At 38.7% G+C, this 1,153,433-nt stretch overlaps 2 long non-coding RNA genes across 3 annotated transcripts; both read right to left on the reverse strand.

Moving 5' to 3' along the window:
* Positions 1 to 369,585: 369,585 nt before the first annotated feature.
* On the reverse strand, positions 369,586 to 370,530 carry LOC120517940. Its single transcript, XR_005631139.1, has 3 exons — positions 370,442 to 370,530; positions 369,944 to 370,257; positions 369,586 to 369,673 (listed from the first exon to the last, which is right to left on the reverse strand). It is a non-coding gene; the product is annotated as an uncharacterized LOC120517940 (long non-coding RNA).
* A 232-nt stretch (positions 370,531 to 370,762) lies between these two features.
* Positions 370,763 to 372,023, reverse strand: LOC120517939. 2 transcript variants are annotated; one of them, XR_005631137.1, is made up of 4 exons: positions 371,942 to 372,023; positions 371,752 to 371,837; positions 370,929 to 370,968; positions 370,763 to 370,827 (listed from the first exon to the last, which is right to left on the reverse strand). It is a non-coding gene; the product is annotated as an uncharacterized LOC120517939 (long non-coding RNA). The 2 variants fall into 2 exon arrangements; XR_005631138.1 differs by lacking the exon at positions 371,942 to 372,023 and adding an exon at positions 371,212 to 371,264 and having other exon boundaries at positions 371,752 to 371,773.
* Positions 372,024 to 1,153,433: the final 781,410 nt, after the last annotated feature.

Consider the following 1,153,433-nt stretch of genomic DNA (forward strand, 5'->3'; position numbering starts at 1 on the left):
GGAAGAAACCTAGGGAAGGGTAATTCAGAGAGAGACCCCTTTCCAGTCAGGCTGGGCATGTGATAGGTGTCAAAGAATAGCATAAATACAATACACAAAACAAAACATATTTAGATGACTAATTTATCATTGCCACTTGAGAAGTACAATAATAAATTAGTAATAGTACAAACAACAAAGCAAAATGCAAGAATAGATTATATATGCAGATTTAGATTTGTTCAGAGTCCCGGGGCCTCATGTATAAACAGTGCGTATGCACAGAAATGTTGCGTAAGAACTTTTCCACGTTCAAATCACGATGTATAAAACCTACACTTGGCGTAAAGCCATGCACTTTTCCACGGTACCTCATACCTTGTCGTTCTCCGCTCGGTTGTGCAGACTGGCGGCACCCAGCGTCAAAGCAATGCTACTGTTCCTGTGTGGTTACTCTTTTATTTTCCTGGCGCGGCTTTAACCGCATATTGTTTATTAGTGTAATGCATCTGATTGTAATTAATTTGTAACAATATAATGGTCCAGGGAATAGCCATAGTATTCCAAATACCATAACTGCTTTAGCATTGTTACTCTCACTGCACCTTCTTCTTCTTTTTTCAGCTACTCCCGTTAGGAGTTGCCACAGCGGATCATCTTTTTCCATATTACTCTCACTGCACCACTCAGAGTATTTACATCAATGTATCTGAGTTTGAATCACAGCAGCAGCTGATCGGAAAGAGAATTATCGTTATACAGTATCAAGCACACGCTACCTCAGCCACGGCAAAACATTTCAAAGCCTTTCCTGTACGGACCTTGCAGTTCAGAAAGTTTCATCCCAAGAACTTTAAACACACTTAATCAATTGCTCCTTGTAGAACTGTTTGTACTTATAAGTACAATTACCTCACTGTAAACTTGCACTACAGTTATAATATTACACAACATTAGCCACTTTATAAAGCGCGTATTTACATATGATGGCGATATCATTTTTAAGATGAAATGCAGCAAAATATGTTTATTATATTATACAGATAAAACTTTAACTTAATTTAAATAATCTATATTCTTCACTGGGACTAGGGTGAAGGATAGAATAATTAAACTTGTACTAAGAAGATATTTCAATGTTCCTTAAATGTTTTGAAGAATCTGCGCTCTAAGCTTACAGATGGCTTAACGTCTATTACAAAGCTGATTGTGTGGCGATCGGTTACTTGGAGAAAGAAAAGCAAGGACTGCAGGGGTGGCCACACCAATATATATTGAATATAAAACAGAAAGAGAAAATAACGACACAGTTAAAAACGCAGCGGCAAATTTCGACAAAAGTTAAACGCTTGTGTCATGAGCACGAGGCGGCTATGCAGTGTCTGCATCGGACGTGGCCATCCACCGTGCATAAGATACAGTACCATATTGATATCATGTATACATCTCAGTACTTTAGTTATTCAGAGAGCTATAATATCACGAATGTCATGGATTCTGTGTCCAGTCGGAGGAAGAAGCAAGTAGTGATTCACATACATAGAGCACATAGAAGATCACATACAAAACAAAGCATTTTAACGTGCTACTTTAATTACGATGTGATTTAAGAAACTGGTTAATTAAACAATTTTAATTAGGAAGAATATTCATCTTAACAGTGTTAATTCTTCCAGCTAGTGTGAGATGAAGGGTTGACCATCTATGCAAGTCTTGCTTAATTTTTTCCATGCAGACGGCGAAATTTTGTTGATAAAGACCTTTATGTTTACTTGTGATGTTTACCCCATGGTATTTAAACTGTTCCGCAATGATAAAAGGTAGGGTATCTAATCTAATATTATATAATTGAGAATTCACTGGAAAGAGTACACTTTTATTTAGATTAATTCTGAGACCAGAGATCTTTAGAAATTCTGTGAGTGCTGTTAAGACTGCAGGCACAGAATTTTCTGGGTCTGATATATACAGTACCATATCATCTGCATATAATGAAATTTTCTGTTCCAGTCCTTCTCTGATAATCCCTTTATCTGATCAGTATTTCGACAATGTATTGCCAGTGGTTCAATGGCAATTGCAAACAGTAGCGGTGACAAGGGGCATCCTTGTCTAGTACCACGTTCTAGTTTAAAGTAGTCTGAGCAAGTGTTGTTGATACAAACTGAAGCTTCTGGGTTAGTATACAGTAATTTGATCCATGCACAAATGTTCTCCAATGTAGTAAAAAGGTATTTCCATTCAATCATGTCAAATGCTTTTTCTTCATCCAATGATAATATTTCTGGGGTGTTTGATTTAGTTGGTGAGTATATTACATTAAACAGGTGTCGAAGATTTGAAGATAAGTGTCGGCCCCTAATAAATCCAGTTTGGTCTTGTGATATTACCGAGGGGAGCACTTTCTCCATCCTTCTAGCTATGATTTTAGAGAGTATTTTAACGTTATTATTCAGAAGTGAAATTGGTCTGTATGATGCACATTGTAATAAGTCCTTATTTTGTTTTGGAAAAACGGTGATTAGTGCTTGGTGAAAAGTTTGAGGAAGAGGTTGGTTATCTCTAGCTTCTGTAAATGTTGCTAATAGGAGGGAGCTAGCTTAGTGGAGAATTTCTTGTAAAATTCTGCAGGGTAGCCATCAGGGCCTGCTGCTTTCCCACCTTGGAGTGACTTTATAGCATCTAGTAATTCTGATAATGCCAGAGGTTTATCAAGTTCCTCTGCACTAAAAGTGTCTATTTGTGGTATTTGTAATGTATCCAGAAATGCATTAGATTGTGTATTGTCTTTTTTAAACTCAGTAGTATATAGGGATTTATAGTAGTCTCTGAAAGTCTGCATTACATTTTTGTGGTTGACGATTTTTTCTCTGTTCACGTTGGTGATTACTGAGATTGTGTTGCGCACTTCTTGCTTGTGAATTTGTTGAGCTAAAAGCTTATTAGCTTTCTCTCCATGTTCATAGTAATGATGTCTGGATTTATAAATTAGTTGTTCAGTTTCTTTAGTTGTCAAGAGGTTTAATTCTGAATGTAGAGCCTGCCTTTTCCTATGTAGAGTCTCGCTTGGTAGTCTGGCATGTTCTTCATCTATTCTAGTAATTTCGCTTTTTATCTCTGCTACTTTCTTGGTTTCTAATTTATTTCTGTGGGAAAGATATGAGATAATCTGTCCTCTTAAGAAGGCCTTAAGAGTTTCCCAGAGTATTCCTGCAGAGATCTCTGAGGATGTATTTGTCTCTAGAAAGAATTTGATTTGTTTGGATATAAATTCTGTACAATTCTTGTCTGCTAATAGAAGCGTGTTGAGACGCCATCTGCGGGGTGAGTGTATGGGGCTTAGTAACTTTAGCTCCAAGATCATAGGTGCATGGTCAGAAATAACAATAGCATCGTATTTGCAAGATTTAATCATAGGCAAGAAGTTATTGTCTATAAAGAAGTAATCAATCCTTGAGTAGCAATGATGTACTGGTGAGTAGAAAAATATGTTCTTGAGTTTGGGTTTATAAACCTCCAGGGGTCTGATAAGTTGCGATCAGTTATAAACTTTGTAATTATCTTTGAGGTGTTTGATGCCGTTCTCCCTGTGTAAGAAGTCCTATCTAAGAGTGGATTTAGAACACAATTAAAGTCCCCAGCCATTATAACTTTATGAGTGTTCAGATTGGGAATGGATGCAAATAAATTTTGTATAAATTCCTTACCATCAACATTAGGTGCTGTGGAAGTTGACCCGGACACAGACAGGCGGACATGTTGTTTAAAACACCCCACGTTTATTTACAATATATTATTAACAATAAATGGTCACACAGACCCAGTAATGGTCACTAAGACCTCAGTCACGTGCACAAACCCCAAAACAATCACAGTCCTGGCCACAATGCCTTTCTTCGGGCCGCCTCCACAGCTCCTCCTGAGCTTCGTCCTTCCTCCTCCCGACTTCAGCCCCAAATGAATGGAGACGGCCCCTTTTATTCAGTACCCGGATGAGCACCAGGTGTTCCCGGCATTTCTCCTCTAGCCACGCCCCAGCGTGGCGGAAGTGCCGGCTGTCCTCCCGGCAGCTCTCCAGGTAACATCCAAAATCTTCCCCCCAGCACTTCCTGGTGTGGCGGAAGTGCTGAGGTAACAGGTCCCCAAGGCATTGGGGCGTCTCCTGGCGATGACCACGGGCCCCTACAGGGTAGGGCTTCCATGCCCTCGACCTGTGGCCCCCAGAGAAACCCGGAAGGCAACCCCCACGTGATCCAGGGTGGGCGCAGACCCACATCCGGTCCTTCATGTCGTCCCGGCCGGGTCATGGCCCCTGGCATCCCTGACAGTGCGTAAACATTTATCAAGATCATTTTACAGTTAGATAAGTCTCCCATGACCATTACATATCTACCTTCAGGATCCAATACTACATCTGATGCTACAAATGGGACAGTTCTATGTATGAGAATTCCCACACCTCTAGTTTTCTTTGTAAAACTAGAATGGAACATTTGGCCAGTCCAGTCTTTTTGTAGCGGGAACTAATCCTTGCTTAGTAAATGGGTCTCCTGTAAAAATACTATTTTAGCGTTTAGACCTGTTAGGTGGGAGAGTACTTTCTTTCTCTTTAATTTGTGATTCAGGCCTTCAACATTCCAGCTCACAAAGTTAACTGTCCCATCATGGAAACATTGATTCTGAGTTTTTGATGTCATTTTATAGTCTTAACTGGAAGTGAGACAGCTTCGGCCTTAATTTCCTATTTCCCCTAGAGTTATTGCCATGCAGCCTATTATTACGTTGGTAGTTATAATTGTAAAGAGTAAAAGGATAGATTAGGTATAGATCAAGCCTGCTCTCTATACCCCCCCCCCCACTTAACCCCTACCCTCCCTTTTTGCCTCCCCACGTGAGGCTAGAACCCACTTCACACAGTCCCGGTCTTCTGACATACCCAGAGACAGAGCAAGTCCAAAGCAAAACAAGCCCCCACGCAGCGGCGTTTTAGGGTTAAAAAATAGAGATATCTATTACCAATATAGTCTAAAAAATAGTGCACTTAAAATATATACGTATAATCTTCAGCAATCTTAGTGTATTAAGATAATACACCCTGATAATAAACCCTGGGAATGGTGTTAGAAATTTGTCCAGAATAAGCATAAAAAGCCTTAATGCAATAATAGCAATAACAATAAACCATGGGTTTGATGTTGAACAGTCTCATTTAGGGTAGAGAGAAAATAATTAGATAGTAAAAAGAAAAAAAAGAAAAAAGAAAAAGTAATTAAGCACATTAAAACATAAAAAGATAGCGCCGTAGTAATAATGAGAATATATGATGATAAAAACCCATATTTTAAACAAATAGATCAGACAGTAGATTATTAATCCTTGCCATATCATTAACGGCCATGACTCACTATTATGTATCAGAATAGTCCTGGGATCAGCTTTCTTAATTCCTTTTCTGCTTCTTCCTTGCTAGCGAAGACATAGAATTGACCCTGCAATTCCACTTTCAGTTTGGCCGGATACAAGAGGCTGTATTTGACGTTGGCTTGCTGTAACCACTGTTTAATGTTGTAGAAGGCTGCGCGTTTAGTAGCTGTTGCTGGAGAGAAGTCAGGGAAGATACAAACGTTTTCATATATAATTTCTTACTTGTTTTTGAGGAGAGCCACCACCTCTAGCTTAAATGACAATCTTTCAAAGCGAATATTTAAAGATCTAGGTCTAACGGTATTTGATCCGCGTACGCGGTAAGCCGCTGCTATTTAGTAACTGCTTTAAAGTCCTCCCCGATTATTTTAGAAAAAAGTTCAACTGCGAATTTCACAGGGTTTGGTCTTTCTCGATTCTCTGGCAGACCTTTTTCTTTGGCACTGGCAGCTAAATTTTCGGCTATTTCAATCCGAGTCGTGAATGTCTCCTTGAGATCCTCCAGTTGATCAGTAAGCGTGCTCAGTTTAACCGAGTTTTCCTGAATGTGCTCTTCAATTTTACCCAGCACCTGTGGCAGCTCCAGTTGCAGCTCCTGTCGCAGCCTTTCATTTGTCTGTTGCAGCTCCTATCTCAGCCTTTCATTTGCCTGTTGCAACTCATGTCTCAGTTTCTCATTTGCCTTTACCCTTGCCTTCTCATTTGCCTTCTCGCTTTTCTTTAGATCTTGCATTAGCTCAGCGAACATCACCTTTAGTTCAGACAGTTCAGTTGTGCTTTTTTGTACCGCCGGTGAAGCGGCAGGTTCTACTGTAGCTGATGTCTCCGCTGTTCCCGGCTTGCGTGGAGCAATTGAAACCATGGACTGCAAGGCCTTTTCCAGTTTCAGGTGATCTTCTCCGATCGGCGAGCTGTCGAGACCTGCACTCACGATCGTACATTCACTCCCCTTTTCGCTCTCACCCGGCGACGATGTAGCAGACCGTGGTCCCGAGGAGTCTGTACTTTCGGCCATCTGATCCAGGTCTGTCTCTGAAAGGCCGTATCTTGAACTAGGGCTGGCTGATCTTAGCTTGGGTGCAGCTTTAGTTTTCGATTCTTTCGGACCCCCTTTCTTATTGGCCATGTTTATATGTGCTTACATATACTGTAGCAGTGCCCCTCGGGTTGAATAAATACAGGATATCTCAAGATAATAAGCAGATAATATGAAAAATAACACCGCTGCTAGCGGAGCTCCACGTCAGACGTCCATCTCTCGCATCGGACGAGACCAATAAAAACAAGCTTTTAAAAGTGTATATCCGATTAACCAAACCTGGGGGTTGGTGAGCAAAGCGAGCAGGGGGCAGAGCCCCCTAGTGTTTTCTAATGATTGATCCCAGTGGAAACATGTAAAGTGAAAACAGTAAAGGTCCCAGTACTGAGCCCAGTGAGACACCATATCTCACTGTGTATAAAGATGGAGTACTGCAACCATATTTCTGTACATACTGGAATCCATTTGAGAAATAACAACTAAATCAGGCGAGGACATTGCCTGGTAACCCAATGTCATTTTTCAAATGATCTAGAAAGTAGCCCAACAGGTGTCAAGTAAAATGAGTATATGCCCTTGAATTGTCTGCCACCCATTATGTTTGATGAGTCACTAGAGTCTAACATTCAAAATATGTGTAATTTGCACAGCACTGGAGTCTATGTGCACTATTTGGTCTACTACCATGATACTGGACAAGAGGAGAGCTTTTGGATTCTGTGGGGAGATGTTCATATTAAGTTGTGACTGTTTAATTTTTTGTTTATTTTACTCCCATAAAAAAATCTAAACAGTGATAATAGAAAAATGTAAAGAGGAGCAGATGTTCTAGATTTGTACCCATGTAATTATAAGCATGAAACTTTAGAATAAGCAACTTATCATAAACTTACCAACTGTGTGAAATGCCTTACCATTTCAATTAGATGCATAAATGCTTGTCAGAATTAGCCTAGTTTCATTGAGTTTTTTCAGTACAATAATATAAAGACTGCCTAAGTCAAAGACTACCTGTGATCTGACAAAAGGAGTAACTCTGTAAATCAATATTGGTAGTCCTCTAGCTTTATTGTTATAATTAGTGTGAAAAAACAGTCAGCCAGCATCAGAAATGCTCAGGGGCAAAGGGCAAAAAACAACCCCAAATTAAATGATTTTGGCCCTTAAAAACACAATGTCAGAGGCAAAAATGTTCCCAAAATTAAATGCAACAGTAATAATAATTCACCATGCATTATTGTCTCGCTATCACTAAAATGAAGCTTCACACTCCAAAGTACTACATTACTGATAATAAATGTGCATTCCATTCCATATGCTAAATCAGGGGTCCTCAAGTTTAGTCCTTACAGGCTGCAGTGAATATAAATATTTAAAAAACAATTCTTAACTCATAACTAGATAGGCTTCTGTGCTTCATTTTAAACAGCTGAATTCAGAGTTTCAGTAATATCACAATATTTATTTTATTCTACTAAAAGTAATAACAAATAAATAATTAGAACTTTACTGGGCATTGTGTTTTAAATGGTTATTCTGATACATGTGTGATTTTTGTGCTATATTTACATATATATTTCACTTGCATATACTGTACACACCACTTGTGTTGTATCAGAGACTTTTTTTTCTGACAATAATGATGATATATGCTCGTTGACTCTATTGCATGCATGTTGGTTTCAAGTTAAAACAGTATTAATAGACAAGTCACCTAAGTCACCAAGTTTCAATAAAATCAGAGCCACAAAGTTTCAATTAAATCAAAGTGTTTTTGAGGTATTTCGTTTCTTTCATCATGGGATGAGGGTTACCCCTAAATATTGTTTTATCAAAATGTCCTTTCTCAATGCATACTTACAGCCCTTGTACCAAATTTCTTTGCATGTACAGGCAAACACACACACACACATATATATATATATATATACATATAGCCATCAGGATGTCATATGTGTTCTAATCCCCTCCCTAAAATAAATCAGGAAATAATTAACAGTAGGTTAGTTAATGTATTATTTTTCCAGGCCTGTCACAAGGTCTTCATTAGGGTAGAAATGTATTGTGATTGATAGTCACATACAGTATTGTGTATCTTTGCAGTCCCAGTTAAGTAAAAACCTTTTTTGTGGAATATATCATATCAGCTCAACAGAAATAATTCCATTCACTTGGCGTAATAAATATAATTAAAAGAAACAATGTATTAGTCTTTTTTTGTCTGCAAAAGTTCCAGAAGGTAATTTACTGTACAAGAATCTGTCTGGGCTGCAAGTTAGTATTTTGAATTTGTTCTATATTTTTTTTCCTGATGGCTCATTGTCCTCCTGGCAGAGTAGTGCAATTCTACATATTGTTACAAATAGCTCTGCAAATGGTTCACACCTGGGATATCCAGAACTTGCAATAATATTTTAATACTGCCAAAGTATCCTACAGAAGGTCTGGTGTTTTAATATGAGAGGAACGCCAATATACACCTCCTCAGGAGACCAAATGGTATGACAGAAAAATCTGCTTTAAAATAGATATGGCAGCACACTGTATTGAATGTAGCTGGGAGGTTTTATTCCTTCTTCAGGTCTTCTGTTAACCTTTGGCTTATTTTTGCTAAGCAATTTCCTGTGTGTTCAAGTGTAACTCAAACACAGCTGTTTGACCTGGAAAGAATTTGTGCATTACAATGCCCTTTTCTGTACAACACCTTAAGTAGATTGTAGACAGAGCATTCAGATGGTTAGTTGTGATGTTCTCCGAATATTAAGTGCAAAGATTGACCAATGTACACCTCAAACAAGACCCTTTAGTAAGTAGTAGGGCCATTTTTCCATAGCTTACACAACATCCAACCCTCCTTCACTGAAGATGAGTAGTTTAGCTCAGCGCCATGTAACACCCATGAAAGGTAGGCAATTATTTTTGCTTCACTGCCTGCTTTTTATATAAACATGGCACCAAAGCCCAGAACTGGTAGAAATGGAGTGGATGCAGAATGGAGAAACAACGCAGGACTCTGCAACAATGGGTAAAAGAAACAAAACAATTGGCACTGTAAAAGTGTTATTAAAACCTGCAAAAAAGGATTTCAATCTAGTAATCAGTACAAAAAAATTGATTATCAATTCCAGCACAACAGGCTTAAAAGAGCGTATAGGGAGATGCTGTTGCCGTACATTAATGGACTTTTTTCTTCCTATATGCCTTCATAGACTTCATTCAGGCTGTTTCAGCTATACCCTTTAACATCTAATGTGAGATTTTTTAATATTACTAAATGCAAACTGTTCGGCAGCCTGTATATATTTGGCCTCCTAAGATTTCAATTTCCATACCTTTCTCCCTTTAATATTATATTAATAAGAAAATATATTTGTTTGCCTTTGCACTTCTACTGCCAGCTAAGGCCCACAAAAACATAAAACTTTAAGTGGAAGGAAAGATGACACCACAAATTTTACGTATAACTAGTTTTTTAAGGTCTATCCATACTTTTATTTGTCAATTCTGGGAGATATTTACTGCACTGTAGCTCAAATACAGTGGTTTCATGTCAATTAATAATGTTACACACCAGTGTGTCCTCATGGTTGGGAGACAAAGTCAGAGAGGCGATATTGCGTTGGTTTGGACATGTGCAGAGGAGATATGCTGAGTATATTGGGAGACAGATGCTAAGGATAGATCTGCCAGGCAGGAGAAAAAGAGGATGGCCTAAGCGAAGGCTTATGGAAGTGGTGAAAGAGGACATGCAGGTGATGGGTGTAACAGAACAAGATACAGAGGACAGAAAGATATGGAAGAAAATGATCTGCTATGGCAACCCCTAACAGGAGCAGCTGAAAGAAGTGTGTCCTCATGATCTCAAAGTATGTTCACCTTTACTTATTTGTGACAAATTCAGATCTTCAATGGCTTTTCTAGTAGACAAACTATTCTTTGTTTTACGTTTGTGATTTTTGCTCTTTGCTATAATATTATTTAAACTGAAATTTCTTAGGCATAATGCCACAATTTTTGGCCCTCAGGCAGAGGACAGAAGTGAATGCCTACCCAATTACGGTAAAAGAATTGTTGCTGCTGAAGTTGCCATACTTGTAGTAAAACAATTAATGTGTACTAAATATAGCAGTCTGTGTCAAACAGTAAAAAGTTTACAGTGTATTAGGGATTTAGCTGATAAACCAACTGGACAGCTTTGCTATGGCATACAATTTAGATTCAAGTTCAGTATATTTAATTAAAACATCATCTCCCTAATGTACAGTTGCTATTATTAATCTCCTATTTGCTCTTCCAATTTTAATGCACTACTATGGTAGAAAATTTATAGTATTGTTAACTGTTGAAGAAAGTTGCCTGCATAAGCAAAGAAAACAATTTCTGACCAGCTTAGATTGAATCTTGTATTTGACTGTTGTCAGACAATTGACAAGATACTTCCGCCATGAAGCATATTGCTTCATCTTCATTCAGTGGTCTGGCTTCCACTATATATCCTTCCCTCATTCTGTCACTCTTCTTGAAAAATCTCCTGCAGATGATTGGAGTATCATTTCACCTTGCACTTAGACAATGTATGGCTCATTATTTCAAGCCTGGTTATCTTCTTGTGCTTCAGTTGGTGCTAGGCATCCTGTCAGCCAAAAGGACCTACTTAATGTCAAAAAAGATAGCTAAGTATATAGGATGAAATAGAAAAAAAAAATAACTTCAAGCAATGCACGATTTAGCATGTAGAAAAATGTGGCACTTAATTATGAAAGAAATTAGGAAATGTGCTTACCCCTCAAAGGGAACACAGTAGCTTGAACCCTGGCAAATGGTGTGACAGAAGCAGGCCATCAGTCTCCCCTGAAATGCTGCATGGCCTTGGGCAAATCAATTCACAATCACCATACTAAGGCTACATTATTACAAATAACAGAGGAAGACATGTTTGGAAAAAATTAAGCATTACAAGGCAACAGCAACAACAACAACATTTAATTATATAGCACATTTTCGTTCAAAGAATGTAGATCAAATTACTTTATAAGATGTCAAAGAGAAAGTTACAAGAAAAAAAAATAAGATTAGGTAAGAATAATAATGACTAAGTAACAAATAAATAAATCTATACAATCTTATAAAGCATGGTTAGGTTATATAATTAGTAGAGGGGTAGAATCCTTACATACAATATCATAAGGTAAATCTTTAAAGATGAGTCTGGTGATAAGGTGAGGTAGGAAAAAAAACAACAACAAAAAAATCCAGTTAAGCTACAGAAAACAAATCTGCTGGGATTCCAAGGCCAAAAGCCCCCTACTAGGCATTCTACCTAACATAAATGTCCTTAAATCATTCCTCACTGTTTCTAGATTTCCTCTGAAATGATTCAATGCAGTTGGTCTTATGGACAGCTGGGGCACACGTGGCTCCTCAGTGCCTTGAACAGGTGGTGGTAGTGCAAAATGCAACCACAGAAGAACCAGAAAAGAAAGCAGAGAAAAACAGAAATTAGTAAAGATGGCAAACCCCTGAACAACATGATAATTCTATGCCTATATAGTCTATTAAGAGTACAACTAAAATGTAACTATGAAAAAAAACTAATTAAAAAAATAGATTTAAAAAGGCAAAACTATTTAACACTCAGAGGTCAAAAATGCTATTGCTGTATGGCATGTAAAATGTATTTCAAATAGTTGCAGTGGTTTCCAGATTAACAATTTTCCCTTGGCTCTACTCACCTGGCTGTGTTCATAGACAATACTAGTCAAACATTACTCACATGATGAGGACAGAAATGAAAGAGCAATGGATTGTTTCTATGCTCCAATTTTTTTTTTATTTTGGCAGGTTCTTAGATTCAGATACGCAAAGGAGCTGCAATGCAGTGCAACTGTTTCAACCTACTGCTCACAAAAGGGAGGAGTGGATGAATAAAATGGCTATGGCTATGTAGCAAGTAGTTTGAGGTAGATTACCTTTTAGAGTGCAAAACAATCCAGAAAGATAAGGAAAGTGCAGAGACAGACTGTGAGATTAAGGCACGATCAAATCACACATATTCTAAAATTCTGCTGTTTTGGCAGCATTAGCTGTACCATTATAAAGAAACAGTGCAGGATCTCATAGTTGAGCCTTCCGTAGAAGAAAATAAAGAACACTTGGGCTTACCTGTAAAGGTCTATTCAATTGTGTCTTTTATTTCCATACTTGTTCCAATATCAATAATCACAAAAATTGTTTAATATGTGCAGATGCTTTTAGAATTTACAGTATTTGATGTTTATTTTGGTTCTTTTGCTTTCTCCTTTTGCTTTCTGAAAACTTCAGCCTCTTCCAGACAAGGGTGGTTAAGGGATTGCTGAAACATGGCAGAAGTAAATATCAGCAAAAAAGTTGCATCTGGCATATGATGTCACTAGTGCTATTTTGAAGAAAAAACATGTGTCAGAGAAGGCACTGTTGTGGGTGCTATTAGAGGAAAACAGAAGGAAAGGTTGCACCTCAAAATTTTGTTTGGAAGTAAGATTTTATGCTCCTTAAAGACAAACCTTATACTAAGTAGAAATTTCAAAATTTTAGTGCTTATTATTTCATATTTTGTTTTCAGGAGCTGCAGTTTTGCTTTCCATAATCTTCCCTAGAGGAGATGTCTCATAGCTTACACAGCTGCAGACAGCGGCATTCTACTTCCATCAAACTTGCTGCATAGTTTTCTATAACCTATTTGACCTATGACCTAGCCACAGGGGATGCGCAAAAGAGTGTGTTTTTTCGTGTCGGTCCCAAGCCCGGATAAATGGGGAGGGTTACGTCAGTAAGGGCATCTGGTGTAAAATTTTTCCAAATCAATATGCAGACAATAATACAAATTTCCATACCGTATGGGTTGAGCCCCGAGTTAACAACGACCGCCACCAGTATTGTTAGCCAACAGGGTGCTGGCGGAAATTGGGCTACTGTTGGCTCAAGGAGAAGAAGAGGGGGGAGACGTGTCCGGAGGCAGGAGGAGAGGAGGAAGGTAAAGAAAGTGGAACTGAGGGTAGGAACTTTGAATGTTGGCAGTATGTCTGGTAAGGGGAGAGAGTTAGCAGTTACGATGGAGAGAAGGAAGGCTGATATATTGTGTGTGCAAGAAACTAAATAGCAGGGGAGTAAGGCCAGGTGGATCGGAGGTGGATTCAAATTGTTCTATCATGGTCTGCATAGGAGGAGAAATGGGGTTGGGTTATTCTGAAGGAACAGTATGTCAAGAGTGTTTTGGAGGTGAAAAGAGTACCAGGCCGAGTGATGATTATGAAGCTGGAAATTGGAGGTGTGATGATGTTAGTGCATATGCCCCGTAAGTTGGGTGTGCAGTAGATGAGAAAGATTTTTGGAGTGAGTTGGATGAAGTGATGAACAGTATACCCAAGGGACAGAAAGTGTTGATTGGAGCAGATTTCAATGGGCATGTTGGTGAAGGGAACTAAGGAGGTGATGGGTAAGTATGGTTTCAAGGAGAGGAGTGAAAAAGATCAGATGATAGTGGATTTTGCCAAAAGGATGGATATGGCTGTGGTGAATATGTATTTTAAGAAGAAGGAGGAACATAGGGTGACGTACAAGATTGGAGGAAGATGCACACAGGTAGATTACATCCTATGCAGAAGAGTCAATCTGAAGGAGATTGAAGACTGCAAAGTGGTGGCAGGGGAAAGTGTAATTAAACAACATAGGATGGTCCACATGTTATACCTGTGGAAGCATGGAGGTGTTTCAAGAGAGATGGCAGTGGAGTTTTTAACCAGATTGTTTAATGGAATCTTGAAAAGTGAGAAGATGCCTCAGGAGTGGAGAAGAAGTGTACTGGTGCCAATATTTAAGAATAAGGGGGATGTGCAGGACTGTAGTAAATAGACGGGGATAAAATTGATGAGCCACAGCATGAAGTTGTGGGAAAGAGTCGTGGAAGCTAGGTTAAGAAGTGAGGTGATGATTAGTGAGCAGCCGTATGGTTTCATGCCAAGAAAGAACATCACAGATGTGATGTTTGCTCTAAGGGTGTTGATGGAGAAGTACAGAGAAGGCCAGAAGGAGCTGCATTGTGTTTTTGTGGACCTAGAGAAAGCATATGACAGGGTGCCTCGAGAGGAGCTGTGGTATTGAAGAAGTCGGGAGCGTCAGAGAAGTATGCAAGAGTTGTACAGGAAATGTACGAGGGAAGTGTGACAGTGGTGAGGTCTGCAGTAGGAGTGGAGGTGGGATTACATCAGGGACAGGTATCAGCAAGAGTGAAAGGGAAGGTCTACAGGACGTTAGTGAGATCAGCTATGTTATATGTGTTGGAGACTGTGGCACTGACCAGAAAAGCAGGAGACAGAGCTGGAGGTAGCAGAGCTAAAGATGCTAAGATTTGCATTGGGTGTGACATGGATTGATAGGATTAGAAATGAGTACATTAGATGGTCAGCTCCAGTTGGACGGTTGGGAGACAAAGTTAGAGAGGCGGGATTGCGTTGGTTTGGACATGTGCAGAGGAGAGATGCTGAGTATATTGGAAGAAGGATGCTAAAGATAAAGCTGCCAGAGAAGAGAAAAAGAGGAAGGCCTAAGAGAAGGTTTATGGATGTGCTCAGCCAACAACCTCATCTTGAACACCAGCAAGACCAAAAAGGTAATTGTGGACTATAGGAGGTCCACAAGAACAGAACGTGCTCCTATATTCATACATGAAGAGGCTGTAATGTGTGTGGACAATATCAAGTTCTTGGGTATCCACATTACATCGGATTTGACCTGGTCTTTGAATATATTGCACCTGGTAAAGAAGGCCAAGCAAAGACCCTTCTTCCTCAGGAAGATGAGACGTGCTTGATTCTCCTCTCAGCTAGTCACAAACTTCTACAGATCCGCTATAGAAAGCATTCTCTGTCACAGTATGACAGTGTGGTATGACAGCTGCACAGGACAGGAAGGACTTGGTATAGGTGGTGAGAACAGCACAGGGGATCGTAGGAAGTCCTTTCCTAGACCTGGACTCTGTATATGCTGGAAGGATGCAGAAGAGGGTCAAATGTATAGCTGCGGATATCACCCATCCAGGAAATGGACTGTTTGTACCACTGCCTTCGGGAAAGCGGTACAGAAACATAAAAACACGCACCAGCAGACTGAAAGACAGCTTTTTCTCCAGAGCTGTGAAGTCCATCTGCTCCTCCTGATACATCCACATACATCTACATCTACCCTTAACCTGCTCCCCTGTAGACACGCACATGCACTTTCCCTCATAATCCTCCCCTGCAAACCCATGCACACAGATCACTAGCCTCTGCAGGCGTACTACCTCAGGAAAAGTCTGGACTTGATGATGTTTTATTGCTGCTGTCTTTTACACTTATTATGTTTATTTTATTATTTATAGTGTATTGTGTATTTTAAGTATTCTGCCTTGAAGCCAAGTCCTACCAACAAAAAAATTTGTTATGTGTATGCATAATGACAATAAAGAATTCTACCTATACATCTGCATCTACTTAATCCGTCCCATAGGCACCCTTAGCCTAATGTGGCAATACTTTAATGTGTGAAAAATAAAGTTTAATCTACAATATTACTGTTCCATGTTTTCCTAATTATACTAAAACCATTGTTAAATGCTGCAGAAATACCATAAAGCTATCTTTAGTAGTTGTGGAAAAATTATAAAGTTGAATCTATATCATTATCTTTTCCCTCTGATACCTCTTCATCTGCAAGCTGCAAAATTAGCCTCTTTATTCCTTTCAACTACAGCTCATCAACTTTCTCTTCCAAGATAGAGAGTTCAGTATACTGTGCCCGATTACAGAAACAGAAAACATATTTAATAATAGCTAATTAATTTTCTACCAAATCATTTAACCCTTACTGCTCCAGGCCATAAACACCAATGGTTCAAGACACCTATACAACATGCATGAACGCATGCAAAATACAAAGTTTTCCAATCATCTCAAGACCAAAGTTGGGAGCTGCACTGATTCCAGCCTCGAACACATAAGAGAAATTGTGTAGAGCAGTATTTTTATAGCAAATTTCTATAATGATTTATATAATAAATATGGATTTATATAATAAATATGGATAAAAAATTACCTGCCTTCTTCCAGTATGTGAACTGTAACACCCGGGGAAATAGGACTATCGACCTACTGTATGCAAACATTAAAGACGCATACAGCGCCAACCCGCTGCCTGCGCTTGGGAAAGCAGATCATAACCTTGTTCTGCTTCAGCCTCACTACAAACCAAGAGTGAAGGCGCTACCTACAACCACAAGATCATTCAGGAAGTGGTCCCCTGAGGTAAAGCAGGCTCTAAGAGACTGCTTTGGAACTACAGACTGGGATATACTGCTGGAGTCACATAATGAGAACATTGAAGAGGCTGTTGACTGCATAACTGATTACATCAACTTCTGTATGGACATTGTAGTTCCAGTAAGAACAGTATGCTGCTATGTTAACAACAAGCCATGGATTACAAGTGACATCAAAGGCCTTTTGAACCAGAAGAAAAGGGCTTTTAAGACGGTGATCAGCATGAGCGCAAGCGCGTGCAGAAGGAACTCCGTGTCCAGCTCAGGGTGGCGAAAGAGCAGTACAGGAGAAAGCTGGAGCAGAAGTTGCAGAATAACAGCATGAAGGAAGTGTGGGATGGGATGAAGATCATCACTGGCTGCAGCTCGAAGCGGGGTGCCACCATCGAGAGAGACGTGGAGAGAGCAAACCAAATTGACAACTTCTTTAATAGGTTTGACCACCCTAACCCACTCTCACCTCGAAGTACTGAATCCTCCAACCATCCTTCTGCTGATACCAGCATAGGTGAGACATCCCCATCCACAATTACAGCAGCACAGGTGAGCAGAGAGCTGAGGAGACTTTGTGCCAGAAAAGCAGCGGGTCCAGATGGTGTATCGCCACTACTGCTGAAGGCCTGTGCGTTGGAACTGGGGAGTCCTCTACAGCGCATCTTCAACCTGAGCCTGGAACAGGGGAGAGTCCCGAGGGTTTGGAAAACATCTTGTATCACCCCAGTCCCAAAGGTATCACATCCTAGTGAGCTGAATGACTTCCGGCCTGTTGCTTTGACATCACATGTGATGAAGACCATGGAGCGGCTGCTGCTTCACCACCTGAGGCCACAGGTCTGCCACACCCTCGACCCTCTGCAGTTTGCATACCAGGAGAAGGTGGGAGCGGAGGATGCCATCATCAACATGCTACACCGATCCCTCTCCCATTTGGACAGAGGCAGTGGTGCTGTAAGAATTATGTTTTTGGACTTCTCTAGCGCCTTCAACACCATCCAACCTCTACTCCTTAGGGACAAGCTGACTGAGATGGGAGTAGACTCACACCTGGTGGCATGGATCGTGAACTATTTTACAGACAGATCTCAATATGTGCGTCTTGGGAACTGCAGGTCTGACATTGCGGTCAGCAACACAGGAGCGCCGCAGGGGACTGTACTTTCTCCGGTCTTGTTCAGCCAATATACTGTACATCAGACTTCCAATACGACTCGGAGTCCTGCCACGTGCAAAAGTTCGCTGATGACACTGCTATTGTGGGCTGCATCAGGAGTGGGCAGGAGGATATGGAGGAATATTTTGGACAAAATTAAATAAATAAATAAATAAATGCGTAAATGAATAAAAGTACTGTGAAATGTGAGCATAAGTAAATAAATGTGTCATGAAATAAAAGCCTAAATAAATAAATATGTCATGAAATGAGAGCATAAATAAATAAATGTGTCACGAAATATGTTTTTCGTTGCTTATTTATTTATTTCATTTTGTCCGTAACATTCCTGCAAACTGTCATGAAATACGACTTGAAACAAAACTGTCACTTTCACTCGTCAAAGTTGAGAGGGTGGGCTCTAACATGCCCTCTAGTTACTGATTGGTGAATCGATAGCAGAAGAATTAATTAGAAAAATGCTTACTACTGCCTAGGCCCCTAATGGACCCCGTGATCATCAGAGGAGACTGCGTGCAGAGGGTGCAGACCTATAAATACCTGGGAGTGCAGCTGGATAACAAATTGGACTGGACTGCCAATACTGATGCTCTGTATAAGAAAGGTCAGAGCCAACTATACTTTCTTAGAAGGTTGGCATCCTTCAACATCTGCAATAAGATGCTGCAGATGTTCTACCAGACGGTTGTGGCGAGTGCCCTCTTCTATGCGGTGGTGTGCTGGGGAGGCAGCATAAAGATGAATGATGCCTCACGCCTGGACAAACTTGTTAAGAAGGCAGGCTCTATTGTAGGAGTAAAGTTGGACAGTTTAACATCTGTAGCAGAGTGACGGGCATTAAGCAAGTCACGTATTAAAATTATTCTTTAATGAACTGACACATTATCTAAGACTGATTCCAGCCTTGTAATCAAAACTCCTAGGATAAGGAGTTTTTGAGAAAAAAAGGTTTTTCATTATTTTTATGTTGTAATTGTAAATATTTTAATGTTCAATGTGATAAACAGTTCAAGCATGGCTAACTTGTACAATCAGTCATACTACCCTCAGTCACACAGCCCTCTGTGGATTACATTCTCTATTAAAATTGCTCTTGAACTTTTGTTTTCATATAAAATTGTAATTTTTATGCAAGTTAACTTAGTACTGTAAGTGTATGAATTATTCATAAGCATGCTATTGGCACAATTTGACCCCACCTATAAACATTGGTTTTAGGATAATGTTGAGGAAGATGTAAAAAGAAGGGATATGGAGATATAACTGACAATCTTCAAAGTAAGAATATCTACTACATTTAGAGCTCAGCCAATGCGATATTTTGAGCCAACTTCTCAGTGTATGATGTGAGAATTGAAATAAAAAAATAAAATGTTGCAATCATAGGAAAAAAAAACATTAAGTAAATTTAAAGATTTGTTTGACTAGCAAAAGTAAAATGACAAGTGTTGAAATTACAGACTATTTGATGGAACTAGACCACTTTATTTGTGAATTTTTCACAAGTTTCCTTTGATCTCAGTCATTCACTGCACATATTTAGATATATTTAGATAAGTAGATATGAATGGATCAAAAACTGAGCTTGGATGAATGGTGTTCCTCCTCCCCTCTCATTAATAATCCATTTTTCTGTCATATGATAGTTTGTTCTACTTTTCAGATGGTAACATCTGTAATTTAGTAGTGTGATGCACTCTAGTTGGTGTGCCTGAAGCTCACTACAATCCTATGTTCAAAGCTGCTTAAAGCCTTAGTCTTACCTATTCTCTTTATGGATTATACACATATGCAGACCAGCTGCAAGCCATAATATGCATAGTAAGCCAAACAATGAATGCAGCATTCACTTTTGGATTTGGTCATAAACATACTGTACTTCTGTGAAAAAATGTAACACTGCATGAGAATACAAAAGGTCGCATATTTTATGAAGTGCATGCACCTCAAACAAGTATCTGTGCTTTTGCAAAACTGCATTACTTTGTCTGGGCACATTCACTTAATGTGAACCACCAAATTTCCTGTAATGGTGAAAACAGTTAAACCATGTTGCAAATAAAAAGAAAAATAAATGTTGTGGCAGTGGGCCATAGTTTTCTCCCTTTGGCAATATCTCACAAGCTTACTTCTATACATGATGTCACAAGTAAAGACCCTCGGGATCGCTGTAAAAATTGATTTTCCCCCTTTGTTATTCTAGCAGGCTTTGCCCAATTCCTACAGCTTAACTGCACAGTGGATAAATGAGAGACTCCTACACAGGCCAAGCAATAGTAGATGCATTTTAGGAAATGGCTGGCACATGGGCTATTCCAAAATGTTATGAGCATGTTGTGGTCCACAATAATACCAAAAATATGATAAAAGGCATTGATGACGCTGGAGTCCCAAGCCTTTTCTATGTTGCTCATATACTCTACCTGGCAGTGGCAGATGACATTTTTGCATAGCAAAGTGTTACAGTTGCAGTTGGGTATTTTAAGCATCCCTCCTTAGCATACTCCAGCTTAGAGGACATTCAGCATCACCACTCTACTCAGTCCAAGGTACTGTATGCCCATTTAACAGGCCATGTGATGTACTCTAGTTACAGTGGGATGCAAAAGTTTGGGCAACCTTTTTAATAGTCATTATTTTCCTGTATAAATCGTTGGTTGATACGATAAAAAATGTCAGTTAAATATATCATATAAGAGACACACACAGTGATATTTGAGAAGTGAAATGAAGTTTATTGGATTTACAGAAAGTGTGCAATAATTGTTCAAACAAAATCAGGCAGGTGCATAAATTTGGGCACCGTTGTCATTTTATTGATTCCAAAACTTTTAGAACTAATTATTGGAACTCAAATTGGTAAGCTCAGTGACACCTGACCTACATACACAGGTGAATCCTATAATGAGAAAGAGTATTTAAGGGGGTCAGTTGTAAGTTTCCCTCCTCCTTTAATTTTCTATGAAGAGTAGCAACATGGGGGTCACAAAACAACTCTCAAATGACCTGAAGACAAAGATTGTTCACCATCATGGTTTAGGGAAGGATACAGAAAGCTGTCCCAGAGATTTAAGTTGTCTGTTTCCACAGTTAGGAACATATTGAGGAAATGGAAGACCACAGGCTCAGTTCAAGTTAAGGATCGAAGTGGCAGACCAAGAAAGATTTCGGATAGACAGAAGCGACAAATGGTGAGAACAGTCAGAGTCAACCCACAGACCAGCACCAAAGACCTACAACATCATCTTGCAGCAGATGGAGTCACTGTTCATCGTTCAACCATTCGGCGCACTTTACACAAGGAGATGCTGTATGCGAGAGTGATGCAGAGGAAGCCTTTTCTCCGCCCACAGCACAAACAGAGCTGCCTGAGGTATGCTCAAGCACATTTGGACAAGCCAGCTTCATTTTGGAATAAGGTGCTGTGGACTGATGAAACTAAAATTGAGTTATTTGGGCATAACAAGGGGCGTTATGCATGGAGGAAAAAGAACACAGCATTCCAAGAAAAACACCTGCTACCTACAGTAAAATATGGTGGTGGTTCCATCATGCTGTGGGGCTGTGTGGCCAGTGCAGGGACTGGGAATCTTGTCAAAGTTGAGGGACGCATGGATTCCACTCAGTATCAGCAGATTCTGGAGACCAATGTCCAGGAATCAGTGACAAAGCTGAAGCTGCGCCGGGCTGGATCTTTCAACAAGACAACGACCCGAAACACTGCTCAAAATCCACCAAGGCATTCATGCAGAGGAACAAGTACAACGTTCTGGAATGGCCATCTCAGTCCACAGACCTGAATATAATTGAAAATCTGTGGTGTGAGTTAAAGAGAGCTCTCCATGCTCGGAAGCCATCAAACCTGAATGAACTAGAGATGTTTTGTGAAGAGGAATGGTCCAAAATACCTTCAACCACAATCCAGATTCTCATTAGAACCTACAGGAAGCGTTTAGAGGCTGTAATTTCTGCAAAAGGTGGATCTACTAAATATTGATTTCATTTCTTTTTTGTGGTGCCCAAATTTATGCACCTGCCTGATTTTGTTTGAACAATTATTGCACACTTTCTGTAAATCCAATAAACTTCATTTCACTTCTCAAATATCACTGTGTGTGTCTCCTATATGATATATTTAACTGACATTTTTTATCGTAACAGCCAACAATTTATACAGGAAAATAATGACTATTAACAAGGTTGCCCAAACTTTTGCATCCCACTGTAACAGCAGCGCATGTGGTTGTGCCACTGTTTGCTTTTTCTAGGTCACCTATTCTACTTTTAATTGGGAAACTAAATGGAAATACTAAGATGACTTACTTAAAATTAGAAAAATAAACTTCACTATTTAAACTGTGCTATTTATTTTTCAAGTATTTAATTAACTTGAAAACATTTTCCCATCTTCTAAGCTTTTGGTAATTGAAGAGTTTCATTAGTGGTGGTTGCTGGCTCCTTATATTGGGCACCCAGAAGTGCTCCAGGTGCTTGATTGCTGACATCCGGCTATCTATACTAATAAAAGGCAAAGCCCTCACTGACTCACTCACTCACTCACTCACTCATCACTAATTCTCCAACTTCCCGTGTGGGTGGAAGGCTGAAATTTGGCAGGCTCATTCCTTATAGCTTATTTACAAAAGTTGGGCAGGTTTCATTTCGAAATTCTACGCGTAACGGTCATAACTGGAAACTATTTTTTCCTCCATATACTATGATAAACGTCTGCTCGATGGCTCAATGAATTTAGTGCCTGCCCATATAAGGCCGTCCGTCAGCGGCAATCCAATAGAAACACTGCCGCTAAATATTCACGGGTGAAGGACTGTGCTTATGCAGACGAAGATGAGATGGTCAGGGTAGTGTTTGGCACAAACTCAGCGAAACTGCGAGAGAAACTTTTAAGTGCCGGGTCTTAGCTAACGTTAAATACAGCCGTGGACATCGCACGAGATGGCACCAGCACAGCTGGGAACCTTCGATGCATATACACCGAGCGGATCACGTGAACTGACGCAGTGCACAGACAAAAAGCAACAGTTCCAAAGAGTGCTGAACAAAAACTGAATTACACAACTGTGGAAACAAAGCACAGTGTGAACCGTAAGTTTAAATTAAGTTTATAGACACTCCCACTGCTGTTTGTCATGCCTACGACGAGTATGGTATTCGCGAGATACAAGTTTAATGAGAAGACACAAGGTATAAACAAGACCTTGGATCACTTTGTTGCAGAGTTAAAATTGCTGTAGCAAGAAAATTTGAAGTGCCAGGTCTTAGCTAACATTAAATAAAGTGGTGGACATCACGAGATCGCACGAGCACAGCTGAGAAGCTTCGATGCATGTACTCCGAGTGGCTCGCGTCAACTGACTTTGTAGGACTGGAAAAGATTAAATTAAGTTCATACACACGCTACCACTAAATATTCACAGGCAATTTCCACAACTTACTACCGGGAATGCCTGTTGAACATCTTACATTCACAAATTCCGATTTGGGTGGTGAACACTTCGATGAATGAAACCTGTTATCTTTACAACGGTTGACAAACACGGAATAAACTTCAACACAGCACGCCCTCTAACTACGAACCTGATTAAAAGAAATAATGCTAATCAAATGACTTTGACTTTAAAATACTGCTTATGGTTTATAAAGCCTTAAATAATCTTGCTCCATCTTATATATCGGAATGCCTGACACATTATATTCCAAATCGTAACCTTAGATCTTCAAATGAGTGTCTCCTTATAATTCCAAAAGCTAAACTTAAAAGAATTAGTGAGGCGTCCTTCTGCTGTTATGCACCTAAAATCTGGAATAGCCTGCCAATAGGAATTTGCCAGGCAAATACAGTAGAGCACTTTAAAACACTGCTGAAAACACATTACTTTAACATGGCCTTCTCCTAACTTCACTTTAACTTAATACTGATACTCTGTACTTCTGTTTCTTTTTCCGGTTTCTTTGTGGTGGCGGCCTGCGCCACAACCACCTACTCAAAGCATCATGATGCACAAACATTGATGGACTGAAAGCCAGAAGTCTACGTGACCATCATCATCAGGTCCTTCCATGAAAGCCCTAAATACAAAGAGGGCTGTTTGACTTATGTTAGGTAGATTGCCTAGAGGGGACTGGGCGGTCTCGTGGTCTGGAACCCCTACAGATTTTATTTTTTTTCTCCAGCTTTAGGAGTTTTTTTTTTTTTTGTTTTTTCTGTCCACCCTGGCCATCGGACCTTACTTATTCTATGTTAATTAATGTTGACTTATGTTTATTTTTTATTGTGTCTTCTATTTTTTTATTCATTTTGTAAAGCACTTTGAGCTACATTTTTTTGTATGAATATGTGCTATATAAATAAATGTTGATTGAATGATTAATTGATTGAAATCCTTGATGACAGAAACACTCATAACGGTCACAAGACTATTACATTGACAATCATGTTACGTTATTTTTAAAATTTTTCCTTTTCTTAGCACATGCACAGCTGAGAAGCTTTGATGCATGTACTCCATACCGCGTTAAAAAAATAACGCATTTAATCACACTTTGCATTCCAAGCAAAGGGTAACTTTTGTCAATGCATGATTTCCTGGTACATCGATTACATTGATGCACACATCAGAGCTACAACAATGTAAGAGTCGGAAGAAAGCGCGTTTCTAGGACTGATCGGAGGGAAATTTCATTTCAAAAGAATACCCGACGGAAGCCTTGATAAAAGCGTGGTTTGTGCACACTGTCCAAATACGAACCTGATTGAAAGAAATAATAATAATGAAATCCTTGATTACAGCAACAGTCATAATTGTCACAAAACTATTACATTGACAATCATGTTACGTTATTTTTAAAATGTTTCCTTTTCTTAGCACAAGCACAGCTGAGAAGCTTCGATGCATGTACTCCATACCGCGTTAAAAAAATAATGCATTTAATCACACTTTGCATTCCAAGCAAAGGGTAACTTTTGTCAATGCATGATTTCCTGGTACATCGATTACATTGATGCACACATCAGAGCTACAACAATGTAAGAGTCGGAAGAAAGCGCGTTGCTAGCACTGATCGGAGGCAAATTTCATTTCAAAAGAATACCTGACGAAAGCCTTGATAAAAGCGTGGTTTGGTGCAAACTGTGCAAAAATGAGTTTGCATACCACCGAGGCATTTCAACCTAATGGTTTCATCTAAATGCAAAACATGTTACAGCGAGCACAGAAACTGTGTATGCTGTTAGCACTAGCAGTATGGGTTTGAGTACCAACAAAAGGTATCGGCAGCCCAAACCTCATGAAATGACTGGCTTCAGAACCAAAATTAGTAAGTCAACATAGGTCAAACTTACAAATTCTCTCGCAAAATACATTGCTTTGGACTGTAGACCACTAACAGTGGTGGAAGATAGGGGGTTAGAAAATGTGCTACAGTTAGCATATTTAAAGTAAAATTCAACAGCTTTATGACATTGAAAAGCAAGCAAAATTAGATGCATTACAGAAAGCAGACTTTGTGGCTCTTACTGGGGATCATTGGACTTCCATGACCGTTAGTAATTCTAATTACATCTAATTACAAAATGTTCAATGATCACGCTGTTTTAGCCTAATGTACAAAATAATTTTGGCTAGGGTTACTCACAGTTTAAAGGTGAGGCTGGTCAAATTACCTTTCATGTTTCTGCCTTATTTTTTTAAGAAGAAAAACTGCACTTTAATGTTGAAATTTTTGTTATTATTATTTAAAGACAATACCATTCTGAAAATGTACTTAAAGTACTTAAAATACCACTTTATTTTTAAGTCTGCCCAATTTTAGCCAGGGAGGATATTTTTGTTTCTGTTTTGAAATGAAATGCAGTTTAAATGCATTTTTTTTTTCAGAAATTAAAAGACCTTGAGTTTACAATATTCCTGTCCATGTCTATTATTTGATTCTGTCGCCCACTAAAACCCTTTTAAATTAAAAAACAACATTTGCGATTTGGGGCAAATTTTAATGTGTGCTTACATTCCGTTAATGAAGATAAATTAATTACACAGCCTCTAATTAATTAGATTAATTTTTTTAATCGAGTCCCACCCCTATTATATATATATATATGTAGATATGTATATGCATATATATGTATATATATGTGTGTGTGTCTGTGTGTATATACACTGTGAGTGGAAAAAAAACACACCAAAATGTTTTTCATCACATCTTCAACAATAGTCGGCCGATTTTGATAAAATTTGGAACATTGTATAAACTTGTGAGTAATTAATACAACTGTTGTTGGAAAACATATTACATACAGTTTGTATCAAACATTAAGTAAATCAGCCGACTATTGTTGAAGATGTGATGAAAAACATTTTGGTGTGTTTTTTTTCCACTCACAGTGTATATATGTATGTGTGTATATATATATGTGTATATATATATATATATGCATCTATATACAGTATATGTGTATGTGTGTATGCACATGTTTATATGTGTGTGTATATATATATATATATATATATATACATATATATATATATATATATATATGCCAGCAACACTCATGACAATGACAACACAATTACATTGTCAATCATGTTACATTATAATTAAAATGTTTCCTTTTCTTTTTCATTACTTCTTTAGCACAATACTTCTCCGCTGCGAAGCGCGGCTATTTTGCTAGTATATATATATATATATATATTGTGGTCGGGCGGTGGAAGGACAGACTGCCACAGTAGGAACGTTGGGACACCAACCGGGTCATCCAGTTTAATCGTTGCGAGACGAACTAACAAAGTCAGCAAAATAACGAAAAATAGAGCTTCAATGCTCTTGCGTACAGGAACTTCTTTCCCAATAATAATGTTCTCACAGTGTCACGGGATCTGGCTTTCAGCTCGTTCCGGTATTCTGGCAGAAGCCGACCTTCTCTTTGTCGGTGCTTCCTTTATACCGGTACTTCCGGAAGGGGTGGCGTTAAGTGCCCTTGCCAGGCGGCTTCTCGGAGCTGTTGGGGAAGAGGAAGAACAGGACAACGTCAGCGGCAGCCCCCCTCTCGTCTCGACAGGCTATTGTTTACCTTTCCCTGGCCCGTAGAGGAGTCCTCCGACGCCCATACGGACAATATATATATATATATATATATATATATACTGCTCAAAAGAATTAAAGGAACACTTTTTAATCAGAGTATAGCATAAAGTCAATGAAACTTATGGGATATTAATCTGGTCAGTTAAGTAGCAGAGGGGGTTGTTAATCAGTTTCAGCTGCTGTGGTGTTAATGAAATTAACAACAGATGCACTAGAGGGGCAACAATGAGATGACCCCCAAAACAGGAATGGTTTAACAGGTGGAGGCCACTGACATTTTTCCCTCCTCATCTTTTCTGACTGTTTCTTCACTAGTTTTGCATTTGGCTACAGTCAGTGTCACTACTGGTAGCATGAGGCGATACCTGGACCCTACAGAGGTTGCACAGGTAGTCCAACTTCTCCAGGATGGCACATCAATACGTGTCATTGCCAGAAGGTTTGCTGTGTCTCCCTGCACAGTCTCAAGGGCATGGAGGAGATTCTAGGAGACAAGCAGTTACTCTAGGAGAGTTGGAGAGGGCCATAGAAGGTCCATAACCCATCAGCAGGACCAGTATCTGCTCCTTTGGGCAAGGAGGAACAGGATGAGCACTGCCAAAGCCCTACCTCCAGCAGGCCACTGGTGTGAATGTCTCTGACCAAACAACCAGAAAGACTTCATGAGGGTGACCCAAGGGCCCCATGTCCTCGGGCCCTGAGCTCACTGCCCAGCAGTATGCAGCTCGATTGGCATTCGCCATAGAATACCAGAATTGGCAGATGCACCACTGGTGCCCTGTGCTTTTTACAGATGAGAGCAGGTTCATCCTGAGCACGTGACAGAAGTGAAAGGGTCTGGAGAAGCCATGGAGAACATTATGCTGCCTGTAACATCATTCAGCATGAGCAGTTTGGTGGTGGGTTAATGATTGTCTGGGGAGGCATATCCAAGGAGCTCAGTGATGCCCTGGTCCAGATCTGGGAGGAGATCCCCCACAACACCATCTGTCATCTCATTAGAAGCATGCACTGATGTTGTCAGGCATGTATACAAGAACACAGGCGCCATACAAAGTGCTGCGTACAATTTTGAGTTGCTGCAATTAAATTTTGGCAAAATGGACTTGCCTGCCACATAATTTTTTCACTCTGATTTTTGGGGCATCTTTGAATTCAGGGCTCTGTAGGTTGATCATTTTCATTTCCATCAAACTATGTGGCATCCTTTCGTTCCTAACACATTACCCAGTCTATATCAGTATAGATATCCAGGAGGATTTCTTTTTCCCATTGAGATCTGATGTGTTTTCAAAGTGTTCCTTTGTAATTAGGTATTATTGTAATTTGGACACACTGTATAATTTGTTTGCCAACTATATATGTTCTTACAGAGTAAGATCTGCCTTTCAAACTGATACATAGGTCAGATTTTGTTTTTCCCATGGATACTTTTGGATTTGAAAATAGTAGTGCTGGGTATCGATTAAAAAATTTACTAATTAATTGCATAAATGTAAATGATTAATCGCGATTAATTACATCTAACATTAAAACATCATTATAAAATTAATACATAAATCATGAATTAAATGCACACTGAATCACAAAATTAAAGTATAATCAACACAAAGGAATTAAAGATAATAATGGGATAGTTTAAACTTTCCATAATATCCCTTTGGTTGACCACTGCTAGCCTCAGATGGAGGTATACCCCCCACGTCAGAATCATTACTGTCAGTGGAATGGACAGGTGAATTAGACAGGTGAAATTTAGAAGGACGCTTAACTCTGATCACATGCCACATACTACTTGGATCTTTTAGGATAAGGGGCATCAAAAGATATGTCACATTTGAACTTTAACTCAGATATCTTAAAAGTAAATTCAATCAGAGTGTCAGTTTGTCCCTCAAAATGTTCAGATTAGGTTTTTAACAGCCTTACAGTAGAAACATATTGCCTAAAAAAACTAACAATATCACTACCTGAATAACATATCAACAGCATATCCCATTTAAGTCAAGTTAAAAGGTTTTTTTTTTTTTTTTGTAATACATTTTTTCCAGATCTAAATATCTGATTTACTGGGGTCCCTGGCTGCTGGCTCGCAACTTATGAAATTTTTAATTTTTGAATGTGCTTTTTAATGTCCAATGTTAATGTTATTTGTCTTCAACAACACTGATATACTTAGTTTGACTAAAATAACACATACATTCACACACACATACACACAACTGGCTTGTAATCTCCAACAAATCTGTTAATAGACAAAAATAGCAATGTATAGATATATTATACAGAAACTATTTACACAAAGCATTCAATAAATGTATATAAAGCCAAGTTCATTTCATAAAGCCAAAATTTCAACCAATGTGTCGAACAAATGTAATTTTTTCCCCTCTCAATATCAGTACAGTTAATTCAAAAACAAAGTGCAGAATCAAAATAAATGTCACTTTTAGTATTCAATTTCTTTTTCCCTGCTTTAATTTCTATAACATGTCCATTTATCTGGGTCCCTGTATCAACAAAGAAAAAAAATGTCTTCCAAAATCAGTCCCATTTGTCCACAGTTCTTCTACAGTAGTAGTTTCTTGGTCTCAGCTCGCCACTTGTAAATTGGCAGAGGAACAAAACAGTCAGACTTCAGTGTCTATTGGCTGTTTTCTTACTTTCTTTTAAAGAACCCAAATCACGATTCTGGTCTGTTTAAATCCTCCCTACCTAATCTGCATTGCCGCATGTCATTTTTTTTTTCACCTTTTCTCACATTCTCCCCCTCTTTCTATCTCTCTCTATATTTGTGCCTGTACAGAGCTCCTCTGAAACTTCAGAAACTTCCCTGAAGTACATTCTCTTATAAAGAAAGGAATACTAGTTCCCTAGACTCTTAGGCATATATACTACTGATTTATATTTATCTACGTTCATTGAGTTCCTGCTGGTTAAACCGTTCTTAGAAGGAAAGTGAACTGAGTTCAGGAACCCAGCAATTTTTAGAAATAAGATGGACAGAGAAGATTTTTAAAGACATTTGATGTCATTCATAGGAAACTTTCTTAAGGTCCTTATCTTTAAAGGTTTACAAATCCAAAATGTTTCCCCCTTATAACTATAATATTATAGTTAGAAGTACAAAAATATTAATAACAGTGACTAACGTGTGGCCTAATGTTTAATGCTTTGGAATTCAAACCCTGCAGCTCTGGGTTCAAATCCCACTACTGACACTATGTGACCATTGAACTAGTCACTTCCCTTGCCTGTGTTCCCACTGGAAAAACAAAAGAAATGCACCCAATTGTGTCTGAGATGTTGTACATCACATTGCATAAATACATCAGCCAAATAAGTAATAATAACATAAATAATACAATGTGTAATGCATGCACTCGGAATGTGAAGGGCAGTAAGGGTAATTATGTTCCTCTGGTGATTCATACAAAAAACTGCAACCAGGCAAATAATAAATCTGTATGAGAATCTTTTTAATCTCCCTTTCCATCTGTTTAAGCATAAAACCCAATTTAAATCAAGTTAGGCCCTGAAGTAAATTACATGTACAGACAAGGATGAAATGTATTCTCATAACAAGTAAACACTTTACTGGTAGAAAATACATTTAATAAGGCAGACCTTTTTAACTTTTCTTGAATTCATTGAGACAATTTGTGTACTCAATTTATACAGATCTCTGCCAAAGGGGCCAGCATGTGTTTGAGAACTCGAAGATTACCTGATGTGAATGTAGGATTGTGTGTAAGTGTATCTCTGTGGCATACTGCCGCCCCATGTACTGCTTGATTCAGTTTTGGATTAAGTGCAGACCACTGTAGCAGTGAACTTCATTAAGCAGGTTGGATGATGGGCAGATCAATGACACTGCTTTCGATGAACTTAAAATGTAATTCCAAATATCCTAAACCAAGGTATTTGGTACTCATCATGATGTAACATTTAAGTGTCTGTGGGCACATGTATTGTATGTCATGCAGAATACATTAAACATTACCACTATTAATGCTGTGATCATTTTCATTTTTAATAGTCAATTTACTGCATATGCAGCTTTTAGAGGTGGTGAGATCTTAGAGAAAATAAACCGGTAGTAGTCCTAAGCATGGACAGAATTGGTGAGGGAGCAAGACCAGTGGCTGTGTTTATGTTCAGTGTGGTGGCAGATTTCAAATCTGCTGAAGTACTTTGAGAGAGATCAGAGGTAAATGTAGGAGACAATGATGTGCGGGACAGAATTCAGGTTGTTGTGGCATCAATGTGGAGAGGGTAGAGCTGGAGGAAATTATTAAGGGCTTCATCTGAGAGAAGTGATACAGTAGTTTTACAGTGAAAGTGTAAGTTTAAAATGTATTTGCGTGTTAATGTCAAAGCCAAACAGAATGAAAACTTATAATTCAATGAATACCTCTAACGCAACATGAAATATCATTTTCTTTCAATTTATTACGTTTTACTATTTTTTATTATGGTTAATTACTCATGGTAATGTAAAATATTTAGTGTTATTATCAATATGTAACAATTCCTATGAAAATAACAATCTGTTTAAATTGTACATCTGCTTCCCCATACGCGAGCGGCAGAGCTGCCAAGTGGCTAGTGCCTAGCGCCACCCAGGGGTTGGCGAGCAGGGGGCTGAGCCCCCTAGTATATATATATAGATGCTTCCAGATTTTTTTTTTTATTCAAATGTGTTCATGCAACGTTTGCTTTGCAGACTCTATCTGATAGTGAAAGTAAATGAAATACATTACAACAGCAGAAAAAACTGTTGAATGGAATCCAGGGTTAAAATTCATGAATAAGACTACCGAAAGCAGTTAAAGATTCTATTCATCCATCTTCTAACATACATATCCAGTTCAGGGCTGTCAGTTACCATCCCATTAGCATTGGGTACCAGTTGATAAAAAATCTGTACGGCTTTAAGATGAGGGATGAAAATTAAATACTTTATTTTAACACTGATCATGTTTGCCCTAAATTGAAAATTGTTTATCTTTTTATTGTTTAATATAAAATAACAATTAGTTAGTCCTTGCCTGTAAGTAAGCACCAGGGGTTATATATAACAGCTTAATTTTACAATTACAGTATATGAAAGCAATCTGTATTTTACAAATGGAACATTGTATGCTTAACAAGTAATTGAGGAAACAGAATAAGGTTAAGTATAAGTTGCATGTTTTGGGAGAAATTTTAGTGCCAATTATGTAGAGATCCTTCAGGAATGCAATATTCTATTTAACTATGTTTTCTCCAGTGTACACAAATTTACTGTATTGTATCTGAAACCTTCATTATAACAATAGTCAGTCAGTCATTTTTCTAACCTGCTTAGTACCCAACAGGGTTGTGAGGGGTGTCAGAGCCTACCCCAGGTATCATGGAGCACAATGCAGGAACAAACCCTGGACAGGACGCCAGTCCACTGCAGGGTCATAATAATAGTGTTACCAAAATAAGTAGTGCAGAAGACAAATGATTCCAGGAGAAATATTGGCCTAGAACCCAGTTGTGTGGCAAAGTTTATCCTGCTAAGACTTTAGGTAATAGTTCAGCCATTCTAGAGGAATATCTGCAGCCAAATCTTGGTCTTAAAATCCAAATGAGGAGCCCTCAGAGAGCACAGACAGTTAGTTGTGCTCTCTATGCTTTTTTGATAAAGTACTATAGAACATCAAAGCAGGAGACTTAGAAGAAGAGTAGCAGAACAAACTATTCTTAAAGTCCATACAGGAAATTGTGTTAACTTTACCTACTAAAATTGTCAAGCAGACAAATATCATATCTGTTACTTCATTAAGTTTTTGAACACTAAATGCAAAGAAGAGGTAAGCAGATATTAGTGAGCATTATGGTACCTTCTTCATTTTATTTATACAGACTTAGTCTTTCATAAATATTCTTAATTTATATACAAAGGAAGAAACACTGCCTGATTTTTAAACTGTTCTCACTTAATACTTTTGTAAACAGTGAAATGCACTTTTCTTACTTCAAATATAAGTTTTAATTGTGATGTTTTCCATTGTCCTATTATTACTGGTGTTATTCAATATTATTAAAATCTTTGTAGACAGGATATATTCTGTTCATAATTTAATATCCCAGATGTAAACATCACAATAATCTCTCTATTAAAATAAAATAATCTTGGGAAGGGAGGTGAGATGTGACTTTCTCAGAGAGACACTTTCACGTCCAGCGAGATGAGACTTTTTGCCAAGAGATTTAACCAAGCCCATTGCCGGAAATAAAAGACAAAGAGTAGATGACAAAGTCTCTAAAAAGTGACAGTAAAGGTTGCATTAGCGCAAATAAACGGAAATTATTACTCTGTGAAATAACGGAACAGCAAAAAGAGATCGAATATATTGTTCAGATTTAAACTTAAAGTCTGAGACTTTTAGATCATCTAATTTGTGTTGTCATCAGGGAAAAGTAGTGTTTCTTCCCAATGAAGAGATGTATCTGCGAAAATTAAAGGATCTGTTGTTTAGTTAAAGCGAAATCCTGCGAGAGAAAATTCCAAGCCCCACGAGACAAGACTTTATGCAAAGAGATTTGGAAAAGTCCTGCCCACATCTCAAACATTTACAACCACACACACAGTTCAATCATTTCTCATTTGTGTGAATGCTATTGTCAGACACAGTTCATGTAGAGAGAAAGAAACGATACTTACCCACTAGCAGTTATATGTTGCGTTGTCACAATGTAATTCCAAACACGAATCAAAATTCAATACGATATTGATAAAAAGGTAAAAGCGAAAAGATCGAATATATGGACATAGGTGATATGACCGAAGTATGTAGATATTGTTTAGCTTTAAACTTTAGGTCGGAGACTTGTAGATCGTCTTATTAGTGTTGCTATCAGGAAAAGGTAGTGGTTTTTTTCCCAATGAAGAGGCCTATCTGGAAGAATTAAAAATTTTGTTGTTTGGTGAAAGTGAAATTGCTGGTACATAGGGCAGGCAAGCAGGGGGCAAAGCCCCATAGTATTTAAAAATAAAAGATTGCATTAAGAAGCAATTTGTATGAACCAGATGCCAGTGCTGTTCGCCTAGGATTGAGGGAGTAGACTGCTGCTATCACTACTACATCTCAGTTAAAGATGCCTACAAGGCCATTCCTTGTACACACTTTGGCAAGTCTGGCCAAACACTGATGGTTCTTCTGCATGCTTACAAACAGGTACCAAAGTGAATTAAGCTAGTAGTGAGAGAACCGCAGTGCTGGGCGTTTAATGATTCCTCTCAAAATCTGGACGAGTATGCTGACTCAATGACGAATTATGTCAGGTTCTTTATGGATTTGTGTTTGCCTACTCAAACTGTCTGTTTCTACCCTAACCAGAAACGCTTGGTGAACAGAGGTGTTCGCCTAGGACTGAGAAAGCAGACTTTTGCTTTTAATTCCAATGACATAAAGTGCTACAAGAGCTCTGGGTACAATCTACAAAGGGCAATTAAAGCAGCAAAAGGTTCATTTCTGAAACAGGTTGTAAAATTATTTCAGTGGCACCAACCTGTGAAAAGTGCAGGTGATAATGGAGTTCAAAACCTCTATAGCTGTGCCCATGGACCAACCCGACATCGCTGCCGAGCAATCTGAATGACTTCTTTGCTTGTTTCGAGCCTTGTGGCTCAGACTTATTGAGTGCTGGCAACAGGAGCTGTTGTGCAGGTATCGAAGGCTGATTTGAATAAAACCTAAATGGGTTAAACCCAACATAGCTGCCTGCGCAGACAGCATCCTGTTCACAACCTGAAGTCATTTGTCACCCAGCTGTCACAGGTGTTATAATATAATACAATACAATTTATTTTTGTGTAGCCCAAAATTACACAATAAGTGCTGCAATGGGCTTTAATAGGCCCTGCCTTTTCTCTAAGTAGACAAGAAAAAAAAACTTTGTAGGGAAAAAAAATGGAAGAAACCTTGGGAAAGACAGTTCAAAGAGAGACCCATTTCCAGATAGGTTGGGCATGTAGTGGGTGTCAGAAAAAGGGGGTAAATACAATACAATACGGCTGATAGAACAGAACACAAGTAATCCTCAATACAATATAATAGTGTAATAGAAATATTACAAGTACACAGCAGAAATCAACAGTAGATGATATTACATAATATGATTTGGATAAGTGCCTTATAAGTGTTATACTGTAAGTGCCTTAGTGGACACATGGGCATTTCAAATAGGATGGAGACTGAGCCCTTGCCCGGACACGATACCATAATGGAAGGACCTCAGGACTGGAGACACAACCCAGGCCTATAATCTTTGTCCCAGCTGGGATCAGTCTATAATGAATGGACTGTTTGAACATGGATTCCAGGAACAGTTCATAATTCCACATGGAAACTGGCAGTGTTCCTCACAGCTGATACCAAACAAGACACCCATAGAGTAAAATGAAAATTGGAGTGCGAAAAACACAGCCCTGTCCTTGGGTGCCGCTAGAAGCGCTGCATTGGGAGGACAATACTGGTTTCCACATGATGCAGAAGTGCTCCTGGCATGCAGTGAGGTGGCACTTGAAGCAGTCATGGGTTTTCTTGAAAAGGAGCCCTCCACCTCAGATCAGGGAGTCAGAATCGAATGGCAGCGGGTGACACTCTAGGAGAAAGGAAGGAGGAAGAATATTGTATTATTTATTGATTTTGCCGCAGGTGTTCAGCATTACTGTGTCAGTGTACACCAACGTCTTCAACTTCTCCCTGTCTTTGTGCACAGTACCACAGTTTTTAAAGAGAACCACAATAGTGCCTTTGCCAAAGAAATCTGCTGTGTCCTGCACAAATTACTACTGGCTCACCATGTCAACATCTATGGTGATGAAATGTTTCAAGAAGCTGGTGTAACCTTCTGGGGGTGCCACTGATCCCCAAACCTCAAACACAGTAATGACCAACACAATTCTGGGTTTAAATAAAAGGTTTTTATATAGCCAAATCACCCTTCTAATAATCACACGTGCATAATACAATTCATAATGCAATCAAGTTCTTTTCCTGCCTCCAAGAGTGTAGCCCACTGACTCCTGACTCTTTGATTTGAGGCAGTGGGCTCCTTTTAAGCCAGACCTGGGAATGCTTCCAGTGCCATAGCGTGTCCTCTTAGAAGCATGTCTGGGTCATATGGAAGCCAGGATGCCTACAGGATGGAGGTATGAGACCCGACTGTATAGTGCCATGACAACAACCTTTCCATGAACGTCAACAAAGCTGTTATTGCTGACTTCAAGAAGAACAAAAGCAATCATACTGCACTCTTCATCAAAACCTTCCACATCCAAACAGTTAGTACCTTGAGGTTCCTGGGTGTCTACATCCCCAAACAGCATTTTGTTGTCTGTCAATGCCACCTTTTTCTTCAAAAGGCTTAGTAATAGCTCTGTTTCCTGAGGAGGCTAAAGAGGTTTGGTGTGGGAACCAAAATACTACTGAACTTCTATTAGTGCACTATTGAAAGTATACTGACCGGGTACATCACAGTGTGGTCTGGTAACCTGACTTGCCAGGACCACAAGGTTCTCCATGTCACTGCTTCTAAAACTATTGAGTCTGACCTTCCATTGCTTCATGCCATCCACTCCATCCAGCATCTGAGTAGGGCTGAATCCATCACGCTCTGATGCCAGCCATCGAGCTTATCCCGTTTTCACTTTAGCCTTCTGGGAAATGTAACAGAAAGCCTCCTTTCACTTCAGGGACAGCTTCTTTCCACAGGCCATAAGATCACTGAGTAGCTTGATTTTACCTGCCCTAAACTGTTCCCTCCAGCTGGTTTATGTCTTATTCTGCTATATGTTACATGTGTGCTGCCATCTGCTTTTTTTGGCGTTTTGTTTTTATCTCTACTGTTACATACGATCTATGTATCTGTGCAGTTCTGTTTTGCACTATGTACATAGGTAATTCTTCTGCTAATCATGTTTGTTGTATTTATTTATACATCATCTTATTGTCTTGATGCTTGTATATACCTCCTTGCTAACCACCATAGAATTTCACTGTGCTCTTGCAGTGTATGTAACAATAAAGATCTCTAATGTAACCTAATCTACCTTAAACAGTTCTGATTTTTGTCAAGACCAAGGTCAAGGCAGTGGTTCATCCTGAACTGGTAACATTTTGATTTATAGTTTCTTGCTTCAAGCAGTAGGGCATACATTTTTCAGGGTACCTGGGTGTGTCCTTTGTCCAACAGCAACTCCAGTATGTCATATTTGGTGGTGTGCACAAAGGATTTTACAGATTTCATTAAAAATGTATTTCTTTCTAATCTCACAAAGCACATCTGTTAAATAATAAAAGGCCCACTTTCTATGCAAGTCAGAGTAGGGATCAAATAGAATAACCCTGTTAATGAAGACAGTTTCCACACCATATAGGAAATGAATTTTCTTTATGATTCTATACTTTTTTTTCAGTAATTTGAGCTTGACAAACTATGGTCATTGGGATTGAAGTGCTCTCCTTGTTGCATCAAATTAGCTTTTAAAATCCACGATCGTAGGTTGATACATGTGAAAGCAGTTTTATCAGCAATAAATGTTTTAGAAGTTTTAATGGCACAGAATTTTATTATGAAGCGGTGGCTATTTTTTTATTTTCCCCAGTGTAACAGTGTCACACACCCACCTGCAATTTCCTGCTGCCATCCATCTCATCTTCACAGTGCCCTGTCTTTAACAATTGACTGATGTACTTTTTGTACTTTCAGTAAACAAGATGACATTTAAAGTGTTCATCCTTAAGTGTTTTCCATTCAAAGGCGTATACTTTCAACAGAGGTTTAAAGGAAATATATATTTATTTGTATATTTATTTTTTATGAAACAGTCTCCTATGAATAATATTGCATCTTTTATTTTCAGTTTCTGTACCTTTTACTCTCTCATCTTTAAGTAGCTGTCTACAGTCAAAGAGCATGTTAAGTGTGTCATGTTCTTTTGATCATTCTTTGGAAAGAAATACTTGTACTGAGCACAGAAGCTCCACATACACCTAGTACTTTTATTTGAAAGTAACCTGCATTCTCTAATGTCTGCCTCATGTGGCAATTAAACATTTAAACATTAATAAATGTTTGATTAATGCTCTAAATAATGGTGCAGTAGGTGCAGAACAGTGTACTATAAAACAACAGCACAGTCTGTAAGATATAAACAGTTTTTAAATGTCCAGCAGCTTGAATATTAGTAAGGTGCTGCTTTTTTAGAGGAATCAGTTATAAAGAAAAAAAAATCTTGAGCTGCTTAATGGGACTGTTTAATTAAGCAAGTGTTCCTAAAATAGCTTTATAGATAATAAGTGCATAAAATGCCTTATCATGTAAATATAAGGTGTGACTATTTCTAAAATGAATTACAAATAGGTGAAGCAGAGGAATCATGCGATTTTCCTTGTCTTTATCTTGCACCACAGTGCATCTAAAACAGCAAGTTTTAACCTTTTTTTCCTAATGAGATATCATTTTGTAGCGGGGCTACATAGTAGTAATAGTGTTTGTGTTCGTACCACGTGCGTCTTGTTTCCATCGTCCCGTTTACTGTTTGTGTATGTCAGTGAATGCCGTCCCCGATGATGGAAAGAGATCGCAGCCCCAAACCTGGAAAACACTGGTTTTCAATTAATCAATTACAATCGTCACAGGACTATAAAAACAATCAAGAGAAGAGGAAGAGGAGATTTTCGAGATACGACCACGAACCACCTGTATTTCACATCGCGCATTTCCATCCAGTTTGTTTTTCATTCCGCCGGACTCACTCCAACACCCTCATCATCGAGAGACCCCGGGGTCGGATCATTTTCCACCACCGCCGAGGATACACGGTGAGGCTGTTCCATTTTTTCCGGGAATTACAAACACTTCATATATTGGTTAACCAGTCATCTACAATTGTTACTCGGACTCAAGTTCACGACCGTTCATTTCCGTATTTCATTCATTCTTTTTTGGTATTTGTGTTGTTTGTTATATGTTACAAGGGCAAGGGAGGGGTAGTTATATTCATCTAAGGATTTGTCACGGTGTTGCTTTGGTGGAGGGATATTTATAATTTATTTAGCTTTTCTGTTTTATTCAATACATTTTATCAGTTTAAGTTTACATATCTGCTTTTCTTTTGTGTTTTTTACACCGTCGATTGTGGGGGAAAGGTTTAATTTGTTAAAGGTACGGCTTGATTAAGATTTAACCTCAGCAATTAATCCAGGCCACTGCAGGTCTTGGAGGTGTAGCTGCCGGCCGGGTAAGGGGCGGCCGTTACAATTTGAAAATTTAACAGGCAGCAGCTAATGATAAATCACTTTAAAAGCAAAAGCTTTCTGTCTATATTTTGTGGTCCTACATGCAGGAAAGTTTCTACAAAAAGTGACACCCTTTTTGTAGTGCTTTGATAATGAAATATGTAGCAGATGGTTCCATAAAATCAATGTAACAAGGCTTTGGCACCTACATTTTTGCTCTTCAGATCATTTGGAAAGATCTGCTAGAGTCTTCTAAAATAATTTAAGACATTCTGTTATTTACCCTACTTTTCAGAATGACTTGAAAGATGTTTGGAATTGGTTAGGAATAATCACTGGACTTAAGCAACCTAGGGCTTATTTTCAAGAAAGGGAATGTTCAGGTGAATGGTCTGAATCAATTTTTTAAGAAATGTCCCTTCTTCCACCACCACTACCTTTTTCTAATGACCCCCCACCATCTCTACTGCATCAGTAGCTACTATCACTTCAGCTGGTATTGCCAATAAAAACTCCACCTCTGACCATCAGTTTGGGTTGTCCTTAACTGGTGATCAAGTGACTGAGGAGACTACTCACAGAAAATTGCATGAGACTAGACAGAGTCAGTACTCAAGCTCTTAATGACTCTCTGATATCCTCTGTTACCTGTTCAGTCTGTTACTAAGGCTCCAGAACGTATTGCTACTGTGGAAAAAATCCTATATTGTTCTGCTATACCCCAGAATCCCTATCATAGGCTTTGGCAGGAACTTGGGGACATGAAATATTAGGACCAAGAGTCAGTGAGACAATAAGGGAGGCCAGCACAGCTGATGTAACAACTAAAAAGGTGTATTTATTGAAGAAAAAAGTCCATAAAGAAATTCTAAAAAAAGGCACAAAAACACCGCAATGATGAATTAAAATGAAAAACAAACAAAAAGAATGGTCCAAAAACTGAATTCAACAAATGGTACACTCCAAATAAAAAACTTCCATTAACAAAAAAAAAATGAAAAGAAAAAATTAACCCACTTTTTAATAACCTGTACAGTGAAAAAAATACTCGGCCTGCTTTCTTCCCCTATCCAAAAACTTGTGGTTAAAGCTGACTTGTCCTGCCAAATTGGAATACTAGTCTATTCCCTGCCAGCACATCACCCTGTAGCTCTCGTATTTATCTTCTCCTGGTCTGAACTGAACTCTCTCTGTTTCTGGCGTAAACACCAGCTTTTATTCCAGATCATTCATGACCTGACTCGGGTCTAACACCCCTCGCTCCCCCTAATCATGTACCTACCACGTTGCCAGCATTCTGCACCACATCCTTATCTTATGCCCGTGACCGGCATCAGCCACATGCCTGTCTGTCACTCCACAGTACCATACCCTCCAAACCCTACAGCTGCACCAGAAGAACACCAAGACAAAGGATGACTGGCAGCAGGCATGTGCCCCCAACCGAGGTCCCTTCGCATGGAAACAAATGCCATCCTGTCCACTCCAAGCCCAACAACAAATGGCCACTCCACTTCAGCACCCGAGGAACAAACCGGTAAGTAACAAAAGTTGTTTTGTTTTTTCTCTCTTTTATTATAAAGATGGTGCATGCAAACAAAAACAGTAAAGAACTCTAAATTGCTACATTGTAAGCCATTTCCTCACATGTTCTGAATCCAAAAAAAGCAGGCACCTCTTGACCTATTAACCACAGATCCATGGCAATTATATTCCACATCAAGACCTTCATGAGGCTGGTCCTGAACTATATATATATATATATATATATATATATATATATATATATATATATATATATATATGACCACTTGGACCCATGGCTGTTTGATTGGATTGGAAGATACAATTATTTATCTGCTCCATGAAGCATATTTCCATCTGGAAAAAGCTGGCAGCATCATGAGGATTGATTGTTTTGATTTCCCCATTGCCTTCAATACCATCCGGCCATCCCTGTTAATTGGTAAGTTCAGGAATACACAGGCGGATGAGCCTATTGTGTCCTGGATAATAATCTGTTGTGTAGACCACAGTTAGTGAGGCTCAAGGACTGTGTCTCCAGTATGTGTGTCAGGAACACTGGAACACCATAAGCAATAGTTCTGTCTCCTTTTCTCTTCATCTTGTACATTTTAGACTACAACACCAGGAATATTCACTTGCATAAAGTCTCAGATGTTTCTGCCCTAATGGAACGTATTGACAAGGTGGATGAGACACCATATAAGATTTAGGTGGAGGACTTTGTTTCTTAGTGCAGAAAGAATTGTCTGAAACTTAACATTAGCAAAACCAAGGAACTAGTTATTGGCTTTTGCCACACCAAGGAGCCTCTACATCCAGTTACTATTCAGGGAGTGATTGTGGAGGTGGTGCACTGCTACAAGTATTTGGGGATCCACATTAATAACAGGCTGGACTGGTCTTGTAACAAGGAAAAACCATATAAGAAAGGGCAGAGCAGAATCCTTTTTTAGAAGACTCCTTTAATGTGGGTACTGACAAATCTTTTCATGCTCTAAAACTCTGTGGTAGCCTGTGAAATTATCTACACTGTGGTGGAAACATCACTTCAAGAGAGGCCACTGAATCAACAAGCTAATTAAAATGTTCACTGTGAACATCTACAAGTTATTAAAACCTTTTTGTTCTTATTTTTATCTCTTGCTCTCAGTTGTAGCTACAGATTTTTACTCCTGTTTCCAGTTTGTTTGAAAGATAGGATTGATTTCAGGGTCTGACCTTAGCTTTCCTTTTCACTACACATACATCACGGTCCTCTTCATTAAAAACATTACAGTCTTTGTCTGAATCTGTATAACATTCACTGCCTAGGTTGAAGAAGTTAATAAACAGCTGGAACAGATAGCATCTGTGACAGAGAACTGGGTCACTGCCTTACAAAATTAGCCTACATCTCTTTTTAAAAAGTTAACAGACTCTGAAGGCAAAACTAAGAGGAAAGGCTTCAGTATGTTCGACACAGAAGAGGAAGCAGAAAAGTTGGAAATCTTACTAAATGCCTACAGATTTATCGGTAAACAGTAATTCTGGGGCACACCACTAAGGCAAATGTGAAACAAGAAAGAGCCTGGTAAGTGTCCCCTCTGATTCTCTCTCTTTTCATTCTACAAATATCAGAAAAAAAGATATGGTGCTATACTGTGCTAGATAGAAGAAAGAGATTCTTTTCAAGAACTATTGACTATACACTTTCTTCAACTACTCTGTTTAAATTGTTGATATTCAAAAATATCAGCTTAATACAGTATTAAGTAATGAGTATTCCAGTTTGACACCCAAAATATATTCCTTTACTCAGCAAGATTGAAGGTAATGATGAAAGAGCTTGAATAAGCTGAATAAGGTCTGGCTAAAGACTGAAAAAAGAAAAGTTGAATGAATATGTTATAGTAAGCAGTGGGTGTTATTGGACACTCTTATGACAAAAGAAAAGAAAGAAACTACCTGTGCTACCCATCTATAATGGGTTGAAATTGTAACTAATCAATGTAGACCTCTGCATTAACATTTGCAGTGCACTATGTGATGCATAAGTCTCTATTATATGCCATTTGTTACGGGGAAAAAAGCAGCGTTAAAGTTTGTTATGCCAAATCTATTGGAATGACAAATGCAATGCATTTTATTGCTAAAAATGTTTGTGATGCACCACCTTTTGGAATGACAGAGACATAGAAACTAGATGGACACAAACAGGCACATTTGCTTTTATTAAAGTGGAGTAAAGGTAAATTCTAACCAGATTGTTAACAATTAACATAAGTAATGTGCTTTTTATATGATATATAAATGTCCTCTTTTGTAATTTGTCATGTGTTCATACTCTCAATGTCTGTTTTTGCATTTTATTACTGTTTATCTTTCTTTCTTTCTTTCTTTGTTTCTTTCTATCTTTCTTTCATTTCTTTCTATCATTTTCATCAGTTTTATATTGTGGACTGCAATGCAAAGTATGAAATGATAAAAAAAATGAATAAGATAAAACCCACTGGTGCCCAACCCTCACACAAAAATGAAAAGAAAAACAAAAAAAAAACAGAGAAATTAGGATACAAGAGGGTGGCTGATGCACTCCGAACCCCAAAAGATAAAAATGCTGAAGATGACATCCAGTCCCTAAGCAGCTAAGGAGCTGAAAGCCAACAAATAAGAACAAAATACAGAAAGGTAAAGAAAAAATGAGCTATAGAAAAAAGGAATTCCAGAGATGACGAGAGAAAGAAAGAGACTTAGGGGATTTCCCACTGAGAAATGGAGATGAGGACGGACAGCAGAATGGGGATAAAGATGTGAGGTAAGGAAACTAGTGAGAGCATCAAAGAAAGAGAGAAAGAGACAAATTATCAGTACTAAGAGATGGATGAAAACACCAAAAGCATACAAAAGTGCCAGGAGCATTTCAAGAGCAAAAGTGACAGGTTAGTTAGTGGACATACTTCTAGTATAACACTATCACAATGTAAAATACAGATGTATCTAGGTAAAATTAATATGTTAGTGATCTGGACATTGTGAGGAAAAATGGCGGCATATTTGTACAAATGTGTAAAAATGTACATTTCTGTACAAGTGGCGGCACACATGGACGCAGCAGCCTCTTCAGCTCCCACATATGGAGCTAATGTTTGTGTTAATGTCCATCCTGGAATTTCCAGAAATGATTGGCTTTTTCATTTTTTTCGTAGTCTCAATATTCTTATGGCTTTGGACTTAAAGGACAAACAGCGAGATACGAGTACCTACATCACAACAATTTCTACATTGGTAACAGAGAGACTACGCAACCTAGGATGGCTATGTGGACAACATTTGATCAGTGTGAAATGTCAGTTGTTTTATCTGCTAAGAAAATTCTCCATCGTTGTTGCTGCAGTGCATATCAACCCCAGTGCAAATGCAAATGAGGAGCTGCAAAAGCTGCATGATGTTATCAGTGAGCAGGAAATGGTCCAATAGCTTTTCTATTATTGCTGGCAAATGCAACCATGACAGTTTTGCCAGCATGAAAACTTTGCCACTAGTGGAGAGAACATGCTGGACCTATTTTACACAAACGTTTAACATTCTCACAAGGCTGCTCCCAGGATCCTTATTTGGGATTTTCAGACCACCTCTGTGTTATGCTACTCCCAGCATACAGGTCCCTGCTGAAACAATCCAGGCCAGTACAAAAAACCATGAGTCTGGCCTGATGGAGCCAATTCATCATTGCAGGACTGCTTTGAATGTACAGACTGGAATATGTTCAGGGAGGCAGCCACCTATGACCAGCATATTAACATAGTAGAATATACTGACTATGTGACTGGAATGTGTAGTGAGGATGTCACTATTGAAAAAACACAATTTTATACACCAATTAGAAACCATGGCTGAAGTTCAAGCTCTGCTGAGAGCAAGAGATGCTGCCTTCAGATCAGGCGACAAAGGGGAAGGGGGAAAGCTAAACATCCATATGCACATAAGATTAACAACTACTGTGACTTGAAAGATCCTAGGCGCATATGGAAGGGCATCTGGGCCTTAATGGATTATGTAATCTCACCACAGGCCAGCAGTAGTAATATTTGCCTCCCTGATATGTTCAATAACTTCTATGTAGATTTTGAGGCACAAAACAAAGACACAAGAGTCTATGCCCTCCCTGAAGGAACAGTCTCTCTTTCTGGACCCTACTTGATATAAGGAGGATGCTTTCCAGAGTCAATCCATGGAAAGCTGCAGGACCAGACAACATCCCTGGAAGATTGCTTAGAGATTGTGCTGACCAACTGGATGATAACCTCTATTAGACCACTATTATTCCAGTGCCAATAAAGTCAACAGTAACGTGTTTTAACGACCACCCCCTGTAGCACTGACTACTATTGTGATGCAGTGCTTTTGAGCAGTTGGTCAAAAGAAACATCAACTCCAATCTTCCCATCTCTCTGAACCCACACCAGTTTGCTTACTCTTATACCTTGCAAGCTGTACTGTCTCACCTGAACACCAGGGATTCATACTGTATGTCAGAAGGCTGTTTGTTGATTTCAACTCAGCATTCATCATCATCATCCCCCAGCAGTTGATGAGGAAACTATCTGCTGGCCCTTGACATTCTACTGTTTAATTGGATTCTAGACATTATGATGGAGAGGCCAAAGTAAGTGTGCATTGGCAGCAGAACATCAAACACCGTCAGGTTGAGCACAGGTGCCCCCAAGGCACCCACTATTGTTTACAATCCTCACCCACGACTACACCAGCAAGTCGGAGTTCAGTGTCATCATCAAGTTTGCAGATGATACAACAATAGTAGGCCTAATCATCAACAGGGGTTGTTGTGGAGACAGTCAATAGCAACAAGTTTCTTGAATTGTTTATTCATTATTATTGTTTATGTTGTCTAGAAGGCACAACACATTTTTCTCTGCAGAGACAAACAAATCAGCTTACCACAACCCATTCTTATCACCCTTTACAGAGGAAATGTGGAGAGTGTCCAGACAAACTATATCACGTGTGGCTTGGGAACAGCAAATCCCATGAGTGCAAGATTTTGCAGAGCATAATAAGGATAGCTGAGAGGATCATAGGGGTCTCTCCTCGATCCAGGACATTTTTCAGACACCATGTCGGCGTAGAGCCTCAGTCATTGAGGAAGATATTTCTCACCTATCACACATACCCTTTGACCTCCTGCTGTTAGCTAGAAGCTACCGCAGCATTAGGACCAGCACAGACAGGTCCTATAACAGCTTGTTTCCCAAGCTGTCAGACTTCTGAACTCCATGTCACCCGGTACCATATCCCTAAAATATTACCCCAGTTATGCACTGTTACTTTACTATGGATATTGAGCATTATTCAAGATGTATAGTCCTGCATCTTTTGTTTTGTTGCATTGTATTGTTTCACTGTCTTTGGCAATGTTATGGTGTATGTTAAATATACAGTGGAACCTCGGGTCACGACCGTAACTCGTTCCAAAACTCTGGTCACAACCGGATTTGGTTGTGACCTGAAGTAATTTCCCCCATAGGATTGTATGTAAATACAATTAATCCATTACAGACCATACAAGTTATATATAAATATATTTTTGAAAGGTTTTAAACACAAAAATAGTTAATTATACCATAGAATGCACTGTTTAATAGTAAACTAAATGTAAAAACCTTGAACAGAGAAAACTAACCTTGCAGTCTCTTTAAAAACAAGCCCGGTACCTTCTTTAACTGCCTTCTTGCGCTCTCTCTCGCTCGCTCGCTCTCTCGCGCTCTCTCTCTCTTGCTCAGGCACTCTCTCGCGCTCTCTCTCTCTCTGTCTCACTCGCTGTCTCGCTTGCTGCACAGGGAGAGACTGAACATGTGCGGAAATCATTGGCGTGTACGAACCAGAAGGGAAACTGGCTTGTTCGTCACCCAGGTGTGTAATCGTAAACAGATGCAAAAGTTTGGCAAACTTTTTGGTCATAACTCGATTTGTACGCGTCCGAGATGTTTGTGACCCGAGGTTCCACTGTATGTTGTTTTGCCTAGGCACCAGGGACTGTAAGGAACGAAATTCATTCAACCATACAGTATACAATTTACTGTATGTAGATAAATGATAATAAAAGTTGAGTTGAGCTGAAAAACATACATTTCAGGGTGTTATATACAGTATGTCCATACTGAGCATGATAACAAAGGCCTGTAGGCAGCTGCATCTGTGGCAGAATACATGGCAGAAACAGGACACAACACAAATTTAAAAAGAAAGTGAGAGGGAAAAGAGAAAATATCACCAAGGGACTGGTCTTAGCCGGTGCAAATGAAGAAAGAAAAGTGGGGAGTAGATGGTCTGGACCATAGTTACGGGAATGTCCCAAGTTCCAAGTCATCAAAAATGTCTGCAGGTGACTTATTGCCCTAACAGGCTCAGAACAGGGATGGTGATGGAGAATCCACTAGTTCAATAGACCTCATTGTGAAATATTGTGCAGAAAGGCCAAACTGTATTGGAGTTTATGCATCTTTGAACCTGATGCCAACTTGTTGATAGCATCCTATTTTTTTGGAAAAATTGATTTTTTTGTATGGAATGATTGCAATAAAATCAAAAAGAAAGAAATAAGGGAACCAAGGTTAGGGAAGTGGAATGTCAGACAGTTAATAGAATTTCTGTAAAGTAATTTCTATTAGTCACATACATTATCTTGTAATCAATGGGAAGAAATCGCACAAGCTGGGAAATATAGCCATGTATAGCTTTTTTTATTTTTTCAAAAATTGTGATGAGTTTTCTTTCTCAACATTTTCTTTGACTGTTATTTGAAAATTATTTTTTCAAGATCTGTCCTCTAAATCTCTTTATTTGGAAGTTAAAGCTTTAACTTTGCACTCCATTGCCTGGATCTTATTGTCATGGCAGCTCACCATGTTCATTATTGTCCCTTAAACTCCTCTGTCATCTTCTCCTGCTTTTCTTTTGACCTCAGTTCTTTTGTCATCTTGCAAAGCATTTTGAGCTAACAATATTGTATGAAAATGTGCTATATAAATAAATTTTGTTGTTATGTCACAGTTAAGAGCATCAGGTACTTCTTGAAAGCTGAGCAGCAAAGACTCTCTCGTGGCAATAAGCTGGTCCCCCACACACTTTTTTATGTTATTCCTGAAGGTAGATATATTAGTCTTATGGTCACCTTTATCCTGGGGAGCCTCTATGAATTGTGCTAGAAACGTTGGTGTAAGGTCTCCTGGTTGACATCACTAAACCACTGCTGAAAGGCAAGTAGAATAAAGTGCTGATGTTGGGATATGAATGAAATATATGGAATAACAGATAAAAGCGAGTGGCCCCAGAAAGCTACTCTAATACACATTCATCAAGAGTCGCATAAGTCCTTCCACTTTTTCCTTCATTATTACTTCATTAATTTTACTTTAGTTTATTACTACTATTACTATTAGTTTTGTTATCTTTTCTGTATTTACTGTCATTTTCATTACTTTTCTGAACTTTACCATTATTTTATTATCACATAATTAAATGTAAAAATTATTAATGTTTTTTATTTTTTCCTTTTTTTAAGTTCTAGAAAGCATATCATTTCAGTGTTAATGATTGCAGCATATTCTGGTGTACTCCCCTTAGCTCAAATTTTAGCATTTGCAATAAAATAACAAAATATTTGATGCGTTAACAGTATTAAGGATAATTAGTATCTAGCAGAAGTAATCAGTAATACTGAGGAGCTAACACATCTAAACATTTTGGTTTTATTAGTGCTTCTTATTTTTAAAAGTACATAGTATTCATACTGTAGCTATTCGTATTTCAGTTTTCTTTTGTTGGTGGAATTTGTGGAGTTTGGGCTTACCTTAGTCTGTGCCTGTCAAAGAACTGGAACTCTGTCTTTCATCTTTGGCCTCATTTGGGAACATGAGGGCAGGAGGACAGAAAATGGAGAAAGTCCAGTCTAGTAATGCTTTACTGTATGACCTCGTTTGTATTTTGAGACATCACTGGTTGCAGGTCTTGACACCCGAAACATTCATCAATTCAATGGAGACAAGATACAATGCAAAATGTTATATAAATTCCAACATTTCAATGTATATCACTTTGATTTTTCTGTACAGATCAATCATTATATTATGCAAGCTGAAAATTTAAAGGTCTCAGTCATGAACTGAAAAGAACAAATGGTTATCATATCTCAGCCCATTGAAGTCAGTTATGGTGTTTCCACTGGAGACCCACTTAAATATTAAAGACTAGCACACCTGGCGCGCTTCGCTGTACGTTTAACCGGCTAGTTTTGGCAGAAGATCGTGGTTTTTCCAATCTACACATCCTGTCTTTTTCAGATTCTTTTAACCACCTGGTTTCGGCAGCCAATTGTCCTTTGCCCAATCTAGAAATCCTGTCGTCTTTAGCTTCGTATAACCAACAGATTTTGGCAGCGAATCATTTTTTTTCTAACGTAGATGTCGTCGTTTCTTGTTGAGATTAGTTTAATCACCTGGTTTTGGCAGCCAAGTGCTTTTTTACCAACCTAGAAGACCTCTCTTGAGATCCGTTTAATGGCCTCATTGATTGCATGTCTTCCAAGGTAGTTTCAATACCCATTTCTTGCACGGAGTCTTCTCCCCTTTTATGAGTGACTGTGTAAGTACTGCGTGTACTAAACTGTAAATTAGCAAGGGAGAAAGGACTAAACACTAAGAAAAAAGAACGGCAAGACCGCGTATATATATCTCTCTCTCTCTCTCTCTCTCTCGATAGATAGATAGATAGATTAGATTAGCACAGATTCAAAAGATTGGTTAGGCCAGGTTTGTCACTCTGACTGTGCTAAGAAGTGCAGGGGATATTGACACATACTGAAATTCTTTTGTGTAGCTTCTGACCCAGTCCGTGTTCTTTCTTTAATACCAATATGAGCTTGCATAAGCTTATATTAGTGACAGCCTTTAGTTGTGTGCTAAATTACTCTTTGGATAGATCATCCCAAAAACAATTACTTTATCTAAATCTGTCTTGACAATTTTTCAATTAATTAAGAATCATAGCTTCTTGGATCCATAGATATTTCTCCACTTATATTTCTGAGAATGTTCCTTTTTCTTGTGCAGTACTTGCAAATTAACTAACTTGCTGACCTCTGTTAAATCTTGGAATTTAATTATGCAGTAGATGCTATTGCTATTTCTGGCCTTGCTCCTCTTATTTTGGATGTAAACAAATAAACCTGAAATTAAAACATCTTCAGATCCGATTACTGATATTTTGTAAAGTTGAGTTCAATAATTAAGGGTTGGCATTAAAAGCAAAATTAAGTTTGTTGTCTACTAGAGAAACAGAATATTATCTGTCAATTGCAACTTCTCCTCATGATGTAAACACTACAAAAAATAAGAAGATCTGGGCAAAGGGCTAAAGAACTCTTAATGACTCAGAGTATATTATCCTTTTTAAGCAGCTGATCACCCAAAACCAGCTACAGAATTCCATGCCCTAGAAGAAATGAATAGCTTAGTCACCTTCAGTCACTTGGCCTGCCAACTGACTTTAAAAAGTGTAGACGGACATCCAATAGTCAGCAAGATAGAGACAACACTTTACCCGGAGATGGATCTAAACTCTACTTCAAAATATTTACCATTCTGCTTGGTATGGAGAACTTCATGATTTCTTGGAAAAAAAAATATATGAAGAGGCCCGAAAGACTCTTGGTAAGTTCAACAGGATGGAGATGCTGGGGTACCAACCTCCTAAGACTATTAATTCTAGTATTGACTTTTTGTTCTTTTATAGTGGCTTGGTAAACCATTCCGTATTTACCTGAACACCTCACTATGGCCTTCAGAAAAACTGACTCTTAAGTAAGTGTGGCCCACTCAGGCTGGCTCTGCCACCTGAACCTGACACAGACAAGCATGGGACACAAGTTCAAGGCACACATTTTGTATTTTTCTTTTTTTTCCTCGTGGGAAACACCTTCCCCTTTTCCCACAGGCACAACACAGGCCCCACTATATAAGGTAATTCTCATTATGAACTCATAAGATTTCTGTTTAAAAAATATATAAGAAGGAATTTTAAAATGCAGTTGAAACTGGAGTCACTGAAAACAAAGGTAGTAACGTCTGCTGAATTAAAGTAAGAGCAATTAAATTAATCCAATGAAATGAAAGTAATTAAATTAAAACAAAGTAAGACCAATACTGAAGGTTTCTTCAATAAAACAGAAATGTCACAATTCAAGGTCCTGTGAATAGAGGAGCTGGTACGACTTGTGAGACTTTCAGAAATTCAGGATACCATTAAATCCTTACAAAGTGAATATCAAGAATACATTCCAAAGTTTAAGGGCATGGGTTTATTAGTTTTTTGATTCTTTATTGTGGGGATTGTTGTTGCATTACTGTTTATTTTTAGATAGGTAACATTGTTCAGCTTTGTTTAGACTTGTGCACTACCATAATTTTTGCAGTAACACCCATTGCTTCTCATGTAATCATAGTGTGACATCATCATGCTGCCACTATACTGCCACACAGTAAAGATGCTTTGGCAGATTAGGCTCAGGATTGTGGTTTATTTTTTGATGATAATTTTTGGATGGGAAAGTGAGCCCTGGGAAGGAGTGTGTGGCCGATGCTCAAGAGGGGGCTGAGGGTTTCTTCTGTTGAGCTGCCTGGGAGCAGGAATGACAAAACCGCTGGCAGTGGGAGTTGGAGGGAGTAAAGCTTGGTGTGGCACCCTCTACACGCTGATGGACTGGCAACGGGGGCCCAAACAGGATCAAAGGGTTGTCTGAACCTGCTGGTTGATGTCTCCTCATGCTCAGAATCCAAACAGGATAAGCTGGGGACCTATCGGATCTTAGAAAGCCACACTGGGACTCATGGTTTTTTTAAAGAAAATGTTTGCCCTTAAGTTTTATCCTCATTTTATGGAAATATTTATTTTGATTTTTAACCTCTACTGGATGCTCACTAATTTTATGGCTTATTTATTTATCGGGACATTTTGATGCACTGCACTAATAGCCCTTTGTTTTTGGATTAGTTTTAATAAAAACACTGACCCTTTTTCACCAACTCCTCGCTAAATTTGTGTGTCGTTTATTTCAGTACATCACAGACTGAAAAGGCTCACAGAAGCAGCCAAAGGGATGGAGCTAACCTGGAATGTCACTGGACTCTGCATTATTATAGTCTGTTACTGCACAGATTGTGAACAAGGGAATCCAATCACAGCCCTCTGACATAGTTTTGGCACAATTCCATTGTGCACATCACTGTTGACAGCAGCCCCATCTCTGCAGCCAGGACTAACTTTGACTTCCATTCATTCAATCCTGAGTCATGGAAAAGATTCATGAGCCCATCAAATATGTTCTGTGCAGTTCGATTTGCACCCAATTCAATTAATCCGAAGAAATCAGAGTTAAACACTCTATTACTGGATATAGACACAATGTAACCATTGTGTCTGTAAATTTTTCCCTCAGTTACAAACTGATTGTCTGGATGATGTTTTGCATTGTTTGTGTTCCACCTTCTCCTGAATGATACACACCTGTGACATTCACTCCAAGCCTCTTCAAGAGAGCAGTATCCTCTTTGAAGGAACACATGGAGTGTGTGTGTTTTGGTTTATGAAAGGCTAAAAGGAAGATAATACAGAGGACTTGGCATTGTTCTTCATTTATTTTGCTTTGCCACTTCAAATGTTTTATCTTGGCTAGCATTTTTGTTAGCTCTAATGCGGACAACATTTGTGTGCTCTTTTCTATTTTCGTGCTTGTCAGACACCAGGTGACTGAAATTATTTTCCCCAAATAAAAGTCACCAGTTTTATGCTAGATGCGAGTGTTCACAGCAAATGTTACACCACATCTTGGAACGCTCTTCATTAGTTACAAGCCATGGTATCTCCTGGAGCAATGTTTGGAGAAAACTGGTTTCTTTTGTTCAGGCTCCGTCTAGGTCTGGCGTTTCTTCGCAGGTGACAGAATGCCAAAGTAATTACTTAAAGTCTGTTGCCTTTCTGACTTTACATCCAATGAATTTTGATTGGAAGTTAAAGTAAAGATAACCTGTTTTGCTGTGTACCAATTAAATGCGTGTGTGGGGTGCTTTTGCGAGTTCAGACGGAAACAATGCACGTATTTCCTATTTTACTTCAGGCATTTGCACTGGTACACCAGTTATGTGCACTTCTGTATACATATACTGTACATATTCATAAATATGGTGGAAAAGAATCTGCCTTCCATTGCTTACTGAACAACAATAAAGTAAATAATAAATGAACACAGTAAGATCCATCCATCCATTTTCTAACCCGCTGAATCCGAACCCAGGGTCACGGGGGTCTGCTAGAGCCAATCCCAGCCAACACAGGGCACAAGGCAGGAACCAATCCTGGGCAGGGTGCCAACCCACCGCAGGACACACACAAACACACCCACACATTAGGGCCAATTTAGAATCGCCAAACACAGTAAGATATCACACCAAATTCTAATGAAGTTTTCATATTTTTATTTTGTCTTTTGAAAAAGCCACTGATTTACATTGTCAAAATATGCTACTGGATAAAAGGATATTCAACTTTTGATTTTTAAACTCTGAGCATATAAGAAAAAAAGGTTGGACTGGCAAACTGATTTTATTGCCTTTCTTTTTAAATGAAAATGTAGTCACTAGTCAGTCCAGCAGCTGGACACTTATGCAGCGGAGGTTAAGTGTATTATACAGGGAAGTTTATAAATGTCCTTTCCATAATGCCATAAATTATTTTCTGTGAAATATTTTACATTTCAGGAGATACTGAGGGTGGCATGGTGGCGCAGTTGTAGCACTGCTGCCTCGCAGTTAGGTGACCTGGGTTTGCTTCCTGGGTCCTCCCTGCGTGGAGTTTGCATGTTCTCCCAGTGTCTGCATGGGTTTCCTCCCAAAGACATGCAGGTTAGGTGGATTGGCAATTCTAAATTGGCCCTAGTGTGTGCTTGGTGTGTTTGTGTGTGTTGGCACCCTGCCCAGGATTGGTTCCTGCCTTGTGCCCTGTGTTGGCTGGGATTGGCTCCAGCAGACCCAGGATGGAGATACTGAATATACATTATGTCACTAAGACATCTGTGTCATTCTAACTCAGACAGATGCCCTTTTGTGGTGAAAATATACTTTACAGGAAAAAAAAGAAAAATGGTTTAAAAATACTCTGACCTCTCGAGTGCTTGACAGTGTATTTTAGAAAGCAGCAAAAAATTCCCAATCACAAAAAATACTGTTTAAATGTTAGATCTGCACTTCAAATGTCTTCTTCAATATTCAAAGACTTCTGGCAAAAATGTTTTACAAATTGGCAATAATACTTCTGACCAGCTGATTTCTAAAACTAGCAATCTCGTCCAATATAGTTACTGCGTGTTTCTGTAAAAGCAAACATTTCTCCTCTATAGCTGCTGCTACTCATGCAAGCGCAATGTAACTCTGTAATAGTTGTTTACTATAATATTTACTTGACAGTTGGTGGTGAGCAACTTTAAGGTAATTCTCAGAAATTTCTTCAGTAAATGTTTCATATCCTCTTGACACTGAGAAAAACTTTTTTCAAATTGTCATTTATAAGATTTTTCTGAAGAGTACTGTAGCTTTTGGTCTCAGGAGGCTGAAAATGGTTTTCGAACAGGCGTTTGCATCTTCAGTAGTAACACAGCAGTGTCCATTTTATTGGAATGAAAATGCTTTTATTTTACACAGTGCAGAGGCAAATCTAATATAACATGAACATTATCAAGAATATATTGTTTTGCCTATTTTACACCCATGGGAACACTGAGACCTTTTGCAGAGAAAATGCTAAATCTAAATCTTTTTAATGTACATATTTTTCTTAAAAAGATTTTACAAAAATAGCACAATGAGTTCAATTATTCATGCAAATTTCTTCTTATTACATCCAGGCACAGAAATACATTTTGTTGCAATACAGATTGTTATATTCAAATTCAAAGCCTCTATCCTCGTCCAAAAAGAACAATAAGAAAAATAGAAGGAAAGCATAAAATATTTCAAGTTAGTAAACCAGTTAAAAAGTTTAGAGCTATTTTACATTATAAGCAAATGGTGTAAGAACTGTTTAATTTAGTTTAATTAATTTATAAAGCACATTTAAAACAACCATGTTTTGCACATTAGAATAAATAGGGAAGAAGAAATACATTCTAAGGCAGCATAAAGTTAAACAAACAAAAAAAAAGCATAAATACAGCAAAAATATCAGAAGAACCAAGTCTAATTAAAACCCAAAGAAAAAAGATGTGTTTTCAACCTGGATTTAAAAATGGCCACAGTTGTTGCAGGCCTGCCATGAGCAGGTAGATTGTTCCACAGCTTAAGAGTGGCTTGACTGTTGCAATAGCACTTTCACCTTTAACCTTTAGTTTAGCCTTTGCCACTACTAAGAGTGTCTGATCAGAGGACTTAAGTTAGTGAGATGGAATATAGAGGTGTAAAAAAGTCAGAAAGATAGAAAGGAGCTAAAGGCACTAAAAAACCAAACTGTAGCTCTTTAAAATAGACCCTGTAATGTACCGGAAACCAATGAAGGGAAGCTAAAACAGGAGACATATGGTCATGCATGTGTATATGTCAAAAGTCTAGCCGTTTTCAACCAGTTGTAGTCAAGAAAAGGATTGCTGGCTAATTGCATTGTATAATGAGTTGCAGTAGTCCAAGAGTGGAATTTTAAAGATCTCAGCTAAGACTCGACATTGGAAAAAAAAAAGCCTTAACAACAGTATTTATATGACCATCCAGCTTGAGGGTACTATCAAATATAACACCTAGGTTCCTAGAACATTGCGTTGTGCTAGTTTACAATAGTAGGCAGAATGGAGGTCAGAGAGCTCAAACATCACATTCTCGGGTTTCTTTACTTTAAAAATGAGGAAAATTTAACAACATCCAGGACTTTACATCTTCCATACAATTCAATAAAGATTTAAGGAAGTGACCCAATTTCAGAGAGAGATTTGTGTGTCATACCATAGTTTCTACAATTTTATTGATCCGAACTTAACCCATAGATTATTACACACCAATCAATTGTGGCGGGTGGCCAGAATCTTTAGGACGTCCAGAGTGTGGAAGGACAGGGGGTGTGAATATTTGTGGGACAGTTTTTCCCCTGGGCCAACAGAGGGCAGCCCCCTTGGTTTCCAGTGGGACCACGGGTTATGAGCATGGGAGCTCAACCCTGTTGGAACCCATGGCCACCGCCAGGGGGCGCATGGACTATTCCAGGGCCTTATTTGGTCATACTTCCACCACACACGGAAGTACGGCCAGAAGAAGCTCATTAGGCATCTGGACTCCATCCAAGTGCCCTATAAAAAGGAGCCACCTTACTCCATAAGTTGGCCAGAGTCAGGAGGAGAGGACAAAGCCTGAGGAAGAGTGGAGGAGGATGGACTGGCAGCAAGGAAGGGAATGGCCAGTGTATTGGTGTATTGCGGTGTTGGTAATGTGTGCACAAACTGTAAATAAACACAGGTGGTGAGTGAACCTGTCTCCTGCCTGTCTGTGCCCGGGGGTTAGGGTGGCAGTACGCCCCCTAGTGGCTCACACAATCAAGCAAGTCTTAGTAAATGGCGTTGTGTCTCCTTCCTCACACTGAGGAGTCATCGCAGTATGTCTTTCAGGTGTACAGTACACTCTGTTTATATGGTGATTGGAAAATGAAGCTTACCTTCATCTTGCTGCAACGAGATAGTTAAAGTTGAAATGTGGCCAAGACTCTTTGTGGTTATGCCATTTGGGTTACATTAATTCCCTGCCACATTTCAGCTCCACATGGTGCTTTCCTTGGTCTATACTCATCCTGTGTATAATGTAGGGTGCATTTGGATGATTTTTATGCATGCTCTTAATTTTAGGTTGACCATCCAGGACTGACCCAGATGAGGTATCTACAGCTTGAGGGAAATCATTGGGAGAAATCTCAATTTTATGATCCATCCAGGAAGCCAGAACTTTGATGGATCTGTTCAGTTAATGAACTAAATTTTTCAATTAGTGAAAATATACACAATTTAATATCCACTTTCACTGGTTTGGACAAGGCGATGGACTATTTTTTTTAGGAAATAACTTAAACATGCTTGCTGCAATTATCAAAATGATGCTGTTTATTTATAACATCCCCTGCCGTCCCTGGATACAAGTGAGAAAAACGATAAATAATTTTTAAATTTATATGCTTCTATTTATACATGTAACTTGTATACTTAAATTATTGTTATATGTACAGTATACTTGTATTCTTCAGTAACTCCTCTTTGAATTAAAAAACATATTAAAGCAGAAAATTCTTTTTTATACTGTGGTCTTTACACCCTTAGTGAACATTTTTTCATTATTTCCATTTGTTGGATTACATGGGGATAACCAGGTTGATGCCCCAACATTTATTCATGGGTTTTGTAGTCCCTTTCACTTGACCACAATGGTTATATAAAAACACACATCTCTATTGGCCTTAAAATCTGTATTCTTTACATGGCTTTTCCAAATTGGAGTTTTAGGTATGTGTGAATTATTATCGACATATTCACTGCATTCATTTCTGTATGTTGTGCAGCTTTAGGCAATAGGGAATATGTGTGCAAAATTCAAATTTGTGAAACTAAAGTGTCATCCTTGAGCTGTACATAGAAGGAAGCATCTATATTTGTAAGTTTCTTAGTGTCTTACTGCTTTGGATTTCTTTCATAGCTTGCTTGCACTCTTCCTCACACCTTCTCTGTGAACATGTGTGTGTCACACACTAAAGCTGCTGCATGGCTGCTCAGAATAATTGCAAAATTAAGTCAGTTTACCTGTTGAATTTAGAAAGATTGATCCTTCACAAAAAATATTTTCTGTTTAAGCAACACCAATAACCACAATATGTGTGAAAACATTCAGTGGCTTTAGTCTAACTACAAAATAACAAACAAAATAGCTCTTGAAATTAACATCTTAAACCACTGTACTTATGGTTTAACTCCTGCCCAAGTGGTGGATTTCATGCTTTGTCCTGATTGCTACAGGATCCATGTTCAGCTTTCTCTGACACAAGTGGAAGAACAGTCAGCCATCTTTCTCTTTCTTTGTCCAGATGCTTTTCCCCCTGCTCTCTTTTCACACCTCGTGCTGCACTTTCAGTGTCCCACATGATTGTCCTCTTTGCTAGTATAAAAATTATGTCTGATGAGCAGCTGGTGATCAGTCAAAGGCAAAATGAATTCTTTGCTTTGCATGCGGTTTCTCTTGCCACTTGGATGTGGCTTGCTGTTCCCTACTGAAAGACTGGTGATATTCATTTACAAGGTTTAAATCCTCTTTCTAAAGTGAATCTGCAGAGGTACAGTATGGCTGAGTCTCAAATAACTCCAGCAGAGAATTAGCAAATTTGGGCTGGAAACAGTCTACTTCTAGTTAGTATCTGGTCTTCAAAGGTCTCCATTTTTTTCTGTCTCAGCCTAGAGACTCTGCCTTTATGACTTTGTCAAGATTGTTATCCTGAGTGTGGAATAATCTTTTTATGCTATAACTTGGGGGCTTCGCCCCCTGCTCGCTTCACTCGCCAACCCCCATCCACCTCACCCCCACCAGTGCTACGCACTGTTGAAGAAAGGGGGGCTGAACGAACCCCAAGCAGACCCGGTTGCTCCTCCAAAACCCCTCTTAAATGGTAATACAATGGCAAAAAAATAGTTTTTTTTACTTCCTCTTTGCTCAATCAGCTGCTGAAATGCTGCTGCTGCTGTGCTGCATGATCTGCATCTTGTGCGGCACTTCAAACGCTTAAAAGCCTGTAAAGCAGCTGTCTTTTTGTCTCACAGCCTTGTCTCTCTTCTCCCCCAGACATCCTCAAACACAATTCGATCTGTTTTCGTTGTTGAGTCACTGAGTAATATTTTCCGTTTGTTTGCGGTAATGAGATTTTTACTATCATATTTTTGAGACTTTCGAATTTTCCTACTTCTATTATCTCTAACCTGCTCTGCATGTCTAACGTTTTTGAATTCTTTACGAAGTTCTACTTTGTCTTTTTCCGGCCCCGGGCATGGTTAAATCTCTTGGCACAAAGAGAGCAAAGGAAGTGTGTCTGCAAAAAGCATTTGAACAACTGAGAGGTTAGATGACCATGGTCTTGTTTAAAAATGGTTGTAAGTAGGGTATGACTTCTAAAAGTCACATGTCTTATGGGACTTGCTTCCAAAGGTTGTAAGTATGACATGACTTGACCGTCTCGCAGGACGTGAAAGTGTCTACCTCTGTCTCTCTTCAAAAGATCACGTCTCGTCACAGGAAAAAAAGCCTTGTCTTGTCCCAAGATTAAATTTTTCAGCTGCATTTGTAAAATCTATTAAATGCATAATATGATAAAAGAACTGTACCAGACAGGCTACTCATATCCATGTTAAGAGAAAGAGAAAAAAAACACAACAGCATCTGACATCTCTTCATTAGATCAGTCTTGCTACTTTATAATAGTATTCAATTTTTTATTCACCACCTAAACATTAACCAGAAAAAATGCTGAGCATAGGAGGTCATTTTGTTCTCCTCACATGGATTGCCCAGCATTGTCCACATTTCCTAGCTCCCTTTATCTGTTTTTTCTCCACTTTAGTCACGTCAAGTTGTGCTGGCTGTTAACTGATGATGGCTTCTCAATAATTAACAATCTAAGAGTTGAATCCTAAATACTTGCTCCAAAAAGGTTTGGCTATCATATGTAATAACAGAGGAAATTGACTGCGCAAAAAAATAATGGAAAAAGATTACATACAAAAGCACACATCTATGCAAAGAACATCACGAAACGCTTTGGCACGTTCAGGTTTCATGGTGAATGTTAATTTTATAGTATTAACAGCATGCATGATCCACATGCACTTTAAACACAAACAAGATTACATATCTTGTGAATAGAATAGTTTTGATTCTGACATTTTGTCTTCATTGATTCTATATTAAATTGATTTCTGGTGTTCCAAAATCCATCTCTCTCTCTCAGACATTAAGTTCCTGTTCACAAAACCTTAATGCGGGAGAATGTTTATTAATAATTCTGTAAATGAGTGTTCATAAATCTGCCATCACATACCAGTTGTGCATACTTCTTCTTAAGATATTGAGCCTGCTGCCATGAAGAGTTGGTTAATTCAATCTCTAAACAAAATATATTAGGTGTGTGTCACAGTGTGTCATATATAGACTTTAACAGCTTTGCAAGATCATACTTTTAGTTTTCTAAATGTATGTGCTTTATTTGCAATACATCTTTCATCCTATCTCAGATTTCACTGCTCTTGTTCAAATTTGTTGGCTTCGTCCTTGTTATTATTATCTTTCATTCCATCTTAGAAGCTCTGTTTAGAATGGAACATAAAAATAGCTCATGCATTACCCTAATGAAGTGTCCAAATGAAATATAAAGTCATAAGTGTTTATGTGTAGTGACACAGTTTCAACTCTTAGATGGTATACTAGAACTTTACATTTACATAAGTTTACTTACTTTACTGATGGTGCTATAAAGATGTTTGCAAATATTTTATTTCTATCAATTTGTCAGCCTGTTTAATGATTTTGAACACAAATAGATACCCACACATGCAAACTCTCCTATTAATTTTTCAGCAAATGATGTTGCAATCGTGACATCATGTGGTAATACTTTGGGGAGATCAGGTAATATAATCTGCAATTTCCAGGAGGTCTGGGGCTGATTTTTTGTCATGATCCACTGTATCCATTGTGATCCTCTTGAGCAGACTGCCACTTAATGGCAGTGGGATTAGCATTGCTGACACGGCTGACATTCCAGGTAGGAGATGCAAAAAACTGTTATCCACCCCATCTATCATGGGCTAATAAAACTTCAACGTTAAATGTCCAGTGATTTATCTGTTCCCAAATGTCCCCCATAGTCCCAACACCCCCACCATGTCCCAATTAAATAGAAATTGCCTAACTTAACTAATTACTTTAACACTTCACTACAAATAAAGGCGTGAGATTAAAAGTTCACTAACCCCACCAGGTCAATAATTTTACAGACTCCATGTTTGTGAGTGTCTGGGTGGTTGTTTATTTTATATTTAAATATTAAGACGTATATAAGACTATTTGTACTGTTGACAGAGTAATAAATTAAATAAATGTGGATGTCAGTTTTGTACAGTAATTTCTGACTCGTATACATTTGTATGGATTTAAAGAAAATAAAAGTAAAGTAATTAGCAATGTGATTACATTTTTCAGAAGCAATGAATAAAATAATCCTGTTACAGCTTGAAAGAAGTAATAAGTAAACCACATCAGATTACTTTCTTTGAGTAATTATCCCAACTTTGAGGGTATACGCTGTGGTCCCTTCAACCTCGAGGTAAAGGAATGGGTTGAGGGATAGACTGCTAGATTGATTGGCAGAAAATCTTTTCGAGGATTTTATCTAGAGGTTTCAGTAGCCCTATAGTTCAGTGACCCAGAAATAGAAAGATGTAAGGATTGATACAGAGAAAAGATGACAATGAACACAGCCTCACATTTGTGTGATCATATGCTTCCCACTTTTCATTTATAATGCATTTCCGCCTTTGAAACAAATTTTGTCCATGCATTATCTACTTAAGGTTTAAACTCCTTAGCCTCCTCTATTTAATACTTAATCCCTATTGCCTGTCAGAGTAGGACATGGGCATGGAACTCTTTAGTCCTGGGATCCACATGGTTGCTCTTCTCCACATAACTTCTACTACTGCTGTAATTTTTTTTTTTGTATTGTTGTGACTAGAACTGCACACAATACACAAAATGCACTCCTACTACTACATTATGGAGTCTGAGCAGCCTGAAGCTCACATTTCTTAAATCAGGGTCAAGATGAAAATGCACCCATTAGGCACTTGGCATTCTGTGGCTCCATATCACTGAGTCAAGCTCCTTACATATTTGCTGTTTGAAAATGGCTTGAGATTGTTTGGTTCACAAAGTCTCCCCCCATAGTCTCTTATCATATAGTTTACTAAAACTGTATCACAGACACCAGATGTCCTGATATAAATTCCATACAGAATAAATTACAAGGTGTATTGGTTATTCTTTTACATAATGTAAATGCACAGATTTCCTCTTCAGGCATGATTCACAATCCTTCTGACTAATACACAGAAATAAACATCTCTTCAATTTGTTCAGTGATAAACTGGGCTTAGAAAATTCCAGAACATGTCATGGATTGGCACTTTTTTCTCTTCAGACTTTAACAGAACCTTCTGTGATAATGTTGAGAAACTGTTCTCTCTGCCCCTGTGTATAATCATTGCTTTGTTCTGCATTCATATCCTACTCTGAGGCATGTGTAGTCTCTATTCAGCAAGTCAATATTATAGTATTATTTGATGCTGTATTTATCTTGTACATTTAATCCATTATGATGACAGTAATCTTTCTCATATTGTGTTGCTTTGCTGTATTCCTATTTATTTCGTAAATCACCATTGTGAAATATTCTACATAAAATGGAGACTAATTGACTTTGACAGCTTTTGGTGATTAAGGTTTAGTTTGGCACAAAAGCCTGGGCTCAAAACAGCAAGAAAGCAAGCATAAGCATACATTGTATTGTTGTGTTTCCTAGTAGCAAAGTACCTTAAATGAAAGTCAAATAATTTAGCATTTAAAGTCCACCAGTACATCACAGTGTGTCTCTGAACTGTCTACTTGAATGAAAAATACCCTTATACACAATTTTAGGTATAATATTAAAAAGAAGTAGATTCTGTTCTAATAGGATGAAATAAACACCGAGACAGTTAAAATGACTTTAATGATTGCACATACATCTGCATTTATTAGCTGTGTTTCTTATCACATTTGGCATAATTTGCAATATGTGTGAGTTAAACTGCTATCTGTAATAGCTATGTACTTTGTTAGAATAATTAATTTATTCTTTTCTCCAGACATCTGTGCTGCCTTTTATTCTTTTGCTTTGCTTATTTCCTGTTATTTTAAATTATAACATATAGTGATAAAGTGTCACTGATGACACTGGATAGTCCCCGACTTGGACAATGTTACTCCTCGGCCACGAGAGGGCAGCCACCCGGGGCTATTTGGGGGCCACAAGGTCGGAGCTGGGACACTCTTTATGAGAGGATGTGGCCACCGCCAGGGGGCACCCGGACAGTTAGAGAACCCTGGATGGCAGCACTTCCGCCACACCAGGAAGTGCTGCCAGAAGTAATTCCGAGGACACCTGGAGTGCTTCCAGGTGCTTTCCTGACACTTACGCCACACCAGGAAGTGACGTCAAGTGGAGCACCAGGGGCTCATCCGAGTCATAATAAAAGGGGAAGCCTCCCTCCAGTAAGCGAGCCAGAGTTGGGAGGAAGGAGACGAAGCTTGTGAGGAGGACAGGAGGTCAGAGAAAGAGAAAGAGAAAGAAGAAGAGTTGGTGCTTGAATATTTAACACCAAGAAGTGTGTGGTATAGCGGGTCCACGGCTTCTGAAAAAAGTCAGGTTTTTAAATCTGTATAGCCGTGTCGTTCTCCGTGGGCGCGATTGCACAACCGCAGGGAGTTAATGGGGGGATTGGAGCGAGTCGCACCTGCACGTGAGGGTGCGGTCACTCTTGTTTGCCTCATTGGCTTCCTGCGGTGTGTAATTAAGACGCTGTGCCCACGGAGGCAGGGAGAGAGGGAAAAATCAGGAATCATGGAAAAAAAAAAAGGAGATAAATCGGGGAAAGAAATGGAAGGAGGTAGAACGATGTGAGAAGGAGGTTAAAGTACGGCAATGGCAGTCTAGGCTGGATGATCTGGCCACCTTGAGAGAGAGACAGAACGAGCGGGTGCCCCACGAAGGAGCGTTAGATGGAGGTGCTCTAGGGGGCTAGTTCGCCCCACTGACAACTAGCGAGTGGGGTGAGCAGGAGAGGTGTCATCCCGCTGGATCTGAGGAGCGACTACGGGTGCGCGAAAGATCACGGGAGGAGAGCCAGCCTCGTCGGTCTGGCAGTGACGTCCGTTTGGAGGCCAAGACGGAGGTTGACGGAAAGTGCTCGTGACTGTTGGATCTCCGCGGCTGCAAGTAATGGTGAGCCGGGGAGAGAGTGATGGAGGTTGGCCAGAGAACAAGAAGGGTGTGAGAGACTGCGTTTTTAACTTCTACATTTTTTTTTACCTCATTTTAAAGGATTTATTTATTGCCGATGGTTTTAACCCCACTGGACACTTGATTTTTATGAATTTATTTATTGAACTTTGACTCTGCACTTTTGCACTTTTTGTTTTTGTTTTTGAATAAAGCACTTTATGGAATATCCCCTGGCCTTGAGAGATTTGTCCCTATGTGTCAGCTCATCTCGGTGACATTATCGACGGTGTTGGGGTTCAAGGGCTCCTGAACAGCTATAGGGGGATGGAGTCGAACCCGCATCGTCACAAAGTGTGTTTTGGTGTCGGTCTATCTGTGTCTGGGGGTACGCTTTCCACAATATATATAATATTATAGGTTTTTGGTTGGTAGCCTTTAACTTTATGTATTGTCATATGCATTGAATGTAATGTTTCTGTATTATACCAGTGCATTGTATACAAGAAAAAGGTTTAGGTATTTATTAAATTAAATATCAAATAGGTTTTATTAGCCACTGTTTCAGGCTGATCTTTTTCTTCTGTGTAATATTATGGTTATAATGTTTTGTTGGTAACACTTCAGTTTAGGTACTGAAAAAATGCATTACTCGTTTACTATTGTGTTACAAGGCCTTCAAACGGGTCTTCATAATACGCTGAACAGAAATGAATAACCTATTGACTGATGTTTTGTAAGTGTTATAAAGATCAAAAGAAACCATAGTTTAGATAGATAGATAGATAGATGTCCCCAGTGTAAAATTTGGCTTTTTACAAAAGCTTGTTAAATAAGTAAATACATAAAAAAGATAAGTAAATATATACACACATACTATGTTCTGAACACACACCTGAATGACTGAAAGGGAAGAAAATTAAAAAGACAGAAAACTCCTGACTTGGCAGTCACAGTCACAGTGTGATATGCAGGAGTATTGCTGTTGGTATCTGGAAGCCCCAGTAGTGTTTCTTGACACACGCCTGCTGAATAAAAATTTTATTATCTCCAACTATCCTCTAGGCTACTGTTCGTGCTTCTTTATAATAATTACAGCATTTAGGACAATAGACATTCACAAAAGTCTAATTTTTCAATGTCCAAATCACCATTTTTTGCCTCACCAAGTAATACCATTTCTACAAATTCTAAAGCAGATGCTTTGCTACGTTTGCCTTTCAAAACTCATGTTTATTCTTTCACTGGCAATAAAAACAAAATAATCTTTCACCTTAACCCCTGTATTTTTCCTCTGACACATTCTCAACCACCTTATCGCCTCCTCCTGATATGTGATCTCTCGATAAGCCTTACACTCTAGTGGATTATCCTTTCTTTTCACCGGAGTGTCTAAAGTTCTTTTCCAATCTGCTAGAATCAATTGTTTCCTCACAATGAACTTGCTCTCACCCTTTGAATTCTAAGACCATCGGCTACTGCATGTTTAGGATTTCTAGAAACTCTCCAATTAATAAATTCACCAAGATTTCAGTTACGTAAGAATATTGAATTGCTCTAGTCTTTGTAAAGTTGTGATACATAAACTGCGAAATTAATATATTATGTATATTTTTATTTCAAAGTTTCTTCTTTTTTTCTGATAAAATTTCTATTGTTAAAAGTGTTACTGGTTATAATTTCAGTTAAGTTTTGGGGTAGTTCTAAGCCCTGAAAGAGCTTTCTTCTGTAATTTTCCAGTATTCTTTCCATGCAGTCACATTCATATTAATGATAATATATCTCATCATATCACACAATGAAACTCTAATAAAGTTTTTGTCACCATAAGATATAAAACTTGTGCAAAGCCGTAGCTGACCATGCACTTGTTAAACTGCTACATGTGTGAAAGTGTGTTTTTTTCTATTTGTGAATTGGGTCTAGAAAGAGAAAACACAGACTGATTCGTCATAATATCATATCATATTTAAATGGCTGTGAAATGTTTGTAGAATTTAAACTACAGTAACTTTATGGTTAAACATGTCAGGGAAACTTTACTGTAAATAAATAATGAGAAATCAGTAATTAATATCAGGATAGGTTAATGGCAAAGTGAAATGTCAGGCTGTCTTACTCCAATTCCTCCTTGTGTTCTGAAGTCTCTTTGTCAATCAGATTTGAATGGTAATAGTACACATTTGTCAACTCTCCTTTCTTAACCAATGAACTTGTTACCAGTCAAATTAGTTATTCACACAAGTGTACAGTATCTCCTTTATAAAGACTCATAACAACAGTAGCAGAGTCTATCCATCCATTATCCAACCCGCTATAACCCATCTACAGGGTCACGGGGGGTCTGCTGAAGCCAATCCCAGCCAATACAAGGTACATGGCAGGAAACAAACCCTGGGCAGGGCGTCAGCCCACCACAGCCTTTAAAATGAATGTGATTTATTAATTCATTAATTTATTTTATGATGCAAAATGTCACAGAAAAAGCGAATCAATATTTTCACTGGTCAAAAAAATGTCATTCTGTATATGTTATCAGCGCATGCTCCTATATATGGATATAAACAGTATTTTTTGTACTTTTTGACAGACCTTCAAATGCAGAAATCCTTCTTTCAGAAGCCCGTTAGTGTGACAATAATAAGACACCTCATTGAAGGTAAAGAAAAATTTTTTATTACAAATTCAATATATCTATACTACAATAAAATGCACACCCCACTCTATAATGTTTTTCAAAAACAGTAAGACATTAACACTAGAATTACCAGAGCCTACGAAAAAACTCATAGATCCATCCCACCTTAAAACGCTTCTCACCTTTCCGTCAGTGCCTTTTTCCTTTAAATGTGTTGATAAGCAGCAAACAGTAAGCAACCTGCTATCACATCCCTCCACCCCGCAGTGAAGTCTAATTACTGTTTTGAGTAGATAAGCTTGATTCTTCTGTATATTCCACCACTAATAAATCTGTTCTGTGTACATAGCTTTATTATCAATATGCTGTGTGTGTGGTCTCTGGATGACAAGTACATACTACTGAAAGTTCAAATTTAATGCTACGGTTTTTAACATTTATTGCAAATGTCATTTCTTGTAAATGGTAGCATGTTGGAATGTTCTAAGATTACACTTACACTCCTGCAGAAATATAATCCCTGATAAACATGAGGCTTAAAAAGATATTGCTCTTTAGTAAGTATGTTATGAAATCGTGCTAGCTCCAGCTAATGACAGCAGTCAGATCTTTAAATCCGAAGTCTCTCAAATAAGAATACCCCATCTTGAAATGATTAATAGACTTAAAGTTAATTTCTTTCCAGCATTACTACAAAACTCTTTTTTTCCCTCCATGTATAAAAATAGACTGGAAGAATGGACTGTGTTCATTCCATCCTCCAAATTCTTCTTATCTATACTTTAATTCAGCTTCTTTGTCACTTATATCTAGAATATGTTTGGGCTCATACAGAGCAATTCAATTACTTCTTGGTGTGAGGTGCCGCATTGCTGTATAACCCACCCACCCAGTGTTTTTTGAGCATTCTTGCAGTTCCACAAACAACTACCAGATGGCATATTGTTTCTTGAGAAAACATCTACAGGATTACTGGTTTGAAATCTTATCATTGTTCTTATTAAAAGGTTATTTTTTTAGCTTCTGTACAATGGAAGCTTATTTCCATACCGCAACTATTTTAAATTGTGTTACTTCGCAAATATTATTTTGTTATTTATAAAATCTATTACTTGCACCTGGGAACAGTGCCACATATGTGCTTAGCTCTTCAGCAGAGAAAAAGAGAATCAGAGCAATCTAGAAACAGAAATGTTTGAATAAAGTGTTAATTAAATTTTATTCACAACAGATAATACAGAAGAGCTACAATTTAACATTCCAAAATTTTGTGTTTTCCCGCATTTTACATTTTTTAAAATCCCTTTGTTGAACATAAAAAAAAAAACATAAAGCTTTTATTCAAGCAAGCTCAGGTTTTTAAGGGGTTTGTTCACATTAAAAGTAAAAGTAAATCTATACTGATTTTGCTTTACATTTCAGATTTTTGACTGTTCCAAATTAACTTTATGAGTGATTCAAATTGTATATAAGAATGTAACAATCCCCCTAAACTCAAGGCAATATATACTACATTGTCAGTGGCATCTTAACTGAAATTCCTTTTGTCACATTGGACCAGACATTCTTTTCTCAAAACACACGGTCACATAAAGAAAAAAACAAACAAAAAAAAAGCCATCTATTGCATTGAAATATTCCAATGAACAAAAAAATATACTTTAACTAACAAACAAAATCATTCACATACTTTCATTGACATATACGCGGTCCATTCCCACCCTCTGGAAATTACCATATATCTGCTGCAGCCAGATGTTATGTGGACATACCCTTGGCCTGGTCCAGCTGCTCAGGTCCTCAGCAGTGAGGATCCTGTTAGCCAGATCACCCTCGTGGAATTGTGCCACATGGCCATAGTGCCGTAACTGACACTCCCTCACAGTGCGGATAATGTGCCTAATTCGGGACTCCATGAGCAACAGTTCATTCGAAACAAAGTCACACCAGCGATACCAAAAAATTCTCCAAAGAGACACAGTACCAAAAGAATCCATTCTTCATCTCAGGTCACTGGATAGCGTTCATGTCTCGCAACCACATACCAAAACATGAAGCAACAGGACTCCAAAGACTTGGACATTCATCCTTTTGCAAAGATATCAGGAGCGCTACCCCTTTCCACTGACCTCATGATGCCATGCTCTCCTAATGTGTGTACTGACTTTATAGAAAGTCACCAGAGACATTAATGTCACTGCCAAGGTAAGTAAACCTCTTGACAAGGTCGACACTCTCTGCGCTGACGGACACACTGCTAATGGCTGTGCCCAAGAGGTCACTAAAGGCCTGGATCTTAGGTTTTTATTGAGGGCACTAGCAAAATCTGACCTTACCCCATACTTCCCACAGGATTCCCCAAGGGACATGGTCAAACGCCTTTTCCAAGTCCACAAAGCACATGTAGACTGATTGGGCAAACTCCCATGCACCCTCCAGGATCCTGCTAAGGGTGTAGAACTTGTCCACTATTCCACGACCAGGACGAAAACCACACTGTTCCTCCTGAATCCGAGGTTCGACTATCCGACGGACCCTCCACTCCAGAACCCCCGAATAGACTTTTCCAGGGAGGCTGAGGAGTGCGATTCCTCTATAGTTGGAATACACCCTCCGGTCCCCCTTTTTAAAGAGGGGGATCACCACCCCGGTCTGCCAATCCAGAGGCACTGTCCCCGATGTCCATGCGATGTTGCAGAGACGCGTCAACCAAGACAGTCCTACAACATCCAGAGCCTTAAGGAACTCCGGGCGTATCTCATCCACCCCCGGGGCCCTGCCACCAAGGAGTTTTTTGACCACCTCTGTGACTTCAGTCCCAGAGATGGGAGAGCCCACCTCAGAGTCCCCAGGCTCTGCTTCCTCATTGGAATGCATGTTAGTGGGATTGAGGAGGTCTTCAAAGTACTCCCCCCACCGACCCACAACGTCCCGAGTCGAGGTCAGCAGCGCACCATCCCCAACATATAAGGTGTTGACACTGCACTGCTTCCCCTTCCTGAGACGCCGGACGGTGGACCAGAATCTCCTCGAAGCCGTCCGAAAGTCGTTCTCCATGGCCTCTCCAAACTCCTCCCATGCCCGAGTTTTTGCCTCAGCAACAACCGAAGCCACATTCCGCTTGGCCTGCCAGTACCTATCGGCTGCCTCCAGAGACCCACAGGACAAGGTCCTATAGGACTCCTTCTTCAGCTTGACGGCATCCCTCACCGCCGGTGTCCACCAATGGGTTTGGGGATTGCCGCCGCGACAGGCACCGACCACCTTATGGCCACAGCTCCGGTCAGCCGCCTCAACAATAGAGGCACGGAACATGGCCCATTCGGTCTCAATGTCCCCCACCTCCCTCGGGACATGGTCGAAGTTCTGCCGAAGGTGGGAGTTGAAACTACTTGTGACAGGGGACTCTGCCAGCCATTCCCAGCAGACCCTCACAACACGTTTGGGCCTACCAGGTCTGACTGGCATCTTCCCCCACCATCGAAGCCAACTCACCACCAGGTGGTGATCAGTTGACAGCTCCGCCCCTCTCTTCCCCCGAGTGTCCAAGACATATGGCCGCAAGTCCGACGACACAACCACAAAGTCGATCATCATCCCCTCCTTGAGCCGTCACCTTATCATGGTGGAGGGGTTTACATGTCCCAATGATCCTAGGAGCTATGTTGTCCGGTGTTTTATGCCCCTGGTAGGGCCACCCAAGGCAAACTGGTCCTAGGTGAGGGATGAGACAAAGAACGGTTCAACGCCTCCAATGAAGAATTAAAAACTGTGGACGACATTTTCCCTTGCCTGGACGCGAGTCACCTGGGCCCCCCTCTGGAGCCAGGCCTGTTGGTGGGGCTCGATGGCGAGCGTCTGATGGCCGGGCCTGCACCCATGGGGCTCGGCCGGGCACAGCCCGAAGAGGTAACGTGGGTCCTCCTTCCCATGGGCTCACCACCTATGGGAGGAGCCAAGGAGGTCGGGTGCAGTGTGAGTTGGGTGGTGGCCGGAGGCGGGGACCTTGGCGGTCTGATCCCCGGATACAGAAACTGGCTCTTGGGACGTGGAATGTCACCTCTCTGAAGGGGAAGGAGCCTGAGCTAGTGCGCGAGGTTGAGAGGTTCCAGCTAGATATAGTCGGACTCACCTCAACGCACAGCTTGGACTCTGGAAACAATCTCCTTGAGAGGGTCTGGACTCTCTACCACTCTGGAGTTGCCCCCGGTGAGAGGCGCCGAGCAGGTGTGGGCATACTTATTGCCCCCCGACTTGGAGCCTGTGCGTTGGGGTTTACCCCGGTGGACGAGAGGGTGGCCTCCCTCCTCCTTCGGGTGGGGGAAAGGGTCCTGACTGTTGTTTGTGCGTATGCGCCGAACAGCAGTTTGGAGTATACACCCTTTTTGGAGTCTCTGGAGGGGGTGCTAGAGGGCATACCTTCTGGGGATTCCCTCGTTTTGCTGGGAGACTTCAATGCCCACGTGGGCAATGACAGTGAGACCTGGAAGGGCGTGATTGGGAGGAATACATTCACATCAACATGTCACTTGAATGATTTTTTTTTACTCACTTTTGAATAAAAGCACATTTGTTTTGTTATACCTTTTGTGAAAGTGTGTATTTGATATTTGTGCTTCAGTCTTTACACATTCTACACTTCACATCAACATTATGTTGTTATTACTATAACATTAAAAACAATTTTGTTTTAGCTGTATTCAGCATTTGTAGCTTTACGTATCTTTTGTCATCCTAGATTTACAGAGACCGTTGTAGACATGCAACACACAGGAAATGTGTTTATTTTAAATCACAGTATTTCAGTACCTATATAACTCCTTACAACTCATTGCTAGATAAAATCTTCCACACAGACTTGTGCTGAAAGTCAGAGTTCTGGCTGGTAATGGCTTCAGTTGACTGAATGGGAACGGGGTGAGTGCAAGCTGTGTGCCGCTAATTGACAGATTTGCAAAACAAAAGTGCTTCTCACCAGCGCAATTGGTGAGGTAATAAGGAAATACAAGTTTCTTCACGTTTTTCAGGAAAACTACAATCTTCAGGGGCAATGAAAGGGATCTTTTATTATCACAGATAGCCAGGACCTCAGTGTTATGTCTCATCCAAAGGATGACACCATTTTTACAGCACAGTGTTCCCGTCACAGCCCTAGGGCATTGGCATCTACACTCAGCCCATAGGTTAAGCACCACCCGATAGTCTCACCAATACTTTTTCCACTGGCAAACCAAGCTTTTCCTAGTTGGTTTCCCATCCAAGTACTGGCGGGGCCCATACAGGCTTAGCTTCAGGAGGATTTTCTATTTTGACATGGAGGTGGTATGTTTGCTGGCAGCTTATTTTTGCTTATAGTTGTTTTGATGCAAAAACATTTAATTTTTAAGCGAAAACTCAAAGTCACTATCTCTGATTATTACTAGCTAGGTGAGAAGCTAGATTCTCCATTCCTTGTCTAACTGCAGCCCCTTAAGTGCATGAAAGGACACTCTTTTGAACCCCTGTATTTGTGGTAAAACTAGGTTGAAGTAAAGGTTTAAAAGCAAAGACAGTCAGCAAGCAGCCTGCCATAAGGGTCCCTAAGATTAAATACAGGGGGTACAGTTTGGACAGTGAGACAGGGAAGAGAATACAGGTAACAGTCACATAGCTGGTTATGACATTTCTTTCAGTCCCTAAGAGGTTAGTTGCCTTTCATGTTAGGTGCATGTCATGGGTGACCTGATAACAGGATAATACAATCACTAAACACATGCTGTCCGTGTCTTCAGATATCATCTTAAGAAAACACAATTCTGCCCAGGTGCTGTATTATCATTTTCGAACAAGGAACATCTAATCATTTATTTAAGTAGACAACCTTATTCCAAGAAAAAGTAATTTCTCTACAACTGAAACAAAATGTATTGGAATCACACTGATAATGTTTGTAGTAACAGCTCTTTATTTTTTTTTTTAAACCATGGTGAACCAAAACCACTTGATACATACAAAACAGCTTTAACTTCTATCCTAAAGAATACTAAAGAAAATGAGTTGTTGAGTTGTCTCATTTGATCAACAAATTAGCCACTTTGTTCAACAACCTTATACTACTCATCCTACTGCAAGACAAAAGCTACTAGAAAAATTGCAAATTTAAATGATCAGATTAAGCAAGGCATAAGTAACTGGATATTTCTGAAATTAACCTTTCAAAGACACTCATCCTTACTTAAATTACTCATCCTTATCCTTAAATTACTTTTCTTTTACATACACAAAGATGAGTCATTATAGACTTTCAGAACTCACACAGTCAGCACATGGGAGAGTCAAAGCAATGTAGGAATCACCATGAGGATGAGAAAACTGAATTCTACTGAGCACTGTAGATGCCTCAGGGACAACTATTCTGAGTTAAAGCTTGAAAAAAAGAATGACAATGCAGCATTTAAAGGAAGACTAGTGTGAAGCCTTTAAAACAATACACAAGCTATAGCAATGACCATGTTTTATAATATTTATAAAGCTCCTAATGGTGACAATTTAAGTAAACAGTAATGTGAACTATAATAAGCTAAGGCCAGATGGTAGCAAAAGAGACTAAAATACAGTTTACTGTGATTAAAGAAAATAAAATCCAAATGCCATGTTCCTTTGTAAATGGCAAATGGAACATACGAGTAACTGGCTACTTAGCCCTTCTTGGGCATACTAAAGTCCATGATTGTGCCAGCTCATGTTTGTAATTTTGTTCAGAAGCACCGAACATCTGGAACCGTGGTGATGCCGCTGTCTTCCATCCGCACTAGGAAAGTTGCACCATGTCACCTTAAATGCGTGTTGTTTTTTTTTTTTTACAAATGAATTGAATCACAGTTTTGGATAATTCCTTTTAGGTTATTGTGCCAAAGTTAATGAGATTTGCTGACTGGAAGGCCAATGCATCTACTTCATTCCACCATTGCTTAAAATAAATTGAGGTCTGTTGACAGGATGACCACTGCATGTTTCTAGAATTACCATAGGTTTTTCATTTTTTTTACATCCTGAAGTATTATTCTGCATATAGGAACACCATCTTCCACAAAAAGGTTCACCCAATCAGAACACTTTTTTTTATTTTTGTGCGCCATTTTATTATGGTTAGGAGTTCCAAACAGCAGAATGGATTCAAGTCCTCTTAACAAGAACCATAAAGGCAGAGCCAACATAACCAGAATGTCTAAGGAGACTCACCCTAAATCCAGCTACCCTCAAAATGGCTTACTGCAGGCTTCCAGCCTAGCAGACACCAAACAAGTGGAGCTGACAAAATAATAAGAGATGCCTTAAAATATAGCAAAAGCTCCATAAGAAGAAGAATGGAGGGCTCAGGAATGGTGATGTCAGGGTGGCTCCATTTCCTGCAATCCACCTACGGAGCACAAGGAATGTGACGAGATTTAAATAAAATGTACATAATTACATATATTACAGAAAATGTATAAACATATATATATATATATATAAGTCAAAAGCAAGCACAAAACACCAAAGAACACGTTCATACACAGCATGTTTAAACATACAGGCATCAAAGGGCCTAATAGTAGCTAGTAAAACATACCCTTCACCATTTCATGGCCCCCACAAGCTCATAATGCTGACACCCTGCAAGAGTGAGAGCAGCCTGGGATTTGAACCCAGGTCTTTGCTGCAGTGCTAGCAAGTGCTCCACCACTCTGTCCTGCTAACATGACAATTTCAAGAGTGAGGTGAGAGGATTTTCAGTGTAGCATCAACATCAATTCACACTTCACTGGGAAGAGGATTGTAAAAAGTGCTGCTTCACTTATATCACATACAAATAAACTTCATGTGGTGATAGTGATGGCTCATAAAAAACTATTGCTATTTTTTTTGCAATGATAGATCTATGCTCTGAATTCAGAAAAATAGTTGCTGTATGTTCATTGATATTTTAAGTATGACAGTGGTAGCTCCATGCGTTAGGTTTCTATGTAAATCGTCTATTAATTAAAGGTATAGTGTGAAAGCAGATAAATGCAGTGATTTGATTCCCTTGCCTCACAGCATTTACAAGTTTGCTTTAAGTAACACATTGGCCCTGATAATTTAGATTCGCTAATTATTGCATCTCTTGCCACACATATAAGTGAAATTACTTCTCAGATTAACCTTTCACATATACTTAATTGCTGCACTGAAGAATTAAATTGTTATAATTAGTGAAATGTGTGCTTTACCTTTATGAAGTGTGTGTTATATTACAAGCCACTGGATTGATAAAGCTATTTTGATCTTCTAGATCCATATAAGTGAAATTGAAAGCAAACTTCAAATGTAATTTACAAAAACGCTATTTATGTTCTCTCTTCAAATTGAAAATCTCTATCTCTATATTAACTCTATCTCTAAATTAACAAAGGATGAATGATTATGTTTCTAAATGGGGCTGAAGTTTAAAGAATGACAATTACTGATAGATTTTCTTGAATAATCATTTAGGAAGCAGTAGCCTCAAGACAAAAGACGACAGTAAAGCTAATGCTTTCTAGTTATAAGTCTCACAGAAAACCTGCAAGTCCATCTATTTTCTGACTTGCATGATCCAATTATAGGGTCATGAGGTACCAAACGTTTTAAAGAGTAAAAATAAAATAACAGTGGTTTTATATAAGAGAGGTGAGAATATTTTCAATTGTGGATGCATGAAAAGTATTAAGGCAGGATAAAAGAGAATTAGCAATATTGAAGATGATGTTCTTTGGGTTCATTTCATGAGTATACTCTCTTAAAATAACTTTGACTATTTATAAATAGTCATATCTGGCTACAGAAACATATTTCTTTCTGACTCATATAAATTATTAACACAACCTGAATTTATTTCCTATGCTCAAAAATATCCTGATATATCAGGCGTAAACATTTAGTGTTTGGTAGTATTAAATCTGGGCCCTGTTATTCAAAGCTCCTGCTGATGCAGCAAATCTATTAGAAAACAGTAAATTTTATGAAGCTTTCTTCTGCTGGGTTTTCTTTATTTAGTATGGAAACTGAAAGAAAATTGCTAGACAACGAATGTGCTATTTATTAGCAAACAAAACCAGCTGGGTACTGTTGTGTTGAAACATTCAATTTTTATGTTTGTCGTTTGAAAAATTGCTCTTGTTCTTTTTTGTTTTGAATCTGCTGAACTGCTGTGATATTTTATGAGTCTTTTAGCAACTGATTTGCTAATATGCATTATGATATAGGAAGGACACATAAAATGCAGATTTTTATATGAATTTTGGCTCACAATATATTCTAAATGCTTAATATTCAATCAACATTTATTTATATGAAGGTGTCACTGGGTACCAAACAAAGATTTTTTTTTTTTTTTTTTAAATTAAAAATTTTTATTTAAAATGAAATTAAAACAATAATGCATAATCAAGCAATATAGCACACATCTCTAATGAAACTAACAATAATGGACAATAAAGTAATTATTTAAAATAGGAATAGCAGTGTGATGAAGGTTTTTGCATCTGTGGAAGAAACAAGCTTAAGTCTCCACTTGACAGTTGAATTTAGAGAGTATATTTGTTAATTATATTGCTGCTCTGCCAGCATAGTATTGATATTGCTATTTTATAGTCAATTGAACAGTGAATAGATAGGTCCAATATCCTAAATATTGAACAATTTTGTTAACTCCCAGTGGTCTGATCCCTATGATTGACAGCTGATCTAGTTTGTTTGCAGGTTTTAAATTTTAACAGAATCAAGAACAAATACGTAATGGTAAGATAAGGTCTGCTCATTCAAAAAAAAAGAAAAAACAACTGGAGCAAGTCATTTAGACAGTAGAAGGGAGTGAAGGCATGAAACTGCACTGTATTGAGGACCTGAATACATCACACATAAAGAAACCTGCAGAAAATACAATTAAAGACCACATCCATTAGTGACTATTACTGAGCTGTTACCAGTCTCATAAATAAAAATCATTCTGCTGATTAACTTTGCATACTGCATCTCTGTTTGTTAGTCATTTGTACAAAAATATAAGTAATACAATAATTAAAAAACATTATTATTCTATTCTATTCTGTTTATCTCCTCTGTATCTTGATGTGGCACTTGGGGGAACTGTTTTACTGCCAGGCTGTTCTCCTGAACATGCAAAAGTCATTTGAGACACTTGGAGCCAAGGAATAATTGGATGGAAAGATTTGGCCATTAGATTGGATGGTCTTCTATAGAATGTCCAGGAGGAGGTGGGTAGCTATGTCTTTGATTTTCTCTCTTATAACTAACTGGGGATCCCCCGGAGGTTTATTTTCTCCAGGGATGTTGCTGAGTTTTTTCTTTTCCTCCTCTATGATGTCAACCGGGCATTTTTCTGCAATAAATTAATAGACAGATATTGTTGGCTTCAATTTATGTTAAACAGTTTCATACAACTTTGTTTTCCTGTGCGTTTAAACAAATTGTGCATTTATGTGTTTTAATTATATATTAAATATTTTTTTTAATTTATATTTGCATTTTTACTTTATTTGTCATGGTGTTGTACGTCTGTACTCCGTGAAGAGCATTATGCAAAAATAAACTGAATTAAATTGAATTGAATTTTATACACAGTTCCAGCACTTACAAACAAATAATTAAGAAGGTGTGATTTACTTTAGCAAAATCCTTTCAAGAGATCAATACAAAATAAATAAATGTAAAATATAAGTTCTAAACAAGAACAGTCATAATCTAAACAGGTAAAAAAAGGGTTGTTATAAAATGATTTGAGTTTAAAAAAACTGTATAGCTGCAAGTAAAGTGGATTCTGAAATTATAAACTACATTCAGAATTGGAACAGACATGCAGAGTTAAGTGCACACACATTGTTTGTTTAATGAAGATATCGACTAATTGCCTTCTAGGTGTCCCTTCTCCCAAGGCTGCAGTTTGTGAAACAGAAAACCTATTAGTTATTTTTTGTATGACAATACATTCTAACCCTAATGATCTGTTTGATTTTTCCAAGCTGATATTTGTATCCCTTAACTGGTTGCATTTGCATTGGTTACTTCTTTGTTTAATGTCCTCCAGGACATCAGTAAGCCGAACAAAAGTAAAAGAATCAATGCTGAGTTGCCAAGAAATGTTTAGAGCAATTTATCATGTGCTGCATTAAAAGGTAAGACGACTATCAGTTGCCTGGAATTTCTTCAAAGAAGGGCAATACGTTTACTTTGAAACAAGAGTGCCCTAGTGGTGAACTAGCATAATAAGATTTAGCTCTTGTATAGAATACCAAATTGAACTTGTTTAACTAGTGATGTCTTCTTAGACAAATAAAAGGTAATTATAATAATGAAAGTCACCGAAACTAATTACAATTCCAGGTGCATGGTAGCCCTTGATTAGCATCAATTTACTTATTGTGGAGGCTAAATAACCTTCAGACCTTCTAAAACTAATGCAATATTTTCTTCTTACTCCCAAAGCTTATTATTTTTTCACTTTGATATTCATCTGCTGTATTTCTCAGGAATTTGTAATTAAATTTGCCACTAGCCAAAAACAAACAAACAAACATGGAAATTAACAATATTATAATCATACACAACCCAATGTTTTACTAAAGCTTAAATGATGTTTCAGTCTTCATCTTTACCTATTCTCATATTACCTAACCTCTTCATTCATGTACATTTCCTATGTCTAATTTTCTCTGTCTGTCATATTTTTATACTTTGAAAAACAACATGGTGCCTTTAAAGAAGAAAACCAAAAGACTTGCCTGAAACACTACCACACAGTGCCACTTAGGTCTTGAAAAGTTTTACAATGGCTCATGCTAAAAGCACTATTCTGTTCTCTCTTGAATCATACAACTTTGCCAATTAAAATGAACAGATCAGCTCTTAAAGATAGAAGATGATGTCAAACTCTTGGTGTGGGCTGTCATTTCCAGTCAAAGTTGCTAAAAATATGAGTAAAATTCACCTTTTTGACATTGTGACTCATTTTATTTGCTTAGCATAAAGTACAGAATTGAGAATATTGAAGAATGCTTTGAATTGAACAGAGCTGAGCTGATTCACCGTTCAGAATGTGCTTTTCTTATTTGGGCATGGTCAAATAAATAAAAAAAGTAAATTGACCCCACTGTAGTTCAGAAAATAGTTACGCTTGTGTATTATATATAGTTAAATGCAAAACTCACAAAAACCAAGGTCTACTTCTGCATTTCATAATATTCTGGAATCTAATTCAGTATCAACAAAAAATAATTTTGTGATGGTACATCTGTAGAAAACTGAAATTTCAGTGAGCAGTACAGTACTTACTGCATGTAACTCATAGTCATGTTAAACTGCTTTTTAATTGTTTGTTTTTTTTTTTCGTTTCTTGAATGAATGACTATGATTCAACACTCATGTGGGTCTACAAATTTTTTTGGTAGAAGAACAGAGCAGTTAGTATCTTCCTTTCACCACAGCTTGTAAAATTGACACCTTTTAAATGGTTTGCGCATCCATTATAGAGTGTGGTGTGCATTCCAGATTAAAAATTTATATAAATCTCCTTTTTTCTTCTTTTCCTATGGGCTTGCATGAATTGTGTATATTAAGTGGTATTTCAAGCCTAGTATCTTTTGCTAACATCAAAGACAATTTTATGCACATGCCAGATATCTTCTTATATAATATGCTGCCGTGGCTGTCCGTTTGTCTGTCCAGGATTTTAAATCACCTGTAGCTCGCAAACCATTTGAACTATTGACCTGAAATTTGGTACACATATACTACGTGACGTCTACTATCCACTTTTGGGGAAATGATTGACCTCCAAGGTTATTCCTCTTTTTTATTTTTATTTTATTTTATTGTAGAATCAACTCTCGGCAGCACGCAGCATGGCAGCCGTGCAGCACTTACGTATGGGTGCCGTTCTCATCCCTACCACCTTCGCTGTCACTTCCCCACCTCTTCATATCTTAAATCATTCTTGAGGCAGATTGAAGACTTAAGTGCCAGCTTAAGTGAAAAATTAAGGTAAATGTACTAAGCAATTGCAACACAAACACTGACTTAATCAGTTTTAATACGAAAAGATGCCAACGAAATAAGAGAAGAAGGGGGCCACTAGGGTGGAGAAAAAAAGAGCTGCTCAGGAAGCAGCAAGCATATCATCCTGAGCAAACGAATGCTAAACGTACAGAGAAAGAGTATGAAAACTATCAATGCTCAAGTCAAGTGTATACACTGCATGTTATTGTGCTGTGTACCGTTATTGGTATTTAATAATTCAATTTGGGTTAGGACAATGACCCTTTTTGACTAATTCAAAACAGTACTGATTTGGTTTGTTTAGAAAATTCGATTATTTTGGATTTAATGATTCAATTGATTTGCTAGACATCAGTGAATTGCCAAACGTCAGTAAAATGCTTATTATTGACAGTTCAATATTTCAGAACGATAGAATTCCTGACTATAACAAGTCAACAATACAACTTAAATGTCATTTTGTCTGACACTGATGATTGAATTTGTTGATAGGTTGCTACCTTGATGTCGCATTGGCAGTACTAATCAACAGTGTTCAGCAATACAAGGCATTAAATACTTCATATTTCTGTATCTCCAACTCTCACCAACTGGATGCTCACTTACAACCTTAGAAGCTCAGGGTCTTTATCTGTGCAAGGATGCTATTGAATGGGACATCACATGCTCCTTCTTCATTAAGGTAACAGAAGGAGTTTAAGTAGAATATACCCATTAAATATGCCGAATATTCCAGGGAAGTAACCCAATCCAAGAAGTTCAAAAAAGAGAGATAGAGAGGAGTACCCCTTTTGGTTATGTGGAACTAAAGATGATTAAAGAGGTTTGGACTGACAGAAGGGAATGCCACCCATGGTTCTTGAAAGTATCAGAACTCATCCTGAAGGATTTCTGCAGGCTGTATACTACTAACTGGTTCTGGACATTGTCCATTTGACCTGCTGATTAAGATATTTGATTCTTGCAGAAACCGCCATCTTGAATCAAGGGAAGGAAAACTGCTTTGAATGTTCTTATTTAGTAAACATAAAAGCAACTTATCTTATTTAATAACCAGCAGTAACATGCATACAGATGCATATCATTTTTTTTTTTTTTATAAATTCAAAATCAACTACATAGAATTCAAAAACGTTGGCACGATGCACATGCAGAGCAGGGTAGAGATAATGGAAGTACAAAAAATTCAAAGAGATCTAATATATAGACATAGGTGATATGACAGAAGTATGTAGATATTGTTTGGCTTTAAACTTTAAGTCGGAGATTTGCAGATTGCCTAATTTGTGTTGCCATCAGGGAAAAGTAGTGTTTCTTCCCAATGAAGAGGCCTATCTGCAAGAATTAAAAGTTTTATTGTTTGGTGAAAGTGAAATCCACATACATGAGTGACAGAGACGTAAACTTGTTGGCGTGAAACGCAGGTGGGGGAGGGTGGGGGCTTATTGGTGAGCGAAGCGCGCAGGGGTAAAAGCCCCATAGTATTCTAAAAAACTGCCCGCTAATACTCTGTACATCAGAGATAAAGCTTTGTTTTTAAAAAATATTGAGGATGGCCTTGTCTATGATTTTGTGCTTTCTTTAATTTGTCCCCAGGAAAGTCAAAAGAAGGATATGGATGAAAATTTGTCTTTGCTGAACAAAAAACTGCTTGACACCCTAAATGAGAAAACACTATAATATGGATAACATAGAAAGATAGAAGATGGGCACTGCATGTACAGGTATGTGCCTATAACCGCTTAAGTTTACATTAGTGTACAGATAGTAAATAGAGAGGAGGAGATTATGGCACATTGGCATTAACAGGAGCTTCAGGGAAAGGAGGATGAATTTATAGTCTTCGCCTAAACATTCAACTGCAAACGAGGACATGCATTTTTGCAGTATTCATGTTCTCTGCCATGTCTCTGAAATTCTTTGGGACTTTACAACATCTCATCAATCTGGGGACATTATACCAGCTTTGTTGGTCAGGAAAATATTTTTTGTCAGAAATGGCACATGGGGTTGATTAATCCCTCTCAGCTGGCTCCAGAAATGAGCTAGTGCTTGCCACGTAAAAGTATGATTTTTGAATGAATGTATTTTATGCAAGCTTTCCTGAAAATATTCAGATGGAACTGAACGGTCCATGGTGTACTATCATAATCAATGTGAGAATTTGCTTATGTATTTTAAAAGACAACCCAATATGAAAGCAGAAGGAGTTGTCTTCTGAATTTTAAATATCCTGAATCTTGACTTGGCTGTAGGGCTGACAGGAGTAGTGAGCTCAGTTTAAATCCTGGTGAAAGTTGGCCTTTGTGAAATGGGACTGGGCTGAGTCAGTACCACTCAATCAATCATTTAACTCTGACACAAATAAGCACATTGTGGACTGTAGGGCTGTCTCACACCTCAAACCCCAGACACAATTGAATTTTGCATGAAATTTTGCATGTTTTCTACAAATGCAGTCTATGTTAATTAATGTTGACTTATGTTTATTTTTTATTGTGTCTTCTATTTTTCTATTCTTCATTTTGTAAAGCACTTTGAGCTACATTTTTTTGTATTAAAAAGTGCTATATAAATAAATGTTGTTGTTGTAGTTCCTCCCTGCAGCGTTTCCTAGTGGCCCCCATGGTATACATGATGCCCTGCTGGTCTTCGGGGCACCTCCATGCTGCAGGGAGAGCTCCACCTGGCAGCTTGGGGGTATTGGCCGGGATAAACGGTCGGCCATACACCACGATAGATAGATACTTTATTAATCCCAAGGGTAAATTCACATACTCCAACAGCAGCATAATGATAAAAAACAATATTAAATTAAAGAGTAATAAAAATGCAGGCAAAACAGACAATAACTTTGTATAATGTTAACGTTTACCCCCCCCCGAGTCAAATTGAAGAGTTTGGGGGAGGAATGATCTCCTCAGTCTGTCAGTGGAACAGGATAGTGACAGCAGTCTGTCGCTAAAACTGCTCCTCTGTCTGGTGATGATACTGTTCAGTGGATGCAGTGGATTCTCCATGATTGACAGGAGCCTGCTCAGCACCTGTCGCTCTGCCACGGATGTCAAACTGTCCAGTTCCATGCCTACAATTGAACTTGCCTTCCTCACCAGTTTGTCCAGATGTGAGGCGTCCTTCTTCTTTATGCTGACTCCCCAGCACACCACCGTGTAGATGAGGGCACTCGCCACAACCATCTGATAGAATATCTGCAGCATCTTATTGCAGATGTTGAAGGACGCCAATCTTCTAAGGAAGTATAGTCGGCTCCGTCCTCTCTTGCACAGATCATCAGTATTGGCAGTCCAGTCCAATTTATCATCCAGCTGCACTCCCAGGTATTTATAGATCTGTACCCTCTGCACACAGTTGTCTCTGATAATCACGAGGTCCAGGAGAGGCCTGGGCCTCCTAAAATCCACCACCAGCTCTTTGGTTTTGATGGTGTTCCGGTGTAAGTCGTTTGAGTCGCACCACTTAACAAAGTGCTTGATTAGGTTCCTATACTCCTCTTGCCCACTCCTGATGCAGCCCATGATAGCAGTGTTGTCAGTGAACTTTTGTATGTGGCAGGACTCCGAGTCGTATTGGAAGTCTGATGTATATAGGCTGAACAGGACCAGAGAAAGTACAGTCCCCAAGCCTCGGGACTCTCCCCTGTTCCAGGCTCAGGTTGAAGATGCGCTGTAGAGGACTCCCCAGCTCCAGCACACAATTGTGTAATTGTGGGTGGGGATGTCTCTCCTATGGTGGTATCAGCAGAAGGATGGGTGGAGAGTGCAGTACTCCAAGGCGAGAGTGGGTTAGGGTGGTCAAACCTGTTAAAGAAGTTGTTCATTTGGTTTGCTCTCTCCACATCTCTCTCAATGGTGGCAACCCAGCTTCGAGCTGCAGCCAGTGATGATCTTCATCCCATCCCACACTTCCTTCATGGAGGGCCATATGAAGAGAAATGCAGAGACAGTGCCTGTCAGTAACAATGCTTTCATTGAAGTCACAATTAGATTCATTTTTGAAAATCCAAGTTTGCACACACTTGATGAATCTGGAATACAACTAAGACTCGGCACACGATTATAGAACCATTTAAAATGTAGTCAATGCCACGACCAGCTGTCACGGCCAAGGTGCCAGTACAATGTACAAGCATGTATTGTCACAAAAAAAAAATAACTGTATCATGGACTACTACCACCAGTTTTAGATACACAACAACGCATTGCATGGTCTGTACCACAGTAGGAATTTATGTAAGAATTCCTGAGGGATCGTGAAATGTATCTCGGTTTTTCTCAGTAATTCTGGTGGGACCACGGGCTGTAGAGTCGAACAAAGACCCCTGGAAGGCTGCATGAAAGTTGTACGTCCTGTGGGTAGCCTAGAAGTAATCCTTGAGTGACACAAGAGGGATGGTCCTAGATAGCATTCTTCCATTGTCCAACCATTACTTTGGTTACCTGGTTGGGCAAGAGAACTCCAACCATCTCAGCTGGGATGCCCATCCATCCACAACATCCTTCACAACACAACAGAAGAAATGTTGTTTGGTCTGAAGAAAAACAATATAGCTAAGGATCACTTGCAAAACAGGGAATGTGAAAAGCATGTTTTCTGATTGTATCTCCCAATGGTAGCATGTAAATTCCCAGTACTGAGATATGAGGGATAGATATATATATATATATATATATATATATATATATATATATATATATATATATATATATATATATATATTTATATTAACTTCAAAGCTTAATGACAAAGTTCTATATGTACTGAAATCAGTTTGACACGTATGAACTAAACCACTCACATGCAGTGGCTAATAGGTTTAAAAATGACGAATGGTCAATAGTGTCAAAGCTATTGTTTCCAAAAACAGAAAATATTACAATATCATGTTGTCAATGTTGTTTCTGTACTGTGGCAATTTAAGCAGTGAAATGTGACTCTAAACTTTATAAGTCAGACCAGAAAATATTTTTAAAAATCTATTAAATATCTTCTATGTCCTTTAAGCTTAATGTTCTATACTAAATATGGAACCATTGTGAATCTATCTTTCTTTTCTATTTTTTAATGTGAAAAAACTATATACCTATTACACAGCCCTTCACTTACTCTGTTATACACTATATACTTTGCAATCCTAATTAACCGTCAAAAATTTTCAGGCCTGCCGACGGGTCCAATACACAAACTAGGACGCACCCTGTATTTAAGACCTTATTTTAAGCTATTGGTTTCATTTATAAAACATGTCAAGATGCAGCTCTGAAAATGACCCAACAGCATCACTGCCGAGCAATCAGTGCATTTGTGACATTACTGTAAAGTCAGAAAAAAAGTCTCGAGATGTGGATCAGTGTGCACACCGGCATGCACAGTTCTCTAAGAGTAGATTGGTCTCTAGTTACGTAGTAGTTTCATAAATGGACTTCCTATAAAAAATATTGTAGGAATAACATTTTAGAGAACAATCAAGATATGAGTTGCCTTCCTAGACCAATCACAGCTAAGATATACGAGCTGTCACAGGTGGCTGGGTGAGGTTGGCAATCAGCCTCCTATTTAAGGAGCTGCCGCCCTGCAATCAAGGCTGGAGTCGGGTGAGGAGGAAGACAAGGTCATGGCAGAGGAGGCAAGGAGAGGCCTGAATGATTTGTGTGTGGAGACAGTGGCTAGTGAGAGCCTGGACTTTGGGGAGACTGGGGGTTTGGTGGCGGTGCACTTGACATTTGTAAATATACTGTAAATAAATGTGTTGTGATGGATAAAACGGTGTCCACCTGTGTGTGTCCGGGCCATCCTATTTCACAGAGCGTAAGAGGTACTCTCAATCCTGGAGTTGTCAGATAAAATCAGCATGTGTATAGATCTTTCTTGTCCTCTGTTTTGTCTGCATATTTTACAGAGCAGGAAAAAGGCTTGGATTACAACAGACTAAACAGATTGTCATTCATTTACATGTAGAGACTGATAAGGTGCAGAGAGATTGATAAGGTGTGAAGCATTTTTGAAACAGCATGGTCAAAAGCATTTACCACCAAAGAAGAAATGCTATTTGATAGTGATGATGATGCTGACAGTTTGTCCCAGCTAAATTTTTTGGAAATGCAGGAATAATTGCGTTTTTCATGCAAATACCTAAAATATTTTGTGTTTTATTTACTCACACATATACATCTGCATTTATATGAATATTATTCATGAGTCCCATTGAAGGGACACTGTGCAAAGGAGAGTGAAAAGTGATGATGGACAGTGAGCTATGATAAACCTACTAGTGTTACACCAGCTGTTTTTGGTGGAGTTTCTGCCATCACTGGTCCCAGTAAAAAGGCTCTGTCTGGGAGAAGGAAATGTGTGAACTGTTGGCATGAAACTCCTTGGCAATGCAAGAAATTTAATGTACCACTGGTGTTTGACCAATTTTTAGCCATTTTACAAAGTGTTTAGCTAAATGTTAAGGTATAAATGGCTCTACTATTCATTTTTGAAAAGTACAACTTCTGCTGAAAAAAATGATATATAACACATAAACGTAAAATTCAAATTTTATACAATTAACGCGCAGAATTTACAAACACTTGAAAACACTAAATAATGGCTTAGTCTTTAGAGCTTTATAGTACAATTTTGATACATGAAGATATAGTTTATTGTGCATTTAAACTCCACATAAACTGTCATTTTATTCAGGTAAAAACATTAATAAAATCTGCATCTACTTTATAAACTGTAATGAAGTGATTTACTTAGTTTTCATGTAATGAGATTGAAACAAAAGTAATAAAAACAGTCAACCAGTAAGTTAAATTCCAATGAAGATAATATAATTTTTCTAAATAAGACAAAAAATTACAAAGTGCAACAGGAAAAAACATCTCTTCTACTATTATGAAAGTAAAACGTAATAGTTGAATTATTGTCACTTCTATTTTCAGGCACCAATGGCTACTACTTCACCATCCAAACTACAGATTAGAATTTGGAAATATATATTTCATGATCATTAGGAAAAAAAGCAAATGTGAAAACATAAACAACATTTGTGAAACAGTGTGCCTTAGGTTAATAAGTCATCTTCTTCATCTCTTCCCACTTTCATGTGGTTTCGATGTGCCTCCACATTCACCCTGTATACCAAGTAAGACCATTTTCCTTCAAACCTTCCTTTATTTTATCCATGCACCTCAATGTTGGCCTCCTCCATCATTTCTTCCCCTGTGCTTCCATCTCCATCACTGTTTTGGCCCACATATTCATGGTCTATCCTCATCATACATCAATACCACTTCAAGCCTACTTTCCTGTACTTTCTTAGAAATATGAAAAGTTTTGGTGTAGTTCTTATCGTCTTATTTCTTACTCTGTACTTCTTTGTAACTCATCCATCTCAATATTCTCATTTCTGCACATCCAACGTCTTCTCCTGTACTACTTTTACTGTCCATGTGTCAGCTTCATACATCATTGTAGGTCTTCCTATTTCCTTAAAAACCTTACCTTGAACCCTAACCTTGATTCTTTGATCACACAATATCGCTGCTTCCTTCTTTCAATTCTTCCTTCCACAGTACACTCTGTGGGTTATCTCTGCATCCAGTTCTCCATGGGATATACCATGGGATACCACTGATCTTAGTTATTTAAACTTAGTATGTTCTAATGATGACAAAAATAAGCCTTCACCTAAGCATCCTGTTATCATTATTTATTTAGTATTAATACATTATATAGATTGGTGTATTGAAAATGACACATATGTGGGTTTTTCTGTCACTAAACATTTATTGTCCCAGATAGGAGCCCAAGTGTGGGCTGGGCAGTTAAGTCATGGGCTACACATGTGGAATGGCTCACCAACTTCATAATTTTAACTTGGCATTTGCCTTATTACCTTCTGTTTTTTCTAATTATTTTGATCTCAGACTCTAAATTTCATAAATTGAGCCATTACCTAAATTTTCCTCTGATTGCAATTTAAAAAATATCTCTCCTGTGAGGCAGCATTAAATCCTATGTTGGGATCCCCTGCTTACTAAGCCCTGAAACAATTTCATGGAGTCAAAGTCTACTGCAATGACACTTTCCTTCATGTCAGTCTTCCCTTAACGCATTCTTTAACAGTAACAAAGTCATTTCTTTTCCAGTTGGAGACCACATTATGCAAACTGTTTTCTCCCTCCTTGCCCACACTGGTTTCTCTTTCAATGTTTCTTTTGAGGTATTAAGGAGTTATTGTTTTCAAAAGTTTGCTTAATTTCCATAGTATATACAGTAAAGGTACATAATGATACTCTAATAATCTACTTTCTCTTCATAATGATTATTAAACATACAGTGCATCTGGAATGTATTCACAGTGCATCACTTTTTCCACATTTTGTTATGTTACAGCCTTATTCCAAAATGGATTAAATGCTTTTTTTTTCCTCAGAATTCTACACACAACGCCCCATAATGACAATGTGAAAAACATTTACTTGAGGTTTTTGCAAATTTATTAAAAATAAAAAAACTGAGAAATCCCATGTTTGTCGATGCACCTTTGGCAGCAATTACAGCCTCAAGTCTTTTTGAATATGATGCCACAAGTTTGGCACACCTATCTTTGGCCAGTTTCACCCATTCCTCTTTGCAGCACCTCTCAAGCTCCATCAGATTGGATGGGAAGCGTCGGTGCACGGCCATTTTAAGATCTCTCCAGAGATGTTCAATCAGATTCAAGTCTGGGCTCTGGCTGGGCCACTCAAGGACATTTACAGAGTTATCCTGAAGCCACTCCTTTGATATCTTGGCTGTGTGCTTAGGGTCATTGTCCTGCTGAAAGATGAACCGTCGCCCCAGTCTGAGGTCAAGGGCACTCTGGAGCAGGTTTTCATCCAGGAGGTCTCTGTACACTGAAATAGTCATCTTTTCCTTTATCCTGACTAGTCTCCCAGTTCCTGCCGCTGAAAAACATCCCCACAGCATGATGCTGCCACCACCATGCTTCACTGTAGGGATGGTATTGGCCTGGTGATGAGCGTTGCCTGGTTTCCTCCAAACGTGATGCCTGGCATTCACACCAAAGAGTTCAATCTTTGTCTCATCAGACCAGAGAATTTTGTTTCTCATGGTCTGAGAGTCCTTCAGGTGCCTTTTGGGAAACTCCAGGAGGGCTGCCATGTGCCTTTTACTAAGGAGTGTCTTCCGTCTGGCCACTCTACCATTCAGGCCTGATTGGTGGATTGCTGCAGAGATGGTTGTCCTTCTGGAAGGTTCTCTTCTCTCCACAGTGGACCTCTGGAGCTCTGACAGAGTGACCATCGGGTTTTTGGTCACCTCTCTGACTAAGGCCCTTCTCCCCCGATTGCTCAGTTTAGATGGCCGGCCAGCTCTAGGAAGAGTCCTGGTGGTTTTGAACTTCTTCTACTTTCGGATGATGGAGGTCACTGTGCTCACTGGGACCTTTAAAGCAGCAGAAATTTTCTGTAACCTTCCCCAGATTTGTGCCTCGAGACATTCCTGTCTCGGAGGTCTACAGACAATTCCTTTGACTTCATGCTTGATTTGTGCTCTGACATGAACTGTCAACTGTGGGACCTTATATAGACAGGTGTGTGCCTTTCCAAATCATGTCCAATCAACTGAATTTACCACAGGTGGACTCCAATTAAGCTGCAGAAACATCTCAAGGATGATCAGGGGACACAGGATGCACCTGAGCTCAATTTTCAGTTTCATGGCAAAGGCTGTGAATACTTATGTACATGTGCTTTTTCAATTTTTTTATTATTAATAAATTTGCAAAAATCTCAAGTAAACGTTTTTCACATTGTCATTATGGGGTGTTGTGTGTAGAATTCTGAGGAAAAAAATTAATTTAATTTAATTTTGGACTTAGAGCCTATACGCCAGCCACTTCAGGAAGGCCATAAACTACCTAAACAAAGCAAACGAGGGATGAGTTGTACCTAAGCACTTTCATTGGTATGACGTCAGGAAGGGACTGGAAAATTAAAAGTATTTTTCTAAAATATGGCTGTTTATGACTGGTTTTGAATCAGAGGCCATTCTGTACTACAATGCTCTATTGGTTTAAGAATGGTATAAAGTTGGTCACCTTTCATTTCCCCCTCACTCTCTCACCATCTGGCCATGAAGAGAAAACCATGATAAAGACAACTCTGTCTTGTTAGCCATATTGAAACAGCCATGTGGCCTGTTTCAATACTCCATTCAAAGGCAATGTGGTAGCAAAGCAAGTTTGACTGAAGATAAACTGAGAGACACATGTGGAAGCTAGATGCAGTACTACTTACGCTGTAAGGGTATAATATTCACATAGTATTCTACTTCCTTAATATTTCTGGGCGTTATATCAATAATACATAATTAAATGTGTATCTTAACTCCTGCCTGTTCCTTTACTATGTCTAATTGCCTGTGGTTACTGATGTAGATTGGAAGGGAGGAGGAAGTGCTAAAGTACCTGATCACAGATGGGTAAATGTATGAGATTTTATACATTTTATTAAGGTCTACACAATAAAGAGCATTAAAGGTGAAAAAAGGTATCACTATAGGATATTACACAATAAAACTGTATGCTACTCCTCATGATGGACAGATGCACAACCTTCTCATGAAGGTCTAGAGGATGTTGAATCTTTAATTTCCTCGCCTACTTTCCAATTGTCAATTTTTTTATTCCATCTTAATGTGTTTTACTGCAGAATAGCCTCATCATTTTCTGATATTTCTGTGTCTTGGCATTATTCCGAATGTGGAGAGGTGCCAGTGAGCACTCTGTTTGTTACAACCCCGTTTTAATTTATTCATTGTCTTTGATAATGAAACCTTTTGCAAATTGTTGTATAATGCAATCAACTATCGTACTGGAAAAACTGAAAAAAATAATTTATGTGTAATGAATGCAGATTGGTCTTTTAGCTTTCTGGCTTGTACTTTTGGAACACTTTCCATAGGTCTTCTGGTAAAGCGTACACAGTGTTACCATTTACATCTCACTTGAAACACACATTTACTCTCTCTTATTTTGCATTAACTATTCATGTGCTAATTATTGTAAATTTTATTTTTATTACTGTTTCTCTTATATCTACCAAACTAATGAGATTAAAGTGGTCTTTATCAACTCTTACTCTTAATCTGTTCTTATTACATTTCATGTATTTATTTATTATTTATATATTTTTATTTCACTTTTGCTGGCTTTCCTTCATTTATAATAAGTTCCATATGAGTTATCATATACTGTATTTGTTTTATCTTGTGTTGTCATCAGGGCTGTTGGTTGGGACTTGTACTAGTGTGCTCTTTGATGCAGGTGAGAATTTGTAAGATAGCATCTATCAATGCAACACCACTCATAATGTAGGGAAATGGCATGCCACTGTAAAATCCTTATATACTAGGGGTAATTCAAATTCTTTACAAGAGTTTAAGCATACCCATTTAGCCCACATTTTGTTTAACAGAGCTTTGGGGATTGGCAGCACAGAATCTCAGTGAACTGATTACCCAAATTCAAATCACGTTCCCAAAAAACGACATTTATAACACAGGGAGACTCTTCAACTAGATAAACAGTTTGTTAAACATTGACACATAATACCTGATGATTTCTACATGGGTACTTAAGTTATTTATTACCTGTCACACAGGATATAGCATTTAAAATTTGGATCAGTTTGATTTTACAAATCTCTAATTGTATGCTTCAAAGAACTATATTTTTCACTTTTACAGAAAAAGGGTATCATAAAGCTTCAAATCTCCTTCATCACCAACATTAATTTGTATCTTGCACCAATTGCTGTTGTGCATGAATGGTCAAAATGTTTTGCAAAATTCTGCAACTGATTTTCACCCTAGTTAAAACTGCACACAGGATAATTCTATGTATTTGATTTATTCATTCTTTTTTTCTGGATCTGCTTAGTCCAATGGAGAATAGGAATAGTATGTGGAATAGGAATAGTATTGCCTGGTGTCAGCACATGTCAACATCCATTAAAAATTGTTTCCAATTTGTATATTTTTAATTTCTGTGTGAATTCATATTTCCTGAGTGAAAGGTGCTGGTCAAATTAGAGTCTATGCAAGTCCTTGAACTTTTGACAAGCAGGTGACTAAAGGCTCACCTTTAATTGATTCCTTTCAGGTTTTTCCAGGGATGCAGCTCACATTTATTGGCAGCGAATTAGTGTTGTTTTAGATTTTTTTTAATCTAATGTGAACTATTTCAAGTTCACTTCAATAGTTCACAGTTTACACCCGCCATTAACGTGACATTACAGCAATGACAACTTTAAGTGGAACTTCAGAAATCAAAGAAAATTTGATTATTTCTTTAATGAAGCACAATTTCATAAATGGTGATCAAGGACACACTTACACACAGACTTTTACCTACTCTTGTTATGACAAATGGAATGGGCTGGATATGGTGTAAGTAATGCCTTTTTTTGCCTTCCCTGTTTGTTGTTTCAAAGTGTTGTTACTGAAGCATCGTGGGCAACAATAGGGGTACAAGACCTAAAATATCTTTCTGAAAAATGCAAGTGGCATTAAAGTAGTGGCAATCATCTAGACTAAATTTAGAGTATTTTTTATGGCAGGCTTATTATTAATGAACAGCTAAAGGAAGGTTACAGGATTACCATTAGAAGGCACAATGAAGAGCAGACCAGAATAATAGACTGTGTGAAATTTTGTAAAGCATTGGATTGGCTTTGCGTGGACATAATGACAGTGAGAGCACTGATAAGCTTGGTAGTTTTTCCATGGTTTGGTGGATTTTGTTGCCTCTCTTGATGTACTGTAGTATTGAAAGAACACCTTGAGAATGCCACTGTATTTAAGGGAACTTCAAAAACCTTACAGAACAAGCTTTTGGGCTCCCCAGAACACTCTACACCATACATACATTTTCTAACTTAATTTAAAAAATTGCATGTGTTCCGACTGCCATTTTAGGTAGCGCTGTCATCGCGGGTGTTGTTTATATTGTCACTGCTCTGAATTTTGTTTGAATATTTAATTTTATTCTGTTTATTGTTCAGCACTTTGTAACTTTTGTCTGTGATCAGCACTTTATAAATGATTTTTTACTTTCTTGTTAAAAAAAAGCAAGAAGATGTTTTATCCTTTTCTTCTGCCACCATTAATGCTAAGGTAGGGTTCTACCAAACTAAAATTAACAGTACCACCGATATACGGTCTTTGTTCTCGGCTAATGACTGTTGTTGACCAGCTACGCCATGCTAGAGCTACCAACATGACATTAGACCTGATTCTGTTAGACCTCTCTTTTGCCTTTGACATGGTCAACCACAACATCCTTCTTGCCACACTCTCTGACCTTGGCATCATTGTTCTCAGATGGTTTGAGCCTACTTGGGCAAATCCTACAGTGTGTATTGGTGAGGGGAGTTGTCAAAGGCACACCTGACATGCAGTCTTGTAAGGATCGGTGTTGGGTCCTCTACTCTTTTCTCACTACACCACCTCCCTTTGCTTCATCATCCAATCCCATGGGTTCTCTTATCAGTGATATGCCAATGATACATTACTATACCTATTGTTCCTTCTAGAGGACAATATGGTATCAGGTAGAGTCTCTGCATTTTTTACTGATATCTCAAATTGAATGAAGGACCACCGGTCATCCTGGCAAAAACCGAACATCCAGACTGGTCATCCCCACATCTCTGTACAGCTTGGCTCACTGTTGCTAATACCTGCCAATCAGTATGCAACCTCGGGGTGGTAAATGATGAGCAGTGATCTTTTTCTGACCACATTTCTAATGTTTCTCATTCATGCAGTTTTATGCTGTACAACATCCACAAGATCAGGCCTTATCTGACAGAGTATGCAGCACAACTTCTAGAGCAGGCTTTGGTCTTGTCACGTCTGGACTACTACAATTCGCTTCTGGCAGGAGTACCCGCATGTGCTATCAATCCAGTGCAGATGATTCAGGATATAGCAGCCTGTCTTGTATTTAACCATCGAAGACAGGCACATCTCACTGCTCTTTTCAGGTTGTTATATTGGCTTCTTGTAGTAGCGCACATTAAGTTCAAATCCCTGATTCTTGCCTACAAAGTATTCAATGGGTCAGTACCTGAGTATATGGAGACACTGGTGAAGTACTATACTCCTTCTCGCCCACTCAGATCTGCCAGGGGACAGTGGCTGATTGATGCCACCTCTATGTGGCATCAAGTCTCAATCCAGACTCTTTTCCTATGTAGGTCCTAGTTGGTGGAACGGGCTGCCAACCTCCATCCATACTGCTGACTCCCACAATGTATTTAAGAAGCAATTGAAAACCCATCTATTCTATGAATATCTGTCAAATTGATGCAGGAAAAAAACTGTGCTCTGCAATGTTTTATACTCTTGTTAATTTGTTTTGATTTAATTGCTTTAGTGATTGTAATCTATGATTGTAAATTATTAGTTATTACACCTTTTCTCTTGTGGCAATCAACTTTTGTTACCCATCCTATAACACTTGCTGAAGAAACAGGCCCTAGCCTTATGTTTACTTGATTGTTTACCTCCTTTGTAAGTAATTTTGGATAAAAATGTCTGCTTATAGAATAAATGTAAATGTTATTTTTCCACAAGTACAATAAGTAAACCAAAAAAGAGTCATTTCAATATCGCTAATGGAACTTGTGTAACTTTTCAGAATGTCAAAGTTTTAAATGTTTTGTTTTAAGTCAGATTTGGTTTACATTATATTATGGACCATTTATGTCATGTGACATGTGATATGAAGTAAATATGTTCAAGTTCTGTTGTGACTCAGAAAATATGCATTTTTTTAATGGGTCCGTCTGCCACCCATTAAGCCAAAATTTCAAACTCTTAATCTGTTGGTGCCCTGCAGCCTATCAAACATTACAGATTTACATATTTGACTACATATTAGGACATTTTTTCAAGTTCATAATACCTTTTGCAGAAACAACATAATTAAGGAGAGGCTGAATGCATTGGCCATGCTATCAATGGAAAAGTGACTGGTGAATGAAATGACTCACTTTAGTCAGAAAGTAATTGAGAAATTTTCAGGCTTGAAAAAAGAAGGGTAACGTTTAATTTCAAGTAGTGCTACTGGGCAGTGTGTAGGCAATATTACAGTTTATGTGTGCTTTTTCTTTGCACCAGCCACCACTGACTAGGAAGTATTTTGATTTAGAACAGTTCTTAATGCAGTTATCTGCAATGGCAAACTTTATTTGGTCTTTAAAAATCATAAATTGTTACTGACGACTTCATGCCAAATTTCTACAATGAAAAATGCAAACTTTAGTTAGTGCACTGGCAGGCAGAGATCCAGCCTACTTCACATTCTTATGCTCATCAAAACTATAACTGTATCGGCAATCAGGCATTCCTTCAATTTGTGCCTTGATGTACTGAACATTTGTAACATATTGAACATCATCAGTAGCGCAAAACCTTTATGTAACATGTTCAGTCTATTAAGCTTTCCAGTCATGCTGCCTGTTGTCTAACTGCTCTAAGTAGGATGAGTTACTTCTAGTATGCACACCTTCCATGTAGCCCTTGACCTTTGAAAGAATGTATTTTTCAATGTAACCTAATATAAGATGATCTAATGTCCCATACATGGACCTGTCAATATTAGATTACATTAAATTAACATGCTATTAGCTTTATGCTAAATATGCATATTTATGCAAAATAAAAGCTTCATCTAACAAAGGATTATCAGCACACCAATGATAACAATGCATGGTGCATGGGGTGCTCCGAAGGTGTCTTTGTTAAAATAATTTCATACGCTGATATATTACTGGAGTGAATAACCATTTATTAAAAGACAGCTGAAATGGACTGGGGTATGGAATTTTTCCCTAATACATCACATTCAAACCAGACCTGAAGCCTCATGTATAAAATGTTCTTATGCTTAGAAACATGCATAAGTTATTTCTTACCCACAAGCTGGAATTTATAAAATACAAACTTGGAGTGAAAATTGGGTTTTGATCACCCATAAGATTGTATGATATTGGAATTTTAGCAAATTCAGGAGGGAGGGCAATAAAATGAACAGAAAATCTTGTTTCATTGTGTATTGCAATGATGAATTAGTCACATTTCAATGTTCTTAATCTAATTATATCAGTTAAATGACATGTTTTCTCAGTTCAGCTGTCTTCAATGTTGGTAATAATGCCTAAGGCATATGCTTAATGTTAATTGCCTTAGTGTGTACCCTATCTATTTTGTCTATAAAAAGCATGTGCCATGTATTGTATGACATAACTGGTAATGGCCGTTTGCTGTTTTGGAGGAAATCGTCAATCACATGTTACACACAGAGCGAGAATTTACTAATCACAGTGATTTTTTTGCCTCATGATGATGACTGGCTTATAAGGTGATTTACAATTCCTAGAGCCATCCTCTTGGTGTCATATGCTGATTTGGATTATAGAAAGCATCATATAGAAATAATGCAATCCCTGTTCCGTTACAGCTTTAACAACTGTAGGGAATCTCACAGTCATCCCTTAGCTGTATCATGCAATCTGTATGGAATGGCATAATTGAGATGCTACCTGGATACATCCAATTTCCTTAAGGTCAGGGTAGACAAGCTGAGATCAAAAGGCAATTTGTAGTGATTGCATATAGCATATTAAAAACAATTTGTATAATCTTGTTTTCAGATGATAGTGTCTATTCCGCAAGAAGAAGAGATATAATAAAAGACAGTTCTGCACACGATTGGTGATAGAAAGAATCATTGGTTCATTAAAACGAGGATGGCAATGTTTGGACTTGTCAGATGGCATACTGCTGTACAGCCATCCAAAGGTTTGAAGCATTGTGATGGCTTAGTGCAGAACATGGTGCAGAAACATGGACTGTCTCTACAGCTAGATAGTTTAAGATGAGTGCATGGATGACTAAGACACTGCCCTCAGGGCATCAACACAATGGTACTTGAAAGACGTTTGGATGTTGAAAGTTAAATGTAAAAAGACTTTGCAACATTGACATTTACATAGCAAAATGATTTCATTTTTTTATAACTTTAATAGGAATGCTCATAATATCTCACAGTTCTGCACATACCATCTACATCAGTTCCCTTTCATGTCTGCTGCATGATGACCGCTCAGCTGCTCCCACTCTTGGTTTTTCTTTTGTTTGTGACTCCTGTCGAAAGACCAGCAAAAAGAATGTTTTTGTGTGTCTCAAGTTCAGTAGGTAATACTTTATGTTCATATCCACTGAAGTTTTGTTTTCTGTGTTCTCCAATGGTTTGTATTAAAGATGTTGCTCATGAGTATGGCCAAATTTATATGGTGTTTTTAAGATAATCATGGTGACTGGATTGAGGTGATGGGGAGCAGCTAAAAGTGCCTGCACAAGAATATAGTTTGATGCTGATTTAAGATTTATAAAGGAACTTGGCATGCCACGTGGCATACATATGGTTTTATAAACCTAATGTTTTTGTGTGTGTATGCTGTTTTTTTGTCTATCAAGCATAAGCAACATTTTTTTTATGGAATCTAAACAAGGTTTAATAAATTAGGTCACAGATGTTTTTTCATCAATCAGAACTTTCAGCACAGCCTGTATCAGTTATGGTCTATTGATGTTAATTTCTCCATGAAGCAGTTCAGTCATCTCTACAATAAAAAAAAAACATTGAAATGTTCCAACTTCAGATAAATGACTTACATTTTTTGGCAAGTACAGCACAGCATTCATCAATTTGAGTTTACACATGTTGATTTGCCTTTACTTGTGTTGAAACATCTTTACAATTAAAAATACATTCACAGATGAATGACTTTTTAACATTGTGTATGTGTTTTAAACAATTCAGTGGTAATAATTTCTACCTATACTGGTGAAAGTTTTGGACAAAAGATTCAGTAGGTGCTTAAAGTATCTCTGCAGATTTGAATGCATGGCCTGGCAAGTTATTTAGTGATACCTTTGCTATATTTTCAGCAATTAATATTTTTCAGTGTTTTGTGCCTTTTATAATCATATTTTTATTGTGTTTGCTAAGGCTTAACATGGTTTCCAAGAATTCAAGATGGTCAATATGTCATGTTATCATGTGGCATTATCATGTGTTATGATGGAAATGACCACATGATGGGAGTATATGACAAATCAATGTTTGATAACATGGTCTTGACAACCAAGAAGCAAGGTCAGATAATGATTTCTTTCGATCTTTTTTTAACAACTGCTAGACTCTGTCATTTTGACATTGAATTTCTTATTTTTTATTTCTAAACACTTTTTCCATCTGTGCCAGTGTCGACAACATTAATAAATGTAAACCTCTAGGGTTAGATTCTAAACTTGATGCACTGCCTAAAAACAAGAATAGAGCATTTTCCTCCATAAACAACAAAACTCTAGACAAGTCAATTAAATCTCTTTTCTTAAAAATTAATTTACACATTTTGGTGTTGTGTCCTACACACTATAAATAAAAATGTAGAGTTATGGAGGAGGTACCATCCAAGCAAGTCTTTCCTGTTCTGTGTATCACACATCACACTGGTTTCTGCAATAAATGAACTAGTTATCACACATTCTGCATTCAATGCCTAAATAATTAATTTCTTGTTGGATATAATTATCTAAGAGGTGTGATTTGTGGAAGGAGAAAACTACAATATCCCCCCTTGATTTTCCATGTCACTAACACAGGTGGTGTAATAATACAAAGAAAATGCAAAGAAAAAAATGTGCTGTTTATTTACAAAATGCAATATCCATGATGTTGTATAGATGAAGGTTGAATGTATAACAGAAGAATATTAGATTTTTAATTTCTTGGCTCTTTTGATACACCTATAGTACATTCTGTGTAACTAATGTGATCATAGTTAAATCCTAACAATTCCTATACCATTAGAAATGTGTAACAGTCAACTCCTTGAGCAGGCAAATTAACTGTGGAAGGTTAAGTGAAAAACTTGTCCATCACTAATTTCCTTTTACAAAAGCTATATTGGAAGTATGAAAGATGGCAATCTACAAGTGCCTGTTTAATTTCAATCACACAACATTTTTATACCAATATATTTTAAATGTGCGTGGCACCCTGATGCAATGGTAGCTTTGCATCCATGGTGGTCCCAGTGTGATGGTTTTGTGTTTTCCCTGTGTTCACATAGCTTTGCTCCAGTTTCCTCCCACAGTCCAAAGACATTCAGGTTAGTATGCTTGACAGTGCTAAATTGCACATAGTGTATGTGTGTGTTTGTTCACCCTGTCATCGGCTGGCACCCTGTCCAGGTGTTGTGACCGCCTATTGGCGCTCCAACAAGAAGCTGAGGGTCCAAATACATAGTGATATGCTGAGGGCCAACTGTTGCAGTTTATAGATAAGCTGGGACTCAGAGGGAACAACAGTATTGAAAGCAGAGCTGTAGTCTACAAATAGCATCCTCACATATGTGCCCTGTCTCTCTAGATGAGTCAGGGTTATGTGCAGAGACAGAGAGATGGTATCCTCCTCTGTAGATTTATTTGCTCTGTATGCAAGTTGGTATGAGTCTTTGGAATGTTGGTTTTAATGTAAGAGAGAATCAGTCTTTCAAAGCACTTCATTTTTATCAGTGTCTGAGCCATTGGATGATGGTCATTCATATTACTGATGTTGGTTTTCTGCAGCACTGGCACAATAATGGCTGACTTAAGGCACACAGGGACCATTGCCAATGTAAAGGAGAGATTAAAGATTTTTGTAAATACCTCAGCAAGCTGCCCAGCACAGTTTCTAAGCACCCGTCCGGTCCAGCAGCTTTATGTCAATTGACACTCTGTAGCATGCGCTTTACATCATACATATTCATTCTGAAGGTGGGAGACTTGACATCCTCTGTGGCTATAATCTTTCTAGGTGGAGTAGGGTTGCTAGAATCAAAGCGGGCAAAAAGTGACACCACTGTAGGGAGAGACAAGGCTGCCTTTTTGGTCCGTAATAGCTCTAATATTTTTCCACAAGCCCCTGGTATCCATGCTGTCAAAATGTACTTACAATATTACACATCAATTATTCATTATTCCTGTGTTTTCTCCTAACACAATCTCCAAGTAAAGTTTCTCCGGGTTGGAGTGAAATTCTCCTGAAATGGCTTGTACCACCATGTCAGTGTGCCCACCAATTCCTACAGCATGTTTAGCCATCTGTACTAAGCTATTTTGTATATTAGTTTTTTTGTAGTGGTTAACAATTTCAGTCAGTCATTGTCCAACCCGCTATATCGTAACTACAGGGTCACGGGGGTCTGCTGGAGCCAATCCCAGCCTGCACAGGGCGCAAGGCAGGAACAAACCCCGGGCAGGGTGCCAGCCCACCGCAGGGCACACACACACCCACACACCAAGCACACACTAGGGACAATTTAGGATCGCCAATGCACCTAACCTGCATATCTTGTTGACAATTTCAGCTAGTGAATATTATATTTAAATGATTCATTAGCCCTGTTTTTATACCTGCCTCAATTTGTTTTTTTCCCTGTGACATGTTGTGGGATGTGGTTGGACATCAGCATTTGTACTCCATGTCTGTGTAAAAAGTTTTTCTAATAATATCGTTGATAAATTTACTAAAATTGTATACTTTCAGTCCTTGGCCTAAATGAACATAATATATTGTTTGCTGGGAATATTTATCATTCCTCAAGTAGATTCAATCTAGGGACCATCTGAACTGTAGTTTTAAGAGATTGTCACAATAATAAGAGACACTGAGAAGGTGAAGGGTTTTGCTTTCTTTCCTACACAGATTCTGCTGAGACTTCTGTATTAGAAAAAGCATGAACTTCATTCAGGATTTTATCATCCTCTGCATAAAGGAAAGTATGCACAGCATTAAATGGCATAAAATAAGAAATGTAATATTGCCTGTGCTTCCTCCTTTGTTGCAGGAAGCCTCATAGTTCATACTGTCAACTTACACTGCCCAGTTCACTTTGTATACAGCCAATCATGCTATAGATATGTGTCCCTTTTATCTATAAAATCATACACTACTTTTACACTCTTTTATTTAGATCATATCCAATAGAAATAAAACTAAAGTACTGTACATCAAAGGATCACAAGAAAGGTTTTATAAAAGTATGTATCTTTCTATATAGCAGGAACTCACAAAGTTGAGGATGCTACACAAGTGTCCACAGCTAGGCCAATTCACGCTGCCTAATATACTTTATATATAGTCAGTCATTCAAATGGATATCTGAAAAACTCTCCAACCACCAAAAACAACATTCCAGTTCCAGTTCCAATTATACTTCACCAGTTTCACCATTCTATTTAAATCATGCTCAATATTATTAAAAACAGTACCTCAATGAATGTCAGGAAATGAGTCATGAGACTTCCTACACAAATGTATGCATCTTTCCAGGTAGGAGGATCCCACACCAGTCTGGATGCCACACATCAATCCTCAGGGGGTCAAATCACACTTCCCACATCAATTCATATGCATATGAAAATACAGACTGATATGTTTAAAAGTCAGCAGTTGCAAATTCAGAGTATTCTATTGATTAATTTACTTGTGATAGGTGAAGCAGACATTTATTATATCACCTTAAATCTTCATGCTTGACAGATGGTAATGTTTTCCATTCATTTTGTGTGTTCTGTAAGTTTGGCTAAGATGAGTCACACAAGAGAGAGGTAAGATTCATTGCTAGACACAACCAAAAATTAAATTCCTCTGTTTAAAATTAATATGCATTCAATGTGACACAATAGTAAATTAAGATAACCACACGAAAAAATTAAGAAGGTGGAAAATGTCCAAAGTAAATCTTCCTATTCAAAGGAAAATTGGTATGAGAAAAGAACAATTTGATTTTCCAGTGAAGTAAAAATTGAAAAGTAAAATTGCAGCCTTTCAATTTAGTTTTAACAGGTTTTCACTTGGCACTACTGCATCATCTGGCAGCTTAGTGGCATTGTATTTAGTGTAAGGTTTTTCTCCATTGCAATGCCAGTAGTCTTGCTTCAAATCCCACAGTTTTCCATCTATTAGGACTTGACATTCTTCTTTTACTTATGCATTAATTTTGGATGTAGTTTTTTCACACAGTCTAAAAACACCTTCAGGTGGGCTGGCTGCTGCAATGACAAAGAGCACAATATATTTTAATTCATTCAGATACGTTCTGAACCCACGTATACCATATAGCTGAATTCAGGTCAAACTTACACCATAAATATCACCACAAAAACCATAACTGGGTACAACAAATCTATAAAAACAATATAAACAAGCAACACGAAGATGAATATCTGGATCTGAATACATAGAAAACTTAAATATCAGCAAGGAAAACTATGCACTGAATAGTAAACAAGCTACTTTGGAATTCTGGTCTCTGGTTTTCACCCTATTAGGGTTATACTTTTTATTTACTAATATATTGCCTTGTTTTTTTAGGAACTACTTGCTTTTGTGCAAATGCAGTTCTAAAGCCTGTAAATGCCAACAATGACAACTGAGTTCTAGGATGGCGATTTCTTCTGAGTTATCTCCTGGTGAATAGCTAGTTCTAGTAATTGGCTTGTTGATCACCACTACCTGCCATGGTTGCTAGAAAAGGAAAAAGGAAAATACTTGGCTCTTAAATATACATAATATGTAATTTTCCCTTTAACATATCAATATCCAGTAATTTATGGACTGCAGATTGTAGATTAATACAAAAATACCATGGAATTCAGCCATACAATTGTTGTTTATTTCTTTAGTTCTTTCTCCACATTTTTACAGTTTTTTTTTTTTTAAAAAAAACATAAGTAAGTAATATATGTGCAATCTGGAAGGACAGTATCAGCATGAGCAAATCACATTGGTGCATATTCTGCAGCCTTGGTCATTTTGTGTACTTGTCACTAAATACCATTATTGAAAGTGGTTGCATGTTAATTAGCACAAGCATGTAAGAATTTCACAGTACTTTGTACACAAAACAAATAGTGGACCAATGAGAAAAGTATAGAGAGATCACATGTCCTGGCCATTGTTTAATTTACTCACTATTCTGTAGTTGTGGGCTACAACCTTCATGAGAAAATTCTATTCCCATGAAAATCACATGATAACTAATCCAAGGTATAACTTTGATAGGCCCTATTTCCAAAATTACTGTTGGAGATTCCAGAAAGGACTTCCATTGTATTAACTGGCTATACTTATTAATGGGGTATCCTCCACCACATTTATTTTTCTTAACTTGTTCATAACCATTCAGAATCAGTGGATTAATGGACTTGATTGGACCTGTATAAGGAATTGTTTCTTTTGTAAGCACCCTTATTTTACTATTTCTCTGAATTGTAACCCAGAGATAAAGGAATCTGCTGCAGCTTTGCAGTAGGAAAGGAAAAAAAAGAAGAAAAAAGAATCCCTCTGTTCCTGCCCCTCTGGCATTCCTTTAACTCTTGCACCATACCAGGCATCTTCCCAGAGGTACCTGTGCAATTGGTTGAGGCAGTTTGCTGGTGCTGTAATCCCGCGACATGCTGAAAACTGAAGTCTCTCTCAAATAGTACTGCTGCACTGTTATTGCTGCTATCTCTCTGGGTTGATTTTTATGTGGACCCAGTAGGGGAATTAGTGTTAATGTAAATCACGGTGCTTTATGGTTATCACTCTATAAAATGTAGTGGTGTCATGCCAGTCATTAAAGGTTTAGCAAATACAAGTGTTACAACCAAACAAGATAAAAAAACATAATGAAATAAGCCACTTTTCTTGTTTCACAATGATTAAGAATGATATCATAGTACAGTGGAACCTCGGGTCACGACCGTAATTCGTTCCAAAACTCTGGTCGCAACCCAATTTGGGTTTGAGGATAATGTAAACAGTAAGGTGGAAAACTTTAATTCTAAAGTGAGAGCTGCTGTTGACATGTTGCACCTGAAAAGACAGTTAAAAAACCTTCTAGCATTACTATACCATGGAAGACCCAAAGAGTGTCGGATTTAAAGAGAACATGGCGTAGAGCTGAGCGTAAATGGAGGAAGACTAAACTAACTATCCACTATGAAATATTAAAAGTTAAAATAACAGAATACAATAACACTGTCCGTCTTGAGAGGCGCTGCTATTTTTCTATTATAAATAACAATGCTAGTAATCCCAGAGTCTTATTCTCTACGATAGATCGTCTGCTAAACCCAGGTAACTCAAAAAAATGCCTCCTAAGTACTTCCAGTAAAACCTGTGAGGCTATTGCTGTATTTTTCAATCAAAAAAATTAATGATATTAGAAATAACATAGTATATCTCCCCAACACTAAGGATCCTCCTAAACCCCAGCATTCTGTTATAAACAAATTAAACTCTTTCACTAGGATAGATTTACCTGATTTACAAAAAATAATATCTCAATTAAAACCCTCCACCTGCGTCCTTGACCCGATACCAACAAATTATTTCAAAGAAGTATCAGGCGTGCTAATTGATAATGTTCTTGACATAGTAAATTCATCATTAGATACAGGGGTCTTCCCAGACTGTCTTAAGACTGCTGTAGTTAAACCCCTTCTTAAGAAACATAATCTTGACCCCTCGGCTCTTGAAAATTTTAGACCCATCTCTAACCTGCCTTTCTTAAGTAAAGTTCTGGAGAAGGCAGTCATTATGCAGTTAAATGACCACCTCAATAAACATGCTATTCTTGATAAATTTCAGTCGGGTTTTAGAACAAATCACAGCACAGAAACTGCACTCGTTAAAGTAGTAAATGATTTGCGGTGAATGCAGACAGAGGCCATTTATCTGTTCTCATCCTCTTAGATCTGAGTGCTGCATTTGACACCATTGATCATAATATTCTTAGAAATCGCCTTAGTCAATGGGTGGGCCTCTCTGGCAGTGTCTTAAATTGGTTTGAATCCTACCTGACAGGGAGAAAATTCTTTGTTAGTTGTTGTAATTACAACTCGAAGACACATGATATCCGATATGGTGTTCCACAAGGCTCTATCCTGGGTCTGCTGTTATTCTCAATCTACATGCTTCCGTTAGGTCAGATTATCTCAGGGCACAACGTGAGCTACCACAGCTATGCTGATGACACACAGCTGTACTTATCAATAGCACCTGATGACCCGATTCTCTGATTCACTAACACAATGTCTGACTTGTATCTCAGAATGGATGAATAGTAACTTTCTCAAGTTAAATAAAGAGAAAACTGAAATCTTAGTGATTGGCAATAATGGATACAATGAGGCTATTAGAAATAAACTGGATACATTAGGATTAAAAGTCAAGACGGAGGTAAAAAGCTTAGGGGTAATTGTTGACTGTAATCTGAATTTTAAATCTCATATTAATTAGATCACTAGGACAGCATTTTTTCACTTAAGAAACATAGCTAAAGTTAGACCTCTTATATCACTGAAAGATGCTGAGAAATTAGTTCACGCGTTTGTTTTCAGTCGACTAGATTACTGTAACACACTCCTCTCAGGACACCCAAAAAAGACATAAATCGTTTACAACTAGTGCAGAATGCAGCTGCTAGAATCCTAACTAGGAAAAGAAAATCCGAGCACATCTCTCCAGTTTTAATGTCACTACACTGGTTACCTGTGTCATTCAGGATTGACTTTAAAATTCTGCTTAAGGTTTATAAAGCCTTAAATAATCTCGCCCCATCTTATATATTGGAATGTCTAACACCTTATATTCCAAATCGTAACCTTAGATCCTCAAATGAGTATCTCCTTAGAATTCCAAGAGCAAAACTTAAAAGGTGAGGCGGCCTTCTGCTGCTATGCACCTAAAATCTGGAATAGCCTGCCAATAGGAATTCACCAGGCTAATACAGTACAGCACTTTAAAACACTGCTGATAACACATTACTTTAACATGGCCTTTTTATAACTTCAATTTAACTTAATTTAACTTAATCCTGATACTCTTTATGCTCAATTCATCATCATAACTATTCATGCCTGCGTCACCACCTCCACCTACTCAAAGCATCATGATGCTCCAACAATGATGGATGGATTAAAAGCCAGAAGTCTACGTGACAATCATCATCAAGCCCTTCCGTGAGAACCCTAAATCCAAAGAGGACTGTTTCATTTATGTTAGGTAGAATGCCCAAAGGGGACTGGGCAGTCTCATGGTCTGGAATCCCTACAGATTTTATTTTTTCTCCAGCCGTCTGGAGTTTTTTTTCTGTCCCCCCTGGCCATTGGACCTTACTTATTCTATGCTAATTAATGTTGAATTATTTTCTTTTCTTACTGTGTCTTTTATTTTTCTATTCTTCATTATGTAAAGTACTTTGAGCTACTTTTGTATGAAAATGTGCTATATAAATAAATGTTGTTGTTGTTGTGACCCGAAGTAATTTGCCCCATAGGATTGTATGTAAATACTATTAATCTGTTCCAGACCATACAAATTGCATGTAAATATACATTTTTAAAGATTTTTAAGCACAAAAATAGTTAATTATACCATAGAATGCACAGTGTAATAGTAAACTAAATGTAAAAGCATTGAATAACACTGAGAAAACCTTGAACAGAGAAAACTAACTTTGCAAGAGTTCACGCTACAGCCTTACGAACTGCTCATTGTAAACACTATTTTTTAACAAGTTTTAAGCACAGGGAAAAAATGAACATTTGAAAAATCCTTAATTTATACAAAAACTAACCATGAACAACCAAGAAATCTAACCTTGCATGAGTCGAGTTCTGGCATGAAGGAAGTGAGCAGGAAGCTGGGTGGAGAGGAGATTACAGTTTTGAGGTAATGTACATATGCACGATGCATGTCTGACTGCGAACAATGTATTGTACAGGGAGAGACTGAACATGTGCGTAAATCACTGGCACATATGAACCGGAAGGGAAACGAAATAGAGTACAAAGAGTTCACAGCGAATGCGCAGGAAGAGACTGAACACGTGCGGATATCATCAGGGAAACTGGCTTGTTCGTAACCCGAGTGTGTGATCGTGAACAGATGGAAAAATTTGGCAAACGTTTTGGTCGTAACCCGATTTGTATGTGTTCTGAGACGTTCATGACCCAAGGTTCCACTGTACATATTTTGCCTTGAGAAACTGTATAGTGTCAGCCTGTAAATTGAACCTGCTACTAAAAATTCAATATATATATATAAATCCAACATCTGTCTGTATGTATGTCTGTCACAAGAGAACTACTTAACACATTTAGATCGGGTGTTTTTCTGTAATTTGCTTGAACGTTCTGGTTGATTTTGCGACTTCTCTCAAGTATCATAGTTCACTAATTTATTTTGCGCGAATCGAAGAGAGAGGCTTTGGGCCAAGAGGAGGGGTTTGGGGTCCTCCTCACTCATATTCAAGTTGGTCTACCTCTCACCGCATGTTGGAGTGTACCTGGCCTCCGCTTAGCTAATGATACCTGTTTGTTCAACAGACATTGCCATCTACAGATTGTTAAGGAGTAACGTTTGACGTTTTTGAGAGAGAGATCAACGCTAAGTGTGTTTTAGAGGGTAGCTGCTGATTGCCAGAGATATCGCAGCCACATGATTTTCTCCCTACGCGGGGGACGCTCTCCCGTCAGAGCTGAACATGATCAGATACAGTGCCAGCATTTGAAGGAGTGTACCTACCTTCCACTTGGCCAGAATAACATTTTTTAAGTTTGCCCTGTTTTACTACTACGTGGGCAGAGCCGCAGGGGACAGCTTGTTAACTACTGTATATAACATAGAGTACATCGAAACTGTCATTAAATATTGTAAGAAGAAAAAGATCAATATCTAGTAAGAATGATTGATTATGTGTAGCCACATATAAATAAACTGTTTTTAATATTTAACATTCTGATGATCTACAGTACTGACTGCAGCATTATCACCAGTATGTAGGTTATTGGAAATTTTGTAGAGCAGGTGTTTTTGATGAAACACATTTGACACATTATAAAGTGTCTGGAACAATTTGCATGTACAGTACCCACAGATAAGTAAAATGAAATAGTGTAAAATGGATAAAAAATCTGTATCCACTTGCCTTCTGAGAGAAAGCATGATGAAGTAAGATATAAAGTAAAAATAAAGCAAAATGCAAGTGAGGTTCTAGAATGCTCAATGGGGCACTTGGCTGCTGTTACAGTTCTGAGGAAGCCATTAATTTATGTGTTGTACCTATAAAGTTGACAAGGGTGAAATTGATAAAATACTGTCAGGGCTTAAGTGATTATTTCCTTTTCGATACAAATACAATCAACAACTTATTTAGTCAGACATCTGAACAAGAGCAGATATTTTTAAAGTGAACTGTGTATGTAAAATTTGCTCACATCTTATGTCAGACACATACAATGTATAAGGTATACTGCTAACATTTCACAGACAAATTTTCTTGGATTTAATATCACTCCTGGTGATTTGAACATTATATTAGGAATAATGCCCAGGATATCATTGCGCTATGAAAACTCAGATGTGATATCCTATGCCAGTTTTACTCAACTAGGACAGTAATAGTCTACCTTTTTTTAACTTATTGGGAAGGTGATGTTCTGTATTACCTCAGTTTGGAAACATTTAATTTTCATTGCAATGATCTGCTCACATTTTTTCCATAATTTTGGAAGAATTTACAAATCGAATTCTAAATTACAGGTACTGGCCCTGTAACTAAACCGAACCAGTTAAGATGAAGCACCTTTATTGTAAAGCTGTCTGAGGTGGCTGGGAGCCGAGTGTTGCCATTGGTAGATTTTCTCTAGAACATATGGTATTTGCAATGTTTTTTTTTCTGGGTGGACTACATGTTGTTATTATGTTTTTTGTTTTTTTTTTAAATAAAAAAAGAAAAATCTTATATGACAGGAGCATTACAGAAACCAAATAATATAAAAGCTGCATACACTCTCCATAAAGCATGTTTGCTTTCCTAAAATTGTGCTGTTTTTGTCTCAATGCAGATTATTTCCACTTCCTATAATTATTAGTGTTTATATTTGGAGGCACTTGAATATTTAAAAAGTTACTCCTCTTTGTTTGAAGTTCTTGACATGCTGAGGAATAGCTCCATTTATATTGTTACACTATTTGCACATTTAGATTTCAAGGCAGGCTGCACGGTGGCGCAGTGGGTAGCTTCCCAGGTCCTCCCTGCATGGAGTTTGCATGTTCCCTCTGTGTCTGCGTGGGTTTCCTCTGGGTGCTCCGGTTTCCTCCCACAGTCCAAATGCCGGTTAGGTGCATTGGTGATCCTAAATTGTACCTAGTGTGTGCTTGGTGTGTGTGCGTGTGTGTGTGTGTGCCCAGCCCAGGGTTTATTTCCTGCCCTGCACCCTGTGTTGGCTGGGATTGGCTCCAGCAGACCCCCGTGACCCTGTAGTTAGGATATAGCAGGTTGGATAATGGATGGATTTCAAGGCTGTTGGCTCTGCTAGAAATGACAGAGACAGATAAGAGTCACTTTAATACTGTATATACCAAATACTCCCTGATACTAACAATCTTTCAGCAAGAGATTAGCATGGCTCATTTTTATATTATTTTCTTGGAAATTAGTAAGATCACACAAATGCTATTTGATTGATATCTGTGAGGGGTTTGGGTTTTCCTGTTATGTTTTAATTTTTCTAGTGCAGCATTCACTAAGATTTAACTCTAAGTGCTTTGTCTGCCATTTTCCCAAGGGTAACTGTTAGGGAAAACCCCTCTGTATGAATCTGTAAAGTGTTTCCAGCTGTAAATAAGACATACTGTACCATTTGTACTGTACCTAATGCATTACTTAGGAAATGTCACCATATGACATTTTAACTTTAGGGTTATAGATAGGAAGTCTTATTTAATGATCAGATATTAGCCAAACACTTTTAATCTGTTTACCTATTTTGAGACCTTTAGATACGCTGATTTTGGTAACTGACGGGCTGTATTCTGTATTCTTTGAATCAACTCTGGTTTTGCTCTTCTTCTGTTTTTTAAATATGTTTTAATATTTAGAGTCTGCTCTTAGGGTTACTACCTTGGCATAGATGGTATGATTATGTGCCAAATGAATCACTATGTCACAGAAAAGTATGTATTCCATATAGTATTACCCTTTTGAAAGGGAACTAAAATAGAGTCTATGCATCACATTCATCACTTTTAAGGTTTAATATGTTTGTCTTGTCAACTCACATTAAAATAGCACCTTATTGAAATGAATTAACACGTGAGTCCTCATTTGGTTTGGCTACATTTCCCTATTTGATCAAGTGTGTCATCATTTTACATTTCCTCAGAATAGTTGTGTATGAATGGGTCAAAGTTGATGTAAATATACACTATCTCCTGTCATGTTTTCTTGCAGAAAGTACTAGATAAAAAAGAGTCTTGATGCATGACACCTTTTATTGTCTAACTTAAAAAGATTACAATATGCAAGCTTTCAAGGCAACTCAGGTCCCTTCTTCAGGCAAAATTCAAACTTTATTTGTTCCTATAAAATGTACGTTCTTCAAGGCATCATTATAATTTCTGACTTTTACATGTAAAGTTCCATACACACATTTCAGCCCTCTTTTTGTGCATACACCTGTTTTATAAATCTGACCCAGGTATGTGTATTTACACCAGTAATTCATCGTCAAGTGCCACTATTGACATTTAACAACAATTCAACAACAGTAACTGAAAAAAGTCACACATTATTTCTTATGGTTTCACTATATGGAAGCCTTTTTCATTTTATCATAAAGATATTTCCTGTTGATGACTGTATGGTAATACATGTGTATGCTTTGGTGGTCTAACGAGAGAAATGTTGAGCATCCACATAGTATGCAGTCAAGTGACAAGAACTGAAGTAGACTTTATAGGCATATTTTTAGTTTTTATCAGGTTCAAATTTAGTACAAATGTTTATCATAGGCAAAGTGGATTCATAGAGCTGTCATTCCTATTTCACAACGCAAGGTTCTGCATGGAGTTTGCATGATCTGCCTGTGTGATTACAGATTGATTGGTATCAGTGAGTTTCAGTTAGTTTACTAACTCAAAGGCATTGATCCAATTACTATGGCATCAGATCAGTTTACTGTAATGAGAAATCATTTGCAAAGACACAAGATTCCATTCAATATCTGAATCTTATGTTCAGCAGGATAAATTCTGTCTGCATCCTGGATATGGAACAGTAGATCACTGCTAGACCTTGCATAGATGTGTATCTGCAGATGTTCTACCAGACGGTTGTGGCGAGTGCCCTCTTCCACGCGGTGGTGTGCTGGGGAGGCAGCATAAAGATGAAAGACGCCTCACGCCTGGACAAACTTGTTAAGAAGGCAGGCTCTATTGTAGGAGTAAAGTTGGACAGTTTAACATCTGTGGCAGAGCGACGGGCATTAAGCAAATTCCTGTCAATCATGAAGAATCCATATATTCAAGATATAACCGAAGAAAAAGAAATTGGGTTAGGGTACAACACTGATATTACCGCTTGGGTGGCACAGCAGTAAGAACTGCTGACCCATAATCAAGATGTCACAGAATCAATTCCCGGTGCTCTCCAGAAGTACCATTTTGAGTAGTGAGCTGCTCTTATTGTTACTATTATACAATAAAACATACACTTGATTTGAGTCTGTAACAGTTGGTGTAAATTTATGGTACTTGGAAAGGTTAGAGGTTTTTTAATTATTCTGTTTTATTCTCTCAGTCATGTTCACGCTCACCCCATTCTGACACTGCTGTTTTCAAATAAAGACGTGCTTATAACAGAGGTGAAGTCAGATGAAGATGAAATTTCTGCATCAAAGAAAGAGAACAGAACATATAAGAACAACACAGCTTCACCAGGCGTAAAGGCGAAAGATGGCACCTTTTGGATGCAGCAACAAGTTAGATGTCATCCTGACAGTCAATCTGCAACACATGCCTCCTCCAAAGAAACAGCACGGCTTACAGAGCTTGCCAAGGTATCGAGCAAACTTCTGTTTGTGATTATGTTTTGTGATGGCCTTTATATAAAAACATTTATATGTTACTTATATAAAAGTCAGATCGAATGGAATATACATTGATTCATTTACTTATCTTCCAACAGCGTAAAGTCATAAGTAGACTGTAGAGCTTGCAGTGTTTGATCGACACGGGCACGCTGACAAAGTACATGTGTACTGAAGTGGCTTTAGCTGCAGGTGGAAGCTCCTGTCGCACTCTACTCTTCTCTTAGAGTTGCCTTTGCCCAGAAATGGTTTCATAAGCCTTATGACCTTAGTCTGTGAAAGCTTTTCTCCCGTGGGGCAACTGGGATCTTTTCCTGAATAAGATCAAACACAGTTGTGTAGAGTGCTGTGTCTCAGTAGTGAAGTCAGAGCACAACAGCTTGCAGCAGTGATCAGTAAGAATAGTAAGAACTGAATTCCAATAAATTAAAATATTAAGTACATAAAGTAAATGTGTCACTTTAAAACTACAGATTGTGCTTTTCCCCTTTATTCAGCAAGCACTCTGTGACCAATGAATGGAAGAAACGGGATATCAGAAACACAAGTTGTATGAAACAAGTTTATTTATAAAAAAAGGTTCTGCTTAGAAAAAAGGGGGATCAGAGCCTTGAATATCTGCGAGAAGAAAGCAGGCTCTGAATGTTAACATATTATGCTCTACTGATTTCATTTCCCATTCTCTATGTACGGTATGTTAAGAGAAACTGATTATAAACAACACTTCAGTGACAATGAAATTTTTTTGTAGAACTGAAGTGCATGTTAATATGTGCATTCATTTGTTACTGATTTTCAGAAAAGCTTTTGTTGATATAACAATGTATTGTAAGTTTAGTGCTCAGCAGAGGTGACTGCTCTAAGACTACAAGGGAAGCTCCACCTCCTCTAAAATGTCACAAAAAATGCATCAAATATGTACTGTTGTATTTACATTGCTATTGCAAAGAGTGTGCTAGAACATGTTCCACTTCATGGCTAGATCATTTAGAATCAGCTGTAATTTCTTGCAGGTTGTCTAATGTGATTTTTTTTTCTCATACATTCTTGTGGCAGCACAATCCATTAATACCCATTGAACTGCAGCTTCACTTGACTCCAAAGGCACTTCAGAATATGCTTTGAATTCAGTGCAGCAAAGATAGACGACTATTGGACAAATGCTTCAAAACAGGAAAGCTCAGTGTCTCTGGGAGTAAATGGGGCAGTGGGCTGCTGCATGATGATTGGTTGGACCCCTTTTTCATTGACAGTGTTTTGGCATCGGAGCATTTCAAGTTCAATCTTATGCAGATTTTTCACAAGTAAAGCTGTGAGACAAGCTGCTGCTTGTTGTCTGTTTTTTTGCTAGCGATAGAGCCCACTTTTTTCATTTGTACATACCCTACTGTAAATAAAAGCATACATAATGCATTCTTAAGTTTGCTCCTTGTTTCAGTTTAGTGAAGTTCGTTTGTTTATTTCAAACTAAATTGTGGCGGTGGGGACTAGCCAGCCAGCCAGCTAGCTAGCTGTGTATAAAGGCAGACAGTGCTAGTATTGTTGACCTGATTTTGGCAAAGCCATTTGATAGTCTTTCGTATGAGGAGAGACTCGGAATTAAACAGCAGGGCAGACTGATTTGGTTCAAAAGTCAGAGAAAAAATAACTGGTCTTTTCAACTTTCCTGGTATGGCAAGGTGAGCTGGCTGACTTGGAAGTGCTGTATCAAAGAGAATGTACTCTTGGCCATGCTTCTTAAGGAAACCATCTCGGGTAATTTGGTCAAAACTGGGTTTTGGGGATCTGGCTAACTTTGACAAGACATACAAAAGACTAGAGAAAAGTAATGAATACGTAAGTTCATGTGCATGGTTAAATTGTCTTGGTAGGGTCAGAGTTGAACATGCAATTAATAATGGTGTTTGCATTCAGGTTGCATAACACATTGAAAGAGTGAAAAAAATACAAGGTCTTTCTCAACTGCCTAATTGACGTTGCTTCACTGCTTGGCCGTCAAGAGCTGGCATTCAGAGGGCATGATGAGGGTAGGGAATCTGCTAACAAGGGGAATTGCAAAGAATTCACTGACACATTATCCAAATATGAATCTGCCTTCGCCACACACTTCAGTCATCTTCTGTGTTTTCTGGCATGTCGATTCAAAATGAATTGATTTCTGCTATTGTATCCACTGTTGTTGATGAAATCAAAGGTCAAGTTGAAACTGCTCCATTTTTTGCATGGCAAGTAGATGACACAACTGACATTTCATGGCATACACAACTTTCTTAGCTCAATATGTAGATACTGCAGGGCAAACTCAGGAACGATTTGTTAGATATTTTTTTTATGTTTAGTGAGATGCTCAGTCTGTCTTTGTTTTAAATGAAAACATGCAGGGCTACAATTACAAAGAAAAATCTTGTGATTCAAATCTTTGACGGGGCTGCTATCATGGCTTCCTCTCTGAATGGGCTAAATTTAAAGCAATAACCCCCAATGCAATGTGTATACACTGCTATTAACACAGACTGAACCTAGTGTTGTCTCAGAGGGCAAAATGTTTGTCTGAATCCTGAATGTTTTTGCATCTCTCTCTGGGTTTGTCACATTTGTTACTAATGAAAAAATGAAGATGTCTTTTCATAGATCTGCAGGATGTTCAAGGTTGCCCAGAAATGCTCCTACGTGGCAGAACTTTAAATCATGAATAGTGGCAAACAACTATGGTGGGTTCCTTCAGACTTTTGAAAAGATTATTGAGGATGAGACCATGGTAGATGAGGACACACTCAATACTGCCAAAGGCTTCTTAAGGACACTGGAGGATTCTGAGTTTGTTTTCACATTGAACGCATATGAATACATCTTCTCAGAAACTGATGCGGTCTTTGACATTGTGCAGCAAAGTGCTGTGGATGTTTTTTTTACTGCAAACAAAGCATTGAGGGGTCTTCTTGCGTTTGCAAATGATAAGAGGTCAGAGGAGGCTTTCATAGCTGTTCACACAAAAGTAGCAAGTCTCATGTCAGACCCTCAAAATCGGCCTAAGCAAAAGCATCGGTTGTCTGTCACAATTGCTGGATCTCCGGGAGAGTTACAGAAATCTGCACATGGTCATCCTAGACAATTTTATGGAGCAGATATCTTAGCATTTTTAATGTAATGATAAAAAAAAGACTTGTATACTTTCTAGACAAACAAAACAAGAACTGGATACACTCCAGTTCTCTAGAAATATTGGACAAGCTCTTTTAGACTATTCACAGTTTACAGTGTCAAGGGGTGGGTTGTAGCCAACGGTTTGAGGTGTGCCACTGTGATCTGTGAAGTTTATTCCAAACACAAGTGGAAGATGACTCAGGCAGGCTATCTAAAAATTCTGCTGTGCCTTGTTTGGAGATGATCAATAGATGGCCAGGGGCCACTGTTAGCTACATAGAGAAGTGCTATTTTCTATTCATGTTATGCCAGCAAAAAATTGTACCCATCTTTGGAAGTTGTATGCTTGTATAATGGGAACCCTGAAATGTAGAGATGACATAAAAGCTCGGACAATTGCACTGAACCTTATCAGAGCTCAATTATGGAAGGATGGAAGACCTAGGACAAAATGCTTTCCTTCACTCTCTCTGGAAGTTGAACAAACTGCAGGAAGCCCTGACTGCATCACACTTTCGCCAATAGCTCTCCTTCAACTATTATATTATTATGAGTTTTAAGCCGATATTACACAGAAGCTAAGTATAATCTTCATTTAGTGTTACTAATTATTTTCTTTTTAGAATCATCGCCATACCAATATGGAAACATAAGTATTGGTTTAGTAAAGGCTGCAATCTCTAACGGACTATTCCCAGGGAGCTTGTGCCACTTGCTGGATACAAAGGCTATTTTAGCAGATAATTTTCTTTTTACATATTTGAACCATTTAGCAACATTTTCATTTCATATTTATATGTTCTATTTTTAATTTGAAAAGAACTTGATAAGGGCGGCACGGTGGCGCAGTGGTAGCGCTGCTTCCTCGCAGTTAGGGGACCCGGGTTCGCTTCCCGGGTCCTCCCTGCGTGGAGTTTGCATGTTCTCCCCGTGTCTGCGTGGGTTTCCTCCGGGCACTCCGGTTTCCTCCCACAATCCAAAGACATGCAGGTTAGGTGGATTGGCGATTCTGAATTGGCCCTAGTGTGTGCTTGGTGTGTGGGTGTGTTTGTGTGTGTCCTGCGGTGGGTTGACACCCTGCCCAGGATTGGTTCCTGCCTTGTGCCTTGTGTTGGCTGGGATTGGCTCCGGCAGACCCCCGTGACCCTGTTCGGATTCAGCGGGTTGGGAAATGGATGGATGGAAGAACTTGATAATAACTTTAACTGTGAGATTGACAGATGAATGAGACATTATATATGTGGCACTATGATTAAAAGCCAAACCAAAAATTTTGTCATTTCACATTTTACAGACTACATTAGCTCTCCAAACAAAACAGTATCCAGACAAAACATCGAGTCATCATAAGAAACGGAATATGACCTTGTGCCTAAAGATTACTTATTTTTCTCAAAAAAACTATTATGTGTGTTCTTTTTAAATATTTTTCAGTCTATTTCACTTCTGGGAAATTCTAATTTTTTTGAAAGAAGAGAAGTACAGTACGAAATCAGAGAGGTTGGAGAAGTGCTAATTATTATACTATAAGTGATTTAGAGTTACTTTATTATATGGATTATTGAAACAAATACATTAAAAAAACACTATAATTAATTAAATATGTAATTAGAACTAAGATGCATGTAACAGTGGTTTATAAATAAGTATTGTTTTCATGAGCAGCAACAGCTAACAGCAATTTATTTCATTTAGAACGAATCACACTAGTCTGTTAATTGCAACTTTGAAAGGCCAATCTGCCTATTAGTGTCAGAGTGAGTTCATATGGGTGAGGTGCTTTTATAAAATTAGTGTCAGTAAATGTTGAAAAAGTGAACCTGTGGGTACTTTAGGTAAAAGACAATCTAGGGAAGTTGTTTAGTAATCTGCCTAGGCTCAATGAGTTCTCAGGCTACATACCTCAGAGCAATACTGACAAAGAGATCAACATTAGTGGAGAAAGGGATGCCACAAATTAAGAACGGAAATACCTTGTCTTTGTTTTCTAGGATAAAAATACTTCTTTTAAATCATGATTCAGTAAACAAAATCATGACTTCTGGTGTCCGAAGCAACTAATACAATGCAAAAATCAGCCATTGGATATCAATATACTGTAGTGCACTGCCACATACTTCAGTTTATCCTGTTGTCTTAACTGTGTGTATTTTAAGTGGAAAAATTCAAATATGAGATCAAGCATTGCATCATGGTGGGGAATGAAAGTATGATCAATATCAATCTCTCACTTAACATCAAAATCTGTTTCTGTGTGAAGATAGTGGTTTCTTGAAGCACTCATTGCTTGAAGCTGTATTTGTTACCCAAAACTCCTGTCTTCCTTCTTGCACACTTGGAATCCCTTAGATCCCTAAGGAGGGCACCACCACCATTGTACTTGTACCTCCATTTAAATCAGTGGGTAACAATTCGCCTCATGGAGCACTGTCTGTTTGTGAGGCCACTGACCGCTCTGCCTTCTCTCTCTCTCTCTTTCTTTCTCTCTATATCTCGTCGGCTCTACTCAGGCAACCAATATAGTGCTCACTCGCGGTTGTCTGTTCTGATTTTGAGTCTGATTCTTTGATCCCCACTGTCTTTTTTTCCCCCCCTCTCTGCCATCCCTCCTCGATTGCGGGGGTTGCATTCCAGAACCCCCCACGAAAGGTGAAAATCCGCGAAGTAAAAACCATACGTTTATATTGTTATTTTTATATTGTCATGCTTGGGTCACAGATTTGCACAGAAACACAGGAGGCTATAGAGACAGGGACTTTAAAACACTGCAAACAAACATTTGTTTCTTTTTCAAAAGTTTAAACTGTGCTCCATGACAAGACAGAGATGACAGTTCTGGCTCACAATTAAAAGAATGTAAACATGTCTTCCTCTTCAAAGGAGTGCGCGTCAGGAGTAGAGAATGTCAGAGAGAGAGAGAGAAAGAAAAGCAAACAATCAAAAATCAATAGATGCTATATGGGCTTTTAAGTATGCGAAGCAATGCACGGGAAGCATACCGTATATCATTGAGGAGTTTTATTTAATACATAATACGTGCTCTCATTGGGTAGCTTCTCAGCCATATCCGCCAATAGCGTCCCTTGTGTGAAATCAACTCGGCAAACAAACTGAGGAAGCATGTACCATAAATTAAAAGACTCATTGTCCACAGAAATCCACGAACCAGCAAAAAAATCTGTGATATATATTTAGATATGCTTATATAAAGCATTTTAAGACAGAGAAGCTTCTATCTGTGGCACCCCTGCAAGAGAACCACCTCTTTCAACCTTCACAAACATATGCAGTTTTTAATATCTGGAAAAAATTTGGAATTAACTTGCTTAGAGATCTTTATATAGACAACGTCTTTACATCCTATGAACAATTACATTCCAAATTTAACATTCCAGCTACACATTTCTTTCACTATCTTCAAATCAGGAACTTTGTTAAACAGAACCTTCCAGATTTTCCTCATCTTGCACCCTCATCAACGCTGGAAAAAATTTTGCTCAATCTCAAGGAATTAGACTCCATCTCTACAATATATAAAATCATTTTACAATCCCTTCCTTTCAAAGATCCAAGAGGACACTGGGGAAAAGATCTCTCAATTAATATATCAGAAAAGGAGTGGAAAGTAACAATGCAGAGAATTCACTCGAGCTCCATATGCGCAAAGCATACAATTATACAACTTTAAAATTATATATCGAGCACATCTGTCTTGACTAAAACTCTCCAAAATGTTTCCAGGGCATGATCCAACCTGCGAACTTTGCAGCCAAATCCCAGCCTCACTGGGTCACATGTTCTGGGCCTGCACCAAATTAACATTATTCTGGACAAAAATTTTTAATTACCTTTCAGACAGCCTTGGACTCACAATCCCTCCTAACCCATTAACAGCTGTGTTTGGGGTTCTTCCAGAGGGGCTTAAAGTGGAGAAGGACAAATAAATTGTGATTGCATTCACTACACTGTTGGCACAAAGACTCATTCTGATAAACTGGAAGAACCCAAACTCTCCTCTTATAAGTCAGTGGGAAACTGATGTGTTGTACTATTTGAAATTGGAAAAAATTAAATACTCAGTTAGAGGATCCGTACAGACTTTTTTCAAAACATGGCAGGATCTAATCAGTAATATTTTAAAATAAGGTTTATAAAGCACAGAAAATTTATTAATTTAGGTATGTTTACAAGCCTTAAATTTTACACCGTTTGGCTTGCTCTCTCTCTCAGGGGTGGGGATTGATCTGTTCTTAACTCAATTCTTCTTTTTGTAAAAACTTGATTGTTTTGTATGGATTGTAATAAAATTAATAAAAAAAAAGATATGCTTACATATAAAATCTGTGATGGGGTGAAGCCACGAAAGTCGAAGCGCGATATAGCGAGGGATCACTTGTACTGTCATTAGGGTGCAAGTGCTCTCCTCCACCTACTTCAAGGTGTGAATGAGGCAAGCTTCCCAATCAATAATCAGGACCCAATTATTTATTAAAAAATCATGCTTCGCCATGGACCTTTTATTACAGTAATCCCAAAAACTTTCTAGGATAACACAAAAGCTTTTACATTGAGCAGCAATTATTTGTGTGTAACATCACATGGTTCATATATGAGCATGAGTTTTGCATGAAAAGCAGCCCTGACGGGTGAGACAGCAGAGACATCAGAGAGAGAGAGACTCTATTCCATCAGAGAGACTGACTCTAAAAGCTACTCCACAGTACTCCTCCTCTTACACAGATATTACTTTTAACTTGAAAAGTAGAGTTTAAGCTTTTGACTTAGAAGCATGGGTGCATTTTTCTTAGGGCTTTACATTCAGACTTTGGTATTTTTTTATGATTCATCTATATTTTTTATTGTTTATTTTTATTATTTATTTCATTTATATTTTACTGTTGCTATTATTCTATTTTTAATAAATACTGTATTGCTTTTACATTTCTATACATCTTGAGTGACTGAAGTAATAAAGTAGATGGAGGGCCCCTCATGTTAGCAGATGCCACTTTAGCAGAGAGAGGGGGATCACCTCTAACAGAAAGCATCATAATGTAAGTAATGCATCTACTGGTTGGGATGTAGCATTGTCAAAAGTGTATTAGTCTTCACATGTCCAGCCATTTTGTGTAGGTCATATCCAAGGATGCTCAAATATTGTTCATGCTGGAGGCAGTGAGTCCCAACCTGGAGTACTTTAGAGTGATTGACTGTGCAGCCTTTACTCATTGTAAGTGTTTAAGTGGATAAGGTATGCATACTTGTGCGTGTCTTTCCGTGTGCATGTTAAGCTAAGGGTGTGAGAGTAGGCTGAACCTTAACAACTCGGTGAGTTCCAATAAACCCATGATAATACAACCAACTTATAATAAATTAAAGTCACACTTGCTACCAGTAGACTTCCCTTCATATCACTACATATTTATAAACCCATTTTCAAGAACCTGAACACTAGAGAAAATGTCTTCCAGGAGTGAAAAGGTCCTCTGAACACTTTTCCCAAACACATTGTATGGCCATGCCATCACTACCTTTTATACCTTTGGCAACTTTCCCTTGTGCCAATAGTTTTTTGGTTCCTCCAGTCACTAACAGGTTCTAACAGCCACTGGCCTACAAAGCTGCCATTTTAGTCCCTAGTTTACTGCTATGGTGATCACACTGCATTATTCATCAACTCCTTAACCGCAAAGTACTTACTATGTCCAAATTGCCAGCCAATTATACTCCACATATTGAGGGTTCAACTTAAAACCATATTGAACTTTTCAAGGGTCAATCGTACTACATCTCACAGCACTCTATTAAATGCCTGTTCCTTCTTCTTCTTTCAGCTGCTCCCATTAGGAGTTGCCACAGCAGATCATCTTCTTCCATATCTTTCTGTCCTCTGCATCTTGTTCTGTTACACCCATCACCTGCATGTCCTCTCTCACCATATCCATAAAACTTCTCTTAGGCCTTCCTCTTTTTCTCTTGCCTGGCAGCTCTATCCTTAGCATCATTCTTTTAATATACTCAGCTTTTCTCCTCTGCACATGTCCAAACCAACGCAATCTCACTTCTCTGACTTTGTCTCCGAACCGTCCAACTTGAGCTGACCCTCTAATGTTCTCATTTTCAATCCTGTCCATCCTCGTCACACCCAATGAAAATCTTAGCATCTTTAACTCTGCCACTTCCAGCTCTGTCAGTGGTCAGTGCCACCATCTCCAACCCATATAACATAACTGGTCTCACTACCGTCCTGTAGACCATCCCTTTCACTCTTGCTGATGTCCGTCTGTCACAAATTACTCCTGATACTCTTCTCCACCCATTCCACCCTGCCTGCACTCTCTTTTTCACCTCTCTTCCACAGTCCCCATTACTCTGTACTGTTGATCCCAAGTATTTAAACTCATCCACCTTTATCAAATATACTCCTTGTATCCTCACCATTCCACTGACCTCCCTCTCATTTACACACATGTATTCTGTCTTGTTCCTACTGACCTTCATTCCTCTCCTCTCTAGAGCATATTTCCACCTCTCCAAGGTCTCCTCGACCTGGTCCCTACTATCGCTACAGATCACAATGTCATCAGCAAACATCATAGTCCACGGGAACTCCTGTCCAATCTCATGTGTCAACCTGTCTATCACCATTGCAAATAAGAAAGGGCTCAGAGCCAATCCCTGATGTAATCCCACCTCCACCTTGAATGCATCCGTCACTCCTACTGCAGACCTCACCGCAGTCACACTTCCCTCGTACATATCCTGTACAACTCTTACATACTTATCTGCCACTCCCAACTTCCTCATACAATACCACAACTCGTCTCGAGGCACCCTGTCATATGCTTTCTCCAGGTCCACAAAGACGCAATGCAACAACTTCTGGCCTTCTCTATACTTATCCATCAACACCCTCAGAGCAAACATTGCATCTGTGGTTCTTGGCATGAACCTATACTGCTGCTCACTAATCATCACCTCACTTCTTAACCTAGCTTCCTCTACTCTTTCCCATAACTTCATGCTGTGGCTCATCAATTTTATCACCCTGTAGTTACTACAGTCCTGCACATCCCCCTTATTCTTAAATATCGGCACCAGTACACTTCTTCTTCCCTCCTCAGGCATCATGTCACTTTTCAAGATTCCATTAAACAATCTGGTTAAAAACTCCACTGCCATCTCTCCTAAACACCTCCATGCTTCCACAGGTATGTCACCTGGACCAACGGCTTTTCCATTCTTCATCCTCTTCATGGCTTTCCTTACTTCCTCATTGCTAATCCATTGCACTTCCTGATTCACTATCTCCACATCATCCAACCTCTTCTCTCTCTCGTTCTCTTCATTCATAAGCCTCTCAAAGTACTCTTTCCATCTTCTTAACACACTCTTCTCGCTTGTGAGTACGTTTCCATCCTTTATCCTTTATTACCCTAACCTGCTGCACATCTTTCCTAGCTCAGTCCCTCTGTCTAGCCAATCGTTACAGGTTCTTTTCTTTCACCTTAGTGTCCAACCTCTCATACAACTCATCATACACTTTTTCTTTAGCCTTTGCCACCTCTCTCTTTACCTTGCGCCTTATCTCCTTGTACTCTTGTCTACTCTCCGCATCTCTCTGACTATCCCACTTCTTCTTTGCCATCCTCGTCCTCTGTATACTCTCCTGTACTTCCCCATTCCTCCACTTGGTTTCCTTTTCCTACTTCCTCTGTCCAGATGTCACACCAAGCACCCTTCTTGCTGTTACCCTTATTACATCTGCTGTAGTTTCCCAACTGTCTGGTAATTCTTCACTACCACCCAGTGCCTGTCTCATCTTCTCCCTAGTCTTCAATCACCTTCAGATTGACTCTTCTGCATAGGATGTAATCTACCTGTGTGCATCTTCCTCCACTCTTGTACGTCACCCTATGTTCCTCCCTCTTCTTAAAATACTTATTCAACACAGCCATGTCCATCTTTTTGGCAGAATCCACTATCCTCTGACCTTCTTCAATGCCTGTTCCTGATTTGCAAATACTCTATATCATAAAGGTTCCTACCCTTTCCTTGAAATGTCATCTGTTTCATCAAAAAAGCAAAAAAAAAAAAAGAGGGAAGTCTGAAAGCTAAATGAGAAGAGTATTATTTTTTAATTTCATGTGGTGATATATTTTTTCACTTAGACATTTTGGGATCTTGCCCATTAAGGCAAAGCCTAGAAATGGCTTTCAAAAAATACAGCAATTAACTGTAAAGCTCCTATCCTGTATCATGTTAAGCACTTTGGCAAAAGCTGTTCAGTGTCTGTGAATCACCAATATTGCCTAATAACATTTTTAGGAGTTTTAGTTTCATGCAAATCAATCTCTTACATTATCTGTTATTTCCATTACCCTTTGCAGCATCAATTATCCTTCATTTATTATTTTAATTGTCTTTAATTCCTTAAATATAATGCATTGCCTGCTTCTCATTTCTGTTTACTCCACTTGTAAGCTAATTAGAGTTAATTTAGCTTAAAATATTAGCATGGGCAGCACAGCTTATTGTAACAAGGAGTTTTGCACATTAAAGAAGAACATGGGTCTGATATTATGTCTGCAGAAGCATTAACTAGGTACAATCAGCAGAACAGGAATGAATGACATTTAATTGCTGGTTAACAGGTGCTCATTTCTTGCAGATTGAACTTATTTGAATTTAAATGTTCACAGATTCTACTGCATATTTCCATTACTTACAATGATACAGCAGACACAGTACTGATGGAAGACTGGAATTACTGTGAAAGGAATCTTTTTAATTTTTTTGTCTTACTCTAAAACATAAATCTTCTATCTACACATTTAATAGAGTCATAGAAAGAAAAGCGGGCATGTGTAGAAGAGACAGACAAAGGAATAGAAAAGAATGATGAGAAAAGATGAAGTCTGAAATGAGTAACAGCAAGCCTAAGGAGGTAATCTGCTTTGAACATAATTCACCCATCTGTGTTTCATAAACCTCTTACTAGACTTAACAACATGAAACCTTTTCTGCAAATATCAAGTAGTGGCATTTCTCATGGGAACAACAGAGCTTTCTCCAACTGCTTCAAGTTTTAATATCTTTATTTTGCCAACCAGATGCATTGGGGGTATTGATTTCAAAATTAAGGCATGGCAAATATAAATGCTGCCCCTCTCTGGTGCTGACTTATCTTGACAAATCACATACTGTTTGTTTATTGTACATTAAAAAGTAAAATATATTTATGTTACTTATCAATAACTGTAAATAATTCTGAACATACTGAAACAAAAAAAAATCTCTTATTTCCTATATTTGGGTCTTTGGTATCTGAAAACCATTCCTGATTCATAAGTAACACATGTTCTGCATACAGAAGCATCTTACATACATATTCAGAAATTCACAATATATTGATTAATCAAAGCTAAAAAAACAAATTAAATATTAATTCTGCTTATGGATTTTGCCCAGCTATATATTACACAACCTGCTCTGTTTGCCTATGACCATCAAGTTATATTATTTGATTTGTGGCTTGATGTATTGTTAAGCAGGTGGTACAAAAACTTTATTTATCTAGATGATAAATAGATTAAGTCTAAAGTCAATTGTTCATTAAATAGGTTTTGGTGAAGAGTCCTTTATCTAATTATTAGTTTTTGGTTGAATTCCTGAAAACATTTAGTGTCAAAAATGCAATAAAAGAAATTAGGCAAATATACTTTACACTTCTTTATTTTTTGCAATAATCAAATACTTGTGGGCACTATGAGTGACACATTATTCGATAAATATGTTCCAATCAGTCTAGTACCTCTGGAGTACTACTGATCACCTCAAGTGAATCATGTCAAGTGCAAAACCTTATTTATGTCTTTGGCACGATTATAGAAATAACGCAGGATGATTTTAGAAGGATCATTGCTTTGGGATATTCGGACAGTCCTTCTGATCCAACAGTGAAACAAATAAACTGATAGCATTTGTTTTGTTAGGATTGTCGCAGTAGGGGGCAGTAGTGCTCCCTTGAACCCTCAGGTACCACACCAAACACGTGGTAAAAGTGCTACAATTATTCTTTTTATTATAACAATGTGCACTAAGCACTCTCCACTCCACACTATTCATAAATAACCACAATAATAAATCAATAATCAACAATCCTCCACTCCCAGACGCGTTGCCCTCCTACCACCCAGCTCAGCTCGTTGTCTGGGAGTTCCCAGAGTCCTTTTATTCCTCCTGACCCGGAAGTCTTTCTGCCCAACAGTTCCACAAGTCCTTATTCCTTCCGGGTCAGAGTAAACAGTACTTTTCTTTACCCCAGAAGCCCGTCGCTCTTCCTGTGACGAACTTCCGGGTCATGGTGCCCAAATGAGTCCATTGGCCTCCCAACAGTGACTCCCAGTGGCCCCCCAAGATATCCAGCAGGGCTGTGTATAAAAACTACATAGTCCATGAGGCCCTGCTGGAATTCGGGGCCCGTATATGCTCTCGGGAGAGCTCCTCCTAGCGGCCAGGGGTGAGGGCCGGAGTAAAATGCCGGCAATCCACCACAGGATATATATATAGTGATACATGTACTGTATTTAACTTAACTACATGCTTTTTTCATTAAAAATACATAATAAAGCATGGCCTGGTAGTGGTTAGATGGCTGGGTTTGAATCCTGACCGAGTCACTGTTTGTGTGGTGTTTCTACATGGCTTTCATCTCCTACACAAGGGCTTTTCTTGAGGTAGTAAATCATCAGAAAAACATGTAGGGCAGGTTGATTGATGACTCTAAAGGAATCCAGTATGAATGGGTATGGTAGTGGGTGAATGTACCCTGTGATGGACTGGCAGTACCTCATGACTCTTCAAAAAATTAAGCAGATCAGAAATTAAATATAAAAAATGGGTCTTGACTCCATAATGTTTGAGACAAAAACACATTTTTCCTTGATTTATCCCTCTGTTCCACAGTTTAAAATTACAAATCAAATAATTCAAATGTGATTAATCTACACATTGGAGAGTTTAGTTTTATTGGTCACAGTAGGTACAAATGACAAGACGTTTCCTACAAGGGCACAATAATATTTGGGACATGGTGAGGTGTAGGTGTATTAAAGCAGTCATATTTAGTTCTTTGTTGTATACTCCTTGCATGCAATGACTGCTTGAAGTCTGATTCACAGACATTATCAGGTGATGGGTATTTTTCTCTAGTGACGCTCTGCCAAGCCTCTAATGCAGCCAGCTTCACCTCCTGCTTGTTTCAGGGGCATGTCCCTAACATTAACTCTTCCACATATGAAAGATATGAAAGGCCTGCTCAATTGGATTTAAATTGAGTGACTGGCTTGGGCATTCCTGAAATTTCCATTTTTAAGTTCTGAAAAACTCCTGTGTTACCCTACCAGTATGTTTGGGATCATTATCTTGTTATTGAATGAAGCGCTGGTCAATGAGTTTGGAGGCATTTACTGAAACTTGGATAGTGGATAAGATGTAAATGCCTCCAAAAGTTATATCATCAATGAATATAAGTGTGCCAGTACCTGTGGCAGCCTTACATGCCCAAGCCATAGCAACCCTACCATGTTTAATAGCTGAAGTGGTATACTTTGGTTCCTGGGCAGTTCCTTTTCATTTCCACACTTTGCTGTTTCCATTGCTATGATAAAACTCAATTTTTGTCTCTACAAGACCTTTTTCCAGAATTTTGCAGACTCTTTTATGTACTTTTCCATCCATCCATTTTCTAACCCACTGAATCCGAATACAGGGTCACGGGGGTCTGCTGGAGCCAATCCCAGCCAACACAGGGCAGGAACCAATCCAGGGCAGGGTGCCAACCCACCGTAGGACACATACAAACACACCCACACACCAAGCACACACTAGGGCCAATTTAGAATTGCCAATCCACCTAACCTGCATGTCTTTGGATTGTGGGAGGAAACCGGAGCGCCCGGAGGAAACCCACGCAGACACGGGAGAACATGCAAACTCCACGCAGGGAGGACCCGGGAAGCGAACCCGGGTCTCCTAACTGCGAGGCAGCAGCGCTACCACTGCGCCACCGTGCCGCCCTATGTACTTTTTACAAACTATAATATGGCCATCCTGTTTTTGTGGTTAACTAGTAGTTTGCATGTTGCAGTTTGGCCTCTGTATTTCTGTTCATGAAGTCTTCTGTGGATAGTAGTCTCTGACGTATCCACATCTGCTTCCTGAAGACAGTTTCTGATCTGCCATTCTTCTGTTATCAGCTTAGTTGGCTTGCCCAGTCCCTTTTCAATTACTGAGCTCACCAGTGTGTTCTTTCTTGTTAATAATATCCCAGATGGTTGATTTAAGTAATGCTAAGATACAACAGATGTCTCTAATGGTATTATTTTAGTTTTGGCTTCTTTGACTTTCATTGGCACAGCTCTTGTCCTCTTGTTGAACAATGGCAGCTACAGACTCCAAAGGTGGTCTATGGGTAGAAGCAAACCTGGGTATCTTATGCTTGCACTAATGAAGCAATGAAACATATCTGAGTAACTACGAACACATGTGACGCCAACTGTCCCAAACATTATGGTGTCTTGAAATGGTGGGACCATGTATAAACCATGTAGTTGTCATTTCTACATGGTGTAGCGGAAATGTATGCAAACACCCTTAAGTTAAAGCCTGCAATATGCACTTTAATCACGTCTGAGGAAAGCTATTGTACTAGCTCTGATTTTGCCCCACAAAATTAGTCCTGACAAGAGGCATTCAAAATTGGTCTTTCCCCTACAAAACAAAGATACATTTTGTACAAAACAAGATTTTGTGAATAAAACAATAAAAAATGGTAATAACCTAAGGATTGTATATGTCAGTGCATACAAAATTTATATTTAAAGCTTAAAAGTTAAATTTCCAAAAAATTTTGCCATAATCAATTTAAAATTCAACAGTGCCTTTATGAGTGAAATTACACTTTACAATAACAGAGACCAACTTACTCCACCATTTCTGTACCCAAGTGTTAAGACTGATGACCCTATTCGTGCAATATCTACGGATGAGCCCATGAGAATAGAAAATAAAAAAAAAGCTTTTATAGACTTTTCCATGCACAGCACTCCTAACGCTACCTTTATTAGTTCACTACTCCACTCCCAGTTTTATGTCCAGCTTGCATTATTAAAGTTGGTCTCAACAGATGGGTCCATCTCATCCATTTTCAGATATTGTCCTCTAGGCTGTTGTGTTAACATTTCTTGCTGCAGTTAATGTTTCAGTGCTTCTCAAAGTGAATCTTGCTTCTCCATTTACCATCCAGCTTTTAACCCAGATTTTAAATGTTCTTTCTTTCAAATTTAAAAAAAGATCCATCAGCATTCAGGAAACAAAGCGAGAAAGCTTTGAGTGCACCTCATATATCACTGTGCCCCTAGCTTTCTAAGTACTTCATTCTGTTTTCCACATACGCTCTGGTTGAACAAGCTGTTATCTTTCTTTTTATTTTAAGGCACTGATAAAAGTGAAGGCATTTTCATATCTCCAGTACGTGAAGGGAGAATGCAAAGCAAAACAGTTACTTTTTTTTTTTAGCTACACATAAGAGGTAAAAAGGAAACTTCCATTAGGCATTAAGTTACATGGCTGTAGTTATTGAATATCAAAAATGCATTACATTTTGATATAGTTTTGTTGATCCCCTAGGAAATTTTCCTGTAGAGAAGAAAGTCTTTGCTAAGGCAAAGAATAATTGTGCCCAAAAATACTGAATATCCTAGAAAGGTATTTGCTCAGTGTAGTTCTTGCTCTCTGTCTTGAACTATTTAAGCTCTTTAAGCTCCTGTACCAGATAAGAGGCTGGAAGCCAATTCGAGCCCAGGCTGTTGGTTCCGTGAGGTGACAGGGCTAACCACTGTATGAATGTACTGAAGATTTGAAATTAATTTGCCTCTTGTGTCAATGAGGCTTTACAAGATGAAACATAGCCAACTTTGATTGCATCCAAAAACGTATATCTTGGTGTGAAGTAACTATTAGCAGTTTAACTTTTTAGAGCCAAATCACTGCCTGATAGATAATTATTTAATGGTGTCTACAGAGCATGTTACAGAATTAGCATAAAGTATACAGATTTACATTTTTACTAAGCTAATACAATATATTTTAGCTGTCAAAGGCATATTATCATAATAATTAGTCTCTTGATATCACAGCAACAGTTTCTGGTTTAAGCAGTTGAAGTGACACAAGCATTAAGATGTGGCAGCCATATGGCTATGCTATTTTGTATTGCAAACTAGTCTCTGAAAATATTTTTCTTCATTTATTTATTCATTTTTTGCATGTGTCTTCTTTTTATAAGGTTGATCTCATTTTTTTTCTTCTATATTAAAAGTCTGCTTTTGTTCCTGAACATCCTGAGCAAAGTCAGATCTCATTTCTCAGGTATTTAACTCAGGCTGTCCTGGATTAAGGAAGCAAATTGATCTATGAAGGTGTTAGTGATCACGTTGTATACAGTAGAAATATTTGTGGTGTCTTTCCATGTATGCACTTTGTGTACTCCATGAAAGTCTTACAAAATTCTTTTCTGGAAAGTGTTGCTACAAGTTAAAAGTTATTCTAGTCTGTTTAAATGAAGCTAAAATAAGATTCTCTTCTAGTGCATGAAAAGATCTCTGGCAAAGTTCAAGTGTACCCAATATTTCTATCATCTCTTCCTCACTTACAGTTCTTGTTGCCTATCATGCTAATTCACTTGACTGAATCCATGATCATATGAATTTTCCAAAGTTCTAGACTGATGGATAAATCAGATGTGCAGGCACTTAGTAAAATAATGGGTTCAACAGTTAAGCAATGCAGAGGTGAATTTGATGTAATATACCTTGTCATCTTTTGCCTATCCTACAGATATATTTGATGTGTCTGAATTTTAACAAAACTTGAACTGGAGCCAACATGGCCTAGGATGACAACACTATAATTTTCTATTTGGCACTGGATATAATGGTAGGATAAAAGAAAGCTTTTAGCTAATCCCTTGTTTTCTATTCCACGTACTTAAAACACTCTTGTATGTATATTTCTGGTATGGCCTTCTTCTATGGTTATAACGAAAAACTTGTTGTACTATATATAAGCTCAGTTTTCTGAGTTTATGATCATCCTGGATGTATTTTTACATTTACTTGTATTTTGTGTTATATTATCAACAGCCATACCACCTGCATTTTAGAACAGGACATCTACCTGAAACTAAACATGTTTTGGGTCTGGCCAGTACATGGATGGGAGACCATCTAGAAAAAGCTTGGGCTGCTGCTGGACGAGGTGTTGGTGAGGCTAGCAGGAGGCACTTACCTTGTGGTCTGTGTGCAAATCCACAAGCCCCAGAACAGTGATGGGGACACTGTGCTGTAAATATGACGCTGTCCTTCAGATAAAACGTAAAACCAAGGTGCTGACTGTCTGTGGTCATTAAAGATCCTTGAGCAACTTTTGAAAAGAGTAGGGTGTATCCCGAAGAACTGGCTAAATCGCCCATCATGGTCTCATCTACGCATGCTCCCTAATCATCCCCTGTCTCTATCTCTCTCACCCCTGCACCAACTAACAGCTAATGCATGGTGAGCACACTGGTGCAATAATGGCTGCTGTCGCATCATCTAGGTGGGTACAAAACATTATTGAGGGTTTGAAGTTGTTCTCCTCTATCTAAGTAAAGAGCTTTCTGTAGTGAGAAAAGTGCTAAATAAATGTAATTGTTTTTATTATTGTTATTCATATTTATGAAAGTAAACTTTCAAACTGTACTGTACATAACTAAACCATGATGATATCTCTCTATTTTCATGTTTGCATATTTCTAAATTCTCATTTACAAATGTAGATGCAGATCAATAACTACCAATATTAAATGTGTTGAGATTGAAAAAGAAGCTGGAGATCCACATCTTGCCCTACATTAAAGGTTAAATCCAGATGAGTAATGATTTTCAGTCACAGTTTTCTGTACATAATTAATATTCCTAATACAGCTATGAACAGTAGGTTTAGCCTCCATTTAATTAAAAACAGTCAACTGTCATTTTAGAGGAAGAAATGAGTTTATTGTTTAGTAGTGTAGTATATTGTTTATTGGTTTGCAGAGGCATCCTTCAAATTTTATCTTCCTGTTAAATTTTGTATTGATCATTTTTTTCTTTAGTATCCAGCTTGTATAAACCAAGCATACAGCTTTTTCCCAAGATACAAATGTCCGAAGCAGAGGTAACGTCCTGGCCACTGCTTTATGCTCGTTATACATTTAGTTACTATTAATTAATTAAAATGTTACAGGAAACCTTTTTATATCTCCTTCCTTTATTTACATTGATATCATGCCTTTTTTCCTGGTAGAAACACAACCCAAAAAAGATTTTGTAATTCTTTGCTCTACCTTCAGCATTCTGCTTTACACTTAAGAGGTAGATTTTTGAGATAACACAGTAACTGTGTCTGGAGATGTCCTCTTTTATTTGTTTTTATTTGTTTTTCTGCCTTCCAGTTAGCCACAGCAAAGTCAAATCTGCAATGCTCTTCTCACCAAAGCTTCCAAATCTATTGCAGACTTATTCGGAGCAGCATTTTCTGTTCTTTTAATGGATTCTGCTGCTTTATGTTGTCTTTTTCTTACCTTATTAGAAAGTAGCATGATGCAGTAGGAGGAAATCTGCTACAATATGATAATGACTATATATGATATATAGAGCCAAATAACGCACTGTTGGGGCTTAAAACCTACACCCTTTACATTTTCATATCTCACAAAACTACAAAATATTTTCAGCAGCCTTCTTCTTTTAAGGTGCTTTTCATCACAGTCATATGAAATTCTAACTCGGGCTGAATTTATACCAGTCACTTTATGACACTCGAATGTAGATGCTATAAGAGCCTATGGTGGATGGTGCCATTTATCATTTATCACCAGCTCTCCTTCTATGTATATTATCTCTCCCTCTCTTTGCAGATAATGTGTTTAACTATTATCTCTGCCATTTCAGGCCTGTGACAGACATCTCTGCACCATCACTGTACTGATATCAAAGGTTGTAACCTTATGTGTGATGCCAGTGTTGTCTGCAGCTGGAAATGCACTCAGGCATTGATAGACATGAATGGGAAAAACTAGGGCATGTAAGGCAGAAAAGCAAAGTGCACAGTACTATCCTTTTGATTTTATTAAACTCTGGCTATACTTTTGTCCAAAAAAACAAATACAAAAATACAGATCAATAAATAGTAATGAGTCTTCACTAAAACTGTGCCATAAAAAAAACATTTAATGCGAAAATGCAAAAGTAAATACTCTGAAATCCAACAAGAGGTGTTCCCATCTTCTGGATGTCACTCCGGATCCTCTTACCGCAGCACAGCAAAACCCCTGTCAGCCACCTCCTTTGGCCACAGCAGACATGGACTACTCCAGTCCCAATTGTCATAGCTAACAGACTGCATCAATTCCATTGCCACAGTTCTGGAGTTGCTGCCTCCCTCAGTCCTTACCTCACACGGGGCTTTGCCCTTGTACTGGATGCCACTATGCTTTGGATCCTCTTGTCTGCTTCACAAAGACCCAGCGGGTTGTCTTTATTCTTGTCTGCTCTCCATTACTCACGCAACAGACTCAAACCTGATACTACCCAGAATTTCAGGACCAACCATTGGATTTGCACCTTTCAATCCATTTAACAGTGCTGATGCTGCACATCCTTTCCTCCCTTTTACACCAAATACCACCTCTTTACGAGTGATCGCCCACTCCATTCTCAGTTTGTTTCTCCTTTGTCAAACTCAGTTTTTTCCTCTTTGCTAACCCATCCCCTTTTAACTACTTTGCCTCACAGCAGGAGCCTGCTCATTTCTGTGCCTCTCTGCAATTTACCTAACAAACTGGCACATGCCTGCATATGCACGAACCTTACCAAAGTAAGCCTCAATGCACAGTTGACTTTAGTTTGTTGTATTCTGCCTAAGACAAGGACAATTTGCATTGACAAACACCCCTGCCTTAGCTCTGTAATGTAAGTTGAAATGTGGAAGTGCCTTTCCATTACAGGATTTCATCCCCAACTTTCTGCTTGCACTGTCATCATAGTCTGTGATTTGTAATGGTAGAAACTTTAGATTTGAAAACACAATGGGAAGTGAGAAAACTGAAAGTACCCCTTAAATGAAAATGCCATAGAGGATTTGTCAGTATGACTGTAGATTCAATGTCAGATGTTAGGTTATTTATCATGATGTGTGAACTGCAAGTCAAGGGGGGTTATGGTTAACTGCTATATAATGCACTACTGAGACTTCACCTGGGCACTCATGTATAATGCAATGTGTAGAATTCATATTAAAATATGACATATGGACAAAAACATAAATGTCCATACGCAGAAAAAAATCCAGATGCATGAAACTGTGCGTACACCAAGTGCCACGCACTTCCCCTTTATAAATCTCAATGAACGTGAAATTTAATGCACATGCACACTCTTACAGCCATACCGCAAATCCTTCCTGACTTTTGTATATTTTAATATGCAAATCAATATTAATAGCTCCTTTCTTTGCTCTGTTGAAAGACAATGGCAAAAGCACATGGAAAAAGTAGAATTTCAGCGAATGTGAACTGGAGGCAAGGAAAAATGTACTGTTTGTTGGCTTTAGCAGTGGTATAAACAACAAAAGAAGATTGAGTGATACAGGGTAGTGGAGACACTCAAACGTTCAAGTTCAGAAAGTCACACAGTGCCCAAAATTAAGAACAAGTGGTCAAATATCAAAGTTGATGTGAAAAATGAATCACAGTCCACCATCTGTTTATTTTGTTTCAGACAATAATACAAAAGCTGACCCCTATGCTGCCGGTGCTGAGTCCGGTGCATGAATCCATGCTGTGATTGTGCTGTTGTGCTCAGCACATCTTCAGGTGCTGGCCCCTCTGCCTCAGAAACCACCGGGTGACCATCTGGCTTGTGTGCTGACGGACGGTGTTCTGGAGTCACAAAATGCAATAGAGATGTGGCCAATGACTGCTCCGATTACATTTGGAAAACCGGACGTTGCTGCGAATTGCACTTTGATCTTTCCTAGTATAAGGAAATCTTATCTTTTGCATGACTTATCTATCATGGCGCAACTCAGTGATGACTGAGAAATGCCTGATCAGTCACCAAGTTCACGCTGAAAAGCTCCTGTAGCTAAAAACCAAAGGGTGGACAGAACTTGCAAAGGAGCAGGTACAGCACAATACCTCAGAGCCTGTGTTTGTAAAGCCAGTTCCAGTTCAGCGCACAAATCCAAGAGTATGGCTATTGTAAATCTAAATCAACTGAGAAGACAGTCATCATCATCTCTAAATACGCACTCTCTTCTATTTCATTTGCAATGTCTTCTAACAATGCTAAAGCAACCATTGTAGTTGGAATAGTTTGGCCATTCCATGCATCATTATATTAAATTTGAAAATGATATGCAGTTAATTTTGGTGTATTTGATAAATCCTGCGTCATTGATGCAAATCATGTAAAAAGGGAGACCACAAAGAAATAGTAGCACTGCTTTGACACTGGGTGCCACCAAGTTGCAAAGCCCAGCAGAAAAATTCTTACGCAATGGGGGAGGCTTCCGTGAAAATGTGTGTGGCTTTATGCCAAGTTTAGTTTTTATACATCTCAAAGTGTGCATGGAAACAGGTGTACTCAACATTTTTGAGCGTACGCACCATTTATACATGAAGTTCCTGGTGTACTGTGTACAGTTTTGGTCCCTATTTTATAAAAAAGACGTGGCAGTGCTAGAAAAAGTCCAGAGTAGAACAACTAGGCTGATTCCAGAACAAAGAGGTATGAGTTATGATGAGAAAATTAATAAATAGAACTTTTTCAGTTTCAGGAGCAATTAAGAGGTGATGTGAATGAAGTGTTTAAAATTATGAAAGGAATTAGTACAGTGGATCTCAGATGTTATTTTAAAATAAATTCTTCAACAAGAACATATGGACACTGTTGGAAAATTGCTAAGGACAGTTTTAGCAAAAATATTAGAACATTTTTATTCACAGAGGAACTATATGAAATATAGGAAATATGATGGACGTGCTTGTTGGGTTGAATGGCCTGTCCTCATATCAAAAAAGGAAGACGGATATTTGCTACCATATCACACCTCACCACAGTCCCCATCACTTACCCGTACATTTTCTTACCCTGAGAAATATTTAGCAATTACAGCAGCGTAGTGTTGGTAAAAAAAAACCTAGTCATTACTATGTTCATTTTGTTTTTTATATATACAGTGTGTAAAAATTGTTTTCATTTTGCATATTAATAAATAACTGTTTGACAACAGATTTACTGAATGTATCAGGACATAAACTTTTGATTAGGACTAAGATCAAGGCCTAGCCCCAGTAGTTCATGAGTCATTGTATGACAAATGAACACAACATAACATTTTATTTTATACAATTCTCCAAAATGAAGGTTTACTGCTTTTAATATTTGCACAATAAGTAGCCTACATTCATTCTTATATTTATTATAAGATTGCTCTTTCCACACTTAACCACATTTACATGTTGTAGTTTCTGTTACTGGAGCACTCATTTTATGGATTGTGATGAAATGTCCATCAGGATGATTTCATCAGTACACTTCGAATCAATTTCTCTAGAGAAGACAAAAACACACAGATAAGAAGGTAACCACTCTGCCAAATGAAGCAGGGAAGGTAGACACTGCATGGCATGGTGTCCCTTAAGGTCATCAGGTAGGAGCACCAGCTAAAGATGGAAAAATACAGTGAGAGAGACAGAGAGTTTCCACAGAATGCTAGGGAACAGGTGACCTAGTGGATGCCAAGAGAGTGGTTTTTACTCAGTGGCAAGTAAGCAGCTTTAAGAGTTTCTAGCTGACAGTTGTTAACACATGACCACTACCAGTGAAAGCTGGGACCAGATGGCCATTAAAGGCAGAGATGAGAGAAAATACAGGAGACCACCTAAAAGCTATAGGGCACCAAAAGTTGCAAATATAGGGAATAGCATCCATGTTATTCTAGGCACCTAAGAACCTGTCTGAGAGGCCCAGGTACCGAAGACTTAATGTGTGCAAAGACATGCATCAAAAATTTAGGACCGTAACAAAAGTAGAACTGACCCCAATTCCATAACTGATTCTGAGCTTAGTCTGAAGTGACTCGGGCAAGGTTTAAAAATGCCTTAAGTTAAATCATTTATTGAGTTTGGAGAAAGGAGAGATATATGGGAGAAATATTCCAGTGTTGAGAGAGAGAGGCAAAAATAAGGTTTAAGAAGAAGCATGTTTTCTGATGCTTATGAGATAGGCAATTGAGCATGCTGGAGAGATGAATGATGAAGAGCGTTCAGATCAGAGTGAAATCAGGATTTCGATTTTGTTCTGTTTACCTTTTAATTTGTCTTATCTCTTTTGAAATTAGTGGTTAGTTTTGTTCAATGAATGCATGAATGTATATTTTATATACTGCACATTTTGCTCCCTTGCTGTTTTCCTGAATGTTTAGGGTTGCCAGGAGATTATTGTAGCCAAATGTGAATTATGCAGCCCAGAATGCAGGCATGTGTCTGATATATAAATACAGCACAAAATGAACCTATTTACATAAGCGATAACAATAGACAGTTAAGTTCTGCTCTTTCTTGCCCTTACTTATGTGTTTCCATTTGTTTTTGTTTACTGTTATTTTATCTTTCCTGATTCCAAGATAAGATAGTTTAATATTATAATTGAATGTTGCAATTACATTTAAATTTTGGCACTGAGATTGAGAAAAATCCATCATAAAATGTAGGTGCCATTGTAGAAGATACTTGTGGGCCCACATACATTCACTGATGCTGGAACCACTTAAATTTGCCAGTTAACTTTAAACAGACCTTTGGCAAAGCCAGAATACTTGGAGAAGCTTTTAGGTGTTCTAAACTGTAGAAAGTATGCACAAAATATATGATAATGAATGCAAAATGTCAATGGTAATGTTAGCTGTAGCCAAATGAAAGAGAAGCTCATTTCATATTTCAGTGAATGACTTTTAAAAGAAGAAAATACACTTACAAGAAATAAACAACCATTTCCTTTTTTCAGGAAAGAGAGAGCACTATAAATCTACCCACAGCTTTTAGGCATTTTTTATACTGGCCTGAAATTAGCAACTATGTTCACAAAATAAAGTGTGTAAATAAGACATTGTGCACAGGTGGAAATACAACTGTGCAAATGCAAGTATGCTGTTTGGGCAATAGAGGTTTGCCTTAAATTAAGTATATTTATTAACACTAGAATTACCAGAGCCTACGAAAAAACTCGTAATTCCGTCCCACCTTAAACTGCTTCTTAAATCCCTTCACACCTCTCCGCCAGCGTCCTTTGTTCTCTAAATGTGCTGATAAAAAGAAGCTAGGAGCAGCCGGCTATTCCATCCCCCCACTAATTTAGAACGTGCACGAACTTCTCCCAGCTCATGCCTTGATTGAGTATCTGGGAGTGAAGTGGAGTTTTAGAGTGGAAATAATAGATTGTTGTTTGGAACACATGCATTTCATGTCTGTTCCGTTTCTACAGTAATCTGTGTCAACACATTGTTAAAACAGAAACTTTTTTTATATTCTAGTAGTAGATGACAAAATGTAGGCATAAACTATATAATGTATGAAGCCTGAAGTCCAAATAGCAAAGAAACATTTTCACAAGAATAACACAATTGCACTTTTATTCAAATATATAACTGCAGAAAGAAAAAGCCGCCTTAACATGCGACATTGACACCAGTTCACTATAACTGACTCCGTGGTTCAATAGACTCAGCCCCCGCTTGGGAATCAAGGGTTCACTGGTTCGATCCTGCGCCCCTCCCTTTTGAGAAGTAAACTGTTCTTAGTCTTACTGTTTTAGAAGAAAAACATACATTTGATTTCAGTCTGTAACAGCCGGTGCAATTTATGATCTTTGTAAAGGTTAGCTTTTTTTTTATTCACTTTTCACTCTCTCAGTCGCGTTCAGAATCAATCCATACAACCCCATCTGACACGGCTGTTTTCACTAAAGACGCGCTATAGCTCTGCAGTGTACCACGATGCATACTAACGACAACCACCCCCCATGGTTCTGACACACAAACGCTGTCGAAGCTGCCTTCTTCGTATCTCACCGTCACTTGCTTTTCTTTTTATTCAGTTTTATTGAGTGTTCCTGCCAGTCCCGCATGTTGCTGTATGCTTTTCTTTTGTACTCCAGGACATGCAGAGGAAAGAATGGTAAAGACCAGTAACTTCGGCGCTATATGCAATCATCAGACACTCCCCATCTGCCCGTGTCGTTCAAACACAGGAACATATATTGGTGTAAAAGTATAACAAAAGTGCACTTTTATTCAAGTGCACTTTTTCCATCGCCTTTTCCTGTAAGAAGCAGTGTACACACTTCTCTCTATGCTGTGGTTTCTATTACACACCTGAAAGAAAGACAATATATGTGAAAATATAATCGCACTAATGCAATATTATTTGAAAACGAACAGCGTCAGATCAGGTGTGAATTTATGCAGGAACTGGAAATTCTCTGATGCGGGACCTTCCCCCAGGGAAGAAAGTACAGTGTCAGGTGCTCATTCAGTGTAATAGAAACCATAGCACAGAGAGGTGTGTACACTGCAACAAGTACATGTGTCGTAAATGTAGGAAGGACGGTCCTTGGGTGTGTGGGAACTGTTAATATTTGAATGTGATGATTTTATATAGCACGGAATGAAAATCTTCACTTCTTAGCATTGCACCATGCAAGATGTCGTATCAATCGCCTACTGTATCTTGCTTTCTTTTTTCTTCGGTTATACAGGTAGTTTTGAATAAAAGTGCCCTTGTTTTGTTTGCGAAATGAAGTGTCTGCGTGCACTTTTCGTGGCATTACACGTGTATTTTTTGAGCATGCCCGTTTGAGCAGTATAAAAAGTATTGAAAGGTATAACAAAACAACGGGCAGATGGGGAGTGTCTGATGATTGCATATAGCGCCGAAGTTGGTCTTTACCATTCTTTCTTCTGCATGTCCTGGGTGCAAAAGAAAAAGCATACAGCAACATGCGGGACTGGCAGGAACACTCAATAAAACTGAATAAAAGAAAAGCAAGTGACGGTGAGATACGAAGAAGGCAGCTTCGGCAGCGTTTGTGTGTCAGAACCGGGGGGGGCGTTAGTATGCATCGTGGTACACTGCAGAGCTATAGCGTCTTTAGTGAAAACAGCCGTGTCAGATGGGGTTGTATGGATTGATTCTGAACGCGACTGAGAGAGTGAAAAGTGAATAAAAAAAAAAAAAAAGCTAACCTTTACAAAGATCATAAATTGCACCGGCTGTTACAGACTGAAATCAAATGTATGTTTTTCTTCTAAAACAGTAAGACTAAGAACAGTTTACTTCTCAAAAGGGAGGGGCGCAGGATCGAACCCGTGACCCCTTGATTCCCAAGCGGGGGCTGTATCTATTGAACCACGGAGTCAGTTATAGTGAACTGGTGTCAATGTCGCATGTTAAGGCGGCTTTTTCTTTCTGCAGTTATATGTTTGAATAAAAGTGCAATTGTGTTATTCTTGTGAAAATGTTTCTTTGCTATTTGGACTTCAGGCTTCATACATTATATAGTTTATGCCTACATTTTGTCATCTACTACTAGAATATAAAAAAGTTTCTGTTTTAACAATGTGTTGACACAGATTACTGTAGAAATGGAACAGACATGAAATGCGTGTGTTCCAAACAACGATCTATTATTTCACTCTAAAACTCCACTTCACTCCCAGATACTCAATCAAGGCATGAGCTGAGAGAAGTTCGTGCACGTTCTAAATTGGTGGGGGGATGGAATAGCCGGCTTCTCTTTATCAGCACATTTAGAAGACAAAGGGCGCTGGCGGAGAGGTGTGAAGGGATTTAAGAAGCAGTTTAAGGTGGGACGGAATTACGAGTTTTTTCGTAGGCTCTGGTAATTCTAGTGTTAAATTGGTTTGAACTCTGGTGCCACCTGCTAAGAAATTTGGCACCAAACATTTTGGTGTGTTTATGATTTGCTTCTTTGATCAAAGCAATTTGGCATTTAGTAGATTACCCTATATATTTTTTCTTTAAAATATGCTAATTGCTTAAATTGAACCACAACATGTACCAAATAATTTAGATTACAGTATATACTCACATATAAGTCAGGTCTTGAAACCCGAAAAATTGATAGTAAAATCAGACCCCAATTTATACGCCCATTCAAAACTTTTTTTTTACATCTTCTTGCTTCCTCCAATCTCGCATCAATTTCTCAGACGCATTGAATTTTGTTGCAGCAGCACAGTTACCAATTCTATCACTACTTCAGTGATGTTTAATTTAAAAAAAGCTTGATATTTTCTTCTGATCAAACGCTCTATCGTAGAGAAGGGATGCTCTTCCGATAAAGGTGTATGAGGGTGTGAGATACAAAAAACACAAATCAGTGCAAATGTTGCTTTGCAATAGTTTGGGTATTACTGTGTGGTCATGTACTGTAGGCACAATAGAGAGAGAGAGGTTAGGAGCACACGCTGATACAGCGTATTCAACTTATACGACCGACATTATAAAACACCAGAAATTATACTGTAAAAGCAAGTCCCGACTAATCCGCGGGAGAACTTAGCCATGAGTATATAGAGTAACTATGCAGATTAAGAATTAGAAGCCAGTGCCATGGAAAACAATACACTGACTGTTATTTGAAACCAAGTATTTACCCTTTAATTGACTGCTTTTATGTGTGCTGTCTTCCCAGAATTCCCAAGGCAAAAACATTTACATAATAGGTCTGAACAAATATAATATGTAATGACAATAACTGCAATGTGTTATCTAAATGTTCAAGCAAAAAATTACATGAATGAAATGTCCACTATTTTGGCTAACTGGGTTGACAGATCTTAATCAATAAAGAAAATACATATAAACTATTCTCCCCATATCATACGTTTCAGTTGAATTAAATTATAGTGACATTAATGAAGTGTGCTGTATTATTTGTTTTGCACTGTGCCATCTGTCCACTTTTCACTGACCTGAACATGTAGAACTATACTTTACATCCGTGATACATTTATATTACTACTGTATGTTTATTTTGGTATACAAAGCGTAATGCCTTGGATGCCCACAGCTTGTCATCATCTCCTTGGATCTGAACATTAATAGTCATGATCAGGATGGCTAGAGAAATAGGAACACATCAACAACAAATATTGGTGTATAAGTGCATTGTGCTTTTTATTCCAAATCAAAACAACCAGTGTCCAAAAAATAAGTGCAGTGCTGTTTCATTAAATAAATAGCCCCATAAAAATAAGTGCTCTTCCATTAAGGAAAAAATGATCAGTAAATATGTTCCAATAATAAGTTAATATCCAAGGATAAAATATAGTCAAAAATTGGGTTCCATTTCACACTCTCTCTTTCTGAGTCATTTGCATTTATTTCTCTGTCTCCCCTGCTCACTCTGCACTAATGCGGTCTCCTCTCTGGCTCTCAGCCACCTTAGTCACTCACCACTCTCTCCATTGTCCTGCCACCTCTCCTAAGTCCAGTAGGACTCCCAGACTTGGGGTTAATCAGTTGGAATGACCCACCCCTGGATCAACGCTCCTCTAGCTCCTTTGCATGGTCACTGACCATCCTGCCTCCCTTCCACTACACAAGCTTGATCTCCCAATTCTTTCTTTTCTCATTCTGATTTGTCACAATCCTTTCCTCTAACCTACTCTGGCTCTTTTTATACTATTGTAGGTACAGGTGCCTTGATTACGATACACTGACTTGCATTCATGTGCAAACCCATTAGCCAATTTCCCTATTAATCACTCTGGGGCTGCATGACTGCACAATCAAACACACCTACACCCACTGAACTTGAACGCACTGTTTTTAATTTTCAAAAAACAATACCACAACAAACCCCTAATGCTCTTCACCACAAAAAGACAAAGAATGCAACAATATATTTTAAGATCTCTTTATTGAACGATTGAAAGATATGATAGTTTATGTTGCAAGACTTATTATAGTAATACTGTGTGCATTTTTCATTAACTTTGCATCTTTTCTGCACTTAACCTTCCTCCAAATCCTGGAGATGTGAATCAGGTCAAAGAATGATTTCTTTTACGATTGTAAAATATGTAGCGTATGCAGCAATAAATGCTAAACAAAAACATTAATAAATGCATTGTTATCAAATAAGGACAAGAAGTGTATTTCAAACCAGCAAATGGTCATAAAATATATCAGCAAAAAAACCATAGACTGGAAATGGAATGAGAAGCAGAATAAAACATGTACACTTTTCTTGAAATGCTAAACAGGATTTCCGATCTTTTGCCATCTTAAAAAAGTAAAGATGTGGTCACTTAGTGCTTGCACAGTTAGCAGTGGTGACTAGCCTGGTTGATTGAAAATAAATTGCTTCTGTGAACTGGTCACACTGGTCATTCACAACATTCTTATATCTTCTGATGAAGGAAATTCCACAGTAATTTTGTTGTTAGAGTTAAGTGCAGTATTTGATATCATTGACTATTCTATGTTATTACACACATTGGAAAATTCGGCTCTTGAGTCCTGTCCTTGCCTGGTTTAGTTCCTATATATAAAGAAATGTGCTGAAAGTATATCATCATTATACTCAGAAGTTAAATATGGTGTTCCATAGGACTCAGTCCTGGGACCTTTACTGTTTTTATTATACATACTTCTATTGGAAACTATCTTTAGAAAACATAACATTAATTAACAGATGATACCTTTCTTTTAGACCAAATTACTTTTCTCTGATGCTGTTTTTAATTATTGTGTGAGTGAATGAAAGATGTGAATGGATGAGAACTAATTGTTTTCTGAATACAGAAAAGAACAGCCATGCTATTTGTTGAGATTAATGATTGCTGACTTCAACTAAATTTTGTCACTTTTTAACTCAGCTGGATTTAATAATAATAATAATAATAATAATAATAATAATAATAATACAGTTTCTTTATATAACACCTTTACCATGTTCAAGGCACTTACCTTTAGTTTTACTGAATCACCCTGCAATCTAAGCATTATCATTGATACTAGCATGTCATTTAAAACACACATTATTAAACTATCCAAAATTTTTTTTTCATCTTAAAAATGTTTTTAAATTAAGGTGTTTTCTAAATATCCAAGATACTGAGAAGTTAATTCATGCAATAATTTATAGTAGGATTGACTTCTGCAATGTGTTCATTCACTGGCTGTTCAAATAATCCTTAATGCAGCTTTCAGTTATTTCAAAATGCTACTGCAAGCACTATTACAGAAGCCAGAAAGAACAAATACATAACTCCAGTTCTCAAGTTCTTGTCTGGCTTCTAGTTAAGCTTAGGGCTGATTTCAAAAGTCCCCTTTTAACATGTAAAGTCTTAAATGGCCAAGAACCTACTTATTTATCTGAAATTATCATTACTTATAAACCAAAGTGCACTTTAAGATTTTAGAACGCCAACCTGCTTATTATTTATAAGGATTAATAAAAACAATGGAAGGTTGAGCTTTTAGTTACAGTGCCTCGAAGCTGTGGAATGATCTGCCTATTAATATAAGACATTTCCCTTCAGTCTCAGCTTTTAAATCCAGGCTTAAGAATCAATACTTTAGCTTAGCATACCCTGAGTAGAGCTGTGTGTACTACATCACTGTTGGTTGGTCATTTGTACAAATATATAAGTAATATAATAATTATAAACCACTACTAACCCGCCTCTTTTCTAGTTCATTTCTCAGTATGATGATGTGGGACTTTGTGCCACTGCTGTACTGCCAGGCTGCTCTCTTGCTATCAACTCAGATAAAGGAGCATTGGAATCATTGGATGAAAAGATCCTCTCATCTGATTGGATGGCCCAATACAGGATCTACTACAGAATGCCAAGCAGGTGGTTGGTGGCTAGTTGGCCGAGGTCTCCAGGATTGTGTATGTACAGTGAACCCTCGTTTATCACGGTTAATCCGTACCAGATTCTACCGTGATAAATGAATTTTCGTGAAGTAGGATTCTTTATTTATAAATCGAATATTTTCGCAGTTAGAGTATAGAAAACCTGTTTACAACCTTCTAAATACGTTTTTTTAACATTATTAGAGCACTCTAGACATGAAATAACACCCTTTAGTCATCATTACACTCGTATTACCCAATATATTAGATAAAATAAGAGAAAATAAGACATATTAGATGTTACAACTATCATATTACTAGGCGCACTCGCCTTTTAAGGCGACCAACTTTTATACTCAATTTTTGTGCGCTCCATGTGTACATCAGGCATGTAAGTGTAGGGAATGAGAACATCAAGGTGCCCATTCATAACATCTCCCGAAAACCTACGTTTTTTTATCCCCTCAAGTGCCTGTCCAAAGTCGTACAATGTCAGCCCGAATCTGTACCGCTAAAGACGGAGTTTCATGCACTAAATAAGCTATAGATGAGAATAAGCAAGCACCATCTCCCCTGATATTTACTACGTGGTGAGGCATTTGTACTTCATCAACATTAATTATTTCCAGAGAAATAATTTTGTCTATTTTTCCAGCGCATCGCACACAAAAGCAAAGGAACGGTGACAGCACCAGAACTCTGCTCACATCGCGTCGCTTCATACCTCAAGTTTTTGTGCGCTCCATGTGTACATCAGGCATGCAAGTGTAGGGAATGAGAACATCAAGGTGCCCATTCATAACATCTCCCGAAAACCTACTTTTTTTTTATCCCCTCAAGTGCCTGTCCAAAGTCATGCAATGTCAGCCCAAATCTGTACCCCCTAAAGACGGCGTTTCATGCACTAAATAAGCTATAGATGAGAATAAGCAAGCACCATCTCCCCTGATATTTACTACGCGGTGAGGCATTTGTACTCCATCAACATTAATTATTTCCAGAGACATAATTTTGTCTATTTTTCCAGCACATCGCGCACAAAAGCCAAGGAACGGTGACAGCACCAGAACTCTGCTCACATTGCGTCACTTTGTACCTCAAGCCGCAAGTAGTAAGTCTGTAATAAGCGGAATACCGCTACGCTTTGCACTCACGGGACAGATGGACAATCCCGAATGCTTTTATCTAGTACATTATTGTACTGTACATTTAAGTACACACAACCACTAAACTATGAAGGCACGACCTCAGTAGGAGAGTCTTCAGAGGTGGTGCAGTATCTTCAGCAGGTGTGTTGTTGTCTTCAGTGAAGAAGTACTAGGAGTAGGCTGTGGATGCGTGGCTGAAGAACATCTTGATAGGCAGTTACTTGCGCTTTCTTTTCATATGCGTGAGGAGGCTTTTGTAGGGTATTGCCATCTTTAATCATATCCAAGAGTTTCACCTTCTCCTGGATAGTAAGCATCTTCCTCCGGCACTTAGTTTTATTGTCAGAAGGCTTAGAAAAAGCAGCACGTTTAGGAGCCATCGTAGGGCTTAGATAAAAGTTCTCAGAAAGCGCATGCGTAGTGATGTAAGCGTGTATGAGAAAAAAATCGCGATAGAGTGAAGCCGTGAAAGTCGAAGCGTGATATAGCAAGGGATCACTGTATTTACTTTATCTTTTTCTTTTACAATTTTCATCTCCTCTTTTATCAACTGAACATACAGTGGTCCAACAATTAATTGATGGACAGATATTGTTGGTGGGTGGCACGGTGGCGCAGTGGTAGTGCTGCTGCCTCGCAGTTAGGAGACCCGGGTTCGCTTCCCGGGTCCTCCCTGCGTGGAGTTTGCATGTTCTCCCCGTGTCTACGTGGGTTTCCTCCCACAATCCAAAGACATGCAGGTTAGGTGGATTGGCGATTCTAAATTGGCCCTGGTGTGTGCTTGGTGTGTGGGTGTGTTTGTGTGTGTCCTGCGGTGGGTTGGCACCCTGCCCAGGATTGGTTCCTGCCTTGTGCCCTGTGTTGGCTGGGATTGGCTCCAGCAGACCCCCGTGACCCTATTTGGATTCAGCGGGTTAGAAAATGGATGGATATTGTTGGTTTCCATTTATCTTAATCACTTTCTATTTGTTTTCCTGTTTGTTTTAATACATTTTTATCTTTATATGTACTAAGTATAACCTATACTTGCATTATCTAGGAAGTTGTTCACAGCACTCTGCACTTGCACTCAGTGAAAAGCGAGTACAAAAATAGGTTATATTGTATACTACCCATACTACCAGACGATGACAGCTTTTAGAATAATTTAAATATATTTTCTATCTGTTGTACACTTGCTCTTGCTTGGTGTACCTTCAGCATCTTTCCTCTGTATTTGCATGTATCTGACCCTCTCTTTACTCTTTAGTGCATTCCTGTAAAGCCTACTTTTCAGACTCTGTCATGGGAGTTTTATACCCAACCACAAGTGATTCTAATAATAATAATTTTTCACATTTATATAGCACTTTTCTCACTACTCACAGCACTCTCTATGCAGGGAGGACCCAGGACATGAACCCATGATCTACTTACTGTGAGGCAGCAGCACTACCACTGTGTCACCTGGGACTCTGGGGACCCAAGGCCAAAAACTCCATTAGTCTCTTGAAAGCTCACCCTCCATCAAGTACTGACATTGTAAAGTTTAATACCATAATTTTAGCAAAAAGCTTAAATTAGTTAGATTAATGGGGATAATTTAGTAAACGGAAATCCTTTATTTTAATCTTGTGAAAAAATCCGTTTTTGAATAAAACAACACAATAAAGGCAACATTTGTACAAAAAATTCCAAAAATATAATAGACTAAATTTAAAAAATCTAAATAAATAAAAAAATAAATAAATGTGCCACATTTCTATTCTGGATCTGAATTGGTGACCTGGGTGCCAAGGGACTGCGTTTGAACTTCTTAGGCACCAGCCTCACTGTGTGGCTGAATTAGTGCTGCTGATTTTGGCCACACACTCATTACAGTAGAGCCTGTTGCGATTGAAGTCAAATCAGAAATGGTACAAATAGCATAACTCCAGTTTTCTTTTTGCATAATCACTATCATAATCCTAACAGTTGTATTTTCCCAACCATCTCTGAATTAACTATACATTTTTGGCATGTGAAGCTGTCTCTACTGCTACCAGAAAACCTCAATTGTACATGCTGCAGAGCACACAGCACATAAACGTGACTTCAACAGGCAGTGAACAAATGAAACTGAGTTCATCTTTATCAAGGTGTTTTTAGTTGCTTCTGTGTCTTTTGAGTTTAGCTGGTTCATTGCAAGTCAGTTACACTCAAGTTTGTGATTATGTTTTGTGATGGTCTTTACATAAGAAACCTTTATATGTTACTTATATAAAAGCCAGATCAAATGTTACCTTGATTTATTTACTTATCTTCCTACAGCATAAAGTCACATGTAGACTGCAGAACTTCCCATATACATATACAAAGTACAGCGATGGCAAAAGTGCATTTTTGATCCGATGTAGAACCGTCGTCATGATTTGAATTTACCTCTGTTATAGCGCGTCTACAGTATGTGAAAACAGCAGTGTCAAATGCGAGGGGGTGGGGGAGGAGTTGGGATTGTGAATGCGGCTGAGAGAATAAAACTGAATAAAAAAAAAACAAAGCTAACCTTTACAAGTATCATAAATTACACCGGTTGTTACAGACTGAAATCAAATGTATGTTTTTATTCGAAAATAGTAAGAATATGAGCAGCTCACTTCTCAAAACGGACTCGTTCAGGATCGACCCGTGAAGCTTTGATTACCAATCAACAGTTGATACCATTGTGCCACCGAAGCTGTCGTAGCAATGTTGCACCCTAATGTGGGTTCTTTTTCTGCAGTTATATTTTTGAATGGAAGCGCATTTGTTCTGTTATATTTGTACCTTTTGTGAAAGTGTCTCTTTGATATTTGGAATTCAAGCTTCACACATTATACACTTCATGTCTACATTTTGTCAATGTCAAAAGGTATATTAATCAGCAATTAATAAAGGTTTTCCTTCATTTAAAGAAAAGAAATAAAGAGTAACACAACTCAGTACACACAAAATAACAAATCTGAAACTCTGACTGTCATTTGGATCAGTGTTTCCCAACCTCGGTCCTGGGGGCACACTGTGGCTACAGGTTTTTGTTCCAATCAGCTTCTGTTTTTAATTGGACTCCCTGGCTAATTAAGTGATGTGTTATTTCCCAAGTTCTGTGTTTTGGGAACAATATAGAAATTAGAAGTTTGGTAAAATAAATGTATATATATATATATACATTAAAATGTACCAAGCAGTTATATGGGAATAATGTATTTTTTTCTTTTTAACAATTTTTTCAACTTGATTTTTATTCTACTTTTCTAGGTGTTCCAATTGTTTAATTAATCCATTATTTACTAATTAGTGGGTCTGACGCTAAAGTAGTTGCGGTCTTTGATTATTCAGCGTTGTTTGCCTGGGTGTCTGCTCTGCTCATTTTTAATTGTCATTAATAAGATACAACGAAGGGGAAAAACTGCACAGAGAAAGGGCAAAATATAATTAAATCAACAAAATAGAGTTAAGCATTTAAATCTATAGCAAAAGCAGAAATATTTCTAAATGTCTTATAAAGGTAAAAATCATGCTGCTGTGCTTTTCTGAATGTAGAATAAAAGAAAAATAATACCAGCTAATTAAATTAGATCAGTGCTATAAGGTGTTGTCACTGATTAGGAATCTGGTTGGAACAAAAACCTGCAGCCACAGTGTGCCCCCAGGACCGAGGTTGGGAAACACTAATTTGGACAACAGACATCTTAAGTATATCATATAGACAATTTGATTGGACTTTTTTCCCCAAGATTTATAAGACAACTATGGCTGATCAGTCAGAAAATTGTCAATCTTACCTACAAATTGATTAGCCTTAGCCCCAGAAATACCATAAACAAATGTGCAATTGGTAAAAGACAAGTAAAGAAGAGTGAAAATGGAGTTAAAACATGGAAAAGTGGTGGAATTCTATGGCAGAACACATAACAGTGAAAGACAGTTGGTACGTACAAAATAATAAATATAAAATAACATTTGTCAATAATGACTCTTTATAAAAGCAGATGGAACAAAGCCAGGATTGAGGTGTCTAAATAAAAGCGTCAATACTCCTCACATTGACTTGTGCAATGGCTAAAAATCACATCACTGCCCCAGGTTATTATCCACACTAAAATTGCTGTGCATCTACTGGAAGAAGGACATTTCCAAACAATCCTCTCTACCACTTCCTTTCTCATTCTCTACCTCTCAGGAATTTGCAAAAAGCAGGCCTCTTTGGTTCATCACCTGTTGACATTAAAAGTGTCTCTTCTGAATTCTTTTTCTAATAAGGGGAGAAAGAAAAACGCAGAATACAATAAAAAACAATGAAAAGAGATAAAGAGGTACAACTTTCAGATCCATTAAGGAGTTTTTTTAACTAGGAATACACTTTTGTAATAATACAGTATTAGTGAGACACCCACCCCTTTCCTCAGTAAAACTTTCCACTCCAGAGCGCCTTTTCATAAATAATTGGATCCAATTGATGGACAACTGGAAATCAGTAAAAATCTATTGAGCCAAAAGACCTTTCCTGTCCTTCATTTCAGTCAAAAATGAGCTTCCACCAGACAGTAAATCCTTCATCATTTTAATCACTATTTAAAACTGAGGATTCTTCAGAATCAATGAATGTTTGTTATTGTGCCATGCCCTTCATTCGTACAGTTTGCTACATTTGCTGTGCAGCTCTCTTTGATGTTTGTAGAAGTTTAAATACTCTTTCTTGTTCTGTGGCTGTTATATCTACCCCTCCTGACTGCTGTTCCCATAGCCTCTGTAGTCATATTACTAGCAATAATTCTCTCAAATTCCTCTTTGATTTTTGTGCCTTTAAGCTCAACAGATTGCTTTTGGTTGTGAACCTGCTGTGCACCCTGAGCATTACACTCAAAACTCTCATCTCCTTTTCTAGTTGAGCTATCTATAGGTGTTGTCACAGATTCAGTTGGAGTATGTGACTCAGAGACACCTACATTACATTAATGTGACCTGCGGCTTCTTCGTTAATTTTGAGACAGTTGTTGCTTACATTTCTCTGGCCCACACATATAAAAATAATGTAACCGCTTTAAATCTTAGTGCTACATTAACACTTTGTTAACATTATTTAATAACCTAAACATCCTACTTCCAAAAACAAAACATGTTTCAGCTGAGGGGATTTACAACCAAAAGGGATTCCTACTATAATGGACACTACCTATCCATACGGGCCTAACTCCGAACCTTTATTAGAGAGAAGACCAGGAAGGAACATTAAGAGTGAGTAATCTTCTTAATGGCGATAGATAATGACTGAACAGAAACAACAACATCTCAGACAGCTATTTCCTGCTCCACCAGTATAGTCACAAAATCAGAGGTATCTAAAAGCAGCAATGAAACTGCTTATTTATGAGGCAGATTAAACATGCTTACACCTACTGTAACTACATGACCTACTGGTAATGAACATTCATTCAGAGAATAGGAAGATTCAAGAGAATTTTCACACAATGCTGCACAGTAAGTGATGAATTCAATATCTTCCCTGTGGGATCTGACACACCTAGATGAGTTAATCTAGGCCAGCTTCAAAACATTTAGTAGCCTTCTCTCAAATAAATGAAAGAAAAACAGTACACAGAGAAAACATAACAGTATCCAGTAAACCCAGCTACATATTTATTAATTCTTCTATGTGCTGGTGTTTGTTTAGAATTGCTTATAATTGGTGCCTTATACACATTTGCCAATGTCATTAACTTTGTAGAACAGTAACACTTCTTTGATCTTCATATTCTCAGCAATGAAGAGTCAATGGAACTCATTAACACTTCCCTTTAGGGTCAAGTGGATGGCTTCAAAGAGATGGATACAAAGCTGGAGCATATTTAGAGATGTGGAAGCCTTTCTTCCAGTGGCTTATAAATCCAAGAGTAAGAATAAAGTTTAGTCTGATGAACATATTTACATTATCCTGGTCTATGATTTAAATTGAAGCTGAATATACTGGATAAAGAGTTTGGGAAAACAATTTTAAATGCTGTTAACCGTGGTTTGGCATGTAGTCTGAAAGTAGTGTTAAGTTCAATTGAAAGGTGTACTGTCTCTGTATAATTGAACACTTTTAAGTGTAGGACCCAGAAATAAAACAAAAGATACACTGAGATTGTAATCAGGTAATCAAATAACACTTTCGGTGTAATAAAAAATAATAAGTCAAAAAGGCACTAGCAAATTTTAACAAAAATAGAATTAGAATTTCAGTAAACACTAAATAGTCTCTGTTTTATCTTGGTAGAGTAATATATATTGCTCTACTTTCCCCTATTGTATTATTAATATGTAACCTTAGAATGCCTAATCTCACAGACTTACCACTGTACTGTATATAACTTATCCCCACCTTCCCTTCTATATCTATAACCTCAGGCAATTAGATGTAGTATAAAGACAAGCAGGAGTGTAGCTGCGTTTTCCCAAAATTACCAAAGTTCTGCAGCTTCAACTCAAAAAATGGGATTCAACAAAAGCCTGACGCGCAGAAATGATTCCACAGACAAAATATCTTCATTTTTGAAAGTTTAGTTAAGTTTTAAAGTAAGACAGATCACACAAAAAAAAGAAAATTAAGATAGCAAAAAAGGGGAAAATTAATGTTAAGAAAAGTTGAATTCTAAGCTTAAATCTTGTTACATCTCAAATCGTTACTATTTACTTAACATTTCTGAACCATTTCAAAACGGTCAGAAAACTGTATCCTTATTCCATTTCTAAGCTTAAAATGGATCTTTCAATTCCCTCTTTACTGGGACTTGTTCCAAACAAACTGAGCTTATAATTACACTGTTATTCAGTTATAGTAAGAAGGCTCTATCTCTTGTTAACTATAGGGGGAAAAGACTATACCATAAGCTATGACTATGAAAGACGTTAATATTCTATTCAAATTAAGCAAACATCAATATGAGTTTAACTCAAAACTTTAACTTTCTAAGATTGGCTCTTACAAGGAGTTAAGTTACACATAAAATAATGTATTACTAATAATATTCATAAATAATAACAAAATGCAAAGTACATTTGAATATTGGCAACCATACAGCCTGATAAAATGGTGATGTGTAATTCAGGTGGCACACAGACAGTCGTAAAAGAGGGGGGGGGGGGGAAACACGAATACCTCTAAATTACATTGGTTTGCTTAAATTATAAATAAAGACATACAAAACATTTATCAAGTTATATGCAAAATCTCACATCACAACACTCCACCCCGATGAATGTTTTGTACAATGTCTTTATAAACAATGTCTTTAAATTGTTTCAAGAGTCTGATGCATAAATTGCTCTCCCAGTGTTATAAGTTGTCCGTGACCATTTGTCCATTACATATCTTCTTTATTTCAAAGACAATCTGAAGAACTTGGAAGTGCTCCTGATGACTTGTATCTGCTCCGGCTTGCTTCAACTGTTTCTTTAGCTTTCTGCAGTCTTCATATGTCATCAAATCTGGTGGTTCAAAATGAGACAAGTCCACACCTTCCACTAAACTAGCCCACTAAAGTTTAGTCTATTGTGTGAATTTTTAATCTGTACTTGTTCTCTGTCTAACTGCTAATTAGACCCATGTCCCAAACTATCTGTTTAAGCATATGCAGCTGTACAATTAATATAAAAATTTGAAAGGTAACATGCCACAGGTGCCAGTACAGCCACATCTGCCCAAGTGCCACTGCATAAACTGGTCACAAACCAACATCTGTGGCCCCTCTTCACACATTTGGGGTTGATTTAGTTGCCTCTTGTGCTTTCCTACCCATGGTGCAACTCTTGACTGCCATCAGCCTTTACCAGTATAGGCTGGCATCACCACCATGAGACATCAAAGCTTTGCAACTCTCATCATTCCCCCTGTAGGCCACCCCTAGAGTTGTTTGCTCACCATATGCATACTCGTTGTGCTAAACACCTCGGTTCAGAATTGGCCCACTGGTCCTGTGCCTGTACCACAGCTGACAATCTCAGCAGGGCTTCCGTATTTTCCAAATTAGACTATACCTAAACATCGGAACCCATATGACTTGCAAATGTATCAGCTCCACCTGCTTTCCTGAAAAGTTCACCAATTTGCTCAGTATACATCTTTTTTTTTTAATTATCCCACTTAATTAATTAATACCCAGGATGTATACTTTATGAGCCCAAAATGAATCCCCTTATTTTGGCATTCCTAACTGGTTTGTTCAGTTTCCATCCCTTGGAATATAAATTTGCTGCAGTATTGAACAAACCTTTCCTTTTAAACTATAGCTGTTGTGACTAGTCCTATTATTGCATGACTTGTGGACTTGTTACTCACTTAAACCCCAGTTAAGTGTCTTTTTCTTGTTGTCTCTTCAGTTCTTCTTCTTCATGTCTTTGTCTTTAGTCTTTGAATTTTGTTTCCCCATTCTTTTTTTTCATTCTGCTATGTAGGCAGGTCTGCAAAATGGGAGGTGACAAAGTATTTTCTGTCCATCTTATTTTCTTGGCTGTCGACCTGGTGCCAACACTTAAAATTTGCTTCTAAGCTTTCATTGGAACAGCTTAGCCGCTAGTGCCATGCCACTCCAATGTGCCAATGGTAACCCGATCTCCTGCATGGATTTTACCCTGCTAATTGCCTTCACTATTTATTACCTGCACCAACCCAAAGTCCATAAAACCTTACAATAGAAGTAGCACTTTTACAAAAGGCCAGAAAATTGAAACAGAAATAACTGTTTTCCCTTTCCTGTATTCCTGCACTACCCTTCTATTTTTTTTGTTGCCTGTGTGTCCTTTTTTATTGTATGGTAACTGCTACCTGAAGTTGGGCTAAAACCTCTCCAAAATCTAAGTGCCAAATCCTGCATCGCTCCTAAAACTGACCTGTGCTCTTTACTAAAGACCAGCTCACTTTTCTCCATTTTATTGCATGGGGATTCATAGGCTGTCTTTTTAAACAACTGGTCAGTCAGGTTTCGAATTACGGAGCCTAAATGTGTGTGTTTTTTAATTACTGCTGGCCCTAGCACAACTGTTAGGACCTTCACATCCCTGTGCATTCCTGACTTGCTGCCTGAGCTTCCTGCTGTACCATCCCCCATCCTTTGTTCTTTGGATTGTCTTGGTTCATTCAAACCAACTCCTAAACTGGTGCACTTTCTTTCCAACTCAGCCATTCTTGCACTAGCACTTTCAGTCCTTTCACACACAAGCACTTGAATTCCTTTAATTTCCATCATTCCTTGTTTAAATTCCACACTTTCTTTACTCAGTATCCTTAAGCCAATATCCATTTCATGCCCTCTAGTCAACAATTGCCATTCACACTCACCAGCTCATCTGCCTTCTATCTGATTTATTTGTCCTAAATCAAATTTCAATGCAGCACTGGTTACCTTTCCTAACAGTGGTGAAATATCTATCAGTGTAGCATGTTCTTTAAATACTGGACAGGCCTCAGAATTACCTGGAGATTGTGGTGCAGTAATATATATTGCTCTACTTTCCCCTATTGTATTATTAATATGTAACCTTAGAATGCCTAATCTCACAGACTTACCACTGTACTGTATATAACTTATCCCCACCTTCCCTTCTATATCTATAACCTAAGGCAATTAGATGTAATAAAAAAACAAGCAGGAGTTAAGTTACAGATAAAATAATGTATTACTGATAATATTCATAAATAATAACAAAATGCAAAGTACATTTGAATATTGGCAACCATACAACCTGATAAAATGGTGATGTGTAATTCAGGTGGCACACAGACTTGTAGTTACTTAAAATGTCTCTAGTTAAGGCATCGTTGGTGCTCAGCTTTCAGCCACATGTCCTTTAAATTTGGCTGCTGAGCTGAGCTCTTCATTGTGTTGTCTTCATCATTACAGGTTAGCAAGAGAGATGCTTCTTCATCATATGTTGGTTAGAGAGAGAGAATGTGGTTGAGCAAGCAAATTTATAGGTTTTCTGTCCAAACCCTCCAGCCAATCCAGACAGCCATATCTCAGACCAATGGGTGAAATAGAACATCTTAACACCTGACACACCCCCCAAACCATATGTTAAACATCCCGGCTTCCTTGCAGGGGGTTCAAAGACTTTAGCAGAGAAATACTCATCAAACTGGTTTAAGACACATCCCCCCAAATAGTGTCATAAAATTACAAAGAGACAGTTGTAAAAGTGGTTGGGGGGGCAAACATGAATACCTCTAAATTACATTGATTTGCCTAAATTATAAATAAATAAATATTAAAAAATAATAAATAAATAAATATAAATAAAGACATACAAAACATTTATCAAGTTATATGCAAAATCTCACATCACAACAGTCTCTGACAATTTTTTCACAGACTTGGAGGAAAAATGGCCAAAAGGATAACTCTTCATAACTCTTCGAGGTGGTGACCAGTGTGAACTTGTCCAGGGTCATAACAACAAAGTCACAAAATGGCATCAAAACAAACCGTAATTATGAACATCATAAAATAAATTCCAAAATTTTAAACAGAAGTCTAGAAATTCTTTAATGCCTTTGAAAAAGGGTAAATGTTAACTTATAACACAATGGAAAATGAAAAAGTTGTCATATTTAAGAGTTATTTGTTAAAAATGCTTGGACCAGTTTGAATAAATACTGGAATAAGGTTCTCCCCCAAAAAACTGAAGATCCATTACCAAAGAGAAGACCAAAGAGAAAGACCCAGGAGGTGCCAGAACCTTGCAAGATTTCCTGGGAAAGGTCTGCAGGCTACTGAGAAAGACACTCAGTGCACCCTGCCACTCCCTGGTCGGATGTTTTATTACAATTAATGTAAGCCCTTTAGCTGCCTCCTACTCGCACAGGTGTGACAATATATATATAAAATATATATATATAGTTATATATATATATATAGTTATATATATAGTTATATATATAGTATATATATTCACTTGGAATATGTTATATATATATATATATACACACCTGGAGTATGTTTGAATAATAAGCATCAGGAGGTCAACGAAGCCAGAAACAAACTGAGGTTAACACCAAAAGTCAAACAGATCTGTCGTCAAAATCAAATTTCAAGCCAAAACTCAAAAACCTATAACAGAAACTGATTTCTTTGACTAGAAAGACAATGATCAAGAACTCAATTTGCATGAAAAACCGCGGTTATCTTCAATCTTAAATAGCAACAGAACATCAAGGGCTACCTTTTATCCTGGCACTTTAATGAAGTAATTGTGCTGACTTGCAGGAGACATTAAGAGGGATGATAATGACCTTGAGATGTGCGAGTCACAAACAACCCGAGGTCAAAACAATCAGTCGTCAGAGCCAAAACCTTATCAAAAATTCAAAGTCAGCAACAAGAGCAAACATTAATTAAATGGGAAGTTCAATATAAAGGTTTTTTATAATTGCAAAGATTATATCTGTAAAATTAGGAATCCCTTGAACTGACCAAGTAAATATTTACATAGTTGCCTTGAAGACGTCACAAGTAATTGCAATCTTGGAAATACTGTGTGTATAAATATATATATATATATATATATATATATATATATATATATATATATATATATATATATATATATTTATTTTATTTGAAAAATAACATTGCATACAATCAAGATGAACTTAACATGAAGTAAGTAAGAATCTTCTGAGTAAGATTCCCAAGGAAATGGCTGATACAATTGTCTAAAATGATGCTGCTCATGTAAAAAAAAAAAAAAATTAGCAGCATACCTTTAATAAATTCTTAGCTTTGTCAATAATGTGTTAAACACTAAAATAAACATAAAAATCAAAATCTTTGAATTTTTAAAACAGTAAAACATACATGCAGGTATCAGGAATTTACAAAAAAAATGCATATATCACTTATTATAACAGTAACATGTATCACATATTCTGGGGAATTCTGGGAATGATTGCTCAGAAAACATCCAGCACTTTAGCTTTGAATTGGCTGGACCAATTACAAAACTAAGATGGGATTGTAAAAAAAATTGCAAAAAAATTATAAAATTATTAAAAAATTATAAAATTTAAAATTACCAAAAAAACATATTACAAATAACAATTTATGAGAAAAACGCTACAAGATATAATAAAGCTACAGCATGGAGGACTTTCAGGGAAAGAAGTTTAAAAGGGATGAACACAAACATGTCTATGAAAGACACTTGCTGTTTGTGTGACGATGTGGGTCTACTCCATGGCTCCCAGATAAGCTGGACAATGAAGCAAGGAGAAAGGTGCAAAAGTGCAAAACATTGCTTTTATTATAAATAAAAACAAATCCAAATAAAATCCCAAAACAAGTGCTGTTCTTCTAAACGCTGTTAAATAAATAATCCATTAAAAACAAGTGAAATGTGGACTTAAAAACACAATAAATTAATCCATTAAAAACTAGGTTAAAACAATGGCTGGAAGCAGTCTTTTTAAAAAAAAAACAAAACAGTGCCTTCTTCAGCTGGCGACTCCCCTGCTTCTCCCATCCAGGCCCTGTACCGGGGAAACGCCCTCCCTGCAGATGACCATCTCTTACTGCTGGTTTGGTAGCCTCCCGATCCCTGGCTTCATTTTGCTCATCCTGACCAAGACTTGGTTTGCCCAGCAACTAGGGTGCGCATGCTGGGGCTTCAACCTCCCGAACCTCCTGTTGCCTTCCACAGCCTTATGTGGTGAGCCAACAACCTTCCGTTCACTCCTGTTCCTCTCAAGCGCTCAGCAAGAGTGACCCAATTGATCTGCCCCCGGGTGCCAGCCAAACACCTCGCTAGGGCTCACTTCCCAGCTGCTACCCGCAGGCTTGCTGATTCTGCTCACTCCCTCACACTGGCATCAGCTCTCAGCTTCGAGCTTCACCTTCTTCCTCCTCTAAATCTGCGTTTTCTCGATCTTTTATTCTTCCCCCTCTGCACTCGCGCTCCTACTATATATAAGGGGGACGTGGCACAGGTGTGGTGACTAGCAGCTCCTGGCATCAATTACAGATGCAGACGATTCCTCACCTGTGCACTTAAGTTAGTGAAACGCCCACAACACGTTGTGTCCGAGAACTGCTCTGGCCACACTACCATACCCCCTCTCAAAGCCGTGAGTGCGGCGATTATTTATTTAAAAGCTGGCCTTTTATTCTGAGCCGAGGACCTGCTATACCACAGGTTTGCAAACCACATTTATATTTTTCTGATCAGCTGGTGGTGAATCCATATCCTTCAAGACCATGTCCTCCGCTTAGGTTATAATAGTACCAGCCCCAACAGATTCTCTTACATTTGATGTGGCAGTGACAATATCTAATATCCACGTATGTTACAAAACCTATTGGGCTTCTCCTCATAAGAAAGAAGTCATCATGAGTGGCTTGATTGAGTGGTTGCAGATGGCATCCTTCAGCCCTGCGCATCTCCAGTCATATGAATCCCAAAGTTCATAAAACTTACTGTTTTTGTGTAGACTATTGGAATCTTAATAACAAAACATATCAATGGTACTTACCCCATGACCCTAATGAATGACATTGCCAGAATCCTTGCATGGGGTGTCGGTTTTCTGTGCTTGGTTGCTGGTAGGTGTGCATGGGAAAAGAAAATGTTTGAAAGACTTCATACCTGAAACGCTTGTTCCGTTTCAGAGTAATCTCTATCAGTTTAAAAACATACTAGGGCACTTTTTGAACAGCGTATTGAGGCATTCCTGTGTGGTTTGATGGTTACAATTTGTTTAATCTACATTGATAACATGATTGTCTTCTGCTCTAGCTTGCATTGTCATTGTCAGGGCTTCGAAATAATCATTGAACATCTTAAGAAGGCTTGATTTTCTCTCAAAATGATCTTTTCTAAGGCATGTAGTTTTAGGTTATGTGTGCCATAATGGAGTTTCATTATCCTTCTAATGTCAACATTAATCAGGTTTTTTGTGGATGGTGGGCTAGTATTATACATGCATACAACACTTGGTTGATGCTACTGCCCATTATGCTAGCTTAGTAAAAAGGTGGTTTCCTGGAAGTGAGCATTTCTTTGTCAGGACACTTTCATCAGAATAAAGCAGGCTGTCTGTTCCCTAGAGTGAACTGTGAACAGGGGGTCATCACCAATTCTTTAAGATCTCTTCATGGTCCGGAGTTGTACAGTGGTTTGGGCAGTGTAGTAGAGGAGGCTTCTTCCTGATGGTGCAGAGAGACCACTGGGCACCTCTTAAACATGGCATTCTACTGTTCAAAGACCTCTTCTCTGTGGACTAGGTGGATACTATTGCTGCAACAGTTGAATTCAAATGCGATAATTTGGAAGAGGCTTGGACTGTCCCAGGTTTCATATCCACCACAATCCTCGTGTTGCCTTAGTTTCAGGTAGGTGCCCTGAGTATTTCTGGACTTACAGGACCTTTCTTAAGCTAAAGCTAATAGTCCTTTCTGTCAGGAGGCAAAGAAGAGCCTCGGTAGGAGATATTTTCATGATTACTTTCAAGAGTGTGTTTTACTGCTGCACCATCTAAGTTTGGAGATAATAATTGCCCCGGCTCACATCTTTGAGTTCCTTAAGTACCTTCATGACAGCATTTTCGGTGTCATAGGTGTGATAGCCATTGAAAGAGATGTGTCAACTGTATACAGTAAAAGAACCTACCTGATATCACACCAAAAAATTTTCATGGTTCTGCAATGCCTGGACAAAGAGAGATAATAGTAGTTATTTTGATGGGGCCATTACTAGCCAGCAAGAATAATCATTAATGTTTGGTGCTTTTGCTTTTCAACTCAAAATCCAAATGGAGTGTTGGACTCTAAAAATGAAATCTTCACCCATTAGAACATTATTTACCAATATTTTGCATAATTTATGTCTTCAAACAAAGGGATACACAACCCAAAAGGACACTTGCTTACCATCTGTATTCAAGCGTTCTGGGAATAACTACAGGCGAATGTGCGCTCCACAAGTGTCTTTGACCTACCAGTCAGGAAATCCTGAATCCAGTTATACAGAATGGTGTACGTCTAAGGATCCTGACCTTTGCTTTTGTCTAGGTAGGTTAGTGCTGCATGGATGGCCTTTGAAACTGCATTATCATTCTGTCTGTCTGTGCAGTAGGCTAATAACCCACAAGTTTTACTTCTTGTTCTTTATTATGGATGTGGCAAGTCTGTTTTGTAAATCAGGACCAATGACAGCTGTGTCCAATTGCTGAATGTACTATTGTATAGATCTCTATAGAAATGATAAAACAGGAAACAATTTTGCTTATTTCAGACATGAACTACAGTGAAAAACCGGTTTCTCAGTTGGAACATGTTTTAATGCAATTTAATTTAAGACACGTACATTAATAGAACATTGATCAGGGTTTGTAAATGGGCCTTATAAAGCAAGTCATGCTGACTTGGGAAAAAAATTTGTCCAGAAAATGTACTCAGATTTCAAGAAATACTTTACTTTAGTATTAAAATTCGTATTTCTTTTGATTACTAGATTGCTGTTTCTGCATATCAGTCAATTGCTTTCTTTATTAATGAGCAAAACAGTGCCACTCACTAGGTTATAACAAAGCTGCAAAGTGTGATAAATTTGATTTTACTTCAGCCAAATTTTTTCCATTTTCAACTCTACACTCATTACCTTTTTTGTGATGTTCGCTGCTGTTTTATTATTAACTGTCCTCATTCCAAATTCCGTAAAGATCTTGAATTCAATTACTTTTTGATTTTACCGCACACTAGTGGAGCTTTCTCACTGAGCATTTATTTCTACATCAGCATGAACTATAACAGTTTTAATGTACTATTATGTAATTACGTTTTACCTTTCAAATTCAATTTTTTTTTTTACCTATTTAATCACTTAACTAAAATAAATTGAAGTGGAGGTTCTCTCTTTTTTTGATTGTGCGATCATTACAAAGCTTACCAGGCTTTTGAGTAATAAAAACATTCTTGAAACATTTTTCCTATTAATGCTTAAAATCTCATTGATTTATCAATTAATACTTTTAGTGCTAAAGTTGAAAAAAAAACTTACTTGCTAGTGTACATCCTTCGTATTTTATTGTTCCATCTTCTTTCATATTTACTGGAGACAGGATAGAAATGTGTAGAAATGTATTTTACTGTTGCTCCTTAGGTCAAGAGCAACTTGGAGAGCAAGATGGCCACTTCCAGATACTTTACACTCACCTACGCAGGTAGATGTGCACTGATATTTTATTACTTCTTGCATTCTAAAGCAAAGGCAACAGATAATATGATTTAATATGAAATTACTGAATTTTTTTTTGCAATTTTATAAAGGCTACTGCAGCCTAATGAAACAGCAAGGGTCCCTGTATAAGGTATGTAAGTGATATTTTGATTTTATGCCTGGAGCAGATACCATTTTGTACAAGCAACAGAATTTAGCTTTGAAATGTGGCCTTGACTATGTTTTCTAATAGGATCTTCTATTTGTAGGTTGACCAGATTTTTATTTATAAATGGGACACAACCCCTTAATCCAGTGAGTGCACCAGATGCTATTTAAAATAGAAGAGTGCCTTATAAAAATTTTCATAAAATCGAAAAGTGTCCCTTGTGGAGTTTCATGTGCCTTGTAAAAATATAAACAGAACCTAGAAGCAGTGGAGAGGTAGGTCCCCTTTTACATTTCAGATGGTTTAAAAATGGGACATTTTAATAAATTACAGGACATTACAAAACACAATTCAAAAAATGGGATGCAATGTCTAAAACATGATGTCTGGTCAGGCTATCTATATAATATATATTATGTCTTGATCATGTGTCTAGGTAAAAATGTTTTTTTTTTAATTACTGGTGATTCGCAATAGTTTTTTTCAACCTAGAGCCAGTGAAACTGGAAATACTTAATTGAAAATCAATTGCATATTTAAATACTCACAAGAATGAATAATATGTTAATACATATTACATACATACATTTCAGGTAGAAGTCATCAATTTAAGTGACTTAAATCTTAGACCCAAGGCTAATGAAATAGTGAAGCTCATTCCTTTGCCACAATCCAGACGGTCAGCGCTCTTTACATATAATTTACAGATATTAGATGATCATGTCTATGGTGAGCAGCCTTAGTAGAGATTTGCACCTGGAGAGTGAGTTCTTAGACTAGAAGGTATACCACAGGTATTATTTACATACAATTTAGTTTTTTTTTTTGCTTTGAAAGAAAATACTTCCTTTGGAAACATGAGATTGAAGGTTTATCCTGTGCAGTCAGAAATGCTCACTTGCAGAATGTAACAACAATTACCTAATAACAGTTTACAAGTGTGTAACAGGAAACAGTCAATCAGTAGGTAATTAAAATAATGTGTAAAACAAAAAGAGGTTGAGGAGAGGGAGCTGCGTTTGGACAACTTAATTAAATTGCTAATGGTGTGCCCTGGGATTTTAAATAAACTTCCAGGTAAATACAGAAAGTATGGATGGATTGATTCTTCTGATTCAGTAGATAATTTAATTGTTCAGTTAAACAAGTCTTACTTAGTTGACTGCAAAAGATATAATACAGTGCATTTGGAAAGTATTCATAGCGCATCACTTTTCCACATTTTCTTATGTTACAGCCTTTTTCCAAAATGGATTAAATTCATTTTTTTCCTCAGAATTCTACACACAACACCCCATAATGACAGCATGAAAAAAGTTTACTTGAGGTTTTTGCAAATTTATTAAAAATAAAAAAACTGAGAAATCACATGTACTGTACATAAGTATTCACAGCCTTTGCTCAATACTTTGTTGATGCACCTTTGGCAACAATTACAGCCTCAAGTCTTTTTGAATATGATGCCACAAGCTTGGCACACCTATCCTTGTCAGTTTCGCCCATTCCTCTTTGCAGCACCTCTCAAGCTCCATCAGTTTCGATGGGAAGCATCAGTGCACAGCCATTTTAAGATCTCTCCAGAGATGTTCAATCGGATTCAAGTCCTGAAGCCACTCCTTTGATATCTTGGCTGTGTGCTTAGGGTCGTTGTCCTGCTGAAAGATGAACCGTCGCCCCAGTCTGAGGTCAAGAGTGCTCTGGAGCAGGTTTTCATCCAGGGTGTCTCTGTACATTGCTGCAGTCATCTTTCCCTTTATTCTGACTAGTCTCCCAGTTCCTGCCACTGAAAAACATCCCCACAGCATGATAGTGCCACCACCCTGCTTCACTGTAGGGATGGTATTGGCCTGGTGATGAGCGGTGCCTGGTTTCCTCCAAACATGACGCCTGGCATTCACACCAAAGAGTTCAATCTTTGTCTCATCAAACCAGAGAATTTTATTTCTCATGGTCTGAGAGTCCTTCAGGTGCCTTTTGGCAAACTCCAGGCGGGCTGCCATGTGCCTTTTACTAAGGAGTGGCTTCCGTCTGGCCACTCTACCATACAGGCCTGATTGGTGGATTGCTGCAGAGATGGTTGTCCTTCTGGAAGGTTCTCCTCTCTCCACAGAGGTCCTCTGGAGCTCTGAAAGAGTGACCATCGGGTTCTTGGTCACCTCCCTGACTAAAGCCCTTCTCCCCCGATCGTTCAGTTTAGATGGCTGGACAGCTCTAGGAAGAGTCCTGGTGGTTTCGAACTTCTTCCACTTACGGATGATGGAGGCCACTGTGCTCATTGGGACCTTCAAAGCAGCAGAAATTTTCCTGTAACCTTCCCCAGATTTGTGCCTTGAGACAATTCCTTCGACTTCATGCTTGGTTTCTGCTCTGACATGAACTGTCAACTGTGGGACCTTATATAAACAGGTGTGTGCCTTTCCAAATCATGTCACATCAACTGAATTTACCACAGGTGGTCTCCAATTAAGCTGCAGAAACATCTCAAGGATAATCAGGGGAAACAGGATGCACCTGAGCTGAATTTTGAGCTTCATGGCAAAGGCTGTGAATACTTATGTACATGTGCTTTCTCAGTTTTTTTATTTTTAATAAATTTGCAAAAATCTCAAGTAAAATTTTTTCACGTTGTCATTATGGGGTGTTGATGTGTAGAATTCTGAGGAAAAATTGAATTTAATTCATTTTGGAATAAAGCTGTAACATAAAATATGGAAAAAGTGATGCGCTGTGAATACTTTCTGGATGCACTGTAAGTTAAATATGGACAGTATTATAACTTACATCAGTAATCAGCTTTTTCATTCAATTTCAGGTTCGGTTTTCATAACAACTGTTTTGTATCAAATTAATTAGAATATTTTAAATTACTACAGGCTCCTTACTTGTTTAAACACACTGAATTAGAAAACTAGGCTTGAACTTAATTGTTGAAACTGTGTTGTAGTACATGTCTTTAAAAATTGTGTTTTTAAAAAAAGTGCTTTGTGCTTTGTTCTGCTGCCAAAATACAGAATAATGTTTGCATTTTGAAAAATAAGTTCACAGATGTTTGCTAGCTTCCTACAGCTGAAAACTAGGAAAAGACAACTACTCTTCCAACTCAGCACAATGAATTTAATTTCATCTCTGAGAATCAGAATGCTTTCTCCCACAGCCACAGATGAGACATTTTAAGTGCTGAGAAACCTATTTAGCCCTTTAGGGTGCAACAACTTATTTCACAAGCATTTGCGAGGTTTCTAAAGGCAAACCATTTTAGGTCAGATTCTCTCGGCTCTGTATCATCCTTCTCCTAATGAGCAAGCCATGAAGATTTTTACAATCTCTTAAGAAAGAATGAAAGATTTCAAAGGGCTCTGCTGAATGCATTTTCCTCACAATTCATCACAAAAGAATCCCCAGCATTGCTTGTACTGGTGGACAGTTGTTCTCTTGTTTGCATGGCTTGATAACCAGTAGGGGGTCTACTATAAAGCAAACTCAGGATTCCCAAATTGTTAACAGAGATTCAAAATCCAGACATACTGTAAACAGTTGCATATTTGTTGTAGCTGTGTTTCTTCTTTCGAAAATTCTGCAGCTATTAGAAGATTCAAGCACTGAGTATGAAATGCACACAGAAACTTCCACAGTCCAAGTATCTTTGTTTTTAAACTTTTCGTGAAATTCAAAGCAAAAATGTCTTCATATCTCTTACAGGAAAAAAATAGCCATGTTGAACTCATGTAACAGTATAGCATGTAAAAGTGGTTTGCATCAAATATTGTATATGTATTTTCCCTGCAATGTCCACGTACAAGACAATCACTGTGGCGTAATATTGATGGCAAAGGGACTTTTCAACATGGAGCATGGGAAAGGTGATATATAAATAATAGTAATAAGAATGCATGTGATTGCCTGACAAATTAAGTATAAAATATAATTTAAAACTCAACAAATTAAATTAAATAAACAGTAAGAAACCGTAGCTTATCTGGCTATAAACTCTAAGACTCACTATCTCTTCAGCTTTTAAGCAGAATATCCATGGCAGAATACCTGGTTTCATATAGTAATAAAGTTGTAAAGTACAATGTCTTCTTCTTCCTATTGCAGTATATATGGTGCATGTAAGGAGGCTAAGGCTATTATATAGTAGCTACCTAGTGACAACTTTTTGTGAGGATGAAATTGTATACTTTGTCTACTAATAATAATAACAAGGCAAAAAAGGTTTCCAGCATATTGTAGCTAACAACTAACCCTAATAATGAAAAATGTAATTATGTTATGGAGATAATGAGTTTTGGGAACCATGTAGATAATATGTTGCAAAACTCAGATTAACAAGCTTAGCCACTTAGTGAACTGCCAAACAATCATCACTCTCAATGATTTTAATGCTCTGATAATGATTATGACTGCTGTGACCCTTAAGAAATATGATGTGCCAGCTTTGAATAAAGCAGACAAACCCTTATTTCTGTCTTTTATTTTTAACAAAACAGTACTTAATTCCATTCAGCAAGTATTACACCTGCAAATGACAGGTCTCGTTTAACTACTAGATCACAGCTGACAAAAGAGAGCATTAGCAGATGGGCTACCCTGGGGATCCACATGTAGAGCACTGAAATGCAATATGATATCTCATGCTGTGAAAAATGATAACGCTTATTGTATGTCTCCAATCCCATCTATTATATCTGAGTGCAAACATTAGATTTATAACATGTTCATTTTATCTTTCCTGCTTCAGAACATCTGTCAAAAAATACACAGAAACTATAGTTTTTGTATTATTGTACAAATACAATGTCGTCTGGTATTGATTACTGTTGGCAAAATATGACACTACATTCTCACAAATGTTTAATTGAATTTAAATTGCACTAAGTCTGAAATGTTTTGATGTTTTTAATATATACATTTCTCACTTTCAGTATGTTTGTAGATTTACTTGCTTCTCATTCTTCCTTACACACAAACTTAGAACTGCATACAGTATAGAGTGGATATTAACTACATGTAAAAGTGAAATGTGTATGTTAACATGTTTCTGCTAAATTGTTCTAAATTTACTCCACATACTGAAAGTGCTAATATCATGTTTTTACATTTTATGTACTACTGTCTTGTAAAGTAAATGTCAAAATATTAAGTAAATAACTAAATAAAACATTTTTAATTGTAATTTTCATACAGTATTCCTACCTAGCAATATAAGAATAAAATTGTAAGCAAAAAAAAAAAAAAAAAAGGAAGCAAACTATTCAAACCTGGATTACTTTATCAACAGAAACTCACCAGGCTAATACTGTGGAACATTTTTAAAAAAGTGCTAGCTGTGCAGATTTTATTATTTTTTTCTCCAGATTAATTGGAGTTTTTTAGTTTTGTTCTGATTTGATTTTTTGTTTTTTACTTTCCTCCCAGCCATCTGACCATCTCCCCAGAGTCATCCTTACAGACTTACCTCATGATATTATATAAAAAGATGCTACTCTTTATTTATATATCTGTTTTATAATATCATATAGATTTTTTTTTGTTACTTATTCATTAATATTCTTGCCTAATCAGTTTTTCTTTTCTTGTAAGTTTCTATTTGATATTGTGTACAGCATTTTGACCTATATTTTTTGTTTAAACATGTCCATCCATCCATTATCCAACCCGCTATATCCTAACCACTGTGTCACTGGGGTCTGCTGGAGCCAATCCCAGCCAACACAGGGCAGGAAATAAACCCCGGGCAGGGCACGCACACACACACACACGCACACACTACGGACAATTTAGGATCACCAATGCACCTAACCAGCATTTGAACTGTGGGAGGAAACCGGAGCACCCAGAGGAAACCCACGCAGACACAGAGAGAACATGCAAACTCCATGCAGGGAGGACCTGGGAAGCTACCCACTGCGCCACCATGCAGCCTGCCTTGAAATCTAAATGTGCAAATAGTGTAACAATATAAATGGAGCTATTCCTCAGCATGTCAAGAACTTCAAACAAAGAGGAGTAACGTTTTAAATATTCAAGTGCCTCCAAATATAAACTTACAAATAATTATAGGAAGGGGAAATAATCTGCATCAAGGCAAAAACAGCACAATTTTAGGAAAGCAAACATGCTTTATGGAGAGTGTATGCAGCTTTTATATTATTTGGTTTCTGTAATACTCCTGTCATATAAGATTTTTCCTTTTTTTATTTAAAAAAAAAACAAGAAAACATAATAACAACATGTAGTCCACCCAGAAAAAAAATATAGCAAATACCATATGTTCTAGAGAAAATCTACCAATGGCAACACTCGGCTCCCAGCCACCTCAGACAGCTATACAATAAAGGTGGTTCATCTAAACTGGTTCAGTTTAGTTACAGGGCCAGTACCTGTAATTTAGAATTCGATTTGTAACTTCTTCCAAAATTCTGGAAAAGGCAGGAAACAAACCCCGGGCAGGGCGCCAGCCCACCGCAGGGCTGTTTAAACATGTGCTATAGAAATACATGTTGTTGTTATTACCTAGATGAATATATTGATTTTAAGATGATGTACTCAACTTAGTCATTTGTATCCAAATATTTAAATTTAACAAATCCTTTTCAAATACCACCAATCTTAAGAGAAACACTTTTTTCAAGGTTTATATAAGCACGAGAAAAATATGCAATGCAGATTGCCTATGAAACTTCTATATTTCTTTTTCTGAGATTTGCAGCTTTTTTCTGATTTCAAATTCATTTACATGGACTTCCAATTATGAGTCTCTTTATTGGACCTGAGTAATCCAATCTAAGAATCCCCAGAATCATATTCTGGCAAGGCAGGATCCTAAGTAAGACCAGATGACAGACTGAGACCTGGCTTACCTGCATATGTTTGAGTTGTGAGTAACCAGTACACTTGGAGAATACCATCAGCACAAGGATAGAAAAGAGAAGGGAAGTCTGCAGCAAAAGTTATCATCTTAAAATCTGAGGCAGCAGTACACTAATTAGTGGATTACTGTGTTGCTGCCATTAGTGCATTTATGCATTCCAAAAAGTGATTATTGCTGTTCATTGCTGATTTTGTGGATCAGGTCTATGAAATTCAAAGTAATGGAAAGAAATCTATAGCACTGAATATGGAAAATTTTTCATTTAGGTTGGGAATCCCCTCAATTTGGGGTTTGTTTTGTACTGTTGGATTACCTATGTGTTTCTAATGACTGTAAAAAAAGTAAGTAAGAAACACTATATAAATATAACAGGCTCAGATACTACTCTGAAACGAAGAATCAAAAAGGAAGGTCTTATAGTAAAGCCCGCAATGGTTTGCTTCACTCACCTACCACTATGTATTCAGCGTAACCGCTGAATTGCTTAAAATCGACCTTCACAGCATAAAAAAAACACCACAGTGTTAGGGAAGGGGCAAAGTAAAAGAAAACAAATTCTCAAAAAATTTTAACTGTAAAAACAAATGAAGTGCAAAACATTTAAAATGACATTAGGTTGTGTGAGAATTTGATGGTGTTTTTTGTTTTTAAATGATTTATTTTCATTTGCTGAAAAACTGACAACTGTTTACTGGCAACCATTTTTAGACAGTATACATGTACAAGCAGGACCTAAGACATAGTCTGATACTTTTCTTATAATACAGTTGTCTTACCTTTTATTTTTTCAGCTTTGCTTAATAAAGCTTTATGCTCTTTTGTGCATTATTTTTCTTTGCAATTTTGATGTTAAGTGCGGTTTTCTTTGTTGGAGAAATGATGGCACCTTTCTGTTTTTCTATTCATTTCTGTAGTTTTTTCATGTTCATTTAAGAGCTAGTTAAACAGCTAGCTAACAGGCCTGCACTAACCTATGTTAGAGTTGCAAGTGAGCCAAGCCAGTTTGTGCTTTCTGTTGCGCTGCTGTTAGCTATCTACTGTATATTTCAGGTTACTAAAAGTGCCTGTTGTTACGATTTGCAGTGGTGTTCCTAAATTTGTTTTCTGCTTCTCCATTGCTTCCAAAACCAGGTGACTTTTTGGTATGTTCATAATTTTTTATTTTTTTTACTTTTTACTTACCAGCTGCTCATGAAAACAGAAATGATCATAATGAGAGATCTGGTGACTACATATATTATTCAGAAACTAAATTGTATGAAGTCTGCCAGCAATAAAGTCAGAAGAAAGATGTAGGCTGTAAGCAGTTTAACTGAGCATGTGGGTGTGCTTTTGCAGCATTATTAACCTTTCCATATGCTACTGCAATACCTGGCCCTAAAATTGATAATCCTTCTTGATGGCAGCCTTTTTTTTCCAGAGTTTTAATTTAATTTACAGACTAAGTATTTTACTGCCTTTTGGACATATATTGCTTTTACCATATCCATATTAACAAGCAAATCATCAAACTGAGCAAAAACACATTTGGACAGCAATCACTCTTGCAGTATATCTTTTTTAGGAGATTTTTTGTGTGATTTTTCATCCAATTTGCAATGACCTCAAGTATACAGCCTTAGCAATCATTCACATTTTCACTCTAAGGCAGAGTTTAAAACACTATCAATTGTTGAAGCACTGAATCTGATGACGTTGAGAGTGTTATCCATAATAAATTAGTATCTGAGATTAATCTGCATGTGATTCAACACTCAAGGAAATTTAGACTAGAGAAGCTATAGGCACAGATTTTGTAGACTATAGTACAGCACTTCTGACACTTTTTAAGAGCATTACACCAGTAGCGTATTTAATTTGGGTTGCTTACTCTCTTGTTTACGTAATTGTTCTAGGCTACCCTTGATTAAAACAAAATAATATTAAAATAAACAGGAAAATCAGGGGTAATGGCCTGGCAGTTGCTTTAATTTCCGTTTCCAAAAGCATACAAGTGTAGATAATTAAACAATGGTATGTATTACAGTGCCATTTTTTCATTGTTGCTAAAAAGGTTAGATCATATTGATTTTAGAAAGTTAAATAAAATTGCCATAAAAAAACCCAATTACCCCCTTTCCCACATTGCACCTTATTAAATTAGCTTAAGGAGTCTACCATATTAAAATGTGTGACCTAAACAGTGCCTATAACTTAATTCAAACATAAGAAGGATATGAATGGAAAGCAACATTTAACACTACTACACGACTTTTGGAGTATTTAATGATACCATACAGATTAGTTAATACACCTGACTTTTTCAGTCTTTTGTAAATGACACTTTTAAAACTGTGCTGTGTAAGTATCTATATGTATGCATTGATGATATTTTGATTTTATTTCTTCTGTCTATGAAATTCATGTTGAATATACTATGAAACTAAGAATCTTTGTGCTAATTTTGTGAAATAAGCATTTCTTAACTCACTTCTGTTTCTTAGTTGTGAGATGCCTTCATTAACAGATGTATGTGATTTTCTGTTAACTGTCTTTTCGGACCTAGGCATTCTCTTAAGGTGAATGAAAGTGAATTGTTTTTGAAAAATCTATGCAAAATCACAATATGACCTGCTGATACAGGCAGACAGGTTAAATGGTTTAAAATAAGGGTCCAGAATCATTTAGAGACAGTCAATGGCTATAGTGGAACCACTGGATAATAATAATAAAAAACACTTGACCTCACAGGACTTGAAACAAGATTATATATTATAGGTGGTCACTAGAATTAGGACTCATAGTTGGCCTGATTAGGGACTTTAGTTAGAGCACCATAAGTGAAACCAGCTGTCAAAGAATTATGCACTATAAGATGAGAGGGTACTTTCTTAAAGTGTCTTTTCAATTTGCACATTATTCTCAGCCTGTACTGATTTCACTGATTTAAGTTAGGTTCATAAGTATTTGGACAGTGATACAATTTTCATAATTTTGGCTATGTGTGTCACCACATTGGATCTGAACCGAAGCAATCAAGATGTGATTGAAGTGTAGACTTGCAGTTTTAATTTAAGGTGTTTAACAAAAACACAGTATGAGCCATTTAGAAAAGGCAGACATTGTTATACTTTGTCCCCCAGGGACTCAAACGTACTTTGACAAACCAACATAATCATTAATATAATGATCATTTTCAATATTTAGTTGAAAATCTTTTACAGTCAATGATTGCCTAAAATTTGGAATCCATGGCCATCTCCAAGTGCTGAGTTTCCGCCCTACTAATGCTTTGCCAGACCTCTACTGCAGCTGCTCATTCATTGGACTTTCTACCTTTAGTTTTGTCTTCAGCAAGTGAAATAAATGTCCAATTGGGTTGAGGTCAGTTGATTGACTTGGCCATGGAAGAATATTCCATTTCTTTGTCTTCAAAAGCACTTGGTTTGCTTTCGTAGTATGTTTTGGGTCATTGTCCATCTGTACTGTGAACCTTCGACCTATCAGTTTTGCAGCATTTGTCTGAATCAGAGCAGATAGTATAGCCCTATAAATTTCAGAAATAACACTGCAGCTTCTGTCAGTAGTCATATCATCAATAAACCCCAGTGACCCACTTCTTTTGGCAGTCATGCATGCCCACGCCATAACAAATGCCTCTACCAAGTTTCACGATGATGTGGCATGCTACGGATCATGACCTGTTTTTTGCCATATTCTTCTCTATCCATTCTGGTACATATTGATCTTAATTTCTATTGTCCAAAGAAAACTGTTCTAAAACTAGACTGGTTTTTAAAAAAATATTTTCTGGCAAAGACTATTCTGTCTTCCCTATGCTTGAGGATTATCAATGGTTTGCACCTTGTGGTAAACCCCCTGCTTTTACTTTTGTGAAGTCTTCTCTAAATTGTAGAATTTGGCAATGATAGGTCTTCCTCCCAGAGAGTGTTCTTAGTTTGGCTAAATGTCATGAATTGGTTTTTCTTCATCAAGGAAAGAATTCTGTCATCATCTAGCACAGTTGTCTTCCATGGTTGTCCAGGCCTTCTCTATAAGCATATATCTGATGTTTGATTTGACCACTCCTGATGTTTCTGATCTCTTGGATGGGTTTGCTTTATTTTGTGTTTGCGTCTAACCATCACAGCATGCTTACATGGAGTCTAAAATTGTGTTAATAATCAGCAAAACACAAGAAAATAGAGAATGGATACTCAGGATTTTGAAGTTCCAATAACTAACAGAACAATTTACATGTGTTTAAAATCATATGCTAACATTGAGGTCAAATTTCCCAGAGAATGCTACAAAACATAAATGACTGGCTCTGTTTTGGCATTTTTTTTTTTTTTTGCCATTTTATATGGTCATATTTTATACTTTGTTTAGTAACACAAAAGAAACTGAGATTGCGTTAGTGGTTTCCTACAGGCGGAATGGTGGCGCAGTGGGTAGTGCTGCTGCCTCACAGTTAGGAGACCTGGGTTTGCTTCCAGTTTTTTTTTTTTAATAAATTGATTGTCAGGGTCATTTTTGGGAAATTATGGTACAAAAGACAAACATAACATAGACCCAAACACAAATTTTATAACTTGCTTGAAACCACCTATGGTGATTTTTGTAAATTTTTAAATAAAATAATTATGTTTTTTCTATTGTTTTTATTTTTGCTCATAATTTTGCTGTATTTATTAAGCACAAAAAGTTATTATGAGCTGAAAAAAGACTAGTAGATCAAAGGGAAAAGCTGAGGTCAAAAGCCAGGCAATACAAATAACCTTAACCATTGGGTGAAAGAAGAGTTGAAGTCAAGAGGGAATGAAGTTTAAAACCAGAAAATCAAAACCCAATGCTAGTGCCTAATTAGAAATGATGCTAATACTAAAGAAGCTGAGATTTTACATCCACCAAGGAATATCTTAGTGTGTCTACTGTGATACATGAACAAGTAAAATCAAGATAGTAATGAAAACCAACTTTCATATATTTAACTTAAAATTCAACATAAGTGTTAGAAATAGATTATGCACGTATTGAAACACAAAAGTACACTTGTGTGAATATTACATGATACTGTCATTGCAAGTATTCTTAGAAATTGCCCCCTTTTTGTTATGAGCAAAGGCACCATTGCTAACCACGTGATTGGAGGTCATTGTGTATGCGCTGTCATTGATCATGCACTATTTAAATGGCAAGGATTAAAGAAATAAAAAGGATGACGCTTATTTTGTGCTTCATTTATTTAGGAAAAGGTGTCCTTAATTGTGGTTTAGGATTTTTTGGACTTTAACCTTTGATTAACATTTTGGTTTTGGTTGCTGGCTCTCCATAATTTTTGCCACACACCTTTATGAAATTGGCTGTATGGCTGTTTCTGACACTTTACCCAAAATAAAAGAAGATGATGCCAGGGATTATTGCAGCAAAACTTTAAGGCAACATGCTCTTCCTGGTGCCAACCTCTTTTAGTTGTCTTTTACTGCATGCAAAATGGTGGGGACTTTATTCTAACATAGGAGTAGAACTTGAGCATACTATTTAATTAAATTAGTGATTTCATTAATGCAAGTAGCATGATACTTTACTAAAATGCTCTAAAGAACATGACATCAAAATGTACAATTTAGCTTGATAATGTGAAATAAATGTAACAATTACACCAATACATCTCTTTGAAAGTAAATACTTGACTGAAAGATTACAGACAACAAGTGCAGAAATTTACAGTGTGTCACACATGTGTGCTTAGGAGGCAACCAAAAGGTCCAAATGAGAGTGAAAATGCTGCAGATAAAGGGTATGAAACAAGTACTAACACCTGTTTCCTATTTTCAACAGACCTATGAAAGAATAACGATTCGTTATCATCCCAACCAGATGACAAAAATTCCACTAACCTTCTGATAAAATCATTTTTGGCCCCGGACAAAAACGTCACTTCTGGTCCCGGTATGACGACATCTCTTCTGTCCTCATCTGATACCGCCATGTCAATCATCTCTTGAAGCTATCATTTCCTGTTCCGCTTTCCCATGTCATTTCCTGTTCCTCTGCTTTGTAGTTATTTCTTCTCTCATGATATAAAAGAACTCTACCAATTGTACAAGATCGTCTACTGTATATAATACCTATGACCAGAAAAACAGTCTCAATTGACTATTCTACACCCAGAAGATTATGCGGGGAGCTCCCCAACACTTTATGCTTGTTTCTGTCTTTTTATTTTGTGACAAGGGTAAAAAACAGTTATCAGCAGAAGAAATACACAAGTCATCCTAAGAATTATGAAAGATAATAAAAGGCATAAAACTGTTTACATTTCTTAACTGTCTTCTGCAATTTATTCACAAAGTCCTTCAATAACAAACACTGTTAAATGCCAGAGTAATTGTTTTCATTCATTTTGGCTCAGTGGTTCTCAACCTGTGGGGTGGGCCCCCCTAGGGGGGCACGAAGTAACAAAAAGGGGGGTGCAAAGATATGAAAAAAAGAAAACAAGAATCGAAAATATGAAAAATATATCTATTGAAACCAAAACAAATTAACTTAAACCACATTCTGATACTAGAAAAATAAATATAAAATTAGATAAATGTTGATAAAAGTTAAGTAGGTATAATAAAATATGCATCTATGATATATCATTAATTAAAAAAGAACAAATTGATATTAATGGGCTCCTTTCAAAAAACATTAGGGGGGCGCGATTAAAACTGTTATGAAAACTCGGGCTGCAAATACATAAAGGTTGATAAATGCTGTTTTGGCTTATAAACTAAACAAGCAGCACTGGATACTTCGTTTGTTCAACACAGGCAGAATAAGCTTTTACAGTTCCTGTCTTATATTACTGTTACTCTTGTGGGAACTTCTGGGCAAAATCTGTCTTTTCAGATGAATTTGGTTATAATCCTTCAGTACCAGCCAGCGTTGTAATATCCAGTAGCAGTAGTAGTAGTCCCAGACCTTGATTATTTCTTTTTCAAATTACATACTGGCTTCATTGTAACCTGATTTATTTGGAGCAGGTACTTGCTGCTCTGCAAATGCCGCAGCACATGCACCTTCTCAATATTTTTTACTCTTCATGTCAGCATGGTGTCCTCTACAAAATGGCAGCAGTGGGCTTTGCATATTCTAGCTGCAGGCTTTCTGGAGCAAATGAGTACTTTGACTCCCATGCTTTTTTCACAACTTAAAAACCTAAATTAACACTCACCAGCTGCTGGTGATTCCTACACCTCTGTAGCAACACTCTTCCAACTCTCTTGGATGTAACGTTCTGTGGAACGTCCTAGCCAGTAAGGCCAAAGAAGAACTCAATTTGTCCCACATTCAAACTAACACCAAATTAATATTAGCAATAATCGTGAAATTATTTGAATTTTTAAATTAGGCTCTCAGCTTGTGAAACTGAAACTTGGTTCACGTTCTGTGTTTTTCATTAAGTGAGATATTTTATTCATACATGTACAATACTTACAACAGTTTCTTTAATTCAGTCATAATCATCAGGAAATGTCTGCCCCTTTTTGTGTGGTTAGTTTACAATGTCTCAGTTCTTTCCACAGCACTTTGGAACATGTCTCCTGTCATAAAATGAGATTGGCTCTCAAAATGGGATATTATGGTAGTATCTGTTTTAAATAAAAGACTGTTATTGAATTTCTTGTCATGGAGAACGACTCAGTAAAGAACTTTCACTGGCATATATGGAGTCCATGCTTTTGATAAACACAATGTTGTTACTTAAGCTTCACAATTTAGTGGGTCTCAGAAAGGTAAAGTGGTGCACTTTAATGTGCTTTGTTTTGAACAGCCAACAACAGTCACTTTGGTGTAAATTCAATATGCCGATGAAATCATCCCAGAAGACCAGCGAATTACAACCAAACATCTTTAAATCAATGGCAAGGGTAAACAACATCTGAATAAGGTTATACACAGCCAAAATGTTGTGGCTGTAACCTAGATTTTTTCATCATGGTGATTTTTACATGTTTTTTCTTTTGCAGTGGCACACTGACACACCCCATTATCGACTGCAACTTTTTGATATTGAAACGCGTCTCAAGAGGAGTTGTGGTATTATATGAGGAAGTCGGGAGTGGCAGAGAAGTATGTAAGAGTTGTACAGGATATGTACGAGGAAAGTGTAACAGTGGTGATTCTGCAGAAGGAGTGACAGATGCATTCAATGGGGAGGCGGGATTACATCAGGGATCAGCTCTGAGCCCTTTCTTATTTGCGGGAGTCCCCGTGGACTATGATGTTTGCTTATGAAATTGTGATCTGTAGCGAGAGTAGGGAGCAGGTTGAGGAGACCCTTGAGAGGTGGAGATATGCTCTAGAGAGGAGAGGAACAAGAAAGAATACATGTGTGCAAATGAAAGGAAGTCAGTGGAATGGTGAGGATGCAGGGAGCAGAGTTGACGAAGTTGGATGGGTTTAAATACTTGGGATCACCAGTACAGAGCAATGGGGATTATGGAAGAGAGGTGCGGGCAGGGTGAAGTGGGTGGAGAAGAGTGTCAGGAGTAATTTGTGGCAGACAGGTATCAGAGTGAAAGGGAAGGTCTGAAAGACTGTAATGAGACCAGCTTTGTTTTATGGGTTGGAGATGGTGGCACTGAACAGAAAGCAGGAGACAGAGCTGGAGGTGGCAGAGTTAAACATGCTAAAATTTGCATTGGGTGTGACAAGGATGGATAGGATCAGGAAAGAGTACATTAGAGGGTCAGCTCAGGTTGAATGGTTGGGAGACAAAGTCAGAGAGGCGAGATTATGTTGGTTTGGACATGTGCAGAGGAGAGATGCTGAGTATATTGAGAAAAGGATTCTAAGGATAGAGCAGCCAGGCAAGAGGAAAACAGGAAGGCCCAAGCAAAGGTTTATGGATGTGCTGAGAGAGGACATGCAGGTGATGGGTGTAACAGAGCAAGATGCAGAGGACAGGAAGATATGGAACAAGATGATCCACTGTAGCAACCCCTAACAGGAGCAGACAAAAGAAGAAGAGGAATGATATTGAAACGTGTATGTATATTGGGTTCCCAGAAGCCTAACAGTCAACTTGAATGAGGTATGCTTTCACATTAAAACTTACCATTACATGGTTAAAACCTTAACTCAGTACTGTATATTCACAATCTTAAGTTTTAGGGAAGTATTTTAAGTTATTTCAAACTCAGAAATATGCTACTGAATTCATCTTTCAACATGATATTATATGGCCACATAAAAACTTGAAAACATAGAAGCAATTCCAAAACGCACTGTTCTTCTTTGAATGTTCACCTTAAATATATCAATATATTATTCTGCCAACAAAGGGGAAATGTGTCAAGGTTTAAGAATATGAGACCAGAAGATGAAATGTAGTCAAAAAATGAGCTGAAGGTCTAAATTGCTAGATTTATAAATTGAGACATCAGAGTCAGGGCACTAAACTGAAATATTGTTCCACGTTAACCTTCAAGAGCCAAAGGATTGACAACCAGAATACTAAATCAAAAAAAGGACACACAAGAAGTTTGTTTGTTTATTCACATTCTTGAACAATAATGAAGTGCATGAGTCTGACCTTTAAAGTTTCATAACAGTGATGTCATGCATTGCACACTTCTGGTTGTCCAGAAGTGAAGTACTGATGAAGAAGTGAAGTATTGACTATGAATGCAGTTTTCAGACTGTTCTACAGAACAGAACAACATAGTTGGAGCTGACAGAGATTACGAGTATAAAAATGCTGAGTGTTAGTACAGCTAGTTGAGTACATTGAAACAACTCTTTTGTATTTCTGAATGGTTGAGTAGTAACTTTCTCAAGTTAAATAAGGAAAAGCAGAAAGGTTGTCAGAAATAGAAATAATAAGGGTATAAGAAATATCCCTTAGCATTCAAAGTCAGGGTGGTGGGCATTAATCTGCCCCGCTGTTTAATTCCGAGTCTCTCCTCATAAGGCAGACTATCAAATAGCTTTACAAAATTACATTATACACAGCTAGCTAGCTGGCTGGCTTGTCTCCACCCTCACAGCCTAGTTTGAAATAAACAAACAAACTTCACCAAACTGAAACAAGGATCAAACCCAAGAATGCCATATGTATGCTTTTATTTACAGTAGGATATGTACAACTGAAAATAGTGGGCATTTACTCCCAGAGACGCCGAGCTTTGCTGAAACTTTGCATGTTCTAGCATGGTGTTTGTAATAGCAATATAAATATAACAGCACATATTTGACAAAATTTTTTCATGACATTTTAGAGGAGGCACAGCTTCCCTTGTCTTACAGTTAACTATGTTTTGTGTTATGTAAGATCATGTTGATATGTTTTATTACTTATTACTATTACTTATTCATTATTATTCCTACCTAATTTAATTTGCTTTTCTTTTCTTGTAACTATTTCTTTGACTTCTTTTAAAGCAATTTTAGCTACAACCTTTAGTATGAAAGGGTGTTATAGAAATAAATATTGTTGTGGTAATGTAATACTAGCAAGAAATATGCCATGTTGTTATGATAGTTAATATGATAGTTCTTAATTCTAATTTGTTACTAACCCTCACCTATTCTGTGTCTTTTCTCGGATTTTTTGCCTGCCTAGGTAAAATCATCTCTGATGGAGGATCACAGGCATCATTGCGTAGAGGGTCCTTACATCGGATTGGCTGGCCAAGCGCTATCTCAGCTGTGAAATGGCCAACAGGGGGAGGCAGCTTGATGGCCGAGGTCTCCAGGACTCTGAACAAATCCAAATCCTATTATGTGATATTATCTACTGTTAAATTCTGCTCCATACTTGTAATATTTTTATTTTACTATTATGTTGTAGTGTGGATTACTTGTGTATTGTATTGTATTGACCCCTTTCTTTTTGACACCCGCGCCCAACCTACCTGGAAAGGGGTTTCTCCATGAACTGCCTTTCCCAAGGTTTTTTCCATTTTTTCTCTACAAGGGTTTTTTTGGGAGTTTTTCCTTGTCTTCTTAGAGAGTCAAGGCTGGGAGTCAGTCAAAAGTATGCGAAAACTAACAAATTCCTAATACAAGAAATTGTATAAGGCGAAATAAAGAACAACAAAAAAAAAAAAGTTAGAAGTGGGACAAGGGTGTCTTTTTCCTCTACAGTTTGGAAGTTGTTAACCCAGAAGAAAATCAGGCACTTTAAACTATCTCCATATACGTTTCTACCTTTTAGCTCTCACGCAAGGTCAATGGTAAAAAAATCCCTTCCCACTACTTTAGGAGAGATCGGGCATTGCCCCAGTGTCTAAGCTTTCAGTGGTACACTACGCCCCACATGACCTGCTAACCTGGCTAAACCGCAGTTATCGTATCATTGTGTATATTTCTTAATTGTATTATTCTTTTGCTGAAACCAAGTGTACTTCAGTTACTTTCAAATAAGTCTCATGGCCTGCCACCCAACATACAGAATAAGGTAAGGAAAATAAAGTAGGAGCTTCACTAGCTGATACTAAACTGATAATTAATTAATGTGAATCACTTTTTTTTTTCTCCCATGCCATTTCTGTATCTGTATTAGCAGTATGATGTATTAGCACATCTCAACATATGTCATCCCAAAAATATATGATTTATGGTCTGCTTGACCTCTCCTAATTATTTACATTTGAATGATGTTTGTTGTTTAATATAAAGCCATTTAGCATTTTGTATTTTTATTTTTAGTTTCACCCTTTCAATTTCATTAAGCCTGTGGACAAAGAAACAGTGGTCTGTAGAATTTTGGATAAAGAAAGGTGTTTATGTGCCTGTCAAAGCACATAGTCTGTATGGAGGCCAGGACATGAGATGTCTTTTCTAGGAGTAAGGCTGCAGATTATGGCATACATACACTGATTTGTTTCCTTTCTTCTTCTATTTCCTGATAATATTTTGAATGGTCTTCTGAAGTTTATTATGGTCACACTTTGTTTAATTGGTGTGGTTTTGATCTACTAGTATACAGTAATCCCTCCTCGATCGCAGGGGTTGCGTTCCAGACCCCCCCGCGATAGGTGAATATCCGCGAAGTAGAAAGCATATGTTTGTATGGTTATTTTTATATATTTTAAGCCCTTATAAACTCTCCAACCCTAATTATTAGAGCCCTCTAGACATGAAATAACACCCTTTAGTCAAACGTTTAAACTGTGCTCCATGACAAGACAGAGATGGCAGTTCTTTCTCACAATTAAAAGAATGCAAACATATCTTCTCTTCAAAGGAGCACCATCAGGAGCAGAGAATGTCAGAGAGAGCACTCACTAAGAAAAGCAAACAATCAAAAAATCAATACGTGCTTTTAAGTATACAGAAGCACCGCGATAAAGCGGCACTTTGTAGAGGAGCGTCCGTGTCCTCTGTGCAAACAGCTCCTCTGCTCACACCCCCTCCGTCAGGCAGAAAGAGTGAGAAAGATAGAGAGAAGCAAACAAGCACCGCACGGGAAGCACATCGTATATCATTGAGGAGTTTTAGTTAATATGTAATACAAGCTCTGATTGGGTAGCTTCTAAGCCATCCGCCAATAGCGTCCCTTGTATGAAATCAACTGGGCAATCAAACTGAGGAAGTAACCTAAATTAAAAGACCCATTGTCCGCATAAAGCGGCTAACCAGCGAAAAATCCGGGATATATATTTAGATGTGCTTACATTTAAAATCCGCGATAGAGTGAAGCCGCGAAAGTCGAAGAGCGATATAGCGAGGGATTACTGTAATCTTACATTTTATATTTTAGGTTCTCTCTGTTTTATAAAAATGGTAGAAATGAGATTTGAATGTAGAAGATTTGTAAACCTACTGTCTATGACTTTCTAGCTTATTTATTCCTCTGTTTGCATGACTTTTTTGCTGCATATACTTTTCATCTTATTATTAATAAAACATTAATTATTGTATGATTTAAAAGATTATTTACCTATTCATTTTCTGCTTCAGCTTAATTTAAAATGGACAAATTCTGGAAATCAGGGTCTCATTTCTACAATCTAAATATTCATATTTGATGAGTATTTCTTTTAATTTTAAGGCTTTGGATTATTTGTAGCATGCACAGACTTAGGTACCAGGACTCGGAGGTTTTTATTTTTAACCAGACATGGAGGAAATTGTGCTTAGCCTGTGAGGTTGCCTTTTGAAATATTATTTATGTAACTCACGCCAAGTTAGCCACTTAGCCCCTCAGGTATGCATCATCTGGTAATGAAATAGCACTTAAACTGTGACATTCCATATGAAAAAGCAACTACTGGCCATAATCAGATTGTTATCTAGGGGATTATAACAATAGTAAGTAGCACAAACTTAAATATTTCATTAATCTATAACTAATTTGGTTATGTTTGAGACAGCATTTTCCCCCTGATTGTGGTTCAAAGTTGTGTTTCTAGTCTGTTGTGCCTAATTTTGTAAAATTTACTTGAATTAACTTTTTTATGTATTTTATATATATATATATATATATATATATATATATATATATATATATATATATATATATATATATATATATATATATATATAGTCACAAACTCCACAAAGAGCTATAGCAAGGTTTGGGGCAACCACCCGTATATTTGGCTTCCTGGCTGCAAATTGTCGATTAGTCATAGCACTGCTGTGCACAAAACCAAGTCCAAAACAGAACTGAGGGAACAGAGAAAAGGTGGAGGCTTTTAAAGGGGAAGACAGGACATGATATCACAGGGGCCGGAGCCGGCAAAGTCTTCTTCCATAAGCTCAGAACCAGAAGTGACATCAAGAGGGCCAGGTGGAATCTCCTGTGAATGGTGTGCAGGAAAGGGAGAAAAAGAGTCAGTGCACTCTGCCACATCCTGGACTGATTCGGAATTGCCCTTACTAAAGCCCTTTAGCTGCCTCCCATGCACACATGTGTGAACATATATATACAGTGGTGTGAAAAACTATTTGCCCCTTTCCTGATTTCTTATTCTTTTGCATGTTTGTCACACAAAATGTTTCTGATCATCAAACACATTTAACCATTTGTCAAATATAACACAAGTAAACACAAAATGCAGTTTTTAAATGATGTTTTTTTATTATTTAGGGAGAAAAAATCCAAACCTACATGGCCCTGTGTGAAAAAGTAATTGCCCCCTGAACCTAATAACTGGTTGGGCCACCCTTAGCAGCAATAACTGCAATCAAGCGTTTGCGATAACTTGCAATGAGTCTTTTACAGCGCTCTGGAGGAATTTTGGCCCACTCATCTTTGCAGAATTGTTGTAATTCAGCTTTATTTGAGGGTTTTCTAGCATGAACCGCCTTTTTAAGATCATGCCATAGCATCTCAATTGGATTCAGGTCAGGACTTTGACTAGGCCACTCCAAAGTCTTCATTTTGTTTTCTTCAGCCATTCAGAGGTGGATTTGCTGGTGTGTTTTGGGTCATCGTCCTGTTGCAGCACCCAAGATCGCTTCAGCTTGAGTTGACGAACAGATGGCCGGACATTCCCCTTCAGGATTTTTTGGTAGACAGTAGAATTCATGGTTCCATCTATCACAGCAAGCCTTCCAGGTCCTGAAGCAGCAAAACAACCCCAGAGCATCACACTACCACCACCATATTTTACTGTTGGTATGATGCTCTTTTTCTGAAATGCTCTGTTCCTTTTACGCAGATGTAACGGGACATTTGCCTTCCAAAAGTTCAACTTTTGTCTCATCAGTCCACAAGGTATTTTCCCAAAAGTCTTGGCAATCATTGAGATGTTTCTTAGCAAAATTGAGACGAGCCCTAATGTTCTTTTGCTTAACAGTGGTTTGCGTCTTGGAAATCTGCCATGCAGGCCGTTTTGCCCAGTCTCTTACTTATGGTGGAGTCATGAACACTGACCTTAATTGAGGCAAGTGAGGCCTGCAGTTCTTTAGACGTTGTCCTGGGGTCTTTTGTGACCTCTCGGATGAGTTGTCTCTGTGCTCTTGGGGTATTTTGGTTGGCCGGCCACTCTGGAAGGTTCACCACTGTTCCATGTTTTTGCCATTTGTGGATAATGGCTCTCACTGTGGTTCGCTGGAGTACCAAAGCTTTAGAAATGGCTTTATAACCTTTACCAGACTGATAGATCTCAATTACTTCTGTTCTCATTTGTTCCTGAATTTCTTTGGATCTTGGCATGATGTCTAGCTTTTGAGGTGCTTTTGGTCTACTTCTCTGTGTCAGGCAGCTCCTATTTAAGTGATTTCTTGATTGAAACAGGTGTGGCAGTAATCAGGCTTGGGGTGGCTACGGAAATTGAACTCAGGTGTGATACACCACAGTTAAGTTATTTTTTAACAAGGGGGCAATTACTTTTTCACACAGGGCCATGTAGGTTTGGATTTTTTCTCCCTAAATAATAAAACCATCATTTAAAACTGCATTTTGTGTTTACTTGTGTTATATTTGACAAATGGTTAAATGTGTTTGATGATCAGAAACATTTTGTGTGACAAACATGCAAAAGAATAAGAAATCAGGAAGGGGGCAAATAGTTTTTCACACCACTGTATATATATATATATATATATATATATATATATATATATATATATATTATAAAAAGACGCTATATAGCGCCTGACCCGACACAGATTGGACACATGAGGCACGTGTAAAATAAAAAGACTTTTATTTATCTTCAGCTGAAGGTAACACGTCTTCCCCATAATCCCCCCAGCCACAACACAGTTCCAAGCACTAGTAACCACAAGTATTTTCTCCTCCTTTGCACCACCATTCCTTCCAAGGCAACTTTGTCCTCCTCCACCCAACTCTGGCCGATGAGTGGTGGTCGCTGGCTCCTTTTATAGATCACCTAGAAGTGCTCCAGGTGTTTGATCACGAGTTCTGGCGGCACTTCCAGATGTGATGAATTTGTTGCCCACAAGGGCTCAGGAGTCCCAAACACAGCACCCCCTGGCAGTACCTGTGGGACCCAACAAGGCTGCCCCCAACTCCAATTCCCAGGGAGCCCTGTGGGAAACCGAGGCACTACTCCAGCCCAGGGGGGCGGCCATCTAGCATCCAGGGGAGGTATTGCACTGTCCAGGGCTGCTCCCCCTGAATATAGTGTGGAAGGGCGTCCCAGCTGGGCATGGACGCCAGCCGCCTGCCACTATATATATATATATATATATATATATATATATATATATATATATACTAGACATTAAGCCCGTTACAATAACGGGTGCTAGAACAGTAGTGCATAAACATTAGTAGGAACAGTCTATATTAATGGCAAGGGACCTTGTATGCGGCTGTAATATGCGTCACTGTATTGTGTGCCTTTAATTTTCTCTCTCAGTAATACTGGTTTGTATTTTCGTAAAATGCCTGTAATTTTGTCAGACAGTAATACAGTGGAACCAAAGTAATTTCCCCCATAGGATTGTATGTAAATACAATTAATCTGTTCCAGATTGTATGAACTGTATGTAAATATATATATTTTTTAAGATTTTAAGCAAAAATATAGTTAATTATACTATTGAATGCACATAGTAATAGTAAACTAAATGTAAAAACATTGAATAACACTAAGAAAACCTTGAACAACAGAGAAAACTAACACTGCAAGAGTTCGCGCTATAGCCTTATGACCCGCTCCCTAAAAACACATTTTTTAATGAGCTTTAAGCACAGGGAAAAAAATGAACATTTGAAAAATCCGTAATCTAATAAACAGCCAAGAAAAGTAACATTGCAACAACGCACGCGTGCGCCTCTGTGTGTGCGTGCGTGCGTACGTGTCTGTCTCTGTGGCGGGCCTGCCTGCGTGCGTGTGTCCGCGTGCATGTCTGTCCCCCATGCGGGCCTGTCTTTGTGTGTGTTTGAGTGTGTCTCTCGCGCGGGCGCGCGTGTGTGAGTGTCTCTCGGCCTGCCTGCCTGCCTGCCTGCCTGCCTGCCTGCCTGCCTGCCTGCCTGCCTGCCTGCCTGTGTGTGTGTGTGTGTGTGTGTGTGTGTGCATGCATGCATGCATGCGTGTCTGTCTCTCGCGCGGGCCTGCCTGTCTGCCTGCCTGTGTGTGTGTGCGTGCGTGCGTGCGTGCATGTCTGTCTCTCGGGCGGGCCTGCATGTCTGTTTGTCTGTCTGTCTCTCGTGTGCACGCACCTGTGGGTGTGTCTCTCTCTCTCTCTCTCTCTGCACACACAGGAAATGCACAGGAAGAGACTGAACACATGCTATGTGGCCCCGCGCATGCACACTTCACCAGAAGACACACACACACGGACACCTGGACGCACACAGGGGTTTTATTAAAGAGGATATATATATATATATATATATATATATATATCCTATTTGCTTTGTGGTTGGTTCCCAAAGGGGTGGGTCCACTTGCCAATTCCCGGCAAGATTGACCCTCCACTTTACTTAAGGGACGGCCTTCCATAGTTCCTGGCAGTTCTTTACGAATGTGTTAGGGAGTGGGGTGTTTTTCGTGTTTTTAGTGCTTTGCTATTGCTTTCATGTTTCTTGGATTTTTTAACATTTACTCTGTTTATTTGACTACAGTTTTAGATTCTGCATTGGGGTATGGTTTACTGTGAATTCCCTGGCCTTTTCAAGCTATTGCCTTGTGCTTTTTGGGGCCTTGTGCTTGCATAGCCTTTGTTAAATTAAAACTTTTATTTTATAAGGATCTTCCATGGCCCTTTTGGAGTCTAGTCTGGGTTTTGACAGTGCCCCCCCAACCCATCTAATGATTTTTTTTTTTAAAGTGGGACTTGTGCTTTCGGGACACCGGCAGTCATGACAATGCCCCTCATAAACACAACAGACTAAAAGCAATAACAAAGCAGTACGAGTCAGACTTATAGTCCATGTTCATTTTGCATAGTTGGTCCTAGATAATATAATACAACAGTTAATATATATCTTAAGCTGTAAAAATTATTGTGATGCACTCCTATAAGGAACATCTAAAAAAAGTTATATTATAACTTTTGCCTGCTGATGAAATTAGACCAAAATGCAGCAGTAACAGTCTTAATTAACTAAGAGCATATCTCACCAGCCTCAGTATCTTTACACTGGCTGACTTTATGATTTATTTAAAAAAATATTTTACTTGTATATAAGGCTCTAATCAATCTAGTTGCTTCTTATATTTTGGTGTGTTTGTTCCATACATTCTTTGTAATTATAGCCTTTAAACCGTGGCAAGTCAGCATTTTGTTTTTATGCACCAAAATACTTCACCATTAGAGATACACCAGGCTGGTATGGCTGACCTGTTCAAGAAGCTACCCACTTCTTCAATTGGATTTTTTCTTCATTTGTTAATAAAGTCCTAGCATTAATAGGATTCTCTCATACTAGGGAGAAGTGGAAATCGATCGTTTTCATTAAATGTTTTATTTGTCATTTTTATATAACTGATTACTAATAACTACTTTTGTATGTGTTTATTTTTTCCACTACTCAATTGTGGTGACTGCCTACTGGCCTAAGTATCCTGTAACCACTTGAGCTCCAGAAGAGTATCCAGTTAATGATGATTAATGCTTCTACTGTAGAATGCTCAGGAGGGGCTGGATGGTCTTTTTCTTGCTTAATATCCTCCAGGTATATAAATCATTCTATACGTTGTGAAGTTTTTTTAACAACTACAATTATAAAAAAATTTTTTAAAAACAAACTAATGAATAATACAAATCAACTTATGATAACAATGAAATTGTAGTATTAATGAAATTAATATATCTGAAAGAAGCAATAATCAGTTATCAAACCTTTAAATGCATTTAAATGCTGTTGGATCCAACTGTGCTGGTGACCTTATCAGAAGTGTAAGCACGAATTAATTACTGATTAAAAGATTTGCAGTCTGCAAAAACTTGCAGTTGTTGATGCTTGAAAGGGTTTATTTGAGACTCATTTGAAGTAATGAAACTTAAAGTTAATGCAATACTATGCTGTGAAGATTCTGTTAATTTATTACAATTTAACTCTCTTGCAGTGTGTTTGAAAAACAACATTGATTCTAAATTGGAAAGCCAGTGTAATGGTATAATATCCGATATTAAACAAAATATTAATATATATATCTGGATAATGTACTCCATCACAGCTCTTCTACCAAGATTAACCACAGATTTGAACACGCATCATCCAAGGTGATCTTAAGGACATTCATCTTATTGCAAGGATATTAACATTTTCCTTAGATAAATATTTGCTTGTATGGTGACTTTTTTACACTGAAGAATGAGTCTTTATTTCCTTGAAATTTAAATCACAATGATCAATCAGTATGTCCTCACCTTATATTTAGTTGTTTCTCCAGTGATATACTGTAGTAATATGTGATTTTCTAACAAGAAAAGCATCATCACCATTTTAACTCTAATTTTCTGGACTGGACCGACAAGGCCACAGTATATAAGGTAATGTCCATCAGCTGTTCCTTGAGATTTCACAAGCACTTCTAGAATACTTGAGTACAGTGTCCATGTTAAGACATCATCATTTTTTTTACTTCTTCCATCATCAAACATCAGTATTTGTCCATTTAGTGTATCATTATTTAAACATCGGTTTTCACTCATCATGCACCACTTGTCACAGATCACACTACTAACCTGTCACTTATCACACATTCTATGTCACTACATTTTTGACACTCATCAAACATCATTACTCACTTACCAGTCCTCACTTTTTACTCATCAGTTGTCATCAATCACTGTTCATTTGTTGTTCAATACTTCTCACTCAATACTTATTACCACTCACCACTCACTTGAAGGTACACATACTTGTCATTTCTCACTTCTTATTTTTTTAATTTTTAGCCCTTTTTCACGCAAACCAATCACAGTCAAGTAGCAACTGTGCCTGCAGAATGAGGGGACAGTATGTAGATAAATGAGCTTTAAGAACAATATCGATGGCTTATTCAAATATCAATCACATTCTTTTTAAATGGATAAAGAACATGTTCTGAGTAGTACTCACCACTCAAAAAAATATGTTATTTCAGAAAAGAATTGTGTTATTCTTCACATGCTATTAGGGGGCTTCTTCAAGGCACTGACAAGGTAAGCACTACCACCCAAGGACAGAAGGGGCCACTGTTGCTAACAATCATGTCTGTCCATCCTCAGCTTTGAAGGATCACAGCCAGATGATGCCTGACCACACCCGCGCATGTCTTCTGAACTCCGGCCCTTCCTGGCTTTGAGCCATGAAAACTTTTGTACGTAGCAGGACTTCGAGTTGTATTAGAAGTCCAATGAATATAGGCTGAACAGGACCGCAGAAAGTACAGTCCTCTGCGGCGCTCCTGTGTTGCTGACCACAATGTCATACTTCATCCCATCCCACACTTCCTTTATGGTGTTATTCTGCAACTTCTCCTCCAGCTTTCTCCTGTACTGCTCCTCTGCCGCCCTGAGCTGAACTCAGAGTTCCTTCTGCATGCACTTGACCTCATGCTGATCACCGCCTTTAAAAGCCCTTTTCTTCTGGTTCAAAAGGCCCTTGATGTCACTTATAATCCATGGCTTGTTGTTAGCATAGCAGCGTACTGTTCTTACTGTAACTACAATGTCCATAAAGAAGTTGATGTAGTCAGCAGTGCAGTCAAAAACCTCCTCAATGTTCTCACTTTAAGATCCCTGCAGGATTTCCCAGTCCGTGGTTCCAAAGCAGTCTCTCAGAGCCTGCTCTGCCTCAGGGGACCACATCCTGAATGAGCGCGTGGTTGTAGGTAGCTCCCTCACTCACTCTTGGTTTGTAGTGAGGCTGAAGCAGAAGCAGGTTATGACCTGCTTTCCCAAGCACAGGCAGTGGGGTGGGGCTGTATGCGTCTTTAACATTTACATACAGTAGGTCAATAGTCCTATTTCCCCGGGTGTTACAATCCACATACTGAGAGAAGGCAGGTAATATTTTGTCCAGCGTCACATGGTTAAAGTCTCCAGCAATTAGCACAAGCTAATAGAAGCTTATTTCATTTATGTATTTCTTTATGTTAAGTATATGCATGTTTTTGCATGTCAGTGGGCTGAAAACAGTGATTCTTTGAGTTTTTATAATCTATAAGTGCACATTGTATTTACTTTGGTATTTTCACAAAAAAGATCTGAATGTGAATAAACAAATGATTACGAGAACATAGTTTTTTTTCTTTCCTTTCTTCAACAAAGCTGGCAAACGGTTCTACAAGTGCAGTAGCTGCCTGTAAAAATTTTGTTTAAAAGCCTCCCTGATTTGCATTGGGTCTGCAACATTCTGTGTCTTATAGTCTCTTTTGTCAGTGCAAGGTGCATCTTGAGCAAATTCCACATTTTCCCCCTGCATCTCGCACAAGTTGTCAAAAGTGCTGCACACACTGGTGATTGTGTAGACTGCAGAGATGTCAGTGTCAAGCCGTTCTGCCAGGCACCTCCATGTTCCTTAAAGTCTGTCGAATCCACATTCCACAGTCATCTGTGCCCTGCTGAGTTGCTCATTGAAATAACGCTGACCTTGTTTTAGGTTGTCAGTATCACTGTATCCCAGATGTGAAGTGGGTATGTGGGGGTCTCCTAGCAGCATGATTGGTACTGAGGTGTCATTTATCTCTTCAGTGTCCTAAAACACAAGTAATGTTGCACTTCATCAGTCTGCATGTGTTTGTTCAGATTATAGGTGCTTATTGACTACAAATAGCAGCACAATTCATCAGGTTATACTAAATACATTTAAAGACAGAAGAGTATTTCTGGAAAGCTAAATGCTGTTAGAAGATTTTAAAGAATGACTCCACCACTATATATATTAATTTTATAAAATATTAATTTTGTGGACCACCCAGGCTGGCACCGCCAGCTGAACCCAACACAGTCAAGCATGGGACACAAGCCCAAGTTGCACACAGATTTTTTGTTTTCTTTTTTACCTTGTGGGCAACACCTTCCCAGTTCCCACAAGCTCAACACAGTCCCACACAAGCGCAAACACAAAACAATTCTCTTCCTTCTCTCTTCCACTACTCCATTTAACCTTCGTCCTCCTCCTCCCAACTCTGGCTCCCCGAGTAGTGGCCGCAGGCTCCTTTTATAAGGCACCCAGAACTGCTCCAGGTGCTTGATGATTCATCTCTGGCAGAAGAACATTCTATAAGGCCTCGGCAGCTCCTGCTGCAGCACCCCTCTGGAGGCAGGGGGGAGACAGGGCCGCACCAAATTCCAACTCCCATGAAGCCCTGCGGGAGTCCGGGGCACCGCTGCAAACCAGGGGATTGCCATCTAGCATCCTGGGGGAGATAACGTTCTAGCCATGCTTGCTCCTCTGGTCCTCCCAGTGTGGAGGCGTCCCGGCCAGGCAAGGGCCCCAGCCGCATGTTACAATTTACTGCTGCATGGAGTAACATGTTTAACTGACAGTTAATGGAGTTTGTGTATTTTATGTAGATGCAGTATATAGCTACTTTTAGAAAAAGGACAGAGGACAATTACATGCAGGTTTAAGTTCCTCAGGACCCTGGTAACATGGGCACTTCCAGCTCATCCAATATTGATATTTGTGAAGCTGTAGAGGTGGCATAAGGACATTAAATATATATGACAATTTTTCAAGGCTGAGTAATAAAATTGCAATATATATCAACATTACTAATATTAAGGTATATTAATACACACACACCCACTCTCCATCAGTTGACCATGTCACTCCATATAGTAGTAAATTAATATTTTCCAAAAATATAGTGGGAGTCATTCATAAAAATGTTTAGACTTCTTTTGTTGTGACCAATTTTTTATTTGAATTTAGATAAATAAGAGGACAATAACAGATTGTTGAAATCTTATTTTCATAGAGGAACATTAAAGAAAACAACCCCGACCAGTGCCCATCCCAAACACACCCCTCACTGGAGCTACATAAAGTGGTTTGAGTAAAGTTAGAATTTATTACACACGCGGGTTACTGACAGGTCCTGGTGGTCCACACACCTGAAAGGAGAAAAGAAACTACCGAAATGATACCAAGTTATCACAGAGGTTCACACTCAACAAGAACTTGATCAATAAGATGTAATATGTGCAGGTTTTTCATTGACCAGTGTGGGTGACAGTTCTAGTAAAACAAGATTATAAAAAGAAGACTTTCAGACAGAGAAAGAGACAGGTTCAGGATTCTTCCTCCATATCACAATCCCACCATTGCTGGCTTTTTCCTCGTCCCCACACATCTTGTTACAGCAGTGCTGGTAACAACTGCAAAAACATCAAATGTTAGCAGTCTGGCTTTCTTTGGCCTTCTCAACCTAATCACATACAGCTGGTGAACAGTTTACTGTCTTTTGCAGCAAAATGCGATGCATACACAAGCTATTAGCGTTTCTATAGGTTGTGTTTTATACCATGAGTCATTTCACTAATTTTTTGTTGTTGATGATGTAGACGGCTTATGCACAAATATATCAATCTGTGTTTGTGTGCTGTTTCTGAGGACAGATGTGTTTACATTACAGTTACATACAGGTCACTTGTATTTCTGAATGTGAATCATCAAGATCCAATCAGAGAAAAAAATCTGAATTGAGCAATGAGGGTTGTGATGTGAACTTAGCATAAATCATCGCTTTATGTGAAAGCTAAAAATAAGTAAAACTACATTAGCCTGTCTTGTATTACTTGCATAAAGATATATTTGAAGCCTTGTATAGTCATAGTCTGATAGTCCTGCAGACAATATGTTGGCTCTGCTGGTGTATTTTGAATTGTTGAAGCTCATAATACAAAATATCAATACCAATAAGCTGTAGAACATAATCACAAAAGTAAATCATAATTTCCAACAGTTCCTAAGTGATCCAAAAACTTAAAATATATCTAAATTTTATCAAATAAACAGAAGACAACAGCCGTCCTTACCTTCATCTAAGTGAATAAGCAAATTGAAGAGGTCACCATATAATGTTAACAGCAGTGCATACTATTTTGTCTACCTGTGTTTTGTGGGTTTGTGCTCAGCACAGATATTGCCATATCACATGGAGATGAAGTAGGATTTCATATGTTCTAATACAAAAGTTAGTTTTGCATGCTCGAGTTATTCTTTATTAAGTGTTAAAATAAGGATTTTTTTTGCCATTCAGTGTACATTATGGTTTAAATAACACTGAAAGAAAGTCCTGTAGCAGTAAAGCATTTTCAGTTTTGAGGATCATGTGAAAACTTTTCTCCTTTGCAGCTGTCAATCTGGAATTTGCATGGTAGCTATATGCTGACATACTGCAAAGCAATGCAGATTTGACAAATCACTTGATATTTTCTGTTCAGCCTTTCATCACATCATAAATCATTCTTCAAATTAGCAACACTTTCGAGGCATTTTAGAATATAAGCAAAGCAAATATTTTTCTTTATAAAGTAATCCAATACACAGATAAAAATTTAATCATGTTAAATGTTAAATTTGTTGTCAATTGCTCCTGTCTGCCAAAGTGTTTCTTTTCCCTGTTCACAGATGCATGTCAGAGTACATTGTTAACTCATTATCAGTCTCTTGTTATGTTGGATGAATTGTAGTTTTTTTTTTCTTAACACTGTTGCTTTATCAAAAAATAATTGTGCTTCAGGCTTGTTTGCTTATTAACAAGTTCAGGCTGCTGACCCCTGTGGCCAATTCACTTGCCGGTTGAAAAATGCATCCCTTCTTGTTTTTTGATTAGAAAAAATACTTTAAATAACGGTGTGAGGCACATTTCACATATATCACAGGGAAAAAGCATATGCTCTATAGGATTATGAAATATTTTTCCTAAAATTGAAAATAAAGTACTGTCACAACTTAGCTCATTGTCAGACCTGAACACAAAAAGTAAATGTATTCTTTACTTTCTTCTGGTGGTTTGCTGTAAATTTTCAATTTAATCTTGTTAAACTGTTTATCTTTGTGCTTTGTGATATACTGAGAAATGTAATTTTTATGTTTTGTAAATGTTGTACTTTCTCTTAGACATGATGTTAGGTGCTAACTAAAGGTTTCTGCTTGGTGTTTTGTAATACTTTAACATATACAAACATATCTGAAGTGTCCTCTTGAAAACACAGTACAAGGGTACCAACCTTATGATAATTCAGGGCCAGTAACAATTTCATTTTCTGCTCCTTTCTCTTATAATGATCAATTCTTTGTTCTCTGATCTGCAAAATGAGTTCATCAGTCTGCTCTCTACTTTGCAGTTTTACTGAGATATTGAAAAAGGAACTCTCACAAGCTGCCTTACTCTCTGCAAGGTTACAACATCCGTCAATTACTGATGAGAGAAGGCTCTTTATTTTATTTTTTATTTTTTTGGAACATGTGGTTTTGCTTGTTTCATGCAGGAGATTACATATTGGTGGTTAGTTATAGTATCGTCTACAAAAACATCATACCATTTTTGGACTGATCAAACAGATCTACCATATTTCACAGTGATGTGAAAAAGTATTTGCCCCTTCCTAAAAGTTTCTGCATATTTTTTGCAATGAACTGCTTTAGACCTTTAATCCAAACAAATATTAGAGAAGGTGAATCTGAATGAACACACATTACTTTTCTTTTTCAAGGCACCCTATTCAAGGAAATTGCTCCAATAGTTTCAGTACTTAATTGCAGCATATTTAGCAGCAATAATCACATCTCAAAGCTTCCTACATTTTGATATCAGTATTTACTCGTCACTTTTGAGGACGTCGCTTTTTCTTTGCTAATCTGCTTAACCCCAACATGTTGGAAGGTGAACTGCTCATTTCAGCTCCTGCCATAGATTCTCTATTGGGTTTAAGACAAGAGTTACTCCATCTATCTTTTCATCTGTCCATTTTCTAAACTCACCTTATACTAATCAGGGTTGCAGTCAGAGCTGGAGCTTATTTTATGTAAGTATAGGGCTCCAAAACTTATTTCTTCAACTTTCATTTTTTTTTTTACTTCTGAACTATTCAACTGTAGATTTCTTTTGTGTCCTTGGTCACAATCCAATTAAATCCAATCCAATTAAACTTCAGTCTGGTTAAGTGTAGAGTTCATGGCTCCTTCAATAGGTTGGTCTTCCATGTCCTGATGCAGCAAACAATTCCCACACCACCCCCATGTTTTATTGTAGATATGATGTTCTTACTGTCGAACGTTGTATTGTATTTATGTCAGATAGAGTGGGACCTGCATTTTCTAAAGAGTTCTACTTTTAACTTGTCTGTCATAGAGCATAATTCGAAAAGGCTTGTGGGGTCACCCAGGTGTTAGTTTGTAAATGAGCAACAAGCACTGATGTTACACTTTGATAGCAGAGGTTTCCAATCTGCTCCCCTCCCATGAATCAGAGTTTTTACTCCGTCTCTTCTCTCCCATGGAGTCAAGAACACTAACCTTAGCTGAGGCTAGAGAAGAGTTTAGTTCTTTGGATATTCTCTTAGGATCCTCTATGATGGCTTGAATCGGTAATCGCTGTTCCCTTGGTTTCATTTTGGCAGCCAGTCTTTCCTAGAAAGATTCACAACTGTTCCAAATAATTTCCATTTGGAGCTAATGGCTCTTACCATGATGAGGTAGAGTCTCTGGGCCTTAGAGCTGGCTTTGTAACCCTTTCCTGACTGGTAAGTTTTAAAGCCTTTTTCCACATCTCTTCTGGAGCGTCCATTGATCAAGGATTAGTATTCTTTTAGAAATCTTGTGGTGACTACTTTAATCACAAGTTAAGGGTCATTATATATAGAGGTTTAGATCCATTATGGCTGGCAGCAATCCATTCTGATCGTTTTCAGTCACTGTAATTATCAGTTAACTTTGGTCAGTTGTTTAGGTAGCAATCTATAAATGGTGTTTATGTATTTACTCCAGCTCATTATATCTAAAATCATATTTTGTGTAAAATCTAAAGACATTTGTTGTGACAAATATGCAAAATCCAAAGATATCAGGAAGAGGGCTGATATTTCACTGCACTCTGTATAGACCCATCTTAAATGTCAAACACAAATCTAAACCAGCAACACTGTGTGATTATTAGATGAATGTCTAGATACAAATACAAACAGTGCCAGTTGCTATGATGAATATACATATATGCTGGAAAATATCTGAATAAAAAGGAATTAGTTTACACAAAGTCTAATGAAAATAAATTAATAAATAGCTTCACAGGTTCAAGGGTGGTGGTGTTCACATTGCTATATGTACTGTATACCTTCACCCCTTTGGATTTAGAAACCATTAACTTACACTTTCTTCTCTGCGTTGATGAAAAGCTTTCATTTTCATTGACTTCTTTTTAAAGCAGAACTTGCATAAACTCCTATATTGCACAATTGTGCCCAAAAATATAATCTTCTCAAAATAAGGTTTAAATAGTTCATCTGATTTATTGAAAGGTCATAGATAGATAGTGTGCCACATAGGGGGGCGCTATCGCTCCCTTAAACCCTTGTCTAATATGCCAGACACCAGATAAAAGTCCAAATGGTTGACTTTTTATTAATCAACAGTGTACAAATCACCCTCTCCTCCACTATCCTCATTCAATAATCACAATAATACTCAATAAACAATTCCTCCAGTCCCAGACGCGTTGCCGCCCTTTCACCCAGCGCAGCTCGCCGTCTGGGAGCTCCCACAATCCTTTTATAGTTCACGACCTGGAACTGCTCCTTATCCTGCTGCAATCCCCAGTCCATGTGATTCTTTATCACTTCCAGGTCAGATAAAAAGTCCTTTTTTTCACCCCGGAAGCACGTCATTCCCCTTGTCCATGTGACTCCGACGTACTTCCGGGGCGTAAGGCAAATAACCATCTTTCCTAGTGCAACTGCAGCGTCTCCTAGTGGCTCCCATGATATTCAGCAGGACTGTGTATAAACACTCCAATGTCCATGATGCCCTGCTGGTCTTTGGGGGACCTACATAGTGCAGGGAGGGCTCCACCTGGCGGCTTGGGGGTATTGGCCGGGATGAACGGCCGGCCATACACCACAATAGATACAGTAGATAGATAGATAGATAGATGGTGTTGTGGAGAAAACTTTGCTCTATCTTCAAAGAAGACAGTCACAGAGCCCACTCAGATGTGAATGCAGAGCGTTTCTTTACTTACACAGATCATGCACAAATGTCGCAGTCCATTGTGTGAGAAATGTATTACTTCATGTCATCTGACTCTTAATATACATAGCTTTATAATTTCATCCAATCAAGTTGTGTCACCAGTACGTTTTGACTCCTGTTGACTCTACCATTAATTTGAATGCATCCTCATTAATAGGGATGATCTACAGATTCTCTTATTGATTTTAGCACTGCTTCATAGGAGAGGGGTGTTTGCGCTTTCCCATTAGTTTACCCTTGCTTCCTAAAGGGGTGTCCATTGCTCATTTGCCTTATTCTAACCTTGGAAAATAAAGGTGGTTTTCTCTAAATTAAGGCAGACTTCACATGCTTAAACTTTAAGGTATATTTTTTTAACCTTTGAGTTACTTTCAGTCCTTTTCCTTATGTTTTAATAAGTCATCCTGTCATGGCTTCATGTATGTACATATATATATATATATATATAGTGGTGGACAGCCGGGCCCTTGCCCAGCCAGGACGCCTCTCCCTTTTATGGACAAGGGGAGCAAGCCTGGTCAGGACAGTACCTCTCCCGGAACACTAGATGGCAGTCCCAAAGGGCTTCATGGGAGCTGGATTTTGGTGCAGCCCTGTTGGGATCCGTGGGAGCCGCGAGGGGGGTGCTGTAGCTGCTGTTGAGCACTACAGAGCAGGTGTTCCACCACACCCGAAAGTGCTGCCGGAAATAGGTCATCAAACACCTGGAGTACTTCTGGGTTGTCTATAAAAGGAACCAGCAGCCACCACTCCAAAACAGTGGCATAGCTGGGGGGGGCGGAGGGGGTGGTCCGCCCCAGGCGGCACATTTTTGGGGGCGGCATTATTGGCCACAATGCTCAGTACAATTCGTGTGTAAGCAGCAGCGTCCGGAAAAATATCACTCATGTATGAAAAAAGTCAAATTCTCTGATTTTTAACCATAAATGCTTGAAAAATAATGTTCAGACTGTCCTTCTGCATCAGACACAGCAGTTGAAATGTATGAGGCAATGACAAAAATAAACATAAATGTTACACTGATAATAATTTCTAGGAAGATAAACAACTAATTTACAATTTATAATTTTGTTTTGTTATTAATCTGAATGCGTTCTTGCTCTGCGCAGAAAACATCCCCACCTATTACTTTGGTTTTCGTAGCGTAATTATGTAAAACTAATAATTAGAACACGGCTTATCAGTGCGTCTATACTATATTCTTCTCTAGTTGATGCTTATAAATGTATATAAAAAAATTACTGCTGTTTCTTTATATATGAATAAATCTATGCAAAATGTATCTTAATTTTTCACTATACGTCATTTTAATTTTCTATTTAAATAGTTTAACATATTCAGATATGTTGGAGGGTGGCAAATTGAAGCCCCGCCCCGAGCGGCACGAACTCCAGCTACGCCACTGTTCCAAAAAGCCAGAGTTGGGAGGAGGGAGACAAATCTTGCCAGGAGGAGTGACGGAGGAAGGGAAGAAGAATAGTAAAAGTATTGTGCTTTTGCCTGTGTTAGTGACTGTGCTTGTGAGCTTGTGGGAACAGGGAAGACGTTCTCCATGAACGGAAAGGAAATAAAAACCACTTGCGTGCTTTGAACCGGTGTCCTATGGCTGTCTGTGTCAATGCTGACCTTTACAAAATATATATATAGTCATACACGTGCGCATAGGAGGCAGCTAAAGGGCCTAAATGAAAGTAATTCCATGCCAGACCTGGGGATGGCAGAGTACGCTGACTCTTTTTCTCACTTCCCTGCAGATTGTTCACAGGAAATTTTGCCTGGCCTCGATGACATCACTTTCAATTCCCAGCCCTTGGAACACGCCACTTCCGGTTCCCGGACATAATGATGTCACTTCCGGTTCGTGGCCCTTGTATGACATCACTTCCGGTACAGAACCAATGGAAGAAGAGCCTTCCATTTCCGGCCCTGTTGATGACGTCACATCCGAGTCCGAGCCTATGGAAGAGGACCCTTCTTCTACCAGATGACTTAATTTCCCTTTCTGGCCTATAAACCTCCATGTTCAAACTATCTCGGAAGTTCAATCTTGGACTCTGATCTGTGCACATCAGTGCTATCTATGTACCCATTTGCAGTTAATGAATATTATACGGGTGGCTGCCCCAAGACTTTTTTTTTATGACTCTTGTCTATATATATACTGTACTGTAATATATATATATATATATATATATATATATATATATATATATAATATATATATATATTGTCACGCATGTGCGATTAGGGGGCCGGACCCAAACGGTATTATAAAAGTCACATGCCAGAAGGGAATGGCGGGGTACTAACCTCTCTCTCTTTATTTCATTCAGAAATAAAGACGCACCGCCGCCATGATTCTGCCCCGACTCGCTAACCACGCATCGTCACTTCCGCCCTTCCTCTGTCAGCTCCTGATGATGTCAGCACTCCCTGCATCCATCTCAGCTCCTTCCCAGCAAACCTCCCTCTACTTCCGGTCCCTCACCATAAATGCTTCCCCCTCCGCCATTTTGACTGTCGGCTGTATCGAGAAATGCAATACTGCACTGACGACTTATTTTGTTGTGATTTTTTCTTACAGTATACGGGGCTGGAAACCCCAAATCTTGATGACTTGTGTGTCTTTCTTTTACAATATATATATATATATTGTGAAGGAACTGAGGAGCCAGTGAGCCTCAAACCTCAAACACGAAGACACAATCATAGTCCCAGGGACAAATAAAAAATGATTTATTACAAAATACCTCCAGAAGTAAAAAGCAAACATTTCTTTCACAATTCACCTCTCCTCTTCTCTCTTCTCACCACCGCACTGCTCTCCTTCAGTCAAGTGTTGCTGTCTGTCCTACCAACTTGCCTCGATAAGGGAGTCCTGTCCCTTTTATTGAGGACCCAGGAATACTTTCGGTGCCAGGGCTTTTGCCCCGGGTTATATGGAAGTCCAATTTAGCGCCATCTTGTGGCGCCCATGGAGCCCAGAAGGGCTGTGCTGCTGCACTACAACTTCTGGCATTTCCTGTTGGTTCTCAAATGGACACTGATATGGATTGCTGCTTCCATCCAGCACCCTGTGGGAAGAATCACCCCTAAAAGACAGTCCTTCCTTGTCTTATTTTATCCTGACCAGGGAAGGTATTATTCAGATGTTCAGATGGGATGCCTGTCCATTTATCTCTGGGGCTTCCCTCCTGCATAAGGGACCTTTCCCTCTGCTCAGGATGTTCATCCATCTGTTAGAGCAGCCTTGTCCGGGTGCAACATCCTTCCCTCTCTTGGCCAGGATGCCCGTTCATCCTGTGTGCCACCTACTATATACATATGAATCACGTATCATAAAGTAGTTTTTATTCCTGAGCTTTCAGCCCCTGCCAGGGGCCTTCATCACAGGATAAGGCTTAGACTTAAAAGAATCAAAGGCAATATATATAAAAAATTACGTGGGTGTGGGGGGGGGTTACTAAGTCAGTGTGTTCGGGGTAATGGTTGTAAAGTTTTATTTATTATGAACATGTTCTTAAGTTTGCATATACTGGGTTTATGTCCAAATGTCTGTTGATGGCGTTCTTGTTTAATAGCCAAGATTCAGCCGGCTCTCTGGCACTTTTAGTACTGGCCTTAAAGTGCTTACCCTAAGGAATGCTATGCAGACAAGATACTACACTTTGCCAGCAACCACCTAGTATCTCATAAACGGAGCTGTGTTACAACTCTATTCAGAAAGGTCCACACCCATTGTAATACGATGGAGACAAAAATGAATGAAAGATGCTATCTCTTCCATCTTTCAACTTCAAACAGATACTCAAAAACATTCATTAAATGATGCTTACACAGAACACGCCAAAAACTCAGCAAACAATTGACTTGAACCAGAACCACCATTCCACCTGGTACTCACTTCCTTATCACCAAAAGATGTCTGAAGGTGCAGCACGCATCCTGGCCAAGTGAGGCATCAGAATAGCACACATACCCACAAACAATCTGCACATGGTCCTCTTTAATGCTAAAAACAAGAAATAGACAGCAGAAATACAAAATGCAGTTTATAGCATTTCTTGCAGTTCTTGCCCAGTGGTATGCATAGGACAAACATCAAAAAGAATCTCAACACATATACATGAACATTGCAACACCGTCAGAAGAAAGGACTCAATATCACTGATCTATACGCATACTAAATCAACAGGACATACATTTAACTGGGACAATGTACAAATAAGATTTAAGGCCAGTACTAAAAGTGCCAGAGAGCTGGCTGAATCTTGGCTATCAAACGCAAATGCCAACAACAGATATTTGGACATAAACCCAGTTTATGCAAACTTTAGGATAACATGTTCATAATAAATAAAACTTTACAACCATTAACCCAACACACTGACTTACTGTACATTATTTTGTTGTTTTACTGTATGAATTTAACTGTTTCTTTGCAAATATACAGTCATGTCAAATCTGGTGGCTGCAACATTGTCCAAAAATGTTGGGTTGTTGGGGTGTTTTAACAGTGTGTAACATCACAATTTCTTTTAATAACACTTATTAAATGTTAGAATACTGTAGACACAAGTTGGCGAAGTTTATCAAGTGGACTTTTCTCCCATTAATTTATTATACAGGTCTTCAGCTGCTCTAGTATATGGTGCTTTTGTTGCTGTAATTTTGCACTTCACCACAACACACACACATTCTCAACAGAAGGCAGTTTAGACCTACATGCAGACAAATCTAGTACCTCTGCTTATGCAACCAATGCACCAGGATTCCAAAAAGAATGTAGTTTAGTTTTGTCCTTCTGCAAAATGAATAGACTCCCCTGGAAGAAATTTCATCTAGGTAGCAGCATATGTTGCTCCAAAATTTCTATTTTTTATATCTTTCTGTCTTAATGTTGCCCTCATAGATGTGCAAGTTTACCATGTATTACACAATGATACATCCCCATACCATGACAGACGATAGCTTTTGGAACTGACACTGATAACAATTTGGCAGGTTATCTTTCTCTTTAGCCCAGAGAAAAAACACAACTGCACTGTGCTATTTTCCATCTCACATGCAATTGAGCACACAAAGCTGTCAGTCCATCTAGACAGCGTTGATGTATGGTTTCTGTTTTGCATAGAAAAGCCTGGATTGTTTAAACAGTGTTTACTGAAGTATTCTTAAGCCTGTGTCCTGATATCTATTTTAGACACATGACGGTTTTAAGAAGGTGATGTCTGAGGGATCAGAGATCACAAACATAAAGTAATAGAGTGTGGACTTGTCATTTACGGACTGAGATTGGATTCCTTGAATTTTTCAATTATATTGTGCACTGTAGAGGGTGAAATGCACAGTAGTCTTTGGGGAATATTTTTCTCAAAGTGTGGAATTATTTACTAATGTATCTGTTGGCATATTTGGAAGCCTTGAATCATCCTTGCCCTTAAAAGTCTAGGCCTTTTTGGACCCTCCTTATATACTGTAACATGATTATGCTTTGTATCATTTTGTATATATGTGTATTTTATGTTTTATTGCTGTTTTTTGTAATTTTGTATTATAAAAGTTTTTATGGTATTTCTTCTAGTTTCAGTTATCATTTGTTGTTTGTGTTCTGTCCCCTTAAATTATCCTTTTTCTGTGTTTTTGTCGATGGAGCCCCATGAGGCAGGGCCACCATGGTATAACGGCTATTTCTGGCTATTTATTTTTGTTCAGAAGTGAGAGCTGGCAATTGAGTATTGCTTTTTTCTGGAATTTCTAGTTTTTTCATTTCCTTTTTTATTCAGTTTTTGTATCTTTCTTTTAGCTTCTATATTGACACCTAATTGATTAGTATTGCCTTTTAAGCCTTGTTCACACGGGCGTTAAAATCGAGCGTTTTTTTGCGTTCATAGCGTCCGGTGAGCGCGGATCAAGCGCCGAGTGTTTTCTACACGTAGGAGTCAATGAGAGTGTTCATACGGGCTTTGGTGACGTGCGTTTGTCCGGCAGCGCGTTTATACGGCATCAAAAAAACGTTGCATGCAGCTTTTTCTTGGCGTTCAAAACCCAACGAACGCAAGGAAACCGCTTCTAGTCCGTTTTCTGCGCGTTTATTTTACGCTTCGGAGGACCGGATATATCCCATGATCCTACATGCTATACATAGGGAAATGCAGGAAAAAAGAAAAATAAAATGTTGAAGGAGGTTGATCCAGCCCAGCTCGTGCAGGAAGTGGAGCAGAGACAGCTGATATGGGACATCTCTTTACCAGACTATAGTGATTGTTATAAGAAGGCCAAATGGTCCATATTTAAAGGAGGCACCTCAAATAAAACGACAAGGGCTTTCATATCCAGTTCCCGACACTGCCTCCACAGGTTAACACACAAACTACTATTTGGGCTGCAGGCTGGCGTTAGACAGAGACAAACGAACGCAGGTGTAGAAGTCAATCGATCGCCACCACAAAATGCAACATAAACGTCTAGGACGTTCAGAGCAAGTTCGTTAATCTAAAAACTTAACGCCCGTGTGAACAAGGCCTTAGGTAACTAGTTTTGCTCCTTTGAGCATTTTGCTTGTATTCTTCTATTCTTTCTAATAAATCCATTACTTATAAATATTCTGTTGACCTTTTTGTGTAAAAGTGGAATTTTACTGATCATCCTTCTTCTTTTGGGTCTTCAGTCCTGGATTTGAGATATTTTCATTTATGTTTGAGGCTAATATCCCTTTTGGGCCTACAAAAGTCAGGTCAATGGAGTTGGGATTAAGCTACGTACATTGAAGTGAGGTCTTTTCCTGGCCAGTAAAGCCCTTTGTGGAGCATTTGGAGGCCTCACACCCTTTTGCCATGTCTGAGATTCCTACTCAGATAAGATTGATTTACATGTTTAACATCAACTTGCTATTTCAACTTCTCACTATGTTATTAGTCCTAAACCACTCGATCCCAACTTTTCTGGAATGTGTTGAGAGGCATCAATTTCAGAATAAGCATACATTGTCAAAAACAATGCCTTTGATTAGGTAAAACGAAATACTTTGACTTTACACTGTTTTTGTTTGACTACAACTCAAAGTAAATTTGCAGATCACTCCTTTTTGTTTTCATGAGCATTTTCCATTCTCTTGCAAGTTTTTTGGAATCGGGGTTGTAATTTCTGAGGGGTAGACTGACAATATCAATGTAGTTGCTTTATCTACTAGGCCACTCCACTTGAAAATCTAAATACAGTAAAATACAATACTATTTATTTTTGTATAGCCCAAAATCACACAAGAAGTGTCGCAATGGGCTTTAACAGGCGCTGCCTCTTGACAGCCTCCCAGCCTTGACTCTCTAAGAAGACAAGGAAAAACTCCCACAAAAACCCTTTTAGGGAAAAAATGGAAGAAACCTTGGGAAAGGCAGTTCTAGGTAGGTTGGGTGTGCAGTGGGTGTCAAAATGAAGGAGGTCAATACAATACAAAACCCAGATCAGAAAAAAATCCTCAATACAGTATAAAAATAAAAATTTTACAAGTATGGACCAGAATTTAACAGCATATGATTTGGATTTGCTTAGAGTCCTGGAGACGTCAGTCATCAAGCTGCCTCCCCCATTTGGCCATTCCACAGTTGAAACATTGCTTGACCAGCCAATCCAATGAAAGGACACCTCTACCCCACGATTCCTGCGATCCTCCATCAGTGATGACTTTACCTTAGGCAGGCAAAACAACTTGACAGGTGGGCTGTGGCACCAAGTGCCACATTTGAGTGCTGAGAAGAGAAACAGAATAGGTAAGGGTTATTAACAAATTGTAACTATCATGTTACTTATGTTTTAGTGCTAATGACTAACAACAGAGATGGAGTCTATACTGTTAATCAGCAGCTCTAGTAAGGATATGCTAAACTGAAGTAGTGAGCCTTCAGCCAGGATTTAAAAGCTGAGACCGAAGGGGCATCTGTTATAGTAGAGGGAGACCATTACACAGTTAAGGGGCCCTGTAACTAAAAGCTCAACCTCCCACTGTTATTTTATTAATCCTTTAAAAACTATAAAGACTAATTAGATGCTGTCTCACATGTGCGATTAGGGGGTAGCCAAAAGGCCTGATGGAGCGCGAAAACATACCAGAGCAGAGTTTAAGAAAAAGGACGAAAAAAGCATCACGCATCTTCAATTTTAGGCATGAAAACGCTGCCCCAATACAAGAAGATCTACAGTGTTTTCACCCATCCATCCCTGATGACTTCACTGCCAGTCGCCCTCCGATGATATCACCTCCGTCACTTTGTGCTCATGTCACTTTCGGTCCAGATTACATAAATTGTTCCGTTTGCCCTTGCTTGGCTGTTAACTGTTTACATGAACTTGACCGTGATATCAGTGCATACTGATTTGTTTACTGCGCTACGACAGTATATGGGGAAGGCTCCCCAACCCTTAATATGTCTCTCTCGTATTCATTTCTCCATAACACATACGCTAAACCAAAATTATTTAATACTAAATCTACTAATCATTCGGTAACATTTTAGTAATAACTTTGGTAAAAGAACAGGAGATAGAAAAAGGAAAATTGTATGCGAAATATAGCACATATAAACTCTACCTTTGTTGCTAATGAAATACTCTTTGTTATTCTATTCTATTTGACATTACCATTTCACTATGTTTAACAGTTAAATTTATAGAATATCAAAATATTGTTTCTAAATAAATGTATTGGTTCATAATTTTAAAACAGTACAGAATACAGAATAATTTAACATTTTCACCTAAGCACCACAGTGGTGCATCTTATACAGTAATAATGATGCTGCCTCACCATCCTTACATTACGATTTCTTGTTGTGAGGTGTCTACATGTTCTTTGAGTGTACCTATGGATTTTCTCTGGGAATTCAATTTCTTCCCACAATCTAAAGGTGTAAGATTTAATTTTTATTAGTCATGTTTACACAAGAAAACATGACGTGTGTTTTCTCAGTTAAATTCACATAGACAAGAACATAGAGACAACAGGCTAAAATGTGATAAAACTAATATCACATCTTGCTGTTCTTTCGGCTGCTCCCGTTAGGGGTCCCAACAGCAAGTCATCTTCTTCCATATCTTTCTGTCCTCTGTATCTTGTTCTGTTATACCCATCACCTGTATGTCCTCTCCCACCACATCCATAAACCTTCTCTTAGGCCTTCCTCTTTTTCTCTTGCCTGGCAGCTCTATCCTTAACATCCTTCTCCCAATATACTGAGCATCTCTCTTCTGCACATGTCCAAACCATCGCAGTCTTGCGTCTCTGACTTTGTCTCCCAACTGTTCAACCTCAGCTGACCCACTAATGTACTCTTTCCTAATCCTATCCATCCTTGTCACACCCAATGCAAATTTTAGTGTGTTTAACTCTGCCACCTGCAGCTCAGTCTCCTGCTTTCTGGTCAGTGCCACCATCTTCAACCCATATAACAAAGCTGGTCTCACTACAGTCTTGCAGACTTTCCGTTTCATTCTTGCCGATATCCATCTGTCACAAATCACTCCTGACACTCTTCTCCACTAATTCCACCCTGCCCGCACTCTATTTTTCACCTCTCTTCCACAATCCCCATTACTCTGTGCTGTTTATCCCAAGTATTTAGCTCATCAACCTTCACCAACTCTACTCCTTGCATCCTCACCATTCCACTGACTTCCTTTCATTTACACACATGTATTCTTTCTTGTTCCTACTGACCTTCATTCCCCTCCTCTCTAGAGCATATCTCCACCTCTCCAGGGTCTCCTCAACCTGCTCCCTACTATCGCTACAGATCACAATGTCATCAGCAAACATCATAGTCCACGGGGACTTCTGTCTAGTCTTGTCTGTCAACCTGTCCATCACCATTGCAAATAAGAAAGGGTTCAGAGTCGATCCCTGATGTAATCCGACCTCCACCTTGAATGCATCCGTCACTCCCACCGCAGACCTCACCACGGTCACACTTCCCTCGTACATATCCTGTACAACTCTTATGTACTTCTCTGCCACACCCGACTTCCTCATACAATACAAAGACAGACACAATGCAACTCTTTTTGGCCTTCTCTATACTTTCCCGTCAACATCCACAGAGCAAACAACGCATCAGTGTTTCTCTTTCTTGGCATGAAACCATACTGCTGCTCACTAATCATCACCTCACTTCTTAACCTAGCTTTCACTACTCTTTCCCATAACTTCATGCTGTGGCTCATCAATTTTATCCCCCTGTAGTTACTACAGTCCTGCACGTCCCCCTTATTTTTAAATATTAGCACCAGTATACTTCTTCTCCACTCCTCAGGCATCCTCTCACTTTCCAAGATTCCATTAAACAATCTGGTTAAAAACTCCACTGCCATCTCTCCTGATCACCTCCATGCTTCCACAGGTACAGTATATAATCTGGACCAACGGCTTTTCCATTCTTTATCCTCTTCATGGCTGTCCTTACTTCCTCCTTGCTAATCCGTTACACTTTCTCATTCATTATCTCTGTATCATCCAACTTCTTGTCTCTCTCATTCTCTTCATTCATCAGCCTCTCAAAGTACTCTTCCATCTGCTCAACACACTCTCCTCACTTGTGAGTACGTTTCCATCTTTATCCTTTATTACCCTAACCTGCTGCACATCTTTCCCAGCTAGGTCCCTCTGTCTAGCCAATCGGTACAGGTCTTTTTCTCTCTCCTTAGTGTCCAACCTCTCATACAACTCATCATACGCCTTTGCTTTAGCCTTCGCCACCTCTCTCTTCACCTTGCGCTTTATTTCCTTTTACTCTTGTCTACTTTCTGCATCTCTCTTACTATCCCACTTCTTCTTTGCCATCCTCTTCCTCTATATACTCTCCTGTACTTCCCCATTCCACCACCAGGTTTCCTTTTCCTTCTTCATCTGTCCAGATGTCACGCCCAGTACCCTTCTTGCTGTCACCCTTACTACATCTGCTAAAGTTTCCCAACTGTCTGGTAATTCTTCACTACCACCCAGTGCCTGTCTCACCTTCTCTCCAAACTCAACCTTGCAGTCTTCCTTTTTAAACTTCCACCATTTGATACTTGGCTCTGCCCTCATTCTCTTCCTCTTCTTGATCTCCAGCGTCATCCTACAGACCACCATCCTATGCTGCTTAACTACACTTTCCCCTGCCTCCACTTTGCAGTCTTCAATCTCCTTTAGATGGACTCTTCTGCATAGGATGTAATCTAACTGTGAGCATCTTCCTTCATTATTGTACGTAACCCTATGTTCCTCCCTCTTCTTAAAAGGCATAATCACCACAGCCATGTCCATCCTTTTGGCAAAATCCACTATCCTCTGACCTTCTTCATTTCTCTGCTTGACACCATACCTACCCATCACCTCCTCTGTTCTCTTCACCAACATGCCAATTGAAATCCGCTCCATTCACCACTTTCTGTCCCTTGGGTACACTGATCATCACTTCATCCAACTCACTCCAAAAATCTTCTTTCTCATCCATTGCACACCCAACTTGCGGGGCATATGCACTAACAACATTCATCATCACACCTCCAATTTCCAGCTTCATAATCATTACTCTGTCTGACAGTCTTTTCATCTCCAAAACACTCTTGACATACTGTTCCTTCAGAATAACCCAAACTCCATTTCTCCTCCTATCCACACCATGATAGAACAATCTGAATCCACCTCTGATCCACCTGGCCTTACTCCCCTTCCATTTAGTCTCTTGCATGCACAATACATCAACCTTGCTTTTCTCCATAATATCTGCTAACTCTCTCCCCTTACCAGTCATACTGCCAGCATTCAAAGTTCCTACCTTGAGTTCCACCCTCTTTATCTTCCTCCTCTCCTCCTGCCTCCGGACACGTCTCCCCCCTCTTCTTTTCCTTCTTCTTCTTCGGTTGACAGTAGCCCAATTTCCGCCAGCACCCTGTTGACTAATAGTACTGGTTGCAGTTGTTGTTAACCTGGGACTTGACTGATCCGAAAATTGAATTGTTGTCCGCATATTGATTTGGAAAAATTTTATACCGGATGCCCTTCCTGACATGACCCTCCCCATTTATCCGGACTTGGGACTGGCACGAAGAAATACACTGGTTTGTGCATCCCCTGTGGCTAGGGTTATAAAATGAAAACTCATATCAAACATCATTTAAAAACTTACATTTGCTAATTTTGTTTATGTGATTTCACATATTTGTCACACATATGAACGCATTTACTCTACAACTAATGTCTGGCTATCTGCTATCTTGCTTAAAAGCTTTATACAACTGCGGAGAAAAGAATCCCTGGAAAGGTTTGTGTGAGGCAACCATCCACCCTAATTTACTAAATAGCAAGGTGTCCTGTAATGGGTGTTTGTCTTCTTTGAAGTTGATTCCCATTTTTTTTTTATCAGTGATTTGTGGCACATTCCTATCAGTTTGTTCACATCAGTTCACATAATTTTGACTGCCTGCTTGATAATCTGCTGGTGTGTTTTTACATTTTGATTTATCAGGCCACTAAATCAGGCTATGCTGCAATATCAGGATTATATGAAGAGTCTGTCCACTTGCAATATTCAGAGCTTACAGAGATGAAATAAACTCTTATTGTGTTGTCAATAAATATATTTTATACTAACGGTCAAGTTTAGATTATTATTTATCTGAGTCTCTAGATATTTACATTCAATGACTATTTCTACCTCCACACCCAGAACTATGAGTAGTAAACATATAGATTTCTCTCTCAATAAGGCAAATATTTAATTTTTGAAATCAAGAGAAATATACTGTAGGTAGCATTGCAACAACTCTTTAAGGAGTCCACCTGTTTTATGTTATGGCTTTTGGTGTTGTACATAGATACACCATGTCATTATATTCTCAATCACAGAGCTGAACAGTGATCATTCTTGTTTCTCAGGTTGCTGGTATACTTTATAAACAGTAAAGAGACTGAACACAGCTCATATTATTTAATTATTTTTTATTTAAAAAAGTGTTATGTTCCTTAACTACTGTATCTGCAAGCAATTAAAAAGAACATCCTCAATTCATAATGTAATACTGTATATTAATTCATATTTGCATTTTTTAATATATCAATCAAAATGTGGGGGTACATGTGACCCAAGAAGGTGGATTGTTATGTGTCTTGGGGATCACTCTTTTCTTACACAGTTTCGACAGCTTTTCCATCCTAAATATTACAGTAAATACATTACCAATCTTTCACTGGGGGTATCTGGTTTGTCCTCAGCCAGCTAGTCTCATGCTGGCACTTCAAGTCAAACAAAGAAGGCTTCCTATATCAATGCCTCCTCTGGAGCAGAAGTCTGCAGTATTTTGGTGGTGACATAAGGGGATGTTTGCAGTACTAACTTACTGCCTTGTCAAACTCTTTTTGCAAAGAGCTCATAGTAATTCACTTCACATAGCTAAAGTTAAGAATGAACACAAAAAAAATCAGTAAGGAGTTTGGTGTTTTGTTGAATTCTGTAAGTAACCATGGAAGTTAAAACATGACGCTGAACATGAAATCACAGGCAGTGCATTAAAACAGATTTAGAGGAAAGGAACTAAAATCACATTTTTTTTCTCATTTGCATCAAGAATAAAATGGAGAAAGCAGATCTACTATAGTTTTTGAAAAGATTTGTGGTTAATAATTCTCTCCAAATTAAAAAAAAACATTTCCAAGATAATTGAAAGACTAAGCAATCCTAATGGTGACTATTCTTGCGCAGTTTCTGAACTATATGGCCCATTTGACAGGTCTTTGTGAATCAGAAAAAAAAAATCCCAAGTTACTCTTTGAAGGTCAATGAGTTCATCTTTTCCTTGACTTCATCCCAAACACGACACAAGCACAAAAGACTTGGTCGGTTCGTGGTCAATGCAGCTGTCTTGCAGCCAACTTACCTTCTACCCTGCTTAAAATACAATATTTGAGAATGTAAAAACAAAACAACAGAGGTGATTTCCCTTTCATTATTGCTGTTTTTCTTATTTTGCCCAATAGACTGTCCTGTCCTGTTTTTTTTTTTTTAACTCGGACCTGAAACCAGTAAGTCACTTTTTCTTTTTGCTTATTATGGTGATCTTCTTCAGTCTCGTATTAAAGACATTATTGCTTATCAACCTTAATACCCAGGAGGACTGTTGTTATTCAATGTGTACATTTTCCTGTGCATATGGAGGAGGTCAGCTCACTGTCTCATGATGATTCAAACACAGGTAACTAAACATGTGTGCCCCCTTATATCAGGCTAATATTATTTTTTTACATACTAGGGGGCTTTACTCGTCAACCCCCTGTGTTTGGTTTTCTGGATACACACTTGTAAGAGTTTTTTTTTTCTTTGAATTGTTGCTATTTCATTAGTTTCACTTTTATTTCAGAACTTCTGTAAAACCAATATTTGGAATCTTTCCTGTCCCAGTATGCTGAATCTTTTAAATGAGGTCTGTGAGACTTGTGTTTAATGACTTTGTACCATAATTTAGGATAGGTTTCTCTGTTTGGAATTTCAGCACAGACAAAATGATCCATATCATCAGCAGTTAATATTTTTTTTTTGCAAAGTAACCAATAAATGCATGTGAGTTCCCCGTTTTTGAAATTCTCCTGTAGCGACTGACGTAATAAAGTGTCACAAAACTTCTACTTTAACAATCGCCGACTGCGTAACCCCAAACACAACTTTCTTGCACCCTCTACAACGGGTCCCACGGGTCTCGCCTCCCCCTTACCGCATCAATTAGCACCCAGCTATCAGTCTTCCGTGCTGTACTCTGCCCTCCCTCGAGCGGACCTAACAGTCACTTAAAACAAAAAAGGCTTCAGCTTGGCTGGGACACTACAAAACTTTCGCCTGTTACTGCTTTCACATTCTTTCATATGTATCGTGCCTTGGGTGTCTGTTTTTTGCACTGCTCTCTTCTTTGCTAAAGGCACAGGATCTGTGTGTGCCACGTGACTTCACATGACTGAATGTTTTGCAACTTGCGTGTCTTGCAAGAATCTTATGCTCCACGACCCCACGAGACGCTCCGTGGCCAGTCTTTTTTGTCTCGCGGGTCTTTAAAATGTCTTTCGAGAACCTCCGAGAAGATCACGTCTCGTCGCCTGGCTTTTACATTCCAGGATTTTCTTTTATATATAGAGAGATTTAGTATGCTGTTTGGTCTCCAGTTTTTTATTCATTTGAATTCTACATTCTGTGATGCCTTGTGATGATGTATTTCATTTCTGCAGGTTCAAAGAGTTGAAAGAATAAGCCTGTGTTCTAAAAACAAGTTCTATTTATTGCATAATGAATAATACATATTTAACTCCATCTTTCTGCCCTCATTTCGACATTTTACTACATTTATGTTTACATTTACATTCATGTACTTAGAAGAATTTTTTATGCAAAGCAACTTGCAAACAGAACCAAACAGGGTCATAAGATTAGTTAATATTTCTTTAGTTACGATAATCAATCGTAAAAGCTGTTATCAATTCAAGTTTGATCTTCCTGGCATCGGCCTCTGGCTGAAAAGCCTCTCCTTCTTTCTTTATTGATTCTTAGAAATCTTCTTTCTATCACCTGACTCTCAGCTTTCATTCACCAGTCTTGTGGGTTACTGGGTGTCTGGTGTTTGGTAACGATCAGAAAATCATCTCTTTTGGTTGCCTTTTCTTTTTTGGTCTAGCTGTAGATGTTTTCCTTTTTGTTGTATCAAGCAGGCTAGATAAAATAATTTCCTCTGTATTATATACTGGCTGTCACCACAGTGTGGTTGGTAGTGTTTTTATGTATATAACATTTTTCCTTATATATTTCAACTTATTTTCTTCACTAAAAACATGATGCAAAAAAAACAAAATCAACATCATTTCAATATGTGAGGCTGGATTGTATTCAGTGCTGGGGAAAAATACAGAAATAGTACTCTGACAAAGCAAGCAAGAAAAGTGTGGCTATTATGTATGATTACCTGACCTCTACACTTCTGTTTAAATAGTCATTAAGATATTTATCACTAAATGTTAAGAGCTTTTCACTGGAATTGAAGATAGAGCTACAGGCCTCTAGTCATTCATTCTGTTTAGCTTGAAAACCTTGGGAAAAGGTATAATAGTTGATTGATTCCAAAGCTCAAGTAAAATAGCTTAGGGAATAGTTAAAAAGCAAATGAAAATTGGACAGAGCTGCTTGAAACGTCTAACACTTTTGCCCTGTTTACTTTAGATTAGCCCAAGAATTTCTCCACTTTAGCTATGTTGAGATCCATCATAGAAACAGTTTATTTAGGTTTTCTAAAATTATTGGTTTCAAATTTTGAATAAAGGCCATTTAGTATATTACCAAAGAGCTAATGGTCCTTATCTATTGAAATGGGTCACCCTATTGTTTTTAACCTTCACCAAAAAACATTTTTTATTCCACCTAATTCTGGAAAGCGTGCTATTTTTCAAAAAGTAATGCTTAAATGTGTTTTCTCTATGTAACCTGTACAGTATTTCATCCCCTCTAAAAATGATAGTAATAAACTGATGGTATTGTGATAACACCAAATCCTGTTTATATAAATTGAAATCATCTTTCATAAGTTTAAATGAGGGGAGAGATCTGGTTTCCAGTTTTTTTATAGTTTCATACATCGTTTCAGCTGCAGCTGGCAAAATTGCATATTGTGGAACATATACTGTTGTATCAAATATCTGCTTAAATTAACACTTCATACAGAATGGATGGTCCATTGATTATCATCTTGTAATTAGAGAGCAGTCGTATCTTCTAAGTGAGATGTTAATGCACCATTTTCTATTGACGTAAGGACAGATTACTATCTGTCATCTTACTGTATCGATTGTCAATGTTTGTTTCTGAGTTGGTATTCTTAAACAAATATTGTTAAACGTTTTTTAAAAAATGAGTAACTGACATCCATTAAAAACAAAACAATTTAAAAGAAAGCAGAAAATATATTTTTCTGACCTAAATAGATGTTTCCCTTAACTATATCATTATGTGCTTGTTGTTATTGTACTGGCTTCTTAATTCTGATGGTAATGACTGAAATAAACGAGGCTTATATTGAGCAGGACTGGATGTAATCAAAACTGGCAGTGTTCAATCAGCTGACTTTTATTATCTTTTTAATTTGGTTCCTTTAACTCGGGGCAGCTACTTTTCACACAGTGCCAGTTGGTATTTGATCACTTTGTTCATTAGATTAATTAAAGAAGTTAAAATGACATGGATTATTTATTCACAAAGATGCCCTTTATCTAACATTAGTTTTGGTTGAACACTGGAAAGCAATCAGTGTCAAAAATGTACAAGAAAAGAGTAAACTAACAAGAAAACAAATATTTTTTCATGACACAGTATAGCATAATGATTCTGTTTGAAAAACAAACTAAATGTATGGGTCATTTTACCATCCAAAACCTATTATAGAACACTATATATTCTTTGATCATAGACATACTGATCTCTCTGTGTCCTTTCAAAGAACATCAAAGACACGTTTCAAAGAAGTAAAGGAGAAGCTAAGCTTCAGCCTAGGATCAGGATCACATAATTCTACAGGTCTTAATGACCTACCAATTTTTTTCAGAACGTTTATTCTTATCTTTACCATTTGGATTTGCAGTAGACGCTCAGGTAACCGGCACCCACGGGGATTGGTAGATGCCAGATAAAAGTAATTACTGGTTGCTTGTGAGTTACTATTAAAAATAGGTCTAATAGTGTAGTCAAGTCAAGTTGAGGAGTATACGCTTGTACCCACCACATGATGAAACAGCTCGGGATCCCAGTTGGCAACTCCCCAGGCAGACATGTGGTTCACTCCCACCCTCCAGAAATGATCCTCTATCTGCCGCAGCCAGGTATTACGTGGGTGACCTCTTGGTCTGGTCCAGCCACTCGGGTCCCCAACAATGAGGATCCTTCAAGCTGGATCACCCTCAAGGAATCTCACCACATGGCCATAGTGCCGTAACTGACACTCCCTCACAATGCAGGTCTTGTGCCTCATTCGGGACTCCATGATCAACCGCTCATTTGACACAAAGTCAAACCAACAGTACCCAAGGATTTTCCAGAGAGACACAGTACCAAAGGAATCCAGCCTTCATCTCAGGTCACTGGATAGTGTCCATGTTTTGCAACCGTACAGCAAGACAGGAAGTAGTGTAGTCTATAGTAATTAAAAGCAAATTAACTCTTTGAGGGATGAATATTTTTTCGGCAGCTGGTAGAAATGTGCAGCAGAGCAGCTGCTAGCTGCCAGAGCTGTCTTCACACAGCTGCTGGCCACCAGAATTAAAGGTGGATCTGGCGAGAGAATGCAAAGCAAAATACTCCATAGACAACATATTGTGTATTATTGCTGAATCAGACTCTGACTTATCATGCTTGGATTTTGATGTAAGCGATCTGGAGATCAATAACGAAAGTAATGCACCAGCATCAATCAATCAACATTTATTTATATAGCACATATTCATACAAAAAAATGTAGCTCAAAGTGCTTTACAAAATGAATAGAAAAATCGAAGACACAATAAAAAATAAACATAAGTCAACATTAACTAACATAGAATAAGTAAGGTCCGATGGCCAGGGTGGACAGAAAAAACAAACAAAAAAAACTCCAAGAGCTGGAGAAAAAAAAATAAAATCTGTAGGGCTTTCCAGATCACGAGACCGCCCAGTCCCCTCTGGGCAATCTACCTAACATAAATCAAACAGTCCTCTTTGTATTTAGGGATTTCATGGAAGGACCTGATGATGATGGTCATGTAGACTTCTGGCTTTCAGTCCATCAATGTTGGTGCATCATGATGCTTTGAGTAGGTGGTGGTGGCACAGGCCGCCACCACAAAGAAACCGGAAAAAGAAACAGAAGAGAGAGTTGGGGTCAGTACGGATTTTAGAGCCACTATGAATAGTTATTTTGATGAACTGAACATACAGAGTATCAGTATTAAGTTAAAGTGAAGTTATAAAAAGGCCATGTTAAAGTAATGTGTTTTCAGCAGTTTTTTAAAGTGCTCTACTGTATTTGCCTGGCGAAATCCTATTGGCAGGCTATTCCAGATTTTAGGTGCATAACAGCAGAAGGCCGCCTCACCACTTCTAGCAGCTGCATTCTGCACTCGTTGCAAGTGATTTATGTCTTTTTTGGGTAGTCCTGAGAGGAGTGCGTTACAGTAATCTAGTCTACTGAAAACAAAAGCGTGAATTAATTTCTCAGCATCTTTCAATGATATATAACTTTTGCTATGTTTCTTAAGTGAAAAAATGCTGTCCTAGTGGTCTGATGAATATGCGATTTAAAATTCAGATTACAGTCAACGGTTACTCCTAAGTTTTTTACTTCCGTCTTAACTTTCAATCCTAGTGCATCACGTTTATTTCTGATAACCTGATTGAATCCATTATTGCCAATTACTAAGATTTTAGTTTTCTCTTTATTTAGTTTGAGAAAATTACTATTCATCCATTCAGAAATACCAGTAAGACATTGTGTTAGTGTATCGAAAGAGTCGGAGTCATCAGGTGCTATTGATAAGTACAGCTGTGTGTCATCAGCATAGCTGTGGTAACTCACGTTGTAACCTGAGATAATCTGACCTAACGGAAGCATGTAGATTGAGAAAAGCAGCGGACCCAGGATAGAGCCTTGTGGAACACCGTATCGGATATCATGTGTCTTTGAGATGTGATTACCACAACATTGGTCCCTAGCTGATCGCAATGCTGAATGCGTTCATGTAGCAGCTGCCAGCTGCATGATGATTTGTGAGAAAGTTATCCAGGAGTGACTGAACTTTACTATATTCTGACATTCAATTCTTTCCTAAATTTTCTTTGACACTGGGAACAACCACTTCATAAAAATTTCTCCATCCATCCAAATGTTATAGTTATGTCTTTAAGGCTCCTTGGATTGGCAAATTTGCTGGTCACACATAACTAACTTTACCTTATGGGCTCCTGGTGCATTTGCACACACAAGCACAGTTATATACCCTTATTTAGCTTGAACCCATGAGCTACCTTTTCGTTACCACCAGCCAAAGTGCAATCAAGCAAACACTTGCACATTAACCCAGTCTCATCTGCATTATAAATCTGCTCTGCAGTCAAGCCATTTTCTTTAACCAATTCACGAAACACTTTACGAAATGAAGTCGATTTCTGCTTACCTGACAAGTCTAGCTTATGAATGCCATGGTAAATCTTGAATCGATTAAACCAGTCACTTGGAAATGAACACTGATCCTCAATGTTCATTTTCTCATGAAACTCTCTCACTTTTTCCTGCAATATGGGTCCAGAAATACAACCACCCTCAGATTATTTCAGTGAAAACCACTCATACAGTGCCTGGTCAAGCAATTCCATCTTGTGTGTATGAAGAGTATGGCGCTTTTCCACACTTGTGTTTCTCTCTGACTTAACATAAAACTACTTAATTTTCTGAGACTGAACCATAATGTCATAGATTGTTGATGAATTGACATTAAATTCCTTCATAAACACTATGCAATTGTCACCTTTCTCAAGCGTCTTGCATATTTCCATCTTCTACTTGAGGGTAAGCACTATGAGGTTACACTTACTTGGTGCCTGTTTCAGATTAGGGGTAGGTGAGCACACATTATTTTCAATACAAAAAATACCAACCAACCATATTATAGTCAAACAAATGGTATTTGAGGTTAACTTGTAAGATGCCATAATTATTGTGAAATCAATCAAAACAACAAGTGATGGATTGCCAGAGTTCTAAAAGAATTGATAACCAAAAAAAATGGGCATTTCAACCTGGAACATTAACTATACAGAAAGAATTACAGAAGGAGGTGAAATGTGAAATCAAAGAGGCAAAGCTAAAGTATAAGGGCAGAGTTGAACTGCAGACTGATTACCTGGGTTTGTTGTAGAATTGCATGAAGATGGTGGCTGGCATTCATAGAAAAACAATGATTGTGATTAACTGGTAGGGGCTAAAATTGACCGTTGGCTGAAAACTGAGTTCTATTCAAGATTTGAGACACATGTTTTTGCTTCTAAAAGCAGTCAGCAAAGCAACAAGCTGAGGACAGGACCCAGAAGTCAGCCTTGTTTTGACCAGACTGATACCAGTAATGTCCTTACACAAATTTAAAAAAAAAAAAAAACTCCAAAATAAATAAGTGGGCATCTGCTTCACTCCTGTACAGAGCAAGTCTCACCAATATTCTGCTCCTTCTTGGAGATGGATTTACAGCAAGTGCCTAGCTAATAGAAACAGGCAAATGTTATTCTGTTAGGGAAAACTACACAGCCCAAAGCCTTAACTTTTTTTTCATATATTTCAGTCGATGCCATCAGGTTGCAGATTTAGGCCTCCAAGGGTAAGGAGCAATAAATTTAAGAACTCTTTTTTTCCTAGAGCTACGTACAAGCATTTTGAATTCTGTTACTTGTGGGGATGCTGATAAATGTTAAATTCTGAATTATTATTGCTTCACTACTTCATCTCCCTTGGCTTTGTTTCCTCCTTCTCCTTCCATATATGCAACCTGCTCTTTCCTCACTCATTTACAAACCCCATGAAGTCTATACAGCAGAAACAGTTGGTCCCTTTTTTATCCTTTGCAAATGACGCTGACAAAGCACTACACCAACTCCACACACACACACACACACATATATATATACAAAAGTACAGTAGATTTACAATTGTTCATATGGAAAGAGCATGCAGGTTCAGATTATTACAATAGCTTTATTAACGTTATTGACTGAAAAGAATGTCACAGTGGCTCAGTGCACTTAGGGACAATCTCATAAGTGTTCAGATTATCAGCTTCATGTCCTCACAACTGTAAATCTACTTTTGTCCACCCCAGGATACATTTTTTGTGATGTTAAAGTTTACGAGTATAGGCCACAGTATAAATATAATTTACAATTCATATACTAACTTGCTTTATTTTATTTAGGGCAATTGTCAGTATTATAGATTTATAGTTGAAAAAATTAAAAAATAGATGAATGGTACAATTTTGCTGTTGAGACATCAGTAATATTTAATTAAATTAAATTCAATTAAAACTTTATCTTTTTATCTTTCTAAGAGATTATTTCGCTTGCCAGCAAGATAAAAAAATCATTAAAAAAAGCAGAAGCTCAACAACCTTGCGTAATATGAATAACATATATTAGTTATAAAAAGCTTGTATGTGATAATATCAAACTATTTTAAGTTTGTATAAAAATTATAACTGCCTAGTCACTCTAACACATGATTTTAAGAAACAGAATCTATACCACAAATTAGAAGCTTATAAAATAAACATTCATGAAAGCATTCAAATGTAAGGACATTTGAAGTGGATATTGTTGGTTTATTTATTACTGACCTAGTGGTGAAAGCTGTAATTCTGAAAAGATTGGCTTGGTGCTACCTGAAATGACAGCAATTGCTCACAAATTCTGTTTTGCAATACTCCGATTTCAGGTGTTTCTTGCCACTACTTTGGCATCCAGTTCAATGCTGCATTCAAAGCCACTTAGATCTTTAGTTCTGCAGAACTGCACACACACAATTTTTTGGTATCTACTTTGAATAGCCCTGTCATTGCATACAATGTTGTCAATAACTTAGTGGTTAAATACATGGGAAAGTTAGGCTTGTGCTTGATAAGTGACCACTGTGTTATAATTACATTATATTATATGTAGTGCTGGGGACAAAACTACCTGCAGATTCTATGACTAAAATTTTAGGATATACCATTATCACGTTTGTACATCAATGAATTGCTCTGTGGGGTCATCTGAAGTATGTAATTCCACTCTGTGACGAGAGGCGGTGCTGGCGTTAATCACGTTCTCTTCCATTCTCTGCTGAAAAGATGCATAGTGATGGCAGCTGATTCTGTCCCTTTAAATCTCCTGTCTATAAATCACAGAGCTGCTTGAAGGAAGTGTCATTCTGTGATCAGAGCAGCCTGCAGTATCTAGCCCCTATCTCATGGCCTTCACCAAAAGAACAAATCTGCTGAACCCTGTTTTCCTATGTTTTGTTTTCTATTTCCTTGAATTAAACAGAAACGACTGGGTAGGTACCCCAGCATTTATCCTTTTGAACCTATTACTCCTCACTCAACCAGACTTTCTAATTCTAATTTTATGTACAACATTTAGGAAGCTCAGAAATCATAAACAACATGTTCACAGCCACTCCACTGTACCTCTGTCTGAACTGATGCATTCAAACATGCTGCAGGTATTGTTTCATACTAGAAACAATAAGGAACTATGGTTCTTGAAAAAGCAACTCTCATGAAACACAGCACCCTAGGTAACTTCAGCGAAGTTGCTGCTATGTCCTTTACTGCAAGCTGATGTTATCATGACTCTTTATGACTTGTGTTTATGATGCTTGTGTTATTTGATTGACATTTTGGTTAAGTATGTTAATTTTATTCTGTGGCCAGACAGTATGATTTTTCAATTATCAGCTGTACTGTGGAATTAATTGGTTTGAATGGCAGCATTGTGTGAAAGCGCACTTACTTTTAAGGTGCAGATGATCAGTTGTCCTGTGCAATGCACCTCACTGCCAGCGCTTAGCGTGTATGCACAGCCATTGTCATTTTGTCAGCTAGGGATTATGCATGCATTGGAACTTCACGTATCTGTATCCATGCAGCAGTTTGTTTCCTGTCAGTGACTGCATGCCAATGCACCTCCACTTACTGTGACAAGGACCCAATGCTGAATTTCGTAGCTGAGATACTCAACATGACCAAGCCATGGGTTGTGTTATGCATGTCACTCTGATGCTTCATGCACCAGTACCTCTACACACCCTAGGCATCTGTAACATACCCAAACAGACTAGTAGTGCAATACCAGAAGTACAGAATCAAAAATAATGTTTTTTTGTATGAAAACAGAAAACATATCTGGTTTTATTTGCTCCAAAAATAAACTCCATTCTCAGCAATGTCACAAGATATAGTGAACTGATGATGAGGAGGTAATATGATGCCATTGGGGCCAGAACCGGAAGTGTTGTCTTCAGGGACCGAAAGTGACATCATCAGCAGCACCAGAAATGGAAGTGACGTCAGTAGTTATAATACATGAGGTTTATGTCAAAAAGATTTATGACCCGTAAGCCCCGCCCATTTTGACCGGAAGTCCCGCCCATATGACGTCATACCGGAAGTCCCTCCCCTGATGACGCAAGATCGGAAAGTCCGGCCCCTCCACGTGACTTAGCCCCCGCCCCCAGGCACCTGATTGGTTCAGGAAACTATCAAGGGCATTTTGATGGATGTCTGCCCCCTCGTTGAACCCGCCTTCGGCACCTGATTGGTTCAGGAAACTGTCAAGGGCTTTTTGATGGATGTCTGACCCCTGTTTGAACTCATCCCACAGCAACCTGCTTAATTAAACAAACTGTCAAGAGCAGCCCCCCTCCTGACAAAATCCAAGCAAGTTTCTATCCAGACCCTGCCATCCACCCCTTCTGAAAGGGCTGTAAAAATAAGATCATCTTCAGTTCTAAAGACTCTGTAAAGAAAAATGGAATCTATGCCCGATGCCCCGGTGAAGCGTCCGTTCCGCAGAATCTATTTGAAGGATCGTTTGAGAAGGGTTAAAAGATGTTTGGTGCCTGAGTTTCTTGAAGTTGAAGCTCGGTCTAAGTTGTGCGAAGCACGGCTGTTATCGGAGGACAACAAGGAAAACTGTCCGCCGGCTTTAGTATTGAAGGACTGAATTCTGCAAATTGAAACGGCGGTCGAGTAACAGACTATGAGGGCTGAAACGTAACTCGATTCGAGTGATGACGCCATGGAAAACCCTCCTTTATTTTAAGCCACACCCTTCCCTTTTATCATAAATACACAGCCTGTTAGTCAGAGGACCAAAAGGAGGACTATTTAAAGTTCCCCAGCATGTCGATAGCTACAGACTTTAAAATGACGGGAATCGACGTAACACCCTCAGGAGTCCCGCCTGAAGCTCCAAAGCCTGAAGCTTCATGGTCTGAGACTTCATGGCATGAGGCTTCATGGCCTGAATCTTACCAGTTCCATAACTCGGTCCGGACTGACGGCCTTCAAGATCCCCAAGAATCTGACCTCCGGTATTTTAGTATACGACCCAATTACAGTCTCTTGGTCAAGAGACCTCGAGCCGGATTGCGGATTCCATTCTCCAGGTCCGGGATGGTCTTCCGTCATCTCCGTTGATGATCAGACGGAAAACCCCGTGGTCAATGGTGCTCAGACGGATAGCAACGGCTTCGATAAGGGTACTCAGATGGACATCTCTTACCTAGCTCCAGGACAACCGTGGGTGATCAGACAAGGTCCGGAGGAACTGGAGGAACCGATGTCGATCGAGCTGTCTGAGACAGGTATGGATTGCCCGGATGGTGTGCTTCCTGAAACCTGGAAAAAGGCTCAGCAAATTGTTAAAGGGCTGATGACGTGTCTGATGGATATCATCGTTTACTACGACCAGAAAAAAGAATGTCAAGACTGTGAGATAGCTCATCCCAGCCAGAGAAGACATACCTGCCTCTTTGAACCTGAAACCACCTACCGTCAAGGACGCTTTCAGAGGATTCTGAAGATTTTTCGCAAGTCTTGGCTGAAAGAACTGGCGGTGAAAATTCTAGTTTATTTTAATATTCTACTGCCGATACACAAAATACACGCTGTGGTTGAAAAGACTGTGGATGAGTTTGATAATACCAACTCTATTCATAATACTGTAATGCATTCATTTTATGATATGGATGAATACTCCTACTCTGTAGCCCGCCGTGTGGCAAATGAGTTTTGTAAGCGGAATCTTAATCATGAGGTTCATATGAATGTGTGGACTAAATATGACCTGGAATTTGATGATATGATAGAACTGAGTGGTAATTCTGTACCTGAAGCTGTGTGAACAATTCAGACTCCTAAATAAATGTTTTCTATAGGGTTAAGTGTTGTCAGTGTCTGTTTTATCACCGGCAATGGAACAGGTCTTGGAAAAAATATATTATAACTCTGAGAATACCGGGGGCTTGGGTGGTAAAGATTCCCTGAAAAGAGCTCTCCGGCATGCGGGGCATCATATTGGGGACCGAGAGGTATCCGATTGGTTATCGGGGCAATACATATACACGATCCATAAACCGGCCAGAGTCCATTTTAAAAGGAATAAGGTGTATGTTTCCAATATAGATGAGCAATGGCAGATCGATCTGGTGGATATGACAAACCTGGCCGACTATAACCAGGGTTACAAGTATCTACTGACTTGTATAGATATTCTTTTTAAATATGCCTGGGTCAGGGTACTGAAAAACAAAATGGGTAAAGAAGTAACTAGGGCTTTTCGAGAAATTTTGGAGGAAGGTAGAGTTCCCATCAAACTTCAGACCAATAGCGGTAAAGTGTTTCTCAAACAGGAATTTCAAAGCCTGCTCAAGAAACACGGAATTAAACATTTTACCACCGCTAGTGAATTAAAGGCTTCGGTGGTGGAGAGATTTAACCGAACTCTGAAGACCAAAATGTGGCATTATTTCAGCTCCAGGAATACCCGGTCCTATCTGCAAGGGTTACAGGACTTGGTGAAATCTTATAATCTGAGTCATCACCGAGGTATAAAAATGGCCCCCACCGAGGTGAATAGTTCCAATTCTTGGAAAGTCTTTAAAACCTTATATGGCCTAACTAAACCCCAAAGAATCCCAAAATATAAGTTCAAAGTCGGTGATATGGTGAGAGTGTCGAAATCCCGGAATCTTTTTACTAAAGGATACGAACATACCTATTCAGACGAGGTATTTACCGTTTCTGAACTAGTCCCAAGGCAGCCGCCTGCCGCCCCCATCGAACTAGAGGGCCCCTGGGAAGTTGCATTGCCCGAAATTCAGTATCCGCACACCTGGAATACCCTAGATAAACCGGATAATAATTTTATTGTGGTGTCCCCGTGAATAGTTAAATATTATACTATTCCATCGGGGGATTATGCTAGCCTCGAGAAAGTGACCTCCAAGATGAATGAAGCATTGGCAAAAAAACCCCAAGCCGTCGAGGGCGGTTCGGCCAACACTCCAATACCTGAAAACACCATGAGATTCTGTTACAACGCTATCGAGCGAAGATTCTACGTCGTAAGAACCGTGAAGGATAAATCTTTGCATGTCAAGGGACAGTTGGGGAGGCTTTTAGGTGCTCATGGGGACGTGAGCGTAGGTCTGGTGAATGAAGCTCTATATCCCGCGGATATCAGAGCGGGGTTTTATACCTTGTACGTCTACAGCGACATTGTGTCTCACCAAAGAGTCGGAGACAGCTACGTCCCTCTCTTGAGATGCATACATATTGAGGATGAGATTAATAAGATTACCACAATCACCTATGACAGGCCGCACTATGCTCCGGTCAGCAAGAGTCAGTTTGATACTTTGACCATTGAAATAAAGACGGATCTGAACAAACCGGTTCCATTTCAGTTTGGTAAAGTCATTGTCAAGTTACATTTCAGACCCTGTAAAAGTTGTATACACGACTAATACAAAGATGAGATCTTACCTGGACCCTAGCCCCTACGTGCATTATTATGAAGCCCAAGTGGGCAACGGTTTCCCCGGGTTTTCTGGGGCCCCCGTGATGTACGGTTCTGGGATCGGCGGAATATTTCGCGGATTGTTTAGACGGGCTTTGCCTCTCTTAAAAAGAGGTTTTGAAATTGTCAAACCCCACATTAAATCAGCCGCTAAGAATATTGTCAAAGATGTGGTGGCAGGGGCCATCTCGGGAGCGATGACTCGAGGAAGCGAAGAAAATCAATCGGGGTCGGGTCTGATGGTGATGAGGAAAACTAAGTGTAAGAGACCGCCCGGATCACGAGCCGAACCTGTTCTCAAGAAGACGCGCCGTTCGGCTTTTACATCATTTTCTTCTCTCCGCCATAAGGATAAGTCCCACAGAAAAAAGAAATCGAAAAACATTTTTTAGCTCAAGATGTCTTTTGTTCATCAGATGTCTCAAGAGTGTGTGAAATCCGAACTGTACTTGTTTACAGTACGTTATACTCAGACTAGCGTAGAAAAAAGCATCTACGTCGAGGTCCCCCCTCTCTCAGCTCTATCGGAAGTTGCCCCGTTGGAGTTTCTGAGTACCGGGAATGGGGAAGACTACTTGGACCTGAATAATACGCTTCTACACGTCCGATGTAAAATTGTCAATGCCGACAGAACTAATCCGGGCCAAGGGGCCCGGGTAGCCTTGGTTAATTATCCGATAGCCGCTTTATTTTCACAAGTGGATGTCACCTTGGGAGATCGCTTAATATCCCAGAGTTCCAGCCTTTACCCATACAGGGCCCTTTTTGAGGAACTGTTAAATTACAGCAATGAAACTCTCAAGTTCCAATTTGCTTCGGGTCTTTTTTACAAAGACACGGCCAAAGAACATGAAAACACCGCCTTGGACGGACCGAATGAGGGTTTCAAAAAAAGAAACAGATTTACGGCCCAGAGTAAAACATTTGAACTCCTCGGGCCTATTCATTCCGACCTATTTTTTCAAGAAAATTTAATTCTGAACGGGGTGGATGTCAGAATAAAAATGGTACGGAGCAAAAATGAATTCTGTCTGATGTCCGGAGATGCCGAGCATTACAAAGTAAACATTTCATTCGCCACTCTTTTTGTCAAGAAAGTTAAAGTTTCGTCAGCGGTGAAAATAGGGCACGCCCAAGCTCTCACCACCGCCAATGCCAAGTACCCCATGGAAAGAGTGAATATGAAAGTTCTCAGTATGCCAGCCGGGATACGAGTGAGCAATCAGGAGAACCTGGAGAACCCAAGTACGTGGTCCTAGGCCTGGTGGATAATGATGACTTTTCGGGGGATTACGCCAGAAACCCCTTAAATTTCAAGCATAACCAGGTGGAGTTCCTGGCCTTGTATTTGGACAGAGAGCAGATTCCAGCCAAACCATTTCAACCTGATTTTGCGAATGACATCACAGCTAGAGAATATTACAACCTCGTGTTGGCCTCCGGAAAGCATTTGAAGGTTTTGAATTGTCTTTCGAGGTGTATCTCAGTTTGCAGAGGGGGCAGACATTATGGACGTCGCAGATACTTTCAGATCTGCGCGTCTTTTCATTAAATGTAGGCGTTTTGTGTAGTTCGAAGCAAAGCCTTGATTGACAGAAACTCTGGCACTCGGAACATCAAAAAGCCTCCCCGTCAACCCAGCGACAGTCTGTAGATAAATAGACGTCACAGTGCTGCTCACAACGATGTCGTGAAGGGTTAGAATACCCCATGTAGCAAAATTCGCAGAAGAAGTCAAATCCCAGAAAGCCTTTTAGATTCAAAATGCCGTAATAATGCTCGTGATGCAAAAACAGGTAAGCCGTCTTTGTATTTCTGGCCCCTGATGCTTCAAATTTTAATAGTGTGCTAGTGCTCGGTTCACAGTACCAGATGATAATTTGAATTCCCATTAAACTCTCAAACTTTTCAATATCTGAAAATGTTACTTTCTGATCTGTTGATAATCCGACGCTGACGTGCAATCGACGAGCCTCTTGTTCACACATTTTCTGATTGTTTCTGAATCTGGCATTTAATACAGCCAGCGAACATCTGGCAAAACAGCACTGATCATTCAGGTTGAAGGAGATCGATAGGTGTTTCCGTTTCTTTTGAATGATTATATCGTACGAGCTTTACACCTAGGATGGAACCCTGACTACCTGAACGATTACCGTCAGACTGGAATTGGCTAAAATAGTAGCATGACTCTGGAGAAGTAATTCAATTTAATTAAAAAAAATCCTCCACAGAAAGCATACCAGCGGTGATTAGGGAAAAAACACTGGGGTTGAGTGATTCAGCCTGTAATTCTAACTGCACTAGATCCCTAGGATTCAAAGTGCTCATAAAACTGCCTAATATTTGTTGAAGGGTCTTGTATATATGATTGAAAACCTCGGTGAATGAATCGAGTGTGTAGGCCTCAAAAAAACTGAAACAGTGTCTAATCTTGATATTGTTAAATTTTGGACGCTCCGTTATAGAAGTGGACGGCTGCAGGGAGGTTAATGGAGTTTCTCTGGAGAGGAAGGATTGTCCACATGCGAAGTAGAGGGCTGTGGAAAGTCGAGACTCGAGATTACCCCGGACGGCTTAGTCACTCCGGAGCCTGTCTGAGGATTTGAAGTATCCGACCCTGTTAAATCGTCAGCAGGCGTGTGCTGATGCGAGGTAGATGGCTGTGGAGAGTCTGTTTCGGAAGTATCCAACCCTATTAAATCATCAGCAGGTGAGTGCTGCTGCAAGGTAGAAGGTTGTATTAATGCTTCGCTGACAGGTTGATGTCGAAGCGGGGAACTACTTGCCCCAGAGGTACCTGAAGTAGAAGGTTGTGGGCTTTTTACATTCAGATCTAGGGTCTTAGGTTGTTGGTCCAGACCTGAAGACGTTCCGGCCTCAGAAGAGGTATTCTTCAAAAGCTCCAGCAGAGCGTTAACTACGGTTATTTCATCAGAATTTAGAACCTGAAGCGCATTATTAATGAGATCAAAATTGTCGATCGGATGAGTCACCGGATGTAGTGATTGAACAATTTGAGGAGATCGTGCAGGGGTGCGAATTTTAGAGGGCTTTATGGAATATTCTAAGTTATCAGACATCTTTTTTAATAGTCTCAGGTTTTCACTGGACGGTTTTTTCCTACCTTTACGCCCTTCAGGATGTTCACACTCACTGCCACTACCGTCACTGTTTCGGCTAGAGCTGTTTTCAAGCATGACCTAAATTTAATCAAAGGCTACAATTATTAACACAGAATATAATATGCAATTATGAACACAGAATATAATATGCAATTATGAACACTGAATATAATATTTTGCAAAAAATATTATTTTCATAAAAAATAATATAAAGCGGCTCCTTTATTTACGGGTTAGATGGATGTAAAGGCATTCATGTGCCTCAAGTCTAAACACATTTTGGGTGTGGAGTTGTACACAGGAGCCTCCAATTCTACAAAGTCCACCAGTAATTGGCGAAGTCGCGCTGTCAGCAGCTCCAGTCTTTGTTGATGTCTCCGTTGGTGTTCAGGACAGAGGTAATAACGGTTTATAGGCCGTTATCCGTGTACAGAGTGAAACGGCGCCGACAAAGGCGACCACCTGTTAGAAAAAGAGGGCGCCGGAGAATACTCAACACAGTTCTCAGAGGGCTCCAGAGAATACTGAAAACTGCTCCCAGGGGGCACCGGAGAATACTGAACACAGCTCTCAGAAGGCGTTGGAGAATGCTGAACACCGATCTCAGAGAGAGGAGGATTTTGTAGATTTTGCCAGTTACAATACAGGTTTAGATTTTCTGAACTGTCCAGCACTTGCATTAGAATACCCGGGGGACTCGGGTCTGTAAATAAAACGTATGAACTTTTTTAGTAAAAGGCCTCATTTCACATTGTATGCCTTTGATAAACTGAAATGACACTTATTGCGATTGGTCAACCCTGAGGAAGCCCTTTGAGAAACTTCTTTACTCTGTAAAGGACTAGCTTCTAAAAACAAAAACAAAAAGTCCTAAGCTTCCAAGGTTTGCCTCGATTCATTAAAAAAACATGCATGCTCTCTCTTTAAATCAAGCCATCCACACATACAATCACAGCTCATGCGTTATCACCCTGCAGACTCTATTCCGCTAGATGCTTGTCCATATAAAAAATTCTATTTTACGTTAGCTAGACAGAATCTCAAACTAAATAGGTTTATTTTGTAACTACCTGAAAAATCAATCCCTACACCAAGATAAAAACTTTATCAAAACAGACACCCTAGTTCTTAATCCTATTAATTTACACATGAACAATACACTGGAGACGTTTACAAGTCGCCCGGACTTTGGAAATCTAGAAGGTATTAAAATAAATACATTTACAAAATGAATGAAAGCTTCGGAAACAAGTGCGAGCCCTAGATCGCGCACAAAAGCACAATGCGCATGCTCAAACTCGCGCGCTCAAGCGCTCCTAGACATGCACCTTGAAACTGCATAATAAATCGGAGAATCTACGGGGATATAATCCTCTAAAAATAAAACAAAGGATTCAAACCTCCATTTTTAAAAACATGCCTTGTTTAACGCTTATAAGAATCATGAAAGGGACTTACCTTGATTCGGAGACAGACCGCTTTCTGCAGGGATTCCTGTATGAACGATAATTATTTTTCATTTAGTTCTAGTCGTTAAAAGTAGAAATCATTAAGAAGTTTGTGAAAACGCACCGTCATGGCTGAAATTCATCTTGTCGTTCTCAGGGCGAACGGAGATATGGGTTTGGTTAGGGAATCCTCTCTTTTTATTGAGAAAAGAGTGGCATTTTGGAAGTGCTTTATGATAGCAAATGTTTACCAATCATTTGAATCGGACACAAGCAATGCTCGTTGCTCCGAAAAACATCCTTTGTTTTACAAGCTCCATGCCGCAAGGTATGGCAAATTTTCACATCGGACGCAACCTGGTGCCCAGGAGCTATAAATCGCACCCCTACTTTCCCCTCTAACCGGTCACACAAACACCTGCCATTTCTGTGCTGTAAAACGCACCCCCCACCACCACTTTAGCTGCAGGCGAGCGCCCCATGTATTGGGAAAACATCCTCCGTATTCGTGGCTTGCCAAAGCGTCTTTACCTTTTCCCAGAATGACTGCACGTTGAAGGCGATCTAACTTTTAGACCTTTAAATGTCTAAAAAAAAAAATCTATGTGTGGGAAATACTTTTTATACACCGAGGATAGCTTTTTTAAAATACACCATTTAAAAAGGGAGCTGTTGCCTATTATTTAACTGTGTGATTTTTACAAGGCTTATATATCAAAATATATTTAAAAGGGGATGAAAAAAGGTTTTAGACCAATTTTAAAGCCTCTCTCTTTATAGAGCAGCATTTTGGAAGTGCTTTATGATAGCAAATGTTTGCCAATCATTTGAACCGGACACAAGCAATGCTCGTTGCTCCGAAAAACATCTTTTGTTTTACAAGCTCCATGCCGCAAGGTATGGCAATTTTTTCATATTGGACGCAAACTGTTGCCTAGGTGCTGTGATTCGCGCCCCTCCTTTCCTCTCTATTCTGCCGTCTCTGTGCTGTGAAGCGCATTTCTGTATCCCTGGAGATCCAATCTGTTTAAGACTTTGGCTTTAAGATCCGAGGGACAAATGCCAGCGTGATTTCGAATCCCGTTTCTGGTAAATATTTGTGTTCCGTTCACTCTGGGATTATCTGAGCACAATTCTAACTTTGCGAAAGCATGGTGAATAGTTTTCTAAATGTGTTTCCTTAGGGGCAGCTGATTATTTAAAATTGGAGGTAATGGATGGAACAGGGCTTTTTTAAGATATACAAAATATACATCCGAGGCTAGATTTTAAGACATCTCAAACGTTCTTTAAAAGGTCCCTGTTGCCTATTATTTAACTGTGTGGGTGATTTTTAAATCCGAGTCTGTAAAAAGCTGACAGGCTCTGTGTAGACAGAGATTGAAAGAGAGCAGCGGCTGCTAAAAGCCGGGCTGCTTATCTTTCGAACTATACGCACTTGCCTGCGTGTACGCTTGGAGCTTCAACCTGAGAATCTCATGCCGAGGCTGTCTCAGCTCTCAGGCGTCAACTGTGTAGAGAGAGTGAAGGGACAGCTTGTCAGCACAGAGAATGTCTGGGGGCTTGACTTAGATAAAATGAAAAAACGGTTTACAAGTGCTAAACTCAGGTTTAGATCTTTAAAGTCATAGATTATTTTATATAGTAGATAGATACAGGAGTTCTTACCCAAACCGTAGAGGCAGACAGCTCTGCCCCTTGAAATGCTTGTGTGTGAGTGTGTCTTCGAGAGAAGTGGGCCACCAACAGGTCTGTAACAGGCCTGGGCATGCCCGTTGAAGGAGGGTGGGGCTGCTCTTGACAGTTTGTTTAATTAAGCAGGTGGCTGAGGGATGAGTTCAAACAGGAGTCAGACATCCATCAAAAGGCCCTTGACAGTTTCCTGAACCACTCAGGTGCTGGGGGCGGGTTCAAGGAGGGGGGCAGACATCCATCAAAAGGCCCTTGACAGTTTCCTGAACCAATCAGGTGCCTGGGGGCGGGGGCTAGATCATGTGGAGGGACCGGACTTTCCGATCTTGTGTCATCATGGGAGGGACTTCCGGTCCAAAGGGGCGGGGCTTAAGGGTCATAAATCTTTTTGACATAAACCCCATGCATATAACTACTGACATCATCGATAGTGCCGGAAGTGACATCATCAAAAGCACCGGAACCGGGCGGGATTTTACGAGAATGGTCTGCAAGGGCTTGAGAAAGACAGTTAGTGTACCTTGCCGCCCCCTAGTCTGGCATGGAATTACTATTATTCAGGCCCTTTAGCTGACCAATTCACTCTCCTATTTGCACATGAGTGACAACATACAAAAACAACTGCTGTTTAAACTAGTATTTACATTGGCTCTTAAATAAAAAGGTGTCAAAAAATGGTAAAATAATCAAATGAACAATTCTTCTTCCTCCTCTTTTCACAAGACAAAAATTAAGAATACAGAAAAAGAAAAGTAGTCAAAAATCAAAAGTAAAGAAAATTAGCACAAGTGCAAAATTCAAAATCTGTGGATACAACTCCAAATATACGTAGAAGAATGCTCTTCAAAGAGTCACAACACATTCACTCTTCTACTGTTTCTCTCCCAGCGGCAGATGTTAAAAAGAAAACCCCTGCAGGGCATCTCAGAGTTTTATATGCTGGGCCTGTTCACCTGACCAGTCATTACGGCCTGCCCAATCAGAAAGGCCACTGTGGCATTCTGCTCATGTTGCCTCATTCTATACGGAATTTCCCTTCATTTTCAGGTGTCTCTACTCACTTGTGAATGTGTATGCATGGCTTCTGGCACGCGCACATAACCTCCTGAAGTTTCACTTTCACTACAGGATAGTGTTGTCAATAATGTAAAAATATCGTATGGTATTGATTCTGCAGCATATATTATGAATGAACGGTTCGCCATAGCTTAAGTTGCAGTCGCGTTTTCTCTTACTCAATCATAGGTGTTAATAACATGACAACTTCAGAAGTGTCAGAGCTTTTACTAGCATGCTTAATTAACAAAAGAGGGTAGTCTGAGTGGAAACTGGAAATACTTTGACTTTGTGCTAAATGAAAACGAAAAACTACAAGACGCATGAAAGCTTGTATGCAATATTTGTTATCATGTAATAGTGACTGAAGGAGCTAACACAATAAACTCAGCCAGGTATATTATTTTTAAATAACAGAAGCTCTAATCATTATAATCTTATAAGCTGTTGCATTTAAAGAAGGGAAGTAATATGTCTTTTGTTGTTTGTTTTTTTTTTTTCTTTTTACAGATTAAATGTTTTTTTCTAGACGGTTAAATGTTTAACACATTAAGACAGAAGTCTTTAGTTATTATTTACCTGTGAGTGAGTTTTATTCCACACTGTTCATTCACTGGGGCTCCGGGGCTCCCTCAGTTATTAAACCCACCCTGTGAAGTGTGCTGCTATGGCACATTCATTTCTTTTCTTTTATTACATGCTATTTTAAAAATATTTTTATCACATTTACCATATAATGTAGGGTGTTACAACTTTTTACTGCTCAACTGCACAAATAGTGACGCTACCCCTTTGTTTAGTCATACAGTACACCCCCAAAATTCGCAGGGGTTATATTCCTAGAGCACCCGCGAATTATGAAAAACCGTGACTTTGGGATGTGGTTAAAAAAATGTCTTTTAAATGCCTATTTTTATAGTTTAAACCCTAAATATGCCCCCAAAGCACTTTAATTTCATTGCAAACAGTTTAATACATTACCTAAAAAAGAATGTAAAGGTAAACCCGACTACTGTACAGTACTGTACTGCTATATCTCCCGTGGTGCTAAAATGTAAAATACAGATATTACCACTATCCATACTGTAATTCATGCAAGCGCGTTTTCTTTGGTATGTGCTGTCATTTTTTTTGTTATAAGTAGAGCAACTACGTAATAATTTAATTTAATTAAAATACAGTAAAATGTACGGGTACTCACTAATGATGAATGATATCGATGATGATGATGATGATGAAGTAGCTGTGAAGAACGATGCAGAGGATTTACAACTCCTCGGTTGGCGCCTCTTCTTCAGGTGCTTCAGAAGGAGTCGTATCTTTGGACGGGTCTTCTTCTGGTGGGGTTTCGTGCTGGCTTTTCTTTATAGGTTTCAGGAACATTGTGATGGGAAGTTGCTGTCGTTGTTTCTTCATGGTGGCGAGGAGCGTTTTATATGTCTGAATGGCAGCATCGATGCCATTATTAACTTTGAGAGCCTGAACCATGTAGGGATTCCATGCTTCAATCATCCCATATAACTTCTTCAATGTCCGAAAATTCTGGGACAGACGTTCCAATGTCACGCCCTGCTCCTCCTCCTCTTCACTGGCAGACTTTGTTAACTCTAACAAATCCTCGTCCGTCAGGGGTTCAGAGTTGGCATCGATAAAGTTGTTCACCTCATCTTGAGTGATGTCTTTGCCAGTCTCACGGCCTTGTTGACAGCTTTGTGCTGAATTTTTTCGGGTGATAAGCCCTTGTTGTCAAGAACACACTCTGGCCACAGCTTCTTCCAGAAGGAGTTGTTGGTTTTCTTTTTCATCTCCTTAAGAGCAGCTTGGATGACTGCCAATCGCATTGTGATTGTGAAGTTATGCCAGTAACCCTTTAATGTAAAATTCTCGTCCGCGTCCATTGCATCCACAAGGTATTGGACTTGAAGGCACGGATCACACCTTGATCCATAGGTTGGATGAGTGAGTTGGTGTTGGCAGGGAAGAACTGAACTCCCTCGTAATACAAATCCAAAGGGTGGCCACCAACATTATCCATAATAAGCAACACCTTGAAGTCCATGCCTAAGTCGTGAAAGTATTCCTTGGCTTGAGGGATGAAGCACTGGTTTAACCAGTTTGAAGCAAGGAATTTGGTAATCCAGGCTTTAGGGTTGTACATCCAGTGGACAGGCAGCAGGCTTTTACTTTTGTATTTGAGGGCCCTAGGTTTCACTGATTTGTAGATAAGGCCAAGTTTCATCATGTAACCTGCTTGCCACACATAATAAGTGTCTCTCTGTCCTTCTGTGGCTTAAACCCTGGAGCTTTGGCTTCATCCTTCATGATGTAAGTTCTGGACAGCATCTTCTTCCAGAACAAGCCAGTCTCATCCATGTTAAAAACTTGTTCGGGACTGTATCCCTTCTCCTCTGTGATGTGCCTAAATGTCTCGGGGTACTTCTCCGCGGCTTCTTTGTCAGCAGACGCTGCCTCTCCATATAGAGAGATGCTTTTAATATTAAATCGTTTATGAGAATGATCAAACCATCCCTCACTGGCTTGAAAATCTTCAGGCTCCGGTGTTGTTGATGGTCGTGGTTGCGGTTCTTCGGTACCTTCTACACTGCCTCCTGTAGCGAACTGCTGGTACAATTTCTGTACTTTCTCAAGGATGATGTTACCGTCCAAGGGGATATTCTAATTCCTGCAGTTGGTGATTCACAATGCCAAGGCAGATTCCATCCTGACGATATTTTTATTCCTTACGATCGTTACCTTTTTGGCACTATCACAGAAACTTACAGATACAGTACTCCTGATCGCTGCCTCATTCTTTTTTATGTAGCGTACGGTGCTTTCATTAATGCCATAACGATGCACTATTGCAGCATAACTTTTTGTTCCCGGAGCAAATCCAAAAGTTCAACCTTCTCCTGGAGTGTTTTAAACTTCTTCTGGCACTAGGCCTTAGAAGATGCATGGCATTTTGGCAGCATCTTGTGCATTTAAGAATAACAAAATGAATAACAAAATGGAAAATACGAGGACACTCAGCTGGAGATGCGTCACAGGGCAGCAGTCAGTCAGCAGCAAGGAGAAATGAATAACACTCTCGGGTTGGCTACTTTCACCATCCCAAACCACGTTTCCCTCAGCAGTGGAAAACACGAGGACACTCAGCTGGAGACACGTCACAGGGCAGCAGTCAATCAGCAGCAACGAGAAATGAATAATGCTCTCAGATTGGCTACTTTCACCATCCTAAACTGCGTTTCCTTCAACGGTTGCTCCCTGTTCTCTCTACAGTACAGTATTGCTTTGAAAAAAGCCATTAAAAATTGCGGAGGATATTTGCACTTTCTGCTAACAATTATTAGTTAGGTTCTAAGGAAAAATCTGTGAATGACTGAGGCTGGGAACCCTGAACCGCGTCTTTGCAAGGGTCTACTGTATACTAGAAAGAATGGATGGTGACTAAAGTGAAAGTTGATTGTACTTGACCGGCTATGATAGCCACTTCACAGACGAGTTCTGCGTGAATGTAGCAGCAGGGTGAATATTTCTTTAAGCCATTTCATGAAAAGCACTGCTCATCACTGCAATGATTGTGATTTCATTTTTATTATTTTTTTTACTTTACAGGTATCTTGTTTTGTTGCAATTTCCTCATATATTGGAGAAACTAGCTCAAAATGTAAATCTGCCTTGGCTGGAATTGTGGTCTTTTGGTTAAGCCGTAATGTGCATTAAGGTTAACACCAAGGTTATTGACCACTACTATAGTTAATTACTAGCAAAATACCCGCGCTTCGCAGCGGAGAAGTAGTGTGTTAAAGAAGTTATGAAAAAGAAAAGGAAACATTTTAAAAATAACGTAACATGATTTGTCACTGTTGTTTTGTCATTGATATGAGTGTTGCTGTCATATATATATATATACACACACAGACACACACACTTATAAACATTTATACATAGACATATATACATACATACAGATAAATATACTGTACATATATATACACACACAGATATATATATATTGTGGAGGATGGCCGGCTGTTTATCAGGGCCAATACCCCCAAGCCGCCAGGTGGAGCCCTCCTTGCAGCATGGAGGTCCCCAGAAGACCAGCAAGGCATCATGGACAATGGAGTTTTTATGCACCGCCCTGCTGAATGCCATGGGGGCCACGAGAGGGAGCTGCAGGGAGGACCGAAGAGTTCTTTGTGCCCTATGACCCGGAAGTTCGTCATAGGAAGAGCGACGGGCTTCCAGGGTGAGAAAAACATTGTTTACCCTGACCCGGAAGGAATAAGGACTTGTGGACTGTTGGATTGGGAACACTTCCGGGTCGGGAGATATAAAAGGACTGTGGGAGCTCCCAGACGGCGAGCTGAGTTGGGAGGCAGGGTGGCTAAGTGTCTGGGAGTGGAGGATTGTGATTGAGTATTGTTTATTTGGTTTATTGAAGAATAGAATAGCCTGCGCCACCACCACCTACTCAAAGCTTCATGATGCTCCAACAATGATGGACGGATTAAAAGGCAGAAGTCTACGTGACCATCATCATCATCAAGCCCTTCCGTGAGAATCCTAAATCCAAAGAGGACTGTTTCATTTATGTTAGGTAGAATGCCCAGAGGGGACTGGGCGGTCTCATGGTCTGGAATCCCTACAGATTTTATTTTTTCTCCAGCCGTCTGGAGTTTTTTTTTTTTCTGTCCCCCCTGGCCATTGAACCTTACTCTTATTCGATGTTAATGTTGATTTATTTTGTTTTATAATTGTGTCTTTTATTTTTCTATTCTTTAATATGTAAAGCACTTTGAGCTACTGTTTGTATGAAAATGTGCTATATAAATAAATGTTGTTGTTGTTGTTGTAGTGGAGTGGTGGTGCTTTGTGCACATTATTGATATAATAAATATCATTATTTGACTTTTACCTGGTGTCTGATGTGGTGTCTGATGGTGCAAGGGTGCGAGCAAGCACCTAATCTGTCACAATATATATATATAAACACATACATACATACACACACACACATTATATTTTATATATATATATATATATATATATAGCAAAATACCCTCGCTTTGTAGCGGAGAAGTAGTGTGTTAAAGAAGTAATGAAAAAGAAAGGGAAACATTTTGAAAATAACGTAACATAATTGTCAATGTAATGAATGCAATTGTTTTGTCACTGTTATCTCTCTATATATATCTATAACTATCTATCTATCTATATATATATATATATATATATATATATATATATATATATATATATATATATATCTGTCTCTCTCTCTATATATATATATATATATACAGTATATAGTATATATATATATCCTTTGGGGTGCGAGCAGCTGTTGCTGGGGGTGCCAGAATCCATTGAGGAAGAAAAATGAAAAACATTTGTTGTACAAAATCTTAATTTATTTATCCATTACTAAAAAATTAAATGGGCAGGCTATTTCATATCAGTGCTGCTTGTTAAAACGGATGACTCCTGCTCTTATGTGCACTTACTGTAGTGCTGCGTGAAGTATTTTATCTGTTCAAGTTCTATTTAAATTTTAAATATAAGTAATTTTTATTTAATCGACAGAAATATGTTTGGTAGGAATGAAAGGTAAATGTAGTCAGCATTGCATAAATTTTTCTCCACCATAGAAATTTAATGAGTAAATTCAACTTACATTCCTACCAAAGTTATTTCTGTCGACTACATAGAACCTACTTATATCCAAATTCGAGTTATTGAGATGTTGCCTGCCTGCCTGGATATGTCACTCTCGCTTCGCTCTTACTTTTTTACCGTTCATGTAATCATGGCTAGTTGCGAAAAAATTAGAACATGGAAGAAGGATCACATGGAGTATGGCTTTACCAAAATAATTATTGATGGGGAATAAAGTATCCATTATTCATAAAGTTTCAATTGGTGATCTTTTTTTCTGCGTTAACCTCATATTTTTTCATACTTCTTCTCAAACCAAAGGGGGTGCGAGGGTAAAATGAATCGGGAAGCCTGATTTATATATATTGAATATACTGAAATAGTTTCACTGTCAAATAATGCAAACAATACGCGGCACGTGTTTCACCCTAATTCTGGGCTCATCAGGCAGTACACACTCACTGCACCCCGTCTCGGGAATTGAACCTCGGACGTCAGCGCTAGAGGCGAAGCCTCTCATGTTGCACCACGGCGTGTGTTTCGTTTATTTGACAGTATGTAGATCAGGGTGTATGGCTGCTCGAGTTTTGCAGGGCAGGAGACGTCACTTTTTGCAGACACGTTCACGTGATCAAAAGTCTCCAGGCTCTTTGGAGGTCATTCATATATATATATATAAACTGATCAGCCATTGGCCTCACTCACTGAGTGCAAGAGAAAAAAATAAAATGTAGTCTATAAGCTATTAAACAGTAAAACATTAACGTTTTAAGAAGTAAAGATACACTGAGCACCAGTGGAGTGGTTTCGGGTAAGCTACATTTTAAAGCCGGTATAACATAACAGGTAAGTAGTACTAACAGCAGCTAAAATATAGATGGATCATCTTTAGGTAGTTGATCCCTTTTGAAAGGCGCTACACGACGGCTGTGGTATAGAAATTAAATTTTCTATGTGAACGTCCAAATTTCTGCGTGTGGTAATGTGCCTTACCCGCATTATCAGCAATTAAAAGAAAATCATTTTTGTGTGCTCTGCTGTGTTAAGAGAGAAAGGCTTTGGTTGGGGATAAGAGGAACAAAGGTGTAAAGAAAGGAAACTTGCCTTTTTCTTTAATATAGTGTAGAGAGAGGTCTTCGCTGACGATATGAGCGTCGCGGTGGGTCTCGTGTAGACTGGACAGACGGCCCTGCCATTTACTTCTCCGGGATGGCACTGTCGGCCCTCCACTCCTGTGCGTGTCTTCATAATCCGACCTGACGACCTCATAATCGTATACGTGTAAAAGAAAGTGTGAAGCACCTTAATATTAGCTTTGCGCGGTCTAGAAATGGGATCCCGTGTTTACAGTTGTCTGGGCTATAGCTCATGGGAAGAGGGAAAAAATTAAAAGTTTTTAGTTTCACTTAAGGCAGAAGCGCAGTCAGCGTGTCAAAGGCCGGCACAGCTACGCAGGCGTGCTTGCGCACCAGCCACCCGACTTTTGTATTTTTGCAGTGAACGAAACGGCACTTTTTGCAGACACGTTTACTTTCACTTAAGGCAGAAGCTTAGTCAGCGTCTCAAATGGCAGCACAGCTACGCACGTGCGCGCGCCGGCTGCCCGACTTTTGTAGTATTATTACAGACACGTTTACGTGAGCAAAACTCTCCGCGCTCTTTAGAGGTCTTGCTTTCTCTGCGCACTGCGCTCATAGTCAGTTCACGTGAGCCACTCGGAGTACAGGCATCAAAGCTTCTGAGCTGTGCCTGTGCTATCTAGTGCGATCTTGCGATGTCCACGGCATTATTTAATGTTAGCTAATACCCGGCACTTAAAAGTTTCTCTACAGCAAGTTTAGCTCCTTTACAAAATGATCCAAAGTCTCGTTTATACCTCGTGTCTTCTCATTAAACTTGTATCTCGCGAATATTCAGCGTTTTTCTACAGGGCTCTTCCTTCTTTTCTAGGTACTACGGTCACAGTCAGTTCACGTGATTACGTGGGAGGCGTGATGATGTCACACGCAGCTCCACCCCCCCACGGCCATCGGGCTAACCTCCATTACAGTATATGGAGAAAAATAGGTTCCTGAATGAAACCTGCCCAACTTTTGAAAGTAAGCTGTAAGGAATGAGCCTGCCAAATTTCAACCTTCTACCTACACGGGAAGTTGGAGAATTAGTGATGAGTCAGTGAGTCAGTGAGTGCTTTGCCTTTAATTAGTATAGACTAGCAAAATACCCGCGCTTCGCAGTGGCAAAGTACTGCCTTAAAATTTTATTAAGAAGAAAATTAAACCTTTTTAAACTGAGGGAAAATACAGTGATCCCTCGCTATATCATGCTTCGACTTTCGCGGCTTCACTCTATCGCATGCGCTTTCTGAGAACTTTTATCTAAGCCCTACGATGGCTCCTAAACGTGCTGCTTTTTCTAAGCCTTCTGACAATAAAACTAAGCGCCGGAGGAAGATGCTTACTATCCAGGAGAAGGTGAAACTCTTGGATATGATTAACACTAGAATTACCAGAGCCTACGAAAAAACTCGTAATTCCGTCCCACCTTAAACTGCTTCTTAAATCCCTTCACACCTTTCCGCCAGCGCCCTTTGTTCTCTAAATGTGCTGATAAAGAGAAGCTAGGAGCAGCCGGCTATTCCATCCCCCCACCAATTTAGAACGTGCATGAACTTCTCTCAGCTCAGGCCTTGATTGAGTATCTGGGAGTGAAGTGGAGTTTTAGAGTGAAATAATAGATCGTTGTTTGGAACACACGCATTTCATGTCTGTTCCGTTTCTACAGTAATCTGTGTAAACACATTGTTAAAACAGAAACGTTTTTTTATATTCTAGTAGTAGATGACAAAATGTATGCATAAACTATATAATGTATGAAGCCTGAAGTCCAAATAGCAAAGAAACATTTTCACAAGAATATGAGCATGCCCGTTTGAGCAGTATAAAAAGTATTGAAAAGTATAACAAAACAACGGGCAGATGGGGAGTGTCTGATGATTGCATATAGCGCCGAACTTACTGCTCTTTACTATTCTCTCCTCTGCGTGCCCTGGTGTACAAAAGAAAAAGCATACAGCAACATGCGGGGACTGGCAGGAACACTCAATAAAACGAAAAGCAAGTGACGGTGAGATACGAAGAAGGCAGCTTCGCCAGCGTTTGTGTGTCAGAACCGGGGGAGGGGGTGATTGTGCGTTAGTATGCATCGTGGTACACTGCAGAGCTATAGCGCGTCTTTAGTGAAAACAGCCGTGTCAGATGGGGTTGTATGGATTGATTCTGAACGCGACTGAGAGAGTGAAAAGTGAATAAAAAAAAAAGCTAACCTTTACATGGATCATAAATTGCACCGGCTGTTACAGACTGAAATGAAATGTATGCTTTTATCCTAAAACAGTAAGAATAAGAGCAGTTTACTTCTCAAAACGGAGAGGCGCAGGATCGAACCCGCGACCCCTTGATTCCCAAGCGGGGGCTGAGTCTATTGAGCCACGGACTCAGTTACAGTAAACTGGTGTCAATGTCATGTTAAGGCGGCTTTTTGTTTCTGCAGTTATATGTTTGAATAAAAGTGCAATTGTGTTATTCTTGTGAAAATGTTTCTTTGCTATTTGGACTTCAGGCTTCATACATTATATAGTTTATGCATACATTTTGTCATCTACTACTAGAATATAAATAAACGTTTCTGTTTTAACAATGTGTTTACGCAGATTACTGTAGAAACGGAACAGACATGAAATGCGTGTGTTCCAAACAACGATCTATTATTTCCACTCTAAAACTCCACTTCACTCCCAGATACTCAATCAAGGCCTGAGCTGAGAGAAGTTCGTGCACGTTCTAAATTGGTGGGGGGACGGAATAGCCGGCTGCTCCGAGCTTCTCTTTATCAGCACATTTAGAAAACAAAGGGCGCTGGCGGAGAGGTGTGAAGGGATTTAAGAAGCAGTTTAAGGTGGGACGGAATTACGAGTTTTTTCGTAGGCTCTGGTAATTCTAGTGTTAAAGATATCAATACCCTACAAAAGCCTCCTCACGCATATGAAAAGACAGCGCCAGCAACTGCCTATCAAGATGTTCTTGAGCCGCGCACTCAGACACCCACTGCCTACTTCTAGTACTTCTTCACTGAAGACAACAACACACCTGCTGAAGATACTGCACCACCTCTGAAGACTCTCCTACTGAGGTCGTGCCTTCATAGGTTAGTGGTTGTGTGCAATTAAATGTACAGTACAATAATCTACTATATAAAAGCGTTCGGGATTGTCCTTCCGTCCTGTGAGTGCAAAGCGTAGCGGTATTCCGCTTATTACAGACTTACTACTTGCGGCTTAAGGTACGAAACAACGCGATGTGAGCAGAGTTCTGGTGCACTCATTGTTCCCTTGCTTTTGTGCGCAATGCGCTGGAAATATAGACAAAATTATGTCTCTGGAAATAATTAATGTTGATGGAGTACAAATGCCTCACCGTGTAGTAAATATCAGGGGAGATGGTACTTGCTTATTCTCATCTATAGCTTATTTAGTGCATGAAACTCCGTCTTTAGCGGTACAGATTCGGGCTGACATTGTACGACTTTGGACAGGCACTTGAGGGGATAAAAAACTTAGGTTTTCGGGAGATGTTATGAATGGGCACTTTGATGTTCTCATTCCCTACACTTACATGCCTGATGTACACATGTAGCGCACAAAAAATGAGGATAAGAGTCGGTCGCCTTAAATCGCGAGTGCGCCTAGTAATATGATATTTGTAACGTCTAATATGTCTTATTTTCTCTTATTTTGTCTAATATATTAGGCAATACGAGTGTAATGGTGAGTAAAGGGTGTTATTTCATGTCTAGAGGGCTCTAATAATGTTAAAAAACGTATTTAGAAAGTCGTAAACCAGTTTTCTATACTCCAACTGCGAAAATATTCAATTTATAAATAAAGAATCCTACTTCGCGAAAATTCATTTATCACGGTAGAGTCTGGAATGGATTAACCGTGATAAACGAGGGTTCACTGTATGCCAATAATTATTTGTTAAGGATCTCTTTGTATACCACATTGTGAGTTCGGCCCTCCGGTTGTTATATGACCAAGATGTGTGCTGAGCTTACTCTTTGAGCATGCAACATACAGTTGGCCATGTGAACAGTAATCTTGTTTCAAATCTCACAGCTTGGATTGTTGCTGTCATAATCGGTTTGAGTTTCATGGTTTGTTTCAATTACGTTGGTATTTGTAGGACTTGTGTTGAAGAGACATTCGGCATCTGTCAAGCGTTGTAAGTATACAACCGGTTTCATCGATAACTTTACATCCAGCTTTTGAGAGTTTAAACATTAATAAACATCAAAGTGTCCACTACTGAAATCATCACCTGTGAATCTAAGATGTTTAGGAGGCATTGGAGGTTGTCAAAAGGTGTAAAATATTTGACCATTTCAGTACACTTGAAAGCGACAACCGAACAATTCAGCGGCAGCCATCAACTCACATGCAGAACTGTAGGTGAAGGGCTTAAGCATTTCACTCTTCTAGTGCTCCTGTGTAGTCTAATTATTTCCTGTACCGTCATCAGTCCACAATTTGAACCTGTCCCAGTCATTCAATACATAAGACACAATGTTCCTCCGGATATCAAGAGTGAGCCTGGTATGGCCGTGCAATATGTAACAAAGAGAATGGAAAAGGTAGGTGCCATCTCCGGGCATGGAAACCACTCGGTAAGTGACAGTTCTTTGATCGATGGTGATCACCTCGATAGACATGTCAATGGGGGTTATGGTTGGAATGATATAGGAAATGGGTACCTGAACAATGTAAAGTAACTCTAAAATACCTACACAATAACTATAATCATAATAAACGAACAATAAAACAGCGGAGAAGCCGTGGATTAAATAAAAAGGCTGCAGTTATCAGCAGGGAGACGTGAATCCCTTGGAGAAGCAAAGAAGGGAATGTAGAGACCGGAGCGACGGACGGCCTTATACAGGCAGGCAGCCAACAACGTGGGAGGCATTGGGATGGGGGACCCAACGCCACCTCACACGGTGACCAAGCTGCAGGCTATGGACGTATATATGTACGTAAGTAGGATTCAGTTAGTGTTGGGAACCCGTGTACCAAATTTCTTGAAGATGGGCCCATAAGTAACAAAGACTGTTGAAAAGTTCAATATGGCGGCCAACAGTGGCATCATACCACCGAAATAAGTACGTACATTGGTTTCGGTTTGCCCAGGGAAGTCACCTACCAAATTTCGTGAAGATGGGGCCGTAAATAAGAAAGTTCAACATGGCGGACGTTGTTGACCGTTATGACTGTTACGTGTAGAATTTCGAAATGAATCCTGCTAAACTTTTGTAAGTAAGCTGTTAGGAATGAGCCTGTCAAATTTCAGCCTTCTACCTACATGGGAAGTTGGAGAATTAGTGATGTTGGAAAGTTCAACATGGAGGACGACAGTGGTGTCATACCAACGAAATAAGTACGTACATCGGTTTCCGTTTAAAGTTTAATATGGCGGCCGACAGTGGAATCATACCACCGAAGTAAGTACCAAATTTCAGCCTTCTACCTACACGGGAAGTTGGAGAATTAGTGACGTTGGAAAGTTCAATATGGGGGCTGACAGTGGCGTCATACCACCGAAATAAGTATGTACATTGGTTTCGGTTAGTGCAGGGAAGCCCCCTACCAAATTTCGTGAAGATGGGGATATGAATAAGAAAGTTCAATATGGCGGACGTTGTTGACCGTTATGACCATTACGTGTAGAATTCCGAAATGAAACCTGCTTAACTTTTGTAAGTAAGCTGTAAGGAATGGGCCTGCCAAATTTCAGCCTTCTACCTACACGGGAAGTTGGAGAAATAGTGACATTTGGAAAATTCAATATGGCGGCCGACAGTGGCGTCATACCATCGAAATAAGTAAGTACATCGGTTTCGGTTAGCACAGGGAAGCCGCCTACCAAATTTCGTGAAGATAGGGCCATAAATAAGAAAGTTCAACATGTCGGACGTTGTCAACCGTTATCGACCGCTATGACCGTTACATGTAGAATTTCGAAATGAAACCTGCTTAACTTTTGTAAGTAAGGTGTAAGGAATGGGCTTTGCCTTTTATTAGTATAGATTCCCCTTCTTTGACTGAAATAATGTTTTTTTTTTTTTTTAGTTATATGTGATATTAGTTGTCTTAAAAGAAATGCCTCATGTTTGAATATAACAAACTAAAGCATTAAATGGGTTACTCCTAACTGTTTTTACAACATATAATTGGTAACTTTGCTGTTTGTCTATTCGTAAATGCTTCATACTTGCTCAATTTGTACTGTCTGATATCTATATTATTTTGTATAGTTTTTCTATATATTTGAGGGTACTATTGAAATTTGTAAATGTTTTTTTTCAAGAAACATTTGTATTTGTATATTGGCTTGCACAATGTCAGGTTAATGGTGGACTGAAATTGTGTTGTCTTGAGTTGTTTCTTGTATTCCATGTTTTTGCACCTAACCAAAGTAAATTCTTGTAGGTTTCACATACTAGCAATAAAGTGGTTCTGATACTGAACAAAGCTAAAAGGTTTCTGTCCTAAGAACTGAAAGAAGAGGATAGAAAGTCTGCACAAACACAGCCTACCCTACCAGTTGTCTTGAGAGCATCACTCTCTCGACTAAAGAAGACAGCGTCTTCTTTCAGGAGGTCCCCAAAATGTGCAGAAAGCTAAAGAAAAATCAAATGAAATTACAGCTACCTGAACACAAGCTTATTCATAATAAACTGCCCCGCTGGAACCCAGCATATAAAATGGTGGAGAGATTTTTAGAGCAGCAGCAAACTGTCTGCTGTGTTCTATCTGATGACCGAAAATAAATGACATATCATGCCAAAAGATTCTCACATTCAATGCTTGAGGTTGTAAGAGATGTTTTGAGTCCAGTAAACTCTTTCACTGATGCACTTAGCATAGAAAAACTCACCAGCCTCTTTTCTGTCCAACCATTACCCTGGAAGATGTTTCCTGATTTAACAACCGAGTAGAGTGATGGCAACTTGGAACAATGGCTTATATGAAATATCAGAAAAGATCAGAGACAAAGGTGTGAGGACAGGTATTCTTAGCTGATTGTTAATACTGTACATTTATATTTCTTGGCCCGAGGATTAAACAGTTTTATTGCCTTAAGAGATGAAGTCAAGCAAAAGCTCATAAACAGTGTTTATTTATTTCAAATACAAAGCCAAATTTAGCAAACACCCTTTTCAAACACCAAACAACCAACAAAACTGATCTGATGGAACCGTTAACAAACATAGAGGGGGAAAAGAAGAGCCACAGTGAGCATGTTCCATCATCATCATCATTTGAAGGTGCAGATCTCACAAATTAGTTCAAAATGTATGAAAAGATGCCTGAAGTCAGTGCAGAAAAGGATGCACTGGCATGGTGGAAGACAACTTAAAAAAACCTACTTCATCTTGTTCAGTTTGAATTATGTATTTACTGTATGCACTGCATCTTCCAACTATGCTTCACTTTGTTTATTTAGTACGTTGGGGGTCATGTGCACCTCAGCAAGAGCATGCCTCACAGCTGACTTGCTAATCTTCCTTGTAAAAAACTTGGGACTTACAAAGACATCATGACCTATTTTCAAAAAAATGCATTGTGCACTGTTTGTAGTTATGCATGCCCTGTAAGTGTGTTAGTGGTCTGTTTGTGTGTTACTTTTGTGAGTAATGTAATGTAAAGTTTATTTACTGTTTACATAAGACCATACTAATGTTATTTTTACCTGAATGTTTAAAAGTTGATTTAATATTTTTATGTGTATAGTTTACAAAAGATTTCACTATTTATTCAATGTACATTTTATTGTACATCCTCAGTAACAGTATTTGTTTTCATCAATGTAAAAAGCTTGCTGAGCAGTTTTAAACTTGTTGACAGAACTTTACTATTTACATTCAATTATTGAAATTTCTTTTCATCAATTTAAAGATTTTAATGCATACAGAATTGCAATTTATTAGAATAATTTTTTAGTTATATTATTTAATGTATTGGGCATCAAAGATGGTATTGAACTTTAATAATTTGAAAACTTATATCGAAACTTGAAATTTTGGAATTTTGACAACGCTACTACTGAACTCCAGCTCCACATTTCACAATTTTTTTTTTTTGTACTCCAGTCAGTAATGCTGCCGCAAAACACGTATGCTTCATTGGACATCATTCCTTCAGGTGTGTATATATATATATATATATATATATATATATATATATATATATATATATATATATATATATATATATATATTGTCACACACATGCACATGGGAGGCAGCTAAAGGGCTTGAATGAGGGCAATTCCTAATCAGACCGGGATGTGGCAAAGTGCACTGATTCTCTTTCTCGCTTTTCTGCAGACCATTCGCGGGAAATTCTGCCTGGCCCTGTTGCTGTCGCTTTCGGGTCCGAACCTATGGATGAAGACCTTTCTGGTTCCGGATGCAGCCAGGAAAACAATATACAGGTGGCTGCCCCTCTTGTTCGAGTTTGTGACAATATATATACATATAGAGAGAGTGAGAGTTTTGAGACTCTGAAATTCCTCCAACTGCATGGTGTACTGAAACTAGATCAACACAGGCAGGGATTGCTTGCCCATCACAGAGGCAACCGCAAGTTCGTAGCCTCACTGCATAATGTGCCAGTCGGCCGATGATTGATGCAGGGAACAGTCTAACCCGGCCACTAGCCTGACACCATTATTGCTTGTTTGTTGTGTTTGTGTGTATTAAAATGGTAGCTCCCATTTGTAGAAAGACCCTGACTGTGGCTGTTTTGATGGAAATAATGTTGGTTTTCCTGAAGCCTGTGAACGTCTGTCAGGTGCAACACAGTTAATCACGTCACTATATAGATATATAATAGAATTGTCTCACCCTTTTCCCCTGTCTCATAATTTCACATCATGATATATTTTTAACATCAGACTCAACAGCCTCTGTCAAGGAACTGTTTACTTCTGGGGCAATACAGTATATCTGTAGCCAATGGATACCCCAACAAGTGTTTTAATTTTCTCGACTCCAGTGCACCATAGAACTCGTCCTGTGAAATTTTTATATTTTTGGCCTTAAAATTGACAGACAATGTGTGCAGTCATGTTTAAATAAATGAAAACACTAATTACCAAGCCTCTCTTCTGAAAAATGGCATATGGCATATATGGTTATGACAAGGATTTGTTTGTTTGTGTCCTTCCGTTTAAAAATCATTACAGCCTATATTTTCAATTCAAAAATACCACTTTATATATAACCTAAAATAAAAAAGTATATTTACTTGTATGTTTGAGATTATCTTCTTTTTTTTGAAAATGTATCATTCTCTAGTGTGTTAATATTTAAAACAGGAAGGTTCAGAAAATGAAAACCACATATTGTCTTTCTGCACCAGTAGTTCTAGACCATTGCATGTCAGCCAGGTTATGACACAGGTTGAGATTTGCTGCTGCTGTATTACCGATTGGGTAGAAAAGTGTGGCAAAGGCAAAATTTCAAGCAACAGCCACTGCAGATTCACTCTTCAGACTTGGAGTAATGAGGGAGAAGGTACAGAGAGAGAGAGAGCTTGTATTGTATCAATTATTAATGACAGAGGAGCCTATCACCTCATTTGTATAAATAGAAATTCCCCTGCCTGCCTTCCTGCCTGTCTGCTAGAATAAGCTGATTGCTGCAGTAGATGAATATTAAAACGAAGAGGACATTCCTAACCAGCACTGGACTAAGCACCAAATACTATTGTAACAAAATGAGACCCCATAAGAAAATAACTTCTTTGTAGCCACTGATTAAGGATCATTCATCATAGCACTGGAGCTTGTCAACGTACAAGAAGTGCACTGTAGTAAAAGCACAAGACACTAAAAATAGAAAGGAGAATCACATACAAATGTAGCTGCTTGAGTCTTTGCATACATCACAAAGTACTGACCAGAAGTACTGGTCTGGATCACGAAAATGAGTGCCTTCACAGTGACCATCACAAGCATAGCAAATGAGTTTTCTTGATGGTTTTGAAGAAAGAAAAAAAAGACAGCGTACATTTAATTTTCTCTTGTTAGAAAAGAAAGAATTAAAATTCAGCAAGGGAAATACAAATTTGAATAAGGTTATTATATTATACAGTAAACAAATTTGTTTGTTAGGATAATTGACTGGAAGTCAGTAGATGAAGAGTTCTAAAATGCTGCATAAAATAATTATTTGATGCCTATTTCATGGTTATTTCATCCCTTATAGTCAGTATACATCGAATGCCCGCTTTTAGTATAAATATAGCTTAAAAATATCTTTAGAGTATTACCTGCCTTTCATGTAACTTAATTTGAAAGGGAGTAAATATTTGTTGTGATACATTATTAAGTGTTTCTCCATAACCTATAAATACTACTAGCAATCATGGCACATTTAGCATTTTGCTTCTCTGAAAGGCAGAAGTTCTTGGTTGGCTTCACTGATGAAACACACAATATCTGACTTTACACTTTGGCAAGTGCTCAACTTGTACTTTTTTATTGTTCACTGGATTCTGGAAAACAATTGAACCAAATAGTTTCAGCTTCTCACTTGAGACACCTCATGTCAAGACCAGCATTTTGGTACACATCTTAGAAATAAATTAGATATGCAATGACATAGAAGACACAGGTTGGCTGGCGTCCCAGCTGAAATTAATCCTTGTCCGGCCTGGATGCTATTATTATGAAAGGACGTGGATGGACGGGCATCCCAGCTGGATTCGTTTCTGGTACCTTTCTTGGCACAGAGGCCATAATAACTGAAAGTCAAAGAGAGACAACTTCCTGGGTCCATGTATTCCACCTTTATACAGGATGGCATCATCCTTCTGTTGGAATTCCCATTGGTACACCTCAAGTTTGGGGCTTGGTAGTGCCCCCTACAGGCCACAGCCTATGGTATATTACCTTTTTGTTATCAACATTTGTTGTTCTTCTTTGTTAATGTAACTAACAGGAAGGAAATGCGATCATGTTAGTAGGAATGGTGTATTTGAAGATAAAGTATTACATAATGTAAAGCAAAACAAAAGCTGCTAATATATCTGAAGAAAGATTCACAGGACCATGGCTTTTTTGTAATCTACTGTAAGCAGATCAGTCAAGTTCTTTTCTTTCCTTTACAATTTTGTATTTTTATTTATTTGATTGCATTCCACATAATAAAATGTATTTCACATTATACTTTGAGTCATCACAACACCATTTTCGTATTGTATTTTACATTATGATTTTGTGTCTTCACAACACCATTATCTTGTTTTTATAAGTGCTGTCATATGGTTAATAGTTCTGATGGAAGTTGCCAGTCACAAGGGTGAGGCATGTGACATCATGCAGGTGGGACTGTGACATCATAAGCTGCCTCTATTTAAGATGTCATTGTGCTACTGCAGGTTTCCTAGCTTTAGGATACAAACAAATGAGTTTCTGGGGAAATTAGGCATCTGCAGCACAATCCAAAATAGCTTCCTACACAGCACAATTATCTATTATTGTGCAGTAGCTTTTATTCAGATTTAGTTCTTAACAAGAACAAATGCACACAATTAGTGGTAGTCTCCTTCAAACAGCAGCTGTAATTAAAAAAGTGAGTATTTCACTTTCTGAAAGATTAGCAGAAGTTGGAAGCTGTATTAGATTTCTAAATCAGTGCAGACTCATATTTGGGCAACAGACCTACACTTATCAAACTGATAAATCAAGGGTAGCTTTTATTATGTCACTTCTTTTTGGAAAGCCACTCAAGTCTCCTTTTGACAGAAATCATCTATGCATTAGGTTAGCTTTTTTTAATTACACTTTTCTTTATTCTATTGTCATTTTTATTTCAGTTTTGAAGTATGGGAAATCAAATGGTGACATTATTTTCTATGAATAAGCTATGTTGAGAGTTGTTGCTTTATTTTCACATTATGTGTAGAATTCCAGGAACACCATTTTGTTTTACCTATGGTCATTGCCTTTTTTGTGTCACAGTTGCTAGGTCATTAGTCCTGGTTGCTAGGCCACACCCCCAGAAGTCACCTCTCATGACTTTACTAGTGCAATACTATGCCTTCATCTTGACCAGCTCTTTATCCAGCTGTTAGACTTATATCAAAGTAACTGAAGCACAACTGTTTTATGAAACAGAATAATACAATTTATTGATAAACACAAGGATTACAGAAATATGATACCTGAATATATGTTGACATATAAGACAGGACACAGACAGACAAACATATAACACAGAGAGAATGGCTGTTTATTGCTTACTAGCAAAATACCCGCCATGGCAGAGAAGTGTGTTAAAGAAGCAATGAAAAAGAAAAGGAAACATTTTGAAAATAACGTAACATGATTGTCAATGTAATTGTTTTGTCACTGTTGTGAGTGATGAGTGTTGCTGTTATATATATATATATATATATTTACACACACACACACACACACACACACACACACACACACATAAACATATATATATATACATATCTATACATATACACATAAATATACACACACACATATATACATACATATATATCTACATATATACACACAAATACATATATATATATATATATACATACACACACACACATATATAAACATATATACATATACATACATATCTACATATATACACACACAGCTATTTCGTATCAGTGCAATACGCTGCTTGTTAAAACGGATAACTCCGCTCTTACGTGCAAGTCTGCGTGGATATTATGAACTATCGTATTTGTTCAAGTTCTATTTAAATTTTAAATAGAAGGAATTTTTATTTAGTCGACAGAAATATCTTTGGTAGGAATGGTAAAAACAGACAGGAATATTATTCGTGAATAAATCAACTCAAACCTTAAACAACTTATAATATTTTGCTCTCCATAAAAATATATCCTGTCTAAATTATACAAGTTAGAAATAAAGTAAGCGTTAAAAGAACAAACATTCAAATTTCTTTTCTCTTATGTAATTTTATATAAAAAATAAACTTAGATTTTAAATATCCCAAAAGATTTTGCTCTCCATAAAAATATATCCTGTCAAAATTATACAAATTCAAATATGAACATGCTGCATAACAAAACCTAGAAATATAAATAAAATGTGTTCCTTTCAGCAATAACAAATCAAATCATTCAGTTGTCTTTGCTCATATGTTTTTTAAGAGCTGGACGCCTGGCATCTTTTTGGCAACAAGTTTGTTTCTGTTTGGTGTGAGGTTCTGTGTTGTGGAGATTCTCAGGATGGATTGCAGGTGCTCATCAGTGAGGCGACTCCTGTGTGCTGTTTTGTTAGTCTTTATCACTGAGAAGAGCTTCTCACACAGATATGTGGTACCAAACATGCACAAGGTTCGAGCCGCATGTAGACGGACTTTTTTTGTTCTTCAAAGTCACCAAAGCGCCGTGCAAACTCAGTGCGCTCAGTTTATCAGCAAAGTGCGTATTTGGGAACACCGTAGTGACGACTTGGTTTAACATTACTTGGCAACAGGGAAAGTGGGGCAAATTGCACTGGTGCATTTGTGTCTCCCATAAAAGCAGCTTCACTTGAAATCACTTTGTGATTGTGCACGGGTAAAAACGTCCGCTGAAGTGTCAGATTCTTATTTAATTCTTCTGCTTTCTGTATCTTCTGCATTGCATTCAGGTTACCCTGATGTTTTGTCTCATAGTGCCGTCTTAGATTAAATTCTGTAATTACAGCCACATTAGCTCCACAAATGAGACACACGGGTTCAGTAAACATATACTCAGCCTCCCATCGGTTTTTAAAGGCTCTATTTTCAGAATCAACTTTTCTCTTCAGCATCGTGTGAGCTAGCTTCGCAATAACTTGCAGCATCATAAGCTACACTTGATTTATGCGGTAAGTGTTCGGCAAGGCAGCTGAAGCGCTGCATTATGGGATCTGTAGTTTATTGTGTTACCAGCGCTTCATATACCGGGCCATTAATAACAATAATACAGTATATAAAATGATCTCGGGCGGATATAATTACGCCGGGCGGATGTGGCCCACGGCCCTTGAGTTTGACACATATGGACTAAATAGAACTTGAAAAGATATATTTTTCAAATGTGATCGCGCAATTCAGATAGAGTTGGCGCACTACAGCCTGCATGCCTCAATAAGTCATCCTCCCCTCGCTCTTACTTTTTTACCGTTCATCTAATGAATACACTGAGTATGGCTTTACCAAAACAATCATTGATGGCGAATGAAGTATCCATTATTCGAGTATGTAGATCGTGATATATATATACATATACACTCACCTAAAGGATTATTAGGAACACCTGTTCAATTTCTCATTAATGCAATTATCTAATCAACCAATCACATGGCAGTTGCTTCAATGCATTTAGGGGTGTGGTCCTGGTCAAGACAATCTCCTGAACTCCAAACTGAATGTCAGAATGGGAAAGAAAGGTGATTTAAACAATTTTGAGCGTGGCATGGTTGTTGGTGCCAGACGGGCCAGTCTAAGTATTTCAGATTCTGCTCAGTTACTGGGATTTTCACGCACAACCATTTCTAGGGTTTACAAAGAATGGTGTGAAAAGGGAAAAACATCCATTATGCGGCAGTCCTGTGGGCGAAAATGCCTTGTTGATGCTAGAGGTCAGAGGAGAATGGGCCGATTGATTCAAGCAGATAGAAGAGCAACTTTGACTGAAATAACCACTCGTTACAACCGAGGTACGCAGCAAAGCATTTGTGAAGCCACAACACGCACAACCTTGAGGCGGATAGGCTACAACAGCAGAAGACCCCACCGGGTACCACTCATCTCCACTACAAATAGGCAAAAGAGGATACAATTTGCACAAGCTCACCAAAATTGGACAGTTGAAGACTGGAAAAATGTTGCCTGGTCTGATGAGTCTCGATTTCTGTTGAGACATTCAAATGGTAGAGTCATAATTTGGCGTAAACAGAATGAGAACATGGATCCATCATGCCTTGTTACCACTGTGCAGGCTGGTGGTGGTGGTGTAATGGTGTGGGGGATGTTTTCTTGGCACACTTTAGGCCCCTTAGTGCCAATTGGGCATTGTTTAAATACCACGGGCTACCTGAGCATTGTTTCTGACCATGTCCATCCCTTCATGACCACCATGTACCCATCCTCTGATGGCTACTTCCAGCAGGATAATGCACCATGTTACAAAGCTTGAATCATTTTAAATTGGTTTCTTGAACATGACAATGAGTTCACTGTACTAAAATGGCCCCCACAGTCACCAGATCTCAACCCAGAAGAGCATCTTTGGGATGTGGTGGAACGGGAGCTTCGTGTCCTGGATGTGCATCCCACAAATCTCCATCAACTGCAAGATGCTATCCTATCAATATGGGCCAACATTTCTAAAGAATGCTTTCAGCACCTTGTTGAATCAATGCCACGTAGAATTAAGGCAGTTCTGAAGGCGAAAGGGGTTCAAACACCGTATTGGTATGGTGTTCCTAATAATCCTTTAGGTGAGTGTATATACCCGCGTATCGCAGCGGAGAAGTAGTGTGTTAAAAAAGCTAGAAAAAGAAAAGGGAACATTTTAAAAATAACGTAACATGACTGTCAATATACAGTATTTGTTTTGTGAGTGTTACTGAGTGTTGCTGTCATCAAGGATTTGATTATCATTATTTCTTTCAATCAGGTTCGTATTTGGAGGATGTGTTGTGTTCAAGTTACATTCCGCGTTTGTCAATCGTTGTAAAGATGACAGGTTTCATTCATCGATTCGTTTCTTACTGCATCAATAAACAGCTCGTCTTCTTCTTTATCTGAGACCTGACACACTGCATGCACAGGTTTTTTTTACACTGTCTTCCTTTAGCGGGACATTGACTTTTTCCAACGTGTGCTTTGTTTCCGCAGTAGTTGGATTTATGAATATGCTTGTATGTATTAGACGCTTCATATTTTTTGCTGCCTTTTCAATTGTGTAATTTGGTTTTGTTCAGCTCTTTGGAACTGTTGCTTTTTATCTGTGCACTGCGTCAGTTCACGTGACCCACTTGGTGTACATGCATCGAAGTTTCCCAGCTGTGCTGGTGCCATCTTGTGCTATGTCCATGGCTGTATTTAATGTTACCTTAGTCCTGGCACTTAAAACTTTCTCTCGCAGTTTCGCTGAGTTTGTGTCAAACACCACCCTGACCATCTCATCTTCCTCTCCATAAGCACAGTCCTTCACCCGTGAATATTTACCCGTGGCAGTTTGCTATTGGATTGCCGCTGACGGATGGCCTTATATGGGCAGGCACTAAATTACAAACGCCAGCGGCAGCCTGTCTATGAACTTAATTTAAAGTGTAGGTTTACATCGTGCTTTGTTTCAGTAGCAGAACTCATGAATATGGTTGTATATGTCACTCGCTCGCTTCTTATTGTTTCGCTGCCTTCTCAATTATATAATGCATGTTTTCTTCAGCGCTTTTTTGAGGTCTTCCTGGTTTTCTATGTACTGCGTGATTACGTGGGAGGCGTGATGATGTCACACGAAACTCCGCCCCCACGGCGTTGAAGCTCATCTCCATTACAGTAAATGGAGAAAAACTGCTTCCAGTTATGACCATTACGCGTAGAATTTCGATATAAAACCTGCCCAACTTTTGTAAGGAAGCTGTAAGGAATGAACCTGCCAAATTTTAGCCTTCCACCCACACGGGAAGTTGGAGAATTAGTGATGAGTCAGTGAGTGAGTGAGTGAGTGAGTGAGTGAGTGAGGGCTTTGCCTTTTATTAGTATAGATTTAGAGTTGTAATTTATCTTGGCATAGATAGTTTTACAATACAAAGTCTTTAAATATTACGTTCGATGTTGTGTGGAGTTGTTAGTCCTGTTGCTGCTCTGGGTTCAAGTGAAGGATTCTTCTTTTGTTGGAGTGCACTCTTTCTCTTTGCGATGTGGTCCTTTGTCTATAGTGTGCAGTGCTTCCCTCAATTAGGCACTTTGCTGTGTCATCTGCAACTTCATTGGGAAAAGCATTAGCTCAAGAATGTAAATGCTGAAGTTCCTTCTTCAAGCAGTAGCTGCTTCTCAGTCTTCTCAGCCCAGTGCTTGGTTTGGCAGGCTGGTTCTAAGCTTTTCAGTTCACAAACTGAACAGATTGTGAGCTTTCAGCTCTTCAATGAAAGAGGGTCTCATTAGCTTTTTAGTTTCAGAGAGCAGGTTCAGAGGGTGCACCGAAGTAATTTTGGACAGTGCGAAAGCAGAGTGCCCAGAGTGTGATTTGTTAGGCAATACAGTACTTGTTTCTATTGGTTCAATAAGAACTTTTTCTAAGAATTTTAAGTCTCACATCTCACATTTGAAAAAAGTATTGCTCAATCAGAGCAACAATTTGTTCACAGACTAAAAAAGACTGAATTTCCTAGAACTTCAGTAATGACCTTAGGCTATCAAATTTCTCTTTAAGGCTTAAATATGGCTAATTAAAACTTTAAAAAACATTTTGGATTTGAAGGAAAAAAATTCTTTGAAGCATGCCCAGGGATTAATAGTATTTGCAACTTGCTGTGGATGGCTTTTCTGGAATTTCACTGAAATTCCTTCTACTATTACTGCTCTAACAAAAAACACCACACAACAATTACAGTTGGACCCATAAGGGCACAGCTAGCATTTAAAAAACCACAAATGCCACATGATACTCATGACTTGGGGTAGGAGAAAAATGTATTTATAAGACCCGAAGTTTCATTCTTCAAGCAGTAGCTGATTCTCAGACTTCTCAGCCCAATGCACAGTGCTTGGTTTAGCAGGCTGGTTCTATGCTTTTCAGTTCGTAAACAGAAGAAATTGTGAGCTTTCAGCTCTTCAATGAAAGAGGGGCTCATCAGCTTTTTAGTTTCAGAGAGCAGGTTTCAGAGGGTGCACAGAAGTCATTTTGGACAGTGTGAGTGCAGAGTGTCCAATGAGATGAGGGCTGCTGGTTTTTGAACAAATTAATAACCTCTTGCAATTGCATTAAATTAACTTCCAATTAAAGATCAGGGCCTGTTCATAGGCACATTATTTTGTCCATCACAGTTGTCATTAATTGAATTATAGGTTTTTATCAGGATTCAAGTCCATTTGGTGATTTTGGTCTGAAAGGGTCTCTGCAAAGAAGTCAGTTCATCTCTGATTTACACATTTGTTATCAGATTAAGTACAGGCTTAGCCCTGGTATCAAGAGATCAGCCACATACATTGGAATGGAAGTGGAGGTTAGGCGCAGCTGGATATCTATATCCCTGTTAAATCTGCTATCTAAACAGCTCTGGTTTGCCACTAAAGCCTAGCAGAATGGGTAATGTCCAGCTTGTCTTACAAATGTAAATGAGAAGAACAACTGTTTATCAAACCAGTAGTTCTCAGATATCCAGTGGTAACAAAAGATGCTCTTATGCTTGTGGTAGTAGTTAAAACAGACATAAGCTTGCAAGAAAGACATGGAAGAATAGTAGAGTTAATTTGTTTTTATTGTGGGAATTCAGTGCACATGTAGTTAAGTGTCTGGGACAACTAAAGTGAATAAGATGGATAATAATAAACAACTGTAATTTCTTTAGTATTTATCTATGTGTTTAGTTTTGTAAGAACATGTACGCTTCCTGATTTCACTTGGTCCTGGGGTTGCTGTCAAGTCTTTTGAAATAGATACAGGTATCTATCACTTCCCTTCACGAAAAACTAAAAACGTACTCAATAGATGGAGATTATACACAGAATTACTTCATCATTGTCCATGCATATTGGATGTTTACATAAATAAGTTTTATCACTCTTTATGATACAATGTGAATATTACTGGCTACTATTAGGATACCCTTGGTTATCTAAATTAGCTATGGCGAATTATATCAAGAAAAACATGAAAACTGTTTTATAAGGGCCATCTAAAGGTCCCATTGGAGCAAGGTTTCTCTTTCTACAAAAGAAAGATAGTTCACTCATGGTCTGTATTGATTACAGTTAACTTAATAAAAGAATAATTACATCTTTTCATAACCAGATAACTGAGTCAAGAATTTTTACTAAATTAGACTTGGGGAGGGCATATAATCTCATGTGTATTCATCAAAGTGACAAGTGAAAAATAGTGTTCAATATCACTAATGGGAACAAAAATTATCTTCCTACTAGCTTAGCAAAATGCCTATTTCTAAAAACAGGCATACTTGAGCAATAGTAAGTCCATTTATGTTGATCACACTGAACACTTACAAACCTCTGTTCACCAGATATGCTAGCTCTTATATGCCTCTTTTTTGTAAATCTTGTTGCCTCTGTTCATCAGATATTCTAGCCATTAAAGCCATCGTTGTTTGCGGTTCTTTTTGCCTTTTGTCACTGGACACTCTAGCCCTTTCAACTGTCTTTCTTTGTGCTTTTAGTTTGCACTGTTCATCTGACATTGCTGCCTTCTTTTGGATGTTGGACACCTTTATGCCTGGGCACTGCTGCTGGATGCTGGACTTTTTCAGAGTTACATACTAGCTAATGCTCCTGCTATTTTTCAACATTTTGGAAATGCTGTTTTTGTGATTTCTTAGGCATTACAGTACTTGTTTTGATTGATTCAATATTGACTTTTTCTAAGAATTTTAAGTCTTACATCTCTCATTTGAGAAAAGTATTGCTCAGTCAGAGCAACAATTTGTTCACAGACTAGAAAAAGATTGAATTTCCTAGAACGTCAGTAATGTCCTTAGGCTATCAAATTTCTCTTTAAGGCTTAAATATGGCTAATTAAAACTTTAAAAAACATTTTGGATTTGAAGAAACAAAATTCTTTGAAGCATGCCCAGGGATTGATAGTGTTTGCAAATTGCTATGGTTGGTTTCTCTGGAATTTCAATGAAATTCCTTCTACTATTACTGCTTTAACAAAAAGCACCACACAATTATAGTGGACCCATAAAGGCACAACTAGCATTTGAAAAACCACAAATGCCACATGATACTCATGACTTGGGGTAGTGGAAAAATGTATTTATAAGACCTACAATTCTTAACCCATTAATGCCTCGTGTTCCATTATTGGAACAACAGTCAGGTAATTTTATATGTTACGTATAATGTAAGAAGTGGATTTGCCTAGTGTTTCAATTTTGGAACGCCACATAACTCAACAATGGAATGTAATAAAATTTTTTTCTCTTCAAATTCTTGTTCCTTATATTTTTCTATGCAACATATGTGAATTTCATGCACAAATTCAAAAATTTCAATCTTAGGCATAAATGGGTTAATCTCATGAGGCATGGGATGATTCTCAGGATGAGTATACAAGTCTGGGGGAGACTAATTAAAATGTTTGAAGTGAATAGTGGTGAAATCTGCTTTTGAAACGTCTACACTCACACAGGGGTTCTTTCAAAAAATACCCGATTTCCTCCAGTTCATGCACGTCTAAACTTTCCAGGTTACACTCTCCATTTCTACTTGTGCGTTAAACAACTACGTAAAATAACTATGAAAAGACAGGAAGAGAGCAAAAAAGTTGAACAAAAGACTTGACGCTAACAAAATAAAAACTTAAAATTGCTGTTATCCATTCAAGAGCTCAGTAGCACAAGTTTGATTAATTTATATATCCTACTGTCATTTTGACTATGTATCACTACATGGTATAACAACAGCAAACAGTGTTTAGAGAATAGTGTTGTCATTATATATTCTTCATGTTAAAATGCTACAACTATATTCTGGTATGGCATGTTTAGAATTTCAGTTACATAGTAGTGTTAACTTTTGCTGTTTGTTAAGACGTGCAGTCAGAAATTGGATTCTGCTAGAGAGGTGTCAGTGTTCTTAAGCACATTTACTTTTCCCTTACTAACAGGTGTGGACTATGGTTGGCCAGTCTTCCCAGCCAATACCCCCAGGCCGCCAGGTGGAGCCCTCCCTGCAGCCAGTAGGGAATTATGGACAATGGAGTTTTCATCCACAGCCCTGCTGGATACCACAGGGGCCACTAGAAGGCGCTGCAGGGAGGAACACTCCAATTACTCAATTTACTGTTAGGAAACCCAACAAAAGAAAACTTAATGTTCAGTTATGATATTCAAGCGCCTCTGTTAATCAGTCTGTTTCAACTTTTGTTCAGATATAGTAGTTTGGATAGATCTACTGGTTCTAACTAACAATCAAAGATTTTTTTTTTGGTTATGTGAAGAGAAGGAGAAAAATGTGCAATGCAAAGAATGTGTGCCATAAGGTGTGGAGCTGAATGTGTCTAAGACCATAGCTAGATGCGAATCTTGTATTTAGAGTTCCTTTATCTATGAGTCCAACAGTTCTTTCACCTTTCCCCACTCATTCTTTTCAAAAGCCACACTTCTGAGATCAAGGTCTGACATGAGATGGAGAATTCCTCCTAATGTAATGTGCTTTTCATTAGCCCTGTTAACAATACACTTAAAATTATTCTGGAGCTTTCGTGTTATTAACATGTCTGGCATTGTTTTTTCTTGATTGAAGCCACTTTGTTTGTTTCTTGGTATTTCTTGGTTCTTGGTATTCTTGAGACATATCTGTAGAACCTGGACTTCGCAGGTAAAAGGTCCACCTATCGTTACCCAAAGCTGGAACTACTGAATTACACTTTACAATGTCCACTAGTTATGCTTCCCATAAAGTATTCCTGTGGCTTATCACAAAATCTACTTCCTGAATTTCATTGAGATACTTTGTGCTCAGCAGGGCCTGTACTAGCTTCTTTTTATTCTCAAAATGTTCTCCTTAAAAATGAGAGTTCAAGATTTGTACTAAAGCCCAGTGAAGATCAGTCATGTCATAATAATATATCTGTGGTTTCATACTTTTCCATTTTTGCACAATATTCTTCTATTTCTACAATTGTTTATGAATCCTGACAAAATTACTTTAAAGATTGTTGTGGGAACACTTTTACCATGTGAGAAGGACATGACACCCAATGAAATATGTATAAATACATTTTTTGACACTGTTCACTTGTTCTGTAGTTACAATCAATAATCAGTCAGATGGAATACAAACAAAAATCACTAACAATACATAATTAGAAAAATGAAGGTATTGGCTGATTGATTGATAATACTGCTAACTAACATTCATGTTTCAGACAGCATCCCTTCCCCCAAATATATGTTTTCGAAATAGAATTCCCCTTAGAACACAATTAGTTTGACATGTGTCAAAATGCAGATACTCCTGAAGTATGATCTCAAAAGAAATGTCAATCTGCTTTAAGAGATGTTTACTTCATCATAAATTGCTTCCATAATTTACATTTACTTATTTGGCTGACACCTTTATCCAAGGCATCTTAGAACATTTATAATAAAGGTGGTTACATTGCTTTTGGTTGTCCAGATGGAGCGCAGGCAGGTCAAGTGACTTGCTTATGGTCACATGTGGGATTTGAACCCACAACCTTAGGGTTTAAGGTCCAAAGCCTTTACCACTCCACCACACTGCCTAATTTCAATGAAAGTGCCACTGAGAGACACTAAAATACAACTTGTAAGGCAATATAGTCGACTCAAAAAATGAAGGGATCACTTAATCATCACAGTCTAACACTAAGTCAATTAAGCTTCAGGGATATCAGTCTGTCCAGTTAGGAAGCATAAGCGATTGTGAATCAACTTCACCTGCTTTGGTGCAAATGAAAGTGACAACAGGTGCACTGGAGAGGCAACAGCAACAGAGCCCCAATAAAGGGAATGGTTTTGCAGGTGGTGGTCACAGACAGTTGCTCTCTTCTTATCCTTCCTGACTGTTTCTTCTCTAGCTTTGCATTTTTTGTAATGTCCTTGTCACGACTGGTAGCATGAGACGGTACCTGCAGTTGATTCAGGTTGCACAGGTAATGCAGCTCCTCCAGAATGGCACATCCATACATGCTGTGGCAAGAAGTTTAAGCTGTGTCTCCCAGCACAGTCTCAAGAACATGGAAGAGATACCAGGACATGGGCCATTACATACAGTGTGCTGGACAGGGCCATAGAAGGGCTTCAACCCAGCAGCAGGACAGATATCTGCTTCTTTGTGCAAGGAATAGGAGGAGCACTGCCAGAGCCCTACAAAATTACCTCCAGCTGGCTACTGATGTTCATGTTTCTCACTAAACTGAAAACATGAATCCAACATCCTCTAGTGGGACCTGTGCTAACAGCTCATCACTCTGCAGCTTGATTGGCATTCACCAGAGAATACTACAATTGGCAGCTCTGCCATTGACACCCCATTCTCTTCTCAGATGAGTGCAGGTTCACACTGAGCACATGTGACAGTGACGGACATGATGAACATTATGCAGCCTCCAACATCATCTAGCAATGTTCTGCACCAAGAGTAACCCAGGTCCCACTGCACCAGTGTAAAGTCTGACAATGGCTCTGAAGATTTCATCCCGGTACCTAACAGCAGTCAGGGTACCATTGCCTAGCACTTGGAAGTCTGTGCGACCCTCCAAGTATATGCCTCCCAGACCACCACTGACCCACCACCAAATTGGTCACGCTGGTTGATTAATTTTTGTGATCTTAGAAAGCTGAAGGCAGTCAAGGCAGGCTCCTGTGACTGCCATCCGTATAGACTGACATCCCTAGCTACTCAGTCCAACCAGTTAGTTGCCCTGACTAAATCAAACAAGTTTGATTTTGTTTGATGTCATAGGGGCAGACTTGGTGTTTTTGTGAGAAATGACAACCAATAAATGCTCACCTGGAAGTACAATGCATGCAATGCAGCCACAAGCAAACAGAGGAAGCAAATGCTTTGGATTAGAGGTCTGCACATCTATAGAATTCCTATAGGAATTGACTCAATTTTTTAAGAGAAGTAAGTGAATGTGAGCAATTAGTCTTTACTCTAGAGGTCACAAGCGAGTGGTCAGAGCATTGATGAGCCTTTGAGAAACATCTTGAAAAATAAATAAATTACATATACGTTACCAGTCAAATGTTATAAGACATCTCCATTTTTCCAGTTTTTATTGGAATTTATGCAGGAAATAGTACAAAGGTAAGTGGTAAGCTTCCAGAGGTTAACAAAAGTTACTGAAAGTTGAAAAATAATCTAATTTTCAGAGCAATACAATAATACTTTTTTTAGTGAATAATTAATGGGTTAACAGCTTAATTATATTAAACCTTGTAAGTTGATGCAAATGACTGCTGCAAGCGTCCCAACTTTGTTGATTACTTATAAAAACTCTGTCTGTATAAAGGCAGTGTTAGAAAGTTCTGTGTTGCTATACCCTCTGAAGCATCACCTGGGTAATAACAAAATGTATACTGCTATTATAATGGTATGAAAAAAGCAACTAACAAAGGCAGAGAAACCATTATAACCCTAAAACGGTAGGTCCTTCCTTTAGAAAAAATGCAGAGAAAGCCAAGGTATCAGTAAGCACAGTTACCTACTCCATCAAAAATTAACTTCGAGGTTCTGAAAGGAACAGGCCTAGCAGACCGAAAGCCACAAAAGAATCCACAGCTTTCTGTTATACTACAGTCAGGGATTATTCCCTGACTTTATATTTATTGTCTGTTTTTTGTTGTTTTTGTTAACTTTGAATCATTATTTTTCATGTTTCTGTTGGTTTTGTTTATTATTCTTTAAAGACAAACTACCCTGTTAAAGGTGTTTATTGTTTACGATCTTAGTAAAATGAATGGCTTTACTAAGTCCCTTACAATTTGTGGGTGGAGCCCCAAGTGACAGGGGCACCCTGATCCTGATGTCACCACTGAAGAACCACCCTCAGCCTTTATGTATCAAAGCTAAGGGATTCTCCAGTGGTCCACTGAAGTTCTACTAAGTGCACTTACTGTAAGCATTGGATTTTCTACTTTCTTGGAATATTTGCTTATTTGCTTCTGTTCTTTATTTTTGATATATGCGTTGTATATTGGGACTTCATTGCCTAGGGTTGCCTTTTGGGCAACTTTTTTTAAAACTTTTTTCTGCTTTTTCCATTTTTGTTTATTTTGTGAGTTTCTAAATAAAAATTTCCATTCTCTGCTCTGGAATTAACATTTCTAGTCAATGATTTTTATAGTTCCTTTCCCTAGAAGGGCATTTTTTAGGGATTTCATACATTTTTAGACATAATAAGAGTTTGATTAGAACTTTGGATCTCATTTCCTTAATTTGGGCCTAAGTAGGTCAGATCCTCCCTGTGTACATCGGACAGTCTGAGGTGAGGCCAATTCTAGGTGGTCTTTAGGAGGCCTCACACACTCTGCTACAGAACAGCACTCAAATTACAACAGAATGGAGCACTCATCAAATTAAAATGATCTTGTTCAAAGTTGCTCTTTATATGCAGAACTCACATTTTAGAAAAAAAGCTGTGGAAGGGGTTCTTCACAATCCTCTAGGCTTTGAGTAGGTAACACTTTATAAAGATGTCTTTAATGGAGAGCAGAAACGTCTCAGTGATCTTTTGGGCTGTGCCTACTATCCTTTTCAGGAGCTTATGGTCAAAGACACTACAGTTCCTAAACTAGACAGTGATGCAGCTGGTCAAAACATCCTTGTTGGTACTCCTGTAGAATGTGGTGAGAATGAGGGAAGGCAGGCTTGATTTATTCAGCCTTTGAAGGAAATGAAGTCGCAGCTGCACTGTCTTGACTATGGAGGTGGTGTTATTTACCCAAGTAAGGACAACTGGCAGGTGCACACCATTGTTAATTCAAAGGGTGATACCATTAAGCTCTTAATTTTTTCTTTTAAGTTTTATGCATTTTTTTTTTGTTGTTTTCCCATGCCTTTGCCAGGGAAACATTCCTAGTCACATGTTTGTATATAAAATGGTGTCTATAATACCACAATCCAATTTGTGTATACAGGAGACGCATAGACTATGTGCATACTGGTGGCAAGGAAATGCTACACCTTTGCGGAGTTCTGTTAGTGTTTCTTTTTTTAATCAAACTAAGTCAAATACAATTTTTAATTTGAATTAATTTAAACCACATTACAGAGACCTTTTATCACCTGTGTAAAAACTGACTCCAGATAGTCAAAAGGTTTTGGGGCAGCCATCCGTGTAATATTATACTGGCTGCAAAAGGTTTGAAAAGTTGAGTTGTTTACCAGACAAAGTTCAAAACAGAACTGATTAAGTGAAGGTAAGATGGTGGTTTTAAGGGATAGAAGAGGAAGTGAAGTCATCTATGCCGGAACTGGAAGTGACGTCTTCGGGACCGGAAATGATGTCATCAAAGGTGCCGGAACCTGGCGGGATTTCCCAGGAATGGTCTGTAAGAGACAGAGAGAGACAGTTAGCACACTCTACCACCCCCTGGTCTGACGTAGTATTACAGTTACTCAAGCCCTTTAACTGCCTCCTAATTGCACGTGTGTGACAAGGCCCCCCCCTCAGCCCAAACCCATTGGGTCAGGCATTCTGCACCGAGAGGTTGTGAGAACGAGAAAGAGCATTGGCGTTGGAATGGAGAGAGCCCTTACAATGAATAAGCAAATACTTATACAGTTGAAGATCAAGAAACCACCTGGTGACCCGAGGGTTTGACTCCTTGTGTAGGGGCATCCACTGTAAGGGTGACTTCCGGGAGCCGAGTTGGGAGGAAGTGTGATGGAGCTGCTGGGAGTGGAGGATTGGTTATTGTTACTGATTTATTATTGTTTATTGAGAAATTGTTTATTGGAGAATTGTGGAGTGTGCAGTGCTTTGTGAACTTTATTTAAAAGATGTATTAAATATTATTCTTGGTGCTTTTAAACGTGTGTCCTGGACGTCTGTCTGGGCACGAAGCGGAAGCAGACAATGGCCGACAGTGAGATGAATCGTGTTGCCATTATCATAGAAGAACTCTAGGCATTCGACAAACAGATTCAGAAACTCCTGTCCAGACAAAGATACCTTAGGGATTTGAAGGCTCGGATGCTGGATAAACCATCCTTGCCATCTAAAATCGGCATAACATCAACCCCGCATTGTGCTGCTCAAGCAAACTTCAACCCCGCGCCTCATAGGAGCGACAACGACACCGATAAAGATCTCGGCGTATTTCAGCTATGCAGGCGGGGGTTCAAGGCTAGAACACCTCCATCGGCACAGGCGAGCATCTCGACTCAGAACTGGTTTGACCCTCTCCGCGTCCCCAGTTTGCCTTCATCCCCTGATGATGTAATAGTGGTAGGTGATTCGATTGTTAGAAACCTCAATATCGCATGCCCTAATCGAAAATCTTTTGTTTCTTGTTTTCCCAGTGCTCATGTACGAGATGTGATGAGACGTGCGCCGGCAATCTACGAGAAGCACAAGGAGAGGGCAGTTGGAGCGATTGTATTGCACGCCGAATGATATAAGGCACCGACAGTCGGAAATTCTCAAGGCTGACTTCGCAGCACTAATTAAAGACAAGAAGGAGAGGACCCTATCGGCAAAGATCTTCATTTCGGGGCTACTACCTCTCATCAGACGATCAAATGAGTACTACAGTCGTCTGCTAGGATTAAACAACTGGCTGTATGGCTTCTGCAAGAATCAAGACATCGGATTCAACAACAGCTGGAACATCTTCTTGGAAAGGCTGCGTTTCTTCAAGCGAGATGGCCTGCATCCGAACAGTTTCGGCGCCCAGGTTCTCTCTGAAAACATATCTAAGGTAATTTGTTTATCTTGACTATCTATCTCTACTCTTAACCCCATCCAAAATGTTATTGCTGAGCTAGGACATGATAATTGTTTAATAAAATCTTCCATAAAAGTGCACAACATTAATACTCTAATAACCAATCTCAATGTACGTAGAAAATACAGGGAATACGGCATAAACACCAATAATTTAATTGCAATTTCTACTTTAGATGAACAATGTATTAAAACTATTAAAACAGACTATAGACTAAACAAAAAACACACACAGAGCGGCGCTAACAAAAATAACTTAGTTCCTGTTCCAAATATCAACAACGCACATAGTATTCATCTCTGCCCCTCCGAAACATTAAATATGGCACTATTAAATGTTAGAGCTTTAACTAACAAGACGTTTTTTATCAACGATCTTATTAGTGATAGAAAAATTGATTTTATTGCACTAAGTAAAATGTGGCTTAGCTCAGATGGCGCAGCTGTTTTAATCGAATCTGCGCCTCCAAAATACAGTTTTACTCGTGTGGACCGCCAGGGAAAGAAGAACGGCGGCTTGGCAAACATTTACTCGAGCCGGTTTTAAATGTAAAGATTTCAATTTTGGTAAATTCAAGTCCTTTGAGTATCTCGCCATTATTATTCATGGTGATTCTCACGTTCTAGTATTATCCGTGTATAGACCTCCTAAATTTAATGCGTCTTTCTTTGAGGAATTCTCTGACTTAATGCCAATTTTAATCATGAACTATGACACACTCTTAATAGTCGGCGACTTTAATTTTCATATCGACAATCAGTGTGACCTAAAAGTAAAGGAATTCATGAACCTCCTGGACTCTTTTAATTTGAGACAGCTCATTAATCAGCCTACACATAAAGCAGGTCATACACTAGACTTAGTAATTACTAAAGAACTAAAAGTTGATATATAGCAGGTTATTGATACGGGTATATCAGTCCATTTTCTTTTACTTTTTAGTATAGAAATAATGATAGAAAACACTCATGAGAAGCATATTGTTAAAAATGCTTCTTTGACTCATCAACAACTTTAAAATTTACAAACATTCTAAGCAATCAGTCCTTTTATAGTGCCAACTATAATAGCGAAGATAATGTAAATAATAAGGTGGAAAGATTTAATATTTAAGTGAGAGCTGCTGTTGACATAGTTGCACCTGAAATGACAGTTAAAAAATCTTCTAGCATTGTTATACCATGGAAGACCCAAAGAGTGTCTGATTTAAAGAGAACATGCCGTAGAGCTGAGCGTAAATGGAGGAAGACTAAACTAACTATCCATTATGAAACATTAAAAGTCAAAATAACAGAATACAATACACGGTCCATCTTGAGAGGCGTTGCTATTTCTCTAAGATTATAAATAACAATGCTAGTAATCCCAGAGTCTTATTCTCGATGATTGATCGTCTGCTAAACCCAGGTAACTCAAAGGAATGCCTCTGAAGTACTTCTAGTAAAACCTGTGAGGCTATTGCTGTATTTTTCAATCAAAAAAATTAATGATATTAGAAATAACATAGTATATTTCCCCAACACTAAGGATCCTCCTAAACCCCAGTACTCCATTATAAACAAATTCAACTCTTTCTCTAGGATAGATTTACCTGATTTACATAAAATAATTTCTCAACTGAAACCCTCCACCTGCGTCTTTGACCCAATACCAACAAATTTTTTCAAAGAAGTATCAGGTGTGCTAATTGATAGTATTCTTGACATAGTAAATTCGTCATTAGATATGGGAGTCATCATCAAGAGCGTCTGTAAATACAAAGAGGACTATTTCATTTATGTTACGTAGAATGCCCAGAGGGGACTGGGTGGTCTCGTGGCCTGGAACCCCTGCAGATTTTTTTTTTTTCTCCAGCCATCTGGGGTTTTTTTTTGTTTTTTCTGTCCTCCCTGGCCATCGGACCTTACTCTTTTTCTATGTTAACTAATGTCTTATTTTAATGTCTTATTTTGTCTTTTATTTTTCTTCATTATGTAAAGCACTTTGAGCTACTTTTTTGTATGAAAATGTCCTATAAAAATAAATGTTGTTGTTGTTGCATGATCCATCAAAAGAGTGAATTCCAACCTAAGAGGTAGTATCTCAACTGTGTAATTGCCCATTTAATTGCAAGTGCCTCTTGTTCCACCACCGTATACCTGGTCTCCTGATCCAACAGTTTCCGGCTCAGGTACCTAACGAGATGATGTTTGGCTCAGCACGGCACAGAGGCCTGTGTCTGAAGCGTCTGTCTGGAGAATGAAAGGAAGAGAAAAATTAGGAACTTTCAAAACTGGTGTTGATGTAAGGGCCTGTTTTAAGTCACTAAATGCAGCCTCTGTCGTATCATCCCATACCACATTATTAGGGGCCCTCTTCCTTGTTAAATTAGTCAAACCGGGGAACAAACCGGCGTTAATACCCGGCTAGTCTGAGAAAGTCTTGGACTTGCCGCTTGGTTTGCACACAGGGCCATTGTAATATGGCTTCGAGTTTTGAACACTGTGGATTTACAGTACCCTGACCCACCAGGTAGCCAAAATATTTAGTTTCTTTTAATCCAAAGCCCAGTTTTTCCTAGCATCCATAGTACTACAGTGACCTGCTGTACGTGTTCCTTAAATGTGCTGGAATAGATGATGACGTCATCCAGATAGGCAGCACTGTACGCATTATGGGGCAGAGAAGTCTATCCACCAGATGCTGAAAAGTTGCAGGTGCCCCATGTAACCCGAATGGAAGGACGTGATACTGCCAGTGTCCACTAGGGGTACTAAACACGGTCTTGACCTTTGCTGAGTCCATTAAAGGTGTCTGCCAGTACCCCTTTGTCATGTCAAGTGTGGTAAAGAATTTTGCTATCCAAGCCTCTCAAGAAGGTCATCCACTTGAGGCATTGGATAAACATCAAATTGTGAAACTTGATTAAGCCAACGGAAGTCATTGCAAAACCTCCAACTTCCATCAGGCTTACTAACCAAGACAATGGGACCGGACCAGGGACTATAACTTTTCTCTATCACACCTAGGTCCAGCATGCGTTTGATTTCAAGTTCCACTTCAACTTTCTTTGCTTTGGGAAATTGATAAGGTCGCTCTCAAACGACAACCCCAGGTTCTGTCATAGTATCATGTGTAATCAGAGAGGTACGTCTGGGTTTCTCACTCACAACCAATGGGATGGAGAGGATAGTCGTTTCCAGCCCCTGTCTCTGTCTGGAATTTAGTTCTGGTCTGAAATTAAGGGTGACAGTTTGAGCAAAGAATAAGTGGGGCTGAGCAGAGGAGGGATCCAGATCCCTTTCCTTCCACGGCTTCAGTAAGTTTACACGATAAACCCGCTCACTTGGTCGACGATTGGGCTGTTTCACCAAATAATTGACAAACCCTTTTCTCTCCTTAATTTAGTAAGGTCCTTGCCAGTGGGCAAGTAATTTAGAATGAGAGGTTGGAACCAAGACCATGACCCGATCCCCCGGTTTGGAGGGTTGTGCCACGGTCATAATAGTGGGTCTATGCTGATTGTGCTTCCTCCATGTGACTTTTTAAGATCGAGTTCTGGCGTGAAGTGTTTTCCTTCAGGTGTTTTCTCTCTTGTGATTTCTTGGGTTTCTGGTGCTTTTAGCTGGTGGGAGTGAAAGCCTCATGCAGCCATTCCAAAAACAAAGTTCTTGTGACCCAACCCTTCGTGTTTGCCCTCACATTACTGGCAGTCTGGCTTTGTTTACATTGTGCTGCTTGAAAGCACGAGGGTTCTCAGATTGGTAAATGAGTAAACTGGTAAACAGTTTTTCCACCTCTTGTAATTTCTTTCTTTACTTCGATTTCAATTTTCTTCAAAACTTTCTTCTCACCACTCTTCACTTGCTTAGAAGCCAATGGAAGGAGAACAATGAACAGAGCTCTTGCAGCAGCGGCTCGCTCGCTTTCTCTCTCTCTCTTTCTCTCTCAGCACGTACAGCCTGCAGATGGGCAGGCAAACACGTGCAGCAATCTCCTCCTCCCTCTCCCCAGCAGGCATGTGCTCGCTCGCTCTTGCTCTCTCTCTCTCAGCTCAGCTCAGCTCAGGCAGGCAAGGGAAACTGGCTTGTTCGTATACCGAGTGTGTGGTTGTGAACCGAGGCAAAAATTTGGCGAGCTTTTTGGTCGTGAACCGAGTTGTACATGAACCGAGACGTTCGTGAACCGAGGTTCCACTGTATATGGAATGCAGCCTAGATGTTTGTATTGGACTGGTATTGACAAAAGTGAAAAAAATACCATCTTTTAATTAAGAGAAATCATATATGCACTACATGCTACAAGTATCTATTAGATTTTCAGTCTTAGTCTACTACATTGAATATCTGATTAAAATCATTGTATTCATTATTCAAAATTTCGAGTAAATACACTTTTGTATTAAAATACATTTATTTTTGGACTTTTTCACTGTGCAGACACTGAAACCAGCACCAGCTGTGTAGATGACGTAACGCTAGATACCTAGTTTCATTTAATTTGCTCTTTATGCGATGGAGGTTTTTAGCAAATAGCAGGAGTTTGAGCTTAAGAAAGCACCTGCCACTCTCCATCCAGGTAAACAGAATAAAGATGATGTTTTCCCTTTTATACCCACTGGACCATTGATGCTATTTGTGAGTGGCGGAGTTGAAGCACCTTCTGTAAAAGGTCAAATTGGGGTAAAAAAAATAAAAGGTGTGTTTATTGTAAATTTTTTACAATCAAAAAGTTATTATTTACACCATGTATTTGTCTCTTTATTTGAAGACAAGATATTACAACAGATCACAACCCAATCAAACAAATTTTAATAATGCAGAAAATGCAATAGTAAGCTTCAAAAACAATCCAAAAAGGAAAATCAGCTCTCAGCCCTCAGCTGACAAAGAAGGCAATACGAATAGAGATCACCATCTAAAATAATTCTTTACACTGCATGTGATAAGAAATTGAACAAGAGGTCCAGCGGTTTTTATTAATGAGCTCTTGACAGGTTCTGAAAAAGTTTTGAACAGATCCTCTTAAGGAGAATTCATTTTTTTCCAGTTTGAAATGATAAAGTATTTTACTTTCCACTGAATTATAGAAAATGGAGTGAGATTTTGAGCAAAATATGTCTTTGTGTAAGTAGTGTGGTATATTACAATTAATATTTCATAGCACACCTTAATCCCATCTGGTATTACTCCACTGTGATAAGGCATTAAGAGTGATTTTAAATCAAAGACTATCCAAAGGATACACACAACTGTTTTTGCCCCAAATGATTTAAATGTAGGGCATTCCCAAAATATGTGCCAAAGTGATGCCGGTTCTTTCCCTGGGTACATTTTACACAATGTAAAATTAGATAAGTATGACCAATAAAATATTTTTAATCGAATTATGGTATATTTAGAGCATACTGAACTAGAATGTACTGTATTTTATGAATGACTGAGTTCCATTCATTTTCTGAAAATTTGGCTCAAAGATATCTTTCTCATTCTCTTGGATCTTTAAAGTAAAGTTTTAGAAATATTTTTATGTTGTCTGAGTCTTCATCCACACTATCCAGTATCATTTCATAAATATGGATGTGGAATACTAGGCAGGCTGCTTTTTGTAAAGTATCTAATTTGTATATACAGTAAAAAGTGTGCAGGTGAAAAATTAAACTCACAGCTTATTTGTTTCAAAGATACAAATAAATTATCAATTTCTTGTCAAAAAAGCTCAGCAGTGCATCTACTTCTTTGGACGTCTAAGGGTAGTTCAGATTTCTCCATCAGTTTGTAGCAGTGTAGTGAAGTGAATGTGCTACTATTCTTGTTAAATGAGGGATGGATGGAATTAGGCCAACATCTAAGCCCTAATGTAGTTTTCCACCCTACCAGCCAAATATTCAACAAAGTCAGAAGAAATATTTCAATATAGACTTGGTATTTTACACACCAAATATACGACTATTTACAAACACAACAATGGAAAATAATAATAAACATATAAAACACCTGCCACACACCACCATTATTAAGGGCACCTTGCTGTCTTCTGTCCAGGACATACACTTGTTTCCTTAGAAAGTAAAACAACATAACTAAAGACCTTAGCCATCCTACACTTTCACTTTTCTCACTCCTTACTCTTGCAAATAGTACAGGGCCATTGGTCAAGTCAAGCCAAGTTGGGGAGCATGCACTGGGACAGTGCGCTGCCGCACCCATTACGTGACGAAACAACTCGGGATCCCAGTTGGCAACCCGCCAGGCTGACACAAGGTCCAGTCCCACCCTCTGGAAATGAGCCTCTATCTGCCGCAGCCAGGTGATATGTGGGCGACCCTTTGGCCTGGTCAGGCCACTCTGGTCCCCAACAATGAGGATCCTGCGAGCCGATTCACCCTTTGGGAAACACGCCACATGGCCGTAGTGCTGTAACTGATGCTCCCTCACAATGCAGGTAGTGTGCCTCATTCGGGACTCCATGAGCAACCGCTCATTCGACACAAAGTCAAACCAATGGTACCCAAGGATTTTCCAGAGAGACGCAGTACCAAAGGAGTCCAGTCTTCATTTCAGGTCACTGGATAGCATCCATGTCTCGCAACCATATAGTAAGACAGACAGCACCAGGACTCTAAAGACTTGGACCTTCATTCTTTTGCATAGATATCTGGAGTGCCACACACCTCTTTCCAGCGACCTCATGATCCCCCATGCTCTCCCAATCCATCTACTGACTTCATAGGAAGAGTCACCAGAAACATGAATATCACTGCCAAGGTAAGTAAACCTCTCGACAAGGTCGACAAAAAAACTGTATCCGGCCCTGCAAGCGGTCCTCCAACTTGCAGGGAAATCATGGGGGTTGGTGGCTCCAGCCACCGCAAAAAAACACACAACTCCGAGACAACAGAAAGGACTCCTTCTTCGCTCTCCACAGGAGTAGCTCTGCTGCAGCCACCCATAGTAAGGCTGCTTGCATCATAAAGGGGATGGGGAAAAGTCCTCGGGAGCCCCATCAGAGTGGTGGTGGTTTCAAGACAATGGCAGTCAGAAGCATGAAAATGAAAAAAATGAAAGAATGAAGAATCAGCTCGTGCAGCACTTGCATTTGTGTTTAGAAATCTAAATTTGTCCTATTTTCACTAAGTTAGCTAATGTTACGTCAATTGCCACTACACTAAAACTAGCGATTTACCGGATTAACAATAGCATTATATGTAATAGTTTTGATATTAAGTGTTTAACATATATTTTCTAATGTTTCAGTACCAGCTGACACATGGTTAAGGATTATTTATTACCGCCACCTAGACCTACATGTTGGTAAAGGTTTCTAATAGTTGACATATCAACAGGGTCCACGATTTACCGCAGCAAGAAATCGTAAATTCCGCGGCATGTTTTTAAATTCCGCAGCGTACCGCGGCGAGGCAAATGCAGTACCAGAACTCCATAAGACTAATTCATAACACAAGCAAAATAAATACAATTTTTCTTATTTTTAATCCTTAATAATAATCAATCATAATTCGTAATACTAATCAAATAGGTATATCAAAGCGTTCACATCCTCACATTTTAATCCACAGATTTGCTTTAGGCAAACGATGCTGAAAAATATGTAGGCATAATATTATTCTCAACAAACTATTGAATAATGTTTCTAAAGTTATTGTTTATTTATTGTTGAAGAAAACGGCACTGTAAGCTCGTAGGTTTTCTTGTGACAGAATATCGCAGAGGTAACAACACCGATCCATATTTTAAGAACGAACGTTCCACATCAACAGAAGAGATCGGCAACGCAATGTAAACTTTAGCAAGAGCTGCTAAGCAAGGCAGTCTGTCCTCTAAGGCACACCAAAAAGCAGTGATATCAGCTGGAATTACTTCACGAGATGCTATGTCCAGATAAGCTTGCCATTCATCTGCTGCAGCCATCATTGTTGGGACTGATTGTGCATGATCAGCAAAATTCTTCGATAAGAGTGTTAGCTGTCACGGATCAAATATTCTCACAGATCTGAATAGGTCTATTGCCGGCTGTTTGGTTTGCACAAAATATTCTTCAAGTTTAGCAGCAGCATTGTGTTTTGCATCTTCACAGCTGCTGGTTGCAATTGGAAATCCGGACGGTTTCAGGCAAGACAGTAAGTCAGAAACTTTGTTGTAGACATCGACAGCCAAGAATGACTGTGCCTCAAAAGAAGTCAGAGTGTTCATAATTGGCTGGCAGTGCACAGATACAAATTCAAGTTCAGCTCTCAGCTCATTAAGTTTATCAGTACTTTGCAGCAACGCTGACAGCTTCTTTAACTGGACTGTAGCTCCACTGTATTCGATTACAACGAACAAGATATTAATGAGATGATGCAATAGGCTAAAGAAAGAACTTAAAGAAGTAATCAAAACTAATCATACTAATATCAGTATAACTGAAATGGTGAGATTTCATTCAGATTTGGTATTTCCTGCGGCAGTTAGGTTAATTCCGTGGCGTGGCGTTTTACTGCTGCAAAACCCTAAATTCCGTGGCATGGCCCTACATATCAAGTACAGTAATCCCTCCTCGATCGCGGGGGTTGCGTTCCAGACCCCCCCGCGATAGGTGAAAATCCGCGAAGTAGAAACCATATGTTTGTGTGGTTATTTTTATATATTTTAAGCCCTTATAAACTCTCCCACCCTGTTAACATTATTAGAGCCCTCTAGACATGAAATAACACCCTTTAGTCAAACGTTTAAACTGTGCTCCATGACAAGACAGAGATGACAGTTCTTTCTCACAATTAAAAGAAAGCAAACATATCTTATCTTCAAAAAGGGGCCGTCATAAAGGAGCGCCAGGAGCAGAGAATGTCAGAGAGAGCGCCAAAAGAAAAGCAAACAATCAAAAAATCAAGACATGCTTTTAAGTATACAGAAGCACCGCGATAAAGCGGCATTTTGTAGAGGAGCGTCCGTGTCCTCTGTGCAAACAGCCCCTCTGCTCACACCCCCTCAGAGAGAGCGAGAAAGATAGAGAGAAGCAAACAAGCACAGCGCGGGAAGCATATCTTATAGCATTGAGGAGTTTTAGTTAATATGCAATACATGCTCTGATTGGGTAGCTTCTAAGCCATCCGCCAATAGCGTCCCTTGTATGAAATCAACTGGGCAATCAAACTGAGGAAGCAAGTAACCTAAATTAAAAGACCCATTGTCCGCAGAAAGCGACGAACCAGCGAAAAATCTGTGATATATGTTTAGATGTGCTTACATTTAAAATCCGCGATAGAGTGAAACCGCGAAAGTCAAAGCGCGATATAGCGAGGGATTACTGTACTCTGAGTGGTGTTGCATTCAGGACATGTTTGTATATTTCACCAACACATAGGCTCTCTAGCTTTATAGTTAGTTATTGGCTGAGTTCTGGAAAAGCATCATGCAAGTAACTTTGACATACAAACAGAGCAATCAGCTCAGATGAACTTCAATTGTTGATAAATGTTATTGGGAGCTAACATTACTGATTTAGCTAATGCCTTATTGCTATTTGCTGTCAGTGACAGGACAATATGAACTTTAGATTAATTCGTATAGGTGATATATTCACATGTACATTTTTTAAATATCCAAATATTCTGCTTCGTTTTGACTTTGTATGTACTGACAGTGCTCGCTGAAGACCATTTGGAGCCCTTATTGTCCACAGCAGGTAGTTGGTATTATCAGACTTTGATGACCTGTGGGGAGGTGGTCATCCACTGTGTCCAGAGCATGCACCCCTTATCTTTCATAAATGCTGTCCCTTTAGATGATGGCGCCCTAGGTGGCCACTTATGTTGCATAGTGGATTGACCGCTTTATTTACTGCATTAACCACTTTCAGTGGTAGTAGTAGTAGCTTTTATTGTATTATTATTTTTATTATTAATATTTATTATTAATATTTTTATAATTAGTAGTAGTAATGCTGGTATTTATTTTTAGTAGTAGTAATATTAATTGCAATATTGATATTTATTGCTATTATTATTTATTAGTAGTAGTAGTAGTATTCAAATTTATGTTTTTGTTGTTTTTGAATTATACAAGTATGTCACAAGTGATGCTGTTGGCTATATCAAATATCAAAGAGGACCCTGGAACATTATTATTATAATTAATAATTTCTTTCTTTCTTTCTTTATTGCTCAAATGAATGCTGTTATAAGAAATACTAATGTAGTGGACAGGGTGTATGATAGTTTAATAAATCCAAATACATATTATGTGTGTGTACATATATATGTTGCATGCTCTGTATACTTTTTGCTTGTTTATTCATTTCTGTTCTAAGAAGTACACATTACAATAAACCTGACTTGACATCCATGGATTGAATATTGCATAGGTTAAAAAGGGCCAAAACTGGTGATTATAATTTAATGGAGCAACAGATATGAGCTTCAATGCTTTAAATGTATCCTATATTTGTTTCATATCAATACTAAATTGTGAACAAATGAACTTCTGGTAAATTGATAATTGGTGTTAATTAGAGCACAGTGTAGAGTATACAAAGAAGATTTAGAGAAGATGTCTTTTCCAGTGCAAATCTAGCTGGTATTGATTTATGGATTTCTGCCAGTTTCTGATATTTTGTGTGAATATGTGTAGCCCAGAATTGCAAGTTAGGTAGTGTCATTTCACTTATGCTTTAGAGCTCTGTAAATTTGCCTTTTTTGATCTGTGGCCATTGAGAATTCTGGATAAATTATGTTATAATTTGAGGATACTCTGGAAAAGTTATAGTAGCTCTTGGATGATATTAATTTTGACAATATTGATTCTCCCAGTTAAAGCAGAATTTATTAATATCTTGTCTGAAGTTTCACAAAAAGTTATTAAATAAAATAGTGATTCATATTCTGATGCAGGAGAGCATATAGAATCGAAAAAAGGAGATGTTTTGGGATCAGAACTGGGAAATAAAAATTTCTTTTGGACTAGCCATCTATGTTTTGAAACAACTAAACCTAAAAAAGGGCTTTCACCAAAAGCCATCTTAAAGCAAGAAAAAAGTATTTTTAAAAGATTTTCCCTAACATGTCTTTCCTTATTTAAAAATTGCCTTCATCAAAAAAGTCATCAGCTGGACTTGCTATCTGAACTTGAATCATCGACATTACGTACAGTATGAGTGCACACATGCAAGTGCTTAGCAATCTTCCATTGGTGTGAGAACATGGTTATGATTTTGTATTAAACCTAAAAATAATGTTGAACAAAATATATAAACAAAGCATTAAAGACCATAGTAATGCCATATTAATCCCACAAAATACAGGAGGGAAATTAATATATTTTAATAGCCTACCCATATTACCTCAGAACTGCTAATCAGGCATTCATTCATTGAATAGGAAAGAAGGAAGTAACTCTCAAGTCCCATTGAGGGTGTTTTTTCTGTTGTTTCTAATGTTATGTGTCACCAGCTCATCTAGCAGCATGTGAGCCTCCATCACAGACCAATTACACATACTTCAACACCCACACTGTCACAATTTACTTTAAAACATAAATATATCTCCAATTATAATGCATCAAAATACTTTCTGTAGTTAAAAGATCTATAACAAAACATATGTAAAATGAGAATAGAATGCAATTCATATACATACATATTGTTGTAATTTACAGTATCTTGTATTACCACAGGACTATGGTACACCATCAATAATGTACTAACTAAATGAATACAATTAAATAACAGTAATCTGTATCATTGACTTACTGCATATTGACTTCAAGCCATCAAGTATTGTATGTGGCAGAAAACAAATAATTATTATTACAGGAGTGACAAGACACACACACCAGAAATAGAATTACATTATCCATGTAAGTATTTTTGTAACTTGCATTTGATGAGATAACATTTTTATTTGTCACTTTTTCCTATGACTAATATGAAACTATTATTTAAAAAATGAATCACTTCTTAGATCCAGAATGACTCTGATGGTTGAAGGTAATTGGGGTCAGCACCAACAATAAATGATGTACTTATGCGACACTTTAATAAATAAACTGTTAGATTATCTTATATTTCTATAATTTTTGGCTATATACATTTTTCTTTATTCTGTTGTAATTTTTTATTTTGGTTTCAAAATGTGTTGAATACAAAGGTACCCTTAGGGCTCATTTATACTTCACGCTCAGAACGCGTACGCGTCCGCATCATGGCTACCACGCGTTCCCAGCGTTCATTTCACGCGTCCTCTGGGCAGGTCTTCAGAAATTAACGCTGACGCGCGCGAGTTGCAGTACCAGCAAAAAGTCGGGGGGCGCAGTGTGCTAAAAGTCAGAACATGACGTCAGAGTCTCTGTTTACTATCTACATGTGACAGCAAGCCTCTATGGAGATCCTTCGGGGATCGATGTGCGCGCTTTGCTGTTTGATGAATGGTTCAAAGTGTTGAAGCAAAATGCCGACATACAGATGCATTCGTGGTGCTTTTATATTCAAGCGTCGCATATTCCCGATCGTAATGACACGATACATTTTAAAAGTCTCACATACCATCTTTTGTGTCGTCTTTTTAAATTTTTTTATTTTTGCAACTTAACAACAGCAACATAATGTATAACGTTATATTTGAACCACTGAGAAAAAAATAAAGGACACGGTGAAAACGTGTATTTTGTGATTAAAGTGGAAATTTCGACTTTAATCTCGAATTGTCCACTTTAACCTCGTAGTTTATTTTATCATTAAAGCAGACCGTCGTAAACGTCATCCCAGTTTTTAATCGCTACGAGCTTCTTGGACCTGATAGCTGCGGCAAGCAGCAAAAGATCACCACACAGAACAAATTAAATGTATGATATTCCAACTCTTTGCACATTTAGAATCTTTAGATTCATACTTGATATCACTTTCATGATGAAATGCATTAAAGTGTGTATGTTACATTTTACATATAATTTCATTTAAATAATGAATACTGTTAATAATTACACACATGGGGGTGACACGGTGGCGGAGCAATAGCACTGCTGTCTCGCAGGGAGTTACGTTGCTGGTATTTCCTGCTTGTATTCCACACTGTGCTCTGGTTTCCTTCCAAAGATAAGCAGATTTGGGGATTTGGTGCCGCTAAAATGATGCTAGTGTATGTGTGCTTGTATTCACCTTGCGATGAGCGGAGACCTCGTCCAGGGATTGTTTCTCAGTCGTGCCCAATGCTTGTTAGAATGGACACATCCCTGGATTGATGGATTTAATCAATAAACATCCTTTTCACAGATATTGCGGTAAGGTGTTATCGGAATTTAATAGGTGTTTTAGGCAGTTCACAACACAGAGAAGCCAAACATGTTCTCACCGTGATAATATCTCACACTGCCACCTGGTGGACTCCTCCAGATTTACGTAAAGCACGCGCGCAAGTATAAACACTTCAACGCTTGTAGCAGGAGCGTCCGCTGCAGCATGTGTCGCGTCGCGTGAAGTATAAATGAGCCCTTACTTTTTATGATTAACATATGTTTAGAGTTATTGTTTTATTTTAGCATTATGATTTGGGATTCATGGTACCTTCATTTTTTTTATAAATAACTTTTGTTTAGAGTTTTTGTTTTATTTTAGCATTATGATTTGGAATTCCTGCAACGCCTTTTTATTTTATCTACACCTCCCCTATAAGTTTTCACATGTGAGGTCACTAGTGCGAATCCCTTTAAGAAAGCATCTCTCTAGTATCTTTGTCCTTGATTGTTGCTATGTATTAAACCCTTCACTGTGCTTGTGTTTTCTGTAGTTTTTGGTTAATGACTATTATGCTCAGTTTCTGACTTTCACACTGGTTTAGTGATTTGGCTTTATTGATATGTTGGACGTGACTTCCTGGCTTTGACTCTTGCTTTCTTGATTTACTTATGTTTTTGTCTCCTGATCCATCCCTGTTTCTGCTCATTTTGTTAAAACAGTATATAAACACACAAATTCATTTTAAACACAAATTAAAACCAAAAGGATCTCAGTTAAAACACAAAAAGTCATGACAATATTTTGCTGAAATAATTCATAAATTAAGTCCACAGCATTCTTGGAGGAAATAAATCTTTTTGGGCTCCACATTATGTTATTACAGACAAAGTCACTGGCCCGATGACCTTGTTGAAGTGACTGCTCTCCCTCTCTTGGGCACTTTACAATATCATAAGTATATGCAAGCAATGCATTTCTATTTTAAATTCATCAGACTGAGGCAGTCATTAAAATGAGTGCCTACTTCAGTGTGTACTACAAGGGTTTAGCTAATAAATCTGAGCATTACTTCAGTATAAAAATGTATTGAAAGTTGAACCAAATTAAAAATTAAATACTTTTCATCTAAAGCAAATAATTTTAATTAATTCAGTCTCAGTCCTAATACTTAAATTAAATTTTATTTACTACTTTGTGCCCCACTGGGCCATCCCCTAAACATTTGGTATTTGTTTTTATATTACACCTTCCATGCCCTGCTAGGTCACTTTAGTAGCACACAAAAATGAAATTCAATGCAACAGTATAATGAAGTATAATACAGTCAAGATGTCTCTATTTCAATAACTACTGAGAAGAAAACTCTTCCGAAATTTAAAAATCAATAAATATCTCATCAGCACCTAGCAGATCATGAATCATCACTAGCGTAGGAGGCACCCAGGATGGATGTGCACCCCTTCCAGGACTCCAGAAGATCCCTTACCTGGATGGGATGCACCGTGGGAACATAAAGGGATCATAAAGACCGGAAATGGACTTCTTATTTTCTCTGGCCACAACAGAAGAAGAGAACAGGGAAGGATTGTCTTTAGAGGAATGATTATTCCCCCCAGGCGCTAGATGGCAGCAAACCTCCATATCAGCACCCATTTGGGAGCCAGCAGGGAATGCCGGGAGTTATAGTCTGGCAGCACAGCCCTGCTGCTGTCTATGGGTGCTGCTAGGGGGCATGCATTGTGGGGAGATGGGACTGTCATATGACCTAGAAGTACTCCCAGGTCCTCAATAAAAGGGAGCGTACTCCCTTATCAAGGCAAGTCAGAGCTGGGAGGACGTAGAGCAACACTCAACTGGATGAGGGCAGTGCAGTGAGAAGAAGAGAGGTAATGTGCAGAGAGAGACAGAGAGAGAACCTGTGATTTGTGCTTAGTGCTTTCTTACGTTGGAGGTATTGTGTGGAATACATCACTTGATTATTTGAATCCTGGTCTCTCTGTGTGTTTGTGTTGGGGCTTGCCAATGCCTCTGTTTCCATCACACCAATTATGAAGTAATTGTGATATCTTTATAATATTCTTCTGAAACTACTGGTTTTTTTTTTTTTTGATGCAAGATGTGCTCCAAACTGTTTTAATGATGCTTGGATGACTTTAGAAAGTTGTAATCTTACTAATATATCTTTTTTTAAGCATATAATTAAATAATAATTACTGATATATATATAATTCTGTGTGTGCACTGCATATTGTTTTTGTGCCATAAATGTTAGTTGTTTTTTGCTTTTCACACCTGAAATTTGGTTTAATCTGAATATAACTTATATAAATGATTAGGCAGTGTGCTTTTTAAACCTAAATTAGCTCATTTAGTTTAATTTTCCAGCTTGATTTGCAGTAAATGGGTCTTGGCTAGTGTTGTTCACAGCTGGTGCCACTGGCTGAAAGTTTGACCAGCCTACTTTTGAAAATGTAATCCAGTATCTGGGTGGTTGGGTGCAGAAGGTAATAATTTGGTTTACTTTTACAGTGGAGCAGCCAATGGGTGAAACTCCAGCACCTCTGGCTTCCAATCTGTGCGAAAGGTAAGGCGGCATTCATATTGAACTACTGCATATACTGACATTGAGTAAAGATACCTTCCAATTTGACTGAATGCTTAGTCAGTGACAGTATTCTTAGTCAATCGTCTATAAAGTGGGGAATCATAAAGCGGGGATTGCATAAGTATGTGCAAACCAAATAAGAAAATTGATTAAAAATATAAGTTGATTTGAAAGCAATATGGGGATAAGGTGTATAAGCAAACTGACAGTACCAGGTACACAGGGAAATGAGCACTGAATTATTAAAGGCAGTAGGACTTCAGTCTTTTTTGTTTTTGTGGATTTTTTTAAAGTTTGTCTTTTCAATTTTTATCTTTTTTTTCTATCTGACAACTACTTTGCTTCTAACTGTGTCAGTAAAAAGTCAACTGACTCATTAAGCCTATTTTGAAATTTTCTTGTCATTTGGATTTTTTATTTTTAGTCTGGAGTCCCCATGTTTCCACTTTTACTCTTCCAGCATGGATTACATGCACTAGAAAGTACTTGCTTCAGTGGAATTAACCTGAATACACCAAAATATCAAAGCAAAACTGACCTCTATTTTAAATCACTAACTTGTTCTAATGGACACATAGTTTGATCTGGGTACGTACAGCAGGGAAATGAGAGGTACATCAGGAAATGAATGCTGTGGATGGAACCACCAGGCAAGAGGAAAAGAGAAAGGAAAATGGGACGTTCATGGATGTGGCGAGGGAGAACATCAAGGCAGTCGGTGTTGCAAAAAATGTTGTAAAAGAAAGGGAAAGATGGAGTCTGTGGTAATCCCTCATTGGGAGCAGCCGAAAGAAGAAGAAGAAGTTGTAATGGACACAAGTAGAAAACAATACAAAGTATTTAATATTGATTGAAAAAACTAAAAGTCATACGATCTCCCTTTAATCATCTCAAATGTTCACTCTCTGTGGGATAAACTAGATAAACTTCAGACATGTGTGGCATTTACAATACAGGCAGTCCCCAGGTTACGTTATGTAAGTCGGAACAGGTACATAAATATAATAAATGCTATTGTTGTAACCAAGTGCTCTGCCAATGAATGATGGCGTTTCACCTCTCTCTGACCTTTTTAGTATTTCTACTTTATTTTCAATGGTGATGGTTTTTCTCTTCTTTACTGTATCACCAGCACTTGCATCAGATTTCTGTTTCAGAGACATTGCTGAAGGGTGAAGACAAATGATTAAAATGAGCTTTTCTGCACAGCACTGTACACGCTATCATAGCAGGAAGGCACCCGTCATCAACACGTCTGATGTACTGACAAGGGACAACTTTCTGCTATGTACGTAACAGTACAAGCAGGCTTGCTATTGAGAATGAATGGGGGCATCGACGGGCGGTTCATCACCAGCCCACCTCACAGGCACCTCCACTACAGTATGCTGCCTGCAGCGTTCGCCCACCGAACGAACACGGTTGCGGCCAAAGGCAGGTTAGTAAATCGCCCTTATTCAATAGGCAGCCATCCAATGCACACTATAATGCTACCCCACGCTGCCCCGTTCACCCTCAATGGCCTCCATTCAGCCACAACCGGGTCACTGCTTGCAGCATTACCAGCCACCCACCGAGAACGAATGAACGGGGCAGCCGTGTGTGGTGGGCAGGCAGTGAAACCTCTGGCCGCCAGGAGCTGCTCGAGGGACACTATACTGCATGAGTAGCGAAATCGCCCCCCTCCAGCCTCCATCAGGCCACCGCTTGCAGCATCCCCAGGCCAAAGATGACGGAGCGGCAGTTACTGAGGCACATGCGTCACAGCTGCGGCCCCATTCGTATGTCGTATTTCGGATGTCTGTAACCTGGGGACTGCCTGTATCTGGAAAGTCTGAAAACAGTTCTGCTAATGAATTGGCTGTTAATGGAATTGGCAAACCTACCCATATGCATAGTAATCCTGCCTTTTTGTAAATAAACAATCATAAAAATCAGTGACGGCTAAACACAATGTGACCACTAAGAGTGTTTAACCAGCATACAACTCACTGCACCCTAGGTAGTGTGTGTTTTTTGAGAGTAGTTAGATAAAATAGCTGACAGTATCACCACAGTAATACAGAAACCTGAAATGCTCTCAGTTTCCAGATGCCCTCAATTTTATTATGGATGATTTTTTTTCATTGCTCACTGTGGTAACCTGTGTCAGATTTTTATAAATGCTACAGAGTGCTCAGCCAATACTATGGGGTATTAAAAGGGCTATTGTTTCTACAGCCAAGGTCAGACCATAACTGTGCCCATCTCATTCATTTATGAATGATCATTAAGAGAAGAAAACAGTAAGTAAGCAAATTAACGTGTGGAACCTGTTGAGAACTGCACTGACTGGTCCATTGTTAAATAATCATGCATAGTTATTAATAAATTGACGCTACAAGCAGTTACTGTATATCTCTTTCTGTGAGATGCAATAATGTTAGTAAAATCTTTCAGTATATAACCTGCAATCCAGTTAGAATACAAAAAATTTAAAGCACTGCTAAACAGCATTGACAGCCTTTGAGAATATGTTGACGATTACCAGTAATGGTGTAACTTTGCAGTGGTGAAAGATGGGTTATTAAGTCTATTGAGATAAACTCCCAAGGTCTGTCTGGTGAAAAGATTCGAAAAGAACTGCTCAATGGGTATTTTGAAATTTTATGAATGTATTATTTTATGAATGTATTTGAATAAACTTCAATATCTTGTCAAAGTGAAAGCCATCAGAAGTATTAAGAAATTATTTTATCCTCATAATATTCAGATGTCTAGAAAGTAATGAATCATACATCCAGTACAGTACTTTTTGATGTACTGAAGCAGGAAAAAATGTTAACCGATTGGCAAAACCTTCATGATAAAATAATACATCTGACAAACTAGACGAGACCATTCAGTCCATCAAGCCTGCTTTTTAACTATTAGATAAGCTGTCCCACCATCTCATCCAGGTTCTTCTTAAAGGTTTCAAGGTTTTTGCTTCAACTACATGTCTTGGTTGTTTGCTCCAGAGTCCCGCAACTCTTTGTGTAAAGAAGTGCTTCCTGGCTTCAGATTTAAATGCACTTCCCCTTAATTTCCATCGATGCCCTCGGGTACATGATTTACACTTAAGCTGAAAGAATTTTGTTGGATCTACTTTATCAATGCCTTTGAGGATTTTAAATACCTGGATTAGGTCCACAGCCAATCTCCTCTACTCAAGTCTGTACAGATTTAATTCTCTGAGTCTGTCAGAGTAGGACATGTCCTTATGTCCTGGGATGCACTTGGTTGCTCTCCTTTGCACAGCTTCAAGGACCACTATCTCTTTCTTGTACTGTGGTGACCAGAACTGCAGACAATACTCCAGATCGGTCTTACTAGTGCATTATATAGTTGGAGCATAATGTCCCTTGACTTAGGTTGTATCAGTAAAACTGATGAATTTATCATTTTATTTTCCTTTTTAATTGCTTCTGTAGATTGCTTAGTCAAGGAATGTTGTGTCAATGTAAACCCCTAAATCCTTTTCAGACATTGCTTCCTCTATGACAGTGTTTCCCATCTTGCATTTACAATTGATGTTCCTTTTGCCCACATTTAGCACTTTGCACTTTTCTACTTTAAACTCCATTTTCAGGTGTTTGCCCATTTCTGAAGGTTGCCCAGGTCTTTTTGAACTCTTTTTGCCATCCCTCCAATTTTAGTATTATCTATTATATTTACTTGTATTATTATTTTACAAGTTTATTATTTCAGTGTCATTAATGTAAATCAAAACAGTAATGCCCAAGAACAGACCTCCTGAATGACTCCATTGATGATCTCGCACAAAGTTAAGCATTCCCCATTCATCTGTACTCTTCAGGAGGAAAGGTGGCTTATAGAGTATTTAAAACCAATTATCTGAAGTCTTTTGAATCTGACATTTTCATAGCCTCTATTTTTTTAGGGAGAATGATACGGTAGTCCCCTACCTATTCTCAGTTTCATTTAATTAAAATTGACAGAAGAGAGAATCAGCCTTAAAATTCTTATCACTCAGCAGATAAGAAATTACAAAATTAAAGCAACTCAAGAATAATACCCACAATGCTCCTCTTGCTTTTGCTTGGTTTGAATTTGCTAAATTTTGTGATTGTTGAATATTAAGGATGGCAACTAAGTATTAAATAGCCACTGAAAAACTGGACATCAGTTTGTAGTGCCTTGTTATATATGCAGCTTAGATAATGGTAAGGATGGGCACTAGATTACAAAATATTTGTGTAGTAATTAATGTCCTGACTTTCAACAGTAACGGAAAAAAGCCAGAAACTAGATCTAGACAGGATTTCATACAGCTGCAGGACAGACATGGAGTCAATTTTTTATCACATATTATTCTAGAAGTATGTATTTCAGGCACCTCAGGCAGGATGATCAGTGAGAAGAAGAATGTTACGTTTCTTTTTATTAAAACCGCTTTTATTATAGCAGTTTGCAGGAGAACCACCTACCTTTCCACCTGCCTGTATTTTGGCAACTGATGAAATCAGAAGTCAAGCGAAATGACATCTTTTATTGGCTAGCTGAACAGATTACAATATGATAGCTTTCAAGGCAGCTATGGCCCCTTCCTTAGGCAAGATGTAATCAGTTAGCTAATAAAAGGTGTAATTTTGCTTGACTTCTCATCACATCCATAATGGCTAACATTGTACAACACCCTACTACTACAGGTAACTGATGATGAATGCATTAATCAAGGTGTTGTTTTAAATCTTTTCTTAATGTCATTTATTTTTTTGTGTTCATTCAATATACCGCAAATAGGAACACAAGAAAGTAAATAGTTATGAACGGATGTCATTTAGTCATAGACACACTAGCACAATTGATATTGACATACATATTGCCATCATATTCAATACAAAATTTTCCAATCAATGTCAGTCATTCTGTGTCTCTCTCATCCCATGTGGGATGAATGAGGTGTGTTAAATGCCCAAGTAGATCCTTGGTCTAATAGGTAATTTATAACTTCTGGTTAATACCTGGGATTATAAATTCCTTGCAAATGACAATAACATATGCACCTCAATCTCATCTGAGTTGTTTGATTGGTCCTCTGATAGACATGAACTTTCTTAAAGCATTAGAACATTAGAATAATCTGGAACAGGCCATTCAGCCCAATAAAGCTCACCAGTTCTATCCACTTACTTATTCCAAAATAAAATCAAGTCTAGTTTTGGAAGTCCTTCTGTCTATCACACTACTTGGCAACTTATTTCATGTGTCTAAGGTTCTCTGTGTGAAGAAAAAGTTCCTAATGTTTGTGAAAAGTTTACCCTTAATAAGTGACAGTCTCAATCCACTGTGCTTTCATCTTATAATTTTGAACATTCAATCATGTCTCCCCCTAAGCTTCTTTGGCTTAAACTGACTAACTAACACTTGTAATCTTTCCTCATAATTAATTTCCTGTCAGCCCAGTCACTCTACTCTGACATTTTCTAGTGCTGCTATGTTTTTTTTGTAGTATAAAGACCAAACCTGCAAACAGTATTCCAAATGAGGTCTAACCAGTGCTTTTAAAAAGCTTGAGCGTAACTTATTTGGACTTGTACTCTTCACATTGTGCTATATAATCTAACTTGTGTTAGCCTTCTTAATGGTTTGCTAGCCTTCGTAAGGGCTAATAAAGCTTGAGGTTGACAAGAACTCAGTAACTTTTAGATGAACTACTTTTACACAAATGTGAAAATTACTGCCTATCTTTTGCCGTGGGTGCTGTTCCCTCTGATCTGGTAAGGTGTGACACTTTATGGCCCAAAGCCATCTGTACCCACAAAATTGAGTGGTCTATCTGTTCTAAGTCTGTCTGCTGGTAGATCTGACATTCTGTGTTCCTCTACCTTTCCTCACAGTTAAGTGAGTGTGACACATTTGTAGATGACACTGGAGGCCAATCTTTTACTTCCAATGATCCATCATACCAGCTGTGTGCAATGCATCTTTTGTAAAATTAACCCCTTGTTGCACCACCTGTTCATGGTAATATCTAACTAATAAAATTGCAATATGTTGATTAGCTTAGATAATCAAAGGGTGTCTTTCATCTGTTAGCAAGTCAGCAGAAGATATTCAGTTTTTTACCCTAACTAACCTATGTTCATAGATTATGGGCTGCAGGTTTTTTAAGAGTAATTTGCGAAGTGATTTCTTCTCCTCTTTGAAGCATCTGAGTTCATTCTTGAACACTTTGAACACATTGAAGAATGGCCATTCTAGCCTAGGTGAGGTTGATCATTTTTACATACACTACATGGCCAAAAGTTTGTGGACACATGGCTTATCACATTCACTGTATATAAGCTTGTTGGACATCCCATTCTATAACCATGGCATTAATATGTGGTTGCAGAAACCCTTCCAACCCCCTTTCCTAATTTGTACCCACTCATCTAAATGGGCATTTGTGAGATCAGGTAAAATTGTTTAAAATGTCTCTTGTAGCATAGTACCCTTCACAGGATGCAATGGGAAATAGCCTGAACCCTGAAAAACAGTGCCAGATGATTGTCCCTTCTTTCTCACAATTAAAAGAATGCAAATAGATCTTCTCTTCAGGAGCAGAGAATTTCAGAGAGAGAGAGAGCGCTCGCAAAGAAAACCAAACAATCAAAAAATCATTACGTGTGCTTTTAAGTTTGCTGCAACATTTTTTAGAGGAGCGTCAGTATCTTCTAAGCAAACAGCCCCTCTGCTCACATCTCCTCCGTCAGGCGCAGAGAACGTCAGAGAGAGAGAGAGAGCGAGATTAAAGCAAACCATCAAAAAATCAATAAGTGTGCTTTTGGAAGCACCGCGATAAAGCGGCATTCTTAGAGGTGCGTCCATATCCACTAAGCAAACAGCTTCTGTGCAAACAGCACCTCTGCTCACAGCCCCTCCGTCAGGCACAGAGAATGTCAGAGAGGGGGAGATAGAGGCAGAGACGAGCAAACAATCAAGCTCCGCGCGGGATGCATATCTTATAGCATTGAGGAGTTTTAGTTAATATGTAATACATGCTCTGATTGGGTAGCTTCTAAGCCATCAGCCAATAGCGTCCTTGTATGAAATCAACAGGGCAAACAAACTGAGGAAGCGTGTAGCATAAATTAAAAGACCCATTGTCTTATGACATTGATATATATTTAGATGTGCTTACATTTAAAATCCGCGATAGAGTGAAGCCGCGAAAGTCAAAGTGCAATATAGCGAGGGATTACTGTAAGCGTTATTTAGAACAACTACTGAAACAGATCTAGTACTACAGATCTGGATGAGAAGATTTCCTGATTACACATACGTAAATCTATTTAGTCTATGAACATAAAATTTTAAGAGGTATTATTGATGTATCCCATTGCAGTTCTACTGACAGTGAAGAACCTAACTGCATGCAGTTCAATGTCCAGTTCTTCAGTAATTAATTAGGTGAATTCAAGCACTAAGGCAGCAGCACACTGTTTGCTTCAACAATGCTAAATCTCACGTGACATTGCCTTCAACCGTGTAGAGATCTAAGAAACATTATATCAAAAGTCTCTATAGTAAAGAAATTTGAGAAGATGCCCTTCTCTTTCTTTTATGCTGATGAAAGTGGAGCTGGTACATAATGTCTGTACACATGAAGTTGGTCAAAATCTTTCAGTTGCTCAGTCCATGTTCTCCACTGTGCTGCCTCGTGTGCTGGAAGTATGAATCCCATTGGTGTTGCTCTGAGCATAGTGCCCTGACAAATGTTTTACTCTGTATTGTCATAGGTGCAGCATATCCGAAAGCATCATACTGACCGTATACAGAATGTTTCAGAATGCATCTAACGACTTTTCATGACATGTCACATGAAATTTAAAACTATCAGCTTCTAAATCTCAAATTACTCTTAGGCTTGGGTATGGGAAATACTTTAGTTTTTTTCAGTTTACTGATTTCAGGTGAATGGTCAAAGCCTGAAAGTAATGCTGTAAAGTGTGTTCTGGGAAAGCTGACCATCTGGGAAATGCTATCTCCGACTGAATAATGTCTATATGAACCCATCCAGATTGTAGTATGTTTGTATTGCTTACATTTGCTGCTATTGGTTATTATGCAATTAAAATGATTTTTAAGTAAAAGTTTGATGTCAGTCCCTTTCTGCTTGCTACTAATGAGCCAAAAGCTAAGATTTGTCATTTCATGTCTAGCTGTGGTCCCTTAAGTGTTTAAAGGATGTATTGTGGAGTCTATTGGTCATAAACTGGTTTGGAGCAATGGAATGAAAATAAAAAGACAGACCCAGTCATTGAAACAGCTTACTGATAGAGGCGCATAGGGTTGAATATGCACGGTACAATACAGACAATGAGACAAGTCAGAGATTATAGGTAACAGTTTTATAGCTGATTTTGACATTTCCTCCTATCTCCCACTAACACGAATCCATGAAGCTACAATTTTTTCAATGTCCCTTACCTCCTTAAGTTTTCCTGACCTACACCAAGAAACTCATAGCTCCTTATCACTGTGCTAATAGCCCAGCTTTGTTTTGCAAATATGTTATTATTCTTGAATAAAACTTAATTTGAAAGATTTTTTATTCTGTTTTATTCTGGGATTCTTGAATAAAAAAATTGTTCAAATGACATGTTGATGTGAATGTCTGTGTGTGAGGAAATTAACATCCACAATAGACACTGCAATGTCTGTTTGTTCAACAAGACACCAAAAAGAAATGACTGAGCTGCGTTTGTGTGTCTGCTTTTATCCTTTCAGCACTAACTTTTACAAGTTCAATAAATTTATGTTGGCTGTTACAGACTCACATCAAATGTATGTTTTTATTATATACCGTAATAGTAACAATACTAGCACCTCACTGCTCAAAATGGTAAATGCAAAGAGCTCCTGAACCTCTTGATTATGAGGCAGCAGTCATTACCCTAACACCAGCCAAGCAGACACGATGACTTTGTATCGATTGATAGTTGGGCTTGAGTTTTACATATTGTCAGTAACATGTAAATTGAACAATTTATTTTTCTTCAGTTATATTCTTGAATAAAAACACATGTTTTCTTATACCCTTTGTGAAAGTGTTTATTTGACATTTGGACTTCAGTCTTCACACATTATAAACTTCACTTCAACATTTTGCCAATTATTACTATAACATGAAAAAACATTCTGATTAAGTTATGTGCTCAACATTTCTTTCCTCACATTTCCTGTCATCCTACATTTACATAGATCTTTGTAGACACGGAACACACATGAAATGTATGAATACCAAATAATGATATATTATTTATCCTATACAATTCCAGACATATTTGCAAAACATAGACACTGCTGATAAATGAATAAAATATTACTCTGATCTTGTTTGGTCTCCTTGGATGGCACATACAAAATATTGACAGTTAACAACATTTCTATTCTTGTTGCAATGGTTTTGCTACTTCTACCTGTTTATTATCAAAGATCTTCTCACAAAGCTGAAGAAGTGCTCTCTCAGATTTGGCCATTTCTTAGACATGTGTGGTCTAGAGATGTTTTGGAGCTGCTGTTGGTTGTTTGGAAGAACATAACGAGGTGAGTGAAATGGTAGGGGTGCCTCTCAGTGATTTGCATCATCAATATTATTTTGTTTTGTCTGTAATATCAAGAAGGATGCTTTCTTCTAGAGAAAAAGCATGTCTTTTGCATTCTAGAGTTCTCTTTCCAGAGTGTCGACATCTGTGTTCATAGCATCACACATGCGACCACAGGGAGTGTTTCACTGGCTTTGGTGAAGGGAAACACAGTTGAGGAATACAAACTAACCTGTTCTCTTTTTCATTGCTAGAGTGGAGAAGCAGATCCTGGGAGACAAGTGACATCACTTCCTCTGGATCATCACATTCTTCCTCTTCTTGCACCACTAATATTTAAGACAATTGCTGACCAGCAGTTAACAATTATTCTTGGAGCCCACTTCTAAGGAAGATGAAGCATGGAGATATTTTGACCCAGCAAACACTGGCAATTTTGACATTCTTTTCCTAGGCTTTTGAACATTAACCAATATTAAGAAGGGCATCCTTTGGGAATGCACCACGCTTCCTGATTATTTGTGGTTTGATTCACAACAAATATAATCTTGAAACAGTGCTGATCTGGTGAAGAATGCCTTTGTGCTGCAAAACCAATTTTATATGTGATCTGAATATTGTTTACACAGTGTCTGAAGAAGGATGTCCTTTCAGTAAATAGATTATTTGTGTTGAAGCTGTTTACATCACCTTGCTTGTAAGTCCTGCCCAGGCAAACATCTCCGAAAATGACCCAGCCAAAATCCAGTAGCTGAATGTATGTCTGTTACATTGTGCACATACCTTATGAGTACTCAGAATGTCCTTTCCCAATATGATGAGAATTGGAGCACTGGGGTGAGGTGCTGGGATTTTATTGATGTTACCTCTTTGCCTTGTTGTCTCCAAGCTAAACAAGTTTTGGGATGAATGTCTACTGATGCCAAACAATTCAAAGAAATTCTGTCTTGCTAGTGGTTGGTTACATTGGTCACCAAATACTGCATTTATTCTTTGGACTCTGCCTGGGCAACCTGATGTATAAACACTCATCAACAAAATTCTGAAGCATAACCTAGTCATGAGATATCTCTGTACACATTTAGATATAGTCCCAAGTGATGCAGTTTCCACTTGCTCCCCCACCTTGTTCTTGTGGAACTTCCAGACCTTCTTCTGCCCGTGGTCTACGTGAAGTGCAGACAGATGTCTGTCAATCTGAAATTGTACACTTGTCACAGATGCTTGGCAGTCCTTTTCAATATGCTTAATGAGTAGACAACATTTGAAGCTAATTGCATTTTCTGTGAGGTATGCTCTCCATTTGCTGGTGTTCTTGCTCCTAAATGCTCAGCACTTTAATAATAGATGTGGTTTATTGTGGAGGTGTCTGTCTTGGTCTTCTACTTTGTTCTGCTGCTGTATCTCAAAGTTGTCTTGTGTTTTGGAAGAATTGTATTACTGGAAGTAGAGATTTTAACGTTTGGGTTATTTTGGGATTTTGCTCATCTGAAAACAAACTTGACAAAGAAGCTAAGTGGTGAAAAAGAAATAAAATACTCTTCAGAATTATCCATTGCAAGCTGGGTTGAAGTTTTTCCAAAATTTGAACAACTCCATGGACTTTGTCAAGGTATGCCAGCCCAGATAAACCCCATTCTGACTTGTCTGATTCTACTTCTGACAGAATTTAAACTTGCTGTCTTAGTCATTGGTTATCTCTGTTGGAAATTCTGGGAAATTCTTCAAGTTTTTTTAGAAAGATTTGCTCAGTTACTTAAGGGTATCCATGGCACTCCTCTGATCACTGCCAGATCATATTGACACCTGCTGCAGGATTATAAACATATACTGACCTGATTCTTACAGCATGCTGAGATGACACTGGGCCAAGCCACTTTTACAGTAAATCATGCTCCTCTCAAGCTGTCAGATTTAATTCTGTTGTGATATGTTGGAACTCACAATCTCTTTATGAATTAGGAACCTTGCTATTGCAGTTACTACTGAATTGTGCAATGGATAGTTCATCATGCTAGAAACATGAAAGAAGGGAAGATTATTTTTGCTAGGGTGATCTACATTTGTATATTGGATTTTCTGTCATCTTTAATGTTTAGTTCTTCCAGGAGGTTTCCTAATATATTTGCATAAAGGAGAATAAGGCTTTCTTGCTGTAGAATGCTATTTCACTTTTGTGTATTTAAAGGTGGTGGCAATTAAAATGGGAGCTGTTTTAGAGTGTGCCATTTTAAAGCATTAATCCTGTATGTATTTTCTGATACATTGATCTGGACCATGAACAGCTACCTGAATAAGTTAGTCAGGGCACACACTCTTTGTTTCAGCCACCTCTACATGAATTGCATCTCCAGAAGAAGCTGCAACTACTATAATTTGTAACTGTAGCACAAACAGATTAGCTTCCACATCTGCCTTACATAATGCCACTTCAGCTAAGATTCTTGAGTTTCTTTTTTTTTTATTGATTTTATTAAATTCAAATAAAATTCCATAAAAATAAGTCAAGTTTTACAAAAAAAAGGTTCGAAACAAATCAACCCCACCCCTGAGAAAGTAGGGCAGCAGAGTAAAACTTTAAGCTAGTAGATTTTTGAGTTTCAAAATTTGCTTTCTCTCTCAACATAGATGTTTTCATTTTGGCATAAAAGATTTCAGCACAAGCTGCTTCTGCTTTTGCCCTCGATCAGAGTTCTGCCACGCTTGCTAACAACTTGCAAGGTAGCTTTAAGGACATTGTGTCCGAGATGCGAGATTTTGTCTCAAAGATCTGCTGTTAGGTCTGTTTTTTTTTAGCATATCAATGGTGCCCCTTTTTAATTTCTGCCTACTGTTGCCGCTTATACAAAAGTCTCAGCATGCTGTCTTTTGCGTCGTCACGCTCACAGTTTATGTGTGAGCACACACAGGTGTTATTTCTGTATCTGATACGCAGAAACGCTGTACTTCCTGTACTTCCGCATTTGTTCAATTGTTTGTTGACTTTATGTGCGTCTGTTTGACGTAAGTTATAAGCATTGTTTTATTAGACATATAACACTATTTCTGCAAGTAATGATAAAGCTCTTATGGATGTTTTACTAACGTGTTCAAGCAACCCTTTATGTGAAAGTGTGTTCAGTTTAACATTTAAAATTGCATAAACGTTGTTCAGAAATGTTGTTTCTTTATTACAAAACAAGAGTTTCTAGAAAACAGACTTGGTAATGGCTGTTTAAGTAGCGATTTATTTGAGTCTGTACAGTGCTAACGCATTTGGTAACTTTTATTCAATGCTTTTGCTAACGACGGCAAGTAATAGCACTCTTAATTTTTGCCATCATCTACTTAGCTTTTTTGGGTATTACCTGTTTTTATCATTCTGTGGGCTTTTATTTTTGAGACAGTTATTTAATGTTTTTGTATTTGTTCTGCTTCTGAAACCACACACACATTTATCTGCAAATAAATATTTAGCTCTACAAAGCCATTGCAACAAATCCTTCCTTTGCAACGTTCATCAGTTAATTGAGTCTTTCTACATTAATTTTGGTCTGCTTCATCCTTCCTTTTTGGATTAGGATTTGGTGCCACATATACATCAGTTTGACACACGCACTGCTAAACACCGCTCATGTAATGATTGAGTTTTGCAGTGTGTAACCTGCTCTAAATTTTACTGTTCTGTCCTCCATATTGCTTGTTTGTGCAAGGCTAGACATGTAGTTAACAATAACTTGAGCAAACCCTTTCTTTTTTAGAGTTAGGCTTTTACTGGCAAATGTCTCATTCTTGCTTTTAAAAGTACAACACACAAGGCAAAACATATTCTTAATACAACACTTGTGTTGGACAATCCAACAATGCCAAAATGAATTAACATATTGTGATGAGCAAAACAAATCATGAAACATTGAATTTGCAGTAATACTCGGTAAATTGTATTACCAAAAGATTTCAGAAACAAATGGCATTTTATTTCCAGAGAAATTTGTGCTATTGGCTTATGGAAAACGGTATTATTTCCCTGTTTGGAACTGTTTTTTTCAGGCAGTAATTCCTCCGCTTATTTACTATTGACTGCACACTATTTATGAACTTGACTCAACTGCTTTTCAGTTGTGTTTGTATATAACAAGCCAAACACCCATTGTGACCCTGTGGATAAATTTTGTGTGACACACTTATTCTTCAAAGAAATTTGTCAACTTGGTTCAATTTTAATGTAGATATCTTGAACAGATTGTGCTGTGCACAGTTTTAAAATTTCCAAATTTGCCATTAAAAAGTATTGGCAGATTTATGAATGCGTATATCTTAAAACGGAGAAAAGATCTGTCCAACTTCAACTACAAATTAATATACTGTTTCAATTTTGCCTTGAAAGTGGATATTCAAATTTGTATGTTTTGTATATTTTCCTTTTCTTCACCTCTGATAGATGCTACTGAAGGCAAACAGATTCCCAATACAACTTACTCAAAATTCAGCAGACTGTGTGCATGAGTTAGGAAGTGGCTGCTGATTGTGTGCATGAGATGAACCTAGAAACGTCAACATGCATCTCCCTCCTCTCAATGCTTTAATTCATAACAGGTAAGTTAAATGATCTTACCAACCATAAAAGTATAAAATGTAAGCAAGGAGTATAATGGGTTATCTAGAAGTAAATAAAGTACCCTGTGGCGTGTAAGCCAAAGACAACATAAACATTTAATACTGTACTATTTTCCTTACACTAAGGCGAGCTCACAGCTCAGTTATCTGCAGATTGTATTGATTCACTATTTCATTGTTACTGAAACTTACTAGGGTGACCAGACATCCTGGCAACAGTGACAGCCCCAGTTTCAGGCTATCTGGTGTGTGAGTTTGTGCATGTGTGTATATGTGTTTATGTAAGTGAGAATGAGAGTGGTCTTTTTAATGAACTACAATTCTGACCAGGTCTGTTCTCATTCCCAGCCCGATGCTGGTGGACACAACCCTGAAATGGATTGAGAACCTACTGAACTCAGTCCATTGACGGCCACAGTTCTTGCACATTCCTCAGATGCACCTAAATGTTATGCCATGTGTACATTTTCTAACTTGTTAAGAATGGATGATTGAACAAACTTAAGAAAACAATGTAGTATTTAAAATGATTGCAAGATGGCAAAGTCTGACACAGAATAGGAATGAAGCATTATGAAACACAACTTCAGAACTTTTGCGTTACCACTCATTTTTTATTTGGATATGTGTTCTGAAAACTGGCAAATAACCTTTGGAGGATTTCTGTTGGTGGTTAGCTAAAAGAATTCTCTTACTGGTAATTCAACAAAGGGTCAGATATTTTTTACTAGATAATAATTTTTAAGAGAACTCCTGGGAGTTGGTCTCGTCCGGTGCGAGAGATGGACATCTGAAGCAGAGCTCCGTTAGCAGCGGTATTTTTTTATATTATTTCCTTATCATCCTGAGATATCCTGTATTTATCCAACCTGAGGGTTCTACTACAATATATGCAAGCAGAGATAAACATGGCCAGCAAGAAAGGGGCTCAGAAAGAAATGGAAAAGAAATCTAAAGCTACATCCAAGCCCAGACCGACAAGTTCAAGTTCAAGCTCAAGGTACGGCCTTTCAGAGATTGACCTGGACCAGATGGGCAAAAGCCTCCATGGTCTGCTGCATCGTCTCCAGTTGAGAGTGAAATTGGGAACGAATCTGCGAGTGCGAGTGATGCAGGTCACGATAGCTCGTCGATTGGAGAAGATCATTTAAAACTGGAAAAGGCCTTGCAGTCCGCGCTTTCACCTACTCCACGCATGCCAGGAACATCGGCTGTAATAGAGCATACCGCCTCACCTACGGTGCGCGAAAGCAGAACTGATCTGTCCGAACTGAAGGTGATGATCACTGAGCTCAAGCAAGCTCAAGCAGAGCTCAAGCAAGAGATAAAGAAAGAAATGGCATGGACAAGAAGATATCACCTGCTGTCTGATCCACTTGTAATGATATGGGTATTATAATCATACATCCTTTTCATTATTCGGACGCTTTCTGTTTATGTTTCAATTACAGCTATAGACGGGTTATAGACGTGTGTGTGGAAGAAATTAACTTTTTTTTTTTTACTACCCTAAAGGAGACTGTTTAACCTCATACCCTTGGTTTATTGTTATTGTTATTATTGCAGTAAGACTTATTATGCTTATCCTGGACCACTTTCTAACACCATTCCCTGGGTTTATTATTTTAATACTTTAAGATTGCTGAAGATTATATTTTATGCGTATAGTTTGTTAATGATTATATTTTAGGCATATAGTATTTAGAATATAGTGGCATTAGATATCTCTACTTTTTAATCCTAAAACGCCGCTGCGTGGGGGCTTGTTTTGCTTTGGACGTGCTCTGTTTCTAGGTATGTCAGTGTAGCGGGACTTCGTGGGGGTCCAGCCTCACGTGGGGAGGCAAAATGGGCGGGAGGGGGGTTTAGGTATAAGGGGAGGAGAGAAAGAGAGCAGGCTACAGTATATCTATTATCTAATCTATCCTTTTAATCCTTATAATTAAAACTACCAAAGTAACAATAGGCTGAATGGCAATAACTCTTGGGGAAAAAAGGAAATTAAGGTTAAAGCTGTCTCACTTCCAGTTAAGACTATAAAATGACATCAAAAATTCAGAATCAATGTCTCCATGATGGGACAGTTAACTTTGTGAGCTGGAATGTTAAAGGCCTGAATCACAAATTAAAGAGAAAGAAAGTACTCTCTCACCTAACAGGTTTAAACGCTAAAATAGTATTTTTACAGGAGACCCACTTACTAAGCAAGGATCAGTTCCAGCTGCAAAAGGACTGGACTGGCCAAATGTTCCATTCTAGCTTTACAAAGAAAATTAGAGGTGTGGGAATTCTCATACATAGAACAGTCTCATGTAGTATCTGACCCAGAAAGGAGATATGTGATGGTCATGGGCAACTTATTCAACTGTAAAATAATTTTGATAAATGTTTATGCACCTAATGTCAATGATAAGGAATTCATACAAAATTTATTTGCATCCATTCCCAATATGAACACTCATAAAATTATAATGGCTGCGGACTTTAATTGTGTTTTAAATCCACTCTTGGATAGGACTCCTGTCAAAGGTGGGACGACATCTAACACTGCAAAGACAATTACACAGTTTGTAACTGACCACAACTTATCAGACCCCTGGAGGTTTCTAAACCCAAACTCAAGAACATATTCTTTCTACTCACAAGTACATCATTGCTACTCAAGAATTGATTATTTCTTTATAGATAATAATTTCTTGCCTACGATTAAATCTTGCAAGTACGATGATATTGTTATTTCCGACCATGCACCTCTGATCTTGGAGCTAAAGTCACTATGTCCCACACACTCACCTCGCAGATGGCGTCTTAACCCGCTTCTATTAGCAGATGAGAACAGTACAGAATTTATATCCAAACATATCAGTTTCTTCCTAGAGACAAATACATCCTCAGAGGTTTCTACAGGCATACTCTGGGAAACTCTAAAGGCCTTCTTAAGAGGACAGATTATTTCATATCTTTCCCACAGAAATAAATTAGAAACCAAAAAAGTATCAGAGCTAAAAAGCGAAATTACTAGAATAGATGAAGAACATGCCAGGCTTCCAAGCGAGGCTCTAAATAGGAAAAGGCAGGCTCTGCATTCAGAACTCAACCTCTTGACAACTAAAGAAACTGAACAACTAATTTATAAATCCAGACATCATCACTATGAACACGGAGAGAAAGCTAATAAGCTTTTAGCTCAACAAATCCACAAGCAAGATGTTCGCAATGCAATCCCAGCAGAGCCGGCCTTAGGGCGAAGCGAACAAAGTGACTGCTTCCACCCACAGCTGGAGGGGGCCCACTGCGCCCAAGGTTTTTTTTTTTTCCTGTGATGCGATGCTGTTGCGGAGGGCCCAATGGAGCAACAGACTCCTTCACTCCAACCTCTATTACTAATTTTTTTTATATATATAATTCACGGGCAACATATTCCATCACCTAATTACTCCACGTGGACATCTCTACTCGGCACTCCAATCTGCATTATGCTTCACTCAGGCCCGCGCACCTGTTGCCGCCTCCACGGCTCATCTGTGCCTCTGTCCTCAGTAGGCAGCCACTTACGTTTCAGTCAGGGCCACTCCGCTGCACTGCATTCTCGACAGAGCATAATAGTGGGGTCCTTCTCTTCGTAAAGCCATCACTTTCCTTCATATCAATATATTTCCATTTTGTTAGAAAAAACGTCTTGTAGATAGTAGTTAGGCCTTGCCGAATTTCCAGTTTGAAATTATTGTATTCCAAATGTCTTCAGTTCCACCGCCAAAGAAATATAAATCAGGTGCTCAAAATGTAAAGAAAAAGCAGCAAAAGATGAATTCTTCACTACCCAAAAAGGCGCTTTGCAACGCTTCCTAATAAAAACGGTTAGCTCTAGCAGCAGTAGCAGCACTAGCACCAGGACTGAACTTCCATTAGTCGAAGATACCGCAACGGCGTCCAAGCCCCACAAACCTGTATCCGACTCCGAGGAGTCAGAAGCCGATGACGTTAAGAATGACATGGACATGGGTTTTTCGTCAGGTTCAGCAACGCTGCCAGCCGTTTCGGTTTCTTACCAGAAAGATGAAGATCACGACGAGGCTAATAATGATTTCGATTCCTTTAGTTGGGGAGATACGGGTTTGTGGGGTGCAGCAATCACCAACAAAGAACGTGTCTTCCTAGTCCAAAAGGGGCCCTTTCGCGAAACCAGGATTCAATATCCGACGAATGATGATGGGCGACATTTTTCTGATTCCTTTTATTCCCAAAAATTACCAAATGGGGAATTTGTTGACAGGCCCAGGCTTGTTTACTCAAAGAACAAAAATGCAGTTTTTTGTTTCTGCTGCAAGTTATTCTTGAATATCCAGATCAAATTGACTACTGATGGTTGCGGTGATTGGAGAAATTTGTCCCGAGATGTGTGCAGTCACAAAATATCTGCTAACCATATATGTGCCTTTAAGAATTGTTTGGAACTTCAAAATCGCTTGAAGGCAGGATGTACCATTGATAAGCATGCACAAGAACTTCTGCTAAGAGAAATTGAACATTGGCGCAATGTATTAACAAGAATTATTGCTATTATTCAGTTTCTGGGTGAAAGAAACCTGGCGTTTTGAGGTTCTAGCGATTTAGTTTAAACAAGACAACACACAATCTAATACATTTCTGGATACATTACAAATACCACAAATAGATACTTTTAGTGTGGAGGAACTGGATACACCTCTGGCACTATCAGAATTACTAGATGCTATGAAGTCACTTCAATGCGGGAAAGCAGCAGGCCTTGATGGCTGCCCTGCAGAATTTTATAAGAAATTCTCCACTCAGCTAGCTCCCCTTCTATTAACAACATTTACAGAAGCTAGAGACAATCAAATTCTACCTCAAACTTTTCGCCAAGCATTAATCACTGTCTTTCCTAAACAAAATAAGGACTTATTACAATGTGCATCATACAGACCAATTTCACTTCTGAATAATGATGTTAAGATACTCTCAAAAATCATAGCTAGAAGGACGTAGAAAGTGCTGCCTTCAGTAATATCACAATATCAAACTGGATTTATCAAGAGTCAACACTTATCTTCCAATCTTTGACTTCTGTTTAATGTATCATACTCACCAACAAAATCAAACACCACAGAAATATTATTATCATTGGATGCAGAAAAAGCATTTGACATGATTGAATGGAAATACCTTTTTACTACATTAGAGAAATTTGGGTTTGGCCCAAGCATTTGTGCTTGGATCAAACTACTGTATACCAATAGAGAAGCTTCAGTTTGTGTTAACAACATTTGTTCAGACTACTTTAAACTAGAACGTGGTACCAGACAAGGATTCCCCTTGTCACCAATACTATTTGCAATCGCCATTGAACCACTGTCGAAATGCTGATCAGATAAAGGGGATTATAAGAGAAGGACTGGAACAGAAAATTTCTCTATATGCAGATGATATGGTACTGTATATATCAGACCCATAAAATTCTGTGCCTGCAGTCTTAACAGCACTCACAGAATTTCAAAAGATCTCTGGTCTCAGAATTAATCTGAATAAAAGTGTACTCTTTTCAAGCATATAATATTACATTAGACACCCTACCTTTTATCATTGCAGATCAGTTTAAATACCTAGGGGTAAACATCACAACTAAACACAAAGCTCGTTATCAACAAAATTTTGCCATCTGTATGAAAAAAATTAAACAAGACTTGCATAGATGGTCAACCCTTCATCTCACTCTAGCTGGAAGAATTAACGTTGTTAAGATGAATATTCTTCTTAAACTTTTTTTTTTTTATTTCAAAACATCCCAATATACATCAATAAATAATTTTTATTTTTATCTGGGAGTGAAGTGGAGTTTTAGAGTGGAAATAATAGATCGTTATTTGGAACACACGCATTTCATATCTGTTCCGTTTCTACAGTAATCTGTGTAAACACATTGTTAAAACAGAAACTTTTTTATATTCTAGTAGTAGACGACAAAATGTAGGCATAAACTATATAATGTATGAAGCCTGAAGTCCAAATATCAAAGAAACATTTTCACAAAAGGTACAAGTATAACACAACAATTGCGCTTTTATTCAAAAATATAACTGCAGAAACAAAAAGCCGCCTTAACAAGCAACATTGACAGCCATTTATTGTAACTACCTCCGTGGTGCAATAGAATCAGTTCCCACCTGGGAATCAAAAGGTCACGAGTTTGATACTGCACCACTCCGTTTTGAGAAGTAAACTGCTCTTAGTCTTACTATTTTAGAATAAAAGCATACACTTGATTTCAGTCTGTAACAGCCGGTGCAATTTATGATCCTTGTAAAGGTTAGCTTTTTTCAATTCACTTTTCATTCTCTCAGTCGCGTTTAGAATCAATCCATACAACCCCATCTGACAGGGCTGTTTTAACATAAAGACGCGCTATAGCTCTGCAATGTACCACGATGCATACTAAAGCCCCCCCCCAAAGGGTTCTGACACACAAACGCTGGCGAAGCTGCCTTCTTCGTATCTCACCGTCACTTGATTTTCTTTTTATCGAGTGTTTCTGCCAGTCCCCGCATGTTGCTGTATGCTGTTTCTTTTGTACTCCAGGACATGCAGAGGAGAGAATGGTAAAGAGCAGTAACCGGCTATATGCAATAATCAGACACTCCCCATCTGCCCGTTGTTTTGTTATACTTTTACACCAACATATGTTCCTGTGTTTGAGCATGCTCAAACGGGCATGCTCAAAAAATACACGTGTAATGACAATGACACTGTACTTTCTTCCCTGGGGGAAGGTCCCACATCAGAGAATTTCCAGTTCCTGCATAAATTCACACCCGATCTGACGCTGTTCGTTTTCAAATAATATTGCATTATTTACTTTTCGTGGCATTACACGTGTATTTTTTGAGCATACCCGTTTGAGCATGCTCAAACACAGGAACATATGTTGGTGTAAAAGTATAACAAAACAACGGGCAGATGGGGAGTGTCTGATTATTGCATATAGCGCCGAAGTTACTGCTCTTTACCATTATTTCCTCTACATGTCCTGGAGTACAAAAGAAACAGCATACAGCAACATGCAGGGACTGGCAGGCACACTCAATAAAACTGAATAAAAAGAAAATCAAGTGACGGTGAGATACGAAGAAGGCAGCTTCGCCAGCGTTTCTGTGTCAGAACACTTTGGGGGGGCATTAGTATGCATCGTGGTACACTGCAGAGCTATAGCGCGTCTTTATGTGAAAACAGCCTTGTCAGATGGGGTTGTATGGATTGATTCTGAACGCGACTGATAGAATGAAAAGTGAATTTAAAAAAAAAAAAAAGCTAACCTTTACAAGGATCATAAATTGCACCGGCTGTTACAGACTGAAATCAAATATATGCTTTTATTCTAAAATAGTAAGACTAAGAGCAGTTTATTTCTCAAAATGGAGAGGTGCAGGATTGAACTCATGACCTTTTGATTCCCAGACAGGAACTGATTCTATTGCTCCACGGAGGAAATCACAATAAACAGCTGTCAATGTCGCATGTTAAGGCGGCTTTTTGTTTCTGCAGTTATATTTTTGAATAAAAGTGCAATTGTTTTGTTATCTATGTAGCCTTTTGTGAAAATGTTTCTTTGATATTTGGACTTCAGGCTTCATACGTTATATAGCTTATGCCTACATTTTGTCATCTACTACTAGAATATAAAAACGTTTCTGTTTTAACAATGTGTTGACACAGAGCCGGCTGCTCCTAGCTTCTCTTTATCAGCACATTTAGAAGACAAAGGACGCTGGCGGAGAGGTGTGAAGGGATTTAAGAAGTGATTTAAGGTGGGACGGAATTACGAGTTTTTTCGTAGGCTCTGGTAATTCTAGTGTTAAAGCACAGAGGAAGCAATTATCTTCACATTTCTTTTTAGGTCAATTTAGGTATGTTTACAAGCCTTAAGTTTTACCCCATTGGCCATGCTCTCTCTCTCAGGGGCGGGGGTAGATTTGCTCTCAATCCTATTTCTTGTAAAAATTGATCGATTTGTATAAAATGATTACAATAAAATTAATAATAAAAAAAAAGAAAAATGCAAAAGAAAAAAAAAATTAAGAGAACTCCTTTTAAAATTTTTAGCAGTAGGTTGTGGGAAATTTTTGCAACAGTCCCAGTGTCTCATAGAAGGGTGAAGGCCTCCAGAAGGTTTTCTGCATGTATAATCTCAGGAAACATACTATATATCTACGGCTAGGCCATGCGTGTTTATTCAGTTAGCTACAAAATAATTTGGAAATGGGTTGCAGAGTTTGTAAAAATGGTGCTTGAAAAGTTCAGAGATGTGCAGTCATAAAATCATTAACTGGATTTACAAAGACAAAAAAACAATGATTCATCAAAATCTTCTTGGCCAGCATAATTAAAGTTGAAAAGCGTAGACTGAAAGGATGTGTTGTGCTTTTTAATAATAGTATCTGTCTCTTGTTGCTGTGGCAGATGTAATTTGAACACTGCTAATGAAGTGATGCTGACTCAGAGCAAGTGTGATAGTCATTTTGATTAAATGGATACATGTCTGTAAACATTCATATTTCATTACATCAGAATTTAGACCTCAAACCACTTTCTTTTCATGTCATCATATCAGTAAATAATTTCACATACCTTTTTATGATCTTCCAAAGATATTTATATAAAATGATGAAAAATAATTGTGAGATACTTCAGAATGACTAAAAATGTGTAATTATCTTAAGGAAAATCAATAATTGCTATAGTGTTTTATGTTTGTAGTGCTTGGTTTAAATTGATAAAGTTACTGCTGGAGCGGCAGTTTTTTCATTTTTTTGATGACCTAGCACAAATATTGTTTTTGTATTTTTAATAGAGGTCCATCCAGAATCTAGGCAAATATGCATTGAATATAACATTCAGTTTTAACTGAGCATATGAGATACTTTATTAACTGCAAACAGGCCTTTATAGAATATAAACATAAAAAGAGAGACATTAAAACTAAATTACAGCCAAAAAACTAGAATTTACAAAAATTTCTGATTTCACTAAGAAAAAAGGAACTTTTGTGGAGTTGTATCACTTAGAGTACTTGGCAGATAGAGTAAATGATATTTGAATAAAATAATACAAGGTTAAGGTATTCTACCACGTTACCGGTATCTATTGTGTCTTCATGAGTGCTGTCTTATTGGAAGTCATCTCGTTTTTCGAACATTTCTAAGAAGCAATTTTTTGTAACCCATTGTAAGCATTGCAATATCATCGTGAATCACATTGATTACTTACGTTCAGTACGATTTAGAACTTTGAATGAACATTCATTATATTTCTGTTTTATGTATTGAGTATTTGATATTGAATATCTTTTAATAATGTTCTTTGGTAGTTGTACTGTATGACAAAATATTTTTTTTTGTTTATGGAATTATTCAGTTGACATTTTATCATCACTGGTGCTGATAGCTTAATACATAATGAGACACTGTTGTCTCTTCCTGTCTCCCCAACGTGACTGGACTTCCCTGACTCCTTCCATTCTTTTTCTGCTGCATCATCTACCTACACATTCATGCTGCAGGCTGTCCCTCACAACGCCCATTCTAAGCCTGTATCTTTCCCGGAGATTGCTAGCAGCCACATACCATGGCTAACAGATTTAAGATACTACTGTAGAAGTTGAATTGTGCCCCTGATATGTAATGTACGTGTGCTGGAAAGACAAGAAAAAACATCTATATTGCTTACTGGTGTGGCAGGAGGCGGGGGGCCAGACCCAGCTTGGATGCCTGGAAGGACCAGGCGGTCTATACGTCCCCCGGGTCAAGAGGGGGCAACTGCCATGGATTATGAAGGGACCACAGGAACGGAGCAAGGAGGCTCTAACCCAATGGGGCCCGTGGCCACTGCCAGGGGGTGCCCTAAGCATCGTGGAGCCTGGGAGCTCGGCACTCCACCACACCTGGGAAGGTGGAGGAAGTACCTTCCAGGAATGCCTAGAGTGCTTCTGGGTTCTCATGCGGCACTTCCACCACACCGGAAAATGCTGCTGGAAGGACATCAACAAGCACCTGGAGCATGTCTGGGTGAATATAAAAGGGGCTGCCTTTCTACAGTCAGGGAGCTAGAGTCGGGCGCTGGAGGAATACGAAGCTCCAGTGATAAGAGGAAAGGCGGCCCAAGGACGGTTAAAGGCCTGTGGAAGGGTGTTGTGGTGCTGGAAGCACTGTGTGTGTGCGGGACTTGTGTCTTGGGGGACTTTGTCTTTATTAAACGTGTGTGTTTAAAGAACTGCAAGGCCTCAACAATTAAAAAGTTAAAAGTGATTTTCTTTCAAGGCGTGCATGCTTTGACAGATAGGCTGCTTGGCTTGTCTGCGGCTGACAAGTCACGATAAGAATGGAACAGGGAACTTGTGGTTGACTGGTCTGTGTTGGATAAGCACAAAACTGTATGGTCATACAGACATTTATGAGGTCAGTGTACTTTATCATCTTAAGGTCACAAACCTTTCTTTGGTTATTGAAACTGACAAGTGGCCATCCAGCCAAGTGGACCAGGTTGATAGTGACCTTCTAAGGTATCTCTGTATAATCAATTGTATTAGAGCTTAAGTCATGAATGTCGATTAAGATCTGAATTTGGAATGTATAAAAGGATGCAGCACAAACTCCTCGTTGTAACTTTCATTGCTTTGATGAACATATGTTTAATGAGTGTTACCCCTGAAAGATTTAGAAAATAAAGAAGGCTGATTAACACTTTCTCCTGCCTGTGCTTATTTTCCTCAAAGTAAAACAGAGAATGGGACACCAAGTAGGGGTGGCCAGTACAGTTTCTTCCACACTACTACTACTTATTAACTTTAAAATAAATTACATTCATTGAATTTCTTTTAGTTGTGTTCAAAAGAAAATCCTTCAATTAATTAAGAGTTTTGAGAAATGTATTTAAATTTGCAATCTGAATTTTCCTTAATGAATGAACCATCTGAGATTGATTATGTAGGGAAAGAAATTATATAACTTACAGTTTTTTGTTTCTATAGTTTATGTTCCAGTGCTTATGTAGGGTATATTCTCCATTTTAAAAAGTGCACTTGAGTTGCTTACCTTGTGAGAGTGCTGTGGAATATTAGACTTGGTAAAGTCCAAACGTGCAGACTTATTCTAGATTTTCTTTTTTAGAAATTCCACACACAAAAGGCGTTTGATTGTTGCACAGTCAAGTGCTGCCAACCAGCCAAATTTTTTAATACAAGAAATACATAATGTCAACTGCTGGATACCTATTACTGTATGATATAAAAGTTGAAAACTCTTTTCAATAATGAGTCTGTTCAAAGTTTTCATTGCTTTCTGTAACATTGCAAACTTCTATATCTGCAATAGAAGGTAGAGGTTTTGTTGGCCTTTTTTAATTAGAGCTGTTGAGTTCCATTGTTAGAGAACTAGGAATGGTGGTGTCCAGGAACTTGAAATTCTTCGATACATCAAACTCTGGATATTGACATATAATGTTAAAAGTTATCTTTTGCTTCAATTAATGTTTGGCACCAATTCTTTTGTTTCCTTGACAGTTTATTCCAGATTATTTGTGACATTTCATTGCTTCTGTTGTCTCACTTATCTATACAAGCTGTCAAAAGTTGTCATCATCATTATTATCATCATTGTCATTTTCATCCACCCTTCCCTAAACAGAGTCACAGAAGCAGCGTGCTAAGGAAGTTTAAACCCTTCTTTTCTGATACTTGCACTCATGGGCTTATTCTTTCAGTCACTATCTAGTGCTTATGACCATAGGTGATGAAGGGCATGTGAGTTGACCAAGTAATCAACAATATCATACGAATATTTAGACCAAATGGAAAATCAAAATTATCATCTGTGCACTTGGCTTCTGCTTTAGCACATAGTCTAGTACACCATTTGTAAAACTGCTGCTGTTGTACCGATTTTTTGCTTACTCTCACAATTACCTTTCCCATCACTTTTGAATGGGGCCCTGAGGTAACTGAACTCCTACCATTGCAGCAGCTGCTCTGTCCTTCACTGCAGGAAACAAATCACTCCTTCTTGTAAGATGACTGTGACCTCGGATTAGAGGTGCTAATTCTCATTCCAACTGCATTAAAATTAATTACCAACTCTTCCAGTGTGCCCTGAAGATCAGAGTATGATGAGGCCAAAGAATAACATCATCTACAAACAGCAGACAGGCAATCCTTAAGGTTTTATTCTGAATACCCCCCAGAGCTGCACCTTTATACCCTGTCTGTGTAACTGATAAAAAAGAAATGAGACAAGATGCAGACTTAGTTTTGCATCTTGAATGGTTCTAAATTAATATCAGGTAAGTGAGAGAAACATTCAGGGACTGAATGGCATGCAAAATCAGCATTTTACACAAGATTCCCCAGACTACTCAATCATAGGCTTTTTCAAAATCCACAATGCCAAAACGGGGCGGTCATTGTTACTTCTGAATCTGAGGTCCAGCTATCAGCAGGAGTCTCAATTTAAATTCTCTGGCATAAACTACTCCAGTATGTACCCCACACCCCAGTTTTCCAGTCTAACACAGTCTCTCCTTTTTATTCAACATTGAAAAAGCTCATTAGCCAAAACACCCTCACAATATCCAGTAGTTTCAGCATTTTCACATGCCTGTCAATCATCTAGGGGCCATGCCAAAATGGAGCTTTTTATTTAACCAAGGGGACCTCAGCCACTGAGATTTACTTAACCCAAATCAATGTTTCTGGCACAACACCACCAAGGAGCCCATGTGCACCAGATTAGGAGTTTCTCAAGGCATTTGTTCTACCCCTCAATGATATTAGCAGTTGAGGTTACTGTTTCTTTATTCTTGCCCTACATACCATCGTTGAGTCATCAGATGTTTTGCCCGAACCTGTTCAAAAATCATTCTCCATTGCTGTTATGTCCCACATACCATAACATTTAAGAAAAGAATAATATAGCCAAAAACAGATGATGTAAAAAAGATTCTTCTTCTTCTTTATTGGATTAGCTCACAGAACACACATTAAACTACAACAGCTGGAACACATGGGTCATGCATAGTATTAGAAAATAATGTTTGTCACATACTTTATAGTAGCCACACCAAACTCTGTCCACACACAGGATTTTGCTTCAGCCCCTGCAGCAGCTTCCACCTTTTTGCCCACTTTTATATTTGTCATACAAATCTAGGCACACTTCTGATAGCATTAAAAATGTCTCTTCCTTTAATCGATGGCTTCTGTTACTACTAGGGAATCCATTCATTCTCGGGAGTGAAACTGCTGTAATTCCCGGGAAACTGGGAACAGCCAAGCTTGCGTATATAGCGTGTGAAAGTGTAAAAATCGATCAAGAAATAACAGAGTTATAGATTGAAAATAATTAAGTGGCACGGTTTTTTGGCCCATGGTGTAGTGTGTTGCAGATTGATTCAGTTAGCCAGCAGCAGTCATCAGTCTCCCAGCTCCGACTAAGACTGAGTACAGTGGACTGGGAAGAGTCTGCACTCTGCAGCTTACGAATGCCGGGACAGGGCATGACTTCATTGATGTCTGTCAGACAACAGCTTTAAACAACATCTTGAAATTGCAATGTGTCAGTCTGTTGCATCCGCATTATCTGTGCCAAGAAACTTGCCATCACAGAATGATGACAAGAAACGGGATGCATCAGTAAAAGTTGAAATGGCGGTGTTTCAGAGCAATGGCAAGTGCAGGCGTTGTTTAGAACAAGTGTATCAGTATCTGATTAAGTAGATTGCGTTGCATTCAAAAAAAAATTTTTTAAACGTTAGTCTATAATATATCCTCCCTATGGCATTTGCCACTTGATTGACATACAGGGTGGCCAGTCTGAGATCTCTTTTTTTCTAACACACTGGTCATCCTACGTGCACCCATACAATCAGATTGTGATTCAGACTACGAATGCCATGAATGTAATTACACCGATCTACATGCTGTCAAATAAACGAACCACACACCGTGGCTTTGCCTCTGACGCTAACTTACGAGGTTCAATTCCCGAGAGAGGATGCAGTGAGTGTGTACACCTGATGAGCCCAGAATTAGGGCGAAACACGTGTCCCATACTCTTTGCATTATTTGACAGTAAAACTTTGCAACATTCTATGATCTGCTTCTCGCAACTAAAGAGGGCACCTTGGCGGATGTTCACCGTCACAAGCGTTACCTGGTAGGTAACCACCCAGACAATCAGATTGTGATTCAGACTACGAATGCCATGAATGTAATTACCCCGATCTACATGCTGTCAAATAAACGAACCACACGCTGTGGCGCAACGTAAAGGGTGAAACACGTGTCACATACTTTTTGCGTTTTGCAGTATATATATAGCATTTTTAATGTCGGTAGATCATTTTTTTCTGGTCATTTTAAAAGTAGCTCGCAAGCCGAAAAAGTGTGAGCACCCCTGAACTAGATACATGTACTTATATGACAGCATGAACTGCTTGTAGATAAGGTTAGTCTTTTATTGGTGTCAACATATTGCAGTAGTTTTATTAAAAATAAGTGTTGGTCGTTCTAAAACCGTTCACATGTGAGATGCCCGTGCACTGTGCCATCCCTGGGAGCCTGGGATTCCCGAATTCCCGGGAATGGATTCCCTAGTTACTACTTGTGCCCAGCAGTGGGTCCCAGAGTTGCTGCTATGATGGGCTCAATTACTTTTTAATGCCGCATTTCCTTATAGCTGAATCCATTGCTGAGGTTGTATAAGTAGGCAGTTCATGTTCTTCATCCTTGATTTTTCCTAAGATGCAGAGAATCTCTTGCAGCAGTAGGGTGGAGCTCATTCTGAACAAAGGTATCAGAAAATCACTCCAGGCACAACCATACCACCTATTCGATACTTCCAGGTCTGTCCAGCAAGTCTCCATTTTTCTAAGCCAGCTCACCCCCTAGAGATGACAGCTTGGTAATGACTTTACACAGTTGTCTAGAACATTTAGCCCAAGGTACTCTTGCATCAAGTACACTCATGAAAATGTCCACTCTGGAGTGGTGAGGGGATGGGCATGCACATGATAAGCCTCAGAGATACAGTAATACACTGAAAATTATCAGATGTTTCCTTGTTTCTGTTCACCTCTCCTGACAGATGTTTGTATCTCTTCTAAAAGCAAAGATAGAAAAGTTGAAGTAGAGTAGAAAAACTCATTTAATAGCATAAAAACAAGTCTAGATGAAAGGATGTTCAGAAGGAAGATAAATAAGCTGTTTAGCAAATCTGCTCTTTTCTGCAGATGATTGATCAAATTCCATTTACTTTCTGCCTGAAGGCGATTTTATAGCAGGAGAGGAAAAAGGGGTGGTATTATCGGTGGAGTCAGGAATCTTCTTCCAGGTCTCCTCTTTGTGACTATAGGTGAAAAAGGAAGGCGGAGAAGCAGCTATGTAACCTGCACATCCTTCCCTGGTGTATCCTAAAAGTCCTTTCCCATATAAGACAGTGTGCATAAGACACTGCACAAAACTTTCTTCAAATTAGAACAATCAAATGTCCCAAATACAAGCACAGAAGAATCTTGAAGGGCATTTTTGACTTTAGTGAATTTCACTGCTGATTGTGGGCGAGCAGAAGCTGTTTGCATGAAATGATAATAAGCAAATGTATGCAGAATTAAACTCATTAAAAAAAGGTCTGCATTACATAATAAGAGTTCCTACATCTGGAAAACAGTATTTTAAAGCTACATTGTGACCTTTGTGTCCTCATGGTTTGCATTAAAGAATACATCTGTACGTGACAGCTTAAGTGAATGATCAGTTAATTGGTCATCTTGTAACAGCAAGAAACCCAACAGTCCTGATGATGCATCTGGCAATAATGAACTCAGCAATATTTCAGTAGAATACAGCGCAGAGCTATCATTAACACTAGAATTACCAAAGCCTGCAAAAAAACTTCTAATCCCGGCCCACGTTAAATCCGTTTGCACCTCTCTGTAAAGCTGCACTGACAAAAAATAGAGACATAGGTATATGTGACATTTGGAATAATTCATTTTATGACCTGTATAGTACATGTCGGCTTTGACATCATGGACCAGAAGGTGCATACTAATTCAGTTTGAGCAAGAACACTCAGGAATAAAACCGAATAAAAAAGAAAATTCACATCCACAATCATTCTCAGTCATGCACACCATTAGCGCCCATGTTCACAGTTTTCCCAGTCTCATTTACACACAAGATCTGACACTGTTTTCAAATAAAGAGGTGGTATAGCAAAACAAGTATTTTTGTTATACCACATCATTATCTGAAAACAGCGTCAGAGTGGGGGTTTGGGGGGGGTGGGGGTTGTGGGAGTGTGAATGTGAGTGAGAGAATAAAACTGAACAAAAATATCTTTGACAAGTACTATAAATTTACACTGGCTGTAACAGAAGCAAATCATTGTATAATATTAACAATAGGAGCAGCTCACTACTCAAAATGGGAAATTTGGGAAGCAGCTGATATCAAACCCACGACCTCTTGATTGGGAGTCAGTAGTTCTTACCATTGCACCACGCAAGCTGTCGTATCACCAGCCTACCATAACTTGCTTTCTTTTTCTTTGGTTATCCTTATATATAATTTGATACTATCCATATGTATGGTGTTTGCGTCAATACCCCGTATGTATGGTGTTCGTGTCAATACCTCGACTCAATACAAGCTAGAACCATGCAATGGGACTCTGCCTCTGTAGTTTGAACATAACATAGCAAACGCGGACGCAGTATTTAATGATTGGCTAAGAATGTTCAAATGCTTCAGTGATGCCGCTGGATGGCTGAGTATAGTAAGTTGGTGTTGGTTCGAGCAGATAACAGTAAGTTCGGTTGGTTTTTGGAATGTTGGTTCGGTGGGGCGTACTTTCCAGGACTAACATAGTTGGCCGACTTAAACCCTTCGACAGCTCCGGAACCGTAAGTAATTTAGAACATATCGTCATTTGCTAGTTACGTCGAATCTTTGGGCAGTTCAGTTTTGGCATCCGTCCTTCTGACATCTAATGGCAAACTGAGTAATAACGGGTATTAACAACAGTCATTGTTTAAATTTTAGCCGATCTCAGATCTAAAATGACCATGCCAGTAATTATTACTCTGACTCTGATTATAGTCATAAAATACAGTTTGTTTTGAAAATTAGTTTGCCGGAAAAAATCAAATGAGGTGCGTCGAAGAGCTGAGTTCACGTCTTGTATCCCCATTTAAACAGGAAGCTCTTCATTACATCAGCCGAAAAGGTCTATTTTAAGCACAAATCAGTGCCATGATAACAAAATCATTTCAAGGAATAAAAAAAAAATATATATTTTTTTGCAGAGAAAGTATGGATTTCACACAGTTAAACACTGAGCACTGAGAACCTTCTTCGCGAATTGAACTGCGGCAGTGGGCGGTTGGATGGGATAGCAGGCTGCTTGCTGTTTGTGCTGATTGACATTTTTACAACACAAAAGACGCTGATGGAGAAGTGCGAATGGATTTAAGGTGGGCTGGGATTACAAATTTTTTTGTACGCTTTGGCAATTCTAGTGTTAAAGGCATTTCTTGATCAAATGAGTAAGAGCTAGAGCTGCATCTTATTTGGTAAAGAACAGACAATGGGGAGAATGAGCCTCTTTGTCATAATCAAAGCCATATCTGCCAATTTTTTATGAAGATGCTAGCTCATATACCTTGTTTCCGACATCTGTTGCATCTATCAGGTATCTCACTAAGACAGATAAGTTGACTTGAATAAAAAAATATCTTTGTGTGCTAGGCACACACATAGATGTAAAAGATCCTGACTGTTATGCCTGAGCAAACATATAGAAAACTCACCTAACTATAACAAAAGGAAGAGAGGAAGTAAACTCTGAATCTCCATGGAATACAACATCTGGCTGCCAAAAGTGATCCTTGTTTTGTTTTCAGGGAGAGACATGGTGACATTTATGAAGTCAAAGAAATTATGTCATCCATCAAAAATGCTTGGGATGTATTCAGTACTAAGTTCAGTAAAGCTAAATGATGGTCAGAATTATTTTAGAGTTAGTAGTTACTGCTACTGTTTTAATTTGTCCAGGTGTTCCATATTGCTTGCTAAAATAAGCAAAATATTAAAATTCAAGATAGATTTATTTGGCTTTTTTGTTAGATATGTCACCTCTTCTAAGTCAGCCTGCAACATAGCTCTTGGGTGCCTTCCAGCAATAATGTATTTTAGAAATATCCACAGTATTTTTAAAACATAAGTTGAATATTCAATATGCACAATTTTTTTGACAAAGAAATGCAAATAAAAAATTTAGGCATTATTAGTAATTGAACAGACCAAATGTATTAGTATGTCTAAATAACAACAGGTATAAAGATTTTTTTACGAGGAGTTATCAGATGACCTATAGTCCCACCTCAATCAATTCTTAATTTTGTACTGACCTTGAAAAGCTTGAAAGTAGATTGGTTTGCTTTCTTGCCTGATAGCACATTTAACTAAGCAGATGCTTCATATACTTCCAATTGCCAAAAAAAGAAAGCAGATACAGTTCATTTTTTAAGACAATGTGTCAGAGCCCTTCTGGGTATTCACATCACATCACATTTAGATGTTACAATCAGAAGAAATTTCACAACTAAAATAGGTGTGAAAAGCTAAATCTCAATAGAATGGTTTACAACATATTGAGATTGGATTGGAGTACTTGCTTCAACTTATTGGACCAAAACAAAGATGGTTTTTACATTATAGGTAATATAAGAGAAGAAAAAAATACACTGGATACAGATTATGTTAAAAATAAATGTGTATTTATATGGTAAATGACATTGACACAAAACTAATGTGATGACTTCCATAAAGTACCGTGAAGTAAAATATAAATGGCCATTTTAAGAATTGTGCTTTTTTGAGTTTTCTGGTATCTTATATTGATGTTTACGCGATTGCATTACATTAAGACAGTACTTCATGATAACTAGACTGTGGAAAAAGTGAATGAAAACTCTTTAATCTGCACCAATCATTCCTTCCAGCAGGCAGTGGTACAAAGGGAGTCAGAGTAAATGTAAAAGGTAAAAGGCTTTTATTAAATGAAAAACGTGCACAAAACAAATGAGGTAATAAAACAAACTCTCTCCAACTAAAAATTATTATACTATATGTCCTCTAATTAAAATAGAAAACCTCTTAATCAGACCTCTTAAGTGAAAAGTACTTTAAATTAAAATAATAATTGACAAAAATTACACCTCAGAATTCAATTCAGTTCAGACACCAGGGAGAGAATCACAAAAGATATTAACAGGGTCACGACTTACATTAATGTAAACCAATAATTCACCATAAAATGTAAATTTCAAAAATATTTTCCATGCTTGCAAAAATATTTCTGGGCAAGAGGTGATATCCCTCAATGTTGAACGTAACATTAGGATCATCTGCCTGTAATTTAAAGGTGGTAACTATGGCTAAAATACAATATTTCTGATGCAATTGTAAAGAATTATTGAAGTAAGAGCATTATCAAAGAAGTACTAATTATAGTCATTATTTATGAGTATTAACAAAAAAGTATAAATTATAGTAATAGTTTATCAATGTTATTGCTGCTTTAACTAAAGAAGTGGGCCTGAACACCACATAAAAAATAGGCAGGGAAATAATAAATAAGGCCAATCAGGCTGTAATCAGTAAAAATTCCTCTTAGTAAGGGAGATATAACAAAATGTACAATCTAAGATGGTGGGAACATTTAATTAAATTCTTTATAGCTGGTGGCATTGTTGTAAGCAAATGAGAGGAAAGAAAATTCTTAGCATTAGGAGAAACATTCATGTAGGGAAAGGAAATTAGATAGGAACTGGGTGAGAGCCTAGAGGCATATGAAAATTATTTCACTGAAGACAGACTTGAGCAGCACATGTTTAAATGACAGTAGGGTAAAGCCCAAGGCATGTGAAAGTACTATTAACAACAGATACATGCTCTATAAATAACTACTGCAAATTTAAAGATTTAAACTTACAAACAATTTAATAAAACTAAAGGGGTAAATAGTGTGAAGAAAAATGGAACAACACAGGATGAAGTGCTGGGGTCTTCCTGAGAACCCCATTTAATACCAATAGTGCTATGAATGTTAACACCAAAAAAAAACTGAAACAAAAAGTGTTGTTCCAAGGTCTTCTGACTATGGGTTTCTATGGGGTACTTTGGCTCCACCAAATGCAGATCTCATAATGAGCACTGAATTCTGAGCGAATATTGGTTTTCTGGGGGCTCCTTCTCCACTCTCGAACAGTAAGAGGAAAAGAGGTTATTAAGTGTGCTGAGCATAACCCATCACTGACTTTCGGTCTTGCATAGAGCTCTCACCACACTCTCTCTGTGCGAATGTGTGACAGTTGTTTCTCCCAAACAATTTAAAAAAATGGGTCCAGTACAATTATGAGTTCTGCATCTGCAAGAGGGGAGGAAAAAGGGAATTGGAGGAACTTTCAAAGACGTTCTACAGAGAGATAGTGTGTGATCTCAGTGTGGCATGGGAGGAGACTTCTAGAGACAGATAGATGGAAAGACTAAAATAAGAGGGTCACTCTATTTTTACCTACAATTCAACATATTTTTAGAGATAACTCATGCAGCATTCTTTCCAAAAAACTTCTTTAGTAGTCAAAGTACAAGTCAAGTCAAGTTGGGGAGCATGCACTGGTACAGTGCATTGCTGCACCCACTACACGACAAAACAACTCGAGATCCCAGTTTGCAACCCCCCAGGCAAGGATTCTCTGAAGAGGCAAAGTACCAAAGGAGTCCAGTCTTCGTCTCAGGTCACTGGATAGCGTCCATGTCTCCCAACCATAAAACAAGACAGGAAGCACCAGGACTCTAAAGACTTGGACCTTGGTCCTTTTGCATAGATATCAGGAGCGCCACACACTCCTTTCCAGCGACCTCGTAACCCCCCATGCTCTCCCAATCCGTCTACTGACTTCATAGGAAGAGTCACCAGAGACATGAATGTCACTGCCAAGGTAAGTAAACCTCTCATCAAGGTCGACACTCTCTCCACAAATATACACACTGCTGATGGCTGTGCCCAAGAGGTCATTAAAGGCCTGCATTTTGGTTTTTATCCAGGACACTCACAAGCCCAGACACTCAGACTCCTCGTTTAGTCTCTCAAGCTCCCCGATCAGAGCCTCCATTGACTACGCGAAGATCACAGCATCATCAGCAATGTCAAGATCCGTGAATCTTTCTTCACCAACAGATGCCCCACAGCCGCTGGACCCCACAACCTTGCCCAACAGCCAGTCCATACAAGTATTGAACAGAGTAGGAGCAAGAACATACTGCTGACGAACCCCAAAATCAACTGGGAAAAACATAGAGGTCCTGTCTCTACTCTGCACAGAACTCATAGTACCAGTGTACAGGCCGGCCATGACATCCAGCAAGAGTTGCTGATTCATTCAAAAATAACAAAAAAATGCAAATAGCATATTCAAAAATAAAATGATTTTTACTTAGATGCAAAAAGGGTCATATAAAATAGTAATTTTCTGTTTGTCTGACCTTCTGTTGACCAGTTTATGATGAGGTCATTATGCTATCAAACTGCACATTCAGAGTTAGTGCAGCAAGGACTTGCCAATGTATTTTGAAACTTCTAGCAAAATGGAACTGAATTAAATTTAGAGGTGGGGAATTGACAATATATATGTTACGGGCCCCACTAGTGGGCCACAGCAACAGAAATGACGAAAGTAGCAAATCCCGAAGTGTACGCGAACTTCGCCTCCACCAGAGGATGAGCTACATCAACCAGGTCTGTAACTGAACTGAATGTTTTCATGGTCCAGTTGACATCAGGGACCCTTTGTTTACCAAATAGTATTCACTTTTGGTGATTTATTACATTAATAAATAAAAATATTGTGGCCCCTATTTGTTTTTTTTTTTTGAGTGTGCCACACGCTCCCCTACAACAAAAGTGGCTCCCGACACTTGCTGCTAAAGAACCAACTTAATTTTAACGAAACCCCTGTTATAACTCTCAATACAAATGCATAAGTACCCAATTCAAGTATACAAGTAAAGAACATGGAGCAATTAATTACAGTATTTAAGCCAGTTGTTCAGCTCTTTAGTAACACTGAGTGGGGTAAGGGATTGATATGTAAGTGGAGGGAATAACGTGCAGGTTGCAATAGATAAATGATGGTTCTGGTTGTTGGTAAGTATAAGGAGTTGGTCGAGTCTCTATAGCACTAACAATTATATTTGGCTGGTATGTGGGTTGCCCTAGAGAAGCGTAAGTCAGAATCTGGCCAGGCTTTCTCTCCCTGATAGACCTCCGTAGGGTAGGCTGAGCTTCTGGTTATGCGAGTTATGGAGATACTGATGTCTCTATGTATTGGTCCATGGTTCGAGGCATGTCCTGATCCTCACCAGACTCCGGTTCTTCCCCTGATGACACATTCCCATCTTGTCCTTCTTGCACCTCCTCAGTTACACTTTCCCTATCCTGTCCCCCTTGCACCTCCTCAGTTACATTTTCCCTTTCCCGTCCTGATCTATCATTATCAATTATTCCCTTCCTTTTGCCATTTGTCTGTGGCTTATTGATAATGCTTTGGCGGGGTGTAAAAGTCCTATCAGTTGGTACTACTCTTGGTATTTGGAGCCAGTAATGGGGTGTTTCCTCTACCTCAGAATCATCTGTCTCATTCTGTGTCTCTTCAACAGTCACTACTGGGTGGGTTGGCTTTATCTTTCCCTTTCGTGACTTTGCCAATGTGCTTGTGGCTTGTTCCTCTATTGGTAGGTCATTTACTTGGAGCAACAAATTTCGATGGAGAAGGCGTGTGGAACTATTTCCAGTTTCGGGGATAACCTTGTAGACTGGGTTATCACCAATCTGCTCCTTGATGGGATAGATTGTCTCTTCCCAGTAGGGTTTTAGTTTGCAGGGGCCTCCTCTCTCAGCAAGGTTTCGGACGAGGACTCTGTCCCGTGGTTGATGGACCGCACCTCTGTTCCGCCTGTCATAATACTTTTTGCCCTTTGCATTTGACTGTTGACTGTCAGTGTTGGCTATCTTGTAGGCCTCGATCATCTTTTCTTTCCCTTGTGGATGGTAGGGGGAGGTCCTTGAATGGTGTAGCCCAGCCAGCTGCCTGATGGCTCGTTTTCAAACTCCCACCCTTGGTCATGATGAAGTTTGGCTGGGTACCTGAACTGGGGGATAAAGTCATTCAAGATCTTGTCAGTGGCTGTTTTACCTGCTTTGTTTTTAGTGGGGTATGCCCGAGCAAACCTGGTGAAATGGTCGATTACAACCAGGATGTACTCATATCCACCCCTACTGGTCTTAAGGTGGAGAAAGTCAATATAGACAAGTTCAAGTGGTGAGCTTGATGTAAGACACCCCATGGGTGCTCTGTCATGGGAGGTGGGTTTTTTTTTTGTTTTATGCAATGACTTCCTCGTGACATACTCCTCAATCTCTTTCCTCATAAAAGGCCAGTAGAATCATTGTCTTTCCAGACTCAAAACTCTTTCTACACCAACATGCCCCATTCTATCATTTAGATGTGTGAGTACTGTCTGTTTGTAAATGGCAGGAAGAACTAGTTGTTTGTGACTCAATGTCTTCCTGTAGAGGACATTTCCTTCCATATACAGTCTGGACCATTCCCTCAGCAGCTTTTTGGTAGACACATCTGATGTTCGACGACTTTCCTCCCTTACCTCTGTGGTTAGTGTTTTCAACGCAAGGATTTTTCCGATCTTTCCGCCATTCAAGTGCCAACTCCTGGGGACTGATCACTGGGAAAGGCTCCGAAGGGTCGAGTTGCTGAGAAGTTATATTGAGGGCTGCCACCCACTCCACATCACCTCACTGGGCTGTCCTGGTCCCTTCCCAGGTGGCATGCACCACCTGTTCTGACAGTTGCTCTGAACACTGGGTAATGAAGGCATCAATATCAAGTGGATAACAGGAGAGTGTGTCTGCATCTGCTCTGGCTGATGTTGGTTCTGTCGGCTGAGCTTCTGGTTTACCTGTCTCAAGGATTTTCACTACATGTTGAATACAACCTAACTGGATCATTTTTGGCAAGGTGACTTCATGCTCAGTATGGTTGGAGATAGGTACACAAATATATGGTCGCCTGCCCTTACTGATCTCTAATAAGCCTTCACCTATACTAAACTGCCCTATAGCCACATCCTCCTCTGTTGGCTCATACAAGACAAGAGGGTTTTTTGTGTCAAAAGTAGGTGGTAGCCTGCATTGCACATATCACATCTTTCTGGCTGGGATGTTAATATCATCCTGGCATACTCTTATTTTGGCCATGCTGGAACTTGGGGCTTTCTGGACTTGAATGTGGTTGACCATTGCTTCTGCTTGTTCTTCCCCCACACCAAGAGCTTGACTAGGCCCTTGATCTTGTGGTTCTGATATCACTGGATCCACTTCACTGAATTACTCAGGTGTAAGCAGCATCCCAGACAAGCCCCCAGAATCTGCTATGGGCCCCACTAGTGGGCCACAGCAAAAGGAATGACGAAAGTAGCAAATCTCGAAGTGTACGCGAACTTCACCTCCACCAGAGGATGAGCTACGTCAACCAGGTCTGAAACTGAACCCCACTGGCCCTCAATGGTGATGCAATCCGGGTCTTTGGCCCTGTGGAATAGGTAAAGTGGAGCAGCAATGAGAGCACACCGCTTTCAGTTTGTTGTCCAAGTTGTGTCTCTTTATTCACATTCAATAAAGTCATTATAACCCTGCATATATATTTGACTATTTTCACATTCTCAGGTGTGTTCCCAATACCTCTTCATTCCACCAAGAGTCTGAATAAACAAGATCTCATACACATGTACATACAGTAAGCAATCCCTAGCCACTAAGGTAATATAGAAAAAGATTACAGAAATACTGTATTTAAATCAAGCTATGTGCTGTATTAAATTATATGCAGAGGTACAACTAATCACTTCATTATATAACCCTTTTTTTTAAAATAACTTTTCTAAAGGTATGAAATATCAGCATTAAGCATTAATCAAAAATCTTCAAAGCTACTCTTATATTTCAAACACTTTCATAACTACCTGTTTCATATTTATACATGTATATCAGCATAATAGATAGATAGATAGATAGACAGATAGATAGATAGATAGATAGATAGATAGATAGATAGATAGATAGATAGATAGATAGATAGATAGATAGATAGATAGATACTTTATTAATCCCAAGGGGAAATTCACAACACGGAGCCACTGGAAAGGCTGCCACTCGGATGCGGCGCCGGAAATAGATATTAATTGATATTAAAGATAATAACCATTCATCACAACATTTCAGCCATTCTATAACTTATTTACACCTAATAAAGTTTACAAAATATACAGTTAACAAAAATACCAAGTGTTTAGGAGCCGAGCAACTACAAAGTATTTAAAAAGCCACACTCTTGTCTGGTTAATGATCCACAGCACCGCACTGTATCTACAGCGCAGTGGTGGTCTTTGCAAACAAGCAGCTTGCCACCTGCATTTATGTGGGTTTTAACTTCGAGCCTCTGTAGCAATACATATCAGCATACTACCGTCATGTTTCGAGTACAGTGGAACCTCGGTTCACGAACGTCCCGGTTCACGTACAACTTGGTTCACGACCAAAAAGCTCGCCAAACTTTTGCCTCAGTTCACAACCACACACTCGGTATACGAACAAGCTAGTTTCCCTTGCCTGTCTGAGCTGAGCTGAGCTGAGCTGAGAGAGAGAGAGCAAGAGCGAGCGAGCACGTGCCTGCTGGGGAGGGGGAGGGGGAGATTGCTGCACTTTGCTGAACAAGCCAGTTTCCCTTGCCTCCTGAGCTGAGAGAGAGAGAGCAAGAGCGAGCGAGCACGTGCCTGCTGCTTGGGGAAGAGGATATTGCTGCACGTGTTTGCCTGCCTATCTGTAGACTGTAGTGCAAGTGAACCATCCCCCTTACCACAGGCAGCCTGAGAGAGAAAGAGAGCTGCCATGCTTTTTCATTTAAGCAAAGCCACTCCTTGTTCATTGTTTTCAATAAGATGTGCACTCTCTTTGTGCTCTACAGTATTTTGTGTGCTTTTGCAGTTAACTATGGCTTCTAAGTAAGTGGAGAGTGGTCAGAAGTAAGTTTTGAAGAAAATTGAAATCGAAGTAAAGAAAGAAATTACAAGAGGTGGAAAAACTGTTTACCAGTTTACTCATTTACCAATCTGAGAACCCTCGTGCTTTCAAGCAGCACAATGTAAACAAAGCCAGACTGCCAGTAATGTGGAGGGCAAACACAAAGGGTTGAGTCACAAGAACTTTATTTTTGGAATGGCTGCATGAGGCTTTCACTCCCACCAGCTAAACAGCTAAAAGCACCAGAAACCCAAGAAATCACAAGAGAGAAAACACCTGAAGGAAAACACTTTATGCCAGAACTCGTTTCATGCAAGGTTAGTTTTCTTGGTGGTTTTTGTATTACGGATTTTTCAAAAGTTTAATTTTTTAGTTCATAATGCAATTTGTTGCATTGTTATTTTTCTCTTTTTTCAAATGTTCCCTTTTTTCCTTGTGCTTAAAACTCATGAAAGTGTTTACAGATGGAGTTTTTCATAGCGCGATTAGGTACGATGTTACATTTCTCTTTTTTCAAATGTTTGCTTTTTTCCTTGTGCTTAAAACTCATTTAAAAAATTGTTTACATGGAGGACTTCATCGTGTGATATGTTGCAATGTTACTTTTTTGTTTGCTTGTGAGTTGGTTTTTGCAAGCGCTTTGGATTTGTTGTTCCTTTTCTTTCTGCTGTGCTTAAAACTCATTTTAGAAACATTGTTTACAGCGATCAGGCTTTAGGTTTAATAGCGTGATCTCCTGCAATCTTACTTTTTTGTTTGCTTGTGAGTTGGTTTTTTCAAGCGCTTCGGATTTGTTGTTCCTTTTTTTTCTGCTGTGCTTAAAACTCATTTTAGAAAAAATGCTGCGTGAGCTAGGGAGGGAGGGGCTTTGGTGGTGTGTGTGCTAGAGAGAGAGAGAGCGCGAGCGAGCCAGCTCGTGTAGCTGATCAGGGAGCCTGGGTGTTTTGTGTCAGTGTTATTCAATGTTTTTACATTAGTTTACTATTACACCATGGATTCTATGGTGTAATTAACTATATTTGTGCTTAATCTTTACATATTTTTACATATTTACATACAGTTTGTACGGTCTGGAACGGATTAATTGTATTTACATACAATCCTATGGGGGAAACTGCTTCGGTTCACGACCAACTTGGTTTACGACCAAAGTTCTGGAACGAATTATGGTCGTGAACCGAGGTTCCACTGTATACTTGACTCTCAGTTAAAAGGTAAAATACTCCAATTTATTGTACACTAACCTGTGGAATAGATAAAATGGAGCAGCAATGAGAGCACACCGCTTTCAATTTGTTGTCCAAGTTAGTGATGGGCCACTCGATACTGAGGTTTCGACACTGTGTCGATCTTTCGAAGCACTGGAGCTCGAAGTGCCACTTCAAGGCTTGTTTCAAATGCACCCATCACGTGATTTTGAGGCACGCTTGCGTAATGGTGTCATTGATATCTGTGCAGTCAGCAGTCAATTTGGTCACTCACTCGTCTGCTGAACTGTGTTGGCTCAAAGCGTAAAAGCAGTTGTCCCTGCTACAGCGGTAAGGGGTGTTGACGCAAGTTCAAATCTTAATTGGGGCTCACGTATGTTAAAATAAGGACTTTGTATAAACAATTATGTAGTACTTGTCTGTAAGTTAACAAATTTATTTTGGAGACATTAAATGATCCGCTGTGGCAACCCCTAACGGGAGCAGCCGAAACAAGAACAAGATGAACGATTTACATGGGGCACCTTTTTCCTTGGTGTGGAATCGTGTCCACCTATAATCTGTAACAAATTGATGAGCATATTTTGCGTAAGGTAGCACATATTATAACAATCCAGAATCGATTCTACCCCATGTCGATCATATCAGAGAGCCTAAGAAACGCTTCATTAAAGCCGACGCGGTCATTACACCAGTATATACGCAAGACATTCTTCATTAAACGTTTTTACTATTCTGTGATTCCCAGATCTGTAGCTGATTTGTGTTATTGATTTCCAAAAAGCAATGTGAGTAAAAGCGTGTGCTGTATAACTAATCACAGCTGTTTTTCAGCCATCAACAGTGTCTTCTGCAATTTAAGGAAAGCCTCGGGATTTCTGCGTTAATGAGACAAAAAAGTTGTAAAGAAACTTTGCAAATTCATCCAGAGGTGAACATAAAGATCACTCAAGTACTGATCAGAAGAAGGAGCAGCTGGATAAGCACATCTTGAGCAAAACCTTCAAAAAAGTACCTGATTTTGTCAGCAACATCCTTTCCTTGTGAATGCATCTTATCAAAGGCTGTGGTGGGGGGTAAATAAGTAATCTTCCAAACTGCAGCACAACAGTGTAAATCATTAATGTAAATAGAATTATTGAAAGACTAAGCTTTTGCCGTTTCTGTATTCTTAAACCATGTTCCAGTTACACAATTCCCCATAGTTGCTGTCACATTTAACATTCCATGCTCCTTAACCTGTCTTGTTACCCAAAGCATCAACACTCAGTTTCATTCAAGGCTTTACCATCCTTCCTTTCATAGACATAAAATAAGACACACATTTCCTCTACATACGTGTCCAATAATAATAGTAAACTGGCAGGAACGAGAAAAAACACAAGATGGGAATATTCATGACAAGAGCCTGGGCATCAGGGTGAGGATGTGCCTGGTCACCCATTACCTGAGCTTGTCTGCCACACCTCAGTTGCACTGGCACATGTTACACTGGGGGCAAATGCAATGGAGAATACCGACAATGTACACCTTCAGAAGTGGAATAAATCAAATGTGTAAGTAGAACATTTCAGATAAACAATGAATTTTGTTAATCATAAACAATGCAACATAACTATTATATGTTGTTATTTTTTTATTTATTCTCACCAAACTTTATATATCTACATGGGAAATGAACGTGGGTAATATGTTTATAAGTATTCTCATTAAAATACACTGTCAAAATATATTAATGAGCAAATTGAGACACATTGGCCTTTAGGAAATATAAAAAAGCATGTGCGCTGTCATTTAGGACAGAATGCATTGTTAACGTGATGCACTCTCTACTGACACGATGTCACAAAAGAAAATAAACAGCACAGTCCATGCACTCATATCCTCTTTGATTTTTCTCCTTATGATTAATTTTCAATTTCAAATCAATAAAGTCTGCTATAATCAGTTCAATTAACGCTCCTTTTAAAAAGTTTGCTTATACAGAATACGAGTATTGTAGCGTCCCAGCCAGGTTGAAGCCTTTTCTTTTTTTTTTGTGTGTGACTGTTAAGTCCGACTCAGGGAGGGCGGAGTACAGCATGGTAGACTGATAGCGGGGTATTGATTGATGCGGTAAGGCGGGTGGGACCCGGGATGAGAGGAGGGGTTGGAGAGGGTGCTAGAAGGTTGTGTTTTTGGGGTTTTCTGAGGTCGGCGTTTGCTTCTTGATTGTTCAAGTAAAACTTTTGAAAGACTTTACTACATCTGTCTGTTTTCTTAACCTCGTCTTTTTTTTTTCGAGCCTGGTGCAGAGGTTGCTACAATATACTGTAAAACAGAATCTCAATGATGTGGGACTCGCGAGTGGTAATGAATAATATGTGACACTGAGAAATTATAATTCCTAATAATGGGAACAAGTAAAAACTATGACTTCCTAAAACGGACACTGTAAACATAAGCATTTCAATAAATTATTTAGGAGGCTTGTGTGTGCATTTCAATATTGATTTAAGAACTAGGTAGGCCACCTGTTGTACTATAAACGGTAGCTCAAGCAACACTTAACAGTAAATAGTCTAACAGGACAATGACTGACTGAAACGAAGATGCTGCGCCGCTACAATAAAGGTTCACACTGTCATTCTGCATGTTTAGTAGGCGCTGATTAGCTGAATCTGTTTATAGCGAATAGTCCCAAGTTGGAGGTGCCATATAGCGATCACAAACGAAAAGACACATTTAGGCATGCTGGACAGTAGTTTGTTTTTCTACAATACAAATTCAGTATGACACCAGGGTCTCCAAACACACAAATATGAAGCTTATTACATTTTACAGTGAAACTCTTTACATACACAATATAATTAGGGATGTGTACCCCCTGGCCAACTACGGCGGCCCAACCTTCCCTTGATAGCTTGATTCGCTCGCTATATGTCCAAGTTAAAATTTTTTGTTAAATGGAGGAATTGAAAAAAAACCTTTCACAAGAGGAGATCAACAACGTGAACCCCTGGTGTTTTTACTGAGAGACAGTTGCAATACCATTGAGCCACTTATGCACATTAAATTGGTTTAATTGACACGAGAGTATCATTGTTGTATTCTCCTAATGAAGACGAAAAAATTATATTTATAGATGTATACTATATGATGTACGTTTTTGAACAAAATTAAGCCTTCCATAAAAAGGTTGCACGATTTACCTAATCTTTTTATATATATAAAGTTGATATATAGCAATATATCTTTGATACTATGTATCAGACAAAGGAAATCACAGCAATCCACAAGAACAATAATGAATTCTCAACAACTACCTGAATTGTAGTTTCAGGCTGTCACTTAACTATATCAGCTGAAGTGTGTAATGTCAATTCGAATTACAAAATATAAGTATAAAGTTAAGTGTCAGATAGACTCTCAAAAATATAGAGCTCAATGCCTTCGAGTGTGTTGAGGCTTCACAAAGATTCAGTAACGAGTGCGCATGTCTGCTTGGTGCTTCGAAGTTCTGTCATGATACAATCCCAGTACACATGTCTGCTCGAGACTTCAAAGCCCCTGTTATCCCAGTACGCATGTCTGCTTGAAGCTTCAAAGCCCCTGTTAAGCCAGTATGCATGTCTGCTCGAGGCTTCGTAGCTCTGTCATGATGCAATCCCAGTACGCATGTCTGCTCAGTGCTTCTAACCAAGCTTGACGATTCCAGTGCGCATGTCTGCTTAGTGCTTCGAATCATTATTCATAGAGCTCCCGTTTTAAGTACATTTGGCATCAACAGATTTCATAAACTCGACAGAATTCCCCAGTGAAATGAATGTTTGTGGATGATAAATACATTTTAAATGATTGTGCCCAATAATATTTTGTGGCAAAAAATAAAACTATAAATTATACATCATACAAATGCCGACTTGTAGAATGCATAATGCTGCAAAGAAGAGCTTTAGTAATACAGGTGACGACACATTCTCACTATAATACTCTCATAAATATCCATTCTTCGCCTCATGCAACGTTTTCATGCAACACTAAACGTATGTCATATAGTATACATCTATATATAATTGTTGTTGTCTTCATTACATACATTCATACATAAAAAAACATACATTATATAAATCCACTCTGCTGAAAACAGTAGTGGTGCAGCGGTAGCGTTGCCGCTCAGTAATAATGTAACAGGTGTCTGGTCACACTTTCAGGTAATCTAACTAGACACCATCCAAATATCCGACTACGCACCCAGTTTTATTAAGAGACTGGGAACTCCTGAAATTTACCAATGATAGCACACAGGTTTCTTTAAATTGGGCGGTGAGTAAACACACAATGAAAGACACAACAGCAATTTCAGGAAGTAACAGTAACTTCTATTACACTAGACAATAATAAGTACATGAAAAAGATAAATGAACATAAACCAAATCTAACAGTATCATGAAGAAAATTTCTTATCTTAGAAAGGAAAGCCCACAGACCACACTCTAAAAGTCCATTAAAAACATGAATTGGATGATACAACCTGTAGTGGTGCAAAGTCCTGTTTGTTCTCAGTGTTACCCCAACACTTAATTGTTCAGCTGTCCACGGATGCACTCTGTTCACCGGACACTCGTTTCCAAGAGAATCGTGGAATCCCTGTTGGCGTCTCTTCGTTGTTCCTTTTTTTCCACTCTGGGTTTCTTGTATTGCTGTGACCTAGGCACGCCTTATTTCTTGTCTGCCAGCTTGGCTCGGTCCTTCCATGCAGCTTCCCTCTCTCGCTGGGCCCACAACCGGCGTCTCCTTGTGGAGCTGTCTCTTCCTCCCTGGGAGTATTGCCGTCCTTGTGCATCACATCATGCCAGCCACGTACCCTTGTCAGCCTCTGTGCCCCTGTGCTCTGTCCGAGTGTCTTGGAAGTGTTCTCAGTGGACCGTCCCCTCCTCTTGCCTTCTCCTGGCCAGAGCTTAAATCTCCTTCAGTCCCTGCAATTATCAGTTCTGGACAACCAGATTAAACAAGTGGCACAGCTAAATTTCCTGGGTTTAACAAATAACGAAAACACGAGTTAACAAAATGTATTGTTACCAACCATTAATGAGTACCGATCTGCTGTTTAGAAAACAATATTGTCAAAAATGTTAATTGCCAAGTCAGGTAAATACAGAAATCCTCCAAGGCAAGACTTCAAAGCGGCGATTCCTTTGCAAGACAGCTAATACTTACACAAACAATCCTGACACAATCAGTAACTGGATTATCCAGGCCCCTCCAAGGAAGCAGCAGTTCTGTTATCACACGTGGTATTGTTTGTAAATCTCAACCAGCCATAAACTTGAAAATAGCAACTCCTTTGCAAGACAGCAAATACTTACATCCTGCAGACAGCCATGACACAATGAGTAACTGGATTATCCAGGAAATTGAAAAACAAGGTCCCCTTCTGACAATAAGGCTTGCGTAGGTTAGGGACCCACTTCCACCCATTGTGAATTGTCACCCAAAAGAGTCTGTTTTTCTTTTTTTTTCATTTAATAGCAAATTCCACCGTGGATCGAGAGCGAGCAAGGCGAGAACACTAGTAAAGATATATCAAATGGAAATGGGCATCTTGTTTTATGTCTATAACAAAAAAAAATATTTGAGTGACAATTTCAACTGTTATTGTAGTTGTTGATGGCGGGTTTAGCGGTTTAAATTTTTAAATATTAAATTAATAAGGTGGAATGTGTTCTTACTTTGAGTGTTGGGGGGGGGGCTACACGGTAAATGTGTTAGTAACTGGGATTGCGCCTCTATAACTGGAAGATTGCTTAAGAATGATACAGACTGGATAACTGTCATATGTGCTTCAGGAAATGTTTTATGATTGCACTGTGCTGTGACTAAGACAATTTTTTACTGATCGCCTATCAGGACCTTGAAGATGTGTTCACGAGGGAGGAAAGCTGCTGTTAAAAGCAAATGCTTTTTCAACAGCAGGTCCAGATGTGTTTATCCCGTTGCTTTTTGTTGCCTCAGCACTCAAGAGGATCTTTAATGTTGACCTTGATACATGCAATGCTCACTTGATCCATGCACTGCTCACCTTTGAGTGTCCCGTGTGTGTCTGTGTGTCAGTGTGCTGGTGACTGACCGTGTCTCTCAGCCTCTCTGATGTGCTCCGGATTGACACTTTTGAATGTTTGGTGCAATAGAGCAAATTCAACCTGATCTACCACAGTGGGTTTGTTATCACCTTATTCTATGGAGGGGTTCATGGACGTCAAATGGCAATGAGTAGAACATGGATTAATGTAAGTACGTGAGCTGCTGTCCGCAATTAGTCATCGCATTTTGATGGCGATTCTAAGTGGGGATGATTTCCGATCTCTTATGCGATCCTTCCACAGTATCTCTCAAAATTATTTTCTTCAAATTGATTATAAAGATTTCACTCCTGATCATTTTTTATTATTAATTTTAATGAGTCTTTAATTCGGATCAAACTCGGGCTAGCACTACGCTCAGAATTTGAAAAGCAACCACCTTAGTCAGTTGAGCCACTGACGGCGTCTTTTCTTCATAGCAAACTCGTTACTTTTGTGCTCTATAAAATACTGTAAAGTATTAATAAATTAAATATTTCAATACTTGATTGAATAATAACATCTGTGATTTAAGGATTTCACCTTTTCTTTCTCAAATATGCTTACCTATATTATGGCAAAGTACAGGGATAAACCTTTATTTTCCTTCTACTTCATTTTAATTAAGTCAGAACAAAGAAAACATTTAAGGCTATTAAATGTGATCTCAAGAAAAGATGAGGGTTAATTATAATACTAATAACAGGAGCGATTATAATGATACAGTGCAAAAGTAAATATTCTTTGAAAGAGCCAGGGATCCATAAGTGAAGCGTCTTATTTTGTTCAACTCTTGCTATTGTATAGTGCATTCTGCCTTTCGGTGTTAGTTATACATATATTGTGGACGCTAGAGGCGCTGTTGCCCTGTTGATCCCACCAGACAGACATCCAAGACACACTTATAAAATGCACCAAGAAGAATTTTTATGTTTTCTTCAGGTATGGTGCACAAAGCACCGCACACTCCACAATTCACAAATACAATAATAATAATACAATAAACAATCCTCCACTCCCTGCAGCTCTGTTCCTCTATCACCCAACTCTGGCTCCATCTGCTGGGTTTCCCACAATCCTTTTTAAAGTCCATGACCCAGAAGTATTCCTTCTATGGGTCAAACGCCTTCTTCAGGTGTCCCGGAAGTACTGCGGGTTTCTGTTCTCGTGACTTCGAAGTACTTCCGGGTTAGCGTTACGGTTCTAGGTGAGCTCCCCCTGGCGGCACCCAACAGGGCTGAAGAGACAAACTCCATGCCCCATACTGCCCTACGGGAATCCGAGGAACCATTTCCATCTAGGGGAGCTGCCATCTAGTGTCCCGGGGGATGTAGTGCCCTGAAAAGGTAGGTTCTTCAGTTGAGGGACATCCTGGCCTGACTGAAACGCCAGCCGTCCTTCACAATATATTTATATTTTTTAGACATCAGACAGTAGAAGCTGCTGACGAACCCTTCTCTTCGTTGTCAGTCTGTAGCAGCGAAAAAGTAAAAGCAATAACATTTTATAACAGACGTCATTGAAGTGAATCATGAGTTTGTGTAACGTTAATGAAAAGGGCCAGGATGTGTCACTAGAGAGGTGAGTGTCAAATGCTTTGAAGCTTTGATACGTTTTCCGATACAAGTGCTTCAAAATTTTTGATGCTTTGTGAGGCTTCACTCCACCAGTCACTAGTCCAAGTTGCGTCTGAGGCGCGGGCAGAAGTTCGTCCCTTTACTGCAACCCTGACGGAACCACTTCAGTGTGAAACACGTTCCTACCAATTACTGCTCATGCCACAGTTCGTTTTCATGGTCCAATCGACAACAGAGACCTTTTGTTTACCAAATAGTATTCACTTTTGGCGATTTATTACATTAATAAGAAAAACTATTGTGGCCACTCTTTTTTTTTTTGAGTGTGCCACTCATTTATATATATATCATTGATATATATATCAATCTGAGCAGATCTGGAAAAAAGCAATGTACAAACAAAATTATATTTTATAATTATAAAATTTTGTTTTCTGTCTACAATGGAGGTGGTTTGGAATGCTAAGACAGCATTTAGGCCAATGTTATTTCCTTTCAAGAAATGGCACCTTCTCAAGTGCATCCAATTAACTTAAGCAATCCATCCATCCACTATCCAACCCTCTATATCCTAACTACAGGGTCACGGGTGTCTGCTGGAGCCAATCCCAGCCAACACAGGGCGCAAGGCAGGAAACAAACCCACCGCTATAACTTAAGCAATGTAACAGAAATTTGAGGTGCTTGCCTGAGATAACCATAATGCAGTGAAGTTGGATCTTAGATTTGTACTATATAAAATAAGCAACCTAAGATTTTTAGTCTAATTAAGAAAAATAAGCAGAGATATTATTTAAGAGATATTATTTATTATTATATAAGCAAACAGAAAGCTTTCACTCTATGTGATTTTACAAGAAATGGTCACTGCAATGTTGTGCTCCAATGTACACTGATCAACTAATCAGCTCTGGCACAATTTTCTGGTATTCACTGGTAACATCAATTAGACCTGAAGTAATATAAACACATGACTCAAAATCCGAAAGAATGACTAAATAGGAGCAAATGCTAATAGATAACTATACTTTCTTCCCAGCCACCAATAATATGTAAACCTATAAGCCATTTAGTCTATACCTCTTTAGGATGTGAAATATGGTTCTACAACACAGTAAATAACTTTCATTAGTTTAAATCCTTATGTTATTGGAAATATGCAACTGTTTTATAAATGAGACTTGTGTTTGATAGCATTGGATTAGCTAAACGTTCTCAGTGCCACATACTATCTTCTATGTTAAAAAAAATAAAAGGCTTCAGTTAGATGTAGAAACTCCCTTAGGAGAAAGACATTTATTCCTCTCTCCTCCTCCAAAGTGCACAATAGACTTGTAGCAGTTGTGTCAGTTATAAAGATCATGAAGCAAACAAAATGTTGTGCAATGCAGATGTCCACTGCCTGTCCTTTCCTAAACTGACTGCTCTGGGTAACCTTCTGGCAATGAGTGGCCAAGAGCAACTGCTGTGATGTTTAAAGCAGTTAGTCAGGAGAGGCATGCCAAAAAAAACCAGAAAAGTACTGTTTCATGGTGACTGAAAATAAAATCTAAAACAGGGTTGTGAGTTGTTTTTCAAGCAAAATAGTTTAACTGTAATCATAGTCAGACAAGGATTGCAAAAAGTAATTCACCAAAATTCTGCTATTTTACCAAAACCAAAAATTTTAGTTGGGTCAAAAACTACAAGTCAAAACTGGAATATTACAATAAAGATTGCCTATACATAATGGTTTAATGGTCATATAAATGTCTTGGTCAAATGGGGCTCCTGTGCTGAAGTGCAATTTATTAGGGAGTATCAGGATGCAAGTCCTAGCATCCTAACATCCAGGTGAGATCCTAAAAACCCTTTTGAAATAATACGCCTTGACACATCAAAAAGGGTCGGGGTAGCCACCCGTATACATGAATAAAGGCTGCAACAAGTGACAATTGAAGGTACAGTATTGTGCAGCTTGAGTTCACAACAGAACTGATCCACAGAAGGAAGTTGGCTGGGTTTTAAGGCAAGGCCGGGGATGTGATGTCATCAGGTCTGGAACTGGAAGTGATGTCAGACAGTCCAGACTAAATTTCCTGTGTTTGGTCTGCAGGAATAAAAGAGAGGGTTACTGCACCCTGCCCACCCCTGGCCTGGTGTGGAATTACCTTCTTTTGGTCCTTCTAGCTGCCTCCCATGCTCACATGTGTGATACCCTTTATCCGTAACTTCTAAAATTGTAATGTGACAATTTAAATTAAAATGAAAAAAAATTAAGATCTTTCCCAAAATAAGAAATACAATTCAAACATGAATCTGAAAAGAGTTCTTGAAAATTAAGCAGTAGCTATTTGCTAGTTGCTGTTTAGATCCAAGATATCTCAGCAACTTGTGGAATGGTATTGAACTTTATTTGCAGCCTCAGCTAACCAATATGGAGCTAATTTGGCTACAAGCACTGATAGTCCCAGAGGTTCTTAGAAAAACATCCAGTTTGAACCTTCTATATGTGCACTGACCTCTCTCAATTGCTCATACATCTATGAGGTACACTTTGACTGGAAATTGTATGTGATGTCCTTTTTTTAAAAAAACTATTACTAGCTGAGAGCTCTCTCTCTGCTGTGCATCTCTCCAAGTGTGCTTATTCTCCAAATGGTGGCTATGTTTCCAGTTCACATCCTAAACAATGTTGACAAAAAGCTTTATTTCCTGAAGGGATTTTTAGTCCGTAAATTCTGCAACAAGAAAGACAGATGCATTGAACTTTAGCTATGCCACACAGAGCAATACATTTCCCTAATACAACAACTTGCCCTCAATTTCAAGACCTCAAATATTAGGTTTGCCAAAGGCAGAGACTATAACTGATTAGACGTTGTGTACACTAATGACACTGTCATCCACATGGAATGTCTCTATTCTAAACAGTATGCATTACTAACAGCTTAACGTAAAACCTTCATGGCGTCAGAGTCATTGCATGCTCCAAAGCCCACCACAAATTACCTGTTTACCTTGAGAGAGTAGGATATATTCATGGCAGACTTTAGCATCAAGAGTAACACTAAGGCAGTGGCTCTCAAACTGTGGTGCGCCTGGGGTGCTGAAACTGTACAAGGGGAGAGTCGAATAAATGAACAAGACATCAAAATTATTTTTAAAAATTTTTATTTCAAATTTAAATTTGCAAGCATATAATCACAACAAATGCATTATAACTAAAATTAAAATAAAACATTTCTAAGGCATAGATCTAATGACTAATATATGTCTGCTTTAAAGTACACAGCCTGTTCAGGTTTGGTTTGATATTCGAGATAGACACTCTGAGCTCCTTTTCTATTTGAAGTTTGTTTCTATGACGAGCGGCGCCGCTGCTGCTTTTATAGTCGCGTATTTTCAATCCAGAAAAATCAAGACATATCCGTATCTGTCGCGAACATTCGGGTAACAGTAGATCAGGTGATAATGCAGCGGGACTGCACCACATTGGCAGCATAGCCAATATTGCCAAATTGAGTTAAATATTTTACTGGGTATTGGGTTATTTTCATGATACAACTAACAGCGGTATAATATTTGTTGGACGAAAATACGTTCGTCTCACGCAGACTGACTTCATTGGTGTCCTTGTTTACGAGATTTTGAAAAATTAAAACATATTTAATCTTTTCTTTACATAAAAAAAAATTCAATAAGAATAAATAATTTATTCTTTGTTTTTGGGATTAGAATTACTACCAAAAACCACACAAGGCATTTTAACAGTTATTAAAGCACTTTAAAAAAAGAAATTGCAAATATTTCATTGAAGTTAGCCGAACACATGCAAATCTTATGGAAGTAAAAATTATACGATACCACGACAACGCATGAGTATCATTCCTTTGTTAGTTGTATCATGGGTTATTTGAATCTCTTTTATATTATGCAGAGGCGCAGAATTATTCCAGGTAGAAAAGGGGGCGAAATTCGTTTGAGAACCGCTGCACTAAGGAGGTAAAAAATACCTACAAAATACTGTCACGCACGCGCGAGTAGGAAACCGCGGACGGACCTTAACACGCTCTGGAAGACATTCGCCGGCAGGGAGTGGTGGGGTACTAACCTTTCTCCTTTTCTTTCTTACAGAAAAAAAGATGCTCTGCCACCATAAGCCTCATTCTTCCCGCAGCACGTTACTTCCGCCCTTCCTTCTCCATTGTTCCTGACGTCATTGATCTCATCTTTCCCCACGGTTCCTTCCCAGCATTCCTTCACTTCCGGCTCCTCCTCCTCCATAAAAAGTCCGCCGAAGCCATCTTTGGCGTCGTGCATATGTGAACTTTTTGTTTATGTATTTGACCCTGAGTTTTGATTTATACTGTGGATAATTTTTCAGTATATGGGGCCAGAAACCCAAACCTTTATGTTGTCTGTTGCTTCGTTTGTTACAATACATACATGCTATCTTCATTAAACAAAATAATTCCTTGGAGTTGACTGTTAACTTTCTCCTTCCTTTTGCCATGACAGTAATGCCCATTGCCTTTGACAAAACATGGTCAGCTGGGCACTCCCTTAGAACATTTATTTAGTAATTGTGGTAATCCGCCTACCAGGCACTACCACATTGATGAAAAAGTGCTATGAATTGGGTAAAGGTTACTTTTCAAAATTCATTAAAAGTACTTATCTGTGTCACTCATTAAGTGCAGGGTGCGCTTTCGCAGTCATTCTAACTTTGTCTTTGGCAAGTTCATGCTGCCGGATGCCGGCAACGGGTCGGGTGCGCGTGCAGGTCAGGCCTGCTAGAGGACGCTGTGCGTACCCCGTCTAAAGGCGAGTGTCTCCTTAATCCTGCAGTTGGCAAAGAGAGGTGCAAAGTATTTTTAGTTAAGAATGTGCATGCTTGAGTGCATTAGTGCAAGGAGGGAATTCCCAAAGAAAAGAAGTACTACTTTTGTAGTGCGTATCAGCTCTTCCAAGAGAACGCGTCTGGATGCACTTCAGTTCACGTTCGTTCTCATTCGCACGCACGCGAGGCTGCTAGCCCTATTTATTACATGCCTCGCAAAGATTGAGAGGAGCACCTGCAACTGCCGCAATTGGTTAAAGGGAGCAACGTGTCGCGGGATTGGGTGAAGACATTTTTTAATGTTTTGTTGCACCTAAATAAACCCACTATTGTTTGGAAGTACCACCTTTTTTCCATGTCTCCATGTCTGACTTCTCACAGATCTGGGGCCTCATGCATAACGCCGTGCGTAGAATTCGCACTATAACATGATGTAAGCACAAAAGCCGAAATGTACTTACGCACAGAAAAATCCAGATGCAGGAATCAACGCATACTCCAACTTCCACGTTCTTCTGCTACATAAATCCTGTTCAGCGTGAAAAGTAACACACGTGCACGCGCCTGCTGTCCCGCCCTAATTCCTCCCAGAATTACGCCTCTTTGAATATGCAAATCAATATAAATAGCCCTTAAACTCAGCATTCTGTGAAAAGACAATGGGTAAAGCACAGGGGAAAATATAAGAATTTCAGCGAATACCAAGTGGAGGCAAAGAAAAATATACTATTTGTTGATTTAAACAGTGGTATAAATAAAACAAAGGAAGCTGATCGACTGACATAGCGTGTCGGAGAAACTCGAAAGCTCAAGTTCACAAAGTCGCACAGTTCCCAAAATAAAAAAAAAATTGTCACATATCAAAGTCGCTGTGAAAAGACGAGTTGTAGCCCACCGTCTGAGTGTCATATGAAAGCTTATTAGGGTACAGAGAAAAAAAGGCACACAGTAGGAAAAAAGCACGAAATGTCAACTTCAATCTCGAAATTTTCACTTTAATTACATAGTTTATTTTGTCATTAAAGTAGAACATCATAAACTTCATCTTAAAATCGTTTAATTAACCAGTTTCTCTAATCACATCGTAATTAAAGTAGCACGTTAAATGCTTTGTTTTGTATTTGATGTTTTGCTCTATGTGTGCGAATCACTACATGCTTCCGCTTTTTCTTTCTCCGACAGGACACGGAATCTATTACATTCGTGATATTACAGCTCTCTGAATAATTAAAATACTGAGATGTATATGTGATATCTTTTTCATGATGATAGGAGTTAAAGCTTGTTATTAAACAGAGTAACACGGTGCATGATTGTGCGCGACGTTTGATGAAATTATTGTAGCAGTACTTTCTATTTCAAACGTACTAACCTCTAATTCCTGTGCTTACTTTTCTTTCTCCAAATACCCAATCGCCACACAATCAGCTCTGTAATAGACGTTAAGCCATCTATAAGCTTACAACGATGATTCTTGAAAACGTTTAAGGAACATTGAAATATCTTTGTAGTACATGTTTAATTATTCTATCCATCTATCCTTCCAGTGTCGCGTTAGCCCTAGTAAGAATACAGCACAAGGTAGGATCAATCCATGAACTAGCTAGCTCTGCGGAACTGTGTCCTCATATGTTTAATTATTAACAATACAGATTAGTTAAATGAAGTTAAAGTTTTATCTATATAATATAATCAACATATTTTGCTGCATTTCATCTTAAAAATGATATCGTCATCATATGTAAATATGTGCTTTATAAAGTGGCACAGGTTGTGCAATATTATAACTGTAGTGCAAGTTTACAGTGAGGTGATTGTACAAACAGTTCTACAAGGAGCAATTGATTGAGTGCATTTATAGTTCTTGGGATGAAACTGTTTCTGAACCACGTGGTCCGTACAGGAAAGGCTTTGAAACGTTTTGCCATGGCTGAATGGCAAACGTGTGCCTGATGCTGTATACCGATAATTCTCTTTCCGAACAGCTGCTGCTGTGATTCCCCACTCAGATACAGTGATACAAATACTGTGGTGCAGTGAGAGTAATATGGAAAAAGATGATCCACTGTGGCAACCCTTAACGAGAGCAGCTGAAAGAAGAAAAAAAAGGTGCAGTGAGAGTAACAACGCTAAAGCAATTATGGTATTTGGAATACTATTGCTATTCCCTGGACCATTATATTGTTACAAGTTACAATCAGATGCATTACACTAATAAACAATATGCGGTTAGTTTCAGTGTATTTATAAAGCCTCGGCAGGAATGTGGATCTAAGAAATAAAGAGTAACCACACAGGAACAGTAGCACTGCTTTGACGCTGGGTGCCGCCAGTCTGCAAATCTGAGTGGAGAACTTGTGCACGACAGGGTATGAGGTACCGTGGAAAAGTGCGTGGCTTTACACCAAGTGTAGGTTTTATACATCGCGATTTGAACGTGGAAACGTTCTTATGCAACATTTCTGTACGTTCGCACCGTTTATACATGAGGCCCCTGATCCTGGTCGGCCCTGCACTACAAGATGCCCACTGTGTGGTCTGGTGCCAACGTTGCCATTGCATGGGGTGTCACAGTGTTAGTTATGTTAGAAACCATGAAGAAAACATTGCCTTTCAAGTATACTTATAAACATTAGGTATTGGTGTTTTCTTAACATGGACAGTATAGCATGGGACTACAGGTATGTACGACTTGGCTGTAAAGGTGAAGTGATGAGAATTTGAATTCTTGGGGTCTCCCATTTAAGGTTAATATTGTTAATGAAAACTTGATAGATAAATATATATATATATATATATATATATATATATATATACACACACACACACTATAGTCTGAACACACACCACACAATTATTCTGCTGAGTAATTAATTGGCTGACAGTACTCAGGGTTAGTATGTCAAAGAAATGAAAATGAAAGGAATATCAAAATTAATAATAGTAATAAGAAATGGTAAACCGAAATAAAATTAATTGTTTAATGAGTAACTAACTATATGAGAAACTGTGTTCCAATAAGGATGTATGAGTGATATAATTAGGTGTGAGATGTCTTTATGTTCGTATGGGCGGGTTTGATGAGTGGGTGTGTTTGCATTGTATGATGTGGGAAGTATGGTTTTATTAAACTAAAGTGTTTTGCAATGAGGCACCATATGGAAGAGGCTTTCCAATTTCGTTGTATGTGAATACAGTGTCACACTCGTGCGAGAGGCAGCTAAAGGACCTGAGTAATTGTAATAAAACATCCGACCTGGGGGCGACGAAGTGCACTGACTGTCTTTCTCAGTTCCCTACAGACCTTTCCTGTGAAATCCTACAAAGTTCTGGTGCCTCAGAAGACATCACTTCCGGTGCCGGTCACTTTGCTGATGTCACTTCCAGACCAGTAGACATCACTCCCGGACCAGTAGACATCACTCCTGGCGCCAGTCCCTTTGCTGACATCACTTCCGGACCAGAAGACATCACTTTCGATTCCAGCTCTTTTGATTACATCACTTCCCTTACGGGCCTTTAAAGCCTCCATCTTTGTCTATAACGATCAGTTCTGTTTTGGACTGTGTTCTATGCATATCATGCTTCATAAACTTAACTTTTGCAGCCGGGAAAACAATATACGGGTGGCTTCCCCAAATCTTTATGATGTCTGTCTTGCATTATTGTCACAACAGTGACAATAAAGGCATTCTTATTATACTGTAACTAGTGAGGGGAGGTGTAGGAATAGAGTGATGAAAAAGGGAAAAAAGAAAGTAGTGGTTGGTGTAGCTCTGTGTTATATAGGGTGGTCCAGAACTAATTATGCAATTTTCATTACGCTATAACTTATTAAGTCTGTTACATAGAAAATCACCTGAAAAATTCCGGACCATCGAGAAGTGTGCGAAATGACAACATGAAGAATCGTCTTTGCTCCGAACTGGAATTGTCCCCACATAAATCAAAGTCATCCAGACGATCTGGATCTGCATAATTAGATCTGGACCACCCTGTATGTATACTGTTGTCTTATTGAAAGAATAGTCAAAGAGAGCATCTCTGTGTCCATTTCTATGTATTGAGGATTCCTCTGCATACACCCTTCTTCCACTCTTATAGCACCGCATCCAGAACTTACAGCTTTTACATAAATAAAAGCTACTGGCAAAACTGATTAAATGAAAAATTAACAACTAGGTGGTATACAGTTAAAGATACAGCAGAGCCAAATGTTTACTGACAAGGAATACTGCAAAGAATATATTTGGAGCCTCAGTTTTTTTGGGTAAATTATGAATTGTTTAAACTGGCCATTTAGTCTTTCTAGTAGAGTTGAAGCAATATGGAGTTAAATCTGTTCAAGCATGTTCCTGAGATTGTGTAATGTGACATCAGTGCTTCATCTCTAAGCGTGGACTGTGATGATATTGGTAGTTATTTTTTTTAAATTATAAGTATGGGATTTGTTATCACAAAGTATGCTTGGGTATGGCAGCAGTGACATTAGTAGGTTCAGCCAGATAATTGGGAGTTAAATTATTCAGAGCAGTGCAGCTTATCAGGAGGATTACAATATGGGGTCTAAACTCAATTAAAAGGTAAAACGATTACAGTGTTAATGGAATATTCCTATTAGGTTCTTCACAGGTGCGGTTTACAATTTCTTTATTGAAGTTTTCCCTGGAAGGCCTGACTCCATCTTACACTTTCATTACTCATTTGTCTATATTTACCAACTACATTTACATTTGTCAGAAATGTCATTCCGTTCATTTTTCCTATGAAGATAAAATGAGTTGTATTTTTACAGCAACATGAATATACTGTACATTGTCATCACTGAGAACTGCAGTTTGCTCAAGGAATATTTTTTCCATATTAATCTTCATCTTATATATATTTTATACCTTAATAATACTTCTACAATACCAATATTTATGACACAGTCACAATTAAAATGTTGTGGCTTGCTCATGTCCCCATAGTAGCTGTTCATAATATTTTAAGTCAGAAAAAATACTTATAATTTGAAAAAATTAAAAAAATAATAATAAATTGTATAATTTGAAATACGGTATTGTATTCCCAAACATTATTTGAAGACTCACAGTACATTAATTTGTGGTTATCTTAGTTAATCCAGCTCCAGTAAACTGAATATATTTCTCAGGGAATGACTTTGCTAATTTGATTCCCTTAATGGAGGGGTTTGGGCACTTTGATGTTTAATTTGGTTGTCAGACCCAGGAAACATATATGGTTTGAGAGATTATCCAGAGTCATGGTGATGCAGCTTTACTTTTGTATGTAATAATGTATCCAAATCAAAAGAAATGGTCTTGAGTAATGGTTGATATACATAAAAGTGAAGTTCTGAGCAAATGCATATAGTATATTTCTTTGTAAGATATCTTGGTTTCTTTATGGCAGGAGGTAAAACTCAATTACTTGAGACATAAAGCAGAGTTTTTCTTCCAGCAGAGCAGAGTAAAACAGCTAATGTAATTTGGGTGCTGTCTGATGAGTTAATTTTGCTTATTAACTAAATGATGATGATGATGATGATATACTTTATTAATCCTCAAGAGGAATTTGTCTTTACACATGAATTTTCGGGGTCAGAGCACAGGGTGAACCATTGTACGGTGCCCCTGGAGCAATGTTAAAGGCCTAGGTCAAGGGCCCAATTGAGTAAGTTTCCTTCTGGCAGTAACAGGATTTGACAAATATCTAAAAAGCAGGTATATACTTTGTCTTGAAAAAGACACCTTAATGAAATTTGTAATATTCTTGCACTTTCCCAGTTATACAGTTTTTTTAAATATATGCATGAATAGGGGGCTGTTGTGGGTTTATGCATATTTAGGTGGTTTTTGTTGTTTTTGTTCATTTTAAATCATTATTTTTTCATATTTTTATGTTTTTGTTAATTTTCTTTATTATTAGTTAATTATGTTCTGTGTCTTTAAGTTTACATGTATTCCTTGTGCTTTGTGGGTGACACTGGTCATTTGATTACATTCTGTAACACTAGAGGGCGCTTTCTTTTCAATATTGTGCCACAGTAGACACCGCAATCACCCCAATAAACAATATTTCAATAATATAATTCAATAAATCAATCCTTGTCTCCCAGTAGTTACTTCACTACCTCCCAACTCCGGCTCTCCTTGCTGGGTCTTCACCAGTCCTTTAAGTAGTCCTTGACCCGAAAGTTCTCCTGTCCTTCTGTCCATGTGATTCAAAAGCACTTCCGGGTCAGATGACTTATATTTTTCTTCAGCCCGGGACTTGGGAGTACTTCCGGGCTACAGGGAAAATAAAAATCCCCACATCTCCCTGTCACACGATGGCACCCACTGCACCCAGCTGGGCTGTGAAGCCAAACTCCATCTCCCATGGTGCCCTGCGGGAATCCGGGGCACCTCCATGCTGCAGGGAAAACACCATCTAGCGTCCTGGATGTGTCGGCCGGGATGAGTTTCCAGCCATCCATCATAGTTCTCCACCCTTAGCGAAGCACAGTGGGGCGCAGCGGCCAGCCCGACAAGGGTTGTCTTCCTCCAGGAGGTGTCATTGGCTGTGGCCGGTCCGTGGCTTCGTCCTATAAAATAATCACAGGAAAACCATGGGGAGACATTGCACAAATATTTAACTTCCTCCCTGGTTCTCCGTGGACAATTTCTCCACACATGGCCCGGCTGGCGATATTTGTAGCAGAGCTGCCTTCCCCTGCTAGTCTCCCCCTGCGAGACTGAAAACAGTTTGGAAATGCTTGCTCCGCCCCTTTTTCAGCTGGGGCTGGGTCGTCAGCCGCACATGAGCTCACTGCTGTACGCTCTAATATATCAGGAGACCCCCGTTTCTCTTCCGGGATCTCCTTTTTAATCTGGGGCTTTCTCACAGTCTGGGTCTCTCTATGCGTAAGAGAGAGACCCTTTGCTGTTTGCACCCCTTTTGATTTATGAATGACCGGGGCAGATAAGGATTGAATCCATCCAGGAGGCAACACTATCCCACTGCTCTGGCTCTTTCGATCCTTCCACCGGACCCTCGGTCATCATTCCGGTCTCAATTGTAGGGCTCAAGGTTGTTTGACACCCGCTACTAATTAATCACGGGGCCATTTCACTCTGCGTCCCACTTTCTTGTACGGTATCGGTAACACTTACCTGTACTGTTGAATTAACCATCTCGGGAAGCTCCCGACCAAATCTCCGCAGGTACTCTTCCACCTGTTTCAAAAGCGCTTCAGCTGCTGCTCCCAGCTCCTCCCCTATCTTCTTAATTGAAGATGACACCTGCAAAAAACTTTGTATGGGCTGGATCAGATTTTCCAGCTCCCACACGTCAATATTATTATTTGAATTGGCTGGAGGTGGGCTCAAGCCGCCATCAGTCGTACCTCCCAGCCATGAGCCAATGAGCACATCCGTTTCTGGTGCATGCTCTGTTGGGTTTCGCAATGGTGGCTGGCAATTAGAGTTCCGGAATGTGGATCATGGCTGACTGTGATCCGCCTGTTTTAATTGAGCGGCGGATCGATCAGTCATGTCCTGGATCTCCTTACCTTTATGTGGGGTGAGCGATGCCTCATTCGCCTCTACCTTCCCCTTTGGAAAGTCCAAGTCTGTCATTTTGTGGGCGAAGTAGGACACAGCCAGACATGGACCTTCTCCTTCCCACAATTCCTCGGGGCAGGTCACGTGTGCCCCTTTGGTGAATGTCCACGATGACGCGTCTAGACCCAAAAGCCCGTTGAGATGGCTGCCTTCGTTCTCGGGGTAAACGCCGTCCTCTTGGCCCCTCTCTGGATCTTCTTCGTCTGAGAGGTACATGCTAGGAAAAACCTTTATTCATTCAAACCAATTTGTGGATGTGATGATCCGGCAAATTTTTCCCCCGAAGACAATTACCTCTCGTCGTCTCTTCAGTGATGCCAATACTTCCGGGTCTGACATTGCCAATCTGTGTCACTTTCTTCTTCTCCATGATGGACTGGCAAATAGGTTTGGCGGGTTCCTGCATGTCGTGACGCTGTCTTGCGGGTTGTGTGCACAGAAAATATTTTCAGGTTTTCTGCGAAACAGACGGCCAGAAAATCCCGCCGACTACGCCACTGTGGACGCTAGGGGTTGCTGTTGCCCGGGAAACCCAACAGATAGACGTTCAGGGCACACGTATAAAAGCACCAAGTATAATTTTAATTATTTTCTTAAATAAAGTGCACAAAGCACCACACTCGCCACAATTCACAAATATCAATAATCAATAATCACAAATATACAATAATCCTCCAATCCAAGCAGCTCTGTCACACACCCTTCCAACTCCAGCTCTTCCTGTTGGGTTTCAACCAGTCCTTTAAATAGTCCTTGACCCAGAAGTGCTCCTTCTATTCTTCCAGGTCAAATGCCACATCATCAGTCCTAAAGCATTCCGGAAGTACTGTGGGCTTCCGTCCTCGTTACTCTGAAGTACTTCTGGGTTGTAGGAAAAATAGGAGTTCCCAGATCCTCTATGAGCTCCCCCTGGCGGCACCCACAGCACCCAACTAGGCTGAGAAAATGGACTCCATGTTCAATGATGCCCTGAAGAAATCCGGGGTACAGTTTACCATACAGGGGAGCTGCCACCTAGCGTCCTGGGGGAGGCAGTGTCCTGGAAAGACTGCCTTTCTCCACTCTTCCCGTTCTGGGATGTCCTGGCCGGATTGAGCTGCTGGCCGTCTATCACAATTCAGTTTTGTCATGAGTAATGCATATGGTTGTGAATTGCATTGAAATACGTTCCAAGTAGTCATTAAGAGAAATGCCATATGTTGGCTTTGATTTTAGTTATAGCACACAGTCTATGAACATGAATTAAAATGCAATCTGCTTTGGTAATGCATTTGAAACAAGGCACACAAATTACACGCCGTGGTGAAAAGCAATTAATCATTTGGTTGATATGTTTTTAATTATGTTTTATTATGTTTTTGATATGTTTTTAATTATGTTCCAAAGTTAAATGCATCACTTAAATATGTATTGCGTTGTGATTTAGTTAACATGTTAGACTGAATTTCATTTTGGTACAAATAATCTTCCATATAACTGGAGGTATTTCTTTGGGTGAACCTTTCTTACACAAAGGTTAATCTACATCTGTGTCTTTATCTTTTTCATAAATGTGGGTACTGACTAAAAGATTGAATTTCATGTACAAGTAATTGAAATGTAATTCCTATAATGAGGTGAGTGGCTCACTTTTGGTTATAGGTTAAGGAACTAAATGCAGGTGGGCTGTTCAGCCTCTTCTCTTTCAAATTCAGAACAGACACCTGAGTTTGTTTGAGTACCTAATCTAAATGTATCCTGGCTATCTACAGTGAAAGGTTATTGGGTAAAGCCTACTTGACCAAGGAGGTACACTGTGTGATCCTGGAAATGGTTTAGAATTATCTGAACATACTGAGGTTTGTTCAGCCTTGCGAAGTTGTTTCTGTGGTATACCATAATAATAAAATCAGATTTAAAGTGAGAGAGAGAGAGGTTAGAATCATGTACTGATACAGCACATTGTCGCACCCACCACATGACAAACCACCTCAGGGTCCCAGATTAGGTCCCAAGTGCAGCCATGCAATGGGTGATACCTCAGCACCACATTAGTTCAGATGAAATGGACAATAGTGAGAATGAGATGAAATAATGAAATATTCCAGAGATTATACCCCAACATCACATTCTTTGCCATTTCTTTGATAATTGCTTCTTAATGGAAGCAACAGTCTTTTTCCTACTATTTTCAAGCAGTTATCTTTAGCCCAGAAATGTCTTTTGCTCTCCAGATGGCATTATGTACTGAAATAAAGCCTTCTTCAAAAGTACAGTGATCAGTGGCTTAACTCCTGGCATTTCTTTGCTGTACTTCATTCTCAATGCTTACTTTCTTATTTAAACAGGAAAACTTTTGTCTTTATTATAGTCCTTTATTCATAAATGAACAATGACATGTTTATAACCCACTTGAATGTCACACTGAATGTATCCAAACTTCTTCTAAATCTCCACATTTATCACTCAGGATGAAAAAGAGTTTCAGTTGGCTGTGTTTAATATGCCCAGAAAATCACTGGATCTGAATTCTAATTACCTAAAGAGATCTACATCAAATACTGCACTAAGTAAAACTTTTGTCATATTACAGAATTTCATCCATACCTGGAACATACAGTATTTTCTCAGCTTTTGCAGTTGTGCAGATGTTGCCACAGTATAAACGCTTAAATGATAAACACATTTTGTTACCACCCGAATGTGCTTCATCCATTTTAAAGGTTGCAGAGAGTTTGAGCCTATCTTTCAGTGAATCATCCTAGCCTCTGATATTGCAAATCAGGAAGCACATGGAGAGGAATGCAACATCCACCATTTAACCAGAAAATGGGATTGTCCTTTATCATTAATGAAGAGGCTAACAAAAATCTCCCAAGTTGGGAGGAAATAATATTTAATCATTTTACTTCCTAAGTGGCAGTTGTGTAAGATGGTGGACTACCACATACTATGATGCTCTGTATAGAATGTCTGGCCACAAACACTAAAGTATTTGTGCAGTATGGGTTGAATTGAATACGAAACAAGCATAAAGTGGGGCTTCACAGTAGCACAGTGGTAGAACTGCTGCCTTGCAGTAAGGGGACTAGTGTTTAGGGTTTCTCCCTGCGTGGAGCTTGCATGCTCTCCACATGTCTATGTGGGATTCCTCTGGGACCACCAGTTTCCTCCCACTTTCTAAAGACATGCAGGTTAGGTGAATGGGCAACGCTAAATTGGCACTAGTGTGTCTTTGGTGTGAGTGTGTCTTCCCTGCAATGGATTGGCACCCTGTCCCCAGGCTTTATTCCTGCATTGTGCCCTATGCACTGGTCTAAATTAAGTGGGATAGAAAATTGCATGACATAGTCTATAAGAAACTTTGTTTTATTATACAACTCCTAAATCAAAAATAGAAATAAAAGGGTAGGCAGGAAGTCAGAACACAAGCCAAGCGATCAAGTTAAAATATCAAAAAACGTTAGACAAAATCCCAGAATTAAGAAAGGCAAGCAAAGGCCAACAAAATAAAACTCTTCAATCACAAAACTTGGGTGTTATGTAAGGGTAGGTATTATTGTGTATTTTATGTTTTATTGTAATTTTTGAACTATTATTTTTCATATTTTATGTATTTTCTGTTGTGTTCATAATTGTTTATTGTCCCTTTAAGTGAATTTCTATTCTGTGTGCTTTGTGAGTGGAGCCCCAGGAGGTGGGGCCACTCTGACATCATTCCTCCTGAGTCCTCTTTACGGCTATTTAAAGCCTGAACTGAGTAAACTCCAATCAGGAAATCAATGCACTTGTGTTAGGAATATTTGTAAGCATAGCCAGCCCATGGCTTTGGCTATCTAGGCAATCACCTAGGGCCCAGAGCATCCCGGGGGACTAAGGCAACAGCTGTTTTCTTTTTCTCTTTTTCAAACTCCACTTGCTAGTGTTTAACTAGTAAGGGGCCACAGGTAGACAGCACAATCAAAGTGTTTATGTTTAGGTGGAGGTGTTTGATTGCTTTAATCATATAGAGTGACATATTGTAGGTAACATATGTTTGCTATGGGTCAGCAGATGGGAGACAACTTTCAACTGTGAAACCTGATTGAGAACTTGTGGCACATGCTTACCAATTAGACAGAAGACATTGCAATAAAGTATAAAGCACAGGCACTTAGTACAATGGGAGCAAATTAATAATCTCTGTCTGCAGTTAATAACTATTACATTATTTTGTTAGGTAATTCACTAGAGGGATTTCTGTACACCCCAGGATACACCATGAGAAAAGCAGCATTACACCCTGCACAGAAGAGAACTGGTCTGCAAATTGTTTAACTAAATAATCAATTGGACATTTCCATGAGAGAAGATTCATCACGTTTGAGAAAAAAACAAGGACTAGAACTACTTATACTTGTTTCTCATTAAGAAAATCTTTTTGTCTGCCTTCAAAAGACACTGGATATGCTCTTTTTGATGTGCCATATAATGTATTGTGTATCTTTTATTGGTTGTGCAATATTTAAAGAAATCTTAATTATTCCATTTATCTACGTACTGTTGTGTTGTTCTGACCTAATTATCTTGCTGGTTAGTTTTGTTATTTCCTTATTCAGCTCAACGTACTCTTTTATTAACTGAAACAGTTTCAAATAACCAAATTATTATGCTTAAGAAAAGCTATATAATTTAAAAGTTAATTTATTTCATTATAAATATATTTATGTAAACAGGCTGGAATAATTTTATGTCACACCTGAATATTGCCCTTTCAAGTGCACTGCTGAAATATTTTCAGGCACCATCTGTAGCCCTTAAGACACCACAACTGGAAGTTAGTTATCACTCTGCCTCTTCTCCCCACACCCCATGGTGGCAGTTAAGAGCACCAGTCAATCATTTTCTTACCAACACCAGATACAAGCACTCACTGGTTCCAGTCAGCTTCTGCCTCATTCACCTCAATTGCCAGCTGTTGACATAAGCATATCAGATGAAGCAATACAGCACCTTAGTGCATCACCACTTGATCCTGCTGATTGGCCTTCTGTCCTGTCTAATTCCATTAGAAGTGATTAGATCATTAGAGAATCATTTCAGATGCAGAACAGTTTCACATTTTCAAAAACAACAGCAGCTGCCATCTCCAACATTTTATAATAATATTAGTTTAGGAGGAACAATTAAAGCATCTAAAAACAAATTCACTTTACTGCTTCTGTTGCAAATTATTATCATCCAAGACCTACAAATTGACGTATCAGGAACTCAGTAACTAGAAATGCACCTATAACACTCATAAATCATGAAAATAGTCCAGAATACTCAAAGCATATGACAGTCTGGAAGGTGTTGGAACTGCACCTTAAAAGTGTTTCAGCAATTGATAAACAAGAAATGACACTCTTGCAGGCTGACAGAAAAAGCCTGATGTTCTCACTCATTTAATGGTATATAATTCAGTCTCTAGCAGAGGGGATCCTTTCTTAGAAGAGACCACAGACATTCTACAAGCGTGGCAACTTTTTTTAAAAATTTAAATTCTTGCCAAATTTAATACTTGTCTTGAGAGCATAAAGAATGTGTTGAGAGTGGCACCAGCACCTGCACAGGCTACCCTGGCAAAACATCTCATTAATCCTGTAAGAAGTTAATCAAGCATATAGTGAGTGACATTAGGCAGTCCAAATATTACTCCATTATTTTAGATTGCATACCTGATGAGGAGCACACTTCTCTAATGATAAGAAATGTCACAATGGTGGAAGTATCCAGGGTTAAAGAACACTTTATGGGATTCCTTCCGGGTCAGAGCCAACAGAAGAAATTATGTCTTCTCTTGTGCTGGACAAACATAAGGAACTAAATATGGTGCTAACATAAAGAGGAAGAAGCAAGGTGTGATGGTCCGACTGCTACAAAAGAAAATCCCAAAGCTTTCTTTGTGCCGTGTGCTGCCCACACTCTACATTTAGTAGCAGCAGGTACAGCCAAAAGCTCAAGAGATTGCCATTGCTTTCTTTGGACATCTGCAAAAGCTTTACAGCAGTCTTTTTGGCTGTATCTTAAAGGTGGACTACCTTGATAAAACATGTAACTTCAACAATGCAAGTTTGCATTGTACAGCCAAAGTTGGTTGTGGCATGCCCTGTTTGCTATTTTTGTTGGATTTATTGGTTTTGATACCTCCTTACTTCTGTTTCTGGTTGATATTTTTTGGATTGTGAATTGGGCATGTTTGATTTGTTTAGGTAACTACTTTTGCCGGTTTTTGATCTTTTGAGCTTTTTCCTTGTATTTTTATATTTTTTTGTTAATAAATTCTAATTTATAAAGATTTATTGCCATTTTGCACATAAGCCAGGGGTTTATGATTTTCCTTGCTCTTGTGAGGCTTTTCCTGTATTTGCGAGACATTTCTAATTAATTTGCCAACTCATCTTGTTTAAAGGTCTGCTACGCCAGAAGGTTACAATTGCCAGTTTTAAGTCTAGCTGGATTTAGAGTGAGTCTCCTAAGGCAGGCTGGTTTGGCAATGGCTCTGTCATTATGGTCCTTTTAGTAGGCCTCAGACCTATTTTTGTTATGTTTAAGACCCCTAATCATGACACTGGACTAGATTAGAGGCTTTCACAAGGGCAGAATGTGTAATGTTACAGCAAAGACCTCTACTTACACCCGCTCTTTTATTTACAGTGACGTTCCCATCACACTACTGCAGCATAATTAATACTGCATAGCAATTTACTCTAATATAAGGTGCAAGGAGCAAAATACTGACAAAATGTGTCAAATCCTGACACAAATGTGAAAAGATTACTTAAAGGATAAGTTCAGTATTTTTTTATAAATTAAAAAAAAAAAAATTAAAATACCCTTGCATTTTATCACACAGCTAATGGGTACCAGGGCCCCAATTTGAAAAAACACTCTAAAACATATTGAATACATTCACTTTGAAGCAGCAAAGTTTTCCATTTAAGAACACATGATTTACACATTTCTGAAGCATACTTGTGACAACCAAAGTAAACTGAAAATAATTCATTTTATCGCACGTTCTTGGTATTATTATCTCAAGGTAAGGTTATGTTCAGTTGCAGGCATTGTGGGTGAAGTTATAATCCCCCATTCTAATCATATGATTATTTTGTCCTAAACTTTTCTTCTATTACATTATGTGTTGTTATTTTACATAGCCTGCATAGCAAGATTCTCGCCAAGTGGCAGTGCCATGTTGAACAGTGCATGCAACAGTGTCATTGTATTTTATACACATATAAGAAGTCTTTTTCAGTAAACCAAATGTTTAGATGAGACTTTTAATGATTAACTGTTTTGGGACATTTGGATGTTATTTAATGGCAGAGAGGTATTGCTAGAATGAACCTTTTAACTGAGTGCCCATTGGTGTGTCTGAAAAGTTTATTAGATACTAGATGTAAATGAGCCACAAGAGCTGTTCTCTTAAGACTAACCAGACTTGCTGTGGAGAGCCTTGCTGCTCACATAGTGAGCCTCGACCGCTTGGTGTAAATAAAAGTTGTTTTTTGAGTTCATTTATAGCAAGGACTCAAGACTTTTTCTTTATTTACTAAGCATTTTCTGCAGAAGTACCCATTGGCGCTGTTATAAAATGAAGGACCTAGTTAGTTTCTAAAATGTATAAAATATGCTTCACTTTAGAATGCAATTTGATGTTAAAACTGTTAATAATGAATGTGAAATTGTGTGTTCAAGCATATGGTCCATACTTTAAAATGACAGAGGCACACATTAAAGCTGGATGGCTGAAGGTAAATGACTGTCCTGAAACAACGACCTTCATGATGCTCCAGGAACAAAAGAAACTTAATGATATCACATTGACCACATTGAAGTAGGGGCATTTTTCCAAGGACTTTTAATCTTATAACTCCAAAATGTACAGCAGGTAACAACAGTATTTTACCTCATTGTGGAATTTATATATACTGTATATATACAAGACCATAAACAGTAACTTTTAATATGAGGTGTATATAAGTAAAAAGTATTAACTTCTTAAAAAATGGTTTTCTACTCTATTTAATATTTTAACAGTGATTAAACAATCCTTTCTTGGGAATGGGAAATACCAAAGTATAGTTCATATTCTGTCACATACTTTTAAAATAAATGTTTTATGGGACTCTCTCCATTATGACCTGCTGCTTTTTCACTACTCATGATCCATTTGCCGTCAGCTCTGGTTCTTCTCTACAGTAATTGATTGCTTTTGGCCTCTCTCCGCTATGTGCTAATGAGCCTATGTGACTTTTACATCTTTGACGTTTTTCTATCCACTTGCCCTAGAGAATTTTCCCAATAATTAGGACACTTTGCTCTGATAAGTAATCTGCTCAGAATCACTGGATTCAATTCTTCCCTAATGCTTCATTGTTCCTCTGTGCTTTGGCACTTTTTTCTATTCTCCAGTACTTTTTTCCAGTGCTTCCAAACTCTGTGTCATTAATTTTAAAATTTAAAATTTTTCTCTTAGCTATCTTTTTAATCTTCTGCACACCAAGGTAATTCTTTTTTTAAACTGTTTTTTACCTAAATACAATTTTCACCTGTCATTTAATTTTTAGGTTAGCTTCGATTTATATTTACTAACTTTTTATCATTTTTCTACAATTCAATTCAATTGTGTTTATTTGAGTCATTCCAGCTTAGTTTTTATTTTAGCTTTAAAAAGGACTGTTTGTTGTAGATAAAGAAATGCACACATTTTCCTGTATAGCAAAAGAACAGATAAACCTATAAAAGATTCAGTGAGATCCTCTTTGCTCTCACCATCAATACTGAGTTATCTTCCAAATTTTATAAAATTTTAAACTTGAGCTTGTACTTCACAGAACTTTGTGAATGCAGGCAGTTCACACAGCTTGATTTAATAAATATCTCTACCAACAAGCCTTCTCTCTTTTAGCGTTTCATCAGCTGAGGTGACCAGACTTTCTGCAGACATGAAGTTTTAATTTGTTGGTCAACATAGCCTGTTGTTTTTTTAAGTTTATGTTTTTTCAACCTGCTATAGATATCTTGGTGAAAGAAGTCTAACTGTATGGTGGCAGATGGTTTCAGACCACCACAAAAGAGCATAAAGCAGGCTATAACCTTGACTTGCCAGCACAGAAGAGACACACCCAGACCAACTTCCTTCAGACTACCACCAGAAGACTTTGACATGAAAAGACCTGCAAATGAGAGAACTGGATTATAGTTCAAAAATCAGCTTAAACATTTCAAAAGACCTCATAAGAAGGAGAAAACATCCGGTTCTGGCTTGCGGGAAAAGGCAATGATATATTTAAAAAAAAAATAAAATGAATCTTTATTTAGGAACAAAGAAGTAAGAAATAAAGCTCCAAAGTGCATAAAAATGCAATACACATCCCACATCACAATCCAGAAACAGAAGCCAATACACAGGACAAGCAGAAAAAAACAAAATACAAATACAGAAACAATACCTTAAATCCTTTAGCACAAAAGGAGCATAAGAATTGAGGCTGTAATACAACAGACAGTACTTTTGCGTTTATGACTAATGCATTGTTGTGTGTTCAAATTCATATTTAATATTCATTCATATTCAGTGTTATGATCAGGCTATTGCTTCTAATTTTTACAATCTTTTCTTGACCTCAAAAAAATTATTTAGCTCTTGTTTTAGAGGTCAAAGAATCTCATGATCACATCTCTGTTTGGGCTTGATTCGTTTATAATAATGTTGAAAATAAGTATTGTTCTCTCTTGATATCGTTTTGTTTTTCTTATTTTGAGGAGTATTTGTAAATGGTTGCTATGTTATTGTTAGGCAAGGCCAACTAGAAGTGTGCAGTGTGTCGCATATTAGGGTCAAAAGTATAAAGTTTGAGTGGTGCACTTCTTGGTTGTCCTTATTTGGATTCAACCCATATCTTAAAACTTTAGCTGCTTTGAAATATTTGTGACCAATGAATTCTGGCTCTAAGATTTAAATTTTGGCTCTGGTTACGTTTGTATTTATTTGTTTTCAAATTCTTGCTCTATCTGACTATGATTTTTGTTGGATGTATTGTGTCTTGTGTATTAGGTTTTTGACTCCTTGATTACAATTCACTGTTTGTTGTTTTGATCAGTTTTTGCTAACTGGATTCTGCTGCTGTCCGGTATGGACACCACATTCAGAGGGAGGCCCATTGGCTTGCTGCAGGCAGGTATATTTTGTGCCAGTGTTGCCATACACTATGGAATGGACTGCTCCACTGTGTCCTGATTACAGGCAAGATTTTAGAAAACTGACAAGACAAATTATCATCCAAGATCAAACAGACCTTGTGTCACCTCACCAGAGCAAAAGTGACATATTGGACCTATCCATCTGAGAGACTGCATTAGATCTACTGATCATACTGCTGTTGAAATTGACAAAAGACTCAATTTCCGTAATTGTGACATAACAATGAGGAATGGTTTCTTCTTTTGTTTCTTCTTAGAGCATAGCAAAATATCAGATGACTTCTGATCATACTACCTAGACATCTGATGTTACAGCAGGGCAATTCCAGGCTACATACATAGCTGCTGTGATCAGTATCCTGAGGCTCAAGTTCTGGAGGCGTGCCCCAATGGACAACAACTCAGTCAGGCACTTCTGTAGATTGAGAGGCTCATTTGGTCACCTATCAGACCTGTCAATTAGTGATGGCTGCAAGAAGTAGAGTTTCGCAAGATATTGAAGACTAGCTAATGTTCACCATTAGCATTGGTTTCCTGCAGTTTTGTTGTCCTGTTTTGTTTACCTATAATCACGTAACTTTATTGTAATTTCAGCCATGAAGGTCCTTCTTTAAGTCCAAAAACAGGTGTTGTATTTTCCTATCTATCTATCTATCTATCTATCTATACATACAACCAGGGAGAGAAGACATTACATATTGCCATATATAAGTACTATTTTGGTACACATTAATCACCAGGTACCATTCACAACAGCAAGACCTGGTTGGCGAAAGCTATGAGCAGTTTGTAACTACATCTACAGAGTGAAGAGTTGAGAATGTTCATTGTCATATTCTCAAATAGCAAAGCCACTCACCTATTTCACGCTCCCAGCCTCAATATCAAAATAAAATATCTGACTAGGGCAGAATTAGCTACTGGATAATATGAAATAATTGATCTTTTTTATCAAATATGTGAGGACATTTTTATTGTTTATGAAAATCATAAAAGAAATTCACAACTGAAGTGTGACCTAAATCTGAAATGTTGTTTTTAAGTTTTTTAAAATTACAAATAACTTAAACATTTTGTTAACATATTTTTACTGTACCATCATGTATGGTGGACCCCTTTAAAATGTTGGATAACAACTGAAAACCCAGAATCATGCCATCCATCAAGAGCAGCATAGAATCTTACATTTTAAACAAAGTCTGTGGTTCTGTCACTCACTGTTATGTAACTGTCGGACCCAATGTGAGGATTAAAGAATTAGTAGCTTACATTCATGAAAAGAGGAACCATAAAAGATGCAGTTAAACTATCTGTGCTGTCAAACCTGGGTATCTAATTTCTGTTAAGTGGTATGGTCACCAGGGGGCGTACCAGTTCACCAAACTTGACACAGACAGAAGTGGACACAAGTTCAGAACAACACACACCTTTTAAGTGCAGAGGAACACGCTTCCCAAGCAGTGTTTTTCAGGGAAACACAGTATACAAAAGCACAGTCAAATAAAGAGCACAATACACTTCTTCCTTTGCCTTTTCTTCTCTGTCTCTCTCTCTCACTCTGTTTTCTTTGTCTTCCACCTCCACTCTTCCTCCAGCAAGCTTTGTACTACCCCTGATGACTCCAGCTCGCAAAATGAAGGTAGGGGCTTCTTTTATCCTGCACCTTTGCTGAGGCTACATCCAAACCAGGTCTTATAGCAGCCCTCCCCCCTAGAAAGAAAACATATGTGACACTGTGAAATAATAATATCTAAAGGTTCATTACTGTTTACAATGTGTTTCTATCTTCTTCATGGAAAAAAGCAAAGCATCTGCACAGATAAATCAGAAACAAAAAAGATGTTCCAGCTGCACCATGTGCTGTGACTTCTAGCAATGGAACGAGACAGTCTGACTCCTCTGTTTTGTGGCATGCCTAATATATACTGCAAAATTGGAGTTCTATGAGTGCAATGATATATATACATTTGTTTACTTCTTGCTAGTTTTTTTTTTTTTTCCAGTCGTTGTATTTTGTTTGCGCTTATTGTTCCTTCTGTGTCTTTTGTTGTTTGAAGCACTGTGGTGTAGTGGTTAGTACTGCTGTCTCACAGCTCAGATCACATTTTCTTGCCACAATAATCAGTCCAACAGGGTTGATAGATGTTTCCCTAGCCCTCAGGGACAATTGAAACACGACTGCACTGTTATAAACCCATCAAAACTAGTTCAGTTCCTCAATTCCCTTTGACTTCAATGCATTTAGCAGAGTTCAGCAAAGGTTCCTGAAGATTTCAGTAATTTTGCTTGTGGCAAAGCAAGTTCAGTGGGGTTCGCTCATCATTAATTGCAAATTTATAGAGTGAATTTGTGAAAAATGTTTAAAACATTTGCTTGTGCATATTATACACCTAAGCTCTACTGAGAACTCTAATTTGATATATTCTACAGTCATAGTTATAACAGAGATATAGGGTAAAAAAGATATTTGCTTTGTGCGGTGCTTTATCTTTTGCTCAGATTTACAACATCAGAAATTGTTTTATAAATTGATTATTTTAAGGATCACTATATTTTTTGAACGTCAAAAGTAAAAAAAGGTATTACATTTTCAGGAACATTAGTTTGTATGTTATTTTTCATGGTTCTAGGAGAGGTGGTGGAAAACTGACTATAAATATGCAGGTATCCATTTTAATAAATGTTTGATGATAATAAAAAAAGAAAAAAATTTTTTTATCTGGCAGTATATTCTGTTATGTGTAGTTATGTGTATTTTGATAATTGTTTGAGTTTGAATAAAAAAGGACTTACAATCGCACTGGAAAATTGCCCTATCCTTCTACCCAGTCTGTCATCACCTTCATCTACACTGCCTGATGAAGGGGTCTCCCAATTAAAACTTAAAAGTTGCTCTGGAAGGCTGTCAGACAGGCAGAGAAAATGATTTGATTGACCTGATAAGTGTGTAGTAGAGGCTGAAGCCGAAGAAACTATGAAACATATTAGCTGCTTACATATGGTCAAGTAATTTCTTCACCCCAGGACTATGCAGCTTTTCAGAAACAGTAAACGTTTAAGGAACGCAGAGAGTCCATGTAAGCACGCTGTACTAACATCCAGCAAAACTGTGATAAATGGATTTCCAAAAAAAGTTTTTAAACAATTAATTTTGACAATGTATCTGTGTCCAGCATGGGGCCTGTTCACCCTGAGAATATGTTCTTTTTAGAAATGCAAAACAGAGCTTGAACCATGTAACCATGATGAAAATATCAAGAAAATAGAAATATGGCATAATAGAAAGGATATTTCTGAGCTGACTTGTGTGCCACCTTCCCTACTCACCTGATCTTGCTCTGTGCGACTTTTTCTTGTTTCCGCATTCTGGCTAGAGGCTTCCTGACAAGCCTCACACAACCACACAAAATAGCATATTTAACAAGCTATTTAAATATGCTATATATGGTTTGTAATCTTCTAAAACCCAACATAGCACATCCTTTTGCCTATCTGTGAAGAGTAATCATAATTAGTCTCACAAATCACAATTATTAAACATATATTTTTCAATTCTGGTTACATTCAGCTCTTTGATATTTGTGGTTTATAAACAGTTCTGATGATTTCCTCAGTATCCATCTCCTAATGCAGTGGTTCTCAAAAAGGGGGGCACGAAGATGTGAAAAAAAGAAAACAAGCTTCAAAAATATGAAAAATACATCTATTGAAACCAAAAAAAATTAACTTAAACTACTAGAAAAATAAATATAGAGTTAAATAAATATAAATATAAATATAGAGTTAGATAAATGTCGACAAAAGTTAAGTAGGTATAATAAAATATGAATCTATGATATATCATTAATTAAAAAAAGAACAAATTTCATATTAGTGGGCTTATTTAAAAAAAAACGTCAGGGCGGCGCGATTACAACTGTCCTCGAGTCGCAAATACTTAAAGGGTGAGAAACGCTGTCCTAATGTGACATTAATTAGATAATCTGCAGATTGTGACAAAACCCATGCATTTACTCTCCTTCTCAGTTTCCCTCAAGTATATTCCAACATGCTTTGGTTTACAGTTAAACAAATGTTGTGGACAATCAGCACTCTCTTACCCTTGAGCCTCTCCTTTCAAAATTATAAATCATTATGCCTGATTGTCTATACATTTACTTTACTTGTGGTATTCTTCATGGATTTATAAAACAGGTTGTTCATTAGGTAAAGTGGGAACAGAGGTGTCACAGGAGCTGGACAGTCTGATTGCAGTTACAAAAGGGTGAGATGCACGGAATATAAACACACAACGCAATTTTTTGAAACCTGTGCAGCAGTCAACCAAGAGAGTCTTTACACCCAACAGCTGTCATCTAATTTTCCACATCAATGGACATTTCAAACTCTGTTTTATTTAAGTCCACAAACACTTTGCCTACTTCCACTTATGTCAGTACAACTATTTTGTGTGACATGATGTGCTTTTGGTTGCTACTATCTGGGCTTACAATATTCTTGCAGAATCATCCTTATACTACAATTCATTAACCCAGGTTAACTGTTTCTTAACCCGCTATATAATCAAGTACGTGCTACAAACCAAAAGTTTTTGGTACAATCACTTAGAAGATCTCAGTTTTTTGCTATTAAAATATCATTGGGCTGAAGAGGTTTTAACTACTATAAAACTAACTGGCAAAACTCAAAGTGATTACTATGCTAATAAACTTAGGAAGGGTGATTGGGTAGATCAAATACATAAAACAATGCTTCAATGGCTGGGATCCATTCCCGGTCAGGACTCCCCTTTTCACTGGATCCGGGGGAGCAGTCATGGGATGCACACTATGTCCCTCGGAACACTTGTTGGCAGCCCCCCAGTGTTGCATCGGGGCCAATAATTTGGAACACCGGAGCTCATTCCTGTTGGGCTCCATGGCCACTACCAGGGGGAGCTGCATGGCCTAACAAGCCTGTTTGGGTGGGAACGCAACCACACCCGGAGGTGCAGCCAGAAGTAGGTCAATGAGCACATGCAGCACTTCCGGGTGGGCTATAAAAGAGGCCGACAGTCACCACTCCAGGAGCCAGAGTCGTGAGGAGGAGGACAAAGCTACCGTGGAGGAGAAAAAAAATGTTTTGTGGTGTGGTTTTTCTTTTCTTTGGTGGTTTTGGGGACTGTGTTGTGCCCGTGGGACACGGGAAAGACGTGCCCCACAGGTGAAGAAAATAAATCTTTTTGTTAATTTATACATGCCTCTGCTGTCAGTCTGTGTTGGGTCAATGCCTATATAGCACCTTTGCCATAGTACATAATAAATAGAGAGCACTAATGACTCAAATTCTATGCACTCAGTTCCCTGTCTCATATGCTGAAGCTGTTACCCATAATCCCTGTTGTGGGGAATCCAGTAAATTTAGTCTTGATGCAAACCTTAAATTACTTGATAACCAAAAAATAAGGTGTATAATGAGACCAAGAAATAAAATCAGACCCTCCATCAGGGGCATCTGTAATAGAAATTTGCTTCAAATTAAAACAAAAAATATATCACCAGTTCAGAAAGAAGCATGTAGTTTTAAATGCTGCTTACTGAACAGTAAAGCTGTTTTGGTAAATGATATTATATAAAGTACAAAATCTGATCTGTGTTTTCTCACTGAAACCTGGCTTAGTAAATGTGACACTGTTCCCCTAGCTGAGGCGTCACCAGATGGATACTCATTCCTTCATAAGTCTAGAGATTCTGGTCGAGGAGTAAGCTTTGGAATAATTCATTGTAACAAAATGTAAATCACTTTTAAAAATTTAGGCGACTTTTCATCCTTTGAGGCATTCATTTTATATATTAAAACAGATTCCAACACAATTATAGTGCTAGTCTACAGACCACCAGGGACATATTCATTGTTCATGACTGAATTTAGCAATCTTTTATCTGATTTGGCTATAAATTATGATCACGTAGTATTGATGGGGATTTTAATATACATATTGATGTGCAAACTACGGTGGCTGAGAAGGGCAAAACAAATTTACATTTCACAAAACAAATTTATAACCATTAAGACAAATTTACAAAGGAAATTGAAATTAACATTTCAGAAAACAATTTTACAATAGTGAGAACAATTTACAACTCCCGAGACAAATTTACAAGCGGTAAAAGAAATTAACAGTTCAGAAAACAACTTTACAAGTGGCCCGAAACAAATTTACAAGCAGAAAACAACTTTACAAGTGGCCCGAAACAAATTTACAAGCAGCAAATCAAACGGAAAGGGTAGCTACAATACACAGGAAGTGCTTGTTGCTGACCTTTTGTGTCATTCAAACTGTTTTGCGAGGGGAAAATGAATAGAGTTTGTAGCGATTAAGCACTGCCAGGCGACGATGTTTTGTCCATTTTGTGGTAACCATTTTAGCCAGCTGGCTCGCTTTTATTATTTTTGTGGGAAATGTTTAGACTTTCTAAAAGAGGCTCTCCAGATGGAAGATGTGAAACGTTGTTGTATAGGCTATGCCAATGAAGGCCACTCCTACAATGTAATCATTGACATTATGTCCTTTTTACATGGTGTAAACATTAGCTTGTGGTGTCTTAAAACTAAACTTAGAGAAGCCGGGCTATATCATAGAAAGGAGTATTCCTCCACAAACGCTGCCACGAATGCCATCAGGTTGGAGCTTCGTGGACCTGGACAACTTTTTGGCTACTGAATGATGTGGCAAGTACTTAGGCAAAAGTACAATTTGCGAGCAAAGAGAGATGATGTTTTACTCCGGGAGCTAAATCCTCGAGTATGCGAGCGGAGAGCACGCAGAAGGTTTATAAGAAGAACCTACCACTCAATAGGGCCGAATTATATGTGGCATGCTGATGGTTACGACAAACTAAAGCCATTCGGATTTGCTATTTCTGGATGCATTGATGGATTTTCACATAAAGTATTGTGGCTTGTAAGTGGACCAACAAATAACAATCCATCAGTGATCGCTCACAATTTCCTAACTTGTGTGCAACGCCTTGGTGTTGTGCCCATGAGACTGAGGACCGATTGTGGCATGGAGAATGGCATTATGGCTGCAATTCAATGTACCCTACGTCACCAGCATGCCGACTACTACTCAGAAATGTCTAGCCACATGTGTGGCTCATCCACAAACAATCAACGTATTGAGTCATGGTGGTCCATATTCAGAAAGGGAAGGTACGTGACCTAAATGAATTATCGCACTTCATCATTACTGTGAGCCTACACATTTTACAACTGTGATGCATGTTAAGGAAAAACAAAATATTAAGTTACGTTACGGCTGCTGATTAATCACCATAAACACGTTAAAAATTTATGGGATTAACTTTTTAAACGCATCTCCTAAATGCGTTATTTAGGATCCCTGGCCACTTACTGTCCTCTGTAGTGTTGGGGCAACGTTAAAAGTTACATTACATTAGGGGTGCCCAAGACGTCGATCGCGATCGACCGGTAGATCGCAAAGGTAGTGCAGGTAGAAAGCGTTGCATTCAAAAAAAAATTTTTGTAAACATTAGTCTATCATATATCCTCCCTATGGCATTTGCCACTTGATTGACATACAGGGTGGCCAGTCTGAGATCTCTTTTCTTCTAATACACTGGTCATCCTGTACTCACAATCAAACGCGCAAGCTACTGCAAAACTCCGGCTGTGATCTAGTTAGCCTTTCAATTTATATCGACTAAAGAAGGGATTTAAAAAAAAAATGTTTGGAGAGGGTATGCTGGATGTGGAATTGGAAGAGGATTTTTTTTTCCTCACAATGTCCCAATCGAAGTGCGTTTGTCTGATCTGTCAATCTATCATTGCTATTCCAAAGAAGGAAAATGTGGAAAGGCTTTTTCGAACTGTTCATAAAAACTACGAAACTGACTTCCTTCCGAAAGGAGATCTGAGAAAGAAAAAGGAGAGGGGACTAAAATCGCAGTTAATTGAACAGCCGTCATTTTTCAATTCAAAAGCAAATGCAGCATCACCAAAGTATTGTTCCGGGTGAGTCACTCAATCATTAATGACTGCATTATTCGGCTCTACTTAATTATGCGAGTCAGCCTTTTCCCACATGAAGATTATTAAATCCAAATACTGTAGTGACCATAAATGTATTGAATTGTTATTGTGCCATAAAGGTTATTCAGTTATGCAAGGTACGACAACATATATTTTATGTATAACGTATTCTCTCTCTCTCTATATTATATATATATATATATATATATATATATATATATATTCACACACGTGTGCATGGGAAGCAGCTGAAGGGCTTAGGAAATACTGTTTATACATCTGCCCAGGGGCGGGTGCACTGGCGCTCTTTCTGAGTTCTCTGCAGGTCTTACCGGAAATCCCACCAGGAGCCGCCATTTCCAGGAAGGACACATCACTTCCGGTTCCGGCCCCAAGAATGAGGTCACTTCGGTCCGGCCCCAAGGATGATGTCAATTCCAGTTCCGCCCAGAGGGCGACATCATTTCCGCCCTCTGTGCTATAAAGCTCACTGCCTTGCTTAGGCAGGCAGTTCTGTTTTGGACTCTGTTGTGTAAACAACTGTTGCAATGCCTCAAAGACTTTTGCAGCGGAAACCGTAATAAGCGGGTGGCTGCCCCAAACCTTTCGCGTCTCTGGTCTCCACTTATTACAGTGGCGTAGTCGGCAGGATGGTGTCCCCGATGAACCGGGACACGAACTATCACGGAACCAGGTGGGTGAGTACGGGGCGAGTTTCAGGGCGGGAGTGCCAGAGGGTCAGGAAGGGCGGTGCAGGCTCTGCTCCATGAGCATAACTCGGTGGGGACCACCCATCTCGTGGAGAACGTAGAGGGGACCCACAGGCGTGGGCTGGCTTCTGGGGAACACACACGAGTGGCTCAGTATGCTCTCCTTGGCAGGAAAGCCGAGCTGCCCATCGGGACCAAGGTCCCAGTTAGCGATGGGTTGTCCCCAGGCGGCAGGTGAAGGAAATCATAAACTGGGAGTTTAACCCAAGCAAAGGGCTGTCAGAGCAGGCTATGGCTCTCTGGCAACAGGTGGGTGAGTGGCTACGGCCATTCGAGTTAACCCCCTTACAAATAGTGCAGCAAGTGGCCTGTTTTCTGCTGCTAAAAAGACTACCCAGGAATTTGCCCAGCCGGCCTGGGGCGAATTCCATTCTATGGACGAGCTGCTGCAGCTCTTGCAAACCCAGAGGCCGGCTGTGAAACCTGGGAGGGCAGAACAGCCGCTCTGTGGACTACCCGGAGCTATGTCCCACTAAAGCAGTCCCTTCCACGCATTCCAGAGCTTGTTCAAGTCGCGGGCCGTCTGGCTTGCGACCTGTCGGGAACAAGGCGGACCGTAGGGGACAATGGCGGGTTGTTTGTGTGCCCTTAGCAATCCCTGGCGGATAAACATACGGGGAGCTTCTTATTAATGGACATAAGATAACAGCGCTGTTCGATTCCGGCAGTAGCGTGTCTGTCGTTGCTCGCCGTTTTATTCTACGCAACAGTGGATTAAAAAGAAGACCAGTCTAAAATGTATACACGGAGATATCCGCTACAATACCGCCGGTGTTACATATGTCTCGGAGGAACCCTTCGACAGCTTACCGTGGCGGTGCATCCGGATCCTCCGTTTCCGTAATCCTCGGGAGACTGGTCTGATAGTAGCGGCGGTAGTTTAGTAAGCATTCCCGAAAAACTTATGGCCTCGTTATAGATGACAACGATTCATCTCAAGTTGCTTCCACACCGTGTAATCAGCCGACAGGGAGGGGCGGTAGGCCAAGAGAGTGGCGAAGACACTCCCGGACCGTCGCGGGCTACTACGTCATCCACTAGCGCCCGCAGCGAGGAGGAATCTCCCCTTGAGGTCAGACGGACCCGCTCTCTGAGTTGCACTTTCAGTTTAGAGCGACGCCGGCTTCTTTCAAGAGAGAACAGTGGAATGGCGACTCTCTGAAACACATAAAGAATGCAGTGGTTCTCGTTAGCGGCCAACGCGCATTTGCCCATGCCACAGGGACCTCACTTTGTCGTTGATAATGATTGTTGTATCGGGTCGCTGAACATGAGGGGAAGGTCCGGAAGTTGTTGCTAATCCCGCTGACCTACCGGCAGGTTTGCGAGTTAGCACACTCCCACCTTCTTGGAGGCCATCTCGGCTCCGATAAAACATTAGAGCGAATTAAGCTCCGTTTTTCTGGCGGGGATTAATGAGGAGGTTAGCGCTTTTGCTTTCCTGTCCGGAATGTCAACTGCGGCAAATTCCTAGGAGGACCGTGCTCCTCTGGTTCCCCTTCCCCTTATTGACGTTCCCTTTGATAGGATTGGGGTTGACATAGTAGGACCCTAGAACCCTCAGCCGAGGATATAAATATATACTCGTCCTCGTGGATTATGCTACCCGATTCCCTGAAGCCGTTCCGTTGCTTTCGGCTACCACAAAAATATTGCACGGGAACTAGTAGGAGTCTTTTCAGCGAGTAGGCATTCCTAGAAGTCCTGACGGACCAAGGAACGCCTTTTACCTCGGAAACGTTCAAGGAGACTGCCAAGTTACTGAAAATAAAGCATTTAAAGACCTCGTGTATCATCCTCAAACCGATGGCCTAGTGGAGAGATTTAATCAAACTCTCAAGCAAATGCTACGTAAGGTAGTCAGCAAGGATGGGAGGGATTGGGACCAACTCCTCCCCCTTGTCCTCTTTGCATATCGGAAGTTCCTCAAGCCTCTCGGGGTTCTCTCCATTTGAATTACTGTACGGAAGAAGAAACCCGGGTTTATTGGATATTTTAAAAGAGGGCTGGGAAGGGGAGGCACAGCCCTCCACTAATATTTTGGAATATATCGCCCAATTGCGCGTAGATTTGATGCAATAAGACCGATTCTAAAAGTCATATAGAGAGGCGCAATCAGCACAGGCCCGCCTTTATGACCGTGTACGACTCTCCGGGAGTTCCAACCGGGGGATCGCGTCATGGTATTGGTACCAACTTCTCACTCTAAACTGCTCGCCCATTGGCTAGGCCCCTACGAAATTAAGGAAAGGAAGGGATTGGTTGACTATTTGGTGAAACAGCCCAATCGCCGACCAGCTGGCGAATATATCATGTAAACCTGCTGAAACCGTGGAAGGAGAGGGTCCCGATCCCTCCTCGGACAGCCCTGCTCTCTCTCGCGAAGTAAGTTCCCTTAATTTCGGCGAGCAGCTATCCCCCAGGCAGAAACAAGAGCTCGAAGCAGCTATCCGCTCTGTCCCCGAGGTGGTAAGTGAAAAACCCGGTCGGACCTCTCTGATTGCGCATGACATATTGACTGACCGGGGTGATCGTCCGTGGCGACCCTACAGACTCCGGAGGCAAAGAAAGTAGAAGTGGAACTGGAAATCAAGCGAATGCTGGCACTAGGAGTAATCGAGGAAAGTAGTAGTCCCTGGTCCAGTCCCATCGTCTTGATTGCTAAGCCTGACGGCAGTTGGAGGTTTTGCAATGACTTCCGCCGGCCTTAACCAAGTTTCCCGATTTGATGCTTATCCCATGCCTCGCGTGGATGACCTCCTCGAGAGACTGGGACCAGCCAAATTCTTGACTACACTTGACATGACAAAGGGGTACTGGCAGGTTCCTTTAACGGAGTCCGCGAAGGAAAAAAACGCGTTTAGCACTCCTAGCGGACACTGGCAGTATCGTGTCCTTCCATTCGGGTTACACGGGGCGCCTGCGACTTTTCAGCGTCTGGTGGACAAAGTGCTCCGGCCCCATAACTCGTTCTGTGCTGCCTATCTGGATGGCGTGTCATCTATTCCAGCACCTGGAAGGAACAAATACAGCAGGTCACAGCAGTATTACGGACACTGGGAGAGGCCGGGCTCCGAATCAACCCCAAGAAATGTTTCTTTGGATTGAGGGAAGCCAAATATTTGGGCTACCTAGTGGGCCGGGGTACTGTGAGGCCACAGTGTTCCAAGTTGCAAGCCATAATGGCCTGGCCCGTCCAAACCAAGCGGCAAGTCCAATCCTTTCGGTTTGGCGGGTACTACCGCCGGTTTGTGCCTCGCTTCTCCGAGAGCGGCGCCCTTGACCGACTTGACAAAGAAAAGAGCTCCTAATACGGTGGTATGGTCTGATAAAGCGGGGGCTGCATTCAGTGACTTAAAAAGGGCTCTGACTTCAGCACCTATCTTGATCTCCCCTAACTTCTCTCTCCCTTTTATCCTCCAGGCGGACGCCGGACACAGGCTTGGGTGCCGTGTTGAGCCAAAGCGTCGGCGGTGTTGAACACCCGTTATGTACCTGAGCGGAAACTGTTGGACAGGGAGACCAGGTGCGCGGCGGTGGAGAAAGAGGCTCTGGCGATCAAATGGGCGTAACTCAGCTGCGGTACTACCTCTTGGGTCGCGTGTTCACTCTGGTGACGGATCATGCACCTCTGAAGTGGATGGCCCTTCACAGGGAGTCGAATCCACGGGTCACGAGGTGGTTTCTTGACCTGCAGCAGTACAAGTATACGCTCGTTCATCGACAGGGGTCTCTTCATGCCAACGCCGATGCCCTCTCCGGGCCCACGACCTCGGTGCAGGTCGCCCGACCCACGGGTCTGGGCTGAGGGGAGTCTTGTCACACTGCGTGTGCATGGGAAGCAGCTGAAGGGCTTAGGAAATACTGTTTATACATCTGCCCAGGGGCGGGTGCACTGGCGCTCTTTCTGAGTTCTCTGCAGGTCTTACCCGGAAATCCCACCAGGACCGCCATTTCCAGGAAGGACACATCACTTCCGGTTCCGGCCCCAAGAATGAGGTCACTTCCGGTTCCGGCCCCAAGGATGATGTCACTTCCAGTTCCGGCCCAGAGGACGACATCATTTCCGCCCTCTGTGCTATAAAGCTCACTGCCTTTGCTTAGGCAGGCAGTTCTGTTTTGGACTCTGTTGTGTAAACTACTATTGCAATGCCTCAAAGACTTTTGCAGCGGAAACCGTAATAAGCGGGTGGCTGCCCCAAACCTTTCCGTCTCTGGTCTCCACTTATTACATATATATATATATATATATATATATATATATATATATATATATATATATATATATATAAAATTTTTAATATAGGAGATCATTTCGACCTGGTCATTTTAAAAGGAGCTCACAAGCCGAAAAAGAGTGGGCACCCCTGTTACATAGTCAAGCCGCTCAAAAATGATAATAATAATTACTATTTTTATTATTAGGATTAGTACGGTTTTATTTCCTATAAGTACTGCCCTTTTCTCAAAGTCGTTGCCTCCTGAAGCTGTCACATAGTGCCTGCGCTTCTTCAGGTCGTTTGGTGAGCTGCAATATAAATAAATGGAATTCTGTTTGTTAATATCTTGCTCAGGAATAATGGAGTTCATGAAAATAGATTTATTATTATTACAAGTATGGTTTTTGTATCTCTTACTTTAAGAAAAAAAGTGCAAAGAAAAGCACGGTTTGTAATGCATTAAATTTATAAGTAACTATATAACATATTTGGTTACTTTTTTTTGTAAGTAATGAGGAATGTGACTAAGTTAATTTTAAAAGTAACACACACCAATACTGGTCCCATTTTTTTTCTTTATCTTGATATCATCTCTTGATCTACAAGTGTAAATAAACTGGTATGCCTAAGCAAATGGCAGAATTAATATGAAGTTTAACCCAGTTATTCATATAGGTCTCAGTTCTGGATGGTGTTATTTGCAGACCTCAGAGATGCAGGACACTTTAATGGAAGTCATGAACATCAGTGCTTGCTAAGATTTTGCTTCAAGGATGTCATACAGAAGGACCTGGATGAATGCATGACTCTGTGGAACAGTCACCAGATTCGCCCTTCTACAACCACGTCATGTCCTGGAGGAGTGCCCAATGAACTGTACTACTTACCACACAGGTAATGGATCATCATTTCCCAGTAACTTTTTGTTTTCTTTGTAGCTTAAATGTAAATAAATGTTATTATTCTAATCCATTTCTCAATCTAGATTTGGCTCCAGAGACTGTGGATTTATGATTGAATATACAGAACTGGATACTTTCCCTGAATCAAATCAGCCAATGCATTCATGTGGTGACCTGAACATGCAGGAGTACTTGGACTTTGTTATGGAGCACAGTCACCTACAGAAGCCAGAGAACTGGGAGTCTGCATCAGAACTGTACATACATCTTAAAGAAATTGCTCAATTATAATTCTTTGTACTACAGATGTAATAATGTACACATTAATGAAACAGTGTCTCAAGTATGTGAAGAGTTAATTTTTACTGGAAAAACTTCCACATCTGCCCTAAATTATTGTAAATAAAGTGTGAAATGAAATAAAGTGGAGTAAAAGTAAGGCAAATTATAAAATATTTATTACACTATTTAAGTATCAAAAATAAATGTTTAATTTTAAGTACTCTTGATTTGGCTTTATTACCAGAAATCTCTCTTTCAGAGCTCAGGATTTGATGAAACAGTTCAAATGTAACAATATAAACAAGAACACATTAAAACATCTTCAGTTGTAACTTAAATAAACAATAATCAAACATGGTTTCTTCAAAATCTCAAATATAAAAAATGCAGCAGAGTTATATTACAAAATTAAATAGAAACAGTGCTAAAGTGTGTCCACCAGTGCAGATAGATGCGAGTTCTCTAGCTATAGTGATTTATCAACATTTAGTGGACCCAATCACACCTGATTTAAAAGCAGCCAAATCCTGGCGAATTCTGAATTCCAAAATCCATACGTGATTTAAACACATTGTATGAATCCAGCAGTGGTAATTTCATTGTGTTTGAACAGGTGTTTGCCATTGGGAATGGTGAATCATCCAGGAACTCAATCCTTGGCAGCGGTTCCAATCCAGACGGGGGAAGTAAAGTTAGCCCAGTTGCAAACATGAAAACATCTTCCATGCAAACAGCAGCCTGACCTTCTGTAAAGAAACAGAATTGTTCATGCACATCTTGGCATATTGTTACATATTATTTTTAACTACTTGTAAAATAAATAATTATGCAATCTATTTTGCAAACCTTCACAATCAAGGAGATAGTCAGCCCAGTAGCCTAATGTTTGTCCTTCTCTGAGTCTCCTGTTGCTCCCTGATGGACTGAGGTCAGGTTTGAAAAGTCCCTCAAGTTCAAGGGCAGTGACCTTCTTTTTCTGAGTGGCACAGGACAGGGATCATCAAAGAAGGATGCTGCTGCAGTGCAGTCAAAAACTGAAGAGCTGAAAGACCATTTTTAAATCTAAAAAGTACAAAATACATTGTCACACTGCTATAAAGTGCTAATCACATAGTGTATGTGTATGGACAGTATGTTAAAAACATGATTACTCCAGTAATTTGCAGCATCTAAGGTAAAATGTGTTTTATTGTATTGAGTCATATTAGAGAAACTTAGTGTTGCTTCTGCATTTTCCCTTTAAACATGAGTCAATGGGGTACGTTCTTAAAGCCTTTCTGAGTTTCTGGTTTTAGATCACTTATTTTAGATGGTTTGAAGGCTCGAACAGCATGCCTGCCCCCATGTACTACTGTTGGAATGAGACGGGAATCAACTAAAACATTTTTGACCCTGACTCATCACCAGAAACCCTTTTTGAAATCATATATGTTGAAAATTATTGGAACTGTCCTTCACTAATAATGTAGTTGTTGTAAGTTGCTTATTAACAACTGAATTGCAGACTGACATGTTTGCTTTGAACATGGCAATGTAACTTACAAAAATTGTAAGACTAGGATATGATGGTACCTGTCAATTACACATGAGTTTACAGTTCTCATAAATTTCTGTTCCATTACTTATCTAGTTTAACCCTATATCTTGTACAATCACAGAACAATAAATGCATTACTCTGTGTATGTTATCAAGGAAGTAATGATTTTCTCAAAGCACTGCAGAACCTAATAAATAAACCCTGCCCTACTATAGCATTATGCTTTTCCTACCTCTCGCAAAGCTTTCTTTATTTCTTCTTCAGTTACATCATTCACTGTTGCTTTGAATGAAGGCTGGCCTGCAAGATACAGTACAAGATCCTCTGAGAGGAAATGTGGACCTGGGCCTCCATGCACAACTGATACCGCAATCATCTTTCCTGCCAAGAAGTACTCATCCTCCCTGAGAGCTATGAATGAAAATCATTCATATTTTAGAATTTTGGGTGATTTACAATTTGAACCACAATTCCAAATTGCTTTTATTGTTATTTCTACTGTTCCACTCATATTTAGCAACTACTTTTGGAAACATACAAATATGTTCCATAATGCATTAAAATCAAGACAACCCTAAGCATGTTGTTGCTAAATATCTCTGGAGTAGTTCAAGTAACAAAGTGTATCAGTGATGTGATATATAATTACAAGTCACACATCTTAACACTATGTAGACATACCATTTGCATTGTAGACTAAGTAACGTTGTCCTGTTGGTCCATCAAAAATTGGTCAGTCTTTAAGATGGTTCATTAGTAGAGTTAGAAACTCTCGTCTTGGACCACCTGTATCAATTCCATCCTCAAAAACACCAGCATCATCAGTAAATCTGACTAGCATATCACAGGTTTCTGAGTATGTTGCACGCTTGAAGCCTCGGACTGCTCCATCCCAGACATTTGACCTTGTAATGTTGAAACGGCTAACTCTTCCATGATCAATATGATGCGACATCTTTGCAATGATATCAGGTAGTGTAATGTTTACCTCCTCTCTAGAATTACACAAGACTGAGTTACATTTGTGAAATGTCAGACAGTACACAGTTTTCTATTTTTTGCACAACACTGATGTACAGTAAAGAGCTTCTTTCACATATTATCACAGAAGTAATTCAATCTTTTACCATTTAGTGCACAGAGAAAACCTATTGCTATTGTCAATAACTGCCAGCTTACATGGTTGCGTCTGATAAATTCCCCAAATTTACAGGAACTGGCTCTTCATCCTCTTCTTCAACACATGGTGCATAAAGGTTTGTATATTTACTGTAAAGAAATTACCATTACTATGTTAAAAGACAACTCCATCCGTTATACACTAAAACATTCTTCTTAAGTAATTTCCAACCTAAGTAAATCCCTGAAGTATTTGTATCTTGTAAGTTAATCATTCTACAGATATTTTAGAAACAACTTGGCAGTTTATTTTTCATCTAATCTAAAAACGTCTACCAAGGGAATAGTCACATTTTGTCAATTGTTTTTGCTCACCTGTAGTAAGTGAACTTAGTCACATTGTATTCAGGTAGATCCAGAGTATCCTCAGTATCAGATATTACTATCTGAAAAATAAAGTGACATGAGGAACTTAAATGTCCAACACAACATAAAACAAAACTGAAAGAAAAAAATATTATGAGGTAACATTTGGTTCAATGCTTACCTGTCCAGCTTGAATCGTTGATGAATGTCTGGATGCATCTCTGAAACATGTTAAAATTACTACTTTAGTACAACAAAGTATCATGGAGTTAAAAAGGAAATTTAAAATTATGGTAAGTTATAATAATCTAGATAATTTTGCTAAATTTCACAATATTCTTACATTATTTACAACTTTATATTTAGAGCAAAAACTCAACATAAACTCAAGGGCCTGTCCCAAACATGTGATTTGATCACATTACCAGCTAACAGATTACTTACATTTGCAAATTGGTACTTACACTACATCTTCTAGTTTGTGTTTGGGTGTACTTTGGTAACAGTCTTCAAAAACCTGAGGGAAAATACAGCCTATATTATTCTTCTCTTACTACATAAATAATTATCAATGAAATGTTGCCTGCTGAAACATGGCAAGTTGTTAGTATTTCTGACAGATAAACTGGCTGAACAATAATCAAAATGATTCACATGTGTTACACCAAATGCCATTTAAAATGTAAATCCTACTGTTTGTCCAAGTACAATGCAGGAATGTATTTTCAAACTCAATTACAGACGTTACTAAGTAGCTAGCCTCTGTTGAACCAAAATATTGGCAAGCATTATGCACAGAACAGCTCTGGTTAAGATCTAAATTGGCCCTAGTGTGTCCTTGGTGTGTGGGTGTGTTTGTGTGTGTCCTGTGGTGGGTTGGCACCCTGCCCAGGATTGGTTCCTGCCTTGTGCCCTGTGTTGCCTGGGATTGGCTCCAGCAGACCCCCGTGACCCTGTGTTCGGATTCAGCGGGTTGGAAAATGGATGGATGGATGTTAATTTACCACAGTGTCAGCCTGATTGAATTCAATTGTGCTCCTACTTGTAACAAAAATTTCATAATCTGAGTCTGATTCTGAGCTAACATCCACTGCAGTTAAAGGAAAGAAAATCAACACATTATTATGTACAGTATGAAACAGTATGTACAGTATGTGAAATATGTAAAAGTGCTAAATCATCAGATCCACTAACCTCTTCTAAAGTCTTTTTCAAGGCATATAAAAAAAGAGATCCTGCAATATGCCTTTCCTATTTCCTTTTTATATTCTGCCAAAATGAATGGCCTTTCTGTCCCAGGCACATTGACCACCTCTGAGCAATCTGGATACAAAAGTATATATGGCCCTTCATCCATGTCCTTATTAAATGTTCTCATTTTCTGGACAGCTAGTTTCAGCAGATCAGGCGCTGCTACCAGAGGGTCTGTAAATAATGGGAGTGTTTCCCCTCTTACATGTTTTAAATCACTTCCATTTTGCACCATCAATCTTATGTTTATCTAGATAAATAAAAGTAAACAGAATTAGTTTTCTGTAAATTATACATTTATAAGTTTGTTGCAAAGAAAGTTAAACACCAAATGGGTCCACTGATTAAACAATAACTGTCCATGCAGCCATTGTCTTGTATACATGACACAAACAGTTACGCCACCTAACCTGAACTTGTCTTTGTTCTTGTTTTAGTCGTCTCTTTGACCCACAGCTAAAGGACTGTCTTTCTTTTAATTTAAAGTTTCTGTAGTCCATGAACTGTTTATATGATGGGCACAGTTGTTCTTCTGGAATGAACAGAATTGAATATCAACACATTAAGGACAGAATAGTTGTAATCATTTATGGACCATAAAATGTATTGATGTGTATTTAGTTCAACTACTTCCACAATATTGTTTAGTATAATTACTCGTAATATGTGACCTTTAGTTTATGACCACTACAGGTAACACTGCTTGTTAAAAGATGAGATACAAAGGTGTGCTTCTATAAGTTTTTTTAACCAAAACAAACAAACAAAAAAAAAAAATTAATGAATCTCTTTACATTTTCTTCACAATACTCTTAAACGGCATAAATATACAGTACACTAGGAAAATCCATTCCATTACCTGTTGTAAAAGCCATTTGTTAGTTAGTTAGATTATAATAAGTTGATATTAGTATTTTGTTATTAAAATGTTTGAGTATATATTAGTGCATAGTCAATAGGAGGTTCTATTATAATCCCTACAAGCTAAATTGTAAATGGAATATTCTAATTATTTCTTGTCATTCTGACTACACACTATTTCATTTTATGATCTGCCTTGCAGTTGGTAAAGCATGGAGGGCAAACAGCTTCAAACCGTACTGACATACTAAAATGAAGTCTATGTATGTTTGCAATAGAAACGTAACAAGTATAGAAAGTAACTAATTTTTAACCAAGACTGTAATTAGACCAAGGAGACACCTTTTTTCTGTTTTTGCCTTTTATTCTGTGTAATAACTTTTTTCTTTTTCAAATTTTCAATAAACATTTTTGAAACAAACTTTATTGGACTGAGAAATTTCTTTTTGTACGTGTTTAACTCATGCTGCATCCTACCTTTCCAATTGATGCTCAACCTTTGGAACCGAAAAGACCCAGCTATATCTGTACTTTGAAATGTGCTGGCAATTGCTGAATGTTGAAAATAATACGAGACCAAATCATGTTTTATTTAATTAGATTACAACCATTATGAAACTTAACAGTCCCAGTGTATGTTGCGGAAATTATTAAAAAAATGTAAATGACTGCATTAAGTACAACACACATATATACTGTATATCCCAACTTGCACAGAAGTTGTTTATTTGAACGGAATTCTGAATGACTCGTACTACTTCAACTGAGCAATAATAATAATAATAATAATAATAAAAGCCTAGGATAGCTGGCTCTAGATAGCGTTAAAATTCCACTTACCGGTACTTTGATTAACATTTCCAGGTGGTTTAGACGTCGGCTGTGCATCTGGTTCTTCCATGCGGGGAGCCTCTTTTAGAAAGTCTAAACATTTCCCACAAGAATAACAAAAGCGGGCTAACTGGCTAAAATGGTTTCCACAAAATGGACAAAACATCTCTTGATTTACCGTCACAAATTCTGTTCAATGTTCCCTCGCAAAACAGTTTGAATGACACAAAAGGTCAGCAACAAGCACTTCCTGTGTATTGTACCTACCCTTTCTGTTTGATTTGCCACTTGTAAATTTGTTTCGGGCCACTTGTAAAGTTGTTTTCTGCTTGTAAATTTGTTTCCGGCCACTTGTAAAGTTGTTTTCTGATCTGTTAATTTGTTTTACCGCTTGTAAATTTGTCTTGGGAGTTGTAAATTGTTCTCACTATTGTAAAATTGTTTTCTGAAATGTTATTTTGAATTTCCTTTGTAAATTTGTCTTAATGGTTATAAATTTGTTTTGTGAAATGTAAATTTGTTTTGCCCTTCTCGGCCACCGTAGGAAACTGACACTTTTAGCAAATGTTTTACTTATTAATTAAATTCAGTAGGATTTTGTCAGATTGTCAAAGGGTGCAACTCATAATCATAACCACACATTAGATTAAATTATAACTTACAAAGTTGAAATTCAAAATTTAAATATTACTCAATTAAATGAAGTTATTTCCGATCACTACTTAATTACATTTGATTTAGTCCCACCCTTGCCAATGCACTCACAGATTAAAACAAAGGCAGTGCGACATCTAGATTGAAATTTTGCTTCAAAATTTATAGATACTTTTGAGTAAGTCGAGTGTAATTGTGAAAAAACATTTACATCAGTTAACATCAAATGTAAATGTGGAAAACAATTTAGATCAGCTAACATCACATTATAATGTGACCTTGAGAGATGCTCTGGATGCAGTGGCTCCCTTTAAAACAAAAGTGATCAATGCACATAGAAACTCTCCCTGGTTTAATGAAAACACTAGAGCTCTTAAATTAGAGTGTCAAAAACTGGAGCACAGATGGAGAACAACAAAGCTACATGTCTTTCAAATTGCATGGACAGAGAGTGTTAAAAAATATAAAAAAAGCTCTCTTTAAAGCTTGCTCAGAATACTATTCTACAATAATAGATAGCAATAATAAAAATCCCCGGGTACTGTTTAGAACAGTGGGTAAGTTAACAAATGGTAATTCAGATTTACAGTGCAAAATACCAACAGATATTAGCAGTACAGACTTTATGAACTTCTTCAATGAGAAAATTAAAAATATAAGACCCAGATCTCAGTACAAACACATACTAGCTTAGCAGACCCTGTCTCACATTGCATTCAGCACTTTAGCAATTTTAATCCTGTAACTGAGCAGGAAGTCATAACTTTAATTTCTAAAATGAAACCCTCTACTTGTTCCCTAGATCCAGTGCCAACAAAACATGTAAAAAGCGCAATGGAAGTTCTTGCAGAACCTATTCTAAACATTACCAATAGTTTGTTATTGTATGGCACAGTACCTGATGCACTAAAAGTGTCAGTCATTAAACCATTACTTAAAAAGTCAGACCAAGACCAACACATTCTTAATAATTATAGACCCGTATCAAATTTACTCTTTCTCTCTAAGATACTAGAAAAAGTAGTTGCCAATCATCTTCAGTCACACCTTACACATTACAATTTATTTGTGAAATTCCAGTCTGATTTCTGCACTGGTAATAGTAAAGAAACGGCACTAACACGGGTTGTAAACGACATTCTGAAATCCTTTGATGATGGAAACTGCAATGCAATTATGTTGTTAGACTTAAGCACAGCATTTGACACCATTGACCATTCTATTTTACTGCACAGGCTAGAAAATGATGTTGAACTTACAGGCACTGTGCTCGCTTGGTTTAGTTCTTATTTATCAAATCGATTCCAATATGTGCTGACAGCACTCCATCATTATACACAGAAGAGAGATATGGTGGCCCGCAGTGCTCAGTACTGGGACCTTTACTGTTTTCACTTTACATGCTTCCACTGGGATCTATCATTAGAAAACATCATGTTAATTTTCACTCATATGTAGATGACACCCAGTTATACCTTTCTTTTACACCACATGAAGTTTCACAAAGTTGTCTTTAATTAGATGAATTAGTGAATTAAAGGAGTGGATGGATGAGAACTACTTGTCTTTAAATGCAGATAAAACAGAGATGTTAATTGTTGTGGGGAATAACGCTGATCACAACAATATTTTATCATCATTTAACTCAGTTAGAATCACCATTAATTTTACTGAATCAGCCCGCAATCTAGGAGTTATCTTTGATTCAAGCATTTCATTTAAAGCGCACATTACAAAGTTGTCCAAATCATGTTTCTTCCATCTTAAGAATGCTGAGAAATTAAGGCGCTTTCTAAATAAACAGGATTCTGAGAAATTAATTCATGCATTTATTTCTAGTAGGTATGACTACTGCAATGCAGGGTTCACTGGATTGTTCAAATTGTTCTTTCTACAGCCTCCAGTTAATCCAAAATGAACAAGAAAATACAAACACATAACTCCAGTTCTTAAATCCTTACACTGGCACCCGGTTAAGTTTAGGGCAGATTTCAAAATCCTCCTTTGAACATATAAAGCCTTAAATGGCCAAGGTCCGGCTTACTTGTCTGAACTTATCATGAATTACAAACCACAGTGCACATTAAGACCTCAAGATGCAGGTCTCCTTATGATTCCAAAGATTAATAAAATAACAGTGGGAGGTCGAGCTTTTAGTTACAGGGTCACTAAACTGTTGAATGGTCTGCCTCCTACTATAAGAGATGCCCCTTTAGTCTCAGCTTTTAAATCCCAGCTGAAGACTCACTACTTTAGTTTAGCATATCCTGACTAGGGCTGCTGATTAACAGTACAGACTGCATCTCTGCTGTTAGTCATTAGCACCAAAACATAAGTAACATAATAGTTATAATTGGATACTAACCCTCACCTGTTCTGTTTCTCTTCTCAATACTCAAATGTGGGACTTGATGCCACGGCCCACCTGCCAAGTTGTTTTGCCTGCCTAAGGTAAAGTCATCCCTAAAGGAGGATCACAGGATTCATCGGGTACAGGGTCCTTTCATTGGATATGCTGGCCCAGTGCTGTCTCGGCTGTGGAATGGCCAAATGGGGGAGGCAGCTTGATGGCTGAGGTCTCCAGGACTCTAAACAAATCCAAATCATATTATATGACATCATCCCCCTGTTAAATTCTGCTCCGTACTTGTAAAATTTTTATTTTTATACTGTATTGAGGATTTGCTCTGTTCTGTGTATTTTATTGTATTGGCCCCCTTCTTTTTGACACCCACTGCATGCCCAACCTACCTGGAAAGGGGTCTCTTTTTGAACTGCCTTTCCCAAGGTTTCTTCCATTTTTTCCCTACAAAGTTTTTGGGAGTTTTTCCTTGTCTTCTTAAGAGAGTCAAGGATGGGGGGCTGTCAAGAGGCAGGGCCTGTTAAAGCCCATTGCAGCACCTCTTGTGTGATTTTGGGCTATACAAAAATAAATTGTATTGTATTGCATTGTATATCATATACCATGAATAGCCACTCCACTAAAATGAAACATATCAAATAATGGTGTAAGTATTTGAATTATAAACAGATGAATGAAGCATTTTCCCCTGTATTACAATACATTGTGCAAAATACATACATCAGCTGTTCAACAAATATTTCAATAAAAAAGGTGTTAATGTTTCATTCTTCTCTATGCTATATCAACTTTAATTAACCAAAAGGAGTATTCAATTCATTTTCCCAAATAAAATCTCTTAAATTACACTACGTTGTAGTTTAGCTCTCCCAACTAAAAATCTCCTTAATTTCTTTAAGATTTAACAAAAACAAAATTTTGTCATATAGTGCATGTGTTCACTGATGTACCGTATATACTCACGTATAAGTTGGGTTTTGAAACCAGAAAAATCGATCATAAAATCAGACCGTTCAAAAATGTGACACATTTTTTTTTTACAACTTCTTGCCTCCTCCACTCTCACATTAGTTTCTCAGATGCATCGAATTTTGTTGTAGCAGCACAGTTACCAATTTCTTTTGCTACTTCAATGATGTTTAATTTAAAACCAGCATCATATTTTCTTCTGATCCGCCAGTATATATGGTAGTCCCTTTTCCTGTGATCATTGACAACCTGTGTATGTTTTTTAGTAGGGGCAACACAGAAGAGAAAGTGCACATTTTTCTGTATAAACATGAGCAAAAAAAAAACCTTTAACTCTGCACCCCATTCAAAGTTGGTGAATGCATGGTCAAGGGCTTCCTTTCATGATTATATTGGAATGCTGTCTAATGTGGCTGCCACCAGGCATCCTCTTCCACTTTTCATGTCTAACGTTTTCTGTAAATTTTATCATGTTTAGCACAACTGGGTTGGCAAATATATGTTTCTTGTGGCAGATGTCACACATTTCAATCACCTGGTTCTGAGTCACAATTTAAAGGAAAACTCCAACTAAAAGTAGTAGTTTTTGTATATGTTACTTATCTCATGCATTTTGCAGTGGTGGCTTAGAAAATGTTTAATAATTAGTTTTCATAGAGAAAGGACATCATAATGATTCTGATAGAACGCGACCCTGTAGTATCTAATTCCAGACAATGTCAAATGAGGTTAAAAATGACGTGTTACTCTTTTTGCATAATACACTTGTCAGTTATCTAGTCCTATGCTCAAAATGTGAAAATGCATACTTTTTTTACTAAAATACTTTTTCTGGTTTGTTGTCCGTGCGATGTGGCCGCAAAGAGATTAAACAACTCAGCACATCCACATAAAAATGACAAGGGGAAGTTTTCTTGAAGGCTTTTACTGGACGTACCTTGTTGTTAACATGAAATATATACAAAAGAAACATACAGGTATTTACAAGTGTTGAACCAAAGACAATAAATAATGATTTACAAAGTAATACAAAGCAGAGAGTATACATTAAACAATGAAGCTTTAAAAGACACTTACAAGGTGAGTGATTTCCCCGATCTGATCAAGACAAAGAGAAGTGTGTTGACAGACGTCCAAATTGCTGCATACCACAATTAACCAGACTCAGGGGTTTATATACCTTAGATATACGTTTTGGACGTGACCAAAATAAGATAAAGGGGTGCCTACGTGAGACACATGGGGTGTATTGTATTTAAATGTTTATTATGGGACCTACATGCTTTACGTGAGTTTCATAGACATTTATAACACCACTGTGAGCGTGGGACGTGACTGACAGGTGTGTTAATAAAAGACAAGACAAAGGAGGAGCACAGCTCACCAAATAACAGCAACAGCTAACAGCATGTAGGGTAGAACAACTGGATTAAACTGAGCAAATCATAAACAGGAACTAAAAGCCTCATGGGAGTCCTTTTTTTAATTAAAGACCCGCATCTCCCCCTCATTTGTTGGTCAACAGTCCTACCTTCAATTAAAAAAGTGACTCCCATAATTATTCTGTACATAAGTATTTAACAATATCATAGCAAAAATGCATGCATTTTGCACCCTTTGATCATAAGGCTTGATAACTGACATGTGGATTATGCAAGACGAGTAATATGAGATTTCTTTTTCTTTTTCAATGGATGTTTTTCACAGCATTTGGTGTTGTGCAGTGTTGTAATTATATTAGAAATGTTGTGATGTTTTTTTTCCACAAAACATGACATCAAAAATTGTTCTCAGCCATCAGTACAAACTATAAGAGGTCAGTAACATATAAAAAAAGATAATCTGTGGGTGGAAAATTCATTTAATTCCCACATATAAATGCTTTCATCTTCATACATTAAGTATGAGATGATAAATAGTGCAATTTTTACATTTGCTGCTGTTCAACTTCATCATTGGAACATTTCATTGCAGATGTTCAGCTGTCTGAACAAATGTGATTATAGTTCCTACACTCTAGATCTTTGGACTACACATAACAGAATATACTACCAGATAACAGATTACTTTCAAGTCATTTTTTGGCTTTTTTTGTAATTTCATGGATAACCCAAAATAAAATGTAAATTTGAGTTAAATGTATCATTTCACTTAAATGTATCATTTCATTTACCCCTGAATAACATATTTATTTACAAGTGTTAGTGGTTTTTTTTTGTATCTTCAATAAAACTGAATCTGCTTTTCAAACAGCCAGAATGTTGCTTTCTCTTTAATTTTTAAGAAGACAATGTTCATATGGCAAATCTGTGACAAGTTTTACTAAATGAAAATGATGAATTGCAATGAGAACATCATTAACAACATCATGATGAGAAAAGACCTCTCAGCCCATGTAGGCTCCCTTTTTTTCAGCTTGACCCGAATGTGTTAATTGCATACTCTGTCTCAGTAAGTCAAAATGGTAGGAAGAAAAAGAAAACAACAGGAGCATAACATAATATAAAAATGATACATACAGTATTTCTTTATTAAAACATCCAATAAACGTAACTGATCATTTTTCCTTGATGTACATTTCAGACGTTTAAATATATCTTTGTATTGTAAACTTGCTTTTGCCACACATTATCTTTTCTAAACTTGTTGTAAATTGAAGCACTTTAATTAATTCCTCTCATATTTTAAGTCCTTCAAGTCATGCATTTTGAATGTCACCATTGTCAAATGTATTACAAGAGAAGGTAAACAGTAGACAGCTTCCCCTGCAACTTATTCATTTTGAATAAGTGAAATCAGTTTGAAATACATTCAGTAATCTCTGAAATTTACAATGTGGTCTTGCTTAACTTCACTAAAATAAAAATGCACCAATGCTTTAAAAAATTCTATAGAGTGCAAATTGTTTTCAAAATCATAATAATTGTGCACATCGCTATAGCAGTAAAGGTGTATTTTTTTGTTGAGTTAAAGGAAGTGGGCTGACTGCTAGAGACAAAAATGCATGTGCTGTTAGATTTCTAATCTGAGACTCAGTGGCGACCCTCTGATACGTGGCCGCACACCCTCTACACATTTTCATTTGCTTTCAATCAAGGCCACCTGTGGTTTTTCCCTGACCTTGTCTGCCCTGCCACTGTCTTTAGCCTGTAATTTATATTTGTCAAAAGGTGCAGGAGGTGCCATATTCCATCTCTGACCTCCAGCCGTGCAAAGGGAAGACTATCATGCTCACAATCCCCACTGCTTTTTATTGATCCTGTCTCTTAAAGCTGAAGAGGTTTTCTCTCAGCAGTGTAACAGGACTTCAAATGTCTGTAGGAATGACTTTGAATTCTTTGAGTATATTTAGTCAAATCCTTTCTCTCTTTCCGATTTCCACAATTGTCCAATTTACTTATTTAAATGTATCTTAGCAGCATAAGATGCAAGCCGGGTTTGAAGCAATTCAAAAACTGTGTATGGAGCCATTGAAACGGTCTAAAAAAACCTGTGGTGCACCTAAAAAATATAGTGATTGTTGTTTATACTAGAAGTTAAAAGGTGTATTTCAAAGATAACAAGAGTTTTTAGGGGATTCCAAACTTATAATTGCATCCTACGCACAGTTAACTTGCAGGCATGTTGTTTGCTCTCAGGCACTCAACACAACGCCCACAGCAACACACTCTCTTTCTTTTATTTTTTTAATTGCTATATTTTATTCCATGTAGAAAGAATGCTTTTACAGGGAACAAATAGGCAATTTAAAAGAATATGTTATACTTACCTTCCATATTGTATGAGAGAATCCTTGCTATAAAACCATTGTATAAAGGTACAATGCTGTTCACTAAAGGCATAATGACCAATTAATGACACAAGAGGATCAGATTGAGACTAAAAATTCAATTGCTGTAAATGGAGAGGTTGCTATAGACTGTAGTTTAAACATTAAGTCAAGACAAGTGGCTTTATTGTCATACCATTCATACATAGAATTTCAGCGAAATAACAGACCCCAGGATCGCTGTTCAGCATATACATAAACACAGGACAAGTGCAAGACAGGTAAAGAGCTATACTAGATAGATAGATAGATAGATAGATAGATAGATAGATAGATAGATAGATAGATAGATAGATAGATAGATAGATAGATAGATACTTTATTAATCCCAAGGGGAAATACACATACTCCAGCAGCAGCATACTGATAAAAAACAATATTACAGCACCACTGCCTCTGTCCAAGTGGGAGAGGGATCGGTGAAGCATATAGATGATATCATCCTCCGCTCCCACCTTCTCCTGGTATGCGAACTGTAGAAATTTATCTACTATAAACAGATAAAGAAATAATAGGTTAGTGAGTAGACAGTAATAATTTGAAATAGTTATACATAAATAAATTATAAAAACAATGGTTACATGTGTAACAAATGTACTGCATATAAACAAGCCACTAGGAGCAGATCTGAGGGCATGGGAGCACAGAGTTCAGATTTTGGACAGCCAAAAGGTTAAAGCTATTGCAGAACCCAGTAGAACTGGTTCAGGTGCTATAGTGCCTTCTGCCAGATGAAAGTGGGACAAAGATCCTGGAGGGATGAGAGGGGTGATAGTGACCCTTCACAATGCATCGCTTTATAAAGATATCTTTAATGAAGTCCTGAGAGACCCCAATGATTTTTTTCTCCTGTGTGCACTATATGTCATAGGACCTTATGATTACAGACACTACAGTTCCAGAATCAGACAGTGATGCAGCAGGTCAGCGCACTCTCAGTGGTATCTCTGTGGAATGTGGAAAGAATTGGGTGTAGGCAGGCTTGCTTTCTGCAGCCACCGAAGCAAGTGGAGACGCTGCTGCTGTGCCTTCTTGGCTATGGAGGGAGTACTAATTGACCAAGTAAGGTAAGTTGCCAGTTGCACACCAAGGAAGTAGGTGCTCTTGACCAGTACCATTATTGCAGAAGTTGACTTTCACCACACCAAAGAGCCTCTGTGCCCAGTCACTGTTCAGGGGGTGGATATGGAGGTGGTGCATTGCTACAAGTACTTGGGGGGTCCACATCAATAATAAGCTGCTGTAATACCACAGATGCACTATATAAGAAAGATAAGACCTTTTTTCTTAGGAGACTGCTCTCCCTTAATGTAGATTGGAAAATCCTTCACATTTTCTACATCTATGTGATGGCCAGTAGGATTTCCCATGCTGTGGTGTGCAGGGCCAGTAACATCTCTTTAAGAGAGACCCAGTGAATCAACAAGCTAATTAAAAAGGCAGGTTCAGTTATGGGGATGCGCACTTGACCCACTGGAGATAGTGAAAATTAAACTGAGTGCCATTATGAACAATGCTGCACATCCCCTCTCTGACAAACTAACACTAAATACCTTCATCCAACAAATTATTCAGCAGAATTGTGGTAAGAAAGGCTACTGGGACTCCTTTATACTAACAGCAATAGGACTGCATAATGCCTCACTTTGACAGTGACTGATCATTTTATCTTTAGCAAAATTTTTATTTTTTCCTTTCTTTTCAGTCACTGGTGTGTACTTATAATGACCTCCACCTCCCCAGTCAGGTTGACATGGAGTTGGCAGAGAAGCAGAGGCAAAGGCTTTTCATGGAGGGTTTTTGACAAAGGATTGAGGGCCGAGGATGAGGACGTGGGGAAGTTGGTGACAATGATGGTGACAGCAAGTACATTGAGAAAGGAGAGGTCTGGGATCGATGAAGGGGTGTACTTCATTTGAACCTGGAGTAGTTAGCCTTATGGACAGGCACTGAAGAGCATAGTATTTGTTGTTTTGTTTACTCGTTCTCTCATTTAGCATCCTTAATTTTCACCCTTATTTTTTTTACTACAGTTTTTTCAGTCAAGCATCTTTTTAAACAGAGAATGGAATAAATAGGAATCTTTCTGGGCTGATAAACACCCCATCTTGTCTCAAGCTGAATATAAAATGTCCTCTGAAAGACTACACCCCTTTACCTCAGTCAGTCAAAACAGACCTGGGGTGATGTCAAAATGTGACACAGAAACAGAAGAAAGCAGCCTTTTAAATAAAAGTAACAAGAAGAATGAAGAAGGCAACATAGAACATTGGTTTCAAAATGAAACATAAATATTACTTACTGAGGTTAGGTCATGTCAGGTTGTGGAGCATGTACTGGTAGAGCACGTTACCGCACCCAGCATACAAAGAAACAGCTCAGGATCCTGGATGGCAAACCCCAAGGCAGACACACGGTCCAGTCCCACCCCTTGGAAATGACCATCTATCTGCTGCAGCCAGGTGTTAGATAGATAGATAGATAGATAGTTGGATGTCCCTTTGGCCTGGTCCAGCTACATGTGTCTTCAACAATAAAAACCCTGTGAGCTGGATCACCCTGGGGGAATTGCGCCACATGGCAGTAGTCCCATAACTTATAGTCCCTCAAAATACAGGTAATGTGTTTCAATCAGCACTCCATGAGCAACCCCTCCTTCGAAAAAAACTCAAACCAGTAATACCCAAGGATTCTCTAATGAGATACAGTACCGAACGAGTCCAGTCTTCGTCTCAGGTTACTGGATAGAATCCATGTCTTGCTGCCATAAAGAAAAACAGGAAGCACCAGAACTCTAAAGACCATGCTCTCCCTAACCATTTACTGACTTACAGGAAGAGTCATAAGAGACATGAATGTTCCTGCCAAGGTAAGTAAATCTCTCAACAAGATCGACACTCTCCGCAGGCAGACACACTACTGATGGCTGTGCCCAAGAGGTTGTTAAAGGCCTGGATCTTGGTTTTTATCAAGTATTATTTTACTTGCAAGCTCAAAAACTCAGACTCTTCACTCAGTCTCTCAAGAGCCCCGATCAGGGCCTCCATTGACTCCACAAAGATCTCAGCATCGTTGGCAAAGTCGAGATCAATGAATCTTTCTCCACCAACAGATGCCCCACAGCCACTGAACCCCATGACCCAGCCCCACACCCAGTTCATGCAAGCATTGAACAGAGAAGGAGCAAGAAAACACCCCTGACATACCCCAGAATCAACTGGGAAAAACAGAGAGGTTCTGCCACCACTCTGTACAGCACTCACAGTACCAGTGTATTGACTGGCCATGATATCCAGCAACTTTAGAGGGATCCCACAAAGTCTCAAGATGTCCACCAGGGCAGCTTGTTAAACTGAGTTGAATGCTTTATAAAAATTGACAAAGACTGCAAAGAAACTGTGGTGATTATCACATTTGTGCTTGATGAGAACCGAGTGCTAGGATGCAGTCGATAGCATACTTCTTAAGGTAAAACCAGATTGTTCCAGACACTGCTAGGTGAGCAGGTGATCACAGATTCTATTGAGGATGACCATAGCGAGGGACTCAGAGCAGTATTATCCCCCTGTAGTTGCCGCAATCCAGGCGATCACCCTTCCCTTCCAGATAGGGACAATAAGTCCCATTTTCCAGTCAGTTTGGATGATGCCTGTCTCTCAAATGGAAGCGAACATTGCTTGCAATGCCAGGAGGACAGTTTTACCACCAGCCTGGAGAAGTTCACCCTGGATCAGCTTTTTTATCCTCCTTGCAAAAATATAAATACATTTTTGGCAGAACTTCATACGTTAAGTATATGAGTTGCATTAGAACAATCTGACCTGTAAACTTTTCAAATTTGTCATTTTTTAGGGTGTGCTTGGAATGTAAAGACCTAATGACTAATGTAATGTGGACACCTGCTAAGGTTCATCTTCTTAGCTCTCTAAATGAGGCAGATTGAATCCAGACAGTTAGTGAAAGTGGCAAATATTTTGTATCAATGTTGTTTTGCAATTCCAAACAGGGACATGTAGAAAAAACAAATGGACAGTTAGTCAAGAACTTATAAACTCAAAAAAGATTGTTAGTTATCCAGAGGAGAGCTTAATGGTAGAAAGTTTAAGCAATTTCTCACAGCTGTGTGAAGACGTAGGTCTTCAAGAGGTACCTGAATATTATTAGTCTAATAGTGGTTCTGTCAGGTTAAAAATATTCAGAGAGGGAATAATAAACAGAATACATTTTAGTTTATATCTAGAGGGCAAAGTTATTAGACATGGCCATAGCAGATCTTAGACTTCTAGGCGGAACACAGAGATGGAGTCCATATACTAGATGCTTAAAAGTGGATTAAACATTAATAATAATTAGCTATCTACTATAAGTAACCAAAGCCATCCATTGGTGTCTTCTACAAAATCTAAATTCTAACACCCATTTTTACACATGTGCTAGAGTTTAAAATGTATCACTTTATTTTCAGTATCTTCAACAAGAGTGGTGTGCTTAGAAAATCTGAAGGTATTCCTATAGAATAAACAAATGCAATTTTTTGTGCGATGTCATGCAGTTTCAGGAAATTGAGCAACGTGTGATACTTAACACACTAAATATAGGATAATTAATTAGTCTCCACTAGATCTGTTGTTAATGCAAATGTTGATAAGTACTGAAAGATAAAATAAAAGAGAGAAATGAAGAGGTGGGACAACTTGAGGGCAAATCCCATATATTTCTGACAAAACAAAAAAAAATTAGGCAATAGCACCAACCTTCAACTCCAGGTGAAATTACCCTTGATAAGCCCTCAAATTTTCACCCAAACACATCTGTCTGACAGTTGATACATAAACAGCTGAAGCTGAAGACCAACTCTACATTTTAGTGGGTGCTAAGTTGAGTGTCCATGTCTTGCAATCCAATATTTTCAGTCAACATTTGGGATTTGTATAATACCTTGCTCTCCAAACACAACTGTGCTATTATGCTGTTCCTGTGGTAGTTGTGCTTGCATGTACTCTTAGGTACAAGCATGCCTATGGATAGCACTCATGGCCCCACATGTGATATGTGGAAGAAAACTTTGACTTCGGAATTCACATAGCCATTTAGGATAAAGATTTTTGATATGCTTTCCATATTAAAATATCATCTTAAAGAAGTACCATAAAAGATTAATGTCACAAACCTCATATCAGGGAAACAGATATAGGTCAAGTGAACAAGTTGTACTGAAAGATGACTAAGAAATCAGTACAAAAATAATGGACAGTCACTACATACACAGTGTAGCGTGTGGCCAGGGCTCTTGCAGCAGTACCTCAGACTCCCGCAGGGCTTCATGTGAGTTGGAGTGTGGTGCAGCCCTGTTGGGATCCGCAAGAGCCGCCAGAGGGTGCTGAAGCAGGAGCTGCTGTGTTCTTCCGCCACACCGGAAGTGCTGCCGGAAACAAGTAATCAAGCACCTGAAGCACTTCCGGGTGCATTATAAAAGGATCCAGAAGCCACTACTCAGGGAGCCAGAGTCGGGAGGAGGAGCGACAAAGCTTGACCCGAGAACGAGTGGAAGAGAGAAGGAAAAGAGTAAAAGAAGTGATTAATTGTTTGTGCTGTGCTTGGACTGTGTCATACTTGTGGGGGACAGGGAAGGCGTTTCCCATAAGGGAAAAAAAAAATAAACCTAGTGTGCATTGAACTTGTCTCCCACATGTGTCTGTGACGGGTTCAGCTGGCGGTGCCAGTCTGGTAGGCCACAACAGACATTTCAAGTGGCTCAACAGAATAAGAAGAACCAGAAAATAATAAAATAGACTTTTATTTTATATAAGTCATTAGGGTGTAAATCAAAGAACCAATCACAGTAAAATGCATGAATTGACTAACACTGCATGTAGAGTAAATAGTTTATAAAATGAACCTCTATCCTGTAACAGACTGCTGTGAAGGATGCTCCTTCTAAGAAATTTGGCGAGGAGTATTTAAATAATGCAATGAACAGTTTTTTTCCTGCCTGATTACTGACTAAAAGGCTTTATCAGATTTGTCCGGTTAGAGGATACATTTCTTTCCTTAATTAAGATGTTGATTTGTATCACAGATATCATAACTGCTATTACTATTTGTTGATGATTCAGTTTAATAATTACACATATTAGTGGTAAGAAAGATGTCCATTTACCAAATATGTCCAAAGTTATTTCTCTAGATAAACTTATAAACCTATAAATCCTGCCAGCCTGTAGAACATGGACATAACCAAGTGAAAGTTAGGAGATAGGAGGATTTGGGTCTCTTTACAGGGCTCATTTAAATCAATAAGATGTATTCAGTATAAAGATTTATACCATTATTTACATGAACAAATTGAGACATATCAAGTAAATGGATACCTTTACAATCATTAATGTGCTGTTATACTCATCACCCCACTTACAACTGGTAATCTTCTTTTTAGTTTTTCTTGTTTAAATTAACAAATGTTTTGATATTTATGGTATGCGAGTCATTTTATCACTATGGTGAAAGCCTCCCCTTTCCTTCCTCTACTTTTCTACGCATTTGTGTGTTCTGTTCTTTTACATAAAATGGATTGCTTCCCATTTTTATGTAACCTTTTGGAAGAAAATACATAATAGTTAGGATGTCATTTAAGTCTTTTTGAATTCTGCATAGTGTATTCAAGTAGCTATTTAATAAATATACTGTGAATGCCTTGTTTTTTTGTTTTTTGTTTTTACATAAAAATACACTTTCGTCTTTTTTCATTAAGTATTAAATAGTGGCCCTGAGGAAGTTACTTACTTGAAATATGTTGGCAAATTGAACTACTGACTATGACTAATAATTACTGCTACATAATGCACAAGACTAATTGACTACATGTTTATTTGTCTGCCGTTTAGCTCACTGATCCTTTGAACACAAGCCATCTTTACAACCTTATGGTAATGGCAATTATTAATCTCACTATTTTCTTTTGTCTATTGAATACCTTTTTTCTTTATTTACTTATATTTACTGCTATCTTTACTTCAGGCATTTTGATATTTTTTTTAGCTCAATAGTTTGCTTTTCTTTGTATATAGACGGAAGCTTTGACAACAAAGACAGCAGACCTTTACTCAAATGAGTAGCTTCAGTACCAGGTGTGGGTTCTGGGGGCTGCAAAAATGCCCATAACAGCCTAGAGGTGTGCAATATTGTGAAAAAATTATATTTCATTATTTTTGGAACTTTGATGATAACAATATTTTGCAGTCTTTAAAAATGTGTTTGTAAAAAATTAAACAGACACTTGTCTTTAATGTAAACAAGATATGAATCCAAAGGCAATAAAATGCTAATCATAACTGAACTATAGGGTATACACATTACAGTCCGGAAAAACATAACCTGCTCTGTTATAAGGTGAGTGAACAAAAATCTAACATATGGTACTGTAGTGTAAAAATACAGATTTCTTTCAAATACTGCACAGGAAAAAAAGTGGCATTTGTGAACAAGTTCTGTCATATATTGCACAAAGATACAAACAAAAAAAAAAAAACCCACACCTGTAACATTTTTAAACAAATCACTAACTTCAAATTCTATCCAATAGTGTACAAAAAATGCAAAATTCTACTGAGGAAACTTCAATATGTGTAACAGAAACACCAATCTGTCCACAGCATGTGGCTTCAGGGCAGCACGGTTACCTGTTACAACATTTCCTCTGATGCTGAAAGTCCTCACTGAAGGGCTGCTTGAAGAGGGGATGCGCAGGTAGTTTTCTGCATGTTTCCCCAATTTGAGGAAATGCACTTCTTGTGTTTTACACCACTGTCCATCTCAGGTTGTTATCAATTAGCTCTTGATCTCTTTTTCAATTGCAGTTTTCAGACACTCGCCATCTCTGAATTCCTAATTTTTTTTGTTTTAATTAGCTGCTAAAAGACTTTTTTTATTTTTAGCTCCCTGCTTTGTGTCAATACCTACTGCAGCTTTTGCAGCCATAGGGATGGAATGGAACAGGGCAAGGAAGTGGGGGTGCACGTGTTTTAAATAATGAAAGAAAAAAACGTGCTTTGGAATCAAGGACCCTAACCAAGATAGCTAGCAAAATAGAATGCACTTACATGCATAATGTATGCTACTTACAGAAATAAAAATAATCAGTTTGAATTAATTACGTAATTAAGTTTGAACGGATTAATAATTCATTCGAGTGGAATTTTTTTTTTTTTTTTTGCCTGACTCCTACAGGGCTCCGTAGTTTGCAGATTGTCATCTTTTAAGCAACATCAGAGATTTTTGAGGATGATCTAGCAAATTAAATTTAACGATGTAGATTTTATCCCCTGCTGCTGTTTGTTCACTCATTTTAGGCAGCTACGCTAGCTTAATTTATGGTGCACAGTAGTCTATCCAGTTAGGTTACATGAGACAGTGAATGCATGGAGGCATGTTTTTGATTGCTTTTTGTAAAGTGAGTGACAGACTCAATAATTTCAGGTTGCACATCATTAAAAGAATATTTAAGATATTATCATAGACAATACATATCACACCCTCCTACTACAGCCATGCTGTCACTATCTTAGTATGACAGAGATCTTTTTAACATTAGCCAGGAGAGCACAGGGTAAAATATTTCGCTACATAGGTATTCTTCTTGTTGACACCATTGGTCTAACTCAGCAAAGTGCTAACTTATTGTGCAGCAAAGTGCTAGCTTATTGGGCCGTTCTGAGGAGCAGTTGGAGAGTCTTAAGACAAAACTAGCACATGGAATACCACATGCAGTGTCACTACATAAAGGGCTACATACAGCTCAGAGAACACTAACTCTAACTCCACCCAATGTAATGGGCAGATGTGCCTGGCAGTCTATAACAATGAAAATGTTGAACAGGCAACAGCTGAACACATGGGGATAAGCACTGGAAGGAGAAACAGTAAACATATTGCTGGATTTGTGCTCAGAAGATTCTGTAGACTTGACTGTGCTGTTGATGGCATTAGAGACGAGGTTTGGGCAGAAGAAAGTGCCAGACCATGCTTTGTTCACCAGGCAGTAAAAGGATCATAAATAGGTGAAGAGAAGCTTTAAGTACTAGTAGCAGTTATCTTTTCACTTAGCATGGCACAAAAAGCAGTCCTGGATTTTGAAAAGATAAATACTGTGCCTGTGTAGGAGAGAAATGTCTGTTATTGAGATCAAAGCAAAACCACAACTTTCACACAATCAGCATCCAGACTCCTAACAGGTCTGGAGACCCAGAAAAGACACCCATGAGCAGTATGATTGACTACTAGTACAACTGTCCCAGCTTTGTGGCAGTACAGCACAGTTGATTTGGCAGGACTACAGCACCAACAACTCTAGTGTCTACTAGAAGAGCACTTGAACATCTTTGCTGCTTATAATGAGGACCGCAACAAAATGGCCTTCCATACCATCCACTTGCCAAACATCAGATGTTAAAAACAACATCTGGGAAATGTAGGTGAAACCATGATAGAAACAACTTCCAGCTCATTGGTAGAACCAGCAGTCCTAGTAATAAGAAAAATGTCAGTTGGCATTTCTGGACCATGTGAGAAATTGCAGCTTGTTCAGCTCCATGGATCTACACAGTGGCTACATCAAAGTTTCTTTAGATCCTGAGGTACATGACAAGGCCACCTTTTCTATCAAACAAGCATCGTTTCATTTTACTGTTATGTCTTTTGGATTGCGCAACGTTTCTGCTACATTGGATCCTCTTCGATCAGGACTATGTCAAGCTATTTCTTGATCTACTAGGTCAATCTGATAAGGGAAGCTCTATCCCAGCTGCCATACTAAGACTGAACCCAAGAAAATGCCACCTGCTGTGGAGAGAAGATATGTTCCTTTTGTGGTCAAGGCCACAAGGGCAGCCTAAGAAGACTGCCACCGTACGTGACAGGCCATAGCCCAGTAACATATAGGAACTCCCCAAATTTTTGGATTTGGCATCTTACATGTTGACAAGTTGAAACAGTGAGTACCTCTGGATACCGGAGTGTGAATCTGCCAGCTGAAGGAGACTCTGACCATGGCATCTTTTTTTACAGTGTCCACACCCCATTGTACTGTTTTCTGCTATTAAAAATATGTATTTTATGAAAAAGCTCAACACGAGTAAGGATATTTCATGAATGTAGAAAATATTCAAATAACTGAACAATAAAGGAGGTCTCCTAGAGTGATCCAAACAGATAAATAAGTTATAAGTGGGAAATTTGTCAAAAGGACAAAGAGCTAATAAAATAAAAATTTAAAGACAAATGCAGATCGACAAAACAATAGCACAGATAATGTATACACTACATAAAACAGTTGTCTAAAAAATTTTAAGTTTTGTACTGGCCTAGTCAAAGTCTACAGTAGACCTAGTAGAGCTCCCAGGGCATGAGCAGTTCATATCTGTTTGCTTACCATTGCTTCTGAATTAAAGCAGCGCTATAGGAAATAGTTTGTTAAAATTCTCAGTGTCAAGAAAGACAGGCATAGCAGCAATTGGCACTGAATAACTTTTTTAAAAATATAATAGGAGCATGAGAAATGTGCTTTAGGTTTACTCAAGAGCCCCTTACCTAATATTAGGTTTTAGTTAAAGAACTAAAGATATTCTGTGTAAAAATTTAGAATAACAGAGTACACCAGGAATAATTTTTCATATAATTATATTGACATATGTACACATACATACAAGCTATGTATACTGTGATTTGACGACATCAAGAAGTTGTTGCTAAAATAACCCAAAAAAGGTAGTGCAACAGAAAACTATCAAGTTTCTGAGAAAGGTAATGTGGTAGAAATCAACATCTTAATTAAAGAAAGAAACGTATCCTGTAACAAGACAAGTCTGATAACATTTAGTCAGTAATCAGACAGGAGAAATGCTTGTCCATCTGCATCATTTATTACTCTTCAGCTAATGCCTGAACAGAGAGTATTCTTTCACAGCATTATCATAAAGGTCAGAGAAACAAAGGGTACAGGTCCACTTTATAAACTATTAAATTTACATAATGTGTCAATCAATGCATATATTTGCTCTGGTTGGTCTACACCAAATGATTTATATAAAAGTCTATAATTTTTCTTACTATTCTTATACCATTGTGATTGAGGCACCACCCTGAAATTTCTGTGTATATAACAACTGTTCAAATCTGTTGAATACAGGTCATCTGATCTCTTAGTCATCTTTCAGCACATTTTGTATTTTACATTTTTGTCTCTGTTGTTCACTTGACCTTTATCTGGTTTCCTTTAATGCCTGAACAGGTTCCTGACATTTATTAACTCTTTATGCTATTTCTTTAAGATGAATGCTATGTTACACTAAAATTATTCTTCCACAGCAGATATACAGAGTGCAGCAAAACATAAAACTATTAATGTGAGTTTATAAAAAATATTATGCTGATGGATTTTTTATTGGTTTCTTTTTTTTAACAAGGAACATTTTTTTTCTACATGCTAGAATATAACTTTATTTTGTATGCATTTTAAATGAATATTAGTGCTGAATGTTTGAAAATTGCTTTCTTTTTAATTTTTGAATGGTATGGTTGCATTTTTACAATAACTTTAGATGTCTTAGACTAACAAAATATCTATGCATTTCAAGCTTGATTAATACTGTGTGGTGTATTTATAGTGGATTTCATTGGTTTAAGTAAAAAAAATGTTAACACTTCCATAAACCTCTGCGGTAAGACATCACAGCAGATAATATTAAAACAGGCATTAAAGCATTTTATATAATTTGTAATATGACAGTGTTATCGGCACTGTGGTACTCTATATTACTTGGCAATCTAATGTAAAAATCACAGTTTAGTGCATCTATTAGTGTGGGAAATTAAAAAAAAAAACAAAAAACATAAAAGATACAATATACAAAATGGATTGATTTATGGCTAGATTTCAACATGTTCTTTGTATTTGTGTAAATAGCATTCAGTAGTCAGAAAAACTTTGGAATCCGGAGCAGAATTCTTTTATTTTATTTTTATTTAATGTGTCACTAGTGTGCTACCAAAATGACTTGAATAAGTTTATCTAGTTGTGGTATGTTGTTGAATGTCTAGTGGAGACTGAGCATTCAGTTGGTCAAAGTCTGGTAGATTTTAGATGGCAATTAGAGCATCATTTTTGGAAAACTCAACTTTCATCCATCCATTCCACAACACTGATGCTGCATTTATGAAAGTATCCAGCTCTGGGGAACATTTTCACAAATCTTTATTTTCATTGGTAGAAAATGCCAGGATAATGTGAATAAAAGGCAAAAATAGAGACAAATGTCTATGTTTTTAAATGTAAGTGTGCTATTAATGGGGCCTAGTTTTAGTTGAATATCTTTAATTTAAATGCAAAAAAATATATAAACTTTGCTTTCTAGATTCCAGCTTTTCATTCCTCAAAAAAACATGTATTAAAATTTAGAACTATTGCTTACCTAAAATGTTTACATTAAATTGAAAAACAAATATGGTCATGCACTATATATGTTCACATTTGTAAATAAGTCCTCATAAGATCTGGAAGAAATTTGATATAATTTTTAATTTGTAGAATTAACCTTTCAAACCACTTGTATCTTGCTGTGCAGATTTTCACTTTGCAACTTAAACTTGAAATACTGTCCCCTTAACTTCTAACACAAGTTTTGTCTTTATAAAGTACTTTGTGATTATTTTTTTAATTGGAATGGAAATGGAAAGGAATGTTTGATTGCTTCCTAAAACCATGTCAAGGAAAAATTGTGAATTTAAAAAAAAATAATGACTAGATGATTAAATATTGGTATTTTTAGGGAAAAAGAGCACATGGTTAAATTGACTGTAATAATATAGCATGTGCACAAAAATCACACAACTATCTAAAATGAGGGCTCTTGTGTCTGCCGATTTACTTTATTAAAATATGTTCAATAACAATATATATATAACAATATCTACGGTGAACCGCAAGCACAGCAAAGATTTAATTTCCTGCCTGCTTTCCCAAAGGAGGAAAGTGAATTTGCTGTTTAGTCATGGGAATAATTGTTTTGAGAATTTTACAATTCACTAAATAAATTGCAGGTGATTGAACCAATGTTTATTTAATGAAGCCACTTGTATTGTAGGTTTTCTTAAAAACTAGAAGCTACACCATACAGATGTTTTGTTCAGATGAAAACTGTCCTTTTACATTAATGTGCAGGTAATACAACACGTCAAGACACAGAGTAATGCTTTACTGTTTCTTGGTCACTGGTGCCCTGTATCCATATTTTAGAAAAAAGCAGTGCAAAGCAGTTTCTACCTGAACCTTAACTTTGTCATGCCTGTTTTACAGTATATTAAATGTTGGGGGACTTAGCAGTGTTACGAATTGTAAGCTGTAGGAATTGATAATTAATAATCAATAAGACACCCATCCAGGGGTAACCTCTGACTGTTGGAATGAGTGTGATTTATCATGTCAACCCAGAGGGATGTCGATAAATTTTGGAAATGGAAAGATGAACTTTAAGTCAGTTAATTAACTACCAGTAGAATTAATTATGAGTTCTGCCTTTGGCAATACTGGTTATTAATCAAATAATTCATTAAGGTTCCTACTTTATTTACCTTACATTTCACTTTTTGTAGAATGGGGTTCTCTGGCTATTAGACGTATATCAAGGTAACTGAAGTACATTTGTTTTAAGGAAGATAACAGTATAATTTATTGATAAATACAATGATTATAAAAATATGATAACTGCACATATATGTTGACATATAAGACTGGACGCAAACAGACCAAACAGACAAACATATAAGATAGAGAGACTAGAGGTGTGATTTATCTTGGTGTAGATAAATAGTTTTATAATGCTAAGTTTTTACTGGAGATGTCCAATGTTGTGTGGAGTTGCTGCTTTGTTTCTGCTCCAGGTTCAAGTAGAGGACTTTTCTTTTGTCGGAGTGCATTTTTTCTCTTTGTTGCATGATCCTTTATTTGTAGTGTGCAGTGCTGCTTTCAGCTGAGCCCATTTCTGTGTTGTCTACAGTGGCCCACAGCTTGGCTTGGCAGAGAAATTGTCAATTTCAGATCCACAAAGAGAAACCTGTTATTAGCTCTCTGCTCACCAAACAAAGGATGACTCAGGAGCTTTTAGTTTCTGGGGTTTTCAGTCATTTTGAAGAGTCACCTCTCCCTAACAGAATCCTAGAGAGGGTGCCCCAAGAAAATCCAGGGAGTTCAGAGAAAGAGTCCAGAGAATATTCCAAGAGAAAGGACTGCAGCTAGTTTTAAGGAATGTATAACTTTTCCCGATTGGATTGAAGACACTTCCACTTACAAAATCAGTGTGTCCTCATAGGCGAATTCCTCTGTCCATCAGAGCAGACATTCATGGTTTTATAGCTCTTTGCTCTTGCTTGAGTTCAATTAGCTCCTTCTGGCTGAAGAAGAGGGGTGTCAAATCAATGCAAATGCTTACACCTTTGTTATCAGATGAAGTCTTGGAAAGCAAGTGTGGGTTTGGTGCAACTGGATGACTGCATCCTTGTTAAACTTGCTTTTTTAATAGTTTAGCATATTTCAATTTAGCATATGCTGACTAGACCTGCTGATTAACTGTACAGACTGCATCTCTGTTGTTAGTCATTAGCACTAAAACATAAGTAACATGATAGTTATAATTTGTTACTAACCCTTACTTTTTCTGTTTCTCTTCTCGGAACTCAAATGTTGCACTCGGTGCCACGGCCCACCTTCCAAGTTGTTTTGCCTGCTTAAGGCAAAGTCATCCCTGATGGAGGATCGCAGGATTCATCGGGTACAGGGTCCTTTCATATCTGATTGGCTGGCCCAGCACTGGCCAAATGGGGGAGGCAGCTTGATGGCTGAGGTCTCCAGTACTCTAAACAAATCCAAATCATATTATGTGATATCATCCACTGTTAAATTCTGGTCCGTACTTGTATAGTTTTTATTTTTATATCGTATTAAGGATTTGTTCTGATCTGTGTATTGTATTGTATTGTATTTACCCCCTTCTTTTTAACACCCACTGCATGCCCAGCCTACCTGGAAAGGGGTCTCTCTTTGAACTGCCTTTCCCAAGGTTTCTTCTATTTTTTCCCTACCAGGGTTTTTTTGGGAGTTTTTCCTTGTCTTCTTAGAGAGTCAAGGCTGGGGTGCTGTTAAGAGGCAGGGCCTGTTAAAGCCCATTGTGGCACTTCTTGTGTGATTTTGGGCTATACAAAAATAAATTATTGTATTGTATTGTATTAATATGCCTAGTGTGCCACTTAAGCCTAGGACATTGGGCAATGCCCAGCTTGTCTGACAAAGAAATGTTTCAGTTTCTTGAGCAGCTTATGCATAATGTCATAATGCATCAGTTGAACTAAACATTGGGCCATTTAGATGAGAACTATTACTGAAGCTCAGTCTTTGTACTTCTTCACGTCTGGTGTTATTAAAAAATACATGGATTATTATGATTATATTGATTTGGAGAATTGTGGAGTGTGTGGTGCTTTGGGCACTTTATTAAATATAAAATAATAAAAGAATCTTCTTGTGCTTTTACACGGTCTGGGACGTCTGTCTGCTGGGTTCAATGGGGCAACAGCATATTTTCCACAAATGGCGTAGCCGGCAGGATTGTTGGTCTGTTTGGTGAGAAAACCTTTTAAATTTAACATGGACCGAACCCCCAGGCAGCGACACAACCGCCAAACCCATTTCAACAGTTCATCATGGAGAAAAAAGTCGACTAAGCTGACCAACAGTGCTGAGGGAAGTCTGATGCAAAACAGCCCCTGCATCCATAAGAACAGCGGAGCCACGCTGTCATACGGAAAGACATTTTCCGGTGCCAATAACAAAGACAAGGTATGTGCTGGGGAGGGATTGAAAACATATTTAAAATAACCCATTTTGTCCCCTGCTTATACCTCGTAGAGCGGCGCACCGGAGATCGTCATTAAAACGGCAAGTCCTCCCAAAGACGGTTGTGCATTATCCGAGGGAGCGAAAACACGGAGGACTTCCGCATTAGGTCAGGCAGCCTAGGACACGTGACCAGCCCGATGCAACACAGGAAGGAGAAGGGTAACGCGCTCCGTAGGTTGTAGTCAAGACCCCTTGACGGACGCGGTTTCTTCAAAAGGAAGTGGAAGGCAGACGGCGTCGCACGCCATGTTTAAAGGTAAGGAGTTTCGGGAGTGATCGATCGATCCGCCATAAAATTGAGTCAGGCTGATCACGGTCGGCTCGAAGCCAGTCTCAGGAACTCCAAATCCCAAAAAGCCGTGCGAGACCCAACGGTGCAGGCACAGGAGAAGCCTGTCAGCTTGCAGCTGAAGGGCGGGCTTTTGAAAGTCCGCGCTTGCCTCCAGCTGATCAGGAAAAGGAGTTTAATGTATGGGACCTCGAAAACTAACTAAACTAAGCTTCTTACAGATCATCACCTCCATTAGAAAAGTAATTGAGGGATTCGAGTGACGGGCAAGGCACCTCTCAGGCGAGTGGAGGAATATTTATGCTGCTACGGATGGACGCTTCCTCAGATGACTGATTCGCGGTACAGGTGGCGTATCTGGTACTGTACATGAAGTCGGGACTCAGATCACAAGGGCAGCGAGTTTCCAGTATCGGCTGCCAAGTGATCTCACGTCCCACAGTTGATATATGCACGATGACCGAGTGTCTGATAGAAAGAGCAGGGCCGTCGAGCAGCGGGATACTTGGCTTACAAGTGGTCCCGAACCTTAAGATATCGGTATCGGTCTCACTTAAATCCAAAGGGATGCAGACAGTAAAGGATCTCTCTCGTATTCATAGGAGATCCAAACTGTAAGCAAGCCCCAGAATGAAAAGGAGATCCCAGGTAAAACAGGGAACTCCTAACACAGAGTGTGTATGGGCGCTCTCGCGTGGGTGGGGAGATATTCCACCCCAGCTGGACAAAGAGAATTGCAGCAGTTAGTGGCCTGCTTGTACACTGCAAAATGGAGAAGACTGTGTTACGAATGCCATTGGCCAGGCCACTTATGGTGGGACTGTCCAGGGAGAACCGGGAGGTTGTTAAAGATAAGTGCCACGCCTCTCTGTTGTTCTCCTGTTCTTGTTTTGTTACAGGAAGAAGTTGTGGTCCGGTAAGAGCAGACAGTCCCTCCCGGGACAGAACTACCCTAGCAGGGCAGGCCGCTTCACATTATAATGCTTAGCTGGGGAAGTACTGTGATGGATGGCTGGCGTTTCAGTCTGGCCAGGACATTCCTCAACTAAGAGAGAGAGCCTTTTAGGGCACTACATCACCCGGGACACTAGGTGGCAGCTCCCTGGATGGAAATGAAATAGTTCCCGGATTCCCGCAGGGCAACATGGGACATGGGGTCAAGTTCTTCAGCCCAGTTGGGTGCCGTGGGTTCCGCCAGGGGGAGCTCACCAAGAACCCGGGACTGTTACAGTGACGTTAACCCGAAGTACTTAGGATGGAAACCTGCAGTATTTCTGGGACACCTGAAGAAGGTGTTTGACCCGAGACAGAATACTTCTGAGTCAGAGACTTTAACAACAACAACATTTATTTATATAGCACATTTTCATACAAACAGTAGCTCAAAGTGCTTTACATATTAAAGAATAGAAAAATGAAAGACACAATTATAAAACAAAATAAATCAACATTAATTAACATCGAATAAGAGTAAGGTTCAATGGCCAGGGGACAGAAAAACAAAAACTCCAGACGGCTGGAGAAAAAATAAAATCTGTAGGGATTCCAGACCATGAGACCGCTCAGTCCCTCTGGGCAACTAAAAGCACTATGGGAAACCTCAACAGATCGAGCCGGAGTTGGGGGTAGAGGATGGAGCTGCTGGGAGTGGAGGATTGTAGTGATTATTGATTATTATTATTATTGTATTGATTTGGAGAATTGTGAAGTGTAAGTATTGGGAAGAAAATAATAAAAGAATCTTCTTGTGCTTTTACACGTGTTTCTGGGACGTCTGTCTGGTGGGTTCAACGGGGCAACAGCAACCCCTAGTGTCCGCAGTATATTTATTAATTAAATTAGCCCTGCTCACAAAAAATTAGTGCAGAAGATAAATGCTGGACATATGGTAGATATAAGGTCTATAATTGCAGTATTGAATTATTGTAACAATAGAGAAAATAAGATTTGTGCATATGATATCTTGTACATGAGCACCTGTTTGATTATAATTTTTTTTTCCATGTTCCTGTTGTTGCATACATTAGTGGCAGATATTTATAATGAAGAATATTTTAACCAGGAAACATTAATCTACATGTATGCAGAACCACTGTATCAGTAGTTTAGTGCCTGTGCTTGCCAATTATCAGCTAATCCTTTCTGATTGCAGGAATGGGCTGACTGCTGTCTCTCCCATGTCTGATACAAAATTCGAATACAAATGGGAACATACAGAAATTACCAGGAGTATAGCTCTGGTCAAGCCACAATGAGGGCACTTAGCATATGCCCATCTCAGTTCTTGTCACATTCAGTGACAGGATAACATTGTTACTATTGTCTAACCTTCTGCACTTTACTCACAATTGCACAGATTAACTGTGGAAAGTTGTACTGTTTTTTATTTCTCTTTGCTTGTTTTTACTTTGTTTCCATATAAGTCTTGTCTCTTAATAAATGTAACATAGTAACTAAGGTGCTGGATTGTACTACACAAGAAAACAACTTCAGTTTTCAACATCCAGATAAAACTGAATTGCTGTTAATTGGCTTATTCATGAAAGAATATATTCTGTATTTTTCAAGTCCGAGATATCTTTTCACAATCATGGTAATTTGCTACATAAAATTACAATTACATTCTAAAGTGAAATATTTTTTATTAATTTTAAAAATATATTTTCTATTAATGAAGTTTCAATTGGCCTTGAGAAGTACCAAGGTCCAAACTGAAAAAAGGCTTAAACTTAACAAATATGTCAATTTTGCTAGGTAAGAATGTTATGGGATATTATATATCCATGCCCTGAGATTATTGTAAAACAGTATATCTATGTTGCTTTAAGAAGGAATAAAAAAAAAAAATTTAAAAAGAAAACTGGCTCTGCGTCTTATATCATTGATTGTATCTCCCTCTGCAGCACTGTGTGAAGTGCAATAAATAGGTGCCTACCCATAACTGCAAGAACTGACACACATACACCCAAGCACAATCCTGTTCATGCTAACCTGGAATTGCTATTTCAGATTATCTTCATGGCTTTGTATACAGTATGTGGTACACAGAGACCTATGCCAAGTCTAGGAGAAAACTCCACACAGACCACAGACAGCGCATGATTCAAACCCACAATTCTAGATCCATGAAGCAGCATCAATAATGGTTGTTCTACCCTTTCGCCCTACATAAAATGTTACTCATCTATTCAATCTATTCTAATCTATTCAATTTGCTAGTAGGCAACATTTCCATTGTTCATACTCTATAGCTCTACATTTCAACCTGCTTCACTTACAGCTGAGTGAAAAAATAATCTTAAATATGTTTAGAAGTGTAGTCAGCTTCAATAATAAGCAATTAGGAACATGTTTTGTTTTCCGCTTCAGCTGTGTGTAATTGTCCATGGAGAAATGAGCACTACAAACTTTCTTTCAGTAGGTCTTCCATTCAAATATTGACATCCAACCTAAGTGTTGAAAGCCATAAATTTAAGATATCATGATTACCAAAAGGAAGTTGATGAAAAGTGTAAATGCTTCTTTTCTTAAGCTTGCATCCTGGTTATTTCATTATCACAAGAATGCCTAAAAACATGAAAGGCATGTTTTTTGAAATCAAAAACTTTGCCGCTTCAAACTGGACATAATTGTAAGGCTTTTTCTTTCACATATGGACCCTAGTACTCTTCACTCCCATTATAAGCTGCAAAAACTGACAAGGTATTTATTAAAATAAAAAAAAAAAACAACAAAAAACTTAATTTTAAGTCAAGACCAAGTTCAAATAATAGTGATAGTGAATCTGGATTGAGGTAGAAAAAAAGGGAGTCCTCTACAAGTCCAAGCCTTAACTACAATTTAACTGATTCCAGGCCACATTTGCTATTTCTCTGGTGGAGTCACATGACATTCAGCTATTCTGTACTCCTGCAGATTCATTTTAGACAGTACATTTAAGCTTTTAAATGGATATCGCCTACCTGGAACCAAAATGTGTTTAGTATGATGCTGTAATCCCAATAATAAATTTCATCATGCCCCAATACACTGAAATTAGCAATAAAAATATTCTTAAAAGTTAATGATTTTTGACTATTTTATCGAGTGATATATGGGACTAATTTTGTTAGATGATCATATTTTACTTTTAAAAAAGTATAGTGAAACAATTGTGAAATCAAATTAAACCAGATTATTTATTTACAATATGGCATTTCACATTGAATTATACTGAACATTTTCAAAAATATAAAGCAGGTTATAAGATTCACCCTATGAATGTTTTATTTTTTTCCACATAGAATAAAAACAAATTAAGCTGAATGGAAATTTAACATTTTCATGCCCAGATTCAGTTATAAACTGTCACACAGACCCACATGATCTTTCTAGTATGGTGTAACATTAACTTCCAGTAGATTGGTAAATAACAAATAGGTTAAAGAACAGGGCAAAATGACTGACCGGTGTTAACATTATAAGCATTACATTGACCCTATAAAAATGCTCAAGCTTCATGAAATCAACTTTATCAAAGAGTAATGACAGAAACTCCAGAGGTAAAAGTATAGTTTTTGTTGCCATGTATATTTAAATAGTTAAATGTGAAAACTATTCTTCTGCTGTACCATTTTGTTTTTCTTATGAGCACTGCCATTTTGGAACATATGTACTGATGATTCCTGTACTGTTGCTAAGTACTGTGAACCAAAAGTATATATCGTGTAACATCACCAAGTCAAAGGTATAAAGGTCAGTAATCTTGTCATGGTTGTCCAAGTTTGTGGATACATCTAAAACACATAGTGTTATTTCTGAATGTTATTATTAGCCTCTGATTTTAACTTCATTTTTGTTGGTTGACTGTAACTTTCACCCTTCACTTTGGATCACTTTAGTTGATTTATTTTGGTGATCAACTCCCTCACAAAATTCTTGGGCTGCAAATCTTGTTGCTTGTTCTGAAATTTGTCCAGTATCAACCCTTGCCTGTTTTACTGACCTCAATTATTCTTCAGAAAAGATATTCCAGAGACACAGAAAACAAAAGTGGGATAAAATAGCTGGACTACAAGCTAGGCTTAAAGCCAGTCCTTTTAAACCAACCATCCCTCATCTGTTTCTTGCCAACTCCCGGTTACTCATCAGTCAAATTGATCTTTTAAGACTGATAATCATAACACACACCTTGGATTGCTGTGTGATGGTTATTACAGAGACTTGGCTGTATCTGAATATTTCTGACACCGCCTTCAGGTTAGTGGGCCACTCTATTTACAGAGTGAAGAGGACTGCAGACACCGGTAAGAGAAGAGGGGAAGGAGTCTGTACTTACATTAACAATAGATGGTGCTACAATGTTAAGGTTATTGACACATACTGCTTTCACAACATAGAATATCTCATGCTAAGATGTAGACCATTTTATCTATCAAGGGCATTTACATCGGTCATTATAACTGCTGTCTATGTGACCCTGCAAGCTAGTATTAAGTTAGCTTTTGATCAGCTACATGATACTATCAACTATCAACTGACAGCACAACCACACAGTACTGTTACAGTACTAGATTTTAATCATCTATCCATCCACCCCATTTTCAAACCCGCTGAATCCAAACACAGGGTAACGGGGGTCTGCATGTTCTCTGCGTGGGTTTCCTCCGGGTGCTCCGGTTTCCTCCCACAGTCCAAAGACATGCAGGTTAGGTGGATTGGCGATTCTAAATTGTCCCTAGTGTGTGCTTGACTTTGATCATGCAAACCTTAAATCGGTCCTGACTAAATTTTTCAAAAAAAATTAGTTTTCCCACAAGGAAGAATAATACACTTGACCAAATCTACACCAATATCTCAGTTACTTATAAAGCTGACACATTGCCACATTTTGAATATTCAGACCTTTGTCCCTGTTTTTCACGCAGAGGTGATACCATGTGTTTCAGCATCTCCAACTCCAGGTTCTGGGCCAGTCCAAGCCGGGATCCTTGAAAAGATTGCCGGTGGCCATGTACCCAGGGCAATGGATTTAAGCAGAGGAATAAAACTTATAAATTATGATTGATCATCTTTCCCTCCCTCTCTTACTCAATCAAAAACACAAACACACACAGACACACCACACATACACCCTTTGCATGGTTATTCTGATAGAATCTCTCTTTCAGATTTACATACCCTCAGCATAATTTTTATGCCATAAACTCTGGCAATTGCCCAATAATGCCAAATAAACTTTAGTATCCTTTAGAATGCCACAGAAGTCATTGGTTACATTTAAGAAATACAACTGAGGAGAGCATTTGATCAATGAAGTCACATGAGAACTCCTTCAGCACTAAAAATTCTTTCACCTGTAGCTAAGGATGCTATAACATGCAACACTTTCAGAGCAAGAACATGCAACTGTGAGTATTTGTTCTCCCTATAAAACCAGAACATGATGGAACCCTTCTCAATTAGTTTAGGATATCCTCATATTGTTTAATTATCTGACTTTTAATGCTTGCATTGACAGGAGTGCTATGTTTCTTCTTATGAGTTATGAGCTTTACACTTTAGTACATTGGAATCTTGAGGGCAATCTTGGGATTGTTCTGCTCTTCACTGTTTTTCCCAGATCAACAATTTTCCACTCCTGCTTTTAAGCTGTCTTGAGAAAAGAAACCAGCATATTAATATATACTAATATATGACATATGATTTACCTATACCCAGACCTTCTTTAAAAATATTGAAAATGTAACTGCACTTTTAATATAAATCCTAATTATCAGGACACAAAGCTCTCATTGACTTCTGTACTTTCCTATGTCTCTAAGACTTTGGTTCTCACATCAAAGGTAAAGCAGCTCATTCCAACGTCAGGCATCGTTGTGTGTATTTTGATTTCATTACTAAATGATTCATCATAATTCTCCATCATGTGCAGTACAATGAAGATGTCTAAGAAAATCACCGCTGAAGTAGCTCTCTAGTTGTCCTGACCAATGACCTGCAGAGTGTTTCTGTTGAATAAATCTAAATAACATGCATATTCAGATGAAGCACTGCTGAACCAGCTGTGCTGGCTATGATTATCATGCACCTCTCTGTTAATTCTGTTCTTTCTGCAAGAGGCCCAAGAATAAAACAGAGTTCTCTTAGCCTGGCTGCCTCTTTTGATGTACAAACCACATCTCTGAGAAGGTTCTTTACCTCCTTAAATCCATGACCAACTACTAGATTAAGCCTTTGGGTAAAACACAACCTAGAGGAAAATACTGGTCACCAACCATGTCCTTTTCGTTTTTGCTATAATCTGGGTGCTCAACCATGACAATTTTTAAACACTTCTGATTTTAGATATAATGTTTTTATTAATAAATGTTTTTTTATCTCTTATATTGTGTTCTAATATTTCATCATTTCAGCACTGTGAATTTCTTTGAATTTTCACTTATCAGGGTGAAAGGACCTGAGAATGTATTCACTAGCCGAAAAGCTACACACATGAACTACCATTACAGACCTCAGTGTGCAATTTAACCATAAGTCATTTGGTCAATTGAGACAAATTTCTGATCTGCTTGATTGGACATGATATGTACTATGGTTTATTTAATGTTTTGCTTATTATTTAAATATGTTGTTATTGGTCTTGTTCTTTCAGTGTTATATTTATGTAATACTAGCAAAATACCCACGCTTAAAAGTTTTATTAAGAAGAAAATTAAACCTTTTTAAACTGAGGGAAAATATACCAATAATTATTTGTTAAGGATCTCTTTGTATACCACATTTTGAGTTTGGCCCTCCAGTTGTAATATGACTAAGCTGTGTGCTGAGCTTACTCTTAAGCATTCAATGTACAGTTGGCCATGTGAAAAGCAATCTTGTCTCAAATCTCACAGCTTGGATTGCTGCTGTCGTAATCGGTTTGAGTTTCATGGTTTGTTTTAATTATGACAGTATTTGTAGGACTTGTGTTGAAGAGACATTCAGCTTCTGTCAAGCGTTGTAAGTATAAAACCTGTTTCATCGATAACTTTACATCCAGCTTTTGAGAGTTTAAACATTCATAAACATCAAAGTGTCCACTACAGAAATCGTCACCTGTCAATCTAAGATGTTTAAGAGGCATTGGCGATTGTCCAAAGGTGTAAAATATTTGGCCATTTCGGTACACTTGAAAGCGATAACCGAACAATTCAGCAGCAGCCATCAACTCACATGCAGATGCATAGGTGAAGGGCTTAAGCATTTCACTCTTATAGTGCTCCTGTGTAGTATAATTATCTCCTGTACCTTCATCAGTCCACACCTTGAACCTGTCCCAGTCATTCAATACATAAGACACAATGTTCCTCCGGATATCAAGAGTGAGCCTGATATGGCCGTGCAATATGTAACAAAGAGAATGGAAAAGGTAAGTGCCATCTCCGGGCATTGGAAACAACTCAGTAAGTGACAGTTGTTTGATCGATGGTGATCACCTCGATAGACATGTTAATGCGGGTACGGTTGGAATTATAAAGGAAATGGGTATCTGAACAATGTAAAGTAAGTCTAAAATACCTACACAATAACTATAATCATAATAAATGAACAATAAAACAGCGGAGAAGCCATGGATTAAATAAAAAGGCTTTAGTTATCAGCAGGGAGACGTGAATCCTGTGGCGGAGCAAGGAAGGGAATGTAGAGACTGGAGCGACGGACGGCCTTATATAGGAAGGCAGCCAACAACGTGGGAGGCGCTGGGATGGGGGACCCAACGCCGCCTCACACGGTGACCGAGCTGCAGGCTATGGACGTATATATGTATGTAAGAAGGATTCAGTTAGCGTTGGGAACCCGCGTACCAAATTTTTTAAAGATGGGCCCATAAGTAACAAAGACTGCTGAAAAGTTCAATATGGCGGCCGACAGTGGCATCATACCACCGAAATAAGTACCAAATTTCAGCCTTCTACCTACATGGGAAGTTGGAGAATTAGTGATGTTGGAAAATTCAATATGGCGACTGACAGTGGCGTCATATCACTGAAAAAAGTACGTACATTGGTTTCGGGTTAGTGCAGGGAAGCCACCTACTAAATTTCGTGAAGATGGGGCCATGAATAAGAAAGTTCAACATGGCGGACGTTGTTGACCGTTATGACCGTTCCGCGTTGAATTTTGAAATGAAACCTGCTTAGCTTTTGTAAGTAAGCTGTAAGGAATGAGCCTGCCAAATTTCAGCCTTCTACCTACACGGGAAGTTGGAGAATTAGTGACATTAGAAACTTCAATATGGCGGCTGACAGTGGCATCATACCACTGAAATAAGTACGTACATCGGTTTTGGTTAGCGCAGGGAAGCCACCTACCAAATTTCATGAAGATGGGGCCATAAATAAGAAAGTTCAACATGGCGAACGTTGTCAACCGTTATGACCGTTACGTGTAGAATTTCGAAATGAAACCTGCTTAACTTTTGTAAGTAAGCTGTAAGGAATGAGCCTGCCAAATCTCAGCCTTCTACCTACACGGGAAGTTGTAGAATTAGTGACATTAGAAACTTCAATATGGCGGCCGACAGTGGCATCATACCACCAAAATAAGAACGTACATCGGTTTTGGTTAGCACAGGGAAGCCACCTACCAAATTTCATGAAGAATGGGCCATTAATAAGAAAGTTCAACAGGGCGAACGTTGTCAACTGTTATGACTGTTACGTGTAGAATTTCGAAATGAAACCTGCTTAACATTTGTAAGTAAGCTGTAAGGAATGAGCCTGCCAAATTTCAGCCTTCTACCTACACAGGAAGTTGTAAAATTAGTGACGTTGGAAAGTTCAATATGGCGGCTGACAGTGGCATCATACCACCGAAATAAGTACGTACAGCGGTTTTGGTTAGCGCAGGGAAGCCACCTACAAAATTTCGGGAAGATGGGGCCAGCCTTCTACCTACACGGGAAGTTAGAAAATTAGTGACGTTGGAAAGTTCAATATGACGGCCGACAGTGGCGTCATACCATCGAAATAAGTATGTACATCGGTTTCGGTTAGCACAGGGAAGCCGCCTACCAAATTTCGTGAAGATGGGGCCATAAATAAGAAAGTTCAACATGGCGGACGTTGTCGACCGTTATAACCGTTACGTGTAGAATTTCAAAATGAAACCTGCCTAACTTTTGTAAGTAAGCTGTAAGGAATAAGCCTGCCAAATTTCAGCCTTCTACCTACACTTGAAGTTGGAGAATTAGTGATGAATCAGTCAGTCAGTCAGTCAGTGAGGGCTTTGCTTTTTAGTAGTATAGATGATTTTATTGATATTGTGCTATTAATTATTTTATAATTATGCTTTATGTTAATTTTATATGTATTAGTATTTGTCATCAGACTTGTCTCTTTTATACAGAACTAAAGGAGGTGATACCACTTTATTATACAGTTGTTGGACTGATTTTTGATTATGTAGCTCTAGTTTTGTGTGGATATCCTAGTTTTGATTCATGCCTTGAATAAAGCACTACTGTTTGGTTTGTGTTATTGTCTTTGCTTTTTATTTTTGTGCTTCTCTGCCTTTTTGAATATTCTGAAAAATACAGAACTATTAGTTATTAATACATTAATATTTGCAAAGTTTGCTTAGGCTACAGGGGTTTCACATTTTTTTGTTCTGTCCATCAGTTTTTTTTTTTTTATATTTAGATACATTTTGGGGGTTAGGCAGCCTAAAAGACTGAATTTTGAGTTAGGACTAGGTTACATGGAGGCCTTGTCTGGGACTTCAGAAGGCACGTCTGGGGCCTCATTTATAAACAGAGCATACGCCCAAAAATGTTTCATACCCTTTTACATCGAGATATATAAAAACTAAACTGGGTGTAAAGCTACACACTTTTTCCCAGAAGCTTCAGACAACACATTTCTGCTTGTTTTTGTAAACAGGTGGCACCCAGCATCAAAGCAGTGCTATTGTTTCTTTGTGGTTTCCCCTTCTTTTTTAGATTCACATCCACAACACTTTACCAAATACACAGAAATTAATTGCATATCGTTTATAAATTTAAGGCACTTGATTGTGACCAGTCTGTAACAATATACCGTAATGGTGCATGGAATGGTCAAATTATAGCAACAACTATGGCTGCTTTAGTCAATAGAAGTGTGAGAAGTGAGCAAGTATTTAGAAATCATGCTGATTTCTTGTATAATGATGATGACTGACTTCTAAGTTTATTTACATTTCCAATAGCTATCCTCTTGGAGTTGTGAGCTGGACTGGCCACTTTCTGAACTTGAGCCTTTGAATGCCTCTGCCACACTGTGCCACTCTATCAATTTCCTGTTGTTGCTTACATCACTGTTTAAGCCACTAAAATAGTACATTTTTCCTTGCCTCCATTTCACTGAGCAGGGCCTTCGTTTCACATTCGCAGAAATTGTTCTTTTTTACAAGTGGCTTTGCCATTGTCGTTTAACAATACACTCAATGAAATGGACCATATATATTGATTTTCGTATTCAAATAGGCAAAAGTCCGGGAGGAGTTGGTGCTATAAGCACTTGTATGTGCGTTATTTATATTGATTGGGATTTATAAAGGGAAAGTGCATAGAACTTTGCTCACACAGTTTTATGCATCTGATTTTTTTTGTGTGCCCATATGCCATGTTTTAGTGTGAATTCTGTGCAAGATTTTATAAATGAGGGCCCTGGGGCCTCATGTATAAATGGTGCGTACGCATGTTGCATTAGAGCATTTCCACGTTCAAATCGCGATGTATAAAACATACACTTGGCGTAAAGCCACGCACTTTTCCACGGTACCTCATGCCTTGTCGTACGCAAGTTCTCCGCTCGGTTTTGCAGACTGGCGGCACCCAGCATCAAAGCAATGCTACTGTTCCTGTGTGGTTACTTCTTATTTTCCTGACGCGGCTTTATAAATACACTGAAACTAACCGCATATTGTTTATTAGTGTAATGCATCTGATTGTAATTAACTTGTAACAATATAATGGTACAGGGAATAGCCATAGTATTCCAAATACCATAACTGCTTTAGCGTTGTTACTCTCACTGCACCTTCTTCTTCTTCTGTCAGCTGCTCCCGTTAGGAATTGCCACAGCGGATCATCTTTTTCCATATTACTCTCATTGCAACACTCGGGAGTATTTATCTAACTGTATATAAGTGTGAATCACAGCAGCAGCTGATCGGAAAGAGAATTATCGGTATACAGTATCAAGCACACACTACCTCAGCCAGGGCAAAACGTTTCAAAGCCTTTCCTGTACGGACCTCGTGGTTCAGAAACAGTTTCATCCCAAGAACTATAAACGCACTCAATCAATTGCTCCTCGTAGAACTGTTTGTACTTATACTGTAAGTACAATTACCTCACTCTAAACTTGCACTACAGTCATAATATTGCACAACCTGTGCCACTTTATAAAGCACGTGTTTACATATGATGATGATATCATTTTTAAGATAAAATGCAGCAAAATATGTTTATTATATTATACAGGTAAAACTTTAACTTGATTTAAATAATCTATATTCTTCACTGGGACTGGCATGAAGGATAGAATAATTAAACATGTACTACGAAGATAGTTCAATGTTACTTAAACGTTTTGATGAATCTGCGCTCTATGCTTACAGATGGCTTAACATCTATTACAGAGCTTATTGTGTGGCGATCAGTTACTTGGAGAAAGAAAAGCAAGGACTGCAGGGGCGGCCACGCCAATATATATTGAATATAAAACAGAAAGAAAATAATGACACAGCTAAAAACGCAGCGGCCATTTTCGACAAAAGTTAAACGCTTGTGTCATGAGCACGAGGCGTCTATGCAGTGTCTGCAACGGACGTGGCCATCCACCGTGCATAAGATACCATATTGACATTGGCGGGTGAAGGAGCCACCGATTCTTTCTCTGCCCAGGGCCGCCACAAGCCTAGAGCCACCCATGAGTACTGCTGCAATAAATAATTTTAATCGAAGGTCACGCACAATCACTGCGCCGTGAAACCCATGTTTAACAACGTGCTTTAACTCCTGTCATAATGAAAATTATATCACGTATACATCTCAGTATTTTAGTTATTCAGAGAGCAGTAATATCACAAATGTAAGGTAAGGTGATTTGAGAAACTGGTTAATTATATGATTTTAAGATGACGTTTATGATGTTCTACTTTAATGACAAAATACACTACATGATTAAAGTGGAAATTTCGAGATTGAAGTTGATATTTCGTGCTTTTTTCCCCACTGTGTGCCTTTTTTTTCTCTGTACCCTAATAAGCTTCCATATGACACTCAGACAGTGGGCTACGACTCGCCTTTTCATGGCAACTTTGATATCTGAGCTTTCAAGTTTCTCCAACACGCTATTTTACTCGATCAGTTTCCTTTTGTTGATTATACCACAGTTTATTAAACAAATAGTATGTTTTTCCTTTGCCTCCACTTGGAATTCATTGAAATTCTTATATTTTCCCCATGCTTTTCCCATTGTCTTTTCACAGAAGGCTGAGCTTAAGGGAGATTTATATTAATTTGGATATTCAAAGAGGCGTAATTCTGGGAGGAGTTGGGGCATGACATAAGGTGCATGCACGAGCGTTACTTTTCACGCTGACAGGGATTTATGTAGCGGAAGAACGTGGAAGTTGGAGTATGCACAGATTCCTACATCTGGATTTTTCTGTGCGTAAGCACATTTCGGCTTTTGTGCTTACGCTATGTTATAGTGCAAATTCTACGCACGGCGTAATACATGAGGCCCCTGGTCTTTTGGGTGGCCTGCACACATTTTTGAAAGGTAGGATCACAACAACAAACTCTTTGACTCTGGCCACTAATTAAGGTATCTGCTTGAATATTATGGTTGATGTGGTAAAAGAGTTTTTGTTTTTATTTAATTTTCAAAATTGAAAATAACAATTGTAAAAAAGGAATAAGTAAATGAATTATAGATTTGTAATATTTAAAAAAAATTGTGAAAATTTTTAAAAATACAAAATAGTTATAAATTCTAAAATGTTTAAGTTCTTCACTACTTTAATTTAAACCATGCTCCCCCCCACCCCCAAATTCTTTTTTACTGAAGTTTGCGATTGCAAAATTGAACACAAAATAAAACTGTTTTGCTCGTAATAATGCAAGGTTCTTTAAAAACTTTAGGAAGTTACAAGCTGTTCTGCAAGCTAAAAGGCACCTGCCCCTTTTAACTAAACACAAGTAATTTAGACATTTAACAGAAAATGCAGAAATGAATCAAATTAGACAATAAAATAATATGTATGCAATACGATATGTGGAAAATCAAGGAAAATGAATTCCACTATCATGCACTGACATATACTGTATCTTTGAATTATGCATACACTGAAATTTTGGACTTTTAAAAATAATAATTTCTACAATTTTTTTAATTCTGTGTATAAATATGGTGCTGGACATGTTTGTAGTTTTTAAGGTTTATACTTTGTATTTTGTAACATTTAAAGAACACCTTTGTTCATGCCTTTATATCTTTGAGATTAGACTACTGTAATTCATTATACACTGGAGTTTGGCTTTGGAACAATCCACCTGCTCATGGCAGGTCTGCAACAATTGTCACCGTTTTTAAATTCAGGCTGAAAACATGTATTTTCTGTTTGTTTTTTAGTTAGAATAGGTTCCATTAACATCTTTATTGTGTTTTATGTTTTCTTTTTTGTTTTAGAGTGTATTTCTTTTATTGATTTTACTGTGAAGCAAGTTGGTCAACTTTGATTGTTTTAAATGTGGTTTAAAAATAAACCAAAGCAAAACTTTGTATGAAAATTCTGCTCTTGATTTTTGCTTGATGTTACCTCATCACCTCCCTCCAGAGGACAAATCACTTGCTGTACAATAGCTGTATAACAGGTAGGTTGCATTCTGCACCTTTCTTCCAAATGCCTCAAGAAACACTCCTTTTTAAACATTTCATACCTTAAGGATAAACAATGGTCTGTTTTTCTCCTGCTAGTTGAACCCTATCAACTAACTATCCTTCCAACTCTAAGCTCAACTAGGTTATGACTAAAAGCTGTGTTTCCTTTTTTGAGTAGTATGTGTCCCACTGGCAGAGGGCCATGTATACTTGTTAAGGGCCAGGTCAACTGCCCTTTGGACTCCTAACGATATGTTTCACCTTCTCACTTTTAACACATGCCTCCATCAGACACTGGTGTAACTGTCACTAATCATCCCAGGGCACCGTGCAAACTTATGGGCTTGGCACCCACTGTTGATAACCGCCTGTTTCTGTCTTCATGATTAACTGAGGTACCCAGGTAAAGTGTGCCAGGTTGTTTCAAAGACCAGCTTCTGACCTGAATATTATGAACCAACATGATGTTTTGACAATGTTTTGATTCACAATACATGTACTGCATTTATATTCTTGTACATACATGAGATGCCTTAGACTGAACAATGTACTGTAATGTTATACAATGGTTTATGAGTCTGGGCTTGTTATTGTGTTATATAGAACTTCAATTTTATAAATTCAGTTTTGCATGCCTTAGGAAATAAATACGGTCTCTTAACTGTTTCAGCATTATAAAGCTCTAGCATCTTTTGAAGGTGCTTATTGATATACTAGTCATTAATTTACTAGAAATGACTGCAGGTCAGCAACTTACTTCACTTTATCTGGACTGATGAAAGGAAGGTCTATGTTTTTATATCTTTTGAATGGCAACCTATTTAAAAATTTATATGGCTGTGGGCTTTTTAACAAAAGTCTTTGTTACAAGAGACTTTTAATTTTTATGAGCAATTTTTAGAGAAATATCCACATGTCTGTTTCTGCTTTGAATATTAGGAATGTTTTACTGAAAGGTTTAGACCTTTAGATTTGTGGAATGTAGCATATATTTTAGGAAGTAGTGTTCTCATTAACCAGATAAATGAAATTTGTACAATTTAAGGTCCTTGGATTAAGAACAGTGCCATCAGCCACAGATCTATGCTAATGTAGATCAAAAACCCTTTCAAAGGAGAATCATCTGAATAAAATCTCTTTCGGTTGAAAACTGGTGCACTATTTCTAAAAGCTGCTGACTTGCCAAATTTTCAGAAAGGATCAAGAAGACTGAGTATCTTTTGATTTTTTTGTAGTATATCATCCACGTTATCTTTAAAAGAAACTTCGAAATGTGTGCCAAAAACTCTTTTCTGTGCTGCTGGTGTTTATTAGATTGGAAGATTTGGCTCATACTCATAGATATTATATTCACATATTATAGTCCCAGTTTGTTAGTGTTAACTGTCGTCCCTTATCTGGGAAAAAACTGAACCAAAAAAAGCCTTTTCTTAAAAAATAAATGATGCTGAAAGGAAGAAGGAATATGTTGCTGCCCTCCAAAGATTAATTAACACTAGAATTACCAAAGCCTAGAAAATAAACTCTGAATCCCGGCCCACCTTAAATCCATTCTCACCTCTCCGTCACCGTCTTTTGTGCTGTAAATGTGACAAACAGCACAAGCAGCAAGCAGCCTACTATTCCATCCACCCCCCACTGCAGCTCAATTTGACAAGAAGATTCTCAGTGCTCAAGTGGTTTATCTGGGAGTGAGTTGTCTAGAGGGTTGTAGAGGGTAAATAATATATTGTCATTTGGAATACATGCATTTCATGTGTGTTCCGTGTCTACAACGATCTATGTAAACACATCACTAAAACAGAAACTTTTTCATGTTTTAGTAATATTTGACAAAATGTAGACATTAAGTGTATAATGTGTGAAGACTGAAGTCCAAATATTAAGTAAACACTTTCACAAAAGACACAGATACAACAAACAAGTGCACTTTTATTCAAGAATATAACCAAAGAAAAAGAGTTTATAAGTTTATTGACATGACAGATTGTGTGGTGCAATACTAAGAACTGCTGACTCCTAATCCAGAAGTTGGTGTTTCTATACTGGCTGCCTCCCAAATTTAATATTTTGAGTAATGAGCTGCTGTTATTGTTAATATTATACAATAAAAACATAAATTTGATCTGTGTCTCTAACAGCTGGTATAAATTTGTAGTACTTGTAAAAGTTAGTGTGTTTTTTTCAGTTTTATTCTCTCACTCACGTTCATGCTCCCACAACCCCCAATCTGACGCTGTTTTCAGATAAAGACATGGTATAACAAACTTGTTTTGTTATACCACCTCTTTATGTGAAAACAGTGTGAGATATTTTTTTTCTTCAGTTTTTTTCTTGAATGTCCCTGCTTACGTTGAATTAGTATGCACCTTCTGGTCCATGATGTCAAAGCCACACTGACAAAAAAGAGAGACATAGGTATATATAACATTTGGAATAATTTATTTTATGACCTGTATAGTACATTTTATTCATTCACACCTCTTCATGCGGTTAAAGTCAGTATTGTGTTTGTTTGTTTTTTCCCAGTCTCCACATTTTGGTGCATTGTGGTGTTTCTTTTGTACTCCAGAAGATGCAGAGGACAGAATAGTACAGAGAGGTCAGTTCGTCACTACATGATGTCAATGCAGCACTGGGGGGAAAAAAAAGAGACAAATATGTGTGACAATTTGAAGAAATCATTTTATGACCTGAATAGTACCAATCAGAAAAGATCATTGCACTAATGCAATATTATTTTAAAACTAACAGCGTCAGATCAGTAGGTGGGAGAGAGTGCGTGAACGTGGCTGAGAGAATAAAACTGAAAAAAACCTGACTTTTACAAGTAACATAAATTTACTCCCGATCTGACAATGTTAAACCACTTGAGTACCGAGAATCCTAAATTTGTAACTTGTGCTGCAACGGTGGATTTGTAGGAGGCTGCTTGTGCTGATCGACATGTTTACAGCACAAAAGATGCTGATGGAGAGGGGCGAAGGGATTTAAGGTGGGCCGGGGTTAGGAGTTTTTCGTAGGCTTTGGTAATTCTAGTGTTAAATATCCATAACTTAATTTTCTGAACTTTAAAAATGGCCATACACTTTAGCCTGGTAATGTGGGAAATGTCTGCTTCACCTTCAAGACTGGAAAGCAGAATTTTAGAGAAATCTGTTCATTTCATGAGTGAAGTTCAGAAATTGACCAAAGTCCACATATATCAACCATTCATTTTCTCTGTGGTTCAGATGTGGCAACAGACTATTTTTTCAACAAATAAACACGCTTGCTGCAATTGACCAAATAATACAATTTATTAATAACATGAGGATAATAGAAGATGGATACACATAAGTAATGTTAATATTAGATGTGATCTGGCATCTGACATGTAACTAGAAATTAATAAATGGATTTTAAATTGCCAAGATGTTGCAATCATCACAAACTCAAGTGTCAGTTCATCTCATCAGTCTTTCATACAAGCCTAAAACTTGGGAGAGTCACAGGGTCAGCAAAGAGGATTTGAAGGCTACCTTACATCTGCAGCATCTGAAAATGTAAGAGACTGTGAGGAACTTAATATTAATAATATTCCCTTTGTCAACTGATAGCACTTTAATCACTGGCAACCTAAGTAGTTTTGTTATACTTTATTATAGGAGCAACTCATCCAAAGCTGGAAAGAGCACAGAGTTGGAGCATGGATAAAAGTAAAGCTGGAAAAAATTGGTAACTTGTCTGTCTCCATATAATAGAGAATGTTCAATCACAGATTAACTATACGTCCTTTGTCAGATTTGTTTTAAGGCAGTCACCAGCGTACATCCCAATGCTGTAATTGAGTGTTTCTTTGCACACTATTCTTATATTTTTGTTGTAGTTTGCGCATGATACTGTGTTATTTTAGGTTAACACAGTGCAAGACTTAGTGACTTCCACATTTTTGAAGACACAAATATTGGTGGTTACCACATTGTGAACAGTACTTACTGGCTAACATCTTGCTTGTCCTTAAACTTGCAACTACTGTCACAACACAGTGAAGTTTCATGTGATTGAATTCACCAAGCCTACCACGGTGGTTCAGTCAGAAAGTCCACTTCAATGTCTGATGACCAATTCATATTGTCATTACTATCGCTCAATTCAAGCAATGGTTCAGTTTCAGTTTATTCTAAAACTGCTTTTATGGCTTTTTGTTGGCCATTTTGTTTTTAGTTGGGAGGCTCCACCACACTAATGAATGTTAATAAGCTTCCTCAGAATTAGCATAAAATGGCAAAAACTATATATATACTGCTCAAAAGAATTAAAGGAACACTTTTTAATCAGAGTATAGCATAAAGTCAATGAAACTTATGGGATATTAATCTGGTCAGTTAAGTAGCAGAGGGGGTTGTTAATCAGTTTCAGCTGCTGTGGTGTTAATGAAATTAACAACAGATGCACTAGAGGGGCAACAATGAGATGACCCCCAAAACAGGAATGGTTTAACAGGTGGAGGCCACTGACATTTTTCCCTCCTCATCTTTTCTGACTGTTTCTTCACTAGTTTTGCATTTGGCTACAGTCAGTGTCACTACTGGTAGCATGAGGCGATACCTGGACCCTACAGAGGTTGCACAGGTAGTCCAACTTCTCCAGGATGGCATATCAATACGTGTTATTGCCAAAAGGTTTGCTGTGTCTCCCTGCACAGTCTCAAGGGCATGGAGGAGATTCTAGGAGACAAGCAGTTACTCTAGGAGAGCTGGAGAGGGCCATATAAGGTCCATAACCCATCAGCAGGACCAGTATCTGCTCCTTTGGGCAAGGAGAAACAGGATGAGCACTGCCAGACCTCCAGCAGGCCACTGGTGTAAATATCTCTGACCAAAAAACCAGAAAGACTTCATGAGGGTGACCCAAGGGCCCCAAGTCGTCTAATGGGCCCTGCGCTCACTGCCCAGCAGCATGCAGCTCGATTGGCATTCACCATAGAATACCAGAATTGGCAGATGCACCACTGGTGCCCTGTGCTTTTTACAGATGAGAGCAAGTTCACCCTGAGCACGTGACAGAAGTGAAAGGGTCTGGAGAAGCCATGGAGAACATTATGCTGCCTGTAACATCATTCAGCATAAGCAGTTTGGTGGTGGGTTAATGATTGTCTGGGGAGGCATATCCATGGAGGGTCACACAGACCGCTACAGGCTTGACAAAGGCACCTTGGCTGCCATTAGGTATCAGGATGAAATCCTTGGACCCATTGTCAGACCCTATGCTGGTACAGTGGCTCCTGGTGCACGACAATTCCTGGCCTCATGTGGTGAGAGTATGCAGGCAGTTCCTGGAGGATGAAGGAATTGATACCATTGACTGGCCACCACACTTTCCTGACCTAAATCCAATAGAACACCTCTGGGACATTATGTTTTGGTCCATCCAATGCCACCAGGTTGCACCTCAGACTGTCCAGGAGCTCAGTGATGCCCTGGTCCAGATCTGGGAGGAGATCCCCCACAACACCATTTGTCATCTCATTAGAAGCATGCACCGATGTTGTCAGGCATGTATACAAGAACACAGGGGCCATACAAAGTGCTGCGTACAATTTTGAGTTGCTGCAATTAAATTTTGGCAAAATGGACTAGCCTGCCACATAATTTTTTCACTCTGATTTTTGGGGCGTCTTTGAATTCAGGGCTCTGTAGGTTGATCATTTTCATTTCCATCAAACGATGTGGCATCCTTTCGTTCCTAACACATTACCCAGTCTATATCAGTATAGATATCCAGGAGGATTTCTTTTTCCCATTGAGATCTGATGTGTTTTCAAAGTGTTCCTTTAATTTTTTTGAGCAGTTTATATATATATACTAGCAAAATACCCACGCTTCGCATCGGAGAAGTAGTGTGTTAAAGAAGTAATGAAAAAGAAAAAGAAACATTTTGAAAATAACGTAACATGATTGTCAATGTAATTGTTTTGTCACTGTTGTGAGTGATGAGTGTTGCTGTCATATATATATCTTGTCACACACACATATAAACATATATATATACATATCCATACATATATACATATACACATATATATATAACACACACACACATATATACATACATATATATATATATACATATACATACACACATACATACATACATACACACAAATATATAAACACAAATATATTTATATATATTGTGACAGACAGCTGGAGTTCTTACCTGGCCGGGATGTCTAAAAGGACCGGAAGGGGGCAAGAATAGCTTCCGGGCCACGAGGGGGCAACCGCCCTGGAATAGGAAAGGACCACGAGAAAAGATTATAACCCATTGGGACCCGTGGCCACCGCCAGAGGGCGCCTTAAACCTCGTGGGACCTGGAAATAGTTACTTCCGCCACACTCGACAAGATGTGATTTTTTGTGAGCTGCCCGGTAACCCAGTTGGCCACACACACGTCCTGCAGGGAGACGGTCCGCACACGCACCGCGGACGTCCCGCGAATCACCCAGTGGCCGTTGGAAATTCTCCAGAGGGCGGTCTTCCACCCGAGGGGAGTGAGGAATGCCAGCCAAGGACAAGGAGAAGGGGATTCCCCAGCGTTTGTCGTCACCGGAGGGACTGCAGTAGGCATAACCACTGACGGGTCCGGAGGAGGTTGCCTGGACTCATGTCACTGTCTAGGGTGTGCATATCTGGTCCACGAAGCCGGGACGGCATTGCTAGAGGAAGGGGAGGATCCGCTATGTCTCCAGCAGCTGAGGCAGAGGGATGGCAGCGAGAATTGCAGTTCCCTCGGGAGAGGCAAGATGGCCTAAGACCGGAAGTTCCGCCCCATGACAGGCGAGGGATTGGACGGTTTGTGCCGTGTTCCCGTCAGTGATTGGTTAAAGACAGGACCGGCGAACGTCCATCCTGAGCAAGGGGGGTCCGGTGGAACCCGGAAGAAAGCTCCAGTGTGTACAGCCGGTGAGTAGGACCGATTTAAAGGTAAGTCCTCCACTGGCTGATACTGTATTTTTACCTGCAGCTCCAAAGGAATCGGAGAGGATGCTTTGTTTAAGGCAGATGGTGCAACAGGTGGAACACGACCTCCGTGTCTGTATAGACAAGCTGGAGGGGAAGGTGGTCGCGCCACGTCAGACCTTATGTCATGAGGAAGAGAGGCGCGAAACTGGAATCTTTGGCCGGAGGATCGTGGCGGTAGAGGTGAGTAAAACCAATACCGTAAAGGAAAAGGGAGGTGCGAGCAAACCCGTCCCAGGATCGTGTGGTTCCGGGGACTTAGTAGCTGCATCTCCAACAGTGGAAACGAAGCGAGGTGCTGATCGCTTGGAAGGGGTGGAGCCAAGACGCCGGCTGACAAGTGCCGTGGGTCTTAGTGCTCAACCGCCAGAGCCAACATCAGTCTCGCATCTTTCTACAAGGGTGCGGACGGCAAGGGGTCTTTTCCTTTTAAGTAGGAAGACCCAGGCTGTCAGAATGCCCCAGAGAAGCAGAAAGAATCTAAAGGGGAAAACCGGTTCTTCCTACAAAGGGAGACGTGAGCCCGTGAGCTCACGGAGCGTTATACATCATCCACTGCACGTGCAGAGGGAAGCTCCAAAGTCAGCAAGGGCGAACCCAGTATGTACCCCGATGAAGGGGAGTGGATCACACTGGGGCGGGTGCCGAGGTTTCGGCGACCAGGGTGCTGGTAAAAGGGGAGAGTGTTGGCCCTCTGTCAGAGATAAAAATGCCAGACAGTGGCGTAAGGGCAACGACTCCGCCTCTGTGTCTATTTTTATAGGACCAGGACCTTGGAGACGACAAATTATACCCGCTTCGGCTAAAGTGTACACTCGCGGGAATAGCCGCTACGAAGGACTGTTCTTCGCTGGCGATGGGGCAGTGTCACAGACGGCTGGGGTTCTTACCCGGCTGGGATGTCTAAAAGGACCGGAAGGGGGCAAGAATAGCTTCGGGGCCAGTAGGGGGCAACCGCCCTGGAATAGGAAAGGACCACAAGAAAAGATTATAACCCATTGGGACCCGTGGCCACCGCCAGAGGGCGCTTTAAACCTCGTGGGACCTGGAAATAGTTACTTCCGCCACAATCGACAAGATGGCGGAGGAACCTGCCAGGGATGCCCGGAGTGCTTCCGGTGCAAAGGGCAGCACTTCCGCCACACCAGGAAGTGCTGCCGGATGGACGTCATCAGCCACCTGGAGCACATCCGGGCAGGAATAAAAGGGGCCACCTTCCAGCAATCGTGGAGCTAGAGTCGGGAGAGGGAGCAGGACGAAGCTCCCAGGAGGAGATTGACGGCCAAGGACAGAGATTTCAAGTCTAATCGTGGTGATTATTGCTGTATGCATTGTGTGGTGTTTTGGGACTGTGTTTATTTATGGAAAATAAACGTGTGACATTTATAAAGATGTGGTTTCCGACTGGTGGTGTCCGGGCAAGTCTCACAATATACATACACACACATATATAAACATATATATACATATACATACATATCTACTTATATACATATACACACACACACACACTTATATACAGTGGAGGAAATAATTATTTGACCCCTCACTGATTTTGTAAGTTTGTCCAATGACAAAGAAATGAAAAGTCTCAGAACAGTATCATTTCAATGGTAGGTTTATTTCAACAGTGGCAGATTGCACATCAAAAGGAAAATCGAAAAAATAACTTTAAATAAAAGATAGAAATTGATTTGCATTTCATTGAGGGAAATAAGTTTTTGAACCCCTACCAACCATTAAGAGTTCTGGCTCCCACAGAGTGGTTAGACACTTCTACTCAATTAGTCACCCTCATTAAGGACACCTGTCTTAACTAGTCACCTGTATAAAAGACACCTGTCCACAGAATCAATCAATCAAGCAGACTCCACACTCTGCAACATGGGAAAGACCAAAGAGCTGTCCAAGGATGTCAGAGACAAAATTGTAGACCTGCACAAGGCTGGAATGGGCTACAAAACCATTAGCAAGAAGCTGGGAGAGAAGGTGACAACTGTTGGTGCGATTGTTCGAAAATGGAAGGAGCACAAAATGACCATCAATCGACCTCGCTCTGGGGCTCCAAGCAAGATCTCACCTCGTGGGGTGTCAATGGTTCTGAGAAAGGTGAAAAAGAATCCTAGAACTACACAGGAGGAGTTAGTTAATGACCTCAAATTAGCAGGGACCACAGTCACCAAGAAAACCATTGGAAACACATTACACCGCAATGGATTAAAATCCTGCAGGGCTCGCAAGGTCCCCCTGCTCAAGAAGGCACATGTGCAGGCCCGTCTGAAGTTTGCCAATGAACACCTGAATGATTCAGAGAGTGACTGGGAGAAGGTGCTGTGGTCTGATGAGACCAAAATAGAGCTCTTTGGCATTAACTCAACTCGCTGTGTTTGGAGGAAGAAAAATGCTGCCTATGACCCCCAAAACACCGTCCCCACCGTCAAGCATGGGGGTGGAAACATTTTGCTTTGGGGGTGTTTTTCTGCTAAGGGCACAGGACAACTTAATCGCATTAACGGGAAAATGGACGGAGCCATGTATCGTGAAATCCTGAGAGACAATCTCCTTCCCTCTGCCAGGAAACTGAAAATGGGTCGTGGATGGGTGTTCCAGCACGACAATGACCCAAAACATACAGCAAAGGCAACAAAGGAGTGGCTCAAGAAGAAGCACATTAAGGTCATGGAGTGGCCTAGTCAGTCTCCGGACCTTAATCCAATAGAAAACCTATGGAGGGAGCTCAAGCTCAGAGTAGCACAGAGACAGCCTCGAAACCTTAGGGATTTAGAGATGATCTGCAAAGAGGAGTGGACCAACATTCCTCCTAAAATGTGCGCAAACTTGGTCATCAATTACAAGAAACGTTTGACCTCTGTGCTTGTAAACAAGGGTTTTTCCACTAAGTATTAAGTCTTTTTTTGTTAGAGGGTTCAAAAACTTATTTCCCTCAATGAAATGCAAATCAATTTCTATCTTTTATTTAAAGTTATTTTTTCGATTTTCCTTTTGATGTGCAATCTGCCACTGTTGAAATAAACCTACCATTGAAATGATACTGTTCTGAGACTTTTCATTTCTTTGTCATTGGACAAACTTACAAAATCAATGAGGGGTCAAATAATTATTTCCTCCACTGTATATATTGTGGAGGACTGCCGGCTTCCCATGCCGGTCAGCACTCCCAGGCCGCCAGGAGGAGCTCTCCCAAAAGCAGGATCGTGCCATGAGGTCCAGCAGGGCCTTATGGACTTTGTAGTGTCTATACACAGCCCTGCTGGATACCTTGGGGACCACCAGGAGTCGCTGTGGGGGGGCTTATGGGCCCTGTGAGGCCGTATGACCCGGGAGTACGTCACGGTCAGGTTGAGTAAAAGGACTGATTGCCCTGACCCGGAAGGAATTAGGAACTATGGATTGATGGGACAGGAACACCTCCGGGTCAGGGGCTATAAAAGGACGGTGCCTCAGTCCAGACACTGAACTGAGCTGGGAGGTAGAGGAGCAAGTGTCTGGGCGAGGAGGAGGGTTTTGTTAAGAGAGAGAGAGTATTGTTTATTGTATTTAAATATATGAGTAGTGTGGAGGGTGCTTGGTGCACTGTGAAAGAAAATAAAAATTCTTGGACTTTTACCTGGTGTCTGGAGTTGTACCTGAGGGTTCAAGGGTGCACTACTGCCCCCTACTGCCACACTAGCGTAGTCGGCAGGATTCTCTGGCTGTCTGTTGGCAGAGGACCTGCATCAAAAACAAATTTTGTGTGGGCAGACAACCCTCGGTGGATTCCCCATCTTTATACAGAGGCAACAAACAACACCCGCTTTCTGAAAACGCTACGGCGGTGAGCGTCTTTCTACTTTGGACCGTGATGGGCAAGAAGACCGGAAAAAAGAAGGTCAGTCCCAGCGGGCTGCAGGGCCTGACGGATGCCGATATGACCTGGACCTACCTGACCGGGAGCGAGGAAGAGACCGCTAATTTGGGCTGAACAAGCCCGGGCAGCGAAAAACTCGGGACACGGACAACCGTCGAGCGCATCGTACTCCCTAGACAGTCCGGGTGCCGCCATCCGCTACAGAGGCAGCTGCAGGTAAAACGCCCGACGTTCCGACTTTATTTTTGTCCTGTTTTGCAGATGTCCGCCGAGAGAATCGCAGCGGCGTCTCGGATGAAGGCCTCATGCTTTAGCAAAATGGCCGCGGCTCCTAGAAGACAAGTCGCGACGCGAGACGGCTAGAGACAGCCGCGATCAACAACAACAGACTGGTGGATGCCGGGATGGTGGAGGTAACCCGGAGTCCTCCAACGAGGCCGGTCGTCCCGTAACGGGTCTGAGCCTCCTGGAAGGGGAGGCGAAGGCGAGTGAAGTGCCGCCGAAACAAGACACAACCGACAAAGAGGGACGGGTTGTGGCTGAAGGGTCTGCCGGTGAAAAGAAAAAGGCAGATCTCAGCCGGCTTGTAGTAGCCAGCCGTCCCTCTGAGGACTCCAAGTCCCAAGAGCCTTTGCGCGACCCAGCTGAACACGTGCCAGGAGGGGACGTGCTCATTGGTTCCCGGCCGGAGGGTAAGCAATACGCGGAAGCGAAAATACAGCCGGCCGTAATAATTAATTGTATGGACTTACGGGGGTTCGAGGAATACCTCGGGCCCCTAGGCCGTTTCTTACAGGACTTACAACAGCTGAAGGAACGTGTGGAGGACTTGGGAGCGACGGCCGCAGCCCGTTAAAGGCTCTGCAGGACTACGTGCAGCAGCTGGGCTGGGAAGCTCCGGAGATGATCGATGCGGGAGTACAGGTGAGTCCGTCCCGCGTTGTAGAGTGTAAGAGGACACAGTGCGATCGGGCACCGCAGATGATGAGTAGCGGTTCTCAAAGCACCGTGTGCCCGACAAGAGACGGGAGCACAATGACCGAATGGTTGGGGAACGGAGCAAACAGCCCGGGGCATGCGTTTGACGTGGCTTTCCGGGGCTGTGCAACTCTCCAGGACCCGACCGGTCTGGCGTGCGGGGTAGCGCCGGTGATAGGCGCGCCGAGGGGAGGGGCTGCTGCTGCCGGTGCAGCTGAATGATGCTGTACATCGGGGCGAGTCGGTACTAATGACGCCGGCACCTAATAAGCGTAGGACAACGCCACCATTACACCACCACCACCAGCCTGCAAAGTGGTAACAAGGCATGATGGATCCATGTTCTCATTCTGTTTACGCCAAATTCTGACTCTACCATTTGAATGTCTCAACAGAAATCGAAACTCATCAGACCAGGCAACATTTTTCCAGTCTTCAACTGTCCAATTTTGGTGAGCTCGTGCAAATTGTAGCCTCTTTTTCCTATTTGTAGTGGAGATGAGTGGTACCCGGTGGGGTCTTCTGCTGTTGTAGCCCATCCGCCTCAAGGTTGTGCGTGTTGTGGCTTCACAAATGCTTTGCTGCATACCTCGGTTGTAACAAGTGGTTATTTCAGTCAAAGTTGCTCTTCTATTAGCTTGAATCAGTCGGCCCATTCTACTCTGACCTGTAGCATCAACAAGGCGTTTTCGCCCACAGGACCGCAGCATACTGGATGTTTTTCCCTTTTCACACCATTCTTTGTAAACCCTAGAAATCGTTGTGCGTGAAAATCCCAGTAACTGAGCAGATTGTGAAATACTCAGACTGGCCCGTCTGGCACCAACAACCATGCCACGCTCAAAATTGCTTAAATCACCTTTCTTTCCCATTCTGACATTCAGTTTGGAGTTCAGGAGGTTCTTGACCAGGACCACACCCCTACATGCATTGAAGCAACTGCCATGTGATTGGTTGATTAGATAATTGCATTAATGAGAAATTGAACAGGTGTTCCTAATAATCCTTTAGGTGAGTGTATATATACACTCTGGGGTGCGAGCAACTGTTGCTCGGGGTGGCAGAATCCATCAAGGAAGAAAAATAAAAAACATTATTTGTACAAAATCTTTATTTATCCATTCCTAAATAATTAAATGGGCAGGCTATTTCGTATCAGGAAAGGAATTTTTTATTTTGTCGACAGAAATATCTTTGGTAGGAATCGAAGTTAAATGTAGGCATCATTGCATACATTTTTTTTCACCATACAAATGTAAAGAGTAAATTCGCCTTACATTCCAACCAAAGATATTTGTGTTGACTAAATAGAACTTGAAAAGATATATTTTTTCGAATGTGATCGCGCAATTGAGATCGAGTTGACGCGCTCTACATCGAGCCCGCGTGCTATTGTGGTTTCGCCTACGTGCCTCAATAAGTCACCCTCCCCTCGCTCTTTCTTTTTTACCGTTCATCTAATGATTACACTGAGTATGGCTTTGCCAAAACAATCATTGATGGCGAATAAAGTATCCATTATTCATAAAACTTCAATTGGTGATCTGTCTTTCTGCGTTAACCACATATTTTTTCATACGTCTCAAACCAAGTGGAGGCGAGGGTAAAATGAATCGGGAAAGCGCACGTACATACTCAGTGCATCCTCTCTCGGGAATCAAACCTCGGACATCGGTGCTTGAGGTTTGTCTATTTGAGCGTATGTAGATCGGGGTATATATATACATATAGCTTCGTAGCGGAGAAGTAGTGTGTTAAAGAAGTTATGAAAAAGAAAAGGGAACATTTTAAAAATAATGTAACATGATTGTCAATATACAGTAATTGTTTTGTGAGTGTTATGAGTGTTGCTGTCATCAAGGATTTGATTATCATTATTTCTTTCAATCAGGTTTGTATTTGTAGGATGTGTTGTGTTCAAGTTACATTCTGTGTTTGTCTATCATTGTAAAGATAACAGGTTTCATTCATCGATTCGCTTCTTACTGCATCAATAAACAGCTCGTCTTCCTCTTTATCTGAGACGTGACACACTGCATGCACGGGTTTTTTTTTACACTGTTTTCCTTTAGCGGGACATTGACTTTTTCTACCGTGTGCTTTGTTTCCGCAGTAGCTGCACTTATGAATATGCTTGTATGTATCACACGCTTCATATTTTTTTGCTGCCTTCTCAATTGTGTAATTCGGTTTTTGTTCAGCACTCTTTGGAACTGTTGCTTTTTGTCTGTGCACTGCGTCATTTCACATGAGCCGCTCGGTGTACATGCATCGAAGGTTCCCAGCTGTGCTGGTGCCATCTCGTGCGATGTCCACGGCTGTATTTAATGTTAGCTAAGACCCGGCACTTAAAAGTTTCTCTCGCAGTTTCGCGAGTTTGTGCCAAACACCACCCTGACCATCTCATCTTCCTCTGCATAAGCACAGTCCTTCACCCGTGAATATTTAGCGGCAGTGTTTCTGTTGGATTGCCGCTGACGGACGGCCTTATATGGGCAGGCACTAAATTATGTGGGATTCTACCGTATGCTTTGTTTCCACAGTAGCTGCACTTATGAATATGCTTGTATGTATCACACGCTTCATATTTTTTTGCTGCCTTCTCAATTGTGTAATTCGGTTTTTGTTCAGCACTCTTTGGAACTGTTGCTTTTTGTCTGTGCACTGCGTCATTTCACATGAGCCGCTCGGTGTACATGCATCGAAGGTTCCCAGCTGTGCTGGAGCCATCTCGTGCGATGTCCACGGCTGTATGTAATGTCAGCTAAGACCTGGCACTTAAAAGTTTCTCTCCCAGTTTCGCTGAGTTTGTGCCAAACACCACCCTGACCATCTCATCTTCCTCTGCATAAGTACAGTCCTTCACCCATGAATATTTAGCGGCAGTGTTTCTATTGGTCTGCCTATGACGGACGGCCTTATATGGGCAGGCACTAAATTACGCCTCCCACGGGCATCGAGCAGAAGTCTATTATAGTATATGGACGAAAAAATAGGTTCCAGTTATGACCGGGCAGGAGTTACAGTGGCCCGATTTGGATTTAACTCTTTAGATGCACATTAAATAACACAGTTCATTAGTTCAGATATGCGATTGAGTGTGCCAGGTTTATCAGAGAATTAAATTAGTGAACCCGCATTGAACTGGGTAAACTTCACACGCACTAAATATGTGAAATATGAATTCCTTTCGTAACTTGTGCAAATAACAAGCTGCGGGCTAGAAAGTAAATGGCTAAATAATGTAATTTCCTTTTACTATAAATTACTGCATTGGTTAGTGGCGCTGCTTCGTGGATTTAACGATCTGGGCTTGAATGCATAGTCTGCCTTTATAAACTTGCCAATATTCAATTCTGTGGACTGTAACTGTGTGAGGAAAACATTAGACTGTTCAGTGATACTGTATGTCCTGTTTCCAGAAAATGATTTACAGTAGCACGCAATGGCATTTGGTGCTCATCTGAAAGTATGCGGCGCACACTCAATATTGGCTGGTGCGACTTTAAAGAACCTGGTGCGCAGGCTATGGTAAGTGGTGGGCACGAGATAGTAAGTTGTACGCACCAAATTGTTTCCCAGGAAGAAACAAAACACCATATCTCCTTAGGTGCTCTGTACGAGTGTGCAGACGAATACCTGTAAACTAAAACCTTACCCTCCCACAAGCCTACTCTTAACCATAGTGTAATGGGGTATGCGATGGGCATTTCGTGACTGACGTTCTGGGCATTACCTGACGTAGGTATTGCATGCTGCTGTTAAACCCAACTCTAACCATCCCATACTCCTTTAATAAATAAAAGTCCATCCATCTGCTTTTTTATATCACCGTGCTACAAGCGCTGGAAGTGACGTCAAACTGAAACGCCACAGCCTTGGTAAGGTCGTAATTAGGAAGCCCCGAAGCACACTTTTTAAATATTTTAATCTAAGTTTATCTCTAAGTTTATCGCGTGCGTACGTGAAAGCATCTTGTACGTACATGAAAGCATCTCGTACATACGTGAAAGCATCTCGTACGTACAAGATAAGGGTTATCCCATAATTTTTTTTCACTGTGCGGTTCAGAGCTTCCGTAAATACGATATTCGCGAGATAAAAGTTTAATGAGAAGACGCAGGGTATAAATGAAACTTTTGAACACTTTGTAAAAATTTAAAATTGCTGTAATGGAGTTTAAATTGCTGGTAAAGGACTGTGCTTATGCAAATGAATAGGAAAGCAGGGTGTATAGCTTAACTTTAAATTAGGTTCATAGACATGCTGCCGCTGGCGTTTGTCATGCCTAAGATGAATACGATATTCGCGAGATACAACTTTTAAGTGCCAGGTCTGAGCTAACATTAAATAAAGCCGTGGACATCGCGAGATCGCACGAGATAGCACAAGCACAGCTGAGAAGCTTTGATGCATGTACTCTGAGTGGCTCACATGAACTGACTTTGCAGGACTGGGAAAGGTTAAATTAAGTTCATAGACATGCTACCGCTAAATATTCACAGGCAAATCCACAACTTAATTCCGGGAATGCCTGTTAAACATCTTAGATTCACGAGTACCGATTTGAGTAGTGAACACTTCGATGAATGAAACCTGTTATCTTTACAACGGTTGACAAACACGGAATGTAACTTGAACACAACACATCCTACAAATACAAACCTGATTGAAAGAAATAATGATAATCAAGTCCTTGATGACAGCAACACTCATAACAGTGACAAAACTATTACATTGACAATCATGTTACGTTATTTTTAAAATGTTTCCTTTTCTTTTTCATAGCTTCTTTAACACACTACTCTGCTGCGAAGCGCGGGTATTTTGCTAGTGGATTTATAAAGGAGGGAGAGGACTTTTTACCAATTGTTTGCCAATGGTGAGTTTTGGCTGTTTGTTCACTGTCCAAGTGTTTAAATTGTGCCTCACGGAGAGTTTTCTGGGAGTCATTTGTCTGTGATTGATCAGTCTTATCAAAAGATACTGCATTTTCAAAGAGGGTTCCTATGAGTAGAACATATCTTTGATTGTCACAAAGTGTCAGAAAAGAACACCTGGTAGCTGCATCATAAGCAAAAGACTCCAGTGGCAAATGAAAGAAATTTCAGTGTGTTCTTCTGCTCTGCTTCTTGACAATAGTGACTGATTTTACTGTTACGGCAAGGGAAAACAAACTGTAATACAGTTTCCATTTCTGGTCGCAGGATTGAGACAGTCCCACTGACCACTAGTAATGACACTTCCAGTGTATCGTAATTTTCCATATTACTCTCACTGCACCACTCGGAGTATTTATATCACTGTATCTGAGTGTGGAATTACAGCTGTACAGCAGCTGATCGGAGAGAGAAATATTGGTATACAGCATCTAGTACACTCTGTCTCAGCCATGTTGCCTATTTCAACTGTTCTCATACGGCGAACACTTCAGAGCCTTTCCTGTAGGGACCTCACGGTTTAGAAACAGTTTCATCCCAAGAACTATAAACACAATCAATCAGTCCATCAAATGGTCCTTGTAGAACTGTTTGTACTTATAAGTACAATTACCTCACTGTAAACTTGCGATAGTTTTAATATTGCATAACCTGTGCCACTTTACAAAGCGTGTATTTACATATGATGATCTCATTTTTTAGATGAAATGCAGCAAAATATGTTTATTACATTATACAGATAAAATGCTAACATTTAAATAATCTGTTTTGTTAATAATTAAACTAGGGATGGGAATCGATTAAAAAAATTAATCTAATTAATTAGAGGCTTTGTAATTAATTAATCTTGATTAATCGCATTTAATCGCACAAGAAAATTTGCCCCAAAGTGCACATGTTTTTTTAATTTAAAAGGGTTTTAGTGGGCGACAGAATCAAATAGACATGGACATGAATATTGTAAACTCAAGCTCTTTTAATTTCTGAAAAAAAAAATGCATTTAAACTGCATTTCAATTCAAAAGAGAAACAAAAATAATATCCCTGGCTAAAATTGGGCAGACTTAAAAATAAAGTGCTATTTTAAGTACTTTAAGTACATTTTCAGAATGGTATTGTCTTTAAATAATAATAATAAAAATTTCAACATAAAGTGCAGTTTTTCTTCTTAAAAAAATAAGGCAGAAACATAAAAGGTAGTTTGACCAGTTTCATCTTTAAACTCTGAGTAACCTTAATTATTTTGTACGTTAGGCTAAAACAGTGTGATCATTGAACATTTTAGTGCAAAAAATAACAAACCCATTGGACTCACAATACCTCCATGCTTATTTATTGTCCGTCTCTTTCAGCCAGTTACTTAGACAAACTAGCCTGTTCACATTTTCAGAGCTCAAGGGAGCTCTCTTTTTTGTTACTATGTGAACTGCAAGTGAGAACAGTCTCTCACATGGGACAGAAGTGGCAGGACTAATCAGATACTTGCGGGCAGGACAGACAGCTGTGGGTAGGTCCCTGCTCAACTGGACCACCACTACAGCGGGTAGTCTGTTTCGCTGATGGTGGATTATGCTCTGTACAAACTCAGGGCCCTGTTACACAGGGCTTCCTAATCTGAACCAGAGTCTGAAGACAATGAAGAGAGAAGGAGGTTCTTTGTCTTTGCTGGCTCCTTTGTGGTGGCATCTTTAAACTATTCCTGCAGCAGGGCCTCAAGGCTGGTCCAAACCTCTTCTCACTCTGCCCTTGCAAGACACTTTAAATCCTTAAAGCGTGGGTCGAGCACAGTAGCTATCTTGAGTCACTGATGGTTGAGTGTAGCTACACGTTGGGATAGGTCCTTTGTGAAGACAGTCTTAAATTTCACCATGTAGTGTGAGTCATCATCAGAGACCTCCATGGTGTGATGCCGGTGGCAGAAAGCAGGTAAAACCACTAAACATGAGACATATGTCTCACCTCCAAGAAGCTCAGTCACAAACCTGTAGTTGACAGTTCAAGAAAGTAATTATTAATCTACACAATAACTGTCAACTATAGAGCTTTTTGAAGAGACAGTAACAAAAAAGTTTTATTTATCTGCATGGCTCAAGGACAGTCACCAGCTTTTGGAGTTTTACCAGCTCTGATGGAGTTAAAATGACTAGCTTGTGCTTTTGTTTGTCTAAAGTAGCAAAAACAGCCTCTTGATTCTTTAGTAGACGAGAAACCATATTCAGCGTTGAATTCTACCATGTGGAAAAATCCTGTATGAGTGGCTCTTTCTGTTGCCCAGTCTTGTTTGCTCCTGGTGTAGTTCCTCCGTATTAGCAGGGCTGTGTTTAAAGTGACCCACTATCTTGCGACATTTTGCTAATGCATCACTAAACCCACTATCAGCAAGGCTAACAGTGATGGTTCCTTGCAAGATGTGAGCAACACAAGTCATGTGTTGGAATGGGAGGTGTCTTGCTGCAGCCACCATGGTTCGTGCACTGTCTATTCCAATTGTGGTGACCTTTTGTTGAATTCCCCATTCCCCTGCCACAAAGAGAAACTGCTCAACGCGGTTTTCGGTGTTTGTCTTCTGCACAGTTAAGGCAAAAAACTGTAGATTCCATGTCCCGTCTGTGACATCAACAATATGTGCAGTGACTCCGATGTAATTAGAATTACTAACAGTTATGGAAGTCCAATGATCCCCAGTAAGAGCCACAAAGTCCGCTTTCTGTAATGCATCTAATTTTGCTTGCTTTTTAGTGTCATAAAGCTGTGAAATTTTACTTGAAATAGTCTTTCGGCACGGCAGTTGGAAAGTTGTATCACCCCAGTCTAACTGTAGCACATTTTCTAACCCCCTATCTTCTACCACTGATAGTGGTCTACAGTCCAGAGCAATCCATTTTGCGAGAGAATTTGTAAGTTTGACCGATGTTGACTTACTAATTTTGGTCCTGAAGCCAGTCATTTCATCAGGTTTGGGCTGCTGACACCTTTTGTTGGTACTCAAACTCATACTGCTAGTGTTAACAGCTCCTACAGTTTCTGTGCTCGCTGCAACATGTTTTGCATTTAGATGGTACAGTAAGGTTGAAGTGCTTCGGTGGTATGCAAACTCCTTTTTGCACAGTTTGCACAAAACCACGCTTTTATCAAGGCTTCCATTGGGTAGTCTTTTGAAATGAAATTTGCCTCCAATCAGTCCTAGCAATGTGCTTTCTTCTGATTCTTCCATTTTTGTAGCTCTGATGTGTGCATCAATGTAATCGGTGTACCAGGAAATCGTGCATTGACAAAAGTTCCCCTTTGCTTGGAATGCAAAGTGTGATTAAATGCGTTATTTTTTTTAACGGGTTATTTTTTTTCAAATTAATTAATCGGAATTAACGCGTTAAACTCCCACTCCTAAATTAAACATGTGAGGACATTGTGTTGCAGCGCTAGGAAGGAGCTGGTGCCCTGTTAAGGGATTGTTCCTATCTCGTGCTGTATTCTTGCTGGGGCTGGTGCAACACTGGAAGGATAGACTGATAGAATAATAAAAATACAAGAATTGGAGTTCTAAACTTACAGATGGCTTAACGTCTATTACTGAGACGACTGTGTGGCGATTGGGTACTTGGAAAAAGGAAGGACAGGAATTGGAGGTTAGTACGTTTGAAAGAGACAGTACTGCTGCAATAAATTATTTCATTGAAGATCGCGCATGGCGCAGCAAGCATCTTGCGTGAGGAAGGAACAATCTCTGGATGGGGCACCAGTTCGTCACTATCACTGCGCCACCATGTTCTCATGTTTAATACATGCTTTAATTAATATGATATGAAAACTGAAATGATATCACATATACTGCAGTGGGCTGCTGCCCTGCCCAGGGTTTGTTTCTTGCCTTGCGCCTGTGTTGGCTGGGATTGGCTCCAGCGGTCCCCCGTGACCCTGTAGTTAGGATATAGTGGGTTGGATAATGGATGGATGGATATCAAGTATACATCTCAGTATTTTAATTATTCAGAGAACTGTAGTATGAATGTAATGTATTCTGTGTCCTGTCAGAGGAAGAGAAAGCCCGTTTAAGAAGCACGTAGTGATTCACACACATAGAGCACATAGAAGATCAAATACAAAACAAAGCATTTAACGTGCTACTTTAGTTACAATGGGATTTGAGAAACTAGTAAATTAAACGATTATAAGATGAAGTTTATGATGTTCTACTCTAATGTCAAAATAAAGTACATGATTAAAGTGGAAATTTCGAGATTAAAGTTGACATTTCAAGTTTTATTCCCACTGTGTCTCTATTTTTTTTTTCTTTTCTCTTTACCCTAATAAACTTTCATATGACACTCAGATGGTGGGCTACAACTCACCTTTTCATGGCGACTTTGATATCTGACAACTTCTTTTTTATTTCGGGCTTACGCATATTTGCGTGTTGTCCATACACCATGTTTTAGTGTGAATTCTACGCACGGCGTTATGCATGAGGCCCATGGTGTCTTCAGAATTAAAGAAAAGTTGTCATCATTCTGACCAAGATGTTCTACAGTGCACATCCACTGGATATACAGCATAAAAACATTTTAAAAAGTATTACAGTAGAACCTCGGTTCACAACCATAATTCGTTCCAAAACTCTGGTCGTAAACCGATTTGGTCGTGAACCGAAGCAATTTCCCCCATAGGACTGAATGTAAATACAATTAATCTGTTCCAGACCATATGAACTGTACATACATATATATATTTTTTAACTTTTTAAGCACAAATATAGTTAATTAAACCATAGAATACACAGCGTAATAGCAAACTAAATGTACAGTAAAAACATTGAATAACACTGAGAAAACCTTGAACAACAGAAAAAACTAACACTGCAATAGTTTGTGCTATAGCGCTACCAACCGCTGGCTAAAAACTTTTATGAATGATTTTTAAGCACAGGGAAAGAAATGAACATTTGAAAAAATCCGTAATTTAATAAACCACCAAGAAAAATAACATTGCAACAATGCACGCTATGAACCGATCGCTGGAAACAGAAATGAAAACAAAATCAAGCCCAGTGCATTCTTTAACTGCCTTCCTACCTTAATGCGTCCAGCTCCCTCGCGCTGCCTGTGTATCTGCATCTGCCTCTGCGTGTGTGTGTGTGTGTGTCGCGCTCTCTCTGGCGTTGCCTCTGTGTGTGTGTGTGTGTCACGCTCTCTCGCTCTGCCTGTGTGTGCGCGTCTGTCTCTTGTGCTGCCTGTGTGTGTGTGTGTGCGCTCTCTCGGCCTCTCTCTTGCTCGCTGCACAGGAAATGCACAGAGAGAGACTGGACATGTACAAACCGAAAGGGAAACTGGCTTGTTTGTATACAGGTCGTAAACCGAGTTATACGTGTACCGAGACGTTCGTAAACCGAGGTTCCACTGTATTTGCAAAAGTTTTTTTTTTAACTATTAAGCAGACATTTTGGTTGGGTTCACAATTCTTAACAAGTCCATCAGTTCTTATTCTATATATCCAGTCTCTCTCATGTATATGATGAACATTATTGCTTTTTAATTTTTTTTTTGAGACCTTTAAATTAAAAGTACTCATTTTGTATTTTCATTTGAAGAATGTAGTCAGTGAGCAATAAAATACCCACTGGCAAATGGCAAATTAATTAATCTCTATCACTTTTGTTCTTTTCAGTTAAGAATCATATAATAAAATAACATTCTCAGAAGGATTTATTGTTACAGAATATGTTAATTTAATCTTTGTATCATTGCCATCATAATTTTTTTCCAAGGATATTGTAAGCATTTGGGCATTAACCTGCCTCCTAAATCTCAGACTAAGGAGACTACATGTACAAAAAGAAAAATGAGCTAACTAAATGGTCCAAAAACTAACAGTGGGTATTTTTTATTTGGCAATGCAAATGTTGTAGGAATTGGTAATTAATTATCAATAAGACACCCACCAAGAGGGACACCAATAAATGTGAATTTTTTGGTTAATTAATTATCAGTTCTGCCTTCAGCAATGCAGATAATTAATCAAATAATTTGGCAAGGCTCCTTGTTTATTTACCTGACCTTTCTCTTTAGTAGGAGGGGGTCTCCAGCCATTAGATTTATATCAAGGTAACTGAAGCACACTCATTTTAAGAAACATTATTATAAAATTTATCAATACACACAAGGACTATAGAAATGTGATAACTGCATATATACTGACATGTATTACAGGGCGTGAACAGACTTGATAGACACACATAAAACATAGAGTGGCTGACTGTTTACCTAAATAGTTTTATGATACCAAGTCTTTAAAGGTGATGTCTGTGTGACGTTATTACTTTGTTGCTGCTTTGGGTTCAAGTGGTAGATTGTCCAGAGGGGACTGGGCGGTCTCTTGGTCTGGAACCCCTACAGATTTTATTTTTTTCTCCAGCCTTTGGAGTTTTTTTTTTTTTTTCTGTCCACCCTGGCCATCGGACCTTACTCTTATTCTATGTTAATTAATGTTGACTTATGTTTATCTTTTATTGTGTCTTCTATTTTTCTATTCATTTTGTAAAGCACTTTGAGCTACATTTTTTTTGTATGAATATGTGCTATATAAATAAATGTTGATTGATTGATTGATTGAAGTGGAAGATTCTTCTTTTGTTGCAGTGCATTTTTTATACTTGCTGCATGTTGCTTTATTTGTGTACTTCAGTTAAGACTTTCTGTGTTGTCTGCAACTCTTTCTGGCACAAGAGTTTAGATGCTGAAGTTCCCCTCTTGAAGTGATGGCTGCTCCTCAGCCTTTTAAGCCCATTGGCCCACAGCTTGGATTAGTTTCAGAAGATTGCAAATCTCTTTGCAAATTTGGCCTCTGAATAAATAATGTATCAATATTTAGGTTACAGGGTGGGGAGAGGGACTTTTTGCCCCCAGTGCTCTAACGTCACTGCTATATTGCATTATCCCCATCTGCAAACCAAGCAGCAGGTTCAAGCTTCCTTACAGTTAGCTGGATACTACTGATGGTTTGTGCCCCATTTCTCTGAAGGAGCAACGCCCTTGATTAATTTAACAAAGAAGCAGGCTCCCAATAAAATGAAATGGGATGAAAGTATAGATGCTGCATTTCATTACCTTAAACAGGCCCTTATGTCATCATCCATACTAATGACTCCTGTCTTTTCTCTGCCTTTAATCCTCCAGACAGATGCTTTGGACACAAGTCTTGGTGCCATGTTGAGCCAAAGCATTGCTGGTGCTGAACAGCCAATAATGTACCTGAGCTGGAAACTGTTGGACCAGGAATAAAGCAGCGGAATGGGAAGCTTTGGTTAAGGTACTACATCTTTGCCATGGATTCACTAAAGTGATGTATTATGCACTATTATTGTGGATGACCCTCCAAAAAAAGATAAAACCGCATGTCACAAGGTGGTTTTTGGATCTCCAGCCTTATAAGTTCAAAAGGTTAAATATCACTGAGGTTTCCTTCACGCCAGTGAAGATGCTCTTTTTTGGGTATATCACCTCTCAGTTTGGTCCGCCCGACCTATCGGTTTGGGCTAAGTGGGTCCGATATGTACACTTGGGAGACAACTTAAGGGATTATCTGATTGTAATTCCACACCAGGTAGAGAGTTACACTGTTGTCTAATGCTTCTCCTCTTTTTTCCCCTAGAAATCCGACAACCAGTAGTCCATATGATGTCACTTCTGCATCACTGCTCCTTGACCCTGCCCTTTCTGGTCTGGCATCTTCCTAAGGGGTGCCGCTGCCATCTTGAGTCAGTCATAATTTGACTTCTGTCTGCAAAAGGGTGAAGTGGTGGCTCTGAGGTAGGGATCTGCTCTGGTAATCAGAAGGTTGCTGGTTCAAATCCCTTAAATGCCAGAAGTTGTCTCTATTCCGTTGAGCCCCTGAGCAAGGCCCTTAACCTGCAATTGTTTCATCCTGGGTGTGATGTTACTCTGCATCCAACCCTGCAAGTAGGCCCTCCAACCTGCAGGGAAAAACCTGGGGGTTGGTGGCTGAATTGGCACTCCAGCCACCCTAAAAAAAACCCCACATAGGTTTCATTCCCCTTGACCTAGTGTGGTGCTGAGGTGTTAACTGTTGCATGGCTGCACTTCAGTCCTAATCTGGGATCCTGAGTTGATTTGTCATGTGGTGGGCACAGCAATGTGCTGTATCAGTGTGTGCTCCTAACCTCCTGCAAAAGAACTTGTGCTATTTTTGACTGTTTGCATTTCTGTCCATCAGTTACACGTTGGTTTGCAAGGTGCACAAAATATTGATCTTGTTTTGTCTCCTCTTTTACAGAATAAATGAATGGCCAGTACCGCTAAGTAGTTTTGTTATTTCTTAGCATTGACTCTGGCTTTTCTGTATTTCATTCTACTATTCTATAGCTTTGTGCTAGTTTTTTTTCTTTGTAGACTATTCAATTTGCTTCAGTGTTGCCTTATGAATTTACTTCAGGTAGTTTCAGTGCTTCAATGACTTTTTTATTTCCTGGTAAAAATATCACACCAAAGGTATGAACGGTAAATTTTGTGAGCCCATTCTTAACTCTTGCGTTTCTGCAGTAATGTCAAAGTCAATGTCAATTTACTTATATAGCACATTTAAAACAACATAGGAATGCTGTGGCCAAAGTGCTTTACAATAATAGAATAAAAGAAAACAAATAAATAACATAAATAGAAATTAAATATTTGAACATAAATAAAATACATAATAAACAGAAGTAATGTTGTATAATCACAAAGAGGAAACCATCAGTATTACTGAAGGTCACGGAATGTACAGTAAGTGAATAGAAATGAATCTTTAATCTTGTTTTGAACAGTTCAATTGTAGACAACTCCTTTATATGATGAGGTAAAGAGTTCCACAGGCGAGGGGCAGCAGCTGCAAAAGCTGTGTCCCCCTTGGTTTTACACTTGGTATGAGGGACAACAAGGGACAACTAACCAGAAGATCTAAGCACTCTAGATGGCTGGTGTAAAGCACACAATTCAGATAAATAGGCAGGAGCAAGTCCATGTAAAGATTTAAAAACTAGCAACAAGATTTTAAAATCAATTCAAAAACTGACAGGCAGCCAGTGTAAAGAAGCTAAAACAGGAGAAACAGAGACATACTTTCTTGCCCCAACCAGAAAGCGAGCGGCAGCATTCTGGACCAACTGTAACCTGTGTATCAGGGATTTGTTAATCCCAGAATACAGCGAGTTGCAGTAATCGAGGCGAGAAAAAATAAAAGCATGAGTAGCTTTCTCAAGATCCCTAGAAGATAAAAAAAGGCTTGAACTTACCTAATAGATGAAGCTGGAAAAAGCAACTCTTGACTACAAAATTTACTTGTTTCTCAAAAGAGAGGTTACTGTCAAAGATAAGCGGACTTGAGGTTTGCAAAAGACAGAGAAAGAGCCGAGAAGTCCAAGACCAATTTGGGCTTTAGCTGTTGGACCCACTATAAGCACCTCCATTTTATTTTGATTCAGATCAAGAAAAGTATTACCCATCCAGGATCTTAGTTCAGAAAGACAGTTGTGGAGTTGATTTATTGCAGAGTTGCAGACAGGAATATAAACCTGAGTATCATCAGCATAGCAGTGAAAAGAAATGTTAAATTTCCTAAAAATAACTCCAATAGGATAAAGGTATATAGAGAATAAAATAGGACCCAAAATGGATCCCTGAGGAACACCATATTTAAGAGGAGCGGTAGGCAAAAAAGAGGAATTTTAGTCACTGAAAAGTGTCTACCAGTTAAATATGACCTGAACCAGTTAACAGCAGCCCCTTTAAGCCCAACAAGATATTCAAGCCGCATCAGCAATATCTCATGGTCAAAGTGTAGTGATGTATCAAACAGCTGCATTTGAGTTTATCTTTTAGTAATGAACTCTGAATGCTTCATCAGCTCTTAGAAAACTGCAAGTGGATACCACCACACCTTTACAAGCTCTACTGTATATGACTGCTTCTTATATTTACTAGTCAGGAAGTCCTCTGCTACTCATTGCTTTTAAGTAGGCACCATTAACAGTTTTAATATTTAATGTACTCCAGAGTTATGCCCCTCTGTTCTGGAAATATAACCCAGAATTCCGTTTGTCCCCTAAATAGTGTTGTCTATGTGGCCAAGATGACTACTACTTCCCAGGTCTTCTCATTTAAATTTCTAGAGTTCTGCATATGGGATCTTACTATTACTAATGTTAAATATTATCTATTATGTCTCGCCATGCAAATATAACATTCAAGTCATTTTCTATAGTACAATCTATTCTCAAACTAGTTTTTGTTGCCTTACAGCTACTGTTCCATGAATGTTAATGTTTACATTTTTTGTGACAAGTTAACTACCTTAAATCTTATGTAGATAGGGAATTTAAAAAATAATACTGAATCCAATGGGATTGCCACAATAGATACCTACCTGGGAAAAGTGTTTCCTTTAAATAATTAGTAGACATTTTCATATTGAATTATTCTCCCACCAGTAAGGGCACACTGCATGATAACGTGCAGTGAATGCACTTGACTTGAGCATTCATAGTTTTCAGACTCTTTCTCTATACGTTTAGCATTTGTTTGCTCGGAGGTTGATGCACTTGCTGCTTCCTGAGCAGCTCTTCTTTTCTCCACCCTAGCGGCCCACTTCTTCTCTTCTTTTGTCTGCATCTTTTCGCATTAAAACTGATTAAGTCAGTGTGTGTGTTGCAATTACTTAGTACGTTTTCCTTATTTTTTTTTTTACTTAAGCTGGCACTTGATGCAGATTGAAGACTTAAGAATGATTTAAGATACGAAGGGTTAGGGGGAGTGATGGCAAAGGTGGTAGGGAATGAGAATGGCGCCCTGTACGCATGCACCGAACAGCAGTCCTGCTGGCCGCTGCCGAGAGTTGATTCTACAATGAGATAAAATAAAAATAAAAAGAGGAATAACCTTCGGAGGTCAATCATCACCCTGAAAGCACATAGTAGATGTCACATACTATATGTGTACCAAATTTCAGGTCAATAGGTCAAATGGTTTGTGAGCTACAGGGGATTTAAAATCCTGGACAGACTAACGAACAGCCACAGTAGCGTATTATATACAAAGATTATCCCAGTCTTTCTCTAAGCTCAACTAGAACATTTTCAATCTACTTCAAATTACTCTTGTATTGGGCTCTTTACTGAGGCCCATTTCTGAATGTTTATGTAAGAACCATACATTAACAATAATGCACAAGCCATTGCAGAATTTGCATAAACTAAGAAATATTAGTCACCACATATAACAAATCATGACACTAGAAAGTTCTATTTGTATTATTGTGGCGTGAATGGGACTCAAAAGGTTCATTGTGGAAAGGCCTACTCTTGCAAGCCCTAAGCTTAACAAACTTATTCAGAAAGACACACACTTCCTGTACTCTTCAGCACTCGTTGCAAGTGATGCCTGCACAACCTATCACACCTCACTCAGTACTCCACATAGGATTCACTAGCCTTTGCTTGCACAATCTGTACGGGTGTTCCCAGAGATACGCTAAACACTTTACTCTACTGTAGGTCACTGACAAAAAATGAGGCTGATAGACCTTGGTTAATTCCACCTGCCCAAACAGAGTGTAACTTTTCTGGCTGCTCACAATTGGAAGTTGTGGCATTGCCACATGTGAGGTTTTCTGATGTTTAGTATGTTTCGTTTAATGTTAGGTATATGTTATTAACTGTACTGACTGCACAAATTTCAAGGTTGTAAATATGGTCTATGGATTTAAACAGGGCTTGCATAGATGTGGAGGGACTTATCTGTTAATGTAGAAACTGGAAGAGAAGTTTACAGAGGGACTTGATCTTTCTATTCACTAAATCATCTTAAACAGCTAGAGGACCTTTCTTTGAACTGCCTATCACAGCCAAGATGCATTTGCTCTGCCATCAGTTACAGGAACAGCAGTGAACATTTTTCCATACCTGTCCTTGATGCTCTTTATGGAAGAAGTGTTCCTCAGAAGACTTTAAAAAGTTCTGAATACAAATGGAAGGACTATATGGATTAATCTTTTTTTCTGGGAACGGTTTTTAAAAGGGGAACTATCCAGCAGATGTTTTGCTTCAAATAAACTATTTTACTTCAGGATTCACAGATACCAATTACAGTAAGGACTTTTTTGGATGTGTATACTGTCTGGGAGAATGACACAGGGGCATACGCTTTACATGTTTGTTATTCTGTTGATGTGTTAGAAAGTAGTTGTATATATTAGATGTGTAATATTTCCAATTTAGCTAAACATTTTCCTGGTGAGTTTGTTAGATATTCAGGTGGTAGAGTGGGAAAATACAGAAGGTCTTAAGTGGTGGCCTGAATCGTTCTGCATTCACGATCACAGGGTGATCCTTCTCAGATGTTTGACTTATAATATTTTGCATCAAATCAAGCATGGAAATGTGTACAGCAAAAAAAATAAATTCTGATTTATAAAACCTGCCCTATATAAATTTCAAGCTGCCTTTCTCCTGACACATTGAGTCTGCCATTGAGCATGCCAAAAACATATATGGCATTGTAACACCTCACCTTTGCATTCTGGGTGTCAGGAAAAGGAGTAAGTCTGAGCGAGTACCCAATATCACCTGGCACATGTAATGACATGATTGCTCTTACAATGAATAACCAAAGCCATTTGAAAAATTGAAGCTCAAACAGTTGCCTTACCAACAAGTCAGCCACCACATACAATGTCATTACATCTGCAAAAGCTACTTTGTCTCAAAATAAATGAGTAATGGGTTGACCCAGGCCACAGAGCCATGATGTTTGTCAGTCTCATCTTAGCATTACAGATAACTTGTGCTTTAATGGAATGTACCTGCTTACAGTTAATCATTCTTGCTAGGTCATCTTACTGCAATATGTGTGTAGTAAATTACTCTGATTACTTTAGGAGCTACTGCTGCAAAGTGCCTTTTTATGTTAGCAAAAACATGTTGTATTTTATGTATGTATAAAAATATTGTAAAATCGGATATAGTACCTTGTTGGTTAGTTAATGGCTTAAAGCGTAGCGGGCATGATGGAGTGGAGCTTGACTGACATATTCCTGACCTTTTGGAGAGGTCACTGAGAAGTGACAATAGGTAGCTGATATAAACTGACAAAAAAATGATAAAAGTTCTTCAGTGCAAAAATGCAGAATTGGCCCTCTTAAAAGGGAACTAAAATAGAGTCTGTGCATCATATTTATCATTTTTAAAGTTTAATGTTGATATGATTATTACATGTGTGGGTCTTCATTTAGTTGGTCTGACTGAATTTTCCTACTTGATCAAGGGCGCTGGCATTTCACGGTTTCTCCAAAATGTTGTGAACGGATGGGTCAGACTGCCATAAACATACACATATTATCCCATAAAATTCTATTTGATAAATCCTGAATCTTGTACATATCTTACATATAAAAACCCTTGACACATATTTTTAAGGAAGTCACTGCACACTAGGGAGATTCTGAAGGACTGGGAAATGGCAAATATTATCTCGTTATATAAAAAGGCGATTTTACAGATCCAAGCAACTACAGGGCCAGTAAGCTTTAAGTGCATCACAGGAAAATTAATGAAAGGAATTATTAAGGATAAGATTGAGCAGCACATGGCAAGAATAGGAGTTTTTCTAAACAGTCAGCATGGGTTCAGAAGAGGGAAGTCGTGTTTTACTAACATGCTGGAATTCTTTGAGGAGGCAACAAAAGGATATGATCAAAGTGAAGCTTATGATATTATTTATCTGGACTTTCTGAAAGCATTTGATGAGGTGCCACATGAAAGAAGTGGGAGTTCAGGGTGATGTTTGTAGATGGGTGTAGAATTGGCTCAGACACAGGAAGCAGATGGTGATGGTTCAAGGAACCTCATCAGTATTGGCCGATGTTAAGAGTGGCATCCAACAGGGGTCAGTGCTAGGGCCGCTCCTATTTTTAATATACAGAAATGATTCAGATAGGAATATAAGTAACAAGCTGGTTAAGTTTGCAGATGATACCAAGATAGGTGGACTAGCAGCCAATAGCAGATAATCCGTTAAATCATTATAAAATGACTTGCATAGCATACAGGGTTGAGCAGATTTGTGGCAGATGAAATTTAATGTCAGTAAATATAAAGTATTACACCTTATGAGAAGGATTTAGGAGTCATAGTGGATTCTACACTATGAACTTTCAGACCGTGTTCTGAAGCCATTAAGAAGTACAAGTCCAAGGAGGTTATGCTTTAAATTTATAATGACTGGTTAGACCTCATATGGAGTACTGTGTTCAGACTCCAGGCTACAAAAAGGCATAGCAGCGCTAGAAAAATTCCAGAGAAGAGCGACTAGGCTGATTACAGGGCTATAGGGGTTGAATTATGAAGAAAGATTAAAAGAGCTGAGCCTTTAAAGTTTAGATCATCAAGGCAATTAGTACAGTGGATTTAGACTGTTATTTTAAAATTGATTTCATCAAGAACATGGGGACACAGTTAGAAACTTGTTAAGGGTACAACTCGCACAAATATTAGGAAGTTTTTCTTTACACAGAGAAATATAGACACTTGGAATAAGCTACCAAGTTGCATGGTAGACAGTAAGACTTTAGGGACTTTCAAAACTGGACTTAATATTTTTAGAAGAATTAAGTGGATAGGACTGGCAAGGTTTGCTGGGCTGAATGGCCTGTTCTCAAATAGATTATTCTAATAATCAAATGTTCTAATGAGTTTATAGTTGTGCCACACTGGCATGGAAATTGACAGCTGCCTGATACGGGTCTGGCTCCTGCCTTGTTACCAAAATTGATCAGATAGATGCCAGTCCCTACAAGCTTGAAATTAATTAAGTGGGCTTAAACATGTGTTTATAAATTACTTCTTTGTAGTATGTCACTGAAAAGTATGCAGCATAAACGATAACCTGAAAAAAATCTTCAGTGCCTTTAAAATTCAATGTTGGTCACATTCTAAAAATTAGACACATTTCAGAATTAGAAACACAGGATGAAGAGTGGCTATTAGTTCCAATTCAAGGATCAGATTCAGAGTGTTTTTTTTACTTGTTTACACAGAATGAAGAAACACAAATGTGTGTTTGATATGCCAAAAAATCTCTATTTGAGTCAAATGAAAGTGACAGCATTAATGTAGCATGTATTTAAGAAATTTCAGAACAAAAGTTTTCTGTTTTGACTTCCTAGCATTTATTTTTATTTTGAGCTATTAAAAAAGCTTTCAAAGAACAAAAGCACTCAAAGAAAAGCTCTTTTATGAAGAAATAGAAATTAGTTACAGCAAGCAGTTATAAATACCCAGATATTTAATTGCCTGAAGGTTTCTCACTCCCTTGATAAAACGAATTCTGACTATTGATGGTGCTCATTAAACCAAAAGACACAGGACCCCAGGGGTGGTACTGAACACCAACTATGCTGGATGTTTTATTTACAGTTATTTTTAAGACTGGTGGTAACAGGTGCAACTTAAATAAGCCATAGTAATATGGCTTGCAGTATGGCTCTCCTCACAAAGTGCCCTGAGCCATCTTTTAAGCAGTTACTCTCCTTCTAGCATGTCCTTGTATAATATCCAGTAGAAGTATTTAAGTATAATAATACCAGTAGAAGAAAGCATAATAAAAAAATGAAATACATAGAAAATCTCTATATAGTCTTAGAAAAAAAGAATCTTACTGAAAATCAGCAGTGTCAAGGGTGGATGTTGTTCTAGTTGGCTTTTTAATTTAGCAATCATTGTAACACCTAAGTTTAAGTTCACCAAGTTTCAGGTGAAATAGTCTCTCAGTATTTCTCTCTCTCTCATTGACATGTCTTTGTCTCTGACATTGCTTACGTTGCTTATGTTATTTATTTTGAAATTCCATGTGGGAACTGGAACATTTGACATTACACACACGTGATTGGCTTCCTGTTATTGTGATGAATGGCTTTGAACCTGCAAATATCTGCTTCACCAAACTGACAAACAGTCTTGATCCTGATCTACTGTGATCTACTATTGTTATAAACGCAACTTTTTTTTTTTTTTTACTTACGTTTTTTTTTATTTTTTAAAGAATGTTACTGTAAGAGCCATTTTTCTAGTTCTATAAAATGTATGAATATTTATTAGATGATAATGCATAAAATATGGGAGGTTCCTATAACCCCCGTGAATAGAATTGAGTTGGTATTTTCCTGTCATTTCTTAACAGTTATGAGTAAACAATGTTCTCCAGTAAGTGTTTAGCCTTGCCTTGTGTAAGGTACAAAGGCATACGTTTTTTTAACCGTGTCCTTGTACGTGTTCTTGTTTGCGCTCGTGTTCGTGCTTATGCACGTGACCGTGCCTGGGCGCATGTCTATGTGCCAACGGCCTAAGGGCCTTTTGAGTGTGAAGTAACTCATAAAATAAAAGAGTTTTGAACCGTATGTTTAAAGCATACAGAAGAATAAATAAATAACCTTTAAGTATAGAAATAAACAAAGCTTCATAAGAAAAACTAAGTTTATAGAAGATACATTTTTCCTTTTTTTCCTTTATTCTTTGTGTGTAACTATTTTTCTTTTTATTCTTGTATGGATTGTTTGCCTTTAACTTTCACAAAATATTTTTAAAAAGGACTTTTGGATTTCTTTGACACGCGTCTTACCCATGCCTGACTTTGCCTTATACAAAGGCGGCTACACTAAAGTTAAAAAACCTGCCTGAAGTTTTGAAACCTGCTTAAGATCCGAACCTGCCTAGGACTGAAAGTTTAAAGTTGCCTTGGATTATAAAAGAAAGCAAGCCTGCATTTTCAACGCCATGGCATCTGAGTCCGGGAGCCAGAGAACATTTCGAACCCCCATTGAAAGTAACAGTGGTGTGAGTGGAAGTCACGACAATTATGATGTTTCAATGGAGCATCATCTTGATGATGACATAATGCTGTCCAATTCTTTAACAACTAAACTTCAATCCGAAATGAACTACAAATACAAACAATTATCTAATACGATGAAGACTGTAAAGGATCTAAAAAAAATGAATTTAACTGTGAATCTATAAAATCGATCATCGAGAACTTGTTCTTTAACCTGAGAATGGAATATAAAAGGTTAAATGTCAAACTCTTATCCCTCCAGAGTAATGAAGATATACAGAAAATGCTACAAAAGGACTTTGATGCTAAAATGGAAATTTGTAATAAATTTACGGTAAATACGATGGAATGGGTTTTTGAAATACGTCAAAATATAAGCCTCAACCAGCAGCCTGACTTTTCGGCTAGCCAATTCAAGAATTACAGAACGACGAATGACTTTCCTGACGTCTTGCCAGAAGATAGTGTCTCACAGGTTTCCATTCAAAGTAAAAGTCATATAAGTTTGGCGGCAAATTCGGCCAAAGCCTCCCAAATCTCAGCAAAATCTAAACGTTGTACAAGTTCAACCGGGACTTCTATGAGCGCCATCAGATCTCAAGAGGCAGCACACGCCGTGCTGTTGGCTAAAGCGGAGAATCAAAGAAAGCAATAGGCTCTAGATATGGAGGAAATGCAGTTAAAAGCTAAGAGAAAAGCTGAGGAAATGCAGAGAAAAGCTGAGGAAATGCAGAGAAAAGCTGAGGAAATGCAGAGAAAAGCTGAGGAAATGCAGAGAAAAGCTAAAAGAGAAGCTGAAGAAGCTCAATTGAAAATTAAAAGAGATCAATTGGCTTTAGAGGCAGCTATTGCAGAATCCGCCGCAAAATTAAAAGCACTTAAAGGGCGCAATCGCAGTCCAAATAGACTGAGTCAGAAACCAGATGTGAAATTTGAAAAGTCATCAGATGCGAACAGTTACAACTTTACAAATACGAATGAAAGTAAAAATAATCCCCAGCAACCGCCTTATCAGCAACAAAATGAAGCGCTTTCTCAACAGAAAGAACAACAGTATAAGACACTATAAGCACCTAATGTACCCCATAAAAAGATCCCAGTATTTGAAGGCGATCCATTGACTTATATAAACTTTATAAGAGCATCTGATCGAATCATCGACCAAGAAGTGAGTGATCCTGGTAGCAAACTAGAGTATTTGGTACAATTCACCAAAGGCGAACTTAAAAATATTGCTCTAAATAACTTATACTTGCCGCCAGAAGAAGGATATAGAAATACCAGAAGAATATTAGAAAAATTTTACGGAAACCGCGTTCATATAGGAGATGCTTACATGAAGAAAGTAAGGAAGTGGCCACAATTGAAATCAGGAGATGTAGATAGCTTAAAGACATAAACGCTCTTCATTGGTAATTGTAAAAGTGTTATGTTGGGCCTAAAGGACGGACACGAATTCCAAAACAATTTAAATATCCGCATGATGTCATCGAAGTTACCACAAGAACTACGAGAGCTCTGGCAAAATAAAGCAACAGAGATCGAAAGCAAAGAAAGAAGAAGACCAGGTCTTGCTGACTTATATAGTTTCTTAGAAGATCGACTCATAGCTTCCCTGGATCCAATGTATGGTGCTTCCTATTCAAGCTATACCTTCAAAAGAGAGAAAGAAAAGGCTGATTACGAAAAATATCCTGCGAAAGGCAGAATGAGAAAGGACAACTTTGTCTCAAATTTTGCCACTACTGTTGAAAAGGAGAATAAAAAGAAGACAACTGAGCATACACATGGTAAATACTGTTTTTTCTGCGACAAAAAGCATGATCTTAATGACTGCAACGCAATTCAGAAATTAACTTATGAAGGTAAAATTGACTTTTTGAAATCCAAAGGCTTATCCTTTAAATGACTAAAACAAGGACATCTTAGCAAAGATTGTGAAGAAAAAATTAAATGCAATATATGCTCTAATTTTCATCCAGCTATTTTGCATATAAATAAAGAAAAGAACTCTGATGATAAAGCTAAATCCATTAAAGAAGAGAGCTCTAAATCGAAACAGAAAAGCGCTTCTTCTACCAATGCGCCCATAACACAGAAAGAGTCTTGTATGGCTACCGAGGTCGGAGATAGTGTCATAGCTGCGGTTCCAGTTAAACTCAAATCCAAAGGGAATGAAAAATATATTGAAACATATGCTCTAATAGACCCATGTAGCACAGCCACATTTTGCACAGAGAGCTTAAGAGAACAATTAAACCTCTCAGGAAGAAAATCGCATCTGTATCTCAACACTCTAGATAATCTAGAAAAACCATTAAAATGTAAAATCTTAACAGAGTTGCAAGTCTGTGGGATAGAAGAAAACACGTTTTATGATTTACCAGAGGTACGTACAGCAACTGTTATACCTGGAAATAAAGATAAAATTCCTACTCAAGAAGATATTATGAAATAGCCTTACCTTAAAAATGTACACCTACCTCAAATAAACGCAGAAGTAGGTTTAATAATAGGTACAAACTCTCGTAAACTCTTAGAGCCATGGGAAATCATACATAGCGAAGTAGACGGACCTTTTGCAACAAGAACAGCCCTAGGATGGACTGTTATTTGCTATACGAAGCAGTCAGACAACGAAATTGAAAAAAGATGTTCAGTCAATTGTGTAACAATAAAGCAAGTAGAACAAATGTTACTCCAGCAATACAATACAGACTTTCCAGAACGCAGCTGTGAGGAAAAGGAGGAAATGTCACACCCAGAAGACATTAAATTCATGCGCATAGCCTCAGATACAGCCAGACTAATGGATGGACACTATTGCATTAATCTGCCTTTTAAAGATGAAACACTTAAAGTGCCAAACAATCATTGTATTGCAAAACAAGGAGCTATAGGTCTTAAAAGGAAACTTACAAGGTTCCCGACATTTCATGAGGATTATAAAGCGTTCATGAAAGACATTTTAGACAAAGGTTATGCCATAAAGGTACCCACTGAACAGCGGAACCTTGAAAATGAAAAAATATGGTACATCCCTCATCATGGAGTATACCATCCAAAGAAAAACAAAATAAGAGTGGTATTTGATTGTACAACCACTTATCAAGGTTTTTCTTTAAATGAACAGTTGTTGAAAGGACCTGATTTAACTAATACACTCATTGGTGTTCTTAAAAGATTCAGAGAGGAACCAATCGCTCTCATCGCGGACATTAAATCAATGTTCTATCAAGTGAAAGTACCAGAAAAAGACATGGATCTTCTTCGTTTTCTGTGATGGCCTGAAGGTAATCTTAACAATGAACTTGAGGATTACAAAATGACAGTGCATCTTTTTGGTGCTACTTCGTCACCAAGTTGTGCCTCTTATGCCTTAAGAAGAACAGCAGAGGATGCAAGAGACACAGCTCTAGAGGAAGCAGTTAACACTGTGTTAAATAATTTCTATGTTGATGACTGTTTAAAGTCAGTTGCTACAGAAGAACAAGCCATAAAATTGGCCAAAGATCTTAAAGCCCTTTGCTTAAAGGGAGGATTTTATCTTACAAAATGGATAAGTAATAGCAGTGTTTTGCTGTCAATCCCTGAAGAAGACAGGGCAAAAGATCAAAAAGACTTGGACTTAAGCCATGATCTGTTACCAGTTGAAAGAGCTTTGGGTGTTCAATGGTGCATACACACTGACAGTTTCAAGTTCCAGGTAAAGCTGCAAGATAAGCCTGCTGCAAGACGTGGCATTCTGTCAGTGTTCAGTTCAATATATGACCCACTTGGATTTCTAGCGCCAGTCATATTGCCTGCCAAGCTTATTCTAAGAGAACTGTGTAAAGAAAAATATGCTTGGGATCAAGAAGTGGAAGCTAAGTACGTTCGGCAATGGAAAAATGGATGGACGATTTGCAGCTACTTGTGGATTTCAATGTAGTCAGGTGCTTTAAACCGCCTGGATTTGGTCCAATAATACCATACCATACCATATTTATTTGTTGAGCGCTTAAAAACACAGCATTACAACTGACCAAAGCGCTGTGCAGTTACAACAAGCAGGACTAAAAGCAAAATATTAAAAATAAACATTAAGAGAGAATTAAAACAGAGATACTAAAAACAGGTCAAGGGACCAAATAAAATAGAGAAAATAGCAAAAGGCAAGTGGAAAATGAAACAGGTTAAGAATTAAAATAATGACCGCACAAATGCATCATTTTGGAGATGCTTCAGAAAACGGTTATGGCACTGTTTCCTACCTCCTTTTGACTAACAAAGAAAATGAGAGACATTGTTCCTTTCTAATAGGGAAATCAAGAGTGGCACCACTAAAATCTGTCACTATACCAAGATTGGAACTTACAGCAGCAGTGATTGCAGTCAAAATGGACAAAATGTTAAAACGTGAACTGCAGATCCCCCTGCAAGAGTCGATCTTTTGGACTGACAGCACCACAGTACTAAGGTACATCGCAAATGAAAGTGCACGCTACAAAACCTTTGTTGCCAACAGAATCGCAATAATAAGAGAGCACACACAACCCTCGCAATGGAGATACGTCGCATCTGCGCAAAATCCTGCAGATCAAGTATCAAGAGGTTTGACAATAGAAAGCTTCATCAAAAGTAAGACTTGGATACAAAGCCCGAATTTCCTACTACAGCCAGAACACGAATGGCCTAAGAGACTGGATGAGGTGGACTTGTCTACTAGCGATAATCCAGAAATCAAAAGGTGTGTAGCAAATTTTGCATGTGTAGAAGAAAAAACTGAACCAGTAAAAAGACTTACAGAGTACTACTCAGAATGGTACAAATTAAAGAAAACAATAGCTTGGTTCCTTAAGTTTAAAGAAGTGCTAATGCGTTTGAAAGAAGAGAGAAAGGCAATTCAATATACAGTTAGCCAATCTGAACATAGCCCAGAAAAACAAAAGATGCTGATCGCGAAACATATGAAGGAATACAAATCAATAATGAGACTAAAGCCACTGTCTCTAGATGACTTGTCTAAAGCAGAAAATGAGCTTATTCGCCTAAGTCAAGTACAAGCTTACCCAGAAGAAGTGAAAGCACTAAGTAAAAATCGGCCTGTAAAGAAAAGCAGTAAAATCATTAAACTGGATCCAGTTCTACAAGAAGGAATATTAAGAGTCGGAGGAAGACTCAGCAAATCAGCTATGCCAAGGGAAGCCAGGCACCCTGCAATAGTTCATAAAAATTCGCATATCGCTACACTCTTAATCAGACACCTTCACCAAGAACATAAACACTGTGGACGTAATTATTTATTAGCAGAACTACATCAAAAATACTGGATACCTCATGCAAACGCAGCCATTAGAAAAATTATTTCGAAATGCACTACGTGCAGAAGATACAATGCGAAAGTTGGTGAGCAAAAAATGGCAGATTTGCCAGAAGATCGCCTAGCACCCAACATAAAGCCTTTCACTAATGTTGGAGTCGATTATTTTGGACCCTTTTTTGTCAAAAGAGAACGAAGCTTAATCAAATGGATTTTTAACCCACCGTCAGCCTCTCATCAAGGTAGAGTTTGGGAAAGACAAATCAGAAGCATAAGAAAGATTTTAAATTCGACACTAAACCAACAAACACTCGATGATCAAAATCTTCACACACTGATGTGCAAAGTGGAATCAATACTTAATAACAGACCCCTTACAGAGACATCTAACAATCCTAATGATCTGGAACCGCTCACACCCAATCATCTATTGCTATTGGACACTGAACCCGATATGCCACCTGAACTTGTTTCAAAAAACGAATCATATTCAAGAAGACGCTGGAAACAAATTCAATACATGGCAGATTTGTTTTGGAAAAGATGGACTAAAGAGTATCTGCCAATACTTCAGGAACGTCAAAAATGGCTTACACCAAAAAGAAACTTTGAACAGGGAGACATCGTTCTAATTGTGGATAAAGCTACACCTCGCAATTCCTGGGTAATGGGTCGAGTCATCAAGACAATGCCAGACGCCAAAGGTGCCGTCAGAAGAGTTTGTGTGCAAACCAAAAACAGTACACTGGACAGACCCGTGAGCAAACTGTGCCTGATCTAGGAGGCATCAAATAATTAAAATGACTCATTCTCTTTTTGCATGCCTAATTTTAAAGCCCTTTAAATTTAGAGCTTGTGTTTATACATTAGAGTTTAAGCTATAAAGTTTCTTAAGTTTAGTATTTGTGTTTTTATAGTAGAAACTAAGTTTAAGCTTCTTAAGGTTTGTTTTAAGTTTGGTAAAGTAATGAAGGCTCTTATTAAGTAAAGTTAAGTAATTGATTTCTGCCCTAGCATAAACAATTAGGGGCCGGATGTGTAAGAGCCATTTTCCTATAAAATGTATGAATATTTATTAGATGATAATGCATAAAATATGGGAGGTTCCTATAACCCCTGTGAATAGAATTGAGTTGGTATTTTCCTGTCATTTCTTAACAGTTATGAGTAAACAATGTTCTCCAGTTAGTGTCTAGCCTTGCCTTGTGTAAGGTACAGAAGCATACTTTTTTTTAACCGTGTCCTTCTACGTGTTCTTGTTTGAGCTCGTGTTCGTGTTTATGCACATGACCGTGCCTGGGTGCATGTCTATGTGCCAACGGCCTAAGGGCCTTTTGAGTGTGAAGTAACTCGTAAAATAAAAGAGTTTTGAACCGTATGTTTAAAGCATACAGAAGAAGAAATAAATAACCTTTAAGTATAGAAATAACCAAAGCTTCATAAGAAAAACTAAGTTTATAGAAGATACATTTTTCCTTTTTTTTTCCTTTATTCTTTGTGTGTAACTATTTTTCTTTTTATTCTTGTATGGATTGTTTGCCTTTAACTTTCACTAAATATTTTTAAAACGAACTGGACTGAGAGATTTCTTTGAGACGCGTCTTACCCGTGCCTGACTTCACCTTATACAAAGGCGGCTACAGTTACTATTTAATAATTAAGATGTAGCCTACTATATGTTACTATATATATTTTTAATGGATTTTTAATTTGAAGATATGCTGTTGTTCTCGCAGACCTGAGCTTTGGCTACCTTTTGATTAAGCTGGGAACTTGAGAGATGTCACAGGTCATAGGTTGGGCATTGTTACATCCACAACACCTGACTATTAAGAGACTCTGAAGAGCATAAAGTTGGATATATTAAATATTCCTGTACTCAGCTGGTAGCTCTGTGATCAATACTGCCAAAGGAGCTATCTCACACCTTGTCAGAAGAGTAGTTCATCCAAAGATGGATATGGCAAAGATCTGGAGCAAAGATAAAAGTAAGCTGGAAAGTATTCAAAACTGGCCAACCTCCACTTAACTAAAAAAGTTAAATCACTTTTTAAGTTGAATGAACAGTCAATTCTAATGGTGAGTTATGGAGAGTTCAGGTACTGTGGCAGTTTTGTTACTGTGGTGAACTGGCTTAAACCTAACTATTTCTGATGCTATTTAATGCTGGACAGGTTTCAAAAGATGCAATCAGACATACTAGGAAAAATTAGGGGTGCATTTGGAAATTTGTGTGACCTCCACATATTAAAATTAAATTCAAACTGATATGTGTGACCCAGACTTTGAAATGTTGACTGAATTCACTCATGTTATTGTCTAGGAGGGTGGTGCGTGATGATGATTCACTGGTATCTTTAAAGATGAATCATTCTGAATGCTGGTGACTTCAACCAGACAACTTTGGATATTCTAATAGCATATTCCTTTTGTGGACGTAATAAGCTGGACCTGATGTATTCTAATGTCAATTTCTTTAAATGCACATCTGGACAGGTCAGACCATCTTACTGCCACTTACAAGCCTATTATTGACAGAAGAAAACCAGAAGTTCTTATGTGTATTTGTATATATATATATATATATATATATATATATATATATATATATATATATATATATATATATATATTATAAAAGGAAATTCTGGGACGAGACTTTCTTGTAGATAATTTCAACTACTGTGAGAAATGATTTCAGGTCCAATGAGACAAGACTTTTTGCCAAGAGATTTTGCCAAGTCCCATCCTCCTCTCAAACATTTACAACCACGGCCACAGTGCACTCACTTCTCATTCGTGTGAATGCTATTGTCAAGCGGGATTGGAAATAAAAGTCAAAGAGTAGAAGACAAAGTAGAACGTCGTAAAGAGGTTCAAAAGCGTTGCCGCGATACACTTGGCAAAGCAGGTTAGAGATTATAAAAGTACTAAAATTCGAAAGTCTCAAAAAACTGATAGTAAAGGTCGCATTAGTGCTAACAAACAGAAATTATTACTCGGTGAAATAACAGAACAGTGAAAAGAGATTTAATATATGGACATAGGTGATATGACAGAAGTATGTAGTTATTGTTCGGCTTTAAACTTTAAGTCAGAGATTTGTATATCATCTAACTTGTGTTGCCATCAGGGAGAAGTAGTGTTTCTTCCCAATGAAGAGGTGTATCCACGAGAATTAAAAGATTTGTTGTTTGGTGAAAGTGAAATCCACATACACAAGCAGGAAGCCTGAAAGGAGCGGGAGAGGGACAATACCTCTGCTGGGCCACGAGAGGGCAGACACCCTGGTCTGCATGGGATCCATGGGATCAGTGCTTAGACGCTCAGCCCTGTTGGGGCTCATAGCCACTGACAGGGGGCACCCAGAGGATCCTGGAGCCACAAGCGGAAGTGGTGGAAGCGGAAGGAGATTCCCCGGCAACTGATAAAATGTCTTTCACAGATGCAGTGATCGCACTTCGGGACAAAGTTGTTGTCCCATTGGGGGAAGTCCCAAAAGAGTTTAGAAACCTAACTATATATATATATTGTCAGGGATGCCTGGGGCGACGACCCGGCCGGGACACCTTGGCGAACCGGAAGAGGGCGTGCGCCCATCTCAGACCACGTGGGGGTCCTATATACACCATAAATACCCGCATATAGGACGATACCATGTATAGGACGCAGTGCATTTTTGACCCTAAAAACCATGGAAAAACCTGTGTACCTGTTTATAGGACACATCCTGATTTTGAGTTACTAATTAAAAGCTGCTGCCACCAGCGCCAATGATTGTATCCATGCGTTTGTGTTAGGCTGGAGTCTCTCTCAACAACAACAAAGAGCAAGAAACATACTAGACGGTGAAAACGACGTATCGGTGACATGAAAATTAAAAATAAAACAATTTCCAATAGTTACAATAAGGCATACAGGTGGATGTATTGTAAAATGAGCTTTCAAATGCTGTGTCATTCTCCAAAATCGATACAGTATTAGCGACGCTTCACCTGAAAAATACTTTAATTTGAAATGGTGTGAAATGCCAGTGCAGGGGCGACAGCTAATCGCGCGTGGACCGAGGCATACCCTGGTAGCTACAATTGCAGCACTGCTAACCGACTATCGCTTGAAAACAAACCTTGAAATTCAAATTGGATTCAAACCACTCCTCTCTGTCCCCGTCACACAGCCATCGAATGCAAAGGAGAGGCACTGACACACGTGCACACGATCTTAAAGTCCAATGGATGCTCCCATCTAAGCGCCGAGAGCATCACGCATTGAATAAAACTGAGAAAACCTTGAACAACAGAGAAAACTAACACTGCAATAGTTCGCACTATAGTGCTAGGAACCGCTCGTTTTAAGCACAGGGAAAAAAATGAACATTTGAAAAAATCTGTAATTTAATAAACCACCAAGAAAAGTAACATTGCCACAATGCATGCTATGAACCGATCGCTGTAAACAGAACTGAAAACAAAAACAAGCCTTTTCTACCTTATGCGTCCAGTCCACCCTCTCTCACTATCTCTTTCGCGAGCCTGGAGCGCCTGTGTGTGCCTCTCTCTACCACGCGCCTGTGTGGTGTGTGCATGCCTCTCTCGCGTGCGCGTCTGTGTGTGTGTGTGTGTGTGTGTGCGTGTGCCTCTCTCGCTGTCACACACGCCTCTTTGTGTGTGTGTGTGTGCCTCTATCTCGCTGTGTGTACACTCTCTCTGCGCCTCTGTGTGTGTGTGCGCCCCTCTCTCCCATGCCTGTGTGTGTGTGTGTGTGCTCTCTCTCTCTGCTCCCATGCTCTCTCTCTCTTGTGTGTGTTCTCTCTCTCTCTCTTGCTCGGCTCTCTCTCTTGCTTGCTCGCGCTCTCTCTCTCTTGCTTGCTCGCGCTCTCTCTCTCTTGCTCGCTGCACAGGAAATACACAGGGAGAAACTGAACATGTACAAACCGAAAGAGAAACTGTATCCATGTACAGTATAAGGCGCACCTGGGTTTTTAGGCCTACTTCATAAGAAAAATAATGTGTCCTATATGCAGGTATTTACGGTATATATATATATATATCTATATATATACTGTATACAGTGGAACCTCGGTTCACGACCATAATTCGTTCCAGAACTTTGGTCGTAAACCGAGTTGGTCGTGAACCGAAGCAGTTCCCCCCATAGGATTGTATGTAAATACAATTTATCCGTTCCAGACCGTACAAACTGTATGTAAACATGTAAAAATATGTACAGATTAAGCACAAATATAGTTAATTACACCATAGAATCCACAGTGTAATAGTAAACTAATGTAAAAACATTGAATAACACTGACACAAAACACCCAGGCTCCCTGATCAGCTACAGGAGCTGGCTCGCTCCCACGCTCTCTCTCTGTGTAGCGCGAGCGCACAAACACACACACACACACACCTATCCGTCCCCCCAATCCCTTCCCTGTCAGCTGCCCGGCTCTCTAATCTCTCTGTAGCACGTGCTCGCGCAGCATTTTTTTTAAAATGACTTTTAAGCACAGCAGAAAAAAAATTCCAAAGCGCTTGCAAAACCAACTCACAAGCAAACAAGAAAGCGAGATTGCAGGAGATCACGCTATTAAACCTAAAGCCTGATCGCTGTAAACAATGTTTTTAAAATGACTTTTAAGCACAGCAGAAAAAAAATCCAAGCGCTTGCAAAAACCAACTCACAAGCAAACAAGAAACAAGCAAACTGTAAACAATGTTTTTAAAATGAAAGCGCAGATTGCAGGAGAGCTTGCAGGAGATCCGCTATTAAACCTAAAGCCTGATCGCTGTAAACAATGTTTTTAAAATGACTTTTAAGCACAGCAGAAAAAAAAAAATCTCACAAGCAAACAAGTGCTTGCAAAACCAACTCGCACAATGTTTTTAAAAGCAAACAGCAGAAAAAAAAAGCGACCCAACTTGCAGGAGATCACGCTATTAAACCTAAAGCCTGATCGCTGTAAACAATGTTTTTAAAATGAGTTTTAAGCACAGCAGAAAAAAACATCGCACAAATCCGAACTTCATTTAAAAACCAACTCGCAAGCAACCAAAAAAGTAACATTGCAACAAATCACACGATGAAGTCCTCCATGTAAACAATTTTTAATGAGTTTTAAGCACAAGGAAAAAGCGAACATTTGAAAAAGAGAAAAATAACATTGCAACAAATCGCATTATGAACTAAAAAATTACTTTTGAAAAATCCGTAATACAAAACCACTAAGAAAACTAACCTTGCATGAAACGAGTTCTGGCATGAAGTGTTTTCCTTCAGGTGTTTTCTCTCTTGTGATTTCTTGGGTTTCTGGTGCTTTTAGCTGTTTAGCTGGTGGGAGTGAAAGCCTCATGCAGCCATTCCAAAAAGAACGTTCTTGTGACCCTCCACATTACTGGCAGTCTGGCTTTGTTTACATTATGCTGCTTGAAAGCACGAGGGTTCTCCGATTGGTAAATGAGTAAACTGGTAAACATTTTTTCCACCTTTTGTAATTTCTTTCTTTACTTCGATTTCAATTTTCTTCAAAACTTTCTTCTGACAACTCTCCACTTGCTTAGAAGCCATAGTTAACTGCAAAAGCACACGAAATACTGTAGAGCACAAAGAGAGTGCGTCTTATTGAAAACAATGAACAAGGAGCGGCTTTGCTTAAATGAAAAAGCATGGCCGCTCTCTTTCTCTCTCAGGCTGCCTGTGGGGGAGGGATGGTTTCACTTGCACTACAGCCTACAGATAGGCAGGCAAACACGTGCAGCAGCAGGCGTGCTAGCTCGCCCTCTCTCTCTCTCTCACCTGAAACCCTCAGCAAACACGTGCAGCAATCTCCTCCTCCACCTCCCTAGCAGGCAAGCTGCTTCGCCGCCTTTCACTCTCTCTCTTCTCTCTCTCTTTCAGCTCAGCTTGCAGGCAGGCAAGGGAACCTGGCTTGTTCAGTATACGAGTGTGTGGTTGTGAACCGAGGCAAAAGTTTGGCGATCTTTTTGGTCGTGAACCGAGTTGTACGTGAACCGGGACGTTCGTGAACCGAGGTTCCACTGTATATATATCTATACTAATAAAAGGCAAAGCCCTCACTCACTCACTCACTCACTCACTCACTCACTCACTGACTCACTGACTCATCACTAATTCTCCAACTTCCGTGTGGGTGGAAGGCTGAAATTTGGCAGGTTCATTCCTTACAGCTTCCTTACAAAAGTTGGGCAGGTTTTATATCGAAATTCTACGCGTAATGGTCATAACTAGAAGCAGTTTTCTCCATTTACTGTAATGGAGATGAGCTTCAACGCCGGGGCGGAGTTTCGTGTGACATCATCACGCCTCCCACGTAATCACGCAGTACATAGAAAACCAGGAAGACCTCAAAAAGCGCTGAAGAAAACATGCATTATATAATTGAGAAGGCAGCGAAACAATAAGAAGCGAGCGAGTGACATATACAACCATATTCATGAGTTCTGCTACTTGAAACAAAGCACGATGTAAACCTACACTTTAAATTAAGTTCATAGACAGGCTGCGCTGGCGTTTGTAATTTAGTGCCTGCCCATATAAGGCCGTCCGTCAGCGGCAATCCAATAGCAAACTGCCACTAAATATTCACGGGTGAAGGACTGTGCTTATGGAGAGGAAGATGAGATGGTCAGGGTGGTGTTTGACACAAACTCAGCGAAACTGCGAGAGAAAGTTTTAAGTGCCAGGACTAAGGTAACATTAAATACAGCCATGGACATAGCACGAGATGGCACCAGCACAGCTGGGAACCTTCGATGCATGTACACCGAGTGGCTCACGTGAACTGGCGCAGTGCACAGATAAAAGCAACAGTTCCAAAGAGCTGAACAAAACCGAATTACACAATTGAAAAGGCAGCAAAAATATGAAGCGTCTGATACATACAAGCATATTCATAAATCCAACTACTGCGGAAACAAAGCACACGTTGGAAAAAGTCAATGTCCCGCTAAAGGAAGACAGTGTAAAAAAAACCCGTGCATGCAGTGTGTCAGGTCTCAGATAAAGAAGAAGACGAGCTGTTTATTGATGCAGTAAGAAACGAATCGATGAATGAAACCTGTCATCTTTACAACGATTGACAAACACGGAATGTAACTTGAACACAACACATCCTACAAATACGAACCTGATTGAAAGAAATAATGATAATCAAATCCTTGATGACAGCAACACTCAGTAACACTCACAAAACAAATACTGTATATTGACAGTCATGTTACGTTATTTTTAAAATGTTCCCTTTTCTTTTCTAGCTTTTTAACACACTACTTCTCTCTGCGATACGCGGGTATATATATATGTATATATATATATCCCGATCTACATACTCGAATAATGGATACTTTATTAGCCATCAATGATTGTTTTGGTAAAGCCATACTCAGTGTATTCATTAGATGAGCGGTAAAAAGTAAGAGCGAGGGAGGATGACTTATTGAGGCATGCAGGCTGTAGTCTTGCGTCAACTCTATCTGAATTGCGCGATCACATTTGAAAAAATATATCTTTTCAAGTTCTATTTAGTCCATATGTGTCAAACTCAAGGGCGGGCCACATCCGGCCGGTGTAATTATATCCGCCCGCGAGATCATTTTATATACTGTATTATTGTTATTAAAGCCCGGGTATATGAAGCGCTGGTAACACAATAAACTACAGATCCCATAATGCAGCGCTTCAGCTGCCTTGCCGAACACTTACCGCGTTAATCAAGTCTAGCTTATGATGCTGCAAGTTATTGCGAAGCTAGCTCACACGATGCTGAAGAGAAAAGTTGATTAAAACCGATGGGAGGCTGAGTATATGTTTACTGAACCCGTGTGTCTCATTTGTGGAGCTAATGTGGCTGTAATTACAGAATTTAATCTAAGACGGCACTATGAGACAAAACATCAGGGTAACCTGAATGCAATGCAGAAGATACAGAAAGCAGAATAATTAAATAAGAATCTGACACTTCAGCGGACGTTTTAACCCGTGCACAATCACAAAGTGATTTCAAGTGAAGCTGCTTTTATGAGAGACACAAATGCACCAGTGCACCTTGCCCCTTTCCCTGTTGCCAAGTAATGTTAAACCAAGTCGTCACTACGGTGTTCCCAAATACGCACTTTGCTGATAAACTGGCGCACTGAGTTTGCATGGCGCTTTGGTGACTTTGAAGAACAAAAAAAGTCCGTCTACATGCGGCTCGAACCTTGTGCATGTTTGGTAGCACATATCTGTGTGAGAAGCTCTTCTCAGTGATAAAGACTAACAAAACAGCACACAGGAGTCGCCTCACTGATGAGCACCTGCAATCCATCCTGAGAATCTCCACAACACAGAACCTCACACCAAACAGAAACGAACCTGTGGCCAAAAAAAGATGCCAGGCGTCCAGCTCTAAAATGACATATGAGCAAAGACAACTGAATGATTTGATTTGTTATTGCTGAAAGGAACACATTTTATTTATATTTCCAGGTTTTGTTATGCAGCATGTTCATATTTGAATTTGTATAATTTTGACAGGATATATTTTTATGGAGAGCAAAATCTTTTGGGATATTTAAAATCTAAGTTTATTTTTATATAAAATTACATAAGAGTAAAGAAATTTGAATGTTTGTTCTTTTAACGTTTACTTTATTTCTAACTTGTATAATTTAGACAGGATATATTTTTATGGAGAGCAAAATATTATAAGTTGTTTAAGGTTTGAGTTGATTTATTCACAATAATATTCCTGTCTGTTTTACCATTCCTACCAAAGATATTTCTGTCGACTAAATAAAAATTCCTTCTATTTAAAATTTAAATAGAACTTGAACAAATCTGATAGTTCATAAAGTTTCTGGTGCATCCTAGTGTTAGGGAGTGAAGCCCAGAAGCCATCCAAGGAATTGTGACCCTCCACTTAATAGAGTCTGGTTTGTTACTTATGCTTTGAAAGGGTTCCCGATTGGTAAATAGTAAACTGAATTTTTCCACCTTTTATTTTTTTTTATTTCGAAATTTTCTAAAACTCTTTTGGAATTCCATCTAAGTATTAACAAAAACACAAAAGTAGAGAAAAATGCTTCGTTTATTAAATCAACTGAGTTTGCTTAAATGAAGATGGCGCTCTTCTATTTTAGGCTGCTGTGGGAGATATTTCTTGTACCATACAGAAATAGTGCAAATAATTCCTTCCTTCAAATTTAAATAGACTTGAACATCTGATAGTTCATAATATCCACAGACTTACGCGTAAGAGCGGAGTTATCCGTTTTAACAAACAGCGTATTGCACTGATCTGAAATAGCTGTGTGTGTATATATGTAGATATGTATGTATATGTATATATATGTTTATATATGTGTGTGTGTATGTATGTATATATATATATGTATTTGTGTGTATATATGTGTGTGTATGTATATGTGTGTGTGTATATGTATGTGTATATATGTAGATATATATATATGTATGTATATATGTGTTGTGGCAGTAGGGGGCAGTAGTGCACCCTTGAACCCTCAGGTATGACTCCAAACACCAGGTAAAGTCCACAACCTTTTATTTATTTTCCACAGTGCACCAAGCACCTTCCACACTACTCACAAATCACTATCCACACAATAACCTCTCCTCCTAAGCCCAGACACTTTGCTCCTCTCCCACCCAGCACAGCTCAGTGTCTGGACTGAGGCACCGCTCCTTTATAGCCCCTGACCGGAGGTGTTCCTGTCCCAGCAGTCCACAGTTCCCTATTCCTTCCGGGTCAGGGCAATCAGTCTTTTACTTTACCCGGGAGCCATATTCTTCCCGTCCGTGACTGTGACGTACTCCCAGGTCATAGGGCACAACAGATCCCACAAGTCCTCCCACAGCGACTCCTGGTGGTCCCAAGGTATCCAGCAGGGCTGTGTATAAACACTACAAAGTCCATAAGGCCCTGCTGGACCTCGGGGCACGATCCTGCTGTCGGGAGGCTCCTCCTGTCGGCCTGGGGTGCGGACCGCCTGGGAAGCGGCAGTCTTCCACATTCCCCCTTAGCGGCGACTTCTGGCAGACTCCGCTGAGAGGACGTTCTTACGTCCAGGACTAAGACTTAACGCCAGGCACGTTGTGGCTCCCACGGAACCTTGTGCATGACTGGGTACTCTGTACTCGGGGACAATAAAGCAACAGTGGCAAGAGTCGCGAAACAAACCGTACACAAGCGCAAACATCTGGCGGGACCAAAAAACATAGGAATCCAACTACTCGACCTCACCGCAGGAAGGTCAATTCGCCCTTGGAAGCAAAACCCTCTCCATTAGGTCTCGATAAAAACCTTTAGGGTTTCTTGATCTAAGAGCTACGATGAATGAAGTCTCTTTCGGAAAGAGGACCCTTACTGTCTTAACCAACACTTTCCCTACCCATCAATGATTGTTTTGGTAAAGCCATACTCAGTGTATTCATTAGATGAGCGGTAAAAAGTAAGAGCGAGGGAGGATGACTTATTGAGGCATGCAGGCTGTAGTCTTGCGTCAACTCTATCTGAATTGCGATCACATTTGAAAAAATATATCTTTTCAAGTTCTATTTAGTCCATATGTGTCAAACTCAAGGGCGGGCCACATCCGGCCAGCGTGTAATTATATCCGGCCCGAGATCATTTTATATACTGTATTATTGTTATTAAAGCCGGGTATATGAAGCGCTGGTAACACAATAAACTACAGATCCCATAATGCAGCGCTTCAGCTGCCTTGCTTACTACGCGTTAATCAAGTCTACCTTATGATGCTGCAAGTTATTGCGAAGCTAGCTCACGATGCTGAAGAGAAAAGATTTAAAACCGATGGGAGGCTGAGTATATGTTTACTGAACCCGTGTGTCTCATTTGTGGAGCTAATGTGGCTGTAATTACAGAATTTAATCTAAGGCGGCACTATGAGACAAAACATCAGGGTAACCTGAATGCAATGCAGAAGATACAGAAAGCAGATAATTAAATAAGAATCTGACACTTCAGCGGACGTTTTAACCGTGCACAATCACAAAGTGATTTCAAGTGAAGCTGCTTTTATGGGAGACACAAATGCACCAGTGCACCTTGCCCCACTTTCCCTGTTGCCAAGTAATGTTAAACCAAGTCGTCACTACGGTGTTCCCAAACACGCACTTTGCTGATAAACTGAGCGCACTGAGTTTGCACGGCGCTTTGGTGACTTTGAAGAACAAAAAGTCCGTCTACATGCGGCTCGAACCTTGTGCATGTTTGGTAGCACATATCTGTGTGAGAAGCTCTTCTCAGTGATAAAGACTAACAAAACAGCACACAGGAGTCGCCTCACTGATGAGCACCTGCAATCCATCCTGAGAATCTCCACAACACAGAACCTAACACCAAACAGAAACGAACCTGTGGCCAAAAAGATGCCAGGCGTCCAGCTCTAAAATGACATATGAGCAAAGACAACTGAATGATTTGATTTGTTATTGCTGAAAGGAACACATTTTATTTATATTTCCAGGTTTTGTTATGCAGCATGTTCATATTTGAATTTGTATAATTTTGACAGGATATATTTTTATGGAGAGCAAAATCTTTTGGGATATTTAAAATCTAAGTTTATTTTTATATAAAATTACATAAGAGTAAAGAAATTTGAATGTTTGTTCTTTTAACGTTTACTTTATTTCTAACTTGTATAATTTAGACAGGATATATTTTTATGGAGAGCAAAATATTATAAGTTGTTTAAGGTTTGAGTTGATTTATTCACAAATAATATTCCTGTCTGTTTTACCATTCCTACCAAAGATATTTCTGTCGACTAAATAAAAATTCCTTCTATTTAAAATTTAAATAGAACTTGAACAAATCTGATAGTTCATAATATCCACGAGACTTGCATAAGAGCGGGAGTTATCCGTTTTAACAAGCAGCGTATTGCACTGATACGAAATAGCTGTGTGGGTATATATGTAGATATGTATGTATATGTATATATATGTTTATATATGTGTGTGTGTATGTATGTATATATATATATGTATTTGTGTGTATATATGTGTGTGTATGTATTATGTGTGTGTGTATATGTATGTATATATGTAGATATATATATATGTATGTATATATGTGTATATGTATAGATATGTATAAAGTATATATATATATGTTTATGTGTGTGTGTGTAAATATATATATATATATATATTATATATATATATGACAACAACACTCATCACTCACAACAGTGACAAAACAATTACATTGACAATCATGTTACGTTATTTTCAAAATGTTTCCTTTTCTTTTCATTGCTTCTTTAACACACTAGTTCTTTATAAAATTTTTATTAAGAAGAAAATTAAACCTTTTAAACTGAGGGAAAATATACCAATAATTATTTTGCTATATATATATATACTAGCAAAATAAAATGTTTCCTTTTCCGCTGCCAATGCAATTTTGCTATATATGCCTTATAAATATTTTATTAAGAAGAAAATTAAACCTTTTTAAACTGAGGGAAAATATACCAATAATTATTTTTTAAGGATCTATATATATATATGTATATATGCCAGCAACACTCATGACAATGACAAAACAATTACATTGTCAATCATGTTACATTATTATTAAAATGTTTCCTTTTCTTTTTACTTCTCAGGTATTTTGCCAATATAGGTATATTTTATATATATATATATATATATATATATATATATATATATATATATATACAGATATATATAAATATATATATATATAAATAGATAGATATGACAACAACACTCATATCAATGACAAAACAATTACATTAACAATCATCTTACGTTATTTTTAAAATGTTTGCTTTTCTTTTCATAACTTCTTTAACACACTACTTCTCCGCTGCGAAGCGTGGTATTCTGCTAGTATATATATATATATATAGTGAAGCGAGTCCTAGACACAGACGGGCAGACATGTTGTTGATCACCACCACACGTTTATTTATAGTCTATTTACAAGTAAAGTGCCACACAACCCACAGACTCCCACAAAGTCCAGGCCAACACCACACTATGCCTCTTCTTCAGGCCGCCTCCTTCCCTCTCCTCTAGACCTTGTTCTCTTCCACCCGACTCTAGCCCTGAATGAAGGGAGGCGGCCCCTTTTATAATCACCCGGATGTGCTCCAGGTGTTTCCCGGCAATCTTCCACCGACACGCCCCAGTGTGGTGGAAGTGCCGGCTGCATCCCTGCAAGCACTACAGGTGTCCCTGCTCTTCTTCCCCCCAGCACTTCCGTGTGTGGCGAAAGTGCTGAGGTCCAGGGTCCCCAAGGCATTGAGGAGCCTCCTGGCGGTGACCACAGGCCCCTACAGGGTTGAGCTTCAAAGCCTTGTACTGCCACCAAAGGAACCAGGGTGGTCGCCCCCACGTGGTCTGAGGGAGGCGCAAGCCCTCATCCGGTCCTCCTAGGCGTCCCGGCTGGGTCGCTCCCCCAGCCACCTGCGACAATATATATATATATATATATATATATATATTCTCTCTCTCTCTTTTTCTCTATCTATCTGTCTAAACTGAATAAAACAGATACATTAAAGTTATAAATCACTGGTACGATACAGGAAGAATGTATAAGAGAGGATACTTTCAATGTAAATTGTCAATGTAGTTACAGTGGGTACGGAAAGTATTCAGACCCTCTTGGCTGCATTCATCTTTCTGTATTGGACAAGTGATGAGCAGTGCATGGTTGTCTCCACACATACCGCTTAGAATTAAGGCCAAAAAGTTCTATCTTGGAGTTTGCTAAAAGACACCTGAAGGACTCTGAGATGGTGAGAAATAAGATTCTCTGGTCTGATGAGACCAAGATAGAATTTTTTGGCCTTAATTCTAAGCGGTATGTGTGGAGACAACCAGGTACTGCTAATCTCTTGTCCAATACAGTCCCCACAGTGAAGCATGGCGGTGGCAGCATCATGCTGTGGGGGTGTTTTTCAGCTGCAGGGACAGGATGACTGGTTGCAGTCAAGGGAAAGATGAATGCGGGCAAGTACAGGGATATCCTGGACAAAAACCTTCTCCAGAGTGCTAAAGACCTCAGACTGGGCCAAAGGTTTACCTTCCAACAAGACAATGACCCTAAGCACACAGCTAAAATATTGAAGGAGTGGCTTTACAACAACTCTGTGACAGTTCTTGAATGACCCAGCCAGAGCCCTGACTTAAACCCAATTGAACATTTCTGGAGAAACCTAACAATGGCTGTCCACCAACGTTTATCATCCAACCTGCCTTAAGGGTCCTGTAAATTCTCTTGTTGTTAAGTTGCCTTATTGTTTATCCTGGTTTCTTTGATCAAAATTAAAACTTAATACATATAAACAGTCTGCAATTACAAAAATAGATTTTGTACTCCAGGATTGAAGTATAAGTCTTTCCCCATTTTTAATAGGTTTTACTTTTCAGTATTTCTCTATTTTCTTGGCGGCATGCTCTGGACTTAAGATTTCAGTCCTTTTATATGTGTTGGTTGTCAGGATTTTGGAGTTCTCTATATTTGTCTCCCCTATGCTCTCCAGATAACTAGCGGAGGCACTGGGACGAACTTGGCAGCATACATTTTAAGATGGATTACTGCTGAAAAAAATATGCTTTTGTGTATTTCTGTTTAGTGTACTTCAGTATTTTAACCATTCTATTTTGAGGATTTTCAGAGAACATTTTTACTACCATTAAACAGTAAACATTAAATCATCTAAAATCTTTAAAGGTTTAATGGCAAAAGCAAAATGTCTGAAAATCATCCTTGAACTACTATGAAAACTTTAACATTAACCATTGTTGCTGTTCTAAAAATTTCACAAGTGTAAAAAACAAAATACATTTTGATTTTAATGAAATAAACGTATGAATATTTAATCCATCACTTTTTCCATGTTTATTCTGTTGAGTTGAAACACCAAAAAGTTTATCTAATGAATGTTCTTCTGTTGTCAAGCCTAATGCAGCTCACAGAGGCTCGATTTAAAGGTGGAGTTCTGTACAATTCAGACTTTATGCAGTTTGAGACTAAAAGGACCTGACACTGTATGCTGTGACTCAGCATCAGCCTTTCATGTTGCATGTTTTCTATGACAAAGTCCCACAGCCTGGGTTAAGGCTGAGGTGATGCTGAACTTCTGGTCAATGAGTTCTACAGTTTCATTAGTCCACATCTAGCAATTAACACTGAAGTGCCCTAAAAAAGAGGAGTTCTCTTTTATAGCTCAATTCAGAGTGTGACATTAGCAAAAGACTATAAAAAGCTATGAGCATGGATTAGGTTTTCTTAATTATTCCATTTTCTCTACATAAATGTTAGCAATTTAAATATGAATGCAGTATTTAAAAGGGTAACACAAAGCAAACCTAAACGTAGTGACAGGTCAATGATTATTTATAATCACAAATTTTGAAACCTGCAATCACTAATTAAATATTTTGAATAAATCCACAAAAGTGTAATAGAAGCCCACTAACTAGTCTACCTCTGTCATGAGGCACTCTCAGCAGAAGAGGCTGTCTGAATGTAGGATGATGATAACAGCCTACCTCCACTTTTGACAAAATAGCATCTGTGAAGATTGTGAATTAAGTTGGAAGAGTGATTACAAAAAAGATATGAACAGGATATAGAAGATTATAATTAAAATATTTAGAATGGACTGAGTGATGACATTGTCTTCAGATTTCTTTTCTAAGAAAATATTAAGATACCACCTAAAAACACTGAAATTAAAAAAGACAGAGTCATACAAATAACATATACAATATTGCTATATACTATATACTATATTACTGCACACAGCTGGCAAGAGGTTGAATAACATAAGGTCAAATTCAAAAGAAAGTTCCAGTCTTGGTAGAAATGTGCAATATTTTCCCAGAATGCTAGGGATAGCCAACTCACTCTTTGACTGGGATGCTTGAGCCTGCTCTAAAGAATAAAGCTAAGAGAAAAACACCAGTGACAGTGCTGGTTGAAGCCCATTTGGAGTCCTTGGTGAAGAGGGGGAACTGTGTTCCTTGGTGTCCATAGTGGATAGTCAGTATTAGACTTCAACAACTTTCCCCCTTGGTGTTTGGAGCATGCACCCCTTTAGTTAAATAAATGGCACCTCTCTTTGTACATACCATGGAATTTATGGAGTGTGCACCCCTTATCTTTCATAAACAGCACTCAAACAATATTACTAGACTTCGTGGACCACTGTGACGAGTGTGTCTACCTTGGTGTCTTGAGTGCACACTCCTTCAATTACATAATTGGTACCTTCTTTGTCCATATCGCAGACTTTATGGAGCATGTGCCTGTTAAGTTTCATAAATGATTCTGGCACTAGATTAACTAGCTCAGGCTGCAATCAAGTCAAGTCAAGTTGGAGCGCATGCACTGGTACAGTTCATTGCCGTACCCACTACACAATGAAACAGCTCGGGATCCCAGTTTGCAACCCCCCACGCAGACACACGGTCCAGTCCCAACCTCCGGAAATGATCCTCTATCTGCCTCAGCCAGGTGTTACATGGGTGACCCCTTGGCCTAGTCCAGCCACTCAAGTCCCCAACAATGAGGATCTTATGAGCTGGATCACCCTCGGAGAAATGCGCTACATGGCCGTAGTGCCGTAACTGATGCTCCCTCACAATGCAGGTAATGTCCCCTCATTCGGGACTCCATGAGCAACCGCTCATTCAACACAAAGTCAAACCAATGGTAACCAAGGATTTTAAGGAGAGACACGGTACCAAAGGAGTCCAGTCTTTGTCTCAGGTCACTGGATAGCATCCATGTCTCGCAACCATATAATAAGACAGGAAGCACCAGGATTCTAAAGACTTGGACCTTCGTCCTTTTGTATAGATATCAGGAGCACCACACACCCCTTTCCAGTGACCTCATTACCCCCCATGCTCTCCCAATCCGTCTACTGACTTCATAGGAAGAGTCACCAGAGACATGAATGCCACTGCCAAGGTAAGTAAACCTCTCAACAAGGTCAACACTCTCTCCGCAAACAGACACACTGCTGATGGCAATGCCCAAGAGGTCATTATAGGCCTGGATCTTGGTTTTATCCAGGACACTATTAAGCCCAGACACTCAGACTCCTCACTCAGTCTCTCGAGTGCCCCGATTAGAGCCTCCATTGACTCCACGAAGATCACAGCATCGTCAGCAAAGTCAAGATCCATGAATCTTTATTGACCAACAGATGCCCCACGTAATAATCACCATTCTGAATTTTTTGGTTTGGTCACCCAGTGCCACGCCTAGCAAGGTGCTGCCTATGTTGTCTGTACCTAAATCTGCCTCTGGCAAGGGGTGCGGTGCACCTCCTGAATGATAGAGGGTAAACCCCTCCCAAAAACAATAGAGACCAGAAAGATACTGTTGTCAAAGCTGAAGGCTCACTTTAAGTTGATGCTAAAAATGCATGTACAGATAAATGCCACTAAGGATACATATTATAAGTAAACTGGAACCCCTTTCTCATCTTTCACAATATATACCAAATGTGTGGTCAGAAGTCTTCTACAGGTTCATAAAACATGTTCTGCAGAACTGCCAGCATGATCTGACAACTAAAACATGAGCACAATGATATAGAGTAGCACTGTACTTCTTCAATTCCCCTATTCATAGATACAGTATTTTTTACCAACTTCTGTATTTTACCAGAATCAGTTGCTCCCTGAGAAACAGGTACTTCTAGCTTGCAGACTATTGCCTATTTCTTAATCTGAATATACTCACTTCAAAACAGGAGACGGAAGGAACATACATTCAAAACATTACAGAAAATTTTACAGCTGACTTTTAATGCTGTAAGACCTGTTAAGGCACAGAAGTGCAGCACATCATCAGACCAAGAGTTTCTAATGTCACAGGGACAGCACATCAGGGACAGGGACAGGGGCAGCACATCATCAGACCAAGATTTTCTAATGTCACAGGGAAAAGATGATCATAGGCAAGTTTCTTGTTGGTTTCTGAATTCCGTACTAACTCCTACTCTCTCTGCTGTTTCTTCTCCCGGTTTTCTGTGGTGGCGATCTGCGCCACCACCACCTAATCAAAGCACTGTGATGTTCCTACATTGATGGATTAAAAGCCAGAAGTCTACTTGATCATCATTATCAAGTCCTTCCATGAGAACCCTAAATACAAAGAGGACTGTTTCATTTATGTTAGGTGGAATGCCCAGAGGAGACTGGGCGGTCTTGTGGCCTGAAACCCCTGTAGATTTTATTTTTTCTCTCCAGCCGTCTGGAGTTTTTTTTTTGTTTTTTTCTGTCCTCCCTGGCCATCGGACCTTACTCTTATTCTATGTTAATTAGTGTTGTCTTATTCTAATTCTTTTTTATCTTTTATTTCTCTTTTCTTCATCATGTAAAGCACTTTGAGCTACATTATTTGTATGAAAATGTACTATATAAATAAATGTTGAATTTGTGGCAATTATTGGTTGGCAAAAAAGACTGAGCAATGTGATTAATTCCAACAAGACAACACTTAGGTGTAACACCAACGAGTGTGTTTACATGCACTTTAATGGTTATTCACAGATACGCAGCTTCTCAAATGCCACTAATCAAGAATATTGGGATATTGGTCTCTAGGAAACCAGGTTAACACACATAGATTTCTTATCCCAGTTATATAGCTATGTAAACCCTTAACCGAGTTACGCTTATGGAATTTGTGGTCTGCACATACTGTATCTGTTCGCCTGCTTACCTTCACATATACTTTCAGTAGCCATGGGTAGAAATGTCCACAAGGTAAATTTTCTAAAGCAATTGCATTTTTCCTTCTTCTGGTTGAAATAATCTGTCTCAATATTTCAGAAATCGACAATTTTATATTAATGAATTGAAAGTACACTGCTAAGCTCAGCAGCACAGTCTCAGAAATAGTGTCGAGAGTATCTGCATTACATAGTCCGATTACTTTATACAGTAAAGAGTAACCTAATGCAATACTTATTTTACTGACGTAAGCTTACCTGCATTATTATCATACTAGCTGCACTGGGTGTAAGGCTAGAAGCACACGTACTGGAATGAAATTCTTTTGCAGGGTGCAATCACACAGCCAAGCAGGAAACAGTGTTCTGCGTGCAGTTCAATAAAGACAGTGACAGTTTAGTTTTGATCTAGCTGTTTGTTATAGATGTGTTGAAACAGCGTGATTGGGTGATGCAGTGTCCATGGTCCATATGTTAAATCTTTGGGGTCTCAACTTGGGGATGTAAAAGGTGATGAATGTTATTTACTTCACATCACATGAAGGACTAAACTTATTTATTAAACACAAGAAAATTATCACAGGCTCTGTGGTTGCCTGTATTCATGGCGGTTGATGATGATGTATAACTCTTTTTTTATAGCTTGTCACAGACGGCTGGAGTCCTTGTCCGGCTCGGGATGCCTCTTCACTGTATGAACTGGGGGAGCAAGCCTGGTCAGGACAGTACCTCCCCTCGGAATGCTAGATGACAGTCCCCCTGGGTTGCAATGGTGCCTAGGACTCCCGCAGGGCTTCATGGGAATTGGAGATTGGTGCAGCCTTGTTGGGATCCGTAGGCGCCACCAGGGTTTGCTGTAGCTACTGCTGAGCCATACAGAGCAGCTCTTCCGTCACACTCGGAAGTGCTGCTGGAACTAGGTCATCAAGCACCTGGAGCACTTCTGGGTGCATTATAAAAGGAGCCAGCAGCCACCACTCTGGGAGCCAGAGTCGGGAGGAGAGAGACAAAGCTTGCCAGAGAGGAATGAATGAGAAAGGAAGAGAAAGTATTGTGATTGTGATTGGGATAGTGCTTGTGCTTATTGGGACTGTGTTGTGTCTGTGGGAACAGGGAAGGCATTGCCCACAGGCAAAGAAAATAAAATAAAAACTTGCATTTTTATAAGTGTGCCTCCCGTGTCTGTCTGTGTCAGGTTAAGCTCTGTTATAGCGCCATCTATTGTCACAAGCTTCATGATGCTGAAACATTTTGCCAAATGGAAACTTCATCAACATTCTTGCACATGTAAAGAGAGTTTTTTAAGTACCTAGGTTCCAGCTTTAAGTAGGTTACTCACCTTATCCCGCTTTTGTGTAAATATACCCATTTTTACAGACAAACAGAGATCAGCAGGGTGTGGTGGCTTCTCTTTTTTATCATTGTGCTAGCGGGGATGCCCAGCTGTTGCTCGGGTTAGATAAAAGTAAATTTATTATTTGGCAATTAATTTATTATTCGAATATTGTTCAAAAGTCGAGGTGCCATTTCTAATGAATAATGGATTGTAGTTGCTACGAATCATTTAGAGTGCCTTATGATACACAACGTTTTTCGTTTCGACATTAGGAGCAAGAAAAAATAAATTCTTTCCTGATCCTTTTCTGGAACTCACTGTGTGAAAAGCATGGTTCTTTGAGGGAAACTCCAGTAACTTTAAGTGGCTGTCCTTGTGCTTTATCTACGGATATTGCAAATGCAAGATGTACTGAAAATTGAAGTCGTTTGAATTGGTAAGGGAGTTCATTGGAAATCATTGGTCTATGTGCAAAAAAACATCCTCTCCCTTTCTGATTCCACTTAGAATATCAGCCTTGATTACATGTGGATGATGTGACAGTGTTGCCATATTTCTCACAATCTTGATATATAATTCTTTCTGAATTAAATTAGAATTTACTGTTTTAGGATATTCCTTAAGTTTTTAAATCATGTTGATTCATTTAAATTTTGTATTAATCACTGAAACTGTAGTTTTTGGATATTTATACTTCTTCTCACTAGGTGATTGTGTTGTGATGACAAAACTTTCTTGCTTATTTATTAGATTTACTCCAATAAACAATTTAGTTTCCCTAAATGGCCATTGTTCTGCAACTAGGACATTTTGACAAGGTCTTGTTAACATAAAATATAATTTTCTGGACTTCTAGCTCTGTTTTACTTTGAAGTTTGTCTCTTAATGTTTTACATTTCAAAAGTAAATTGTGGCACAGCTTAAATATAATTCTCATAAGGTAATGTTCTTTTTTAGTATTTATATAAATGTAGCCTAAATATATGTGTAATTATGTAAATGTGGCAAATTTAGAACATATATGTTTGTAAAGCCTTTTAAAGCATAAATCACTGATGTTCTGATTAATTTTTACATATATTGCATGTTTGATCCAGAACTCCACATTTATACATACCAATAATATCTAACACCTTCAGGATTTTTATAAGTGTTAGAAAGGCTCACATTACTCAGATATTTGAGTAAGAGTTTGTGATCCTGGCAAGTTAGATTACTTTTGGAATTATTGTCCTTAATGCAATATTACTCTTTGTAAAATTTTCTAAGGTCAGGGACCAGACAGTGAGTAATATGAAATCAGTTCCTATTATGGTTTACGTGAATGTCACTGAGAGCTGGAATCCTGGGATAGAATACAAGAAAAATGAGGTAAAATGCCAATTGGGTGAGTGGCATAGCAAAGACAAATCTAAACAGACTTGACTTTTTAAATGCAAAGCATTTACCTGACATTAATACAGTCAGATTTTCCCATAACAGGTGGCACTGGATGTTGTATAGACAGTCCTTTGGAAGAGTTTGTGATCCTGGCAAGTCAGGTTACTTATCCACACGGTGATGTTCCCAGTCAAGATATTTCAAAGAGCAGAGTTAACAGTGTTTGATTCCCACCCAAAGCTCTTTAGCCTCCTCAGGAAAAACAACTTCAGTTGAACACTTGTGAGTATGCAGGTGGTGTTGACAGACCACAAAAGGTTGGTTGGTTGGACATTTAGGAAGCAGAAGTTGTTCATTATCTGGACAGGAGAGCTATTTATGTGGAGTTGAGCAAGACTACCTTTGTTCTTTCTGAAGTAAATAATGACCTGCTTTTCATTTTGTCGACATTCAGGAGGAGGTTGTTGTTATAGCACCATACAGTCAGGTTTTTTACCTGCCACCTGAGGGGAGCTCCATCATTGTTGCTGATGAGGCCAATCACAGTGGTGTTGTCTGCAGACTTGATGATGTTGTTGCCCTTGTGTTGCTAGACAGTCATAAGTAAAAAGACTGTGTAGTAGTGGGCTGAGATAGAAGCCTTGTGGAGCCCCAATGTTGGTGAATAGCATGGAATGTTATTTTTGTCAGTTCACACTGAATGGGACCTCTATCTCAGGAATTCAAACACTCAACCACAAATTGAGCTACTCAGACCAAGAGTCTTAACACTGGACTAGAGGGCACAATGGCGTTGAAGGAAGAGCTGTAGTTAATGGCATAGGTAGTAATCCTGACATTGGTGTTTTACCTTTACAGATTTCCCAGAGAAGTGTGTTGGGTGAGGGAAGTGGCCATATCTACAGATCTCTTATGCTGGTATGCAACCTAGTGGATCCAGGATAGCAGAGATGTTGTGGTTAACATGAACAGTTTCTCCAGACACTTCATCACCAATGCGGTTAACTTGATGGTCTAATAGTCATTGAGGCAGGAAATTTCTGCCTGTCTTTCTTACAAAGGGTGGTGCAGTGCTTGCCTTCCTCAACCACAGCCAGAGCTTCCAGTGGAACATAAACAGCTGTGAGTAGCACTAACAAAACCTATCTTGGCATGTAAAATGACAGGCACTTGATTGTCATGTATTGCAAGACAGGAGAACAGGACTGGGAGACCACTTCAGCATTACAAAGCACACACCACCTCACTTTGTCTTGTGAGTGAACGCCGAGTTGCTGTCACAGCAGTGTACAAAAAAGCCCCGAGTTTTGAAAGGCAGTGTCTGGGTAGTTTGGGCTTAGTCAGATCTCTGTCAAGCAGAACACCTCCTTGTGAGAGCAGATGCAACAGTGAAGATTGTTCAGGTTGATTCTATGGACTGGAGTTTAGTCAGCAGGATGAAGGGACTGGAAGCTGGTTTGGGCACCACTGAGTTTGGTCAGGATGCCATCTTGTCTTTCCCTCCTTCCTTGGGTCTTCTGATTGTTGCTGCTGTTCGTCTGTATGCAGAGTTACACACAATACTTTAATGTATGCACTGGATATTAAGGTTTATTCAAATATTATATCTAATGTTGCTGTTTGGTTATATACAATAATGCAGCATGCACCATACAGAAAAACTGAGTCAAAAACAGTGAAAACACACAAATTGCAAAAGCACCCCGTAATTTGTCACCCTCATTCGACACCACCTTTCAACATAGTTCAAATTTCTACACTATTCAAAGATTCCTGAAAAATGTATGTAGCAGTAAAAAATTTACCAAAAACTGCATATGTTTTGAATTATGTGAGTATTCACTTTCATTACTGATATGTGGATTAATTAGTATAATTAAATTGCAGACATTATAAAAGGCTAGCAGATTTAAAGGAAATTTCCAAAAGAACAATCAGAAACAAGAACAGTGTTAGGGATTGGAAATACTGGAGGAGGATGCACTAATGTTTTCAGAGAAGTAGCAAATAATTTATATAAATTACAAATAAAAATCTGGATTAAAGAGCAATGTATGTCTTAGTGCATTTTGTGTATGTGTTTTACTTGCCAGTGTTGTTTTCAGAACCTCTTTTAAAAATTATGTTTGTTAAATGTCCCTCTCGCCTTGGAAAACATTTCACTGGTTACATTTAATGTATGAAGTCTATTTTAGAAAATGATATGTTAGTTGAATGGTTTTCTGATTACTCTACTGAAATATATTACACATCTTCAACTATACTTCTCATATTCTGACATGTTTATATTACTTTGTGTTTACCGGATCTAAAATAGGATAGTTATGCAAAATGTTCTTTAATGGCTATCGACTTTCTTTCTTGATAGGTTGCCTTTGTTGTAATTAGTGTATTTATATAAAGAAGTGTTATTTCACCCTATAAGCCTAGAAAATGGTAATTACAACAAATAGAAGTTTGAAATCCTAAATAAAAATAGAAACAGTTACCTCATGGGTCTTTTGATCAAACTGACCAAGACACTTTAAAGTTGCACAGAATTAAAAATTTGCCACATTTTTTTGCTGAAAATTTCTGAATTGCGAAGTAGCAGATCTAATCACTGCACTGTCCTACAGAGCTAGAGAAGTCGTTACAGATTCTAAAGTGAGCCCACAGAAGGAGCAAGTTCCATATTCTGTTTATCCATTCTTCCAGGAACTGTGGAGCCCTTTAAGGGAATTTAGGAACTTGATAAGTGTTCTTAATAAAAAGTATGCTTTAACCAACTTGTGTGACTTTTCCCAAGATAAGTAAGTAAATAAATAAATATACGCATACTTTGCTCAGAACACACACTGGAATGACTACAAAGCAAGAAAATTAAAAAGAAAGAACAGTTCTGACTTGGCTGTCACAATCACAGTGAGGCATTATGCAGACATATTGCTGTTAGTATATTAGTGAATTCCAATTGTTGTAACACCATCTCACAGCTTTCTAAAAGAGATTAGGGACAGAGGCAGTTTTTTGTGGTGGTTAAAATTCTATATACCACCACCATATGGTTACATGAGAGGTGTAATTAGTTTGCCTACCTGAAGGCAATGTTGAGATGTGAGCAAATTGTGAAGAACAAAATAATATCCTAGTCCAACAACAGATTCTTTGAAACATGGAAGGTGTTTTAGGTGTTATGCTGGCAAAAAAAAAAAAAACTAAGCTAGATATAATTTACTGGTTACAATACAAACTGTACAATGCCTAGCTTTGTTTCTCAGATTATGCAGAGGCCAACATCAATGCACCTTTCTCACCAATAATAATAAAAACTAAATTCTTTACAAAGCAGAACTGTGGTATGATGCATTGGGTGACTCATGGTAGTAATCATAAAAATGGAATTAAAATAAAGTTACAGCACAATTAATTTTTACATTGTGTATTGAAAACTTGTATGTTTTACGGTACAATTTATTCTACTTCACTTTGCTATGATAGAAAATATCACAATCCTATTTGTGAGTGCTATGAGTCCATAGCAGTCATATACAGCTCCATTTTTATCTTAAGTACAGTGCTGACTCCATTTCTTTTGGTTTTCCAATTGGAGCACAGACAGCTCAAGGGACTTGCTCAGAGTTTCACTATGGTGTCAGTAGTGGGATTCAAACCCACATCCTCAGTGTATGAAGTCCAAAGCCTAAACCACCACACCACACTGCCTGCATAGATGGAGTTTAGACTGGCACACATAAACCTTTTTTCAATACCAAGCCTTTAAAAAAATTGTGTGAACCTGTGTGGGACTTATTGCTGCAAGTGGTGACCTATGCTTGTGTTGCAGCGCACTCTTTGTCATATGGTTCTTTATCTGTGGAGTCTGTATTCATCTTTCTCAGCCTGCTGTTAGACTCTTTGCCATGACTGCTGTGACTTCATTTGGAAAATCTTGACTCTTCCTGACCTAAGTTTATAGAAGTTTAAGTGCCCTCTTGAAGTAAGGCTTCTTCTCAGTCTTCCAAGTTACCAGCACAGAGTTTAAAAAGAAGTGTTCTCAGAGCTTGTTTAGGAAGCCCAGCTCCAAGACTGTATAGAGAGTAGCAACCAGGCCCAAAGAAAATGTTTCCTTTCTTCCAGCAAAGTTGCTCAGCCTCCAGTTCCAAATAAAATGGGTCGGCTGTCTGCTCCAAAGAGACAGAAGGAATATGTGCACCTGGTTTTAAGGGTAATTGGCTCTCGGCTCCTATTTAGTTGAAGATCTTTTGTCTATTTATAGGTATGTTATTTTTGTCCATCAGAGTCAGCCAGAAGTCAAGTTGTGGTTACAAGCTTAGGTGCACTTTTGGATGCCTTTTCAGCTGAAATTTTTTATCTAATTTAATTTGTTTTTCTTTTCTTGCATCTATAGCACTTTGAGCTAAATCTTGTGTATGGAAATGTGCTATAGAAATAAATTTTGTTGTTATTGATGGAACCTGCAGACGGTTCAACTTGATAAAATTTTGGTAGTTAATTGTAAAATATAACAAGAGGTAGTGTGGCTTATTTTCTAAGATTGCTCTTTTAACAGGTATTGCGTGCCACTTGAAAACCTAGGAAAATGGGATAGTGCTCAGTTTGCCCTAAACAAGCATTGTCTGTTTTGTACTAGCTGTGTTACCCAGCTTTTTCTGGAAATTTTCATAAGACATTAGCCTTTGTTATAGTGTTGTCAGTTTATCCCATCAGTAATACTATGAAACTAATTACTTTTTCTATACAATATTTGTAAGACGTTCACCAAAGCTAATAATATTGGCAGGCAGAGTGGTGAAGTGGTTAAGATATGGCACTTCAAACCTTGAGGTTGTGGGTTCAGATTCTGCTACTAACATTGTATGGCCATGGGTGTGTCACTTCACCAGTCTGTTCTTGGATAAAGTTCTTAGTCCAATAATAAGTAGATCAGTGGAGCTGCTCTAGCCTGAACATGCAGTATACAATTGAACATCATTAAAACATTCCTGTATTAAAATGGTTTTCTGAGTGACTTGGCTTGTATTGATGATCACTGCAAAACAAACTTTTGCATGAAAGTGTATCCTTCAGAAGTGAAAAGGATAATCAGTTGGAATAAGGTATAATTTGAATAAAAATGATTGATATTATTTTCAATGGGTTAATGATTTTCACTTGTTTATGTCATAAATGCAAGTATTTCTGTTTTATTTTGCAAGACTGTGTGTTTTTTTTTACTATAGCCATAGACAGACAATAAAGTTCTAACACACTGATTTTACTTGAATGTGATATGAACAGCAACGTTTATAGGTAGGTGGCCGATTTAATGAATTGAATGCCGAAACTTTTGAGAATGACACAAGTATTGGTTTTCACAAAGTTTGCTGCTTCAGTGTTTTTAGATCTTTTTGTCAGATGTTTCTGTGGCATACTGAAGTATAATTACAAGCATTTCGTAAGTTTCAAAGGCTTTTATTGACAATTACATTACGTTTATGCAAAGAGTCAATATTTGCAGCATTTGCCCTTCTTTTTCAAGACCTCTGCAATTCGCCCTGGCATGCTGTCAATCAACTTCTGGGTCAAATACTGACTGATGGCAGCCCATAATCAATGTATAATCAATGCTTGGAGTTTGTCAGAATTTGTAGGTTTTTGTTTGTCCACCAGCCTGTTGAGGATTGACCACAGCATCTGGCACTGGCACTGGAGGCTTATAGCACTTACTAACCAATTAATATCATCTCTTCATGCATCTTTGACAAACTTAAGTCTTAACTCTTTTCATTTCACACCTCATAAGGCAAACATGATTACATATGGTTTTCCTAACCAGGACATTACCCTTTCCTCAGGTGTAAATCCACAGTAGAAGTCAGTGTTGCCTTTCATGTGGCCCATGAATCACTTGTGATGTGCCCTTATTTGCATAAACTCCCCTCCCACTACAGTCAATGTATCATATCCTAGGTACAGTTTTTTACCTCAAAATATTGATATATCAGGTACATTTTGGGTCAGGATATAGTCTTCGCTCATCCACTGATCAAATGAAGGAGTTGTGCAAATTTTGGCAGAGATTGCTTTAACAGTGTAGGCTTGAAAAACAGACATTATATATATATATATATACAATATATTTATATATATATATTGTGGCCCCGGCGGCGGGAGCCGGCCGGGACGCATAGGAGGACGTGAGGAGGGCTTGTGCCTCCTCCAGACCGCGAGGGGGCGTCCGTCCTGGTTCTGTTGGGGGCCACGGGTTGAGGGCATGGAAGCCCTTCCCTGTAGGGGCCCGTGGTCACCGCCAGGCGGCGCCCGATGCCGGTTTATCCCGTGCGGTTGCCGGTCGGGGCAGGAGCCCGGCCGGGACGCCTTGGAGGACCGGAGGAGGCGAGTGCCTCCTCCAGACAGAGTGGGGGCGTCCGTCCTGGTTAGGCAAGGGGCCTCAGGTACAGGGCTTTGAAGCCCAGCCCTGTAGGGACCCGTGGCCACCGCCAGGCGGCGCCCCGGTGCCTGATTATCCCGGGAACCCGACACTCCCGCCACACCAGGAAGTGCCGGGGGGAAGACTTTGTGTGGCACCCGGAGAGCTGCCAGGAAGACAGCCGATACTTCCGCCACGCTTGGGCGTGGCTAGAGACGGAAACACCTGGGGCTCATCCGGGGCCTTATTTAAGGGGCCGCCTCCCTCCAGTCATTGGTGGAAGTCGGGAGGCAGAAGGACTGAGCTGGAGAGCGGACAGGAGGCGGCCAGGACAAAGGCACAGAGACTGTGGGCCCTGGACTTTGGGGGATTCGGTGCAAGAGGCACTGGGGTTCGTGAGTGCACGTGACGATTATATTGTTGTAAATAGTGTAAATAAACGGTGTGTGGGTGCAAAAATGATGTCCGTCTGTCTGTGCCGGGGCCAGGTTTCACAATATATACATATATATATATATATATATATATATATATATATATATATATTGTCACACACGATCGCATGGGGAGCAGTTTAAGGACCCAAGCTCTCCCTGCAGCATGGAGGTGCCCTGAAGACCAGCAGGGCATCATGGACATTGGAGTCTTTATCCACAGCCCTGCTGGATACTGTGGGGGCCACTAGATGATGCTGCAGGGAGGAACAAGGCTTATTTACCCTACACCCCAGAAGTACGTCCAAGTCACATGGACAAGGGGAATGACGCGCTTCTGGGGTGAAGAAAAGGACTTTTTATTTGACCCGGAAGTAATAGGAGATCACATGGACTGTGGATTGGAACACTTCCGGGTCAGGGAATATAAAAGGATTGTGGGACCTCCCAGACGGCGAGCTGAGCTGGGTGGAAGGGTGGCAACAGCTCTGGGAGTGGTGGATTGGACTATTGTTATTGTATTGATTGGTTTAATGAGTATTGTGGAGGAGAGGGTGCTTTGTGCACTGTGCAGAATAAAAATAGTCTACTTCTGGACTTTTATCTGGTGTCTGGCGTATTGGACAAGGGTTCAAGGGAGCAATAGCGCCCCCTATCTGTCACAGGGGCTAAAACTCCAAAGCTTTATGCTGTGTTGTGTTGTTTCTTCAGAGATTGGCGTAGTCCACAGGATTGAGCCCGAAGATGTCTGAAGGGTAGGACTTGAACGCAGTGTTACTCTGGCGAACGAGCTCCAGGTGGTCAAAGTAGACCAAGCCGCCACCAAGGTGGAGCTTGCTGAGACAAAGAGGTGGCTAGCGGCCGCGGAGGCAGCGAAGCTGGAACCCGCACGGCCTCCACCACCCCCCATCGTCCTTCTCACAGAAGCCGACGATCTGGAAGCATGCCTGACCGTCTTTGAAAGGACGGCGACGAGGAATCAGTGGCCACGATCGGAGTGGGTGTCCATCCTGGCTCTCTACCTGAAGGGCCCAACGCAGCAGGCCTATCACAACCTCCCTGAGGAGGAAGCCTCCCAATATGACCTCCTGAGAGCAGAATTATATAAACGCTACGGTGTCACCTCCGGCCATTAGGCGAGGGTATGGCAGCACTGGAAGTTGAACCCTGACCTCCCGGCTAGGGCCCAGGCATTCGAGCGCTGGAGCAAACTCGGACGTTGGCTTCGGCCAGATGGCAATCAAGCCTGCCAAGTGGTCGAGCAGGTAGCCTGCGAAACGTTAATCTATGCTATGCCAGACTACCTCGCCCAGCAGGTCCAGAGACACCCATTCTGGGATGTGAACAGGCTCCTAGAGGTTGTTGAGCGACAAATGGCGATGAACCAAATCAAGGGTTCTTAGAAACCTGCTCATGGGGCCCGACAGGGATGGGCTGCTGACCTGGAGCCCACCTGTCGTGTTGTCGCTGCGGAGCCACCGGCGAAGCCACGAGACTGGGTGTCCACCCCGCTGCGCTGTTACAAGTGTGGTGAGGTGGGGCACATCCTTCCCACCTGTCCCCTCAACGCAGAACCTACGGACTGCAGCTACGTGAGAGGAGAGAGGTATTGTGCACTGTCAAACCCTCTGGTGGTCACTGATAAGGGAGTGGTGTTGGTAAATGGGCATTCGGTTGTGGCTTTGTTTGATTCCAGGAGCATTATTACCATTGTTGCTCACCGATGAACGTAACATGCGTGCATGGAGAGACCAGGTCATACAGGTCCGCAAAGTGTTTTATAACTTGGAAGGGGACTCCAAAACAGCTATTGGTTGCGGTGTTGCCTGAGCCCCCTATCCGGTTATATTGGGACAAGACTGGTCCAAAAATAAATGTGGTAAAACTGTCACCACTTCTATACACAAGCTGGGTCTAATTATGGATGGTCAAGGGACCATCCCTACTGCTCCCATGCCGTGCTCATCGGCAACAATTGATGACGTGGGCGGCCCGGGGGGACACTCTTTGGCGATGGACCCTGACCTGGAAGTACAACCGGGTGGGGTTCCAGGGCCAGCAGGCGCTGCTCTGGACCGTGCACCCAATGTACTTGCTGGCATAGACTTTCAATTTCGCTCTATGCCACCGTCATTTAAAAGAGAGCAGTGGAATGACGATTCCCTGAGGTTTGCTCGGAATGCTGTTGTATCCGTAGATGACATAGCATCGCTAGATTCCACACTACCAGGACACTACTAGGTCATTTTTTAGAAAATGACTTGTTGTACCGAGTTACGGAACACGAAGGTGAGGTACAGAAGTTGCTGTTAGTGCCGCGAACCTACCGGCGGGAGGTCTACGACCTAGCACATGCCCACCTCTTAGGTGCCCACCTTGAAGCTGAAAAGACGCTGGAGAGGATAAAGCTCTGGTTTTATTGGCCCGGGATCAACGAGGATGTCCACCGTTTCTGTCAGTCTTGCTCAGTCTGTCAGTTACGGCAGATTCCCCAGAAGGACCAAGCTCCTCTAGTCCCGATTCTCCTTATTGATGTGCCCTTTGAGAGGATCGGAGTCGATCTCATAGGACCCCTAGAGCATTCGGCCCGAGGCCATAAATACATATTGGTCACAGTGGATTACACCACACAGTACCCAGAAGCAGTTCCCCTGCGAGCTGCTAATGCAAAAAATATCGCACGGGAATTGGTAGGGCTATTTTCCCGAGTGGGCATACCTAAAGAAGTCCTTACGAAAAAAGGTACGCCCTTTACTTTGGATACGTTCAGGGAGGTGGCCAAGTTACTCCGTATTAGGCATTTAAAACGTCCGTTTATCACCCACAGACAGACGGGCTGGTCGAAAGGTTTAACCAGACCCTTAAGCAGATGCTCCGCAAGGTAGTCAGCACAGACAGAACTGGGCCCAACTACTGCCCTTAGTCCTTTTTGCTTACCGGGAGGTGCCATAAGCCTCTTCGGAGTTTATCCCAATTGAACTAATCTATGGGCGCCAACCCCGGGGTATTTTGGACTTACTAAAGGAAGGCTGGGAAGGGGAGGCACTTCCTTCCACAAACTTGTTGGAGTATATCGCGCAATTATACGATTGATTAGACAAAATCTGGCCTATACTAAAAAATCACATGTCTCGGGCTCAAGCAGCGCAGGCCCGGAATTATAACCGGAACTCCTCCCTGCGCGAATTTCAGCTGGGAGATTGCGTACTGGTGCTTGTGCCCACCTCCCACTCGAAACTGCTGGCCCATTGGCAGGGCCCATATGAGGTTAAGGAAAGAAAGGGGCTTGTCGACTATTTGGTAAGCCAGCCAAACCGTCGACCGAGCGAGAAGGTGTATCACCTGAATTTGCAGAATGACAACCAACGACAGGAGCTCGAAGGAGCGATCCTGTCTGTCCCAGAGGTGGTCAGTGAAGCACCAGGCCGGACCTTGCTAATTCAGCACGATATTGTGACAGACCCGGGGGTGGTTGCCAGGGAACGACCCTATTGCCTCCCGGAGGCAAAAAGGGCTGAAGTGGAGTTAGAGGTCCAACGGATGTTGGACATGGGCATTATGAAAGAAAGCCAAAGGCCGTGGTCCAGTCCCATTTTTGGGACAGCTCTTGGAGGTTTTGCAACGATTTCTAATGTCTTAATCAGGTCTCCAAGTTTGATGCTTATCCCATGCCCTGAGTCGACGAGCTCCTCGAGAGGTTGGGATCGGCCCGGAATTTGACAACTCTTGACATGACCAAAGGTTACTGGCAAATTCCCTTAACGGCATTCGCTAAAGAAAAAACTGCCTTCAGTACTACTAGCGGACACTGGCAATACAAGGTCCTCCAATTTGGGCTGCACGGGGCGCCAGCGACTTTACAGCGCCTGGTAGACAGAGTGCTATAGCCCCACCAGTCCTATTGTACCACCTACCTCGATGACGTTGTCATCTTTTCCGGCACCTGGAAGGAACATGTGTTGCAGGTTTACACAATCCTCCTGACGTTAGCGAAAGCCGGCCTATGTATCAAACCCTGGAAGTGCTTCTTTGGGTTGAACGAGGCAGAATATTTGGGCTACCTGGTTGGAGGGGGATGGTGAAACCGCAGTGCTCAAAAATAAAGGACATCCTGGAATGGCCCCGTCCGATACTCTTTCTTGGGGTTAGCGAGTTACTACCGCCGGTTTGCACCTCGTTTCTTAGAGAGGGCAGCACCCTTGATAGACTTGACAAAGAAGAAGGCCCCTTTGAATGTGGCGTGGAATGAAGTAACGGAGCGAGCATTCAGTGACCTAAAAATGACCCTCACGTCAGCACCCATTTTGAGAACACCTAAATTTTCACTTCCTTTTCTCCTCCAGACCAATGCTTCGGACACTGGCCTCGGTGCCGTGTTGAGCCAAAGTATCGACGGTGTTGAACACCTTGTGATTTACCTGAGCTGGAAACTGTTGGACCGGGAGACGAGGTATGTGGCGGTGGAATGGGAAGCCCTGGCTATCAAGTGGGTGGTAACTCACCTGTGGTACTACCTGTTGGGTCGGGAGTTCACCCTGGTGACGGACCATGCCGCCCTCCAATGAATGGTCCTTCACAGGGATTCGAATCCTCGGGTTACCAGATAGTTTTTGGACCTGCAGCCGTATAAGTTCACCATCACTTATCGTTGGGGTAACCTTCAAGCCAACGCGGATGCCCTCTCACGGGCTCATGACCTCTCCGTTCAGGTCGACTGACCTGGTGGGTCTGGGCTGGAGGGGGGGACATGTCACGCACGAGTGCATGGGGAACAGTTTAAGGACCCAGGCCGCATCGTGACAGGTCGTGCCAAGGGAAAATGGCAGCACACTAACATTTCTTGTTTTCTCAGCCATACTTCCGGGTTCCCTTCTCCCCTCCAGTTCTACAATGATGATGTCAATCACCCATCCTGCATCACGATTTTCCCAGCATTCCACCTTCTAATCTCCAGTTCCCCTGTATAAATTGTCCATCTTCCCTTCATACTATGTCTTTATTTTGACCTTGTAAAATACGTGGAGACGTTACTGTTTTCTGTTGCAGTATACGGTGCTAAAACCCCAAACCTTTATGCTGTGTTGTGTTGTTTCTCCACTATATATGACACTTCCACCACACCAGGAAGTGACGTCAAGGGGAGCACCTGGGGCTCGTCCGGGTCATGATAAAAGGGGACGCCTCCTTCCAGTAGATGAGCCAGAGTTGGGAGGAAGGAGACAAAGCTTGTGAGGAGGAGAGAGGAGGTCAAAAGAGAGAAAGAAGAAGAAGAAGACAGTGGAGAAAGTTGGTGATTGAAGGCATTGTGGTGCGAAAAATATAAATTAAGAAGTGTGTTTTGGACTTTCTGGTGTTGGTCTGTCTGTGTCTGGGGGTATGCTTTCCACAATGGAGCAGGGACACCCGGAGTGCTTCCGGGGATGCAGCTGGCACTTCCACCACACAGGGGCGTGTCAGCGGGTGATTGCCGGAACCCACCTGGAGCACATCTGGGTGATAATAAAAGGGGCCGCCTCCCTTCATTCAGGGCGAGAGTCAGGAGCGGAGAGGACTGAGCTTGCTGGAGGAGGCAAGGAGGCGGCCTGAAGAAGAGAAAGTAAGGCATTGTGTGGCCAGGACTTTGGGGACTTTGGGGGTTTTGTGTGCATTTGTGTGTATTGCTGTAAATAAATTTGTTTGTGGGTGAAATGAACGTGTCCGCCTGTCTGTGTCTGGGCCAGCCTCCACAATATATATATATATATATATATATATTGTGAGCTGGAGGGCTGATCGCACCCCAAATAGAGACAAACGCCCCTGGGAAAACCACAAAGCCTGAAACACAGACTACCCTCACATTGCTCTTTATCCTTGCACTATAACGCGTAATATAAGACTCACGCGGTACTCCGCCGTCTTAAAAGCCGTGCGCAGCACCTGTCAGATTGGAAATTGATTGTTTGCTTTTATCTCTCTCTCTGCTCCTAGCGGAACTGTCATCTCTGACTTGTCATGGAGCACGTTTAAGCTCATGTGTTTGCAGTGTTTGAATAAAAATCCTTCTTGTTTCTACGACCTCCTGTGTCTCTGTGCAAATCTGTGACCCAAGCATGACAATATATATATATATATATATATATAGTGGTATATGGCTGGCACGTTATCCCCAGGCCGCCAGATTGAGCCCTCCCTGCAACATGGAGGTGCCCCAAATTCCAGCAGGGCCTCATAGACCTTGGAGTTTTAATGCACATCCCTGCTGGATACCATGGGGGCCGCTAGGGGACGCTGCAGGGAGGCTCAGAGATTTATATCATCCGTATAGCCCGGTCTAAGGAGAAGAAGGAATTGTGCATGTGTTTGTCCAAATAAAATAATTTATTAATTATATTAATAATATTAATAATAATTTAGGACTTTTAGCTGGTGTCTGGCATCTGGTCTGAGGGTTCAAGGGGACGACAGCGCTCCCTATCTGTCACAGTGGCGTAGTTGGCAGGATTCTCTAGCCGTTGGTTTGGCAGAGGACATGCGAAAAAATTTCTGTGGATAGAAAACCCCAAGAAGACAGTGTCACGGCACGCAGAAAAATCGCCACAACCCCGTTTTCCAAGTACATCATGGGGAAAAAGAAGGTCAAGCAAAGTGACAACATCATTATGTTGTATTTCACTCATTATGGATGACGCTCAGGATGAGCTACGGAGCGGCTGCACGGGTCATGAAAGCCCTTCGGAGAAAGACGACTACCATGAGGTATGTGCCAGGGATTTAATTGATAACATCTTTAAAATAACATATTTTGTCCCGTGCACATACCTCAAAGAAGTCCATCCAGAGGCTCTGCGGGAGGCAGAAGAAAAGCCCGACGACGGTGGTGGTGCGCTCTCAATCCAACAGATGAGCCAAAGGGACTTCTTCTGCATGTCTGGTGCCTGCGAGGGACATGTGACCAAACCCAAAGGATTGTGGGAAGAAGGTCTGCGTCCTGCTGCTTATGGCTTCGCCGAAGAAATGACGGACTTGGACTTTCCAAACATGGAAGCAAGCGAAGTACTGCTAACCCCACGATAAGGTAAGGAGGTCTGGAAAATGACTGATCGGTCCGCCAATAAATTAATACAGGCGGACCGCAGTCAGCCAAAGATGGCGACCCGGTCCTCCAGAAAAGAAAACTCCAATTCCCAGAAGTCTGTGTGCAACCCAACAGAACACATGCCAGAAACAGGCGTGTTCATTGGTTCCCGGCCAGAAGGTAGGGGTAATGATGACACGAGCCCGAAATAATAATATGGACGTGCACAGTTTTTTACAGATTCTGGCAACAATAAAGAAGATCATCGGAGACTTGGGAGAAGCGCCTCTTAAAAGGGTAGATGATTACCTGTGCGGTTTGGTCGGGAGCCTACTGTGTTTATCAATTCAGCGGTACAGGTGAGTATTACCGGTACCGTACAGAATAGAGGGAGGCAGAGTGAAATGGGGCAGCGATTAATTACTAACAGGTGCCAAATAACTGTGAGCCCTACAAAATAGTCATGTATAATGACTGAGTGTGCGGGGGAAGAATCGATTGAGCCAGAGCAGTTGAATAGTGCTGTCTCCCGGAGCGATGCGGTTCTGAAGACGCCGCCACCGGTCAATTACAAATCAAAAGGGGACCAAACAGTAAAGGGTTTCTCTTTGGCAAATAGAGAGACTCAGACTGTAGAAAAACCCCAGATTAAAAAGGAGATCCCAAAAGAGAAACGGGGGTCTCCTGATAAAATAGAGAAGGGAGCTGAGAGCTCAGGTGTGGCGGATAACTCCTCCTCGGCGGAAAAAGGGGCAGAGAAAGAACATCCATGTTGCTTTCAGTCTTGCAAGGGGAGACAACTTGGAGGAAGACGGCGCTGTTATGAATGCCATCAGCCGGCCACGTATGGTGGGATTGTCCACGGAGAACTGGGGAAAAGACGTCATTTGTTTATAATGTTCCTCCTAGGTTCTCCCAGGAGTATCTTCCAGGACAAAGCTGAGGACCGGTCAATGCCAGAGGCTCCTCTGGGAAGAAAACAACCCTCGCGGGACTAGACGCTTTGCCCCACTGGGCTTCGCTGAGGGGGAGGAACTGTGGTATATGGCCACCAGGTTTCCTGGCCAAGACCCCCAGACTGCCAGATGGAGCCCTCCCTACAACATAGAGGAGCCCCGAATTCCAGAAGGGTAAAGGCACTATATGGGCAAATGACCCGACACAGACCCACACTGGAGGCAAGTTAAAATAAATGAAAACAACTTTTATTTTTTTTCACCTTTGGGACACATCTTGCTCATGTCCCACAGGCACAACACAGTCTCAAAACAGACCCCCAAAAGAAAGTCACCAAAACACACTCTTCTTCCTCCACTACTCCTCCCAGGCAGTTTAGTCCTTCTCCTCCCGACTCTGGTGCCCTGAGTAGTGGCTGCAGACTCCTTTTGTTGCCCTCCCAGAAGTGGTCCAGGTGGTAATTGGCCTAATTGGCTGTACTTCTGGGTGTGGCTGCATTCCAGCCCACAGAGGCTCATTAAGCCGTGCAGCTCCTCTGGGTGGTGGGGCCAGGAAGCAGGTCTGAGTTCTGAAGTCACATGCCTGTGGCTCCGATGTAACCCAGGAGGGCTGCCAGCACGTGTTCTGGGGGACGTACTGTGCATCCCATGGCTGCTTCCCCGGTCCCAGTGTCAAAGGGGCATCCTGGCCGTCCACCAGCCACTATATATATATATATATATATATATATATATATATATATACATACAGTACAGGTACATATATATGTCGAAATAATTGCAGTATATCATTAGACACACAAGGATGGGTTGATGGACAATTTATGGAGGCAGACCGGAAATTAAACAGTGGGATGCTGGGAAAGACGTGGTGATGGATAGGTAAATGACATCATCAAGCGGGGACCAGAGGGTAGAAAGTGACCCGAAAGTGTTGTGGGTCTTTGAGTCATCCAGGCAGATTTATGGTGCCGTTGCTTTGTCTTTTCTGAGGAAATAGAAAGAGACAGGTTAGTACCCCGCCGTTGTCCCCTGACACAACTTATGGAATTGCACTTTGGGTCCTTAACACTTTTAGGGCAGATGTCGACTTTTGTCAACAGGAGGGGTTGAGGGCGAATGTCGACAAAAGTCGACATCCTGGGATAGAGAGCGACAATCAGCTGTTAATGGCGACAAAACTCATTGGCATGTCACAGGCATTCCCTCTGTGCTTGGAGGAATGTTAGACTCATTGACTCGGAAACTAATCCTTGCGTGTGCGTGACTTGCAAAATGTAAACAAATGTAAAAAAGGCAAGATGGCATCGATATCTCAAAGCGGAGTGAAACGAGTGCAGAAAAGAAAATACTCAGCAGACGATGTTTTGCGCATTATCGCCGAGTCGGACTCTGATTTTTCAGAATCGGATTTTATTGACAGTGGTCATGAGATTGAGCAAGAGAGTGAGGAGCTGGCATCAGCTGATCAGACACCAGCTGATGCTGCCCCAGCTGATCGGCTGCCAGCTGAGCGCATTCATGCAGCCGATGCACCTACAGCAAGGTTCGCGTGGGAGGAATACCCAGACATTGATCCGTGGGAGCCGAACTGGCTACCGGACTTCACAAGACGGCATGGCTTGCTGTTGGACACGACAGATTACCAGCCGTTGGACTACTTCAGGCTGCTCTCTCCTGATGTCACTTTTCAGCTACTGTCAGATGAGACAAACAGGTATGCATAGCCATTTTTTTAATCTCAGGCTGCGCTTGAATCACACTTTTTTTTTTCAAAGTGGACCCCCACAACAAAAGAAGAGATGTAGGGCATTGTGGCGGCATTACAAATAGAGATGGAACTAGACTGGTGATATAACTTCATGGAGCGTTGGTCCAAACGTGCTTTGTACCCTGGTGGTTTTGTACAGGTTATGCCGCGTGATGGTGGGTACGTGCTGCTGCCAAGTTTTATTCACTTCTGTGATAACCAGAAGCAAATCCCAAGGGGTGAGCAAGGCTATGACCCCATCTATAAAGTTCATCCCCTGCTTGACATTGTGGAACCAACATATAAACAATTTTATCAGCCTTGCCGTGATTTGTCTGTGCATGAATCTATGATAAAATAAAAGGGACGCCTTTTTTTCTGCCAATATATGCCAGACAAACCTACAAAGTATAACATAAAGGATTTTGTACTGGCAAAGGCAAACACTGGTTTCTGCCTGAAAGTAATTACATATACAGGAAGGTATTTCTTTCAAAGAGAGAACTGTCCCTTGACAAGTCAGGTTGTGCTGGAGCTGATTCAGGGCTATGAACATTTGGGTCATGTTGTGTACATGGACAATTTTTATACATGCTCAAAATTGTTCATGGAGCTACAGAGCTGGGTAATTGGAGCTTGTGGCACGGTGAGGGTGAACAGGAGACACAGTTGAAGCCAGACAGGCTGAAGATGAAAAGAGGTGACAATACGGTGGAAAACTTGGTGGCAGTGGCATAGCACGATGTCAAACAGGTGACTTGTCTCTCTAAAGTACACACTAATAATATATGTGAGAAAGTGCAGCAACATACAATTGAAAAGGAAACACCAGTGCAACACATATTGTATGGAGTGCAATGTGGCAATGCAAGCAATTGGCTGCTTTGAGCGAGATCAGACTGCACAGGACTTTGCTGTGTAACATGTATGTGATATGTATGTGAAATGTTAGTATGTGAAATCATAGAGAATGCAGGCTCATGCAAAATGCAAGACAGTAACATTTGTCAAAAGTAAATATCTTTTGTTGATTTGATATGTTTGTGTAATTTTTTACAAACAGTTTGTTTTTGGAAAAATATTCAGCCCTGGGAGAAAAGAAAGAAAAAAAACATTAGCCCTAAAAGAGTTAAGCCGCTCCCTAAGCGCTCGTGCGTGACAATATATTGTGGTAAGCAGCCCGGACACAGACAGGCAGACATCGTTATATGCACCACCACACATTTATTTACAGAATATTTACACTGATGAACACGCACAAACCCAGTGCCGCAGCACCAGCCACCCACAAGTCCAGGCCCTTACACAATGCCTTTCTTCGTCGCCTCCACTCCTCTCCTCCGAGCTCCGTCCTCTTCCACCCGACTCAAGCCATCGAACCGATGTGCTCCAGGTGCCTCCCAACAATCTTCCACCAGCACTCCCCAGTGTGGCGGAAGTACTGGCTCTGCACCCGGAAGCACTCCGGGTGTCCCTGATCCTCTTCCCTCCAGCACTTCCAGGTGTGGCAGAAGTGCTGAGGTCCAGGGCTCCATAGGCATCGGGCATCCCCTGGCAGTGACCACGGGCCCCTACAGGGCTGAGCTTCAAAGCTCTGTACCTGTGGTTCCCAAAGCCACCAGGGTGGTTGTCCCAGCGTAGTCTGGAGAAGGCGTAAGCCCTCCTCCGGTTCTCTTGGGCGTCCCGGCTGGGTACCACCCCCAATCGTGTGCCACTATATATATATATATATATATATATATATATATATATATATATATATATATATATATATATATATATATATATATATATATACACAACACACACTCATATATATATACACAGTATATGTTATGCGACAGACAGCTAGGGCCCTTTCTTGGCCAGGATGCTTCATTAATGGAAGGACCTTGGGAGCGTACATGCACAGGGCACTACCTCCTCTAGAACGCTAGATGGCAGCCCCTCCCCAGGGTACAGCGGTGTCTCAGATTCCCACAGGGCTCAAGGGAGTTGGAGTTTGGCACAACCCTGTTGGGTAACATGGCTGCCATCAGGGGGTGCTGCAGGAGCAACAGAGCCGTACTACAATGAGCTTCCACAACACCTTGGAGTACCTACAAATAATGCTGATGGACCATCTGAAGTGCTCCTAGGTGCAGCTTTATAGGGATTTCCTCACTTCATTCAAGGAGCCAGATTCGGACAATGCTTTTTACATGAGGAGTAGAGGCGGACTAAGAAAGACTGAGAGAAAGAAGAAATTAAAAGAAGAAAAGTGTGCTTTGTGCTTATACTGTGCTATTGTATTGTGCACTGCAGGTGGGAAACAATTGAAAGCATTTCCCCCAGTCAAATAAAGACGTGTGTGTTGCAGAGACTTGAGTCTGTGTCTGCTTGTGAGTTGGTGTTTGTATATATATAGTGCATCCGGAAAGTATTCACATCGCATCACTTTTTCCACATTTTGTTATGTTACAGCCTTATTCCAAAATGGATTAATTCATTTTTTTCCTCAGAATTCTACACAGCACCCCATAATGAGAATGTTAAAAAAGTTTACTTGAGGTTTTTGCAAATTTATTAAAAATGAAAAAACTGAGAAATCACATGTACATAAGTATTCACAGCCTTTGCTCAATACTTTGTCGATGCACCTTTGGCAGCAATTACAGCCTCAAGTCTTTTTGAATATAATGCCACAAGCTTGGCACACCTATCCTTGGCCAGTTTCACCCATTCCTCTTTGCAGCACCTCTTAAGGTCCATCAGGTTAGATGGGAAGCGTCGGTGGACAGTCATTTTAAGATCTCTCCAGAGATGTTCAATCGGATTCAAGTCTGGGCTCTGGCTGAGCCACTCATGGACATTCACAGAATTGTCCTGAAGCCACTCCTTTGATATCTTGGCTGTGTGCTTAGGGTCGTTGTCCTGCTGAAAGATGAACCGTCACCCCAGTCTGAGGTCAAGTGCGCTCTGGAGCAGGTTTTCATCCAGGATGTCTCTGTACAGTACATTACTGCAGTCATATTTCCCTTTATCCTGACTAGTCTTCCAGTTTCTGCCACTGAAAAACATCCCCACAGCATGATGCTGCCACCACCATGCTTCACTGTAGGGATGGTACTGGCCTGGTGATGAGCGGTGCCTGGTTTCCTCCAAACGTGACGCCTGGCATTCACACCAAAGAATTCAATCTTTGTATCATCAGACCAGAGAATTTTGTTTCTCATGGTCTGAGAGTCCTTCAGGTGCCTTTTGGCAAACTCCAGGCGGGCTGCCATGTGCCTTTTACTAAGGAGTGGCTTCCGTCTGGCCACTCTACTATACAGACCTGATTAGTGGATTGCTGGAGAGATGGTTGTCCTTCTGGAAGGTTCTCCTCTCTCCACAGAGGACCTCTGGAGCTCTGACAGAGTGACCATCGGGTTCTTGGTCACCTCCCTGACTAAGGCCCTTCTCCCCTGATAGCTCAGTTTAGATGGCCATCCAGCTCTAGGAAGAGTCCTGGTTGTTTCGAACTTCTTCCACTTACGGATGATGGAGGCCACTGTGCTCATTGGGACCTTCAAAGCAGCAGAAATTTTTCTGTAACCTTCCCCAGATTTGTGCCTCGAGACAATCCTGTCTCGGAGGTCTACAGACAATTCCTTTAACTTCATGCTTGGTTTGTGCTTTGACATGAACTGTCAACTGTGGGACCTTATATAGACAGGTGTGTGCCTCTCCAAATCATGTCCAATCAACTGAATTTACCACAGGTGGACTCCAATTAAGCTGCAGAAACATCTCAAGGATGACCAGGGCAAACAGGATGCACCTGAGCTCAATTATGAGCTTCATGGCAAAGGCTGTGAATACTTATGTACTGTACATGTGCTTTCTCAATTTTTTTTTTTTTATAAATTTGCAAAAATCTCAAGTAAACTTTTTTCACGTTGTCATTATGGGTGTTGTGTGTAGAATTCTGAGGAAAAAAATGAATTTAATCCATTTTGGAATAAGGTTGTAACATAACAAAATGTGTAAAAAGTGATGCGCTGTGAATACTTTCTATATATATATACTGTGTTACCTCGGTATACGTCTGCTTTGGAATAAATCCAACTTGGTATACGTCCTGTTTGGACATGAAAAATTTTGCTTGGTATACAACCTTTGTTTGGAATACGACTCGCGTGCTACCCTTATTTACCTCTCTCGAGACAAAGCCACGACTGCCCATGAGTGTCAGTGCGCCAGTTGCTAGCATTCAGTGAACAACCCGCGCTATAACTCTCCGTGAATTATCACTTGTGTGGTATAGCGGGTCCACAGCTCCTGTCAAAGCCCAGTTTTAAAATAAATAATCACCACGCTCACGGCTTGGTGAGGGGGCATGGTGGTTTTGTGGCTGAAGTGGTTCTCAGGGCGATTCGCGATGTGGGCGTTTCTCACCTAAGTGCACAGGTGAGAGACCATCTGCATTTGTGATTGTTCCTGGGGCTGCTTATCTTGATAAATAGAAGCGCGAGTCAGCTAGAAGGGGATGAAAAATAAAGAATGGGAAGGAGAGAGAGAGTGAGCGAGCGAGAGCACGCGCATGAAATGGCTGAAGTAGGCAGAGTGAAGGTCAGCTGCAAGTAGGGCGACTACCCTGTTGGGAAGCAGTGGGACTGCCAGGTAAAAAGGAACCGGGCTTCTTCCTGGTTTTTTTTTTTTTAAGAATGCTTCCTGCTGTATTTTAACCTCATTTTTAAGAAGACTTTTTTCTATTGTTTTTAAACCTCCACGTTTCACTTCTGATTTTATGGATTATTTATTGGAACTTTGGAGACTGCACTTTAATTTGAACACCTTGTTTTGTTGATTGTTTTAATAAAAGCACTTTGCACTTTTTCACCATCCCCTTGCTTTGTTGTTACCGATGAGCTTAGCAGTGAGGGACATTACTGACGGTGTAGGGTTCAAGGGCTCTCCGACAGCAGATGGGAGCATACAGCAAACCCGCATCATCACAACGTGATTTGTGTTTTTTCACATAAATTTGAATTGATTGTTGAAAAGTATGAAGGTGGCATGCATATCCGCGACATGGCTGTTGCATACCGTTTGCCGAGAACGACGGTATCTACAATTGTGAAAAACAAAGACGTTATTAAAAAGTAAAGTGAGGTAAAATGTTCATTTATTTCATCTAATTGCTTTTGTATTTATGTATTTTAGTATTAAGCAGTGTTTAAATAATTTTATACAACCCCATCAATGTATAATATGCCAATAACAATAGGATTTTTTTCATGGGAATGGATTAACCATTTTCCCATTATTTCTTATGGGAAAAATTTGTTTGGCATACGTCCTGTTTGGTATAAGTCCAAGGACCTGGAACGGATTAAGGACGTATACCGAGGTACCACTGTATATATACACACACACACACACACACACGCAAACACACATTAGATACAACAAAAAAAACATTCCAAGGCATCTCACTTTCCATGATAACACTGAGGCGGTACAGGTTTAAAGGATACTGGAGCAGCACAGGGCACATAAGGCAAACTCAGCTGAGTACAGGATGCTAGTACTTTGCAGAGTGAGAGCCACTGAATGAGGTTTTAGAATAAGCAATGCTCCAAGATTGCACAACGTTACATGAGAAAGTAGGGTGAAATGACACCTTTTATTGGCTAACTAAATAGATTACAAATGCAAGCTTTCGAGGCAGCTAAGACCCCTTCATCAGGCAAGGTGTAACAAAGAAACTGAAAAATACTCTAGCTTATATTGGGACAGCAAAGTGATTTTGTTCTTTCATCTTAATAACCTTTTTGTTCAAATGTTAGCAAAATGAATACACCTGAGATGAATTAACCCTAAAAGAAGAGAACAATGAACTAATAAAATGTAGAGATAAGATAACCATCATTAGAGAAGGTTTTTTTTGAAGTGCATTGTCTGTAAGACAGGCCACTGATGTAGTCAGCTGGTCAATCAGTCTGTTAGTCCACATATCTGATCATAAAATTCTTGTCTCTATTCTAACCATTTTGTAGAGTGTTGAATTCTGTCCACTCCTGTTGGGTCTTGAAATTACCTATAAACACAGTCACCCTCAGATCCTTTATGCTGTGGCCATTACTGTTAAAGGGTTCACCGACAAAAGCGCGATAGACATATGAGCCCCGACAAAACCGCAATGGACAAATGAGCGCCGACAAACCCGCTAACAGGTTTTCGAAAAATGCGAGCCGACAAAATCGGCATGACAAAATCGCGAGAGAGGCCAAGAAAGTGGGACGCGTACATGCGCAATATGTACACATTATGTGCTAGGTTATAACTGTTATACTGTAACTGCTGATGGCATGCTGCAAACAAATAACTCAGTCGAGGGTTGGCATAACGCGTTGTATACAAAGCGGAAGTACAAGCAGTCAGGCAGCCACCAAGTCTAAATACGCTCAACTATCAAGACGTCTTGCTGCAATTCTTCCTACATATGCAGGGCGTGATCTTAAGGACTATCTGCGTGCCGTGCTGATGGCATGCCTCGTCTTATAATATTGACTTCTAAGATAAACATTATTATATATGCTTTAAACTAGTAATTCATATTTAATGAAACTTTCGCGATTTTGTCTGCGCGATTTTGTTGACACGATTTTGACGCCGCGTTTTAATTGGCACTATTTTGTCGCCGCTTATATGTCTATCGAAAAAATGTAGGGTCACACTGTTAAAGTGTGCTGCCACCGGAAAATCAATACTGTTCTGATTAATATGAAATCTATGTGAGTTCATTCGCTGGCACAGTGTCTGACCAGTTTCCCCTACATACAGTCCAGTGTTGGGGCACCTTATGCACATGATTATGTAGACCATATTAGCAGATTTGCATGTGAACAGACCTTTTATTTTATGCTCCTGCTGGCAATGTGGTATAACTACCTGATCTGTCGTGTAGATATGTGCACAGATGCCACACCTGTTCTGTAGGTAGGGAGATGTGCCACTTGCTGCCGAGCCACATATAGAGTTTCGGACAATCAGTTGTTTGAGGTTTGGTGGTTGTCTGTATGCAAGGAAGGGGAGGTTCTGGGAATATATCCTTCAGTTTATTGTCTTTCTGTACCATGGGTTGAAGCTATTTCATAATTTTGCGAAGTGTTTCCAGATGTGGATGATAAGTTACAACTAGTGGGACCCGGTTCTTGGTTTCTGCACCTTTGTATTCCAGAAGGTGTTCTCTGGGTATAACTGAAGCTCTCCTGATTTGTAGGTCTGTTGATTTGGGAGTGTATCCTTGTTTGATGAAGTCTGTCCTGAGTTTTTGTAGTTGTGTGTCCCGATCCACTGGGTCTGAGCAAATACGATTGTAACATATTGCCTGGCTGTAGATGATAGAGTTCAGTATATGCTTTGGGTGTAAACTGTCATTTCTTAGATATGTCCGTCTGCCTGTTGGTTTGTGAAAAATAGAGGTCATAAGGGTACCGTCCTTTATGCGAATGGCAGTGTCCAGAAAGATGATTTCTGTTTGTGAATAATTTAATTTACGTAAGTTTTATTTTGGGGTGGAGTGAATTGTAATTCCTATGGAAGCAAAGAAGGTCTTTTTCGCTTGCGGTCCTGATTATAATAATGTCATCTATGTATCTAAGGTAAAGCATTGTTATTGACAAGATGTTCTGTTCTAATCTTGCCATGAAAAAATTTGCGTAATGGGGTGCGAAATGACATCCCATTGCAGTTCCCATTAGTTGTAAGTAAATGTCCTGACCAAAAGAAAACACATTTTGAGTTAGTATGAATTTTATCAATTGTATCACCGGCTCTGTTTGTAAGCCATGTTGTTGCAGGTACGTCTAACAGGCCATAGTTCCATCATCAAGGGGGATGTTTGTGTATAATGCCCCCACATCCATTGTAACAAGGAAGGCTTTCCTCAGAAATGGTGTCTAGGGCAGCAAGTTTTTTAAGGAGGTGGGTGGTGTCCTGTACATAGCTGGGTGTGTTTCTGGCAAGGGGTTTGAGAATGCTTTCAACCCATCCTGAAATATCTTCCGTTAGTGTGCCAGTTCCTGAGATTATTGGCCTTCCTGGGTTCCCATCTTTATGGATTTTGGGGAGCATGTAGAAGTATCCCACTTTTGGATCCTCAGGGATTCAACTACTGCTGTGGTCCTTGATGTTAACAAGAGACAAGAGTTTTATGACCAGATATGTGGATAGAGGAAAAAGTAGGGTGAAATGACACCTTTTATTACTGCTAAAGATATGTGGACTAACAGACTGATTGACCAGGTGACTACATCAGTGGCCTATCTTAAAGACAATGCACTTCAAAAAAACCTTACAGGATTTTCTCTAGTGATGGTTATCTTATCTCTACATTTTATTAGTTCATTGTTCTCTTCTTTCAGGGGTAATTCATCTCAGGTGTATTCAATTTGCTAACATTTGAACAAAAAGGTTGTTAAGATGAAAGAAAAAAATCACTTTGCTGTCCCAAAATAAGTTAGAGTATTTTTCAGTTTCTTTGTTACACCTTGCCTGATGAAGGGGCCTTAGCTGCCTCAAAAGCTTGCATTTGTAATCTATTTAGTTAGCCAATAAAAGGTGTCATTTCACCCTACTTTCTCCTGTATCAATCTATGGCTAACACGGTACAACACTCTACTACAATGTTACTTGGAAATTGTGAGGTCAGAAAATCTATACTATTCTATAAAAGTTACTAATGTCATCCTCAGTCATTCTCTTTCTAATATATTCTAAGCAGAAGCTCAACATGTGCTAAAAAAACGAGATTTAGTCAGCTTCATCATGGCTGATCTCTATTGTACATAGTAATAATATGCAGGTGAATGATAAGATTGGCTTTTTCAAAAATGTATAGTTTTACGTTGACAAAAAATGTTACGGTAACAGTGACTTTTAGAGTTCTTGTCACATGTACACAGTACAAGGAAATTGTTAGCTGAATGTTCGAGCATTGTCTTTGTCTGCCGGGTCAAATCTCACTCTATTGGTTATGTATAATATAAATAATGAGTGGTGTACAAAAAAAATCAAGAGTCCTTTTGCATACATTTTCATGAAATTAATGCTAAAATTTAGTTCACATAAGATTTCACAACTACAGACATCATTAAAAAAGATGATCCATAATTTTTAAATATTGGGGGATTGAAAGAAAAGAAACACTGCTTCTTATTGATTTGGCAACATTGTATACCCCTTTTGGAAAAAAGGGTCTAGATGAAAATAAAAAGGAAATAAACCTGTCTTTTGGAAATTCAGTATAGCTAAACTTGACTCTCAATGAGACTAAATGACATACACCTAGACAAAAACTGTAATCCAATGAGACAATAAAATTGTTATCCAGATTAGTTCAAAAGAAAATGAAAAGACCTGGGGCCTCACGCATAACGGCGTACATAGAACTCACACTATAACATGACGTAAGCACAAAAGCCAAAATGTGCTTACGCACAGAAAAATCCAGATGCAGGAATCTGTGCATTCGCCAACTTCCGCGTTCTTCTGCTACATAAATCCTGGTCAGCGTGAAAAGTATCGCTTGTGCACGCGCGTGCTGTCCTGCCCCAACTTCTCCCAGAATTACGCCTCTTTGAATATGCAAATCAATATAAATAGCCCTTAAGCTCAGCGTTCTGTGAAAAGACAATGACAAAAGCAAGAGGGAAAATGGAAGAATTTCAGTGAATACCAAGTGGAGGAAGGAAAAATGTACTATTTGTTGGTTTAAACAGTGGTATAAACAACAAAAGGAAGTTGATTGACTGACATAGCATGTCAGAGAAACTCGAAAGCTCAAGTTCACAAAGTCGCCCAGTGCCCTAAATAAGAAAGAAGTTGTCAGATATCAAAGTCACCGTGAAAAGGCAAGTTGTAGCCCACCATCTGAGTTTCATATGAAAGCTTATTAGGGCACAGAGAAAAAAAAAAGGCACACAGTGGGGGAAAAAGCACAAAATGTTAACTTCAATCTCGAAATGTCCACTTTAATCACTTAGTTTATTTTGTCATTGAAGTAGAACATCATAAAATTCATCTTAAAATCGTTTAATTCACTAGTTTCTCAAATCACATCGTAAGTAAAGTAGCATGTTAAATGCTTTGTTTTGTATGTGTTCTTCTATGTGCTCTATGTGTGTGAATCACTACGTGCTTCTTAAACCAGCTTTCTCTACCTCTGACAGGACACAGAATCCATTACATTCGTGATATTACAGCTCTCTGAATAACTAAAATACTGAGATGTATACGTGATATCATTTTTATGATGATAGAAGTTAAAGCACGTTATTAAACATGGGTTTCACAGTGGTGCAGTGATTGTGCGTGGCCTTCGATGAAATAATTTATTGCAGCAGTACTCAGGGGCAGCTCTAGGCTCGTGCCGGCCCTGGGCAGAGGAAGAATCGGTGGCTCCTTCTCCTGCCAATGTCAATATGGTATCTTATGCAGTGCATAGCCACTTCGTACTCTTGACACAAGCGTTTAACTTTTGCCTTAATTTGCCGCTGCTTTTTTAGCTGTGTCGTTATTTTCTCTTTCTGTTTTATATTCAATATATACTGGTGTGGCGGCCCCTGGGATTTGGCCCTGTGCAGGTGCACAGTTTGCACATGCCTAAGGCCGCCCCTGCAGTACTGTCTCTTTCAAACGTACTAACCGCCAATTCCTGTTCTTACTTTTCTTTCTCCAAGTAACCGATCACCGCACAATCTGCTCTGTAATGGACGTTAAGCCATCTGTAAGCTTATAACGCCAATTTTCCAAAACTTTTAAGGAACATTGAAATATCTTTGTAGTACATGTTTAATTATTCTATCCTTTACGCCACTCCCAGTGAAGCATACAGTGCGAGTAGAGCAGAGCGCGAGATCCTTGCTAGCGTAGCAACACCGTGTTCTTTAATTATTAACATATTTTGCTGCATTTCATCTTAAAAATGATATCGTCATCATATGTAAATATACTCTTTATAAAGTGGCTCAGGTTGTGCAATATTATGACTGTACTGCAAGTTTACAGTGAGGTAACTGTACTAATAAGTACTAACAGTTCTACAAGGAGCAGTTGATGGACTGATTGAGTGTGTTTAGAGTTGTTGGGATGAAATTGTTTCTGAATCGCAAGGTCCGTACAGGAAAGGTTTGAAGCGTTTGTCATATGAGAAGCAATTCAAATAGACAGCATGGCTGAGGCAGTGTGTGCTTGATGCAGTATACTGATAATTCTCCTTCCGATCAGCTGCTCCGAGTGGTGCAGTGAGAGTAATATGGAAAAAGATGATCCACTGTGGCAACCCCTAATGGGAGCAGCTGAAAGAAGAAGAAGAAATTGCAGTGAGAATGACAACGTTAAAGCAGCTATGGCATTTAGAATAGTTTGACCATTCCGTGGACCATTATATTTTTATAATTACAATCAGATTTATTAAACTAATAAACAATATGCGGTTGATTTCAGTGTATTTATAAAGCCACATCAGGAAAAGAAAGGATAACCACACAGGAACAGTAGTACTGCTTTGACACTGGGTGCCTCCAGTCTACAAAACCAAGTGGAGAACTTGCGTACAACAGGTATGAGGTACCGTGGAAATGTGCGTGGCTTTATGCCAAGTTTAGGTTTTATACATCATGATTTAAACCTGGAAACGTTCTTACGCAACATTTCTGTGCATACACACTGTTTATACATGAGGCCCCTGCAGTTAACTGAGATCCTGCTTTGGCTGGTACAAGATTCAATGTATGCTGATAATGGTGCTCTACCATCAGCCCCAGTGCTCTCCTGGGGCCTCATGTATGAACAGTACTTACGCACAAAAATGTTGGGTACGCCCGTTTCCATGCTCACATCACATAAAGCCACGCACATTTTCACGCCAGCTCAATCCCTATCATACGCAAGTACTCCGCTCGATTTTGCAAATTGGCGGCACCCAGCATCAGAGCAGTGCTACTGGTCCTGTGTGGTTCCCTGTATTTTTTTGGATTCACATCCCTGACACGGCTTTATAAATACACAGATTAACCGCATATTGTTTATTAGTTTAAGGCATCTGATTGTAATCAACCTGTAACCATATAATGGTGCACAGAATGGCAAAACTCTTCCAAATACTATAGCTACTTTAGCCTTGTCACTCTCATTGCATCACTGAGTATTTAACCCACTGTATCTGAGTGTAGAATCACAGCTGTACAGCAGCTGTTCGGATTATTGGGATACAGTATCTAGCACATGCAGTCTCAGCCATGTACACAGTCTGTTTGAACTTCTCTATGCAATATGGCAAACACTTCAGAGCCTTTCCTGTACGGACCTCACGGTTCAGAAACAGTTTCATCCCAAGAACTATAAACTAACTCAACCAGTCCATCAATTGTTCCTGGCAGAACTGTTTGTACTTATAAGTACAATCACCTCACTGTAAACTTGCACTACAGTTATAATATTGCACAACCTGAGTCACTTTATAAAGCACGTATTTACATATGAAGACGACTAGCTTCTAAGTCGATTTAGATTTGCATGCATCTTCTAGGAGCTCTTCATATTATTTTTAAGATGAAACTCCGTAAAGCATGTTTAAGACATGCTTTAATAATAATAAATAGTAATCAAATATGTGAATTAAATAATAATTAAACATGTGAGGACACGGTGGACAGCAGTAGTGACGAGCTGGCGCCCATTCAGGGAGTGTTCCTGCCTCGCACTGTATGCTTGCTGGAACTGGCGCGACCCTGGATCAATAGATGGATGGAATAATTAAACATGTACTATGGAGATATTTCAATGTTTCATAAAAGTTTTAAAGAATCTGTGTTCTAAGCTTACAGAGGGCTTGGCATCTATTACAGAGCTGATTGTGTGGCGATTGGTTACTTCGAGAAAGAAAGGGAAGGACAGAGAGACAGTACTGCTGCTATAAATTATTTAATCGAAGGTCATGCATGGTACAGCAAGCATCTTGCGGGAGGCAGGAACAATCTCTGGACAGGGCGCCAGCTCATCACTAATACTGAGCTACCGTGTTCCCATGTTTAATACATGCTTTAATTCCTATCATTATGAAAATGATATCAGGTATACATCTTAATATTTAAATTGTTCAGAGAGCTGGAATATCATGAATGTAATGTATTCTGTTTCCTGTCAGTAGAAGAGAAAGCCCGTTTAAGAAGCATGTAGTGATTCACACACATAGTAGAGCACATAAAAGAACACATAGAAAGAAACATTTAATGTGCTACTTTAGTTATGATGGGATCTGAGAAACTAGTAAATTAAACGATTTTAAGATGAAGTTTATGATGTTCTACTTTAATGACAAAATAAATTACGTGATTAAAGTGGAAATTTTGGGATTAAAGTTGACATGTGGAAATTGGAACAGCCATTTTTGTGAGCTTGGCAATTAAACAAACTGAACAATTATTAAATATTATGTTTCATGTTAGCATAGTTTAAGGGAAATTTCTGTGTAATCAAGCATTCATGTGCAAGTTCATTTACCATTTTGATGATGAGATCATAATAATTTAATAGTAGAATTTATATTTTAGAAGTTTCTATTTAATTATAAGATGTTTTGCTGAAGACGTTTAATCTATTTTGTTACCTTTTTGTCTTTACCAAATAAAAGGTGATAGATTGGTTATGCTATTATTCTCTCTTTGTTGATTAGTGGAAACTAATGTATTTTGCAGCTGTGTTATGTAAATTAAATAAGCAGTCATAGAATCAAGGAATTCCATATTTTTTCAGTCATGTCATAATGAACTGAGTTGTTCACATGGCAGGGCTCTCTCAGGCCTGTTGTAATAGAGGATGCCCATGATGCAGTCCTGATTCCAACTGTTATTTAAAAGAAAATTACATGACACATAGCCACAGTTTCATCATCCAGGTACTGTGTTACTCTCCAGCTGCTTGTGTTATAGGCTACAGCACAGGCAACAAACTTGCCAGAATTCACTAATTATATTTCTATTTTAAATTATTTTTGATCTATGTGCTACATACTGCAGTTTATTGTGCAACTCTTACTTAAAACCAAGCATTGACCAATTCTATGCAGTAGTGTAATCCCTTATCATTTTATGCACATGCTCATGTTATTTGTTGCTTCTAGGTGCTATTTGCTGGTGAAAGTAGGTAAATCTGCTATAAATTATTATTAACCTGAACTGTTTAGAAATGCACATTCTTAAACTTATTAATCATGAGCTAATTAAGTACGGAAAGGTGTTTTTCCCCCTTTTTAATTCACTACTAATGTATTCATGGAGCAACACCCAAACAGCTGTTTACTAACTGAACTGCATGAAGCCAGATGTGGATAATAGACCTAGAAGAGTTGTTGATCCAGCCTGTGTGTGCCAGTTTACCCACCCCCCCTCCTTATTGTGTTTGTGTAAGTAGCCATGTCAGGTAGGGAGGGGTAGGTGGGGGTTTTCTTCATAGATAGCCCAAAAACCAGTTATTGTTGGTTTCCTTTTACTGTATTCCTTCTCATCTGAGCTCTACAATTTCCTACCCACAAAATTCATGATCTAATACATTAGAATGATCACTCTATACTTGCCCCACTTTTTGATTATCATTTGTCTCCCCTGTGTCTGCTCCTGTGTCACTGTCAGACTTGTCAACAGCCATCAATGACAGGACACTTTAAGGGTCTGCTGAATTGATAAGCACTGTTGCATTTCTTTTATTTCTTACCTCGCTAAACTTGTAAATACCTACATAATAAGTGCAAGATAGAAAATGCAACGCCAACAATATTTATAAAGCACATTTTCATACAAACAATATGGCTCAAAGTGTTTACAAGATGTCAAAGAGAAAGTTACAAGAAAAGAAAAAAAGGCAATTGTTTTAAAGATAATTAACAAAAAAAAAATCTAAAAACAACCCTAAAAAAATAAAATGTCAAATAGTGCAGCATCCGTACACAGTATATGTCATAGTGAAAGTCTAAAATTGAATCCAATGATAAGATCAGAAGGAAGACAGGACAGAAAATAAATCTGCAGGGATTCCAAGGCCAAAAGGTGGAATGCCCAGTGAGGGATGGATGGTCTAACAACTTTAAAATCATTCATTGGTTTTCAGGCTGAGAGGCTTTGAAGAAGTCTGTCTCATGGACAGCTGGAGCACCCCCACCTTCATTCCGTCATCATAGGTGTCTGCATGGTGACTTGATCTGGTGGCGGTGGCAACAAAATTGGTAATACAGAAAAAGGAAAATGTAGAGATAAATAAAAATTGCAGATCAAAGAATGATAATTCTGTGCCCATATAGTCTATTAGAAGTAGAATTAAAATGTAGCTACGAAAAAGCCATATCAAAATGGTTCAACAGTATTAACCTGGCAAATTTCTATTGGTAAAGTATTGAAGGTTTTGGGTGCATGACAGCAAAAGGCCATCTAACCATGTATTTTAAGCTTGGCTCTTGGAATTTTAAACAGACCATCAGAAGATCTAAAGTTAAGACTCAGAGGGTAGGGAGTCAGGCATTCCAAAATATGGGATGGAGCAAGATTAAGGCATTTTACATTATTAGTATTTTAACATCATTTCTAAATGACATGGGTAACCAATGCAATAACGCTAAAACTGTGCTCAGATTCTCTTAGAACATTAGAACACTCTAGACGAGAACAGGCCATTCAACCCAACAAAGCTTGCCAGTCCTATCCACTTATTTCTTCCAAAAAACATCAAGTTGAGTTTTGAAAGTCCCTAATGTCTTACTGTCTACCACACTAATTGGCAGCTTATTCCTAGTGTTTATCGTTCTTTGTGTAAAGAAAAATTTCCTAATGTTTGTGCAAAATTCACCCTTAACAAGTTTCCAACTGTGTCCCAGTGTTCTTGATGAACTCATTTTAAAATAACAGTCTTGATCCACTGTACTAATTCCATTCATAATTTTAAACACTTCAATCATGTCACTTCTTAATCTTCTTTTGCTTAAACTGTAAAGGCTCAGCTCTTTTAATCTTTCCTTATAATTCAATCCCTATAGCCCTGGAATCAGCCTAGTCACTCTTCTCTGAACCTTTTCTAGCTCTGCTATGTCCTTTTTGTAGCCTGGAGACCAAAACTGCACACAGCACTACAAATGAGGCCTCACCAGTGCATTATAAAGGTTGAGCATAACCTCCTTGGACTTGTACTCCACAGATCGTGTTATATAACCTAACATTCTGTTTGCCTTCTTAATGGCTTCTGAACACTGCCCGGACGTCGATAGCTTAGAGTCCACTATGACTCCTAAATCCTTCTTATAAGGTTGCACTCTTGATTTCCCGACTGCCCATTGTGTATTCAAACCTAACATTTTTACTTCCTATATGTAATACTTTACATTTACTGACATTAAATTTCATCTGCCACAAATCTGCCCAAGCCTGTATGCTATCCAAGTCCTTCTGTAATGATATAATGGATTCCAAATTATCTGCTAATCCACCTATCTTGGCATCATCTGCAAACTTAACCAGCTTGTTACTTATGTTCCTATTTAAATAATTTATATATATTAAAAATAGCAGCGGCCCTAGCACTGACCCCTGTGGAACACCACTCTTAACATCGGTCTGCTTCCTGTGTCTGAGCCAATTCTGCACCCATCTAAAAACATCACCCTGAACTCCCACTTCTTTTAATTTGATGCCCAGCCTCTCATGTGGCACCTTATCATATACTTTCTGGAAGTCCAGATAAATAATATCATAAGCTCCACTTTGATCATATCCTTTTGTTGCCTCCTCATAGAATTCCAGCATGTTAGTAAAACACGACCTTTCTCTTCTGAACCCATGCTGACTGCTCAGAATAACTCCTGTCCTTGCCATGTGTTGCTCAATCTTATCCTTAATAATTCCTTCCATTAATTTTCCTGTGACGCATGTTAAGCTTACTGGCCTATAGTTGCTTGGATTTGCCCTGTTACCCTTTTTATATAATGCAATGATATTTGCCATTTTCCAGTCCTTCGGAATCTCTCCAGTGCGCAGTGGCTTCCTAAAAATATCTGTCAAGGGTTTATATATGTACTCACTAGCCTCCTTAAGAACACAAGGATAAATATTATTTGGTCCTGGTGATTTGTGTGATTTCAGCTTATTTAATCTGAGCAGCACTTCTCCCTCTACAATTTCCAAATCCCTCAGTACCTCCTTAGTAGTCGCATTTACCTCTGAGAGGTTATCCACTTGCTCACTTGTAGACACCTCAGAAAAATGTAAGTTTAGAGCATCTGCTATTTCATTGTCTGTATCTTTTAATTCCCCTTTACTATTTCTGATGCACTTGACCTCTTCCTTGACTGTTCTTTTACTACTAAAATACTGAAAGAATCTCTTTGGGTCTTCTTTCGCCTTATTTGCTATATTCCTCTCCAACTGTTTTTTAGCCTCCCTGATATCCTTCTTAATGGTTGCCCTCATGTTCTCATACGCTCTACGATTCACTTTGCAGTCATTAGTCTTATATGTCTTACAAAGCAGTTTTTTCCTTTGCAACTTTTTAAAAAATCTTTATTAATCCACTGTGGATTTTTTTCAATTTCCTGTTAATTCCAAATTCATGTATTGTAACGGATGGCCGGGGCCCATGCCTGGCCAGGATACCCCTGCACCATATATACCAGGGGGACAAGGGTGGGAAACCCAGTATCTCCTCCTGGATGCTAGATGGCAGCCTCCCTGGGTTACAGTGGTTTCCCGGACTCTCCCAGGGCTTCATAGGGGTTGGAGTCCAGTGCAGCCCTGTTGGGTTCCGCAGGCGCTGCCAGGGGTGCTGCAGCAGGAGCTGTTGGCCCCTTTTGGGCATTGGTCTCGCCACATCCAGAAATACCCAATAAAGGGAGCCAGTGACCACCACTCAGGGGCCAGAGTCGGAAGAAGGACAAAGCTTTCTGAGGAGGAGTGGTAGTGGGAGAAGGTGCTTGGTGTACTGTACTGTGCCGTGGCTGGAGGGACGTACCCTCCAGCTGAAGAAAAATAAATAGTTTATTGGTTTTACCCATCTGTGTTGAGTCGGGCGCAATATTGCAGTTTTTCTTACAGTATAGATCTGTCCTGCATTACATGTAAACCATTTTTAAACCTGTTCCACTGCTCCTCTACTGTCTCCACACTTAAAAGCTTATCCCAGTGTATCCTACTTAGACTTTGTCGCATCTGCTCAAAATTAGCCCTACCAAAGTTCAACTTAAGAATTTTAGTCTTTGCATCTGCACTCACTACATTATGGTCACTTGACCTTAGTGGTTCATTTACCTCTACACCCTCAATAGTATCTTGATTATTACAAAATATTAAATCCAGACAGGCTTCACCCCGTGTTGGTGCTTTAACATGCTGTGTTAAAAAACAGTCATTGATTATTTCTAAAAATTCTTGTGCTCCTCCATCTGCAAGGTTATCCTAGTTAATACTTGGATAATTAAGGTACCCCATGACTATAATATCTCCCTGTAAACTTGCCTTTTTGATATTACTAAAAAGATGTGTGTTGAAATTACTGTCTGAATTGGGTAGTCTATAACACGCTCCTAAAACAAGATCTCTTTCCCTAACATTTTCCATTCAAAGCCATATGTCTTCACTAACATGGGGCTCATCACTCAACTGAAGAGGACTTACATTTAAATCCTGTTTGGCATAAACAGCAACCCCAACTCCTTTTCTGTTCTGTCTATCCTTCCTAAAAATTTATATTCCTCTATGTTACACTCATCCCCATCTTTGTTATTTAGACAGTTTTCCGTTATTGCTATAATATCATAATTATGCTCTGCTACATACAACTCCAACTCACTTACCTAATTTTTGATACTTCTAGCATTAAGGCAAGCTATTTTTAATGTGTTACTCCTTCTACATTTAAATGATTGCTTAGAATTTACATTACTATGCATTTTTATTTCTACATCATTGTTTGTTCTTCCATGTATAGATCTAAACCTGGCCTGTCCTAAACTCCCTGCCCCCCCATTCCCTAGTTTAAACAATCCTCGACTAGCCTACACATACGCCTCCCCAATACATTGGTGCCCCTCCAGTTCAGATTTAACCTGTCACGGCAGAACAGGTCCCATCTGTTCCAAAAGGAGTCCCAATGCCCCATAAACCTATACCCTTCTGCCCTGCACCAAGATTTGAGCCACGTGTTAAGCTTTCTAATCTCCTCAGTCTTACCTGGACTGGAATGTGGCACAGGCAGAACTTTGGCGAAGCCTACCTTGTCAGTTCTGCTCCTCAGCTTGGCATCTAACTCTTTGAATTTGGATTGCAGAACTGACAGACTGCCCTTATGTATTTAATTTGTTCCAATAACAACTGGATCCACCCCCGTTCTGGCCAAGTGCCTATCCACCCTTCCAGGGAGGTCTCCCACCTGTGCTCCCGGAAGGCAACACACTGTGCGAGACTCTGTCTGTCTGGAGCACACCTGTGTTTCAATCCACCTAATGAATGAGTCCCCAACTATTATTACCTTTTTCTTTTTGGGAACTGGTTTTGAGGTGGCCCGTTGGGGCTCCTCTTCCCTGCTTACCACCTCAGAATTATCAGAGACACCGTCCAGCTCCGCAAGGACATGATAATGGTTTGACACTTCTAATTCTGGGGTTGATGCCCCCGGACAGTGTGCACTCTTTACCTTACCTTTTTCTAGTTAAGATTATGGGTGCTGCATTCCTAAATGCATCCAACTGATGTCTTTCTTAGGAGGTCCTGCTACGAGTGCATTACACTAGTCTAGTTAACTTAAAACAAAACCATGAACTAATTTTTTTAGTGCCTAGTAAAGTTATATATTCTAACTTAGTTCTAGCAATCTGGTTAGTAGGTGATTTAAAGTTTAGGTCAGAGTCAATTATGCAATAATTTACCTCTGCCTCGACTTTCAAACCTATGGGATCAATTTTATTTCTAATAAAATCACTTTTTCCATATTTGCCAATCACCAAGACTTCAGGTTTTTTTCCATATTTAGTTTGAAAAAGTTTCTTCTCATCCAATCAGAAATCATTACTAAGACATTGGGTCAGAGAACAAGGAGCATCAGGGTCATCAGGCGCTATCAATAAATAAAACTGTCTCTCCTGCATAGCTGTGGTAACATTGTCTGAGGCAATTTAAGAATACTGTGTTCTATGGTGTCAATTGCTGCATTCAAATCGAAGAGAACAAAAACAGATAAAGCCTGTCTGCATTAACCCACAAATCATTTACTACCTTAACCAGTGCAGCATCTATGGTTTGTTCTAAAACCTGACAGAAAATTGTCAAGAATAGAATGCTTAATTAAGCAATCATTTAGTTGCTCAATTAATGCCTAAAGGAAGGACAGAAATTGGTCTAAAGTTGTCAAAGACAGAGGATTAGAGATTTTTCTTGAGCAGCAGTTTAACTGCAGTCTTAAGACAGGCAGGGAAGACACCTGTATCTTAGTGAACTCCTCATTATGTCGTCATGTGAAATACATGGCTTCAGCTGAGAAGATTAACTTTGCAGGTTGCTCTAGTAATTTTCAGGAAACATTCCATTGAGTGAGCTGGGTTTAGAAGATGATTGATAGAGAATAAAACTCTTGGATTACCAGCATTATCATGTATAATTTTAGAGAAATAGGACTGCTTCTCAAGGCGGGCTTCATTGTTATAGTCAGTTATTTTTGCCTTCAATATTTCATAGTGGACTGTCATTTTAGTTTCCCTTCATTTATGCTCAACTCTAGGATGGTTTCTTTAAATTAGACACTCTTTAGGTCTTCCAAGGTATAATAGTGCTGGAGGATTTCTTAAAGTCTTTTCATGGGACACTGTCAGCTGCAGCATTCAAATTAGCATTAAAAATTTTCCACATTACCAGTTACACTATTAGCATTGAAGTAACCACTACATTTGGACTGATTGTTTAGAATTTTAGACAACACAAAAGCTACAGATATCAAAATAACCAATGAAGTGTATTAAAGTGCTATCAGTATTTCTACATCAAATATGCAAAAATGGTCCAATATACTAATATTCACAAACTGTCCATTTTTTTGAAATCACTAAATCCATCATGTATGCTCCCTTATATGTGGGTTGGCTGACATGCTGACTAAGATCAAAAGAATACTTTAAGTTCATGAATTGTCTTGCTTTTGGTTCCTCTTGGTTACCTACATGAAAGTTGAAATCACCTACAATTAGGAACCTTCCATAGTTATTACAGATTATAAGTCTGAGAATTCCTCAATAAAAGATGCATTATATTTTGGAGGTCTAAAGTATAAACTATCAATATGTGAGACTGACAATCCTTGAATAACCAAGGCCAGATACTCAAACATACCAAAACCAGCATCTTTACAGTTTAATCAACTTGAGTAAATACTTGCTGACCCTCCGCCTTTTACCTTTGGTGAACAGAATAAAGCTGTAATTTGAGGTGATCCTATCACTGATAAGATTTTTAATGTAAAAAGTTTTGCTGGTCAACACTCCAGTACTTCATAAAGTCACAATTAAGGTCCTGGAAGAGCAGAGCTGAATAGGACTGTTAGGGCAGATTCAAATGGTAATTAAGTTATTCATGTTTATGCTGCTTTGTGCAGACTTTTTATTTAATGTATAATCCATTCTTATAGTTCTAATACAGTGCACATCTATAGGTGAAATGTTAATTAAGATATTCACCTTTATACCACTTTTTTTGGCTTTTTAGTTAGCACTATATTAACAAAACCGTCTAATACGGTGCACAGGGTGAATTTGCTACTGAATTATCATGTCCTAAAGCAACATTATAGTAAACATTAGAGGTAAAATTACATAGTCAAGAAAGACAGTTTACCTTTGAGATACTGTTGGACAGTACCTGGGTGATGAATCTGTTTGGATAGAGACCATCTTGTCTGTATAAACATGGGTTCTCCAAGAAAAGATATTTTATCTCTTGCAGAAGCCTCTCATCCAATTGTTCAAGGCCAGCAGTCAACAGACCTAGTCAAGGGCAAAGGACCTGAAATTGTCACAACTGGCGTCCTCTTCTTCATGGCTTGAATTAGTGATGTGACGTCTGTCTTTAGAACCTCGGTCTGTTGACATCGAATATTGTCTACACCTGCATGCAGTACGATGGTTCCAACAGCCCTGTCCTTGTGCTTCTTGATGACTGTTGGAACTGTTTTTGTAATCTCATACTCATGTCTTGGGAAAACAAAACCAACGTTTTACATTTATGGCATGAAAAACTGAGGGGGTGTACAATCAAATTCCCAATAAGAAATACATCATCACCTTCTGCCAGTATGGTAGAGGGACAGAGAAAGTCAAAGCTGTTATGGATGGTGACGTTTAACTGAGACCACCAAGGTGATCTAGACTTGAGCCTCCACTTGTGTTGCTGTTACAGCCAGATTCCATAATCATCAGCTCAAGTAGTAGTGGCGGTAAAACTTGGCCCAGTGTACGATTGGCACAGCGCAAGATTAATGTTGCAGAGTTGAGTCAATTTCAGATGCTGAGGAGGTCTGTTTTAGCAGGCAAGCTCTCTGTCCATGAGGTATGTTTTTCTAGCAAGAAATTGCTGAGTCGGTCTCTCAATGGTCTGGAGTTAGTTAACAAAATACTCTGGCTCAGTCAGCAATCCACTTCTGCTTCCATTTCATGTCCAGAGAGACCCATAATGAATATACAGTGTAAAGAGGAGGCAAAACACCAAAGAGTCGGGGCACCACCCTGATGATCCCATACAACTGCAAAAGAGGTACACAAAAAATACCTACAATAAGTAACAGTTGCATCTTCTCAATTGAGAGCTCAAAGTAGATCTGATTCAAAATGACCAAACATTTAGTTATATGGGTTCCTGGCAATAAAGAGTAGGTGCAGGAGGCTGGACAATGGAAGTGATGTCAGTGATGGAATGGCTGTCAATCTTCAATTCTGCAAAGGGAGGAAGAGAGAAGGTATTAGAAAACAGTGCCAGCCCCTGGTTTGGCAGGTAACTACATCAGGTAACTAGTCCTTAGGCTTCCTCCCCGTACATGTTTGTGATATTAGATACAAAAACAAAAATTATGAAAGGGCATTTTTTGCGCATCGTTTGCAAAACACAATGCTTAAAATACACATATAAAAACACAGACACTTAATCATTTAGGCAAATAAATAATCAGAATAAAATCATTTTAATCTATTTTAGCATGTTTTTCCTACTATATTGCTGCAGATGAAAAGTATGAAGCACATTATGGAAACTGTGTCCACAATGTATTACAGGACCTAATGAGAGCTATAAATAAGACATCCTGGGTCATTAGCAACCTGAGGTATGTATATAAGTGTTAAAATATATTTAAAAAACAAAAGAGTTTCAACTTTCAGAATACTGTATGTTTACAGTAACTTATTTTCTAAATCATTTAACACAATTTATCCTGACATTTCAGGAATCACAAAAACAAGACTTACATTCTTAATATGCTCTCAAGTGGGTCACTATGTTGTGACCTAAAGTTAGATGGAAAGACAAAACTGTGAAGACCCTCCAGAAGCTCAAAGAGTACAACTTAACTTATTAAATACGTTTATTTGGCAGATGTTACATTCAAATTAAACAAATTATACAATAATAAAAAGGAAAACCTTAACAAATAAGCAAAAAATAAAGTTACATAAAAATGAACAGAGCCAAAATAAACTGTATTCAAATTCAAAAAGCTATCATAAAACTTTCATAAAGAGAATGTCAGAGAAATAAAATGAACATAAAATCCCTAAGGTCAAAATCCAAAGTTACATCCTTTAACAAGGAGAATACCCAACAATTTAAAGAAAAATCTTACATTCAAGCACATCAAATAGCCAAAGCCCAAGGCATCCAGGGCAAAGTCTAAGGCAAAATCACAATAATTCAAGCGTAAATGGAAATATACTGTATGGGACCCATTCTGGATGACAGCTCAGAGACGATGCCAAAATGAGTCGATTATGATGTGGTGAATGTTGTCCTGTTTTATTTGCTCCCTTTCACTTGCCTGCTTTATAATTTCATTCTTTAGCTTAATTTTTGTTAATTGTTTACATTTAGTGTTTTGTATTAGTTTTTCTCCTTGTCGGTTAATTATATAATGAAGCTGTGTGTTGATTTACCTGATTAGGTAATTGCCATCAGGTGTTTAATTAGGTCATTCTAAAGCATCTGAGGGATGTAAATACTTAGATGGAGTGGTGGCTGTGAGGCTAGGGATCTGCACAGGCACTCAGAAGGTTGCTGGTTCGAATCCCGTAAATGCCAAAAGGGACTCTGCTCTGTTGGGCCCTTGAGCAAGGCACTTAACCTGCAATTGCTGAGTGCTTTGAGTAGTGAGAAAAACTCCATATAAATATAGTAAGTATTATTATTAGGTTTGTCATTTTTTAAATTGGACTAGCATTAGATAGCATTCTGTTTCCTGTGTTCTTGTACCTTTCTTTTGAATTACATGTTTTGGTATTGTGTTTTGAAAGTCTTTTGACCATTTAATTTTCAATTTTTCTCATTGTTGATGTTGTTGGCCTCACCTTTCAGAGTTTGGTTTTTGGATATTGGATTTGATTGGTTATTTTGAGATTCCAGTTAAGTCCCCTTGTGTATTTAAGTCTCTTTGAAGTTTTTGAATTCTTTGTTTTTTGGGAACAATTTTGTATTAAACAGAAGAAAAAAATTATTAAATTGGAACTGTATGACTAATTAAAAAGGGTTGCAGTACAAAGCAGGACTGAAAAACCAACAACAAGCAGGATGAGTTCCTATTATTACCTGCCACACCACATCCAATCATCCACCACCTTGGTGACCAAAAGCCTTTCCTTGATGTTGGGGCCAGAAGCTCCATTAGCCCTCAATGTCAAGAGCACAGCCAGAATCAGGTTATAGAAAGAAGGTTTCCAAGAGTAAACACAATTAACCTTTTTTGTGCCTTTTATATTTGTCATTTTGTGAGTATTTAGTATTTTTAATTTTTCTTTTGTATTTTGCATTGGTTCTTCTCTCGATCCTGGCACAGCAGGAAACAGGTAACTCATTTTTGAGATGAACCGGTAGATGCATGTTTGTTAAACAAACAAAATATAAATGAAGAAACTGAAACCCTGATGAGAAACAAAGATTACAGTCAAAAAAATCAGGCAAGACACGAATATCAATAACAAAGAGAGTTTCTTTTAGATTTTAAAGCATTTATTCACAGATTGAATAAACCTTGGTGCAAATGCTGACCTTTTATCCCAACTTGAGGTCACGACCTGAGAGGCCCGCCCCGTTGAGCAAAATGGCATCTAACATAGAAAAGGCCATAAGACCCTAAAATTCAGCCCTGATTATGACACTCTTATTGAGAATGTGTTTTCTTTTCCTCATTTTCCTTAAGTGATTCCTCTGCTTTGTAATTTTGATTATAATGATGGTTATTTTTTCCTAAGTGCAATTATTTAATTAAGATAGTGAATGGCTGAGGCTTTTTCTGTGATGGTATAAGGCATTTCAGACCTGCATTTTTTTATTTGTAGGTATCACAATTTGCAGAGCTCATCAAATACCAAAGCAAGTAAATAGATACATTTTCATTGCCACACGAGCCTTCTTCTCAGAGTACATCACTTGAAAGCAATACCAAAGAGTCTGACGGACTGAATGGTCTCCTCTTATTTTCAAGTATCTTATGTTCTTATTGAGTCAGTTTTTGTTTGCTTTGTTATTTTATTTTGTTTTAAATCAATTTATTTATTCAAGTTATTGAGTGGCCTGTTTTTTTTTTTCCTTGATGGTTTCCCTCTCCTTTATTTTTGAGGTAATTATAGCAGGGATCTTTTATAGTCCCTGATATAATACAGAGCCATATCCCTTTTGTCTGAACATTAATTTGGAAACAATTAATTAGAAAAGTAAGAACAAAGAAAAAACGAAAAAAGGAAAATGATTGGGATGAGGCATGAATGAGACCCTAATAACTGAAATCAAAATAAATGAAAACAAAAAAAAAGATGAGTCTCGATTTCTGTTGAGACATTCAAATGGTAGAGTCAGAATTTGGCGTAAACAGAATGAGAACATGGATCCATCGTGCCTTGTTACCACTGTGCAGGCTGGTGGTGGTGGTGTAATGGTGTGGGGGATATTTTCTTGGCACACTTTAGGCCCCTTAAGGCCAATTGGGAATCATTTAAATGCCACGGGCTACCTGAGCATTGTTTCTGACCATGTCCATCCCTTCATGACCACCATGTACCCATCCCCTGATGGCTACTTCCAGCAGGATAATGCACCATGTCACAAAGCTCAAATCATTTCAAATTGGTTTCTTGAACATGACAATGAGTTCACTGTACTAAAATGGCCCCCACAGTCACCAGATCTCAACCCAGTAGAGTATCTTTGGGATGTGGTGGAACGGGAGCTTTGTGCCCTGGATGTGCATCCCACAAATCTCCATCAACTGCAAGATGCTATCCTATCAATATGGGCCAACATTTCTAAAGAATGCTTTCAGCACCTTGTTGAATCAATGCATGTAGAATTAAGGCAGTTCTGAATGCAAAAGGGGGTCAAACACCGTATTAGTATGGTGTTCCTAATAATCCTTTAGGTGAGTGTACATTACGTGATATCTATTGCCCACTTTTGGGGTGATGATTTTTATTACTCTTTTTATTTTTATTTTATTTTATTGTAGACTCAACTCTCGGCATCAGCCAGCAGGGTGGCCGTGCAGCAAATGCATATGAGCGCCATTCTCATCCCTACCATCTTCGCCATCACTTCCCCTACATATTCATATCTTAAATCATTCTTGAGGCAGGTTGAAGACTTAAGTGAAAAATTTAAGAAGATGTACTAAGTAATTGCAACACAAACACTGGCTTAATCAGTTTTAACGTGAAAAGATGAGAAGAAGCAGAGCACTAGGGTGGAGAAAAGAAGAGCTTCTCAGGAAGCAGCAAGCACATCAACCTCTGAGGAAATGAATGCTAAACGTACAGAGAAAGAGTCTGAAAACTATGAATGCTCAAGTCAAGTGTATTCACTGCATGTTATTGTGCAGTACGCCGTTACTGGTCAGAGATAAATCCCCCTTTATCATTATAGAATGTAGGGGCAAAATCTAATTGCCTTTTGCAAGGAAGTCTGAAGTCAATAGCATATTAGTAAAAGAGGCTGGGTAGTGTATTTTGCTCCAGTGTTAAGAAGAAGTTATGTAATAAATAGCAGCAGTTTCAAGGGAGAGCTTGTACTATCTTCAGTTCACAGCCTTCGTAGCTTTGTGAAGTGTCTGTTCTTTATTCCCAATGTATAACATATTAATGTTAGGACTCTTCCTATTTATACACTTTTACTTTATTTCTAAAAGTTGTTGCCTTAAGATGCACCAGTAGAAAATCAGTTGTGCTACTAAAATAATCTGGACTCCTCTGCTTTTGAAAATGTTAGACCCATCTCCAACCTGCCTTTCTTAAGTAAAATCCTAGAGAAGGCAGTCATTATGCAGCTAAATGACCACCTCAACAAGCATGCTATTCTTGATAAGTTTCAGTCAGGTTTCAGAACAAACCACAGTACAGAAACTGCACTTGTTAAAGTAGTAAATGACTTGCAGGAAAATGCAGACAGAGGCCATTTATCTGTTCTCATCCTCTTAGATCTGAGTGCTGCATTTGATACCATTGATCACAATATTCTTAGAAATCACCTTAGTCAATGGGTGGGCCTCTCTGGCAGTGTCTTAAATTGGTTTGAATCCTACCCGGCAGGTAGAAAATACTTTTTTTAGCTGTGGTAATTATATTTCAATGATTCATGATATTCTATATGATGTTCCACAAGGCTCTTTCCTGGGTCCACTGCTCTTTTCGATTTACATGCTTCCATTAGGTCAGATTATCTCGGGGCATAACGTGAGCTACCAGAGCTATGCTGATGACACACAGCTGTATTTATCAATAGCACCTGACGACCCTGACTCTCTTGATTCACTGACGAAATGTCTCACTTGTGTTTCGGAATGGATGAGCAGTAATTTTCACAAACTAAATAAGGAGAAAACAGAAATTTTAGTGATTGGCAAAAATTGATATAATGAGGCTATTAGAAATAAACTTGATACATTAGGATTAAAAGTCAAGACGTAGGTAAAGAACTTAGGGGTAACTATTGACTCTGAACTGAATTTTAAATAACATATTAATTAGATTACTAGGAGAGCATTTTTCCACTTAAGAAATATAGCAAAATTTAGACCTCTTATAACAGTGCAACATGCTGGGAAATTAGTTCACGCTTTTGTTTTCAGTCGACTAGATAACTGTAACGCACTCCTCTTAGGACCTTCCAAAAAAGACATCAATCGATTGCAACTAGTGCAGAATGCAGCTGCTAGAATCTTAACTAGGAAAAGAAAATCTGAGCACATTTCTCCAGTTTTGATGTCACTACATTGGTTACCCGTGTCATTTAGAATTGACTTTAAAATACTGCTTATTGTTTTCAAAGCCTTAAATAATCTCACTCCATCTTATATTTCAGAATGTCTTACACCTTACACTCCAGATCATAACCTTTGATCTTCAAATGAGTGTCTGCTTAGAATTCCAACAGCTAAACTTAAAAAAATGTGGTGAGGCGGCCTTCTGCTGTTATGCACCTAAAATCTGGAATAGCTTGCCAATAGAAATTCGCCAGGCTAATACGGTGGAGCGCATTAAAACACTGCTGAAAACATATTACTTTAACATGGCTTTCTCATAGCTTCATTTTAGTTTAATCCTGATGCTCTGTATATTCAATTAATTATCATTATTATTCATGGTGTCTTCAAAATCCATACTAAAACCTACTTTCTTTTCTGTTCTTTTTCCAGTTTTCCGTGGTGGCATATATTTAAATTCATTTTCCATGCTTAAAATATAATTTATTGAGCAGCCTCACTTTTCTTTGACTTGAAATGACCTACCATTGCAATGAAAATGAATGACTGAGTCAACCTTTGCCTGCAAAATTATTACACTTAAAGTCTTTCAAAGCTGAAATTGTTCAAAACAAACCAGAATAAAAACACAATAATTATGACAATATGGCGATTCAAAACCTGTAACATCTTAGTAAACTTTTCAAATTGTTTATTTGTTTTTTATGTTATTGCTAAATTGGTAGTGTAGTATTCATGAAAAAAATCTATTTGGATTTCGTGTCAGGTTTTTAGTGAATTATTTGTGCACTATACACATTTTAAGATGATTACCAGACATTTTCTTCATATTGTGTATCTCCCTTCTAATTATTTTGGATTGAAATAAATGCATTTTCTGTTCACTTTATCTCTAAAGACACTGAATTGATAATGTAGTGACCAACTTCATGTTTTCAAAGTAGTTTTGCTAATTCTCCCCTTATCACTTTGTTGCATCTACTACATCTTAAAAAATAAGATTTGTTAAACCTGAAAAGACAAGGTACATATAATGGCTAAAAGAAAAAACAACTGGGAGATGAGAGAGACAAGCAAGGCCTGAAAAAGTCATCAGTCATTGTCCAACCCGCTATATCCTAACACAGGGTCACGGGGGTCTGCTGGAGCCAATCCCAGCCAACACAGGGCGCAAGGCTGGAATAAATCATGGGGCAAGTAGGAAAATGGGAAAATGACAGGAAAAAAAAGTTAAAATCTTGCATCTGGAGTGGCAGACCTGGGTGGTGGTCTCCATTTTAACAAAGGGGGCAGGAGGGTGTGTTCCAACTATCAAGAGATCATTCTCCTCAGCCTCCCTCGAAAAGCTTATGCCAATGTACTAAAAAGGAGACAGTTGTGGAACCTCACATCCAGGAGAAGCAAAGTGGGTTCTGTCCAGGCCATGGAACGGTGGACCAACTCTTTACCTTCATGAGGATTCTGGAGGGAGCATGGGAGTATGCCCAATCAGTCTACAAGTGTTTTGCGGATTTAGAGAAGGCGTATGACTGTGATCCTCGTGGGATTGTGTGGGGGATGCTGGGAGAGTATGATTTACTGAGGCACATTACGAGGGCTGTTTGGTCCCTGTATAATCACAGTGAGAACTGTGGCCACATAGAAAAATATCAGCACCATATCCAGTGGGTGTTAGACTCTGCCAGGGCTGTGCTTTGTCTACTATCTTGTTTGAGATTTTGCTGGACAGCAAATCAAGGCATAGCCCCGTGTACAATTTGGTGACCTTTTAATTGCATACAGTAACTGCTCTTTGTAGACAATGTGGTCCTAATGAGCTGTGAATTCCAGCACACATTGGTACAGTTTGCAACCAAGTATGAAGAGGCTGGAATGAGGATCATTCCTAAGGATCCCTGAGAATCACCATTCCTGAGGGTCAGGGATGAGGCCATGATCCTTGGTAGGAAAAAGGTGGACTGACTTTGTTAAGCTGGAGGTGAGTTACTGCTTCAGGTGGAGGAGTTTAAGTACCTTAGTGTCTTGTGAGGGGAAAGGGGATGGTGAGATCATCAAATGGATAGAGGCAGTGAGCATAGCTGTGAAGTCACTGTAACGATCCGTAGCAGTGAAGAAAGAGCTGTGTCAGAAAGGAAAGTGCTTGATTTACTATGTCCCAAGCCACTTGTACTAATGGCCGCCGACGCCGCGCATATGAACCTGTTTTGTGTTTATATTTTGACCACAGTTTTTGTTTTTTGAATTGTGGAGCAGTAACAATATACGGGACCGGAAAACCCCAAACCTTTATGCTCTTTATTATTGCATCTTTTACAGTACCTAAAACCACTCCTTTCTGCATTTCATTGGCCTTCAGCAACTTTTAGGATTTACAATATTTTAAAATACTGTACTTATTTGTAAACAAAGCACTCAATAATTTTCTGCCTTCTTGTATTTTGGAATGTTTGTCCCTATATACCTACAGTACATAATATAGTTTTTGTGTCTTGGGTCCTCCCTGAGTGAAGAGTGCTTTGAGTGGTAAGAAAAACACTATATAAATGTAAAGAATTATTATTATTATTATTATTATTATTATTATATTACCCTATATAAGGATCATTACTAGGTGTGTTATTGTTGTTCCTGATAAGGCAAGATATATAAACAGAAAATGAAATGGTCACAGTAGAAGAAATTCAAAGTTTTATTTTTGAAACCACATTGATTGCAACATTAAGTCTTCTTCCCAAAAGAAATTCAATCAAAATCTCTGTTATTAGATTGTATTTCCATCTTTTTTTTCCTTTAAATGTGACTTTTGTTTACTCATATCAAACTAAGTCATTCTTTAAAGTGGAGTATTTTGTCTGTTAAGCTGCTCTATAGAATATGAAAAGGCAGCAACAAGATATTAATATTCTGGACAGCTCCTGGCAGAACATAATTACATACGTGCTGCTGGGGGTGAGATGATGTTTTAAGTGGGTCTGCAGATAATTGCTTGGTATAGTCGTTGCTCTTTTCAAATAAATATGACTGTTTCGGCAGCTGTCCAAATACTTTTCTTTTTAATGGCCAGTATTTTACATCCTTATCTTAAAATTAAAAATATTATCAGGATTATAAGAAGAGAATATGGAGTGGGTTTAGGATGATAAATAAAAACAGACTGTACTAGCTTCCTTTGTACAAGCAGAGCTTTGTATCAACATATATTTATATTTATTTATTTTCCCTGTTTAAAATCATTATGTGAATGATGCTGAAGTTCGTTGAAGAGATATTGTACATTTATCTTTTTTTGGTTTTGCAGTGATATGGTGTTAAAAAGTGAATTCTTAAGTTTAATAGGACTTTTTCCTCTGTAAATGAATCAGCCTTTTGGAAAGGTTGCTTTAGAAATGGGGACTAGAGAGCTGCATGGGACTGCTTCTGTTATACTAGTAAAGCTGCCTTTATAAAGATTTCATCTTGTTCTCAGACAGAATCAACTTCAGTCCTACCCATGCCCTAGAAATATTGTCTCACTTAACCTCCAGTCTTCTTGTAAATCAGAGGTTACAGGGGTACATGGAACTCATTTTTACTACTGCCAATACCATGGTAAATGTACAGCTCATGTCAAAAAGTGCTAGGTCAGGTCCTATGAGTTTCATAGCACTGTAATGTTAAAAAGAGACTAGATTCAAAATCAAATGCTCCTAAATCACAAATAGGCCAAATAACACCCTCCTGAGATAGTAAACACATGATAAGAACATCTTTTCATATCTGCATGAGATCCACCTGCTTACAGTATAGTTATGCATGAGATTGAAAGTGTCAGCAAAACTTCAAATGATGCCATCAACTCACCCTTTCCCCCAGTTGCTGTGTTCTGTACACTATGACTTTAGTTTGCTAAAACATTTTGGAAGGCAACGGATATTACTTTGAAACTTGTAGATGAGACATTTTTATTACAAAATCTGGCAACAAATCTTCTTTGAAATTGTCCTGCTACATTGTATATTATTCCACTTACTGTGCAGTTATTTTATTTGAATTGTTCAAATTTCTTATATTGTACCATCCAAAAACATTGTTCTATAAGTTATCTGCAGCACTAAGACACTTAACTGGCTTTAGAGAAAATGTTAGAGATCAAACCAGCTAAAGGATTCAAACATCTGCTTGACATATACGTACATGTAAAGCATGGTGTTCTCTCCTTGTACATCTTTTAGGATGACGTGATGTCTTCCATCTAGCTTTTTGTCTCAACAGTGTGAGGGTGTGATCCAAGACCATTCAGCTTTGTTAACCTTTGCCACTTCCATATGCAACACTGGAATACTCAGTTATTCTAAAACACTGGAAAACAGATGAGTTTACCTTACTTTAGGAGCACATGTACAATTTTATGGTCAATAAATCCTCAAATAATTAAAATATACTTCATTTAAACTACCAAACCATCCTTCTGGATAGATTAAAGTCATCATGTGCACGAACACTCTCCAAAACTGTCCTTTCCAAGTAGAAGCTACTGTAATAATTGATCAATAGAAGACAACTTTTCTGGTGACCCCTATGGTGTTGTTTTCTTTCATTATGCACTGCACCTCACATAAACATTCTTAAAGCAATACAGAAGCAACATATTTCACATCCTTTCCAACCCATCACTGTTCTCCTCTCAATCACTGTTGAACTTACAACCTTCACAGTAGCACGGGAGATGCTTCAATTTACCTCCACCTGCTATAGTCTCCATAATGCTATGAGTGACTGAACGAAACAAAACACTGGTGGCAAGCACAAAGACACAGTAATGTCCTAGAAGCTCTGGTCATCTGTATGAAATGATTTCTTACCACCTTTTCATGTTTTTTTCAAAATTTGTTTCCCAATTTTTCATTTGATTCTTTTGTTTTCATTCTGTTTTAATGCCTTTGGTGTTATAAATTGGTGATAGCTTTGAGTGCACTGAGGAATTCATAAGGCTTCACTGTGGCTATTGTTAGCACATAATGTTACTAAGTCTGTTTCATATTAAACAAACATGTTAGACAGTATTCAGAATGTTGCCTTTAACACGTAAATAAAATAATTTTTGATAGACATTTTGGAAAAGAAAAGAACAAGAAATACACTCACCTAAAGGATTATTAGGAACACCATACTAATATGGTGTTTGACCCCCTTTCGTCTTCAGAACTGCCTTAATTCTACGTGGCATTGATTCAACAAGGTGCTGAAAGCATTCTTTAGAAATGTTGGCCCATATTGATAGGATAGCATCTTGCAGTTGATGGAGATTTGTGGGATTCACATCCAGGGCACAAAGCTCACGTTCCACCACATCCCAAAGATGCTCTATTGGGTTGAGATCTGGTGACTGTGGGGGCCATTTTAGTACAGTGAACTCATTGTCATGTTCAAGAAAGCAATTTGAAATGATTCGAGCTTTGTGACATGGTGCATTATCCTGCTGGAAGTAGCCATCAGAGGATGGGTACATGGTGGTCATGAAGGTATGGACATGGTCAGAAACAATGCTCAGGTAGCCCGTAGCATTTAAACGATGCCCAATTGGCACTAAGGGGCCTAAAGTGTGCCAAGAAAACATCCCCCACACCATTACACCACCACCACCAGCCTGCACAGTGGTAACAAGGCATGATGGATCCATGTTCTCATTCTGTTTACGCCAAATTCTGACTCTACCATTTGAATGTCTCAACAGAAATCGAGATTTATCAGACCAGGCAACATTTTTCCAGTCTTCAACTGTCCAATTTTGGTGAGCTCGTGCAAATTGTAGCCTCTTTTTCCTATTTGTAGTGGAGATGAATGGTACCCGGTGGGGTCTTCTGCTGTTGTAGCCCATCCGCCTCAAGGTTGTGCGTGTTGTGGCTTCACAAATGCTTTGCTGCATACCTCGGTTGTAACGAGTGGTTATTTCAGTCAAAGTTGCCCATTCTCCTCTGACCTCTAGCATCAACAAGGCATTTTCGCCCACAGGACTGCCGCATACTGGATGTTTTTCCCTTTTCACACCATTCTTTGTAAACCCTAGAAATGGTTGTGCGTGAAAATCCCAGTAACTGAGCAGATTGTGAAATACTCAGACCGGCCCGTCTGGCACCAACAACCATGCCACGCTCAAAATTGCTTAAATCACCTTTCTTTCCCATTCTGACATTCAGTTTGGAGTTCAGGAGATTGTCTTGACCAGGACCACACCCCTAAATGCATTGAAGCAACTGCCATGTGACTGGTTGATTAGATAATTGCATTAATGAGAAATTGAACAAGTGTTCCTAATAATCCTTTAGGTGAGTGTATTAAGGGTTGCCTTCTATCACCTTGAAGAAGAGATCAACATCAAGGAAATAATTTAATTTTGAGATTTGGACCTTTTGCGAGAAAAACAAAAGCTGTGAATATGTGCGTTCTCAAAGATAAAGAGCAAAGGAAAACTTTAGTGATATATAGCAAACAAACTGCAAAGGAAGGACATAGTGCATGGAGGAAAAAGGTTCAAAGGTACATGTTGCTGCCTTAGGGAAGGGAGAAAAGATATTCTGACTAAATATTAATCATGTGTCTATGAAGTCTAATGTGAGCTAAGAATTACTTTGAGTTCGATTTTGACTGTTAACTCCCTGAGCCACATCGTTGGACTTGGAAATCCAATAATGGTGAACGAGATCAATCAGATCCTCGTGGCCAAACACTCGAGGCTCCTACAAAACTGCAGGGTCTACAGAAATGCCCAGTTTCTGAATTCTGACCACAGATTTGCTGTTGCTTCTCTGAAGATCCAGCTTATGTCCAGTTGGTTACCACCTACTAGGAGAATGAGGCTGGACCTGGAAATTGAAAATGACAGTTTACATGGTGCAGCTTGAGATACAGCACAATACAAACAGACTGAACAATTCTTGTAGACATGTTAGACAGAAGCACAAGTTTACATATATCTTCTGGACCAGGGCTAACAGTCAATCCCAAGGAGAAAGAGAAACTTCAATAATCATTCAGTATCACATTAGAATATTTCTGCCTGGATCTTTTCTGATGCTTCTCAATTGTGTTTGCTGCTGTACAACAGTACTGGCAACTGACTTTTTATGTGATAAACTTCATGAAAGCATGAGATTAGTACTTTATTGACCACCACTACAAAGTATATGGGGTAGGTAACATAAAAATATATATTTTTGAGTTTTGTATTTGGTTTTTCACCTTCCTGGCACTGTTAATTTGTGGTGAATATCAATCTCTGTCACACAAATGCAAAACATTTCTTCTTTTTTTTTGTAAATTGTGTGTGTGTTTAATAAGGAGTTGTTGTTATTTGTCATAATATGTCCATATTCCTTCAGCTTCTGGTAAAAAAATTTTCCCCTGGAACAAATAAAGTAAATGTGAATAAGAGTGCTTCAGTCTTTGTATATTCTGCTATATACATTATAATTAAAAACTGAAATATAAACATTAACACAAATATTTCCAATAAAATCAACAATCTGATGCTTACTACCAGTTCAATTGAAACTGCACTTTCCTAATGTGATTAACTCTCCACATGCCTACATTGTGACTGATTCATTATTAACTCATTGGAACTATCTGCCACTACTCTTACATGCTCTAGATCTTTCTTCTCACATTGTAGTTAATATATGAAAATCTTTAATGACAATTTTTTTCTTTCGACTTAAAACTTAAGCCATAATCACATTTACGTGGTTTATAGTTGTAGTGCATGTCAGATTTGCCCACTGCATTTGCTGAACTGGTTGTCAGTTTAAACAAATGAAAACTGCTGGTTATATCACATTTAGTGATCATGTGCCAAACTTCCAGCACATTCTTGGTTGGCCCTTTTTCTGACAGCCTATATATAGCGTGCTACCTAATGGAGCCCATGCTGTATGAAGGTAGAGCAAGTTCTTGGCCCTTTTCTGAATTTCCATCTTGTTATGATATGTAAAACACAAGACATCACACAAACAAGCTTCTATTCTATTTGTGAGGTCTGAAAAATTTGCATTCCTTATTTCTTGACCCTGCGTTATATGAACTGTATTTCTGGTTGAGCATTAATTTATTGACCGTTCTCTTACACACAAAGCCCACCCTACAGCTAAAGACAAAATCAAACCTGTTGGATTTTATTGGTGCAAGTCATGCAGTCACTGGGCATGTCAGAATACGTGACTCGCTAAGATTATGTACAAGAAGGTTGACTTATCGCTGGAAAAGTCACACAATGTCACATAACCTTTATAAACTGTGTGCTGCTTTTATCAGTGCCAGGCCTCTCTTTGCAAGAAATCTATGCAAACAGATAAAATGGTACATGGGCAGTATCCACCTTTAGTTTTACTTTCATATAGAATATTATTGTTAACTTCAACAGCGATTTATGTTTCAGCTCCCTCATTAACAAACCATCAAATATATGCTTTCTCCTGTTTAGGACAGTTATGAATGTAAACACCTAAGTACATTTTTTTAAAATGCAGGAAATTTAAAATCTAATTAACTCATTTATATTGTAATGCACTGAAGGCTGCAATATTCTGAAGCAATTCAGATTATTTATTATCCTCCCTATTTAATCCAAAATCTCACATCAATCAACATAGCAAGAATTGGGAAATAAATCCATTTTATTCTAGTTCATAAATCTTTTCATTGGATTGCCTTTAACATCAAATTGATTTTAAAATCCTCTTTGTGATTTATACAACCATGTATTGTTTACGTTATTAATGCTTATATATCATAGTCTACTGTTCAGTGACAAGATGCAAAAATTCACATACTTTGAGGAATACATAGGACTACAGTGAGTGTTATAAGGCTTTAAGTTATAAGCCTCTTGAATTCTAAAATGATGTGTCACCACTGTGACAGATGTCCTATCAGTCTCAGTATTTAAAACGATTTTAAGGAACCATTAATGATCCATGTAAGGTAATGTATGGTAATAACATAAAAGTATGGTGTTCTTTGTTTTGGTTATCTGACTGTCTTTAAACTCTGAATGAACTCTGATGCTTCTGACTTTCTTTTCACTTCTGATTACCCTTAGCACTAAGATGTTACTTATTGTAGGCTTCTTCACAAAAGAGTAAGTCTAATTTGCAGCAAATTAAATTGTGTCCACTCCTGATTGGTGGATATTAAACAATGTGATTTATATTTGTGTGCTTGATAATATAAATAAGTAATGTAATGGTTCTTATTTTTTTGGCTGCTCCTGTTAGGGGTTACCACAGCAGATTATCTTCTTCTATATCTTTTTATCCTCTGCATCTTGCTCTGTCACACCCATCACCTGCAAGTCCTCTCTCACCCCATCCATAAACCTTTGCTTAGGCCTTCTTCTTTTCCTTTTTCCTGGCAGCTCTATCCTCAGCATCCTTCTCCCAATATACTCAGCATCTCTCCTCTGCACATGTCCAAACCAACGCAATCTCACCTCTCTGACTTTGTCTCTCAACCATCCAACCTGAGCTGACCCTGTAATGTACTCATTTTTAATCCTATCCATCCTCATCATACTTAGTGCACATCTTAGCATCTTTAACTCTGCTACCTCCAGCTCTGTCTCCTGCTTTCTGGTCAGTGCCACAGTCTCCAACCCATATAACATGGCTGGTCTCACTACTGTCCTGTAGACCTTCCCTTTCACTCTTGCTGATACCCGTCTGTCACAAATTACTCCTGACACTTTTCTCCACCCACTCCTCTCTGCCTGCACTCTCTTTTTCACCTCTCTTCCAAAATCCCCATTACTCTGTACTGTTGATCCCAAGTATTTAAACTCATCCATCTTCTCCAACTCTGCTCCTTGCATCCTCATCATTGCTCTGACCTCCCTCTCATTCACACACATGTATTCTGTCTTGTTCCAACTGACCTTCATTCCTCTCCTCTTCAGAGCATATCTCCACCTCTCCAGGATCTACTCCACCTGCTCTCTACTATCGCTACAGATCACAATGTCATTAGCAAACATCATAGTCCACAGGGACTCCTGTCTATTCCTGTCTCCATTCCCTAAATAAGTAATATAATGGTATTAGATGCAAACATACTATTAGAGACACCTTTGCCCTGTAACACCACTGGATGACTGTTAGAGATGTATTTTATATACAGTAGAAAAATTCTGAAGATTTAAAAATTTAAGGTATACATTTTAATCTAATCTGATTCTAATATGGTCAATGTGACATTCTTGGTTGACTTAATGATCCTTGGAAGCTTAAACCTGGAACCATCAATAACGATGAGCTGGGCAAATGAGGTCACACACAATCAACAATAGGTAGTGCAAAGTGCTTTGTGTTTTTAATCCAAAAACAAAACAAAGTGTAAATAGTGCAGTGCAAATAATCTGATATATATCAAGTGCAAAGTGGAGGTTATAATCGATCCATCCATTATCCAACCCACTATATCCTAACTATAGGGTCACGGGGGTCTGCTGGAGCCAATCCCAGCCATCATGGGGTGCAAGGCAGAAAACAAACCCTGGGCAGGGCACCAGCCCACCGAAGCGGTTATAATCCTTCAATAAAAAAACAATAAATATCCATCAGAAGCAAGGTTTAAAAGCCTAAGTTGAAAAACAGGTCATTAAAAACACAACAGAGCCACAGTGCTTCCTCCATAAAAAAATAACATCCCCCCTACTTATCCTTATGGGGTCTTTTCGGCATAAGACAACTATTAATCCTGGCTCATGTACCTGCTGCCAGTCTCTCTTTGTCCTACAGGAGGCTTCACTGAGCACATGTTCACAACCTCTACCCTCAACCGCTGGCCAAGCACTTCTCTCAGGCTCACTACCTTTCACCTGCTTCATCTCTAGCGCTGCACCTGCTCCTCTGCAATTCTGCCTGTATTTACTTTCATTTTGGTTTCTTTAACCTCTGTCCTCTTCCTTCCATTCATTGTCGTTCTTGTTTTCATTTTTGTTTCATCTGTTTCCCCCCCAGGATCCCTTTGATACACTGATTAGATGCCGGTGCTGCAATCATCTGCTCTGAGGTATTAATGAAGCACTTGACTGATCCTCTCGTGTTTGCACATGAATGCACGATCAGCCATGTACCCCAATCAATCTTGGAGTGGTGTGTGCACATTCCCACGTGCACCTGCACCCATCTGGAGCCTGCTTGCTCTGGGAGTTCCATTTATCTATTTAAAACTCGCAGTGCCCACAGCCCTCTTATGACAGTCAATAATAACTAAAGATCCTTCTTTACTGTCTATATTTAAACAATGTGCCATAAACTAGCAAGCAAGTAATTTATCTTACATCACTTCTTTAAGTTTTTTTCAGGTATAGTATTGTGACTCAGGAGGTAGGACTTCTAGAGCTGGCAACACTTTTCAGACCTGTTGTGCATAAAAAGTAAAAGTGAAGATGCATTTGATATTTTTGCTTTAACTTTTGCAAAACCTTACAATGTTTAGAAATAGTTCAGGTTTAATACCTCAAACAGAATGAGCAAATTCCTTCATATTTATATCTGACAAAAACATTTCAACTCTTTAAAACAGACAATGCTCTATTTATATGTACATTGTGCTGGGAAGAATACTTACAGAACTGACAGGAAAGCTCCAATCAAGATGTGCTGCTCTTGAAATATAACAATAAAGCAATTTCAGGAAAGGAAAAGCATGTTAAGATAGGCTGGAAATGAAAAACATGTCATCATGTATTTGTCTGTATGACTTAAAACTATTTTTTCAATTTAAGAACATGTAATTCAATTTGATATTCAGTGCCTATAAAAGTATGTACTCCTTTGAATTCACATTGGATTTAATTTGGCTTTTTTTAGCATTGATCAAAAGAAAAGTCTCTTTAGTGTCAAACTGAAAACACACCTCTGTGAAGTGCTCTAAATTAAATAAAAATATAAAACACAAATAATTGATTACATAAGTATTCACACCTTTTAATATGAGACACCTAAACCATCATTGATACAGCCAGTTGGTTTTGGAAATTACATAATTAGTTAAAATGAGATCAACTGTCTGTAGACATCGGTTTCAATTGATTGTAGTATAAATTGCCTTTATCTGAAAGATCCAACTTGTGGTGGGTTAGTTTTGTGGCCTAATCTACAAAATAAAGACTAAACGTTAACTCAAAGCAATCCTGTACAAGTCAGGACATCTTGCCACTTCTGTGCCAACAGAACAGGCTAGATAATGATAAAGATTTCAACACGTAACAGACTACTTATAGGGCTGTAAACTGAGAAACCACAGGGTGATCTGAGGGCTGCAGGAGGGTTATCCATGAACACAGAACAGTACTTGTCTCTTTTGACCCAACCATCAGATTGTCACCTCAAGGACAATTTGCCACTGTGTGTCCAGGCTCGCTACAGTGTCCCTTTCTTAAATCAGAGTATCCACAGACATGCATGTGTGACACTGTATAACAATAAATTGTGAAAACCTCAGAGGGGTGAATACTTTTTATAACTGCTGTATATTAAATTTTGGTTTACCTACTATTGTTTTAGTCAAGAAAAATTTTATATAGTCATAGAAAATTAAAATATTTTAACTAGAATGGTAACCATTTACTTAGATCATGAAGCATATCTCACTGCCTGCTTTACATATTTTTGATCGCCTCTTGTTCCCACCCTTAAATGACACTTCTGGTGAATACATCCAATGAGTTCCTATGTTGTGTGATGTTTTCCCATTTTCTGCAGAAGAGACTGATTACGTTGCTGGCCATTGGCAGGCAGAGGGTTACATATCCAAGTATTGTGATACTAGATATCTGAAAGTTGTTCCATGGGGTTAAGGTGAGAAGGAAAGCTAGGACAGCACCTGTATATGCTACCATTCCTTAGGGCAGTTGTGACCAGCATAGCTGTATGGCATTGTACTGCTATTGGGCCAGACATCAAGGAGATGGGAGCAAGTGAGCAGAGGACCTTTTAAATGCTGCAGTGATTTAAGACCAGCAGCATAAAGTTTGTCCCTCATTGTCCTATCACTGATGCATGAATTGTGCCTGCCTTCATTTGCAGCATCATTATGGGTGACAGATCTAAAATGATCTCTTGATGTGCCAGTACTGCACTACGGTAGTGTGATTACTTGACGGTGACCAGATCTGTCCAGCCAGTCTGTTGAAACCTTGCCTAAAGTGAATACACATTAGGGTAGCTTAATCCATAGTGTCTGGCAAATCTGGCACATAACATGTCTATATACAGTATGCCAATGGCCTCCTGTCTTACTTTGTGTGACATCTAAAGCATTATGGAATGCACAGAGATCTGACTAAGGTGCCCTATCTCTTATAGTGACCTAAGTTTTTAATTAATTCTTTTTTAAAGCTAACCTGATCAAGCATTGTTCTGCCGTGTTGGGCTGTGTCACTCGGACATTTAGTCCCTGTATTACCTCCATCCATCCACCCATTATCCACCGCCTATCCATCGGGTCGCAGGGAAGCCCCGACCTCCCTCCCCCTGGCCACCTCCTCCAGCTCCTCCGGGAGGACCCCAAGGCAACCCAAGGCCAGCCGGTAGATATAGTCCCTCCAGCGCCTCCTGGGTCTGCCCCCTGGCCTTCTCCCAGTGGGGCATGCCTGGAACACCTCTGCCCCCCAAGGAGGCATCCAGGGGGCATCCTAACCAGATGCCCAAAGCACCTCAACTGACTCCTCTCAATGCGGAGGAGAAGCGACTCTACTCTGAGTCTTTCCCGTATAACTGAACTCCTCACCCTATCTCTAACGGAAAGTCCAGCCACCCTGTGCAGAAAACTCATTCGGCCGCTTGTATCCGTGATCTTGCTCTTTCGGTCATTACCCAAAGCTCGTGGCCCTAGGTGAGGGTAGGAATGTAGATCGACTGGTAAATCGACAGCCTCACCTTTTGGCTCAGCTCTCTCTTCACCACGACGGACCGTTGCAGAGCCTGCATTACTGTGGATGCCGCACCGATCCGTCTGTCAACCTCCCGCTCCATTCTTCCCTCACTCGTGAACAAGACCCCGAGATACTTGAACTCCTCCTCTTGAGGCAGTAATGTGTTCCCAACCCGGAGAAAGCATTCCACCCTTTTCCAACTGAGAAACATGGCCTCAGATTTAGAGGTGCTGACTCACATCCCTGCTGCTTTACACCCAGCTGTGAACCTCTCCAGTGAGAGCTGGAGGTCACTGTCCGTTGAAGCCAACAGGACCACGTCATCCGCAAATAACAGAGACGAGATTCTGAGGTCACTGAACCAGACCCCCTCTGATCCTTGGATGCACCTAGAAATTCTGTCCACATAACTTATGAATGGGCGGCACGGTGGCGAAGTGGGTAGTGCTGCTGCCTCACAGTTAGGAGACCTGGGTTTGCTTCCTGGTTCCTGACTGCACGGAGTTTACATGTTCTCCCCATGTCAATTCCTCTGGGTGCTCTGGTTTCCTCCCAAAGACATACAGGTTAGGTGCATTGGCGATTCTAAATTATCCCTAGTGTGTGCTTGGTGTGTGTGTGTGCCCTGCAGTGGGCTGGCGCCCTGCCCGGGGTTTATTCCCTGTGTTGGCTGGGATTGGCTCCAGCAGACCCCTGTGACCCTTTAGTTAGGATATACAGTGATCCCTCACTATATTGCGCTTCGACTTTCGTGGATTCACTCCATCGCGGAATTTAAATGTAAGCATATCTAAATATATATCACAGATTTTTCGCTGGTTCGTGGATTTCTGTGGACAATGGGTCTTTTAATTTATGGTACATGCTTCCTCAGTTGGCTTGCCCAATTGATTTCATACAAGGTACGCTATTGGCGAATGGCTGAGAAGCTACCCAGTCATAGCACATATTACGTATTAAATAAAACTCTTCAATAATATACGATATGCTTCCCATGCGGTGCTTCGCATACTTGAAAGCCCGAACAGCACGTATTGATTTTTAACTGTTTTCTTTTCTCTGTCTCTCTCACTCTTTCTAACATTATCTGCTTCTGATGGAGGTGGTGTGAGCAGAGGGGTTGGTCGCACACTGGCTTAGAGGATTTTGACACTCCTCTAAAAAATGCTGACAGACTACCTTCATATTGCTGCCTTCCTTCCAGCTGCTTTGTCCGGCGGTGTTCGCATACTTAAAAGCTCGAACAGCCCTATTCATTATTGATTGTTTGCTTTTCTCTTTGTCTCTTTCATTCTCTCTCTGACATTCTCTGCTCCTGACGCACACTCCTTTGAAGAGGAAGATATGTTTGCATTCTTTTTATTGTGAGACGGAACTGTCATCTCTGTCTGGTAATGGAGCACAGTTTAAAATTTTGACTAAAGAGTGTTATTTCATGTCTAGAGGGCTCTAATAATGTTAAAAAACGTATTTAGAAGGTCAAAATATTCGATTTATAAATAAAGAATCCTACTTCGCAGAAATTAATTTATCGCGGTAGACTCTGGAATGGATTAACCTCGATAAACAAGGGTTTACTGTAGCGAGTTGGACAATGGATGGATGGATAACTTATGAACAGAATTGGTGACAAAGGGCAGGTCTGGCGGAGTCCAGCCTCAACAGGAAATGAGTCCAGCTTATTACCGACAATGCGGACCAAGCTCCTACTCCTCCTGTACAGGGACTGAATGGCTCGTAACAATCCCGCCACCTCAGAGCTTTTTAAGTACCTTGGCCCCTGTTATGGACGGGACCCCCGCCCAGAGTCCTCCAGCTCTGCTTCCTCTAAGGAAGACATGCTGGTGGGATTGAGAAGATCCTCGAAGTATTAACATCTGCAGTTGAAGTCAGCAAGGCCCCATCTCCACTGTATACAGTGTTGGTGGAGCCCAGCTTTCCCCTCCTGAGGTGTTTGACAGTTTGCCAGAACCTTCTCGGTGCCGACTGAAAGTCATTTTCCATGGCTTCCCTAAACTCCTCCCATGCCCAAGTTTTTTCCTCTGCAACAGCCAATGCCGCCACTTGCTTGGCCCGTTGGTACCCTTCAGCTGCCTCTGGAGTCCCACTGGTCAACCAGACCCGATAAGACTCTTTCTTCAGCTTGACGACCTCTTGAACCTTAGGTGTCCACCATCAGGTTCATGGATTTCCACCATGAGAGGCACCGACAACTTTGCAGGCACAGCTCCGTTCTGCTGCTTCGACAATGGAGGCTCGGAACATGGCCCATTCAGACTCAATGTCCTTTGCCTCCCTCAGAATGAGGTTGAAGTTCTGCCGGAGGTGGCAGTTAAAAATCTTACTGACCGGTAACTCCACCAGACGTTCCCAGCAGACCCTCATTATATGTTTGGGTCTGCCTGGTCTGTCCAGCAGCCTCTTCCGCCATCTGATCCAACTTACCACCAGGTGGTGATCAGTTGACAGCTCAGCCCCTCTCTTCACCTGAGTGTCCAAGACATAAGGTCGCAAATCCGATGACATGATTACAAAGTCGATCATCGAGATGCGACCTTGGGCATCCTGGCGCCAAGTGCACTTATGGACACCCTTATGCTCGAACATGGTGTTCATTATGGACAATCCATGACCAGCACAGAAGTCCAACTACTGAATACCACTCGAGTTTAGATCAGGGAGGCCGTTCCTCCTAAGCACACCTCTCCAGGTTTCACTGTTGTTGCCGATGTAAGTGTTTAAGTCTCCCAGCAGGATGATAGAGTCCCCAGGAGCTGTGCCTCACAGCTGCATTACCTCTTTCATTTTTTTTCTTCGGTCTTAACTAGCCAGTTTGGAAGCAGAAGAACTTTTTTTTTTCATTCATAGGGCTGGCTGGCAGCTGGTACACATATAGCTTCAGGCTGCCGCCAGGTGAGGGGCTATGGGCAGATTGTCTGTTCCTTTGATTCACTACTTTTCTGGCTGGTTTGGAGAAAATGTGTGTTGATTACCAAAAGGATTTGAAAAGAGGGTGTGCATGAGGAGTTGCATTGATTTAGCGTGTGCACACATGTACATGTGACATGAGTGTAAGAGATCTGTCCAGGATCAGCTGATGCACTGTTTTTTTTAAAAGGTCATGGGGGTCAGTTAAAGAAGGAGGACTGTTGGCAAGGAGCAAGTTAATGAGTGTAGAATGTGTTACAGATCAGCTGCACTCTGAAATTCCAAAAAAGGAGAAAGTTCAGGACGTTTGTTGATCAGAGCATTCCCTAGAGCCTGGTAAAAAAATGTCAATTTTCAAAACTTCTATTACGGGTTTCAGCAATATTTAATTTGGTGACTGCATTTGTTTATTTAATTTTATTTTCAGGTTTCTAAGGTCACAGTATCGTTTGACCACTGCTTTTGAGTACTGCTAATGTTGTAATCAGCATCTCTCTTATCTGTCTCCTTTACTGTTCTACTACTATTATTGCTTACCATATACCCTTAGGCCTGAGACACCTCCATTTCTTGAGTTTCATGTTGTGTGTCATCAACCTAGAAGACCTTCACTGTGTGAAAGCACACCCAGTAAACCCAGCATACCCAGTTTGTGTGTTTAGCAAGTTTCAGTGCCTCACAAAGTATATTGTTGGTTAGAGGCCTAAAACAAATTTACAGCTTTTGGTGAAAATAAGCTATAACTATATTTTTTTATTCCACAAAGTTTACATTTCATTTTTTCTGTTCTATCTGGGTACATTTACAATGATTTGTTAAATTTTGTTTTAAATTAAGTTTGGGTACACAAAACAGAGCACCTCAACAATTAACTTTTTCAGGCACATATAGGTTGCTGTTTTGATGGGCCACAGTCAGTCAGCTTTTAAGGGTACCAGATATAAGGAGATCAATAAAAGGTTGTATGTCTTTGATTTGTACCTTGTTTAGACCAAATAATTTTCAAAAAAACTCTATTAATTTGTATTAATTAAATAAATTAACACAGGACAAACACAGACATGCAGTTGGGTAATTATTGCAGCCCTTTGTGTAAATTTTCTTTAGTTGTAATTTTTTTTCTCAGAGTAACTCCACATATTCTGAAGAAGTTCACTTGTTCCCAAAGCTGTCTCATAAACCACAGAAATCATCCAGATGGGACTGCTGCTCCAGTCTCAACATATTCAGTCTGTAGGAACTGGGGGCTGTTCACCAGCGGATAGTTGAGGGCCTGCAAAACACAAGGTGCTCTTGTAAGCTCAGTCCATTCACTGTGCCGCTGCTTTCTGGGACTATACTAAGTCCAATGCTACAACCTACAATTAAAGAAAATTGCCCTTATTTTGAATGATTATACTAGGCCTTGCTGAAACTCACAATAGGATACAATATAACTTTTTAATCTTTTGTGTCCTTTTTATTCTACAGTAATTGTGATAACCTGTTGATTTCTATTCTGCTCACTTGTGAGCTATTTGCCTTATTTGGGTCAGAGCCATCTTGAAAGTTTTGTTGATGTCACAGGTTCCACGGCACCACTGCCATATATACAGAGGAATGCAGTATTGTCTAAGCTCCTCCGTTTACTTAAACCTTTCAAAAACAAAAGAACAACACACTGTTTAAAGTACACAAATGTACTTGGAAAAACACAACAAAGCGATTTATCATTATTTTTAGTATGTTATACTTCAACATCACATTCATTTTATAAGAGAGCATTCTTAAAATCTGTGGGACCTGGAATCTTACTTCTTGTTCAACTGATAATGAAACTCATTGATTTTTTTGTTTGATTTATAGATAGATAGATAGATAGATAGATAGATAGATAGATAGATAGATAGATAGATAGATAGATAGATACTTTATTAATCCCCAAGGGGAAAATCACATTTATGTGTTTTAATTTAAGTTTAACAGTTCAGTCTGCATATATCCATGAAAAAGGTATTTAATAAAAGTATATTTGCTTACATGTTACATTAAATGAACTGTTAATCATATTTCAGTTATGTTTATTGACATAAAGATTAAAGATATTTTGAAGAATATTAACCAACTGGTTAACTTATTTTTCAGGTTACTCCAGTATGTTACTTATTATTCAACAACAACATTTATTTATATAGCACATTTTCATACAAACAGTAGCTCAAAGTGCTTTACATATTAAAGAATAGAAAAATGAAAGACACAATTATAAAACAAAATAAATCAACATTAATTAACATCGAATAAGAGTAAGGTTCAATGGCCAGGGGGGACAGAAAAACAAAAAAACTCCAGACGGCTGGAGAAAAAAATAAAATCTGTAGGGATTCCAGACCATGAGACCGCCCAGTCCCCTCTGGGCATTCTACCTAACATAAATGAAACAGTCCTCTTTGGATTTAGGATTCTCACGGAAGGGCTTGATGATGATGATGATGGTCACGTAGACTTCTGCCTTTTAATCCATCCATCATTGTTTGAGCATCATGAAGCTTTGAGTAGGTGGTGGTGGCGCAACCGGAAAAAGAAACAGGAAAGAGACTAGGGGTCAGTACTCAGTCAGAGGTCAAAAAAGTACGGGCCGATCAGATCGATCACACCAAAGTCGGCAACTGCACACCAAACAGTTACGTGAGGAGAATGAAGCGGTCATTCATGGAATTCATCAGGATTATGTTCAGCCCAGTAGAGAAAATTCTGCTTGTTTACGGCTCCACTGATATGGAAGTGAGCTTCATCGCTACTCAGAAGAACAGCTGCAGCGGGAACCTGTTCAAGAATTTCCACACTTATTGCTCTGCGGTTGGCGTGATCTCTCTCACTTAATTCTTGAGCCAGCACCATTTTGTAAGGGTGCAGTTTTAAGCTGGCATGCATAATCCTCCTCAAACTTCGACTTGATATCACCAGTGCCATGGCATGCTTACGAGCGGAACGCCTTGACAACTGCTGAATGGATGCTCTTACTGCTTCCACATTTCCTGGCGTTCCAACAGTCCTAGATCTGCCAGGTGATTTTCTTTTTAGTGTGGACCCAATTTCCCGAAGGTTAGAAATCCATTGTAAAATCGCTTTCCTATCTGGTACAAATGCATTTCGATTGAGTGTGAAGTGTATATGGAATGCTCTCTGTATCGCTATCACAGAATGGTTGTTCTCATAATACACTTGAACAACAAAGCCCAGATGTTCACCAGTCCAACATAATGGGTACTGAAAATGGTACAGCCTAACCTACCGAATGAGACCTAAACCACCTCTCTACCCCCACTGCAGCCCACACAGTTCTCCCTCGAAATGTGGGAGATCTTTATGCCCCACCCTGTATAATTCTAAGCAATATGTAAATTTCAGAAATGCAATTTCCTTATGTGGAAAAAGGTAGTACACAGCTGCACTCAGAGACTGGCAAGCCTGCCATTCCATAATCATTCATGGATTCTTTCTTTTACTAGAGAATATTGTGAAATGATCAGACTTGACACACTTAAAAAGGTTTGGGGCAGCCACTCGTATGTTATCCCTGGCTGCAATGGGTTTGGTTTTGAAGACAGAAGTGTCTTTGTTGGAGTCCAGACATGAACTGCCTGAGGCTTGGGAAGATAGTGGTTTTAAGTGGGAAAACTGGAAGTGACATAGAGGAATCAAAAGTGACCTTCTTCTGACTAGGCACCAAAACTGGAAGTTACATCAGCCTAGGTGCCTGAACTGCAAGTGACGTCTTCAATGATGGGTCAGACAGGTTTTCCTGAGGCTGGTCTGTTGAGATAACAGGAGAAGGTTTAGTGCACGCTGCCACCCCCTGGCCTGGCATGGTATTACCTTTACTTGGTCCATACAACATCCTCCTACTTGCATGTGTGTGACAGTATATAAGGAGAATTTGATGCCATCTGTCAAAAAGCTGAAGGTAACACATTAATGGACCATGCAATAAGACAATGACCCAAAGACTCAAGGAAAAAAAATAGAAAAAAAACGTAAGGCTATATATACTGTAGAATCGTCAAATTAATTTTGTTATTTGTTAGTTAAGATCACCTTTGATAATATTGTTGAACATAAGATCAAGTATCTATTCATACAAATATGTTGAAAACACATATATTCTCATGGGGTGTATTTGTTTTTTTCATATCACTATTACATAAATGTATACAAAATCAAAATACATTTTTCAGTCAACACATGAACTAATAAAGAATAAATGCAAATGCTTTTAATTTTAGGTATATGTGACAAAAACAGCAAATAAAACTATCACTTTTAAAATGCAAAGTCCAATCTTCAATCTTTTTTTTAACATTTCACTGCTGTATGTGTCTTTTTCTTGGCCTTATCAAATTAACTTTTCACTTTTACAAAATGTCATACTTGGTTTACTTGAGACATTCAAAAATGTTTAATTTTGTGTGTACAGTGCAGTTTCCAGTAAATATGTACTGGTTAGCTATACTCAAGTTCAAAGTGTTCAATTGTTATTTCTTTTTTTACACTGTTGCCTTTGAATTTTTGTAATTATATGTGATGTGTTATTGGGTAATGGGTGTTATGGTATTTTCTTGTGCCTTAATGCCTATTGCTGTTGTCAGGAATCTAATCATAGCATCACTTTTACTGAGAATAAAAACAGGGAAGCTTTACACCTGACAAGCAACAAGTTTTTCTGTTTCTTCACTCTAACACAGCATCCAGAAAGTGCCCCTGCCTGTGAAGTTGGTGGTCTGATGATCTGGGAGGTTAGTGGGGCAGACTTCACATGGCAAAGAAACCAAGAGAAAGATTCAACAACTAAATATTTTGTTTCATCTTAAAATCATAGATTACATTTTAATGGCTTCTGGCAGGATGCTATTGTACAACAAAGTGGCAATGTCCCCTTTCTTTCATTTGTCATGGCATGTTCAACTTTCACTGCAATTTTAGATCTATGCTGCAATCTCAACAGCACTCTAGCATCAAACTTCTACATCAGCCAAAGTGAAATTTCTTATTAAGTCAAGAATGCTATTTTCTGTCTTGATCTGCTACAGCCAAACTCCCCTATTCTCTCCAACTAGAAAGGCAGTATCAGTCACAATTGCATTACACTTTTTCAAACATACCTCTACTTTTAGGCAACAAACATGTACACTGTCTTCAGCATGTCATTGGCCTAAGCTATTTAGTCTCAACACAAGTGACACAGGCCACTGAGCCATAGCGTTTCTCAGTCTCATCTTGGTATCACAGATTGATTTTTGCATTAATGGAATGCCACTGCTTACATTCAACAAAAGCATCTTTATTTTCGTTAGGTGCCCTCATTGCAATATGAGTGCAGTAAATTGTTAAAAAACTGAAAATTGTTGCAAATTGCCTTCTTTATGTTGGCAAAACATGTCATTTTTTATGTTTGTACAACCATGCCCTATGAAAACTGGATGCAATACCTTGTCATTTAATTAATGGCTTTTAGAATAGCAGGAATGACTGTCTGAGTCTTGACTGAGATATTCCTGACCAGTCTGTCATTGCCCTAAGAAGTGACAATTCTTCTTTCGGCTGTTCCCATTAGGGGTTGCCATAGCAGATCATCTTCTTCCATATCTTTCTGTCCTCTGCATCTTGTTCTGTTACACCCATCACGTGCATATCCTCTCTCACCACATCGATAAACCTTCTCTTAGGCCTTCCTCTTTTCCTCTTCCCTGGCAGCTCTATCCTTAGCATCATTCTCCCAATATACTCAGCATCTCTCCTCTGCACATGTCCAAACCAACGCTGTCTCGCCTCTCTGACTTTGTCTCCCAACTGTCCAACTTGAGCTGACCATCTAATGTACTCATTTCTAATCCTATCCATCCTCGTCAAACCCAGTGCAAATTTTAGCATCTTTAACTCTGCTACCTCCAGCTCTGTCTCCTGCTTTCTGGTCAGTGCCACCATCTCCAACCCATATAACATAACTGGTCTCACTACCGTCCTTGTAGACCTTTCCTTTCACTCTTGCCGATTCCCATCTGTCACAAATTACTCCTGACACTCTTCTCCACTCATTCCACCCTGCCTTCACTCTCTTTTTCACCTCTCTTCCACAATACCCATTACTCTGTAGTGTTGATCCCAAGTATTTAAATTCATCCACCTTCACCAACTCTCCTCCTTGCATCCTCACCATTCCACTGACCTCCCTCTCATTTACACACGTATTCTTTCTTGTTCCTACTGACCTTCATTCCTCTCCTCTCTATAGCATATCTCCACCTCTCCAGGGTTTCCTCAACCTGCTCCCTACTCTCGCTACAGATCACAATGTCATCAACAAACATGATAGTCCATGGGGACTCCTACCAGGTTCTGGTACCTTAGAAGACGTCACTTCTGGGTCCCACCTCCTCAATGACGTCACTTCCGGTGCAGACGACGTTACTTCACCCACCCCTCGGTGACGTCACATCTGGGTCCCGCCCCTTTGATGATGCCACTTCCAGTCCAGACGACGCCACTTCCGGGACACGCCCCTTTGATGCCGTCACTTCCTGTATGGGCCTTTAAAGGCGCAATTTTGCCACCATGGAATCAGTTCTGTTTTGGTATTGTGAACATCTCTGTTCAATTCTACAAAACTTTTGCAGCTAGGGATATTATATGGGTGGCTGCCCCAAACCTTTTTATGATGTCTGGTCTGTGTTTATATCACAGTGGCGTAGTCGGTAGGATACCATCCCAGAAGAAACAAGGCCAGGACCTAAACTTCAGCCAGGTAGAAAAGTATCGGGGCCGAGTTTCTGGGTGGGGATTGCGTCGGGTGGTCAGGAAAGACTTGGTGAAGGCTCCGCTACTTAAGTGCAACCCCGGGCTAGTATCTTACCAGAAGGAGAGTGTAGGGGAGACATACAGATGTGGGCTAGTTTCTGGGGATGAAAAAAAGGGCTTATTATGCTCTCTAGGATGAGAGAGCTGAGCTGCCCATTGGGACCAAGGACCCAGTTTAAAATGGATTAACCCCAGACCAGCAAGCAAGGAAAATAAAAACGTGGAAATTTGATCCTAAGGGATTAGTTCAGGGGCAAGCTATGGCCCTCTGGGAACAGGTGTCATTTTGGCTAAGGCCATTTGATTTAACCTCATTCCAAATAGTACAGCAAATAGCCTGCCTTATATTTTTACAAGGACTTCCCCAGCACTTTGCCCAGTCGGTCTGGGGAGAATTCCATTCCATGGAGGAGCTGATACAGCTCATAAAAAAACATAATCCAGCCTCGAAATCTGGGACAGCAGAACGGTCCTCTAGTGGATTCCCTAGAGATTACGTCCTACACCATACGTCTCTTCCACATACACCGTAGCCTTTTCTGAAGTCCCCGGATCGCTTGGCAGACAACCTATCCGGTAGCGAGGCGGAATGTAGGAGAAGGGTGGAGGACGGTTTGTGTGCCCTTGCTAATCCCCTGATGTTTTCACATACGAGAAAAGTAGTCATAAATGGTCACAAACTCAACGCATTGTTCGACTCCAGCAGCAACATTTCCATTGTTGATCACCGATATGTTTTACCGCGACAATGGATGAAAGTAAAGACCAGTATTAAATGTATTTACGGAGAAGTCCGTAGCTATAAATCCACTCTAGTTTTTATTTCTCAAGGAGGATCAATAAAAAAATTCCCTATAGCAGTCCTCCCCGATCCACCTTTTCCAGTAATTCTAGGGTGTGACTGGTCTAATAATAAATGTGGTGAGCTACAGACTACTCCCAATCCACACTTGGGCCTAATTATAGATGAGGATGATTCATCTGAAGCTGTCTTCACGCCGTGTACTCAACCGGCCCAGATAGGTACGGAAGCCTGTGAGGAGGACGGAGATACTCCAGGACCGTCGCAGGTGGAAACATCATCCACACGTGCCTCGATGGTTCGGGACAAATCTCCGCCCCTTGAGGTAAACCCAGATCCTCTCTTTCAAATTCATTTTCAATTTAGAGAAACACCGGCTTCTTTTAAAAGGGAGCAATGGAATGATGACTCCCTTAAATTTGCAAAAAATGCAGTTGTTCTTGTTAATGGCCAACGCACGCATCAGTCCATGCCACAAGGACCTCACTTCGTAAAAGAGAATGACTTATTATATCGGATCACCGAGCATGAGGGGGAGGTCTGGAAGTTGTTGTTAATCCCATGAACCTTCCGGTGACAGGTTTGTGAGTTGGAACATTCTCACTCCCTTGGAGGCCATTTAGGCACCGAAAAAACTTTACAGCGGATCAAGCTCAGATTTTATTGGCCAGGAATTAATGAGGAGGTTTGCCATTTTTGTACTTCTTGTCCGGAGTGTCAATTAAGGCAAATTCCTATGAAGAACCGTGCTCCTCTCGGTCCCCTTCCCCTAATTGATGTTCCCTTTGAAAAAATAGGGGTCGATATAGTGGGACCTGTAGAACCCTCAACCCGAGGACACAAATATACATTAGTCTTTGTGGATTATGCAACCCGATACCCGGAAGCTGTTCCTTTGCGCTCAGCTGCATCCAAAGCAATCACACGGGAACTAGTAGGGGTCTTTGATTGAGCAGCATCCCTAAAGAAGTCCTAACGGACCAAGGGTGCCTTTTACCTAGGAAACATTTAGGGAAACGGCGAAATTACTAAAAATAGAGCACTTAAAGACCGCGTGATATCATCCTCAAACCGACAGTCTAGTAGAGAGGTTTAACCAGACTCTCAAGCAGATGCTTCGCAAGGTGGTTAGTGGGGATGGCAGGAATTTGATGACGTCATTTCCTGTATGGGCCTTTAAAGCCACCATTTTACCACCATGGAATCAGTTCTGTTTTGGATTCAGTATTGTGAACATCTCTGTTCAATTCTACAAACCTTTTGCAGCTAGGGATTATATACGGGTGGCTGCCCCAAACCTTTTTATGATGTCTGGTCTGTGTTTATATCCCACTGGTTTGGTTGCATTTCCCTACTCAATCAAGGGTACCATCATTTCCCAGATTCACTGAAATGTTCTGTATGGATGTGTCAGAGTTGCAGTAAATATGCGCATGTTCTGCTGTCAAGTTTTCTTTTACAAATCCTGAAATTTGCATTGAATACTGCCCAGACACATTTCAAGCCTCTTTTGGCGTTTTTTATAAGTCTGACCTATAGCAGATAAAACTGGGCTTAGCCTATTGCCTAGGATGTGGCTCAGAGCAAAGTATTAATCAACCCCCCCTTACTCTAGATGAGGAACCTGGGGCCTCATGTATAAACGGTACGTATGCACAAAAATGCTGCGTAAGCCTGTTTCCATGTTCAAATCGCGATGTATGAAACCTAAACTTGGCATAAAGCCATGCACATTTCCATGGTAGCTCATACCCTGGCGTACACAAGTTCTGCGCTTGGTTTTGCAGACTGGCTGCACCCAGTGTCAAAGCAGAGCTACTGTTCCAGTATGGTGTCCCTTTCTTTTTTAGATCCACATCCCTGATGCGGCTTTAAAAATACACTGAGATTAATCGCATATTGTGTATTAGTTTAATGCATCTGATTGTAATTAACCTGTAACAATATAATGGTCCACAGAATGGTCAAACTATTCTAAATACCATAGCTGCTTTAGCATTGTTACTCTCACAGCACCTTCTTCTTCTTCTTCTTTCAGCTGCTCCCGTTAGGGGTTGCCACAGCAGATCATCTTTTTCCATATTACTCTCACTGCACCACTCGGAGTATTTATATCACTGTATCTGAGTGTGGAATCACAGCTCAGCAGATGATTGGAAAGAGAATTATCAGTATACAGCATTAAGCACTCGCTACCTCAGCCATGCTGTCTATTGAACTGCTCTCATATGGCAAATGCTTCAGAGCCTTTCCTTGCAGTTCAGAAACAGTTTCATCCCAAGAACTATAAATGCACTCAATCAGTCCATGAAGTGCTCCTTGTAGAACGCTTTGTAATTATAAGTACAATTACCACACTGTAAACTTGCGATACGGTTATAATATTGCACAACCTGAGCCACTTTATAAAGTGCATATTTACATATGATGACAATATCATTTTTAAGATGAAATGCAGCAAAATATGTTTATTATATTATACAGATAAAACTTTAACTTCATTTAAATAATCTATGTTTTTAATAATTAAACATGTGAGGACACGGTGTCGCTGCGCTAGCGAGGAGCTGGCACTCCATTCATGGATTGTTCCTGCCTCATGCTGTATTCTTCTAAACATGTACTGTGAAGATATTTCAATGTTCCTTAAAAGTTTTGAAGAATCAGCATTCTAAGCTTACAGATGGCTTAACGTCTATTGCAGAGTTGATTGTGTGGCAATTGGGTATTTGGAGAAAGAAAAGGAAGGACAGGAATTGGAGGTTAGTATGTTTGAAAGAGACAGTACTGCTGCAATAAATTATTTCATCGAAGGTTGCGCACGGCAAAGCAAGAATCTTGCGTGAGGCAGGAACAATCACTGTGCCACCATGTTCCCATGTTTAATAAAATGCTTTAACTCCTACCATCATGAAAATGATATCACATTTACATCTCAGTATTTTAATTATTCGGAGGGTTGTAATATTACAAATGTAATGGATTCTGCGTCCTGTCAGAGGAAAAGAAAGCCCGAAAGCATGTAGTGATTCACACACGCAGAGCACATAGAAGATCAAATACAAAACAAAGAATTTAACGTGCTACTTTAATTACGATGGGATTTGAGAAACTAGTAAATTAAGCGATTTTAAGATGACGTTTATGATGTTCTACTTTAATGACAAAATAAACTATGTGATTAAAGTGGAAATTTCAAGATTAAAGTTGACATTTCGTGCTTTTTTCCCCACTGTGTGCCAATTTTTTTCTCTCTGTACCCTAATAAGCTTTCATATGACACTCAGATGGTGGGCTACAACTTGCCTTCTCACAGTGACTTTGATACCTGACAACTTATTGTTATTTTGGGCACTGTGCAACTTTGTGAACTTCAGCTTTCCAGTTTCTCTGACACTCTATGTCACTTGATAAACTTCCTTTTGTTGTTTATACCACTGTTTAAACCAACAAATAGTATGTTTTTCCTTGCCTCCACTTGATATTCACTGAAATTTTTCTATTTCCCCCCGTGCTTTTGCCATTGCCTTTTCACAGAACGCAGAGATTAAGGGATATCTGTTTTGAGCAAAATGTTCTTGTAACTGGCTAAGACTAATCTTAAAAATGCTATACGTCACCCTATTTTCCACTAAACTAATCATGAGTTTTAATAGTTTTACCAGATTTTTATGAAAAAACATATTGTACTCATTGTATGTTTGCAAATACCTAGTTCTATTGAACTGTAAGTTTCCTTATGCTGAACTAAAAAGCTGGTTGACCTGGCCTTCAGCTCCTGTGTCATCTTTCATTCGGACTGCTGTTAACAGAATGTGTCTGATAACAGTATTTATGGTAACAAGAGAAGATCCCGGTATATATATAATAACTATAAGTACTATAACTGCAGTACAACGCAAGGTGTGACCAAAATGAGAGACACATAGAAAGAAGCACTACCTGCATTCCTTTTGTGTGCCAATGAAAATCTCCCCATGTGCCCTTAAGGTTTTTACGACAAAGCATCACCTCTACCCTTTGAGAAAAAAATTGACAAGACAAAAGGCTGAATATTTTTGCACATAATTTTGGCTTAAAGAAAAATACTCTCTGTGACCTTTTAGCTGGGGTTAGCTAAGGATGTATCATGAACATTTCTGGTTTTTGATGTTACTTAAGCAGAAAGTAATGACCTGTATGCTGGATAAATCGTTTGCATTATATGTTTCTCCATCCAGACTTAATAGAAAAGTGAAACTTTTGACAGCATAGGCCCCTTTTACTAGACTTGCAGCTCCTAACACCCAGCCATGAGATAGCTGCAAACTGTGTTTTCTCACACGCATTTACATCCCCTCAGATGACATATGGCAGGACCTGGGATATTGCAGTATGTAGGCATATGTAAACCAGGCAAAGATTTTTCATTTAACTAGTGTCACGCATATGTGTTGGAGGATCTCCTTAAAGGGTCTGTCGAGGTATGTATTAACCCAGCTGGGGTGAGAGGGGGTTCTGTTGCTAACATTGTCATCTCCTTCTCTCCCTGCAGTGCCAAGAAACTGCCTAGTGAAGACAATTGACTCTACCCCTTCAAGTTCACCATACATATAAGCACCAGCTTCCTGGAAGGAACCATCATTTTGGCAAGAGCGACCCACCTGATGGAGCTCCTGAATAGACTAACTCTAACGTATGGCTAAAGGACAAAGAAGCGTACCTTTTTTGTTGTTTTGTTGAAATATTAAATGGGACAACCTGGTTAGTACCCAAGATTTTCTTCTGGCACACTGTTATTCCTGCACCCAGTCAGATTGGCTAACAAATCAGAAATGTTATTAAAGGTTTTAATGAATGGAAATGAATAATTTTTCCTTTTGATATTGAACAAAATTTAGGTAATGATATAAAACGTACACATTTGTGCCCTCCTTAATACTAGAATTACCAAAGCCTACGAAAAAACTCATAAACCCAGCCCACCTTAAGTCCATTCACACCTCTATATCAGCATCTTCCATCCATCCATTATCCAACCTGCTATTTCTTAACACAGGGTCACGGGGGTCTGCTGGAACCAATCCCAGCCAACACAGGGCGCAAGGCAGGAAACAAACCCCGGGCAGGGCATACACACCCACACACCAAGCACATACTAGGGACAATTTAGGATTGCCAGTGCACCTAACCTGCATGCCTTTGTACTGTGGGAGGGAACTGGAGCACCTGGAGGAAACCCACGCAGACACGGGGAGAACGTGGAAGCGAACCCAGCATTACCACTGCACCACCTTGCCGCTCTGTCAGGGTTTTTTGTTTCGTAAATGTGTGGATCAGCACAAACAGCAAAGAGCCTGGTATCCCATCCCCTCGCCCACCGCCGTTCTCAATGTTTATGTTGGAGTGAATTACCTAGAGTTGTAGAGTATAAATAATATACTGTATTGTTATTTGGAGTACATGCATTTCATGTGTGTTCCATGTCTACAACAATCTATGTAAAGCCATCATTAAAACAGAAATGTTTTTTATGTTTTAGTGATAATTGACAAAATGTAGACATGAAGTGTATAATGTCTGAAGCCTCAAGTCCTAATATCAGATAAACACTTTCACAAAAGGTACAAGTATAACAAAACAAATGCGCTTTTATTCAAGAATATAACTGCAGAAAAAGCATTAGGGTGCGACATTGACACCCCCTTTAACACCACTGCTTTGGTGGTGCAGTGATAAGAACTGCTGACTGGTAATCAGAGGGTCATGGGTTCGACCCTGGATGCCTCTGTTTTGAGAAGTGAGCTGCACTTATTCTTAGTATTATAGAATAAAAACATACATTTGATTTGAAGCTGTAACCGCCGGTGTAAATTTATTATATTTGTAAAGGTTAGCGTTTTTTTTTTTAATTCAGTTTTATTCTATCAGTCACAATCACACTCCACTCTATCTGACACTGCTGTTTTCACAAAAAAGATGTGCTGTCACAGAGGTGAACTCAAATGACAATGTGGGTTCTATATCTGAGAAAGAATGCACATTGCACTTTTGCCATTGCTGTACTTTGTATATAAAAGCCAGATCGGGCAGGTAAACAGACTTGAGCTGAGAGAACTTTGTGCCCTCTCTGCGTTGGTGCGAGGATGCTATAGCAGGTTACTTGCTGCTTGTGCTTATTGACACATTTACAACACAAAAGATGCTGATGGAGAGGTGCGAAGGGATTTAAGGTTGGCCGGAATTATGAGGTTTTTTTTTAGGCTTTGGTAATTCTAGTGTTAAAAAGAAAGACAGAAAAAGAAAGCCAACTTCAATTTTACGTTTGAGTTGTTGTTAATTATCATGCATCATGTATATATCCAGCCAAACCACCAAACAAAAAAAAAATGAAAGAGTTTATGTGCACCTTGCAATCATCATCATCTCATTGAAATTCATCTCTTTCCTAATGGTATTGTGCCTCCATTTCTTTTATTTGAATCATTAGATGGATAATGTTCAGTCTAATGGAAAAAACAATAACAGAAGACAATCTCAACAACTGGTAGAGCAGATGCAACAGTGGAAGCTCCAGTTCATAAACCATAAGGTCTTAACCGCACAAACAACTGCAGCAGGATACACTGGAATAGAAGCCATCCCAGCCTTAGTATCAACTCCAAGGCAAGAGGTAAGAACCAATGTTGTGCTACAAATATTTGGTCCAAACAGTGATATTAAAGTCTATTTAAATCATATTTCAGCAGACTGTCTCTTATCGTCACTAAGTTGTCAGGAAGTCCATAACGTAACAGTATCATGAAGCTTAGAAATAATAATACAGCCATTATTTTACTGTTTTGCAATATATTAATTAATGTCACTCAATTCTACATTGCCTAATGAAATTGAAAATTGAAATCATATCTTTATGAGGAAAAAGTGTTAAAACATTATACCTAATACGAAAAACATGTGAATCAATTCACCCCACTTACAGTAAGTAACATGTAACATAACATTCTTAAACCTACTTAACCCATTACAAGATCCCAAGGGCTTTGTCACAGCAACACTGAACTGTGCAAATGGATTTCAAGTAGCTCAAACTCCACAGTAAAACAGAGGATACTTGGATAAAGTACACAAATATATAGTATATTCTTAAATTGTTTTTACATGACCAATAATAAACCTTTGTGAAACGAACCCTTATGTTAGTAATGCAATAAGGCTATCAGCCAATAACTGAGGTTAGAATGTTTCTTAATTAAGAAACATTATTTGAATATATACAAAAGTATATTTAAAACTCTGTGGGCCACATAGACATTGTCAAACTATCTGGGGGTAAAAGAAATTCTGTGATGATCAGTTCCTTTTTTCTTAACAAAAAAAAAATATATATATCTCAACCATTTTTCTTTCAAACATTGGCCAATGAAGATGCCACATATGTAAACATTTTTTTCTGCAAATGAATAGTGATTTCAGCCAAATGTTCTTCTGTACAAGAATATGGAAGAATAAGATATGAAGGGAAGAGACAACATTAGTTTGTACTGGGACAGAATACTTTAATTTTATGCATAAATGTTGTGAATTACATGTTACTAAGATTTTTGTTTCCTGAAACATTTTTTAAAACCAAAATAGCATATACACTCATGGATAAGCCAAGCATTTTAGGATCCAAAATAGTCCCAAAAATTGTGTTTGATTTATTCACTTTGAACACATGAAAAGGCCCTGAAATCCCCATATTGAAAGAATGATGACAAGAGATAAATTAAAGCAACAAATCTAAAGCATAATTTTCTCACTTCCCAATTACAAAGGTAACAGAAAAGATGTCATTCATTATGCAACCAGCTTTTCCTAATAACTGAATTTAACCAACAGTTAGCAAAGCGTTCTTTAATAACACATAATGAGTAAATATTGTAGTGCTTATGGTACTTCCACTTTAAGCACTCATTATGTGTGTAATAGGACACCTTAAGCCCTGCCAGATTTCCAAAGCTATAATGACGGTTCAATACACACATCCTGCTCTAATGCAAATATATAGATTTTTTTTTGGTATTTGGTACTCAGTATTAATTCCCAAGGAGAAACTGTATGTCAGTAATGCATAGTCTCTCTCCCACTGGAATGTAATGGGGAACATGACTACATGAATTATATTATTACATTAATTAAGGCTGCCTTTCAAATGTGTGTATACCGTATTTCATGACTGCAAAGATCTTAACTGCATCTTCTTTTTCAATTTTCTGCACCACTTCATACTCTATGGGTATTATAGCCAGTCCATGAAGGCTGCCTTGTGTCACTGTACTTGAAAAGGTTGTAAAAAAAGGTGATTTGTTTTCAATCCTATTCTTGTAAAATTGATCTATTTGTATGGAATGTTGTGTGATTTCAATAAAATTAAAAAAAAAAGGTGTTTGGGGCTGCTTGCCTGCTTGGGCTGGGACACCTGGACTTCATTTGTACTAGCTTGCTTTGAATTAGAGAATGAGATCATATATAACATTTAATTTTGTGATAATGGTTTACATATGAGAAGTCTTATTTCTTATACCTAGGACTTTTGATATGTTTAGGGGTATGTGGAGGGTAGCACGGTGGCGCAGTGGGTAGTTATGCTGCCTCACAGTAAGGAGACCTGGGTTCACTTCCTGGGTCCTCCTTGTATGGAGTTTGCATGTTCTCCCCATGTCTGCATGGGTTTCCTCCCACGGTCCAAAGACATGCAGGTTAAGTGCATTGGTGATTCTAAATTGTCCCTAGTGGGTGTATATGTGCCCTGTGGTGGGCTGGCGCCCTGCCTGGGGTTTGTTTCCTGCCTTGCACCATGGGATTGGCTCCAGCAGACCCCTGTGACCCTGAATTTAGGATATAGTGGGTTGGATGGATGGTTAACTAGCTTGGAACTTTATGCAATACTTAATTAAGATGTGTGTTTCTGGAGTATCCCATTTATTTCAAGCTGATTGGTAAAAATTTAAATATATTAAAATGTGTTATGTAAATGACCTCAAATGAAAAAAGAAGGCTTTCTGTTAAATGTTTTTTAGAAGGAGACATATGCGGGCTCCACCTATAGCTAAAAAAAAATGGTGGCATGTTGGAATTTCACATGTAACAATGGCTCAAAACACTTCTTTATTTAGTATTTTTAATATCAGTTTTATTTTGAGAAGCCACTGTGATGATAAAACTGAAGGGCTCACTTAAAGCTAGTATCCGAGTATCCTAGAGAGGAAAAATCACCACTTTTGTGACTTGAAGGCATTTTGGTTAAAAACCACAGTGGACTGCTTTCTGTTGCACGTTTTGCTCAGATGAACTGTAGTGAGCTGCAGTTTAACTCTGAATGTTTTTTTTTTCATAAATTTGGACCATTATTTACAGATGTTTCATACAAATTAACACTGTCTATTTTATAGTGTAGTTTATCGTTCTGTGTATTTTGTCTAAGTTTATACTGTACATTCCGCATTTTCTTTTTATTTTATTTGAGTGTATAACTCACATTTAAACTTTGGTTAAAATGACCACTCAGTCCATAACTTAAATACCAAAAGAGAGTATGCATTCCCAAGGGACTTGGATACTGTACAGAATAACATTCTTAACAAGACGAGGAGCTCTGTGCATGCTGTTATGATCAAATCTTCTGGGTCAAGCTGCCCATCATTAGAGTAGTTAGACACTTACCTGTTTGTGATTTCACAAGGTCCAGAATCGTACGTGAGATCTCAGCAGAAAGGACAGATTGCGCAAGGAAGTGAGACATACTCCATTCCATCAGACACAATGAAGATTCTGCCCATACATCAGCCTGACTTCTGAGTCAAGATGAGCTGTTTGCTTGTCTTTATCTCATGCACTCCTGCACAGATGTTTCCTCTGATGCTATTCTTCAGCTTCAAAATCCTTACAAAAAAGTATTGATTACACTTTCAGATGGTTGTATTTACAGGTTTACATCTAGACGTTTCTATTATTCACTACCACTTATTTAATTTATCTTACTACTATCATTCATTGTTCTGTTATTATCCTATTTTAATTACCACTGCTCTGCTTTAAATTTCTATACTTTATCTGCATATCTTGGGTGATTGTGGTAAATGCAGGGCACCTAGTTTTGCCCTCTTTTTGCCATGGGGATAGTAAAAGGGACAGCCAGTAGTAAGCAGCATGGTAAGTAGTAATAGTCAAGGTTTATCAGCCTCCAGTGTCTAGGTGACACCCAGGGACACCTGTCTGGTCTGCTTAAGCCAAAGCTAATGAGTCCCTAGGTGGAGTATTGAGGATTGACACAGGCGTCACTCATAATCAGTGGCTAAGTGCAGATATAATTGGATCCTCTGTATGTGTGTGTGTGTGTGTGTGTTTTAAGCTTAGAGTATATAAGAGTAGGCCAATCGATACTGAAATTGAAGAGTTCCACTCACTCTACAGTAATACATTAAAATAATGTATTTTAAAAATGAAACTGTGTTTTCAGGGAGACTACTTTTTTAACATTCCCCTTTTTTTTTACATTGCCACACAGTTTTTTTAGTCATTTTAATGTGATGCACTTTAGTGTTGATCCACAATCTCACACCCTGTTCAGCAGAGCTGTTGTGAGTTCCATAAAGTCAGGTGTGTAAAGCCTGGAACTTGCACATTTCTCAGCCACAAAAAGAGACCATGATAGGATAAAGAATTTTGATAGCAAGTTTCTAATAGGCTGCATAATAATTTAAAGTGGTATATTTAGCAGCAGTAACACTTACCAGGTATAGTTTAACAAAACTGGGGAACCGGTAGAGACAAAGCCTCTCATTGGCTAAAATAAGACTCCCACACTCTCACACTATGTTCCCTAAACGAGAAAATGCAGATTTCTCTCATACTATGACTTGTCTGGTTCTTGCTATAGCCAAACTGTGTACTGTTCATGTATGAATTTCTGGATGCCACACACACCTGTATTTGTTTCACATGATCAGTGTGCTTCTAACCCTCACGTAAAATTCACACCCTCAAAATATACTGCTAGGAACCAATACCCTATGCCCTAGTCCCCATTTCCTTCTCTTTCTAACTAATTGAAGTTTCTTTCTCTCTTTACAAGCATTGCTCTAGCAAACCAGTATCTCCCTTGTCAGGTGGAGGGTTCTCTGTTAACTATATATTTTTCATAACATGCCTACACATTTTCATAATGCCTATGACATCTTGAATGTGTGACACCACAAGTGCCAACACAATTAAATAAAATACCAAAAAAAAAAAACCCAGCAAACTAAACTGTCAGAACCTGACAGAAATTACAAGAAAAACCCAAAATTTTGACAACTAACTTTGTAGTTCAAAGGAGCAGTGATTGTATTCCACAAGTATCTTTTGGACAATTAATCTTAGATTTCCTGAAAAGTCTAATTGTCACATTGATAGATTGCAGTAGGTGTATAGAATGACAACCTTTTGCACATCAGTTTCAAGTACAGGGCTGCATTTTAGTTGTATATGTGAATTTTCAACTACAAATGCTGCAGAATGCTATATGTCTTGTATTTCCTTACACACAACGGACAATTATTACAGAGAAAATATTTTGAGCTTAAAGTTGAGTGTGGTATTTATTACACAGTGAGTCATAAGATGGAATAGCTAGTAGATTGCAGAACAGCAGAAATTAAACAGCTCAGAATTCCAACCATGCTGTTATAGAACAGCTTTACTTATCACACCGATTACAGGCAATTGGTAATAAACTAAGGTATAGAACTGTCACCTACATAAGCTTTTTGGATTCAAAAAATTTAACTATTTTTTACAGAGTTGGTTTTATTTTATTATGAGAATGTCAGTTATTAGACATCCATCCATTCATCCATTTTGTAAACCTACTTACACTGGCACAGGTTTGAAAGGAGTGAAAGAAAAACTTCAGTTAAATTGAATGCCTGGCAAGATTTAGTCCTGAATGGAATGCCAGCCTATCTCATGACACGGGTAGAGAAATATTATATTGACACAGAATGCACTACTCAGTTACCAACTGTAGTTAGTTAGCATTGACAAAAAACTCTAACAGGTCCTATATATATTAGAAAGACACTAACCCTTATATTGTAGATTCTTTGTTCACTTGATTCAACATACCCAGACTACGTGCCTGAGTACAATAAGTTAGATCCTAATGACTACAAACTTTTGGAAAATCAGCACTCAACTGTTGGAAAACAAGGAGATATTTAGCTGAACTTTCTAATAAAATCAAGAGAGCAACAACCAGAGCTGTTTCCTAAGGCCCCACTGATGGCACAACAGTTATGGTCTTATTTCCAAGACTGTTTCATTTTCTTCTTTGTGAATGTCATTGAAGAATTTTCACACCAAAAAAGTAGTGAAGAAGGCACAAGAACAGTGTTTTTACCTTAGGCAGCTGAAGAGGTATGCATGACCGCATGCACCATCAGATCATTTTACACTAGAAGCATTCTAACGGGTCATGTCAGTGTCTGGTATGGGAACTGCACTGCCCTCATCGCAAAGTCTTTCAACAAATCATTGGAGGTGATGCCCATGTCGATCAAACACAGGAAGCTCTACAGTCTACTTGTGACTTTACACTGTAGGGAGATAAGTAAATAAATCAAGGTAAATAGGTAAATAACATTTGATCTGGCTTTTATATAAGTAACATGTAAATGTTTTTCATATAAAGACCATCAGAAAACATAATCAAAAACAAGACTTTGCACAATACCTTAGCGAGCTTTTTAAGTGCTGCTTTTTCTTTGAAGGACACGCATGTGGCACACTGGCAGGATGACTCCCAACCTGTTGCTGCATCCAAATGGTGCTATCTTTTGCCTTTATGCCTGGTGTAGCTGTGTGATTGGATGTTTCTGATGGGGAGGGCATCTGTTCTCTTTCTCCGATGTTGAACCCTCATCCTCATCTGAGTTCACTTCTGCTATAGCACGTCTTTATGTGAAAACAGCAGTGTCAGATTGGAGGGAGTGTGAACGTGACTGGGAGAATAAAACTGAATAAAAAAAAAACCTGTAACTTTTACAAGTACCATAAATTTACAGTACACCGGCTGTTACAGACTAAAAGCAAACGTATGTTTTTATTGTGTAATAGTAAGAATAAGAGCAGCTCCCTACTCAAAACAGGCACACTCGGAATTGAACCAGCGACCTTTTGATTACCAGTCAGCAGTTCTTACCACTGCACCAACAAAACTAGCATGTCAACAGTGTACCCGAAACTGATTTATTTTTCTACAGTTATATTCTTGAAAAAAAGCGCACTTGTTGTACTATACCTGTACCTATTGTGAAAGTGTTTACAGTGATCCCTTACTGTATCTTGCTTCGACTTTCGCGGCTTCACTCCATCGCAGAATTTAAATGTAAGCATATCTAAATATATATCACAGATTTTTCGCTGGTTCGTGGATTTCTGCGGACAATGGGTCTTTTAATTTATGGTACATGCTTCCTCAGTTTGTTTGCCCAGTTGATTTCATACAAGGGTCGCTATTGGTGGATGGCTTAGAAGCTACCCAATCAGAGCATGTATTACATATTAAATAAAACTCCTATACAATATGCTTCCCGTGCGGTGCTTGATTGTTTGCTTTTCTCTGTCTCTCACTCTCTCTGCCTGACGGAGGGGGTTTGAGCAGAGGGGCTGTTTGCACAGAGGCTGTTTGCCTTGAGGATACGGACACACCTCTACAAAATGCAGCTTTATCGTGGTGCTTCGGCATACTTAAAAGCCCAAAAGCACGTATTGATTTTTTGATTGTTTGCTTTTATCTCGCTCTCTCTCTGACATTCTCTGCTCCTGACACGCATTCTTTGAAGAGGAAGATATGTTTGCATTCTTTTAATTGTGAGAAAGAATTGTCATCTCTGTCTTGTTATGGAGCACAGCTTAAACGTTTGACTAAAGGGTGTTATTTCATGTCTAGAGGGCTCTAATAAAGTTAACAGTGTAGGAGAGCTCATAAGGGCTTAAAATATATAAAAATAACCATACAAACATAGGGTTTCGACTTCGCGGATTTTCTTCTATCGAGGAGGGATTACTGTATTTGATATTTGGACTTCAGTCCTTACACATTATACACTTCAAGTGTACATTTTGTCAATTATTACTACAATATGAAGAATGTTTTTTTTTTGGTTATGTGTTCAACAATTCCTGCCTTGGACTTCGTCCTACAATTTACACAGATCTTTGTAGAGACGGAACACACATGAAATTTATGTATTCCAAATGACGATATATTATTTACCCCATACAACTCCAGGCACCACACATGCAGATAAGGAGCCTTGGCTTGAGCTGGGAGAGATTTTTGCCTGAGATGATCTCTGGCGGTGGGGAGAATGGGATAGCAGGTTGATTGCTGCTTGTGCCGATCGACACATTTACAAAACAAAAGACGCTGATGGAGATGTGCGAATGGATTTAAGGTGAGCTGGGGTTTTTTGTAGGCTCCCGGAATTTTAACGTTAAACTACAAGATATACTGTATATGTAAGGTCATGTCTAAATAAAGCCTAGGAAATCATCAATGACCCCAGTTATGAGCTATTCACATTATTATCTTCAGGTTGATGATACTGTAGCATCTGGTCCCAGATCAACAGACTCTGAAACAGATTCTCCTATCAAACTGTTAAGATGATGAACTCAACATAGTGTCTGGTACCAATCCTTATCAACAGCCTGCACTTTCACTACATTTATACTGCTGTTCCTTCATCCCTACATTCCAATGTACCATAATTATTTTGTGTTATTAGTATGCATTGAATAGTATATGAATTGTTGGTATGTCTAATTGTTTAATTATGTGGTGCATTTATTTTGTACAATGTGTGAATGATGAACTTATGTGTACAGTTAGGTTCACAAATATTTGGACAGAGACAACTTTTTTCTAATTTTGGTTTTGTGCATTACCACAATGAATTTTAAATGAAACAACTCAGATGCAGGTAAAGTGCAGACTTTCAGCTTTAATTCAGTGGGTCGAACAGAAAGATTGCATAAAAATGTGAGGCAGCTGAAGCATTTTTTTAACACAATCCCTTTATTTCAGGGGCTCAAAAGTAATTGGACAAATTAAATAACTGGAAATAAAATGTTCATTTCTAATACTTGGTTGAAAACCCTTTGCTGGCAATGACAGCCTGAAGTCTTGAACTCATGGACATCACCAGATGCTGGGTTTCCTCCTTTTTAATGCTCTGCCAGGCCTCTACTGTAGCACCTTTCAGTTGCTGTTTGTTTGTGGGCCTTTCTGTCTGAAGTTTAGTCCAACAAGTGAAATGCATGCTCAATTGGGATAAGATCAGGTGACTGACTTGGCCATTCAAGAATTTTCCACTTCTTTGCTTTAATAAACTCCTGGGTTGCTTTGGCTGTATGTTTTGGGTCATTGTCCATCTGTATCATGAAACGCCACCCAATCAATTTGACTGCATTTAGCTGGATTTGAGCAGACAGTATGTCTCTGAACACCTCAAAATTCATTCGGCAGCTTCTGCCCTGTGTCACATCATCAATAAACACTAGTGTCCCAGTGCCACTGGCAGCCATGCACGCCCAAGCCATCACTCTGCCTCCACCGTGTTTTACAGATAATGTGGTATGCTTTGGATAATGAGCTGTTCCATGCCTTCTCCATACTTTTTTCTTGCCATCATTCTAGTAGAGGTTGATCTTGGTTTCATCTGTCCAAAAAATGTTTTTCCAGAACTGTGCTGGCTTTTTTTAGATGTTCTTTAGCAAAGTCCAATCTAGCCTTTCTATTCTTGAGGCTTATGAGTGGCTTCCATCTTGCAATGCACCCTCTGTGTTTACTTTCATGCAGTCTTCTCTTTATGGTAGACTTGGATATCGATACGCCGACCCCTCGAGAATGTTGTTCACTTGTTGGCTGTTGTGAAGGGGTTTCTCTTCACCATGGAAATGATTCTGCGATTCTGCGATCATCCACCACTGTTGTCTTCCGTTTTGCGTTGCTGACTTCACCAGTGCTTGCTTTCTTTCTCAGGATGTACCAAACTGTAGATTTTGTCAATCATAATATTGTAGCAATTTCTCGGAGGGTTTTTTTCTGTTTTCGCAGCTTAAGGATGGCTTCTTTCATCTGCATGGAGAGCTCCTTTGACCGCATGTTGTCTGTTCACAGCAAAATCTTCCACAAGCAAGCACCACACCTCAAATCAACTCCAGGCTTTTTATATGCTTAATTGATAATGACATAATGACGGACTTGAACACACCTGCCCATGAAATAGCCTTTGAGTTAAATTTCCAGTTACTTTTGAGCCCCTGAAATGAAGGGATTGTGTTAAAAAATGCTTTAGTTGCCTCACATTTTTATGCAATCTTTTTGTTCACCCCACTGAATTAAAGCTGAAAGTCTGCACTTCAAATCCATCTGAGTTGTTTCATTTAAAATTCATTGTGGTAATGTACAAAACCAAAATTAGAAAAAAGTTGTCTCTGTCAAAATATTTATGGACATAACTGTATATAGTCTATCACTGGATACCGCTGATCAAGTTGAGGTGATATGTACTTATGACTGAGGGCCATAGGGAAGCAAAAGAGTAATAATGTTCCAGAAATTACCAAAACCAACTGCCGTAATCTGCGGTGGGCTGGCACCCTCCCTGGGGTTTGTTTTCTGCCTTGCACCCTGTGTTGGCTGGGATTGGCTCCAGCAGACCCCGTGACCCTTTCGTTAGGATATAGCGGGTTGGGTAATGGATGGATGGAACTGCCGTAATAAATCTTATGTTATTATTATTATTATTTCACAAAGTGTCTGTTGTTTTCTGACTCATGGAGTGTGTTTAAGGTTTGTTTTGTTTGGCATTACTCCACATGGCTAATTTTATGTATTTGGCCCGCATCTCCATCCTTACATTTGTATTTCTCAACCTTTATGGTCTTGCACCCATATTTTATCTTTTTTAAAATCATTGAAGACACACTAGCAGCATTTGCAGACTGCCCCCTTAATAAAGCAAGCGTGATCAGGGGTTCTGCTTGGTGAAACAAGCTCACTTAGAAACTGGGAAACTTATCATGTGGTGCTGCAGATCACTTTGGCCTACCGCTCACAACCCATCAGTGAACCAACGATGGCAAACACTGCGACCCAGTGGTGGTAACCCAGGTCACAACCCATTGATTGAGAAACACTGGCTTAGGTGGATAACCATGACACACTTGCAAACTAACGACCCATACATGGACCCAGCATCCGGCTACCAAGGTGTGAAGATCAGTTTGTGCTACTCTGCACCAACAGTTAAAGTATGCAAACAGGTGAACCACACCAAACCCACAGGGTCTCAATTGCAATGACCTGTACACTTTCTGACTGATATATGGCCAAATGGCAGGTCCCAAATGGAGCCATGATTGTACTCTAGTGTGTGAATTTGAATTTGGATTAAAATTGCTTTACAGTGGTTGACCATGCACATAAATTTTTCATTCACCTCTTGATTTGTGTTAAATGATGTAACAATAAAGTAACTTGACTTGCTAGAGACAAAATAGCAACAGTGATATAAAACGCTTGAATTCTGGCATACAACTGGTGATCACAATACAAATATACAAAAGATATGAGTGGCAGTTAAAATGGTAGTTGAACTCGACACATTACAGCGCAATCTCCTAAATACATTTGTAATAATTGAGGGTCAATTTGGAATTATCAATTTCCCTAACATGTCTGTATTTAAGATTTAGTTTTAGCACACATTTCTACCCATAAAGCGGATCTAAAACTTATGTGTATATTCTCTTACTGTATATTAGTGGTAGAGAGCCTTTTTGAAACAGGGAAACATCAGGAGTATTCAGAGGGGTCTGCTACACAAAATAAACAAAGCACTAGAAGCATGATGAGTAATGTAACACCAAAACTCATATTTACTGAACAGGCAAAGTTCAAAACGGAATGGTCTTTGTAGTATATTGTAAGTCTGGACTTTTGGGGATTCCATAGTAATAAGGGATTATGGGTATTAGAGAGCTATTAGGAAGTAGAGACTAATAATAAAGCTGTGTAACGTGTACTCTGGGAATGATCTTAGTAAAGGACCTGTTAGTTACTACTTTGACCCTGTGTCCGTCTTCTTCATTTTATGATTACAATATTAGTGCCCATAGATATAACACTGGCGACGTGGATGCGACAAACTTAAAAGTGCACCTCTATTACTACGCAATGTGTAAACTCATTTTTTTTTCTTTCCACTGGAGAGGAAAGTGAAAAACGAAAAGCAGAAACTTTTTTTTTTTCGGTGGTAAACTTCCATCGCCATTCACTGAAGATAAGCACAAGGGATAAAATGGCAATGATAACGGGACATTTCCGGCCATTCGATGATTCAGTTGAGCAATGGGGAGCTTATACGGAGCGATTTGAGTTTTTTGTGAAAGCCAGCGCCCTTGACGATGACTTGAAAGTGCCGACATTTCTTAGCGTTATCGGGGCAAAGGCATTTAGTCTACTGAGAAGTTTGGTACAGCCAGGAAAACCCAGTGACAAGTCATTTAATGATATTGTAAGGATCCTAGAATCACATTTTTCGCCTAAGCCATTATTAATAGCTGAAAGATTTAGGTTTCACAAACGGAACCAGGAAGAAGGCGAGTCTGTTGCTCAATATGTAGCGGTGCTCAGGAAACTTACAGAACATTGTGAATTTGGTGCTAATTTGGATGACGCCTTACATGACAGGTGTCGTGGATGCCAGGGGCGATGACCGGGCCGGGAAGCCTTGGAAGATCAGAAGTGGGCGTGGTACAGGAAGAAAATAAAACTGACAGTGAGACTGATTCTGACGCTGAGCTACTAATTAAAACACTGAATAAAAAAAGAGGTTCAGCAGCATATACTATTACTGCCATGCTGGAAGGGCACCCTGTGAAAATGGAGGTGGATACTGGAGCAGCTGTCTCCTTAATATCAAAGAAACTGTTTAAGAAAAAATTAAATTACCTCCCACTGAAACACCCTAAGATCATAATAAAGACATACGTACACTGGGGAGAGTGTGCCCATGTTGGGTAAAACAAAGGTTCAGGTTGATTTAAATGGGCAGAGAACCAATTTGCCCATATATATAGTAAAAGGGGATTATCCAGCTGGGGAGTATGACAAGGATTAAAGTGACACTTCGGGTGCAACCAAATTGTCAACCAAGATTTTTGAAGGCAAGGAGTGTTCCTTACGCTTTAAGACCTAAGGTGGAGGTGGACATTGTCAAACTAGTAGTACTAGAACCTGTTGTTCCGGTGGTCAAGTCTGATGGATCTGTATGGTTATGTGGGGACTTTAAGGTAACAGCTAACCCTGTACTCATAGCTGAGCAATACCCCCTTCCTGTGATTGAAGATATTTTTGCTGGATTAGCTGGGGGAAACAAATTTAGTAAAATAGACCTCAGCCAAGCATACTTGCAAATGCATGTAGATGAGGACTCACAAAAGTACCTCACCATAGCAACACATAAAGGGCTCTACCATTACTGTTGCTTACCTTTTGGAATAACTATTTCAGCGTGCCATGCCTGGATGGCATCCTGGTCACAGGCCGAGATGATAAGGAGCACATGGCCAATCTGGATAAAACCTTAAGCAGGCTAGGAAAGTATGGCCTGTGTGTAAACAAGGACAAATGTGACTTTTTCAAAATGTCTGTGGAGTACCTAGGGCATGTTATTGATTCTGTTGGGTTGCACACAGCTCCTTCAAAAGTGAAGGCAATAGTAGATAATCCTGCTCCAAGTAATGTCAGCCAGTTGAGATCATTCTTGGGTCTCGTGAACTATTATGGCCGTTTTATTCCACAGCTAGCAATGTTGTTGAAACCACTCTATGAGTTGCTGTGTGAGAGTAGACCCTGGAAATGGTCACAGGAGTGTGAAACGGCATTTAGCAAAGCCAAGGCTGCACTGGCTGATAATAGAGTTTTAACACATTTTGACCCATTCTTACCAATTCAGTTAGCTTCGATGCATCCCCTTATGGTGTTGGGGCTGTTGTGTCGCATATTATGTCAACAGGTGAGGAGCCACCGATTGCATTTGCGTCAGGAACATTGAGTAAAACTGAAACAAAATACTGTATCCTCAAATTGAAAAAGAGGCTTTAAGCATCATTTTTGGAATAAAAAAATTCCACACTTACCTCTTTGGTCAAAAATTTACCCTGCTAACATACCACCGACCTCTTACATCTATTTTTGGCTCATATACTGGTGTGCCATCTATGGCAGCAAGCATACTTCAGTGCTGGGCATTGCTCCTTGGGGCTCACAATTATGAGATCAAATACAGGCGTTCGGAGGCGCATGGAAATGCAAATGGTCTGTCACGACTTCCCCTACCTGAACAACCCAGAGAACAAGGGCAAAAGATTTTTTACTTTAAGATGGTGGAAAATGCTCCTATAACCGCCCACCAGATTAAGCAAGAAACCAAGGGTGATTACACACTTTCAAAATTACTCGACTGCATTCTTAGAGGGCAGGACCTTAGCACCCTTAACGCACTGCCTGATGTTCAGCCTTACCTTTCACAGGGAAAGGAGCAATCTGTGACAGCAGGATGCCTCATGTGGGGCATGCAAGTAATTATACCACAAAGGTTGAGGAAACCCATTCTGGATAAGTTACATCTTGGACACTGTGGCATAGTCCGAATGAAAGAGCTTGCCCGGAGTTATTTTTGGTGGCCTGGACTTGATCGTGATATTGAGGAAAAGGCAACTTCATGTTCATCATGTCAAGGCCTCAGAAATATGCCAAGTCCAGCACCATTGCATCCATGTGAATGGCCTGCCAGTCCTTGGCAACACGTTCATTTAGATTTTGCAGGACCTGTAGAGGGTGTTATGCTTCTAGTCGCAGTGGATGCACATTCTAAGTGGCCTGAGGTCACTATCATGCTCGCCATCATATCAGAAAAGACGATCCAAATCTTAAGAGAGATGTTTGCACGTTTTGGACTGCCAGAGCAGATCATGACAGATAATGGGCCTTCTTTTGTGTCCCAAGAAATGGAAGTATTCCTAAAAGGCAATGGTATTAAAGTTCTCCTATCCAGCCCTTATCATCCCTCTACTAATGGTCTGGCTGAAAGAATGGTGCAAACCCTTAAACATGCTCTTAAAGCATCCAAAAGTGAAGCACCTTTCAAACAACGTCTTTATACATTTCTTCTTAAATATCGTAACACACCCCATGCAACAACAGGTATGTCACCTGCTGATCTGTTTCTAAAAAGGCATCTGAGAACACGTCTTGATCTGTTGAGACCAGCTACCACTCAAATGAGAGTTTATGATAAGCAGCACGCTCAAGTAAAACAACGTGCCAAGCGGGCTAAAGATCGTGAGTTTTTCAGTGGAGATGCTGTCCTTGCTCGTAACTATTCCACCACTGAGAAATGGGTACCAGCAACCATTCTTCAAAAGACTGGACCTGTCTCTTATAAGGTATGCACACGAGACCGCCAGACATGGAGACGACATGTTGAACAGTTGTTACCCACTATACCTGATGAAGCAGCCGGTAACACAGAAATGTCTGAAGAACTAAATTCTAGTGAGTGGACCCAAAGCCCACCGGGGATACCACCTGACTCTCCTGTTTCAATTCCTGCTGATGCTGTTGTGCCACGGTTACCTGAGGCTGCCTTAGGGGATGAACACACATCAGCTGTACGATGTAACCCTCTTAGAAGCAGGAAGCCTCCTGACCATCTTAACTTATGTATATGTATATAGAGATATAAAGGTACAGAATAATACCTTATGTTAGCTGAATGTAGAGGTTGTTTAACCACTCTCCTTTGTTAGAATGTAATTGCATTGACATGTTGAAATTCCTGTTTCTAATAGCAGATGTTGTTCTTATGTTAGCTGCATTTACAATTGTAAGTGGGGAGGAATATGTAGTATATTGTAAGTTTGGACTTTTGGGGATTCTGTAGTAATAATGGATTATGGGTATTAGAGAGCTATTAGGAAGCAGAGACTAATAATAAAGCTGTGTAACGTGTACTCTTGGAATGATCTTAGTAAAGGACCTGTTAGTTACTACTTTGACCCTGTGTCCATCTTCTTCATTTTATGATTACAATATTAGTGCCCATAGATATAACAGTCTTCAAAACTCTATTTTTATTTTATTTTTATATATGTAGCCTCTTGAGGTGACCATCAGACTTACAGTATCAATATTACAGTAAGCCACTGATAATATCTCAGTAAAGCATGTAAATCCTTAGCTTCTCAGGATCATACCCCCACTAATGAACTATTGAACACAGGATTCAACTAGCTGAGAATCCAATATCTGCTGCACCAGATGTTCTAGTAAACAATCAGTCATAACTGGAAGGGGTAGATATTTGCTGGATGAATGCTTGCTCTTAAATACTGGGTTTAGTCAGAAAACATGAAGCAATGGATGAATGTGAAAATTAGTTGGTAGCATTCATTTATACCATCTATGTCTAACAATTTTGAAATGACCCAAGACTAGTTTCCATGATAAAACTGGCAAACAAAGATCGTTCTTGGATAATCACACCTTTTGACTCACCCAAAATTTGAAGTATTCCTTACAATAACATTCAGCAAATTTCTTCATGGTATGTTTGGATTTCGTCAGGTTTTCACATACTATAACTGATAATAGATAAACAATATAGATACCCTAGGACATCCCAGTGTTAAATGTAAAATTGGTGTAAAAAACGTGGGTATTCAGTGCCACTAAACGTTTGAGCATTCCTGGAATGATGTCCATCTGGATAATAACTTCAGTTTAATGCTTAGATGAGAAAAAAAAGACCACCAGAGTAAATGATGACGTTTGGAGACATGATCAGAAGCAACCTATTTGAAAAACCATGTAACCTGAAAATCATGGAAATTAAATATTAGCAAAAGTAGTAGGAAGCTTCTTCAGAGGAATAAGAGGCAATACTGTTAGAAACTGTCAACAACCATCAAAACGACAGTATTGCCCCTAGAGGGTGGAATTTCCATAAAAAAAGTCGATAGCAATATGAGTCTATTGTTAGTTTATGCTGGCAAAAGGATAAAATCACGCTAGACAACAATTGAGGGCTTTTCTATGATTACCTTATGTGCATATTTTAACATATTCTTTTAAGTTTTTAGATATTGTTGAACCACAAAAATGTTGAGTGTTGAACTACTTACTTTTAGAGATGTGTTTAAGTTCAGAAACAAATTAATTCTGATGGAACAATTTGCCTTTCTGCAGTGACTCAGGTGGATGAATGACAGGTACGGCTGAATCTCCAAAATTCTCTAACTCTGAATACTATTAAATTTCATAACTGCAGGAAATTTTCCTTTTAAGTTTTTCCCTAGGTCAGCCAGAAATATTGACATTTAATTAACTAACAATAAAGCTAGTTTTACCTGTTTAACATTCATACATTTAGAGGTTTAAAAAAAAAAGTAATGTTAATAGATGATATATATTATAAAATAATCTTCAGTACCCTGTAGTAATACAACAGTATTCGTTCTTATTTTCTTGGATACCATCACTAGGGATTAAAATGTTTCAAATTACCATTTTCTTGATCTTAAATTGCTAAATACCAAACTCTGAATTGGACACTACTTAAAATCATGCTTCTTTAATCCTCCAGTATTGCATTATTTATGTGGGCTTGCTTTTTCAATTTTCTTCAGTATGTCAATTCAAACAGAATTGTTTTTTTAATGTAAGAAATTAGTTTGCTTCAATAAGGAATAGAACTGACAAAAGCCTAAAATTTCTATAAATGTACAAAAATTAAATAGTGAACCCAGTGAATCAGTTAAACTGTTTGGACTTACATATTTTTGAATTATGAGTCAAAGATGTGAATTCTTGTGTGTACAAGAACTGGCATCCAAGGACTAGTCAGTTGTAAGTGCAATACTTACAATGTCCACAAACAGTGAAAAACAAAACTGTTGTATGAAAGAAGGAAAATGATGGCTGTGGACTGTGCAAGCAAAGGAAATGCTTGTCAACACTTCTGCCTGCATGTCAGGAAAAGAGAAAAATGGACCAAGATTGGTAAGCATTTGGTCAGTTACGAAATCGATAGACGGGTCGGTGCGGCGTCCGCTGTGATGTGGGCTCTGCATCGGTCTGTCGTGGTGAAAAAGGAGCTGAGCCGTAAGGCAAAACTCTCAATTTACCAGTTGATCTACATTCCTACCCTCACCTATGGTCATGAGCTATGGGTAGTGACCGAAAGAACAAGATCGCGAATACAAGCGGCTGAAATGAGTTTCCTCCTCAGGGTGTCTGGGCTTTCCCTTAAAGATAGGGTGAGAAGCTCAGTCATCCGGGAGGAACTCGGAGTAGAGCCGCTGCTCCTCCGCATCGAGAAGAGTCAGATGAGGTGGCTCGGGCATCTGATCAGAATGCCTCCTGGACGCCTCCCTGCTGAGGTGTTCTGGGCACGGCTGGCCTGGAAACACCTTGGGATTCTCCTAGAAGAGCTAGAAGAAGTAGCCGGGAAGAGGGAAGTCTGGGCCTCTCTGCTCAAGCTGCTGCCCCTGCGACCTGACCTCGGATAAGCGGAAGAGGATGGATGGATGTTCGCACTTATTCATTACCAAAATGATTTGATCATGGAATTTCTTACAAGAAGACATGCTAAGTTGTGTAATTTGACACTGCCTTTAGAGTTTCTATGCATGTGGAGTTTGTGGAGATATGTCTTCTAAAACAAATAAAAAACAACAGTATCGCCTATTGTCATGCATGTGCACCACAGGATTTCCTTCTAGGCTCACCTAAGATATGTGGTACCACCCTAGGATGACAGGGTGTCTCTAACTGTCTTTTTCTCTATTTTCCCTCACAATCTCAAGAAGCTGCTACTTGAAGGTGACAAAGCCATGGAAGCAAAACCCCCGGGTCCACTAAGTTTAAAAGAATAAAGAGAGATGTGCCAGGAAGGTGGTGTCTCATTTCAGACCTGACTGCCATAAAGAGTGAGTGAGTGAGTAAAAGAGTGCGTCTTTTAAAAAGAGGACTATTCCAGGTTAATCGTCCCAGCCATCAAGTGACTGTTTTATTTTAACATTTTTCTATTTTTTGTTGGAATTAATGAGAAGTCAAGCAAAATGACACCTTTTATTGGCTAACTAAAAGATTACAATATACAGGTTTTCAAGGCAACTTAGGCCCCTTCTTTAGGCAAAATGTAATCATAAAAGATAGTACCGACTGGTGTGGCTGGCTGTCTCCTTTTCTCGTTAATTTATGTTTTTATTTCATTCTCTTGTGTCAGTTTATCCCAGTGGCAACTCTCCTATGATCGTCTTTCTTTACATAACATATTTTCTTCTATGCTCTCTTCTTCTGATGGGACATTATTTGAACCTACATCCTTGTTTTGTTCATCTCCTAACTTCTTTACCGGGATGCCTGTGTTCACCTGTATGACTGAGCTGAGTGCCCTCGCAGACACTCCCGGCATCAACGCGGAAGGCATGCCAGCTTCACTGTTAAACAACACCAGCCTTATTTTTCATCGCCAGGCTTGGATTCTCAATGCCTGAGAGTCGTTTTTGATCCATCCTTTCCTGTACAGGATGCTGACCCTGGCCCTTGGGCACTGGATACTGGAATTAATTATATTATCTCAAGGCTGAACCAGTCTTTTCCTCTGTGTTCTAGGGAAGCAAACGCTGCTAATCTTTGCACACTCACCAGAGCCCATGCTGCAGTAAGCTTTTCTATGTCTATCAAGGTTGCTTTCCTAAACATGAGATCAGTGTCTAATAAAACTCTTATCCTGTAAGACTTCACCAAGACTTGGGGGCTCATGCATAATGCCGTGCGTAGAATTTCCACTATAACATGACGTAAGCACAAAAGCCGAAATGTGCTTACGCACAGAAAATTCCAGATGCAGGAATCTGTGCGTGCTCCAACTTCCACGTTCTTCCGCTACATAAATCCTGGTCAGCGTGAAAGCTAACGCACGTGCACGCGCCTTCTGTCCCGCCCCGTCTCCTCCCAGAATTACGCCTCTTTGAATATGCAAATCAATATAAATAGACCTTAAGCTCTGTTTTCTGTGAAAAGGCAATGGCAAAAGCAAGAGGGAAAAATAGAAGAATTTCAGCGAATACCAAGTGGAGGCAAAGAAAAACGTACTATTTGTTGGTTTATACAGTGGAATAAACAAGAAAAGGAAGTTGATCGAGTGACATAGCGTGTCGGGAGAAACAAGCTCAAGTTCACAATGTCGCACAGTGCCCGACATAAAAAAGAATTTAGCAGATATCAAAGTCGCCGCGAAATGGCAAGATGTGGCCCACCGTCTGAGTGTCTTATGGAAGCTTATTAGGGTACAGTGTGAAAAAAGGCACAGAGTAGGAAAAAAGCACGAAATGTTAACTTTATCTCGAAATATCCTCTTTAATCACGTAGTTTGTTTTGTCATTAAGTAGAACATCATAAAATTCATCTTCAATTAATTTAATTTACTAGTTTCTCAAATCCCATCGTAACTAAAGTAGCACGTTAAGTGCTTTGTTTTGTATTTGATCTTCTATGTGCTCTGTGTGTGAATCACTACGTGCTTCTTAAACGGGCTCTTTCTCCGACAGGACACAGAAGCCATTACATTCGTGATATTGCAGCTCTCTAAATAATTAAAATACTGAGATGTATACGTGATATCATTTTCATGATGACTGGAATGAAAGCATGTTATTAAGAACACGATGGCGCAGTGATTGTTCATGTCTCATACAAGATGTTGCTGCGCCATGCACGACCTTCGATGAAATACTTTATTGTAGCAGTTCTGTCTCTTTCAAACGTACTAACCTTACTTTTCTTTCTCCAAATACCCAATCGCCACACAATCAGCTCTGTAATAGACGTTAAGCCATCTGTAAGCTTACAACGATGATTCTTCAAAACTTTTAAGGAACATTGAGATATCTTCATAGTACGTGTTTAGATATTCTATCCATCTATCCTTCCAGTGTCTCGCCAGTCTCAGCAAATATACAGCGCAAGGCAGGAACAATACGTGAACTTGATAGCGCTGCGGCACCGTGTCCTCACATGTTTAATTATTAACAATTCAGATTATTTAAATGAAGTTAAAGTCTTATCTGTATAATATAATAAACATTTTGTTGCATTTCATCTTACAAATGATATCGTCATCATATGTAAATACGTGCTTTATAAAGTGGCACAGGTTGTGCAATATTATAACTGTAGTGCAAGTTTACAGTGAGGTAATTGTACTTATAAGTACAAACAGTTCTACAAGGGGCAATTGATTGAGTGCATTTATAGTTCTTGGGATAAAACTGTTTCTGAACCACGAGATCTGTACAGGAAAGGCTTTGAAATGTTTTGCTGTGGCTTTGGCAGGGTGGTCTTGATGCTGTAATACCGATAATTCTCTCTGTTTTCTCTCTCTGTTTTTAGAAGTATGTTCATTTGTCAGAGCCTTACAGAAGTCCATTTAGTAGTTTTGAACTGCAACTTTTTGAAGTGTGTAGCTGTTCCTCTTTGCTGTGTGCTGTTGTTTATAGGCCTCTTATTATTAATGGTGTGTTAATTTCTGAATTCTCCGATCTCCTGGCTGATGTTACACTCTGGGTTTTGCCCAGTTAGCACCCCAAACATTTGGAGTAGGCCCTGTCTCATCAGTAGGACTGCTATACTATATAAACCAAAGCCAAGAAATCAAGGATAACCCTAAACATATCATTTACTGTACAAATAAATATTTCATGTGCATGTGCTAATTCATGTGGCTTGAAAAAATATTCATAATGGCAAGGGCTGCATTAAAATCAATCATCCACTTATCTCCTTCTGTTATCCTAATGCAATTGTAGGTCCTTTTTAGATCCACTTTAAGAAATGTTAAGGTATTTATTTGTAATTTGATTTGTAGTTATTTTATTACAGCTAATAGTACTTTTACTGAGTTCTTTGTAATCAATACATAGTCTAGTCTAAGGTGTTTATCCTTTTATAAAGAAATCCATACTTTTTCTTATTTTAATACTAAATGAGATTAAAGATAGACTTTCTTACTAAGTATATGTAATGTTTGTATCTACTTAATGCTTTATGTAATTGATATTAAAATAACACAGATGATGTTTCAGCTGAATAAGTAAAAAACTCTATTCAGATGGGAACTATGGTGACCCTCTGGGAAATACTTTTACCATCTTACTTCTCCTGTTGTAGCTAATGTTTTAAAGAGTGTGTCTGTATATTCTCATTGCCAGCTATATTTTTAATGATAATACTGTTGGCCAACATTATAACAAAAGTTAAAGTCCTGCTGGCAAGTAGCACAAAATTAAGTCAACAGAAGAATTTACATCATTATAGTAATTTACACAGATATATTGAAATAAAATTTAGTTTAACCTTGGCTATAATTAATTTATTATTGATTAAAGTTCTTATTGTCTTGTGCCAAAATATCACAGCTGAAATTATTAAGCAATATGCCATTGTTGAAGTTCTTGCCAAATCAACAGATTATTAAATTTTAAAATGGATTGATCTGGTATTCTGCAGAGATCATGTATACAGTATAATGCTGTGCCTCTTCCGATCTCTTGCCTATTCTCATTAAACAAGCTGCATGTTGACTTTCAGACTTTAGAGGTCTCATTTTGTAAGGCAACATTTAAAGAGGAAGGAAGATAACACACACTTCTAATGGAGCCACATTAGTAAATTAAGAAATCAGAGCCTTCTAATAATGCATTATTTAGAGCACAATTAATTAGATAATGAGTAATAGCATTTTCTATTTTTGGCGGAGACTGAAAACCCCTCTAAAACATTAAACAGTGCCTAATGTGAAAAACAGCAAGATGCCAAAATTGTTATCTGAACTTTTATACAAAATCCTTTCAGAATGTAATTTTGATTTCAGGTTAAATGAGACAAGCTAGCAAACTTGTGATGATTCCAAGGCATTACACTTATCATCCTCATTAGCTAGGCCAACACTGGGATGCCAGTGCTAATAGATAATAGTTCAGCCTTAGTTTCAGGTAGAGAAATGTGCATTTTGTACTGCTTGTGCAAGAGTATGTAGGGAATAATTTGTCTTTGCACAAATGTAAGAGTTGGGATGAATATATAATTATACGCACACAGTTACAAATAGTTTACTTGTTGTTGCTTCAGAGTGATAAACATAGTGTGTGTGTATTTATTTATTAATCTTGTAAAAAATAAAAACATAACTGCATCTGCAGTACTTGATTAAGTACTCTGCAGTACTTAAGAGAGACACTGCTGCATGTTGATTATTCCATCCACTAGATGTTATACTTGTGTTTCAGACTGGAACTCTGTGTTGTGTCAAAATAAACTCAACTGAGAAGACATAGAACAGAAGTTTCCTTTTTCATTAATAAAAAATCGGGAGTGGTCTCCCCTAGACTTTCCTATATACAAGGATTATATTTTTACTAGCCAACCCGCGGCGTAGCATACACCGCATAATTATCAACGTGAACAGTCAACGTGGCTCACATCTGCATGTGGACTGTACCACAGACCAAAGCGAGTGAGGATGTGTTTGGTGATGTGTTGGGGGCAGGCACATGAGTAAGCAGTGCGCATGCCTCAAGAGCGAGGGTGGACGCAGGAGGAGGGTGAGAGTTGGCGGGCGGGGTTTTGTCATGCGTTCTCCATGACGCGGGAGGAGGGTTAAAGTGGGAAGTCAGGGCTCTGTCGTGCATACCCCATGGTCGGGCGACTTGGTCGATTATATATACAGTGGAAAATTGGTTTACGACCAGGGTTTTGTAACGAATTATGGTCGTGAACCGAAGTAATTTCCTCCATTGGATTGTATGTAAATACAATTAATCTGTTCCAGACCGTACGAACTGTATGTAAATATATATTTTTTTAAGTTTTTAAGCACAAATATGGTTAATTATACCATAGAATACACAGCATAATAGTAAACTAAATGTAAAAACATTGAATAACACTGAGAAAACCTTGAACAACAGAAAAAACTAACACTGCAAGAGTTTGCGCTATAGCGCTACGAACTGCTTGCTAAAAACACTTTTTTTAAATGAGTTTTGAGCACAGGGAAAAAAATGAACATTTGAAAAATCCGTAACTTAATAAACAACCAAGAAAAGTAACATTGCAACAATGCACGCGCACGCCTGTGTGTGTGTGTGTCTCTCTCGCTCGCCTGTGTGTGTGTCTTTCTCTATTGGGCGCCTGTGTGTGTATGTGTCTCTCTCTCTGGCATGCCTGTGTGTGTGTCTCTCTCGCGCGCCTGTGTGTGTGTCTCTCTCTCGCGTGCCTGTGTATGTGTATGTGTGTCTCACTCACGCGCCTGTGCACACTGTAAACAACCCTGAATTACATCACAACGCCATGGCATGGAATAAAACTTCAAATGTAAATCATACAAAATCATACACATGAAAATTTTCACTTAATAGACAAGTAAAATAAAATTAGAAAGGGCTTCGAAAGAGCTGAAAATATGGTCTTACTCCTACAGAACCAACTGGGCATTTGTCTATGGGGTGTAATGTTGTAATTGTACTACAACGTACAACAGATGTGCTATTAACTATATACATGAAATAAATTCATAAATGAAAGCCACAAAAGTTACAATGGGCAGAATCCACTTTGCTACACTTGCATGCTTTTTTATTCTAATTTGAATTCACTTAAGGAGAGAATATGTACACACAATTTTTTAATTTGCAGGAACAAGTTAATAGGGAACAGTTGAGACTAGGAGATTTTAAAGGTGTATCTTTGCTATTTGCAGATGACGTTATCTCCTTGACATCAACATACTTTGATGAATCTCATAGAGTTCAGTGACTTTTTTGCTGTTGAAAGGGGGTGCTGCCTCACGTACTGATAGAGTTCAGGTTTTTTGGAATGATGGTGGACTGATAAGCATGTTACTACAGTGGCAATTTCAGGAATGCTGTGAAAGGTTATGGTAGCAAAGCAGGACTAAGCATTTTGCTTACCAGTCAGTTTACATTATTATCCTGATCGATGCTCATCGGCTCTGGGTACATGACTATAAGAATAAGATCAAATGTAGATGTTCCAGTGCACAGTTCTCTGTCTCTGTTTCCATGGTATGATAATGTCCTCAAAAGGATTAGTGGATGTGTGAGAAGAATTGCTTCCTGTATAATATGAGAGTTGCTATATGCAATAGGAATAACATTGGTATAGTTTTATTTAAAAGGTTATAGACATTTTCAATTAAAACAAAGAAAAGTTTCCAGGTCCATATTGTTGCTGGTCATAACCACTTTACTAGGTTTTTTGAAAAGCAAAACACACCTTCAGTCAGCTTTGCACATAAAATAACAAATGAGAAAGAAAATATTTTGTTCTGTAGAAATAGATTAAAATTTACAAACAAAAAATGTACTTGTATATGACAGGTCACAAGATGGCTGATTGCAGAACAGTGCATTTCAGTAGTAAACACTGATTTTTGCCATTATTTTCTTAACAGCTCCCACACACAAAACATTAGAAATTCAAACGATTTCTATTTTTTTTTATTGCTTGCGCATTTTCCCACCTCGCTCAATGTTGTTTGGCTTGGAGAAGGAAAGACTCAAATGGATGCTGTGACAGGACCAAATTACCTATCTGATGCTGCAGCCTCCTTGGCTATCATGTGGTTCTTGTGAAACTCTCATGGCAAGTCTTCCCTATACCTGTGTAAATAAAATATGGGCATTAGATTACTCTTTTTGTACACTTCTAATTATTTTATTTCCCTTTATTTGAAAAGCAAACATTAAAAAACACTAATCAAGACAATTAAGAGTAACATAGCAAATACAATAGTATGCTTTGAAATTTATACTAAAAGAACTTAGCATTCATTCATCAACAAAAAGAAAAAAAAAACTAGCTATAAAATCTGTTCTTTAAGTACTTTAAGTTCTTTATCAGTATGTATATAATTTAATTTCCGAGCATCATGCACAAACCACGGCATCTGTTTCTACACACATATACAGTATCTCACAAAAGTTAGTACACCCACCTCACATTTTTGTAAATATTTTATTAGATCTTTTCATGGGACAACACTAAAGATATGACACTTTCATACAATGTAAAGTAGTCAGTGTACAGCTTGTATAACAGTGTGAATTTGCTGTCTCCTCTAAATTACTCAACATACAGTCATTAATGTCTAAACTGCTGGTAACAAAAGTGAGTACACCCCTAAGTGAAAAATGTCCAAATTGTGCCCAATTAGCCATTTTCCCTCCCCAGTGTCATGTGCATGTGACTCGTCAATGTTACAAGATCTCAGGTGTGAATGGGGAGCAGGTGTGTTAAATTTGGTGTTATCGCTCTCACATTTCTCATACTGGTCACTGGAAGTTCAACATGGCACCTCATGGCAAGAAACTCTCTGAGGATCTGAAAAAAAGAATTGTTGCTCTACATAAAGATGATCTAGGCTATAAGAAGATTGACAACACCCTGAAACTGAGCTGCAGCATGGTGGCCAAGACCATACAGCGGTTTTACAAGACAGGTTCCACTCAGAACAGGCCTCGCCATGGTCGACCAAAGAAGTTGAGTGCACATGCTCAGCGTCATATCCAGAGATTTTCTTCTTAGAAAATAGACGTATGAGTGCTGCCAGCATTGCTGCAGAGGTTGAAGGGGTGGGGGGTCAGCCTGTCAGTGCTCAGACCATACGCCGCACACTGCATCAAATTGGTCTGCATAGCTGTCATCCCAGAAGGAAGCCTCTTCTAAAGATGATGCACAAGAAAGCCCGCAAAAAGTTTGCTGAAAACAAGCAGGCGAAGGACATGGATTACTGGAACCATGTCCTGTGGTCTGATGAGACCAAGATAACCTTATTTGGTTCAGATAGTGCCAAGTGTGTGTGGCGGCAACCAGGTGAGGAGTACAAAGACAAGTGTTGTCATGCCTACAGTCAAGCATGGTGGTGGGAGTGTCATGGTTTGGGGCTGCATAAGTGCTGTCGGCACTGGGGAGCTACAGTTCATTGAGGTAACCATGAATGCCATCATGTACTGTGACATACTGAAGCAGAGCAAGATCGCCTCCCTTTGGAAAATGGGCTGCAGGGCAGTATTCCAACATGATAATGACCCCAAACACACCTCCAAGATGACCACTGCCTTGCTAAAGAAACTGAGGGTAAAGGTGCTGGACTGGCCAAACATGTCTCCAGACGTAAACCCTATTGAGCATCTGTGGGGCATCCTCAAATGGAAGCTGGAGGAGCGCAAGGTCTCTAACATCTACCAGCTCCTTGATGTCGTCACGGAGGAGTGGAAGACGATTCCAGTGGCAACCTATGAAGCTCTAGTGAACTCCATGCCCAAGAGAGTTAAGGCAGTGCTGGAAAATAATGGTGGGCCGCCATACAAAATATTGACACTTTGGGCACAGTTTGGACATTTTTCACTTAGGGGTGTACTCAATTTTGTTGCCAGTGGTTTAGACATTAATGGCTATGTTATTTTGAGGGGACAACAAATTTACACAGTTATACAGTGCATCCGGAAAGTATTCACAGTGCATCACTTTTTCCACATTTTATTATGTTACCGCCTTATTCCAAAATGGATTAAATTCATTTTTTTTCTCAGAACTCTACACACAACACCTCATAATGACAATGTGAAAAAAAGTTTACTTGAGGTTTTTGCAAATTTATTAAAAATAAAAAAACTGAGAAATCACATGTACATAAGTATTCACAGCCTTTGCTCAATACTTTGTCGATGCACCTTTGGCAGCAATTACAGCCTCAAGTCTTTTTGAATAGGATGCCACAAGCTTGGCACACCTATCCTTGGCCAATTTTGCCCATTCCTCTTTGCAGCACCTCTCAAGCTCCATCAGATTGGATGGGAAGCGTCGGTGCACAGCCATTTTAAGATCTCTCCAGAGATGTTCAATCAGATTCAAGTCTGGGCTCTGGCTGAGGCACTCAAGGACATTCACAGAGTTGTCCTGAAGCCACTCCTTTGATATATTGGCTGTGTGCTTAGGGTCGTTGTCCTGCTGAAAGACGAACTGTCGCCCCAGTCTGAGGTCAAGAGCGCTCTGGAGCAGGTTTTCATCCAGGATATCTCTGTACATTGCTGCAGTCATCTTTCCCTTTATCCTGACTAGTCTCCCAGTTGCTGCCACTGAAAAACATCCCCACAGCATAATGCTGCCACCACCATGCTTCACTGTAGGGATGGTATTGGCCTGGTGATGAGCGGTGCCTGGTTTCCTCCAAACGTGACGCCTGGCATTCACACCAAAGAGTTCAATCTTTGTCTCATCAGACCAGAGAATTTTGTTTCTCATGGTCTGAGAGTCCTTCAGGTGCCTTTTGGGAAACTCCAGGCGGGCTGACATGTGCCTTTTTCTAAGGAGTGGCTTCTGTCTGGCCACTCTACCATACAGGCCTGATTGGTGGATTGCTGCAGAGATGGTTGTCTTTCTGGAAGGTTCTCCTCTCTCCACAGAGGACCTCTGTAGCTCTGACAGAGTGACCATCGGGTTCTTGGTCACCTCCCTGACTAAGGCCCTTCTCCCCCGATCGCTCAGTTTAGATGGCCGGCCAGCTCTAGGAAGAGTCCTGGGGGTTTCGAACTTCTTCCATTTACGGATGATGGAGGCCACTGTACTCATTGGGACCTTCAAAGCAGCAGAAATATTTCTGTAACCTTCCCCAGATTTGTGCCTCAAGACAATCCTGTCTCGGAGGTCTACAGACAATTCCTTTGACTTCATGCTTGGTTTGTGCTCTGATATGAACTGTCAACTGTGGGACCTTATATAGAAAGGTGTGTGCCTTTCCAAATCATTTCCAATCAACTGTATTTACCACAGGTGGACTCCAATTAAGCTGCAGAAACATCTCCAGGATGATCAGGAGAAACAGGATGCACCTGAGCTCAATTTTGAGCTTCATGGCAAAGGCTGTGAATACTTATGTACTGTACATGTGCTTTCTCAATTTTTTTATTTTTAATAAATTTGCAAAAATCTCAAGTAAACTTTTTTCGCATTTTCATGATGGGGCGTTGTGTGTAGAATTCTGAGGAAAAAAATGAATTTAATCCATTTTGGAATAAGGCTGTAACATAACAAAATGTGGAAAAAGTGATGCGCTGTGAATACTTTCTGGATGCACTGTACAAGCTGTACACTGACTACTTTGCATTGTATGAAAGTGTCATATCTTCAGTGTTATCCCATGAAAAGATATAATAAAATATTTACAGAAATGTGAGGGGTGTACTCACTTTTGTGAGATACTGTATTTACAGCCATATTTTGTAAAGTCTTGCCTAGAAATACAGGCTAATAAAATATTACATTTCTATGTATAAATATCTAGAAAAAAATAAAAACTGAGACTATCTAAAAAAACTGCCATTATCAGCTGAAATAATGCTAAATTAATAGCACTAAATTTCTACTAGAAGGCAGCAGGTCAATAGTGATCCTTACTTTGATTATTCTTATTGCTATATAAATATATGTTTTAGCATCAACCAAAAACCACCACACCTATTTCTACCAAACTTCTCAGTTACTTCTGCTTTTGGGTATCTTTGAACACTGGCCAATAAAATTTTGCAAATATTTACGACCTAGAAGAAAAAAAAAACGGAGACAACCTCATTAAACGTAGCCAATTTCACCTCAATATCTTCAAAACGCAACATGATATCAACTTTATTTTCACATCAAAAGTATTAGAAATGATTACATACAAACCAGCACCAACCAATTTCAGGTGTTCCTGAATTATTGAGCACAATAATTATTGAGATTTACTTTAAATATTTAGGCATGTTGAAAAAAAAAGCCATATTACATTTGCTGCTCAATAACTCTTTAACATTTGAACCTATCGGAAATCGGTTCCCGAAACTCTTTTCTTAATGCTGTAATATTTCAGTATTATTATGAACTGTTAGGGTAATTATTATTAATGTTCTGTTAATTGTTGTTTGCTGCAAAATTACTTCTACAGTATTTATGCAAATCATACACTTAATTTCACAGTAAAATTTTCTAAGAGCTTAATAGTTCTGAAGCACTATATGCTAAAATGTATCATACTAGAGAATAATGTCAGATGCTAAAATGTCTGCTGTGATGAGAACGTCATAAATGTCTGATCTGCTTTAATTTATTTTACACATGTAACTTATATTTTATCAATATTCCAGGGAAAGCCAAGTAAAAAAAAGTTAGTATATGATAAAACAGTAAGTAGAATTAAGAAAGTTAATCCTTAACTACTCGCACCATTTTTCATCTCATAAGTATTTGCGCGGTGTACTTTACGCACCATTGTTAAAATTGCTATATATATGCATGCTGTGAGGTTGTATATATAAAATATTGCAATAATTTTAAATTGTACATGTTTAATGTAATTTAATGTCATGTTACTGAATAGTATGGCACAGTCTAGGAGTAACTGAAATAAACCTGATCCACTTCTCCAGTGCTCATTCATCACCAGTCAAACTAGTATCCAGTGCAGGATTTGCACATGTATCACATTTCACTTCAGTTGATGAATGTTCTTTCCAGACAAAGTCATTTCAATAAGAACATCCACCGTTGTCATACGTACTGTATGTAGGTGCCTGCGTGGTGTACCAAATCCATCATATGGAACTTGTTACTGGTGTATCCACTCATAAACCAGGCTGGGGGCACACTGGAGGGAAACCATTGCAGCACTGTACTGGTAGTGAGTCTAACAGCATAGCTGGTGGATGCTGCTGGTAGGTTCAAGTGAAAGGACGTCGGGCAAAAATAACTGAGATTGGTGTACAAAATACACCAGCACAAATAGTTAAGGGTTAAGCACAGACCTACATCATCTCCCCTGCGACAAAATGCCATTCTCGCTCTGACAAAATTTCATGCCCCTATAAGGCTTAATGATACTGCAGCAGAAAGAATAAAGGGGAGGAATTTGATTGGCTGTCTAAAGTGCATTCTCACCCACATAAATACAAACAGAGAATGGGTAGAATGAAATAAAGTTTAACGGATTTCATCTTCTTTCTAATAAGTACACAATAGTCAATAGTTTTTGGGTGACATTTTCTTGGGGAGGATTAGGTTGTCTTAAAGTGAATGCTGTACTGGTGTGTTAATTTTAGAATGCTAAATTTGAAAACAGTTTTGAACAGATCCTTCTAAAGACAATGTGATTTTTTTTTTCAATTTGAGATAATGTTATACATTGACTTACAGAGGAGGAATGAGAGTCTTTCAGTTGTGTAAAATAAGCATAAAGGCTAATATTATGGTATAGGATATTATGATCAGTGTATTACAGCATACTTTAATCAATTTACTGATTTTGACAACGATCAGCTTTGAAAAGTCTTTTTTTTTATTTGTAATACTTACAAACTAAAAGTTGCTGCTGTATTTAATTTTTGATTTATCCCAATATTGATTTATGGGAAGATGAATTCCTTTTCTGTATTTTTACTTCTTTGTCTTGTATTTTCCTATATTTCCAGCCTTAAAAATAAATAAGTAAATTACAAATGGAACAGGTACTTCATGATTTCTTACTAAAGAATGAGCTCATGGTTTTCATAGGCCATCAGTCTCCCACATATTTTTTGATAAATCCTGTGATGTCCACTGCATACTAATCTGGATCTCGTGAGGAATCTCCAAAGATTTTTCAGACTTCATATTCAAAACAACCTGTAATTTTTGTTTTGTCCAGCATCACATTATGTGTGCTACCAGCTTCTTGGGAGTCAGTCTCTGCTTGTAAGCAGGCAGCAGAAGTACTGAAAGTTGACATGACTGCCCAAACTGAGGGCAAGTTAACGGGCATCAGAGTGTAACAGTGGTCCTGAGTGTTAGTACCCCTGTTAAGATAAAACACATGTCACATCCTGGACTTTTCCATGGCAATTCAGTTTCATCCATAAAGTAAATAAAGAAACCATCTAGTTGTCATGGTTAAAGATTTCTTTCCATTAATCCTGTCTTTCTGTTATACCATCTAATTTTTTTATCCAGTGACTTGACTTTGGCAAGAAAAATGCAGGGTTTAAGAGGTTGGTAGATCAGTATTTTCTTCTCACTTGAATACCTTGCCTTTGCCCTGTTTCATCATCAAGTTATTCCAGGTTGATTCATGGAATACAATGGAATCCTGGATATCAGAGAAGAGGAATCAACTTGAGTTACCAATTTGATGGCTTCTGACTCTACTCGAAAAAATCAAAAAGACCTTCAGCTCAACTTGGACTTGAACAATAGTGACTTTCACAATGTGCAGGAGATGAACTACCTATGCAACCTGAATCAGCTACAGATACTGTCTTATCCTACCAGTAGTGACAAGGACATTAGCAAAACTAGAGAAGAATCAGTCAGGAAGGATAAGAAGAGAGCAATTGTGTGAGGCCACCTCCTGCAATACCATTCACTTTTTGGGGGTTGTCTTGCTGTTGCCTCTCCAGTGCACCTGTAGTTACTTTCATTTGCACCAAAGCTGGTGAAGATGATTCACAATCACTTATGCATCCTAACTGGACAGATTGATATCAATTAAGCTTAATTGATTTGTATTAGACTGTGATGATTAAGTGCTTGTTAGTTTTTATTATGTTTGCATCTGTTGAATGCACAAGACAATGTGGCTGTAAGAGAGCAGCTTATCAGGGACAGAGCATGGCTGAGTACATAGGCAAAACTGTGTTTAAACCAAAAATGTTGGTTTTATTAAAAATGATGTAGACATGCATTGTCAATTCTAATAACATGGGATAGTGGCAACTTGTTAAAAATAACTTGTCAAAAAATAGATTGAGTCAAAAAATATACATGTAGAATTAGCTAATAAGGGAAAACATCAACAAGCCATACTGGCATATATTTCTTGTATGTGCTCAATTCTTCTTGTGCCAGGCTGCCAGTTTACATTGAGTGTTAGTCTTCATTTTCTAAAATGGATAATGAAAAACATTAAAACTGATAAAAATATATCTCCACAACTAATATTACATTCATCAGTAAACTAATAGGAAATACTGTCACTCTCTTAATTCTCCCCGATCAGTGAGGAAAAAGGCTTTGTATTTTACTAAACCACATAGAATGATTTATTTACTTACTGTTGTTAAAATATTTCATGATTGTCTATGTTGTTTTCTTTTTTCCTGTTTTTTTTTCTTTACATTAACTATATATGTAATTAATGTTTTATTTCTTTTCGTTGTATTGATTTTCTTTTATTTAATTATAACTCTACAATTTTGTTATGACAGAACTGTATTTTTTGATTTATTATTCTTACTTATTGTAATTTCCTTTATGTTGCTTTCAATTGTTACAGTATCTCTGTTCTTGGCTGGCACAGTGGCAGATTAGTAGTGCTGCTGACTCCAAGCATGGAGATGAGGGCTCCATTCCTTGGTGCTCCCTGTGTGAAGCTTGCATTTCTTCCTAAGTCTGTGTGGGTTTCTTTCCACTGTCAAAGGACAGGCAGGTTATTTGGTTTGGCATTGATGAAATTGGCCTGTGTGTTGTGTGCTCACCCTATGATGGACTGGCACCTTGTCCAAATGGTGTTGTTCCTGCTTTGCACCAATTGATTGGTGTGATAAACTCCAGCAGCCTTGCAGCCATGCCCTGGATAAGAGGGTTAAGAAAATGGAAGGATGGATGTACGGATCTCTATTCTCACCACACATATAATTTGTGTTATTTATATCATACTTATTAGACATATATTTATAGTACTAGCTCTCCCCCTCTGCTCTGCCCACGTAGTAGTGAAACAGGACAAACTTTAAAAATCAATAAACAAAGAAAAGGTATCACTAGCTAAGCGGAGGCAAAGTACGCTCCAACATGTGGTGAGAGGTAGAGCCACTCGAACGGAGGCTGACACGTGAGTTAGGAGGACCCCGCACCCCCTCCCCTTAGCCCGCAGCAGCTCTCTCAGATTCGCTCAAACAAATCGGTACCGCAAGCAAACTATGATATTTAGCGCGATGAGAGAAGTAGTAAAATCAATCGGAATGTTCAAGCAAATTAAAGAAAAAAACCCAATCTAAATCCGTTAAGTAGTTCTTTTCTTTGAAAAGTGGACAGACATACAGACATCGTTGGATTTGATATATATTTACAGTATGTTAACAAAGTTATAGTTGTCTCTTTTGTTAGAGAAAAAGGCAGAGGTTTCTGTTTAGGGGATCATGTTATGTTCATACTTTTGAATAGAAATAAATGTAATTTCATGGGAAATGGACAGTCCTGTTATTGTTTTTTCTGTACTATTTGTAGTGTTACATTCAGTGCCACACTGAGAATTGTTTCATATTACATGGCTCATCGTATTTTTGGCTCATCCATGTTATTAACATGGATTTGATGGCTTAGAAATGTAATAACAAATGTAATAAATGTTTAAAAACATTTATGTTTACTGTAAAGTTAAAAAATTACTTTACATTTGGTGAAAAATGCAATAGGACTTGTTTGGAAGTTGAAGTTTAAAACTTGAGACTTGATTCAAGGCTTGCCCAACTTGACATGAATTGGAGTTGGATGTGAAGATTTCAGATTTACTTGTTATTTGAAAAACTGTCACTTGTTCCCATTGTGGAAATGGACTGCACAAAATTGAAAACAATAGAACTGTGTACATAAAACACATATTGTAATGAAGTACGCTTTATTGAAAGAAAAGAACTCTATATCTAAAAGTACATTTTTTACATGACATGACCAGCTAGGATGTCAAAATAAAAATATGAATAAGCAGGAAATGTGCTACTGAGTTGCCTTTCATGGTAAGTTTTTCTAGAGCCATAAATCCTAATGTAATACTTTTTTTATTATCAAGAGGCATAATAGATTGTGTTTTTGCTAAAAATCCCATGCTTTAAGAATCCATTGTCTTCACCCATTCATTCCAATATGGCAATCTTTACCTTCTCTTTCTGCTATGATCACATTAATACTAAACAGATTTTACAGATATATGGACAATTTCATATGAAGGTAAAAACTAACAAGTCATATCATCATATTCACAGATAAACCTGTGTCAGTTTAACTGTATATTTAAATTAATTAAACATGTGGATTCATCAAATCGTAAATATTTTATTCAGATTGCTTTAAAAAAAATAAAGATAATCAAAATGTACTTGAACTTGTGTCCTTTTTGGTCTAGTTAAACATTGGGATAATGTTTAACATTATATCCTTGCAGTACCAGAGATCGGAGTTCAATTTCTTGATGTCTATGTGAAGTTTCAGTGTGTTCCCTGTCGTTTTCTACATGTACCCTGATTTAATCTCAAATCCCAAAAGTTAACTGAAGCCTCTAAATCAGCCAATCATGTGAATGAATGTGAGTGTATCCTTCAATGGAATAACAACCCATTCAGAGCCTGCATTGTGCCAGTTGTTGCCAGGATGGGCTCTTGCATCCTCATGATTCTTTAATAGCATGCTGTAGAAATGCTGTTTTTAAGAGAGAGATAAAAAACAGCTATAGGAAAATCACGGATCTAGGACTGTTCTACTGTGTATTTTAGTTTTGTTAATATTCTATCATTAATTCTGTTTTAATCCTCTTGTTTTCTTGGCCAATGCTTAGAAACAATACACAGTATAGATATGCCTGAAATTTGCAGGGTTTGTCATCCTGTAAATTGTAATTCCCACACAGAAGTTTTGCTGCATTGATCGACCGATTCATTACAGTTTTATAGTGTGGAGATGTGTTGCTGTCTTAGAAACAGAGATTTAGTCAGCAAAGCTTCCAGAACATATTATAGTACATTGTTGACCTTTTCCTTCATCACATTGAGAAATTCTTTCATTCAGCTTTGCTAGTACAGCTTCTATTTTCAGATTGCTTTTTGTGTAAATCTACCATTATTATTTTGTGGCTTGCCTAGTAAGCTAAAATTTCTCAGTTAGGTGCATTTTTTTTGTTTGGTTATTGTTTTAATAAGCAATAATGACTTATCACTCCTCATTATCATTCTTGCTTAACATGGTTTAAAAGCTAATGTGGCATTTCCTTCACGAAATTAGCAGATATCTGCAAAACCTGTGTGTCATTTTCAGGCATTTCTAATTTTATTTTTAAAAATATATAAAGCATATAGGTTAATTAAGTCTGAATTTATTTAAATGTAATTTCTTTGTAATTCTTCCAATACAGTAGTTCAGCTACATGCTGTTAGTTTGATGGCAGCCTCTAAATGGCCCAGTTATACACTGGCATTCTCTTATGTACAGGTGGGCAGCACACAGATGGAACATGCCTTGGCAACCTAGCACTTTATCATCTATACGGGGATACTGTCTCACCTGTACAAGGACCATGGGGTGGTTAAAGCTGCTTTCTATGTAGTCAATGTGTACATGCCCCAAAGAGACAGAGTTTTATTATTCACATTGCCATTCTATTTCAGAATGAAGGGAATAGCCAGGAAGTACTAAATATAATAAAAATACTAGGTACCCCAGAAGGTTTGTGCTATTGCTAACGTCATACCCAGAAGAGTAGATTTTGAGATGCTGCCTTGGTGGAAACATACAATATTGCCAGAAGATCTTAGAGAGAAGAAAACTCAGCCATGGCCAGAGATGCCTGACCTGGTAAAGGAGAAAATGAGGAATGGGAAGGCCCATAAAAAGTTAAAACTTATCTTACTTGTTAGATATGAAGAGGGTTACCCCTTTAAAAGTACATGCAGTACTCTTTTAAGGTTTTTGAAGACTCAGTAGGTGCAGGGCCTTCCAGAAGTAGCTTTAGCCTGGTGTCCCTTGAGGAAAAGTATGGTCTGTCCTGACTTTTAAAGTGATTACAGATGGTAGTACAAAACTGTCTCACAGCCACAGCACAATGAATTTAAAATTGGAAGGTAGGATGCGACATGGGCTCACTGGTCACAGGAAGGGAGGCAGGAAAAAAGAGAGTGTTAAGTTAATTCATAACAATTTTTAAGTAAGCAAATGGATAAGCCTCCCCACCTATTAGATGGGAAATAAAAAGAGCTTAAATAGGCACAGAGAAGCTACAGGCTTTGTTGTTCTATTTATAATTTATGCTTTGTCTGCTCTATTTGTTTTTCCCTCTTCTGCATTTTTTTATTTTATAGAAATAATCTTTTTCATAGTTTTTTGGGTTCTTTGGGGGGGGTCACTACAGATATAGAGTAGCATTATCAGAGTTGCCCTACCTTAGGGCATTATCTGTGGTAGATGATATTGTACAGCTACTAATCAAAATTATTCCACCTTTACGTGTTGTACTTTTAACCTATTATCTTGATATCATTTTACACTGGCAGTGTGTGTGATGACATGAAAAAGGAGATTCTCCTTTAAGATGTTGGTTTACTTAGAGTACACACTGTGCAGAGCTCTTTATGTATGATAGTGTTATAATGGTACCTTCTAAAGGAGTCTAAATTTAAAAGTGCCACCAAAGACTATTTCAGGGACTCACACTCTCATTAATTCAAACAGGCACTTCCCTGCGACTCTGTGGAGGTGAAGGGGCGCATTAAAAATGATAAAAATGCTGTATTGAGTTATAAGCTTCAGAGTCAGGATGAGAAATAAACATTGCAGTTCACGAAGTACTTTGAATGCTAGGAATCTCCAAGTGCACTCTTCTGTTTTAACTGAGAAGAAAAGAACATGCTGATCAGCATTTAGTAGCTAGGCAGACAGACAAACTGCATCCATGGAGAGCACACATCCCTTCCTGGTGAGGCAGTTATTCCCCTTTTTCAGATAGGTTTTATAAACTAGCCAACATCAGCTCATGATGACTTTTTCACACATAAACTTATGTTATTTTATACTTATTATATATATATATAATATATATAGTAAATAAAGAAACAAAACAGCATAAAGTTTTGGGGGTTGTCCGGCTCCGTATACTGTACAGTCTTGCAAATACCGAAAAAATAATCAGAAATGTCATACAACATATATCAGAAAGTTAAGATGGCAGAGTGGGGAACATTTATGTGGTGGGACCGGAACTGATGGAGGAATGCTGGGAAGGAACCGAGGTGGTAGATGGGAGCCATGATGTCATCAGAGATAGACGGAAGGGAGGAAAAGAATGAGGAAATAGCTGACGTGTATGTGGAACTTGGGCATTTTCATGGCGGTGTTGCTTCTTTCTTTCTGTGGAAAATAAAGAGAGAAAGGTTAGTACCCCGCTTTTCCCCATTGGCTGGAGCTTTCATGCTCCCATTCGGGTGTTTACGCGGCTCCCTATGCACGCATGCATGACAATATATATATATACTAGCAGAATACCCGCGCTTCGCAGCGGAGAAGTAGTGTGTTAAAGAAGTTATGAAAAAGAAAAGGAAAAATTTTTTAAATAACGTAACATGATTGTTAATGTAATTGGTTTGTCATTGATATGAGTGTTGTTCTCATATCTATATATATATCTATATATATATACTATATATATATATATATACAGTACAGGCCAAAAGTTTGGACACACCTCCTCATTCAATGTGTTTTCTTTATTTTCATGACCATTTACAGCACTCCATCACTCTCCTTCTTGGTCAAATAGCCCTTACACAGCCTGGTGGTGTGTTTGGGGTCATTGTCCTGTTGAAAAATAAATGATCGTCCAACTAACCTGACTTCTGCACAACACAACTGCTGGTCCCAACCCCATTGATAAAGCAAGAAATTCCACTAAATAACCCTGATAAGGCACAACTGTGAAGTGAAAACCATTTCAGGTGACTACCTGTTGAAGCTCATCGAGAAAATGCCAAGAGTGTGCAAAGCAGTAATCAGAGCAAAGGGTGGCTATTTTGAAGAAACTAGAATATAAAACATGTTTTCAGTTATTTCACCTTTTTTTGTTAAGTACATAACTCCACATGTGTTCATTCATAGTTTTGATGCCTTCAGTCATGAAAATAAAGAAAACACATTGAATGGGGAGGTGTGTCCAAACTTTTGGCCTGTACTGTATATATAGCAAAATACCCGCGCTTGGCAGCGGAGAAGTAAAAAGAAAAGGAAACATTTTAATAATAACGTAACATGATTGACAATGTAATTGTTTTGTCATTGTCATGAGTGTTGCTGGCATATATATATATATATATATATATATATATATATATATATATATATATATATATATATACATACATGTGTACATATATACACACATACATATACTATGGGGTGCTAAACAGGCAAATACATTGATTTTGTGAATATATAAAGTCAGCATCAGAATATATAAAGTCAAAACTTGAATATATAAAGTCACTGTCGGAATATATAAAGTCAAAACTTGAATATATAAAGTCAGCGTCGGTATACATAAAGTCAAAACTTTTTTCTGAATATATAAAGTCATTGCTGGAATATATTAAGTGAAAACTTGAATATATAAAGTCAGCGTCAGAATATATAAAGCGCTGACTTTATATATTCGACGCTGACTTTATATATTTAAGTTTTGACTTTATATATTCCAGCGCTTACTTTATATATTCAAGTTTTGACTTTATTTATTCCGACAGTGACTTTATATAATCAAGGTTTGACTTTATATATTCGGAAATGACTTTATATATAAAACTTTTGACTTTATATAGTTAAATTTAGTCATCATTGCATAACTTTTTCTTTACCATAGAAATTTAAAGACTAAATTCTACTTCCATTCCTAACAAAGATATTTCTGGCGACTAAATAGAACCTACTTATATCCAAATTCGAGCTGTTGAGCTCTCGCCTGCCTGCCTGAATAAATCACCCTCGCTTCGCTCTTACTTTTTTACCGTTCATTTAATCATGGCTAGTGGCGGAAAAATTATAAAATGGAAGGAGGATTACACTGAGTATGGCTTTACCAAAACAATTATTGATGGCGAATCGATTATTCATAAAGCTTCAATTGGTGATCTGTTTTTCTGTGTTAACCTCATATTTTGTCATACTTCTTCTCAAACCAAGGGGGTGCAAGGGTAAAATGAATCGGGAAGCGGATCAATGTAATCGGTGTACCATGAAATCATGCATTGACAGAAGTTCCCCTTTGCTTGTATTGCAAAGTGTGATTAAATGCGTGATTTTGTAATGCGTTATGGAGCACATGCATCGAAGCTTCTAAGCTGTGCTTGTGCTAAGAAAAGGAAACATTTTAAAAATAACGTAACACGATTGTCAATGTAATCTTTTGTAAGTAGTGCCTGGAGGATTCAGGGTGGAGAAACTGTAGAGACAGCGTGTGTATTAACTTGTGGATTTTTCTGTGAGTATTTGGTGGCAGTGTCACAAAGTCGCTTCTGTAACACTACTGTAACGTGCGTTAGCTGCGGAGCTCAGCTCAGAGCGAAATGAGGTGAATGGGAGGGGAGATGATGACGTGACTCCCCCACCCGCCTTAACTGTCAATCCCCCACAAACACAGCCTCTCGGAATTTGCATAAGCACAGCCTTTCACATGCAATTTTAACTTAGTTACAAAGTGATCAAAACTCTCGTTTATATCCTGCGTCCTCTCATTAAACTTGTATCCCGCATTACCCGTGGGCATGACAAACGCCAGCGGCAGCCTGTCTATGAACTTAATTTAAACTTTAGGTTTACACCTTGCTTTGTTTCCAAAGTAGTAGCACTCATGAATAATGTTGTATATGTCACTCGCTCGTCTCTTATTGTTTTGCTGCCTTCTCAATTATATAATGCATGTTTTCTTCAGCGCTTTTTGGAGCTCTTCCTGGTTTTCTACGCACTGTGTTGACAGTCAGTTCACGTGATTACGTGGGAGGCGTGATGATGTCACACGAAACTCCGCCCCCCACAGCTTTCGAGCTCAACTCCATTACAGTAAATGGAGAAAAATAGCTTCCAGTTATGATCATTACATGTAGAATTTCGAAATGAAACCTGCCCAACTTTTGTAAGGAAGCTGTAAGGAATGAGCCTGCCAAATTTCAGCCTTCTACCTACACGGGAACTTGTGATGAGTCTGTGAGTGAGTGAGTCAGTCAGTCAGTCAGTGAGGGCTTTGCCTTTTATTAGTATAGATATATATATATGTACACACAGTATATTATGTTATATTTATACTTAATTTGTATGTTAGTGGCTCTGCAAAGAGATCTCACTGACTCATAGCATGGAATAGGATTGCATATTTCAGAATAAATGATGTCATGAGTTTACGGACCTCATAAGCTGCAAAATTACACTCATGAAGGTGTTTTGTAGTTTCTTTGGAAATCATGGTGACATTTGGTGGTTTCTTTAAGTGGTATTCATCCTAAAGATGTTTATGACAATAATAATAATATTAAATACCAATAAAAATGAGAAGAAAGATGGGATATTGTGCTAAACCTAATGTAATTCTTGCCACTTCGCAGCAACAGTGGGAGTAATTCTGAAATGACCACTGAGATGGGAAGACTGAGACACAAACACTGAATGAAAGTAAAGCCCAATAATAGGAACGTTTATCTAACAATGAATAATACACAGTTTAACTTTAAGAAAAATCAGCTTTCCACTGTTATTACTGTGGGAAATGCCTCAGTTATTGAAACTAGCTATTCCTGCACTGATATTGAAGTTGCTTTCAATCTTTTAGTTTTCTTGATTGTCTTCCTGAGTTGCGTGGCATACTTCTCTCCACCTGCCTTCTTGAACCTTCTTGGGTTTGTAAAGCGTAATGTGAATGTTCCAGTGGTTGGCGGAATGCAGAGCTCAGCTACTTGTGTGACATTTCCCTCTCAATAACCCTTCCAGTCCCACCTACCTTAAGGGCAATATTCTACCTACTATAGTACAGTTTGCATCCGTGGCCACATGTATGTCGATGCTGTGCTTGCGATTCACACACTCTTGCTCTTCCTCACTTAGGGTAAAGATCTTTGTGTTTGTGCAATTAGTCACACCAACAACTACAGGAAAACTAGTGATCTGCATAAATGTAGCTTGCTTTAATGTTACACCATGTGGAGTGGTGGGGAATGTATGAAGGATGTGTCATTACCTTATGCGTTGTAAGAGCATTAAAATAGTGGTGCAGAATTTGAGAAATGATTGGTTGCCCAATCCCCAAGTCATTGCTTTTGCAAAGCAGCATTCTCTCACTTGCCAACAAATCTAACACTACTAAATCAGCTGACAGCACATGTAGGTGAAGCAATCATGTGATGTACAGTATAAGATTTGTTACGAATGTTGCTCCATCTCAGTCAGACTGATACCTTTTTATGAGTTTATTGTTGTCCAGCATTTCCAAAACATTCTGCCTTTCATAGAATATGCATGCTGATCTCTGCCTAAACACCATTTTCTGGCAGCTTTTCGTGAGTTAGGACAACTCACAAGTTTTCCTAAATCCTGGTGAATTTAGGAGTAGTATCCAAAATTAGCAAAACTGATAAAATGCTATTAAAAAGAGTGATAAAAATGCAGGTAAAACAGACAATAACTTTGTATAATGTTAACGTTTACCCCCAACCAAAGGTTGGAATTGAAGAGTCGCATAGTGTGGGGGATGAACGATCTCCTCAGTCTGTCAGTGGAGCAGGACAGTGACAGCAGTCTGTTGCTGAAGCTGCTCCTCTGTCTGGAGATGATATTGTTCAGTGGATGCAGTGGATTCTGCATGATTGACAGGAGGCTGCTCAGTGTCCGTCACTCTGCCACGGATGTAAAATTGTCCAGCTCCATGCCTACAATAGTGCCTGCCTTCCTCACCAGTTTGTCCAGACGTGAGGCGTCCTTCTTTTTTATGCTGCCTCCCCAGAACACCACTGCATAGAAGAGGGCACTCGCCACAACCGTCTGATAGAACATCTGCAGCATCTTATTGCAAAAGTTGAAGGACACCAGTCTTCTAAAGAAGTACAGTGGAACCTCGGTTCACGACCATAATTTGTTCCAGAACTTTGGTCGTAAACCGAGTTGGTTGTGAACCGAAGCAGTTTCCCCCGTAGGATTGTATGTAAATACAATTAATCCGTTCCAGACAGTATGAACTGTATGTAAATATGTAAATATATGTAAAGATTAAGCACAAATATAGTTAATTACACCATAGAATGTAATAGTAAACTGATGTAAAAACATTGAATAACACTGACACAAAACACCCAGGCTCCCTGCTCAGCTACACGAGCAGGCTCGCTCGCGCTCTCTCTCTCTGTAGCGCGCACATACACACACACACACACACACACCACCCACTCCCTCCCCTCCCCTCTGTTAGCAGCACGTGGAGCACTTTTTTTAAAATGAGTTTTAAGCACAGCGGAAAAAAAAAGGAACATTAGAACAAATCCAAAGTGTATTTAAAAACCAACCACAAGCAACCAAAAAAGTAACAAGATCACACTATTTAGCCTTACAGCCCGATCGCTGTCAACAATTTTTTAAAAATGAATTTTAAGCACAGCGGAAAAAGGAACATTTGAAAAAAGAGAAAAGTAACATTGCAACAATTCACGCTACGAACTGAAAAATTAACTTTTGAAAGATCCGTAATACAAAAAACACCAAGAAAACTAACCTTGCATGAGTCGAGTTCTGGCATGAAGTGTTTTCCTTCAGGGGTTTTCTCTCTTGTGATTTCTTGGGTTTCTGGTGTTTTTAGCTGTTTAGCTGGTGGGAGCAAAAGCCTCATGCAGCCATTCCAAAAAGAAAGTTCTTGTGACCCAACCCTTCATGTTTGCCCTCCACATTACTGGCAGTCTGGCTTTGTTTACATTATGCTGCTTGAAAGCACGAGGGTTCTCAAATTGGTAAATGAGTAAAATTGATAAACAGTTTTTCCACCTCTTCCAGCACTTGAAGCCTCTGCCTGGTTAACGCTGTAACTCCTTTTGCAATATCACCTGCTTTAATAGATTCTTTCTGCTTTAGAATAGTCGAAATCGTAGATTTTGACTTGTACTCGGCAGCAAGATCAGTAACACGAACGCCACACTCAAACTTTTCAATAATTTCTTTCTTTACTTCGATTTCAATTTTCTTCAAAACTTTCTTCTCACCACTCTTCACTTGCTTAGAAGCCATAGTTAACTGCAAAAGCACACAAAATACAGTAGAGCACAAAGAGAGCTCAAGTAAAGTACGCACGTCTGACTGAGACCAATGAACCTGCCAGGCAGGCAGACACGTATGTGCACACAAACCTCCCCTCCCCCCCGTCAGTAGCAGGCAGGCACGCGGCTCGCTCTCTCTCTCTGCTGTACCCCCCTCCCCCCTGTCAGTAGCAGGCAGGAAGGCATGTGACTAGCTCTATTTCTCTCTCTCTCTCTCTCTCTCTCTCTTAGCAGCAGGAAGGCACGTCTGACTGAGAACAATGCAACACGTGCGGAAATCATAGGTGCGCACAAACCAAAAGGGAAACTGACTTTGTTCGTATACCGAGTTGTACGTGAACGGAGACGTTCGTGAACCAAGGTTCCGCTGTATAGTCGGCTCTGTCGTCTCTTGCTCAGAGCATCAGTATTGGCAGTCCAGTCCAATTTATCATCCAGCAGCATTCCCAGGTATTTATAGGTCTGTACCCTCTGCACACAGTCGTCTCTGATAATCACGGGTTCCAGGAGGGGCCTGGGTCTCCTAAAATCCACCACCAGCTCCTTGGTTTTGCTGTTGTTCAGGTGTAAGTGGTTTGAGTCGCACCATTTAACAAAGTCCTTAATTGGCTTCCTATACTCCTCCTCCTGCCCACTCCTGATGCAGCCCACAATAGCAGTGTCATCAGCGAACTTTTGCACATGGCAGGACTCAGAGTTGTATTGGAAGTCTGATGTATATAGGCTGAACAGGACCAGAGAAAGTACAGTCTTCTGCAGCGCTCCTGTGTTGCTGACCACAATGTCAGACCTGCAGTTCCAGAGATGCACATACTGAGGTCTGTTTGTAAGATAGTCCACAATCCATGCCACCAGGTATGAATCCACTCCCATCTCTGTCAGCTTGTCCCTAAGGAGCAGAGGTTGGATGGTGTTGAAGGCGCTAGAGAAGTCCAGAAATATAATTCTTACAGCACCACTGCCTCTGTCCAAGTGGGAGAGGGATCAGTGTAGCATATAGATGATGGCATCCTTCGCTCCCACCTTCCCCTGGTATGCGAATTACAGTGGGTCGAGGGCATGGCAGACCTGTGGCCTCAGGTGGTGAAGCAGCAGCCGCTCCATGGTCTTCATCACATGTGACGTCAGAGCGACAGGCTGGAAGTCATTCAGCTCACTAGGACGTGATACCTTTGGGACTGGGGTGATGCAAGATGTTTTCCAAAGCCTGCTTTCTCCACGTCTCTCTCGATGGTGGCACCCCGCTTTGAGCTGCAGCCAGTGATGATCTTCATCCCATCCCACACTTCCTTCATGCTGTTATTCTGCAACTTCTGCTCCAGCTTTCTCCTATTCTGATCCTTAGCTGCCCTGAGCTGGACTCGTAGTTTCTTCTGCATGTGCTTGAGCTCATGCTGATCACCGCCTTTAAAAGACCTTTTCTTCTGGTTCAAAAGGCCCTTGATGTCACTTGTAATCCATGACTTGTTGTTAGCATAGCAGCGTACTATTCTTACTGGAACTACAATGTCCATACAGAAGTTGATGTAGTCAGCAGTGCAGTCAACAACCTCCTCAATGTTCTCACTATGTGACCACTGGAGGATATCCCAGTCCGTAGTTCCAAAGCAGTCTGTCAGAGCCTTCTCTGCCTCAGGGGACCACTTCCTGAATGAGCGCATTGTTGTAGGTAGGTCCCTCACTCTTGGTTTGTAGTGAGGCTGAAGCAGAACCAGGTAATGATCTGCTTTCACAGCGGGTGCTGTGTTTGCAATTTAGCAACAGCGGAATTGATAATGTCACCCGCTATCTCCACGTCCACCCGAGGAGGGATGTAAACAATAACAACAATGACATGTCCAAACTCTCTGGGCAAGTAATAGGGATGCAGACTTACAGCCAACAGTTCGATGTCCCTGCAGCAAGTGGAGATTTTGACGTTTACATGTCCAGAGTTGCACCACCTTGTATTTACATAGTCCTTCTCCTCTCTGCTTCCTGCAGGTATTTGTGTCTCTGTCCGCTCTAACTGTGCTAAACTCGGGTAGCTCTACATTAGCATCTGGGATGTGTAAAGAATAAAACACAGAACACAGCGTAAAGAGTTGGGGTTTCCGGCCCCGTATACTGTAAACAGAAATATCAAGGTCAAAAGTACAAACAAAAATCTTGTTCATGCGCGCGACGCTTCACATGGCCATTTTTATATAGGAGGAGCCGGAAGTGGAGGAATGCTAGGAAGGAGGCGTGAGGGATGACGGGATTCGTGACGTCAGGGAAGATGGCGGAGGAAGGGCGGAAGTGGACGTGGTGCGGTCAGGTTATGATGGCGGAGCGTCTTTTTTCCTGAAAGAGAGAGCAGAAAGGTTAGTACCCGCCATTCCCTACCGACAAGCGTCCTTCGAAGCGATTTCGGGTCCGCCCGCGGCCTCCTACTCGCGCATGTGTGACACGACCCCCCCCTCAGCCCAAGACCGTCCGGTCGGGTGGACCTAACCGAGAGGTCGTGGACGCGAGAGAGGGCATCAGCGTTGGCCTGAAGGCCGCCGCGGCGATAAGTAACCGTGAACTTATAGGGCTGTAAGTCCAAAACCACCTGGTGACCCATGGATTCGACTCTTTGTGGAGGGACATCCACTGAAGCGCAGCGTGATCAGTCACCAGAGTGAATTCGCGACCCAACAGGTAATACCGGAGATAAGTCACGGCCCACTTAATAGCCAGGGCTTCCCTCTCCACCGCCGCGTACCTGGTCTCTCGGTCCAACAATTTCCAGCTTAGGTACATCACGGGGTGCTCGACACCATCAACGCTTTGGCTCAACACGGCGCCCAGGCCTGTGTCCGAAGCGTCGGTCTGGAGGATAAAGGGTAGCCCAAAATCTGGGGTCCGCAACACAGGTGCCGACATAAGGGCCTGTTTCAGGTCACTGAATGCGTGTTCTGCTTTGTCGTTCCATACCACATGCAGGGGAGCGCCCTTCTTTGTCAAGCTAGTCAAGGGTGCTGCCCTTTCGGAGAAACAGGGCACGAACTGGTGGTAGTACCCCGCTAGCCCCAAGAAAGCTTGCACCTGTCTCTTGGTATTCGGACGGGGCCATTCCAGGATGTCTTTGACTTTGGAACATTGGGGTCTCACCTGTCCTCGTCCCACAAGGTAGCCTAAATACTTGGCCTCCTTCAAGCCAAAAAAACATTTACGGGGGTTAATGCGGAGGCCGGCTTTAGCCAGTGTCGCGAGGACAGCAGAGAGCTGCAATAGATGCTCCTCCCAGGTGCCGGAATAGATGACGACGTCATCCAGGTAGGCGGCACTATAGGACTGGTGGGGCTTCAGCACTCTATCCACCAGACGTTGAAAGGTCGCAGGGGCCCCGTGCAGCCCAAATGGGAGGACCTTGTATTGCCAATGTCCGCTAGGGGTGCTAAAGGCAGTTTTTTTTTTTTGCAGATGCCGTTAAGGGAATTTGCCAATACCCTTTTGTCATATCAAGAGTAGTCAGGTATCGAGCCGCACCCAGCCGCTCGAGGAGGTCGTCAATGCGGGGCATTGGGTAGGCATCGAACTTGGAGACCTGGTTTAGACGTCTAAAGTCATTACAGAATCTCCAGGATCCGTCCGGCTTAGGAACGAGAACAATTGGACTGGACCATGGACTGTGACTTTCCTTGATAATGTCCGAGTCCAGCATCCGCTGTACCTCCAGTTCCACCTCGGCACGTTTTGCCTCCGGGAGTCTGTAGGGCCTCTCCTGGACGACTACTCCGGGTTCAGTGACTATATTGTGGGCAATCAGCGAGGTCCGGCCTGGCGACTCGCTCACCACTTCGGGATGGCGTAGATGGCCTGGGTAATCTCCCGCCGTTGCACGGGCGTTAGCTCGTCGCCGAGGTTAAGGGCAACCGTGCTAGCGAACAGGGAGAGGGATCTATGTGTTTCGGGAGTCTCCTCCCTGTCCTTCCATGGCTTTAACACATTAACGTGATAGATCCTCTCGCTCGGTCGACGATTAGGTTGCTTGACTAAATAGTCGACGAGCCCCTTTCTCTCCTTAACCTCGTATGGCCCCAGCCAGTGAGCTAGTAGCTTGGAGTGGAAGGTGGGAACGAGTACCATCACTCGATCCCCCGGGTGGAACTCCCGGAGGACAGAGTTGCGGTTGTAACACCGGGCCTGCGCTGCCTGCGCGAGTCACGTGCTCTTTGAGGAGAGGCCTGATTTTGGTGAGCCTGTCGCGTAGTTGCGCTACATACTCCAATATATTAGAGGAGGGAAGGGCCTCAGCCTCCCAGCCTTCTTTTAGAATGTCCAAAAGTCCCCGGGGTTGTCACCCATATAATAATTCAAAAGGGGAGAAACCCGTAGAGGCCTGGGGCACCTTCCAGTAGGCAAAGAGCACAAGCGGGAGGAGTTGGTCCCAGTTCCTGCCGTCAGCGCTGACTACCTTGCAAAGCATCTGTTTAAGCGTCTGGTTAAAACGTTCTACCAGACCATCTGTTTGGGGGTGGTAGACAGACGTCTTCAGGTGCTTTATTCTCAGTAATCTGGCAACCTCCCTGAACGTATCTGAAGTGAAGGGAGTACCCTGGTCCGTGAGGACTTCTTTATGGATACCCACTCGTGAGAAGAGGTTGACTAGTTCCCGTGCGATGTTTTTGGTGGTAGAGGAGCGCAGGGGAACCGCCTCTGGGTATCGGTTTGCATAATCAACCATGACCAATATATACTTATGGCCACGGTTGGAGGGCTCCAGGGGTCCTACTAAGTCGACCCCTATCCGGTCAAAGGGTACATCTATCAGAGGTATCGGGACGAGAGGAGCACGGTCCCTCCTAGGAATCTGGCGAATCTGGCAGTCCGGACAGGATTGACAGAAGCGCCGGACCTCCTCGTTGATCCCGGGCCAGTAAAAGCGGAGCTTGATTCTCTCCAGTGTTTTCTCGGCCCCGAGGTGGGCGCCTAAGAGGTGTGCGTGAGCTAGCTCGCATACCTCCCGCCGGAAGGTACGCGGAACTAGCAGCAGCTTCCGCACCTCGCCCTCGTGAGTTGCCACCCGATACAACAGATCATTTTCCAAGACAAAGAAGGGGCCATGTGGCATGGAACCATCCGCTTGTGAGCTGCCTGGCAGAACAATCGCATTCCTGGCAAACCGCAGGGAATCGTTATTCCATTGTTCTCTCTTAAACGAGGTGGGCGTGGAGCGAAATTGGTGGTCCAGGCCGCTCAGGGGATCTAATGAAAGGTTGGGGGGATGTGCTCCTTGGTTCGTCCCTTCGCCGGTGGGAGGTCCCGGTTCAGAGCGCATTGCCTGAAAAACCACTGCCCTTGTGCCTGCGCCATTGTGGCTTGCCTCAGTGCATGGCGTGGAGACCGCGGGAAGGGTGCCTTGTCCCTCCATAACCAGACCCAGTGAGGCCCCAGGAGCGGTGCGTGCCTTACCGCTTTTTCTTTGTGACCAGTCTTGTCCCAGGATCACTGGAAAGGGGGGTTCGGGCAACACCGTGACCAACAGTTTGGACAATTCCCCCCTCCAGGAAAGATAGCATTCTGCAGAACGGTAAGCCCTGGTCTCTCCGTGTACACAAGTGACTCGTACATATTTGCTTAGCCACTGTCGCGGTAAGACATAACGGCGAGTGACAATAGTTATGTTGCTGCCGGAGTCGAAGAGAGCCACCACTGAGTGCCCGTTTACCAACACCACTCCCGTGTTCGGACTTGCCAAGGGATGCGGCGGAGTACAGTACCTCTCTGCCGAGGTCCAGGTGCAGTCCATTGGCTCCATGGGGGTGTTCAGCGGGCAGGTTGGTAGCAGGTGGCCGGTCTCCCCACACTTGTAACAGCGCGGAGAGGCCAGCTTTTCTCGGGGTCTGGGAGGTGCTTCTGCAGCGCGTCGAGAGGGCTCGGGGGTGGCCGCCCGTCCTGGCCGGTTCCCGCGAGCTTGCCTTTCTGCCCCCCCGGCTCGGAAAACCGCGAGCTGGTGCTCCAGGACTTCCAGGAGTCCTGGCATGTCCGTATAGGGGTGGCGCCGAACCTGCTGGGCGAGGGAGCCGGGCAGTGCGTTGACCAGGCCCTCACAGGCCACCTGCTCAACGACCTTCCGGGCTTGGGTGCCCTCGGGCCGCAGCCACTGGCCCATTTTGCCCCAGAAGTCGAAGGCCTGTGCTCGGGCCGGCTTCTCGGGGTCAAACTGCCAGCTCCGCCATTCACTCGCCTGCTGGCTCGGCGTAATGCCGTAGCGTGCCAGGATCTCCCGTTTCAGGAGCTTATAGTCCGCGGCCTCCTCCTCAGGGAGGTCATAATAGGCTCGCTGCGCGGGCCCCTTTAGGTAGGGTGCCAGAAGGGACGCCCACTCGGACCGCTGCCACTCGCTCCGGGTGGCCGTCCTCTCAAAGATCCCCAAGTAGGACTCAATGTCGTCTGCCTCCGTCATCGGGACAAGGGACGGAGGTTTTGGACGAGGCGGATCGGCCCTTACCCTCTCGGCATCCGCGAGTTTCGCCTTCGCAGCCTCCAGTTCCCGGGTAGTAGTAGCCTGTGCTTGCTGCAGGGACTGGATCTGGGCGTTCATGCCCTACAGCACGGTGTTGAGGTCCTGCCTTTCAGTCATTTTTCTTTCTTCGGTGCAGTTAATCCTGCCGACTACGCCACTGTAAAGAATAAAACACAGAACACAGCGTATAAAGAGTTGGGGTTTCTGGCCCTGTATACTGTAAACGGAAATATCAAGGTCAAAAGTACAAACAAAAATCTTGTTCATGCCCGCGACGCTTCACATGCGCCGGCGGCCATTTTTATATAGGAGGAGCCGGAAGTGGAGGAATGCTGGGAAGGAGGCGTGAGGGATGGACGGGATTCGTGACGTCAGGGAAGATGGCGGAGGAAGGGCGGAAGTGGACGTGGTGCGGTCAGGTTATGATGGCGGAGCGTCTTTTTTCCTGAAAGAGAGAGCAGAAAGGTTAGTACCCCGCCATTCCCTACCGACAAACGTTCTTCGAAGCGATTTCGGGTCCGCCCGCGGCCTCCTACTCGCGCATGCGTGACAGATGTTAGTTGTTAGCCACGTTTCACAAAAACATAACAAACTGCATTCTCTGTAGGTCCTGACATTTTTCACCAGCGCGGCCAGTTCATCGATCTTATTTGGTAGTGAGTTCACAGTGAGTCCCTTTAGTTGAGAGAGACTTTCCATCTTTAAGAGTGATTCCAACACTTGGCCTGAAAATAACTTCAATAGAGAGTTAACTACTACCTTAAACCAGAGGATTAATAAACTGGAGTTGGAAGGAAATCAATGGAGAAAGCTAACTTATTGAGAATGATAGAGGTCAAGTTTGAAAAAGAGAAAATATAAAAAGGGCAACTGAAAGTGAAAAGGCAGAGCTATGCTTGTGTTCAGTAATGACTTGCTGATAAGAAGCTCCTCCAGTTGCACAAGTTGCAGGAGCAAATCACACTAATTGATATAACTATGTGTAGTTGCTGCCCTGAAACTCTGTTAAAGGAACTAAGACCACTATAGTTTGATCAAAAATATTAATTGGCTTTGATAAACATTCTATTAAAAGGGTACACAAGGCCTATTCATTATAATAATATCTGTACACCTGCCTAATCCAAGCAAAATCATATACATCTAATAAAGACATATTTTCTTTAATATGAAAATGTTCGTCAATTAGATACTCATATACAGTACATGTAGGTGTTTACATGTAATGAGGATATTTTAATTAAACAGTAACAATCTTATTGTGCAGATTTAATTTTACAGGGGATTAAAATACACTATCTTTAAGTGTATATGCAATACCAATAATGTTATTGTAGCATAAAGCTTAATTAAATGTAAATCTGCTTTCAAACTTTCATTACTCAGTTTTATTTATAATAAATTATTACATTAAAATATATTCAAAGATTTGGCATTCATTTAAGTTTATTCTGATAGTGTGCAAACAACTAAAAGCATAGTTTACCTCAAAATATATAATTGATTCTAAATGTTTAAGCAACAGGAAAGATTTAGCAATTACTTTATTTACTGAATTTAAATAAAGACACTTTAATAATTTTTAAACTGAGGAAAATGTGAATATAAATTATAACTATTCTTCCTTAACATAGTATTCTTCAACCTACTTAACTCTTTTCAGTGTTGCAAGCCTGGGTGCAAGGCAAGGCTCATCATGCAGACACCCACACTCATACAAGGCTAATCTGGAATCACCTTAAAAAAAACTAAAATGGATGTTTTTATGGAAGTGGGCACCCAGTGGGAAGTCTACACAGACATAGGCAGGCCATGCAAACTGTACACAGAGAGGGACTCACCATGGAATCTGAATGCTGAGTGCTAGGAAGTAACAGCTCCAACCATTGTACAACCGTGCTGTACTATTTTATGATAAATATATCATCCATGATCTTTTTCATCTTTTTGATAGTCTCACACATTATCCTGTCCTTTCCACTAATACATCACGTTAGGTTATGTTAGGTAGACTTGTACTATCCCAGATAGATTGTTTGCAACAGTAGAGAACAAAATATAGAACATTGCTATACAAATGTAAGGAAATAAAGCAACATGTAACAGTTATTTTTAAAATCACTACATACACTTTTAAGGTTCCTACAAACTGGCATAATGGAACAGCACACAGTAATAATTCACAACTTTGTACAACTAGGAATCAAAATTCTTTTTGCTCTGGGGCAAATGATTTCTTAAATCTATTGCTCCTCACTCTTGGGAGCCTGCTGACTGACTACAAATGGCAACAACTGAAACTTTGCAAACAGGGGAAGGCGGTTGTCTGACAGAATCAAATCAGCCTAGATTTTAATACATGGCAAAGGGAGAGGGTTTCTGAAAATTCCTAATTTACTGCTATTTTTTAAAATGTTGTTCATCTAAAATTTTTAACTCTTTATACTTAGACTAGCTTTGTTACCCAGCTTCACCCAGGAAGTTTCACATGATAATGGGCATCAGTTATAGTGCTGTTGGTTAACTGGATGTATCAGTAGTACTTTGTAACTAACTAGGCACTTTTCTGTTTAAAATATTTGCATTTTTTGTATTTTTTATCAAGGGCTGATATTGGCATTCAGTGTGGTGTAGTGGTTAAGGCATTGAACCTAAGATTTTAACCCTGAGGTTGTGGGTACAAATCCTACTATTGAAAGTGTGTGACACAAGCAAAACACTTCATCTTCCTGTGCTCCAGTTGGAAATGTAACCAATTGTATCTCGTGACTTGCTTTGAATAAAGTCATCAGTCAAATAATAAGTAAAAATAACATTATTAGGTCACTGGAGATGCTTACTCTTGAACATGCTGTACACAATTGTCCATTGTGAGGTTTTTAAACCCTTTGTGACCGTCTCAAACTGTGTGGCATGCCGAATAGTGGTTGACATGTCTGTCAAGGATTGCTTGTCTATTTGCAGAGGCAACCGCAGGTTTGCAGGGCCACAGAAACTATGGCAAGTTCGCATCCTCAACTTGTAAAGTTTCTGTCACCTGATGTTTGATGCAGTGAACATTCTAACCCAGCCACTGACCTGGCCCCGTCACTGCTTGTTTGTTGTGTCTGTGTGTATTGAAGTGGTAGCTCCCATTTGAATAAATACCTTGACTGCTCCTGTTTTGATTGGAATAAAGTTGGTTTTCTTGAAGCCTTTGGACTCATTGTCTTCTCGTGGGTGCAAGATGAATAAACCATTCCTGCATTGGATCAATTCCTACTTTTACTAGTGACTTGACTTTTGCTGATAGTCATTGCAAAATTCCATTCCAGAGGAAAGTGCATTCTTTTTAATTGAAACATGCAACCATTATGAATAATATGAAATCTGAGTATATAGTATTATCATTAGAATAGGTAGAATTTTCTTTTGTTTATGTTTTTCAGTCAAATATTTCTTCTTGTGTTTTGTGTCATCTATACGTGGTACCCTATTAAAATCCACAGATGCAAATGTATATGCAAATAATTTTTGGAGCTGAGGGGTGGGGCATCTCCATTCAAAGTATGCAGATGTAGATTTTAGATATAACAATTTTGGAGTGTGGGTTGGAGGTCTCATTTTATAGTCCACAGATGCAAATATGTATTGCAGTGAAGTAGCTCATTGGGAATCTGTTAAGTTTAAACTAACATTGTTCAACAAGGTTTGTCTCGGGCATCACTTCCAACTTGACTTCCCTCTCCCTCCCTTTTTGCTTCTAGGGAAAGCAATGTCTCCCCTCTCAGCCACAGTACCTGGTACAAGCATTCAAGATTTATAATGTGCTCGCTAACCATTGAAATTTGCATCTTCCTTGAGCTTCACCAAACTTTCTCTTTCCATTGCACACCAGACTGTACATGGCAAATGTGATCACATCTCTTTTTTCCTGTCCAGGACACCACCCCTTTTTCTGCCTTTCATCCATCCTATTAGTTAGTGGTGATACTTGCATGGCTTGTCAATTGTTTCTGCTGTGTCTTCATTTGCATAAAAAACCCTGACAGCACAGGGCAGAGCACAGGTTTCATTCATCGAAGTGTTCACTACGCAATAAGATTGTTAAGCCTTATGATAATGTTCCCACATGGAGGATTTAGAGAGATGCACTGGGAGAAGTATAATCTGAACCTCTCTACAGTTTCGTTTATTTTCGGGTTGTAATGTTCATCAAATTTACAGTACATATCATCCCAGTGGCGGACCGTGCATTTCACACCTAGGCTTTTAGTACTGCTCCGTCTGAATCAACCCGCCCCTCAAAAACAAATTTATGGTTATAAAAACTTTACATATCATCCCAGTGGCGGACCGTGCATTTCACACCTTACGCTTTTAGTACTGCTCCGTCTGAATCAACCCGCCCCTCAAAAACAAATTTATGGTTATAAAAACCATCTTAATATGCAGAAATATAGTATAAAGAGCTGCTGCATCGCAGATAGATAACTCCTGTAGCCACAATAAATGCCTTTATTGAATAGACAAACCAGGGGTGAACAAGTTCCTTTCTACTGCAACTACACACATAAAAAACATCACTAATAACTCATAAAGTTATTATTATATATCTTATATAGGAAATATTATTTAGGAAAATCGCAACATTTTACTCACCAAAAATTTGTATTATTTGTAAACAAAATCCATCCTCCTCTCTTTCCTCAAAAACAGTTCAATTACTCTGTCGTACAGATTATCCATGCGCTTCAGTTCTATCAAAAAGTCCCTTTCTATCGCCATTGAAGTTAATGCTGAAAGTCGAGCCTGCCCTGTTGTATTTCTGGCATAAGTTTTTTTTTTGTATTCCTGAAACTTCTGGGGGTCGAGGGGCGTGACAAACATCAGTTTTTTGTGATCTTGAAATCTGGTCTGTGTCTGGCAAATAATATTGTCCAGCATTCTGCCATGGAGTTGGCAGTAGTGCGCGCGAGGATCTTGCGCTCGGAGCGCCTGCGGTGCATTCAGTGGCCTCGTAGAGCTCCTCATATCGGCCTCTATCCAATTAATGGTTCTGAATACGGTGACGTTCCCGTACGCCTGCTAGAGGGCCCTACTGACACCAACTCAAAATCTGATTGGTTGAAGCAACAGTTTAATCGACATTTATTCTGTGTTAGAGGGCCTGCAGAACGGATTGTGAAGGCCTTTCTGCCTGGCAACAAATGACGGCTGAAATGTGATTGGTTAAATGCTTTAATACGAAAATACATGTCTGGAAGAAGCACAACCATCGGATTAAACTTGTCCATGGCTTTATTTAATTTTAGCTCAGACCTGGCACTTAAAAGTTTCTCTCGCACTTTCGCTGAGGGAGGGTTTCCGCAGTAGCTGCACTTATGAATATGCTAAGCACAGTCTTTCACCCGTGAATATTTACCTTATATGGGCAGGCATTCAATTACGTGGGAGGCGTGATGATGCGAGACGCAACTCTGCCTCACACGGCGAACGAGCTGCAGGCTATGGCTGTATACAGTATATGGACGAAATTAGGTTCCAGTTATGACCGTTACGCGTACAATTTCGAAATGAAACCTGCCTAACTTTTGTAAGTAAGCTGTAAGGAACGAGCCTGCCAAATTTCAGCCTTCCACCTACACGGGAAGCTGGAGAATTAGTGATGAGTGAGTGAGTGAGTCAGTGAGGGCTTTGCCTTTTATTAGTATAGATATGGATTCCCAAACCAACATATATAAGTACAGTGATCCCTCACAATATCGCGCTTCGACTTTCGCGGCTTCACTCCATCGCGAATTTTAAATGTAAGCATATCTAAATATATATCACAGATTTTTCACTGGTTTGCGGATTTCTGCGGCAATGGGTCTTTTAATTTAAAGTACATGCTTCCTCAGTTTGTTTGCCCAGTTGATTTCATACAAGGGACGCTATTGGCGGATGGCTTAGAAGCTTCCCAGTCAGAGCATGTATCACGTATTAAATAAAACTCCTCAATGATATACGATGTGCTTCCCGAGTGGTGTTTGATTGTTTGCTTTTCTCTGTGTCTCTCTCACCCTCTCTGACATTCTCTGCGCCTGACGGAGGGGGTGTGAGCAGAGGGGCTGTTTGCACAGAGGCTGTTTGCCTAGAAGATACGGATGCTACTCTAAAAAATGCCGAAAGACTACCTTCACATTGCTCCCTTCTTTGCGCTGCTTTATCGCGGTGCACATACTTAAAAGCCCAACAGCACATATTGATTCTTTGATTGTTTGCTTTTCTGTCACGCTCTCTTTCTCTCTCTCTGACATTCTCTGCTCCTGACAGCGCTCCTTTGAAGAGAATTTGCATTCTTTTAGTTGTGAGAAAGAACTGTCATCTCTGTCTTGTCATGGAGCACAGTTTAAACTATTGACTAAAGGGTGTTATTTCATGTCTAGAGGGCTCTAATAATGTTAACAGTGTGGGAGAGTTTATAAGGGCTTAAAATATATAAAAATAACCATTCAAACATATGGTTTCTACTTCGCGGATTTTCACCTATCGCGGGGGGTTCTGGAACGCAAAGATCGAGGAGGGATTACTGTAAATGTGACAAAATATTCACTAAAGACATAAAAATAATAGTTGTATCTATTCTAAAACTGTTGTGTTTCCTTAAGGACCTGTCACACTACACAATTTTTCTGGTGATTTTTAGTCACATACTTCATTTCAATAATATAAGCGAGCTGAAGGTAGTTGTGGCATTCTCCTGTGACTGTAGGTCATGTAGTTTGACATCCCCAGTGATCCAAACAGTTTTCTACCCCTCTTAAAAAAATTAAACAGATTTGATTTTGCCTTAAGTTGCACAGTTGGCCTTTGTGTATAAGAGACCTGACAACAAATGACCACTCACCTTGAAGTACAATGAATGCAAAAGAGCTGCAAGAAAACAGGAGAAGCACATGTTTTGAACCTCACAAACAGAAGAGAGGCTTGTCTGTCTGAAGTCTTGTGTTTTACATATCATGGTAGAATGAAAAAAAAGGAAAAAAGGCCAGAGGTTGGGGGTGAATTTGGTGTACCTGCTAAAGTCAGGTAATATGTTAGTGACTGTCAGAAAATGGGACAACCTCATGATACTTTGGAAAAGTGGAACTGGGCTGAAAATTTGTCATGGGATTGTGTACTTTGACATTCTGTGTGATTCCTAGTCATGTGATTTGACATCCTTAGGTGACAAGATCAGCTGTACAGTCTTCAAGTTTGACATCCACTTTGACTAGAAGTTGTGTGATATGATGCCAGCTTTAGGAAGAACAGACATTTTTGTATTGTAATCAGTGGTCAACCTGTTATTAATTATTGTTCCTTTATTTTTGTATTCCTCCAAAAATCTACAGACTACCCTTTAGTTATTGTTGAAAGAGGGGGAGAACATAAACATTTAAAGTATGCACCCATATCTGTTATCTTAGAGATATTTAACGGTTAAAAGGCACAATAATGCCATTGAGCAGACTTATCTTCAGCAGCTGCAACGCTGTCCTCCATAACCTGCAGAAGACTCACAATGACAGAATCATTTAAGGTATGCCTGTCCTTATGTGAACTTTTGTAGTTATTTGTAAATAAAATAAAGAGAACAGGAGTGTAAAGGAAAAACTTACTTTATGAATTTGTAAAGTGGTTTAAATTGCCGGCCAATTTAACATGGTCATTCTGATACATTTGTATCAACAACCACTTCAAAGAATGAATCATATGATATTTTAACATTTTATTTTGTTCTCTGATAATGATTTACATATACTGTATGTCATATTCTATAAACCAGATATTTCCAAACAACCTTTAAACTGTTTAACTATTTTTGGGACTTTTAGGTTATACTTAAAAGACAGGTGCATTTAAAGATCACACCATTTATAGTTCTCTAATTGGTGCAATTAAGCTACTGTGTGGCTATGTTATGTAAATGAACCTAACTTGCTCTGTTAAGATAACTCAGTTTGCCAAACTACACATGGCAGGTGCATCAGCCTGATGCAATAAAGTATGCCCATCATGAATTCAGTTGTGATGGTGATTCACGACTCTTTGTTATTTACAGAGCATTTTCTCTGACTGAAAGGCAGTTAGCAACCTTGAGGAGAACCAGTGAATGGAATGAGGTTATCAGAAAAGTATCAATCATCACTCCATCTTTGTGTTTTGTAAGTTGAAAAGTCTAGAATACAGCCACCAAGGTAGGATCCTAATAGTATTTATCATTCAGCCTTTTTAAATAAGTATAAGATGGGATCATATTAAAAGCAGAAGGAAAAATCAATTAATCTTGTATGGTCTATGAGGTGCTCATACAGATTTGGAAGCGTCGCTGTGGCATCATCCACCCCCTATTTGCTCTGTATGCTAATTTGTAAAGGTCCAGAAAGACCTGGGATTTGTTTAGAAGCTCAGTCTTAATGAACTTCTCAAAGGATTTCATTGTTTTAGAAGTTAAGGCCACTGGTCTTAAAGTTGTTAAGGCTTTTTGATGTTATTAAGCAAACAAACGAAGAGAAAGGTCAAAGATGTGAGATTCCTCTTTGAACTGAAAAGTAAGAACTGCATCCAATAAAGGTTACCTGTCACTTATTTTAGAATAACTGGGTTGAATCTGATAAGGAAAAGAAATAACCAAGCTTAAAAGATATGTACAGGGGTGTTTTAAACATGATCTGTGATTTTGAGCATACAGCATTCTTTCCAACACTAGCAGAGCAGGCTTATTTACTATGATATGGTTTTAATTCATCTTCCCAACTGAAAAATAATAATGAACCTTAAATGAAATAACATCTTTGTAGCAGATTACTCACAGAGCTTTTTTTAATAATGTGAAAGCATTCTCTATATGGTACGGCAATATGGTCTCTATACTATGCTTGTGCCAGAAACTAAATGATGGATTTTTCAATAGAAGGTGAAACAGTTAATTTACTTCACGGATGCAAGTGACAGTACAGACATCAAGTCAAAGTGACACTTGTATGGTTAACAAGTTCCTAACGAGTGGATTAATAGATTTCTGTTTTAACTACAAGAGTGTGAAGCCAATGGTGTAAACAAGAGAGCAAGCGAAGAAGACACAATTTTAAACTCCCATTCCAATGGATAAAATATACTTCCAGAATCCTAACCAGGTGGGAGAGGATTTTGTGTGTGTGTGCGTTTGTGTTTAATGGCTTGCAAAACACAACTGCTGTCATAAACTGCCAAGCATGCTAACAGCGACCTAGATAATAATCTCAATTGGAACCCTAATACAAAAAACATATACTCTAAATTCAGTCAGCACTTATTTCTCCTCTGTAAACCCAGACTGTTTAAAGTGGACAAGGACTTCATGTTGTTATTTTATCTCTGTATGATCTAGTCCACTGGTGTCAAACTCCAGGCCTGGAGTACCGCAGTGGGTGCAGGTTTTCTTTCTACCCCTTTTCCTAATCAGTGCCCAGTATTCACTGCTAATTAACTTCTTTTCCCTCTATTTTAATAGCCCTGTTTTTAAGGATTAAGTCTTCTGAATTGATTCTTTTCTTCATTAAATGACAGCTAAACAGAAATGAGACATGAAACGAGCCAACAGATGACCAGCTAAATTGGGGCTTCAAACTCCAACCAGTTCCTTAATGAGAAGCTAATTCTTGCTGTTAATTAAACCCGTTAGTCAATTCCATGGCTTGTTGCTACTCACAGCTGACATTTCCAGAACTGTTGATATTCTGTTTTTTTCTAAGATCTCCTAAAATGTTTTGGTAACCTGAAGGATCAACCTTACTGAGACCTTCATCTTTATTTTCAGATTTTGTTTGATGAGTACAGGTGAGCTGGTCATGTCCTGCTTGTTTTATATCTCGTTACTGTCTGGCTGCTAATTAAGGAAAAACAACTAAGGGGCCTGAGTCAAACTAATTAAAGCTAAGGCTAAAGACGTTAATTAGCATCAAAAACTGGTCACTAATTAAGAAGATGGATAGAATGAAAACCTGCAGCCACTGCGGCCCTACAGGACTGGAGTTCGACACCCCTGATCTAGTCTATCATCCCTTTCAGCTTCACTGCCTGGTTTAGTGGTCTGACAAACCAAAATCTAAAAAACCTGTAGTACATTGCCAAACATACTGCTAAAGGTATTGGATCTGACATAGATGATTTGGTAAGTGTGTTGCCTCTGGTAATGTTAAAAAATCTCAACTGATTACAGACACCCATTACACACGGAACTTAACTTCAGTAAATCAAATCTCTTTAAAGTCCCTCTTAAATTGATCCAGGAGTTCCTTTCTTCCCAGTGCCATACATCTTTTTAATAAGGAATTTTAAAGATAATAAAAAAATCCAGAAGTGTAGAGTTTTTCTTATGTATCATGTAACCATATTAGGTGAAATGTACTATCAAACTGCTAGAAGTACTCTAAAAGAAAATCTGTTTTTCAAATGATGTAAACATTTTACAGTTTCTGTGTACATTTTAACCTCTTTTGTCTCTTTTTGTTTTGTTTCACTTCTATCTGTTGTCACACAAATAAATAGTGAATGATAATAATTCCATGCCAGACCAGGGGGCGACGTGGTACACTGACTTTCTTTCTCAATCCCTTGCAGACCATCCACGGGAAATCCTGGATGGTTCCAGCGCCACCGATGATGTCACATCTGGTTCAGGCGCTCCTGATGACGTCACTTCTAGTCCTGGTGCCTTTGATGACGTCACTTCTTTTCTCAGCATATAAAGCCGCCATCTTTAGCAACCAAAGTCAGTTCTGTTTTGGACTCGGACTTGTGAACATCTCACAGTTACTTAACCCTTTTACGAGTGTTTGCCCCACACCTTTTGATGACTTTGTGTCGTTTTTGTGACACTGTTTTTTGGATGGAACTGAGAAGGCAAATTTTATGTTTTCTTGTGTAAACATGACAAAATAAAAACCATGAACCTTGATTACTTCCCATCCAAAAAATTGAATGTCTCCTTAAATTTGGTCATTTTTGCTTTAACTGTGTCACATCAGTTCACATATCCAGATCATAAATGCTAAACATTTAAAAGACTTATTAAATTAAAATGTAGCAAGCTGATGGAATATGTTGAACATGATCTTGTCAAATGTTTTTGTGTTTAGCTGACATATACAGTATATCTACAAATCTTTCTTTCAAGAAATAAATGCAATTGTTAATTTCATTCACTTAGAATTGAGAGAGACCATAGACATAAAAATGAATTCTTCCGGGACCTAAAGAAAAAGGGTTGAGTGGCACTTGACATTGCCTAACGTTTAAAGCATATACTGTACATGTACTAAGAGAGAATCAATGGTGTTTGCTCCACTAGAGTGCTAGGGGACCACCCTACCTGTTTTTACCAGAAAAAATCATAATATTACTTGAAAGTAAATGCTAAAAAAGTTCTAATTTATAATCTGCCGACAGACAAAATCTTTACTAGACTATCTGTATATGCAGTGGGGTGTCTTCTAACAGCATCCTGTGTGGATCGTTTCCGTGGCTCCTGATTTAGCTTACCCAATCAGCAGTGCAGAAAAGTATTAGAGTGGTAAAGAGAACATTTTTGTCCAGTGTTGTGCCAAATTTATATGAAAGCATTCTGTCCATATGAACATAAGTCATTCATGGGGATAAACCTGTGGCAGAGTTTACTAATGAGACTTCAATTCCCAGCAGCCAGCAGGAGTATGCAAGGTGTGATGGGACAAAGCCTTTGGTATGGAGTTAACTGGGTTTCAGTAGGAGGAAAGGATTAGAGCAGTGCTGCTGTGTTCTTTTTCACACAGTATCTAAATGTGCATTTGTCACATAAAATGGATGTTGTATTTGATACTTGTACAATATAAGGTCATGTGGCTTTTGTTTGCAGATTGCATATCCACATTTGATGTGATTTGTCTACTTAAGATATGCATATCCATATTCCCTAGTACTAAAGTTAAAGTTCAGTGTTTAATAAACAACAAGCAGTAACGGGACGCCCTGGTTACCGCAGGGTATTTCACTCTCCTATAATGTTAGGTATTATAATGAAAATGTGTGTACACATTGTATTACTGGCATGACTGATTGCTCCACCTCTCTGTATTTTATTTTTTGCTCTGAGCACCAGTCACTATTATTTGCACTCAGCAAAAAAAAAAAAAATCTCTTGGTTTAACTTTCACCTAAAATATAATACAAGTGCAGAAATTATTTGAAAGTTGAGATGTTACTGTCAGTTGAACACTTGTATTTGTATTGGACACTATGTTTGCATCTTTTGAAAAATGTGCCTCAGATGTAATCTTTAATGAAAACCTTTTTCACTATCTTCTGAGAAAAAACATAATTTCTTGTTGTTGTAAAGTATTGTAGCATATTATATTAATGCCAATCAATGCTTTCAAAAGAGTGATCCTCTAGATAGTCGGGGATAGTGCTAGGAAAAGAACCTGTCAATTACATTTTCAGGTAACAAGCATAGGTTATGTTACAGCTCATTCCAAATTCTTGTGATGTCCAAACTAAGAGAAACACCAAAGGCTAGATCTTGGAGCTTTAAAAGCCTCAAAACTTGTTTTCTCAGCATGAATTGGCCGTGCCTAGAAGGATCGAGGTGGCATCTGGGGAGAAGACATGCCCTTTAAGTTCAGCACCAGACATTACAGTACCATCAGCAAGTATTGAAATGAGGGTACTCCCAGATGGGATTAAAGGGGAGAAGGACAAACAAATTGTAATTGCCTTTACTGCACTATTGCTACGTAGACATATCTTGCTCAACTGGAAGAATCCTAACTCTTCTCTTTTAAAGTCAGTGGGTAACTGATGTTATATACTATTTGAAACTGGAAAAAATCAAATTCTCAGTTAGAGGATCTGTACAAAACGTTTTCAAAACCTAATCTAATCAATAATATTTTAGAATAAGCATATAAAATGAAGAGGCAGATTCTCTCCCCTTTTTTACTCCATTTATCATTATCCATTTATTAATGTATCTATTTACTTATTTTTACTAGCTTTAAGTTTTACTCTGTTGGCCTAGCTCTCTTTCTCAGGGGTGGGGGTTGATTTGTTTTGAACCTTTTTTTTTTGTAAAACTTGAGTTATCTGTATGGAATGCTATTTGATAAAATAAATAAAATTAAAAAAAAAAACAAAATGAGAGGTAAAAGTAAGAGATCAGAACGAAGATGGGTAGTTAAGATCTGGCTGAAGCAGAGGGAGGAAGTTACCCCTGTGGAAGTTGCACTATATGCTTGCAGTGAACTTTAGTCTATATAGCAACAGAAACATTTTTCAAAGTTCGTATAAAGATTTATAATGTATATAATGCAAGTAATTCTTCAAATTCCTTGGTGTCCACATCTCCGAGAACTTTTCCTGGACAATATGCACTTCCAGTCTGATTAAAAAGTGCAACAACTACTTTACTTTCTGAGGAGGCTAAAAAAGCCTGCCTGTCTCCTCAGATTCTGTTGAACTTTTTCCTCTGAACTGTTGAGAACATACTGAAAAATTGCATTACCATGTGGTATGGCAACAGGAAGGCCCTGACAGCTGACAGGAAGGCCCTACAACAGGTGGTGAGAACTATTGCTGACCTGAAGTATACACAATATCTGCAACAGGCTTGCAGCATCGTCATTGATGCCTCAAACCCCAACCATGGACTGTTTACCCTCCTTCCATCAGGGAGGCACTACAGGAGCCTTTGGTCCGACACCAAAAGGTTCAGGTACAGTTTCTTTTATAACACAATCACAATCCTGAACTCTCAACCTCTACCACTCAATAGCTGATCTTTCTAAATATGAATAACTTCTGACTGTTCTCTGTATATATTTTCACTTCTTTGCATATATCTATTCTTTATATAAAAATATTTCATATATAAATATTTATTCATACTATGTATCTGTACTACTGATCAGTATTCACATCTATATACCCTTCTTGCAATATACTACTACCTGTAAATTCAAATATCATATACATATAAATTCTCATGTGTATGCTACCTTATTGCACCTTATTCTACTATTTGCACTTTCTGGTTAGAAGCTAAACTGCATTTCATTTTACCTGTACAATGACAATAAAGTTGAATCTAATCTAATCTAACGTGTAAGGAGCCTTTAAGGCCACTTCTATCAGATTTTGACTCGTGAAATGTGTTAAATCCTTGTTTCTTTCATAAAAAGTGGAATGGCTATTGCATATTTTTTCCCAGTGGTTGAAACCCCCCTCAGTGGCCACAGTTGAGTGTAAATTCTTCCTCAATTTTTGCAGAATAACCAAAACAGTACAGGTAGTCTCCGAGTTAAGGACATTGACTTATGAATGAGGCCGCAGCTGCCCCTTCATCTGTCTGGGGGATGCGACGCAGGCTCCTCAGTAACTGCCACTCAGTCATCTCCGGTCTGGGGATGCTGCAAGCGGTGGCTGGAGGGGAGACGGTTTCGCTGGTCATGCAGTGTAGTGTCCCTCGGGCAGCTCCGGTTGATGAATGGGGCGGTGGGGGCCACACCCCATTCATTCTCAGTGGGCGGCTGGGTGCGCGGCAAGCGCTCATGTGCAGGATGGAGGCTTGATGGGGCGGAAGGGGGCGTTTCACTGCACACCCACCACACAGGCTTGCAGTGGCCCTCAAACGGCTGCCCCGTTCATTCTCGGTGGGCGGCTGGATACTGTGACCCGGTTGAGGCTGAACTGAGACCATGAGGCCATTGAATGGGACGGTAGGGGGCAGCATTGTAGTGTACCTTAGGTGGCTGCCTGTTAAATGGGGGCGGTGGTGGGCGATTCACTACCCACCTTTGGCTGCACCCTGTTCGTTCTTGGTGGGTGGACGCTGCAGACAGCATACTGTATGCAAGTGGAGGTGACTGTGTGATGGGCAGGTGGTGAACCACCTCTCGCCGCCCCCATTCATTCTCAATAGCAAGCCTGCTAGTACTGTTGCGTACATAGCAGGAAGTTGTCTCTCGTCAGTACACCAGATGTGCCGACGAGGGGTGCCTTCCTGCTGTGATAGCATGTACAGTGCTGTGCAGAAGAGCTCATCTTAACCTTTTGTCTTCACCCTTCAACAATGTCTCTGAAACACAAATCTGATGCAAGTTAAAATAATGTACCTGTTCCGACTTACATACAAATTGAACTTAAGAACAAACCTATAGTCCTTATCTCGTACGTAACCCGGGGACTGCCTGTACTGAATTTCACATTAGAAACAAACCTCTCTCTTTCAGCTCACACCATCCAAAATGAAGGTCAAAGTTATACCTGTTGGGGATGTTGGCATGTTCATCCTTTTCTCAGGCGTATGTTATGACAAAACCCACTGCTAAGATCCTACTGAAATGAAATCTTTGCTTGTTTATTAGACAGACTTGAGATCTCAATAATTCCTACTGCTCTAATGCCTTTAACACGAGTAGCATCTAATGGGATATTACTGCTTAATGAACAAGGTATTTACATTGCTAGAACCTTATCTTCTTTTACTAAATTGAAAGAATCTTAATCTACTTAAGATAACACAATAGGAAGTCCTATTTAAGTTAAATTAAATTTAATTTCTGGGGAATGGTTCAAAAGTTAGATTTTTTAGGATTTGGCAGGCATTTATTAGTTAATTGAATATGCTGAACCATTGCCAATGTTTTGGACATTTCATCATTTTTCAATAATTATTACTTTGTATCAATTTTTTTTTTCTTTTGTTGTCTAGATAGCTGAGGGTTATTTGACCTTAGTAAGATGTAGTACCGTATTTGATATTGATCTGTTATGTATGCATTGTAATGAAACATTCAAGTCAATAAAATAAAAAAAAGAATTGTGTTTTCTTTATTACTCGCTACCTAGTATGATAACTAAAACTCCAGCAGTGCCAAACCTCTCTTTGTTTTAGGTCATTGTTGATATTTTTTTAGGTTCAACTAATTATGTCCCATGAGCAATTTCTGTACACTTAACATCATACGATATATACAGTACATATTAGAAATAAAAAGCAAGAAATAATGAACATTAATGTGAAAAAGCATACAAACCATATGTGCTTTTAAGCAGGGTACTTTGCTATTGTTATTTTTAATATAATTATCTATTTTAATAAAAATAAAATAGTATGGTGCAGTGTTTACAGATAAGTAGCATTCTGGGTTTGAATCCCACTATCAATTGTCTATGCAGAGTTTGTACAATCTCCCCATCTCTGCATGCCTTTCCTTTTGACTACTCCGATTATCCTCCCACATCTCAAAAAACATGCTGCTTAGGTTAACTGGAAACTGTAAATTGGTGCCAGTGTGACTAAGTGTGTGTAAGAGAAGGCCCTGAAATGTTCTGACACCCTGTCTTATATAGGCTCTGTTTCCCTGCAGCCCTGTATTGGATTAAATGGGTCTGAGGATGTTACTTTAGGTTATATTATATTCTGTTATGTAGATTCTCCTAATGAGTTTGAAACGGAATTGTGTGGTACAATAATGATAATCATTTTTTACATTTATATAGCACTTTTCTCACAACTCAAACATAGTGAGTGGGGAGCCACTTCAGCAAACACAAATGTGCAGTATTCATCTAGATGATGTGACGGGAGCCATTTGCGTCAGTACTGTCACCACACATTAGCTGTTATGTGGTGAAGGGGTGAGAAATATTTAGCCAATCAGAGACGGTGGATGATTAGGAGACCAGAATGACTGGGCTGTGGTTAGGCAATTTAGCCAGGACATTGCGATACACCCTACTCTTTACGAAGGACACCCAGGTATCTCTTATGACCAAAGACAGTCAGGACTCGATTTTACATCTCATCCAAAGGACGGCACCGTTTTAACAGCCCAGTGTCCCCTTTGCTGCAGTGGAGCATTGGATTCTACATTTAGACCACAGGGTAAGTTTCCCATGCTGGCCTCGCCAACACCTCTTTCAGCAGCAACCCAAGCTTTTCCTGTTTGGTCTCCCATCCAAGTACTAATCAGGCCCAACCAAACTCAGCTTTAGGTGGACTACCTGTTATGAAGTGCAGGTGCTATGGCTACTGGAAAACTAGTAACTACAGTAGTAACAACTCCTTTCTCTTTTGCCAGGAAGTTTTCTCCTTAAATGTTTTACCACACCATTAAGTCATATGTCAATATTAGTGTTAGATATCATATAAAAAGAATAAAACCTCTAGGCCAGGGATGTCCAGCTACAAACCTGGAAGGCCACAGTGGCTGCAGGTTTTTATTCTAAGCATTTTCTTTATTAGTGACCTGTTTTGCTGATATTTAGTTAATTTCTCTTTCTTTTAATGGACTTTCTATTTATTTTTTTTATTTTTTAATTCCAAGCCAACAATTGACTAGCTAACCTATGTTCATCATACAATATCAGAAAATAACATTGTGAAGTAGTGTTGATCTGCTCAGTTCCACAAAACAGTTTGATGGTGCTTCCTGCTGTGGTTGAATGAGAGCACCAAGAAGACGTGGAATTAAATAACGAATTAAATTAACAACAAGAATGAACTTCTGATTAAGAAACTGGTTGGAGTAAAATAGGTTGGAATTTGAGGCCCTCAACTTAGCTGGCCATCTGTTGGCTCACTTCACATCTCGTTTTTATTTGGCTGTCATTTAAGGAAAACAAGAAGCAATCCAGTGGACCAAGTCTTAAAAAACAAAGGCAGTTAAAATTAAATGAAAATGCAATTAACAGCTGAAATTGGTTACATGCAGCCACTTCAGCTCTCCATAGTTGGAGTTGGAAACCCCCGCTCTAGGCAATCCTGCTTCCTAGCTGTTTCACTTATCATGATTCTATCTATCCTCAAGTTAAAGAAAAGAAAGCAACTGGAAAGAATCCACCTGCTTTCAGTGTTTTCACTGTTTAAACATCACAATTGTAAATTTCTTTATTGTCACTTTCTTATAGAACACTGGATTGATTAGAGATCAGCAGTCATGGTTGATGATGCATAAGCTACAAGAGCTAATTGTTCCGATACTATAAATGACCTAAACTTTGTTATCCAAGCAGCTGCCTATAAAAGCCCACAAAAAAGCAATATGCCTATAACATTTCCAAGAAAGAAATTAAGCTGCACTACTTAAAACAGACATTTTATTGATGTTAACAGAACTCTCTCTCTCACTCACCATCTGACGCCTTGTTATTGAAATTCATTGTGTACTTTTATGTATAACCAACTAAACAATGAGATCATATAATCCTTCTTAACACAGCAAGCCTTGTACTGTACTGTACTGTATTTGTACTTGCACTTTATTTTACCTGCAATCAGACCCTTCAGTGGTACCACTGGTGGCAACACAGGCAGCTGTGTAATGTTGTCTAGACATTCCCTCCAGTCAATATGGGACTTGATCTCTCTGATCATGTAAGGGAATAAGCAGGTCCAGAAAAGAGATGGATGAATGTTAATAGTATAAGTGGGCCATCTGTACACTGTAAAAAATACAGCTTACTTTAACATAAAAATCCCTGCTGCCTTCAAATTTTAATATATATCTGTCACACATGTGTGATTAGGGGGCAGCCAGAAGGACCAACGGAGTGCAAAAACTTACTGGATGGGGATATAAGACATCATACTAATGCTTCTCCCCTTTTTTCATCAGAAAGACCGAAGAACAGATGAATCTCGATACGTGAAGTCTAAAATATGAGCATGTACAAGCCGTCCTCATGTGACAACTTCAACCCTCTGATGACATCATCTCCATCACATCCTGTTCATGTCATCTCATCTCTGCAACAATTTCAAGTCCAACCGCCATAAAACCCAGCCACATTTCCAGTATCAATAGCGAATGTATATGATAACACTTGCAGTGCTGTACAAAAAGCAAATAATTTGGTTCACCTACAGTATATGGTGATGGTTCTCCAATCTGTCTCTCTTGTCTGTTTTTCACTATATATATATATATATATATATATACAGTATATATATATATATATATATATATATATATATATATGCAACGATTTTATGTGACGTTTTTATGTCACATTGTTTGTCATGCAGTTCCTGCATTCTCAGCTCCAAGCAGGGTCGGAAATAAAAGACAAAGAGTAGAAGACAAAGTAGAATGTCCTAAAGAGGTTCAAAACGTTGGCGCGATACACATGCAAAGCAGTTTAGAGATTATGAAAGTACTAAAATTCGAAAGTTTCAAAAAACTGATAGTAAAGATCACATTAGTGCTAACACATGGAAATTATTACTCGCCAAAATAACAGAACAGCAAAAAGAGATTGAATATATGGACATAGGTGATATGACAGAAGTATGTAGATATTGTTTGGCTTTAAAGTTTAAGACGGAGATTTGTAGATGGTCTAATTCGTGTTGCCATTAGGGAAAAGTAGTGTTTCTTCCCAATGAAGAGGAGTACTAAAAGATTTGTTGTTTGGTGAAAGTGAAATCCACATATGCAAGCGGCAGAGACTTGAAGTGGCTGGTGCGAAGCGTAGGTCTGTGGGGTGGCGAGTGAAGCGAGCAGGGGGCAAAGCCCCCTAGTATATATATATATATATATATGTACATTCATTACGATATAATGTTATGATATGATACCCATTACATATATACCAGTAACAGCACACTGCACGATAACATGCAGTTAATACACTTGACTTGAGCATTCATAGTTTTCATACTCTTTCTCTGTACGTTTAGCATTTGTTTGCTCAGAGGTTGATGTGCTTGCTGCTTCCTGAGCAGCTCTTTTCTTCTTTCGTCTGCATCTTTTCACGTTAAAACTGATTAACTCAGTGTTTGTGTTGCAATTACTTAGTATGTTTTCCTTCATTTTTCACTTAAGCTGGCATTTAAGTCTTTAATCTGTCTCAAGAATGATTTAAGATATGAAGAGGTAGAGGACGAAACAGCAAAGGTGGTAGGGATGAGAATGGCGCCTGTACACATGCACCACCCTGCTGGCCGCTGCCGAGAGTTGATTCTACAATAAAATAAAATACAAATAAAAAGAGGAATAACCTTGGATGTCAATCATCACCCCGAAAGCGGATAGTAGACGTCACGTAGTATATGTGTACCAAATTTCAGGTCAATAGGTCAAATGGTTTGAGAGGTACAGGTGATTTAAAATCCTGGACAGACAAACAAACAGCTACAGTAGCATATTATATAAAGTGGTACCTTGGTATATGTCCGCTTTGGAATAAGTCCAACTTTGGACTGTTTGGACGTGAAAAAGTTTGCTTGGTATACGACTTTTGTTTGGTATATGACTCACGTGCTAGAACACCATGCGCTACCCTTGTTTACCTCTCTCAAGACAAAGCCGCGACTGCCCACAAGCGTCAGTACGCCAGTTGCTAGCATTCAGAGAACAACACGTGCGCTACCCTTGTTTACCTCTCTCGAGACAAAGCCATGACTGCCCACGAGCATCAGTACGCCAGTTGCTAGCATTCAGTGAACAACCAGCGCGCTACCTTTGTTTACATCTCTCGAGACAAAGCCACGACTGCCCACAAGCGTCAGTATGCGCTATAACTCTCTGTGAATTTTCACGTGATTTTTTTTTTTTTTTCGCGTAAATTTGAATTAATTGTTGAAAAGTATGAAGGTGGCATGCGTATCCGGGACTTGGCTGCTACATACCGTATGCCGATAAACGACGGGTATCTACGATTATGAAAAACAAAGACGTTATTAAAAAGTAAAGTGAGGTTAAATTTTCATTTATTTCATCTAATTTCTTTTGTATTTATATATTTTAGTATTAAGTGGTGTTTAAATTATTTTATACAACCCCATCAATGTATAATATGCCAATAACAATAGGATTTTTTTCATGGGAACGGATTAATCATTTTCCCTTTATTTCTTATGGGAAAAATTTGTTTGGTATACATCCTGCTTGGTATAAGTCAAAGGATCTGGAACAGATTAAGGGACATACAGTATACCGAGGTACCACTGTATAAAGATGATATATATCAACTAATTATTTTCAGGTAGAACAGTTGATACAACATGGCCTTATTTGCTGTTTCAAATTACAGAAAGTGTTTAAAGTTAATATGACTGCAAAAGGTTTCACTTTTCAACATAGCAATGTGTGTTAAAAACATATTATTGAATATCATATACTTGTTTCCACTTGTCCTTCTTTGCTGTTTCCACTTATTCATTTCAGTTAAAAGATAAATATCAGCTTGACATTATTTATCTTGTCCAGTCCATATGACTAATCGATATACTAGTGGATAAACTAATGGATTGTAATAATAACAACATACAATATTCTTTGTTGTAAAATATGAGACAAACTTTATTTGGTACCTTGAACTGTTGTATTGCTTAAACTCAAAAAATGGTTTTGATTCTACCTATTTTATCTTGTTTCCTCAAATTTCACGTAAATTCAGCTGCCATTCAAATATCCTCTCATGATATTTCTAAATACTGTCACACGTGGCTGGGGGAACGACCCACTGGGATGCCCCAGAGGACTGGAGGAGGGCTTACGCATCCCTCAGACCACGTGGGGGTGACCACCCTGGTGGCTATGGGGACCATGGGTACAGAACTTTGAAGCTCAGCCCAGTAAGGGCCCGTGGTCATCGCCAGGGGGTGCCCCAATGCCTTTGGAGCACTGGACTTCAGCACTTCCACCACACCCGGAAGTGCTGGGGGGAAGAGGATTGGGAACACCCGGAGTGCTTCCGGGTGTGCAGCCGGCACTTCCGCCACACTGGGGAGTGCCGGCGGAAGATTGTCAGAATGCACCTGGAGCACATCCAGGTGATTATAAAAGGGTCCGCCTCCCTCCGTATGATGGCTTGAGTCAGGTGAGGAGAAGGACAGAGCTCGGGAGGAGAGGAATGAGGCAGCCTGAAAGACAAAGGCATTGATAGAGAAGCCTGGACTTTGGGGACTATTGGGGTTTGTGCCGCACTTTTGTAAATATGGACTTTTGTAATAAACGTGTGATGGGTGATTCAAACGTGTCCGCCTGTCTGTGTCCGGGCCAGCGTATACAATACATTAATTAAAACAAATTCCAGCAGTACCATGGAAGCAGCAACTTCAGTCAGTGTGCTATGAAACAAATTTACTCAATGCCAATACCCCAACAACAGTATAAAATTTCCCAGCATTCTTTGAAAAAATATACAGACAATCTTAAATTAAAATGAAAACTAACTGCAATTTTCTGTTTAAACAACATTATAGAAACTTGAATGTATACTAAACAAGAATACTTGGAAACATCTTGGCAACAAATTTCCATCACTTCTTAAACCATAGAGCTTTTCAATCTTCACAAGCTTGTAACAAGAAATAAAAATGATAAATCCAAGCAAATTCATGTCTTCCTTAAAATTCAATAAAACAATAATTTAAAATTAAAGTCCCAACACATTCATTGTGTTTTCCACTCAGAAGGAAATTATGATTTTATTTCACATCAGTGTTTACACTCTGTATCTCAGCAGTTTGCTTTTCAGTTCATGCATGTATGCAAAGCCCTTAATCTTCATATCCGTTCTCTGCAGGAGCTCAAATGTCTATTTCATCTTATTTGGATTAAGATTTAAACAGTAGAAGATGCCCATTAGCATGGCATGGAGGCTGTGTATAATGACGGTCTCCTCCACCACAACTGCCGCACTGAAGACCTTATGTGGGAATTCATCCTGATGTACACCTTCATGGCCAATCAGGGGTCCTATTTGCATCCCCTACCCTTCATAATCACTTCCAGTTGTTTGCATTGTGCCTACAGTAAGATGCTGCAGATGTTCTACCAGACGGTTGTGGCGAGTGCCCTCTTCTACGCGGTGGTGTGCTGGGGTGGCAGCATAAAGATGAAAGACGCCTCACGCCTGGACAAACTTGTTAAGAAGGCAGGCTCTAGTGTAGGATTAAATTTGGACAGTTTAACATCTGTGGCAGAGCGACGGGCATTAAGCAAACTCCTGTCAATCATGAATAATCCACTGCATCCACTTAACAGGATCATCTCCAGACAGAGGAGTAGCTTCAGTGACAGACTTTTGTCACTGTCCTGCTCCACTGACAGACTAAAGAGATCGTTCCTCCCCCACACTATGCGACTCTTCAATTCCACCCGGGGGAGTAAATGCTAACATTAATTTTATTTTAATTTTTTTCATTTTTATTACTATTTAATTTAATATTGTTTCTTTGTATCAGTATACTGCTGCTGGATTATGTGAATTTCCCCTTGGGATTAATAAAGTATCTATCTATCTATCTATCTATCTATCTATCTATCTATCTATCTATCTATCTATCTATCTATCTATCTATCTATCTATCTATCTATCTATCTATCTATCTACAGAGAAAAAAGAAAATTAGAAACTGTACCCTTGTCTGTGTTGTAGCTTTTAAAGTAAAATGATTCTAAAAGGCTAATCTGAATAGTTGTGAAGACACTTGAAATTAAGAATATTACCATAACTGAGTTGATAGCAAATGTCACTCAGTTTGGCATTGTCTGTATGTAACATGTGAAAACTAGCGATTGGGACCTGCCCATGACTACTCCCAGGTTTGCCTGCTTTCAAAAAAAAAATCTATTTCCTAAGTATTTTACAGAATGTACAACTACCACAGCATTTAACAGACCAATTAATAGTTGTTAAAAATGAATGATTACTTAAAGTTATATCACTCAAGAAGTAAAGAATTAAAAGAATTGTTTTCATACATCACACTTCTTGATAATGCCAGTGGATCTTCAGATATGTAGTATGGTAGACCAAGCAGTGCAGCAGTTCTGCTCCTCTTGTTTGTGTCCTACCAGAGTGAGAAAAAAATCAGACAAAGGAATAGTACAAATCTACACAATAAATGATAAAATTGTAATAGTAATAATATATTTTATTCATACAGTGCCTTTCTAATGTATGCGTACACTGATTACCTTTACTACTTACTAGTGTTTTTCAAGACACTACAAAATACTTTTGATTGACAGCTTCTGACAGACATGGCTCGAGCTTTATGCATTTCAAGACGTCTTGGGACCAGGCCATCTAATCCTTCAAGAAATGACTGCAACAGGTCTGTAGTGACAATCCTTTTGAGCTCTGCACTTAAATGGAAAAGAGAGAGAGAGAATTTAATTTGAAAAAACTTCGATGGCAACACACCTTAACCACAAACGTTTAAACATGTTGAGGACTTTATTTATAATTAGGTCTATTATGGGGCCAGTTACCTGTCTCTCAGTACGATAGTGCTGGCCATCTGGTAAAGACTTCTGAATTAGCGGTTCACCACCAACTATTTCCTTTCCATGCTGTGATAATGTGAAGATCATCAGTTCATCCACATGCTGTAGATCAGGATCTTTTCTCTGCATCTCAGTCACAATAAGCTTCTTCTTCTCCTCCATGTCCTATGCACCCTGTGCTTCAGGTGGATCTGGCAAAAAATTACATAGCCTCCAATTATTGAAGTGCTGCTTAGCAGTTCATGGATAATTCAAATGCCAAATCTCAATAAATTGAGAATGACCTCAATGCAGTAAGTTGACACTGAATGATGCAAAATAGTAATATAATGTGTCACAAACTCAGACAAGAGCCATAGCAAGGTTTGGGGCAGGCACCCGTATATTGTTTTCCTGGCTGCTAAATTGTAAAACAAATGATAGCACTGATGTGCACAAACCAGAGTCCAAAACAGAACTGAGGGAATAGGGGAAAGGTGAAGGCTTTAAAGGTCAGTATAGGAAGTGACATCAAAGGGGCCGGGACCAGAAGGGTCTTCAACCATAGGCTCAGGCCCGGACATGACATCAAGGGGGTCGGAACCGGAAAGGTCTTCATCCATAGGTTCGGACCCGGAAGTGACGTTAACCAGGCGGAATTTCCTGTGAATGGTCTGCAGGAAAGCAAGAAAAAGAGTCAGTGCACTCTGTCACATCCCAGTCTGATTTGGAATTGCCCTCATTCAAGCCCTTTAGCTGTCTCCCATGCACACGTGTGTGACAAATGTTGTAATAAACTGATTATTTAACAACACAAATTGTAAAAGATGTATGGACATTTGTGTAAAACACTTAAGGAAAGATCAATGAAAATGGCTTGTTTTCTAATGGTGTGTCACCAACATCCAGATCCTCTAGAAACATCCAGCTTACTCCATGCGCAGGCTGCAGCGAGGGGATAAATGAGACTCTGTAAATATTCAGATTATTTTTATGTTTATGCAAAATACATTTTTCAATACATAGCACATATTTGTCTTTCACTTGCATTTATCAACTTTCACTCAAAGGAACTTTTAAGTTGTAATTATAAGTTAATTGCAGTTACCTGGTCCTTGTTAATTGCCTTGAAGTCACATTAATGATTAATTTCAAGCTGAAATATTTTTAAACTCTTGAGACCAAACTGAAATTATAAAATGTATCGTGCCGAGTTAAAAAAAAATGATGAAAATACATAGGCAGAAATAACAAAGCAGGGCGAGGATTTTTTTTACACTTTATAAAAACAGTAGTGTACATCTCGATCCCAACATGAATTTATTTACTTCTATATTTTCTTCCCAAATGCTGCCACTTTGTATATTTCACATGATGAAGAATGTTTATGCTAACTCCTAATTTTTCTTGGGTTTTAGCTAATTATGACTATTAGATTTCTCTTTGCTGTGATAGACATGCATTTATGAATGTTACATCATTGGACAAATTAATGAATTAAAGTAAATGCTGAATTTTAAGCAATTAAATTGCAATATAATGATGATGATGGCATATTTATTGTTTTTTACATGCCAGCCCCGGCCGGAACGCCCAGGAGGACCGGAGGAGGGCTTGTACCTCCTCCAGACCACAAGGGGGCGACCGCCCTGGTTATGTTGGGGGCCACGGGTAAAGGGCTTGGAAGCCCAGCAGTGTAGGGACCCGTGTCCACCACCAGGCGGCGCCCCGGTGCCTGTAGAAGTCTGGAGCCCAGCACTTCCGCCACACCAGGAAGTGCTGGGGGGAAGATGACAGGGGACACCCGGAGGGCTTCCGGGTGCGCAGCCGGCATTTCCGCCACACTGGGGCGTGTCTTCGGAGGAATGCCTTGAAGCAGCTGGAGCCCATCCGGGTTCCTATTTAAGGGGCCGCCTCCCTCCAGTTGAGAGCAGAAGTCGGGTGGAAGAGAGACGGAGCTGGAGAGAGGACTGGAGGCGGCCAGGAGAAGGAAAGGCACAAAGGACTTTGAGGCCTGGACATTGAGGGAACGGTTCAAGAGGCACTGGGGGTGCACTGTAAATATTGTAATTAAAGGGTGTGTGGTGAACTTAAGATGTCCATCTGTCTGTGTCCGGGTTCAAGTCCACAATGCAAAAACAGATAAAAATCATTTATTGTCATTTTTCATTATGTTAAACAGTGATTTTAATAATTATGGCTAAGCTATCACTTTGAATAACTTACAAAAATAGCTAGTGAATCTATACACATATATAGTGCTTAATGTTCAATTGCTTAAATGTTCGGGAACTTCTCCAAACTCTGCAACATGCTTTGAAGTCAATGGGGAAGAAGAAACTGGACAAGTTCTGAATGGATTATAACGTTGCAGTGGTCTTTTAAGTGTCCCTGTCAGCTAGGAAAACATGTGCCAACTAGGATGGACAGATTATTGTGACCAAAAATGTGACTTAAGTTGTGAGGCAGCAGTGGTAAACACTGCAACACTATGCCTCCTTGAGATAAAATTAATAGAATTAAATCTGGGAATAGAACATTTCTTGGGGACAGGAAGCATGGATTCACTAAGGTTTGCTCCCCACAGATTCAATAGCAGGTACTCACTTTCCTCAAACCCAAAAGTACAGTTTTATTTATTTAATTTTTTTCCCCCTGATACTTTTGCTCCTTTTCTGCCACTGCTACCAGATAGGTGCAACACTAAAACAAGTGGATTCTTCACTCCTTCCTGTTGGAAATCAACTGCACAACACTCTGGGCAATATTATTAATGTAGCAAGCTCTCATATTACATACAGGTCATGTACAAGTCCAAACAAAAAAGCATTACTTTAGAGATTCCAATACACTTAACATATTCCCAGTTTTCTTCTGTATGCACTTTTCGTGTTAAGTTCATTTAGCCCACCACTAGGATCAGCATTATATATTCAGGGACTTTCCTATTCACCTTTGGCTGCTACAGCTCAGTGAGGCCATGTTGGCCTCACAAAGCATCATGGGGAAAAAGTTTGTCTAAGCCAATTGCATAGTGAATTTATAGGTAAACATTTACCTTTAACAAGGCTTCTGCAGATTTCACCAATCAATACTAATAGCTAATAAGAAACAGACAAATAAAATTGAGATCTTAAGATATACACTGACTGAGTTACATTGTAACACCTCAAGAAATGCAGGCAGCCTTCAGAAATGATAATGTCAGTAATGGATTGGCTACCTCTTAACTCAGATAGTTAAGCTCTCATATTTACAATTGGAAAGTTCTGTTTAGATTTAATATTGTATAAGCACCTTAAGCAAGTCCTTAAAAATATTAAAAATGAATGGGGCCATTAAAGAGAGGAAAAAAACTTTAAAATACACTTGCAGCAACAATTAAAAAACTAAATTTCAAATAAATTTGCAAATAAGACTGCTTGTGAGTTAAATGTATATGAGTATACAGCTGCAATGTAGGCCTGACATTACACAAATATACAATAAAATGAATAGCCACTCTTAGAAGCACACAAGAAAACTCTAATGTCCAGCAACAAGTTGACTTCCATATTGTCAGAGTAGCAAGAACGCTTACAGTTGTGCTTGAAAGTTTGTGAGCCCTTTAGAATTTTCTATATTTCTGCATAAATATGACCTAAAACATCATCAGATTTTCACTCAAGTCCTAAAAGTAGATAAAGAGAAACCAGTTAAACAAATGAGACAAAAATATTATCCTTGGTCATTTGTTTATTAAGGAAAATGATCAAATCTATACTAATAAAAGGCAAAGCCCTCACTGACTGACTGACTGACTGACTGACTGACTGACTGACTCACTGACTCACTCAACCCTAATTATCCAACTTACTGTGTAGGTAGAAGGCTGAAATTTGGCAGACTCATTCCTTACAGTTTACTTACAAAAGTTGGCCAGGTTTCATTTCGAAATTCTACACGTAACAGTCATAACTGAATACTACTTACGTACATATATACGGCCATAGCCTGCAGCTCGGTTGCCGTGTGAGGCGGAGTTGCGTCACCCATCACCACGCCTCCTACGTAGTTGGCTGCCTGCCTATATTGCGTCCCCCATACCCACGCCTCCCACGTAATTGAGTGCCTGCCCATATAAGGCCGTCCGTCAGCAGTAATCCAATAGACACACTGCCGCTACGAGGCGTTTGTCATGCCTAACACGAATATGATATTCGCGAGATACAAGTTTAGTGAGAAGACACAAGGTATAAATGAGACTTTTGATCAATTTGTAACGGAGTTAAAATTGCTGGTGAAGGACTGTGCTTATTCAAACGAAGATGAGATGGTCAGGGATAGAATAGTGTTTGGCACAAACTCAGCAAATGTACGAGAGAAACATTTAAGTGCCGGGTCTGAGCTAACATTAAATAAAGCCGTGGACATCTCAAGATTGCACGAAATAGCACCAGCACAGCTGAGAACCTTCGATGCACATACTCGGAGTGGCTCACGTGAATTAACTGTGAACGCAGTACGCAGACAACAAGCAAGAGCTCCAAAAAGCGCTGAACAAAAAAACGCATTACGCAATTGAGAAGGCAGCAAAATAATATGAAGCGAGTGATGCATGCAAGCATATTCATAAGTGCAGCTAGTGTGGAAACAGAGCACACGGTGGAAAAAGTCAATGTCCAGCTAAAGGAAGACAGTGTAAAAAATGTGGTAAATTGAACCACTTCGCTAAAGTTTGCAGGACTGGGAAAGGTAAACCCGTGCATGCACTGTGTGATGTCTCAGATAAAGAGGAAGACGAGCTGTTTATTGATGCAGTAAGAAAGGAACAACTCTCTGAAGCTGAAAAAGCCTTTGTAGACATATCAATAGGAAAGCAAGGTGTAAAGCTTAAGTTTAAATTAAGTTCATAGACATGCTGCCGCTATATATTCGCAGGCAAATCCACAACTTAATACCGGGAATGCCTGTTAAACATCTTAGATTCACGAGTACCGATTTGGGTAGTGAACACTTTGATTAATGAAACCTGTTATCTTTAAAAATCGTTTTTTTTGTTATCGTTGACAAAAACGGAATGTAACTTGAACACAAAACATCCTCCAAATACGAACCTGATTGAAAGAAATAATGATAATTAAATCCTTGATGACTGCAACACTCATAACAGTCACAAAACAATTACATTGACAATCATGTTACGTTAATTTTAAAATGTTTCCTTTACTTTTTCATAACTTCTTTAACACACTACTTCTCCGCTGCGAAGCGTGGGTATTTTACTAGTATTACATATTTGTGAGTGGCAAAAGTATGTGAACCTTTGCTTTCAGTATCTGGTGTGAGCCCCCTTTGCAGCAATAACTGCAACTAAACATTTCCGGTAGTTTTTGATAATTCCTGAACACCAGCTTGGAGGAATTTTAGCCCATTCCTCCATACAGAACAGCTTCAACTCTGGGATGTTGGTGGGTTTCCTCACATTACCTGCTCAGTTCAGGTCCTACCACAACATTTCGATTGGATTAAGGTAAGGACTTTGACTTGGCCATTCCAAAACATTAACTTTATTCTTCTTTAACCATTCTTTGGTAGAACGTCTTGTGTGCTTAGGGTCATTGTCTTGCTGCATGACCCACCTTCTCTTGAGATTCAGTTCATGGACAGATGTCCTGACATTTTCCTTTAGAATTCTCTGATATAATTCAGAATTCATTGGTCCATCAATAAAGGCAAGCTGTCCTGGCCCAGATGCAGCAAAACAGGCCCAAACCATGATACTACCACCACCATGTTTCACAGATAGGATAAGTTTCTTATGCTGGAATGCAGTGTTTTCCTTTCTCCAAACATAACGCTTTTCATTTAAACCAAAAAGTTCTATTTTGGTCTCATCCGTCCACAAAACATTCTTCCAATAGCCTTCTGGTTTGTCCATGTGATCTTTAGCAAACTGTAGACAAGCAGCAATGTTTTTTTGGAGAGCAGTGGCTTTCTACTTGCAACGCTGCCATTCACACCATTGTTGTTCAGTGTTCTCCTGATGGTGGACTCATGAACATGAACATTAGTCAATGTGAGAGAGGCCTTTAGTTGCTTAGAAGTTACCTGGGGTCCTTTGTGACCTCGCCAACTATTACATGCCTTGCTCTTGGAGTGATCTTTGTTGGTCAACCACTCCTGGGGAGGGTAACAATGGTCTTGAATTTCCTACATTTTACACAATCTGACTGTGGATTGGTAGAGTCCAAACACTTTGGAGATGGTTTTGTACCTTTTCCAGCCTGATGATCATCAACAACTCTTTTTTTGAGGTCCTCAGAAATCTCCTTTGTTCGTGCCATGATACACTTCCATAAACGTGTTGTGAAGAACAGACTTTGATAGATCCCTGTTCTTTAAATAACACAGGGTGCCCACTCACACCTGATTGTCATCCCATTGATTGAAAACTCCTGACTCTAATTTCACCTTCAAACTAACTGCTAATCCTAGAGGTTCACATACTTTTGCCACTCACAAATATGTAATACTAGCAAAATACCCGCGCTTCGCAGCAGAGAAGTAGTGTGTTAAAGAAGCAATGAAAAAGAAAAGGAAACATTTTGAAAATAACGTAACATGATTGTCAATGTAATTGTTTTGTCACTGTTGTGAGTGATGAGTGTTGCTGTCATATATATATATATATATCCATCCATCCATTTTCTAACCCGCTGAATCCGAATACAGGGTCACGGGGGTCTGCTGGAGCCAATCCCAGCCAACACAGGGCACAAGGCAGGAACCAATCCAGGGCAGGGTGCCAACCCACCGCAGGACACACACAAACACACCCGCACACCAAGCACACACTAGGGCCAATTTAGAATCGCCAATCCACTTAACCTGCATGTCTTTGGACTGTGGGAGGAAACCCACGCAGACACGGGGAGAACATGCAAACTCCATGCAGGGAGGACCCGGGAAGCAAACCCAAGTCTCCTAACTTCGAGGCAGCAGCGCTACCACTGCGCCACCGTGCCGCCCTATATATATATATATGTATATATATATTTACACACACACACATAAACATATATACATATCTATACATATACACATACATATACATACACACATACATACATACACACACATATATACACACAAATACATATATATATATACATACACACACATATATAAACATATATATACATATACATACATATCTACATATATACACACACAGCTATTTCGTATCAGTGCAATATGCTGCTTGTTAAAACGGATAACTCCGCTCTTACGTGCAAGTCTGCGTGGATATTATGAACTATCGTATTTGTTCAAGTTCTATTTAAATTTTAAATAGAAGGAATTTTTATTTAGTCGACAGAAATATCTTTGGTAGGAATGGTAAAAACAGACAGGAATATTATTCCTGAATAAATCAACTCAAACCTTAAACAACTTATAATATTTTGCTCTCCATAAAAATATATCCTGTCTAAATTATACAAGTTAGAAATAAAGTAAACGTTAAAAGAACAAACATTCAAATTTCTTTCCTCTTATGTAATTTTATATAAAAAATAAACTTAGATTTTAAATATCCCAAAAGATTTTGCTCTCCATAAAAATATATCCTGTCAAAATTATACAAATTCAAATATGAACATGCTGCATAACAAAACCTGGAAATATAAATAAAATGTGTTCCTTTCAGCAATAACAAATCAAATCATTCAGTTGTCTTTGCTCATATGTCATTTTAGAGCTGGACGCCTGGCATCTTTTTTTGGCAACAAGTTCGTTTCTGTTTGGTGTGAGGTTCTGTGTTGTGGAGATTCTCAGGATGGATTGCAGGTGCTCATCAGTGAGGCGACTCCTGTGTGCTGTTTTGTTAGTCTTTATCACTGAGAAGAGCTTCTCACACAGATATGTGCTACCAAACATGCACAAGGTTCGAGCCGCATGTAGACGGACTTTTTGTTCTTCAAAGTCACCAAAGCGCCGTGCAAACTCAGTGCGCTCAGTTTATCAGCAAAGTGCGATTTGGGAACACCGTAGTGACGACTTGGTTTAACATTACTTGGCAACAGGGAAAGTGGGGCAAGTTGCACTGGTGCATTTGTGTCTCCCATAAAAGCAGCTTCACTTGAAATCACTTTGTGATTGTGCACGGTAAAACGTCCGCTGAAGTGTCAGATTCTTATTTAATTCTTCTGCTTTCTGTATCTTCTGCATTGCATTCAGGTCTTTCAGGTTACCCTGATGTTTTGTCTCATAGTGCCGTCTTAGATTAAATTCTGTAATTACAGCCACATTAGCTCCACAAATGAGACACACGGGTTCAGTAAACATATACTCAGCCTCCCATCGGTTTTAAAGGCTCTATTTTCAGAATCAACTTTTCTCTTCAGCATCGTGTGAGCTAGCCGCAATAACTTGCAGCATCATAAGCTAGACTTGATTAACGCGGTAAGTGTTAGGCAAGGCAGCTGAAGCGCTGCATTATGGGATCTGTAGTTTATTGTGTTACCAGCGCTTCATATACCGGGCCATTAATAACAATAATACAGTATATAAAATGATCTCGCGGGCGGATATAATTACGCCGGGCGGATGTGGCCCTGCCCTTGAGTTTGACACATATGGACTAAATAGAACTTGAAAAGATATATTTTTCAAATGTGATCGCAATTCAGATAGAGTTGGCGCACTACAGCCTGCATGCCTCAATAAGTCATCCTCCCTCGCTCTTACTTTTTACCGTTCATCTAATGAATACACTGAGTATGGCTTTACCAAAACAATCATTGATGGCGAATAAAGTATCCATTATTCGAGTATGTAGATCGGGATATATATATATACATATATATATACCCGCGTATCAGCTGAGAAGTAGTGTGTTAAAAAGCTAGAAAAGAAAAGGGAACATTTTAAAAATAACGTAACATGACTGTCAATATACAGTATTTGTTTTGTGAGTGTTACTGAGTGTTGCTGTCATCAAGGATTTGATTATCATTATTTCTTTCAATCAGGTTCGTATTTGTAGGATGTGTTGTGTTCAAGTTACATTCCGTGTTTGTCAATCGTTGTAAAGATGACAGGTTTCATTCATCGATTCGTTTCTTACTGCATCAATAAACAGCTCGTCTTCTTCTTTATCTGAGACCTGACACACTGCATGCACGGGTTTTTTACACTGTCTTCCTTTAGCGGGACATTGACTTTTCCACGTGTGCTTTGTTTCGCAGTAGCTGGATTTATGAATATGCTTGTATGTATCAGGCGCTTCATATTTTTGCTGCCTTTTCAATTGTGTAATTGGTTTTGTTCAGCGCTCTTTGGAACTGTTGCTTTTTCTGTGCACTGCGTCAGTTCACGTGAGCCTCGGTGTACATGCATCGAAGTTCCCAGCTGTGCTGGTGCCATCTCGTGCTATGTCCATGGCTGTATTTAATGTTACCTTAGTCCTGGCACTTAAAACTTTCTCTCGCAGTTTCGCTAAGTTTGTGCCAAACACCACCCTGACCATCTCATCTTCCTCTGCATAAGCACAGTCCTTCACCCGTGAATATTTAGTGGAGTTTGCTATTGGATTGCCGCTGACGGACGGCCTTATATGGGCAGGCACTAAATTACAAACGCCAGCGGCAGCCTGTCTATGAACTTAATTTAAAGTGTAGGTTTACATCGTGCTTTGTTTCAAGTAGCAGAACTCATGAATATGGTTGTATATGTCACTCGCTCGCTTCTTATTATTTCGCTGCCTTCTCAATTATATAATGCATGTTTTCTTCAGCGCTTTTTGGAGGCCTTCCTGGTTTTCTATGTACTGCGTGATTACGTGGGAGGCGTGATGATGTCACACGAAACTCCGCCCCCACGGCGTTCAAGCTCATCTCCATTACAGTAAATGGAGAAAAACAGCTTCCAGTTTCGAATTTCGAAAGGAAACCTGCCCAACTTTTGTAAGGAAGCTGTAAGGAATGAACCTGCCAAATTTCAGCCTTCCACCCACACGGGAAGTTGGAAAATTAGTGATGAGTCAGTGAGTGAGTGAGGGCTTTGCCTTTTATTAGTATAGATTTGATCATTTTCCTCAATAAATAAGTGACCAAGTATAATATTTTTGTCTCATTTGTTTAACTGGTTTCTCTTTATCTACTTTTAGGACTTGTTTAGGAAACTCGTTTGCTAAACCTACCTGTTAATGACAGTAAACAGGAAGGTTTTAAATCCAGGCTAAAGACTCACTACTGAATAGCTGTGCATATTGCATCTCTGATGAAAGTCATTAGTACTGTTTTATCTTGGTAGAGTAATATATATTGCTCTACTTTCCCCTATTGTATTATTAATATGTAGCCTTAGAATGCTTAATCTCACAGACTTACCACTGTATATAAGGTATTATTTTTTATAACTTATCCCCACCTTCCCCTCTATATCTATAATCTCAGGCAATTAGATGTAGTAAAAAAACAAGCAGGAGTTAAGTCACACATAAAATAATGTATTACTGATAACATTCATAAATAATAACAAAATGCAAAGTACATTTGAATATTGGCAACCATACAACCTGATAAAATGGTGATGTGTAATTCAGGTGGCACAGAGACTTGCAGTTACTTAAAATGTCTCTAGTTAAGGCATCGTTGGTGCTCAGCTTTCAACCATATGTCTGTTCAATATGGCTGCTGAGCTGTGCTCTTCATTGTGTTGTCTTCATCATCACAGGTTAGCAAGAGTGATGCTTCTTTCATCATATGTTAGTAAGAGAGAGAGAATGTGGTTGAGCAAGTACATTTATAGATGTTCTCTCCAATTCCTAGAACCAATAGGACATCATGGTACTTAAAGGCCTCTGAGACAAGCCAATTCCAAACAGCCATATCTCAGACCAATGAGAGAAATAGTACATTACTACTACTACTACACACTACTTCTCAACACCACCAATCCCCTCGAAGACCATATGTTAAGCTAACCTGGTTTTGTATGGGGAAAGAGACAAAGACTTTAGCTGAGAAATACTGATCAAACTGGTTTAAGACACATCCCCCCAAATCCTGTCATAAAATTACAAAGAGACAGTCGTAAAAGGGGGGTGATAAACACGAATACCTCTCACCACTTGGTTTGCCTAAATTATAAATAAAGACATACAAAACATTTATCAAGTTATATGCAAAATCCCACATCACAACAAGTACTAAAATAGAAGTAATATGGTATTTATAAACTATTATTAATCCTCGCCTATTCTGTTCCTTTTCTCAGTATCCTCATGTGGCATTTGGTGCCACTGCTCTACTGCCAAGTTGTTTGCCTGTCTATGGACATCATTGAGTAGAAGGGCCCCTTCATCAGATTGGCTGGCCCAGCACTGACTCTGCTGTAGAATGGCCAATGGGGTGCTGGGGCAGCTCTCTCTGCATTGCCTTTGCCAATATATTTTTTTCCATTTTTTCCCTACAGGCTGTTTTAGGGAGTTTTTTCTTGTCTTCTTAAGGAGTCAAGGCTGTCGGGCTATCAAAAACAGGGCATGTTAAAGCCCATTGTAGCACTCCTTGTGTGATTTTGGGATATATAAGAAATAAATTGTTGTTGTTATTGATGAACATTTGTGTGCTCTGAGATTCCATCCTGCTTGGGAAAAGGCAATAATGTCTTAATGAGATATTGCAAATGAGTTTAAGGTACAGAAAAAATGTTTTTTAACACTGAAAGCTTAGAAAAGAATCTGACTGGCTTACACATTGTCTTGTAAGGAAATAAACAGATGAATGTGTGTGGGCACAGGGCAGAGAAATGAAGACCATGTTTTCAGAAAGCAGAGGAGGGGGCAAATTCTATTTACCACTTGCATCAAGTACATTAGAATTTTTAGCCATTTCTGTTCAATCAATAACAATAAAACATTGGGATACTGAAATAAATAAAGATGGAATTTACAATCATGCCTTCAGGAAAGTGGGCCCAAGTATTAAGCAATATAAAGGAGATGAGAAGCTCAAAATTAGCAAGGCATGTTAGCAGCACAAACAGTGAATTTGACATGTTGTAGGTTACAAACAAGGCAAAGGACATATACACTGCAATAGAAATGTAGTTCAGGTGTTTGCAGAATGCAAGGATTGGTGTGTGCAACATAATGCCATATTGTGAATTACTCCATCCAGCCTTCTCAATCCACCCTGGTTGGACTGCTTGTTTTCTGTCTCATATTTACCTTGCTGGACTTAGTAGGCTCCATATTCAGTAACTAAATCTGAATGCTGATGGTGGGCTCATAGTGTACAAGAATGTGGCGATGAGGGTGTGTATGAGAAGAGCTGAACAGCTACATGTTTTGGAAGTCAATAAATGCCGGTCCAGCAGCCTCTGTCCACAATCTTCAGGCTTATTCCTACAGTTCTGTTACAGGTTTTTTAAATCAGAAGTGTCAAACTAGGGACATGGTTTCTGTTTCTGAGAAAGAATTTCAAGAAAACATAGAAATCTTGCACAATATTGAATTTATTTAATTTTCACAATATTACATTTTGTGTGGGCATTAAGGTAAACATATATTAGATCAATAGAAACTTTCATTTGCTTCAACCTTCACAAAAAACTAATACTCTTGCCAAATAGTTATGCCAATATGTATGTGGCTGTATCCTCGTGCTATTAACTGGTATTAAATGTAGAAAAATATAACAAGATCAGATGCTACTGAAATAAAACAAAAACAAACATTACTCTTTAACCATTTCTCAGTGCTTGCTATTCAATGCAAACAGCGAGTCATGCTTCATTAGTGTAGAAATGAATGATTAAATAGCATTACAAAATACTCTGATGTAGTTCAGAGACATTCCGTACAAGTCTGGAGGATTGCTGTGCATAAAATCATTTACATTCTAATTAGAATACACACTCACCATTCTGCATGTAAAGAGACTCAATTTTTCAGTAAATTTTTATTCTCAGAATGACTCTTGGCCTTAACCCTCCTGTTTCCTTCAAATTCTGCATACATCCATTGTTATTAGGGTAAACAAAAGACCCTAAGGTGCTTTCTATGCTCTTATGTGTTGCCGACTGGCCCCAGTGATGATTACTGTATGGTGATGAGGACCAGGTTATTTGGTGGTTTTAGACAAAAGAATTTCTTAATTGTCTGATGAAGAGTCAAACTGAGGCCTGTACTATATATTATCTTCTTGTGCAGATATTCCCTCTTCAGTATCCCCCAGGATCTCATCTTCAGACATAGTCGGGTCAAGGGTTTTTTGAACTGAGAATTCTGAACTCATGATTGTGTGGAACTGTCTTGCACCCCAAAAAGGAGACTGAGTCTCAGTACTTTTAGCAGAACCAGATTTATTCAACTTGAAACAGAAACGGCAAGGTTATTTATTGTAGAGGGATCAACCACTGTCCTATATACAGACGCAGTAAACAGGCAGGGTCGGGGGCAGGTTAGTGGCCAAGTTATACTGTTCCCTGCATTTATCATTTTCCTTCTTTCTGCCATCGGCGACAGACACTTATAGTGCGATCTTGATCGGTTCGCAGTTGTTTCCACGATGCAATGCTTCTCTGTTGAGAACCTGCAGTTGTTTCAGTGACAGACAAGCAGCCCTCCACAGATGCGGCCATCGCGCTTCGGTGTGTCCTCCATGGGGGTTGGTTGGGGTGGTCCTAAAAGAGTTCAGAAACTTCACAATTTCAACAAAAAGTAATAAGGCCACTGGTATGTCACTTTTGTTTACATTAAGTACTTTGCAACTTTTCTCCTGAATTGAAACTCAAGTTCCTATGTTCTCTCGGTCACATACACACATACATGAATATTGTGAGAAAGTGCTTCTACAGAAGTGCTAGGAAAGTAAACCAAACATTTCACACAACATTTGTGACAAAGACAAAAGAGATCTGGTTGGTTATGGTGTTGTATGGTTGATTTAAATCATACATTATGACTTAAATTAGCTTCAAAATGACCTAAAATATGATGGTTGGAAACTGAACCCAAAACAATCTACCTTAATAAAACAATGCATGTTTGTGTGTCTGTCTTTGTGTCCTTCCGGTTGCTATGTCATTCCAAAAGATGATGCATCAGAAACATTTTTAGTAATAAAATGCATTACATTGTTTATTCTAATAGATAGCATATCACAAACATTAACACTGCTTTTACAAATCTCACAACAAATGGCATATAACAGAGAAATATCCTTTGTATGGTGCACTGCAAATATTAACACTGAAGTTTACCTTGATTATTTTGATTTCATCCCATACTAGACAATTAGCACAGTTAGTTTTAGCCTGTGTACCACCTCTGTGAAAATTAAAAATATGAAAATAATTCACTTTTTATAAAAATAATGTAGCACCAGGAAAACGTAGATAGATAGATAGATACTTTATTAATCCCAAGGGGAAATTCACATAATCCAGCAGCAGTATACTGATACAAAGAAACAATATTAAATTAAATAGTAATAAAAATGAAAAAAAATTAAAATAAAATTAATGTTCGCATTTACTTCCCCTGGTGGAATTGAAGAGTCGCATAGTGTGGGGGAGGAACGATCACCTCAGTCTGTCAGTGGAGCAGGACAGTGACAAAAGTCTGTCACTGAAGCTACTCCTCTGCCTGGAGATGACACTCTTAAGTGGATGCAATGGATTATTCATGATTGACAGGAGTTTGCTTAATGCCCGTCGCTCTGCCACAGATGTTAAACTGTCCAACTTTAATCCTACAATGGAGCCTGCCTTCTTAACAAGTTTGTCCAGGCGTGAGGCGTCTTTCATCTTTATGCTACCACCCCAGCACACCACCGCGTAGAAGAGGGCACTCGCCACAACCGTCTGGTAGAACATCTGCAGCATCTTACTGCAGATGTTGAAGGATGCCAACCTTCTCAGAAAGTATAGTCTGCTCTGACCTTTCTTACATAGAGCATCAGTATTGGCAGTCCAGTCCAATTTGTCATCTAGCTGCACTCCCAGATATTTAAAGGTCTGCACCCTCTGCACACAGTCACCTCTGATGATCACAGGGTCCATGAGGGGCCTGGGCCTCCTAAAATCCACCACCAGCTCCTTGGTCTTGCTGGTGTTAAGGTGTAAGTGGTTTGAGTTGCACCATTTAACAAAGTCTTTGATTAACTTTCTGTACTCCTCCTCCTGCCCACTCCTGATGCAGCCCACAATAGCAGTGTCATCAGCGAACTTTTGCACGTGGCAGGAATCCGAGTCATATTGGAAGTCTGATGTATATAGATTGAACAGGACCGGAGAAAGTACAGTCCCCTGCGGCGCCCCTGTATTGCTGCACACAATGTCAGACCTGCAGTTCCCAAGACGCACATATTGAGGTCTGTCTGTAAGATAGTCCACAATCCATGCCACCAGGTGTGAGTCTACTCCCATCTCAGTCAGCTTGTCTCTAAGGAGCAGAGGTTGGATGGTGTTGAAGGCGCTAGAGAAAACATAATTCTTACAGCACCACTGCCTCTGTCCAGGTGGGAGAGGGATCGATGAAGCATATAGATGATGGCATCCTCCGCTCTCACCTTCTCCTGGTATGCGAACTGCAGAGGGTCGAGGGCGTGGCGGACCTGTGGCTTCAGGTGGTGAAGCAGCAGCCGCTCCATGGTCTTCATCAGATGTGACGTCAGAGCAACAGGCCGGAAGTCATTCAGCTCACTAGGACGTGATACCTTTGGGACAGGAGTGATACAAGACGTATCAAATTTCCTGGAGAAAAAAGGAACATATAGGAGGTTTCCCTGTGTTTAAGCTCAGAAATAGGACATTTTTGACCCAAAGACAAAATGAGGTTTATCCAAAGTAACTATTGCAAATTGATCCATTAATCTTTTACATACTCACATGATCTATAGCAATCATTAGCGATTAGTGAACCCTGCAGAGTTTGCTTTACCGTGAATTCAGTGAAGTTACGGAAATTTTTGTGAACTTCATTAGACTCTGGGAAATACATTAAAGTCAAAGGGGATGAAGAAACTGAACAAGTTTTGAGGGGCTTAGAATGGTGCAATGCTGTTTTAAGTGTCCCTGAGGGTTCAGGAAGCAGCTGCCAGCTACATAGGACTAATTATTGTTACCAAAAATGTGATCTGAGCTGAGGTCACAGTGCTAACCACTACATCACTGTTCTTCAAACAAGAAAAGATGGAAACAGAACAATAACCACAAAATACAACAAATGGGTGCAATTTAGCACTAAGTTAAAAAAAAAGATATATATCATTGTGCTCACAGAGCTCTAATCCTGGGGAACACATTAGCTGTGCAACAAAATTCCATTGTTTGAAGTCCTGGCACCAGGCGTAACTCAAATGTCTTTTTTGTCTCAGTCTCTACACAGACTTTTAAACAGTAATAAATCTTTTGTAATTATTATTATTTTACAGGGCCGCTTGTGCTTTCTTCCTCTTAGAAAGGGGGGGAGCTAATTTAAGGCATGTTTTCAGATTGCATCTGGGCACATGGCTAATTTTGCATGCACTGCGTGGCACACAGGGATCAGTGTTTTATGTTAAGTGGCAATCATCATAATATTCTCATTATGGTCATCTAATCTACCCCTCAAATGAAAAATTTTAAATGTATGAAGAGTGAAAGGCTGTAGCATGCTGAATTTTACTTATCAGCACTAGTAATCATCATTCATGCTAGAAACATATTGAGCTGGGATAACCAGGGCCTCCTGTTCCCATCAACTTGCTGCTGTCCTTCCTAGGGAATACCCGGACACTATCAGGAAAATCGAGAGACGTAAACATTAGTGATCAATCAGTCTTTAATTTGTGTATCGTAAATAACAGCATGTCCATCAATTTGTACATATCAAATATGATTACAGTATTCTAAAATACCAACTGATTAATAACAATAAAACATAGCAAAGGCAAAAAGGCCAAATGTATAGTTTTGACAGAGATAGCAGGAGGGCTTTAAAGTATACTTCACATATGACTGCAAAAGCCAACATTAAAAGTTTATACTGTATATCAATAATAAAGAGAAAGATACACAACCAAAAAGTGAAAACTGCAGTACAGGATAAACAATTCTGTCTAGAGAGCTTCCTCAGAAGTTCAGGTTCAGCTAGATGATGTGATTACAATCACTTTAACTATGAACTGTACATGAAGGAATACCAATGAAATGTCAGAGACAAGTGGTAGATTTTCAGGTTGCATTTGAATGTCAAGTCAGATGTAGCCTCACAGATTTCTACAGCTCAGAATAAATACCACAGTTCACACTTAATTCAAATATATTAGAAAAAAATATTTCAACACCACGAGGCTGCTCATCTATCACGTGCTGTTGGCTGATTGCACATTCACCTGCAAATGCATTAGCACACTGGGGATCGTAATCAAGGCACCTACATCCACATTAGTATAAAATTACCTGAACAGGATAGACTGGGGAATGAGAAAGATATATAGATCAGGAGGTTAAAGGAAAAGAAGAAAAGAAAATAGAAGTCAGGATCAAGTCACAGCCAAGAGAGCTAAATGGAGGTGTCCTGCCCTCTGCTTGAGTCAACAGTCAGATAAACTCCTTTCCAATGATCATGCAGACAAGTGTTTCCAGTTTACTATAAGTAAATCATAAACACAATAATGTGAGAAATCCTTACATGCAAGCTCACACATCTTAATGCCATAATGACTTATTCTTTACAAATATATAGTGACGTGTGAGTCTTGCATCCCAAAACATGAGGCTGAGTCTTGTACTTTAACAAAACCAACTTTATACAGATTGAAACAGGAACATCACGGTTATTTATTGTAGCTAGTCTACCACTCTCCTATGCACAGACTCAGCAATCAGGCAGGGTCATGGCCCGGTTAATTGACAAGTAATACTGTTCCCTGCATTTACAATTTTCCGTGCATCACCCATCGACAGCAGTTACTCATAGCGCGACCGTGATGTTTTACGATTTGTTTTTGCGGCAAGCTGCTACAGTGCTGGGAGCCAGTGGTTGCCAGTGAAGCCAGCACTTTGGGAAGCTCTGTTTTTATGAAGGTTAATGTATTTATTTATTTCTGAAAACTGCACTGCACTTTTCATGTGACTACTGTTTGATTTGTTTGATTATGCGCCGTTTTTATACCCTGGTTGGTCTTCCAACATACGTAATTTCCTACAAGTCATAAAGATGGTATATGAGGATTGCAAATTCATTAGCTTATCAAACACATCTGTCAATGCATTAGAGAGCTCAAACAGTAATAATCAACTATGTACAACAAAATGTAACATTCTTTGGAGGTTGTTTTCACATATTACTGTGTTTACTATGACTAACTATTGTTAGACATTTAAGCCTTTTAACCTATGGGAAAAATTGGATCTTCTATCCATTGCACTTTAATCATTATGGCAAGTATGGAGATAATTAAAAAAAACAGTAATGGCCACACACCTAATACTACCTGAACCATTTTTAACTAGGATGATTATTTTTTTCTGCAGGTTAGCCTGGTGTTACAAACTTTAAAAGCTGCAACTGAATCATCTATGGAAAGATACCGTATAGCATCTGCAGTTCTACGTTTAAAGCATATTCTTTTAAGGCAATTTCAATAGGCCAATAAAGGATAAATAAATGCCAACACTAAAAAGAAATGGAAGCAAACACTGCAGATGATCATAGAAAGCACTACAGGGAATATAAACACAACCTTCTGCTTCTTAATACTACAGAGTATTTTGACCTATGCTTTTATAGCTTAATTCATTTGACACAGGATTAACAAAAGGAGGCACAAAAAAAATACTAGATGAAATGACAGCAATGAAATGCAAATGAAGCAGACAAGGCATCCCAAATGACAAGCTTATCAGGAAAACAAGAAAAGAGCACCGACTACTCTTGGAGATCTCTTTGGTAATGTTTAGCGTTAAGATGCAGGTGTAGCAACGAAAGCTAAGGAAATGTATCAAGAGATATTATGTATAAGAGCAAAAAATCACTGCCAGCCAACAGTATTCCTTTCCAGGGGAGGATGACATGGGTGGTGGATGGTACCCTCATCTCACACATGGACTATAGAAGTATCTATGCTTACCAGGTACATCCAACCAAACAGAATGACTATGTTCAATAGCTGGAAACAGTAAGGTATTAGTGCTAGATGTTGATCACCTCTAATTAAATTAATCATAAATGCAGTTTCAGTTTATTTAGATTATTGTAGAATTCATTTAAACATCCTTACAGTTTATATATTAGATTAGGTTCTTGTTATGGAGTAATGCTGTTTTTCTATGTTATCCTGAATACAGTATCTGTAGCATGTTTGTTTTATGTTAGATAAAATAATTGCTGCTAGAAGCCAAGCAAAATCATTAAACGTTTTTAGTGCAAATTATTGTTTTGTAGTTGTTTCTTCTTTGTAATTATTGCAAGTCTACCTTTTTCTTAATTGGCTATCCCCAGCAGTCAAAACATGAATGAAATACCATATAACATAATTATAATGGAAATCAATTTTTTTTTGTTCAGATATATTCAAATAGTAACAAAGTCATGGAAGGAAAATGTACATGTTATTTTTGGTGAATTTTGACAGCCCTATCAAGTTCCTTAGATTAAGATGCACAAAGCAGAGTAAGCATGTTTTGAGAGTTACAGAATGGGGTCCTGGAACAGCCAGAAGGTCAACATGAGAAGATCTCAACTATTTTACAGGGTGTGACCAGCATAGATTAGCATTCTCAAGTGACAGATAAAGTAGATTTATTCATTAGTATTAGATTTTTGAAAATTATTTGACACTGAAAAGGAAGACAAATAAGGAGAAATATGGTAAGAGTGGTTTGTACATATATTTCACAAAACATATGTGTTTGTAACCTAACTGGGAACAATGTCAACAAACACTGACCCCACTATTTCATATATGTTAATATTATCCTAAACTGACTATTTTGGGGGTAAATTATTTGCCAATGTGTTAAATAGTGGTGAAATCACAGTTATTCCTGATCCATAAATTCCATTATGCTGATGTGATGGTGCAGGTCGTCTCCTTGCTCCTTCTTCATTTTTTTGGGAGCCTCTTGAACCAGACACTGTTAGTATCGTAAACGATATGAGCTTGGCAGATGAGGACAAACACACATGAAGCAAGGGAATGGTGAATAGTGCTGAAGTGTTTTTATTAAAACAGTCAAACAGCAGTGTTCAAAAAGTGCAGTGCTCTAAATGTTCCATAAATTTAAAAATTCATAAAAACGAAGGTGATGTAGAGGTTAAAATTTAAATAAATAAATCCATTAAAATTGGAGGTTAAAACACAAGCAGGAAGCTTCTTTAAAAACACTAGCCTTGGTGCCCCTTTTAAACCAAATTCTCCTTGTCTAACCCCTTCCTGTAACTTGCAGACCAAGGAGAAGCCTACCAGGAGACGCAGACAACCTTTTGTCTTGGCTCGAGTACACATCACCAGTTCCTCGGTACTCCATGGGGAACCCCCACTGCCAGTCCATCAGCTCCTCCTGGCAAGAGCACATTCCTGAGCCCAATGGTTGCTCCTGCTACTGAGCGACCATTCAGTCCCCTCCTGAGCACTGGCCACACACGTACCTCCCTGGGGCTCCATACCTGTCCATCTGCTTTCTTTCCTTGCACCAGCTCTCTCTCACTCACACCTGCCTCTCTTTTTCCTTTCTTTACCCTCCATTCTTTCTTGGTCTTTTCTTTTCTTCAGTTCCATCCCCTCTCTCGCACTCGCGTTTCCCTTCTTGTGGCACAACTGCAGCAATCAGCAGTTCCCGGAGTCAATTGCAGGTGCTTGAGATCCTGCATCTGTGCACGGGAACCACTCTCACCATGCTACCATGACCCACCTGAAGACACAAGTCTGGCAATTATTTATTTAAAACCCTAATCAGCCGCTGACCTCACTTTACCACACCTGATTAACAAAAAATGGGATAAGACCATGTAATGATACATCTATTGTGATCTCCAATACTATGCAGCTCTTATGTTGTCACATCTAGAAGTATTTTAGCCCACTTTCCATAACTTGATGGATAAACAAAGACTTACGTTACACTTTTTGTATTTAGCATTATAGAAAATTTGCTGACATCCAGACACTGAATTTTATCAGATATGCTGGTACCCATTATTCCATGACAGCTTTGAAAAACAATGTGATTTCTTCACACTGATGGCTATTGGAGGCATGGTACTTGAGATGCTAGTCAAAGGGAACAGGGGCAGCCAAAAACAGAACTCTGAAAAATATGTCAACAGAGAGTCTGAGAGATAAAGAGTTCTGTCCTATTCTTACCTTGTGTACCATTTGCCAGGTCGTGTAAACTCATGCCCATTCACAACACGAGAGAAGTTTAGTTAAGCTGTTTGTTTAATATGGGATATAGGAAAGGTAAAACTGAAACAACATCTACCTGTTAATCTGGACATAATATTGATAACGAATAACATAGGTGAATGTTACATTTGCTGATGATCTCTCATCGTTGGATAGCACACAGCACATGTCAGAGTTAAATTGGAATTACAACTGTAAATATATCTCTTAAACTCTTCTAATCTACTATATAATAAAAGACTAAGGTCTGTGTGTCCAGTCCCTCAGAACAATATGATTGGTCAGTTTGCATTTAGTGATGTGATAAAAAAGGAAATATGAGTTTACAAGGAGGAGTAACTGCAAACTAAGAGAGTCACCTTCAGAGATGAAAAGTATAAAACCGAACAAGAAGAGTATGAGAAACAGGGTCTGTGAAAATGCGCTTGAAACATGTAGCGCCAGTCAAGAGTGGTTCAGGTACACTGGTGCCAAGGAAAGGCACTTAACACTAGAATCCCTGAAGCCTACAAAAAAAGCTGTAATCCTTAAACTCCTTCGCACCTCTTCACCAGCGTCTTTGTTTTGCAAATGTGTCAATAAGCACAAGCAGCCTGCTATCCCATCCCCACCACCGACGCAGCTGAAGTTCTCCCAGCTCAAGACTGTTTATCTGATTGTGAAGTACCTGGAGTTGTATATGGTAAATAATATATTGTTATTTGGAACTAATATCAAATAAGTCCTTTCACAAAAGGTACAAATTTAACAAAACAAGTGTGCTTTTATTCAAAAATATAACCGAAGAAAAAGAAATTGAGTTAGGGTACAATGCTGACATAACCACTTGGCTGGTACAGAAATAAGAACTGCTGACTCACAGTCAAGATGCTGTGGGTTCGATTCCGGGTCAATCCTGCATGTACCGTTTTGAGTAGTGAGATGCTCTTATTGTTAGAATAAAAACATACATTTGAGTCTGTAATAGCCAGTGTAAATTAATGGTACAGTACTCCCCTAAAATTTGCGGGGGGTTACGTTCATAGAGCACCTGCAAATTGTGAAAAAACGCGAATTTTGGATGTGGTTTAAAAAAATGCCTATTTTTATAGTTTAAACCCTAAATATGCCCCCAAAACACTTTAACTTAATTTCAGACTCAGCTTAATACATTACCTATAAATAAAGAGTGTAAAGGTAAACCTGTATACTGTACTGCTATGTCTCCCGCAGTGTTGGAATGTAAAATACAGATGTTACTGCTATATGTATTGTAATTTATGCAAGCATGTTTTCATTGCCAGAAGCCATAGACGGTGCAGCTCGGAATCTTGGGGCTTTAACCGTTAAACTGCCACATACTTGGTGGTTAATGCATCTCTGGACGCCAAATACGTTTTTGCTGTACTTTAAGTAAATGTCACAATTAAAAAAGAAAAAGTGAAATTTTAAACTAAAAACATTTTTTTTCATGCAAAGAGCATCACAATTACTGCAACACTGATCATTTTACACCCTGCTAATGAACTGTAAAAACTATTTTAAAAACTACTGGAACAATATGTACAAAGTGCAACTGACGCCATGGATGTAAATCACTGAGCCAACTGCGTTTAAACTGGCTGCAAGCAAGCGCATAGAGGTAAAGTGCTAATGCTGGCAGACTAGTCTTAGTGCAGCTTGGGTCACAGAATTGCACGCAAACACTTTATTCAAACACTTCAAACAAACATGTCTCTTTCAGAAGTAAAAGGTGCTCAGCATGCAGTTAGTTAACGATTAAACAATAGACAAACATCATAGGGGAGCACAACCCTTGTCTGGGGGAGGAGAGAAAAACAAGGCAATCAGCCAAAAAGGACAGGTACGGTTCAGAGTTTTAAGTAAGGGCAGTGTCGCGCGAGAAGCTGCAATTGAGAAGATGGTGATTTATTTATTTTTATGGTGGAGATTCCAGCCTTGACCCGACGTACACACTCACAAACAGAGACAAAAATAAAGCAAACCAGTAATCAAACAGCAAATAAAGAATGTAATTAAAACAAATAAAGTAAGAAAACAATGATACCACCCCGTTCCCCTTACAGCAATTACACATTAGATACAACAAAGCACAAACAAAACACACGCAGTAAATCATGAAAAAGGTAATGAAAAACGGCAACGGATGAAATGTAATGATGAAAATAGATAATCCAGAGATACACATGTAGCCCTCCCACCATTTAACTGGCACGTTACCTATGACATAGGATGAAATTTCACTGGTGGGATCCACATTAAACACCTCCCAATAAATTACAATAACCAATGGGTCCAATGAAAACAATTATTATTTATAATTTTTACACTAGTTCAAAGTAATGATTTATAAACACTCACTCCTTTTTTTTATTAATTATTTGAATGCAACCACCATGTAAGCACTTCACACAATCATGGATAGAAAACAACAAACAAACAAACAAAAACATAAAACACATTTATATAAACACACCGCTTATGGGATATTATCACAGTTCAACTTAAATTTGTCTGAGTTTCAGCACTAGTAAGGTTCACACCTAGAAATCAAAAATAAATAATATATATATATATATATATATATATATATATATATATATATATATATATATATATATATATATATATATATAAAATCGTTGGAGCGCTTAGTTGGAGCTTATATGCAGGACATAACTTCATGTGTACTCACGGTGTCCTTCCAGAACTTTTTCCCCACACTTCTCACTTTCCTCCTTGGTTAAACACAGGAATCTCACAGCTCAGTCTGGGATGACGCCAGCAGCTTCGTCTTGATACTCGATTTATTTGCGTTCCCTGATTAGTTGTTGCCTCCTGTGATATTTCTGACACTGCTTATTTGTATTTTCTCCTTCTGGGATAAATCATGTTAGATGTATTGCGTGCCAGCTGTGCCTCTGGGAATGCAGCTGTGGCGGTCCTCCAAAAAGTCTTTATCACGGAGCTCTGTATCGCTTAAAAAAGGGAGAGCGCGCAACTGTGCAGCTGCGTTTTTTTTCACAGGTCAGACGTGAACCTGCTTGCAGCGCGAGTTCCCTTCCCACTCGAACGTGGCGCCGAAAATCGCGCGCGCACTTAGCGTCAAGTGAACACTTCTGAGTTTACTATTATACCCAACTAGCAGGGTGCTACACACAGTTTAAATGGGAATGTACGGATAGTCCTACCAGTAGTTCCTGAAATGGTGAAGATGGGTTCAGGTGTGCTCCTTTCTTTGCAGGATGGCCATGAATCCACTTACAGTCCTCATGTACACAGGCAGACAATCCAGACGCATGAAACGATCCAGGACAAAATGAATAAGTACAGGTAACCCAACAGAAGGCAGACAGACAGGAACTTGAAAATCAAATTCAAATTATAATGCGAGCACTAGTGTTTAGATCTGACAGTGCCATGCTGACAGTGTTCGCCCAAAAAGAAGAAGTCTGACAGCATTTTCAGTACTGTAGAGTCTATAGCTGCAGGTGGAACCTACAATCAAACTTATTTATGGTGCCAAGCAGTGTTGTGTTCCAGGGCAGCAATTTTTTAGCCAGTGAAAGTCTTGGAAACTCTTTTTCCCGTGAGACGACTGTGGTCTTTTCCTAAATAAGGAGTAGAATTGCTCATGCACATGCAAATCTGTCATTTTTCACACGTCCTGCACGGGTGTCTTTGTTGTCAAAGCACAAATGCCGCATGATAGTCTGATGGCATGATTGCCGGTACAACAAATAGTTCTGACCAGGCATCAATCACATCATCAACTGTGGTCATCGCTGCTATTGTGAAAAAGAATGGAGATAAACGCCATCAACTCAGAGAGGGAGAGGCAAGTTCGTTGTACCACATGAACGTGACTTAGAGAATTACACTGAATAAAAAACCAGTAACTTTTACAAGCAGCAAAAAGTTACACTAGCTGTTACAGACTCAGATCAAATGTAGGTCTTCTTTCATATAATAATAATAATAATAACAGCTCACTACTCAAAATGGAAAATGCGGGGACGATCCAGGATCGAACACGCAATGTCTTGTTTAAGAAACAGCCATTTTACCTCTAACCCAGCGATGCTATTGAAAAATGGGCTTCGGTTTTTACATATTGACAACAACATGTAAATTGAATAATTTCTTTTTCTTTGGCTATATTCTTGAATAAAGGTGTAGTTTTGTTACTGCTTTTATGAAGGTATTTCTTTGATATTTGAACTTCAGTTTTCACACATTATACATTTCACGTCATCATTTTGTCAATTATACATGAAAAAAGTTTCTCTTTTAGTTATATGTTTAACATTTTTTGCCTTGCATTTCCTGTCATCCTACATTTATCCATATTATTAGAAATGAAACACACATGAAATGAGTGTATTCCAAATAACATTATATCATTTACCCTATTCAACTCAAGGCACTTGATGGAATAGCAGGTTGTTTGCTGCCTGTGCTGATTGACACATTTGTGAAACAAAAATGCTGATGAAGAGGTGCGAAGGAATTTAAGGCATTATGACTTTTTATGTAGGCTTCAGGGATTCTAGGGTTAAGGTACATTTAGCGCAAGAAAGAGCAAATATTTTTTAATTATCCTATTACCTATCTTTGACTGGTATTGTGGCTAGTATGAGAAATATTGTTCTGTACAATGAATATACACATAAAGAATACTAAATGCAACAGTAATGTTTTTAGGGTCTTTAATTGAAAAAATAATGGAAGAGGTTTGAGAAGATAAAACATAACTATGGTTCCTCTTACAAGGATATCTGATTACATCAGCTGATAGTAGCATGTACAAGGAACATTGACAGATTGAAATAAATTGAAATACCACAAAAGTCCAACAAAGTGGAGTATTTTTTACTTACAGAAAGTAAATAACACCAAAGAGAGAGGATGTAAGAAAGTAGATTTGCAATATAGACAAATGTACTTTCACAGTTGGGGTGACATGAGAATAATGACTGCAAAGATTAAGCCTGGTAAATATTATTTTTTTTAAGTTATTATCTTCCTCTCCCACTTTGTTTCCTGGTTAAACCTTGATAACTTTACTTACATTTTCTTAAAGCAGAATGACTATAACACCTTCAATCTAAAAATGAATGTCTCTTTTTATTAATTGTGAATAAATATATATATATATATATATATATATATATATATATATATATATATATATATATATATATATATATATATATATATATATATATATATATATATATATATATATATATATATATATATATATATATACTGCTCAAAAGAATTAAAGAAACACTTTTTAATCAGAGTATAGCATAAAGTCAATGAAACTTATGGGATATTAATCTGGTCAGTTAAGTAGCAGAGGGCGTTGTTAATCAGTTTCAGCTGCTGTGGTGTTAATGAAATTAACAACAGATGCACTAGAGGGGCAACAATGAGATGACCCCCAAAACAGGAATGGTTTAACAGGTGGAGGCCACTGACATTTTTCCCTCCTCATCTTTTCTGACTGTTTCTACACTAGTTTTGCATTTGGCTACAGTCAGTGTCACTACTGGTAGCATGAGGCGATACCTGGACCCTACAGAGGTTGCACAGGTAGTCCAACTTCTCCAGGATGGCACATCAATACGTGTCATTGCCAGAAGGTTTGCTGTGTCTCCCTGCACAGTCTCAAGGGCATGGAGGAGATTCTAGGAGACAAGCAGTTACTCTAGGAGAGCTGGAGAGGGCCATAGAAGGTCCATAACCCATCAGCAGGACCAGTATCTGCTCCTTTGGGCAAGGAGGAACAGGATGAGCACTGCCAGAGCCCTACAAAATGACCTCCAGCAGGCCACTGGTGTGAATGACCAAACAACCAGAAAGACTTCATGAGGGTGACCCAAGGGCCCCATGTCCTCTAATGGGCCCTGAGCTCACTGCCCAGCAGCATGCAGCTCGAATGGCATTTGCCATAGAATACCAGAATTGGCAGATGCACTACTGGTGCCCTGTGCTTTTTACAGATGAGAGCAGGTTCACCCTGAGCACGTGACAGAAGTGAAAGGGTCTGGAGTAGCCATGGAGAACATTATGCTGCCTGTAACATCATTCAGCATGAGCAGTTTGGTGGTGGGTTAATGATTGTCTGGGGAGGCATATCCATGGAGGGTCACACAGACCGCTACAGGCTTGACAAAGGCACCTTGGCTGCCATTAGGATGAAATCCTTGGACCCATTGTCAGACCCTATGCTGGTACAGTGGCTCCTGGTGCACGACAATTCCTGGCCTCATGTGGTGAGAGTATGCAGGCAGTTCCTGGAGGATGAAGGAATTGATACCATTGACTGGCCACCACACTTTCCTGACCTAAATCCAATAGAACACCTATGGGACATTGTTTTGGTCCATCCAATGCCACCAGGTTGCACCTCAGACTGTCCAGGAGCTCAGTGATGCCCTGGTCCAGATCTGGGAGGAGATCCCCCACAACACCATCTGTCATCTCATTAGAAGCATGCACCGATGTTGTCAGGCATGTATACAAGAACACAGGGGCCATACAAAGTGCTGCGTACAATTTTGAGTTGCTGCAATTAAATTTTGGCAAAATGGACTAGCCGGCCACATAATTTTTTCACTCTGATTTTTGGAGTGTCTTTGAATTCAGGGCTCTGGAGGTTGATCATTTTCATTTCCATCAAACGATGTGGCATCCTTTCGTTCCTAACACATTACCCAGTCTATATCAGTATAGATATCCAGGAGGATTTCTTTTTCCCATTGAGATCTGATGTGTTTTCAAAGTGTTCCTTTAATTTTTTTGAGCAGTTTATATATATATATTTGCAAATGATTCTGAAAGCATGTTTTTACTTGTTCAGTAGTAGTTATTGGGTGTAGACTGAAGGGCAAAAATGGCAAACATCCATTTAAAAAAAACTTACAACACAATTTTGTATGCAGGCTACTTTCTGTAACCAATATAACATTCTGTATTTAATATTAGATTTTATTCCCATAATATTTATGTGCAGTAAACAGAATTAGTATTAGATATTGTCACAAAAATGACACAAACTTATCAAAAAGGTTTGGGGCAGCCATCTGTATAATGTGCCTTGGCTGCAAAAGGGTTAAATAATTGCGAGATGTTCACAAGTACTACAAGTCCAAAACAGAACTGTTTTTGGTTGCTAAAGATGGCAGCTTTATATGCCAAGACCAGAAGTGACATTATCAATGGCACTGGAACCGGAAATGACGTTAGCAGTGGCGCCGGGACCAAAAGTGACGTCATCAGTTGACCAACCCACCCCATAGAGACCGGAACTGATGTCATCAGTGGCATTGGAAATGGAAGTGATGTCATCAGTGGCACTGGAACCCTGCAGTATTTCCCTTAGATAGCCTGCAGGGGATTGAGAAAGAAAGACAGTGCACCTTACCGCCCCCTGGTCTAGCGTGGAATTACTATCACTTAGGCCGCTTTAGCTGTCTCCCAATTGCACGTGTGTGACAATGTACATATTTTAATACCTTGTGTTTTGACTTTGCCAGGATCTGATTAATAGGTGTCAATGCGTGTGTGAGTATAAGGAAACATAAGGGCTCCAGTGATTTTAATTGCCCACCAAACCTGGAGTTGTCGCTGTGGACTAATGCCTTCTCTCTTCCTCCCTCTGCCGAACAAAAGACTGACAGCCACTCCACTACTGGTGTCCCTTCTGTTTTCCGCTCAAAGGGACACACCCTTTCCTGCCAAGTCACCACATAATTGCAGAACTGTCTAAAAAGATACAACCACAGCTTGCTGCTGTATTTTTTGTTCTTTCTACTTTTGTGATTATATGGGGTCACCAGGGTGGTGCCCCAATTCTTTGAAATTTTTTTGTCTCCTCTTTGCTCATCTCATAAATATATCTGTGAAATTAGCCATTTTCTGATGCTATAACATTTGAGTAGCACACTTTATTCTAAGCATTTCAAATCAAACATATGGTGGTTATCAAAAATTATTATGCAGTTCCAGGTCATATTGTTCAGGGTTTTTTTTTTTTTTTGGTTTTAGTTCTTGTTTCTCTCTCTTAAGATCGTCCTACAGATAACATCATGACCAGCTCTGTCTACTGCATCTCTATCTCAAAAAAACACATAGGAAACTGTAATTTTCATGCAAGAAGAGTTCAGTTTTGAGAAAGGTTTTCACTTTTATTGTTTGTGGCCATTGCATTACATAAAAAAAAAAAAATTGTATTACTAACACTAAATCAAGATAATATTTCCTTGTATGAATCCTGACACTCAGGAATAAAAATAAAAAAAGATCATGGACTGTGATTTTTTTTACATTCCTTGTCACAGATATTAAAGCAATCAGAGAATAACTCAGTTGAATGTAATACCTAAAACTGAGAAAATACATTTTTTATTTGCTTTAGCACCAATTTTCTGCATCATTAACTTTGTGTATTTCCAGAGGCACATCATTTTCAAGATGTTTCATGTTAAAAAAGAAAACTGCAGTTGCACTGGTAGGCTGAGGAAACAGGCCCTGGAAGCTTTCTCCTGTGCAAGACCATTATTTATTTAACACATGCCCTAGTATTATACAAGTGGGAAGTTGGATGCTGGGTTTTCTGTGCTGCCTGTACTAAGCATTTGAAAGATGAGTTATCTTTTAAACTGATGATTGTTATTTGCATACTAGAAACACCTGTGCAGAGTTGATTAATCTTTATTATAAGGAAAATATATTGTTTTAGGAAATATTTGCAATACTGAAAAATTACTATTATCACTATAGGAAATTTTGTTTCAAACAAATTGCAGTTCAGCATTAGATACAAAGACTGGGTATTTATTTACCTGGTATAATTAACTGTGGGCTTCACAGTAATCTGATGAATCATTAACTATAATTTATTACACCAATAGCTTAAAATGCAAGATATTTAAATTAAGAAAAACTATATATTTTTTTACTTTTTATTTCTTTAGAAAATTTACTTATGCAGAATTATAAAGAACTTTCCAGGTTTTAGATTGGTATATAGTTCCCATACCGTCATGCTTAAATGAATACATACTTTACAAAAAAAATTTTGTACAGTACACTTTATGACAGTAGACACAGGGTATGATAAGGCTGGTAAAGTGAAGTTTTCTGCTGTTGTTATTTTAGCTATTTCAAATACACTTGATGTGCTGCTGGAATTCTAACTACTGTTATTTCCTTCATGATCTCAAAGTTGTTCATTGATACTCAAAACAGCAATAGTTGTACACAAGTGTTTTGCCAAGACTATCATCAAGGCAAAACAGCACAGAAAGTGGTTGCAACAGCACAGATAGTTTTAATAGTAGCAATCCATACCAAGGTTGGGGCAGGTGGCCATCTTCAGGCTACAAATGGGGCACAATAGGCTGAATTATCATTTGTGCACCAACTTTCGGATTGGTTAGTCAGACTAGTGCCCATGCCAGACAGATAGCCAGACAACAGTATATCTGCTGTAAGACTGTCCATTGCACAATGGCTTGAGGAGCCAGATCAGGAAGAAGGAAACTAAATCACATGCATTTTGTACTTCTTCATTTATAATATTGATTCTCAAAATGTTTCAGACTGATGGCCACTTCACCAAAGTCAAAGATATGGTACACCATCTCCAATTTACAGCCATTCTTAGCATACATTCTATGTTACAGTTTAAATATTTGTTTTACAACATGTGTTAATTTGAAAAATGCTAATTTTCAAATCCAACACTTCTAGATTTGCACATCAAATGTTCAGGATTGTAGCCAGTTCTTTATAATAATCCCATAACACTGGAGACAGCACCTGACAGACTTGATCAAGTGGACATGGTGCACTTCACTTGCCACATGGAATTAAGGGATTGCTAGGTGAATTAAATAAAGTACCATGTAGCAATAAAGACTGACTGGACTGCAGAGACTGCAAATTTGAACGATTGACGGTTACAAGTGAAAAGGAGTGGAGCAGGAAGGAGTGAAGTAAAAGTTATTATTGGCTGCATGAAAGTGGACAGAGAGTCCCATGATGCTTGTTTTAGAATTGTTCATGGCCCTACCAACATGGAAGTTTGTGTAGGAGCACTGAGGACAGAAAGCAGCATAGGCGAAGCTGTAAATGGCATCGCCATCCAATTGTATTACCCTTTCTATGACATAAGAGTTTAATAAATGTAGGATAATTGCCATTTTACCATTTGATGTATTTTTACCTTGTGAAAGTTGATTTTTACTGATAAATAATGATTTTCATTATTGAATTATATGTTGATTACACTGAATGACTTCTGTCCTTGTTAACTGTTAGTTGTTGCCTTTAGCACTCTTAGAAAGCATTTCAATTAAAGCGTTCTGATCTGTGACGCATTCCTAATGTACTTTAGTACAAGGATATGTAATGAAAGGAGAACCAGTATAATCTAGTGTAACAGAGTCCTGACTCCAAGGGTCCTGTTTATCAGTAGCTAGCAAGAACATGAGAAATGACACTAATCACGTCTAGTTAAGAAGTGTTACCACCATCTGTAAGTCAATTACATCTTTACATGTACTGAGTGGCTCCATATATATGTCAGTAAAGGTATCTTTCCCATCCTAGACTGGCTTCATGATTTAACTTTGACAGCTACCACCGCTGCAAACTGCAAACTCCAAGGGAGAACCACCGTCAGTCTTAGATTGTGGCACTTGAATTTCTAATGGGGAAGCCACAGAAATTGTGTTGTGATGTCCAAAGCTAATGCTCCACACTCCTTGCTTTTCACGTTAATATGTAAGTGTTGCACATAAGGTCCTGGCATTTATGTATATCCACGTCAAGCACTACTTTGCATATACATTTGAACTTTAAGTTACATACAACTGACAAAAAACACAAAAACAAATACTGTACTTCAGTGAATGGCATTAAAAAATATAAATCGTAAACATCTAATAATAATAAAAATATATACTCAGCCTTCACATTACTTCTCTTAAATACCTGTTTCAGTTCAAAAGAATACATTTTCCTATAAAATTGTATTTTGCAGTGACAATCAACAAAAGCCAAGTCAAAAGGAAAAGCAGAGAAAAGCAGGAATATTTTATAAATTGACATATTCAACAGTAAAAAGCTCCAGTGACCTAATAATGTTAGTTTTACTTATTATTTGACTAATGTATTTATCAAAGGTGACTTAAAAAATCTGAAATACAATTTGTTACATGCCTTGTATTTTTTCCAGTTGAAACACAGACAGGTGAAGCAACTTGCTCATGGTCACAAAGAGTCAGTGGTAGTGTTGATTAGCAAATTTAGCCAAAATGTTATTCCAGTGAATTTGCTGTGTTCGCGCTTGACTTTGTTTGTCGAATTATTTACTGATAATTCAGCCTGTTTAGGGGTACTTCTTTCCCCAGCGCCCCATAATGCTTTGCAAGGTCAGCGTGACATCCACCAGAGCTGTGAAAGCCAACATTGGATGGGACCTCCCCCTGGTAAGTAATCAGTTGAATTACAGACTCTGTGGGACTTTGTAAGTGGTAAATAATGCAAGTTCTCAAAATTTTATTTTTATGAAATATATACAGCATAAGTAACGAACTATCTCTTCTTGTCACCAAATGTACAAGTTTATCTTCAAGTTCCTTGTCAGTATAAGAGGAGGAGGTATGTGCCTTATGATACATAATTAGCCACATGAAGACAAAAAAAATACCTTGAAGGAACCTGAATGCCCAAATACGGGAGACTCTATGAAATAATAATAATAATAACAGAAGATTTATTACTATTTACAAGACATTTTTATCTTTTTGATAGAAGAAAAAGTGCAAAGCATCAGTAGAGCAGTTTAGAGACCATTCAGTGTGACTTCAAAAAACAGAACAAGTCAGTAGCTTCAATCATGACATGCCACTTTCAATTTTCTGCCTTTTAAATTTTTCTGACTTTTGACTGCAATTTCCACTTGTTTTGACAAAATATATGATTGCCCGTCTCTGACTGTGTTCTTTCTTCTTCGATTTTACAGAGGCATAGTGATGAAATGGTTGGCACTGATGACACACAGCTTAGGACACCATTTTGAGCACAATAATCGGTCCAGTAGAGTTGTGATCATCAGAGGTGACTGTGTGCAGAGGGTACAGACCTAGAAATACCAGGGAGTGCAGCTGGATGATAAATTGGACTGCACTGCCAGTACTGATGCTCTGTGTAAGAGAGGACAGAGCCGACTATACTTCCTTAGAAGGCTGGCGTCTTTCAACATCTGCAATAAGATGCTGCAGATGTTCTATCAGACGGTTGTGGCGAGCACCCTCTTCTATGCGGTGGTGTGCTGGGGAGGCAGCATAAAGAAGAGGGACGCCTTACGCCTGGACAAACTGGTGAGGAAAGCAGACTCTATTGTAGGCATGGAGCTGGACAGTTTGACATCTGTGGCAGAGCGATGGGCGCTGAGCAGGCTCCTGTCAATCACGAAGAATCCACTGTATCCACTGAACAGGATCATCTTCTTACAGAGGAGCAGCTTCAGCAACAGACTGCTGTCACTGCCCTACTCCACTGACAGACTGAGGAGATCGTTCCTCCCCACACTATGCGACTCTTCAATTCCACCCGGGGGGGCTAAATGTTAACACTACACAAGATTATAGACTGTTACACCTGCCTTGCATTCTCCACCTTGCACTGTGCTTTTATTGCTCTTTAATTAATATTGTTTTTATCAGTATGCTGCTGCTGGAGTATGTGAATTTCCCCTTGGGGATTAATAAAGTATCTATCTATCTATCTATCTATCTATCTATCTATCTATCTATCTATCTATCTATCTATCTATCTATCTATCTATCGTTTTCATTATTTTAACAAATTATTTACATTAATACTTACACAAAGTAATATTGAATAATATAAACAGGCATAATATAGCATTACATATGCAATTCAAGAAATGCCAAGGTTGTAAAGTATATGCTGACCAGTTCATCCATTAGGCAGAACTCCATCCTTGGAGTATTTTTGTTCCTTAAATATTGACAGGATTTATTACAGGCAAATAAACAATCCTTGTAAAACCTAGCATAATGTCATTATACTTTATTTGCAAAATAAATGAATGGAAAGAAAAGTATACGCACATAGCCAAAATCTGCATCAAACTATGTCAAAGTAAGGACGGAAAATATGTCGAAGAACAAACTTTCCGAAAAGGAAATATTATGATAGCAAAAGTCAAACTACATCCCTGCATCTGAAGAAAACAAAGAAATGAGGACATTCGATGTAAAAAAGTCTTTGTAATGTAAAGTACGTTGTAAGATCTTATGGTGTTGGAAGACGACCCATAAAGAGCTTGTGTAGGTCATCAGTGTTATGGTTCAGCCAGCAATTTCCTTACTGCCTGGAGATCAAAGTGGTGTTTTTTGCTTGGTTTGTGTTGTTTTATGGCATTTATTTGTATTGATGTTTATTTTGTTCATTATGTACATTTTTCTTTGTGTGAATGTGACCTTGATTATGTCTCTTGTGTTTTCTGGGTGGCTCCCCAAGAGGCGGGACCACCTGCCAATTACTACCAGGAACAGCTTTACACCCTGTTAATGGGATGGCCTCCCATAGTTTCTGGTGGTTCATTATGAATGTGCTAGGGAGTAGAATGTGATTGAAGCATTGTAGCAGTCAGAAGTCTCAATTGGTTGTTAAATGCATGGGGCCAAGTAAATGGGAGTTTACTGTATGGAGTTGTACCAACCACCTGATTGACAGCAAACTACCTAGAAATATTCTGCTAAGCACCAGGCATCATAGGTTGTTTAAACAGGAGCACTGCAATGGTTGAGGAAGTCTAGAATTTCAAGATGGTGATGGTGAATCTGGACAACAGGAACTGGGTAGAAGAGCAGAAGTACTTTGTACAGTGGAGTAAATTAGGAAGTAGGCACCAGAAGTCCTGATTATTCATATACAGGAAAAGGCATTGTAAAGTGGTGTGAGTGAATTGCAGCAGGCTGAAGTGTAGGTGCAGAGGGGACAATGTGAGGTGAGGACACTTCTCGAGATGTTTATCAGCATATTTGTTGTTTTGGGTGGCATCCCTCATGACCCCTAAAAGTGTGTGTGTGGATGGATGTGTGTGTGTAATGATCTGCCTGTTCTGTGTTCTGATATTAAACAATAAATGCACCTGGCCGTCTGGGGGCTCAAACCGAGACATTGTGCAAGATGTCTTTGTGTGTGTATGTGTGTGTGCTAATCTCACCAGTCCCTGTGTTTTAGTATTATCGGGTTAATGAAAGTTGGACAGTTGTATTATCAGGGTGCAAGTCAGGGTCTGTGTTCTTTTAAAAAATGCTGCCCCCAAAATTATCTCTAGGCAACCACCTAAATAATAGAGCCAGCCCTGGTCTCACTGACGTCCTTTCTTTTTAAATCTGTGCTTTGTTAAAGTTAACCTTTTTGCAATGGTCTCCTAAACATAGCATATTTCTAATGGAAGTTTTGGGAATATAAAAACAGTACTTATATACATTGGGTGAAAAGTAAGTTTGCAACTGTTTTAAGAACATTATAAATAATGTTGTTAAATTTATAAACTGCAACACATAGCCCGAAGATGTAATCAAACCTCAGGAATATTTCTAACATTGGTACATTTATCTTCCGAGGTTTTGCTTTTTTCCCATCTTTGCTGTTAATTACACACCTTTCACACTACCTTAATTTATGTTTATCTATTTTCAAATTTTAAAAAATCTAAAAAACCATTAAAGCCTGAATTTATTTTAATATGTTTCTGGATTGATCTCTGCATATGTATATACATGTAGTTTCAGTTACCATATTGCAATTTTACATCTCTGAAGTGCAGTTCTATAAAATAAATTGAATAGAAGAAAATTGAATCAGCACATAGGAAACATTTCTATGGATGGAAAAATGGCAAATTTGTGATAGCAATCACAATGTACTAGTAATAGGAAACTCAGCTCATTTTACTGCATCAGCATGTGCAAACATTTCAAGTCAGTACCAGTTATTTGAGGGGTTTTATTTCTTTGTCCTCAAAATGAATTTTGTTCAACTCTTTCTGTAATGCCTCCAGTGTGTGCGAGCAGCAATTGTGAGTTAAAGAGTAAAATTGAAGGTAAAGTAATGGGATCTGAAACTGCAGTTCTAAAATCCAGTTTAAAATATATAAGATAACTAAATCCAATGCAGCATGTTATTAGCTGACATATAGACAACAAGTTTGCCAGGCTCACATATCTATAAAGCAAGCCTTGAATTTTTCATATTCCCCAAAGGTTCACCCAATCTTATCCACCCTTCACATACTCAAAAAAGAAAATAAAGTATATTGAATTAACGGTCTCATAACAGATTCAATTTCCCTGTACACAGTGAGGAGATGCACTATGTCTCTGACAAGATGAAAGCTATTGTAAGGCTACAACTGGTTAAAGGTGTTGTGCGACAATGTAAGATAATGCAGGCAGCGTGGTGTAATGACTACTGAACTGGACTTCAGGCCAGAAGACTGCTGGTTCTGTTTCTGACTTCAGCTCATTGTGTGTTTCTCTGCATCATGCTGATGCTCCATAATTGGCCTTGAGGATGACAACATGTATATGCACTATAATGATCTGTCACCCTTTTCTGTGTTCATTCTTGTTTTACACCTGTTGATTCCAGAATATTTTGGTATCTTAAACGGAATTTAGGAATAAGTGAATTTAAAAAGTGGATTATTGAATTGATACTCAATATTATGGAAATTGAAAATACATATATTGAGGTCAGCACTGTTGCCTCACAGCTCAAGATCTAAATTTAAATTACATTCAAGTCCCTAACTCTGTGGAGTTTTTTTTGCATTCTTCCCATATTTCTCTAGAGATTTTACAAATTTCCTTGTTCGTACCAAAAACATGCAAGCTGGACTGATAGAGTAATCTGATCTCACCCTCTTGAGTGTGCAACTGAGTGTACCCATTTAATAGAACTGTGACCTGTCCAGAACTAATTTTTTCCTTTGCCCAATGCTGATGACTTAGAAAAATCATTTCATCAACTCCAGACTGGAATATGTAAGTTCACCAAATAAATTAGTAAATTAATGAAAATATAATGAAGATGTACATAGTCATCTTTATTACATAACAGTGTAAAACTAGATGGCGCTATACCAGCGCTTAACTTGACACACAATCACTAACAACACGTTTTAAAACACCAAGAAGCTGTTTGATTTCTTTTGCCTTCTTGTACAGTGCCCAAAGCACCTGCACCACAATAACCAAATACGCAAAATAGTACTCAGATCTCTCCTCCACACCTCCCATCAAGCTCTGTCCACTACCACTCAACTCCGGCTCGGCTTTCTGGGTTCCCATCAGTCCTTTAAATAGTCTTTGACCTGGAAGTGCTTCTGTCCTTCCGGCCATGCGACTGGCTGGCACTTCCGGGTCTCATAAAGAACTGAGATGTTCTTCAGCCCGGAAATACTTCGGGGCTTCCATCCTCGTGACTTCCTTGTACTTCTGGGCTATAAGGAAAGAATATGTCCCCAGGTCCTTCGACAGCTCCTCCTGGCGGCACCCACGGCACCGAACAGGGCTGAGATATCGAACTCCAAGTCCCAGGATGCCCTGCGGGAATCTGGGGCACCATTACACTCTAGAGGAGTTGCCATCTAGAATTTTGGGCGAGGTGTCCCGGCCGGGTCCATCACAACAGAAATAAAATAACATTAGTGATGGAGGGTTTTGACCATGAGCTGTTGAAGTCACAAGTGGGAACAACTAGCTTCGTAACCTTGCAAAACCTAACCTGTAATATTCACAAAACTCAATTAGTCATATACAACAATTTTCTAATGTGCTGATGTCACATTATGTGACTTTTAGTCTTGAGGTACGTCAGAATTGCTGACTACAATCACGGATCTAGTCGATTTAAACGACTGAAAATCACTGCGCATCTTTACTTCACCGAATGAGTGCTGACCTTCCAGCAGTTATTCTCTCTACTTTTTCTGACAGCTAATAATGTGCTACCTGAATGAGCTGGCACTATACAAGGAATTAACAGGTATGGTAAGTTTGTACACCATCTCAGCCCTTTGTTTTTCTTTTTCCATTTTGTCATTGTATTTAAATCATGAAACATCATACAGATTAGCTTCTCTTCTTTTTATGAAGTCCAAAACATCGACATTCCTTATGTCTCACCACAGTTTTATATGAATTGTACTTCCAAAATGAGCATTTATTGTTTGCCAGCTCTCCTGCCAACAGAACCTCTTTAATTATATTGAAATGAGCCGTAGACTAATAAGAATGGGTTACTAAGCATGTCATATCACATGACCAGCCACACAGGAGTGTGCCGCCGACTGCCATTGACTCACTAGGATTATGTAAATAAAGATTGCTGGAAAAGTCACATAATGCAACTTTATGTAGTTCAGCACACAGGAGCAGAGTGTCCAATGAGGGGCACAATCATGTACATTCCTAACATGGCTCATATTTCACCAATTGAAGATACAATCTAGACCTTATTTTTTAAAAAGTACAAAAAAAGTACAGGTATTCTCTGATTTTTTCAGATTTAAAACAAGGTCCAAATAATGTACTCTGTGGGCATTTTTGCCACTTTGATATGTCATCATTTATTGAATGGAAATAGCATCTAACAGCAGAATAAAGTGGAACCTCGGGTCACGAACGTCTCGGACCACGTACAAATTGGGTTACGACCAAAAAGTTCGCCAAACTTTTGCATCTGTTCACGACCACGCACTCGGGTGACGAACAAGCCTTCCCTTCTGGTTCGTGCCAATGATTTCCGCATGTGTTCAGTCTCTCCCTGTGCATTCCCTATGCAGCGAGCGAGCGAGAGAGAGAGAGTGAGAGAGAGCAAGCGAGAGAAAAAGAGAGAGCGTGAGAAGGCAGTTAAAGAATGCACTGGGCTTGTTTTTAAAGAGACTGCAAGGTTAGTTTTCTCTGTTCAAGATTTTCTCAGTGTTATTCAATGTTTTTATATTTAGTTTACTATTACACGGTGCATTCTATGGTATAATTAACTATTTTTGTGCTTAAAAATATAAAAAAAATATATATTTACATACAGCTCATATGGTCTGGAACAGATTAATTGTATTTACATACAATCCTATGGGGGAAATTTTCAGGTCACGATCAAATCGGGTTGCGACCATTTTTGTAACGAATTACAGTTGTGACCCGAGGTTCCACTGTATACAGTAGTACCCACAATTAAAACTCTGTCCAGATTCCTTGAGTATGATATATCAGACCTAGCTACCCTGTGATCAGACCATCATGAAAACCACATAAAAATGTTAAGAAAAAAGTAGATTTTATTTTACTGGTGCAGCATCAGGTAATGTTAGTTTCTAACATTATGACATTAATATATTTTCACCAGAACTTTAAACATGTTTGCTTATTGTGAGATACATATGGATAATCTCTATATATAATCTTCATTTGGGTCTTGATCTTTGTTTGTCCGCGAATGAATTAGAAGAAGCACTAGATGGCAGTAGAGAGACAGCTAAAACATAGGCATTGCATTAAGAATCTCCTCCAGGCTTATACTACTGAAGACTGTGGTTCTCCAGTCACACCTCAAAACGCAGACATTCCAACTAAGCAAATTGTTGTGCTTTAAATTAACTTAAGAGACCTTCATTTAGATCTCGATCTTTGTCCACGAATTCCATGCATGCGTAGACCACCTTCCAGTTTAGTACGTTGTTGTTACTCACGGATGTCAACAAAGTGCCAGAATAACGAAAGGGGTGGTGGACAGTGTAACGCTGGTTAGCTCCTGAGGCCTGGTTAGAGAATGAGATTGCCGAAGATAAAAGGTATGTGCCTATGTAACATATGAATGAAAGAAAGACAGTGTGTAAAATGAAGGACAACGTAGCAGCACGTTCCGGAAATTATTATTGTTACGTTGTAGCCGGCGAGTGCTGTGCGTCTCACAGTTGTACATGCTCACATGTCAGTAAAGTGATCTCTATTGATGCTTTAAAGAGCCTGGATACCTATGTGTCCCCCTTTAATAACCATTGCTCCGTGTATATTGCCTTACTCTTTGGATTGCCACAAAGCAACCTGTGAGATTGAAGAAAGGTTGAGAAGACATCGTGAGAGGAAACAACAGTGTCCTGAAAACGAGACGGACTGTGAACGGACAGAAACATAAATGCTCCTACACCACCACATAATTATGATTCGGATAGTGATTCCGAGTGGGCCGTTCTTATCGAATCAATATCCAAGGGTTTTCTTTTTTAATTTTGTTTCCCTTATAAAAAATCATAATGCTGTGCGACGAAGGGCCCAGTTCACAACTGGCAGCCGCGTTTAAACAGGGAGCCCTTCACAGACAACTTTAACACGCGCAACGTAGTTGGGTGCACATGGCTAGTAGCATTTAAAGCACTATAAACCAAATGGCTGAGACTGTTCCTAGCTTCTGGCACAGGGAAATGAACAGGGTCTGTCACCACTAAAGCTTTTGGTGCTGGAGTAGTAAAATGAATCCGGCTTCCCAACACTAAAGCTTCTTCAACATATTTAATTGAAATATGTTCTAATATTTGAACCCTTCATATATATTCATATATAGGATGATTCATTTCATTTTTTTTTTATTTAGTATGTTCCTAAGCATCCTCTTTAGAATCACTTTTATCCAATACACAGTTACAGTACAGTTTCTTGACATTGCAGGTACTGTGGCCCTCCTTCTCAAACCAGAACATTTTTTTTCTGTCTCACTGTCTCCATCTGACTAGAAATTGTTACTCTGCGCTACTGCCATGCCAATAAGAGTACAGCAACCCTGTATATACTATATATTATGTACTGTTTGCACTCAAACAGAATGTACATTATAATCCACAGTAAGAGCAGTTGACAATTTAAGTAATTTCATCTAATTTAAAATCCTAAAAGACAATAACATGTTAAGACTTTTTGAAAACAGATGGTAATAAGAGCAATATAAATAATCATTTCCCGAGTGGTGAATATTACAGGGAATACAAGGAGAGGAAAATAGGGTTCCTACTGGGAAGAATTTATTTCGAGAGAAAAACAAATGGTACGTGATATTTATAAATAGGTTCTCATTTTCTTGTGGGAGGCAAAAGGTTTCAGTTTTAAAGTGTAAATTTCTAAGTTTTATTTTTTTCCCACTGAGTGTAATATAGGGGAAATAGCTCAGAATTATTGTTGAGGTGGGCTTTTTCAAGCACAGAATTATTAACAGAGCTCTAAGATCAATTCCAAACTCATCGTTGTCTTTTTAAAATTTGTCAATCCTCCTCATGTTCAAATTGCTCTTTGCGGGCTTCTCCAGTTTACTCCAGCATTCCAAAGTTAGACTGATTGGTTGGATGCTCTCAATTGGCCTGCTGTGTATGTAAATGAGTGTACCCAGTGGTACATTACTGTATCATCCTTGGTTAATGCTGCATAATCCTTGTGCTGCTGAGAAAGTATTCTCATAACTTCTGGATTCTTGTAAGACTTTATTGAAATACGAGGTTTCATAAAATTTATACATTTCATAAAAAATGCCAAAGAGCTACTGTTTTCTTAAATGTTATGATATGACCTAAGACTCAAGAATTTTACTCAATATTTATTCCAACATCAACAGAAACCTTCTTTACTGTGTAAATTTGATATGGACATTCTTTACTCAAAATAAGCTAATTATGCAAATTTTATTAAAACATGCTTCTTTTACATGCCAGTGTCACAATCCAAATGGTTTGATATGCCAACTTGATTGCTGCTTTTATTTTTTACTGGCAAAGCCTAATCTCCTTATGTTATGATTCTGTGTATTTCAATATTTCCTGAGTGGCAATTTCAGTTGAGTTGTCATTGTTATGATGCAGTGTTGGTTGCTACAGACTTCAATTCGGGAATAATCAACATTAGATTATGAACGTGATAATAAAAATACTGTGCATAAAACACACATTATTCTCCGAGTTTGTGAATATCTTCAAAAAGTAATTGTATGTGTATGTGTATTTAATTCTTCAGCTTTAGATTACCTGGTTTCTGATTTTTTGCTTTGTCACCTTTCTATTATTCTTTTATTAAAGTGTTGGTAGCGGCAGCCACCAGGAGAGATCTTTGGATTCAAACTTGGCTTCTGTTTACATTTCCTTTCCTAGTCATCCCCACTTGAATTTATGTATGATTATTAAGATGTAACACCTAAGAAACAGACTAAACTGTGTTAAAAAATAAAAAACGTTCTACTACTACTGAGCCCAGTGCTCCAGGTCCCTAGTAACAAAGCATAGCAATCAAATTATTAAAAAAAATAAGAAAGTCTTTATTTATGCTTCAGTTGTGGCAAGTATCCATTTACAGCTTAATCCAATTACAGCTGTAACACTGGCTAAAACCAACTCAGCATTATTAGATGAAGTGCAGAGACCAAAACTAAAGGGTGCACATTTAAAATCATTCAGATACTCACTGACATCAGGGGAGTTTAGATACTCCAATCACCCTATTTGTAATTCGTTAAGAATGTAAAATAAAAACCATGAGTGTCACAAACCACCTACAGAAGTAGGTAACCTGCTAGTAGTTTGTGACCGACCAGGACCGGGAATTGATACCATCAGAGGCAAAACCAAAGAATGACGGCATGAAGAAAAAAGTAAAACAGTAGTTTATTGTTTCAATCCATTGGCAAGTAAAGTTCTGGGGCAGTAATAACAATAACAATAAACCAATAGCACTTTCCTATGTCTGTGATCTCTGAAATAACAAACAAAAAAAAAAAACGTTAAACCAACAAAACTCAATGACTTTTAAAGAAAAAAAAAACTTTCATCCCCACAGCCATCTCTTCCCAGATTCCTAAGCACGGCGAAAGCGCCTGATCAAAGCGCCACACGTTTAAAATAGCATCTGGACTGGCGCTTGCGTCCTTAGTTGTAAGGAGATAGCTAGTAAATAAGGAACTACAATAACCCCCTCCCTTCACACACTACCGAATGACGGTATGTCCTCTTATTTAAAACCCTTTGTTCTCAGTATATATCTTTTTCTCTCTCTGTGTTATGTTATACAGGGGTAGGCAGCAAGTTACTATGGGGACGCGTTTCCACGTCACAATGAGTGCCCAAGAAAAAATCTACTCAAAAACAGGGATAATATGCACACTGTATTACATGTAGTATCACATACAGCTATTAATTAGTATTATTAACACATTTTTTAAAAATGTGCATACCTAAATCAGAGAACGGTGGCAGGAGATTAGGAATCGGTGTGATACGATCCTTTGTAATGGTTGCACATTTTTAAAGCCATCCTAAGAAAAGATCTGCAAATGTTTAAAAAATTCTCTTTGGAATTCACAACAATTTCAAAAACATATGATGTACCTTCAAAATAAACAAAATATTGCTACAGATATTTACATTGTTAAAGAATAGCCTGAGTTTTGTGCTTGGCTCAGATGATTTTTCTTTCTTTTTTTTTCCTTTAAACTTTATTTGGCTATTGATATATTATTGTCTTAATTTTTGTATTACTTTGTTTATTAGTTATTTACTGTATATTATCTTATTACTTTTATTGCACCAGTTATGTACTGTATATTCTTTTGCTCCTTGTAGTTTGTATTTTGAACCTAAGGAGCCTCCTGAGGCTGCAGCTGGGACCATCCACAGCCCTGTTGAAGAGACCTACAAGATGTAAACCTTCCTCTGAGGTATTAGTTCCCAACTAATATTGTTTGGCTCCTTTACTTTGGTTTCTCTTTGAGTTCTGGGCTTTTGTAAGATCTATCTTTTGATTCTTCTGTTTAGTAAACTGGTCACTTCTTTTGGATTTTTGAATCTTGATTTAGAGTCTTGATTGTTTTTGGATTGCCTTCTTAAAGAATTTTTTTTAACTATTTTTGATCTCTTTGGACATTCTTCTAATTTAGTTTATGGATTCTTGTCTTACAAGAAAACTTTATTACTATTATTGAAACATTGTTTTGTTTTTGGACCAAAGGTTTCACAGCTTCCCTGTTATTTTTGATTTTTGGTAAGCATGCCTTTTAGCTGTACAGGCCACAAGCCTATTTAAGAGTTTGAGGACAAGACTTGCTTGGCTTCTGGGCAGGATCTGGAGCGTTTAGGCCAAGTTTTTGTGTAAAATATGGGTGCTGAGTTTCACGGAAAGGAAATTTTATTCTGTTATATTTCATATTCTTTAAACTGTTACAAGGGCTATAGAAATGTGATTATATTGTGAAGTTTTAATTGTAAGCACACTTTCCTTTGATTTGAAAGTAACTTGTCTAAACATAGAAATAGGAAATGCAATTACAGACAGAATGCAGTTTTACAGAGGTGAGATTTTTCTGCAGTCAGAAGAGCAGGCACACATCTTTTTCAGACAAGTAGGATTTAGAAGATTACAATTTTAAACAGTAAAATTACATTTTAAGAAATGTTAAATGGACTTTCCACACACATAAAAGTAAAGCTCTCAAACTATTGTATGCTCACCTCATACACATGTACTGATATGATCTGTCAAAATGACATTGAACAGAGAGGTGCTAGGGGTAATCACCTTGGCCCTGGCAAGCTTTAAAAAGCCATCAGCTTAAAGTAAAACTATCCATCCATTATCCAACTTGCTTTATCCTAACACAGGGTCACAGGGGTCTGCTGGAGCCAATCCCAGCCAACACAGGGCGCAAGGCAGTAAAGAAACCCTGGGTTGAGGCGTTGAGCCGATCGCTTTCGGCAGCACTTTGGTCATGAAAGCATTTTAATACAGCTGTACTTTTTTAACATTATGAAAAAATAATACAAACAATGAGATATAAGAATGAAGTATGACTTACATACATAGAAAGTGCCTAATTTATATATCACCTTTAAAAATTGTAGGAAATGTTTTTATTTTTAAAGTTTCAGATATCCCAGAACTGCAATTCACACTTAATCGCTGCACTGCAAGTTTTCAAGCACCAAAACATTGCATGTGCATTTCAAAGCTACATTTCAGTAACTAATGTTGGCATTCATTTTCTCCTGTTGTTTGAGGATATACTGAATCGTGAGAGTATTGTATGGTGAAGCTTTGTCTTGTAAGAATATATATGGGTGATAGGGTAGGTGGCAAAAACGTGCCTTGCCTCAAGCAGTATTGTTAAATGCACTGGCCCTGTCTATTTATTTACCCTTTGTTGAGATAGTAAACCAACTCCAAAGCTGAGCATCTATTCCAGTTTATCATAGGGAACACTGACAGTAGACAAACATAGTCATTTACATTTGACATATTTGGAAAATGCCAATCAGACCTTAAATTAGGGAAGGAAACTGTAGGCACCACAGGAAACCCAAATAGTCCTCCTTAATAAAAGGACAAGTGTCTGTCTGTGTGTCCATAAAATTGATGTATCTCTGTTACTCCAAAAGATGCTGAATCACAAACATTTTTAGTAATAAAATGCATTGCATTTGTCACTCCAATAGATAGTGCATCACAAACATTAACACTGCTTTTACGAATCCCATATCAAATGGCACATAACAGAGAGATATGCATTGCATGGTGCACTGCAAACATTGAAGCTGAGGTCTACGTTGATTACTTAGAAGGGTAGTACAGCTAGTAGAAGAATTAAAAAAACTCCACAAACAGGTAGTTCGACCTACTAAGCAGCCTACTTAAAATAGCCTACATTTCCCAGCAGCCCCAGCAGCATAGCACTGTTGAATAGATTCAGAGGGTGCAGGAGTTGTTGGTAAGTAATAAGGCACGTTTTTAAAAAAAGACCCAAAAAGATGCTGAAAGAATCACAATCACCGGTCAAGTTTTGTTTCAAGTCATCACACATGCTATTGGATTACAAACTACCACTACCTTGGATTACAGTTTCATTTGGATGTATGTGCTGTCCTGTGCCTGCTTGTCTGTGTGAATTTCTTCTTGGTTCGCTTTGTCTTTGTCTGAGGAACACTCCCAAACACCTCCAATCCTCATGCTATAACAAGCACCTGGTAGGACAAAACTCTACATTTTTTTCAGAGGGCTGTTCACAGGGTTTTCATTTCACATGTTCATCATCATCTGCACCTACTATACTGGACTGTTCTGGACTCTGTGGTTAGTATCAATTGTTTATTGTGTAGTGTATAGATAATTATTGCCATCTGGAAACTGGGCAGGGTTTTTGCGTACATGTTTTCTTGTAGTTTTGTTTGTACTTTTTTGCTATTTATGTAATGTATTCATTATTATTTATCAGTTTATTGTAGTGCTTTTCAGTGTCTCATTGTGTCAGTGTCTACATGCCCGGTCAGGGCTGAAGGTGTTCCTGGGGTTCCTGCAATAAACCGTTTTCAGATGGTGCAAATCTTAGATTACCCACTACCACAAAATGATCACATAATACTGAAAATTTCAACACATAGTTAGAGTATATTGTACCATTGTAATAAGAAATTTCATGCCCTTCTATATTTTATCATTTCTGTAATTCTGTTTGACATTATTCAATAACCTCTCATGTGTCCTGAAAAGAGAGATACATAAAATTAAACTGAATTGAATAAAAACCATCATTTTTTGTTTTGGAAATGCACTTAAAATATTTAATTGTTCTTAAGTTTACATGTATGAAATGACTTCATTCTTCCTTCTCAGAAGTCAAAAAGAACAAGGTTTAAAGTATACTACAGTTATTATTATTATTATAGTAAGAGAAGTAAACAATTATAAACTGCACAGTTAATAAAATTACATCATTTTAAGTTCTGCACAAGCTATGTGCAAATAAGACATTTGCAGCTAAATAAACTCTGACTGACTAAATGATTCTTTATTGATAGCCCATTTCTTCCCTCTAACTGCACATGTGATGTTCCTAGGGTGCTGTGTTTTATGGTCTGCTAACTAGTAGATAATTGTGTTATTTACATTAACATTTCTTCTGTTTGTGTTACTTTTTTTGGCATTAGTATTGCAATTATTGGGGATTTTTGGTAACAAATCTTAGTTTTAGAACTTCCTGATTGCTGGAATCAGACTGACTGGGCACATGCAATCACCCCATTTCTAAGAGGGCTTATTATGACCTTGATGTTTATTTGAAATTTGAACTAAAGTCTTCACACATTATACACTTCATGTCATTATTAGTATAACATGGAAAAAGTTTCTGCTTTAGGTATATGTTCAGCATTTCTTGCATCACATTTCCTTTAATCTTACACTTACCCAGATCTTTGTAGATACAGAACACACATGAAATGCATTTATTCCAATTAACAATATACTGTATTATTTACCCTATACAATTCCAGGAACCTCACACACAGATAAGGAGCCTTGGCTTGACCTGGGAGAGCTGAACTCCGTCAAGGCGGGAAATGGGACAGCAGGCTGCTTGCTGCTTGTTCTGATCGACACATTCACAAAACAAAAGACGCTGATGGAGAGGTGCAAAGGGATTTAAGGTGGGTTTTTTCGTAGGCTTCGATAATTCTAGTGTTAAACCAAGCACTTCCCACCACAGCCCCAAGTACAAATAGGAGCAACGACAATAGCACAACTCTTTCCTTCCTTTTTTCACTGTTCACTGCCTCCTCCACTCCTCTCCCAAGCTCTGTCCACCTCCGCCTGACTCTGGCTCCCTGATGCAAGGTAGGCAGTTCCTTTTTTTCTAGATGCCCCGGAAGTGCTCCCGATCTTCCACACACATGGTCTGTCAGCACTTCTGGGTGAGGCGGAAAACTCATAAAATATGGACTCCCCAGTCCTGGAGCTCCCATTGGTAGGCCCCCTGGTACCCAAAAGGACTGTTCCATGGGACTACAATACCTGCCATATCCTGTGGGCACCCATGTGGTAATCCAAGCCTCGGGGATCCTGGGGTAGACTAAGCCCTGTGTAAACTGTATCGCCCTGTCCTCCCATCCTAGGGTAAGGATGCCAGGCGCCCCTCACAATATATACAACAAACCAATCATTATCTTATATAGCACCTTCCACATCAAAAAGAATCTTAAAATGATTTACAAAGCAGATAGGTTTATAATGCAATGCAACCCACAAGCTTAACAATAGTAATGTAATTAAAGGTGGGTTGCAATAGAATGAATGCCTTCTATCATTTTATTTTTAAAAAATGATGACAAGACAGTTGCTCTTGTTGAAGGTCATCATTTCGCAATTGAAATAAAATTTTCAGTCTTTACAAAGCCTTTAGATATAGCAACGATTTGAAGTCAGCTGTCACCGCACTCAGTCTGTTGTTCCTTTATAACAAATTTAATGTAATGCTGTCCAGGGGTGGTATGATGCCTCACGATTTCACCAACCCAGCGTCAAATGTTAGTGTTACAGACTGCAGAAAGTTAATATCATTTTGACTTCTTTCTCTCTCCTTTTTTAAACTATATTTCTTTTCATGTTCAATAGAAGTTTTGACTCTTGTTTCATTACCACTATCTTTGATCAGTCCCATGTTTACTTCCCAGCAAAGTGTATTAAGTATGATGGCCTTCTCAACTAAACAAATGATAATGTTTATAGTTACTTACTCACTCATACTTTAAAACAAATAGACAGAGAATGAAGAGAATGACCATTACAGACTGAGTACTGAAAGAGATGTCTGAGAATTTGTAGTTGTGCCTTTCCAAGTTCTCTGCTATGCACTGAATCCCATATATACACTTGAACATTTCCAGCCACAATGTAGTAGACCAAAGCAACAAGGGGATGCACATACATTAGACTCTACTGAGACCACAAACTGCATTCAAAAAAGAAATTTCAAGTCTACATTATTCCCATTTTGAACTTTGAAAAGTTGAAAAAGCTCAGCTTCACACAGAGATGAATGCTAAAAGGATGTGCTTTAGATACCTTCCTATATACACATACAGTATTGTCTATTTTCTGGTTTCTTCCAGTTGTACTCGACTTATTTCACTTTACGTTTACATATGGTTAATGATGGGGATTGTCAGTCATTCACTCATTTTCTATCCTGCTTAGTCCTGAACGGGGATTCTGGTGCCTATCCTAGCCTGCACAGGATGCAAGGCAGGAAAAAAACCTTGACAGGGCACCAGTCCATCACAAGGCAAACACACTCACACAACCACCCCAACTACACAATTTAGGAGCGCCGATTCACCTAACCTGCATGTATTTGGACTGTGGGAGACACGTGGAGAACATGCAGACTCCACACATGGAGGATCCTTGACATGAACCCTCGTCTCCTTACTGTGAGGCAGCAGTGCTACTACTGTGCAACTGTGCCACCCTAATGATGTGGACTGTTAAATACTAATAGTGATTCGAATTAGTAAGTCAAGAAAGTTATTCATTTAAAATAAGTGGGAGTCATTGAATTAGTGCTGAACACATTTTAATACAATAATTTGTTTAGTGTATGTGTGTTTAATAAATGCACATATCTTTGGCTTTGTTACCTGCTTTGCATCATTCAGGAGACTTTGTAATGATACATATGTCCCCATCTCATGAGTCTAGTAATTCATCTACAGTTGCAGTCTACAGTTTCTCTTCCATCTCCTTTCATTTGGAATTGTGATTTCATCCCACACTGAAGAGGCGTCTATGTTACCTTTGAATGAATATTCTAAATTGGCTTCCATTAGAGAAACTATGAGAACAACAGTCATCCAATATGAACCATGCATTAGTGAATTATTTGTTTGTTTTCAAAATTAACAGTATAACCACTGTTTACAACATGCGTGGGTACTGTATTGATAAATTTAATTTAATTCATCTATGTGTAAAGTATATCATACTCCATTCTTTCCTAGACTACACTGTACATTCTTATGTTGTTGTAAATCTAAAATTCTATTCAGAAAATGTGATTAATGATATTTTTCTTTGTTTTAAGGTCCCAAGCAACTCCCCTGTCCCCATTTCCAATGCAAGTTGCGCCGCTTAATGTGAATTGCTGCATCTCTCCCACAGCTTGCATTTGACCTCATTTGCATATGGTTTTAACTTTAACTCAGGCATGGACCGCAATAGAAGTAAAATCCTGCAGTACTTCTTTGTATTCCTTGCTTTGTGCTCCAATAAACACACGTTATCGGCAATACACTAATAACCCAATTGTGCTCCACTCACTTAGAATCTGGAACCAATGTAGAAAGCATTTTAAGACGGAGAAGCTTCTTTCTGTGGCACCCCTGCAAAAGAACCACCTCTTTCAACCCTCACAAACATATGCAGTTTTTAATATCTGGAAAAAACTTGGAATTAACTTGCTTAGAGACCTTTATATAGACAACGTCTTTGCATCCTATGAACAATTACGTTCCAAATTTAACATTCCAGCTACAAATTTCTTTCACTATCTTCAAATCAGGAACTTTGTTAAACAGAACCTTCCAGATTTTCCTCATCTTGCACCCTCATCCACGCTGGAAAAATTATTGCTCAATTTCAAGGAGTTAGACTCCATCTCTACAATATATAAAATCCTTTTACAATCCCTTCCTTTCAAAGATCCAAGAGGACACTGGGAAAATGACCTCTCAATTAATATATCAGAAAAGGAGTGGAAAGTAGCAATGCAGAGAATTCACTCAAGCTCCATATGCGCAAAGCATACAATTATACAACTCAAAATTATATATCGAGCACATCTGTCTCGACTAAAACTCTCCAAAATATTTCCAGGGCATGATCCAACCTGCGAACGTTGCAACCAAGCCCCAGCCTCACTAGGTCACATGTTCTGGGCCTGCTCCAAATTAACATTATTCTGGACAAAAATTTTTAATTACCTCTCAGACAGTCTTGGACTCACAATCCCTCCTAACCCATTATCAGCTGTGTTTGGGGTTCTTCCAGAGGGTCTTAAAGTGGAGAAAGACAAACAAACTGTGATTGCATTCACTACACTGTTGGCACGCAGACTTATTCTGATAAACTGGAAGAACCCAAACTCTCCTCTTTTAAGTCAGTGGGAAACTGATGTGTTATATTATTTAAAATTGGAAAAATCAAATACTCAGTTAGAGGATCTGTGCAGACTTTTTCAAAACATGGCAGGATCTAATCAGTAATATTTTGAAATGATTTCATAAAGCACATAGAATTTGTTGATTTAGGTATTTTTAAAAGCCTTAAATTTTACACCGTTTGGCTTGCTCTCTCTCAAGGGTGGGGATCGATCTGTTCTTAGCATAATTCTTTTTTTTTTTTGTTAAAACTTGATTGCTATGTATTGATTGTAATAAAATTAATAAATAAATAAAAATCAAAACTAGCTGTCATTTTCAAGGTTATTGAATGTTTCTGCCCAACTATGAACTGCTGTCTCAGTCTCTTGCACACACCCAAACAATAATTACTGAAAAAATGTTCTTCTAATCACTTGCATTATTCCATTACAAGTGATGAAAAATATCATACAGAAATATGAAAAACAGTCAGTGCTCCATCTATTTCAGTTAGCAAAAAAAAAAAACCATATAAAATCACCGGAAATTGTATCACAAAGATTTTTTTTAATAACTTTGAGTAACAAGTACATAATGGCAAGCTGCTTTAGCCACCCAAGCAGTCTGATTGCCAAGGAGGCTTGTAAATATTACAGAGCCAGGACTTTGCTGACTTTGATGGTTTCAGGGTTGGATGGTTGGCGGGGGGCAGTAGGTAGGGTCAGATAAATCCCTGGGTGTAAGCTGGAGTCCCATGCAGAGACATCCGAAGCTTCTTCCTGCAAACATATTTGAGCCGAGACTACCGAGTCAGCATCAGTTTCCATGGGGGAAAAGGACAAGTTGAGAGATAGAACAAAGTTGAGAGAGCAAGCCTTGGGCAAAGAGTACAGTGCTGGAAGGTGGCCCACTGAGTGTTTTCATGGACATGACATGCCTAACAATTTATGCCAAAGCAAGATTAACTAGTCATCTTGACAATTTTCTATCCCTATGCAACAAGAAAATGCTGTAATACACTTCTTATTGAACGGTGACTTTAGCCCAAAAGACCAATTCAATGTGGGACTCAATGGTAGATGAAATGACGGCTTTCTTTATTTTTTGTTATGTGCATGGGGCTTATGGCGGTAAAAGCATGGAAGCTACTAGTTACAGAATTTTTGAGTTGACTTTGTCAAGATACCAGAAGTGTCTGTAGACTGAAAGTTTCCTGCTATATTAGAATTGCACCATATGTTACTCATACAATCCATTTCAGAACATAACTGTTATGCCTGACAAAATGTAAAAGCTCTCTAATTTAGTACATTGCAGACAAACCTAAATGTCTGACATCAGTTTTGGGTAGCTCTGATGTAAACAGCAAAAACATGCTATTCCCTATTTGGGGAAAGATCCCATGCAATCATCTGACACTGTGGAATGTATCTTGTTGGATTTTTCATAGACAAAAGGAAAAATTACTATGGAAATTTCTTCAGGTTACTCTCCCTGACCAAGTAGCTACTTACCAAAAAACATGGCTCTCTACCGTAAAAAAATAGATGAGAGCTTTTCCTCCATAAAAAGCAACATGGCAACAGAGAAGTTCTCAACACAGACATGGACAAGAGATAAGGTAGGATACAGTTTGTTATGGACTTGGCATGAGAGCTTTGCAAGCACCATATGATAGTGAAGGTGATTGCAGTATCCAGCAAGAAAGCTTTGAGCCACAGCATCCCCTCACAGCCCTCTTGCTCTTGGCACAACAATGAGTTGGTAAGAGAAATAAGCAATAAAAAAAAAGATGCCAAGAATCAATGTGGACTGCTGATATGGACTTTTTATAATAAGCCAATATACTTCTTTTCATTTACCAATGTTTACATAAATAAACTCTTTCTATTACAAAAAGCATAATTTTTTTTGAGCCACTGTGTATTGGAGAAGTAGTTTAATATAAGGGAATTCTACTATTGTGCCACTGTTTTATAGCATGGGCACATGTCAGTGTGCATGGGGTTCAGAAATCTATATGCTTAGACGGTGTTTCCGTTCAAGGGGCAAAATAATCTGAAAACATTAACCTGCGAAGCCATTTTGCATTGGATGGTGTTTTCTGTATTGTAACATCCATCGTCGCTTGGACTTGATAGACCAAAATGTTTCTCTCGGGTGTGGTCCGTGGATGTTACACTGTAACAGGGAGAACTCCAATTGTGTCATTCAAGGTGGGCAAGTCTGGCCTTATGAATTTGGTATTTTCAATTTTCCCCCTCTAGCCAGTCCAGTTTCAAGTGATACACAGTGACCGGGGTTGAGAAATACAGCTCATTTCAATAACCACTGGGATTCTAAAAATTGTTACTGATGTTGTTGACTTTAAAAATCTGTGAAAAAGAGTGACAATTATTTTTATAGTGATATATAAAATTTATATAAAGTTTTAATTTAGCATCTCTACTATTTAAATTCTTCTACAGAGATGATCTTATTATGCAGAGGCCTATAATATCAATAATATTTAATAATAATATAAAGATCATTCAAAGCTGACTCATTAAATGTTGTGTAATAAGAGACAAAAAGAAATTGAAGATTTGGGGATTCCACCCTGTTTAGTGTAGTTTACTTAAACCAAAACATTTTTCAAAAATGAATAATCATACAAGACTGAGTCCTAGCAAAGACTGCTAAAAAAGAGGAATGCTCAGGTTTTATAGTTGAAGGGGAGTGTGAGCTCAGGTCCGAACACCATCAGGCTAACACCAGCACTGTGGCTCTGCTGTTAGTGTTGACTCAGAACTGTGGTGACCAGAATTAATTTTGTCCATTTGGGTTTCTTTCTTTCTTTCTTTCTTTCTTTCTTTCTTTCTTTCTTTCTTTCTTTCTTTCTTTCTTTTTGAACATTCCAATTTCCTCCAAATTCAATGCAAGGTCTAATTCAGTGCATTCACAGTCTCAGTAGCAGATAAGGCTTGTTCAGAAACTGAATGAGTATGGAGTATATTACATAAAACACAACATACAGTAGAACCTCTGGTCACGAACGTTTCTGAACACGTACAAATCGGGTTACGATCAAAAAGTTTGCCAGAATTTTGCAACTGTTCACGACCACATGCTCTGGTGGCAAACAAAAACACTGGCGGCCAATTTCCCTACATGCGAATGATCTCCCATTCTCCGTTTCCCATTTTCTTTTGTTTGCGTATACAGTACAGGGCCTAACAAAGCATCTGATGTTGCAAAAGGAGTTACAATGTTAACCAAGCAGAGGCCTCAAGTGCTGGAAGAGGTGGAAAAACTGTTGCTAGTGTGATTGAATGAGAAGCACCTTGCAGGGGATAGCGTCAGCGAGACAATCATATGCGAGAAAGCCAGGAAGATTCATGGCGATTTGCTAAAAAAAAAAAAACCTTCTTCGAATGGCGAAGGTGAGGAATTTAAAGCCAGTAGAGGATGGTTTGAAAAGTTTTGTAAGAGAAGTGACATTTATTTTTTTTTCCCTGTGCTTAAAACTCATAAAAATAGTTCACAGCGAGCAGCTTGCAAAGGTCTATTGCGAACTCTTACAATGTTAGTTTCTCTGTTGTTCAAGATTTTCTCAGTGTTATTCAATGTTTTTACATTTAGTTTACTGTTACACTGTGCATTAAATGGTATAATTAAATATTTTTGTGCTTAAAATATATATATATATTTACATACAGTTCATACGGTCTGAAGCAATTAATTGTATTTATACAATCTTATGGGGAAATTATGTTCAGGTTGCGACCAAAACGGATCGCATCCAGAGTTTTGAAGCTAATTACGGTCGTGACAATGTATTTTGCTGTATGATGAAGTCATTAGACATCTTTTTTACCATGAGCAAAGGGAAAAAGTGTTTCATGTTTCTTTTTTAAATTCTCTTGTGTCTTTCCGAGGAAATAAACTTTGTTTTTTAGGCTCATGGTACTTCATTTAAAGTTACTCTAAAAGCTGCTTCTTATTTTTGTGTTATGAATCTCTTTGTAACTACTGAGATGCTGCATTCTTAAAGATTTTCAGCAAAGAAACACAGATTGCAATCAGTGAAAAGCTTTATAAGGGAACATAGATTGCATGACTAAACATAGCAAGCTGCTGCTGCACCTTGTACCAGTCATAATATATTAAATAATTCAAAGTAGAAGGCTACATTCCGCAAAGTAGAAGACTGTGACACCTTAAAAAAACAATTTTTAATCAATATGTTATGTTTCAGCCTTGCATTTATTTTCTGTTTTATGTTATTTCTCAATTATTATTTTTCATGTTTTTGTGTCATTTTTTGTTGTATGTGTTTATCATTTATTATGTTGTGTTGTATATTGCAAAATGTGCAGCCTTTGCTTATGTTTCATGGGTAGAACACCAGGAGATGGGGCCGCCCTGATGACACTACTGCTGGGTCTTTCCTTTGCCTTTACAATGACATCAGACAGAAGGATCCGGTAAAGGTTGATTGTGTAAAAGTTTTATAAGTATTGCTTTTCATTTGTTATTTCTGGGTAATGGATTCTTTACTGTTATCCTTGGTAACTGCTCATTGGATTGTGTATTAGGTCTTGTTTGCCTTTGAATTGTATTTTGGACAATTCTTTTTTCCCTTTTGTGCATTTGGTCTTATTTTTCTATTTTTTTTATGATAAATCCTCAATTTATAAAGATTCCTGTGTTGAGTATCCCCACAAGCTACATACTTAAAGTTTCCTCTCCCTTGTAATACATGTTTGGACTTTCATCTCATTTTCATTGCATTTTTGTGCCTGCATAAGTTGAAGTCTGCTAGGGGTGGGGGTTGGAGTGGATGCAAGGCCATAAATGGGCCGGCTGGGGAGCGTCCTTTTTTGGACTTTTAGGAGGCCAGGAAACATTTGCAAAGGTGCAAGTTTCAGATTTGTGCTACTCTCAAAGGGCAATTAAGGAAAAAAACCTGTTTACCTGACTGCTTCTAGTTTCTGGTAGTGTTGTTAATACTAGAATTATCAGAGCCTACGAGAAAACTCATAAATCTGGCCCACCTTAAATCCGTTCGCACCTCTCCGTCAGCATCTTCTGTCCTGTAAATGTGCCGATTAACACTAGAATTACCAGAGCCTACGAAAACACTTGTAGATCCATCCCACCTTAAATCAATTCTTAAAACTGTTCTCACCTCTCTGCCAGCGTCTTTTGTATTCTAAATGTGCTGATAAAGACAATCTGCAAGCAGCCGGCTATTCCATCCCCCCACCAACTTAGAATGTGCACGAACTTCTCCCAGCTCACGCCTTGATTGATTATCTGGGAGTGAAGTGGAGTTTTAGAGTGGAAATAATAGATATTTATTTGGAATACACACATTTCACGTGTGTTCCGTTTATACAGTAATCTGTGTAAACACATTGTTAAAACAGAAACGTTTTCATATTTTAGTAATAAATGTTACAAGATGTAGGCATATACTATAGAATGTATGAAGCCTGAAGTCCAAAGATCAAGTAAACACTTTCACAAAAGTAAAAATATAACAGAACAAGTATGCTGTATCCACTGTAAAACTCCTCTTCACTCCCAGATAAAAAACAGACAAAAAAAGAAAGAGACATTAGGTATAAATTTATGGTACTTATAAAAGTTACCTTTTTTCAGTTTTATTCTTTTAATGACGATCATGCTGTAACAACCCATCAGCCCCTGCCTCTCCTGATCTGACTCTAAGTAACAGCGCCAGTGTAAATTCACACCCGATCTGACGCTGTTCATTTTCAAATAATATTGCATTAGTGCAATGATGTTTTCTGATTGGTACTATTCAGGACATAAAACGATTTCTTCAAAATTTCATATATACCTACATCTGTGTTATTTTTATTTATTTTTTTGACATCATACACCATAAGGTGCATACTAAATCTGCGTGAGCAGAAACACTCAATAAAACTGAATAAAACAATAAAGTGACAGTGAGATACGAAGAAGGCAGATTCATCAGCGTTTGTGGATCAGCTTTTATCTCTCCAGATCAGAGAATGTACAGTTTATTGCCTCAAAACACCACTCACATCTAAAGTTATTTCCATTTTCAAATAAAAACTAACAGTGTCAGATCCCTAGGGCGGTAGTATGTATCGTGTTCATGAGTGAGAGAATAAAAGTGAAAAAAAAAGGTAACTTTTATAAGTACAGTACTATAAATGTACCGGCGCAAACCAAATATATGTGTGTACTGTATAATTTTAACAATAATAGCAGGTCACTACTGAAAACAGCAAATATAGGAGGCAGTGGGAATCAAACCGGTGGCCCCTTGATTACAAGTCAGCAACTCTTACTACAACGCCATGGAAGCTTTTGGATAGTCCTTGAACCTTTTTTTAAAGTGTTTATTTGATCTTTGGACTTCAGGCTTCATACATTTTATAGTATATGCCTACATTTTGTAACATTTATTTCTAAAATATGAAAAAGTTTCTGTTTTAGCAATGTTTACACAGATTACTCTAGAAACGGAACACATATGAAATGCATGTGTTCCAAATAACGATCTATTATTTTCACTCTAAAACTCCAGCAGTTCACTCCCAGTTAATAAAACAAGGCATGAGCTGAGAGAACTTAGTAAACGTTCTGTGACAATGGGGAATGGAATAGCAGGCTGCTTGCAGCTTGTCTTAATTGGCACATTTACAGGACAAAAGATGCTGACGGAGAGGTGCGAACGGATTTAAGGTGGCCGGATTTATGAGTTTTCTTGTAGGCTCTGGTAAATCTAGTGTTAAGCCATCACTAACATCAATCGGACAAAAGAATGCTAGCAAGCTAGTGCCACCATCTTCTGGTACTCAGGTGTTTTTGCAACAAGTAAGTCAGGCTGGAGTGACATTCATGCTAAAGCCACAGTTTTTGCTCCAGGTGACGTGTGGCATAAGTATGAGCTCAACTGAATCCAGCTTTAGACAGACAATATCTATGAAAGCACACAATGGATTAGAATAATTTATTGGAAAGCAATATATATTCTGTTCTCTAAGTAGAGATGTGGAAACAATTCCCCAATACCGAAATGTCAATGGAGTAGTTCTTTGAGGATTTTACTCACCTGGAATAAGTATGTGAATAGAGTTTAAAATGATTAAAAGTGAAGACTGTATTCCCAAAAATAAGGTAGAAAATAAAAACACGAGAAAGTATCTTTTACAAACTTACTGGATCTGCCTTATACTGTGTAAAAAGAGAGTATAACTTCCTCACATTCTATATGTCCTATGATAAAAAAGATTCACTTTTTCCTTCTCTTCAAATTGCTGTTTGTTTTTCTATGGTCTCAGATAATTTGCCTTTATTTGACTCTAACAGGAAGTGAACATGTAAATCTCATCTGAAGCACTTTTGGACTATTTGATACCCTGCACCAACAACATCCCTAGCACCAATCTTATTGTGGGGCATCATGTAGATTGTATTGTGGATCCATATAAACAGGACTTAAATAAAAATACTGTAATAATAATTAAAAATTAACATAAGCAAAAAGAAAATACTCATAAGCTAGAGAACAAAACCTGGTTCAACTTGGAAACACTTTTGGATTAACCCAGATAAACTGTTAGCAATGAATTCAGTTTCCTAATAAACTTGGATGAACTCAGATCTCTTTGAAACTTCAATTAAGCAATAGATATTTAAAGCATGTTAAGAATTTTAGTCTGAAGTAGTTCGACTTTTAAATCACATCTTTTTAAAATAGCTTTTGCATTTTACTATTTCTGTAGTTGAAACACTGTTTCTATGGAAACCTGGCAGTTCTCTTCTTCCAAATTGGAGGAAGTTGTTAATAGAAACTCGTTTGTGCATCCAAATTGAAGTTTTGAGGCAGTAAAAGCTTGATCAAAATTTAGAACATAAGTTTTACATTGTGCCAATTTTATTTATTTTAAAACTTAATTAATGGCATATTTTCATTAAATTAAGAAAATTGTTTTATGTATCTATAGTTTGCACTGGTTCTGAGAGACATATTGGAGAAGCTTTCTACACAGAAGTTATGGTTCTGGCTGAAAGTAGATCATTTCTCTAGCCTCTTTTATTAAAGACTGGGTGTCAACATTATCTATGAGGCAACATCAAATTATAGTGAAGATAATCCATTTACGTTTAAAAGCCAAGTACCCACATGCTGTAGAAGATATTTTCTAGGTCATTTATAAAAGCTCTTTCTCTCAGGAATCTTTAACCTTAAGACTAAAAATAATTCAAGTTTCTCCGCAGGCTATTCATTGCACTGTAATAAGAAAGATTCTCTTCCAGGGTCCTACAGAGTGAGACAGAGCAATCTTCAATAAAAAAGCTATATAATATGAAGTTAATTTCCAAAATTTTGTCTGGGGCATCAATACTTACATTTATTTAACAATCATTTGAGAGGTCTCATTAATAAATTCAGTATATGCTGAAAATTAGGAGTTGGTGATGTCAGACTGCTACATTTTCAGTCAGTGAGTGTTTAGCACCTTTTGCAGAACACAGTAAAGCAAAAAATAGCCACATGCAAAACAATATTTTGCAATAAATGATAAAATATAAGAATAAGCAAAATGACTTTGTACTGCGATGTAGAGGAAATATTAGATAACAATGATACAGACAATTTGAATGTAAATGTACAATTACAAATAGAGCCATACATAATACAAGAAAGCAGAGGTGAGCTTTTAAGTAAGATGTGATATGACTACTGATGGAGCATCACACACTAACAATAAGGGATGAAAAGGCTAAATTAAATCTAGCTGACACTTGCAAAACCACTCTTTGTAAGAGTGAAAAGGTTAACGTCAGAGGCTTAATTGTCTGACAGGTTGGTAAGAAGAAAGTAATGGTAACAGGTCATTTGGTATTAAAGTGTATAAGTCATTATGCCAAATTTTAAATTCAATGTAGTGTCATACTGGTATTGTATTTTAGCTATTCGAAATGTGATGTGATGCATTTTATAATCCATGGACCTTGTTCAACCACTAATTTTAACTTGTAATTTATGGCTGCTTAGAACCTTAGAAGACCATTAAAAGGTGAAATGCAGCAATTCATTCTAGACATTATGGAGTGACAATTTGTAGATCAGATGTTCTCCCCATATCTGCGTGAGTTTGCTCCGGTTTCCTCCCACAGTCCAAAGACATGCAGGTTAGGTACTTTGGTGATTCTAAATTGTGCTTGGTGTGTGTGTGTGCGTGCCATGTGGTGGGCTGGCGCCCTGCCCGGGGTTTGTTTCCTTGCTTTGCTCCCTGTGTTGGCTGGGATTGGCTCCAGCAGACCCCCGTGACCCTGTAGTTAGGATATAGTCGGTTGATTAATGGGTTGATGGATGTTTGTAACAAACCTCCTGCTGTAAATAGGTGTATATTGGAACCAACACTGAACAACAGCAAATAATACCAAAACCTCTATGAAAATAATCTCAAATTATTTGTGTTGCACAATCCACAAGTAAGGCATCCAGTTGCATGCTCACAACATCCCAAACATATGTAGTTTTCTTAAAGTACTTTGGTAAATAAATAATTTTCGGAAATCAAAATGAACGAAAGTAGAGCATGCTGAAGTAAGAATGAGTTTTTGAATTGAAGACTCACTGCTCTTGCCATTCATTGGTCAGGATTTCTGCCTAGTAATAGTTTGTTCACTAACTATTATGCACTTCACATGATAAAATTGGTCTGAGGGATGTAGTTATAGAAAGACTTTTGAAAACATTACATCACGTAAAGTAAGTGCCATATTTGTGCATATCTGCGATGCTTCAAAGAACAGAACATCAATTCACCAGTAAAATTTCTCAAACAGCCAATTAAATAAATGACGAGTGAGATGGGTCTTTAATTCAGAAGGTCAGCTGTGTTTTTATTGGACTGCCATACACGGGTGAATTTTCTAGAAGTTGTTTATACAACAATATTTTAGGTAAAATACACATGCTTGGAGCATACATCAGGATACCTGAATGGTGGATAATGCATCTTGCAATTTTTTACTGGATGTTTTGATTATGTTTGCTGATGTTCAGCAGTTGTCTCCTTTGATGCCTATTGTATCAGAATTTTTTTTATCTCCTCTTTCTATAAAAACATTACATTAAAAATTGTTCTTGGTCATTACTACATACAACACAGGGAAAGTAAAAGATAAAAAAATATATATTTTTAGATGGATTATTCATTTAATATGCACCCATAAAACGTACTCAAGTGAAAAAAGATATGCCCTGACCCAGATGAAACTAGGCCTGTTAATGTAATTGCTGCTCTGTCCACATGATTCCAGTCAGTTTAGCATTGCATTGTAACCTCAGATTTGTTACTAGTCTTGTTACGTCTTAAATCTAACCCTTTTAAACCTCTTCTGCCTTGTCTTCAGATGGCCAGTACCAACTAGCACAAAACACTAGAAATAATACATATAATTGAAAGAATAAAAACTTGTATATTTAATTTTACTGTAGTCTGTTGCAAATATTAAAAAATTGGCATATGCATATACTAGGGCTGTCAAATTATACAAAAATTAAGGCTGAATACTCAGATTAATAATAAGTAATTATACAAATAAGTAAATAAGTAAGTAGCACATATTTAAATATATTCAAACATTAACAGTACTAAGTGCAACTACATGCACATTTTTATTTAACATGCCTTCGTATGTTTCACTGTTGTTAATATTTTTGCTTTTTTGCTTGTAGTGTTTCTGCAAAGCATGCAGTTCTTATGACTTCTGCACAGATGCAGCTCCTACTTGGAAAACACATCACTTTGCAAAAATGAGATTTTTCTGTACACGGAAACAAAAAAATGGACCTGAAACATTGTACAGTAGATGGCTGTATTGCATATTAAAAGCCCAAACAAAATCACTTTTGATTGATTTTTTAAACACGTTAAATATACTCATTACTTAAGTTCCCCATCCCTTACCTCCTCCTAATCCTCCAGCCCTTCACTCTGCTATTTGCCTCTCTGATCCTTGGGTGCAAAAAATGTGATGTCAATACCTGTCTACATTTTATATACAATAAATGAGTCTATTTGTGCTTCACAAATGGAGTTATTTAATTGACTATAGGTCGCATTGTAATGATCCTAAATTATTTCCACTTCACTATAATTTTTAATTTGGCAAACACATTCAATAGCAGCAACTTAAACATTTTGCTACTAAGCAGCAAAAAAAAAAAAATCAAGTAGCGTAAGTTACAGTTTAAAACAAATTTCAGCTTTAAAAGTAGACCAGTTTTAAAAGTTTTAGAGCAGGGTTCCAGTTGAGTGCTACGGCAGGTGTCCAATGGTCAAAGAATAACATGAAGGACTCAAAAAAAATAGTCAGAAACCAAGGATGGGCTGGGCAATGAGGACACATAACCCAGCTAGTATAGATGCAGAAATGCTCAGTTTTTTTTATTACAAGTCAAAAAAGTATTCACATCCAAAGTGCAGCACTGTTTTTACTAATAAATAAATACACCTTCATAAAAAGATTGTTGTTCAGTGAAGGTTGAAATTCAATAAATCAATAAATCCAAAACAGGTTAAAAATGAAGGTTGAAAATAGTCTGTTCAGTTTGCTCAGCAAGCAGAGATGCAAGCACAGTTAACCTTTTTATGTTCCTGCCACCATTCCTCTGCATTCAGCAGGTCATTGCAAGGCCTGCTTCCTTCTCTCACTGCCATCCCTTGGCATCCACGGGAGTCTCTTAGGGCAGGTGGTCACTCCTACTGCTCATAGTGCTCAGCTAGAGTGATCCTACCCTGTGAGAGCAGTCTGCATGTTCTACCCAGGGCATCATCCCCAATTGCTTGCTTCCACTCAGCTCCCCTGGCTCTGTCTTGATCCTGACTTTTCTTCTTTTCCACTCAATCTTTATATCTTTCTTGATGCCCAATCTATCCTTTTAAGGCTGTTTTTGTACTAATGCAGATGCCTTGATTACAATTGCCAGGGTGCTAATAAAGAAACATCTGCTTGTAAATGTGTACCGTGGAAGAAAGTTATTGGCCCTCCCACCGTGTACCCTGTTCTCCCCATTTAACTGAGGTAATGAATGCAGGCAGGAGGAAATGTCAATCAATCTTCTTTATTTTCTAATTCTTACAAGAGAGCAAGCGCTTAATTAGCAGAGTAAGTGATACAAAGAAGGAACTAGTACTATACTTTTTATAATACTTTTTATACACTTCAGATCACAATTCCAATGAATTCATTACATAATCAAAAGACCTTTAACATTATTGGTTACATTTAGTTGCTAAGAGGACATGGCAGAACAGTGATACCTTAAATGATCACAACCAACCTGGTCCACTTTGCTGACTGACAGCTCATCAGTTCCATTGTCCCAAGAGTGCATGACCTTTTTAAGTGTTAAGAGTGCGCTGCAGCATGGTGCCTTGAGACATCCACTCCATCAGCTTAATCACAATTTCCATTTTTATCTTAGCCAGCCTGTCAACAGGAAACTTAGCCTAAACACAATATTTAAGCAGCAGGCATGCTTTAAACTTTTCTTAACTTTATTTCTTTTATATCTTGAATCCTTACTGTTTCTGCTATATTAGATAATAAAGTCACTTAGATACCTTTTCTCTTAATAGCTAAAATCTTTATCATAGCAAAAATACCAAAATAGCACCTTGGCCTTTAAGCACAAGCCCAGAAGATAAACTCAGTACAAACATAGCAAGCAGTGTAGCTAGTTTCCTTTAATAGCGCACCTACATCATATGCTAGGTGTCAACGCCAAACCAGGGTTCCAATTCAACTTCTACAGCAATCAGCAAATTTCCTCATCAATACCCTGGGGATTACTTGGTTACAGTAACATACATAGCTTCACCCCAATCGAGCCAGTGAGAACTTTTTTATTTCAAACCTGCAAACTGCCACAGATCCTTCACATGCATCACCACAAACATATAATCTTAATATTTATTTGTCAGTACACGTTTGTTTAATGAATTATGTTTCAAGCAAGTAGCCTCCAAAAGACATTCGTTGGTTAAGGTAGCTCATCTCATCTTCTCAATCGCCTCTCCCTATGAGGGGACAATTAAATATTATAAAACAATTAGACATTGTGTCAATTGTCATGACTGGATGAGCTTGGCAGATGTGGACAAAACACACAACGCATTGCAAAGGGTAGGTGCAAAAGTGAACTGTGCTTTTATTAAAAAACAAAAAAGTGTTCAAAAAGTGCAGTTCAGCTAAACACCCTGCTAGGGCTTGCCTCTCTCAGCTGCCAGCAAACATCCGCAAGTCTGCGTGCACTCGCTCGCTCTCGCTCTCTCTCACACAAACCGGCTCCCTCACTTCCAGCTGACTTCTTCTGTAACCTCCGTTCCCTTTTTCTTTCAATGGTTGGAAGCAGTCTTTTAAAAAAAAGCCTGCTGCCTTCTTCGACTGGCGACTTCCCTGCTTCTCCCATCTAGGCTATGCGCCAGGGGAGTCACCCTATCTGCAGCTGACCTTCTCCATTTGGCTGGTCTGTTGGCCTCCTGATCCCTGGCTTCGTTCAGCCATCTGCCAGACCAAGACTTGGCTTCCCCCAGTGGCCAGGATGCTCATGCTGGGATTCCACTCCAAATCTCGCTGTGGCGAGCCAACCTTCTCCCTGCTCCATACCAACGCTCAGCAGGAGTAACCACAACCATCGGCCCCCGGGTATCGGCCAAACACCCCACCAGGGTTCGCTTCTCCCAGCTCCCAGTGAGTCTGTGCTCACTCTCTCTCACGCACACACTGGCTCCCTCTCTTCCAGCTGCCTTTTTCCTTAACCTTTATTCTTTTTTTCTCTTTTTTCCCTCCACACTCGCTCCTATTATATACAACAGGGACGTGGATCAGGTGTGGCGATTAGCAACTCCCGGCAACAATTACAGATGCAGACGACTCCTAATCTGTGCACTTAAGCGAGGACCGCCCGCAATCACGAAACGCTCGGGAATCGCTCCAGCCACACTACCTAAAGAAAAAACTGCCCTTTTTGATCTGAGCAGTGGACCTGCTATACCACACCCATTGAAAAGTTCAGAGTTCTTAAAAGTCCTCTTCTGGCTCATGTCTCGTGGGTTCTTAAAAGGCAGGCACCTATCCTGCTTGCTGTTCCATCTCCAATTCTTCAGTCCCCATTGCCATCTTATCCCACCGCTGTCACCAAATCTGATGTGTCGGGTTCAAGAGGCTCCCAGTATGGAGTGGGAACATGGAGCCATCCCACACCATCACATACATCCGAAATAAGCAAGTATTGCAGCATAGCATTTCTGAAAAAACACAAAGGCAAAATTATTGTAAGGTAAAATAAAGGACCATTCTTTTACAATTGAATGTTACCATTTGCCAAATACATTATTTTTTAATATGAATTTGAATTATAAGTGAATAGCAATATTCAATCTGTCAGCCCTAGTGTATACAGTATATACTGTACAGGGTTCCACAGGGTAGTAAAGGCAGGCAGCTAGCAATGCTAACTGTGTGAAAGGAAAGGTTGACTTATTTGATAGTGGTGGCATATTTTTTTAATTAAAATATAAATTAGTTTACCATCTGCTTAATGATCTTGTGGACAAAAAAGGAAAACACTCCTTTTGCTTTTATATTAGGACTTAGGGGCTATGTGATTTTGAACTTCATGTCTTTCTGGTTTTGTAAGGTTTTACAGTCCAATGCGCAGGTTTAACACAGTTACTGTATATACTTTATTTACTGATTTTTGTAATATTCAATTTGTTTAATCTTTCACTGGGATCCAAAATAGCTGCAAAACCCTGACATTATCAACATGACAACACAATGTAGGCATGGACATTTCCTTCAGCAAGTGATATCCCAATAAAAGGAAGCCTGGAAACATGATGGGTCTACCATGTGTTCTGAATTAATAGGCAAAACCAGCTAATCAGTAATACACATTAATCATAAAGGGTGTACACCAAAAGTATATCACATCTGATTAGGTTCATTTCTTTATAGAAGTAATGTATTCATTCATCTGTAAAACAATCCATGACACCAGGCTAAGTTGATACCGGGAATAGTCCCTCACAAATCTGTTACATAAATCATGACTCTATACTAGCTAATTTACAAAAACGTTGCATTACATTGTATTTGACACAGGCCACCAAGCCTGGGCCAAACAGCCTATACATTCCTTACATCCAAGCTGTAAAGTATACATGCTTGTACAGGGCCACTACAAGTTATTGTAAGAGAAAACAAGGGTCCAAGTCCCTGTTAGGTGCAAGTAGCTTCTGAACACACTGACTACTAAGCAATCTATTACTATGCATATATGATAACTATCATTACTGTTCTAGAATGCAAGTTTTATTATTAACAGTAACTCTGTCAAGAATGTAAAGAAACTGTTCAGCAACATGACTAAAAGTCTGCATTTCAATGAGAGTCCTAGAAGCATGGCATTACACAAAGAGCAGTTTAGAAGATCATGTGCCGCAAGTATAACACGTTTCTTTACATTATCCACGCTTGTTGCACACAAAACATTTGGTATATGGTGACTGTTTGCACTTATTCTGTGGCAGAATGTTCACATAGTGCTGTCCTGACATGAAAAGTTGGACACCTTGTAATGCAGAAACACCTTTGAGGCAACAATCTGCATCAGTGCCAGAACCTACAGTATCTACATCTACATCATTTAGTTGATTGTTACTATATCAATCACTAACATTTTCATAAAAATATTCATCTTGTAACAAATGTAGCTTTTTCAAAACATCAGCAGCTTTATTTCTTTTCCACAATGACATAACTACTTATTGTGTAACATGATGTTCCAAAACTGTTGCCACCAAAAAACATTCTATGGCTATCCATTAGATGGCAGCACTATGGTAGATAACTGAGATGTGGCAGCAAAGCTCGTCTACAAAATGGCTGAGTCTACAGTGGCTGTATACTGTCATACAAATTCTCTCATATGACACATTTTGACAGGCTCAATGACATATGACTTAACTCATACTTAATTCATACCTTGCATTGAAAGTGTTAAGTGGCCACCAAGTGAACTTCATGTTCTGCTGATTAATGCCCTTTCCCAAGACCAACTTCAACTAATACAGAAGTTGTTTCTGGCAGTAAAAATGCAGAGAGCAACATCAAGCCAACAATGTTCCATTTTCACTAGGCTGGATATTGGGTGACACCGTGACTTAGTTGATAGCACTGTTGCCTTACAATTTCACGGTTTTGATTACTGACCAGAACAATGCCTTAGTTAATTTTGAAAATTCTATAAATTGTTCCAGGGTAGGTGTGTGCATAAGTAACAAACTGGAGTGGGGTCCCATTTAGAGTATGCTTCTTTGTTGCACATGCTGCTAGGATAGGCCTTGGCCTCAAGTGACCTTGCAAAGAAAGAAGATTTTAAAGTAACAGCAATGTAGTCAATTAGTATTACAAAATGCGTTAGATATTGGAAACAGGCTTTACTATCTCGTTTAGGGCTGCCATGAAGAGCGCTATCGTCTGTGTGTATACAGGTCCTTAAAAAAGGAACATACTATTGTATACACAAAAGACCCAAACAAAATTTGTAAGAAGTGAAAACACTGATCTATTTTTACTTACCATTTTATTGCTATTTTAAATGTAATATATGGGGTATACTACAAATATTTCATTTCACCTTTTTTGATGCATGTTTCTCAAACTGTCCAAAGTAAATACATCTACTTGGGAAAGATACTATTTTTAAATAAGCCTGCTGCAGTACTTTTTAGAAAGCATAATCATTTCCATGCATTGATTACTGCCATTTGAACAAGACTTATTGAATTTTCAGCATTTTGACATTGTCTTGTTGATATTCTGGAATTCTTAGATAATCACATAATACTTAGTGTTTAGAAATGGCTGTCCTGAACCATAACTCTATTGCCAGATGACAAACTCAATTGTATATCAATACATTTTTTGAAAGCAGAATATGTCATTTCAGACCATTGCCTGAAAGATATTATTGATCTGCTTTGCGCTCATCAAGCCCAGCTTCATAGTTCTGACATTTCCGTGTCCATGACTCAGGAGCATCAAGTCATGTGCAGTTTTGCTTTTTTAATTAAAAAAGGAATAATAACCTCCACAAAAGCAAAGTAAAATCCTTGCAACCAATACATCTGGTTTTTCATTGCAACATGTCAATTTACAAAGCAGATCAACTTAAAAGTCAAATCTCTCTCATAAAGAATGTGTCAGAAAAGTCTCACCTCTTAGCACAAGAGACAAGGGGACGACATTCTTGAATAACAGTTTTATCTGTGCTTGATCAAAAGCCGATATTGTCCGTGGATCATCTGCTTTGCCTCAGCTAGTCAGAGCTCATGCTCTCATGACAGGTCTGTAATTATAACCTGAGCTTGTTCCTCTCTGAGTGAATGGTTCTTGGCCTCTTATCTCTGCTGCCTGTTGGTAATATGTCTAAAGCCTGAGATAAAAACGTCATGCCCTTCAATCATCAAGGGTACATTGAGGGCCTATGACTTAAACTGTTAACTGCTTGGTCTTTGTTCAATGTTCATATCAATTTCCATCTGACAATTGTATTCTCTTAGCTTTCTGATAGCCATTTAAGCTACTACTTCCAACCTGGCTACTGCTGATCTATACAGGATAGCTTTTTTCCAAAAATGTTGTCGAGCCTTAGCTATACTATTCAGTGCATATAGCTTGGCTATTACTCTGAATGGTTAGATTTTTTTACTACTGCATTTAACATTTAGTGAGGTAAATCAGTTTATTAGTAAAAAAATATGTGCTATTAAGTTCAGAAAATATGTTTTTAATGGGTGGCACTTCTTAAAGTATTCACAACTCTTAATAAGAGTAGTATGATCTTTAGTTTGAGTGGATTCTCAGAATATTTAAGTATTATATTTGACATGGATTACCTTTTAGTTGTCACATGTCCACACAGTCAAAGATAACTTTTCTCAGCTTAGACATGGTGCAATTAACTTAGTTTCTTAGTTAATAGGTTATAGAAAAACCTGGTTCATTAATTTATAAAAATAACATAACATTCCCAAAACCACCTAATCAAATTCCGAGTTGCTGGCAGTGCAAGGCACGATACTGTCCTTGACTGTGTACTAGTCCATAGCAGGGTCTATTCATGCACACACACAAACACACACACTTGCATTCATGCAGGACTAATGGACAGTTTATGTAGCCTTCATATCTTTCAAGATGTAGAACAAAAATCCACAAAGACAGGGAGAAAAGGATGCAACCTCCACAAAGCAGCAGCAGGGGCACAATTCAAACCCAGGACTCCTGATTTGTGACCCAGCAGCACTAAAATCTGAATGACCATCTGGCCCTCATTCCTTTGTATCATCTAAAACTGATGTGACTTTTTATGGTCAAGTTGTCCAAAATGCTTAATTTGCTCTGTTTTTTTAAAAACTGCTATATTCACTCGCATTTAAGTTGAGAACAGATAATAAATTCCTCTTTTAACAATATAAGTTTATTTTGAACTACAGTACTTTACTTGCAGAGCTTATTAAGTCCTGTACTTTTGAGCACCATGCAGCTAAAAGTTACATGAATGGGTAAAGTCTCCATATGATTCTAATTCTCAGCTAAATATAGAAATATATATAGAAAACTTATCCGCATATGCACTTTTAAGATTTTTTTTTCTTTGAATTGTTGCTATTTCATTAGTTTCACTTTTATTTCAGACCTTCTGTAAAAACAATATTTGGAATCTTTCGTGTCCCAATATGCTGAATCTTTTAAATGAGGCCCATGAGACTTGTGTTTAATGACTTTGTACCATAATTTAGGACAGGTTTCTCTGTTTGGAATTTCAGCACAGACAAAACGATCCACATCATCAGCAGTTAATAATTTTTTTTGCAAAGTAACCAATAAATGCATGTGAGTTAAACCCCGTTTTTGAAATTCTCTGACTTTAATTTCCTTTTGTTTGCGTCAATGCGATCGGTGCTATCTTTTTTTTGATACTGTAGCGACTGATGTAATAAAGTATCACTAAAGTTCTACTTTAACAATCGCCAACTGCGTAACCCCAAACACAACTTTCTATCACCCTCTCCAACCCCTCATCTCACGGGTCTCGCCTTCTCTTTACCGCATCAATCAGCACCTAGCTATAAGTCTTCCATGCTGTACTCTGCCCTCCCTTGAACAGACCTAACAGTCACTTAAAACTAAAAAGGCTTCAGCTTGGCTGGGACGCTAAAATACTTTAGATTGTTACTGCTTTCATATTCTGTACCTTTCTCTGCATATGTATCGCGCCTTGGGTCTCCTTTCTCTGTGCTGCTCTTTCTTCTTTGCTGAGAGCATAGACTCAGTGTGTGCCATGTGACTGTACATGACTGAATGTTTTGCTGGCTGTCCGAGCTCTTATTTAATAAGAAGGGTGTGTCTTGCAAGACTCTTATGTTCCACGTCCCCGCGAGACTGCCCTGGGGCAATCTCTTGGCACCAAGTCTCATGTTTACGGTCCCCGTGAGACGCTCCGTGGCCAGTCTCTTTTGTCTCGCAGGTCTTTAAAATGTCTTTTGAGAACTTCCGAGAAGATCACGTATCTTCGCCTTGCTTTTCCATTCCAGGATTTTTTTTATATATAGAGAGACATTCTTACATAAATGAAAGGATGTAAGGCTAACATGTGGACTAGAGTGTGAGGTTTACTATGGGCAGATTGCTGGATTAGACCTTTTTCCCTGGTTTGTAGAGCCATGAGGTAGCCCTCTGTAGTTTGGAGCATGATAATATAAATATACAAATCATGCACTGTCACACCTGCATGACTGAAGAGAAATTTTCTGTAACAGATACAATGAATGAGTTAGGTAGAGCAGGAAAGATGCCAGCTGGCTTGACTTGCAAATTTTATTAATGATGTTCTTGGAATAACCATCTCAAACTGAAGGAAGGTTTTGCTAAATTTAACTTTCACCTCTGAAATATAACTCAAATATTTGTGCAGTTCTCTTTTGTAGCACTATTAGATATTGTAAGAATATTCAACAATATACAATACAATACAATTTATTTTGTATACCTCAAAATCACACAAGAAGTGCCGCAATGGGCTTTAACAGGCCCTGCCTCTTGATAGTCCCCCAGCCTTGACTCTCAAAGAAGAACAACAACATTTATTTATATAGCACATTTTCATACAAATAATGTAGCTCAAAGTGATATACATGATGAAGAAAGAGAAAAAATTACTAAGTAAAAATGAAAATAAGAGAACACTAATTAACATAGAATAAAAGTAAGGAGGGCGGCATGGTGGCGCAGTGGTAGCGCTGCTGCCTCGCAGTTAGGAGACCTGGGTTCGCTTCCCGGGTCCTCCCTGCGTGGAGTTTGCATGTTCTCCCCGTGTCTGCATGGGTTTCCTCCGGGCGCTCCGGTTTCCTCCCACAATCCAAAGACATGGTGGATTGGCGATTCTAAATTGGCCCTAGTGTGTGCTTGGTGTGTTTGTGTGTGTCCTGCAGTGGGTTGTAACCCTGCCCTGGATTGGTTCCTGCCTTGTGCCCTGTGTTAGCTGGGATTGGCTCCAGCAGACCCCCGTGACCCTGTATTCGGATTCAGCGGGTTAGAAAATGGATGGATGGATGGATGGATAAAAGTAAGGTCCGATGGCCAGGGAGGACAAAAAAAAACTCCAGACGGCTGGAGGAAAAATAAAATATGCAGGGGTTTCAGGCATTCTACCTAACATAAATGATCAGTCCACATTGTATTCAGGGTTATAATGGAAGGACTTGATGATGACGGTCATGTGGACTTCTGGCCTTTAATCCATCAATTTAGGGACATCACTGTGCTTTGATTAGGTCGTGGTGGTGCAGATTTCCACCCCAGAAAACCGGAAAAAAAACAAGAGAGAGTAGGGGTTAGTATTGATTTTGGAGCCACCATGAATAGTAATGATAATTAATTGAATATACAGAGCATCAGGATTAAACTAAAATGAAGTTATGAGAAAGCCATGTTAAAGTAATATGTTTTTAGCAGTTTTTTAAAGTGCTCCACCGTATTAGCCTGGCGAATTCCTATTGGCAGGCTATTCCAGATTTTAGGTGCATAACAGCAGAATGCCGCCTCACCACTTCTTTTAAGAAGACAAGGAACAACTCCCAAAAAAAAACCTTGTAGGGAAATAAATGGAAGAAACCTTGGGAAAGGCAGTTCAAAAAGAGACCCCTTTCCAGGGAGGTTGGGCGTGCAGTGGGTGTCAAAAAGAAAGGGGCCAATACAATACACAGAACAGAAGTAATCCTCAATACAGTATAAAAATAAAAATATTACAAGTACGGAGCAGAATTTAACAGTAGATGATATCACATAATTTTGATTTGGATTTGTTTAGAGTCCTGGAGACCTCAGCCATCAGGCTGCCTCCCCCATTTGGCCATTCCACAGTTGAGACAGCGCTGGGTCAGCCAATCCAATGAATGGACACATCTACCCGATGATTCCTGTGATCCTTCATCAGGGATGACTTTACCTTAGGCAGTCAAAACAACTTGGCAGGTGGGCCGTGGCACCAAGCGCATTTAAGTACCAAGAAGAGAAACAGAATAGGTGAGGGTTAGTGACAAATTATAACTATCATGTCACTTATGTTTTAGTGCTAATGACTAACAACAGAGATGCAGTCTGTTCAGCTAATCAGCAGCTCTAGTCAGGGTTTGCTAAGCTGAACTAGTGAATTTTCACCTGGAATTGGAAAGCTGAGACCGAAGGGGTATCTCTTAATGAAGCAGGCAGACCATTCCACAGTTTAGGGGCCCTGTAACTAAAAGCTCAACCTCCCATTGTTCTTTTATAAATTCTTGGAATATAAGCTGGCCGGCATCTTGAGATCTTAATGTGTGCTCTGGTTTGTAAGTCATGATACGTTCAGACAGGTAAGCCAGACCTTGGCCATTTAAGGCTTTATCTGTTAAAAGGAGAATTTTGAAATCTGCCCAAAACTTAACTGGGAGCCAGTGTAAGGATTTAAGAACTGGAGTTATGTGTTCGTGTTTTCTTGTTCTTGTAATAATTCTTGCAGTAGCACTTTGGATTAACTGAAGGCTGTATAAAGAACAATTTGAACATCCAGTGAACACCGCATTGCAGTAGTCAATCCTACTAGAAATAAATGCATTAATTAATTTCTCAGAATCCTGTTTATTTTAGAAAGCGCCTTAATTTCCCAACATATTTAAGATGGAAGAAACATGATTTGTAATGTGAGCTTTAAATGACATGCTAGAGTCAAAGATAACTCCTAGATTGAGGGTTGATTCAGTAAAATTAATGGCGATTCCAACTGAGTTAAATGATGACAAAATATTGTTGTGATCAGCGTCATTCCCTACAATAATTAACATCTCTGTTTTATCAGTGTTTAAAGATAAGTAGTTCTCATCTATCCACTCCTTTAATTCACTAACACAACTAATTAAAGACAACATTGGAGAAACTTCATTTGATCTAAATGGAAGGTATAACGGTGTCATCTGCATACGAGTGAAAATTAACATTGTTTCCTAATTATAGATCCCAGTGGAAGCATATAAAGTGAAAAGAGTAAAGGTCCCAGTGCTGAGCTCTGCGGGACACCATATCTCACTTCTGTGTATAATGATGGAGTACAGTCAGCACATTTCTGTATGTATTGGAATCGATTCGTAACTAAACCAAGCGAGCACAGTGCCTGTAAGCCTAACATCATTTTGTAGCCTGTGCAGTCAAATAAAATGGTCAATGGTGTCAAATGCTGTGCTTAAGTCTAACAACATAATTAAAGGGGAGTTTCCTTCATCAGAGGATATCAGAATTTTGTTTACAACCCGCATTAGTATCGTTTCTGTACTATGACCAGTGCAGAAACCAGACTGGAATTTCTCAAATAAATTGTAATGCATAAAATGTGACTGAAGCTGACTGGCGACTACTTTTTCTAGTATTTTAGATAGAATGGGTAAATTTGACATAGGTCTAAAATTATTAAGAATGTGTCGGTCTAGGTCTGACTTTTTAGGTATTGTATTAATGACTGACACTTTTAGTGCATCAGGTACTGTGCCATGCAATAATGAACTATAGATAATGTTAAGAATAGGTGCTGCAAGAACATAAATTGCACTTTTTACTAGTTTTGTTGGCACTGGAGTAGTGGGTTTCATTTTAGAAATTAAAGTTAAGGCTTCCTGATCAGTTACAGGATTAAAATTACTAAAGTGCTGAATGCAATGTGAGACAGGGTCTGCTAAGCTAGTATGTGTTTGTACTGAGATCTGGGATCTTATATTTTTAATTTTCTCATTGAAGAAGTTCATAAAGTCTGTACTGCTAATATCTGTTGGTATTTTGCACTGTGGATCTGAATTTCCATTTGTTCATTTTGCCACTGTTCTAAACAGTACCTAAGGGTTTTTATTATTGCTATCTATTATTGTAGAATAGTACTACAGTTATAGATAGCAACAATAAAGAAAATAAATAAATAAATAAATAAAAAAACTTTTTTTTTTTTTTAAATTTTTTATTATTGCTATCTATTATTGTAGAATAGTACTACAGTTCCCCTCCTTGAACCGTCACCTTATCGTGGTGGAGGGGTTTGCGTGTCCTAGGAGCTATGTTGTCCAGGACTTTATGCCCCTGGTAGGGTCACCCAAGGCAAACTGGTCCTAGGAGGAGGATTATTGCCCCCCGACTTGGAGCCTGTGCATTGGGGTTTACCCCAATGGACGAGAGGGTGGCCTCCCTCTGCCTTCGGGTGGGGGGAAGGGTCCTGACTGTTGTTTGTGTGTATGCGCTGAACAGCAGTTTGGAGTATCCACCCTTTTTGGAGTCTCTGGAGGGGGTGCTAGAGAGCGTACCTTCTGGGGACTCCCTCGTTCTGCTGGGATACTTCAATGCTCACGTGGACAATGACAGTGAGACCTGGAAGGGCGTGATTGGGAGGAATGGCCCCCCCGATCTGAACCTGAGCGGTGTTTTGTTATTGGACTTCTGTGCTCATCACGGATTGTCCGTAACGAACACCATGTTCAAGGATAAAGGTGTTCATATGTGCACTTGGCACCAGGACACCCTAGGCCTCAGTTCAAAGATTGACTTTGTGGTCATGTCGTCGGACCGTAAGGCAAAGCTCTCAATTTACCAGTCGATCTACGTTCCTACCCTCACCTATGGTCATGAGCTATGGGTAGTGACGAGAGAAGAATGAGATTGCGAATACAAGCGGCTGAAATGAGTTTCCTCCGCAGGGTGTCTGGGCTTTCCGTTAAAGATAGGGTGAGAAGCTCAGTCTTCTGGGAGGGGCTCAGAGTAGAGCCGTTACTTCTCCGCATCGAGAGGAGTCAGATGAGGTGGCTCGGGCATCTGATCAGGATGCCTCCTGGACGCCTCCCTGGTGAGGTGTTCCAGGCACATCCAACTGGGAGGAGGCTCCGGGGAAGACCCAGGACACGCTGGAGAGACTATGTCTCCCGGCTGGCCTGGGAACGCCTTGGGATTCTCCCAGAAGAGCTGGAAGAAGTGGCCGGGGAGAGGGAAGTCTGGGCCTCTGCTTAAGCTGCTGGCCCCGCAACCCGACCCCGGATAAGCGGAAGAGGATGGATGGATGGATGGATAGTACTACAGTTGCACTACAGTTTTTGACACTCTAATTTAAGAGATCAAGTGTTTTCATTAAACTAGGGAGAGTTTCTATGTGCTTTGATCACTTTTGTTTTAAGGGGAGCCACTGCGTCCAGATCATTTCTCAAGGTCACATTATAATGTGATGTTAGCTAATCTAAATTGTTTTACACATTTACACTTCATGCTAACTGATCTAAATGGCTTTCCACAATTACACTCGACTTACTCAAAGTATCTGTAAATTTTGAAGCAGAATTACAATCTAGATGTTGCACTGTCTTTGTTTTAATCTGTGAATGCGTTGGAAAGGGCAGGACTAAATCAAATGTAATTAAGAAGTGATTGGAAATAACTTAATTTAATGGAGTAATATTTAAATTTGGAATTTCAACTTCAACTTTCATAAGTTATAATTAGATCTAATGTGTGGTTATGAATATGAGTTGGACCTTTGACAATCTGACAAAATCGTACTGAATTTAACAAATAAGTAAAACATTTGCTAAAAGTGTCAGTTTCCACATCAGTAGTATAAGCCCTGCGGCTTCTGTCAAACTGTCAATCAAAATGATTAATGACCTTTAAGCCCCTATGACGTCAAACTGGAAGTTCTGCCCCATATGATGCAATACCAGAAGTCCCGCCCCGCCACATGAGCCGGTCCTGCCCCCTGGCGACGGATTGGTGAAGTACACCTTGTCCCCGCCCAGACTCCGCCTTGAGCCCAACCCCGACACCTGATTGGTTCAACAAACTGTCAAGGGCATTTTGATGGATGTCTGCCCCCTCCTTGAACCACCTACTTAATTAAACAAACTGTTAAGGGCCTTTTGATGGATGTCTGCCCCTTCCTTGAACCCGCCAATGCCCCACACCCACCTGCTTAATTAAGCAAACTGTCAAGGGTAGTTTGATGGATGTCTGCCCCCTCCTTGAACTTACCACCTCCCCCACCCACTTCCCAGCCCCCCTCTCCCGAAAAACAAGCCTGGGCATGTTACAGCCTTTACCTCGACAAGATCAGACATGCCCAAGGTCGGACCTCGACCAGTCCAGCCACATTCCTATCCGTACCCTGTTGACCTGAAGGCCCTGCCTCGGCCCCCCCCTGGGTCAGGCAGCACCTGATGGTCAGCCTCCCCACACTTCCCAGTCCTCTCTCCGGAGGACGTGTGCTCCCTGCTGAAAGCCCTTCTGAAAGTGTGATATAAAACAGCAAAGCATTTTCTAAAACCTCTGAGCAGGAAATGGAATCTAGGACCGAGGTCCCAGCAAGCGTCGTATCCGCAGGATTAAAAGACGTTTGTTGCCCGAGTTTCTTGAAGCTGAAGCAATGGACACGGGTCAGACTAAGTCGTGCGAAACAAAGGTAGCATCAGGCGGCGACAATAAGGAAAACCCAACTTTAGTCTACGTCACACCCCTCCCTTTTACCCTAAATACTCAACCTGTTAGTCCCCTGATCCAGATGGATGACCAGACCTCAGCATTCGTTGAAGCTTTTAGAGATCTCCGCATTTCGACAGCTACAGACTCTGAAATGACGGAGGTCGGCGTAACATCATCAGGGTTCCCGCCTGAGGCTCCAAAGCCTGAATCTTACCAATTCTATAACATGGGCAGGGTGAATGGCATTCAGGCCCACCAAGAATGTGACCCACGTTATTTTACTGTACGACCTGATTATACTCTCTGGGCTACAGACCTTGAGACCGACGGTGAATTTCAGTCTCTAGGGCCAGTGAATTCTTAGTCCGTCTTCACTAATGGTGATCAGACAGAAACCTCTTACCTAGCTCCAGGACAACCTTGGGTGAACAACACAAATCTGTTTTACGGATTACTAGACAGGAGTCCGTCGATCTGCAGGGTGTTCATGCTTTTTTAGTAATCATAAAGTATGTTTCTTCTCTGATTTATTTCAATAATGTTGTCAAAGACGGCATACACTATTAGATTCACAGTATGGGGTAGGGGCTGTCGAAAGCGGATTTCAAATCTCATGTTCCCGGTTTTCATCAATGAGAAATGGTCTCCACATTCTTGATCGGGCATCAAATCAAAGGCAAAGAGGATGTATCCCTGGGAGAATTCAGAGCGTTTGATGGCTAGAGGCAGGTCTTTCAAATGCTTTCCAGAGGCCAACACGAGGCTGTAATATTCTCGAGCTGTGATGTCATTAGCAAAATCAGGTTGAAATAGTTTGGCTGGAATCTGCTCTCCGTCCAAATACAAGGCTTGAAATTGAAGGGGTTTCTGGCGTAATCCCCTGAAAAGGCATCATTATCCACCAGGCCTAGAACCATGTACTTGGGTATTTGTCCCAAGAACAGGTCCTCCTGATTGCTCACTCGCATCCCGGCTGGCATACTGAGAACTGTCATGTTCTCTCTTTCCATGGGGTAATTGGCATTGGCGTTGGTGAGAGCGTGGGCGTGCCCTATTTTCACCGCCGCTGAAACATTAACTTTCTTGACAAAAAGAGCGGCGGATAAAATGTTTACTTTGTAACGCTCGGCATCTCCGGACATCACGCAGAATTCATTTTTGCTTTGCACCATTTTTATTCTGACGTCCACCCCGTTTAGAATTAATTTTTCTTGAAAAAATAAGCCAGAATGAATAGGCCCAAGGAGTTCTACTGTTTTACCCTGGGCCATATATTCGTTTCTTTTTTTTGAACCACTCATTTGGCCTGTCCAAGGCGTTGTTTTCATGTTCGTTGGCCGTGTCTTTGTAAAAAAGACCCGAAGCAAATTGGAACTTGAGAGTTTCATTGCTGTAATTTAACAATTCCTCAAAAAGGGCCCTGTACGGGTAAAGGCTGTAACTCTGTGATATTAAGCAATTTCCCAAGGTGACATCCACTTATAAGGCGGCTATCGGATAATTAACAAAGGCTACCCTTGCCACGGGGCCCGGATTAGTTCCGTCGGCATTGACGATTTTGCATTGGACGTGCAGAAGCGTGTTATTCAGGTCCAAGTAGTCTTCCCCATTCCCGGTAATCAGAAACTCCAACAGGGCGACTTCCGAATTGAGCTGAGGGAGGGGGGACCTCGACATAGATGTTTTTTTCTACACTAGTCTGAGTATAGGGCACCGTAAACAAGTCCAGTTCGGATTTCACACACTCTTGAGACATTCAATGAACGAAAGACATCTTGAGTTAAAAAATGTTTTTTGATTTCTTTTTTCTGCGGACGCAGGACTTATCCTTGTGTCGGAGAGAAGAAAATGATGTAAAAGCTGAACAGCGCGTCTTTTTGATGATTGGGGCGGCTCGTGATCCGGGCGGTCTCTTACACTTAGTTTTCCTCATCACCATCAGACCCGACCCCGCTTGATTTTCTTTGCTTCCTCGAGTCATCGCTCCTGACATGGCCCCTCCACCACGTCTTTGACAATATTCTTAGCGGCTGATTTAATGTGGGGTTTGACAATTTTGAATCCTCTTTTCAAGAGAGGCAAAGCTCGTCTAAACAACCCGCAAAATATCCCAGAACCGTACATCACGGGGGCCCCAGAAAACCCAGGGAGGCCGTTGCCCTCTTGGGCTTCATAATAATGCACGTAGGGGCTAGGGTCCAGTTAAGATCTCATCTCTGTATTAGTTGTGTATACAACTCTTACAGGGTCTGAAATGTAACTTGACAATGACTTTACCAAACTGAAATGGTACTGGTTTGTTCTGATCCGTCTTTATTTCAACGGTCAAAGTATCAAACTGACTCTTGCTGACTGGAGTGTTGTGCGGCCTGTCGTAGGTGATTGTGGTAATCTTATTCATCTCATCCTCAATATCTACGCATCTCAAGAGAGGGACATAGCTGTCTCCGACTCTTTAGTGAGACACAATGTCGCTCTAGACGTACAAGATATAAAACCCCGCTCTGATATCCGTGGGGTAAGGAGCTTCATTCACCAGACCTGTGTTCACGTCCACATGAGCTCCTAAAATCCTCCCCAACTGTCCCTTGACATGTAGAGCTTCATCCTTCACGGTGCTTACGATGTAGAATCTTCACTCCAGAGCGCTGTAGCGGAATCTCATGTTGTTTTCCGGTATTGGAGTGTTGGCTGAACCACCCTCGACGTCTTTGGGTTCTTATGCCAACACTTCATTCATCTTGGAGGTCACTTTCTCGAGGCTAGCGTAATACCCCTATGGAATAGTATAATATTTAACTATTCGTAGGGACACTACAATAAAACTATTATCCGGTTTATCTAGGGTATTCCAGGTGTGCGGATACTGAATTTTGGCCAATGCAACTTCCCAGGGGCCCTGTAGTTCGATTGGGGCAGCTAATTTGACGGTAAATTCGGCGATGGTGTTATTAGGGCAAACATCCCGGGAAGAATTGCTGGGAAGAACGACATAAAAGCTTTCTCTCTCCATTGTGAAAACCCAGTGAATGAAATACTATTTTTCATTCTCAGTATTTAACGTCTTGCGCGTAGCTTTCATGGATCCAACAGTTAAACTTTTAGGGCCATCCAAGCCATTTCACCAAAATATGCTTTTTTCTACGGATATTTTTTTTCACCAAAATCTTTTCAATCCTGAAGACGTCCAGCCCTCGAATCTTTTGTAACTCCGCATTGTAAAAGTAGCCTATAATGTGTTCACCGTCATAATCTTTGAGCTTGTAGACAGGCGGATCCCTAGGGACTAGTTCAGAAACGGTAAATACCTCGTCTGAAAATGTTTGTTCGTAGCCCTTGGTAAAAGGATTCTGGGGTTTTGACACTCTCACCGTATCTCCGACTTTGAATTTATCTTTTATACTTCTTTTGGCTTTAGTTAGGCCGTATAAGTTTTTAAAGACTTTCCAAGAATTGGAAATATTCACCTCGGCAGGGGCCATTTTTATGCCCTGGTGATAGCTGAGATTATAAAATTTCACCAAGTCCTGTAACCCTGGCAGATAGGACCGGGTATTCTGGGAGCTGAAATAACGCCACATTTTGGTCTTCAGAGTTCGACTGAAACTCTCCACCACTGAAGCCTTTAACTCACTAGTGGTGGTGAAATGTTTTATCCCGTGTTTATTGAGCAGGCTTTGAAAATCCTGATTGAGAAACTCTTTACCGCTATCGGTCTGAAGTTTGACAGGAACTCTACCTTACTCCAAAATTTCTCGAAAAGCCCTGGTTACTTCTTTACCCGTTTTGTTTTTCAGATCACTGATCCAGGCATATTTAGAAAGAATATCTATACAAGTCAGTAGATACTTGTAGCCTCAGTTATACTCGGCCAGGTTTGTCATATCCGCCAGATTGATCTGCCATTGCCCATCAATATTGGAAACATGCACTTTATTCCTTTTAAAATGGATTCTGGCCGGTTTATGTATCATGTAGGCGTATTGCCCCGATAACCAGTTGGACACCTCTTGGTCCCCAATATGGTGCCCCACATGCAAGAGAGCTCTTTTCAGGGATTCTTTACCCCCCAAGGCCCCCGGTTTCTCAGAGTTATATATGAAGATATGTTTTTTCCAAGACCTGCTCCATCGCCGGTGATGAAACAGACACTGACAACACTTAACAACTTAGAAAACATTTATTTAGGATTCTGAATTGTTCAGACTGCTGCGGTTTCAGGTTCAGAAAGACCCACAAGTTCTATCATATCATCAAATTCCAGGTCATATTTAGTCCACAGATTCATATAACCCTCTTGATTAATATTACGCTTACAAAACTCATTTGCCACACAGTAGGAGTATTCATCCATTTCATAAAATGACTGCATTACAGTGTCATAAATAGAGCTGGTATTTCAAATTCATCCACAGTCTTTTGAACCACTGTGTCTATTTTGGAAATCGGCAATAGAATATTATAATACCCCAGAACTTTCACCGCCAATCATTTCAGCCAAGACAAGGAAAATCTTCAGAATCTTCTGAAAACGACCTTGTCGGTAGCCGATTTCAGGTTTAAAGAGGTAGGTATGACTAGACTAACTGGGATGATTTATATCACAGCCTTGACATTCGTTTTTCTGGTCATAGTAGACAATAATGTCCAGCAGAGACGTCATCAGTCCTTTAACAAGTTACAGGGCCTTTTTCCAGGTTTCAGAAAACACACCATCAGGGCAGTCCATATCTGTCTCAGAAAGTCCGATCAACATCGGTTCCTCTGGAACTTGTTTGTTCACCCAAGGTTGTCCTGGAGCTAGGTAAGAGGTTTCCATCTGATCACCATTATCAAAGATGGGGCAAGAACTCACCGGCCCTGGAGACTGAAATCCACCATCGGTCTCAAGGTCTGCAGAGAGTGTAATCAGGTCGTACAGTAAAATAAAGCGGGTCACATTCTTGGTGGTCCTGAATGCCATCCACCCTGCCTGCGTTATAGAATTGGTAAGATTCAGGCTTTGGAGCCTCGGGCTTTGGAGCCTCAGGCAGGACTCCTGAGGTTGTTACGCCAACCTCCATCATTTCAGAGTCTGTAGCTGTCGAAATGCGGAAATCTCTAAAAGCTTCAATGAATGATGAGGTCTGGTCATTCGTCTGGATCCGGGGACTAACAGGTTGAGTATTTAGGGTAAAAGGGAAGGGCATAGCGTAGACTAAAGTTGGGTTTTCCTTATCGTCCCCGCCTGATTCTACTTTTGTTTCGCACAACTAAATCCAACCCACGTCCACCGCTTCAGCTTCAAGAAACTCGGGCAACAAACCTCTTTTAACCCTGTGGATCCGACGCTTTGCTGGGACCTCGGTCCTAGATTCCATTTCCTGCTCAGAGTCTTTAGCTGTTTTTTTTATCGCACTTTCAGAAGAGCTTTCAACAGGGAGCACACGTCCTCCGGAGAGAGGACTGGGAAGTGTGGGGAAGCCGACCGTCAGGTGCTGCCTGACCCAGGGGGGATGAGGCAGGCCCTTCAGGCTGACAGGGTACGGATGGGAACGTGGCCAGACTGGTTGAGGTCCGAACTTGGGCATGTCTGATTGTAACATGCCCGGGCTTGATTTCGGGAGAGGGGGGCTGGGAAGTGGGTGGGGGCGGTGGTGAGTTCAAGGAGGGGGCAGACATCCATCAAACTGCCCTTGACAGTTTCCTGGGCAAGCAGGTGGGTGTGGGGTGGGAACGGGTTCAAGGAAGGGGCAGACATAGATCAAATGGCCCTTGACAGTTTGTTTAATTAAGCAGGTTGTTCAAGGAGGGGGCAGACATCCATCAAAATGCCCTTGACAGTTTGTTGAATCAATCAGGTGCCGGGGGCTGGTTCAAGGCGGAGTCTGGGTGGGGACAGGGTGTCCTTCACCAATTCGCCGCCAGGGGGTGGGGGGCCATATCACGTGGAGGGGGCGGGACTTCCTGGTGTGACGCCATCAGTGGGCGACGGGGTGGGACTTCCGGTATTGCGTCATACAGGGCTGAACTTCCAGTATGACATCATGGGGGCGGGGCTTAAAGGTCATTAATCATTTTGATTGACAGTTTGACAGAAACTGCCGCGCTTATACTACTCACATCAATATGTACTTTAAAATCCCCCATCAATACTATGTGATCATAATTCATAGCCAATATCTATATCTAAACGACACAGCATAAACTGGTGGGGTTTCCGCCCCATTTACTGTAAGAAAAACAGAGTAACGTCTCCACAATACAAAACTCTGGGTCAACATAGGATATTGTATGATGGGAATGGGGGAAAATATATACAGGGGGACAGGAAATTAGAGAGTGGAATGCTGGGAAAACAGTGATGCAGTATGGGAGATTGACGTCATCATCTTGGAACTGGAGAGTAGAAGGGAACCCAGAAGTATGGAAGATTTATGTTTTTTTCCCTGCTTTGTTTTGGCGGCAAGTCCTCGTTCTGGCTGATGAAACAAGAAGAGAAAGGTTAGTGCACCCTTGGCATGAGTTGTCGCGATGTGGCCCAGGTCCTTAAACTGCTCCCCATGCATGACACAACATTAGTTTTGTAACTTTCTCCTTTTCTTCTTGTAGCATTTTTACTACTGTTTTCATTTTCTTTGGAATTTAGGTGTTGATACTATTAAGTTATGGATTCATTTGTTTCTTAACTTTGAATTTCTTTTACATTTTGTCTGTTTTTACTGCTAAAAGTAATGGTAACACGGGTCCATTGCTGAATGAAAAAGCCTTAAAAATGACCACATGATTCCACTTTTAAGTAGCAAAGGTTTTGATTTAAGAAAGCATGCCTTACATTTTTATGAGACATCCTTGAGATAAGGAAAGGAAATTAGAAATAATTATTTTATCACAGCTTTTTAGTCCTATTTTTCTTCCGGTACATTTACATGAGTGCAGTTATGACAGCTCACACAACCATACCCAACCAAGTACAAGGCTTCTGACCCTATGTTGTCAAATGACTTTGTCCCAACCATCTGATTTTTTTCATCAACAACATTCTTCTTAGATATGTAATGTGTAGTGAATGAATACACCTGACAAGAATGTTAAAATGTTTTTCACTGGTGAGCTCAATCCAAAATGGCCTATAAGGTGTTTTACAGATGTCAACATTGCAAAGGCACTGTTCAAATGTTGGAGAGAATTGCTGATTTCTTAACCTCGATAGTGACGTGTGAGCCTTTTGTCTTCTATGGTGGATGGCCTCCATGAATGTGCTTCATCATCCACTTGTTTGTTTCTGACGTTAAAGTGCTTCCCACCACAGAAACACAGCAGCACGGCTAAGCATGTCATTTTAAGAGCTTTATTACCACTCCTCCCATCACAAGAACGTCTTCTTCATCCGCCATGATGACAAGTACAAGGTACTTCCAATCGCTGAGGAATACTGTGGTCCACCTACAGGTTCCTACACATCAATATAAGCCATTCACAAACATCTGCACAGCATTCACATGTCTGCCTCCCTGGAAGAGAAACAGGGACATGCTTGTAGAATTTTAAAGTGAATTGAAATTAATTTCTTATCATTAATGTATTATTAGTATTATTACATATTTGTAAAAAAATGTGCATTATTTTTTAAAGTCATATTTCAGGATTCAGTAGCATTATGATGAATTTGCATTAACTGCTGCATGGTTGGGTAAAGAGAGACACTAGTGATTCAAAATTTTAATTCCAGTTTGTTTTTTTTTTGCTTATTAAATTTACCCAGACCACTCAGGGATAACTAGATCATGGTGTACATGCCTTCACTCATTAATTTCCTGAACTTCGCTATTCAAGGTATGAGCAGCTTCAGGTACATGGTAGAAAGCAGCCCTGCATGAGATGCAGCTCCTTTACAAGAAACACTCATACTTAAGAGAATCTACAAACTCCACAGATATAGTTCTTGGGCTGGGATTTTACCTACAATTCTGCATCTCAAAGTCAGCTTTACTATTCCCCAGCCATCAGATTCAATTTCAGGGACGTTTTTGCCTCCTGAGCTAAACAGATCTTCCTATAGTCACCATTTGTTTTCAGTACAATTTAGTGGAGTCACTGGAGTGCTTAAAGTAAGAGGATCACTTCATATATGTACGTGGTTCATTCTCCTATGGTTAAACATATTATTAGTGGAAAAGGGCTGACCACTTCAAAACACCAGGGGTGAGATTTACAGAACTTACATATGCAAAAACAGAGGGTTGAAATGTGTGTATGCAGGTTTCCATGTAAACATTGTGATTTCTAAAAGAAAACTTCAAGGGAGAACTTGCATATATTTAGGGCAACTCTGACCCATTTGTATGCAACATTTTGGAGAAACTGGGAAATGACGACAGCCTTGAGGGTAATGCAGTCAATCCAGCTAAATGATGACTCAAATGCAAAATAATTAATATCACCAAGCCATTATATAATGTGTGTTGACATGACAAACATATCTCTCTAATATAATAAAACAAATCTTGGGAGATGAGACTTTTAATCCTGCAAAAACGAGACGTGATCTTTTGAGGAGAAAAACTTGCACGTCCCGCATGACGAGACTGTGTGCCAAGAGATTTAATCACACACGGGGCTGGAAAAAACAAAGAGTAGATGACAAAGTAGAACGTCATAAAGAATTAAAAGACTTTGGCATGCAACACATGCAGAGCAGGTTAGAGATAATGGTAGTACAAAAATTTGAAAGTCTCAAAAAAATGACAGTAAAGATTGCATTAGCGCAAACAAACCGAAATTATTACTCTGTGAAATAACAGAACAGGGAAAATAGATCAAATATATTGTTCAGATTTAAACTTTAAGTTGGAGATTTGTTGATCATCTAATTCGTGTTGCCATCAGGGAAAAGTAGTGTTTCTTCCAAATGAAGGGGCATATCCATCCATCCATCCATCCATCCATTATCCAACCCACTATATCCTAACTACAGGGTCATGGGGGTCTGCTGGAGCCAATCCCAGCCAACACAGGGCGCAAGGCAGGAAATAAGAATTTCACAACAATTAAAAGATTTGTTGTTTGGTGAAAGTGAAATCCCGGAAGAAAAAATTTCAAGCCCTGTGAGACAAGACTTTATGCAAAGAGATTTTGGAAAGTCATTCCCATATCTAAAACATTTAAAACCACATAAACGGTTCAATCGTTTCTCATTTGTATGAATGCTATTGTCAGACACAGTTCATGTAGAGGGAAAGAAACGATATATACTCACAGACAGTTATATGTTGCGTTATCACGATGTAATTCCAAACACAGAATCAAAATTCAATGTCATATTGACAAAAAGATAAAAGCGAAAAGAGATCAAATATATGGACATAGTTGATATGACAGAAGTATGTAGATATTGTTTGGCTTTAAACTTTAAGTTGGAGACTTGTAGATCATCTAATTTGTGTTGCTATCAGGGAAAAGTAATGTTTCTTCCCAATGAAGAGGCCTATCCGCAAGAATTAAACGTTTTCTTGTTTGCAAGCGGCAGAGATGTGAAGTTGCTGGTGCGTAGCACAGGCAGGGGGGTTGGCGAGCGAAGTGAGCAGGGGGCGAAGTTCCCTAGTTAGACCTCAAAAACAATAAATATGATGCACAGACTGCTTATTTTTAAGAGGGCCAATTCTGCATATTTGCACTGAAGAGGTTTTTTGGTTCTTCAGTTTATATTGAGTACTGAGTTCAGTTCTAACAGAATTGGCCAACAGGTGATGAATACTACACTAATAGTACAATAAGAGCATCTAGCGAGAGTAAAGCTGCTTTTGTTAACACTAGAATTACCAGAGTCTATGAAAAAACTTGTAGATCCGGCCCACCTTAAATCTCTTCGCACCTCTCCGCCAGTATCTTTTGTCCTCTAAATGTGCCGATAAAGACAAGCTGCAAGCAGCCGGTTATTCCATCCCCACACCGACTTAGAACGTGCACAGACTTTTCCCAGCTCATGCCTTGATTGATTATCTGGGAGTGAAGTGGAGTCTAGAGTGGAAATAATAGATTGTTATTTGGAACACACACATTTCATGTGTGTTCCATTTCTGCAGTAATCTGTGTAAACACATTTTTAAAACAGAAACATTTTTCATATTTTAGTAGTAAATGACAAAATGTAGGCATAAACTATAGAATGTATGAAGCCTGAAGTCCAAAGATCAAGTAAACACTTTTTCAAAAGGTTCAAGGATCAAACAACAGCTTCCGTGCTTTAGCGGTAAGATTTGCTGACTTGTAATCAAGAGTCCCTGGTTAGATCATGATTCACTCTTATATTTGCTGTTTGGGTGGGTGGAAGGTTGAAATTTGGCAGGTTCATTCCTTACAGCTTCCTTACAAAAGTTGGGCAGGTTTTATATCGAAATTCTACGCGTAATGGTCATAACTGGAAGCAGTTTTTCTCCATTTACTGTAATGGAGATGAGCTTCAACGCCGTGGGGGCGGAGTTTCGTGTGACATCATCACGCCTCCCACGTAATCACGCAATACATAGAAAACCAGGAAGACCTCAAAAAAGCTCTTAAGAAAACATGCATTATATAATTGAGAAGGCAGCGAAACAATAAGAAGCGAGCGAGTGACATATACTACCATATTCATGAGTTCTGCTACTTCGGAAACAAAGCACGATGTAAACCTACACTTTAAATTAAGTTCATAGACAGGCAGGCCGCTGGCGTTTGTAATTTAGTGCCTGCCCATATAAGGCCGTCCGTCAGCGGCAATCCAATAGCAAACTGCCACGGGTAAATATTCACGGGTGAAGGACTGTGCTTATGGAGAGGAAGATGAGATGGTCAGGGTGGTGTTTGACACAAACTCAGCGAAACTGCGAGAGAAAGTTTTAAGTGCCAGGACTAAGGTAACATTAAATACAGCCATGGACATAGCACGAGATGGCACCAGCACAGCTGGAAACCTTCGATGCATGTACACCGAGTGGCTCACGTGAACTGGCGCAGTGCACAGATAAAAACAACAGTTCCAAAGAGCTGAACAAAACCGAATTACACAATTGAAAAGGCAGCAAAAAATATGAAGCGTTTAATACATACAAGCATATTCATAAATCCAGCTACTGCGGAAACAAAGCACACGTTGGAAAAAGTCAATGTCCGCTAAAGGAAGACAGTGTAAAAAACCCGTGCATGCAGTGTGTCAGGTCTCAGATAAAGAAGAAGACGAGCTGTTTATTGATGCAGTAAGAAATGAATCGATGAATGAAACCTGTCATCTTTACAACGATTGACAAACACGGAATGTAACTTGAACACAACACATCCTACAAATACGAACCTGATTGAAAGAAATAATGATAATCAAATCCTTGATGACAGCAACACTCAGTAACACTCACAAAACAAATACTGTATATTGACAGTCATGTTACGTTATTTTTAAAATGTTCCCTTTTCTTTTCTAGCTTTTTTAACACACTACTTCTCCGCTGCGATACGTGGGTATATATATATATATGTATATATATATATATATCCCGATCTACATGCTCGAATAATGGATACTTTATTAGCCATCAATGATTGTTTTGGTAAAGCCATACTCAGTGTATTCATTAGATGAGCGGTAAAAAGTAAGAGCGAGGGAGGATGACTTATTGAGGCATGCAGGCTGTAGGCGTCAACTCTATCTGAATTGCGCGATCACATTTGAAAAATATATCTTTTCAAGTTCTATTTAGTCCATATGTGTCAAACTCAAGGGCCGGGCCACATCCGAGATCATTTTATATACTGTATTATTGTTATTAAAGCCGGGTATATGAAGCGCTGGTAACACAATAAACTACAGATCCCATAATGCAGCGCTTCAGCTGCCTTGCCGAACACTTACGCGTTAATCAAGTCTACCTTATGATGCTGCAAGTTATTGCGAAGCTAGCTCACACGATGCTGAAGAGAAAAGTTGATTCTGAAAATAGAGCCTTTAAAACCGATGGGAGGCTGAGTATACGTTTACTGAACCCGTGTGTCTCATTTGTGGAGCTAATGTGGCTGTAATTACAGAATTTAATCTAAGGCGGCACTATGAGACAAAACTTCAGGGTAACCTGAATGCAATGCAGAAGATACAGAAAGCAGCATAATTAAATAAGAATCTGACACTTCAGCGGACGTTTTAACCCGTGCACAATCACAAAGTGATTTCAAGTGAAGCTGCTTTTATGGGAGACACAAATGCACCCTTGCACCTTGCCTCACTTTCCCTGTTGCCAAGTAATGTTAAACCAAGTCGTCACTACGGTGTTCCCAAATGCGCACTTTGCTGATAAACTGGCGCACTGCGCACTGAGTTTGCACGGCGCTTTGGTGACTTTGAAGAACAAAAAGTCCGTCTACATGCGGCTCGAACCTTGTGCATGTTTGGTAGCACATATCTGTGTGAGAAGCTCTTCTCAGTGATAAAGACTAACAAAACAGCACACAGGAGTCGCCTCACTGATGAGCACCTGCAATCCATCCTGAGAATCTCCACAACACAGAACCTCACACCAAACAGAAACGAACTTGTGGCCAAAAAAAGATGCCAGGCGTCCAGCTCTAAAATGACATATGAGCAAAGACAACTGAATGATTTGATTTGTTATTGCTGAAAGGAACACATTTTATTTATATTTCCAGGTTTTGTTATGCAGCATGTTCATATTTGAATTTGTAAAATTTTGACAGGATATATTTTTATGGAGAGCAAAATCTTTTGGGATATTTAAAATCTAAGTTTATTTTTATATAAAATTACATAAGAGTAAAGAAATTTGAATGTTTGTTCTTTTAAGCGTTAAATTTTTTCTAACTTGTATAATTTAGACAGGATATATTTTTATGTAGAGCAAAATATTATAAGTTGTTTAAGGTTTGAGTTGATTTATTCACGAATAATATTCCTGTCTGTTTTTACCATTCCTACCAAAGATATTTCTGTCGACTAAATAAAAATTCCTTCTATTTAAAATTTAAATAGAACTTGAACAAATATTCTTCGGTATTGCGTCATACAGGGCTGAACTTCCAGTATGACATCATGGGGGCAGGGCTTATACTACTCACATCAATATGTACTTTAAAATCCCCCATCAATACTATGTGATCATAATTCATAGCCAATATCTATATCTAAACGACACAGCATAAACTGGTGGGGTTTCCGCCCCATTTACTGTAAGAAAAACAGAGTAACGTCTCCACAATACAAAACTCTGGGTCAACATAGGATATTGTATGATGGGAATGGGGGAAAATATATACAGGGGGACAGGAAATTAGAGAGTGGAATGCTGGGAAAACAGTGATGCAGTATGGGAGATTGGCGTCATCATCTTGGAACTGGAGAGTAGAAGGGAACCCAGAAGTATGGAAGATTTATGTTTTTTTCCCTGCTTTGTTTTGGCGGCAAGTCCTCGTTCTGGCTGATGAAACAAGAAGAGAAAGGTTAGTGCACCCTTGGCATGAGTTGTCGCGATGTGGCCCAGGTCCTTAAACTGCTCCCCATGCATGACACAACATTAGTTTTGTAACTTTCTCCTTTTCTTCTTGTAGCATTTTTACTACTGTTTTCATTTTCTTTGGAATTTAGGTGTTGATACTATTAAGTTATGGATTCATTTGTTTCTTAACTTTGAATTTCTTTTACATTTTGTCTGTTTTTACTGCTAAAAGTAATGGTAACACGGGTCCATTGCTGAATGAAAAAGCCTTAAAAATGACCACATGATTCCACTTTTAAGTAGCAAAGGTTTTGATTTAAGAAAGCATGCCTTACATTTTTATGAGACATCCTTGAGATAAGGAAAGGAAATTAGAAATAATTATTTTATCACAGCTTTTTAGTCCTATTTTTCTTCCGGTACATTTACATGAGTGCAGTTATGACAGCTCACACAACCATACCCAACCAAGTACAAGGCTTCTGACCCTATGTTGTCAAATGACTTTGTCCCAACCATCTGATTTTTTTCATCAACAACATTCTTCTTAGATATGTAATGTGTAGTGAATGAATACACCTGACAAGAATGTTAAAATGTTTTTCACTGGTGAGCTCAATCCAAAATGGCCTATAAGGTGTTTTACAGATGTCAACATTGCAAAGGCACTGTTCAAATGTTGGAGAGAATTGCTGATTTCTTAACCTCGATAGTGGCGTGTGAGCCTTTTGTCTTCTATGGTGGATGGCCTCCATGAATGTGCTTCATCATCCACTTGTTTGTTTCTGACGTTAAAGTGCTTCCCACCACAGAAACACAGCAGCACGGCTAAGCATGTCATTTTAAGAGCTTTATTACCACTCCTCCCATCACAAGAGCGTCTTCTTCATCCGCCATGATGACAAGTACAAGGTACTTCCAATCGCTGAGGAATACTGTGGTCCACCTACAGGTTCCTACACATCAATATAAGCCATTCACAAACATCTGCACAGCATTCACATGTCTGCCTCCCTGGAAGAGAAACAGGGACATGCTTGTAGAATTTTAAAGTGAATTGAAATTAATTTCTTATCATTAATGTATTATTAGTATTATTACATATTTGTAAAAAATGTGCATTATTTTTAAAGTCATATTTCAGGATTCAGTAGCATTATGATGAATTTGCATTAACTGCTGCATGGTTGGGTAAAGAGAGACACTAGTGATTCAAAATTTTAATTCCAGTTTGTTTTTTTTTTGCTTATTAAATTTACCCAGACCACTCAGGGATAACTAGATCATGGTGTACATGCCTTCACTCATTAATTTCCTGAACTTCGCTATTCAAGGTATGAGCAGCTTCAGGTACATGGTAGAAAGCAGCCCTGCATGAGATGCAGCTCCTTTACAAGAAACACTCATACTTAAGAGAATCTACAAACTCCACAGATATAGTTCTTGGGCTGGGATTTTACCTACAATTCTGCATCTCAAAGTCAGCTTTACTATTCCCCAGCCATCAGATTCAATTTCAGGGACGTTTTGCCTCCTGAGCTAAACAGATCTTCCTATAGTCACCATTTGTTTTCAGTACAATTTAGTGGAGTCACTGGAGTGCTTAAAGTAAGAGGATCACTTCATATATGTACGTGGTTCATTCTCCTATGGTTAAACATATTATTAGTGGAAAAGGGCTGACCACTTCAAAACACCAGGGGTGAGATTTACAGAACTTACATATGCAAAAACAGAGGGTTGAAATGTGTGTATGCAGGTTTCCATGTAAACATTGTGATTTCTAAAAGAAAACTTCAAGGGAGAACTTGCATATATTTAGGGCAACTCTGACCCATTTGTATGCAACATTTTGGAGAAACTGGGAAATGACGACAGCCTTGAGGGTAATGCAGTCAATCCAGCTAAATGATGACTCAAATGCAAAATAATTAATATCACCAAGCCATTATATAATGTGTGTTGACATGACAAACATATCTCTCTAATATAATAAAACAAATCTTGGGAGATGAGACTTTTAATCCTGCAAAAACGAGACGTGATCTTTTGAGGAGAAAAACTTGCACGTCCCGCATGACGAGACTGTGTGCCAAGAGATTTAATCACACACGGGGCTGGAAAAAAAACAAAGAGTAGATGACAAAGTAGAACGTCATAAAGAATTAAAAGACTTTGGCATGCAACACATGCAGAGCAGGTTAGAGATAATGGTAGTACAAAAATTTGAAAGTCTCAAAAAAATGACAGTAAAGATTGCATTAAGCAAACAAACCGAAATTATTACTCTGTGAAATAACAGAACAGGGAAAATAGATCAAATATATTGTTCAGATTTAAACTTTAAGTTGGAGATTTGTTGATCATCTAATTCGTGTTGCCATCAGGGAAAAGTAGTGTTTCTTCCAAATGAAGGGGCATATCCATCCATCCATCCATCCATCCATTATCCAACCCACTATATCCTAACTACAGGGTCATGGGGGTCTGCTGGAGCCAATCCCAGCCAACACAGGGCGCAAGGCAGGAAATAAGAATTTCACAACAATTAAAAGATTTGTTGTTTGGTGAAAGTGAAATCCCGGAAGAAAAAATTTCAAGCCCTGTGAGACAAGACTTTATGCAAAGAGATTTTGGAAAGTCATTCCCATATCTAAAACATTTAAAACCACATAAACGGTTCAATCGTTTCTCATTTGTATGAATGCTATTGTCAGACACAGTTCATGTAGAGGGAAAGAAACGATATATACTCACAGACAGTTATATGTTGCGTTATCACGATGTAATTCCAAACACAGAATCAAAATTCAATGTCATATTGACAAAAAGATAAAAGCGAAAAGAGATCAAATATATGGACATAGTTGATATGACAGAAGTATGTAGATATTGTTTGGCTTTAAACTTTAAGTTGGAGACTTGTAGATCATCTAATTTGTGTTGCTATCAGGGAAAAGTAATGTTTCTTCCCAATGAAGAGGCCTATCCGCAAGAATTAAGCGTTTTCTTGTTTGCAAGCGGCAGAGATGTGAAGTTGCTGGTGCGTAGCGCAGGCAGGGGTTGGCGAGCGAAGTGAGCAGGGGGCGAAGTTCCCTAGTTAGACCTCAAAAACAATAAATATGATGCACAGACTGCTTATTTTTAAGAGGGCCAATTCTGCATATTTGCACTGAAGAGGTTTTTTGGTTCTTCAGTTTATATTGAGTACTGAGTTCAGTTCTAACAGAATTGGCCAACAGGTGATGAATACTACACTAATAGTACAATAAGAGCATCTAGCGAGAGTAAAGCTGCTTTTGTTAACACTAGAATTACCAGAGTCTATGAAAAAACTTGTAGATCCGGCCCACCTTAAATCTCTTCGCACCTCTCCGCCGTATCTTTTGTCCTCTAAATGTGCCGATAAAGACAAGCTGCAAGCAGCGGTTATTCCATCCCACACCGACTTAGAACGTGCACAGACTTTTCCCAGCTCATGCCTTGATTGATTATCTGGGAGTGAAGTGGAGTCTAGAGTGGAAATAATAGATTGTTATTTGGAACACACACATTTCATGTGTGTTCCATTTCTGCAGTAATCTGTGTAAACACATTTTTAAAACAGAAACATTTTTCATATTTTAGTAGTAAATGACAAAATGTAGGCATAAACTATAGAATGTATGAAGCCTGAAGTCCAAAGATCAAGTAAACACTTTTTCAAAAGGTTCAAGGATCAAACAACAGCTTCCGTGCTTTAGCGGTAAGATTTGCTGACTTGTAATCAAGAGTCCCTGGTTAGATCATGATTCACTCTTATATTTGCTGTTTGGGTGGGTGGAAGGTTGAAATTTGGCAGGTTCATTCCTTACAGCTTCCTTACAAAAGTTGGGCAGGTTTTATATCGAAATTCTACGCGTAATGGTCATAACTGGAAGCAGTTTTTCTCCATTTACTGTAATGGAGATGAGCTTCAACGCCGTGGGGGCGGAGTTTCGTGTGACATCATCACGCCTCCCACGTAATCACGCAATACATAGAAAACCAGGAAGACCTCAAAAAAGCTCTTAAGAAAACATGCATTATATAATTGAGAAGGCAGCGAAACAATAAGAAGCGAGCGAGTGACATATACTACCATATTCATGAGTTCTGCTACTTGAAACAAAGCACGATGTAAACCTACACTTTAAATTAAGTTCATAGACAGGCAGGCGCTGGCGTTTGTAATTTAGTGCCTGCCCATATAAGGCCGTCCGTCAGCGGCAATCCAATAGCAAACTGCCACGGGTAAATATTCACGGGTGAAGGACTGTGCTTATGGAGAGGAAGATGAGATGGTCAGGGTGGTGTTTGACACAAACTCAGCGAAACTGCGAGAGAAAGTTTTAAGTGCCAGGACTAAGGTAACATTAAATACAGCCATGGACATAGCACGAGATGGCATCAGCACAGCTGGAAACCTTCGATGCATGTACACCGAGTGGCTCACGTGAACTGACGCAGTGCACAGATAAAAACAACAGTTCCAAAGAGCGCTGAACAAAAACCGAATTACACAATTGAAAAGGCAGCAAAAAATATGAAGCGTTTAATACATACAAGCATATTCATAAATCCAGCTACTGCGGAAACAAAGCACACGTTGGAAAAAGTCAATGTCCCGCTAAAGGAAGACAGTGTAAAAAAAAACCCGTGCATGCAGTGTGTCAGGTCTCAGATAAAGAAGAAGACGAGCTGTTTATTGATGCAGTAAGAAATGAATCGATGAATGAAACCTGTCATGTTTACAACGATTGACAAACACGGAATGTAACTTGAACACAACACATCCTACAAATACGAACCTGATTGAAAGAAATAATGATAATCAAATCCTTGATGACAGCAACACTCAGTAACACTCACAAAACAAATACTGTATATTGACAGTCATGTTACGTTATTTTTAAAATGTTCCCTTTTCTTTTTCTAGCTTTTTTAACACACTACTTCTCCGCTGCGATACGCGGGTATATATATATATATATGTATATATATATATATATCCCGATCTACATACTCGAATAATGGATACTTTATTCGCCATCAATGATTGTTTTGGTAAAGCCATACTCAGTGTAATCATTAGATGAGCGGTAAAAAGTAAGAGCGAGGGAGGATGACTTATTGAGGCATGCAGGCTGTAGTGCGCGTCAACTCTATCTGAATTGCGCGATCACATTTGAAAAAATATATCTTTTCAAGTTCTATTTAGTCCATATGTGTCAAACTCAAGGGCCGCGGGCCACATCCGAGATCATTTTATATACTGTATTATTGTTATTAAAGCCCGGGTATATGAAGCGCTGGTAACACAATAAACTACAGATCCCATAATGCAGCGCTTCAGCTGCCTTGCCAACACTTACGCGTTAATCAAGTCTACCTTATGATGCTGCAAGTTATTGCGAAGCTAGCTCACACGATGCTGAAGAGAAAAGTTGATTCTGAAAATAGAGCCTTTAAAAACCGATGGGAGGCTGAGTATATGTTTACTGAACCCGTGTGTCTCATTTGTGGAGCTAATGTGGCTGTAATTACAGAATTTAATCTAAGACGGCACTATGAGACAAAACTTTAGGGTAACCCGAATGCAATGCAGAAGATACAGAAAGCAGCATAATTAAATAAGAATCTGACACTTCAGCGGACGTTTTAACCCGTGCACAATCACAAAGTGATTTCAAGTGAAGCTGCTTTTATGGGAGACACAAATGCACCCTTGCACCTTGCCTCACTTTCCCTGTTGCCAAGTAATGTTAAACCAAGTCGTCACTACGGTGTTCCCAAATCCGCACTTTGCTGATAAACTGAGCGCACTGCGCACTGAGTTTGCACGGCGCTTTGGTGACTTTGAAGAACAAAAAAAGTCCGTCTACATGCGGCTCGAACCTTGTGCATGCTTGGTAGCACATATCTGTGTGAGAAGCTCTTCTCAGTGATAAAGACTAACAAAACAGCACACAGGAGTCGCCTCACTGATGAGCACCTGCAATCCATCCTGAGAATCTCCACAACACAGAACCTCACACCAAACAGAAACGAACTTGTGGCCAAAAAAGATGCCAGGCGTCCAGCTCTAAAATGACATATGAGCAAAGACAACTGAATGATTTGATTTGTTATTGCTGAAAGGAACACATTTTATTTATATTTCCAGGTTTTGTTATGCAGCATGTTCATATTTGAATTTGTAAAATTTTGACAGGATATATTTTTATGGAGAGCAAAATCTTTTGGGATATTTAAAATCTAAGTTTATTTTTTATATAAAATTACATAAGAGTAAAGAAATTTGAATGTTTGTTCTTTTAACGTTTACTTTATTTCTAACTTGTATAATTTAGACAGGATATATTTTTATGGAGAGCAAAATATTATAAGTTGTTTAAGGTTTGAGTTGATTTATTCACGAATAATATTCCTGTCTGTTTTTACCATTCCTACCAAAGATATTTCTGTCGACTAAATAAAAATTCCTTCTATTTAAAATTTAAATAGAACTTGAACAAATATGATAGTTCATAATATCCACGCAGACTTATGCGTAAGAGCGGGAGTCATCCGTTTTAACAAGCAGCGTATTGCACTGATACGAAATAGCTGTGTGTGTATATATGTAGATATGTATGTATATGTATATATATATGTTTATATATGTGTGTGTGTATGTATGTATATATATATGTATTTGTGTGTATATATGTGTATATGTATAGATATGTATATATATATATGTTTATGTGTGTGTGTGTAAATATATATATATATATGACAACAACACTCATCACTCACAACAGTGACAAAACAATTACATTGACAATCATGTTACGTTATTTTCAAAATGTTTCCTTTTCTTTTTCATTGCTTCTTTAACACACTACTTCTCCGCTGCGAAGCGCGGGTATTTTGCTAGTCTATACTAAAAGGTAAGGCTCTCACTCACTCACTCACTGACTCATCACTCATTCTCCAACTTCCCATGTAGGTAGAAGGCTGAAATTTGGTAGGCTCATTCCTTACAGCTTACTTACAAAAGTTGGGCAGGTTTCATTTCAAAATTCTACGCATAATGGTCATAACTGGAACCTATTTTTCTCCATATACTGTAATGGACTTTAGCTCGATGGCCGTGGGGGGCGGAGCTGTGTCTCACATCATCACGCCTCCAACGTAATCACGTGAACTGACTGTGAACACAGTACGTAGAAAAGAAGGAAGAGCTCCCAAAGAGCGCTGAAGAAAAACGCTTAGAAGCTTATTCATAAGTGCAGCTACTGCGGAAACAAAGCACGGTGTAAATCGTAAGTTTAAATTAAGTTTATGGACACGCTCCCGATGCCGTTTGTCATGCCTTCGTCGAATACTTTATTCGCGAGATACAAGTTTAATGAGAACACAAGGATTAAATGAGACTTTGGATTACTTTGTAACGGAATTAAAATTGCTGTAGTGAGAAACTTTTAAGTGCCAGGTCTTAGCTAACATTAAAGAAAGCCGTGGACATCGCAACACCACACAAGAGAGCAGCTCACGTGAACTGACTGAACGCAGTATGAGTGATCACTTCCATGCATTCAAAAAACACATTACACAATTGACAAGGCAGGAAAAGAATATGCTCCGAGCTGAGCTCCACAGCTAACGTGGTGTTGTGGAAGCAACTTCGTCACGCTGCCTACAAATACTCACAAAAAAATCCACAAGTTAATACACACGCTGTCTCTAGAGTTTCTCCACACTCAATGTATTCCTCGCATCCCCGTTATACCCTCTGATCTCCCATTTCAATTCAGATGCCTCCAATTTCCAGTAAGGCTCTGCTTCACGATGACAAGTAATAAGTTTCAGGGACAGACCCTACAAAAGGTTGCCATTGATTTCAGGCAAGATTGCTTTTCTCCTGGACAACTATACGTTGCATTCTCAAGAGTGAGCTCGCGCAGCTTTGTCATATTACAACTGGAGTGCTGAACTGACAACGTGCTATATAAAGAGAACTATAACAATCGTAATAAATGAACAATAAAACAGCGGAGAACCCGTGGATTAAATAAAAAGGCAGCTTCCTTGGCGAAGCAAGGAAAAAGGATGGCCTTATACGTTGTTCGTTTATAAAACAGCGGAGAAGCTGTGTAAAGGCTGCTTCACAAAAAACCAGCGGAGTGCCTTATATGAGCAGGCAGTCAGCTAAAGAAGGGAATCAATAAATATCTATAATCGTAATAAACGAACAAAAAATAGCATACAAACTGCGGATTAATTAAAGGAAATGGGTACCTGAACAGTAAAGTATGCTTCAAATGGCTACACAATAACTATAGCGATTGTAATAAACGAACAATAAAACAGTACAGAACCGCGAAGCAAGGAGAAAGGACGGCCATAAATGGCGTTCGTTTATAAAGCAGTGGGGAAGCTGTGTGAAGGCAGCTACACAAAAAAACAGCAGAGCCCCACACTCTGAATGTATTCCTCGCAACACCGTTATACCCTCTGATCTCCCATTTTAATTAAAATGCCTCAAATTTCCGGTAAGGCTCTGCTTCACGATGACAATTAATAAGTCTCAGGGACAGACCCTACAAAAGGTTTCCATTGATTTGAGGCAACATTGTTTTTCTCCTGGACAACTGTACGTTGCATTCTCAAAAGTAAGCTCAGTGTACAGCTTGGTCATATTACAACCGGAGTGCTGAACTGACAACGTGGTATACAAAGAGATCCTTAACAGATAGTTATTGGTATATTTTCCCCTCAGTTTAAAAAGGTTTTCTTTTCTTCTTAATAAAAATTTAAAAGCAGTACTTTGTCGCTGTGAAGCGCGGGGATTTTGCTATATACAGTATATATATATGTAGATATGTGTATATATATATATATATATGTATGTATATATGTATGTGTGTGTGTATATACACTCACCTAAAGGATTATTAGGAACACCTGTTCAATTTCTCATTAATGCAATTATCTAATCAACCAATCACATGGCAGTTGCTTCAATGCATTTAGGGGTGTGGTCCTGGTCAAGACAATCTCCTGAACTCCAAACTGAATGTCAGAATGGGAAAGAAAGGTGATTTAAGCAATTTTGAGCGTGGCATGGTTGTTGGTGCCAGACGGGCCGGTCTGAGTATTTCACAATCTGCTCATGGAATGGTGTGAAAAGGGAAAAACATCCAGTATACGGCAGTCCTATGGGCGAAAATGCCTTGTTGATGCTAGAAGTCAGAGGAGAATGGGACGACTGATTCAAGCTGATAGAAGAGCAACTTTGACTGAAATAACCACTCGTTACAACCGAGGTATGCAGCAAAGCATTTGTGAAGCCACAACACGCACAACCTTGAGGCGGATGGGCTACAACAGCAGAAGACCCCACCGGGTACCACTCATCTCCACTACAAATAGGAAAAAGAGGCTACAATTTGCACAAGCTCACCAAAATTGGACAGTTGAAGACTGGAAAAATGTTGCCTGGTCTGATGAGTCTCGATTTCTGTTGAGACATTCAAATGGTAGAGTCAGAATTTGGCATAAACAGAATGAGAACATGGATCCATCATGCCTTGTTACCACTGTGCAGGCTGGTGGTGGTGGTGTAATGGTGAGGGGGATGTTTTCTTGGCACACTTTAGGCCCCTTAGTGCCAATTGGGCATCGTTTAAATGCCACGGGCAACCTGAGCATTGTTTCTGACCATGTCCATCCCTTCATGACCACCATGTACCCATCCTCTGATGGCTACTTCCAGCAGGATAATGCACCATGTCACAAAGCTCGAATCATTTCAAATTGGTTTCTTGAACATGACAATGAGTTCACTGTACTAAAATGGCCCCCACAGTCACCAGATCTCAACCCAATAGAGTATCTTTGGGATGTGGTGGAACATGAGCTTTGTGCCCTGGATGTGCATCCCACAAATCTCCATCAACTGCAAGATGCTATCCTATCAATATGGCCAACATTTCTAAAGAATGCTTTCAGCACCTTGTTGAATCAATGCCACGTAGAATTAAGGCAGTTCTGAAGGCGAAAGGGGGTGAAACACGTATTAGTATGGTGTTCCTAATAATCCTTTAGGTGAGTGTATATATATGTGGATATGTATATATATATATATATATATATATATATATATATATATATATATATATATATATATATGTGTGTGTATATATGTAGATATGTACTGTATATATGTAGATCTGTATATATATGTATACTGTATATATGTGTCTGTGTGTATATATATATGTGTATGTGTATATATATGTATATTTATCTGTATGTATGTATGTATGTGTATATGTGTGAGTGTATGTATGTGTGTATATGTATGTGTATATATATGTTGATATGTGTATATACAGTAGTGTGAAAAACTATTTGCCCCCTTCCTGATTTCTTATTCTTTTGCATGTTTGTCACACAAAATGTTTCTGATCATTTAACCATTAGTCAAATATAACACAAATAAACACAAAATGCAGTTTTTAAATGATGGTTTTTATTATTTAGGGAGAAAAAAAAATCCAAACCTACATGGCCCTGTGTGAAAAAGTAATTGCCCCCTTGTTAAAAAATAACCTAACTGTGGTGTATCACACCTGAGTTCAATTTCCGTAGCCACCCCAGGCCTGATTACTGCCACACCTGTTTCAATCAATGAAATCACTTAAATAGGAGCTGCCTGACACAGAGAAGTAGACCAAAAGCACCTCAAAAGCTAGACATCATGCCAAGATCCAAAGAAATTCAGGAACAAATGAGAACAGAAGTAATTGAGATCTATCAGTCTGGTAAAGGTTATAAAGCCATTTCTAAAGCTTTGGGACTCCAGCGAATAACAGTGAGAGCCATTATCCACAAATGGCAAAAACATGGAACAGTGGTGAACCTTCCCAGGAGTGGCCGGCCGACCAAAATTACCCCAAGAGCGCAGAGACGACTCATCCGAGAGGTCACAAAAGACCCCAGGACAACATCTAAAGAACTGCAGGCCTCACTTGCCTCAATTAAGGTCAGTGTTCACGACTCCACCATAAGAAAGAGACTGGGCAAAACGGCCTGCTTGGCAGATTTCCAAGACGCAAACCACTGTTAAGCAAAAGAACATTAGAGCTCGTCTCAATTTTGCTAAGAAACATCTCAATGATTGCCAAGACTTTTGGGAAAATACCTTGTGGACTGATGAGACAAAAGTTGAACTTTTGGAAGGCAAATGTCCCGTTACATCTGGCGTAAAAGGAACACAGCATTTCAGAAAAGAACATCATACCAACAGTAAAATATGGTGGTGGTAGTGTGATGGTCTGGGGTTGTTTTGCTGCCTCAGGACCTGGAAGGCTTGCTGTGATAGATGGAACCATGAATTCTACTGTCTACCAAAAAATCCTGAAGGAGAATGTCCGGCCATCTGTTCGTCAACTCAAACTGAAGCGATCTTGGGTGCTGCAACAGGACAATGACCCAAAACACACCAGCCAATCCACCTCTGAATGGCTGAAGAAAAACAAAATGAAGACTTTGGAGTGGCCTAGTCAAAGGCCTGACCTGAATCCAATTGAGATGCTATGGCATGACCTTAAAAAGGTGATTCTTGCTAGAAAACCCTCAAATAAAGGTGAATTACAACAATTCTGCAAAGATGAGTGGGCCAAAATTCCTCCAGAGCGCTGTAAAAGACGCATTGCAAGTTATCGCAAACGCTTGATTGCAGTTATTGCTGCTAAGGGTGGCCCAACCAGTTATTAGGTTCAGGGGGCAATTACTTTTTCACACGGGGCCATGTAGGTTTGGATTTTTTTTTCTCCCTAAATAATAAAAACCATTATTTAAAAACTGCATTTTGTGTTTACTTGTGTTATATTTGACTAATGGTTAAATGTGTTTGATGATCAGAAACATTTTGTGTGACAAGCATGCAAAAGAATAAGAAATCAGGAAGGGGGCAAATAGTTTTTCACACCACTGTATATATATGTAGATGTGTATATGTATATATATAGATATGTGTATGGGTAGATATGTGTATATGTATATATGTATATATGTATATGTATATATGTTTATATGTGTGTGTGTCTGTGTGTGTGTGTGTATATATATATACATATATGACAGCAACACTCATAACAGTGACAAAACAATTACATTGACAATCATGTTACAGTATTTTTAAAATGTTTCCTTTTCTTTTTCATAACTTCTTTAACACACTACTTCTCCGCTGCGAAGCACGGATATTTTGCTAGTTGATACTATTATACAGTACACACATACACTTGTTTTGCATCTGTAACAGCGCAAGCATAAATTAACACCCGATCTGACGCTGTACGTTTTCAAATAGTATTGTATTAGTGCGATGATGTTTTCACATATATTGTCTCTTTCTTTCAGGTGTGTAATAGAAACCACAGCATAGAGAGAAGTGTGCACATTGTAACAGGTATACACAATGTAAATGTAGGAAGGACGATCCTTGTGTGTGTGTGAACTGTTAACACTTGAATCTGATGATTGCATATAGCACTGAAGTTACTGCTCTGTACTATTCTTTCCTCTGCATGTCTTGGAGTACAAATGAAACAGCATACTGCAACATGTGGGGACTGGCAAGATCGGGGAAAAAAAACATGCGGTCACTGATTACAAACCACAAGATGTTATGCGAATGAATATGAATAATATGAATAATGTTGCATCCATGCCACAAAGTTTTCCAAAATGTACTATACAGGTCATAAAACGAATAATTCCAAATATTATATATACCTAGGTCTCTTTATTTTTTTGTTTTTTTTTTGACATCATAGACCATAAGGTGCATACTAATTCAGCGTGAGCAGGAACACTCAATAAAACTGAATAAAAAAAAAATCAAGTGACAGTGAGATACGAAGAAGGCAGATTCACCAGTGTTTGTGTGTCAGCTTTAATCCCTCCAGATGAGAGAATGTCCAGTTCCATTGTCTCAAAACATCACTCACATCTCCAGTTATTCCCAATTTCAAATAAAAACTAACAGCATCAGATCCCTGGGTGAGTATGTATCGTGATCATGATATAGAGAGAATAAAAGTGAAAAAAAAATGGTAACTTTTACAAGTCCTATAGATGTACACCATGTGTTACAGATGCAAAACCAAGTGTATGTGTGTACTGTATAATATTAACAATAAGAGCAGCTCACTACTGAAAATGGCAAATATAGGAGTGAGTCAGGATCGAACCAGGGACTCTTGATTACAAGTCAGCAAATATTACCGCTACGCCACGGAAGCTGTTGTCTTTTTTTTTAACCTTTTGTGAGTGTTTACTTGATCTTTGGACTTCAGGCTTCATACATTATATACTTTATGCCTACATTTTGTCATTTACTACTAAAATATGAAAAACTTTTATGTTTTAAAATGTGTTTACACACATTACTGTAGAAATGGAACACACATGAAATGCGTGTGTTCCAAATAACGATCTATTATTTCCACTCTAAAACTCCACTTCACTCCCAGATAATCAATCAAGGCATGAGCTGGGAGAAGTTCGTGCACGTTCTAAGTCAATGGGGGGATGGAACAGCCGGCTGCTTGCAGCTTGTCTTTATCCGCTCATTTAGAGGACAAAAGATGCTGGCAGAGAGGTGCGAACGGATTTAAGGTGGGCCGGATCTACGAGTTCTTTCGTAGGCTCTGGTAATTCTAGTGTTAAATGTAAGCAGTAACATTCCATTAACACATAAATCTTTTGTGATCTCAAGATGAAACAAAGAAGCTATGACACCTCGTGTAGGCAAGGTTGGCACCAGACTAAACAGTGGGCATCTTGTAGTTTCGAGACTGACTGGGATCAGACATGAGAGAAGTCAGGCATGGAGACACTGACACGAAAAGGTGGTATTTCCAAAACAAAAGTGGATTTTATTAGCAGGTGCATAAAAAACACAAAAATAATGTCACAATCAAAAAAACAGTGAATTACATTTACAGTGAAGCTATCAGTCCACAAAATGAAAAATAAAGGCAAAAATGAATATGTACAAAATTGAAGTCTTCCTAAAGAAAATAAGCAGGAAGAAACTACACACAATGAAAGAAAACTGTATATACAGGAAAAAACAATGTGCACCATAAACCCAAAATCTATATAAATACCTCAACCAAAAATTAAACTACAATTAGGAGATATATATATATATATATATATATATATATATAGATAAACAAGAAAATATTTACAAAATAAGAAACGATAATCTATACCAGCACACCAATGAATCAAAAGACAACCCCAAAAGGCAGGAAGTGCCTCTTATAGTCGGGAAACAAATCTTCAGCCAATCCCGTGACCAATCGTGACAGACGCAGGTGCCTTCTTCACAGGTGTGCCTCTCAATCCTTGCAAGGTATGTATTAGATAGAGCTAGTGGCCTCACGTGCACGCCAGCCTTCACAAGCACATCCCAATGTGCTCCCCTTAGAAGAGTTGATACACACCACAAAAGTAAGTTACTTTTTCTTGGGGATCCCCTTCTTACACCGATGCATGCACTAACTAAACACTCCGCACTTTTCCTTTGCTAATGGTAGGGCTAGAAAGGTGCTTGCCTTTATGATGGAGTACGCGCAGTGTTCTCCAGCAGACCTAACGTGGAGGCACATTCCCGCTGCGTGAACCTGCAGAAGATAAAGTTAAAATGATCGTGAAAGCGCACCCTGCACTTGAATGACTTAAACAGGTAAGTGCTTTAACTTTTATTCCGGAAAAGTTCACTTTACCCAATTCTTAAGACTTTCTTTCCTTTAAAGTGGTAATGCCTGGTGGGCGTAATACTGCAGAAGCACCATGGCCCAGTGGCCTGTGTCAATCCATGATTCATTTATTTTGAGTCAAAGTAGCTTTGTCGTGTCATTACATGTGCCAGATAACAGCAGCTACTTGCTCAGACACTGACCATTTACACTTTTCCCCAATCCACATAATGCAGAGGAGAGGCGCTGTAATGCTGCATATGATCTTCCATGCTTAGTAATGGAGTGCAGCCAGAAACTCATAAATGCAGGTGACATTGTTTCTATGTATCAGATGGGAGACCACTCGACCATTTAATGAAGTTCTGCAGCAGTGTTGCCAAGTTTGCAATTTTCTCGCCCAATTGGGCTATTTTTGATCGTCATTGTGTGTGTCATTGTCTGCCTCGAACATTAGGCTATTTTTTGGGGGCAAATGCTAACTTTTATAAATGATATAACCCAATCACTCAATCCGCCTTTCTCTTCGTTGTGTAAATGATCGTCATATAGGCACATAGGGTTAAAACACAAGCTTTTATTTTCCTCTTCAAGAAACTCATCAGGAAAAAAATTGACAGAGCATCACATAAACATCTTCTCCCCAATGCCCCACCACATCCACTGCGCTTCTCGCCTTTTTATTTATACAAGCACATTTGTATTATTGTAGTATTTCCCCCTACTTACCCTTTACCTGTTTTCTGTCAAGGGTAAGTGTACTCGTCAAATTCATTATCGGGTTGGTCTACTGTTGCATTTTAAGATGAACACACACATAAAAAGCTATACACATACACACAGACCCACAGAACAACAACAGTGCCCCATGAATGAAACACCCACACTGATTAACTTTTAGCACTTTAAATCACACAGATGCTTTAGGAATAACACAGCCTGTCACTCAGCACTTCAAGACACTTACTTTTTATTGGCACGAACAACATATGATATTTTAATGATATCTCAGACCTAAATATTACTCTTGGTCTACAAGAATACTTTTAAACATACAAAGACTCAGAACTCTTGACTATAGACCATTTATCAGCCAAGAATACCTTCTTTATGTACTGTTCCTACTATTGAGTGGATGTCCCACTTGCAGCCAAAATAAACCAAAATAAACCATTACCAGCACAGAGGTAATGGCAAATCTCTGGCCACACCAGGTGCTCAAAGAAATCCAACTTATTATTTCAATCACTCTTTAGACATTAGGACAAAGCATAGAATGTTAAAAGCAGCATAGTTTTTATTCAAAGAATAATAATAATACCACAGGAAGAAAGAATAATAGAAAACAGGTGCTGATAGGAAAGTTTGAATATATATAGTCTTTAGAAAAAGCTTACGAAAAAAAGTAGAGAGGTGGCACTCAGATGCAAAACATTCTGCACGGCATTATCTGCTTCATCAAGCAGAGCCCCATAAGGTTCAGTCAGAAGCCTCAGATCGATTCTGGCTTTTACAAACGGTTGTCTAATTAGAGCATCTGTGACTACATTCTTGGGTCCTGGAATAAATTGAATGCCAAAATTATATGGCACCAACTTGGACACCCAATGTTGTTGGCAGGCATCTAAAAAAAAAAAAAATCAGCACATCATTAAGGTAACATAACAATTTCAAAAAATTCAGGTCACCAAAAATATTCATCATCAGGAGCTTAAAACTGGCTTAACTGTTACGCAAACCTTGAGGCAAAATTCGTGGCGACCCACTGGAGTTGTAAAAGCAGTTAGTTTCTTATCCTCTTTGTGCACTGGAATATAATAAAACCCAGATGTCAAATCCATTGTACTGAATATAGCATTACCTCCCAGGGCAGCTAAACAGTCAGCCTGGTGTGGACCGAGATCTGCATCTTTTACTGTGCGTGCATTCAACCATCGGTAGTCAACACAGACACGCAGGTCACCATTCTTTTTCCTAACAAGAACGAGAGGGGAAACCCACTCACTTGAAGACTTCCAAATGATGTCTTTCTCTTCCATTTCAGACAGGACCTCCCTTAACTTCTGATACTGCCCTGGGGGAACACGATGATAGGGTAACCGGAAAGGATGGCTATCTCTCAGAAAGATGCGATGAACAAAGTCTTTGTCCTTGCCACAGTCTAACTTATCCTTAGAAAATATGTGTTCATACCTCTTCAGAAGGTTTACCAATTGACTCCTCCAAGAAGTCAATACCTCACATGCATTTACATTGATTCCATCCATTCCTAGGCTGTTCAAATCATCCTGCAAACTGGAAGGTAAAGAGGCACTAACAGTACTGGCTGCATTGCTCAAAATGTGTTGTGTTTTGGCCCCTAGCACTTTAACAGTGTCACAGCTCAGCCTCTGGTCAAAATCTTCCAGTGCCACACATGGTGATACATCTGCAGTCTTTTACAATCTTCACTGGGACTCATCGATCGGCACTCATTGAAGCTACTACTCTTCCTACTAAGGCAGTTTTCCAGTGTGACTGGCATTTTGGTGGTTCTAAGTATAGCACTTCCGCTGGAAATGGGTATGATGTGCGTGGAGAGCCTCCCCCATACTACAGTATATGTTATTTACTGGGCACTAGTGTAACAGCACAAGTTAGTTTTGCAGTTCCTATTACATCCAGAATCTTGTCACCTCTCTATCTGGTTATCCAGACAGCATGCTTAAAAACTGTGTAATATTAGCTTCATCAGTGGAGTCAGGAGTGTTCATTAATTTCCAATAATATGGATATTGTTTGAACTGACTTGACAGATGCTTTATTACATTGGTACCAAGTATTAATTGGTCACGTTGACCGGGCACCACCAGGTCAGGGACACTCATCACTTGGACATAGACATTAAGCTCCAATTCATAAATGCACTTCTGTTGCACCTGTATCCCACCACATCCCACTAAGATAACATCTGTGGGTGTCTGAACAACCTCTTGTAACAAATTTTCTTCTGCAAGCTTCTTTTCTGCATCCTCACTCATTTTGCAGGTCATTGAACCAGTATCTAGTAAAGCCAATAATAGAACTCAACTTTTTACTTTCACATCTGTGTAGAACAGACTGTTTGCTCTCTCCAATTTATGCACATTCTGGCATATGACCAGACCTCCCTTTGGAGCCAACCTGCTACTCTCCTCGTAAACGGAAGCCAAGTCTTCTTCAAGATTGAGGGTTTGACTTAGTAAGCTCACACTTTGCCCCCCCCCCCAAATGTGAGCAATTCAGTTTCCCTGGTCAGTCACCTGAGCATCTGGGTGAACAGTATGTGGATGTACTTTTGTACAGTCCCACTTCTGGTGACCAGTCTCCAAACAAACAAAGCACCTTCTTTCCCTCGGCAATGTTCTCGCGTATGGTGTATCTTATCACCACATATTTTACAGGAAGACCGAGACACCCACTGAGTTGGCTGCTGAGGAGGCATGGCTATCCGTGCCAGAATTTTCTCAAACATGTCTAGAACTTTCTCCAGTGCTACCACCTCTTAAGAATAGTGCACATCTACCTCCATCTGTCTGACGACTTCCGGCACGCTTGTCGCGCCATAATCACATTTCTCTACTGCAAAATTAGCAGCAGTAATGGCCGTTTGTGTCCTACCAACCTTGCTTGTCTTAAAAGATTTCTTCCTTGCCCAATGCTCCCTCTGATGCTCATCAATAGCCTCCTGAACCTCTGCGGCTGACCATTCACTAATCAGTTTACATTTAAAAACATTGGTAAGATCAGAATCTGGACAATTTCTTATGGCAATCTCTGTGCACCTTTCTTCCTCAAGTGTTTGTCAGCCCGCTCAGCAACAGTGTTCAGCCGAACCCAATAATCTACAGGACTCTCATCATCATTTGGCTGTGTGGCATAAAAATCTGCTACTGGGGAGCAAGATTCCGGACTCTCGATAAAATATCTCCTCAATATTTTGTATATATTACTTTGGGTTGCAAAACACTATTTAGGGTTATATTATTCCTCAATTCAACTTTGGCATTATTTCTTGCCCGCCCGAAGAGATAGCTCAGCACCTCGTTTGCTTGTTCTGGGACAGAGACTCCCTTATTACATAGATACACTTCCATAATGTCTATCCATTCTTGCACTGTGTGTTTGTCTGATTCATCTCCTCTGAACACTGGCGGTTCCTTCCTGCCTGGTTTCACTACAACATTTAGACTGGACAGATTGAGAGTATTAGACAGGGGATCAGATCGGCCAGCAGAAGAAGGAGTCATGAAACTGTCTGGGGTGTGAAGAATCCTACTAGCCAATAACCAACGGGCAACAGAATCACCAATCTGAGTATCCTAGCTTCCCTATAATATCACGTAACTGCTGCAAAGTATCAGGGGCACTATAGGTAAGGGGCGAGAACCTTGGCTTCACAGAGGGTATGTCACTTGCCTCCATGGTGTCTATAAATTGACTGCCTAACCTGCCCTCCTGTAATCTCGTTTGAGTGCAATAAGCCTTCACCCCCTCCCTACTACTGGGGTCACATCTATACAATTCAGTCCACGCCCCCTGCTATTATATTACAATAGCTAATACACGAAGAGTAAAATAAAAATATGTATATAACTGACTATAAATACACAATTTACAGAACAAGTATTAGTAAATAATTAAACAATTGTAGACATATATATGGAGCCCGGCCGGGACGCCCAGGAGGACGTGAGGAGGGCTTGTGCCTCCTCCAGACCGCGAGGCGTCCGTCCTGGTTCTGTTGGGGGCCACGGGTTGAGGGCATGGAAGCCCTTCCCTGTAGGGGCCCGTGGTCACCGCCAGGCGGCGCCCGATGCCGGTTTATCCCGCGGTTGCGGTCGCCTTGGAGGACGCGGAGGACCGGAGGAGGAGTGCCTCCTCCAGACAGAGTGGGGGCGTCCGTCCTGGTTAGGCAGGGGGCCTCGGGTACAGGGCTTTGAAGCCCAGCCCTGTAGGGACCCGTGGCCACCGCCAGGCGGCGCCCCGGTGCCTAATTATCCCGGGAGCCCGGCACTTCCGCCACACCAGGAAGTGCCGGGGGGAAGACTTTGTGTGGCACCCGGAGAGCTGCCAGGAAGACAGCCGACACTTCCGCCACGCTTGGCGTGGCTAAGGACGGAACACCTGGGGCTCATCCGGGAGCCTTATTTAAGGGCGCCTCCCTCCAGTCATTGGTGGAAGTCGGGAGGAAGCAGACTGAGCTGGAGAGCGAGGACAGGAGGCGGCCAGGAAGGCACAGAGGACTGTGGGCCTGGACTTTTGGGGAATTGGTGCGAGAAGGCACTGGGGGTGCACGTGAGCAAAGACCTTGTATATAGTGTATATAAATAAACGGTGTGTGGGTGCAAAAATGATGTCCGTCTGTCTGTGCCGGGGCCAGCGTTCACAATATATATATATATATATATATAGTGAGGCTGGTGCTTGATTGGCGCTGACCAAACACAGACTGACACCAGAGGCAGGGGCAAAATAAACAAAAAGATTTATTTTTCTTCTTCACCTGTGTGGCACGTCTTCCCTGTGAACCCAACAGGCACAACACAGTCCCAAAATACAAATAAAAGACCACCCCAAATCACACTCTTCTTTCCACTCCTCCCAGGGCAGCTTTGTCCACCTCCTCCCGACTCTGGCGCCCCAACTGTAGGAAGGCAGCCCCTTTTATAATCACCCAGATATGCTCCAGGTGCTCACTCATGTTCTTCCTCCACCTTCCCAGGTGTGGCGGAAGTGCAGATCTCCCTGGCTGTATAAGACTTGAGGCACCCCCTGGCATTAACCATGGGCCCAAACAGGTTTGAGCCTCCATGCTCCGCCCCCATGGTCCCTTCACTATCCAGGGCGGTTGCACCATTGTGGCAGGTGACGTATATATTGCCTCACGGTCCTTCAAGGTGTCCTAGCTGGGTTGGACCCCCAGCCTCCTGCCACACTATATATATATATTATATATATATATATATATATATATATATATATATATATATATATATATTGCAAGACATGCCCAGACACCATCAGACTGGGACGTCATCTTTATAAAAGCACACCTTTATTTTCTCTAAATAACACAGTACACACTGTGCTCCCAGAACCAATCACCCCTACTTTTTCTATAAATGTCTGTGGGCCACCTTTCCTCTCTCCTGCTCCCACTCCCAACTTTAGCTCCCCGATTGTAGGGAGGCGGCCCCTTTAATTTCCACCCTGACGTGCTCCAGGTGCCTGACAGTGTCCTTCCGGCAGCACTTCCTGGTGTGGCGAAAGTAATGCCCTTGCACCCGAAAGCACTCCGGGCGTCCCTGGAAGGATCATCCTCTTTCTTCCCGGGTGTGGCAGAAGTACATGTTTCCTGGGCTTTCAGAGGCTTGGAGTGCCCCCTGGCGCTGGCCATGGGCCCCAATGGGCTTGTGCCTCCTTGCTCCTCTCCCGATCCAGGGCGGTTGCCCCCTTGTGACCTGGAGGACGTACATGCCACCTCCTGGTCCTTCCAAGTATCCCGGCTGGGTCTAGTCCCCAGCCGCTTGTGACAATATACACATATATAATATAGTGAGCTGGGGGGCTGATCGCACCCCTGGAGGATACAAACGCTCCTGGGAAAACCCCTCCTGAAAACGTTGGCAGACTACCTTCACATTGATCCTTACCTTACTTGTTAGGTTATTTGAGGCTGTGTCGTGCAATAAGCTTCCCGGACGGTACTCTGCATACTTAAAAGCCTGAACAGCACCTGTCAGTTTTGGCATTGTTTTTTTTTTCTCTCTCTCTACAGTATCTCTATCGCTCTCTCTCTCTGACATTCTCTGCTCCTGACACATACTCCTTTGAAGAAGAAGATAACTTTGCATTCTTTTAATTGAGAGATGGAACTGTCATCTCTGTCCTTTCAAGGAGCACGTTTAAACAAATGTTTGTTTGCAGTGTTTGAATAAACTTTCTGTCTCTACAACCTCCTCTGTTCTGTGCAAATCTGACTGAAGTGTGACAAGATGTGTATATATATATATATATATATATATATATATATATATATATATATAATATATATATATATATATATATAGATATATCTATATAGATATATATATACTCAATCTAGCTATCTATCTATATAACGGTAACCAATTAAGTGTCCTTTAACGTCGTTAGCTCTCACATAAACAGATTCCTCTGGCTCACAGAGAGGATACCTCAGTCTTCATGGCACTTGTTTGACCCCGGCGATGGGCAGTGGCTGACCTGATGGATCCGGGTCATGGCACTGTAACCGAAGGGAAGGGAATTAATCTACTAAACTATCTTCTAAGATAATGCAAGGTGACATCACCTCACCCTCATACAGTAAAATGAACTTGAGTCTATTTTTTGATTTATGCATTTGCAGGTCTGACTTCATTGCTTATAAAGAGACATCTTCACTTTGGAAGAATGGCTGTTATAACACCTCCTGTGTACACCTTACATTTTCTCATTGCTATACACTATATAATCATTACATCTTGCCTGAAGAAGGGGCCTGAGTTGCCTCAAAAGCTTGCATATTGTAATCTTTTTAGTTAGCCAATAAAAGGTGTCATTTTGCTTTGCTTTTCTCTACATTCATAATGGCTAACACAGTACAACACCCTAGTACTATGGAGCATCTTGAAATCTAAGCACTCAGTTATAGTTATGAAATAACAATAAACAAAAGGTCATCCTACTGCAGATTACATCATTTGGATCTATCCATTTACTTTAAATATAGGTTACTCTCCGCAAAATGATTAACCTTAAAAGAGTTTTCACATTCTTAATCTCATAAAGTGAGATGTAATTTAACACTCCCAATCCTTTCTTCTGAAATATCTGCCTGTTCACTACAAGATTCATGAAATTTTGTCCACTTTTCTGAAGCAGCCTGAGATGCCTGCAGAGTTATTGATTACATATTCAGGATACAAACAATGCACATTATCAATTAACTGAAGACAAATAAACGTTGAAATAAAAATGGAAAATTCTTCATCATAATCTGCATCTGTATCTTAGCCCTTAGATGAATGCAGATATACACTAAAAACCTGTTTGGAGCTAGGCATGAGTGTCATTTGTTCAGGATAATGGCTAGGAAGCGGGCAGTTCTGTATTTTAAACCCACTCCAAGTTCTCACTCAATGAAAAGTAAAGGTTACAAGAAATCCATGAATTAAATTGATTTTTTTGAAGGTTTTATCAAATTCTTTAATCCCTTCAAAGAGAAACATTTCTAATCAGCTTTTTTCACTCACTCTCTCTCTTTCCGGATTAATGGCTTTTGTCATGGAATTCAGAGAGATTTCTTGCCTTCTCTGGGAAGCTTTATCCCTTGTCTCGTTGGCCTAGATAAAACATGACTCTTATTAAATAATTTGTGGGCCACCGGAAAGTGAGAAGGCTTTGAAATGTGTGGCAGGTACAAAGGAGAAGACAGGAAGCTTGAATACTGAAAGGGTCAGGACATAGTGGTGCAGACATCCAGGTGCATTCGCTCAATTGCTGGCTCATTTGTGGCATTTTAAATAGCTTCTGCTGCTCTGGTAAAGCAGTTTTCTTCAAAGCAGAGCTCTCTGAATATAGTACCATTGAGACTGATCTTTTTGTTTCTGACATAAGATGGCATATATTTGCCTTTGACATTTTTGTAATCATTTTTTTCTACAGGTGCATGATTAATCATTTTGTTGTTGCTGGCTTTAATCATTCAGAGTGTAATTACTGTACAAAGTGGCACAGTGGTGCAGTGATTAGTGTTGCTACCTTATAAATATTGATTCTCACATATTCTTGTTACTCTGTGAGTGGAGTCCAAATATTTGTGCCTTGTCTTCATATACTTTCTGCAGGTACTCTAGTACATCAGCTTCCATCCACATCACAAAGATGGACAGGTTAGTCTAATTAATGCCTCAAAATGTGCCCAGAGTGAGTATTTGCATCCGTGTGTCTGCACTATTGCCACTACTAGAACTGGCTGATACTGAAAGGACAGGGTATATTTCCCTGTGACCAGGGATGTGTACATAATGACAAGGGCCCAAGTGTAATTTCTCCTATTAGGAATGTTTGCCTTCTTTTTATTGTAAGAATCAAATAGAAAATAACAAGTAATATGCCTTGTTAAAGCTAGGTAGGGCACTCTTTACTATCCATTGAAATAAAGTGTGGTCTTTAACAGAGTTATCACCACAATGGGGCAAGTTTTATTTTTTTATTTGCCTATTTTATAACAAGTGCATCACAGTGTAAGAAGTGAAGCTGTAACTTACTGTATTAGCTGTAGACAGACACAATTGTAATGGGGAGGCGCCCAGCTGCAATGAATTTCTATGAAAAACCCTATACACGCATTAAGTAATACAACACAGTTATTAATTCAACAGTTGATTCATTGGTCAACAAGCCTTCCTGTGAATCATTTGTAATCACTTTCTGAATGAAGCTACCAATAATTGATACTAATTGATTCACTTTCTTTTTGCTCTGTCAGCTATGGCTGGGCAGCAAACACAAACACTGTGGACCAGAGTTTGAAGAAATCCTGTTTTTTTAGTTTTGAAGAGAGTGCCAGAAAGTAAAACAATGGCAAAAATTTGATCAAGAAGTTGAGTAACAATAACAAGTCCTTACTTTGTGGTACAGCAAGTGTAATACTACATGTTTCTTTATGTCACTGTATCTGGACAGTACTGTTATGAGTTTTATTCACATGTGCATGTTAACTGTGGCACACAGAGGCTCAGCAGTTAGAATTGCTGACCAAGCATTGGATTAGATAGCCAAAGACAACTGGAGGCTTGTATAGTCAGCTTAAACACAGGTTAGGGTATTTCTGTCCTCTATCAGCACAAACCTTCTTTCCTTCTTGGGAGAATGAGAATCGACATGTAAGCACTATGATATTTCTGTATTTTGTGGGAGAGGAATTCAGCCCTTGTTCGGAGACGGAGAAGACCAGCAGATGAAGCAAGAACCATATAAAAGGTCTGGACAGTGGCCAGACCCTTCGAGGCTGTGCCAACAATAGGTGTTGGAAACCCTCCCAGCGTAGGGACGGAAAAAATGGCTGACTGTGTTGATCCAGATTCCCACCTGGATAAAGTCTGTCCATATGCCTCCCCATCTGTAACTGCGTAAAACGTCAGTAAATGTAAGCTAAAAGATATTTTGTCTCATGTGATTCTTGTACCCCGTAATCATTATGGGAGGGATATCGCCTTTTCTGGTATATTATGATATTGTCTAATTATTTAATAAGCCACAATATTAAAAGAACACATTTCCAAGAGAGCTAATGCCTCTGCAGGAAACAGCAAGATATCAACTGACTCGCTGGTGCTGACGCCATGGCAATTTTTGTATATGGACATGACAGTTGTTAAAAACCGGGATGAGATAGCAGTATTGTGTGGCTAAAAGCTGGATTTACACCATTGTTAAGTTTGATAGGGCATGTAAGAAACATCAAAACTAAAAGGAGTATTTAAGTCAGAGGTTCTTAACTTTGGGGTCTTGTCACAGTTGGCTGGTGATAACGAGAATCACACTGTGGAGCCGCAAACAAAACCAACAGTAAAAGAAGGTGATTTTTTTTAACTTATGTCATCAATAAAGAGAATTCAGAGGCAGGTCATGAGAAATTTTAAAAACAAGAAAGGATTGCTTTTTCAGAAAGGCTCAGAACTCCAGATTTACGTACATGTGCACTGCAGAGAATACTTGCCACGGCAAGAGTAGCACATATCAAGGGTGCCCCATATCAAGTGGCAAAGCAGAATGAGATGGTGAGAAAGAACTACACTGATCTTGGAGCCTAAACGATTCAGTTGTACTACTTTGCTGTCAGGAGTTAGCAACCAGGTGACATGATGAGGGTGAGATTCCATCAATAAAGGCAAGTTTAGGAAAATTACAGAACTGTTTGCAAGGTCTGCTTATATCTTGACAATTTACTTAGTCATTACCTGTGATTTCTGCAATTCTGGTATGTCACAGTCTACACAAAATTATTTTATTGTTGCTTTGATCTTTTTGTAAGTGTATGAGAGAAGCAGGCATTTCATATTTTGTAAAGCTGTCCATTATAATGAGTTATGTGTTAATTAAGGAGGGTTTATTGGTTTCTTTCATGTGTGAGATGCAAAAACTGATGAAAAACTATGGAAAGCTGACAAAATTATAAAAGTACTCGCTCAGAATGATCAGTAAAATATAAATGTAAATGAAGTTTAATGTTACTATTTATGTTTTCTGTCTTCATTACACACAAAGTAATAGACATATTTGCTCAAGTTCATATAGTAACATAGTGGCTTAATGTTTTGGAAATGATGCACTTCTGAAATTCTGTAAAGCCCAGTGTGGCAGCTGAGAATGGTGTCCATTCTATAGAATCACAGAATATTGGTGTTCGATAACATCATGCCTATTTTGCTTTCAAGCTAGAAGACATGCAGTATAAGACACAAGTGTTTATGTATAGCATTTAAAGTATATAGCAATCTGACGGATGTGATATAAACTCTTGCCATTAAAGTCCACTTCATATTTCATTTAATTAGATGGGAATCTCTTTATTTATTATTTAATCTTGTTAAAAGTATTATAGGGAAAACAGGTATATGTACTGTACAGCAGGCATGTCAAACTCACTACCATTGGTGGGCTGCTTTGACTGCCATATGTGCGTCAGCGGGCCGCACTGTAACAAATACTATTATATTATTATACAAAGTTACTGTAGCTTTCTTTCCAATACTGAAAACTTTAAAAAATATAACACAAAGTTTAAAGAAAAGCAATTTATTTCCATACACTCTCCGTACAACAGTGTACAATTAGAGTCTTAGCCTCTTAGCTAGGTCCTTATATTATTATATTCATATTATATTCATTGCTTATATAGGAGTCTTACAGTCTGAGATCTATTTCTTTTGTCCTGACACTTGCCATCTCTTGTTAGTAACCAGTTCGTCAATATCAGGTTTAAAATCTTGTGCAGCTGCAACTTTTATGAGGGATGAAGAGTGCTCGACAGCAAGTCTTGAGCGATGTGGGATTTTGGTAGCTTTCATTAACGAAAACAATTGCTCACAAAGGTAAGTGCTTCCGAACATAGACAGTACTCTCGATGCCAACTTACGGATCTGCACATATGAGGGTGGCAGGTAAGCATACAAGCCTGGCACACCAACTTTGTTGTATTTTGCCTTCAGAACAGAATCTGACTGCAGTTCAATCAATTCCATTTGGATATTCTCAGGCACATTCTCAACGTTGTAAGAGAACAGCGCAAAGTCCTGTTCGTGTGAACTGAAATCACAAAAATGCTCACTGAATTCATTGCTCAGTAATTCAAGTTGGAAAACAAATCCTCCAAAAAACAAATTTTACTTTACTAAGTTTACTTCAAAGTTTATATTGTAAAATAAGCCGATATGCAAAAAGCTACCTGACCTACAGTACACTATTTTTTTAACTCAAAATTATAAAAATATGTTAATAAACAACACACCAACTTCTCATGTCCACTTCAGATATTCAGCTGTAGTCTGCACTATTTGTTACAATACTAGCACAAAATGACATAAAACTACAGCAAAAAATTTTAAAATATGTGAGCTATTACTAATCATAATGGTCAGTTCTGCCCAGTGGCCAGTCTCAGCAGCCCAGCCAGTAGTGTAACCTAACAGGGGTAACTCAAGGCTCGTGGCGGCCCTGGGCAGAGAAAGAATCGGTGGCCCCTTCACCCGCCAATGGCAATATGGTATCTTATGCTCGGCGGATGGCCACGTCCATTGTGGACACTGCATAGCCGCCTCGTGCTCATGACATGCTTCTATATGCGCGTGTCCGTAACTTGAAAACCAAGTGGCGGCCCATGATATTCTCATTACGGCAGAATGTTATAATACTACATATGGATTACTGCTCCGACTCTAGCAACATTAGTAAATACAGCGTACTAATTAACAAGAAACACAATGTTTTTCAGCCACATTGCTGTCAGCTGTGTCGTTATTTTCTCTTTCTGTTTTATATTCAATATATATTGGCGTGGCGGCCCCTGGGATTTAGCGGCCCTGTGCAGGTGCACAGTCTGCACATGCCTAGCACTTCAGTTGTGACGTTGCGGCTCATAAACTTTTTGTCAAGGCTCGTGGCTATACTAGCAGAAGACGTTTCCGGTACCGTAATGCCATGGGAAAACGCGCTTTTGTCAGAAGGCAGAAGTAAGAAAATTCAATAAGTAATGCAGAAGATGCAGACTGATTCAATTGCAAATGATAGTAATCATTTTGTAGAAGTTCAGTGCTAACTAGGATCTGTCATGTGGGCCGCACAGATTTCTGTTGTGGGCCGCATGCGGCCTGGGGGCCACGTGTTTGACATGCCTGCTGTACAGTATAGAGGGAGTAGTGTGTTTTCTGGTAATCTGACATTACCAGCATTCATGGACAAAAAAAATTTTGACAATGTTGTGAACATTATAATACCCCAATGTCACATTTTCAGTGAAATTTAAAACACAGAAATAAAGCAGGCACTAATGTGTGTCCTAGAATGAAAATGTAACAAAGTCTGTCTTATAAAGTGCTCCTTCTCTCCTTTTCGAACCACTGCCCACCAAAAGATCTGTGCATATCACTGCCTGTGACCCTTTACTGGACTAAGCAGGTTAAAATAAAGGAAAAAAATGGAATATATGCTGAATAAAAAAAAAATACATATTTCACTAGTAGTTCAAAGTGAAAATGCCAAAAATTAGTGAATGGATTCTATTAAAGCAATAGGCCTTTTGAAAGTGATTTAAAAAACTTTTTTATTATCATATCTTTTAGTCATTCAACGGCACAGTATGCTTTAAAAAGCAAACATGAGTATAATTTAAAACACCACAGGAAAACAAGATAGATAACAAGAATAATTAAAATACTTAAATCATTGGGCAATATTTAGTCATTCAGAAAAGCCTGGAAAAATAAATCAACTTAGTAAACATGCATGTATGGCTAATAGAATATCTCTTTTTTATAAAAAAAAAATCTTGAGAGGGAGACTAGGGAGACAAGATGTGATCTTCTCGGAAGACAATCTGACATCCCATGAGAGACACTTTAACGTCATGCGAGACAAGGCAGTGAGACACATTTAAAACAAGTTCACAGACATCTAACCTAGCAGTTGCTGGAATGCATTTGGCAGACACACTTCATGTGCTCCCAGCTCTTAAAACAACGACAAGCGACAAGCAGAACATGCAGCTCACCAACAGCAACAAGCCAGCACATGATCCGACCACTTTTCCTTATCTATCCTATCCTTATTGTTTATCTATTTTTAATGTTGAAATACCTTATGTAAGAGCCATTTCCTAGTTATATAAGACTAGCAAAATGCCCGCACTTCGCAGCGAGAAGTAGTGTGTTAAAGAAGTTATGAAAAAGAAAAGGAAACATTTTAAAAATAACGTAACATGATTGTCAATGTAATTGTTTTGTCACTGTTATGAGTGTTGCTGTCATCAAGAATTTGATTATCATTATTTATTTCAATCAGGTTCGTATTTGGAGAACATGTTGTGTTCAAGTTACATTCCGTGTTTGTCAACCATTGTAAAGATAACAGGTTTCATTCATTAAAGTGTTCACTACCCTACTACGCTACTCGTGAATCTAAGATGTTTAACAGGCATTCCCGATATTAACTTGTGGATTTGCCTGCGAATATTTAGTGACAGCGTGTCTATTAACTTGTGGATTTTTCTGCGAGTATTTGGCGGCAGCATCACAAAGTTGTTTCCTTCTAGCTGCATCAGAAAATGTACCACAACGTCTGACAAGCCTCCTTTTACTGTTTTCTCACAGCTTGGATTGCTGCTGACGGATGGCCTTATATGGGCAGGCAGTCAATTACGTGGGAGGCGTGGGGATGGGGGATGCAATATAGGCAGGCAGCCAACTACGTGGGAGGTGTGGTGATGGGGGACGCAACTCCGCCTCTCACGGCGACCGAGCTGCAGGCTATGGACGTATAAATGTACGTAAGTAGGATTCAGTTATGACCGTTACACGTAGAATTTCGAAATGAAACCTGCTTAACTTTTGTAAGTAACCTGTATGGAATGAGCCTGCCAAATTTCAGCCTTCTACCTACATGGGAAGTTGGAGAATTAGTGATGAATGAGTGAGTGAGTCAGTCAGTGAGGGCTTTGCCTTTTATTAGTATAGATTCATAAATGTTTTACTAAATGACAATGCATAATCTATGGGAGGTTCCTATAAACCCATAAGAAGAATTGAATTGGTATATTTTAGCCATTTCTAACTGCTCTGACTAAACGTTATTCTCAGTTAGTGATCAGCCTTACCATGAGTAAGGTGTAGAGGGCACATGGTGTTAAACCGTGCCTCTTGTGCCTTTTGTGTGTGTTAAGTAATATGTAAGACAAAAGCATTTAAGTGCTGTGCTGTACGCTTAAAGCGTACAGAAGAAGATGTTGAGAATCTTTAAGTATAGAAGTAGAAGTAAAGAACTTTTAAGTACAGAAATAATTAAAGTTTCTCAAGAAAAGCTAAGTTTAGAAAAGATAATTTTTTCCTTTTTTGCCTTTTATTCTACGTGTGTAACAAATTCTTTGTTTATTCTTGTGTGGATTATTTGCTTTGAATTTTCACTAAATATTTTAAAACAAACTTTTGGACTGTGAAATTTCTCTTGGCGCGTGTTTTACCCGTGCTTGGACTCGCCTTACACTCTGGTGGCTACATCTTACTTTTCTTTTGTGTGCCAGGTTTAGTACACATTGACATCAGAACAGTCAGGCAGGATTAATTGGTACAAATTTTAATATCTCTACTACTTAGATGCCATTCAGCATTTTGGCCTTTTCTCACAGTTTTTACTCTAGCTGCCTATTTAGTAGACACTGCTTTGAGTGAGTATGCATTTCCTTTGTATCAACTTGTTTTAAGAGACTAGCTTCGCCTGACTGCACACAGAACAGAATGAAACATGGCCATTCCAGCTCATCCTCTACACATGCCAAAGAAAGCATGTGAAATACTGCTGCTTGGCTATTATTTTGGTGCCATTACAGCCACTGTCATGATTTGGATGACCATGAAAAAACTGGAGCAGATAGTTTTGGAACTTTGTAAATAACACTCGCTGTGTTTCCTTGAACTGTTTTTATTCTGTTATATGCCAAAAAAACTGCAATAAAATGTCTTCTCTTGATCCACTGCTCCAATTTGTATATATATCCATCCATCCATCCATTTTCTAACCCGCTGAATCCGAATACAGGGTCACGGGGGTCTGCTGGAGCCAATCCCAGCCAGCGCAGGGCACAAGGCAGGAACCAATCCTGGGCAGGGTGCCAACCCACCGCAGGACACACACAAACACACTAGGGCCAATTTAGAATCACCAATCCACCTAACCTGCATGTCTTTGGATTGTGGGAGGAAACCAGAGCGCGCGGAGGAAACCCACTGCGCCACCGTGCCATATATATATATATATATATATATATATATATATATATATATATATATATATACTATATAAAGGCAAAGCTACTCACTCACTCACTCACTCACTCACTCACTCACTCACTCACTGACGCATCACTAATTCTCCAACTTCCCGTGTGGGTGGAAGGCTGAAATTTGGCAGGTTCATTCCTTACAGCTTCCTTACAAAAGTTGGGCAGGTTTTATATCGAAATTCTACGCGTAATGGTCATAACTGGAAGCAGTTTTCTCCATTTACTGTAATGGAGATGAGCTTCAACGCCGTGGGGCGGAGTTTCGTGTGACATCATCACGCCTCCCCGTAATCACGCAGTACATAGAAAACCAGGAAGACCTCAAAAAGCGCTGAAGAAAACATGCATTATATAATTGAGAAGGCAGCGAAACAATAAGAAGCGGCGAGTGACATATACAACCATATTCATGAGTTCTGCTACTGAAACAAAGCACGATGTAAACCTACACTTTAAATTAAGTTCATAGACAGGCTGCGCTGGCGTTTGTAATTTAGTGCCTGCCCATATAAGGCCGTCCGTCAGCGGCAATCCAATAGCAAACTGCCACGGGTAAATATTCACGGGTGAAGGACTGTGCTTATGGAGAGGAAGATGAGATGGTCAGGGTGGTGTTTGACACAAACTCAGCGAAACTGCGAGAGAAAGTTTTAAGTGCCAGGACTAAGGTAACATTAAATACAGCCATGGACATAGCACGAGATGGCACCAGCACAGCTGGGAACCTACGATGCATGTACACGAGTGGCTCACGTGAACTGGCGAGTGCACAGATAAAAGCAACAGTTCCAAAGAGCTGAACAAAACCGAATTACACAATTGAAAAGGCAGCAAAAATATGAAGCGTCTGATACATATAAGCATATTCATAAATCCAACTACTGCGGAAACAAAGCACACGTTGGAAAAAGTCAATATCACGCTAAAGGAAGACAGTGTAAAAAACCGTGCATGCAGTGTGTCAGGTCTCAGATAAAGAAGAAGACGAGCTGTTTATTGATGCAGTAAGAAACGAATCGATGAATGAAACCTGTCATCTTTACAGCGATTGACAAACACGGAATGTAACTTGAACACAACACATCCTACAAATACGAACCTGATTGAAAGAAATAATGATAATCAAATCCTTGATGACAGCAACACTCAGTAACACTCACAAAACAAATACTGTATATTGACAGTCATGTTACGTTATTTTTAAAATGTTCCCTTTTCTTTTTCTAGCTTTTTAACACACTACTTCTCTGCGATACGCGGGTATATATATATATGTATATATATATATCCCGATCTACATACTCGAATAATGGATACTTTATTAGCCATCAATGATTGTTTTGGTAAAGCCATACTCAGTGTATTCATTAGATGAGCGGTAAAAAGTAAGAGCGAGGGAGGATGACTTATTGAGGCATGCAGGCTGTAGTCGCGTCAACTCTATCTGAATTGCGCGATCACATTTGAAAAATATATCTTTTCAAGTTCTATTTAGTCCATATGTGTCAAACTCAAGGGCAGCGGGCCACATCCGCCCGGCGTGTAATTATATCCGGCCCGAGATCATTTTATATACTGTATTATTGTTATTAAAGCCGGGTATATGAAGCGCTGGTAACACAATAAACTACAGATCCCATAATGCAGCGCTTCAGCTGCCTTGCCAACACTTACGCGTTAATCAAGTCTACCTTATGATGCTGCAAGTTATTGCGAAGCTAGCTCACACGATGCTGAAGAGAAAAGTTGATTCTGAAAATAGAGCCTTTAAAACCGATGGGAGGCTGAGTATATGTTTACTGAACCCGTGTGTCTCATTTGTGGAGCTAATGTGGCTGTAATTACAGAATTTAATCTAAGGCGGCACTATGAGACAAAACATCAGGGTAACCTGAATGCAATGCAGAAGATACAGAAAGCAGCATAATTAAATAAGAATCTGACACTTCAGCGGACGTTTTAACCCGTGCACAATCACAAAGTGATTTCAAGTGAAGCTGCTTTTATGGGAGACACAAATGCACCAGTGCACCTTGCCCCACTTTCCCTGTTGCCAAGTAATGTTAAACCAAGTCGTCACTACGGTGTTCCCAAATCGCACTTTGCTGATAAACTGGCGCACTGCGCACTGAGTTTGCACGGCGCTTTGGTGACTTTGAAGAACAAAAAGTCCGTCTACATGCGGCTCGAACCTTGTGCATGTTTGGTAGCACATATCTGTGTGAGAAGCTCTTCTCAGTGATAAAGACTAACAAAACAGCACACAGGAGTCGCCTCACTGATGAGCACCTGCAATCCATCCTGAGAATCTCCACAACACAGAACCTCACACCAAACAGAAACGAACCTGTGGCCAAAAAGATGCCAGGCGTCCAGCTCTAAAATGACATATGAGCAAAGACAACTGAATGATTTGATTTGTTATTGCTGAAAGGAACACATTTTATTTATATTTCCAGGTTTTGTTATGCAGCATGTTCATATTTGAATTTGTATAATTTTGACAGGATATATTTTTATGGAGAGCAAAATCTTTTGGGATATTTAAAATCTAAGTTTATTTTTATATAAAATTACATAAGAGTAAAGAAATTTGAATGTTTGTTCTTTTAACGTTTACTTTATTTCTAACTTGTATAATTTAGACAGGATATATTTTTATGGAGAGCAAAATATTATAAGTTGTTTAAGGTTTGAGTTGATCTATTCAGAATAATATTCCTGTCTGTTTTACCATTCCTACCAAAGATATTTCTGTCGACTAAATAAAAATTCCTTCTATTTAAAATTTAAATAGAACTTGAACAAATCGATAGTTCATAATATCCACGCAGACTTGCACGTAAGGCGGGAGTTATCCGTTTTAACAAGCAGCGTATTGCACTGATACTGAAATAGCTGTGTGTGTATATATGTAGATATGTATGTATATGTATATATATGTTTATATATGTGTGTGTGTATGTATGTATATATATATATATTGTGTGTGTATATATATGTGTGTATGTATGTATGTGTGTATGTATGTATGTGTGTGTGTATATGTGTGTGTGTATATATGTATATATATATATGTATGTATATATGTGTATATGTATAGATATGTATATATATATATGTTTATGTGTGTGTGTAAATATATATATATATATATATATATATGACAACAACACTCATCACTCACAACAGTGACAAAACAATTACATTGACAATCATGTTACGTTATTTTCAAAATGTTTCCTTTTCTTTTTCATTGCTTCTTTAACACACTACTTCTCCGCTGCGAAGCGCGGTATTTTGCTAGTATATATATATATATATATATATATGTATTGTGGTCCCCGGCCGGGACACCCAGGAGGACCGGAGGAGGACTTGTGCCTCCTCCAGACCGCGAGGGGGCGTCCATCCTGGTTATGTTGGGGGTCTCGGGTAAAGGGCTTGGAAGCCCAGCCCTGTAGGGACCCGTGGCCACCGCCAGGCGGCGCCCCAGTGCCTGAATATCCCGGGAGCCCAGCAAGTGCTGGGGGGAAGACGACAGGGGATACCCGGATGGCTTCCGGGTGCGCAGCCGGCACTTCCGCCACACTGGGGCGTGGCTACAGAGGAATGCCGGGAAGCAACTGGAGCCCATCCGGGTTCCTATTTAAGGGGCCGCCTCCCTCAAGTCATCGGCGGAAGTCGGGTGGAAGAGGACGGAGCCAGAGAACGGACTGGAGGCGGCCAGGAGAGAGAGGCACGAAGGACTGCGTGGCCTGGACATTGGGGGGTCGGTGCAGGAGGCACTGGGGTTTGTGCACTGTAAATATTATTAGAAATAAACGTGTGTTGGGTGAAATATGATGTCCGCCTGTCTGTGTCCGGACCAGCGTCCACAGTATATATATATATATATATATATATATATATATTTTTTCCCCAAGAAAATTTAATACATGTGGCTCTACTTATCTAAAAAAGATAGCATGGCATGGAAGCACAGTGAGGTGTTCTGCTGTTTTACCGAGTTGTCCATGTGAAGCTAGCACATTTTCCTCATGTGTGCATAGGTTTTCCTTCTACATGCCCAAAGACATTCCAGTTAGGTTAATTGTCAGTTCCAGATTGGCAGTGTGTTTTCTGCTTTATGCCAAATGTTACTGGGATAGACTCTGGCACCCTGCAATCCTGAGAATGTTGTACTATATTACATAAAAAAAGTACACAAAATAATTCTAGAATGAGAGACAGAAATATCCATACCCTTTGAAATCAGACTCATCTCATTCTATTGATCACCATTGAGACATTTATACACCTTGTTTGGTGTCCACCTATTGTCAATTCAATTGATTAGACATGATTAGAAAAGGCACACACCCGTTTATAGAATTTTCCACAACTGACATTGTGTATCAGAATGACAACCAATCATTGAGGTTGATGAAATTGCCTATAGAACTGCAAAGCATAATTAAATATTTAGGCAGTAGAAGTCTATGCATTACAAAATAACATTTTACAGAAGTGCCTTGTGTTCTTTAGATGATTTAGTTCTCGAGTAGTTGAAAGAAACTGATTTCTTTTAAAACTTTATCTTAGAGGGTTAATTTAAGTTTTCTGGATTAGTGTGTCAATAAAAAAGAGTGTATTTTACAGATCCAAACAATCCTTTTACAAAAAGTACTTGATTATGGAAATTTAAAAATCAAGTTCTAATGATCAATGCCATCATATGTAGGTTGAAGTAAAGTGAGAAACTGAAACAGAAAGAGCTGTATAAAAGAAATATAACTGGGCAAATGACAGCTATCCTAGGAAGATGAGGTTGCATTCGATTTAGTGATCTTACATAACTGCAAATATAATAATAATAATTCTTTGCATTTATATGGCGCTTTTCTCACTACTCAAAGCGCTCAGCAATGGCAGGTTAAGGGCCTTGCTCAAGGGCCCAACAGAGCAGAGTCCCTTTTGGCATTTACGGTATTTGAAACGGCAAGCTTCCCTTCCAAGTGCCAGTGCAGATCCCTAGCCTTAGAGCCACCACTCTGCCTGTAAGGGTAGCAATAAGACACAAGGTGGTATTCTTGCATCATCAAGGTGTTGTGGCCTACAGGGAGCACACTAGCTCCCCAACCTGACACAGACAGACACAGGCACATGTCTCTGTAACACACAAAGGTTTCATTTTGTTTTGGGAAACTCTTTCCAATTGTTTCCTACTGAGAAACACAGTGCAAAGATCAATAAAGCGCTCCTTCTCTTTGTGTTTTTGTCTGTGTGTGTGTCTGTCTCTCTCCTTCTCTCTGCCTCCAATCCTCCTCCAGCAAGCTTCATTGTCTCCCTCCTGACTCTGGCTTCTAGAATGAAGGCAGTGGGCGTCTTCTATGCTGCACCGGGAGTGCTTCCGGTGGCCTTTTCACATGGTCTGGAAGCACTTCTGGGTGAGGCGAAAGTTCAGCAAAGTACGGCTGTAAAGTCCCTGCAGTCACCCCCTGACAGCACCCATGGATCCCAGCAGGGCTATGCCAAACTCCAACCCCTTTGAAGCCCTGTGGGAATCTGAGGCATCTCTGCAACCCAGGGGGGGCTGCCGTCTAGTGCTCCAGGAGAAATAATGCCCTGTGTATGTTCTCTCCCCTATTCCTTCCTTTAAAAAGCCGTCTGCCACAGTCTCTCCCAAGCAGAAATTCCATGGCAAGTAGGTGTTTCAAGGTGTATTGTCCAAAATCTTCTGCTGAAGCACAAATAAACAGCAAGACTGAGGACTGGAAATGCAGTAGTCTGCCATGGAAACTAAGTGTACCAATTAAGAAAGATATCCAGCTTATTGCTCTTTAAAACTGGAGGATGTCCAGCACTGCTAACAGTGCAGAAGTGGTCTTCGTTGAAGAGTTGCAACCAAAAAGTAATTCTTCCATGGTGGAAATAAAGACACCAGGAGTAATGAGTCAAAATTTGAACACTTTGGCTATAGCATTAGGCAGTTTATCCACCCATGCACGCAAGATGACCTAAGAGAATTGTTGTTGTTTTTAGGGCAAAGGACAAATACTGATTTTGTTTAGCTTTTTCTATTTCATCATTTATTCATCTACTCTATTAGATATTATTCTGACACATTCGCTTTCTGTAGTTTTTGCTGTATTACAGCCTAATGTTAAAGTAATTAAAATCAATTTTTCCTTCATCAAGCAACACTTCAATACCCCAGAATTATAACATAAAATATTTTTTTTTTCAAATTTATTAAAATAAAACAAAAAAACTGAAATCATTTTGCGAAAAGAATTTAGACCCTTTACTCAGTACTTTGTTGAATCACCTATGGCAGTGATTACAGTCTTGATGTCTTCTGAAATTGGGGATTGCCTGCTGTTCTCTGCATATTCTCCCAAGCTCTGTCAGGTTAGATGGAGACGGTAAGTACACAGTCATTTTTAGGTGTCTCCATAGATGTTCGACTGGGTTCAAATGTGGGCCCTGGATTGGCCACTCAAAAATATTCATAGAGTTGACCCTAAGCTACTTCTGCATTGTCTTTGGTTTGAGTTGAGGGGCATTGTCCTGTTGGAAGGTGAAATTGTGGCACAGTCTGAGGTCCTGAGCACTCTGGCATTAGTCTTTCATTAAGGATATCTCTGTTTTTTTCCACTGTTCAGCTTTCCCACAATCCTGTCTAGTCTTCCTGTCACTGAGAAACAACCTACTGGCGTAATGCTGCTTTCACTGCTGGATTGGTGTTGTGCAGATGATGAGCAGTGCCTGATTTTCTCCAGATGTGATGCTTTAAACTAGGGCCATACTATTCAGTCTTGGTTTCATCAGACCAGAGAATCTTGTTTCTAATAGTTTGACATTCCTTTAGTTGACTTTCTGTTTACTCTAAGTGGATTTTCATGTTTTGTTTTCCCATTCTGCTATAATGTCCAGATTAGTGGAGTGTTGCAGTGGTGGTAGACCTTTTGGAAGTTTCTTGCATCTCTGCACAGGCACTCATCCAGAGTGACCATCAGGTTCTTGGACATCTTTCTTACCAAGGCCCTTCTCCACGATTGCTTAGTTTGGCCAGAGATCCGGCTTTAGCAAGAGTAATTTTTTTTCATTTAGGAATTATGGAGGCCACTGTGCTCTTGGGAACCTTCAGTGCTCCAGAAATATTTTTGTAGCCAACTCCTTCAACCTTATGGCTTGGTTTCTGCTCTAATACACACTGTCAACCATGGGACCAGCTATAGACAGGTGTGTGCCTTTCATAATCATATCTAATCACTTAAATTGACTACAGGTTAACACAGGTCAGGATACTTGTGTCAATGTGATACTTAAGTGTATTATTTTGAATGAATTTGCAAAAATTCTAACTGTGGTTTGTTATTCTGTGGTGTTGAGTGTTTTTGATGAGGAAATAAATGTTTTCACATAAAAACTCAGACAGGTATGCTGATCCAATTCTGTGAATAGATTTGAACCTTGACTGCTGAACACTATGTGGTCAATTACTGATCGAAGTATACCCAAAATGTGTTTTTAATGTACAGTATGTGGTCTTATCACATTGCTTGTTCAATGTACGGTGAATTCCCATTCTTTAATCCTTTAACAGCCGGTATATACAAGCACACATTCTGATCCACCTTACAGAAGAAAACTGTTATTGTCACTCTAGCCATATTTAGCATCATAGGTTTTGAATCACACAATAATATAGATGGGTTTTGTGGATTGTTGAAATGGATGGATGGTTTGAAATCACATATTTTGCATACTGCGCCAAGCTTTAGGTATTATATTCCTTTTTGATTTAATTCTATACAGCTTCTCCTGAATTAATTTAAAGTCCTTTCATTTCAGAAAGAAACCAGTGGGATCTAAGATTATGCACACATTATCTCATTCTGGTGCTACTCTACCCTCTGTCCTCAAGCTGACAGGCATTTTCAAAATATTAAAGAAATAATTTAAGCTGGATATGGTGTCATAGCTGATTAATAAGCCAATATGCTTTAAAAGAGAAATTCTATGTGTGTGACATGTATAAAAAGCTTTCGATGAGATGCACTTTAATTCTCACGAGAAGGTAGATTTTTGTATTTTTCTGATTAAGTTTTCATTTGTGCAAAATACAATTGAGGATGAATCTTGATGTTTGAAACCCTACTGCTTTTGATTTATTATGAATCTTACAGACTTGCAACATATAGTGTGAAAATGTAATAGAATATTTGGGATATCATTTCATCTTGGAATATCATAATTGACACCAAACAGAGCTATTCTGTACCCTTCCCACTTCTAGTACCTGTGGAGCTGTGGAAGAAGGCCAACATAGCAGCTGCCTTTAATTGGACAGTGTAACAATAAGCGAAAATGTATCATTAGCACTGCAAGCCGGGTGCTAGCCGACTTGCCTAATGGTATCACTTTGAATCAGTTCCAATGATGCCTGGCTAGCAAAATGAATGCTTCAGTGAAAATTTAGATGATTGTGATTAGTTCTGTGATCTCTTTAGTTGTCCATAATAAGAAAGAAAAATTGCTGTCAGCTGAATGCTGATTTCACTTTAACAAAAAGAAACCGCAAATAATAAATATATATATAGACAAAATATTCTAAAACCATCCTTACTTCTTGCAGTTATTAATTTTATATTGTGTTGTACATATTTGGAAACTCACTGTATCATTACTTCAATGATTACTTCATTTACACATTTTGTAACATACTTTGAAGCAAAATATTATAATTGTCATTAGAGACTCCTTTGGGTTAACACATTTTACACTATATGTATACAGTATAGTCACAGGTGGCTGGGGGGGCAACCCGGCTTGGACGCCCCAGGGGACTGGAGGAGGACTTATGCCTCCCCCAGACCACATGGGGGCAACCGCCCTGGTGGCTATGGGGACCATGGGCAGAGAGCTTTGAAGCTCAGCCCTGTAGGGGCCCATGGTCACCGCCATGGGGCACCCCCATGCCCACAGAGCCCTGGACCTCAGTACTTTCGCCACACCCGGAAGTGCTGGGGGGAAGAGGATCGAGGACACCCGGAGCACTTCCGGTTGACTATAAAAGGGACCACCTTCCTTCATTCAAGGCTGGAGTCGGGTGAGGAGAAGGACAGAACTTGAAGGAGAGGAGTGGAGGCGGCCTGAAGAGTGAGGCATTAGAGTGTGAGGCCTGAACTTTGGGGGAGTCTTGGGGGTTTGTGTGTGCACTTATTACTGTAAATATTAGGACTGTAAATAAACGTGTGGTGGTGCTTAAACATGTCTATCTGCTTGTGCCCGGGGCTCGTTATATATATATATCTCTATATATAATCTTCATTTCTGTCTTGATCTTTGTTTGTCCACAAATGAATTAGAAGAAGCACTAGATGGCAGTAGAGAGACAGCTAAAACATAGGCACTGCATTAAGAATCTCCTCTAGGCTTATATTACTGAAGACTGTAATATGCCAGTCACACCTCAAAACGCAGACATTCTAACTAAACAAATTGTTGTGCTTTAAATTAACTAAAGAGATCTTCATTTAGATCTTTGTCCGCGAATTCCATGCATGTGTAGACCACCTTCCAGTTTAGTACGTTGTTGTTACTCACGGATGTCAACAATGTGCCGGAATAACGAAAGGGGTGGTGGACAGTGTTACGCTGGTTAGCTCCTGAGGCCTGGTTAGAGGATGAGATTGCCAAAGATAAAAGGTACGTACCTATGTAACATATGAATGAAAGAAAGACAGTGTGTAAAATGAATGACAATGTAACAGCACGTTCTGGAAATTATTATTGTTACGTTGTAGCCGGCGAGTGCTGCGCGTCTTACAGTTGTACATGCTCACATGTCAGTGAAGTGATCTCTCTTTATGCTTTAAAGAGCCTGGATGCCTATGTGTCCCCCTTTAATAACCATTGCTCCATGTATATTGCCTTACTCTTTGGATTGCCACAAAGCAACCTGCGAGATTGGAGAAACGTTGAGAAGACATCATGAGAGGAAACAACAGCGTCCTGAAAACAAGATGGACTGTGAACGGACAGAAACAGAAATGCTCTACACCACCACATAATTACGATTCGGATAGTGATTCCAAGTGGACCGTTCCTATCAAATCAATATCCAAGGGTTTTCTTTTTTAATTTTGTTTCCCTTATAAAAAATCATAATGCTGTGCGACATAGGGCCCAGTTCACGACTGGCAGCCACGTTTAAACAGGTAGCCCTTCACAGACAACTTTAACACGCGCAACGTAGTTGGGAGCACATGGTATATATATATATATATATATATATATATATATATATATGTGTGTATATATGTATGTGTGTATATATTGTGGAACGGGACCCGGACACAGACAGGCGGACATCGTTTTCTCACCCATCACACTCATTTATTTACAATACTATTTACAGTTATTTTATTGCACAACCCAACGCCTCCAGCACCGATCCCCCAAAGTCCAGGCCTCACAATCACCGATGCCTTCCTTCTGGCCGCCTCCACTCCTCTCTCCAGCTCCATCCTCCTCCTGAAGCCCCCAGTCTTCTTCACCCCAGCACTTCCTGGTGTGGAGGAAGTGCTGAGGTCCAGGGTTCTTCAGGCACCGGGGCGTGCCTGGCAGTGGCCACATGGCCCCCAATACAACCAGGGCGGTCACCCCCTCGTGGTCTGGAGGAGGCACAAGCCCTCCTCCGGTCCTCCTGGGCGTCCCGGCTGGACTCCACCCCCAGCCACATGCCACAATATATATATATATACACATACATATGTGTATATATATACAGTGGTACCTTGGTATACGTCCACTTTGGAATAAGTCCAACTTCGTATGTCCTGTTTTGACACAAAATATTTTGCTTGGTATACGACCTTTGTTTGTAATACGACTTGCATGCTAGAACACTGCGCGCTACCCTTGTTTACCTCTCTTGAGACAAACCCACGACTGCCCATGACTGTCAGTGTGCCAGTTGCTAGCATTCAGTGAACAACCCGTGCTATCTCTGTGAATTTTTACATGTGTGGTATAGCGGGTCCACAGCTCCTGTCAAAGGCCAGTTTTAAAATAAATAATCACCGCGCTTGCGGCTTGGTGAGGGGGCGTGGTGGTTGTGTAGCTGAAGCAGTTCTCAGGGCGATTTGCGATGTGGGCATTTCTCACCTAAGTGCACAGGTGAGAGACCATCCGCATTCGTGATTGTTCCTGGGGCTGCCGATTTCAGCTGCCATGCCCTCTTGATAAACAGAAGCTCGAGTTGCCTAGAAGGGAAGGAATAAGAAAGAAAGAAAGAAAGAAAGAACGGATGGACGGGAGGTTGCCGGAGAAAGGAGGAAGCAGTAGAGAGAGAGAGAGAGAGTGTGCAGGCTCGCGTTGCAGCTGAACAGGGAGCCTGTGTGTTGGGCCAACACCTGGGGAATAGTAGTAGTGGTCATTCCTGCTGAGTGATCATGGAGCGGGATTGACCAGAAGTAGGATGACGCTCCGCGTAAGGCAGTGGGAGTCAGGACTTGGGCGAGTGTACAGTATTAACCAGCACGGTCGCTGTGGTTCCCAAGTCGCTATCAGGAGGAGCCTACCAGAGCCAGGGATCGGAGAGATGAACTGGTCAGCTGCAAGTAGGGCGACTCCCCTGTTGAGAAGCCCAGATGCATGGGGGCCGCCAGGTGAAAAGGCACCGGGCTTCTTGTTGTGTTTTTTTTTTTTTGAAAGAATGCTTCCTGCTGTATTTTAACCTCATTGTTTTTAAGAAGACTGTTTTTCTATTGTTTTTAACCTTCACGTTTCACTTCTGATTTTATGGATTTATTCATTGGAACTTTGGAAACTGCACTTTAATTTGAACACCTTGTTTTGTTGATTGTTTTAATAAAAGCACTTTGCACTTTTTCACCATCCCGTGCTTTGTTGTGCCTCACTGCTAAGCTCATCGGTAACATTACTGATGGTGTAGGGTTCAAGGGCTCCTTGACAGTAGATGGGAGCAAACAGCAAACCTGCATCGTCACAATGTGATTTTGTGTTTTTTCACGGAAATTTAAATTAATTGTTGAAAAGTATGAAGGTGGCATGCGTATCCGGGACATGGCTGCTGCATACCTTATGCCGAGAACGTCGGTATCTACAATTGTGAAAAACAAAGACGTTATTAAAAATTAAAGTGAGGTTAAATTTTCATTTATTTCATCTCATTGCTTTTGTATTTATGTATTTTAGTATTAAGCAGTGTTTAAATTATTTTATACAACCTCATCAATGTTAATCATTTTACCATTATTTCTTATGGGAAAAATTTATTTGGTATACTTCCTGTTTGGTATAAGTCCAAGGACCTGGAACAGATTAAGGACATATACCGAGGTAACACTGTATATTATATATATACACAGTGATCCCACCTCGATCGCGGGGGTTGTGTTCCAGAACCCCCCTTGAAAGCTGAAAATCCGCGAAGTAAAAACCATACGTTTATATTCTTATTTTTATATTGTCACGCTTGGGTCACAGATTTGCACAGAAACACATGAGGTTGTAGAGACAGGGAATTTAAAACACTGCAAACAAACATTTGTCTCTTTTTCAAAAGTTTAAACTGTGCTCCATGACAAGACAGAGATGACAGTTCCGTCTCACAATTAAAAGAATGCAAACATATATTCCTTTTCAAAGGAGTGTGCGTCAGGAGCAGAGAATGTCAGAGACAGAGAGAGAGAGAAAAGCAAACAATCAAAAATCAATAGGTGCTGTTAGAGCTTTTAAGTATGTGAAGCACCGCGTGGGAAGCATATCGTATATCATTGAGGAGTTTTATTTAATACATAATACATGCTCTAATTGGGTAGCTTGGGTTTGAAATATGTGAAATTAAAAGAAAGAAATAACCTCCTAAAATTCACTTTAGAATTTTTGCACTTCTACTGCACCATCTACTGTCGAGGAGCCCTTGAACCCTACACCATCGGTAATGTTACCGATGAGCTTAGCAGTGAGGCACAACAAAGCACGGGATGGTGAAAAACTGCAAAGTGCTTTTATTAAAACAATCAACAAAACAAGGTGCTGAAATTAAAGTGCAGTGTCCAAAGTTCCAATAAATAAATCCATAAAATCAGAAGTGAAACGTGGAGGTTAAAAACAATAGAAAAAAAATCTTCTTGAAAACAATGACGTTAAAATACAGCAGGAAGCATTCTTAAAAAAAAACACAAGAAGCCCGGTGCCTTTTCACCTGGCAGCCCCCCTGCATCTGGGCTTCTCAACAGGGGAGTCGCCCTACTTTGCACTTTAAAATTCACAGTCTCGTGCAATGAATGAGTGAATATTCTGAAACTCCAATGCAGTTGGGCAAATCTACAGTATTAGTTTAAGAAGTCATCCACATTTTTTTTTTAATTATTTGTTGCATACTTAGTTTAGGAACACAACAATCCACTATAAAATATTAACAGCAGATCTACAATAACATTTATTTATATAGCACATTTTCATGCAATCTAGCTCAGTGACTTACAAGATAATAAAAAGAAAATTATATGAAACAAAAAACATTTACATTTAGGCAATAATATTAAAGAGTAAATAAGCAAGAAAAAGTAAGTTCAGATGACCAGAAGAACAGAAAGAAAAATAAATATCTAGTTAAGCTGGAGGAAAAAAACAAATCTTCAGGGATTCCAAGGTCAAAATATCCCTCACTGGGCAATTTAACTTAAAATAAATGATCCTAAATCTTGGTTTTCAGGCTTCACATGGTAGTATTTTGATGATGATGATGATGTTGAACAGGTGAGATACCCACTTTCAATCCATCAATGCAAGGGGGCTGTATGGTTCCTTGGTCAGGTGGTGGTGGCGTAGATTGGCACCCCAGAAGGACCCGAAAAGACATTAGGGAATCATAGAGATTAATACGGATTGCAGATTTCTGAGAAATATGATAATTCTATGCCCATATAGTCTATCTGGAATACAACTAAAATGTAGCTATGATCCAAATGTGGATGATAGGGAATTCATGCAAAATGTATTTACATCCATTCCCAATGTGAACATTCATAAAATTATAATGGCTGGGGACTTTAATTGTGTTTTAAATCCAGACTTAGATAGGTCTCCTGTCACAGGGGTGATGAAGTCTAAAACTGCAAAGACAATTACACCGTTTCTAACTGACCACAACTTATCAGACCCCTGGAGGTTTCTAAATCCAAACTCAAGAACATATTCTTTCTACTCACCAGTGCATCATTGCTACGCAAGAATTGATTATTTCTTTATAGATAGTAATTTCTTGCCTACAATTAAATCTTGCAAGTATGACACTATTGTTATTTCCGACCATACCCCCTAATCTTGGAGCTAAAATCATTATGCCCCACATACTCATCTCGAAGATGGCATCTTAACCCACTTTTATTAGCAGACGAGAACTGTATTAGAATTTATATCAAAACAAATCAGTTTTTTTCTAGAGACAAATACATCCTCAAAGGTCTCTGCAAGAATACTCTGGGAAACTCTGAAGGCCTTCTTAAGAGGACAGATTATCTCATATTTTTCCCACAGAAATAATTTAGAAACCAAGACAGTATCAGAACTAATCAGCAATATTACTAGAATAGATCAAGAACATGCCAGGTGTCCAACTGAGGCTCTTCATAGGAAAAGGCAGGCTCCGCATTCAGAGCTTAACCTCTTAACAACTAAAGAAACTTAACAACTCATTTTTAAATCAAAACATCATTACTATGAACACGAAGAACAAATCCACAAGCAAGAAGTTCACAATGCAATTCCAGCAATCACCAACACAAACGTAGACAAAATCAAAAATATAATGCACACATTTAGAGACTACTATATATCCTTATATTCTACTGAGTTTAAAGAAGGCAACACACAATCTAATGTATTTCTGGATGCATTAGAGATACCACAAATAGATAATCTTAGTGCAGAGGAACTGGATGAACCTTTGGCACAGAATTACTAGATGCTATAAGGTCACTTAAGAGTGGGAAAGAACCAAGCTGTTATGGCTACCCTGTTGGATTTTATTAGAAATTCTCCATTCAGCTAGCTCCCATTTTATCAGCAACATTCACATAAGCTAGAGACAATCAAATTCTACCTCAAACGTTTTGTCAAGCATTAATAACCATCTTTCCTAAACAAAATAAGGACTTATTACAATGTGCATCATACAGACCAATTTCACTTCTGAATAATGATGTTAAGATACTCTCCAAAGTCCTTACTAGAAAGATGGAGAAAGTGCTGCCTTCGGTAATATCACAAGATCAAGCTGGATTTATTAAAGGCCGACACTTAGCATCCAATGTTCGGCGCCTGTTTAGTATAATATATTCACCTGCAAAGTCAAACACCACAGAGATATTATTATTGTTGGATACAGAAAAAGCATTTGATATGATTGAATGGAACTACCTTTTCACTACATTAGAGAAATTTGGGTTTGGCCTGAACACTTGAGCATGAATCAAACTACTGTAGACCAATCCAGAAGCTTCAGTTTATATTAACAACATTAATTCAGACTACTTTAAATTCAGACATGGATGCCCCTTGTCACCACTACTTTTTGCAGTCGCCACTGGCAGTTCACTGTTGAAATGCTTATCAAATAAAGGGGATTATCAGAGAAGGACTTGAATATATCAGGCCCACAAAACACTGTGCCTGCAGTCCTAACAGCACTTACAGAATTTTCAAAGATTTCAAAGACTCTTCCCAGTGAATCCTCAAGCATAAAGTGAATCCTTTATTAACAAAATTTTGCCATCTGTATGGAAAAAATTAAGCAAGACTTTCATAGATGGTCAACCTTTCATCTCACTCTAGGTGGTAGAATTAACGTTGTTAAAATGAATATCCTTCCTAAGCTTCTCTTTTTATTTCAAAACATTCCAATATACTTCAGTAAATCATTTTTTAAGCAATTAGATTCAACCATAACCTCACTTATTTGGAATTTAAAACATCCATGTATCCAAAGATCGACCCTACAAAGACCTAACGCAGAAGGTGGCATGGCTCTACCTAACATTCAGTTTTATTACTGGGTAGCAAACATACAAGCTATGAAAACCTGGACATGGACACAAATAGATGAACATACACAGGCTTGTTCCGTAATAGAAATAAAATTCTGCAGTACTTCTTTATATTCCCTGCTTTGTGCCCCTATAAATGCAAGTAATCGCCGATATACTACCAATCAAATTGTGCTCCACTCACTCAGAATATGGAACCAATGTAGGAAGCATTTTAAGATAGAGAAGCTTTTATCTGTGGCACCTCTGCACGAAAGCCACCTTTTTCAACCCTTGCAAACATACAGTATGCAGTTTTTAATATCTGGAAAACATTTGGGATTAAATAATTTAAGAGATCTGTACATAGACAAGGTCTTTGCTTCCTTTGAACAATTACACTCCAAATTTAACTTTCCAGCAACACATTTGTTTCACTATCTTCAAATTAGAAACTTTGTTAAACAGAACCTGCCAAATTTTTCTCATCTCCCACCTTCCTCTATGCTGGAAAAAATATTGATAGATAGATAGATAGATAGATAGATAGATAGATAGATAGATAGATACTTTATTAATCCCAAGGGGAAATTCACATAATCCAGCAGCAGTATACTAATACAAAGAAACAATATTACATTAAATAGTAATACAAATGAAAAAATGAAAAAGCAGACAATAACTTTGAGTAATGTTAGCATTTTCTCCCCCGGGTGGAATTGAAGAGTCGCATAGTGTGGGAGAGGAACGATCTGCTCAGTCTCAGTGGAGCAAGACAGTGACAAAAGTCTGTCACTGAAGCTACTCCTCTGCCTGGAGATGACACTGTTCAGTGGATGCAGTGGATTATCCATGATTGACAGGATATTATTGCTCAGTTTTGAGGACGAGGACAGCATTTCTGCAATATGTAACACCATTTTACAGTCCCTTCCTTTCAAAGATCCAAGAGTACAGTGGGAAAAGTGTTGTATATGATTGTTCAATGATGCTTTTGTCCATTGCTTTATGTTTGGGTGTTGATTGCTATGGTCTGCGTTTTTTGAGATGTATGACTGCCGGAGGGAGGGGTGTGGTTTAGAAGTCACTCTGTATGGAGAGTTAGTTAAAACAGGGTTCAAAATAAACAGCATTCAAAACGTTATTCTGAGTGAGTCGCTGCTTCAATCTAGAACACTACAAAAAGGATCGCTCACTCAACATATCAGAAAAGGAGTGGAAGGTGGCAATGCAGAGAAATCACTCGAGCACCATATGCGCAAAGCATATAATTATTTAACTCAAAATTATAAATCGAGCACATTTATCTTGCTTAAAAAATGTTTAAAATGTTTCCAGGGCAAGATCCAACCTGTGAACGCTGCAATCAAGTTCCAGCCTCACTGGGTCACATGTTTTGGACCTGCACCATCATTTGGACGTCATTTATGACCAAAATCTTTAAATGCCTTTCAGACAGCCTTGGTGTCACAATCCCTCCTAACCCATTAAAAGCTGTATTTGGTGAACTTCCAGATGGGCTTAAAGTGGACAAGGACAAACAAACTGTGATTGCCTTTACTACACTATTGGCACCAGACTTATCTTGCTCAACTGGAAGAATCCTAACTCTTCTCTTTTAGGTCAGAAGGTAACTAATGTTTTATATTATTTGAAATTGGAAAAAATCTAATTCTCACTTAGAGGATCTGTGCAGAACTTTTTGAAGACCTGGCAGGATCTAATCAATAATATTTTAAATTAAGCTCTTAAAGCGCTGAGGAAGCAGATTCTCTTCCCCTTTCTTTTTCTTCTCCATTTATCTTTATCCGCTTATTAAACTTATCAATTTACTTATTTTTACTAGCTTTAAGTTTTACTCTGTTGGCCATGCTCTCTTTCTCAGTGGTGGGTGTTGATTTGTTTTCAGTCCTATTTTTGTAAAAATTGATCTATTTATATGGAATGATTACAATAAATTCAATAAAATTAAAAATAAATAAATAAAATGTAATGTCATTTTTTTAGCAGTTTTTTAAAATGATCCACAGTACTAGCCTGGTAAATTTATATAGATTTTAGGTGTATAACAGCCGCCTCACCACTTCTTTTAAGCTTGGCTCTTGGAATTATAAGCAGCCCTCCATTCGAAGATTTAAGGTTACGACTTGGATTGTAGTGGGATAGGCATTCCAAGCTATAAGATGGAGCAAGATTATTTAAGGCTTTATACACCATTCGTAGTATTTTAAAGTCAACTCTGAATGACAAGTGTAACCAATGTAATGACGCTAAAACTGGTGAGATGTGCTCAAATTCTCTTTTCCTAGTTAAGATTCTGGCTGCTGCATCCCGCACTAATTGCAACCGATTTCTGTCTTTCTTAGGTAGTCCTATTAGGAGTGCATTACAGAAATCTACTCAACTAAAAACAAAAGCATCAATTAATTTTTCAGTGTCTTGTAAAGTTATAAGAAGTCTAACTTTTGCTATTTTCCTTAAGTGAAAAAATGCAGTCATAGTAATCTGGTTAATATTCAATTTAAAATCAGAGTCAATTACCCCTAAATATTTTACCACCATCTTGATTATGACCCATTCATCCATCCATTATCCAACCCACTCTATCCTAACTACAGAGTCACGGGGGTCTTCTGGAGCCAATCCCAGCCAACACAGGGTGCAAGGCAGGAAACAAACCGCAGGCAGGGCACCAGCCCACTGCAGGGCACACACACCCTCACTAGGGACAATTTAGGATCATCAATCCACCTAACCTGCATGTCTTTGGTAGGAAACTGGAGCAAACCCATGCAGACACGGGGAGAACATGCAAACTCCATGCAGGGATGACCTGGGAACCGAACCGGGGTCTCCTAACTGCGAGGCAGCAGCACTACCACTGCGCCGCCATGCCGTCCTCAGTTTAAATTTTAAGCCTAAGGAATAAAATTTATTTCTAATACCCTCACTATATCCATGTTTGCCAATCACCACGATTTCCATTTTCCCCTTATTTAAATTGAGAAAGTTCTTACTTATCCATTTGGAAATACAAGTAAGACGTTGGGTCAGAAAGGCAACTGCATCAGGGTCATTAGGTGCATTAGATAAATACAGGTGTGTTTCATCTGCAAACCTGTGGTATCTCAACTTGTGCTTTGAGATAATCTGACCTAGTGGAAACATGAAGATTGGAAGAAGCAGTGGACCCAGAATAGAATACAGTATATATAATGGGTCTCCAAAGAACAATCACCTCAACTAACAAAGAATTTTTCTACCCTTAATGTAAGCAACCAATTAAAGAAGCTGCTGGAGAACCCCACCCATTGTCTAAGGTTAATTTTGGAATACTGTGGTCTATGGCATCAAATGGTGAGCTCAAGTCTAAGAGAACAAGAAGAGATATACAGCCATTACCCACAATAACCTGCAGTTTTTGTACTGTGATTTGATCTAAAATCTGACTGAAACATGTCAACAATAAAATGTTGAATGAAGTAATCATTTAGCTGCTTAATTTCTTCCTTTTCTAGAATTTTACTTAAGAAAGGCAGGTTAGAAATTGGTCTGATTTTGTCAAAAACAAAGGAGTGTAGAGCAGGATTTTAATAACTGCAGTCTTAAGACAGGGAAACTCTCGTATCTAATGATGAGTTTACTATGTCAAGTACACTATCAATTATCACATTAGAGACTTCTTTGAAAAAGCTTGTTGGAATTATGTCAAAGGCACAGGTGGAGGGTTTCAGTTGAGAAATTATTCAATGTAGTTCCAGTAGATCTTTTCCAGTGAAAGAATTTAACCCACTTAAAATGAAATGCTGGGATTCAATTACATCAATTTTGGGGCAATGTACTGTATTATTTCTAATAGCATTTATTTTGTGTTTAAAAAATATAGCAGCAGTCTCCTAAGTTTCACTAGTAGTTTTTAGGAGGCATTCAATTGAGTGAGATGGGTTTATGAGATGATCAACAGTTGAAAATAAAACTTTTAGATTGCCAGCATTATCATTTATAATTTTTGAGAAATAAGACTGCCTCACAAGGCGGACTATGTTGTTGCAAAAGGAAAATTAAAATCTCCTACAATTAGGAACCTGTCAGTTCCTAACCTGTAGATAATTATTATTATTATTACAGATGCTAAGTCTGAGAATTCCTCAATAAAAGATACATTATATATAGGAGGCCTATAAATGGTCAATACGAGAGACTTCAACACTCCTTGATTAACAACAGCAAGATACTCAAAAGATGTGAAGGTACCAAAACTGGCATCTTTATATTTCAGTTGGCTCAAGTAAATGCTCACAAAATCAATGCCTTTTTGCATTGGTGAACAAAAGCTGTAATTTGGAGGAGCTGCTTCAGTTAACACTACCGCACCATCTGAGCTAAGCCATGTTTTCCTTAGTGTAAGAAAGCTGATTTTCCTATCATTGATAAGATTATTAATGTAAAAATCTTGCTGGTCAATGCTCTAATATTTAGCAAAGTCATATTTAAGGTCTTGGAAGAGCAGAGCTGAATCGGAGTATTATAGCAGCTTGAAATGGTAATTAAGTTATTCATGTTAATGCTGTTTTTGTCATATTTTAAATGTAATCTTTAATCTGTTTTTATAGTTCTAGTACAGTGCACATCTAAAAATGCTAATAAATTTGATCCCTTAGCATCAAAAATCAAGGCAGAAGTAAAGAATGGAGATGTAAATATGGACTCAGATATAATTTTATATTGCATATTAACCATATTACTAAGACTCCATTTTCTATTTAAGGAACACTACAAAAGTCAGGCCTCTTATAACATTTCAAGATGTTGAACATTTTTGTTTTTAGCTGGTTAGATTACTGTAGGGGACTCTTAACTGGTCTTTCTAAAGAAAGGCATAAATTGCTTGCAGTTACTTCAGAATGCAGTAGCAAGAATCTTAACCAGAAAAAGAAAATCTCAGCACAATGCACCAGTTTTAGCCTTGTTACGTTGGTTAGCTGTGTCCTTTAGAACTGACTTTAAAATATTATTAATAGTATATAAAGGGTTCAATAATTTTTAGCCTTCTTGTATTTTGGAGTGCTAAGTCGTAAGCTTAGATCTTCTAATAGTGGTCTGTTTATTATTCCAAGAGCCAAGCATACAAGATGTTGAGGCAGTATTTTGCTGTTATGCTCCAAAAATCTTTAATATATTACGAACAAAGAAATGCCAGAATAATCATGTGGAATATTTTCAAAAGCTCCTAAAAATCCACTTTTTTAATTTGCCATATTTCATAGTTACTTTTTAACTCTACTCTTAATAACCTAGATATGCATAGAATTATAATACTCTGCAACGAATGTGCAATCATTATTAATTCTTACTGTTCTCAGTTTTCTTTTACAGTTCTTCTGTTGGTGTTTTATGCCTTCACCACCTGATCAAAGTCCTGTGCAGCTGCCTGTGTGACTGAATGAAAGCAGTTACCCCAACTTGCTATGATACCCACTGTGTTTAATTAAAAAACACACAAAAAAAAGAAGAATTAACACAGTGTGGGCTGCGTAGTCTTTTGGCCTGAAACCCCTGTAGATATATATATATATATATTTTATCCAGATTAACTGGAGTGTTTTGTTACTTTTTATGTCCACTCTGGCCACCTGACATTTAAAAACAATTCTATATTTAAAAACTATACTTCACTTATTTTTTTTTCTGCAAGTGTGCATTATTTGTTTTTTAATATTATTTATCCATTCATTGTTATTCCTATCTAATTTAGTTTTTTTTCTTTGCTGGTACCTATTTCTTTGACATCTTGTAAAGCACTTTGAGCTACATTCTTTGTATAAAATGTGCAATAGAAATCGATGTTGTTCCATACACATTGAAATGATGTTTTCAACCACTAAAGATGCATCTTTTCAAAAACGCTCACCAAAGTCTGCAAATGATATTAAATGGCCAGGTCCTGTGTAACCGTGTGGATGAAAACAAGAAAACATTTTGAAAACACCGACATATAGTTGTGATGTTATCAGGTACTGATATCAGTTTATTCTGATAATTGTGATATTTGGTACAATTTATTAATCCCAGTGGAGAAACCGTCTTTTTGCTTGACCTTTGGAGGTCAAAGTACAGGTTCAGCCAATGTATGGCGCCCCCAGGAGCAATTTTAAGGTTAAGGGCCTTGCTCAAGCGCTATTTCGTCTTTATTGCAGGGACAGTCAATCCATAACTTCTTTGTACCAGCCGACGGGTACTTCCTCTTGAAACACTTGAACATTTTACTGTACAGTATTTATTTTGTCATGATTATTCAGTCTATATTTTTCAAGACTTTGACAACCTTATACTACTTGTAACCTTTAAAAGTACAAACAAGTTTTTTTTAATTTATTTTACTGTTTTTGTTGGGGGAGATTTTGATTTACTTCGGGTTTGCTTTGTAAATAAACTCTGCATTTTGTTATAAAATAATCTAAAATGCTAGTGTGGACAGAGAAGTTTTCAAATGAAAACAGCATTATCTGTGTTAGCAAACCTGACAAAGTCAAAATATAGGATATAGAATTCAAGATGGGATTCAAGTTTGAGAAACTCTTTCACAGATATGTTCACTGAAAAGCAAAATTCACACCTTATGTCCGGGTTCTTCTCCAAATCACCTTCCCACTTTCCAGTATTAAAAAGAATAAAATAAACATACATGCCCTGGCTGGTGCTGGTGCTGGTGCTTGAAAAACAATATTATTTCTACCTTGGTGTTCTGAGAAGTCAAGCAACATGACACCTTTTATTGGCTAACTTAAAAGATTACAATATGCAAGCTTTCGAGGCAACTCAGGCCCCTTCTTCAGGCAAGATGTAAACATTACATTTGAATGTTCCTGCCTCAGGATTTCTCAGAAAAAATAACCCATCTTTAAAATAAACAAAATTACCTTAAAAGCCCTCTGATAACACTGGTTGAAGTTATTGAACAGTAGAGCAGGTCTGGATTTTGCTCTGTCACATTTCTAAAATCTGCAGCTAAAGTCTTGACAGTTGGAAGTACCATTCAGTGACGAGAAAGAAAGTGTAGCAGCTTTAATATCCACACTTATTAAAATGCTCCCTGTTGAACAGAAGCAATCAATTCTTTTCCTACATGGAACCCAGATAACACTTTACTGGTGATTTTGTATTAATTCCATTCTTATCAGATTGCTAATAAATGTATTAACTGCAAAATGCCTTGTGAGTGATTATAGTTTGCAGTATGCATTTCATCCTACCATCATAATTGCTCTGTCTACTGAAGATAAGAATCACTGCAAAGCTGGCTGTTTCCATGATAATTGATGAGCAGGGAATAAAAAGTATCCTTAAATTTAGAATTTGCAATGTTGGTTTTGTGGGGTCAATCAGTGTAAAGTTCTCTTGAGAGAAAAGGTCTCAGATTTTCAGTTACTGTTCTCCTAATCCTTAACCAAACACAACCTGTTCTGAAGATTGTAATCTTACATGGAAAACCAATAAAGCAGAAAACTCCATTGAACACTCTACAAAACAACTACAGCTAAACATTAAAGAATATAAATACGTCTCTATCAAATTTGATTAACATTTTAGCATTATAGTAGCAGCACTTAAAACTTGAATATCTAAAGCAGCTTTTTTTTCCAAATATGCTTAATTTGTCATGATGAAAAACAAATAATGAATATAACCATGTATTTAACTTTAAAAGCACGTTACAATAAAGTATACTACATGTTTAACACATCATATTTTTAGATGCATTGAACTACTTACACATTTGTGCAGTGTGAAGCACAGAGTGGATAAGTTCCTTGATTAGGGACATATGGTAATTTAAACCACCAACCTCATGGTTAATACATCAGCACTTTAGGTAACGCAGTTTAACAGCTTTTTTTAACCTAAATTCTAATATTTTTATTTCATGGTGACAGTAATTTTCACACCACTGTTAACATTTCCTTTTTAATAGGCCTCCTGTCAACTCATTAGGCACAAAAAGACAACCTGAAATGAAAGATTTACTACTTCTTTCACTTTTTGCTACTGCAGTCTGTTAGTCAGTGCGATTTACCCCACTGGGTGCTCTCCAATGCCTTTTTTGCTAGCAGGAATGATGACACCTTTTTACCTAGTGTGATCATATTTAAAAGAACAGAGACTCTCTTCTCTTTAATCAATACCAGTGGTTTCAAGTTCTGATGCTGTTTTTACTTTCTGAATGGCTGATCTAACTGACCTTCTATCACCTCTACACAATGGCTATGACTGGGAGCAAAATAACATACCCATCTAAAAGTATGCTTTAATTAAAAAATATATGTGCAAAAATGATAAAGAAAACTATTAAAAGAAATATATTTCTGATGACTTGTTGCAGCTTGCCTATTTAACCATGAATGATAATGTTTCTCTTTCAAATCATTTTTCTCTTCTTTAGTTAGCTACTTGTTCTCCTTCCAAGGAAAGTTCACTCCTATATTCCAGTTACAAGTTTCACTAGCAAGATGGCATTACTCATACTCTTTGAACCCAATGTGTCCAGTTCTAGATTACATATTAATAGCTAGGGCTTTCTCTTCTCAGTAGTGTTGACCTCCAGCTACATATAAAGAACCTACTGTCCCATAGCAACTAACCATTTGCAACATATTCTGTTTTTGATGTTGGTGCTGATTATTATTCATCAAATGACTGTTTCATTCACTTGTAATTAATTATAGTAAAATGCTGAAATTACTATACAGATATTTTATAGAGTAAAAGTTAGTGGCTTAGAATAAAACTCACCAGTTTTACTTTTATTACTGGCAAACTGCAACCATATAAATTCTCTGTGCCTGTTTAAAAAGGTCTTTAATTCTTTTCATTCAATTCTATGCTATATTTAAAAGTACCATTTTGTGACATTTTCTCTCTTTTCATTTTATTTGTTTTTTGATATGTTCTTTTAACTTCACTGTACAGTCTGTACCTTCTATTAGGTGCATTACTTATTCTTTTACCTGAATGTTTTGGGGTTTTTTATGTTTTTTTTCATAAAACTATATCTAGAAAAGTGGATGGATGCTGAGGAAATGTAGCCAGCAACAGCAAATGCACGCTGTATTCATAGCTATTTATGTATCTAATGTACCTCACTTATCTAGCTAGATATTCAGTTATCCATGCTTTGTTCACATATGCCTTTTCAAAAATAAGGATGCAGAGAGTTTCAGCTTGTATGGAAAATACTGCCAGGTGAGTTACCCACTGATCCATTCTGGGTTTTGTTGCCTATCCATATTGCCCTATAGTGTTGATTGGCAAGATTTGCCAAAGCATTTCTCACAGTGAATATCCTGTGTTTGCCAGTGACCTTGTTTGTTGAAAGTATTCCTAGAAATTTGCCAGTTGGCTGGCTTAGATTAACTTTTTCCCCAGCTCCCCATGATGCTTTGTGTGGCCAGTATGACATCATAGAGTTGTAGCAGCCAGTGTTGGATGGGAAACTGGAAATGTATCAGTGTATTCATGTTGTAAGAAAATATACAACACAGATAGTTTTGGGACACAACCATGACTCCATATAATGAAAAAAATATTTTTATAAAGGTGTTTGTAACATCTTTTCAGGTGTGAGTCCAATACAGAACTGAGTAAATATGGCTGGACATACATGTTTGTTTAAGAGATCTGTTTTAACACTAGAATTACCAAGCAGCATACAATTCCATCCCCCCACCGCAGCAGAACAGGCACAAAGTTCTCCCAGATCCAGGCTTGAATATTTGGGAATCGGGTACCTAGAGTTGTATAGGGAAATAATAGATCTTTATTTGGAACACATGCATTTCATATGTGTTTTGTTTCTACAACACTTCGTTAAAACAGAAACATTTTTCATATTTTAGTAATAAATGACAAAATGCAAACAAACTATATAATGTGTGAAGTCTGAAGTCCAAAGATCAAATAAACACTTTCACAAAGGGTTCAAGGATAATACAATAGTTTAAGTGGTGTAGCGGTAAGAACTACTGACTTGTAATCAAGAGTCTCCCGGTTCGATCCTGACTGCCTCGTATATTTAACGTTTTGAGTAGTTAGCTGGGGCCTCATGTGTAACGCCGTGCGTAGAATTCACACCATAACATGGTGTATGGACAAAAGCGGAAATGTGCTTACACACAAAAAATGCAAATGAATAAATCTGTGCGTACGCCAACTTCCAATACCGGTCAGCATGAAAAAATCCCATCCCAACTCCTCCCAGAATTATGCCTCTTTGAATATGCAAATCAATATAAATAGCCCTTAAACTCAGCCTTCTGTGAAAAGGCAATGGCAAACGCAAGAGGGAAAATAGAAGAATTTTAGCGAATACCAAGTGGAGGCAAAGAAAAAAATACTATTTGTTGGTTTAAACAATGGTATAAACAACAAAAGGAAGTTGATCGAGTGACATAGTGTGTCGGAGAAACTTGAAAACTCATGTTTACAAAGTTGCACAGTGTCCGAAGCAAAAAAGAAGTTGTCAGATATCAAAGTCAACAACAACAACAACATTTATTTATATAGCACATTTTCATACACACAGTAGCTCAAAGTGCTTTACATACAAATCGGATTCCAAAAAAGTTGGGACACTAAACAAATTGTGAATAAAAACTGAATGCAATGATGTGGAGATGGCAAATGTCAATATTTTATTTGTAATAGAATGTAGATGACAGATCAAACGTTTAATCCGAGTAAATGTATCATTTTAAAGGAAAAATATGTTGATTCAAAATTTCACTTGGGACGCCATGTCATCCGGACCAAAGAGGACAAGGACAACCCAAGTTGTTATCAACGCTCAGTTCAGAAGCCTGCATCTCTGATGTTATGGGGTTGCATGAGTGCGTGTGGCATGGGCAGCTTGCATGTCTGGAAAGGCACCATCAATGCAGAAAAATATATTCAGGTTCTAGAACAACATATGCTCCCATCCAGACGTCATCTCTTTCAGGGAAGACCCTGCATTTTTCAACAAGATAACGCCAGACCACATTCTGCATCAATCACAACATCATGGCTGCGTAGGGGAATTATCCGGGTACTGAAATGGCCAGTCTGCAGTCCAGATCTTTCACCTATAGAGAACATTTGGCGCATCATAAAGAGGAAGGTGCGACAAAGAAGGCCCAAGACGATTGAACAGTTAGAGGCCTGTATTAAACAAGAATAGGAGAGCATTCCTATTTCTAAACTTGAGAAACTGGTCTCCTCGGTCCCCAGACGTCTGTTGAGTGTTGTAAGAAGAAGAAGAGGAGATGCCACACAGTGGTGAAAATGGCCTTGTGCCAACTTTTTTGGGATTTGTTGACACCATGAAATTCTGAATCAACATATTTTTCCCTTAAAATGATACATTTTCTCAGTTTAAACTTTTGTTCCGTGATTTATGTTCTATTCTGAATAAAATATTAGAAGTTGGCACCTCCACATCATTGCATTCAGTTTTTATTCACGATTTGTATAGTGTCCCAACTTTTTTGGAATCCGGTTTGTAATAAATAGAAAAATAAAAGACACAATAAGAAAACAAAATAAGTCAACATTAATTAACATAGAATAAGTAAGGTCCAATGGCCAGGGGGGACAGAAAAAACAAAAAACTCCAGACGGCTGGAGAAAAAAATAAAATCTGTAGGGATTCCAGACCATGAGACCGCCCAGTCCCCTCTGGGCATTCTACCTAACATAAATGAAATAGTCCACTTTGGATTTAGGGTTCTCACGGAAGGGCTTGATGAAGATGGTCACGTAGACTTCTGCCTTTTAATCCATCCATCATTGTTGGAGCATCATGAAGCTTTGAGTAGGTGGAGGTGGCGCAGGCCTCCACCACAAAGAAACCGGAAAAAGAAACAGAAGAGAGAGTAGGGGTCAGTACGGATTTTACAGCCACCATGAATAGTTATTATGAAGAACTGAACATACAGAGTATCAGGATTAAGTTAAATTAAGTTAAATTGAAGTTATAAAAAGGCCATGTTAAAGTAATATGTTTTCAGCAGTGTTTTAAAGTGCTCTACTGTATTAGCCTGGCGAATTCCTATTGGGAGGCTATTCCAGATTTTAGGTGCATAGCAGCAGAAGGCCGCCTCACCACTTCTTTTAAGCTTTGTTCTTGGAATTCTAAGGAGACACTCAGTTGAGGATCTAAGGTTACGATTTGGAATATAAGGTGTCAAATATTCCGATATATACGATGGGGCGAGATTATTTAAGGCTTTATAAACCATAAGCAGAATTTTAAAGTCAATCCTGAATGACACAGGTAAGCAGTGTAGTGACATTAAAACTGGAGAAATGTGTTCAGATTTTCTTTTCCTAGTTAGGATTCTAGCAGCTGCATTCTGCACTCGTTGCAAACAATTTATGTCTTTTTTGGGTAGTCCTGAGAGGAGTGCGTTACAGTAATCTAGTCGACTGAAAACAAATGCGTGAACTAATTTCTCAGCATCTTTCAAGGATATAAGAGGTCTAACTTTTGCTATGTTTCTTAGGTGAAAAAATGCTGTCCTAGTGATCTGATTAATATGCAATGTAAAATTCAGATTACAGTCAACAATTACCCCTAAGCTTTTTACCTCTGCCGTGAAAAGGTGAGTCGTAGCCCACTATCTGAGTGTCATATGAAAGCTTATTAGGGTACAGAGAAAGAAAAAGGCACACAGTGGGGGAAAAAGCATGGAAAGTCAACTTTAACCTCTAAATTTCCACTTTAATCACGTAGTTTATTTTGTCATTAAAGTAGAGCATCACAAACTTAATCTTAAAATCATTTAATTTACTAGATTCTCAATCCCATCGTAACTAAAGTAGCACGTTAAATGCTTTGTTTTGTATTTGATCTTCTATGTGTGTGAATCACTACATGCTTCCAGGCTTTCTCTTCCTCTCTGAATAATTAAAATACTGAGATGTGTATGTGATATCATTTTCATGATGATAGGAGTTAAAGCATGTTATTAAACATGGGAGCATGTGGCGCAGTGATTGTTCATGTCTCACGGAAAATGCTTGCTGCACCATGTGCCACCTTCGATGAAATGCTTTATTGTAGCAGTACTGTCTCTTTCAAACATACTAACCTCCAATATCCAGTCGTCACCCAATCAGCTCTGTAATAGACGTTAAGCCATCTGTAAGCTTAGAACACCAATTCTTCAAAACTTTTAAGGAACAACCAAATATCTTTGTAGTATGTGTTTAATTATTCTATCCATCTGTCCTTCCAGTGTCACGTCAGCACCAGCAAGAATATAGCTCGAGGCAGGAGCGCCAGCGGCTCGCTAGCGCTGCGGCACCGTGTAGTTAAAGTGAAAGTTTTATCTGTATAATATAATAAACATATTTTGCTGCATTTCATCTTAAAAATGATATCATCGTCATATGTAAATACGCGCTTTATAAAGTGCCTCAAGTTGTGCAATATTATAACTCTAATGCAAGTTTACAGTGAGGTGATTGTACTAATAAGTATAAACAGTTCTACAAGGTGCACTTGATGTACTGATTGAGTGCATTTAGAGTTCTTAGGATGAACCTGCTTCTGAACCACAAGGTCAGTACAGGAAAGGCTCTGAAGTGTTTGTCATATTAGAGTAGTTCAATAGACAGCATGGCTGAGGCAGCATGTGCTTGATGCTGTATACCGATAATTCTCTTTCTGATCAGCTGCTGTACAGCTGTGATTCATACTCAGATACAGTGATATAAATATTCCGAGTGGTGCAGTGAGAGTAATATGGAAAAAGATGATCTGATATGGGATCCGAGGTGCAGTGAGAGTAACAACACTAAAGCAGTTATGGTATTTGGAATAGTTTGACCATTCTGTGCACCATTATATTGTTACAGGTTAATTACAATCAGATGCATTAAACTAATAAGCAATATGTAGCTAATTTCAGTGTATTTATAAAGCCTCGCCAATGATGTGGATCTAAAAATGAAAGGATAATCACAGAGGAACAGTAGCACTGCTTTGACTCTGGGTGCCACCAGTCTGCAAAACCGAGCAGAGAACTTGCGTACGACAGACCATGAGCTACTGTGGAAATGTACGTGTCTTTACGCCAAGTTTAGGTTTTATACATTGCGAACGTGGAAACGTTCTTACACAACATTTTTGTGCGTATGCACCGTTTATACATGAGGCCCTTGCTCTTATTGTTAATATTATACAATAAACACAAACATTTGATTTGCGTCTGTAATAGCCGGTGTAAATTTATAGTACTTGTAAAAGTTAGCGGTTTTTTTCCACTTTTATTCTGTCAGTCACAATCACAATACATACTACCAGGGATCTGACGTTGTTAGTTTTTATTTGAAACTGGAATAACTGTAAATGTGAGTGGTGTTTTGAGACAATGGAACTGGAAATTTTCTGATCTGGATGGATAAAAGCTAACACACAAAAACTGGTGAATCATGCCTTATTTGTATCTCATTGTCACTTGATTTTTTTTAATTCAATGTTATTAACACTAGAATTACCAAAGCCTACGAAAAAACTCGTAGATCCGTCCCACCTTAAATCTGTCAGCACCTTTCCCAGCGTCTTTTTTCCTGTTAATGTGCAGATTAAGAGCAGCAAGCAGCCGGCTATTCCATCCCCCACCATCGCAGAACATGCACGAACTTCTCCCAGCTCATGCCTTGATTGAGTATCTGGGAGTGAAGTGGGGTATTAGAGTGGAAATAATAGATCGTTATTTGGAACACACGCATTTCATGTGTGTTTTGTTTCTACAGTAATCTGTGTAAACACAGTGTTAAAATAGAAACTTTTTCATATTTTAGAAATAAATGTTACAAAATGTAAGCATAAACTATAGAATATATGAAGCCTGATTTCCAAAGATCAAACAAACACTTTCACAAAAGGTTCAAGAACAATAGAGCAGCTCCTGTGGCGCAGCGCTAAGATTTACTGTTGTAGCATGTCTATCGTGCCTCAGAGATTTGAGTTCTATTCCCTGTTGGGGAGGAGCTGTTATTATTTTTTTTCTTTTTAACCTCAAACGGACATAAAATTTATAAATTGGTATTCACTGTTAGTTAATGAGATCATTATATTTTCATGTTTTTTGATATATCTATTATACAGTACTTTCCCTGTTTATTTAGTGACTCTCTGCCTGTTTGTCTGTCTCTCTATTACGCAGTGCTCTGTCTGTCTGTGTGTTATGGATCTTAAAAATAACAGTTATAAGGACACTTGTTCATGTTAATTGCAGTCTCAGTACGCTTGTTAAAAAACATTTTAAAAGGAGCATCCCACATGAAAATATAACGATCTCATTAATTGACAGTGCATACCGATTTATAAATTTTATGTCCGTTTGAGGTTAAAAAAAAACAAAAAAACCTCTTTCTTCTCAGCTGGGAATCAAACTCAGGTCTCTGAGGCATGGCAGGAAGGCTGTGACAGCATAGCTTACCGCTATACACGGGAGATGTATCATTCTTGAACTTTTTGTGAAAGTGTTTATTTGATCTTTGGAAATCAGGCTTCATATATTCTATAGTTTATGCCTACATTTTGTAACATTTATTACTAAAATATGAAAAAGTTTCTGTTTTAGCAATGTGTTTATACAGATTACTGTAGAAACGGAACACATATGAAATGCGTGTGTTCCAAAAACGATCTATTATTTCCGCTCTAAAACTCCACTTCACACCCAGATAATCAATCAAGGCATGATCTGGGAGAAGTTTGTGCATGTTCTGCGGCGGTGGGGGATGGAATAGCCGGCTGCTTGCTGCTCTTAATCTGCACATTAACAGGAAAAAAGATGCTGGGAGGGGTGCGGACGGATTTAAGGTGTGACGGATCTACGAGTTTTTTCGTAGGCTCTGGTAATTCTAGTGTTAATAACATTGAATTTAAAAAAAATCAAGTGACAATGAGATACAAATAAGGCGTGATTCACCAGTGTTTGTTGTTTGTTAGCATGTTCTGCGACGGTGGGGGATGGAATAGCCAGCTGCTTGCTGCTCTTAATCTGCACATTAACAGGACAAAAGACGCTGGCGGAGAGGTGAGGACATATTTGAGAAGCAATTTAAGGTGGGACTGATCTACGAGTTTTTTCGTAGGCTCTGGTAATTCTAGTGTAAAATGTTCCTGCTTATGCTGAATTAGTATGCACCTTATGTTCCATGATGTCAAAGTTGCACTGACAAAAAACAGACACATAGGTTTATATGATATTTGGAATTATTAATTTTATGACCTGTATAGTACATTTCGGAAAACATTGTGGCACGAATGCAACATTATTCATATTATTCATATTCATTCGCATTCGTTGCAATTAGTGACCGCGTATTTTTTTTTTTCTGATCTTGCCTAGTCTCCACATTTTGATGCATAGTGCTGTTTCTTTTGTACTCCAGGACATGCAGAGGAAAGAATAGTACAGAGAGGTCAGTTCCGCGCTATATGTAATCATCAAATTCAAATGTTAACAGTTCCCACATACCCAAGGACTATCCTTCCTACAGTTACAACATGTGTACCTGTTGCAATGTACACACTTCTGTCTATGCTATGGTTCCTATTACATTGAAGGGGCGCCTGACACTGACTCAGTTTGCTTTCCTGGGGGAAGTGGCTGTCTTGGTTTAGAAGCTTGTCGATGTTGCATCCTCCTTTTCTTTTTCCATCGCCTTATCTTGTAACAAGCAACAACGAAGTTCCTCTGCAAGTTAAGCCATGAACACTCTTCTTTTCTCAGTGGATCCCATACATGCCTTGCACAGTACATGTGCGTTAATTCCTGCCAGGTCAAACTTGTTATAGCACAAGCAAATGGCCACCTGAGTGCTCCAGCTCGCACTAAATAAGCTCACATCTTCTGGTGCATGATGTCGACACAGCACCGGTAAAAAAAGTGGAGGGCGGTAGAATAAAAGTGGAAAAAAATTGCTAACTTTTACAAGTACTATAAATTTACACCGGCTGCTACAGATGCAAACCAAATAGATAGATAGATAGATAGATAGATAGATAGATAGATAGATAGATAGATAGATAGATAGATAGATAGATAGATAGATAGATAGATAGATAGATAGATAGGTAGATACTTTATTAATCCCAAGGGAAAATTCACATAATCCAGCAGCAGTATACTGATACAAAAAACAATATTAAATTAAAGATTAATAAAAATGCATGTAAAAACAGACAATAACTTTGAATAATGTTAGCATTTACGCCCCCCGGGTGGAATTGAAGAGTTGCATAGTCTGTCAGTGGAGCAAGACAGTGACAAAAGTCTGTCAATGAAGCTACTCCTCTGCCTGGAGATGACACTGTTAAGTGGATGCAGTGGATTCTTCATGATTGACAGGAGTTTGCTTAGTTCACGTCGCTCTGTTACAGATGTTAAACTGTTCAGCTTTATTCCTACAATAGAGCCTGGCTTCTTAACAAGTTTGTCCATGCGTGAGACGTCCTTCTTCTTTATGCTGCCTCCCCAGCACACCACCGCGTAGAAGAGGGCACTCGCCACAACCGTCTAGTAGAACATCTGCAGCATCTTATTGCAGATGTTGAAGGACACCAACCTTCTAAGAAAGTATAGTTAGCTCTGACCTTTCTTACACAGAGCATCAGTATTGGCAGTCCAGTCCAATTTGTCATCCAGCTGCATCTTCATGTATTTATAGGTCTGTACCCTCTGCACACAGTCTCCTCTGATGATCACGGGGTCCATGAGGGGCCTGGGCCTCCTAAAATCTACCACCAGTTCCTTGGTCTTGTTGGTGTTCAGGTGTAAGTGGTTTGAGTTACACCATTTAACAAAGTCTTTGATTAGCTTCCTGTACTCCTCTTCCTGCCCACTCCTGATGCAGCCCACAATAGCAGTGTCATCAGCGTCAACTTTTGCACGTGGCATGACTCCGAATTGTATTGGAAGTCTGATGTATATAGGCTGAACAGGACCGGAGAAAGTACAGTCCCCTGCGGCGCTCCTGTGTTGCTGACCACAATGTCAGACCTGCAGTTCCCAAGACGCACATACTGAGGTCTATCTGTAAGATAGTCCACGATCCATGCCACCAGATGTGAGTCTACTCCCATCTCAGTCAGCTTGTCCCTAAGGAGCAGAGGTTGGATGGTGTTGAAGGTGCTAGAGAAAACTTAATTCTTACAGCACCACACCCTCTGTCCAGGTGGGAGAGGGATCGGTGTAGCATATAGATGATGGCATCCTCCACTCCCACCTTCTCCTGGTATGCGAACTGCAGAGGGTCGAGGGCGTGGCGGGCCTGTGGCCTCAGGTGATGAAGCAGCAGCCGCTCCATGGTCTTCATCACATGTGACGTCAAAGCAACAGGCCGTTGTATGTATGTGTTTATTGTATAATATTAATAATAAGAGCAGCTCACTACTCAAACCAGTAAATATACGAGGCAGTCAAGATCAAACTGGGGGACTGCTGATTACAAGTGAGAAATTCTTACTGCTGCTGTGCCATGGAAACAGTTGTATTGTCCTTGAACCATTTGTGAAAGTGTTTATTTGATCTTTAGACTTCAGGCTTCACACATTATATAGTTTATGTTTACATTTTGTCAATTATTACTAAAATATGAAAAACGTTTCTGTTTTAATGATGTGTTTACACAGATTATTGAAGAAATTGAACACACATGAAATGCATGTGTTCCAAATAACAACCTATTATTTCCCTATAAAACTCAGGTACCTGACTCCCAGATAATCAAGGCTAGAAGAAGGAGAACTTTGTGCCCGTTCTGCAGTGGTGGGGGGATGGAATAGTAGGCTGCTTGCTCCTTGTCTTGATCGGCACATTTACAAGACAAAAGACACTGACGGAGTGGTGCAAAGGGATTTAAGGTGGGCAGGATTTACGAGTTTTTTCGTAGGTTTTGGTAGTTCTGGTGTTAAAAGAAATGCACCGGGGACTGTACTTTTAAGAGTAGCTTCCTGCACAATATTTTAACCTTGTTTTTTAAAGGATTATTTATTGACTTGTTTTAACATACACTTTTTGCACTATTTTAAAGAATTATTTATTGATTGAACTTTCTCCACTGCACTTTTGAGCACTTGCTTGTTTGACATTGTTTTAAATAAAAGCACTGAGTACTATTACACCTACCCTTTGCTATATGTGTCATCATTTGCCCTACTCATCTCGGTTGCGGTATGGATGGTGGTGGATTTAAGAGGCTCCAGGGTGCAACAGGAGTGCGGAGCCAGCCTGCCTTAAATGTTGCTTTACTCAGACCCAGTTTGTTTGACTTTATTCCAGCAGGATGTGAACTAAATCTACATTAGTACAGCATTGGTTACTAGAAATACCTTTTCTACGCTGATTATGTTAACATTTTTGTATTCACATGTTTTTGTTACACATAACATTTTTTGTTGTAAAAAAAATTTAATGCTTTTGGCTTGTTTTTCTTGGTGTAAACATAATACTAAGGAGTCTACTATTATGGAGGCACTCGCTCCATTCCCTGCAGTGTTTTATGTTATTTATGTTCGAATCCTATTTTAAAGTTCCTATTAAAAATAAGAATTTTGTCTTTTTTTAGAGATGTCAGGTTGCAAAATATCTAAGTAAATATGACCTTTTAATACTGTTGATTTTTGTGTAGATTTCTTTAGTTCAGCATAGCTTCCCCACATACAGGGAAGTTATTAAAAGGTCATTACATGCACCATTACAGACTATCTAAACTGTGTTAATTGAGCATCTATTTTGCAAGTTAACTGAATACAATAAGCAATCAGAGAATCATCAAGGAAAATGAAATATATGTATACATATTTTTTTCAAAATGGAGTACTTGATTATATAAAGAAGCATTTTGTCCAGATAAAGAAAATTAAAATTAACCAAGCAGAGTATAATTTTCTGTTGTTCCACTTAAAATTGAATGTTGTCAAATACTAAATCATTATTTTTCCAAAACACTCCTATTGTTATTTATTAACAACGTTTCCATTGTTCATTATCATTTTTCTCAAATGTTTCTGAGCCAGCAAATTAAAAACAAAAGTTCTCCACAAAGTCACATTGTATACTAAGTAGATATGTGATAAAGGGCAATTGTAGCACAAATTTCAATTTCAATTTTTATAAGGGGTAGGATAAATAGATCTTCCCTATTGATTAGAAAATTGGATTTAGCGTTTTTTTTTTCTCATAACATTCAGCTATGTATGTAACATTTATTTATTTTGTTTAGTGAGGTATGTGGTGTTTAAGTAGATCAGCTAGCTGCATCCCTGGTCCACTTTTTTTTAGAGCTGGAGCTTTTTCTGGCAGAAATAAAAAATGACAGTGGTATGGAGTACTACTTATACTAGTTTAATTCTAATTAATATAACTTGCAATTCCTGCTCTTAGCACAAGTATTGGTATTTAATGAACACAATGATAAGAGCTTAGTGTATTTGAGGTTGAAACTTTACTGTTGTGTACATCTCTAACACTTTCCTGATAGACAAACATACAGCAAACCACATCATGTTTGTTTAGAATTAAATTTCACTTGATTGAAGTGGAATGAATTTTTGGAAAGTGTTACCACGTTTATTGTTAAATTAGCCTGAAATAATGTATTCAAATAAAATCAGTACAAATAATCATTTGTTTTACTGTGGAGAGGTTTTGAGGTGACTGGGTCCTAAAAACACAGATACTTTTATTCCGATGGCTAGATCCTTTGTAATGCAGACCCACACAAATGTCCTGCACCTCTGCTTTAGTTCTCATATTCTTTCATGAAACTGTTGCACATTTATAAAGCTTACACACACACAAAATGAGGCTTGAAGCAGACATATGCAACTTCCCATGCAAACCTTGGGATTTATAAAAGAAAACTTGGTGGGGGAACATGTGTATATTTGCATCAACTCTACATTCTGGAAAACTGAGAAATTATGGCATCCTTTGATTAAGTGAAATAGCAGCCAAACCAACTAAATGAGGACTCATGCACATCATAAATCATATCACAGAGCTGTTATTGTGCATTGATGTGACAAAGATATTGACCTCATATGTTACGATTGTGATGTATACACTGTATTTTAGTTCCCTTTTAAGAGGGCAAATGCTGCGCATTTCCACTGAAGACAGTTTTTGGTATTTCATCAGTTTACATCGCTACCTATTGACACTTCTCAGGGAACTGGTGGACAGGTTATGAATATCTCAGCCAGGTGTCACTTCACCATGCCTGCTGTGCTGGCAGTCAAGGCGCTAAATCCAGTTTTTGTGTGCTGTTTGTGCACATACATAAAACAAAGCATGTTCTTGGCATCATAAACAGGCAATTTGCAGCACTGTCTGGTACTCTTTATGTAATTGGAGCAGTTTGCTGCACTCAAAATGCAATAAGGGCACCTAGTGGGAATTAAGCAGCTTTTGTTAACAATGAGAAGTGACAGTCAGTTGACTCACAAGTCTTCTGTGATGCCAAGATGAGACTGACAATTGCTGTAACCTAGTGGCCTGGGTTAACCTGTGATTAATTTGTTTTAAGGCAAATTAAATTTGGCAGAGCTGATGGTACTGTATGTGGTGGCTGGCCTCTTGGTAAGGTAACTGCCTGAACCCTCAGTTTTTCATATGGTCTGTACTATTCATTGTAACAACAGTCATGTCATTACATGTGCCAGGTAATAGTGGCTACCTGCTCAGGCTCTGGCACCCAACACTTTTCCCTGACTCTAGAATACAGAAGGAGAGGTGCTATACCTGTAATGCTGCGCATGTTCACGCACTCTCAGTTGCAGAGTTTAAACAGATCCTTTCCATGCAGCTGGCGTTGTCTCAAAGTGTAAGGCTTTATAAATCTGATTTTTATTGCCGTATACTTTTCCTGTTTTTTTGTCGTGCGTATATTTTCACGTTTGAATCCACGCAAAGTTTTATAAATGAGGCCCCTGATCTGAAAGGTCTGCTGATCCGTCTTCACCAAAGAGTAACATTCACAGTGCTTCACTTCTCTTATTTGAGGGTCTTTTTTTCCCTATATCCCAAATGTTAAAATAAAAATAATACTAATGCAAATAAGGGGAGGGGGTAACAAACATTTATTCACTCATTATAAATTTTACATTTACAGGAAAAAGGAGCAGCACGGAGGCTCAGTGGAGTTTGCCTGCTCTTCCTGTATCTGTGTGGGTTTCTTCTGGGTGCTCCAAGACAGGTTAGATGAATTGGCAATGCTAAATTGGCCGTAGATTGTGTTTTAGTGTGTGTATGTGTTTGCCCTGTGAAAAACTGATGCCCTGTCCAGGGTTTATTCTTGCCTTGCACTCTGTGCTATCTTGGATAGGCTTCTGTGACCCTGGTCTGGTTTAAGTTAGTTAGTAAATGACATGACATTATGCCAAAAGTGGAAGCAAAATAAAAGGTAATTTAAATGTGACAAAATCAAACTATACAACCGAGATATTTTTAGGATTTCACACAGAAAGATTGTGTGCGTTACATCAAATGTGTGTCAGTATTCACTAAGGCTCATCACTGGCACTTCTGATCTTCATTCTTCTCTATTCCTTGTTTCACTTGAAATTGTTGACTTTTAAAGCTTGTCAGGGCTGAGGCGAAGCACCCCTAGCCTTTCTCTGTCCAATGTCATTTTTACAAACTATATCAGTACATATGCATGAGATGTGCATGCAGAAATATTCAATGGTTCAAAAGCTTTGCTTTATGCTTGTAGAAAAGCCAGAAACAATGACCAGTTAATTTTTTAATGTTCTGACATTTTCATCTTGTCACACTGTACTTTTTTACAATGATAAGCTTAATGTTTGCTAGTTATAGAACCTTGGCATGCAGCCTCAACAAATTTTTCCTCTGTTTGTGTTTAGAAAAGGCACCATGCTGAGATCAAACGTTCACATAAAAATAATAAAAGTTACAGCTGCACTTATTGTTCAAAAATGCCTTTATCATACATATAGCATATAAAGATATACAAATATCAAAGAAAGGAAGTTAAAGCACATTTTTGACATTAACAAAAATCATATTCCCTAACAGTGAGCAAAGAATAATAATTTGAAATAGCTAATGTGAACCTAACATGAAATGTAATATAAGATAATGAATATGGCATTCCAGGCCTAAAGCATTCAGACTAGTTTTTAGAATGATTTGTAGATTTTTATGGGCTGTGATGGTAAGTACTCAATCCAAGGTGAGTTCAATTCTATCCACTCAAAGATGCCAGGATAGTCTTCGGTTCCCTGTAATCTCAAAATGGAAGAAGCAGTTGTAAGGCATAGGAGACAATCAACATGTCAATAAGATTTTTTTAAACTGCAAAGCATAAATGTTATTTGCATACATACAGTATATAAATTTTGCATTTATTTAGAATTACATTTAAAAAAAAGTACAGTATACTTTATTTTACGTGAGTGATTTTATTTTCAGTATGAAAGTACCTATCATCTATTTCTCAGGGAGCTCTCAAATTAGGTAAATATAAGTTTAAGTTATCAAAAAACACATTGAAAATTACTGTTTTAACTTTTTCTTAATCACAAAATTACCAAACATATATGAATTATTTTACAGTAACTTTCAGAATACAAAAGAATGCATGGATGGTCTGTTAATAATGCATAAAATTATGTGACAAGGAGCTGTTAAAAGGACTAGACAGAAAGTAGAGCAATTTTTCTTGGGTTACTGCTGAAAGAATGAGGCTAGCAGGAGTTGATTACCCTGTGCTCTGTTTGTGGGCCCCAGTGCATTAGTGATGGGAACTCCGGCTCTTTACAAAGCTTCGGCTCTTTTGGATCGGCTCCAAAATGGCTCTTTGTTTAGTATCACTTGGATGCTTATATTTTGGCCTAATTAATGCAATTTCTTATTCATTGTTTACAAACATTACGTATTTTTATGCATTTTGTCCTTTACAAAAAATACACAGTTACTATTGTTTAACATTTTAATAAAAGCTTTAAATGAACAACTTAACACAAAACCTCAGCAAACAAATAAAGGCCAATCTCAACAACAACACAACACTATGACTCTTTGAATAAAAGTTTTTAGGCCAGGAACATACATGGGGTTTAAGGCCTGTACAAAAGTTGTAAATCCAATGTCCTCCACAATGGAAAATGGTTGAAAGTCGCTAGATATCATTTTAGCCAGCTCCTCATCGGCACTTATTTATTTGTCTGGCGTTATTTGTTTTGGAATAAATGTGCTTATTTTGATTTGAACTGAAGACCGTGTTATACCTGCAGTTTTCGGTAAGACAGTGGATGCTGCAGCAGAAGTACTTGTCTCTTTTCCAGGGTCAGTGGATGGCAGGAGAGAGGGCACGCTCTCCTCCAGTTGCACGGATGGGTGGGTGGATCTTATAGCCTATGTCTGTGCAGGTTTGTTGTTGACCCTGCTCTAACGGATATTTTCATATTACAAATTCTGCACTTAGCTTTGCAGTCTCCAATATCACTTAAATGCAGCCAGATGCTGCTTCTTTTTCAGCTTTCACTCATTTCTTTACTCTTCATTTTTTTTCTTCACGATGTGCTTGCATTTAAATCTGGCTCCTCGTCTGTCGCATCGACAGTGTCGCTCTGTGTACCTGGCCTGTACCAACACTCACTGTCTTCGGAGCCCCCCTTCCTTCTTTCACATAGTGGTACGATCCTAGTCCGATGTGTCGTTTGTGAACGAGCCAGCAATATGAGCAAATGTTCTGTGTGCCCATATGAATAAAGTCCCGCCCCTGCCGAATGGATTTTCAGCAGAGCTGAGCAGGAGCTGCTGAAGCGTCGGCTCTGCTCGACGGGCATTGGCTCCTCTCGTTCGCTTCAAAGCATCTGCTCTTAGAGCCACTCGTTCGTGAACGATACATCACTACAGTGCATTGTTGGGGACACTGTGCTGTAAAAATGGCGCCCTCCTTTGAATGAGACATAAAACCGAGGCTCTGACTCTGTGTGGTTATAAAAGATCCCTGGGAGCTGTACCCCAATGTCCAGGCTAAATTGCCCACCATGGCCTAATTATCCCCTATCCCTAATTGGCTAACTAACTTTTTCACACTTTCACCACATTATAGCTAACATGCGGTGAGCATACTGGTGCAAAATGGCTGCTGTTGCATCATCCAAGTACTACACATTGGTGGTGGCTGAAGTGACTCCCCACTCTCTGAGTAAAGCACTTTGTGTAGTAAGAAAAACACTATATAAATGTAAAAAAACTGTCATTATTATGTATTGTTAGCTACCACAAAATACTCACTGTATGTGTCTCACTTTCATAAGGAGGAACTCATTCTTTGCTAATTTCACTTAAGAGAGCAAGATTTCCAATAAAGCTGCACTGTAACTGGTGTCAAAAGCGCTATTTTTTTTTTCTCTATGATTCTACAGGAGTCACCTTAACAAGTTGCTGGGATCTTCGTTTGTTGGTGGAAAAAAATAGAAACAATTTTCCTTTATTTCTTGTAAATTGTTTATTTTATTTCTAGTGGCAGAGGTTGAATAACAGAAGCAATTAACAAAATTGGAGTCAAACTTTCCAAAGCAAAATTAATTGACATGATTCAGTTAAGCTAAATATAAATATATAATGTCTCTTTTATGCATACTGAGTAATTATGTTTATTCATTTTAGTGTCATAAGTCAATACAAAGCATAGGACATAAATGTTGTCAAAAATAAAGGTTTTATTTTCCAAAAGTCATTTAGAAAATCAAATATTTACTTGGAGATGCATAAAACTAAACCAAATATTTTCAGAAATAACAGCATCTTAACAAAGGGAGATCACCAAAAATCGAAGGCTTACATGCTTCCCTGTGTCATTGTAGGTTCTTTTCCTCCCACACCCAAAGACATGTAGGTTGGGTCACTTGGCAACTGTCTGTTTATCATGTATTCATGACTCTGGGTGTATGCATAAGTTTGATCTGTTATGTAATACACAAGACGGTTTTCAACTTTGCAAGCAGTATCAAAAACCAAATCATTGTGCTACCTTAATCAAACAGCTGCCATTACAAAAGGCCAAGCTGGCATACCAAAAGGCCCAGGGCAGTTGACACTTAAGTGAGGATAGGCCAGCTCTAGAGAGAAACATTAAAGAGCAATTGTAAATAATTGGTTAGTTGGCCAGCTTAACAAAGGGGGTAAAAAATGAGAACCTTCATCATGGAGAAAGTCTTAGCTAGTGTATGATTGGCTGAGAACTAAACAATGCAGGAAGGATAACCACACCCTCATCAACAATAACTACAAAATGTATTTATAAAGCATATTTTCATTCAAGGCATTAAGCTCAAAGTGCTGAACAAGAAGTTAAAGAAAAACCTGCTAGAAAAAAAAAACTAATTAGAAATTAATTAACAAATCTTCTATATTGTCACACATGTGCACATGGGAGGCAGCTGAAGGGCTTGAATGAGAGTAATTCCAAGCCAGACCGAGAGGTACCAGAGTGCATTGACTCTTTTTCTCATTTTTCTATAGACTGTTCACGGGATACTCCACCTGGCCCTGATGACGTCATTCCTGGTTCCGGCCCCTTTGATGTCACTTCCTATACTGACCTTTAAAGCCGCCACCTTTCCTCCATCCCCTCAGTTCTATTGTGGACTCCAATCTGTACACATCAGTACAGCCCTTTAAACCATTTTGCAGGCAGGGAATAATACACGGGAGGCTGCCCCAAACCTTTCTGTGGCTTCTTTGATTTTGTGACAATATATAAAAGTCAATGTGTGTGTGTGTGTGTGTGTGTGCGTGTGTGTGTATGTATGTTCCAGCCTCACTTCCGAATGGCTGGAGCGATTTTCATGAAACTTGGTGCACATGCTTCTCATTGGTCAACTAAAAATACTGTAGGGTGAAATCAACCCTAACCCATCCCCCTTCTGGGTAGGGTGGTGTGGGGGGGTGATCTTGCAGTCTTGTTTGCATGTTATCATCCAATTGACACTCAGAACGACTACCAGAGGGTGAACAGGAGGTGAATTAAGCACCATCGCGCCCCTGTTGCTTTTGAGATTAAATAGAGTTGGCCGGTTCTGAGCATCAACTGGATGATAACATACATACAAGACCACAAGACAAATACATTAGTGAGTCTTCATTGTTTGTTAATTTATTTTTATTTTTAAAGTTGTTTTTTTTTTAATTATATTTTTCTCAAACAAATTAAAATAAAAAAAAAACAACTTTATTATCCTCCCGGGCAATGCTGGGTATTTCATTTCAGCTAGTGAAAAAATAAATAAAAAAGTAAATAAAATAGATCATATACACTTAAATATTACAGATAAATAAGTATAATATTAAGCAGCATCTTTAACTATGTATTTGTTTTTAAATTTCTTGAGATTATAATGATAAGTCCATTGTTATGGTCAGATGGCCTGTGGCGGGTCAATTGAGAGGTAAGGAAAATAACTAATTATAGCTTGTTCAGCCCCTGTGTTAATAGTTCTGAACTAGAAGGCTCTTACCTCTAGGGTACAGGAGGCAATGCAATGATGAGTATATGGGTCCTACTGAACAGGCAGCTTAGTAACACTGCGGAAGCATGTCTTGGGGTTTTCAAAGTGTCTGCGGCCATTGTGGCATTAGTGGTGCAAAGAAACAAATTATTGTTTAATTGAAGCAGTTATAAGAGATAGAGTTCCCAGGAGAAGATTTAAGAAAGAACTGAAAACTTACTTAGAGGAAGAGGCATGTCCAATTGCAGGCAGACAGGCAGGCATGGACATGTGTGCGGAAGCAAGAACTCTGTTTAAAATAGAATACTTGAGTAGATGGGTCATGGCAAGTGGCCAGAGTCACATCCGGAGCCCTCATTGGAGGGATGATCATGTCAATCTCAGCATGTTAAAGCAGGTATGTTAAGTGCTGATGTGGTCAATTCTTTCTTTGATGACAGAACAGCAAGGAACTCGCAATGAAGCAAGTAAAGAGAAGCCCTTGAGCACTGAAAGAAGATTCTAGTCTGGTGAGATGTGTGCCCATTTCATTTAGTGTTAAATCACTTTTTCTTTTTAATTTAAAAGAAGAAACAGTATTTATTTTGTCATTACATTTTTTCCTTTACTAATTGATGATATTGAACATGTCATCGACACTGAGTTTTCTGTCATTTTTAATTTTTATGACATTACACTGATTTTGATTTTATATTTTTTTGCACTTTAAATAAAGCCTAACTATTTTGCTTTTTTACTGTGAATGTTTGTCTATGTCTTGTTCCTTTCCACTACTGGTCATGGTTCCCAAACTACTAGATGCCCAGAGATCAAGGTAGTGCTAATGCCTTACAGGCATGGGGCATCACAAGGCAAGGGAAGACATTAAAAAATAAAAAACAAAAAAAACTCTCCAGGGTCAAAAGACTGCCATTCTACCTAACATAAATGGCTTAACAAATTCCACATTGTTTTTAAGCTTCAGCCTAGAAGATTTAATACTATGGGTCTCTTCAACAATTAGAGTTTCCAGATTCATTCCAACATCACGTGCAAGACAGTACTGTGCATTCTGGTGGCGCAAAATGCCACAACAAAAAACAGGAATGAAAACAGAGAAAAGCAAAGTTTAATAACGATTAAAAGTTTATGAAATGTTATTTTAATGCATATATATGTATATATAACCTGTTAGACATGGAACTAGAATGTAGATATGAAAAAGACAAATTAAAAAGGTGGGTTTTCAAGAGATTTTTAAAATGTTTCTTAAAGTATTCCAGATTTTTAACAAAACACAACCACACCAAGTCTTTTATGCTTTTGATTTTATGCTCATCTGACAGACTTCAGCAAAAATAACCAAAAAAAAAGATTGATTAATAGATATTTTAAATGTTTCTCACCACATAGGTGCCTAACCAGACTGGAAAAAAAGGTACAGTATTTATGAAAAGTGTTCACCTCCTGGGAAATTTTCCCATTTTATTGTAATAAATATGTGGATTAAATTTGATCTGCTGAAAAAAAAACTTTAATGTAAAAATGAAACTTGATTTCTGCAAAGCAGTCAAACTTAATGGTTGCAAAAAGTACTCAGAAATGATATTTGAGCAGAAGCAAAAGTACTTCATCAAATCTTTACTTTCACTAAAGAAAAATGTATTTCAGTAAAAAAAATACTTGTATAAAAGTAAAAAAAGTACTGTTTTTCAAAAGCACTCAAATAGCAAAGTGAAGCAGCAAAAGTAAAAGTACATTTTACAATAATGAGAAGGTGCAAGGCTTTGTCTTTTAAAAACGCTCACACAATATGTTTGCTAAAGAACTGCACTACAGAATAATGAATCATGCAAATGCAGTCCTGCCATTGATCAGTGCTTAACTGCTATTGATGATGACATGAAGTGTGACATCGGTGAGTGTTGATATGACACATACTCTGCCCCCCCTAATGGGATACCAGGCAACAGTAGAGTTGCCCCTACTCCAAACAGAAGTAAAAAAAATAAAAATAAATTATAAAAATAAGAAGAACAAATTAAGTGAAATCTCAGTCTTATCACTTAAATGAACATGAAAATCACAACATATTGGGTTTATTATACTTCACCATGGTGAAAATGGATTTCAGAAGGGCAAGTATGACATTAAATAGTAATACAACAATTTCAGAATTGCAGTTTATTTTTTTACAAGAATGTTTTTAAGAAATCTGTGGTTTCCTTTACTCAATTTGGTACACAATTGTATCTTTAAATTATCCACTTGATCACTCCTGTATGCTGTGTGGAATTAACAAAAATTAAACTCAAGGCACATTATTTACTCTCCAGTGTAACCAGATGTATACCAGTTGTCTTTTAACATGCATGTGTATTTTTGATGTACTCCAATAGACAATTCAACTATACAGAATAACATTTTCTCATACATATAATTATTAAACCAACCTGCATTAATACTCATATTACACTAAAATAATTGTTCTTCAGTACATCATAATATAATTGGCAATTGCAAATCTTTGAGTCAATATTCTAGTGAAGAATGCTCTGGACATGGGTGCATTCTTCCAAATTTAAATGCTCTCTTATGAATTTTTGTAAAGAACTAATAATAATTAGAGATCAGAAGGGAGTTCAGTGGAAGACAGAGTAACAGGTGTGTAATAACTCTCCAGTAATTTACCAAGACAAAATATATCACTGCTCATCCTTGCACACAAAACTACTGTATAATATTTACTTAATAAGCCACTTGTACTTTCCTTAGTCATTGCAGCTCTAATGTAGATTCTGATCAGCATGGCAGCTTTTTCCAAGCTCAAATTCCACAGGTCAGCAACAAAATACTTAACACTCCTTGATGAAAAGCTGACACCCCTTTTTATTAGCACTAGCATAGCAAAGGAGAGCAAGACCCTGGCATCACTTCGTTCGGCCCTTCAGGCAAAGGAGCACCGGTCACAAGATCTTGATTAAACCCTGAGCCTGTCTTCTCTAGTTAACCAGCAGCCATTTGGCGGGACTCACTCTAGGATTTCAGCAATTACATTTATAAGAATCCAGTGTAATATCTTGTGCATGTTCACGCACTATATAACTTGTGGTGTCAAGATATTATTTATGCCCATAAAACCTTGTTTGCAGAAGATTAAAGATACTGCATTTTGGGACTTCATGGACTACATAAAAAAAGAGAGGAAGAGTCATCCCTTATCTTACCTTGCTGCTTTAAATTTAAATGCAAATTCTTAAAAGAAGAGATTTCTTTAGGTGCTGGCAGGCACAGAAGACACCACATTATTTATGAATCACCTTTGCATTTAATAAATGTGATCTTTGTGTTCAAATACAACAATGAAAATTCATATGCATCTTCCACATCTTAAAAGTGATTGGGAAGGATGTGAACGACCTGCCAAATGATCTATGGAAGGTGTGCTATGGTGTTTTTATTTGTGAATGCTATACAGAATTATGTTGGCTGTGTCTGAGCAATGCTAAAATATAATGTTAGTTGACAACACACCCAATAGATCTCTTTTATTCATTTCTAATAGTTTGGTCTGTGTATTAACTAATAAGGACTTGCTGGAAAATGTAACACATTAAAAAGTATGCTATTTGACTTAAAAATGTAAAAGGATAAAAGCAAAATTAGCTCTGAGTAAAATATACTCAAGTAAAGTACAGATAGCTCAACATTTTACTTAAGTAAAGAAACAGAGTAGTTGTACGTCTTACTACTTTCTCTTCATTTTGTCCCACTTCTATGTGGGGTCAATGTGCTTGATCAACCTTCTCCTTTCATTTCAGTCCTGTACTTCCTCCACAGTCGGACCCTTTATCATCAAACTTTCTTTTACTTTATTCATCCACCTCTGCTTTGGCCTCCCTCACATTCTGTACTCCTGCACATTCATTTCTGTCACTCTTTTCCCAAAACATTTTCATTGTCTCTCCTCAAGACATGCCCATACTACTTGTACTTTCTTAGATATCACTTCCACTTTGTTGTACCTCTGATTGTCTCATTTCTTATTCTGACCTTTTTTGTAACTCCACACACCCATCTCAACATTCTAATTTCTATCACATCTAACTTGTTCTCCTGCACTCGCTTTACCACCCATGACTCAACTCCAAACATTATTGCTGGTCTAACCACTGTCTTAAAAAAAAATCCTTTAACCTTCGATCACACAATACTCCTGATCCTGTATATTCATCCACACTGCACTCTGTGGGTTATCTCTGCCTCTAATTGTTCATCTTAGGCTACCACTGATCCAAGATATTGAAACTTATCCACTCTTTTCAATAGCTCTCCCTGCAGGCTAACTTCTGAATCCTGATCATTAAACCTCATATGTTCTTGTTCCTATTTATCTTCAATTCTCTATCTTGCAAAGCCCTTCACCATTCTTCTGACTTCCTATCCACTTCCTCTTTCTTGGTGCTACACAAAAAATGTTACCAGAAAAAAGGATGCACCAGAGGGATTGGTTTTTTATCTCATGACTTAACACATCTGTAACCAGATCAACGAGGTATACCTCTCAAAATTAATAACAAACATAAAACACAAAATAATTGATCACATAGATATTCAAATCCTTTAAGTCAGTATCTAGTAGATGCACCTTTGGCAGCCTTGAGTCTCTATCAGATTGCACAGTTGGACACTGTCATTTTTCCCTTTTGTTCTTAGCAAAACTATTTAAGCTCTGTCAAAGTACATGGAGATTGTAAGACCTTTTTTTCCTAGTTAAATAAGATTCATAAACATCTTACTAGATGACAATGCATAATCAATGGGAGGTTCCTATAACCCCCATAAGTAGAATAGTATTGGTATATTCTTGCCATTTTCTAGCAGCTTTGAGTAAACATTATTCTTCAGTTAGTGACAGCCTTGCCATGAGTAAGGTGTAGAGGCATACAGTTTTAAACCGTGGTCGTGCTTACACACATATTTAAGTGTTGAATCGTACACTTATAGTGTACAGAAGAAGAAATTAAGAACTTTTAAGTATAGAAAGAAGAAGTAAAGAACCTTTAAGTACATAAGTAACTAAAATTTCTCAAGAAAAGCTAAGTTTAAACAAGATACATTTTTTCCCTTTTTTTTGCCTTTTATTCTACGTGTGTAACTATTTTTGCTTTTAATTCTTGTGTGGATTATTTGCTTTTAACTTTCACTAGATATTTTTAAAACAAACTTTTGGACTGAGAGATTTCTTTCGACATGCGTTTTTCTCGTGCTTGACTTTGCCTTACACTTCAGCGGCTACAGAGATCATAAGTGAACAGATTTTTTCGAGTCGTGCAAGAAATTCTCAATCGGGCAGAAATCAAGACTCTGACTCTGCCACTCCAAGACATTAAAATAGGATTGTTTTTTTCCTGTATACCTTTGGCATTATGCTTAGGGTTGATGTCTTGCTGGAAAACAAATCTCCTTTAAGGGTGGTGGCTTCTTGCGACCTGCATCACATTTTACAACCGGATTTCATTGTATTTTGCCGCATTCACTTTACACTTTACCCTCACAAGGATTCCAGAGCCTGCTACAGAGAAGTATCCCCAAAACATGATGCTGCCACCATCATGCTTCCAAGTGGCGATGAGATGTTTTTGCTAATACACAATCCTTGGCTCATGCCAAACATGGCATTTAGACTAGTGACCGAAAAACTCAATTTAGTCTGATCACACTTCAGATCCTTGTTCATGCTTACTTCTGGCAAACTCTATGAGCCTTTTTTTTAACAGTGGCTCTCTCTTTTTTCCACTTTCCCATAAAGTAGTTGTCGTATGCACAGACTTTTCAATCTGAGTAGTTGACAACAGGAGGCTGATCTCCATTCAGCTAATTATGTGACTTCTAAAACCAACTGGCTGTACCAATGAGGATTTAAGTGTGTCATATTAAAGTTGCTGCAGTGGGCTGGCGCCCTGCCCGGGGTTTGTTTCTTCCCTTGTGCCCTGAGTTGGATGGGATTGGCTCCAGCAGACCCCCGTGACCCTGTAGTTAGGATATGCAGTTGTGTATAGAATTTTCTATATTTCTGCATAAATATGACCTAAAACATCATCAGATTTTCATTCAAGTCCTAAAAGTAGATAAAGAGAAACCAGTTAAACAAATGAGACAAAAATATTATACTTGGTCATTTATTTATTGAGGAAAATGATCGAATATTACATATTTGTGAGTGGCAAAAGTATATGAACCTCTAAGATTAGCAGTTAGTTTAAAGGTGAAATTAGAGTCAGGTGTTTTCAATCAATGGGATGACAATCAGGTGCGAGTGGGCACCCTGTGTTCTTTAAAGAACAGGGATCTATCAAAGTCTGCTCTTCACAACACATTTGTGGAAGTGTATCGTGGCACGAACAAAGGAGATTGCTGAGGACCTCAGAAAAAAAGTTGTTGATGCTTATCAGGCTGGAAAAGGTTACAAAACCATCTCTAAAGAGTTTGGACTCCACCAATCCATGGTCAGACAGATTGTGTACAAATGGAGGAAATTCAAGACCATTGTTACCCTCCCTAGGAGTGGTCGACCAACAAAGATCACTCCAACAGCAAGGTGTGTAATAGTCGGAAAGGTCACAAAGGACCCCAGGTTAACTTCTAAGCAACTGAAGGCCTCTCTCACATTGGCTAATGTTCATGTTCATGAGTCCGCCATCAGGAGAACACTGAACAACAATGGTGTGCGTGGCAGGATTACAAGGAGAAAGCCACTGCTCTCCAAAAAAAAACTGCTCGTCTGCAGTTTGCTAAAGATCACGTGGACACGCCAGAAGGCTAATGGACGAAGGTGTTGTGGACGGATGAGACCAAAATAGAACTTTTTGGTTTAAATGAAAAGCGTTATGTTTGGAGAAAGGAAAACTGCATTCCAGCATAAGAACCTTATCCCATCTGTGAAACATGGTGGTGGTAGTATCATGGTTTGGGCCTTTTTTGTTGCATCTGGGCCAGGACGGCTTGCCTTCATTGATGGAACAATGAATTCTGAATTATATCAGAGAATTCTAAAGGATAATGTCAGGAGATCTGTTCATGAACTGAATCTCAAGAGAAGGTGGGTCATGCAGCAAGACAACGACCCTAAGCACACAAGTCGTTCTACCAAAGAATAGTTAAAGAAGAATAAAGTTAATGTTTTGGAATGGCGAAGTCAAAGTCCTGACCTAATCCAATTGAAATGTTGTGGAAGGACCTGAAGCAAGCAGTTAATGTTGAGAAAACCCACCAGCATCCCAGAGTTGAAGCTGTTCTGTATGAAGGAATGGGCTAAAATTCCTCCAAGCTGGTGTGCAGGAATGATGAAAAGTTACCGGAAATGTTTAGTTGCAGTTATTGCTGCAAAAGGTTCACATACTTTTGCCACTCACAAATATGTAATATTCGATCATTTTCTTTAATAAATAAATGACCAAGTATAATATTTTTGTCTCATTTGTTTAACTGGTTTCTCTTTATCTACTTTTAGGACTTGAGTGAAAATCTGATGATGTTTTAGGTCATATTTATGCAGAAATATAGAAAATTCTAAAGGGTTCACAAACTTTCAAGCACAACTGTAGCAAGTTGGATAATGGATGGATGGATGGATATTAAAGCTGGTGAATATTTATGCAATTATTTTGTGTTTTACATTTGCAATTAATTTAGATCACTTTGACATTAAAGAGTCTGCTTCTGTTGATTAGTATAAAAAATTCAAAGTAAATCCACTGGCCACCTGTCCATTATCCAACCCGCTATATCCTAACTACAGGGTCATGGGGGTCTGCTGGAGCCAATCCCAGCCAACACAGAGCACAAGGCAAGAAACAAACCCCGGGCAGGGCAAATCCACTGTGATTCATTATTAATAATAAAATGAGAAAACTTTCAAATGGGTGAATGCTTTTTTTATAGGCACTGTGTTTCTGTCTAAACCAAAACAAAAAAAAAAGAATGGCCTGAGCTGTTTTTTAAAAAGCTCACTGTTTCCAGGGTTCAAGGAGTTATGGTAATAAAACAAAAACAAAGTTAATTTTGCTCCAAACAATAACAAATATCCACTTTCTTCTTTATATTTGAAACAGGCACCAGCAAGGGTGCTTTGCTTATAGTCCTGCTCTTTTAAACATGATGTCCCTGTTATATTGGAAGAATGAGTACACATAAGTGCATGGCAGAGATGCATAGCATGACAATGCATCCCACAGTCACTGAAAAACGACCCTCCATTATTCTTAATCACAAATAGTTCAAGATTACCATAAGTCTTGCTTTTTTGGTGAGTTTATGTGAAGGTATAAAATGTGGTTTATTGCTTGCCGTTCTTAAAATTGCATTTACTTGTGACTGGAAAGGCAAAAATGATACAGTTGTTTTGTATATTGGTAGATGAAAAAGCTGTTTATTTACTTTATGAAGTGCTTTTTTCAAAGTGACAAGTGACAATTCTTTCAGTTCTGTCACATTGTCTGCACTAATTTTGGCCTTATTTTTTTAAAATACTGATTGCTTTACTAATAATCACCATTGTGCAAGGCACTGAACTGCATCACATCAAGAACAGCTCAGAGGACAGATTTATAATCTACACCCTTCTTTATGATACTTTGGAAAACTAAACTGTTACAAGATTTCTTGGTGTTTTGCCAATGAAAAGACACGTACAAATAGACCTTGAAAAGCGCATTCACTAAAGTTATATCCCTTAATCACTGTTTAACGTCCTGTTTTTTCTTGGAACACACAATATGTACAACTAGTCTTAATAAGCGAGCACTGTCCATCATAGTTATCATGTGATTAGAAAGTGTCAAAAATTTCAAAGTGTCAGTTTATATTTAAAAGATATCATCTCAGAATTGGTGCAATGGATAAGCAGTACAAATTAGGAAAAAAGGCAAACAGCGAGCCTATGTGTGTGTAGTTTAAAGCAAGCAAAAAATGATTTCTCTTGCTTTTTCTCTAAACAACAACAACAGCAACAACATTTATTTATATAGCACATTTTCATACAAACAGTAGCTCAAAGTGCTTTACATAATAAAGAATAGAAAAAATAAGACACATAAAAAAAAAATAAATCAACATTAATTAACATCAGAATAAGAGTAAGGTTCAATGGCCAGGGGACAGAAAAACAAAAACTCCAGACGGCTGGAGCAAAAATAAAATCTGTAGGGATTCCAGACCATGAGACCGCCCACTCCCCTCTGGGCATTCTACCTAACATAAATGAAACAGTCCTCTTTGGATTTAGGGTTCTCACGGAAGGGCTTGATGATGATGATGGTCACGTAGACTTCTGCCTTTAAATCCATCCATCATTGTTGGAGCATCATGAAGCTTTGAGTAGGTGGAGGTGGCACAGGCCACCACCACAAAGAAACCAGAAAAAGAAACAGAAAAGAGAGTAGGGGTCAGTACGATTTTAGAGCCACCATGAATAGTTATTATGATGAATTGAACATACAGAGTATCAGGATTAAGTTAAATTAATTAAAATGAAGTTATAGAAAGGCCATGTTAAAGTAATGTGTTTTCAGCAGTGTTTTAAAGTGCTCTACTGTATCAGCCTGGCGAATTCCTATTGGCAGGCTATTCCAGATTTTAGGTGCATAACAGCAGAAGGCCGCCTCACCACTTCTTTTAAGTTTTGTTCTTGGAATTCTAAGGAGACACTCATTTGAGGATCTGAGGTTACGATTTGGAATATAAGGTGTCAGACATTCCGATATATAAGATGGGGAGATTATTTAAGGCTTTATAAACCATAAGCAGAATTTTAAAGTCAATCCTGAATGACACAGGTAACCAGTGTAGTGACATCAAAACTGGAGAAATGTGTTCTGATTTTCTTTTCCTAGTTAGGATTCTAGCAGCTGCATTCTGCACTAGTTGCAAACGATTTATATCTTTTTTGGGTAGTCCTGAGAGGAGTGCGTTACAGTAATCTAGTCGACTGAAAACAAAGCGTGAACTAATTTCTCAGCATCTTTCAGTGATATAAGAGGTCTAACTTTACTTATGTTTCTTAAGTGAAAAATGCTGTCCTAATGATCTGATTAATATGTGATTTAAAATTCAGATTACAGTCAACAATCACCCCTAAGCTTTTTACCTCCGTCTTGACTTTTAATCCTAATGTATCCAGTTTATTTCTAATAGCCTCATTGTATCCATTATTGCTGATCACTAAAATTTCAGTTTCTCTTTATTTAACTTGAGAAAATTACTATTCATCCATTCTGAGATACAAGTCAGACATTGTGTTAGTGAATCAATAGAATCAGGGTCATCAGGTGCTATTGATAAGTACAGCTGTGTGTCATCAGCATAGCTGTGGTAGCTCACGTTGTGCCCTGAGATAATCTGACCTAACGGAAGCATGTAGATTGAGAATAACAGCGGACCCAGGATAGAGCCTTGTGGAACACCATATTGGATATCATGTGTCTTGAGTTGTAATTCCCACAACTAACAAAAATTTTCTCCCTGTCAGGTAGGATTCAAACCAATTTAAGACACTGCCAGAGAGGCCCACCCATTGACTAAGGCGATTTCTAAGAATGTTGTGATCAATGGTGTCAAATGCAGCACTCAGATCTAAGAGGATGAGAACAGATAAATGGCCTCTGTCTGCATTTACCCGCAAGTCATTTACTACTTTAACGAGTGCAGTTTCTGTGCTGTGATTTGTTCTAAAACCGACTGAAATTTATCAAGAATAGCATGTTTATTTAGGTGGTCATTTAACTGCATAATGACTGCCTTCTCTAGAACTTTACTTAAGAAGGCAGGTTAGAGATGGGTCTAAAATTTTCAAGAGCAGGGGTCAAGATTATGTTTCTTAAGTAGGGGTTTAACTACAGCAGTCTTAAGACAGTCTGGGAAGACCCCAGTATCTAGTGACGAATTTACTATGTCAAGAACATTATCAATTAGCACGCCTGATACTTCTTTGAAAAACCTTGTTGGTATTGGGTCAAGGACAGGTGGAGGGTTTTAATTGAGATATTATTTTTGTAAATCAGGTAAATCTATCCTAGTGAAAGAGTTTAATTTGTTTATAACAGGATGCTGGGGTTTAGGAGGATCCTTAGTGTTGGGGAGATATACTATGTTATTTCTAATATCATTAATTTTTGATTGAAAATACAGCGATAGCCTCACAGGTTTCACTGGAAGCACTTAGGAGGCATTCCTTTGAGCTACCTGGGTTTAGTAGACAATCAATTGTAGAAAATAAGACTCTGGGATTAGCTAGCATTGTTATTTATAATCTTGAGAAATAGCAGCGTCTCTCAAGACGGACAGTGTTATTGTATTCTGTTATTTTGACTTTTAATATTTCGTGGTGGATAGTAAGTTTAGTCTTCCTCCATTGACGCTCAGCTCTACGGCATGTTCTCTTTAAATCAGACACTCTTTGGGTCTTCCATGGTATAACAATGCTAGAAGATTTTTTCACTGTCTTTTCAGGTGCAACTATGTCAACAGCAGCTCTCACTTTAGAATTAAATCTTTCCACCTTACTATTTACATTATCCTCGCTATTATAGCTGGCACTATAAACGGACTGATTGCTTAAAATGTTTGTAAGTTTTAAAGCTGCTGCGAGTCAAAGAAGCGTTTTTAACAATATGCTTCTCATGAGTGTTTTTATCATTATTTCTATATTAAAAAGTAGAAGAAAATGGTCTGATAGACCAATATCAATGATCTGTTTTATATCAACTTTCAGTCCTTTAGTAATCACTAAGTCTAATGTATGACCTGCTTTATGTGTAGGCTGATTTATGAGTTGTCTCAAATCAAAAGAATCCAGGAGGTTCATAAATTCTTTTACTTTTAGATCACACTGATTATCTATATGAAAATTAAAGTCGCCAACTATTAGGAGTGTGTCATAGTTAGTAATTAAAATTGACATTAAGTCAGAGAATTCCTCAAAAAGACGCGTTATATTTAGGAGGTCTATACACGGATAGTACTAGAACTTGAGAATCTCCATGAATAACAACGGCGAGATACTCAAAGGACTTGAACTTACCAAAACTGACATCTTTACATTTTAATCGGCTCGAGTAAATGTTAGCCAATCCGCCCCCCCTTTTTCCCTGGCGGTCTGCGAGTAAAACTGTAATCCGGAGGCGCAGATTCGATTAAAACTGCCGCGGCATCTGAATTAAGCCATGTTTCATTTAGTGCAATAAGATCTATTTTTTATCACTAATAAGATCGTTGATAAAAAACGTTTTGTTAGTTAAAGCTCTAACATTTAATAGTGCCATATTTAATGTTTCGAGGTGCAGAGATGAGTACTATGTGCGTTATTGTTATTTGGAATAGGAACTAAATTATTTTATTAGCGCTCTGTGTGTATTTTTTGTTTAATCTGTGATCTGTTTTTATAGTTTTAATACATTGTTCCTCTAAAATAGTGATTTTAATTAGATTATTGGAGTTTATGCCGTATTTCCTAGGTTTTCTACGTGCATTGAGATTGCTTATTACAGTATTAATGTGTGCACTTTAACGGAAGACTCTATTAAACATTCATCATGTCCTAGCACAACAGTATTATTTCGAAGGGGTTAAGAGCAGAGATAGATAGTCAAGAAAACGAATTACCTTCGATATGTTTTCGGAGAGGACCCGGGCGCCGAAACTGTTCGGATGTAGGCCATCATGCTTGAAGAGACGCGCCTTTCCAAAAGAGATTCCAATTGTTGATGAAACCGACATCCTTCTTCTTGCAGAAACCCTGTAGCCAGTTGTTCAACCCTAGCAGACGACTGTAGTACTCGTTGGATCGTCTGACAAGAGGTAGTGGACCCGAAACGAAGCTATTGCCGATGGGGTCCTCTCCTTCGTGTCTTTAATCAAAGCTGCAAAATCAGCCTTCAGGATTTCTGATTGTCGGTGCCTTATATCGCTTACGCCGCATGCAAGACGATTGATCCAACTGCCCTCTCCTTGTGTTTCGTAGACTGCTGGCGACGTTTCATTACATCTCAGACACCAGCACCGGGAAAACAAGAAACAAACGATTTTGCATTAGGGCATGCGACATTAAGGTTTCTAACGATGGAATCACCTACCACTAATACATCACCAGGTGCTGAAGGCAAATGGGGACGCGGAGAGGGTCAAACCGGTTCTGAGAAAGGATGCTCGCCTGTGCCGATGGAGGTGCTCTGGCCTTGAACCCCCGCCTGCATAGCTGAAATCCACCGAGGTCATCAGCGGCGCCGCTCCTGCGAGACGCGGGGGTGAGGTCGGCACAACGCGGGGTTGATGTTTCGCCGGTTCCAGATGGCAAGGACGGTTTATCCAACAGCCGGGCCTTCAGATCTCTAAGGTATCTCCGTCGGGACAGGAGTTTCTGAATCTGTTCGTCGAGTGCCTGGAGTTCTTCAACTACAATTTCAATACGACTTACCCCACTGTCGGCCATTTTCGGCTTCGTGCCCTAGGAGAAATGAGAGAGAGAGAGAGAGGTGAAACACAGGTTCAGACCTACCTACCTAAAGGTCCTACTGAGTTCAGCACTCCATGTCCTTAACTGTACACTATAAAGATACACTAAACATTGCTTTGTTTTTTCTTTCCTCTTTTAATCAAAAATCCAAAATGACTGTTTTCCCTATGCAAAGCTTTAGCAACTGAAAGAAAACATCTAATTATAAACAAGATGGTGGCCATGATGTCATCTGGCAGTGCACATGGAAGAAATCATCAACATGTTAGACTCTGAGTAATTCAAATCAGACAGAGTACAAAAGCAAATTAACAACACAGCAAAAACTGTGCAGGTATTTGTCAAAAATAGCATCAACACTAATAAATATTCACAAATTAAACCATTGCTGCAAGACTGTGATGACACCTTTAAAAACATACAATGTAATTTGAAAAAGCAAATTGCTGCCAGAGTATCTAGATTCTTCTGAAATACAGAGTTTGTTGGGAGTTCTAGTGGTGTTCGTTGTCTTTTGCTGAATGCAGGGTAATTTGTAGTTTATGGGTGGGTGAGGTCTGTGGCTGTTTTTGGGGATTGTGCATCTGTTTTGGAGGGGACCATTAAACTCCCACCTACAATCCCCAATCAATACCAATAATAACATTCTGTTACATTTATCAATAAGTGAAAGTATGATAAATACAAAAGATATTTACAATAGCAGTAAACAAGAAAGATAATAAACAGTGATAAGTCCTGTAACAACACCACAAATGTATACTCAAAAATGCTCTATTTATAGAAAACCACCAGGAAAGTTTATGTTATTGATATAGTAAGAATAATATGCATTGAGGCTGGGCAGTTATAAAAATTTTTGCTAGCCAATTGACAAGGTTGTCAACTCCCTATATACTTATAGAAAGATCTTATCTTATTTAAGGAAATTTCATGGCATAGCCACCAGTATCTTCAACACTGAGACGTCCTGGCTAGTAATTTTATACTCCTTGTAGGAAATCCCTGTCCTGCAATTCTGCAAGCAAGTACCTTACTTTCAATACCTTTGTGAAGTTTTTTTTTAGCTGTATGCACTATCCATAACCTTTTTCACTAAGCTGACAAATTGTATTCTTTGAACATGTACCTATATTTACAGTGCCTGCATTCTTAAAAATACCAGTAAACCCCTGATTCTCCAAAGAATTGCAAATCCAAGAATGGTAATCACTTTGTTCCCTCCGATCTTTGGAGGGATAAAACATCATGGAGGGTGGGCGCGTCCTGGGAAAGTTTTCATTTAAATAAATAAATATATTTGTACTAAAATTAACCAATTTATTAAAATTAAAATTGAAATTTAATTGTTATATCATTTAAGTCCAAAATGTCTTTGAGTTGCTGCACTCATAAGTAAAAAAAATATCGGAGTGCAAAGGTTTAAATGAAGTAAATTGGAAACAAAAAATTCATTAAATGGTAAATTCAAAATAGTTAATCAAAAATTTCCTTATAAAAAATATTTTTGGTAAAGATGGTTTCCTGTCCTTGAATCAGCTCTCCCTGGCATGGAGTAGTTAAAACCTTTACTTTAATGTCACATGAACGCCAGACTCTTGAAAAGGCAACATAAAGTTGTCCATGTCTAAATACAGGCTCAGATAGGTAAATCTGTACTTTGTCCATGGTTTGTCCTTGGGATTTGTTGATCGTCATGTTTAAATATGTCACCATGGCAACTTGTTGGCGTGCACGCTTTACCTCAAGTTTACTTTACAGGTTGTGTTGTGTTATTTGGGCACCACCTATTGACTCTGGGAAGCTGCTGGGTTTCACTCTGGGGCGCTGTGTGCGTGTGCTTTCGGTGCCACTTAGTTCCCTAATAGTGACTCGGCAGATTCACGTGCTGAAGTGACCATGGCGGCGGATACCGGCTTGGAGATCTACATTAGTAAACGAAGGTTGTATATGCGGTGGTGTGCGCATTCGCGTTCGGGCAGTGGTTGTATTGTGCACAGCTTGTTTCTGGCTTCTGGCATCCGTGCATATGTACAACCTTCGTTTAGTAATGTAGATATGTTGACATTTTGGTACTAACAGTGTTTCTCATACATGCAATAACATCTTTTCCGGGGTCATTATAACACTAAGGAGGCTACTATATATAGTGAATCTACTGTTTTTTACCTACAATATTCTAGGTTAATAAGTGGTGTAAAGAGGAATATGATTTTAATTGAATGAGGGATAAGTATTGTGAGGTTCACTTTGCAAAGATAATTCAAAATAATCCCCCTTGTTCTCCTCCTTCAAAGACATTTAAGTGAGCATGACATAAGACTGCATCTAGGTGAACATGTGGCAAGTCATATTCAACTATTGTACAATGCCTGACTTGTGGAGACTCCAACTTGTGTGTTTTTCCCCTTCTTTGTTTGTTAGACATACTTCTTTAAACACAAAATTAGGGGCTGATCACATTTCTGCAAGTGTCATATTTAAGTCAGTCTGTTAAAATGAAGCTGGGCAGTTCTCCCGCAGTACAGTCTGTGGGGGCACAAGCCGCCAGGTTGGAGAAAAACATTTCAAACCCAACAAATGAAGGGGCATCTTGACCAGTTATGCTGCTCAAATCTGGATTCACCTATAAAGTGTTTTCTGTGGTTCCTTCCCCAGAATCTGCGAGAATGATTTTCCCATATCATTTAATCTTAAGAAGAACAGTCCCCTATCTTTTCACATCCCTATGTGTACAGAAAATTTCTACATGCTCCCACCTGCTAGATCTTAACTTCTTCACCAACTGCCTTTGTGCGACACAAAGCATTATGAATTATGCTTATTAATTTGTTACAGAGTTAGTTATTTTTGTTTGGTCTTTAAGTCAAAGGGATAAAGTATTTTGTTTTAGTAAACAGATGTTTTATTTGGAAGTACTGGTTTGGTTCAAAAGGCTTCTTGTTTTGTTTTTGTCTGAAGTAGTCACATCTTCTTTAGTGACTGTCATGTTCATTTTGGCCTGCTATGTCTCTGTAAAAAAAAGCATCCATTTGTTATTGGTGTTTTTGTTTGTTTGGGGATGTTGATTTTTGTTTATGTCTTACCATTTGAAATTTTCTGTGTTGTCTTTTGCACATGTGCATGCCCTCCATTTTGATGTCATTTATGTCATAAGGACCATGTTAAAAATGCATAACATAAAAATACTGCTTTTGTTGGTACTTTTATTTATAAATAGCTCTGGGTCTGGAACCCTTTACTAAGAATAGGATCCAGATACAAGCTTGTGGTTTTCTTGTTTATTTTTGCTCCTGTCCAGCAGGCCATAACACTGAGCAGTGGTTGTCATCTTCATTTGTGTCAAGAATCTCTGTAAGCAATGACTATCTTGTCTCTTTTGCTAATTGTATTTTGTCCAGTGGCGGCTGTAGTATATACAGGTAAAATTCTGTCACAACAAACTGCCAGGGACCTAAAAAATATTTTGTTGTAGTGAAAATTTAGTAGTAATTCTGTATTTGTCACTATAGTGCTTTCTTTAACTTGCGTCCAGGCATTTGCAATCATTTCAATAGCTTCTTTCATGTTAATTTTAATCTCCTCCTGTCTACAAGTTATGCTGATGAGAATTTTTCTCAGCATTTCCTTGTTATAATACACTTTCAGGGTGCGAATGATGCCTAAATCCAATGGCTGAAGCATTGCTGCGCAATTGGGTAAAAGGAATTCAACACGAACATTATCTAAATGTGGAAGCATGTTGTGGGCAGCACAGTTATCAATCAGAAGCCGAATCATCTTTTTCTTCTTCTTCATATTGTGAGGTTTCTGAAGTCTTTTGGGATCCCCCCCACTCCCCACCCAATGGGAACGACACGCTGAAGTGTGTCCCGAAGCACGATTGCCATGTCTGTGGAAGACTGTTTGTCCATTACTGGGGCAGAGCAACAGCAGGCTTACAGCGCTGCAGTGAAGCGACACAGAAGCAAATCCTAAAAGATTGTGGTTAGGTTATAAGACCCTGTCTTGCATCCCAAAACACGAGGCTTAGTCTCAATACTTTAGCAAAACCAGCTTTATTCAGCTTCAAACAGGAACAGCACGGTTATTTATTGTAGCGTGATCTACCACTCTGCTACACAGATTCAGCAGTCAGGCAGGGTTGTTGCCAGGTTAGTGGCCAAGTAATACTGTTCCCTGCATTTACAATGTTCTTTGCATCACCCATCGAGATCTTTATTGTTTGCTTCGGTGAAGAGCCACAGCAGATCTGTGAGCCTGCTACTGCTTCGGCAATGGATAAACAGTCTTCCACAGACATGGTAATTGCACTTTGGGATGCTCTTTAGCGTCTTGTCCAGTAGGGGGAGGTCCCAAGAGAGTTTAGAAACCTCTCATTTTCTTGAATGAGTGCCGCATTAATAGAAATGTTTCTTGAACGAGCATCACTGAATCACAGAAAAACTGCTTTTTTTAACGTCTTCAAATGCAGCAGTTCGCATACGTTTGCAACCCGAGATTTTTCTTTTTTTTTTTTGCTCTGTCTTTGAAGAAAGTTGACAGTGTCAAGCTCACACTAAGCACATATGACAAACGTGAAAGAGTCTGGAGACGCCATGGTGAATGTTACGCAGCCTGCAACATCATCTAGCATGACTGATTTGGTGGTGGGTCAGTGAATCTCTGGGATGTTATGTATCGATGCATCCAACACCGCCATCTAGCATCATAAACAGTCCAGGAGCTCCCCCCAGGACACCATTTGCAGTCTCAACTGGAGCATACCTAGACGTTGTCTGGAGTGTGTACAGGCATGTGGGGGTCTTACACACTACTGGGTCACGTTATGACTTACCGTGATGAAATTCACACAAGCTGGATCAGACTGTGATTTCAATTTTTGACCTTGTGTTGGTGATTTTTGTTTCCATTGACCGTTGTTACATCATTTTGTTCTCAAGGAATAACTGTTATTATTAGTATTACTCAGTAAAGATTTTCCACTTAAATATTTCATTCATTGGGATTCGATGTATGATTTAAGTGTTCCTTTCATTTTTTTGAAGCAGTGTATATTAATGCAATTAATATATTCCAGTACACATGTCATTGATGTATGTTTTGATATCTTACACTACGTAGCACTTCCAAAATACATTTTTAGACAGCAAATTGATACAATTTTTGGACGTATTCTTCCTCTTTTGCTCTGGGGTTAAATCTCACTCCAAACACTGTCAAAGTTGAGTTAATACATGTTTCTTTTCTCTCTGCTGGTTTTCTTCAGAAAATATGATTTTCTTCCACATCTTACAGAATTGTAGGTTAGTTTATTATTTGAAATAGACCCCTATGTAAGTGAGAGAGGCTGTTTTTGTAAATATGTCCCTGTAATAGCCTGACATAACATTTGGGTTTGGTTGCTGCCTTGTGCTTATTGCTGCTGCAGAGACTCCCTGTGATTTTGTATCCAAATAAGTGAGTTGCCAAATAAATCAATGTGTGGACGTTTGTTGAGGTCCATCTGCCATTTTTCTCACACAGTCTGATTTATCACTTAGTAATATGGTTTGTGTTCTAATATCTAGTTTCTTATGGATAGTCCTCTGAATGAATGGTTAGGGTTATTTTTGTTTTAACCTATACTATAAGCCTTGCATAGAACACAACTGTGAGATAGCCAAAAGGCTTTATTTATAGTGCCATGCCCTGTGCTGGTATATGCCATTGTATTCTGCCTTTCAATTTGCATTGCCTAGCTATGATGAATTTCTCTGGAGTCACCAGAAGGCATTTTCTGCTCTAATTGTTATGCTACTTGAACAGTTGCTTTACTTATAGGTTTTCATTTTCTCTTTTGTAATTTAGTCATGTGTATTTGGCTATAATTATACATTCTCTCTCTTTGTGGTTTTTGCCTTATTTGCGCTTTATTAAATCTTTCTGCCTTCATCTTATCAAGTGTTCTACTGCTCCTCGGTGTCTCACATCAGAAGCATTCAACGCTTGAAGTGGTCTGCACTTTCCTTTAACTGACAGCATGCAGACAGTGCAAGCCCCTCATTTGTTCTTGTATAGTTTGTCATTCCTGTTTCTCTATGGTATTTTTGATCTAAGGTGAGTAAAGTTGAATTCATAAATATTTTGGCCTTGCAGCAAAATCTGTCAAGCTCTTCAGTGAATTTCAGAAAACTATATTCAAAGTTGTCTTTTCAATGTATGCTTTGGTTATGCAAAATATATTTTCCAAAGTCACCATTCAGCATGAGGAAAGGGAAAAACAGAAAAAGATCTGCCTAACACAAGACAAAAAACTATCTAGTAAAATGTTTGAACAAAAGGGATGGGATGCTTCGGATTGTGCTACAGTATATTAGCATAGAGTATGTTTTTTATCAACTCATTAAGTAATGATTGTTGTAATTATTTGTTATTGATTATAAAGACCATCATTGGCATTATTTTTGAGTTTTAATGAATTTTTCACATTATTTTAAATTGTCTTACTAGTGACATTATTTTTGTGGTTATTTTGTTGTTGACAGGATTGCTTCTTGCCGGTTACGTGATTCTTGGCCATGTTCGATGTAATGTTATGACTGCTGTATCTACCTAAGAGGGTGCCTCTTTTTCATCTGTGTCCAAGGTTTTGGATTTATAAGGCTAACTAATGGCTTACTTACTAGTGGTATTAGCTCTTTACAGAAAGGATAAGACAGTATTTTTGGTCACTGCATATCATTACATAATTATGATTAACATTTTGTGTTCTGACTTATTTCGTGATTTTGAATTTGATCTATTGAAAGAAAACATTTATTTTTTCCCTTTTTGCTCCTTTATTTCCCAGCCCATCCATGTTAACAGTTGCCTTTCAGGATGAGATACTTTACGTGTGTTTTGACATCTTGATTTTGATATTTTATCTGGATACCCAAATATTTCAAAAAGACAGAAAGATAAAGATAGATTGCTAATGGTGTTGTTATGATAAGGAAGGAAAAAGAGAAAACTCCAGTGTCTGTTGTTTCTTGGGAGTACCAAAGCATAAGGTCCAATAAAACACAGCACGTAGAATGATCTATCAGCCCTCTGCTTGTAAAAATATAACGGGCAGAAGAAGAATCTTTATAAAATAAAAAAAAAACATTTATTTACACAAAAATGCTCAGCATCCCAAAATCTCCTAAGAGCACAAAAAACACAGAAGGAGTTTCCTTCCTTAGAAAAAGGCAATCCTGTGGCAAATAAGTCCCAATACACAAACACTCTCTGTCTCTCCTTATCTCGCTCGCCCAGCGCATCTCTCTCTCTCTCTCTACTTATCTCGCTCGCCCAGCACGTCTCTCTCTCTCTCCTTATCTCACTCGTTCGGCCCAGCGTGTCTCTCTCTCTCTCTCCTTATCTTGCTCACTCGCTCGCCCTTCTCTCTCTCTCTCTGTCTCCTTATCTCACTCGCCCGTCTCTCTCTCTCTCTCTGGCAATCGTCTCCTATTCTCCATCTGAGTCTGTGTGCCTCACTCATATAGTCAACATCCGTACGAGCGTACACTGTTTACTACAGCATTGTGACTGTGTGTGTGTGTGCGCTGTGAACTGCGAGTTCCCATCTTGCTCCCCAAAACATGAAGCTGAGTCTCAGTACTTTAACACCAGCTTTATTCAGCTTGAAACAGCAACAGCGCTGTTATTTATTGTAGCGGGATCTTTATAATGTTCCTTGTATGACCCATTGACGACAGGCGCTTATAGCATGTCTGCGATCTTTTTGGATGCGCTTATACGGCGAACTGCTACAGCGCTGGGAGACTGCGATTGCTTTGGGATGCTTTTCTGCATGTCGTCCCGTTGGGTGGAATCCCACATGAGTTTAGAAACTCACACCAGCCATGATTCTTTTTAAAGGTAAAGTGCAGGTTAATTTGTATTATGTATTTTACTTTATATTTTGTATTACAGTTTTTCTAGATTGCTAAAACACTAAACCCTATTGTCTGAACCAAATTCTCAGTTGCCTGAACCCATTTATTGAATCAGTCACACTTTTGGCAAAACCATAAGCACTTTTCACCTGTTTAGACACATCTTGTCAACACATTGTCATTGTGATGCACCTGTGTTGCATAATGGTGAGCACAGGTGGCAAAAGTCAAACACAATTAAAGCTCAGTTGTCACCGGTTGAACACAACAACTCAAAATTTATCACACTTGTGGCTAATGATGTGAGGGTACATATAAGCCAGAGCACTGGTTTGTGAGGCACTACAATGGATAGAAATCTAAGAAGAGGAGTTCGTGTGAGAGGAGGTCGAGCAGGTCAAGGTGGTCGAGGTGGTCAGCGAGGACAAAGAACAGTAATATCTGATGAAATCAGAGCTACTGTGATTGACCATGTTCTTGTCCATGGTATGACAATGAAGGAGGCTGGACTAAGGGTACAACTAAACATCAGTAGATTCACTGTGTCCACCATAATCCGAAGATTTAGAGAAGAGAACAGGTAGTTACCTTTTTTGACATTATAGTATGTAAATGTTGACAACAATTATATATGTACAATGACTGTACTATATACTGAACCACAGTAAACATGTTTCAGTACATTACTGTGCCGGTGTACTGTAGTATTGTAATGGAGGGTTAGTCTGACTGTTTGTAGGCCTATTCCATGTATGTAGTTTTGTAAGTGCATGTTCTCTTTTTGTAGAATTGAAAGACTGCCACATTGGGGTGGTAGGACATCTATGTTCTCCCCACACCAAGAGACCCTAATTGTCGACATGGTCCATGAGAACAACACCATTAAACTGCGTGAAATTCAGCTGAGGATCATTGAGGACCATGTGCATTTTGAGGGTATTGACAGTGTCAGCCTCTCTACTGTTGACCGTGTCCTCAAGCGCAACAGACTGCGCATGAAACAGCTGTACAGAGTGCCCTTTGAACGCAACTCCGATAGAGTCAAAGAGCAAAGATTCCAGTATGTACAGGTTGGTATATATCCAGACACATAAATGTTGGTTACTGTAAGTAGTGATTTACTGTAGTTGGCCTACATCACTTACAAAAATATATATCTATTCCTACAGAGAGTTTTTGAACTGGATGCAATGGAAAAACTCCATGAATACATCTACATGGATGAAGCTGGGTTTAATCTCACCAAAAGGAGAAGGAGAGGTCGTAGTGTGATTGGCCAATGGGCCATTGTTGGTGTCCCTGGGCAGCGTGGTGGCAATGTCACACTGTGTGCTGCCATCAGCAATCATGGTGTTGTCCACCATCAGGCCAACCTAGGGCCCTACAACACTCACCAGCTCCTCATTTTCCTCAATCACATGCGAGATGCTCTGTTAGGGCAGCAGGATGAGCAGCCCATCTATGTCGTTGTTTGGGACAATGTGAGTTTTCACAGAGGCCTCCAGGTTAGAGAGTGGTTCAATATGAACCAAGGTTTTTTCAATCTTTACCTTCCACCGTACTCCCCTTTCCTGAACCCCATTGAAGAATTCTTCTCCTCATGGCGGTGGAAGGTATATGAATGCCAACCTTATACCAGAGTAAATCTCCTGCAAGCCATGGAACTGGCCTGTGGTGACATGGGTGTGGAGGCATGTCAAGCCTGGATACGGCATGCCAGGGGTTTTTTCCCCTGTTGCCTGGCCAGAGAAAATGTGGCATGTGATGTAGATGAAGTCCTGTGGCCTGACCCAGTACGGAGAAATGATGCTGTGGCGGAGTAATGCACTTCTTATCTTTGTACTTCATTTGTATATTTTTGTGCTTTATTTTTACGTACAAGTGCTACATGCAAATGCACAGAATTTCTGTTTTTATGCAAATTCTTTTTTCTATGTACAAGTGTTAAAAATGCTCAGGTATTTTGTTTTGCAGCATGCATTTAGCCTAAATAAACATTTATTTCTACCGCTTCATGTCCTGAGCATTGTGTTTTCCTTCTTTCTATGTAGTGTTTAGTGACTACTCAGTAGAGTATTTAATTTAGATTGACTTGAGGCATGATTTGACAGCATAGTTTAGTTTTGAGCACAGATTCAACTGTTTTGGGGTGAAAGTTTGGTTTTGCAAGAAGAGTCAGAGGTTTTGTGAATGTAGCTTGAAAATTGGGTTTTGTGTTCACAGTTTAGGGAAAAGGAGAGCAGCTTTCCAGGAATGTGTCTTAGCAATTGAGAAAAATTGTAATCATTTTTATATGAATAGTTTTGGGTTGTGGAACAAATCATCTGAGTTTCCATTATTTCTTATGGGGAAATTCGCTTTGATATACGAGTGCTTTGGATTGCGAGCACGTTTCCGGAAGGAATTATGCTCGCAAACCGAGGTTCCACTGTTAAATAAATTAAAAAACAGCTAAACTAATTACTAATAAAAATTAACAAAGGAGAGAGATTTCTAAATTACCAAATGTAAAAGCAAAACGAATCCAAAAATAAAAGGCAACATTCAAAAATCAAAATCAAACCAAAATCGTGTAAAGATAAACAAAACTGTCAAAACCAAGAAAGTAAGGGGCACAAAAGTAAGGTTTTACAACCAAGATATTGAGCAGTCAGGTAGAATATGTAGAGATTTAGGTTAAAACCTAGTCAACTCAGGGGCCAAGTCAAAACTACAAATAATACAAAATAAATGAACAAACAGGAGAAGATTACAATTACAAAAAAAGTAAAAAACTACAAAACAAAAATATAACTATGGCAGGCTGTGTGATGAAATATAAGTGCAGCATTAATATAGTTTTACAAGTTGTCTCAACCTGTCTTGTCTACTCCTGGGTGTTATGTAACAGTTCTGAATTCTTGTTTATTGTATGCTTTATTTTTGTTTTTATTAGTTTTGAATTATTATTTGTCTTGTTTTTATCTTTTTTCAGTTGATTTTTTTAATCAATTGTGCATTTTCGCTTTAAGTCTGCAAATTTCCCATGTTGTTTGTTGGTGATTCCCAAGTGTCTGGGTCACCCTTACATCACCACTCCTGAGCTCTCCCTGTGGCTATTTCGGCCAAAAATCAACAGCTCAGGCAGTGTTTTCATTGATGACATGTAGTGTTTTCTGTGTAAGTATTGCCATTTCTTTGCTGTTGCTGGTTTCTTTGATCCATTTGCTTCTGTTATCGGATTCTGCTTTAAGGCTTTGTGTGTTGGAACTTGTTTGTCATGGGATTGCCTTTTTGGTAACTTCTTTTTGTTCTTTTGAGCTTTGCTTGTTATATATTTGCTTATAAATAAACATGTTTTCCTATTAAAAGAAAATATCAAGGCCTTTTGCTCAAAAGCTCAATTTTTCTTGGTTTGTAACTCTTGTGGGGCATTTTTTTTTTTTTTAAATTAAGTTTCCTACTGTTGTAGTTAAGAGTAAGCTGGACTGATTGGGCCACTACTGGGTTAGCCAGTGAAGGTCATGGCCTACTCTTCTGGAACTTTTTTAGAAGTTTATATTCATTTTCACCATATTTGAGACTCCATTTCATGGCTCTGAGTTGACATAATTATGTCTTAATTTGGTTTGCTGAATATTAATAAGAAATAGCAGCAGAAATCAAACATGTGTTATCTAAATCCAAGTAAAAAATTATGTATATTTAGCATTCTGTTATTTACACAGTACAAGTGAATGCATAATTTTACTGTATTTAAGAACAGGAGTTTTTTTAATTACAAAATACTAGAAATGCTCTCTTCAACCATTCAGTTTGTACCTCATTGAAGCCAGGATTGAAAAAGATGGAGGAAGCAAAAAACCAAGTCAGCACAGCTCACCAGTCCATTGCACGATACCCTCAGTAATCCTCCCACACTCACTAATATGAGGCACGTTTAGAGACTGCCAGGAACACAACAAATCTTCTGCCTTCAAAATTAGCACATAAACACAAACACAAATACAGAAAGAAGGTGTAAACTTAAAAAAAGGGCCCAAGCCAGGGTTTAAACTCAAGACACTAACTACGAGGCAGCAATGAGCACCACTGTATTTTAAATTATCCACTGAAGTTTATGTACAATGTATATATTTACAAGTACAGAAGTGGAAAAAGTGCTTTTGGAAAATGATGGACCAGATGCAATTTAAAGCAAAGAGATCATGATTTTTACTAAATATAAAATTAGGTAATTAAAATGTGTTTTCTTTACTACATGTCAGCAGAAGAGCAGTATTGTAACCTTTGTAAATTAAAATGTAGATTGTTTATGTTAATTACAATATAAATTTTTATACTGAATATTTGACATTATTATTTTCATTTTTGGTATGATCATGAAAATGATGTTGTATACTGTAGATGTTAAAAGCTGTGCCCGAAAATGAATTGCATTTCTTCTTCTACATTAGGAATTATGCTTGTGAAGGAAGTGATTGTTCTGTGAAAAGTTTCTGGCACTCTTATGGGGCTTCTGCAGCTCTAAATCCCAGTCTTGTGCCAAAATAAAATATCAAAATGTTCCCCCATCAAAGTAAATTGAGCTGCCTTCATAAAATATAACTTTAAAAAAATTCAAAAATTATGCTTATAAATTGTAAAAACTCTAGAAATTATTTGAATTAAAAGGTACCTTTGGAGTATAATCTTACATTTCTTCTGCCTCCACCGAGTAGTTTGCTGAGCCCCCTTAAGTAGTCGTTGTTCACCTCAGAATTTGTGGCCAGACATAGCTCCAACTCCATCATTGTATTTTCTGATGACACCAACATTATAGACCTGATCAGCAACTATGACAAGACAGCTTAGAGAGAGGTTTACTTATTTACAAAATAATGCCAGGACAACAATCGCACCCTTAATGTTAGCAAAGCCATTTAGCTGATCATATACTTCAAGAAGCAGAAGGCAGACTCATTGCCATTTACATTGGAGAGAATGCTATGTAGAGGAGAAGCAGTTTTAAATGTCCTGGAGTAACCATCAATCATGAGCTCAAATGGGCACCACACATTTTGGCTATTGTCAAGAAGGTTGACTAATGCATCTATTTCCTCAGATGTTGGAGGAAAGTGCAGATTTCCCCATCTGCTCTAACTAACTACATGTGCACAATGAAGTCTGTCATATTCTGGTATGCACCTACATTAATCAAGATCACAAAGCATTGCAGAGGGTGGTGAATGTGGCACTGTATATTATCCACACCCAGCTAGTTTCTCTGTAGAACATATATAATGCTTGCTGCCTTACAAATGCAAACAGAATTAATTGTTTAAGACCTCAGCTATTCTATGAAAGAGGATGGCATGGTCAGAATTGCCAAACAGAGCCAACTGCTTTGCCTAACAGCCATCTTTAAACATAGCAATGGTTAAGTGTCCTGGGGGTACTTTCCGTACATCGCTTAAATCAACCAAGATCAGATGCCTAATCTTGGATGAGTTAATGCCAGTGAAGCTCATCCGGGATAAGTCGGTTTTTCAAACGCAGATGTGTAGTAGATTAGTCTAGAGTCTAGAAAACATGATTAGCAAGTATTTGAAAGGCTGCAAGAAAATGATGAAAGAACGGGCGCATTTTTTCACAAAAGCGCGCAGGACCCTTTACTCGAAGGATATGAAGAATTTCAAGATTTAATATGCACAAGGGGTAACACTGCAAAAGCAGCCAAACCATAAAAGACGGCTGGCAAAAAATAAGTAGTGTGCATTGTACTTACTGAATGCAGCTCTTCATTTCCTATGTGTCAGATTAATTTTTATTTAATATGTCATAATTCCAGATCAAATGTGAGCACAAGGAGAACATGGGAAGAGGTTAAACTGAAGTACAGGAACATACTTCAAATTGGTAAATATTGGTATATAACTATTTAAAGAATTGTTGACATAAAGAATCATATATAACATAAAAAAACAATTTTAAAGCTAATAAGAAGGCAGACAAGCAAAAAACACGTGGAGGTTCACACGGTCCAGACCTAACCCCTGCAGAAGAGTTGGCTCTCCAGCAAAATGCCCATCGCCCTGTTTCTGAGGGCATTCCAGGGAGAAGGTCCTCCTCAGAACTTCATTTCAGGTAAAGGATGGTCATTGCATATATTTGTCCTCAATGTGTGCCATAGGTATGTTCCATATAGCCCTCTTTTTTTGTTGGGTCAGTTGCAGGAAATGTCATATCCCTAGAACCTGTGGCTGACCAAAAAGATATTGACGAAGGTCAAATAGTTGATGAAGACACTGTCTGATTATTCATTAGGAGGAGAGGTACATTTTCCAAATAATGTTTGATCAAACTCGACTCTGATTTGGAAATCCTGGGTAATGATAATTTTAGGCTGATTGTGAGATTCTTTATGGAACTGTGGGTGTTTTTGCCTGTGTATTACCTACCTGGAATGGCATGAAACGCCTCTTTTATTGTCTTCACACGCAGGTGTCCAGGAAACTCTATGAAAACCCGAAGGAAATATTACAGAGCCAAACAGACTTTATGAATTGCTTGGCAAACTGCACTTTTAGATAGTTTTTCCGAATCGCCTACAGTATATAAAAAATGTGTCACTTGCAAAACACCTCAAAGGAATGCATACTGTCTGTGTGGTTGTGAGAGCCCGACTTCGCCTAGTTTGACTTCGAATATAAGGTGCTAACATTGTTTGCCCCCAACCACCGCCCCCAAACCCCACCCCCCGTTTAAATCCTCCAAGCAGGTTTGAGGATTTGGATGTGCTGCTATGACAACACATCCAGCAGGACTTTCAAAAAACTGACAGATCCAGGATCATGCCAAATCGTCAACAATTACTGTACATTCAGCTAAACGAGTAGTCCACATTCAAAAATACCCCCCTGTTTTCTCTTGTAGAACATGTAATGTGTTGCTAAAAGTCTGGTATTAAATTTGTGACCAGCCTTGTTAAAATCACCACAACGTGGGGCAGCGTTCAAGTTATCGTTTGTGTGGTGTTTCATATAGTTCTGTCTGGGCAGTGTCTGTGTCCACTTGAAGTGGAATTTACACAGCTTTGACAATAATTGAAAAAGATAAAATGGTCTGTATTTTATCAAAAGGAGATCCAGATCAGGCAGGCAGTAGCAAGTGTCAGGCATGCCCGGGGGCAACAACCCGGCCGGGACGCCTTGAGGGACCGGAGGAGGGTCTACGCGCACCCTGGATCACGTGGTGCTGGTTGCTTTGGGGGCCACATGCACAGAGCTTTGAAGCTCCACCCTGTAGGGGCCGTGGTCGCCGCTAGGGGGCGTTCCCATGCCTTGGGAGTCCTGGATCTAAGCACTTCCGCCACACCAGGAAGTGCTGGGGGGAAGAAGAGCAGGGACACCCGGAGTGCTTCTGGGGATGCAGCCGGCACTTCCGCCATACAGGGGCGTGTCGGCGGGTAATTGCCGGAGCCCACCTAGAACACATCCGGGTGATAATAAAAGGGGCCGCCTCCATTCAGTGCGAGAGTCGGGAGTGGAGTGGACTGAGCTGAAGAGGAGAGAAGGAGGCGGTCTGAAGAAGGCATTGTGTGGCCAGGACTTTTGGGGACTTTGGGGGTTTTGTGGTGCACTTTTGTGACTTTATTGTAAATAAACGTGATTGTGGGTGAGATGAACGTGTCCGCCTCTCTGTGTCTGGGCTAGCTTCCACACAAGATAAGACTGTTACATTCCTAATGTTGCACTAGTTGTTGTTGACCAACAGACACACACCTCCACTTCTTGATTTGCCCAACTCCTCTGTTCTGTCCATGCGGTAAGCAGGGAGTGATTCAGCAACCTGAATGACATGGTCGAGTAGCGTTGGAGTCAGCCATGTTTCGGTGTGGCAAAAGATGTTACTGTCCTGAATGTCCTGCTGGAAGTGTATTCTTGCTCTGATGTCCAGTGTGTTCTACAATGACCCAAATTGGTTAGTAAGACATTGGGCAAGAATGTGCTTGGCATGCACTGGTCCCCAACATGTTACTCAATCTAGAGCCTTCTACCTTCATGTTTATTTTGGGTGCATCTGCTAATGATGCTGCTGTTTTGTTTTTTTTATTTTTGCTTTTTTACTTATTAATGATACTTTTACTTTTATTGCCTTTAAACTAGTTAATTTTAATGCATCTTCCTTTGTGTTTCATAACTTGCGTATTTGTAGAATTATTGTGCCTTGCCTGTAGAGTACCCACCATGCTGAATAAAAAGCATGCTTAAGTATCCATCACTAAACCCAATAATGATGAAAAGGATTGAGGATTCTGCCAGTCATTAAGTTTACTCCTGGTTGTGCAACTCTAGCAATTTTAATATTAGTACAAAATTGATCTGCTATAAGCCTTTTTGACTGAGCCACAGGTTAAAAAGCAGAATAACTATTAGCAATCCTCTGTTTACAATGGTCAAATGTTACCATGAGGATGTAGCTTTAGATTCCCAAGACTATAGGTATTTTCAATTCTAGTGGCTGTGGAGACACTGATGAACTCTATATTAAGCATAATGTACAGTCAGCATTCAATATTCTTATATAGAGGAATTTGTGCTGTGTGTTTGGATTATAAACTTGGATATCATTTTCTTGTGTCTGTGGGAAAATGTTTCATGTTTTTACATTCCTGCTGCAAACAAAATTTCCCTCTGGCATAGCAAAATGTACATAACATAACTTTTGGGAGTAATGCCCCTAAACGGTAAAGCCTGCCTGTCATTTGTCCTGGCAGTCATGCTTATATCTAAACCTCTGTGGTCTGGAGTATCTTTCTATATCTCCTATGCTTTTATGGTACATGCTGTGCCTCAGGATAACATCTGGCCAAACCCTTTAAATTCTTGAATGCAGCAGAAACCCGAGTTTAAAATTCAAGGTCAGCAATTCTCAGATCCAAGTGTTGGAAAAGCGGATATTGCTTGCATAAAAGCTTCACTGCACTTATTAAAGTGGTATCAAGTGTTTATTGTATTAAAACAGTTTGTAGAAGCAGACTTTGTGATATCAAAAACACATGCTACCATATCCTCAAATGCATGGGTCAATGTTTAATTAGTAAGGAATCTGGGTCATTCTTAAATGGGCAGTGACAAAACAACATGTGCAATGTTTCCTTTAGATTAGTAGCATATGCATTAAATTGAGTTCCTTTTTTAATCATGTACCACTAGCAAAATTGCCTCCCTTCAATCTGTCATGTTTCCCAATGATGAAGGACATGTCACTACATCATGATTTAGCAAATGGTGTAATTGTAGAACAATTGCCAGGAGACTCCATGCCATCTGTTAAACTTGCCTTTAATTTGAAATGGTTGCATGTACTTCGCATGTTCTTTAAAAACAAAAGAAAGTTCTTAATAATCAATATTACCAATACATCTCCACGTATCTGTGTCTGCACATTTCACAGAAATTGGTATAACTGATATGCTGTCTTCAAACCAGATTTCTCATACTGTTGCAAATAAAAACATTAACAATTTCATGGCATGCTTAATTTGTCCTAGGCTGCTGCCTCTGGGACTCCTGTTTGATCCATGGTCTTTGGCTTAGATCAGACATCAGGGCTTTCTTCTTGAAATTAGTTTCATTTTCAGAAACATCTGGTCAATGATCATTGTTTCAGCTTATTTGACTACCCAAAGTTATATCAAGGTAGGGCAGTCAAATCAGATTTCACCACTTGAATACAAGTCAAATGCATTTAATGACAAATCTTAGAAGAAAAAAAAATGTTAGAATGTAAAAGAACAGTTGTTTGTATTAGCTCACACTAATTTTCACAATGCTGTTACTCCACACATACTGAGAACTTTTTTTGCATATTTTTAAGAAGATGTTTTTAATTTTGAAAGGTATTTTTTAAATGTATAAAAAATCACTTTAATTTAGAGCACATTTTTATTTGCAAATTAATATATGCCATGAACTTTACATTAATAAAGTAAAGTATCTATCTATTTATATATGAGTGTAAAGGAATAACTTTTTTGACTTGAAAAATATAGAACATATCCTTTAATACCGAAAACCGTCTTACAGCTACAAAATGCTAGAACTGGTAAGCACTTATTGCAGCAAGCACAAGCTGAGTTTCCTTCTTATTACAGAAAATGGAAAAAGACCCTGCAATCAGGGTGGTTACCTGAACCCTTGGCTTATTATTAGTTATAAGCAAGTGAAACTTGCATCACAACAAAACCCAGAAGCAACATTTTGCAAAAAAATCTGTAAAATTATTAAGGAATTTTTAGTTAATATGTAATCTTTTATAAACTATTACAAGTGTATACTGTCACAAGAACGACAAAGAGACATCGGAAAGGTTTGGGGCAGCCACCCGTATAATATTTCCTGGCTGAAAAATCGATCAAAAAGAACAGACATGTTCACACAACTAAGTTCAAAACACAACTGACTTGCTGCCTTAAAATGGCGACCGTTAAATGCAAGTAGAGGAAGTGATGTCATTAGTGCTAGAACTGGAAGTGACATCTTTGGTTGCCCCGGAACCAGGCGGGACTTCCAGAGAATGGTCTACAAGGAATTGAGAGAGAGAATCAGTGCACTTCGCTGCCCTCGGTCAGGCGTGGAATTACTTTTATTCAAGCCCTTTAGTTGTCCCCTTAGTGCACTTATGTGACAATACTTATATGAAGTTATATCAATGAATTATTAAAATGTAAGGAAAAAGACTGAAGGTAACTCAAGGTTTAACTAAACGTAGCTTAAAACTTGAGCATATGAGGTCTGCCTCACCTTACAGAAACCAACAACTTGATTTTCTAAGGTTGGAATAAGGTAAATGAGTAAGGAACACCCCTCTTGAAAGTGGAGATAAACTAATGGGGAAGACCCAACACCCATACTATGAAGTGATGCTAAGATCAATATGAGAGACCGCAAAACACCCCTATCAACGAGGTGGCATTTAGATTATTAGGGGAGTCGACAGGAATCACAAAATACTCACATGATGTGATGTATTAAATGTAGTAGCCTAATGGTAAAGACAAGTATAAAAGCAAATGAAGTGTATTATTGATGGATAACTTAATGGACTGAAATCTATGCATGATCTGTGTAAATAAAGAAACATTCTGCATTTTCATCAGGGATACTATGCCATTCTGTAACCAGTGAAATTCTTTCCACAGGTAGAAAGGTGTTTAGCATATGTCTGCAAGCAGCAGCCCATTTACAGGAGCTCCATATTTCTCAGTCTTTGTTTTTCTTTATTTACTAGTAACTAGTTAACTAGTTTATTTAAACATAGAATTGATCTGGCTTGTCATTGAGTATAGCCACTAGAAAGCTGATAAATGGGTTTTAAATTTACCAACAAACTGCAACTCATGCAAACCCAGGTGCCAGCTTGACTTGACTGCACTTCAAATGAGCTACGATCTTGGATAGAGTAATGAAGAGGACCTGAAGAATGCCTTATGACTGCAACACCTGGAACAAGATACAATGAGAAAATTAAAGCAGGATGTATTAAATACTTCTTTAACACTAGAATTACCAGTGCCTACGAAAAAACTCGTAATTCCGTCCCACCTTAAATTGCTTCTTAAATTCCTTCACACCTCTCCGCCAGCGTCCTTTGTCCTCTAAATGTGCTGATAAAGAGAAGCTAGGAGCAGCCGGCTATTCCATCCCCCCACCAATTTAGAACGTGCACGAACTTCTCTCAGCTCATGCCTTGATTGAGTATCTGGGAGTGAAGTGGAGTTTTAGAGTGGAAATAATAGATCGTTATTTGAAACACACGCATTTCATGTCTGTTCTGTTTCTACAGTAATCTGTGTAAACACATTGTTAAAACAGAAACATTTTTTATATTCTAGTAGTAGATGACAAAATGTAGGCATAAACTATATAATGTATGAAGCCTTAAGTCCAAATAGCAAAGAAATATTTTCACAAGAATAACACAACAATTGCGCTTTTATTCAAAAATATAACTGCAGAAACAAAAAGCCGCCTTAACATGCGACATTGACAGCAGTTTATTCTACCTGCCTCCGTGGTTCAATAGAATCAGTTCCCTCTTGGGAATCAAAAGGTCACAAGTTCGATCCTGCGCTGTGTGTCAGAACCCGTTTTGGGAGGGGGCGTTACTATGCATCGTGGTACACTGCAGAGCTATAGCGCGTCTTTAGTGAAAACAGCCGTGTCAGATGGGGTTGTATGGATTGATTCTGAACGCGACTGAGAGAATGAAAGGTGAATTAAAAAAAAAAAAAGCTAACCTTTACAAGGATCATAAATTGCACCGGCTGTTACAGACTGAAATCAAATGTATGCTTTTATTCTAAAACAGTAAGACTAAGAGCAGTTTACTTCTCAAAAAGGAGGGGCGCAGGATCGAACTTGTGACTCCCAAGCGGGGGCTGAGTCTATTGAACTACGGAGGCAGTTACAATAAACTGCTGTCAATGTCGCTTGTTAAGACGGCTTTTTGTTTCTGCAGTTATATTTTTGAATAAAAGCGCAATTGTGTTATTCTTGTGAAAATGTTTCTTTGCTATTTGGACTTCAGGCTTCATACACTATATAGTTTATGCCTACATTTTGTCATCTACTACTAGAATATAAAAAACGTTTCTGTTTTAACAATGTGTTGACACAGATTACTGTAGAAACGGAACTGACATGAAATGCGTGTGTTCCAAATAACGATCTATTATTTCCACTCTAAAACTCCACTTCACTCCCAGATACTCAATCAAACTGAAGTTCGTGCACGTTCTAAATTGGTGGGGGGATGGAATAGCCGGCTGCTCCAAGCTTCTCTTTATCAGCACATTTAGAAGACAAAGGACGCTGGCGGAGAGGTGTGAAGGGATTTAAGAAGCAGTTTAAGGTGGGACGGAATTACGAGTTTTTTCGTAGGCTCTGGTAATTCTAGTGTTAATCAATGTACTGCACTCTTTACTTCTTATCTTTAGGTATTAAATAGTGAGAAAATATCATTTTTACTAACCCATTCTCTCCTTCATTCAATTAATCTCAAGATTAATTGGTTACCCAAAGAATTAGAATCATGATGTGTGGGTTGTTTTAAATCTCCCTTAAACAATGGTAGGCATTGGAAACAATGCAGGTTGAATTAACCAGTAACTTAACAATTTGGCATGAATTTCAGTTTTCCTATACAGCTGTACTGCAAATACTCATGTTGGTGTAAGTCCAGAATTCTGATCAGAAAGTATTAGATGATATTTTTATTTGCTTTCTTGCATGTATTAGTAATTAGGTGTCTTTCATGTAACACCATTGAAAGCCCAGGTGTGAACCACTGTTTCTCTCCTTTGAGTCACACTTGACCAACGTTTGTATATTCTTGTTTTCTCAAAATTCCATTCTTCCTGCCATAGTCAAGGTCATTGAATGTTGCTACACTAAAAACAAATTGCTGTTTTTCTGCCTTCTAGATGGCCAAACAATAATGAGTGAAAAATGAGACTGTGATATTCTAGACTCTTGTAGGTCATTAAACTGAGGATAAAAGAGTGCAAAAATCAGAAAGTCTTGTGTCAATGCCATCACACATTAAATCACTCGGTTCAAGTGTAATAGTTTTCCAAAAATAACAAAATAAATAATAAAAAAAAACCCTTCAGATTCATTTTCCTCCTTTCTTCCTGAAAGCTTCCCAGAAAAATAAATCTTAAACTAAAACTTTAAAACCTAAATCCTCGAACCCCTTTTCCAACCTTTCTTTCTAAAGGTATTGCTAGCACAAAATATCTTCTTGGCATAAAGAGTAAACTTTAAATTAAATTCACTGACCTGCAGCTCACCACACTTGATCCAACTGCTTCACCTCCACTCTTAGAGTAAATAGGAGGTCTTCTCTCCCAGCACAGCATCACCTTCTGTCTAACAGGTTAATAAGAAGACTGCTGAATTGTGGTGGAAAATAAAGAAAAAAAATCTTCAGTCATCGTTATAAATGAAATTCAAAGATGTCCTTTATTTACACCAACTGATGGAGGCTCACTATGTGAGCAGCAAGGCTCTGCAAGTCTGATTAGTCTAATGAGAACAGCTCCTGTTATCACTTAGGTTCAATTACATATACTGTAGTGGTTGGTAAATATTTCAGTTGCACCAATGAGCACTCAAATAAAAGGTAAAATACCCCCGTCACTAACTGACATCTAAAGGTCCCAAAATAATTAATCATCAAAAGTCTTTGTTAAAAATTTGCTAATTTTTCTAAAAATTTCTAATACAGTATAAAGTGGGTTGGTACAGATGAAGACATGATGTCCAGCATAACAGGCAGGCAGTATCAAGGACTTTTTTTTTTTACTTACTCTTACAATTCCTCCCTTTTGTTCTATCAGAACAATTGATCAAAGCTTTTAACTGTTTTTTTAACATACCAAAAGTCTCCAGATTAATCCAGTCAAGTTAAAAAACGAAATTCCAAAAAATATAGTTCAATCTTCTTGACATAAAGAAAACCACAATAACAATCACAAAGTACTGTCAAAAGCAAATCCTGTTACCATCTAGAAATATAATTATGGCCATTGTTAGAGGACAGTGGTTTGATATCTTAGGGTATAGCCTAGTCTCGAATTGGCTTCTGTAAAGAGGTGGCTGTGTCGCATTTTGGAGTGAACAGTTAACATAGGCCGAAATAGCAAATCCTGCCCTGCCCTTTTGGCAAACCCAGATAAACATTTTATCTATAGACAAGGTAAGTACCATTAAAGAGCAACTGAAAAGAGTCCTCTTTGGACCTTGGAAAGTTTTTTGAGAGCCTGTGAAAAAGTAACTGTCCTTGCAGTTAAATTACCAAAAGCTGACTAATTTTCAATGAAGTCCCACTACTTTAACTCTATCTTTTACTCTATCTAATTGTATAAATCTTGTGTGTGATAGTGGTATTATTTACATTTTAGTTTTCCTCTATAAATCTCAGAATTGTGTTCCATAACTTCATGCCAACAACTATTTGATCAAGGTTGTGTTTTTCTGTGTTAAAGTAATATCTGACTTCCTTCTGATGCAATAAATATTAGCTATGATAGTTCACAAAAATGTACCTAGTCCTGTATTTTGTGTGTAATCAAACTATTTAATAGTACAGCTGGTAGAGACACAGTATTTAAAATCTTCAAAAGTTACTAGCTTATGTTGCCAATGACATGTACATAACTGACTGAAGATAGATTCCTTATACAAACATCCATGCTCGCATCCGGAGAATTGCCATTATTTTACAGTATATCCAGTTGTGGTCCATACTAGTTTCCAACCTTATTTTCTAGTAAAGACAGTCAGTATACATGTGGACAGCAGGTGTCGACTCATCACTACTTTCATTAATGCAACTCACTGGCCCTTTGCAGAGATAATTTTGAATTGCAACGGTTATACCCAAGCTGCTTATTGATGTTAAAAATTTACCGCCACCTGCTGCAATGCTTCTTGTTCCCTCCATTCTCGCACCAGTTTTTCAGACAAATATAATTTTGTTGCAGCAGCGCAGTTACCTATTTCTTTCACCACTTCAACGACTTTTAATTTAAAACCAGCTTCATATTTTCTTCTGATCGAACGCTCCATCGTAAACAAGGGATGCTGTTACGATAAAGGTGTATGAGGGCGTGAGATTCAAAAAACACAAAACAGTGCAAACATCGCTTCGGAATAGTTTGGGTATTACCGTGTGGTCATGTAGGCACAATACATAGAAATAAAGGCAATGTGCTCCGTGGTTACTCTCTCAAGTGGGCGTTAGCATATCATAATCTCTTGTACCAATAGCGTGAGTTTTCTGCATTCGACTTATATGACCGACATTATAAAATACTAGAAATTATACAGTAAAATCAAGCCCAACATATCTGTGGGAGAACTTAAATGCGGGTATATACGGTATTTGTTTTGTATTGCCTCTGGCAGTCACTTGTTTAAACTATATTTCTATCAATACAAATGGATTTAGATATATTATCTAGAGTGTCCCTATTCCCAAAACATATGTTGTATATCATCCCTTAAGTTTACCATCATTCCTCTCAGTTAACAAATTTCCCTTAATGTTAAACTCTATATACTATACATTCTATTATTAAAAATCAATAACCAAAAATACTTAAATTGGGCTGACTTTAACTGGTAATGCTGTAAGTGGTATTGTGATCATAGTCAATAATGTAGTACTAAATATAGTAGTCTTGTGTCAGATTCTGATTAACTACAGGAGGTGGGTACTGGGCATAGGAACAGTCTAAATTTCATACAGACATTAATCCTTAATGGTAAGGACACACCAAGTGTCAATGGGCCTACAGAATGAGGTCATTCTAAAAATATTTACTCTTACACTAGGTGCCAACCATAACATGCTAATGATAATCACATTTTCCAAACTACTTGCTATTATATTATCCCCATTATTGTATAAGCTAAATCCAAAACAAATAAAATTCAGTATGCACTATTTACATTAGTAAAACAATACTTACAAGTATTACTAATATTGAAGTGCTTCTTTAAAGAGTTCAGTTGCCTAATTGTGCTTGAAGATAATTAACTTTCTTCCTATATCAAACATCACTCCACGGTTCAAATCCTCTTTGAAAGATTTTGCTGCAGAAAAATAGATGTTAGTTTGTGACAAAATTTCTTCTATAGTGGGGACTTAATGTGATACAACAATCAGGTCTTGGAATCCAATACCCCAAAACAAAGAATAATAATATCCAAAACTCATGGTCCAATGCAAATTGATGCCTTCTATGATTCAGGAACCCATGAAGATTATTTTTCTTTTTTGGTTTAAGAGGTTACCAGCATATAACACCTTGAAACTTTTAGTTGGCTTGTTTGCATTAGGGGCCTGTGATCCATTTAACTAGGACCCGAGTACGTTGCAACAAATGTAGGGTCAGCAGTCAATTGGTCCATGGCCTTATCCATGGCTTGACCTCCTTTCTGGAGATAGAACCTTTCAGCAGTGAGATGCGTGGACCTTGCTTAGTCTCCCTTCAAGTTTTTGTGTTTGGTGGTATACCTGGTGTAGCTGGATTCAGACAGTTCCATTGTTTTGTGACCTTTATTACAACCCAGTCTCCGGGTTCAAATTGAAGTGTTTTCTTCTCTCCTGGGCAAGGAACAGCAAATTCTACCTGCAGCTATAAAGAATTAAGAGTTTTGCAAAATATTAGTCAATATTGCAATACTTCATCTGTGATTGTGAAACGTTACTTAAAGGCGGAGAAGATGCAAGCTGTTGTACGGGTGCTCCAATTAATACATCATGATGTATTAGTCCTGTTTTGTTGGGGGTACACCTTAACAGTAATGCTGGCAGTAAATTAGATGGTCATTTTAATTCAGTTTCTGCTTGTATATCTTGGCTATTTTTTTAATGCTCAAAGTGAATTCTGCAGGTGGTAAGCACAATGTAGAAGTTTCCTTTCATTTTGTCTGTTATGTTCAAAACTAATCCTTCAATAAAAATGTATTCTCTATTGTTCTATCTGCTTTGGCTGTTGTTGTGGCCTCCATCTGAAAAGCATATCCATCACAACATGTAAATAATAACAATATAAAATAAAGTCAATCTGAATATATACAAAGCGAAGAAGCATTCTGTTGCTTGGTCTCACAATAGTCAAACCATTAGTAGATAACCTTTGCTTCTATGAAAGTAATTTTGTAACCTAAAATGAATTTACTATATAACACAATGTCAACCATTCCCCCCCTTTTTGACACCAGTGTCAATTTTGCAATATGTTATTAGAGGGAACGGAGAGCAACAGTGTATTGGTAAGGGAACACCCTGAAACTGGTCCGATTAATATAACCACTGATAAGTGCCAAATGTTATAAAGGCACAAACCACTGTTTAGTAAACTGAAAAAAATCGCTATATCAATCACACTTTCTACCCACCAAAAGATGACACCTATTGGCAGGAATGCCTTTTATATTGGGTAACAAATCTTGCAGCCAATCCTGCGTCATGCCACTCCCTTTCACCAATTGCGGTGGGCATGTGTACATGTTACGATCAACCCCTGAAAGGCGAGCGCACTACTACAGACTTCCTAGAACAAGCCATTGTCCTCTCTGCAATGTAAGTTACTTTTTACCTTGGGACTTTCTCTTGGGATCCTTTCATTAAAACGAATGTATGCATGCTTTAACTAAACTAAACTAAACACTCCGCACTTTCTACATTATTCACGGCAGGTGGCTAAAGAGACAGTCAACTTGATTGACTGGCATATGCATTGTCCTCCAGCAGGCCTGACCCGGAAATGTGCCCAACTTGTTCCTGGCTGCCTGCTGCTTGAAGCTTGTGAAAGCGCACCCCTGCACTTCAATGACTTAAACAGGTAAGAGCTTCTCTTATTTTTTTTTTTTTAACTTTTAAACTGGTAAATTCCTAGCAGGTAGATTACATCAGGAGGCTATTAGTTAAAGAGTCATGGTTAATATAGGATCCTGCAGAAATTAAGAAAATTCCAATCAATTATTCCAAAGTACAACTTTGTTCATCTCTATGTTCATTGTACCCTTTCACACTAGAATCCCTGAAGCCTACGAAAAAATTCATAATCCCCAAATTCCTTCGCACCTCTCCATTAGCATCTTTTGTTTTACAAATGTGTCGATCAGCACAAGCAGCAAGCAACCTGCTATCCCATTACCACTAAAACCAATACTCAAATCAGGCAAAAAGTTATCCCAGCTCAAGTCTTGTTTATCTTTGTGTGTGATGCCCGGAGTTGTATAGGGTAAATAATATATCATTATTTGGTACACATGCATTTCATGTTTGTTCTGTGTATACAACAATCTATGTAGATGCGTGGCAGATTGACCAATAATATCCACTGGCAGGATGGCGCCAGACCTCTTGTTGTATCCACACGGTGCCATCTTTCACTTTTACGCCTGGTGCAGCTGCGTTGTTCTTATATGTGAGTGGATGTTTCTTGCGGGGAGGGCTTCTGATCTCTTTCTCCGATGTAGAACCCTCGTCCTCATCTGAGTTCACCTCTGTTATGGAACGTCTTTATTTGAAAACAGCAGTGTCAGATCGGGGGGAGTGTAAATGTGAGTGAGAGAATAAAACTGAAAAAAAAAATGCTAACCATTACAAGTACAAGAAATTTACACCGGCTGTTACAAACTCAAATCAACTGTATGTTTTTATTGTATAAAAGTAACAAGAGAAGCTTACTACAGTAATTCTGGGAAATGGTCAGATTCAAACCTGCAACCTCTTGATTATGAGTCAGCAGTTCATATCACTGCACCACCCAAGCAGATGCTAATCAAGAGGTGAGAAGGAATTTAAGGTGGCCCGGGATTACGAGTTTTTTCGTAGGCTTCAGGGATTCTAGTGTTATTGGATTGAACAATAACACATTAGTGTCCTCCAAAGAGCATCTCTTAGTCAGTATAGTAAGAAGAAATGAAAGAAGAAATCCACAGTCTGGATTAGTAAATTCCTGATTATTTTTAGAAATGAAATTAAAATAAGCTAAAACAATTAGTCTCCACATTCCCTTTGTCCATTTTTCTAATTACAGGGAATTGTTCAGATATGTGCACAATTTTCTTTACGTTTCAGACAAAAGTTTTAAATCATTTACAAAAGTGATAGTGAAATGTCTATGTTTAAGACTAACTGGGTAATTCATATAAGATATATTTTAATCTTTTCCTACATTAAGTCCCTTTAATTACTTTAATGGTTATTTAGATCAGCAGACATTATCTTGAAATACATCTATTAACATCTCTTAACATGTTAACTGAAAGTTAAAATAGTTCCTTTGTATTTATCAAAGTTATATTTCTTTAAGCTATTATTTTTAACTAGTTAAATTAACATATTTTATTTCTACATTTAGAATTTTAACAGAGTGCCCAGAATGTTTGATTAGAACCTCAAACTATAGGAAATAAATCTAAACCTTCCATCAACTACTGTATGTAGTCATGCAAACACTATTCTATTTCTCATTTAAAATATACAAATTACTTATTGTATAACACAAGGAGTGGGTGTGGAAAAGAAATCAAAAAATTACATAAATCAAATACCTTATAATTAAAATTCCATATGTATTTAAAATGCCTTCAGGGTAGTTAGTGCATCATACTATTGCATATTTAGAATGAAGGTTCTGTTCTTTTTATCAGTTAAACATTACAGTGCTTATTTCTAATTGTTAGAAAATATTCTAATATATAAAATGTATTTATGCTTAACAAAATTGATTTCTTTAAGGCTAGTTCATGCATGCAATTTCATTGATATCTGAGATTTCCTCTGCATTTCTTTTAAGAGATTTGGTTCTGGTTTCATTATTCATACACCACCCCTATTACTATAGAATATGTCAGTATGGAACAATACTTGCTCTGGAGGTTTGAGTATCACAGGTTAAGCACAAAGAGCCAATCTAGCACCTGAAGAACCCATACAAACACAGGGAGATCATGCAAACTCCACCCAGAAAATATTCAAGCTTGTAATTTTCTTATTGTGAGACAGCAGTGATATTTACTGTGCCACCTTTACTTTACAAATTTTTAAAATATGTGAAATCTTTTGTCACATTACCTAACAGAACATCAATGTATATAGATCTACTTTACAATATTATCAAATTTATAAATATTTTATCTAGTCAAGTAAATACTGTATTTATATATACTTTACATGAAATATTCACATAAATAAAACAAGAACATATATAGTTTTAAAAAAAACACCAATTCTGACACACACACCATAACCTTTTTATTCTTGAAAGTTTCTCCTTTGTACAGTATTTTATAATTATCAAAAGAACCTTTGTATTTTATAATTATCGAAAGAACGTTTTTCCTTAAAACTTGATCGGAGTTTGAAGGAAAGATGTTTTGTACATTTATAAATACTTTTATAAGGAAAATTAGAGACTTTTTCATTATAACATATTAAACATATTCAAAACTAATATTTTAACCCAAATTAATTCAGGCAAAGAAGTCACAGTGACACATAATTTCTTAGGCATAATACAACATTTTCAGATACAATAAGCATTCTTTTATCACGTTTAATCACACGCAACATTTTTCCTCAAACATGTCTCCTTAGTAAGCACCTAATGCAGCATTTTCAAACTTTTCAGCAGCATTTACACCTTTCGTTCTTTTCAAATGTCCTCTCGGTTTCAACATGCTCAGTCTCTCAAACTCTCTTACTGCACTCTTTTCTCGTATGTGCAACTTTGCAGCTCATTCAAGTCAGTGTGTTAACAGAATATTCGATCTTATCATACTTTCTACTTCACCATCAGTCCACTTCCTCTCATGCTCTGCTGTGAACACTTGCTGTTCCCATCGAAAAAACAGCAGTTAAAAGAAAGATATGGACACTAACAACCCTCGCCCCCTGTGCTTCCTTCAACAAAGTCAATTCAACACTAAGAAATGACTGCTGCATGTTCATTTGAGTCACTAACAATCTGTTTAACCTTTTTCCTTCTTTTCCATCTTCTTTATCTTTCACATGTTAAAAACTATCATTAGCAAAGATTTCTGGTTACTGCTGTTTTGCGAGCATAAAATAACTCTTATGCAGAAATTTCTCTTAAACTCCTCGTTTTACTAACCCCTTTGTTTTAAATTAGCCTCCATATATACTGGTTTCGCAAGTGCTACTACATTTACATTTTTACATCTTTCTGATCCATGATTTGTTAAGTTACCTTTTACTGCTTTTTATCCCTTTGATTAGTTTTATTATCTACCCTAAAGGCAGTTGGCACGCTAAATTCTGACTACCTGTTTAATAGAACTCACTATAACAATGAATCAGGATAAGAACTCAGAAGACACAGCTGTAATCTTTTAAAAAACTTATCTTTTTAATCTAAGCCCTTTTTTTATTTACTAGTTCTTATTTTTCTTCACAGTTGTTCTTTCTTTCTGCTTTAGCCGGTCTCAGTGCACTACTAATTCCATAGTATTAACAGAATAGAGATGAAATGGAAAGGAAAAAAAAATAAGAACTTTTTTTTCCTTTTCCCTTACATACAGCTCTCCAGCTCACTTTATGCGTTACGCTTCACACCTGTCTTTTTCAAGTACTGGACAACCTTCTCAGTTCAGGGAAATTTAAAAGTTGTCCACATACAGTCTAATGAACCCACACAACCATTCCACAGCACCCCTTTCACTTTGGCTGTTCAGAGTGACACTGCTGCACCAATGGCAAAGCATCTACAGAGGAAGATGCACTCTAGCATCTGATGCACCATTTTAAACATCTGCAGGATTCTTGCCACCAACCCTGATGAACTTTCCATAAATCCCCACCAGTGGTAGTGGACACTATCATATATGTAATGCTGCAAACCTCAAGCAGGCAACCATTCTCATTTTATGAGATTCAACTATGTGCTCACGCAACCCTCTCATCCATGCACCTTCTTGAACCTCGTACAGATCTCTTTTTCCTGAACTCTCTCTGGACCTGAAGCTCACTCAGAGTTTCTCTTTTACTTCTATGAGCAACTCACATTTTCTTACTCCCCACAGCTATGCTCATTTTTCAACAGCAATGTGGCATCAGCTACCAACCACACTCAGCAACCATCTGAACATTCGCATGCATCCTGCTGTTCGGAGCACAATTCTGTGCAGGTGGGTCCCCCGGCTCTCTTACGGGCATCCAACCTTGCAATGCTTCAATAGACTAGGTAAGTTAAAAGAAAACTTTCCATCAATGCATGTAACTCTATAAACAGCTTCATCCATCCATCCATTATCCAACCCGCTATATCCTAACTACAGTGTCATGGGGGTCTGCTGGAGCCAATCCCAGCCAACACAGGGCACAAGGCAGAGAACAAACCCTGGGCAGAACGCCAGCCCACCACAGGGCGCACACACACACACACCAAGCACACACTAGGGACAATGTAGAATTGCCAATGCACCTAACCAGCATGTCTTCAGACAGTGGGAGAAAACCGGAGCACCTGGAGGAAGCTCATGGAGACACGGGGAGAACATGCAAACTCCATGCAGGGAGGACCCGGAAAGCAAACCCGGGTCTCCTAACTACGAGGCAGCAGCACTACCACTGCGCCACCGTGCCACCATAAACAGCTTCATGAATACCTAAAACAAAACACTTTGTGACATGGTCACTGTGACTTATATTCACTCTCATTGTTTCACTGCGTGCAAAGACCATAAAGAAATCTGAATAAATTCTCTGCACCGCAGCTATTACAATTAGCTAAAAAAACATATATAAACTCACCTGAAGTTGCATCACAGTGTTCTTCAAATAACCTTTAGTGAATACACCCTGACAAACCACTTTAGGAGACTGATTTTGCTGTTTCATTTGGAGGCAAAGACATCGCCTTTGAACTAGAGATGCTTGATTCAGAATGGGTGTCTAAAAATGTGTCTGAGTCTGCTAGAGCCCCATGAAGAGATATCCTGAATTCCTCTTCGCAAACAGACTTGAACCAGGACCACAGTGGCAGCATCAGTTTCCATGCAGAGAAGGGAGAAGACATGATATGACATAGTGGATGGAGCAAGCCACAGGCAAAGAGCCGTTTGTCTTTCAACATTTTCACAGACACGGCAGGCCTGACAATGTCCCTCTATTGTATAACAAAAACATGGGACGAGTGAAGACTTTTTCAGGGAGATACTTTCAAGTCCCTTGAGAAAAGTAGTGTTTCTTCCCAATGAAGAGGCATATTTGCGAGAATTAAAAGGTTTGTTGTTTGGTGAAAGTGAAATCCACATATGTGAGCGGCAGTGATGCAAAGTGGCTTGCATGTAGCGCAGGCCAGGGGGTTGGCGAGTGAAACCCCCTAGTATGTAAAAAATAAAACCAATCATCTTAATAGTTTTTTTTGCTTGTGAAATGAGAAAATGCAGCAGGACATACACTTCCTTGACTGCAATGTGGGTAAGGCCCAAAGGACTGATATTTTGTAGTACTGACCATAGACATGATGGCTTTCATTGCTATTTGTTTTGTGCGGGGAGTATATGGTGGGAAATACATGGAGAGCTACAGTTTGAAAAGTTTCTGGATTGCCTTTCATCATCAACTTACAAAATTTCTGCAGTTTGACAAGAAGACACAACAGACTCAGCTGACTGGCAAATCTGCAGCTGTATCGGGCACTTAGGCTTCAGATTTTGTATATCTGCTCATGTAAATAGCAAGTACAAGCTGAATGCTATTCCCTAACTGGGGGAAAGTTCCCACATGACCACCTTGGGAAAGATGGTTAGAGCCTGTGGTGATATGACTTGATATTTTCACAGGCAAATGTGAAAATTATCACTGTTCACAATTTTGTTTCCTGACCAACAAACTGATCACTAAAAATAAACATTCTGAGCATAGCAAATAAAATGACCCAGGAGCTGCCACTCATTCAATAAAAAAATTCTTTATAAGTTTTTTTTCATCACCCTGCTGGTTTGTGATGCCTTGTTTCCAGTAGGGGTTGGTAGCTCCCTAGTTGGAATAAGTTCTTTTGTAATTGCAGCATTTTAAGTAACCCGAAACTATATAGATATAATGTAAAAAGGCGATATCCCTCCCATAGTGATACGGCATGGGTCAAAACCAGAAAAATCAAAGGAGAAAATTGATTGTGAAACGACAAAATAGTGATGAAATTCAAACGGCAAAAATAAAGTCAATAACCAAAAGTAAATCTCACTAATGTTTTTTTTTTTTTGTCATAACCGCTAAAGCATTTTTTCTGTCCTTTTTCTGATCCAACAATGGATAATGAAGACGCTGGATACTGCTGGACACTACCTTATGTCACCAGTGGTCATATGATGGCAACAGGTTTCCTAATCTGGTTTCCTAAACAATATTGTGGCATCCAGGAAATAAAAAAATGGTGTCCAGAACTTGATAACAAAATATTTTAACTGTATTAAAATTAATATTACCTTTTGTTATGATTTTGTGTATTTCAAAAAATATTGTGCTCTTGTTTCAGTTTTGTATATTGCACTTATTTTGTCATTATTATGTTCAGTTATATCTAAACCTAAATTTGCCCTTTTGTTTTTTTGGGCCCTACCATTCTGAGACATCCCATTTTGATGACGCGGTGTTGGTTGCTATGAAACTTGTCTCCAGTAAGGACATAGTTAACATCATTGATGAGACAAATCAAAAAGTGGGGCAACAGATAGGTCATTATCCAATTTTGCAGATGTCTTTATAAAATTAAAAAGAAATATAACCTTTCATGCATGTGTGTGTATTCCAACTGCTTTAGTAATCCTGGTTCATGTCTCTTTGCTTTTGTTTTCTTATTGCAATTCTTTGATGCTCATTTTAGTAGTGACAATCAATAGGTCAAATCTGTTTTTGAATTTGATTTTGGTTAAGATTTCATATCTTACACAGTACAGTCCTTATACAGTACAGTCCTATTTGTGGGTTTGTCATCAGTAGTTAAATGGAAATTATTTTGCAGCCTATTGCAGAAAACCACAGATGTACCGCACTGTAGCCCCGGTACTTAAATGAACTGCAAATCCCAGTAAACCAAGGATTACTGCATCATTACTGAGTGCTACTATTTGGCTTAGTAGTGAATTTGATTCCATGGGCTCAGGTATTTGGTGTTATTTTTTATTACATAAAAGCACATTTATTTTGGTTTTGTTTGCTATCTGTCTTCTATTGCATTTAATTGATTTTAATTTGATTTAAATTAATGTTGTGTGTGAAGCACTCTCCTGGATTAAATCCTGCTTTCTGCATAATGCTTCAAGATAGGCTTGTGCTCCCTGTGGCCCTAGAATAAACAGCTTCAACGAAACAGGTGAATAAAAATTAATACATTTAACCTTTTTTTTACATTGAAACTGAATGTAAATAATTAGGCGCAACTGTACAGTATATAGTAGTGTCAATCTTGTTGAGAGGTTTACTTACTCAGCAGTGACATTCATACATCTGGTGACTTCCTATGAAGTCCGTAGATGAACTGGGAGAGAATAGGCGGTCATGAGGTCACTGGAAAGGGTTGTGTGGTGCTCCCAATATCTACGTAAAAGGACGAAGGTCCAAGTCTTTAGAGTCATGGTGCTTCCTGTCTTGCTATATGGCTGTACAGTATGTTCACTTCAGTGTTAGGAGGGTTGTGGCCACAACAAGTATTAATATATATGTTAAAAAAATACCCAAGTTAACTGTTGTGCCTGTTAATGGCATAATCAGAAAGGTATACAGTGGTGTAAAAAACTATTTCTTTTGCATGTTTGTCACACAAAATGTTTCTGATCATCAAACACATTTAACCATTAGTCAAATATAACACAAGTAAACACAAAATGCAGTTTTTAAATGAGGGTTTTTATTATTTAGGGAGAAAAAAAAATCCAAACCTACATGGCCCTGTGTGAAAAAGTAATTGCCCCCTGAACCTAATAACTGGTTGGGCCACCCTTAGCAGCAATAACTGCAATCAAGCGCTTATGATAACTTGCAATGAGTCTTTTACAGCTCTGGAGGAATTTTGGCCCACTCATCTTTGCAGAATTGTTGTAATTCAGCTTTATTTGAGGGTTTTCTAGCATGAACCGCCTTTTAAGGTCATGCCGTAGCATCTCAATTGGATTCAGGTCAGGACTTTGACTAGGCCACTCCAAAGTCTTCATTTTGTTTTTCTTCAGCCATTCAGAGGTGGATTTGCTGGTGTGTTTTGGGTCATTGTCCTGTTGCAGCACCCAAGATCGCTTCAGCTTGAGTTGACGAACAGATGGCCGGACATTCTCCTTCAGGATTTTTTGGTAGACAGTAGAATTCATGGTTCCATCTATCACAGCAAGCCTTCCGGTTCCTGAAGCAGCAAAACAACCCCAGACCATCACACTACCACCACCATATTTTACTGTTGGTATGATGTTCTTTTTCTGAAATGCTGTGTTCCTTTTACGCCAGATGTCACGGGACATTTGCCTTCCAAAAAGTTCAACTTTTGTCTCATCAGTCCACAAGGTATTTTCCCAAAAGTCTTGGCAATCATTGAGATGTTTCTTAGCAAAATTGAGACGAGCCCTAATGTTCTTTTGCTTAACAGTGGTTTGCGTCTTGGAAATCTGCCATGCAGGCCGTTTTGACCAGTCTCTTTCTTATGGTGGAGTCGTGAACACTGACCTTAATTGAGGCAAGTGAGGCCTGCAGTTCTTTAGATGTTGTCCTGGGGTCTTTTGTGACCTCTCGGATGAGTCGCTCTCTGCTCTTGGGGTAATTTTGATCGGCCGGCCACTCCTGGGAAGGTTCACCACTGTTCCATGTCTTTGCCATTTGTGGATAATGGCTCTCACTGTGGTTCGCTGGAGTCCCAAAGCTTTAGAAATGGCTTTATAACCTTTACCAGACTGATAGATCTCAATTACTTAAGTCTGTTCTCATTTGTTCCTGAATTTCTTTGGATCTTGGCATGATGTCTAGCTTTTGAGGTGCTTTTGGTCTACTTCTCTGTGTCAGGCAGCTCCTATTTAAGTGATTTCTTGATTGAAACAGGTGTGGCAGTAATCAGGCCTGGGGGTGGCTACGGAAATTGAACTCAGGTGTGATACACCACAGTTAGCTTATTTTTGAACAAGGGGGGAATTACTTTTTCACACAGGGCCATGTAGGTTTGGATTTTTTTTTCTCCCTAAATAATAAAAACCATCATTTAAAAACTGCATTTTGTGTTATATTTGACTAATGGTTAAATGTGTTTGATGATCAGAAACATTTTGTGTGACAAACATGCAAAAGAATAAGAAATCAGGAAGGGGGCAAATAGTTTTTCACACCACTGTAGGTTAAGTTGATAAAAGATTAAAAACTGGCCCTGTATACGGGAGAGTGGTGTGTGTGTGTGTGTGTTTAGTAATTAGCCCTGCAGTGGGCTAGACTTCCATCCAAGGTTAATTCCTGGTGTGTGCCTGATTCATTCAGATTATGCTCCATCACTCTGCATCAGGTGGATTCAGAATGTGAATGAAAGAATTAGTGAAAGTGTATTGGTATGCTTAAAATTATGAGAGTTTTCTTTGTCAGTTAATTGTTATAATTAGAACATTAAAAATGTTTTAACAAAAACAGGCCATTCAACCCAATAAAGCTTGCCAGTCATGTTCACCTAATATCTCCAAAATAACATCAAGTCAAGATTTGAAGGTCCATAAATTTCTACTGTTTAACACTGTAGTTCTCTTTGTGAAGAAAAATGTAATGTTTGTGCAATGCAATGTTGTGTTTCTTGAAATCACTTTTAACATCCTGTATCCACTGTCTTAATTCAAATAATTTATAATTTAAAAACTTTAATCAGCCCATCCATTAAACTCCATTTGCTTCAACTGAAAAGATTCAACTAAATTTATATTCATTAGTCCTGGAATCAGCCTAGTTGCTCTTCCCTGGACTTCCTCTAGTGCTGCTTTGTCTTTTTTGTAGCCTAAAGACCAAAACTGCATGAAGTACTCCAGGCAAGGCCTCACCAATGCATTATAAAACTACATCATAACGTCATTTGACTTGCACTCTACATGTTGTCCCATATAACAACCTTTGTTAATGGCTTCTGCATATTATCCAGATGTAGACAGTGATGAGTCCAATATAACTCCTAGGTACTTCTCATATGGACTATTCTTAAGTTTCAAACCTCCAACTGTGTCTTCAAATCTAACACTTTTACTTCCTACATGTAATACCCTACATTTATTTACATTATATTTCATCTGTTACCAATCTTCCCAAGCCTGTATTCAGTCCGTCTCTTTGTAATGATTTTATTTTTCTGTTATTCCACCTAGATCGGTATAATCTGCAAACTAAACTTGCTTGATATTTATAATTTATATCCAACTAATTTATATATACCACAAACAACAGTAATGACCCCTGAAGAACACCATTTTTAACATCATCTAATTCTGATAAAGCTCCTTGCTCCATAACCTTTTGTTTCTGTGTGTTAACCAATTTTGCATCCATCTATACGCTACAGTTCTTCTAGTTTGATACCTCTCATGTGACACCTTATCAAATGCCTTATGCAACTCTCTGATTGTATGCCTTTTTTGCTTCCTCATAGAATTCCAGCATTTTAGTAAATTATGACTTCCCGCTGTCTAAACCTCTATTCTTGCCATGTTGCTGTTCAATTATTTTCCTTAATAATTCCTTCCATCAGTTTACCTGTGATGCATGTTAAGTTAACTGGCCTATAGTTACTTGGATTTGCCCACTCACTCTTTTTATATAATTAGATATTTGCCATTTTCCAATCCTTAACAATTTACCCAGTATGCAAGGACTTAATAAAAATATGCATCAAGGGATTATATATGCACTTACTATCCTCCTTAAGAACTAGAGGATAAATATTATCTGGTTCTGCTGATTTGTTAGATTTCATCTTATTTAATCTAAGAAGTACCTTACCCTTTAAAATTTCCAAATCACTAAGTTCCGTCTTAGTAGTCTCTGTTACTACTTGGAGGTTATTCATTTTTTCACATGTGAGAACTTCATAAAAATGCAAGTTTACACCAATCATTATTTCACTCTCTGTATATTTAAAAACTCAGTATTTCTGATACACTTCACCTCCTCCTTGATCATTCTTCTGCTTAAAGAATCTCTTTGGGTGATATTTCACCTACTGTTATATTTCTCTCTGTCTTTTAGCTTCCTTCACATAATGTTTAATGGTTGCCCTCATGCTATCATGTGCTGGAGTTATTAGTGTTATACACCTTATACAGCTGTTTTTCCTTGACTTCTTTTTTATCTTCTTATTTATCCATTGCAGAGTTTTCATTTATTTCTTAGTGCTTCCAAATTTCAGGATGAACTTCTCCTGAATTATAAGTAGAACATTTTTAAATGTGTTCCACTGCCCCTAGACTGTTTGTACACTTAAAACCTTAACCTAGTTTATCCCTTTTAGACTTTGACACATCAGCTGAAAGTTTTTTCTACCTAAGATAAATTTATTAGTTTTAGTTTTCATCTCTGCATTCTGTCAAAGCAATGTGATTTTTATTATATTGTGGTCACTTGACCCTAGCTGTTCAATCACCTCCACACCCTGATTTCAGTCCTGGTTATTAAAACATACTAAATTTAAACAAGTTTGCATTGGTGTTATAATGTACTGTATTTTAACACCAGTCAGCCATTACCTCTAAAAACCCCTGTCCTTGTATTTTGCTATTTGTAACGTTAGCTCAGTTAATATTTGGATAGTTAAACTTCCCCATGACTATAATATCCCCCTCTGAACTTGCCTTTTTAAAGATGCTAAACAGGTGAACACTAGAATTACTGTTTAGAGACTCCTAAAGTAAGGCCACTATTCCTAATACTTTTCAGCTGAATCCAGACACCCTCACTAAGATGTGGCTCATCATTCAACTGAAAAGGACTTTCCTATTTAACATAAATCACAACTCCCCCTCCTTTTCTTTTTGTCTGTCCTCCCTAAAAACTGTGTACCCATGCATATAATGCTCATCCTCATCTCTTTGTTTTAGCCTTGTTTCTGTTATTGCATATAATTTCATAATTGCGCTCAATTCCAACTTCTTGTTTAGTTTTTATACTCTTAAGGTTAAAGCAAATAATTTTTAAAGTGTTTACTTATGTTGCTTTGTACTAGAAATTGTTACAAAGCATATTTGTTATTACATCATTGTTTGCCCCTTTACGTGATGTTCTAAGTGTAATGTTAATGGTAAATTTTCCATAGTCTGCTTAGCTTGCACTTGAATTTAATTTAGCTTAACATAGATAATGGAAGATTCAGTTTAAATCCCTGTAAGGTATAGGAAACGGAATGTTCATAACCATAACTCTGTGTGACAGTAGAATAGAGCATTGATTGAAGTTAAACAGCTAGAAAGAAACATGAACGGTTAGACAGATAGTCATTAAGGATATACTGTATAGTTTTCTGATTGTTGCACAAAACATTACATAGAATGATACATAGAAACCTTTAAGTAATATAACCAAAATACAGTATTTAAGTGGAATATAATGTTTCTCTTTTTTTGCATGTATTATCAACTTTTTTCTCTTTTTGTGTAAACTGTTTGCTTTGAATTTCACTAAAATCTTTAAAAATGAAGACACTTGGACTGTGGAATCTTTTTGATTGGCAAGTCATACTACTGCAGGAATGTCTATCTGGTAGCTGCATTTGAAATATTTTGAACCATTTGGAAACTTTTGTCAAAAGCAGCTACACTAAGCCTAGACTGTCCTAAACTCCCTACCCCTGATTCCTTACTTTAAAAAAAATCATTGACTATCTTACTCGTATGTCTGCCCAATACATTGATGCTCCTGCGGTTCAAACCCCTCACAGCAGAACATGTCCGAACTGTTCCAGATTAGTCCCAATGCCACATAAACCTAAGCACTTCTAACCTACACCAAGGTTTGAACCATATATTAGGCCTTCTAATCTGCATAATTTTGCCTGAGCTGATATGTGGCACTGGTAAGACTTCAAAAGAACACTACCTTGTTATTTGTGCTCCTCAGCTTGACACCTAACTCTTTAAATTTGGAGTGTAGAACAGACAGCCTGCCAAAAAGTATATTATTTATTCCAAAAATGGACAATGACAACTAGATACCCTCCTGATCTAGCCAAGAACGTATCCAACCTTCCAGGGAGGTCTCCCACCTGTTCACCTGGAAGGCAGAACACCATGTAAATGTCTCTAACTCTTGAGCAAACATGAGTTTCAATCCCCCTAACGGACATCATCACAAAGAAGCTGTCCCTTCATTTTCCAGTTCTACTTATGCCTATACAGGTTTAATAGGGTCTCGGCAGCATTAAGGCAGGAGAGATCTCTTAGTAGAACGTGAGCCCATTGTAGGAGATGCCTATTTTTGTCCTCCTTAAAACATAAAATTCAGTCAAGCACTGTAAAGAGGAATAAAGATATAATGTAAAATAAAGGCAACAGCTCTTAAAGTGCAACATGAACTGTATCCTCTTAACCACAACATAAATATTATTATAAAAGCTGAAGATTACTTAGGAGTCACCTAATATATTTTAAACCATAAAACTTTAAACCATAATTTATACGACACCTTCATGAAGAAAACAAACAACCTCTTAGAAAGAATGTTACTAATATTTAATCTTTTAGATTATATACTGTAGTCAACAAAGATAAATAAACTGTAGCACAGAGGGCAAGTTCATTCATTTGTCTCAAGCAGAATCGACTATTGTAAAGGTTTGTGGTCAGTCTGTTTGAATCACTCTACCATTAACTGAAAACTCTGCAGCAAGGATCATAAATACAACAGTGGTTAAATCACTTCATTGGCTTTCAATTAAGTTTACAGACAATTTTAAAATCCTCCTAATCACATATAAAGTCGCAAAAACATATTAAATCCTTTAATCTGGGGAGAACATTGAGATATCAAGATGTAGATGTTATGAATGGGTGTTTGGGAAATCAGTTTTCTTATTTTATTTTTTATTACATTAGTTTTATTTTTACTTTGAGTTAAAGTTATTGTTATTGTTTTAGTAGTATATTGTAACACTACTTTGTTTATTGTTCTGATATGGGTACTACCATTAGACAATGCATTTTTTCATGACCATGGCTATATTGTTGTCTGCAACAGTATTTGCTGTCAGCAAGTTACTTATAAAGGTCACTAATTTTAGTCTGTCCCAGACAACTAGTGGATGGAATAAGGGATCAACCCAGGTTGACAGCAACACAAAATGTATACTGTAGGACTGGTGAGCCTTTAATTGTCTGCCCAAATGATGTTAAAATGAGATGTGCACCTGATGTAATCAATTGGGAAAATGTAACACTGACAGTCTCTACTTGTATGCTGAAAATGATTGTCCCATATTTCATTTTGATGAAGTTGTTTTTCAATAAACATTTCTTACATCTATGTTGTCTGAAAACAATCATCACCAAGCTTTTGTAAGGTCATTTCCCCAGGGCATTAATCTTTTTTTTTTGGAGTCAATGCAATGCTCCAAATTTAATGAATTATGCTTTTTCTGTGCTATTTCTCTGTACTATGTGGCTGCCTGTTAACTCCAACCACAACCCCAAACCCAAGACAAGTTCACATATTGTATGAAATAAGTTTGAACATTCCAGGCTTGTCATCCACAATTTTGTACTCACTTTTGCTGTACTGCTGTCATTTGTGGTGAAGCAGAATTCATGTTTCCCAAATTTTATGAGGGAGACCAAGAGGATTTTTCAGTCATGTTTAAGAGCATTTTGTATTAGTTTGATTCAGTTCTTTGTTTTGTGTGTGATTTGCCATCACGCGTTTGATGACAATCTCATGAGTGCCAAGGATAATGTGTTGTCATGCCATGCTGTGCTATGACTACATATTGCATTTGTTAGAATTTACATTGCAAGTGAGATGTTAAGTGAAAAAAGAGAATAATTTAGTGAAGGAAATAAGAAAAAAAATGTGCACATGGTAGAAAGAGAGAAACAAATGACCAGGAGATAAGAAACAAAAAGGTTAAAGCATAGTCAAACAACAGGAAGGGATTTATACCCTTATTATACCAGGAAATTCTTGGTAAATAAAGAATAGACTTGAGTCATTGTTACAAATAAATTCAAAGATAGACATCCATTATTTACAGCAAGTGGTGGAGCTTCACCATGTCATCAGCTGAGTTCTCCAAGATTTGCAAGATGAAAGGGATTAGATAAAACTTTATTAATTAATGAAAAAGCTTCCTTTAATCTGCTTCATTTAGAAAAATGGTACGTTTAAACATCCCCATGCAATTAATTACCATCTTAAGGTCCCAAAATATTTTATAATAAAACATCTTGGGTAAATATCTGGTTCATGGAATAAGGCTGCTTATATGTGGGGAACAAAATAAAAAGTTAAAATGTAATTTGACCTCATCTTTTATTTAAATCTGCTGGTACAAATGAAGTCAGGATGTAATAGTTTAACAGGCAGGAAGTTTTAAACACATTTTCCCTTATACCAAGCAGATAGGACGACAAGAAATCAGTAATCAAAAACAATGTCAAATGGCTCTTAAAAAAATTAAAAATCGATACCAAAATCATGATACTGACCCATCTTATACAGGCAGGTCTGATGACACAGTATGTCATGTGACCTGTGTCAGATTCTGTAACATTTATGGGGCATAACAACTATAAAAAACATGAGTGGCCATGCAAAGACAGGAACAGAAAAGTTGTGACCATAAAAAACACATTCTGCCTGTTGTTTTGTTAATGTTTGCTTTTGTGAAGGTAAGAACAGTAGCAGTTCCTTCAAAAAGAAAAGGCTTCTTTTTTAGTTTCAGTGTGATGATGTGCTGACTGCACCAAAGACGCCATGATCTAAACTTCATTTTGTGTTTTTTTCAGCCTTATTTCTTGGCCTCTAATATAATGAAGATACTGCTCTATGGGCTTTAGAAGTCAATGAATTAAATGGTTTGCTCAATTTTTGATTTAGAATGTTTTTGAAGAAATTATTTTTGAAAAACTTTCTTATTCAGAACTATTTTTTTAATCATCAGTGCCATTGTTTGTCTTTTGTGATGCAGGATAGCCAATGTCACGCATCATCAGAGGTAAGCACAGAGATTGCCTGTCTGTCTGAGCTGATTAAGTGAGGAGAGAATTGGAAAACTCTGCATAAACAAGGCTTCTCAGGCAGATGGAATTAGCCCCCGGGTGCTGAAAACATGTGTCAGCCAACTCTGTGTGGTACTACAGCACCTGTTCTCCCTTTCTCTGCATTTACAGAAGGTTTCCCAGCTGTGGAAAACACCCTGTGTGTTCCCAGTGCCTAAGAAAGAGCATTCCAGTGATCCCAAGGACTTCAGACCAGTTGCTCTTACTTCATACATCTGGAAGACCTTTGAGAGGCTCGTCCTAAAACAGCTACAGCCCCTGATTTCAGAACATCTGGATCCTCTGCAGTTTGCCTATCAGGCACATATAGCTGTGGAGGATACTCTCATCTGCATGCTCCACAGAGACCACTTAAACAAAGCTGGTACCACAACCAGGATAATGTTCTTTGACTTTTCCTGTGCTTTTAACAGTATTCTGCCTCATCAACTGGGGAAAAAGCTCAAGGCTTTGAATCTTGATGCTCCCACAATTTCCTGGATCATGGACTACCTGAGAAAAAGACAGCAGTTTGTAAAGCTGAAAGACTGTGTATCAGAAATGGTGTTGTGTAATACTGGGGCACCTCAGGGAACTGTCCTGGCTCCCTTCCTGTTTACCTTCTATACAACGGGCTTCCAGGTCAATACTTGTGCTTGCCATCTACCAAAAATTTTCAGATATCCATTATACCACCTGCATTAATAATGGAGATAAGTCAGAGTACATGAAAGTCATGGAGGACTTTGTCTTGTGGTGCAGGGACAGCAACCTGCAGCTCAACATCAGCAAATAAAAGAGCTGGTGGTGGACTTTAAATGTGCCAAAAAGCCTCTAAGGCCAAGTATCATTGGTGCAGAGCTACAAGTGCCTGGGGTTTCACATAAACAACAAATTGGACTGGTCTGACAACACAGTCACATTGTACAAGAAGGTCCAGAGCAGACTGTTCTTGCTAAGGAGACTGAAGTCTTTTGATGTGTGCAGCAAGATGCTGGAAATGTTCTATCTGTCCATAGTAGCCAGTGTGGTGTTCTATGGGGAAGAAACCTGACCACAAAAGAAGCGCAGTGGCTGAACAAAGTTATCAGGAAAGCCTGCTCCATCACAGGGTGAACCCTGGGCACACTGGAACCTGTTGTGGAAAAAGGAGGATGGCAAAATTGGATGCCATCATGAAAAATCTCCTTTACCCCCTCCAAGGAGCAATCTCTTAGAGCACTTTTAGTCACAGGCTTATTCCACCACAGTGTGCTAAGAAGTGCCTCTGGGTTTTTTTTTTCTGCCCACTGCATTCAATGCTTCCACCTAATGTACTCATTATTAATTAATTTATCAATATATTGGATATATTATCTTTCTTGTGAGACTGTATTCTTCTTTTTTATGTTTCTGTTCCTTCAGGATAACCCCTACCCTATTTCTCCTACCATCCACATCATGGTAGAACAATTTGAACCCACCTCTGATACACCTGGCCTCAGTGCACTTCCATCAGGTCTCTTTCACACACAATACAGTATATCAACATTCTTTCTCTTCATCATATTGGCAAACTACTCCCTTTACCGGTCAAAGTAGCCAACATTCAAAATTCCTACCTTCACTCCCAGTCTTTTAACCTCCCCCCTCTTTTTTTGCTTCAGACAACAGTAGCTCAATTTCCCCCAGCACCCTGTTGGATAACAGTACTGCTGGCAGTAGTTGCTAACCTGGGACTCGACCTGTGTGGAAATCTGTATTGTTGTCCGCATTTTAATCTAACAAAATTTTACACCCGATGCTTTTTCAGATGTAACCTTCCCCACTTTTCTGGGCTTGGGACCGACACAGAGAAACACATTGGTTTGTGCATCCCCCATGGCTGAGTTATTATTGGTAAGATATCAGTGGTCTTTTCTGTTTTTTGATTTATGTCTCACTTTTTGGCTTAGGCTATGTGAAATATTCTTGTTATTGACTCTCTCACTATGTTTCTCATTGTACGATTTTGTCTCACGTCCTGCCATCCCTGTTCTAACCTTAGCTTGTTAATTACAATCATGATCTGTCTTCTGATTCTGTCTTACATGGAAACTGCTACTGCCTGTACTGTCAGTGCAAAAGATGTATCACAAAAATACCTAGCCAAAGTCCAAACTGGTTAAAAAACAAAAATTGTAGGTAGAGACTCAGACTATGACTGTCAGAAACAAGAAATAGTGAATAGAGTCAAAGCCAAAATATTAGACGTAAATATAAGGTATAAAATTTCATTCTATTCTATTCTATTCTAATGAAGCTAGTTCTCTCTTGTAAATATATACTAAGTGGCTACTGTATTACGTATACTTGCCCTTAAAAGTAATTGGTCAGTCAGTGACAGCATCATGTGGATGTTTTTCACATCATTTGCCACTGGACAGCACAAGTCGCCATTACGTTCCATAATATCTTAAACTGATTCCTCTCATTTTGTGTGAAAACACAAGATGACATTTTTTTCTTAGCCACTAACATAAAATAATTGGGGAAAGTATCATATACAGAAATATAATTTTTGAGTGGTGCATTCCTTTAAGGAAATACCTGGATATTATAATTATAAAAAAATAACCAAACCATTTTGTTTTAATTGTTAACAATGAAAACTGATAGTGTTGGTATATTGTTGTAGAGTGAGTTTTCATTGAACATCCTGGATCCCTCAGAGAACATATTAACTTTATTTCAATCATCCTTTCATAACAGCAGTGTTCTTTTCTACAAAAGGGTTTTTTTCAGCTTGGTAATACCTCATGTTTTAGTAAGTAGTAAAATCTGGGAATAGCCATAGGAACATTACATTGTAGTCAGCTTAATTCAGGACTCCAATAACCCAGATCTCAATTGGCACAAAATCTTTGAAACAAAATGGAACACACTATTTAGAGTGGGCACCCAGGCATCTACCCATTTTCAAACCTGATTTATCTTGTAACAAAAACTACATAGACAGGTGAATATTTACATATTAAACAGGGTGTTTCATATGTATACTGTATGTTTTTGAATGTGTCTGTCTGCATCTGTGATGTTGTGTTTTTGTTTTCATGTTCAATGTAAAGAAACAATGAATATAACAAGTGAGCTTAAACTTTTGAGACCACTGTAGAAAGACAATATTTAAAATCAGTATTTAAAATGGAGATACCAAAGGTTGTGAAAGTAAGGAAAGGTGTACCTGGCAATGGCAATTCATGGTTTATCGCTTGGAGATGATCGTTAGTGAGGACTTAACCCTAAAGGAATAGAGGAAAAGGACCGTAAAAGTGGATTTAGGAGTGTTGTGGAAATCCTTTTCTGACGTGGCTGGGGATGTCCAGTGAGACTGCAGCAGTGTCGGGATAACTTTGATTTCATGCTGAATTTAGCTTCCAAATGGATGGATACATTTAAAACATCTGCGGCAGTACCTCATCTAAACTCGTCTAAACTGGGACAGTGTTTATGTCATTTGTATGTTAATTGTAATTTCTCATGGTCTCGTGTTCTATTGATTTAATACATCTCGTGTGTGTGTTAGTTCAGGTGGAGTTTATAACAAGTGCCAAAGTTAAAGTCATTTCCTTATCTTTTCTTATTTATTAAACACTCACTTCAGGAGTCTTTTTATGTAGCACTTTCCAGAATCTGATTACTACGTAAAGTGAATCCTAAAATGAGTCTATATTTGAGCATATTCATGTATGTGAGTGTATATATTTCACCACTCTACGTAGATTTTGTTACAATCCAGCCAGGCTTTCAGAGAGTAAATTTCTACAACAGATTAATTTCAACAACTCTGAGACAATTGAAAGTCAACTAGGTCTACCAGCCTAGTGTCGACCATTCAACACATTATGTAGTCCATGATTTGATGCTTCCAATTTGTTCTGAGAGCAAATAGATGACATAGCAGTTAAGCGGGTGTAACTTATAAACTGTCCATTTAGCATTCTACTTTTGCAGCAAAGCTGTTGGAGTGATGAAGTTGAAAAAAGTCACAATTTAGTTCAGTGTATAGATTATTCAAAACATACAGCTGTTTATGGGGTTATGCTTTAAAAGATAAAAATGATGTAAGTAATAACTGCCACAGCCAAATCACAATGTTTTACATCTAAAGTAATAGATAAAATCAAATATTATTCTTTCTTTCACTCCACTTAACTTTGGTTTAATGTTAATTTCTTGCAGATTATTTTTATAGCATAACTATTTTTAATAGAAATAAGATCATATATTACAATAAATAAAAAAAAGGTCAAGAAATAGTATCAGGCCATCAATTAAATAAATTCAAGTGTTCAGGTGCACACCATTCCTCTACACTGTATGTTTCACAAATAAGAATGGTTGTCTGATTTTGTATGCCATGTGCATTCTTGTTATTTACGCTCTAGTTAAATATCCTGGCTATTTTGTTTAGTGCCCCTGGGATTCATAGAAATAAAAACATTTAAATATACAATACTATATTTTGGAAGCAATCGTGCCTTGGTTTAACAATGGAGGATTTCTTTCACAGTGGAATAACATAAGGGGAGTTCATATACACAGTTCCAAGAAAAACCCTGCAGCATATTTTGTGACTTGGAAAAATGTCTGAGAGCTCAGGTCTAATGAATCACCTTCCTTAAGGCTTCTGAGCAAAAATAAGCACTGTCTTTTCCTAATGAAGCTAATCCCTCAACATGTCTTTGCAGTCGAGAACCTTGTACATGTTTATATCCTAGACTAGCCTGGCCTCTTAATATTTCTCTACTCCACTCTACAATGAACCATTTATTATCTGGATGTAAAATTAAAAGTCCTAAACACCACCATGTTATGATTCAATTTAGTAATGACTGACAATGATAATGTATTCAAATCACTAACAGTTTTTTTACAAAATGAACTGCCAAAACATTGGTATGCTATCCTTAAGGAATATAACTTAAGGCTGAAAATAAATGCTGAGCATGATAGAGCATCTCTTACGCTACAAGGCAAGCCATTTCAAATATTGGAGGCCTAGTAGCTAAAGGGTCTCTATCTAACAGCAGGTTTATTTAAGCTTGGTTTATATGTTATGACTGTAGTGTATGTAAGGGTTTATTAAATAGTATTAAGGAAAGGGTGGCACACAAGTTAATGGCTTTCTGTGTTAACTGGGGCTCGATGTAGAGACATAAGAAAATGTGTTATATTGTTATGCTTTCTAGTTGTCATAGTTATAATAGTTTATAATTGTTATGGACCTCATTTACTCATCATGTGTGTTTGGTATTATTTCTGTTTTTTATTTTTATTGTTATGACTTTACGGCATGTTGTTTTGGTAGCCAGCAACATTTTGTATCATTAGTCCATGACTGCAGCCACATTGTTTATTGATGACAGTGTTCCATTGCCACCAGCATTGTGTGTTACATCACCATGCTACTGTTTTAAATATTAGCAAAAGTTCCTTTCATTGGAAAACATTCTGCTTTAAAAATTTTCTTTATTGACAGAAGAAGCCAAAAAATATTTCCAAGTAAAGCTGTAGTCAAGTCCAGGACTGCAACTAGTTGAGACTGAATCAAGACCAAGTCCAAATAAAAGTGAGACTGAGTCCAAGATCGAGTAAAAAACCAAGCCTTAAGTAGTTGCTGTCAAAATTCCCTAATTCTCTGCTGGTGCAATTGAGTCTTGGCTCTACTGAACCCCTGCGGATTCGCAGAAATGTGATGGACGTGAAGCTCTAATCCAAAACAATGTGATTGTTCTTCAAATTACAGAAATTACCAATTAGTTCTTAACGGTTAATGGTTTTTAAGTATTTTTATAACTTCATGTATGAGACTAAAAATGTTTGTTTTTTTTAGACGATCATTTTGCTCTTTTATTTAATCAAAAATAGAGTAAAATAATAGTATAAGTTCAAATTGGACCACATTACTCATTTCAAGTGTGGTTTATTATTACATTTTATAAAAATGTAATAATATGTAATCTGCATACTTATGAAGGATGTTGTACTGCATTGAATTAAACTTCACATGAAATCAAACTGAAGCTTCACATTTTCATGGACTTCTCCACCTCATACTTAATTCTAATGTACCGCACAGATTCACATTATAAGCCGGTCTATCGTCATTCACCAAAAAATCACAGCGATTCCTGATAGCTTGCTATTGGCAACACACTTTAAAAAGAGCTAATTATGCCATTGCCAGTTATGTCCTACAACACATAATACACCCTTTGGCATATGAAATAGGCTACTCACTAAAGCAATTACCATTAAGAGTATGCATTAGGCATTGGAGACAGCTGTATTGTCAGCTAACTGAAATAATCAGTTCAAGAACATGAGAATGTGACAACCAAGCAAGATTTTCTGGTCACTTTATTGTTCTTCCACCTGATATCACTAAAATGTCAACACCAAAAAACTTCTGCACGTATGCAGATCTTATAAAGTGTGTAATCAATATAGGCTGCATCCTCAATTTAAAAAAATGTGCTCATAATTTTGTCAGAACTAGTGTGAACCTTAAATTTATTTGGTGTTTGAAAATCAATGCTTCAATTGTTTTGATTGTTATTTAGACACTGGGTCATAGTGATTGATGTATCTAAGCTTCATTTCTAGTTATGTAAGTTCGATGGCTTACCCATGCTTCTCGGTGCTGGGGACACACGAATTTATACCTTGTGTGCCGTGTGGGCAGCCCTGGACAACTAAGAGCATCACAAATCTGTTATTGGCCAATCTCGCATGTGGGCGCTTCACAATTAGCTTCTAAGAATTATTTTTCTGCTCTGAATGATCATGGATAGGCAGACTGTAAGTGTTGCTAAATGGCTTACCCTTTTATAATAGCGGATAAATTAATCCAAGGGAAAGGAATCTGTGGATAGCAAGGATTTATTGTATTTTCTTCTTCTTATCATGATGGCGTTTCTCATTGTATACTAGCTAACTTGTGCAGAATTCCAGATTAACGAACGTACTCACCTGTTACATGCAATGTCACTCAACGTGATACACCAGTTTCTCACTGTTTTATTCATTGCAAAAAATGCACAAAATATTTCTATTTTAAGAAATTAAATATATATTTTCGTTGGTGGCTTTGTGAAAGTGGTGATGGTGCCCTTAGGGTTTGGAGTCCTCCTGCCTTATGGGGTGTACAGGACCATCATCTAAGCCAAGGTTCATATGATCACAGTCATTACACTATATGCTCATACCCCATCACATTTTGAAATGCTGGCCATATTGGCTCACTAGAAATGATGGCAGATAACCAGTAAACAAAACAGAAAAAACTATTAACAAAAAATATTACAAAACAAAGCAAAAAAAAAAACTATCAAAAGGCAGTGGAACCTGACAGCAGCAGGCAAAGGTCTCCATGACAACAGCAGTGAGGCAGACTACATGGTGTCTGACTTCCTGCATCTTCTGGGAAATGAAATTAGTACACAAGTTATTTCATCTGTGAATTAGAAATTTTGTTGCTATTTTGCAAACTTCAAAAGAAAAAGATTTTTTTATTGTTTGTTAATAACGTATATCTTATAAACTGCAAAAATTACAAAAAATATACATCCATAAAATCACATTGTGAGTCAAAAACAGAGCTGGAATAAAGGTTCACAAAAATAAACAAAAAGACCAGAATGCCTGTCAGGATAGATAGGTGAGACAAATGAATGAGACAGAAAAGCACTCCTGTATTGTTCTAAACAAAAGGCAGTGCAGAGCCCAGGCTGTTAACATACACGCATCGAAAAAAAAAATAATTTTCCATTGATTTTCCTGTAACAAAATAAGAAATAGAATAGCATACCTTTCCTGAGACTAGGTCCAGATATTATGTCCGTAAGAATGCCCCAAAGTTAGTGTGGTGAATATAGCAACATCAGTCGTCACTAAGACAGATGACTTCTTGAGCACACAGTGTCACAAACAGCAAGGGGTACAATTAGACTAAACAAGCAAGTATATTTCCTAGAGAGAGACCTTTTACACAAGTTTCCATATGCTTTATACACCTCAATCTGCCTGCGCCACATAAACCAGAGTCTGCCTGCTAAGCATAATTCCAGTTCTATACTTTTCTGTAAAATTTGCTTGTTCTTTTACTATTTGTCCCATATAAAACTTGAGTTTTAATAAATTACTTTTTCCATACAAGAAAAAGAGCAAAACGATTTCAGTACAGTCTGGTTACTGAAACATATGTTGTTCTTTATGTTAAAGAAGGGGACTCTGCCCCCTGCTCGCTTCGCTCGTCCACCCCCAGGTTTGGCTAACCGGATATACAGTTTTAGATATGCAATTGTTAGATATGCATTATTTTTACTTTTACTTTAAAACTTTAGTAAAAACAATATTTGGAATAAACTTTTCTTCAAGATCACATTGAATTTTGATTCCGTGTTTGGACTTACAACTGTGACAGGTGTCTGTTCACACTTACAGGTAATCTAACTTAGACACCATTAAAATATCCGACTACGCCACCCAATTTTATTAATAGACTGAGAACTCTTGAAATTTACAGAAAATAGCACACAGGTTTCTTTAAATTGGGTGGTGAGTAAGTACACAATGAAAGATACAACAGTAATTTCAGGAAAAGCAACAGTAACTTCTATTACACCAGACAATCATAAGTACATTAAAAAAAAAGATAAATGAACATAAACAAAATCTAAAAATATCAAGAACGAATTTCCTTTTTTTAAAAGGAAAACACACAGTCCACACTCTAAAATTCCATAAAAAACAGAATTGGAGGATACAGCCTTTAGTGGTGCAGAGTCCAGTTTGCGCACTGTGTTACCCCCAACACTTAATCGTTCAACTGTCCACCAATGCACTCTGTTCACCGGACACTCGTTTCCCAACAGAAGTTGTGTCAAACTGTTGAATCCCTGTCGTTCCTTTTTTTTCCTCTCTGGAATCCTTGTGTTGCTGTGACTTAGGCACACCTCATTTCTCGTCTGCCAGCTTTGCTTGGTCCTTTCATGTGGCTTCCCTCTCTCGCTGGACTCACAACCGGCGTCTCCTTGTGGAGGTGTCTCTTCCTCCCTGGAAGTAAGTGTTGCTGTCCTTGTGCCTCACGTCGTGCCAGCCAGGTACCCTCGTCTGCCTACGAGCCCCTGTGCTCTGTCTAAGTGTCTTGGCAGTGTTCTCAGTGGACCGTCCCTCTTTTGCCTTCTCCTGCCTAGAAGCTTAAATCTCCTTCAGTCCCAGCCATTATCATTACTGGACAAACGGATTAAACAATGGCACATTTAAATTTCCTGGGTTTAGCAATTAATGAAAACACAAGTTAATAAAATGTATTGTTACCAATCATTAGTGAGTATAGATCTGCTTATTAGAAGCCAATATTAGTCAAATAGTCAAACATGTTAATTTCCAAGTCAGGTAAATAAAGGCATCCTTCAAGGAAAGAGCAGTTCTGTTATCACAACTTGGTATTGTTTGTAATCTCAACCAGCCAAAAACTTCAAAGTGGTGACTCCTTTGCAATACAGCAAATACCTACATCCAACAGACAGCCTTTTAACTTCTCACCCCCAGTCCCAACAATGGGTGCCTATTGCCTGTTTATCTGCTGGGTTTTAAATGTAATATTTACATGTTGCTTTTCCTAAGAGAGAAATGGAATGACCTAGTGTACAATAAATGTCACCCACAACATAACATATAACTGCCTGTGAGTGAATATCGTTTCTTTCTCTCTAATAAATAAAACGAGTTGAGAGCACAGAAACTGTTCGACAAAAGCATTCACACAATTGAGGTTAGATGACCATGGTCTTGTTTGAAAATACAGTATAGGGTGGTCTAGATCTAATTATGCAGATCTAGATCGTCTGGATGACTTTGATTTATGCGAGGACGATTCCAGTTCAGGGCAAAGACGATTCTTCATGTCGTCAGTTCACATACTTCTCGATGGTCCGAGATTTTTCGGGTGATTTTCTATGTAATAAACTTAATATGTTATAGCGTAATGAAAATTGCATAATTAGATCTGGACAACCCTATAGTTGTAAGTAGGGCGTGACTTTAAAGAATCTCATGTTAAAAGTCTCCGTCTCATGGGACTTCATACTGGGCCAACATTTTTGGAATCTTTTAATTCTTGATGGCAACATGAATTAGAAGATCTACAAGTCTCCAACTTAAAGTTTAAATCTGAAAAATATATTCAATCTCTTTTCGCTGTTCTGCTATTTCACCGAGTACTAATTTCCACTTGTTTGTGCTAATGTGATCTTTCCTTTCTTTTTTTTTAAACTTTAGAATTTTCGTACTTCGATTATCTCTAACCAGCTCTGCATGTGTACAACACCAACATTTTGAAATTCTTTACGACATTCTAGTTTGTCATCAACTCTTTGTCCTTTATTTCCGGGCCCGGGCATGGACTCGTCTCATGGGACGTACAAGTGTCTCTCCGAGAAAATCACGTCTCGTCTCCTTCCAAGATTTTATTTTTATAATAGAGAGATATACTATGATTATTTCAATTAGACAATGTCCCAATTTTAATATTTACTACTATAACATATCTAACAATTTTAGAGTTTGAAATTTACCTTGTTAAATTTTCTGCCTTAATATTTTCTTGAAATGCACAAAAGAAAAGATTTATATTAGGTTTTATTACCTGCGCTTATCTATGATCAGTATTCATATGTGCTTTTACATGCACTCATATATTTATTCAGTAAAGCAATGTTTTAGTCCTGTGGATCTTCTGAACAGGTCATTTTTAAGAGAACCGTGTGCCAAGATTCTACACTTCACACCTCCAGCCACAGGCCCCTGAATGATATCACAGGATCCTGAAGCTGGCTAAGACAAATAGGGGTTTTATACTGGAGGTCTGTCTACCATCAGATTCATCTCAAAGGTTTCCTTTTCTCCTCTTTGATTTTAATGTTTTCCTTTAATTCATTCAAAATGGCTTACTTTACTCTTAAATTCATGGCCAACTAGACTGATGCCAGTCCACTTCTCAAACTCTGGCCTTTAAATTGGCTTAACCCACTGTATGCCCACCAATGCCTAGTGTTCCTGACATCCACCTGTTGTTTCTTTCCATGCAAGCTGCCAGCCAGCTGGTAAAGGAAAATTTTGTTTTTAACCTGTCCAATGACTTAGATTCTGTTTTATTCTCTGATTTAGATGCAGTACATTTTGTTTAGGCATGTCCTTTCAGTGGTCCTGAGTTCTTCCTCTTCCTTAAATAATTAATATTGGTGATATTCTCGGTGTGCACGCTGAATTTGTTTTCACTTTTTTCCTGTCCTCACCTTGGTTCTTGAGTCTGCCATTCACTTATAACACTTGTGCTGCAGTGGTTACTGTATCTATCTTTTTTTTTGTCTGCCCTGAATTGTGTCAATCGTCTTTGCAGAAGTTAAGCCCACTGCCAAACAGCCATCAATGTCTTAAAAACAGCATAGCAAACAACTTTAAAAACTAAATATATAAAAAAAATGTAAAAGTTAGTATTGGAAATAATTGACTGGCAAGTTTTATGTTTAGAAGTCCTACATTAACAGAAAGACCTACAGAAGGAAAAAAGTCATTATAAATATGATCCATGTTAAATTAGTAGAGTTCTAATACAATAAAATTGTTTTCTTAGTTTAGAAATATTATTTGAAATTGGATGAGCAACATGAGTAATGCATGGCATTAAATCAAGTAAGCAGAATCAGATTATGCCTGCTAAAGCAGTCCTTTTCCTGCAAAATAAAAAAAAAATTGCTAAATCCATTTTAGAAAGCACATCTTTGAAACATTTTAGACTGTTAAGTTTTATTTTTGACCCCCTGTTGTTTGGCCTGAAGTGCAGTGGGTGGGCATGTGGGGAATGTGAAGAAATTAAAGTACAGGAGATCAAAACCCCTAAATCTTATCTATTTTCCATGTTGTTTTTTTTTTAAGAAATTGTTTTTACCAATTCACAAAAACAGTTCATGATATTTCCAATATCATTTATTAACAAAATGCTCATATTTCATTTAAATGTTCAAATATTTTTACACATTTTTCCTAATGTAGTTTGAGAAAAAAACATGTTAATTACTTTGTGAGACACTCACTGTTTACGCTACAATTGAACTTTAAATTTTTCCCTCCTATTTCCACTTTTATTCGATGGATATTTTCCTGTGTATCTTTCCTAAACAGGACAGATGCAGCTAAATTTGCCAAACAAAGCAGAAGGTTAGATCACTTTGTGCATAGGTGATCTAACCTACCTACCCTTGTGGGGTGTTAATTAAGAAATTAAATTTTCTTCGTAAGTTTTTTTTTTCAATTTGACTGAATAATGTGCAATTACTGCCGTGCCTGGCATTAGTTATAAATGAAATAACAGCAAGATTTTCATGGGATTTTGTTATTACCAGTTCTCCTTTGTATTGTTTCTTAGTCAGTGCAAGTCATGGTTTCACTTTTCCTACGTTCAGGTAACACAGGTGACCTTATCAAAAACAGGGTGATAGTTCACAATCAGACTATCCCTGTTGAAAAGTATGGCTAGCAATGACATGTTTGTGTACACAGATGCAGCCATTGAAAATAAGCAAGGATTACTGTGTTATTTTGCAGGATGCTACCTGCAGCAGACTGCTCAAGATCATACAATTTCAGGAATCTTCAGGAATATGTCTGCACTACCTTTAAAAACTATCAGGCAACAGTGGAAGCCTGAATGGCAGAAACCAAATGCTTTCTGTATTGTGGCTTTTTTTTTTTTTTGACATACAAAATTGACACCTAGTTTTAAAGAAAGACCACTCTGTTAATAGGAAAATAACATTCAATACACATTAAGAATGCAGACTTAATGACCGCACTGGGTAGGAGCAGAAAGCAGACGGAGCAAATGGTGTACATGCACATTACTGATGGGCATGACCATGAATTAAATAAAAAGAAAAATTGTAACATTCACTTCTGACCCCATCAAAATAGATTTGTAGAATACAGTCACATTCCTTATGTGCATGAATGTTTAATAAGCCATTTGTTTCTTTTTTATGTTAAACTCACCACTTGTTATTATATTTTAGATAAGGGACCAGATTATGAAGATAAATTACACTTGAAATTAACACACATTTTCACATTGTACTTTATATAATTTAGCCAGATTATGTTTACATCTGCCAATGAAATGCGTCTCCAGTGGTTGCATCATTTGTGGATAGAGATTGGATGGAGATGACTCGCCATATCTGTGCAGCATTTCTACTGTGTACGTTTTGGAGGTTTGGTTGTCACTCGTATTTATCAGAGTAGAACAGCACACCCCAATTACTAGGTTGTAGCTAGAATGGAAACTATCTGCCTGTGATGACCAATCGTGTAAAACTGAAAAGAAGGCAACAGGCCTCATTTTCATAATGAACTTTAATATTTTAGCATTAATGCCTAGTCCACAATATTTGCACAGCTATCAGTGGTGGCTGCTCCTTACATGGCTGACTTGTGTGATCTCCTTGCTTGCTTATTTAATGCGGATTGAAAACACATTAGCATTTACAGTTGTGTTAAGTATACTCTTTATCAGTTTCTGACCACCTCCAAATGTGATGTGAGAGATCCAATTACATTCCAAATATGTTACTGTTGGACTGTAATGTGGTTAAGTGAAACCGAGCATGATTAGATCACAAAAATGCATCTTAATGTTGGGTGTAAAAGGTGCCATAGGTGGAATAACATTGTTTTCAAGCTTTTTTCTATATATGATGGGTGGAATGCACTGGAAAATACACTACATTGTACACAGCAGTTCACAGTGTGTATATATTCTACAGGAAGTTCACTGAATTAATGTTAACAATGATGCAGTGATGGCCTCCCTCAGGTATGTGTGCTAAAAGCAATCAATGGTGAATGGGACAATGTTAAAAAACGTCTTACTGTATGTTTTGTTTAAAAATGCTCATTTGGGTACTATTTTATTATAAAAACAAAACAAACATTATTCCTTAAGTATTTTTCTTCAGTGCTGGACTTCAACCCATAGCCCCAATACCCCCGTTTCACCACTATGTCATTACGCTGCATTGTTTTCAAAGTGGTACTTAAAAAACAACAAATAAGCAAGACAAATGCTTGCAGATGTAAACAAAGAAAGTGAATTACAGTAATATTTTTAGTGAAAGCACTGTATAAAAATATACATTATGCAGATGCTTACAGTTATCATTTGCTTATATTGTAAGTTTTGCACTTCCTACTAAGTTGTTCATAAAAAGAATGATTTGAGAATGATTGTACTGTGATAGGTATTAAGAGGAAAAGTGTAAACATTTGAGTACAATGTACACAAAATGAGAATGTCAAAATGTGTTCCATATTAAGTGAATGTAAATGGTCACAGTAATGAGATTAAACAAAGCAATCAGTTCATTGAAGGCTGATTAATTCTTTAGTCATTTTTGCTATCCAAGCATGCAGTTCAGCAGAAGTACTGCAGTCTGATGATAAACTACACATTTAGCATGGCTGCATCTGTATTTTCTGAACATCATGAGGTACAGCAGGTATTTAGAGAATAATCTGAGCTACAAGTACTAGGTGATGGAGGAAATTATTTATGAGCAGACTGAGTCAGTGTCAATTGAAAAACCAAAGTCTAAATAACCAGAAAAGCTTTCAAAACTAAAACTAACTATGCAAGAATCAACGTTAAAAACATATTGCAAAAATCCTATTGCTGACTTGTAATACAAACTTTGCTAGTTTTTTTAAAGAAATCAAGTACTCAGATAACACACATCTGCCATCTTAAAATAGAAAGGAGCATTGTGAGGAGCATACTCACTGTAAACCTGTGGCCACAGCATCAGTCACTGAAAGGCGACAAGCATATACAACACAAAATAAAACAAAAACCTTTACAAGTATTGAAGAAACAAAACATTTTGATTAAAAGATGTGAGAAAGGTAAATTCAATATAGTTTTTATTAATGTCAAGACCAATGAGCTTCAGTCTTTATGGATATCACAAAACATGGCTCTCTCAATAATTGCCGCAAGGGATTGCATACATCTCCCTTCACTATCCCTTAAACTCCATATTTACATATACATTTATTTGCTTGGCAGATCCTTTTATCCAAAGCAACCTGCAAAAGAGGTAAAAATAATCAAGTAACATTGGGCAAGAACCTGTTTGTCCAGCAAGTGTAATAGGACAGGTAACAAAAGTTGATTGCCACAAGTGAAAAGAGCTAATAACTTATAATTTAAAGCAATTAAACCTAAACCAAAAAGAACATACTTTTTCCAATCAGTTCAACAGATATTCATAGAACAGATGGGTCTTCAATTGCTTTTTAAATACATTAAGGGAGTCAGCAGTACAGATAGAGGTGGGCAGCTTGTTCCACCAACTGGGAACTACACAGGAAAGAGACTACCATAGATTGAGACTCGATACCATGCAGAGGAGGCATCACCAGACACTTTTCACTGACATACCTGAATGGGTGAGAAGCAGCATAGCTCCTCACCAGTGTCTCCATATACACAGGTGCTGACTCACTGACTACTCTGTAGACAAACATCAAATATTTGAACTTAATGTGTGCTACTACAGGGAGCCATTGTAGCAACCTTAAGAGCGGAGTGACATGTCCCTGTCTTGGCTGGTCAAATACAAGGCAGGCTGCTGCATTCAGGATCATCTACAGTGCCTTGAAACCACAGGAGGGTCCTCCTTCCAGAAGCGAGATGCAGTAGTCCAGACATGACAAGACCAAAGCTCGGATCAGAACTTGTGCTGCATACTCTGTTAGGTAAGGTCCGAACTTGCAGATGTTGTACAGCATAAACTTCCACGTATTAGAAATAGTAGAAATGTGGTCAGAAAAAGATAGCTGCTCATCAACCACCACTCCAAGGTTGCGTAATAACTTGGCAGGTGTTAGCAACCGTGAGCCAAGCTGTACAGAGATGGGGAGTTGAAGAAACTGGTTTGCCAGGGTCACAAGAAGCTCATTTTTGCCAGGTTGAGCTGTAGATGATGGTCCTTCAACCAGATTAAGATATCAGTAAGATATGCAGAGACTCAGACTAATACCGTATTGTCCTCCGAAGGGAACAACAGGTACAGCTATATATAATCAGCATAGCACTGATAAGAGGACCAATGGGATTGGATGATGGAGACCAGAGAGGTTGTGTACAAAGCAAAAAGTAGAGGACCCAGTACTGATTCTTGAGGCACACCTGTGCATGGCTGGTGTGCCTTTGACAACTTTCCTTGCCAGGACATGCTCAAGGATCTGCCCGATATCTAGGACTCAGACAATTTGGGAGCATTTCCAGAGAAGCCAAGGACAGAGAGGGTGGCAAGAAGGATTTTGTAGTTGACTGTCACATCACACCATGGTTTTTCATGCCCTTATTACCACCATGATTAAAAATTCAGTAAGATCTGGTATATCATAGTCAGTGCTATCAGTACCCAGAGAATATTCCTTTTGATAGGAGTTATTCTAAAAATGAACTAGTAGACTAGAATCTCTCCCCATTTCTCACTACACTAAAAGGGACAAAACCATTAAACCAACACAAAGTTTGCCCAGCTTATCACATGCATAATGTAAGCTAGAAGGGTGTATTAAGTTTTAGATTGAATTGAGAATGTTTTAAAACTATTTGTGTTATTTGTTTCATTTATTTGTTTATTTGATTTATTTTTCCCAATGTCATATTTGTTAGGGTGGCAAATGATCCTTATTCAATAAAACTGTGACATAATGGTTAATTGGTCACATAACATGATGAAAATGGATATAAAAGCAGACATGGAAAAAGGCTGAGATCAAATCTTTAGAACTAAAAGTAATAAGCTGTCATTTACTCATAATTTTGCTCAGCTTTTTTTAGCAAAACCTTTTTTTGCATTTTACCTCTTTTCCAGTACTGCGCTTGTTTTTTGTTTGTGCTCAACAGGAGTTCATTGTGTAAGTAGATGCCCACGCTCTGCCACAAGAAGCCTTGATTTTTAGCTCCTTTTGTCATGCTTACTTTTGGGCCTGTTAAAGGAATTTCTCAAATTCAGGTGACTCAGCAACACACTTTTTGTCCCCAGAAAGTATGCTTTTTTTGTTTCCAGCTAAGTCCGTAGAGAAATAAGTGTTCTTCCTTACCAGTAGCTGTGCCTGTATGTTTTCAACAATATCTGTGATGACACATAGAAACATAATACTAGCAACTTGGAAGTAATAAGGGTAGGTTGCTATATTAAGGACTATTTTACAGTTTAAGAGAATATTGCTCTTGAGTTCTGCCAATATGTATTGCAAGATTGGCACTCATTGTCATTATAAGTTTACAAGAACATGGTCATTTAGGTTTCTGCCAAGTTACAATAAGTAACAAAAGTTTTAGTTTCACGGTAGAAAAAGAATATGCTTAAGAAAGGTACAGCAAAAAAGTAAATAAGAAGTTTGAAAGGATTGTGTAAAGAAGATGAGCATTACCAGCTCTGATGGGAAGTCCTATATATGGCATCAACAGGTTTATGTTTTGTATATTTAACCCCTTTCTTATATCTTTGCCTAACTATTATACTGTATGTGAACTTCACACAGGTGGGATTTTAGCATCATAAAACAAGCCTAGTCATTTTATGGAGTATAAATGCAGCTTCTCTGCTTGCACACCTTTCTCAGAGTTTCCCTTAGTTAGTTAAATATACATTTATATTCCCAGGAGTAATTAAGCATGGAGTTTTAGTGTGTTATATTTTTTTAATTTTTTTAAATCGGCCATCTCTGATCAATGATGCATTATATCAAAGTACAGTTATGCAAACATTGCTTTTCAATCAATATATATAAACAAATAACATTAATGTATTATAATTGTCAGAATCTGGGCAATTGGACTGTATTTCAATTTCAATTTTAGCATTTGTTTTACATTTTCTTCATAATTATTGTATATCCATAACTCTACTGTTTAGAGTTTGCTTTCTAAAGTTCTCAATCAAGTTATACTGTTAAATGTTGTTGATTTTGTTTTGTGTATTGCACCTGTAACAGCATGTGACATCAAACATGCCATTTTCTATAAAAACAGGCCATGCTGAAACTCTTATGTCAAAACTTTGACACAGTCAAGAGAAATACTGCTACTGTTTTTCTTTTATCAGAAACTGTTAATCTTGCACTTGTCATAACTGATTTATAAATTATGTCAAAATTTAAACAAAATTTTTATTTTCGATTTTGATATCTTCCAAAATATGTTAATTTCCCTTGATTTAATTTTAATGGCAGTTGAGACTTTTTCTACTCACATGGGGTTTACTGATAAAAGTGCTTAATTGAAAGCATCTGACCAAGATAATAGTGGTGTGGTAAAATGAATGTGATGAAAAGAATTTCCGGTGCCTATAAAAAGTATTCAGCCTTTGGACTTCTTACGTCATCACAATCCATATTCATGCTTCTTCAGTTTACCGGAGTGCAGCCATTTGCAGCTGTGGCATTCCATTATGTCTTGTCCAGTTATAATTACCTCTGCCAATCCAATAACGTGCCACTAAACTCATCCCAGTTCATGTATAAATATCTCCATTATCCCATAACATGCATACATTCCAAGTGTCTACTGCTGTTCTATGCTTGGAACAAAGTAGTCGATCTCTGGTAGTATTACTCATTCTCTCTTCCTGACCTGCCATAACAGAGCATTGCACCTCTCGTCATACATCTAGTCCTCAACTGTTGAATGATTATGCATGTTTATGTCAGTATACAGGGTTTGAACACAGGTGACTACCCTAATCCCTCTCCTGCATTTGTGCTTGTCATTCGGCTCCATAGGAATCATCTGTCTTTAACAGAGTAGCCTTCGTAGAAGGCTGGAAGTATCTACATATGGTAGCACCATAGGGCAATCAGATTGTAAATGAACTCTTCATCTTGAACATGTGGTTCAATCATTGGTTGACAAGACTTAAAATGTGTCAGTCTCCTGAAGAAAATTACAAGAACATGATAGATTACATGATGCCTGCAAATGGCATTGCATAGTTAATAACACATGCAATTTTCTTAAATCAGACATAGGACATGATGATAATTTGGTATTGTGTTACAACTGCAAAAAATGTTGCAAGCCAAAAAGAAAATCAATGTGGTAAATATCAGCATCTAAATGATCAGAGACAAATTTTATCTACATATAAAGAGAAAATTTGATGCCCTAGGCATACTATCAGAAGACAACAATGATACATTAGATTGAATAAATGAAATTCTAGGAGATTAGGCAGAAAAGACAATTGGTGTTAGAAGAGCAAGAAAGAAGCCTCAGATTAGTGATAAACTACTCTGAACAATTGGTTTAGGCAACAGCATCAGCAAACATTCAAGTGTATAAAGAGAAAACTAAGAGCTTGCAGAGAATCATGGTTGGTGAATAATTGCAAAGAACTCAAAGGAGCTAATTAAGCCAATGACATAGGAATAGTGTACATTAAATTTAAGAAGATTAAAGCTGGACTCAGTGCAACAGCTTAGTGTAGTGTAAACATAGACCACCCACATAAACTGTGGAGGGCATGCTTGCGCACGCATGTTGCTGCCGCTCTTCCCTGTCATCAACACTTTTCATTAAAATTTGTTTTAAACCTAAACGTTTTGCAATTGTTCACTTTCTTTTTATTGTATGTATAGTTCATGAATGCAATTGACTCGAACTGTGTTGATTTGGATTAAGCGCCTTGACCATGGGAAAGGCGCTATATAAATAACATGTATTATTATTATAATTATTAAAGACAAGAATGATAAGCCCCTAAAAGGCTCCAGAGAAATATTACAAAGATAGCTGGAGTACAATAGTTCACTACACAACTATAAGCTTAAAAAATAGAGAAACACTAGACGGTTTATGGATGAACACGCAAGTTATAGATGAGCCAAGCATACTACAGTATGAAAAAAGGTCAGCAGTGCAAAAACTAAAGATAAACAAATAGAATTGAATGTGATCTCCTAGAGCATGCTTTTGCTGAAGTGAAAGTACTATTTAAGATCTGCAGTGATATCTGGAAACAGGAGTTTGCTATTCTGCAAGGAAGGTGATCCAACAAAGAGTGACAATTATAAACAATCAGTCTAATATGTCATGCTAGCAAAGTTCTCCTGGAAAATCATAAGTATGAGCACGAAGACATTCATAGAAAAACAGATGGTGGAATTCACTGTAGATTGTAGAAAAATACTTGAAAAAAAGATATACAGCAAGTACGACAGATAAATAGGTAGATCACCTATGGCAAGTACTGACCATTACTGTGTACAACCAAAGCCCATTCAGTTAATCAGACCCCAAACTGCAGTACTAGTTGGAAATGAGAAGACATAGTGGTAGAGAAAAGCGGTTGTGGAAAGGCAAGGATTCATATTTTCACCTGACTTATTCAACATTTATATTGAACATATATTGAGAGAATCACTCGACAATAATGATATGCACAATGTTGGTACAAATGTAGCTAGTAAAAGAATTAACAACTTATGATTCGCATATGAAATGGGTCTTCTAGCCGAGCACATATAAGAAATGCAATGCCTGCTTGGCAAAGTCAGTAAGAGCAGTTCCAGAGAGATGACTTGGATACATATTGAGAATGAGCAACCAACGCATTGCAAAGATGGTCTTAGAAGGTAAGGTGTAGGGCCCACGATTTACTGCGGCAAGAAATCGTAAATTCCACGGCATGTTTTTGTAAATTCTGTGGTGTACCGCGGCGCGGCAAATGCAGTACCAGAAATCCATAAAACTAATTCGTAATCCAAGCAAAATAAATGCAATTTTTCTTAATCTATACTAATAAAAAGCAAAGCCCTCACTGACTGACTGACTCACTCACTCACTCACTCACTTTCTCCAACTTCCCGTGTAGGTAGAAGGCTGAAATTTGACAGGCTTATTCCTTACAGCTTACTTACAAAAGTTAAGCAGGTTTCATTTCGAAATTCTACACGTAACGGTCATAACGGTCGACAATGTCCGCCATGTTGAACTTTCTTATTATGGCCCCATCTTCACGAAATTTGGTAGGCGGCTTCCCTGCGCTAATCGAAACCGATGTACGTACTTATTTCGGTGGTATGATGCCACTGTTGGCCACCATACTGAACTTACCAACGTCACTAATTATCCAACTTCCCGTGTAGGTAGAAGGCTGACCCCATCTTCACGAAATTTGGTTGGCGGCTTCCCTGCGCTAACCGAAACCGATGTATGTAGTTATTTCCGTGGTATGACGCCACTGTTGGCAGCCATATTGAACTTTCCAACGGTCTTTGTTACTTATGGGCCCATCTTCAAGAAATTTGGTGCACGGGTTCCCAACGCTAACTGATTCCTACTTACATACATATATACGTCCATAGCCTGCAGCTCGGTCACCGTGTGAGGCGGCGTTAGGTCCCCCATCCCAACGCCTCCCACGTTGTTGGCTGCCTGCCTATATAAGGCCGTCCGTCGCTCCGGTCTCTACATTCCATTCATTGCTTCGCCACGGGATTCACATCTCCCTGCTAATAACTACAGGCTTTTTATTTAATCCACGGCTTCTCCACTGTTTTATTGTTCGTTTATTACAATTGTAGTTATTGTGTATGGATTTTAGACTTGCTTTACATTGTTCAGGTACCCATTTCCTTTATCGTTCCAACCGTACCCCCATTAACATGTCTATTGAGATGATCACCATCGATCAAAGAACTGTCACTTTCCAAGTGGTTTCCATGCCCGGAGATGGCACCTACCTTTTCCATTCTCTTTGTTATGTATTGCACGGCCATATCAGGCTCACTCTTGATATCCGGAGGAACATATTGTCTTATGTATTGAATGACTGGGACAGGTTCAAGGTGTGGACTGATGACGGTACAGGAGATAATTATACTACACAGGAGCACTAGAAGAGTGAAATGCTTAAGCCCTTCACCTATGGTTCTGCATGTGAGTTGATGGCTGCCGCTGAATTGTTCGGTTGTTGCTTTCAAGTGTACCGAAATGGCCAAATATTTTACACCTTCTGACAACCGTCAATGCCTCTTAAACATCTTAGATTCACAGGTGACGAGTTAAGTAGTGGACACTTTGATGTTTATGAATGTTTAAACTCTCAAAAGCTGGATGTGAAGTTATCGATGAAACCGGATATATGCTTACAACGCTTGACAGATGTCACTTCAACACAAGTCCTGCAAATACTGTCATAATTGAAACAAACCATGAAACTCAAACCGATTATGACAGCAGCAATCCAAGCTGTGAGATTTGAGACAAGATTACTTTTCACATGGTCAACTGTACATTGCATGCTCAAGAGTAAGCTCAGCACACAGCTTGGTCATATTACAACCGGAGGGCCGAACTGACAATGTGGTATACAAAGAGATCCTTAACAAATAATTATTGGTATATTTTCCCACAGTTTAAAAAGGTTTAATTTTCTTCTTAATAAAAATTTTAAGGCAGTACTTCGCCGCTGCGAAGCGCAGGTATTTTGCTAGTCTTTAATAATAATCAATCATAGTTCGTAATACTTATCAAATAGGTATATCAAAGTGTTCACATCCGCACATTTTAATCAACAGATATGCTTTAGGCAAACAATGCTGAAACATATGTAGATATAATATTATTCTCAACAAACTATTGAATAATGTTTCTAAAGTTATTGTTTATTTATTGTTGAAGAAAATGGCATTGTAAGCTCGTAGGTTTTCTTGTGACAGAGAATTTCACAGTGGTGACAACACCGATCCATATTTTGAGAACGAACGTTCCACATCAACAGAAGAAATCTGCAAAGCAATGTAAACTTTAGCAAGAGCTGCTAAGCAAGGCAGTCTGTCCTCTAAAGTATGTCAAAAAGCAATGATATCAGCTGGAATTACTTCACGAGATGCTGTCTAGATAAGCTTGCCATTCATCTGCTGCAGCCATCATTGTTGCCACTGATTGTGCATGATCAGCAAAATTCTTCGATAAGAGTGGTAGCTGTCGTGGATCAAATATTCTCACAGATCTGAATGGGTCTATTGCCGGCTGTTTGGTTGCTACAAAATATTCTTCAAGTTTAGCAGCAGCATTGTGCTTTGCATCTTCACAGCTGCTGGTTGCAATTGGAAATCCGGACGATTTCAGGCAAGACAGAAAGCCAGACACTTTGTTGTAGACATCGACAGCCATGAATGACTGTGCCTCAAAAGAAGTCAGACTGTTCATATTTGGCTGGCAGTGAACAGATACAAATTCAAGTTCAGCTCTCAGCTCATTAAGTTTATCAGTTCTTTGCAGCAACCCTGACAGCTTCTTTAACTGGACTGTAGCTCCACTGTGTTTGATTTCAGTAGCAACGAATGAGATATTAATGAGATGATGCAATAGGCTAAAGAAAGAACTTAAAGAAGTAATCAAAACTAATCATACTAATATCAATATGCGTCAAATGGTGAGATTTCATTCAGATTTGGTATTTTCTGCGGCAGTTAGGTTAATTCCACGGCGTGGCGTTTTACCGCTGCAAAACCCTAAATTCCGCAGCGTGGCATTAAATTCCGCGGGCTGTGGTAAATCGTGGGCCCTAGTAAGTTGGGTGACAGTAGACTAACAGGCTCTCTGAAAGCTATGTGGATAAACACTGTATTGTAAATAGTTGGACTTAAAATGCACATAGTAGTTGATTGCACATAGGACAGATATATGTGGAAGAATATCACTCATAATGTCAGATCCAACGTCACAAAGTCATGTCAGTGAAGAAGAGAGAATATCAAAGTTGATTTTGAAGGAAATGTAGCATATGTACAATAAAGTACAACAACATTTGCTGTTTTTAGATTTTACTTGTAGTAAAAAGCTGTGGTTTGGAAAAGGAATCATGAACAATCTCTTCTGAAAGTAAACCTACTCTTCAAGTAGATGACATCCAGGAAGACACGATTATGTTTAAATAAAAGGTGCATGCCGCTGTCATTGAGTACTCTAGAGACAAGCATTGAACTGGGTCACTTTGCAATAATATCAAGAATAATGCCTCTTGCATCCATAACAAAATACATATTGATACTCTGATATTATCTGCAAATAACATATGTATGGCCATCCACCATTAGGGCAATTATTTTTATACGGGCAGCCACCCGTATAATATGGTATCCCGGCTGCAAAAGCCATTTTTATCAGAAAAACAGCACTGAAGTGCATACAACTGAGTCCAGAACAAGACTGAGGGAAAAGGGAAAAGGGGCAGGCTTTTAAAGGGGAAGACAGGAAGTGAGGTCATAAGGATCGGGCACGTGTTCTTCATTCATTGGATCGAGCCCGGATGTGACGTCAGAGGGGCCGGAGCTGGTAAGGTCTAGTTCCATTGGCTCGGTCCCAGAAGTGACGTCAAGAGAGCCAGGTGGAATCTCCCAGGAATGGTCTACAGGAAAGGGAGAAAAAAGAGTGAGTGCACTCTGCCACATCCCGGCATGCCTCAGAACTGCCTTCACTCAAGCCCTTTAGCTGCCTCCCATGCGCACATGTGTGGCAATATGTGCCATCAATTAAGACAACAACTCCAGAAAAACCAGGGATTTGCATGAATGTAGCTTGCTTTAACATTACCTCACCTATTGTAGTGGGGAAATACACTGCTCAAAAAATTAAAGGAACACTTTTTAATAAGAGTATAGCATCAAGTCAGTGAGCCTTCTGAGATATTGATCTGGTCAGTTAAGTAGCAGAAGGGGTTGTTAATCAGTTTCAGCTGCTTTGGTGTTAATGAAATTAACAACAGGTGTACTAGAGGGGCAACAATGAGATGACCCCCAAAAACGTAATGGTTTAACAGGTGGAGGCCACTGACATTTTTCCCTCCTCATCTTTTCTGTCTGTTTTTTCACTAGTTTTGCATTTGGCTATGGTCAGTGTCACTACTGGTAGCATGAGGCGATACCTGGACCCTACAGAGGTTGCACAGGTAGTCCAATTTCTCCAGGACGGCACATCAACATGTGCCATTGCCAGAAGGTTTGCACAGTCTCAAGGGCATGGAGGAGATTCCTGGAGAAAGGCAGTTACTCTAGGAGCGCTGGACAGGGCCGTAGAAGGTCCTTAACCCATCAGCAGGACCGGTATCTGCTCCTTTGGGCAAGGAGGAACAGGATGAGCACTACGAGAGCCCTGCAAAATGACCTCCATCAGGCCACTTGTAAGAATGTCTCTGACCAAACAATCAGAAACAGACTTCATGAGGATGGCCTGAAGGCCCGACATCCTCTAGTCGGCCCTGTGCTCACTGCCTGCACTGTGGAGCTTGATTGGCATTTGCCATAGAATACCAGAATTGGCAGTTCCATCACTAGCGCCCTGTGCTTTTCACAGATGAGAGCAGGTTCACCCTGAGCACATGTGACAGACTTGAAAGGGTCTGGAGAAGCTGTGGAGAATGTTATGCTGCCTGTAACATCGTTCAGCATGACTGGTTTCATGGGGGATCAGTGATGGTCTGGGGAGGCATATCCATGGAGGGACACATAGACCTCTACAGGCTAGACAACAACACCTTGTCTGCCATTAAGTATCGGGATGAAATTCTTGGATCCATTGTCAGACCCTGTGCTGGTGCAGTGGGTCCTGAGTTCCTCCTGGTGCATGGCAATGCCCGGCCTCATGTGGCGAGAGTATGCACGCAGTTCCTGGAGGATGAAGGAATTGATACCATTGACTGGCCCCCTTGCTCACCTGACCTAGATCCAATAGAAAACCTCTGGGACGTTATGTTTCGGTTCATCTGATGCCACCAGGTTGCACCTCAGACTGTCAAGGAGCTCAGTAATGCCCTGGTCCAGATCTGGGAGGAGATCCCCCAAGACACCATCTGTCGTCTCATTAGCAGCATGCCCCAACATTGTCAGGCATGCATACAAGCACGTGTGGGCCACACAAACTACTGAGTATGATTTGGAGTTGCTGCAATGAAATTTCGGCAAAATGGACTAGCCTGCTGCATCATTTTTTCACTTTAATTTTCGGGGTGTCTTTGAATTCAGTCCTCTGTAAGATGATAATTTTCATTTCTATCAAACAATGTGGCATCCTTTCGCTCCAAACACATCACCCAGTAGAGATATCCAGTATGATTTTTTTCCCCATTGAGATCTGATGTGTTTTCAAAGTGTTCCTTCCATTTTTTTGAGTAATTTATATACTGTACATCTGCATATCACATGATGCATTTTAAGGGTGCCGAACTTGAGAAATGACTTGTTATGACATCATATCATTGTTATTGCAAAGCTACATTTTCCCTGTGGTCAAATAATGTAATCTTACCAACACTTCAATTTCAGCTGACCGAGCCTGGCTTCTTTATGTAGATGGAGCAATCACAAACACATACAAGATTTTTTACAAATAATATTCCATCTATATCTTTTAATGAGTTCACTGTTGTCCAGTGTTTACAGAACCTTCCGCTAATTAGAAAAGGTCACAAGCTCTCCTGAATCCTGGTGGATTTTGGAATGGTTTCCTAATTTCCTGAAGGATAATATGTTTACTCCTCTAAGAGTAGGACTATGTTCATGTCACTCTGAGATTTTTGAGCCTGTTCATACTCTGAGAGGTTTGATAAATATGAACACAGATCTCTGCAAAGTGGTCTAAATTAATTAAGGATATTTTATAAAATTTAAGCATATAATGTTATGTTTTACCTCCAGAGTCAGCAAAAAAAGCAATTAAAGGTGTGGTAGCATGGGGACATGATATTCCAGTTACCATATACTGTATTTCCTTTTAATAATGCACATGGCCATTAATAAATTACTGGATATGCTATTTCAAAAACACAATGTAAGTAAATAAATAGTAAATTCAATTTATATTTGAATATTTACCTTTGTAGAGCGTTCAACTCCAAAGCACCTTATTACTGAGCCTTTTAAAGTCTACAGAAAAAATTTAAAGTGAAATCAAATTGAATAGTATTTTGCATTTAAAAAGTTACATTTCTATGAAATCTGGAGATATTACACTTGATTTTGAATGAAAGAGTTTAAATACAAGGAGTAAATAACAAGGCCATGACATATGCCCAACAAATTCTATGTTTCTACTGTATATTTATAAGAGCTTTCTTTCTTTATTACAGGAATGTAAAAGCTGAAAACCAGAAATGTGACAAAATTATGTTTAATGATGCAAAAGCCACACATACAGTGGTCACTGAGTATACTGTATTAGCTACACCTGCTTTTCCACATAATTGACTGCTCAATTAGTATCAGCATGATCAATTCAAACAGGCCTATTTAAGGCAGGTAGAAATGTACCATCAGATTATGTGAGTTTGTGTAATTCAGAGGAGTGTTCAGGCAGAAAGATATACAGTAACTGGCTTTGAAAGCTGCACTGTGTCTGGTCTGTTTCAGTAAAAGCAATCATACTAGTACTTTCATACACCACTGTTACTAGAGTGTTTAAAAATGAACTCCCACCCCAAAAATATCTAGCCAGTGCTAGACCAGATAATATTTACCCTTGTGTTCTTAAAGAGGCTAGTGAATACATATACTGTATAAAACCTTGACACATATTTTTAAGGAAGTCACTGCACAATGGAGAGTTTCTGAAGGACTGGAAAATGACAAATATCATCCTGTTATATAAAAAGGGTGACGGGATAGATTCCAAGCGACTATAGTCCAGTAAGCTTAACATGCATCACAGCAAAATTAATGGAAGGAATTATTAAGGATAAGATTGAGCAGCATATGGCAAGAACAGGAGTTTTTCTGAACAGTCAGCATGGGTTCAGAAGAAGGAGGTTGTGTTTTATTACCATGTTGGAATTCTGTGAGGAAACAACAAAAGGATATGATCAAAGTGGAGCATATGATATTACTAGCAAAATACCCGCGCTTCACAGTGGAGAAGTAGTGTGTTAAAGAAGTTATGAAAAAGAAAAGGAAACATTTTAAAAATAACTTGATTTTTAAATGATTGTCAATGTAATTGTTTTGTTACTGTTATGAGTGTTGCTGTCATATACAGTATATATACACACACAGACACATATAAACATATATACATATACATATATACATATCTACATATATACACATATCAACATATATACACATACATATACACACATACATACACACACATATACATATATACATATACACATACATACATACAGGTAAATATACATATATATACACACATACACATACATATATATATACATATCCACATACATATATATACACATACATACATACATACATATTATATATATATATACATATCTACATATATATACTGTATATAGCAAAATTCCCGCGCTTCGCAGCGATGAAGCACTGGTTTAAATTTTTATTAAGAAGAAAAGAAAACCTTTTTAAACTGAGGGAAAATATACCAATAACTATCTGTTAAGGATCTCTTTGTATACCACGTTGTCAGTTCAGCACTCCGGTTGTAATATGAATGCAACGTATAGTTGTCCAGGAGAAAAGCAATGTTGCCTCAAATCAATGGCAACCTTTTGTGGGGTCTGTCCCTGAGACTTATTAATTGTCATCGCGAAGCAGAGCCTTACTGGAAATTTGAGGTATTTGAATTGAAATGGAAGAGCAGAGGGTATAACGGTGATGCGAGGAATACATTCAGTCTGCTGTTTTTTTGTGTAGCTGCCTTCACACAGCTTCTCCGCTGCTTTATAAACAAACGGCATATAAGCCCGTCGTTTCTCCTTGTTTCGCAGTTCTGTACTGTTTTATTGTTCGTTTATTACGATTGTTATAGTTATTGTGTAGCTATTTTAGACTTACTTTACTGTTCAGATACCCATTTCATTTATTTATTCCGTGGCTTGTACGCTATTTTTTGTTCATTTATTATGATTATAGATATTTATTGATTCCCTTCTTTAGCTGAATGCCTGCTCATGTAAGGCGCTCCACTGGTTTTTTGTGAAGCAGCCTTTACACAGCTTCTCCGCTGTTTTATAAATAACCGACATATAAGGCCAGCCTTTTTCTTTGCTTCACCAAGGAAGCTGCCTTTTTATTTAATCCACGGGTTCTCCGCTGTTTTATTGTTTGTTTATTACGATTGTTATAGTTCTCTTTATATAGCACGTTGTCAGTTCAGCACTCTGGTTGTAATATGACGAAGCTGCGCGAGCTCACTCTTGAGAATGCAACGTATAGTTGCCCAGGAGAAAAGCAAACTTCCCTGAAATCAATGGCAACCTTTTGTAGGGTCTGTCCCTGAAACTTATTACTTATCATCGCGAAGCAGAGCCATACTGGAAATTGGAGGCATTTGAATTGAAATGGGAGATCAGAGGGTATAACGGGGATGCAAGGAATCCATTGAGTGTGGAGAAACTCTAGAGACAGCGTGTGTATTAATTTGTGGATTTTTCTGTGAGTATTTGGTGGCAGCGTGACGAAGTTGCTTCCGCAAGACCGCGGTAGCTGTAGAGCTCAGCTTGGAGCATATTCTTTTCCTGCCTTGTCAATTGTGTAATGCGTTTTTTGAACAGGTTTGATGCATGGAAGTGATCACTCGTACTGCGTTCAGTCAGTTCACGTGAGCTGCTCTCTTGTGTGATGTTGCGATGTCCACGGCTTTATTTAATGTTAGCTAAGACCCGGCACTTAAAAGTTTCTCGCTACAGCAATATTAACTCTGTTACAAAGTGATCCAAAGTCTCGTTTATACCTCGTGTCTTCTCATTAAACTTGTATCTTGCGAATAAAGTATTTGACGAAGGCATGACAAACGGCAGCGGTAGCGTGTCTATAAACTTCATTTAAACTTACGGTTTACACTGTGCTTTGTTTCCGCAGTTGCTGCACTTCTTACTTGCTGAATAAATTTGTATGCATTTTTCTTCAGCGCTCTTTGGAGCTCTTCCTTGTTTTCTACGTACTGCGTTCGCAGTCAGTTCAAATGATTACGTGGGAGGCGTGATGATGCGATACCCAACTCCGGCCCCCACGGCCATCGAGCTGAAGTCCATTACAGTACATGGAGAAAAATAGGTTCCAGTTATGACTATTACGCATAGAATTTCGAAATGAAACCTGCCCAACTTTTGTAAGTAAGCTGTAAGGAATGAGCCTGCCAAATTGCAGCCTTCTACCTACACGGGAAGTTGGAGAATTAGTGATGAGTGAGTGAGTCAGTGAGGGCTTTGCCTTTTATTAGTATAGATTTATCTTGACTTTCAGAATGCATTTGATAAGGTGCCACATGAGAGGTTGGGCATCAAACTAAAAGAAGTGGGAGTCCAGGGTGATGTTTTTAGATAGGTGCTGAATTAACTCAGACACAGGAAGCAGAGGGTTATGGTGTGAGGAACCTTGTCAGAATTAGCTTATGTTAAGAGTGGTGTCCAACAGGGCTCAGTGCTAAGGCCACTGCTATTTTTAAATGATATAAATGATTTAGATAGGAATATAAGTAACAAGCTGGTTAACTTTGCAGATGATACCAAGATAGTTGGATTGGCAGATAATGTGGAATCCATTACATCATTACAGAAGGACTTGGACAGCATACAGGCTTGGGCAGATTTGTGGCAGATGAAAGTTAATGTCAGTAAATATAAAGTATTACACATAGGAAGTAAAAATGTTAGGTTTGAATACACAATGGTAGGTCTGAAAATTGAGAGTACACCTTATGAGAAGGATTTAGAAGTTGTAATGGATTCTATGCTATTGACTTCCCAGCATTGTTCAGAAGTCATTAAGAAGGCTAACAAAATGTTAGGTTATATAGCACGATCTGTGGAGTACAAGTCCAAGGAGGTTAAACTCAACCTTTATAATGCACTGGTGGGGCCTCATCTGGAGTAATGTGAGCAGTTTTGGTCTACAAAAGGGACATAACAGCACTAGAAAAGGTCCAGAGAAGAGTAACTAGGCTTACCAGGGCTAAAGGGGATGAATTATAAGGAAAGATAAAAAGAGCTGAGCCTTTTCAGTTTAAGCAAAAGAAGATTAAGAGGTGACATGGTTGAAGTGTTTAAAATTATGAAGGGAATTAGTACAGTGGATTGAGACTGTTATTTTAAAATGACTTCATCATGAACACAGGGACACAGTTGGAAACTTGTTAAGGGTAAATTTTATATAAACATTAGGAAGTTTGGAATAAGCTGCCATGTAGTGTGGTAGACTTTAAGACAGTACGACTTTAGGGACTTTCAAAACTAGACTTGATGCTTTTTTAGAAGAATTAAGTGGACAGGACTGGCGAACTTTGCTGGGCTGAATGGCCTGTTCTCGTTAAGATTGTTCTAATGTCCTAATGCATCTCCTCCTCTGATTACCAAACCTCCGATGGGGGTCAATGAAGGTTCATTTGTGCACACTCACAAATGGGCTACAGTCAGTCTACTAACTGTATAATAAACGTCCTGAAAGGGGGTCATCAAAATGCACAACTCATCATACTTTAACACAGATCATGCATTGCATTTAAGTGCATTTAAGAAGCCAGCAAAAAATACTGGGTTAGATGTAAAGAGCTAAGGAAGGAAGAATTAGATTGTAAAAAGCATTACCTAGTCCTTGCAATTATGGTTCCACCATACTTTACACTAATGGGAAAAACCCCGCAGTTCAGTGTAGTGTCTTTTTCGTGGCATACTTTGGCATTCTTGGTAGAGTTGAGTGAGTACTGCTAAGACATGTGAATACTGTCTTGAAAATAATAAATGTCATCACAGCAGCAGTGTATCTTGTGGGAAATAAGAATTTTAGTAAAATAATGCTCCATGCTTCAAGGCGAGGAAAGTTATTTAGTGGCTCTAGGAACATGACAATAAATTCAGTGTAATTAAATGGCCTCCCAAATGTATGAAACAAAGGCAGGGTAAGATAAAGCAGGTTATTCTCAATGGAGATTTATCAGCAGCTAATTTGCAAAAACTATTTGACCCTTTTGACTCACCATGGGCTACTATCTTTGTGTTGCACTTTTGATACCTTGTTTAGTCCATGCACCTGGTTTTAAAGTTTTCTGAGGAAAACTGGAAATCAATTCACTGTGAGGAAATTTTACTTAATAAAGTGGCCAATCAATATACTTGAACTATGAGCCCAGAGAGGAGTAAACCCTCAAAAATGAAATCTATGACATGTGAAGCAATTTAGTAGGATAATCCAGAAGTATAAGATTTACAGTGTGTGATTATATCAGAATTACACTTCAGGTTAGTAATGTTGCAGGCTACTTAATTTAAAGTGGAGTCATCTCCATAATAATAAACACTTCAGACATTACATAGAATTAGTAAATTAGATATTTATTGAATAATTAAACACAGAGTATGTTGCATTAGAAAATAATGCATGTTTTTGCCGGATCTTTACATTATTAAACTGGATATCATTCATTTTAATTATTTCATTAACTCAACAGATGATAAATTGCATTTTTTGAAGCTTAACAAGAAACCTTGCATTTCAATGTTTTTATTAAGCAGGTAATTAAAGTGAAGCCCTTTTGTGGCATTCATCGGTGAGGCAATCATTAAAATTAATGTCAGAGAGCAAAGCAAAGATATGGTATGGAACATGTTCATTTTCTTATATAACAAATCCTTTATCTGCTTAACTTGGTAATTCCATTATTCTTAAAAGAAACATTAGATGACAGTAATTTAATAGCTGTAGCTTAAAGCGGTGCATATATAAAGTCAAGTAATATTCAGATTGTGTGTGTGATTGAGAGGCACAGAAAACTGCAATAATATTCAACCTGTTCCATGTCTGTATAATCAAAAATTAAGATTAAGATTTAATATTTCATATTCTAGCAAATAAGGAATCATCTGGAATATTATGAAGGAAATAATTATATGTTGGAGTGGTGCTAAATCCAGGGTTGGCGATTAATCTGCACCTAGGACTTCAAGGATAGGATGTAGCTCACTGAAACCCTTAATTGCAATGTTATATTAACAAAAACAAAACAATAAAAAATATATATGCATTTTAGAGCTTTGAAATTAAAAAATATTGTAAGACTTTATGCATTCAGTAAAATTAGATAATTCATCAAGGGTCTGAGTATTTTTGAAAGGCACTTAGTGCATTTATGGATATACAGTATATACTGTACATAGGAAGAGGCTCTTGTGGCAGCCTTCTATAATAAAATGTCTAAGAGCCAAAAAGTTACAAAGGATGGACTTTAAGAAAAGTTAGCTCAAATAGGAATACAAAAAAAAAAACAGATAAAACCTTTTGTGTTTTTTATACTGACTGAACAGGTCTTTAACCCATGACTAGCACAATACTACAACACCATGTCTGATCTAAGAAAATCTGTTGTATCTTCTGGACTGAGGTGATCTCTAATAAGATCTTTACAGAAAACTAAAAGCCAGAGAGTGGTATTGGAGATAAGAACCGATGCTTAAGATGACTCAGCCACATCCTCAGAATGGACCAAAACCATATGTCTAAGGTTGCTCTGATATGACCCCCTAGGAAGCGCAAACATGGCTGGCATAAAACAACCTGGCAGTGAACTGTGATAATTGAGCTGAAGGAAATGGACCTAACATGGGGTAAAGTAGAACAAGTAGCTCAAGACAAGACCAGATGAAGGCATATTGTCGATGCCTTATGTGCCTTTCTTCACAAAGAGGGATTTATCTAATCTAATTCATGTCTAAAATTTTTGTATCCTATGTATAATATGTACTTTAAATTTACATATTGTGTTATCGTGGTATTTCCCTCTACTTGCCCTTTTACCTGTTTCCTCAAGGGTAAGTGTTCTCGTCAAGTTCGTTATCGGGTTGGTCTACTGTTGCACTTTACAATGAACACACACACACATAGAAAAACACACACACAGACCCTAACCACAAAAGTGCCCCATGAATGACACACATACGCTGATTAACCCTTAGCACTTTAAACCACACAAGTGCTATAGGAATAACAGCCTGTCATTCAGCACTTCAAGAGACTTACTTATTTTCGGCACAAACAACAATACAATGTTTTAGTGATATCTCAGACCTAAATATTACTTTTGGTCTACAAGAATACATTTAAACATACAAAGACTCAGCACTCTTGACTATAGGCCATTCATCAGCCAAGAGTACCTTCTTTCTTGTATTTGTTCCTTCTATTGAGTATAGCGCTCTTACTCTCAGCCTTATAAACCTCGCAGCACAGAAATAATGGCAAAAATCCGGCTGTCACCAGGTGCTCAAAGAAATCTAACTTATTACTTCAATCACTCTAGACATTAAGACAAAGCACTGAAAGTTAAAAGCAGCATAGTATTTATTACAAGAATAATAATAATACCACAAGAACAAAGAATACTAGAAAATAGGTACTGATAGGAAAGTCTGAATATATGTAGTCTTTAGAAAAAGCTTACGAAAAAGTTACAGATGACAAGGATGAATGTCCCAGGGAGGCGTTTGATTTAGCAATCGATGTTCATGATGCCTTTCTGACGACCAGGGCCATCTTCGTCCGTTCCTCTTCTTCTTTGCTTCTCTCTTTTTATTATTATTATTATTTATTTATCTATTATTTTCTATTTATTATGAAATGTCAAGCCTTGGTTTCACAACACATGCACCTGATTGGCTGGCTGTCCAAATGATTGATGAATTAATTCACTGTCCGTTTTCCCACACAACAAAACCTTTGATGTACTCTGAAGTATCAGTAGTTCTTCCTGTCCCAGGCTATAAACCAAATTGTTGTTCCAGATGTCCATCCATAAAGTAATCAATAGCCTGAGGTATCAGCTCAGCATCCTTTCCCAGGCTATAAACCAAATTAGCACTAAGCTATGAACAAAACTAAGGTGTAAGGGAAGAAAATCTGCTTTAATTTGTCTTAGTTCATCTGTTGTCTTGTCTTGAACAAAATATAATGAACACCAAAATGTACAGATTTTATACACCATAACACATATTTACATTCAATTTTATCTACTACTAAACTCCTTAAAGGGCGGCACAGTGGCACAGTGGTAGCGCTGCTGCCTCGCAGTTAGGTGATCAGGGTTTACTTCCCGGGTCCTCCCTGCGTGGAGTTTGCATGTTCTCCCCGTGTCTGCATGGGTTTCCTCTGGGCGCTCCGGTTTCCTCCCACAATCCAAAGACATGCAGGTTAGGTGGATTGGCGATTCTAAATTGGCCCGTTTGTGTGTGTCCTGCGGTGGGTTGGCACCCTGCCCAGGATTGGTTCCTGCCTTGTGCCCTGGGATTGGCTCCAGCAGATCCCTGTATTCGGATTCAGCGGGTTAGAAAATGGATGGATGGATAAACTCCTTAAAGCCGATTTCACATTCAATGCAATGTATTATTTAGGAAAGACAACAGATAACTTCTTCACAAAAAACATGTTCACACTTCCCCATCTGACACTGTTAGTATAATTTCTTGCTTTTGTGACACATTTACTACATACATGTCATTTGAATGATTTCTTTTTATTCAGTTTTAAAAGCACACTTGTCTCATTACTGTGAATGTGAAGTAAAAAGACCATAAAGACATTTGCATGCATGTGTGTGTTTGCATGTGTTTCACATTCAAGCCATTTGTCACACATGTGCAAATAGGGGGCAGCCAAAGGGCTCGATAGGGCACAAAAGAATGAAAGATAGGTGATTGGAATGGAGCACTAATGCTTTTTTCTCCTTCCATCAATAGAAAGACAGCAGAATAAATGCTCCTACCGGGTATTACGCTCCCACATCCACCTCCATTTCACTCGATTCAGAAAACTCCTCTTCTGGCTCCGCTGAATTGCCTTACTTCCGATCTCATCTCGATGGCTTCAGTTCCGTTCCTCTGCTTCTGACGTCATCTCATGCTTCGGCAATCAACCTCACATCCGTTTTTTGATTTCATTTTCTCCCCGTTAATTGTACTTCCTCCTACACCTCCATGAAAGATCCAAGAACCCATTATGTTATTTTCAGATGTTTGTTTTACTGCATTTTGGCCTTTATTTGGACAACTGGAACCTTCAACCAGTATATGAGGAAGCTCCCCAACTCTTAATTTGTATCTTTGTGTTCTTCTCTTATCACACCGTCATACATATAATAAATATATCTTTTGAGTAACAGTCTGAGTAGATTTGTTGCAGAGGTTAATGCTGCACAACATTTTATGTATGTGTGTGCTGGTTGTTGTCACAGAAGCACGATTGTCAAAAAACTAAAAACTCACATATAAGCGGTTGCATTTGATATAACAAACAAATACATTTGCTTTGTGTCTACAAGAACTAAAATTTCATGTTTGTCATACATTTACACAGATCTTTGTAGACATGGAAAGCACATGAAATGTATGTATTTAAAATAATGATATATCATTACTTATATATATCCTTATAAGTCTTAACTATATAAAATTTCAATTTGGACTTGAGCTGTAAGTGAGAGGATTCGAGCTGGCAGTGCTAAACAGAGGTTGTAAGTGTCAGGAGGGCCAAACGGCGGGCTGAATGGGAGATGGGTTAGTGCAGGTTCACTGTTTTTAATTGACACATTTGCAAAACAAAGGCAGTTATCAGTGGGCAATTGCTGTGCTTATAAGGACATATGACTTTCCTCATGTGTGTTGGGGAAAAATAGGGTGATCAAGAGAAACACAATTTTGGTGGGGATTTCAGTGTTAAGGCACTAATGATTCTGCCTGGGATAGCTTACAGCAGAGTGAACACTGAAAAACTTCTGGAAACCTGCCACTACAGTGTCATTACAACTAAAACTGTCTGAATTTGACGTAACCTTCTATTAGGGGAGTGCATGGTTTTGCTACATTTTAATATATTTGCTCTGGAGTAATAACTCTAAACAATTGCTATGGTTTTAATGTGTGGCTGATCTTTTTATGACACTGAACACAATTGGACTTTTTAAAAGACTTCTTCACTATGGATTATATGAAAATGTGAAAGAACAAACAAATGGCTTTTTTGGTCTTTGTCATGTTTTGAATTGTCTCTTGTGTATGACTTTTTTTCATATGATTCTAAAAACAAAACATTCAAATGAGAAGTATTTTCAGCACAAGAGACATGTTCTGTTTTGCTTGATTATCTCATTTAATAAACTATAAACAGAATATTCTGTTGCAAATTCATAGCTATATGGTCTTGTTTTTGACTTTGAGGTGGTTTATCTTCCATGTCAAATTTATATATATATACAGTAGTATGTCACCTTCATGCTTTCTTTTGTTATGTGGAATACCATCTTGAAATTAACCTTATATAACTAAATATGGCTGTGTCATTGTTAGTGTGCTTGCTATTTGTAGTTGCCTGATTAGTAACAATCTCTCCGTGATGTAAATTGAATTGAGTGGCTTGCAAAATGGATATAAGGATGGTTCTCATTTACGTTTTATTTGCTTCTACAACATGTACATTCAGCAAATATATCTTTTATAATAAAAACAGAATAATATATTTGATACTACTTTTCATTTTACCAAGCCATGAAAATAACTTCAGGTCTAGAGACATACAGTAAATAGCAAGTGTCTGGTTTCTAAACTGAATCTACTACTCAGCTTTGTGTGATTCAGGTATAATTTAGAGACCAGTCAAGATTATTATTTTGCTTTAATGTAATTTATACACTGCAAAATGTAAGCCATTGTTCTGTAGAAAATGTGCGTTGCCGATTGTAATTGCAGGCTGACTGTACAGGTGATAAAAACAAAAATCTAAGCCATTGTATTCTTGTTGAGAATACGTGAACCTGAATATTTAGAAAACCACTGATTTAAATGTTCAGTTATATTAACATCATAAGTATAGACTCATTTTAAGTCCATTGATACGTGGTGAACTTGACCAGTTAAATGTCATTTTCTTGTTAGTAGTAATTTCCACTACCATATTTGTCTGCCTTGCACTTTTTGTGCTTCATTGCAGTAATGCTTTTCACTTACTTGTCAAGATTGGTTAAAAAGCTTATGGCTGTAAATTTTATTCTCTCTCTTTCTTAAAAATACGTTAATATGGGTGATTTCACAAATAGTACAGTACAATGAGAACTAAGATCACACTAATTTTATAAACATGAAGCTTTGCACAAAAGATGCAATGAAATGACAGGGCACTTTTATGCCTTATGTATTTCGGTCTAATAAAAGGAAATTTTTTAACATTTCTAATATTTTTTTAGATTTCTAAAGCATGACAGGAACAGCTTTCTTGGTGTGAAACACAATAGCTTAAAAAATTAAAGACTATGGTCTGCCATAAGGAATGAAAGGATTGGGTGTGCAAGTAGGGAATGAGAAGAGGATGTAGGGGGGTAAGGCAAAGATTCTGTGGCGAAAGGGAATATACTACAAAAATATGGACCCAGGAAATTGTTATTTTGATTGTTTCTCTTAGGCTGTAGTACTATAAAATTGAACCAATGATATCACAATGTTGTCAGATTAAAATGGATATGTAGTATCGTTGCAATATATTTCATTTTTGTTAAAATTGGAAATACCTGATTCTCACAGTGGTCTTTTCATTCAGCACCCTCCTCATCCATAAGTGAGGCCTTTGCAGTGTTTGAAGAGCCAAACTTTTTTTCTAGCAGAAAGATATTTGTATCTTTAAAGAACCTTAACTCTCACATCCTGCTGTTTATCTATCAAACACCCATCTCTTTTCCAGCACAATGCAGTCACATATCATAACCTTTAATCCTTAGGGATTTTTCTTCCTGCTTCCCAAAAAGGAAGTTGAAACTAAAATCAACGACAGAATAGGTCTTCCTCTATACTTTGTATATAAAATATTAGGCTGTCTTAGGTTAATGTGCCCTTGAAGCAAATGGGCTCTAATATGGTGTGTTATATCAGACAGATGTTTGTGTTAATTATTTTGTGCCTTTCTGAGCTGGACATTACTGGTATAAAGGTGCCCAGCTGGCTTTATAAAAACTATTTTGATTTTAAAAACATTCCCTCTTTGAATTAACCTTGTGGTATTTAATCTAATTTTCATGAAAAGTTTCAACAAAAAAAAGAAGTATTATCTAAAAAGCCCTCAATGGGTCAAGAATCAACTTGCTATGCAGAAAAATAAGCCAGACCACATACTCCATATTTCCCAGGTATGCACCTAACTTAAATGACTCCAGTGATGAGCACATTTTCAAGGTGGGTGTTATAAAATGTACTTTTTAAACAGCTGTATAAAGTGAGGGATCGCCTCTAGTCATTTGCTTAATGGGTTGTGGTCAGTTTATAAAGTCTTTTATACAAATAATGTCTTATTCACAGTTTTAAAGCTTTCAGTTTGCTTACTGCCCTGTATATCTACAGCACTTAATGCTGTCACCAATTCCCACCTCATTTTTGAAAGGAAAGTCAAACAATGTTCATGAAGTCAGAATTTAGATTATGTACTATTAATTGGAAATAGTTCCACCATGATCTAATAATAAACTTGTCATTTGTAAATAACATAACACAAAAGAACAAATAGAACTGAATGTAATCAACAGCAAATATCCAGTTTAAGTCCTGCGGTCTAGCCAGTGGCAGGAAAGGCTTATTCAGTGGACAATGCTGCCTCTTATAGAAAGGAAGAAGTCTGGGAACAGCCACTGGAAAGTGTCCCTTTATACATTAGAGGGAGCTCAGGGATGTTAATGAGTTCAGTAGCATCCACAAGGCACCATGACCTAACATTTTGTAGCGGTCTCTTTAACAGAGTAAGGGACTACAGGTTGTGAGAACCTCATAGAGTTATTGGTTGGGAGATGAAACAAGGATTAAATGAAAGCGATTTCGAGAGTTTGTGAGTGTTCTGAGTGTGCCCTTACTGACAAACTAAAACTTTCTGTACCATCAGACCCCATCGCATTTACCATGGAGGTGAAATTTAAAGTTTTAAACTGTAGTATCATATATACAAATTTCCTACTTGATGATTTGATGTTTGGCAAAGAGTTTTAATCTGGCAAATTATTTTGGGATTTTTAGATATATAAAGATATAGGGTGTGTTATGGATTATACTATTTATTTATATGTCGAATGGTACAAAGTAATGTATTTCTTAATGGTGTTAATTATTCTGTCTTTATAAAGTTAATACTCTCCCACTCTTACTCAGTCTAGCATAGAGAACCAAACTGTTCTTATGCAGAGAGTCCCTTAGGCTTGTTGTAATAAAGGATTTCCATCTTGGAAATACTGTTGTGCTGATTCATGACCGACTGTTTTATGCCATTTGTACTTAGGGCCAATGGCCATAGGAAAACAAAAGGATAATAATGTTCTAGAAATTACCAAATCCAGCTGCTACAGGCCACAAAGACTTTATGCCTTTTGTTAATTACGTACTAGCAGCAGCGTTGCCTGCCATAGATTGATATGCTCTGCATTGAAGCAGTGAAAGAAGTGGTGGTGGAGCTGCAAAGGTCTCAGTCTCTCATTTTTTCTTCCTTCCTGTACTAAAGCTGCATCTAACAAATAGCAAAAATTAGCAATAAGTAATGTATATTATGGCACTCACAGAGTTTCAGTCTTTGGGCACTGATTGGCCATACCATGCAGCATTTTTGAGTTGCACATCATGCAGTTGGAAATTCTTTTTTGTTTCAGATCTGTGCAGGTGGTTTGTACTTTTTCTTCCATCAAAAAGAAAGAAACATCTTGTAAATACTTATAAATCTTTTGTTATTAATATTATTTCATAGGGTCTGATGTATTCTGGCTTATAGAGGGTCTTTTAAGGTTTAATCTGATTGGCACTACTCTGAGTAGGTAATTTTTTACATTCGGTTTGCATCACTTTCCCTTACATGGACCTGGCATACTGACAGTTTAACTATGTGTAACGGTGACCCACACCAGACACACCAATCATAATCTGCAATGACCTGTACATTTTGTGACTGACGTGGTGAAGTCCAAAATGGAGCAGTAAGTCAGCGCATGACTGTATTAGAACGGGAATCTCAACTCTTGTTTAAAAAGAAGAGGTCAAAAATTACATAAGAGAGAATGGGAGGAGAGAGTGGTAGCATGTTGTTTCTTTGGATTGTTTGCTGAAGTAAGAAATTGAGGAAGACACTTCACTTGAAAGAAAGACAAAATATTTGAATGTCTAGGCGTGGTAGTACAGCAGGGCTTTTTTCCCACCTGTTCTCAGTTTGTACAAAAATCACTAAAAAGGTTACTAGGCTCAAAAACTGTTATTTCTTTTTAAAAAGTTCAACAAAATTCTCTTTGATTATTTATCAAAATTTGCAGAAGATCTGAATGCAGTGTTAGCTGTAGAGTCATCTATAATTTTTATTGGTATAATACTTACAGTACATATACTTACCATTACAAATAGAGCAGGACTGGGGTACCAACGAATGGCAGATCTTAGCCCATATTCAGTTTTTTGGCTGTAAGAGTCAACACTTTAATTCTATAAAGCTAAGTGACATTGAGGAAAACTGGTCAAATTGGGGCTGACAGAATGTGCCCAAGAATTGGTCTTGATGAAGACAGATCAGTTGACCAGGAGCCTAGTAACATGCTAGTACTCACACTGAGACCAATTAAAGTATGACATTAAATGCTGAGCACTTCTAAACATTTAAAGAAAGGAAACAAACTTAGTTTTGTTACACATATAAAGATATATAACATGCCTGAAATTCTTATACCATGCCCTATGTTATGTGTTTCTCCTTGTCTCCACACCTGCCTTGCCATAACAATGAATAATATTTAATAAAGATTTTTTTCTTTCTTGTTTATGAGCTTTTTGATGTTTTTTTCTTCAATATCAGAGGAAAACAAAGGGAGACATGCTTGGAATGGAAAAGAAAAATGAAACATGGTGCAATGAATGCTTTGGTGTGTAAACAGATTACATTGTTTATAATAAATACATCTTGTTTCTTGATAAAAAAAAAATCCAGTATTTTTCTCTACCAGTTCAGGTCCAGTCTCTTTAACCTGCCTGGTCTGTAACTGTAAAAATGTATAAATGTAAACAGTAATAATGTTTGCTGATCTTGTAAGTCATTGTGAATAAAAATGAAATAAAATATGTGGAAGAGTAGTAAATGAAGTTGTACACCCCATTGTAAATGTATTATTGTAACTTCTTTTAAGGTCATACATGTCTTATTTGTCATAGAATGATAAGAACCACACAAAGATCTGTACATAAGCATTTAACTCTAATGGACTAATTGTTTGTTTTTTTTCTGTAATGTTCTGAAGATGTAACCTATTGTTTACATGCCTGTTAATGACTTTTGATCTTTCCCTAAATTTGAGAATTGGGAGTGGCCCATTAGCATTCAAGGACTATTGTGCAATCTATGCTTTTCAAGTGTTGTATTTTATATTGTAATGTTGTATGTACATTTCTTTATATACAATATTGTCTACCATGTGTTCGCTCATGTACACTGAGCATCAAGATGTGAATTACAGTTTTTAGAAGTGACTACAGGTTACTGATATTACATTTAAAAATCTAATGCTCTTTTTATTAACATTGGGGTTAGCTTGGTGTTTTTTACTAGCTTCAGAGTTCTGGGTTTTAATTTCGACCAGGTTACTGTTTGATATTCTCACTGTGTTTGCACAAGTTTCTTCTTTGTTCTTATGCATTAATAGGATTAAGTGTAGTCTGCCCTGCACCTGTATCCCATCAATGTCCTTGTCTGCCTTGTGCCCAAAGCTTCCAGAATAGGCTGCAGCTCCCTTTGTCAATGAAAAGGAATCTGTCGATTTGCAAGATAAATGAAAATGTAAAAAAAAAGGCCATTTCTTCAGGAATACCAATACAAAGGGCAGTACAACATCCAAAAAGGGAGAAATGCTTTCTGGAAACAATGAAATTTGTGTCTGTTATAATAATAGCTGTGTTGTATATGTAAATGTGCTTATTTTATTAAGATCCTCTGCTTTTGATCCTGTGCTACTAGTTGGAGTTTGACTGTAAATCCCCCCTAGTGGGCATCTTCTGAAGTTTTTGCCACTCCACATTCATAACAGGTACTTGGTGATTACAATACTGTATTTAAGATTGTATATGTAAGGATATGTTATTTTTAGGCAGGATTAGATTATTTGGTAAAGTGCCCAGTATCTTGAGGAAAGGGACTAAGTATAGAGTTGTGAGTGTGGATAAAATATTAGAGGCATATGCGAGACTCTACATGGGAGGGGGCGGGCTCTGCATTCAGAGCTAGACCTCTTGACAGCTAGAGAAACTGAACAGCTGATTTATAAATCCAGACATCATTGCTGTCAGCATGGAGAGAAGGCTGATAGGCTTTTGGCTCGGCGGGTTCATGGGCGGGAGGTGCGTAGCGCGGTCTCAGTGGTCACCAACGTGAATGGAGTTGGGATCGTCGACCACGGAAATATTATGCACACTTTCAGAGACTGCTATGAGTCCTTGTATGCTGCTGAGTTTGAAGAAGACAGTGCACAATCTGATGCATTTCTGGAAACATTGCAGGTGCCAAGAATGGACGCTTTTAGTGCGGAGGAACTTGAGAAGCCTCTGGCGTTGTCAGGATTACTGGATGCTATTTGGACGCTCCAAGGCGGGAGGGCAGCGGGCCCTGATAGCTACCCTGCAGAATTTTATGGGAGGTTCTCCACTCAGATGGCTCCTCTCCTATTAGCGCCATTCATAGAGGCCGGAGATAACCAGTCTCTTCCTCAGACCTTTTGCCAGGCACTGGTCACCGTTTTTCCAAAACAGGATAGGGACCGATTACAGTGTGCATCGTGCAGACCAATTTCAGTTCTGAATAGCGACATTGAAATGCTCTCTAGGGTCATGGCTGGATGGATGGAGAGGGTGCTCCCTTTGGTTGTGTCACGGGACTAGGCTGGATTTGTTGGGGGCCGACACTTGTGTTCGGATCTTCGGCGCCTGTTTGGTGTAATTTACTCACCATCTAAATCAAGCACCCCAGAAATATTATTATCATTGGATGCAGAAAAAGCATTCGACTTGATTGAATGGAAATACCTTTTTATTACATTGGAGAAGTTTGGGTTTGGCCCGAACATTTGTGCATGGAACAAATTACTGTATACTAACCCAGAAGCTTCAGTTTGCATCAACAACATTTGCTCAGAGTACTTTAAACTAGAACGTGGTACTAGACAAGGATGCCCCTTGTCACCACTGTTGTTTGCAATTGCTGTTGAACCACTGGCAATACATTGTCAAAATACTGATCAGATAAAGCAGATTAGCAGAGAAGGACTGGAACAGAAAATTTCATTATATGCAGATGATATGGTACTGTATATATCGGACCCAGAAAATTCTGTGCCTGCAGTCTTAACAGCACTCACAGAATTTCAAAAGATCTCTGGTCTCAGAATTAATCTGAATAAAAGTGTACTCTTTCCAGTGAATTCTCAAGCATATAATATTAGATTAGATACTCTACCTTTTATCATTGCAGAACAGTTTAAATACCTAGGGGTAAACATCACAAGTAAACATAAAGCTTTTTATCAGCAAAATTTCGCCGTGTACATGGAAAAAATCAAGCAAGACTTGCACAGATGGTCAACCCTTCATCTCACACTAGCTGGAAGAATTAACACTGTTAAGATGAATATTCTTCCTAAGCTCCTTTTTTATTTCAAAACATTCCAATATACATTAATAAATCATTCTTTAAGCAATTAGATTCAGCAATAACCTCATTTATTTGGAATTCAAAACATCCACGCATTCAAAGAGCGACCCTACAAAGACAAAAGGCAGAAGGCGGCATGGCTCTACCTAACTTCCAGTTTTATTACTGGGCAGCAAATATACAGGCGATAAGAACCTGGACACAAATAGAAGAACATGCACAGGCTTGGTCCGCAATAGAAGTAAAATCCTGCAGTACTTCTTTGTATTCCTTGCTCTGTGCTCCAATAAACACACGTTATCGGCATTGCACTAATAACCCAATTGTGCTCCACTCACTTAGAATCTGGAGCCAATGTAGAAAGCATTTTAAGACGGAGAAGCTTCTATCTGTGGCACCTCTGCAAGAGAACCACCTCTTTCAACCTTCGCAAACATATGCACCAAATTAACATCATTCTGGACGGAAATTTTTAGTTACCTTTCAGACAGCCTTGGATTCGCAATTCCTCCTAACCCATTAACAGCTGTGTTTGGTGTTCTTCCAGATGTACTTAAAGTGGAGAAGGACAAACAAACTGTGATTGCATTCACTACACTTTTGGCACGCAGACTTATCCTGATAAACTGGAAGAACCCAAACTATCCTCTTATAAGTCAGTGGGAAACTGATGTGTTGTACTATTTGAAATTGGAAAAAATTAAATACTCCGTTAGAGGATCCGTACAGACTTTTTTCAAAACATGGCAGGATCTAATCAGTAATATTTTAAAATAATCTCATAAAGCACAGAGAATCTATTAATTTAGGTATGTTTACAGGTCTTACATTTCATGCTGTTTGGCTTGCTCTCTTCCAAAATGTACATGCATATGTACTTATAAATCAGTGGAATAAGAATTACAATTGAGTATTTAATTATAGTGTTGCAATGTATTACACAGCAAGTACAAGGTAATAACATGTAGTTACTCTTTAATTAAACAGTAAGTTGAGCATACTAGGGACATCTAATCTAAAGTGATACCGATAATGATAAGCCTGTATGATAATAGATGAGCTAATAATACTAAATAATAATGGGTGCGGCACATAATAATTTGTGCCAAATGTAATGATAGCAAAGGGACAGTGCTTTGTACTCAACATGATACCATCTACCAGTATACATTTAAATTGGTGAAAGCTGGTGAAATCTGCAACATTGGTAAGTAAACTGTCTACTCCAAAGTGCTTAAAAAAAGAAAAAACAGCAAAGTGCCTACCTGACTTAGAATGCCTGCAAGAAAAATCATAAGAAATGTGGCTGATAAGATAGGGACATAGATTTTACTAGGAGTTTTTAATTGATAGCTAAGAATTGCAATATTGACATGATAATTCAGCCTGAACATGTGCATTTGTTTGTAAAACATTGTCATTCAGCCTGTGATACAAAGTTTCAGTAAAAATCATAATTACAAAAGTATATTTTAACATAATGTAATGTTCCCTAACATGTCCACATTGGTGCTGCTGAAAGCTATTAATTAATAGAAAGTAAAATATATCTGGGAATTTCTGAGTGTGAGTGATCTGGGAAGGGTTGAATTAGTTACACCAGCTCTTTCAATTAGTGTTGAGTTATAGGTATTTCGGTTTTGTTTGTTTTTTGTTGGTTTTTTTTTTTTTTGCTTTTTAAGGACACCCATGTAAAAATGACTGCCTATCTTAAATGTAACTATGCTATTTGTAGACAGTAGACATTAATCCACTTATTCAAAAACAGTGTCTCACTATGCCAGAGTTTACTCCTATAGCACTGGATGCAAGACTAACACAATCCCAAGACAGAATGCCAGCCATAAGAGTGCACACTCTCCTTCACTTTGGTCAAATTACAGCTGCCAATCAATCTGACACAAAAGAGGAAATTTAAGTACCTTGCAAGGCCAACAATTGAACCCACATCCCCAGAGCTATGAGGTGGCATCACTAACCACTGAAGAATTGTATTGCCCTTGGTGCTGCTTATCCAGACGGTAAAGGCATACTGAGTTGCATATTTCTATTATGGGTCTTACTTTCCACAATTTATTATTCATTTATGCAAACCATCTTGCAATGATGAATACATTAATACTTAAATAATAGTTCAATACAGCACTACAAGAGCTTAAAAAATGTAGGAGCTGATGTGGTGAAATTGTTTATCAATTATAGCGAACGATGTAATGAATAAATGCAAACTGCTCTTGATGTCACCCAACAGGTCAAATACTACAAGGAGCACGATAAAGTGGAACAAATGATTTTGCTATATAGAAATAGAGTGCTCCTTTTCTAATGTTTGTATTTTAACATAGTTTCCTGTGTAAATGGATGCAGATAAAATTAAACTCTGCTTTTTGAGTCCTGGGAAAGGCTGTTCTTATTATACCACTAATATTATATCATGTAAATCAAGGATATTTTGTTACCATTTGAAACTTTTTCTTATATTGTGTTCATCTGATGGACCACAAGATAATGCGTATGCTGAGGTGGGTTGGTGCCCTGCCCTGGGTTTTTTTCCTGCCTTGTGCCCTATGTTGGCTGGGATTGGCTCCAGCTGACCCCCATGACCCTGTAGTGAGGATATAGCGGGTTGGATAATGGATGGATGGATGGATAATGCATATGCAGTATCATTCAAACAGAAATGCAGTGTGAATATATTATTCAAATGTATTATTCCTTGTTTGAAATTTAGTTCTGATTTGCACAACACATCATTCCAATATTGGAATAAGAAGAATCAGAAAATGAACTAATAACTGAATATGCCTAAATATATAGGATTGTAAATAAACACATACATTCAACACCACTGTGTTTAAAGCATCTCATGTAAAGTTTTAATTTTTAAGCTCATTAGAGAGGAGTACTTGTGTAGTATTCATCTAGTGGTGAATTTTAAAGAAAAATTAATTTCATAATGTTATACCTTGCTTTCTTTCTTTAGGAATGACCTCCATCTCAACAGTGAAATTGGTTTAAAATGTCATATCATGACCCACAGAGAGCAGAGCCAAAATAGGGAATGCTGAAAATGAAACAAGGGTAATGAAGCCTTATTTTGAAATCAGTTCAGAATTCTTCCATATGACATGTCAGAAAATCACAGCCTTTTCAATTTCAGGGTGATGATATATATCATACTTAAAGTATTATAGATTTTTTAGCAGTCTTCATATTGAGTATATTTACAAAATGCAGTCTTAATGAAGATGATGTCCATAGAGATCTATGATTCCCAGAAAAAGTGTAGAATTCAAAAATGTAGTGGCTTTCAAAAGAAAAATGTGTGTCCCCCAAGAAGGTGGTTTACAGAAGGAGTTTTCAAGGTAAAGTGGTTAGTTTTATGGTAAGTCTAGCCAGTAACTTTGAAGGAAGCCAAATGTACAGTAAGTACCGTGCATCCGGAAAGTATTCACAGCGCATCACTTTTTCCACATTTTGTTATGTTACAGCCTTATTCCAAAATGGATTAAATTCATTTTTTTCCTCAGAATTCTACACACAACACCCCATAATAACAATGTGAATAAAGTTTACTTGAGGTTTTTGCAAATTTATTAAAAATAAAAAAACTGAGAAATCACATGTACATAAGTATTCACAGCCTTTGCTCAATACTTTGTCGATGCACCTTTGGCAGCAATTACAGCCTCAAGTCTTTTTGAATATGATGCCACAAGCTTGGCACACCTATCCTTAGCCAGTTTCACCCATTCCTCTTTGCAGCACCTCTCAAGCTCCATCAGGTTGGATGGGAAGCGTCGGTGCACAGCCATTTTAAGATCTCTCCAGAGATGTTCAATCGGATTCAAGTCTGGGCTCTGGCTGGGCCACTCAAGGACATTCACAGAGTTTTCCTGAAGCCACTCCTTTGATATCTTGGCTGTGTGCTTAGGGTTGTTGTCCTGCTGAAGGTCAAGAGCGCTCTGGAGCAGGTTTTCATCCAGGATATCTCTGTATATTGCTGCAGTCATCTTTCCCTTTATCCTGACTAGCCTCCCAGTTCCTGCCGCTGAAAAACATCCCCTCAGCATGATGCTGCCACCACCATACTTCACTGTAGGAATGGTGTTGGCCTGGTGATGAGCGGTGCCTGGTTTCCTCCAAACGTGACGCCTGGCATTCACACCAAAGAGTTCAATCTTTGTCTCATCAGACCAGAGAACTTTGTTTCTCATGGTCAGAGAGTCCTTCAGGTGCCTTTTGGCAAACTCCAGGCAGGCTGCCATGTGCCTTTTACTAAGGAGTGGCTTGCGTCTGGCCACTCTACCATACAGGCCTGATTGGTGGATTGCTGCAGAGATGGTTGTCCTTCTGGAAGGTTCTCCTCTCTCCACAGAGGACATCTGGAGCTCTGACAGAGTGACCATCGGGTTCTTGGTCACCTCCCTGACTAAGACCCTTCTCCCCCAATCGCTCAGTTTAGATATATCCGGCCAGCTCTAGGAAGAGTCCTGGTGGTTTCGAACTTCTTCCACTTACAGATGATGGAGGCCACTGTGCTCATTGGGTCCTTCAAAGCAGCAGAAAGTTTTCTGTAACCTTCCCCAGATTTGTGCCTCGAGACAATCCTGTCTCGGAGGTCTACAGACAATTCCTTTGACTTCATGCTTGGTTTGTGCTCTGACATGAACTGTCAACTGTGGGACCTTATATAGACAGGTGTGTGCCTTTCCAAATCATGTCCAATCAACTGAATTTAACACAGGTGGACTCCAATTAAGCTGCAGAAACATCTCAAGGATGATCAGGGGAAACAGGATACACCTGAGCTCAAATCTGAGCTTAATGGAAAAGGCTGTGAATACTTTATGTACATGTGCTTTCTCATTTTTTTTATTTTTAATAAATTTGCAAAAACCTCAAGTAAACTTTTTTCACGATGTCATTATGGGGTGTTGTGTGTAGAATTCTGAAGGAAAAAAATTAATTTAATCCATTTTGGAATAAGGCTGTAACATAACAAAATGTGGAAAAAGTGATGCACAGTGAATACTTTCCTGATGCACTGTATTAGCCAAATGACTACATTTAATAGCTATGCTGCCAAGATAATTTCACATTCCCTTAAAATGGCCAGACTGAGCTATGAAAACTGTAGTGGAAGTGATATTATCTGGAAAGAAGCATGCAAAAATACTTTTTAAGGACCCATTTACACTTGAGCAGTGTAAATTTCTACCTTTTGTTTGCCAATTTCCAAGCATTTTGAAGGACAATATGATGGACACAATGTCCTGTGATCATTATATAGGTTGTGAGGTTTTCTAGTGTTGTAACGTGATTGTGATGTCTCCCGGATGTGTTTTATGACTTTAGTGTTTTAATCCACTGTACTGAAGAATATGTCCCATCACCATCATTAGCGTAGATATTGTGTTCATTCTATTTGGAGCAAAGGAAATCTAGATGACAATTCTACACTCTTTATGAAGAACTTGGGTAGAATCCTGAATAATTCCAAGATTAAACACAGATGTTGATAACCACACAAGTACAGTGATATGTGATAGTATCTTTATGATATTTACGAAATATTATTCCTTACTAAAACAAAAAAATAATTGTGCTATTTTGTGAAAATATTGCCAGCTACAGTCAGGGCAACATTATACTTGTGTGGTCTGGTGATAGCTAGTTAGGAAGAGGTTAAAGAATCAAATAACAAGAAATGAATAGATATACATTTAATCTCCATGTGCTGAGTGGTAATTTTAATCTACTGAGTTTAGGGTCTCAGGCAGCCAGTGATTATCACAGCAGCACTGGAAATAATACATCATGGTGGATGGTACACCAGTCCTTTGCAGGGCTCAACCACAAAAACGAATTGGAAAAGAGTGTGCTGCATCCAGTAACATAAAATTATAAATAAAGTATGTTCTTAGGTTTAACACAGTTAATTACCATAGATATTCTGAAACAGTGTGATCTGGTGGCACAAGAACCAGTGTTCATATCATGAATCTTCGTGGGGTCAAGATTGGGATGGAAAAGAGGACATATGTTATTTGCTTCACAGCAGATGAAGAGCAAAAAGTATATTGTGAATTGAGAAGAACCACTGACACATTGCTAGCAGGGCCATCTTAACGCATGAGCACGCTGGGCAGTTGCCTGGGGCCCCACACTAATCTATGTATGTTGGGAAGGGCTGAGTGGTTGTGTAGGTAGGGGCCCCAGTGCACTGCTTTGCCTGGGGGACTATAATGCTGTTAAGACGTCCATGATTTCTAGTGTTCAGTGTTTAAAAATAGATAATCATTTGCAGGCCCAATGAGAAAGAGAAGGTAAGATTCCCTCAGCATGCAGTTCCTAGGGGCTCACACAGGGCCCCAAAATACTTTATTGTTGTTTTTTTTAACTTATTTTTACTAGCTTAAAGTTCTGCTGGCCTAGCTCTCTTTCTCAGGGGTGGGGGCTGATTTGTTTCAAATCTATTTTTGTAAAACCTGAGTTATTTGTATGGAATGTTATTTGATTTTAATAAAATAAAAGAAAATGTTCTTTTTGTAATAAAATTTGTATTTTTTTTAAAGAATGTGTGTGGCTTTCATGTTTCAAGTCAAACAGCAGGTCAGTGCATATTTTCCATTCCTTCTCTTGAGTATGCGTGGAAGCAAAACCCATCTAAGGAGACAGAGGGGATGCATTTGTCTGCAGTATGAGCACCTGGCCCAGAATGTACATTGTGAGCACACTATAAGCATATGTTGTTTCAGTCAAGACCAATGTAAATGCTGTGTTGTGTGTTACTATTTTTATTCTTTGTTTCTTCAACACCGCCCACACAAAAGGTAAGCAACAATTTATAAATATATTTATTTTATGATTTGTAATTAAAAGGCTCTCAGTTATTGTTACTATTATGTGCTGAGTGCCATTATTGACCCTTGTGATTCAGTTTATATTTACGTTATTTAATTTTTGTTGTTACTAATTTGTGATTTGTTACTAATTTTAATTATTTAAAATTAGAAATAATGATTTGATTTTTTTTACATTATATTTTTTTGTTAAAAAAGAAATATTGATATTAACTTTAAAGTAACATTGTTATAAGTACATTTGTGTGTCTTTTTTTAGTTTGATTCTACTAGTCTGATACTGTTTATTAATTCTTTTAATATTAATAAAACACAAAGGTATAAAAAAATTGCTTTATTTATTTATTTGGTAGCCCTGTAAAAATTGTTCCCCAGGCCCTGTTTTAGCTCTCAACAACCCTGAACATCCACAGGGAAGAACACTCACTGATACTAATTAATCCAGAAATAAGAGGAAAAAACATCATGTAGACTCTGACATCAAGAGGCAGGAATGACAGCTCTACGTTATCTCTCTGCCTATGTTAAAACATCATACCAAACTCACTAAAATTTTTCACCTGATTTAAACTAAATATTTACTTATAGCTTTTGTGAAGTTACTTTTCACTTGATTGCAAGCTATACACATGCTTAATCTCTCAATCAAATAGCTTATACTAGTTCACTGAAGTACGGCAACGTTTTTTTCTGGTTTCATTAAACTGCTTCACTCCTTCCTCATTTCACAGAAAGAAATAGTGCTTTCCTGTAAAAACTTTTTTTTTAAACGAGCGCTTTACGAGTGTTACAATTCATTTCCATTAAAGAAGAATTTGGCTGACACCTCCCAAAAACTGCTGCAGAAATGAGTTTTCTAGGTCGCTCCCTGCTAAAACACTTAGATGTGAATGGTGTTATTGAAAATAATGGCAAATAACTTAACAAGCAGTTAAGGAGAGTTCTAATCTAGTGCTAAAATGTTAGAAAAACATTAGGTGTGAATGAGCCCTTATAATTAATTAATACACTAACATTTTGAACAAGAGGCACAAGTTCAGCTGTATCTCACTGAGCCTATCTAGGTGTGACACACAGTATAACATGTATCTCAGTATACAACCGCCATAGAGGCAGCCAGCTTGCTGCTGCATCTCAGTTATCTACTATAGTGCTGGCATCTAGTGGATAGCCTTAGAAAATAGTACTATAAATAGACAGCCCAGAGTTATGTCATCACGAAAAAGGTATAAAGATGCTGATGTTTTGAAACAACTAGATTTGTTACAAGATTAATATCTTAATAATAATGTCATTGGTTGAGATAGTGGCAATTAGTTGGATTATGTGGAAACTACTGGCTCTGGTATTGATGTGGATATCTGCACCAAAGGCATTTCTTTATCACAATAATTATCATTATATATATTATGTTATATTAGATTAGATTAGATTATAATGACTGTTAGGACAGCACTACATGGGCATTCTGCCGCCCACTGACAGCAGTCAGTCACCAACTACCAAATCTGTTATTTGCAACAAGCATGGATCGTGCAAGGAAAGATTTTAAATTTACGGCACATGAGCCACTCAGCGTGGTGCCATCCTTCAAGGACTCTCACTCAATTGCAGACATTTTGTCAAGTTGCTGGTCAAAATAAATTAACATTTCTGACAGACTTACTGTTGATAATAAATACATTTCTTTACATTTTTTATCAATTTTGATGTTTATTATTTATGATATACTGTATGCATTGTCCAATACTGCACCGTCCTAATAATGAATGGTTCAGCAGTGTCTTAAGAATTATAATGTGATTTATTGTGATGAATGAAATAGTGTTTGTTAAGATAAATCAAAAAGCTAGCATTTTTCAAAAATTAGCCAACAAGAAAGGTTTAAAAATTAAAAAAACAAAACAAAACAGATATATGGTTCATCCAGATTTTTACATCCTTGTGTACTGTATCACTAATAAGTACCAATTATGCAAAAAACATTGCCTTTATGTGTCTGAGCTGGTTTGTCTTTGTGATTCAACTGCTATAAATACTTTGCACAACTGTATTTAAGTGCAGAGAATTTAAATTCTGCATGGAATTTGAAGCATATTCAGATCAACAATCTGACTTCACTATTTCACTTGAAAGAAGCTTACTAGAATGTTTATTTTAAATTATCTTCTAAAGATAAAAAAACTGAGCATAATAGCATTGCTCAAAATTTTGTTTCTAAATAGTATATAATCAGGTTAACATTTTTAAGTTTATCTTCTTGTAAAAGATAATGTATGTTATGTTATATTACTGTATCATTGACAAGTTAGAATTAAACAAAGTTAATGCTATGCATTTGTCCGAACAGATTAACAGTTAATAGTTAATAGCTTAACTCTTCAGGCAAAGCAAACTGATGTTTTGAACAGCTTTGTTCCATTTTTGTATATTAAAAATATATTTGTTTGTGGAATAATAAGGCAAGGTAAGCACAGCATGTTATGCATTAACATTTAAACAGATGCAAGTTCTTACTAGGCAAATGTCATATTATTATTTTAAAATACTTTAAACTCAAGGTTGGCAGCAGATTGTATTATTTTTAGCCTCTAAAGTCTTATTCATCCCTGATTAAATATTATTTCTGCTGTGAAGTAGATGTCGTGAGGAGATGGATGGATTTTAAGGTTTGATTCAGTTCAGTGTATGCTTCCCATTAGACACAGTACGATCTGCTCTACATATTTACAAATATAATCATTAACGGTAAAAACACTGCCCAGCACATATACATATCTCGTATATGTAATGGAATTTTTAAAATGTTTTTTACATTCTCTCTGTTTTTTTATGTCACACTGTGTATAAGGTAAATAAACAGTAATGTAATGTAATGCTTTGAAGATAAGGTATTCTAAGCTAAAGCTAGTTGGTGACAGAAAAATCGAAAAATAAATTCCACCTTATACAGGACCTAAAGAAAATGATCTTCTAAAGGGTGCCACGACCTCTGGGGAAAATCAAGGTGAAACCATACCTTTCTAATTCTGCCATTTTTAAAATGGCATTTTCCCCTGAAAATTCTGATGGAGACATTCCAGAATATTTCTTTATGTGTGCAGACATCTCAAATATGAACATTAACCTACCCAACTAATGATAACTGCCATTTTTTTTTTTTGCTAATGATTAACAAAATATGGAAGTTCCTGCACCTTTCATGTAACAAAAAAATCAATCAAACATTTGGATGCTTGTTCCATATACAGATTTAAACACAGAGCCTCACAACTAGCTTCTGCTTAGGAGAAAACATATTGGCTCTGAACTAATTGCATTGAAAGTGCAACACCTTAAACTTGGAATTGAATAGCTTAAAATGTGATTTAACATGTGATGGTGTGTGTGTGTGTGCTTGGAGGGGTTCTGTGAGGTCTTGAAGGAATAATTCTCATTTTGGGGACTCCAACATTAAAAAACTTCAGAGTTTCTGCATAACGATATTCAGAACAGTAAAGATATTTAATAACAGTGATATTTAATAACCCTGTAGTAATCTTATTATTTGTCTACAGATTCTTGAACTATAGTCATAACTTATATTTAAAATAGATATTGTAAATAATTATCAAACTGTTCTATCATTTGAAATAAATATTTAATATAATGAAAAAAAATGAAAACATTTTTATCCTTTCAAATTTAGGACTCAATAAAATTTTAAGATTTAAAAAAAATGTTTTCATGTATTCATTCTGAATAATATGTTGGCTGAAAGTCCTCAGTGTTAGAGTGTCAGAGAGAAGATGTGCAGCATTATTCGTAATGGCGCTCCGTTTTGTTTTAATTCTCACCTTTGCTAGTACCTCCAGGGTGTCTAAAGTGTGTCCCATAACAGAACTTGGCCTTAGCTTGTTGATTTGGGGGGCTTCTCTTGAAGTGATGTTCTGTTACGAGACCTTTCCAATCTGTCATTGATGTGGACCCCAAAGTACTTGTAGCAATGCACCACCACCATATCCATCCCTGAATAGTGACTGGGTATATCGGCTCTTTGGTGCAGCAAAGGTCAATAACCAGTTCCTTAGTTTTGCTGATTGTAAGTTGCTGACAATTCTCTTTGCACCAAGAAATGAAGTTTTCCACCTGACACCTATAATCATTCCCCATGTTGATATACCCGTTAAGTGCAGAATCATGCAAAAATTTCTGTAGATAGGATGACCTTGTGTTATATTTATAGTGTGAGGTGTAAAGAGTAAGGAGAAAGTCAGAGACATGATGCTTGAGGTAGAGATCTGCAATCCTGCAGGACCTAACTCAATTGCTTGTGACACGGGAGTGATTTTCAGTATTGTGGATGGGAACAGGTGGCCAACAAACATGTGGGTGCAGAACGAAGAGCATAGGAAATTAAAATTAAAGCAGAATATTTAATTTGAAATTTAAAAACTGAGAAGAGATATTGTACATGACATGCTAAAGACCGTCAATAATTATGGGTGTGTGGTCACAACTGACATGTTAATTTCCACAACATTGCTAAAAATGCTTTTATAGCATGACTGCTGATTATGTTAAAGAACAAAATATTTCACCTCCATTGCGCATGCATATACCTTATTTTCCCATTATATGTCATTATAACAAAAGATGAAAGGCTGTGTACTGAATATCTCTTGAAATTGCTTCAATTACTCTAAGTATAAACATTTTATATACCATCATCAATGTTTATAATCACATATTAATATGCAAATCAAATAGATTTATTTGTTGAGCCTTATATATTGTGCCTCCTCCAGACCGCGAGGGGGCGTCCGTCCTGGTTATGTTGGGGGCCTCGGGTACAGGGCTTGGAAGCCCAGCCCTTTAGGGACCCGTGGCCACCCCCAGGTGGCGCCCCGATGCCGAAATATCCCATGTGGTCCCTGGCCGGGGATGCCCAGGAGGACCAGAGGAGGGCTTGTGCCTCCTCCAAACCTCGAGGGGGCGATCGCTCTGGTTGTATTGGGGGCCACGGGTAGACGGCTTGGAAGCCCAACCCTGTAGGGGCCCATGGCCACCGCCAGGCGGCGCCCAGGTGCCTGAAGAACCCTGGAGCCCAGCACTTCTGCCACACCAGGAAGTGCTGGGGGGAAGACGACAGGGGACACCCGAACGGCTTCCGGGTGCGCAGCCGGCACTTCCGCCACACTGGGGTGTGGCTAGGACTGATTGCCGGAAAGCAGCTGGAGCCCATCCGGGTTCCCATATAAGGGGCCGCCTCCCTTCAGTCGATAGTGAATGTCGGGTGGAAGAGGACAGAGCTGGAGAGAGGACGGGAGGCAGTCGAGAGAGAGGCACAGTGACTGAGAGTGTGGCCTGGACTTTGGGGAATCGGTGCTGGAGGCACTGGGGTGTGTGAGTGCACAAAAAAGCCTGTAAATATTGCAAATAAAAGTGTGTTGGGTGAACTATGTTGTCCGTCTACCTGTGTCCGGGTCCCAGTCCACAATATACAGTGTATATAACCAGGATCACAGTGGTGCAGAAACAAGAAGAGATTTTTAATAATTTATAATAATCGTGCATTAAATGAAATGAAAAAGTGCAGTTAATTTAACTGGCCAGCTGTTAGTAATGCCCTCTGTTCTCACAGAGCTAGCAAGAACACGCGAAGATGCCAGTATATGCATAGTAAATACTTTTTGAAAGTGAGGAATTCTAGTTTTAAGCAAAACTAAATAATATGAGCGACACCTACCTTCTGTGTCAAAACATCACATTTATGAGGAACTAGAAAAATACCCGCACTTCGCAGCGGAGAAGTCATGTGTTAAAGAAGTTATGAAAAAAAAAAGGAAACATTTTAAAAATAACGTAACATGATTGTCAATGTAATTGTTTTGTCACTGTTATGAGTGTTGCTGTCATCAAGGATTTGATTATCATTATTTCTTTCAATCAGGTTTGCATTTGAAGGACGTGTTGTGTTCAAGTTACATTCCGTGTTTGTCAACCGTTGTAAAGATAACAGGTTTCATTCATCGAAGTGTTCACTACCCAAATCGCTATGCGAGTATTTAGCGGCAGCATCTCTTTTAACTTGTGGATTTTTCTGAGAGTATTTGGCGGCAGCGTCACAAAGTTGTTTTCATCTAGCTGCATCAGAAAATGTACCACAACGTCTGACACTTCTCCTTTTTAGTGTTTTCTCACAGCTTGGATTGCTGCTGTCATAATCGGTTTGAGTCTACATACATATACATATATATATATACATATATATATACATATATACATATACATACAATATACATATTCCAGCAGGGCCTCATGGACTATGTAGTTTTTATGCACAGCCCTGCTGGATATCTTGGGGACCACTGGGAGTCACTGTCGGGAGGCCAGTGGACTCATTTGTGCACTATGACCCGGAAGTTCGTCACAGGAAGAGCGACGGGCTTCCGGGGTGAAGAAAAGTACTACCCTGACCCGGAAGGAATAAGGACTTGTGGACTGTTGTGGACTGTTGGGCAGGAACACTTCCGGGTCAGGGAATATTAAAGGACTGAGGGAGCTCCCAGATGGCTATATCTATATACATATCTACATATATACATATATACACATATACATATATAAACACACATATACATATATATATATACACACCTATCTACATCTATACTAATAAAAGGCAAAGCCCTCACTGACTCACTCACTCACTCACTCACTGACTCTCTCACTCACTCACTCACCACTAATTCTCCAACTTCCTGTGTAGGTAGAAGGCTGAAATTTGACAGGCTCATTCCTTACAGCTTACTTACAAAAGTTGGACAGGTTTCATTTCGAAATTCTACGCGTAATGGTCATAACTGGAATCTATTTTTCTCCATATACTGTAATGCACGTTAGCCCGATAGCCGTGGGGGGCGGAGCTGCATGTGACATTATCACGCCTCCCACGTAATCACGTGAACTGACTATGACCGCAGTACATAGAAAAGAAGGAAGAGCCCTCAAAGAGCGCTGAAGAAAAATGCCGAATACTTTATTCGCGAGATACAAGTTTAATGAGAAAACATGAGGTATAAACGAGACTTTGGATCACTTTGTAACAGAGTTAAAATTGCTGTAGCGAGAAACTTTTAAGTGCCGGGTCTTAGCTAACATTAAATAACACCATGGACATCGCAAGATCACACGAGATAGCACAGGCACAGCTCAGAAGCTTGGATGCATGTACTCCGAGCGGCTCACGTGAACTGACTATGAACGCAGTACGCAGAGAGTCGGGCAGTCGGTCCTCCACTCCTGTACGTGTCTTCATAATCCAACCTGATGACCTCATAATCATATACGTGCAAAAGAAAGTGCGAAGCGCCTTAATATTAGTTTGCCGCGGTCTAGAAATGGGATCCCGTGTTTGCAGTTGTCTAGGCTATAGCTCAGGGGAAGGAGGAAAAAATTTAAAGTGTTTACTTTCACTTAAGGCAGAAGCGCAGTCAGCGTCTCAAATGCCGGCACAGCTACGTACGTGCGCCGGCTGCTCGACTTTTATAGTATTTTTGCAGTGCAGGAGACGCCACTTTTTGCAGACACGTTCACGTGATCAAAAGTCTCCGTGCTCTTTAGAGGTCTTGCTTGTTCTCTGCGTACTGTGTTTATAGTCAGTTCACATGAGCCGCTCAGAGTACATGCATCGAAGCTTCTGAGTTATGCCTATGCTATCTCGTGCGATCTTGCGATGTCCACGGCTTTATTTAATGTTAGCTAAGACCCGGCACTTAAAAGTTTCTCTCGCAGTTTCGCTAAGTTTGTGTCAAACACCACCCTGACCATCTCATCTTCGTCTGAATATTTAGTGGCAGAGTGTTTCAATTGGATTGCCGCTGAGGGACGGCCATATATGGGCAGGCACTCAATTACGTGGGAGGCGTGATGATGCGAGACGCAAGACGCAACTCTGCCTCACACAGCGACCGAGCTGCCCGCTATGGCCGTATACAGTATACGAAAGTAGGTTTTCAGTTATGACTGTTACGCGTAGAATTTCAAAATGAAACCTGCCTACCTTTTGTAAGTAAGCTGTAAGGAATGGGCCTGCCAAATTTCAGCCTTCCACCTACACGGGAAGTTGGAGAATTAGTGATGACTGAGTCAGTGAGTGAATGAGTGAGTGAGTGAGTCAGTCAGTCAGTCAGTCAGTCAGTGAGTCAGTGAGGGCTTTGCCTTTTATTAGTATAGATGAATAGCAGTCATTAACATTTCTTATACTTTATTTCTATATAGGAGAGCAAGTGGTTGCCTACCTACAATACAAAGCTTTAACAAGACAAGTTGCTTACACTGCTCTTTTCTGTGAAAAGGATGTGAGGACTTGTGCTCAGAAGTTATTATTTAAGTCCCATCGGATAATCTGTAATAAGTAATGATGAAGCAAAATTGTCGCAAAAAAAAAATGTGAAAAGGACTACTCAGTCAAAGCTTCACTCACCTCGTTGTACACAATTATGTTAAATAGGCTTATCAACCATACATGACTTTTTCCCTTAATGGAAGCAATTTGTTTCTGCGGGTGGGAGTATATGCAGGAGTTAGTGGTCATGGATTAAAAAAAAATCAGTCCCGCGCAGACCTTTATCTTAAAACTTACAAACTGCAGTCTGCCTGACAGATATTTCATTATACAGGACACCATAGGCTCATCCATCTGAAAATCTCTGAGTTTACCACTTGACAGGGATGGCTGGATGGTACTGAAGGCACTGGAGAAATTAAAAAAACCATAATCCTCACAATTCTGCCAGGTTTGTCCAGGTGAGAATAAGCCTTGTTGCACTGAGAGATAATTGCATCCTCCACTACAATTTTTCATCCAACAGGCAAACTGCAATGTGTCTAGGTGGTCTATCACAAAAAGACTCATAGTCCAGGACCAGCCACTCAAAGGTCTTGATGCTGTGAGGGAGGTAGCAGGTACCACTTGACTATAGTCATTAGTTGAAGAGGCTGTTGCCTTCATTGAAACAGGAAAATGCTGGATGTTTTCCATGGCAGCAACATTTTCTAGAAGTCTTAGGGACAGACAACAGATGATAGAGGACACCACAAAGCAGGTCAACAAAGGCCTTAAGATTCTGAGGACTGACTCCATCTGGCCAGTTGTCTCCTTGCTTGTTCTTTAGTTATGGAACAGCCCATACTAATGGTTAGAGGAGGACTTGGCACTGGCCTTTTCAGATAAACAGGTAGGAGTTGCTGTTGTAGAAGAGATGGTGTTGGGGGACTGTCATTAAAAAAAAGTGGCAGTCGAAGGGAAAATCTATTATAACATCCTACCAAGACATCAATCATTGTCATTTTTACATCACTTAAATTGGAATGTGCTGTGTTTGAATGCTATTGATTCACCACAAGCCAATTTAGGTTGTGTTTTTATTCACATGACATTGTGAAAAGTACTGTTAAAAAGCATGTATTCAATGGTATTTCTGAATATAGCTCACTGTTACAAAATTATTTAATAAACAAAAATATGAAAACTGATCATTTGAAGAAGCTCCAAGGTGTAGAATGTTCCATCTTTCCAATCCGTTAACTGTGTAAATTTTTTGACTTGTTTAGCATTACTAAACTTCTGTGTTCCACAATTACCTATTTTTACACCGGCCATACCTAAAGCACTTCATGCACAGAAATACAAACTAAACTAAAAGACATGATATAATTGTGTTTAATTACCACCAGCTCACTATATGTAGGTGAATGATCAAAGCTTAATAGATCTTGTGAAATGAATAGCATAATTAAAAAAAAATTGCATTCTCAACAATAACACTGTCTAACAAAGATATACAAAATGAAATAATACACAACAGTACACTTTTTAAGTATGTGACTTGATTTAGTGATGTTAGATGGAGATGCAGTGGTATTAATGCTCACAATATCTGTAATTTATAAAATGTATATTCTAAGTTGGCATCATATAATGCACAACAACATTACTCCTGCTTTACTTCTTGTAAATATATTTCCAGTGAAGAGCAAATGCTATATTTTCATTCATAATATATTAATATAATGATTTAGATTCTATTTTATCTGTTTTCATATATAAATCTTAAATAAAAAATAATGTGTTTTTGTATCTTTGAACTATTACAATAATGTGAAAGTATATTCTGTTCTATTCCATTCTATTATCAGCATGCTTCCTAAACTGAAATGAAATTATGTGTTTCTCTAAGCAAAACCTTTATCTTAAATTCTAAATTCACTTAATGCCAAAACACGGTTATTAGGTTCTGTGTATGCAATTTAGATCCCATCAATTCTGTATACTATAAGAATAAAAATGAAACCCTGTACACATCTGTGGCAGGTGGCGGGCACTGAGATCTTTGACTTCCCTACACGGCTGTGAAAAGTGTGCTATTGGAAAAAAAAGTCTTCTTTGCTTCTGCTCTACTCTCCTTAATGCCTTCTTGATTTATTGTGTGGGTTTTAACTGCGAATAATCTCTCAGGAATGAAAGATTTTATATTCCGTCTGCCAATGTTTTAGCCCAATACTTCTTTTTCTATCACAGTCATAAAATTTCACATTAGGTGGTTTTATGAGTAGGAAAATTCATTGCAGGCTGGATTTTACACAGTAGGCTAGTTGCGTTTGTGTCTGCAGTTTTAATGTCTTGCAGAATATTTCTAGCTTTAAATGTGGGCCTGACTGCTTGAAAGTGCTTAAGTTCTCAAGTTAACTGGAGATTGATTAGCAATCACTCTAATCAGATGCAAGAGAGTTGGACTGTTATTCTTTAACTATGCAAATTCATCACCAAAGTAAGACAGTTGAACGTAATAGCTACTGTAAATATAAAGAGTCTTGGCTGTATTTACACTGCTAATTTCATCCAGCCAAGTTCTGAGTTTTGGAAATGTCTGACATAACTGTGTTTTTTGTTCTCCTGCTGTAAAAATATAAAAAATAGCAAGAAATGTAATCAACATATAAAATAACTATTATTCTCCTACTGTTTATCGATTCTGTGTAAGGACACTCAGATCTTCTCACTCATTCTCCCGCAACACAGTTGATTACTGTCAAACAAATATCCAATGTGAACAAAGATTAATAAAATGATTCATAAATATCTCCCTGTAACAAGATCATAATTTTACATTGGGAGAATTTAATATGTGTAACTAAACATTAATGAGTCTTGATAAAGATTACAGGCAAATATTAATATAAAAAGGTATAAAAATAAATCAAAATTGTGTTTTAAGTCCTGTTGTGTAAACTTCACAAAAAAGTGTTTTCGTTCAAAAGTGTAATCTACAATCAAAAACATTGAGATCATTAAGGTAAATGTTATCTCTCCTATTTAGTTTTAATGTTTTGATGTATTTGTTTCTATTTACTAAAAAGTATTTCAGGTTAAATTATAATGACTGTTTATAAAAATAACGTTCTCTCACTGGTCCCATCTATTCATAATTCATTTGTTGAACTATCCATCCATTTTCTTTGCACACTTATGTTGGGCAGCTGGAGAGCATCCCAAAAATCATCTGGCACAAGGCAGGCGTAGCTGGACAGGGCGCCAGTCTAGTGCAGTGTGAATACACACACACACACACACACAAGGGGCCAATTTAGCAATGGCAATTCATCTATCTTGCATGTCTTTGAACTGTGGAATGAAGTTGGAGTACCTGGCACAAACCCACATGCAGAACATGCACTCTCTACTCAGGGAGCACACAAGCCCCAAATTCCTTATTGTCAGGCTGTAGAGAAAGCACTGTGTCACAATGCCTATCCCATTCAGTTATTTCAGGTCAATTTATAGTTTCAATTTATTTTTATACTGTAAAGCGGATTTCACTGTAGACAGTTTCAAATACAACTCTGCATATACAAAACATTAACAAAATATTATATAACTGTGCAAGAGCTCATGTACACAAGCACACAACACTTTTAGGCATATAACTTGCTTAAAATGTATTAGAAATTATTCTAGCAACAGGAGATGTGTAAAAAAGAAAAATACATTTAATAGTGAGTGAGAGACTGTAAATTTAAATTTGTCCATTTACATCATAGCTAGGAAATGCAGCTGTTCTAGTTAATAGCATTTGTATGGTGTTGTATCTCTCTATTATAATAAAAATATTTGGGAAAAGAGACGAGACGTGACTTTCTCAGAGAGACACTTTCACATACCGTGAGATGAGACTTTGTGCCAAAAGATTTAACCATGACTGGGCCCAGAAATAAAAGAAAAAGAGTAGATAACAAAGTAGAACGTCATAAAGAATTCAAAAATGTTGGTGCAATACCATGCAGAGCAGGTTAGAGATAATGGAAGTACGAAAATTCAAAAGTTTCAAAAAAAGATAGTAAAGATCGCATTAGTGCAAACAAAAGGAAATTATTACTCCGTGAAATAACAGAACAGCGAAAGGAGATTGAATATATTGTTCAGATTTAAACTTTAAGTCAGAGACTTGTAGATTGTCTAATTTGTGTTGCCATCAGGTAAAAGTAGTGTTTTTTCCCAATGAAGAGGCGTATCTGCGAAAATTAAAAGATTTGTTGTTTGGTGAAAGTGAAATCCATATATGCTGTCACGCTTGGGTCACAGAGTTGCACAGATACACAGGAGATTTTTGAGACAGAAACGTTATTCAAACACTTCAAACAAACAGAAGTCTCTTACAGGAGTGAATCGAGCTCCATGTGTAGTCGTAGGGGACAGTTCCGTCTCTCAGTTAAAAGAATAGAAAATCTTCCTCTTTATAGGGGTGCGGCTCAGAAGCGGGAACCCCAACAGGAGCAGAGGATGTCTGGGAGAGAAGAGAGACAAGGCAGTGAGACAAAAGAACAGCTGCTGTACAGCCTTTTAACACTAGAATTACCAAAGCCTAGGGAAAAACTCGTAAATACGTCCCACCTTAAATCCCTTCACACCTCTCCGTTACAGTCTTTTGTCTTGTAAATGTGTTGATAAGCAACAAGCAGCCTGCTATAAAATCACCCCCACCGCCGCACAGATAATGCACGTCTCACTTTTGCCGTCACTGTACTTTGTATATAAAAGCCAGATCGAATGTTATTTACCTATTTACCTTGATTTATTTAGTTACTTCCTACAGGGTAAAGTCACAAGTAGACTGCAGAGCTTCCTATGTTTGATCGACAAGGACATGCTCACAAAGTACAGTTGTAATGCCGCGGAAAGTGTATACTGAAACTTCATTGCAAGCAATGGTACGAGAATGCAGTCAGTGTTCTTTTTTGGAAACATACACCGTCAAGATCTAAACACTAGAGTGGAAAGTCGCTCGCGTACTGAAGGGTCTATAGTTGAGAGAATGTCACGTAAGACTAGCCTCACCGTGCACATCCAGGCTTTCTCTGACCACCAAAGAGCTTACAGAGAATTACTAACTGCTGCTAAGAACACCCACTATGGCAGAATAATAAAAAGTGGCCACAATAACCCACGGGTTTTGTTCTCTATAGTTAATTTACTACTACAACCAACATCTGGCCCAACTACCTGTTCTACTGAAGTATGTGAGGAATTCCTCCACTTTTTCCGTAACAAAATGAAAGATCTAAATAATTCAACTGACATAATTACATCATCTGTTTATATCTCTCTCTGTTTTGCCACTCCATCCAGCTCCTTCTCTAAGTTCTTGCCAGTCACATCTGCGTTTGTTAATAACCTGCTCTGTAAGATGAGGCTGACTACTTGTGTACTGGACCCCATCCCCAGCACACTACTTAAATCCTGCCTTTATCCCATAATCCCGACTGCTACAACAATAATAAACTCATCCCTTGACTCTGGCTCTGTGCCACTCACTTTTAAAATCGCTTCTGTAACCCCAATGTTAAAAAAGTCAGGTCTTGATGCTGACACTCTTAACAATTTCCGGCCTATTTCCCACTTACCTTTCCTTTGAAAAGCTCTTGAGTGTGTTGTAGCCTCCCAACTCACCAATTACTTAACCACTAATAATTTGATGGAACCCATCCTGCTCTGTCTTCACTGGCTCCCTGTGTCTTACAGAATTGAATATAAAATCCTTCTAATAACCTTAAAGCCTTAAATAACCTCGCGCCAAACTACATCAGTGGTCTTCTCCATCACTATGTGCCTGCCCGCCCACTAAGGTCCTCTGATTCTGGCAATCTTGTTGTGCCCCACACTAACCTTCACTCCATGGGTGACAGAGCCTTCAGCTGTATAGCGCCCAGACTCTGGAATGACCTACAGAAATTAATCAGATCAGCTGACTCCATGAATTCTTTTAAAAAACAACTCAAAACTTATCTGTTCAGGAAGGCTTTTAGCTCTGCTTGATTTTATTACCCTTCTCTCAGTTTACCTCTCTGTCAAGATGCTCATGTAACCTGTATGTGTGTATGCTAGACCATCAATTGTGTTGTCTGTTAGGCTTTTCTCTGAATTTACTGTCTTAATCTTCTTTATTTATTTATTTTGTTTGTACAATGCTATATACTGTATATCCTGCCGTTCTCTCTTAAACTCTGTGAAGTGCCTTGAGCACGGAAAAGGCGCTAGATAAATAAAATGTATTATTATTATTAAAACTGAATTGAGCACAATTGTCTTATTCATTTACATTCCTCATCAGGTCATACTATTAATTTAAAGCCAAATCTAGCAAATGTTTATTTTAAACAATCAACAGTAAACTGTAAATATTGTTAACATTAACATTCACATAGAAGTGAAAAAGCACATTCTCAGCAAACATTTTCTGTTTTTTTTAGTTTTTGTCTTTATTGTTAAAGGTCCTACACATTCTCACAATTATACATCAAATTTAATTATTTTTATTATTATCAAAAGGTCTTTCCTCTTTTTGAAAGTATTTCAGATCACTACTTAAATATATCTGATAAATAACTGTACGAATAAATTGCAGGTTGACCAAAAAGTGTTAAAAAAACAAGGCTTCCAAATTAGTAGGCAAAACAGAAATATCTCTTACATTTGCAGTGTGCCAAATTTTACCAAAAAAAAAAAAAAAAGGAACCAACATGCCTGTGTAACATTGCTGTGCTGCATGACTGTTAAGACTTTTTAACAATAAATTTCATACTGCGGCCAATGTGTACAGCTATAACAAATCTACTTCAAAATTGTACCATAGTAGGGTTAAACTAAATCAGTCCTTAAATGCACTTTGTTATCCATTTTTACTTCATAAAAGAGCAGGAAGTTTTACTAAACATTCCCAAAATGAAACTAACCCATGAGGTAACGACGATGGGTGAAAAACTCAATTATTACTCTAGTAACAGCCATGTCACTCTTTATTTTAATTATTGAATTCTATTTTACAATATTTAGTCCTGATGTATGAAAGAAGCCATGCCAAACATTTTTTGAAGAAGTCAAGTTTAGACTTAGATATACTATGTAATAATACACCAATTTCAAACACACTTTTATCTTTCTAAGACAATAACAAAATAATCATTAACAACTTAAATATATCCATAAACACTACAGCCATTTGAAAAATATTCAACAAGAATTCATACTGTCAAAAGCATATCAAAAATTGTGACTTGTTTTATCAACCATATACTGTAGTAATATTTTACAGAGTTACATAATTACAAACAGAGAAAGTGCTGAACTTATTACACTTTTTGATTAAACAGCTTTTGACTGCACACACCATTTAATTACACATGTTTTCAGAAAGGTGCCGAGTTGTTGTTCACTGTTTTTATAAGGTATAGCTAATCCTTTTGTAAATATGAAACCAAATATCATGCACAAATGAAAGTATTCTTGTCTGAAGTTAGGTAAGTAATCATTCAAATGTTATGGTTCGTCAAGAGTGACAGAAAACCTTTGCCATTACAGGTAAGAAAGACATATTGTATGCTATGTGGTAATGCATAAAATTTGAGTCGGGGTATAGGTAATTGCCATGTGTGAACCCTTCCCTGAGTTTACATATTTCAAAGAACATTGAATCCAATAATGAGGGTAGTAGTAATAGTATCCTAATTATGTATAACTAAAGTGCAAAATAGAATCTAGCCTACTATAGGTTAAAAATTATTTGTTGTCATGGTCATGTGCTTGGGAAGCAGCTCAGGGGTCCTGGTGATGGTAATTACCCACAGAACCAGTTTGGCTCTGTGTTCTAATGCCTTCTCTCCTCCTTCCTCCACAGAAGACTAATGGCAGCTCCACTGCTGATGTCACTTCTATTGTCCACCTACCTGGACACCCCTTCTTGCAGACAGCCCTTATAAATTGGGAACTGGATATTCCACCTCCGTTGTGTATTGGACTTGCATTTGAAAAGACGTCACACATATCTTTGTTGAATTTTTATTTTCTTTGCTATACATTCTATAAAGTCACTGCCATGCTCTAAACCTTTTTCTGTGTTCTGTTCTGTCTCCTCTCGTACACTGTAAAGGACAAGACACAATTGAATTTTAACAGCAAATAACTTAAACATACAGTGTGCCAGGGGAAAGTGCCTTTACATGTAAAAAAAAAGTAAATCACTGCATTTATTTTCAAAGAATTAAAGACCAGGAAAGTCACTGAAAAAGTATCGTATTACATTTATGTCACCAAGGAAATGGACAAACGTTGTTATCATTGTCATCATCATAGCTGATTTAACAGCCATTTTGCAGGTTTACTCAGATTAGGCAGTTGCCCCCCCAAATCTTTTACCTCTACTCCCCATAGTCCTCTGCCTCCTTTGAGGTTAGACCCATTCTCATCATATCTTTTAATTCCAACTCACCGTTATCTTTCTTTCACTTCACATGCCCATCTTAGTCTGTTTCTGTTCAGCACAATACCTATCAACCCCACACCAAGTCTTACTCTTATTCTTTGATACTCCAGAAATTCACCTTAATTTCAAAATATAAATAAAACTTATTGTAAGGTGCTGAAAAAACATGGAAGGTTCTGTTTAAAGCCAATGTAAACTAAACTCAAGTGATTGTACAAAGTGTACCGTTTAAATGAGAGAATGAAGATTTGCAAAACAATGGTAGTTCTCATTTCCTTCAGTTTAAGAATGTTGGCAGTAATGCAAAAAATTAATTCCAGTTGTACCTTTTAAAAACTTTGCTTATTGTTAGTACTACCATTATTTTACAAACATCTCATTAAAATAATGATTGTCTCTTTACCATTAGTCTTTAAAGAGTTCATTTAACTTCCACTATGGCCGACTATAAAAAAAACTTTCCCAGTAAAGACCAAGATCAGAGCACAGATAAAGCATCAGAGCCATTTTAGCTGTAATTATTTTCAAAGTCATTAACTCAGTGATGTACTTTTTCATAGATTAAATGAATAAAATGAATTATTTAGAATGTAAGGAAATCCTGGTTAAGTAAGAAATGACTTCCTTCACTGCAACTCCTTATTCAGCATTTTTGGGGGTTCAGTGGCCATGTGGAGTCATGAGTGTGCCTGCTATGCCTGAAGTGGATTATAAAAGGGATGGATGGATATTCATTGTAAATAACTAAATAAAGCAAAACTAGAAAAAACCCTCTGACACTAGCAGTGATCTGCTGCCAGAGTTCTGTGCACATGGCTAAATGTAAGACAATGTACATTAATCATTTGAATTCATTGTGGAGTAGGCATGAGAGAAACAGGCAAATCGTTTCATTTTATTTCAAAGCCAAAATTGGTCAAGAAATAATGTTAGGTTATTGTATTTTAATTTTCTCTTGAATCTTGGTTATTTAAATCCAAACACGTTCAAACCCACATATACAGACACACCTGAGTACAACAGATAAATCATGTAGAATATATAAAGCTTTAGCTTGTAAATTTGTACCATTCCTTTTTGCATTTTATCAGTACTAAGCAGCTGGGCAGGAATGCATAGCACTTAAGAAAGATTACAATCTGGATGTCACCACTTAGCCTATCTGGCTGTTTTGATTAGCTAAGATCCCCCAGAACCTCATTCAACCTCTTTTAATAAGAAAGCAAGGCATCTTCTCAGCAGTTTGTTCTGAGCTCCATCTACCCTCTGCATAAATAATATATATCTTTAATTTGACTCAACTGTTATTTTACTTGAAAGGGTGTTTTGCCATTTTGGAGAAATAAAAAGTACTGCATTCAGTTTGTTAATGACTTTGAACATTTGTAAAAACGTAAATTATGAATCACGTTCCTGCAAAATTTTAATTGCTCAGAACAGGATGCAGAATATTTCTCTTAGCCTATGGGTATGGTAAATGAGGAATCTCACTAATTTAGATGTTACATTTGTTACAACATTTTCAAGCATACTATTCCCAGAAATGGTTTTAGATTGTCTTTTACCTCTTTTTGCACATTGCTCAGGTTTTGTAAGTTTATCATTTTTAATAATGCTTGATGGTCTCAGGTTTTCTCGCCCTGCAGACCTTTATAGGTTCACTTACTAAATTTGCAGTGTATTTAGAATACAATTTGGAAAGGATCCTACTACATAGAAAATTGTATTCTGTATGTATGTACATCAGTTTAGCTTTTTTCATGATGCAAGGATTTTTAATTGGCATTTATTATTATTATTTATTACCAGTAACGGCACACTGCACGATAACGTGCAGTGAATATACCTGACATGAGCATTCATAACTTTCATACTCTTTCTCTGTACGTTTAGCGTTCATTTGCTCAGAGGCTGATTCACTTGCTGCTTCCTGAGCAGCTCTTCTTTTCTCCACCCTAGCAGCCTGCTTCTTCTCTTCTTTTTGTGTTAAAACTGATTAAGACAATGTTTGTGTTGAAATTACTTAATACGTTTTCCTTAATTTTTCAATTAAGCTGGCACTTAAGTCTTCAATCTGCCTCAAGAATGATTTAAGATATGGAGAGGTGAGGGAAGTGACGGCAAAGGTGGTAGGGATGAGAACGGCACCCACCCTGCTGGCCACTACCAAGACTTGATTCTACAATTATTAAAAATAAAAAGAGGAATAACCTTAATCATCTTCCGAAAGTGGATAGTAGACGTCACGTAGTAAATGTGTACCAAATTTCAGGTCAATAGGTCAAACAGTTTGCGAGCTACAGGTGATTTAAAATGCTGGACAGACAAACTGGCAGCCACGGTAGCGTATTATATATAAGGATATGTTCATGGATGTTAGAATTATTTCTTGAAAAGCAAACTCCTTTAAATTAATTGTTGGTGTGGTACACTAGTTCTCCCTCACAATCTTAATGGTGTTTAAAAAAAGTTCAGAAATTAGAATATGCAAAGGGGAAATGAAATGGAGTTAAGAACTGTAAAAGGTACTTGTTTCCTGAAATGTTGTTGGTTAATGTGATTTTTGCTATTGTGCATTTGAAATACTGAGTGTTATTATAATTATATGTTTTTAATCTCTTTTAAGTTTGAACAGGATATTTAAAGAAAGATGTTACAGTTTTTTTTAACAAGTAAGCATATATTCTATGCTATAAAAGGCATTGTTTCAGGAGGCACGCTTGATCATACTGTTAAGAACAGCTGTGCCGTGATGTTACTTAACCCCCAATCCCCTCAGAGTCTTTATGGATTCTCTGACTCCGAATATGAAATATGTAGTGGCCGGGAGGGGGTGTGCTACTTCTAACATGGTTCTATGATGGATGTTGAGCCCCTAGAAAGAAGACAGGAAGAGTTTAGACACATAAGCCCTTTCCACTTAAGAAGAGAGACTGCAAAAAGGGACAGGGCTCTTGTGAGCCTCGAATGATAAGAGGAAAATAAAAAGTCAGCCAATGAGCTGTCTAGAGACAGAATGACAGGATACATAGGCACATGGGACACTTACTAGAGACAAGATGATTTGGCTGCAGAGAGTACTGACTAGAAATAGATGAACAGAAATGATAACCTGACCAGAGACTTTGTGTAACTACTAAGATTACTGGCCATCTTGAATCAACATACACTTTGACTTGATCTTTGTCATCTGCCAGAATTACACATGATCCAGGTTTTATAGTATTAAAAAACATATCAATATTTTGCTTTTGTTTCATGGCACATGTTACAATATTTAAAGAATAAAACATGTTAAGCCCGGTTTCCTTCTTGTACCTTTTGATCTGTTTGTGCTGGGAAAATGAGTTCTTTCCTTAACTAGGTCAATCAAGGGTATAAGAAATAAGAGACAGCATTTTTAACCATTATAGCTTCATAATAACAAAGAAAGCATGACAGCTATACATGGTAAGAAGTGTAATTTTTCTTCCAGCAATAACAATGTTATTACATAGTGAGCATTGATATACATGTCCTTTAGCCAGCTTCTGGGGTGGCACAGTGGTTAAGAATGCTTTTTCACAAACACAAGGACTGATGAATTCCTAGCCCAATTAAAGTCTGTGTGCAATTTGTAATTTCTTTCTGTGTCTTTGACCCATTGAGTGTTATTTCAATTGGACAGTCTAAGGTGACCCTCTGTAAATACATGTGTGTGTGTGCCCAGTGATGGCTGTGGTTATTGAATTCCAATTCAACAATGGTTGCTCCTGGATTTTCTGCAGTTTCCCTTCAGACCAAGACACTGCACCAAACAGCCTCTATACCCAGTCTCTATTCAGGGATGTATATGGAGGTGATGAATTACTAAAAGTACCTAGGGGCCCACATCAACGGCAGGCTGGACTAGTCTTGTAACACAGAGGAACTATGTAAGAAAAGGCACAGCAGGGGTAGTGGCATCCTTCACATCTTCTACAACACTGTGATGGCCAGTGCGATATTGTAGACTGTGATGTGCTCGGTCAGTAACATCACTTCAAAAGCAGCCCACTGAAATAACAAGCTGATTAAGAAGGCAGGTTTAGTGATGGGATGCACTTTTGGAGGTAGTAGTGAAGTAGAGAATGAAGACAGAATTTATGGCCATTATGAACAACATTACATATCCTTTCTCTGACATACAGTACTAACAATGAGTAATTTTAGCCAACAAATTGTTCAGAAGAAGTGTGTCAGGAAACACAGCCGGTGATCCTTTATACCAACAGCAATGCACCTTTAGTGACTGTGACTGCCAAGCCAGAAGTCTTCTCTCTTTTTAGTTTTTATTTCTATTTAGTCAAAGTGTGTGTTCAAACCATAATGTGTGTGTAAGCCTGTCTGTCTGTCTATCTATCTGTCTAAATTAGTAATGCATTTTTTACCATCTACTGTATAAATCAATGCTGTCCAGCTGTCGATGCTTGAGCCAGTTGCATAATACTAAGCAGGGTCAGTTGCAGAACTTGTGCCGCACTTTCAGGGCAGAATATACAAGTTTTCGGGAACTTTAGTCTGCGAACTGATAAGCTTAATTTCCCCAAGGTGACAAATACATATACAGTATATCTGTCAGTCTAATAGGATCCAGATCACTGCATTTTTGAAATGGAAAAAAATGTTTTGGAAGATAAATTGAATTGAATTGAATTGAAAAAAAAGACTACCAGTTGTTATGAAGTATGGAAGAATATGAAAAACCATATTATACTTTAGGTAGTCCTTCACAGAGCAAAACTGCTTATATTGCCTTTGATCTACTTGCTAACCAAGCTTAGGTGTTATCTGCTTTTATCGATCAGTGTTTGACTGTCTTATTGGCATATAAGGACAGGACCTCTGAAGGACTAGCTCAGGCTAAGTCACTATCTGTGGTTTTACATTTAATTAAAATAAATTCCTGGCTGCTTTCATGCCAAAGCCCGAGCCATGATATAAGTTCTTGATTATAATCGCAGACCTAAGGATGCATCCATTCTGCATATGTAAAAAGGTATGGGCCACCTTATACTAAAAACCTAACCCTTTCTGCCTGCTGGTAATGGGGAACTCCCCATCTGCTTTTTTTCAATAAGAGTAAGTGCTTGAGTCTTGTCTGCTGTGTCATTTGGGCCAGTGACTACAAGAGTGTCTGCACTCCAAAAGGCCTGGTATGATTCTAAGGCAAATGTGAAAGGTAAATGTAAAAACGGCAGATTGTATCTGGTACATTCTGGGTCAGCTGTCTATAAAAAAAGAGCTTTATTAAGTTCTGAAGGATGAATAGTCCAGTAAAAAGGTGATTATTTTAGCAGGCAAAATTTGAAGTTACGGTACAATTTTTAATTTATGGGAAATACACATTCGTAACTTTGAAAGTTCGTAACTTGAAGGTTCATATGTAGGGGACTTACTGCACCTTAAAATTTTTAAGTCATCTGAGGTAGCTAAACCCATTTGTGCAGAGAGCAGATGTACATTGGAAAGGAATGTAATTATCTCAGTGCCTTGTACCCAAATGATAGTAATGTTTACTGTGAAAGTTTTCCAGACAAGGACAATGGCTGGAATGGTCAGCAGTGGCTTCAAATAGTCTTCTCAGGCCCTGTTCACATCGATATGTTTTCATTTAAAAACAAATACCTTTTTCTGTGTTTTCGCCTTTTGTCCATACTACCCATTCATTTTTGCCTCCTGAAAACAAAGACTTTTAACAATTCTCCCCAAAGCTGTATACTTCTGAAAGTGAAGCATCAGCAATTCAGTGTGGACAGACTGTGGTAGCGGGTCCACAGCTCACTGAGCAAAGGCCATTCATTTTTAAATAAATAATCACCGCTCTCGCGGCGGCTTAGCGAGGGGGCGTTGGGCCATGGCGAGCCGCAGGACGCTCGGGGTGTGGGCATTTCTCACCGAGTGCACAGGTGAGGAACTGCCCACATCCGTGATTGCTCCCGTGGCTAATACGTTACAGCTGTCATGGCCCCTCGTCATTTAAAAGAAGCGCGAGTCGGTCAGGAGGGGGAAGAGGAAAAGAAAGAAAGAGAAGGAAACGGAGGTTGGAAGCAGGAAGGAGAGAGGAGAGAGAAGAGAGAGCGCGAGCGAGCAAATTGGTGCAGCAGGAAGGAGGCGAGCAAACGCTCGCAGGCAGCTGAAGGCCGCCTGGGTGTTTGGCCAACACCTGGGAGAAGTGGTTGTGGTCACACCCGCAGAAGTTTGTTTTTGCAGGGCGGGAATGACCGGGAAGGTGCGGGACTTTCCGCAGACGGTAGCGGGAGCCGGGACTTGGGACGTAGTGTTCCCTGTGTGAGAGCCTTGGTCACAGTGGAATTCCCAAGTCACTGTCGGGGGGAGCCGACCGGAGCCAAGGATCGGGAAGGCGACTGGCAGTGGTAGTAGCAGCAGGAGTAGGCAGAAGGTCAGCTGCATTGAGAGCGTCTCGCCTGTTGCAGGGCTCATATGGGAAAAGCAGGTGAGACGCTAACAGAAGAAGCACAGGGCTTGTTGTTGTTGTTTTAAAGACTGCTTCCCGTAGGAACATTTTAACCTCTGGTTTTAAGGATTGTTTTTTTCTATTTGTGTGTTTTAACCTCCACATTCTTTTATTGGATTATTTATTGAACTTTTTGGGAATCACTGCACTTTATTGGAACATTGTTTTGTTGACTGTTTTAAATAAAAGCACTATACACTTTTTTCAACCATCCCCATGCTCAGTTGTTATTGCCTTCACTGACCAGCTCACTCGGTAACATTATCGACGGTGTTGGGTTCAAGGGCTTCCTGTATAGCAATGGGAGCTTGAAGGGCAGAACCCACATCGTCACACAGACATAAATGTGGTTTTTCAAAAACAATACTTTAATCTGATTGGTTTGTACTTAGTTCGTAGATTTTCCATTATTGGATCCTGCTCATAATAATGGCTCATTCCCTAAATGGTCACTTTCTACTGAAGAAAAATATTTCCAACATATGAGCATTAAAGCTGCTTTCCATGGAGATGCTTCCCTGTATGCATCTAAATTGCATTTTGTAAAGTCTGAATGCTGCACACAGGTGTAAAAAGCAAATTATTTACCTGTTGCTATAGTTTTGCTATAAATCCAATGGCTGGCAGCATTACTGTTGCAGTGAAAAATTCAGAAACTAGTTAAGGAGAAAAAAAAGGTTCTGAATTTTAAAAAGCAATTCAATTACAATTACAATAAAAAAGGTATGGTCATCCTAGCAGCCATAATGGGTTACTAAGAAAGAGTCTGGAATAAAAACACAAAGCTACTGCAGCCCACTAGGGTTTGAGTTAGACAGACCTGTGCCAGAGTTTTTGGCAGGTTTGAGAAAAAGTATCTATTGATGTCTCTGAGGTCCTGCCATCAGTATTGGTTTGAGATAGTTATACTTGGTAATGCTTTCTGGGTGAATAGAGGTTGGAATATCTCCAGTTGTGGGCACAAGTTTGGCAATGCCTCTCTGTGTTATTATCCCAGCCAATGTTCAAAATTCTATTCCAGGATTTGAGATACCTTTTTGCAGCAGACTCTCACTTGCTCAAAGACTTCCAAAGGGTCCTTCACATAGCCAAAGATGGACTGGAATCAATAATTTTCCCTGGATTTCCATCACAAATGTTCCATCATTGTCATTGTATATGTCTCTCCAGTGCATGTATACAAAAGTATCCCTCTTGATTTGTAAATAAAGTGGTAAAGCATTCTAACTGACATAATAGCTCTGTCACCAGACCCTCTGATACTCCTTCAGCTGCTTTGTCCTACTGCCTCTCACCTACTATGCTATTCTGCTCTGCAGAAGATGCATTTCATTGAACTTTGAGAAAACATTAAGAATGGGCAAATATATAACATATGCATAAAGTTAGTATTTAAGTCCTAAATAAAATTCTGTTTACTGCTTGGTAGCTAATGTCAACTCCACTCTATGGGTGCTTCTGAGTTGGCATTCTTGTAAAATAATTCATGAACGGTTTTAGATTTTTGGCAACATAAAAATAGAGGATATAAAAGTTTTTTGCCATGTGGGTCCTTCATTGGAAGTTGCTTCATGAACATCTGCATTTGGCAAACAACTACCCTGATACCCATTCTTTGCAGTACAGTGGCCACAGTTTCACCAGCACTTTACACAGGAGTTATGCCTTTTTTTTTTTTTTTGCTGTCTTCCCAATTAAAAGTACCGAAAAATGTACTACTTAGGGTAAGTTTTAAATAAGTCTTTAACTGAAAAGTATTATGTGGCTATGTATAACAATTATCCATTTTCTGAAACATTTTTTAAAAAATGTTTGTAAAGTAGTGCATTGATTCATTTTCTGAAGTGTCTTATTTGTAAGAAATTCAAGAATAAAATGATCCGGTGATACTTATGTATCATGTAACTATGTTATCTTAGGCATACAAGTTCTATTTATGTTGGACATTGTGAATGTAATAAAACTGTTCTTGATAATTGTCATTTTGAATCAAGCTGCTGCAACATCACAACGTGAGGTGCATGAAGTTTTTTTTGTTCCTTGTATGCATCATAATGAGTAAATTACATGTAGGCATCTGATCTGCTTTGAATAAGATGTAGTATCATATATCTTACTGACATGTAATTTACTTATTGTGATGCATACCCCTCTCCACCCTTCAAGAAAGAAAGCAAAAAGCAATTTTAAGTTATCACTCAAAGAATAAGACATTTCCAAAAGATTCAGGATGCTCAGCTAATTGAGGAAAAGATGAATAAATGTTTTCCTAACTCCAAATAACTTTTTAGGCGGTTTCTCATTAATAAATATGTTCTTTTTATCATTTTAAATAAAATTAGATATTTTTCCCCCAATTGTGTTATGGTAGGTGGGTTAGCTGAGCAATGTATTTTCTACATCCAAAGACCTCTGGGAAGTCTTTCACTGCTAAGATATATATTATGTTGAACAAATCTTGGAAATTTGGGAGTAATTGTATGTCTTTAATCGTGTCTAGAAGAAAATGTGGAAGAAGGAAAAAATAGGACACAGACAGAAACAAACAGGTACAGGTCTAAATGCAAAGAAAGTGACAAAGTGTCATTGATTATACAAAATCATAAATTTCAAAACGGCATCACCAGAACAAAAGTAACAGTTACAAATAAAAGAAAAAACAATTTAAAAAAAAATGAAACAAACAAGGTCTCAGAAAATTTGTTAGGCCTAGAGCTGTGGCATTTCCATTTCAATGGATTAAAAAATTCCTGAGAACATCATTTTAAATACATTTAGATGACTAAAGGATTTTTGAAATATTCTTTAAATTAATTTATCTGCCATAACTTTGGTTACAACTGCATTGTTAATTTCTTTGTTAGCATTTCATACTTGACAGGCTTGCATCTTATTAGCCTTTTCTCCATGCAAATAATACGAATGATGTGACTGAATCCTACGGCTCCCAGTATCTCTTGTAAATCAATACTTCACTCCAAAATTACAATTGTAACTGCTACTTATTTGTTGTTGTTTGTGGTGCAACCCAAGAAAATATTCTGCTCTCTTGTTTTAATTGTGCATTTTCATGGCTGTCAATGCTGAAAAACAGAAAACAATATTGATGCATTTGTTAAAAAAATCTCATATCACTTGTTACATAATCCTCATATTATGTATCCAGTCTTGTACTTAATACGTGTATTTTCTGCTAAATGAGTGTGTTTAAATGGGATTACACTTTTAAACAGACTTCCCGCCATCCCCCTCATTTACTGGTCAAGAACACTGCCCTAGAATAGCTCATTCATTAACAACCATCCACTTCACTAGATATCAACATTGCAGAGTGTGGACTAACAGAGGTGTACATTTAGAGATTAAAATTGAACGAAAAACAAACATTACCAGATATAAAATTGGCTTCGTAGTTGTGTATATGCAAGGTATTTCAACAAGTGCAAAGTCACTTGTGAAGGAAGAGGAAGTCTTTCAATTTAAAAGCTCAACCCTGTCTGAATGTGCTTCGCAATCTCACAGACGTTTCCCAGAAATGGTTAACAATATTTCAGCAAAAATTACACATGAGCTTATGACTGGATAGCTGACAGATTGGTCATGTGACACAAGTGATTTGACGCTTTTGCAAGGGCATTTTGATTTTGTTTGCTGTTATTCAGCATTAGACTCCATTGAAGTGCATTTTGTCAGATATTTTATTATCTCTGTTCTTCTGGAAAACATGAGATTACTTTAATCTGCCCTTGCAATTGGGTTTCCATGCAAGGAATAGATAGTGAATAATGACTCCAATAAAAGATGTTTCTTGGTCAGAGTGTGGCTTTTCCTGGAAAATGTCTTATTCTTGCTGAAAAACTGCATAATAAACCGTGTATTGAACCCATCAAACAATACTGCAATATATTTCAATGTATATTTTCCTGTGACTCAATTAAGCTGCAGCACTTACTGCAAATATCTCATCAAGTACTTATAAAACAAACACCAAACTTTGAAAATTACAAGGTTTAATGTGAAAGAACTGACAGTACACTGCCTTTTAAGAATGAAGGATAGAACAAACTTAACTAAACAGTACTTAAAATAAATCCATCCATCCATCCATTATCTAACCCGCTATATCCTAACTACAGGGTCACGGGGGTCTGCTAGAGCCAATCCCAGCCGACATAGGGCGCAAGGCAGGAAACAAACCCCGGGCAAGGTGCCAACCCACCGCAGTCACTATAAACAACACAAGTAAATCTAAAGGGTTGAGTCATGAGGTTTGTTTGAGAATACCTCTGGTTATTTATAGCATTACGTAACCTTTTAAATAGTTGAAAAAGGCACTTACCTTGGCAGATGGGATGCAAGGGGTTCTGAGAAGCTTCATGATGATATAAAAAAACAAGACATACACTAGAAGTTATCTTCTGTTGACCAGCTGGAAGAGAAAGAGAGAGAGTGAGCCTCCACAACAGAGAAGAGCCAAAGAGTGGTGGCATTTTGGTAAGTGGTGCACTTGTTGCTTGTTTTAAACCGAACTAAAATTTATTTTCTTTTTTCACGATTATTTTCTTCGGCAAGATTTTAGGCTTTTATCTTTCAGTGGTGCTCTGTGCCTCATATCCTCCATTATAAAACACCAGTGAAGGTAAGGTATTGTTTTAAATTTGTAGAAAACTCTTAACTTTGGAACACAATTTACACGGAAAATGCACATATACCTAGTTTGTGAAGAAATAACTAACTTGAAAAATACTGAACTTATCTTTTAAGAATTCCCATGTTACAGAGGACATAACGCCTAACCAAATGACAAAAAAATTCAACCTAAGTTTAACAAGGCAATGGCTTGATCTGGCCAGTTCTGAGCAAACAGAGATCCTGTGGAAGTGGCACTGGCCTTGATAATCCAACACTCTGCCAGTAGAAGAGACTCAGCAAGCACAACACCGTACCCTGGCTAAGGTGGTTCATATATTTATCTCCCAGTTTCATCCTCAACACCAACTGGGCATAATACCTCCAATTCACAAATGAGAAAACCAGGCACAATTAGAATGCAAAAATGTACAAACAATTCAATATAACCAGTGCTACAAATACTTGACCAAGTTTATCCAAATAGTGATGCATAAACAGTAATATAGAATGGAACTAAAATTAATAATCAGTTTTAAACAAACTGTAGCTTGAGTGCTGCTGATAATATCACTAATGCTTTTAGGCCATGACAATAGTAATAATATAGTATATTATAATATAATATAGTATAATATAATATAAATGCAATTTATAGTGCAACACAGAGAAAAGTATAATAGTAATATCTACAGTATCTCATATTTCCATAAATATAATCAGGTAGATTTTACCTTTAACGTAATATTATAATACATTATCAGCAGTATTAGTTTCATTCTTCAAAAAAAAAATCCCTTTCTTTCCCCTTTTACAATATAATGGCAAGAATGCCCACAGCTTTTTTTTCTGCATATCAATTTATATTTTATCTATTCACTCTGTAAGAAATATTTCAAGGCTTTCTCAGCTTCTGAAGATGTATTAAACATATATATTTAATTACCAGTCTTCATATTCAGTCTTGCTTGATACTCAAGAAATAAGTGGATTATGACATACATAGACACTGCATAATGCCATCATAAGATGCTGTCTTTTCCACTTTTTTTTCTCCTTTGATTCCACCCCCCACCACACCCACACACACATTTTCAGCATTTATTTATTCAGATTTTTCAAGGCCTTCTCATCTTGTTCAGTTATTTTAAACGCTCATATTCAATCTCAACAAATCAGTTTTACTCTAGCTGGATACCTTGTATAGCTTCTGCTTAATGTCTACATATTAGGCTCTTTTCTTCCATGATCTCTGCACTGCAATAAGTGAAAAACCTGATATGCTTCCCTTTGTACAAACCTATACCTTTGGCTTGGCACAGTAGGACACATTGCATTTTTCCTAGAACTTCAGGAATTTAGTGATGAAAGGTCGTGGGAAATGTTTCCAGATAAGTAAGAAGCGGTCCCTGTTTCGAGATTTTACTGTAATTGCTTCTAAAAGATTCAAGATAATTCTCAAATTCTTCCAGCAAGCCTCGTTGTTGTACTTGAGGATAATTATCCTGCAAAGCCTTCTTTATGATTTCTAAGACAGTGATACTCTCATTTGTCTAGATTGTTTTCTCTACTAGTTCTTTGATGGGAATCATCTTCTGCACTATATTCTACACTGCCTTTTGCAAATTACAGTGATGTGCTGTGGTCAATTGGTATTAAGAATGAAGATGAAAGATAAATACGTGTTGTAGTTGACATGGTGATGAGCCCCAGTTGCAAAACTTGTGCACAGCTCAGCTAGAGAAGAGTATAGTGCGTGCTACTTTGGGTGGGGTGGGGAAGGGGCCTTCTGCTACTGTACAGACAGGATTACCATGGCCTGTGCCCACTTCCTCAGGATCTGCCTCTGCTCATGACTGGCCAAACTGTTGTAATTTCTGACTTAAGCTAATCATTCGGCATTGTGCACTCCATACTCTGTCTTACTAGAAGCATTAAGAAAAATTGTGAGCCTTAGGATTCAACAACTTAATCATCTTTCCTCACTGTCTAATATGTACTTATATTGTAATGCTATAGGATGCCTAGAAGGGGTGGGGACACAGGAGGCCTCAGTCATCCAAATTGTGTTTTGATATGCTTAATCTGAGTCTGACTATTACAACTGTCCATGGACTCCCCAGTGGCTCATTTTCCAATAATGCTGCTGAATGTAGCTCAATCTGGTCATATCTCAGTTCTATCAGGAAGTATGGGCTTTGTATTGTCATGATTTATTTCTCTCTGTTATAAAAAAAAAAAAAAGACGAGACACGATCTTCTCACTTTAATGTCCCATGAGACAAGGCAGTGAGACAAAAGGACAGCTGCTGTACAGGCTTTTAAATGATCGATGTGCAGTGCGACAAGCAGAACACGCACCTTGGCAGCAGCAGCACAAAGCCCTAGCAGTTGGTGGAATGCTTTTGGCAGACACACCTCATATTGTTTTTACAAAAGTTTTAAAGTAAAAGTGAAAAAAATGCACATGTAACAATTCCCATGAAAATAACAATCTCTTTAAATTGTATATCCAGTAAACAAAACCCGGGGATGGGTGAGCAAAGCGTGCAGGCGCGGAGCCCGCTAGCATCTTAATAAGACTGAAACTGTTCTGTTTTATGAAGTATATACTGTAATATAGTGTGTGTCTTCATTATGTAATTGGTAGTAGGTTTAGCAGTTTGCATATTGATACATTGTAGTTGTGGATTTGTCCATACTACTCAGTAAAGAGTGTCTTACAAAACCAAACTGAATTGAATAAAAACAAGTATTAAAAATGTGGGGTATCCAAAAGAAGTCAGAGAAAAATGTCAGGGGAGAAGTTGCCTCAAGTGTTCATGCCTCGGATTCAAACAAGTATGTGAAGTTAACATCAAAAAAGAGTGCTTGAAACAAACATCAAAACACGGGTGTATGAAATTAACATCAAAAAGTGAGTCTGCAAAACATCAGAAAATGGATGCATGAAATCGACATCAAAAGGACAGTGTGTGAAATATCAAAAAATGGTGCATAAATTAACCTAATACAAAAACTGCAATGCTTTTCACCTCTACAGCATACAGTAACCCCTTTTATACATCCTGACTGTCCAGTGAATTCACAAGCTAAAGGTCTTTGTGAACAAAGCTGCTACAGCCTAGGATCCCAAGAAAAATCAAACTGTCAGTATCTTAAAATTAATACTACCCATGGCCATGTGTCATCTGAAGTAGACAATACATTCTTATTAACCTATAGGCTTAGTGTATCAGTCTGGAATCTCTTTGTTCCTACCATCCTCTCAGGTACCGCTCCGACTCCTCAGTCTATTGTGCTCTACTGTTACTCTTAACAAAAGGCAAGGTGACCAGCATCAAATCAGCTCTCTTTATTTAATGCTTCACATCAAATGCAAGTTGAAAGTGCACAATGTCCCATTGCTTACCTTTGATGTTTTCATTTCCAGCCACCAGATACACCACACTTTTCTGTGATTAACAGAAAAAATAGTATATTAGTTTGGCCTTTTTGTATCATTTTCTTTGGAACTCTAAACTTACAAATCAATGTGACAAAAATATGTTAAAGTTCCTGCTCCATTGATCCAGTTCAGTGATAGCATAAATAACATATTACAGTCCATAATCTTACAGATATTTAAATAGACCAGTGGTTCAAATGTTTGGCATCTCTACCACTCAGCTGGACATTTGGAAAGTCACCATCCATACTACTCTGACCATTTGTACATAATCATTTGAATGAGAAATTATGCATTGAAAATTAATGTAATTACACGAGGAAGAAAAAGTGCCTGACATTATTATTAGTCATTCTGGGTTAAATAGGAAATAAACAGCCAACCTTATTAGGTGTGGGCTGTAGTTTCTGAATAATTTAACATGATGTGGGATGACAGGTATTAATTAATGTGTAAGGACCCCTGCTAAAAACCTGTCAGTTAAGAAACAGATCCCATTGCCTCCCTTTTAAAGTTTCTGTGTGGTTGGACTTGCAATTTTTGAGCAAAGCAGAGGAGGTCTGAGACTTTGTCAGTTAATCTGAAATGTTTTATTCTTTGACAAATAAGATAATTCATTTTACCTTAAAAAGTGCAGGTAAACATATTACATTATACTTTATTAAATAACCTCTTTAAAGTATTATTTCTCAATAGTTGGATTTTACTGATTTTCATGTCAAAAGAATTGCAGACCAGGGGTTTTCAAACTCGGTCCTGGGGACCCACTATGGCTAGAGGTTTTTGTTCCAGCCAGATTCATAATCAGTGACAACAACTGATAACACTGATCTTCTTTAATTAGCTGGTATTTTTTCCTCTTATTCTATATTCAGAAAAGCACAGCAGCATGTTCCTCCCTCTTCTTAAAATATGTATTCATTACAGTCATGTCCATCCTTTTGGCAAAATCCAAAATCCTCTGACCTTCTTCATTCTTCTCATTGACACCATACCTCTCTTTACCTTCCTCCTGTCCTTCTGCCTCCGGACACGTCTCCCCCCTTTTCTTCGGCCAACAGTAGCCCAGTACTGGTGGCGGTCGTTGTTAACTCAGACTCGACCAATCCGGTATGGAAATCTGTACTTTTGTCTGCATGTTGATCTGGCAAAATTTTACACCGGATGCCCTTCCTGAAGTAACCCTCCGGGCTTGGGACCAGCACGAAGAAACACACTGGCTTGTGCATCCCCTGTGACTGAAAAGCGTTGTTTTTATTTTCCTTACTTGCCTGCTCCTGCAGATATTTCCCCCTGTCTTCCTAGACACTTTTGCTCAATGACACAATATGTTGGGCAGCACATGGCTAGTAAATCGCAGAGCACTTTACTTGCCTTTCAGTGCAGTAGTACTGCTAGCTTGATGCGCAACTCTTAAGGCTTCAAAGTTGCAATTACTCTATGCAGCACCCCTTTATAGGATCAACTCCAGATTTAGCATTTGCACCACAACAATTGCTAGTTACAGTCCAGGTTCTACAAGAGAGGGGGTATGACAGGATGTGTACTACACATTTATGTACATAAGATATTTAATAATACTTCAAAATTTGAACCCAGAATGCAATGGAATAATGCAACTCTTTTAATAAATACTTTAATTTAAAAAGGTCAGAGAATCAGTTATAATAGTTCTCGCTTATCTCATGTATGAGCAGGATAGACAATCCAGGGATTATGAATTCAAACTCTGATTGTCCTTCTGAGAACAATGAGCTGCATTGCTCTAGTATCCACTTTCACAGTTCAAGCGCTATCAATGTTCCAATCCTTAAGTGCAAAAAAAAAAAAATACAGTCTCCTGTAGGTGTAAAAACAGCAGTCAGTCAGTTAATTTCTACTGCAATACCAATGAGATTCCATTTTTGTTCCACACTTACATACCCCAGCACTTACTGAAATACAAATCTAATAGCACATATGTAGTGAATGAACCACCACTATATAATTAACACAACATTCACCAATTGTGACTGGATTCAGCCTGGCATAAGAAATCTGACAAATTAGAAGAGACTATGCAGTAAATCGGGTTTATTTGTTTAATAAATAGCTAAGCTTTCCCAATAACTCGTCCAAATACTTCTTAGAAACTTGTCAAAGTTTCTGTTTCAAATATTTCTGAAAGTTTGTCAACTTTAACTGTAGAACACCCATCTAATAAAAAAATATTAAAGTTAGAATCAACCATTTCATTTATAATGCAACCTTTCAACAGTATTTATTCCTTGATGTATTTTCAATTCATTACAATATGGATGTTTATTTGTATAATATTCCTGTACTGTATGTTTAACATAAGCACAAACTCACACATACCAGAAATTAACCTCTGATTACAATTTACTTAAAATGTTTATACATAGGTTTTTAAACCCAAATTAAAGAACATATTCTTTCTACTCATCAGTACATCATTGCTACTCAAGGATTGATTACTTCTTTATAGACAATAACTTCTTGCCTATGATTAAATCTTGCAAATACGATGCTATTGTTATTTCTGACCATGCACCTATGATCTTGGAGCTAAAATTACTAAGCCCCATACACTCACCCCGCAGATGGCGCCTCAACCCGCTTCTATTAGCTGACGAGAATTGTACAGAATTTATATCCAAACAAATCAAATTCTTTCTAGAGACAAATACATCACCCGAGATCTCTGCAGGAATACTCTGGGAAACTCTTAAGGCCTTCTTAAGAGGACAGATTATCTCATATCTTTCCCACAGAAATAAATCCGAAGCCAAGAAAGTAGCAGAGATAAAAAGTGAAATTACTAAAATAGATGAAGAACACACCAGACTACCAAGCGAGACTCTACATAGGAGGAGGCAGGCTCTACATTCAGAATTAAACCTCTTGACAACTAAAGAAACTGAACAACTAATCTACAAATCCAGACATCATTATTATGAACATGGAGAGAAAGCTAATAAGCTTTTAGCTCAACAAATTCACAAGCAAGAAGTGCGCAACGCAATCTCGGTAATCACCAACACGAACGGAGATAAAATCGTCGAACACAAAAATATAATGCACACTTTCAGAGACTACTATAAATCCCTATATACTACTGAGTTTAAAGAAGACAATACACAATATAATGCATTTCTGGATACATTACAGATACCACAAATAGACGCTTTTAGTGTGGAGGAACTTGATAAACCTCTGGCGTTATCAGAATTACTAGATGCTATAAAGTCACTCAAGGCAGGAAAGCAGCAGGCCCTGATGGCTACCCTGCAGAATTTTACAAGAAATTCTCCACTCAGCTAGCCCCCTCCTATTAGCAACATTTACAGAAGCCAGAGATAACCAATGTCTTCCTCAAACCTTTCGCCAAGCACTAATCACTGTTTTTCCAAAACAAAATAAGGACTTATTACAATGTGCATCATACAGACCAATTTCACTTCTGAATAACGACGTTAAAATACTCTCTAAAATCATAGCTAGAAGGATGGAGAAAGTGCTCCCCTCGGTAATATCACAAGACCAAACTGGATTTATTAGGGGCCGACACTTATCTTCAAATCTTTGACGCCTGTTTAATGTTTAATATTATTATCATTGGATGCAGAAAAAGCATTCAACATGATTGAATGGAAATACCTTTTTTACTACATTGGAGAAGTTTGGGTTTGGCCCAAACATTTGTGCATGGATTAAATTACTGTATACTAACCCAGAAGCTTCAGTTTGCATCAACAACATTTGCTCAGACTACTTTAAACTAGAACGTGGCACTAGACAAGGATGCCCTTATCACGCTGCTGTTTGCGATTGCCATTGAACCACTGGCAATACATTGTCGAAATACTGATCAGATAAAGGGGATTAGCAGAGAAGGACTGGAACAGAAAATCTCATTATACACAGATGATATGGTATTGTATATATCGGACCCAGAAAATTCTGTGCCTGCAGTCTTAACAGCACTCACAGAATTTCAAAAGATCTCTGGTCTCAGAATTAATCTGAATAAAAGTGTACTCTTTCCAGTGAATTCTCAAGCATATAATATTAGATTAGATACCCTACCTTTTATCATTGCAGAACAGTTTAAATACCTAGGGGTAAACATCACAAGTAAACATAAAGCTCTATATCAACAAAATTTCACCGTCTGCCTGGAAAAAATTAAACAAGACTTGGAATTCAAACCATCCACGCATCAAAACCTACAAAGACAAAAGGCAGAAGGCGGCATGGCTCTACCTAACTTCCAGTTTTATTACTGGGCAGCAAATATACAGGCAATAAAAACCTGGACACAAATAGAAGAACATACACAGGCATGGACCGCAATAGAAGTAAAATCCTGCAGTACTTCCTTGTATTCCTCGCTCTGTGCTCCAATAAATACACGTTATCGGCAATATACAAATAACTCAATTGTGCTCCACTCACTTAGAATCTGGAACCAATGTAGAAAGCATTTTAAGATGGAGAAGCTTCTATCTGTGGCACCTCTGCAAGAGAACCACCTCTTTCAACCTTCACAAACATATTCCGTTTTTAATATCTTGAAAAAATTTGGAATTAACTTGCTTAGAGATCTTTATATAGACAACGTCTTTGCATCCTATGAACAATTACATTCCAAATTTAACATTCCAGCTACACATTTCTTTCACTATCTTCAAATCAGGAACTTTATTAAACATAACCTTCCAGATTTTCCTCATCTTGCACCCTCATCCATGCTGGAAAAAATATTGCTTAATCTCAAGGACATAGACTCCATCTCTACAATATATAAAATCATTTTACAATCCCTCCCTTTCAAAGATCCAAGAGGACACTGGGAAAAAAATCTCTCAATTAATATATCAGAAAAGGAGTGGAAAGTAGCTATGCAGAGAATTCACTTGAGCTCCATATGCGCAAAGCATACAATTATACAACTAAAAATTATACATCAAGCACATCTGTCTCAACTAAAACTCTCCAAAATGTTTCCAGGGCGTGATCCAAACTGCGAACATTGCAACCAAGCCCCAGCCTCACTGGGTCACATGTTCTGGGCCTGCAACAAATTAACATCATTCTGGACCAAAATTTTTAATTACCTTTCAGACAGCCTTGGACTCACAATCCCTCCTAACCCATTAACAGCTGTGTTTGGGGTTCTTCCAGAGGGGCTTAAAGTGGAGAAAGACAAACAAATTGTGATTGCATTCACTACACTTTTGGCACGCAGACTGATTCTGATAAACTGGAAGAACCCAAACTCTCCTTTTTTAAGCCAGTGGGAAACCGATGTGTTATACTATTTGAAACTGGAAAAAATCAAATACTCAGTTAGAGGGTCCGTATAGACTTTTTTCAAAACATGGCAGGAGCTAATCAGTAACATTTTAAAATAAGGTCATGAAGCACAGAGAATTTATTCATTTAGGTATATGTTTACAAGCCTTAAATTTTACGCTGTTTGGCTTGCTCTCTCTCTCAGGGGTGGGGCTCGATCTGTTCTTAACTCAATTCTTCTTTTTGTAAAAACTTGATTGCTTTGTATGGATTGCAATAAAATTAATAAAAAAAATGTTTATACATAATCTAACTGTTTGGTTTCCTTTCTTGTGGTAATTGCATTTGCTCAGTATCAGCACATTAGTACTTAAAGGTTCTCTGTTTGGGGTCTATGGCAGTTGGCGGTAAGTTCGATAAGTTGTGCTTACAATTATTAAAAAGGAAATGCATTCTTAGATTTTTTTTCTATATTTGCTAGTGTCTTGACTCATAAAAGAAAGGTAAAAATGATCACAAACGTGTATAAAATATTACCCATAGCAAAACAGTAGTACTGGATAAAAAAAAGAAAACCACCATACTGCAGTATACATAACGTTGAGTAATCAGTTGCAGATAAGGCTTTACCTTATCAACAGCCTGTTAATTACAGTGGCAACACTAATGGCAAATTCAAACACCTTGCAAATTAATTTAGTTACTGAACTCCATTTCATAAACTTACCTAATTCTGTGAAAGGTCACAAGCAGACAGAGACTATGTTTGCATCAAAGGTGTGGGTCAAAACCAACCATAAAGAGGGCACAACTCCATCTAAGGGGCATTTATAGAACCCTCAAGAAGGGGCAGCATGAAGACCCATTAGGTTTCTGAATATATAGGCTGAATACAGAAGCCATAGTAGTGCTAGTCTAGATGCAGTGCTAGTCTATCAAAACATAACACTGGAAAACTTTAGAAAGATCAAAAAATGTAACAATGACATCTTTGCGACATAGAAGAAAACACTGATAGCTCCACAGATGAAGTAAAAATAAAACATTATTGTAAAGAAAAATGTCAATGGCCCCAGAGAGTCATGATAACTTTAGTTAATGGAAAAATTGCTGCTTTGAAAAAATACGACCTTAATTGGACCTCATTGTCTTGAAGTCAAAAATAAACTCCCATTTATAAAGGCATCAACTGAATATAGTGTACTGTGTTTGTGGCTTTTAATGAAGAGAAGCAGCACAGTCTATCTCTTGCATATACTGTACTACTCTAAATTGCTTTCTAATGGTAAATTAAGAGTTTGACTGTTTTTCCAGTGGGAAGATAAGTTGTCAGGTGGAACTGAACCTGCATCCTCAGAGTTTACGGTCCAAAGCCTTAACCACTACACCATACTGTCTTCGGATACAAAGTTGGCATATATCTTAGAATATTTAAAATACGTTTTGCATTATCATTACTACAACTGTGAGCAGCAACCTATATTAAGTGCATTTTCTCATTTAGTATTTGGGAAAATACCTCATAAAAGGACCACACGTAAATGTCCAGACTGTTTTTTTTTCCCCCTTTCAAAATGTGTTTTCTTTAACGTAATGAAAACTTCTTTAACTGCTGCCATAGCCATTAAGGAAAAAGAAAAGAAACAAACTCCATTACGCCCCTACGGGATGTCACCTTAAATACTAAGACAATGGAAAAATGGCAGTATAAATTTCAGACTGTGCAAAATTAAAAAATATATACATAAAACATTTTTTAAAAGTTTAATAATCATTACAATTTATGTTGATTTATTAGTAACCACTTTAGGGTGGGCTACAGTTGGATACATCAAATCTTATATCTGTCATAGTTGTGTCAATTCAATGTTGAGCAAATGAACAAAGCCTTTACCATCCACAAAATCATGGGAACAAAGGTCTTGATATACAACTTTAACACATTTTACGATCATTTCTTGCATGTTGATCGTTAGGAGCACATCTTGCTTTTTTCAACATACAATTTGGCTTGTGCTGTGGGCATTAAACAAAGACGTTGCAATAAGCTGGAGGTACCTGATTTGTGTCTGCTACTTCCTAAACTTTGCCACATTTGCCACACCTCAGGCAATTCAGCTCCTGTCCATCTGAATCTAAAACTAAAAAAACTTGTTTAAAAATGTATAATTTAACTGTTCTATGCTAGGTAGTTTTGACCGCCCTTTGCGCATCTACTGGCTGCATTTTCTCATTATAATCTAAATATCTGATACTTTGAAATATATAATAATGATGTATTAAAAGTCCAATTTTAATCACATTATCATTACTATAGTGAAATAGTTTTTGTTTATATTCAAAGCAACACAATATTTTACTGAAGTTGAATATTGTTGGAAATTTACTATGCATAATGTGTGATTTCAGTCGTGATACACTCCAGCTAATAAAGGCACAAAGTAACAGTGCTCTGCACAGTGCTTATTATAGTGCTAGTAATGGCACACGATAACATGCAATGAATACGCTTGACTTGAGCATTCCTAGTTTTCATACACTTTCTCTGTACATTTACCATTTGTTTGCTCAGAGGTTGATGTGCTTGCTGCTTCCTGAGCAGCTCTTCTTTTTTCTAAAAAATGAATTTCCCCTTGGGATTAATAAAGTATCTATCTATCTATCTATCTATCTATCTATCTATCTATCTATCTATCTATCTATCTATCTATCTATCTATCTATCTTTTCTCCACCCTAGCAGCCTGCTTCTTCTTTTCTTTCGTTGGCATTTTTTTGCATTAAAACTGATTAAGTCAGCATTTGTGTTGCAATTACTTAGTACGTTTTCCTTAATTTTTCACTTAAGCTGACACTTAAGTCTTCAGTCTGATTTAAGATATGAGAGGTAGGGGAAGTGATGGCAAAGGTGGTAGGGAAAGAGAATGGCGCCCATAAACATGCAACGCAAGGCCCACCTTGGTGGCTGCTGCCAAGAGTTGATTCTACAATAAAATAAAAAGAGGAATAACTTTGGAGGTCAATCATCACCCCGAAAGCAGATAGTAGACATCACTAGTATATGTGTACCAAATTTCAAGTCAATAGGTCAAACGGTTTGCGAGGTACAGTGATGACAATGGAAGGTTATGGATACAGAAGTTGTGACAATATCACTTGTGACCAGTGTCCCGGCCATTTTGCCGTCTTTGACATTGATGTTTTTGGTCATTGAGATGGCAGCTCCACTTCTCCATATTCCTACCATGTAACACTGGCTGTTGCGTGCTGATGCTCTCTTAGTTACGAGCTGGCTCTCTGTTAAGCAGTAAACCAAAGGCAAAGAAACAGCTGCCATTCGAAAAATCCCCACCTAAACAGTATTTCAAAGGGAAACAAATACACTCCTAACTGCCTCTTTTTGGGATCAACTGCAGCTTTGCTCCCTGTTGCATAACATGCTTGTCACATGATGCCTAGAACATTTAAAAGACCGAGCTCTGACCAGCCCAATTGCTCACTCTCCTGTCCTTTCTTCCCACAACCGCATCTGCCCCAGCCACTGCTTCCAAGTCACTGAACCTGCTAGACGAAGCAGACTTTATGTTCTTTTAAACTTAAGGGTGGAGCCAGAGCAGAACATTTGCCAGTTGCTTCCTACACACTTGTTTACCGAAGATAAACTCCTGTCTGTTCCTGCCTGTTCAGCAGTGAAGTTAATCTGCCTTGGACACCCTGTCTCTGCGCAACTCTAACACCCAAGGTTTACACTGTAAGTCCAAAGAGGAAACTTAATGTCAATTAATAACAAAACCTTAAAAGTTGAATAAAGTTTCAATACACCAGTTAAAGTAGACTGGATTTAAATTTAGTTTCAAAGAGTGATAACTTTCAAATCAGGCAAGAAACAGCTATTAATCTACATGTGCTTCTACATTTATACTGATGAGCAAAATAAAACAATGTTCTATTAAAAAGTCCCTGAGGACCAGAAGCTTTATCGGTTTTATTGGTATTTGATATCAATGGAACAAAGTCACTCCATTACATGAAAGCAGTCCATTGGCCTAGAAATGTCCCCGGTGGAACATTGTAGCAGGGCTTATTTTACAAGTAAAGGGCAGAGATGGGCACTTAAGATTTCACAAGGCCAATTAGATGACATAAATCTTTATGTTTGGTTCTTATTGCAAGTGTGCATTGTGGGGCAGCATGGTGGCTTTGGGTAACTTGGTTTGAATACTAGCCTAGTCTCAGCATGTGTGGAGTTTTCACATTCTCCACATTTCTGTGTGAATCCAAATTTTCAGAAGTTTTTCCTCACCCAAGGAGGCATGGGGATTAGGTCGCTAAAGTGGCTCACTATGAATGGACGTGATGTGGACATGCATGTGCTCTGCAGTTGTAAGCATTAGGATGTGCAGCTTCAATAATAATAAAATGAATAATAAAATGAAACAATATGAAAGACACTAAGCTGGCTAAAAAAAGCAAGAAGATGAGCATAAAACTGAAAGTTATTGCACCTTGGTGGTTTTACTAATAGGAGCCCACCATGGAAGTTGGGCTTTTAAGGTAACTTGTTTTAAGATATATTTTACAAAGTGAAGTAACCTGGATGACTTCCTGTGCCTTTGAGATCATGAACTGGCAACACGTTAAATGCGATATATACTGTAAAAATAAGGACAAAGACAGCGTAAAGGGTTGGGGTTTCCAGCCCCGTATACTGTAAATAAGTAATCAAACCAAGGTCAACTTTTACAAACAAAAAACCAATTGTTCATACGCGCGACGCCGTCACATGTGTCGGCGGCCATTTTTATATAGGAGGAGCCGGAAGTGGAGAAATGCTGGGAAGGAGGCGTGAGGGATGACGGGATTCCTGACGTCAGGGAAGATGGCGGAGGAAGGGCGGAAGTGGACGTGCTGCGGTCAGGTTAAGATGGCGGAGCGTCTTTTTTCCTGGAAGAGAGAGCAGAAAGGTTAGTACCCCGCCATTCCCTACCAGCGAACGTCCTTCGAAGTGATTTCGGGTCCATCCGTGGCCTCCTACTCGCGCATGCGTGACAATACATACGCTTGTGATGTCCCTCTATATATCTATAACATTTTTCTTTAAAATTGTAAACTGGGGCTGCTATCATCCAGAGTATTAGGGTTAAGGTTAAGGCTAGGGTTAGTATTATGTCCACACCAGAGATAAATGTGACTGTTCAAATTAATTTTCCAAGCAGACCAAATCCAATATTTCTGCGTACAAGTATCTATCCTGAATGTATACATTCGCAAAATGGATAAAAACAAATTCCTTAGACAAATGCAGTTTAAAAGACTGACATGGAAACTTTGCTTCACATTGTTTTCACTTCAGGACATTTGTTAAATCGCCAGCTCATGATGGCAAGGCAGAAAAACAGAAAACAAATGATTGAACGTGTTGGTTTTACTACAAGTATCACTTCCAAATCTATATATAGAAACTTTTGGACAAGAGCGAAGAGCCAGGGCTGGTTTGGTCGAGCTGAGGAGAATTTTGATGAAAAACAATGGTTTGACAATTTCATAATTTTGAAGGGGGCATTTTATTACTTATCAACATCAACATCTGTCTACAAGAAAAATACATATGGATAAGATGTTCCACCTTTGTCAAAAAATGCACAGCATTTGGGCTGTACTGCCTGACAACAGTCTACCAAAATTCTCACTACGTCTGACACCTTGCTTTCTTTCGATTTGCACACTGAGTCGGTAATGTAATCAATCAAGAAAGTCACATAAACATGGACATAAATTTAGTTGGCAAGAGTACATTTCTAGAAAAGTTCACATTCAGGGACTCTCACATATGTCTGTCTGAGATTTAGTACCTTAAAACAATGTCAATATTATTTGTAGAGTTATAGTTCCATATGATTACTTTTTTATCACACTTCTCTCACAAGATTGGATTTTTGTCGCATATAAATGTACTGAAAAAATTGGAAATAAGCTGCAGTGAACAAAGAGTGTTGACTGATTCTAATTACCATAAAGTTAAAAAACTGTTATGATATTCAAATTGTTATTTAATAAAAATACTCATTCAACATTCATCAGGCCACAGTTTACAATATACTAGATATATAAATATATAAAATATTCTTTACAGTCAGTAATATCGTTCATTACAGTAACTCCACATTTAAATGAACGATTAAAAGGCTGTAATTATACTCTTAATTGTCCTCAGTTGCAGACCTTATTAAGTATACAGTTAATTAATTAAGAGTCACTTTACAGGATTCCACCTCCTTACAGGTTTCTCCCGAGTCTGTCTTTTTCCTTTAAATTAGTAAAAACTTGTTCTCCACAGCTCAACACCGTGAAGAACCAAATCCCAGCCTGATTGACGGCAGCCTGATCTCCTAATGTCAGGAGTGTTAAGCCAATTAATTTAATCATTTCATTTTCACAAGAGGATGAGCCACCAGCTGCTCAACAGAAAGTATTGAACAGCGGAAGTCTGAAACAATTAAACATTTATTCTTACATACTGATTTATTAATTAGATGCAGCCATCTGTTTGAAAACGTTACTTTTGGTCATCTTTTCATTATTGATTTCATTATTACTTTTTTTAATTTTCATTTTTATAAGCCTAAACATAAAAGTACTTTTCTCTATTAATGTCAGACACTTTAAGGATAAGCGCTTTCTTGCTTCAGTAATTTGTAGTGTATTGTACAAATTAAATTACTTAGGTGAATTGTGTGTAATTGTTCTCTGAACAAAGCACTTTTAAAATACTCACTGTAATAAGTAGTTTGACATGAGAAAACCAATAGAGTATATGATCACATTCAAATGTAAGGGTAAAAAAGAGACATTGAAAAGCCATATTTTAAGGTGGTTTACTTTTGGTAATCTGAAGGCTACAGATCTGTTGTTTTACTTCAAGTGCAACCTTTTTTGCTGTCTAATAAAAAAAAAATACTAATTCAATTTACAAAAGAGATCTTAGTATATCAAGTGAACATGAATATATTTTAAATACGTTAACCACTCTGGAGGTCTGTCTGAACTTATATAAAATGGGAGAAAGTGTGTATTTCTTGCAACTTAATTGTAGATTGTTAATTTTAATATTCTGAAGGTAAGGTGAGAAGGTGCCATTGTCCTGGGCAATACTAGGAGAAAGATCTATGAAAGGAGAATAAGAAAGTAGGGATAACATTTTTTAATCAAAGAGGCTAAGTTTAAGGGGAAATAAGGTGGATATCTGCATTAAAGTGTGTAGATTAACTGGGTTTTATTCAACTGTACATTCTCCCTTTTTCTGCCATTAATGGTATATTTTCACAGTATTTTCTGGGTAATATTATAGTTTTTATACTAGCTGAAGTACCCGGCGTTGCATGGGGATAAAGGGGAAAAAACTGTCTTGTGGATATTCAATGTGGGTAATCATTATACACATTAAGACAAAAAAAGATAGTTTTAGTCAAAAGGTGTAATCTAGTCAGAAAAAAAAATTGTTATGGAGACTAGTTAAATAAAAACCACTGTAATTATATGTGGTCTTTGATAAGATTGTGCTTTAGCTGCTATAAAACGTTTGCATGCAGAAGGTGTACTGTCATCTGTCCCAGATCAATCCTGCAGCCCAAATGGGAATTGTAGTCCTTGTGTCAGCACTAGTATTTGGGGTACCCATTCCCATTATAACCCTTCTCCTTCATACAACATATAGCCTTATTTCTATGTTGGATTAAAGGCAACATACATGCAAAATTTCATAAGAGTGGTCCAGCCATTTTGCATGATAGGTGACCAAACAAGACAACAAGGAAAGTAAAAATATCCGAACAGCTTACAGTTTTATTTATGTAGATTTGTAAGTTTATAAATCAGTCTGTAATGAGGATGTCGACCAAAAAAAAAAAGAATGAAAAACACACTAAAAGAAAAAGGCGGATGTGAAAGAAGGATCTTCATAGGGATGACATCAGCAGATGTGAAACAGTTTAAGAGTATGAGTAAAAACAAGGGTAATGTGAAGAAAAAAAAAGATCCCAACATGAGTAACTGGGGAACCTATGGTGCAATTCTAACAGATTTATGCCAAAGGATACATAGGGATTGCCACAAAGATTCTGCCTAAATGATAAAACTGAGAGTCTGGATTAAATGAATACAATTACCTAGTTTTTCTCTTTATTCCCCATTCTTTTGTTCTTGGTTTGTCTTTCTTCTATTTTATTTTTTTTATTTATTCCCATAGCCTTACCTTTGTGTGTGTTTCTGCCAAAAGATGGAAAAATATGGCAGCCACAAGAGTAGTTGACTTAAGGGACTGGAAAATAAATGTAAAAGTCAAAAATCCATGCCAAAGATCAAAACCAAAAGATCCTATGATGAAGCAACAAACCTCAAACGTTTGCCAAAATATTTACACAATTTTGGACAAAATAGATATGCATGATACCAACTGTAGCTCCATTTAACCAAAATGATCAAAGTTCTGCAGCTTTTAGTTTGCTTTGTAAGCTGATTTAAGCATCAGTGTGACTTGTGTTCAGATAATTACAAAGACCAGATATCTTCGTTTTAAAAGTTTTAGTAAACTTCCAAAGCAAAACAGTTAACACTAAAAATAGAGAAAAAAAAAATATATTAAAGAAAATTTCTTGTTTAAGAAAAGTTCATTATATATCACGTTTGATTTCCTTAAGTTTGGTCATACAATCATACTTGAGGCATGCAAAACATGTAACCATGATAGACACAAACTGCATGTCATCTTCTATTTGCAAATATAACAGTTCATGCCGGCAGTAAGACTATTTCCTACCTGGCTTAATTAACAATCTGTTTAACTATACCATATTGTTAGTAACTATGAAAATCTACCATTCTATAGAAAATAAGTGAATCCTGAAGGAATTTAACATTTAACATTAACTTTCTTTAGATTGGCTCTTACACTAACCTTTTTAATGTTGCAATGATCATGTTACACATTACACATGTCTGGTGTCCTACCAAAGTAACATGGTTAGTAACCAAACTCAAGTGTCCTGAACATGACAATGCTTTATGAGAAACAAAATGGCATTGTGGCATAACAAAAACAAAACGTGAAAGTAAAAACAGAGAAGTGTAAAAGAGAATTAAAACAGTACAGGATTTTAACATTGTGTTGATTAAATCTGCAGTTATCAGAGGGACCTATATAAGACATTAGAATGTCACAGCGACATTCTGTTTGATTTTGTTATGGCTCCTTTTTGTTCTTCTTTACTTTTACTTAGTTTTGTAGTCTTTTTGACCATTCTGGGTTTTTGAATTTTCTACCTCATTATTTATATTTTAATATTTACGATTTTGAGGTTTAGAGTTAAGCGTTTTTAAATTTAGTAAATAACTAAAAATGCTTAACTCTAAATCTCAAAATCATAAATATTAAAATATAATATTAGGTTTAGGTATTATATTAATATATATATATATATATATATATATATATATATATATATATATATATATATATTTTAATAGGCTCATAAGGCTCATTCCTTACAGCTTCCTTACAAAAGTTGGGCAGGTTTCATTTCGAAATTCTACGCGTAATGGTCATAACTGGAAGGTATTTTTCTCCATTTACTGTAATGGAGTTGAGCTCGAAAGCCGTGGGGGGCGGAGTTTCGTGTGACATCATCACGCCTCCCACTTAATCACGTGAACTGACTGTCAACGCAGTGCGTAGAAAACCAGGAAGACCTCCAAAAAGCGCTGAAGAAAACATGCATTATATAATTCAGAAGGCAGCGAAACAATAAGAAGCGAGCAAGTAACATATACAACCATATTCGTGAGTGCTGCTACTTCGGAAACAAAGCAAGGTGTAAACCTAAAGTTTAAATTAAGTTCATAGACAGGCTGCCGCTGGCATTTGTCATGCCTACCGGTAATGCGGGATACAAGTTTAATGAGAGGACGCAGGATATAAACGAGAGTTTTGATCACTTTGTAACTAAGTTAAAATTGCAGGTGAAGGGCTGTGCTTATGCAAATTCCAAGAGGCTGTGTTTGTGGGGGATTGACAGTTAAGGCGGGTGTGGAAGTCACGTCATCATCTCCCCTCCCATTCACCTCATTTCGCTCTGAGCTGAGCTCCGCAGCTAACGCAGTGTTACGACTTTGTGACGCTGCCACCAAATACTCACAGCAAAATCCACAAGTTAATACACACTCTGTCTCTACAGTTTCTCCACACTAAATCCTCCAGGCACTACTTACAAAAGGTTACATTGACAATTGTGTTACGTTATTTTTAAAATGTGTCCTTTTCTTAGCACAAGCACAGCTGAGAAGCTTTGATGCATATGCTCCATAACATGTTAAAAAATCACACATTTAATCACACTTTGCAATACTAGCAAAGGGGAACTTCTGTCAATGCATGATTTCATGGTACACCGATTACACTGATCAGCACTTCCCGATTCATTTTACCCTCGCACACCCTTGGTTTGAGAAGAAGTATGAAAAAATATGAGGTTAACACAGAAAAACAGATCACTAATTGAAGCTTTATGAATAATCGATTCGCCATCAATAATTGTTTTGGTAAAGCCATACTCAGTGTAATCCTCCTTCCATTTTATAATTTTTCTGCCACTAGCCATGATTAAATGAACGGTAAAAAAGTAAGAGTGAAGCGAGGGTGACTTATTCAGGCAGGCAGGCGACGGCTCAATAGCTCGAATTTGGATACAAGTAGGTTCTATTTAGTCGCCAGAAATATCTTTGTTAGGAATGGAAGTTGAATTTAGTCTTTGAATTTCTATGGTAAAGAAAAAGTTATGCAATGATGACTAAATTTAACTATATAAAGTCAAAAGTTTTATATATAAAGTCATTCCCGAATATATAAAGTCAAACCTTGATTATATAAAGTCAGCGTCGGTATATATAAAGTCAAAACTTGTTTCTGAATATATAAAGTCAAAACTTTAATATATAAAGTCAGCGTCGGAATATATAAAGTCAGCGCTTTATATATTCTGACGCTGACTTTACATATTCAAGTTTTCACTTTATATATTCCAGTGATGACTTTATACATTCAAGTTTTGACTTTATACAGTATAATCCAGCGCTGACTTATATACTAATAAAAGGCAAAGCCTTCACTGACTGACTGACTGACTGACTGACTGACTGACTGACTGACTCACTCACTCACTCACTCACTCACTCATTCACTCACTCATCACTAATTCTCCAACTTCCCGTGTAGGCAGAAGGCTGAAATTTGGCAGGCTTATTCCTTACAGCTTACTTACAAAAGTTAAGGAGGTTTCATTTCGAAATTCTACGGTCATAACGGTCGACAACGTCCGCCATGTTGAACTTTCTTATTTATGGCCCCATCTTCACGAAATTTGGTAGGCAGCTTCCCTGCGCTAACCGAAACTGATGTACGTACTTATTTCGGTGGTATGATGCCACTGTCGGCCGCCATATTGAACTTTCCAACATCACTAATTCCCCAACTTCCCGTGTAGGTAGAAGGCTGACCCCATCTTCATGAAATTTGGTAGGTGGCTTCCCTGCGCTAACTGAAAACCGATGTACGTAGTTATTTCGGTGGTATGACGCCACTGTTGGCCGCCATATTGAACTTTCCAACGTCACTAATTCTCCAACTTCCCGTGTAGGTAGAAGGCTGAAATTTGGCAGGCTCATTTCTTACAGCTTACTTACAAAAGTTAAGCAGGTTTCATTTCGAAATTCTATGCCTAACGGTCATAACGGTCGACAACGTTTGCCCTATTGAACTTTCTTATTCATGGCCCCATCATCACGAAATTTGGTAGGTGGTTTCCCTGTGCTAACCGAAACCAATGTATGTACTTATTTCGGTGGTATGACGCCACTGTCAGCCGCCATATTGAACTTTCCAACGGTCTTTGTTACTTATGGGCCCATCTTCAAGAAATTTGGTACGCGGGTTTCCAACTCTAACTGAATCCTACTTATGTACATATATATATACATTCATAGCCTGCAGCTCGGTCACCGTGTGAGGCGGCGCTGTGTCCCCCATCCCAATGTCTCCCACGTTGTTGGCTGCCTGCCTATATAAGGCTGTCCGTTGCTCCGGTCTCTACATTCCCTTCCTTGCTTCGCCACGAGATTCACGTCTCCCTGCTGATAAATACAGCCTTTTTATTTAATCCACAGCTTCTCCGCTGTTTTATTGTTCGTTTATTACGATTATAGTTATTGTGTAGGTATTTTAGACTTACTTTACATTGTTCAGGTACCCATTTCCTTTATTGTTCCAACCGTGCCCCCATTAACATGTCTATCGAGGTGATCACCATCGATCAAAGAACTGTCACTTACCGAGTGGTTTCCATGCCCGGAGATGGCGCCTGCCTTTTCCATTCTCTTTGTTACATATTGCACGGCCATATCAGGCTCACTCTTGATATCCGGAGGAACATTGTGTCTTATGTATTGAATAACTGGGACAGGTTCAAGGTGCTGACTGATGGCGGTACAGGAGATAATTATACTACACAGGAGCACTATAAGAGTGAAATGCTTAAGCCCTTCACCTATGGTTCTGCATGTGAGTTGATGGCTGCCGCTGAATTGTTCGGTTGTCGCTTTCAAGTGTACCGAAATGGCCAAATGTTTTACACCTTTCGACAACCGCCAATGTCTCTTAAACATCTTAGATTGACAGGTGACGATTTCAGTAGTGGACACTTTGATGTTTATAAATGTTTAAACTCTCAAAAGCTGGATGTGAAGTTATCAATGAAACTGGTTGTATGCTTACAACGCTTGACAGATGCCGAATGTCACTTCAACACAAGTCCTGCAAATACTGTCGTAATTGAAACAAACCATGAAACTCAAACCGATTATGACAGCAGAGATTTGAGACAAGATTACTTTTCACATGGCCAACTGTACATTGCATGCTCAAGAGTAAGCTCAGCGCACAGCTTGGTCATATTACAACCAGAGGGCTGAACTGACAATGTGGTATACGAAGAGATCCTTGACAAATAATTATTTGTATATTTTCCCTCAGTTTAAAAAGGTTTAATTTTCTTCTTAATAAAAATTTTAAGGCAAAACTTTGCCGCTGCGAAGCATGGATATTTTGCTAGTATATAATATTAGGTTTGGGAAATATCTAACCCAGCCACAGGGGATGCACAAACCAGTGTGTTTCTTCGTGCCAGTCCTAAGCCCGGATAAATGAGGAGGGTTATGTCAGGAAGGGCATCCGGTGTAATATTTTGCCAAATCAATATGCGGACAACAATACAAATTTCCATACCGGATTGGTCGAGCCCCGGGTTAACAACGACCACTACCAGTACTGTTAGTAAACAGGGTGCTGGCAGAAATTGGGCTACTTTTGGCCAAAGAAGAAGAAGGAGAGGGGAGGAGGAAGGTAAAGAGAGTGGAACTGAGGGTAGGAACTTTGAATGTTGGCAGTATGACTGGTAAGGGGAGAGAGTTAGCCGATATGAAGAGAAGGAAGGTTGATATATTGTGCGTGCAAGAGACTAGTTGGAAGGGGAGTAAGGCCAGGTGGATCAGAGGTGGACTCAAATTGTTCTATCATGGTGTGGATGGGAGGAGAAATGGAGTAGGGGTTATTCTGAAGGAACAATATGTCAAGAATGTTTTGGATGTGAAAAGAGTGTCAGACAGAGTAGTGATTATGAAGCTGGAAATTGGAGGTGTGATGATGAATGTTGTTAGTGCATATGGCCCAGAAGTTGGGTGTGCAATGGATGAGAAAGAAGATTTTTGGAGTGAAGTGATGAACACTGTACCCAAGGGACAGAAAATGGTGATTAGAGCGGATTTCAATGGACATGTTGGTGAAGGGAACAGTGGAGACTAGGAGGTGATGGGTAGGTATGGTGTCAAGGAGAGGAATTAAGAAGGTCAGAGGATAGTGGATTTTGCCAAAAGGATGGGCATGGCTGTGATGAATACATATTTTAAGACGAGGGAGTAATATAGGGTGACGTACAAGAGTGGAGGAAGATGCATACAAGTAGATTACATCCTATGCAGATGAGTCAATTTGAAGGAGATTAAAGACTGCAAAGCAGTGGTATGAGAAAGTGTAGTTAAGCAGCATAGGATGGTGGTCTGTAGGATGAAGTTGGAGATCAAGAAGAGGATGAGGGCAGAACCAAGGATCGCATGGTGGAAGTTGAAAAATGAAGACTGCAAGGTTGAGTTTAGGGAGAAGGTGAGGCAGGCACTGGGTGGTAGTGAAGAATTACCAGACAGTTGGGAAACTACAGCAGATTTAGTAAGGGTGACAGCAAGAAGGGTGCTTGTTGTGACATCTGGACAGAGGAAGGAGGAAAAGGAAACCTGGTGGTGGAATGGGGAAGTACAGGAGAGTATACAGAGAAAGAGGATGGTAAAGAAGAAGTGGGATAGTCAGAGAGATGCAGAAAGTAGACAAGAGTACAAGGAGATAAGGCGCAAGGTGAAGAGAGAGGTGGAGAAGGCTAAAGAAAAAGCGCATGATGAGTTGTATGAGAGGTTGGACACTAAAGAAGGAGAAAAGGAACTGTACTGATTGGCTAGACAGAGGGACCGAGCTGGGAAAGATGTGAAAAATGTTAGGGTGATAAAGGATAAAGATGGAAACATGCTCACAAGTGAGGAGAGTGTGTTGAGCAGATGGAAAGAGTACTGTGAGAGGCTTATGAATGAAGAGAACGAGAGAGAGAAGAGGTTAGATGATGTGGAGATAGTGAATCAGGAAGTGCAACAGATTAGCAAGGAGGAAGTAAGGACAGCTATGAAGAGGATAAAGAATGGAAAAGTCGCTGGTCCAGATGACATACCTGTGAAAGCATGGAGGTGTTTAGGAGAGAAGGAAGAGGAAAAGAGGAAGGCCTAAGCGAAGGCTTATGGATGCGGTGATAGAGGACATGCAGGTGATGGTTATAACAGAGCAAGATGCAGAGGACAGAAAAGTATGGAAGAAGATGATCTGCTGTGGCAACCCTTAACAGGAGCAGCCGAAAGAAGAAGAAGGTTTGGTAAATAACTGTTTTCCTTAATTTTTTCAGTAGTAGTTTTAATATTTGTTCCATCCATCCATTATCCAACCCGTTATATCCTAATAGGGTCATGGGGTTCTTTATTTAGTTATTTAAAATATTAAGCTTTAGATTTATTTCTTGTGAATTTTGTTGGAATATATTTGCACTTTATGTTTTCTTAAATAATTTTGTGATATTTTAGTAAGGTTTTATGTATGATTGCCACCATTCTGATACTTTGTGCAGTGACTTTTTTTTATGTAGCATACTGCGGTGCTCCTATCATGTCTTCCACATTGTAATAGAGTGATGTTAACTGACCGTGTCTATTTAATGTGGTAATATGTAGTGATAGTCATCCACTCACTTGAAAGGCTAAAGGGATGTGAGACCTCCAAAATGGCCAGGAAACCAAAGGATGACCGTAAACCCTTGGCTAGGAGACAAAACGGCAAATGAAGAATCTTTCTGAATAAAAGATTTATTTGAAAAAATACTTTGCATAACAAGGAAAGCTCAAAGAGCAGAAAGGCACAAAAGAAATTACCTAAAAAAGACAATCAAGTAAAAAACAGAGTCCCAAAACACAATCTGAATAGAGTGGTAGAAAAACAGAGCAAAAACAAAAGCCAGTAATTCAACAACAAACAAAACACAAGCAACCTCACCAATATCAAGCACATACAATGTACTGAATTTAACTGTCTGTCTCCTCAATCTTTATAGGGCTGGGGGCAGTTTCTAACGGGAGATGGGTAGGGTGCCCCACTATTTGGGGAACTACCCACAAAGTACTAAGAACTGGGAAGTACAGATTGTCACACATACAAACTAACAAACAAAATTGAAAAAATGCATGATTATGTAATGAAAAAACATGAATAACAATATTAATATAAATAAAAGAGACATGAAAAAGAAATTTACCTGGTTTAAACATAACACTTGTAATTTGTGTCCAAGCCTGTGGGGAAGTTCAAAAAAGAAAATTAATCTTTGAGTGTTAGTTTCTGAAAAATCTATATTTTTATTTATTTTCAATAAAGATTCGTAGTTTATGTTTTTGTTTGTGTGATCTTCTGGCTTAAGAGCAGCTTTTAAAAAAGTTTTCTCTTTTATCTATCAGTCCACCTAAGAAAATTCATACTATGACTTTGTTTCATTCTTTTCTTAAATGTCTTAATGTTGTTTCTCTAATTTAGCATTGAACATTTTAATTCTGAATTAGTTCTTTAATTTATTTAATAAATTAATTACAATGAATCGAACATTATGTTGGGTGAGGGTTTTTTTTGACAATTTTGCCTTTACATTTTGGAGCATATCATAATATACAGTATGTGTAAACCCCTGTATATTTGGTATGACCAGCTACCTGGTTTTTTGAATAAAAGCTTGGACTTGGACTAAAGAAAACTACAGGATGATGGCCCTAGGGCTTCTAAAGCCTAAGTCTGGACCCAATAATATTAAGAGTAGGCTCAGGCTAGAGCATGATGCCACCTCATCTTCAAGGGCAAGGGCTTATTTGGTAGGAGGAAGCAACACTAGAATTTGTAGAGAAAGAAACAAATGTGATATTGGGAACATTGGTGTGATACTAAGGTAAGGCAGCCACTTTATCTGATAGACTGGATTCAAGACACATTTAGGAAGACACAAAGACAGCAGCTATATTTTTTTATACTATTTCTTAATATTGTGCTTTATTCTTTATGTTCATCTTTTGCTCTTCAGTGCCACTATTTTATACAGTTGTGATGTGCAATGTGGAACTGAAAATCTGAAATCTATATGAAGTGTGTAATGGAATGAGAGACTGGTAGAGAAGTGACCTCCAGCTCCTAGGTTTTGAGTCTATGGTTACAGTGAAGATGTGAAGCATCAGAGTCACTATTTTAAAAAGAAAAATTAGAAGAGGTTTTGACAAAGTACATTACTAAATAGTTCTAATTTTGAAATTAAAAAATATAAACTCATCAAGAGAAATAGATTATAGCAAAGGTGTCAAATTTGAGGATTTTTTAATGTAGTCCACATCATTCATATTCAAAACATATGGCCATTGATGGCAAGTTAATTTTTTAGAAGACCCCGATAATGTTTGCTTCATAAACTGATTATATCTGTATTTAACTTTGAAAAATTGCTACTACAGCTGTCATTAAAATGCATCTTTAGTGACCAATCATGTTTATTAGCGCAACACAGTGCATCACAGCAATCACTAACACTCCTGTTAATTATTCACATATATTTTGACCCACACAAGTTGTTGCTATGCCCTCCCCAACTGTGTTGCCTGCATAATATAATGTAAGATGAAGTTTTTGGTAGATGAAGATAAGGAAATAAACAGTTCACTTCTTCCCTGCTTGGTGTGTGTAACTCACCACAAATAACTGAACTTAATGAAACACAAGAACTCTATAAAGAGCAGCAGTGTCTTAACACAGTGACAAAGATGTCACAGTTTAATGAAAACAGATAGATAGATAGATAGGTGCCACTCTTCCTAGTTTTTAAAGCTATATGGGCTAGCCACTCTTCCACTACTGATTGAATGAATAATTTAATTCTTTAAAATTTGCACGTCCTTGTCTTCCTCGTGCCAGATATATTCAAGATACTAAAGTTATTTTTGACTGTGAAAATTATTGTCAATCTGTGGCTATTATGGAATACAAAGTTGTTGTTCTCTTGTTTAGAAAAAGAATTTCATACAAAGTGTGACATGAAACATCAATATGCAGTGGGAAATGAAAAACAGAAGAAGAATAGAGAAAGACAGGAGTGCATAGAGAAAACAGGAGACGATTAGGCTTTTCAACTATGAGCATCTGATGAATCAAAAGGACACAAAGAAATAAAAGATGTGTTTGTTACTTGTAGAAGTGATGACTTTAAAACACAAGAGAGCCTATTACTATAATCAAATGCATCTTAGAAATGGCTGTGCAACATATTTACAGTAAAAGTCGAAAACTAATTACCTTCCACCTTTATTAAGTTCAACAGTTCTAGTGACTGAATGCTCTGCTCTGTAAATAAATGTTTTGATATGTATTGTGTTTACTATTTCTCTGTTTATCAGAGTGTAAGATTGGTAAGAAAAAAGTACAGCACAAGTAAAATTCTTATTTTAAGTTACACCTAATTAGTACAATTTTTTTTTTTAAAAACATGCAAAATACTTTAAAGATATATCTAAACAGTTAAAACTGTAGTACAAATAATGGTTAAAAAAATATTTGAAGCAAATAAATTCTAAATATATTTACATTTACACTGTGGTTTGGCTGCCAATATAAATTAATCATTTTAATATGCCAGAATATTTTATGAATAAATCGTATTTCCATTTGATTTAATTTCACTTGAAACATGTGATTTCTGTAAAAATAATGTACATATATAATATAACTGCTCGTATGTAATATAAAAAAGTAGAATCCATGTGTTATCATAAAGTTATGATCAGCCTGATTTTTTTTTTTAATTATATTCCAGAAGTTAAAAATTCTTATACTAACATGTTGCAATATTTTGAGAAACTGATCAATAAATAAAGACAACTTTTATAAATAATTTATCAATATTTTATACTTAATTAAAAGTCAGTCAGTCAGTCATTGTCCAACCCACTATATCCCAACACAGGGTCACGGGGGTCTGCAGGAGCCAATCCCAGCCAGCACAGGGCGCAAGGCAGGAACCAAACCCCGGGCACGGCACCAGGCCACCTCAGGGCGCACACACACACACCAAGCATGCACTAGGGACTATTTAGGATCGCCAATGCACCTAACCTGCATGTCTCTGGACTGTGTGAGAAAACCGGAATACCCAGAGGAAACCCACACAGACATGGGGAGAACATGCAAATGCCATGCAGGTAGGACCTGGAAAGCCAACCCAGGTCTGCTAATTGCAAGGCAACAACCCTACCACTGCTCCACCATGCCGCCCTTTAATTAAAAGTAATCCCATCAAATACAGTGTACACAGCTTAACCAAATACTGGTCATTAGTTGATACTTTACAATCTATTGGTAATACTGCATTCATTGTACAGATATTGTGTTACTAGTTTGTAATTCTGACTGTTTTTTAATTGATTCATGATTAAAATCCCAGTAAATTAAAATGTTAAATTAGGTCATGCTCAGACCTGACAACTCTATTTGAATGCAAGTCTTTTATCCTACCATTTTCACAGCACCTAGTGCTGAATGGCTGCAACTATGTCAGTGCCCTACTAACATGTTCATTAGCAAATAATGGGAGAATAAAAACTGTGACAACTAAGTGTAAAAAAAAAACTAATAGAGCTCCATGTAAAAATGCTTGGCACATCCTTATATATAATTTGATACTATCCGTAAGTATGGTGTTTGTGTCAATACCTCGACTCGATACAAGTTAGAACCATGCAATGGGACTCTGCCTCTGTAGTTAGAACATAACATGGCAAACGTGGACGCAGTATTGCTTGATTGGCTAAGAATGTTCAAATACTTCAAGTGACGCCGCTGTCACGGCCAAGTATAGTAAGTCAGTGTTAATTCGAGCAGATAACAGTAAGTGTGGTTGGTTTTTGGAACGTTGGTTTGGTGGGGCGTACTTTCTAGGACTAACATCGTAGACTGACTTAAACCCTTCGACAGCTCCGAAACCATAAGTGATTTAGAATGTATCACCATTTGCTTGGTACGTCGAAATCTATCTTTGGGCAGTTCAGTTTTGGCATTCTGACACCTATTGGCAAACTGAGTAATGACAGCTGGGTATTAACAACGGTCATTGTTTAAATTGTAGCCCATCTCAGATCTAAAATGACCACGGCAAAATAATTATTACTCCGACTCTGATTAGAGTCATAAAATACGGTTTGTTTTGAAAATATGTTTGCCGGAAAAAAATCAAATGAGGTGCGCCGAAGAGCTGAGTTTACATCTCGCAGCCCCGTTTAAACAGGAAGCTCTTCATTACATCGGCCGAAAAGATCTATTTTAAGCAGAAATCAGCGCCATGATAACAAAATCATTTCAAGGACTTAAAAAAACAAATAATTCTTTACAGAGAAAATATGGATTTCACAAAGGTAGAATTTGTAGCCCGATTCAATCAGGCTCCCAGTCGCTAGTTCCAATTAAAAAAAAATGTTTCATTGATGCAAAAACTTAAAAACAGCAAAAGAGTCCAATTCCAATGTGTTTGGAACGAAAACCTGCAGCCATAAGGGGTTCCAATTACGGAGTTTAAGAATCACTGCACTAGAATAATGTAAGTGATTTGAAAACTAAAGTAACATTGTTACATTCCAGTGTTCCTTTTCAAATCAGTTAAAATCAGTTTTATTTTGTGGTAAAATAATGGGGCTGTAATAAAGTCTACAAAAGCTAAACTAATATACATAAACTGTACATACATACATATATATACCTGCGGTGGGCTGGCACCCTGCCCAGGGTTTGTTTCCTGCCTTGCACCCTGTGTTGGCTGGGATTGGCACCAGCAGAGCCCCGTAACCCTGTAGTTAGGATATAGCGGGTTGGATAATGGATGGATGGCTGGAAATATATATATATATACATACATACATATATATTGTAATGGCCGGCAGGGTCCCATACCCGGCCGGGACGCCCCTGCTGTATATGGTCCGGGAGAGCAGCCTTGGGCTCCTCAGTACCTCCTCTGTGATGCTTGGTGGCAGCCTCCCTGGTTGACGTTGGTGCAGGGGTTCCATGGGAGATGGAGTTCTCCACAACCCTGTGGGGATCTGGGGTGGCCACCAGGGGGTGTTGCGTGGATCCCTGAGCTGTCATGGACAAGTCTTCAGCCCCACCTGGAAGCACCTGGACCACTTCCGAGTGGGCTATAAAAGGGGCCAGCCACCACCACTCCAGAGCCAGAATCGGGAGGAAGAGGACAAGGTTTTTCTGAAAGGAGTGGTGTGCCAGAAGAAGGGTTTGTAGTTTACTGAGTGCATTGGGACTGTTTATTGCCTGTGGGGTTCACGGGGAAGAGGTGAAGAAAAATTTAAAAACTCTTTGTTTTTAGCACGTGCTTCTGCGTCAGTTTGTGCCGGGCCGGGCGCTATATAGCGCCTTATTACAATATACATATACATACATACATATATATACAGAAATATACATACATACATACATTCATATATATACTGTATATACACATCTCTCTCAGCAAGAAGTTCAACCATTATAATAATTTTATTTGCTGCCTTCATGATAGAAATAGTAATTTGGTACTTTAAGCTTCCAATATTAAAAAGTTTTGATTGTGTGTACCCATATCTACTGTATGTTCTCTTTAATTATGGCTTGTATAATAAAGTACATCTTGTAGGTTAGCATTCAATAAAATCTTTATTCCTTATAATTTTGTGGTATTTCACCATGTGATCCTAAGGAAAAATTCAGTCATCAAGCTTTACATATTAAACCAGATGTTAAAATAAAAAAAATGAAAAATTAGGCTTCATTAAGGATTCAGATCAATGCTTATATCACATAATAACTATGATATAAACACTGTGATTTCAATATGAGTAGCTTCAGATGAATTCAATCTTTTATAGTACTACAAGAAGCTGAAAAATTAGGAAATGTCTTTGTTTTTAGATGCCTTAATAATTATTATGATGTTATATCAGGAATATTAAGAAAATATTTCAGTCAAGATGGCCAAAATGAAGCAGCAAGAATCTTCACCAAAAACAGTGAAGCAAGTGGAGATTTTGACGTTTATATGTCCAGGGTTGCACCACGTTGTGTTCACATGGAGAGTGAGTCCTCCTCCTTTCCGATTCCTGCAGGTACTTCCGTCTCTGTACACTCTAACTGTGCTAAACCTGGGTACCTCCACGTTAGCATCTGGGATGCTAGTTGTTAGCCACGTTTCACAAAAACACAACAAACTGCATGTCCAACTAGTAAAAAGTGTCCAGGAAACAAATCCACATAAAAGAAAGTGATAGGAGTGATCAGAGAGATAGAGAAAAAGGTAGAAATATAAAGTTGTACATGGAGCTGCTGGAAAGGCTGCCACTCACGGTGGTGCCGATGACTCATATATGATGTGGAAATAAATTTCCTTAATGTGGTTTATGTGGTCAGAAAAAGACAGGGAGGAATCAAAAATGACACCAAGATTCCTTGCATCAGAAGAAGATCTGATGAGATCACCATCAAGACTGACTAAGAAGGAGCTCATTTTCTTAAGCTGTGCTTTAGTGCCAGTTTGCAGGAGTTTAGTTTTGCTGCAATTTAATTTTAAAGAGTTCTTCTCCATCCACGTTTTAATTTCATGAAGGCAAGTTGTGAGCTGAGAAAGCCATGATGAAGTTTCACTTTTAAAATTGAAATAGAGTTGACTATCATCTGCATAAAAATGAAAATCCAGTACAATGCTACGAATAATATGGCCAAGGGGAAGCATATAGATGCAGAGGGCCGAGGACAGATCCCTAGGTATTCCTTGTGTGATTGGTACTGAGCTGAATCTGCTGGTGCCAAAACTAACAAACTCTTGTTCGTCAGTCAGATAGGACTTAAACCTCCAGAGGGCAGTGCCAGAGATACCCAGCATGTTCTACATTCTGGTCAGTAGACTGTCATGTCTGACAGTGTCAAATGCTGCACTGAGGTCTAACAGCATTAATATGCTGGTTTGTCCAGAATCTGTTGCCATAAGAAAATCATCAGTTACCCGAAATAGAGCAGTTTCACAACTAAGATGATACCTGCTGCATGAAATCTTCAAGGATGTTACAGCATAATGAACATCCTTTTCCTATATAAGTACAGTAGAATGTTTAGGGGGTTGGTTGGTCTTTTGACCTTGAAACCCCTATAAGTTCATTTATCCCAGCTTCCATGTCTACTGGAGTTATTGTTTTCCTTTTCCTCCAGCGCCATTTGATCTACATTACATCTATATACTAAAATTCTAATTCAATGTTGAGTTTGCCTTCTTACACTAATTATTCAGAACACTATGTTGCTTGAAAACGTTTTTTTTATCTGAAACTGAGTACAACATTATCAGAATTCAAATTGCATTAATATTACTTAATACAATAAAAGTATGCTCAAAGTGTTGCAAACAGGAGACTTTAGACATCAGCTTACCATCTAAAACATGATACATAAATAACAAGGCTGTGAAATTCAAGCTGGACAAAAGATGGACCGGTATATGTAGTCATATTGCTTGTTTTATATCGATTTCAAACGTTTGATTCTTAGCACATTGTGTAGATTTTTTTTAATGTTTTTTTTTTTTAATTGTGTTTAGTTTTAACTGTTGCTTGCTTGGATGCAGAACATTTAACAGCTTCACTGAACTTTTCGTTGTCTCTGTTATGTTATCTGTGTGAACCTCTCCCAGTGTGCATTGTGTTAACTCTGAGAGGAGGAACAGTACTGTCAGAGTTTGAGTACTTATATAGTTTCTGTTTTAACACTTTAGCCTGTTAATAATAAACATTAATAGATATGAGTTTAGTGTGGTTTCATTACCCCTTCATGATAGTTCACATGAAGCAGCACACTGTGAGTCACAATGCAAAAGCTTCGGAGGTTAACCGGATTCAAAGCCAGAGCGCAACAGTACAGTGCATTCGGTGAACATGGGTTACAATGCAATTGCATTTATTTTCTTTCCTCCTTCATACTACTTGATTGCCTTAATTTTTGTGTCAAGATCAATTGTGTTTTTTCCTGTAATTTTAAGAAAAATATAACTAAATACAGTCGAAACCGCTACAGGTAATAAAACAGAGATCGAGATTAATGAGTCACGGCCTATGGAGTTGTCGTGGAGAAAACTGTTGTTTGCCCTTGGGATGCAGTAGCAGTCGTAAGTCGAATGGTCATAAGAAAATAGGTCATAAGTCAATGACTACCTCCATCCATCCATCCATCCTCTTCTGCTTATCTGAGGTTGGGTCATTGGGGCAGCAGCTTGAGGAGAGAGGCCCAGACTTCCCTCTCCCTGGCCACTTCTTCTAGCTCTTCCCGGAGAATCCCAAGGCGTTCCCAGGCCAGCCGGGAGACATAGTCCCTCCAGCGTGTCCTGGATCTTCCCTGGGGCCTCCTCCTGGTTGGACATGCCCAGAACACCTCACCAGGGAGGTGTCCAGGAAGCATCCTGATCAGATGCCCGAGCCACCTCATCTGACTCCTCTCGATGCGGAGGAGCAGCGGCTCTACTCTGAGCCCCTCCTGGATGACTGAGCTTCTCACCCTATCTTTAAGGGAAAGCCCAGACACCCTGCGGAGGAAACTCATTTCAGCCGCTTGTATTCGCAATCTCGTTCTTTCGGTCACTACCCATAACTTAAGACCATAGGTGAGGGTAGGAACGTAGATCGACTGGTAAATAGAGAGCTTTGCCTTACGACTCAGCTCCTTTTTCACCACAACAGACCGATGCAGAGCCTGCATCACTGCGGACGCCACACCGATCCGGCTGTCGATCTCACGCTCCATTCTTCCCTCACTCGTGAACAAGACCCCGAGATACTTGAACTCCTCCACTCAATGACTACCTGTACTTTAAAACACAACCTTTCCCAAAATTAGATTTTTTTTTTCTGTATAGATAAGTGGAATGGGAACACTTCACATACTTGCAATGTATAAACAAAACTCGGAGAAAATAGTTAATGATTAACACTTTAAACATGCTCATTGTTGTATTCTCCCTCTCCTATGTGGCCTTTTGGTCCTGGGGTCCAGAATATGCGAAGTCACTGCCCATCTCTTATATAAATCAAGGTACTGTGAGTCTACTCATTTAACAAGTGGAAAAAATGAACAAGGTGGAATGTCGATTGAAGATACTTGTAGTGCAGGACACCAGTCCAGTATTGTGAAGTGGAGTCAATAGTCTAGAAATAACATGTAGGTTTACACTAAAGGGAGTCCTTTTTATCTTTTACAAATAGAGCAAAAATATAATACAGGTATCATTAATACCTGTTTTTCTTTCATTATGCCTTTATTTTGGCAATTGCTGTAATTTTGTGTCAAGCCAGCAGCCTTGTAGGATGGTTTGGTTAGTAAAATGTGTTTTGCTGTCATTGAAAATGCTCTTTATAATGGCAATTGTAAAGCCATGAAAATAATTAAAGGACATTCAGGATTATCGTTGCCATTTTCTATTATGATTAATAAGAATGGATACCAGTTTTTGCTTGTTATAGTGGGTGCTTAATGGTTTTGGCAAATGAGGGATCTCAGGTTCAAGGGCAAACTGAAATAGAATCAGCAGTGGAGTTATACTTTTAGGGTCCAAGAAAAGTATTTCAAATCTCCTCTTAGTAGCCATATTGAACAAAAAGTACAGCAGGGGTATAGAAAAATCTGTGTTTTATTAATGACGCTGCAAGCTAGCAGTTCAAGAATTAGAAAAAGGTTGATTGTGGAAGTGATTTGCATAGATAGCAAAATATGGCAGTATTGCAAGCATGTGTGGAGTAACACATGGTGAAATTATATACTGTATAGATAAAATAAACTGCAAATCTCTTATAATTGAATTTCAGGTTTTGCCTATAAATTAAAAAGTTTCAAGTATATTAGAACAGTATTTGAAGTGACATTCAATCTTTCAGCCCTGCATTAGAAGTCTACATGAAATAAAATAGCTGCTTTTTATTTGTTTTTTTCTACACTTGTTGCAAGTTTATTTGTAATTTTATTCTGACCGTTAAAAATGTTCCTAAATGACCCAACCGGCAACAAATGCTTTCCTGCGTTGTATTCTGAGTTCTCCTCTCTGGTTGTATTCAGGATACAGTACTTGGTAAAACTTGTCCGCTGGTATTGTGGTAGTGAAGAAATTGCTGAAGTTCTCAGAAGGCTCATGCTATTGTTTTCAAATCAGACACTGACTTTTGCCATTTTAATCATTAGAAAGTGTAAAAGAATACACAAACACAGCGTTAAGGCTTGAGGATCCGTCCCTGTATAGTGAAGGTTGACCAAGGTTATATAGTAGTATCAACGCTGTAAGTATCTACAAGCCACCATCTAATGAACAGGCGGCATATTTATGGAGGAGGGGACCTTGCAGAGGCTGCCGGGAGGAGCAGGGTATTCTGGGATGGTGGTGATGTCATCAGGAAAGGATGGCACATGATTGGGAAATGCAGAAGTAGCCCGGCCGTCTGAATGGATGGTTGGAGGTGAACTCACGGTACTGGGCTCTTTTGTGGTTCATCTTTCCTATGAGAGAAAAAAGAGAGTGGTTAGTACACTGTTCCTTTCCCCTGTCTTGTGGGTTCATGCGGCATATCAAGTCCTTTCGCTGCCCCCTAATCACTTGTGTGTGACAAAAGTTTTTCTGTTATTTTGAGAAGCTCTTGTGAAAATGTGCTACATAAATCAACATCATTCTTTTTTTCCTTTCATTATTTTAATAGGTAGAGTGGCCAGTGATGCTGCCTCTTTGACTCAACATTCTTGGTTTAATCCCCATGATTCTTACATATCTATGTTGGATTTGCACATTTATCCTATGTCTACATGGGTCTTTCTCTGGGTTCACCAGTATTCTTTCCATCCTTCTACCCGATGCCTGTTGCAATAAACTCCATTCCCCCATGATCCTGAGTTGGATTAATTAAGTTTGAGAAGGATATGTTTGACAACTGCTCAGGATTTAAGCAAGTTTAGAATATGTTGTTGAGTGGTATGTTTGACAACTCTGGTATTTCTTGATGTTTAAATGGAATCTTAGCCTTTGGAAAATATTGGAATTCTCCTTGTGATCTTTCATTTTACTGACCCAAATCAAACTTCCTATTTTTCAATCTAGTATGTATTTTTTTACCTTCATGATACATATTCTTTGCATTTATAACTAGTAATCACTGCTGCTGATGTGTTCATTTTAACTTGCTTTGTGAGATTCAGAACTCATAATTGTTTTCTTTTTTTCTTGACTAGGATGCAATTAATAATAACATTCTAAGTCAGGGCTATTCAATTACAAATTCAGTTGGGCCAGATTGTCAAACCAAGAAGGTTAGCTGTGCCAGTCATTTTAGCGGCAAAGCAGCTCGTAATGACACATTTTAAAACCAACACAAACAAATTTATTGAAAAACATAAGGTTTATTCATTGTTTCTCTTTTAACTTTGGTCAGTTTGCAGAGCAAAAGGTGCATACAAAAAGAGCTAAATTAACAGAATCTGAGGTAGCTCCTATTTTTCAATCAATCAATCAATCAACATTTATTTATATAGCACATATTCATACAAAAAAATGTAGCTCAAAGTGTTTTACAAAATGAATAGAAAAATAGAAGACACAATAAAAAATAAACATAAGTCAACATTAATTAACATAGAATAAGAGTAAGGTCCGATGGCCAGGGTGGACAGAAAAAAAAAAAAAAAACTCCAAAGGCTGGAGAAAAAAATAAAATCTGCAGGGGTTCCAGACCAAGAGACCGCCCAGTCCCTCTGGGCAATCTACCTAACATAAATCAAACAGTCCTCTTTGTATTTAGGGTTTTCATGGAAGGACCTGATGATGATGGTCATGTAGACTTCTGGCTTTCAGTCCATCAATGTTGGTGCATCCTGATGCTTTGAGTAGGTGGAGGTGGCGCAGGCCGCCACCACAAAGAAACCGGAAAAAGAAACAGAAGAGAGAGTAGGGGTCAGTATGGATTTTGGAGCCACTGTGAATAGTTATTATGAAGAATTGAACATACAGAGTATCAGGATTAAGTTAAAGTGAAGTTATAAAAAGGCCATGTTAAAGTAATGTGTTTTCAGCAGTGTTTTAAAGTGCTCTACTGTATTTGCCTGGCGAATTCCTATTGGTAGGCTATTCCAGATTTTAGGTGCATAACAGCAGAAGGCCGCCTCACCACTTCTTTTAAGTTTAGCTTTTGGAATTATAAGGAGACACTCATTTGAAGATCTAAGGTTACGATTTGGAATATAACGTGTCAGGCATTCCGATATATAAAATGGAGCGAGATTATTTAAGGCTTTATAAACCATAAGCAGTATTTTAAAGTCAATCCTGAATGACACAGGCAACCAGTGTAGTGACATCAAAACTGGAGAAATGTGTTCGGATTTTCTTTTCCCAGTTAGGATTCTAGCAGCTGCATTCTGCACTCGTTGCAAATGATTTATGTCTTTTGGGTAGTCCTGAGAGGAGTGCGTTACAGTAATCTAGTCTACTGAAAACAAACGCGTGAATTAATTTCTCAGCATCTTTCAATGATATAAGAGGTCTAACTTTAGCTATGTTTCTTAAGTGAAAAAATGCTGTCCTAGTGGTCTGATGAATATGTGATTTAAAATTCAGATTACAGTCAACGGTTACCCCTAAATTTTTTACTTCCGTCTTAACTTTTAATCCTAGTGCATCAAGTTTATTTCTGATAACCTCACTGAATCCATTATTGCCAATTACTAAAATTTCAGTTTTAGTACACTGACAAAAAGAAAAAAAAAACTGACCTAGGCTACATATCTGACCTATCTGATCACAAAGTGCATAAAACAAAATAGTGCACAGTAGTAGGCAATTAGAAATAACATTGTTTTACTTTTGAAACAAAATAAACAACTTACACACATTTGACCCAGGAACATCTCAAAGTGCATAAAATAAAAAGTGCACAGTATTCACAACTATAACAACACTGAGGGAACATATTTTAAATCACCATGTGTGATTAGGCATGCCTCTGTTACGCATCCCACATTATATTGATGTATTGTAGGCTACAGTTACCCTGCTGACTTAGTGGGAGAAGTGACATTTTTTGTTTTGAACGAGAGCAGTGACTTTAGGCTCGTAAATTGTTAATGCAATTCAAAGGCATTGGTGGAGAGTATGGTCAGTCAGGGAGCAACGAGAGTTGCTTTTTATGGAGTTCATGTGTGAAAAACTTGACTCACATATATATGTTGATCCAAACATACTGAGCATGACGATCGCTACTTTCTTAATGTTAGGGAACTGATGTGCATTGACATCAGTCCAAAACATTGCAGGCCCGTTAGTGGAAAGCTCCTGTGCCATGGTTACAGATGACTGCATGTCAACAAGTTCGAGTTTGAATTTCCCTCGTCAATGGAAGGGACCAGTTTCTTAGCTCTTGCGGATAAGTCCCCTTCTATTGCAACAGTGAACGGGTCTCTGACAAAAACGGCCAACTCTGTGGGCAGATCAAGTCCATCCAATCGACCAGCAAAGTTATTTTTCAACATCGCAATGAAATCTGTCATCACATTCGTGATTTGTGCGGGGGGTAAGATGCCTTTGTGGAGTGTCGGAAAATGCAGCATTCGGCCTGTGCTCAAATCATTTGCGAAAAGGTCCAGTTTAACTTGGAATGCGCGCATCTGTTCCACAAGGTCGATGACAGTTTTGTCTCTGCCTTGTAGTCCCAAATTGAGATCGTTCAGGTGTTTGAATATGTCGCTCAGAAAGCAGGCATCGGCCATGAAGTTGTCGTCCAGTATGCGAATCAAGTGCGTTTCTGCCTTTTTTTGCTTGCCGAGGAAAATTATGATCTCTTCTCTGAGACCGCAGAAACGCTCCAGTGCTTTGCCTTTGGACAGCCACCTCACGTCATTGTACAAAAGAAGGTTGTGGTGCTCAGCAGACATTTCTGACAGCAGCATGCGGAATAAGCGGTGTTGGAGGCTTGATGTGGAGCGAATAAAATTAATTATAGCCATAACGCTGTCCATTGTCGTTTTGAGCGCCCCGCTTAGTTTTGCAATCAACACCGCCTGATGCACAATGCAGTGTAAGGAGATCAACTGAGGTGCAACAGCGGACCAACGTGCTGCCAAACCATTCACTTTCCCTGTCATGGACGGAGCCCCATCTGTCACAAGCATGCACACACGCTTCATATCCAGACCACTGTCTTTAAAAAAGGCGGAAATTTTCCCAAAGACTATATCGCCAGTTGTGTGTCCTTCTAACGGCAGTAGGCCGAGCAGCTCCTCTCGGAAGCATTTGCCATCAAAAAAATGGACATATATGCACAACTGAGCAGTATCAGTTTTGTCTGTGGACTCATCTACTGCTATAGACATAGTATCAGCTTTCATCAGGTCTCCTAACAGCGTTTCATACACATCTGCAGCAAGAATTTCAACCCTACGAATGTTTGAAGTATCTGACAGGGGTAAGTTTTTTATAGCAGATACCACGCTCATTTTAATTTTATCGTCATTTATCACCCCATCCATGACAGCCAGCATGCAGTCCTTCACGGTTTCAGAGTTTGTGAATGGCCTTTTCTTTTTTGCCAGTATCCAGGAAACACGAAGGGATGCTGCAGTTAGGGTTACCACTTTTAATGCAAAAAAATAAGGGACGCATACTGCAGCGGGGGCCACATCCCTTGGGGGCCAAGCGCTATTTCATTCTCAAATACGGGACGATTCCGTATTTTAAAGGACGGGTGGCAACCCTAGCTGCAGTAGCTCTCTCTTGGGCTGTGAATGACCGCACCATGGTAGTACTGCTCGGTTGTAAGATGCAATCAAACTCTGCACTTTTGCAGCCCTCTCTTGAGATCCCTCTGGAAAATTGGTGCGAAAAGTGTGGTGTTTCTCAACATGATGCCTCCGCACATTGTAATCTTTAAATACTCCAATGCAGTCATTACAAATTAAACACATCGGTTTGACGTTTGGATGTGGCGGTAAAATAAACAAGTATTTGTCAGTCCAGGCAGGGTTTTCATTGGCAATTTTACGTTTCAGTGTTGAGAAAGACATATTAATAGTAATCTAAGCTACTACCGGCACGCACTGCATTGTTTGCGTGTTGCAGGCTACGTAATTTACGTAGGAATGCGCGTTTTTGGCGGGAACATAGACATAATAAATACTTTATATTTATATTAATATACTATATATCTATGGGCGGAACCATGGGCTGGGCCACTCGGAGGTTGATTCTGGGCCGCATGTGGCCCGCGGGCCACCAATTGAATAGCCCTGTTCTAAGTGATCAAACAAATAACCCTTTACCTTGATAGCATTCACATCTATGTTTCCCTCACATATTATCTGTTTCAATAGCATATTAGAAAATAAGACAGTGAAGGAATAAGGGTCTAAGAAGTCATGTAATTACATTAAGTTCTTCATTACTAGCAAGAATTGGCTTCTAATTAAAACATTTGTTGGCAGAGGATCACATGATCCTAGCCTAGCCCTTGCGTTCTACCCTCAACAGCTATTTTATTCTTAAATGCTAAGCACAGTCTACTTATGAACAGTAGTATCTTTAGAAGAAATTCTACAGATTATAGTGAAATATGTTTCATTAGTGGAGAAGCATAATTTTTTCAACTGTTATATCACTGAAGGATAGGGAAGCTTCCAAGATGGCAAATTGTCAAGACAAATTGTAGGAATCACTTTCTTCGTTGATTATTAAGCTGTCTTTCACTTTATTTGTCTCTTTTAACACTAGAATTACCAGAGCCTACTTAAAAACTCGTAAATCCGTCCCAGCTTAAATCGCTTCTTAAAATCGTTCACAGCTCTCCACAAGGGTCTTTTGTCATCTAAATGTCCTAATAAAAAATTAGGTTGCAAGCAGCCGGCTATTCCATCCCCCCACTGACTTAGAACGTGCACAAACTTCTCCCAGCTCATGCCTTGATTGATTTTCTGGAAGTGAAGTAGAGTTTTAGAGTGGAAATAATAGATCGTTGTTTGGAACACACGCATTTCATGTCTGTTCCGTTTCTACAGTAATCTTTTTAAACACATTGTTAAAACAGAAACGTTTTTTATATTCTACTAGTAGATGACAAAATGTAGGCATAAACTATATAATGTATGAAGCCTGAAGTATCCAAGAAATACTTTCACAAAAGGTACAAATCTAACACAACAATTGCACTTTTATTCAAAAATATAACTGCAGAAACAAAAAGCCGCCTTAACAACAGCTGTTTATTATAACTGCCTCTGTGGCGCAATAGAATCAGCTTCCGACTGAGAATCAAAAGGTCGTGAGTTTGATCCTGTACCACTCCATTTTTAGAAGTAAACTGCTCTTAGTCTTACTATCTTAGAATAAAAACATATTATTTTTATACAACATTTTATTAAATCAGCTGTATTCACACGAAAAGCCTGCTGACACTTTAGTATGCAAGCAATTGTATTTGCATTCTTACTCCGCTGTAGAAGGGAGCTGAGTTTACCTTTGTTACAGCGCGTCTATGTGAAAACAGCAGTGTCAGATGCGGGGGTGGGGTGTGTTTGGGCTCGAAAACTGACTGAAATAAAAAAAAACAAAGCTAACCTTTACAAGTATCATAAATTACACTGGCTGTTACAGACTGAAATCAAATGTATGTTTTCATTCTAAAATAGTAAGACTAAGAGTAGTTTACTTCTCAAAACAGAGTGGTGCAGGATCGAACTCGCAACCTGTTGACTCCCAGTCGGCAGCTGATTCTATTCATAGTCATAATAACTGGCTGTCAATGTCGCATGTTAAGGTGGCTTTTTGTTTCTGCAGTTATAGTTTTGAATAAAAGCGCAATTGTGTTAGATTTGTAGCTTTTGTGAAAGTATTTCTTGGATACTTCAGGTTTCATACATTATATAGTTTATGCCTACATTTTGTCATCTACTAGTAGAATATAAAAAAAGTTTCTATTTTAACAATGTGTTTACACAGACTACTGTAGAAATAGAACAGACATGAAATGCGTGTGTTCCAAACAACAATCTATTATTTCCACTCTAAAACTCCACTTTACTCCCAGAAAATCAGTCAAGGCATGAGCTGGGAGAAGTTTGTGCACGTTCTAAGTCGGTGGGGGGATGGAATAGCTGGCTGCTTGCAGCCTGATTTTTATCAGCGCATTTAGATGACAAAAGATGCTGGTGGAGAGCTGTGAACGATTTTAAGAAGCGACTTAAGGTGGGACGGATTTACGAGTTTTTTGTAGGCTCTGGTAATTCTAGTGTTAAAGATAGGGTGATAAGCTCAGTCATCTGGGAGGGGCTCAGAGTAGAGCCCCTTCTCCTCCGCATTGAGAGGAGTCAGATGAGGTGGCTCGGGCATCTGATCAGGATGCCTCCTGGACGCCTCCCTGGTGAGGTGTTCCAGGCACGTCCAATTGGGAGAAGACCCCGAGGAAGACCCAGGACACGCTGGAGGGACTATGTCCCCTGGCTGGCCTGGGAAAACCTTGGGATTCTCCCGGAAGAGCTAGAAGAAGTGGCCGGGGAGAGGGAAGTCTGGGCCTCTCTGCTCAAGCTGCTGCCCCCGCGACCCGACCTCGGATAAGCGGAAGAGGATGGATGGATGGATGGATAGTTCACCCAGATCAGACTGGCTTTATCAAGTCTTGCATGTCTTCAGATAACTTATGCAGATTGCTTCATATCATTGAATCTGCTCCTAATTTAATGGATTTTGGAAATGGCTTCATTAATATGATAAAAACACTCTATTCCTCACAGTTTTTTAATATCTTGTCCTCTCCCTGTAGAAAGGGGATCTCATCAGGATTCTCTCCACTCCTGTTTGCTATTATCTCTCGTGTCCCTGGCTATAGCAGTCCATAGTTGTGTTGACAACTACAACTATGTCTACTATTGGATGAGAGGCTCGCTAAATGCCATCTATTTATATGCAGATGATATCCTTCCAATCCTCAATAATACTTTAGCGGATATTACTAATGTCTTAATTTTGTTTAACAATTTTGGGAAAATTGCTAGATACAAGATTAATTGGAATAAATTGCCATTGTGCCCACTCAATTTTAAATACCCTATCCATATATAATCATTTCAGATATTTGGGGATAGATATATCCATCAATGAACAAAACAGTTACTTCAAGCTCTCTTCATATTTTGAGTGAAATCAAAAAATCTCTCTCCTCCTGGTTCTTACTTTTTCTGTTCCTTCCTGCTCAAATTTCTGCAATTAAAATGAATATTATTCCCTGTCTGAATTTTGTTAGTGCCCTGATTCCGCTCTCATATCCTTTACATTACTGGCCCAATATTTAGAAATTCAGCTATTTTAATTTGAAGACAACCTTACACATTGCCTCCGTGTTCCCATTGGAGTATTGCGACATTAGGGGTATTTTCATTTAAGGAAAAGCTTGCATGAGTCAATCTGCCCTCCACTACTTTTCACTTCTATCTCATGCTGAGGTCAACTCTTAAGACTAATGGTGTCCATTTACAGCCTAATCTTCCTTCTCATTCTTTATATACAGTAACTGTCTAACTACTGTCCCTACTACAAAAGGCCCTGAATCAGATATTTACTCAATTATCCAAAACCTCTTATAAACCTGTTTCTGTCACTTAAGTGGGGACTAAAGACTTAACCCATTACAAAAGGGACATATGCTGGAACACTGTGGTTAAGAATGTATGTTTGTCTTCCAAAACCCAAAATATCAGTTTTCACAACTTCGAATCATTCATAGAACATTCCTTACTCTTAAGACAGAGGTGTCCAAACTTTTTTAAAGGAGGGACAGATTTGATAATGTGAAAGTGCCTGAGGACCAACAGCCCCTGATGACATTATTTTAAACAATAAAAGATGCATATGAATATTCTGTTATTTAATGTTGTCATTTTCACACAGCAACAGAAAAAATATGCAAATGTAAGCATTTAGATATACAGATCACAGCATACATGTTATCTGAATTTCTAGCAGAAATTGAAAACATTCAGAAATTCTGTGAAATACAGCTGTGTCTAATTCTGATAACAGAGCAATAGGTAAGCTATTGACACTAATGTGAAGGGTGAAACTGAGATCTGGATTTCAGTATACAGGCCAGGTTTGGTTCGACAGCAGTAGTAGACATGTGTAAAATATCACATAGGTGGGAGTCACTTGTCTTGATCACAAGTTGTTCTTGTTTAAGTTCAGAAGAGAGCAAGTCTGCTCACAAAAATATGTAGAGCCAAGCAAGCTCAACATTTTCTTTGCAAATGTTCGCATTTCTGGAAACTTGCCTTTATCCAGCTGCCAGTAAAAAGGCACGAGAGAGAGCTGCTGCTGTCAGCTATGGCTCTCGTTGTCACACAAAAGCTCAATCAGCCCTAGCTGTAGGTGAGCTGGAGCCTCATCAGTGTCCACGCTGAATGGAGAAGAGAATAGCAACAAGTCCTTTTCAATTGCATCAAAATCTCGAAAGTGGTTGTTGACTCGCTAGCAAGAGATGCGATGATTACTGCATTCCTCTTTGTTTGCACACCTATATTACCAACCATGACATCCCGCAAAGCTGGGAAATGTGTGGTGCAGGGCTCAGTTTGTGACAAGTCTCTGGAAAAGTTGCAGTTTCATTTTAAAGGCCTTTATGTGTGAATATAGTTGGCTCATTACTGCGATTTGTCCTTGAAGGCTAAGGTTCAGAGCATTCAGATGCTTTATTATGTCAACCAAAAAGCCAAGTCTGCTGTCCAGTCAGTATCTGACAGTTCTTACATTGGCTGTTTCTTTTCAGCAAAATACTGTCCAATTTCCCCTTTAAAAGAGAAAAATCACTGCAGTGCTGATCCCCTGCTGAGCCTCCTCATGTCGTTGTGATATATTACATCTCCATATTCAGCCTGGATGTCAAGCAGGAACTGCTGGAACTGGTGGTGGTATAGAGCTTTAGAACAGATGAAATTAATTGCCTTTACCACTGGATTCATGACATGATCAAATCTTAGATGTTTGGTGAAAAGAACCTGATGAATGATGCAATAGAGTTTAACAGCATCGCCTCCTTCGTCACTGACTTTGTTACAGATTAGCGTGGACAATCCACTTTGTTCATCAGCCATGGCAGGCGCACCATCTGTAATAATCCCACTAAGCTTGGTCCATGATAGTTTCATGTCATCAAAAGCTGAACAAACATTATAGAATAAATCAGTTCCTTTTGTGTGGCCTTTGAGGCTTTTGAGGTCCAGCATCTCGTCTGTTATGTTTATGTCACCATCAACACCTCTCAAAATAAATCAGTAACTGAGCAGTGTCTGATGCTAAAGAAAAAAAATCCAAATTTGTTGACTTGTCTCCCAGATGTCTTCTAACATCTGATGACAGCTCTTCAGTTCACCAGGCCACACTGTTACGAGCGAGGCAAAGTTGGAAAAGTCTTTCTTCTTTTCGGGGCAAATGTGTTCTGCTTTTTTCATGACATAGTCCTTAACAAACTTGCCTTCTGTAAAAGGTTTTCCATGTTTAGCAATTAACATAGCCACGTCATAGCTAGCTTTGGTGATGTTTTCATTTGACTCATGGGCCCGCGTAAAGAACCGCTGCTGGGCGGCTAAGCTCTCCACGAGTTGCTTCACTTTTTCAGCACAGTCAATCTCTAATAGCTTGTCATATGTACTATCATGTTTTGTCTCGTAGGCTTTCTTCACATTATATTCCTTCTACAAAGCAACAGTCTTGTGGCAAATTAGGCAGACACAGTTGTTTCGGTTTTCAGTAAAAAAATATTGTAACTTTCACCTTGCCTGGAAGCGGTGTCCTTCATTATCAACATTCCTTTTTTTACTTGCTGTAGCCATGACAGTTGTAGGGTCACAGCAAATTTTACACAGCCATACAGTGTACCTTCAAACTGGCAACTCGGTGTTAAACCCTCCCAAGCCCCAACGCATCGCGCATCCACCGAGAGCTGTGATTGGTCCATCATTCAATCTTTTTCTGTTTGAGGTTTTATGACAGTTGGCAGACTCTGTTATAAAGTGCTGCCACCATGAGTTCAAAAGAGGAACTGCATGTTGAACTGGTATGATTTATTTATACTGTTTGTGCAAGCGGGCCAAAAATAACAAATTTTGAGACAAAAGGCGCGGGCCATATAAAATACGATCTTGGGCTGTGATTGGCCTGCGGGCCAGACTTTGGACATGCTGTCCTAAGAAATTACATAAAATGGCCTTTGTATCAGATTTGTTATGTCATTCTTGCTCTATAGATCTTCCTGGTACTTCCCTTCATGTTTTTTGGGAGTGCCCAGGTGTCTTTGCCTTCTCGTCTGCAGTTGCCCATTTCCATTCCGGTATATTAAACTGTAAAATTCCCTTTTCCCCTTCAGTCTGTCCCCTTACTGACAATTATTCCCTTTCCTTTAATTATTATCAAAAAAGAGCATTCTTATTAGGTATACTGTAGCTGATAAAACCATTACTGTATCTAGATGGAAATCCCCAGAACTGATGACCACTCAACATTGGGTTGTTTCATTTTTTAATTTAGTCAATATGCAAATGTCCACTGCTAGAATTGATAATACTTCATCTAAATCTATCAACCTGTGGAGGTTGGCTGCTGATGCACTAAAAGCCTATATAGAGTATAGCTTTATTTTTCCTTTTTTATTTTTGCATCTTCCATTCAATAGTTGGGGTTTAAGATTTTATTAATTTTGTTTTTTATTGTGTAATTTCCATGTTGGAACGAGGGTTTGGTGCTTTGGGTTACTACAAGTATGTGCTGACTGGGATTTTTTTCTTTCTTTTTTACTACATTGCTATTACAGTTGTTATTTGAAACTTTTTATTTATGGAAAATAAATGAACTCTTTCAGGGCTGATGTCGACTTTTGTCATAATTCACGGGAAGAGGACGTTAATCAGCTGTAAACTGCGACAAAATCGTCCTTATGTTTTATTTCAACTCTCTTTGCTAGAAGGAAAGTTACATAGCTTTGTTGATTTTACTTCGATTCCCTATGCATGCATGAGTAGCGAAGAGCAAACAACCTCTACAATGGCATCGACATCTGGTGAGAGACCAAAGCAAATGTGCAAAGCAAAATGCTCAATGGATGTTTTATGTAATTTCGTTGAACAGGACTCTGACTTGTCGGACTCTGAGTTTAATGCAAGTGATCTGGAGATGGATATCGAAAATGAAAGTGAGGTACCGGCATCAGCTGATCAGTCCCCAGCTGATCGTGGTGCTGAACACGTTCATGTAGCTGATGTGCCTAAAGCAGTGTTTGCCTGGGAGGACCACCTCTTATGATGACAAGAGGTACAAACAATATTGTGTCACTCTGCGGCCTCCACCGCCGCCCACCTGCTGTGTGAAGACAGCCACGCTTCCTCCCCACTGTGCATTCTTGCTGACCATCGAGGCGCACCCTGCTTAGCCACTGCTGCCAGAGATGCCAAACATGTGTCAACAGCAGCCGCAGCACATAGCAACAGACGTTTGACGTGCTTTACAGAAAACTGAGTTTTTTTGGAAAAAATATTCAGCCCTCAAAGAGTTAAAATATGATTACAAAAAAAAAGTTTTTGGTGAGAAAATGGTAGCATCCATCCCGCAGGAACTGAATTTGAGACCCTTGAGTTGGCTCCTCTTCCGTTGGTTTGGTTTATAGTTCTGGTTAATGTAAAAATAAACTATTGAAAGGGATATGAATTTTAAAAAGTCAGTCAATTAAAATGAGAGCATAAAATGTGTGTTCAATTAACAGCAGTAATTGGATAATAATTAAGCAACTGAAAGGAACAAAAACCTTAAGCCACTAATGGCCCTGCAGGCTCAGATTTTGATACCCTGTTTTACATGATAGTTGTGGATACAAGTTGTTGGGGTGGCATGTTAACAATAGTTTGGCACTACTATTCAGAGTCTGTCTGACAAAACAAGCTGGCTTAGAGGTAGCATTGTAACATTACCCACGTTCCTGAAGTGGAAGTTAGAAGAAGGGGTGAATGTTAGATCGAGGCAAGAGCTGAAGCCTTTTCACTTTCCAGATTATGTGAGTTTTACAGCATATGCATAGCATAATGTAAAATATATCTGTGTCCTCATCAAATCTGTAATTCTGGGTGATTTTAAAATCAGAACGAGTATTGAAATTGGCCATTGCCAGCACATTAAACTTAGTTTTTTTATTCAAACTTAAATAGCAATTATTATACTCCTGATTTAATATGTCTATTGGTAATTAGGTTTAAAAAATATTATAAGAATAGAATAAGAGGACTTATATTTGTGGAAACAATTGAAGCAATTTGTTTTGACAAACACGACTCCTTGTTTTTTATATAATATTCTTCATTTCAGTTCTGTACCCCATTTTGACACTGGAATCTTCCATATAGCACATTAATGACCAACTGTTTTTGTAGGACAGGGTTAACTTTTCAGCATAGTGCATTGTATGCAATTAGTCTTGTAAGCAGTGAAAAACACTGTTCTTTAAAAGATGTTTCTTCCTTTTAACTGGGGCTTCTTTGTTACTAAGAGTTTTTATAACTGTAAGCCTCTTTTTCTGAATACTGATTTGCCTAGAGGTTAAAGGCAGGTTACTCTTGATTGCACTGCCTGCTATTGCAGAGATAGCCAACAGCAAGCTGACAGTAGCCGTGCATAAAACGGCTTTTTGTGTGGTGTAGCTTTTATAAGAAAATGCAAAGGAGCAAAGTGTCTCTCCAGGCATGTATACATGCTGCTATATCTCTGGCTGTTGTTTACATAGCAAAGCTTCAACAACATCACAAGTTTTTGTCCTCTGACTTTTTTGATACCCAAGCATTATGATTGTTGGAAGGAATAAGCACATCCTTAGTCTTTACTGTTTAGGTTAGTTGTTGCTTAAATGTATAAATATCCATATGAGGTTCATGATAAAGCAATACTGAAATGAAGTGTCCCTAAGGTTCCCAAATATGACTTTTGCTTAATTCTATTATCCAGCTTCATTTTCCTATATGTGAAACATTTATGAAAAAATATAATTTCCACAAAAATCTATGCATCAAGAGAAGCTTATACATTTAATTAATTTTATTAACTGATGTTATTAAAAGTACAAATAGTAATCAGTTTTACTGTTGGAACTGGTAACAATTAATCATAATTAAAAGTGTCAGGCAGACATTTAGCATATTGTATATATTTCAGTTTTTGAGCAGCTGCCAGCAGCTAGAACACTATGTGATATAACCAGACATGTGAGTCATTGTAGTTGTACCACACTTAAAGTTATATATAAAATAAGCTTGTTTCAGATTTCTTAAGCAATTCTGAGGCTAAGGATCTGCACTGGTACCTGGAAAGTTTCTGGTTCAAATCTTATTACTGCTAGAAGGGATACTACTCCGTTGGGCCCCTATGCAAGGCCCTTAAACTGGAAATTGCTCCAGGGATACTGTACAATGGCTGACCCTGTGCTCTGACCTCCAAGGGTAATGGGAAAAGACAATTTCCCTTTGGGGGATTAATACAGTGTACCAAATACCCCCAAAAATAAATAAATATGTGAAAATACACTTTTGTAAGATAAAATACATTACATTTTTTTGGGTAGATGTTCACCAAAGGTATTAACCAGTGGGACAGCTGGAAGAGAAAGTTCAAAGTGCCTTGTCTGTTCCAAAAATATTTTCTATAAAACAGCTGCTAATTGCTGTGATTCTGACAGCTATCCATGATCTTGAGCATGCAATCTCTTGTCAGCCAGTAATGGTCCTTGGGGTGCATCTGTCTTAGCAACTGTGGCTGCTGTTGATGCCTTATTTCAGAATTCCTTCTAGGTGTTTAGTTCTCTTTTGTTATAGTGTTTTCTAGTTCAGAACATTCAAAAGTGTGCCTGGGAGACCCCTCTATGTAACAGCTGAAACATCCTGCTGCCATTTCCACACTAAAACATAGAAGAAAGCTAACACTGCTGCTTTATCAGTCAATCATCAGCATAATTACTCACTCATAACAGCATTAGGTGTTCAGATTTAAAAAACAGTACATTTATCATTGACAACCTTTATTAATCCAACTATTTTATAACTCTTCCTATTCACAATTCTGTGTCACAAGTTAAAGCAACATGCATATCTTTGGGATGTGGTACAGAAAACTCTCAGGTACTGTAGACACAAGAAGAACCACTTTAAAAAGTCAGTGGCCAGTCAGCAAATTAATTTATTGTTTTACTTGTGATTTATATGTCATGAATTAATATGTCGGTTTTCTTTTCTATAGTATCAATCTTCAAGTACAGAAAAACATTACCTTGTTGTGAGTATTTAATATTGAGAATAGACAAGAAAATGCTTTTTGTTTTTAATATAGTCAGGCAAGGTCAGTAAACACTGCTCTATTTTTATAGTCTGTTGCTCACTAACTTGTGTGTGAAAAGGTAAGAGTTCTTTTCTTCCATATTGGAACAGAAGGCAGGCTAATTTTAAAATTCAGATGTCTTAACAAGTTTCAATAAGTCAGTAAACATCTAAATTGTATGTAGGTATTGAGGGGCTGCTTCTTATTTTTTAGAACACATTGAAATGAAAAAATATATGTCCAAAATGGCACAGCGTGCATCACTTGCTTTCTGTGGAGTACAGTGATATATAGCCTGCTCAAATACATAAAAGCAGTAGACTGATCCCACAAAGCATGTCATTGTCTCTCCTCCATACAGAAAAAAAACAGACATTTGGGAAGGATCAATTCAGATTGTCCATATATGACAAACCCTTTCTCACTAGTAAGAAGTGTTTAGAAAAGGAAGAATCTCATACTTGACCAGCTCAGAAAAGTTTAGGAAAACAGAGGAAGGATTCCAATTCAAAAATTCATAAAATCCAGATTCTGTTTCTCAGTAGAGGATAGGATAATGGGCCATCAGCTTTTATTTTCTGCATTATTGTATTTAAACTTCATGGAGCAACTGTTAAAAATGCTATTTAAGGAAGGGTATTCGCAGATTCACTCAGCAGAACAGAACACTGTGTTTTACACCCCAGTGGACATTAGCAGGACTGTGTCCTTCCCTTTGAGCTACACAGGGATCCAACCACTTTCTAGCATGTGTTGGACAGACTGCTAAAGCCACACGTTGTCTATTCGTATGATAACATCTACTATTCTAGTATCTGAAAAGGAAACCTACACCACCAGTAGGCTGTATTGCTAAACTTTAGAAGTGACAGAATGTTATGTTGTGCTAGCTGAAACAAAATCCCTGCAGTGTGTACTAAGACAGGGAAGGTTAAGCTACAGGCATCAAAAAGGACATCAATAGATAAGTTACTTTGGCCCAAAACAAAAGTGTGAGCACAAGCCTTCCTGGGACTAGTGTGATACTGCCGTAGGTTTTCTGAATGATTGGCACCTTTGACAGATCTCAAAAATTAAGGCATGCCCTTTCATCTCTGTTGAATGGTATCCTAGGGCTGAACTTGCATTTTATAGCTTAAAATGGGCTGCCACCACATCTCCCATATTGTCGTCAAAAAAGATGTTTCTGGAAAATTGCCATAAAGGCAGAGATTCAAAGAAAAATGCCATCTGTGAGACTGGGAAATAAAAAAAACGGTTAAATTGGTCAAAATAACACAAACGTTGGATGGAAGATGTCTGGAAAAGCGGCTTACGGTAAGCTTCCTGGAGTTGTCTTTACTCTATTGCAGATGACACTGGAGTTTGGAGTGTATTTAAGGAAGAAGCTAACTGAAGACATGTAAGGCATTTGTTTCTCAAACTACATATTTTGACGTATTTTTCCTCTTATGTAGTTGTGCATCTGGGCCTTCCCCTTCTTTTTCTGGCCTAGTAAGATTTAGTTTGCCTCTTCTCTCAAGATGACACCTTTGTATAAAATCTTCCGTTTTTTTGGCAATCTGTTGCATTCTGCGCAAATACTATAGACTGGCGTGTTTCTTGAGAAAGCTGTTTCATTGTGGCCTTTTTTCAACTCAGAACTGAACGTTAGGTATACTTGTACCTAACCACCCAAGTGAACAGAAAAACAGGCTTTAGTGGTGTTAATTCAACTACAGTGGTTTCCTTAATAACCAGTTCTCATTTATGTATAACTAATTAAAGATAAGCTGAGGGAGTTTACCAATAGAAAACTGAGGCAATGGCTGCTGAAAGAATAATAAATTAAAAATTAGTAATTTCAAGCAGTAATAGCCATTATCAACAATAATAATTTCTTGGCAAGTATTTAAAATAAATTTAATTGAATTTTGATAAAAGAAAAGTACCAATTTTTGTCAAAAACATCAGTGAGGAACGAGCCGTTCATAGTGTCAGATAGTATTCCATCACTAGCAGCTGGATTGCCTATAAAAACAGCTAGCCTGCAAACCCGCAAATAGTATTCCAAACAGTATTACATTTACTGAGGCAATGACAAGTAGTCCTTTTAAGATTAGCGAGCCTCCTAAAAGAGACATATAAAGAGCAAAAGGATCTGTTCTGCCACTCTGTGCTAGCGCTACATTGTCTTCAAAAGGAAGATAAAAGGAAGACCTACTGTCCAATTTTAGCAAGTGCCAAGTTCTTCAGAGACTGCAGTAGACCTGCTTGGATTTTCTGAAGAGTTGATGAAAAGTTTGACTGGGTGAGATCCGGAATCTAGAGTGCCATTTGCTGCATCGGTACAGTGGGGAAGACAGCTAAGTGACTGCTGCCTCTGCAGCTCCACCAACATTCGCCATCTTCTAAGGTCCCTTGGCCTGGGTACATGGATGCTGATGGAGCTTCTGACTTATGAAGCTCTGAATACGTGTGGCAGATAGAGTTTCCAATGACCCCAGGTAAACTGTGTGAGGCCAGTGGTAAAACGACACAGGGGAAGGATGAGTTGGATTGCAGGGGCATTACAGACCAAACAATGGATGGAAAGTCTTAAAGCTGAGATCTACACATAGGGTCTCATTTATAAAACTATTGTGTGGAATCCAGCATGAAAATATGAACACACCAAAAAACTGGAAAATGTATAAAAAATATGCATGTTTGTATAAAGTGTATCTTTTTTAATCACAATCATTTGACAAATCTGCATACGCGAACACACCTATATGTAGAACCTCTTCTAGTTGCCACCCAGAAACAACTTCATTGGCTGATAGAGCAGCTTCTCATTGAAACACTGCCACCTGCATCTGTGGTGCATGGCACTGACGCATGGAAATTGGGAAAAGCCTATGGCGCCAACATCTGAGTTGATAGCCACTGTCACCTGGCATAATGACATGATTGCTGTTACAGTAAATTGTATAGACTTTATGATAAACTTAAGGTTCAGCTAGTTACCTTATAAATAAGCCAGCAATCACCTATAATAGCATCATAAGCAAATTGTTGGCTAATGCTACTTTGCTTCTAAATAATTTAATCATGAGTTGACCCAGGCCTCTGCTAGGCATCACAAATGAGTTGTGTGTTTATGGAATTTCAGTCCTCACAGTTAACAAAAGTAGGGTCATTCTTGCTAGGTGCCTGCATTGCTGTGAATTCTATCAATAGCCCTCACTGTGTCTGGAAAAATGAATGGATCTTGGGAGCTTAAACCAGCTGATAAGTAAGCCATCATCATTGGCAAAAAAAAAAAAATCCTTATTCATTTTGTATATGGCCATCTGCATTGTTTCAAGCTGCATCAAACAAGCTATATTTTGTAAAACCATTAGGCTATGAGTAGGCTGTAAGGCATGATATTTATAGCTTTCTGGACACAGTGAGTGAATCACACCTGTATTTTTACTGGTTTCTAATTCTGAGAAGTGACAATGAGTAGACTATAAAAAAAATGACAGAACAAAAACATTCTTCAGTGCATATACACTGCATTAGACATCTTAAAGCAGAATTAAAGTCTGTATATCATTTTCATCACTTTTGAGCTTTAATATGCTTGTCACGTCAACAAAAATTATAATTGTAATTATATGAATTATTATACAAGGCATTTGTCATTCTGCTGCATTTCCCTGTGTCACACATGTGTGTCAGAGGATGTCTCTGTGGGCTCAATTCAGGTATGCAATACCCCACTGAGACAAGAGGGTGGACTACCTCTAGCTTTATTTTTTTGTTCCTCTTCCCTTACAGGGCCGGAAAACTGCCAGACAGAACACTGTCATGACATAAAGGGTACCTAGTCCTGACCCTTCCAGTCCAACCACCATAAAACCGGAAGTCTCAAAAGAAGCATCTTTTGTGAAGACCAGAGCTAACCTTATATAAAGAAGAAAAACCTTTGTGTTGTATATGAGAAGTCCCAGTTTGGGGAGCAGCGCTAAGCTGCACATTTTCTTTTTTTTTTTTCCATATTTTTAGTTTCGTCTAGAGACAAATAAAAGGAGCCACCCAGTTGACACCCCAAAACGTCTTTATTTTTGAGACTGCTCTTACACCATCTGACCACAACTAATGGATCAAGGGTGTTGTAATTTCCCTGTTCTCTGAAATGTTGTGTACAGATGGGTCAGAGTTGCCATAAATACATACAAGTTATAAATCCTACCTTTTGCGTGGAAAGTTATATACACATGTTTTGAGCCTCTTTTTGTGTGTATACAAGTTTTATAAATCTGATCCCTGGAACAGCATTTGCAGTATCACTTAAGTGAAGGAAAACAGCTGAGAAATAATCGGCAGCTCCATCTAAGGATGCCTGCTCACTTGTAATCAAAGATCACTGCACAGAAGTGCAAAGTTTAACACCTCTGCTGCACTGCATGACAGTGCCATCTGAGAACACAACACTCAACATCTCTGCTGCACCACCTAAAAGCAAAGGCACTCAAGACCCCTTCTGATGTGCTTTTGCCACCAACCACGTGAATGCAGCCGAAATGAAAACCATCCTACTCTTTTGAAGAATTGTGTACCGTTTCACAATGTAGGAAGTGGTCACTGGGGACAGCAACTTTGAAGGGAGGGCTGTGTAATAGTGCTGAGGAGTTGTATTAGCCAGGGTTGAGTTACCCCTACTATATTGCCTAATTAAAAAAAAAAAAAGGTAAGCTTGCAAAGTCACACACAGAAAAAACACAAGTAAACTCACCACTCCCAAGCACAATCCAAGAAAACAACCAGGAACTGGGGAAGACCCTCCAGATTTATAAGGTGGAGTGAAGTTCCAGGTGGTGATTGGCAGGTGGCCTCACCTCTTGGGGGACCACCCAGAAAACACATAGTACATAACAAAGGCCACTTATATACATAGACAAAATAAAAAAAAAATGAATGAAGAAGAATGTTGAAGAAAATCAACATAAATGATAGAACCAAGAAAGAAGATGAGACACATAAAACATAAATTTGAAAGGCAGCCAAGGGAGGAACCCTGGTTGAGACATGACAATGACTCTGCATATCATTTTTAGTAAAGCATCAATCCTAGCAGTTTATATTATAAAGTATTAAAAGTGTATTTCTTTCTCCAATTAGTATATTTTGTTTTTAATTGAACCCATGCTTGTAACTCAGAAAAAAAAACAATTTTAAAAAGTTTGTTTCCTCTTATATAATAATCATTTTCAAATGCCCAAATATCAACAAAATCAAACCTTTCAAATGTGGTGATTACATACAGGTAAATGTAAATGATCAAATCCAGTAAGCTGTATCACACACGTGCGTATGGGAGGTAGGTAAAGGGCTTGAGTAAGGGCAGTTCCTTATTCCCTTTCCTGCAGACCATTCACGGGAGATTTCTCCTGGCCCTCTTGCCGTCACGTCCGGGACCGAGCCTATGGAAGGAGTCCTTATAGGCTCCAGCCCCTGTGATGTCACGTCCAGGCTCGAACCTACGGCTGAAGACCCCTTTGATCTCACTTCCTGTCTTCCCTATTCCTTCAGTTCTGTTTTGGACTCGGTTTTGTGCACATCAGTGTTGTATACATTTTTGCGACTTTGCAGCCAGGATACCAAATACACAGGTGGCTGCCCCAAAACATTCTATGATTCTGAGTCAAGTTTGTGACAGGTGCTATTGGTGCACAACCTTGTCTTTTACTCTGCTTTAAAGGTATGTATACAATCATTTTCTTATTGAAGAACACTTAGTTAAACCTGAATTGCACCATCCAGTCACTCCAAAGCTGTTAATGGTGATATCTGGTGTACTCCTAGATGATATTAAAATGCATATTAAATTGTTTTACTCTGTCTCTTACAGAATATGTCCAAAACTCTTTTAAACATGCCAAGAATTCATTAATATCATTTTAGTATTACCATGCCAGGCCTATGATTGACTCGCTTATGCTATTAATTGTATTATACAGTATTTTGTAATGTTAAATGTGCTTTTTCTGCTCATGTCTTTCTTTTTCTGTTTCATTTCATTTGAGGTTGAATCTTGTTTTGCTGTCTTCTTTGTATTTCTATTTTCCTCTGGATTGATTTTAAAGTAAATTGTTGTACCTGTTGTGTTATTATTTGTCTGATTGAATAGAATGCCATTGTAATGTCTTTCGTGAAAATAAAAAAATTCCACCATCCATCCTTTTTTCCTAACCTGTTCTTGAACCGGCTCATGATCAAGATAGAAACCATATCTGGGAAGAGCACCAGGTCATAGTCACACATAAATCAGGCCAGTTTACCACTGCAAATTAATTTAACACTACAATTACCAAAGCCTACAAATAAAACTCATAATCCCGGCCCTCTGTAAGCTCTGTAAGCCATTCTGTTTCATCGGACAGGTGTTGGGCAGACTGACTGGCAGGATGACACCGAACCTCGTCCTACATCCAAATGGTGCCATCTTTCACCTTTACGCCTGGTGCAGCTGTGTTGTCCTTATATGTGAGTGGACATTTCTTGTGGGGTCAGCATCTGTTCTCTTTCTCCGATGTAGAACCCCCGTCCTCATCTGAGTTCACCTCTGCTATAGCACATCTATTATTTGAAAACAGCAGTGTCAGATCGGGACAAGTGTGAACGTGACTGAGAGAATAAAACTGAATAAAAAAAAATATGCTAACCTTTACAAGTACCATATATTTACACCGGCTGTTACAGACTCAAATCAAATGTATGTTTTTACTCTATAATAGTAAGAATAAGAGCAGCTCACTTCACAAACCAGAGTTGTCCAGTATCGAACCACAAACGTCTTGATTAAGAGTCAGCAGTTCTTACCACTGCACCACCAAGGTGGTTGTATTAAGGTTGTGTCAATGTTGCAATCTAACCCTATTTCTTTTTCTTCCATTATATTCTTGAATAAAAGCGCACGTGTTTTGTTATACTTGTACCTTTTGTGATATTTGAACTTCAGGCTTAAAACATTATACACTTCATGTCTATATTTTGTCAATTATTACTAAAATATGAAAAACGATTCTGTTTTAATGATGTGATAACATAGATTTTTGAAGACACGGAACACACATGAAATGCATGTGTTCCAAATAACGATATATTATTTATCCAGCACAACTCCCGGCAACTGACACGCAGGCAAACAGACTTCAACTGAGAGATCTTTCTGACCTTTCTGCATTAGAGGGGGAATGGAATAGCAGGCTGCTTTGCTGCTTGTGTTGACTGACAAATTTACAACACAAAAGACGCTGACGGAGAGGTGCGAACGGATTTAAGGTAGGCTTTTCATAGGCTTTGGTAATTCTAGTGTTAATCTGCACAACTTTGGGATGTGGAAGGAAAACTCAAACAGACATTAATGGAATTTTTAAACCCTATAAAAGCACTGATTGGGTCAGGATTTGAGCTCAGAAGGGTATAGTTATGAGTTCCAGCTGGGCCATGCTGTACTAAGCACACATTCCCACATAAAATGTGCATTACTGGGAAATCTGATTAAAAGTACAAATTATTTGGATGATTTCCATTTTCCCTCAGCTAAAGATAATTTCTTTATCAGTACCTTTCAATCACCAGTACAGCTCAATAATGACACCTGCTTCTTCCTTTTATTAAAGCAGGAGTCTAATTAAAAACTAGGCATACATTACTTTAGCTTTTGAAATTAAATTAATTCTTGATAAATTACTTCTGGCACAAAATAACATTTATACTAAAATATTGTACAAGGTTTTACAAACAAAAGTGACAAAATAACAATCATTTACGCTGTTGTCAATCACACTCTATACCTATTTAAATTTTAATGAGTAAAGCAAAGACTGCAGAACTGAGTTTCCTTGTGTGTTTGGTTTTGAAGTGCACCATTTATTCCATAAAGTTATTCTAATAAAATGAAACTAACCTGTACATCTGATTTAAGATTAAGAGTGAGACTATTGTCCCCTTTTATTCAAGTCTCCACTGAGACTAAGCAATATAAATGTCTAAGGAGAAGCAGCACGTTACACTAAAGGACTTCTGCATATAATTGATGAGTGATTATGGATGGAGATGACAATAGTTGTCAATGATGGAATGCAACAATTTTAGTTGAAGTTATAACTTATAACTTATAACTTGATTATTCTCTCAACATTTCTCTAAAAAACAATGTCCCTAGGAGAAGAGGACTGGAATAAGCAAGTGAGCGGGTACACTGACACGCTCTTTGAGAGATGAACAAGCAGACCTTTAATTTAGAAATTAAAAGATAAACAACAGGAGCTTTGCTACCACCCTACCACCATATGACTGATATGACTGGTTCTATAGCCAGTGCTACACAGGTCAATTGGGAATGTTATTTGTGCAAATTTAATACAAAACTCCCCCCTCCCCCACATATTCTTGTTTTGGACAGTTTGTAGATGCAATCTTTAAGGTCCACTTGTAAGATAAGGTTGCTACCTTTGTTACCTGAAATGATTACATCAGTTTATTGATAAGGTAAATCTCATAGAAATATGTTATTGCTTCCCTTTACATTGGTCATATGTAACAAACATAATATTTACAGTGTACAGGCATTCTTAATCCAATTCAGGATCATAGGATTCTAACCCAGTTTCACTTAATAAAAGACAGGAAACAGCTCTGAACATGCAATCAGTACATCACAAGGCCCACATACTCACACATTCATTCTTATACTATAGTATAAGAACTAAGGAATAAGCGGGTCCGTGGCTCAGAAAAAGGTGGCCAATTTTTAAATAAATAATTATGCCCTGAATGTGCAGGCTCCAATTGGGTACGGGCATGTATGAGTGTTTTTCACTCTGCAGTTAATTGGGGAACCAGTTGACTGCTCCGCATTCATGTGTGGAGGTGGACAGATCAGTCAGGCACCTAAATGTTGCTGCGGAGGGAGCAGCACCTCGCACCTGTTCCCAATTTGGAAGCAGAGGATAAACGAACCTGCATGGGACAGAAGGGAGGGGAACCGAGAGGAGACATGAATGGAAAAAATGAAAGAAAAAAGGGAGGAACAGAGAGAAAGAGGCAGGAGTGAGCGAGAGCCGGTGCAAGACAGGAGGAAATAGGAAGACAGGAATGGGGTCCCATAAAGGAGCATGTGGCCAACATTTAGGAGGGGGGCTGTGGCATCTCTCCTTTTGGATGATTATGTAGCAGGAGTGACCATTGTGCTCAGGGTGTTCTCTTGCTGGGAGCAGTCAGGGATTGGCAGTGCTGAGAGGAGCCAGGTATCAAAAACAGTGCGAGTGGAGCAGGGTTTGGCAGCTCCCCATGGAATGTTGTGGAATTGGTGGCAGGGACATGGAATAAAAGTTTGTCTGCACCTGTTGGATAGACATCTCCCCATGCTGCAGGGCATGTTCAGGGTAAGATAGAGACGTCAGTTTTAAATGGAAGGCTTCAGGGCTCTGAATTGTGAAGGACAGTTTCCTGCCTGTGAGATTTTAAAGTCATTTTGAATGGATTTATTTATTTGGGATTTTTAACTCCCACCGTCACTTTTTATGGATTTATTCTACTTTTGCATTGCAGTTTGTTTTGAACACCATTAGTTTTGACTGTTTTTAATAAAAAAAACACTTCAGCACCTACCCATTTACTTTGTGTATTGTGTCCTCATCTACTGGCTCATCCTCAAGTACATTATTGGTGGTAGCAGGTTCAAGATGCTCCCGAGGTGCAAATGGTAGTGTGGAGCTAACCAGCACCGTCACAAGGACCAACTCTGAGTACCCGAAGGAAAACATTCAAACTGCATTATGAGATTTTTGGACATAAGAGGAATCATTGCTAATTATTGCATGACCATGTCACCCTGGACGAAAAGACATTGCAGTTTATTTTGCAGGAAGTGGGGAAAAAGAACAAGAACAATATCCTATTTGAATAGCGTAATAATCACGACTTAAACATTTCTTGCTGGATAACTGAAATTTCATCTTCCATTAACCATAAAAAAGAAAAATGCAAAACAGCTTGCCAGACTGAACACTACATCCTCAGACAAAGAGGTGCTATAGATGAAGTCCCTTCAGTTACGTTTGTTTTATTTTTTTGTAAACTAACCTGTGGACACTGCACAGTATTGCATAGGTGAGTTTAGTATGAGCTTTTACAGGGACTGATATAATGAGGAAATGGGGGAAGAATTTGAATGTGACACTTCAAATGTACCATTTACTATATCTCATCTGCCTGTAAGCAGGAAGAACACAACACAGAAGTGAACATGCTGCCACAATGGCTCTGTTTCTGCTTCTTTCAGCCCTGACTTACTTTATTTATGTATTTATTATTCTGGGAATGTCTTACATTAAAAGCATTTTTGGAAAAAAATATTAATATATCTTTCTGATAGCCTTGGATATACAGTATAATAACTCCTAATCCCTTAATAGCAATATCTGGAGTAATGCCAGAAGTGATAAAGGTGTGCTTTGAAAAATTGGTTGTAATTTTCTATATGGAGTTTTGAAAAATGATATGGGGCCATAGATGGAGATGTAGCACTAATTGGTAATGATGGGATGCAGCAATTGTCTACCATGTTCATGAATACTTATTCTACTTAACTAGAAGAAGTTCCATCCACCTTCTAATTTTTGCAGGAAAACAATGTTCTATATTATAGAAAATTTGAAAAGATCCAATTTTGTCTATAAGCATCTATTTTTTTCAGAACTTGATATTTATGCAATTCGATAGTACACGTCATACTTTATTTATTTATTTCTACCCATTTTTGTTGTATTCTGTGTAAAGCATCTTTTACATGGGGCTCCGTAACTTAATGGCTCTCATTGTTGGGTGAGTGGGGATTGATGATTTTCATGGAGTGTCTTTGGAACATACTATATTATAATATTTTCTTTCTTAAATAATATAATATTAAATTAAAAAAATACCTGACCATACTTAAACACATTTTGAAATGCAGCCAATTTTGAAGACCCTTCATGGGATGGCAGAACAAATTCCAGGTTGCTAGTTAGCAAATGTCACCATTGGTGGCAGCCAAGTGAAGAGTGGCTATAATGGAGACTCCACAGTCTTATGAGTTAAAATACACCAAAGTGGTTGCTGCAACTTATAAGAAAAACTTCCTTACTGTAGGTTGCCATAAGATATTTTTCTCCAGTTAGGTGTATTATGGCCTAGGCGAGCAGCATGCCAGGCATTATCAAACCTTAAAAAAGAGAATCTTGCACATTGTGAAGTGATCCTGGCTACTTAAACTGGTGAGTCCTGAGACCAGAGACATGACGCCAATCAGACCTCTAGTATTTGGCCTGTGAGGAAGGGTTGCAAATTGATGGTTGACAAATAACCTTTTGCATTCTATTCCAGACTTTCTCTCTAGATCAATAGAGAGGCAGATATGGAAGATATGAAACAGTTAACACAACCTAGAGACCCTGAAAGAAAGATGAAGGGAAAGCAAACTACCAAGAATAAAAAGAGAAAGCCACTAAAACCTCTGACCTAATAGATGGAGTTTTCCTGACAACAAAAGCTAGAACCACCTGACTACAGCCCAGGAGTGACATGTAATCTTCAACTGTCCCTGCTAGGCCAAGTAAAATAAAAAAAAAATTGTCTGGGTTTGAAGAAATCACATTGTATGATGTTGGAGTTGTCTTCTTTGTGCTATGAATTGGTTCAAAAGTACTCTTGGTATAAATTTCAAAAGTACGCATTTCTAACTTCTCTACCAGGGTAATAGTAAAAATTCAGAGTCAATAAATCCCCTAATGTCACTGCCATTAAGCCTTGCCAATAATTTTTCTAAACAAAGTAACTGCAATAATATTTAAATTAAAAAATTACAAAGTAAAAACCATAATAAAGCAAAAAAATCAGAGAATGTTCCAATAAATGCACAATTGAAAATATGAAAACAGAATACTGAAAAATAAATATTAACCCTAAAATGTATTATTTGAGTTGTAAATTAAGAGAAAGTAAACTCTCAAATCTCCAAAACTGATGACATTAAAATATAATAAATAAAAAGCAGCTACAGGCATTATTAGGATCTGCTTGATACCATCAGATGTGTGAACAAAGTATTGTTAAGGAGCTGCACCTTTAACTATTCTAAAATGAAAGACTGCCCCATTACATGTGCTATGTACCCCAGAAGAAGATGTGGCATTTCACAACCTAAAGATAGTCCTGACCAATGCACCCATTTTTGTCCCTCTTAACTTCCCTTTTTTCTTTACATTTTCCAAACTGATGCCTGAGACACTGGATTATATATGGTACAGTATGTTAAATAAGATCAACCAGGAGGAACCTCACCCCTAATGCAATTAAACTGGAAACTATTGGACCAGGAAACGAGGCACACTACAGAGGACATAGCAACCCTGGCTATTAAATGGACAAAATCCCCAACACAGATATTTTTTTTGGTTTGGGTAAATTCACTTGCAGATAAATGGCTCCACAAAAGGACATTAATGCCTTAATCATTACATGGACTAAATATTTATCTCTTCTTCCTGCAGCTCATAAGAGATTCCATGTACTGAATACCACACCATTTACATTTCCCTACACATTAGCCGCAACTATATTTAAAGACAACCATAATGGAGTCAGAAATGACCAAATTGTAAAGACTGTACACTGGTGTTGCAGTATTTTTTAACAACATAATATGAATAAATATGATTAAATTCAAGTACCCCAGCTGTTTGTGCCATGTTGTGGCACTTGTTTTCACAACAGCAATTCTCTAAATTAATTTGATTCCAAATGAATTTAAAAGATATCAACTAAGTGAGCATTATTCTATTTTGTTAGGCTTTCAGTTGCACACAAGGCCTTAAATGTAAAAAAAACAGTGCCAACGTACGGTCAAGCTCAAATTCAAGGTTTATGCTAGTGACTGAGACCAAACTGGAAAATTAATCCATATTTCAAGAAGGGGAATTTCAGTGCTTTTAACTCTTTTGACAGAAAGGGTCCTCTTCAATGTGCCAATTAAGTGGCTGTAGACATAAAGAGCATAAAAGCGAGCTGAGGAAGACAACACTACACCATGGATAAGGGACCATGTGTCCGACACAATGAGTACACTTACTGCAAGTAAAAGTCTTTACACAAAGCAGGAACAATACCTCACAAGGTATCAAACATCATCCTTAATGACTTGGTGTCTTAAAACTGTTTATCTGTCACAAGATAAATTAGAACTCTAAGTAGCTATTAAACAGCAAGCTAAAGACCTGCATTTCCAGATTTAATTGTTACTTTATAACAAGCTTATTATTAACTGTGCCAGATTAACTTCCTGATTTTACAACCTTTTAATTGAGAGAAGAAAAAAGCCTTGAATTGCAACATGGCAGTTTAGCGCTCTGTCAACCAAAGCTGTGTATTAGAGCAAGGACAAGCTGATGCTTTTTACAAAATTCCAAAAGCAAACTCTAAATAAAAAAAGCTTGTAAAATCAAGAGAAGCCATATAATCTACAAATGAACAAAAATATCCACCTTTTGTGTGTTATATGTTTTTCTGTCTTGCCTGTCTTTGAGTACCATCATTTATGTTGATATACAGTGTAAGCAATTAGAACACTTTTGTAATGGTTATGTTCATCATTAAACTGTATTCCACTCTTTCTTAAACTAAGTTTGCTTTAGTTACCTTGCTATAAGTCAAATGGCTGGAAACTCCAACTACAGAGAAAGGAAAGGAAAACAAAGTGGGAGCCTTAACCTTCTCAGCATTATGTTTACCCTCAGAAAAATGAGCCAAAAATTCCACTTTTTTCTACAAGACAAAAATGCTATTACTTGTAACATAAAAATATAAATGCCAAAACTATAGGAATAAGGAACAATAGGAATAAGTAATCAACGCACAATTGGGTGTTGCAACTGGGAGAGTAGAACTGTGTTTCTTTGTGGAATTTTTTTATAATCATTTTTCTGTTTCAAAGACATAAGAGGGCAGAATGTCAGTGCATCATCAAAGCACCCGTGGTCTTATTGGAGGCTACTACATCACAAAGGCTTACTGACTTCAACACTGACAGTTGCTACATTATGAACAGTGCTTAGGTGGCTGACATCTTTCTTGTCCTTCCACTTAATCACAATCATTTTGCCTTTTTTCCATGCACCTAATTGCACCATATTAAATCTTCACCAGGCATGTCACAGTAGTTTGATCGTACAATACTGTTTGCATCAGTTTCATTATTTTAGAACATTAGAACATTAGAACAATCTAGACGAGAACAGGCCATTCAGCCCAACAAAGCTTGCCAGTATACAGTACTTCTTTTGCCTTAGTTTTAATTAACTTGACTCTGGCCCGTTAGTTGTCTCTTTTTCCTTAATTAGCAGCCAAAACAATAATAAGACAAAAAACAAGTCATCGCATGACTGTCACACAGCATCTGAAAATAAAGAAAGGTGAAGGTCTTGGTAAGGTTGATCTCTCAGGTCACCAAAACATTTTGATGGTGTTCTTAGAAAAAACAAAATCAACAGTTTTGGAAATGTCTGCTGTGGCAGAATGAGAGCAGCAACAAGCCTTGGAACTAAATAACAGGGTTAATTAAAAGCAAGAATCAGTTTCTCATTAAGAAATTGGTTGGAGTGAAATTAGTTGTGGTTTGAAGCCCCAATTTAGTTGTTTATCTCTTAGCTCGTTTCACATCTCACTTTCTTTTGACTGCCATTTAGTGAAGAAATAAATCAATTCAGAGGACTGAATTCTTAAAAACAGGGCTATTAAAATGAAGGGAAAAGGAGTTAATTGGCAGTGAAAACTGCTCACGGATTAGGAAAAGGGTTAGAAAACCTGCAGCCACTGCTGCCCTCCAGGCCCGGAATTCGACACCCTTGGCTTACACTATCTAAAGAGTATTATTTTAGAATAAATTGAATTAAACTGAAAAAATAATGTTTTACTTTTCCAAAACAGAAGTATGTGTAAATGCCATGTCCAGGATTGTTTCATGCATTGCAAATGATGCTAAAAAGAACAAGAAAAAAGGCTAGTACCAGAGCACGTCGTTCTTGAAAACAGGTAAATCAATGCAAGGATTTTTCATAATGTAGACTAATAATAGCAGTGAGATTGCTATGTATATGCAGTCCAATGACATGTGGCATGGTATGAGAACAGGTAGCTTTCCTGTTCATGCTTACTTGCATTTGTTTCCACAGTTCAAATATTCAATTTAATTCATTCTACTCTTTTTTGATTGCAGGCTGAGTGTTTATCCAAATTTACAGATATATTGCAAAAACAGGTAATTGATTAAAAAATGATATACAATATCCATACATACATATAGCATATATTTTATATATTTCACAGGAAATTATACTAAATTCAAAAAGTTGCTAATGTATTTTCCAAAAAATAAATTAATTAAAACAACACCAAAAAAAGATATGGATATTCTACAGTGGATGACAGAAAAGCTGACCTTATGACCTGTGCGGGGCATTCCATATCTGAGACACAAATCCCAGTTTTTAATAAAAGGTTTTATTACAATAATTACCTTTAAAAAGGCTTCACTATTGAACTAGCACAAGCACAATACAAAAAAACTAATCACTCTCTCTTAATCTTTTCCTCCACTCCCCCCAAGCAATCTTTGTCCTCTTCCATGCGACTCCAACTTGCCTAGATGAAGCAGAGTGGCTCCTTTTATCTGAGACATGGAAGTACATTTGGTGCCAGGGATTGACCTGTAGGAAGCACTTCTGGGTTACATGAAAGCTCCACAAAGTAGGGATTATGGATCCCTGCTGCACCCATGGAGCCTAACAAAGCTGCCATATGAGACTACAATACCCAGCATACCTTGTAGTTGTCCATACTGGTAGCATTGCACAGGGATATTGCCACCTAGCATATTGGGGGAGCATAAAGCCCTGAGAGATTGTCTCCCAGTTGGGATGCCCAACCATTTGCACCGTTCATCCCAACCTCCAGATGTAAATAAACATATTGGGGGCGGGGTTTGTTTGGGGTGGAGTTTCATGGTTCTTTGGAATAATCTAAGCATAAAGGGAAGACAAATTCAACAGAAAAGGAGCAGAGACAATTTGTTTATGATTACAAAGTTTATCAAATAACTAGCTGTGTAAGCCCGTTCTATAAAAAGCATCAGGTAGTTGAAGGGAACTAATCTGGGCATCTTTCTCCTAGGAGGATTCGTTTTGCCAACATGCTTGCATTGCTTGTGCATTAACGGCGGGAGGAAAAGTAAAAGGGATACCATTTTGTCAATGTTAGCTGCTAAGTGACTTTGTCATTCTTCTGAGTTTTTGTTTTGCTGACGTGCTGGCCTCGCTTGTGTTATTAGTGGTTCAGCGAGTTTTCTGTTTCCTTGGAGGCGGAGCCCTTACCACAACTCAACCTCTCACTTCCGGGCCGGACAGACACACACACACTTCCATGCGTAGACATTTATATAGAAAACTGACACACTGTACTTAACAAGATCCAGTTGTTGAGATTGAGGGGGTACACATTATTGCACACATTATTTCTCAGTTTGGGGGCTCAGTATTTAAATTCTCTTCCAAAAGTAGTTCAGCTTCTTCTTGCAATCTGTAGAAGACTGCATTTTGCCATCATAATATACAATCTGTAATATACACATATACTGTATATGGTAAGATTTCTAAAGTAAAATGCAACAAAGTGTTTTAAAGCTATATTAAATAGAAAGATGATTTTGAATGTAGTGCTAAATTTAACCTAAAACCAAAAAAGAGTCTTAGGCAAAAAAGATTAATTTCCGCATTCCCTCTATTAGTAATGACCTTTGTTATAACATTTTGCATTAATGTTATTTTTGAATAATTTCAGTTATTTATAGTTAATTATATTGATCTTGTCATTCAGCTTCTAAGTAACACTTTTATTTTACATGGTTTGTTTTTTGCATTTTAGTGCTTTTGGAAAATCTATCTTGTCCCCAATTATTTGAGTGCAGTCTGTGGTAACACATCCTCTCTTAAGTCTGATATTAAAGTTGAGAGACAATACTGCATCCAAACAACCCTGAAAGTCAAACAGGTTTATATTAATATACCATATATACTTGCGTATAAGTCAGGTCTTGAAACCCAAAAAATCGATCATAAAATCAGACCGCGACTTATACACCTGTTCAAAAATACGACACTTAATATATATATATATATTTTTTTATATCTTCTTGCTTCCTCCAATCTTGCACCAGTTCCTTAGACACATCGAATTTTGTTGCAGCAGTGCAGTTACTAATTTCTTTCGGCACTTCAATGACTTTTAACTTAAAAGCAGCTTCATATTTTCTTCTGATCGAATGGTCCATCATAGATAAGGGATGCTCTTATGATAAAGGTATATGAGGGTGTGAGATACAAAAAACACAAAACAGTGCAAATGCTGCTTCATAATAGTTCAGGTATTACCGTGTGGTCATGTAGGCACAATACATAGAAAAAAAAAAAAGGCAGTGTGCTCCGTGGTTACTCTAACAGGTGGGCATTAGCATATCATAATCTCTTGAACCAATAGTCTGAGTTTTGCGCATTCGATTTATAGGATCAACGTTATAAAATTCACAAAAATTATATGGTAAAATCAAGCCCCGACTTATCCGTGGGAGAACTTAAACGCTAGTATACAGTAATCCCTCCTCGATCGCAAGGGTTGCGTTCCAGACCCCCCCGCGATAGGTGAAAATCCGCGAAGTAGAAACCATATGTTTCTATGGTTATTTTATATATTTTAAGCCCTTATAAACTCTCCCACACTGTTTATAAATATTCCCCGCAGAGTTATACAGCATAATCCCTTTATATTCTCTTAGATATTAGGTAAGATTCATTGAAATTATGTATATAAACACACTGTTTATATACAGTAAAACCTAAATATTATTTTAAAGATATTGAGTGTCTCCGATATCACATGTTACAGCCATTACGATAGACATGCCACCAGCAATAAATACGTACAACGCAAGAAAAATAGTACAGTATACAGTAAATGTGTGTGTACAGTGACACTAAACGTACGTACATGTACTAAGTACTGTAAGTAGAAAATTAATTATGGTTACTCACCAACAATGACTTGTCCGATAACAATGAGTTTTATTTTACTGCACAACAAAGGAGAGCGTTACAGCCCTTAAAGGAGCCACTTCAGGCGATTGTGTAGCACTGCCGTTGTTGTTCTTCTGGCAGTCTTCAATTCAAATCCCTAAAGCAGATTCCATCCAGACTACTGCCTTATTACATCCACTTACAACTTTTTTGGCACCCTGGTTAAAAGGACACTGCGGCCGTAGATCTTATATTCCTTTCCTACTTTTTAAATAAAAAGAATCGTAGCCTTCAACAAATCCAAAACGTTTACCTTTTCGGCAATCGCTAACATCTTCCGTTTGTGCTTGGGCACGGCCCCTGAAGCAGTAGCAGATCATTGGAGCCATAATGAAGGGCTTGACTATGCACAAAGATAAACACAAAAGAGCACAACTCTTTACACAGCGAAACACGTTGATGCTGAATGAGCGAGACGAGACTTCCTGGTTAACACTGCATTCAGCAAGCAGGAACTTAACTGCGTGCTCTGATTGGTTAGCTTCTCAGTCAGGAGAACTTAATTGCGCGCTTTGATTGGTTAGCTTCTCAGTCATCCGCCAATAGCGTCCCTTGTATGAAATCAACTGGGCAAACCAACTGAGGAAGCATGTACAGGAAGTAAAAAGACACATTGTCCGCAGAACCCGCGAAGCAGCGAAAAATCCGTGTTATATATTTAGTTATGCTTTCATATAAAATCCGCGATAGAGCGAAACCGCGAAAGTCAAAGCGCAATATAGCGAGGGATTACTGTATATGGTATGTTTATGCATCAGGTGTTTATTTATAACAATTACGTGATTTACAAAAGATATTTCAGTATTCATTAACATTTGTGAAAGTGTCCCTTATTACAGTCATGTTTAGAGCTCTAATAAGGCCATAAATTATTAGTTAGATAAGGGCAAAAAATTTCACATACACTGTAGTATTCAAGGAGAGCTTAAATATTTGAGCCCACTACTTTTTCAGAACAAAGTTTAATGACAAAATATGTTTGAAAATGCTGTAATTCTGAAGTTTATTTTGCATAGACCGACTTCTGTTCATTTTAAATGCTTCAGGACCAGCATAACTAAAGTAAATTTGAAGTATGCTGTTTTTCATTGGCTTGTTTTTTTTATTTACACAAAAATAAGTACTGCTGATGTCAGGAGGGATTTTACATGGCAGTTCAAATGTGTTACTTGTTAAACCAGTTGCCGGTTTAAATAGGTAGGCTGATTGGCAATTCTAAATCTCTCCAATGTACTTTAGAGTATTTGAAATACAATAATGCTGTCACATTCATGGTTGATTCTTACCTTGTGGATTTTGTTGTGGAGCAGATTTCATCTCCACACAACAGTATGCTTGAAGATATATTCAAAATTACTTGACCTTAAATAGAGTTATTCTGGGTTGCAGAAAAAGACTAGACAATACAGTGTACGGTACTCTCCACTAGGCTGGCAGTGTCCCTTTTATTAATAGCTGGATGGATGAGCCCTATGGTGATCGGCTGAATACAAGCTATATCTTTAATACTGCTACTAGTAAAAACTGTTCAGTCTAATTTGTCACTTTTTGTATTTGCTGAATGGTCAAATTTTTTCAGGGCTTGTATCCAGCTTTGCAGTTGCCTCTGGCAATTTCTGTTTCTAGCACTGTACTGACTGTTCACATATTTTATAGTCTGACCTCAGCTTGGGGAAGGCGAGACAGTAAAAAATACAAAAAGAGTAAAGATGGGTAGCTAATGCTTTGATTTCGATCCAGAGACTCTGTATTATCCTTGATTTGTCATTAATAATATCTAATAGCAAATGCCACTTCTGTCCAATTGAGGCAAATCACTTGGCAGACTGCTACGTTTTCTTCTTGAATAAGACACAGACTGCTTTATGTTTACCTTCTGAAAATTTTATGCTATATAAATACACTTTGTTAGCAAAATTTTGTGAGAAGTCAAGCAAAATGACACCTTTCACTGGCTAACTAAAAAGATTACAATATGCAAGCTTCCTAGGCAACTAAGGCCAAATCTTAAGGCAAGATGTAATCTTGCAAAATGTTTTATGCTTTCCTTTAATTCTTAATAGCACAGCTTCCTCTCTTGTGGCTGCTGCCTAACCCAGGTTGTTTAAATAACTCTGCATTGATAAAATTCACTTGCTGCTGATGCCAGAGTCAAAGGATCATTAGGAGTTATCTGTTGCAAAACAACATCCAGCCAGAGAGCCAGACTGGCCTTAGTGAATGAGGTACAAGGAGCCAAGAAGAGATGGCGATAAATATATTCATAGAAAGAGTTGAGCATATCTAAATAGAGAGGAATAAGATTGGCACAGATGTACTGATTGAAAACTTGCATGTGCAAATAAACATAGGAAAAGCTAATGCATGAAGGAGGTGACACTACAGCAGGGCATCCTGGTGGGGGCCAGGTGGAATCTTACATTATCTGTCTTATCAACATAGCATGTCCTCAGCCAGGACAGGAAATTTATTTAAAAAAAAATAAATATGCTATTGTTTGCACAGGTACCTTTGTATATGTCAGAAAGACAAAGCATAGCCAGGATTGATATATGAGCAATGGAAAATGAAACCTTCAAGCTCTGAGCAATTGCCTCCAGCCTATCAGCCTTACAGAGCTTAAATAAACTGTATAGGAAGACCTGGGGAGAAAAAGAACAGATTGAAGAAAAAAAAGGATTTATAGCTGCCTGAACTTGCCAAGAAAGAAAAATGTATGACTCTTTCATCTTACATTAGAGGCATATTAGTTTTTTCTTGAAGCTTCTTCTGTAGTGAAATGGGAATGAGGGCAAAAAGAAACCTGCTGATACAGTACCAGTACACCTTTCCTTCCTTTAAGTACTGCCACTGTGGTGACAAAAGTGCAAATGTGCATGCATAAAAAACAGCCTACTCCAGAATGACAAATTGGAAATACCCTGCCTCCTCCTAAAGAATATTAAAATATTTCAGAAATCAAGCCAGTACCGCCCTAATGAAAGCAAAATCCACTATACCTTTGAAATCTCTGAATAATAAAGGCCAAAAATGACAGTATAAAACACTTAAGTGGGCAAAAAGAGGAAAAATGACTATGAATTTTAATTCCGTCAAATAAGACATGAGTTTAATTTATAAGCCATGCATATGTCTTATTTTTCATATTTACAAGTCTTGTCAACATGTTAGTTAGGCAAGACAGTGGTTGGGAAGACTGATTGTATGGTTCAGGAATTACATTTTCTCCAGTATGGGATATGTACTGTAATGGATGGCACACATGAACTAGCAGCCCAGCCAGGGTTAAGCACGAACCCTTACCTAGCTGGAAGGCTAGTGTAATGGAAGGAATGGTGAATATTTTCTCCCCCCAATACGTTAGAAAGCAGCATCAATGTGCTTCAATACCCATTCAGATACCCACAAGGCATGCTGGGAACTGGAACCCTGGAGTACAGCCCTGTTGTATTTCATGGGTACCTCCTGGGTATGCTGCAGGGTTTTAAAACCCCAACTTTGTAGGACTGCCACCTGACCAAGTGCTTCCAACAGACCATGTCCTAGCCGCAGAAGTATTCCCAGGTATGAGATGAAGGAGCCGCTCTACCTCACCTTTGTGAGTCACAGTCGGGAGGGAGCGGGCGACACTCATCATCAACGGAAGGAGGAAGAGGATCTTTCGTTATGCTTGTGTGTCTTGGCTTATTTGGAAAAGTGTTGGTTACAAGTAAAAACCTTTTTATTGAAGCCGGAATTGTGTTGAGTGACATTGTGCTGTGGTCTGGGGTTTAGTGGCACCCCCTTGTGATCATACTGGATATAACTTTTTTATTGCAATTCGTTTTGATATTTTTTCTGGATAAATTAAAAAGGTCTAATTTGCATATTTCATCTGGCACATTTTTCTGTTTTCTTTTGGAAAAACTGTACTGGCAAAATGTCTTTTGAGGGCAAGATCGATCCCTACATCTATTTTCTCAGGCACTTTAGCTTCATAGGTATTTCAAAGAGGCAAAAACCAGCCCTGTATAGACCACCAGTCCACATGGGTACTCACCAGACCAATATAGAATAGCCTGTTAACCTAGCATATAGATTATTGGGATTTGTGAAGGGCAAACACACAAACCAATGGACATTGGGGAAAATAAGAAAATGACATACAGTGCCTAATAATCCAACCCAGGTAACTAGGGTTGTGAGGCAGATGAGCTAGCCATTCTGCCATTATCCTGCATGATTAAGGATAAAGTCAACAAGATGCAATACATTAAAAAGTTCTTTGGACAACATAGCGTGAAACCTAAAACAACTGAAAGAAACGAAAACTGATTGGTAAATTGTGCAATGGTGACGGTTTTGGGTGTGTGTGTGTGTAACTATTTATAGATTTTCAATTTAAAAAGTTATATGGGGACACTTATCTTAAGTGTTTGAAGACGATGTCAATAAGAAAGCACCAGAAGGAAACAGCTAGGTGGGCAGGAATTTATTGGCTTCCTTCTGGGTTACGGACTATAGAGCAACATGAATGAAGGCACACTAGGTAATTGGAAGGGGCTGGATGAGACATTCATCGGAAATGGAGGATTGGATTCCAGAGCATAATAAAATGGAAAGATGGACATCCGGACTCATATTTGTTTTCCAGCATTGAGTCTGTTGCTAGTGGACGGTGCACCACAGTACTCCTGAGAAGCCTGTGTAAGGATAGCAAGGGGTGCACAAACATTTGGATTATCCCCTACAGCACTTGAAGGTGGGAGTAATGTAATAAACGAGGATATTGGTTTAATATCTTTCCAAAGAAGTCCTTAGTTCATTTGAGTAAACTGGGGAAAGGAAAAGGACTGGGATTTTTGTTATGTTTATTTTTGTTTTTGTCTTGGAAAGTCCTTGGAGTCCCTACCTGCAGCCTGGACAAGTGAGAAGGGAAAATAACTGCAGTAATAATATTATTTGGCTCTTTTTATTTTTTTTTACTTATATTTTTTTAAGTACTTGGAAACAGTAATTTAATGGACGTGCTTGTGTGATTTTTTTTACTTATTTAACCATTGATTACACCATAACTTTAATATTTTGGTATCAACTAGTTTATAATAAAGAACTGATCCACAGCACGACTACTAGATGGCGTATGGTTAGACCGCCATGAGGTGTGTATGGGGTATAACAAACTGTAATACTCATTATATGCCAATAAAGTTCAATAGACAGACATAAACTTTTACTTGTCTCTAAGGGGGGAAATTGAGAGAGAGAGAGAGAGAAAGAGACAGAGAAATAGATAGATAGATAGATAGATAGATAGATAGATAGATAGATAGATAGATAGATAGATAGATAGATAGATAGATAGATAGATAGATAGATAGATAGATAGAGTAGTCTGTCAGAGAGAGGATGCGCAGCATTGTTCATAATGACACTCAATTTTGTTTTAATTTTCTCATTTGATATTAACTCCAGAGTTTGTCCCATAATTGATTTTGCCCTTTTATTTATTTAGCAGGTTGCCAGCCCAGCATATCAAAGCATACAAAATTGCACTGGCCATCACAAAGTTATAGAAGATGTGAAGGATGTCAGTTCCCACATTAAAGGAACACAGTCTTCTAAGGAAAAAGAGTCTGCTCTGGCCTTTCTTATATAGTTCCTCTGTGCTCTGAGACCAGTCCAACATGTCATTAATGTGGACCCTCAAGTACTTGTAGGAGTGCACCATCTCTATATACCCTCTGTGAATAGTGACCACACATAGAAGATGTTTATAACAGTTTCCTTGGTTTTGATTATGTTTATTGGCAGACAATTCTTTCTGCCCCAAAACACAAAGCTTTCCACTTGACTTCTATATTCCTTCTGAACCCCGTAAGTGCAGAGTCATCTGAGAATTTCTGCAAGTGACATGGCCTGTTTTTATATTTATAGTCGGATGTGTAAAGAGAAAAGAAAACAAGGCCCTTCCTTGTGGTGCTCCAGTGTTTTTCATATCTGTATCAGAAACATAGTCCTTGAGTCTTACAAGCTGCTGTCTGCCTGACAGATAGTTCATTATCCTGGACACCATAGGCTTATATCTGAATTTACCCCTTAACAAAGATGGCTGGATGGTACTGAAGGTACCTGGAGAAAAAAAAAAAACAAAAAAACAAAAAAAACATAATCCTCATGGTGCTGCCAGCTTTGCCCAATAAGGGGGGCAGATAGGTAATTGCTTCTTCCACTCCAATCTTTGCCTGATAGCCACGATGGCCTGCACTGAATCCAGGTGGTCTAGCACAAGATGACTCATAGTCCAGGACCAGTCTCTCAAAGATCTTCACAATGAAAGACGAGGTCTGTAGTCATTAGGTGAAGAGACACTTGCTTTCTTTAAATCAGGAAAAATACAGAATATTTTCCATAGTAGCACCACTTTCTGAAGCCTTAGGGACAGGCTGAACAGGTTACAGAGGACTGGTCACTGGAAGAACATGGCAGTGGGAGTGAAAAATCTGGTTCAGGGTGTTAGCTTTGACCACAAAATCTCCCTCTAAAAGAGAAAGGTCCAGGGAGAAAGTATGGAAACATTAACATCAGAAAGACATTTTACCATAAAATCACTAGCTGGAATTGAAAAAGGTTTCATTACTGCCTCCAGGAAACTTGGCTTTTCTCCCATGCAAGAGTGGTGTCATGGCAGCAAGAAGGCCATATGAACAATAATATTAATTTGCATATGCTGATTAACATTCAGGGGACAACACTTTACTGAAATCTGACAGAGATTAAGCTTCTACATGGTCTTGCCACCCAAAATCTTAAATACAAGATAATTCATTAAAATTCTTGGCTGTACTGCATGTTGGCAACTACGATGATTCAGTAAAATATGTGTTCTATCAGAATCAGTGCTCATTTATATTGGGGATAGGGATTTGGTAGAAATGTGTTTATTTACTCGTGTTAATTTATTCTTAATCCAGGAACTAAGCACACAAGTACTTCAATATGAGGTACATCAACGAATAACTAAACATGTAATATGTTATTTTGTTAGTGTGTTTTTATTTCTAAAGTTCAGAGAAATGACAATATAAGCCAGAGTTCCAGTGGCACAATTCCAAAATGGTTTAATGCTCATTGCAATAGCTCTGACAACAGCTGTTAGGTAACATGAAGAGCTTTCTCATACACCCTGTGTCAGGCTGATTCACTGGGGATAAAAAAATGCTGCTACTTCCAGTTTCTCAATAAAAGAGAGGTGACATGCTATTTTTAACACCCAAGTAGTCTCACCACTACACCACAGCACTTTTACATGATACTTCTCATTATTGTAGTGCTGTCACACAAAATGTTTGTTTTATATTCAGTATATCTGTGTTAAGGTTTGTGTTTAATGTGAGTTGGTGCCCAAAAAAGTTGGCCTCTACATTGTAGTTTTTATATATTTGTTAGAAATTGATGGGGTTTGTTCCACTTAGAATTTGCACAACTGAAGACTTCTCAAACCAGGAAAATAGTATGTCATTGCCAAAGAAACAGTTGTGCAGCAAATAGACAGGAACAGCGGAGTTCATTTTAACTACCACCTTACCTGCTCATCACTGCTCTTCTTTTGGAGGAGCCACATAGTTCGATATTTGCCAGTGGCACAGCACAGGATGTTATTTCTTTTTCACCATGCTGTTTTCCCTACCAGCTACCATCAACAACAGTTATTAATTATAGGCATATGGATTTATCTTCAGCTTTTGCAATAACAGACTTGTTTGGGAGTGTGTGAACATTGTTTTAGTGTTAGTGTTCGTTTATTCTGTATTCATTCTGAGGTATTGTAAATATTGAAAATATTTTGTACATTTACTCTATAAATATAAAATCCTAAGCCTAAAAGTGCAAGGATTTTATGTTACTATTTTGTCACACTTTAAATTGGGCTTATTTTAAAACCTACATATATATGTTTATTATCATTCTTTTAGGAATTTATGGAACTTTAATATGATGTTGTTATATTTTCAGATTCTTATTACATTTTTAAATGATAAAATAAAATATTAAGAACTCATGTCCTGCGAGACGAGACTTTGTGCCACACCCAGGGCCGGGAATAAAATTTTAAAAAGTAAATGACAAAGACAGCTGCTGTACTAGCTTGTAAATGTTTGAAGGGCTGCGCAAGATGCAGATCATGTGGCATTGAAACAGCAACAACCCAGCAGCTGACTGAGCAAAGAGGAGGTTAAAAAAAAAAACTGTTTCCCATTGTATGACCATTTAAGAGGGGGTGTCAGATTAGCTCCCGCGTCTCCTTGGGGTGTGTTCAGCCCCCCTCTTCACAACACGAGCGGCAGAGACGAGAAGCAAGCAGGGGGTAAGCCCCCTAGCTCGGACAATATAATCTTGATTCAAGCATTTTCATCTGTTGCAATTCACTTATCTGAACAGGTGATGGGGTGTATATCTTTACTGCATTGTGTTAATCTTGGCCTTAGAATCATGTCCATCTTGATTAAGTATAAAAAATTACAGTTAGGCATATTTGTTGCAGACTGGGTGCTTCTAAAATTTTGGGGGCCTGTAAAATGGCAAAGAGATGACTGCCTGAATGAAATATCTGCTATAATCTCCACATGCTTGATATTTGTTGTTGTTTCACTATGTTTAGGTGTACTGCAATGCATAATTGATTTAGTGCTTATATGTGAAATGCAGCAAAGTGAAGATTTAAAATATAAGTGTACAGGGCTGGAAATCATCAACTGTTGTCCACTAAACTCATCATATGTACAAACATTGATGAGAGTTAGTAATACAATGAAACACATCAAAAGAATGCAATTATATTCACTTTGGAATTATAATGCATGAGATATAGGAATAAAAAAATTCTTAAAAATTATTAGCTTTTTTAAACAAAATTTTACTTTTTGTCTTCTTCTTACTGGACACACTGTCACCTACTGGGGATGAAGAGAAAACTGATGGCTGTTTTGAACAATGCTGCACATCCTCTCTCTGACACCCTAACACTGAGTATATTCAGCCAACATATTGCTCAGCAGAATGGAGTCAAAAAATACTACTCTTATGTTCAATATGTCCAGTGTTAAGACTTGTGTTTACCATAAATAGGAATCCAAAAAAGTAGGTCTCTGTGTCTTATGTACATTAATATGGGGTGCAAAGGGTGCTTTGTGGATATTGTACTTTTTTTGTTTATTTGTTACACTGTATAAATTTATGAGGATGGCAGATATGGCTCACTTCAACTTCAACTTTCCCGACTAAAAGAAAAAAGAAGACTTGTGAAACATGGAAAATTGCATTTCCTTGCAAACAAAACAGTTCTTTATTAATAATGAATTAGGGTATAACAATAATAAAACTTTAAAAAAATATTAGTTTGTTATTTTTGTGACTCATTTTGTCTTCTTTTTTTCTTAAATATGTCTAGTTTAAGGTAGGACAGGCTCAGTTATGGGACAAAAACTGGCCACATTGGAGGTTGAATGGAGGAGTGAATAAGGAGAGAAGGTAGATAAAACCAATGGCCATCACGAACATTGTCGCACATAACTCTGTGACAAACTAACATTGAATACCTTCAGCCAACAACTTACTCAGTAGAAGTGCGTCAAGAAACACTGCTGGGGCTCCTTTAAACCGTCAACAATACACCTTTATACTGCACTATTCTCTTGAGCCAAGTCAGAAGTTTTCATTCTTTTTAATTATTCTGCAGTGCATTTGTTTGTTATAATATGTATTTGTTTATTCACTTGATCTCAAGTAAAAAGTCAAATGATCTCCTTGGGATAACTAAAGTACTATCTATCTAGGCGATGCTGACTTTCTTTATACTGCATTTGCATTGTCAAGTTTGTCACAATGACTTTGGTTTCAGCATTGTTTGTAGTTAGCGAGACAGAATGTGTTACTTCTTTTTGAGGTGAAACAGGCTCTGTAGATACAATAGGGACAATAGATAAAAGGAAACATATTAACTGTCCTTATTTTATATAGCACCTTTCTATAACATTTTCATGCAGATTTTTACAATAGGAGTATAGGCAGGTAAATTGACTTTCTCAGGGTCTATCGATTAAGAATGGAAACTTAATCCTAGTCCATCTGCTTATACACTAAGTGAAACCCCCACATCCAAAAAATGTTTATGTATCTTCAGCTGACCAAAAATGGGTTAAAACAGATACTGTCTCTAGCATAATAACAAGCAGAACAACTTTTAAAATTTCAAGGTATACATCTGTGTTTGCCTATTAGGTCAATGTAATGTGTCCAAAAGCAAAGTGATAAGCCTCTGGCTTAAATTATGGCCTTGCCTTAACTGTCCAGGAATAGCAGCCTGTCAAAATCTTGGCAGCAATAGGTGTAGTATGGAATAAGTAAGCATGGCATCCACAATGTTTTAGTGAGCAAACTAGAGATTCAGAGCTTTTGTGGTAGTTTCAGCTGGCATTGCTCAGAGGACCCAACTAAACCTCACTGTGAAGCCACTCATATTTGTATTTAATTTTTCTTCTGAACATTTTTTCTTAATAGTCAGCAGCTATGATTTGAAAGACTTGTGAATACAGTAATGCCTCGCTTAACAAATCTCTGCTACGAAGTTTCAGTACAAGGAAGCTAGCTTCGAGTAATTGCTAAATTCGTGCAGTATCATACAGATGATGAACAAAATCCTTTATACTTCACATTTGTTTGTTGTAAATTACAAACAGTAAACTGCATTCTGACATACTTATGCAATGTTTTTTTTCTGAAATATTTTGCAGAGCTTAACAATTTTGCTAAGTTTAGTTTTAATGTCAATTTAAGTAATTCTAATTACTAATTTTTTACTTGTTTAGTATGACAGAATCATGGAAGAGAAAAACATTTTTGCTTGACACAAAGTTAAATATTATTAAGTGCATAGAGGTCATTGAAACAAAGTTCAATGTATCAGCATTTATGGCATTGTCCCAATCAGCTCTAAAAACAAACCCTTAAATCAACTGGATTAAAACAAAAAGTTAGCACAAGATCTTGCTGATGTTACTGTCAGGGGACACCATGCCGGGACAGACCTGTCACTCAATTGTTAACTTGTCCTAGTAGGTTATGTACCCAGAATGGACCACAGGTGAGGGAGAGGCACAACAAGGGATCAAGGTGTCCACAAGTGCAAACTGAGTATTTATTATGAGAAAAATGTGTCCAAGGTGCATTTAAAAATTTATGAAATAAATATTGTAAGTAGATAAACAGTTAAAAATCACAAACAGCATCTCTCCTAGTGTTCTTTTGTTCCTCCAGACCTCCAATGAGGAATTCTCAGTCAGCCAGGAAACAGCAACCACATCGCTTTTATCACCACCTTTCTGGATGAAAAATGCACCCAGAAATGCAACAAACTATTCACCTCGCCTTATTCCATCGACATATCAACTCTCCATTGGTCCTGCTGACTGCAGTCTCTCACCCAATGCTCTTTTACAAAGCAGCAGCCCTGACACCATTTGCCCTTGAACCCAGTACCGCCTCCAGCTCCATCATTGAAACCTCAAGCTGGTACCCGCAGAGTTTCAACTGGATCCATGATCCTGGCACAGGTTAGACACATCTAATCAAAAAAGAAACTCCATGCTGCAGACAGATCAGTCAGACTGGCCTTTTAGCATCTCTCATGCCATGATCTCGAAAAACTGACCTCCTTTCCTTCCCCTGCTCAGTCAATTTATCCTCGAACATGCAGGATTTGTAATTCCCAGTGCAGCTAATGAGGAGCGACTGCCCTGATCTCTCAATTGCATTTGCCTATTGGCTATCCACTTCCTTCTCCCCCAATCAGCTGCTCTGTGTCAGCCCATTTTTAAAATGCACTGCGCCTTTGTGCAACTTGCCCATCCTTGACAACTGTGGCAAAGTATCACAGTCACTGCATCACAATTAGCTCGACATGCAACACCTTAATGCAAAAATTGTCTTTGGTGTGATATCTCACAACGACATATGTCTATCTCATTAGATAATTCAAACAAAAGTATTATGTCCATATATGCAATTATTAAATGAAAGTAAACCTAAATCCAAACAATCAAAATTAGGTATTTTTTTTAAGTAATTGTTGGTCATTCAAAATAAATTTTAGTTTTTGTTCATTGTATACAGTACATGTATTGTTTTTGTAGTGTAAGACCACATCCCTATTCTGTCTATTTTAATTTTACCTCTGAAAATGAAATTTCCTATAACAAGGTTGTTTCTTAGAACAAATAACTGTAATTATGCTTCTTGCACTTCTAGACATGGCAAAGAGACCTCAGAAGATTTTAATGACATTCTCAAAGCTTTGGGTAATCTGGAATTTGCTTTAATCACAGTCATTCATGTTTCAAGAATGGACCTGCAAAGTGCTAATGGATCTACTACTAAAGAGATATAGGCTATTCCAAATGCATGCGCAATGCAATATACTGTAGAGCAGAACATGTTTGAACTCAGCGCAGCTATTTTGAATTTCTTAATATATATTGTAGCAACAGTAACATCAGAACCAAACAGTAATGTTATTTGTCTATTTTAAATCACTCTTTCAGAAGTCAAAGCAGCAGGCCCATTATCTCTTACATTATCCCATTAGTTTTCCACATTTCCCTTGTTGTTTTTTTCCTTATTTCCCAAGCAGACAGTATCGTAACAAAAAGCTACATGATCACAAATAATTAGCCAGCACTGGTTTTAGCTGAAAGTCAGACCTGGATGCTATGAGGCAACCTCTCCTACCAAATTATATTTATTCTTCTCTTACTTCTTTTGGATACCCCACATTTAAATAAGTCTAAGAAATGCTAAAGAGAAATTCATGGTTCCTAAACAAGTACCAACAGAATGGAACAACCACATTCAAAAGAATGATCTAAGGTAGGTCCCAAAAACATAGACAGACCTTCAACAGCACTGCATTACAGTAGAATAGGAGAACATCTATATTTTCTTATTATTCTTTTGCCACCATTTTTCTCTTAAAAAAAATAGTGAATATCTGTCTAGGCTCTTGGACTTGGACTAACGTTTTATTTCAAATCTGGAGTTTTCATAACACAAACTTATTTCAACCTCCTTCTTATTTACCTCTGAATTTTTTTCTGATTGAAAAGGCTGCTATATTATAGTATGCCAGCTGGATAGAGCAGAGGACATGGGCAGAGGGTATCTGCAAGGCACTATTTACCCCAGGATGCCAGCTGGATGTTAGACCGGGGGAGGGTATCTGCAAGGCCCTCCTGGGATGTTACTGTGGCACTGGGTGACAGATTCCAGGGCACATGGGGAGTTGGAGTTTGGCACAGCCCTGTTGAGTTCTGTGGGGGTCACCAAGATTATTATAGTTAACAAAAACTAAAATCAAAACTGAAACCATTATTAAATAAACATTTTCGTAAACGGAAATAAAATAATTAACAAAACCGAAATGAAAAACTAAAACTAAACCATTAAAGTAGCTGGAAGGACTAACTGAAATGAAATAATTTACTAAAAATAATTTTAGTTTTTGAATGAATATTCTTGCTGTTAGCTTTTAACCTTTTAAATTTTAACTCTAAAACTGAAAGTCATCTACCACGAGCTGCCCACAAATATTCATCCAGTGAACAGCAGCTGGTGAAGGAGGCCAGATCTGCACATAGCTTTTGCAGTGCCACAGCAAGCTGAATGTGGGTGCGTAACCCTTGTGTAATAGAAAGCGATTTACGTTCCGCCTTTCTTTTCGCTTCTTGTATATCAAGATGTAATTCAAACCCCTGAAATCGGAATGTGATGGTCAACAAAAACTTTACCATACGGACAGAAAAATCACGAGTGAGTAATGTTTCAGTTTGTTTCTCAGATACCTGCTTTTTGTTGACAGTAATTCACCTGCCACTTCACACACAAAGTATACAAAGTATAGAGAAAGTATAGTAATCATGAAAAAAATTCGACCTTCAGATTTTGATGAATCTTGAGACCTCCTAGAATCCGAAAATACCATTATTTGGAATTGTGTGTGTGTGTGTAAATATGATAACACAAAAATGCAACTAGATAGATGGATGAAATTTGGCATGTGGTTGTTACACCAAAATTGCAGATCTGTATTAACTTTTGGGCCAGATCCATCAACTGGAATTGGTACTTTAAATGAACACATGCTCGATTTTATTTTATTCATGCAGCTGCAGGATCCGATTTATTCAACTTTACTTCTGTAATAATTGTTCAATGTATTATTAATTTGATTTGATTTGTTGTTGATGGTTCATTAATGTACATAATATTATCATTGGCTTGCGGTTTACTCCTCCAATATCCATTTCCATATCCAAGTACACAAGAAAGTCTAGCGGAGACCACTCCCGATTTTTGAAAATAAAACAGCACTATTGTTACTGACCAATCAATTTTGCTTTAAAAAACGTAATTTAACAACAAAGTGATACAAACCTTGTAAAATTCCTGAGTTGGCAATGTCTCCACTGAACTACAGGTAGGTAGTCTGCCAAGTGATGAAAAGCTAAACATACTAATGTGTTTTGTATTTATGCTATATTTATTCATTTATCTTTTTTAGTTAATATTTACAGCTCAAAAATACCTGATATTGTAAAAAAACCCAGTAGTATAATTATGTTTTAAAATATCTGTCCCAATTTTTTCAATGTTTTGCTCTCTCTCAAAATAGATAGTTGAAATCTCATTCTTTTTGTTCTTAACATCAGCCATATCATACACATTGCATACCAGGGATTTTTCCTGCCTTGAATCCAAACCTGCTGGGGTAGGCTCCAGGTTTTCTACAATCCTGCTCTGGATAAACAGTTTTAGATAATGTATATATTGTTCTTAATCTCAGATGCTGTCTGTCATTTTGTGCCTACCCATACTCTTATTACCTGCTCTTATTCTGCTCATTATTGGTTTAATGTTCTTATGATGGACTATTTAAGTCTCACTGCCCCAAACCTTGACAATACATGCTTGTTCTCCTTTGTTTCCCTCAATACAGCTAAATGGGGTCTGCACACTGATTCCGGCCTAAGAGCCTTGCTTTTCCTAAGCCCCCGTGATTTTCTTGATCACACCTGTCAGGACACAGTAGATACTGTTTTCTAATTTTTTATATCTTTTCAGGCATTCAGGCGGCAAAATTCTGTCTATAAATTGTTTGTGCCTGAGATGTGTTGGGATCAGAGCTGAAAATAGCAGCCTGACATCCAGATCATACTGAATGTGGGGTGTGGGTGGAGTTGTCAGTGTTTGAGGGGTAGAGTTTTGAATATAGATGGAGATAAGGTGTGGTTGGTTTTTGTTTTTGGCTTGTGCTGAGGCTCTCCTGGTTATGGTCTCTGTTAAGCTGAAACAAGCACCTTAAAAGGAAGATTTAAGAAAATTAACTTTGGAGCAGTCAAGCCTTGTGTGTCACTCCCTGCTGTACATTAGGGCAAGGGAGCTCAGGGACAGGGTTTTACCCCAGAGCACGTTGATCTGACCCTGGAGCTTCACACCCCTGGACACGAGGAAGGAGACAGGCAGAAAAGGTAACAGATGGAATCAGAGATTGATATGGCTGGAAGAAAATAACAAAGCCCAGTATTTGAGATTTTTGAATGCAATGTTGAAGGCATTTATTATAAGCACATTATCTAGGAGTAGGATATGTTGCATGCTGTAGACTTTTAGAGTAAAAAACCCTCACATCTTAAAATTCACCTAAATTTCATTACAAATTGGTCCATTATGGGCAATAAAAGAAAAAAAGAAAAAAGTGCCTACAGTCAGCACAGATTTGTTGAGCACAATTTATAACATTGTGTAAAACTGTTCATATTCAGTAACTGGTTTTGATTATGCTTGTTTTTATCAGACAATAACATAACCAGATAGTAAACTGTGTAGTGTAGTAAGCTTCCACTAACATTAAACTCATATTATATCCAAACCCTTTCAGTGTACAGTTCTGTCTCATTGTGACACAAAACTAAACTGCATAGTAGCTCTTTAACGGTACCATAAGTACTAAAACTAAAACTGAAACTAATAGATATAAAAATAAAATAGAAATGTTTTTGTTAAATAAAAACTAAATGTAAAACTAAAAATACATGATGTAGGAAAACTACAAGTAAACTGAAGGTCAGAAAAAAATATAGAAATATAGAGATAAAAACTAATATAAAAAGGTAAAACTATAATAACCACGGGGTCCACCAGGGGGAGCTGCAGAGCCATACTTCGGGCTTTCACCACACCTGGAAGTAATTCCAGATCTGATTAACGAGCCACCTGGTACACTCCCAGGATCAGCTTAAAAGGCGACACCTCACTCCATTAAGGAAGCCAGAGTCAGGAGGAAGTGGGACGAAGCTTGCTGGAGGAGGAGGAGGAGGAGGCGGCGGCGGAGGCGGCGGAGGAGGAGGAGGTGAGGTGAGTGTTGACTGTGCTTTAAACTGTGCTGAACTTTGGGGAGCGAGGAAGAAGCATTTCCTCAGCTTAAAATAAACGTGTGCTGTGTTGAACTTGTGTCTTAGCCAGTCTATGTCGGGATAGGACAGCTGTACACACCCTGGTGGTCCACACTGTAAACTTAATGTATTAAACGCTGCTTTACATCACATCTTCAACCACAACCACATTATTTAAAAATGTTACAATAATTAATAAAATTACTTTTTTATTGATGATAATTTGCCACCCTCTGCCAAATCCCGCAGTTATTACACTTTCATTATTTTTCGACATGCTTCACTTATGAAGAAACTTAGAAAGTCAAGCACTAGTAATTAACTGTATTTTGCAATTTAGTCCATTATTGTTAGAAAATGAAGATTGTATTAAATTTAATTATCTCCACACAAATGTATATTTTTGTTAAAACTAAGTCATCTCTATACATCTGCCCCACAACTCTCTGAGAAACACTTCAAGCATATGTGATGTATCGAATAATTTAAAACAAAAATAACTTGCAAACCAACAGTGGAGGAGGGATAATTAAATCACATTTCTTAGACATACAGTACAATGAATATAAAAGATCACCCACCCATTTACTATATCTCTACGAAATAAAAATAATGGATTTGGCCACGCAATTCATGTTATGAGCATGAAACTAAGACTGTTAGCCAGTCAAATACATAAGAAAGAAGTTTGGAGCAATATTGTAGAAGTAAATAATGTAACCAAAGTTACTGAACATAGAGAGCTGAGCAACATATTTAAGGAATATTACAAGATGTGTTATTAACCACATTCTAATAAAAATAATACTCTTTAGAAATTCTATTATATTCATACATCATGTATAAATAATCTGGATAAATCCTTAATAATCTTTTAAATCGTGGTAGTTCTTAAATCTCTACATTGTGAAAAAAGCTGAAACAGTTTGTACAATTTTATTAAAAGAACGACAAAGCCTCTCTGTTAATTTCAGTCCATTGATGTCATCAGGGAAAACTGTTACCTAAACACCAAGCCAGGAGTCGAATTTCCATTCTTCCCCCTAAAAAATAAAAAGCTTTTTTGATTGCACATCACAGTTTCTCAGTTTTAATATTCTGGCCAATCCTCCCACAAACAAAACAGAGATATTTCAGATAAGATTAGACTGGAATTTTTAAAGACAAACAATGACTTTCAAATCTGTAATATGGAGAAAATGTAATACCTGCATACACTTCATTAGCTACAGAGCTTTTGGTGGGTTTGACAGAGGTGACTTAGTTACACCATTATACAAACTTGGGTTTAGATAAATATATATTTGCATGGATGAAAATATTAAATTCAGGCCCAGAAGCATCAGTTTATATAAATATTATTTGTGTAAACAGACAGAGATTTTGGAATTGAAAGGGAAGGAGTTTAAACAAAAAATATGCTTTTATACCAATTACACAGTGTTATATATTACAGATGCAAATTCATTACCTCAATATGTTATAAGAATATTGGAAGACCTCTGCATAATTTCAGAGTTGAAGATTATTTGAATAAAACCATATTTTTTCATTATAATGTCAGTTTAAATTGGATACCTTTTTAAGTGTCTCATAGCAACAGAATTAATGTGTTTAAAACAAGTATTCTCCGAGAAAGATTAGTGCTTGTCAATGCATATTTGTATATCAACTAATCTTTTTAATAGTATATTCAATAGTTTGTAATGCAAAGAGGTCTCTGATTATAAAAACTATTTCCACATAAAATCTGAAGCAGGGTGGGAGATTGGCACTAGGCAACTTTCAATTCTACTACTAAGTTACAATTACAATATAGAAAACATTGGATTGATGTAAATTTTGATGTTCTCAGTTAGCCATGTAGAAGACATTCTGCACTAAATATTCCCTGTTCTTCCCAGTCTACCATTAATTACAACCAACTAAGTAAAAACCAGGGGCCTCATGCATAACGGCGTGCGTAGAATTCGCACTATAACCTGAAGTAAGCACAAAAGCCGAAATGTGCTTACGCACAGAAAAATCCAGATGCAGGAATCTGTGCATACTCCAACTTCCGCGTTCTTCTGCTCCATAAATCCCGGTAAGCGTGAAAAGTAACGCTCGTGCACGCGCCTTCTGTCCTGCCCCCAACTCCTCCCAGAATTACGCCTCTATGAATATGCAAATCAATATAAATTGCCCTTAAGCTCAGCCTTCTGTGAAAAGACAATGGGAAATGCACGGGGGAAAATATAAGAATTTCAGCGAATACCAAGTGGAGGCAAAGGAAAAGCATACTATTTGATTGATTTAAACAGTGGTATAATCAACAAAAGGAAGTTGATCGAGTGACATAGCGTGTTGAAGAAACACAGTGCCCGTCATAAAAAAGAAGTTGTCACATATCAGTCGCAGTGAAAAGGCAAGATGTAGCCCACCATCTGAGTGTCATATGAAAGCTGATTAGGGTACAGAGAAAAAAAAAGGCACACAGTAGGAAAAAAGCACGAAATGTTAACTTCAATCTCGAAATTTCCACTTTAATCACATAGTTTATTTTGTCATTAAAGTAGAACATCATAAACTTCATCTTAAAATTGTTTAATTTACTAGTTTCTCAAATCCCATCGTAACTAAAGTAGCACTCTAAATGCTTTGTTTTGTATTTGATCTTTTGCTCTGTGTGTGAATCACTACGTGCTTCCGCTTTCTCTTTCTCCGACTGGACACAGAATCCATTACATTCGTGATATTACAGCTCTCTGAATAATTAAAATACTGAGATGTATACGTGATATCTTTTTCATGATGATAGGAGTTAAAGCATGTCATTAAACAGAAACACGGTGCGTGATTGTGTGCGACCTTCGACGCAATTATTGTAGCAGTACTGTCTCTTTCAAACGTACTAATCTCCAATTCCTGTCCTTACTTTTCTTTCTCCAAATACCCAATCGCCACACAATCAGCTCTGTAATAGACGTTAAGCCATCTGTAAGCTTACAATGACAATTCTTCAAAACATTGAAATATCTTTGTAGTACATGTTTAATTATTCTATCCATCTATCCTTCCAGTGTCGTATCAGCCCCTGAAAGAATACAGCACAAGGTAGGATCAATCCGTGAACTTGCTAGCGCTGTGGAACCGTGTCCTCCCATGTTTAATTATCAACAGTACAGATTATTTGAAGGAAGTTAAAGTTTTATCTTTATAATATAATCAACATATTTTGCTGCGTTTCATCTTAAAAATGATATCGTCATCATATGTAAATACGTGCTTTATAAAGTGGCGCAAGTTGTGCAATATTATAACTGTAGTGCAAGTTTACTGTGAGGTGATTGTACTTATAAGTACAAACAGTTCTTAAAGGAGCACTTGATGGTCTGAATGATTGTTTAAAGTTCTTGGGATAAAACTGCTTCTAAACCGCGAGGTCCGTACAAGAAAGGCTTTGAAATGTTTTGCCGTGGCTAAGGCAGCATGTGCTTGATGCTATATACCGATAATTCTCTTTCCGATCAGCTGCTGCTGTGATTCTCCACCCAGATACAGTGATATAAATACTCTGAGTGGTGCAGTGAGAGTAATATACTGTAGAAAAAGATGATCCGCTGTGGCAACTCCTAACGGGAGCAGCTGAAAGAAAAAAAAAGGTGCAGTGAGAGTAACAACACTAAACCAGTTATGGTATTTGGAATACTATGGCTATTCTCTGGACCATTATATTGTTACCAGTTAATTACAATCAGATGCATTACACTAATAAACAATATGCGGTTAGTTTCAGTGTATTTATAAAGCCATGTCAGGAAAGGAAAGGATAACCACACAGGGGCAGTAGCATTGCTTTGACGCTGGGTGCCACCAGTCTGCAAGACTGAGCGGAGAACTTGCGTACAACATAATATGAGGTACCGTGGAAAAGTGTGTGGCTTTACACCAAGTGTAGATTTTATACATCGCGATTTAAATTTCTGTGCGTACGCACCGTTTATGCATGAGGCCCCTGGTGTTTCAACATGCATTCAAGGGGTGTTAGTATCAATTGTACACTTATAAGACAATCATATATTACAACCATGCTTAATGTACACAATCTATACTAATAAAAGGCAAAGCCCTCACTGACTGACTGATTGGCTGACTGACTGACTCACTCACCCACTCATCACTAATTCTCCAACTTCCCGTGTGGGTAGATGGCTGAAATTTGGCAGGCTCATTCCTTACATCTTACTTATAAAAGTTAGGCAGGTTGCATTTCGAAATTCTACGCGTAACGGTCATAACTGGAACCTACTTATGTACATATATACCGGCCATAGTTTGCAGCTCCGTCGCCGTGCGAGGCGGAGTTGCGTCCCTCATCGTCACGCCTCCCACGTAATTGAGTGCCTGCCCATATAAGGCCATCCGTCAGCGGCAATCCAATAGAAACACTCTGCTGTTAAATATTCGCGGGTGAAGGACTGTGCTTATGCAGATGAAGATGAGATGGTCAGGGTGTTGTTTGGCTCAAACTCAGTGAAACTGCGAAAGAAACTTTTAAGTGCTGGGTCTTAGCTAACATTAAATAAAACCGTGGACATCGCACGAGATAGCACAAGCACAGCTGAGAACCTTCAATGCATGTACTCCGAGCGGCTCACGTGAACTGACTGTGAATGCAGTACTCAGACAAAAAGAAACAGCTCCAAAGTGCGCTGAACAAAAATGCATTACACAATTGAGAAGGCAGCAAAAGAATATGAAGCGAGTGACGCATACAAGCATATTCATAAGTGCAGCTACTTTGGAAACAAAGCACATGGTGGAAAAAGTCAATGTCCAGCTAAAGGAAGACAGTGTAAAAAAAAACCCGTGCATGCCGTGTGTGATGTCTTAAATAAAGAGGAAGACAAGCTGTTTATTGATGCAGTAAGAAAGGAATCGATGAATGAAACTTGTTGTCTTTACAACTGCTGACAAATATGAACACAACACATCCTCCAAATATGAACCTGATTGAAAGAAATAATGATAATCAAATCCTTGATGACAGCAACACTCATAACAATCACAAAACTATTACATTGACTATCATGTTACATTATTTTTAAAATGTTCCCTTTTCTTTTTCATAACTTCTTTAACACACTACTTCTTCTCTGCGAAGCAAGGGGATTTTGATATATATATATATATATATATATATATATATATATATTGTGGTGGATTGCCGGCATTTTACTCCGGCCCTCACCCCCTGGCTGCTAGGAGGACGGGGCGGGAAGCACCGATCGCACCGGTACAGCTGAACAGTGCTGTTACCTGGAGCGATGCGGTGCTGATGACACCGCCTCCAAAAAAACACAAATCAATGGGCGTACAGACAGCAAAGGGGCTCTCTCTTTATGGTAGAGTCCCCAGCTGTATCCAAGCCCCAGAGTAAACAGGAGATCCCCAAAGTAAAGCGCGGGTCTCCTGACAAGATGGGGAAAAGAATCGAGAGCTGCGAGGCAGCTGTAAAACCCTCCTTAGCGGGGGAAAGGGTGGAGCTGACAGAATTCCCGAGATGTTTCAGGTCTCGGGAAGAGAGACAACCAGGAGGACGTCAGCGGTGCTACAACTGTCGGCAACCAGGACACGTGTGGCGAGATTGTTCCCGGAGGACAGGGAGCGTGGGATAGAAGATACACCGCTCCCCAAGGTTCCCCGGAGGTTTAAACAATACGCCAAGGTCCGATGACGCGGCCCTCCTGGAGGAGGACGCCCTCGGGATCGACGCCCCCAGTTGTCGCCGCTAAGGGGAATGTGGTGGATTGCCGGCATTTTACTCCGGCCCTCACTCCCTGGCCGCTAGGAGGAGCTCTCCCGAGAGCATATACGGGCCCCGAATTCCAGCAGGGCCTCATGGACTATGTAGTTTTTATACACAGCCCTGCTGGATACCTTGGGGGCCACTGGGAGTCACTGTCGGGAGGCTAATAGACTCATTTGGACATCATGACCCGGAAGTTCGTCATAAGGACTTGTGGAACTGTTGGGCAGAAAGACTTCCGGGTCACGGGGAATAAAATGACTCTGGGAACTCCCAGACAACGAGCTGAGCTGGGTGGTAGGAGGGCAACGCGTCTGGGAGTGGAGGATTGTTGATTTATTATTGTTATTGTGGTTCATGAATATAGTGGAGTGGAGGGTGCTTGGTGCACATTATTATAATAAAAAGAATAATTGTAGCACTTTTACCAGGTGTTTGGCGTGGTACCTGAGGGCTCAAGGGAGCACTACTGCCCCCTACTGCAACAATATATATATATACTGTCAAATAAACAAACCACACGCTGTGGCGCAACGCAAGAGGCTTCACCTCTAGCGCTGACGTCCGAGGTTTGATTTCCGAGAGGAGGTGCAGTCAGTGTGTACGCCTGATGAGCCCAGGATTAGGGTAAAACACGTGTTGCGTACTCTTTGCATTATTTGACAGTAAAACTATTTCAACCATTTTAAGATCTGCTTCTCACAACTGAAAGAGGGCACCGTGGCGGACGTTAGCCGACTTGCTGACCAACCACAAGCGTTACCAGGTAGGTAACCATCCATACAGTCTGATTGTGATTTAGACTACGAATGCCTTGAATGTAATTACCCTGATCGAAATACTGTCAAATAAACAAACCACACGCCGTACCGCAACGCAAGAGGCTTCACCTCTAGCACTGACGTCCGAGGTTCAGTTCCTGAGAGGGGGTGCAGTGAGTGTGTACGCCTGATGAGCCCAGAATTAGGGCGAAACACATGTCGCGTACTCTTTGCATTACTTGACAGTAAAACTATTTCAATATCTCTATATATAATCTTCCTTTGGGTCTTGATCTTTGTTTGTCCGCAAATGAATTAGAAGAAGCACTAGATGGCAGTAGAGAGACAGCTAAAACATAGGCATTGCATTAAGAATCTCCTCCAGGCTTATACTACTGAAGACTGTAGTACTCCAGTCACACCTCAAAACGCAGACATTCCAACTAAACAAATTGTTGTGCTTTAAATTAACTAAAGAGATCTTCATTTAGGTCTTGATTTTTGTCCGCGAATTCCATGCATGCGTAGACCACCTTCCAGTTTAGTACGTCGTTGTTACTCACGGATGTCAACAATGTGCCGGAATAACAAAAGGGGTGGTGGACAGTGTTATGCTGGTTAGCTCCTGAGGCCTGGTTAGAGAATGAGATTGCCGAAGATAAAAGGTATGTGCCTACGTAACATATGTATGAAAGAAAGACAGTGGGTAAAATGAATGACAACGTAACAGCACGTTCCGGAAATTATTATTGTTACGTTGTAGCCGGCGAGTGCTGCGCGACTCACAGTTGTACATGCTCACATGTCAGTGAAGTGATCACTATTTATGCTTTAAAGACCCTGGATACCTATGTGTCCCCCTTTAATAACCATTGCTCCGTGTATATTGCCTTACTCTTTGGATTGCCACAGAGCAACCTGCGAGATTGGAGAAAGGTTAAGAAGACATCGTGAGAGGAAACGACAGCGTCCTGAAAACAAGACGGACTGTGAGCGGACAGAAACAGAAATGCACCTACACCACCTCATAAGTCCGATTCGGATAGTGATTCCGAGTGGGCCGTTCCTATCAAATCAATATCCAAGGGTTTTCTTTTTTAATTTTGTTTCCCTTATAAAAAATCATAATGCTGTGCGACGAAGGGCCCAGTTCACGACTGGCAGCCGTGTTTAAATAGGTAGCCCTTCACAGACAACTTTAACACACGCAACGTAGTTGGGCACACATGGCTAGTATATATATATATATATATATATATATATATATATATATATATATGAATATATATGTGGATGTATATGTGTATATATATATATGTATGTGTATATATAAATATGTGTATATGTATATATGTAGGTATGTATGTATATGTATATATGTATATGTGTATATGTATATATATATGTTTATATATGTGTGTGTGTGTTGTGGAGGACTGTCTTCGACCTCCTTCATACTGGCCGGGGTACGTCCTCTCCCCCAGCGGCGAATTATAAAGATCGGAGCGGCCTGCCCCGAGGGAAGCCAGGATCCGGGCTCTGAGCTCTCCGACAGTACCTCCTGTCTCCCGGGGACAGGATCGTGCCTGACTTCCAGCAGGACATCATGGACCTTGAGTGTTTATACACAGCCCTGTCCACAGTTTGGGGATACCTTGGAGCCCTTTTACTGTCTGCACGCCCTTTGCCCTATAACTTCCGGAGTCGCCTCTCTTGTAGGGCACACATCCATTTGGCACCCGCTATGGATTAAAAGCGGCCCGGTCTATTACATTATATACGGTACCGACAGGAAGAAACGACGCACTCTTCTTGCGCGCCGCCGCTCCCAGATCTCCAACGATCTTCTTAATCGGTCTGAAGAAAAGTCAAAATAATTACTTAATACCCTGACTTCCTGGTTTGCCATACCGTCCGCCGGGAGCCAATGAACTTCGCCGCTGTCGGCGCGTGTTCTGACGGGTTCCGCACGGGTTTCTGGGAATTGGAGTTCTCTACAGACGAGGACCGGGCCGCCATCTTTGGTCGACTGCGACCTGCCTTTATTAATTTGTCGGCAGATCGACCAGCCATTTCCCGGCCCTCCTTACCTTCTTTTGGGTTGAGCAGTGCTTCGCTCACCACCCCTTTCTCCTTCGGAAAAATCAAGTCCGTCTTTTCTTGGCGAAGTCATAAACAGCTGGACACGGAACGCCACCTTTCTGGAATCCTTCGTGGTACTTCCCGTGTCCCTCGCCGCACCCGTAATGCGGAAGTCCTTTTCGTTGTCCGTCTGCCCGTACAAAAGCGCCACACTATCTTCGGGAGATTCTCCTGCATCCCGCAGAACTTCCGGATGATCTTTTCCGAGGTATGTGCATGGTACAAAATGAGAAATTTTAAATAGAATGATCCGTGTAATAAGGAACTGTGGACTGATTGGAAGGAACACTTCCAGGTCAGAGTATACTTCCAGCAGGACATCAAAGGACCCTCTGACAGGAAGAAACGACGTGCTCCCGGGTTGAAGAAAAGGACTGTTTACCCTGACCCGGAATGAATAAGGAACTGTGGACTGATTGGAAGGAAACAGGTCAGAGTATATAAAAGGCTGGGAAAACCCAGACGGTGAACTGAGCTGGGAGGTGGCTAAGTGTCTGGGCGAGGAGGAGAGTATTATTGTGGTTTATTATAGTTTAAATTTATGAGTAGTGTGGAGGGTGCTTTGTGCACGTTGTGTGAAGAAATAAAGTAGTCTTGGATTTTTTTCCATTGTCTAGAGTGGTACCTGAGGGTTCAAGGGAGGACTAGCGCCCCCTACTGCCACAGTGTATATAGGTAGATATGTATATATATATGTATATATGTATGTGTATATATATATATATATATATATATATATATATATATATATATATATATATATATATATATATATATATATATATATGACAGCAACACTCATAACAGTGACAAAACAATTACATTGACAATCATGTTATGTTATTTTTAAAATGTTTCCTTTTCTTTTTCATTACTTCTTTAACACACTACTTCTCCGCTGCGAAGCGCGGGTATTTTGCTAGTAGTTAATATATGGAAGCAACCTGATATTGAGAAAGATTTGTAAATTAATATATACAAAATAAGTCCTATAAAGAACCACTACCACAAATATATTTGGTTAAAGATTTCTTTCTTACATGCAGTTCAGTGTATTTGATAAAGGAAACCTGGCTGTCTTTCAAATCATTCTGTATTATTAAACACAGAAATTATATTTTCTAGTGCAATCAAAGACATACACTTAATAAGCAAATTGTTAGGAACAACTGTACACCTACTAAACAATGCAATTATCTAATCAGCCAGTCATGTGGCAGCAGTGCAATGATAAAATCATGCAGATACAGGTCAGAACTTCAAGTAATGTTTACATCTAACACCAGAATTGGGAGTAAATGTGATCTCTGTGATTTCAACAGTGGCATGATTCTTGGTGCCAGATGTGCTGTTGAAGTATTTCTGTAATTGATGACCTTCTGGAATTTTTGCATACAACTGTGTTTAGAGTTAACTCAGAATGGTGCGAAAACCAAAAAAATGTTCATTGACTGACAGTTCTGTTGACAGAAATGCCTTGTTGATGAGAGAGGTTAGTGAAGAATGGCCAGACTGGATCAAGCTGACAGAAAGGCTAAATTATTATTATTATTTATTTTTATTTTTTTTATTAATTTTATTACAATCCATACAAAGCAATCAAGTTTTTACAAAAAGAAGAATTGAGTTAAGAACAGATCAATTCCCTACCCCTGAGAGAGAGAGCAAGCCAAACGGCGTAAAATTTAAGGCATGTAAACATACCTAAATTAATAACTTCTCTGTGCTTTATAAACTTATTTTAAAATATTACTAATTAGATCCTGCCATGTTTTAAAAAATCTGTAATGGATCCTCTAACTGAGTATTTGATTTTTCCAATTTCAAATAATATAACACATCGGTTCCCACTGACTTGAAAGAGGAGAGTTTGGGTTCTTCCAGTTTATCAGAATAAGTCTGCGTGCCAAGAGTGTAGTGAATGCAATCACCATTTGTTTGTCCTTCTCCACTTTAAGCCCCTCTGGAAGATCACCAAACACAGCTGTTAATGGGTTAGGAGGGAATGTGAGTCCAAGGCTGTCTGAAAGGTAATTAAAAATTTTTGTCCAGAATAATGTTAATTTGGTGCAGGCCCAGAACATGTGACCCAGTGAGGCTGGGGCTTGGTTGCAACGTTCGCAGTTTGGATCATGCCCTGGAAACATTTTGGAGAGTTTTAGTCGAGACAGATGTGCTCGATATATAATTTTGAGTTGTATAATTGTATGCTTTGCGCATATGGAGCTCGAGTGAATTCTCTGCATTGCTACTTTCCACTCCTTTTCTGATATATTAATTGAGAGATCTTTTTCCCAGTGTCCTCTTGGATCTTTGAAAGGAAGGGATTGTAAAATGATTTTATATATTGTAGAGATGGAGTCTAATTCCTTGAGACTGAGCAATATTTTTTCCAGCGTGGATGAGGATGCAAGATGAGGAAAATCTGGAAGGTTCTGTTTAACAAAGTTCCTGATTTGAAGATAGTGAAAGAAATGTGTAGCTGGAATGTTAAATTTGGAATGTAATTGTTCATAGGATGCAAAGACGTTGTCTATATAAAGATCTCTAAGCAAGTTAATTCCAAATTTTTCCAGATATTAAAACTGCATATGTTTGTGAAGGTTGAAAGAGGTGGTTCTCTTGCAGGGGTGCCACAGATAGAAGCTTCTCCGTCTTAAAATGCTTTCTACATTGGTTCCAGATTTTAAGTGAGTGGAGCACAATTGGGTTATTAGTGTATTGCCGATATCGTGTATTTATTGGAGCACAGAGCAAGAAATACAAAGAAGTACTGCAGGATTTTACTTCTATTGCGGTCCAAGCCTGTGTATGTTCTTCTATTTGTGTCCAGGTTCTTATCGCCTGTATATTTGCTGCCCAGTAATAAAACTGGAAGTTAGGTAGAGCCATGCCGCCTTCTGCCTTTTGTCTTTGTAGGGTCACTCTTTTAATGCGTGGATGTTTTGAATTCCAAATAAATGAGGTTATTGTTGAATCTAATTGCTTAAAGAATGATTTATTAATGTATATTGAGATGTTTTGAAATAAAAGGAGCTTAGGAAGAATATTCATCTTAACAGTGTTAATTCTTCCGGCTAGAGTGAGATGAAGAGTTGACCATCTATGCAAGTCTTGTTTAATTTTTTCCAAGCAGACGGCAAAATTTTGTTGATTTAGAGCTTTATGTTCACTTGTGATGTTTACCCCTAGGTATTTAAACTGTTCTGCAATGATAAAAGGTAGGGTGTCTAATCTAATATTATATGCTTGAGAATTCACTGGAAAGAGTACACTTTTATTCAGATTAATTCTGAGACCAGAGATCTTTTGAAATTCTGTGAGTGCTGCTAAGACTGCAGGCACAGAATTTTCTGGGTCCAAATATACAGTACCATATCATCTGCATATAATGAGATTTTCTCTTCCAGTCCTTCTCTGCTAATCCCCTTTATCTGATCAGTATTTCGACAATGTATTGCCAGTGGTTCAATGGCAATCGCAAACAGCAGCGGTGACAAGGGGCATCCCAGAAAGGCTAAATTAACTCAGATAACCACTCTGTATAACTGTCGTGAGCAGAAAATCATAAATCAAAACATCATTACTATGAACATGGACAGAAAGCTAATAAGCTTTTAGCTCAACAAATCCACAAGCAAGAAGTGCACAATGCAATCCCACCAATTACCAACACAAACTAAGAAATAATTATTGACCATAAAAATATGGTGCACACATTTAGAGACTACTATAATTCCTTATATTCTACTGAGTTTAAAGAAGACAAGACACAATCTAATGCATTTCTGGATGCATTAGAGATACCACAAATAGATACTCTTAGTGCAGAGGAATTGGATAAACCGTTGGCACTATAAGAATTATTAGATGCTATAAAGTCACTTCAGAGTGGGAAAGCAGCAGGCCCCGATGGCTACCGTGCCGAAATTTATAAGAAGTTCTCAGCTCAGCTAGCTCCCCTCCTATTAGCAACATTCACAGAAGCTAGAGACAATAAAATTCTACCTCAAACTTTTCGTCAAGTATTAATCACCGTCTTTCCTTAAAAAAATAAGGACGTATTACAATGTGCATCATACAAACCAATTTCACTTATGAATAATGATGTTAAGATACTCTCCAAAGTCCTTGCTAGAAGGATGGAGAAAGTGCTGCCTTCAGTGATATCACAAGATCAAACTGAATTTATTGAAGGCCAACATTTAGCGTCCAATCTTCGACGCCTGTTTAATGTAATATACTCACCCGCAAAGCCAAACATCCCAGAGATTTTATTATCCTTGGATGCAGAAAAAGCATTTGATATGATTGAATCAAAGTACCTTTTCACTACATTGGAGAAATTTGGGTTTGGCCCGAATATTTGTGTATGGATCAAACTACTGTATACCAATCCAGAAGCTTCAGTTTGTATTAACAACATTAATTCAGACACTTTAAACTAGAACGTGGTACCAGACAAGGATGCCCCTTGTCACCACTACTTTTTGCAATCACCATTGAGCCACTGGCAGTTCACTGCCGAAATGCTTATGAGAAAAAGGGGATTATCAGAGAAGAACTCTCTATATGCAGATGATATGGTACTGTATATAAAAGACTCACACAATACTGTACCTGCAGTCCTAACAGCACTAACAGAATTTCAAAAGATTTCTGGTCTCAGAATTAATTTTATTAAAAGTGTGCTCTTTCCAGTGAATTCTGAAGCACACAATATTAGATTGGACACCTTCACTTTTATCATCGCAGATCAATTTAAACTAGGCTGACCTGCCTTTTAAGGTGACCGACTTTTAAGTTGACCACTTCTTAAGGCAATTTAATATGTAGATCAAGTTGATATTTTATAAAACTCATTAATTTGGTTATATTACATTTGAGCGGTATTACTTTAATACTTGTAGTTTCTGTTATTTTTGTGATGAAATTTAAACTTTTCTACATTGAGGTCGCCCTTTTGAACCCCCCCTTACTACGCGGTGAGGCATTTGTACTCCATCAACATTAATTATTTCCAGAGACATCATTTTTTCTATTTTTCCAGCGCATCGCGCACAAAAGCAAGGGAACAATGGGAGCACCAGAACTCTGCTCACATCATGTTGCTTCGTACCGCAAGCTGCAAGTAGTAAGTCTGTGATAAGTGGAATACTGCTACGCTTTCCACTCACGGGACGGAAAGACAATCCTGACCGCTTTTTATATAGTAAGAAAGAAGAAGAAGATAGCGCACAGTCTGGAGTAGAAAATCATCTTTTACCGGGAAAAAACGAAACTACAAATCCCATCGTGCATTGCAAAATGGACGGGCGTGTGTGAAACTCCGCGCCTGCGTAGCACTCACGGGACGGAAGGACAATCCCGACCGCTTTTATATAGAAGAATACCTAGGGGTAAACATCACAAGTAAACATAAAGCTCTTTATCAACAAAATTTTGCTGTCTGTATGGAAAAAATCAAGCAAGACTTGCATAGATGGTCAACCCTTCATCCCACCTTAGCTGGAAGAATTAACATTGTTAAGATGAATTTCCTCCCTAAGCTTCTATTTTTATTTCAAAATATTCAAATATACATCAATAAATTGTTCTTTAAGAAATTAGATTCAACCATAACATTTATTTGGAATTTAAAACATCCATGTATCAAAAGAGCGACCCTACAAAGGCCAAAGGCAGAAGGTGGCATGGCTCTACCTAACTTTCAGTTTTACTACTGGGTAGAAAACATACAACATATAAAAACCTGGACATTGACACAAATAGATGAACATATACAGGCTTGGTCTGCAATAGAAATAAAATTCTGCAGTTCCTCTTTATATTCCTTGCTTTGTGCCCCAATTAATGCAAATTATCACCAATATACTAATAACCAAATAGTGCTTCACTCACTCAGAATATGGAACCACTGTAGGAAGCATTTTAAGATAGAGAATCTTTTATCTGTGGCACCTCTACATGAGAACCACCTTTTTCAACCCTCGCAAACATATGCAGTTTTTAATGTCTGGAAAACATTTGGGATTAAATCACTCAGAGATCTGTACATAGACAACATCTTTGCATCCTACAAACAATTACATTCTAAATTTAACTTTCCTGCAACACATTTCTTTCACTATCTTCAAATTAGAAACTTTGTTAAACAGAACCTTCCTAATTGTCCTCACCTCCCATCTCCCTCTATGCTAGAAAATATATTGATCAATTTCAAGGATTTAGACAGCATCACTGCACTTTATAAAACCATTTTACATTCCCTTCCTTTTTAAAGATCCAAGAGGACAATAGGAAAAGGATCTCTCCCTCAACATATCAGTAAAGGAGTGGAAGGTAGCAATGCAGAGAATTTACGCGAGCTCCATATGCGCAAAGTATACAATTATTTAACTCAAAATTATATATGAAGCACATCTGTCTTGCCTAAAACTCTCCAAAATGTTTCCAGGACAAGATCTAACTTGCGAACGCTGCAATCAAGTTCCAGCCTCACTGGGTAACATGTTTTGGGCCTGCACCAAATTAACATCATTCTGGACCAAAATTTTTAAATGCCTTTCAGACATCTTTGGTGTCACAGTCCCTCCTAATCCACTAATAGTTGTGTTTGGTGTACTCCCAGATAGGCTTAAAGTGGAGAAGGACAAACAAACTGTAATTGCCTTGACTACACTACTGGCACGCAGACTTATCTTGCTCAACTGGAAGAACCCTAACTCTCCCCTTTTAAGTCAGTGGGTAACTGATGTTATATACTATTTGAAATTGGAAAAAAACAAATTCTCACTTAGAGGATCTGTGCAGAAATTTTTCAAAACCTGGTAGGATCTAATCAATAACATTTTAGAATAAGCTTTTAAAGCACTGAGGAAGCAGATTCTCTTCCTATTCTTTTTTTTTCTTTTTTTTCTCCATTCATCTATATTCACTTATTAATTTATCTATTTACTTATTTTTACTAGGTTTAAGTTTTATTCTGCTGTCCATGCTCTCTTTCTCAGGGGTGGGGGTTCATTTATTTTCAATTCTATTCTTGTAAAATTGATCTATTTGTATGGAATGTTGTGTGATTTCAATAAAGTTAAAAAAAAAAGCATCTTAGAATGCGCAACCCGTCAAAACATGAGGCACAGCCAAGATCAGAAAGCTGAAGCTGCAGTGGACAAAGGCTCAACAAAGCTGAACAACTGAAGACTAAAAAAACGTAGCCCGGCCTGATGAATCTTGATTTTGGCTGAGACAGATTCTAGGGTCAGAATTTGGCAACAACAGCACGAATCCATGCCACCAACCTGCCTTGTGTCAACAGTCCAGGCTGGTAGTGGTGGTGTAATGGCATGGGGAAATTTTTCTTGACATTCTTTGGGGCCATTAGTACCAATCAATCATTGCTTGAATGCCATGATCTATTTGTGTATTGATGCTGACCATGTGCATCCCTTCCTGGCCACAATTTACCCATGTTGAAATGGCTACTTCCAGTATAATAATGTCAAAAAATAAAAGTTGTCTTAAACTGGTTTCATGAACACGACAATGAGTATGGTATTTTTTGGTGGCCTTCACAATCACTTAAATAGAATACTTTTGGGATGTTGTAGAATGGTAGATGGCCAGCATGAATGTGCAGCTGACAAGCCTGTATGGATTGCTGTTATACAGTCATTTCAGTATGGACCTAAACCTCAAAGAAATGTTTCCAACATCTGTTCTGAGAGCAAAAAGAGGCTCTACCCAGAATTAGTATAGCGATTCTAATAATTTGCTTCATGGGTGTAGATAATGATATTTCTAAACTATAACAGTGCTTTCAAAAGAGTTCACCTTTAATTTTTAAGTTTTATTATGCACTAGCAGGTGTACCTGCCATTGCTCAGGGTGAAATAAAGTGTAAATACAGTAACTGCATAAAATCCCCAGAATATGGCCAAGTCCCCAAACATGCTTCCTAGGGGCACTTCCCAATTAAAGCACAGTGCATTCATTAAATAAAGTTACAAAGAACAAGTTAGGAATCACAAATAAGGTAGAAATGGGCTCAGAAGTATGTATTTGTGTACTGGACAAACACAGAACATTAGAAAGATTGTAAAAGAACAAGCAGTTTCATCTAATAATCCCATCCATCCTATTCATCTAGTTTGCCCAAACTAACATCAAGTTGAGAACTGAAAGTCCCAAAAGTCCTATTTTCCACCACATTTATTTATTTCATGCATTTATGGTTCTTTGTGTAATGAAAAACTTTTTAATATTTGTGCAAAATCTCTCCTTGACATTTCCAAATTTGTCTCTGTGTTCTTGTTGCAGATTTTAAAGTAACAGCCTGGATCAACTGTACTGATTCCTTCAGTAATTGTAAACACATTGATCTTGTCATCTCTTTTTACTTAAATTGAAAAGTTTCAACTTCTTCCCTCACTCTGTTTATAACTCATATCTTTTTGTCCTTTTTGGCAGTCCAGCCGCTCTTATAATACGGTGACCCAAACTGTGCACAGTATGCCAAGCCATGCCTGACAAGTGCATTATATTAGGCGGCCTTCTGCTGCTATGCACCTAAAATCTGGAATAGCCTGCCAATAGGAATTCGCCAGGCTGATACAGTAGAGCACTTTAAAACACTGCTGAAAACAAATTACTTTAACATGGCTTTTCTATAACTTCAATTTAACTTAATTTAACTTAATCCTGATACTCTATATGTTCAATTCCTCATAATAACTATTCATGGTGGCTCTAAAATCCGTACTGACCCCTACTCTCTTTTCTGTTTCTTTTTCCGGTTTCTTTGTGGTGATGGCCTGCGCCACCACCACCTACTCAAAGCTTCACGATGCTCCAACAATGATGGACGGATTAAAAGGCAGAAGTCTACGTGATCATCATCATCATCAAGACCTTCCGTGAGAACCCTAAATCCAAAGAGGACTGTTTCATTTATGTTAGGTAGAATGCCCAGAGGGGACTGGGCGGTCTCATGGTCTGGAATCCCTACAGATTTTATTTTTCTCCAGCCGTCTGGAGTTTTTTTTGTTTTTTCTGTCCCCCCTGGCCATTGAACCTTACTCTTATTCGATGTTAATTAATGTTGATTTATTTTGTTTTATAATTGTGTCTTTCATTTTTCTATTCTTTAATATGTAAAGCACTTTGAGCTACTGTTTGTATGAAAATGTGCTATATAAATAAATGTTGTTGTTGTTGTTGTTATATAACTTAAATTCCCTTGACTTGAACTCTACATATCATGATATACTGTTGTGGCAGACGGCTGGGGCTCCTCTCCAGCCGGGACACGTGGAGGATGGAAGGACCAGCAGAGGGACAATACCTTCCCTGGGACACCAAAGGCCAGCCACCCTGGTTTGCATCGGGACCAAGGGATCAGAGCTTAGAAGCTGCAGCACTTCCCAAACACCAGGAAGTGCTGCAGGACGGTTATCACAGAGCACCTGGAGCACATCCTGGTGCATTATAAAAGGGGCCACCTCACTTCATTCCGGGAGTCGGGAGGCAGCAAACAGAGCTTGTGAGAGAGGAGTGAAGGCAGCAGTAGAAGAGAGAGGAAAGAAGAATATGGAAAAGAAAGAAGGACTGTGAGCTTATTTGATTGCTGGTTTGTGCACTGTGTGCCGGAAAGGCAGTGGTGAAAATAAACGTGTGTTTTGGACATTGGGTGTCCTGTGTCTATCTGTAGCTGGGCTAATCCTCCACACTGTGTAACCGAACATACTGTTAGCCTTCTTGATTGTTTCTGCACACTATCTGGATATAGACAGTGATGAGTCCACTAGATATTTCTCCCAGGGTGTACTTTCAAGTTTTAGAATTGCCATTGTTTATTTAGATCAAACATTTTTACTTCTGTAGAATTTTAATCAAATATTTTCAATCAATACATAGTAATTTTTACAATTTAATACAAGTATACATTTATACTTAAAGTCATATGAATGAAATATTAAAAGCATAAGAAATTTGACTAAAGGCAACTAAAGGGTTAACTAAACACAGCCTAGAGCTTGAGCCTGTGAGGGTTGCCTCATCTTAAAAGGAACCATTCAAGGTTATTACTAAGGTTAAAATGAAGTAAATGAGTATAAACACCCCCTTAAAAAGCAAGAACAAACTAGTGAGAAAGCCCAAACACGAGCATTATGAAGCGGTGGTAAGATCAGTGGGAAAAGCCATAAGACACCCCTATTAATGAAGTGATGTTTTAGATAATGGAAGAATCAACATGTGTATGTAACAACAACAACAACATTTATTTATATAGCACATTTTCATACAAACAGTAGCTCATAGTGCTTTACATAAAAAAGAACAGAAAAATAAAAGACACAATAAGAAAAGTAAAATAAGTCAACATTAATTAACATAGAATAAGAGTAAGGTCCAATGGCCAGGGTGGACAGAAAAAAAAACTCCAGATGGCTGGAGAAAAAAATAAAATCTGTAGGAATTCCAGACCATGAGACTGGCCAGTCCCCTCTGGGCATTCTACCTAACATAAATGAAACAGTCCTCTTTGGATTTAGGGTTCTCACGGAAGGACTTGAAAATGATGGTCACGTAGACTTCTGCCTTTTAATCCATCCATCATTGTTGGAGCATCATGATGCTTTGAGTAGGTGGAGGTGGCGCAGACTACCACCACAAAGAAACCGGAAAAAGAAACAGAAGAGAGAGTAGGGGTCAGTACGGATTTTAGAGCCACAATGAATAGTTATTATGATGAATTGAACATAGAGTATCAAGATTAAGTTAAATCGAAGTTATAAAAAAGGCTATGTTAAAGTAATATGTTTTCAGCAGTGTTTAAAAGTGCTCTATACAATACAATACAATACAGTTTATTTTTGTATAGCCCAAAATCACACAGGAAGTGCCGCAATGGGCTTTAACAGGCCCTGCCTTTTGACAGCCCCCCAGCCTTGACTCTCTGAGATGACAAGGAAAAACTCCCAATAAAAACCTTGTAGGGAAAAATGGAAGAAACCTCGGGAAAGGCAGTTCAACTACAACTACAATGAATTCCTATTGGCAGGCTATTCCAGATTTTAGGTACATAGCAGCAGAAGGCCGCCTCACCACTTCTTTTAAGCTTTGTTCTTGGAATACTAAGGAGACACTCATTTGAGGATCTAAGGTTACGATTTGGAATATAAGGTGTCAGACATTCCGATGTATAAGATGGGGCAAGATTATTTAAGGCTTTATAAACCATAAGCAGAATTTTAAAGTCAATCCTGAATGACACAGGTAACCAGTGTAGTGACATCAAAACTGGAGAGATGTGCTCGGATTTTCTTTTCCTAGTTAGGATTCTAGCAGCTGCATTCTGCACTAGTTGCAAACGATTTATGTCTTTTTTGGGTAGTCCTGAGAGGAGTGTGTTACAGTAATCTAGTCAACTGAAAACAAACGCGTGAACTAATTTCTCAGCATCTTTCAGTGATATAAGAGGTCTAACTTTAGCTATGTTTCTTAAGTGAAAAATGCTGTCCTAGTGATCTGATTAATATGCGATTTAAAATTCAGATTACAGTCAACAATTACCCCTAAGCTTTTTACCTCCGTCTTGACTTTTAATCCTAATGTATCCAGTTTATTTCTAATAGCCTCATTGTATCCATTATTGCCAATCACTAAGATTTCAGTTTTCTCTTTATTTAACTTGAGAAAGTTACTATTCATCCATTCTGAGATACAAGTCAGACATTGTGTTAGTGAATCAAGAGAATCGGGTCATCAGGTGCTATTGATAAGTACAGCTGTGTGTCATCAGCATAGCTGTGGTAGCTCACGTTGTGCCCTGAGATAATCTGACCTAACGGAAGCATGTAGATTGAGAAGAACAGCGGACCCAGGATAGAGCCTTGTGGAACACCATATTGGATATCATGTGTCTTTGAGTTGTAATTACCACAACTAACAAAGAATTTTCTCCCTGTCAGGTAGGATTCAAACCAATTTAAGACACTGCCAGAGAGGCCCACCCATTGACTAAGGCGATTTCTAAGAATATTATGATCAATGGTGTCAAATGCAGCACTCAGATCTAAGAGGATGAGAACAGATAAATGGCCTCTGTCTGCATTCACCGCAAATCATTTACTACTTTAACGAGTGCAGTTTCTGTGCTGTGATTTGTTCTAAAACCCGACTGAAATTTATCAAGAATAGCATGTTTATTTAGGTGGTCATTTAACTGCATAATGACTGCCTTCTCCAGAACTTTACTTAAGAAAGGCAGGTTAGAGATGGGTCTAAAATTTTCAAGAGCGAGGGTCAAGATTATGTTTCTTAAGTAGGGGTTTAACTACAGCAGTCTTAAGACAGTCTGGGAAGACCCCCGTATCTAATGATGAATTTACTATGTCAAGAACATTATCAATTAGCACGCCTGATACTTCTTTGAAAAATTTGTTGGTATTGGGTCAAGGACGCAGGTGGAGGGTTTTAATTGAGATATTATTTTTTGTAAATCAGGTAAATCTATCCTAGTGAAAGAGTTTAATTTGTTTATAACAGAATGCTGGGGTTTAGGAGGATCCTTAGTGTTGGAGATATACTATGTTATTTCTAATATCATTAATTTTTGATTGAAAAATACAGCATAGCCTCACAGGTTTTACTGGAAGTACTTAGGAGGCATTCCTTTGAGTTACCTGGGTTTAGTAGGCGATCAATTGTAGAAAATAAGACTCTGGGATTACTAGCATTGTTATTTATAATCTTAGAGAAATAGCAGCAGACGGACAGTGTTATTGTATTCTGTTATTTTAACTTTTAATATTTCATAGTGGATAGTAAGTTTAGTCTTCCTCCATTTACGCTCAGCTCTGCGGCATGTTCTCTTTAAATCAGACACTCTTTGGGTCTTCCATGGTATAACAATGCTAGAAGATTTTTTCACTGTCTTTTCAGGTGCAACTATGTCAACAGCAGCTCTCACTTTAGTATTAAATCTTTCCACCTTACTATTTACATTATCCTCGCTATTATAGTTGGCACTATAAACGGACTGATTGCTTAGAATGTTTGTAAGTTTTAAAGCTGCTGAGTCAAAGAAGCGTTTTTTAACAATATGCTTCTCATGGTGGTTTTTATCATTATTTCTATATTAAAAAGTAGAAGAAAATGGTCTGATAGACCAATATCAATGATCTGTTTTATATCAACTTTCAGTCCTTTAGTAATCACTAAGTCTAACGTATGACCTGCTTTATGTGTAGGCTGATTTACGAGCTGTCTCAAATCAAAAGAATCCAGGAGGTTCATAAATTCTTTTACTTTTAGATCACACTGATTATCTATATGAAAATTAAAGTGCCAACTATTAGGAGTGTGTCATAGTTAGTAATTAAAATTGACATTAAGTCAGAGAATTCCTCAAAAAAAGACACGTTGAATTTTGGAGGTCTATACACGGATAATACTAGAACTTGAGAATCTCCATGGATAACAACGGCGAGATACTCAAAGGACTTGAACTTACCAAAACTGACATCTTTACATTTTAACCGGCTCGAGTAAATGTTTGCCAAGCCGCCCCCCCTTTTTCCCTGGTGGTCTGCACGAGTAAAACTGTAATCTGGAGTTACTGTAATGTAGTTACTGGTGGCTGTAATTGACTAGTTAAGAAGATAAAACTATGCATATTAAGAGTCACATGACGTGATGTATTAAATAAGGTAACGTTAATAGAAAAATATAAAAGGGAATTAACTTGTATTATTGATTGCTCACTCTATTGACTGAGACATTGGTGCATATCTATGTGCAAGAAAGAAATGTTCTTTATTTTCGTCTCCAAGAATGATCTATTTGAAAACAGAGGAAACTTTTTTCCACAACAATTCCTATGTGTAATACCTTACATTTATTTACATTAAATATTATCTATCTGTCACAAATCTGCCCAAGCCTGTATGCTATCCAAGTCACTCAATAACGTTTCAGCTAATTCTGCCTAATCAGCAGACTTAATCAGCTTTCTAATTACAGTAGTACCTTGAGATACGAGTGCCCCAAAGTATGAGTTTTTTTTAAATACGAGCCGTCACTAGGTCGATTTTTTGCCTTGAGTTATGAGCCAAAATTCAAAATACGAGCCATCAATGTCCCCGCACATTCCGAGGAACTGATGATGGAGGAGTTGACAGAACTACAGACGTGGCAACATACGGAGGTTCTGCTGGAGATCGGAACCGCGGAGGAGGTTCTCTTAAAATGAGATAAAGGAAGTGTTTGCAACGTGGGAAAAAGTTTCGAACTTTAAAGAAAACAAACATCCTGAAAAAGTTACAACTGGTCGTGCAGTGGCGCTATTTAATGACACTTGCCTAACACTTGACTTTATTGAAAAGAAACCCTGAAAAAATTGTAACGGATCGTGCAGTGGCACTATTTAATGACACTTGCCTAATATTCGACTTTATTGAAAAGAAACCCTGAAAAAGTTGCAACTGATTGTATGGCGGCGCTATTTAATGCCACTTGCCTAACACTTGACTTTATTGAAAAGAAACACCCTGAAAAAGTTACAACTGATCGTGCAGCGACGCTATTTAATGACACTTGCCTAACTCGTTTCAGAAACATTCTAAAGGGGAGTACTAAACAAAGCTCATTGGATAGGTTTCTATTGAAACGCCTTGAGAATGAAAGTGACAAAAGCGTGGCAAGAAAGAAAACAATCGGTGAAGAAGAAAATTAAGTTAAGCAAAAGTGAAGTGAAAGAAAAAAACATTACAATATGCTAATCTGCTTCACCAACATCTGCTTATTTCTTTAGATTCTCTTTTATGTATTAGGTTATATTTTGTTTGTATACAATATTTGTTCATTATAAATACATTTTTCTTATGTTGAATATTTAACAAAAAATTGGGGTGTTTTTTGGGGGCTGGCACAAATTAATCTCATTTCAATTAATTTCAATGGGGAAAATTGATTTGAGATACGATCATTTTGACTTACGAGCTCGGTCACTGAACAAATTAAACTCGTATGTCAAGGTATCACTGTATATTCTTGTCTTAGTTTATGTGTATCTAAAAGAGCAACAGCCCCAGCACTGATTCCCAGAGGGAAACTTAACATCACCTCATTCTGAAAGGTTTCCCTCACCGTTACCCTTTGCATCTTGCATTTGAGCCGATTTTGTACCCACCTACACCCAACTCCTTGAATTCCCACTTCTTTTAGATAGATTGCTACCTTTTTATGGTAGTTAGCTTATCAAAATCTTCTGAAAATCAAGATAAATATGATATGCAACTGTTATCATACATTTTGCTGGTTTCTCTCTTTAAACGGAAGGGGTTGCAGGGAAAGAGCAAAAAACTGAAGAAAAGACTTAGAGAATATAAAAAGCTAAAATTGCTGTTATCAATTCAGGAGCTCAGTAGCACAAGATAATGGAAACGTAATGAATAATTTGTACATTGTAATTAGCATGTTGACAAGAGATGAGACACACACACGCATAGACCACTGCACCTGCTTGGTCATACGCTACTAAGAAGTGCTTCTACCTATAACGACCTCTTTGCTTCAGTTGTTTGTCATCAGCATCTTCTGTGGCTTTTTACTTCCAGTAATCTTAACAGCAGTCATTTTCACCATCTTTTGATGAGGAGTAATTCAGCTTTTACTTTGAATACATATTTTAAAATTCATATTTTCACAAATGTAGCTGCCAATCCTTTTATCAACTCCGACAGTATCATCGTAGGCAAACAACAGAGAGCACAAACATTGTACAAAGTGATTTTACAGAAATGTTCCATTTGCAACATACTGTCAAAAACATTCTTGCTGCTCCATGACAGTGCATGTTCTCATGCAATGGCTGCAATGATGGAGGTCATGCAACAGCTGCTCTTTGCGCGTCTTCCACATCTCCCATTACAGTCCTGATCTAGCACCATGTGACCCTGACGTAAAGTGGCTGTATGCTGTGGAAGAGTAATTTTAGGGTAACATAGCTTTCATCTTAAATAAACTGCATAAAGAGTTAATGAATGTCAGAAACCTTTGTGGGCATCTCAGGAGACCAGATAAAGGTCAAGTGAACAACAAAATGTAGTGAAAGATGACTAAGAAATCAGTAGATGACTAGTAAAGAACCAGAATAGACAATTGTTATATGCACAGATATTTCAAGGATGGTAGCTTATCTCAAAAGGTATAAGAGAAACCAGAATATAATATAATAGACTTTTATTTTATATAAGTTGTCTGGATGTAAACCAACGAACCAACCAGAGTAAAATGTATGCATTGATTGACACTGTATGTAAATTCAATAGTTTATAAAATGAACCTCTACTCTTTGTTTCTCTGATCACTCTGACCATGCTATGACAAACTCCTTCTGAAGAATGCTTCCTATAAGGTATTTTGCCAGGGAGTAATTAAAAGATACATTGAACAGCTTTTCTCCTTCCTGATTACTGATTTGTCCTGTTAGAGGATGTTTCTTTCTTTAATAAGATGTTCAATTTCTTTATTTTTATAATTTTATTGATTTTATTGAAATCACACAACATTCCATACAAATAGATCAATTTTACAAGAATAGAATTGAAAACAAATCAATCCCCACCCCTGAGAAAGAGAGAATGGGCAGCAGAATAAAACTTAAACCTAGTAAAAATATGTAAATAGATAAATTAATAAATGAATATAGATGAATAGAGGAGAAAAAAAAGAACAGGGAGGGAATCTGCTTCTCAGTGCTTTAAAAGCTTATTCTAAAATGTTATTGATTAGATCCTGCCAGGTTTTGAAAAATTTGAGAAGTTACGTCCTGTTACATCTATGTTCTCATATTTACTGGTATTAGGTTGGCTTTACGTTTTGATTCTCCCTCGTTACTTTTTATAGTTTGTGTTTTCCTATTGTGATGCATCAATACTTAGACAAATTACTAGTTTATATTAGCATACCTGGAAAATAAAGCAAATCCTAATTTTGCTTTCAAATATTTTTACATTTTTGGTTTTATTTTAAATATATTTTAAATGTGTACAGTGCTGTGATCTTTTCAGTACTAGGTGTAAAAGTTTAATGTCTAAAATGCTATTAATACCATAGCATATAGAGACCTAAAATGTAATCTTTACTTAGGTGTATGCCATGCATTACCATTAGTTTTTGTTGGGTTTTTTTTTCTGTGGAGTACCAAATCTAATAGAACACTGAGCTTGTTACAACTGCACACTGTACTATGAATACTGTTATTGCCACAAAACAGTTCTAACACAGAGTGATGTAACGTACTCAATTCTGTAACACAGATGTTATTTTAATGTTTAAAATAATTCTCTGTTACTCCCAATGCATTTTTCCTCACAGTCTGTTAAACTAAATTACTGACAAGATGCTAGCTGCTTTGACAGCTGCAGCAGTTGCTGATATAATCAGACAGCACCCCAGCGGCTGTAATTGCATGATGCCCCTGCTGTGGCCAGGTCACTAGGGATGGCATTTTTTCATTCATCCAAAACAGTTAAGTATGTGTACAGAATTGGTGTGAGTTTCTGGCTAAACATGTTTCAACAGGTGTTATGCAAACAACAGCTTCCTTCCCTTCCCCTTGTATTCCACCACTAGATGAAGCATATTCTATGAAGAATGAAAATACTGTATCTGATTTACATGAATGCATTTACAGTAAATCTTTCTCTTGATCTTGACTTACATACTTTTCAGCATCTATCCCTGTTTTGAAATCTTTGTGTAGGTCAGCTGCTTAGCAACCACATTCCCTATGAAATATTCTGCAGAGTATTGTTTGACAACACATGCTGTATATAAAGTTGAACCAATGTTTTATATGCCAAAATTACATTAGTTACTATAAATATTCTACTTCAATTACCCTGTTATTATTGATAGATAAAACAATATATACCGTTTAATAAAATTTTAAGTTGAATTTATTACCTTAACAAATGTGATTTGCATCCTTTCCATATGTGGCAGTACAGAAGAACATCACTCTATTGAAGATGCTGTAAAGTCTGCAGCCCTGGGATTTGTTTATTTTGTATTTGTTTTTATCAAATCAGATCAAATAATAATACTGCATTGTCAATGACATGATGATACAGTGAATGATTGTCCAAAGGCTTTATAGAGAAGCAGCTGTCACATCAGAGCCCATTGCCATGAGCGATCCCTGCAGCTGTCCATAGCTCATCATTAAAGAGTAGCAAGATAATGTTATAATATAATTGTTAAGCTATCATGTCACTACATTTTAGTTAAGTAATTTTGCAAATGCTGCACTTTAAAGGTTATTGCAAACATATTACAATATGATCTGTTGTTTTGCAAATGTTTTCATCATAGCATTCTGCTTCCCCTGATTTTGTTTGGCCATAAATTAAACGTCTTCTTGAAATATTAAGTGCAGAAGGTTAGAAAATAATGCTGTAGCAGTACACAAATCTCAAAATACAATATGTATCTTGATTTTGGGTTAATGATTAGGGTTCACATTTTTGACATAGAGATCCCAGACTAGAGATAATATTAAAGTAACAGGTTCTTCTAATAAAGGGCATTGGCTCTTTTGGTTTTCCACTCCAAACTTCTGCTGGTAAGACTGATTAATAATTTATCTCAGTGTGCATCTAAGAGTGATCATGTGTGAGTGTGTGTTTCTGTGAATAAGTGAGTGAATTGGCCCGTCCAGGGCTGATTCATGCGTTGAGCTGCCCAGGATACACTCACACCAACCCCTGAAGGGGATTATGCAGGTTTGAGAGTGTTCTGTTATATTATGTTATGTTATTCAGGCATTGTTCTGGTTTCTTTGCTACCCCAGGACTGCCTGTACTTTGCAATAAAACAAAATGTAAACAGCAGATAATTAAAAGAGACAATGGGATATGTGGTGCTCTGTGCAATGGCACCTTTGCACAGTTTCAGACTCTGGGCGCTTGGTGCTGTAATCAAATGACCAGAGGTTGAGAGAACTGAGACACAGACCCAAGAAAGAGTTCAAAACAGAATTTCTGGTTTATTTAAGACATGCCAAAAATTATTTACAATAATGCCTTGCAAATATATGCAAAGTTCAATTCGAGAACTTAAAAAAACAAGAAAAATAAGCCCAGATGCTATATACAGTTAAAGTGGCTTCAAAAAAAACTTTGACACTGAGGAGTATTAGTTTCAGATTTGATATATCAGTGGTGCTATTGTAGTTTAAAATAAATAAATAAATAAATAAGTCCCTTGAAAATGACATCTCCTTGTACAGTAGGGCAGGTGTACCAAACAATAAAAGAGATAACACACATTCATTCATTAAAATATATTTTACTAAAAACAAGAAATTCTTTAAATACAAAATAAAATTAGATATCAGAAATGTACAATGGCTATATCTCTGGGCTTCAAGAAGAGGCTTATGCCTGACAAGGTCTCACTGATTATCTCCTAGCCCAGGGGTCCTCAATCCCAGTCCTGGAGAGCCGCAGTGGCTGCAGGTTTTTGTTCTGACCTGGTTGCTTAAATAGAAAGCAATTCTTGCCAATAAAGCACTAACAAGCTATGAAATTAAATTAACTCTGCTATGTCAGGTCATTCTCATATCCTAGATTTTCTTTCCCTTTCTATCATGCAAATGATTTGAAGGCTAAAATGGACGAGTAATTCTCAGTCCTTCACTTTTTCCTCTTCATTTTTCTTCCAAAGTATTTAATTAAACCCAATAGTGCAGATAAATACACACAGGTGTAAATGTAAATAAGCTAAATGGAGAAATGCTGCTCTCTCTTGTCATTTGCATGTTATTGATAATAAGGAGCAATTAAAATAGCTGTTTAAGACAAAATTAAGTAATAAGGGCTCAAAATCACTAAAGTGAAGCAGAAGTGTTACTTTAGCAATAAGTGCTTTTTATTAAGCAACTGGGTTGGAGCAAAAACCTGCAGCCACTGCGGCTCTCCTGGACCGTGATTGAGGACCCCTGTCCTAGACTGAGGATAAGTGTGACACAATTGGAAGGAAAATAAATAAATAAAACTTACATGCTCTCAAACTGGGGCAATGCACAGATATCTCTACTTAAGGGCGTTGACTTGCCACATGCATTTCAGAGACTATCCCGGTGTTGGTGAGGTCAGCAAGGGGGGCTTACCCTGTAGTCTGAATGTGGATTCTAATGCCCTAGTGCAGCGATTAGGACACTGTGCAGTAAAAATGGTGCCGTCCTTCAGATGAAATGTAAAACCAAGGTCTTGACTCTCCATGGTCATAAAAGATCCCTGGGCATCCTTCATAAAGAATGGTGTGTATTCCAACGTCCAGGCTAAATTGCCCACCATGACCCAATCATTCTAGCCCCCTAATCATCTCCTGTCTTTAAGTGTCTCTCTCTCTCTCTCTCTCACCACTTCACTACCTAACAGCTAATGTGTGGTGAGTCTAATGGTGCAAAAATGCTACTGTTGCATCATCCAGGTGGATGCCACACTTTAGTGGTGGTGGAAGTGGCATGCTATTAGTCTACTCAAAATCAAGCAGATCAATGGGCTCCACTCAAATGTTTACTTTACTGCTTATAATGATCCACCTGTATCTTGATATAGAGGATAGTGAAAACAGTATTGTTTTATTTATATTTGTAAAGTTCCATCTATCTATTTTCAGAAAATGCTTAGTCTTTAGAAGGTTGCAAGATATCTGATGAAACCAGATTGCCTACTGAAAATCTCAGTGAACACAAGGTGAATCTGCAAATTGCACAATGACAGTGAGGCTGGCATACGAGGTCGGGAGTCTGAAGCAGTGAAGCAGCCTTTACAATCACACTCCAAATGACAAATAAAATTACAGCAAAAGAATTGCTGGGTTTAACAGCTAGTTGCGGTTACCATGTGCATTCTCAATGAAACTTGACTAAACTAAAGTAGCGACCTAATAACTTAATTGTTTCCATGTTCACCTGTTTGCAATACTAAAATAAATAACACTCATATTTCTTAAAATAAATTATTACATAACTCAAATACCTAACAGCATGATTTTAAATCACAATATGCTTTTTCAGTAACAGCATCACTTTAAAAGTGAAACTCAAATAATAATATTGCAGACAATGCCAATACCACAAGGCTGTTAAACCCAAAACAAAGCATGCAAAACCTGCAGCTACAGATGCTAACCATTTGCTAACAGATGTCAACCTCACTGAAGAGCTTGATAAGCCTGTTACCATGTTTGCTAACCCCACACAATCTTTTATCCACAGTCAGTGGAGTAAAAAAAACATGAACTGCAGTAGGCACATCTGCATTTCTTGATCCACCAAAAATACTAAAGCTACTTTATTCAGCATAAAAGACTGCTTACAAATTGGGAAATTTTGTAGCTTAATAATACCAAAGATACAAATACACTTCAAATCAGCATGCCTAGAAATTCAGTCTTTCACAGAATTTTAAGACATTTGAGAGATTGTCTAATTAAGGATATACTTTTCTGCAGTTTTCTGTCTAGCACCTCATGCATCAGGCCTTGAATTAAATGGCAGTCAAGCAAGGCCGACACGACACCTTTTAAATATGGCAGTTACCAATATTTTAATTTACTGTAAATGTGTTTAACCAGGTAATCAACAGAGTAAATGACCCCAAGTAATAGTTACATTATGTACTGATATGTTTTGTGCTTTGTTTATCTTTTAGACAAACATATCTAACTCAGGGATAATGCCGACACAACTACTTCTTCTAATATTACAGTTTTTTTACTTTGTTGAAGTAGTAAGTGTTACAATTGTTTTCCTCAAAAAGCAACTGTAGATTATCAGTGATATTTAGAACAATCTGAAAAATACAGGTAAAGCAGAAATTACATGAAATACTGGTATCTATTAGCTTTTTTTTCAAATCAATGCAAAAACATGTCCAAGAACAGCTGGTACAGTAGCACAGTTGGTCCTGCCGTATGACTTTACAGTCAGGAATTAATAAAATTATAAATATGTACAGTTTAATTATAAATAGTCAGGTAAAGAGAGTTCAAAGTTTCACCTGTATACACAAGTGGGAGTGAGTCCTATAATGCACTATAATTCCAGTAAAGTGATGGACCCTACCAGGATATAATGCAACTTTCTTTGACACAATACGGCAAGAAAATAAATGGATTTCCAAGTTAACAATTGTAGCAGTTTGTATGCAATAGGAACAGCTAGGGCCTACTAAAACACTTTCAGTAGAACTTTTATATCAACAGAATGCATTGCTTTAATGATACTTAAGACTCTAGAGCCACTTGGTTCAGTATAACTACCCATCATATGTAACTGATTACTCCATCTGTAATGGGATCAGAGCTACAAACAATGCTGTTTAAAGACATTAGGCATTGCAGCGGGAGAACTGGCAAGACTAGAGTGCCTTTGTATTCAGGAACTGTAAAACTGTTTGAATTGTGCTGTATGATCATACCAAGATTGTAATAATGGACCACCACCCAATAAATAATATAAGACAGGGAAGTTCAAACGATGGCCCCTGGGCCAAGTATGGCCTTATTATTGCATTATAGCAATTTTGTAATTTGCATTCTAAAACGGCCTATGAGGGATATAGATTGCGTGACTAGTGTAAAATAATTGAAGTTGCCAATTATTTGATTATCAGTGCCACCCTTTGGTTTTTTCTCTTAAAGTTGCTGCCATCAATCACTACATTGGTTGTGCAAAAATTCATGAAAGAAAGCCGAAAACAAAAATCAGAAATGTTGATAGTGCATTATTTCTCAGAATTCCAATACAGATGTCTGTCTCATTTGTCTCAAAACAGCTGCTGCCAATAAATAAATAAATAAAAGAGTACATTGTGAAAAGACATCATGAAACAAGGCACTCAGTCTTACACCTGACTGTAATGGAATACTTAGCTTCAAAACACAGATTCACTGTTCACATTAGACTGGCAAGGATGAGTTTGTTGATATAGTTATTATAGTGATAATCATTCTCTCAAATCAGTATTAGTTCAAGTAAATATACATTATTAAATAAAACCATATTCTTATTGACTGCGGTGGGCTGGCACCCTGCCTGTGGTTTGTTTCCTGCCTTGTGCCCTGTCTTTGCTGGAATTGGCTCCAGCAGACCCCCATGACTCTGTAGTTAGGATATAGTGGGTTGGATAATGGCTGGATGGATAGATATTCTTATTGACATGTTTATAATGGTAGGTTTATAAACCCTTAACTTTCTTTGATGTTATTGTCAAATTTTATATACCAGTTTTTGTACCTGTGTTTGATTTATTGAAATTGGAAAAGATACATTATGTAGATTTTATTGATGAGCAGCTTTATTGATCTGTTTTTCTGGGTTCACCTCTTTCAAATCCAGTAATATCAGTCAGTTATTGAGTTTCTTAAAGTATCAGTTAAAAAATAATAATAATTACATATAAATACTTAACTTATATTTTATTAACATGGCATGGGATGTAAATATACCAGTTACATTTTCTATATCTGACCCCTAGAAACACTGGCTCTTCACAAAAAAAGTTTGGACACTTTTAATGTAATGAGACCTGTTGTCTGAAACAAACTGTTGACTACAATAGTTGTCCTGAAAGATAGGATAATACTACGTACAATTTTTTGTTACTGAGTCAAGAATTAGTAGTAGTTACCAATAACTCAAATGAGTTCCTCTCCTGTCACTGAAAATTATGATTGCAGTCACCCAGGAAGCAAAGACACAGGGAGATTATAAAGTCATAATCTAATCTGGTGAATTCAGTTTCGTGATGTTTCAGTTGTCTGTACTGAGTAACCATTTCTAGTAATAATAATGTCAAGAAAGAAAGAGGCAAATCTCTATATTAAGACAAGATAATCATCATCTTCTATTTCTCTTAAATTTACTTTGCATTTCTGGGTGGGCCATGAAACAGATCTCTTACACATTTCCTATACTACCTCTCATTTTGGGATATCATACATAACACATAATATTCGCAAGGCTCCTTAATCCAATTTATGATCAACGGGGTCTGGAATGTATCCTGGCAACATCTGGTGCAAGGCAGAAGCCATTCTTGGTCGGGGTGCCAGGCCACTGCAGGGACCTGTGACCATGCGGGTTCACTGCATGCTCCCATCTCATTTCTGAGAGCCCTGAACCCGACACCGTTGGTAATGTTACCGATGAGCACGGCAGTGAGGCACAACAAATAGAACAAAGGTATGGTGCAAAAATGCAAAGTGCTTTTATTTAAAACCAACAACAAAAAGAAACAGTGTTCAAATAAATAGTACAGTGTTTCAAAAAAGTCTTCATTAAATAAATAATCCATAAAAACAGAAGTGAAGTGGAGGGTAAAATCCAATAGAAAAAAAAACCCCAATCCCTTAAAACGAGGTTAAAACAATGCTGGAAGCAGTCCTTTAAAATAAAGCTGGTGTCTTCTTTTATCTGGCGGCTCCCTAGCTTCTCCCATCAGGCCTATCAACAGGGGAGTTGCCCTTCCTGCAGCTGACCTTACTACTGTCCGGTTGCCTTCCGTTCCCTGGCTCTGTATGGCTACCTTACCAGGCCGAGACTTGGGTTTCTCAACGGCCAGGTCGCTCATGCTGAGGCTCACCTTCCCAAGACTCTATGACTTCTGCTGCCATCTCGGCCTTACGCGGCCAGCCATCTTTCATCCCTGGTCACTCCAGCTCCTTGTTCGCTCAGCTGGAGCGACTGCTTCCTTCTGCCCCATCAAGTGTTGGCCAAACACCACTACTAGGGCTCACTGCCCAGCTGCCTGCCTGCGAGCACACGCTTCCTCTCGCTCACACCAGTTCTCTCTCCATACTACTTCCTGCTCTCCTGCAACCTCAGACTCTTTTTCTTTTACTCTTCCTCCTTAGCCGCCTCGCGCTTCTACTTATGAAAAGAATGTGGCAGCTGTGGCAAATCAGCAGCTCTGGGAAAAAACACGGATGCGGACGGTTTCTCACCAGGGCACTTAGGTGAGAAACGCCCACATCACGAATCACCCTGGGAACCGCTTCAGTCACACAACCACCACACCCCCTCGCTAAGCTGCGAGTGCGGTGATTATTTAAAAAGTGGCCTCTTGACATGAGCTGTGGACCCGCTAAACCACAGGACCCCTCATTATTACACACTTCCAAGTTGAAATTAGAAATTAAATGATCCTTATATAGGCACATGTAGTCGGAAGGTGTACCACATTTCTTCTAATATTTAAAAATTACATTTATAAAGACACTTCATTCCTTTTCTATGTTAAAACTGCTTATGTTATAAACAAAATATATATTTGTAAATAGTTTTTATTTTAAGGAAAGTATGTGAAAAGGGTCAAAGATTCTGCAGCATTTTAAGTGTATAGTTTGAAGAGTGTTGTTGTGTAGGATGTTGCTTGGCTGTGTATGTTTTTGCTGAAAAAAGAGAAGAACCAGTTAAATGTATAAACAAATTTATTAACTCAAATTGTTTATGGCTTCATTAGCTGTTAAGTTATATAAGCATGCTGCACTATTGCCTACTGATATCAGAAGTGTAAGCTACGAAGGCAGCTAATTTTGGAAACAGGGTTTTAATTTTCTGATCTTCAGATGAAGGCAAAAGTTTCCTGGAAACAGGCTGATAGCTCAATATAGTTGTATAAGATCAGACATAGAGTTGAATAGGGTTCAGGACTTCAAGCAACTGTACTATCTGATCTTTGGCTGCTTACAGAACTATAGATTGATCAAGATTGTATGGTTTGAATTTGCTTTTGTTTATAGCACTAACTATCTGAATAATGTTTAAAGATTAAAGCTCTCCTGCCTGCACATTTGCCCTGTTCTACCACTCAGGGCTGGGAACGAAGTTCCTTTCTCAACTATGTCTAAGCTTCCAACAGTAGGCTAAAGTGACAGTCATACCTCGGTGAAGTCTGAAGGACCTATCCTTTACAGAAGGTAGCAGATCACAGTCCTGGGTGCAAGTGCATTGCAACTATGAACTGTACAGAATATGAAGAATACGAAAATAAAAGTATAGACAGAAGTTACATTGTGGCTCCACATTATAAAGAAACTGTACAGGTAAGAAAAGATACACATCTTGAGGAGTGATAGCTCCAAAAGCCATTCCACGATAAAAGAGCACAATTCTGGAAATCTAGGAGAAGAAAAAGAGTACCCCAGAGGGAAACTTGTACATACACAGGGAAAACATAGAAACTTCATATAGACCACAACAAGACATGGAATTTGAATCCAAAAGGTAAGTCCATGTGGCCGCAAGGCAAATAACTACACCATCATGTTGTCCTTGTTTTGGGGTGCATAACAAAATTAATTATTGGATAATAGGTAATGTACTGTATTTTTTACACGTTCCAGAGGTCACATTATCCTAAGTTGCTTCATTTTTTTCTATCTTTGCTTTAGTGTTGTTTAACATTTGTATGACTTAGTATTTTTGTGCTTGGCTTTGCATTCTTGACTAGATTTTCCTGACACTTTTTGGGTTTATTTTTAGCCTATCCGGTCTTGGATTGTTTCGTGTTTGTACATTTTTTTTGCCTTCTGTTGCAGTCTTCCTTGAATTTTTGAGCCCTCCACAACAAGCAGCTTTACCCTAGTACATACTGTAAGGAGGGGAAAGCATGAAACCAGAGAACCTCATGTGAAATTTTAACTAAAGACATGACACTGAGCACTGAATCCTAGCCTGTTATGAATTGGTTAAGTTTTTCCCTTTTCTTCATATTTCAGCTTGTTCCTTTACACAGAGTTATAACATTTTGGGTTGCATTCCATTTCATTCCAATTCATTTTATGTTTTAAATTAGGTAAAGTTAAACCACGCTTTCTTTTCTATCACCATTTTGTAGGTTCTTTGTGAGTTGTTGCTAGGGCAGTTGCCCTGTGGGATGACTGGAGGTCACGACTTGTGATGTCATCTGGCCAACAGTATAAACGTCAGCACCAGTCATTTCCAGGTCATCTTACATTGAATCTTTCCTTTAGACTTGGTGTGTGAATTTTTCTTTCTTTCTTTGCAGATATCTGGTAATAGAACTTAGGTTTTAACTTTCGTCTTTGATTTAAAGTTTTGTTTTTGGGAACTGTGCATTTTGATCTCCCAGTTTTGAACTTTTGCATGATTCTTTCTAAGTTTTATCTCCTGAACCCCTTATTTATATTTTATTTGCAAGCGTATTTTTTTTTAGCAAGAAAGCTTGGCACTAAAGAGCAAGTGGGTTTTGCCTATGCCATGGGTAAACTGAACTGCTTGACCTCTATTCTGGCATTATTATTTATTTATTTAAATTAAAAAAAAACATTTTTCCTGAAATTTTTTCAACTATGGAGGAACAGGGCTCAGGTCAACTATGAGGAGCAGCCAAAATATAGGGGTGCAGCCTGTAGAAATTGACAAAGAAAACCTCATTTAAAAACCTTGAACAAAACAAAGTGTGTACCTTCAAACAGAGGGCACTTACCAACTTACGCATCCCTTCTCAGCACTCAAATGTAGGTGATCCCAGTGGTGCCAAGCAAGATGACATTAGGGTCTAGGTCATTATTAAAAAATTCAGATGGCGTAGACAGTTTTATTGTTTGTTGTGGTGTGTCTCCTGAACCTGGAGTTTAAGCAGAGTATATCACCTTTCTTTGCAATATTCTGAGCTGAAAACTTCCAAAGGAAATGTTTTTGTGATAGAAGAGAGGCAAAATGTCAAAGTCTTATGTTATACATAATAGGAAAAATAATCTTGTAATTCATCTCTGTACAGGGTATTGAGGTAAATTTATTTTGAATTTGAACTTTTATTGTTTCCCTCGTTTGTGCGTTTATTTTATTTCACTTAGTTCTTCTATGTAAAGGTCTGTTTTTCCTAATCTCTATGATTCCCATGGCTCTGTAAAGACTCACGCGACCCAGTATAGTTTCTCACTGTGACTATTCTCTCAATAGTTTAGTACATTACAGTGTGCTGGTATGATTATCTTACTGGCAACACACCTTAAATCTCTGAATAAAGTGGTACACCAGAAAATATTGTGGGATATTCTAACATTAATTAGGATCTAAGTAAAAATCATAGACTTCAACACTGTGGATAATGCCAGAAGTCTTTCATAACTATTGGCCAAAGTTGAAAGAATTAAAGCTCATTCCATTGTAGCCTATGGTCCTACTCTTCCCAGCCTTTTTTTTTTTGTTTTGTTCAAACAATTGCTTTTTACATGACTGTCAGTATGATCAGATGCTGTTGTGAGTACCAGTTTTGAACACTGTTTTTAATAAGCTGACCTTTTCATGTATTGACTGACATAACTTTGTGCACCAAAGCTTTTCTATTTCTTTGTGAGTAGTTTAAATAATCTGAAGGGTTTCATACACTGAACTGTCACAAAAACATTGTTACAAATTGATTACATACTACTGTGCATTAAATATTGCTGTAAAGTGTATTTTGTTGTATGACAGTGCTTTCCAAATCAGCCTATACTAGAGTTGCTGGTTTTCATTCCAACAAGTTTATTAATCGATCATATTTATTTTATTGCCTTGCTGTTTAATGTAACAGTATTTGATCCAGTTTTATTAAAATATTGTAGATGTTGTTAACAGATTGTTTCCTTAATCATTCTGAAGTAGTTTTCTGTTTAAATGACACATACCAGACTGCAGACATCAATGCAAATAGCAATGTGTTATTGAGAGAAGCTGTTAATTCAAATGTATCTGGTTCCATGGTAACTTGTTTTCTTTGTTTTGGGTATTGAAGCTAAAATACAGGTAGGCCAATGACTTCCCAAAACTGATGCTTAGTCAATATTAATTGGAAAAAACCTGATGCGGCCAGCACCTGACTTACTCCCCACTTCAGACATGAAAACAGCAAAAAACAGGGAATCTAAATACATGCAAGATGTCATACCAGTGAAGGTTAATTTTTTGGCCTCAATTTGAACACTTACCTAATTAAACAATTCACATGCAACCATATGAATTTTGTAATAATTTATTTAATCATGTTTTTATTATTACTTTTTAAACTACACAAGTAGTATTTTTTCATAAAAAAAGTCAATTTGAGGTTGTCTATAGGTTTTCATATCTCTCAACTATATTTAGAACATTTTTGGAAAGATATGCATCTATGTGCCTCTGTGTGTCAGTGATAAAAAATGTCTTGTGAGGACTGTAACTCAAGAACAAATGGACCAGTACTTTTAAAGTAGCTGATACCAAGAGCAGCCAAAACCCTGCACAGAAGTTAACAATCTTTAGCACTTAGGCCTTTGAAATGAATACTTTTGAAAAAAATCAAAAGCTTGATCTTTGAGTTTTTAAAGTTCAAATTCAGGAGTCACAGAAGCTAAACGCAAGTTGCAGAGAAGCACCTATTCTGTTTTATAGCTTTACTAATATGTCGGCTTGATAGTGGCAGTCATTTACTTTTTCGTGAAAAAAAAAAAAGATTTCCCCACTTAAAGAGTTGAACTTGGGACCTTTGGAGATCTAGACTCAGGTCCCAGCTACGTGATGGAAGGTATAGATTTTTACTGCCACTCCTCTAATGTTTAACATCTTAAATAAATAATAAGACATTATTACACATTTCACATTGCCATAGGTTAATTATGTCATTACTATTTCAAATTTAGGCCAAAAAATGAAGTTTTATTTTTATATTTTAGTTACCAAAATACAAATTAAATAAAATACTTAGATTTACCTGTTAAGCTTTCTAAAATGTGAAAAATAAGCTTGAGGACTTTGAGTTCACACCCCTCTGTGCTCATGTTGTAAGTATGGAGAAAGTTAAGTGCTGGCCAAATCAAATTTCTCGTAACGAGAGGTGGGTAGTAGCGAGTTACATTTACTTTGTTACATTTACTTGAGTAACATTTTTAAAAAATTGTACTCCTACGAGTAGTTTTACCGCACCATACTTTTTTACTTGAGTACATTTGTGAAGAAGAAACGCTATTCTCATTCCACTACATTGGGCAACACTCGACTCATTACTTTTTTCGATTTACACATTACACTATATTTTTGCCAGAGAGAAGTCGCCAGTGGATGTACTGCATGACTGTTTCACAATCAGACATAGCAATAATAATCACAAAACTCCGTTTCATCAATCAGACGTAGCAACAATAATCACAAGACTCTGTTTCACAATTCAGATGTAGCCATGCAATCACATGACCACACACAAACTGTGGCGGCATAGACACTGCCTGACAACTGTGTCTGTGTATAGGAGAGTGGCAGATCTCGCTGCAATAAATAACCGCGCTGTTCCTGTTTCAAGCTGAATAAAGATGGTGTGACTAAAGTATTGAGAATCAACTTCATGTTTTGGGGTGCAGGATGTTGGATTCACACGTCACAGCACACACACTGTCACAATGCTGTAGTAAACAGAATACGCTTGTATGGATGTTGACTATATGAGTGAGGCACGCTGACTAACGATTACCCACAATCCCGCAGCAACAGAAAGAAGAACCATCAGCTCATTTGTGATCACTTGAAGCTCGGCAGACAAAGCTTATACGGACTACTCGTATTGCAAGACCTCGCTTGTTTTATCAAGTCAAAATTTATTCAAAATTTTAGCTTGTCTTGCAAAACACTCGCAAACCAAGTTACTCGCAATCCAAGGTTCCACTGTACATGAAAAATGAGAGCCAACTTCTGTTGAAGCTTAACCATCACTTCACTGAATGAAGAACAAGCACGTTTTAACCAAACATGCACAGAGAGTCAAGGTAAAGTGAGACTTCTTGTACGTGCACAAGCTACCTTGTTCTAATGTTATTTTATATCAGCTGTGCTGTTTGGAGGGCAAGTGAATATGCAGTATTATACTGTCAGTGTACAGGTTATCTTGTCACGGTAAGCAGGGGGGTGGAAATCAAATTTGTTTCTACTTGTCCACGGACAAGTAAACTTAGAAAATCCACTTGTCCGCCAGTTAAATTCACTTGCCCATAAACAAATAACATAAGTGAAAAATAGTTTATTTTTTCTGATCTCTTTTATTGATACCAAAACTGCCTTCCATTTTAAAACTGAAAAAAGATCTTTCACGGAGTAGTATTTTGCCACCTTGCTCTAGAACATTATATAAAAGATTCCCTTATTTTAACTGGCTAATAAACAATGCCTTCATTATAGCTACGCTAGTTCTTTTTTCATATATTAGAGTTACATAACAGAACACTGTCCTAATTCATTTGCTGCTATGTTCTTCAGCTTCTGTCTTGCAACATCTTCTCCCCCAAGAATCTTTACTATCTCAGACAGCATGGGCTAAATGCTGTTAATTTCTGCTTGAGCTGAACTGCATGGTTCCTGGACTGATGGTCCTGCAGAAGTGGATGCTGATGACTTTTCAGGTTTTTTATGAGTGATGTGCCTGTTGCCAGGTGACAGCCAGAATTCCACAGCTGGTCGTGGGTCAAACTCTTCTAAAGAAGCAGTATTGAACAGCCTAGCATAACACTCAACATTTCGAGCGTTCAGCTTTAGAAAACGCTTTTTCAATTGAACCAACTTTTTTCTTACTTTTAGACTCATGTCTCTATCTGACATACTAAACCCCCAGTTCCTATCCTTTTTCTTTCTGCACATAACCAATCACCACACGATAAACGTATTTGTGAAATTATAACTAGTTATAAGTTTAGACCTCTGAATGGATGGCATAATTAAACATGTATAACGAAAATTGTTTTTAAAGTTCTGAAAACTGAAGTCTAGGTTTATTACTAGTATTAATTTCACAGAGACGTTTATCGTGTGGTGATTGGTTATATGGAGAAAGACAAAGGCTAGTAACTGGTGGTTTAGTACGTACGGTAGACAAAGCAAACATGCAATAAAGTAAGCCTGCTCAGAAAAACATCCATTGAATTCTTCGTTCGTATCTCCGACCTCCAGATCACGAACCCAACATTTACACAATATTTCAGTTAAACCTGTGCGATACCCATTCAAATACAGTATCCAGTTTTTTGGAGCCTCGTCACACCTGCCATAAACCTCTCTACACTGAACATAGACCTGAGAACCCCATAATGCAAGGGAGCAGCACTACAGCCACACCACCGTGCCCCCCGCCACCCATGTCTAATACATGCTTTAATGCATTTCATCGTGAAAAAGATATCAAGTATTTATCTTAGTATTCTGAATGTTCATTGAGCAGGAATATCATGAAGTCAATGTGTGGCGATTGCTGCCGGCACCTCTCACTGCAAGAGAAAGTCAGTTTAAGAAGCGCGCAGAGATTAACAACTGGGTCGTGGAACACTTAATATAAAGCATTTAATGTGCTACATTAATTTATGACGGGGTTTGAGAAAATCTAGTAAATGAAACATTCATTTTAAGATTAAATTTAGTTTACGACATTCAACTGACAAAATAAACTACGATAATAAAGTAAACATGTCGACTTTAATCTCGACATTTACATTTTTTTGTCTTCACTGTGTCCGTATTTTTTTCACAGTGGCCTTACTACGCTTTCTTAGGTTTTTTAAGGCCTGTTGTGCCAGTTTTAATCAAGAAATGATCCATTTCTCATCCGCGATGCTACTTGCTTCAGTTTCAATAACACGCATATAGCGTGAACAACTTGCTTACCGCAGTGCATTATGGGTTACGCAGGTAATTCCTAATGACGTATTCGAAATTCAGCAAGAGGTTACATTTCCAAAGAAGTAAATATTACCGATGTTGTCGGGGAAAAAAAATAATCACGTCTAAGTGAAGATTTTTATTGATATTTCATAACATTTGGAAACCGTTAGAATGTTTTCTTTATTTTTAAAAAACTGACAGCGCGAATCCAACTTGTTTTATATGAAAAATTATCTAATCAAAAGCGATCTATAGACAGCTCATCAAAATTGATGTCACGCAATAAATTTCTTAACTCCTCAATATATCACAACCTACGCGAAATCGCAAATTTCAGAAAAGATCAAATGCCTAACAAGCTTTATGTGGCGAAAACAATTGCATTGTAGGTGAAATGACCACATTTTTATATAGAAAAAATTTATTTTTAATATATAAAAGTTATCGATTATAATAAAAAAAATCATCAAATTACATTGTAATGTCGGCATGAAAAAAATGACCGCATCTCCAAGCGTGTAAATAGTAGGGTAAAATACTTATGTAAGACCACAAGAGTGCTTCCCCTTTGAAAAATCAGCCATCATTTTGTAAACAATATTGAATACCAATTTGAGACATGAAGAACATGCCTAAGTAAACTGTTTCCACATGAAGTACGTACCCAAATGTTTAAAATTTGAAAGTAGTGGTAAAAATGTGCCCTGCACTGCACATGTAATCCTTTTTTTCTCCAGAAAAATTGCACTTGTCCGCGGACAACTGAAACCAGAAAACACGCTTGTCCGACGGTCAATTTACCCGTGTCGGACAAGTCGGGCGTTGGATTTCCGCACCCCTGGTAAGTAGTTTGCACTGTTCAAACATACATAATACCTACTGTAGGTATTAACTTCAAAAGCTTTGTGAAAAACTGAGATTTGGAACTTTGTGTTATTTGTGCATCTTTATTTTGTAAACATGTTATTTATTTTTACTCATTTTTTATTTTATTATTTGGAAATAGCAGAATTTGCACATTTTATATTTTTGTCTGTCTTATTACAACATTTCTAAAAAATAAATCATTTATTATGATCAAACAGTCACTCAGTACTTGAGTAGTCTTTTCACCAAATACTTTTTTACTCTTACTTAAGTAATTTTTTGGATGACTACTTTTTACTTCTACTTGAGTACAATTTTTGGCTACTCTACCCACCTCTGCTTATAACTGTAGTCTTTCCCTGAAGCTTCTGTCTTTGGCTATATTTGTGTGACTTCATAAGCAGTTGGATGTGCTGCATGGAGATGGATAGAGCTGCTGTTTATCATCAGAAGGAGCTTAGGCTGTGACAAGTTAAACTTTCCTTTGCAATTTGCAGTTCAAAAGCTCAACACACTGGTTTGAAGTAACACCAACAACTAGAAAAACACAATATGTGAATGCACTCACTAGCTTTACCCAAGCTTTTATTATAAATACTTAGTCTTTGTGTGGTTTCATGCATGACAAGAGTTGAGAGCAATGTTTTCCCCTGAGACTCCCAAGACCCATTGAGAGATTTCACTGGAACACATAGAAGGGGAATGCACCTAGTGCTCCAATGTTTAAGTCTTATCACCATAAAATACACCCACCTTTAGGTTAGTTAACATTTTACTCTTGATTCAGTAAGACTTTGCTGTAAGTATACCAGTAACTGTCATTTTGCAAGGTTAGACTCTACATGGCACCCACACTTAACTCTGCTACAGAGACTTCCTCTTTGTAAGAAAGGATGTTTGAAGCATTTGTTAGGGGTCACACACTTGACAATTGGGAGTCATCTACAGAAAAGAAGCTGAACCCATCCCAAACTGGGGTGGAAAAAGCAAGGGGTGTGGTAAAGTGAGCTCTGCGGCTATTTGGTGCTTTAAAATAATCGCTACACTTGTGTCTTTGGGGGGATGCATGGTAGTGTAGCGAGTGATTCCCATGTGCAATGCAGGAGCGGATGGCCCTGCACTTATTGCACAGGAGTAGAATCGCCCGCAATCCTAACTGACACAGGGAGCTGCTCGTTACCACAGCTGTGCCACGTCCCCAGTTGAATAGGGAAGTGAAAGTGTGAGAAGGTGAGGAATCAGGAAAGGAAAACAAGAATATAAGGTGGAGGTTAAAAGGAGAAAGAGAGAAGAATTCAGGAGGTGAAAGGAGATGGTGCGTGAGTGAATGAGCTGAAGAGATTAGGCTCCAGGGAGAGAAAGCAGGCAGCTGGGAAGTGAGCCCCAAAGAGAAGTGTATGGCTGACACTTTGGGTTGTTTACAATGGGTCGTTTCAGCTGAGCTGCAATGAGAAGCAGGAGTGACCAGGAGTTTAGATGGCTCACTTCACAAGACCGGGAAGGCAGAGGGGGTTGAGGGGGCTTGAGAGGAGAGCCCCAGTGTGACTGCTCTGGCCGTTGGGGACCCAAGCTGAGGTCCAGAGAGGGAACCTTTCCGTAACCATTGGATGGCAGTGTCCTGGACCTGAGGAAGGTCAGCTGCGTCTGCTGTTAGGGCCAATCCTCTGCTGCAAGGCCTGCACAGGATAAGCAGAGGACCTGCCAGTTAAAAGATCAAGTCACTGTTCTTTTAAAAAGGATTGTTTCCTGTCAGTTGGTTTTAACCTCCACTTCAGTTTTGTTTTTAATTGGATTATTTATTCAATTTTTTTTTTTTTTGAGTACTGCACTTTTGAAATTTTTGATTTTTTTTTAATAAAAGTACTGAGCACTTTGCACCTTCCCCCTTGCTTCATGTGTGTTTTGTCCATGCCAGTCATGCTCATCCAGTTACATTATCAACTGTGTCGGGTTCAAGAGGCTCCCATAAAACAAAGAGGGAGTGAGAAGCTAACCTGCACCATCACAGGGGGCTTGTGCAGATATTGTCTTATAAAGGAGAAACAGGGCATTTTGCCATTGATTTATTGTATGCAAACAAGTCCAACCTTTTTGGTAGATAATTGGTGCATATATTTTAACCACTGACTTATCAAAAGTGAGTTGAAGTTATTCTCTTCTCTTGCTAACTCAGCAGCTAAAAGTCTTCGATATTCTTGCAGTAGTATAAGTTGACTATGATTGATGACTGCATTTACAAAAATCCAACTTTCCACACTTTCAGCGTGAGCAAGTTTAATCTTAAGTATGTAGCTGAAGTTTGCAAATTTGGTCTGAGAAATGCAGCACAAAATCTCATCTCAGCTTAAGTTTTAGACTAATATTTTAATTGAACTGATTTTAAAAGGTGGAATTTGCCTCTTTTCTTTCACACAATACAAGGTTTTTATTCCAGTCCTCTTTAACCCTGAGCTCTACATTAGCCAGCATCATTAATGCTGAATTCCTTGTAGATTTGAAGGTTGGCTGGTTGGTTGGAAACTTACCTTCAACATGTTTCTTTTAAAGGGTGATGGTGCATATATATGCAAATGATCGAAATGGCTTCTCATACCACATAATGAGTCTGAAATAAAACCTGGAACTAGAAAATACACTCATATACTGTGAATTCTGTTTAGTCCGGGAGACTGTGGCCAATCTTGACAGCAATATGTGCAAGGCAGGAAACAGCCCAGGACAGAGTCCCAGCACCTTGCATGGCCCAATCATGTGCACACCCACACAGTGCCATTTCAGAGTCAACAGGCATGTATCTGGGATTTGTTAGAAAAACTGGAGTACCTGGAGAAAAACCCAATGGAGTCACAGGGAGAACAGTCAGACTACTACCAGTGTGACATTCCAATGCAGCAGAACTAACCACTGCGCCACCATGTTTTCGCAATTTATCTTATGATGTCATTCAGTTAGTCAGTTTACCATTTAACATGGTTACTGAGTATCGGCTGTGAGCTTTACAGCCATGCAGGTCACGTGGGCCACAGATTTATCACTGCTTGTGAAAGAATGGAATTTTAATGACAAATAAAACACTCTGATCACTTTTGTTCATCAGGCTCCTACACAATACTGTATATACAATATAACATTTGTAAACTTCAGTCAGTCCACAAACACTAATTTTTCCTGTAAGGAAATTTCTAGCACATCTTTTCATAAGACATTTTCATAATTCTGGTAATTTTTTTTATATTAATGATGATTTACAGGACATTGTTAATTAGATTTAGTATGTAATTCAAACAAAATTTTTTAATGGTTAGCTTCAGTGCTATGTGACACATTGATCATGGGGGATTTATTAACACAAAAGCAGAGGGGAGATGCAGCAAAAGGAAGCTTAAATCTGGAGAATTCAGTCAGAAAAATGCAAGAAATGTTCACTTTATTTTTCTAACTAGCTTGGTTTGTTTCCTTAAAGGTTTTTCACAGTCTGCTTAGGGTATTTGTTTTTAATAAATGCTGTACTTAAGTTTTGCATCCTTCACATTTAATTTTGAATGGTATAAAATGTAGGCTTTTTCTATTGTTAGTATGTTATGATGTCAAAATATTCTGAAACAGTATAAAAACACTCAAAAATCTGACTTGAGTCCATTTGGTTTTGAGCACCTCCACATATGATTGGATTGTTGGTCACATAAATACTAGTGATTCAGCAAATCCTGTTTACAATAGAAAGGTGTGAACAGTGAGTCTGGATTGTGAAGGGAGCTGCAAACTCTAACCTGTACAGGCTTAGTATTTGTAAGTGAGTGTGAAAAATAACCTCTTGTGGAAGGACTATGCACTTTTCCTAGTTATATTTTTAAAAATTAATGCTTACTAAGGAGTGTATGTTTGATAACATCACTGTTACATACTCAATAACTCTGTGATAGCCAGTATGATTTTCTACTCTGTTGTGTGCAAGGCAGGTAACATCACTTTAAGAAAGGCTCACTGAATCAACAAGCCACTAAGGAAGGCAGGCTGCATTATGGGGCACACTCCTGACCGCCTGGAGGCAGTAGATGAGGAGAGAATGAAGACAAAATGACTACCATTATGAATAATGTCAACACATCCTCCCTATGACACAGAGGACTTTCAGCCAACAGAATATTCAGCAGAAGTGTGTGAGGATTGCGTTACTAGTGCTCCTATATAGCAACAGCAATAAACCTTCATAATGTCTCACTGTGACATTAATAGCAAAGTTTTCTTCTTTTTTGTAATTCTTGAGTGCATTTAAGGGGATTGTTGTTTGTTATATCTTTGGACTCTCTGTCTGTCTGAAGATGGAAGGCATCTGTAAGAGCCATTTCCTAGTTACATAAGATTCATAAGTATTTTACTAGATGACAATGCATAATCTATGGGAGGTTCCTATAACCCCCATAAGTTTAATATAATTGGTATATTCTAGCTATTTCTATATGCTTTGACTAAACATTATTCTTCAGTTAGTGACCAGCATTGCCATGTGTAAGGTGTAGAGGGCACAAGATTTTAAACCGTGCCCATGCCTATATATACCTATATACATATACCTATACATATATATATATACCTATATATATATACCTATACATATATATATACCTATATATATATACCTATACATATATATATATATATATATATATATAGCAAAATACCAGCTTAGCGAGTAGTGTGTTAAAGAAGTAATGAAAAAGAAAAGGAAACATTTTAATAATAACGTAACATGATTGACATTGTCATTGTCATGAGTGTTGCTGTCATATATATATATATTTCTATACTAATAACAGGCAAAGCCCTCTCTGACTGACTGACTCACTTACTCACTCACTCACTGACTTATCACTAATTCTCCAACTTCCCGTATAGGTAGAAGGCTGAAATTTAGCAAGCTTATTCCTAACAGCTTACTTACAAAAGTCAAGCACGCTTTATTTCGAAATTCTACGCGTAACGGTCATAACGGTCGACAACGTCCGCCATGTTGAACTTTCTTATTTATGGCCCCATCTTCATGAAATTTGGTAGGCAGCTACCCAACGCTAAGCGAAACTGATGTACGTACTTATTTCGATGGTATGACGCCACTGTTGGCCACCATATTGAACTTTCCAACGTCACTAATTCTCCAAATTCCTGTGTAGGTAGAAGGCTAAAATGTGGTACTTATTTCAGTGGTATGATGCCACTGTCGGCCGCCATATTGAACTTTTCAACAGTCTTTGTTACTTATGGGCCCATCTTCAAGAAATTTGGTACGCAGGTTCCCAACAATAATTGAATCCTACTTACGCACATATATACGTCCATAGCCTCCAGCTCGGTCCCCGTGTGAGGCGGCGTTGGGTCCCCCATCCCAACACCTCCCACGTTGTTGGCTGCCTGCCTATATAAGGCCGTCCGTCGCTCCAGTCTCTACATTCCCTTTCTTGCTTCGCCACGGGATTCACGTCTCCCTGCTGATAACTACAGCCTTTTTATTTAATCCACGGCTTCTCCACTGTTTTATTGTTCATTTATTACGATTATAGTTATTGTGTAGGTATTTTAGACTTACTTTACATTGTTCAGGTACCTATTTCCTTTATCATTCCAACCGTACCCCCATTAACATGTCTATCGAGGTGATCACCATCGATCAAAGAACTGTCACTAACCGAGTGGTTTCCATGCCCGGAGATGGGACCTGCCTTTTCCATTCTCTTTGTTACATATTGCACGGCCATATCAGGCTCACTCTTGATATCCGGAGGAACATTGTGTCTTATGTATTGAATGACTGGGACAGGTTCAAGGTGTGGACTGATGACGGTACAGGACATAATTATACTACAGAGGAGCACTAGAAGAGTGAAATGCTTAAGCCCTTCACCTATGCATCTGCATGTGAGTTGTACCGAAATGGCCAAATATTTTACACCTTTGGACAACCGCCAATGCCTCTTAAATACCTTAGATTGCCAGGTGGCGATTTCAGTAGTGGACACTTTGATGTATATGAATGTTTAAACTCTCAAAAGCTGGATGTGAAGTTATTGATGAAACTGGTTGTATACTTACAATGCTTGACAGATGCCGAATGTCTCTTCAACACAAGTCCTACAAATACTGTCGTAATTGAAACACATCATGAAACTCATGCTCAAGAGTAAGCGCAGTGCACAGCTTGGTCATATTACAACCGGAGGGTCGAACTCACAATGTGGTATACAAAGAGATTGGTATATTATCCCTCAGTTTAAAAAGGTTTAATTTTCTTCTTAATAAAAATTTTAAGGCAGTATTTTGCTAGTATATATATATATATATATATATATATATATATATATATATATATATATATATATATATATATATATATATATATATATATAAACTGCTCAAAAATTAAAGGAACACTTTGAAAACACATCAAATCTCAATGGGAAAAAGAAATCCTCCTGGATATCTATACTGATATAGACTGGGTAATGTGTTAGGAATGAATGGATGCCACATCGTTTGATGGAAATGAAAATGATCAACCTACAGAGCCCTGAATTCAAAGATGCCCCAAAAATCAGAGTGAAAAATTATGTGGCAGGCTAGTCCATTTTGCCAAAATTTAATTGCAGCAACTCAAAATTGTACTCAGCACTTTGTATGGCCCCTGTGTTCTTGTATACATGCCTGACAACATCGGTGCATGCTTCTAATGAGATGACAGATGGTGTTGTGGGGATCTCCTCCCAGATCTGGACCAGGGCATCACTGAGCTCCTGGACAGTCTGAGGTGCAACCTGGTGGCATTGGATGGACCAAAACATAATGTCCCAGAGGTGTTCTATTGGATTTAGGTCAGGAAAGTGTGGTGGCCAGTCAATGGTATCAATTCCTTCATCCTCCAGGAACTGCCTGCATACTCTCACCACATGAGGCCAGGAATTGTCGTGCACCAGGAGCCACTGTACCAGCATAGGGTCTGACAATGGGTCCAAGGATTTCATCCTGATACCTAATGGCAGCCAAGGTGCCTTTGTCAAGCCTGTAGCGGTCTGTGTGACCCTCCATGGATATGCCTCCCCAGACAATCATTAACCCACCACCAAACTGCTCATGCTGAATGATGTTACAGGCAGCATAATGTTCTCCATGGCTTCTCCAGACCCTTTCACTTCTGTCAAGTGCTCAGGGTGAACCTGCTCTCATCTGTAAAAAGCACAGGGCACCAGTGGTGCATCTGCCAATTCTGGTATTCTATGGCGAATGCCAATCGAGCTGCATGCTGCTGGGCAGTGAGCTCAGGGCCCATTAGAGGACATGGGGCCCTTGGGTCACCCTCATGAAGTCTTTCTGGTTGTTTGGTCAGAGACATTCACACCAGTGGCCTGCTGGAGGTCATTTTGTAGGGCTCTGGCAGTGCTCATCCTGTTCCTCCTTGCCCAAAGGAGCAAATACTGGTCCTGCTGATGGGTTATGGACCTTCTATGGCCCTCTCCAGCTTTCCTAGAGCAACTGCTTGTCTCCTAGAATCTCCTCCATGCCCTTGAGACTGTGCAGGGAGACACAGCAAACCTTCTGGCAATGACACGTATTGATGTGCCATCCTGGAGAAGTTGGACTACCTGTGCAACTTAGGTAGGGTCCAGGTATCGCCTCATGCTACCAGTAGTGACACTGACTGTAGCCAAATGCAAAACTAGTGAAGAAACAGTCAGAAAAGATGAGGAGGGAAAAATGTCAGTGGCCTCCACCTGTTAAACCATTCCTGTTTTGGGGGTCATCTCATTGTTGCCCCTCTAGTGCATCTGTTGTTAATTTCATTAACACCACAGCAGCTGAAACTGATTAACAACCCCCTCTGCTACTTAACTGACCAGATTAATATCCCATAAGTTTCATTGACTTTATGCTATACTCTGATTAAAAAGTGTTCCTTTAATTCTTTTGAGCAGTATATATACCTATTGTGAAACGAGCCCGGACACAAACAGACGGACGTTTGGTCACCCAACACACACATTTATTTACACTATTTACTATTTTGTGCACAACCAGGTGCCTCTGCACCGATCCCAAAAGTCCAGGTCTATTTCTCCAGTGCCTGCCTTCTTCGGGCCACCTCCACTCTTCTCCAGCAAGACTTCGTCCACTCCTCGCTCGACTCCAGTCATTGAATGAAGGGAGGCGGCAGCTTTTATACAAGCCCGGATGGGCTCCAGGTGCTCCCCGACACTCCTCTATGTGGCAGAAGTGGAAGCCCTCCAGGTGTCCCCAGTCTTCTTCCCCCCAGCACTTCCTGGTATGGCGGAAGTGCTGAGGTCCAGGACTCTTCAGGCACCGGGGCGCCACCTGCTGGTGACCACGGGCCCCTACAGGGTTGAGCTTCCAAGCTCTGCACCCGTGGTCCCCAGTGTGACCAGGGCAGTTGCCCCCTCGTGGTCTGGACAACAAAAAAACAATGGATTTATAGTCTTTTAAATTTTATCTGTATGGAGCGTTGAGGTCAGTCTGTAGTGGGGAATGAGACGCCGACCATATCTCTTGTTCCAGGAAACGTACTGATTAACTGTTCCTTGTGTTGGCCCGTCAAGTTCTCTCCCGTATTCCTTCCTCCCGAAAGAAAAAATAATTTGATTGGAAATGAACCCGGGTTCACCTGATGATATCCAAAAGGTGTTAATCATTTCTCTCGTGTCTTTTTCTGTTATGGCCTCCTTCTCTCTCCTAGCTCTTTTCCTTTTTTCCCACCACCTATTTACATTCGGATAGCTCCTCCCCGTATAGTCTGTTGGCCCTCCAAGCCAGGTGCTCCCTTCCCTCTGTATAAAGGGCCAGCCCTCAACATAAAGGCATACCCCAAAAACAGGTATGGGAAAAGGTACAAACTTACAGGTACATACACATATTTCGGTCGACCGTTACAATGCCCCCCCCTCCAAACCCTCCATTGGGGCATAGTAGGGTTTCATGTTGGTCACATGGTCACTGTTTTTATGTTACTGTCAGTTTGCCATTGGACTTGGTAATTAATGGGCCCTAATTGTTTTAATGCTATGGCTGGACCAAACCATTTTGGCGGTAGCTTGGATGTAAATCTGGATGATGCAATATATAGCAAAAATTACGTGGTGAGGTGGCTAAGTCAGTGTGATCGGTTGGATGTAAAGTTTTGTTTATTATGAACATGTTCTTCTTAAGTTTGCATATGCTGGATTTATGTCCAAGTGTCTGATGACGGCATTCTCATTTGATAGCCAAGATTCAGCCTGCTGTCTGGCACTTTTAGTACTGGCTTTAAATTTTACTTGTACATTATCCCAGTTAAATGTGTGTCCTGTTGATTTAGTATGCGTATAGATCAGTGATCATGAGTCCTTTCTTCTGACGCCGTTGCGATGTTCCTGTATACGTGTTGCGATTCTTTTTGATGTTTGTCCTATGTATACCACTGAGCAAGAACTGCATGGAATGCTGTAAACTGCATTTCATGTTTCTGCTGTCGATTTCTTGTTTTTAGCATTTAAGAGGACCATGCACAGATTGTTCGTGGGTTTGTGTGCTGTTCTGACGCCTGACTTGGCCAGGATCCGTGCTGCACCTTCAGACACCTTGTGGTGATAAGGAAGTGAGTGCCACGTGGGGTGGGGGTTCTGATTCAAGACGATTGTTTGCTGAGTTTTTTGGTGTCTTCTGTGTAAGCTTCAAGTAATTAATGATTTTGGGGATCCGTTTGAAGTGAAAAGATGGAAGAGATAGCGTCTTTCATTCATTTTTGTCTCCTTCATATTACAATGGGTGTGGACTCTTCTGAATAGTTCCATTTGAGATACTGGGTGGTAGCTGGCGAAGTGTAATATCTTGTCTGCGTAGCATTCTTTATGGTAAACACTTGTGATCAGGGTGGCGTCATTATTTCTTTCAATGTTGATGTCCAGGAAGTTGATGTGTCGGTTCATTTCTTTTTCCATGGTGAATTGGATTGCAGGGAATATTGTGTTGATGTGGTTGTATTAATGAACCAATATGCTGTCGCCCACTTAACTGTTCTACCTCTGGATCGCTAAGGACTGTTTAATCTAAAATAAATAAATAAATAAAACTTTACTACCTTATTTGCTCCTACTGCTCCTTGTGCCTGATCAGCGTCTTAACGCAGGGCACTTACCTTCGCACTACTGAGCTTCCACCTTTTACTGCTTTGAAGTCAGCCACAGCTTTTTTTTTTCTTTTCCTTTAAACTAAGGAATCACTGTTACGAGGACGCAGTTATTTATTTACAAATGCCGATATCAGTTACTGCTGCTTTCTACCCTGCCGCCTCGATGCTAATTCAAATATAGATAGCAAGAACAGGTACAAGTACAAATAACTTTTCCAAGCGCACTTCCAAACACCCAGCTACCTTTGCTCTTGTGCAGGTGAAAAAAAAGCAAAAAAAAACCCTTCTAAAGGGAAAAAAAGCTTTAAAAATTCCCACACGGTTCCTTAGCGGCAACCAAAACCCAAGTTTTTAAGAGCAAAATGTATTTTTTTTATTTAAATCTCACACCACAGAACAAACCAACAATTCTCAACAGACTCTAGCGTTTGCAAAGCACACGTCAGCACAAAGCACACGTGACTCTCCCAGAACTCCAATGGAGTTCTGTCCTGGATCCGTTTGGTCCATTCCTCTGTAACCGTTTGTCTGCATGTTGTGAGGAGTTTAGAACGTTGCTTCGTAGTTTCAAATCTGTAAAAGGTACGTTGGCAGTGTGTTTACATATACCTATATATACAGTGGTACCTTGAGATATGAGTGCTCCAAATTACGAGTTTTTTGAGATACGAGCTGTCACTAGGTCGATTTTTTGCCTTGAGTTACGAGCCAAAATTTGAAATACGAGCCATCAAAGAGCTTGCCGCCGCACATTCCGAGGAACTAACGATGGAGGAGTTGACGGAACTACAGACGCGGCAACATATGGTTGTTCTGCAGGAGATCAGTATCATGGAGGAAGCAGAGGAGGAGGAGGTTACCTCATAAAGTGAGATAAAGGAAGTGTTTGCAATGTGGGAAAAAGTTTTGAACTTTAAAGAAAAGAAACACCCTGAAAAAGTTACAACTGATAGTGCAGCGGCGCTATTTAATGACACTTGCCTAACACCTGACTTTATTAAAAAGAAACATCCTGAATATATATATATACTAGCAGAATACCCGCGCTTTGCAGCGGAGAAGTAGTGTGTTAAAGAAGTTATGAAAAAGAAAAGGAAACATTTTAAAAATAATGCAACATGATTGTCAAACTAATTGTTTTGTGTATTTGGTGGCAGCGTCACAAAGTTATTTTCGTCTAGCTGCATCAGAAAATGTACCACGACGTCTGACACGCCTCCTTTTTACTGTTTTCTCACAGCTTGGATTGCTGCTGTCATATACACACACACACACGCACGCACACACACACACACACACACACACACACACACACATACATACATATATATATATATATACACATACATATCTTCATATCTACATATCTATATACATATCTACATATACACATATATATATATATAATATATATATATATATATATATACATACATACCTATCTACATCATATATACACACATACATACATACACACACACAAATTATATATATGTGTGTATGTATGTATGTATGTATGTATGTATGTATGTGTGTGTGTGTATATATATATATACACATACATATACTTGTGTGTATGTTTGTATGTGTCTATATGTGTGTGTATAAACAGTAAAACATTAACGTTTTAAGAAGTACAGGTACATTGAAATTACATTTTCTATGTGAACGTTCAAATTTGTGCCTCTGGTAATGTGCCTTACCGGCATTTAAAGAAAATTGGTTTTGTGTCCTCTACAGTGTTAAGAGAGAAAGGCTTTGGTTTGGGATAAAAGGAAAAAGGTGTAAAGAAAGGAAAGTTGCCTTTTTCTTTTATATAGTATAGAGAGATGTGTTCGCTGACGTTATGATCGCCTTTTGGGGACAGTCGCGGTGGGTCTTGTGTAGACTGGTGAGACGCCCCGCCATTAATCGGCTGTGATGGCACTGTCAGTCCTCCACTCCTGTGCGTGTCTTCATAATCCGAGCTGAGGACCTCATAATCGTATACGTGCAAAAGAAAGTGTGAATCGCCTTAATATTATTTTGCCGTGGTGTAGAAAAGGGGTCCCGTGTTTGCACTTGTCTGGGCTATAGCTCAGGGGAGGATGAAAAAAATTAAAAGTGTTCACTTTGACTTAAGGCAGAAGCGCAGTCAGCGTCTCAAAGGCGGCACAGCTATGCACGCTGCGCTGCTGCTCGACTTTTGCTGGGCAGGAGACCCCAGTTTTGCAGACACGTTCATGATATCAAAAGTCTCAGCGCTCTTTGGAGGTCATTCATATATATATATAGCAAAATACCTGCGCCTCGCAGCGGAGAAGTAGTGTGTTAAAGAAGTAATGAAAAGAAAAGGAAACATTTTAATAATAACGTAACATGATTGACATTGTCATGAGTGTTGCTGTCATATATATGCCTGCCTAAATAAGTCACCTCGCTTTGCTCTTACTTTTTTACCGCTCATTTAATCATGGCTAGTGGCGGGAAAAATTATAAAATGGAAGGAGGATGGCTTTACCAAAACAATTATTGATGGCGAATCGATTATTCATAAAGCTTGAATTGGTGATCTGTTTTTCTGTGTTAACCTCATATTTTTCATACTTCTTCTCAAACTAAGGTGGTGCGAGGGTAAAATGAATCGGGATGCACTGATCAATGTAATCGGTGTACCAGGAAATCATGCATTGACAAAAGCTCCCTTTGCTTGTAATGCAAAGTGTGATTAAATGCATTATTTTTTAACGCGTTATGGAGCACATGCATCGAAGCTTCTCAGCTGTGCTTGTGCTAAGAAAAGGAAAGATTTTAAAAATAACGTAACAAGATTGTCAATGTGACCTTTTGTAAGTAGTGCCTAGAGACAGCATGTGTATTAACCTGTGGATTTTTCTGTGAGTATTTGGTGGCAGTCTGACGAAGTTGCTTCGGAAGACGGCGTTAGCCGCGGAGCTCAGCTCAGAGCGAAATAAGATGAATGGGAGGGGAGATGATGACGTAACTCCCCCACCCGCCTTAACTGTCAATCCCCACAAACACAGTCTCGAATTTGCATAAGCACACCCCTTCACCTACAATTTTAACTTAGTTACAAAGTGATCAAAACTCTCGCTTATATCCTGCGTCCTCTCATTAAACTTGTATCCCGCATTACCTGTGGGCATGTGAAACGCCAGCGGTAGCCTGTCTATGAACTTAATTTAAAGTTTAGGTTTACACCTTGCTTTCTTTCCGAGGTAGCAGCACTCATGAATATGGTAGTATATGTCACTCGCTCGCTTCTTATTGTTTCGCTGCCTTCTCAATTATATAATGCATGTTTTCTTAAGCGCTTTTTGGAGGTCTTCCTGGTTTTCTACGCACTGCATTGACAGTCAGTTCACGTGATTACGTGGGAGGCGTGATGATGTCACATGAAACTCCGCCCCCCCACGTCTTTCCAGCTCAACTCTATTACAGTTAATGGAGAAAAATACCTTCCAGTTATGACCATTAGGCGTAGAATTTCGAAATGAAACTTGCCCAACTTTTGTAAGTACGCTGTAAGGAATGAGCCTGCCAAATTTCAGCCTTCTACCTACACGGGAAGTTGGAGAATTAGTGATGAGTCAGTCAGTGAGTTAGTCAGTCAGTGAGTGAGTGAGTGAGTGAGTGAGGGCTTTGCCTTTTATTAGTATAGATATATACATACATATATATATACATAAATACATACATACACACACACCTACTTCACCGTTATTTATTTAGAAGATTCCACATTTCATCTGGATTTATGCAAATCTAGGACATATAAGTAAAGTATAAAATATTTTGGTGCAAATAAATAGTGATGGGGTGGTGCAGTGGTAGCGCTGCTGCCTCGCAGTTAGGAGACCCAGGTTTGCTTCCCGGATCCTCCCTGAGTGCAGTTTGCATGTTCTCCCTGTGTCTGCATGGGTTTCCTCCCACAGTCCAAAGACATGCAGATTAGGTGGATTGGCGATTCTAAATTGGCCCTAGTGTGTGCTTGGTGTGTTTGTGTGTGTCCTGTGGTGGGTTGGCACCCTGCCTGGGATTGTTTCCTGCCTTGTGCCCTGTGTTGGCTGGGATTGGCTCCAGAAGACCCCCGTGACCCTGTGTTCGGATTCAGCGGGTTGGAAAATGAATGATTAGTGATGGCAAAGCAAACATCAGTCTGATCAATAAGTAAAACCCTTATAAATGAATATGATATTTTTTTAAACTAGAATATAATTTTTTGCTCTTATGCCTTTAACAAATGGAGATGTCAGAATACATTTGCTCGATGATTAATGTGTCTGGCCATCCATACAGAAATTAGTTTCTTTTGTAAATTAATTAAAGCACATTATTTACTGCCTCTTTTCTTTTGCAAATAATGTAATAAACAAATTAATAACACATATAGTTTTTCAGAATAACGCTTAACTTTTTTTGCATGCAATGACAATACAAAAACAAAAATCCTTAGTTTAAACCTTTCCCAGGAGAATAATATGGCTCCTTCCATTTTTTTGAACTAACCTACTCCACTACATGATCATTGGGAGATACACTACATTCTATTTCAGTAGAGCCTAAAACAAGCAGAAGCCAAACCATAACTGAACACCAAGGCACATTCATGCACACCCTAATTCACACAGAGCCAATTTAGAGGTGCCAGCCCTCCAATCCAGCTCACCTTTGGGATGGGGGATAACCAAATTAAAGGCAGTAAGTCTCTGAAGATGAAGAAAGAACATGCAAAATTCATACACATAGTTTACGGGCATGGACTTAAACCAAAGAGCCTTAGAAGTATGAGGCAGCAGTACTAATCCTCTTTGTGTCACTCATTAACCAACCATCATCTTATTCTGTTTACCTGCTTCTATTGTTGAAATTAATATATTTTTAGTTTTAATAGTAAGCAATGAAAATTAACAGAGACTGTTATGCTATTCAGGTCAGTCCATAAAACAATAATAAAACAATGCATAATATAAGTTCAAAAACAGCAATGAACAGTGCAACTGGTGCATGAAATAGCAGATAGTATTTGAACACTGTCATCTTTTTAAGTGATTATATTTGGCAGCTTATATGGATTTTCTATTATATTGTACACTCCCCAAAATGTATTTCCATTTTAAACAGCACTGGGTATTTTTGTGGAAAAAAATGAAGCTTTGCAGGAAATTACTATAAGGCTGGTGTCAAAGGGGTAAAAATACCAGTTCTCTAATATTCACTGCCTTGGAGCAATTTGTCTTTCTTAAAACCAAAGTAGAGATCAAGATGACTTAATGTGTCATTGAGCAAATGGACAAGTACCTTTAATGAGTTCAGTACTTCACATTTGAAGATTTATCAAATATTGCTGAAGAGGTTAACTTGAGAAGATTTTAAAAACAAGCATATTTAATGAATGTAAGGGATCTTTCTGCCAAGGCATAACCTGATTATTTTCAAAACATTCATTTAAAGGTTAACTTAAATACATTTGTAAATCAAATTTGGGGATATTCATTGTGAAAGTGGCTGCTCAGAATGCAAAAGGCTGCTAATGATTGATTAGCCATCTAGCTCTGTGAAGATTTACTCGTGTTCTACTTTGTGTGTTGCACTTACCCAATCTTTTGACACTCATTGCATGCCAAACCTACCTGGAAGGGGGTCTCTCTCTGAGTTACCTTTTTTTCCCCCTACACTTTATTTTATAGGGGAGTTGACAGTGGGCTGTCAAAATATATGACCTGTTGAAGCCCATTGAGGCATTCCTTCTGTGATGTTGGGCTATACTACAATAAATTATTGTTGTTGTTAAGAGCTGAAGCATCTTTGGAATACAGTAAATACTGACGTTTAAGTCGGTGCTTGATTGTACCGTATAATTTCTGGTATTTTATAATGTCTGTCGTATAAGTCGAAAGCGGGAAAACTCACGGTATTGGTCCTGAGAGAGTAACCACAGAGCACACTGCCTTTTTTTAGCTAAGTATTATGCCAGTGTGACCACACGGTAATACCCGAACTATTCTGAAGCGACGTTTGCACTGTTTTGCGTTTTTTGTATCTCACACCTTCATACACCTTTATCATAAGATCATCCTTTATCTACAATGGAGCATTCGATCAGAAGAAAATCTGAAGCTGATTTTAAATTAAAAGTTTTTGAAGTGGCGAAAGAAACTGGTGACTGTGCTCCTGCAACAAATTTCTGAAAAACTGGTGCGAGATTTGAGAAGGCAAGAAGATGTAAAAAAAAAAAAATGTAAGTGTTGCATTTTTGAACAGGCGTATAAGTCGGGGTCTGATTTTATGATTGATTTTTGTGTTTCAAGACCCGACTAATATGTGACTATATACGGTAGTTCATGAAAAGTAATGGCTTCTGCATGACCTTTACTTTGCAAGAGGAAACAGGAATGGTACCACTGGGTTCCAATTTGTCATTATGATAAAACAGAGGCTTATTTGTGTAACCACTTTGCCATATGCAATAGGTCAGAAAGGTGTATGGTTATAGGAGTTCCAACAAACTAATAGGTGGCACTGGAGGAACAATCACAAACAGGCAAGGCTATGCTGCACATAAAGGATGATTTCAGGAAACCAAAAATGCCTGTATGTTTAATTATTGGAGCTTTCTGTATCTAAGTAGTAAGAGTTGAGAGGGAGATTATCTTGGTGCTTAAGGAATGGGTGTTTTGGACATCAGATAAGTGGGTAAATAATCTCACCTAAATGACAAGGACAGAGATCCTAGAAAAGAAAGCCTAATGGGGAAGTTTGGGTTGTTGCCTCTTTGTTTGATATTTGGTGTTCTTCCTTTTAAAACCTCTAGTGTATGTATGTGTGTTTTTGTAGCTAATACAAAACACCTTAAACATAATATCTGTGTGATAAGCATGACCCAGTAGCTACTGCACAGAATTTCTTAGTTATGTGTCTCCAATATAGAACTTCCACCTCTTCAGTCTCCTTAATTAAAATGAGTTATCTAATGAAGAGTCTTTTAAAACTTCTATGTGTTTAGAAAATAAAAGAATATCTTTTATAAAGGTTCATTAAAAAAAGAATTCTTGAGTCTGCATTTTCATTTTATACTTTCCTATTGTATAGTCACAGCCAGCAGGCAAAAAAGAATTTTTCTGTTGGCAGAGAAAAGTGCCAAGAGTACTTAGGCAGTCAGGGGGTGAACAAAACAGAAGGAAGAGCATATGGTGCCAAAAAAGAAAAGTGAACAGGCCCTAACTTTAGCTTTAAAAGAAAGCTAAATGGCAGCTCTAGGTAGAGAATGCAAAAGCTTATTTCACCCCTTGGATCACCTCTCTTTCTATACTAACCTCAATAGATGCAAACACTACAGTGCTAAAAATAAAAAAAGAACTGGAAAATACACTTAAACAACCAAAACACAGATGTCTAAAAACAAAATGTGCTTACAAAAAATTAAAAATCAACGTTAAATTAGTATGTAAATTTAAATTTCATCCTATATTCACTTTACCCACGCAACCCCAATTTCTGACATGGATCGTAAACATTAATAATCTTGATTCCACTAATCTGGGAATGAAAGAAAGCAATATTCCATTCCCTCTTTGAGAGAAAAGCCAAACCCCTGAAGAAGGGGCCTGAGTTGCCTCGAAAACTTGCATATTGTAATCTTTTTAGTTAGCCAATAAAAGGTGTCATTTTGCTTGGCTTTTCTCTACATTCATAATGGCTAACACGGTACAACAACCTAGTACGACATGCCCTCTTTGACAAATGTTTCTCCACTCCTTATATCCAATCTTTTATCTGATATTAAGGTTTAAAATGTTGAGTTATAAATAATATATACTTTCTTAAACAATTTTTGTACATAAATGTTGGGAGGATAATATATAGAAAATATATATATATATGCATACTAGCAGGAGTACCCAACGTTGCCCGTGAATGTATAATCGGTGAATTTCCCAAATGAAAGAAACAGAACATAGAAATAGAACAAACAGTCTTCTGATTCACATTTTATTGTAAGTTGCTCCACTCTGGGTTCTGTCTGCTGTGGCGTTTCAGACGCCCTTGAAATAGAGTTTCTTCTGGCATCTGAAGTGGACCTTCTAATTCTACGTCTTTTTTTCAGTGGCATGGGTATATTAGCAAAAAGCAGGACAATTATAATGTGTTACATGGTATTACGTATGGAATAAGAACTACAGTGAGATGAATTTACCTTATTTACAATATGTCGTAAAGCGAACAAATAGCACCAGTCAGAAAGAGAAACACTGAAATCGTACTGTGAGTCAGAAAGCAAGCAAATAGCACCAAAAATATGGAAAGCCAGTGAGATAGAGTAGCACTGAAACCGTACTGGGAAAAATGTTGGGTAGGAGTAGTTTGTTTGTAAGGATCGTCTGTGTTGAACCCTGCTGCCATCTAAAGGACGTTGGTGATGGTAACTACAGAGAGAAGTGACATACAACCACTGCTGCGTCCGGGGAAAATGGTGGGGGAAGGATGCTGTCTTTTTAAGGCGAGTCTCTGTTGAAACGTGCTTGCATATAACGGATGTTGGCGAATAAAACACAACACTATCAGTGCATGTGGGAGTGTGACCTGCAGAAATGCGGGTGTGTCAGCTGGTCACGTGTACTGGGTCGTTCACATTTTACATCCATACGGCAGTTCGCCTTCACCCGATCAAAGCAGTCGGCCTTCTCATACTTGGACACTTGCGCCATCTCTTGGCAATTTAAAGAAACATGGGTAAAGAGCGACGCACAAGGCCAAACGTGCTGCTAGATGGTGCCGCCGTGAACGTCTGTTGCAACGTGTCTGCCGAATGTTGTGTCGGTGAAAAGGTGCTCTGCGCTTAACCACAAACATTTTTCCCAACCAAAAATACTCCATGATCTCCTCCTGGTCACAAAGGAGCCCCATCTCCAGTTTGGTGGCGATTGTACGCCCGGTGCAGATTTGTATGGCAGACAAACAAACATACATACACACACACACACATACATATACTGCTTTATATATTAAAGATATATATATATATATATTCGGGAATTAATTTATATATTAAGATATTACTTTATATATTCCAACGCTGACTTTATATATTCCGAAAATCATTGTAATTGCTTGTTTGGCACCCCATAATATATATATATATATATATATATATATATACAGTATATAAAGATAGATAGATATACAAATAGATAGATATACAGTATATATAGATAGATATATATATATATATACAGTATATAGATATATATATATATAGTGTAGCTGCATTTTCCCAAAATTACCAAAGTTCTGCAGCTTCAACTCAAAAAATGGGATTCAACAAAAGCCTGACGCACAGAAATGATTCCACAGACAAAATATCTTCATTTTGAAAGTTTAGTTAAGTTTTAAAGTAAGATAGATCACACAAAAAAAAGAAAATTAAAATAGCAAAAAAGGGAAAATTAATGTTAAGAAAAGTTCAATTCTAAGCTTAAATCTTGTTACATCTCAAATCGTTACTATTTACTTAACATTTCTGAACCATTTCAAAACGGTCAGAAAACTGTATGCTATCCCATTTCTAAGCTTAAAATGGATCTTTCAAGTCCCTCTTTACTGGGACCTGTTCCAAACAAACTGAGCTTATTATCACACTGTTATTTAGTTATAGTAAGAAGGTTCTATCTCTTGTTAACAATAGGGGGAAAAGACTATACCATAAGCTATGATTATGAAAGACATTAATATTCCATTCAAATTAAGCAAACATCAATATGAGTTTAATTCAAAACTTTTAACTTTCTAAGATTGGCTCTTACATATAGGTAGCGGTATTCCGCTTATCACAGACTTACTACTTGCGTATTGCGGTACAAAGCGAAGCGACATGATGTGAGCAGAGTTCTGGTACTCCCATCGTTCCCTTGCTTTTGTGCACGATGCGCTGGAAAAATAGACAAAATTATGTCTCTGGAAATAATTAATGTTGATGGAGTACAAACGCCTCACCGCGTAGTAAATATCAGATGGTGATGGTGCTTGCTTATTCTCATCTATAGCTTATTTAGTGCATGAAACTCCGTCTTTAGCGGTACAGATTCGGGCTGACATTATACGACTTTGGACAGGCACTTGAGGGGATAAAAAAACTTAGGTTTTTCAGGAGATGTTATGAATGGGCACTTTAATGTTCTCATTCCCTACACTTACATACCCGATGTACACAAGGAGCGCACACAAATTGAGGATAAAAGTCGGTCGCCTTAAAAGGCGGGTGAGCCTAGTAATAATATGATATTTGTAACGTCTAATATGTCTTATTTTCTCTTATTTTGTCTAATATATTGTAATACGAGTGTAATGGCGACTAAAGTGTGTTATTTCATGTCTAGAGGGCTCTAATAATGTTAAAAAACGTATTTTACAGGTTGTAAACTGGTTTTCTATACTCTAACTGCAAAAATATTCGAATTATAAATAAAGAATCCTACTTCTCGAAAATTCATTTATCACGGTAGAGTCTGGAACGGATTAACCGTGATCAACGAGGGTTCACTGTGTATATATATATATATATAGAGAGAGAGATAGACTTCTATCTTATTCTATGTTAATTAATGTTGACTTATTTTATTTTTCTTACTTTGTCTTTTATTTTTCTATTCTTCATTATGTAAAGCACTTTGAGCTACTTTTTGTATGAAAATGTGCTATATAAATAAATGTTGTTATGGTTGATTTTTATATATATATATATATATATATATATATATATATATATATATATATATATATATAGATATATCTATAGAGATATATATAGTGTGGCATCCGGCCGGGGCTGGAGCAGGGCCGGGACGCCCAGGAGGACTGAAGGAGGGCTTGTGGCCCCAGGAAGTACTGGGGGGAAGACAACAGAGGACACCCGGACAGCTTCCGGGTGCGCAGCCGGCACTTCCGCCACACTGGGTCGTGTCTGCGGAGGAGTGCCGGAAAGCAGCTGGGGCCCATCCAGGTTCCTATTTAAAGGGCCGCCTCCCTTCAGTCGATGGCGGAAGTCGGGTGGAAGAAGGACGGAGCTGGAGAGGGGACTGGAGGCGACAAGGAGAGAGAGGCATTTTGACTGTGTGGCCTGGACATTAGGGGGAACGGTGCAAGAGGCACTGGGAAGTACACTGACTTTGTATTGTAAATATCTATACATATAAAGAAGAGTTGGGATCCGGGAGATTGTGTTTGTGTGTTTGTGGAGGGATGGAGAGTTAAGGCGGGTGGGGGAGTCACGTGATCATCTCCCCTCCCATTCACCTCATTTCATTCACTTCATTTCGCTCCGAGCTGAGATCCGCAGCTGACGCGGTCTTGCTGTTCTTTTTCCTTAGTCCTCTCTCCTTTACTGATTTACTGTTTACTAAACGCAGTACTTACTGAATAGTATTTTTTCCTTTAGTGTTTCTACTTAGTGTTTCTAAGTGTTTAGTAGTGTGCCGGTGTTCCCGGTGGTGTTGCGGTTTACTGTTACTTTCTACTTCGGTTTTGTACTTTAGTGTTTAGTAGACTTTTACTACCAAAAATGTTGTATATAAAGAAGCTCTATAAGTCGTATGTAGATACATAATTATTCCAGCTACAACGACTGCAGCGAAGCGCACGTGGTCTGCTAGTTGTAAAATAAACGAGTGTGTGGTGGAGCCAACGATGTCCGTCTGTCTGTGTCCGGGTTCAAGTTCACAATAGATATATCTATAGAGATCTATATATATATATATACTAGCAAAATACCCGCGCTTCGCAGCGGAGAAGTAGTGTGTTGAAGAAGCAATGAAAAAGAAAAGTAAACATTTTGAAAATAACGTAACATGATTGTCAATGTAATTGTTTTGTCACTGTTGTGAGTGATGAGTGTTGCTGTCATATATATATATATATATATATACTAGCAAAATACCAAGCGCTTCAGCGGAAAAGTAGTGTGTTAAAGAAGCAATGAAAAGAAAAGGAAACATTTTGAAAATAACGTAACCTGATTGTCAATGTAATTGTTTTGTCACTGTTGTGAGTGATGAGTGTTGTTGTCATATATATATATATTTACACACACACACATAAACATACAGTATATATATATATACTGTGACAACTGGCCCCGGCACAGACAGACGGACATCATATTTTTCCCACACACTATTTATTTATATACACTATATACAAGGTCTTTGCTCACGTGCACCCCAGTGCCTTCTCGACCATTCCCCAAAAGTCCAGGCCCACAGTCCTTAGTGCCTTCCTGGCGCCTCCTGTCCTCGCCTCCAGCTCAGTCTGCTTCCTCCCGACTTCCACACATGACTGGAGGGAGGCGGCCCCTTAAATAAGGCTCCCGGATGAGCCCCAGGTGTTCCGTCCTTAGCCACGCCCCAGCGTGGCGGAAGTATCGGCTGTCTTCCTGGCAGCTCTCCGGTGCCACACAAAGTCTTCCCCCCGGCACTTCCTGGTGTGGCGGAAGTGCCGGGCTCCCGGGATAATTAGGCACCGGGGCGCCGCCTGGCGGTGGCCACGGGTCCCTACAGGGCTGGGCTTCAAAGCCCTGTACCCGAGGCCCCCTACCTAACCAGGACGGACGCCCCACTCTGTCTGGAGGAGGCACTCGCCTCCTCACGCCCTCCAAGGTGTCCCGCCGGGCTCCAGCCCCAGCCGCTGACCGACGGGATAAACCGCATCGGAGCGCCGCCTGGCGGTGACCACGGGCCCCTACAGGGCTGGGCTTCCATGCCCTGTACCCGTGGTCCCCAACAGAACCAGGACGGACGCCCCCTCGCGGTGTGGAGGAGGCACAAGCCCTCCTCTCGCCCTCCAGCGCCCCGCCGGGCTCCAGCTCCGCCGGGCGACTGCATGGGATCAACCGGCATCGGGGCGCCGCCTGGCGGTAACCACGGGCCCCTACAGGGTAGGGCTTCCATGCCCTCGACCCATGGCTCCCAACAAAACCAGGACGGACGCCCCCTCGCGGTGTGGAGGAGGCACCAGCCCTCCTCTCGTCCCCTCCGGCGGGCCCCAGCCCCGGCCGGGGACCACAGTGCCCCACCGCTAGCGAGGACACGTGGGTCCGAACGGCACAACCCGAAAGGGCAGCACGTCCCCGGAGAGGGTCCTACTATGTCCCCAGGGTCCATCACGGCACCCTGGGACATCTTTCTTCGGCACCCCCGCCGGCGCAAACGTGCCCCTCTGGCTCGCGCCGCTCTCGCCCCGTTGTCCCCCCAGCTGGGTCACTATTGGCCTCCCGGCGTGGAGCTCTCGCAGAGCGCCCGCTTCAGGAGGGCAGGTCCCTGACGACGCCGCCCCTCAGCGCTCGTCGGGGCTTCGGACCTGTGGAAAAAGGAAAAAGAGGGCCAGAAGCACTGCCAGGACACTCACCCCGAGCGCCCTGCCGGTCTCCGTACCCGCAGTGCTCCCGCCCCCTTCCGACAGCCCCCGACTTGCCTGCTGAAGTCCTCCGCCGCTGGTTCCGTGCCCGCCCGCTCGTCCGCGGCACCGCTCTCACAGGCAGCTCGCCCAGCCGCCCAGGGGACTTCCTCTGCCCGCACAGAGGACAGCCTTTCTCCGGACGCGCACGCCAGCGCGCGTCCTTCCTATCGGAGGAACCGCATTCACCCTTCGGTTCCTCCTTCTTTCTTGGACGCGCTGACGGTCTGGGTCTGAGCATAGCGAAACCTCAAAACCAGCCCCGTCTGCGCCCCGGCAGAGCGACATGTGACAGCCGCGGACTTGGAGCGCAGGGCGCTAGGACCCAGGGCACTCAGCAGCCCCGATCCTACCGGCCCCTGCATGTTCGAGCTCCTCGCCTCGCTAGCCGTCTGCACCGCGGCGTCTGCTGTCGGGAAGTTGCTTACTTGAGCTGATCGTCCCGAACGGTCACAGCCATGTTCGCAAACCCCCACTTGCTTTACGGGACGGTAATACTCACCACCCCGCTGGTTCTGCCGGCCTCCGTTCCAGCGCCGCACCGATCCTCCGCCTCACGCTGGGCGCTCTCCCGACGCGACCGCCTTTCCCGCCAGCTGCTCACACTGAGCGGCGAGAACACGAGTTCCTCTAAAGACGGCTTGGCGGGCAAGGACTCCTCCGACACACGCCGAGCCGCTGGTGGAGAGAGAGAGACAGACGTCGGTGGGCTTACCTGTCGATCGGCTCCACGCGACGCCTGCTTCCTCTGGGCCACTCCCTCTGGCCCAACCGGGTCCTTCTCCGACACGAGACTGGCATTCATTGGGCCCGCCCATCCAATCATCGGCGGGCACGCAAGACACACCGCCAATCCCGTGCCTGTCAGCGGGCGGGACCTCCGCCCGCGCCATCTTGTCTCCCCTGTTCTGGCTGCGGCGACATGCTTCGCCGCACCGCAGCTGCGCTTCGATTTCGCTGCCTCCTCAGCGGCCGCCGCCGCGCTGCCGACAGCCCGTGGCCCGCCGTGCTCCTGCCACAGACGCGGATCCGATTCGTCCCTCCCTGCGGAGAACAAGGTATATCCAACCGCAGGGCAGGGTACTCACCTCCGAATCCGTTGTGCGAGGCCCCTGCCTCGTTTGGCCTTCAGCGGCAACGCCGCCTGGCTGTCTGTCTCAACAGCTGCTCTCGGAGCCCGCTGCGCCCAGCGAGGCCCGCTCCTCCTCCGCACCGGGATGGCCTCTCTTCAGTCCGCAGCGGTTTCGGGTAAACGCCCGCGGGCCGTGCACGGCCGCCCGCGCCAGTGTGTGGGGTCCGCTGCTGCGCCGGGCCGTTCACAGACATTCTTGATTTTGATGCAGGTCCCCGCCTTGCACCAGGCGGAGCATCCTGCCGACTACGCCACTGTGACAACTGGCCCCGGCACAGACAGACGGACATCATATTTTTCCCACACACTATTTATTTATATACACTATATACAAGGTCTTTGCTCACGTGCACCCCAGTGCCTTCTCGCACCAATTCCCCAAAGTCCAGGCCCACAGTCCTTAGTGCCTTCCTGGCAGCCTCCTGTCCTCGCCTCCAGCTCAGTCTGCTTCCTCCCGACTTCACACATGACTGGAGGGAGGCGGCCCCTAAATAAGGCTCCCGGATGAGCCCCAGGTGTTCCGTCCTTAGCCACGCCCCAGCGTGGCGGAAGTATCGGCTGTCTTCCTGGCAGCTCTCCGGTGCCACACAAAGTCTTCCCCCCGGCACTTCCTGGTGTGGCGGAAGTGCCGGGCTCCCGGGATAATTAGGCACCGGGGCGCCGCCTGGCGGTGGCCATGGGTCCCTACAGGGCTGGGCTTCAAAGCCCTGTACCCAGGCCCCTACCTAACCAGGACGGACGCCCCACTCTGTCTGGAGGAGGCACTCGCCTCCTCACGCCCTCCAAGGTGTCCCGCCGGCTCCAGCCCCAGCGCGGACCGCACGGGATAAACCGCATCGAGCGCCGCCTGCGGTGACCACGGGCCCCTACAGGGCTGGGCTTCCATGCCCTGTACCCGTGGTCCCCAACAGAACCAGGACGGACGCCCTCGGTGTGGAGGAGGCACAAGCCCTCCTCTCGTCCTCCAGCGCCCCGGCCGGGCTCCAGCTCCGCCGGGCGACTGCATGGGATCAACCGGCATCGGGGCGCCGCCTGGCAGTAACCACGGGCCCCTACAGGGTAGGGCTTCCATGCCCTCGACCCGTGGCTCCCAACAAAACCAGGACGGACGCCTCGCGGTGTGGAGGAGGCACCAGCCCTCCTCTCGTCCTCCTGGGCGTCCCGGCCGGGGACCACAATACATATCTATACATATACACATATATACATACATATATATCTACATATATACACACACATATATACACACATATACATACATACACACAAATACATATATATATATACATATATACACACACACATATTTAAACATATATAAACATATACATACATATCTACATATATACACACACAGCTATTTCAGTATCAGTGCAATACGCTGTTTGTTAAAACGGTTGACTCCCGCTCTTACGTGCAATAACAAATCAAATTATTCAGTTGTCTTTGCTCATATGTCATTTTAGAGCTGGACGCCTGGCATCTTTTTTGGCACAGGTTCGTTTCTGTTTGCTGTGAGGTTCTGTGTTGTGGAGATTCTCAGGATGGATTGAAGGTGCTCATCAGTGAGGCGACTCCTGTGTGCTGTTTTGTTAGTCTTTATCACTGAGAAGAGCTTCTCACACAGATATGTGCTACCAAACATGCACAAGGTTCGAGCCGCATGTAGACGGACTTTTTTTGTTCTTCAAAGTCACCAAAGCGCCGTGCAAACTCAGTGCGCAGTGCGCCAGTTTATCAGCAAAGTGCGATTTGGGAACACCGTAGTGACGACTTGGTTTAACATTACTTGGCAACAGGGAAAGTGGGGCAAGGTGAACTGGTGCATTTGTGTCTCCCATAAAAGCAACTTCACTTGAAATCACTTTGTGATTGTGCACGGGTAAAAACGTCCGCTGAAGTGTCAGATTCTTATTTAATTCTTCTGCTTTCTGTATCTTCTGCATTGCATTCAGGTCTTTCAGCCTCACTGATGAGCACCTGCAATCCATCCTGAGAATCTCCACAACACAGAACTCCCTGATGTTTTGTCTCATAGTGCCGTCTTAGATTAAATTCTGTAATTACAGCCACATTAGCTCCACAAATGAGACACACGGGTTCAGTAAACATATACTCAGCCTCCCATCGGTTTTAAAGGCTCTATTTTCAGAATCAACTTTTCTCTTCAGCATCGTGTGAGCTAGCTTCGCAATAACTTGCAGCATCATAAGCTAGACTTGATTAACGCGGTAAGTGTTCGGCAAGGCAGCTGAAGCGCTGCATTATGGGATCTGTAGTTTATTGTGTTACCAGCGCTTCATATACCCGGCCATTAATAACAATAATACAGTATATAAAATGATCTCGCGGGCTGGATATAATTACATGCCGGGCCGGATGTGGCCCGCGGCCCTTGAGTTTGACACATATGGACTAAATAGAACTTGAAAAGATATATTTTTCAAATGTGATCGCAATTCAGATAGAGTTGACGCAAGACTACAGCCTGCATGCCTCAATAAGTCATCCTCCCTCGCTCTTACTTTTTACCGCTCATCTAATGAATACACTGAGTATGGCTTTACCAAAACAATCATTGATGGCTAATAAAGTATCCATTATTCGAGTATGTAGATCGGGATATATATATACATATATATATACCTGCGTATCGCAGCGGAGAAGTAGTGTGTTAAAAAAGCTAGAAAAGAAAAGGGAACATTTTAAAAATAACGTAACATGACTGTCAATATACAGTATTTGTTTTGTGAGTGTTACTGAGTGTTGCTGTCATCAATGATTTGATTATCATTATTTCTTTCAATCAGGTTCGTATTTGTAGGATGTGTTGTGTTCAAGTTACATTCCGTGTTTGTCAATCGCTGTAAAGATGACAGGTTTCATTCATCGATTCGATTCTTACTGCATCAATAAACAGCTCGTCTTCTTCTTTATCTGAGCCCTGACACACTGCATGCAGGGTTTTTTTTACACTGTCTTCCTTTAGCGGGACATTGACTTTTTCCAACGTGTGCTTTGTTTCCACAGTAGCTGCATTTATGAATATGCTTGTATGTATCAGACGCTTCATATTTTTTGCTGCCTTTTCAATTGTGTAATTCGGTTTTGTTCAGCTCTTTGGAACTGTTGCTTTTATCTGTGCACTGCGCCAGTTCACGTGAGCCGCTCGGTGTACATGCATGAAGGTTCCCAGCTGTGCTGGTGCCATCTCGTGCTATGTCCATGGCTGTATTTAATGTTACCTTAGTCCTGGCACTTAAAACTTTCTCTCGCAGTTTCGCTGAGTTTGTGCCAAACACCACGCTGACCATCTCATCTTCCTCTGCATAAGCACAGTCCTTAACCCGTGAATATTTAGTGGAGTTTGCTATTGGATTGCCGCTGACGGACGGCCTTATATGGGCAGGCACTAAATTACAAACGCCAGCGGCAGCCTGTCTATGAACTTAATTTAAAGTGTAGGTTTACATCGTGCTTTGTTTCCGAAGTAGCAGAACTCATCAATATGGTTGTATATGTCACTCGCCGCTTCTTATTGTTTCGCTGCCTTCTCAATTATATAATGCATGTTTTCTTCAGCGCTTTTTGAGGTCTTCCTGATTTTCTATGTACTGCGTGATTACGGTGAGGCGTGATGATGTCACACGAAACTCCGCCCACGGCGTTCAAGCTCATCTCCATTACAGTAAATGGAGAAAACAGCTTCCAGTTATGACCATTAGCGTAGAATTTCGAAATGAAACCTGCCCAACTTTTGTAAGGAAGCTGTAAGGAATGAACCTGCCAAATTTCAGCCTTCCACCCACACGGGAAGTTGGAGAATTAGTGATGAGTCAGTGAGTGAGTGAGTGAGTGAGTGAGTGAGTGAGTGAGTGAGGGCTTTGCCTTTTATTAGTATATATATATATATATATATATATATATATATATATATATATATAGATAGATAGATAGATAGATAGATAGATAGATAGATAGATAGATAGATAGATAGATATATCTATACTAATAAACGAATGGAACGCAACCCCCGTGATCGAGGAGGGATTACTGTATATATATATATATATATATATATATATATAGATATATATATAAATCGATATATATATAAATTGATATATATATAGATATATATACAAAATATATATAGATAGATATATAGATATATATATATATATATATATATATATATATATATATATATATATATATATATATATATATAGAGAGAGAGAGATACAGATATAGATAGATATATACATAGATATACCAATGAAGAAATGAACATTGCCTCTGAACATTTAACACTAGAATTACCAGAGCCTACGAAAAAACTCGTAATTCCGTCCCACCTTAAATTGCTTCTTAAATCCCTTCACACATCTCCGCCAGCGTCCTTTGTCCTCTATATGTGCTGATAAAGAGAAGCTAGGAGCAGCCGGCTATTCCATCCCCCCACCAATTTAGAACGTGCACGAACTTCTCTCAGCTCATGCCTTGATTGAGTATCTGGGAGTTAAGTGGAGTTTTAGAGTGGAAATAATAGATTGTTATTTGGAATACACACATTTCATGTCTGTTCCGTTTCTACAGTAATCAACACAATGTGTCAACACATTGTTAAAACAGAAACGTTTTTTTTATATTCTAGTAGTAGATGACAAAATGTAGGCATAAACTATATAATGTATGAAGCCTGAAGTCCAAATAGCAAAGAAACATTTTCATAAAAGGTTCAAATATAACACAACAATTGCACTTCTATTCAAAAATATAACTGCAGAAACAAAAAGCCGCCTTAACATGCAACATTGACAGCAGTTTATCGTAGCTCCCTCTGTGGTTCAATAGACTCTGCCCCCGCTTGGGAATCAAGAGGTCACGAGTTCGATCCTGCGCCCCACCGTTTTGAGAAGTAAACTGCTCTTAGTCTTACTGTTTTAGAATAAAAGCATACATTTGATTTCAGTCTGTAACAGCTGGTGAAATTTATGATCCTTGTAAAGGTTAGCTTTTTTTTTTTAATTCACTTTTCATTCTCTCAGTCGCGTTCAGAATCAATCCATACAACCCCATCTGACACGGCTGTTTTCACTAAAGACGCGCTATAGCTCTGCAGTGTACCACGATGCATACTAACGCCCCCCCCATGCTCAAACACAGGAACATATGTTGGTGTAAAAGTATAACAAAACAACGGGCAGATGGGGAGTGTCTGATGATTGCATATAGGGCCGAAGTTACTGCTCTTTACCATTCTTTCCTCAGCATGTCCTGGAGTACAAAAGAAACAGCATACAGCAACATGCGGGGACTGGCAGAAACACTCAATAAAACTGAATAAAACGAAAAGCAAGTGACGGTGAGATATGAAGAAGGCAGCTTCGCCAGCGTTTGTGTGTCAGAACCCTTTGGGGGGGTGCGTTAGTATGCATCGTGGTACACTGCAGAGCTATAGCGCGTCTGTATTCTGTTTCTTTTGTACTCCAGGGCATGCAGAGGAGAGAATGGTAAAGATCAATAACTTCTGCGCTATATGCAATCATCAGACACTCCCCATCTGCCCGTTGTTTTGTTATACTTTTAAACATACTTTTTTACTGCTCAAACGGGCATGCTCAAAAATACGTGTAATGCCACGAAAAGTGCACGCAGACACTTCATTTCGCAAACAAAACAAGTGCACTTTTATTCAAGACTACCTGTATAACCGAAGAAAAAGAAAGCAAGTTACAGTAGGTGATTGATACGACAGCTTGCATGGTGCAATGCTAAGAAGTGCTGATTTTCATTCCGTGCTATATAAAATCATCACATTCAAATATTAACAGTTCCCACACACCCAAGGACCGTCCTTCCTACATTTACGACACGTGTACTTGTTGCCGTGTACACAACTCTCTGTGCTATGGTTTCTATTACACTGAATGAGCACCTGACACTGTACTTTCTTCCCTGGGGGAAGGTCCCGCATCAGAGAATTTCCAGTTCCTGCATAAATTCACACCCGATCTGACGCTGTTCGTTTTCAAATAATATTGCATTAGTGCGATTATATTTTCACATATATTGTCTCTTTCTTTCAGGTGTGTAATAGAAACCACAGCATAGAGAGAAGTGTGTACATTGCTTCTTACAGGAAAAGGCGATGGAAAAAGTGCACTTGAATAAAAGTGCACTTTTGTTATACTTTTACACCAATACATGTTCCTGTGTTTGAACGACACGGGCAGATGGGGAGTGTCTGATGATTGCATAACACACCGAAGTTACTGCTCTTTACCATTCTTTCCTCTGCATGTCCTGGAGTACAAAAGAAACAGCATACAGCAACATGCGGCGACTGGCAGGAACACTCAATAAAACTGAATAAAAAGAAAAGCAAGTGACGGTGAGATACGAAGAAGGCAGCTTTGCCAGCGTTTGTGTGTCAGAACCCGGTTGGGTGGGGGGGGCGTTAGTATGCATCGTGGTACACTGCAGAGCTATAGCGCGTCTTTAGTGAAAACAGCCGTGTCAGATGGGGTTGTATGGATTGATTCTGAACGCGACTGAGAGAATGAAAAGTGAATTTAAAAAAAAAAAAAGCTAACCTTTACAAGGATCATAAATTGCACCAGCTGTTACAGACTGAAATCAAATGTATGCTTTTATTCTAAAATAGTAAGACTAAGGGCAGTTTACTTCTCAATACAGAGTGGTACAGGATCAAACTCACGACCTTTTGATTCCAAAGCGAGAACTGATTCCATTTCACCACAGAGGCAGTTATAGTAAATTGCTGTCAATGTTGCATGTTAAGGCGGCTTTTTGTTTCTGCAGTTATATTTTTGAATAAAAGTGCAATTGTGTTATATTTGAACCTTGTGAAAATGTTTCTTTGCTATTTGGACTTCAGGCTTCATACATTATATAGTTTATGCCTACATTTTGTCATCTACTACTAGAATATAAAAAGTTTCTGTTTTAACAATGTGTTGACACAGATTACTGTAGAAACGGAACAGACATGAAATGTGTGTATTCCAAATAACGATCTATTATTTCCACTCTAAAACTCCACTTCACTCCCAGATACCCAATCAAGGCATGAGCTGAGAGAAGTTCGTGCACATTCTAAATTGGTGGGGGAATGGAATAGCCAGCTGCTCCGAGCTTCTCTTTATTAGCACATTTAGAGGACAAAGGACACTGGCGGAGAGGTATGAAGGGATTTAAGAAGCAATTTAAGGTGGGACGGAATTACGAGTTTTTTCGTAGGCTCTGGTAATTCTAGTGTTAAAGAATATTTTTTTATAAGAAGAGAGAAGTGAGCTGTGGGGCATCTGTTGGTGAAGAAAGATTCACTGATCTGGACTTTGCCAATGATGCTGTGGTCTTCACAGAGTGAATGGAGGCTCTGATTGGGGCTCTTTAGAGACAGAGAGAAGTCTGAGTGTCTGGGCTTGCGAGTGACCTGGATAAAAACCAAGATGCAGTCCTTTAATGAACTCTTGGGCACAGCCATCAGCAGTGTGTATGTTTTTGGATAGAGAGTCGATCTTGTCGAGAGGTTTACGTACCTCGGCAGCAACATTCATGTCTCTGGTGACTCTTCCTATGAAGTCAGTAGACAGATTGGGAGAGCATGGGGGGTCATGAGGTCACTGGAAAGGATATGTGGCGCTCCCGATATCTGTGCAAAAGAGTGAAGGTCCAAGTCTTTAGAGTCCTGGTGCTTCCAGTTTTGCTATATGGCTGTGAGACATGTATACTGTGCAGTGACCTGAGACAAAGACTGGACTCTTTTGGTGTTGTGTCTCTTCGGGCACACCTGGTTTGACTTTGTCAAATGAAAGTTTGCGCATGGAGTCCTGAATGAGGCACATTATCTGCATTGTGGGGGATCGTCAGTTACGGCACTGCAGGCATGTGATGCAGCTTCCCTAGTGTGATCCAGCTCACAGGATCCTCATTGTTGAGGACCCGAGTGGTAGGACCAGGCCAAGTTGACGCCCAGATAACATATGTCTATAGCAAATAGATGATCTTTCCAGGGGGTGGGACTGTACCACGTGTCTGCCTGGGGTTTTGCCAACAGGGATCACGAGCTGTTTCATCATTTTGTGGGTGCACCAGCATGCTGTACCCATGCATGCTCCCCAGTATGGCCTGACCTTTTATATACCATCATCCAAAATTGCTTCCTTTACCATCACTTTCCAAATATTCTCGTTGTAGCATTTCTTGTATTTACTCAATAATAATGTCTAGAAAAATCTAGTATCTACAGCAATTGCAGCATCCACCACAGTTTTTAGTTTGTCTCACAGAAATCTGCCTTTACACATAAAGACGAGAGAACGTCTAGTTTATTAAAAATCAGTATTAGCATAGGACAACTGAAATTGTGTTATATTAGCATCCACAATTGCAAAACCAGATCACAATTTTTTTCCTCACAATTTCCATATTAATAACTTTCTTCAAATTTGCACAAGCATTTGATTCAAAGTAGGCATTTCAGTCTCAAACTTAAAAGTAAACATTTCCTAAACACATCTTCAAAGATGATATTTTAGCTCAAAACAGTAACAATCTTCTTCACTGATATAAGTTTACTTTATTTTATGTTAAAGACAAGGAATTCTTGCACTCTTCAAAGTTTTTGCATTTTGCCTCTCTTCTCTTGCCATCATTGTCTCACTTTACAGTTAGATCTGATTATTATATACATAAAATGTTGATAAGCAGGGTCCATATATGGTTGTTTAAGGGTGGAAACCAGACAGGGTTCGAGGCATATTCACATATGCACAATAAAAAGATGACTGTGATTTACAAAGAGTAATTGCATACAAATGTGCTTACGATGGGTTTTGTAGTGTTTTTTTTTTTGATGTACACATTTTCCTGGTTTTGGAGTATGCTTATTTTCACGCTCAAATCCACACAAACGTTTTATATTTAAGAACCCAAGTTCTTGTGACATTACAAAACTTGTCATGATGCCCAAAGAATATTTATTTGTGGTTTCTTGCATACTAGTCAGTCAAATTACAGTAAAATCTCGATTATTTGTCACTCGATTAACCATCGGGCCAAAAAAAAAAGTGCATGCCAGTGTCTACCTATTACTGTACTACAAACGCTTTTGTGGTACGCTGCAAGCTCTGCACATTGGAACAACTATCCCATCTGCTAGCATGTAGTGACCTTCCCCAGCACCACATCAGTCCGCATTTTGAACTCACAGTGTCAATTAAGGACCATCAGTTTTAATAGTGTTTCGTAACTTCTCTTTTATTATAATTAATCTACTATACATTGTTATGGCTGATAAACATAAGCGTGTGGTGTTGGAACTGTCACAAAAAAAACTAAATTATTAAATGTCTACAAAATGGCAAATGTGCTTTAAATATTGCTTCAATTTACGGAGTAGGAAGGACAACAGTGAATGATATAAACCGTGATGGCGGCAAAACTGAAAAACATGTTGAAAATGGTAATGTTAATGTATCAATGTTAATGTTCTCCTCTATCGTAATTATCTTTAAATTCTATTATATTATGTTTTGTTAATATATTATGACATGCATGCAGCTTGTGATGAGCTGTTGGAGAAAAGAAAGTGTGTAATGAAAGCTGTAAGTAATGGGACTGGGTGAAGGGCTTCTGTTCTCTAAGGGGTGGACACGTATGTTAGGAGATGAGTGACAGCAGAAGTTAAGAGAAAAAGGTAGGTGTGGTGGAAAGAAGTTTTGAGTAGAGTCAGGAGACAATAAGCAGGGGTGTTTATAGTATAGAGAAAAAAGGAACGTGAGTGACAGGAGATAATTATTGATAGGGAAAGCTTTCTTTTATTGTTTTGGAGGTGTGCTCTGTAACGCAGATAGCAGATAACAGATAAGACAGGACACCATTTGTTATGGAACGAAGACTCCAAGTAAAACTTAGAAAATTTCAGTACCCTTGAGTTGTATTTCCTTATTATGTTGGTCGTTACAATATTACATGAATTCAATAATTTTGTTAATACTATATTTTGTTTAATAAATAAATATGACTATTTGCTATTCTGCACTATATCATTTTTAAAGAAGCTGCTCTGTTATCCATCTTTTCTCTTATCTGTCACAGCCGTGGTCCTGACTCCTGATGGATAATTGAGGATGTAGTGTTCCTTTTTTCTTTGCTGCACATGGAAAGTTGTCATCAGAATGTAGCTGTATGAAAGTATAATGACAATAAATAAAATAAAAAACTCATAATAATTTATAAACACAAAGAAAATAAACTCTACTAAATAATAAGAAAAAACTAAGGCCTGTGTATTCCTTCTCTCTGAGCAATCTGATTGGTCAGTTTGACTTTGGTGACATGACAAAAGAGGAAGTGTGAATGTGACATGCACAAGGAGGAGTAAATGCAGCAGAGGTATGCTGAAAGAGTCACATTCAGAAACAGAAAGTATAAAACGGTGAGAAAGGTGCCTGGAAAACAGTGACAGAGTCTGAAAATCAGGCTTTACGATAACATGCTTGAGAGAAGGATTGGCAATTAAGAGACACTGACACACACAAATACAGAGGAAAGGATGTAAAGGTTGTCACAAAAGCCACAATGAGACATAGCAAGGTTTGGGGCAGCCACCCGTATAATTTGGTTTCCTGGCTGCAAATCGTCTTTATATGATAGTACTGCTGTGCACAAAACCAAGTCCAATACATAACTGAGGGAATAGGGAAAAAGTGGAGGCTTTTAAAGCGGAAGACAGGAAGTGAAGTCAAAGGGGTAGGTCTCATGCAGGTCTTCTGCCATTGGTGCGAGCACGGACATGACATCTCAGGGGCTGGCAAGGTCTCCTTCCATTGGCCCAGTCCCGGAAGTGACTTCAAGAGGACCAGGTGGAATCACCCGTGAATGGTCTGCAGGCAAAGGAGAAAAAGAGTCCGTGCACTGTGCTACATCCCGGTATGTATCAGGAACTGTCCTTACTCAAGCCCTTTAGCTGCCTCCCATGCGGATGTGTGTGACAAAGCCCCCACCTCAGCCCAGACCCATCGGGTCGGGCGACCCTGACCGAGAGGCTGTGATCCCGAGAGAGGGCATCAGCGTTTGGAATGAAGAGTGCCCCGACGATGAACAAGTGAAAACTTATGCGGATGGAGGTCAAGAAACCACCTGGTGACACGCGGATTCGACTCCTTGTGCAGGGCCATCCACTGTAAAGGAGCGTGGTCCGTGACAAGGGTGAAGTCCTGGCCCAGCAGGTAGTACCTCAGCTGAGTAATCGCCCATTTAACCGCCAAAGCCTCTATCTCCACCACCGCATACCTGGTCTCCCAGTCCAACAGTTTCCGGCTCAGGAACATAATGGGGTGATCCACACCATTGACGTTTTGGATCAGCACTGCCCCCAGGCCTGTGTCCAAAGTGTCTGTCTGGAGGATGAAAGGTAAGGAAAAGTTAGGAGCTTTCAAAATAGGTGCCGACGTAAGGCCAAATAGGACTGTGGTCTTGTGTCTGTTGATGATCACCACACCACTATGTGGGACCGCCAACAGATTAGCCAGAGCACACCAACCCCGCCTTGCCCTTCACCTGCATTCCTCCTTGCCTCCAAGTGGTTTGCGCACCTGCAGCTCCGGGGATGCCAATACTAGCTCCGGGTTGTACAGGGGGGGCTAGGTCCTGGGACGTACTCCGGCTGAGTTCGACAAAGGGACAGTTCTGCTCCCCCAGAGTGTGAGGCCGCCGTTTGTGTCTCCAGAAACTCTATGAGCTCTGCCATGTTCTTAAACTACCCCAGAACGGCTGGGTGAAGCCATGGGGTAACACTTTCAGGAGCAGATAGCAGGCTACCTGCTCTATTATTTGGTAGGGCTTGTTCCCAGTTGGCTGTAACCACTGCCCTACCATTGCCCAGAGGGTCCAGGGTGTCTGTGGGTCGGCCTCTCTGGGTCCAACTTCCAATTTTTTAATTTTTCTACCTGCCAGTCTGGGGCACCCCTAGGTGGTACTTGGGGCTCTGGTTTTACAGGGAGGCGGCACTCTCCTCTGAGAAAGCATAGTAAGACTCTTTTGTCTCCTGCCTCCGGAGCAGCCCACCTCTGTGAGCCCCTCCCGCACACTCCCTGGCCTCTCTAGGTTACCTAGTGGCAGGTGTCCTGCCACTGGTGCGAGCCCGGACGTGACATCACAGGGGCCGGAGCCGGCAAGGTCTCCTTCCATTAGCTCGGTCCCGGAAGTGACGTCAAGAGGACCAGATGGAATCTCCCGTGAATGGTCTGCAGGCAAGGGTAAAAAAGAATCAGTGCACTCTGCCACATCCCGGTACGTCTCGGAACTGTCCTTACTCAAGCCCTTTAGCTGCCCCCCATGCGCACGTGTGTGACAAGGTACGTGTAGGACAAGAGATAGCCAGTATTTTTAAATTATTTTATCACCTGTCTACAAGTACTGTGGCAATATTAACTAAAGATGAAAACATAACATTCACAAAACGTGATGTGACACTTGACAGTATATTACAAATATTAGACTTTTGCTAGGTCAATCAAAATCGAATTCATGTTGATTACGAGTTCTGTCTCCCTCAAAGTTTATATCATTATATTGTAGCAGTGCTGCCGGACAGTAAAAACTTCAACTCTCAGCAGTATCTGCAGTTGATCTGATTGGATGCCTGCTTAGGGTGCAGGGGATGCTGGGGCCAAGGCGGACTGTGCAGGTTTTAAAAGGGGCCTGGTTATACAGAAGAGACAGGCTGTTTTGTGTCTGGAGTTACCAGTCTGTTTTGTTTTCCTGTTCTTTGCCTGTGAGTTAATGTTCCTGTCCTGGATTATCTCCTGCTTGTGTGTATGGACTGTCTGCTGTCTGCCTGCTGTGTGAGGACTGAATTGGATTGTTTGTTGACCTTTGGAGAAGGCGCACTCCTGATCCCATCACTTTTCATTTTCGGGATATATATCGGTAAGACTGTTCTTTACAAATACAGCGATCTGATCTCTGGATTATTCAAACTTCATCATTTCACTACATTGGTTGCCGTTTTCTATGGACTGTGTTATGGACTTCATTGTGTGTAGTTTCTGTTATTTGTTTGTTGTTGCTTACTTTGTGTTTATTGTATATCGCCGGAAAGGGAACGGAGGTGGGATTATTTTGGTTTGTGTGGTTAGATTCCCTTTATTATTGTTTAATACTTTCTTGAATTTCTGTTTTAATTATGTTTGCTATTTGTCTCTGTGAGGGAGTGTGTGTGAGTAGGCCCAAGGCTGTGTACGTTCCTTGGATCCCCACCAAAAAATAAATATCAGACCGCTACAATATTTACTATATAGGGCATAATCTGAGCTTCAGTTTTTTGAAAAATATATATGTCAGAAAAGCTTCCAAATATTATTATCAGTTAAATATTCCTAGATCCCAGTGTTGTTAACTCAGTTGGTATAAGTACGTTATAATAAAAGGTAAAATCTAAACAGGTGCTTTTGCCCCTTAATAAAATATCCAAAAAGTAAATATATTTTTTGCTGAATCTGAATGAAAACTTTAATAAAATTGCAGTTATTCTGCCACCTTCATAGCATTATTAATGATTTTAGAAATCAATTTCTTTAAGCTAGTACTTTCAGTGAATCAAAAAACTTCAGAGCATTTCACAAACACGAAAGAGCTCAGTCTGTTCAAGCAGAAACACAGCAATAGGATTTTCTGCAGCATAACTTAGTATTGTGCCCCTAAACAAACAAATGAACTATTAATGAAAAATTATAACTATAACCAAGTTGTCCTTTAAGAAACATTTGAAAATGGAAGCATATTTAATAAGCATGCGGAAAGGCAAAAGCTCAGGGTTTTATTTGCTAAATAAATGTGCAATGTTTATACAACAGAATTTCCTGGGAGACAGTATTTACAGACAGATACCATCCGTCATTCTTTATATCAATGCCTGATTAATGTTTGTCTTTTACTTTTCATTTCTCACTTTCCAATGTTTCACTGTATATTCTCTAAATGTCTGAATGGATCAAATCTGAAAACCACATTCACCATCTTTCTGCATTGAATTGTATTGCTTTGCTAACCAACTGATAACGGTGTGCTGTCTGAGAGGTGATATATAAACTACTAAGTTCATTAAACAGACAGGCTGCTCTTGTAAAAACTTTCACTCAATAGCTTCTTACAAAAAATAGGCTTCTTCTAGGAACTCAGCTTTTTTTTTTTTTTTTTAATTTAACTACATAAAAACCAGGCTCATGGATGACTCTAAATTGTCCTGTTATGAGTAAGCTTGTGTTTGTACATACAGTAACTGTATGCTATGATGGATCGAGTCTACTGTGGGGTCAGTTTATATATTAGGCCTGTTGTTCTCAAGATAGCACTTGACCCTATCCTTCATAAAACAGATTTAAAAAAACAGGCTGATAAATGGCTGAAGGGAAATCTAAGTGAAACAGATTTTCTAGAAATTCCAACATTGAAAACACAAAGTATATACAAACTATATCAAGGGTGCATGTGGCAGTCCACTGATGTTCTGTAAAATTATATTTTTTTAAAAATTGTAATGAAATTCATTCAAGATCTTTTGTTGAGAACAATAATGATGCAAATCATGTGTTAAGGTGAGTCAACCTTCTTATTAAAGCATGTCATTTCATTCTGCATCGTCATCCTCAACAACACAAGCGACTGTCTTTTTTTTTTTTAAGGAAGGAAGCAGTAAGAATTGGAAAGAGAAACAGGCATCCACATAGGTAACTGTTTAAGGGGATGCAGGAACTACACATTCAAGTTATGTTCATTTTGATGTGAAGAGAAAGACAAAAGGACAGTCCACTTGTTTCCTTCAACGGAGGAGGAGGAGAAGAAATAACTCTGCTAAACAATATGGAACTCCATCTCAAAAGGACAATACACCTTATAGGCCTTATTCTTTAACTCAGCATCATTAAAGCCTGTTTTATAAATATTAATTACTAGATCCCTAGAAATCAGCCTTGGATTGTCAAGTACCCCTTGTGGTTACAGATTCTTCAGTTTAAACATCCTGCATATTTTCATACACACTTTCAGAACTGCTCCCAACTTCTAGCTCCATCAAGTGACAATGGAAAAAGATCAATGTTGAAATCTGACAATCGATTAAAAAGTGTATCTTTTTTTATATTTCTTTACTTAGCTTTAACTGCTAATGAGTTTTACTAGGAACGAGCTCCTATATTTTGTACTGCATTGTCCTTTTTTCTTTTTTCTTTATTTATATAATATAATGTTTATTGAGGTTATATATTGTACTACAAGTAAAGAACAGCTCAGCTGAAAATTTGATCAGTACAATATTGAAAAAATGAATGTTTAAAATTAACAAAAAGCACACCTCGCCTGCTCCCCTGGCCAGTTCAGTCTGTTCAGCTGTGTGAACAGAAAGCCCGTCATGAGACAAATTGTCACAGATATTAAAACATCAAAAGGCAAAGAGACCAAAGACAAAGCCCTTGCATGTTTATTTTAGAACAGCATTAATGAATTCTTGCCAGATTCTGAGGAAGCACTGTTTCCAGTAAACAGTTTTTTTTCCTCAGTTTTGGATAATGTAACACATTGCATTGATTTTTAGAAGATACTGTAGATCAACACCCAAGTATTGAGGTTTACAAGATCACAATAGATTTTTTCAATGCATAATCCTCACCCATGTGAGATATTATTGTAACTAACGCTATTAAGGGATTAGGAAAAAATGTTCTAAGAGTGGAGCAGTCCCAGAACATATGATCTTGCAAAGTAGGTGCTTGATGACTTTGTTTGCAGTAAGAATCCAGTCCTTGATAGATCTTAGTCGTGAAGATGAGTGTAGTATACCATTTTAAACTGAATTACACCATTTTATCTCAAAGCATGCCTACTCCCACACTTGATCCCCATCAGTATGCATATGATCAGAGGGGACTGGGCGGTCTCATGGTCTGGAATCCCTACAGATTTTATTTTTTCTCCAGCCGTCTGGAGTTTTTGTTTTTCTGTCCCCCCTGGCCATTGAACCTTACTCTTATTCGATGTTAATGTTGATTTATTTTGTTTTATAATTGTGTCTTTCATTTTTCTATTCTTTAATATGTAAAGCACTTTGAGCTACTGTTTGTATGAAAATGTGCTATATAAATAAATGTTGTTGTTGTTGTTGTTATCATCAAAAGAGGTCAAATGAAGATCTTATTTCTATAACACTTCACACAGCCCTGATCCACCTGGATAACTGTGGCACCAATGTAAGGATATTGTTCATTGACTTTAGTTCAGCATTTACTACTATTCTTGCTTCAAAGCTTGTTGCAAAGCTCAGTGAGTTTGGCTTTAGCACCTCCCTTTGTAATTGGATTCTGGATATCCTGACCAACAGACCACAGTCTCTTAGGTTAGATAATCACACTTCCTCCATAACGACTCTGAACTCCGTTGTCCCACAGAGCTGTTTGCTGAACCCCCCCACTATACTCACTCTTCACTTATGATTGTGCCCAAATACATAGTTCTAACAAAATAATTAAGTTTGTTGATGAAATTACCATAGTAAGCCTCAGTAGCAATGTTGAGTCAGGCTACGGAGAAGAGGTCTAGCTCCTAACGGCATTTTGTTCTACCAATAATTTAGACTTGAACATCAAGAAGACCAAGGAACTCATTTTGAACTATAAGAAGTCCAAAGGCAGAGGACACACTCCCATTTTCAACCACAAGAATGTGTTTGAGTGTATCTCTAGCTTTAAATTCTTGGACGTTCACATTTATGAAGATCTTGCATGGTCCCTCAATACATTTGCCCTAGTCATGAAGGCACAGAAGTGTCTTTACTTTCTGAATAGGCTGAGGAAATTTCCGCTGTCTTATCAGATTCTTGTGAACCTGTACCACTGCAACACTGAGAGCATTCTGTCCAACTGTATCACAGTATGATATACTAACTGCACGCTCTCAGACCTGAAGTCTCTGGAGTGGATGATGAAAACTAAACAGCACATCACTAGTGCCTCTTTACCTGCCATCGAAGACATCCAGTACAAACAGTGCCTGCAGAGGGCATTTAGCAACCCAGTCATGGCCTGTTAACCTGTTTACCTTCTGGGAGGCAGTATAGGATTCTACATTCTAGCACCAGCAGGGTCAGCCTTTAACTTGTGGCTGTCACCCTGCTGAAGTCATAGTCCAAGCTATAGGCCACCTTCACCATTCCAACCTCACCTTTAAACTACACAAGTACACCCTTGGACTCTGCATATTATTATTTTAACTCTCACTAATCATTCTGTATGTACTTTTGACTTACTCTTATCTATATAAAATCCCTCAGTGCTGTATATATTTATATTGCTATTTATCTGGTTACTTGTAAGTAACAACTTGAACGTCTGGTTAGATGCAAAACTGCATTTTGTTGTCATGGCATGTGTTCAAAGACAGTAAAGTTGAATCTAATTTAAACAGGCCTTGCACAGTGTATATTGCGAAATGCAAACTTTCATTCTTTATACTAATTTGGAGGACCATTTCCATCATACCTAATCTTATATAGGAGTGCACACATTGAAATTAGTCAAAAGAGTCTGGAAATACTACCTACCACAATTTTCCTCAGGATTAGCTAGTATATTTTCAAACACAAAAATTGGTGGAGTTCCTTTTGACAAACATAGAAATGGTGGCAGTACAATTTCTAAAGGTTAACATACTTTATGACTTCTTTGTACTAAATACTATGTATAGTAAAAAAAATGAAAGGATATGTGATTATTGTGCACTGGAGCAACAAAGATAAGTATCATGTCTTAAAGTATTTCTTGCATTTTAAGGAAATATTCTTAAATGAATTGCTAGAAAATCTGAGGTTAGGATGCACAGAGCAAAACATACAATTTGTGGCCAAAAAATTGTGGACAGCAAAGCTATACCAGATTGTTAGACCCCACATTCCAAAACCATGGCTGTTAATATGGATATGGCCCCCAGACTTGTGCCTTTGTGGCTATGTCAGCCTCAACCCTTCTAGGAAGACTTTCCACAAAATTGTGAAGTGTGTCTCTGTGGGAATTTGTGCTCTTCAGCCAAAAGAACACTTGCTTGTGAGGTCACATACTGATGTTAGATGAGGAGACCAGGCTTGCGATTGGTGTTCAAATTCATCCCAAAGGTTTTTATTAGGGTTGAAGTCAGGGCTCTGTGCAGACCACTCAAATTCATTCACACCACACTCATCAAACCATATCTTTTTGGACCTTGTTTTGTGCATAGGGGTACAGTCGTGCTGGAGCAGAAAAGGGCCTTCCTTAAACTGCTGCCACAAAGTTGGCAGCACACAATTATCTGAAATGTCTTTATATGCTGTAGCATTAACAACATTCTTCACTGGAGCCAAAGGGCCTAAAATAAACCCTGAAAAACAGCCCCAGATTGTTGTTCCTCCTCTACCAAACTTTACAGCAGGGACTATGCAAGTCTGGAAGGTAACAATCTTCTGGTGTCTACCAAAACTAGATTAATCTGTTAGATTGCCAGATAGCTGCTGTGTATGTGTGTGCCTAACTGCATTGCTCAGGAATTACAATGTGATTAAAATATACAGTAGAATGATTCTTAAGACAAATAGCCAGGGGTTCCATAGCATTTGCAAAAATGTTTGATGATAATGGACAGTCCTGAATGATTCTGATATTAAATAGTCAGAATTTATTTATTATTGTTCCTTCCTGTCTTGCACCCTGTGTTGGTTGGAATTGGCTCCACCAGACCCCCATGACCCTGTAGTTAGGATATAGCAGGTTGGATAATGGATGGATGGATTATTGCTCCTTCTCTTGGCTAGGGGTTGAATTCATGTTTTGTTTGTGTGTGTGTATGTATATATATATATATATATATATATATATATATATATATATATATATATATATATATATATATATATATATATATATATATATATATATATATATATGTCTAGCACCCAACCCGGCACAAACTCACTCCAGAGGCACGTGTAAAATGGCACAAGGCTTTTATTTTCTTCAGCTGGAGGGCATGTCTTCCCCGTAATCCTTCCAGCCACAACACAGTCCCACAAGCACTTGAAGATAGGCACAAAATACACAAAAGCACTGTCTTCTCAAACCACCACTCCTCCCTCTCAACCTCGTCCTCTTCCTCCTGATTCTGGCTCTTGAGTAGTGGCTGCAGGCTGTTTTTGTAGCCCTCCCGTAATTGCTCCAGGTGGTAATTGGCCTACAAAGGCTGCACTTCTGGGTATGGCTGCATTCCAGCCCACAGAGGCTCGTTAAGCCGTGCAGCTCCTCCGGGTGGTGGCCACGGAGCCCAACAGGTTTGAGTCCTGAAGTCCCACACCTGTGGCCCCGATGTAACCCAGGAGGGCTGCCACCACGTGTTTCGGGGGACGTAGAGTGCATCCCATGGCAGCTCCCCCGGATCCAGTGTTGAAAGGGAATCCCGCCCAGTCACAATATATACATATTTACATATACATATACACAGGTATATATATTAGAAGGTCTTCTTTGTAAATGTATTGGTTTTCAAATAATTTGTTGGAAATTCTGTGTAAATTTTATCTTTTTAATTATGCACAATGTTACATTCTTGAAGCACATTCAATTAAAAAAAAATCTGAATTATTTCTTTGAACAGAGGCTTCTAAACTGTAATAAATATTTCAATTCAAGCACATATATTAGGTTCTGTTCAGTGCCAGATCCTGTTGAGTTAGGTAAGTTGGGGCCTCATTTATAAACGGTGTGTACGCACAAAAATGTTGCATACGCCCATTTCCACATTCACATCACGATGTATAAAAACTAAACTTGGTATAAAGTCACACACATTCTCACACCAGGTCAAACCATAGCATATGCAAGTTTTTGGTTCGGTTTTGCAAACTGGCAAAACCCAATGTCAAAGCGGTGCTACTGTTCCTGCGTGGTTTCCTTTTATTTTTTTAGATTCATATCCCTGACCCAGCTTTATCAAATACAATGACATTAACCACATATTGTTTTTTACAACAACAACATTTATTTATTAGCACATTTTCATACAAAAAAATGTAGCTCAAAGTGCTTTACATAATAAAGAATAGAAAAATAAAAGACACAGTAAGAAAATAAAATAAGTCAACATTAATTAACATAGAATAAGAGTAAGGTCCGATGGCCAGGGTGGACAGAAAAAACTGCCACCCCGTTCAGGGATTGTTCCTGCCACGCACTGTATGTTTGCAGGGACTGGTGCAACCCTGGATGGATAGAAGGATAGAATAATTAAACATGTACTACGAAGATTGTTCAATGTTTCTTAAAAGTTTTGAAGAATCGGCGTTCTAAGCCTACAGATGACTTAACATTTAGTAAAGAGCTGATTTTGTGGCGATTGGTTAATTGGAGAAAGAAAAGGAAGGACAGGAATTGGGGAGTTAGTACGTTTGAAAAAGACAGTACTGCTGCAATAAATTATTTCATTGAGGGTCACACATGGTGCAGCAAGCATCTTGCAGGAGGCAGGAACAATCTCTGGACAGGGTGCCAGCTCATTGCTACCATTGCGCCACTGTGGCCCCATGTTTAATACATGCTTTAATTAATTTCATCATGAAAATGATTTCAAGTATACATCTTTGTATTTAAATTGTTCAGAGAGCTGTAATATCATGAATGTAATGTATTCTGTAGGCGTAGGAGAAAGCCCATTTAAGAAGCATGTAGTGATTCACACACAGAGTACATCGAAGAACACAGAATACAAAGCATTTAACATGCTACTTCTGCTATGATGTGATTTGAGAAACTAGTAAATTAAAAGATTTTAAGATTATGTTTATTATGTTGTACTTTAATGACAAAATAGACTATGTGATTAAACTGGAAATTTCGAGATTAAAGTTTACATTTCAAGCTTTTTTTCCCCACTGTGTCCCTATTTTTTTTTTCTTTCTCTGTACCCTAATAAGTTTACATATGACACTCAGGTGGGCTACAACTCCCCTTTTCACAGTGACCGATATCTGACAATTTTTTTTTTATTTCGGGCACTGTGCAGCATTCTGAACTTGAACTTTTGAGCAACTTCCTTTTGTTGTTTATACAACTACTTGAATCAACAAGTCCTTTCCTTGCCTACACTTGGTATTCACTGATTTTCTTTTTTTCTCCTTGCTTTTGCCATTGTCTTTCACAGAACGCTGAACTTAAGGAAATATTTATATTGATTTGTATATTCAAAGATGCATAACTCTGGAAGGAGACTGGGAAGGGCGGCAGGCATTGCATGAGTGTTACATTTCACTCAGACCGGGACTTATGTAGCGGAAGTGAATGGAAGTTGGTTTACAAATGGTTTTCTGCATCTGAATTTTTTGGTGCATACGCACATTTCAACTTTTGTCCATATGCCATGTTTTAGTGTGAATTCTACGCACGCCGTTATTCATGAAGATCCCTGGTGAGAGTGTGGTGGGGACTGAGTGGGTTGAGAAAGTGACCTAATAAAGTAGCATTAAAGTGAGTTTCCATGTGACCATTGGAAGGCTCAAGGCAGTCGTGTTTTATCAAATCCCAGGTAACAAATGTTTTTTTGTCTTGTTGACTACATTTCAGACATGTCTTTTCCCCCCCTTGTGTACTAATAAAATGAATTACACTGAACTTGTTTCTGCACATGCTGAAACAAATACAATGCCCTGGCTGTAGCTCTCTTGTTTATTCAAATTTAATTTTCAGCACATATTCATTTTCATTAAGCAGTTTACTTTTTTATGCTTTGGCCAAAAATAAAAATAAAAAGTCTATTCCTTTACTATTGGGTACAGGGGGTAGTAACAACATTACTGGAAACTTATGTATTGTTTGTCTTTATCAAAAAAGTCACCTAGAGTAGGTATTAAGATCAAACCAGTTTTCTATTGTTGTTTGTTGGAATAACCACGGTGGAATAATACATCAAGGGCATGAACCTGTCTTCACTGGAATTGTCACTTCTGGGCAGATTTAATAAGAAGTCAAAAAATAACTGACAAATCTGACATTTTAAAAGTTCAGTTACACATAGATATAAAGAATAATCTGACTGCCTATCTTGAATTGCTTGAAAAGCATACAATGCAGATGTTTGCACATTGTAATTGTGTTATGTTTTAAAAAAGAAAACAATTCATTTTATTTGAAAAGATTTTTCTTTACTTAGGTATCTGGAAATGTGACATACCTCAGGTAAAAAGCTGTTTATGCTAATTTTTGGATCTTGATACAGTGCTAAGTTCATGTATGGGAGGACTGCTTTCTTTACATTAGTTCTGACTTGTGTTATCTTCAGAATTGTATGACTTAATTATCTGAATTGTTTACATCTGTTGCAATTGCACTTTCAACTTAGAAATCAACATCTATTTAAAATGTTATTTATATATTACACATGGATAAATTGAAGAAACAAACAGGAATTACTGAGTTTGTAAACCATAATTGCAGGCATAAATACTTTTAAAAAGATTAAAAGATTCAAGTTTAAAAGATTAAACATTTTTTTATTTAAAAATGTATTTTTAAGAGTCAATCATTTAGCAGGGGAGACATGGGGTTCATAGTTAGGTGTAGTCTTGAGGGGACCAGAGTATCTTATAATGAGGTGAGACTACAGCACTTTGTAACTGCTTTTATGACTATGGCTTATGCCAGATTTGCCACTGCTGTAATTCGCAAATTAGTATATAAAATACACATTAAAAAGTTGGTGAGTTAAATATATTTTTAAAAATACATGGTTAAAAGTGAATGTACAAAATATCAAAAAAAATTGATTATATAGCCAATATATAATTATATATTCAATATGTTTGGGTAGCAATGGCTATGTTGAAACATAAATGTGATGCAGAACTCAATGTAATTTAAATAGAATAGAATTCATGTTCATATCCCTGCTATTTTGTGTCTGACTCTACTAGTTTTCATCTCCCATGAATAGTATTGTTTTTTGCTTAGATAAACACCAGCTTGAACTATTTTTTTTTTTGATTGCAGTACATGGTGAAAAATACAACAGTCATAATGATCATTGCTCAAGAGAAGAAAAAACACCAGTAAAATTGGAGTTAGCCTTGTGGGGTAAGAAATTATTCTAGAAAGACAAAACACATCCAGAACCAACACTTTAAAAGGTTTGTTGTAAACAGCATTGAAATCCAACTTTTTTTCCTAAAAACAACAATTTGTTTTTGTATAGCCCAAAATTGCTTAAAGAATGCCTCAATAGGCTTAACATCCTCAACCTTGACTCTTTAAGAAGACAAGAAAAACTCCCAAAAAACCTGTCAGGAAAAAAATAGGAGAGATACTGGGAAGAGCAATTCAAAGAGAGGCTACCTTTCAGATAGGTTGGGCATGCAACGAGTGTCAAAAAATAGGGTAAATACAATAAACAAAACAGAACACAAATAGCCTTCTTCTCAGAGCTAGATGGCCAATATATCATTGCCAATTCAGAAATACAGTACAAAAATATAATTTGTGATTGGGCAGCACTCCTCACCAAGTGCAGGAGCAGAACACAACAATTCCCAAGGAAAAAAGCAAGATTATATCAATCACTAAATACAAAACGATTACATATAAATATTCAGATTCGAGAAAATACATACAAAACAAAGTGGAAAGTGATTAGCATAAATGGAGACCACAGTATATCCAATTAATCCAAAACTAATCCAATAAAAAATAAATATAATTTTTGCTAGTCCATACACCTTAAACATTTGATATTGCTGGGCCCTATTTCTAGTCATGTATTGGACAGCTATGTAATATAAATATGGAAAGATAGAAAGAGACAGCAAAAGAAACTAAACTAATGACTTGGAAAGGAGAGAAAATAAAAGCCTAAAATGGCAGCTATCCAATCAAGCGCTGAGTAGCACAAGGTAACTGAAGCTTCATTAAGTTATTTATCTTGCTGTCATTTTGACTGTTGTATCACTGCATGGAAAATAGTGTTTACAAAATATGATATACTGTATATACTGTATACTCAACCAGTAATAATCTTAGCTCACAAACTTTGCAGCCATCATCAACCATAAAGGTAGGGCAAGCCAATGGCAAAATGTTCACTCCTTCCTTTGATAACCCTTTGTAAGTACTAGCTCTCTGCTTCTTGTCCTCTCGGTGCCTGGCCTTAAGTTCTGCTGAATAGAAGGGCCCCTATACATACAGTGCATCCGGAAAGTATTCACAGCGCATCACTTTTTCCACATTTTGTTATGTTACAGCCTTATTCCAAAATGGATTAAATTCATTTTTTTCCTCAGAATTCTACACACAACATTTAAAAATAAATTTGCAAAAAAAAGGAAAAAAATGAATTTAATCCATTTTGGAATAAAGTATAGGGTAGGGGTATTTAAGGGGTCAATTGTAAGTTTCCCTCCTCCTTTAATTTTCTCTGAAGAGTAGCAACATGGGGGTCACAAAATAACTCTCAAACGACCTGAAGACAAAGATTGTTCACCATCATGGTTTAGGGGAAGGATACAGAAAGCTGTCCCAGAGATTTAAGCTGTCTGTTTCCACAGTTAGGAACATACTGAGGAAATGGAAGACCAAAGGCTCAGTTCAAGTTAAGGCTCGAAGTGGCAGACCAAGAAAGATTTCGGATAGACAGAAGCGGAATGGTGAGAACAGTCAGAGTCAACCCACAGACCAGCACCAAAGACCTACAACATCATCTTGCAGCAGATGGAGTCACTGTGCATCGTTCAACCATTCGGCGCACTTTACACAAGGAGATGCTGTATGCGAGAGTGATGAAGAGTAAGCCTTTTCTCCGCCCACAGCACAAACAGAGCGCTTGAGGTATGCTCAAGCACATTTGGACAAGCCAGCTTCATTTTGGAATAAGGTGCTGTGGACTGATGAAACTAAAATTGAGTTATTTGGGCATAACAAGGGGTGTTATGCATGGAGGAAAAAGAACACAGCATTCCAAGAAAAACACCTGCTACCTACAGTAAAATATGGTGGTGGTTCCATCATGCTGTGCGGCTGTGTGGCCAGTGCAGGGACTGGGAATCTTGTCAAAGTTGAGGGATGCATGGATTCCACTCTGTATCAGCAGATTCTGGAGACCAATGTCCAGGAATCAGTGACAAAGCTCAAGCTGAGCCAGGGCTGGATCTTTCAACAAGACAACGACCCGAAACACTGCTCAAAATCCACTAAGGCATTCATGCAGAGGAACAAGTACATACGTTCTGGAATGGTCATCTCAGTCCACAGACCTGAATATAATTGAAAATCTGTGGTGTGAGTTAAAGAGAGCTGTCCATGCTCGGAAGCCATCAAACCTGAATGAACTAGAGATGTTTTGTAAAGAGGAATGGTCCAAAATACCTTCAACCACAATCCAGACTCTCATTGGAACCTACAGGAAGCGTTTAGAGGCTGTAATTTCTGCAAAAGGCGGACCTACTTAATATTGATTTCATTTCTTTTTTGTGGTGCCCAAATTTATGCACCTGCCTGATTTTGTTTGAACAATTATTGCTCACTTTCTGTAAATCCAATAAACTTCATTTCACTTCTCAAATATCACTGTTTGTGTCTCCTATATGATATATTTAACTGACATTTTTTATCGTAACAACCAATGATTTATACAGGAAAATAATGACTATTAACAAGGTTGCCCAAACTTTTGCATCCCACTGTATCTTCGTAGTACATGTTTAATTATTCTATCCTTCACGCCAGTCCCAGTAAAGAATATAGACTATTTAAATGAAGTTAAAGTTTTATCTGTATAATATAATAAACATATTTTGCTGCATTTCATCATAAAAATGATATTGTCATCATATGTAAATACGTGCTTTATAAAGTGGCGCAGGTTGTGTAATATTATACCTGCAGTGCAAGTTTACAGTGGGGTGTTTGTACTTATAAGTACAAACAGTTCTACAAGGAGCAATTGATTGAGTGCATTTAAAGTTCTTGGGATCAAACTGTTTCTGAACCGCGAGGTCCGTGCAGGAAAGGCTTTGAAACGTTTTGCCGTGGCTGAGGTAGCATGTGCTTGAAGCTGTATACCGATAATTCTCTTTCCGATCAGCTGCTGCTGTGATTCACACTCAGATACAATGATATCAATACTCCGAGAGGTGCAGTGAGAGTAATATGGAAAAAGATGATCCGCTGTGGCAACCCTTAAAGGGAGCAGCTGAAAGAAGAAAAAGAAGAAGAAGGTGCCGTGAGAGTAACAACGCTAAAGCAATTATGGTATTTGGAATATTATGGCTATTCCCTGGACCATTATATTGTTACAAGTTAATTACAATCAGATGCATTACACTAATAAACAATATGCAGTTAGTTTCAGTGTATTTATAAAGCCCAACAGGAAAATAAGGACTAACCACACAGGAACAGTAGCAATGCTTTGATGCTGGGTGCCGCCAGTCTACAAAACCGAGAGGAGAGCTTGCGTACGACAAGGTATGAGGTACCGTGGAAAAGTGCGTGGCTTTAGCCAAGTGTAGGTTTTATACATTGCGATTTGAACGTGGAAAAGTTCTTACACAACATTTCTGTGCACCATTTATACATGAGGCCCCTAGTCCTTTAAGGAAAACATGTGGCTCAGAAGTGCAGGGGTATTACAGGTCATTAGGGGAAGTTCTAAAACCGAGTTGGGTCAAAAGTTAACAAGGAGAAAAACAAAAAGAAGACAGGCTTAGGTGTTCTGAAAAGGGAGTGTGAAGGGAGAATGTTATGCAGTAGTATCTGGGAGCTGGACAAGTGGACAAATCATCCCACATGATAGACTAAAGGAGGTCCTGGACCATGCTTCCCGTTTTATTACTTTATTTACTTTATTACTTCTGAGATCTTTTGTTTAAGGATCTCAATAAGAGTTTAAATGACAACAAAAACCTATTTTGATGTAAAGTGTTTCCTTTGTATTTTTATTTGAGTGCGGTAGAATGCCAATAATGAGTTTGCCAGTTACTGGAAACAAAAAAATTAAAAAGACTAAAATAATTAATGCGTACCATTTTGGAAAATAATTGTGCACGAGTTTAATCAATCTATACTAATAAAAGGCAAAGCCCTCACTGACTGACTGACTGACTCACTCACTCACTCACTCACTCACTCACTCACTCACTCACTCACTCACTCACTTACTCATTCTCCAACTTCCCGTGAAGGTAGAAGGCTGAAGTTTGGCAGGCTCATTCCTTACAGCTTACTTACAAAAGTTAAGCAGGTTTCATTTCAAAATTCTACACGTAACAGTCATAACTGAAACCTACTTATGTACATATATACCGGCCAAAGCCTGCATCTCGGTCGCCGTGTGAGGCTGAGTTGCGTCTCTCATCGTCATGCCTCCCACATAATTGAGTGCCTGCCCATATAAGGCCGTCTGTCAGCGGCAATCCAATAGAAACACTCTACCGCGCGTGTGACGCATACAAGCATATTCATTAGTACAGCTACTGCGGAAACAAAGCACATGGTGGAAAAAGTCAATGTCCAGCTAAAGGAAGACAGTGTAAAAAAAACCCGTGCAGGCAGTGTCTGATGTCTCAAATAAAGAGGAAGACGAGCTGTTTATTGATGCAGTAAGAAAGGAATTGATAAATGAAAGCTGTTATCTTTACAACGGTTGACAAACACGGAATGTAACTTGAACACAACACATCTTCCCAATGCGAACCTGATTGAAAGAAATAATGATAATCAAATCCTTGATGACAGCAACACTCATTACAGTCACAAAACAATTACATTGACAATCATGTTATGTTATTTTTAAAATGTTCCCTTTTTTTTCATAACTTCTTTAACACACTACTTTTCTGCTGCGAAGCGCAGGTATTTTGCTATCTATACTAATAAAAGGCAAAGCCCTCACTCACTCACTCACTCACTTATCACTAATTCTCCAACTTCCCGTGTAGGTAGAAGGCTGAAATTTGGCAGGCTCATTCCTTACAGCTTACTTACAAAAGTTGGGCAAGTTTCATTTCGAAATTCTACGTGTAATGGTCATAACTGGAACGTATTTTTGTCCATATACTGTAATAGAATGCAGCTCGATAGCCGTGGGAGGCGAAGTTTTGTATTAAAGCATTTAACCAATCACATTTCAACCATCATTTGTTGCTAGGCAGAGAGGCTTTCACAATCTATTGTGGAGGCACTCTAACTCAGAATAAATGTCGATTAACCTGTTGCTTCAACCAATCAGATTTTGAGTTGGTGTCAGTAGGGCCCTCTAGCAGGCGTACGGCAACATCACCAAATTCAGACCCATTGATTGGATAGAAGCCGATATGAGGAACTCTCCGAGGCCACTGAACGCACGCATAAGCGCTCCGAGCGAAAGATCGGTGCGTGCACTACAGCCAACTCCATGGTAGGATTCTGGACAATATTATTTGCCAGACACAGACCAGATTTCAAGACCACGAAAACCTGATGTTTGTCACGCTCCTCGAGCCCCAGAAGTTTCGGGAATACAAGAAAAATTTCACGCATTCAGCCTTCTCCACTTTAACACAAAAGCCAAGGAGCGCTTGGCTAAAAACAGAACTGACTGTAATGTATGTCATGGATGGTTTTGCAGGAAAATCTCCCACTGATCTCCTTGACTTCCTGGCTTAGAAGCTACCCAATCAGAGCATGTATTACATAATAACTAAAACTCCTCAATGATATACAATATGCTTCCTGAGCGGTGCTTGATTGTTTGCTTTTCTCTCTCTCTCACCCTCTCCGACATTCTCTGCGCCTGATGGAGGGGGTGTGAACAGAGGGGCTGTTTGCACAGAGGCTGTTTGCCTAGAGGATACGGACGCTCCTCTACAAAATGCCGCTTGGCATACTTAAAAGCACGTATTGATTTTTTGATTGTTTGCTTTTATCTCACTCTCTCCCTGACATTCTCTGCTCCTGATGGCGCTCCTTTGAAGAGAAAATATGTTTGCATTCTTTTAATTGTGAGAGAGAACTGTCATCTCTGTCTTGTCATGGAGCAGTTTAAACTTTTGACTAAAGGGTGTTAATGAATGTCTAGAGGGCTCTAATAATGTTAACAGTGTGGAAGAGTTTATAAGGGCTTAAAATATATAGAAACAACCATACAAACATATGGTTTCTACTTCGCAGATTTTCATCTATCGCGGGTGGATCTGGAACGCGATTGAGGAGGAGGGATTACTATATATATATATATATATATATATATATATATATACACCCCGATATACATACTGTCAAATAAACAAACCACACGCCGTGGAGCAACATGAGAGGCTTCACCTCTAGCGCCGAGGTTCGATTCCCGAGAGGGGATGCAGTAAGTGTGTACGCCTGATGAGTAATGTTTGCATTATTTGACAGTAAAACTATTTCAATATATTCAACATATATATATCAGCACTTCCCGATTCATTTTACCCTCGCACCCCCTTGGTTTGAGAAGAAGTATGAAAAAATACGAGGTTAACGCAGAAAAACAGATCACCAATTGAAGCTTTATAAATAATGGATACTTTATTCGCCATCAATAATTGTTTTGGTAAAGCCATACTCAGTGTAATCCTCCTTCCATTTTATAATTTTTCCGCGACTAGCCATGATTAAATGAACAGGAAAAAAGTAAGAGCGAAGCGAGAGTGACATATTCAGGCAGACAGGAGACAGCTCAATAGCTCGAATTTGGATATAAGTAGGTTCAATTTAGTCGCCAGAAATATCTTTAGTAGGAATGGAAGTTGAATTTAGTCTTTAAATTTCTATGGTGAAGAAAAATTTATGCAATGATGACTAAATTTAACTTACATTCCTACTAAACATATTTCTGTCGACTAAATAAAATTACTTATATTTAAAATTTAAATAGAACTTGAACAGATACGATAGTTCATAATACCCATGCAGCACTAAATGCACGTAAGAGCAGGAGTCATCCGTTTTAACAAGCAGCGTATTGCACTGATAAAAAATAGCCTGCCCATTTAATTATTTAGGAATGGATAGATAAATTAAGATGTTTTTCATTTTTCTTCCTCAATGGATTCTGGCACCCCCAGCAACAGCTGCTCGCACCCCAAAGAAGATATATATATTATATATATATATAGATAGATAGATATATAGATTATATAGATAGATAGATATAGATATACAGTAATCCCTCGCTATATCGCACTTCGACTTTCGCGGCTTCACTCTATCACGGATTTTATATGTAAGCATAACTAAATATATAACGTGGATTTTCTGCGCGTTTTACGGACAATGGGTCTTTTTACTTCCTGTACATGCTTCCTCAGTTGGTTTGCCCAGTTGATTTAATACAAGGGACGTATTGGCGGATGATTGAGAAACTAACCAATCAGAGCACGCAGTTAAGTTCCTGTGTGCTGAATGCGGTGTTAACCAGGAAGTCTTGTCTCGCTCATTCAGCATCAACATGTTTCGCTGTGTAAAGAGGTAACTTTTGTGCTCTTTTGTGTTTATCTTTGTGCATAGTCAAGCCCTTTATTATGGCTCCAAAATTATCTGCTCCTGCTACTACTTCAGGGGCGGTGTCCAAGCGCCAACGGAAGATGTTAACGATTGCAGAAAAGGTAAACATTTTGGATTTGTTGAAGGAAGGGAAAAGCTACACCGCTGTAGGATGCCATTACAGCATCAATGAGGCTTCTTTTAATTTAAAAAGTAGGAAAGGAATATAAGATCTACGGCCGCATTGTCCTTTTAACCGGGGTGCAAAACGAGTTGTAGTTGGATGTAATAAGGCAGTAGTCTGTATGGAATCTGCATTAAGGATTTGGATTGAAGACTACCAGAAGAAGAACAACGACAGTGCTACATAATCGCCTGAAGAGGCTCCTTTAAGGGCTGTAACGCTCTCCTTTGTTGTGCAGTAAAATAAAACTCATTGTTATCGGACAAGTCATTGTGTCATTGTTGGTGAGTAACCATAATTAATTTTCTACTTACAGTACTTAGTACATGTACGTACGTTTAGTGTCACTGTACGCACACATTTACTGTATACTATTTTTGTTGCATTGTACGTATTTATTGCTGGTGGCATGTCTATCGTAATGGCTGTAACATGTGATATTGGAGACACTCAACATCTTTAAAATAATATTTAGGTTTTACTGTATATAAACATTGTGTTTATATACATAATTTCAATGAATCTTACCTAATATCTAAGAGAATACAAAAGGATTATGCTGTATAACTCTGTGGGGAATATTTATAAACAGTGTGGGAGAGTTTATAAGGGCTTAAAATATATAAAAATAACCATAGAAACATGGTTTCTACTTGGATTTTCACCTATCGCGGGGGTCTGGAGCATACCCTAGATATCGAGGAGGGATTACTGTAGATAGATAGATATATATAGATAGATATATATATATATATATATATATAGATAGATATATATATATATATAGATAGATATATATATATAATATAGATAGATAGTGATATAGATATATATATGTGTATGTATATATATATGTATATATATATATACAGTATATATATAGAGAGATGTGTGTGTATATATTATATATATATATATATATATACACTGTAAATATATATGACAGCAACACTCAGAACAGTGACAAAACAATTACATTGATTACATTGACAATCATGTTATGTTATTTTCAAAATGTTTCCTTTTCTTTTTCATTACTTCTTTAACACACTACTTCTCCGCTGCAAAGCACGGGTATTTTGGTAGTTTTCAATATAAAGGAAACATTGTAGATAAAGGTTGACAGGCAGGTTTATCACGTCCTGTGTTACATATGTGGAAATGGAATTGTTAGAAAAAACTTTATTATTCTGAGTGAAATATTGAGATTGGTAGATTTTTGTTAGATAAAAAGAAAGTTATCTTGCATAAATCTAAAACAACAATTACTTTATAATGCATTTACCAAATAAACATTGGCTAATGAGATATTCTGCAAGGTTACATATAGCATAAAATGTCAGTATTCTCAACAAAGGTGAAGAAAGGTTGTTTCTTTAAAGAATGAACAAGCCAGTAAAAATGTGTCTTATTTGTATGGACTGCCAGCCCAATCTGCACAGGAGTATTATGCTTTGATAAAATTTGCCATTTTGAAGGAACACTGCAATTGCCTAAGAAGGAAAAAATAACTCAACTTAAAAGTTTGAAAATGTCATCCCTTCCTCTAAATTATCCTTGTCTAAGATGGTTTGTTGTATATAGAGGAGTACTGTCACTGTGTATGTATCTTTTAAAGTATGTGTTGATTTCGCCTTTGCTTTACCAGATTTAGAGTGGTAAAGGGCAATAACACACACACACTCTGTAAAAAACTGTACCAAATAAAAATCCATTTGTGGGTAGAATGAAATGTCATTTGTGTGCTTATATTGTGTTTATTGGTCTTTGATAAACAAAGTAAACATGGATTTATTACATATTGTGAGTATATCTGTGTGTGTGTGTGTGTGTGTATGCCCTTTATGTCATTAAGTAGTGGCAAATGTAGCCAGAGCCTGCACTGGACAAATAAGGAAGGCGTAAGGATAGATGGATGGACTAATTAATACTTTGCTATTTTATAACCATTCCAAATCATATGGAAGTGATGTTTCAAATATCAGCTGTTTATCTGGAAACATGCATTTGGAAGTAAAGTTTATACTGGTTGCTGCATAAAATGTGAATTAATCATTCTTTTAAATTCCTACATCTGTTCAAAGTTAATTTTTGGAACTCATCTGAAACAAACAAGTAAGGGAAAAATAGATGATCAGATAAATACATTTTTTTTTTATCTGATTTAAAACATGTCATTTAAGAATAAATACAGTAAAAAATGTAAAACTTGCAATCTATTTTGTTACTTTTTTCTGGGAAAAACACAGTAGACAGAAATTACATTTTGCCTCCTTTCTGACACCTTCCCACCCCTAAACATTTTTCCTGTCTTAATCCCTCTGCCTAAAGGTAACAAGATAAGAATCAGAGTTTAATAAACAGTAAGGATGTTCTGTTGCTCTACAGGATTATAGCAAAGGGCTTTATCCATAAAAGGCTGCCATTTTTGTTTAAATTGCAAGGTTATATTCTATTTACTATCTAACTTGTTTTTAATTTGAAGTAATAAAGCCAAGCAGAAGTGGCATCTTAAAATTAAGAAAAAATTGGTTTATAGTTAAGAAAGAAGAAAACATGTCTGCATGTTCAGCAAGATTTTTCTAGCTGATAGCAGGATTCCAAATACAGACTAAAATGGTTGAATGAGCCAACAGGAGTATCAGAAAGAAGAGCAAAATTAGAGGGATGATAAGATGTTAACTGGAGGCAGAACCAGGAGAACTTTAACAGTAAAAGGCAAAATATTAAGAAGAACTGTACACACTTATCAAGCATTTATTTATTATAGACATTAAACAAGTGTTTAATGTGTTTTACTGCTTAATAGACATCAATATCAGTTAAGCATATCACTGAGTGTTTATTGTCTGCAGGACCTAAATACAATGGGTTTTTGTATTCTTTTCACCTTTTACCAATTGGGGTATGGATGGATGGATAGACAGAACTTTATTTGTCCCTAGGGGGAAATATGACTTTAACAGAAGCTCTTTAAATAAATACATACATAAATAGCTAGATAAATAAGTAAATGCATAAATATGGGCACACACATTGGTCTGAACACACATAAAAATGACTATAAAGCAAGAAAATTTAAAAGAAAAACATCTTATTTGGCTGTCACTGTCAAAGTGAGGCATTATGCAGATGTGTTGGTATAAAGGACCCCCAGTGGTGTTTCTTGACAGACTTCTGCTTATTATTATTATTATTATTATATGCTCATACAAAATACATTTTACTTTTCCATTTACCTATTATCATTATTAGGATAAAAAGATAAGCTAAAAAATTATATCTGTATTGCATTTACATATTGACCATTTATTGCAGTGTTTGTAATTTATTGTCTGGTATTTTTGTATTTTAATTTTTTATATGTTTGCGTAACTCTGTTGTCAAAGAGAAATGCGCAATACTTTTTCTCTTTCTGGTGTCCTGTCTGCACCACTGCCTACACTCTAGACTCCCTGGAGGTAGTACCAAAAGAGAATTACAATAAAACTTAGTGCCATTGTGAACAATGCTGCCCATCCTCTCTCTAACACATTAACACTGAGGACTTTCAGCCAATGAATTACACAGCAGAAGTGTGTGAAGAAACAGAACTGGGGCTGCTTTACACCAACAGCAATATGCCTGCATAATGCCTTACTGTGAAATAACTTTTACTTTTAATTTTCTTGCTTTGAATTCTTCCTGGTGTGTGTATTTATTTATATATATATTTATTTATTAATCTACTTAGTTTTTATGTATTTATTTACTTAAAGAGCTTCTATAAAAGCCAAATTCCCCACTGGGGACAAATAAAGTTCTATCTGTAAGTGCTTTTGCTTTTTAACACTAGAATCCCTGAAGACTACGAAAAAACATGTAATCCCAGCCCACCTTAAATTCCTTCATAACTCTCCATTAGAGTCTTTTGTTTTGTAATTGTGTTGATCAGCACAAGCAGCAAGCAGCCTACTATCCCACTTCCACCACCGCCACAGAAGGCAAAAAGCTCTCCCAGCTCAATCCAAGGCTCCTTATCTGTGTGTGAGGTGCCTGGAGTTGCAATTGTCTGTGCAAATGTAGGATGAAATGCAAGGCAGGAATTGTTGAACACATAACTAAAAAAGAAACATTTTTCATATTTTAGTAATAATTCACAAAATGTACACATGAAATGTATAATGTGTGAAGACTGAAGTACAAATATCAAATAAACACTTTCGCAAAATGTACAAATATAACAAAACAAGTGTGCTTTTATTCAAAAATATAACCATAGAAAAAGAAATGGGTTAGGGTACAACACTGACACAACAGCTTTGTTGGTGCAGCAATAAGAACTGCTGACTTGTAATCCAGAGGTTACCGGTTCAATTCCGATTGTGACCTTTTTGAGTATTGAGCTGCTCTTACTGTTGCTATTATACACTAGAATAAAAACGCACATTTGATTTGAGTCTGTAATAGCTAGTGTAAATGTATGATACTTGTAAAGGTTAGCATTTTTTTTCCAGTTTTATTCTCTCAGTCATGTTCACGCTCCCCCCAATCTGACATTACTGTTTTCTGCTATAAAAGAGGTGAACTCAGATGAGGATGAGGGTTCTACATTAGAGAAAGAGAACAGAAGCTCTCCCCACAAGAAACATCCACTCTCACATAACAATGCAACTGCACCAGGCGTAAAGGGGAAAGATGGCACCGTTTGGATGCAGCAACAGGTCGGGCGTCATCCTGCCAGTCAGTCTGCCCCACACCTGTCCTTCAACGAAACAGCATGGCTTACAGAGCTCACCAAGGTATTGTGCAAAATCCTGTTTGTGATTATGTTTTGTGATGGTCTTCATATGAAAAACATTTATATGTTACTTATATAAAAGCCAGATCAAATGTTATTTACCTGTTTACCTTGATTTATTTACTTATCTTCATACAGTGTAAAGCCACAAGTAGACTGCAGATCTTCCTGTGTTTGATCGACATGTTGACAAAGTACAGTGCAGCTTCCATCTGCAGCTATAGACTCTTCAGTACGCGAGTGACTCTCCACACTAGTTTTTAGATCTGATGGTGTACGTGCTCAAAAAAAGAAGTCTGACTGTATTTTAGTACCATTGCTTGCGTACTGAAGTGTCAGCATGCATGTTTCGTGGCATTACATGTGTACTTTATCAGCATGCCCGTGTCTATGACCAGTGACTGCAAGCAACCTTTTCAGCACTTAGCTACCACAACCTTACATTAAATGTAGATAAGGGCTTGTTTGCTACATGCAAAGTTGACTTAAGTGGGTTCCACTTGTTGGTTCAAGGTTTGTCACTCCTTGAGGAGGCCATTCAGTATGTCTAGCACCTATTTTGGCCTCATATTTGCCCTTGTTTCTTGGGATAATGGAGTACAACATGAGATTTTTGCTACAATACTCTGCACTCACTAATCCCTTTTGGCGGCTGCTTAAAAAAGAGGCAGCCTGGAGATGGTCTGTAGACTGTGCATAAGCCTTTTACAGACTTAGAGGACAGTGTAGTGGCTAATTTTTTGTCACGTTCTGTTCTTCAACCTCCTACCACTATGCAGATCAATTATGAAGAGGATCTGATTCACTTGCTGCACTCTCCAGTACTAAATTTAGTATCACATCAGGAACCTAAGAAAGAATCTGTTTTGGACCCAGTTTTCACATAATAAATTCATTACTATTGACAAGCTTCCTCTGCAGCTCCACCACCACTTCTCTAACTACTTCTACAGTACATAGAGTGTACAATTATATGGCTGGTAGCACTGCTGCAAGTGTGAGATAAACAAAAGGTGTACAGCCTTTGCAGCTTGTAGAGGCAGGTTTTACCAATTTGTAGAATATGATTATCCTATTGTTTTCATAAGGCCCTTGGCTTTTAGTACAAATGCCGTCAACTTTTTAACCTTAAGGGCCAGTGAAGCACAGATGTTGTGCAAAAAAAGTACTAACCTTCCCTCAGAAACTTTACTTATTATTAAAATGTTAACAATATCCCTCAACTTTGTCTTCTTAAGCATTTTTTTTTCTATTTTTAACTATCTGCTTAAATTTATTAAGTGCTAAAAATGTGTTTTTGGACTGAACCAACTGGCTCTGCAGTGTTCTATGATTACACTTGTGTGTATGGGAGTTTTCCGGTTTAGCAACAAGGTTCGAAGTCTATAGCCCAAATTCTCTACATGAAAATGAAGACCCCTTTCCATTTTTTTATTTTTTTATTTCCACTTGGATTCACTGTGTTTCCCAGCAAATGCTATGTGGCACAAGCTAGCAAAGAGGAGTCCATTACAATTTGCTTTATTAAAACAGGCCATAGTAATTAGAAAAAGAAGCCAGATAATTATCAGGAATGCAACAACAACAAGACAATATGCTGATGGGCTGAGGACCATCTTGATCTTTCCCAACCAATGAGGAGAACAACCTGATGGTGCCAAATTTGAAAAGGCTACTAAGGCAGTCTGAGGATTGCTAATTTCACTTAACTGGTGTGGAAAGAACAGGTATGTACAAAATAATTTTTGATTGTTTGCCAGTCTTATGGTTTTAATCTATTTTTGATGTATTTTGACAGATGATGATGTCAGAAGGTATGATACCAACTGAGCTAGACCAGGCACTTGCAATCCATTGTGAGAAGAATTTTGTGTGATGTAAATTGTGCATGGACCTGAACATCTCAGTAGCCATTGGCAAAAGAGGAACAATGCTGCCAATCCATTTCCCCCCAGTGAGAGCACTGAACATGATGATGCTGGCCACGTGCCACACCCTGTTTCCCAGAGCTCCATTCTTTAAGGAAGAATTTTCCCACTCATGCTCACGCATAAGCACAAGCACAAACCCACATGCCTGCCAGCAGACAGACATGCTTCTGTCTCACTCTCCCTCCTATAAGCATCAATTCATTCATCCTTACAAAAACGGCTTTCCCTTGCTTGGCCATCTGCTTCCCAGAGCTTGTGATGCCCCATCCCATTCTCTGTCCAAAAAGGCAAGTGCCTGTGCCATAATGCTATAACTATTCATATACAGTAAAAAACTAAGCTATAAACAATTCTGCTTCTCTTCTTTGATGTGACTTGTCACATTATTTGTAAATGGGATCATTCCATTAACTGTCAATGTGATCATTTTTGCCCAGGAAGCATCAATACACTTAACATTTATCTTACAAGACGAATACAGTTGTTTGAAACTAATAAGGAAAAATCTACAATGCTTTCCAAACGTTGTGTTGTGGCTCCTTTTAAAAAGTAAATTCTTTATGGTGACTTAGACATACTGAAGGAGTGATCCACAAGATGTCTTATCCTCCTTCATTCTCAGTGTATAGGAGATTACAGAACCTTTGATGCTTCTCAGAGGAAAATGTGCATCAAAATATTTCTTCCAACATTATACCATGCAGAAGCTGACAGTAATGTCTGAACTCTCAGCAGGTCTCCCACTTCAAAAACTAATTGAGTAGCACATATTTAGTCATTCGTTCACTTTTGGTGGTCAGATTTATTCATCTATGTAATCCCTCCTTTTGATCAAAAACAGATTTTAAAAATAAACCCACTCAGTGACTTAAAAATTATTTATTCATATCTTTTTCAATTGTTGTTAACACCAAGAGACAGCATTACCCAAAATTACACATACAGTGTAGCAATTGTTTTTTTTAAACCATGAAGCCTAGCGCTAATTAAATGAAAATAGCTATCTACCCCATCACAACTGTGTTAATAAGGGAAAAAATGTGAGAGTTAATCTGACATTCAAAAAGTTAGACATAAAGAATTGTTAAAGAAAAAAAAATGTATCATTTCATTCATTTTGGATAAAGGTTATTCTTTATGATGCTGCCAGTCAGTGGCTCATAAAAATAAAAATATACATTAAACAATAATAATTCTTTGCATTTATACAACTCATATAAAAGATCACGAAGCAGCATCTACTGTATTTTACATTAGTCACAATTGTTTTATTTGCAATAATAGCATTAGTCATAATAACATATTAGCTTCATATCAAACCCATCATAATTTGAAATATGAAGAAAAATAAAAAGTGCTGGAAACTGCCTGCCTATTAAACAAAGTCATCTGACTTCATTTGTTCATTAAAATTAGAAAATGTGATGTATATAACATTCATTTTACATGACTTCAGAAATGATAACTGTTATAAGAGGGCAAAATATTTCTTTTAAACGAGTTTCAACACAACTCTGAGATGTGCAACTATTTTGAGAGTTTACATAACACTTAATACAGAGGTGTGTTTTTAGACTGTACCATTTATCTTAATGCTGATTGGTGTCTTTGAAATGCTTCATAGTGTATGTACACTGTTCAGTGTAAATGAACTTAACTGATTAAAGGCAGCTTTCTGTTGGATTTCTTCAGTCTGTCAAGATGCATTGAACAAGGCCTGTGAGGACTCCGGTTTGTGTAATTAAAGTATGTCAGGGTTTGGAGTTTATATATAACAATGGCTCAGGACTCTTTACTTACGAAATATTTCCAGCAACAAGCTCTACTTTGAAAATTAAGATACAGTCAGAAACTTTTTTTACCTAAAATATATTCACTACACTATTCTAGATATTATTAATTTTGTAGCACTTATTTTAAATATTAAAGCATTAACCTTGGAAAAAGATCATCTTTAATGTGTTATGGGGCTTGAAACAAACAGCAAAAATAAAGAATGACGAAAGTAGGAATTTTTTTTAGGCAGATACTAAATATAAATGCAGAAGGCTGTGCATATTAAACCAGACAACCAAAACTGTCTACTAATATCACAATATACAGTATATAAAATGAGTAAAATGAAAACAGGAATGCTGAAAAACAAAATGTTTTAAACATAATTTTATGGCTCCCATAAAGCTGGAAAAGGATGATTCATGCTGATGTGAAAAAAAAAAATAACATAAGCCACTGAAGTTATGAAGTATGCATGAAAATTATACTGTGTCACTGTACATGTACTTATGACAAGTGAATCCCGTCTCCAGTGCAGTCATACACAATGTTGTCTCCTTTGTATCTGGTAACACAAAGCATGCCATACAATTTTTCACTGAGACATCTGTCTGTGAATTCAATCAATGAAAATCCTACACTGAACAATACTTACACAAACCTAAAACCTGAAAGCAATCTGGCTCTGAACACTTTAGCAGAAGTAGAAGTTATTTCAGTGGGTAGAAAAATCCATACAGATATAGTTGTCAGACAAAGATGATTCTAACACCTATGGGATCTTATTAATGTAGGTTGAAGAAGAAAGACTACTGAAAAATTGCTGCTGATTTGTCAGGATCGACACTAGGCCATATTTGGGTTCACTGTGTTTAGGGTTGTTTTTTTTTTTTAATAGTTTTTCTAGTACAACATTTCATTTGATTTTTTTGAAAACAAAAAGTGCCATGCTCACAATGCAGCTTAATTCCCACTCATATGTGATACAGATCTGATATTTTTGAAGAAGTGTGATTTGTAGAAAAATGTCATTGACTCAAAGCATGTTAGAAAGGATTTACACTACTTTAACAGTGATTGTTTGGTTCCAAACCCTCCACACCACATTCTTACCAGTACTATCATGACTTTACCAGATACTTTTACATAAGCACCAGACACTAATGTTTGTACCGCTACATAATTTACAGAGCATACAAGCTCTCTCACATTCAGCTTCGAAAGGATGGTAGTCTAGTGTGCATTAAATGTGATGTCACTCTGGCTATGCTATAAAACATTGTAGGCATGGACAACAAAGAGCACAAACTTTGACTCAAGCAAACTAAATGCCTGTTTGAGAAACTTAGTGGTCAAACTACAAACAAAAACGAAATTCAGTTAAGTAAAGAATTACAGGTTTTGAGACGTGGTTCATTTTGTGGTTTTAAACTGTTTTGTCTTAATATCGTGTTGAAAAATTCATTTTAATTTCTGTCTGCTGACTCTGCTAAATCTCTCTGAACTTTTTTGTAGTGATTACTGAAGGAAAAACCTTAAAAAGTCTCTGCTGCTTTCTTCAACATGTGACCTGGAACCTACATTTCTTCTAACCAAATGCATTATTCATAGGTGAGCAAAGAGACTGAACAAACACAAAGCAGCTGATATGCAAGTTGACAGCCATCTTTTCAAAGAAAAAGGGAAGAAGGTAGTTACTAAGTACTAAAGAATCTGACAGTTGAACTAACTCAATTGGGAATCACATATTGGTTATGAGCAAAACAGCTTCTGGTAAAACAATTAACTGAACAGCATCATTACAGAGTCATGGGCAGCTCTAGAAAAAAAAAAAAACCTGCTAGGTGCCACACAGTGAGCTATCGATTGAGCTCCAGGAAATAGAAACAAAGCAGGCCGCAGCTTTCCCTGCCGAGAACAGAACTTGTTTTAATTAACCTCTGCATCTGGTGCTCAAAAACATACTGCTGGCTCAGATTGTACAGTACAGCATAAATTAGTCAGCCAAATAGAAGTAAATACAAACAACAAACAACAACTAAAAAGCCTGCAATAATCTTCTCTGATGACCCTATATACCCCAACCCATAGTTGATCTCTGAAGGCTCATGAGACTGAAGAGATTTTCATTTATGTTTCATTTAAAAATCAACTTTGTCACTGATGTTTCTCCTACAATTCCTTAGGAGAAACAGCCTTAGACAAAAAGGAGACCTGAGATACAACTGAGGTAAAAGGAGCTAATATTGAGAAGTTGGTTTGAAAAGCGTGTTACATTTTGTGAGGTCTCTTTCTAGACTTGTTTAAATTTCTTTCAAGACTTCATTATTATTGGATTGATACCTTTATCCAAGGTGTCGCACATCATGCGGGATACAATTGGCTACGTTTCTTTTGTTTTTCCAATACAAACACAGGCAGATAAAGTGATTTTCTTGTGGTCATACAGGTGTCAGCAGTGGGATCTGAAATCCAAAATCTTAACCACTATGCCACATTTCCCGCCTTGTCTTCTAGAATGAGTATGATCTAACTGGAGCACCACAATAAAAATTAGAGCAACTAATCATGTTAATCAGAAGCTATGACTACAGAAGGAAAGGCTACAATTTTATAATCATAGTAAATTGTTTTATTACCATAAACAACTATCCATACATTTCAACCCATGTTACTCAGCACACAATGCAAATACTTTAAAAACTGCAAAAAAAAAAAAAAAGTCAAGACACATTTTAGAAAATCTGAAGCCATTGTGTAACTTTGCTGAGATCTCAGCTGAAGCTCAAGAGGAGACACTTGTGAGTCTACTGGGGTATTGTGTCTCAGGAGAAACATCTGTGAAACATGAGACAAAAGAATGTCTCCATTTTATTTTGTTATGATCTTGTTGTCATCTAGGAGAAACCAAAAATATATTAAGGAGGTCTTTTTTGATTTGTTATATCTATATAAGGCTTCTGCATGGTCACAGTGTCTAAAGACTTAAATGAAAAAGCATGAAGGTGAATTAGTTCTAAAATAAATCCACAAAGATCTGCTTTTTGGAAATGGCAAATATCCTAATTTTTTTTAATCTTTTTTTAATTTTAAAATAAAACAATTGTTTGTTTCAAACTTTTCTTTAGTTTTCTTCTAACAGATGTAACAAAAAAGCAAATGACAGAGTGCAGTGTTTACAATATACATTAATTAATGGCATGGCACTTGTGTTTTCACAAGTTTTTTTTTTCCCCTCAAAACACACCAGAGATGTTGTTGCCATGTAATGCTGCAAACGCCAAGCTTCAAATTAAACATGGTCTAAAATAAAAATACGATTCTGTCACTTTCTTTGGAGTTTGCTTAACATCTCCTTTTCCAGCTCGGTTTCAGAAACAGCATATAGGACACAAGGCAATATTTGATGGTTCATCTTGCATAGGTTTCTCTTCACCAAGGAGGGTCTGTGCTAAATTTACCACCAACGGATATACTAGTTTAATCCCCCATGTACAATATTATTCAAATTAACTGAAATTTTACTATTGTAAGAAAAGAAGAACGTTTGTCTAATTTCCAAATGGTACAGCCATAATGAGACTGGTATGCTCTCTTTACTTAAGTGTCACAAAGGGTTTAGTGTCTTTTCATGTCTAGTATTAGAAGAAAATTATATGTAAATTTTAAATAGAGATATTTTTTAAAAATGAAGGGTATGCCCAGCAGTCAGGTTACAAGGAATTGTATTAATAAATGTCTTCATTCTCACAGTATGAATCCTGGACCTCCGATAGCAGCCCTTTTGCCTTCACTTTACTAATCAGACTCTAAAACCCTACGAGCAGAGGTGAGCAATCTGTGAAATTTTTTGAAGTTCAAAGCAATTTTAAAAGTCACAACAGGGTCTCAACTTCTGCCCACGATTCCTGATAAATGAGATTCAAAAGATGTAGGAAAAGTGAAAGATGAAATGAAAAAAGGTACAAACCTAATTACTAGAAAGAAGTTGTAATGCCTTTGCCAAGATATTTTGGCAAGGTATAGTATGATCCACATTAGGCAGATCTTTTACAGTAATTAGAATTTTGGGCCTTGTTAAAACCTCTGGTAAGGGGTGAGCTGAAGAACAAGACAGGGATGTTACAAATGGAAAATGCAAAGCATTTGTATTGTAAATTACATTAAGTTCTGGACATAAAGAATTCTATTTATAGTCAGCTAAAAAAGCATTTTAAAAACCATGGATGCATTAATAATTTGAAAGAGTTAATGTTGTATTTAATAGTTTAGTAACAGAACCAGTGTAGCACTTTTTTAATACTAATTTATCTTTTTAGTATACTGTTCTCATCTCATCATTCACTTTACATGTACAGTGGATTCAAAAAGTATTTGAATCCCTTCACTATATTTACATTTTGTTATGATGCAGCCTAATTTTAAAATCATTCAAATTATTTTTCCTCCACATCAAGCAACAGTCATTACCTCACAAGCAAGAAAGGGCAAGACAGGATTATAGACATTTATACAAATTTATTAAAAATAGAGAACTGAAATATCAAATTGACACATGTATTCAGACCTTTTGCTATGACACTTGAAACTTGGCTGAGGTGCATTAAATTCTACCGATCATCGATGAGATGTTTCTGCACCTTATCTGGAGTCCACATGTGGTAAATTCAAGTAATTGTACAATATTATGAGAAGAGAAGAACACACCTGTCTATATATGGTCTCACATAATGTGTTGGAAACTTCGTCATAGTTCTTTCATTGGAATTCCTTGCCTGACGTAGGTAGAGATTTACTCCCAGAAAAACAGACTATCTGTAAACATTTGTAAACCTCAAAGTACCATAATACCTTTTAAAGTCTAACATGACAATAGTGTGGGTCTATTAGCTTTAAAGCCACAGCTCCTGTTTTCTCTTTATAGAGGCAACACTTTAAATACTGTTTACAAACATCATACATCTAAAGATATATTTTTGAGTATTAAGAATTCATCCATCCATTATCCAACCCCATATATCCTAACTACAGGGTCACGGGGGTTTGCTGGAGCCAATCCCAGCCAACACAGGGCGCAAGGCAGGAAACAAAGCCCGGGCAGGGCGCCAGCCCACCGCAGGGCACACACACACACCAACACACACTGACAATTTAGAATTGCCAGTCCACCTAACCTGCATGTCTTTGGACTGTGGGAGGAAACCGGAGCAACCGGAGGAAACCCACGCAGACACGGGGAGAACATGCAAACTATAAAGCTATAAGTTTCATTTTGAAAACTCCACAATTTGGTCAGGTGTATATTTATGATCACGGAGAAGCTCTGCAACGTCCAAAAGTATTGCACTTTAAACAACATTTATCTACAGAAAACATGGACAAAGAAAGATCACAGTCGAATTTATAATAAACCAACATGTGACGAATTATCAGTGATAATAATTTCAAAAGACGGACATATCAAAGACAGAGTAGATATTCATGTATATCCAAAGCCAAAGCAGGGTTCGTCATTTCTGTCAAATACATTGCCACATTCAGCCACATGCCGACCCTTTACTCTTTCCTTTGCTTTTCCCAGATGGCGAAACAGGATGGTCATAAAATATGAAACAAACACATTCAGAAAAACGAATAACACCCTCACAATATTTCGGGTTCAAATTAATGATACACTCATGTATTTAACCCCCTTCTATCATCTCAACATCTATCGCAACATTACTTTAATGCATTTGTAAAAGTCTCAGCTAATTGTCTCTTCTTTATTAAATCAAATCAAGCTAAACTTAGAACGGAACATATGCAAGTTCTCATTGATCATGTTCAAAATTCAAACATCAGTAGTTCAGACAAATTCAAAATAGGTAAAGCAGTAATATTACCATCATCATATGAACGTAGTCCAACAGCATTGCAACAGTATATCATGATGCAATGGCAACATCCAGAACTATCAGTCAGCCAGATTTATTTCTTACAATAATGTGCAAACCACAATGGCCAGAAATCCTCAGCTTCTTCAGAACAATGCCACTGCCTATATTGGCTCTGGAGATTCCCACTTTCATATAGATTGTTTTATCAGAAAGTCTTATTTTTATTGAATGAACAGGACACTGTGTTCGGGCAAAAAGGAGATTCATATTAAAGCATTTACAGTTTCCCGTGAGAATAGCTTTTACAATGACAATTAACACATCACAAGGACAAACGTTTGAAAAAGTCTGTTTATTTATAAGAGACAAAGAAACGATATTCATTCACGGCCAGTTAAACATTGCATTATCACGCTGTTAGACCACACAAGGAATCAAATTCAATGCGATGTTGAAGAAAAGCTCATTCCAAATATTGTTTTTACTGCAGTTTTAAAATAAAAAGTGAACATAATGCATATGTAACAATTCCCATGCATTAAAAAAAACTTTAAATTGTATTTCCATAGGACCAAATCTGTGGGTTGGTGAGCGAAGTGAAGCGAAGTAATTAACATTAACAAAGACAAAATTCATGATCTATTCACAAAACACATCAAAAAAGCACAAGTCAGAAGAACCTATTTAAACCCAATGATCAATCTTATGCTGTTCAACAGATGACTTTTTTCTATCAACACGTTTACCAATGATCCTGATCTTATAAAAATATTTTTCCCTATTCTATGTTTTTTGGTGTGCAAGGTTTGAAAGAATTCATGTTATCAAATAATATAATGTTGCATTTAGTTTTGCTTGTATCATTTTAACTGTATACACAGTGGTTATACTTTGTATTTAGCCACCATGGGCATTTTACACATTTATCAAATCATAATAAAGAATTATAGTACTTGTAATTGTACAGATTAGCCAATTTCTCAAACAGTTTATAAAATTCCAGAAATTACCATCCTTGAACAGAATGCGAGTCATCTTATTAATTACTAGTCAGCATAGCAGCATGTTATTTTACTGTGAAAAACAACTACTTAGAGAAAGCCCCTGTGAACATAGAATTGTATATAAACTCTTCATAAAGGACATCAGTGAACTGTGAAAGAATTAAACTATGTGGTGCATGATATGTACTGTTTGAACTAAGCTACTACGACATTGTTAAGTAAATTTCCACAAATTTAAAACAGCATCAGTGTTTAGGAAGATTGATATGATGATACAGTAAATAGCAAAGTAGACTTGTAGCTTCAAAATCTTTGGATTCTAAACCCATCTAATGTAACGTGGTCTGTGAGGAGCTGGCACATTCTCCCCTTGTCTGTGTAGGTGGGTACTCTGTAAGGGAAACAAAAAAGTGCTTGAAACTGTATAGATGTTATATTATGACCTCATTTGTACCAGCACACTTTATATTAGGAAATTAGATCATAATAACATTTAGCTTTGTGCTTTGTTCTGCGAGAACAGTTTACATATAGGGAGTTTAATTATGCAAACCAAATGTTTAGATCAGAATTTTAATGAAGAACAATTTTGGGAACTTTAGATGTTAATTTATGGAAGAGGGGTATTGCTAGAATGTATCTTTTATCCGAGTGCTCATTGGTGGGATTGAAATGTTTACCAGCGAGTAGATGTAAATTGAACCTAAGTGATAACGAGCGCTGTTCTCATAACACTTAGTGAGCCTCCACCAGTTGGTGTAACTAAATGAATTCCTTTGATTTCATTCATAGCAATGACTTATTTACTCAGTTTTTTTTTTCCACAAAAACTCTTTCTTTTCCCCACAGAAGGGAGATGGGGGTTAGAGTAATTGCCAGTATTGGAGAGTATGGGCTTGTTTGTATGTGTATAATGTAATACACTCACACGTCACAGAGGTTTCATTCCTTCCTTCAGCCTAATGCTGCTAGGTTTGACTTAAAGACCCCTGCAATTGTGAAAAGAATTAAAGGGTTTTAAAAAAAAGAGTGATAATGTCTTACTATTAATTGGAGTAAACTGTCAGATTTTTAAAACCCCACCAGTGCAGAATTTCTAAATCAAAAAGTTCTCAATCACAACACTTACAGTATTTGTGTACAAAATGTTAATCACTGAAATGAGTGGCTTGTTAGCAAGTTTTTAATGATGACAGAGTATGGTTAAATCTCAATGGCTGATTGCAGTTCATAGTGAAACTGTAAACCACAGGAAAAAACAATAAACTGAATTTTATTCCCTTTACAGCCATGAGATTCAGCTGAATAGTACTGAACACAGCTAAAATCTAGAAGCTGTCTTAATTTTGAACTTGTTACAGTGATTTAGAGTTTATATTTATCGTTACTACTGGGACAAAGTCAGCACCACATGCTGCAAGAAAAGTGTACTGGCTATAATTTAAAAGTGGTGTAAATTTGAAGAGCATAAAATGTTTAAGTATGATGTGCTCAAAACACTTGTTTGGTACAGAACTGGACATAGATTACACTGGCCTGTTTCAAAATCTTCCCACACATAAAAAAAAATTATTTGGGTATGCCGAGTCTATTTTAGAAACTGGATTTTCTCTACCACAAACCATTTCCATTAAGTAATTGAATTAAGTGAAAAGTGCCTATTTGAATAGAAATTGTTGACTTTTTATAAAATAAGTTATTTGTTTATACGCATGTTTTTTAATTCTAAAAATATTATTTGAAGTATATTTAGACCTGAAAATATTCAGTCTTCCTCATTCTCAATGTTAATTGAGGCAGAAATAATCCAAAATTAAGTATTTAGTACATTTTTTTTTTTGCTGTCAATCAATATTTTCTTAATTCCTTATATCTTCACAAGATCCAGAAGTTTATGTTTGAAAGGGTCATTGACTGAGAGTACACAATGGTCACAGTATAAATGTTGGCGCACAACTGCGTTGCCCCTTTAATATTTACGTCCAAAAGTAGGACTTTGATGGCACATCAAATTATAACAATGAAGAGCAGTGCAAAAACAAAGTGTGAGCAAGAGGATTCAAAGTTCTCTAAAGTGGTCATTACTCAGCTCCATTCTTCAGTCTGCTGTCTCTGGAATAAGACAACACTTGCCAGGAGTGCCTTGGTCTTACAGTGGAGGGACCAGAAGGGGTGGAATCAGTGGGCTGTGAGAGAAAAAGACAAGGTTGTATACTGACCTTGTTCACCAAATATTCACCTGGAAATGTGCCATGCCGCCTGCTTTGGTGAACATGTTTTCCCAGCACCCCATGATGCTTTTCAAGGCCAGCGTGACAATATAAACCTGTATAAGCCATGCACAGAGCTTTCACAAATGCCTACTGTAAGATCCTTGCCAACCTGCTTTATACATGTATGATATCACCACCCAATCACTACTCTAGCCAATTTCCATACTGCATGCATTTACAGTAAGTAAAAAAAATGTAAAAATGTATTTTCACTTAAGGGGTAAATTTGCTGACAATAATAAGTACTGCCTCCGGATACATAACACTGATTCCTGTGCTCTGGCAGGTAGCACTGCATGGCTAATTTGCATGCATAATTAGCCATGTGCCCAGCTACAATTGCAAGATAATTAAGAAGGCTTAAGAGAGCCCTCACCTCATAAGTTAACACGAGATACTGTGAAATAATAATCATGAAACAATTCCTACTATTTACAAGGTATTTCTTCTTGATGGGAAAAAAAGTGCACAGATAAATAGAAAACAAAAAAAAAAATCCAGCTGTGCTCACTACCACAACTTCAGACAATGGAATGAGCTGGTTTCATGCTGCAGCTTCTTGACAAACCAACGAGTACCCCAAGACTGGAAGTCTATAAACGCAATGATCTATATTTTATCTTCTCATGGCTAGTTTGTGGCCATTTGTTGTATTTTGTTTGTGGTATTCATTTTGTCTGCATCTTTTGTTGTTTGAGGGACAGTGGTGCTGTGGTTAGACAATATACCAGTGGAAGCATGGAGATGTTTAGGCAAGATGGCAATAGAGTCTCTAACTAGATTGTTTAACAAAATCTTAAAGCGAGAAAATGCCTGAGGAGTGGAGAAGTATATTTGTACCAGTTTTCAAGATTAAGGGAAATGTGCTGAGCTGCTGTAACTTCAGGGGTATAAAGTTGATCAACCACACCATGAAGATATGGGAAAGAGTGATGGATTCTAGAATAAGAGGAGAGGTGGCGATCTGTAAGCATCAATATGGTTTCATGCCAGTAAAGAGTACTATAGATATGATGTTTGCTTTAAAAGTGTTGATGGAGAAGTACAGAGAAGGTCAGAAGGAATTGCACTGCATGTTTGAGGACTTAGAGAAAGCATATGACAGGTGCTATGACAGAAGTTATGGTACTGCATGAGGAAGTTGGGAGTACCAGAAAAGTATGTGAGGGTGGTACAGGATACGTATGAGGACAGTGTGACTATGGTGAGGTGAACTGTTGGAATAACAGCCTGGTTCAAGTTGAGAGTAGGTTTACATCAATGATTAGTTGTGAACTTTTTTCTGTTTGCAATGGTGATCGGCAGGTTAATAGATGAGGTCAGGCAGGAATCTCTGTGGACTGTGATGTTCGTGAATGACATTGATTTGTAGTGAGAGTAGACAACAGATTGAGGCAAACCTGGAGAAGTGGAGGTACACACTGGAGGGAAGAGGAATGACAGTCAGAAGGAGTAAGACAGAGTACATGTGCGTAAATGAGAGGAAAGATCGTGGAAGGGTACAACTGCAAGGAGCAGAGGTGGTGAAGGTAGACAAATTTAAATACTTGAGTTCAATGTTCCAAAGCAACAGAGAATGAGGCATGAAAGTGAAGAAGAGTGCAGGCAGGGTGGAGAAGAGTGACAAGAGTGATTTGTGATAGAAGAGTAACAGCTGGAGTGAAAGATAAGGTCTGCAAAACAGTAGTGAGACCAGCTGTGTTGTATGGTTTGGAGACAGTGGCACTGACGAAAAGACGGGGCAGAGCTGGAAGTGGCAGAGTTGAAGATGCTATGATTTTCGTTCAGAGTAATGAGGGAAGACAAGATTAGAAATTAGTATATTAGAAGGACAACACAGGTATGACAGTTTGATGACCAAGTCAGAATGGGTAGATTGAGATGGTTTGCCAAGTGAAGAGGAGAGATGAGGGAGTACATCAGGAAAAGAATGTTGAGGGTGGAAGTGTCAGGCAAGAGGAAAAGAGGCAGGTGAAAGAGGAGGTTTAAGGATGTGGTGAGGGAGGACATCAAGGCAGTCAGTGTGGCAGAAAATGGTGTGAAAGACAGGGATAGAAGGAGATGGATTATCCACTGTCATGACACCTAAATGGGAGCAGGTGAATGAAGAATAATATTTAGGATTTGATATTTATCCCTGTCATGTTGAAATATCTGACTAGCATGATATCATTATAGTCATTTAGGCTATTTTAAGGAGATGGACACTTACTATATTTGAAACCATCAGTAATAACTTTACCACTATAATTTGCCATTTAGTGATAGTAAAGCATATAACTAATAGCTGTGTTTACTGCATATGGCAGCAGAATAAGTAAGCAGCATCTTGTAAATCTTACACCTTGAGATGGATAGCATTTTATTTCACTGATTAGCATTACAATGGAGAACTACAATACAATCCTAGTAATTTTTATGTAAGACCTGTAAGTTATTTTATTATAAACAACAGGCCACCTAGTGTTACTGGCAACACATCTGAGCTAAATTGTTCTGTAATTATACAATACGATATGCAAGACTGTGTAGTGCATTTAAATAATCTATTATAGCTGCACGTTTACGTCATAAGCATAGCTACCTGCCAAAAGGAAATAAATTGCAGAGGTTTTTTTTTGTTGCTTTACAAGAAAGCATTGTTAATATTGCATAATAATAAAATGACAACTAAGTACACTACTGTAAATAACTTACAAAGTTAGAAAAGTGGTATGAAAGTTGTGGTCAGTGGATTTTGGGCCACTTAGAGATGTCACAATTTCATCAATGCATAACATGGGTGGGGGTGAACCATATTTTTGGAGCATTACTACATATTTGCTTCACACAGATCACACAAATTAGAAAGAGGTGTGAAGTGAAATTCCTTTTTATCTTATGTATTATTTATCTTTGATCATTACATGGGTGCTTGCTAGCATGCTAATAGCTAACAAAGAATAAAATAATTCTAATTGGTATTATTAAAATGTAGCTTTCAAATAGGGATAAACATCTGCAAAAATAGAATTGAGCTTTAACTCCTAGAATGTGAATTGTTTTGCGCCGATCTATTCCAGATCATATCAAAAAAATGAACACAAGTAAAGTTCACAAGATGCTTGGTGAAATGGTATGATGGAAAAATGTTTTCATTTTCTGTTTTTCCTTGAATGATTTAAATAAACACCTCAACCCTTCTTTTACAAGTGATTAAAAAAAGACTACAATATTAAATAATGTAGGAAATGCTTGTAAACTAATAGAAGTGTGTATCATTTTTTGAAGTTACAGAACATTGTTACAGGAGACATATAGTCTATCCTGGCAGTATGACTAACAAAGCAAGAGCCAACTTTGGTCAGGGTGCCAATCCTTGATAGTATCCATTCACACATAAATCTGCATAGTTTTGGAATGCTGGAAGAAAATTGGAGTACCTGGTTAAAGACCCACACTGGAAAGGGGAGAATGTGAAAACTCGACACAAAAATCATATACTGGACTTGAATTGAGTAGCAGAATTTGGCACTTTGAAACCATGGTATCCAAAGTCACATTTAAAATTTGTTTTATATGACCCCAATATTGATTAAACAATATCAATATGAAATGTTACTAGTGTTATTTACAATATTTTCACAGGCTAATTCTACTATTACTTTTATATGTATAATATTTCACATATAATATATACCAAAGGCCCTAGATGTGGGTGTCCCATAATTTTTTTTTTCCCATAGGTTTTAGGATTATAAGATGCCTCTACATTGGAAGGACTGGGGGAAGGAGAGTTTCTGGAGCATTGCGCTAGAGGGTTTGGAGCATGGAACCTCAACCCTGCTGGGGCCCGTGGCCATCACAACCAGGGGGCACATGGACAGTTGCTGATCCCTTAATTCCAGCACATCTGCCATACCCAGGAGTGTTGCCTGGAACTGCGTCAACAAGCACCTGGAGCACTTCCGGGTGCCTTATAAAAGGAGCCAGCAGCAACTACTCCAAGAGCGAGTCGGGTGGGAGAAGATGAAGCTTGCCAGGAGGAGTGGAGTTGAGAGAAAAGAAGAAAAGGTTTTGTGCTGACCTGTGCTTTGTTCATGTGACTGTGCTGTACTGGTGGGAAATGAGTGAAAGCATTTCTCACAGGAAAGAAAAAAAAAATAAACGTGTGTGTTGTGTGCTGAACCTGTGCCTTGCCTTTCTGTATATAATCTCTATCTCTATCTATATCTTATAAAAAAAATCTTGGAAGGTTGGAAGGAGACGAGACAGGATTTTCTCAGACAGACACTTTCACGTCCTGCAAGACAAGTCTGTGCTAAGAGATTTAACCATGCCTGAGGCCGGAAATAAAACAAAGAGTAGATGACAAAGTAGAATGTCATAAAGAATTCAAAAACCTTGGCGCGGTACACATGCAGAGCAGGTTAGAGATAATGGAAGTACGAAAAATGAAAAGTCTCAGAAACAGGATAGTAAAGATCGCATTAGCGCAAAAAAAACCGGAAATTACTCAGTGAAATAACGGAATAGCAAAAAAGAGATTGAAAATATTGTTTGGATTTAAACTTTAAGTCAGAGACTTGTAGATCTAATTTGTGTTGCCATCAGGCAAAAAACGTTGTGTTTCTTCCCAATGAAGAGGTGTATCCACGAGATTTAAAAGATTTGTTGTTTGGTGAAAGTTAAATCCACATACACAAGTGGGGTTGGCAAGTGAAGCTAAGCTAGTGAGTGTGTATATATATATATGTTTTGCCCTTATTTTAGGCTCATCAGGCCTACACACTCCATTGCACCCCTCGCAGAGATCGAACCTCTGACGTCAGCATTAGACACAAAGTCCTTTTACGCTGCGCCACAGCATGTGGTTCATTTATCTGACAGCCTGGAGATCAGAGTAATTAATTAATCATAGCATCTGTAGTCTTAGTCTCGATCTGATTGTATGGGTGGTTACCATCCAGGTAACGCATGTGGTTGGTCTGCCAGCCTGCAAACATTCGCCACGGGCCCTCTCAGTTGCAAGAAGCAGATCATAGAATGTTACATAGTTTACTGTCAAATAATGCAAAAAGTACGCGACACGTGTTTCGCCCTTATTGGTCTCATCAAGCTTACACACTCCACTGCACCCCTCGCAGGGATGGAACCTCGGACGTCGGCATTAGAGACAAAAACCATTTACGCTGTGCCACAGCATGTGGTTTGTTTATTTGACAGCCTTACATTCAAGGATCTTTAATCAACATAACAAATTTTACAGTTCATGATCAACAACAAAAAAAATACTGAGCAAGAACTTCTTTAATGTAAGGGTAACCTAAAAAAAATCCTTCTCATTAAAAAAGTTAATTGCAGTACAACTAAAGTTTGCAAATTTGCACCTTACTAAACAACAAGATTCCTGTGGAAGGACAAAGTCAAAGTGAAATGGCTTGGCCATTACTGCGCAGCACTATATACACAGAGCACCACATAATATCAATCATCCAGTATGGTGGTGAATCGAAGGTTATGTGGTTTTGGTTGGTAACTGGTGGACTAATGGATCTGCACTCACTGCAGTTATTGAGTCCTCGATAAACTTAGGATGCGAAAAATGTGAAGCTATTTGTTGACTAAAAGATGATCCAAACTGAATCATGAAACATTACCATGTTTCAAAAATCAACAAACTTAACTCCTTAATTGCTGAAAAAGAAAAGAATAAAAATTTTGAAATTATCCTGTAAAAATTTCACTTCTCACCCCATAGAAAATTCTGTGGCAGGACCTGAAGAAACGGCAATAAAATGAAGCACTGTTTTAAGTAGATGTGGGCTAAAATTCCTTCATTGTAAGACACCAATAAAATCGCATAGAATGATTACTTAAAGGTTTGTTAAAAAAAGTACCTCTACAAGCTGCTATTTGAAGAGGTGTTTTCAGAATACAGTATTTGCCCACCTACTCATTTCTTCTTTGATTGCCAATTTTACTTTTTTCAACTAAAATATTAGATTTAATACTTTAGATGAAAGGCACCTATGTGAACAAAAATCTGTTTTTTTTTTGTTTATATAACTCTTGTATTGAAGGGGCAAATGTTGTCTAACAGCAGCTGGCACTGTGTAAAAAAAATAATTGCCCCTAATTAAATCAACTAAAGGGACAATTAGAGTCAACTGATTGAACAGAGCTAGGTTTCAGCTTGATTTCAGTCATGCTTCCTCAGTATAAACATTTTTAATTTTGACCATGAACATTAGTGCAAAGTTGAAAGCCCAAAGTTTTAACAAGCACATAATTCCATAATGAAATGAAGTTCCCAAGGATCAGAAAAACAGGTCTACAGCCCTGTGACTCCATGAAAACAGAGTGAATGCCCTGATTTCTAAACAGAGGAGCATCTGACCTGAAAAAACTACTCCAATGATGTAGCGTAAAATCTTCCCGGTAGTCACAAAGTGTCCTAAAAAACATCCCAAGAAGTGCAGGGTTTTGTTGCAAATGTAAGTGTTCATGACTTCACAGTCAGAAAGATAGTGGGCAAAAATGGTCTTCAGTGGAGAGCAGCAATAGAGAAACCACTGCTAAAGAAGAACATAAGCAATCATCTCTCATCTGTCAGGAAGCATCTGAATGATGCAAACCATTTAAGGAGAATATTTTTGGACAGATGACACAAAGTTGAACTTTTTCAATGACACAGATCCTATTAAGTCCAAAATAAATTCATAATTTGAACCCCATATGCAAAGACAAATGTGGTTTTGGTAGTGTGATGGTGTGGAGATTATTTGCTAGCTTGGGATCTGGATGTCCTGCCATAAATGAATGAAATATGAATTGTTCCCTGTATCATCTCACATTTACCATACATACTCATGTATAAGTTGGGTCTTGAACCCTGAAAAATCGATCATAAAATCAGACCCCAACTTATACGCCCGTTCAAAAATGAGACACATTTTGTTTTTTTTTCATTTTCTTTCCTCCTCCAATCTTAAATCAGTTTCTCAGACGCATCGAATTTTGTTGCAGCAGCACAGTTACCAAATTCTTTCGCTACTTCAACGACTTTTAATTTAAAAGCAGCTTCATATTTTCTTCTGATCGAACACTCTATCGTAGATAAGGGATGCTCTTACGATAAAGGTGTACGTGGGTGTGAGATGCAAAAAACACAAATCAGTGCAAACGTTGCTTCGAAATAGTTCAGGTGTTACTGTGTGGTAACAGTCGGCACAATGGATAGAAAAAAAAAAAGGCAGTGTGCTCTGTGGTTACTCTCTCAGGTGGGTGTTAGCATATCATAATCTCTTGCACCAATAACGTGAGTTTTCTGCATTCGACTTATTTGACCAGCATTATAAAATACCAGAAATTATACAGTAAAATCAAGCCCGACTTATCCGTGGGAGAACTTATCCGCGAGTATACAGTATATGGTATATCTTTCTGAGTTGAAGCATACTGTAGATGGCTCATATTGCATAACAATGTTCCAAACCAAAAACGGAGTCTTCCCAACGAGAACTAAAAATATTGTTTTTTGTTTTACAAGAACGAGAACTGAAATTAAGGTAACCAGAGAAACTAAAACTAAATAAAAATCAAAAATAGTGATATATGAACAAACTAAAACAAGAACAAAAATTGAGTAAATATGAAAAAATAGCAATAGCAGTTTCATTTAAATCCGGTTCAGTCACCCTGAGCGTTCAGTTACGTTGCACTGTTCACTGTGCGGTGATCTTTTAACTTGGGCTAACTAGCCATGTTGAGTGCATTTGGCTCATCGGGTTGGAGTAGTAAGCACTTGTGTTTGTGTTTTGATGGCAAGTTTTGCACAGATGATTGCGGGTAGAAAGCAAGAAAGTAACATGGAAATACTTTAATTACAGCTCAGATGATAATAAAAGCAAATGTAGCGTGCAAGAAGAAGAAAAGAGTCTCAGAGTTTCAGTGCAGGACCAACTGGATCAGTGCTAAGTCCAGCACTTCTTTGACACCTTGACTGCACTTCTTTACAGGAACGTGTGATCAGGGGAGGGATGAAAAGTGAAAAAAAAACTAATAATAACATAAAATATTTTTTTTCCACTGGTCTGTGCTATAAATTTGTTTTCTGTACAATTCCAATAATTGTGATAATTTTTATAGTCAAAATTGCTTAATTTGCACATTTCCTGATCGAATGCAAAGGAGAAATGTGAGGTGCGATAGCAACGAGCCAAGCCTCACTTTGGACTGCGGTATCCCTCACAAATGAAGTTGATGCATGCAGCTGGTGCATGCCCGTTGCTGTCTCGCTGTGTGTCGCCAATAAAATGTTTGCAGACACGTTTATTGTACACCCTGACTATCCACAGTCTGGCTAATATCTTTAATAGTTGCGTGTGACATATTTAGTTTTGCTGATCGGACATAAAACTACAGTGAAGAGGCACAAGGTAAGGCAAACAGTAACGTGTCGCACTGGAGGGGGCGGATGTGAGCCCAACAGGTGCTCGTTACTGCTGTTCTTCTATGCTCTTAGTGCCAATAAGTTAGCAATGTCAGAAAGTCAATTGCACTGCATCAGTCCATTTATTTTTATTTTTTCTTCCAACTGACTGCCAAAATGGAAGATTAAGACTTGTAAAAGTAATGGAGAATAAGGAGGACTTTTACAAGAAAGTGAGATTTTTGTGGAGAAGGATAGGCACATAGACTTCATTTACAAATAAAGGCAAGACCATAAACGGTTTTCAATTTTATAAAAAATGCAATCAGACTAAGAAAAGAAATCCAATATTTAAAGACTAAATTTTGACCTTAAATAAAATATTCATTTGTTTTTCTTGTTGTCCATATGTTGAACAGTCTGCATTAAAATTGATTAAAGCATCAGAATTAAAAGCTTTTAAAAACAACTAAATATTTCAATCATGGTCAAACTTGAAATCCATTTTTTGTACACCACTCTATACTTTCATTTGTATTGAATGAGTATGAATTGTGAAATTGCAACGGCAAATTTAGTACACATGGAGGGTGCAACCTTCTTTCTTAACTAAATATGTGCCTTATGTACATGTGTGTAATGCTGACGAGAAATTAAACATAACCAGTACTCAATGTGCATGCTGCCAATTGAATAGTGAATAAGATATGGGTTCATATATTTGTAATTCTGATTCTGAAGGAGTCAGTGCCTCACAAACCTTACCACATGTCACTGCTTCAACACTGGTAGCAGAAATCGTCAACATACAGTCTGCTTGCACCAGTGGCCGAGGACCTAGTGTGTGTACTTGCATCACAGGCGTTCATTTGTGCGTGTGTGTATATATATATATATATATACATATATATAGTCGGAGATGGCTGGGGTGTCGACCACCCTGGTTCCTTTGGGGGCCACGGGTACAGAGCTTTGAAGCCAGAGGGTGCTCCCATGCCTTTGGAGCCCTGAACCTCAGCACTTCCACCACACCCGAAAGTGCTGGGGGGAAGAAGAGAGGGGACACACGGAGGGCTTCCGAGGATGCAGCCGGCACTACCGCCACACGGGGGCGTGTCTGTGGAAGATTGCCGGAACCCACCTGGAGCACATCCGTGTGCTATAAAAGAGGCCGCCTCCCTTCAGACAATGGCGAGTTTCGGGAGCGGAGTGGACTGAGCTGGAGAGAAGAGAAGGAGGTGGTCTGAAGAAAGGCACTGTGTGGCCAGGACTTTGGGGACTTGTGGGGTTCGTGGAGCACTTTGGACATTGTATATAGTGTAAATAAACGTGCGGTGGGAAAAATGAATGTGTCTGCCTGTCTGTGTCCAGGCCAGTCTCCACAATATATATAGTCCAGAGCAGTATCGAGGTGCAAGCTGGATCATCCCTTTTAATTCTATTGGCAGGTTTTAAGAAACAGCTATAGGAGGGCACATAGTACAAATAGAATACAGTCTTCTTGAATTTTCAAAGGGTTAGCTCGTAAGTGTGGTGTGTGAGGTTCCGTCCTCTACTAAGTCTCGGCCCAAATGAGATGCAGTTGGGGATGTTGGGTTTTTATAGGCCTCTGACTGGAAGGGGTGGGGTCTGTTGCCCTGGAGGGGTGTCTTCTCACTGCTGCAGAGAACAAAAAAAAATATATGTGTATATATATATGAGAAGAACATTGAGTGTCTTAAATAAATGCAACAAGGTTATGGAAGATAACAGATTAGACATATGAGCATAACTACAGGTACTGCTCCCTGGGTAGTGTTATTTGTTCCCAGAATAGTCTAGAATAGCTACTGCATTCTGTGGACAATTTTTTGTGTCCGATATTACAGGTTCATTAGTTTCATTATTGTCATTTGTATAGAGTACTGTGAAATTCTAATCAACATGTAAAACGTCGCCACTCTTCAGTGCCATGACTAGCGACATACAATTATTAGTGATTATAACTACTTTATAGATAGGTAGGTAGCTCATTCCAGTTTAGGCTTTTTCACATATTACCATCTGAATACTTTATGCAATCATACTGCATAAGGATCTGCTGTACAATCTGTACAAATTTGTTTCAGGAAATGCAATACTGTAAATCTTGGACATTAATTGAATAGGATTTCCATGTTGTTTTTGTGTTATTTACTACAAGCAAATTTTTTCAAGCTCACTTCTTTAGCACATATCCAACAAGACAACAAGTAGCTTCACAAGCAAGCATGCATGAATAAAAACAAAATAATGGAGAAGAGGGATGTGACTTGGAAAGGCAATTTGAATTTATATTATGTCACTGATTTCTTTTTAAATTTGACCTTTTCATCAAGACTTCTGCTTTAGCAACTGTAAGCAGGTTTATTTATATGCACTAATATTTTTCTGTTCTTAAACTAACCATACTTAATTTGTTTGAAAAAAATCACACATTTTAGTTACTTCTTGGATTGATAATGTTATGTATTTCTCTCTTTACATACGGAAATTCATTTTTTTTTTCTCATTTACCATAACAAAAAAATGCTGTGTGATGCTCGCATTACAATTCACTTATTGAGAACAAAAACAAAATGTCAATATTTAAATATCTCAAAATTTCTATTAATTTGTCATTATCAAAGTAAAAATAGCTTAAAAACTTAAAGTGAATTTTGCAGTATTTTATAAGAACCGAGTTAGAAATTTTAAATACAATCATTTTGTCATACACAGTCACTCATAAACAAGCTAAGAGTATTTCAAAATATCCTGCTTCACAGTAATTTTATCTTCTAAAACTCAAGATTAATATAAATTAAGATGAATTGATGTCACTGAAAAGTGTAAAGTAGATTTGCTGTGTCCCACAAATTATGGCTAAAGAGCTTTTGAATATTCCTGGAGAGATTAGCATGAATGCAGTATTAATTTAAGCCCAAAAAGGTATTTATTTATCATGAGATCTTCATATTAAGGTGTTCATGTAATTTTATGAATCAATATATTCTATTTACTGCAGTTCTGTGAAAGGTATTAGTACATTGGATCCAGGCTTTTTTTTTTTCTTTTTAAATGAGCTTAAAACATGGGGACACAGTTGGAACCTTGTTAAGGGTAAATTTCACTCAAACGCAAGTACTAGGGTGTTGTACCGTGTTAGCCATTATGAATGTAGTGAAAAGTCAAGCAAAATTACACCTTTTATTGGCTAATTAAAAAGATTACAATATGCAAGCTTTCAAGGCAACTCAGGACCCTTCTTCAGGCAAGATGTAAAAGCTTTAGAGCGTCAAGCATTAGAAATTTGTTTCACACACAGAACCACAGACACATGGAAAAGTTTGCCAGGTAGTGTGCTGAAATGTACGACTTTATGGATCTCCAAAAGAAGACTTTTTTTTGGAGAAATAGGTTGTTAGGACTGGTTAACTTTGTCGGGCTGAATGGCATGTTCTCATTAAAATGTTTCAAATGTTTCCCCTTCAACAATGTCAGCAGCATTGAGCTCAACAGGATGGGGTGCCATTTAATTACAGGCCTTTCTGTCATGATTATTCTTTAACACAAATCTAACATATTATTGTTAGTTTATTACTTTGTACTTGCATTGCACATTGTATCAACACATATGTAATAGAACTGTAGGAGTTGCATACATTAACATGAATTATATCGACTTGTTTTACATTCAATTTTGGATGCATACATTAGTAATTTCGAAAACAGTAGATGAAATAAATATATTTTAAGAAAACATTATGGAATGTGTGCCTTTAGGTTTTTATTGCATTGATACTTTGAAATTTTCTGGGTGTGGCAACCACAAAGAAGTGGTATGATTGAAAAAAAAAATCTAGATATTTTCATGAGTTTCAACTGTACAGCACATAAAAATACCATTTCACACATAAAAAACTAAAGTATGCACATCAGTAAAAAATACACACAAAGGCAAAATGAATTTGGGGACAAAGCAAATACACAGTGAGCAGTCACTTTTTATTTAAATACATTTTGGAAGTTTTAAGACTTCTTAGAATAGATGCAGATGGCTGAGGCTCTCTACAGCAGGTAATATATTCATGTCATTGCAGTACCCCTTTCATCTGTTTTTTTTTTCTTATTGCTTTGATGTGAATGAATCCCTTTGAATCAGAAACTGGCTTGCTTATCATCACTGACAGTTCATGCTGGGCTTTTATACTACTATCTGGACAGGGATTTGATGTAGTTACTGTATAGGAATCATTTAACTACAACTTAAATGACTTGAACCACAAGGTATTCCTTTTCCATACTAACCCTCTTTTGATAGGGAAACAAATATTTCCCCAGCAAAAAATCTAAACGACAGCAGATTTTATTTAGGTTGTTTCTTAATCTCTGTCACTTCACGAGAGAAAATACAGATTTTTCTGGTAGAACCCAACTACTAGCTTAATCAGAATTTATATAAAATGGAGTTACCCTTACAATAAGAATTATTCTCAATATGCATTTGCAGGTTTTACCTTGCCTTTAGTAAAGTAATGCACAAAAATAAACCCTTGCCGTTTTTGGCCATGTCACACATATGCATTGGAGGACCACCTTACAAGCACTCTAGGATAAGAGAGGTCTCTATCACTAACATTGTTATCTCCTCCTCTCTCCACAGTCTTGTGTCCTGTGATACTGCCCAGTGAGGGCAACTGACTCCACCCCATCTTGGTCACTCTCCATAAAAGCTCAGGTGTCCCAGAAGGTGGTGTCATTTTTCACAAGAGCTACCCGCCAGACGGAACATCTGACTGAGTATCAGTGCCCAACCAGCCAAAATATTATAGTTTTTTCACTAATATTTGGAAGGTTAATATGGCCAAGGATGTTTATTTTTGTTGGAAACTGTAAATATTAAAAGGGCCAACACATTTGGCATCTCACATTTTTCCTCTTTTTGTAAAATCTGTCATTACTGACATAACATTCTTTCGCTCATAAATAAATCCTAAAATTGTATAAAATAACTTCAGGTAACAGACAAACTACAATAGAGTTTATATGTACACACATGCAACAAAACATAAGCCAACATAAAGAAGTCATGTATGCAAAGGTAAGTAAACCACATTTGACATGCAGTCTGTAGAACGGTCTTTAGAAGAAATAATTAGATGTAATCATTTCTTGTACAAGTTTATGGTTATCTTACATTAAATTTGAGGTATTCTAGCCCACTCCTTCTTAAAACTCTAATTTGATTCATTGGTGTCTGAGGACATTTGCTTTGCTTTTGGTTGTTCCACAGCATCTTACTACAATGAATTCTCAATTTTGACTTGGAACTTCCAAAACCTTGATTCTTTCCTTTATTATTTTCCATTCATTTGAAGAATTTCTGTTCTGTTTCATGATTTAGTTTGCCCAAACCTTAGGTACTAGACAGATGGCCGTACATTCTTCTAGAATCCTCTAATATTAAGGAGTGTTTTTGAAGACCTTAATGACATCGAGGCACTGTAGCTGTAAAATGGCCCAGAGTGTGCAACACTTTGTGCAAGTTTCTTGTGGCAATATGTGGTGTTTGGTTTTGTGCATAAGGACTAAACAGCTATCTGGGCTACCCTTTCATTAAAGCCATTATTGTTCAGTGTTTTTTTTTTTTTTTTATAGCAGTCACGAAATGTAACAGTTTGTTGACGTGATTACTTGATATAGTCTTTTGATTTTCTGGACTTCTTCGAACATTAAGCTGTCTGATCTTTGGATAAATTTACTTATACACCCATTCCTCTGTGAATTTAAACTAGCTTGAACTTTCCCATTTTTAAATATTCCTTCACAGTGTAGAGTGATGGAGTTCAAATTGACACTTTCCAGAAAGGTGCGCATTGCCAGTTGCCCATTCAAATCTATTAAGTACATTATTTTCAAATGGACTTTGAAGTTTTTGAGTGGCACAGATAAAGTAAGTAGGTAGTTATTAGGTTAAGTCCAAACAGCTGATGTTAAGCAGATAGCTCGTTCGTAAATATTAGTCACCATAGCCTTTCATCTAAATATTTTGGGAACTACTAGACAAAAGATCTGAACCAAGTCATGATGAAATATGTAATATTGCTTTCTTTTGCCTAATAGAAAAGCCCAAATATTAATTCAAATTCCAAGTAAAAATGTCACTAGTTGTCACCAAGCTGATCATTACTTTCACTTACTTTTTCTTAAGAAGTTTCTCGCTTTTTTTTGACACAAACTGCATAAATTAGTACGTATGTGCCACTGCTGCAAAATGTGTTGTGTCGTGTCATTTGCAAAAGGCTTTTACTGTGTGTCTAGTGTCTGAGACTGGTTCTTAGAGTTGCCAGCTTTACTCCTTAGAGTAAAAAGAACCCTTCCTTCAGGTCCTTAGACTACAGTTATAACATCATTATTGCAATGCTTCTGTATGACACACCATCGTAAATGGTGTTCCTTGTAGTCGCAGCCTAAACTACAACTGATTCCAAACCATGGGTTAGGAAACAGGAAGCCATCTCAGATGTACAAGGTTGATATTTACCAGTTATACCAAATGAGGGTGTAACAAGGGTAAGTAAGGAAGAAATCAAGCAGGCTTTGTAAAGAATAAAAAGTACTGGAGTATTGTGTGGAATTTGTTTCCATTTTGGGAAAAAAGACATAACAGCACTAGAATGACTGCAAAGTGAATCGTAGTGCGTATGAGAACATGAGGGCAACCATTAAGAAGGATATAAGGGAGGCTAAAATGCAGTTGGAAAGGAATATAGCAGATGAGGCGAAAGAAGACCCTAAGAGATTCTTTCAATATTTTAGTAGTAAAAGAACATTCAAGGAGGAGGTCAAGTGCATCAGGAATAGTAAAGGGGAATTAAATGATACAGACAGTGAAATAACGGGTGCCCTAAACTTACATTTTTCTAAGGTGTTTACAAGTGAGAAAGTGGATAACCTCCCGGAGGTAAACGGGACTACTAAGGAGGTACTGAGGGATTTGGAAATTGTAGAGGGAGAAGTGCTGCTCAGATTAAATTAACTGAAATCAAACAGATGACCAGGACCAGATAATATTTATCCTCGTGTTCTTAAGGAGGCTTGTGAGTACATATATAAACCCTTGACATATATTTTTAGGAAGTCACTGCGCACTGGAGAGATTCCAAAGGACTGGAAAATGGCAAATATCATCCCATTATATAAAAAGGGTGACAGGGCAGATCAAAGCAACTATAGGCCAGTAAGCTTAACCTGCATCACAGGAAAATTAATGGAAGGAATTAAGGATAAGATTGAGCAACACATGGCAAGGACAGGAGTTATTCTTAACAGTCAGCATGGGTTCAGAAGAGGGAGGTCATGTTTTACTAACATGCTGGAATTCTATGAGGAGGCAACAAAAGGATACGAACAAAGTGGAGCTTATGATATTATTCATCTGGACTTTCAGAAAGCATTTGATAAGATGCCACATGAGAGGTTGGGCATCAAATTAAAAGAAGTGGCAGTTCAGGGTGATGTTTTTAGATGGGTGCAGAATTGGCTCAGACACAGGAAGCAGAGGGTGATGGTGCGAGGAACCTCATCAGAACTGGCCGATGTTAAGAGTGGTGTTCCACAGAGGTCAGTGCTAGGGCCGCTGCTATTTTTAATATATATATAAATTTATTTACACATATATATATGTATATAAAATTTACATATATATATATATATATATATACTTAGAAATAACTTGATTGTCAATGTAATTGTTTTGTCACTGTTGTGGGTGATGAGTGTTGCTGTCATATACATATATACATATATATATATTGTAAAAGATACAGCAGGAGACAACAAAAAGGTTTGGGGTTTTCTGGCCCCGTATATTGTCGACACTCCACAATATGAAAAATAGGGTCAAAAATATAAACAAAACACTTGTTCATATGCGCGACGCCGAACCATGCCATTTTATGGAGGAGGAGCCGGAAGTGGAGGAATGCTGGGAAGGAACAGTGAGGGAGGATGGGATCGATGGCATCAGGAAAGATGGCGGAAGTAAGCGCAGTGCGGGCAAACGCGGCTTATGGTGGCGGAGCATCTTTTTTCCTGCAAGAAAGCATAGGGAGAAAGTTAGTACCCTGCCATTCCCTGCCGGCGAATGCCTTCCCAGGTGTGTCAAGATTCTTCCGCGGTACGCATATATATATATATATATATATATATATATATATATATATATATATATATATATATATATATATATATATATATATATATATACGCACATATACACATATATATACATACATATATACACACATATATATACATATATATACATATATACATATATATATATATACACATATATATACATATATATATACACACATATATATATACATATATATAAAAATATATATATACACATATATATATCTATACTAATAAAAGGCAAAGCCCTCACTCACTCACTCACTCACTCACTCACTCACTCACTGACTCATCACTAATTCTCCAACTTCCCGTGTGGGTGGAAGGCTGAAATTTGGCAGGTTCATTCCTTACAGCTTCCTTACAAAAGTTGGGCAGGTTTTATATCGAAATTCTACGCGTAATGGTCATAACTGGAAGCAGTTTTCTCCATTTACTGTAATGGAGATGAGCTTCAACGCCATGGGGCGGAGTTTCGTGTGACATCATCACGCCTCCCACGTAATCACGCAGCACATAGAAAATCAGGAAGACCTCAAAAAACGCTGAAGAAAACATATAATTGAGAAGGCAGCGAAACAATAAGAAGCGAGCGAGTGACATATACAACCATATTGATGAGTTCTGCTACTTCGGAAACAAAGCACGATGTAAACCTACACTTTAAATTAAGTTCATAGACAGGCTGCCGCTGGCGTTTGTAATTTAGTGCCTGCCCATATAAGGCCTAAATATTCACGGGTTAAGGACTGTGCTTATGCAGAGGAAGATGAGATGGTCAGCGTGGTGTTTGGCACAAACTCAGCGAAACTGCGAGAGAAAGTTTTAAGTGCCAGGACTAAGGTAACATTAAATAACGCTATGGACATAGCACGAGATGGCACCAGCACAGCTGGGAACCTTCGATACAAGTACACCGAGTGGCTCACGTGAACTGACGCAGTGCACAGATAAAAGCAACAGTTCCAAAGAGCTGAACAAAACCGAATTACACAATTGAAAAGGCAGCAAAAATATGAAGCGTCTGATAAGCATATTCATAAATGCAGCTACTGTGGAAACAAAGCACACGGTGGAAAAAGTCAATGTCCCGCTAAAGGAAGACATTGTAAAAAAAACCCGTGCATGCAGTGTGTCAGGTCTCAGATAAAGAAGAAGACGAGCTGTTTATTGATGCAGTAAGAAACGAATCGATGAATGAAACCTGTCATCTTTACAACGATTGACAAACACGGAATGTAACTTGAACACAACACATCCTACAAATACGAACCTGATTGAAAGAAATGATAATCAAATCCTTGATGACAGCAACACTCAGTAACACTCACAAAACAAATACTGTATATTGAAAGTCATGTTACGTTATTTTTAAAATGTTCCCTTTTCTTTTCTACCTTTTTAACACACTACTTCTCCGCTGCGATACGGGTATATATATATGTATATATATATATCCCGCTCTACATACTCGAATAATGGATACTTTATTGCCATCAATGATTGTTTTGGTAAAGCCATACTCAGTGTATTCATTAGATGAACTGTAAAAAAGTAAGAGCGAGGGGAGGATGACTCATTGAGGCATGCAGGCTGTAGTCTTGCGTCAACTCTATCTGAATTGTGCGATCACATTTGAAAAAATATATCTTTTCAAGTTCTATTTAGTCCATATGTGTCAAACTCAAGGCCCGCGGGCCACATCCGCCCGGCGTGTAATTATATCCGCCCGAGATCATTTTATATACTGTATTATTGTTATTAAAGCCGGGTATATGAAGCGCTGGTAACACAATAAACTACAGATCCCATAATGCAGCGCTTCAGCTGCCTTGCCGAACACTTACCACGTTAATCAAGTCTACCTTATGATGCTGCAAGTTATTGCGAAGCTACAGTTATTGCGCACTGAGTTTGCACGGCGCTTTGGTGACTTTGAAGAACAAAAAAAGTCCTTCTACATGCGGCTCGAACCTTGTGCATGTTTGGTAGCACATATCTGTGTGAGAAGCTCTTCTCAGTGATAAAGACTAACAAAACAGCACACAGGAGTCGCCTCACTAATGAGCACCTGCAATCCATCCTGAGAATCTCCACAACACAGAACCTCACACCAAACAGAAACGAACTTGTGGCCAAAAAAAGATGCCAGGCGTCCAGCTCTAAAATGACATATGAGCAAAGACAACTGAATGATTTGATTTGTTATTGCACGTAAGGCGGAGTCAACCGTTTTAACAAACAGCGTATTGCACTGATCTGAAATAGCTGTGTGTGTATATATGTAGATATGTATGTATATGTATATATATGCTTATATATGTGTGTGTGTATGTATGTATATATATATATATGTATTTCTGTGTATATATGTGTGTGTATGTGTGTATATATATGTGTGTGTATATATGTAGATATATATATGTATGTATATATGTGTATATGTATAGATATGTATATATATATATGTTTATGTGTGTGTGTGTAAAAATATATATATATATATATATATATATATGACAACAACACTCAACACTCACAACAGTGACAAAACAATTACATTGACAATCAGGTTACGTTATTTTCAAAATGTTTCCTTTTCTTTTCATTGCTTCTTTAACACACTACTTCTCGCTGTGAAGCTGGTATTTTACTATACTATATAAAAGAAAAAGGCAACTTTCCTTTCTTTACACCTTTTTTCCTTTTATCCCAAACCAAAGCCTTTCTCTCTTAACACTGCAGAGGACACAAAACTAATTTTCTTTAAATGCCGGTAAGGCACATTACCAGAGGCACAAATTTGAATGTTCACATAGAAAATGTAATTTCAATGTACCTGTACTTCTTAAAACGTTAATGTTTTACTGTTTAATAACTTATAGACTATAATTTATTATTTTTCCCTTGCACTCAGTGGCCAAACCTATACACACACATATAGACACATACAAACATATACACAAGTATATGTATATATATATACACACACACACACACACACACACACACACACACATACATACATACATACATACATACACACACACAATTATATACATGTGTGTATGTATGTATGTATGTATGTATGTATGTATGTATGTGTGTGTGTGTGTGTGTGTGTGTGTGTGTATATATGACAGCAGCAATCCAAGCTGTGAGAAAACAGTAAAAGGAGGCGTGTCAGGCGTCGTGGTACATTTTCTGATGCAGCTACGAAAACAACTTCGTGCGCTGCCGCCAAATACACAAAACAATTACTTTGACAATCATGTTACATTATTTTTAAAATGTTTCCTTTTCTTTCTCTTTCCTTCTTTAACACACTACTTCTCCGCTGCCAAGCGCGGGTATATATATATATATAGATAAATAGAGAAATATATATATAGATAGATATGAGAACAACACTCATATCAATGACAAAACAATTACATTAACAATCATGTTACGTTAGTTTTAAAATTTTTCCTTTTCTTTTTCGTACCTTCTTTAACACACTACTTCTCCGCTGCGAAGCGTGGGTATTCTGCTATATATATATAGACAGATAGAGATATATATAGATAGATAGAGATATATATAGATAGATAGATAGAGATATATATAGATAGATAGATAGAGGTATATATATAGATAGATAGAGATATATATATAGATAGATAGATATATATATATATATGAGAACAACACTCATATCAATGACAAAACAATTACATTAACAATCATGTTACGTTATTTTTAAAATTTTTCCTTTTCTTTTTCGTACCTTCTTTAAAACACAACTTCTCCGCTGCGAAGCGCGGGTATTCTGCTAGTATATATATATACATATATATGTATACATATATATATATATATACTCATATACATACATATATATATATATATATATATACATATATATATATATATATATACATACATATATATATATATATATACTCATATACATACATATACATACATATATATACATATATATATATTGTGGTCCCCGGCCGGGCTCCCAGGAGGACCAGAGGAGGACTTGTGCCTCCTCCAGACCGAGAGGTGGCGCCCATCCTGGTTATGCTGGGAGCCTCGGGTAGAGGGCTTGGAAGCCCAGCCCTGTAGGGACCCGTGGCCACCGCCAGGCGGTGCCCCAGTGCCTGATTATTCCAGGAGCCCGGCACTTCCGCCACACCAGGAAGTGCCGGGGGGAAGATGACAGGGGACACCCGGACGGCTTCCGGGTGCGCAGCCGGCACTTTCGCCACACGGAGGTGTGTCTGCGGGAGATTGCCGGGAAGCAGCTAGAGCCCATCCAGGTTCCTATAAAAGGGGCCGCCTCCCTTTCAGTCATTGACAAGAGTCGGGTGGAAGAGTGGCAACGTCTGGAGGAGGAAGGAGGCGGTCAGAAGAAAAGAGAGAGAGAGAGAAAAAGAGAAGAAGAAAAGAGAAGGCATTGGAGTGGCCTGGACTGAGGGGGGTTGGTGAGAATTGTACAGAGAGAAATGGAGAATAAACCTGTGTTTGTGGGTAACATTAACGTATCTGCCTGTCTGTGTCCGGGGCGAGGTTCACAATATACATACATATATATATATACACATACATACATACATATATATATATACATCGTACCCGGTGGATACTTCCGGGTCAGGGTCCGTCGACTGAGAAACATCCCCCGATGGGCCTGCGCCATTAGGGCCTGCCCCAGAGCACGGCATGGAGACCGTGGGGAGGGTGCCTCGCCCCCTCATAACCAGACCTAGTGAGGCCCCAGGAACGGTGTCCGTCTTACCGCGTTTTCTGTGCGATCAGTCTTGTCCCAAAATTACTGGATAGGGGCATTCGGGCAACACCGCGACCGTCAAGTTGGATACCTGCCCCTTCCACGTGATGTAACAGCGGGCGGAACGGTAAGACTTGGTCTCCCCATGCACACAAGTGACTTGCAAATGCTGCGTAAGCCACTGTCGAAGTAATATGTAACGGCGAGTGACAATGGTAATGTTGCTGCCGGAGTCAACAACAACAACATTTATTTATATAGCACATTTTCATACAAACAGTAGCTCAAAGTGCTAAATCAAATAAAGCCACCACCGAGTGCCCGTTCAATAACACCACTCACGTGTTTGGACTTGCCAGCGGGTGCGACTGAATACAGTACCTTTCCGCGGTGGCCCAGGTGCAGTCCATCGGCTCCGAGGCGGTGTTGAGAGGGCAGGTCGGCAATAGGTGGCGGTCTCTCCGCACTTGTAACAGCACGGAGAGGCCGGCTTTTCTTTGGGTCTTGTCGGCGATTCCACAGCGCGTCGAGAGGGCTCGGGGTTGGCCACTCGTCCCGGTCGGTTCCCACAAGCTTGCCTTTCCGATGCTCCGGCTTGGTAGACCGCGAGCTGACGGTCCAGGACTTCTAGGAGTCCCGGCATGTCCTTATAGGGGTGGCGCTGGACCTGCTGGGCGAGGGAGCTTGGCATGGCGTTAACCAGACCCTCACAGGCCACCTGCTCCATGACTTTCTGGGCCTGGGGACCCTCTGGCCGTAGCCAGCGTCCCATCTTCCCCCAGAAGTCGAAGGCCTGTGCTCAAGCCGGCCGCTCAGGGTCGAACTGCCAGCTCTGCCATTCGCTAGCCTGCTGGCCCGGCGTGATGCCGTGGCGGGCCAGGATCTCCTGTTTTAGGAGGTCGTAACTCGCGGCCTCCTCCTTGGGGAGATCGTAATAATCCCGCTGCGCGGGTCCCTTCAGGTAGGGCGCCAGAATGGACGGCCACTCGGACCGCTGCCACTCGTTCCGGGTGGCCGTCCGTTCAAAAATGCCCAGGTAGGACTCGACATCGTCGGCCTCTGTCATCGGTACCAGAGGCGGAGGCGTTGGACGAGGTGGATCGAGCCTTACTCTCCGGGCTTCTGCCAACCTGGCCTTTGTTTCCTCCAACTCCTGGGTGGTAGCAGCTTGCTCTTGCTGCAGGGCCAGGATCTGGGCATTCATCCCCTGCAGCACGGTGTTGAGGTCCTGTCCTTCGGTCATCTTTCTCGGACTAGTATCCTGCCGAGTACGCCACAGTAAAAGAGACAACAACAAGCAGCATAAAGGTTTGGGGTTTTCCGGCTCCTTATATTGTAGACAATCCACAATTCAGAAACTCAAAAATCTGGTCAGAAATATAAACAAACAGTTCATACGCGGAGGCCATTTTATATGAGAGGAGCTGGAAGTGGAGGAATGCTGGGAAGGAGCTGTGAGGGAGGATGGGACTGATGACCTCAGGAAAGATGGCGGAGGAAGGGTGGAAGTAGACATACTGCGGGAAGGCTTATAATGGCGGAGCGTCTTTTTTCCTGGAAGAAATAATAGGAAAAAGGTTAGTACCCCGCCACTCCCTGCTAGCGAAGTCCTCCGAAGTGGTTTAAGGTCCGTCCGTGGTCTCCTATTCGCGCGTGCGTGACTATATATATATATATATACTAGCAAAATACCATATATATACTAGTGGAGAAGTAGTGTGTTAAAGAAGCAATGAAAAAGAAAAGGAAACATTTTGAAAATAACGTAACATGATTGTCAATGTTATTGTTTTTTCACTGTTGTGAGTGATGAGTGTTGTTGTCATATATATATATATATATATATATATAAATATAAATATATATATATATATACACACACACAAACATATATATACATATCTATACATATACATACACACATACATACACACACACATATATACACAAAATACATATATATATATACATACACACACATATATAAACATATATATACATATACATACATATCTACATATATACACACACAGCTATTTCATTATCAGTGCAATACGCTGCTTGTTAAAAGGATAACTCCGCTCTTACGTGCAAGTCTGCGTGGATATTATGAACTATCGTATTTGTTCAAGTTCTATTTAAATTTTAAATAGAAGGAATTTTTATTTAGTCGACAGAAATATCTTTGGTAGGAATGGTAAAACAGACAGGAATATTATTCCTGAATAAATCAACTCAAACCTTAAACAACTTATAATATTTTGCTCTCCATAAAATATATCCTGTCTAAATTATACAAGTTAGAAATAAAGTAAACATTAAAAGAACAAACATTCAAATTTCTTTACTCTTATGTAATTTTATATTTTATAAAAAATAAACTTAGATTTTAAATATCCCAAAAGATTTTGCTCTCCATAAAAATATATCCTGTCAAAATTATACAAATTCAAATATGAACATGCTGCATAACAAAACCTAGAAATATAAATAAAATGTGTTCCTTTCAGCAATAACAAATCAAATCATTCAGTTGTCTTTGCTCATATGTCATTTTAGAGCTGGGCGCCTGGCATCTTTTTGGCAACAGGTTCGTTTCTGTTTGGTGTGAGGTTCTGTGTTGTGGAGATTCTCAGGATGGATTGCAGGTGCTCATCAGTGAGGCGACTCCTGTGTGCTGTTTTGTTAGTCTTTATCACTGAGAAGAGCTTCTCACACAGATATGTGCTACCAAACATGCACAAGGTTCGAGCCGCATGTAGACGGACTTTTTTTGTTCTTCAAAGTCACCAAAGCGCCGTGCAAACTCAGTGCGCTCAGTTTATCAGCAAAGTGCGTATTTGGGAACACCGTAGTGACGACTTGGTTTAACATTACTTGGTAACAGGGAAAGTGGGGCAAGTGGTTGTGTCTCCCATAAAAGCAGCTCAATTGAAATCACTTTGTGATTGTGCACGGTAAAGCGTCCGCTGAAGTGTCAGATTCTTATTTAATTCTTCTGCTTTCTGTATCTTCTGCATTGCATTCAGGTCTTTCAGGTTACCCTGATGTTTTGTTTTATAGTGCCGTCTTAGATTAAATTCTGTAATTACAGCCACATTAGCTCCACAAATGAGACACACGGGTTCAGTAAACATATACTCAGCCTCCCATCGGTTTTAAAGGCTCTATTTTCAGAATCAACTTTTCTCTTCAGCATCGTGTGAGCTAGCTTCGCAATAACTTGCAGCATCTTAAGGTAGACTTGATTAGCGCAGTAACTGTTCGGCAAGGCAGCTGAAGCGCTGCATTATGGGATCTGTAGTTTATTGTGTTACCAGCGCTTCATATACCGGGCTTTAATAACAATAATACAGTATATAAAATGATCTCGGGCGGATATAATTACGCCGGGCGGATGTGGCCTGACCCTTGAGTTTGACACATATGGACTAAATAGAACTTGAAAAGATATATTTTTCAAATGTGATCGCGCAATTCAGATAGAGTTGGCGCACTACAGCCTGCATGCCTCAATAAGTCATCCTCCCTTGCCCTTACTTTTTACCGTTCATCTAATGAATACACTGAGTATGGCTTTACCAAAACAATCATTGATGGCGAATAAAGTATCCATTATTCGAGTATGTAGATCGGGTTATATATATATACCAGCGTATCACATAGAGAAGTAGTGTGTTAAAAAGCTAGAAAAGAAAAGGGAACATTTTAAAAATAGCGTAACATGACTGTCAATATACAGTATTTGTTTTGTGAGTGTTACTGAGTGTTGCTGTCATCAAGGATTTGATTATCATTATTTCTTTCAATCAGGTTCGTATTTGTAGGATGTGTTGTGTTCAAGTTACATTCCGTGTTTGTCAATCGTTGTAAAGATGACAGGTTTCATTCATCGATTCGTTTCTTACTGCATCAATAAACAGCTCGTCTTCTTCTTTATCTGAGACCTGACACACTGCATGCACGGGTTTTTACACTGTCTTCCTTTAGCGGGACATTGACTTTTTCCAACGTGTGCTTTGTTTCGCAGTAGTTGGATTTATGAATATGCTTGTATGTATGAGGCGCTTCATATTTTTGCTGCCTTTTCAATTGTGTAATTGGTTTTGTTCAGCGCTCTTTGGAACTGTTGCCTTTTATCTGTGCACTCGTCAGTTCCGTGAGCCACTCGGTGTACATGCATCGAAGGTTCCCAGCTGTGCTGGTGCCATCTCGTGCTATGTCCATGGCTGTATTTAATGTTACCTTAGTCCTGGCACTTAAAACTTTCTCTCGCAGTTTCGCTGAGTTTGTGTCAAACACCACCCTGACCATCTCATCTTCCTCTCCATAAGCACAGTCCTTCACCCGTGAATATTTACCGTGGCAGTTTGCTATTGGATTGCGCTGACGGACGGCCTTATATGGGCAGGCACTAAATTACAAGCGCCAGCGCAGCCTGTCTATGAACTTAATTTAAAGTGTAGGTTTACATCGTGCTTTGTTTTCCGAAGTAGCAGAACTCATGAATATGGTTGTATATGTCACTTTCGCTTCGCTTCTTATTGTTTAGCTGCCTTCTCAATTATATAATGCATGTTTTCTTCAGCGCTTTTTGAGGTCTTCCTGGTTTTCTATGTACTGCGTGATTACGTGGGAGGCGTGATGATGTCACACGAAACTCCGCCCACGGCGTTGAAGCTCATCTCCATTACAGTAAATGGAAAAACTGCTTCCAGTTATGACCATTACGCGTAGAATTTCGATATAAAACCTGCCCAACTTTTGTAAGGAAGCTGTAAGGAATGAACCTGCCAAATTTTCAGCCTTCCACCCACACGGGAAGTTGGAGAATTAGTGATGAGTCAGTGAGTGAGTCAGTGAGTGAGTGAGGGCTTTGCCTTTTATTAGTATAGATAAATATCATTATTTGACTTTTACCTGGTGTCTGACGTGGTGTCTGAGGGTGCAAGGGTGCGAGCAAGCACCTAAACTGTCACATATATATATATATATATATATATATATATATATATATATATATATATATATATATATATTATATATATACAGTCCCGATCAAAAGTTTAAGACCACTTGAAAAATGGCAAAAAATCATATTTTGCATGGTTGGATCTTAACAAGGTTCCAAGTAGAGCTTCAACATGCAACAAGAAGAAATGGGAGTGAGACAAAACATTTTTTGAGCATGCAATTTAATGAAAACAACGAAGAAACTGAAACAGGTTGTTTCACAGCTGATCAAAAGTTTAGGACCACACCTCCAAAAAAAACCGTAAACCCCCCCAAAACAGAAATCAAACATCCAAACATGAACTCAGTACTGAGTAGCTCCACCGTTATTGTTGTTCACTTCAAAAATTTGTTGCAGCATGCTTGATGCAAGCGTTTTCATGAGGTGAGTGGGAACATTTCTCCAAGTGGTGAAGACGGCCGCACGAAGGGCATCTACTGTCTGGAACTGTTGTCCATTTTTGTAAACTTCCCTTGCCATCCATCCCCAAAGGTTCTCAATTGGATTTAGATCAGGGGAACAAGCAGGATGAACAAAGAGTGATGTTATTCTCCTGGAAGAAGTCCCTTGACCTGCGGGCATTGTGTACTGTAGTGTTGTCCTGTTGAAAAACCGAGTCGTTACCACACAGACGAGGGCCCTCAGTCATGAGGAATGCTCTCTGAATTCTCTGCATTTATATATTCCT

This window comes from Polypterus senegalus, chromosome 17 (assembly GCF_016835505.1).
Source record: "Polypterus senegalus isolate Bchr_013 chromosome 17, ASM1683550v1, whole genome shotgun sequence".
NCBI lineage: Eukaryota > Metazoa > Chordata > Cladistia > Polypteriformes > Polypteridae > Polypterus > Polypterus senegalus.